The following is a 1,004,369-nucleotide window of genomic DNA, read 5'->3' on the forward strand; positions in this document are numbered from 1 at the left end:
TAAATGATGGCTTTGCAAACACAAACTTGAAACCCTCATGCTCCCCTCCCAGGCCTGCTATATTAGGCGAGCCCCTATGAAGTTGCTTTATTTGCTTTGAACAATAGGAGAGCCATAGGAGTTATTCATTAGCTTATGTGGTTTTTAATTGCTGCTCGGAAGAAATATGTAAATGACTGTAAGGTAGGGTGCCAAATGTTCTGTTGTAGGACAGGTACAGTGATTTTTCTTAGATTAACACAATCTTCAAAGACATGGACTTTATTCCAAAAAGGCCTGTTAGAGGACACCATAAATTTTTATCATCCAAACTGGGACTCTTGAGAGTGAAAGGGGTCACCATTAATAATTATACCAAACCAGAGGGACAAGCCAGGGATGTCCTAAAGAAAGTTCATTCCTGAAGCAGAGGATTAGAGTTCTCAAATGAGATATACAGCTGAGAGTGGCATTTGAAAAAAATCTCCTAAATCACTATTTTAATAAATAGTTTTGCCAAGTTAAGGCTGCAGTTCATTTCTTTATTGTCTTCAAAGACTTTGCTTTTAATCTCCTAGGCTGGTCTAAAACCTGTGTTAACTTGCAATGGGAGTTACGTCCAGTATTGATTCAGGGGTGCAGCCGTTGTCTAGAAATATGCAACACTATTTGGGCTTCCCAGGTGGCGCTAGTGGTAAAGAATCCACCTGCAAAGGAGACACAAGAGACGTGGGCTTGATCTCTGGGTGGGGAAGATTCCGTGGAGAAGGAAATGACAACCCACTCCAATATTTTCTTCCTGGAAAGATCCTCGGACAGAGGAATCTTGCAGCCTACAGTCCATGGGGTTATAAAGAGTCAGATACAACTGTGCACGCACACACTAGACATTCAGACTGCAAAGAAAAGGGGCTGACTGTACATTTTACAAAGTCCTAAGTATGCAGGGAAATATCTAACAAAAGAGGGAAAAAATGTATGCTTCAAAGGTAAAAGGATACTCATACTCATTCAACAACTCAAGCAAAAGGCAATGAGCCCCTCGCTCATAACAAGTGGGGACCCAGGGACTGGGACGGTCTGACTCAGAGGGTAACTCAAGAAAGTTGCTGACACAGCATCAGGGTCAAATCAAGATACATGTTTGTGTAAAATATTGTGACTGAATTTTTGAGGGTCAGGTTGAGGAGTCAGGTCTCATGTATCTACGAGAATATTTAGAACATAAGCCCCTGTCATCAAACTGTGAGCATCCTGGTTGGAGTGTCAGTCGGCACACACACACGGCCCTCTGCTTCCTTCTCAGACCCCTTTGCTGGCTTCTCCCCTTCTCTGCTGCCCACCACTCCAGAGGGCAATTCTCCACCCTCAGGACCCAGACTTTCCTTGCTTGAGGACACTCCTGTGATAAAAGAGCAAAACTGGCTAGAGATTAAACTCAGTCATCGGACTGTCTTCTTTCATTTTACAGCCAAGGTCTACCACTAACCAGGCGTAGTACCTTAGTAAAGTCATCTAACTTCTGTAGGCTTGTCCCCCATGTATAACATGAGGATAGGGACTTCCCTGGTGGTTGAGTGGTTAATAATCTGCCTTCCAAAGCAGGGGACATGGGTTCAATCCCTGGTGAGGGAACTAAGATCCCACACACCCAAGGGGCAACTAAGCCCACGGGCCACAGAGAGAGTAGCCCTTGGGCTACAACCGAAGACCTGCATGGTCAAAAATTAAATAAATATTTACTTAAGAAATAAATTAATTAAATACAATGAGGATAATAATTTCTACCTCCTAAAGGAAATAATACAGTAAACTGCTCAGCACATTGTTTGACCCAGGAGATGTGTTGAAAATGCTGTTCAGCTATCAAGTGTCTGCTGATGACCTCTGTATTTGTACTAAAAACCCCAATCCCACTCCTGCCTTCTGCACCCTTGTTCCAACCGCCTTTTGGGCATTTCTGCCAGGCTTTCTGGAAGACATCTCAAATGCAACCTGTACAGAGCTGCAGTCATTATCTACCCCAACAGACTTGTTCCTTTTCCTGTATTCCTGGTTTTAGTCATTGGTTCCACCCTCCCCAAAGCCTACCGAGCCTGGAAACAGCCACACTCGACTCCTCCCTCTTTATTGCCACACATCCCAGCAGCCCGAGTCTTCTGACTCTATCTCAGGTCCCTCAATACATTTCTTCTAGTCCATAAAGGTGCTGTTGGAACATAGAGGTGAATACCTATTCAGTGTTATTGTGGTCAAAGGATTTTTAAGCATTATGCAAAAGGAAGAAATCATAAGAGGAAAAACATTTTGCAAATGCGAAATAGGGAAGATTTTTGCCTGCCTTAAATGTCTGACATTTAAGGCAGGCAAAAAGGGAATATACTTTATACTTTATATATGAAGAGCTCTTGTAAATTGTTTTAACATATCCAAATAGATAAAGAACAGGAATACAAATAAACAACTGAAGACAACTGACCACACAAAAAGTCAATAATAATGTCAAAAATTATTTTTCACAGTAATAGGAATAGAAAAACAATAACAAGAAACCATTTTGCATTTTTCTAAATGACATACATGTTTTAATATAAAAATATCTAATACCAGTAAGGATGCCAAGAATGGACATTAACATGATCTTGGTGGGATTATAATTGAAGAAAAAGCTGTTAGAGAAAAATTGGGTTATATGTATCAAAAACATTAAAAATGCATGTGTCTCTTTACCTAAAAATTCTATTTGTAGGAATTTATGAACATCTATCATTAGAGAGAGAAGTTTATAAAAATTTAACTCCATGGATGCATATTACAATGTTGTTTATCATAGAAAACAACTGGCATTTTCTAAATGTGCATCAGGTGAAATATTACAATGTTGTAAATACATGATGACATATTATACAACATTTATAAATGATGTTTAAGAAAAATACTGAATTATCTGAAAAGATATTCACAATATTTTTCACTGCATTTTAAAATTGGGAGAAAATTACAAAATATATACCTAGTTTGTTCAACTATCAAGTGTCTGCTGATAATCTCTGTATTTGTACTATATTTGTACTAAACCCAGTTTGGCATAAAATACATAATTTCCATTATTCATACACACAAACACACATAAAGATATAGAAAATCATACACCGATATGTCATCACAGATGATCTCTAGATGACAAAATTACTGCTTTGCTTTATTATGTATTTTTCTACTTTTCTATATTTCTATTTTTACAGGAATAATTATTGTTTTCAAAAGAAGAAAAAAAATGAATGTGCACTGAATGGATCTTAGAGGAGGATTCCCAGCAATCATCACAATGACTTTTTCTAGATCTCTCCAGGAAGTACAGAGTATCAGCATTTTAAGTTTCAGTAATTTTGCAGCCAACCTTTTCTCATCTTGATTCCACTTATCTTATCAGTGCTGAGAGACATGCCTTCCCCAGAGAACCAAAGCTCCATTTCCGGGGCAGCAAAGTCCCCACGCTGTCCTGGAGTGACTGCACGCCTGGCAGCCGGGTCTGCAGGCCAGTCACTGACGGGAGCCTCCCTGCAAGGCACGCATCCCCAGAAGGAGACAGAAGTCTTCTCGTAAGGGGATGGCCTCCCAAACCCTGTTGTCATTCTGCCCCCTTCCTGTTTGTGCCCCACTTTCCCACTCTGGGGTTTCCCTGGTGGCTCAGCTGGTAAAGAATCCACCTGCAGTGCGGAAGACCTGGATTCGATCCCTGGGTTGGGAAGATCCCCTGGGAATGGCTACCCACCCCAGTATTCTGGCCTGGAGAATCCCATAGACTATATAGTCCATGGGGTTGCAAAGAGCCGGACACGACTGAATGACTTCACTTTTCCACTCTGACACCGATTCTCTGATGCTCCCCTCCAGACTCTCTCCCATTCACCCTGTCTTCTTCACTTCAGCCCTTCTTGACGTCTCACCAAGTAGCGGTTTCCTAAGGCCATCTCCCTGACTCCATTTACCCTGCTTGCACCTGCCACTATTCCCAGATCAATCCTCTCTGTAAAGCACAGGAAGCTCAACTTGGGGCTCTGTGATGACCTGGAGGGGTGGGATGGGTGGGGGTGGGAGAGAGCTCCAAGAGGGAGGGGGTATGTGTATACACAGAGCTGATTCACTTTGCTGGAGAGCAGAAAGAACAACACTGTAAGGCAATTATACTCCAGAAAATATATATATATATGTAAATAAATAAATTACTTCAGTGGGGCATTCTTCCACTCACAATCTCTGAACTTATTTTATGTGTGAGAGGCAAACATTCTATCTTATTTAACCCTTTGTTGAGTTGTGTTTTCTGTTCTATGCAGCCAAATAAAATTGCAAATGATAAGCCTCCTTGAGTAAGACAGGACAAGGTCGTCTCCCTCCCAAGCATGCTTATAAAACAGGAGTTTATATATATGCCGTCTCAGCATGTCCTATCGGCATTCTTTTTGTAGATTTCTTCCCACTCTATATCCTACCAATTCTATACCCTACCAGCACCTGGCACAGCCTCTGCCATGCTCCAACTGTGGGCTCAAGACATTCTGTCATTCGGGCTACGGCAGGACATTAAATGTCCTGATTGGCACAGACAGTAAATGCTTTAATGACGATGGAAAACATGAATGATATGAAACCATGTCTTATGTTACTGCCAATCACTTCGGCCACTTTGGCCACCTGATGTGAAGAACTGACTCACCAGAAAAGACCCTGATGCTGGGAAAGATTGAAGGTGAGAGGTGAGGGGTACGACAGAGGATGAGATGGTTGGATGGGATCACCGACTCAATGGACACGAGTTTGAGCAAGCTCTGGGAGTTGGTGATGGACAGGGAGGCCTGGTCTGGTGTGCTGCAGTCCATGGGGCCACAAAGAGCGGGACATGACTGAGCAACTGAACTGAACTGAACTGAATTACTTAGAGTCCTGGGTGCTATACACTGCCTGTTTTTTTCTACAAGGAACTTAAACATTGCTACCCGCTTCTGCAGAAAGCAATGCAAAGGGGGCAGGGGCAGGGCGTCCAAAGACTGCTGGACTACAAGTTTTAAGAACTGTGTTCCATTTGTGATTCTGCTGCTGCTAAGTCACGTCAGTCGTGTCCGACTCTGTGTGACCCCATAGACGGTACCCAACAGGCTCCTCTGTCCCTGGGAGTCTCCAGGCAAGAATACTAGAGTGGGTTGCCATTTCCTTCTCCAGTGCATGAAAATGAAAAATGAAAGTGAAGTCGCTCAGTCATGTCCGACTCTTAGCGACCCCATGGACTGCAGCCCACCATGCTCCTCCATCCATGGGATTCTCCAGACAAGAGTACTGGAGTGGGGTGCCATCGCCTTCTCCATGTGACTCTGCTACTAACTCCCAAGTTAGTCTGGTCACTTCATCTCATACACCTGGAATCCGCTTCGAATGGCTTCACCAAATTGTTCCGACTTTCTCAACAATAACCTGGCCATGTGCATTAAGAGTCTTAAATACAGGCATAATTATCCAACAAAGAGTAAATGCCATTTAAACATTTATTCCACTTGTAAGAATCCATCCTAAAGAAATAATCAGTCTTTCAAAGACTTTATGCACTAGCTATTTAATGCAGCACTATTTTTAGTAGCCATCTGAGTACCAATCAATAGAAAATTGGTTAAAAAGACAATGTCATATCCATAAAATGTAATATTTACAGCCATTAAACATCATGTTTATGCAAAATATTTAGAGCCATGCAATGTTTAGGATACAATATTATTCTGGAAAAAGCAAGATATAAAATTACATATGAAACATAAATGTGTACATATACATATATACATATGTACACTCAACCCTATTTTGCAAACATATGTGCGTGATTATACATATAGCTGGAAGGAAACTTAAAATATGGATAGACTTATTGGTGATTTTTCATCTTTGTACTTTTCTAAATTCTCTATAATATACATATATTGACTTTAAAAATGTTGAAAATTAATGTATGATTATCTTGGAACTCTCAGGATTTACTATTTATTTTTATTTACTTTTGGCATTTTGAGATTTTACATAATATACCTTGTTTTAAGTAACTAAGTAATTTCTGACACCCAGATACTCATGCACTTGATTTTCCAGAAGCATTGTTGCATTATTTCTTAGACAATTTTTTTCTACCTTTTCCTAACTAACTGTAGACCAGCATTATTAAGACTTTTAAAAATTACTATTTTGTTCTTTTTTGTCTCATTATTCTACTTTCTGGAAGATTTCCTCAGCTTACTTTTCCAAGTCTTCCACTGAGAGTGTTTTATTAGTTGATTATTTTCTTAGCAGTTACTTGATTTCCAAGAAATGTTTAGATCTATTTACTTTTTAAAGAAATGTAATAGCTTCCTTGATCAATTAATTTTTTAAATAACAATCTCATAGAAGCTTCCTAAAAATTATTGGAAAATTTACTACCCAGCACTTCAACGCCTAGTGCACCACACTGGAAGTGTTTAAATACCACTGGAATTGTAAGTTGCCTGTAGATTTTCAAGTCCTAACGCGCCCAAAGCCTTAACCGTAACCTAGGTGTTTTGTGAAACAGATAATAGATGGTCTGTGGGAAATAGGAATTCTTAAACTGCATTACCGAATGAAGATCCTTTCATTGAGCTGAACTCAACTTGGGGCAACCTGGGAGACAGGATAAAATGACATGTTTCTGTTGTCCCCCAGTAATCCCTGCCTCTACACCCTCTCTGCATCTAATGACCATCTGTATTTCAGAAAGTTGGTTTAGGAAGAACCAAAAGGAAAGACAGACAACATCTTAATGAGCAGAGAGGGGAGTTTGCTTTTGTCATTGCTCTTTCCAAAGGAGGGGAAAAAAAAAAACCAAACTCTTAGCTCTGGTCTGTATAGACTAAGTCTACCCACTAAAGGTGTTGGAATACCTTTCTGTCGATCAGGGTTTCAATCCCAGATCTGTGTCAGCAGCAGAGTTCCTGAGTCAGAAGCCACGCTGAGTGGTGCCCGCCTCCTTCGGTCAGTGCACCTTGGAGAAGAGATGCTTATCCTGAAGCTGGGATCATCTTCCCCAGGGAAGGCATGCTACTGCACAATGTGGCATATGGTACAGAGAGGGTCGGATGCCCCCGGACTTGTCCATTAGCCTTCCTCAAGCTGATAATCCCATAATAAATTCCCCCCAAAATGGTACCAGGACCTCCAGCAGTCTCAAGAAGATCAGGATCATGTGAAGCTAAAGCTCCAGGCCCCGTTAGAAAAGTGCTTACGGCAGTGGCAACTGTCTTGCTGCTACTTCCTCCATCTGCTGAAACAATTCTTCAGCCGAGCCTTTACCACTGACTCATTAAAGCCGAGTTCCTCCAAGGTGATTCAATCTGGGCATATGGTCTTGATGAACAAATCTTCCATCGTGCTCAGCTCTTCTGGAATAAAGTTTGTGCGTCTTCAGTGAGCACACCTTGGCTTTGCTGACTTGAGGTCCTTTGGGAATGCAGTAACTCAATCAGCTGAATCCTCTGACCCAGTGACTCCTGAGTCACTGGTAGCACCCCAGTTTAGGGATCATTGTTGTTGTTTTACAGTTTGTTAATTCTCTTCCAGGTAGGAGAATTTTACATAGCCAGGAACTTTTCACGCGTCATTTTTCAAGCAGCTCCCTTGGAAAATACCCATCAGACAAGCAAGGTCCTGAAGCTTCCCCACCTCCAGCCCCACCAGGGTCATGGCCTCTCTGCCCCATGGCCCAGTCTTCCAGCTCCTGGTATGCAAAGCTGGCATTCTTTCCTGCTAAAACAGACTCCTGAGGCTCAGCCTGGGGGATTAGACAGCCCCTTGCCCTCTGAAGAAAAGGGCAAAATAAATAATAATTGAAGATGAAAGGGATTTTCACAGTTTCAACTAAGGCTAAGAAGATTACATGTATTCTAAGCCTAATCACAGTGGTGGCTTTATTGCATCTGGGTTCACGGTGAGGTCACAAGTCACTGGCAGCAAACAGGGGCCGTGGAAGAGTAAGAATTATGTATCAGTATGCAGTGTCTGCTGTTTGCTAATTAGCTAGTGCTGCCCGGTATTTATTATACAAGAAGTTAGCAGAACTAGGAAAAACAAGATTTGGAATGCTGGGCTGACAAGCATTATTAAAAGGGTTATAATTACAGGTCCGAGCAAAGGAAGGAGTGGTCATTTCCGCTGAAAGAAGGAAACATACATAACAGATCATTGCTATTGTTGTTCAGTCACTAAGTCGTGCCTGACTCTTTGCAACCCCATGGACTGATGCTTGGGGCATACTAAATGTGGAGGCCAACAATAACTCTTAATTTTGCATACATGATTCTTCAAATTCCACCAAAAAGATAAATTCCTGGGTCAAGTCTCAGCTCTAAAACTCACTTGGAGTATGACCTTGAATTGTCATTGGATCTCCCTGAGCCTCAGATTCTTTAGCCGTAAAATGTGATGAATATTATCATCCTCCCTGGTTGTAAAAATCAAATCACATAAATGACTAAGCAACTGTTTAGGAAATTGAAGAGATCACTATACAAAAGTCAGTTATGACTTCTTCTTAGCGCTCTGACTAAATACTATAAGACTAGCTATGATGTTTATCCCGTAGGGCTAAAAGAACTCTAAAGCTCATATATAAATCTAAAAGACAAAAAGAATTCAACTTCCCCTAAGAAAGCATCACTGAGCCCTGCTAAAAGTGATTCCCCAGCTGCTCTGAAAGTCTAAAACGCATGCTGCTTTTGCATCAAGAAGACCTGAGTTTGAATTGCAGCTCTATCACTCTCTACCTGATAATCACGGGAAATCACTGGAGCCAAACTGCCTGGGTTCATTCTGTTGCTGTCATTTGTTAGCTGTGTGACCGTGGGCCAGATACATAACCTCTCTGCACTTCGGTGTACTCCCCGTAAAACGGAGATAAAACTAGTACTCCCTAGTAGGGTTGTTCTGAGTACTAAGTAGAAGAATGTAAAGTATGTAGAGTAGGTGCTCAAAAATCTAAACTATTATTGCTTAATAAGCAATAGTTTTCTGAACTTCCCTTCACCAATCTGTAACATACTATTATCCATTTTATGAAGGAACATAATATAATTACCAAAAAGAAAATTTATTTTTGGAGAGTTACTGCTGCTGCTGCTGCTGCTAAGTCGCTTCAGTCGTGTCCGACTCTGTGCAACCCCATAGACGGCAGCCCACCAGGCTCCCCTGTCCCTGGGATTCTCCAGGCAAGAACACTGGAGTGGGTTGCCATTTCCTTCTCCAATGCATGAAAGTGAAAAGAGAAAGTGAAGTCGCTCAGTCGTATCTGACTCTTCGCGACCCCATGGACTGCAGCCTACCAGGCTCCTCCATCCATGGGATTTTCCAGGCAAGAGTACTGGAGTAGGGTGCCATCGCCTTCTCCGGAGAGTTACTAGTAAGTCATAAATGCTTCTGCTAACACATATATTTAACGTTGAATTTTCACTCACCACTCAGAGACAAATAGTAGTTACATTCCTAAAGGTTCATTTTCAGAAAGTTTGACAAGTATCAAAAGTAGAAAAAATAAACCAGCCATAATTTCATCATCTAACACAATTACTGCCAACATTATATTGTGCATTATTTTATTATTTATTTCTATTCTTAAAATGTATATTTAATATGTAGGTATATAAATATAGTTATAATGAACTATATATGTACCTTGATTTCTTAATTTTACTTGTTTACATAATGAGGATTTCCCTCATTTCAAACATTATGAAATAAATTTTTTCCCCAAACAATCATAGATCGTTGTCCTTTAAAAGTGTATCTAAAATGAAGCTTAGCAAATTATCAGTTCTCAACCCCAATAGAGCTTGTTAAGTATAACTTCACTTGAGTCTTAATGAGTTTTTTCTTGACTTTTATCATATTGTGTAAGAAGTGATATATCACAGGAAATGGCATGTTAGGAAAATATTTCCTTTTCAAGAGATAATACAACATCTGTCTTTTTAAAAAAATATTAAATAAGTAGTAATAAAAATAGTCTTCTTGGGCTTTATAAAATTACCTTTCATATATTTTGGGAATTCATTCAAAATGTGAATTTCACAAAAAAAATTAATGAGGCCTTTGAACATAATTTTTAGCACGTGCAAATTTTCTACATCTAATTATACTTAGTATTTGGCACTCTTTATCTTGAGTGCCTCAAAGCATTTCACACATTTTAATAAAGACAAAGTTTTTAAATTACAGATTTAATTTGGGGTGACAGTCAACAAATAAATTCTACAAAAATATCCTTTTTAAGATGCTACCTGTAATATATGATAATATATGATATACTCAAATTCTAGAGCACTAAAATGAATACTCTATTTCAAGATGAAGATTTGGCAAATGGAATTAAACAAGCCTATTTATTTTCATTATTCACCTATTATAATTATTTATTAAAATGAAATAGATCCAAATAGTAATTTTTTATCAAGTATGGTCAATTAGATAAATGAGTAGCTTTAAAAGCTCTACTAAATCCTCATGCTTTTCCGTCTTCCATTAAAATATTTTGCTCTGTCATCATTTTAACTTTTGATTATTATTTTGGATGTCTAATTGCTCTCTACAGTAACTCCTCTGTAACATGTCTGGGAAGTAACACTAGACCATCAACCCAGTTGGACAGTGATGTGTTACTTTTGGAGTTAGAATTAAAAAAACCAACTATGCAGTATCTAGGAAGGAAAGAAAGTACATATCTCATAAGTGATATTTTTATCTATAGTCTCGATTAGATACTTAAAGGGCATATAATCTGCGCTGTTTGCGCTGATGACTATTTGTTGGAATTTCAGTTTAATCTTAGAGGATGGAAAGTTAGCCGTTAGCATGTTTAACTGGAAAAGGCAGGTAGAAAATTAGGGTGTTGGAAAAGAAGGAAGGAAAACAGAAAATGAGAAAGAGAAGAAGAGAAGGTGAAAGAAAGTAGAGGGAAGGTGAGAGAGAAAAAAAGAAAGAGGGAAGAGGGAGCATTTATTATGCCCCATTCTGTGCCAAGCGCTTTCACTAACACTGTATCATTTAGCTATTAATCTAACCTTGAAATAATGGTATTATCCACACATTTACAACAAAGAAATTAAAGCACAGATAGGATAGCTTAATTTCACAATTAACACAATTTGTAAGTAATTAAGTTGGAGGTTAAACTCAATAGTATCTAACTTCAACACCTTATTTTCCCCCCATGCTTATTTTCCACAGCACCATTCTAGAAATTGCCTAAATGCTCCATGAGCTTTTCTCCTTTCTGATCTGTGGAAGTTGCTCAGTCTAGCTTTTTTCCTAGCACAGTGCAGAGTCTGATACACAGTGGACATTCAGTAAATATTTGTTGACTGAATTGATGAATGAATGAATGATTCCCAAAAGCAGAAAAAGGAAATGGGAAAATGAGTTTCTCTTCTTAATAAGGAAGCAAAGGGAGGCAGACACCAGTGAGCTTCTCTGTTGACAAAGGAGACAGAAGGAAGCAGACACCACAAAATGAGAACTGTGCTCAGTTTTATTTTGGCCTTGAGAAGTAAGATTGTTTGAATTTAGTTTAAGACCTGAGTTCAGATTGGGTATTACCAAGAAGTGTGGCCAAGACTCAACTGATCTCTCAGCTGGGAAAAGCAAACAAACAAAACCCTGGAGTCAAGTTTGAACCAGTGACTAAGCTGTGGGTTTTCTTCTGCTCTTGAGAAGTTCAAAGATGTGGTCGTAGATTCTGAGAACTTGAGACGCCATATGGACTTCCAGGTGGCTCAGTGGTAAAGAATCCGCCTGGCAAGCAGGAGATGCAGGTTCAGTTCCTGAGTTGGGAATTGAGGTCGGGCTTGCTATTTCCTTCTCCTGGAAATGGCAGCTCACTCAAGTATTCTTGCCTGGGAAATTCCATGGACAGGGGAGTCTGGTGGGCTATAGTCCATGGGGTCACAAACGAGTCGGATATGACTTAGCAAGTAAACCACTACCAGTGGAGCGTCACACATCGAATTTCTACTAAGAGATTAACTCTCAGATAAACATGAATTCCGAGTGTTCTTCAAACCTGGAATTAGCCAGCCTCCAAACTCTTGTGTTATGTATTTTGAAGCCTCATCCCATGGACCAAGCTGAATCTCTCAGGATGCAAGCCTGATACATCAGATGCTTCAGTGGGAACCCAAACATTAGACATTCTAACTTCTTTACACAAATAGATAACCGGGAGGCATCACAGGGCGTTTGGTTTGTTAGTTGATATTAATGGAAAATTCTTCTGGCAACTGAACTGTATTAATTACAATACTTGGCAAAGCAAGTTGTAGAAAAGAATGTTAGCTAACACCATTGAAAAGTCCAGTGCTATTAATAAAATGAACTTGATTGAGTAGCTCAAGGATGTCAAGAAGGATTTCACTTTTTTGATCTTCCTACTCGATCTTCCGCAGTTTTGGTTTATGTGCAGAAACTGGGTAGCTGCTCACCAAAGTTTTTGCTTTCTCCTGATGAGGCAAGAGGACTGTATGATTTCCTAGCCTTCCTTACAATTAGGTTTGGTCATGTGACTGTGTTGCGGCCAAGAAGAAGTGGCATAAATCTAATAGCTTGTGGAAGGAGAAAGCATGCAGAAGCGTGCAAAGGCTACACATGGCCATGAACCGATATTAAAGATATCTTGACCACACATGCCTCAGACACAGATAGGCTCCAAAATTTCATGAACAGAAAAGAAGTATGAAATCTATGTACCCCCTGAGAAAAAACTGCTCCTCAGGACAGAATTTCGGCTGTCACCATACCATAAAAGAGAATAGTATTGAAACATGTATATTACCATATGTGAACTGGATCGCCAGTCCAGGTTCGATGCATGAGACAGGGCACTCAGGGCTGGTGCACTGGGATGACCCTGAGGGATGAGATGGGGAGGGAGGTGGAAGAGGCGTTCAGGATGGGGAACACATGTACACCCATGGCTGATTCATGTCAATGCATGGCAAAAACCACTACAATATTGTAAAGTAATTAGCCTCCAATTAAAATAAATAAATAAATAATTTAAAAAAAAAAGATCAGGAAGGATAATTAATAAGGAAGCACCTCCCAGAGGGAGGAGAAAGCAAAAGATGAAAATGTTCTTTTCAGAAACTAGAATAAAAGTCTAATCAAAGGACCTGCCCTATTTGTTAGGGGAGAGGGGCCTCCCCGTGCCTGCTGGCAGAGCATTTATCAATGCTATGGGCCACAGTAGAATCCCACTCTTTTCCTTTGTCTGAACAGACTCTGCTCCAATACTTTATGTTGGGTGGGCATGGGAAACAGATAATGTATTTTTGTTTGTTTGTTTCATATCCTGCAAGATAATTAGAGGTGCTATTCAGACTCAGTGGAGAAGAGCAAGCATCACTTGAAGATCATAAATACATGGATGACTGTCTTCCTTGACACAGAATAAGTGTCTTCTATTTTGTGGAAGGAAGGATAAAATAGGCATTTGGTGTCCATAAAAATGCAACGTGGCAGAAACTGGCTAGATATTCACCAAAACCCATTTCCTTTTTCTGTTTGACTATAATGTCCCGTTAGCCTTTCTGTCAGATGTGGCCATGTGATCCATGTCTGGCCAGGGAGACGTCACAGATGTGAGCAACCCCCCTTCAGACCTGACTCATAAAAATTACCCACATGTGATCCTTTGTACGTTTTCTCTTTCTGCAGCTTGACGGAAAAGAGCACAGAGATCCTGCAAGCTTTGTGTTGAGAGCCGAGGAGCCAAGAGCTGTAAGGAGCTGGGGCACTTCCACTTCTAACTGAGATGGAGTTAAGAGACTAGATTTACCCTCCTTCCCAAAGCAGTCAATGAACAGGACAAGATATTTGAAACAATGGTTTTCAAGGCATTGGTCATAGATGTTAGGCAGTGAAGAAGTGTGGTCATTGAGAAGTTAAGCAAGATCAGCCCCATCCTTCCAACCCTGGAGAGAGAGGTGCTGGGACATGGCTCAGGGAGTGCGACTTCAGGCAGGGCCCAGCACACTGTCTGGAGGAGGAGTCAGAGATGGGACTCTAAGGGTACCTAGGCAGCTAGAGTTCACAGGATAAAGCATCATAAAGGGTAGAGCGGCACAGAGAGAGAGCCCTTGGGAAGTGTGCAGAGGGTACCCCTTGAGTGTTCAGCACAGTACTGATCAGCACGTGTGAGGAAACTATTTGAGTCTGGAAAAACAATGTTCTAGAAGGAACACTTGGAGAAGGCAATGGCACCCCATTCCAGTACTCTTGCCTGGAAAATCCCGTGGATGGAGGAGCCTGGTAGGCTGCCGTCCTTGGGGTCGATAGGAGTCGGACACGACTGAGTGACTTCACTTTCATTTTTCAGTTTCATGCATTGGAGAAGGAAATGGCAATTCACTCCAGTGTTCTTGCCTGGAGAATCCCAGGGACAGGGAAGCCTGGTGGGCTGCCATCTATGGGATCGCACAGAGTCGGACACAACTGAAGCGACTTAGCAGCAGCAGCAGAAGGAACACTATCTGGAACTCACACAGGGCTGAAATTAGTGTCTCTTCTCAACAGCTAAGGCTTCGCTGGTAACTCAGAGGTTAAAGAATCTGCCCACAATGTAGGAGACTTGGACTCAATCCCTGGGTTGGGAAGATCCCCTGGAGAGGAAAACAGCAACCCACTCCAGTATTCCTGCCTGGAAAACTCCATTGGCAGAAGAGCCTGGAGGGCTATAGTCCATGGGGTTGCAAAGAATCCAGCTAGGCTGAAAACCCTCATAATTCATGGGAGTAATAAGTAGTTTTCAAAGGAGTCTTGTCTCAGCAGTGGGGCTAAATTAGCCCGAAACTAAAGGCTCTCTCATTGTTCCTAACAAATAATAAAAGTAAAACCTGAAAGAATAAAACTGTTTCTAACTAACGCAAGACCACCCCAGAACAAAGCTCAACAATGTTTATGTACATGCGTGCTCAGCCATGTCTGACTGTTTGCAACGCCATGGACTTTAGCCCGCCAGGCACCTCTGTCCTTGGAATTTTCCAGGCAAGAATACTGGAGCAGGTGGCCATTTCCTACTTCAGGGGATCTTTGTGACCCAGGGATTGAACCCACCTCCCTGTGTCTCCTGCATTGGCAGGTGGATTCTTTACCACCTGGGAAGCCCCAACAATGTTTATAGGAACACAAAAATCTTGTTGGGTGCTGGCAATTTTTGATTGGATGTCAGCAATAAAAAACGTAACTAATGTAAGTGAGGAACAAACCTGTACTGTATTTGAGCCATTTCTGTGTCTTTGTGTGTTATACCTAATATAGCTTCCTATTTGGCCTGGTTACAAGATCTCACGATCCTGCATTAACTAAGGCTATCTCTTTCTTATTCATGTCCAATGAGACCGACTGTCTTTTTCAGTAGCTTCCATAGAGAATTTTATTTCCCAAATCCTCCATTAACGTATCACATTTTATTAGTCTAAGTTGATTCATGGTACAATATCTAAGTGAATGATGGTCGATGCCACCATAGACAACTGTGCATGTTACACCTTGAACAGGGGCACTCAACCAACGGAAAAAATGTGGGTTGAAACCAGCTTGTGCTCTGTTTACCAGACCATGCAATCTGGTGCTGGGCTGCCTTCACCTAGAGAAGGGGCACCTTTCTCTCATTTGAACAAAGCTACCACATAGCCTCGTGTAGACCCTGATCTTGGTGATAAAGCAGAGAGACTCTAGTAGGAAAAGGGAAGAAAGCTGCATGCTTTCTAGGGATCGGGGGAACCAGAACACAAGACACGGTTGTTAATATTTGTTATATTTGCTATCATTTGCTATATTTCAATATATCTTTTCAAATATCCTAAATGAAAGGAATCTCACTTATCTGAAATCTTATACAATTTTATCTGATAAAACTTTCTTGGAATGTTCGAGACTTTCTACCTTTAAATATAGCTAATTGCACACACGTAGGGCTTCCCAGGTGGCTCAGGGAAAGAACCCACCTGCAATGCAGGAGATGTGAGTTTGATCCCTGGGTTTGCAAGATCCCCTGGAGGAGGGCATGGCAACCCACACCAGTATTCTTGCCTGGAGAATCCCTGGACAAAGGAAAGCCGATAGGGTCACAAAGAGTTGGACACAACTGAAGCGACTGAGCACGCATGCATGCACACATATACCAAGCCATGGATAGAACACAGAGAGAGCCAAGGACTGAGGACTCCGTGGCACACCTCTTATAGAACCAAAGGAGACAAGGAATTCTTTTGGCCAACACAGGAAAAGCTGGTATAAGGAGAAAGAGTTTGAGCAAGTGTTATATTTTGAGTGGAAAATACTTAGGTGGCAAATGCTACTATGCCATCTTTCCTTTTCTTGAGATAAGAAATAAAAGTGATTTCTTCAGTGTACAGTGTGTTATACCCAACAATGACCAAGACTAAGAAAATGCCTTGATGGACGCAGTATCCAAGCAGGTCTCATAGACACATCAGTGACGTTTCATTAAATCTGGGAGACCAAACATAGAATAAAATAGATCATCTAGCAGCTGTGCCAATCTTTTTTGGCACGAAGGACTGTGCTACCGTGGAAAACAATTTTTCCATGGATGCGGTGGGGGTGGGGGACGTTTTCGGCATGATTTAAGTGCATTACATTTATGATGCACTTTATTTCTGTTATTATTATATCAGCTCTACCTCAGATCATCAGACCTTAGATCCCGGGGGTTGGGGACCCCTGATGAGAACCAAATTAAAAATTAATTCTGTTCCCTGGTTTGTTTTTGGATGTATAATCAGTTTGGTGCTGTGACAGCTTAAAGTTGCCATAACATCATGTTAACAGGTCATGTTGAACTCACACTGTTCTGTGCCTGAATAGTAAGTCCAAGTTGCAAGCAAATGCTTTCGGCAGGTCATTTGTGTCAGCTTACCAACTTATACAAGTTCATTGGCAGTATGTATAGTTGTAAATAAAAAATGAAGAAATGTTTAAAATGGTCCTTAAAATGTTCCAGTGTTGTACTCTATAATGCAACATTACTGGCCCACTGAAATCATGTTTTGGTAGTTACAAAAATGTTCTATTAAACATTAAATTAAAATGATAGGAATAACAATAAAAAAATAATCTGAGCAGTTCAAAAGGACAAAATCAAGTACACAGAAAGTAAAACAGACAGACAACCAACAAGAACCTACTGTATAGAACAGCAGACTATACTCAATATTATATAATAACCTATAAGAGAAAAATATGAAAATGAATAGACATATAAAATCGAATCACCTGCTGTACATGTGAAACTAACATGACATTGTAAATCAACTATACTTCAAGAAAAAGTAAATAGAGAAAAACACAGAAAGTAAAACAGCAAATGAGCAAGTGCATATTTGTACTATGAAATTCAATATTGGCCTTTAAATTTAAAAGATGACATTACCTATCCCATTCAATTAATATCTTAATTTTAATAAAATGTTATATTTATATATGCTCTGTTGCTCAAACTTGCACCATTCTTTGCAAGCCTATGGACGGTGGTTTGACAAGCTCCTCTGTCCATGGGATTCTCCAGGCAAGAGTACTAGAGCAGCCTGCCATTTCCTCCTCCAGGGGATCTTCCCGACCCAGGGATCGAACCTACATCTCTTGTGTCTCTTGCATTGCAGGCGGATTCTTTACCACTGAGTCACCTGGTAAGTCCACATGCATATAACTAATCTATAAATGTGTTTTGATATTTTAGTTCTAAAAGAGCTAGTGAATTTATACCTGTTCTTAAGCATATTTTATTAATGCTATAATAAAAATAAGTTAAGACAATGCTAGAAATCCATGAAAATATTTTCCTTTTAAGGGAGGAAAATACTTTACTCAACCCACTCCAGTATTCTTGCCTGGAGAATTTCAAGGACAGAGGAGCCTGGTGGGCTACAGTCCATGGGGTCACAAAGAATTGGACAGGACTGAAGCAGCTTAGCATGTACAACACATTCTTTACTCAAGTTTGAGAAGTAATCTTATATAGAATTTTTCCTTAAGTAAACATGTAGCTAGAGGGCTTGTTCTACATTTCTGAAATTCTCAAGCCTGCTGGGAAAAGTACCAGAAAATATGGAATCCAAGAGAAAGAGGTAGAAGAGAGTTATGAAATGGAAATATGCCACCCAGAAATTCCTCACCCTTCAGACAATTAATAAGAAACCCTCTGTAAATGGAGACACCTCAGAGGCATCACTATGACTTTCACTCTACCCTAGACTTTAGGTGCTTTAAGGAAGTTTTCTGATTCTTCACTACCTTGTATTCTATTTTATTTCAAACATGTGTATTAATTTAAGTAAATTCCAAAATTAGTCAAAATTAAGGAAGTGGCAGATTAGTCCATAAACCAAACGTATTTCAACTTAAAGTTTCTTAATTGTGTTCCAAGAGCAGTTACAATGCTAGGTGTCATGAAAATGAAATAATAAATCCTCACGAATAATCACTAATGGAAATAGATATAAATAAATAGTAAAATAGCATGAAAATTTTAAATACATATGTATACATGTATATGGGATTCCCTGGTGGCCCAGATGGTAAAGAATCCACTTGTAATGCAGGAGACCTGGAGAAAGGAATGGCTAACCAGTCCATCCTAAAGGAGATCAGTCCTGGGTGTTCATTGGAAGGACTGATGCTGAAGCTGAAACTGCAATACTTTGGCCACCTCATGGGAAGAGTTGACTCATTGGAAAAGACTCTGATGCTGGGAGGGATTGGGGGCAGGAGGAGAAGGGGATGACAGAGGATGAGATGGCTGGATGGCATCACTGATTCGATGGGCGTGAGTTTGGGTGAACTCCAGGAGTTGGTGATGGACAGGGAGCTGGCGGGCTGCAATTCATGGGGTCACAAAGAGTCGAACACGACTGAGTGACTGAACTGAACTGAACTGAACCACTCTAGTATTCATGCCTGGAGAATCCCATGGACAGAGGAGCCTGGTGGGCTACAGTCCATGGGGTCACAGAGTCAGACATGACCGACTAACATTTTCACATACATGTATTTGTTTTAGATACACACACATACACATATATCAGGGGACAGAAAGGTTAACTTCAGAATGGTAGCAAGAGTGTGTGAGAACAACAGGAACTAGGTTAGAATTTCAGGGAAAGGAGTGTCCTGGGAAAGTGAGCTGATGATCTCCATTCATTTTCCTGCTAAGGGCATCTGTGCATTGTGACAGCAAGCTGAGGCCTGCGGTTAGCCCAAACCTATGGCCTCTGCCAGGGAAAGAGACATCAGAAAGCTTTCAGCAATCATGCAGGGCTGGTGTAAAACAAACTGGGAACTTGAGGGACCTCAGAGGCTACAGGGATCTTGCCCTCCATTTCCAGTGTGCTGGGAGAACTGCCCACAGCACCAATTCTCTGACACCAGCTGGGTGCCATATTGCTTGCTTGCTAAGTCAATTCAATCCTGTCTGACTCTTTGCAGCCCACCAAGCCCCTCTGTCCATGGGATTCTCCAGGCAAGAATACTGGAGTGGGTTGTCATGCTCTTCTCCACGGAGTCCTATAGTTCAACTCAGTCCTGACACTATCGACTGGGAGATAGCATCAGATTCCACAGGTTATGGACTCAGTCCCCAACCACCTTAATATCAAACAAATTACCTGATTAAAAAAAAGAGTCAGAGGGCCTGGATAGACATTTCCAAAGAAGATATACAGATAGTCAACAGGTAGACGGAAAAATGCTTAACATTGTTAATCATCAGATCAGATCAGATCAGTTGCTCAGTCGAGTCCGACTCTTTGCGACCTCATGAATGGCAGCACGCCAGGCCTCCCTGTCCATCACCAACTCCCGGAGTTCACTCAGACTCACGTCCATCGAGTCAGTGATGCCATCCAGCCATCTCATCCTCTGTCGTCCCCTTCTCCTCCTGCCCCCAATCCCTCCCAGCATCAGAGTCTTTTCCAATGAGTCAACTCTTCGCGTGAGGTGGCCAAAGTACTGGAGTTTCAGCTTTAGCATCATTCCTTCCAAAGAAATCCCAGGGCTGATCTCCTTCAGAATGGACTGGCTGGATCTCCTTGCAGTCCAAGGGACTCTCAAGAGTCTTCTCCAACACCACAGTCACAAGCTGGAATCAAGATTGCCGGGAGAAATATCAATAACCTCAGATATGCAGATGACACCACCCTTATGGCAGAAAGTGAAGAGGAACTAAAATGCCTCTTGATGAAAGTTAAAGTGGAGAGTGAAAAAGTTGGCTTAAAGCTCAACGTTCAGAAAACGAGGATCATGGCATCTGGTCCCATCACTTCATGGGAAATAGATGGGGAAACAGTGGAAACAGTGTTAATTATCAGGGACATGCAAATCAAAATCACAGTTCGTTATCATCTGACCCCTAACAGAACGGCTATTATCACAAAGACAACAAAGAACAAGCGTTGATGAAGATGTGGAGAAAAGAGAACCCTCATACACCGTTGGTTGGGATGTAAATTGGTACAATCACTATGGAAAACAGTATGGCGTTTCCTCAAAAAACTAAAAAACAGAACTACCTTATGATCCAGGAATTCCACTTCTGGGTATTTACCTGAAGAAAATGAAACATTAATTTAAAAAGATGTATATACCCCTATTCACTGCAGCACTGTTTACAATAACCAAGATGGAACAACCTAAGTGTCTCCATAGATAAATGGGTAAAGAAGATGTGGTGTATATACATACAATAGAATATTACTCAACCATAAAAAAGACTGGCATCTTGCCATCTGCAGCAACATGAATGGCCCTGGAGGGTACTGTGCTAAGTGAACTAAATCAGAAAGGGGAAAACTAATAGAGTATGATCGCACTTACGTGTGGAATCTAAAAAACAATACAAACACACAAAACAAAATAGAAACAGACTCCTAGAGAACAAACTAGCGGTTGCCAGAGGGAAGGGGGCTGGGGAGTTGGAGGAAATCGGTGAAGGGCTTAAGAGGTACAAATTCATAGCTGTAAAATAAGTAAGCCACAGGGATACATATACACACGCACATATATATAATTGACTACATAGTGAATACTGCTGCTGCTGCTGCTGCTGCTGCTGCTGCTAAGTCACTTCAGTTGTGTCCGACTCTGTGCGACCCCATAGACGGCAGCCCACCAGGCTCCCCCGTCCCTGGGATTCTCCAGGCAAGAATTCTGGAGTGGGTTGCCATTTCCTCCTCCAATGCATGAAAGTGAAAAGTGAAAGTGAAGTCGCTCAGTCGTGTCCGACTTGTAGCGACCCCATGGACTGCAGCCTACCAGGCTCCTCCATCCATGGGATTTTCCAGGCAAGAGTACTGGAGTGGGGTGCCATCGCCTTCTCCCATAGGGAATACAGTCAATAATATTGTCAGAATTTTGTATGGTGACAGATGGCAACTAGTCTTACTGAGGTGATCGTTTCATAAGGTTTAAAAATATTGAAACACTATTCTATACACTGGAAACTAATATAATATGGTTATGTTAATTGTAAATCAATTAAAAATGGGAAACATAGGTTTATTAATAAATAGGGTTGGAAGAAATCTGAAGACGATGCCCAATGCACTAAGGTGTAATTCTTCCTCTTTCTTTCCCAGTCAGAATGCAAATGAGTGGGCCATGACTTTTAGACAATCCATTATGATTTATTTCTTAAAAGCAAATCATTCCTTGGATATTTTGCTTATTATTAAGCCAACAATATGTTAAACTGAGAATTTTCTCAGTATTGTCTCAGGTTAGAGAAACAACGCAATATATGTCAACATTCACTCCCCTAAAATTTCAAAGGAATTCAAACTACCTATGCAGATCTTGCCAACAATGTGACTAAAAAGCCACAACCTCCTGAGATGAGGTTGAAGGATGAGAGAAATATTGAAGGAAAACAGTTGAGAATGTTATGATAATTTTTCCTCACCACTTGCTCTTATATAAGGGAAAAGATGTTCTTCTCTTTATTTCAGGTAGGTTGTGAAAGGTTTCAAGAAGCCACTTACAGGGACTTCCCTGGTGGTCCAGTGGTTAGGAATCCTTCTTGCAACGCAGAGGACGCAGGTTCCATCCCTGGCTGAGGAACTAAGACCCCACACTCCGCACCAGAGAGTCCATGTCCCATGGTCATCCCACGTGATGCAAGGAATTGCCGCAACTAAGACCTGACACAGTCAAAGAAATAATTAAAAAAACAAAAACACCACTTATACAGCTTGGTCTGCATCCCTTTGGGCTTTCCCTGTGGCTCAGCCAGTAAAGAACCCGCCTGCAATGCAGGAGACCTGGGTTCGATCCCTGGATGAGGAAGATCCCCTGGAGAAGGGATAGGCTACTCACTCCAGTGTTCTTAGGCTTCCCTGGTGGCTCTTCAGCTGGTAAAGAATCCACCTGCAATGCAGGAGACCTGGGTTCGATCCCTGGGTCGGGAAGATCCCTTGGAGAAGGGAAAGACTACCCACTCCAGTATTCTGGCCAGGAGAATCCCATGGGGTTGCAAAGAGTCAGACACGACTGAGCGACTTTCACTTTCACTTTCATGCATCCCTTTGAATAGGAACAAGACACTGTGCTCCCTGTCCTTCATGTTCTCTGCCTGCCTTTCATCTGTGGGAAAACGTTAATCAAAGAATAAGTGAATCAGAGAAGTGAGAACATTCAGAAAAGAAAACAATCAAAGGAGACCAAATAATAGTAGTTTAGTCATTAAGTCAAGTCAAGAACCTGTAGTTCCTTCTCAAAGGCTATAGATATTATTCTGAGCCATATCCTGTGAGCTTTCTTGTAGATACTGGAATCTCCATCAGGCAAAAAAGCTAACTACATGATGATCAGGCTATGGCCATGACATACGCTGTCACAATTTTGAGAAATGGCCTCAAGAAAAGGAAACAAACTGATCTTGGACCTGAAGATTAACTGTACCTAATCAAGATAATGCTGATCAGACAACTACATGACTAATTTCAGGATGACGGGCAGAGCTGACTGTGCTGTTTCTGCACGGAGCCCCCTCCCTCAGACTATAAAAGCTCTTGCCCACTGACTGTCAGTGAAGGGGGTCAGCTTTTGGACAGGAGTCCACCCTTCCCCAGGCTGCCAGCATCCAAAATGAAGCCAACATTCATTTCTACCAGTTTTGCCTCATTCTTGAGCAGGAAGCAGCCAGACCCCACTTTCTGTTACACCTTGGAGTTTGCAAAGAAATGCCTGAGAAATCGAAAATGAATAGGCTGGGACTATTGTCCTAGTCTCAGAATGAAATGTGCTCTCTACAGGGGGAAGAAGCTTAGTGTTCACTGATGTCAGAAGATTTGTCAAGAAGCCAAGAAAGACTGTATAATAGGGAGCCAGTCTGAAGGATTCTTTTTAAAAAAATAAACTGTCCAAGAGTCAGCCTTGTTATGAACATGTTTATTAGATGCATAAACATAAGGGTAAGGATCAGACTTCACTGCTGGGCCAGAGTTTAAGAATCTGCCTGCCAGAGCAGGGCACACAGGTTCTATCCCCGGTCCAGGAAGATTCCATATGCCAGGGAGCAACCAAGTCTGTGCACCACAGCTACTAGGCCCAAGCATCCTAGAGCCTGGGCTCTGCAACAAGAGGAGCCACCACAATAGGAAGCCCTCATGCTCACTGCTACAACTAGAGAAGGCCCGTGTGCAGCAACGAAGGCCCAGAGCAGCCAAAAATCAATAAATAACGTGAAAAACAAAACAAAGAAGAGAGATAGGGATCATTCAGACAGCCAAGATGAAGATGTTACCAACATCAAGGGTGAGGAAGTCAAATGTCCTTAACTGGGAAATCTCCAAGGAACTCATAATGTACTACATAAAGGGGAAAAAGATTTTTAATATCTACCATACCCAGAGAGCACTAGCTCCTGGCTAGGAGCATACAGTTAAAACCTAATATGCCCTAAGTGTATCCTCTTGGTTTCCTCCTAGTGCCAATCCTCGTCTCAGGAATCACCACTAGTTAAGAGAAGCCCATCGTGTTTCCTGCTTCTCACTGTGATGGAGATGCAGGATGGAAAGAGGAATACTTTAGTTTCAAATGGATTTCAGAGTCAGTCTGGACATTTCAATTACTAGACTGAGAATGTTCTTGGAACTCAAGTGATGCTTTATTATCTGGGAGTGACTGGTCAAGACATGATCTAGTTTTCAGGTGGAACAGGTAAGAGATAGCTTCATAGAAGTCTTTCGGATGGGTGCCAGTCAAGGGGAGACTGCTGACGGGTCACAGACAAGCTAGAAGCTGATTAATTCCATTTTCTCTTCCAGGGAACACAAGAAAAGTAATCCCCAGCTTCTGTTGTTGAGTTGAGGTCATGTGACTGGGATCTGGCCAATAAAAATGTGAATGGAGATATACTATTAAGTCACTGTTGTTATTTACTCCCTAAGTGTATTTGTCACTCTGTTGTGCCCACTTCTTTTGTGACCCCATGCACTGTAGCCCACCAGGCTCCTCTGTCCATGGGATTCTCCAGGCAAGAATACTGGAGTGGGTAGCCATTCCCTTCTCCAGGGGATCTTCCCGACCCAGGGATCAAACCCGGGTCTGCTGCATTGCAGGCAGACTCTTTACCTCTGAGCCACCTGGTTTAGTTGCTAAGTGGTGTCCAGCTCTTTGCAGCCCTATAGACTGCAGTATGCTAGCTTCCTTATCCTTCACTACCTCCTGGAGTTTGCTCAGATGCAGGTCCATTGAGTCAGTGATGCTATCCACTCACCATCCTTTGTCACCTGCTCTCCTCTTACCCTCAGTCTTTCCTAGCATCAGGGTCTCTTCTAATGAGTTAGCTCTTCGCATCAGATGGCCAAAGTATTGGAGCTTCAGCTTCAGTCCTTCCAGTGAATATTCAGTGTTGATTTCCTTTAGGACTGATTAGTTTGATTACCTTGCAGTCCAAGGGACTCTCAAGAGTCTTCTCTAGCACCACAGTTGAAAAGCACCGATTTTTCAGTGCTCGTTCAGCCTTCTTATGGTCCAACTCTCACATCTGTACGTGACTACATAGCTTTGACTATAGGGATCTTTGTCTGCGACGTGCTGTCTCTGCTTCTTACTACACTGTCTAGGCTTGTCGTAGCTTTCCTCCCAAGAAGCAGGGGTCTCTGCACTTCATGGCTGCAGTTACCTTGCATATGTGCTCTGTTCTTCAGTTGTGTCTGATTCTTTGCGACCCCATGGACTGTAGCCTGCCAGTGTCCTCTGTTCACGGGATTCTCCAGGCAAGAATACTGGAGTGGGTTGTCATGCCCTCCTGTAGAGGATCTTCCTTATCCAGAGGTTGAACCCATGTCTCCTGCATCTTTTGTATTGCAGGTGGATTCTTTACCCACCAAGCCACCCGGGAAGCCCCTGCAGTCACCGTCCACAGTGACTATTATGTAACCCCAGCTGTAAACCACTCCAGTGATTGATTCCCATTCTAACTCATTCATGGCCATGTGCCATGTGGGGAATCATGCTGCATGATGGGAAACCAGTTTCCCTGAGTCACTGCTTGGAAGCCAGCACTTCCTTAAGATCTCCAGCAGGTCACCTGACCCTAGGCAGATGGAAACATGAATAAAAAATAAACCTTTTTTTTTTTTTTAATCCACTGTGATTTGAGTTTGCTTTCTCCAGCAGCTAGAATTAATTACCCTGATGAATACACAGCACAACTATCTCTCCACAAAATTTTGATAATGTCAGCAATTACATGCAGCAATTCACAACAGATTGTGATTAATCAGTGAACGGTAACAGTAAGGAGAAAATGGTATTTCCTTGGAGAACCAAGTATCCAATAGTCTCTTACCCTAAAGCCAGATGCGACTCACAAAATCTGTCCTTTGGTGGACAAGGCTAGGACTATGGCATCAGGCTGTCGTGTGGAGAGAGGAGTGTGTGCGTGCTAAATCTGTTCAGTCAAGTCTGACTCTGTGACCCCCTGAACTGTATCTTGCTAGGCTCCTCTGTCCATGCGAGTCTCCAGGCAAGAATACTGGAGACGGTAACCATGGCCTCCTCCAGGGGGTCTGCCCGACCCAGGGATCGAGCCCAGGTCTCTTATGTCTCCTGCATTGCCAGGTGGGTTCTTCACCACCAGCCAACCGGGAAGCCCCGGAGAGAGGAGTAGTGTGTATCAATCTGAAGTCCACAGGAATAGGTAAGACCACCTGAGAATGTTAAACTCTAATGCCAAAGCTTAATTATGCTTGGAAAGAACTTAAAGAGCAGCTGGGTGAGGATATTGATTCCAAAGTGAGGGGAACGGTCCTTCTCAAAGGAAAGCAGGGTGCTTGCCTGGATAGCCCTACTGCAGCAGGAACAGAAGTACAGCGAAAGGGGCATGACTCACGGCGCCGGCAGCTTTCGGTGGCCACGGAGCAACCAGAGCTGGAAGGACCACGGGAAGGATGTCGCAGCTTCCAAGGGCAGCGGGAGGGAATCTGAGGCTTCAGGGACCCGGGAAAGAAGTGGGAGCTTCCAAGGGCAGCGATCAAGAGGCGGCAACAAAAATAGCGGATTCCAAAACAAAGGCCCGAGGCGGCATTTTAATTAAGCATTCGAACAGTAATCTGAAGTAGAGGATTTATTTGGCAAAAACAGAACTATGTTCAGCAACATGGAACTGAACATTATTTTTCATCCAAAGTTAAAAGCACATTGCATTTCCTTCCTGACCACTTGCCCAGTCCCTATCTCTTCGAGACAGATAAGCTTTATCTAAATTATTTATCGGATTGATGACTGTCATTTATAACTTTGTTGCTACTTCTGTCTTAGGTATTCCTTTGGAAAAGCTGTATGGATTCATGACATTCTAATGTATTGTCTATAGATTATAAGATAAAGTCAAGCACGTATCTGCTGATACTTTTTAAGTTGACCTGTTTTTATACTTAGAAATGTCTCTTAATAGTAGGCTTCCCTGGTGGCTCAGATGGTAAAGAATCTGCCTGCAATGAAGGAGATCCCTATTCAATCCCTGGATCGGGAAGACCCTCTGGAGAAAGAAATGGCAACCCACTCTGGTATTGTTGCTTGGGAAATCACATGGACAGAGGAGCCTGGCAGGCTACAGTCCACGGGGTCCCAGAGTCAGATATAACCGAGGCTCTATCACTCACACTCAGTCATAAAACAAGATTAACTCCTGGCTTCTCAGTGGGAAGAAGGAAGTACTAATTGAGAAGGATTTGGTTAAGCACAAATTTGAGCTGGGCCTGGAGAGGTGAGTAGGATCTGATGACACAAAGAACAGAGAGTGTATTCTTGGAAAGAAGTGCCCCAAAATGACTGCAGACACAGGACCAGTGTGTTGCTAGGATAGAAAATGGACTAGTAATTTAATAAGATAGATTCTTATATTTAGACCATGGATATTAACAGCAAAAAAGATGAAAAGGTATACAGGAAAAATTTTAAAAATGGATTAATAAGATAGCATAACTATTAGATGATTTCCAGGAAAGTATATTGAGAGCTTGTTATGTGCCAGTTACTGTATTAGGTTGTTCATATTTCATATAATTCTTATAATCCAGTGAGGTATGGACTTTTATTAATTCCATTTTATAGATGAGAAGGCAGAGGAAAACAACGTAATTTGACCTCAAGTCATAAGCATAGTAAATATAACATCCAGTATTCAGACACAAGTTGGCTAACTCGTAAATACTCTTAACCACTATATTGTATTTTAAAAATGAGAGAGAATATTAGAGGCAGCGAGTAGTGAAAGAACTAACTTTGAAATCATAAAAACTGTGGCTCGAATCTTTTCTCTGTTATATGAAATCTTGGGCACGTATGCAGAGTTCCAAAGAATAGCAAGGAGAGGTAAGAAAGCCTTCCTCAGCAATCAATGCAAAGAAATAGAGGAAAACAATAGAATGGGAAAGATGAGAGATCTCTTCAAGAAAAATAGATACCAAGGGAATATTTCATGCAAAGATGGGCACAATAAAGGACAGAAATGATATGGACCTAACAGAAGCAGAAGATATTAAGAAGAGATGGCAAGAATACACAGAAGAACTATACAAAAAAGATCTTCACGACCCAGATAATCATGATGGTGTGATACTCACCTAGAGCCAGACATCCTGGAACGTGAAGTCAAGTGGGCCTTAGAAAGCATCACTACGAACAAAGCTAGTGGAGGCGATGGGATTCCAGTTGAGCTATTTCAAATCCTAAGAGATGATGCTGTGAAAGTGTTGCACTCAATATGCCAGCAAATTTGGAAAACTCAGCAGTGGCCACAGGACTGGAAAAGGTCAGTTTTCATTCCAATCCCAAAGAAAGGCAATGCCAAAGAATGCTCAAACTACCGCACAATTGCACTCACCTCACACGCTAGTAAAGTAATGCTCAAAATTCTCCAAGCCAGGCTTCAACAGTACGTGAACTGTGAACTTCCAGATGTTCAAGCTGGAATTAGAAAAGGCAGAGGAACCAGAGATCAAATTGCCAAAAACCACGGGATCATTGAAAAAGCAAGAGAGTTCCAGAAAAACATCTATTTCTGCTTTATTGACTATACCAAAGCCTTTGACTGTGTGGACCACAACAAACTGTGGAAAATTCTGAAAGAGATGGGAATACCAGACTACCTGACCTGCCTCTTGAGAAACCTGTATGCAGGTCAGGAAGCAACAGTTAGAACTGGACATGGAACAACAGACTGGTTCCAAATCGGGAAAAGAGTACATCAAAGCTGTATATTGTTACCTTGCTTATTTAACTTATATGCAGAGTACATCATGAGAAATGCTGGGCTGGATGAAACACAAGCTGGAATCAAGATTGCCGGGAGAGATATCAATAACCTCAGATATGCAGATGACACCACGTTTATGGCAGAAAGTGAAGAGGAACTAAAAAGCCTCTTGATGAAGGTGAAAGAAGAGAGTGAAAAAGTTGGCTTAAAGCTCAACATTCAGAAAATGATCATGGCATCTGGTCCCATCACTTCATGGGAAATAGATGGGGAAACAGTGGAAACAGTGGCAGACTTTGTTTTTTTGGGCTCCAAAATCACTGCAGGTGTTGACTGCAGCCATGAAAGTAGAAGACGCTTACTCCTTGGAAGGAAAGTTACGACATACCTGCTGCTGCTAAGTCGCTTCAGTTGTGTCCGACTCTGTGTGACCCCATAGACGGCAGCCCACCAGGCTCCCCCATCCCTGGGATTCTCCAGGCAAGAACACTGGAGTGGGTTGCCATTTCCTTCTCCAATGCATGAAAGTGAAAAGAGAAAGTGAAGTCTCTCAGTCGTGTCCAACTCTTAGCAACCCCATGGACTGCAGCACACCAGGCTCCTCAGTCCATGGGATTTTCCAGGCAAGAGTACTGGAGTAGGGTGCCATTGCCTTCTCCGATGACATACCTAGACAGCATATTAAAAACCAGAGACATTATTTTGCCAACAAAGGTCCATCTAGTCAAAGATACGGTTTTTCCAGTAGTCATGTATGGATGTGAGAATTGGACTATAAAGAAAGCTAAGTGCCAAAGAATTGACGCCTTTGAACTGTGGTGTTGAAGAAAACTCTTGAGAGTCCCTTGGACAGCAAGGAGATCCAATCAGTCCATCCTAAAGGAAATCAGTCCTGGGTGTTCATTGGAAGGACTGATGAAGCTGAAACTCCAGTACTTTGGCCACCTGATGCGAAGAACTGACTCATTTGAAAAGATCCTGTTGCTGGGAAAGATTGAAGGCAGGAGGAGAAGGGGATGACAGAGGATGAGATGGTTGGATGGCATCACCAACTCAACGGACATGAGTTTGAGTAAACTCTAGGAGTTGGTGATGGACAGGAAGGCCTGGTGTGCTGCAGTCAGACACAAAGAGTCAGACACAACTGAGTGACTGAACTGAACTGAACTGGGCACATAAAACGTTCTGAATCTAAATATTTTTAAATCAAGATATCATCTTGATAAATATCAAGATATAAATAAATATCATCCACCTTTATTTTTTAATTAAAGAGAGCTCCTGTATACAGGGTGACACGTACAGTACATAGAGCTCAGTTGGGTGGCTCAGTGCACAGCAGCTCTTATGATAACGCAACATCATATGGGGTGGAAAGAAGACTATGTATTTAAATTCAAGATACTTTTTATTCTGCAGTTGGAGAACAGAGATAAGCATGCCTAGAAATTGCCCAACAGATACTTGGTATTTAAAGTCAGTTTAATAAATGACAAGGCCCTAGTGTACAGCACAGGGAGCTATATTCAATATCCTGTGATAAACCATAATGGGAAAGAGTATGAAAAATAATATATGTGTGTGTGAGGGAATCAATGCTGTAAAGAAGAAATTAACACAATATTTAAACCAACTACACTTCTGCTGCTGCTGCTGCTAAGTCACTTCAGTCGTGTCCAACTCTGTGCAACCCCAGAGATGGCAGCCCACCAGGCTCCCCCGTCCCTGGGACTCTCCAGGCAAGAACACTGGAGTGGGTTGCCATTTCCTTCTCCAATGCAGGAAAGTGAAAAGTGAAAGTGAAGTCACTCAGTCGTGTCCAACTCTTAGCGACCCCATGGACTGCAGCCTACCAGGCTCCTCCATCCATGGGATTTTCCAGGCAAGAGTACTGGAGTGGGGTGCCATTGCCTTCCCTGAACTACACTTCAGTAAAGCTTTAAAAATTTTTTTAAAAAGCCAATACAATCTGAATCTGATTTTGGGGTACTAGTAGGGCATTCAAGGGGCACTGCCTGATTACATTTACAGAAAAAATGATTGGAGCTCAGGATAAAGGTGAGTGTTGAAACAACAGCCACCTATATAATGTGCTAACTGAGTTTCTTAACAGTGGGTGAGCTTTGTGAGAAAGAGGTGTAAAGTGAGGACACTGGTAGCTGTTAGGTTGTGAGAGATGAAATGAATCTAGGAAAGAACCATTAGAGAAACAGTAACTGTGTTTTGTTACACTTAAATAAAAAAAGTGTTTGAACTTCCTAAAGAGAAATGGGACAATCTAACGAGGATTGTCTCTTACTTGGAATACCAAGTGTCAATATAAAAAGATTGCTGAAGATGAAATATTTGTCATATACAACCCACAATGTGAGTTCAAATGTGGGTAATATTTTTTAATGGTATTTTTAAATAAAAAGTTACCTTTCTCTTTCCTTGAAAATAACTGGTAAATTAGAAATGTGGTTATTCATTCCTACTTATTATCATGCAAACACTTTAAATAGCTTCTTGTGTTTCTATTGGACTTTTTTTTCAGAATAGCAAAATGAAAGATAATTCTTTTCATTAAGAATTTAGCTTCCCAGGTGGCACATTGGTAAAGAATCCACTTGCCAATTCAGGAGACACAGTTTCGAACCCTGGATCACAAAGATCCCCCAGAGAAGGCAACCCACTACAGAATTCTTGCCTGGGAAATCCCATGAACAGAGAAGACTGTCAGGCTTCAGTCCCTGGGGTCACTGAGTCAAACATGATTTAGTGACTAAACAACAACCTACTCAAAAGGCAGGAAGAGATTCCTTTACTGCAAACTCAGTGACCACAAGAATCTAACTCATTCAAGATGGAAGAACTAATTCAGTTCCTGCTGCTGCTGCTGCTGCTACTAAGTCGCTTCAGTCGTGTCCGATTCTGTGTGACCCCATAGACGGCAGCCCACCAGCCTCCCCCGTCCCTGGGATTCTCCAGGCTGTTCATTTATAAGACTTTCCAAATTGTTAATTATGAAATAAGTTAAGGTTTTATCCAATGATTAATACACCACAGGGATAAACTGATCCTCAGCATTTGGAGCAAATCTTTCTTGTCTTTGAAGAGTATCACAGATTTTTAAGAGTTTGTTACCAAGGGAATACAGTAGAGGGAAAGTATATGCATGCATATTAAGTTGCTTCAGTTGTGTCCGACTCTTTGCAGCCCTGTGGATGCAGCTTGCTGGGCTCCTCTGTCCATGGGACTCTCCAGGCAAGACTGCTGGAGTGGGTTGTCATGCCCTCCTCCAGGGGATCTTCCTGACCCAGGAACTGAACTCGCATCTTATTATGTGTCCTGCATTGGCAGGTAGGTTCTTTACCACTAGCACCACCTGGGAACCCCAGCCCACAGACAGCTAGGATTTTGTTAGATCCTCGATGTCTTCACTTACTGTCAATTCTTGAGAGAAAAGCTTGGAGAAATCTCTCTCTGTCATGTTTTGTATTATCATTCCTATAGTTTTTCACAATGTGTACCACCAAGAAGCTATCAATCATTGGATAAGAGATTCAGACTCTAGTTCATTAAAAAAAAAAAAAAAGACTCCTTAGGAGACTCAGCCATATTTTAATAACAATGAAATAAGAATAGAACTTACTGAATTCTAATGATATATCAGTTACTGAACTAAATGGTTTATCACACACCTCAAGTTTGTAGGCATCATGCTGTAATGAAAAGAGCTCAGGTTTTAGGGTTAGGATCAGGTAAGTCTGAGTTCAAAACTGACTTTTGACTCAAGTATCTGGATGCGTTGAGCAAGTTGCATAAACTCCATGAGTCTCAGTCCCTTATCTCTAAGAAGACCAAAATATCTGACAGGTGTTATATGTGTAAAACCTCTTCTAGAGCACTTGACACATAGTATGTAGTCAATAAATTTACAAGCCTAACCACGGACGCACAAAATTTATCCATGCTTTGAATAACACTGTCCTAATATTCCTCACCACGAGGGCTTAGCTTCACAGAGGACAGACTATAAATGACTTTCAGTACACTAAAAGTTAGATTTGGGTACACATTAAGGTTGAAACAAAAGATGGAAATTGCTGTTAACACTGTGCCTTGGTTACAGTTGAAAACCTAAGTCAGGTGACCTGCTGCTTGCCTTTGGACCCTCAGGGCAGCTACACAGGCATAAATTCATCTGTTCTATCAGCCCTCTCCAGTTTCTTCACCCCCCTCATCAGCGGCACTTTGAAGATCACTATCAACATTATCTTCCTTAGCTCTTCTGATGTTCGATACACTCATAAGACACATCACAACCCTTCCTGCCAGATATGAACAGAGCCTTGAAATCAATGAGTTTTTTCACAAAACTTTTTGGAAAACCATCCTCTGATAAGCAATTAATAGGTTGTCTCCTGACTGGGGCTTCCAGGAAATTAGGACTAACATTTCATGGGCATTTTTTAATGTTTTTGTTTTTGATCTGGATCTATCTGAGTATGTTTAGAATCTCACAATAGTGTTTCAAAGTGTTCTGTGTATAGGCAGGCTTTGTACATCATTCATTAGCTATGTAGTTTTAATTGTTTTTCTAATCACTTTTTTGCTGGTATATAAAGTGCAAATTGATACTTGTACGCCGAATTTACTAAATTCACTTGCTAATTCTTATAAATGGTCTGGAGATTCTTTTGGATTTTCCACATCTATAATCATGTTATCCACAAATAATGACAGTATTTTTCCCTTTCCAGGACTCACACCATTTGTCCTGACTGGATCTCCAGTATATTGTTAAACAGAAGAGATGAGAGTGGGCATCTTGACCTTGTTCCTGAGCTCATGATGCAAACTTCAAAGATTTTACCTTTAATTGTGACGTATACAGTAAAGGTTGGATAGGTGTTCTTTAGCATATTAAAGAAGTTTCTTTCTAGTTCTAGCAGGCTAAGAGTTTATAACACGAATGAGTGAGGAGAGGTATCAATGCTTTTCTCTGAAACTATTGAGATTATCATATGATTTTCTTCTTTATGTTCTAACTATAGTGAATATTTTTTGAATATTGAAACAATCTAAAACAAACGTACCTTAATGTCACTTGATTCAGTTACCAGCTAATACAATTTAGGGTTTTTGAATCTATGTTCATGAGAGATATTAACCTGACATATTTCTTTCTTATGTTTGCATCAGATTTTATTATCAAGATTATACTGGCATTGTAAAATTGGAAGTATTCCTTCTTTTTTTATTCTCATAAAGTTTAGCAGAAGTTGGTGTTATATTTTCCTTGAATGTTTGGAATACCACTTCTGGTCAGGACGCAATAGTTAGAACTGGACATGGAACAACAGACTCGTTCCAAATAGGAAAAGGAGTACATCAAGGCTGTATATTGTCACCCTGCTTATTTAACTTATATGCAGAGTACATCATGAGAAATGCTGGGCTGGATGAAGCACAAGCTGGAATCAAGATTGCTGGGAGAAATATCAATAACTTCAGATATGCAGATGACACCACCTTTATGGCAGAAAGTGAAGAGGAACTAAATAGCCTCTTGATGAAGGTGAAAGAAGAGAGTGAAAAAGTTGGCTTAAAGCTCAACATTCAGAAAATGAAGATCATGGCATCTGGTCCCATCACTTCATGGGAAATAGATGGGGAAATAGTGGAAACAGTGTCAGACTTTATTTTTTGGAGCTCCAAAATCACTGCAGATGGTGATTGCAGCCATGAAATTAAAAGACGCTTGCTCCTTGGAAGAAAAGTTATGACCAACCTAGATAGCATATTCAAAAGCAGAGACATTACTTTGCCAACAAAGGTCCGTCTAGTCAAGGCTATGGTTTTTCCAGTGGTCATATATGGATGTGAGAGTTGAACTATGAAGAAAGCTGAGCGCCGAAGAATTGATGCTTTTGAAGTGTGGTGTTGGAGAAGACTCTTGAGAGTCCCTTGGACAGCAAGCAGATCCAACCAGTCCATTCTAATGGAAATCAGTCCTGGGTGTTCATTGGAAGGACTGATGCTAAAGCTGAAACTCCAGTACTTTGGCCACCTCACGCAAAGAGTTGACTCATTGGAAAAGACTCTTATGCTGGGAGGGATAGGCGGCAGGAGGAAAAGGGGATGTCAGAGGATGAGATGGCTGGATGGCATCACCGACTCGATGGGCGTGAGTCTGAGTGAACTCCGGGAGTTGGTGACGGACAGGGAGGCCTGGCGTGCTGCAATTCATGGGATCGCAAAGAGTCGGACACGACTGAGTGACCGAACTGAACTGAACTGAACTGAAACATTATCTGTGCCTGGAGTTTCCTTTGTGGGAATGTTTTTATTTTCAGACACATTTCTTTACTAGTATAGGACTATTCCATTTTTATAATACATCTTGTGAATGTTCCAATAAATTGAATTTTAAAGTAACTTACTCATTTTATCAAAATTTTACTATTTTTTTGCAAACACCTTCCATTATTTTTTATCATTTTAATTTCTCTCGTAACGAATAAAGATGTCAGCAATTTTATTCCTGATATTTGTGCTCACATTTAATCTTCATAACAATGCTACATAATGAGTATTATTATTTCTCACCTTTACAAAAGAGTAGGAGTAAAGGAATCCTGAAGACCTAAAGCACTGTCAGTGTTTAATTAGCTGGAAAGCACGGAGCTAGGACTCAAAGCAAGACCTGTAGCCTCAAAAGCCCATATTCTTTAAAAACACATCATACCCCCCTCAAACGTACGCAGTAGTCATGGTTATACTGATTTCAGTCCTTTTAGAAAAAGAAAAGGCATATAAGGGCAGTGCTTTTGATGAAGCAAATGAAACAGGAACAAGATAAATTTACTTTTCTCCGTCTCCAAACACTTGCACATTTGACATCAGTGCTGTGAATCACTTTCCACTTAACATGTGCAGTTACATCCTCTTCCATTTCTCTGACGAGCTCCTCCCACCCTGTTAGAAAACGCTAAATTATCCTTTAAGCACCAACCTCTATTCTGTGAAGGATTTTTTCCTACTCTATTCTCCTACAGTATTCTGTTAGTGCTTCCACGAAGGATTCCTTAACTCTCCCAATAAAATACATGTCTCTGTTATATTACAACTGTAGTTACTGGGGAAAAAAAAAACCTTTATTATAGATCTTATATTTATATTAATATCATGAGTATGTTTATAAACATCTGCCTCTCCTTCTGACTTACCAGTCTCTTGAGGGTGATAGCAACCGTGTCTCCTGGATCTTTCTATGTCCCTTGGTCAACAAAGGAGGTGCCTGGTGGAAACATCTCCATCATTTTATTGGACTAAGTATTTTGACATGCTTTTCTTACCTCCCCTATAGACTTTTCTCTCAAGGATTCTACCACAGTAGAACTCTGCTTAGAATGCACTAACTGTGGTCTCTATGTATGAAATCTCTCCAAAGTAAGAATAGTTTACTCCCATCATTTGAGGCTGCAGTTCTGATACTGGTGTGCACGCTGTGTGCTAAGCCACTTCAGTCGTGCCTGACTTTGCGACCCTGTAAGGTGTAGCCCGCCCAGCTCCTCTGTCCATGGGGCTCTCCAGGCAAGAATACGGGAATGGGTTATCATACCCTCTTCCAGCGGATCTTCCTGACCCAGAGATCTAACCCTCATCTCTTATGTCTCCTGCATTGGCAGGTAGGTTCTTTACCGCTAGTGCCACCTGGGAAGCATGGGTACAAAAACTGGATCACATTTTAGGTAAACACATTTTAAGTCTGCACATTTAATTAATGTATGTAGAAACACAGACATTCACAGACTCAATAGATGTCTGAGCTGTGCTGTGCTGAGTCGTGTCCGACTCTTTGCCACCTCATGGACTGTCGCCCACCAGGCTCCTCTCTCCATGGAGTTCTCCAGGCAAGAACACTGGAGTGGGTTGCCAAGGCCTTGTCCAGGGGATCTTCACAACCCAGGGATTGAACCTGGGTCTCCTGCATTGCAGGCAGATTCTTTCTCAAAGTAAGTATTTTCCTTCTCCCCTTCTTCATACCACTCCTCCCCATTCTCCCCTGTTTTACTAATTACGAACCTACTGTGTGATGGGCAACACAAAGCTATCTGAAGCCCCTCACCAAAGGCCTAAGAAAACCGGATAGAACTTAGAACTGCAATATGGGGCAAAGCCACTAGGGGGAGCCCCATAAAACACATGGTCATGTCGGTTCAGTTCAGTCGCTCAGTCGTGTCCGGCTCTTTGCGACCCCATGGACGGCAGCACGCTAGGCCTCCCTGTCCATCACCAACTCCCAGAGTTGGTCATCTCGGGCCCTTATTAATCACTTTATTGCATGCTCATGCAGGAAAGGACCAAGGAGAGTGAGAAGCCAAGCCCTTCATTTTCACAGAGGGGGCATCTGGGGGCCAATTAGGAAAGGAACTAAACTAGGTCACACATTCACCTTAGCGAAACCAGGCAGAACCCTGTGAGGCCCTGTCAGATGCAGAGGCCATTCCATGTACCCTGGGTCATCTGTAGAAAAGCCATAGCCTCCAGACCTCCCCTGAATCACAAAAGAGGAGGTTCAAGCAGTTAATGATTAGGACAACAGTCACAGAATCTTTAGTTCCTAGCTGAAGGACATAGATTACAGTGTCCGATGCACATCCCTGAGTTGCTTTGCAGATACTACAGCCACCACCAAAGGGAAAAAGCTAACTGCATGGTGACCAGACTGTAACCATGACATCAGCGTCTCCATCTTGAGCAGTACTGAGTCTATGGCTTGCATAATCCCAGGAACTGGCCTGAAGGAAAAGGGAAAACACAGACCCTCAAGTTGAAGGCTATGTGTGCAAACCAAGTAGCTTCAGTCGTGTCCGACTCTTTGCGACCCCGTGGACTGCAGCCCACCAGGCTCCTCTGTCCAGGGGATTTTCCAGGCAACAATACTGGAGTGGGTTGCCATGTGCTCCTCCAGGGGATCTTCCCTACCCAGGGATCAAATCAGCACCTCCTGAGTCTCCTGCATTGGCAGGCAGGTTCTTTACCACTAGCACCACGTAGGGAGCACACAGAGTTGAAGGCTAATTGTGCTTAAAACAGTCAAGATGACACTGACCAGACCACAGCACAACCAGTTTCCAGATGATTATTGGAACTGACTGCTGTTCTGCCCATGGCCCCTGCCTGCACAGCCCTGAGACTTCCTGGCTTTTGCCTATGAAACCCTTTTCCCTCTAACTGGTAAGAGGGAGCTACTCTAGAGGACAGTAGTCCACTATTATCCCAGGTTGCCAGCTTCCTGAATAACGCATCTTACTTTTTCCATCAACCCTTGTCTCTCAAACGCTGACTTTTGAGCGATGAGCTGGGTTCTGACTCTGGATGGTAACAGTAGTAGAAACCCCAAATTAGCACCCAAAGTCTGCATTGTTGTGGGTCTTCGAATTTGCCACAGTAATCATCTTGTCATGAGAGTTATGAATGGAAAAGATGTTGTTCAGTCGCTAAGTCGAGTCTGGCTCTTTCTGACCCCGTGGACTGCATCACGCCAGGCTTCCCTGTTCTTCACCATCTCCTGGAGTTTGGTCAAACTCATGTCCGTAGAATCAGTGATGCTATCCTACTATCTCATCCTCTGTTGCCCCCTTCTCCTCCTGCCCTCAATCTTTCCCAGCATCAAAGTATTTTCCAGTGGGTCAGCTGTTCCCATCAGGTGGCCAAAGTACTGGGGCTTCAGCTTCAGCATCAGTCCTTCCAATGAGTATTCAGGGGTGATTTCCTTTATGATTGACTCAAGTCTTCTCCAGCACCACAGTTCAAAAGCATCAATTCTTCAGTGATCAGCCTTCTTTATGGTCCAACTCTCACATCCATACATGGATGGAAAAAACCAAAACTTTGACTAGATGGATCTTTGTTTGCAAAGTGATGTCTCTGCTTTTTACAGCTTAAATAAAAACATGATACACACAATCAATCTCCTCAGTGGCAAAGCAAAACAGTATTGGCATAACTTTAATTAGCTTGTGTTCTGCAGTCATATTCTTTTAGCCAAAGGAAGTGGGCTTCATGGTCAGTGTCTGCAATAGTGTGTATTAGAATGAAGGTATCTAGGCTTCTCTCCACTGGATAATCAAAGGGATTATTTCATCACTTATTTCACCATTCTGCTTCAGCTATGGAAAGCGGTTTGGGCCATGTGTGGAAAGGGCTGCCTGGAGCCCTTCCACTGACAAACTGTGTATTCTCAGAGAAAAGTTTCCTGCCTTCTGCTTTCATGGGGGAAGACAGCACAGACTGCTTTGCCTAATGGGCACAATCAGAACAAAAAGGTGTGAGGATTTGGGATAAGAAGATTACAGGACAAAACTGATCATCATGGGTTGTCCCCAGTAGCTTCTCTGCCCTTCCAATCTGGTCAGTTCCCTTTCCCCATGGTTGTCCTCATTCTACCACGCCTCTGTCCGAGAAAAGAACAGATAAGCCACAATTACACACTGCGATCTGAGGAATGGAAGTAATATGATAGGTAGGGTTGATCACGGAGAAGGCAATGGCACCCCACTCCAGTACTCTTGCCTGGAAAATCCCATGGATGGAGGAGCCTGGTAGGCTGCAGTCCATGGGGTCGCTAACAGTCGGACACGACTGAGCGACTTCACTTTCACTTTTCGCTTTCATGTATTGGAGAAGGAAATGGCAATCCACTCCAATGTTCTTGCCTGGAGAGTCCCAGGGATGGGGAGCTTGGTGGGCTGCCGTCTATGGGATCACACAGAATCGGACACGACTGAAGTGACTTAGCAGCAGTAGTAGGGTTGACCATGACATTAGGGGAAAATGTGATTCAAACATCTAGCAAAATCTCTGGCATACACAGAAGTGTTAAAAAAAAAAAAAGTTGCTCTTTCTACGTTGCCTCATTCCTCTCAGATGTGCTACATTTAAAGAAAAACTAAAGTGAGACTATCTTTTTATCTCTGTAACAGAAGAGATTCATCTTCTGACAGAGAGCTTTTGTGTAAGTTAAATATTTGTACATAGCATGTAATAGCTACTCTAATTAGAGATGCTCCATACCTCCACACATAAGGATTATTTAGACACTGGCATCTTCATTTTTAAAATTTGTAAATTGCAAGTAAAAGGTAAGTTAGAAGCTTCCTATAGCATTCACAGGAGAAGGTAACGGCACCCCACTCCAGTACTCTTGCCTGGAAAATCCCATGGATGGAGGAGCCTGGTAGGCTGCAGTCCATGGGGTTGCGAAGAGTCGGACACGACTGAGCAACTTCACTTTGACTTTTCACTTTCATGCATTGGAGAAGGAAATGGCAACCCACTCCAGTGTTCTTGCCTGGAGAATCCCAGGGACGGGGGAGCCTGATGGGCTGCCGTCTACGGGGTCGCACAGAGTCGAACACGACTGAAGTGACTTAGCAGCAGCAGCGTAGCATTCACAGAGGATAATGTGCAAAGCAGGTCGGTGCTCTCACACTTTGTGTCATTCCATATTACAGAGAACATTTAGGAAACGTTTTTATAATCTAGTAAAATTAAAATGTAAATCTAGTAATCTAGTAAAACTGAAATAACAAAGCACTTAACTTATTCCAGGCCCTGTTTCAATTGCGATATATAAGGATTATTTTACCTATCCATTACAAGTAAATTTGTTAGTTAGGTAGAATTACCCCAATATTTCAAAAGAAAATGCCAAGACAACAACAAAAATAAATTGTGTCGCCGGTAAATGTCAGAGTTAGAATTTGATATGTCGTCTGTTTGGCTCCCAGACCTGTGTTCCTAACTACTATATACTTAGGCTCATTATTTGTTTCCTTGGACTCAAAGCTAAGAAAATTAACTACGGAAAAGCTACTTGCATATAAAGGTTTACTTATAACAGTGATAAGTTAAAAGCAAAAGCATTAACTAGATTGGAGAACGGTTAATGTAGAAGGCTCTAAGAATCTAGAAGAAGCCAACAAGTTGTCTTTCTACTCTAGATAAGTCTGAGACCCCTTTGTCTTCGTTCCATTTCCATTCTCAGAGTCTAGGGCTCTGACACCACACACACACACACACACACACACATACATATACACACAGATAGAAATATTCCCACAGTTCCTACGTTTGTAAAATCAGCTCTCCTCCTCTTGGATTTCCTCTTGCTATGATATCTATCCTGGCAGTGAATCATCTCTCCCTGACCCCTCCCCTCCTTGACTTCTGCACTTCTTTCCTCATACTTTATACTCCAGTAGTTTGAAAGCACATGCATTTCTCCAAATACACCAGAACATTCAGTAACTCAGTGCCTCCCCGCAAGCCTCACCTCTAAAAACCCTTTCTTCTTCCTCATCCTAAACTACATATTCTTCAGGTGACCTCTCCCCATTAAGGCCTTCCCTACATCACACTCCCCCTCCCTACTAGTGAGAGCCTGCCCCATAGGGCTAAAAAAAAAGAAGGAATAAACCCAACCTAGTACTGAACACAAATTCTTGAGCTAGTCTTATAGGAGAGCAGATAACCAACTTGCTGAAATACGCTCTGCTTCTAACACAATAAAACTGGCTGAAAACAGATGGAGGAAGACGTGCTATGCTGTGCTGTGCTTAGTCACTCTGTCGTGTCCGACTCTTTGCAAGCCCATGGACTGTAGCCCAGCAGGCCCCTATGTCCATGGGATTCTCCAGGCAAGACTACTGGAGTGGGTTGTCATGCTCTCTTCCAGGTGGAGCCAATATAGCTGGTTAAAATTTGGGCCGAATAAACCTGCTTGTCCAATGGGTGACCTGTTGAAATTGAGACAGGATGGGACCTGGAGCCTGGGATGCTTTGCTGCAGTGCCCACACCTGGACAAATGTCTCCTCAAGTAACAAAATACAAACTACAAGGGACTAAAAATAACTATCTGTATGGGCAGGTGGGGAAAATTACAGACAAGATAAAAAAAAAAGACCAAAAAGTCCAACTCCCACTCCTGAACATCTGGGAGCAAAAGCAGGGTACTGAATGAGCCCCTGTACCACGCCACCTAGTTCAGTTCAGTTCAGTCGCTCAATCGTGTCCGACTCTTTGCGACCCCATGAATCGCAGCACGCCAGGCCTCTCTGTCCATCACCAACTCCCGAAGTTCACTCAAACTCATGTCCATCGAGTCAGCGATGCCATCAAGCCATCTCATCCTCTGTCGTCCCCTTCTCCTCCTGCCCCCAATCCCTCCCAGCATCAGAGTCTTTTCCAATGAGTCAACTCTTCGCATGAGGTGGCCAAAGTACTGAGTTTCAGCTTTAGCATCATTCCTTCCAAAGAAATCCCAGGGCTGATCTCCTTTAGAATGGACGGGTTGGATCTCCTTGCAGTCCAAGGGACTCTCAAGAGTCTTCTCCAACACCACATTTCAAAAGCATCAATTCTTGGGTGCTCAGCTTTCTTCACAGTCCAACTCTCACATCCATACATGACCACCACCACCTAAGGGGAGGGCAAATCACCTTGGACATCCTTCCAGCCCACCCCTGGACATACCCCTCCCCTAACCCCACGTAAGTCCTGTGGTCCATACAGGATGGAAAATAATTTCCAGACACAGAGTATTTCAGAACAGACTGAGTTCATTCAGAGCAAAGAGCAGAGATAATGAGGGTACTACAAACACAGTGGGCTGACCTCCTGACAGACCGTGGTAAGTTGACCCCTTTTGTGGGTTAGTAGCCAATTTTTATTGGAGAAGGCAATGGTATCCAACTCCAGTACTCTTGCCTGGAAAATCCCATGGATGGAGGAGCCTGGTAGGCTGCAGTCCATGGGGTCGCAAAGAGTCAGACTCGACTGAGCAACTTCACTTTCACTTTTCACTTTCATACATTGGAGAAGGAAATGGCAACCCACTCCAGTGTTTTTGCCTGGAGAATCCCAGGGACAGGGGAGCTTGGTGGGCTGAGGTCTATGGGGTCGCACAGGGTCGGACATGACTGAAGGGACTTAGCAGCAGCAGCAGCAGCAGCTAATTTTTATAGCCTCAAGACAAGGGAAATTCCTTCTATCAAGGCAGCATCAAGTGATTGATTAGGGTGCTATACAGTGGATATTTCACCCAGTATGGAGTTGGGGAGTGGCCAGTTTAGGTCAGGGCAGGGCTCATGGCAACAATTGCTCTGTGGTTCTATCAGTTCTGGAGATTTTTGTCCAGAACCTTGGTACAGGGCTCCAACACGTCTGTGACCTTGGTACAAGGCTCCACACTTGTGACCTTAATCGAGGAGTCCACAAAGGAACCGGCTATCTGTCCACCCCTTAAAGAGTGAGCAGGCAAGCAAGGCAACATGTTTGCTCTTGCTCCTCCACCGCTGCAGCAGAGGCCCCAACAAAGCCTTGCCTGAAGTTTTTGTCTGGCCTCTGATCAATTTCTATTGATTATGGAGGCCAGGAATCCTGGTTGGTAACAGTAACACAGCCCAACTTTCTGCCTCATGCTTCATACCAACACGCTTGGAGTTTGCACACGAAGACACAGGAAATCAGGTTGGACCTGTGCATGAGATCTTAGCACTTGTGGAAAACAGTATGGAGGTTCCTTAAAAAGCTAAAAATAGAGCTACCATAGGGTCCCACAGCCGCACTCCTGGGCATGTACCCAGACAAAAACATGGTCTGAAAGGATACAGGCATCCCAGTATTCATTGCAGCACGATTTACAATAGCCAAAACAGGGAAGCAACCTAAATGTCCATGGACAGATGAATGAGTGAAAAAACAATGTGGTACACAAATACAATGGAATGCTACTCAGCCTTTAAAAAAGAGTCAAATAATGCCATTTTCTGCAACATGGATGGATCTAGGGATTAGCATATTGAGTGCAGTAAGTCAGAGAAAGAAAAATATTCTATGATATCACTTACATGTAGAATCTTTTTTAAAATGATACAAATGAACTTATGTACAAAATAGAAACAGACGCACAGACTTAGAGAACAGAGATGAGGGGGGAAGGGATAGTTAGGGAGCCTGGGATGGACACGTGCACACTTTTATGTTTAAAATGGATAACCAACAAGGACCTACTGTATAGCTCAGCAAACTCTACTCGGTATCGTGTAACAACCTAAATGAGAAAAGAATTTGAAAAACAATAGATACATGTGTATTTATAACTGAATCGCTTTACTGTTTACTGAAACTAATGCAACATTGTTAATGAACAATACTGCAATATAAAATAAAAATTAACAATAACAACAAGAAAAACTTATCACTTCCTTAACCTTCATAACCACCACACCCTTCCTTTTTCTTCACAGCCCTAGAACCGAATCCTTAAATACGCACCTCATCTTGCCATCTGGGAGACAGATTTGGCAGTTCTTGCTTCCTGTCTCCTTGCTTGACCCCCATGTAATAAAACCTTTTTCTCCCTACAAAAGACAGCTATCTCCAGTTGTGGGGTGGGGTGGGGGCGGGGGAAGCCACGGAACTCTGCTCAGTTGAGTAACACTAGCTGCGTATTCATAAGATACTCTCAGAATCCAGTGTAAAACCCCGTTTTATAATGCAGTTATTTGTTTATATACCCATCTCTTCCTCTGGACTGTGAACTCCTTAAAAGTAGAGACTTTTGTTTGACTTTATGACTTTCTACCCCAGCAGACAAAATAGATGTTCAATATTAGTAGCCATGATGTTAATGACAGCGATGACGATGGATGGATGAACGGATGGAGAACTGAAAGGGCATGCAGCGACAATAGGTAAGATGTTTGAAATGTCACCAACCGGAAATCTACTCTGGAGCCCGGCATGGCACGTGTGCAAACCCTCAGTCCTGTTCTCCCTGGCTGTGGATCCGTCTGTATCCAGCTGCTCTGATGGGGTCTGCAGCCGGACCACAACTGAGGGACCGGAAGACCAGAGACTGCTCAGGGCACAGGAAAACCACCCAGTGTCAGAAACCAGCAATCTTGGATTCTGCTTCTCTGAAGAACCCTGCCTTAAATTCTTAAGCAAGATTCTGTCTTCAATTAGCCTGTGATCTTGGGCAAGTCTATAATTTTCCCAAGAAAATTCTGTGTCTTCATCTACAAGGAGGATAGTTAAGGCCGGCCTGTATTTATTTCCAAGTGATGTGGTTAAGAAGCTGCTGGAGCCCGACGCTGGGCTGGTCCAGCCCTAACTGGAAACACAGGAGGTGGAAGCCGGCGAGGAGGGCGGACGCGGAGGGACGCAGAGCCCGGCCCGGGATGTGGGGATGGGGGCTCCTCAGGGACAGGCCGTGCCCTCTCCTGTGCCCCTCCTGCGAGCTGACAGTGGGTCCTACTGCCACCATCAACTAGGCGTCTGTCGAGAAAGAAGGCTGCTTCCAGAAGCACGGTGAATCCACCAAGACTCGTAGGCGCGGGACATCCTAAGAGTGAGGGCTCCTCGCTGGATGGAAGGAGCGCCTGGGGCCCCGCTGGACCCCGTCTGCTCTCAACAACTTCCCCATCAAAGAACGTCCCTGATGAGGAACGGGAGACAGCGCCCATCTCCTGTGCCGTAGCCGCCTGCCACGGACCGCAGGCACCGCATGGGAAGGTGAGTCTGGGCCTCCGCGGGGCCGCCCTCTGAGAGCTGCCAGGCGCGGCGTGAGAAGGGGTGCAGACGGACACATTCCTCTGGTCTTAGGCCTTCTGCGAGCCGAGAAGGGCAGGACTCCAGGGCCCCTGGATCCAGCTCTGTGTGAGCAGACCGGAGGATGCAGGATGCGTGGGAACCCTGGGCAGAGCTTGTCCACAGCGTGGAGGGGCGGGGCCTCTGCTGGACTGGAACTCTGCAGAGGGTAAGCGCCCTCCTTCCTTGATGGGCATTGTCACTGATCTGGTGGCCCAGTCACCAAAGCAGAATCAGGGTTTTTTTTAAAGATCAATTTAGTAATCATAAGAGATGATACAGAATCGCCCAGTTCAAAAATTAAACAGTCCAACTTGGTGTCTGGCGAAAGCTTCGCTCTTACTTCTGCTTCCGGCACCAAGTTAAGTGCAGTTCTTAAGAGCTTTCTTCACGCATGGACAAGCTCATTCAGAACCTTTTGGGCTCTACTCTCCTTGTTTTTCCTTTTTTACAGAAAAGGTGGCATTGTATGCAAACTGTTCTGAATTTGCTTTTTTCACTTATCTAGTGGAATCTTTCTGCTTCAATATAGAGAGAACTGTGCAGCATACTTTTAAATAGCTACACATGTATGTCACCAACTTAGGTTTAGCAGTTCTTTATTAATGGTGATGGGTGGGGAGTTGTTTCCGAACAAGGCCACAATGTGCCTCTCTCATTTCACATATGTGCAGTTAAATCTGTAAGATGAATTCTTAGAGGTAATTTCTGAGTCACACAGAATATGCACTTGTCATTTTGAGAAACGTTTCTATTAGGCCATGTCCAAGAGCATTCTTGGGCTTCCCAGGTAGCTCAGTGGTAAAGAATCCACCTACCAGTGCAGGACATGGAGGAAATGCAGGTTTGATCCCTGGGTCGGGAAGATACCCTGGAGGAAGCCATGGCAACCCTCTCCTGTATTCTTGCCTGGAAAATTCCATGGGGTCTGTCTGGCAAGCTACAGTCCATGAGGTCACAAAGAATTGGACACAACTGGACGACTGAGCACGCGTGCACAAGAGCATTCTTACAGCCTTGTTTTCAAATGTTGGATTTTTTTTTTGTTTGATCTGTGGAAAATGGCACCGCAGGGAAGTTTCAGCTGACTTTCTCTTTCTTTGGGTGAATTCGAATGTCCTTTCATATATGTAAAGGCCGTGTCAGTTTCTGTCCTGTCTGTCCATATCCTTTGTCTATGTTTCTATTGGATAGTTGGTCTTTTCCTTTTTAATTTCATGTTGCATGCTAAGTCACTTGAGTCATCTCTGACTCTTTGCGACCCTATGGACTGTAGCCCTCTGTCCATGGGGTTCTCTAGGCAAGAATACTGGAGTGGGTTACCATTTCCTCCTCCAGGGACAGAACCTGCGTCTCTCACATCTCCTGCACTGACAGGCAGGTTCTTTACCTCTAGCGCCACCAGGGAAGACTTTATTTTTGAAAGCTCTTTATATATTAGGGAGCTTAACCCTTAGTAATAAGTGGTGAATATTTTTTCCCCACTTTGTCCTTTCGGACCTGATTTTGAGAGATACTCCTTTAGCTTGTCTATGAGATGAGGGTTCAGCTCACCCTCTGGAGAACCAGAAAACAGTGTCATCCAAGAGAACTTTCTGTCATGATAGTAATGTTTAATACATGTGGTGTCCAGGAAGGTTGCCACATGTGGCTGTGGAGCCTTTGAAATATGACTAGAACAACTGAGAAATGGAATTTTTATTTAATTAATTTATATTTAAATAGCCACTTATGGCTAATGGTCACCCTTTTGAACAGTGCATTTCTAGAATGTATACGAAACAACATCACAAAATGTGTTGCCACAGTCTGTACTGTAATTATTGTTACATACCTTCCCAGAGTTAAAAATATATTCACCCACCCAAAGAGAACAGAATTACCATCTCAAGTCACCTAGGTGTGACTCAGCTGAAAACTGCAGTCAAAACACAGACTGCCAGTGAAAGCAAATTGAGACCGTAGGGTGGCTCAGTGGTCAAAATCCCCATGCTGATGCAGGAGACACGGGTTCAATCCCTGGGTCAGGAAGATACCCGTGGAGGAGGACGGGTATTCTTGCCTCTTCTGTATTCTTGCCTGGAAAATTCCTTGGACAGGGGAGCCTGGCGGGGTTCAGTCCATGGAGCTGTAAAGAGCTGGACACGACTGAGGGACTGAGCACGCACCCCAGGTACACAGGACCTGAGTTTGGGCTGAGTTTTGAAGGCTGGGTAGGAATTGAGCACAGAGATAGGAAGGAGAGAGTGACTCCAGGAAAAGAGACCTATATATGAGACAGCTTATTTTCCAGGGACCACAGAGGACTCTGCATCACCAGAAAATCAAAGGGCCGGGGGTCTTAGAAGTGCAAGCCTTGAAGTTGGAGAGCTCAGCCAAGGCCTGAACTCCAGATGGAGACCTCCGAAGGTCTGGCAGGCCAGAGTCAACTCGAGTTTGTCACAGGATTGCTAAAAGCTTCAAGGGGATGATAAACAAGAAATCCTTGATGCAGCGATACCTGGCACACAGTTTGCAAGCCCAAAAAAGGAGCAGCACAAAGCTTTTTAATAGGCCAGAGAACTGCTCAGGTTTCCATTATAGTAAGATACCATGCCCTTCAGCCTGGAGAAGAGTCCCTTTCCTGAGACCCGGGGGCTGGGGGAAGGACTGAAGTCCCTACTTTCTTGTTTTTTTCTTAGCAACTCTTACTGCCACTGGAGAGAAATCTGCTGGGTCTGATCTAAGACCAAGTCTCAGATTTCTGACCTTAACTCAAAGGGGAGATGTGAATAGAAACCCAGCCAGAGGCAGGGGAACACCGCTGTCTAGAGCTCGGTCCTCCCGCTGTCCTCTCGGCCTTGCTCCAGTGGCCAGAGGCATCAGGCTGCTCCTAGGGGGTGCTGGACAGTGGAGATGGGACAGAGGACAGACAGGGGTCACGCTGGTGATGAGTCCTGGCCTGAAGACTGCAGCGGCCTCCCACTGGGCTCCCAATGGCCACTCGTGACTCCCCCAGAGGGCATTATTATTGATCCCCAAGGGATACGTAAGAGTCCCTTGGCTAGCAAGATGAAACTAGTTCATCCTAAAAGAAATCAACCCTGAAGATTCATTGGAAGGATTGATGCTGAAGCTGAAGCTCCAATACTTTGACCACCTGATGCGAAGTGCTGATCCACTGGAAGACTCTGATGCTGGGAAAGACTGAGGTCAGGAGGAGAAAGGGGCGACAGAGGATGAGATGGTTGGATGGGATTACCGACTCAAGGGACATGAGTTTGAGCAAACTCCAGGAGCTGGTGATAGACAGGGAAGCCTGGCGTGCTGCAGTCCATGTGGTTGCAAAGAGTCAAACATGACTTGGCGACAGAACAAGAGCAAAGGGATGTGACCCCTCAATGGGTCCTTTGCTGGAAGTCGTAAATACCAATCAAACAAAACCGGGCTCCATATGGCAGAGCAGAAATGTCATCATTGAACTAGGATTGGAGAAGGGAGAGCTCTGCTCTGAAAACACCTTGTTCCCAAAGGGAGGGGAGAAAGGGAATTTTAAAGGTGTAGGAGGCAGGGCTCAAGCAAAGGGGCAGAGATTTTCAGGGGCAGCCTGGGGCAGCTGGGGCATGCACAGTCTTCCAGGCTTCTTTGCACACAGCATGGATTGTGCCTAACAAAATACAAAAACCACCTTGAGGGGAGATCCTAGCATGGTAGTCAGCAAAAGTAACTTGCAGACACCTCCAGGCCTTGCTTGTGCAGGCAGTTCTGTGATCACTGCATGTCTTTTTAAGAACAGCTGCAAAACATATCTGTCAAATCCCAGGTGGTTTCGGAACAAACACAGAGGTACATCAAGGCAAAGATCCTTTAGGTCAAAGAGGCTGATGCAGATGACAACATCTACATGGATATTCTTCTTAAGGAAAAAAAATAAAAACCTTCTATTTTGTAGGTTAACAAACAACGTTGTGATAGTTTCAGGTGAACAGCAAAAGGACTCAGCCGAAGGCAATGGCAGCCCACTCCAGTTCTCTTGCCTGGACAATCCATGGACGGAGGAGCCTGGTGGGCTGCAGTCCATGGGGTCGCTAGGAGTCGGACACGACTAGGCGACTTCACTTTCACTTTTCACTTTCATGCATTGGAGGAGGAAATGGCAACCCACTCCAGTGTTCTTGCCTGGAGAATCCCAGGGACGGGGGAGCCTGGTGGGCTGCCGTCTATGGGGTCGCACAGAGTCGGACACGACTGAAGCGACTTAGCAGCAGCAGCAGCAGCAGCAGCCTACATATACATGTATCCATTCTCCCCCAAACTCCCCTCCCATCCAGGCTGCCAAATAACAATGAGCAGAGTTCCCTGTGCTATACAGTAGGTCCTTGTTGGTTATCCATTTTAAACATAGCATACACTGATATTCTTTAAAACAAACAAACCAAAAATATATTACATAGGAACACACACACAGCCAAAAGGGAAAGATACATTACATGGTTAACTGTAGTCATTTCTAAATAGTAAAAATGGATATTTTTTACTTTCCATATTTCTATCACTTCCAAAATGTTCTTTGATGATAGTCTGTTTAATTTCACAATAGAAAAATAATTTTTTTTAAATAAGGAAAAATGGGAGAGAGAAAGAGGAAGCAAGTAAGTAGAAAAAGGCAGATATAGCAGCGTTGCACACATTTCAGAATGCTAAGTAAATTATCCATCAGTTTACTGAGCTTGCTTTTTTTCTTGTGTAATAAAAGTCACCCATATATCTCCCATTTATAGCCAAACTCAGTTAATTACAGCATTGTTTGTGGTTGCTTCTGGGCAGGGTCAATATGAGTAATTAGATCTTTTAAAGTCTTTAGAAAGTTACTCTCATTCCTCTTGAAACACTGCATCGATGTCAGATGCAAACGTGGGTTAAGAAGGAAACACGATGAGTAACGTGGACGAATAACATGATCCCAAGGTCAGTGGAGTGAATAACTGAGGCACTTAAAAAGAAAACTCAGTCACAGTTTACCATCCCTGAATAACCAGGAACAATAACTGTTTTAGAATTATTTAGAAAAAAGTCTCAATTCTGAGGTCTAACAAAGCCAGGTGCAGTAAAGAATCATACACTCTTAGAGCTAGATGGCCCCTTGTTGTTGTTGAATTGCTAAGTCATGCCGAGACTCTTGCAATCCCATGGACTGTAGCCCATCAGGCTCCTCTATCCATGGGATTTCCCAGGCAAGAATACTGGGTTGCCATTTCCTTCTCCAGGGCATCTTCCCAACCCAGGGGATCAAACCCTCATCTTCTGCATTGCAGGCAGATTGTTTATCATTGAGCCACCACGGAAACCCAGATGGACCCTTAGGAGTTGTCAGACTTTGCTCTAGCACTGAAAGCTTTTCTTAAGTCAACTCTTAAATAAAAGCTCAATACCATGACCTTTGGGTAGTATGCAGAAAAAGCAGGAGCTAGAAAACAAACCTGGGCTCGAATTCCAGTTCCATCATTGGGCCAAGTAACTTGACCTGAACATCTGCTTGCTTGTGAATTAAATAAGGATGATTAATACTGACTTCAAAGATTGGTTGTGAGAACAAATGAAATCACAGCCTCGATATGGCAGGTGGTATTGGCAAGCGGGGAGGTGGTGTAGTTTGTTAGCCCTCTCAAAACCAAATAGTATGGAAATGAATTTGCCCCTTGGAAATTAAAATTGGGGCTGACATATGCAAAATCACTGAACAAGTCTGAATAATTTACAGTCCAGCAGAACTGTTCCTGTCTGATTGAATTTATTAACATTTAAAGGAAGAATGTGAAGCTCAGAAGGAGGTGTTGAGTATCTTAGAGGCATTCCACTTGTAAATATTTTTCATAGGAGTTTTGCATTTAGCCAATAATCTCCTCTTTGGAAAAGACCATGATGCTGGGAAAGATTAAGGGCAAGAGGAAAAGAGGGTGGCAGAGGATGAGATGGTTGGATGGCATCATGGACTCAATGGACATGAGACTGAGTGAAGGACAGGGAAGCCTGGCGTGCTGCAGTTCATGAGATTGCGAAGAGTCAGACACGAGTTAGCAACTGAACAACTCACAACAACTCCATGTCCTACACATAAGGAGATCCCCAGTGTGGAAAGGTTGGAGGGGTTTCCTGCCAAGGAGTTTAAGATTCTTGTTTTCCCAGGCACTGTCGCCCTTACTTGCAGATGTGATATCAGGGTGTCTGAGTCTAATGCTTTTAGACCTTGGGTGCCTCCGGCTCCCTTTGTCCTGATCCCATGCCTTCCATGCAACCTCTGCTGCTTATTTGGTATCTCATGTGGGTCGGCCTCTGGCAACAGTATGCAGTGGTCACTTGGAGGTTGAGTATTCCAGTCCCTGTGGCCTTTATTTCTAACGGTAAATTCATGAGTTGGTATTTAAGTTTTATCCATCCCTTCTATGAACGTACTAGTTATGACCCTGCCCAAGAGATGAATCTGCTCTTTTTGCTGGTAAGATCACCAAGGTCTTAGATTGGGGGAAATGTACCAAGGCAGTAAGTTTTCTCTAATGAGGGAGACCTTAGAGCCTAGGTGACAGCCGCCTTTGATGGGACAACCCAACGTCACTGTGTGGCCACATTAAATATTCTTTAGAAAAAAATAAATATTCTTTAGTTTTATTAATAGTTTCCATATTAGTCACTCCAGAAGTGTTCATTACCTCCCTTTTCTATCCCAAGGAGTTGTCTGTGGTTGGATACTCCCTGAAGTAGTCTGAGACAAATACTTGTGGGCAAATAATATATTTGGGAGGTGGTCCTGGGAAACCCCAATAGCAAAGTGGGGGCAGGAGACAGGAAATGGAAGAAAGCCAGTAAGGTTTACAATAATAAGCAGATCAATGTTGAGGGCAGCTGGGACTCACCCAATCCCAGTGGGAACTCAGGGAGACAGTGGAGGGCATGGCACAAGGTTACTCACCCCCCGTTCCCAGGGGCACCGGAGAGGTGACTGGATCCTTTCATTCCCCTCTCTCTTTGCCTGACGTTGTTTCCTGGTGCATCAGCCCATGGCACTTCTGGTCGTTAGGGGCTGGAACCTAGAGAGTGCTTTCAAGTGGGAATCACAAGGGTTTCCAGTAGAACTGTGTAGGCATGTGCTAGCAAAGGGGAGTGCCCAGAGGAGCAGGATGATGGATAGGGCAACAAATGGTGTCTGCTGCCAGAGGTAAGCCGTGGAAGAATAAAGCACAACTCGTAACTCCCACGTGCTGATGCCAACTGGTAGTAGAAGCGTGCGTGCTCAGGCATGTCTCAGACTTTGCAACCCCAAGGACTATAGCCCACCAGGCCTCTCTGTCTCTGGGATTTTTCCAGATAATAATACTGGAGTGGGTTGCCATTTCCTTCTCCAGGGGATCCTTCTGACCCAGGAATGGAACCCACATCTCCTGCATTAGCAGGCGGATGCATTACTACTAAGCCCCCAGGGAAGCACAATAATGACTAGACATCATTCTAAGATAATCCAGTTCACTCAGATCGGTAAAAGCCACCCAAGACTCTTCTCTGTTGATTAGGATCCGGTTCCCCAAAAGACACTGGAAGGAAGGAAGGAAAAGCAAATCTGCTGCTGACTTCCATTTCTCTGCATTCTCTGTGATTTGTTTCTTTGCACCTAATGATGAAAAGCTATTCTATCTGCATCAAGGTATCCAGAAAGTGAAGCTGCATTTGGGGCACATTATACATGAGGAATGATCCTTATGCGGTAAGTACAAAAATTAGCTGCAGAATTATTCCCTAAGCCCTTACCAGGTACTCCATTAGCAGTACCTAATTGAAAGTAAAACATGGTTTGCTACACTAAAAGGCTAAAAGTGAAATACGACAGAATTTAAACCAGCAGATATAAATGCAGCACCTAACTGTAAAAAACAAACAAAACAAAACAAAACAAAGACTGGAAAAATCAAATACTGAGGAAGAGCTGCCTCAAGCATATCTCACCTAAAGTGATGAGTAAAATGATGACTGTAGCAAGTTACTCCCGCACGCAATGCTAAATCACCATGCTACAGCCTCGCCTTCCATTAACATTCCATTTCCGTGTCAGCAGAAATCAAAGCGTTGGGGTCTGCCAGCTGACCCCAGTATCACTCAGGCAAGTTGATGGGTTTAGTACACACGTCCAAACTTTTCAGTATTCAAAGGGCAAGTAATATTGTGTTTATTTAAATGTGTGTTTTATTTAAGATCCACTAAAGACCTCCAACAACAGACTGGTTCCAAATAGGAAAAGGAGTTCCTCAAGGCTGTATATTGTCACCCTGTTAAATAAACAATAAATTAATAAATTTAATAAATAAATTTAAATTACTTATATGCAGAGTACATCATGAGAAACATTGGACTGGAAGAAACACAAACTGGAATCAAGATTGCCGGAAGAAATATCAATAACCTCAGATATGCAGATGACACCACCCTCATGGCAGAAAGTGAAGAGGAACTAAAAAGCCTCTTGATGAAAGTGAAAGTGGAGAGTGAAAAAGTTGGCTTAAAGCTCAACATTCAGAAAACGAAGATCATGGCATCCGGTCCCACCACTTCATGGGAAATAGATGGGGAAACAGTGGAAACAGTGTCAGACTTTATTTTTCTGGGCTCCAAAATCACTACAGATGGTGACTGCAGCCATGAAATTAAAAGACACTTACTCCTTGGAAGGAAAGTTATGACCAACCTAGATAGCGTATTCAAAAGCAGAGACATTACTTTGCCAACTAAGGTTCGTCTAGTCAAGACTATGGTTTTTCCTGTGGTCATGTATGGATGTGAGAGTTGGACTGTGAAGAAGGCTGAGCGCCGAAGAATTGATGCTTTTGAACTGTGGTGTTGGAGAAGACTCTTGAGAGTCCCTTGGACTGCAAGGAGATCCAACCAGTCCATTCTGAAGGAGATCAGCCCTGGGATTTCTTTGGAAGGAATGATGCTAAAGCTGAAACTCCAGTACTTTGGCCACCTCATGCGAAGAGTTGACTCATTGGAAAAGACTCTGATGCTGCGAGGGGTTGGGGGCAGGAGGAAAAGGAGACGACAGAGGCTGAGATGGCTGGATGGCATCACTGACCTGATGGATGTGAGTCTGAGTGAACTCCAGGAGTTGGTGATGTATAGGGAGGCCTGACATGCTTCAGTTCATGGGGTCGCAAAGAGTCGGACACGACTGAGCAACTGATCTGATCTGAAAGACCTCCCCACCTACCCCAAGTCATAAGAAATTCAATACCAGTTATTTGGAGGACTGTAGGGGTCCCTTTCTCTCTTCTCGTGTGTGATACAGAACACCTGCAGAGCAGCAGGGAGGGAGGCAGGGCTCACAGAGATCTGAAATGGTGTCTACCAGACTTCATAGTCTTGAGCCAGGAAAAGTGATCATTGTAGACCTGTCTCTGCTGTGCTTGCTCCTTGCAGCTGTGTGATGCCTTGAAGGAGTAGAGGAGTCCCTACCTATTCTGACCCAAACAGTAGCGGAGTGTCCTTGTCCAGCTCTGGGCCCTGGAGGGCAACTCTCTGGGGACTCCAGGACCTCAAAGCTAAATCGAGCTCCAATGCTTCTTCACACAGTGGTCTCAGCTCACAATGCCCAGCCCTGCTTTCCCTCTAACCCTTTCTCCCAGATCCCACTGGCTATGGGTTTCCCACCCCAGCCCCACTCTCAAAGTCAGAAGTGCTCTTCACTCACCTGTTGTGGACAAGATAACCCAAAGGCATCATTAACACTCATTAGCCTCTTCCTTGGTTATTTCTACCTTCTCTCTCTCTCTCTCTTTTTTTTTTTTTTTTTGCCCTGTAAATCTGCATATATATAAACATAGACTCAGGACGAGAGGAGAAGTAGAGAAAGTGACTTGGCGATTAGGTGGTTGGAAGGGTCACACATTTCGAAAGTTACTCACCACAACTATAAAGCACAGCAGGTTTCAAAGGCATCTGAATTATTAAAAGCAGCAGAAATAAAATTTCCAGCCTAGAATTCCACCAGAAAGTTTCAGCAGTTATTTTCGTGTACGCACAGGGGCTTCTGAGAAAATTGTCCTTGCCTTGATCTCCTTGGTTGTCACTCTCATTTCATAGGCATCTGATTTCAGACAGTCTTTAAGTCCCAGACTGCCCCCCCAAACCCTGATTCTCATCAGCAAAGATTACTGTAGTCAGACTCTACCATTCATGTGATATTTAAGGACATAAAGAATTCACAGAGATTTTTCTTTCAGATGTCACGGCTTTGAAGTGTGTATTGTATTCCCCCAAATCCTCTCATTTTGATTTATATACAGTTAAGCTCATTTTATCTACAGTGCAGTGAGTGATACTTCTGTTGGTTCTAAGATCATTTGAAGATTCTCATTGGAGGCTTTTCTGGTTCTCTGAGATAATATATATGTCAGCAATATTTAACATTTGTCTAGTGCAGTTATTTTCAATCTCAGGGAAGAATTGCTAGAGGAGTTTGTTGAAAATGTAGATCACAACCTAAGATTCTAATTCAGTAGGTCTGGTATGGGCCTCAGGAATCTATATTTGTAAAAATGACTTTCAGATGCAGTGAGTTATAAAAAGATATACTTCCTGTAAAACACTTATTTGATACCATCTATGTGTCAGACAATTTGCTAAAAGCTTTACCAGCCTTATTTTATCAAACCATTACATCAATGCTGTGACAAAATATATCACTAGCCTCATTTTATAGATGAGTAAACAGGGGCTGAAAAAGAGAAATTGAAACTTAAGGTTATTAAACAAGTTGGCCACCTCATGCGAAGAGTTGACTCATTGGAAAAGACTCTGATGCTGGGAGGGATTGGGGGCAGGAGGAGAAGGGGAAGACAGAGGATGAGATGGCTAGATGGCATCACTGACTCAATGGACGTGAGTCTCAGTGAACTCCGGGAGTTGGTGATGGACAGGAAGGCCTGGCGTGCTGCGATTCATGGGGTCGAAAAGACTCGGACACGACTGAGCGACTGATCTGATCTGATCTGATAGGTTAGATCAGAGATTCAAATTAAATTATACATCTACATGGTTGCAAGACCCAAACTCTTTCAATTATATTATATTATAAAGTAAATTCTAGTGTTAAAAGGATATTTCAATTCTAGCAAAAATGGCAGTTCCCTACTAATCTAATATGTTTTTTTTTGGGGGGGATGGGGAGCATGCTGCACAGTTTGGGACCTTTTAGTTCCCCAACCAGGGATTGAACCTAGGCCCTTGGCAGTGAAAGTACCAAGTCTTAACAATTAGATCAGCAGAGGATTCCTCCTACTAATACTTCTTAAGTTAAAAATTAATCTGTTCTTTAGCCATAATTTATGAATTAATCAAGTAAGGTTGCATGCATGTGTGCTAAGTCGATCCAGTTGTGTCTGACTCTTTATGACCCCTTGGACTGTAGCCCGCCAGGCTCCTCTATCCATGGGATTCTCCAGGCAAGAATACTGGAGTGGCTTGCCATTCCCTCCTTCAGAGGATCTTCCCAACCCAGGGATTGAACCTGCATCTCTTTTTTTTTTTTTTTTAACGTTATTTTATTTTTAAACTTTACATGAACCTGCATCTCTTACGTCTCCTGCATTGGCAGGCAGGTTCTTTACCACTAGCGCCGCCTGGAAAGCCCCACATAAGGTTAGGCCATGATCACAAACAACCCCTGGAGAGCAGTGACTTAATGCAGATTCCTTTTCACTTACAATCCACACTCATCTTGAGTTGTGCTGGGAGCTCTTTTCCATGTTTTTTTTACACAGGGGCACAAGGTGGCAGAGCCACGACCATCTGGAATGTCACTGCTCCCTGTGGCAGGAAGGGGCAGTAAGGCAGAAAGGAGACATCTCTTCTGGTTCCATTCCATGGGCCCAAGCAAGTGGCATGGCCATGCTTAACACTCGGTGGGTAGCAAAGTCTATTCTTCTTTGTGTTCAGAAGGCAGAGAGCTGGAAACACGTGTAAACAGCACAAAGCATCACAGATGGACTGGAAACTACCAGCCTTGGAGAAAGAAGATTTGAGTTCAAATTGTGGCCTCTTGATTTACTAACACTATGACTTTAACCAAGTGAGTAGATTTCAGTTCTTCATTTCCTAAACAGGTAGAATAATACTTACGCCCTATGGTGGTACATATGTAAATATGTACATTCAAACAATTTCATGCCTGAACCATAATAAATAATGCTTTCACTAAAACAACTGAGCTATCGGGGCTTCCCTTGTGGCTAAGCTGGTAAAGAATCTACCTGCAATGCAGGAGACCCAGGTTCGATCCCTGGGTTGGGAAGAACCCCTGGAGAAGGGAAAGGCTACCCACTCCAGTATTCTGGCCTGGACAATTCCACCCATGGGGTCGCAAAGAGTCGGACACGACTGAGCAACTTTCACTCACTCACTCACTAAAACTGAATTAGAAACGATCACTTTTCTGCCTACAGTTACATATCCACATACCAATGATGTTTCTGATTCACAGAGTTGTTACTTTATTTGCACATTTAAATTCAGAGATGGTGTCTAATGAAACCTGGGAAATCGTTGCATAGGGCAAATTGAAGCCAGTTAACTTGCTAGTGTAAGAAGCTATCCTCGGCTGGGTTCCTCAGTACACAGAGTCTGGGGTAAAGACTTAATCTGTAGGAATGGCACCCGAAAAGGGGTGAGAGAAGTTGGACTGGGTAAGAAGAAGGCTGACTGTGAGGCAGGAATTATGGAGTGTCTGCCCAGCAGCTGGGGAGTTGAGATGGTCCTTCAAGGGCATTCTGGATCGTGGCAAGGGAGCCAGGCCTGACTTTGGCCCAGGTGGTGCTCTTATAGGGAAGTTTCTGGAGAGGTACTTAAATAAAAGCCCTCACCAGGGGATGCTCACGGCAGCTGGGGAAACTAGAGAGCTCAGGGCTTCAGAGCTGAATCTAGGGCCCTGAGTAACATGACAGGGGAGCAACCTTTAAACTTTAGCCTGGAAATGGAACAGGCTATAAAACTGAAGACCCCCGCCTATGGCTTATTATTTCTCATTAAACTGTGCTTTCACTTGAAGAGTGAGTTAGGTGAGGTTTTTTTATGTTTAATATTCTAATATATAAACAATGAACTTTATAGAAAAATATGTCATTGGCATAGAACCTGAATCACTTTTCTCTTGCCTCTCTGTTGTCCCCATCCAGGAATAATTGGCCTCCCAGGGACCATCCCACCTAACATCAGAATATTAGGTCTAATGTCAGAAAGGAGCTTATTCTCATGACAATCACTTCAGAAACAGTTCCTAGAAGGCAAACATTCTTATTTGGTCTATTTCTACTTAGGCTGAAATATTTTCCAAATTTGTACTTCCTAGACTGAATATCAGATTTCCCCCAAAACTTCTTAGAGATGTTTCTATGAAGCATAGACATAAGATAAATATGATGGACATGGCTGGATGACTTGAAAAGTTGACAGGTTGGGGAGTAGACTTAATAATTCTTTTTCAAATAAAACAGATGTATACCAAGGGTTACAAAACTGCACATCTTAAAGAGTAAATAATATTCTTTAAATAAGATGGAAAGGAGTGTTTAAATCTATACTAGAGCATTCAAACCACATAGATATATAAGTTCATTCTGCCATGCCTTTAAGGGGGCATCACTGGAAAAGCCTGAGAAGCCGACTCTAAACCTTTACTCTTTTCCCATTATTGGCTGATCATGTTTTCAAATTTCACAGTATTTATCCTGAAGAGACATGCCGCCAGCAATAGAACAAATAAAGGAGGCTTATTATTTCTGTAGAGCAGTAAACGTGAATGACAACATACCGTATCCTTCAAAGGGGCTTTGTGTCAGCAAACTCAGCGACACTCCAAAGAGATAGGAAGAACTCTCCATCTCAAAGCGTCTTCCAAAATAGGATCACTGTGGAATGTAAGTGAGAATAAGATATGAAATAGTGTTTGTCAAGCATTTCCCACAAGCTAAAAATCTTTTCACAGAAGTTATCCCCTGTCATCTAAGTTTCAAGAAATGTTTCTTACCCTGATCTGATGAATGAAGAAACTGAGGCTTAGAGAAGTTAAGAAAATGGGAAAGAGTTTAAACTCAACTTTGCTTGTCTTCAAAGCAACTTTGCTTGTCTTCAGCTCATGAATCCCTGTAAGCAAGCTGTTGGCAAAATGTTAAATTCTTTTGACTAACACGGGAGAGGTAGGGAAACTTGTCTGGGCTCTGGGATTAGACAGATGTTTAGGTCTTGGTTCTACTGTGTACTAAGTCTATGACATTTGGAAAGGACTTAATATTTTTGAACATCAGATTTTTTATCTAGAAAATGGAAAATAGCAGTGTTGAGTTGTTAGGATTGGAGTGATATATAAGTGCACAGCAGAAATCAAATAAGTAATAGTAATTTTGTTATATATTATATTTGAGATACATAAAACAATCTTCCAGGAGATTCCACATGTAGTTTTATATAATTCCTTGAATGATGAATTCAGTGAGTGTGTCTAAATGAATGTGCTACTCCTCCTTACCACTCTACTTAGAAAGAAACCTGCTGGAGCCGTGGCAGTCACTCGGGGACCCTGGGCAGGGGAGGGAGACATTCCAACTGAGAGACCCCACGTCCGTGTAATTCAGCCTGGCCTGAAATGCCTATGCTTCTCTCAAGCAGTTGGTGAGAAACAGTTCATCAGGTATCCTCCTTCATTTTTCCTAAAGAAGACTTGGTAATAATAGTCCCAGTATAATGTTACTGTTTCTTTCTCTTTTTTTTTCAAATCTTCCTTTTTCACCTGACCCATTTTTGCGTGGGATATTTTCTCCACCAATTGAGTCAGTTTTAATTAAAGCTGATATTTCTGGGGTGCCTTCCACATGCTCCCTGATGAGTGTGATATAAATGGACACAATAAACAGACCATCTAATATTGATAGAGTCTACAGCTGCATCTGCTAATTAGGGCCAGTAAAGGGTTTGGGGGCAAGAGTTCCCATGTGACATTGTTTAATTAAAGCCTTTGTATGCCCTACTCAGAAGGGTGAAAAATATTCCACTTAAAATGTACTGAAAACAAACACAGCCTTTAGAATGCTGAACATTCCATAACAGTCTCTCCTGGGCTCCAAGAAGGAAACTTTTAAGTCAAAGTAATATTTTCTCTTGATAATGCATATCATGCTGCTGTTTTAATTAAACTAGATAATTTATTCCATTTCCCAATGCGCATGTTTACATAGAAGTAGGTCCAGCCAATAAGCTCTAAGAGGGGAATGGGTTCAGAGACAAGCCAGGAAGGATTGGGGCAGGGGTCAGTGGGCCTAGGGGCACGCTGAACGTCTTGTATATCACCCTGTGGATGATAAGCCGACCTTGATCAACAATATACATGTTTGCTCTCCATAACAGGCTGAGCTGTTTACTGCAGATTTTTAGTCATCTATTGTAGGTCAAGGAATAAGGTGCATTGTGCTAGGAGGACACAGGAAGTGTGGAATTGGAGATTAGGAGAGACAGGAAATGTGGATTTCAGTCCTGACTTTGCCTTGAATGTGGAAAATTATTCTTGAAATCTTAGCTGCTTTATCTTGAGAATTGGAGGTATGGCTATTTGGGGAGGACTTTAAGTTACTTGATTCTAAGACTTCCTTGTTTCAATTTCTCAATCTTTAAGTAATCAAAGTACAAAAACTTATATTAACAATAAATTGGTAAATTGTGCTGTCACAATATATTCTAAGGTTTTTATCAAGCTGCTTTCAATTCACTATGAAGAATTTAGATTATCAATGAGATGTAGATATAGGGAATGAATAAATAGAAAGTGTTGCCTATCAGAACCCTATACTAGGGGAAAGATGTTTTCTGCAGCATAGATAGAAATCTCCCATCTATACAGCTGTCCCTACCTCATGATTCCATTCTATATTTGGCTAAAAACAATAAATACCACAGTGTCTTGATGCTAAGACCTTATTCCTTCTCCACATTTTAATGTTTCTGAAATCAAGACATTTCTCAAAATCAAATCCAAAAGGGCTAAGCCTAAATTGTAACCTAGCTGTCATTATCTACAGGCCTTCCTAGGTGGCGCTAGTGGTAAAGAATCCACCTGCCAGGGCAGGAGAGAAGAGACCCAGGTTTGATCCCTGGGTCGGGAAAATCTCCAGGAGCAGGAAATGCCAACTCACTCCAGTATTCTTGCCTGGAAAATCCCACAGAGGAGCCTAGCGGGTCATAGTCCAGGGAGTGGCAGAGAGTCAGACACGAATGAGTGACTGAGCACTCTATTCTTAGGAGCACAAATAAGCTCTGTTGTGTGTGACAGGAGAAAACTTTTCATCTGATACTCATTTAAGTTTAGTTACTTGCACGATACCATGGACTACATTTCAACTTTTAAATTTGGAACCCAATTGTGTGTGTGTAGTCAGTCATGTCCATCTCTTTGCAGCCCCATGAACTGGAGCCCACCAGACGCCTCTGTCCATAGAATCTTCCAGGCAAGAAGGCTAGAATGGGTTGCCATTTCCTCCCCCGGGGATCTTCCTGACCCAAGAATTGAACCCACGTCTCTTGCGTCCCCTGCACTGGCAGGAGGATCGTTTATCACTGGTGCCACCTGGGAAGCTCTGCTAGTTAGATAAGGAGAACAAACAAATCTCCTCTGCAGAAGAATTCTAAATAATTTATCTACATACTTCACCCTCAAAAAAGTGAAACGTAATTCCCAACTCTTACATGTGGGTCGTGTGTATCTACTTCTCTCTGAAGAGTGAAGTATGAGAAGTGGTGAAAAGAAGACCTTTACTGTGGAGAGACCTGACAACCGCACCCTCGGCCAGGTGGCCACAGTTAACAGCGGTCAGTCATGTTGACTGTGGATCCTCCATATAATATCATGAAAATGGCATTTACCCTTGGAATCTTCCTCCACAAAACCCATAAGCCCAGTTTAGCCAGGAAAATATATCAAATAAATCCCAGCTGAGGGACAGTCTATGAAATACCTACCTATATTCATCAAAATGGTCAAGGTCATCAAAACTAGGGGAGGCTGAGAAACTGTGAGAGCCAGTGAGGGCCGAAGGAGACGTGATCGCTTCATGTAACGTGATATCCTAGAAAGGACCCTGGAGTAGGAAAAGACAGTGGGTAAAAATGAAGGGACTTTGACTAAGGAATTAAAGTACAAACTTTAGTTAATAGTAATGATCAATATTGATAAATGTACCATACCAACATAAGATGATAATAACAGGGGAAACTGGCTGTGGGGGTAAATGAGAAGTCTCTGTATTATCTTCATGATTTTTCTATAAATCTCTAACTATTCTAAAGGGAAAAAGGTTCGTTTTAAAAGCAAATGCATCAAGGGGATTATTGCATTTTTGAAGTCTTTTGTTATCCCAAGAGATATTTCCTAAAATGTATTTCTACTTATTATATGTACACTTACTGTTGATATGTTAGAGTCATGTTTTTTAAAGTATTTATTTTTTTCAACTTCAGGATCATCTGTAAGAGGTGAAAAATTAGTACAATCATATATTATTGCTTCTTCCTTTCTTCCAACCCAGGTTTTAATGTTTATATTATTACACTTAAAATATTTTGGGAATTCCACTGGTTCAGACTATGCCTTTCACTGCCAAGGGCCCAGGTTTAGTCCCTGTTTGGGGAGCCAAGATCCACAAGCTGCTCGGGACAGCCAAATAAATAAATAAATTATATAATAAAGTGAAATATTTTATGTTTATAATATATAAATTCTGTCCTGTAACAATAGCCTCTACAGATGTTTAACTATACTTCTGTATTTAAATAATTCAGTGCTAGCACTTTTATCCTATTTTTTTTTCATTTCTGATATTTTTATTTTAAATACATCTGTAGATACTCTAGATCTCACTTTCAAGTTGTTTTTTTGTTTGTTTTACAATAATAACTGATAGATTTCATATTTCCTGAGATCTGGGATGCTTGAAAATATCTCTGGGTAGTTTTATATGTCAAGAAATTATAGCTAGGTATGAAATTGTTGTGTTGCACTTTTTAATCAATGCTTTTATCTATATATTTTTAATGCAAACCATATATGTGTGTGTTGCATTAAAAAATAAGCTTACATTGTTTTCTTAACTGATTCTGTTAGCCTATTTGTATCTATGTAGCTAAATAACTTCACCTTTTGCAGTATCACAGAGTTTAAGGGTAAGACTTTTTACATTCAGAATTCAAAAATCCTATTGAATCAATTTATTTGGAGTTTTATATATATATATGCAAAGAAAAGAAAGCTAGAATAAGGGAAGAGAGAAAATAAAATAGGTGATATGAGGGGAAATGGAAAACTCAAAAGAGCATGACTTTGTTTTAAGTCACCAACAGTTATTGAAGTGACTAGTATTCTGTTTAAAATATGACTGTCCATATGGAAGTCTAGAAATTAACTCTTCTCCTGACATAAAATTTGAGAACACTTTGTATGGGGCCAAGCAGAACAAAGGTTTCTAATCGGAACTGGTGGATGAATGCCGACAACACATTTACAGTTACGATGCCCGTTATCCCTGCCAACCTGGAGCACAGCCTCAGTGCCCTGGGACCCTGGCTTGTCCTAGCATTATTATGATTCTTTCTGAGACCTTATCAATTCTGTATATTCATCCCAGCACTTATCTCATCAGTAGTATGTGGCCCACCTATTAGGCATATGAATTAGTCATGGAGCACAATATTCCAGGGACTTAGAAATAAAAACTCATGTCTAGAATTGGAGGCTGCAAGTCCACTTCAAGTAAATTTTCAGTATTATGGACAGAAATTTTTTAAGTAACAGCTGCTGTATGTGTAAATATAAAGAGACCAGGCCTCTATCATCCATTGAATTAAGTGGTGAAAGATGAATAGGATCTCGTGAGGTTCAGAATAGGCTGTCCCTTTAAGTGCCCTTTGGTATACAGAGCTGACATTTGTCTCTTGTCCTCTCCATTACAAAGCGAATTCCTTGTTCAAAGACCATCCATCACACCAGAGACTTTAATCCTCTGAATTCTCCCTTACAGTAAGTTAGGACTTTGTCCTTTACACACACACACAAAAACATCACTTTAGACAAAGTGGGAATGTGCTATGAGGACACAGGGTAAATTAAGAGAAATTTTAGTCCTGCTTTGTCTCTAGGAGATATTGGAGCCAAGATTAGAAAACTGGATGGCCTGTCATCTCAGCTCCTGTTAACAGATATTCTCATTTTTGTTTTCACTCTCTCTCTCTCTCTAGCTTAATGTCCTGTGTTTACATCATCAAATTCATATGAAGGAATTACTTGCTGTATAGAATTTGAATAATATATGATGGAGAAGGATGATAATGAAGATGAATCTACTTATTAGTCTGAAAATCAGAATAATATCTCTCCATAGGATTGTTATGAATACTGGACAAAATTACATGTGGAGAAATCCAGAAAAGTCCCTGAGATATACTAAATTGTAAATAAAAGTCAGATAAGGATCCAAGCATCTTTGGCAGCCATGTTTTTGCAGCCAAAGATAGAGAAGCTCTATACAGTCAGCAAAAATAAGACTGGGCTCAGACTGTGGCTCAGATCATGAAATCCTTATTTCCAAATTCAGACTTAAATTTAAGAAAGTAGGGAAAATCTCTAGATGATTCAGGTATGACCTAAATCAAATCCCTTACAATTATACAGTGGAAGTGACAAACAGATTCAAGGGATTAGATCTGATAGAGTTCCTGAAGAACTATGTTCGTGACATTGTACAGGAGGCAGTGATCAAGACCACCCCCAAGAAAAAACATGCAAAAAGACAAAATGGTTGTCTGAGGAGGCATTAAAAATAGCTAAGAAAAAGAAGAGAAGCTAAAGGCAAAGGAGAAAAGAAAAGATGTACCTATTTGAATGCAGAGTTCCAAAGAATAGCAAGAACAGATAAGGAAGCCTTCCTCAGTGATCAATGCAAAGAAATAGAGGAAAACAACAGAATGGGAAAGACTAGAGATCTCTTCAAGAAAAGCAGAGATACCAAGGGAATATTTCATGCAAAGATGGGCACAATAAAGGACAGAAATGGTATGGACCTAACAGAAGCAAAAGATATTAAGAAGTGGCAAGAATACACAGAAGAACTGTACAAAAAAGAGCTTCATGACCCAGATAATCACAATGGTGTGATCACTCACCTAGAGCCAGACATCCTGGAATGAGAAGTCAAGTGGGCCTTAGGAAGCATCACTATGAACAAAGCTAGGGGAGGTGATGGAATTCCAGCTGAGCTATTTCAAATCCTTAAAAATGATACTGTTAAAGTGCTGCACTCAATATGCCAGTAAATTTGGGAAACTCAGCAGTGGCCACAGGACTGGAAAAGGTCAGTTTTCATTCCAATCCCAAAGAAGGGCAATGCCAAAAAATGTTCAAACTACCGCACAATTGCACTTATCTCACAAGCTAGCAAAGTAATGCTCAAAATTCTTTAAGACATGCTTCAACAGTATGTGAATTGTGAATTTCCAGATGTTCAAGCTGGATTTAGAAAAGACAGGGGAACCAGGGATCGAATTGCCAACATCTGCTGGATCATTGAAAAAGCAAGAGAGTTCCAGAAAAACATCTATTTCTGCTTTATTGACTATGCCAAAGCTTTTGACTCTGTGGACCACAACAAACTCTGGAAAATTCTGAAAGAGATGGGAATACCAAACCACCTGACCTGCCTCTTGAGTAATCTGTATGCAGGTCAGGAAGCAAGAGTTAGAACTGGACATGGAACAACAGACTGGTTCCAAACTAGTACAGCCACTATGGAGAACAGTGTGGAGATTCCTTAAAAAACTGGAAATAGAACTGCCTTATGATCCAGCAATCCCACTGCTAGGCATACACACTGAGGAAACCAGAAGGGAAAGAGACACGTGTACCCCAATGTTCATCACAGCACTGTTTATAATAGCCAGGACATGGAAGCAACCTAGATGTCCATCAGCAGAGGAATGGATAAGAAAGCTGTGGTACATATACACAATGGAGTATTACTCAGCCATTAAAAAGAATACATTTGAATCAGTTCTAATGAGGTGGATGAAACTGGAGCCTATTATACAGAGTGAAGTAAGCCAGAAGGAAAAACACCAATACAGTATACTAACGCATATATATGGAATTTAGAAAGATGGTAACGATAACCCTGTATACGAGACAGCAAAAGAGACTCTGATGTATAGAACAGTCTTATGGACTCTGTGGGAGAGGGAAAGGGTGGGAAGATTTGGGAGAATGGCATTGAAACATGTGAAACGTCATGTATGAAATGAGATGCCAGTCCAGGTTCAATGCACGATGCTGGATGCTTGGGGCTGGTGCACTGGGACGACCCAGAGGGATGGTGTGGGGAGGGAGGAGGGAGGAGGGTTCAGGATGGGGAACACATGTATACTAATTAAATAATTTTCTATTAAAGAAAGAAAAAAGAAAAGAAAAAAAAAAAAAGACTGTGGGCTCTGGTCCAACCGCTGATTATGTAGACTATGGGCATTTTATTTAATCCTGCTACATTTCACCATCCTCATCTGTAAAGTGCAGATAATCAGACTGGCCTCATAAGACTGTTACAGGATTAAATGAGATATCCATGTCTGGTACCTAAAAAGGATTTCTTGAATGGAAAAAAAAAAAAAGAAAACTAAGATCTTGGCATCCAGTCCCATCACTTCATGGCAAATATATGGGGAAACAATGGAAAAAATGACAGACTTTATTTTCTTGGGCTCCAAAATCACTGCAAATGGTGATTGCATGAAATTAAAAGAGGCTTGCTCCTTGGAAAAAATACTATGACCATCCTAGACAGCATACTAAAAAGCAGAGATGTTACTTTGCTGACAAAGGTCCGTCTAGTCAAAGCTATGGTTTTTCCAGTGCTCCTGGATGGATATGAGAGTTGGACTGTAAAGAAAACTGAGTGCCAAAGAATTGATGCTTTTGAACTGTGGTGTTGGAGAAGACTCTTGAGAGTCCCTTGGACTGCAAGGAGATCCAACCAGTCCATCCTAAAGGAAATCAGTCCTGAATATTCATTGGAAGCTGAAACTCCAATACTTTGGCCACCTGATGTGAAGAACTGACTCACTGGAAAAGACTCTGATGCTGGGAAAGATTGAAGGCAGGAGGAGAAAGGGATGACAGAGGATGAGATGGTTGGATGGCATCACAGACTCGATGGACATGACTTGAGTAAGCTCCGGGAGTCAGTGATGCACAGGGAAGCCTGGTGTGCTGCAGTCCATGGGGTCGCAAAGAGTCAGACACGACTGAGCAACTGAACTGAACTGAAGGATCCAGCCACCAACTATCCTGTATCCTGGGTCAATGTTAAAGTCAGATACCATTCATTAAACCTTTATTGTGTGCCAGGCACTTTTTGAACAGATTTAGGTCACTTAGCTTCTTTAATACTCTTGACATATGTATGAGATGGATGCTATCTTTATACTCATTTTCCAGATGAGGAAACTGAAATACAGACAAGTGAGTAAGCATGTAGAATCTAGAATTGAAGCTGGACAGTCTGACTTGAGGGTTTGTGGTTTTAACCTCGGTTACAGTGACTCTTGCTTGAATTTTAACCCAAAGAGAGTGGTAATCTTGTGAAGGTTTTAACCAATGCAGGTTTGGAAACAATTTGAGACATATTTGGTTTTTATAACAATCATTCAGATGATAAAATAGAAAAATAGTTCATGACACAAAGGTTAGCTTAGTATTGCTAGTAAAGAATAAACTTACTATGCAAAAAAAAAAAAATGAAAAAGATGTGGCTCAAAATAACCCAGATGAATATATAACAGACCTGAAATCATTTGATGATTTTAGAGTTTAGACCAAGGTCAACCTACATGCTGATTTTTCAAAAAGTCTAGTTCTCTCTCTTTTTTCTCTTGTGAGGCAAAATCTAGCTTAATGGCAGGACTAAAAACTTTTGAGTTACAGATGGCATGCCAAGCCTTGGGATAAAACAGCTTCAGATTCGTGAAGAGATCATTCAGGTATCCAGCACTTCCAGGATCAGATTTCGAGAGAGCACTAGCAGGAAGCATCAGGACTGATTTAAATGTCTCCAAACCACAGGTGTGTAAAGGAAATATCCACATGCTGCAAACTCTACACCTGAACAATTGTAACTGGAGGAATGCCTCATCAACTCAAAATGTTTCATCCTCCTCTCAGGCACAGCCCCAGTTTCCATTTGTAAGTTGATGATAAAAACTTCAAATTTCTCTTGGCAATTGGCCTTTACGTCTCAATTTCTCTTCTCTCTCTCTGTCACATACACGTGTGCACCCCCACATATACATTAATGTATGTATACATTGTTGTTTAGTTGCTAAGTCATGTCCAACTCTTTGCGACCCCATGGACTGTAGCCCACCTGGCTACTCTGTCCATGGCATTTCCTAGGCAAGAATACTGGAGTGGGTTGCCATTTCCTTCTCCAGGGCATCTTCCTGACCCGGGGATCAGATGTGCAGTTCCTGCATTGGCAGGTGGAGTCTTTACCACTGAGCCCCCTGGGAACATGTACAATCTAAATACACACACATGCATAGTTTAGTGATTAATTTTCTTTTGATACCCCATGCTAGTCTGCTCAGAATCTACCTCAATAAGTGGTAGATTCAGAACAATAAGAAATCATAGCCTTTTTGTTTCTAATAATGTTTCATAATATTTAGGCTGCTTTTATAGGACATGAAGGCATTGTTGTTCTGGCCACAAGAAAAAGAAGTCCATCTTCTCCCTCCTTGGCAATAAGCCTATATTTTAGAGGGGGCTGTGATCAGATCACTTCCCTTGACTACTTCCAGATGTTATTATGTAGAATATTAACATAATCTCTAGATGAACTCCAAATATATCCCAAACCTTCACACTTCAGAATGTCTGTGTAGTTATCAGAGCTTAACATGAGGTTACATGGCAATTATTCCCCACAGAGTCACTACCAAGACCCAGAAATAAAGCATGACTAAGGCACTTTAGTGAGGCAAGGTGGAAAGGTTTATTAGCTATGACAAAAGAAATATAGAGATATTAGTGTATTTTCTCTTTGTTAGATTTTTGTAGTCATATTTGGAACAAGTCATCCCAGAGTATCTTTGATTATCATGGAGACCTGCCTTGTAGAAGGTCTTCTCCTTCTTTGCTCTTATTTACTGATGTCAAGTGAGTAGCTCAGCTGGTAAAGAATCCACCTGAAATTCAGGGGAGACTCCTGTGTCGGGAAGATCCCCTGGAGAAGGGATAGGTTACCCACTCCAGTATTTTTGGGCTGCCCTGGTGGGTCGACTGGTAAAGAATCCGCCTGCAATGTGGGAGACCTGGGTCCAGTGCCTGGGTTGGGAAGATCCCCTGGAGAAGGGAAAGGCTACCCACTCCAGTATTCTGCCCTGGAGAATTCCATGGACTGTATAGTCCATGGGGTCACAATGAGTTGGACACGACTGAGTGAGTTTCATTTCCAGCAAAACAAAAGAATTCTGTTTTCCCTTCATATTCAAGGACATGATAGAGTTTATTTCACTTTTTTCTGTCCAAAACCATATTTGGATTTAAGCACAGATGAACTTAAACAATAATTTGAAGATTTATAATTAGCAGGTAGGACTATTCATATTATAAAACTAGCAAATATTTTTTGAACATCAACTTTGCACCAACAATTGTGTTAAATATAGAAAATGTATCATCTGAGTCCAACGTTTTCTTAGAATGTAGAAGGTTGGGGAGAATGTGTGTGAAGCAAGGTGGGGAGGTTTATTATCCACAACAAAGGAACTTGTGAGCTCTCGGTAAGTACATGAAAGAAACAGCAGGGGTATGAGGGGGTGGATATGGAGATCTTTGTGCCATAGCATTTAGAGATTAATCAAAATTCCATCTACTTCCTTCCTTAAAACAAAACAAATTTTGACTGCACTGTGTGTTCATTGAGGTGCCCAGGCTCCCTGATTCGGTCCGTGGGCTTAGGTGCCAAAATCTAGACCATGTTTCGACTCCCACTGGGGCTTCCTGATGACTCAGTGGTAAAGAATCCATCTGCCAATGCAGGAGACATGGGTTTGATCCTTGGGTTGGGAAGTTCCCCTGGAGAAGGAAGTGGCAACACACTGTGATATTCCTGCCTGGGAAATCCCCTGGACAGAGGAGCTTGGCCAACTGCAGTCCCTGATGTCTCAAAGAACTGGACACTGCTCAGCAACTAACGAACAAGAACCCCTAGGGAAAACAGAGTTGACATGAGAATCAAGGAATACTACCCCCAAACTACTCCTCCCCAAGTGAATATTCTGCCCCTTCATTTCTGGGCCCCTCATAAGTGCTTGCCAAAGCAACCCAGGGCGGTAGATGGTCGCCTGTCTCCCTGTACTCACTCTCCGAGAGCATTATCCTTGTTTAAATAAATTTTCACTTTACTTTCTTAACCTTTCTGCTTCTCTCCAAATTCTTTCACAACGAAGAAAGAACCTTAAATTTACTGGCAACAGCCAGATCATATCATCATGTTTCATTGAAATTTATATATTGGACTGTTTTTTCCTTTTATTCCACACCAACCGACCTCAGAGGCCCTTGATTATTGGACAAGCATTGGTTTATAAGGCTGCCCTTTTGACTCCTCCCTCATCAACTCCTGCTCTCCCTTCTTTAAAAAAAAAGACATAGGGTGATAGAAAGCAATATGCACAAGATTGAAATAACATAGAATTTAAATTATCTGATTAATTGAAAGACAGTGAATTAAAGCTATTGGGTTTTGACAAAGAAGAGACAGGTTATGTTCCTGTCTCATAACAAAGACCCATTTGGAGGTCCCAAAGATTAAATGATATGTGGATATGGGTTAGAGGATGGTGAATTACAAGGAATCCTGGCAAAATTAATTTTCTAGGAAAAAAGAACATAGCTGATCCTAATTTATGGACCAGGATATATTCATTTATGGGCATGTTTGTAGACAACCAAGCCTATATAGATCCATCGTGGGTAGGATAATTACATTCACAAATAGTGTAGAAGTATTAATGGTAAGGAAAGCATAAATAATTCTCCAAGTCATTATTTGGCTAAGAGGGGTGTATAATTTTAGTCAGGTGCCGTTCAAGGAAGAATTATTATCTTAGTGCCTGAAACATTGCATTTCAGAAAATATACATTGACAAGAATGGGGCAAAAATAGAGACCAGGCTTATGTCTAAAGTTCTGGGCTCAGGTATTAGTTCTTACAAGTACTGTGAGCCAGGCTTTTGGTGTCACAGAACCTGTTATTATACCTATAAAATAGACTGCTAAACCCTGTCTTATCTCTCTGAGAGATTATTTTGCTTTGCCTGGTGGTTCTGGTGGTAAAGAATTCACCTGCAATGCATGAGACCTGGGATCGATCCCTGGGTTGGGAAGATCCCCTGGAGGAGGAAAAGGCTACCTATTCCAGTATTCTGGCCTGGAGAATTCCGTGAACAGAGGAGCCTAGTGGGCTACAGTCCACAGGGTCACAAAGAGCCGGACACAACTCAAACGACTTAGCACACGTGCATATGAACAGTACACTTCCATTCAAAAAGCAGTTATTTCACTATTCTAGCTACTTGGACGGGCACAGTGACTCATAATCAGGTTAACATAATGATTCATTTCTGACATGTAAATGGTCATTAAGCGTTTTAAATCCTTTTTTAACACAGAAGATTTGAAGATCAGCTTTTGAGGCCAGAGTTTTGGGCAGAGACCAAGATAATTCAGCTGCCAGCTGCAAAGTACTACAGCCAAGTGCCAGAAACACTATTCATTTTTGCATGGGAAAATATTTCTGCCAAACCAAGTCTTTGGGGTTTTTATAGTTCTTTCCCATATGTCCCCATGAAAATGTTATTTTTCATATCTCATTTTTGAATGGGGCTGTCAGGATAACAAGTGTCAACTGTTTTCCAGGCCTGGCAAATTGATCCAGCTAAACTGAATTTAAGGAGGACGTGTATTTTAGGGAATTCTGTGAGTTCTGTCTCAAGGATAATGATGACACATTAAAATAAGCACAGGTGTTTGGCCTCCAGTTTCTAGTTGGCTTATCAGGTCTGCTTCTGATAGACAACTTCATAGACAGCTCTCAGCCAAACATTCCAGAACTGGTATCAGCACCTTATGGGGACAACAATTAGGAAAATATTTAACAACCAATCATGTTATAACTCCTGGAGAAGGAAATGGCAACCTGCTCCAGCATTCTTGCCTAGAGAATCCCATGGACAGAGGAGCCTGGTGGGCTGCTGTCCATAGCATTGCAGACAGGCGGACACGACTGAAGCAACTTAGCATGCATCATGCATTGGAGAAGGAAATGGCAACCCGCTCCAGTGTTCTTTCCTGGAGAATCCCAGGGACAGAGGAGCCTGGTGGGCTGCTGTCTATGGGGTTGCACAGAGCTGGACTCGACTGAGGCAACTGAGCAGCAGCAGCAGCATGTTATCAGGAAGTGCCATTTTTCACTCTCAGTCATTCAATCCCATGGGGCCAGAGTAGAACAAGAGGGAGATTTAAAAGCAGACAACAACATTGCTGAACTCCAAGAAACTATAATGGAATATGGTCTGGGGAGGAATTACAGTTTGATCTGTAATGTGCAGGTCCTTGCCTTTGACCACATAGGAACATCTTCCTGTCCTTATACTATCATCCTGTGGGCTGGCAGAGACTCTGAGAGATGAGTCGTTGGGATAGTTAGGGCTGAGTTTCTGAGAACTGTTAGGAAAGTTTTAATAGACAAAAATGCCTGGAAAGTTATATGACTGGACTTTGTCATCTGATAGAAAATACCTTTGAGGAATTCAGGCTTCCAAAAAGTAATGTTTTAAAGAAAAATTGATGGCAGTTACCAAAGACAGACACAACTGTTTTGACTTTACATCTGCCGTATTTGAGACACCACACTAAACCACTAGAATTCTATTTAGGAGTTTCAAAGAGAAAGCTATTTTCCTCATAATATTTGTCTCTCAAATACTGTGTATCCCTACCAGCCAAGAAGATTTTGCTGGGTTTAAATTTCTGTAGTCTGCATTATGAAAACCACAGGTTTACTGAATGTGCGTTTTTATACTATGAGGCTGTCTACCTTGAAATATGCCCAAACTGGGAAGCCATTAAAGATTTTAAACAGAGCCGTGACATTGTCAACATTGCTGTGGGGAGGGCAAGGCTGGAAGTAGAAACATATACTAGGAGGACATAGCAGTGACACAAGTTACAGATCACGAAGGTTAAGGCAGGTGTGCAGAGAGACAGATCTAATAGGCATTTAGAAATTAGAATTGGCGGGAGGACAGATCCAGAGCCTGGGGGGCTACAGTCCACGTGGTGGCGAAGAGTCAGACACAACTGAGCATGTTCAACTAACTGAACGTCGTGGGTGAGGAAGAGGAACGACCCAATGGAATTCCTAGGTTTCTGATTTTGGAAACTGGGTGGATGAGGGAGCCAACCAATAACCAGAAGGATGAAAGTGAGCTGGCTTTGGGGATGGGAAAAAGATGATATATTCAGATTTTTGCATTTTGTACTGGCTAATGGGTTTGTATATCTAGGTACAAGTAGGAAAGGAAATATCTGGTTTAAAGCTATGGTAGGCATCATTACGACAGACCCAGTGATCTCTATCTCCTGGTAGTCAAGCTTTCTGAAATACTCTCTCCTTGAGGAATTTGCTTCTGACCAATAGAATATGGAACCACTGAGAAGGCTATTTCTTCCATGATTAGATTACAAAGATGGTGACTCCTACCTTGCTAGTACACGCCCTCTATTTCTATCATAACTGGCACACTTAGGTACACTCACATTAGAGAAGCCCATATGGCAAGGCACCAAAGACGGTCTCTGGTCAACAGATGGCAAGGATCTAATGCCTTTCATCCAAGAACCTGCAAGGAACTGAATACTGCCTACAGTCTCTGATCTTTCAGATGAGACGACAGACCATAGGCTGACACCTTGATTGCAGCCTTGTGAGAGACCATGAGGCACAGAATCCAGTGAGACTGCACCCACATTTCAGACCCACCGCAAATGTGAGGTAATAAACCTGTGTTGGTTTAAACCACTGAGTCTTTGGGTAGTGTGTTATGCCACAGTAGATAACTAATACATGAGCTCTGGAGAGGGAGGCTAAATTGGGGTTCTTCCAGCTCATAAGTAATATATACTGACTGTAAAAAAGCTCAGCTTGAGAAAAGATGTAGTGATGGGGAGAAGAGGATTGTACAGAAGCTGGAGGAATAGTAAAATTGAGGACCGGGTAGAAGACTAGGAGCCTGAAAACTGCAAAGACATAGTTAGAGATCTGAAAGCTGAGAGGTGCAAAGTTAAGGAAGGCATGGCCAAATATCAAATACTGAGATAAACATTGAAAACTGCTTTTAGTAACATAAGGTGTTTTTTGCTTACCTTAATGTGAAAAATTTCAAAGAAGTGACCTGGTGGAAGGCAGATGTCATTAGATTAAGGAGAAAACACATAGCAAGAAGGTAAAAAAAAATTTCTTTGAAGAAGCTTAGGTGTTGAGAGAAGGAAAGAATAATGTGATATACTTTGTAGGATGAAAAATTGGTGGCTTTTTTATGAGGCAAAAAAGACTTGAGCATATTTATGTGATGAGGGCTTCTGGGCCACCATGCAAATTTTGATTACATTTTCTGTTATTTATAACATAGCTGTTATAACAAAACCAATAAAGGAAACAACTTTAGCCATTCATAATCCTTCTGCCCTTTTAAAGGTGCTTATATGCCCACTCTCATTTTATGTAACACAACACAGTATCATTTTTTCTACATATTATAACATAGACATTTCTTACGGTTGTCACACTGGTGGCATAGTTATTTTTAATACTGTATAATACATTGTCAAGCCTATGTACTATAAATGATCTATTTCCTATCTCCTGGACCTCTAGGTTGTTTCCAAATTCTTACAACTGTAAATAATGCTGTGATTAATTCTGCAAAGCTGCTCCAAAACAAAAACAGAGAGGCTTCCCCTAAGAGATGTTTTTCTGGACGCTTGCCAAAGCCAGCACTCTTCATGAAAAAAGGGCTCTGAGCTGAATTCAATAAAAATTTATGCAAAAATCGCAGGAACCATTTTTTCTTCTCTTTTTATTATCTCCCAACTTCAAAAGCCCAACAGCTAGGCAGCTCAAATATATAGAAAGAGTCCCTGACTGGCTTTAAACTTGCACAGGACACACAAATGTGTTCTGTGAACCCATCCTGCGGTGATATCTTTTCTACCAACATTCCAAGGTACATGGAATACAGCAGAGAAGGCCTCACTCATTTTTCGTCTTTAATTAATTAATTAATTAATTTTACACTGGAAAGACGTTGTTACTCTTAATACCTTCCTTGCCATGTGACTCCAAGTAATAGAATCCACTCTCCCTTGGAGGGCCAGATGCACTGCCAGAAAATATCTTTCATTTGAGCTTAGAGCTATTGTTGCAAATCTGCTAAACATTAGGTTTGCCAAATCCTTCCGGAGACTAGCTATCACCTTTCTGCTGAGACACGTGTTGAAAGGAGAAGCTTTCCCTGCTTGTGCAGTGGGCAGCTGAAATGCAACGCGTCTAAGACAGAGCGTGTCATCCCTTTCCCACCATTTCTCTCCTGACTTAATGTCTCTCTCTGAGATCACCCTTCTTTTTTTCATCTTGCTTTAAGATGCTGAAGGCATATATTTTTAATCTCTCAGGATTTGAGCAAGTATAATAGTTACCTACAGACCAGGACCTGAAGAATCAACACACCACAAGGAAAAACACAGGAAAGACATCTTGAGGGAGGCATATAGAGTAGTTGAGCTCTGTGGTTCTACCACGTAGAGACCTGGGTTCAAACAACAACTAAATGCTCTTTGTAAGCAAAAATACTACAACCTCTCTTGTCCTTATCTTGCTCAAAGGTGTGGTGGGTTGAAATGGTGTGTTCATCTTCTACGGCAGAATTTTCTTGCACACAGTTCAGTTGCTCAGTTGTGTCTGACTGTTTGCGACCCTATGAACTGCAGCACACCAGGCCTCCCTGTCCATCACCAACTCCTGGAGTTTACCCAAACTCATGTCCATTGAGTCAGTGATGCCATCCAACCATCTTATCCTCTGCCATCCCCTTCTCCTCCTGCCCTCAGTCTTTCCCAGCATCAGGGTCTTGCACACAAGGACCTCCAATTAGCATTCTATGTTCTCACTTGCTCCCCTCTTCCTTTTTTAGAATAAGGATTCATCCAGTCTCTCCTCCATCAGTTAAGTTCCCATTGGAACATATGGTTTCAGTGGGTTCCTATCAGGTGGGAGGTCCTGCAGAACGGGCTCAGCCTGTCGTCTCAGAACGGAAGGGAAGAGCCCTTCTCTGGTCTCATGACGTCAGTTAGCCTTCACTCCCTGGGCCTTGACTTTTACTACTCCTCTTGATTCTTCGAAGTTTAGCCCAAGTTCTGGAAGCTTCTGGGATAATGTTAGCGCTCAGAATTCTCTCCATCCTCCAGAGTCAGTAACATTCATTTGGTGGCAGGGAAGAAAGCTTAAAGGAGTTGGCATGTTGTAGCTTGGACTTTCTCAGCCTGGGCACTGCTGACATATGGGGCTGGATAATTCTTCACTGGAGACTGCATCTCCTCCCCTAGTGTGACAACCCATGTCTACACACATTGCCAGATGTCCCCTGAGGAACAAAAGTCACTTCTGGTTGAGAACCAGTGTTTGAGTGGGATCCCCATGTATCAGGTGTGGACTTAAATGCACAACCCAGAAGTTGAGAGCTTTGTTTGAGTCAGGGGGAATTTTTAGGACTTCAAGCTCAAGAGGCAGCATCACGAACAACTGTGAGAGAACTCCTCCAGGGAGGCAAGGGGAGGAACCAGCTTCTATAGCAGCTTTGCAACAAAGGGCAGGTAGTCAGTACATCAAAAGATTATTGTTAGAGAAAAGCTAAACAGCCCAAGTTAAGGAATTTAGCACTTTTCTGTTTATGGGAGTGTTCAAGTGTCTGGGCCCACTGAAATTATCCCTTTGATATGTACCTCAGCTATCTAGGGCCACTGTTTTTGCATCCTGAGTTTCCTCGGGTCTCACCCTAGAGAGTGGCTGCAGTATGATGGCTAATAGAGGGCAGGTGTTCTCTCCTGCCTGAGTTCCCTCTGGGCTCACCAGCTCACCGCTGCAATTGCTGATGACTGTGATGTCCTCTGTTTACTGACCTGGCAGGAAATGTTCCATTTCTCACAGGTAATGTGCTAGACTCTGTTCAGACTTTATTCACAGCCACATCCTACTTTTCCACCTTAAACTTCTTTGGGCTTCAGTTTGCTCACTTATTTTAAACGTATTTTGTACCGCATCTTTTCCTTTGTAAAGCACCTGAAAACTTAAAATGTTTTTTTTTTTTACACAGGCAGGTAGTATGTAAATACTCACAGCTTTTTTGAAACCTGGCCACAACCCTTGATTGTAGATATTGGCATCACCTTTTGGTTTTTATTTATTTCTTTATTTAGGCCATACCCCATGGCTTGAGGGATCTTAGTTCCCCAAGCGGGGATGGAACCTAGGCCACGGCAGTGAAAGTTCCAAATCTTAACTACTGGACCGCCAGGAAATTCCCTGGCATCACCTTTTAACAAGTGAACACTGAAGACTATAGATCTCTGTTCAGTGACTGGACTAAGGTCTAAATAACAATCACTGGAGGAGCACAGGTTGTCTGATTCCAGAGTACATGGTATTTTCAGGACACAGTGCTCTTTTGCTTTCTCTTCATAGACCTGTTCTTATTGCTCTGCTGAATTTCAGTCTGCAGAACTGGGATTGTGTCTACTATCTCTTGGGAATACTGTGCATATGGGGCATAAGAATAGTTATCTAGAGGGAAAACAAGCTTTTCTCTTAATTGTCCAGAAACCCCTCAAACGAGAGAATGGGGGGGTAGAAAAATCTGATACTAAAAGCATTCATTTTCTATCATTTATCTTATACTTCACTTGAAACTATTCAATACTTTTGAAGCTGCAAGAAATACCTTACAGGAAACACACACACACACAAATCATCTCAATGATTACTTTAACGCACAATCTTAGCTTCCTGGCATTTCCTTCATTTCCTCAAGGGAAGGTTATTTCTCTAACATTTCTTTCCAATTGATTGCTAGGATTTCAATCTCTTTAGACCTTTTGCATTAGAGGAAGAAACACATCTGCTTTTTTTCCCCTCAATTTGGGCAGTTTGGAGTTCATCACAGTCTTTCCTTGTTTAACTACCTATAGAATTTGAATTTCAAAAAGCAAATTGCCTTTTAGGCTAGAAAGTTCAAACTCAAAACATAGCAGCTTCACATCCTCAAAACAGGAAAAGGAGAAGTTTAATTTCTTACTTCTGCTTTCTCTTCGTGTAGGAAAAAGGGATCTTGATATAAACGATCTTCTGAAAGGAAAACGAAGACACCAACGAAGGCGTGAGTCCGAGGGCTGTTTTACCTCCTGCCACTTTGGTTTGCTGTCATCAAGAGGACATTGTGCAGAGCAGCCATAACGCAGGCTAAGGATTCAATTATTTCACAGTCTAGGCGATTTCAGGCAAATCCACTTTTAATCAGAACTACAGTTCAATGAGGTCAGTATTTTACAGCTGATGAAACTAAGGCCCAATCGCTAGCTAACCCATGACCAATGTACAAACTCAAGTCCATGCGCTTGCTGTCTAGCTGAAGAATTTATGTCTTAAGCTTGCCTGTCTTGGTCAGGAAGTTTCTACTTAACCATAGTCCAAAAAAAAATCTTTATTACAGTTAATAAATATAAACATCAGTGTATTTAGAGGAAAACTGTTAAGATTAAACCTCCCAAGCCACCCCGCATGGATTAGAGCTTAGAGAACTTGCCACCAAGTGTTCAGAATAGGATTTCTGAGAACTGGAAAGGATCTTAGAAATGATTTTACAGAACAAGGTCAGCTTGTCTTGTAACATTTATATCTCTTTCTCCATTTTTCTTAATTGGGAGGCAGCAGGTACAGTAGAAAGTCTGTCACACACCGGGGTCTAAATTTATCTTTATTAGCTAGGCATGTCCAGCTCACTGAATCCATTTTTATGTTAATGACAGAGGTGGAATAGATGGCCTACCAGCTCTGTTGTTTCGTGAATCTGTTGCTTATTCTAATAGGGAAATCCTGATTAGAAAAATTGAATTGTTACAACCTTAGCTTAACCTTTAGACTTTCTTGCTTCAAAGTTGCTTGCTCTCAGCTGGGGCCTGATTTTCCACTCTGCTGTAGCCATCTAAACCTGATCGCCTGTCACAATTCTTTCCACAAAGGCAGCAGGTGAGGCAATGATGTGGTGGGGAATGTAAAACCTCAGTTCCAGAAAATCAAAATCGTCTCCCTAATTCACAAAGTTTTTGAAGATTTTTCTCTGTAGGTTTCTCTGTGCCACGTTCCTGTTCTTTACTCCCTTTAAAAAAATCTCTCTGAAACCCCTCCTCTACCCTCTCAGTAGAGTTGAGCTTGTTTAACAGAAATACATCTCAGTTGCTTCCCCAAAGCAAAAGATTATTTTACAATCTGAATCTGGGAAAAAGATGACTTGAACAGTAACTAATAATTACATACTCTTTACTGTGTTCCAAGCACAGTTGCACATGCTTTCCATTCGTGAAGACATTTAACCCCCGGAGCTCTGAGAAGTAGATACATATATCCTTTACTGTCCAAATCTAGTCAGTTCCTGAGACCAGGTTAGAAATCAGAGTTCAGTAAGTCTGAAAGGTCAGGGAAACTTCATTATCTGAATCTATCTTCGTTTACCTGCTTGGGATGGGGTAAGGCCTGACCTTAAATAAAGCAAATAATGTCATTCAAAAGTGCAAACCCATTTGGTTCCTTTATTGTAACAGCAAGGGTTTAGGAAGCGTTCACACAGGGATAGATATTTACCCCATTATCCCCGTTTTACAGATGAGGGAACAGACGCACAGGCAGGCTGAATAAGCTGCCCTAGGTTTCAGAGCTCGTGTGGCAGAGCCAGCAATCCCTCCTAGGCACTAAAGCACCAGGGTCAGGATCGTCTGTGCTGGACTGCCCAGCTAAAGCTATTGTTTTCTTTGTGGCCAGTGGTATCATCAATGCACATTACCACTGGAGCTTTTCTGGGAGTGTTTTGGGGGAGGCTTACCAGAATTCCCAAACTCATTTTTTTTTTTTTCCCTTAGAGCTCACTTTCTCAACAGACTTTGATGATATGTTCTGATGATATGTTCTTTTGATTATGTTCTTTTCTGTTATAAAAAATTTTTAGATAATGCAACTAGCTACTTTTTGTAGTTTAACAGTTTAATGACGTGGCTTGAGGAACCATGATGTTCCATTCAGTCAACATCTTGAATTAATTCCACCACTGCACATGAAATGGTGATCTTTCTCTTGTAGAGTCACAGGAAAAGCAGACGTCTCACAGCAGAAAAATGCAAGTTGGAGGGCAGTGTAATTGGAGCTTCTGGGTGATTCTGCTTGCAATCTCTGAAAACTTGGGGCCTCTTCAAACCATTGTTTGTCCTCAACTAATCATGCTTGTGAGACCAGACCATGGCTGTATTTAGTCCTTTAATATTTCCTCAAGTATTTAATGAATGATACGGGCCAACAATTTTCCTTCAGAGCTCAGCCAGGGCCCTCATGAGATTATGGAAAAGTTTGGACATGCTCTCCCGTGGGTCAGCTGACTGATGTCCAAATAAAAACCAAAGGATGGGCTCATGTTTACAGGTTAAAGAAAATCTTAGGTATTAAGCTGATGTATCTTTATAAATTTTAGTGAAAAATGAATTCCTGCCTCATTGCAAAGTTTATTTACACATTCATATAGCAACAAGGCTAAGCATAAACTATATTCAACAAGTAACAGTAACAAAGAAAATATACCTCCTTGGAGGTCTTCCAGGTAATGAGGACTCTGGTTACACCTGCTACTCAGAGTGTCTGCCTCTTTGTCATCCTGTGGTAAAAAGGTCAAAAGTATGTGGCCATGTGCCAGGGGCCACCCTTTAAAAACAAGGCAAACTCCTGGAATATGCCTCAGTTTAACAGCAAAAATGTCATTGTAGTGAGTTGCAATGCAAGAAGGACATGGGGTTTAAGACAAAGCTCTGAGACTTCACATGTCAATGTGAAATTTCCAAGTATGCACCTGGTATCCTCGGTGATTTTGGACCCTCTGGTGGAAAGTGCAGAGATTCAGTGTCTAAGGCACTCAAGGAGAGCCAGACTTAGAGAATCTAGGTTCTAATCAAGACTCATCATTTGACCTTGGATGAGTCACGTGCCCACTGAGTGAGCCTTAGTTTCTTTTTCTGATTAAGAGAAAGTAAGACGGCATGATCTCTATGATCTCTAGGGTTCCTGTCAGTTCTAGAAGCCTTATGGTTCTTATTTATGGTTTAGAGCTTTGACTAATTTGCCTAATTTTGCCTGATCTATCATTTCTACAGGATCCTATCTGTTTACTCAGTGTGGAGGTTTCACATCTCTGAAATATCCCTTGGAGATCCCAAGTCGCTCAGTCGTGTCCGACTCTTTGCAAGTCCATGGACTGTAGCCTACCAGGCTCCATCCATGAGATTTTCCAGGCAAGAATACTGGAGTGGGTTGCCATTTCCTTCTCCAGAGGATCTTCACGACCCAGGGATCGAACCCGGGTCTCCCGCATTGTGGGCAGACGCTTTACCGTCTGAGCCACCAGGGAAGCCCAGAGATCCCAAAGACCTGACCAAATCTAAACTGCTAATATTCCACTTATTGGGCTATTACTGCTCAGCCAGTGAAGGCTAACCAATACCTTCAAGGGCAAGATACACTGTAAAACGTTTTAACCAATATCCAGACTCATCAAAACTGGAGTTTCTTTTCTCTATAATCCCTGGCTCCTCAAATACCCAGGAGATAACTTTTCAGGGTTCATGCATGCATGCTCATTCACTAAGTTGTGTCTGACTCTTTGCAACCCCATGGACTGTAGCCTGCCAAGCTCCTCTGTCCATGGGATTCTTCAGGCAGTGATACTGGAATGAGTTGCCATTTCCTCCTCCAGGGGAATCTTCCTGATCTAGGCATAGAAATAGCATCTCCTAAGTCTCCAGCATTGCATGTAGATTTTTTACCACTGAGCCACAGGAGAACCGTTCACTAGATTTCAATTGCATATACCCCCTATTATAAAGATTCATAATTTTGTTTTTAGTGGAGATGCCCTGAAATGAGTTTTCTTTTTCAAGTATTTACATATGTGAAATAAATAAATATAACAGAAGGAGTCAAGAGTAAAAATTCTCTTAAGCACATACATAAATTCCATAGTACATATCACTTGAATATTCTTTTTTTATATCACTTGAATATTTATAAAATTTTTTTAATAACCATTGTCACATTGTCTCATGATTTATACAATTTAAAAATAAGCCTGTGTGGTTCTGTCGATTGTTTTTAAAATACAGCATGCGTTTGAATCACAAAATGATTAGCAAAATCCATTACTTCGTCTCTCACCATCCTCCATAAAAACCGCACTGAACAGAGTACTGAGGAAAAAGCAAACTGCTTTTCAGGGGGAAAGTGTATTAAAATTAAAATCAAGGGCACTTTTAATTGTAAAGGCACAGATCTTCACAGGAAGCTATCTATAATCTTTTGAAACTGCAGTAGCAATACCGCCCATGTCTCCAGTCCCTGAATAAGGCATCTTCCCTTCCTGGCTGGCGGTGGTCAGTGTGAAACCCTGCGAGGTACACCCTACAACTTAGGAATCGGGGTGGCCGCCAGCGCTATGCTTTCGATCGCACACTCGTCGGTTCCTCTGCGGATGCGGAAGTAACCGTTCTCACCCCAGCTGGTGCCCCAGCTGTTTTTAACAATCCAGTAATCCAGTCCAGAGGCCGCGTCAGTGCCATAGCCCACCAGCAGCACAGCGTGATTGGTCAGCTCGAAGGGGTTGAAAGGGTCTCGCAGCCCCGTGTGGTGGTAGACGCCCTTGCGGTAGTGGAGGAAGTCGTCGTAGACTTCAAAGGCGACAGCCATGGGCCCCTGATGGACCAGCTCAAGCTTCATCAGGGCTTCATTGCAGCCCCCGTAGAAACCGCCCACGTAGTGGTACTCGGAGGAATAGTACCGGAAGCAGCCCTCTTTCAGTCTGCATGGCGAATCCGTGCCTGTGTAGGGGAAACAGTCCTCTTCCACCAACCCAAAGTCCTGGGCATACTTCCCTGCGATGAGGTAAGGGAAGCCACCTTCACAGCCTGCGGGTGAAGAACACACAGGGTTACCACCGTCTGTCAGAAAAGGCTACAGGAGAAACTGTCCCGTTTCACGTGTTTTCGACTCCATTAATTTGTTTTTAAAGACTTATTTGCTATTTGGCTGTGACGGGCCTTGGTTACTGTGCGCAGGCCTTCTGCGGTCGTGGCGAGCGGGGGCTCCTCTCCAGCTGTGGCGGGCGGGCTTCTTATCGCAGTGCCTCTCTGGTTGGGCACCTCCCCAGCTGTGGGTCCTGGTCTCAGCTGTCCTGTGGCACGTGGGATCTTCCCGGACCAGGGATAGAACCCGTGTCCCCTGCATTGGCAGGTGGATTCTTTATCACTGAGCCACCAAGGAAGCCCACTAACTATTCTTATGTCACCCCTGGAAGTTGCTCTTGGCTTAAATACCGCTCCATTCACCCTTCCATCAGCCATCTAGCTAACTACCCTTTCATCCCCATCTATCTGACAGACATTTATTTGGCCCCTGATGTGGAAGGTAGCTTCATGGTTAAGTGGGAGGCTCTGAAGCCTATGTAGATTCAAATCCAAAACTGTGTTAAGAATTTAATTTCCCTGTACCTCTGTTTATTTATCTGTAAAATATAGATAGCACTTGCACCTTCCTCGTAGGATTAAGTCACGTAAAAGCAATAAAAGCTTGCAATTATTGTCACTATTAAATAGGCAGACGCTTCCTCAAGGAAGTCTTCTCTGACCATCTCCTGCAGAAAAGTCTGAATCAGGTCCCCATATCCTTCCCTCCAGTCCTGGCCCTATTATATCTCAGAGACACTGCAGGTTCAGTTCCAGATCACCACAATAAAGCAAATATCACAATGAAGAAAGCCACACAAATGCTTTGTTTTCCCAGGGTATATAAGAATTATGTTTACAGTTTACTGTAGTCTACTAAGTGTTCATGTTTTCCAAAAGAAGCAATACATACACCATAATTTAAAAATGCTCTATTGCAAACAAAACAAAACAAAACAAAACCCACTAACCATCACCAGAGCATTCAGTGAGTCATAACAGTTTTGCTGGGGGGAGGGTTGGAAGCATTTTGAGAATTACCAAAATGTGACAAAGAGACAAGAAGTGAGCAAACGCTGCTGGGAAAATGGCGCTGACAGCCTGGCTCAACGCAGGTCACCACAAACCTTCAATTTGTAAAAACACACCGTGTCTGAGAAGAGCAACACACCAAGCTATACCTGTATACACATCCATAACCCTGTACTTTTCCTTCATTGTTCTCATACTCACTGAATTTCTATTTTCCTCACTTTACTGTAAGCTTCATGAGGTCACTCTCTTGATACTTTAGAGTCTTCGGGGCCCAGAAGTCACAATGTGGGTGTTTAATAAGTATCTCAGGAAGAATAAAAGGCTCACTGACAAATAACTACACACCAGCAGTTGCACTGGTGAACTGAGAAGCTTTCAAGCAGCCAAATCTGGGTGGGGATGACAGCATCAAACTTCCAAATGAGACGATTTCTCCCTGAATCCACTGGCTTTCTACATACCTTATATATGCCCTGTTCTGAAAGCCTATGTACAAAACTTTTACATCCTTCTAGAGAGAAACTAGCGTTCATACGCTTTCAATAAGAATTAGGTTTCAGAGTGAGACCTTATTTGGAACTGAAACTCGTAGTTAGAAGCTGGGAGGTCTTCAAAATCCTAGAGAACAGCTTCATGTCTGTCCCCTGTCTATATGTAGCGTAACAGCTGCTCCCTCAGGGTTCTGACCACTCTTGGGTAATGAATGTAAGAGGCTCCAGAGAGCCCGTCCTTACTCAGATTATAGCGATTCCTGACACTGTGCTGGATGCCACAGTGAGTTCCATGAGAAAGCACTAAGTAGTGAGTGACAGGGCCAGAACTTGCACCCAGGTTTTCTGAGAGCAGACACTGTGCTCTCTCTACCCCCCATCCTGATGGTTTTGCCAACAATGGCAAACTACACACAGCTCCACAGTGCCTGAAACACAACACTTACCTTGAGCATACTGACTGCAAGACACAACCTCCTGAGGACTCAAGATCGGGGTCTGAGTGTTGTTGGTTAGTATGCGGATTCTTGCTTCCATCATCCCCATAGAAGCAAATGAGTAGCAGCTTCCACAAGACCCTGGTGATGGAAAAGGAAGACATATAACCTAAGAGACTCTGATGCCCTCAACAAAAGCCAAAGAAAACCTGAGTGGATGAATACATTAATATAGCTATATTGAGTGTTGCTGCTTTTGTTCCTAAGGATTAGCACAATAAAGGAGATTCAATCAATGAACGCTACTGACCTTACAGGCAAATCTTAAGATTTCAGCTTTTTCACTGAAGGCAAACATTACTACATGGGACTTTCCTTGAGAATGCTTTGGGAGGGAAAAAACCTCCTAACTTCTGCAAAGCACTTGACAATATTCTTAATAATGAAGAAATGATGTATTGATACATCTGCAACATTCTGAGTCATCAAGTTGAAAGAAAATTAGGGAGGAATACATACGAACTGAGCTTCTAAATATCGCCAGAGAGATGTTTTCTAAGGCAACTTGTTGGGTGGAATTAACTCTAAGAATGGCTCAAGTATAGGTGTATCATTATAGAGAGTTGGACTCAACCAGGGAAAATGTAACAAAAAGAGTAATTATTATATAATGACCAATATGGTATTTAAAGTATTCAATAAGGAAGTAAAGATATTAAAGCAGATGGAGGTAGTGAAATTGAAAATAAATTGAAAAGTGGTTGGATGGAAGTAGGGGAGAAAGGAAAAGAAAACAGCTTAATTTAATACCTGAATGCTCTGGCAAAGACAAAATGAATTTACTTACGAAGCATATGCTAGGAATATAGTTGCTACTTCAAAAGAAGAAAAACATACTGTATTATGAGGTAATTTACATAATGATATTTTTTAATCTGATTCAATATGTGAGTAGAAGAAATTTATACACAGAATAAAATATGGCATGTATGTAATAAAACTAGATTTCCACTTATTACAATTCCAGGAAGAAATGAACATAATTTTAACATCTCTATTATAACATGGCCTCTTTTACCTCTGCCATTGATGTAAATTCTACATGGAGATATACTTGTACCAAAACCCCCCAAAGTAAAAGCTAGTCACTCAGTCGACCCAGGGATTGAACCCAGGTATCCTGCATCCAAGATCTCCTGCAGCCAAGACACTGGAAATTAAATGAAGTTGATATATTATTCAATTTACTAGTAACTTAAAAAACCCCAAAAAACTAACAAAACTCATTCTACATAAAGAGAATGCTGCCTTTGTTCTCTTTAATAAATCTGAATTTAGTAATTTAGTGACTGCCTTCCTCAGAAAAATATTCATAACATTATACTTTAAAAATACAAGGGGCATCGTTTTTCTCTTCTCCAAGGAAATGTTCATTCATGTCCTTCCCTAAGAACAAGGAGCACCAGGATATTCTAAGCTCCATCTCCGGCGTGCTATGCAAGAAAGTCAAAGTGTTAGTTGCTCAGTTATGTCTGACTCTTTGTGGCCCCGTGGACAGTAGCCCGCCAGGCTCCTCTGTCCATGGAATTCCCCAGGCAAGAATACTGGAGGGGGTAACCGTTCCCTTCTCCAGGGGAGCTTTCCAACCCAGGGATTGAACCCAGGTCTCCCACATTGCAGGCAGATTCTTTACCATCTGAGCCACCAGGGAACATTCTAAACTCTACTTGAATTACTTAATACTGTTTTTCTCAAACTAAACTATGAATTTCCTGGAGTGTTTACAGGAACTCTGTCTTCTTCACCTTGATGCAATGAAGGAACTCAGTGCATCTCTGTAGAAAGAAGTCATATTATGAACAAGCAGACACATATTTATAGCCAGGAAAGAAAGCTATTTCAATGGAAACAGTCAACATTTACTTTTAGTCTATTAGTGCCCTGTTACCCTTTAACTGCTACCATTTCTGATGGTTCCCAAAATTCTCCCCATAAACATCTCAGATTTATCCATACTGCTTTTGCTCAATTGTGACCATTAGAAGAGAAACATTTGGAAGGGGGCCTTGGAATCCATCTAGTGTACAATCTACTCACTTGACAACGCATACACGGAGACTCAGAAAGAGGCAATGGCCTGGCCAGTCACCAAACTAAAGGGCGGCAGATGCCAGCACCTAGCTGCCTCCTAACACAGGAATACCGTTTTCTTCCATTTGCAGATCCATATCTACTTTAAAGAATTCTCAAATTTCCTTTCCCCACCTTCCAATTACTCGGCAGACCAAACTTAACTTGTCCATTTTGTTTAGGAAGCCATCTAAATACTACTACCCTTAGGACTCCTCTTTCACATGATACAAAGTCAGAGAACTAGGTGAGTGACAGTAAATGGCAAAGCCAATGTTCCTTTCATGAGACATCAGTAGTATCACAAGAGAGTCTAGAAACGATCCCAATTTGGCCATTTAACAGTCTTGGCCCATGGCAGCCACGGAAATAACTCTCTTGGCTTTAAGTATTAAACCTTCATTATCAGCCTATCCAGTATCGTGGGAGGGACAGGCCACATGTCCATTCCAGGACTCAGAATGTGCTATTACCAGAGAAATTAGAAGGAGGGAAGGAAATAATCTTCCTCAAGCCTCTGATGTTCCCAAAAGGTCAGCTGCCGAAGTAATTAACATCTCTTCAAAAGTCAACGCCAGAGTCTAGCTTCCAAAAGGACCCTTTTCTCTTAAGATTACGGGGCAAGAAAGAATAGGAGGGCTTTCCTGGTTAAGAATCAGCTCACCAATGCAGGAGATAAGAGTTCAGTTCTTGGGCTGGGAGGGTGCCCTGGAGGAGGAAATGGCAACCCACTCCAGTGTTCTTGCCTGGAAAATCCTGTGGACAGAGGAGCCTGGCGGGCTACAGTACATGGGGTCGCAAAAGAGTTAGACTTAGCAACTAAACAACAACAAGAAAAGAATAAGAAGGGGAGTTGGCCCAGGCAGAGTTCTGCAGTAATCAAGTTTCCACAGTCTTAAAATAGATAATGTGATTGCCACATGGCTTACCTGCGTGTCAGTTCTCAGCCTTCACCTTCTAACAGTGGTGAACACACTGAGCCGGTAGTAAGGAGCCAGGATTCCTTTTTGCCCTTCCTGCTCACCCCATCAGTCAGCTATGTGACTGGGCAATTCACTTGACCTTTCTGACATTTCTTGTCATCTTGGGTGTAAAAGGAATAGGGTGGAACAGTTTAAGGCCCCTGCCTTCCAGCTTTAGTAGAAACAATAGTTAGAACAGGACTAAGATGAACTAGAGTTTTAAAGTTAGGAAGCCACTCTGCATTTCCCAATTAATGTGACCTGAAAGACACTCCCCTTCTCTCTTGAAGACACAGTAATAAAGACAGCACAACTGGGAGATGAACAAGCAAAGTCCGTCTCTTCCAATTTCCTAGCTCTCTTCCCTCTCACATGCAAAGTAGACCTTAGCTATAAGGCTGGTGCTTAAACTTACCCTAACAAGTTTAGGGTAAAGGTTTATCCCCCTACCCAGGAATTTTTTGGTTTTTTTGTTTTTCATTACTCTTAATTTGCTCTCTGAATAGAGAAAAGTTGTGAGTTCCCTGAACTGCGGGTAATTTTGAATTCTATAGGACGCTGGCATATTTAAGTTAGTGGAAACTTCCAAGTAGCCCAGTTAGTAGGAAGAGAAAATAATTTTTTTCATAAAGTACAGAACACCACAAAGAAGTCCAAAGAGGAACCTCCGTGCACCCAGTGTACATTATTTTCTCAGATATCTGAGAAGATACCACAGATGAGGGCTCAATTTAAAAGCAATGAATCACTCAAAGCCCTCTGTTTTTAAACTGCCCATGTCTATACAAACCATATTTATAACACTCAAAGAATATGGAATATTACAGACAACAAGAGCTTTTACTCAGCTACAAGAGAGACACTGTCAGAGAATCTGGGATTGGAAAGTCTGATTTCCTTCGAATTATTATCTCATCACTAGTCAATTAAACCTTTTTGGGAAGTGAGCTGAGCTAAATTTTTCCTCCAACCTTCTCTGAATGAATTTTTTAAGCGCCCTACTTAAAGCAGTTATATTGTATCTTAATGTTTTGTTTGTAAGTCTTGCTAAGCTGTAGTCTCTAGGACAAAGGACTGTATCATATTAGTCTTCATATCCTCAGCCTTTAAACAAAAATTCCTGACATGTTGGATACCCTATAAACACAACACAGTGGGAACAGCCATGTGCTAAGCCCTCGACAATCAACGTGTAGAAGTGAAGTCGCTCAAACGTGTCTGACTCTTTGCGACCCTATGGACTGTTGCCTACCAGACTCCTCTGTCCATGGGATTTTCCAGGCAATAGTACTGGAGTGGATTGCCATTTCCTCCTCCAGTGGATCTTCCCCACCCAAGGATCAAACCTGGGTCTCCTGCATTGCAGACAGACACTTTACCGTCTGAGCCACCAGGGAAGTCTACTTAATCCTCTCCAGGAAGGACAGGAAACCTATTTGATGACAGAATAAATCTTAATCCTCTCTTAACATCAAATCTTTTTAACTGACTTTCCACTCATTTCTCAATCACCTTTAAATTTCCAATCCCTCATTTTCAAAGAAGCTGTCCCAAGAAAGGTAGGGATGGATTTCAGGACCCACACTTTCTCTGGAGCCAAAGAGGTCAAGAATAACTGGCACAAAGGAAAGACAAAGAGATGAGACCTCCAGTGTCAGATAAAGGACAGGAACCCTGCCGTTGCAAGACTTGCCCAAAGCCCCGTATATTCAGAACACTCTCTAAGAATGCAGTGGGCATGAACTGAAGGGGTGGTGGTGAATACTGAGAACTGGCAGAGGCTGATTACTGATTTTTTAGGAAAGGGGAAGGAAAATTTATCTTTGGGTGTTATTAATTTATAATCCTTTCAGGAGACACCATCAGAATGTTTCCAGACAGCAAATACTATACCCACTTTATAGTAACAAATCAGTCCTGCGTACTACAATTGTCTTCAAAACGAGCTTAGAAGTAATAAACCTGAGCGTTGTATAAATGATTCTCCAATCATTGTTGGCTAAAATTTAGGCTAAGATAATTTGCTCTCAAGTGCTATTAGAGGCAACGTTATTAAATCTACTCATACTGTATCTAATTTTCTGAAACAACTGACAAAATGCAATTATAGTGATAATGCTGGTAAACATTCCACCGGGAAGCTGAGTTAGTACTTACATTATATGTCATATCCTGATGTAAAGTTAATTGAAAGATCCTTATGCAATTCAAAAAATCTACTTCATCAGCAAAAAAAAATTAAGGATTCATTTTCTGGGCTCCTATAATTAGACTAATGATGGGGGAGGGGTGGGGGGAGAGTAGGTGGATACTTAAAGAAGGATTCCAGAATAAAGAAGATACGGTGTGTGCGCGTGTATATATATACACATATATATATATGTATATATACATATATATATACACACACAGTGGAGTATTACTCAGCCATAGGAAAAGAATGAAATAATGCAATTTGTAGCAACATGGATGAACCTAGAGATTCTCATACTAAGTAAATCAGCCCTCCAGGCTCCTCTTTCATCGGAATTCTCCAGGCATGAATACTGAAGCGGGTTGCCATGCCCTCCTCCAGGGGATCTTCCCAAACCAGGGATCGAACCCAGGTCTCCTGCACTGCAGGTGTTCTTTACAGACTGAAAAGCCCAAGGAAAGCCCAAGCACCAGGAAAGCCCAAGAATACTGAGCTGGTAGCCTATCCCTTCTCCAAGGGATCTTCCCAACCCAAGAATCGAACCAGGGTCTCCTATATTGCAGGTGGATTCTTTACCAGCTGAGCTACAGGGGAAGCCCAAGTGAATCACAGAGAAAGACAAATAACGTATGAGATCACTTATTCATATCACATATGCAATATCTTAAACTATAATGGAAAAGAATCTGAAAAAGTATATATAAACTGAATCACTCTGCTGTACACTTGAAACTAATACAGCATTCTAAGTCAACTATATTTCAGTTAAAAAAATGAAAGATTCCAACAAACCACCTGCAGAAGGAAGACAAGAAAGACTAATTTTAGCTGCAATTCTTTGCTTCTGTACAAGTCTCCGTAACCTGGAGTGCAAATGAGTTTGGCTTATATACCACTCTAATGAATATCACTAGCTATCTGGAACACATACTGAGGACACTGAAGAAATGCTGAGCTCAGCTGGAGAGATCAGGTATTACCAGTGTCTGTCAAGGATACAAAAAGAAGAAGTGTGTATTCATTAGATTTATTCATTAGCTATAGATTTTCTATTTCTTCACTAATGTAGATCATACCAGTTTCATCTCTGTACCCCCAGAATGTGACAGCCTGGTACATAGTAAATGTTCAATAAATATTTCAGAATGATTTAATAAAAAAGAAAAAAAATCAGACATTTTTTTACCTTGGTTTCGAACAGGAGTAACAAAATTGATACCATGAACGTTTCTCCAATCCCAGGATGTTGGCAAATGCAAAATCTTTTTCTGTATTTCAGCAGTGATTGGTGCAGGTTTGGGCCTAGGATGGAAATAGACACTTGACATCAATGTACAGTCTTTCCTTTGAGGATGATTTCCTAACCTTTAATCCCATAATTTCAACCACCTGGCTGGCTTGGATGTAGATTCAGATCCAAAGAACACTTGTCCATCAGTGTTTCAATGTTTCTATTATACAAAAATGTATCTATTATGGACTTCCCTGGTGTCTCCCACCGTAAAGTGTCTGCCTACAATGTGGGTTCCATCCCTGGGTTGGGAAGATACCTTGGAGAAGGAAATGGCAACCCACTTCAGTACTCTTGCATGGAGAATCCCATGGATGGAGGAGCCTGGTGGGCTGCAGTCAAAAATGTATCTATTATACAATGTGTCAATTATACAACTAAGTTATACAGATTGCCCATTTCTGTTTTTTTTTTAACTGTTACAATTATTTATTTTTCAATTTATTTATTTGGCTATGAGTGATCTTAGTTGTGGCATGCGGGATCTTTAGTTCCAACATGTAGGGTCTAGTTCCTCGACTAGGGATTGAACCCAGGCCTCCTGCACTGGGATCACAGTGTCTCAGCCACTGGCTACTGGAGAAGTCTCAAAATTACCCATCTATTTTTCAGGATCTAGTAATTTTCCCCTATGAAACAATACTGGTTTTATATATTGCCATTGCTAGTTTTAGTATGCCTAAATAACAGCATTCTCTTTTCATATATTTTGACCCAAAAAAGTAGATATGGGAAATTGAAGATAGCCTATAAATGTTTTAGAGAAAACAGAGGAATTACTGATGTTTGACTCTACGGAGGGTGGTGATGGTAGTCACAAAAGAAGTGAAAGGCAGAGAAATACAGGATGTAAGTAGAAGAAGGCAAACCAGGTCAATAAACAGATAAAAGACAGACATAAAGACAACTACAATGGCTTCACCACTTCCTAGCTGTGTGACACTCGTCAAAGAACTTAACATCATAAAACTATGATCACCTCCTATTACGATGTGCATAGTCATACCTACCTCTAAGCACTGTTATGATAATTCAATGCAATAATGATTAATGTGCTTAAAACATTACCTAGTCTTGGATGTCTTTAATAAGCTATTAAGCTATTATGGTGATTACCACGACCATCAACATCCATGTCTTTAAGACTAAATATGCTGGTGATACATTTAAGTAACTATCTTAAATGTGAACAAAACATTCAATTGAAGTGTTAACTTCCTTCTTCCTACATCCTATAGGCAGAGTGTTTATCCATTTATCAATGCATTTATCCATTTATCAATGCACACACAGACAGAATAAAAGCAACGTGACAAATGAAGCTCAATGGTATGAAAATGAAGTGAGTGAAAGAGGACGCTGGGTGGCGGAGAAGTGAGAATTACAGACATCATAGGCACACTGTACATTATTGGCTCTTCATCTTTGGGTCCAGATGCTTTTAAGAATTCGGAGAAAGCTCTGGACTCACTCAGAGAGATGTCCATAAACGGTACATTTTCCTCCAATTTGAGCAGGTTCAGTTTCAGAGTTTCAGGTTAAGAATCGCTGAGTTTCTACTATGTCACTTTCAGCAGATCTAACACATATACAAAAGTGCTACTGAAAATCAGGCAGCTAGACCACAGTGTCTGGCTTCGACATTTCCCACTTCTATCTTCTTATCCTAAACCTTCTATGGAGACTTATTAGCCTTAAAAACAGGGCTTCATAAATCTATCTCTTCTCTAAAACCAAGGTGGTTGGGTGGAAAGAGAAAAATTCAAAGTTCTTCAGAAACTCTCTTCAGGAGTTCTTCAGAAACATGGCATCTGACACGTGGCAATGCAGTTGTGTCTCGGGCTCAAATCTTTCAGATAGGAGCCCTGGTCTCCCTAAGGTTCCAACACTGATCACATCTCCTCTGGGGGCTCCTCTGGATTGCTACTGAACAGCTCTCAACTTTCCGTCTCACACAGACACAGGATGACTCTTTCACTTTAGTAAATCCGAGAAGGGATACAATATGCTCCCTTTCTGAGTTCTGACTAACCAGAACATCTCGTAGACTAGTCCACTCCTTAGAAACACTATGAGAAACATTATACCAAATTTTTTTTTTTGAGAGAGGGGTAGAATTATGAGAGAATGCTATCAGTCGGACAGGGAAAAACTCCATACAGTCTCAGAGTAGAAAAATGCCAGATTATGATTATTAGTCTGCAGAAGAAAAACTTAGCAATGACTTTTATTGTTGTTCATTTGCCAAGTTGTGTCCTACTCTTTATGACGCCATAGACTGCAGTACGCCAGGCTCCTCTGTCCTCCACTATCTCCTGGAGTTTGCTCAAACTCATGTCCACTGAATAGGTGATGCTATTTAATCATCTCATCCTCTGACACCCCCTTCTCCTCCTGCCCTCAATCTTTCCCAGCATCAGGATCTTTTCCAATGGGTTGGCTCTTTGCATCAGGTGCCCAAAGTATTGCAGCTTCAGCGACAGTCTTTCCAATGAATATTTAGGGTTGATTTCCTTTAGGATTGACCAGCTTGATCTCCTTACAGTCCAAGGGACTCTCAACAGTATTCCCTAGCACGATTCAAAAGCACCAGTTCTTCGGCATTCAGCATTCTTTATCATCCAACTCTCACATCTGTATATGACTACTGGAAAAACCATAGCTTTGACTATACGGACCTTTGTTGGCAAAGTGATATCTCTGCTTTTCAATACACTGTCTAGATTTGTCATAACTTTCCTCCCAAGGAGCAAGCATCTTTTAATTTCATGGCTGCAGTCACCGTCCTCAGTGATTTTGGAGCCCAAGAAAATTAACTCTGTCACTGCTTCCACTTTTTTCCCTTCTATTTGTCATGAAATGGTAGGACCGTATGACATGATCTTAGTTTTTTAAACGTTGAGTTTTAAGCCAGCTTTTTCACTCTCCCCTTTCACCTTCATCAAGAGGCTCTCTAGTTCCTCTTCACTTTCTGCCATTAGAGTGTTATCATTTGCGTATCTGAATTGTTGATATTTCTCCCAGCGATCTTGATTCTAGCTTGTTATTCATCCAGTCTGGCATTCGGCCAGCAATGTATTTTAGTTAACCATTAATCTATCAGTGGTCTGTTTAAACAATAAAACTTGACCAAAGGACTCTACAGCTATTAAGAAAATAATCATTATATTCTCTGAATATTAGAAAATGCTTCAATATACTAAAAGAAAATAACCTATCTACACAACTTTTGAGTTCCATTAACTTTTCCAATTGGTTTTCCTACCCTTCAGTTACATCAATTTCTCCTGCAGCAAGGTATGGCATTACAAGAACGTCGTTGGTCATTTAATAAATGTTAATGGAAGGAAATGGCAACCCACTCCAGTGTTCTTGCCTGGAGAATCCCAGGGATGGGGGAGCCTGATGCTGCCATCATGGGGTCGCACAGGGTCGGACACGACTGAAGCGACTCAGCAGCAGCAAGGGACTACATATGTTAAACTCAGCTATAGTTTTCAGGGTATAAAATAAATCTACCAAACTCCTGACTATATAAATTCAAAGAATGATATAATTTCCCATCAGATGCATATCATGGGGTATGTAAACTAAGATAGGAAATGCCACTTCTGGCTGAAGGCAGGAGAAGTATATTGATAAATATGTAACTTTTTTTTTTTTTTTTGCTGGACCTCAAAACTGAAAAAGGATTTTGAGATTTTTACCGGTGGCAAATTGATTTTTGCCAATGGTTTTTATAGGCCAGTTCAGGGGTATGTGAGGCAAAGAAAGTTTCATGAATGGTGGTAGATGAAAGTTTTCAGTAATTTTTTGTCATATTGTTTGAAAGCAGGTCAAGGTGTAAACAGAGTTATGGTCAAATTTAGATGGTTTTGATTACCAGACTAAATGTATTCCTTAGACAACAGGTAGTAACCCGATCACAGCTGAATATAGGAAGATGTAACTGGCAGTATTTCATAGAATGGCTAAGAATGGGGACAGGGAGGGAAAGAGATCAAAAGGACAGAAGACAGGAAGCGGATCCATCATACAGGCAAGAGATGACAAAGCCCTCAAGCCAAAGTGGAGAAATGCAAACAGAGCAAAGGAGGCAGAAGATGCTGTGAAAGCAAAGCCCATAAACAGGGCCTGGAGAACATCAGGACATGTATGAATAGGAGAGGGGCACGGTCAGAGAAAAGATAACATAAACATCTAAGCTGGGATAACCAATAAAATAGCATCGCAAGGAGGGCTGGTTAGAAGGGAAGATATCAATCAACATATATCTTTATTCATGATAAAGAGATATGTTTTATTACCTTGGAATTCTCCGGCTATGGCCACCACCTCTCCTAATCATCTCTTTTAGGGTAAGAGTCTCATATTCCATGTATGGGGCTGCAGTCCAAGACTTCTGAATGGTATTGATAGCTTTCACAAAGTCATGGTTATATCTGTAGAGCCTATTAGAATACCTGCCAAGAAAAGTAAGATAGCTTCACATACACTCTTTACTGATATAAACAGATTCCATTAAAATAGGCATTCATACTCTGAGCTTGAGTGTAAAGTGATATAACCTTTCAGGAAGGCAACTGGGTATATCAGTCTCTATATCTCTACATTTATATCCACAGCCTAGAACTGGAATATGTCCTATGAAAATAAAATTTAAGTGAACTAAGATAACTGTATAACGATGCTCAGTGAAACACTTTTATACTAGTAATAGATTATAAACATAAATTCTAAAACAAACAATGGATTAAATGAATAATGGCACTTCGTTTGCTATACAGTTATTCAGTAAAAATGTCTGGAAGATTATTTAGTGATACGGGAGAATGTTCACACTATATTAGACAAAAAAGCAGACTATCAAAGAAGTTGACACAGCATGAATCAAATTTTTGTGAAAGTGTATATTTATACTGATACTATATAAAGTACATACAACCAAGGTTATCTCTGAGTGGTAAGATAGAGTCACACCTCTATTAATACAATTTCTACAATGTACCTTTTAAACTTGGCAATGATAAAAAAGGGTGGAGGAGACAGCAAAACTGTCCTCAATGTGTGTATGTGGCACAGAGGGAAAGAATCCGCCTGCCAATGCAGGAGGCAAAAGAAACTCAGGTGTGGTCCCTCGGGCGGGAAAATCCCTTGGAGCAGGAATGGCAACCCATGGCTATAGAGAGTTGGATACAACTGCGTACACAAACATCACCTTTTAAACTTTGCAATAATAAAAGAGGGTGGGTGAAGCACAGCAAAACTGTATTCAACGTACATACAGCAAGGCAAGTATTGTAACCACATGCCGAACAAAAAGTTGTTCCATTCGGACAAGGTTTATATCCTCGTCACTCAGATTTGGTTCTTGAGCCAGTATCAGCAGAAGCACCTGGAAGCTGGCTAGAAATGAAGACTCTAAATGTCATTCCAGGCCACCTGAATCAGAATAGACATTTTTAACAGGATTCCCAGATGATTCACAGCAACATTAAATACTGAGAGGCACTGGTTTAACTGATGCCAAATGCTTGGACAGAGATGTAAACAAATCTAATACACAAAGAGCATGTTTACAAAGGCAAAAGACTGAGGGAGTTGATCATTCATTTAACTCAAATATGTATTACACCTATGCGCCAGGTGCCAGGGATTACAGAAGTCACCACATTATTTCTACTAAAAAAAGGTTCTATGACTTAAGTATGACTCCTATCCATATAGTGTATGGATAACTTCATACACTATATATACATATAAGTTATACATATAGTGAGTAAGTTATACTTATTATGTTATATTATGTAAGTTATGACATATTATATAACTTATTATATAAGTTATATTCACTATAAGTTATACATATAGTGAGTGTATAACTTCCATTAACATTCAGTTATACAAAGCAAGATATACCTAACCCGAGTAACTTTAGGCATACTGTGAACTTTTCTTTCTCTTTTCATTCACAGAGAGAGATGTTCACAGAGTATTGAGATATAGCCAAATAACCTGGAAGCATTAGAAATAATAACAAAAATGTGCAACCACATTGACAATGTTTTTTAATGTTTTTATCAAAGTACTTTCCCACATTTTTCAAAATGTGAAAACAGAGAGGTACATTTATTAAACATAAAACTGTCTGTATTCTATTTCTGACAAGCTAACAAACAATAAAAACCAGCTACAGTTGTTTTTTCTTAAGACACAGGTTCAGTTCAGTTCAGTTCCTCAGTTGTGTCCGACTCTTTGCAACCCCATGGACTGCAGCAGGCCTACACCAGGCCTCCCTGTCCATCATGAACTCCCAGAGCTTACTCAAACTCATGGCCATGGAGTCAGTGATGCCATGCAACCATCTTATCCTCTGTCGTCCTCTTCTCCTCCTGCCTTCAATCCTTCCCAGCATCAGGGTCTTTACCAATGAGTCAGTTCTTTGCATTAGTTGTCCAAAGTATTGGAGTTTCAGGTTCAGCATCAATCCTTCTAATGAATATTCAGGACTAAATTCCTTTAGGATGGACTGGTTGGATCTCCTTGCAGTCCAAGGGACTCTCAAGAGTCTTCTCAAACACCAAAAGAAACACGTTTTTAAATTGTAAATATCTATTTTGAGATCTGATCATTAAGAGCTGAAAGAGATGTTGATGGTAACTTAGGTCCTAAATGTTTATTTTCCAACTGAGGCAACATAGATTCTGAGCTCTCTGGTTGTAGCTTCTTCACTAAATGAGGCAATGCTTGAAATATCAGAAAAGTACACAGTACACTGCTGCTGCTGCTGCTAAGTCGCTTCAGTCGTGTCCGACTCTGTGCGACCCCATAGACGGCAGCCCATCAGGCTCCTCCATCCCTGGGTTTCTCCGTCCCAGGCAAGAACACTGGAGTGGGTTGCCATTTCCTTTATATCCTAAATGGCAGGGTGAAAAGTGAGCAGCTTCACAGGAAATGAGTCACTCAAAGCTCAAGCCAAGCAAAGCAACTTAAAATCTATGTTCAAAATGGAGGGGATGAATTGGTCTAAATCTTGAGGGGGCGGGGTGCCTCCCCAGACAAGAGCAATCCGTCCTCTTTGAACTCACGTCCCCCTTTTCTGCTGCAGAGCCCTTCACTGCCTGTGTGGCCTGGCTTTGGGTGATCTGCTCATACACACTTCCAGGGGATTTCACAGTCAAATAAAACACAAAATCTGCTACCAATAATATTTATCTTTTCCTTCCAAACTAATAAAGTTTGAAATCTCTTGTGTGGTTCACAGTGACTTACACTGGACCTGACTTAAGAAAAATATTAACTGTCTGTTATAAGCTAAATTCATGTGTTCATGTCCTAACCTTCGGCGTATCAGAATGTGACTATATTGAGACATGGCCTTTAAAGAGGACATCAAGGTTAAATGAGGTCACATGGATGGGCTCTACTCCAGTATGACTGGTATTTGTGTGTGTGTTTGCTCAGTCATGTCACACTTTGTGACCCCATGGACTAAAGGCTGCCAGGCTCCTCTGTCCCTGGGATTTCCCAGGCAAGAATACTGGAGCAGGTTGCCATTTCCTTCTCCAAGGGATTTTCCCGACCCAGGATCAAACCCAAGTCTCTTGCATCTCCTGCAATTAGCAGGTGGATTCTTTACCACTGAGCCACCTGGGAAGCTCACATGACTGGTATACTTATAAGAAATGGAGATTAGAACACTTACAGGCTGACTGTGTAGGGACAACTGTTAGCAGCCATCTGCAAGCCAAGGACAGAGCCCTCAGAAGAAATCAAACCTGCTGACGCTGTGACCTTGGACTTACAGCCTCCAGAACTATGAGAAAATAAATCTCTGTTGCTTAACCCAGTCTGTGTAATCTGTTATGTTAGCCTCAGCAAATATACTACATAAATACTAAGAACCTGAAATTCAGTTATTATTGCCTTAAGATTTATGTTAGATTAGTATCACCTATATTTGATGCAAAATAAACATATGTATCTGCAAGGATTCTGCAACATCTTATTGTGCTGTGCTGTGAAGTCACTTCAGTCTTGTCCAATTCTTTGCAATCCCAAGGACTGTAGCCCACCAGGCTCCTCTGTCCATGGGATTTTCCAGGAAAGAATACTGGAGTGGGTTGCCATTCCACGCTCCAAGGGATCTTCCTGGCCCAGGTATCAAACTCATGTCCCTTATGTCTCCCACACTGACAGGTGGGTTCTTTACCACTAGGGCCATCTGAGAAGCCCACAACATCTTATTATATGACAATAATAAAATGATTTTTCTGTATTAGAATTAGTTCAGTCACTCAGTCATGTCTCTGTGACTCCATGGACTGCAGCATACCAGGCTTCCCTGTCCATCACCAACTCCTGGAGTTTACTCAAACTCATCTCCATCGAATCAGTGATGCCATCCAACCATTGTATCTTCTGTCGCCCCCTTCTCCTGCTGCCCTCAATCTTTCCCAGCATCAGGGTCTTTTCAAATGAGTCAGCTCTTTGCATGAGGTGGCCAAAGTATTGGAGTTTCAGCTTCAGCATCAGTCCTTCCAGTGAACACCCAGGACTGATCTCCTTTAGAATGGACTGGTTGGATCTCCTTGCAGTCCAAGGGACTCTCAAGAGTCTTCTCCAACACCACAGTTCAAAAGCATCAATTCTTCAGCACTCAGCCTTTTCACAGTCCAACTCTCACATCCATACATGACCACAGGAAAAACCATAGCTTTGACTAGATGAACCTTTGTTGGCAAAGTAACGTCTCTGCTTTTAAATATGCTATCTAGGTTGGTCATAACTTTCCTTCCAAGGAGCAAGCGTCTTTTAATTTCATGGCTGCAATCACCATCTGCAGTGATTTTGAAGCCCCCAAAAATAAAGTCTGTCACTGTTTCCATTGTTTCCCCATCTATTTCCCATGAAGTGATAGGACCGGATGCCATGATCTTAGTTTTCTGAATTTTAAGTTTTAAGCCAACTTTTTCACTCTCCTCTTTCACTTTTATCAAGAGGCTTTTGAGTTCCTCTTCACTTTCTGCCATAAGGGTGGTGTCATCTGCATATCTGAGGTTATTGATATTTCTCCTGGCAATCTTTATTTTAGGGTGTGCTTCATCCAGCCCAGCATTTTGCATGATGTACTCTGCATATAAGTTAAATAAGCAGGGTGACAATATACAGCCTTGACGTACTCCTTTTGTGATCTGGAACCCCGTCTGTCATTCCATTTGCATGTATAAGTCACTCAATTCCGTGGTCCTTTATATGAATCTTCTTTAAAGCCCTCACTGGTCCATTACTTTATAAGTATTTTGAAAAAATACTTTCTTCTCTCAGTTAAATCACCCAATGTGTTTTTCCAGTAAAGTGGTACATAACATGGCTTATGTTTCTAGGTCAAATAAAGTTAATATAATCAAATTAAAATTTCCAAGGATTAATATAGACACATCCCTATAAACACCATAAAAAACTAAATGGATCTTTCACTGACGACAACTCACGTTTCCTCGAGACCCGCAAGGCGTGCTGTGTTCACGTTCACGTTCTCCGAGGTATTTCCTGTCTTCCTTCCAGTGAAACAGGCCCAGTTCCGGCCCAGCACGTCATGGACCCAGCCAGTCATGGTCTCGTGGCAGTAACTGGTTACCTTGCCACCCTCTTCTTTATACTGCAATCAAGCAAGAGAAGGAAAAGCCCCATGAACCTGTTCTCTCTCAGGTCCGTTTCCTCGTCTCTCATTCACAGTAATGATGCCTTTTTCTCTTCACCTGAGGGACCAGCCTCTGTCAGCCAAAACAAAATCTGAGAGTTTCAGTCTGAGAACTATTCTAGAAGAGGAAGAGAAAGAAACATTTCTAGGATTAGCATCACTGACCACCGAGCAAAATTTACACAACCAACACTGCAAGAGAATGAAACGCAGGTAAAGAAAATAATATTTTTAAAGCAGCTGCTTTCCAAGGCACTTTGCCAAAGTCACCTCATTTAATCTTCAAGCCTCTGAGGAGAGCGGCACTAATAACCCCAACTGACCAGTGAGTAAGCGGAGGCTCACCTCAGACAGCAAGCGGTCCCTACCTACGCTAACAGAGCTGTGAAGGGGCAGAAACAACACAGCCCTGCTCACTTCCTCAGACTGGTCCACTCAGAGAAGAGGCATGCCAGCAAAATACAAAAACCTTCCAAAGAATTCAAATGTTTTCTTCCGTCAACCTCCCAACTTCTTAGCAAATTCTAAGCATGAGGGAGTTAAAATATCCTAATTATTAAATATTCTCTCCACTTTATTTCACAGACACAGCCTGTTGCTTTATATCAGTGTTGACACTGAAAAATAACTACAGCTGGTCCTTGAAGAGAGCAGGGGCACCGATAACACCATGGGCAAAAATCCACATATAATTTTTCAGTCATCCATCTGTATCCTGGGTGCTGCGTCCAAGGAACCAACCAACCCTGGCTCACGTAGTACTACAGTATGTATTTAATTTTTAAAAACCTGAATACAAGTGGACCTGTGCAGTTCAAACCTATGTCATTCAAGGGTCAACTGTATAAAGTGATAGATCTATAACTCAGATACTTTGGCTCCAGAGCCTTAAAAAAACCCATCATATTTTAATATATCCTTATGGAGGAAGGATATATAATTCTGAATGAAAGTAGACAGCATAGGAGGAGGAAAGAAAAAAAAATGCATGGTAAACTTTTTTAAGAAGGGACTTGAATAAAGACAGTTTTAGGCACTGACTTCATGGAACAGAAGCACAAAAGCAGTCAAAGGCAACATAAACATATGAGCACAGGCAGCTGTGTTTCAACGCTTTTCTTTACAGAGGCACACAGTAGGGTGGTTTCGGCCCACAGGATGTAGTTTGTAGACTCTTAAATCTAGCATAATGGATACTACTTTACCTGTGCTAGGTGGCCTGAGTAAGGGCCAAACAGTAAATACATTAACGTTTGCAGGTTATAAGGCTTCTGCCATACTCAACCCTGCCTTTGCAGTGTGAGAGGTACACCAGAAATACATAAAGGAATGAACCACAGTCTGTTCCAATTAAACTTCATTTACAAAAACAGACCCATGGTTTGCAAACCCCAAGTTTAAAGGAATGTATAAGCTGAACTACACTGAAAGGTAAAACTACCTTACTGCATCGGAGTCTCTGAATTCAAATTATACTTAGGTGTAGAGTTAAAAGGGCTTCCTTGGTGGCTCAGTAATAAGGAATCTGTCTGCCAATGCAGGAGGCATGGGTTTGATCCCTGGTATGGGAAGAAGATGGAGAAGGCAATGGCACCCCACTCCAGTACTCTTGCCTAGAAAATCCCATGGATGGAGGAGCCCGGAGGCTGCAGTCCATGGGGTCGCTGAGGGTCGGACATGACTGAGCGACTTCACTTTCACTTTTCACTTTCATGCATTGGAGAAGGAAATGGCAAACCACTCCAGTATTCTTGCCTGGAGAATCCCAGGGAGGTGGAGCCTGTTGGGCTGCCGTCTATGGGGTCGCACAGAGTCGGTCACGACTGAAGCGACTTAGCAGCAGCAGCATGGGAAGAAGAAAATGGCAACTCACTCCAGTATTCTTGCCTGGAGAACCCCATGGACAGAGAGACCTGGTGGGCTACAGTCCATGGGACTGTAAAGTCAGACACGACTTAGTGACTGTGTAACAACAACATGGAGTTAAAAATGCATGGTCTTAGAATCTAAAAGAGCTAGGTCTGGATCCTGGGATTCACCAGCCAGTAGGCTGCACTGCGTGAGTGACTGCGGGCCACTCACATGTCCATTTTGCTCTGTCTTGGTGCTTCATGATACTGTGAAGCTCGTGTCCCTACTCCGAGCTAAGAATATCTCCACGAGCATAGGAGATATTTGACTCACCATTCCTCATGTCCCTGCTAAAGCCCCAACTTAGGACAAAGGAACACTGAAATAAAGGTCTAGGATATGACTGGGCTGCGACACTGGAGGGTATGTCACGTGAAAAAGTTCATAAGAGTTCATATTTATTATGCTGAACTACCTGAAACTATTTTCATTGATCAAAACTGTCTAATGTTGGTAACCTCATATGATGCAGACAGGCCAGGCAGGGTTAGGCCACTGCTCCCCCCACCACTGCTGTAGAATTCAAAAAGACACGTACCCCAGTGTTCACTGCAACACTATTCAGAACAGCCAGGACATGGAAGCAACTTAGATGTTCATTGAGAGATGAATGAAGAAGATGTGGTACATATATACAAAGGAATATTTCTCAGCCAGAGAAGGCAATGGCACCCCACTCCAGTACTCTTGCCTGGAATATCCCATGGATGGAGGAGCCTGGTAGGCTGCAGTCCATGGGGTCGATAAGAGTTGGATACGACTGAGCAACTTCACTTTCACTTTTCACTTTCATGCACTGGAGAAGGAAATGGCAACCCACTGCAGTGTTCTTGCCTGGAGAATCCCAGGGACGGGGGAGCCTGGTGGGCTGCCGTCTATGGGGTCACACAGAGTCGGACACGACTGAAGCGACTTAGCAGCATTACTCAGCCACAAAAAGGAACACATTTGAGTCAGTTCTAGCAAGGTGGATGAACTCAGAACTTGTTATACGGGGTGAAGTTAAGTTAGAAAAAGAACAAATACCATACATCAATGCATATGTATGGAAACTAGAAAAATAATACCGGTGAACCTATTTGCAGGGAAGGAAATGGAGACACAGACACAGAGAACAGACTTTGGATACATTAGGGGAGGGGAGGGCGGAATGAATTGAGAAAGTAGCACTGACATATAAGCACCCACCATACATAAAACAGTTGATGGGAAGTCGCTATGTAACACAGGGAGCCCAGCCTGGCACTCTGTGATGACCCACAGGGGCCGGATGGGCGAGAGGAGGGAGGCTCACGTGGGAGGGCCTGTGTGCTAAGTTGCTTCAGGCATGTCCAACTCTGCACTATCCCATGGACTATAGCCCACCAGGCTCCTCCTTCATGGGATTCTCCAGACAAGAACACTGCAGTGGGTTGCCATACCCTCCTCCAGGGGATCTTCCCCACACAGGGATTGAACCCATGTCTCTTACAGGTCCTGGATTGGCAGGCAGGTTCTTTAGCACTAGCGCCACCCAGGAAGCCCCATGTGGGGAGGGGTTTTATATATAAAATTATGATGATTTGCATTACTGTGCAGTCCTATACAGCAGACTTCCCTGGTGGCTCAGACGGTAAAGCGTCTGCCTACAATGTGGGATACCTGGGTTCAATCCCTGGGTCAGGAAGATCTCCTGGAGAAGGAAATGGCAACCCACTCCAGTACTCTTGCCTGGAAAATCCCATGGACAGAGGAGCCTGGTGGGCTGCAGTCCATGGGGTCATAAAGAGTCAGACACAACTGAGAGACTTCACTCACTCACTCACTCACAGTAGAAACCAATAACATTGTAAAGTAACTTTCCTCCAATTAAACAAAAAAGTAATCTAACAAGGCTTTAAGAGTTATTCAGAGCTACCTTGTTGAAAGTGTCAGATACACATAAATGAAAAAAAAAAAAGCTAAACACAGGAGGATGTTCATCACAGAGGAAGAGGCTGGAGAAGGCTGCTTGCTTTTACACACAGTGTTGCTGGAACTCAGCCAGGGCCACTTGTTAAGAATATCTTGACTCTGGCTGCTTTGGTGCAACAGCAGCAGGAATGAGGTGCTGCAGCAGAGACTACAAGGCTCATAAAGCCTAAAACATTTACTATCTACCCTACAAGAAAATGTGCTGACCTCTCTGCTTAGAACAATTAAAAAAGAGAGAGAGAGAACCTGGGAATTCCCTGGTGGTTCAGTGGGTAGGACTCTACACGCTCTCCACCTAGGGCCCAGGTTTGAGTCCTGCTGCAGTTCATGGGGTTGCAAAGAGTCAGACACGACTGGGTGACTGAACAACAACAGGGAAATAAAATCCTACAACCTTGCAGGGTGTCCAAAGAAAAAACAAACAAAACAACCCAAGAGGTATTAACAGGAAAAAAAATTACTAGATGGTACTTGAGTGGAATGTAAATATGTAAAATTTTTTATTAATATGAAATATGATTTTTTTTAAATGAAAGGTAAAAACAGCCTTTGGGTGGGGTTTTCTTGGTTATTTATAAAAAAATAGCTATATAAAAAGTTATGTAAAAACTTTTTAACTTTATAAAGTTATATATTTATAAAAAGATAGATTTTTGTAAAGCTCATCACTTTAAAAAAATGCTCCTGTTTCCTAAGAACGAGAAACATGCCAACAAAGTCCTAGTAAAGAACATCTATGAGGGATGGTCCAGATGTTGCTAGAATAACTTTGTTCTGTCTGGGATTATGGTTAAGTTTCTTGAAAAAAAAAAAAACAACACATTATTTATATATCTTATTGGACTGCAAGGAGATCAAACCAATCAATCATAAAGGAAATCAACCCTGAATATTCACTGGAAGGACTGATGCTGAAGCTCCAATATTTTGGCCACCTGATTCGAAGAGTCGACTCACTGGAAAAGACCCTGATGCTGGGAAAGACTGAAGGCAAAAGGAGAAGAGGGCATCTCCAACTCAACGGACATGAATCTGAACAAACTCCAGGAGATAGTGGAGGACAGAAAAGCCTGGTGTGCTATGGGATCGCAAAGAGACGAAAATGACTCAGCGACTGAACAACAATAAGCCCTTTCACTTATATGTCAAATACTTACTGGTCACATAACATTTTCCAGGCATCATGCTAAGTGCTAGCCACGCACACACTGTATATTGATGTAGCACCAGACCTTAAGACAACAGGAACTCTGAAATATGCAAAATGTAATTAATGGAGTTATTTATCTGAACCAAAACCCTGTGGTTCAGCAAGTTAACCATGTTTGGAAAAGCCTGGGAAATTTCCCCAGCAGTGTAGATCACAGATGAAATGACTTTCCCCACATACCAAAAGCTCAAGGCATGCAAGTCAGAAGAAATGGGCCCCGTGTGTTTCGTCAGTGTGGCTTTGTTTGCCTAGTTGGCACAGCTGGTCAGTTACGAACATGATCGCTAATACGAAATGAATTTCCCTTTGAGGGAAAGGCTGAGTTGTTACTTTGACTGGAGAAGAAGAAGGAAAAAAATCCTTAAAACATGACCAACTGTGCTAAAGATTCTTACTGTTCATATTGATCAATGACTCTATACCCTTCATCATCAATATTATGGAACTACAGGATCTTAACATTTACCTATCACATCATATTTTATATACAGTTTACAGATTACTGATAAATCTTAGAGGTTCAACAGAACATAAAGGTATAGACTCAGGGGACAGAAGAGAGATCTAAAAGAGGTGGCTGAACTAGAATTTAGAACCAAGGACTCTAGAACCAAGTGTTCTTCCCAAATACCAAGCACCATTTCTTTATACACTCCTTCTCACAGAGTGCCAGAGAAATAAACATACAAGTCAATGGCCAAAAACACTGAGAGGAGATACCTGGAAACCACACAGGAAAGGCTTAAGCAATCTGCAAAGGGTTTTCATCTATATTATGTGAGTTTCAAAATGATTCTTTGGGATACTGTTCTCATGGGGAGAAAAAAAAAAAAAAAGGAGACTTAGCAAAGTTAAATAGAGAAGATATAATTAAAGTATGAGTTCAAATGTTGTAAGAATCATTGCTTTATTATTTCCTTTAAAAAAAAAGTTGGAAATTAACTGGCTTTCATGAGTCAGATTCAAATTGTGGCCCCACACATCTTAAGGGTCACCTAAATTTTCCATCCAAGGAGAGACCCACATGGCTAAAGGTCATCTAATTTCACCTAAATTTTTACCTAATTTTTAAATTTTTCTTTCACCTAAACATTTATTTCATCTGATTTCATCTAAGACCCACACATCTAAAGACCATCTAATTTCACCTAAATTTTTGTCGAAGATTTTTGATTCAGGGCAGAGGCAGAGGACATGGTCTGCAGGCGTGACTCCTGGATGGCACCCAGTTCTGCTTCTTATAGGCTGTGTGATCCTGAGCAAGTTACCCTCTCTGTGCTTTCCGTGTCCACATCTGCAAAATCAGGATGGTGTAACAGACTGGGCCTCACAGGCTGTATTTTATAAATACTAACCCGTTTAATTTCACAGTAGCCTGTAGGGTTATTCTTTTCACATAAGCACTGTTCTCACAGTGAACAGGATTTTTGCTTATTTGGTAACTAGGACACTAGCAGTAGAAAGCAATTAGTTACTGGATGAGTGATGAGTGAATAAATAAATGAATAACAGAAAGAACAACAAATGCCAAATTCGACTTAAACAGTAACGTAAGAAACTCAGAAAAGTTTATAATTAAAGTGTGATATTTTTATAATTAAAAAGGGGTCGAAGAGACCCAAGTTCTGACTCCTAGTATGACTTCAGGAATGTCAATTTTTCCTCTCCAAACCTGTCTCCTTACCTGTAAACTTAAGCTGACCTGAAAGTTCCAAAATATCCCTTCAAGCTTCCTAACTGCACAGTCTTTACATCTACGGTTTTCTTATTATTCACAAACTAGGTAAATAATTTAGATTCCCTACTTATACAGAGCATCTATACATTCTCTAAATGTGCTTGTTAGTCGCTCAGTTGTGTCTGACTCTCTGCAACCTCATGAACTGTAGCCCACTAGGCTCCTCTGTCCATGGGATTCTCCAGGCAAGAATACTGGAGTGGGTAGCCACTCTCTTCTCCAGGGCATATTCCTGACCCACGGATCAAACCCGAGTCACCTGCACTGCAGGCAGATTCTTTACCATCTGAGCCACCAAGGAAGCCCCATCTAAACATTCTAAGTGATCCAAAATAATCCTAAAAAAACTATACCTGTTTTCACTCAAGCAAATTACTAAGAGATGCTATACCCATTTATGTACCATTTTTTATACAATAATTTGATGGCATTATTTTCCCTTTAAAATTTTTATTTTATATTATTCTGTAGTTTTCCCAATCTACAATAATATGGTTTTCTTTTAGAACCTGAAATCACCTTATGAAGGGTAGGTGAGGGCTGTAATACCACTATGCAGGACAGCTGTAACGTAGTAGAAAAGAGATATTTAACCCACCCTATAAGCCAAGTACTCAGTACCTTGAGAGGACCATGCAGGGTGCCCCCATTGTTTTCTTGATCTGAATATTCTCAGTATTCCTGTCATTTTTTCTGCTACTGTAAAATACATCTTACGTGATTTCTGAAAATATTACCAAGTAGGAAACTGAAGTTTTGGCCACACTATCCAGCTTGAAATGTAGTCAAAATTTTTTCTAACCATTTTCATTTATTTATATAAACAGTCTCTGAATACTGACTTGCACAAATGAGATAATTTAAGTTTCTATTCATTGATGCCAATTTCTATTGCAACAAATAGATAATCACACAAAATGTGAAGAAATTACAAATCCTAGCACTTAAGTTTAGAAAACTACTAGCATTCAGTAACTATTCATTTGCTTCTTCAAAATTATCGTTGAGTTGCCATTCTGAAAGCCGCCCTTCTTCAGTTTGCTATTCATTTTATCAACTCTTCAATTCCATCCAATTACCTAGCAATATTAACCAATTGAAAAAGAAAAGGTTGGGATATTTTAGAACTTAAGTTATTTATCCTGGATCTCATTCTCAACTGCTTTTTGACACTAAGCATGAGAAAATCACTTACACCTTTTATTCCACTGTTTTCCTGATTACATTCACAAACATTTGAATCCTTCCTTTATGTAATGCACTGCCTATGAGAAAAAAATGCTCTTTAGTAAAAGGACTTAGCCCTTTAAATTCCCGTTCTTCCACTTATCATTTATGGAACTTTGGACAAGTCACAACTAAGGAGCCTCAATTTCACCAGCTGGTAACAGGCATATCTACTTCACTGGATTCCTATCAAGGATAAAGATGACACTGATGTCAAGAGTTTAAAACCTTATAAAACACTAAACAAGTAACAATATAAACACTACCATCTGTTACCATGGGGCATACGAAGCCGTTAAGACTTTATTCATGTACTCTCAAACCCAACTCTCAACTGAGCAGCTGATAAAGGTTTTATTTTGTCAACCAGCGGTTTTCCAAAATGAGAAGATAATCCACTAAAATATTAGAAAATTTTATAGTTTATATTTATAATACAGAAATAAAACTGAAAACCAACTTCCACTATTAGTTTATATACAAAGTAACACTGATATGCCCACGAACTTCCAGTGTCAGACGCTCACTTGTTAATTGCAGCATGCTGCCTGTAAGACGGCTAGAACACGGCATATTCCCGCTCATGTGTGCCTGCTTAGATTCACGAACATCCGATGTAATTAACTAACTCACACAAAATGAACAAGTGGCTTCAAATAACACTTACAAGGAAAAAAGGATTTGCAAATACTAATGATGTAATTGGGCTTCCCTCATAGCTCCGTTGGTAAAGAATCCGCCTGCAACGCAGGAGACCTGGGTTCGATCCCTGAGTTGGGAAGATCCCCTGGAGAAGGAAATGGCAACCCACACCAGTACTCTTGCCTGGAAAATTCCATGGACAGAGGCACCTGGCAGGCTCTAGTCCATGGGGTCACAAAAAAAAAGAGTCAGACACATCTTAGTGATTAAACAACAATACATACTATGGACTAAACAACAACACATACTGTGAAATATACAAGAAAAAAAATCTGGACATATAGGTCTAATCCATCAAGCACCATTTTGGAAAAGAATACTTTGCATGACGTTAAATGATCTGATGATACACCGTTCAAGTAGAGAGATTTCCTTCCAACAACACAGAAGAACAGTGTTAACTCCACATTCTGCCCTTTGTGTTCCGTGTCTGTCTCCGCAAGTGCAGATTTGCACATGCCATCAGTCTGGAGTGTGAATAAAGCCTTTAGAACAGGCCACATCTTCCTAAACAGGTATTTCGCCAACCGTCCAGGACGGTCACATCTTTCATCAACAAACCTATGTCATTTCAAGGAATCCTTGTAGTTTTCTGCCCACTATTTCAGCTGGACCATTTATTTTAAAAGTTGAATTTTAATGAATTGTGAAACTGATAGGAAACTGTGGCAGTGGTTGCAACCAAATAATTTCTAGCATTTTACTTAAGGAATGGGCAATTAGATTTAATGTGAAAATGGAGGCTCACAGATTTATTTCCAGAGCTGAGAAGATGTCCCCTTTAAACCAAAATGTACGTTCTAGAACTAGTTAAGAAAACAGCAATTTGATCCTCAGCAAGGTAACCAAAGTCCCTTGGCTCATTCCTCATTTACTTGCTCATAAACCCTTAAGATGTAAGGTTGGAAGAAATGTCAGAATTCATTGACTCTAGCACTGATGCTGAAGCTGAAGTTCTAATACTCTGGCCACCTGGTGCTAAGAGGCAACCCACTGGAAAAGACCCTGATGCTGGGAAAAACTGAGAGCAGGAGAAGGGGGCAACAGAGGATGAAATGGTTGGATGGCATCACCGACTCGATGGACATGAGTTTGAACAAACTCCAGAAAATAGTGAAAGACAAGGAAGCCTGGCATGCTGCTGTTCATGAAATCGTGAAGAGTCAGACACAACTGAGTGACTAGACAATAATGACCTTCAGCTAGCGCTTCTCAAGGGGCGGGGCACAGATAACCCACAGCATCCTAAGCAGACACGAGTCCTTGGTTACCTAGGCTTTGGGGAACCACCGTAGTCACCAATAAAGCTCAGTATTTCCCGACAGCTAATTTGTGTGCATGCTCAGTCACTGAGCTGTGTCCGACTCTCTGCGATCCCATGTACTAGAGCCCACCAGGCTCCTCTGTCCACTGGATTCTCCAGGCAGGAATACTGGAGTGGGTTGCCATTTCCTCCTCCAGGGGAAGATCTTCCAGGGGATCTTCCTGACACAGGGATCAAACCTGTGTCTCCTGCATCGGATTCTTTACCACTGAGCCACTTGGGAAGCCCAACAGCTAATTTAGGTTTTAGTAATTCTGAAAGTTAGAAGTTTACTATTTTTAAATGACTTTCATTTTAGCCTCTATAGTCTCACACAAAAAATTAAAAATGACAAATAAGCAGAATAAAGTTTTAAAAGTCTCATCCCTTTTCTACAAAGTCATTCAACAAATATGGCTTGAGGGTCCACCGTAGCCTCTAAAGGACACAAAGGCAAAAATACTTTCAGAAACACAACAATGAAACAGGAAAACAACACAATGATATATGATTCAATTTTCTTTTTTTTTTACAAATATTTATTGAAGGTCTATTATTTATCACATAGTGTGCTACACATATGGAATAAAAAGGTCAGTAACACAGAGTTGATCACTGCCCTCAAGGAGTTTAAAAATCAGAGGAAAGGACAAACAGGCAATTACAACAGAGAATGCTAAGCAGTAATCTACTATGGGTACTTCTAACACAGATACCTGCAATTTTGTACCCAAGTCTTCTATAATCAAAACAAACATTAAATGCAAAATTACTCAAAGAAACCACTTTGGGAAAAAAAAAAACCACTTTGGTAGGGGTGATTTTAAATGCCTTGCTAAATATATAAACATTTGTTGCTTTGTCAGTATTTACATCCAGTCAGTTTGAAAATATACAACTCTTACAGAACACTGGAGGCATGTAACATATTTTTTAGAACAGAACACCAAAAATATACACATAGCACCAGCACCATTCCTGATTTGTGCTTCTAGAACCCTACAGAATTAATTTTTTGAAAGCTGGTATTACTTCTGAAGTCTTTGAAAAGACTAGAGAAATGTGGATAATCTTCCAAAGCTCCCAGATAAAGTTCTACATGCATTAGAATCTGAAGATATACAGGCTTTCAGTCTGGAAGAAGATGACATGCTCAAGTCATTCCTTTTACAGCAGAATGAGTACTACCAGGTCAGAGATGCCTGTCAAGTACAACTGGAACCAACATAATGGCATCCCTCCCAGTAACGGAGAGAGCTGGGGAACTGCACAGATGTGGCACCAAGAACCTGAGTGATACAGAATTATCAGGATGGAAGAAAGTATCCAGGCAGCAGTTGGATGTACTGTTCCTTAGTATTTATAAGATACAACCTTTCCAGAACAGCAGATCAGTGCCTCTCAAACGACATAATTATCTGAACCAATAAAGTAATGATGACAACCTACCATCTAGAGAAAGATTTCTCCACTCAAGGAGTAATTCAAGGGATGCAGAAAAGTCCTCCCAGGAAATCTGAACTGGGTGGAGCCCCACGTTGCTGGTTTGCCAAGGCTGATGTTTAATCAGCTCTACACAACTAAGGAGGAAACCGGTCCACTGTGTAGCAGGAAAGAACTAAAAGGCAGCAATGGCTCTGAACAACACCTTAAGAGAAGTAAGCTTGGCAAGGGTACTTAATTCGAAGCTTATAAAACACTCCTCCAATTTGGAGAACTGTAAAAGGAAAGAGAAAGTAAATTTTTGTCTTGAATAAAGGGACCTAGGCTTAGGAAAGAAAATGAGTAGCCTCATTTGGTAAGGAAATCTAAGCTTGAGGCCAGTTCTTCTCCTAAAATTTCAACAAGAGCAATGCAGTGCACTGAACTAACATTTGGGATTCACCAGAAAATCTGCCCAAATGTGACTTGAAGTACCAGTATTTTTTTCTGAAACAAACTTGACAAATAGCCCATATCATTTTACAATTAGCAGCTGTGGGGGCTTCCCTGGTGGTCCAGTGATGACGGCTCCACACTTCAGTACAGGGAGTGTGGGTTTGATCTCTGGTAGGGAAACTAAGATGCAACAAGCATGGCCAAAGAGATTTTAAAAAATAACAAAATTAAAAAAAAAAAAAGAAGCTGTGTGAGCTTAAGCACTGTATGAGAGTAATTCTCCCTATGTGAAAACTGAAGCTAGTAATATCTACTTCACAGGACATTTGTAAGGTAAACCGTGTTAAGCTCTTAGCACAAGACTGGCATTTAAGTAAAAAAATACGGCCCCCCCCTCCCCCCGCCCCAAATGTATTAATCATACCATCTTTCTGGCCAGGGGCACTGCAGATCCATGATCTGCAAAAAGAGACCCTTCGGCAGTTCAGCTTATCTCAGAAAGCCCCCTCCCCCAAAACATGTCTTCCCTGGGACCATCTTCCCTCCCATAATGCATCTCAAGATATTCTGAAGCTTGATTTTCTTCTTATAACACGTGTTGGGGTTCCTCAAGGTCATTAGAGAAAGAGAAGGCACGTGGGAAGACCATTTTAACTGTGAGTAAAATCTGCATAAAATACAACAAATAATTCAAGTCCTAAGCAGTTTGAAAAAAAAAAAAAATCACTTCAACAAAAGAACATTCAAAAGGGAAAAAAATACAAAAACAACAAAAAACCCTTGTGTTGCATATCTTTCCTTTCATTCAAAGGCCGAAGGATAAAGCCACCTAAGACTTGCAGAACTTTCTCCTTTTTCCTGCTTGGTCTTTGGTTGCTCACAGTCCAAAACGGCGGTGGCTGCTTTCCAAGGGAACGTTCGGAGGGCAGCTGCCTCGGAGGTAGGTACCAGGACTCCTCTGCATGTTAGGTGCCCTTAGAGACTCCAGAGGGACTGCAGCTGCTAGAGGCCTCTGCTAGCTGTTAGAGGGAGGCAGGTCCGCTGTGCCTCTTAGCCCCAAAGTCTGTTTTTGGCTGTGGTTTTAAAAGAGCCGCTCAACAGACGCTCTATTTAATAACTAAAAGACAATGAAAACTAGAGTTACAAGCCAACAAGGATCATACTGTCTCTTAAAAAATGCTTAAACATATTCATTTCTTTATGTGGAAAAAAAAAATACCAGCATTTAGTATTTCAAATGCTGGTATTTTTTTTTTTTAATGTTATTTAAGACATTCACAAAAAAGCCACTGTTCTCAAAAGCTGAATGCTTAAGCAACATGTACTGTGCGTGCAGCCAACATGCTTAAGAAGCACATGCAGATGCATTTCAAATTAAATGCTACCAAATAAGCCTAATTTGGCTTTTGAATATAGATAAGAAACAGCCTAATCTAGCAACCTAGACATAATAGCATGTATATCTTACAAATTCCAAGCATAGGCTTAATGCTACTTTGATCAATATTTCCAGGTACAAGGCCACTTATCCCATTTACAAAGTAAATACTAGGGCCTATCTTTTCTACCGGTAGAAGCATCTCCCCAGTTAGGAAAAGAACGAGAGCTTTAAGACAGAATTTTATAAACCGCATTCTGAGAATACCGTATTTTTTGTGAGGAAAACGTGGTAAACTTTTGAAAAGTTTTTCTATTGTATCTCCCTCCTCAGCTACAGCATAATAAAGATTCTGAGCAGTCCTGAAAGGAAGCTATTTCACACAGTCTACACTTACTCAACTACCAGAAATAAATTCAGAAGAAAGAGCCTATTGGTTCCAGCTCTAATCTGCACTTTGATCTGTTCTTAGTGGCTGCCTGGAACCTTTAGAGCTTTACAAAACGAAGTGACACAACTTAGGAACAATTTTTTCCTGGCAGATGTGTGGCCCACTGCTGGCCCATTAAACAGCTTGAAAAATGCTGACCCAGGATAAGGCTATGGTGCTTTCATCACCTGCCCCAGTTCCCTTTTTCATATCTCATTTCCTTACTTGGGAGCTAAGTAAAAGAGGAAGGGAAAGGGGAAAGATTGCTGTATAAAACGCAAGGGACGGCAAGTCCCCATCAGCTCTTCTTTCTCACCGCCTACTTCTCCATCAAAATTTATGGATCCAGGGAGAGCAGTGATTTAAACATCTATTCTGAAAGTATGAGGAGAATGTACACAGTCAAAAAAGATCCTCTTCTCCCTAGCCAAGAGTCTGTTCTGGGAAGGAACCAGTTTAAAAAGACACAGGTGGTGTCTCATAGGGCTGAATGACGTATACTAATTTCTGTCATTAGGAGGAGCCACCTTTTCTACTGGGAAAGCACATCTAAAATGCCATGGTCTCACACAGGTCCCTCCTGAGTCATTTTAGGAAAAGAATGAGTAATCTCAGGCAGCACAGCTACTTCAAGGGCGTGAACTGAATTGGGGCCATCCTCTCCTTCACTGAGTCTTTACCTTTTTGGTTTCACGTCCACTTACGAGCATCACGCTTGAGAAAGCTTGTGTGTAAACAGAGCATACTAAAGTGAAAATACTGCAGGCAGGTAAGAAGCGCAAATAAGCAGGCTCAAGCACAGAATCTGTAAGAAAACCATAATCTGTCTATTCTCCAACTCCCTCTCCCTGATGAAAAAACAAACATTAACTTGCCTAAGCCACCAGGGAGGAGGGAAGCTTGCATTTAATAAGAAAGTTAGAAGTATTTCAATGGAGCTCACCCAGTTTGTTCCTCAGATGTGGAATATCATACATCCCCACAGTTCCCAGTTGCATGAAAAACTGACTGATAAGATCAGTGACATCCTATGAAAGGTTTACAATGGAAAACTCAGTCATTACGTTGAGATTAAAGCATCATCACGAAAGAAAACAAATGGCTAGGCGTCTTCTGATTCTTTTCCTCAATCCAAACACTTTAAAAAGTAAACATCAAATTATTTAAAAGAAAGACAAGACAAACACCTCATTTTGGTGTATTCAATCTCTATTAAAGCAGGTAACTCTATCTCAGTAATACTCTGAAAGTTGAATTGTTACATCTTAGAAATAAACCCAGAAGTCACAACAGAAGAGACCACACGAGACTCCCAAATCCTTTGCTGTAGAAAACACATGATTTCTGGCTGTTGTAACAAGCTTGAAATTTGCAAGTCACTAGCACACGAAATGGGCAAATAAATCCTCTGGTATGGATTTCCCAACATCTTTGTTTTGAGTACCAAGCTGCTTTAGAAATACTCATGGTAGAGTTTTTAGCTTACAGTTCTACTAAGACTGGTAGGTCCCAAACAAAAACTCAATTAGAAAATCAGTGAACTTTGTTTAACTATCACCAAATAAGTTTTTCAGCCATTATGAGTCTAGCTTCTATGTACTTTCTTTAGCCCTTGAGTAGTTTAATCTTCAAAATATAAACTGAGTTCATTCTCTGCTGTTCCCTTTTACCGTCTCAGAAAGTAAAAGGAGAAACAGCAAAACGTTAGAAAGCCTATTCAACTTAAGGGTATCCTTTGGAGCTGAGTCTGTTTCATACCACTTCCTTCCTTGGCAATCAGGTAGAGGACAGTGGAGAGGAGCGTTACACATGCTCATGGTAAAAAAATGGACAAAGTACACAAAAGCATAAAGAAGAAAAAATAATCACTTACCTACCCATCACAAAGTCAGTCACAATTAAACATCCTTTGTATTGTTTTGTTACATTGTGTGTTTTCATAAACGAAGTTGTTTTTTATCTGCAAGTACTTTTCATTTGCAGAGATGGTGGACTTACAATCAAATGGCAATGCTATTAAAAGCTGATAGTCTTAGAAACTGGTCTGTGGCCAGCACATTATTTTAAGGGAAAACTGAATTCAAATGTCTGTAGGAAAGTTTTCATTTCATAGGCCATAAATCAAATTACTCCTTACTGCTTTACATAAAGTTGTTTCAGATGCCTAGGTATCTGCCTCGGTGAGCCCTAAATTCATTTGAATTTGTAACCCCCCCAGAGTGTTCTGATCACTGCACCTACGGTGAAAGTTGAGTAGGAAAAAGTGTCTTCCAAAAATACAAACCCAGTGCTTCCTTCCTGACTCACACAGTGTGTAAACTTTCAGCGTCAAGATTTCCTCCCAAACTTTTATCTAGCTTGAGATCATACATTACAAGAAAACAAGATCATCCTACTCCACTGCCGATTTCTTAAGCAGTTAAAACCAAGGGGAAAAAGGCCTAAAAGAACAAATCATGAAGAATTCTGCTTACTCTCCAGATGAGGCCAGAATAAGGAGAACTGAATACAGCACGTTCCTGGCAACAAAAGTGGTGCCCCATGGCTCCAAAGTTGGAATGCAGGGAGAATGAGGTGGAAGCTGTCTGTTCTGAACTGCAGGCTGAGCTGGGGGATGAGGAGTAGGCACCAAACAGGAAACCTTGCCCGCATCACCTGCTCAACAAACTCGAGCAGGAACAACCCTAAGAACCAATTTCATGAAAGCATATCTGAAACAGGGCGAAGGGAAACAAGTGGGAGAGTCTGTTATGAGTCAGTGGAGAGACCTGAAATCCAGCTGATTCGCAGACTAACAACGGAGGGTATATCTGACAAACGTTCGTCAGATGTTTCTGCAATGGCAGTTAGTTGAGTGGATTACGATAGCAGTTAGCTTATGTATGATAGCTGAATAGTAAAATACTGCTTATATTTTGATAACTGCTCTTTTTAAAAAAGTAATTTTCATTTAAAAGTTACTTCTAAAATCGGTAGGAAGAAAAGAATCTCACGCGCCTCTGCGTACATAGGTGCCCTTTGTTGGGTCACAGCATGGTCTCCCCAGCACCTCAAGCACTGCAGGAAATACCCTAAGCTTCAGGTAAAGGCCAGCAAGACTTTTATGTTAAAAAGTGTTCCCCCAAAAGTATTTGTCCTATTATGTAAAGTCAACTCCACTTTATCATTTTTTCCTAAATTTGTTAAGCTTTGCTGCTCTCCATTACTTTTCCTGTTGGATTTGCTAAGAGAACATGGCATTTTATCACTCTGGAAAGCATGTTTCTCTGGAACTACTTGATTATGTTGAGAGAAATTTTAAAACCATATAGCTTGTTAATGTTTTGCTCTGCTTACTGAAATTATGACATCACATGACCTAACCACAGACGAGAGTGTCTGATTTTTCAGCAGGAAAAGAAAACACATTCCTGATAATGGTTCTGGTCAAATGGACACTTTAAAAAAATATACTGAAATCAGTAGCAAGAGAACACTCTTGTTATTTTTATTACTAATGAGAGGATGCCATTCAGAAGCACAAGATCAGGTAGGGTTCTACCCTACAAGAGAGTATACAATGACTTCCCAATTATGGTTGAGAACACTTAAAACCTTATTTGGCTTTAAAAAGCCTTTATTTACCTGAAAATAATGTTCTGAGGCTACAGAAAAGTGCGAAATCTGCTTACACCTTCAGTCTAAAGAGAAATAAGAGCTGACCCTTGAACAAAGGAAGAGCACAGGGTTTGGGGCACCAATCCTGCAAGTAGCTGAAAATCCACCAATAATTAATAGCCAGCCCTCCACAAACAGGGTTCCACATCTAAGGTATCAACCAACCTTGGATTCTCATCTGCAGATTCAACTAACCTCTGATCGTGTAGTACTGCAGCATTTACTATAGAACAAAAAAAATCTCTGTGTAAGTGGGCCCATGAAGTTCAAACCTGTTACTGTTCAAGGCTCAGTATGGCTGGTAGCCATACCCTCTGTCCCCACCACCTCCAGACTCCTATTCAAGCTGAGAGCAGACAAACCGATAGGAAAATATTAGTGGAGGAAAATGGCCCTTGCCTCTTTCTGATTACATCTCGGGTAACTGACTAGGTCATCAGAACTCCGCTACCTGTTTCTCCAAGTCTACCGAAGTGAAGAATGAAAAGTCTTCCAAGCTAAATGGGTAAAACTATTTATTCATCTATTTACATACTACACCCTATCTCGTACTTATTCAGGCAACCTATTTCTCAACTGAATTCTACTTCACTTGCATGTTTTAAACAAATATCGATTACCTGTTTTGTATCTACAGAAGAAAAAGGAAAGGGAGAAAAAGGGAAAGGAGGGGCAAGAGGGTACATGGTAAGAACTGATTCGAATCTCTCTTTCATGGAGCATCAAGTCCACAGGCAGACTCCCAACCTAAAAGCAAAGAACTTTTAAAGGACTGTAACAGAGTACCCGCAAGAGGTCTCCAAAGCCCTAGACCTATCAAAACGTAGATCAAGAGTTATACTCAGATGGAATCACATTTACACACTACCACTTTAAAAGCTCATACAGATACTCTTAACAATTTTTAAAAATATATAGTATCTATAGGGTGATAGTATCTAGGGGTGGTAATAAAAAATATTTAATAAATGGTCAAGCATGGGCTTCAACTAATAAAGCAGACTGCTGGCCTGCCAGTGGCCAGCACAGATGGACTGGTTCCCACCAGCTAAAAAGCAGATAGCCAATCCAGGTGAGAGCAGACAATTTTTCCCGTCTCTCTTTTCTTTTTTCATATTAAGAAAGGGTCCTCATAGTTAAAAAAAAAAAGTATTGGGCATTATGATTCTAAGACATTTGACTCAGATTATATCACAACCCACATGAGGAATCACAATAAATTTAGAAACTCGTCTTTTGCTGGTTCTTTGTCTTTCCTCATCTTTAACAGACTCATTCCCTCATGTTTCCACAAAATCCTGTAATTGCTTAACTCTTACCATTTAACCGGTTAACTCTTACCATATGTTTTAAACGCTATCGACACTATCCCTTGATAGAGTCTCTATTTATTAACCTTTATTTATAATAAGAAACAGCTAGTCTCAGGCTTGTGGATTCAACTTAGTTAAGCCATTTAATACTCTGCAAACAGAAAGGATATCTGGGATGGACTGCAGTTTGTGCCCAACTGTTTTACCCTAGAGCGTGTCTGCAATTAGAAGCAGTGTGTAAGACTACCGGAATGGACATCAGTTCTTCCCTGGTGAGAGAAGAAAACCAGCTGGGCTGGTGGGGCTACCTTTTACTTTAGCCCAAGGGGTAACTCCAACGCTCTCCATCTCTTTGAGCTTAGTCAAATAAGTTATTCACATTAATATATTTAGTATATGACATTATTTCAATGAGTCATTCAAGTCAATTTCTTAGAGCTAACAAACAATGATAAGAGGGACAGTATAATAACCTCAAGAACAATTTATAAAATTCCTATCTTTCCTACAGATTCATTAGGAAGCCAAGTAACTAAGCAATTAGAAATAAAGGTGTAGTAATTAAGAAAATAAAGTCATACTTACCAAAATGTAAATTTCAATACAGATGGATTGCACACAAATATAGATTTGGTGTGTTGTTTTTTTTTTTAAACCAAAGTCATAATTTTAAATAAAGTGGCAAAATTACATCATTTAATTTCTCCTTTGAAAAACTGGTACAATTCTGGTTATCTTCCTAATCTAAAGTTCAAATACTGAGGGTCTCCCTATTAGAAGAGTCTTCAGATACCAAATCACTGGAAATAACGAATGCATATTCCAACAAAACTTACCTTAAAAAAGGCGAACCACTTGTAGTCATTCAACACAATCTCAAAGCCTTGATTGTAAATGATGGTGAAATGGCCGGAATTGCCAAAGTCATCATATGCTGTATCCAACTTCTTGAGGTGCACCACCACTTTTTTTTCTGGGGGTCCTAAAGAAAAGAAAATACACAACAAAGGAAAGTTATTTGAACTTCGATGGGAGGTCGTCTCATCTGTAAGTTCCGTTATTTTTAAGCAGCTTTCTTTTCATGCTGCTGAATACCAGGGATCTGGCTTATGAAGATATCAGTGTGCTGTGGCCTCTTTCTGAATAATCCCAGAGGGGTCTCAGGCAAGCCTGTGAAGTGAAGGCTCAAAAAGATATATTAAGTAACCCATCACATAGAGACCCCCAAAAGTGCAGCCACTACCTTCCCAGAGGATCCAAGCACTAAAAAAAAGTTTCCCTGAAGAAAAGGAGAAACAGGGAATGTTGAAAATGAGAGACAGAAATGGAGAGAAGACAAAATGGTAGTCAAAAAGTGGAAATATAAAAACATCTGCTATCAGGCCATAAGAACAAAGGACAATGATCTCTTCAAAGAAGAAATGGGGTATCTTTCTCCAAAATGGCTACAAAGCTCAGAATCTCAGAATCTCAATCCTTCCAGTCTTCAGCAAACTCAAGGTTTTTATCCTACATAGCTAATTTATATTGATAGGAACTAAATTTTTAACCTTCAGAAAATGGGGACTCAGATTTGTCTTTAATGATTAGATTAAGGTCAAAGTATGGTATGTGGGCAGAGGCTGCCTGAAAAGGATTCTGCCTGTCCACTCTGGAAGCTTCCACACTGTACACAAATTTTCCAAGTTTCCTATTACTGCTCTGAAATAGGAGATTCCAAGGGCTTCTCAGGTGGCGCTAGTGGTGAAGGCCAAGGCAGGAGACACATGAGAACTGGGTTCGATCCCTGGGTGGGGAAGATCCCCTGGAGTACGAATGGCAACCCGCTCCAGTATTCTTGCCTGGAAAATTCCAAGGACAGAGGAGTCTGGCGGGCCACAGTCCATGGGAGCTGCAAAGAGTTGCACGGGACTGAGTGACCGAGTGCACACAGGAGATTCCATGTGACAGAACAAAGCAAATCCTGATCTCCCTTCTGCTTTGGACCTCCAAGTTCAACTTTTAAAAGAGAACATGATTATAATGCCCCATATTATGAAGTGCCACATAGTCATTTGGAGTTGGACAGCTGAGTCAGTCTGTTCAGTGACAAATGAACTGGCAATCTTTGTTCTGTTAACAAGGAAATTGTGGCCAAGAGCTTTGCTCATTCTGCAGAAGCCACAGTGTGGTAAGGGTCTGAGAACAAGACCCAAGACTGTGTTTTTCCTCTCCCTTCTCCCTTTGTCCTCAGGATAGCAGTGTTATCTGAGAGCAGATGAAATGTTCTAGTGTGTTCAAATGTTGTTGTTCAGTGGCTCAGTCGTGTCTGACTCTTTGTGACCCAGTGGACTGCAGCAAGCCAGGCTTCCCTGTCCTTCACCATCTCCCTGAGTTTGCTCAGATACAAGATACTGAGAGCCTTCCGTGAGCTACACATTGTGCTTGGCTCCCTGCATTTCAAATTACTGGCTAAAGAGGTATTAAAAAAAAAAAAAATTGTATACTACCTGCCCTGCAATACATGAACCCATCCTGCAATGCATGAAACTGTGGAGGGGTACCATACCAGAAGCTTTCTCAGACTAACAGCATCAACACAAGTCCAAATCAAAACCGCTGGGCATAAGGGCTCTTTTCCACAATCAAATAAAAGGAGAAAAAGTTAACAGCTATATTCTCAAGAGTCTTTACGCTCATTTTTCACTATCACAATGAAATACTGAGGATTGGATGGGGAGATAAGATTGCCTGTTCTCAACTCTCTTCCAAACAAACAAACAAACAAAAAACAAGAAACAAAACTCAAGGGAGAAAAAAAAAAGTTACTGCAGAAAGTGTTGAGGGCCCAAGGAAATAATCAAGACCACGTGAAGTTAGAAGCGCTCAGCCTCTCCACTCTGACATCGCCGCCCTGGAGCGAGAGGGGGCGCTCGGGGGGACCCCAAGTCCAGCCAGGACTTCCTGGCCTCCCGCCAACGCGGGGCGGGGGGGTGGGGGGTTCGCTGCGGGGACAAGGGCACAGGGATCGAAGCGCAGGAGCCCCGGGCAGACCCAGGGAGGAAGCGGGTGCCCAGGCGCCAGCGGCTTACCCATCACCGAGCAGTTGACATCGCGCTGGGAGCCGCTGGAGCCCACCTGGAAGACCCAGGTGCCCAGCAGGTCGGGGTAGGTGCAGTTGGCAGGCGTGTCCCCGCGCACGGAGCCAGCGCCATAGACGAGCAGCAAGAGAGCGACGAGCCGCGAGCCGGACCAGGGACCCATGCCGGCAGAGCAGGGAGGAAGCGGGGGCGACAGAAAGCCGCGGCGAGCCGGGCGAGACTGCAGCCACCGCGGCCGCGCGCGCCTTAAAGTCGGCAGAGGGGCCGGAAACGCGGCCCGGCGGGGGTGGGGTCTCGGGCGGGGCTAAGGGTCGCGCCCGGGAGTCGCTCCGCCCCTCAGGTGGGGCTCGGGGCGCGCGGGTCACCCGGGGGCCGCCGGCTCTGGGGTTCGGTTGCCCGAGGACAGGTCTCCGAGGGCGGGAGAGTCACCGCCGCTCCGTGGGCGCCCAGGACGCGCTCCTTCGCTCCTGGAGGGGTAACGGAGGGAGGGAGAGTGAGAATAAAAAAGAAAAATAAAAGGCCGGGGGCCGTACAGAGTCAGGCCTGCGGGCGAGGGGAGACCGAAAGTCAGAGAGAAGCGGGAGCCAGGTGCGGAGGCGGCGGTGAGGGGCTGGCGGCATCCAGGCTGGGAAAGAGGTCCAGAGCACGCGGTCTAACTAGGGCAGCTTTCCTTACTTGCTCGTCGTCCCCACTTAGTCCTCACTCAGTTAACTTTTTTTCCCCTCATAACTACTTTCTTTACCTGCGACCACCAGCACACTCCCACCCACCCCCCCAGCTGTTTGAAAACTGCTCTTCCTTCCTTTTCCCAAAACTTTCTCTGCCTTTTTTTTTTTTTGCTGGATTTTGTCGGTTTCCCGTTAATGTTCTTGGCCTGTTGTCTACAGGAGAATTCAGTTGTAGTGCAAACTTGCAGTTTTTGTGTACTAGTGTTTTGTTTTTTTGTCCTCCTGTTAATTTTATAGGATTTAGTTGTGCTCACGCGCGCCGGCAAACGCACACAGGCACTGAAGCTCTTGTTTTACAACTGAAAAGCTTCAGGCCCAGAGAGAGGAAGTAACTTGCCCTGGATGAGGAAGATAGCTGGTGGGAGAAAGCCGGTCTTGTGATCAGGTTTCAGAGTGCCAGTCTGATCGCTGGTAATTATTAAGTAGCACGATTTCCAGATGCTTCCTTGTTCAGTTTAATTATCACCCTTTTCTGTGAGAGCTGCTGTCTTTCCTGTCTGTTGTTGGAAGTCGGGGCTCCTTTCCTGCACAGAGTGTTCTAGGCGTCAGGTGATGAAGAAGACAGACTTTCCTGTGTTCCTGCTAGGGCACGTTCATTTTGCCCTCATTACACTGGTTTCAAATAAATATTTTTATGTCCACCTTTTCCACCAGATTGAAGGAAGCAAGTCCAGATTAAACACCTTTGTCTCCCTATATAATGGCTTGAAAAAACTAAGGAAGTGTCCTAAGGTGTTAAAGTAAATTCACTTAATAACCTTATCTTGGTTTCTAGGCCTGAAAGCCAATTTCAATTTGGCAGAAGGTGTTGCTGTTGAAAGCTCAGAAATGAAAATGCTCTCTAATATAGTCACAAACTGCAAAGGCATGGGTGGGGCTAACACCCTTCTTCCAGGTTTTATTGCCGTTTTCTTAGGATGAAAAGCTGACAGCATGAATTAAACTAGCCCATTTACTGTTCAGAGATAACACTCTGACAGAGAAACAGCATTCCTAATCTCTGAGAAAATGTGCCATTGGTTGTTAAAATACTAAAACTTATATTAGATCATCAGTTATGAATTGAATAATCAAGTTGAAATTTTCTTTGATCGTGCAAAGTAGCACAAACAATTGTGAAAAAAGTTGAAAACACATCTCTAGTCAGTGAATAAATGGGAAAGAATCTTGAAGACTTCTTAACCTAATGGATTTGTTTTGCTATTTGGAAATGAAGATCCAGAGATAATAATAACATCGCATTGCCAGTTACTAAGATTTAGGAATAAACCTCAGGTACTTTGACTTTCAATTTAGTTTATTTCCACTAATCTAATAATTCTCAAACTAGTCCTCTCTCCATTAGCAGGGAAAAAAATGAGTGATTCTCAAATTGATCAGATGTAAAGTTTTATTTTTATAACAAATATTTTATAGAGACCTTTTGCTAATTTGAAATGAAATTCATATATAAGCTTATTTGAAAAGTACCGATAATATGAAAGACAAAAAGATATTTTAAAAAATTAAAATGAAAACAGAGGGAAAAAATCTCATTGATATGACCACAGAAAGTAAGGGCAAAAGGTGTAAATATTGAGGAAAAGATATTTTAGATAAAGTTTAATACAAACACCTGTATTTCATTACCTAAAATGCTCATGTATGAATGTACTGGAGAATAAAATGAGATATTCAGATACTTGCATTTTATGTCTCTATGTAGAATTGTAAAATTGACAGGTACCTTTTTTCTAAGAATAGAAAGTATTTCAGTGAGTTTATAACTCAAATACCCCTTAGTCTAGTGGATGTATTTTACTATTGGGAAATGATCCAGAGATGACAGTATCTTGAATGAATGTCACAGTTGCTTTATCAGATGTCATGCTGGAAAACTCTTGGTCAAGTTCCCAGCAGAACAAAGTCCTATTGATTTATCTAAAAGTTGCATTCCTGAAAATTTCGTATATTTCAAAGGATATGAAGTAAAAGTCAATTTATGAGCAAACCACAGTTTGGTACTGGGCTCAGATCATTTTAACTAGGTTTATAAAGAAGTAGCATTGCTTATCAGACCTCCCTGTAACTCAGATGGTAAAGAATCCATCTGTAATGCAGGAGACTTGGGTTGGATCCCTGGGTTGGGAAGATCCCCTGGAGGAAGGCATGTCAATCTACTCCAGTATTCTGGCCTGGAGAATCCCATGGACAGAGGAGCCTGGCAGGCTATGGTCCATGGGGTCACCATGGGGTCACAGAGAGTGGGACACGGCTGAGTGACTAAGCACAGCACAGCATTACTTGGCAGTAATTCTCAAACTGCTGGATGAAAATGACCAGATGCATATGCATCTCTTTGGAATTTGCTAGAAATGTAGATTCTTGACTCCCAGCCATACCTACTGAATCAGTTCCCCACTATCTTATGTTTTAACCCTTTCAAAGGATCCTCAGATAGCTGCAGCTTGAGAATCACTTAGATTCTCAGCGATAGCTTAGAGGTGAACAAGAACTTGTATCACACTGCCTAAGTTTGAAGCGTAGTTCTGCTACTCACCAACTATTAATATTTTGATCTTGAGGAAGTTATCTGACTTCTCTTTGTGCCTTAGTTTTCTCATTTACAACTTGTGCATAATTGGTGTAGACCTATGACTACCTCATCTAGCTTTGAGAAGACAGTTAATACAGATTCTACAGATAACTGACATTTATTACTGTATATATTACTACTAGAAAACTATCTTTATTAGACAATAGACTCCAAATCCTGTTTCTCTGCTACAATCCTAGCACCCTCAATAATTCTGGTACATAGTACTCACGTATTTTTTGAATGAATGAATAGTATCATGGGCATAAATATAGCTATATTTCATGTATTTGGCAAAGAGCATCTTGATTCCCATATTCCTTTTGAATAAGTTTGAAAGTCACTGTTCAGAAATGCATATCGAAACAAAGAAGGATCAAAGAAATCGAGAAAAAATATGACATATCAATGTAGAATACCATTTGGCATTCTACATATCTGGCATTGGTAGTCAGAGTAGCAACCATAATAATTTCATTTATTTACGACTTTATTGTGTTTGTCACTGAGTCATGTCTGACTCGTTGAGACCCCATGGACTGTAGCCTGCCAGGCTCCTCTGTATCCATGGGATTTTCCAGGCAAGAATACTGGATTGGGTTGCCATTTCCTTCTCCAGGGGATCTTCCCAACCCAGGAATCGAACTGGGTCTCCGCCATTGCAGGCAGGTTGTTTACTCTCTGAGTCACCAGGGAAGCCCATTTAGGAGTCTACATTTTATCAAGGTAATTCACATATATCATCTCATCTAATTATTATACAATTGTGTGAGCAAGATATTACATGATTTCAATTTCACTGGAACTAGAGACAGAACTGAGGTTCAGAGAATTAATTAGGGGGTAATGCCTGGGAACTTTCAGATGTTCAAGCTGGTTGTAGAAAAGGCAGAGGAACCAGAGATCAAATTGCCAACATCTGCTGGATCATGAAAAAAGCAAGAGAGTTCCAGAAAAACATCTATTTCTGCGTTATTGACTATGCCAAAGCCTTTGACTGTGTGGATCACAATAAACTGGAAAATTCTCAAAGAGATGGGAATACCAGACCACCTGACCTGCCTCTTGAGAAACCTATATGCAGGTCAGGAAGCAACAGTTAGAACTGGGCATGGAACAACAGACTGGTTCCAAATAGGGAAAGGAGTACATCAAGGCTGAATATTGTCACCATGCTTATTTAACTTCTATGCAGAGTACATCATGAGAAATGCTGGGCTGGAAGAAGCACAAGCTGGAATCAAGATTGCTGGGAGAAATATCAATAACCTCAGATATGCAGATGACATCACCCTTATGGCAGAAAGTGAAGAGGAATTAAAAAGCCTCTTGATGAAAGTGAACGAGGAAAGTGAAAATGTTGGCTTAAAGCTCAACATTCAGAAAACGAAGATCATGGCATCTGGTCCCATCACTTCATGGAAAATAGATGGGGAAACAGTGGAAACAGTGGCAGACTTTATTTTGGGGGGCTCCAAAATCACTGCAGATGGTGATTGCAGCCATGAAATTAAAAGACACTTCCTCCTTGGAAGGAAAGTTATGACCAACCTAGACAGCATATTCAAAAGTAGAGACATTTCTTTGCCAACAAAGGTTCGTCTAGTCAAGGCTATGGTTTTTCCACTGGTCATGTATGGATGTGAGAGCTGGACTGTAAAGAAAGCTGAGCGCCAAAGAATTGATGCTTTTGGATTGTGGTGTTGGAGAAGACTCTTGAGAGTCCCTTGGACTGCAAGGAGATCCAACCAGTACATTCTAAAGGAGATCAGTCCTGGGTATTCTTTGGAAGGAATGATGCTAAAGCTGAAACTCCAATACTTTGGCCACCTGATGTGAAGAGTTGACTCATTGGAAAAAACCCTGATGCTGGGAGGGATTGGGGGCAGGAGGAGAAGGGGACAGAGGAAGAGATGGCTGGTGGCATCACCGACTCGATGGACATGAGTTTGAGTGATCTCCAGGAGCTGGTGATGGACAGGGAGGCCTGGCGTGCTGCGATTCATGGGGTTGCAAAGAGTCAGACACGACTGAGCGACTGAACTGCACTGAACTGATTGCCTGCAAAAGAACTTAGAAAGGGAAAAGGAATAGGAAGGCAAAGTCTCAGACTCCAGTGTAGTTCTGACCTCTGTGAAAATGAAGGAGGATCAATCTGAGAGAAAGAGACTTGGGAATACTACTCTGAGATAGTGTCAGCCGGTCCAATAGGGAACTCTTGTGCGATGACACCCATGCAAGAGCTTGTCTTGGGAAAAATGCCCAGGCCGATGGTCAATTCATGGTGCCCTTGCCATTGTCCTGGACTGGAAAACTGAGGTGGTTCCTGAAGTCACTGCAACCGGAGTCTGTCACAAACTGCACTCCTGTGACACCTTCTCTCTTGAAGAGAAATAGGAGTAAGGTACCACCTTGGTGGCTACAGTGGGCCACTTCTATTTAAAACAAGAGGTTGAGCCACAAGAGTAAAAAGAGAGCTGAATTATTTGTTCAGATCTTGTGATGCCCCAAGTGCCAAACTCTGCTTTTCTCCTTCTGATCTCCTAGGCAGATGTCAAAACTCTCTCTTCTGTGATCTTATGTTCCTGTGTTCACAGTTCACTATCATCATTTTATTGACTGCCTTTTCCACTAGAGTCCATGCTCTATATGGACTCTATGGACTATTATTTTGCATCTCAAGATTTTGTCAGTTAGCCAACTCTTTCATCCTCTCAATAAAATTAATGAAAGAAAGGAAGGGAGGAAGATAAGCAAGAGGAAAGGCAGAAGGTTTTACACCTTTACAGAAGGCAGAAGGATTAGCTTTCTGTGCATGAAAACTCAACTGATGAGAGCTTATCCGGGAAAGATCACAGGGTTGCTTAATAATGCTGCATAGGCTGGTTGATTGCACTCTGCCAATATTTCACAGACTTTTTGTTCTTGGCATCCCTTTACATTCTTAAAGATTATGAGGACTCCAAAGAGCTTTATATGGATTATATCTGGCAGTGTTAACTCCATTAGGACGAAAGTAAAAAAAAAAAAAATTAACAATTGACTTACTCATTTAATAATAATAAAATGAAAGTGGCACTCTAAAATATAGCATGAAAAAAATCAGAAGAGTTACATTGTTTTACAGTTTTGCAAACTCTATTGCCTGGCTTAATTGATGGATGCTGTATTATCTGTTCCTCTACTCCATTTGTTATGATACATTGTTTCGGTTGCAGTATGTGAAGAAAATACAGTATTATACAGACTTAATACTTGAAAAAGGAATAACCTGTCAACCCATGAAGGAATCTCATGAATCCCCTGGCTCCTTGGACCACATTCTGAGAACTTCTTCACCAGAATAATTTTACATTCTGAGATTCTCTCACTGTCAACTACTGAAAAGTGTGTGCCCTTGGTCATGAGGTGAATAGGGGCAAGCAGAAATGTGGTTATGTGACCACGGACACAATTCCAACCATGGAAAAAATCCACTCAAGCACATTCCAGTGTCTTTTTCCAGGGGTAGGAATATTGGAGGTTTACTTAGTTAAGATACAGAAAAGAAGGAAGTTACCTTGAATTTGATGCAATGTGAGCTGGTGAAAGTGAAGAGGAACTCAAAAGCCTCTTGATGAAAGTGAAAGTGGAGAGTGAAAAAGTTGGCTTAAAGCTCAACATTCAGAAAACGAGGATCATGGCATCCGGTCCCACCACTTCATGGGAAATAGATGGGGAAACAGTGGAAACAGTGGCAGACTTTATTTTTCTGGGCTCCAAAATCACTACAGATGGTGACTGCAGCCATGAAATTAAAAGATGCTTACTCCTTGGAAGGAAAGTTATGACCAACCTAGATAGCATATTCAAAAGCAGAGACATTACTTTGCCAACAAAGGTCTGTCTAGTCAAGGCTATGGTTTTTCCTGTGGTCATGTATGGATGTGAGAGTTGGACTGTGAAGAAGGCTGAGCGCCGAAGAATTGATGCTTTTGCACTGTGGTGTTGGAGAAGACTCTTGAGAGTCCCTTGGACTGCAAGGAGATCCAACAAGTCCATTCTGAAGGAGATCAGCCCTGGGATTTCTTTGGAAGGAATGATGCTAAAGCTGAAACTCCAGTACTTTGGCCACCTCATGCGAAGAATTGACTCATTGGGAAAGACTCTGATGCTGGGAGGGATTGGGGGCAGGAGGAGAAGGGGACGACACAGGATGAGATGGCTGGATGGCATCACTGACTCAATGGACGTCAGTCTGAGTGAACTCCAGGAGTTGGTGATGGACAGGGAGGCCTGGCGTGCTGCGATTCATGCGGTCGAAAAGAGTCGGACACGACTGAGCGACTGATCTGATCTGATCTGAGCTGGTGAAGGTAGAAAAATAACAATTATGTTTTCTATTTGAATAGTTCATCATTATTTGCATAGTACATTCACATATTGTGTCAATATGATAGTAATCTCCCAGATAGTATTACTCCCATTTTAGAGATAAGAAAAATGGGACTTAGAAAGGATAAGTGACTTTTCTGTGGTCAAACTGCCAGTGAGTATAGATCTGATAACCAATGAAAAGCCTCCATTTTTAAGTTAGAGTATTAGAATGAAATTAAACACGTGAAGCTTTGCCTGCTTGGGTGAGAGTCAGATACAAAATTAAGAGAAAGAAAAGTTCTACAGCAGATGCATGCTGATGCAGCTGTGAAACTAAGAATCGCTGAGGTAGTCTCTACTGTTGATCCTGTTCTCAGTTCACTATTTCCTTCTGTTAAATAAACCGTGTTTTTGAAATGAGAATTTTGAGAAGCTTTAATTTTTCTGATACACCAGGATTATCCTGTAGGTCAGGGGTCCACAACTCACAGGCCATAGACCAGCACACACAGCAGGAAGTGAATGGCAGATGAGCAAGCTGCACCTCCTCTGTGTTTACAACTGCTCCCCATAGCTCACATAACCACCTGAGCTCAAGAAAACAAGCTCAGGGCTCCCACTGGTTCTGCACTATGGTGAGCTGTATAATTGTTTCATCATCCATCACAATAATAATAGAAATAAAGCACACAATAAGTATAATGTGCTTGAATCATCCTGAAACCACCCCCAACACCAGCACAAACATATCCACACCACCCCCCGCCCCCACCTGGAAAGATTGCTGCTGCTAAGTCACTTCAGTCGTGTCCGACTCTGTGCAACCCCATAGACAACAGCCCACCAGGCTCCCCCGTCCCTGAGATTCTCTAGGCAAGAACACTGGAGTGGGCATGGAAAGATTGTCTTCCACGAAACCCAGCCCTGGGGATGGCTGCTATAGGTCACACAAAGGGAGAGCAACCCTAGAGACCCAATAAATAGTGGATGTCTCCACTTTCCTCCTTTCCCGCCAACACCACTCTGGGCCAATAGGCTATCATTTCTTCCTGGTCGATCAAATTTACCTTCTAGTTTCATCCACTGTTTCTTGAATTTATGAAAGCCAGGAACTTAAGTGTCGTCCTTGACTCATCCTCCCCCCCAGGGCCCCCACCCAAGCTGATCTGCCAATTTATCATACAAAGTTTGTTTTACTTGAACCATTTTTTTTTATTGAAATGTAAACCATATCAAGGTACTCCCAATGTTGACAAGTGGAATACTTCACAATAGGTTACTTTCGTCATCTTTGAATAAAATCCTATAAGATCCTGTACAATATGCCCAACTTATTCCTTCATCCCCCTAATTGTGTCAGGAAACTCTGCCTTCTGTTAATCCTCAAACCTTCTAGATTTTCTGTCTCGATTACCTTTGTGCTTTATCGTCCTCTCTGCCTGAAATAATTTAGTCAGCTTTCCCCACGACCTGTCATTCTCACTGTATGAAATTCTCACTGATAAATATTTTATCCCTGCAGGAAGGGATCCTCTAATCATGCTATCTGAAGTGGTCTTCTCTAGCTCTTCATTTTATTGCTGTTTCTACAATGATAAATGCCTATATTTATTACACTTTCTTGTTTATTGTGTATCTGCCTCACCGGAACAGAAGCTCCATGAGGTTTGGGCCTCGTCTGTCTTGTTCACCACTGTGTCACCAGGACATAATAGATGCTCAATAAATATTTATTAAATGTTGATTGAGACCACTTACTCTACAACTTTGACAATCAGGTTTATGATGTCAGCTTATTTTCAGCTTATTTTGGTGAAAGTCGTTCAGTCATGTCCGACTCTTTGAGCGCCCATGGACTATACAGTCCATGGAATTCTGCAGGCAAGAATACTGGAGTGGGTAGCCTTTCCCTTCTCCAGGGGACCTTCCCAATACAGGGATCGAACCCAGGTCTCCCACATTACAGGGGATTCTTTACCAGCTGAGCTATGAAACCCCTTTCAACGTATTAAAATGAAGTATTTTAAACAACCCCATATCATCACCAGGGTTAGTAATGTGATTCCTGGGAAATGAATGCAGTTTCTGAACTTGGAGAAACTGATAGTCTTGACCTTTAGATCAGTCTCAAATTTTCACGGGGCAAATATGTCACCCGATAAATGTTTATATTTCTCATCTCATGCTGTTCACTTTAAGAGATATTCAGCTTGTAAGGGACCAACTTTGCAGCCCCAGCAATATCTAAAATTTTGAGTTTATATACCTGTGTGGATTAGCTTCGAAGTTGTAGACACTGACCTGGAACTATTTCATATGCTATCAGCAGGTCAGGGGGTAAGCACACGGAGGACAAGAGGACCATGTCTTGCTGTTCTGTCGCTCAGTCGCGTCCGACCTCTGCGACCGCATGGACTGCAGCACGCCGGGCCTCCCTGTCCATCACCATCTCCCTAAGTTTGCTCAAACTCATGTTCGTTGAGTCAGTGATGGCATCCAACCATCTCATCCTCTGTCACCCCCCTTCTCCTCTTGGCACTTTATTTCCAAAGTTTTGCAGTTCAGTTTGACTCCCCTTCTTTCTCTAGGTTATTGCCAAAAGGGAAACATGAAGTCAAGGTAAATTCTAAAATAGCAAGCTGTAGAGAGTCTTGGCATGAAGATAGCCAAACCAGCACAGGGTGGCTGATTTAAAGGTCAAGACTATCAGTTTATTCACATTGAGAAAGTGCATTGCTTTACCAAGAATTACATTATTTACCCAGGTAATGATATGGGAATGTTTAAAATATTTCATTTTGATAGGTTGAAAATAAGCTGAGATTATCATTACTTTTTACTTATTTAATTGACAAGATCAAACTGATTTATGCATTTCTCTCATTTTTTAAACTAATACTTAGTACTTCTTAGAATTTAAAAATAGTTAAATATTTAAATAAATTAGTTCAGATTTAGTTAATGTAACAACTTGAGCCAAAAAGCTCTCAAATTTATCGTCATTTTCATTTGTTCCTATTCCTTCTTTTTTTAAAATCCCTTCTTAATCATATTTGTGTTTTTGTTATATGAGATAGTAAAACTCAATAAATTACATTAAATATATTTTGCCATTTGCTACAGATTTTTCCCATTTCCATCTATACTCTGCCAAGAAAGGCAACTTTTGTTCCCTCCCTGGTGTGAACACTTCCAAATTTTCTGCTAAAATTACCCAGTCATTTACAAATATGAATAAGAAACAGGGCACATATGTTCAAGGGTACAGATTCTAGATACAGAATGCCATGATTTGAATCTTAATATCACTTCTTACTATGTTCAGAAAAGCTATTTATATTCTCTGACTCAGTTTCCTTGTTAGCAAAACTGGGATTAATAATAGGCCCTCCCTCATAGGGATGTAGTGAAGTTCTGACTGAGTTAAAAGGTGAAATGCTTAGAACAATGCTGTCAACTACTTTTCATTCTTTCTTTCATTCTCTTCAACCTCATTTCGTTCTTAATGAAGTTCTTTCATTCTTAAAAATACATTAGAGAGATCTCTTCACAGCAAGAAATTAAATTCATTTTAAGGAAAATAGCTGCATGGTACTTTCCAGGTGGCACAATGGTAAAGAATCTGCCTGCCAGTGCAGGAGACGAAAAAGATGTGGATTTGATCCCTGGGTCAGTAAGATCCCCTAGAGAAGAAAATGGCAACCCCCTCCAGTGTTCTTGCCTGGAAAAGTTGGCAGGCTACAGTTCATGGGATTGCTAAGAGTCAGACATGACCCACTGTGCGCACGCGCGCACACACACACAGCTAAACATGGTCCACAGATCCAAAACGGCCTCACATGTGCTAAAAATCCACGGTACCAAACCTAGATTTAATACCTAACTGCAGTTTTGACCTTCAGTTCAGTTCAGTTCAGTCGCTCAGTCATATCTGACTCTTTGCAACCCCATGAACTGCAGCACGCCAGGCCTCCCTGTCCATCACCAACTCCCAGAGCTCATCCAAACTCGTCCATCGAGTCGGTGATGCCATCCAGCCATCTCATCCTCTGTTGTCCCATCCTCCTCCTGCCCCCAATCCCTCCCAGCATCAGAGTCTTTTCCAATGAGTCAACACTTTGCATGAGGTGGCCAAAGTATTGGAGCTTCAGTTTCAGCATCAGTCCTTCCAAGGAACATTCAGGACTGATTTCCTTTAGGATGGACTGGTTGGATCTCCTTGCAGTCCAGGGGACTCTCAAGAGTCTTCTCCAACACCACAGATCAAAAGCATCAATTCTTTGGCACTCAGCTTTCTTTACAGTCCAACTCTCACATCCATACATGACCACTGGAAAAACCATAGCCTTGACTAGACAGACCTTTGTTGGCAAAGTAATGTCTCTGCTTTTGAATATGCTATCTAGGTTGGTCATGACTTTTCTTCCAAGGAGTAACTGTCTTTTAATTTCATGGCTGCAATTACCATCTGCATTACCATTTTGGAGCCCAGAAAAATAAAGTCTGCCACTGTTTCCACTGTTTCCCCATCTATTTCCCATGAAGTGATGGGACCAGATGCCATGATCTTCATTTTCTGAATGTTGAGCTTTAAGCCAACTTTTTCACTCTCTTCTTTCACTTTCATCAGGAGGCTTTTGAGTTCCTCTTCACTTTCTGCCATAAGGGTGGTATCATCTGCATATCTGAGGTTCTTGATATTTCTCCCAGCAATCTTAATTCCAGCTTGTGCTTCTTCCAGCCCAGCGTTTCTCATGATGTACTCTGCATATAAGTTAAATAAGCAGGGTGACAGTATACAGCCTTGATGTACTCCTTTTCCGATTTGGAACCAGTCTGTTGTACCATGTCCAGTTCTAACTGTTGCTTCCTGACCTGCATATAGGTTTCACAAGAGGCAGGTCAGGTGGTCTGGTATGCCCATCTCTTTCAGAATTTTCCACAGTTTATTGTGATCCACACAGTCAAAAGCTTTGGCATAGTCAATAAAGCAGAAATAGATGTTTTTCTGGAACTCTCTTGCTTTTTTCATGATCCAGCAGATGTTGACCTTACTCCCAAATAAAACCTTAATCAAGCAGTTTGGAATTTTCCGGTTAGAACCAATGAGGTATTCTGGGCCTTCTCCAGTCTACTACAGAGGAAGAAGAGGGAACCTTTTATATATTTATATATTATTTATTGCTGATGACTTATTTTGGGGGGGCTCAAAAATCACTGCAGATGGTGACTGCAGCCATGAAATTAAAAGACACTTACTCCTTGGAAGAAAAGCTATGACCAACCTAGACAGCGTATTAAAAGCAGAAACATTACTTTGCCAACAAAGGTCCATCTAGTCAAAGCTATGGTTTTTCAACTAGTCATGTATGGATGTGAGAATTGGACTATAAAAAAGGCTGAGTGCCGAAGAATAGATGCTTTTGAATTGTGGTGTTGGAGAAGACTCTTGAGAGTCCCTTGGACTGCAAGGAGATCCAACCAGTCCATTCTAAAGGTAATCAGTCCTGAATGTTCCTTGGAAGGACTGATGCTGAAACTGATGCTCAAATACTTTGGCGACCTGATGTGAGGAACTGACTCATTTGAAAAGACCCTGATGCTGGGAAAGATTGAAGGCGGGAAGAGAAGGGGATGACAGAGGATGAGATGGTTGAATGGCATCACAGACTTGATGAACATGAGTTTGAGCAAGCTCCAGGAGGTGGTGATGGACAGGGAAGCCTGGTGTACTGCAGTCCATGGGGTCGCAAAGAGTCAGATAGCTGAGTGACTGAACCCAACTGAACTCCTTGCCCCTACCCTCTTTTCTATAAAAGCTTTCCATTTTGTGGCACTTATCAGAGCTCTCTTCTGTTTATTAGATTTATGGACTTCTCTGGTCGCTCAGCGGGGAGAGAATCTGCCTGCATTGTGGAAGACCTGGGTTCAGTCCCTGGGTTGGGAAGATCCCCTGGAGGAGGGCACAGCAACCCACTCCAGTATTCTAGCCTGGAGAATCCCATTGACAGAGGAGCCTGGCAGGCTACAGTCTGTGGGGTCACAAAGAGTTAGACATGACTGAGTGACTAAGCACGCACACACATCCTTGAATAACACCAAACATGTCTTCAAATTTAATCAATTGAATTTTGTTTTTAACCAGTACTTCAGTTCAGTTCAGTCGCTCAGTCGTGTCTGATTCTTTGCAACCCCATGGACTGTAGCACACCAAACTTCCCTGCCCATCACCAATTTCCAAAGCTTGCTCAAACTCATGTCCATCCAGTCAGTGACGGTAGTGGAAGTGATGTAATTCCAGTTGAGCTATTTCAAATCATAAAAGATGATACTGTTAAAGTGCTACACTCAATATGCCAGCAAATTTGTAAAACTCAGCAGTGGCCACAGGACTGGAAAAGGTCAGTTTTTATTCCAATCCCAAAGAAAGGCAATGCCAAAGAATGTTCAATACTTAAGGCATTGAATACTAAGGTATGTAGCAAATCTATTTAACTATTGTTAAATGGCCATTTGTGTTGTTTCTAGGTATTTAGCATTATTTTTTGCCAGTGCAAACAATATCGCAATAAGAAATTTTGAATACACATACTTTCTGTAGCTCCTTTTATTTCCATAGGAAAGTGACAACCATATCCTTTCCTTACAAATTATCTTTCCTGGGTTGTTTTAAATGCTTTAAGTTGTTTTAAATTTTGATATTTTAAGTTGTTTCAAATTGAAATATTTTAAATTATTGCCATTTAATTTTAAATTAGTATTTTGGAAGCACCATGGAAAAAGCAAGAGAGTTCCAAAAAAACATCTATTTCTGCATTATTGACTATGCCAAAGTCTTTGACTGAGTGGATCACAATAAACTGTGGAAAATTCTGAAAGAGATGGGAATACCAGAACGCCTGATCTGCCTCTTGAGAAATTTGTATGCAGGTCAGGAAGCAACAGTTAGAACTGGGCATGGAACAACAGAATGGTTCCAAATAGGAAAAGGAGTTCGTCAAGGCTGTATATTGTCACCCTGTTTATTTAACTTACATGCAGAGTACATCATGAGAAACGCTGGACTGGAAGAAACACAAGCTGGAATCAAGATTGACGGGAGAAATATCAAGAACCTCAGATATGCAGATGATACCACCCTTATGGCAGAAAGTGAAGAGGAACTCAAAAGCCTCTTAATGAAAGTGAAAGTGGAGAGTGAAAAAGTTGGCTTAAAGCTCAACATTCAGAAAACGAAGATCATGGCATCTGGTCCCACCACTTCATGGGAAATAGATGGGGAAACAGTGGAAACAGTGGCAGACTTTATTTTTCTGGGCTCCAAAATCACTGCAGATGGTGACTGCAGCCATGAAATTAAAAGATGCTTACTCCTTGGAAGGAAAGTTATGACCAACCTAGATAGCATATTCAAAAGCAGAGACATTACTTTGCCAACAAAGGTCTGTCTAGTCAAGGCTATGGTTTTTCCAGTGGTCATGTATGGATGTGAGAGTTGGACTGTGAAGAAGGCTGAGCGCCGAAGAATTGATGCTTTTGAACTGTGGTGTTGGAGAAGACTCTTGAGAGTCCCTTGGACTGCAAGGAGATCCATCCAGTCCATTCTGAAGGAGATCAGCCCTGGGATTTCTTTGGAAGGAATGATGCTGAGGCTGAAACTCCAGTACTTTGGCCACCTCATGCGAAGAGTTGACTCATTGGAAAAGACTCTGATGCTGGGAGGGATTGGGGGCAGGAGGAGAAGGGGATGACAGAGGATGAGATGGCTGGATGGCATCACTGACTCGATGGACATGAGTCTGAGTGAACTCCGGGAGTTGGTGATGGACAGGGAGGCGTGGGGTGCTGCGATTCACGGGGTCGAAAAGAGTCGGACACGACTGAGCGACTGATCTGATCTGATCTGAAGGTCTGCTTTTGTATATGGTATCATATTTTTATTTAAGGCAATGATGATAGTGCTGTTTATAAAATAAACCTTATTTTCCCTCCAAATTAAACACCAAATATGAATATATTCAGTTCATTAAATACTAGAATATTTTGTTTCACTGATTGATTTTAAAGCAAGTTTGCTTCCTAGTCTTCTTTTTCATGTTTTTCTCAGCTCCCACTCTGTATAAATATTATGATTGCTTTATTTGTTTTAAAATTTTTTACTCACTTTCAAAATTGTATGCTTTTGCTACCCCCTCTACTATTTTTTTAATTCAGTGGAGCATTCAGTGAAATTAAATTTGGGATATTACTTTCAAGTAACCAATTTTGGGTATTTTGTTTGTTTGTTTATTTTTTAACCAATTTCATCTTTTATTTGGAATAATTTTTTATTTCTACTTTATTGAGTTTGTTTTGCTTTTCTTTTCTTAATTTGTTAATATGAGAACTTAGCACCTCACTCTTAGTCTTTTCCTTTAATAATAAAGGTGTATTAGGCTCAGGTTTTTTTTTTTTGAAACAAGTTTTAACTGTATTCCACAAGTTATCACATGACATACTTGTTTTTCTTTGTAATTTAAAAAGTTTATAACTAAGGTTTAATATCTAGTTGATTCCATTTCTTATTTCAACTGCTGCTGCTAAGTCGCCTCAGTCGTGTCCGACTCTGTGCGACCCCATAGACAGCAGCCCACCAGGCTCCCCTGTCCCTGGGATTCTCCAGGCAAGAACACTGGAGTGGGTTGCCATTTCCTTCTCCAATGCATGAAAGTGAAAGTGAAAGTGAAAGTGAAGTCGCTCAGTCATGTCCGACTCTTAGCGACCCCATGGACTACAGCCCACCAGGCCCTCCACCATGGGATTTTCCAGGCAAGAGTACTGGAGTGGGGTGCCATTGCCTTCTCTGTTAACAGCGGCTAGGCATATTATATTTACTTGGAGCTGGTATACTTGGTGACAGCCTTAGTGCCCTCAGACACGGCATGTTTGGCCAGCTCCCCAGGTAGCAGCAAGTGCACGGCGGTCTGGATCTCCCTGGATGTGATAGTCGAGTGCTTGTTGTAATGTGCCAGGCGGGATGCCTCGCCAGCAATGCGCTGGAAAATGTCATTGACGAAGGAGTTCATGATGCCCGTGGCCTTGGACAAGATGCTGGTGTCCGGATGGACTTGCTTCAGCACCTTGTACACGTAGGAGGAGTAGCTCTCCTTGCGGCTGCGCTTGCGCTTCTTGCCGTCCTTCTTCTGGGCCTTGGTCACAGCTTTTTTAGAGCCCTTTTTAGGGGCAGGAGCAGACTTAGCTGGTTCAGGCATGTCTATAATGACAACACCCAACAACACAGAAAGATCTTTCTTATTTCAACTAGTTATATTTATTTTCTTTTTTAAAAAATTAGATTATGTTCTAAGAATGTAGCATATATAATATTAACATTTAAAATTTAAGCAATCATTTTTTCTGGTTAAATTTATGGCTTAAGTTTATGAGATAAACATTAAAAATTATGTTTTCTCTACTCAGATGAACTTTGATATACACTCAAAGTGATTACATCTCTTATGACCATGCTTAATTTTTGTCTATTACATCTTTCAGTTGTAAAAGGTTGAAGTATCTCAAGGTAACTTCATTTTAATACATTTCTTAGTTATCTCATCATTTGTTCTTAATATTTTAATTGCTTTCTTATTTAGTACATTTCCATACTTTGAAAAACATATGCTTTTTGCCTGATCATAGATTTCCTACAATAACCCTGTCCTCTAGAATTTCTACCTAAACCTGCAATCTCAAAAGTAGTTCTAAGACTTGCCTCTCCTGGGTGTTGACTTGTTCCAAGACCTAGTTAAGGTTGGGTTTAGAGGGAAAGAATGATTGAAATGCAAATTCACACTGCTATTAGGTGCTTTAGGCTTTTAATGTCTAATATATTTTTTTCTTCCTGATTTTTATGATTTTAACAAGTCTTCTCAACAATTTGGAATACAGAATACTGACAAGTATTAGTAGTAAACTAAGAAGAACAGAGAAATTGAATTAAAAGTGAGGAAATGGAGAGAGGCAAAATGCACAGGTATAATTGCTTTTTATGATAACAGTTATCAGTTATTGAATGTCTTCTGTGTGTAGACACTACATGCATGTGCTCACTGTCTAATCCCTACAGCTGTGCTATAAGGTAGGTATTACTCACTTTAGTTTAGAAATGAAAAAGTGTTTAGAGCAGAGAGATTAAGGATCATGCCGAGTGTCATACAACTTGAGTGACTGAGCTAGAGAATTTGGCTGATTCCCAAAGTGTGTCTGAGTTCCAGTGCCCCCTTCTTTCCACTGTAGCACACTCCTTTACTTGTAGGCAGACTTAAGGAGATATTCTGAATAAATAGTTGTCCATAAATAAAAAGCACAATACTTCTTTAGCCACAAAACTATACATATTTATTCAACATGGTATAGTGTTGTAGCCACTAAGAGGAAGTGATGGTAGAGTAGGTGTTTCTGGAAGAAAGTAAAGACAAATGGAGGCTTCCCTGGTCGCTCAGCAGTAAAGAATCTACCTGCCCTTGCAGGAGATGAGGGCTCAGTCCTGCGTCGGAAAGATCCCCTGGAGAAGGAAAAGACAACCCACTCCAGTATTCTTGCCTGGGAAATTCCAAGGACAGAGGAGCCCAGCGCACTAGAGTCCATGGGGTCAAAAAAGAGTCAGACACAACCTAGCAACTAAACAACAACAACAACAAAAACAAATGGAGACATTTATTTCAAGTACCTGTGGGATATCAGAATGAGGGTATCTAATGATAAGCTGGATATATTGCTGTAGGACTCAAGGAAGGGGTCATTCAGTCATTCAGGTTAATACAGATATTTATCGGGCATCTCCTCTACTCAGGTATAGACAGGCAATGAGAATACCTGCAGGGTATTCAGACTACTTTAGGTATTGACTGAATGCAGTTTTTATTAATTCTCACCAAATAAGTAAGAGTTGACATGGCGGTAGAGATCACCCAAAGCAAGCCCATAGAACATAGAGGAAGTGGAGGGAAGAGGCTGAAGACAGCCTGACAATTACCAAAGTGTAAGGGCTAAGCTGAAGAACAGGAGTTCACAAAGGAAAAATTAAGAGAATCAGAAGGAGGACCAAGAAGGTTAATGATACGTTGAAATATCATTAACTCGATAAGAGAAAATATCGAGTCTAAAATCTAATGAACAAGTTTTTGCTTCAACCGTCACTAAGTCAGGACCAATTCTAGCTTCTGCTTCTAGAACCACATACCAAATTGGTGTTCTATTTCTTTGGTTCAGGACAAAGATCCCTGTTCTTTGTGAAACTGATTCAGAAAGCTGGAGGTGATAGTCCTGAAATCCTCTAGACAGCTGACAGCTACCTGAAACTGCAGCAGGGCCATTCCTGATGGACAGGACCACAAGCCCTGACTCATATTCTGTGACTCAAGATGGTTGGATGGCATCACTGACTCAATGGACATGAGTTTGAGCAAGCTCCAGCAGATGGTGAAGGACATGGAAGCCTGGCATGCTGCAGTCCATGGGGTTGCAAAGAGTTGGACATGAATAAGCGACTGAACAACAAGATATAGACTGAATAGTGTCTCATACCTGTCCTGTTTCATTATACCTTTTTACTACAATGTGGCCATGCTTAGAGTTGCTTTAAAAAATAAATTTTTCATATCAAGCCATCGTATGTGTATCTTTATAAAAGTATGCAGACACATTACCATAATTTGAACTTTCATAATTCTAGTCACTTAGAACCTGAGTAAATAGGAATAAACAGGAATTATTGTGCCTTGTTGAATTTCTTTATTAATTTCTTTGAAAACCTTTACCTGTAGGCAACAGACTTGTTGCATAATTTCGAGAGCTAATGAAAAAAGATCATCTGCGCATGATTCACATGACATGTCTCAAAGTCAAAAAGAAAGTGTAATTTCATTTCCCATACAATGTTAAGTTCAACATTCTGGCTCCCTAGAAGACTGGGAAAACAGTTCTTCACTCTACAGTTATAATTCCTCATTTGGTTCAACTGAATCCATTAATTGGGAAATAATTAAATCAGAGACATTATGATATATCTCTACAGAGACAGTAATGTATTTAAAGAATCTCTATGATATCTCTAATTGAGATCTCAATTTCCCTGAGATATGTTATTTTTAATGATAAATATATTCAAATATTTCTTGAAGAATTGATTGAACTTTTTCTAAAATCTCTGCCAGAAGTCAGGAAAGCTGGGTTGTGATGATGTCTTTGCCACTAACTCACATGGTGATCTTGAGGAGATCAATTCAAACTATGCCTGTGATTCTTCCTTGAAACTTTACTGGATTCTTATAAAATTTGAAAAAGATTAATTGATTCAAGAAATATGTATTAAGTAATTACTGTATGTCAAGATCTGATTTAGCACCAAGGATTCAGTGAAGAACATGCCAAATGAGATTTTTGCTTTCCTGGGCTTAAATTCAAGCCAAGAATAAAATTACTTAACAGTTACATGTGCATAAATAACACAAAGGAAAGTATTAGAGGTAAGGGTAGTGTGTGTTAGTTTGGGAGTCGGAAAAGAATCCTTTGAGAAGATAACGTGTAAGCTGAGATGTGCAGGGTGAGAATTGCACACGTCAACACCATTCTATGTAGAAGGAACAACATATAGAGAGGCTGGAAGTATCTGAGGACGTATGAAAAGTTCAGAAGAGCTATCATGGTAAGTGATGGGGAGGAAGTGAAAGGCAGTTATGAAGACACCTTGTGACGTGGCTCGTGGGAACGTAAATTGGTTTGAACATTTTGGAAAGTATTTTGGCAACATGAAATAAAAGTCTCAAAAAGTAGTTCTAGTCTTTGATTCAACAATTTGATATCTGGAAGTCTATTCTGCTAAAAATCATATGAAATACTGAAAAAAATTTTAAGAACAAAGATTGTGCAATGCATTTGTAACAGAAAAATAAATGACTACACAGAGGTGAGCAAAAATATAGCGTGTGGAAATCAAGAAATACATACAGCTAACAAAAGTCTGTTTGTGAAGAGTTTGTAACAATATTAAACATTATATGATAAACTGTTTTGTAATACTTAAAGAAAGAAACAGGCAGTCCAGGCATGGGTCCAGGTGAGCAATGCTCACACCATGGTCTGGATCGAAACTGAGGAATTCTCAGATGAGGATATCCTGATCTCTGTAGGAGTTACTGGCAAATTAGTCTCACCTCTCATCTGCAGAGAGATACTATCTTTGTTGTCTGGACTGTCTCCGGGAATAAGAGGGAATCGTCTTGTATTTACTGTCCTGGTCACCAAAAAAATCTGTTCTTTGACCTCTGGCATGGTGTGTGCATGCTCAGTCATGTCCAGCTGTTTGCAATCCCATGGACTGTAGCTCACCAGGCTCTTCTCTCCATGGAATTTTCCAGGCAAGAATATTGGAATGGGTTGCCAGATGCCATTTTTACCTCCAGAAGATCTTCCCAACCCAGGGATCTAACCCATGTCTCTTGCATCTCCTGTACTGGCAGGCAGATTCTTTACCACTTTCACGACCCAGGAAGCCCTCTTTTGACCTCTAGAGAGACCCCATTTCTAGCTTCCAAGGCCTTCTGCTAAGAGAACAATCTTGAAAAGATACTCTCTCACAAGATGTGTAGAATTGCCATGGAGAATTGGCTCCTTAAATCCCTTATTAATATTTTTATCATTTTAACTGATGATAATTATTAATGTTGTTTTAGCCAGGATTATTATAACAAGCATATAATATTCATAGTTGTGTGAAAAATAGAAAGTTGGCAACATATGACCCAGGTTTCCCTCCCCGGAAGTGTTAGCCAATCTAGGAAAGTTTTTGCCACTAATTAGCTGTAACACTTTTATGGGCTCCAGTTTCTATTAAATGACAGTTCAAGACTTGTTGGCTGTCTAATCTCTAGCCTACTTTAAATTCTGTCTTTTTGTTATTCCATATGTGGAGGAGGGGGATACATATAACTTAGTGAATACAAACAGACTTAAATCACTTTATTTGAAGGAATTTGTCCAGTTGTAATCTCAATAGTATACAGTTAAATTAATCCAATCAAAGATCTAGTACATCTTCTGTGTGCAGAAATATAAAGAATTATATAGATTTAAAACCAAATTCAAGTAGTTTTCAATGCACATATTAATTCTACAGGCTATTTCTATAGCAAAAACACAGCTGTGATTTTAGAGATAGATAATAACAAGATGTGATAAAGACTACTGTAAACTTAAACATACAAGGAGAAGCAAGGAAAACTAGAAAGTTGAAAAATACGCTGCTTATTATTTTCTCCATTCACAGCCAAGTATGATTTTCTCAATTTGTAAGGTGTTATATAAAGAATTTTGTCTCATTGTTCTGTCGTGGAAAGAACACTAGCATCAGAAGACAATTTTGGCATCCACTTACTAGGTGTATTATCTTGGGAAATTTCTCTGAGGTTTAGATATTCTTAATATAAAACAAAAACAGGTTTTACCATAAAGAGCTGCCATTAGGGTCACATGTGTTGATATAGGTAAAAGTGCTTTGTAAACTGTAACATCTACAATAGGAATGTAAAGGTTTATTTCTATTGAATTGGGTGGTGATGGTGATAATACACAGAATTATCTGCTAAGGGATCTGTGGTGGGGAGAGAGGGTCACTGACAAGGAGTGCACCTTGGGTAGAGGGGGAAAAATAGGCAAAGAGGTATGAAAGTTTCTACTTTGTAAAAAGTGTCGATGTGACAAGAAGACAGAGCTTAGCTTCTTGGTAGCAATTTCACTACTAGTTTATCACTGATGTCCGAAAGTTCACTTTTATTTCGCTTGTATGATTGATTCCAAGACCTTCCTATTATACCAACTATGCTTAACCATTCCTTTTTCTGTAAAACAGATTTATAATGTACCTGCTTTCACCAACAGTTTGATTGTAAGCATGCTTGCTCAGTCACGTCCGACTTTTTGCGACCCCGTCAACTGTAGCCCACCAGGCTCCTCTGTCCATGGGATTTTCCGGGCAAGAAAACTGGAGTGGGCTGCCGTTTCCTTCTCCAACTCAGAGACTGAACTCACGTCTCCTTCATTGGCAGGAGGATTCTTACATCTGAGTCCCCTGGGAAGCCCCACCGTACTCATTCAATTCATCGATTTGTCTGTGTTTCTGAGCATGTCCTAGGGGCGGGCCTGGGGCGGAGGAGGGGCTGTGACTAGTACTATACGGGCTTGGATTCGGCTTTAATGAAGGGTTGTTGGATTGAATTGTCCCCAGTTAACATGCAAGCCCTTTGGAGCACTATGACAAAATGTGCCTAAATCCTGATCTCTCCACTAATAAAACTGAAAAACCACTTCTAATTTCACTGTTGACTAAGATCCTGTTTCCTACACAACCCCTTAGTGATACTAGAAATAGGGGTGGATTCAGAGTTGAGTAAAGCTCAGAGAGGGAGAAGGCAATGGCAACCCACTCCAGTACTCTTGCCTGGAAAATCCCATGGATGGAGGGGCCTGGTGGGCTGCAGTCCATGGGGTCACTAGGAGTCGGACACGACTGAGTGATTTCACTTTATTTTTTCACTTTCATGCATTGGAGAAGGAAATGGCAGCCCACTCCAGTGTTCTTACCTGGAGAATCCCAGGGACGGGGGAGCCTGGCGGGCTGCCGTCTATGGGGTCGCACAGAGTCCGACACGACTGAAGCGACTTAGCAGCAGCAGCAGCAGCAAAGCTCAGAGAGAGCATCACAGCAGGGGAGCCCTCAAGTGCGAGAGGTTTCCTGAGAGCCAGCCTGAGGAAAGGAGAAGGAGATGGCACCCCACTCCAGTACTCTTTTGCCTGGAAAATCCCATGGACGGGGGAGCCTGGCAGGCTTCAGTCCATGGGGTCGCTAAGAGTCCAACACGACTGAGCGACTTCACTTTTAATTTTCACTTTCGTGCATTGGAGAAGGAAATGGCAACCCACTCCAGTGTTCTTGCCTGGAGAATCCCAGGGATGGGGGAGCCTGGTGGGCTGCCATCTATGGAGTCACATAGAGTCGGACACGACTGAAGCGACTTAGCAGCAGCTGCAGCAGCCTGAGGAAAGGGGAAATGGAGCAATAGAAACAACACTGACCTTCCTCATATTTCTTCCAAGAATTGGCCCTCCCTGCCTTCAGCAAACTCATATGCTTAAAAAAGAAGAACTGTACTTCCACAATTTTCAAACATGGATTATATTAAGTTATTTTGTAGGATGTAAGGAACAAAATGCATCAATATGTATGTAAATAGGTAATGTGTCTCATATTCATGTGCATGGCTCTTTTTCATAGATATGTATTAAAGTAGGTCCTGTTGGATTAAGAAGATACAATTTTATGTAAGGCAATCCATAGAAATATTTAGTTAAAATGTGTGTTCTTTAGGAACTAACTTTAAAGGTAGAGCCATTAAGAGAGTAGTGAAATGGAGATGGTGACATTTTAAAAATTATTTTAAATGAAGATTTTATATTTGAAAACATGGGAAGGGACTACCGCATACCGTCTTTGAGAAACAGCTTTTGGTATTCTCCGCTCAAGTGTCAGGAAAACTAGATTTCAGGCCAAACTTAATCATTGAATACTATCTAGCTGGTGATCTTGGACAAGTCACTCTGCCTCAATGGGTCTGCCTTGACTTATCTGTTTTGTGTTAGTCAGATATGTCTTAAGGATAATCGGGAGTGTTGGAGAAGGAAATGGAGACCCATGCCAGTATTCTTGCCTGGAGAATCCCATGGATAGAGGAGCCTGAGGGGCTATACAGTCTATGGGGTCGCAGAGAGTCAGACAGGACTGAGCAACTAAATAACTACAACAACAATCAGGAGAGTATTTTGTAATCATCAAAGTTCCTGAATTAGATTTAGGAATGATAGTTCCCTGGGTAAAGACTTATCAAAAAATTCTAGTCATTTGAAATTTGGTTACTTGAATCTCAGCACAAATAGTATAGTACCTGCTAATTCTGATATTTTGCTTTAATTTTTAACAGATGCAACCCTCATAAAAACATGAAATATGTATAACAATGTACAGGTGACCACCTTGCAGACAGCCCCCTGCTTATAAATCATGGTAAACATTCAACCCAGGCCAATGTCTAATCCCCATGCTCTCTCCTTGTATCACATGCCTTATGCACCCAAATTTTTATTGTATAAAAATAAAAGTAAACTTTCCTATCCTCCAAAACCCCCAAAATTAAACATTGTCTAACATTGTTGTGAGCTTCTGTTTCCCTTGAGAAATTGTGAGAGTTTAAGAAACATTTCTATTATTTAACAAGTATCTCTCTCATAGACAAAACTTCAAAATCAGTCTGACAGAGCTCCCCAAACCACAAGATCTCTCACTTTTGGGTGAGTTAGAGTCATTTTTAACTTCCTTTGTTTTGAAATGAGAGCAACTACCACCCTAATGGGGTTTTCCCAGGTGGCTTACTGATAAATAATCCGCCTGCCAGTGCAGGAGATGAAGGAGACATGAGTTTGTCAGGAAGGTCCCCTGGAGGAGGAAATAGCAACCTACTCTAGTATTCTTGCCTGGGAAATTCCATGGACAGAGGAACCTGGCAGGCTACAGTCCACGAGGCTGCAAAGAGTTGGACGTGACTTAGCAACTGAAGCAACCACCACCACCCTAGTAGACCCTGTGGCCAGCAGGGGTGCAGTGTGGCCGTGAGAGGCGCTGAGCAGCCTTGGAAGGCGTGTAATTATCCACAGGGAGAGTAAACTGACCCTGCAGCGGCTTTAAGAAATGAGGAAATGGTTTCTATAGATGCTGACGAAGCTCTCACATGTCCAGTTGGAATACGTATGCCACCCGAACCCGGGATGAATTTCCCTTTATTTTTCTCTTTTGCTTCATCTTTTCTTGAACAAAGGAAGGGTTTGAAAGAAAGAAGTAGGACATTTTTATATGGGAAAAGATTTTAATTTTTTTGTCCTACTTTCTTCTCTCTAAAAGTAGAAGATTGGACTGTTTATTCTTTTAGTTTTGGTATGCTGAAATCAGTTTTACATTTAGAAACTTATTTTAGTTAGCAGCTTATAAAACATTAAAAATTTTTAGGAATAGTCAGAAATAGGCTTATTTCTTCCAAATATAGAAAGGACCAAGCATTTATTGTGTATTTGTGACAAATTAATACACCCACATACATCAATACTGTTTTAACACTAGTCAACTTCTTGAATGCAAACCAGCATCTCTGGAATAGAGTGAGGGAAATAGGAAGGTTTAACCCAAAGAAAACGTAACCAGAAAAGAGAAAAGCAACTCACGAAGTGTTTTCTATTAACTTTGCTAGATATTAATAAAAAATAACTAGATAAAATAATTATAGTTTAGGAACTATTTTTTACCATCGTTATGTTTGTTAATAACCCAAACATGTTCACCAGCTTTGCACCTTGTCTCCCCATTTTGCCAAGTTTTTCAAAATTTATCAGTCTGTATATTTAGCTCTGCCTTACGCCCCTACCTCTACTGAAGTAAAGGAAAAGGGGAAAGAAGAATTCTAGTTGTCTCTCTCCCCAGCTTTTGGGAATTAAGTCACAACTGTTTTCTCTTACAGTGTGCCTATTAACTAGCAATCACCTATGAATAGATGAACTGACACCTCTTCAACCTGAAGAGGTGAAGAAGTATCTGAAACATTGATAGGAGCTTCCCTCCCCAGTAGAAAACTGAGGGCCCAGTCAAACTCTTAACCTTCTGCTTTGGGGGCTTAGATACTTGTTTTCAAGCACAAAGGATTTTCTTTGCTTCTAGGGAGGGAATAAGAGCAAAGCTAGCTCTTGCTGAAATTGCCAAATTGAATCTTTTCTGCTTCCCTTTGGACTTTTCTTTACTCCCCAGCTGTAAATGATTTATCTCTCCTGGGAAAAAGACTTACATTTAGCAAGGCTCTTTAGTGATTTCATTTCAATCTTCCTTTTGAACAGATACACATTCTTCATTAATAATGAAAGAAAATTCAATAGAAAAATGAACCAGAAATATGAGTTAGCAGTTTAAGTGAAATAAAAATATTTTAATTTTTTTCAATTAATTCAAAATGCATATTAAAGTGCGATATTAATTTTTGCCTGTTACAGTGATAAAAATGTAATAAATAGACTGATCATATCCACTTCAGCTGAAGATGTGGGAAAATAGGTACCTTGCTACATTATTGACGAGCCCAATAATGGAAATAGCCTTTCTGAAGAGTAATTGACGATATTGATAAAAAGTTTAAGTACATGTAGTGCTTTGACTCTGCAATTCCATGGGTTATGGGTTCATTATAGCATTGCTTACAATAGTGAAATGATGAGTAATAAAAGAGAGGTAAAGTAAATTAAGGAAAATGCATACTATGACATTTTTGGAGATGTTCAAACAAAGAATAAGGTAGAAGTTTACACACAGACATGGAAAGGTAGACATAATGCATGATATGAAAACAAATTACTTGGTAAAAGAATATGAGTAATTTCATGTTTGTATATACAAGAAAGGAACTGAGATAATCAGAACACTCTTAACAGTGGTTGCTTTGTGGTGCGGGGGTAGGGGAAGCAGCAGGACACGTGCACTGCAGTCTTCTAAATGAGCACTTACCCTAATACTCTGTGAGGCAGTGGTGTTTATCACCCCAATTTTTATGTTGTAAACTCAAAGAAAATGCTTAAAGCAAAATTTCAACCTTAATACACTTAAGGTATAATGTGAAATTTTTCTCTATTTATTCCCCGCACATATATTATTTGAATACTTTATCTATGCCATGAATTTTGCGAAACAACTATAATATATATGCAAATACACATTGCACACAGACACACACACACATCTCTGCTCTCATAGAGCTAACAGACTGTGTGCATACATGCTTTTCTCTACTCTTTCTTAGAACTCATACCTGCTATTATTTTTCCTATTTTATTACCTAATTTAGTAATTATTATTTTGAATATTCCATTAAAGAGAAGTCCCCAAATGGACATAATTATTGCCCTCTAGATGAGCATTTAGGATTAAGTGGCCTAACACAGGGGTCCCTAGAAGGAAAACAGTTACATTAATACCTTCCCTTCCTCTGTACTTCTACTACCCAACCACCTTATAGAACACTTTCATTCTCACAATAGCAACATAGTATTAGTGTCCTGATTTTACCAATCTTTACCAAAATTTACCAATAAATTTACCAAAATGTACCAAAATTTTACCAATTTTACCAACTCTGAGAAGTTCAGAGAAATTTTGTAAGGAGAATATGATTCACTGCCACTTTAAAGAAAAAAATAAAAAGCTCCTTCTAAATTGCCTATTTCAGTTTAGGAGCTTGATTAATGGTTACATAATCATTATGTTTGGAGAAGGCAATGGCACCCCAATCCAGTACTCTTGCTTGCAAAATCCCATGGAAGGAGGAGCCTGTTAGGCTGCAGTCCATGGGGTCGCTAAGAGTCGGACAAGACTGAGCGACTTCACTTTCACTTTTCACTTTCATGCACTGGAGAAGGAAGTGGCAACCCACTCCGGTGTCCTTGCCTGGAGAATCCCAGGGACGGGGGAGCCTGGTGGGCTGCTGTCTATGGGGTCGCACAGAGTCGGACACGACTGAAGTGACTTAGCATAGCATAGCAATCATTATGTTTAATCCATGAAAAGCTTCAAGTGGATACATATCCCAAATTTATATCTGAGGAAATTCAAAGAAAATAAAGTCTTAGTTCACATCAGCGACTAACTTACCAGGCTGTTAGCGAGGGTGTCAAGCAACACTAGTGAGTGATCCCTCTCACTGTGAGAACAGACTCATCCCCACCCAAGTACAGGTGTCAGGTGAGGAGGAATTCTCCGTTTCAAGTCTTCCTTCCTTGTTGTTACCACACTGGACATCCTCAGCTAGTGCTCCTTAGGTGGAACTAAGTTATTATTCCTCCTTCATATGTCCCCAAATTCCCGTTGACATTTTGGTGGAAACCAGACGAATGAAAAGAACACAGGACCGGACTCCCCTGGTGCTATAGTGATGAGAATCTGGCCACCAAAGCAGCTGACACGGGATTGATCCCTGGTCAGGGAAGATTCCACCTGCAGAGGAGCAACTGAGCCTGCAAGCCACAAGTACTGAGCCTGAACACTGCAACTACTCAAGCCCGTGTGCCTGGAGTCTGTGCTCCACAGCAGGAGAAGCACCGCGGTGAGAAGCCGTGCGCCCCGGTGAAGAGTATGCACCACTCTCGGCAACTAGAAAGCCAAGAGCAACAAGGAAGGCTCAGTGCAACCATAAATAAATAAGTGGATTTTTTTTTTTAAGTGCAGGACCAGGCACTGCTGAGGTACTTGATGTGAAGGGAGCAAAGGCAAAGAGGAGGCATGAGTTTAATGGAGAGGCTAAGAATAATCTTAGCTTTAACACTTCACGCTGGGAAGATCACCCCTAAACGGAAGCTTCCTTTTCTTACAGAAAGCACCACACCTTCTGCCTCTGAAGGACTCCTAACTGAAGGAGGTTTCCCCCTCTCCAGAGGTCATAGCCTGGAATGCCTGGTCTTTCCCCTTCTCCTCTGCAGAACCCACGGGGTTTTTTTCAGTCTACCGAAGAGGGTTCAAAGCAGCTTCCCCGCACTATCTGGAATCTTGGAGTCGAAATTCTGCATATTCATTTATTAAAGGACAGACCTGTCATGCATTTCAGTTGTGCCCAAGGACATTAGTATTAAGTTATGCCAACCTACTTTACTCCTCCAGAGGCAGGAGAGTAGTGGTTATGGGCATAGAACTTCAAGTTAAAAGGTTTTCATCACAATCACCAGTCTGCTCCTGATTAAATTTTGGCAATTAAATTTTGGCTAGCTCTGAGCCACCTTTATATATATATATATACAGTTCATGGGGTTTTCAGCAAGAATACTGGAGTGGTTTGCCATTCCCTCCTCCAGTTGGATGGTTGGATGGCGTCACCAATCAATAGACATGAACTTAGGCAAATTCCCAGAGATGGTGAGGGACAGACAGGCCTGGCATCCATGGGGCTGCAAAAAGTCAAACACAACTTGGCAACTGAATGACAACAACAACAAGCTAGCTTTTATATAATGACAAAACTATTATTATATTTTTCATAAAATTGTGAATATTAAGTGTGGCTGGCCAGCATAGGAAGCTCTCATCATCATCCATCACCATAATTAATATTTTATAGGTCTAAAAGCCTTAACAACTTCCATGTTGGGTTATACTGTCCATTCTTTCTCACCCCAGGCTTGAACTTTTCTTCAACTGTGACTCATTTCTCATCTCCTCCGACTTCCCGGGGAGTGCTCTCAGTTCACCGGATGCTTGTCTAGCCTTTGGAACTATTACAGTGGCCAAAAAGTTTGTTCATTCTTTTTATGTACAATAGCTCTAGTAGACCTTCAGTTCAGTTCAGTCGCTCAGTTGTGTCTGACTCTTTGCAACCCCATGAATCACAGCACGCCAGGCCTCCCTGTCCATCACCAACTCCCGGAGTTCACTCAGACTCACATCCATCGAGTCGGTGATGCCATCCAGCCATCTCATCCTCTGTCGTCCCCTTCTCCTCCTGCCCCCAATCCCTCCCAGCATCAGAGTTTTTTCCAATGAGTCAACTCTTCGCATGAGGTGGCCAAAGTACTGGAGTTTCAGCTTCAGCATCAGTCCTTCCAAAGAACATCCAGGACTGATCTTCTTTAGGATGGACTGGTTGGATCTCCTTGCAGTCCAAGAGACTCTCAAGAGTCTTCTCCAACACCACAGTTCAAAAGCATCAATTCTTTGGCACTCAGCTTTCTTCACAGTCCAACTCTTACATCCATACATGACTACTGGAAAAACCATAACCTTGACTAGACAGACCTTTGTTGGCAAAGTAATGTCTCTGCTTTTCAATATGCTATCTATGTTGGTCATAACTTTCCTTCCAAGGAGTAAGCGTCTTTTAACTTCATGGCCACAATCACCATCTGCAGTGATTTTGGAACCCAGAAAAATAAAGTCTGACACTGTTTCCACTGTTTTCCCATCTATTTGCCATGAAGTAATAGGACCAGATGCCATGATCTTCGTTTTCTGAATGTTGAGCTTTAAGACAACTTTTTCACTCTCCTCTTTCACTTTCATCAAGAGGCTTTTTTGCTGTCTTTAATTCCATTTGAAACATTTTTGTTAGATTGTATTGTGACAGTTATCATGTTATTTTAGTCACCAGCTATCATATCAATGTGCATTTAATAAAAAACTTACAAAAATTGGTAAATTTTTGTGTAGCCAATTTAAGATTGAGGGTGGAAGAAAAAAGCAACACTTTCATCATATTATATTTTATTATTTCAAAAAAGGTAAAAATGAAGCTGAAATGCAAAGAGCCTTGTATGGAGAAAGTGCTGTAACTGATCAAATGTGTCAAAAGTTGTTTGTGAAGTTTTGTCTGGAAGTTTCTCACCAAACAATTCTCCATAATCGAACACAATAGTTGAAATTGATGGTGATCAAATCAAGACATTAACTGAGAACAATAAATGTTATACCACATGGGAGACAGCTGAAATACTCAAAATATCCAAATCAAGCACTGAAAATCATTGCACCAGCTTGGTTATATTAATCATTTTATGTTTGGGTTCCATAGAAGTTAGAAAAAAAAACATCCTTTTGGACCTATTTCCACATGTGATTCTCTACTTAAATATAAAGAAAACATTTCGTTTTTAAAACAAATTGTCACAGGCAATGAAACTGAATATTGTACAGTAATTGTATTGTTGAGTGGGCTTCCCTGGTGGCTCAGACAGTAAAGAATCTACCTGCAGTGCAGGAGACCCAGGTTCAATTCCTGGATTGGGAAGATCCCCTGGAGGAGTAAAGGGCTACCCACTCCTGTATTCTTGCCTGGAGAATTCCATGGACAGAGAGCCTGACAGGCTGCAGTCCATGGGGTCACAAAGAGTCAGACACGACTGAGTGGCTAACACTTTGATTTGGGCTTCCCCAATGGCTCAGTGGGTAAAGAACCCACCTGCAGTGCAGCAGACACAGGAAATGCAGGTTCACTCCCTGGGTTGGGAAGATCCCCTGGAGTAGGAAATGGCAACCCACTCCAGTATTCCTGTCTGGGAAATTCCATGGAGAGAGGAGCCTGGCAGGTCTCAAAGAGTCGGACATGAATGAACACTTGATACACAAGGTGGAACGAAAGAGACGGTGGGGCAAGCGGAATGAACCGCCAGCAACCACACCAGAGGCCATCTTCATTCAAAGGTGATGTGTGTCTGTGGTGGGAATCCTCTATTATGAGCTCCTCCCAGGAAACCAAATGATTAATTCCAACAAGTGCAGCTCCCAGTTAGGCCAACTGAAGATAGCGCTCGAGGAAAAGTGTCTGGAATTAGTCAACAGGAAATGTGTCATCTTCCAACAGGATAACGCAAGACCACATGTTTCTCTGATAACCAGGTGAAAGCTCTTATAGGTTGGCTGGGAAGTTCTGATTCATCTGCTGTGTTCACCAGACATTGCACCTTCAGATGTCCATTTATTTAGGTCTTTACAGAATTCTCTTCATGAAAAAATTTCAATTCCCTGGAAGCCTTTAAAAAAAGCACCTGAAACAGTTCTTTGCTCAAAAAGATTAAAAGTTTAGGGAAGATGGAATTATGAAGTTGCCTGAAAAATGGCAGAAGGTAGTGGAACAAAATGTTGAAAACGTTGTTCAACAAAGTTCTTGCAGAAAATGAAAATGTATCTGTTATTTTTAGTTTTAAAACCGAAGGAACTTTCTGGCCAACCCATAGACGGTTCTGTTACTCCTTGACATCCGGGATGACAGTGTCCCTGTTGAATACCGTCAGGACCCATCACAACAGGCCTCTGTTTCTTGCACACAGGCTAAGATAAGATTTCAAGAAAGGCTTTTCTATTTTTGTGACTCATAATTTCAACCTTCTCACTCTGCACTTTCAAGCTTTCCCAAAACCTTTAATTGTTGTTCTTAGTCTAATCTGGTTCAAGAGTGATTTATGTGAAATTCTTTGAAAATTATAAAGTGCTGTAGAAATGTTGAAATTGTTATTGCTTCCATCTTCTGCTTAGCTGTTAGTAACTCTTATCACAAAATTCTGATTATTATACCTAAAACACTGGGACTTCCCTGGCTGTCCAGTGGTTAAGACTCTGTGCTTCCAATGTAGGGGGTGGGGGTTCGATACCTGGTTGGGGAAGTAAGATTCCCACATGCTGGGCAGCCAAAACGAAAACTACAAAAATCCCCCCAAATAAAACTAACACATCGAAAATCTTATTTACATTTTGATCTTTTCTATACTTGTACATCTACAACAAAGTTACACATTTACTTATATTCTGAAGGAGAAGGTTTTACAACATCATTTTTTTTTTGTAGGATACTTTTCCAGATGTTTGAGGACTTATATAGCTTCTCAGTCTTGCAATTCAATAAAGCCTCCGTAGTTATGGAAAACTGGGAATAAAGTTAAGCTTATTTAAGATGTATTTAATTCTTTAAGAAAAACAGTTTAATTCATTTCTATTCATAATCATAAGTCTATCAATCAAGTCTTGATCTGAGATCTTCAGAAAATTACTTTGATGAATACATATATATTTTACAACTTATGAAGCAAAACCCTTTTATGGGACAAATAATACCACTATAATATTATTTAAATCACTCTTGCTCTGATACATTGTCATTCAATAACTATCTTGCATATTAATGATAAAAGACAAACAATCCTATAGAAAAATGGAGAATGACTGTGAACAGCCATTTACTAAAAGAAATGTAATCAATAACAATTTTTAAATGGTTACAACTTGAATTAAAACATAAAATTTAACATGAGGCCTTATTAAATTTATTTTATTGCCCCAAATATAAAAGATTTATAATATCCAATGTTAGCTGTTTTGAGCGGCACTCTCCAGTAGAACTTTCATGAGGAACAGATATCTTAGTTATTTTTCTGAATATGGGAAGATGCAGGAAATTAGGCTCATAAAAATTTCCCCTGAAAACATCCAGCTGTCAGAGAGCCAAATCTTTCAGTTTCTCAGAGCACAGGGTTCTCATCTCGATTTTGCTCTGAATTCCCTTCAGGTTGTAGCGTCAGTGACGGCAGTAGCTAGTGGCTCTGTCCTTATAGAACCAGATGGTGTCAGCCTTCGTGATTTTATAATTCTCTCCCTTTCAGTCTTCATTTTGACCCAGAGTTGGCAGGCATTTCATGATCAGTTTGTCCCTAAGAACGCTCATTCCTAGACAGAGAGACAATTTCATTATTATGTTAGTCAGTTTACTACTATTGGATGAGGCCCTGTTACAGGCTCTAAAAGCCTCTGGATCACCGGTCTCACTGGTCTGTTATAGTCCAGAAAGTGACTCCATCTTATTCTTTTTTCCATTATCTTAGAGTTGCTGCTGCTGCTAAGTCACCTTAGTCGTGTCTGACTCTGTGCGACCCTGTAGACGGCAGCGCACCAGGCTCCCCCGTCCCTGGGATTCTCCAGGCAAGAACACTAGGGTAGGTTGCCATTTCCTTCTCAATGCATGAAAGTGAAAAGTGGAAGTGAAGTTGCTCAGTCATGTCCGACTCTTATCGACCCTCTTAGAGTTACACTATTACAATTATTGATCTTATAGAACTGTATTTGTTCAGTCATTTAAAGTATCCAACCATCATTAATTTTTTCTGAGTCTCATGCACACATTTGGTAATGTGGGCAACAATAATCTTATAAAATAGAATAGCATTGAAACATATACAAGATCATATGTAAAGTAGATGCCCAGTGCAAGTTTGATGCGGGAAGCAGGGCACCCAAAGCTGGTGCTCTGGGACAACCTAGAGGGGTAGGATGGGGAGGGATCAGGGAGAGGGTTTCAGGGTGGAAGGGGACACATGTATACCTATAGCCGATTCATGCTGATGTATGGCAAAAACCATCACAACACTGTAAAGTAATTGTCTTCCAATGAAAATAAATTAGTTAATTTAAAAAGTAAAATAAAATAAAAGAATACAAGTAATATACCTAGCAACAAAAAACCACAGGTAAGTATTTAAACTAAGAATGTTCATTAGACGCAGCCTGGATCTTCTTGAGTTGTCTGACCAGTCTGTTTGACCCCGATTGCCGTCTTCAAGGGAAATGATCTGTTGGCATTGTACATAAAGTTTACCAAAGATGTCTGCACATACCAGATGAGTGATGGATCACTGTGACTACTTATAGGATTGAGAAAGAAATGTTATCTTTTAAGGAGTTACGTGGGTGGTGTCAGAAGAGGAAAAACTGCTCTTTATGCTTGAGCAAGTATTTCTGCCATTGAGGAGGCCTGATTAATGCTTTATGCAGATGGACGATGCACACTGGTGGGGAGGGAGGAGTTTCCGACAGGCAGAGAAAATTTCATGTTTAATTCTTGCTTATCTTACCTTAAAATATGAATTTTTATTTCATCAAGAAGAAACTCAAAGAAGTATATCCTGTTTTATAGAGTCAAACTGTTCTATAATGAGCATAACTCCAGTTCTCATTGGTGGTTAAATTCCTGGCCTTTGCTCAGTATTCTTGGACCTCAATCCTCCTTTCTAAACATGCCAATAAATATTTTCTTTCAAATATGCCTCAGCCTCTGAGCCACGCTACTACTCATATTCTTCCCTGTATTCAGAATGTCCCGCTCTCTCTCTTCAGGTTCAAATCCTACCCATCCTTCAAGAGCCAATTCACATTCTTAGGTTCTTCCTTATCCAGCTCCACTGGCAGCAATGATCAGATTTCTTCTTCTCCATCATTTCTATGAATTTCTTCCTCTCTATCACTTCCTTTATCTGTACCTGGTATATATAAATATATTTAATTTCTATATCTCTCTCAAATAAAGTCTAATATAATACCTTGTACAATGTCCAGATTTCATATATTTTTCTTGAATAAAATAACTTTCAATGTGACTTTTACTGAGTCATGCTTGAGACTGATGAAATAATTCAGATGGGGCCTCAAAGGTCCATAGAGTCCCAAAGCAAAACTCTTTAGTAAAACTTTAGTTTAGTCATGTACTTTCATCATGTATATCAAGTTTGCTTGCAATCTCTCCTAGCAAGGAGTTGTGAAGAAATCAATAGACTTCTGTAACCACTCTTGGAGATTAAGAGAATAACCCTTAGAGCCTAGTACTTCAGTACTTCCCTACCACTATACGTACATACATACATCATGACAAAGACATTTATTTCCATTATTTTTTAAATTAAAATCCTAAAATTTTCCCCCACTTTGTGTCTATAGAAGTCTGTTTTGTTGAAGCTATAACTCTGCTCTCTCCTTGTACCAGCTTCACATAATTTTAAGGAATAAATAAAATTTGGGTCTGAGGTCCAAGGAGGCATGGGTTATGAAACCTACCTATTTTTTCTGCATCTCCTTGAAAAGAAGTCTTGAAAGAGCTGATTCAATCATGGTCTTCTCCTTAAAGCATCAGTACCTTCCCTCTGACCCAAAACTTTAGTTTTTAAAAACTTGATTTTTCTTTTGACAAATTGGAGGGCTTACATCATTCCTGATATCAAAGCTGTGGAGATGAAGTATGTAGTTCAGGGGCCTGGATAGTTAATTATGATCCTGTCCAGTAAAGACATGATGTTGTCAATGTTTGAGTCTGCAGAAGTCCCATTGCTATGCAAGAAAAACTAATCTGTGGTCACAGAATGAACTGCTGAATTTGGCTGGCCACCTTGTGAATGCATTTAATCACCAGACTGCAAAATAGGAAAACCGTTGATCTTGGATCCGTAGTTTCACTTTCATGAGCGAGGAATGAAGAATATTTGAAGTTAGGAAGAGCCTTCCTCCCCAACTTTATTTCTCACTGACAGCAAAGTGCCAAGATATTTCCACCTCTCTTTGAGTACAGTGCAGTCCACAAATGAAAGATGAAGAGTATGCTTGAGTCAAGCATGACTGAAGTATTCATAGTTCCATTGAATTTGTGAAACAGCCACTACTTAAGAAGTCCAGCTGATGAGTGTGATTCCTTAGGGATTCAGTCAGCAGAGCTGTGGGAGTGCCTCAGAAAACAAAACAAGGCAATCGCTTCATCTACACCAGGGAGGATACTTCACATAATCATGAGAACAGGAAACACATTGGCCTGAGGTCCACATTATACCAACTGGTTTAGAGTGCCATCTCAACTGATTCTGCACCAGTCAGCTTTTTGCTCTCCTGCCTCCAAGTTCTGTCTCTTTCTCTGCAGGATTAGTCACGTTGACTTTTCCGGTTCTGTAGTTTTTTTATTTTTTTTTTTTGAACCAGAACCAGGAATTTCTTACTGAGAGATAAGAGAGATAATTTCACCGTAATGTTGTTCTTTCTTTTTTTTTTTTTTTGATTTCTAAGAATTTCATACACATCAAATGTGACTGAAATGTGAGGTCTGCTCATGTTTTACTGGTGGTGTTTGTTCAGAGGTGGAAGCATGGAGGAAGAAGGGCCTGGAATCCACAGCACGCTGAAAGAAGATCTATTCATTTACCTGTTGTTTAGTTGCTAAGTCACATCCAACTCTTTTGATCCCATGGACTGTAGCCCACCAGGTTCCTCTGTCCATGGGATTTTCCAGGACAGAAGACTGGAGTGGGTTGCCACTTCCTTCTCCAGGGAATCATCCCAACCCAGGGATCAAACCCAAGTCTCCTGAGCAAGAGGCAGCTCCTGCATTGCAGGCAGAGTCTTTACCGCTGAGCCACAGGGGAAGACCAGTTCATTTGTCTGACTTCTCCCTAATCTGTACTCTTCTCCCAGAGCGGGATATATATTCCCACTTGCCGCTGTATTCCCAGTGTCTTCCTTAGTGTCTGGTATACCAGTGAATGTTACTAAAAAAAATAAACAGAAGAGGAAGACAAGTGACAGCCTTTGAGATGTTTTGTAGAACATAAAATACCTAAAAGGGTCATGAATCCCACCTACTGGTTTCTTAAGAGTGGACATTTGGGGTGGACCTGGGAGTGATCTTCTCGGTGTTAACCGTAACAGCAGAGTCCAGAGTCAGGACCAACAAGAGTTTGTTCATGAAGAAAGATTTGTTTCAAGGATCTAAGGCTTTTTAAAACTATCATCAAGGCTTATATAGCAGCTACATCTGCGAATGTGAATGAAGAGGAAGCCAGCGTGAGAATGTGATTTTTATCCCTCATTTCAAGTACACGGATTAGGTGGTGCTTTTCTAGTACTACAGGCTCATTTGTCCTGTGTAACTTTCTCCAACTTTCTCCCCACTTGGGAAGAAATAACTCCTTGGTGTTAGGATAGCACTTCACACATCTCTTAGTACTGCTACCCTTAAAACACATTTCACTTGCAATAAATCAAGATCCTGGCTGGAAAGGGAAATGGAAAGGAAACTAAGTGTTAATTGAGTCATTGTTCCATCAGATACAATACTCAATTTTTAAAATATTCTGTGACTCATTTCTTTAACAGCTTTATTTTATTTATGTGTTTATTTTCAGCCGTGCTGGGTCATCACTGCTGCACAGGCTTTTCTCTAGTTGTGGAGGTGGGGGGCTCCTCTCCAGTTGCAGTGTGTGGGCCTCTTGTTGTGGGGGCTGCTCCTGTTATGGAGCGTGGGCTCTGGGGTGCGCAGACTTCAGTGGTGGCAGCCTGTGGGCTCAGTAGTTGTGACTCTCAAGCTCTAGAGCACAGGCTCACTAGTCCTGGCACGTGGCCATACGTGGCTCTGCGGCATGTGGGGTAGTTCTGGATGAGGGATCAAACCTGTGTTTCCTGCAGTGGCAGGCAGATTCTTTACCACTGAGCCACCAGGGAAGCCCTGTACTTTGTTTTAATCACTTAATTGTACAGGTACTATTTGCCTGTTTTTCAGATGAAAAACTAAACAGAGATGAACAGAACCTAACCAGGAATCAGTGGTGTTTCCAAGATCCCTAAACTTTACTGACAGCTGTACCTATTTTTTCTTCATAGTTCATGTATCTCAGGAAACTTAATGTGAGGTGCCCTCCTTTTTACTCACTGACACTCAAGAACGCTTTTCCACCTGTTTTTTCCCCAAAATACAAGCTCTCAAATGTCAATTAATAAATGTGAAAAGGATGATGAACTTAGAAAAATTTACAACAGGACTGACAATTTCAGATAAGTCATCAGATGATGCGAAAACTAGTGGACAAGCATTTCCATTTCTGCTTAGGATGTAGGAAGTGGCAAGCAAACGTCAGTACTGCCTTAACAATAAGAAAAAGTTAGGTAATTTACAAAATCATAAATTTTCTTGAAACTGTTAGGTAGTTAGAATAGGAAAAAGGAGTCCAAAATGGCTGTGGCTAAAAGACAAAGAAGGGGAAAACCCACAGAAATAGAACAGAGGAAGGTCCAAGGATGGGAGTGAGGACCTCAGGTAAAACAAACAGCCCTCCTGGCTAGCCCAGTCTACATAGGGCAGGCTCGTGGGGAGGACAAAAACATAAAAACAGGAGCCAAAATTGAACCGGAGGCCTCTTTTCTCTTTGCACCTTATGGGTTGACCTTCCCTCACGCCTCGAGGATACATTTTCCTTTGTTTTCTAAATAAAACTGAGCTGCAACCCGGAGCTGTAACACTGGCCTATTCGAGGAAATTACATGGGGCTCTAACAATGGTCTGGCCATTGCTTCAAATTTTTCTTGTGATGAGACAGAACTGAGGAAATTACAAACTCCCCCCAGAGTTGAGACTTCAAGGCAAAGCAACTGAATTTCAACGAATGGCATACACCTCTGAGAAGAGATGAGACTAAGGAACTATTTTATCTTTGACAGAACAGTAGAGGACAGTTTTGCTGTCATCAAAGCAGTTGAAGAGGAAATCAGCTACCAAATGCTGAAAATCAGTGTGTAGGATAGCCTATCAGTTTAAAATGACTGCAAGAACCTGGCCTGTGGAATGGAACGTGTGTGTTAGCATGAACTCCCCCTGTGTCCAGGCCACCAGAAGTGTGGTGTAAGACCGGGTGCAGGGCTGAAAACAGCAGAGACTCCCCCTCAGTGAAACTAGTGCGCAGGTGATTGATTAGTGATTGGTTGTCATTGGGACAAAGTTGCAAATTACCTCTCACTTGGCTGGAAACGTGTCTCATATAAAACACAATTCTTAAGCCAACTGGGAGAGGGGTAGTGCCCTCTCCAACATGAAGGGCCCAGAGAAAGGTCCTCTATTTATGTGAAAGTGATGATGTGAAAACTATCTATTCCCAAGGAAAAATAGGAAACTCTCCCAGTCCTGGGACCTAGGGGGGTAAAAAATCCTCTTCTCCTGGGAGAAGTGTAGCATTAAAAGACCTCTGCCTTTGGGAAAGGTGAAAGAAAAGCTCCTGGACCCTGGTTGCTGGACTGACACAGCAGAGTTCAGTTACTACTGGGAGATGGTTAGGAAACTCTTTCCTGCCCAAGACCTGACACTGAGAGGAAAAACAAAAAACATCTTGGAAAGGAGCAGGAATGCAGAAAAATTATGACTCTAAGGCCAGACATATGGGCCCTGCCTAAGATGGAGGCATGAATTTTATTTATGATAATTAACTGCAGTAATGACATTCCACGTTATGATTCTTTTCTAATCACTTAATTCACATGATGTCCATATTGCCAAGTTGAAAGCCTTGATTGTGATTTTCAGAATCCATTAGACATGCAGAAGTTACATCCAGCATCTGTAATCACACTGACCCACCCTCAATCATCTTATTTACATTCCACTCTACCCTACATGTGGAGAAGGAAATGACAACTCACTCCAGTATTCTTGCCTGGAGAATCCTATGGACAGAGGAGTCTGGAGAGCTACAGTCCATGGGGTCACAAGAGTCAGACATCATTGAGTGACTAAACCACCACCTACTCTATATGGACTTCCTCCTGGTGGCTCAGTGGTAAAGAATCCTCCTGCAATGCAGGAGACGATCCCTAGGTTGGAAAGATCCCCTGGAGGAGGGCACGGCAATCCACTCCAGTATTCTTGCCTGGAGAATCCCATGGACGGAGGAGCCTGGTGGGCTACAGCCCATAGAGTTGCAAAGAATTGGACATGACTGAAGTGACTTAGCACGCATGCTTGCCCTACACTATGTAACTCAAGTTCTAAAAAGCCTTCTAGACATCAAACATCACATCTTCCATGAAGAAGTCTTTCCTAGCACTCTAGGCTGAATTAATTTTCCCATCTATTCTAGAAAATAAGACTGTTTATCACAGTTCACGAAAAATGTCATTAATTTTGCAAAGCTAAGGCTAATCCCAAGCCTATACATTTATAAGCTTTAGTGTTCAAATACTACCCACCACAAAAACACTTACCTGACTCTTGTAAAATTCTCATCCCCATTGAACTCATTTGGAACCACACATAAGCTAAGAAATAAAGAAGACAAGATATATTTATCTTAGTGTTTTCACTTTGATTTCTTTGGGATCATACAGTAAGCTGGGCATCCTTTTGTGTCTGGTTTTTGCTATTCTAGACAAACTGAAATTACTTTGTCCAAATAAATAATGCTGTCAACTTATAAAATAAGAGTATATTTTTTTATACTGGTTGGACATTGATAGCCCTAGCCAGAAAACTGCCTACTGCAGCATGACAACAAGGCGTATGGAAACAAAAAGTCTAATAACAGATCGCTTAGAACAAATAGACTTGGAACAAAAGCAAAGGTTTTTGGCTCAGAGTGCTGGGTATTTTACTTAGACCAATGTTTCACAAACTCTGTCTGTGTTTCTCAAGCTGATAATAAGTTTCCCCTGAAATTAATAATTTCCTAGTGAAACACATTGGGGAAATGATGCACAGTGTGATTTACAACACAAATGGAGTACTTAAAGTTTTTGAGAAGTCCTACGGAAAAGAAATCTATTATACTTAAACACCTATTTAGATATCTCTCAGATCACTAACATTTTCAGATCAGTTTGGGAGATTTTGACTTTGACTATTATCACAACTCTTTCAAGGCACGTTCTCCTTTTGTTACTCAATATTGTGTCTGTTTGATTGCATAGTACTGAGTCCACTGTAGCTAATGCAAAGAGAAAGAAATTTACTAACTTGTATTAAATGACCTAGAAAAATCTGGGGATAAATAATGTAACAGAGTTTAGTCTGAACTTCTATCAATGACCCCCAAAGCTTCAGCATAGAACTGTACTTCAGGACTTCCCTGGTTGTCCAGTGATTAGGGCTCTGTGCTTCCACTGAAGGGGGTGAGGGTTCAACCCCTGGTTAGGGAACTAAAATCCCACACACCACCAGGGTGCCCCCAAAAAATTTTTTAAAAAAGCCCATAAATCTACAGGTGCTGCTCTTCCCATTGTAGTCAAGAATCTTCCTGTTAAATCAAGATGCTGCTGCTAGAGTCAGATCTATAAACTCTCTATTCTGCTGTAAGTCACATCAGCAGAACATATTCATCACACCTGGCCCTTCTCTCTGTTTTATTGTGTGTGTGTGTGTGTGTTCAGTTGCTCAGTCAGATCCGACTCTTTGTGACCCTATGGACTGTAGCCTACCAGGTTCCTCTGTTCATGGGATTTTCCAGGCAAGAATACTGGAGTGGATTGCTACTTCCTGCTCCAGGGGATCTTCCAGACTCGGAGATTGAACCTGTGTCTCTTGCATCTCCTGCATTGGCAGGCAGATTCTTTTCCACTGAACCATCAGGGAAGACCCTTCATTATATTAACCCAGTTTAAATTCAGGTTTCAAGCTTGTGCATCTGGTTTGTAAAACATACGCATATGCAGAATCTTAGTGTCAAGGGAATATGGAAAAAGTGATTTTTCAGTTTTCCGGCCTCAACAATACTAGAAAGTGATTGAAGTAGATACAGAGATCATCAATCCACAGTATCCTATACACCATTGCTATTTTCTCCCAGCACACATGACATTGCAAAGTAATGAGGTTTCTGATGATGCTATGAGATGAAACAATAATTTTAAAAATTTAAGAGTTAATTTTACAAAGGAAGGAACTACTATTATTACAAGTCTCTAGTTCCTTGGTTGTCTGCCACATTTCTCTGCTGAAAATTATACCCTTGTCCTTTGTACGTAATTTACCATGCAGGGGAACTGTGTGTCTATGTAAATATTATATTTTTCCTCAAACTGTGCCTGCTAGCTTTAGGATTTAGTGATGCACTTTGCCCAAATCAATTATTATTATGATGCTTGACAAGTTGTAATTTTTAATTCCATCATTCCTTATATATTTGTTTGGCAGCTTTCTACTATAAGGAAGAACTTTCGTTATCCCCTTATATATTTACCTATTTTGTTTATATCAGAGAAGACTCACAGATTCTTTATTCAAGCGTTATAATCCTTTGCTGTCATTGTTTTGATGTTTCAGTTTTTCCTGATTTGGCCAGGAGGAACCACTTAAAGCTGACCCCTGTGCCCTTTTGACATGACCGATCATTATTTGGTGGCTCAGTGGTAAAGAATCCATAGTCAGTGCATGAGACACAGGAGATGTGGGTTGGATCCCTGGGTTAGTAAAATCCTTTGGAGGAGAATATAGCAACCCCCTCCAATATTCTTGCCTGGGGTAATCCCATAGACAGAGAAGCCAGGTGGACTAGTCCATGGGGTTGCAAAGAGCTGACCTGACTTCGTGACAGAGCGCATGCGCGCACACACACACACACACACACACACACACACACACACACACACATCTTTCTTTAGCAACCTTACTTTCTGTTACCACTAGATGTTCTAGGAACATCTTTTCTCTTCCTTTGTTGGATTCTACAGCTAGTTATTTCTCCCTTGAGCGCTTGTTCCTCCATTTAGCGAAGTATGGTGTTTGGAGACCAAGATGTAGGCTATCCTTTTTAATCTTAAAAATAATGCCTATAAACTAGCAGATGACATGAAAACAAATTGATATTACATTGTTCCTGAAGCATAACAGGTCCTCAATAAAAATCTATTGAATGAATAGAGAACAACTTTTAAAGTAGATTTTTAATAAGTAATTTGAGTTTGACAATTTCATCCATTATTTCTGCTCTCCTTAAGTCATTTTGCAACTGTTGATGGGACAAGTTTAATTCTCCTGAATTTTATATCTAGATCTATCACTCATCTATTCAAATACACTATCTTGCTAAGTCACTTCAGTCGTGTCCGACTCTGTGCTACCCCATAGAGGGCAGCCCACCAATCTCCCCCGTCCCTGGGATTCTCCAGGCAAGAACACTGGAGTGGGTTGCCATTTCCTTCTCCAGTGCATGAAAGTGAAAAGTGAAAGTGAAGTTGCTCAGTTGTGTCCGACCCTCAGAGACCCCATGGATTGCAGCCTACCAGGCCCCTCCATCCATGGGATTTTCCAGGCAGGAGTATTGGAGTGGGGTGCCATTGCCTTCTCCGATTCAAATACAATACACTATATTCTGTATTTAATCTAAACCTCTTGTTCTGATGATAAGGCCTGAGACTCTAGGTCATGTGTAAGCATCCGTGCATCTATTTCCTCTGTTAATCATGTTCCAGTGAAAATTTGCCAACAACCAAGGATGTGGTTCTCTGTGTCTCTTTCTTTCATATACTGTACCAACGCTTGAAAACTTACCTACCCTACCAAACAAGTTACTCATTCATGAAGTTTTCCCTGATTTCCCTCGCTTCAGGTGATTTATACTTTTTTCAGATTCATCAAATTCTGATTGATTTATCTGAATTGTCTCATCTCTCACAATCATTTTATCTCAGAAGCATACTAAGTAGGTTTGTCTGGGGAAGGATGTGGCAACCCACTCCAGTATTCTTGCCTGGAGAATTCCATGGACACAGGAGCCTGGTGGGCTATGGTCCATAGTGTTGCAGAGAGTCAGACAATTCATTAAACTAATGTCCTTGTGATGTAAAAAGATATATATGTATATATACATATATATATACATACACACATTTATATGTATACACATCAGTATGTATACATCACTGTACTTCACCTGCTTTGTGATTTAAAAATAGCCATAGCTATAATGTTTGCCATGATTTAGGTAGCACATAGTTTTCTAAGCATCATTGTTTCCAAAATATTAGATTTGTTTTAGAAAGAATGCATTTGTAAAAATGTACCCTTTGTATGAAAGGATGAAGCCTGTTAAACTATGTACAAAATATTATGAAAAGTTATGTATTGCTAGATACAATGTTAAATGAGATTAGCCAATTCAAGTAATTTTTGTTAGAAGAATGCTTGTATCTCTAAAAGAATCCTTGAGTATTTCCAGAATTGGTCTTGATTACAGTAAAGGTGAAATACAATGATTAAAAGAAGGCAAATACTGTAATACAATGCTTTATCATCATTTTAAAGTCAAAAAAGCCTTTTACAGGAATACTGAATAGAGGCCAAATACAGAGAATATATTTATAGCTCCATTCTTAGCAGGTTGAATTGGAAGTGCAGAAAGCTTCCTTAGGAGGATCCCCTTCCACTTCCTTTGCATTTGCACACACACACACATACACACACACTCCCCTGAAGCTCAAGGAAACTGCACTGCCCCATCTGAGACAGATTGAAAACATCTGTGCACTAGAAGGAATCATAAACAGGGCATCGGGGGACACGGATAAATAACAGTCTTTTTACCAGAACATTCATGATCTTAATTTTTAAAAGTTCTCCAAGTGATTCCAATATTTAGCTAGACTTAGGATCACTGGCCTCTTGTTGAAAGTGAAAGAGGAGAGTGAAAAAACTGGCTTAAATCTCAACATTCAGAAAATGAAGATCATGGCATCTGGTCCTATCACTTCATGGCAAATAGATGGGGAAACAGTGGAAACAGTGGCAGATATTTTGGGCTCCAAAATCACTGCAGATGGTGACTGCAACCATGAAATAAAAAGACGCTTACTCCTTGGAAGAAAAGTTATGACCAACCTAGACAGCATATTCAAAAGCAGAGACATTACTTTGCCAACAAAGGTCCATCTAGTCAAGGCTATGGTTTCTCCAGTGGTCATGTATGGATGTGAGAGTTGGACTGTGAAGACGGCTGAGTGCTGAAGAATTGATGCTTTTGAAGTGTGGTGTTGGAGAAGACTCTTGAGAGTCCCTTAGACTGCAAGGAGATCCAACTAGTCCATCCTAAAGGAAATCAGTCCTGAATATTCATTGAAAAGACTGACTGATGTTGAAGCTGAAGCTCCAATACTTTGGCCACCTGATGCGAAGAGCTGACTCATTTGAAAAGACCCTGATGCTGGGAAAGATTGAGGGCAGGAGGAGAAGGGGACGACAGAGAATGAGATGGTTGGATGGTATCATCCACTCAATGGACATGAGATTGAGCAAACTCCAGGAGTTGGTGATGGACAGGGAGGCCTGGTGTGCTGCAATTCATGGGGTCACAAAGAGTCAGACACGACTGAGTGACTGAACTGAACTGAATTGAGGATCACTGGATACATATCCTTAAGGTCTCCTTAAATTGTATGGCTCTATTATTTTTTTCCCCAAATCTTTCATTTTTCTTTTTTCTTCCTCTTTAGCTTCTTTCTTACTCTTCTCCCCACTTTACATCTTTTTTCTTCTCTTTCCTTTTTCTTCCTTTGCCTTCCTGAATAATTGAGGCCAGAAATCATGACATGGAGCCAATAGCAGGAAGAAGGCCACTATGGCACAAAGTGGGGAGACAGAACTTGGGGTCGGGGTGGGGGCAAGGAGGGCATCTTTATGGGGGCATGCTACAGTGATGATACCAGAACCGAAGAGTGGGGGGACATGGTCCCGCACAGGGTGCTGAAGCCAGAGCAGGGTGAAGAGGGCGTCTGCATGCTGGGGATTGGAACCAACAGTTCTCAGGTCAACCTGGGAACCCAGCCCCCTGCACACCCTCCTTGCCAAGTAGGTGCCTGATTCCTGTCACTGTGCCACACAGCACAAGGTGTGTGGTCCACGCGGAATGAGGACTCCTTGGAGAAATAGCTGTTTCCAGGTCTGAGGGCGGGAAAGTACAAAACGATGCTGGAACAAATATCCTGTTCTGAGAGAAAGAAAGATGTGCTCAAGGAGTGATGGAGACATGTCAAAATGATGCGGAAGCCAGCTAAAATGGGCTCCCACAGGCCAAATGTGGGACAGTGTGAGCATCAGAATAAAAAAATAACAGTAATGGATGAAAACCCATTGAATGAAATAGGAAACTATGAGTGTAGTGTAACCCTGATAGTTATGTTTTTTTTTTTTCTCTTTTTTTGTGGTCCACATACCTGACTAAAGCTTTAATTCCTGAGATATCTTTTCCAAGGGTGTTCCCTTCAGTGGGTACAATAAACGTTAATTGAATGTGAAAGATTTCCTTTTAGTGCATATTGTTTTATTTTACTGTTTTGTAAAATACAGGATTGCTAATGCTTTGCCAAGTTCTTTCCATGTGTTTCATTTCTCCTTAAAAACTTCTACTGTATTTTAGATATTTCATGATATAAACATTTGTTCCTTCAATTTTGGTCAGCTTAATGCTGATTTTCTGTTCTACAATTATTTTTTTCCTATGTAAAATCTGAGTCATCAGTATGCCTTATCTGTAAACCGTTTGTTTTGGGAAACAGGTATTGTTGAGTTGGAGGCCATTAAGTCAAGTGAGGTCAAAGCAGAGGTATATATGCATCAACACAGCTCTCTTTTCTCAGATTCGCCTTCACTGGGGACCTGTGGGTTGGATTACCATCTAGGAACTTGACAAATGACCTAAACCCATAAACGGTTTCTGTGTCTCTATTCCACTGGTATTCCTGGTAGTAAACCATTATTGTTATATCTCATGAGGTGCTACTCAAGGACAACTATCGCTATGTTCCTTTTCAAAACTGAGTGAATCGTTCTGGGCTAGCAGAGAAGATGGAAGATTCCTAACAAATAACACTGGGGCTTCCCAGGTGATGCCAGTGGTAAAGAATCCACCTGCCAGTGCAGGAGAGGCTGGTCCCATCCCTGGGTTGGGACCATCCTTTGGAGAAGGAAATGGTAACCCATTCCAGTATTCTTGTCTTGAAAGTCCCATGGACAGAGTAGCCTGGTGAGCTGCAGTCCATGATGTCGCAAAGAGTTGTATATGACTGAGGACTGAGCACACAGCACAGTGCAACAAATAACGTATCCCATGTCAGACTCGTTACTTATTATTCTCAGATGACGTCTACTATTCAGGGTGGGCTGTAACTCCCATCGCACTCTCCTGCTTTCTCTGTATCCTTAGTAGATCCTGATTTTCTAGGACCACCCACTCAGAGCTCAACTGGTAGGAATAGTAACGGCATTTAATAGAATACTCGTGGTAATGTAATTCTATCCTGATAAATTCAGTCAAACAAATTTCTGGAATGTCTATTATAAATGAGGCACTCTGGTGGATTATAAAGATGAAAAAGACATGATCACTTTCTAAACACAACTGAACGCCTTATCACTTTTTGCATCCCCTATCCTTAGCCCAGTAACTAGCAGGGTGCTCAATAAATGTATTTTTTTTTTAATTAATTAAACAAAAAGCACACTGAAAAATAGCAAGAAGCAGAGCTCTTTTATAAATGTGTTCCTCAAGAAATGAGGACAATTTTTTTTATAAATCTTTTAAATAAAATGCAACAAAAATGTCAAAATACAAAAACAAGTCAAATAATTTTTTCATTTAAATGCTTCACTGAGAACATACTTATCAGTGTTTAAATATCATGTACATTGCTTGCAGTTCTCTGCTGAAGGTAGGTTTATTTTGCACCCTTGAGCCATCTAGACACTTGAACTGGCATATCTCCTTTGGAAAGGGAAGCAGAAATTAAATTTGCTCCAAAGTCAAAGTCCACAGGCAAGACTACAGGATGCTCAAAGGTAAGTACACTTGATCTTCTGCATCCACGAGTCCCACCTCTACCAGTTCAACCAACAGAACCAACAGATGTGGTTGGTTGAATCTAGGCGGTCGGACCAACAGATACCGAGGGCCGAGTGTACCATGCCATTATATATAAAGGACTTGAGAGCCGGATTTTGATATCCACAGGGAGGATGGGAGCATGTCCTGAAACTAATTCCCCACAGCTACCGATGGACAACCGTAATCAGATCACTTTTAATCACCTCTCCTAAAGGCTGAGTGCCAAAGAATTGATGCCATTGAACTGTGGTGCTGGAGAAGACTCTTGAGAGTCCCTTGACAGCAAACCAGTCAATCCTAAAGGGGATCAATCCTGAATATTCATTGGAAGGACTGATGCTGAAGCTGAAGTTCTAGTACTTTGGCCACCTGATGCAAAGAGCTGACTCATTGAAAAAGACCCTGATTCTTGGCAAGATTGAAGGCAGAAGAAGGGGACGACAGAGGATGAGATGGTTGGATGGCATCATGGACTCAATGGACATGAGTTTGAGCAAACTCTGGTAGATGGTGATGGACAGGGAGGCCTGGCTGCTGCAGTTCATGGAGTTGCTAAGAGTCAGACACGACTGAGTGATTGAACAAGAAAGGCAGAAATATTGATGTTCAAACTCTGTTTGTTCATTTGGGATGGTGTCTATATTCTCTGAAGGAATCATTCAAAAGCAACTAAAGACAGTTTTTAGACTAGAAGAATTTCCCTCAGAATTTTTGAAATGTCTCTATCCCTGTTTCTCTCTCTAACTATCTTGTTTCATGTAGAGTGTTTAAGATGGGGAGTCTTCAAGCCCATAAACTGGAAGGTGTTCATCATGTCCACTGTGTCATAGACCTCTGGTTGCTTCCTTTTGCCATTTCCTGAGAAAGACACAGCTCTCTCAACTATTTTCCAGAACAATAGAATAATTTAATTCCCCGATTCTCCCTAAATTCCTCTAAACAGATGTTCAAACTTGTAATACTAGAATAACAACTTTACAACAATCATATGTATCTTCACAAGACTCTTCAACTTCCCATTAAGCATGAATCAACTTTTACAATGGTGGGTACAATATTCATGGTTTCTCAAGGAATTGCAGCTACCTGACATTAATCAAACACACTGGGAAGAGAGATACAGAGAAACAGTTAGCAAGATACATACATATACACACACGTGTGCTAAGTTGCTTCAGTTGGGTCCGACTCTTTGCGACCCCAGGGACTGTAGCCCACCAGGCTCCTCTGTCCATGGGATTCTCCAGGCAAGAATATTGGAGTGAATTGCCATGCCCTCCTCCAGGGGATCTTCCTGACCCAGAGATCAAACCTGCCTCTCTTATGTCTCCTGCATTGCAGGCGGGTTCTTTACCACTAGCGCCACTTGGGAAGCCCTATACACACATACCTAAATGTAAATTTATATATTTATATACAGAAATGGAGTGAGATCAAGAGTGAGAGAAAGAGAAATTCCAGAATCCATATGTTCTACTTTCTGAGAGAGCAAGAGGAATGTTGGCTCCTTCATATAGTCTCTTTCCACATGCCCAGGATGATCATCTTATTGAACTGGAATGATTTCAAGATTTAAGAATTTCTTGCTTTGATATGGCATGGTCACTAATGTAAGCCAATTATTAGGCTGAATCATATAAACTTTTCATTTTTTCAGGTCAAATATGTCACATTTTAGCAATTTTCTATTGTTCCACTGTTTAGATCACCTTCTACTCATTCTGCTGATGAAGGAGGGATTTCCCTACCTTAAGTAATACGAGATAATCAAACACAGGACACCCAACTCTGGACAAATAAGATCAACAGCTGTTTATTAGTCACATGCACTCACAGCAGGGGGAGAAGGACATTATTGGCCCTGTAGGGCCACAAGGATCGCACTTGGGAGGAGAGTGAATAAGAAGGGGTGGTGGGAGGCAGGCTTTAGAGGATGAAGATAGATGCCCTTGGTTCCTGCAGGAGAATGTAACTGACTAGGTTGAAAAATTTCCCAGATTACAGGAAGCAGAGCAGCAAGGTTGAGGTAGTGTGCAGCTGGTCCAGCTGCCAGGGGAACCAGCTGAGTGAGGAGAGTTTCCTGCTCGGCAGGAGGCATATTGGGTAAGCAAGGAACTGCTAGACCCTGGGGACCCTCTGAGTCACGTCAAGGCAGCGAATGAAATTGTCAGTATCATAATACTTCAACCGCACTTCAACAGGCATTCAACTGACAGAGAAAAGAGTGCTCCATTCTACTGGTGTAGAAAATTTTGTCTGTTGTATTCATACCTCTGACAAAGAATGTTCTCAGTGTTAATTTTTCAATCTGATTTTCTGATTATGTGCTGAGACAGTTGCTGCTCGTCATGTGCCCACTATTGGTTCTTGCCTTCTTCAGTACCAGCACAACCTCAGTTTTATTCAGCATGACCACGTCCTCAGAAAACTTGGTGTCACAATCTCCATTTTATTGCTGGTAGCCTGGCCAAGAAGATATTGTTAGGGGCTACTGGGAGGATCTTTCCAGAAAGCAGTATGTCCTTAATGTAATGTAGCATGCTTACCTAGCATACCTCTTTGGTTCTTGGCATCTTCTTTTGTTTCCTTCCTTGCGCCTAAGCGTGAAGGTGCAATACCTGGAAATGAAGAATCATGACCGTGAGAATAATGTAATGCATACGTACATGTGAAAATTTTCAGGAGTTAGTGTAGCATAATTTGAATCTTGGTTTCCACTCACAGCTATGTGAAAACATTATGAGTCTCAGTTTCCTCTCCATGTACTTTTCAAGGTCCCTGTGAAAATCTTATCAATACCGTAAAACATTGGTACATTTATTTAAAAACATTTATTGTTTCAACCCCTTAGTTCGTGAAAGTATGAAAAGCAAAATGAACACAGGAATGCCCCCTAAAGAGTTTCTAGGGAGGGAAGTCAGTATCTTAAAAGAAGTGCACTGTCCTGGGTTATAAATTATTATGAAATATAAGGTATGACAGGCCGTATGTTATTATTGGAGACAGAAGAGGCATTCAAGAAAGTTTTGCTACTTTCCTTCATCACTAAACTTTTCAAAATAGTTATTTATTCTTGACTTCATTCTTTGCCCCCTCCCCCAGTCTCTTTCCAGTCTATTCTAATCTGTCTTTCCCGTTTCTATCTTGTCCTTCTGAAGGAGATCAGCCCTGGGATTTCTTTGGAAGGAATGATGCTAAAGCTGAAACTCCAGTACTTTGGCCACCTCCTGTGAAGAGTTGACTCATTGGAAAAGACTCTGATGCTGGGAGGGATTGGGGCCAGGAGGAGAAGGGGACGATGGAGGATGAGATGGCTGGATGGCATCACCGACTCAATGGATGTGAGTTTGAGTGAACTCCAGGAATTGGTGATGGACAGGGAGGCCTGGCGTGCTGTGATTCATGAGGTCGCAAAGAGTCGGACACCACTGAGCAACTGAACTGAACTGAATCTTGTCACTGCAGTGAAAACAGCACTATCATACTCACCAGTAACTTCATGTCTCTATAATGAATGTACATTTTTTGGCACCTGGTTTTAATTATCTTTTTGACATCATCTGACCCGATTAAGTTCCCCCTCCCTCTTGAAGGACCCCCTTCTCTTCTGTGACACCCCCCACTCTATTTTTCCTCCTGACCTCCCTGTCAGCCTGCCAGCTCATCCTTGTTTACTTTCTATCATATGTTGAAATTCCTCAGAGCCAGACCTGAAATCTCTTTCTCTTATCTTTCTATATTCTTGATGATATGATTCATCCCTTGGGGTCAATAATAGTTATGTGTCAGTAATTCCAAATTTTTATCTAAAGCCAAGATTTCTTCTTCAAGTTACAGATTCCTGACAAATCCCTGCTACCACATGACAAATTATAGTTAAAACTGGACTTGCTTTTAACTTCCCAGTATGGGAACCCTCTTTTCTTACTTGAGAAAATTAAGAGAGATAGCCCTCGTCCTGCAATAAAAGTTTGAAGTTCCATATCCTTGTTTTTCCACATTTCCTGGTAAATGGGGAGCAAATGAGGACATGTCATAGGATCCGTCAATCTGATGTATGTGTCACAGACTTTGAATGGAGAACTGGTGACATAAGGAATCAAAATTTGTGAGACATTTCCTCTGGCCACGGTGTCAAGAGGAAAAATGATCTAGCAGCTATGGTGGGGTTGGTGACAGGACTCAGTGTTCAGAGTTCGTAAGGTCAGGGCGCAGTCTACGGTGTCTGTGGGTGGGTTCTCAAGGACCAGTTCTATGGCATAGTTTTGGCCATTGTTGCTGAATCTGCATTCATGGACCTGGCTCTCTACCAGACTGGTGATTCTGTGAGCCACTAGATAACATTTCTTTTGCTTGCAAACTGTTTACTGAAACATAACACTGATACAGACAAGTGACCAAATTCTAAGTGGTTAGGCTTAATGAAATGAGTGCAAACTAAAAAATAATGAACATGTAATCGACACCCCCGGAAGCACCCTTTACGCCTACTTCCTTTCACAGCCTCTCTGACAAATGTAACTAGAACCCTGACTTGTGAAACCACAGATTTGAACTCTGTATGAATAGTTCCATATAATGCATGTCCTTGGCGTCTGACTTCTCTCACGTAACATTATATACTTGGGATTCACCCACATTTTTGCAGGTGGTTGTCGACTTATTCATTCTTATTGGTTTATATTTACCATCAGGTGAGAATACACAGTTTATTAATCCATTTTCCTGTATACATCCGAGTAGTTGCCACAGAGGGACTGTGTCCACCATTATTTGCAACAGTATTGTTTTGAACTTGCCTGTATTTATCTTTTGGTGAAAATAGGTAGGCAATTCAATTGGATACCTATTTATGAGTGGAATTGCTAGTCACAGGGTTTTTGAATGTTCAGTTAGACATTTCCAAACAGTTCTCTAAAGTGATTATTACAATTCACTCTTTTGTTAAAGTGTATAAGCACCCCAGTTCCTGTGTACTGTCATCAACATTTTAAGTCAACATTTATGTTTTAGCCACTTTGGTGACTAGGTAGTTTATTGAATGAACTTATTTCAGATTTCCTTTATAAGCAATTGTCTTTGTTCTGACTGCTATAACAGAAACACCATATGCCGGGTGGGTGGTTTAAATGAAAATCATTTATTTCTCATAGTTCTGGAGGTTAAGTCTAAGATTATGGTTTTTGCAGATCCAGTGTTTGGAAAGGGCCCACTTCCTGGCGTATAGGCAGCCACTTTCTCCCTCTATCCTCACATGGTTGAGAGAGAGGGAGCAAGGTCTCTGTGTCTTTATGAGGATGCTAATGACATAATAAGGGCTCCACCCTAATGACCCAATCGCCTCCCAAAGGCCACATCTCCAAATACCAGCATGTTGAGGATTAGAGTTTCAATAAACAAATTTGGAGGGGGGATATAAACATTCAGTTTTTAGCAGCAATGAAATTGAGCATCTCTTCATGTGTATATTTTCCATTTGGATAGCCTATGATCATTTCTCTCTTGAGAGCTCTGCCTTTCCCATTAATTCGTAGGTTTTCTTGTATATTCTGCATATATTGCTTTGTTAACATATGCATGTAACTATTTGTAGGTTTTTTTATGCTTTCTGGATAAGATTCCTTTGAGATACATAATATCGTGTCTCAATCTGTGGGTTGCTTTTATCTTTTCATTCTCTTACTGATGTCTTTTTATAAAAAAGTTTTTTTAAAGAAGAAAATTTTGAAGTTATTCTGTATGTTCAGTGCTTTTTTGTCCTAATTAAGAAACAACTGAGTTCATGTAGATGTTTTTCCATATTTTCTTCCAAAGATTTTTTCCCCAGCAAGTTATTTTCTGTATAAACCAGACAAAGCTTGCTTACTTTGCTTGCAACTAAGAATCCTGATATTTATAATTACTAGATGTCCCAAGGTACCCCAGATCCATACAAAATAAAGCAAAATTTGTTCTACCTTCAAAAATAGGTCATTCCCTCTATTATCTGTAAAAGCATGTCAAACCAGCTGTGCAAGCCAGAAATCTAGGAATTATCCTTGATAGCTCCACCTTTCTCAGTTATAATGTTTAATCTGTCACCCTATTAACTGTCTATTGCAATGTAACAAGTTAGTAGTTTAAAACAACAATGCTGCTGCTGCTAAGTCGCTTCAGTCGTGTCCAACTCTGTGCAACCCATAGACAGCAGCCCACCAAGCTCCTCTGTCCATGGGATTCTCCAGGCAAGAACACTGGAGTGGGTTGCCATTTCCTCCTCCAATGCATGAAAGTGAAAAGTCAAAGAGAAGTCGCTCAGTCGTGTCCGGCTCCTAGCGACCCCATGGACTGCAGCCCACCAGCCTCCTCCATCCATGGGATTTTCCAGGCAAGAATACTGGAGTGGAGTGCCATTGCCTTCTCCATAAGACAACAATTACCTATGTTATCTCACCATTTCTGTCATTCAGTAATTCAGATGTAGCTTGGCTTGGGAATTCTCTTAAGGATGTAGTCAGATATCAGCTGAGACTGCACTGATCTGAAAGCTTGACTGGGGCAGAAAAATCTACTTTGAAATTGGTTCATTCACATGGTTTGCAAGTTGGTCCTAGCTGTTGATGTGAAGCCCCACTCTTCTCCATATAGACTTCAAAGGGCTGCTTGAGTGTACTCATGACACAGTTGCTAGCTTTCCCCCAAAAGAGTGATCTAAGACACCAAGGCAGAAGTCGCAATGCCTTTTATGATCTAACCTCAGTAGTCATACACTGTCATTTTTGTAACATTCTGTTGGTCATGCTGGCCAATCCGACTCAATATGGAAGTAGCTTATAGAAGCACGTGACTATCAGGAGGTGAGGTTCACTGGGAATCATTTTGGAGGTGACTCCGAGATCATTAAGTCTTCTCTAGCTTCATTTGTTGTTATTAAAATGAAAATACAGAAAGCCTTAGTGAATATTCTGATTGTAAACGTTGTATATTCTGATGGTAAAGCATTCAAACAATACAAAAACATTTAAAGAAGTAATTACAAATCATTGGAAATTTCATCTTCTATGGCCAATTTTTTAGGTATCTCTTTATGCAAACCCTCTTAGTTTGACCTTCATAATATATCCAGGTTCATAGTACACACTTGTCTTACCCAACATGTTATAGGCATATGTCCAGTTAATAAATGTAGATTTATATTACTATTTTACTCACTTCCTAGTAATCTACCTTAAGAATTACCAAATTTAACATTATAGGTGGTCCTTTAAGTAATTTCCAGATTACCTTCTGTTTTATACAGTACTGTATTAGGCAATATTATACATAGATCAAGTCTTCTCTATTTTTGGTGAGAAATATCTCTCAGCTGTGCCACCACTGTGGTTCAAGAGACGGTCATTTTTCTCTTGTTTAATATACATAGCCTCTCTGGAGCCCCTCATCTACCTTCATCTCACCAGCAACCAGAGTGATTGTTTTCAAAAGATAAATCTGAACTTTTTAGTCTTCAGTAGTTTTAGGAAAATGTCTAAAACCTCTCTGAAAGATGTACTGAGTCTTTCATGATCTGGCTCTTCCTCTATTTGCTGTACTATTTCCTCCCTGGTCCCCTTTCACTTTCTCAGTGCCTAGACACATTCAACTTGAAAGCTTCCTCCTGAATACTGTACTCTCTACTCCCATTTCTTATTTGACTAACTCTTAATCATTCCTAAATACCCAATTTAAGTGCTATTTTCTTAAAGTTCTTTTTTCCACCTAAGTTCTCAAACTAAATTAAACCTCACTCTTAGTCTCTCTTAAAGGATATGATACTTTTCTACCATACTCTTTATTTCAGTCAACAACTCTTTGGTATTTAGGCAACTATTTACTTACCATCTCTTCTACTGAAGTACTATGAGAATAGGAATCATATTTCTTTTGCCTCCCTTAAAGAAATGCCTAACTTAGTAGAGTAAGTCAGTGCATACTTTTGAATAGTTTTGAACAAGTGGATGGATGAGAGTGACTTAGTATCTAAAAGGCCAAATGAGTAGGTTGGTAGACTTAGCTGGCCATATCATTTCCCAAAATGACTGGTTCCAGAATGTCTTTTATGAAATTGTCTGTGTCTGGTGAGTGGTGGAGGGGCTGGGGGATTGCACTCTGGTCAACAGGCGCAATTTGTAAAGCAACTCTCAGCAAGGTTTCACTCAGAGTGGGAGCTTAATATGTCGTTGTTATTGAAGGAACGCCAGTGCATGCATATAAAAGAGTGACCACTCTGCAGACACATTTTGCCCTACATGTGTTACTGCTCATTATCATACTCTACTTTAGCTGCTGCTGATGCTACTAAGTCGCTTCAGTCGTGTCGGACTCTTAGCGACCCCATGGATTGTAGCCCACCAGGCTCCTCCATCCATGGGATTTTCTAGGCAAGAGTACTGGAGTGGGGTGCCATTGCCTTCTCCACTACTTTAGCTAGATTATATAAACATTTCTGATACTCTTGCACTTTGTTTAACTACAAAAGTCCCTAGCATTGGCGGGAGATCTCTAAATCTGAAAAGTCTCTGTTTCCTCCAGTCTTTACTTAATCAGAAGCAACCTAGATTCTATGTTAGTTTAATGCTCTATGGAATAAAAGGGCAATGAAAGAACTATTTTCAACTAGGGCCATAACTTGAACTCTTTAAAATAAATGCTTCAAGGCTTCAAAAAATGAGGGCATGAAATATTTTTAGTTGTCGTTATTCTTTATTTGAGGCCCAGTTTTTAATTCCATGGGATAACTTGATAACTTTTAGTTTCTTAGAAATACAAAAGGAACAGCAATTTCACAGCTATAAATCAACTTCCTGAAAAGCAAATTTGGAAACAAGATCTATACAAAGATGAACATTACATATAGTGCAAGGGTTTGCTATATTTATTTTTTTCAGTTTCATGTATGGTGGAAAAAAATCTACGTAGTTGAAATATACAACATATGTTGAAGACCACTTGTTTTGCTGTGGACCCTCAATTTCTGAATCTTTTGTCACGTTTCTCTCGTGTTCATAGGCATAATTTGTCTCATGCTGAAGTTTCTCTCTATTTGCTGAAACCAGATGTGCATGGGGATTTCATGCAGTATTTAGGAAAGAGGAGTAGTTGCAGAATTTTATTTGCCTCCATCAAGCAATTTTTTGGTGGAAAATAACAAGTTCAATTTCTCCCAAGAGAGAATCATTCTGCCTCACTTCCTGGTATGGAAAGCATTAAAATAGCAGTTATAAGCTAGACTCTTAATGGCAACTAAAAAATACAAATTTTTAACTTCAATTTTATTCTACTTTCTAATAATAATCCTTTGTAATTTGTGTAACATTATAGGGTTCTTATAGTATTTCCATGTTTACTGAAATATATTTTGTGCTTGCTTATACTTTCTTGTTAAAGAATTTTTGTGTTTCTTATACTTAACACGTTAGCTTTAGTCTTTTCATCATCTCCTTTTGGGATGAGGTTCCCAGAACTTTTTTGATGAAAACACATTTATTGGATCTGTTCCAGGAATACTTGTGCTCAGTACGTTTAAGAATTCATACACACACACACACAAGAAAAAAAACATGTGCTCATGATCCGGAATCCAGTATAAAGCAAGAACAAGTACCTAGACACCAATAACTCAAGAGAAATGTGGTAATATATGAAAGGATTGATAAAATAAAAATGCCAAAAAAGTTCTGAGCAGAAAAACTATCGTTTAGGATATTTGAGTATCTATTATACACTAGATACTTTGTACTTTTATATACTAAGTTTGAATAGTTGACCATTTTTATGTAAAACAACTCATTTTGTATTTTTACTCACTTGCTAATGAATGAAAAAAGATTCTTAAATTTCTTGAGTTCACAAACCCAGAATAAAATAAATAAAGGGATGATTTAGAATCAAAAAGTGTGTCTCCAGCCCAGGTATTTGTTTACGGAAAAGCTTCCTAGAGGAGTGTCCTTTGAACTAAACTGAGCCTTGAAGGAAGAGTGAGTAGAATTTTGAAAAGGCAAAGAAAACAGCAGAGGAAGCCAACTGCCTGAGCACGGGTGTGGAATGGATCTCTGTAGAGGGAGTGAACTCAAGCACAAAAGTGAGCTCTTGGCACAGAGCTGAAAGTTGATGGGGAACATGAACGCTCATGTACAACCGAGAATGAAGCCAGGAATAAGATAAGAGGGGAGACTGGGCATTAAGTGAGAAGGAAGTTAAGAAGGTGGAGGCATGAATCAGCTTTTAGGAGGAGAAATGAGAGACTAAGATGTTAAAGTACATCATGTCACTATATGAACTGAGCTTGAAAAATTCCCATGTCTATTTTTTTCTTATACTGCAAAGCATTCTGGTACCTCACTTGCCTTGTGTGTCAGAGACTTCAAATGGTCACCAGTAGCTTTATTGTCCTCATCTCCAGGACATATGATTTCTTTGTTCATTTCCCCCGGCAATTACATAAAACCAGTGCTAAAGTCCTGGCCAGTGAAGCTGGAGTGGAAGGGATAAGCAGCAAGTACATCCAAGCCTAGCTCATCAAAGCCCCCCATGTCTGATCCTAGCATTTTTACTGCATCACTGGATAAAGAGAACTGGAAGACCTGCATGAGAGGCAAGAGGCAAGGATCTGGGTGCCCAAGTGACTTTATGGATCAGAGACCATCCACAGACCTACACTTCCATGTCAAGCGAGAAGCAAGTTCTATTTTGAGGTAAGTCACTAGAATTTGGGGACTATTTCTTTCAGCAGTTATTCTACCCTTGCTGAATAATCTGCAATAATCATTATCAATGACTTGGACTCTGATTGTTCACCGCTATTCCCAAGAGAATGAACAGTGTGGGAAAAATTGTTTCAACCCTGTTGAATACTACCTCAACAGGACTCACAGTATTGCCATGGAACGCTGCATTCTACTGGTTACAAACTGTTCTCATTCCTTTCATAGCCTAATTTAAAGATTCTTCTTTCTCCTTAGGATTTTCCTGCTCCTACTTCCAGCAGTGAATTGGCTGTTTTGTTTTTAGTTAAGTACTTATTCAAGAATCATGACCCATCTTTGGTTTTTTTCTTATTAATTCTTTAGGTACTAGAGATATAAGATCATTATAGATATAACACATAAAATGGCTACAATTTTAAAAGACCGATTATACCAAAAATTGAACAAGATGTGGAAAACCCAAAACTCTCGTGTACTCTAGATGGGAATGTAAAATGGTACAATCACTTTGTAAAATAGTTTGGCAATTTTTTAAAAATTTCATCTATCGTATAATCCAGTCATTCTACTCCTGGGTAGTTATTCAAAGATCAGAGAGGAAGTCCCCAATAGTACATGGCCAAGAAGAGGTCTTCCAGTGAAGATTTTCCGTGGTTTGTGGTTGGAGCAACATGTAAACACTTTTCTCTATTTTTCCCGTGAAACCTTCAGTAAGGTCTGTGTAAGTCACTGGTTATTGTGTATCAGTCGTTTTTTTTATGAAAAGACTGTTGATGATTTGGCTACAATAGTAACATCTGTTGACCCTTTAACTTTGTTGAGGTATTCTACTGTGCACAGTCACATATATTATCTATTTCAAATCATACATTTTGAACAGTAATTATTATTACCCTTTTAGAGATTAAAAAACATATACCCCATACTAAACCCCAAATGAAACAGATAGCAACAGAAAACTTGCTAAGAATAACATACTGGAAGGTCCCAAACTTTGCCCTCCACATTCCGATTAAAGATAGAGCTGGGACTTCCCTGGTGCTCCAGTGGCTAAGACTACTGTCTGTCCACGCATGGGTCCTGAATTCAATCTCTGGTCAGGGAGCTGGATCCCACATATCACAACTGAAGGTTCACTTGCCCCAACTAAAGGTCCTGCAGGCTGCAAGTGAGACCTGGTGCAGCCGGGTAAATGAATAAAATAAGTAAGAGGTAAAATAAATAAATAAAATAAATGCAAAGATAAGGCTGCTTATGGACTTCCTTGGCAGTCCAGTGGTTAAGACTCCATGCTGTCAATACAGGGGGCATGGATTCAGTGCGTGGCTGAGGAACTAAGATCCCGCATGGTGTGGCAAAAAACAAACCAACGGAGCAACAACAGTAACAAATCAGTAAGTCTGTTTATTTTACCTCTACTTGGAATTTTGATCATGTTTTTATTTCTATTTTTGACCAGTCTCCAGTTAAGTATTAGTGAGAACCTATTGTGCACTGGGCTTGAGATTAAAAAGAAAAAAAAAAAAAAAAAAGAAAGAGGGGCAGAATAAGAGAGGGTCCCTACATTCAGTGTTTGAAAGAAGATGGGGACTAACAAGATATTCCCTAGATATCTACAGTGAAAGTCAAGACAGAGTCCAAAGAAACCCAGACACAGGGTCTTGATGGTGTGAGAGATGCAAGTCTTTTCAGAGGAAGTGACCCTTAGCTGAGTCTTAAAGATAGGCAGATGCAGAAGAAAGGTAGGGGAAAGGAGCACCAAGCCATTTCTGAGGGAGGGACTAGCTGGTACTAAGGCATTACCATGAGGAATCCCAGAATCATCAGAGAACAGCAGATAGTCCCGAACGGCTACAGCCTGCTGCAGGTCAGTGCATGGGCCCCGGGATGAGCCTGGGGAGCAATAGGCGATGCAATCTGCAAGGCAAGCTCCTGAGAAACTATTCTCATGCCTGGCAACCAACTGAACCCCAAACTGGACTCAATCTCCTGGACACTACCCACAGGGATTTTCCAACCATTTTCTTTTTTTCCCTCTTAGATGTATAATATGGAACTCAGGACCTTGATTTTCATTTATTTTTTAATATGGTTATACTCATTTTAAATGAGAGAACAAATGATTTAATGGGGCAGGACTTCTTATGTGGACAAAGATTGATAAAAATATCAATCTTTTGACATTTTGATCAATCAAGATTGATTTTGTCCACAATTGTGCAGGTTCTTTTTTTTTTTTTAGAGTTGACATTGTGATTTCTTTTTTTTTTTTTTCTGCCACATTGTTTTATTATTATTATTTTACTTTACAATATTGTATTGGTTTTGCCATACATCAACATGCATCCGCCATGGGTGTACACGTTTTCCCCATCCTGAACTCCCCCCCAACCTCCCTCCCCACACCATCCCTCTGGGTCATCCCAGTGCACCAGCCCCAAGCTTCCTGTATCCTGCATCGAACCTGGACTGGTGATTCGTTTCTTATATGATAGTATACATATTTTAATGCCATTCTCCCAAATCATCCTCCCGCAGGTTCTTTAATGCGACCTGATCACCTTCTCCAGGGATGAGCAGGCCTTAGAGACCCTAGAGGACCACCTCATACTAAAAATACTTAACTACTGAACTGACAAATTAAATGGCAACTTATTCATTTGTAACACAGGGATTACTCTCCATTATCCAAAATACCAGATCTGGATGTGCTGAGTAAGGGAATATCATTTAGTGAAGAACTACTCCGTGTAATAGTGGGCATTTCGTTGTATTATTTCAATCACTTGTCACCACAACTCTGTGATATAGTTCTTATTTTGTCCCAGATTTATATATGAGAAACTTAAGTGACAGACATTAAATGATCTACTTTAATCCCACAGCCTATAAGTTTTGGAGCTAAGATTCAAGTGCTTTGATTTCTACCCCATGCAATGAGCTGAGTGCACCCACACTGGCTGGAAAAAAAAAAGATAATTATTTAATTAACGTAATTATGATTTATTGGATATTTTCTGCATGCATGCATGCTTGCTAAGTCTCTTCAGTCATGTCCAACTCTTTGTGACCCTTTGGACTATAGCCCACCCGCCTCCTCTGTCCATGGGATTCTCTAGGCAAGAATACTGGAGAGGGTTGCTATTACCTTAAATTCTTTGACATGCATTATCTTATGTAACCTTAGCAACTCTATTAAGTGAGAAACTATTTCCACTGAACAATGAGGAAACAGTTTGCTCAAAAAGTTTAAATAACTTTCTTAACCTGATTAATTGAAGGGGCCGATATTCAAACCAGGTCTCTCTGCCCACAAAGTACTTTTTGCTGCCAGGCAATGTTAAGACTATCTGATGAATAAGAGTCAGAATGGAAAGAATTTGTTAGTGGACAGAACATTTCATCAGGGGTGTGGTAGAGGATAGAAAACCACTGAAGTTCTCCTAGGAGGGACTGATCATGTACCTTCATGCCATGATGCAGCATACATTGAATATCTAATATTATTTTTCATTCTTACTAAATATTCTTATTAGTCACAAAAACTCATCACTATCTTTTTTCATGATAGAGAGTATGCATTATAATTTTCAGTCTGTATTGTCTCACCTTTTTCTGAGGATAAATTTTAGGAATTGAAAAAGAAATGAAATGTCCCAAACCTGAGGAAACACGTGATTACTTTTTGATGACATACTTGACCAATCTTTCTTTACTAAATTGGTGGTATATCTGATTAACTTCCAGGTCAGTGAAATTAGAATTTCGCCTGCAAAATGGATGTGCATAGGCTAGTTTTACAGATTTAAACCCTTTAAGAAATCTTGGGACTAGATCAATAAATGTTAACAGATATTTCCTTCTAGCACCTCAACTTACAAACTTGTTAAGACAGTGTTTTTTTTTGGTTTGCTTCTCTTTGTGGAAGTAAGATTTGAGTGGGCTTTCCCTGAAGTTGTGCCCTTGTGGCAAGTTTGAAGTAAACCTTGACCTTTGCTCAAAACCAAGCATCTGAGAACTTTCCGTTAACATCCCTTTGTTTCTTGAACCTGGACTCTTTGGGAAAGGGTTTGTTTCTTTCCACTGCAGCCCAGTCACCTGGTAGGAGGCTGTGTACCAAAGAATGTGCTTTCTAAATGTCAGTTGAATAAACGAATATTTGAATAAATTCACCAACTATGAACTTTGTTTCATTTTTACATTGCTTACTTTTTAAAAGAAAATACTCAATTGAGTTTTCTCATCCATTCATTTTTATTCCTTTGGGTCGTCTTTGCCAGATCTTTCCGTGGTGCCCTAGCCTGTCTGGCTTGGTATCTTCTTGACAGTCTGGGAGGACCCTGCACTTCCCCCTGAGCCACCTCTCCCCCAGATCAATTCACATCGTCTTTGAGGATGGAGTTTCCAAACCACGTTCTACTATGCATGGTTTCCCCCTCCTAAACTTGAACAGGATGTTAGGCAACGTAGAAAATATTTAAAACAAAAGAGAAGTAACAGAAGATTTAGGAAAGGTCACTACAATTAGCAAGAAGGGTGTGACTCACTTAAAAAAAAAAAAAAAAAGCCACGTTTAACTGAAAAAAAGCAAACCAGAAAAATCAGATGTTTTATTTTTCAAAATCAAACAATACCAGAGCTACAAGTGATGAGAGTAGGAAAGTTAATCAGAAAAGATTATGAGGTGAAGAAATTTGCACGACTCATGGAGGGAGGTCTATGCCTGGCTTTCCCCAGGCTAACTGACTTTTCTGGCCATATGACCCTCATTTTTAAAATAAGGATATTAGATCAAATGATATATAAGATCCTTTCCAATTTTAACGTTTTATAGAGGGCTAGAATTTTCTAGCAGATTAAATAGATTCTTTTTTTTGGTTGGACTGGGTCTTTCGTTGCTGTATGCGGGTTCTCTCTAGCCGTGGAGAGCAGGAGCTCCTTTGTAGTCGTGCTGCGTGGGCTTATTGTGGTGGCTTCTCTTGCCGCAGGGCACAGGCTCTCGGCACGTCGGCTCCAGTACCTGCAGCACGTGAGCTCAGTCGCTGTGAAACACTGGCTTAGTTGCTCCGCCCTTCCCCCACCCCACCCACCATGTGGAATCTTCTGGGACCAGGGGCTGAACTTGTGTCCCCTGCATTGGCAGGCAGATTCTTATCCACTGAGCCACCAGGGAATTCCTAACTGGATTCTTGTTTCAAGTCCCATATGTATATTTAGTCTCACATAATTTGATTGCTATTTGTATTTTCTTCCTTATTTTATCCACATTTATTGAGTGGCTGCCTGGTATCTGACCAGTGGGCGTACAAGATGGGGAAGATATTATCACTGCCATCTACCACCTCACAGGCTGGGTGGCCACTGCTTTGTAAACGGCAACAAGGCAGTTGGAACAGAAGCGAGGGCTGCGGAAGGGAGGCAGGGATGGAGATGGAGTGGACAAGGGCAAGAGAGAACATTTTATAATTTCCTGAGATACAAATGAGGCCACCACGTTCACAAAATACAGTAAAAGATGGTTTTGATTTTTACTCTTACTCCTTCATTTTATGAGGATGGATAGTGCCTACTGTATGACCGTGGCTACTTAGAAGGTTTTGAGGGATTCACTGGACTTTCCACACTGCCTGTGAAGGAGATGGTTGATTTTTGTCTTATTGATGTGGCCACTACCAAGCCTATATGTTTGTGTTAACTGCACAGTTGGCTGCTTGGAGATATCAAAGGTTGCTCAGTGATCCCTCGTGGAGCTTGATGGTGACATTCAAATTCAAATTGCAGGTGGCAGTCCTAAGAATAGAAGAGCCTAGCACTGATTGGGGCCCTGCAAGTGGGCATGTGTCTGTGAAGCAGATGGGCACATGGCAACAGCTAGTGGTGTCGTTAGCAATTAACCAGAAAGCACAAGCTTCACCCCAACACTGTGACTTTTGATCTCCAGTGCCTGGCACACTGTAGCCTTTAACCAAAGAAGCTATTTTTGTTGTTATTTGTTTTTATCCCCCCTTGTCATGGCATCTGGTCCCATCACTTCATGGCAGATAGATGGGGAAACAGTGGAAACAATGGCTGACTTTATTTTTCTGGGCTCCAAAAGCACTGCAGATGGTGACTGCAGCCATGAAATTAAAAGACGCTTACTCCTTGGAAGGAAAGTTATGACCAACCTAGACAGCATATTCAAAAGCAGAGACATTACTTTGCCAACAAAGGTCCATCTAGTCAAGGCTATGGTTTTCCAGTGGTCATGTATGGATGTGAAAGTTGGACTATAAAGAAAGCTGAGCACTGAAGAATTGATACTTTTGAACTGTGGTGTTGGAGAAGACTCTTGAGAGTCCTTTGGATTGCAAGGAGATCCAACGAGTCCATCCTAAAGGTGATCAGTCCTGGGTATTCATTGGAAGGACTGACTGATGTTGAAGCTGAAACTCCAATACTTTGGCCACCTGATGAGACTCATTTGGAAAGACCCTGATGCTGGGAAAGATTGAAGGTGGGAGGAGGAGATGACAGAGGATGAGATGGTTGGATGGCATCACCGACTCAATGGACATGAGTTTGGGTAAACTCTGGGAGTTGGTGATAGACAGGGAGGCCTGGTGTGCTGCGGTTTATGGGGTCACAAAGAATCGCACACGACTGAGCAACTGAACTGAACTGAACTGTTGGACAAAAGTATTTAAGTTGGTCAAAGGCTAAATATTATTAGGATGATTATTAGAAACAATACTGGATTTAGAGCCGAATATAGTATGAAATGGGAGAAGGACATGGCAACCCACTCTAGTACTCTTGCCTGGAAAATCCTACGGATGGAGGAGCCTGGTGGGCTACAGTCCATGGGGTCTCGAAGAGTTGGACATGACTGAGTGGCTTCACTTTCACTTTTCACTCTCATGCATTGGAGACAGAAATGGCAACCCACTCCAGTGTTCTTGCTTAGAGAATCCCAGGGACAGAGGAGCCTGGTGGGCTGCTGTCTATGGAGTCGTACAGGGCTGGACATGACTGAAGTGACCTAGGAGTAGCAGCAGCAGCATAGTATGAAATGGTTGGATGCCATCACTAATTCAATGGACATGAGTTTGAGCAAGCTCCAGGAGATAGTGAAAGACACGGAAGCCTGGAGTGCTGCAGTCCATGGGGTCACAAAGAATCAGACACAATTTAATGACTGAACAACAACAACTATATGTAATTAGTTGAAGGGGATTTTAAACTTTTTTTAATTAAAATAGTACCTATAGAATACAGAAATACGTTAAAAATTGATATAGAAAACTATATAAAAGCACAAACTGAACCCGCCAACCTTAAGGAACACATCATCAGTATCAAAGAATGAGGAGCTAAGAGTTCCTCTCTAAAGCTTATTGTAATACCAGTTGGTAGTATCTGCCCTCTAAAGTCATCTAAATTATAGACATGAATTATCTCACTTCTCCATCAGATTGTGACAAACATTAGCTAGGGAGTGGTCTTTTTCTCCTTGCATTCATGCTCCAACAGCTCATAGTAGGTTTCTGTAGGCGTTTGTTGAGCCGTGAGTCAACTGAAAGACCCCAGAGCCCAAACATCTGTCTAATGGGGAGTCCCAGAAAAATCCCGTTTCCAGGTCACATCTCAGTTTCTGAGTTTATTTCTCAGATTGAGCTCTTTAGGTGTACTTAGAGCTCTCAGGAAAGAGGCCTTTTCTAAATTTAGTCTCTCTGGTTGAACATTAAAATATTGGAGTGGAAGAGTGACGGTAGCAAAAGGGGTTAATTAGCATTTTGTGTACATTAGATAACACAGCTGCTTCCAATTCAATGGCCAACATCAGAGGTTCTGTAGAAATATGTTCCATGGAAATTCCCATTGGTGTTTGCTTACTGGGGTGTTGAGAGTTAAGTAAGCAAATTGCATCACTGGGGATAAAATGGAGACAAGCACCAACAAAGAATTTAACTCAAGTGCTTGCTGGTTGGCCAAATAGCTGTGGGGAAAATCAGGGCAGGATCTGTTTTCTGGCAAGTAGCCCCTTTATTCAGTTCCCTGTCTTTTTTTCACTGGATTATAGCACAGATCTTGGTACATGCCTATTTCCTTTGCAGACCCTTGTCTTTAGCTTAGATATGCCTCTGATCATTTCAAATTATCCTGCCAGTGCTGTGTTGAAATGCTACTGAGCACTCACCAGAAGAGATCAGACTGTTTTATAAGATGGGGGTCCAGCAAGCCATGAAGAAAGGGTGCACTAGTCAGTCTAGAAACATCTGTAGGAGTTGCCAGATGTTTTAATTAGAAGAGAATCACAGGCTGCGTGAACAACAGAAAAGATAAAGGATTGGATGACTCATCTCTGAGGAGATGAGAGCATGAATGCTCATGGATTTGCCCTTTTTTAAAAACACTGTGGTTGGATTAGGTGTTTGAAATCAACTCCTTCATGCCTTATATATTTTTAAACCCCCCTTTTTGTGTGTGTGTGGAGGGGGAGGAGATTCGTGAGTCCTACTCAAGGATCACTGTCTTCGCCTAGCAGGTTTCTGGTACCTGGATTAGAAGAATGAGAGCAAGGCCATATCTCTATGTAGGCTGATGCTATGGTGGTATGATTTCAAGGCCACCAGGAAAGCCTTCACCGACCTTTCTTTCTCCATGAAGTTCGTAATCTCACCATGAAGGATTCCTTCTTTCCTCAAAATCAATCAGCATCTCAAACTTGGTTTTAAAATGCACATCCTGGTAAAAGGATTTTTATTAAAAGATAAAATTCTGTCTGAATCTCTCAGGGCCTGAGAAAAAGCTGTAGTGACATGTATCACTGATTCCTGAGAATGCAGCCCTCAGAGTCATCCCTGATCCCAGATTTTGAAATTCTAGCAGCAAGCAGAAACAGAAAGGCTTTTGAGGTAGATGTGTGCATGTGTGCTAAGTTGCTTCAGTCATGTCTGACTCTTTGCAGTCCTATGGATTGTAACCCAGCAGACTTCTCTGTCAATGGGATTCTCCAGGCAAGAATACTGGAGTGGGTTGCCATGCCCTCCTTCAGGGGATCTTCCCAACCCAGGGATCGAACTCACATCTACTTGTCTTCTGCATTGGCAGGTGGGTTCTTTACCACTAGGGCCACCTGGGAAGCCATTTGAGGTAGATAGGAAGAAGTAAAAAGGAAGATAAGGGCTCAGAAAGTGAAGGAGATAAGATGAGTAGAGGTCAATTGGATTTAGAACTGATAATTTGACTTTTTTAAGCCTCAGTTTCTTCATCTGTAAAATAGAACCAATACCATTTTTTTGTGGAGATTCTTGGCCAGTGATCAGAGGAGACTCTCTTTCCTTTGTCAGACTAATTAATTAATTTGTTCTCTATACAAAACTGTAAAATTCAGAATCTCAGGAGATATATATCATCAAAATAATCTTTTCTGATATCTCCTGTATTTGTTTCTTGGCTCTCCCTGGTAAGAATTCTTTACTTTTTTTAAAATTTCAAAATCTTTTACTTTTTTTAAAATTTCAAAATCTAGAATTTCAAAATCTTTACTATGAAAGGATACTCATATCATCTTAGATTAGGGACTGAAGTTGGCCCAAGTTCATAGTTCATGGACATGATTTGATCAGTAATTTGAAAAGACAAGATGGTTTTGTGCTTTTGTTCTCTTTCCTTGTTATTTAAGTAATTTGGGGGCAAAGTCTTTTTAGATATTGTACTCCAGATTGCTCCCCTAATAACAGTTGCTGCTGCTGCTGCTGCTGCTGCTAAGTCGCTTCAGTCGTGTCCGACTCTGTGCGACCCCATAGACGGCAGCCCACCAGGCTCCTCTGTTCATGGGATTCTCCAGGCAAGAACACTGGAATGGGTTGCCATTTCCTTCTCCAATGCATGAAAGTGAAAAGTGAAAGTGAAGTTGCTCCGTTGGGTCCGACTCTTAGCGACCCCATGGACTGCAGCCTACCAGGCTCCTCCGTCCATGGGGTTTTCCAGGCAAGAGTACTGGAGTGGGTTGCCATTGCCTTCTCCTAATAACAGTTGAAAAAAAGCCCAAATTTTTCCTGAAAAGGGAGAGTGGTTTAATGTCAAATATTCATCAGTCTTGGTCCTACATGCCTGTAGGAACAGCTCAGGGTCATGCACATTATGTCTGCAGGCAGATGAGAAAAGTAAGCATTTCACTGTATGTAAAGTGCCTAGCAGAGAGACAACATTCAGGAGGTATTCATGACAACCTATATACTAAACAATTTTAAGAGTTGCTTTCCTAGGTTTGGGGGGACCACTGTATTTTATGCTGCAAAATTGGTTGTCCTTCTTCAATCATTGAATAAATAAAACATAAACTGACAGGAAATTCAAATTTCAGGACACATTATATTTGTTTCTATGGGCACCCAGAACTGTTGTTACTACTGAATTATCAGTACATTGGATATTAATGTATTAACATCCAGCTTATCTGTCTAAAATAAAACAAATCAAAACTGCATGATTGGCTGACTGGAGACACGGGGATATCATACATTTTTTTTCATTACCTGTTGGCACGGAGTCTGTTCCGTGTATCGATTTAGACTTTATCTGAAGCCGTTTTTCAATCTGTACCGCTTCTTGAAGTAATGAGTTTCAGAAGCTTGCTTCCTGGTGTGTGGACTCAGCCTTCTCTTCTTCCTCCCCTTCCCCTTCCTTTGCTCTTTCCTCCTCCTCCTTTATTTTCTTCTTTTTGTAGTAAAATTAACTGTCAAGCTTAAGTTAGCGTTTCCTAGAGCTGATAGACTGAAACTTCCAAATTATGTTCACCTATGAATATGATCAGATTTGGGGAGTATTTTTAAGCATTTTGGTTGTCATCATCTCCAGGCTGTTCACAAGTATTACATTTCTTATCCTTTCTGTCACGTGTGTATGCTAAGTCACTTGGGTTGTGTCTGACTCTTTGCAACCTTATAGAGTCTGTAGCCCACCAGGCTTCTCTGTCCATGGGATTCTCCAGACAAGAATACTGGAGTGGGTTGCCACTGACTTCTCCAGGGGATCTTCCTGACCCAGGGATCAAACCTGCATCTCTTATGTCTTGTGCATTGGCAGGCAGGTTCTTTACTACTGGCACCACCTGGGAAGCCCAGTATTGGGGATAGTCATGTGATTTACTCTTCCCAGTGAAATCGGAATGAAAGTGGCATATACGAACTTCCAAGCAGAAATTTTAAGAGCCATGCTCTATTTGCCCCATCTTTTCTCCTGTCAAAGTAATTGAAGATTAAACCCCTATCAGCCTGGGTCCCTGAGGGAGTAGTATGAGCGGTGGTGACCAGAATGGAAATGTACAAAGAAGAGAGGAATAAGTCAGCAGTGAAGACATAGAGATTCAGAAGTCAGTTGTTACTGCAGCATAATCTACACTACTGCAATAAAATGCAACTGCATTATAGATTCTTAATCTTATCTTCTCAGACTGAAAGGTTAGTTTCTAAAGATAGTCTTCAGGTCAATGCAAACACATGCTGTAAGTTCATTATAAAATCTTATACTCTTGGCTAGTGGAATCCTGGCTTGAATCATTTACTTTTTAAATGACAATCAGTATTACCAATCATGTACTGAACAGTAAATTAGAGACTCTTAAAGGATAAAATAAGCTATCTAACAGTCTTATTTCAGAAAGGAGAAACTTCAGATTTTCCAAAATATAAGAAATTTATCTGGGAACATCCAGGTGGTTTTCTCTTAATTTTTAACCTGGGATATTTTTCTAGGTCTTTGTACCGTGTAACCTACTCCATTCATTTATTCATTCAATTTTTTAGGTTAAAATTTAACAAGTGAATATTTGCTACTTAGTCCTAATGATTTTTACTAACCACCAGTGCTGCTTCTAAGCGTGTTAGTTTGCTGCTGCTGCTGCTGCTAAGTCACTTCAGTCGTGTCCGACTCTGCGACCCCATAGACGGCAGCCCATCAGGCTCCCCTGTCGCTGAGATTCTCCAGGCAAGAACACTGGAGTGGGTTGCCATTTCCTTCTCCAATGGATGAAAGTGAAAAGTGAAAGTGAAGTCGCTCAGTCGTGTCCGACCCTCAGCGACCCCATGGACTGCAGCCTACCAGGCTCCTCTGTCCATGGGATTTTCCAGGCAAGAGTACTGGAGTGGGGTGCCATTGCCTTCTCTGGTTAGTTTGCTAGGGCTGCCATAACAAAATACCACAGGCTGCATGACTTAAACAGAGACCCACTCTCTTATAGTTTTGGGGGCTGAAAGTCCTCACGCCGTCAGTGGCGTTGGCTTCTGCAGCCCCTCCGCTGGTGCACAGACGGTCGTGTTCGTGTGTGTTCTCACACGGTCTTTCCCCTGTGCACATGTTCCCCTGGTGTCTCTGTGAGTGTCCAGGTTTTCCTTTCTTATGAGGACGCCAGTCAGATAGGATTATGACCCACCCTCAGAGCCTCTTTTTACCTTGTTGTAGGTTGCTAAGTCGTGTCTGGACTATGGGTTACATGTTTGCCCACACATATAAAGGTGAATGCAATGTTGAACTATATTGTGAGGATTATTTTCGTCAATAACTCCATAAATGTAAGTGTTGTGTGTGTGTGTGTGTCTGCGCGTGCACAGTTGTCTGATTCTTTGTGACCCCATGGACTGTAGCCACCAGGCTCCTCTGTCCATGGGATTCTCCAGGCAAGAATACTGGAGTGGGCTGCCATGCCCTCCTCCAGGGGATTTTCCCAGACCAGGGATTGAACTCACATCTCCTGCACTGCAGGCAAATTCTTTACCACTGAGCCACCTACCTTAATCAGTTCTTCAAAAGTCCTGTCCCCAAATACAGTCACATTTTGAAGTACTCAGGGTAACAGCTTGAACACATCATTTGGGAAGCAGGACATAGTTCAGCTGATAACACAAAGCTATGACAAATTGAAAGCATTTTACATTAAAACAAAATAAAAGAAACCATGATTAGAATCCCATCATGGTCTTCAGCAGCAGTGGTGCTCATGGAGTATGAGGTTGGTAGAGTTTGGCATAAAATATCGACTAGACTTTCTTATTATATGTCCATCTTACCAAAGAGCTTTAATCCCAGTGCCTAGACTATATGCAGCTTGGTACAGCTGACAGCTGAGATCCTTATGCTAGTTCAGTTCAGTGCAGTCACTCAGTCATGTCTGACTCTGCGACCCTATGGACTGCAGCAAGCAAGGCCTCCCTGTCCATCACCAATTCCCGGAGCTTGCTCAAACTGATGTCTATCGAATCGGTGCTGCCATCCAACCGTCTCATCCTCTGTCGTCCCCTTCTCCTCCTGCCCTGTGCTAAGCCATCCACAAGCTATTCATTTGACCTCACCTCTGAAGGGAGATTCTCCCAGTTGCCAAATCAAAGCCATTGTGTAGAATAATCTCACTCCCACGAATGATAGTCATAATAGGTTCTTTTCTCTCTCTTCTTCCCACTCCCCCCTTTCCATTCTTTCCATAAAACTCCTGTGAGTACACTGCCAGTTTCCATTTCCTATGCTGGGAACTGAATTTTGGTAAACCAAAACCCTGCCCTGGTCATGTCTAGGATAGCAGACAGACAAGTAATTGCATGATTGTAATATAACATAGTTTGTGTGATGCTGTCGACTCTGTAAAAGCATGGGAGAGGATTTTCTAAGTCACATGTTGGGTGGGGGAAGAATCTTAAACCTTAAATTTCTACAACTTTTGCTTTTCCAAGGGTATTCCACCATTTTATCCCAGGAGGGAGATGGAGCATGTAGTACGAGGCACAACTACAAAGCCTGGAACTAATGTTCTAACTAATGAACTGGGAAATATGCTGCAAAACAAGATTGCCTCTTTAAAGTCACCCCCTGAGAGGCTTTGCACTAATTCCAAAAATGCTGTCTTTCATTAATGCATCTTGGAATTTATATTCGGTCAGACTGTGAACTCGCCTGCTGCTGCTGCTGCTAAGTCACTTCAGTCATGTCTGACTCTGTGCGACCCCATAGACGGCAGCCCACCAGGCTCCCCTATCCCTGGGATTCTCCAGGCAAGAATACTGGAGTGGGTTGCCATTTCCTTCTCCAATGCGTGAAAGTGAAGTCGGTCAGTCATGTCCAACTCTTAGCGACCCCATGGACAGCAGCCTACCAGGCTCCTCCATCCATGGGATTTTCCGGGCAAGAGTACTGGAGTGGGGTGCCATTGCCTTCTCCCGTGAACTCGCCTAGAGCAGAACAAAGAACATATGATGCATGATTAAGGTTTATAGAACGAGTAAATTAATCCAGAGACACGGTCACATTTGAAACACCTTGACTGGTGGAGAATACCTGTTCCTGGGTGTTTTGGGTGTCTAGAGATTTAAGACAACCACATGCAAAAAAATCATGACCTATGTTTGGAGTTCATGGTGAAGTATGGCTATACAGTAACAGAACTGGATTTATTGCAGACCAGCTCCAAAGAAAACCAGAATGAAAGTAAGAAGAGAAAAAGGTTTGATGAATAGTAATGTCATCCTCAAATGTGAAGAGTGCTGGGTGTAATGTAGGGGGAGAGGGCTACATAAAACCATGAGGACTGTCTCAGAAAAGCCGACTGTATTAGAAGCATAATTTATCTTGGGAACAAAAGCACCATCCCAGGGTTACTCAGACCCTGTAGGCTCTTGAATAAGCAAAAGTAATCTAGAGCTGAATTTGGGGAGTGGGACTTGATTTCACTACACTATTCTCCAAAGGATGTGGAGTTCCTAGGAGCAAGCCAGGAGGCCTGCCTGGAAGGAGAAGTGAGCGGGAAAGGGGAGGGGATGCCATCAAGATGAAGAAACAGCAGATGACAGCCCTGTGTTCTGTGGCCAGAGGACTGGGTCATGGTTTCACACAGGGCTTTTGTTCCTTGTGCCTTATACTGTTGTTACAAGTATGAGAATGATACCAGCATGATTTTGTTGGTGATATTTATTTAGTTCAGTTGCTCAGTCGTGTCCGACTCTTTGCAACCCCATGGACTGCAGCACTCCAGGCTTCCCCCTGTCCATCACCAACTCCCGGAGCCTACTCAAATTCATGTCCATTGAGTTGGTGAGGCCATCCAACCATCTCATCCTGTCATCCCCTTCTCCTCCTACCTCAATCTTTCCCAGCATCAGGGTCTTTTGCAATGAGTCAGTTCTTCACATCAGGTGGCCAAAGTATTGGAATTTCAGCTTCAGCATCAGTCCTTCCAATGAATATTCAGGACTGATTTCCTTTAGGATGAACTGGTTGGATCTCCCTGCAGTCCAAGGGACTCTCAAGAGTCTTTTCCGACACCACAGTTCAAAAGCATCAGTTCTTCAGTGCTCAGCGTTCTTTACAGTCCAACTCTCACATCCATAAATGACTTACTGGAAAAACCATAGTTTTGACTAGATGGACCTTTGTTGGCAAAATAGTAATGTCTCTGCTTTTTAATATGCTGTCTAGGTTGGCCATAGCTTTTCTTCCAAGGAGCAAGTATCTTTTAATTTCATGGCTACAGTCACCATCTGCAGTGATTTGGGGGCCCAAAAGGTGAAGGAAAAGATTTTATTAAGGTCAAGGAAAAGATTTGAAGTCCTATACCTGAGTCAAAGTGTAAAATGGAGGCATTATGCAAGGAAAATGAAATAATCCTTCAAAAGAGCTGATTTGTGGGAGCAGGAGCTCAGAGCTAGGCATGACATTGGACACCCAAGTCTGCCAGGGATTCACGGAAACAACTCTGATTGTAGCAGTAGAGTTCTGAGTAATCTTAGCTCAAGGCACAGCATTACCCCAGTTGACTTACGGGTATTATGTAAACTATAACACTAGATGAACTTTTCTTTTTTTTTAAGAATACTTGATTTGAACAAACAGAAATATTTACTCTCCTTTTAATCCTGTTTATTTTGTACAATTTGTTTCCAAGTATCTGTGGTATGATTCAATCCTGGTAGAGGATGTGATGTCACTTGCAGAAAACATGGGACAAGCTCGACGTAAAATCTGAGCGCCTCAGTTTTGATCATAGAAAGGTGATCTTAAAGTGCTTTTCCCCCAGAAACATCCTCTTCTTTCTTCCTTTTGCTTTATTAAGACAATTTCCCACCCAGCTACTCCCATCATTGCAAAGTTGATCACAGTGTCTGCTGATTGCTCCGATCCCGTTGTATTCTCTAGAAATGTCCATTTTAGCACGTGTAAAATGTTAGACAGTATATATCATTACACACCCTTCTCTATCCCTTTAGGTAATGAGCTACTTGAGGGCAAGGGATATGTCTTATTTATACCTGTTTACTCTGAATCTGTTGTTCATATCAAACATTCAGTAAATGCCTGTTGTATGAAAGGATGAATTCATGATTAAACATATATATTCATAATAAGTAAATAAATGATATGGGTATCTATGCTCATAGAATTTATAATCTAAACATAGGAAATTTTATATAACAAACTCAAGTGAGGGATCGAATCAAACTGAAATCTTTCAATTGTCAAAAGGAGTTCTGGTGGACCTCTTTTCTAGAGACTGTTTTGTGTTGCTTATTTTAAATATAATTCATTTCCAAGTCTTGTTCCTAACATTTCTATAAGCCATCACCATCACTATTAACTCCCATCCTCCCCCACAAAAAAAAAAACCCAAAAGACAAAAAAACTGTTCTCTGAGAAACAAAAGAAATAAGTGAAGTCAGTTTGCATGTCTTGATGAATTTTTAGGAGGAAAGAGTAACCTGGAAGCATTTTCTCTTGCACTCGGCTGAACCATTTTTCCATCTATATGTGAAAGTTGCTCAGTCATGTCTGACTCTTTGCAACCCCATTACTCTACAGTCCATGGAATTCTCCAGGCCAGAATACTGGAGTGGGTAGCCTTTCCCTTCTCCAGGGCATCTTCCCAGCCCAGGGATCGAACCCAGGTCTCCCGACATTGCAGGTGGGTTCTTTACCAGCTGAGCCACAAGGGAAGCCCAAGAATACTGGAGTGGGTAGCCTATCCCTTCTCCAGCAGATCTTCCCCACTCAGGAGTCGAACCAGGGTCTCCTGCATTGCAGGCGGATTCTTTACCAACTGAGCTATAAGGGAATTACCCACTACCTAAATACAACCTTGAAATGTGGTTAGGAATGGAACAAAATCCAAAGAATCAATTACATCCCCAATCAGGGTTACTGGCAACTTGTTTAGCAGCTTGTGAGAATAAAGAGGAAGTTGCTAAAACAGAAGATGTAGTCAGTCTGTTGATCATCTGAGGGGACCATAAGATTTCTTATTGCTAGTCTTACAGAGGCTCCGTATCACTCAGAGACAAGGGACCTCCATAAAGAGGTTGAAGGTGATAACAGGAGTCCACATGTAAATCTGAACCCTGGAGATGGGTTGTTGGGAGAAAACTAGAAGCAAGAACTTGCCCTGTTCCCGGCTTCTTCTGAGACCTGTTTTGAAAGCTGGCCAGCAGGAGTCAACTATTGTTGCTTTGCGGTCGACCAGAACACAGTCAATTAATGGAGCAAAAATGGTACCTGTGGGAGGGAGATCAGGGCTCTTTTGTGGGCCCTGGATTGTTGCTGCACACAGAGGACCCTGACAAAAGGAAACGAGCTAGATTCAGCTGCTTTTTTTTTTTTTAAAAAAAAGAGAATGCTTGATTTGAACAAGCAGCTCTGTAGCCTCCCTTAAATCCTTCTGCTTATTTTGTGCAGTTGGTTTCCAAGGATCTGTGGTAAAAATTTGATTCCAATGAGGGAAGTGATGTCATGTGAGCTGAAAAAGGCTTATATTAATACATCATTTTAAGACTGAAAAAGAAATGGAGGCAGGAAGAAGGAGAGGATGTGGCTTAGCGGCAAGGAGAGAAGAGGATGTGTTAGGGGAGGGCCATGTGACATGTGAGATCCCAGGAGACAGGAGATCTGCTTGGGGAGGGAAGGGAAGGCTGTTTGTGTCGAGCAGCAGGGCGGGGAAACCACTGTGGGGAAGGGGGCAAATTACAGCTCTGGGCAGAGGACTGCTGCAGCCTACGAAACCTGAGCTGAGAGTCACGGAGACGCTGGTTTCGTTGTTGGTTTTAATAGCTGGTGCACGGCTGTGCCCATCTAAGGATGCTGTGAGGAACATCCTGTTTCTGACAAGTTCCCCCCACCCTCCAACCCCTCTCGGTTGTCACTGAGCAGCGGGCCGGGTTCCCTGTATAGCAGCTTCCCACTAGCTGTCTGTTTCACACATGCGAGTGCATGTATTTCAGGGCTACTCGTTCAGTTCCTCCTACCCTCTCCTTCCCCAGTTGTGTCCACAAGCCCATTCTCTGTGTCTGCATGCATCTCGATTGCTGCCCTGCAGACTGATTCATCAACAGCACTTGTGCAGATCCCATGTATGTACGTAGCACATGACAAGGCCCTGACAGTGTATAAAGTCCTCTAGGCAATTTTACTGTGCTGCAGGATAGCGGAAGCACCCACTCCGCCTTGTAAAACCCCCGACAGTATTTCTCTGCCTCTTCAGCTCTAATGACAATCTGCAGTGTAGTCACCTGCCGCTACATCTGCCTCCCCAAACAGTGGCTTCTGTTTTAAGGTGCTTAGGAATTTCAAGGGTATCTTGCAAAAGAATTTTAAAAGACAGATTTTGACTTTATGAATCTGGAGTGGGACCCCCAATGTCAACATTCTGGGAGGTTCCCCCTTCTGAACACACAGAGGAGCAAGGGCTTACCCTCCACCTACCCATAGCCTTGTTCTTGGTTCAATTTTGGTGTCGTTTTTCAGAGTCCAGGCTGTAAGCTCAGACCACTTTGGCTTCTGTTTTGTATTTGCTATTGAGTCTGGACACATTTATTGACCTTATTACCTAGTTTCTTCACTTCTGACAAGAGAAATCAACGCTAGGGCAGTGGTCCCCAACACTTTAGGCACCAGGGACCCGTTTTGTGGAGGACAGTTTTTCCACAGACTTGAGGAGGGGATTGTTTTGGAATGATTCAAGCTCGTCACATTTGCTGTGCACTCTATTTCTGTTATTATTACATCAGGTCCACCTCAGCTCTCCAGCATTAGATCCCAGAGGCTGGGAAGCCCTGCACTAAGGAATGCCTTACGATCCAGGGCTTAGGACTCTGCACTCTTACTGCCGAGGACCAAGGTTCAACCCCTGGTCTGGGAACTAAGATGCCACAAGCCCTGTTATATGGCCAGAAAGGAAAAAAGAGAAAGAGAGAGAAAGAAACAGTAAAGCAAGCCAGCAGCTAGCTTTTTTCTGATTTCTGTGGTATAAATATATCCACTATGGCCAATTTCAAGCTAGCCATATGACATCACCGAACAAGGAGTTAGGAAGAAATGTGCACGTCCGTAAACAATGTTTCCACCACAGAGATACCATCAATGAAAGTAACCTCAAGAGAAAAGATAAGAGTGAATAGGTGAGCAATAAATAGGAATGATGAGTCTGATTATTTATTACCTCTTAGGAATAAAATTTATTTGATTATATACGTTCATTTTTTTAAATAATATGTACGGTTAGCCTCTGGATTACAAAATGTGTGAACATTTAATAATAAGCCCTTGTTAGTTGATATAGGCTGGCTCCAGCGCATTGCTGACTTGTGAAATAGAGGCAGTCACTGCCCTCATGAAGCGTATAGTCCAGAAGTGAATGGGCGTGGTTCCTATGAGGACACGAAGCCAAAGGAATGATCAGTGGGATAGGCAGAAATTTGACCCCCATAACCTTCACCATCTGGTTGTTATGACAATGAATATGTTATGATACATGGTAACAGGACTTTGTAGATCTCACTGGTTTTATAAAGTAGAAGACCAGGAATTCCATGGTGGTCAAGTGGTTAGGACTTTTCACTTTTATGTCAGGGGCTCAGGTTCAGTCCCTGGTTGGGGGACTAAGATCCTGCAAGTCATGGCAAGGCCAGAAAAAGTTTTAAAAAATTATTAATAGATGGCCTTTAGACAGAGAGGTTATCCTTGGTTATCCAAGTGTGTGTAATGTAATCACATGAACCCTTAAAACAGAAGAGGGAGGCAGAAGCAGAAACCACAGAGGTTCAAAGCACAGAAAAGATCTGAGGTTCTGTTGTTTGTTTGAGGAGGAGGGGAATCATGTCACAGGGAAATGGCAACCACTGTCCTCTAACCGCCAGAAGCTGAATTCTGTCAATAACCAGTAAGTCTGAAAGAGGAACCTCCCTCAGCTGCCAATGAGAACCCAGTCCTGGCCAATACTTTGATTTTAACCCAGTGAGATGTTAAGAAGAGAACCAAGCCATACCATTCCAGACATCTGACCTAGAGAAACAGTGAGGCTTGTGTAAAACTGCTACATGTGTGATAATTGGTTACACATCAACACAAAAGTAACACAGTCAGTACAGAAAGGATCAGAGTAATAGCTACTAAAGAAGAGCAGGGTGGGGAAGAGTATGCCAACACTTTCAGCGATTTAGAGGTGTTTGGAATGGACAAGGGAGCTTCCCTGGTGGCTTAGTCTGTAAAGAGTTCGCCTGCAGTGCAGGAGACTGGGGTTCCATCCCTGGGTCTGGAAGATCCCCTGGAGAAGGAAATGGAATGTGTGAGGAGAAGAGAGAAGAGACTGAAAGACGAGATGAGGTGAATCTGATCGTGAAGAGCATTTTAAGCCAGGAGACTATTTTCCAAGAGCAAAGGGAACCAGTGAACTGTTTAACAGAGCTTGCTGTTTAACTGTTTAACAGAGCTCCATAAACATGGAGCATGAGGAACACGGCACAGCCTGGGACCAGGCATTCAGGATCCCCGGCTTCGTCAGTCAGGGAAGCCGGCGAGCAGGAAGAGTGGCTTGAGGGTGCCGAGCCCCAGACGCTGACCAACATCTGCTTGCTTGTTCTTTCTCATCTCAGTTACTCACAGCACCAGCTACGTGTAGGGCACCACTCCAGGGGGCAGGGACACCCACTGCTCCGAGCTCCCAGACCTCAGCAGGGCCTTTGTTATTGCTCTTGTTTTTCCAGAAGTCATGTGGAGTAAGATAAATATAGTTTATGGATTCCCACAACTAGTTCTGCCACTTATTAAGCCCACAAGCCAGGGCAAGTCACTTAACCTTTCTGAGTTTCCCTTTTCTGATTTGTAAATAACTATTATAGCTACTTCAGCAGGCTATTGCAGGAATCAAAGACAAAGTAGATAAAAACTTTAAACCTCATGAAAGCCCTGTTCAGATGATCCACTTTCCTCTCTTTGTCTGTCTACCATCCATGTGCTCTCGTTCTCATATTCTTTTTTTTTTCTCTCTCTTTCCTTTCATTGTTTTCTTTATTAAATTAGTTCAACAAATATTTCTTGGGAGCCTGTGCTATTCATTCATCTAAATGTCTGTCCATGTCTGCTTCACACACACACATTCGCATCATGGAGCTTACTCTATGAACACTTAAGGATACAGAACAAAGCTCCTAATGTATTTTTAAGTGGAAAATAAAAGTGATTACAAAATATGTTCGATTGACAAGCAGGTGTTTTGGTGAATATGTGTGTGCTGCGTGAAAGGGAGCAAGAGAGAAAAAGTACAAATATATTCATAGAGCCAAACATTAGAAAATACACCTCAAAACGTTAGTAGAATACCTCTAGATGCTTTCATTTGGCTTTGTTTTCCCATTTCCCCGTATTTCTCAAATTTTCTGCAAGAAATACATTTTATAAATAGTATAGCAGCCCAACATGTTTTAAGAAAAATACAAGATGTCAAATGCTAGGAATAAGTTATACATAGGATGTTATGGGAATGGATGTTTCTGAATTAAATGTTGACTGGGTAGAATCTCTATGCTTAGCTTTGAAGGATAAAAAGCTCTTTAGGAAAGACCTTAGTGAATGGCATTCGGGAGAAGGACCCGAGGTGTGCACACACTGGAGTGGTCAGCTCTTGTCACCTGAAGTGCATCCTGAGTCACACTAGGAGATGGGAATTAGAAGCCATGCTATGAATCTTAGCTTTTATCCTCTAAGTACAGAGGCATTTAAGCAGAGGATTCATATAGTCAGACCTTCATTTCTATAGATTACAGTGGGTGGCAGTGTGGAATGCATAGTATAAAGAGGTTAGAAGCAGACAGGAAGCATGGAAATTTGTCAGGACGCTAGCGTCCAAGTAAAAGACAATGAAGGTCTGGACCAGAACAATGTAGTGAGAATGGAGAGAAATATTTTAGGGATAGTTGAGAATTGTTTAAGGCTTATTTCCCATTCTGCCTGTGTTATACTATATTGTTAAATTAGCAACACTATAACTTATTTAAGAAAGTGTACTTAGGTGCCTATATAATATGCCTGCATAATTTTCCAACTGGAAGAAAAGTATCAAAGGGCATGGGAAGGCTAAGACCCAAAGACCTTGGACGATTTCATAATTTGGCTTGGGTCTCACTTCTGCAAGCCCAAAGGAGACAGTCAGAGTTAGAAAATGCTTCCCTCCTGCTGGAAACTAAGCTGTGGGGAGACTGGAAACAGCAGAGGGCCTGAAAGAGTCTGGAGGAGTTCCCACCAACGAACGCGGCAGACAAGACCAGATGAGCAACTGTGGTGTCATGGGCAGTCAGAGAGCAGGCTGTGCAGTGATGTGACTTGGAAAGAGACAGGAGGGTTTTGTGTGTGTGTGTGTGTGTGAGAGAGAGAGAGAGAGATGTTTGGCTTTTTCTGAGTCATGTTTAGTTTTTATAACAGCAGACTTTCCAACTGGCATAAAGACAGTCAGGAGTTAAGAGAGAAAGCAAAGCACCTAAGTATGTCATGCCAGCAGGGTGCCAGCACGAGTTTGCTAGCGGTTAGGAGCAGCCTGGCTGTCCGTGCTAAGGAGGGACATGAGCACAGGGAGGAATAAATTCCTGAGCTCTTCTTTGGCTCATGTTTTTACTTTGTTGACTTAAAAAATAATCACAACCTAAAAAACTGAGAGTTATGTTTTATTTGGTAGGAATTTTTAGGACTTCAAGGCCAACAGACAGCATCTCAAGTAATCCCGAGAGAATTGCTCCGAGGAACGGCAGGTGGGAAGTAAGGGGTCAGGTTATATAAAAGAAGTGAAGTGAAGTGGTGTCTGACTCTTTGTGCCCCCATGGACTGTAGCCTAACAGGATTCTCCATCCATGCGATTTTCCAGGCAAGAGTACTGGAGTGGGTTGCCATTTCCTCCTCCAGGGTATCTTCCTGACCCAGGGATCGAACCCAAGTCTCCCGCATTGTAGGCAAACGCTTTACCGTCTGAGCCAGAAGTTAGTAACAAAGGACTGGTAGCCTGAACATCAAGAGACTGTTGTGAATTAAAGAAACCTAGATATCTCAAGTTAAGGAGTTTAGCACTTTTTTATGTGTGAGAAGATGCAGGAGTCTGCTCCCTGAAATCATTGCTTTCATCATCTCAGCTGGGGTGAGTATCCAGTGATTTTTCACATCCTGAGTCCTTCAGGACGCCCTGCAGGGAGTGGCTGCAGCCTTGCAGCTGCCAGATCTGTGCAGGTATTCTTCTCCTTCCTGAGCGCCCTGGAGGACGGGAATCCCTGATGACTGTGACCTCCTTGCTTATTGATCTGATAACAAATACTTCATTTCTCAATCTCATCCACGTTCTGCTTTATGTTTGCACCAAGTGAGTAAATGCTTTCCTAATGAAATTTTGAGGCTTTTTCTTAAACCCCTCTTTCTAATCACATTCATGGGAAGTGTCTAAAATCCTCCAAGTAAGGCACAAATCTTCTTTCATGAAAAAGTGAATATTGATATTGAAATCCAAGATAAGTTTTAGATGCTCTCAGCCCTCTGGCTGGATGTAGGCAGGCACAAGAGAAGCCTTAATACAAGGAGTCAGGAACACAAGAAGGCTTTATCATAGAGTGCAAAGAGTTGGGTTTGGAGGTCTGGAGCCCTGACGTCAGCCCAGAGAGGGTCACAGCATCTTTCTCTGAGGGTCTCTCTGAGCTCAGCTGCTTGGGGAAGTCAAGCCTCTGGTCATATCAGAAGGGGCTGAACAACCTCAGGTAATCCCTAACGGTCTTTTCATTTGTATATTTAGATTCCGTGGACCAGGAGGACTTAAAATAACAATTATTTGCAGCTTTGCAGAAAATTAGAGAAACTTGTAAGAGTGAGCTTTCTACAACAGGATAACAGAGGATTTAAACTGAACCAGCACAGAAAGCCAGAGGTAGAACTCAGAGGAATACTTTTTTCCAGTGAGGTCTGTTCTGACTTTCAAAGGGATGTGTCCCCCTCTAGCCCTGTATTAAAGTAAACTTGGTGTTTGGGAGGGTGCTGTCTTTGTGTGTTGATTTCTTTTAATGAGAGTGAAAATTCTTTCTTTGGCAATAAAGGTCCAGAGCAGAGGAAATATAGTGAGGTGGCAGTGGGTGGTGGGGGTGGGGTGGCAGGTGTCCTCAGATTGGATACCAGGAAACGACCTCTCATGTGACCTCCAAGAACCTGAAGGCTTGAGGAATCACTTTTCTGAGAAATCTTGTCTAGCAAACGCCTCACCCACAGCTTCTTCTAGCCAGTAAGTCCTAAAGCTCACGGGTTAGCAGGGCAAGAGCATCTACCTTGATCTCTGCTGCCCTGGAGTCCTGCCCTCCAAAATGGCTCAGAGAAGCCAGCAAGTTCCTTTTCTGGCTTTCTTTTCCCTTTTCCTATTGCATTCTAATTCACAGGCAAAAGAATTATCTGCTGTTTTAATTCTGGTTAGGCCCACAGGGACATACAATAACATTTCTCTTGCCTTTTCTTTTTTTAAAGTATTTGTTTGGACTGCACTTCTATAAGCTAGGTCTTGTTCTGGGAGGGGCTGAAATTGCCTGAGGGAGGCTGTGTGGGTGGAGTAAGAAAATCTGAATGGGATTCCTACCTTGATGAGCGGGTAAAAATTCTGTGTGTGTGTTATGTGTCTGTCTGTCTAACCCTTAGAAAAAGTTAATTATCATATTTCCAAGTACTCAGAGCAGAACGGATGATACACTGACCAATTTTAACGTTGCATTTTGATCCTCTATTTGAAATTCCCCCAGAACAACGGCTCTAGGTCCAGTTTCTACATTGCCTCTGAGGGTCCCCTGTTGTGAAATGCTAAGGGCTAGACAGACTTGAGATCCTAAGATTACTTCCACTTCCCCACCTCCCTGCATTATCATTTCCCTACCATATTATACAGTGAAAGAATGTCATCTAACTTTTTGAGAAAGACAGCTAGCTGGCAAAATATACCTCTTTCCTTCTCTGCGTTAGAGGCAGATTCTGAGACCCTTCTCTATGTCAACTTTTTGAGAAAGACAGCTAGCTGGCCTTCTCTGCGTTAGAGGCAGATTCTGAGACCCTTCTCTATGTCAAAATGATACCTATATTTCAAAGCATAGACAACATACATTGTGAAGCCTCCTCTAATTCTTCCAAACCCAAAACTAAATGAAACAAACTATATGTATATACATGGCTTCCATGGTGGCTCAGTGGAAAAGCATCTGCCTGTCAATTCAGGAGACAGGGTTTGATCCCTGGGTTGGGTTGGGAAAATCCCCTGGAGAAGGAAATGGCAACCCACTCCAGTATTCTTACCTGGGAAATCCTATGGACAGAAGAGCCTGGCAGGCTACAGTCCAAAGGGTGCAAAAGAATTGGACATGACTTAGCAACTAAATAAAAACAACCATATATATGTAAGGTTTCCCTCGCTTAAACTTCCAAGTGCATTTAAGGGTATACATTGTGTTTTGTTAATTTATGATGAGAATTTAGTCTATGTCAGGTGCTAGGTTAAGCATTTTACATGTATTAACATTGCAGGTAAATGCAACTTTTGACTCCATCTCATATCTGAACAAAGAGATCATGTGACTTGCCCATGACCGCTGGGAAACGGTAGAGTCATTTATTTCCTGTATTGGTAGAGATAGTACTCCATCTTTTGCTAAGATTTTATTATGTTTTACCTACCTTTTGCTTGCAAGAATAATTGACATTTGTAAGGGGATTAACATTTTACCATTCATCAGCTCATTAATGTCAAAGATACTTTTGTGGTGTTGTTATTACTATTTTCCCACATTTCACAGGAGGTATGTGGCAGAAATAGTATTCGGCCAGGTGATATTTCACCCTACCTCAGGCCACTGAACTCCCTTCCCTGGCCTCCTGCAAGGTCAGCTTGGTGATTTCATTGCCTTTGCAGGGCTAGAACTTTCCCTTCACCACAGCTACCAAAAGATCTAAATTATGGTACCAGGGCAGGGGCGTGGCCCATACTGGCCCAGGCTTAATCTAAGAGCTACACAAAGGAGAGAGAGCTCAGATCTTTCTCAAGTTGTCCAGGTGGTCACCTATCTGCAAGTTTTGCATCCACAGATTTGGAGAGCTGTCTTCATGGTACTATGCTATTTTATATAAGGGCCTTAAGCATCCGTGAATTTTGTTATCAGTAGAGGTCCTAGAACCAGTCCCTCCCAGGGATAATGAAGGGTGAGCTCCAATAGAATGTAGAGTTTCCATTTATATTGGAGAATTATAGGATATAAGGGGCCAAATCAATATGACCAGTGGCTTTATATGACCAGATCAATATACCCAGTGGCTTTTATCAGCTGAAATCTTCATATTGGTTTATAGAATGGGTCCTGCTCTTCTCTGAGAATAGAATGAAGATTCAGGTCCATTTGGCCAGCACATACTAAGAAAAACTAAATTGGGTTAAAGAGTCCCTTAACTGAATCCTGCATAAAGGGCATGTTACAGTTCATTTATCCTTTTAATGAGAAAATAATGAGCACTTACTATACACCAAAATATATGTGCATATTAGAGCTTTAGAAGTAAAATTGACCAAGAATTTTTCCACACCTTTGGTATTTTGTCAGTCTAAATAAAGAAGTAAACTGGAACAAGTTCCAATTACCAGAAATTGAGTTTGTTTGGAAATAGCAGATGAATTGCAATTCAGAAAACATGTGCTAATTATAATTGGACTTTTCTGCAGAATATCTAGCCAGGAGACCTGAATCCACTTGCAATAAGGAAGATAAAGTTAAAAAAAAAAACAAAACAGAAAACGTGCTGTAGCAAGTTACAGGTGAGTCCATGGGGATCGGGGAAGGCTGAATTTATGGGGGAAAGTGGGAAGAAGGAGAAGTCCAGCGAGAGTCCAGGCAGGAAGTTCACCAGTTTGAGGATGGGAGAGATTCTTAGCAAATATTCATTGGTCTGGAGGTAAGTCTTAGTTTTTAGTACAGCAGGCATGTATAGAAATCAGTCTCACTTCTTAAATTCCATTCTTCTGAGGGCACGTGTATAAGATTTTCCATTTCGTATCATCCGGTTTCATTTTGAATTGGAAGTCTTTCATGATTTCATAATCATACGAGAGAAACACGAAAAAAGGCAGTTACTGTGTAATGTGATGCTCATTCACAATGCAGAAGCAGGGGGCTGTGCAGTCAGAAGAGGCTCATTTATACTGTAGGGAGTTGGATAAGGAAGAAGGTGATGATGGAGGGGAGGAATATGATGGAAGGAGTGAGATTCAGGGGAGATACCCCTGGTGAAAGGAAGAGTGTGCACAAAAGAAAGAAAGAGAGTAGAACACAGCCAGGCTGCAGAGGCGGTGGTGGGAGTTTGGCGTTCTTGAAATGCACTGGTACACAGCAGGTCTGTGCGCCCCTAGGGGCTGCAGCCCGCCAGGCTCCTCCTTCCACAGGATTCTCCAGGCAAGAATACTGGAGTGGGTTGCCATGCCCTCCTCCAGGGGATCTTCCCAACCCAGGGATGGAACCTGTGTCTCTTACATCTCCTGCATTGGCAGGGGGCTTCTTTACCACAAGTGACACCTCTGGGATTCATTCTCCTTTCTGAAGATAGAGCATCTGCTGGTCTTTGAGGGTTATACTGCTTCTCAATGTACTCACCTAAAAACATGTTAAAAATCATTTATGTTCAAAGGGCCCACCTAGTGCCTCGATTTAGAAATAAATCAACGGAGAAGAGTGTTCCGTTTACTATGCTGTGTAAGAAACTGTTCTACAGGTAGTGGCTTAAAAGGACAATTGTTTTGTTTATGTGGATCAGGAGCTCATACTAGAGTGTTGAGGAAGCCTGTCACACATCCATGTCTGAAGGCTATCTCCTGTTGAGTACAGAATCTGTCTTTGGTGGGCCACTTATTCTTGCCCAGGGGGCAAGCCAGGGCATGTTAAGAGTCTTCTGGGAGGCAGACTCCTCCTCCAGTTTCCTTGGTCCTGCTGATTCAGCTGGGCCTCCCGTGACCTTCCAGTTGCAGAGCTCCTGCTTGGCACCAGGGGGCGTGCCTGGGTCTTTACTCTCCCTCTAAACAAGGCCTTATCAATGGACTTTTGTGAATGGACTGGTCTCCTGAGGCCACAGTGGCCCCTCTTGACCACCTTTCTATCCTGCTTGTTCTCACCTCTTTCCTTCAGCTCAGAACTAAGCATGAGTTGAGATGCCTTGGTATTTTCACAGAAACTGTAGTTGAGGTCCCTGTTAGATTCCTGATAGTTATCAAACATTTCAGGTTTTTTTTTTTTTTTTTCCTTTTCTTCCACCTTCCAGCATAATTTGAAGAAGCTTATCAACCTTATCAAGTCAAAGCTATGGTTTTTCCAGTAGTCATGTACAGATGTCAGAACTGGACCATAAAGAAGGCTGAGTGCTAAAGAAGGCTGATGCTTTTGAACTGTGTTGTTAGAAAAGACTCTTGAGAGTCCCTTGGACAGCAAGGAGATCAAACCAGTGCATCCTTAAGGAAATCAACCCTGAATATTCATTGGAAGGACTGATGCTGAAGCTGAAGTTCCAGCACTTTGGCCACCTCATGCGAAGAGCTGACTCATTGGAAAAGACCCTGATGCTGGGAAAGATTGAGGGCAGGGGAGAAGAGGGTGACAGAGGATGAGATGGTTGGATGGGACCATCGACTCAATGGATATGAGTTTGAGGAAACTCTAGGAGATAGTGAAGGACAGGGAAGCCTGGCGTGCAGGAATCCATGGGGTCACCAAGAATTGGACATGACTGAGCAACTGAACAACAAAAAAAATCAAAGGTAAGACTAGAATTATGTCTTATAGGTTTCTTTTTGTAATTTTCACTTTAAAATGATTCACTTTTTTTTGAATATGCAATTCATTCAGAAAGATCAGAATTCTAAGATGAAAGTAGGTAAGTACCAAGAATCCGTTCCACATTGCCATGTTCCTCATAAATGTCTCCAGTTTTGCTAGTGTAGGATCTCAACATCATCGCTGAATTTTAACTGTCAAGTTCCTAGCCGAGTACACTTAGCACAGGAGATGGATTTACCTGCTTGGGCCCTGTCTTAGCCTGTTCAGGCTGCTGTGACAAAATACCGTCGACTGGGTGGCTTATAAATAATAGAAATTCCTCCTAGCTCTGGATGCTCAACAGCCTGAGCCTAAGGTGCCAGCAGGTCTGATGTCTGCTAAAGCCTGCCTCCTGGTTCACAGTTGTCTTTTCACAGTGTTTCTACCTGCGGCAGGGGGAAGGAGACTCTCTGGGGTCTCTTTTATAATGTTACGGATTCCATTCCTGCAGGCTCTCCCCTGACGACCCAGTGATCTTCCAAAGGCGCCACATCCTAACACCATTATATTGGGAGCTAGAATTTAACATATGAACTTGGGGAGACATAAACATCCAGTCTGTAGCAGGCCACTTCCAAGTCATCTTCTAGGAACATTATTTTTTTTCTTCCATAATGAATTTTATTTTTAAATTTTTATTTATTTTCTATTATTTATTTGACTGCCTCAGGTCCTCGTTGCATCAGGCAGGATCTTTCATTGTGGTGTGTGGACTCTCTAGTTGTGGCACGTGGACTCAGTGGTTGCAACACACAGGCTTAGTTCCTCTGAGGTATGTGGGACCTTACTTCCCCTACCTGGACTGAACCCAAGTCTCCTGCATTGCAAGGCAGATTCTTCACCACTGAACCACTAGGAAAGTTCCCTAGGTGCACTATTAACATGTTGATATGCCTTGTTAAATGCACAGTCCTAATACATTTTAACCACATGAGTTGCTTATTGCCTTTTTAAGCTCCAGAACCTAGAGGACCAGAGTTATTTGCTATATAAAAGTGCTCCATATAAGGCACCAGTAATAGGACATACGTATGGAGGGAAAAAAGCATCATCATGGTGGAAGAGACAGTCTATTAATAAGAATATTATGCTATTTTTCTAGGTTTTGTGATGGCTGTAGTATCTGTCATTACTTCTACATGTGTCATTTTCCGGGTTTCTTTTGCCATTTTCTAAACACTTGGTTACACAATTTTAATTTGTTATTGTGTGCCCTGTTTTCTTAGGAACCCCACATTGGGAGAACTTCTGGTTGCACACAACTCTGAGCCTCTCCTGATAAATAGCCCAGCAGGTGTCTCACCGCTTTGAGTTACGTGTGGTTTGCCCATCTGCGCAGCGTGAGTGACCCAGACAGCAGAAGGACGGGCCTTGTTTCTCAGTGTACGGTCTTGGCAATTTCTTGGCCCTTGTCCAAGTCACCAGACACACTCTCCATCATTACCATTAACAGCAACGTGTTACAATGCAGCCATTACCACTCATCTACGCCAGCGCCTGAGTTGATGAGTTGAGAGGAGAGGAGGACAGAAAGGGGAAATCTAAAGGCAAGGTGCGGTGGGGGCGGGAGACAGCTTCTCCTTTTCTGCCCTTTCTCCAAAAACTTCCCTAGTTTTATTTCCCATTTGCTCAGCCGTGTGTTCTCACACTCTCCTTTACCTTGAGAGCTGACTGTTGGACGCGCACAAGAGAAGAACATGAAGGCCTCCAGATAAAGTAGACACGGAATCAACACAGGGTTCCAGTCACTCGTTTTCTTTGACGGGGCTTTACCAGGCTGGATGGAAGAAGAAAAGACAGCCAGGAAAGCGGGAGTTATAAATCAGCTCTGTGCTCTTCCGAGGATTTATATTCAACTGAAGACGTGTCCAATGCAGGACCTTATGGCTTTCTGTTTTCTTTTTGCTTACATGGAGAAATAACAGTTAATATAGTCAACTATCCCAAGGCAGAAGAGTATTATTAAAAAAAGAATACTTTGCAACATTATTGATTTCTCAAGTAACTGTGAGATATTTTAAGATTTTGATTTAATAAAATATAGTATGATTTCTTTTATGGGATTTTTATGTTTTCCCAATCTTTATCACCCTTGTGTGTTTCTTAGTTGAAAATGAGAGTGTCTACTAAGTATCAGCTGAACAAATCCTGATCTAAGTTACAAAAACCTTTATGGCCACATTGTCATTTTCCTCCACTTACCTCTTTCTGTAAGTAGATTTGTGGGGCAGGGGTCGTCCCTGGAGAAAGAGAACCAGGCATGGCTTTCTTGACATAAGGGAAGCTGTTTTGGGCCCAAGCCCTTGGTGGTCTCAGCCTGGCCATAATGCTTGGTCTTGAACAGGTCTCAGTGATAAACGGTCTTAAGGGAACAAAAGAATGCATAAACAACGGACTGTTAACGGGCAAGAGAAATAACAAGAGCAAAAATATTAGATCTGTCACAAAGACTCTCAGTTCTCTTTTGATGGTAAAGACTAGCCTAAAGCACGGTCTTGAGCCATTTTGCAGAATCGAAATGCCAACAACTAGATCAACTGGAATCGAAAGGAATGTTGACCTTTTCTGACCCTCTTGACTTCAATCAACTGAAGCTTGGACTCTGCCTACCATCCAGGCCCCTTCATGAATATGCATGTACCAATAGCTTAAACTTTCCCACTTTTGCTGTTCAGAGAAAACACTGCTCTGGGAAAGATCCCTAGTGTTCGCCTCACTTGCAGTGAGTAAAAAAGACCTTCTGCAATTTGGCTTTTCTGTCTTTTGGCAATACCACCAAAAGGCAAACCCAACATTCAGGTAACAATTCTATGTCATTGAGCCTTCTTTATATTTATTCATATTTTTCTATATACACAGCATTTATTATATATACCCAGTATAATGTGATACAGTGTGTAAGAGGAAAGACTGGAGAAGCAAGGATCCCTAAGTTGGTTTGGGGAGTAGGTAAAGAAAACTTGGTCTTCACTGATAGCACAGATGGTGAAGAATCAGACTGAATTCAGGAGACCGGGGTTCAATCCCTGGGATGGGAAGATCCCCTGGAGAAGGGAACGGTAACCCACTTCAGTATTCTTGCCTGGAGAATTCCACGGACAGAGGAGCCTGGTGGGCTACAGTCCATGGGGTTGCAAAGGGATGGACACGACTAAGCAACTAACACATACACACGAAGAAAACTTATTCTGAGCTGGACAGTAATGCTCTTCAAAGAAGAACCATGTCTGTTCTCCACTCTCTACCTAGCACATGGGAGCTCCTCCGGTATGGCAAAAGGATGTGGAAATGGAAAAAAGAAATTGTTTTGGGTAGAAATAACAGACGTTGTTGTTATTATGTCTCTAAGTCATGTCGGATTCTTTTGCAACCCTGTGGACTATAGACTGAGAAGCTCCTCTGTCCATGGGGTTCTCCAGGCAAGAATACTGGAGTGGGTATCCATTTACTTCTTCAGGACATCTTTTTGACTCAGGGATTGAGCCTGCCTTTCCTACATTGGCAGGCTTTACCACTGAAAGAAACCTCAGGGAAGCCCTGAAATTATTAACAGACATCCTCAAAGGAGGAGGAATGACAGAGATTAACATTTACTTTTTATTAAGCCCCTAAAATGTGCTAAAAATGCACAGATTAAAGATAAATCTGAGGAGTGGTGATTAGTTGGTAAGTATGTTCACACCTGGCAGCTCTAGAATTTTCAGTTATATTCAAAAAGAGGTCATTTACTTGGAAAGAAGCAGATAGCTGGCAACATAATTGGGCTACAGCTGAAGCCCTCAAACCTCTAAACTCAATCTGCATGAGGAAATAAATTCCCTTTGTTATTTAAGCCAGTTTCTGTTATTTGCAACTGAAAGCAGCTGAGCTTTATGTCAGGTAAGATAAAGGTTAAAAGCAGAAAAAAGTGACAGGGTCTCCCTGTTCTGCTCTAATGTGGTCTGAGAATGGTAGCATCACCATGGAACTTGTTAGAAAAGCAAATTCTTGGGCCCCATCCCAGACCTACTAAATCCGAGCCACTGCAGCCCAGATCGACGCCTGATTTGCATTTCCAACAAGCCGCAGGTGTTGCTGATGGTCTTGGAAGGCAGACCGCCTTTGAGCAGCTCCTCTGAAATACTCCCCTGGGTGGACGATGAGGCTAAGACTTCAGAGCTTTGAGGGATGAATACTAAGTTTTTCTCCTTACCAGAGGTAAGCTCTAACTGTGAACTAATTCAAGTCGATTTCTTTCCAAAAGAGGAGGTGAAGCAACTGGGAGAATATTTCTTCTTTGTATCAGCACATCAGTGATAAAGAAAAGTGTATCCTGTTGTTGCTGACAGTGGGGTCTGGCTGCTCCTAGCTCTAAAATCAATAAAGGGGCAGATGCCTGTCCAAAGGCGGTGTTCCTCCTCCCAACAAGCAGCGGGCAAGAGCTTTTAAATGGGATTTTAGGGTGTATAGGTGGAGGGAGGGGGCTACATGCAGAGACAGCACAGTCAGCTCTGATAGTGACTTGAAATTGCTCAAGCAGCAGTCTGACCAGCATCATCTTAGTTGTTTTTAGTACAGTTAATCTTCAAGTCCAGGACTGGTTTGTTTCCATTTCTTTGAGGCCTGTTCTCAGAATTGTTGCAGCTTATATTATGGTCTGGTCATCATGTAGTTAATTTCTTCCACTTGGTGAGGGTTTCAGTATCTACAAAACAGCTCAGAAATATAGCTCAGAATATTATCTATGATCCTGGAAGGGGTACTGAAAGCCCTTGACTTTTCTTAATGACCAAACTGTTATTGTTTTTTTCTTGTTTGACTGCTTTTCTTGGCTTCTGCATGTTCTCACTTCTCGGATTAAATGTATTCTTTGGCTCATGTTTTTCTACAGACAAAAGGCAGACTGATGACATGGTGGGGGAAGAACCACAGGGTCTGGCTCCATTTCGCTGTAGGTTCCTTGGCTATTTGCAGGCATAGGTCTCTAAAGATTTTAAATGAGGAGAACAGTTAGTGGGCAGATTCTGCAGAGTTCCCAGTGAGAGGAATCGGTGCAGCTTGTAGCACCAGCAGCGCGTGACTGATGAGCGCTGCCGCTGGATGAAGCCCTTACAACTGTCTCGTGCTCTTGTGTGCCTTCACACGAGCGCATAAGTGTGTCATTCCCAACAGAGAAGACAGATTGGCCTAGCTTTGGGCCCCCTGGTCACCGTGTGTTCAGGAGAGAAGGGAACTCATGAACAGCAGATTCACTAAAAATCACAGAAACAGAGCGGGTGAGATACTGTTCTTCCAAAGGAAGAGTTGCCAAACTACAGAAACACAAATGTCCATGATACTGTTTCTAATACAGAAAAGTAAAAAAAAAAGAAGTATGTGTGGAATTAAAGATTCTATCAGAAAGCCAAAAGCTGAGTTGGAGCGTAGTTTAAAAAACGCTGCCTGCCACATGAGTAAACAAGGATGTGCAGGCCATCAAGACATCAGTCACTGCCGCCATTCCCGCACTGTGCAGCCCAGGGGACTGGGGAGGAAGGAGCCAGGATACTGGCCCCAGGAAGCTAGGGTGCAGATCAAAGAAATGATTTCAAGGAGCCCAGACTCTTGCATCTTCCTGTATATAGAAAAGTACTAAGTTCATTAATTTGAGATGTCTGGTTTTCATTAATTAGCAGCAATCTTTGATGTTCAACTATGTGACTTTTTGTTTGTTTGAACTCTTGTATATCCTGGCTCCTCCCTTACCTCTTTGGAGCAGCCCCTCAAAGGCTGTCTTCTGGGCTTCCGTCCTCAGTGAGTCCATTGAGTAAAACATAATTAGGTTGTGAATTTTTTTTTTTTCAGTTGATGTAAGAACAAAATTTGAGAAGCTATAATACTGATCTGCTGCTGCTAAGTCGCTTCAGTTGTGTCTGACTCTGTGTGACCCCATACACGGCAGCCCACCAGGCTCCCCCGTCCCTGGGATTCTCCAGGCAAGAACACTGGAGTGGGTTGCCATTGCCTTCTCCAATGCACGAAAGTGAAAAGTGAAGGTCAAGTCACTCAGTCGTGTCCGACTCTGGTCTAATGGGATATATACACTTAATAATAAAAATTTTTAAAGAGCATATGATAGTTATTGTGTATTCATGGCAAGTGTGAGGCTTGTTTTGTATAGCAGAGTTTCACAGTATCAGTGCAACTTATATTTATTCTTTGTGCATTGTCAAGTATTTAGCAACATCCTGGCCTCCACGTATCAGGTGCTAGTAGCATCCCAGCTCTGTTCGTAATAATTACAAATGTCTCCAGATATCGCCAATGTACCCTGGGTCCAAACTGCACTTGGTTTGGTACCACTGACTTAGAGATTTCAGATCTTTTGGAAAAGACATGATCCAGTAAGTATGATTTTCAAGCACTGTTGGGAACAGGAAAGCTTGACATTGATCACAGGAGGCATGGAAAAGTTGGCATGGCTGTTGATAACTTTCTACTGATTCATTTAGATGCAGATGAATGTAAATATCCTCATAATTTAGGAGATGTGTTGTTTTTCCAAAGCATATATCCTATAAGGGAAGAATAACTTTATCAAGATGGTTAACCATTTCCCACTCTTGCTGACTCATCTCAGGATTAAAGACATTTGAAAACAGGATTCTTTCTGAAATGTTGGGTAGGAAGTGAAAGGAGGGAAAGGGGCTATGGATGCTAAGTGGTATTTTCAACATATTTTTCTATCCATAAGATTTTAGAAGAGAAAAACTGTCTTGAAGTCAAACATTTGGCTACACAGATGGTATTGGCAATCATTGGAATTTCTGGACAATAGCTTAAGATGTTGGAATAATAGGCTCTTGGATAATGTAGCCTGTCTCAGTAAAGGAGGAACTTTTTTTTTTTTTTGGTCTGGAATAGTACTTCTCAAAGGGTTCAATTCAGTTCAGTCGCTCAGTCGTGTCTGACTCTGTGTGACCCCAAGAATTGCAGCATGCCAGGCCTCCCTGTCCATCACCAACTCCCGGAGTTCACTCAAACTCTTATCCATTGAGTCGGTGATGCCATCCAGCCATCTCATCCTCTGTCGTCCCCTTCTCCTCCTGCCCCCAATCCCTCCCAGCATCAGAGTCTTTTCCAATGAGTCAACTCTTCGCATGAGGTGGCCAAAGTACTGGAGTTTCAGCTTTAGCATCAGTCCTTCCAAAGAAATCCCAGGGCTGATCTCCTTTAGAATGGACTGGTAGGATCTCCTTGCAGTCCAAGGGACTCTCAAGAGTCTTCTCCAACACCACAGTTCAAAAGCATCAATTCTTTGGCACTCAGCTTTCTTCACAGTCCAACTTTCACATCCGTACATGACCACTAGAAAAACCATAGCCTTGACTAGATGGACCTCTCAAAGGGTAGTCTGTGTCAAAATTATTGCCTAGAATACCAATTCATGGGCCCTACTATAAATCTATGGATTCCATTGTGAAAGGGGGGTTGGATATCATTGAATCTGCAACTCTAAATTCATCCTACAGGTGCCTGTTATGTACTGTGGGCTTTGAGAATTCATGGCCTATTAGTTTATCTGTCAATTAAATAGCGCCAAACCAGGGAGTCAGTGAGTGAAAATACATTGAGATAAAGTGAAGAAAGGAAAAAATATCAAGTATCTCTCAATTCTTAAAAAAAAAGTGGTAAACAAGATAAGACCAGGTATACATGTATATTAAATTATGAAATTAAGATTATTACCTCAGATAATACTAATCTTATAAGGATTATTGAGATTCGCTGAGTTAAAGCTCAAGATTGGAATATGGTGATTTAAGTGTGAGTGTTATTTTTTTTAAATGCTTCTTTTAACCTGGGATTTGGAGCTCTGTGTATCAAGAGTGTATACAATGCGGAAATCTGCACATTAGACTTTAGAGTGTATCTGCATGATGACGGAAGGAGAGAAAGAACGGTGGTGTCACAGTGGCTGTCCACTGTAAGCATGAGGAGCCAGCTGCAGAAAAGAACAACACACCCTGACCAGGAAAACACACGGAGCCTCACGTAACATTTGTCAAAACGCTCCTTTGGCTCAAAGAAGAGTTTCTGACAAATTCTTTACTGTCTTTTAGATAATTTCATCTGGAGAAGAAGATAAAATGTCTCAGGGAACTGATATTTGGGGCCTCACCATGAAGGGAAAGGAAAGAGATTGGCCTTGGGGTAGAAGCTGTCGTGTTTGCTAGTTGATCTCATAGCTGGAGAAAGAAAGACCGAGCACAGTCTGAAGTTTGCTTCAAGAAGCAAATTTCAAGAAGTTCAGAGAGAAAAACAGTCATGACACAGCATCTGAAACATCTGGAAGGGAAGTCTATTAGAAAGATTGCAAAGTTTTAAAAAAGAAAAGCAGTTCACTTTGTACACTTGCAAGTAGCCTCAATGAAGAACAACAGGACATGATTTAAAAAATCAGGGGCATTGTATACAGTGCTGAAGTGACCAGATTTTTTTCTTTTTTGGTAAGGAGCATGTGTGTGGTAGAATAATTTATCAAACTATTAATTTGTTCACTTACTTTTCCACTTCCCATTTCATAAAAAAAGATCAGGATAATTCATTTCCTCATGAATTTTTCTAAATTGGGAGACAGAAAACAATTTTTCTAAATTGGTCTCATGTTCCATGGTCTCATGTCCAACTAATTACAACCCTCTAGGAAGTTCCCCTGACCACAGAGAGAATAGTAAAGAATATCTATATATCTAAATATGAGATATGTTTCATGTCTTTAAGTTATCCAAAATCCCTAACATTTTATCATGTAATACTTTTTTTTGTTTGTTTGTTTTTAATTAATTTTTTTTATTGAAGGATAATTGCTTTACAGAATTTTGTTGCTTTCTGTCAAACCTCAACATGAATCAGCCATGGGTATACATATATTCCATCTCTTTTGAACCTCCCTCCCATGTCCCTCAGAGAAGGCAATGGCACCCCACTCCAGTACTCTTGCCTGGAAAATCCCATGGACAGAGGAGCCTGATAAGCTGCAGTCCATGGGGTCGCTAAGAGTCAGACACGACTTAGCGACTTCACTTTCACTTTTCACTTTCATGCATCAGAAAGGAGATGGCAACCCACTGCAGTGTTCTTACCTGGAGAGTCCCAGGAATGGGGGAGCCTGGTGGGCTGCCATCTCTGGGGTCGCACAGAGTCGGACACAACTGGAGCGACTTAGCAGCCCATGTCCCTCCCTACCCTACCCCTCTAGGTTTATACAGAGCCCCTGTTTGAGTTTCCTGAGCCATACAGAAAATTCTCCTTGGCTGTCCATTTTACATACGGTAATGTAGATTTCCATGTTACTCTTTCCATGAATCTCACCCTCTTCTCCTCTCTCCCCAATGTGATAATTTTTTCTTTGGCCTCAAGAAGATTTGGGATATAATCATAAATTTTAAAAAATGGAATGAAAGAGAAAAAGCAATATGTCTTTTCTTTTATCCTGCCCATCTATCTTGGGCAGAATAATCCAGACTTTTTTCATGTTTTATGCCTTTCTTAATATGTGCTGATAATAATTCCTCATGTACATTTAAATTATAATCATGAAGTAATTCACATAGACCGCTCTAAAGAAAACACTATGGGCTTCTTATTTCTAATCATTTTCTAATGAAAATGATTTCATTTCTCAATAGAATATTAATAATGATGACAAAGATAATAGTAACAATGATAATAACAAATTCTTATGGAATGGTCTAGTCAAAGCTATGGTTTTTCCAGTAGTATGTATAGGAGATCCAATATGTCCATCCTAAAGGAAATCAGTCCAGAATATTCACCGGAAGGACCGATGCTAAAGCTGAAACTCCGATACTTTGGCCACCTGATGTGAAGAACTGACTCATTTGAAAAGGCCCTGATCTTGGGAAAGATTGAAGGTGAGAGGAGAAGGGGATGACTCGATGGACATGAGTTTGAGTAAATTCCGGGAGTTGGTGATGGACAGGGAGGCCTGGCGTGCTGTGGTCCATGGGGTCGCAAAGAATTGGACACGACTGAGTGACTGAACTGAACTGAATGGAACGGTCACTGTGTGTCAGACACTATTTTAAGCAATTTGTATGTATAAATGCATTTAATCCTCACAAAAATCCTCTGAATTAGGCACTACTCAACTCCCAAATGAACAAACTATAGTTGCCAAGTCAAATATTAATCTTGCACAGAAGTCAATGCTAAATGCATTTAGAAGAAATAAATTTGTATTTAAAAAGAACCATACTTCTAAGACACATTCAGAATTTCAAGTGACCAAATGACCAAAGCCATAGAGGGACTTTTAACAGGAACTCCAATACTATTTCATACCTCCCAATGTTTTCATACTGCAAAATACAAGTCTAAATCGATCAGTTCTTGCCACTTTTCATAGGCTATTGCCACAGGACAACATTAATTACTGTAAAGCTATATCAAAAAGCACTAACTTTGGTTACCTTGAAATATGGCACTTAGGTCTGACGATACTTCCTTGGGGCTGTTCCAGTGCAAAAGCAAATGCAGTTTTTGGATTTTTGTTTGTTTTTGATCGTGCCGTGCAGCATGTGAGATCTTCTTTCCCAGACTGAGGATGAACGCGTGCCTCCTGCAGTGAAAGCATGGAGTCTTAACCACTGGATCACCGGGTAAGTCCCTGGATTTTTTTTGTTTTTGTTTTTTTTTTCCTTTTTTTCAGTTTGATTCACCGTTGCTTAAATTATGTAGATTAAAAAAAAATTCTTCAGATGATGCTAATTTCAAAGACAGTACCCATGCCTGATGAGTGAAACAGTCTTTTCTAATGTGGACTAATCATTTCTTGTTTGGTCAGTAAGTCATGTCCAACTCTTTGTGACCCCACGGACTATAACCCGCCAGGCTCCTCCCATAGGATTTCCCAGGCAAGACTACTGGAGTGGGTTGCCATTTCTTTCTCCAAGGGATCTTCTGGACCCAGGGATCAAACCCACGTCCTCTGCATTGGCGGGTGGATTATTTACTACTGAGTTCCCTGGGAAGCCAGACTAGTAATAAGAGCTACTAATTATTGAGTGACTACTCTGCAACACAGAATAGTCCCAGATATCTTACATACTTTGTCTCATTTCTTCCCTGAACCGCCTCACAAATTAGTCTTTATACTACTCCTTTCACAGATGAGGAAAATTAGGTGTGAGGAAGTTTTGTAACTGATCAAAATTTATATGTTTTCTGATTAAGCTAGGATTGAAAGACTCTGAAATTAGGGAGTTTCCCATACTACCAAACCTCTCTGATAAGAAAACAATTTGTATTTGGTTTTTAAATATTCCATTTTTGAATTTTGCTGAAAATGTTTTCCTCTGAGGAATACGGACTTTTATATATGTAAGAAAGGAATTTACAGAACTGTATTAGAGGTTGTTTGTGAGAATCTCCAAGGGAATTTGTTTCATTTGATGAAAATTTTCAACTTTGTCATAAAGCTTCCAAAGAGAAACTGGTTAGTGAGGGACGTATTTTTCTATCTCACGGGATAGATGTTCAGAGGTTTTATCAATTGATTTTTCCAATCAGATTGCCTAAGTTCATTTACTAGTTGTGTGACACTGGACAATTTCCTTATGTTCTCTGTCTCAGATTTCTCATCTGTTAACTGGGATCATTAACTGTACTGACTTCGTAGGTGTTTGCTAAAATAAAGTTAGGAAATACATGCAAAATCCATTGTAATGCCCTGGCATACAGTAGATAACTATACTGACTTTGTAGGTGTTTGTTAAAATAAAGTTAGGAAATACATGCAAAATCCATCATAATGCCCTGGCGCACAGTAGATGGTCAAATAGACCTTTGCTAGCTGTTGTGTTTTTTGGCATGTAGAATCTTAGTTCCCAGACCAGGGATCAAATCCATGTCCCCTGCATTGGAAGGGGATTCTTGACCACTGGACCACCAGGGAAGTCCTGCTAGCTGTTACTTTAACATAAAATTTCATAATGGAGTCTACATAAATACAGAAAGTGTGAACATCGAATAAACTTGGGACTTTGATAGCTGTCGTCACCCATCTGATTCTTCTGTCCTATGGCAGATGGCATTGGCTGCCCATGCCCATCTAGCAACTGTTTTCCTCTCCTTTTTGCTTTGAAAGCAGTGTCTGCCTCTCATGATAGATACTTGGCATTGTGGACATCATGTTCAGCCACTCATGCATGTAGAGTGTGGGCATATCACCATTCCTGATAAATGGGACCTGAAAATAAGTCTTCTTGGAGACCTAAAGCTAAGTTTTCCTCCTGGGAAAGAAAACTTTTTTTTTTCTTTTTCCTAAAAAAAAAAAATAGCACTCTAGGAGAAATTGTCCTTTTTTGGATGTGGCAGAATATAGTGCCTGGAACTGCAGCAGTTGTTTTGTGAGTATGTGGAGGGATTGGCAAAAAGAAGAAGGTTGAGGATGGCAGAGCTTCAACAACGTGTATTAATTTCCTAGTTATGAGCTACTACAACGAAGTACCGTAAACTGTGGGACTTAACAGAAACTCAAATTCATTCTTCTATGTTTTGAGTTTCTGTTGTTTTAAGTCCCACAGTTTACTGTACTTATTTGTGGCAGCTCACATCTAGGAAATTAATACACATTGTTGCAGCTCTGCCATCCTCAACCTTATTCTTTTCTCCAATCCCTGCACGATGGTGTGTAAACTGGTGGGAAGTTGCTGGGTAGCACAGGGACCCAGTCTGGCACTCTGTGACGATCTAGAGGGGTGGAGTGAGGAGATACGTATATAATTATGGCCGATTTGCGTTGTTGTATGGCAGAAACCAACACAACATTGTAAAAGTAAAAAATAAACAGAAACCGATTGCCCCACAATTCTAGAGGTTAGTAGTCTGAAATCAAGGTATCAGCAGGGCCACGCTGTCTCTGAAAACTGTCCAGGAATCTTTCCTTGCCTGCTCCTAACTTCTGGTGATTTCTTGGCAACCTTTGGCTTTCCTCGCCTTTTAGATACATTAGTCCTCTGTCTTGATGGGTGTTTGTTTACAACCTGTGTTTTCTCTATGTTTGTTTATAACATTTTCCCTCTGTGAATGTCCGTTTCTATATCCAAATTTCCCTTTTTTTATGAGGACTCTAGTCATCTTGTGTTGGAGCCCACCTACTTAATCTTGACTCCCTCTGTTAAGGCCCTATTTCCAAATGAAGTCACATTCTTAGGCACTGGGGGTTGCGTCCTCAGCATATCATTTTGCGAGGATGCGATTTAACCCACAACAGAGTAGAGAGACATGGTCCTTGTTAATGTCAGGGGGTCACAGCACTAATCCTAGTACTGCCTCTTCTCATGTCTTTCTCTCTTGGGTGAGACATTTTGTTTCAGTATGGTTTAAGCCACTTTTAGATGGGTAGTCTGCTACTTTCAGCTGGAATTACCTTCCCCCGTCCATGTACCTTAGTTTTAAAATTTTTATTATAGCACCAAAATGTATTACACAGAATAATGGAAGATTTGAGTTGTGAGTCCAGATCTATCTGGCTCCAAAGCTAAAGCATTTAATCATTCTTCTATATTGCCTTGTTCATTCATTCAAACATGACTGCATCTATCCTTTATAATTCCAACTCAGTACAATAACTTTTATCTTAGTAGAGACCTAATGGCCATGCAGAACTGAATTTATTTAAAATGAATCCTTCTTCACAGTGAAATGTTCTCCTCATCCCAGAAAGATAATAGAGCAATGAAACAACTATCAACCTAGATTTTTGATATTCATGTCTTTCAAGGTGCTTTCTCTTCTCAAATCCATCTTTCTAGATATGTAGCCTCACATCCCAAGGGAAATATTATTGTCATATAAGCAGTACTAAATCCAACTCCAGCTCCCTTTACTATTTACTCAGCCTCACCCAGAGCAGGCTGTTCTCTGGAAGCAGCTTAAAACCTTTTCTTCACGTCAATATGGCTCCAGAGACAAGTTGGAATCTACCCCATATCTTTAGAGTTTTGAAGTCTGTTAGCTTCCTCTTCCTTTTCTTCTACACAGCTCTCCCTCTTATGGGTAGAGGCAAAGAACATTTTTGGCACAGCTTTTAAATCAGAAGGAGACATTCCCTGAGGTTCTGAAGTCAGAAAAATAAAAACATTTAATATAGAGTTCTACTTTAGTTCTTTGGGTTCAATCAGTGAGAAAGAAGAGTGCCTTTCATGAGTCCTGCTCTCTCTCTCTCACACTTAGCACATTGAGCAAGACATACCCTCACTAGAAACTTACACTCTAGTGTGGACACAGCCACTTTAACAAGTCATTATTGTATGTGATAAGTCATATCTTAGGTAATGTGCAAGGTCCTAACAAGACACAGAGAAGGAACAATGAATAGTCAGAGCCTGTAGCAAGGTACACTCAGCTTTTGAAATCTCTGCCATGTCTTGAAGGTTGAGAAATAGTTTGTTAGGCAGAAGAAAGAAAAGGAAAAAAGGAAAAGCCAAGTCTGCTCCAGAGCGGGGCGAGTGTGAACAGAGCCATGTGAGAGACAGTGTTCTTCATTTTTCAGCACGCTTTTCCCCTGCAGGAGGAGAGCATGGTTGAAGGCCAGCAGGAGTTTGAGGCTGGACAGGGCCGTGGGGGGCATCCCCTGCCTCACTCTCCCTCTGTGCCAGGGCAGACAGATGGCGGCAGGGAATGAAGAGCCCCACCCTCGCCTTGCCCAGTGTCTCTGCACCACTGCCGTCTGTTCTGCTGCAGAGCTTTCTAACTGGGGCTCAGGCTTTTCCTCCTCAACCCTTCAAATTCGACTCAAGGCATTTTTGCTGGTTTCTGTGCACCTCCCTTTGTACGTGACTCCTGTTCTCTCTCCCAGGAACGTTCCTGAGCATCCTTCAGGTAAGCACAATTCACAGTGCTTGCAGGCTTCCTCCTTAGCCCTGCCACTGGTGGCCTTCCTGGAGGCCACATCACAGACGCTTTGTGCAACATGCTAAGGAGTCTGGATTTTATTTTGAGGCCAGTGATGAACATTTTATAATCTGTGAACAAAGGAGTGACATGAGCAGATTTGCGTTTTGGGAACTATATCTGGTTATGTAATAGGGAAGAACAAGCCTGGTGCCATACTGGATCTATCCTTTCAGCTCTAACCCTTGTGCTCTGTTGCTTGTGCTAAGAATGACTAAAAGAATGTTGCCTATAGCCTGAAATGTGTATGCTAGTCCATTCTCCAGGCTTTGACTTTTAAAGGTATAACACGTTTCTATTCATACAGAGGTGAATAGTTGCAGCACAGAAAGATTCTTCTGAAAGAAACAAAGTGAAGTTGCTTCTGTCGTGTCTGACTCTTTGAGACCCCCTGGACTGCAGCCTGCCAGGCTTCTCTGTCCATGGGATTCTCCAGGCAAGAATACTAGAGTGGGCTGCCAACTTTTGTCTTGTTGGAGGTTTTCAGTAGCATTGTGACCACAGCCCTGGTGGATAGGTATTAGAACAAAGAATTCCTGCACCAAGATGTTTACAACAAGCGGCCACTCTCTCCTCCCCTTTAAATACTTACAGGAGAAGCCTGAATTCTAACTCAGGTAAGGCAGTTCTTTGGAACACTAGTCTCCCATCTTCTTGGTCTGCTGGCTTTCCCAATAAAGTCACTATCCCTTGCCCCAGCAACCTCATCTCTCAGTTTCTTGGCCTGTCACACTGGGAGTAGTCTGAGCTTGTAATCATGATAGCAGCTGCAGTGGAGAAGCAAATTGGAAGATAATAAGAAGGGAAGAAGGAAAGTTGATGGGCAAGTTCAAGATGGTTGAGACTGAGAGGGTAACAGGCAGGAAGGCCAGGGGTCTCCAAATAGAGGAAATAGCCTGCAAGTGTCAGACATTTTTATCTCTCTTAAGCGGCAGGAGGAAACAAACTAGCAATATTTTTTCCTTCTCTACACAAATTTAAAGGGAGGTTTCTCTTAAAATATTGTGTTGCCATAATGACACCCGGCTTCGCCTGAAGTTAGCTATTCTCGAGTCTAGAGATAACCAATGCCTTTTTCTTATGGAAATGTTTGTCTTAAGCTATGCTAATGTACTATGCCTTTACCCCAAACTCTGTCTCCAAGTCGGTTCTGCCTCTTGGCCCAGAACCTACTTGACAAACCAGTATGGATATTGTTTCCCTAATCTATGTAAATGAAACTATTTGTATGGTGGTCTGCCCTTCTTCAAGATTCAAGTTAATCATTTTATGGCCCAGGATAAACCATTTGGTGCCAAGATTATCCCAAAATGCATCTTATGGGCGAGGGGCCTGGTGCCATTCTGAATTTTAAGACACTCCTTTCTTTCATTAACAGACTGCTAGTGACTATAACATCCAGTTAAAGACTAGCAGAGGGGTACTCTTTCTGCCCCCTTCTGATGCCTATGTCAGAAGCTTTCTCTATCTCCTTTATACTTTAATAAAACTTTATTACACAAAAGCTCTGAGCGATCAAGCCTCGTCTCTGGCTCCGGATTGAGTTCTTCTCCTCCGGGGGCCAAGAATCCTGGTGTATTCTCGTGATTCAACAACAACCTTTCAAGACCACGAATGGTGATGGGGAACTGATCAAAGGGGACAGAGAGGTGATTCTAGAGTCAATCAGTAGATTCAGTGTCATGTAACCACCAGTCACCATAATGGACTTAGGTCAGTTTTCTCTTTTATTTCTTAAAAGGAACTCCCAATTTCTACACAGCTACTCTTTATTTTATCCCTTAAATCCCTCTCCCCAATTAAAATAAGCAAGCAATTATTAATCCACAGAAATAAACTTTTAGGGCTGACTTTGACATCATCTGAGGCAGCTCTCGCATCGATGACCAAACAGAGGTGACATTTTGCTGTGACCTCGAACACAAAGAGCTGTTCCCCTGCCCTCTGTCCGCTCTGCATGCCATTACACAAGGGCTTTGGTTGTTCTTTCCACGCCTTATTTTCACTTAAATAAATTCTCAAACAGAAGCATGCACTGCTTCCACAATCCGCACTCTTTCTCCAGGGGGTGGGTAGGGTTGCAGAGATGTGAAGAGAGGGACGGGAAATCCATCCACGAGCAGCAATGGCCCTGCTTACCCACTGAGCCCCATCCTAAGTCACCGGGCTGTACAACCCTCTCCTGAGTTGTTCGGTTCTGCACTATAATCCTGCTTCCAGCCCACTGGTTATGCCTCCCCTTGGAAAGCTCACACTTCTGTCTGTTTGGGGATGGCATTAAATGGAATGTCACCCCAGTGCTGCCTTTGTGGCTTTCCATCAGCATCTCCCATTAAGTACAGCCAAGTGGGCACCTGATGGCCTGTGTGAAAGAGGCAGTTTCCCAATTATAAGGAATTCTAATGGTTTAACAGCCCCAAACCCTGTCAAACATGTCTACTGAAGGAAGATACTGCTTTTAAGCTTGTTACAGAATATGATTCCCTTGGTATAATAGCTCTCTGTACTTCAGTATTAATCTTTAAAAGCCTGCCTGCTCCTCTCATATCACTAGCAGCTGTTGTTAAATTAAATTTCTAAGGAAAATAAACAATTCATCTTTGGGGGATTCAGGCCTAAAGAGTTTTGCAAATGTCAAATTACCTTTTCTGGGTTCACTCCAGGAAGGCTTCACTTCTTTTATCCATTCTCTATAACTAATTCCAGGGTATGAAGATGTTTCAAAGTTTTGGGATGAATCTATATTGTCTACATTCCATTGTCCTTGATGTACTTTAGCATTTCTGTAATCTCTCCCATAGAGAAAAAAAAATCCCCAGCCTTATATATATATATTTTTTTTCTTCCTGTGGGCTTTCTCCTTTGTACAAAATGAAATGGACCTTCAAAAGGGTCTCAGTAAATAGTATTTCTCTTTCACAGCTGAATACATTTGCAGCCTTTTTAAAAAAGCAAACATTGTCAGCTATAGTGCATTCTTAGGCTTTATGATCTAGAAGGGACTTTCAAGTTTCCACTGTCTGATATTTTGCAAACCAAATCATATTGCAGACTCAGTGGTCATCATCCACCAGATAAAATATAGAATATGTGTCAGGAAGAGGGAAATCTGAACCTTATACTCCCACAGCGATGAATGGTGAAAAAATAGTCACTCAGGGGTAAACAATTTGCTGCATTGGTCAGTGGATCAGTAGAATGGAAAACAGACCTAATTTGCAGAGAATAAAATGGGATAAAGAGAGAGTAAAGACTTGCTCAAGGTCGCACAGCCGGTCATTGGCTGTCTGAAGATGCGACCTTGAGGCTATTGGTTTTTTACATCATAGCTGCTACTTGGTTCATTATTTAGATCAAGTGAGACTTTGTCAGTTAAAAAAGACTAAAGTGCCTTTCTTTTCTTAAACACTAAACAAACATCTATGAGTGTCTGAGAGGTCTAAGTTTGAATTCTTCTCCACTATATAACGCAGGGTAATATGCTACAATAGCTTTCTAAGCTTCAATGGTAATATACTAACAGTACATATGTACCATACCATAAATATTAAATGATAAATGCATGCAAATGTTTTTGTTGAAGCCTGATACTGTTGCAGGAAGAGGGACCCCTTGCAGGGCTCTTGAGTGAGTTTCTGCCTAACACTCAGAAATGAATTATTTGAGGAGACACATGCGATGACAAAGCAAGAGACTTTTCTGGGAAGGGGCGCCTGGGTGGAGAGCAGCAGGGTGAGGGAACCCAGGAGGACTGCTCTGCCGCGTGACTGCCAGGGGTTTATGCTCCCGGATTGTCTCTGGCCAATCATCCTGTCCCAGGGGTTCCTGGTGACTCATGTGTCACTTGGCCAAGATGGATTCCAGGGAGGGTCCTGGGAGGTGGCAGGGCACCTGGTGCCCTCTTTTGACGTTTCTCGAACTCTTCCGGTTGCTGGTGGCTTGTTAGTTCCATGTTCCTTCCCAGGCCCTCCTGCCGGAAAGTGACTCAGGCAAACAGTTACTGTGGTGCCTGGGTCGTGGGCTGTCTCAGTCAGTGTTTCTTCTAAAAACACCATGCTTGACGAAAGTCGTCACTATTATTATGATGTGTAATTCGCCTGTGAAAGTGCACAGCACATAGGCACCAAAAGCCTCTGAGCCTTTTCCTCATTTTATCTGTCTTATAAGTTGGAAGTCTTCCATTGCTTCCTCTTCATTCTTAGGATCCTCAACAAATACTTCCCTTTCTACTCTTGCATTGAGACTGCCAAGAAAGCAATCTTATTCCCTTGAGAGTCTTTGGTAATGAGAAGACTCCACCGTTTCCTACCCACTGACTGTGACATTTTCCTAGAATGTAATCAGATATCACCACTCTGACAAAACATTGCCAGATGCCTACACCATCTTCTAATAATATGATCAATTGTCTTTATAATCACATTTCTGGCTTAAATATGAGCACAATAATTTCAATGCTTGGCAGGCAAATTTTTACCAATTTATCATCTTGAGCTCATCTGTCACCAAGTCTTGTTGATCAAGCCTTGAGCTCCGATCCTTCAGAGCCCTTGTTAGAGTGTTTTTTTCAGCCACTGTTCCCTTTATCTCCAGTGGTTCTCCCTGGAAGTCAGGCTTTCTTCACACTGGTTCCAGAGTGGCCTTCATGAAGCACAGTGGTGATCCCATCATTTCCTACTTCAAACTCTTCAGAACGCATAGGATGGATCATCTTATTGTCCACACTGCATGATTCACTGAAGGGTAAAAATCAGTACCCTGTATGAAGACATGGAGAAGGCAATGGCACCCCACTCCAGTACTCTTGCCTGGAAAATCCCATGCATGGAGGAGCCTGGTAGGCTGCAGTCCATGGGGTCGAGAAGAGTCAGACATGACTGAGCGACTTCACTTTCACTTTTCACTTTCATGCATCGGAGAAGGAAATGGCAACCCACTCCAGTGTTCTTGCCTGGAGAATCCCAGGGATGGGGGAGCCTGGTGGGCTGCCGTCTATGGGGTCGCACAGAGTCGGACACGACTGAAGCGACTTAGCAGCAGCAGCAGTATGAAGACAACCCCCTTACGTCTGTAAGCCAGCCCATGGCCACCTATGCAAACAGCCTCGCTTCCTTTCACCTTTTCTGACCGCTCCCTTCCCATCTATTCCCCCATGCCTCCACACTGTTACCAATTACATTTTCTCGTTTGAAATGCTCTTTCACAACTGTTTATACCTGTGCTCCCCTCGCTGACACTTTTGTCTTCTTTTGCTTCTTTCACTCTTCACATTTTAAAACCATCACTGTGGTAGGCAGAATATCGGCCCTTCAGAATTGTTCATCTATTAATCCTTGAAACCTATCGCCACAGGCATACCCTGGAAATATGGTAGAATTCTGCTCCAGACCACTGCAATAAAATGACTGTCTCAATAACCTGAGTCATACACATTTTTGGTTTCCCCGTGCATATAAAAGTTATGCTCACACTGTGCAGTAGTCTATTAAATGTGTTACAGCGTTATGCCTAATAAAGACACATACCTGATTTAAAGATCCTTTATTGCGGAACTTCCCTGTTGGCTCAGTGGTAAAGAATCCCCCTGCCAGTGCAGGAGACACAGTTTCAATCCTTGGTCCAGGAAGATCCCACGTGCCAAGGAGCAACTAAGCCCGTGTATCACAATGATTGAGCCTGTGCTCTAGAGTCAGGACCCACAACTACAGAAGCCCGTGCGCCCTAGAAACCGTGCTCTGCAACAAGAGAAACCCCCTCAATGAGAAGCCTGCACATCATGACTAGAGAGCTGCCCCTGCTCGCCACAACCAGGGAAAAGTCTGCACAGCAGCAAAGACTCAGCATAACCAAAAATAAACAAAATTAAAAAGCATGACTTATTGCTAAAGAATGCTAACCATCATCTGAGAAATGCAGGGTTACCACAGGTGCTTTTTCATTTTGTAAAAACGGTATCTGCAGAGCACAATAATCTAATAATAATCTAATAATAATATGAAGTTTGCCTGTATGTGTGATGGTTAATTTTCTGTGTCAGCTAGGCCGGGTACTTGGTCAAGTGTTATTTTATATATTGTAAAGTAATTTTTACATGAGATTGACATTTAAATCAATGGCTTTAATTATCCTCTATAATGTGAGTAGACCTTAATAGAAAAAAAACAACATGAAAACTAACCTCCAATAATGAAGAAAGAAAAATATTTGTGTATATATGTATGTACATATATGTCACAGATAATACACAGATTTGTGTATTTATTTACATGTATATATGTGTGTGTGTGTGTATAGATAGATAGATAGATAACTTCCCAAGTGGTGCTAGTGGTAAAGGGCTCATCTGACATTGCAGGGGACATAAGAGACACAAGTTCGATTCCTGGGTTGGGAAGATCCCCTGGAGGAGGCCATGGCAACCCACTCCAGTATTCTGACTTGTAGAATCCCATGGACAGATGAGCCTGGTGGGCTACAGTCCATAGGGTTGCAAACAGTTGGACACGACCAAAGCGACTTAGCACAATGTACATATAATTGGTTCTTTCTGCCTCTTTGGAGAACCCTGAATGATATACTATGTTACATGAGCTGACAAAGCAAAAGGAGCTTGGTGACTAAGTTAGGAATCTTGTGATGGAAAGATTACCCTGGGTCATCCAGAATATCCAGCATAGTCACAAGGGAGGTGGGAGCAGCAGAGTTAAAGAGAAGATTAAGGTGCCGCCTGACTGACTTTGGAAATGGAGGAAGATGTAACAACCCAAGGAACTCACGAGGCTCCTAGAAGCTGTGAAAGCAAAAGAGACAGATTCTCCCCTAGAGCCTCCAGGGGAATTCAGCCCTGCTGACACCATAGTTTTAACCAAATTAAATCTATTTTAGATTTATGACATTCAAAACTATAAGATAATAAATTGTGTTAAGCCACTGTTTGGGGCATTTTGTTATAGAAGCAATAAGAAGCTAATACATATTTTGGTACCTGAAAGTGGAGCCCTGCTGGGTAAACACCTAAAATATAGAACTAGTTTTAGAATTGGGCACTGGGCAGAAGATGAAAGAATTTTTAGGCACATGATAGAAGAAGACTAGATTGCCTTGAACAGACTGTTAGTTTAGAAGTGGGCATGAACCACTCTTCTAGTGAAGATTCACAAGAAACTGAAAATCATGGTAAAGAAAACCTGCATTGTCTTAGTGAACATATAAAGCATTATAAACAGACTGTTGGTGGAAATATGAGCATTAAAGATATTGCTGATGAAGGGTCAAAACAAAATGAGAATCATGTTCTTGGAAACTGGAGGAAAGGAGAGCCTTGCTATACAGTGGCAGAAAAGCAAGCTGCATTGTACCTGCAGCTCTGTGGGAAGCAGAACCTGTGAGCAGTGAAGCTGGATATTTACCCAGATACCTTTCTAAGCAGATGCTTGATGGAGTAACTTGGTCCCTTCTTGCTGCTTAGTAAAATAAAAAATAGATTGAGGGAAGAACTTTGAAGCAAAAAGGAACTGTGACTTTATGATTTTTGAACGTTCTCAACCTATCCGCGTTGCAAAGGATGCAATGATTGGAAGATTCGCTGTTAGGAATCTGTGCCCTGGACAGAAAGCTAAGAATATAGTTCAAGAGCTTTTTGAGAGTGGCTTATAAATATTTTTTTTAGAAAGTCAGTGTATTGAGTCATATAGAAGACTCTTTGAAGAGACTGGTCACGTGATTCCCCAAAGCCAGAAATAGAGACGAAGTTACAGGAGAAAGACCTGTAGAAGCATTTCTTATTTAATGGAGTGAATTCTTGAAACATACATGGTCTCCCCCAAAATTGTTGAAAATGTTATACCATCAGAAACACAGCATGGAATGAAAAAAGAAAGTATAAATACAAAATAAAGGAAGGCTTTTAGATTCACAAAATTCTGTAAGAGAAAACAGGCAAATAAATTGGAATTTGCTAAGAGTAAAAATTTAAAGGTTTGCACCAAAAAAATGTAGTTAAATGTGTGAGGTGAAAAAATATACATAATTTTCAAATTTTAAAATGTGTCCAAAGAGGAATTAAAAAAGATAATGTAGACACCTTTGAAACAGTTACTAGTGTTTTGGAAGAAAAAGGAGAAATGACCAAACATAAAATATAAGGAAATGGTAGCAATGGGAAAAAGGACTTAAAAGAAAAACCCACAGGATTTAACTTTCACAATGGGACTTTTAGAAGGTAAAGTGAAAGTCACTCAGTCGTGTCCGACTCTCTGAGACTCTGTGGACTGCCAGTTTTCTCTGTCTACGGAATTCTCAGGCGAGAATACTGGAGTGGGTAGCCTTTCCTTTCTCCAGGGAATCTTCCCAATCCAGGGATTGAACCCAGGTCTCCCACATTGCAAGTGAATTCTTTACCATCTGAGCCACCAGGGAAGCCCAAGAATACTGGAATGGGTAGCCTATTCCTTCTCCAGGGGATCTTCCTGACCCGGGGATCGAACTGGGGTCTCCTCTATAGCAGGTGGATTCTTTACCAGCTGAGCTACCAGGGAAGCCCTTTAGAAGGTAAAGGAGCTGAAATAAGAGAGGAAATGGTTAAATGATAGAAGAAAATCTCATTGAATTTAAGAACATTTAAATTATCTTATTTAAAGTCCCCATCATATTCCAGGCAAGATTGGTAGGACAAAGGTATACACACACAAATATCCTGGTAAAACACCTACATTCTAAAGGGAAAGGTTTTTTTAAATATTAAAAGAAAGATTAAAGTGTTACTTTTTTTGAGGGGGGCTGGGGAAGATATTTTTTTAATTAAAAAATTATTTATTTTAATTGGAAGCTAATTGCTCTACAATATTGTGGTGGTTTTTGCAATACATTGACGTGAATCAGCCATGGATGTACATGTGTCCCCAATCCCGAACCCCCCCTCCCACCTCCCTCCTTATCCCATCCCTCTGGGTTGTCCCAGTGCACCGGCTTTGAGTGCCCTGTCTCATGCATCAAACTTGGACTGGTGATCTATTTCATATACGGTAATATACATGTTTCAGTACTATTCTCTCAAATCATCCCCCCTTGCCTTCTTCCACAGAGTCCAAAAGTCTGTTCCTTACATGTGTTTCTTTTGCTGTCTTGCATATAGGGTCATTGTTGCCATCTTTCTAAATTCCATATATATGCGTTAATTTACTGTATTGGTGTTTTTTAATTTTTTCTGACTTACTTCACTCTGTATAATAGGCTCTAGTTTCATCCACCTCGTTAGAACTGGCTCAAATGCATTCTTTTTAATAGTCCATTGTGTATATGTACCACAGCTTTCTTATCCATTCATCTGCCAACACACATCTAGCTTGCTTCCATGTCCTGGCTATTGTAAACAGTGCTGCGACGAACACTGGGGTACATGCGTCTCTTTCAATTCTGGTTTCCTTGGTGTGTGCGCCCAGGAGTGGGATTGTTGGGTCATATGGCAGTTCTATTTCCAGGTTTTTAAGGAATCTCCACACTGTTCTCCATAGTGGCCATACTAGTTTGCATTCCCACCAACAGTGTAAAAGGGTTCCTTTTTCTATACACCCTCTCCAGCATTTATTTCTTGTAGACTTCTGGATCGCAGCCGTTCTGACTGGAGTTAAATGGTACATCATTGTGGTTTTGATTTGCATTTCTCTAATAATGAGTGATGTTGAGCATCTTTTCATGTGTTTGTTAGCCATCTGTATGTCTTCTTTGGAGAAATGTCTGTTTAGTTCTTTGGCCCATTTTTTGATTGGATCATTTATTTTTCTGGTATTGAGCTACATGAGCTGCTTGTATATTTTGGAGATTCTTTGTCAGTTGTTTCATTTGCTATTATTTTCTCCCATTCTGAAGGCTGCCTTTTCACCTTGCTTATCGTTTCCTTTGTTGTGCAAAAGCTTTTAAGTTAATTAGGTCCCATTTGTTTATTTTTGCTTTTTCCCCCATTACTCTAGGAAGTGGGTCATAGAAGATTTTGCTGTAATTTATGTCAGAGAGTGTTTTGCCTGTGTTTTCCTCTAGGAAACTATAGTTTCCTATAGTTTCTGGTCTTACACAAAATATTAAATTTTTCTGCAGAAAAACAAGTTACTTATAAAAAAATTAGAGTGTTATCAGATATTTCATCTGAAACAGTAGATCTAGAAGATGAAGAATATTATCTACAGATGACAGAGAAAAGAGCTACTGTACTAGATTGTTATAACCAATCAGTAGATCATTTATCTGTCAGGAAAAATGAAAATAATTTTATAGATATTGAAATATTTAGAGAATATATCTATTTGATAAAAATACTCCTGCAAGGATTCTAACAAGCCAAGAGATAAAACAAATCAGAGAATCAATCTTTATTTTATTTTAGGGTTTTTTTTTTGTGTGTGTGTGTGTGTGGCCACACTCTGTAGCATGTGGGATCTTAGTTCCTCCACCGGGGATTGAACCCATGCCTTCTGCACTGAGAGCACCAAGCCTTACCCACTGGACCTCCAGGGAATGCCCAGAAAATCAAGATGGGAGAAAGTTAAGTGGTTAGAAATGACTCAGTCTGTCTCTTATTTTTAACCTCTATGCATGTGTCTGTAAATGGTTAGTGATAGGCTATAAATGTAGAATAAAAATTCTAAACAGGGACTCTTTATTATAGTTATACTGCAAGCAAGGGAAAATTTGATAACTGTCTTTGTTTAAAATCTCTAATTTATCTGAAGGTGTTCAGGAAGTAGGTGACAGGAGAGAAATCTTGGAACTTTCTAAATTTCTTATCCTGGAGTAAGCCATAGCTAGGGAAGCAAAATACACTAAAATATTTATCTTAACACAGTGCGAAATAAGGCAAGTAAAACAGGGAATTACAGATGTGGAGAAGAGTTGGTATCATATAGTATTAAGTGTATAGACTTATAGAAGGATATATAGATTTGAGGTTGAGGAAATGGAGGGTAGACACAGTGGTTTGGAAAAACACACATCTTTCATAACAAAAGGGAGAAATATTGAGTAAATATTTAACAAAACCAAAATAAACTTTTTAATGAATAAAAAGGAAAACTTATGTAGTCAATACAGAGTAAAATGTGGAGGAAAAAACCAAGCATATCATTTGCTACAGCAAATGTGAGATGCCTCTTCCCTTATTGAAACGCAGAGCAATGGGGAAAAGGCATCTTTTTCAATAAATGCTTTAGACAATTGAGTATTTTTAGGTAAATAAATAAAAGTGGATGCTTCCCACACATGAAACAAAGGCATTTACCTCAGAGAGTTTGTCGGTTCAGTTCAGTTCAGTCGTTCAGTCGTGTCTGACTCTTTGTGACCTCATGAATCACAGCACGCCAGGCCTCCCTGTCCATCATCAACTCCCAGAGTTCACTCAAACTCACGTCCATCGAGTCAGTGATGCCATCCAGCCATCTCATCCTCTGTTGTCCCCTTCTCCTCCTGCCCCCAATCCCTCCCAGCATCAGAGTCTTTTCCAATGAGTCAACTCTGCATGAGGTGGCCAAAGTACTGGAGTTTCAGCTTTAGCATCAGTCCTTCCAATGAACACTCAGGACTGCTCTCCTTTGACCTAAATAAAAATGGAAAAAACTACAATGCTTTCAGAAGATTACATGAGAAGATATCACCACCTAGTATTACGGAAAACTTGCTTAAGTGAAACAAAAAGGGAAAAAAGCAATATGATGAAAGACTGTCATCGTAAGTGAAATGAGACAAAAGATATGTGCAATATATATACCTGGCAAAAGGCTTGTCTGAGAGTACTTTAAAATATCTGTAAAAACGATAAGACAGGAAACTCAACAGCGTATTAAGCAGAAGACTTGAGTTATGATTTCCTTCTATAAGTAGGAAATGCAAATGGTCACTAAACATTAAAAAAAAAAAAAAAAAACCCACGATGGTATCAGTACTCAGAAAAGAAAAATTTAGCAATACCTCTACAGCAGAATGGTAAACAAAAATAGAAGAGTTTAAGAATACTAAATGTTATGCAGGATATCAACCAAAAGTTACTCTTAGTCACCATTGGTGGTTTTGCAAATTGACTCAGATACACAAGAAAATGGGCGTGTGTGCACCAGCCTTACTCACAATGGCCAGAACTAGAAAAAAGCAAAGAAAGGCCATCAACAGGAGAACGGATAAATTGCAGTATATTCATAAAAGAGAATTCTATACAGTTATGAAAATAAATGACCGATGTTCAAGAAAATGAATGAATCTTACAAATATACTGTTGGGGAAAAAAAGGAGCAACTTGTGAAATAATGCATACAGCATAATTCCAAACTGGGTTTGCTGTGTCCAACTTAAGAGTGGTAACAGTGGCGTGCCTGGGATACTACATTATCCCTCGCAATTTTAGTACAGCTTAATTCCACATTTGCAAAATAGTCTCCTGTAAACTCTTCTCAAAATTTATAATTTATGTACACCATCTCTGCTATATTCCTCTGATTCAGCTCTTGAAATTATAGTGTATGTAGTTTGGAAATACTATTGTTGCTGACTGTATTTTCCAAAATCAGCCACAAAAGTCTTCCCATCATACATGCTCTTCCTACAATGACGTTCCTTCCATAGGCAGGTGAGGTTTATGGTCTCTCCTTTTAAGCTGCCTGGGCTTGAGACAGCTGAGTGATGCTATGTAACCTCTGAAGTTAGGTCAGAAAAGGTGACACGTGAGTGCATGCTAAGTCGCTTTAGTCATGTCTAATTCTTTGCCATCCTATGGACTGTAGCCTGCCAGGCTCTTCTGTCCAAGGGATTCTCCAGGCAAGAATACTGGAGTGGGTTGCTATGCCTTCCTCCAGGGGATCTTCCCTGCCCAGGGATCGAACCTGCATCTCTTACCTCTCCTGCACTGACAGGCAGGTTCTTTACCACTACGCTACCTGCAAAGGTGATAGAACATCCTCCTTATTCTCTTGGGACTTTTCCTCCGGGAACCCAGTCACTCTGCATGCCAAAGCCTAATCAGCCATACAGAGCGGTCATTTTAGGTGTTTGTGTGTAAGTACAGGTAAGGCTATGGTCTTCCCAGTGGTCACGTATGGTTGTGAGAGCTGGACTGTAAAGAAGGCAGAGCATCAAAGAATTGATGCCTTCAAACTGTGGTGCTGGAGAAGATTCCTGGAAGTCCCTTGGACAGCAAGGAGATCAAACCAGTCAATCTTAAGGTAAATCGACCCTGAATACTCACTGGAGGGACTGATGCTGAGCTGAAGCTCCAGTATTTTGGTCATCTGATGCAAACATGTGACTCATTGGAAAAGACCCTAATGCTGGGAAAAATTGAGGGCAGAAGGAGAAGAGGGTGACAGAGGATGAGATGGCTGGATGGCATCACCGATTCAATGGACATGAACTTGGGCAAACTTTGGGAGATGGTGAGGGACAGGGAGGCCTGGTGTGCTGCAGTCCAGGGGGTCGCAAAGAGTCAGACATGACTGGATGATGGAACGGCAACAACAATGTAGGTATGAGGTCCCAGCTGATAAGCAGCAAAATCCACCACCCATGCGAGTAAACAGTCATCAAGTGACTCCAGATCTCACTTGTGGAGTCAACCCTGGTCACTGAGCCTTACTATCTTATGCCCCAGACATTTAGAGTAGAAGCAACCTATTACTACAGTAACATTTCTGAACCCTGACCCACAGCATTAAGGACCGTAATAAGATGATGGTTGTTTTACATCACTAGGTTTGGGGTTGTTATGCAGCAAAAGAGTAACTAGAAGATATTTGGGCACCAGAAGTTGTGTACCGCTATCACAAAAGCCTAAAATAATGATCATTAACTTTGGAATTATGCAGTGAGTGAGGTTCAGTTCAGTTCAGTTCAGTTCAGTCGCTCAGTCGTGTCCGACTCTTTGCGACCCCATGAATCGTGGCACGCCAGGCCTCCCTGTCCATGACCAACTCCCGGAGTTCACTCAAACATGTCCATTGAGTCAGTGATGCCATCCAGCCATCTCATCCTCTGTCGTCCCCTCCTCCTCCTCCCCCAATCCCTCCCAGCATCACAGTCTTTTCCAATGAGTCAACTCTTCGCATGAGGTGGCCAAAGTACTGGAGTTTCAGCTTTAGCATCGTTCCTTCCAAAGAACACCAAGTACTGGTCTCCTTTAGGATGGACTGGTTGGATCTCCTTGCAGTCCAAGGGACTCTCAAGAGTCTTCTCCAACACCACAGTTCAAAAGCATCAATTCTTCGGCGCTCAGCTTTCTTCACAGAGGGCCTCAAAAAAGAGTTATCAGTGAAGTCAACGGTTTTGAGAAGGGCCATCAGTGAAAGCTTGAAGGAAAGTGAGTAACATTTGTTGATAGTGGGAGGAAAGGGGACCCTTGTTACTTAGTATAGAGAGTTTGGCAACACTGTCACATACAGCAATGTGGAAAATAAGACACGTATCTGATAAACTCTGTGATGTAGTCATGGAGGTTTCCAGGAAGACAAAAGTATCACCTGACTTTCTCTCACTGCCATAATGAATGTGAAAGGAGACTGATGAGCTAAAGGGGTGGAAAAAAGTTACATGTGAAGGATCCAGGACTTGCTGGATTCAGAAATGTAACTGCATCTCATTCCCACCTTCTCCAGATGGTGAAAAATTCTGAATTTATGAAACGAGCGCCAGTTAAAGATCAAAATTAGGATATGGCTGTGAGATCCTTTGTTAAGACACCAAAAACAGGCAAGGGAAATTTTCCTAGAAGCTTTCAGACAAACAAAACTGTCTGAAAGAAGGTGCTTTGGAGACAATCTCCAAGAGGGCTTGTAGGCTCACTGTGGCTAAGAATTTTCCCCAGGTGTTTTTTTTCACTGCTTTATGATGTGAAACTGATTTATGTTCTTTAAAAGAAATCTTCCTCATTGAAGAGTGTACGTATTCTTTATCTGAAACTGAATTTTAAACAGAACATGTGTGCCACCCTGAGAGAAATAGTAAATGCATAGCACGTTCAGTTATTTTTTAACTTTAAAAATTGGTTTAAATGAATTTTTATTGAGTATGGTTGTTTTTACAAAGGTGTGTTGATTTCTTGCTGTACAACAAAGTGAATCAGCGTATGTATACATATACCCACTCTCTGTTTTGGATTTCCACTACAGAGCAGTAAGCAGAGGTCCTTGTGCTGCACATGAGGTTCTCCTTAGTTATCTACTTATAGATAGTAGTGTGTGTATTCGGAGAAGGAAATGGCAACCCACCCCAGTACTCTTGCCTGGAAAATCCCATGGACGGAGGGGCCTGGTGGGCTGCCGTCTATGGGGTAGCACAGAGTCAGACACGACTGAAGTGACTTAGCAGCAGCAGCAGTGTATGTCCCAACCCCCCAGTTCATCCCACCCCAACTATCCCCTTTGGTAACCATAAGGACCTAGAAACTGTCGCACAGAGTAAAGCAAGTCAGGAAGAGAAGAGCAAGCATCATATAACATTTCTTATAAATACATGTTGACTTTTCACAAAACCAAAAATTATGCTAAGTGAAAGAGGTGAAACTCAAAAGAATAAATCCTGTCTGATTGCATTTATATGAAATCTTATAATTGGAAAAACTAGTGATAGAAAGCAGAGCAGTGAATGCCTGCACTGGAAATTGCCTAACACTTTCAATTATTAATGATAAAGTTTTTGAGTGGCCACTTGTATCCAGCCTTTTCATTACTAGCATCAAGAAGTCGCTCATACTCTTGGTTAAAATAATAAATTAGTTTTTCTTACCCAACATACCAATTAATTTGTTTTTACTTTTTTTTAAAACTAACTTTCACATCATCAAAAAATATTCCCGGCTTTTCTAAATTTTGCACAATATCAGAAAAATGTCTAGACTGCAGTTCATTGTCAATGTCATTTTTTTCCTCCTTTACCTTCGGAGGATTTATCTAAACTCAGAAGTATTAGTCATAGCGTAACTCAAGGATAATGATGAATTGGTACTTCACTTAAAGCATACAGCATTTGATAAACAATCTTTGGAGGAGCCTTGCAACTAATCATGATTTTGGCCAACTGGAAGGCAGTGTGAGTATTTCACACACGCCACCATGATGGTAGTCCAATCCCCAAGCATCCTCAGACACAGCATCAACCAATGAAATCACAGTGTTTATCATTAGTTAAGCTTGCTGTGTACCACAAGCATTATTACATTAGTTACCAAGTGGTATGAAGAAATTTCAATTGAAAAAACAAGAAGGGCCATTTCAATACTGAAATGGTAAAATAAAATTTTGAGAACTTAAAAAACAAGATCATATAAAAGTGGAAGCAAGCAGACTGAGGTGGCTATTTTAAGAGCCCAAGCAAATAAGACAGGAAATTTATTCTATATGAGATGACAATAACTGTTACAGTGAAAAAAAGGAAGTGGGACTGATGAGAGACATTGAGTTTGCAGTTTCCATTTCATATGGGAAGGGATAGTCAGTAGCAGTCATTCTTTTGTAATAATTCGTGTGTGTGTGTGTGTGTGTGTGTGTGTGTGAGCACGTGCCCACACTTGGTCACATCCAGCTCTTTGCGACACCATGGGCTGTAGCCCACCAGGCTCCTCTGTCCATGGAATTGGGATCATTTAGAGAGCTGTAAACTCACAATGGGCATGCTTTCCTACTTCTGTTCATTATACTTCAAAAGTTTCATCTGCTTCACTTGTTTTAGAAATGTACTTAAAACATAGAATTCCTAACTTTGAAGTTATTTTTATGGTTTATGTTGATCGTGTGAACTGTAAAGGATGTTATCTGAAATGATATATCTAGCTTTATTATTTGTGACAGAAGAATGGGGTTATTAAAAACTTTGAAAACCTTGCTGCAGATGGTACAGTATAACACTAGAGAGAGAGATGGGAGTTTCAGCCAAGATTCTGAAAGTTTCCAGATGTTTTAGTTGGCACTGTCTCCAGATAAAAGTATCTCTTCATCTTGTAATAATTAAGAAAATCATTTAAATCATCTTTTTCAATGAATGTTATACTTACTCCAAGTCAACATAGAAACATCAAGGAGGATTAAAAAATGTGAGGAGCTAGAAACTGGAAATGGGAAGAATATAAGCCAAATTGGCCAGTTCTCCTCTTCTAGCTAGTGAAGTGGTTTGGAAATGTTATCAGCCCTCGGATATTCAATTAGCTGAAAATTGTGAAATGGAAGTCATTAAAAATTTGAAGAATAAATTTTAGGCTAAATTTGGCTTTTCTAAATGGTATTTTAACAAATATGCTATTTTTTCTTTTCAAAAATATGACAAAAAGAGACATATCAATAATAAGCCTCATAGATTAATTCAATAAACAATTAAAGTGACTGAATGTATGAATCAAAACAAAGAATCCATGAAAGAGAAGTGAAACTCTAGAAATGAACAAAGATAACATGCCATTTGAAACAAAACAAAGTAACAATTCCTAGGGGGTTAGATTGCATAACAAGTTATAGGAAAATATGCTTAGAATATGACAAATAACAAGTTTTGTATTTCTTGTAATTTATTGAGTTCTGAAAGTTGGCTCAATGATATCTGTAAGGCTCTGAGTAGTAAAATATAATTAAATTAGGGCAACAAATTAAATATGATATTCTAATAAATAATCTTCATCACTTAACATAATCTAACAAGTGATTTTATTTACTTAGTCAAAAGTAGAGAGATTGAACATATTAAAATCTAAAGTAGTATTAAAGGTAGTAAGAGAATTTTTGAAAATGAGGAAACCATATATAAAAATAATATATGGAACTCTTTGGCCAAAAACTCCCAAACTTTCAGATCTAGAAGAAAGAAATAATTAATCAACAAAATATGTTACAAAAATGACTTCACCCTCCATATGTCATTTAAATCAGTTTCCAAGAAGAGATGTGACTAAGATATATAATTTTAACAGACAATAGGACTAGATGGTTTTATAGCTAAGATCTAACTTTAAAATATACAGAATTCCAATGGTCAATAGTTGTGGATCATTGAAAAAGAAGGGTAATACCCCAATTCATTTTAAGCCAGGCATAAAAGTTCAGTTCAGTTCAGTCGCTCAGTTGTGTCCGACTCTTTGCAATCCCATGGACTGTATGTAGCCTGCCAGGCTCCTCTGTCCATGGGATTTTCCAGGAAAGAATACTGGAGTGGGTTGCCATTCCATGCTCCAAGGGATCTTCCTGACCCAGGTATCAAACCCATGTCCCTTATGTCTCCCACACTGACAGGTGGGTTCTTTACCACTAGGGCCATCTGGGAAGCCTGCAACATCTTATTACATGGCAAAAATGATTTTTCTGTATTAGGATTAGTTCAGTCATTCAGTCATGTCCAGCTCTTTGTGACCCCATGGACTATAGCATGCCAGGCTTCCCTGTCCATCACCAACTCCCGGAGCTTGCTCAAACTCATATCCATTGAGTTGGTGATGCCATCCAATCATCTCATCCTCTGTCATCCCTTTCTCCTCCCGCCTTCAGTCTTTCCCAGCATCAGGGTCTTTTTTAATGAATCAGTTCTTAGCATCAGGTGGTCAAAGTATTGGAGTTTCAGCTTTAGCATTAGTCCTTCCAATGAATATTCAGGCCTGCTTTCCTTTAGGATGGACTGGCTAGATCTCCTTGCAGTCCAAGGGACTCTCAAGAGTCTTCTCCAGCATCACAGTTCAAAAGCATCAATTCTTAGGCGCTCAGCTTTCTTTATAGTCCAGCTCTCACATCCATGCATGACTATTGGGAAAACCATAGCTCTGACTGATGGACCTTTGTTGGCAAAGTAATGTCTCTGCTTTTTAATATGTTGTCTAGTTTGGCCATATCAGTTATGGATCCTTTTAACTGCACATATTAGAAAACCCTACTACAATGGATAAAAATAAATGCAATGTCAGCCTTGAAACAAGCATGTCCATGGCAGGGGGGTTGCTGGCCTTAGTTCCATAGGTTAGGAAGTTCAAACCAACAGCTCTCCTATTCCCCGGCTTTTCCCTCAAGATGGTTCCTGCTCTTCCAGCCCCTGAGGGTTAAAGTGTGATGATGATTGAAAGAGGCAAGAGGGCATCTCGCTAGACTTCTGCTTATGTCTGCTGGACCAGTGTGATACCACTGCTCCTCACAAGGAGTGGGGGATGGAGGTAGGGAGTTTTACAGCTTCCAGAGTAGAAATAGGTGGCAAATTAAAATTAGACGAGTCAGTCTCTTGTCATTGCTATTACAAGCATAAATAGAGAAACTGCTCGAGACTTTACAGTGTAGGGCAAAGTGGCTTTTGACAGAAGAGAATTCTGTTGGGGAAAATTGTACATTTTTAAAAGGAACAAAGCCAAATTATGTAAAATAATCTGATGTCAAAATTGAGAGATCTTTGGAAAAATTTGGTTCCTGACTGTAGTATGTTCGCAAAAATCTGCCACGGAAGTCAGTTCAGTTTAGTCGCTCAGTCATGTCTGACTCTTTGCGACCCCATGGACTGTAGCACACCAGGCCTCCCTGTCCATCACCAACTCTCAGGGTTTACCTAAACTCATGTCCATTGAGTCGGTGATGCCATCCAACCATCTCAGCCTCTGTCGTCCCCTTTTCCTCCCGCCCGCAATCTTTCCCAGCAACATGGTCTTTTCAAATGACTCAGCTCTTTGCATCAGGTGGCCAAAGCATTGGAGTTTCAGCTTCAGCATCAGTCCTTCCAATGAATATTCAGGACTGATATCCTTTAGGATGTTCAGATATCTTAATTAAAACTGAGAATTGGGCTGGGAGTTATTGTGGGCTGAAGTGCACAGATGTGTGGAGGCTACCAAGCCTGACACCCCTCCAGAGCTTGCTGTGCCCTGCCGCCAGCTCTCTCTCAATTCATATGTGGTTCCTGCCAAGTCTCTGTGCTCTAGGATACATCCAGTCTCTTCATTTTGATGATGGCTTCAAACCAGACAGGATGTGAGCAGTTGAAGCCCCCAAGCGCTACTTCTTCTATAGGTCTAATTTAGATCCCGATGGAAGAAGAGCTGATGATGAAACTGAAGTAGAGTTTACTGATTATGTACATGGATACCAGATTCAAATGGATATGGATTGGACCCCCCCCCCCCCCCACCCAGTGAATTGTTAACAGTGTGGCCTTTGGTAAAAAATTTAACCTCCCTTAATCTTAGATACCACCCCTGCAAAATATCTCCTACACAGAGCAATACAAGTATTCAATATATTGGTTGGCACATAGTAATGGGTTAATACATTTTAGCTATAAATATTATGACTAGATGATGCTTATGAACAAGCAAGTATCTTGTTAGGGATTTTCTCACAGCATAGTTTAAAACCATTCAGTCATTTATTCAGCATCTTCTGTTGTGCTAGAAACTCTGGGACTCACCAAATGTGGACCTAACAGTTTATCACAAGTATTGATTTAAATAATACATACAGTGACCCTAAGACAATTTTCTTTCTACATAAAAAGAAGCTGAAAATCAGATCGGCTAAGTTACTCACCCCAAACTAAAAGATCAAAGGTAGGAATACCCTTCTCTATTCTACGTACACTACTTCTTCTTGAGAAGTTTCTTCTTGAGAAGGTGTTTGTACATCAGAATTCCCTGGGAAACTTTTTCTTTAAATATATTAAGAAAATATCAGGTTGTTTATTTTTGGCTGTGCTGGGTCGTGTTGCTGTGCCTAGGCTTTCTTTCATTGTGTTCGGGGGGCTGCTCATTGCAGGGGCTCCTCTCGTTGCAGAGCACAGGTTCTCAGTGCAGGGCCCGGGCTCAGTAGTTGTGTCCAGGCTTAGCTGCCCCGTGGCATATGGGATCTTCCAGGACCAGGGATCGAACCCTTGTCCCCTGTATTGTCTGTCCCAGGTATCTGACCCCAGGCCAATTCTTAACCAACAAACCACCAGGAAAGTTCCAGGAAGCCTTCAGAACACAAAGCAGAGATGCCTGAGGCCCACTTACAAAGTTTTCTGGTTCAGTGACTTTAGGAGCCACCGCAATACCTTTACTGTCCAGGAGCCTGCTCACTAGTCACATGCAGCTACTTACATTTGAATTAAAATCAAATAAACTTTCAAGTCAGTGCCTCAGTCACACTGGCTCCATTTGAAGTGCTCACTAGCTACATACAACGAGCAGTTCCTGTGTTGTACCACCCAGATTGTAGAATATCCCCATCACCACCAGAAGTTCTATGGGGCACTGCACTGCTTTTCTGTCTCATCCTTCTCTCGGGAACAGTTTGCCTAACTACATACAAAGGAAGAGGTTTTGCTACCAAAAATTTATGCAGGGTGTGGAGAAGCACTATGAGTTAGTCCTCCAGAACTTGGAGGTAAGATGTTGCTCTGAGGAGAAACCTGTAGAAACAAGGTCATTTCACAGAAATGAAAGGTCTAGCAGCAGCAGCTCCCCAGCCATTGGGCTTAAAATAAGATGCTTGATTATAATAACATACTTATGATGGGCTTTTAGAATGGCATTAGGTCACTCACTCAAGATTGCTGCTACTGCTGCTGCTGCTAAGTTGCTTCAGTCGTGTCGACTCTGTGCGACCCCATAGATGGCAGCCCACCACGCTCCCCCGTCCCTGGGATTCTCCAGGTAAGAACACTGGAGTGTGTTGCCATTTCCTTCTCCAATGCAGGAAAGTGAAAAGTGAAAGTGAAGTCACTCAGTCGTGTCCCACTCTTAGCGACTCCATGGACTGCAGCCTACCAGGCTCCTCTGTCCAGGAGATTTTCCAGGCAAGAGTACTGGAGTGGGGTGCCATTGCCTTCTCCGCACTCAAGATTAGGAAAGGAGAATCACAGAGGTACGCTTTGGACCATGACCATCTAAGTACCACCCAAAGTACTTTACCAAGACCTTCTTTATCATGGTACTCCTATAGTAGCTTAGAGTATAATGTCATACAGTTATAGTTTTATACTTCACATTTTATGTAATTCCTCATATTTTAATTCCATATGTTAAAATGATCAATATCTGACATCATTAATATCAGTCTTCTTGTGAAAGTTGGCCAAAAGAGAAAATACGATGCAAGTTCTACTTCAAGTATTTAATTCTCATCGATCGTCATGTCTTGTTATAAATTAGAACATTGGAACTCTGTTCTTTTTCCCATTTTATTTGCTTCTGCACGAGTCTGCCCCTGGGAAATGGATCCGTTTCCCCTCCTGCTGAGCCTGCAAGGCTGAGGTCAGACCTCGAGGCACAGTAAGTGAAGCACACCAAAGTGACGGTGAAACTCTAAGGCAGTTTCCTGGCACCCAGGCCTACCCTCTTTGCCGAGAAACCAATGACCCACCCAACCCGGTCCCTCATGTGTTAGCAAAACTGATCGGCAGACTATGAAATAATGTCTTCCTGCAATAGCTCACTCATTCCCATCACAGAGTCACAAAGGTATTTTAGTGTAATTTATATAAGGAAATTTGAAGTTCGGAGAAATATAAAGATTTGACCCAAGTCATGAAATTATTTGGATAATTTCATAAGCATAAGTCAACACCCAGTTTTTCTAATCCTAGCTAAGTTCTTTTTCCATTATTTCCTTCTCATTCTGTCAAGACTGAACAGCAACCTACAGCCCAGTCAGACCAGACTTCTGTAGCCTTCACAATCTGTTCTGAAAATTAACTTTTAATTGATTTATCAAGCTCATTTAATCATCACAGTGAAGTGTTGTTTATTATTTCTCTGATATCAATGCAGTAGAATTCTCTGATGTGTCTGTGGTTTGAGTGTGTTGGAGCTCATTAAGTAGAGAATTTGTCATTGTCTTATGCCATCCAGTCGGAAAATCACCATTCGGAAATTACACTACAGGCTAGTCAAATGTCATAAACACAGTATCATTCATGTTTTCTTAGAATAACAGATCATTTTAAGTCGTGGCCTAAATGGATCCTTGTTATCCAGAACCAGTGTTAAAATTACATTTCTGCCACGCACATATTAGATATCTCTAATATATATTTACTGATGGATGCACGCACTCTATCTCCTTATACATAGAATTTTCTACCGATCACATCCCAAGCTGAAAATCACACCCAATGATATATGAGACTCATGACTCCAAAATCTACACCTCTCCTTGGATTCCTGAGTCCCACATTCTGTTTCAAGTTTCCGGCTGCATATTTCATGCGAATATCTTTTCTATATCTTAAAATCCATGTGGCATGAATCAGACATGTTTCACGCTGTCCCTCTACAAACCTGCTTCCCTTGCTCCTAGCTCTCATTGTAGTATCTTCTCCGGAACCCGAATAGAAATGTCAGAGTCATCTTTACTTTCCTATGCTAATGGCATCAAAGCTGTCCCCTAAATGCCCCACCAACTTTATCTCTGAAACGTCTCTTTCATTCGTCACACCTTTATACTGCTTTTCCAAAGACATATAGTGCTTGCTATACACAAACATTAACACATTTAACCCTCTTGAGACCCCAAGGAAGATAGTTGATAGTCTTATCCTTGTTTTGCAAATGAAGAAATTGAAGCTGGGCTTAAGTAACTCCCTGGGGTCACACAGCTATCAGACACAGGGCTGGGCGTGTATGTATACTGTCCTTTCTGACTCTTGGAGGCCCAGGAGAAGATTCAAATCCCCTATAGCTGATTTATGTTGACGCATTACAGAAACAAACACAATATTGTGAAACAATTATCCTTCAATTGAAAATAAATAATTAAAACAAAAAAAGTCCAACTCCAGGCAGCCTGGTCCTAGAAGCCTTGCTCCTAAGGACTGGCTGCCCTGTGGGGCAGCTCTGCTGCCTGCCCATCCCAGTGCTGCTAATCCCACCAGGTCTGCAGTCTCCGAACCGGTCTTTCTGCATCTGGCAACTCCCCTGTTCTGAACCACTCAGGAAAGGTGAGAGGATGAGGACAAGAGAAATTCTTCGGACATTATTTTATCTTCCTCTCACTTAAAATCTTTAAAACCTTTTGTCACCTACGCCTCTCCACCCACTCGCACAATTCCCCCAACTTACAAAGTTCCTCCATAAAATGAGCCCAGCCTCCTCCTTGCCGCTTTCTCCTAGGTCGAGTGCCAGTTTCGCCAGGGTGCTCTGTCCTGCCTCAGTTCCCACGTTAGCATTGGTGCCTGCTCTCTAGATGCCTTGATCCACATCGAGCCAACACACTTGGTCCTATGAGGTCTCCAAAGTCATGGTGTCTTGGAAAGCTTTCCTTGGGAATCTCTTGATTCCCAAATGAAGTTACCTCCCCACTTTCTCTCTTTGTCTCTCTGTCTCTGTGTCTCTACCTCATTCTGGGAGGTGAACAAAGATAGGGAACATAAATCTAGAAAGGAAAATTTGAGGCATGATGTCCAGAAGTTTGGAATATCAGCCTTAGGGATGTCACCTACTTCAAATTCCTTATTTTGGGGTACAAACTTTTAAAAGATATGAGAGAAAGGGACTTATTATGAGTTGATAGAAACTACTGACTGTGATTCCAGCATAGTCACTACTGTTAATAAGCCTCATCTATACCAGAGGGATGTTACGGGGAGGGAGGTGGAAGTGGGGTTCAGGATGGGGAACACGTGTATACCTGTGGCAGGTTCATGTTGATGTATGGCAAAACCAATACAATATTGTAAAGTAACTAGCCTTCAATTAAAATAAATAAATTTAAATTTAAAAAATAAAACCAAAAAAAAATAATAAAATCCAGATTTTATTTAAATAAAATCACATTTAAAATAAAAAAATTCAAAAAAGAAAAAGAAATGCTAAGCAGACACTACATTATTGCAAAATTAAGACTTAAATCAAAGAAAGTAGGGAAAACTACTAGATGATTCAGGTATGACCTAAATCAAATCCCTTACAATTATACAGTAGAAGTGACAAATAGATTCAAGGGATTAGTTCTGATAGACAGAGTACCTGAAGAACTATGGACAGAGGTTCATGACATTGTACAGGATGCACAGATTAAGACCATCCCCCAGAAAAAGAAATGCAAAAAGGCAAAATGGTTGAGGAGGCCTTACAAATAGCTGAGAAAAGAAAAGAAGTGAAAGGCAAAGGAGAAAAGGAAAGATATACCCATCTGAATGCAGAGTTCCAAAGAATAGCCAGAAGAGATAAGAAAGCCTTCCTCAGTGATCAGTGCAAACAAATAGAGGAAAACAATAGAATGGGAAAGACTAGAGATCTCTTCAAAAAAATTAGAGATATTAAGGGAGCATTTCATGCAAAGATGATCACAATAAAGGACTGAAATGGTGTGGACCTAAGAGAAGCAGCCTTAGGAAAAATGGGCCTTAGGAAGCATCACCATGAACAAAGCTAGTGGAGATGATGGAATTCAAGTTGAGTTCTTTCAGATATTAAAAGATGATGCTGTTAAAGTGCTGCATGGCCACAGGACTAGAAAAGGTTGGTTTTCATTCCAATCCCCAAAAAAGGCAATGCCAAAGAATGTTCAGACTATCACACAATTGCACTCATCTCACACGTTAGCAAAGTAATGCCCCAAATTCTCCAATCCAGGCTTCAACAGTACGTGAACTGTGAACTTCCAGATGTTCAAGCTGGATTTAGAAAAGGCAGAGGAACCAGAGATCAAATTGCCAACATCCACTGGATCATCAAAAAAGCAAGAGAATTCCTGAAAAACATCTACTTCTGCTTTATTGATTACACCAAAGCCTTTGATGGTGTAGATCACAACAAACTGGAAAATTCTTCAAGATATGGGAATACCAGACCACCTGACCTGCATCCTGAGAAATCTGTATGCAGGTCAAGAAGGAACAGTTAGAACTGGACATGGAACAACAGACTGGTTCCAAATTAGGAAAAGGCTGTATATTGTCACCCTGCTTATTTAACTTATATGTAGAGTACATCATGCGAAATGCTGGGCTGGATGAAGCACAAGCTGGAATCAAGATTGCTGGGAGAAATATCAATAACTTCAGATATGCAGATGACACCACCCTTATGGCAGAAAGTGAAGAGGAACTAAAGAGCCTCTTGATGAAAGTGAAAGAGGAGAGTGAAAATGTTGGCTTAAAGCTCAACATTCAGAAAACTAAGATCATGGCATCCAGTCCCATCACTTCATGGCAAATAAATGGGGAAACAATGGGAACAGTGAGAGACTTTATTTTTGGGGGGCTCCCAAATCACTACAGATGGTGATTGCAGCCATGAAATTAAAAGATACTTGCTCCTTGGAAGAAAAATTATGACCAAATTAGGCATCATATTAAAAAGCAGAGACATTACTTTGCCAACAAGGTCCATCTAGTCTAAGCTATGGTTTTCCAGTAGTCATGTATGGATGTGAGAGTTGGACTATAAAGAAAGCTGAGCACCAAAGAATTGATGCTTTTGAACTGTGGTGTTGGAGAAGACGCTTGAGAGACCCTTGGACAGCAAGGAGATCCAACCAGTCAATCATAAAAGAAATCATTCCTGAATATTCATTAGAAGGACTCATGCTGAAGTTGAAGCTCCAATGCTTTGGTCACCTGATGCAAAGAACTGACTCACTGGAAAAGACCCTGATGCTGGGAAAGACTGAAGGCAGGGGGTGAAGGGGATGACAGAGGATGAGATGGTTGAATGGCATTGCTGACTTGATGGACATGAGTTTGAGCAAGCTCCAGGAGTTGGTGATGGACAGGGAGGCCTGTTGTGCTGTAGTCCATGGGCTCACAAAGTCAGACACGACTGAGTGACTAAACTGTACTACACTGAAGCAGACCTTTAGCATGATAATAAAAACTTGAAAAGATATCCATGGAAACTTGCAAAGAAGATTAATAAAATGTACATTACATGTGTATGATTCCATTTATATAGGATTATGTATATATCTGTACGTGTGTGTATGTTCCTGTGTGTGAGCACATGCAGAAGAGAGACAGATAAGGTACATGTGTACAGAGGACTGGTCATCAAAATTGCTAGCAATGTTTTATGTTTAGATTATTTTTTCTATATAATCTTGATATCCCTTAAAATAATTGCATCAAGAATGCATTATTGCTTGTGATCAGTAAAACCACAAAAAGGCTGAATTGTTATTTACAGTGTAAAAGGAAATTGCTTCCTGTAAAGTTTGCTTGGAGATTCAACAAAGATTTTACTAGAGAATCCCAATCATTTTATTTCCTTCTTAAAGTTTCCACTTTACGGTATTTTTAAGAAGAACTGTATAGCCAGGTAGTATAGGTGGAACTGAGTAGTTTCTCTGCTCTTTTAAATTTAACTTAAGATAATGAAGTTGCTTTAGTGGCTTTTTTGTTGTTATTGTTGAGTCACTAAGTCGTGTGTGAGACTCCTTTGCAACTCCATGGACTGTAGCCCTCCAGGCTCCTCTGTCCATGGACTTTCCCAGGCAAGGATACAGGACTGAATTGCCATTCCCTTCTCCAGGGGATCTTCCCAATCCAGAGACTGAACCCACTTCTCCTGCATTGGTAGGCCGGTTCTTTACTAAGAGAATCTGGTAAGTAGCTTTATTCACAGTTAAAAAAGAAAGAGTGCTATTTCTAATAAAACCTCTTTTATTAGTAAAGCTATGGTTTTTCCAGTATTCATGTATGGATGTGAGAGTTGAACTATAAAGAAAGCTGACCACTGAAGAATTGATGCTTTTGAACTGTGGTGCTGGAGAAGACTCTTGAGAGTCCCTTGGACTGCAAGGAGATCTAACCAGTCCATCCTAAAGGAGATCAGTCCTGAATATTCATTGGCAGGACTGATGCTAAAGCTGAAACTCCAATATTTTGGCCACCTGATGCGAAGAGCTGACTCATTTGAAAAGACCCTGAGGGGGATTGGGGGCAGGAGGAGAAGGGGACGACAAAGGATGAGATGGTTGGATGGCATTACCGACTCGATGGACGTGAGTTTGGGTAAACTCCGGGAGCTGGTCATGGACAGGGGGAAGCCTGGTGTGCTGCAGTCCATGGGGTCGCAAAGAGTCAGACACGACTGAGTGACTGAACTGAACTGAACTGATTCTAGGACCATATTAGCCAAGAGGGTTGAAAATCTCCTCTATGTTTCATTTAAATAGCTGTGTAATGTTTTTACAAGTAATTTTAAAATGCTCACAAAATAGATACTAATGGACTGAAGGGTCACATTTAAAGTAGACCCTTTTAAAGGCCACTTTCTACTAAGAGCGATCTTCCTGAGACCTTGCAGCACACTAACTTTGAACAGCATTCTCAATTGCCTCACTAACCGTATTTCACTGAGTCCCTGACTGCTTATCATTACAGGGAAATGAAGATTCTACCCTAAATGTTTTAACATTTTAAGAGCAACAGATTTTTTTTTTTTCCATAAGCCTATCCTTTGATGGTTTGTCCTGGTTTCTCCAGAGAGTACACACTTCTGCCTAGCCCCAACATCTCTCCCACCCACTTTGCACAGCTCACACCAGTCACAACTCCATGCAATTTTAATTTGGGCAACATCTGTTACTTCACACAGCTGTAGCAGTGCCAGGTGGTGCAGAGAGCATGGGCCTTGGAGCCAAAGAGACTTGGAACTGTGCTTTGGTCCTACCCACTGCCAAGTAGCCTTGGCTAAGATGTTTAACTTCTTCTGAGCCTCAGTGTCTTCATGTGAAAGTGGGAGGAATGCTAAATCCTGCTTGTTGTGAGAATTTAGTGAATCAGTGAATGTGTCTATAAAGTTCTTAGCAGTGACTGGCATACTGTAGATACTCTATAATGTATATCTATAAAAAATTGAACTAAAATCACTCTGGAACTTCCCTTGATGGTTCAATGGTTGAGAATCTGCCTACCAATTCTGGGGAATGGGTTTGATCTCTGGTCCAGGAGGATTCTGCCTGCTGCGGGACAATTGATAGCTTATGGCGAACAGTGTGGGATTCATGGTCTCCAAAGAAGATTTGGCTTTGGGACCAGGGACCGGGCTTCATCACTCAAGAGCTTTTGTGTACCAGAGTTTTGTTAAAGTAAGAAAAGGGACTGAGAAAGCTTCTGACATAGACATCAGAGGGGGATGGAGAGCACCACCCTCGCTGGTGTTAGCAAGGGAGTTATACACTTTCTTAATTAATCATTACAATACATCAAACGAATGTCTCAAGGTTGTAAAAATTTTACCAGACCCACTCCCACAATTTACATTTTAAGATAACAGGATTAGAATTTAACAATAGAAAGATTTTACCAGACCCACTCCCATAATATACATTCTAAGATATCAGGATTAGTCAAAAGGTTTTCAGGAAGGGGAAACTGTCCTCAAGCAGGATACATTTTTGTTATATAATCTTTAAAATCCCATGGATGGAGGAGCCTGGTAGGCTGCAGTCCATGGGGTCACTAAGGGTCAGACACGACTGAGCGACTTCACTTTCACTTTTCACTTTCATGCATTGGAGAAGGAAATGGCAACCCACTCCAGTGTTCTTGCCTGGAGAATCCCAGGGATGGTGGAGCCTGGTGGGCTGCCGTCTATGGGGTCGCACAGAGTCAGACACGACTGAAGCGACTTAGCAGCAGCAGCAGCAGCAGCATATGAGTTTGAGTATATGGACATGTGTTTGAGTAAGCTCTGGGAGCTGGTGAAGGACAGGGAGGCCTGGCGTGCTGCAGTCCATGGGGTCGCCAAGTTGGACAGGACTGAATGACTGAACTGAACCAAACTGAATCCTTAGAGCAGAGTTTAAACTGAGTAGTTTGTTGTGTAATCATCAGTTCCATGCTTAAAGAAAAATAAAACGTTTTAGGTGACTAAGGAACGTAGAGAAACAAAAGGCGTTTGTCCCCCTCCTCCTTGAGATTTCCAGACCCCTATCTCCTCTTCGTGAGTCCCAGACCCCCCTCTCCTCCTCACGCACCCCGGACTTCCTATCAACTTGCCTAGGAATTGCCTCTCTCACAGCTAAGCCCATGTGCCAAGACCACTGAGCCTGCGCTGCAGAGCCCGAGCTTTGAGACAAGAGAAGCAGCCATAAGGAAAAGCCTGTGCACCACACCTAGAGAGCAGCCCCATTTACCGTATCTAGAGAAAGTCCCTGCGGCAGCAACGAAGACCCATATAGCCAAAAATAAATAGTAAAAAAAGAAAAATATTAAACAAAAACAAAACCCTCTGGCTTCTCCCCTAAGTGATGCCATAGTGTTTCTCTGTAGTCTTTTCTATAGTAAAGTGAGTCATTTGGATTTTTAAAGCATTTTATTTTACAAAGAACTTCTGTATGCATAATGTTACTACCAAAAGTCTATGTGGTATATATGTAAAATACCCCCATTTAACAGATAGTAGTATTAAGGCTGGAAATGTTAAGCCTTAGGTTGAAAGTTTTGTTGTTTTTCAGTTGCTCAGTCGTGTCTGACTCTCTGCGACCTCATGGACTGCAGCACACCAGGCTTCCCTGTACTTCACTGTCTCCCGGAGCTTGCTCAAACTCATGTCTGTAGAGTCAATGATGCCATCCAACCAACTCATCCTCTGTCGCCCCCTTCTCCTCCTACCCTCAATCTTTCCCCGTATCAAGATAGGAAGAAGGGAGGTTAGTAATAAACCTCAAGTATTCAGAAATGAAGACACATTTTCTTTATAGCACATTCATACCACTTCCCTGCTCTAACTGGTAATTTACAGTAATGATCACAAGTCTGGAGTGAGGTTGGTCCTACAAACACAATTACCTACTTATATATTTGAAATATATATAAACTTGAGTCTCTACTGTATGTCAAGCATACTACTTGGAATTTGCACAAATATCATAATTTGTAATCTGGGTTGCAACTCTCTGGAATAGGAATCATCTCCACTTTACAGATAAGGGCAATTGACTTGCCCATGGGCACACCATCACTGAGTGTTCGTTGGAAGAAAAAGTGTTTGAAAAATATTGGGCCAAATGGTCCAGAAGTCCTAAGAAGCTCTAAACTTTAAGCTTCTTTTCCCTTAAGACAATATTCATGTGAGATCCTTGTAAACTTTTTTCAACTTCAATGTTTTATTCACATGAAAAACTTAGAAATATATTAAGTGTACTATAGAAAACTGATCAAGAAATTTATTTGGGTTAATTAAATTAATTAGTTAAAAACTGGCTTAAAACAATATTACAAAAACTAAGATCATGGTATCTGGTCTGAAAAGTGGAAGCAGTGGCAGATTTAAATTTCTTGGTCTCCAAAATCACTGTGGTTGGTGACTGCAACCATGAGATTAAAACATGCTTGCTCCTTGGAAGGGAAGCTTTGACAAACCTAGATAGCATATTAAAAATAGAGACATCATTTTGCTGACAAAGGTCCCTATAGTCAAAGTTAAGATTTTTCCAATAATCACATACAGATGTGAGAGTTGGACTACAAAGAAGACCGAGCACCAAAAAACTGATGCTTTCAAATTATGGTGCTCTAGACTCCTGAGAGTACCTTGGGCTGCAAGGAGCTCAAACCAGTCAATCCTAAAGGAAATCAACCCTGAATATTCACTGGAAGGACTGATGCTGAAGCTGAAGCTCCAATACTTGGGTCATCTACTGCAAAGAGCCAACTCATTGGAAAAGACCCTGATGCTAAAGACTGAAGGCAAAAGGAGAAGGGGGCGGCAGAGGATGAAATGGTTAAATAGCATCACTTACTCAATGGACATAAGTTTGAGCAAACTCCAGGAGACAGTGAAGGACAAGGAAGCCTGGTGTGCTACAGTCCATGGAGTTACAGTCAGACATGACTCGGTGACTGAACAACAACAAATGGAATTATCAAAGTAATTTCTTATCAAGGATTTACTGGTACTTGCATAATTCTCATTTAAATGTTTGTTCTCATTAATACAGAACCAAAGTGCTCTGAAAGTAAAAGTCACTCAGTTGTGTGTGACTCTTTGTGACTCCATGGACGGTTTAGTGCATGGAATACTGGAGTGGGTAGCCTTTCCCTTCTCCAGGGGATCTTCCCAACCCAGGGATTGAACCCAGGTCTTCCACATTGTAGGCAATTCTTTACCAGCTGAGCCACAAGGAAGCCCAGGAATACTGGAGTGGGTAGCCTATCCCTTCTCCAGGGGATCTTCCCAACCCAGGAATCAAATGGGGGTCTCTTGCCTTGCAGGTGGAGTCTTTCCCAACTGAGCTATGAGGGAAGCAAAGTGCTCTGAGGGTCATAACAGTGAGGGCAAAAAAGAAAGATTATAATAGTGGGATGAAACATGTGCTATTTCTCCAGTACAGAGGAAGCTTCTAATTATCTTTGAACAAGTATGATTTCATTAATCAATTTCTAACTACTATATAATCCACTAACTGAAAATACGTGTTTATGTATACAATGAAATAGTGTTCAGCCTTAAAAAAGAAAGAAATCTTGCAACAGCATTTGGGGCAACATGGATAAACATGGAGGACATTATGCTAAGTGAAATAAGTCAGACACAGAAAAATAAATATGGCATGATCTCATCTATATGTGGAATCTAAAAGAGTTGAACTCTTAAAAGCAGAAAGTAGAATGGTGGCCTCCAGGGCCTGAGGTGGGGGGTGGAGAGAAGTCAGGAGATATTGATCAAAGGGCATGAAGGTTCTGTTTGGATATACATTGTGGAGATCTAACGTCCAGCATGATGGCTATAGTTAATACTGTATCGTATACCTGAAATTTGTTGAGAGATTTGATCTTAAGTGTTTTCACCACACACACACGCACACAGAAAAATGTCCCACACACAAAAAACCATAACTTTGTGAGGTGGTGGATATGTTAATTAGCTTGACTGTGGTAATCATTACATCAAAACACCACATTCTATACCTCAAATATATGAAATTCATCTGTGTCGAGTATACCTCAATGAAGCTGGGCCAGGAAAAAGTATAATTTAAAAATTAGAAAATCTAATTATATATTAAATATTGCACATTTGATATAGGGATTCTTCTGACCTTCGTAAGTAAAATATTTTCATCATTTCTGAGAGCATAAAACTAAGCAAGAGAGTGCTCAGCAACGATAAGAATAACCTGCGTATGTTCCAACCGCATGAATGAATGTCACAGACAGTGTGAACTGACAGCTGCTGCTGCTGCTGCTGCTAAGTCGCTTCAGTCGTGTCCGACTCTGTGCGACCCCATAGACGGCAGCCCACCAGGCTCCGCCGTCCCTGGGATTCTCCAGGCAAGGGGCAGACACAAATAGTATATATACACTGTTATCATCCAGCTTACCCAAGTCATGGAAAGAGAGATCTAGGACCTGGGAAGCTGAGTGTTCCTCTCTCGGGAAGGCAGAGACTAAAAGGAAGCATGAGGGGGGCTTTGAGGTTGTTGGTTACACATCTGTGTGTTCAGCCTGCACTTCTGATATGTACTTTCTTATGTATTTACCATAAATACATAAACATATAAATACATAAAATAAAAAATAATAAAAAAATAAAACTCCGAGCAAAATCCACTCACGCTGCAATGCAGCTCACAGGCTTTGGGGGCTTGCACAAAAGGCTCTGCAGGATGCCTTGAAAGTGGATTGTTCTTCATCTCCTGAGGACCATTTGGGGAAGTCTGAAATGGAGTGCAGCCGTGAGGAGATGCAAACAGAAATGGAAGTTCTCAAACAGCAGGTGCAAATATATGAAGAAGACTTCAAAAAGGAGCGATCAGACCGAGAAAGACTTAAGCAAGAAAAAGAGGAGCTACAGCAAATTATTCAGACTTCTCAATCCCAGTTGAACAGGCTGAATTCTCAGATAAAAGCCTGTCAGATGGAGAAAGAAAAACTAGAGAGGCAATTAAAACAGATGTGTTTCCCAACCTGTAACTGCGGCTGGAATTTCCACCTGAGGGATCCATACCTACTGATGGACCCTGGGGCTGTGCAGAACCTACAGAAGCACCCACCAGACGACCAGTGGTATGCTCCTGACCAGTTTCCGCCAGATGTGCAGCACAAGGCAAGTGGTCTCCCCTCAGAAAAGAAAGCCAGTCAGTAGACGCACACACCGGCGGAGGAGCACACGGGCCGGGGACAGCTTGGGGGAGGGCCCTCCGCCCGGTGCTTGCTGGGGCTCGTGACTGCCACCACTGCACACCCCGCCTTCACTACGGATGCCCAGGAATGGCTCCCCTTGGCAGGAATGGAGGATGAGGCTGAGACAGCTGAGATCCTGATCGAGTCCAAGGAGCCAGAATTTACAGCCTATCACAGCTTCCAGTTTCCTGGAAATGAGATTTGGCTGATGAATTATGGGTGATGCCTCGAAACTCTCTTCAGTATATTGCTGTTGGACTTTCAGGAATGATTTCATGATTTTTCAGCTCCATTTGTGATGCAGTGATATTGTGTGTTGATTTAAATGTGTTTCCTGGGGGAAAAGTTTCTGCAGATATAAAATTTTAACATTGTTCCCATTATTTTTGTAGAGGCTTAGGTCTTTAGCCAGTTAATCTAGATGCTATGTTCATGACTGTTCACCTCAGTGAATCTAGAAACAGAATTGAAGAGGTGTATATACTTTCTTAAATGGATTCAACCTAAAGAAAATAGTAAACTTGAAACTATAAACAAATCATTTAAGATGAGAAATTGTGAGCCTACTTCAGTTTTAGGTGGACTAGATTATGAAGGATAAAATCCTAATGTGATGGTGATGGCTTTGCTGTGTACATATGTATTTAGAGAAGTAGTTCAAAAATACATGAATTTGCAGTTAAATCTGTTTTCTTCCTGTGTATTTACATAATTACTAACAAAAAGCATAACTCTGTCTTCTCAAACTAATTAAAATGGAAAACAGATGTATCCAAAAAAAATAATAATAAAATAAAATAAAATAAAATAAAACTCCTAGAGACCCATGTTCTTGAAACCACAAAGCTAACACTCACTGGCTATTAATGTTTTTCAAATATGGTCAGATGAGTTTTAGTCTGGGGCCTCCCTTGGGTAGGCCTTTGAAACAGCACAATCCTAGGAATCAAGTGAGGATGGACTCATTTGAGTGTCTGGAGATACTGATTAAAAAAAAGAGAGAGAGAGGAATCTGAGCATAAAGGTGCCTCCGCAGAGGCTCTGTGTTCAGGGAGACGGTGGTGGGGAAGGGAATTCAGTGGCGAGGAGGAAAGCGAGGATGCAATCAGTGATCCCAGCAGAGCCAGGTTAGGAAGCAGATTCAGCTGATTCCAGGCACAGGCCAGTAAATGTCAGGAAACAGCATCAGAGAGATTGAAGGTTCAGGCTTCGGACAAACTGGTTTTGATTCTTGGCTGCTACATCAGGAAAAACTACTCTAGCTCAATAAGCTTCATCCACCTCTTTTCTAAAATGGGATATTAGCACGGTGGTGGTGGTGGGATTCCATGAGATAATTATGTTGCTGGTGAATTTAAGGTTCTTGCTTCATTGTGAAAGAATTCTGACATGAAGTGATAGGTAAAAAGCAGATTTATTTAGAGAGAAACACTCCATAGCCAGAGTGTGTGCCATCGCAGAAGGTGAGAGAGAGACACCCCTGAAGTACGGACTGGTTAGTTTTTATGGGCTGGGTAATTTCATAGGTTAATAAGCGGGAGTATTATTCTAATTATTTGGGGGGATGGGGTGGTAATTTCCAGGAGTTGGGCCACCACTCACTTTTAGACTATTTACGGTTAGCCTCAGAACTATCACTGGCAACCCACTCCAGTACTCTTGCCTGGAAAATCCCATGGACAGAGGAGCCTGGGAGGTTACGGTCCACGGGGTTGCAAAGAGTCGGACACGACTGAGGGACTTCACTTTCCTTTTAGAACGGTCATGGCGCTGGTAGTGTGGCATTTAGCATGCTAATGTATCACGATGAGCATACAACAAGGCCCAAGGTCTGCTGGAAGTCAGATCTTCTACCGTTTTGGACCTAGTTGGTTCTAACCGATTTTTATGTCCTATGGTTATACTCGGCTTCTCAGGTAGCACTAGTGGTAAAGAACCCACCTGCCAATGCAGGAGACTTAAGAGGTACTGGGTAGACCCCTGGATTGGGAAGATCCCCTGGAGGAGGGCATGGAAACCCACTCCAGTAGTTTCGCCCGGAGAATCCCTTGGACAGAGGAGCCTGGCAGGCTATAGCCCTTAGGGTCTCAGAGTTGGACACGACTGAAATGACTTAGCATGTATACACGCATGGTTACACCATTCTTTAAAGGTTGTGCCCTGCCCTCTTCTCTCCTGTTTTAATTATACAAAGTATACAGCATTGTGTCTGACAGGTGGTAAATGGCAATTCTCCCCCTTTCCCTCATGTTCACACTTCCAATTTTAAAATAAAGATTGCATGTTGATATTTGGAATCAAGAGGCAAGTGTTTTCCAGACAGCAGGAAGAACATGAACAAATATGGAAAGATGGTAAGACACAGCCTGTGTACAGAATACAGGTGAGGAATAAAGATTATGGGGTTGGGCTGTGGAGAGTCTCAAGTAGTCAAGTTCATACTTTGCTTTTCAGTGACCTTGGTAAGGTGTTAGCAAAGTTGCAGTTAATGGATACGCTCAAGATGGAATAATGTTGGAAAACCCCTGATGATGGAGAGGCCACCGTGAATAGAATTACTTACTTCATTCTAAGAATAAGGTGGAATAAGAGGGAGGGCTTACTGTAAAGTGAAACATAATCACTCCCTAAACTCCATAAAGGTCTTTACGGACTCAAGATCCCACTTGAGGTATGTCATCCAGAAATTTGACATCAACAGGATTGAATTTCTGCTTTTCAACAAGATTTATTTGGTGCCAGTCACAGCCTGTCACGGAGAAGGTAATGGCACCCCACTTCAGTACTCTTGCCTAGAAAATCCCATGGGTGGAGGAGCCTGATAGGCTGTAATCCATGGGGTCGCAAAGAGTTGGACATGACTGAGGGACTTCACTTTGACTTTTCACTTTCATGCATTGGAAAAGGAAATGGCTTCAGTGTTCTTGCCTGGAGAATCCCAGGGATGGGGGAGCCTGGTGGGCTGCCCTCTATGGGGTCGCACAGAGTCGGACACGACTGAAGCGACTTAGCAGCAGCAGCACAGCCTGTCATGTTTCCCGGTTCTGTTAAAATTATTCTGTACAAAAAGTAAAATTCTACTGACAGTGAACTCCGGGGGGATGCCTACACTCAGCCCTGCTTGTCCCCAGACCCTGCCTCTGGGATAGATTTTCTGGGTTAGGCTCTCTGGAAAGACACTCAACTTGCTTTCTGGTGGAAAGCAGGGTTTTTACAATAGAGATTGGAAGGAACATGGCCTCACAATCTTGTCTTTTGGCCAAAGAAAGAGGCTTAAAAATTGGAAACATTTGGGAGCAAGAAAGGTAGTATTTTGGCAGTGAGTAAGCTCAGATGGTAAAGAATCTGCCTGGAATGCAGGAGACTTGGGGTTGAACCCTGGGTGGAGATGATCCCCTGGAGCAGGGCATGGCAACCCTGCTCCAGTATGCTCTTGCCTGGAGAATGCCCACAGACAGAAGAGCCTGGCGGGCTACAGTCTGTGGGGTCGCAACGAATCTGACATGACGGAGCAACTAAGCACACACACACAATACACTTTTAATTTTTATTTTTTTCTAGTAAGTAAGACACTTTTGATTTAATCTTCTAGTTAGCAGAAATGAACTTTTCTGCTCTAGTCTGGATATATGTCCTTGATGCTGTACTCTTGAAGCATATGTATTCTTGAAGCACGGCTTGCCCTGTGGGTGAGCAGCAAATAAACGTTCCCTTTGGGGTGGAGTAAAATGAGGCTGGCACGCATCCTAGGTAACTGGGCATTGTTCCCCAGCCCCTCACCTGCTCCGCCAGAGCCTTCAGCTCAGTGTGACGGCCTCTGCTGAGAGGAGCCTGGAATCAGTGTGCCCGTGTGGCCCAGAGGAAACAGCCAGCTGTTCCACGCCTCGCAGGGACACTTCAACTCGGGGCAGCCTTCCTCTTAACAAGGACCTCTAAGTGTCGTCTTGTCGTTTCCCAAAGACATGAAGAAGCCTGATGTTAGGTCTGTTTCTTTTCTCTGCATCCACTGGAAATCCTGTACCAAATATGAGACAGCAAAAGAAATAGAAAGCAACAAGAAAAGAAATGCCCTGACCCATGCCATTAGTGGAGGTGTAATTGGGGCTTTAAGGGCTTACTACTTTCTGTTAGCTACACATCACATTTAGGAGGATGCCCGAGCACACTCTTCCGTCCAGTTCCTCAGTCTCTGACCAGTCACCACCTCCGGTCACAGCAGGAAGCACTCAGAAGCATCACAGGTTACCCTCTCCTGTCTTCTTCCTTTAGAATATCATCTGCGTCGGTCTTTTCCTCTCTGTGCTGTGCCAGCAGCCTGGACCAGGTCTCAATAATTCATGCCTAGTCTGTGGCCATATTCTTCTGGCTGACTTCTCCTGGCCATACATCTCAGCTCAATTCATAGTCTTTAATTGCCAATTTCATCATTGACATTTCCTGATTTAAGTGCCTCTGATAATTTTCTCTTTCCTGCAAGTCTGTGGCTTGGCTTTCAAGTTCTCTGTGACACCCGCCCTCGTCTCAGTTTTGCATCTTCTTTTTTCTAGCACCTCTCTCCTATGTGTGCAGATTCTCCACCCATCCACTGATAAAGAATGGATGGCACACCCCTTCATATCTGCATTTCCCAGCACAGGATCTGCCACATAAGAGAAGTCCAATTAATAATAACCTATTGCATAAACGAATCTACGAATCACAGAAACCTCCCCTTTCCCACTGTTTCCTACATGGAACGGCCTTGTCGTATCCCATTCCAAACACAGCAATCCTTCCAGGTCTAGAGCATGATCAGACTCCCGTGGGGAAACCTCTCCTTCCACTCTGGTCATTTGACTTCATTTTCTCCAAGTTTTTACACTATCTGATATCTTCATTGCATCATAAAGTGTTTTATTAGTCGACCAATTTCTCCTTTAATTCTGTTTTATGATAGTCCGATCATTCAAAACAAAGCTCAAATTTTGTGCAGAAAAATAATTTGCCTTGTGCTACTTTGCCACCTTTATATAAATGCACAATTATTCATGGTTAGGGAATGGTATTAAATAGTGTATTGTGTCTACCCAGCCACAGTCTTTTCTACTAGAATATGTTTGCCCAGTTTTGGCTGAGCAAACACTTAAATATCCTCTTGGCAAACAGCTGTCTAGGTCAGGGTTTACACCTGTATCAAAGTTTGACCCTTCAATCTGCTGCAAAAAGATAAGCTGTAGTTGAAATTTGGTTTATCCTGGACCTAGAGATTGTCATACTGAATGAAGTAAGTCACACAGAGAAGGAGAAATATATGATATCCCTTATATGTGGAACTTAAAGAAATGATACAAATGAACTTACTTACAAAACAGAAAGAGACTCACAGACTTAGAGAACGAACTTATGGTTGCCAGGCAGAAGGGATAGTTAGGGAGTCTGGGATGGACATGTACATACTGCTATGTTTAAAATGGATAAACAACAAGATCTTACGGTATAGCACAGGGAACTCTGCTCAAAATTATGTGGCAGCCTAGATGAGAGGGGAGTTTGGGGAGAATGGATACATGTATATGTATGGCTGGGTCCCTTTTGCTGTTCACCTGAAATTATCACAATGTTACTAGTTGGCTATGTTGTTGTTAAGTCACCCAGTCATGTCAGACTCTCTGCGACCCCCTGGACTGCAGCATGCCAGGCCTCCCTGTCCCTCCCATCTCCTGAAGTTTATCCAAGTTCATGTCCATTGCATTGGTCATGCCATCCAGCCATCTCATCCTCTTATGCCCTCTTCTTCTGTCCTCAGTCTTTCCAGCATCAGGGACTTTTCCAATGAGTCGTGTGATTGCATCAGGAGACCAAAATACCGGAGCTTGAGCTTTGTCAGCTTTGTGAGCTTTGGAGCTTGAGCTCAGCATCAGTCCTTTCAAGAGTATTCAGGGTTGATTTCCCTGAAGATTGACTGGTTTGATCTTCTTGTTGTCCAAGGGACTTTCAGGAGAAAGTCCTGATTGACCTGATGACCGCATGCAATTTACTTTGATTCATGGACCTAACATTCCAGGTTCCTATGCAATACTGTTTTTTGCAGCATCAGATTTTACTTTCATCACCAGACACGTCCACAACTGATCATCATTTCCGATTTGGGCCAGCCACTTCATTCTTTCCGGGGCTGTTAGTAGTTCTCCTCTGTTCTTCCCCAGTAGCATATTGAGCACCTTCTGACAACTCTGGGGGACGCATCTTTCGGTATCATATGTTTTTGTCCTTTTATACAATTCATGAGGTTCTCATGGCAAGTATACTGGGGTGGTTTGCCATTCCCCCCTCCAGTGGATCATGTTTTGTCAGAACTCTCCACTATGTCCCATCCATCTTGGGTAGCCCTGCCCAGCATGGCTCATAGCTTTATTGAGTTACACGAGCCTCTTCACCATGACAAGGCAGTAATTGTGAAGGGAATTGGCTATACCCCAACCAGTTCAGTCGCTCAGTCGTCTCTGACTCTTTGTGACACCATGGACTGCAGCACACCAGGCCTCCCTGTCCATCACCAACTCCCAGAGTTTACTCAAGCTCATGTCCTTTGAGTCGGTGATACCATCCAACCATCTCATCCTTTGTCGTCCCCTTCTCCTGCCTTCAATCTTTTCCAGCATCAGGGTCTTTTCAAATGAGTCAGCTCTTTGCATCAGGTGACAAAGTATTGGAGTTTCAGCTTCAGCATCAGTCCTTCCAATGAATATTCAGGACTGATTTCCTTTAGGATGGATGGGTTGGATCTTCTTGCAGTCCAAGGGACTCTCAGTACAAAATAAAAAGATTAAAGATTTTGTTTTAAAAAATTCAGTTCATCCTTATCGATGAAGTATATTGCTTGACTCTCAGGTCTCTCCGTATCTCCTGGCCTCATCTCAGTTTTGCATCTCCTACCTTGTGTAGCACCTCCCTCCTATGTATGCAGAATCTCCATCCCTCCTTTCATAAAGGGTGTATGGAGTACCTTTTCAGGTCTGCGCATCCCAGCACAAGATCTGCCACATAAAGAGAGGTTCAATTAATACCTTTTGCATAAATGAATCTACGAATCAAAGAAACCTCCCATTTCCCACTCTTTCCTACATGGAATTAGTTAAATGCAGAAAAGAAAGAGGCAAATTCTGCCTACGATCACATTAGTGGCGGGCTTTCTGGTCAACACTCTTGCCTTTTTCTCAGAGCTCCAGCCCAGCATCCAGGTGCCCAGCAGTGCCAGGGGGCTTGTCCACCAGTCTTTGAGCCCCACTGTATCCTGACAACACCCTCGCCCTTTTCTCTTCATTTGGTAGGTCTCCTGAACTCCGGGAGTTGGTGATGGACAGGGAGGCCTGGCGTGCTGCGATTCATGGGGTTGCAAAGAGTCAGACACGACTGAGCAACTGAACTGAACTGAACTCTTTCTCGAGAAAGCATGTTCCTTTGGGAAATGATGGAGATCCCCTCCCCTCCCTGGCTCCCTGGCTCCCTGCCATGGTCTTTTGGCTCTCTGCTCCTTGACTCAGTCAGTTTTGCCATTTTTCTCACGCTCTCGTTTCCTTTGGTCATGGGACTTTACTCTGGAACTAGAACTGAGTGAGGCCGAGTAATAAATCACATAAATTTTATGAACCATGAAACTGAGTGAAACCAAAATTTCTGAGAGAGGCATCAAAATATTTATCACAAATGCCAAACACAGTGCTTCCCAAAAGACTCTCATGAAATAATTTGAGCCAACATTGAAAGCATTTTTTTCCCCTAAAACTACCAAAATAGGACACCGGAGTATGAAAAACTTGTATAAACAAAGATCCAGATGCTCAGTAATATTTCAATTGTCTGATCCTCTGACTATAACACTGTTTTCTGGTACTCAGATTCAGTGGTTGAGAGTAATGACAGTCTCTTACATCTGAGTCATGCTTTATTGATTTCTAAGTGTTTTCACCTCCATGTTAGGACTTGTTGAGAAGGTGGCCTCAAAAGCTGTATTCCATTGCTTATAGCTGTATACTTGAGCAAGTTTTTCTTCTCTGTTTCTCAGTTTCTCCATTAAATAAATCAGCCACCATCTCATAGGGTTAATGAGAGAGTGACGTCAGGAATACGTAAAAGACTTAAAATAGTGCTTACATGTGATAAGAACTTAACTCGCCTTACCCTAGGAGGAGGAGAAGTTGTTCTGTTTGGTCCATCATAATCAACCTGTGAGTTGGGCTAGGCAAGGATATTTATGGAGACTTTAATTTTGAGGAAATCAAGACCCGGAGAGAACAAACCACTTATTTAATGACATTTGTATAAAGCAGATCTAAAAATCAGTTCTTTAAAATTTCAAGTCCAGGGATATTTGATGATAGAAAATTTTTGAACTCTCTTTACAATTTACAGTGATTGTTAAGGGATAAAATGCCTCTTATATACAGAGATGGTCCCTCAAGCCTTCCCAGACCCCACTGACTATATCACAACTGGGTGTCTACTCATAGTTCAATTAGAATTCTCTTTCTTTAAAAATTTATTTTTGTTAAGCTTTTTTTTTTTTTTTTTGATGTGGACTATTTTTGAAAGTCTGTATTGAATTTGTTGTTCCTGCTCTGTTTTGCTTTTTTGGCTACAAGGCATGTGGGATCTTTGCTCTCCCAATCACGGATCAAACTCACACCCCTACATTGGAAGGTGACGTCTTAACCACTGGACCAACAGGGAAGTCCCCAGTCAGAATTATTTTGCCAGGCATTTGGCATCTAGAAAGAGAGTAAGAGTAAAAATAAGAATAAAATTAAGAGAGAAAGAGCCAGAACTCGGTCATATAACCTTGGGAACCAAGGATAGAACCTGTCTATGCACTATTCCCATACTCTGCCAGGTGGCTATAAAAGATGTTGATGGTGAAAGTCACTCAGTCATGTCCGACTCTGCAACCCCATGGACTATACAGTCCATGGAATTCTCCAGGCCAGAATACTGGAGTGGGTGGCCTCTCCTTTCTCCAGGGGATCTTCCCCATCCAGGGATCGAACCCAGGTCTCCCACATCGCAGGTGGATTCTTTACCAGCTGAGCCACCAGGGAAGCCCATAAAAGATGAAGACCATTGTTTTTTGGCCATCCATTTCCATTCCCAATTTTCAGCCCTTCCTGAGAGCTGGCTGTATTCCTTCTGCAAAGGTGCGGATTCTGTGAGACAAGAATTAGCTGTGGCTGAGAAATGCTGATTAGAGCAAAGACTTTGGTCTAGGTTGTTTGATTTCAAATCTTACCTCTACCACTTACTGGCCATGTGACCTTGGTTAAAAGCTCTGGTGTAATTTTCCTCTTCTGTAAAATGGGGATGAAAATAGTCCCTAGCTCATCAATACTATTACGGATAGGAAATGAGATAACTAGTGCCTGGCACTATTCAGTTCAGTTCAGTTCAGTCGCTCAGTCGTGTCCGCCTCTTCATGACCCCATGAACCACAGCATGCCAGGCCTGCCTGTCCATCACCAACTCCCGGAGTCCACCCAAACCCATGTGCATTGAGTTGGTGATGCCATCCAACCATCTCATCCTCTGTCGTCCCCTTCTCCTCCTGCCTTCAATCTTTCCAAGCATCAGGGTCTTTGCAAATGAGTAAGCTCTTTGCATCAGGTGGCCAAAGTACTGGAGTTTCAGCTTCAGCATCAGTCCTTCCAATGAACACCCAGGACTGATCTCCTTCAGAATGGACTGGTTGGATCTCCATGCAGTCCAAGGGCCTCTCAAGAGTCTTCTCCAACACCACAGTTCAAAAGCATCAATTCATTGGCACTCAGCTTTCTTTATAGTCCAACTCTCACATCCATACATGACCACTGGAAAAACCATAGCCTTGACTAGACGGACCTTTGTTGGCAAAGTAATGTCTCTGCTTTTTAATATGCTATCTAGGTTGGTCATAACTTTCCTTCCAAAGAGTAAGTGTCTTTTAATTTCATGGCTGCAATTGCCATCTGCAGTGATTTTGGAGCCCAGAAAAATAAAGTCAGCCACTGTTTCCCCATCTATTTGGCATAAAGTGATGGTACTGGATGCCATGATCTTAGTTTTCTGAATGGAACCAGAGATCAAATTGCCAACATCTGCTGGATCATCAAAAAAGCAAGAGAGTTCCAGAAAAACATCTATTTCTGCTTTATTGACTATGCCAAAGCCTTTGACTGTGTGGATCACAACAAACTGTGGAAAATTCTGAAAGAGATGGGCATACGAGACCACCTGACCTGCCTCTTGAGAAACCTGTATGCAGGTCAGGAAGCAACAGTTAGAACTGGACATGGAACAACAGACTGGTTCCAAACAGGAAAAGGAGCACGTCAAGGCTGTACATTCTCACCCTGCTTATTTATTTAACCTATATGCCTGGCACTATAGATGCTCAATAACTGTTAGCTGTTACTCTGTTTATAATAAACTCCCCTTGGGAGCTTACGCTAGGTCAAAATGGCCAGCAACTAAAGTGGTTTAGGACATCACCGTTTTCTCCAAACAATCTAACTTGAATATCAGAGTCATCTGCCTTCCCTTTTTCTTTCATTTTCCAAATCCAACCAGTTACTCAGTCCTACCGACTCTAGCATTGTTTAAGTGGTTTAGGACATCACCATCTTCCAAACAATCCAATTTGAATATCAGAACCCTCTCCCTTCTCTTTTTCTTTGACTTTCTGAATCTAATCAGTTACTGAGTCCTACAGTTTCTAGCACTGTGATGCTTGGCTACTGCCCTCCAGACTCCCACATTTCATCACAAGGCTCATTAGATCACAGAGGTGTCTGTCTTTCACACTGCTTCCAGGGCAGGTAACTGTAGGCACAGAACAGCACTGTCGAATGGGGCTGACCCGCTGTTGCTGAGTAAAAAGTGATAGTTATAAGTAGGGAATATGCTGTCCTGTTCCCCACAGTCTCTACATAGAGAATAGTATCCAAGCTTACTAATCTAGAACCCGAAACCCTTCAGATCTGCCCCCTACACAGCATTCAGTTCTCATTTTCCAATGTATGCTTGACATCACGTACACTCTACCTTCCCTAGACTGATTATTAACTTTCCTTAAAGTCATGTAGCTCTTCCATATCTTGATAACTTGTTCCCTCTGGAATCTTTTCTGCCTGGGATAATCCTATTTATTCCTTAAGTCAGAATCACAAACTTTATGTTCCAAGAAGCCTTTCAGAATGTCCCAGGCTGACTGATGATGCTTCTGCTGTGCCTGCACCTCTCATACACCCTCACCATGTCCGTTCTTAATTCTCTTGGTACAGGGGTTACTTCCATATACCTCTCCCACCACTAAGCTATACCGTAAGCTTAATGAGGCAACTGAGCCATCTCCTGGAAGCCTTTCCTGACCCCCCTTTCTTGGTTTTCTACCCTCATCCACTGTTCCACAGTACCCTGTGAACACTTACAGCACACACTTTTTGTGTGCTGGACAACATCTGTCACATGTTCACTTCTCTAAACTGTAAGCTCCCTGAGGGCAGGGAATATTTTTTTCACCTTTGTAAACCTATGTATGGCACATACTTACCTCTGTTTGCTGATTTAACTAAACTTGAGGGGAGAGATTGATGCTTTTGAACTGTGGCGTTGGAGAAGACTCTTGAGAGGCCCTTGGACTACAAGGAGATCCAACCAGTCCAACCTAAAGGAAATCAGTCCTGAATATTCATTGGAAGGACTGATGCTGAAGCTGAAGCTCCAATACTTTGGCCACCTGATGCGAAGAACTGACTCATTTGAAAAGACCCTGATGCTGGGAAAGATTGAAGGCGGGAGGAGAAGGGGATGACGGAGGATGAGATGGCTGGAGGGCATCACCGACTCGATGCACATGGGTTTGGGTGAACTCCAGGAGTTGACGATGGACAGGGAGGCCTGGCGTGCTGCAGTCCATGGGGTCGCAGAGTCTGACACGACTGAGTGATTGAACTGAACTGAGGGGAGAGAGCCTCTCTAGACCAACTTGGCTGCTCCTTATTCAGCTACTATGACCATTTGTAGAGTCCTTAGAGCAAAAGGTCCCAAAGTCTCCCAGTAAGCAGGATCAGTGTCACCTTATACAGGACTTAATAGATATGTAAATTCTCAAACCTCCCTCCAGACTGATTGAAACAGAAGTTCTGCTGTGCAGAAAGGCATAGCAATTAAGGTTTTAACAAGTCCTCTGGATGATTCCGATGCCCACTGGAGTGTGAGAGCTACTGCTACCATGTCTAAACTGCCACAAACATTAATTCCATACCTGACTTTGCCTGACTCTAGCCCCCGTATCAGTTTAAACTAACTTACCCAGGAGGGCAGTGTACAGAAAGCAAGTGTCAGGGGATGTTTTGATCCAGGTAGTGTTTTCCAGAAGGTAATTTATATCATCCTCAATCCTAAGAGGGGGCAGTCAAAGTAGAATCCCAAGGACACTTTCAGTCAAAGGCTAGAAAAATCAAATATTGAATTAAAAAGAATTAGATGGATGCAAAATCAGAAGACTCAGAAGCAAGCATAGGGGGAAAAGGTGGGAGTGAGTAAAGTCAATTATCTAGAACCTACATAACTCACAGGAAAAATGTTTTTTAACATGACCCTGGTTAATCACAATTGGTTGTGGATAGATCCACCGTTAGGTCTGCAATCTTTGTATAGTTATGATAATTTTCCCTTATTCTTTATAGATAAGCAAACTGAGGTTCAGAGTGAATGCTAGAGTAAGTACCAAAATGACTGAGACAGGTGCTCAGCAGACCTGCAGGCCAAGCCTCACGATGAGACCCAGGCTACTTCCATTCTGCCCTGTAGCTTCATTTGCCAATAAATAAATACAGACGCAAACTGAATGACCTGCAGAAAAAAACATCGTCCTCATCATTAGAGAGAGCTGCTGTCTCGGAAGACTCCTCTGTGGACAGTCTGCATCATGTCCCTCGGGATCTGGTTGCTTACCTATTATCCCATTGTTTTCTTTTTTTTTTTTTTAATGCATTTGTGGCCTCATTTTCTTGACTTGCTACACGCTAAGAGTAATGCTACCCATCTGAATGTCAAATGTCATAAAAATTCTTTCAGTTAGGAAGTGGCCTTTATTGCAGATAGCATCAACATAATCACTCAACCAATATTTATTGTGTGATAACTGCAGCTTCCCAGATGATGCTAGTGGTAAAGAACTCCCCACCAGTGCAGAGACGCAAGAGCCATGGGTTCGATCCCTGGGTCAGGAAGATCCCCTGGAGGAGGGAGTGGCAACCCACTCCTATATTCTTGCCTGGAGAATCTCTTGGACAGAGGAGCCTGGAAGGTTACAGTCCATAGGGTCTTAAAGAGTCAGACACGACTGAAGCAACTTAGCACAAATGAATTAATGCACAGCTATGTCGTAGAGTCTAAAATTACAGTGATAAGTTGATAGGCACACACAACAAACAAATTTTGATAGTGTTGAAGAATGAAAGTTAAAAGGATGGTAGAGGTCATGTGGTTACTTTATTTCTCCATTCTACCCTAAACGCTTTGTCTTGAGGCAATAATGGAAATAACTATAATCCCATTTCCATACCACTTCCCTGGTGGCTCAGACGGTAAAGTGTCTGTCTATAGTGCGGGAGACACGGATTCGATCCCCGGGTCGGGAAGATCTCCTGGAGAAGGAAATGGCAATCCACTCCAGTACTATTGCCTGGAAAATCCCATGGACAGAGGGGCCTGGTAGGCTACAGTCCATGGGGTCGGAAAGAGTCGGACACAACTGAATGACTTCACTTTCACTTTAAGGTTTGAGGAGCCCAAAATGAGAAAAATTCAAACCCACCAGCTCTAAGGGAAGTCATCTACGGGCTCTGGGGAAGGGTTGTCTGCTAGAAAGAGGACGCTCCAGGAAGACACATTCCCTTTCTTCTTCCAGGCACTGGTGTATCTACACGTGGCACTGCTGAAGTCATCTTACTATTAATACTTACCCAAGGAGAAAATTCTCAGGGAGGAAGATGGCACCTCAGAGAAGCTCACAGTCCTCTGGATGTCTGGTTGGGTCAGATTGTGCATTTCCTTCTGGTGTAAGCCATGTGGAGCTGACACTTGCCAGTATTTGCCTTTGGCAGTATCCTAACGGGCCAAGGGATAGAGCGCTATGGCAGGGGTGGTGGTGATGGTTTAGTTGCTCAGTCATGTCCAACTCTTGTGACCCCAGGGACTATAGTCTGCCAGGCTCCTCTGTCCATGGGATTCTCCAGGCAAGAGTATTGGAGTGGGTTGCCATTTCCTTAGTGAGGATATTATATGGAAAGATGTTTAAGGATCTCATTGGCCTGATTTGTGTCCTACAGCTAGTCCTCAAGCCTTGACTGGTCTGGGAATGGGATTACAGTCATTTCTACAGTTGCCTTGATACAAGCATGTAGGGTAAAATGAGGTTGAGCTCAGATCAACAAAAAAGCCAGTCATGAGAGGTAAAAAGTGAGGAAGGCTGAGAACTGTGTTGATATTTCTCATATGATAAATTTAGTAATACCTAAACTGTGATATTGGAGAAGACTCTTGAGAGTCCCTGGGACTGCAAGGAAATCCAACCAGTCTATCCTAAAGGAGATCAGTCCTGGGTGTTCATTGGAAGGACTGATGCTGAAGCTGAAACTCCAATACTTTGGCCACCTGATGTGAAGAGCTGACTCATTTGCAAAGACCCTGATGCTGGGAAAGATTGAAGGCGGGAGGAGAAGGGGACAACAGAGGATGAGATGGCTGGATGGCATCACTGACTCAATGGACATGAGTTTGGGTAGACTCCGGGAGTTGGTGATGGACAGGGAGGCCTGGCGTGCTGCGGTTCATGGGGTCTCAAGGAGTTGGACATGACTGAGAGACTGAATTGAACTGAAACTGACAATCTGTGCTTGTTGGGCAACACATATAGTAAACTGACAGTCATTTGCAGAGAATAAAACAGTGCCTAATGCTTGCCTTTCTTCTGCTGGCTTCTATATGCTCAATGGTAGGCTGTAAAACTTTCATATATTAGATGGGTAGATGTCATCTCTCAAATAATATGCCTTTTATTATTTGTTTAGTTAATTGGAATAAAATTGCTTTACAGTGTTGTGTTAGTCTCTGCAGTACAGCGAAGTGAACCAGCCATATATGTATACATATCCCCCTTCCCTTGGAGCCCCCCTTCCACGTGGCCGTAGAGCACCGAGCTGAGCTCCCCGTGCTCTGCTGCACCGTCCAACTTCTGTCTATTTCACACATGGTAGTGTGTATACGTCAATCCCATTCTCCAATTCACCTCCCTACCCGTGTCCGTGACATGTTGCTGAAAGGCTCCGAACTGTGAGATCTGATATTTTTTAAACCCTGAAACAAATTACAAAAGGAAGCCTCAAAGAGATGAACGCTGGACAGTTGAAACCATGTTATTTTCTACTGGATATAAAGACAAGGCTTTGTGCATATTATCATCTTCAGGTCAAATGTTCATTCTCTAGAAAGAAACCGTAACTCAGACATGTTGAACAAAACAGTGATTTGAAGTGAAAATGCTTCCCACAAGGCATTAAGTATGTCATGTTTGAATGATTGTCCCTGTCCATTTTCAAAAGTATGGGTCTCATTCCATTACTTAAGGTCAACAGACAGTTGGCAAACTGTCCTTGTTACATCTTGGAGAGAAACTATTTTCTTCATCTATCCTTTAAATTGTGTCATGTAAATACTGTTTCTGAAATTTCAATTTTCACCCAGTCCTAGGAGGAAGATGGCATTATTATTTCCATTTTGTAGTTGATGAAACTGAGTATTAGGGAGATAAAGTAACTGGCCCAAGATTCCAGTTTCAGTAAACAGCACACGATACTATTGAGCTGGCCAAAACATTCTTTGGGTTTTTCTGTCTGTAAAATATTATGGAAAAACCCAAACAAACTTTTTGGCCAAGCCGGAACTAAGTGAAGGGCTTCCCGGGTGGCTCAGTGGTAAATAATCTGCCTGCCAATGCAGGAGACATGGGTTCAGTCCATGGATTGGGAAGAATCCCTGGAGAAGGAAATGACAACCTGCTCAAATATTCTTGCCTGGGAAATCCCACAGACAGAGGAGCCTGTTGGGCTATAGTCCATGGTGTCACAAAAGAGTCTGACATGACTTAGCAACTAAACAACGTCAACAATACTAATTGGAAGAGCAGGGATTAGAATGTAGATGTGTCTGACTCCAACGTATGTCTCACAGAAGTCCATCTTTGATATCTATAGTCTACTTACATCTAATATTCGGGTTCCATACTTAGAGGCCACATAATTAATACCTAAATTGGGATACTTTTGAGGGTGAAAGCAGATGCTGTCAAAGATTATGCTGAGTCAGCAGGCATAAATTGGGACTGTCCCGAGGAAAATCTGGCTGTGACATCCTAGTTATGTGTCTACTGGAGGCAAGAGCATAGACTCAGGAGTGAAACAATCTCAGGATTCAGTTCATTTTAAAAACCTTGATTTCCTCATGACTAAAGTGATTATGAGAAGGCAATGGCACCCCACTCCAGTACTCCTGCCTGGAAAATCCCATGGGCGGAGGAGCCTGGTAGGCTGCAGTCCATGGGGTCGCTAAGAGTTGAACATGACTGGGCGACTTCACTTTCACTTTTCACTTTCATGCATTGGAGAAGGAAATGGCAACCCACTCCAGTGTTCTTGCCTGGAGAATCCTAGGGACGGGGGAGCCTGGTGGGTTGCAGTCTATGGGGTTGCACACAGTTGGACATGACTGAAGCGACTTAGCAGCAGCAAAGTGATTATAATCAAATTCTTAAATGAGATATTTGTAGATCACCCAGCATCATAAAAGGGCTTCCCTGGTGGTTCAGTGGTAAAGAATCCCCCTGCCAATGCAGAAGATGCATGTTCCATCCTTGGGTCGGGAAGATCCCCTGGAGAAAGCAATGGCAACCCACTGCAGTATTCTCGCCTGGGAAATCCCATGGACAGAGAAGCCTGGCAGGCTACACTCTATGGGGTCACAGGGAGTCAGACCTGAGTTGTTGATTAAACAACAGCAGCAGCATCATAAAAACTGAGCATTATAACTAGTGCTCAAGGAAGCTAAGACCTTTTCTATTTCCCTCCTTTCCCATCAGGTATTTTTTCCTCACTCATACATTTGCATAAGTATTCATATCACTATTTAAATCCCCTGAGGATGTGAGGTACAAAATCAGATTTGCCACTCACAGTATAGGTAGGAAACTTCATTGGCACACAGTATATATTTTATGATTTGGTTATTGGGGAAATAGATGGCATGTAAAATTTGACAATAACTATTTTTGAAAAATGATTTATGTCTAGGCTTTCTTGTATACAAATAAGTTCCTTTCTATTTCTTTTTCTATACATTTCTGGTCATTCATATGGGTCACTCCTCTACCTTGTTACCTCATTAGTGTCGATGGTATTCCATCAATTTCATCACAGTGCCATGTCAGTAAAATAATAAAATAAAAGGAGAATAATACTCAGCAATCCTTGCTGCTTAGCTGTTTCAGGCATGTCTGATTCTTTGCAACTCTATGGGCTGTAGCCCGCCAGGCTCCTCTGTCCATGGAATTCTCCAGGCAAGAATACTGGAGTGGGTAGCCATTCCCTCCTCCTTGGGGTCTTCCCAATGCAGGGATTGAACCCAGGTCTCCTGTATTGCAGGCAGATTCTTTACCACTGTGCCACCAGGGAAGCCCCCAGTGTTCCTTTAACCACCTCAAATGCTCCTTCATATGGACTTCTAATAGACTGCATCAGAATTGCCTGGATTGGATAAAAAATATGCTTTTTGAGTTCCATCCCTAGAGATTCTTTCTGTATTTTTTGGAGTTAGTACATGTGGACTTGGCTTCTTTCTTCTTTCTCTCTCTTTATTTCTCTCTTAAGCCCACCAGCTAATTCTGACTAACAGAGTTGCAAGTCGCTTTTTCAGAACCTTCTTATAGCTCTTCTAAATCAGCCATCCCAGTAACTCATCAACAAAGAATTATGTATAATGCATATGATGGGCACAAGTTGTAGAGAGAGGATAAAGCTATGAATAAGACAGATGCTGATTGCACGGCAACTAAGCACAGAGGTTTCTTTCAACACCATAATTTTGAGAGAGCTCTAAAGCTAGGGATAGAAATACTAGTTGTAGGATAGACACTTGCTATTCATAAGGGGTGAATTCAGAGATTTTCACAAATTTCCAAAGCCTTGAAGAGAGAACAGCAAAGCTACAGAGAGGAAGGCTCATTCATTAGCTAAAAAACAGAGACCTACAAGTGTGTCAGGGAATAGTTGAAATCAAGAGTCAAATCTGTGGATAAAAGTTTCCATTACACTCACAACAAAATGAAAGGCTTTGTCATTGCATCATTTCTCTAGTATCTGCTCTCTGGGTACCATGCAACCTCATTCAAGACATGAATATCTCTACAATTGCAATGTCCCCGTTAGTTTGTGTAATAAATTGATTACTATTTGTATCACTGTACTAGATGATCCTTGAGGGTGACAACTGACAAGCTTCCTGTTCACCATCAGATACACAGGGTCTACCTTCATACCTGACACATAGTAGACAATCAAAACCATTGGCTGGAGGATGAGTGAATGAATTCGTGAGACTCTTGCCCTAGCCATCATCCTAAAACATTCACTTTATCGAGGATTTCAGAGCACTTCCATTAGTTCCCTTGGGAAACTCCATGCTTCTTATGATAAATCTAGCATTACCAAATCATTTCTGGAAATCTACTGAGCCTGCTGTGCATTTCATTAGATAAATATCTTCAGCGAAAGCAAATATTTATAATTTAAGAGTGGTTTTTATTTAAAGAAAGAGTCAAAGGTCATGCCTGATAAAATATTTGAAAAAATAAAAATATTTACATAGATAGTTTGGTCTGAATTCTTGGGTAAATAGTCAGTCATTGCTAAAATTCTTGCTAGAGATGCTATGCACTTTATTTCCCTACCCTCAATGGGACTTGTTTAATTATCTTTTGGTTAACATTAAGATTTATCATTTAAATATGTTTGCTTGATGTGTTAGAAATGATTATTTGTCATTGTAATGTATAATTCTTTCATTTCTCAGAAAACTCAAATCTTTCCTATTTGTCATTTGTATTTCTTTTAATTTTTAAAAATAATCAAATACGTTGATTTTTTTCCCTCTTTGTGATCTTTTCCTTGCTTCTAAGCTAAGGGTCCTGTTTTTCATCTCAAGCTTAAATAACCACTTTTTTCTTTTTTAGAACTTCAACTACTTAATTACATTTACATTTAACACTTCAATTGTACTTAAATATAACATGGTGTTTGGTGTTTCATAATTCTCTAGTTTCAGTTTTCACTTGCTGTATTTTTATGTGGCAGGTATATGTTTGTGTTGTATGGGCATTTCTTCTTTTTTTAACCTTGTAATATGAAGCTGCTGGTTGGGAAAAAGAGCCTTTCTCTTTCCCTTTTCATTTCTTTCCTGTGGCAGGAGAGCTATTTATTTCTATTATCCTTTATCCTGTTTGCAATGGGTCTGAAGGTTCTAATACTGCTTCCACAGCGGGAGAGTGACTTTGAAAGGAAAGCCAAGGACGAGAACACGTTGGGCTTGTTTGAATCTCATGTCTGAGTGTTCATCAAAAATGAAGAGATCACTTTCTCCTATGGAGCTGCTTGAGTTGGAGAAAAGATTGGCTGTAGATTGGCAAGTGCTCCCTGCTAAACTGTAGGAAATATTTTTGGTTTTGGTTTACAGAGATGACAAAAAAAAAAAAAAAAAAGGAGATAATTTAATCACCTAATTTTTAGATTCAGAGAAACCCAAGCTTAAAGAACAAACATGATGATATATCTGATAATACCTAGCACAGTGCCTGGCATATGAAAAGCATCAGTGGATAACTAGTTTGCTTCTTCCATACCAAACATAAAAGCAAAATTTTCTTTTTTGGAAAGCCTATATAGCATATATTCAAGAACATTGGTCTTAGAATCATACTTCCAGGTGAATAATTTCTGCTCAATACTCCCAGCTGTATAATATCAGATAAATTATATAACCTCTCTGTACTTGGGTTCCTAAATCTAAAATGAGAATCCAGTTCTGTACCACTTAGGATTATGTTTGGCAACATAAAAATAAAATCCAAAATTATAGTGGTTTCTTTCTTTCTTTTGTAAACGAATTACAGAAGGAGACCATCCAGGGAATGTATAGTGTCTTCTAGCATCAGGAACTCAGGTTATTTCTACGTTGCCTCCATGGTATGTGGCTTCCATCCTTAAAGTCCTTTTAGAGTCCAAGACAGCCGCTGGAGTTCCAGTCATTTTATATACGCTCTAGGTGTTAAGAACCTAACATCAAAGTGGGGATCTTTTGCTAAGTACAAAGGAGAGAACAGTTAAGGTGTGGAAATCTGGCAGTATCTGCCACGTAATAACTCTTTTGCAGGGTTAGTGGGATAATTGAACAGGATAACGTATGTCAGATGCCAAGCACAATGCCTGGGACTAGGAGTTGAGCATACAAGTGGTCCTGTGAGTGACCAGTATTACAGAGCAAACTGGCCAAATTCAAGACCTGTATCTAAGTTTCCAGATCTTCCCTATTGATCATTTCTCATGTATTAATTATACATTAATGGGTAAAAGATGTTAGGGTACCTAGGGGTTTCCACCAGCTACTAATTTATGGGTTTTGAATGAGGTGAAGCTCTCACAGGCCCTCTCAAAGCCTGGAGATTTTCAGGTTCAGAAACCTGATTTTGTTAACATAATGATAACAGATGTGTCTCTTAAAACTCATAGCAAACAAGCCCACATAAGCTAATGTATAGTTACTGTGTGCTCAATTGCTCAGTTGTGTTTGACTCTTTGCTGCCCCATGGACTGTAGCCTGCCAGGCTTCTCTGTCCATTGGATTTTGTAGGCAAGAATACTGGAGTGGGTTGCCACTTCCTGCTCCAGGGGATTTTCCCAACCCAGGGATTGAACCTGCATCTCTTGCACCTCCTGCATTGGCAGGTGGATTCTTTACCACTAGCGCCACCTGGGAAGCCATATAGTTACTAGGATGTCCATTTATTACTGTATCCTGAGAAATATAACTTTCAAAAGAAAAAGTATTGTAATATTTGGCCCACATATTCATTCCCTGTTGTCACCTAAGCCCAAACCAAAACTTTTCCCCACCTCTAAGACATATCTAAATAAATTAATTATTTAAAAAAATGAAATGAGCTTCAATTGGAAAATTGCATCATCTATCTAGATCACTTCTCTCTTGTGCCATGCTGTCATTTATAGTCCTCTTTTTTCCTTCTTAAAAATCTATTAAAATTCACCCCTAAGTTAGTTACTGCCAAACTTTGCTGATCATTTGATGCTGAATTTTATACCTAGGTCCTGGCTCAGGCCCTTAATCTTAATCTTAATTTTTACTTAATCTGAATTTCTAGGGACTTCTAGAGAAGTAGCTCAGGCGTCCAGGTATTCAAAATTTACCCCAGATGATCCTGCGGGATGACTCTCCCTAACCTGCTTTGAGGAAATGCTGGTCTGGTCTACAGAGTCAACACACTGAAATGAGACTAGAGAAGGCAGGGCTGGGATGCGGGCTTGGTGTGGAGGGAGGGACAACAAATCTCTCTCTGAAAAGGTATGTTACCCTACAGGAAAGTGTGGTCTTTCTTAATCACACTTTTTTGGTGGGGGAGGGGTGCAGATAGGTAAGAAGTAGATTTATTGAGAGAGAAACACACTCCACACTCTGTGGAGTGTGGGCCATTTCAGAAGTCTCATCATCCTCGAATCCCCACTATGAAATTCTGAAGGATCTTTTCCCTACTTGCCTTGAGAACTAATGTTACAATGCACCAATGTTACTAATTTTGTCTTGGAGGAAAAGACAATCTGTCAGTACTTGACAGACTTACTCAGTAGTTTTAGAAGAGGAAAACTGAGAAGGAGAAATTTGGGGGTGGGGGTTGGGCAAGGGAAGGAATAACCACTCTTGACTGGATAGGTTATGTAAGGAGCCAGGAAGGCGGTGTTACACAAGGTTAGCCATGGCTGGGGGGTGGGATTTTGACGCATGACAAATGAAAGACAGCAGTACTTAGACACAGAGCCCTGACACTCTAGCGTGGTCTCTTGGGAGCTTAGACTAGAGGTCAGCTCTGTTCTCTCCCTTGACTGGATTGTAAGGTGATTTCCCTGAGCTTCACAGGTATTCCATGTGGGTGCACGATGTTGCCTGTGTTGAAAGGTTGGTTTCTAGAACTTTGAGAGCCTGGTCTAAAGCCACATCTTATGATCTAACACAGAAATAATAACAGATAGGTCCCCTGGTCTGTAGCCTGCCAAGCTCCTCTGTGCATGGAATTCTCCAGGCAACAATATGGGAGGGGGTGGCCATTCCCTTCTCCAGGGGATCTTTCCTAACTTAGGGATTGAACCTGGGTCTCCTGCGTTGCAGACAGATTCTTTAACGTCTGAGCCACCAGGGAAGCCAAACAGATAGGAAAGTGGCTTGAAATCTGTCCAAACTCCGTGGGAGGTTAAAGTTGGAAGTGAATGGTTTCACTGCCTCTTAGTTGGTCTTCAGAGACTGCAAATTGTTTTGACATATATGTTGTGATTTATTAGAAGGACAGCCTTAAAGGAATAAAAAGACTATGAAGGCTATTGTAAGTATTTTAGCTTCTATTTTCAGTAAAATCAGAAGTCCTAGAAGGTTTTGAGTAGAAGAGTGTCATACTTATTTTGAAAGAAATTGGTTTGGCTATCGTGCTGAAAAAATTGGGGGTGGGGGGAGCTGGGTGGGGAAGGAGGTAGGAGAGAGGCAAAGGTGAAAGCAGAGATGTGTTGAAGGCTCTCCCTGAAACTCCGACAAGAGATGGTGAGCTTTTGAACAGGGTGGAAGTAGATTGGTTTCCCTGGTGGCTCAAATGGTAAAGAATCCGCCTGCAATGCTGGAGACCTGGGTTCGATCCCTGGGTCAGGAAAATCCCCTGGAGAAGGGAATGGCAACCCACTCCTGTATTCTTGCCTGGAGAATCCCACGGACAGAGGAGCCTGGTGGGCCACAGCCTACAGGGCCACCAAGAGTCAGGCATGACTGAGTGACTGATACACACATGTACAGACTGGTGTCAAGTGTTCTGATTCTGTATGTATTTTGAATGTAGGTCAAATGACTGCTATGAATGCATGAGAGAGGGAGGAAGGAAAAAAGAGACGAGTCATGGGTGCAGTTTTTTCTGAACAATTAGAAGAATGGAGTAGATAGCAGATTGAGCCGAAACGTTTTAGCATTTTAATACCTGCTATAACAGCTAATGGCTAATCATTTTATAATTCTTTATAATGACAAGGGCATTTGTATATATTATTACATTATTTTTTCATCCAAGCAACCTTGAGATAGGCTTGGCATCATTATTATCCCTATTTTACAGAAAATGAAACCATGGCTCAGGGAAATTAAATTACTTGGCCCAAGATCTCACAGCTAGTTGGTGATAAGACTCGAATTTTTGTCCAGATCTGTTGGGCCCAAATCCAGGTCATCTGTTTGCCTTTCAATTTGCTATTTATCCAATGTTTACTCAAACTAAAAGTACTTCTGTTTGCATATTGTTTTCTCTTACTCCAACCTATGGAACCAGGCAACTGACAGCTAATGCCATTCTGGGGAGATGCAGACACAAGGGGAAAGGTGACAGAGAGGAATGCTTAACTGTATGACCTTGCTTCTCGAAGAAATTGACACTTAGCCATGAACTTGTGACCCGGAAGCGCAACTTCTTTTGCAAATTGCCAAGATACAGCAAGAGTTCAGTTAAAGGAGGAGGCATTGGGATGTCACAGAGGTAGACCTGACATCAAGAACTAAAGTTAGAAGACCTAGTTCAAGTTTTAGCATTTTAGCTGTCTGATCATGTTCCTTTCAAAAAGCTGATACAGAGCTTATTTAGAATGGGATTTTATCTTATTAAAATTAATAACAGTAACTAACAGCTCATGACTGACATTGATCACAAATATTACTTTGATTCAGCCTCCACTAATCTGGCAAAGGAGGATTTCTTAATGATGAGAATTCTGAGACTGTTAGTAAATAGTAAACAGAACTGAGGACACGTTAAGTCCATTGCTCTTTGCAGAAAACTTGCCATACTTAGTCTTCTGAAAACCTTGGGCCAACCTTCTACTTTATTTCTTTCATCTTCAAGAATTTTGGCTACAATTCATGAACGCTTAATCTATTGAACATTCTAAAATCAAAATGTTAGTGAAAAACTTGCTAAGCTTTATCCTTTCCCTCTTCTTCGTCTCTTGCCATCCTTTGTCCAGACACGATTTGTCACTTCAGTTGGGACCCGACAGCGGGCAAGGTGTGCTGGTACTGAGCTGTTTGCCTGGCTCAAATAGGTGCACATTTCTCAGCACTCTGAATGTCTCTCTGGATGCTCGGCGTGTCGTCCCTGAACAGCAGTGTTGGCAAAACTGACTTAAAATATTAATCACAGTGGTCCTGGGAGGCCAACATGGGGTATAATGCATAATCTTGAAAGACGACCATTTCCCACATTCCCAGATGCTGTTCCATGCAGCTTGCCTATCTGTTGGCAGAACAAATTTTTAGCATATTGTCTACAGATGGATGATGTTAGCAGTGGCTACAATCCCTTGGCCAGGAGTTCTGAGTCAGAAGTGTGTCAGCCTCATCTCTGGAGAATGCTGAGGGAAACACTGCTGTATACCATCTCTTACCCCTTGATGCTAGTTAGTGATTGCATGAGCATCTCATATTCTCTAGTTAAGAAAAGTGAGAAGTCATCTGGGACCATCCTAATTTACTGTCTCTAGGAAAGAACTGGATGGGAGAAAGATTTTCAAGTCTGATCCCAATATCCTAAAATCATTTGAATCAGAGTGCCTTTATGACCTTGGCCCACCAGCTGCTCTGTTCAGCTCCTCCAGAATCCCATCCATTTATGACTTTCAAGCCACCTGTCACCATGGTAATCAGGAGAGAGGCTGCGGCGAGGGGGCAAATTAGATGTGAATGTCTCTGTCATTGGAAGCTGATGCAATTACATGTTGAGAAAGTAGAAGATACAAACCAAAGAGAATCAGTGTGCTGGAGCAGGAAGCCTCTGGAAAGGGAGCTAGGAAGTAGGTTCCAATTTAATTCACCAGGGCTTTTGTGTGGATTAAATGCCACTACGTATGTTCCATGTCCAGTTACAGTCACAGAGCAGATGCTCAGTCTTTCCCTTTCCTCCTTGTTCATGAATTACTTGTGGCGTTGAGCACATCAGCAACACTGTGTAACCACATCTCCAGGGGAAGAAATGCTAACAACGGAAGGAGTACACATTCAGATACTATGTTGGGTATTTAACACAAATGCTCTCATTTCATCCTCAGAACGCTTATGTTTAGGCATTATCATCATGAGAGACAAAGGAGATATCCAAGGTTCTGACAATTTTAAAAATTTGTTCAAGGTCATGCAAAATTTGAATTGACAAGAGTTGGACTCCAATTGATATTGTGGGCTCCAATATTAAGGTCAATGAGAGAAGTGGAAATAATGCTTCTCAAGTTTTTCCTCATGGAAGAAGAACATGAACACATGAAGTCACTTTACATTTTCTGTTTTTCCTTTAAAATCCGTATGGATTTATTTGCATTCTACCCCACCATGTGTGTGCGATTGTTGTATTGTAAAATGAATAACTTATAGTTGTGTTTAATTTCTGCTTCTGTGTATCCCCTTTATGTGTTAGTTCCTAGACAATGTGCACATCCAGAGATGTGTTAATAATAAACTTTAGCAGATGGTCTCTATGGTCCCTTTCTGATTTTAATGATTTAGAGCTTTAACTAATTTCACTGGTTACCAAGCAGTTAGCATTGTAGAGGTGAACAGTTGTCACTTCGAAACGTAATGCCATCTTAATGCAAGGACAGTTGCTTCATGAGTTGTTCATGGGGCAGTCTCCCTCAGCTGTTGTAAAGGACCAGCTGTTAGGACTGATGACTACCTTCTCCTGAGTCTGTGTATCTCCTGGAGTCAACCATCAGACAGTTCTAGGCAGCCCAGATGACATGTGCGGACAGCTTTGATTGGGGGAATGTGGCATCGCCCAGCTCCAAAACGGCACCATAGCTGCAGGTCTTACCATGCAGGAAACCCTTTTCCCTCTTACCCTTCAGTCCTAGGAGTTATGGCCACTTCCCACTGTTACTTCTCCCTATGAATTCCCAGTTAATTGCCTAGCCCTGCTCATACCTTGATAAATACTTCTTTTGGTAACACCTTTCCAATCCCCTTTTGCATCACTCACCTGTTACTTGCTGTAATCCTCACTTATTCTCTTTCCTGAGCTCTACCCCTATGGTCCAGTACTATCTGAATGTATTGACTGTCACTTCACAGGAGTCTCAACTCCCAAACAGAACTCATCAGAAAGCTGCCCCTCTTGATGCATTGCCTGACTCAGCAGAGACTCTGGTTTATATTCGGTACCACCCCAGACACGGAGATATCACCCATTTCTCTCCATCTCACATCACCCTGACCATCACTAATTTATATCAACTCTCCTTCCTAAGGTTTCCCAAATTTACCACTTCTTCACCATCTTTACAGCTCTGTTCTCATTATTTGTCAACATTGCCTTCTAATGGATCCAGCTGCCCGCAACTCTCCTTCCCTATTTCTTTTCCATTGTTTTCGTCTTCTCAGAATCGTACATTACAAAGACAAAAACTGTCTCTACCAAGTACTCTATAAAACCTTTAATGGCTTATTATCACCATAAAGAGAAAGTTTAAACTTCTTAACAAAGCATGTAAGTTTGTTTTTCTTCCTTCCTTTAAAAAAAACATATATTTATTTGGCTGTATTGCGCCAGTTGTGGTGGGAGGGACCTTGGTTCGTCATGCAGGCTCTTGTGTGCAGCGAGTGGTTTCTCTGTTGTGGCTTGTGAGCTCAGGAGCTGCGGCCCTCAGGCCCAGATGCCCTGTGCCATGTGGGGTCCTAGTTCCTGACCAGGGATCAAACCCACATTCCCTGCATTGCAAGGTGGATGCTTAACCACAGGACCACCAAGGAGATCCCCTATTTCTTCCTTTTCTTTTTTTTTTTAACTTCTTAACCTTTTTCCTGGTACTTCCTCATAAGCACTCTATATTGAGTGCTACAAAGTCCCCCGATATTTATCATAGATGGTTGAAGTTCACACTCATGCATTTGTACATCTATTGCCTTTGCCAAGGGGAATCTCTGCATGGTAGTCCTTCAAGTCCTACCTCCAGCATAACCCTCTCTAGGCCACCTGCCCAGATAACCACAACCCCTATAACTTGTTTGGGAGCATCTCAAGGGTTCCATTGGCCTCTGTTCTGCAGGTGATGGCATGTGCCAGGGCAAGGTGCTCTGTTCTGGAGGAAATACCATCACTTTCATAGCGATACGTAATCTCGCAACACCCCTTAGAATTAAAAAAAATCCTAAGTTTTAGGTGTGTGCATGCCAAGTCACTTCAGTCATGTCCAACTCTTTGTGACTCTGTGCACTTTAGCCCACCAGGCCCTTTTGTCCGTGGGATTCTCCAGGCAAGAAGGCTGTAGTGGGTTGTCATGCCCTCCTCCACGGGATCTTCCCAACCCAGGGATCGAACCCACATCTCTGACTGAATTGTTTCTCAACTCAGTTAAGGGCCACTCCATCCCGTCCCCAAACCCTGGAGCTATTCTGTACTCTTCTTTCTTTAAAGTCCAGCACACATCCATCAGCAAAGCTTGATGAGTCTACTTTATAAACATACACAAAGTATGACCGCTTCTCATGACCTCCATTGCCACCACCATGGCCTCAAAGTCACTATTATTATGTCTGTTTATTGCAATAGTTTCTTACTAGCCTCCCTGTTTCTAACTTTACTTCCTAACAATTTATTCCAGGGCTTCCAGATTGCTTCTCTTAAAATAAACCAGATGTTTCTCTTTTACTCAAAATCTTTAGTATAAAAGCCAACTTCCTTATACTGACTTCCAGAACTTTCATGAGTTGATGCCGGGCTTACTAAGATCAGCTCTGACTGCCCTACTTAAGGCTCAGTCCCTTTCAGCCACACTAGACTTGCTGCTGCTGCTGCTGCTGCTAAATCTCTTCAGTCGTGTCCGATTCTGTGTGACCCCATAGACGGCAGCCCACCAGGCTCCCCCGTCCCTGAGATTCTCCAGGCAAGAACACTGGAGTGGGTTGCCATTTCAGTTCCTAACTTTTCCAGTCTTAGCCCTTCCTCATTGCTCTCTGCTTTAATTATTTTCTCTGCCTGCCATATTCTGTCCCCAGATATATTCATGGTTTGCTTTTCTATTTCCTTCAAGTCTTTGTTCCTGATTTATCAGGAACAATCTTTCCTGATAAACGTATTTAAAATTACTCCCCTTTCCAGAATTTATGTCTCCTTTACCTACTTTATTTTTCTCCACAGCACTTATCGTTTCATAATGTATACTAAACTTCCTTTTAAATTTTTTTCTTTTCCATCAACACTCATATTCATACACATAATAAAAAGTAAGGTCCATATAAACATAATTTTAGTTTTGTTCATTGCTGGATTCCCTCAAATCTAGAAAATTGTCCTGGCACATACATAGCAGACACCCAGAAAGTATTTGTTATTTGAATAAATAATATACAAAGGTAAATTTCAATTTTTTTCTATTTATCAGAAAGCTTCTTGAAAATTCCTCTAAATTACATTCAGAAGTGAAAATCAAGTTTTGGTGACACAAGAAGCCTTGGGATCATTTTATATGTAGTTTAGATATTGAATATAATTTAAAGGTAGGCTGAAATGACACTGGAGCTTCCCAGATGGCTCATTGGTAAAGGATCTGCCTGCAGTGTAGAAGACGTGGGTTAGATCCCTGGGTTGAGATGATCTTTTGGAGAGCAAAGTGGCAACCCCCTCCAGTATTCTCGCCTGGAGAATCCCATAGACAGGGGAGCCTGGTGGTCGATGGTCCATGGGGGTGCAAAGAGTTGACACTATACAGTATGGCAAAAACACCTTGCTTTCATGATCTAATGTTAGAAAATATATCTGGAGTTTAAAAAAACCAAATTGCATAAGTGAGAGAGGAGAGTGAAAAATTTGGCTTAAAGCTCAACATTCAGAAAACAAAGATCATGGCATCTGGTCCCATCGCTTTATGGAAAATAGATGGGGAAACAGTGGAAACAGTGTCAGACTTTATTTTTGGGGGCTCCAAAATCACTGCAGCCATGAAATTAAAAGACACTTACTCCTTGGAAGGAAAGTTACGACCAACCTAGATAGCATATTCAAAAGCAGAGACGTTACTTTGCCAACAAAGGTCCATCTAGTCAAGGCCATGGTTTTTCTAGTGGTCATGTATGGATGTGAGAGTTGGACTGTGAAGAAAGCCGAGCCCCAAAGAATTGATGCTTTTGAACTGTGGTGTTAGAGAAGACTCTTGAGAGTCCCTTGGCTGCAAGGAGATCCAGCCAGTCCATCCTAAAGGAAATCAGGCCTGAATGTTCATTGGAGGGACTGATGCTGAAGCTGAAACTTCAATACTTTGGCCACCTGTTGTGAAAAGCTAACTCATTGGAAAAGACCCTAATGCTAGGAAAGATTGAAGGCAGGAGGAGAAGGGGACAACAGAGGATGAGATGGTTGGATGGCATCACCGACTCAATGGACATGAATTTGGTTAAACTCTGGGAGTTGGTGATGGACAGGGAGGCCTGGCGTGCTGCAGTCCATGGAGTCGCCAAGAGTCGGACATGACTGAGCGACTGGACTGAGCTGAACTGAACTGATAATGTTCATTATTTGTTTCTAAATTAAGCCAGACATGTTTAAACCAATATTAAGTTGAAAAATAATCAAAAGCAACTCAGTGCTTAATAGTGTTTAGTAGTCTAAATGAAGGTATACTGAAGCCACACGAGTCTCATTCTTAGCTGTGAGCCCTCCCTAGCCTTTCTCAGTGTTCATGCCATTCTTGCGACCTCCCGACACTAGAGTAAGGTTTTCTCCCAAAATGAGTATGGCTTTTCGCACCCTCTGGACTTGCCCACATCCCAACATGGGAGAATTGTGAAACTTTTCAGCAGCAAGTTGCCTCCCTGGCCCTTCCTGCCTTTGTAGCTGTCACTCTTGGTGTCTGTTACTCTGGCTTTGATTCAGGTTCATGAGCTGTTCTGTAAGGCCCCAGTAGGCTTACTCTGTCTCCTGTCCAGCCCATTTTAGTTACACTATGTCATGGTGAGGCTGCCAGGGCTTTTGTTTGAATTCCGTGACTCTCTACCTGGCCTACCTTTGGTGAAATCCAGATAGTAGTGTCCTCTGCATTGGTTGTTTCCTGTGAAAAAGCTTCAGTTATGCATGACGAATAGATTCTAGAGATCTGCTCTACATAAATGTTGCCTACAGTTAACAATACTGTAATGCACACTTAAAATACTTTTAAGAGGGTAGGTTTCATGGTGTTATTACCACAATAAAAAAAAGAGACAGAGAAATGAAAATGGATGCTTACAGTGGCATAAAGCCTATAGAGTAACTTTGAAAATCTTGGAAATGTTGACCTTAAACAGCTGTTGCAGCTTATGGAAGAAAGAAGATCTATAAAAAGAGGCTTAAGTGAGTGGAGGAGGCTTCAGAACTGAAGAAGGTGTTTGACCAAAGTTATACACAATGTAATTTGTATATTTCTAAATCCTTTCTTTTTTTTTTCTCCCCAGTTTTAAATATGGCATGCCTTTGTTATATTCTCTGCATTTTTGTTATTATTGAGTATTATTTATTTATTTTTTACTAATTACTAACCATAGGTGATTTACTAATTCCATCTTTCATTTCATCAAGTTTGATTGTAAATATCAATATCAATTTCTTTCTTGAATTTATTATAGTTCTGGTATTTGCTACAGCAAACAATTGTGTACACACGTGATCACAGGTGATTAGGATCCTTCTGAGCTCTGAATGGTTGAATTTAGTTGTGTTGTTAGAAAAAGATGCATATATATGCAGGAATAAAAGTAGAATAACCAGTTTTACAAAGATGCATGATTACTCAATAGACTCAAAGGACATGAGTTTGAGTAAACTCTGGGAGTTGGTGATGGACAGGGAGGCCTGGTGTGCTGCAGTCCACGGGGTCGCAAGAGTTGGATACGACTGAGTGATTGGACTGAACTGAATGATTACATGTATTTTAGATTTTATATAGTATTCTGTGAGATCTAGACATCTAGCACTGCCATTCCTACAATGACTAGTAGTACTATTAAAGCAGCTAGCATTGAAGGAGCATACACCGCGTGCCCAGCACTGCGTACTTCATGTACTTTATCTCATTTAATCCTCCCAAGGAGCTCTAATTGCTAAACTAATGCTACTTCGCTGAACACTCTATGCACTTTCTTGTCTCCGTGGACAGGCTGTTTCCTGTGCCTGTTTTCCTTGCTTATATCTATCTGGTTAGCAGGTGCTGACTCTTTAAAATTCTATTTGGAAATCTCTTAGGGAAGTGTTCCGAGACACTGCTTTCACCAACATTCTTCCCCTTTGCTTCCTTTTCATCAAGCACACTTTACCGTATTTTTGACAATTAAAAGATCATTGTTTATATCTTTAAGTTTTCCTATTACTTTAGCAGATCTTATGATGCTCATGAACAACCCATGACAAGAAAATGCTTGCTCAAAGTCATATAGCTCATCTAGTTATTGTTCCTTTTGCCCTTTCATATCATTACATTGACTTTTATTTTTATTCTATTTTGTATGGTTTCATTTATTTACTTATTTTTAGTTGTGCTGGGTCTTCATTGCTGCACCCTTTTCTCTAGTTGCAGCGAGTAGGAGTAACTCTCCAGTTGCGGTGCACAGGTTTCTCATGGTGATGGCGCCTCTTGCTGCAGAGCATGCGCTCTGGGGCACTCAGGCTTCAGTAGTTGCTGCACGTGGGCTCCGTAGCTGTGGCTCCCTGGCTCTAGGGCACAGGCTCAGTAGCTGTGGCGCGCAAGCTCAATTGCTCCACTGCACGTGGGAACTTCCCAGATCAAGGATTGAACCCATGTGTCATGCATTGGCAAGCAGATTCTTTACCACTGAGCCACCAGGAAAGCTTTAATAATTTTCTTAATCTTAATCTTTTAATATTTCATCTTTTGATTATTTTAGATTCTATAGGTTAATGAATCTGCTGATAGTAGATTTATTTCTTTCTTCTAAGTATTAATATCTGCTTCTGCTGCTGCATCACTTCAGGCGTGTCTGACTCGGTGACCCCACGGACTGCAGCCCGCCAGGCTCCTCTGTCGATGGGATTCTCTAGGCAAGAGTTCTAGAGGGGGTTGCCATTTCCTCCTCCAGGGGATCTTCTCAACCCAGGGATCAAACCCAGGTCTCCTGCACTGCAGGCAGATTCTTTACTTCTGAGCCACCAGGGAAGCCCAGTGATATCTACTTTCTTTTTCTTGACTTAGAGTTTTATCTAGAACATCAAATACCATATTAAATACTAGTGATTTAGAATGGGTCTGTGTTCTGGTTTGCCAGAACAGTACAGGTATAAATGGTTGTCCCAAGAAAGGCCACTGTCTGGGTACAATAAATGCTTGCACGTTATTTAATTTTCAGAAAATGTGCTGAGAAGAACTGAAAAATTTCATTTTCAGTTTAGAATTGTGGATATATGGAATACATCTTTCATTCCTGATTTAATGGGAATTCTTCTGATATTTTTCTGTCAGTATTATGTTTGCCATAGGTTTATAATAGAAATTTTTCATCTTACAAAAATTTCCTTTTATTTTTAGTTGTTTTATTTTAATCAGAAATTGTTTACTTGATCAAATGTTTCTATCTTATCTACTAGATAATTACATTTTAATGTAGCAAGCTATAATAATTGATTTCCTAATATTGAGCAACATTTAAAATCCTAGTGTAAACTGTCATGAAGTATTATTAGTTTATTAAATTTCAAAATTTGATGTATGAATAGTTTATATGGGATTCTAAAACTGATGTTTATGGGAATAGTTTATAACTTTATGTCCTTGCTTGTCTGATTTGTGTACCAAAGTTATAAAAGCCTCATAAAATGAGCTATAGATATTTCCATGTATCCATATTCTATATCATGATGAAACTAAAATGTTTAAGCTTATTACACTTAGAGTTAAATATTTTCAAATTCCTTTTCATGATATTCTATCAGTATTGGTTTATCTGCATTTTCTACTTGTTTTTGTTTCAATTTGATAATTTATATTTTCCTAGAATATTATTTCATCTATATTTTAAAATTTATTAATTGAAAACAAAGTTTTACCTAGTGTTTTCTTTTGCATATCTTCTCTAATGTTTAGCTATATCTCTTTTCTCACAATAGTAATTGTGGTTTCTTTTTTACTAGATTAAGCTTGACAGATGTTCATCAATGTGTTGGTCTTTACAAGTTAAAAGACTTTGGTTTTAATGATCACTTAAAATTTTTTGTTAGATGTTTGTTTTCTTGTATTAATTCCAATTTATTCAATGTTTTTTGTATTTTCTTTGTTTTTTATTGATTATTTTTCAACTTCTTCAACTGAATGTCTAGTTAACTTATTTTTAGTTAATTTTTTAATGTATACATTTAGAGTAAAACATTTTCTTTAGAGTACTGTGTGCAGGGTTTTCAATAACTTCATTTCTAGGTAAGATATAGTTAAGTTTTTCTCTTTAACCAAAAATGCTCTTAGAAGAGAGATCCCAAGTTTTTTTGGAGGGGTATCACTTTTTTTTTTAATTAAAAATTTTGACTTTAAGTTGGTGAATGTAGTCTATATGATTTTTACCTTTTGGAATGTGTTAAGGTCTTTTTTGTGGTCAAATTCAAGGTTAATGTTTGTGAATGTTTCATGAAACTCTCATGAAAACAATGTCTATTCTCTTTTTAATACCTATAAAGCTCTAAATAAATTTCATTATTCATTGTTTTGTTACTTGATTCCTTTACATTTTGTGTTTTTTTTGACTTCCTAATGTATTTGTGTTTTAAGTATATTAAAGAGGTTCTTTGTGACTGTGGAATTTGTATGTGTGTGTGTATGTTTCTATTAGTCTTTACTTTGTATATTTTAAACCCATATTTTAAAGTACATATTGGTTCATGCACTATATGTTGTTCACCAATTTAAAATTGGCCATTTTAATACATTTTAATTTGTGTTACTTCTTGCCAGACGTCAATATTCCTACACCTACTTTTGTTTATCTTGCACTCACCTTCCCCAGTGTTTTGCATATACCAGAGCTAGGTTAGCTGATGGTGTTGCTTCAGCAAATAACATCACTAACACAACTGCATTATTTCTTAGGGCCTCTCAGTTTCCTTTAATTTATTCAGACTTTTTATCTATTTATTAGCCTAATCTTTCTTACTTGCATTTTTCTTGGATTCCTGACCACCACTTTATCAGTTAGAAATGGTTATATCTCAGCCTTCTCTTATTTCTTAAAATTAAATTTGGGGGTTTTTGTTACTATGCAAAGTATAAGTGTTCTTGCTCTCATAGTGACTGAATAGAACTAGTCAGGATAGTCCCCTGATTTTTTTGCTGATTGTCCTGGATTATTAGAGTGGGTATTTGCAATCCCAGGATAAGCCCTTTTCTCTCTGTATACATTTAGAGTGTTTCATGCCTCCTTGAAGAGCGGGGTGAATGTAGCAGGATTAGTGATATGACTTGAGCTCTTTAGAGAGAGAAAGTGCATGACAGAAAGTACCCCAGCATACAGGGAAGTGAGAGGTGGAAATCACGGCTTTTAACATGCTGGAGTAGGATCACATCAGTATGGTACATGTGTTAGATGTGGCCATGTAATTTTGATTACTTAGGTAAATTAGAAAACATGTGATAAGAGTTTCCAAAATAAGTTCTGGATAATACTCCCATAGCCTTTTACTGCTCTTGGAATATAGTTCACTGGCTACTTAACATCTACTACTGCTACTATTTCATGTATAGCTTCATCTGAGGCTGGCAGAGTTAAGGAAACCATCCAACATGTTGATTGAAAAAGAAAAAGAAAATCTTCTGTTTGACTGCTGGGAGTAAGTTAAAGTGCTGGTCGAGCTCTGAGAAATCAGAAGACAGGAGGAAAGAGGATAATAAAATGAAGAAAGGCATTCCATGATTCAGTAGAATGGCTCTGAAAGTGATGATAGACTCTATGTTTTCTTCTCTGAAATCCTTAAGAGAGCATCATGGAAATTGCAATTAATTTTCAAGATTGAAAGAAAAAGTTGTCTACAAATTATAAATTTTATATCATAGCATTTTTGAAATTCATTCTATGAAGTTCTACTCTGAGAAGACTACTCATAAAAAAATAAAAGTAAAAATACTTCCAAGGTTAATGCGTATTAGCATATTTAAAGAAGAGTGGCAAATTCTGAGGTAAAGGCAGCCATTAAACTTGGAGTTGTTATGATTTCCAAACATTTAAAACTCTAAAAACTATGACCATTTAGCAGTTCAGAAAAGCCAATTTATATATTAAATTATAATTTTCATGGACATATAATTCATAAATTTATTACATAATATCTATCCTGTTACAGAAATAAATTTATTATATAATATCTATCCTGTTACAGAAACATGCTAGTTATGTAAGGCTTTGCTTTATGTCAGTGAGACAAAATACAAGTTATATTTACATAAACCAAATGTGTCTGGTCTATATACCATATATTTGTATAAATGTTCATACAAAAAGACTGACATGTCATGACAAAAATAAGTGTGTTTGGTCTGGAGTTAAAGCTAATTTAAAATATTTATTCTTGTGGAGGTTCAGCTAAGTTTTCCCATAATACTTTTTGTTTAGGTGTCTAAACATGGCCAGGAAACCTGAGTCTGAAGTTCTCTTCTTAAAACTTATCATCTATTGAAATTATTCTTAAAAAATAATGTAGTAACTGATTTCATATTTCAAAATACTTTGAGAAAAAAAAATGAAATTACTGTGTTTTTAAGGGGACAATTTCATTAATATAATCTTATTTACCTACGTATCTGGGGCTTCCCTAGTGGCTCAGCAATAAAGAATCCGCCTGCAGTGGAGGAGCAGTGGGAGATACCAGTTCGAACCCTCGATCAGGAAGATTCCTTGGAGGAGGGCATGGCACCTCACTTCAGTATTCTTGCCTGGAGAATCCCATGGACAGAAGAGCCTGACAGGCTAAGGTCCATAGAGTCATAATGAGCTGGACATGAATGAGGTGACTTAGCACGCACCTACCTATCTAGCTAGCCACCATAAAAAAGAAAATGTTTGAGAACTGTTAATTTTTACAAACTGATCATTTACATACTATACCCCCAAACTGGTTAGCATGCAGCATAGACTATAACAGAAGAAAAACGTTCTTTCTGTGGTGCTTAAGATCACTTTACTAAGTCATACTATATGGACAGTTCCAACCTCCATAGGCTTTCCCCCGCAATGATATATGCCTTATGTTGGACAAGAATTTGTTACCACTCCACAAGTAATATTGGACTTAATATATCTAAGCTGCCTGCTGGATATTAACTATATAAAAAATACTATGTTGCCATTGATAGCTATCACCTATTAAGTATTTACCACATACCAGGAATGCTGGAAATGAAATAAATCTCACAGGTTATTGTTACTCATGTCTGCATTTAAATAAAAATGAACTGAGTTTTATAGATGTCAAGGTTATTCATCCAAGATCATATGGGACAGGGCAATAGGGAGTGACTTTTAATCCTATTTAATGCTGTTTCTACTGCATCATCTGGTTTTATCTGACCTCCTGTGATTCTATGGAGTCTTACAAAACTCTTTTGATCTTTAGGAGATAATTTTCTGTATGTAGTCCAGGTATTTCATATTAACCTTAAGTTCACATAAACATATGCCCATTTGGATTACTTAGAAGAGACTGAATTAGAGAGTCTGACAAAAAAAGGTTTTCTTTTGTAAGTTCAGACATACTTTGTATCCACTTATATACGTATAAGAATAAATGTGTATATACATATTAAATGTGTACAAATAATATAGGGGAGTAGAAAGAAGATATATTTAAAAAATTTACATTGTTTTTCTTTTCCATACATCATTCATCTAGTCTACATTATGCTTTTAGGTTTTAGCTAATTTGTGTTCAGGGAGTGTAAATTTGCTTAAGAATCTATCAAAGCAAAAAGTGAGTTAATAAGTAATTTTTTCCAGAAAAATTATATAGATGTGCCCGTACATACACACATAAGCATACACATACAAAACTATATAGATTCTAAGGTAAAATATCTATGTTGATGTGTGTAAGTCTGTATACATATGCAGACACATATATGTATATATACACACACACATAATCTATATTATTTTTGTGATCTTCTATCAACACAGATAACTGTGGAACTACACCTATAATTTGTATTGGTATTTTCAGACACACACAAGACTTATTCCCTACATGCTTCCTTGTTTTAATATAAGTATTTATTTATGTCTTGAAAGGTATTTGCAGGTGCCTTTGGGGACAGCATCTCTGGTTGTTTGTGCTTAGTTTACATTTATATTTTAATCTATTGTCCACAGGCTGCTTTGTAAACCCCATAACTCGAACGTACAGATTGTTCAGAATTTAAGGTGAATTAATAGTATGGCTCTTTGGGTCACAGAAAACACTATTAAGACAACAATCTAAACATTTAAGGGGAAGAATCTTAAAGTCATGTCATAGTTTCTTTTTTAATATTTTTCAAAAAGTAACTGACTTCACAAATACCAGCTCTAACATGAGTTAGACAACTGAGAAACAGGCAAGTATATTTTAAAGTACTAAAATAAAACACATTTATACAAGTACAAAGCAAAACAATGCTGATAGAAATGTTAAACTTTATGAAAAAATCATTTGCAATTCACATCAAAATAATTTAACATTCTCTATCATTTTAATAGCACAAGCTGCAACAACAGAAAAAAATAAAAGAAAAACATACACGCACACCATCTTAAAACCAAATCAGTTAAAGTGCAGAAAAACGTAAGTACAAGCACTTGTAGCCCACACAAATCTTTTAGGATTGGCACCATCTCTCTAAAACATCTATATTCTATATAGATTTCTAATTACAACACCACCAGCAGCTGCCATTGAATTCTAGAAATACACACAATATACATAGTATATTTGTTCACATTGGGAAGATCAGTGAAATTCGGCCATTTCATACATGCCTCATTCTTCAACAGATAGTAGAGCATCTCTCAGGCTTCAGGCCCTCTTTAAAGTGAATTCCAACTTATCTTTCAGTTTTCACTGATCTGTATATTTTTCACAGTATAAAATTGTAAATGGTAACTATAGAGATTCTGACAGCTTGAGGGTTATTAATAAGCTGTGGCTAAATGTGAACTCAGGTAATAACCTTTGAAGTCTCCGAAACACATACATTTTGCTGGGAGACTAGCACAGGAAAACATTTTTTTTAAAGAGTTTATTCCTGGTTTGGAAGTCACAGAACTGCACAGAATTATACAATTCATTGACAGTCAGAAATAGTTCCTAGTCTTTCTGATCACATGCTGGTAACAGCAGAAACTTGGGAAAGACTGTTACTAACAAGGATTAGCACATTCAGGGGTCTGCTTTTTTCTCTTTGCTTCAGTCAAATCTCACATGTTCTCCTTTCCACACTCCCTTTCTGTTCCCCACCCCTAACCCAGAGAGGTGGTTCTGCTTCTTCGCGGTGCAGACACGGTCTTCTCAGGCGGTCCCCACCGCTTCCCACAATAGAGAATGGGTGGACTGCTCAGATCGTCCGTACAACTTGATCGAACCAGGTCTTCTCTTTTTAATTCCGGGACCAAACTGTCCTTTAGGGTCGCTCTTCTGAAGCTCAGCGTTTCACTGCACTTTCCCCTTCCCTTGAGTCATGCTGGTCCCACCTCAATTATCACTGGGCACCAGGAACAGATTGTTTTCTAGGAAATTCAATGAAAATAGGTACTCAAATGAATTGTGAAGTTCATATCCTAGCCCTAGAATGAATATTCAGTTCTCTTTTGTACTGTAGATTTAACTTGGAACCTGGTATTAGAATTGGCAAAGAGACAGAGTTAGTATCATTCCAAAATAAAAGATCCCAAGAATGCATTACCAATAATATTATATATTATACAATGTACTGAATGAAGTGGCAAAGGGTTATATAAATACACAGAAAAATACCTCTTGTTCTCCTCTAATTAGATAAATTATTTTTCTTATGTTGACTATTAATTCACATAGAATTATATGATGGCAATTTATTCACATTAAATTTTAATTTCTAATGAATTTTCTCATATGGTAGTATACTTTTAAAGGAAATATGTCACTAAAAAAATAGAAAAGGAATTTGATCATGGAGAAAGTTTTAAAAATGTTTTCCTGTTGGTCAACACAGTGAAACTTGCATTTGAGAATACAGTGGAAACCAACATAATGGTTCTTTGAAACAAATTTAAAAACTTAGATAGAGCATACTTAGGAAGGTTTCCATGCCTAAGAAATCAAGACAGGAACCCCCAGGTGAACGCCACCCCTTTGATGAGAATCCAGGGATATTAATATTTACTTCAAAATATTTACATTTGTTTTTCAAGTAGACGCAGACATTTGCTTTCAATGAAACCACAAAACTTAGCTAGACTGACTGTTTCAAGAGTCTCATAATATTTGGGATCAAGGGGCTCCAACGATGCTATTTTCAAATTTGCACGGGAGGTTTGATTTTTTTAAAATTTCTATTTTAGTAAATTAATGTTAGCTTTTAATGTTTTATATTGGGAGATTTGATTTAATATAATTTAATATGAAGATAGTTATCAGGAAAGGTAAAACAGTGTATTATAACGTTTAAAAGTAGAGAATGATAAATTATGGTAATAGATATACTTTCATTTCTCAATTCCTTCTTTTAAGTAGATGTGAAATAAAAAATACCAAATAAGGATATTGAGCAAAAGGAAAAAGGTTTTTATTTATTTTTCTCTCTGCTAAAAATATACTTCTGCCTTACAGCAAATCTTTCTCATAAGGCTATCTTTAGTATAAGGCTGGGTCAACTGGACTTTAAATTTATAGGATACCTCCTCCTTTTATGACTATCCTTATTTAAAAATCAAAAACATTTGGCACCTGAGGATAGCTGTAATGGGAGGAAGAAAGAAATGACAGCGGATGCAGGTCTTGAGCTGAATTCTATCTATAGGAGCCTATCAAAGCACAGATATGTCTATTAGAACTTTAAATCTCTTTTCTGCAGTTTTTAAAAAGTGACAGTATGAAGTGCACAAAATTATATTCATAATTATCTTAAAAAGGAAAATATTAATAATTGCTTTGCCTCTTTTTGGAATGGCTAAGAAAGATTGTGTGGTTTGTATCTGTTAAGGTTCCTCTGTTTTAGTTTTCTGTATTGCTTTGAAAAATCTACATGTGTCATAGTTCATAGCTGCCCTGTTTAAGCAGCCGAGAAAAGTTAAAATCACTGCTCACTGGCATAGCTAAATCTCTGCTAAGCCGACTTGACAGTTTAAAGTCTCCAGTGTATTAAGATCATGTTAATTTTTTGAACAGTCCCTCCAATCACGACAGTGTCTTCATTGGGTCTACGGACCATTCTTCCAGTGGTGGGACTTGAAAAGAACAGAGGAGCTCTTTGTGCGTCAGGTTCTCAAAAGAAATGAATGAAGAAGCCCAAATGCATATTTTAAATATTTTAGCTGGCAATGCATTCATAATGAGTGGCCACATTTCATGAAAGAGATAGCCAAGCTGGAGCTCAAGAATTATTATTATTAGAAAGAGAATTTCCAGCTACACAACGCACCCCAGTGAGGGAATTACAAAACAGTATTCCAGAAAATATTTTTTGCTACTCCAGTATTGATTGGCAACACGGTGAAATAGTCAAGAAATCTCCACTGGTTTTCTTGGTTAATGGAGGTGAACTGAAATAACTAGGTGGAATCCAGGATGCAGGCTTTTGGAAGAGGAGGTCACAACCAAATTGGAAAGTGTCTGGTAAAAGCCCTACATACATCAGCGTGGCCCTCATCACACAATTGCGTGTTGCCCGTGGGACACAATCATATCAACGCCTCAGCAAATACTGGGCCCAAGTCTGCTTTCCAAGGTCTTTAAAGGAAAGAAAAAGGGAAAAAAAAAAAAAGAGGAAGAGAAAGGTTGATGTTTTGGTCCCAGATTTTGAGTTTGTTAGAAAATGTACATTCATGTTTGGTGAATCAAAGAATCTTCTGGGAAAAGAATTAAAGTAAACAAAAAAAAAATTTTTTTTTTTTACAGTAGCTTATTAACTATGTCTTTTCAACCCTCCGTTTTGCTGTTTCACACTCCTTGTTTCCCTAGAGCAAAGCACTTGGGATGTAACTGGTTCAACAGACTCCTCGTGAGCCCTCAAAAGTAGAAGCGGTGTTTTGTAAAAGCCCATATTTTCTAAGGCCACTAGAAGAAAATCTGCCGAAAGATTTGTGGTTGGTGTCTTCGTCGGTGGATGGTAGATAGCACTCTTGATCTCTTGTTTCCGCTGCCGGTGTACGCGATGTCTTCCACCTCGGGGTCTTAAGCAGGCGCCCAGGCCTGTCCTTGCTGTCTGTGGGGACACCGGAGGGTCTCGGCTCCTTGGGGCGGGGGGGACCCCAGCGTGGTTTCCAAGGACATTCACAAGGACGAGGAGCTCTGGGTGTAATCTCTGATGATAAGCGTGTCGTACTTGGGGGACGACGGGATACACAGGGCCGACTCGGACACGGGCGAGTTGGGGGTGGTGCTCCCGGAGTCCACCGAGTCCCTGAAGGGGGATGGCGGTGTGAGCGCCACCAGCTCCTCCAGGTCCGCCTTGCCGGCCGCAGCCTCGGGCCCGGCCGCCGCCGCCGAGGGGGAAGGCTCCCGGGCGGCGCCCTCCGCCGGCGGGGCCGCGCCGCCCGGGCCCTCGGCGGCGGGCGGCGGCTGGATCTCCGCGAACGTGGTCATCACGGCGGCGGGCAGCTGCATCTCCGTGGGGATCAGGTAGGCCGAGCAGAGCGCGGCGCCCGCGCCGGGCGCCCCCGGGGAGGCCAGCATCATGGAGTTGAGCTCGCTGATGTTGGCCGTGAAGCGGGTCACCACGCTGCTGATCTGCTCCAGCAGCGAGCCCTGCGACGAGCTGCTGCGCGCCGCGGGCTCCGAGCGCAGCGAGCGCGCGTCCTCGTCGTCGGGGTGGCCGCCCGCGTGCCGGCTCAGCGTGCTGATGGGCGACGGCGCGCGCGGCACGGCGAGGCGCTCCTCGGCCTCGGCCGCGGCGGGGCGCGCCTTGGGGCCGGTGTCCGGGGGCTCGGGCCCGCCGCCGCCCGCGCCCCCCGCGCCGCGCCCCTCCGTGCTCTTGGGGAAGGGCTTGATGACGGCCGTCTGGTTGGGGTTCTCCTTCTTGTTGATGTGCACCGACAGCCTCTGCCACAGGTGCTGCCCGCGGCTGCTCTTCTCGTTCTGCGCCCAAGTGACCGACTTGCCGTTGGAGCTGCGGAGAGAAGGCAGACGAGAGGTGACTGCGCGCTCCTCCGTGTGGTGGTGGGGCTGGGGGGCTGTGGGACTCGGACTGGGGACAGGAGGCATCCAAGGACACCAGGGGAAGAGATCTGGGAACGCGCTTTCTGCTGCCTTTGAGTTCAAGGCTGCTTTCTTGTCTCTGGCCTTCCGTTCGTTCATCATTACCGCGAAAGGATGTCGAAGGGGATACTGGGAAGGTTAAAGGGGTTGTTCATGGGAACCCTGGAGGACGAAATGGTCCGAGGAGCCTGGCGGGCTGCAGACCACCAGCTCGGAAAACCCATCCAAGAGGACTTGGCGACTAAACAATAATGTCAGTTCCGCCTACCCGGGAGTGCGGCAGCTGGTTAAGTTGCAAACATAGAAGCAAGGGCTTGCGGTATTGTGGTTGTATGTAGATGTGCCCGGTATACAGCACGGGCTTCCTAAAGTTGGGAGCCTCTGAAAGGAAATGTTAAAACTAGGAGCACCCCTCAACCTGATCATCGGAGGGGACCGTAGAGGTAGGAGTCGGGGGTCACCAGAAAGGAGATAGTGGTTCCAATTCAGTTTTTATTCTGCATGCCAGTGGTTGGTGCATTTAACTAGGGTTTACTGTAAGAACTCCTGACTTAGAACACGATTTTACTTAGTCTGACTTATGGGGTGGAAAATACAAATTCAGTGAACACATACACTGATTTATAATTAGAACTTTTTTACCTCCTAGAAACTTTCCTCACACATTTATTTTTAGGCCTAAAAGTCGAATAACAATTCTGCCAGGGAGCATTGCAGTATTATTGCCCTTGGCACCTGGCACACTACATTCAAGTTAGGGTCTTGATGAGTACTGCCTGATTGACATGGTTTCTTAGAGTCTTTTTCCCGCCTTTCTTTCCCAAGTAGTCCTTTCTGGTCTCCCCTCTGAGAACTGAAATCTCCTCTGGTGAAGAAAGCCTCTAATGAGTTGATGCTTCAGCCTTACAGACAGAGGGCCTATACCCTTCTTCCCTCTAAAGAAATGAGACAACTGCCTCTCAGAACACAATCAAGAAGTTCACCTGTGTTCAGAGGATGTGGCCTGACCTTCAGGGAGGTGATATGGAGAGATCCTGGTGTGAATTACCCCCAGGAAGGAATGTGAGAGCTCTGTAACTAGGGGTCTGTTATGTCTAGACAGCTCTGTTCTAGGTGCTGTGGACCAAGAGAGAGCTCTGCTGCTGCTGCTGCTAAGTTGCTTCAGTCGTGTCCGACTCTGTGCGACCCCATAGACGGCGGCCCACCAGGCTCCCCCGTCCCTGGGATTCTCTAGGCAAGAACACTGGAGTGGGTTGCTATTTCCTTCTCCAATGCATGAAAGTGAAAGTAAAGTGAAGTCTCTCAGTCGGGTCCGACTCTTAGCGACCCCATGGACTGCAGCCCACCAGGCTCCTCCGTCCATGGCATTTTCCAGGCAAGAGTGCTGGAGTGGGGTGCCATTGCCTTTTCCGAGAGAGAGCACTAGGCAGTGTCTAAACAAAGACTTTAGCCACCCAATTTGATTATCTCAGCTGGTGGTTATTAAACTTAATAGCATATAGGACTCACCTGTGGTATTTGTCATATACCCAGGCGGGACCCCAGAGATTCTGATTGTCTAGGTTGGGTTCTATGGATCCATGCATTTGACAAGCACTCTGCTTCCCTAAAGTGATTCTGCAGTCAGTGTTTCACAGACTAAGAAACTCTAACAAGAAGGTATCCTTTTTCTCTAGGTTCCTGTTGTTCCTTCGACCTCCTGGCTGGCAGACTGACTGGCCTTTGCCAGGCAAGGGACCGAATTGTGTTTGGAGCCCACCTGCCTTGGGACTGCTGACTGCAACTTTGAGACCCTGTGTTGCTTGAGACGTCCAGTCCCTTGATAACAAACCACTGTTTTTACAGCCCCTATGACAAGCATGCTTCCTGCCTCTTTGCCACACTGCTTCCCATGTCTTCATCTGTCCCTTTCCACTGTGTGGTCTTCCTATTTTTGCTCTTTCCACTGAAATCCCAGTCCATTTAATCTACCCTGTATTTTGCCACTTGGTGTCCTTCAAAATTCTGGAATATGAGATATCCCCGCCCCCACCCTGCCCCAATGGACATTATTTCCAGCTATTGAGGTTTTATGCATCCCCAGTAACAGAAGGGACCCTGCTAACCTGTAAACTTTCCAGAGAGTTTCAGGTGCTTTTTTTTTTTTTAACATTTTTGCATTAACCTGACCTGCTACCCTTTTTGTTTTCAGCACATCACTTTTCTTCTTCCCAAGTGTCCACTAACTTCTGGAGCATGGCACAGGAGAAACGGGCCAAACGATGCATGGGATTTGATTGGGAACACGGTTGCCAGCAACCCCGTTTCTCTCCTGCAGGCAGGATAAGAAACACAAGTCTGGAGGGACAGTTAGACTTTCGGGTAGCTGGGGCCACTTTTGCCACAAAGCACAGGCTAGAAGCTAGAAGTGTAGCTGGATTCACTCTACCAAGCTTTACCCTAGGGAAGCTCTCACCTCCAGCACACAGAGGTTTTGATGGAACGTAACCCTAACAGTGACAGTCATCAGAATCCCAGGTAGCCGGGCTCCAAGACAGGAGAGCGGGTTGAAAAACCCTTGGGTGAATGTGGGAGAAGGAAACGGTCCCAACGAGTGTCGGGAAAGAGCAAGTTAGCCAAGATGGGATGGTCAGGCTCTCTCACCCCACCCTCTCACCACACTTTGTAAATAATCGTTATGTAACAGCTGAGCTCACTTAGGGCACTGTGCATGTGCCTCCCGAGGCACTGGCTTGCCCACAGACTGCTTTTGTTGTGTAGGAATATAGAAAGTGAAAGTGAAGTCGTGTCCGACTCTTTGCGACCCCATGGACTCTAGCCCACCAGGCTCCTCCGTCCATGGGATTTTCCAGGCAAGAATTCTGGACTGGGTTGCTATTTCCTCCTCCAGGGGATCTTCATGACCCAGGGATTGAACCCAGGTCTCCCGCATTGTAGGCAGATGCTTTACCGTCTGAGCCACCAGGGAAGCCCCAAGGTATATATAAGCTCCACCTTAAAAAGCCCTTGGGGTGGTATTAGGGCTGTGCTATGGCTACGTGTTTTATTTATTTTTTGGGGCTCCAAAATCACTGCACTGCAGATGGTGACTGCAGCCATGAAATTAAAAGATGCTTACTCCTTGGAAGTAAAGTTATGACCAACCTAGATAGCATATTCAAAAGCAGAGATATTACTTTGCCAACAAAGGTCTGTCTAGGCAAGGCTATGGTTTTTCCAGTGGTCATGTATGGATGTGAGAGTTGGACTGTGAAGAAGGCTGAGCACCGAAGAATGGATGCTTTTGAACTGTGGTGTTGGAGAAGACTCTTGAGAGTCCCTTGGACTGCAAGGAGATCCAACCAGTCCATTCTAAAGGAGACCAGCCCTGGGATTTCTTTGGAAGGACTGATGCTAAAGCTGAAACTCTAGTACTTTGGCCACCTCATGCGAAGAGTTGACTCATTGGAAAAGACTCTGATGCTGGGAGAGATTGGGGGCAAGAGGAGAAGGGGACGACAGAGGATGAGATGGCTGGATGGCATCACTGACTCGATGGACGTGAGTCTGAGTGAACTCTGGGAGTTGGTGATGGACAGGGAGGCCTGGCGTGCTGCGATTCATGGGGTCGCAAAGAGTCGGACACGATTGAGCAACTGAACTGAACTGATGGCTACGTTAAGCTGGTGAGGCTGCGGAAGGGCTGTGTCCACTGGGTCAACCAGGAGAGAACACAGCATGGCTGCTACAGCCGCAGTGCCGGCCCCCAGAGAATAAACATATCTGCAGTTCCTAGGGCTCCTTGCGCTTTCTTCCAGCCTCATAGCTCGCGCCTTGCTCACCACAGGTTCAGTGAACAGTGCAAACAGTGTCATCAGCGAGATGGTTGGCATGGCCGGCAGGATCGGCCAGACACCAGGCCGCCTGTGCAGGGGACTGCCACCTTTCCTGGCTGTGTCTTTGCTCACAGAGTGGCAGGGCCTGTGGTCACACAGGAGAGAGTGCACCAGGCAATCTAAATAACAGTGGAAATGGACACAGGAGACGCTGGAGATACGGAGTCCCTAACTGAACACTTCATTGCCTTTCTTGGGTCATGGGGTATTTTTTTTTTTCTCCAAAGCACATGGGAATTAAGAGAAAACTGACCTTATGACATTAGTCAGTTTACTAGTGGAATATAGTTTCCATGAAGATAGGAACCTGTTCTGTCTTGTTCATTGGCACACAGCAAGATCTTAATAAGGGTTTGATGGAAGATTAGGATTTTTAAGCCAGCAGGGCCATTGTGTGGTGTCCTGGAAAGTACAGTGGACAAAGGATTCTAAAATCAGAGTTCTAATTCTGGGTCTGTCATTCTGGATGTTTACAAAATAATAATCTCCTTAAGTCTCAGTAAAAAAGCAGGTGGTATAGACTTCATTTGGTGAAGACCGTTCTAAGGATTAAAGGAAACAACGAAAGTAAGAAGGTATCTAAGGAGTTATTTTTTGCATTCTATGTGAATGCTGTTTCAGGAAACAAAAATAATATCTATAGTTGGCCCTCGGTATCGGCCGTTTGCTGTCCTTGGCTACAACCCAAAGCAGTCAGGTCTGCTGTCGGTTGAATCTGTGGATGCGAAACCTGAGGATACGGAGTGCCAACTGCATTCATTTTACTGTGCCGTTTATGTCAGGGGTGTGAGCAGCTGGGGCTTTGGTCTCCATCGGGACTCCTAGAATCAATGCCCAGGAGATATGGAGGGCCCACTATTCCCTGTGCTGTCTTGAGCTCTGCTTGAAGAAGAGAGAATTCAGTGCAAAGTCAGTGTTTATGGTAATGCTGTAACATACTTCTGGTTGTTCCTCCTTAACCTGACCAACTGTACCCAGCTGTGGAGTTACATAGAGTTTTATCTGCGGCATGCCTTTTCTCACCCTAGCTGTCTCCTTGGGTGATCACCTCTACTCCAATAGATTCAACATTATTCTACTTTCAAAGTTTACTTCCTGTTCTTTCCTTTGCACTCCCTCCTCTGCCTTTTTCTTCCTTTTTGCCTAAATAGCTCCTTTTTTTTGGACTTTACCTTAATTGCTTTTTCTTGAAGGACGTTTTCCTGACACCATCCCTGACCAGGTTAGATTCCTAGAGCCCCCGCCTTAGGCACTGAGTAACTCTGTGGTATGTCCATCGCATCTGAGGGATGGAGTGTTTGAAGACAGAGACAGAGGGTTCTTTGTTTCCTGTTATATGCATAATACCCAGTGCGGTGTTGTTGTTCAGTCACTAAGCTGTGTCAACTCTTTGCAACCCCATGGACTGTAGCCCACCAGACTCCTCTGTCCATGAAATTCTCCAGGCAAGAATGCTACAGTGGGTTACCATTTCCTTCCCCAGCAGATCTTCCTGACCCAGGGATTAAACCCATGTCTCCAGCTTAGCAGGCAGATTCTTTGCCATGGAGCCACTGGGGACACTCCATTGCCTGCTCAGTAATATTTTTTGGCTCATAACTGAGTGGATAAATCCTTTCTAATCTTTAAAAGTCATACATTCATAATTATTTTTGTTAGAATTAAGTTTTAAAAATTTAGTATTAATGAAATTTTATTTCTTTTGTCATATGGATTAATCTTTTTATATAACTCAGTGTAATTAGTACTCAGTGTATACAGAGAAAAGGTTATTTCATAAATGAAGTAAAAAACACAGATCTGGATATCTGTCATGAAATACACAAAGGAACTGTTGATTTCGTTTTTGTTGTTCTTGTATCTGTTTGAGAGAAACTTCTCAGTGATGAAAGCTTATTGAGGCAATATGAGTAGGGGACCCAAAATGTGGCTACAGGAGCTGGCCCTGATTGATGTTGGGCAAATCAGTTAATACCTTTCAGCCTCTTTGCTTAGTGGTAAAAAATAGAAGAACCACTCTTTCTCATCTCATGTGATTTCTGGGAGGAACCAAAAGGGTTACTATATATTAGGGTACTTTATGAAGCAGAGCACCTCTGCAAGGGGTTAGCACCATCAAACCTTCCACTCAATGGAGGTAAAATGTTGTTTATTATTAACAGTATTTAGGCTGATATATATATATATATATATATATTATATATATGTATATATATTATTGCAGTTCATGGGGTCACAGAGAGTTGGACATGACTTGGAGACTGAACAACAACTATATATACTATATATATATATATACACACACACACACACGCATATATATATATACACATATAAAGTATCAGGATTATATGTTTGTCCTAGTGTGCGAGGTAAGAGAAAGGACTGAGCTTTTCCTTACTTGTCTATAGCACTTCACTTTCTCAGGTAATATTTTGGGCATTAACAAAGGAGGAAGAGGAAGGAGGATTGGAGGGAGAGACAGAACCAGTGTTTTGCTTGGGAAGAACACACTGGCCAAAAAAAAGAAAAGAAAACAAGGACCTTGCTCTTTGCAGGCCCCAGTTACCCTATTGCCATATGTAATACTGTCTAGTCTGTAGTCTAATGTTCTTTTTTTTATGATGATTTGTTCTTTATCTCTGGAAAAACAAAAACAGCAAAATTCAACATTTCAATAATGTTATTGCTGCTGCTGCTAAGTCACATCAGTTGTGTCCGACTCTGTGCGACCCCATAGACGGCAGCCCACCAGGCTTCTCCATCCCTGGGATTCTCCAGGCAAGAACACTGGAGTGGGTTGCCATTGCCATCTCCAATGCATGAAAGTGAAAAGTGAAAGTGAAGTCGCTCAGTCGTGGCCGAGTCTTAGAGACCCCATGGACTGCAGCCTACCAGGCTCCTCCACCCGTGGGATTTTCCAGGCAAGAGTACTGGAGTGGGGTGCCATCGCCTTCTCCAATATTAGAGGGTTGGATTTTTTGTTTGCTTTCTTTTTGTTTACATTCTGGGCCTGCCAAAATGACCCTTTCTACTTTTATTCTCCAAGTTTGTTCTCCCAACTTCTTCCCTTCCATGTGGGACCCTTGAATAATTTATTCATTTCAGGCAGGCTCTGAATGTCAGCTCAATGACCTCTCCTGATTCCTCGATTCATCTGCCAAAACCTGCGGGAATTAGAGCACACTGCTATGGTATGCCATCATTAGGAAGCAAAAGTGAATAAAGAGAGAGTTTGACTGTCAATAAGGTCCATGGAATTTAGAATTTTTGTGTTCATTTTAAACGGCTGTTGAATAGTCTGATTTTTTTTCCCCCTCAGAACTCATTTAGTTTTATTAATGGCATGTAAGCAATTAAAATTCTCAGACTACTTTATGAAATTTAAAAAACTAGGCGTTTATCCTCTCCTTTGTTCTGTGGTTTATTAACACTTTCCTAAGTTGCACAGTTGTAGGGCATAAGAAAAATTAAATATTGACTATATCCTCTGAAAATCCAAAAATTCTTGTTATGAAAAAACTATCATTACTAACCTCTCTTGTTTGTGATTTTGAATTCAGGGGTAGCCAAGAGAGAGGTATATAAAAAAGAACTTCCTAATATAAAAACGTATTTAAAAAATACAAAAACCTTATAACATCATTAGCAAATATGTCTTTAGAGTTACATTAGACAACAGATCAATAAAATAATTTCATTAATATTATAAGCAGAAAATTTGCAATTGCAGTTCCATTTTCTGAGCATTTTCTTAAACTTTTAAAAATCAGTATTTTGCTTTCAATAGTTTTGAATTACAAAGTATGGAAATACAGTTTTTTAAAAATACTGAGGAATCTGATATTGTTTATATTCAGACACTCTAAATTAGATGGAAAAATTTCTTTCTGAGCTTTGCCTAAAACCTGACATCTTGATTTTGACAGTTACACTGAGAAACGCACCATAATATATAAGAAAATGGCAGAATCATCTATATAAATTTTCCCAGTTACGGCATAAATGGATGTAAATAGCTGGCTTGCTGTCAAGAACAATTTAAATGGCCAGGATGATGTATGCATTAGAGATGCACGTATAGAGAAAAACACTTGAGTAAATTGAAATGAAGTCAAGGACCAAATTACCTGATAGAGACATAATAATCAAAGCAACAACATCTATTTTCATAGTGCTTTATAAAGCACTTTTAGAAACACTGACTGTCAGAAGTTGATAGGATCAAAGTCTTTATCCTCCTTCCAAAAATAAGAAAATCAAGGCTCAGTGAGATTAGGTGATCTACCCAAGGTTACACAGAAAGTGGCAAAATGTGTACTAATATGTCATGATTTTTCAATTCCATTTTCCATGACAGTACATTGCCAGACTTGCTTTCTGAAGTGAACTTTCTTTATTCTATGGAAGAGCGGCCTCAGATGTTATCTGGTGATGATATGTGTTTTTAAGGAGATAAATTATTGATTTATATTCTCTTTTATTTACCCCATATCTCTTTATATTTCACATATTTGCAATTTCAAGAAAACACCCTGCATATCTCTTTGGTTGCTGACTCAAATAGCACAGGTTGATTGAGCACCTGTATTGGTCAAGGATAAGGATGAAGGAATTTGAAACTTGCAATCATACAAGTTAATAGTATCAGCCTTTTTTTTCATCTGTGATTCAACAAAAGACAGTTTTCCTCTGTATGCATTCAGTTCAGTTCAGTCGCTCAGTCGTGTCCGACTCTGCGACCCCGTGAATTGTAGCACACCAGACCTCCCTGTCTATCACCAGCTCCCGGAGTTTACTCAAACTCGTGTCCATCCAGTAGGTAATGCCATCCAGCCATCTCATCCTCTGTTGTCCCCTTCTCCTCCTGCCCCCAATCCCTCCCAGCATCAGAGTCTTTTCCAATGAGTCAACTCTTTGCATGAGGTGGTCAAAGTATTGGAGTTTCAGCTTTAGCATCAGTCCTTCCAATGAAAACCCAGGACTGATCTCCTTTAGGATGGACTGGTTGGATCTCCTTGCAGTCCAAGGGACTCTCAAGAGTCTTCTCCAACACCACAGTTCAAAAGCATCAATTGTTCGGTGCTCAGCTTTCTTTACAGTCCAACTCTCACATCCATACATGACCACAGGAAAAACCATAGCCTTGACTAGACGACCTTTGTTGGCAAAGTAATGTCTCTGCTTTTCAATATGCTATCTAGGTTGGTCATAACTTTCCTTCCAAGGAGTAAGCATCTTTTAATTTCATGGCTGCAGTCAACATCTGCAGTGATTTTGGAGCCCCCCAAAATAAGTCTGACACTGTTTCCACTATTTCTCCATCTATTTTTCATGAAGTGATGGGACCAGATGCCATGATCTTAGTTTTGTGAATGTTGAACTTTAAGCCAACTTTTTCACTCTCCTCTTTCCCTTTCATCAAGAGGCTTTTTAGTTCCTCTTCACTTTCTGTCATAAGGGTGGTGTCATCTGCATATCTGAGGTTATTGATATTTCTTCCAGCAATCTTGATTCCAGCTTGTGCTTCTTCCAGCCCAGCGTTTGTCATGATGTACTCTGCATATAAGTTAAATAAACAGGGTGACAATATACAGCCTTGATGTACTTCCTTTCCTATTTGGAACCAGTCTGTTGTTGTTCCATGTCCAGTTCTAACTGTTGCTTCCTGACCTGCATATAGGTTTCTCAAGAGGCGGGTCAGGTGGTCTGGTATTCCCATCTCTTGAAGAATTTTCCACAGTTTATTGTGATCCACACAGTCAAAGGCTTTGGCATAGTCAATAAAGCAGAAATAGATGTTTTTCTGGAACTCTCTTGCTATTTCCATGATCCAGTGGATGTTGGCAATTTGATCTCTGGATCCTCTGCCTTTTCTAAAACCAGCTTGAACATCTGAAAGTTCACGGTTCACATATTCCTGAAGCCTGACTTGGAGAATTTTGAGCATTACTTTACTAGCGTGTGAGAGGAGTGCAATGTGCGGTAGTTTGAGCATTCTTTGGCATTGCCTTTCTTTGGGATTGGAATGAAAACTGACCTTTTCCAGTCAGTGGCCACTGCTGAGTTTTCCAAATTTGCTGGCATATTGAGTTCAGCACTTTCAAAGCATCATCTTTCACGATTTGAAATAGCTCAACTGGAATTCCATCACCTCCACTAGCTTTGTTCGTAGTGATGCTTTCTAAGGCCCACTTGACTTCACATTCCAGGATGTCTGGCTTTAGGTGAGTGATCACACCATCGTGATTATCTTGGTCATGAAGATCTTTTTTGTACAGTTCTTCTGTGTATTCTTGCCACCTCTTCTTAATATCTTCTGCTTCTATTAGGTCCATACCATTTTTGTCCTTTATTGAGCCCATCTTTGCATTAAGTGTTCCCTTGGTATCTCTAATTTTCTTGAAGAGATCTCTAGTCTTTCCCATTCTGTTGTTTTCTTCTATTTCTTTGCATTGATCGCTGAGGAAGGCTTTCTTATCTCTCCTTGCTATTCTTTGGAACTCTGCATTCAGATGCTTTTATCTGTATGCATACATACATGCTAAGTCACTTCGGTTGTGTTGGACTCTGTGTGACCCTGTGGCCTGTAGCCCGCCAGGCTCCTCTGTCCACGGGATTCTCCAGGCAAGAATACTGGAGTGGGTAGCCATGCCCTCCTCCAGGTGTTGTCTCTATAGTACACTTATTTTCTCTCTGACTTATTTTGAAATACTAATAAATAAGAGGGGTGTACTGTCAGGGATAATCTTAAATCTGCACTGTTTTGAAAATTTTGGTATTTCAAATACTAATATTGGTAGTAAGATCTTTTTGACAGACACATTTGCCAATGATTTTGATTCACCTGAGCTTTTTATATTGTGGTTGAGAGTTCTTGATATGAGACTTCCCTCAAAGAGGGTATAACTGAATTCAACAGAGAGCACACTTATGGAAGAAGGCTAGCTCTGTGAGTTACAGGAGTCTGATAGATGTTTTTCTTTTCCTAGGACCTTGAAATGAGGAAGGAGATGGACAGAAGGAAGGATGCTTAGCATGAGGTGAGTGAGGGATGGTGGAGCGTGGGGACAAGTGGTCAGTTTACTGAGCTATTAGAGGGTACAAAGCACAAGGGTTTCAAAACCTCACAGGAGGAAGAAGCCATTTCCCATGGGAGGGGATTGGCCAGGGAATGCTGCCTGCATACACGAAGCAGACTGTATCTAGATTTTGAATAATTAGTAGCTTATGGCAAGATCCAAAGAGAGAATGCCAGGCAGTGCTCTCCAGGAAGGTTCGCAGTGACGGAAGTCCAGGAATCCACAAAGACCTTTCCAGGAGATAGGCAGTAGTCCAGTTTGAATGTGTGGGGATAGAGTTAAGAAGTTAAGGAATCAGAAGGTAGTGTTTAGACTTTTTTGTCTGCTGTAAAAAGTATTTTTGGCCATCCCAGACCTACAAGAATCTTCTTTCTTCTACTTTCTTTTTCTCTTTTAATAACTCAGTAGTAATCCGCCTTGGGCTTATTATTAATAGCATCTGGGATAGATGGGTGGTCTGATATATTAGACCAGAGAAGTGCTGTCACTGTGTGTGCATGCTCAGTCTCTTCAGCTGTGACCAATCTCTGAGAAAATGGTATGTTGGGAAAGGAGGAAAGTAGAAAAGGCCTTAGCTTCTTTGAGCACTAGTTATAATGCTGGGTTTTTATGCTGCTGCTGCTGCTGCTGTTTTGTCAACAACTCATGTCTGGCTCTCTGTGACCCCATGAACTGTAGCCCACCAGGCTCCTCTGTCCATGGGATTCTCCAGGCAAGAATACTGGAGTGGGTTGCTATTTCCTCCTTCAGGGGATCTTCCTGACCCAGGGGTCAAATCTGACTCTCCTGCATTGGCAGGTGGATTCTTTAATACCAGTGAGCCACCTGGGAAGCTCCTCATTATTAGATGCCCATGTAATCTACAGGACTGATCAATTAGTAAATGATTATATAAAGAAATACACATGGCTTTTCTGTGTTAAACTTCAACTGTAAGAATTCCCTTCTGTTCGTTAATATTTTATGCATTCGATCTTCTTTCTTGAGCTCAACTGAAACAGTTGAACACAGGAAGCGTGCATGCCACAAGCTTTAATCTTCTTTAACCTTCACCACAGCTTCATCCGTTGACCGTACTCCTCATCTGGTCCCTAGTCCTGGTCCTACTTCAGCAAAGTATTCAAGCCTATTTAGTATTTAACTTAGTCCTTCAGGCAGTGAGAAGAAAAGTGACATAAACAATAATGGTGCCCAGGGTAGATTTAAGAGCTTGTTTTAAGAGGGTAGGATACAGTTTGAAGATGCTAACAGGTGTGGCCAAAATGAGGATAGAAAGGAACATATACATGTGAAAACTATTGTGAAAAAAAAAAAAAAGACATTTGTCTTTGTGCACTGAGTTTTTCTTGTTGGTATTAGGGGAATTCAGAGAAAAGGTTGCTCATGGGGGAAGAAGCTCAAAGAAGGATTTGCAAATAAAGTGGAGCTTACCGAGGCCTGAAAGCCTAGGGAATGTTGAAATAACATGGATAAACAAAATCCAGTTAATATGCATCATGCATATATGGCGAAGAAAATAATTCCATGTGTTTAATCCTAAGCAGCCCTTCCAAGAACCCCATGGTGGACTTTTGCCTCTCTTTTAAAGTAGCTGGAACAAGAGCAGTGGCTGCATGCTTCTAACACGGTTCTCTCGGAGGACATCTCTTAGTAAGCATTTAGTCCCTAATAAAACCCTGGTGGGAGGAGAAGCTTTCAGCCCTATTTTAACTGTCTTTGGTCAAATAGCATCAGGAGGCCTTTTCAGTACATCCCAGGTCCACTCAGGTGGGTTATTAAAGTGCCTGATGGTCTAGTACTGATGCTGCTTTAAAAAATATATAAATATTTTAAATTACTTTTTATTGTATAAATAGTTGATTTGCAATATTTTATGAGTTTCAGGTGAATACCAAAGTGATTCAAAATTTTTATAGATTATATTTCATTTAAAGTCACTACAAAATGATGGCTATATTTTCCTGTACAATATATAGCCTTATAGCTTATTTATTTTCCCCTCCCCCCAGCTTATTTATTTTGTACACAGTATAGAATTGTGACTAAACCGCAAGATTTTATAAAGAGGAATATCCAATGCAGGACAGGCAATAGTGTGTGCCAAGCAGAGGCAGTTTGTTGAATGATCAGAGTTTTCTTTCTCACATTAAGCTGTTTCTTTCAATCCGTAATTCAGTAACGTGGACTCTCAACTCCTCTTCATACTGAGATATGGGTTCTAGGCTTAGCTGAGGTGCTTTGGCTAAGATGAGCAGTTTTTTCCGAAATAGGAAATGATTTTTTTTCCCTGAGCCATCACTGTAATGCCCAGATTGCAACTGAGGAGAGAACAAAAGAAGACGCAGCTGTTTTGTGCCTCTGCTGCCCAGAGCAGGCGGGAAGACTTTGCGGAAGAATCCAGGTTGACGTAAGCCTTGAATAAAACATGGGGTTGGGATTGGTGGCAAAGGAGAGTCCTGGAATGCTAATAGCTCCCATTTGAATGGAATTTTCTACTTCACAAGGTGTTTTTCCCTATATTGTTATATTTGACCTTCTCAACAGCAGTTTGACATGCACTTAGCAATATAGCATTTTTAATGATAGGTCTGTTCCTGCAGTAAATGTGGAACCCTCCCGGGCAGCAACTGCACGCATCTCCCGTGCTTAGTATGGTACCTGGTACAGAGTAGGGGGCTGGGAGTATCAAGAAGTTAAAGTGAAGTTGCTCAGTCGTGTCCGACTCTTTATGACCCCATGGACTGTAACCTACCAGGCTCCTTCTTCCGTGTGATTCTCGAGGCAAGAATACTGGAGTGGGTTGCCATTTCCTTCTCCCTTTCACTTCAAGAAGATGAAGTCAATTCTTTCACCTTGAATGCTTGGTATAGACAGGTATTACTAACTTGTGTTATAGATGCAAAAACTGAGGTTTATGGAACTTAACTAAACTGTCTAACTCAAAAGGCAGAACAGGGCCTCGAATATGACCCTGAATGAAGATCACAGCCACCAGGCAATATTGTCTCTGCGAAGGGCCAAGATGCATGCTGAACTGAGGGCCTGACAAGACATACTTTGTGGAACAGCAAGGGCAATGGCAGCACCAAAGTCTGTGTCCGTACGATGACCTGCTGATAAATTCCAAACCTCTGTATCGACATTCACCTGAACACGGCAGAGATGACTCCTGAGGGATTGTAGGATAAGAGAACTTCCCTGGAATTTTACAGCAGTTGCTGAAAACTAATTTCTTCTTCTTCTTCTTTTTTTGGCCACTCGTTGTGGCATGTAAGATCTTAATTCCCTGACCAGGGGTCAAACCCATGCCGCCTGCAGTGGAAGCATGGAGCCCTAACTACCGGACTGCCAGGGAAGTCCCCAAAATGGTTTCCATTTAGACAAAAGATTCCTTTCGACCTTAGTTGAAGTACTTCAACTAAAGCATGGAGTTTAAATCTGATGTATGAAGAGTACTCGAAGTTCACGGCTTGAATCCCACTTAAACGTCTACCACTGACCTGCTTATTGTTAACATCTATAAAAGAACTTCTCATTTAAGAAAGCAATTTTTTGGATTATTTTTCCTTATTGCATAAAATGGACGCATGCCACAGATGGGAGGCACTCAGTTCCGGTTCTATTCCCCTTGGGATGCTTTACACGCTTCATGATATATCTTTGCAAACTTTCCTTCCTCTCTCCCTTCCTTCCTTCCTTGTATTATCATAAGGACACTTAAAATGAGACTCACCCTTTTAAATTTTTTAGTGGACAACATAGTATTATCACATCATACCTGTTAGGATAACTATTAAACAACAACAACAAAGAAACTTTGTTGTTTTTATTATCCTTTACAAAGGATAATAAATGTTCGTAAGGATGTGGAGAAATTGGAATCCTTGCACAGTGTTGGTGGGAATGCAAAACATCTGTGGAAAACAGTATGGAAGTTCCTTAAAGAATTGAAAACACACTGCCACCTGATCCAGCAATCCTACTTCTGGGTTCAGCTCAGTTCAGTCGTTCAGTCGAGTCCGACTCTTTGCGACCCCATGAATCGCAGCACGCCAGGCCTCCCTGTCCATCACCAACTCCCGGAGTTTACCCAAACTCACGTCCATCAAGTCAGTGATGCCATCCAGCCATCTCATCCTCTGTCATCCCTTTCTCCTCCTGCCCCCAATCCCTCCCAGCATCAGGGTCTTTTCCAATGAGTCAACTCTTTGCATGAGGTGGCCAAAGTACTGGAGTTTCAGCTTCAGCATCAGTCCTTCCAATGAAAACCCAGGACTGATCTCCTTCAGAATGGACTGGTTGGATCTCCTTGCAGACCAAGGGACTCTCAAGAGTCTTCTCCAACACCACAGTTCAAAAGCATCAATTCTTTGGCGCTCAGCTTTCCTCACAGTCCAACTCTCACATCCATACATGACCACAGGAAAAACCATAGCCTTGACTAGATGGACCTTTGTTGGCAAAGTAATATCTCTGCTTTTCAATATGCTATCTAGGTTGGTCATAATTTTTCCTTCCAAAGAGTAAGCGTCTTTTAATTTCATGGCTGCAATCACCATCTGCAGTGATTTTGGAGCCCCAAAATAAAGTCTGACACTGTTTCCACTGTTTCCCCATCTATTTCCCATGAAGTGATGGGACCAGATGCCATGATCTTAGTTTTCTGAATGTTGAGCTCTAAGCCAACTTTTTCATTCTCCTCTTTCACTTTCATCAAGAGGCTTTTTAGTTCCTCTTCACTTTCTGCCATAAGGGTGGTGTCATCTGCATATTTGAGGTTACTGATATTTCTCCTGGCAATCTTATATTTAAAAAAAAAATTGGAATTAGGATCTCAAAGAGGCATTAGTACCTCCATGTTCACAGTAGCCTAACAACCTAAATGCCCATTGATGGATAAGTGGATAAAGAGAATGTGTCCTTTCTGAAGAGTCATTTTTCCAAAGAAGACATACAAATGGCCAACAGGTATGTGAAAAGGTGCTTATCATTATTAATAATCAGGGAAATGCAAATCAAAACCACAATCACGTCATGCCTGTTAGAATGGCTGCTATCAAAAAAGAGAGGAAATGACAAGTCTTGACAAGGATAGGGAGAAGAGGGAACCCTTGTACACTTTGGTGGGAATATGAATGGATGCAGCCACTGTGGAAAACACTTTGGAGATTCCTCAAAAAATTAAAAAAATCACACTACCATGTGAATCCAGCAATTCCACTACTAGATATTAATCCCAAAGAAATGAAATCAATATCTTGAAAAGACATTGTACCCCATGTTCATTGCAGCAGTATTTACAATGGCCAAAATATGGAAGCAATGTAAGAGTCCATGGGCTTCCCAGGTGGTGCTAGTGGTAAAGAACCCACCTGCGAGAGCAGGAGGTGTAGGAGATGTGAGTTCAGTCCCTGGGTTGGCAAGATGCCCTGGAGGAGGAAATGGCAACCACTCCAGTATTCTTGCCTGGAGAATCCCAAGGACAGAGGAGCAGAGTCGAACACAGCTGAAGCGACTTAGCACTAGCATTGAGAGTCCATTGGTGGGCAAATGGATAAAGGAAATGCGGTTAAAAAATATTATTCAACTAATTCTATTTAGAAATAGAAGGAAATCCTGCCATTTGTGACAACATGGATGAAACTCGAGGGCATTATATTAAGTGAAATAAGCTAGAGAAAGACAAATATTGTTATGATCTCATATGTCCCATGGAAAGGAAAAATATCTTGCTCTTGTGAGAACTTGTATAACATTTGTGAAGGGACTACCAGTGTCTGGTGCATAGTAATTACACTAATGGAAGCAACTGTTATTAGTTTTATTTGTTTTAGAACGTCTCTGAATATGTTAGAACGTTAATTTGAAGTTGATGTTGGGGAGGAATGAAGACAAGACTATTTCACCCATCCTCATCTATTGCTCAGCAACCAGCTGGCCTCTGCTATGCTGCAAAGCTGGATTCTTTCTCTTCTATGGACTCTGAAGTTTTCTTTATGCCTGTTTTGATATGGTCTGTTTTGTCTGATATGAGTATTGGGACCCTTGCTTTTTTGTCATTCCCATTTGTATGAAATATTTTTTCTAACCTCTTACTTTCAATCTGTTTGTGTGCTTTGCCCCAAAGTGGGTCTCTTGTAGGCCACATATTGTAGGCTTTTCTTTTTTAAACAATCTGCTGCTCTATGTCTTTTGATTGGAGCATTTTATGGACTCTGAATTTTGTATGTGTCTAGCCATTTCTGAACATTTATTATTATTTAGTTTCTATTATTCTTAATTCTGTTTGCACTGGCATAGGTTACTGTATATGATATTAAATGAGGAGTTAATCTGATAAATAATTATTCTATGGGGGAAGAGTTCCACATTGCTTTGCAGTGATCTGTTTTTCTGACTCTGTTCCTCAATGGACAGTGGGTTTTCAGAAACATTAGTCTTGGTCATCCATTCACCCTGGGTCTTGTCAGTGCTTGGATCATAGTAGACGCTTAATAATGAGCATTACATGGAGGAAGAAGTAATTGAATGAATGAAAGGCAAAAGAATCCTAGTACAGATATCATGTTTTGGGGTTACTTTCAAATCTGAGTTCCTTATTCATTTAATAATGACTCTTATGACATCACTGTTACTGGGTTCTCCAAGGAATTATTAAATATTTATACCCACTAAAATTAGATGCTGCATCTACTAGGTGAAAATCAGTTAATCAACTGATTGGGGATTGATCTTTCTTTCACATAATTGATATCATGACATAGCAACAGTAAAAATCGCCCCTTGCCACCCTCCTTCCCTCAAGCACTGAATGGGGGCTTTAGATCTATTTCATTTGTTGAAGGAGGGCCCTTTCTCAGAGACTAGGAGACTCAGAGTGGCTGTGCCTCTCCATCACGGAGTCTAACGTGAGCACATTGGAATGCAGATTTAAGAAGCACAGAGGTGGAGTCCCCCTGCTGAGACGGGCAGTGATGACATTCATCGTTGAGGTTCTAGCCATTCCTGGGGGTGGATCATCTCTGTATGAACTCCCACGTTCCAGGGTTTAGAGAATTCCCGTTTCTTAGAGCATCTCCCTGTTCAGGACTCTCTTTCACTCCTCCTGCAATCAGGAAGACTACTCTGAAACACAGACTGTCCACTGTGAAAGCATGAACAAATGACAAATTACGCTACAGTCAGACAGAAAAAGAAAGTTCCCCCAAGGGAAAACAATGACATAGTGTTCCAGGAAGCTAGACTGTTATGGATACCTACAGTGTTCCGATTCCTTTCCAAGTGTGGAGGAGGAGGGAGAGGGGAGGGGTGTCTCCAGGCCCTGCCAGCGCTGCTGATAAGGTCACGCTGTTCTGCTGGGCTGTGACTGCATGCCTTGTACAGCTGCTCCTCCTTCCTGCTAAGCAGTGTGGCTCACAAGGACCTCCCCAGGCGTAAATTCATAGGATCCAGTCCACTCTGTAGTTTCATCATAGACACCGTGGGCAGTGAGATGCAGGCTGACGTTCCTGGTTTTCTGTGGTGGCTTGAGCTTCCCTTAGCCCCTCCCTGGGACTGGTTGGACTTGATGGCCACAGAACCACCCCCGATGTTTGCAGAGTAAATATGATGCATGCCTGTGAGTCTGCGAAGTGACTGGGGGACGGACTGAGAGTGGATAAGAAAGAGGGCCTTATCAGCAGGTACGAAAAGTACCCACCAAAGTCTCCTGTAGGTATTCGGTTTCCAGCCCTTCCATTCTATTTCTGAGCAAGCAACTTGAGATTAACTATTCTAACCCCTTATTTAGAAATAGTTTACACTGCAGTGGTCTCCCCTCTGATATCTTAATATCTTTCTCTTAATATTCACGTTAAGCTTATTTCTTCTGGATAAATATATTTGTGTGTGTATTGATATGAACAACTATAAGGACTCCTCCCATACACTTTCTCTCTCTTTGTCAGTTTTTACTTGATGCTAAAGAAATTAGAAGAAAAAGTAGGAAGGGAAGGTCATTTGCTGCTTCTTAACTGTTGTTATATGTGGGGCTGAGGTGTTTGCGCCAACAGAACTGTCTTTGGTGCAGCGTACACTGTTCCCATCTGCCTGCCAGGACATATCAGTGTAATAAGCCTCGCCATTACTGTGGCTGTATACAAACAAATGCTAAATGATGTCTTCCTATTGTAGGGAAACAGACCATTCCAGTGTAGACATACTGCATGGCTACCCTTGTAGATCTGGACTTGAACCAAGGAAGCTGGCGTCCCCATACTCACGCTCTGTCTTCTCACCTGTTTTCAGTCAAGGCAGCCTTAAACAAATCTAGTTGCTAGGCTGATCAGACGTGAGAGTTCCAGGCACTGACCAAACACTCTCAAGAATACTGCGTGACAGAACTGAAACCTGATGTTTGCCATGAATAGTCCACGTCATCTCCTACACAAATGGATTATTTCAAAATACAGGTTTATGGACTGACTACATCAGAATGACCTTGGAAACTTGTTGCAGTACAGATTCCTGGGTTTTGCCTCAGTATATATATATATTAAACTTTTTATTTTGTATTGCGGTAAAGTCGATTAACAACGTGGTGATAGTTTAAGGTAAACAGTGAAGGGACTCAGCCATACATATACATGAATCCACTTGCCCCCAAACTCCCCTCCCATCCTGCCACATAACATGGAGCAGAGTTCCATGTGCTATATGCACTAGATCCGTGTTATCCGGTTTTGCCTTAGTATATTTGATAGGCAATCAGGTTTGCTAGGTTTGGGAAGTCCAGAGACAGTGCTTCAAATCAGAAGTCACTTTGGACAGAGCCCCTGTTCTCATCTGGTGCAGTCTTTTCACCTTGTCCTGCCGACCCTGACACTGTTTGAATGATTTTCAAGTACAGGAACTATGCCACTTTCTCAGATCTGCACGGAAGGACACTAGGAGCCCCAGTAGCAGTCTGTTGAGTGACCCCCACAAAATGATGCATTGGTGGTTATCTTCCAGATACACTGGGATCTGAAGATGGCCCTATAAGGGGGCGTAAGGCCATCAGATATACCCGTGTGCGCACGTACGTGCCTACACGTACGCATGCTCTCACTGTCTTGTGTCTGGGAGCAGTGGATGAAGTCAGTCAAGCTCTTGACCAGGCTGCGAGGAACAATGGCTCAGGCTATACACCGCACAGGTCAGGACACCATTTTCACAGACTGCAATGTGAATGGCCTTCCAAAAGTTGTGCAGTGTCCTTGTAGAAACTTAGGCATTATTTTGGAAACCAAAAGAAACCCACTGCTGTGGAATCGAACAGTGTTGGGGAGTGAAAGTTCAGTGGGACTGGATTCTCTCGTTGCTCTGCAGCAGGATCGCAGCCTCTGCTCTCAGCACCTGCACACACGTGTGTGCACACTGCACTCTGCACCTTTCCTTTAACCCAGGCTGATTTGCGAGAGCTTCCCTTCCACACCTGTGTACGACAGATGGACTGGGAAATGCCATAGCAAATTAGAGGTGGGCAGTTAGTTCATGGTGATCAGTTTCCCAACTCAGGGCCCCTCCAGCCTCCTGGAACCATTTAATGCCAGCCTTGACAGTCTTTATCTCCAGAGCCCTCTTCTTTGAAACCCAGTCCCATGCAATAAAGCACGATTATTTCATGCAACACAGCTCAGTCGATGCTCATAGTTCCAAGTATTCCCGTTTCCTGGACACAGCTCGATTGGGAAGGCCTGGTGGGAAGGAACATGCACAGCGCAGCGACATGGGGTGTTCACCACCAAACACAGAGGAGGAAGGGAGCTGCAAAGCTGCAGTAGCTAGAGGAGGACTAGCTTTCCTGCTGTCAGTTCACAAAAAGCCTCTGGCCTCTGCGGTTTGCTTGTTTGGCCTGGCATTTGCCTTTGGCTGTGAGATGACTTTTCATTCAATGTAAGTCAGATTAATTCCCAGGCTTGTGAGATCAGGGCTGGCTCTTTCCCTCCATTGCCGTCCTTCCCTCAAAACCAGTCCTAGGGTTTTGCCGTTTAATTTTTGTCAAGTGACTGGATAGTTTTGAGTTTCCTCCCATCTCTTCCACTTTGCAAACTCCACAGAAGCGTTTGACCAGTAAGTTAAGATCCACAGGGACACTGACTGTGAGCTAAGGCTTCAGACATGCAAAGCGCACAGCCCTGGGGAACAGCAGCATCTGGGACAGGAGGCTCCCATCACTTCTCATGAGGATGGTGTGGGTTTTGCAAATCAAACACACAAAGAAACCCAGCGGTGGCCCAGGTTGGACACACTGCCTGGGAGGCAGGGTTGAGTGAGGGCCTGGACCAGGGAGCCACCTGTGCCTACAGCTTGCAGACACTTAGTTCACACCACCTCAGGCCACTCACGTTTTGCTTACCTGCTCATGGTTGCTCTCCCACCATTCCCCATACTCCCTTTGGGGGTGAAACACTCTATTTCCGACTTGTGCTGGGCCAGTCTCCTGTCTTTGTACCTGGTGAGCGTGAACAAGGACAGGAGCAAACAGAAAGATGTGATTGTGGGCTTCACTGGCCGGGCCGAGGGAGAGCTGGGCTCTCGAGGGTGGCCCCGCGGCTGAACGGGCCCCTGCTTTCACTGCGTGGCTGACCGGTGACGCTGTAGATACTTGTGATGGTATGTGGATCATGCTGTGGGACAATTTTGTTACTTCTTGATTGAACCACGTGTGGTCTACCCTTTTAAATTGCCTGTTGATCATATTTGATAATCTTTCGTACAAGGAACATAATTCATAGCATCTAAGGAAAAGATAGAGAAGGCAATGGCACCCCACTGCAGTACTCTTGCCTGGAAAATCCCATGGATGGAGGAGCCTGGTAGGCTGCAGTCCATGGGGTCGTAAAGAGTCGGACACGACTGAGCGACTTCACTTTCCCTTTTCACTTTCATGCATTGGAGAAGGAAATGGCAACCCACTCCAGTATTCTTGCCTGGAGAATCCCAGGGAAGGGGGAGCCTGGTGGGCTGCCGTCTATGGGGTCGCACAGAGTCGGACACGACTGAAGCAACTTAGCAGCAGCAGCAAGGAAAAGATGAATGTCAGTAAATTAGAATTTATTTAATGTTTACCATGTGTCAGCCATGATGCTGGCATTTGACCTAAATGCAGTCTTGGCAACAACTCGTGGCAGAGCCTCTGTTTTTATTATATCTGTTTTACCGAAGCAGAAACCTGAGATTATAAGGACTGAGCAGACTGATCAAGGATTTGAACACAGGAAGCTAAATTTAGAACCTACACTTTAGCTATGATAATGTGTTGTCTCCTAGTTTAAAAAGTATCAATAATGAAGCTTCACTGAATAGTACTGTGTCTGTGTGTTATATTGGAAACTGGTGATGCTAAAAGAGAAAAGAGATGTTCCTTCAGTGTAGGAGGTTTATATAACCGTTAAACTGATGTGTTAACAGTCAGCACTGAGCTGCCTGGATTGTGGAGGGTGGCTCAAACAGCTTTTACCTGAGTTTGCAATTCAGCACTCCTGGAAGATACTAGAAGTTTCAACTAAAATATGGCACTTCCAACATGTGTCAGCTACGTGGTGCATCAAGATGAGCCCTTGTATTTGTATGCCAGTTTTCAGAGCCTACATGCTTTCACAGAAATAATCTCTTTTTTATTCATCAGTTTAAGTCTGCGGGGGAAGCACTGTGATCCCCATTGGCCAAATGAGGAAACAGACTTACTTAACTAACTTGACCGGAATCACAAGCCTACCTAGCAGGGCGGAATCGTCCGTGGAGCTTGTAAGCATCCAAGACTCTTAAGATTTATTGTGTTTATTACGTTTCCCTCCTAAATCAGGAGCCTGATCTGGTGCCACGTCATCCAGGTTCCTGACATTCAGCAGGTCGTGATAGAGTGTCTTACTTTCAGAAGATTTGTTTGCCCTCAATATAGTCACTTTTTAGAAAAGTTTCTTTTCCTTCTGTTTCAATATTAATATTAAATAAAACAAAAAGCAATAAAATTATAATCATTATTTGTCCTGGGATAAAGGCCTTCCTCATAACTTTGTTTTCTTCTAAGATGTTAAAAAGTATTTAGCATCTGAATGAAAGTGAAATGGCTTTTTAAGTGAAGCAAAATGGATTAGCGTCTTCGGTAGATGTTAGCTGAGCATCTGTTAAATTCTAGGCATTGGGCTTTGTCCTGGGGATAGAGAGATAATAACCCACAGGCGTTACCTCATAGAGCTCACCGTCTCTTGGGAGAAGGAAGGCGAGAAGGCAGTATGTACTCAGTAACTTTAGGTCTAGGCCATAAAGAAGAGAGGAAAAGAACTTAAAGACCAGATTGAGCAGTCTTGACTGCACCAAAGAAAACACCTCAGAAGAGGATCCCTTGTGAAGTACCAGTCGTCACATTGCAGTAGAAAACATGTTGTATTTATTTGTGAACTTAGTCACACTGCCAGGGCATGGCTTTAGAGATTAAGAGAATGTTAATAGAACAATAGAATTATTCACAGTTCCTTACAAAGGGGTCCTTGAATTATTCTTTAATATCTTCTGTTAGGCTAATTTCCAGTTAATTTAAATATTTTAATAGATAATTTAGGACATCTACACTTCCAGTTCAAAAACTTCTGTCTCTGTTTGTCTGTCTTGCTTATGTACACACACACACACACACACACACACACACACACACACTGCCAAGTGCCCCTGCTTATGAAACAGATCCTAAACATTCTATTCTCTCATAACCCATTCTGTTTTGGTAAAAAATTTTATAAAGAAATACAAGTCCCAACTTAATTCTAGTAAAGCAAGAGATACATTAGATTTATTTGGAACTTCCAAATAGTTCTTGTTTTCAGAGTAAGGTGAATTTACAGACTGTCACTTACAGACTGGGAAGCTCATCTTTGCTATCAGATGGGAGCCTCCCTCTTCCTGTCTGTAACTATAATTACAGCGTAAGTATGTTTACCAGATGCCTAAATAGACCACATTTTCATTCATTCACTTATGCATTATTCCATTCAACAATAATGTACACTTTAAAGTAGCTAATAATGCTTTTATAGTCTCTGCTGCAGCTGCATAATTCTTTCTCTTTGAGCTTATTTAAAAAATAAAAAACATCAACTAAAAATAGTTGAAGCTCTTCAGAATGTATAATTAATACAATGTCAGTGAAATTTATTTCTCTTCTGTAATAAGTTCATATATCTTTTAGGCACCTACTAAAACCTAGGCACACACGCACATATCCACATGTATCCACACACATGCACATACTTGTGAGGACTGTTTTAAGTGTTTTACAAATATTGACTCACTTTTCAAATTGCTTTGTAATTATTTTCAAGGTCACAATAAAAATAATAACTATATATACATGTAAATACCTTAATCACTTTGTTATACGCAAGAGACTTACACACGTTGTAAATCAACTATACTTCCATGTTCAAAAGTCCTAAAAAAAGAAATAATGACAACAGAATATTGAGTGTACCAGGTTCTTTTTGCTATATTATCCTCAGTTCTTAAAACTACCCTAAAGCGTGGGTGCTATTATCATCCTAAAGAGGCAGGCCTTGAGGATGAACATGAGTAAACCCAGGCTCACGTGGTTTATGCATGGGGAACTCAGGATGAGAATTTGTGCCTCTGATTCCTAAGCTCATCTTATTTCCATTCAACTTCCATATAAGTGACAATGTCAATAATTTTAGAAACAAGACTACGACTTATTATGGACTGTGAAGAAAGCTGAGCGCCAAAGAATTGATGCTTTTGAACGGTGGTGTTGGAGAAGACTCTTGAGAGTCCCTTGGCCTGCAAGAAGATCCAACCAGTCCATTCTAAAAGAGATCAGGCCTGGGTGTTCATTAGAAGGACTGATGCTGAAGCTGAAACTCCAATACTTTGGCCACCTCCTGCGAAGAGTTGACTCATTGGAAAAGACTCTGATGCTGGGAGGGATTGGGGGCAGGAGGAAAAGGGGACGACAGAGGATGAGATGGCTGGATGGCATACCGACTCGATGCACATGAGTTTGAGTGAACTCTGGGAGTTGGTGATGGACAGGGAGGCCTGGCGTGCTGCAGTTCATGGGGTCGCAAAGAGTCAGACACGACTGAGCGACTGAACTGAACTGATGACTTATTAACTTTAAATCGTGTTCTCTGGTTTGGGTTTAATTTACAGCATTCCTATTTACTGAATACTCTGTGCAAGGCACTGTGATAAGGAGCATGTGGGTAACTCACCGATACATTCACAATCTGGAGTGGGATGATGAACTGTAAACAGATAATTTTTAAAGAAAGTGAGAAGTTTTATTGTAGAAACATTCAAGAAGGACTCTTAACCCATACTAGGAGGGCTGGAAAAACTTTAGCAAGATATGATCCTATGGTAAATCGTCAAAGATGAGAAGGAATACAGTATGAAGAGACTGGTAAGCAGGCAGAAAAAAAAAATCAAGCACAAACACGTGAGAGTCTTAGCAGCATGGTGTAGACAGGGAAACAGTGCTTCTCCCCCTCGGCCTCCCCAACCCTACCGCCGACTGTGATGGTAGTTTAACTGCCAAGACCTGTCCAATTCTTTGTGACCCTCTGGACTGCACCCCGCCAGGCTCCTCTGTCCATGGGATTTCCCAAGCAAGAATCTTGGAGTGGATTGCCATCTCCTTCTCTGGGGATGTTCCCAATCCAGGGATCTAACCTGTGCTGGCAGGCAGATTCTTTACCACTGAGCCAATCAAGTGTAAAATAAGACAAAGTAAAATACAGGTGTAGATGGAGCAGGATATAAAACATAGCTTATGGATGAATTTATACTGTATGTTGTAAGATTCCACTGTGAGATCTTAAGGCTAAAGAAAAAAACGTAGAGTTGACATTTAGATAAAATACTGTGGACTTGAGTATAGACTTGAGATAGACTACTTAAAATAGACTCATTTGACTGCAATAGTCATGAGATGAGATAATTCCTTGGGGTAGTGATGATATGGAGAAATAGTAGATAACAGTTTCAAGAATATATGGGAAGTAAAATGAGTAGGATTATTGACGAATTTGGGCTTCCCTTGTGGCTCAGCTGGTAAAGAATTCACCTGCAATGCAGGAGACCTGTGTTCAATCCCTGGGTTGGGAAGATCCCTTAGAGAAGGGAAAGGCTACCCACTCCAGTATTCTGGCCTGAAGAATTCCGTGGACTGTATAGTCCATGGGGTCGCAAAGAGTTGGACACGACTGAGCGACTTTCACTTTTCATTGATAAAGAGAGAAGTGTAGAATGCTACCTCAGTTACTGCCTTGCGTGGTGCACTTAACTAAGTTAAGAAAATATAGGAGAAGGTATATATTTGGAGGCAGAAATAAAAAGCTTCATTGTGGAATATGAGCTGGTGGACCATACAATTGGACACATTTAGTAAGCACGTGGATTTAAGAATCCAGAAGTTAGGGGATTCTTACGTACTTGGGAGCCGTCAGCATACAGATGATTGCAAATACCATGAGGATGGTTGAAAGTACCCACAGAAAGCAGATAAACTATGGGATGGTTGAGGGAAGGGAATTACATATTCAGTCTACCTGTTCAAAAACTTCTATAACACTGTTTATGTAAGCATTCCTGATAAACACTTTTTGAGTGCCTACTATATGTTAGATGCTGAATTCAGGGTTCTTCAATCTGCAATATTTTTTTTTCTTCATACTCTTCAGGCTTGTAGATCTGTGCTACAGATCTCAGTATAGCTTTGACACTGGTTTCTATGCCATAACTCTGGTATGAAAAACTGTCATAATAGTTTTTAAATATTTAAGAATGAATTGTTCTGAAATTAGCTTTAGTTACCTTCTGTAAAGATTTTTTATTTTTGTTCCTTTTGTATCTCCTTTGTTCAGAAAGCTCTAGTTCCTCTTTACTTAGTTCTACAAGAGACCGTGTTTATCTGGTGACAAAATTAAAAAATTAAAAATAAATAAATAAAATTAAAAAATACAGGGGTGGATAATAAATGTAATTTGCCCATAATGATTTGAATAAAAATTCCATTTCTTTATTTCCTTTCCTCTGTTTCTATCAGTGTCTACTAGACATTGGAAATTTTTAGAAATCTACTAGACATATTGAAATTTATATACAGGCTATGTGGTTTAAACTGGGTAAATGAATGCAGAATGAGATGAAAGATTAGAATAAAATGAATATATTCAAACAAAAGTGTGTATGTTAGGTGAAATAGCAGATATTGTGGAGATGATGCCTAAAGCTAGAAGGAAAAGAGAATTTGATATTAGAAATAACTATTACTTATGAGAGGGAGATTCGGGTAGTACATTTATCAGAAGTAGAGTGACTAAAATGATGCTTCTAATTGTATTAGAAGCTAATCATTACAACTGAGAAATGAGCCTATGATGATAGTTTGCCCTTTGTTGCTGTTTTGTTGCTAAAAAGTCATGCCTGACTCTTTGTGACCCCAGGCCCTTGTCCTTGGGATTCTCCAGGCAGGAACACTGGAGTGGGTTGCCATTTCCTTCTCCAGGGGATCTTCCCGACCCAGGATTGAAAGATGGCAGATGGATTCTTTACCACTGAGTCACCTGGGAAGCCCTAGTTTGCCCTTTATATAGCCATTAAAGTAACTCAGAATGGTAGCAGAGCTTGGAGTAGACAGAAATTCTTTACCCAGTAGATGGTACTTTTAAACAAAGTTGAAGGATGGATGGATAACTAGATGTCAGGAGCCTCAAATAAGGTGGTTTTTCACTTTTGCGTTTCTACATGACATGTGGAATGTGTCTGGAGGCAGTATGGAGTTGCTAACTCCCAGCCGTGTGCGTTGAGGAATATGTGATGCTGAAGGATAAGTAATGTTCTATGAAAGGCCTGTAGAGGGAAGCATGTCCTTAGATCCACCTTCATCTTCAGCCTCTTCACCAAACACACCATTTACTGTATTTCTTTAACTCTCAAACCACACTAGGTATCATTCAGTTTAGTGAAATCCACAGGGACATAGTTTATCTGTGCAGAAACCACAGTACACATATTTTACTTTATTCTGCTGCTGCTGCTGCTAAGTCGCTTCAGTCGTGTCCGACTCTGTGCGACCCCATAGACGACAGCTCACGAGGCTCCCTGTCCCTGGGATTCTCCAGGCAAGAACACTGCCTAGTGGCTTACTCTACTTTCTTCAACTTAAATCTGAATTTTGCAATAAATAGATGATTATTTGAGCCACAGTCAGCTCTAGGCCTTAATGCTGAGTGGTTTGTTTTTGAGATTGCACCCAAGTACTGCATTTCAGACTCTTGTTGACTATGAGGCTATTCTATTTCTTCTTCTAAGGGCTTGCCCACAGTAGTAGATATAATGGCCATCTGAATTAAATTAAATTTCCCCATTCCCATCCATTTTATTTCACTGATTTCTAAAATGTCCATGTTCACTCTTGCCATCTCCTATTCGACCACTTGCATTTAACCACTCCCTTAATAATAATTTCCAAATGTCTTTAATCCAAAGAAAAGACTTAAAGCTTATTTGCCTGTCTTATACACACCTGAAAAACAGGAAGTGCATGTTTTAGGGATAAACTGTTTAACCATCCCTTGGTCTGTTTATGTATAAGATTGCTTTTTGAAGCACATACCTTATTTTAAATGATGCACAAACTGAAGGCATTAATAAAATTAAAAAGTCAGTGAAAGGATCATGGAAAATGTTGGAAATTTCATGTATGTTTTCTGTGTAAATTCCATATGAAATGGACATCAGTGGAGCAGGAGAGGAGTACTGCACAGTTAGTGTGTAGGAGAGTGTTCTTTAAGGAAATCTCTCATTTAAATGATCATAAATGCATCCCATTTACAAAGTAAATTTAAATCTTATTTTTCTTCATCTATTTTCTCTTATTCAGAATAGACATATGTATGAGCTGTGCAAAATGATATAAGAGAAAAGAGTCTTTTTGGCCAATAAAGTACAGAAAAAATAAGAATTATTGAAGTTATTATAAAACAAATCACTTTGAATGTCAGAAAACCCAAGAAAGATTTTCACACCAAAATTGCTGTCAAGAAGGCAGAGTTTTGAGGCTAAGACTAAGAATAAATCTGGAAAACTGGAGAATTAAATGATCAGAGTGAGTAAAACTTGTGAATGAGTATGTGGATGAATAAATGAATAAAATGGAAAGGTAACTTGAGGGGTTATCAGATCTTCAAAGGGCTTTGTTGTTGTTTATTTTGCTTGTTTTTTTTTTTTTTTCAATAAATGGAAACTGAAGCAACTTTGTAGACTTATGTTAAGAGACCAAGGAAAAGAGAACAAATGAAAGATGTTTGGGGAAAGAGAAAAACTAATATAGTGTTTTGAGATAATTACAGAAAAGAAGGAGGAAAGAACACACAGTTTTCACTTATAATTCATCATTAACCAGTTGGCATATACCGCAGGCTTCATTTTCAAAACATACCCAGAACCTGGCCATTTTTAACCACCTCCTCTATTTAGTACTCTGGTCCAAGCCACCATCACTTTTATTATGAAAATTACAATAGCTTCCCGAACTGGTCCTGCTTCTGTCCTTACTAATCCCTTCCTCTTACTCAACCCAAGCCAACCCAACCCAATCTCTACACAGCAACCAGCATAATCCTTTGAAAACAAAATTATTTTTATAATACTTCTCTGTTGAAAGCTCTCAACTAGTTACCCATCTCCCTGAGTAAAATCTAAATTTATTATAATGGTTTACAAAGTTCTATACAGTCTTCTCCATCCTCTATTATCTCTCTGATCCCATAACTTACTCTTTTCTCCCTTCTTGCTCACTTTCTTCTCCTTGAAGACCCTGGGCATCCTCCCACTGAAGTGCCTTTGCTATGGCCATTTCCTCTGCTTTCAGGGCTTTTCTCCCAAATATCCTGAGAGAGGATCTCCCTTAAATCTTTTCTCAAATGTTACTGTTGCAATATAGCCTGCCATGACTACTCAGTTTAAAAAATGCAACTGTGACCTCACTCTTCCTGCTCTTCCTACCATTTCCTGCTTTTCTCTTATCCATCGTAATTTATATTTTTACTTATTTGTTTTATTTACTGTCTGTTTTTTCCCAGCAGAATCTTCAAAAGCATGTGAACTCTGTGAAGTCATGGATCTTAGACTGTTTTCTTCACTGCCATCCTTCCAGCACTGTGACAGTACTGAGCTTATTGCAGGCGATTATGTTTGTTCGATGAATGCATGCGTACATGAACGAATGAATGAAAGGAGAATCATGTTAAGGGAAAATGTTCAGCTGGGGAGGAGGAAAGAGTAGCAAGTTCATAAGAAATGACATTAGGTCTCTCAGAGTTGGAGTGATGATAGGAGTAGAGTGGTTGAAACTGGAGGTTTGTGAAAGTTTGGGTGGAAAAGTGAAAGAGCAATGTTGGGCAGGAAGCTTATGGAGTAAGCAAGAATGTAGGGAGAATGATTGTCAGGTGAAACACAGAAGATTGTGTAAAAGATCCTCATTTTAAAAAATATTTTTGCCTCTCTTTCACATTATCCCATTCTTCACACCAAGCTGTTCCATTCTTGCATTCGAGTTAAACTGAGATGATAATGGTAACCAATGTTACTTGTCATTGTCAGCCAGTGATCATGAGAGGGGGTATTCTGGAGATTTCTAATGATTTTTTTAGTCTTATCAATAAGACACTGGAAAACATGGCCCCTTTTGCTGTGGATGGTTGTTTGGATGTTATATCTGACAATGTTACAATATGCTGTAAGGTGAGAGAAGTGAAGCCAACTTTCCAAAAAATGGCGGCATGGAAGATTAAATGAATGTAGGTCCTAGACAGTCTCTCTGAGGCACTGAATTAGCCTCTTGAACCTCAGAACTTTCTTTAGGTGAGGTTAGTTTCCTTATGATGTAAGTAACTGTGCATTATGTTTTAGATACTCTGATGCCAGCACCCTCCTACGGCTTACCTTGTTTCATTACTTTCTCTACCAAGGCTCAGTTCAAAATTTCTAAGGTTGTTTATGGCATTTGTTTATGTTAAGGTATTTATCAGGGAGTGTGTTTATATGTATTTATGAAAATCCTAAAGAAGCAAGTTACTACCAAATACTTTAGTCTTACCTAATCATTTGTTCAGTTCAGTTCAATTGTTCAGTCGTGTCTGACTCTTTGCAACCCCATGAATCGCAGCACGCCAGACCTCCCTGTCCATCACCAACTCCCAGAGTTTACTCAAACTCATGTCCATCGAGTCGGTGATGCCATCCAGCCATCTCATTCTCTGTCGTCCCCTTTTCCTCCTGTCTCCAATCCCTCCCAGCATCAGGGTCTTTTCCAATGAGTCAACTCTTTGCATGAGGTGGCCAAAGTATTGGAGTTTCAGCTTCAGCACCAGTCCTTCCAATGAACACCCAGGACTGATCTCCTTTAGGATGGACTGGTTGGACCTCCTTGCAGTCCCAGGGACTCTCAAGAGTCTTCTCCAACACCACAGTTCAAAAGCATCAATTCTTTGGCACTCAGCTTTCTTCACAGTCCAACTCTCACATCCATACATGACCACTGGAAAAACTTTAACATGACCACTGAAAAAGCCTTGACTAGACGGATCTTTGTTGGCAAAGTAATATCTCTGCTTTTTAATAGTCTTTTAAATAGTGTTCCTTTTTATACATATTGTTGTATATAAAAAGTATGAGAGTCTTCATAGTGTTATATTTGTATAGAAAACAGAAGTGGGAGATAGACTGAGTAAAAAGATGTATTGTGATCTCAGTAATCCAGATTTAGAAAATGCCTAAACAGTTGGCCCTTGTAACCATGGTACAAACACCACTGTTCACTTATCAGAAGCTATGCTAATTACATTTATAACCAGTACAGCATCATGATTTATAAGATTTCAGATCACCAAAATGTGTGTTTCATATATATTTGGTCTTCCTCCACTATTCCTGGCTCACAGCTCTAAAACCTCTTGGAATTTCCTAAGTACTAAGAGTGATAAATGTGTCTTCTGTGATGTTAATGAGGTGACTTTTGAAACTCAGCTAAGGATTGGGCTTGGTTGCCAGTGGATCCAACCATGTGATTAGAGGGTTAGAACTTCCAGTTCCACCCTTTTGACCTCCACGGAGGGGAAAGGGGCCAGAGATTGATTTCAGTTGCCCGTGGTTAGTGATTTAATCCATCAGGCCTATGTAATGAAGCCTCCATAAAAATCCAAAGGATGGGTGTGGAAACTTTGGTTTCTTGTAGAGATGCTGGGAGGGATTGGGGGCAGGAGGAGAAGGGGACGACAGAGGATGAGATGGCTGGATGGCATCACTGACTCGATGGACGTGAGTCTGAGTGAACTCCGGGAGTTGGTGATGGACAGGGAGGCCTGGGGTGCTGTGATTCATGGGGTTGCAAAAAGTTGGACACGACTGAGCGACTGAACTGAACTGAACTGAGAGATGATGGGAAATTCACTCTTCAGTTAACTCCTACTTCCAAAGGCCCCTAAGCTGGACTGGTCCATAGACAGGCCTGCTGACCTCAAACTCACCTTAAAACAATGCTCAGACAGGAAACTACACTACACTAGGAGGAGGAGGAGATGACATCAGAAGCAGACAGCTTGCCCAAGATGCTGATCTGACTTGTATGATCATTTATAATGTTTTCTTGATTCCTTGGACCTATGCCTATCAATTCCATGTTTTCTATCATGGACATGATTCTATGCTAGTTTAAAACTCAATCCAATCCACAGGTAATACCTGTACCTATTCTGGGTTACCTTGGTGAATTTCTCTTCTTTAGGGCTCTGATTGGATACCCCCTAGGAAATTTGTTTTAGATGAGTGTTCAGTCCTGTTCTATCTATTCATAATAATTCTAGATGGGATCCTCTCACCTGGCCAGTTAAAAAATACCTGCTTTGAGGCTGGCCATAGATTTAAGTTTTCTCTTAGGGTCATTTAAACTTAATCGGAGTGATGAGCTAAGTCTCAATAAAAAATTAACTTCTCATCTAGTAAAAGGAAAGAAAACTCCTACAATTATGGGGGGGATCTACATGTTTAACACCAGGGTATGGTCATTTAAGTTTAAAGGCTCCTCTATGTTGGGAATGGTTAAATCATACTAAAAATGATCAACCTGGTAATTTTGAGACAAGGCTGGGTGCTTAATGAACTATGCCTGTTATTACCCTTAGAGAGAGAGATTGGTATGGGACTCAATGGTTTTGTGGCACTAATTTATGGCCTTGACATCTACAGGGATGATACGAAGGTGTAGCCTGGGATTCCCATGAATTTAAGGTCATACATGTTAACAAATTATAGGTAACCCCAACCAATCTACCATTGCTATGATCCCAATGGGTCAAAGATGTGTATTCCACTGGTATGACCATTTAGCTGTGTGTGTGTGTGTGTGTGTGTGTGCCTTCAGTGGGGTTGGAGGATGTAATTGACCATATCTAAGCCTTGACAACTTTCATAAGCTTTAAATGATAGTAACTGGGCTATTAGCCTATTGAATTCTGAGATCTCTTTGATGAGAAAGGCAGTGCTACACAACTGCAAGACCCTTGACACCTTACAGCATCTCGGGGAGATATCTGCTGTAATTCAAACTGAATGCTGTATTTTTGTACCTGGTAAATCCTTTAATGTAACACATTTGAACCACATGAAAAATCAGATTTCTGCTCTAAGTGACCCATTCCCTAGTTTTGACAATCTTTAAAAAAAAAACTGGTGTGGGAGGCTCATTGCTAAAATATTTACTTTTAATTCCACTAATGTTATTAACTATTCCATTTGTAGTTTGCTTGTTTCACAAGATTATTATTTCTTGTATTACCAAGTATATGACTGAGCCTTCAACGAAAATGATGACTAGACTTGAAGCAGTTGATCAAATGTATAGTTCAATATGTGATCAATGATTGTAATAGTGTAACTCTAGAAGGCAATGGCACCCCACTTCAGTACTCTTGCCTGGAAAATCCCATGGATGGAGGAGCCTGGTAGGCTGCAGTCCATGGGGTCGTGAAGAGTCGGACACGACTGACTTCACTTTCACTTTTCACTTTCATGCATTGGAGAAGGAAATGGCAACCTACTCCAGTGTTCTTGCCTGGAGAATCCCAGGGACGGGGGAGCCTGGTGGGCTGCCATCTACGGGGTCGCACAGAGTTGGACACGACTGAAGTGACTTAGCAGCAACAGCAGCAGCAGAGAAGGCAATGGCACCCCACTCCAGTACTCTTGCCTGGAAAATGCCCTGGACGGAGAAGCCTGGTGGGCTGTAGTCCATAGGGTCTCGAAGAGTCAGACACGACTGAGCGTCTTCACTTTCACTTTTCACTTTCATGCATTGGAGAAGGAAATGGCAACCCACTCCAGTGTTCTTGCCTGGAGAACCCCAGGGACGGGGGAGCCTTGTGGGCTTCTGTCTATGGGGTCGCACAGAGTTGGACACGACTGAAGTGACTTAGCAGCAGAGATGATGGGAGAATTCAGAGCCTGGAGAGGGAATGGAATCTCAGTGTCTCTGACCACATACCTTGCTCTCTGAATCTTTTCTGTCTGGCTGTTCTGAGTTCTGTCCTTGTACAGTAAATTAGTGATCTAGTAAGTACAGTGTTTCTCTGAGTCCTGTGAGCCACTCTAGCAAATTTATCCAGCCGAGGAGGAGGTCATGTGAACCTCTGATTTATGGCCAGTCAGAAAGAAATACAGATAACAGCTTGGACTTGGGACTGGTCCTGACATCCAAAGAAGGGGTCGTGGGCACCTCCCGTCTGTCATTGGTTGGGGATAGCTGTGAGGGGGAGGGTAGACTTGTGGGACTGAACCCTTAGCCTGTGGGATCTGATGTTATCTTCAGGTAGGTAGGGTTAGAATTGAGTTGAATTGTTGGACATCCAGTTGGTGTTCAAAGAATTGCTTGTTTGTGTGGGGGGACCACCCCATACTTGGAACTGAGTCCAGAAACCCAAAATAAGCAGTCACTAACTATGTATTCATTGTTGCGTTCTCAAACTGCTTTAACTAGTGGAACCACACAAGTCCAAGAACTTATAAATACTTAGATAAAGTTTTTGGTCACATGTTTGCAGAATTGGCATTGGCTAGCAGGTATTTTTCAAATATTTCCCTCAGTTACCTTTCAAGTCACTAGACTAGGAAAGTATCAACAAACACAAAATGAAGAAAACGAAGCTTAGTGTTTCTGTGTGCTTATCCCTTACTTGGGCAGTTACACATTCATGTAAAAGAGTGCTTGGCTTCACCCAGTGATGATTTTGGAATTCTTTTCCAAGTGTGAAAGTTGCTCAGTCATGTCCAACTCTTTGCGACCCCATGGAATAGTCCATGAATTCTCCAGGCCAGAATACTGGAACAGGTAGCCGTTCCTTCGCTAGGAGATCTTCCCAACCCAGGGATCGAACCCAGGTCTCCTGCATTGCAGGCGGATTCTTTACCAGCTGAGCCAGCAGGGAAGCCCTTTTCCAGGTACTGTCTTATTTGAGCCTGATTATAGTAAGTTTAGGAGCCAGTTTTATTTCTCTGCTCTTTCACTTTGCCTCCCTGGCTTTGGACGGGCTGTCTCTGCCTTCAGTTTTCAATTTTAACTTTGGTCCAGTCATTGTCCCCACTTTTCCTGTCTACAACCTTTATAACAGCTCTGGGCACATTCAGCTCTCTTCCTATGTGGTCTCCTCAACCACCAGGCTTGTAGCCTCCAGGCAAAGTTTGGATCGATCCTACAGATATATGCTAGGAGATCTCTGTAGTGACCACCCGGAAACACAGTGTCTACTTCTATTTTATTTTGTAAAAATTACTTTATTTATTTTAAAATTTTTATTGGAGTGTAGTTGCTTGATAATGTCATGTTACATTCTGCTGTACAGCATAGCGAATCAGCTGTACATATACACGTATCCCCTCTTTTTTAGACTTTCTCACAGTTTCTAATTTTAAAATGAACGAGGCAGAGTGTAAAACGGCATTTTATTTTTCAGATTTATTGCCATGGTACCTTTAGGATCATCCTAATTTTGGATCCTGACAGTGATAAAGTAAGGAGAGAAACTATGATATACATTTGAATAGCATTTAAAATATTGCAGGAAGCTTCTCCTCTACCATCTAATTCTCTCAATAAACTAAAGTCATTATTATCCTTCAAATAAGAAATGTATGGCTCAGAAAGCTGCTCCAGTCTGGCCATGGCCCCATAAGTGGTAAGTCACAGAAATGGGGCTAGAAACCAGATGTCTTACCTCCAATCATGCTCCTTATTAACACCTCACTTTCTTCATTTTATGCTGGAAAAAATGCCCTTATCTAAATAATTTGATAACCCATTTGAGGGACCGAAAAGGTCACACATGAGAGCAACAGTGTGTATTCAGGAGAGGGAGGTTTTGAGCACAATATAAACTTATTTTTCCAAAGGTCAGATTCGATTCCATAGTGGCCAGGTGGCATAAATCACCCTCCAGGGCCCCAGCCATCCCTTTGACAGGAGTTTGCAGACCCAGGACTACGCAGAAGTCTCAAACCTGTGACAGAGGCTTCTTTGAGACGAGCATCAGTGTTGCTGCATGGGACGCTGTGTGACCACAGAGACAGACGGGGGAGTGGGGGATACTGGAGAGAGCTGAAGCAAAAGCCTGAGTCATCCTTTCAAATCGCATTGATCAAAGGAGAATTTTAGACGTGAGTGAATGAGAGTTCTTATGAGTGAATCTTCCGAGGGGAAGGGGAAGGCCAAACCTGGCTCATTATCACCAAGTAATACTGCAGAGTAATTCGCTACTTCAGTCTCATCCCTCTGCCCTCTGTGAGCTGCTACAGAAGTAAATACTTTGGAGTACTTTACTACGTGTTCTGGCAGATCTTGTGGTCTCCATCTGCAGAAAAGCAGCATTTGCCCAGACTTGAAATGTCAGCTTGATCCATTCAGGGATTTCAGATTAAAAACAAAAATTGAGCATGATTAATAGGCCCAGAAAAGAATGTCAGAATTGAATATGCGTTGCGAAAGTATTTGAGAAGCTGCCAGGGAGCATATGGCTCTATCCTCTATTAAATAAAAGGAAGTAGAAGTTGGCAGGTGGGGAAGCAATGCAAATAAGCACTTAAAATGTAAAGAATCAGCCATCTTGACCCAGTAATTCTATTCAGAGGAATTCATTCTAAAGAAATAACAGAAGCTGGAAGGCTTCTTGCAAAGACTTCTCTCTTCAGTGATATAGAAAATGGCAAAAATGATACAAAAGAAGAACAAATAAACCACTGGAGAACAGTGTAATAAATTACAGCAATATTATGGAAATGCATTAAATTTTGTATTGGGTAAAGCCTTTCATTGAACTTCCAGAGAGTTCCCAAAGGATGTATTTTAATCGCACTTACGATGAGAACTTGTTTTCAGATATGAATCGTCTTAAGTCATTGCCTTTCCATTGTGTACTTTCCCTTGATGTTGCTGTTTGTTTCACAATCGGTAGAAACTTGGGAACATACAGATTTTAAAACTAATTCTAATGTGCTTTACATGCTTACGCAACATCAAGAGGGAGGAGTTTGCAAGGAGCAAAATGTTGACCAGAAGGAGGGTCTCCTTAGGAGAACAGGGTCAGCCAGAAGAAACTCGCAGGAGTGTTAATTTAATATTGCTGGCTGCGATCTTCAGGGTGGGCTTCCCAAGTCGTGTTACTGGTAAAGAACCCACCTGCCAATGCAGGAGACATAAGAGACACAGGTTTAATCCCTGGGCCAGGAAGATCCCCTGCAGTAGGAAATGGCATCCCATTCCAGCATTCTTGCCTGGAAAATTCCATGGACAGAGGAGCCTAGTGGGCTACAGTCCATGGGGTCACAAAAAGTTAGACATGAATTAGTGACTGAGCACATCTTTGGGTTGAGAAATTTTTAGACTAAATTATTTATTCTTTCTAAAGATAGATGAGTAACTTTCAAGGAGGCATTTTTCCTAACATTTTTGTGCATGGAAATTGGAAAAGCTTTGGAGTCAGACCAAGCTGGGTCATAATGACAGTGAGAGCCAATATTTACTGAGCACTTGGAATAGATCAGACACAGTCTATACCCAAATTTTTACTGATTTAATCATTGCAACAGCCCTTTGAACTAGATACGTCTCTTATCTTTATTTTGCAAATGAGGAAGAACTAGAACACAAGGAGATTAAGTAACTTGCCCAGGGTTACTGGATTGGTTAACCATGATGCATATTATCACTTAAATGCTGGTTATAGACACCGATTGGGCCATTTGTTGGGCTCTTCTGTCTTTTCATTTTAAGTGGCTTAAGGTACTCAGGTAACTGTGCTGTGTTTCAAATCCTTTCACCTTTGTTCTGATCTCCTGGCTTGAGCCACTGCCTCGCACTTTTTTGACCATTACTACCCTAAAAGAGGGGCTCCCCAGGTGGCACTAGTGGTAAAGAACCCGCCTGCCAATGCAGGAGATAGAAGAGTCTCAGGTGCGATCCCTGGGTTGGAAAGATACCCTGGAGGAGGGGATGGCAACCCACTCCAGTATTCTGCTTGGAAAATCCCATGGACAGAGGACCCTGGCGGGCTACAGTCCGTCAGATGGCAAAGAGTTGGGCATGACTGAAGCAACTTAGCATACTCACATGAACCCTAGAAGGTTGGAAACCTGATCCCTTTTCAGCACTGATCTCAGTTGCAATTTGCCCTTAGCAACTTGGTTTTCTCTGTCTGGGGTCTGTAGGAGCCCACACCTCAGGGCGTCTCCGTGGAAGCAGATTGCTTTAAAGCTGATGAAGGATCAGGGCCCATCACATACAGCAGTCCCTTGCAAGGCCCTGTTCCTACTTGTGTATTCACATTTTTCAAACTTTTTCTTAAATAGAGTTCCCCCTTCCCTGGAATTGCATGAACTCTAAGTCTCACAAATACAGTGGAAGTGAAAAATAGATTCAAGGGATTAGATCTGATAGAGTACATAATGCAAAATGCCAGGCTGGATGAAGCACAAGCTGGAATCAAGATTGCTGGGAGAAATATCAATTACCTCAGACACACAGATGACACTACCCTTATGGCAGAAAGTGAAGAGGAACTAAAGGGTTTCTTGATGAAAGTGAAAGAGGAGAGTGAAAAAGTTGGCTTAAAACTCAACATTCAGAAAAGTGAGATCATGGCATCTGGTCCCATAACTTCATGGCAAATAGGTGGGGAAACAATGAGAGACTTTATTTTGGGGGGAGACTCCAAATCACTACAGATGGTGACTGTAGCCATGAAATTAAAAGACGCTTGCTCCTTGGAAGAAAAGTTATGACCATTCTAGACAGCATATTAAAAAGCAGAGACATTACTTTACTGGCAAAAGTCCGTCTAGTCAAAACTATGGGTTTTCCAGTAGTCATATATGGATGTGAGAGTTGTACCATAAAGAAAACTGAGCGCCATAGAATTGATGCTTTTGAACTATGGTGTTGGAAAAGACTCTTGAGAGTCCCTTGGACTGCAAGGAGATCCAGCCAGTCAATCCCAAAGGAAATCAGTCCTGAATATTCATTGGAAGGACTGATGCTGAAGCGAAAACTCCAGTACTTTGGCGACCTGATGTGAAGAACTGACTCATTTGAAAAGGCCCTGATGCTGGGAAAGATTGAAAGCAGGAGGGGAAGGAGAAAATAGCAGATGAGCTGGTTGGATGGCATCACCGACTTGATGGACATGAGTTTGAGCAAGCTCCGGGAGTTGGTGATGGACAAGGAGGCCTGGCGTGCTGCAGTCCATGGGGGCACAAATAGTCAGACACGACTGAGCAACTGAACTGATACGTATTCCTGTAGCTGATTCACTTTGCTATACAGTAGAAATGCATACATTTTAACTAAAAAACAAACAAACACCTCCCTCTTACCGCTAAAAGACTTGCTGATGCTTTCTGAGTTATAATTTCTATATTTGTAAAATGGAAATGTTGGGGATCAGGTGAAATTCTTGTAAAATTCTTGATCTTAGTAGGTGCATATTAATGTTACTCTATCTGTGATTCTAGTAACTTCTGTGTCCAGGCAGGTTTTCCCCAGACAATTCTGATACAGAATACTTTGTCTTGTTTTCTCCACATGTTCTCCTAATACTTAAGAAACCATTGGCCCTTCTGCTGGGTATGACGTGTATCGTCTCCACTAAATCTTATGGTTTAATAAATCTTTGATTTTTAACACCATCCAGACCTAGTTCATGTGCTCCTGCACACTCTAAGTTAGGCAGCTGTGATTTAGGCTGGATTTGAAAATGAACTGGAGACAGATGATGGTCTATTGTATCTAAGCCTATCACCCCTGTTAATCTGTATTAGAACCCTATTCTCCTCCTTCATACCCTCATTTCAAGTTATAAATAGGTATTAGTTTGCTTATTAGTCTATGATCTGTGTTTCTCATTAGCCTGTGAATTTCATGGAACCAAAGGCACATTTGTTCTTTTCACAGACACCTAGCATATGGCCAGGCATATAGCAGCAACTCAACAAATGCTTTTTTGCATGCAGGTAGCCATGAAGATGGTAAAGGCAAGAACATTTGCCAGAGGTGAGGCCCTGCGATTCATCCAAACGTGGCTCCCTCCGCACGGGCTCTCCCCTTCTGTTGTACACAGACGTTCACCAGTTCTTCATATCTCAGCAGAGTTCTTCTGTTTGTATCCCCCCTTTCTTCCTCTAGTCCTCTTCCTTCACCTTGGTTGTTCCCATCTCACATCCGCACACAAAATGCCCTTCTTTTTTCTCTTCCTCTGGCTTCTATGGAGGAACACAAAGTGTTTCCAAATATTGCAAAAAAAAAAAAACCAAAAACCTTAGGTCCCATTTCACTCAGGTTTAAAGATTACTTGGTTTTTGACAAGACCAAGATGAAGTAGTGTGGTCAAGGGAGGCTGGGGAGTTCCCAGCCCCTGTAGGAACGTGGGGATGAGGATGGGAGAGGCATGCTTACCATACAGTTACGGTGGCAGAGTGCGGACAACACCTGCAGAGAGGGAGGTGGTCTCTCTGCAAATCCTTAGCTGGCTGAGGGCGCTCTTACCTGAGTGTCAAGAGAACCATCTCTGCTCCATGTTACCGCACAAGATACTAATCACAGGCCAGGGACTGTCTGTCCATTTCCATTCTTCCTCCCATTGTTTTAATAGTATCATTTTAATAAAGGGAATTATGTTTCTTCTGGTTTTAGGATAATGTCTTATGGTTTACTATAATCACGTGTCATTACAATAGAAGTATTTACTAATTTTGCCCTTTCTAAACAGGTTTCTCATTATTCATTGCCTAATATCACAAAAACTCTAATTGAGATTGTTCTAATTTCATAATGGTAGATAAAGAAACATTACATAAAAACGATGCAATAAGGCCTCATCTGTAGAGTTTAGTCTCTTGTGTTTCTTAAGGACTTATGTACCAGATACTGAACGAGGAGTTGCATGGTGATCTAGAAATTCGGATAGAATGTAATAAAATAATTTATGCAATTATACAGCATTATTATACTACATGTATAACATATATACACATACTGCACATATATGCATACAAATACACATGTCTGTATAAAATCATATACAAATACACACGAATAGATAGATATACAATATTTCTCCAAATTTTTCTGAAGGCACTGGGCTTGTTTTCTTGAGACAGGCTATGAATGTATGTATGTAGATATGAGCACCTGTGCTCAGTCATGTCTGATTCTTTGTGACCCCAAGGACTGGCTTTGGAGTGAATCAGCATGGTTTTGGTTCCTAGCAATACCACTTACTTGCTATATGATTTCGTGTGACTTATATAGTTTTTCTTAAATTTCATTTTTGAATAATGAGAGCAGTGTTTCTTAACTCCCAACACTGATGTTTTACATTGGATTTTAGCGTTTATTTTCACAAAGACACTATAAAGTCGGAACTGTTGTCATCCGCATTTTACAGATAAAGAAGCTGAGTCACAAAGTAGTTAAATGACTTGCTCAGAGGTCAGAGGGCAAAATCAGACACATCTCTGGGCTGTCGAACTATAATGCTTATACTGTAGGGCATTAGATCAAAGAAAATAACTGAAATTGCCAAAGGGATGACTACAAGAGAAAATAAAACTCAATTAGAAGAATCAAGAAGAAGCCAAAAAATAAGAGGAAACATGTGCCAGGCACCCTGAGGAGTCTTTAGACATTGTCTCAAACATCCTTAAAACCCTGGGGCGGGGCCGTGATGACCTTTTAAAAAAGAGAACTGCAGTTCACAACTACAGCTGATGAAAGCTGATACTGGGATTCAATCTAGGTCCTTCTGATTATAAATGCTATACTGAGATACATCTTGTGCTTCTAGGTACATAGCATAGTTCTGTAGTTGGCATTAGGAAAATACGTTTCACAGGCTCTGAGCTCAAGGAGCTTAGAGTCTTAACGGGGATGACAGGCATGGGAGCCGCAAGCAAGGAAACGCAACATTCACGGTGAAGGTAACAACACCCATCGGTGTGGGTGGCTAGGACGGGAAAGATCCTAGAGCTCAAATGGAAAATGTCACGGTGGACCTTGATCTTCACCTGGACCGAGAGGCTGAAGCTTGGCACACTGTGCACAATCACTGTTTGTGCCTAAGTGATCAGGAGAGTTAAGAGAAAAGACAGTTCTTTTCCAGTCACCTTCCTCCTCACACAGGACCTATTAGCTTTCCCCTTCAACTCTGGAGAGAGGGCAGGAGGGGGCGGTCCCGCAGGGGCATGCTCGCTGCCTTGCCAGTTAATGCCAGGTCAGGGACCACGTCTGTATCAGTGCCCTCAGCAGTGACTGGAGCCTGGCAGGGCTGCATGAAGAAATGTGCTGGATGAACGAATAAATGAATGAGACATACACAGTAAGAGATGGATTATTTCAGGGAAGACCTACAGAGATCAGAAAGGGGAGCGGGAAAAAAAAAAAAATCACAACCAGGATCCATACCATCATATTATCCTTTCTTTGAGGTCTCTCCCTTCCCCTCTCACGTAATTATTTCCTTTTCTGTGCTCCTACAGTCCTCCTACAAAGACTTAAACCTCCCCCAACCCTCTGCTGACGTTGTTGGCTTACATCCCTGGCTCTATTGAAAGGAGAGGTGTTATCTAGAGGGAGGAAGGTATCGTATTCACCTTTATATCTCTAGTGCCTAAAACACCATCTAGCTCAGCAGACAACATGATGAATGATACATTCTCAGCAAATAATACCTATTTATTATTGCTGTTTGGGTAATAAACAGCACTGAGTGGAGACCGTTACTTTCCTGTGATTGACTTCTGCCCAAGTCTCCTCCTGCTAACTTGTTTTTGTTGCCTGATACACAACTTACATTTTTCCACCTCTTGTATCACTGACTCCCTTTAATTCACTACATTTTAATTTTGATTCCATGCTCCATAAAAGTGTGTATTGCCCTCTTGTGTCTCCTTCAATGGAACTGCCCACAAGCATCCCCTTTTAGGTGTTTCTGCCCCCTTCTGCAGGACTCTGCTGCCCTCTAGGGGGCCTTGCTCACCACATACGTCTCCAGACCCCGTTTGCTCTGCGATTGACCATCCAGTCCTTGGTTGGGATTGCTGCCCTCATGGCAGGGCTGCCAGACTCTGAGGCTCCTTTATCTGCTCCTGCAGCCCCCAGTTTATAAACCTGTGGCTGTACAGTGTAATGGGCTTAGGAATATGAGCCTGTGGCATAAGCAAGCAAGGAAGCTGTCAAAAATTGAATCCCATCCCAAGAGGAGCTTTTGAGGTGGCAGCCACTGGGTCCCAGTGCTCTTGGTACCAACAGGATCCTCAGCTGTGAGTATCTCACCTGTATCTTGGAGAAGTGAAGTGAAGTGAAGTCATTTCGTCGTGTCCCACTCTTTGCGACACCATGAACTGTAGCTCCTCTGTCCATAGGATTTTCCAGGCAAGAATACTGGAGTGGATTGCCATTTCCTTCTCCAGGGGATCGTCCCAACCCATGGATCAAACCGGGTCTCCTGCATTGCAGGCAGGCTCCTTACTGGCTGAGCCACGAGGAAAGTGTCTTGGTAGTATGCATATTATGTCAAAGTTTATTCTCTGGAATCCAGTATCCAGCTAATGAGAGTGTTCTACCTGGTAAATGAATGATGATTTCCATCTTTGCTTGGGCCTCTGTGATATAAAGAACTTCCTCAAAGAATTGGGGCCTCAGTGGTTTTCTTGGTTAAACCAAACCAACATCTGGTTACCATATCCAATGGTGATGACTCGTAACTCTATCTAATTTGACTTCTCTGTAACACTGGAACTATTGATCACTCTCGGATCATTCTTCCTACTTTTGTGTTATCAGTTGTGTCTAGGTCTCAAATGTACTTAATACTAATATTCAGGAATTTTTTGTCTACTTATCAGACTTTCCTTTATCTAGTCTGGGCTCTTTATCTAGAGGACCCTGCCCTTTGCTTTTCCAAACTGTACTTCAGACACCAAACTCTCTAGTTTTGCAGGCTAGTTTTTCCAGCAGCTTCTTGGATGTGTTCACTTAGATGTCTCTTCGGATTCTCAGATTTAACAGTTCCAAAATGAAGCTCATTTTCCTTCCACCTTTCTCTCCTTTATCTTACCATCTTTGCTCCCAAATTTATGCTCATTTAGTCTGATTATCATCCAATGCAAATGATTCCCCAACCCTTTTATTTTAGTATCCACCCTGGACTTTTCTGAGTTCATCAGACATAGTATTGACAAAACTTCACACTTCATTTTATCCTTCAAGATTCTCCTCTCCAAGTCTGAATTATATAGGTCCCAATCCCCCGATTTTGATACAGGTCAAAAACCTAGGACTCATCTTTTTCTCTTTCTTTCACATACACATACCAATGATTAAGTCCTATTGTTTTACTTTCTATTTGAAGCCATCATAATCTCTAAGCCTAGCCCATCACAATGGACATCGAGCTGATTTCTCACTTCTCTTCTTTCCACTCTATATTCTGTTCTATCTATAGAAACCAGAAGGATCACTTTAACATATCAGTCTCATCATGTAACTTCTCAAACCTGCCAAAGCATCCCATTATACGCAGGACAAAGTACAAAATCTGTATCTCATGCCGTTTGATCTCCACGTGCCGGTCCACCTGTTCTCTGACCATCATCGCCCCTTCTTAGGCTTCTCCACCCACAGTGGGTCTTGCTTGTCCCCCAAAATGATAGTCTCGCTCCTGCCTCAAAATCTTCTCACTTGCTGTTCCCTCTACCTCCCCAATCTTTATGAATCCTGTTTTCCTACTTCATTTTGCTCTGTGTTCAACTTAGTCAGAGAGGCTATTCATGACACCATAATTAAAAATGTCTAAAATTACTCTCTATCCAGCACACTCTAGTTCTTCACTTTTCTTCATTATTTTTAATAGCAGTTATACCTATATAGAATTGTTTTGTTTACTTTTTATTTTGTTCTCTCTGATTGCAATTGAAGTTCTGTGAGGGTTGAGATTTTGTTTTCTTTACCACTTTGTCCTCAAAGAGAGGACAATTCCTGGTACACAGCACCTTCTCAGTAAATCATTGCTGGGTGTAGTGGTGAGCAAGTCAGGGTATTGAAATGTATGCCAAGTTCTCTGTCATATAACTTTAGGTTTATCTTCAATGGGGACTCTCTCTATATATATATACACACACACATATATATATGAAATATATATCTGATGTATTATGTATTAGTATACTTTTTATTGTAGTAGTTGAATGCTATAGTTTTTATACAAACATCTTTCTAAAAGGAAGAAAATTTTACTTAGACAAACTATAACCAAACTACACTTTATTCCTTTTAGAAAGATGTTTATATAAAAACTATAGCATTCAAAACTAACAAGTTTTTCTATGTACTATGAAGAACCCATAAAAATGGAAGGTATGGAAGAAATTTAAAATTTTTACTACAGAGATATGATATCACACACATTATAATAGCTTAAATGATCTCTACCATATATATATATATCTATATCTCCATCTAACTGAATGGTGAAGTCATTAATAATGGGGTATATGTGTTTAGAACTTTTGTAGACTAGATGGTGAATAATGGCTTTATAAATGGCATAAGCTGGATCAGTAAATATGAGTGAGGGTGAATTAATTTCATGGTCAGTAAATAATGTATAGAAGCAGCGATGTAAAAACAGTGTATGGGGTCCATAGTTGAGGCAACTTGACTTATGCAGAAGACTAAAGCTCAGGAGGAGCATGAAGGAAGGTTGGAAAGGTAAGAAGATAACCTGAAGACGTTCTGAAGAGCCTTGAACTGTCCCTGGTGTATTTTTCAACATATAGGAACTGAGGAAACATTGACGGTTTTTGAGAAGGTCAAATGTATTGGATTTATCACCCTTGCAGTAATTCAGATGTACAGAGATAAAGTAATGGATTTGTGTAGCAGTTATTGAAATACAAATGAAGATAAAAAATGTTTGAAAAAACATTTTAAATAACATGTAATATCTCACCAGCATCTAATCTCTAATTAAATATGTTTCAGTTGAGGACAAAGACAAGCATGGCTAACATTTTGATGGTGGGAAGTAGCACTTGTTACATTTAACAGCAACACAGAAAAAAGAAATCATTAAAGAACTTATTTGATATAAAAGAGTGAGTTTCAGTATGTGTTGAGATGATGCTGGGTATGAAGATGGAACTATCCAGCTGCCGTCTGGCTACTCATTACTAGACCTCAAGAAAGAACCCTTGAGATTTGAAGGTAGGATGATAGCTGAATTCTCTGAAGAAGAGAACACAGGGACAAAGGAGCCAGGGGCCGTGGATTAACCTTAGTGACACGGAGAGCTGGGATACAGGAAGTGGCCCCAAATAGCCCTGACCTCTGAACCTTTGTGTCTGTTGTTATCTCTTGTTGGAACTTCTTTCCTCACCTAAGCAACTCAGACACTCCTACTTATCTTTTCTTTTCAGTGTTATCTGCTTCCTGAGTCTCTTTAGCATGTTACTGGGGGTAGAAAGTTATGACCAACCTAGATAGCATATTGAAAAGCAGAGACATTACTTTGCCAACAAAGGTCCGTCTAGTCAAGGCTATGGTTTTTCCAGTGGTCATGTATGGATGTGAGAGTTGGACTATAAAGAAAGCTAAGTGCCAAAGAATTGATGCTTTTGAACTGTGGTGTTGGAGAAGACTCTTGAGAGGCCCTTGGACTGCAAGGAGATCCAACTAGTCCATTCTAAAGGAGATCAGCCCTGGGTGTTCTTTGGAAGGAATGATGCTAAAGCTGAAACTCTAGTACTTTGGCCACCTCATGCGAAGAGTTGACTCATTGGAAAAGACTCTGATGCTGGGAGGGATTGGGGGCAGGAGGAGAAGGGTATGACAGGGGATGAGATGGTGGGATGGCATCACTGACTTGATGGATATGAGTTTGAGTGAACTCTGGGAGATGGTGATGGACAGGGAGGCCTGGCGTGCTGCGATTCATGGGGTCGCAAAGAGTCGGACACGACTGAGTGACTGGACTGGACTGAACTGAACTGAGGGTTGAAAGTCTATGACTGATTCTCCCTTTGAAGAGCCACAGGAATCTTTTTGTGGCTTTGAGTAACGGAGAATATAATAAGGCATTATATATATATATATATATATGTATGTATAAAATAATATATGTAATAGGAGGAATGCCAGACAAATTGTGGGGGGAAGAGGGGACCAAACAACTCAGGAAAGGTAGAGAACTTATTTTCGCCAAGAAGTTAGAGAAAAGGACATTCCATCTTTACCAAGGGAATAGATTTAAGGGAGGAGAAGGAATTGTTAACTCACAGGTGTATGCCTGAGACATACTCTTTTTCTGGGTATGTTCTACAAGAGATATGACTTGCATGCCCAGATATGATGTAGTTAAGCCACACAGGGCTAATGCAAATAAAAGGAACATTTCTGGATACAGAATTTTGACAAAAATGCTATTTACCCCACCACCCAACAATTTATATCAGTTAATCAAAAACATTTTAATCAAATTCAAGTAGTAACAAATGAGACTACTAACATCACATCCAAATTAAAATTCACTGTAATCACAGCATTCAAAAATATCAATTCATTATACAAAGGGAGTGTTTTAGATGCGATTCATCAAAATCATCCAGACATAGTCTTTTATAGCTCCACAGATATACTTCAATTATTGCAGAGCCAAGCCAGTTAATTAATCATTTCAAAGCATTTCTCTTCCCCCGAATTAAACACCTGAAATACGTTATTCATAACACTATAACCCACCAGATCTAAATCTTCTTAGCATTTGCTTTCTACATGCCCAGTGAAAGACAGAAGCACATTTAAATAGTATATTAGACAATGGTAGAGTGAGACTTAAAAAGTTGACTTATTCTTTTAGAAAATGAACTACCATTGAGTGTTTTTTTCACTATTAGGGAAGGAACTGGGTTTTCACCAGAGACTATAGAAGTGCATTTTTGCTGCCTATTCCTCACATTTTTACTGGCGAATCTGTTTAAAAAGGCATTGTGAGTTACTGGTAATGGAGACACAGAAGTCAGTGCCTACAAGAAACGTAGTCTAGCAGGGAGAAGGACACACAAACAACACGATAATACAATGTGAAGAGTTCCGTATGAGGCGATCCAGAAAGTCCAGGGGAAATACAGTTTTTAAGGAGGTGTTACATTTACGTGAGAATCTGGAGGGTGAGAAGGTGTTTTCTAGGTAAAAGGAAGAGAGGTGAATGAGAAAGAATAGAATATACACAGCAGGAGTAGGCCAGACAGAGGACTGACTAAAGTGTGGAGGATTGGGGAGTTGTGTGCAGTCTGGCCTTGCGAGCATATGCAGTATGTGTTGGGAGGAGCAATGTTGGGATGGGGGAAAAGGGGGAATTTGGTGGAACAGATTGGGGACTGGGCCTCAGGTAGAGAAGGTCAAGTCTTCAAGGGCCAGGTCCTAAAGGGTTTTGTGAGCCATGGACAAGAGTTTTTGATGTTTATATTTTAAGACATGTATACCTGCCAATTTAAAGGCTGAGTGGTGTGATCAAATTTGTACTTTAGGAGGGCAGCTGTTGAGAAAGTGTGTTGCATGCATGCTCAGTCACTAATTCACTCTTTGCAACCTCATGGACTGTAACCTGCCAGGCTCCTCTGTTCGTGGGATTCTCCGGGCAAGAATACCAGAGTGGGTTGCCATTTCCTTCTCCAGGGGATCATCCCGACTCAGGGATCGAACCTGTATCTCCTGTGTCTCTTGCATTGGCAGGCTGATTCTTTACCACTGAGCCACCTGGGAAGATTGTTGGGACGGGTGTACATCAATCTTAGAGATTTAGGACATTCTGTTGTAAGTTCAGACTGTAGTTCATGGTGTCCTGATCTACAGTAGTATCATTAAGAATGCAAAAGATGAAGTAAAACAAATAGAAAAAAATGGTTGAGGGAAGACTCAAAAATGACACTGGGCTGGGCAACTAGGTTGAAGGTATTGCATTTATCTAGAGTGGAGGTATAAGAGGAAGAAGAACCTTCAATGATAACTCCTTTCCCCTTTTGAGAAATGTTCATTTTATTCAATGTCAAGTTTTTTTTTTTTTTTTAAATATGCAAGATAATCCCAAACTTCCCACTGGGGCAATAAGAGTTAAGTATTAAACCTAGCAGCTAGAAGCTCCAATACTGGCCACCTAATGTGAAGAGCTGATTCACTGAAAAAGCCACTGATGCTGGGAGAGATTGAGGGCAGGGGGAGAAGGGGGTGACAGAGGATGAGATGGTTGGATGGCATCAGCGACTCAGTGGACATGAGTTTCAGTAAACTCCAGGAGATAGTGAAGGACAGGGAAGCTTGGTGAGCTAGAGTCCATGGGGTCGCAAAGAGTTGGACATGACTTAATGACTGAACAACAAGTTGAAGCTAGCACCTTGTCTCAAGTTGCAGAAATAATAGTGAAAAGAGCCATTTTTAAGGCAATGATAATTGCACCTAGTTTCTGACAAGTTCTTTCATTTAGCACTTTCACAAGTTATGATGAAATCATTATTTAATTTCTTGGTCAAGATAATGCTTTCTTCCGATTACCTGTCTTACATGTTATAATTATCCAGGATGTCAAATACACTTAATTCTAAAAATTTAACTGAAATATTTGCATCAAGTAGGTGCTAGAGAAATCTCTGGTGAATTTCAACTATATCTAGCCATTTGTAAAAGAAACCTTCACCATCTCAAACATTTGTAAATGGACAACTTTAGGAATAGTCTTCATTTGAAGAATGGGAAGACAAAGAAATCATAAAAGTAAATCATTTATTTTTATATTTATAAATATGATTTATAATATATAATTTTATATTTATAAGTATATATTTTTATATTTAAAAATGAATCATAACTAAGAAAAATTACTTAGTTATTAAGTACCATGTACTTAATCTGAATCTGCCTTTAGAAGATATATCCCTTTCCTTGTAGTAATGTATTTCAGTCAGTGCTGTCTGCCTTATGCAGACATTTCTGTCAAGACATTGAAATGTCCTTCTCTTGGGTGTTTGCTTTAATGACCAAACCGGATTGGCTCTGGGCCTTAACTGGATTAACTAGAGTGCTCTAGACCAGGGTTTCCCAGCCCCCGGGCCACAGACTGGGGCCTGTGGGTGGTCTGTTGGGCGCCAGGTCGCACAGCAGGAGGTGAGTGAGGGAACTTTGCTGGGTGTTTTCGGCCACCCCCACCTGTGTTTGTGGCATCACCTCCCGAGTGCCACCTCCTGCCAGAGCGGCGGCAGCTTTGGATTCTCATAGCAGCTCAGACCCTCCTGTAAACCGGGCATGCGAGGGGGCTAGGTTGAGTGCTCCTTATGAGAACCATCCCGAAACCATTTCCCCACCCCCGTCTGTGGGAAAATCGCCTTCCTCAGAACTGGTCGCTGGTGCCAGAAAGGTTGGGGACTGGTGCTCCCAAGAGGGGCTTTAAGACTTCCAGAAAGAGGGTGGGTGGGAGAGAGGCTCAACAGGGAGACAATATGTATAAAATACATATAATATATATATAGGACTGATCTGCATTGTTGTACAGCAGAAACCAACACACTGTAAAGCAATTATCCTCCAGCTAAAAAATAAAAAATAAAAAAAATCAAATTATGGCGACGGTGACACATTCTCAAATGTCGTCTTTCTCGAGCCTGACCTTTTGTCCATTCCTACTAACTCTTTACTACCCTTTCAAATACAGTTTTCACGTTTGTAATTGCTGCTGGTGAAGGCCATGGACTGCTTGGATTAGAATTCAAGGTTCAGATCCTTTCCAGATATCTGTCCCTGGGCGGTGGGCTTTCCGGCTCTGTCTCTCAGTTCACTCAATGATAAAATGAGGCTGCTCACGTTGCCTCCTTCACGGGGCTGTCTCAAGGAGTCAATGAATGTTTGTGAGGAACTGATCATAGTGCCTGCGATGTGCTAAGTGTTCATAAAAGTAGGCTGTCGTCACCAGCGTCATCACGGTGATTAGCCTTTTTCACATCCTACGCGGCGCCTTCCCTTCTCTAGGTTCAGCCTGTTTAAACCTTGAGCTGGAGTGCCTGTGGGCTTGATTTCACGTCCGGCAGCAGTGACTGCCTGACCCCGCCCTCAGCGTGCTTTCTCACCCCCTCCCACCCCAGACCCATCTCACTTGCACTGAGCCCCAGATATGAAGTGCTGCATACAGAATCTGACTCATTAATTTTCACTCAGGTTGAAGGCTACGACTTGTCTCTTCACTATTCTTTGTTCCTCTCCAGAAACAGTGGGACTAAGCGTGTGACACAGCAGACTGGCTTCTCAGGCTTTAGAGAAAGCCTTACATTTTGGGGTGTCTTAGGGCTGAAGTTCTTCACTGCAGCAACTGAGTTCAAACCCTTAGGTAGCCGCTCACCCTGGTGGGCAAGTGTCTTTCTCTCTCTAAGCCTCATCAGCATAGTGGGCATACTGACCCTCCTGAACAGGGTTGCTGTAAGAAACACACTGGATGAAATAAATCGCACTTATGGGCATTTGGGGCATCCTCAGTAAATGGAAGCTATTGATGGTAGTCAGTTTGATTCCTGAAGACTCAACACTGGTAGCATGACCTATTGGATTTGAAAGGCATTTCTGGTGGAAAAGTGAGCGGCAGGAGAATATTTAGGCAAGGCTTCTCTGTGATGTGTGAGAATAATAGGCATGTTATAAAAATCTGGCATTTGTGTGCTAGGAAATAATATTGATTTTTTTCCCCCAGCTTTTATATGCTATATTACTTTGTGGGTATAGAAATATGATAGCCACGATGATGAGGAAATGAGCATGTTAGTATGAGGAATGTCCTTCAGTTGGTACAGCCAGGAGTCAGAACATCTGCTGTTAGCAGCGTTTCCATGAGAGTTAGCGTCTGGCTCCGTGCATCAGGCTCTTTGTACGAGCCCATGGTGGCGGTTCCTTTTCCCTGGTACACAAGGTGAGAACTCCTACAGCAGAAACACGCTGTCCCTTCTTAGATGCCCAGACTCCCTCCTGGCAGCCAGTGCAGGCGAGGGACCTGGTCCGCTGACTGCTGGGGGCTGGGGACGAAGGTTGCAGGGCGAGAAAGGAGACAAGGGGGGAGGCGTCTGTAAGCAGCTGACACCCAGAGTCTGGTCCTTCACCAGCATCTCTCAGGACAGTTAGAGATGCCCTGGAGTTTAGAAGCTGTCTGCTAGCTCACACTCTGTCTGGCACGGTTCTCCCTGGAGAAGCAGTCACAAAGCAGTGTCTGCACAGTGAATACAATTAAACAGAAGCCTCTGGAAATGTCCAAGGGGAAATTAGATAACCTGTGCCTTGATGCAGGGATCTGGAGTTTGAAGGTGAAAGAGACAGGCCAGACGCCCGAAGTCCGTATCCGCTCGGCTCCCGTTTGGCACATTAGCATTCTGCCCAGGTGTCTGCAAGCTCTCCACTGAAGTCAGGGTGCTCAGTTTTTCTCAAGTATCATCAGATATTGCAAACATCCTTTAGATTAAAACAAATCCTGGAGTTAGACTCCAGTTGTGAGTGGAGGTTGGAATCGATTTTTCCTTAGATTTTCATTAGTGAACTACCGAAAGGGAAAAGCGCTTGCTAGTCTGCTTGCGGGCTGGAACACTGGGTTCTCCACGAGCTGCCCTGGCAGCCGCCAGCTCTGTGCCCAGAGGAGCAGAGCCTGCTTCGCCCAGGCCCATCCTTCCAGTGAGGGGCTGCACACTTGGCTGTGCCCGGTGGTGGGAGAGTCCCTGCGAGACGTGTCTACGGTCACTCTGGACTCAGGTCTCCCCTCATTTCCCTCAGATGCCCCCGCAATGTCACCGTGTGTCTGTCTGGGTCAGAGCACACTGTCCATGGTGCCAGGCTCGCCCCAGTGAGTCAAGTGGGCCCTGCTCCTCTCAGCTGCTGACCAGGACTCCGCTGGGATCTGGAGTACCATGGACAGGACATAACCTTGGGAGAGGCTGAGATGGAAGGGTAGCACAGTGGGCCCTGTGGATACTTGGAGGAGCAAAGTCAGGGCTCAGTAGGGCTTGATTTCCATTTATTTCCTCTGTGATCACAATAACAATTTACCAGGTTTCTGCTAGAGATGATGAGAAACGTGGGGACTGAATAATTCAACCTAGGGATGAATAAGAAAATGGTCTTGTCTCAGTGATCTCTAGTTGTGTGTGTGTGTGTGTGTGTCTCACACTGAACCAGGATAAAACCTTGGAGAATGTCATGAACTGCACAGGAGTTCTGTGTAAAGATGAAAATCTCCTCTCTGTCTGGTTGAATCAGGGTATCTTTTTGGGGGTGTTTGTGCCCCTGATCTTACAGAAGGTGTGTGTTTTCTCTTCCTTCTATAATGAATGACCACAAACTTAATGACTTAAATTTATTATCTTACAGTTCTATAGATCAGGAGTCCAAGGCTTCCATTAAGTTAAAATCATGGTGTTAAGAGAACCTCATTCCTTCTGAGCCTCTAGAGGATGATCCATTTCCTTGCCTTTCCAGCTTCTAGAGGCTGCCTTGCCCTCTAGGCCCTTCCTCCATCCTCTAAGTCAGCATCTTCAGTTCTCTCCGACTCTGATATCCCTGCCTTCCTCTTGTAAGCCTGTGTACTCAGTCATGTCCGACCCTTTATGACTCTGTGGACTGTAGTCCGCCAGGCTCCTCTGACCATGGGATTCTCTGGGCAAGAATACTGGAGTGCGTTGCCATGCCCTCCTCCAGGGGATCTTCCTGACCCAGGGAATGAAACAGCATCTCTTGTGCCTCCTGCATTGGTAGGGAGGTGCTTTACCACCAGTTCCAATAAGGACCCTTGTGATTACACTGGGACCACTTGGATAATCCAGGATAATCTCATCTCAAGATCTTGAACATAGGCACATCCTCAAAGTCTGTTTGCCACGGGAGATAGCATACTGACAGGTTCCAGGGAACGAGGCGTTACCGTGTTTGGGAATCATTATTCTGCCCGTCACAGCGGGCATCCACACTGATACTGTAGCACTCCGTGTCTCCCTTGGGCTACCCATGCCAGCTGAGCCAGAAGAAAGTGTCTTCGCTTGTCGGCTTTTACTCCTGTTGCTCTGTCAGTGTTATGTGGTGACTACACCCTGGGATTCTGGCCAGTGTGTGCCCCAAGGCCTGTTCACACTCCCACTAGCTAACCACAGCCCCCGGCTGGCACTGAGGCACTCGCGTATCTAGACCTGTGTGCAGAGGAGCGGCTCCTGATGTTGGACACTGGCACAGGGGGGCACGTGGGGAGGCCCCACCGTCAGAAGCAGGCAGACAGAGGAGGAGCATGTTAGGGTCATTTCTGAGACTGCTGTGGCCTTTACTACGTATGTGGAGAGCAGAGCGTATGCTGAAGACTCCAGCCAGTAGCCAGCCTCTTAGAGTTTCATGAGTCCACAGAGCAAAAGTCCTAATGGGGGGCAGACAGGAAGGGGGGACAATTACCCACTTGTTATATCCTCTTCAGGACTTACCAGTGATGCTGTTGTGGAAAAAACATGGTGTTTAGATTCAGAGGACACTGGGTTTGAATACCATCCATTTCCCTTAACAGCTTTGCCGTCTTGGACAAAACAACCTCTTTGCACTTGAGTTCTCTCACTTTTAAAACAGAGAATAATAATATAATACTATCTACTTCATGTGGTCGCTGTGAGCTTAGCATATGGAAGTTGGTGGTTCTCAAAGCATGAGGCCTGTGTTGGCAGCATGTTAATGATATCGACCACTATTATCTCTCAATGGTGGTTGAGACTTGCTTAACAGACCTGGATCATACCTTCCCTTATCTTCCCCGGAAGCTTCGTTGGGCTTACCATGCTTTGTTTTCAGTCATTGTCTGTTTTTTGGAAGAGGAAGGTCAGTGCCCCATCTGTTTGTTTCCCAACTCAGGGTCTCTCTTTTTCTCTCCAGTTTAAACAGCCATGTGAATAACAGATCGGAGAAAACAGAGTGATTAGTTTGCATTTTGGGCTCCGCCATTTTAACTCAGCAGAGAGAGCTCTCTGGCAACTCCCACCACCTGGTGTATCCGTTGTGTGCCCCCGAGTCAGCCGGGCGGCTCCCTTGTGCCCATCAGGGAGGTGGTAACTCTTTCCTTCTGCTGCTTTTTCTTTTTTGGTTAAACATAAGTGAATAATGTGAGCATGCACTTGCCTCACCAAACAGAGCTTCATATTATGTTATGTATAAAATTCACCACAGGGGTTCGTCATCTCGTTTCTGTACATTAGGTGAAGTGGAGCTGCATGTTCTAGGCCAAGTTAAAAGTCAATTTTGTTTTTTTCATGAAGTATAAATGCATTACCAAAACCACAAGGAGAATGACAAAAACGGCTAAGTCCTACAAGTCGCCTTGAAACTCTGAGGAAGACCTGACTTCTAAAAAAGTAGTTTAATGGAAATTTCTTAATGCACCACTTCAGAATATGATGGAAATGTGGGGGAGCAGGAGCCCCCAGGATACAGCAGTGATTGACCAATAACTTGGGCCCGATTTGGGCCCCTAGGTGGTGCTAGTGGTAAAGAACCGGCCTGCCAGTGCAGAGGACCTAAGAGGCTTGGGTTCAATCTGCAGGTTGGGATGATTCCCTGGAGAAGGAAATGGCAACCCACTTCAGTATTCTCGCCTGGAGAATCCCACAGACAGAAGAGCCTGGTGGGCTACAGTCCACGGGGTCGCAAAGAGTTGGACACGACTGAAGCGACGGAACACACACATCCAGGCCAGATTTACATGGTCAAACATTTCTAGTTCACTAACTTTCCCAAAGAGTGACGTTATGGAGCTTCCTCGTATTATGTTCCCAGAGCTGTGTATGGGGTCGACAGGAGCTGAGAGGGCCCCATGATGAGGGGTCTCATCTCATGAACCTGGACGTGCTCCATGTCATGCTCTCAGTGACCCTGTGAGCTTAATGCAGAGAGTGGTGTGTGTTACTGTCCTCACCAGCCAGAGGCTCCAGCTAAGACCCCAGCTCAGACACGGCAGAGCCGCCAGGACTGGAATCCATGTCCTTGCTGACCAGGCTCACTTCCCCACACCACACTGCTTCTGCCAAGTTGGAAGGTAAGTGGCACCAAAGGCTACCTTGTTGCATGACGTCACCTCAACTGATCTGTCTCTGTATCAAAAAAAGTCACCTTTGGGGTCATTTCCCTGGGTGTAAAATCAGAATCAAAATATGGATATTTTATGTGACAGAAATATGTTCACAGTGCCCTTATTTATGAACAACGATAATGTGGGATACACGGTTGAGAAAATGAATGTTTAATTTATATTAGAATGAAAGAAAATGAAAATCTATGGACTTGGGTTTGAATCCAAAACTTACTACTTATTATTCTTGCCTGGAGAATCCCAGGGACGGGGGAGCCTGGTGGGCTGCTGTCTATGGGGTCACACAGAGTCGAACATGACTGACGTGACTTAGCAGCAGCAGCAGCAGCATCTGTACACATGTCAGTTTACTATGTTTTCTTACCCGTGGATTGGGGTAATGCTTTCTATTATATAATACTGTGTGAAGACCCAATGAGAAAATGTATGTCAAAGTGCCTGGCACAGTGTCTGTAGCAAAGTAGTTGCACAATAAGTGTTTGCTACATAAAGGATGAAGCAGGAAATCAGTCCTGAATATTCATTGGAAGGACTGATGCTGAAGCTGAAACTCCAATACTTTGGCCACCTGATGCGAAGAGCTGATTCATTGGAAAAGACCCCAATGCTAGGAAAGACTGAAGGCGGGGGAGAAGGGGACGACAGAGGATGAGATGCTTGGATGGCATCACTGACTCAATGGACATGAGTTTGAGGAAGCTCTGGGAGTTGGTGATGGATGGGAAAGCCTGGCATGCTGCAGTCCTTGGAGTCACAAAGAGTCAGCCACAGCTGAGTGACTGAACTGAACTGAGATCACTAGTCATCAGTATTTAGAAGCGTAAATGAATCTGTCTGTTGTCTAGCAGGGAGACAGGGTGGGGAGTGTCAAGTTGATGTTGGAAGGTGGCTGCGAGGAAAGTAGATACCTAAGGTGGGTGTTGGGTACTTCCCTGGTGGTCCAGTGGTTAAGAATCCACCTACCAGCGCAGGGAACACGGGTTCGATCCTCGGTCCGGAAAGATCCCACATACTGTGGGGTAACTAAGCCTGGCACCCCAACTACTGAGCCTGCACCCTAGAGCCCATGGTCCACAAGAAGAGAACCCACCAGAGTGAGAAGACTGTGCACTGCAGCTAGAGCGTGCCCCCACTTGCAGCAACTAGAGAAAGGCCATGCACGGCAACAAAGACCCAGAGCAACCAAAAATGAAACAGGTCAATAAATACAACTATAAAAGGAAATGAAGTGGGTGTTAAACAAAGAGGTTGTTGGAAGGAAATCAAGAGAGCAGGGAGGTGGTTGGCAGAGAGTTCCTCAGCCTACACCTCTCCAGCCCACTTCCTATAAACCGTTGGCCCACGTTTCACACCCTCCGAGTCCCTGCATGCACTGCTCGGCTCAAACCTCTGGGATCTCATTCATATTCTTGCCCAGAACAGTGTGTCCCTTGGTTTTCACCTGACTTGTCTCATCTTCCATCCATCGGGATTCAACCCAGGTATCACCCTTCTAGGAAGCCTTCCCGAGACCCTCAGGTTGGGCAAAGTGCCCTTAGTAACCTCTGCTTCTGTGTGCATTCTTTCCTTTATTACTTCATGAAAGTAAAAGTGAAGTCGTGTTCGATTCTTTGCGACCCCATGGACTGTAGCCTACCAGGCTCCTCTGTCCATGGATTTTCCAGGCAGGAATACTGGAGTGGGTAGCCATTTCCTTCTCCAGGGAATCTTTCCAACCCAGAGATTGAACCCCGGTCTCCCGAATTGCAGACAGATGCTTTACCTGAGTCACCAGGGAGGCCCCTATTCATATACTATAAAAATTAATTATTTGTGTATGGGTTGGTCTTCCTCACTACTCTGTGAGCTGCTCCTAAGGTCAGAGTTTGTGTCTTATTTATCTTTATACTCCTAGCTAGAACTCAGCAATGTGCCTGGTATTAAGAGATTACTTTAAAAACACTGGTTGGAATTAAACTGAACTGGACCAAGGTGGGAAACATCAGGATTCCTTGCCTGTTTCATGAGCTTTTATATGAGATTGTGTGCATGCGTGCTCAGTCGCGGCTGACTCTTCACAACCCCAGGGCGTGTAGCCCTCCAAGCTCCTCTGTCCATGGGATTTCCCAGGCAAGAATTCTGAGTGGGTTGCTATCCCCTTCTCCAGGGGATCTTTCTAAACCAGGGATTGAACCCACATCTCCTGTGTCTCCTGAATTGGCAGGTGGATGCTTTATACTGAGTCACCTGGGAAGCCCTTATATGAGATTAGACAGAGCAAAAGGAGGAGGGTGGGGGGAGAAAGGAGGAGAGGAAGGAGAACTATTATTATACATGAAAGTAGTATAAATCCTCATTATTCCTTGTTATAATAAAATGATATTATTAATAAGCATAATAAGTAGTAAAAATGGGTCAGCCAGATTTTTTTCCCTCACAAGCAGAATCTATACAGAAATTTTAACATCACCACTCATTGAGAAGATTTCAGGCAACCCTTAAAGTTCAGATTTTATCTCACAGGCCTCTGTGTACATTATTTATATGTAGCATAAAAGTAAATCATGTCAGGCTCAGCTGAAGGTATGACCACACCCAGAAAATACAGTACAGAAAAGAACGAGGGAGCAGTGCTCAGGGAGACTCCTTGGAGGAGAGTCCTTTTCCACGCCCATGTGGTCTTGTTTTTCTTAAGTTCAGGCCACAGTGTATAAGAGCTGGAATGGGGAATATCCATTTAGTAGTTAACACGCATGGGCTCTGAAACTAGCCTCCCTCTCTCCTACTTAGTCTGTATGGATGTGAGCAGATAAATTCACCTCTGCTTGCCTCAGTTTCCTCATCTGTACAATAAAGGTTAGAAGAGTTAATACTTGTAAGGGGTTCAGAGCAGTACCTGGCCCATAGCAAATGCTCAATAAATGCAATTATCCACTATCTTTAGTCCTTCTTTTTTCATTGTCAAATGCCAGTGTAGCTCAGACATCATTTTTTGTTATCTGTCCATCCATCCAGCCATTCATCCATTCATTTAGCAAGTATGTTTGCACACTGACTATGTGTCTGGTACTGTGCTGGGTGTCAACTACACAGAAAAAGTAAGACATGGATCCTGTGCTGAGTAAATCCATGGCATTGTGTGTGTGTGTGTACATGTGCACACATGCTTGTGGGTAAGAGGGTCACAGTTAAGCAGGTCATAACAACAAAGATGATAAATTCTGTGTAGGGAGAAGCTCATGTGGACTGGGAAGAGAGAGACCTAATGACCCTATAATGTCCCAGATGGTCAGGACAGAATTTCCAGTAGAAATGATGTTAAAAATGGGTCTGAGTTGGCCAAGTGAGAGTTGAAGGTGAGTGGGCCAGGTATATTCAATACCAATGGAGCCACCTTGATAGAGGCCTGAAAGCTGGAAACTTGTGAGCAGGTTGGTATGGAAAATCAAGCAGGGAGGGACGAGATGCAAGGATGGCCAGGGAAGGGGTTGTCGTATTATCAGGGGCCTTCCCTTCCAGGAAGAGAGAGCTCTTCTCTGTCCTATCTTAGCCAATAAAGAAGTCCTGAGGACATCTAAGTAGACATTGAAATTTATCAAATGATAAATAATTTTTATCATTTGAATTGGTTCCTTTGAAAAGTTTTGCTAATCCTTAATATGTACAATTTACTGCTTCTACATTTGGGCCCCTCTAGTCCCCTGTAGATTCTTAATAAGTATCCTGTATCCCTTTACTAAACTTCAGTCTACTCAGTTCAGTCGCTCAGTCATGTCTGACTCTTTGCAACCCCACGGACTGCAGCACGCCAGGCCTCCCTGTCCATCACCAACTACCAGAGTTTGCTCAAACTCATGTCCATTGAGTTGGTGATTCCATCTAACCATCTCATCCTCTGTTGTCCCCTTCTCTGAGCCTTCGATATTCCCCTGCATCAGGGTCTTTTCCAATGAGTCGGCTGTTCGCATGAAGTGGCCAAAATTTTACAGTTTCAGCTTCAGCATCACTTCTTCTAATGAATATTCAGGAAATATTGATTTCCTTTAGGATTTGACTGGTTTGATCTCCTTGAAGTCAAAGGGATTTCCAGAAGTCTTGTCCAGCACTGCAGTTCAAAAGCATCAATTCTTCAGTGCTCAGCTTTCTTTATAGTGCAACTCTCACATCCATACTTGAATACTGGAAAAACCATAGTTTTGACTAGACAGATCTTTGTCGGCAAAGTGATATATGCTTTTTAATATGCTGTCTAGGTTTGTCATAGCTTTTCTTTTAATTTCATGACTGCATTCATCATCCACAGTGATTTTGAAGCCAAAGAAAATAAAATCTGCCATTGTTACCCTTTTTTCCCCTTCTGTTTTCATGAAGTGATGGGACAGGATGTCATGGTCTTAGTTTTTTGAATGTTGAATTTTAAGCCAGCTTTTTCACTCTCCTCACCCTCAACAAGAATCTCTTTTGTTCCTCTTTGCTTTCTGCCATTAGGGTAGTATCATCTGCATTTCTGAGGTTATTGATATTTCTCCCGGCAATCTTGATTCCAGCTTGGGATTCATCTAGCCTGGCATTTCACATGATGTACCTGCATAGAAGTTAAATAGGCAGGGTGACAATATACAGCCTTGAAGTCCTCCTTTCCCAATTTTAAACCTGTCCATTGTTCCATGTCTGGTTCTAACTGTTGTTTCTTGACCTGCATACACGTTTCTCAGGAGGTAGATAAGGTGGCCTGGTATTCCCATCTCTTGAAGAATTTTCCACAGTTTGTTGTGATCCACACAGTCAAAGGCTTTAATATAGTCAATGAAGCAGAAGTAGATATTATTCTGGAATTCCCTTGCTTTTTATATGATCCAGCAGTTGTTGGCAATTTGATCTCTTGTTTCTCTGCCTTTTCTAAAATCCAGTTCATACATCTGAAAGTTCTTGGTTCACATACAATTGAAGCCTAGCTTGAAGGATTTTGAGCATTACCTTGCTAGCGTGTGAAATGAGTGCAATTGTATAGTAGTCTTAACATTCTTTGGCATTGCCCTTCTTTGGAATTGGAATGAAAACTGACCTTTTCCAGTCCTGTGGCCACTGCTGAGTTTTTCATATTTGCTGGCATATTGAGTGCAACACTTTAACAGCATCGTTTTAAGGATTTAAAATAGTTCAGCTGGAATTCCATCACTTCCACTAGCTTTGTTTTTAGTAATGCTTCCTAAGGCTTACTTGGCTTCACACTTCAGGATGTTGATTCTAGGTGAGTGACCACACCATTGTGGTTATCCATGTCATTAACACCTTTTTTAAAAAACAAACAAACAAACAGTTTTTCTGTTTATTCTTTCCACCTCTTCTTAATCTCTTCTGCTTCTGTTAGGTTCTTGCTCTTTCTGTCCTTTATTGTCCCCATCTTTGCATGAAATATTTCCTTGGCATCTCCAATTTTCTTGAAGAAATCTCTAGTCTTTCCCATTTTATTGTTTTCCTCTTATTTATTTGCATTGTTCCCTTAAGAAGGCTTTCTTAACTCTCCTTGCTATTCTTTGGAACTCTGCATTCAGTTGAATATATCTTTCCCTTTCTTCCTTGCCTTTTGCGTCTCTTTTTTTCTCAGCTATTTGTAAGGTCTCCTCTGACAACCATTTTGCCTTCTTGCATTTCTTTTTCTTTTAAATGATTCTGGCCACTGCCTTCTGTACAATGTTATAGATCTCCATCCTTAGTTCTTCAGGCACTTTGTCTATCAGATCTAATCCCTTGAAACTATTTGTTACTTCCACTGTATAATCATAGCAGATTTGATTTATATCATAGATGAATGCCTTTCCCTATTTTATTCAATAATGCCTTTCCCTATTTTATTCAATTTAAGTCTGAATTTTGCAGTAAAGAGTTCATGATCTGAGCAACAGTCAACTCCAGGTCTTATTTTTGCTGACTCTATAGAGCTTCTCAATCTTCGGCTGCAGAGAATATAATCAGTCTGATTTCGATGTTGTCTGTCTCATGATGTCCATGTGTAGAGTCTTGTGCTGTTGGAAGAGGGTGTTTGCTAGGACCAGTGCGTTCTCTTGGCAAAATTCTGTTAGTCTTTGCCTGCTTCATTTTGTACTCCAAGGCAAAACTTGCCTACTACTCCACGTATGTCTTGACTTCCTACTTTCCCATTCCAGTCCCCTAAGATGGAAAAGACATCTCTTTTTGTGTTAGTTCTAGAAGGTCTTTTAGGTCTTCATAGAACTGTTCAATTTCAGCTTCTTTAGCATTAGTGGTTGGGGCATAGACTTGGATTACTGTGATATTGAATAATTTGCCTTGGAAATGCACCAATTTCATCTGTCATTTTTGAGATCACTCCCAATTACTGCATTTCAGGCTCTTCTGTTGACAATGAGAGCTACACCATTTCTTCTAAGGGATTCTTGCCCACAGTAGTAGATATAATAGTCACCTGAATTACATTCGCCCAGGGCTCTCAGGTGACGCTAGTGGTAAAGAATCTCCCTGCCAATGCAGGAGACATAAGAGATGTGGGTTTGACCCCTGAGTTGGGAAGATCCCCGGGAGGAGGAAAAAGCAACTCACTCTAGTATCTTTGCCTGGGAAATACCATGAACAGAGAAGCCTGGTGGTCTACAGTCCATGGGGTCACAAAGAGTCCACCTCAGCAACTTAGCACACACACATGTACCTCTTAAAAATATATACATGTATGTACCTTTTCAGATTCTTTTCTGTTGTCAGTTATTACAAAACATTGAGTAGAGTTTCCTGTGCTATACAGTAGCTACTTGTTGGTTATCTGTTTTATATAGTGTGTATATGTTAATCCAGATACTTTTAATATCTCATTAGCTAGGTTGTGAAACTATTGTGTACATACACAAAATAACCCTCAGATCCCCAGGACCTAGCACAGTGCCTGGCAATCCTCAGTTCTCAGTAATTGCTTGTGAATAAATAATAAATGAAGAAGGCGTGAGGAATGCATGCTAAATGTTCTGAGTCCAGATGAGGGAAAGTCTAAGAGGTAGTTTAGTCTCATAGAGTTTCACTGAGGAACCTGGGCCTTGGAAGATAAAAAAGATCTGGAGAGAGAGAAGGAAGAGGCAGACAATTCTAGAGAGGGACAATTAGCATGCAAATCACTTCATCAAGACGAATCACCACTTAATGAAATCTAAGCAATTGGAAATCTTCAAAGCTCTAATAGTTGGATATATTGGAATTCACACAAGAGAGCCAATTTTCCGGGCAGATTGTAATTCGGGCGATGAACGTGAAAGGGCTTAGCCAGTTGCTTTAGAAAATAGCCTAAAGTGTGCCTTCACGACAATGTTAATTAGACCAAAGTTAATTAGTTAATTAAAACAAAAGTGGCAAATGATAGTTTCTAAAATTAAGGTGGAGACAATGCTAATGTCTCTGCCACCTGACCAGAATCCCCGGGGAGGGTTTTACCTTCTGAGAAAATTTATCATTTAGGGCTCTAGGCCTCTGCCATTCATTTAGCCACAAAAGGCCCACTGCTGCTCACAACCTTAGCCCTGTGACCCTGGCATTTCTGACTGTTGAAGGGCTAGAACTTTAGACTCATCCAATTCAATGCTTTATTTAGGTCAGAACTGGCTTTGTGTTCATTTGTCAATTTGCAGCTGAAGTGAAGGCCCTAAACAGAAGCATGGCATTATCTTCCTGACAGTGATTTGACGCTCACCATGTTGTGCTAGAAAATTAGGGTCTAGAACCAAAATGTTAATCACAGGGACCTCTATACATTGATGGCACAAATAATACATTTCTATATATATAAAAAAAATCTGTAGTGACTCACTCTCTTTTAAGTAAAAATCTCCCCTTGCTATTTCAGTGAACTGAATGACTGACTCCAGGCACTTTTGTTTTTTGTGCTCTAGGATGAGCCTATTTAACTTCTCAGGAAACTTTTCGATCTGTTAGAATTAGGCTCTGTGCTTCCCTTTGGTGTTCAGAGAACAAAAGTGATTCTCTCCATGATTGGAGGTGGAATTGGCTCTTTCTAGCCTCCTTCTCATTGAAGATAGGAACTATTCTTCAGGCCCCCTGAACTGTGTCTACTTTTTTGGCTATGGTGATGATTTCCAAAGAGAATCCTGCTTGTAATATCAACTCTCCACAACATTAGGAGAGTTACTTGAAAAAGTAGTGTTATGCTCAGCGAGCTTGGGAAGAGTTGGAAAAGATTGGTGTACACACTGCAAGGCTTCTCGGTGTTTATCTCCAGTAATAGAGTTTTTTCAAGCTTGTTTGACCAAATAATTTTTTTTTTCAAGGAACGGTTTGTGACACTAGCTTACCAAAGAATATATTCTGGGAAATGCTCTGCTCCAAAGCCAAAAAGCAGCAAAAAAGCTGCTCCATAACTTACTAGTCATGAGACTAGGGCAAGTGTTCTACCCACTCTGGACCTCAAACCCTTCATTTGAAAAATGGGAATAATTATTGCTTCTACTTTAAACATTTTGTGTTGTTGTTGCTCAATCACTCAGTTGTCTCCAACTCTTTGTGACCCCACAGATTGCAGCACACCAGGCTTCCCCATCCTTCACTGTCTCCTGGAGTTTGCTCAGACTCATGTCCATTGAGTCAATGATGCCATCCAAACATCTCATCCTCTTTTGCCCCCTTCTCCTCAAGCCTTCAAATCTTTCCCAGCATCAAGGTCTTTTCCAGTGAGTCAGCTCTTTGCATCAATCAGGTGGCCAAAGTATTCTGTGGCTGCTAGACAATTCTATTAGTATTACTCTGTGTGTGTGTGTGTGTTTGTGTGTGTATGCATGCTCAGTCACGTCTGACTTTTGTGACCCCATGGATGTAGCCCACCAGGCTCCTCTGTCAATGGGATTTCCCAGGCAAAAATACTGGAGTGGGTTGCCATTTTCTCCTGCAAGGGCATCTTCCTGACCCAGGGACTGAACCCGCATCTCCTGCATTGGCAGGTGGACTCTTTAGTACTGAGCCACCTGGGAAGCCCATGAGTATTACTACTACTGCTAAACTGCTAAGTGCTGCCACTGTCCATGGCAGACACTGCTCTTTGAGTATCCAACAAGCACCTGACACCTCCTCCCTCCCTTTCAGTTTCCATAATAGAAGATGTGAAAACTAAATGAAATGCATGCTTTCTTACACTCTCTTGCAGCTAGGGGTATCTATTATATGAGACAGTCTGGGCCAATAAGACTGAAAGGCAATTCTTAGGGGACTCTTAGAAGAATACTGCTTTCCCTCATAAGGGGATGCCATGCATGGAGCTCTCGCACATAAGACACCTGAGGAAGTTGCCTCTGGCATAGGTGAGCACTGGAGGAATGCCAGGAACAGTCTATCTGCATACTTTTTGTAACACGTGGAAGTGAAAAGCAAACAAGTCATATAAGTCTCTGAAAAGCAAGTTTACTTGTAGCTGAACACTCTTCTAAAAGATTTATCTACCATCTATTGAGTGGTTTCCTTGTGTTCCTAGGAAGCATTTAATACATATGAATTCGGCCACTCCTCACAACACTGTAATACCATTTCACAGATGAGGAAGCAGACCTTGTTCAAATTCACACAAAGGATGGACTAACCTTTGGAAATGTAGTCACTATAACCTCAGAAGTTATTAATATTTCTCATTTTAAATTAGGCAGTTAGTGTCCTCTTTTAAGTGTCACCGTCTGCCATGAAATGTGGAAGAGACATGTATAAGCCTTTTCAGAGAGAGGGCCCACACCCAGTGCAGATTTACAGCAACCAGTCCGGGTTTACGGCAGCCAGTGCGGGTTTACGGCAGTCAGTTCAGGTTTACGGCAGCCAGTACGGGTTTACGGCATCCAGGATGGGTTTATGGCACACAGTGCGGGTTTACAGCAGCCTGCCTCTCCATACACCATATAGAGGGGAGCAGGGCCAGGCAGGCATGGCAGCTTCACCCCAGAGACTGATATCCACAGACTTAGGTTACACCGTTAAGTTCATCCTAGATCCCAGTAGTGGGCCCATTGGCATATTACAGGATGCAAACCAGAGAAGCGCAACTAATGAAGGTGCTGCTGCTGCTGCTGCTAAGTCACTTCAGTCGTGTCCGACTCTGTGCAACCCCATAGATGGCAGCCCACCAGGATCCCCCATCCCTGGGATTCTCCAGGCAAGAACACTGGAGTGGGTTGCCATTTCCTTCTCCAATGCATGAAAGTGAAAAGTGAAAGTGAAGTCGCTCAGTCGTGTCCGACTCTGTGTGACCCCATAGACGGCAGCCCACCAGGCTCCCAGTTCCTGGGATGCTCCAGGCAAGAACACTGGAGTGGGTTGCCATTTCCTTCTCCAATGCATGAAAGTGAAAGTGAAGTTGCTCAGTCGTGTCCAACTCTTAGCGACCCCATGGACTGCAGCCTACCAGGCTCCTCCATCCAAGGGATTTTCCAGGCAAGAGTACTGGAGTGGGGTGCCATTGCCTTCTCTGCTAATGAAGGTAATTCAGACTAAAATGTGAAAATATTTGGAGCACCCAAGTCCACTTGTTTGCCTTTAAATAAGCCCCAGAGTGACAGGTAAGGTGATATACACTGGCCTCTAGAAAGCTATAAAAGGAGACAGAAATCCATACACGAGCAGTTATGTCTACAGTGTTCTGAATGTCTTGATTTTGGACCACAGAGAAGGAATCCTTAGTTCGAGGGCTCATGGTAGGTATAGAGGAATTTTTGTTGTTATTTAGTTGCTAAGTCATGTCCAACTCTTTGTGGCCCCATGGACTGTAGCCCACCAGTCTCCTCTGTCCATGGAATTTCCCAGGCAAAAATACTAGAGTGGGTAGCCATTCCCTTCTCCAGGGGATCTTCCCGACCCAGGGATGGAACCCATGTCCCTGCAATAGCAGGTGGATGCTTTACCACTGAGCCACCAGGGAAGTGCTATAAGAAGAATTTTAATTTGGATCTAATTTATTTCTTAGAATTATAGCTTCAAAACGGGGAGTTGCTGTGGAATATATGTGATGCAAGGGTATGCTAGCTTTCTCTGATCTTTCATCTTCTTTATGTCAAAAGTAGGTTCCAGCCTGAATATCTTGGTTAATGGCAGAAAGAAGTTTCTATATAATCAGAGTGTAGCCTATCTCAACTATAATCACATAGACAGACCAGCAGTTGCCAACACTGCGTACAGAAAAGCCAACACTAGCCAAAGTTCCCTCTGTAACTTCTTTGATATTCTAATACCCAGATGTACTGACTGCAAAATCTAATCATGAATAACTACATGACCCCATAGGGGAAACAAGTTAAAATACTGCCCCAAATCTTGAGAACTCCTATTTTGTATGGACTATCAAGTGGCGCTATGGTAAAGAACCAATGTAGGCAAGAAAGAGATGTGGGTTTGATCCCCTAGAGGAGGGCATGGCAACCCACTCCAGTATTCTTGTGTGCAAAATCCCATGGACAGAGGAGCCTGGCGGGCTACAATCCATGGGGTCGCAAGAGTCAGATACGACTGAAGCAATTTAGCAAGCACGCATGCCTTAGCATTATCAGTGAATTTTGTTGCTTATGTTGCCATTAGAAATGAGATAGTTGAAAACAGTAATTTAATATTACTAGAGGAATGTTGCTGCTGCTACTGCTGCTAAGTTGCTTCAGTAGTGTCCGACTCTTAGTAACCCCATGGACTGTAGCCCACTAGGCTCCTCCATCCATGGGATTTTTCAGGCAAGAGTACTGGAATGGGATGCCATTGCCTTCTCCGTTAGAATTATAGCAAAACATGAGATCTGTGGATGGGATTAATGATCCCAGTCTTGAGCAGAAACTGATGATCCCAGGAGTGAGCGCAGAGGGTATCTGTAATACAGATCACTGCAGACTTGGTCTTATGAAAGAACCACTAGGGGGCAGTAGTGTGAACACTTGAAGACAAGCAAAAAGTAGCTACCACATTACTACCTTCTCCAGTCCATTCATTCAACAGACATACCAACGATGATTGCTGAGTGTCATCTATGTGTCAAGCACCCTTCTCAGTACTTCTAGGCACTGGAGGCACAGTGATGAACAAGGTAGACAAGGCCTCCACTCCTAAGCTTACCCTGCAAAGGCTGTGCTCTTTAGTCGGGCATACAGCTGGACAAGGTGAAAACAGATACTCCATCAGGCCCAGGCTATATAATCAATATATCTATAGGTTTGTCCTGCCTTTTATGATGCTCTCTTTGTTAAGATCATCCTTATTGTGTACCCGACATAGATACTTTCAGGTGTGGAAAAAGATGGACAGTTGTTAAGTTAGTACACACCAGCAAAGTAATGCTGAAAATTCTCCCAGCCAGGCTTCAACAGTACATGAACCAAGAACTTCCAGATGTTCAAGCTGGATTTAGAAAATGCAGAGGAACCAGAGATCAAATTGCCAACATCTGCTGGATCATAGAAAAAGCAAGAGAATTCCAGAAAAACATCTACTTCTGCTTTATTGATTATGCCAAAGCCTTTGACTGTGTAGATCACAACAAACTGTGGAAAATTCTTCAAGAGATGGAAAAACCAGACCACCTTACCTGCCTCCTGAGAAATCTGTGTGCATGTCAAGAAGCAACAGTTAGAACTGGACATGGAACAACAGACTGCTTCCAAATCAGGAAAGGAGTACATAAAGGCTGTATATTGTCACCTTGCTTATTTAACTTATATGCAAAATACATCATGTGAAATGCTGGGATTTCTCTGGAAATAAAGATTAGAATAAAGCTGGAATAAAGATTGCTGGGAGAAATATCAATAACCTTAGATACGCAGATGGCACCACCCTTATGGCAGAAAGCGAAGAAGAACTCAAGAGCCTCTGGATGAAAGTGAAAGAGGAGAGTGAAAAGCTGGCTTAAAACTCAACATTCAAAAAACTAAGATCATGGCATCCAGTCCCATCACTTCATGGCAAATAGATGGTGAAATAATGGAATCAGTGAGGGACTTTATATTTTGGGGCTCCAAAATCACTGCAGATGGTGACTGCATCCATGAAATTAAAAAATGCTTGCTCCTTGGAAGAAAAGCTATAACCAACCTAGACAGCATATTAAAAAGCAGAGACATTACTTTGCCAACAAAGGTCCACCTAGTCAAAGCTATGGTTTTTCCAGTAGTCATGTATGGATGTAAGAGTTGGGCCATAAAGAAAGCTGAGCACCGAAGAATCAATGCTTTTGAACTCTGGTGTTGGAGAAGACTCTTGAGAGGCCCTCGGACTGCAAGGAAATCCAACTAGTCCATCCTAAAAGAAATCAGTCCTGAATATTCATTGGAAGGCCTGATGCTGAAGCTGAAACTCCAATACTTTGGCCACCTGATGGGAAGAACTGACTCATTGGAAAAGACCCTGATTCTGGAAAAGATTGAAGGAGAAGGGGACAACAGAGGATGAGATGGTTAGATGACATCGCCAACTTGATGGACATGAGTTTGAGTAAGCTCTGGGAGTTGGTGAGGGACAGGGAAGCCTGGCATGCTGCAGTCCATGGGGTTGCAAAGAGTCAGACAAGACTGAGCGGCCGAATTGAATAATAATAGCAAACACTTCAGTAGTACTTGCTGTTGTCGTTTAGTCACTATGTCATGTCCGACTCTTCGTGACCCCATGGAATGTAGCCCACCAGGCTCCTCTGTCCCTGGTACTTACTGTGTGGCAAGCACTTACATATATTTACTCATTTAGTTTTATAACAACTATATGTAATATGTGTTTCATTCATCAGAGGAGGAAATCGAGGTATAGAGAGGTCACGTAACTTGCCCATGGTTGGTCATACAGCTGGTGAGTGATGCTGCTGCTGTTCAATTCCATGCTGCCCAGCTCTGCACTCTGCTACCTCCACTAACATGTCTACTGTCTGCCTGGCCTTTGCACACACTATTTTTTTCACTCCTGACAATCCTGTGAGGTAGGTGATAGGATCTCAGTATGGCAGAGGAAGAAACTAAGGCTCAGAGAGAAATGGCAGTGCTACTGTTCAAACTCAGGACAAGCTGGCTTCAAGGTCAGTGCTCTTCACCATTGCTGCATCCTCTCTCTAAGGAGCCTACCCCGGTGAGTTTTGGGGTACTTAGGTACAGACTCACAACTTTCCCTCCAGCAACCTGTTTCTTTTATCTATCAGGATGCCTTGGAAGATTATATTTGAAGAGAGAGTTTAAAGAAAAGCTGATAAAATGAAAGCTTGGAAAAATAAATTTTCTTAGACAAAATAAAAGGCTGATCATGCAGAGCTGCAGAAAAAGAATGTTTGAGAGTGGAGTCAGGAAGATAGATGGAAAATATGCCTGAAGTTAGATATGTGGAAGGTCTTCTGTGTATAGACCATGGCATTTCCAGGATTTATTGAAGAAGTAGACGAAGTTATTTTTACTAAGGCTTACAAGTTAGTTGAAGACCTTTCACAGTATACATGGAAAGAGATGAGAGGCATACAGGAATCAGAAGAGAATTGAAAGAGGCAAGGAGGCAAGGTAACAATGCAAATGAGTTAGGCCGTGTGGATAAACTCCAAGCATTTTGTGAAATCTGTTTTAGTCCTCAGCAGACACAGTACCTTTACCATCACCCATCATCCAGGCTTTGATGAATTAGGGCTGACTGGAAAGTAGGACTTTTCATGCTGGCTAAATGATGGGGTAAGAGAATTGTTCAAGGATTCGTGTTTAGCTTTTTATCTTTCGTTTGAAAAGTATTTCTCTCCCACTTGTCTATTCAGATTTTCGGAAAATTCTCAAATCTCTGTAAGAGTTAGCGGATGATATTCTGACTGGTTCTTTTGAGATGTATTCTTAAATGTTATTCCCAGTAACAGTCTATGTAGCCTTTTTGACACCTCCATAATGGTTCTCAAGCCACTAAAATGATCTCATTGCCTTTTGAAGCGCTTTAGTCCCTCATATGGGGGCGAGGGGGCGTCCTTGCGTGTTGGCTTCAGATTCTTTTCTGATAGCGGTTGGCCAAAAACTGTTACCTGGGACACTGACCTTGGTGGGTGGGGCGGGACAACAGGCAGCGTGGGGAACTGGCTGCTTGTTAAGGCTGATTATAGGCAAAACCACTCTGTTGTTCTGCTCCTTTCAGCTCCTTAGACATGTCCCAGGGGTTCAAGTTGCCCCTTAAGAATGAAAAGACCAATCCTATATTCTTGCATCTCTGTGGCACAGGTAGTCAAGGGTTAGTCTGGGCTCAGGAAAGAGTCAGACTCGTGTGAGAGCAGACGGGTAAGGCTCTTGGTGCCCTGCTCTCTACACACTCTTTTCTGCTCTATTCTAGTGAGTCAGAATTTAGTCCACAGTGGATCTCTGTGCCCCTCACGACCCAGACACCCTGCCTTGCCTTAGTGACTTAGCTGTGCCCTCCCAGTCCTTCTGACCTCACTTCCCTTTGCCCTAAGTCTTTGCTTTTTTTCCCTTTATCTCAACTTTTAAGTTTCTAGGATTAGGCTGTCACTAGGTCCCATATCCACTTATAGGTACGTATCCAAGTCTTTCCACGAAAAGCATTCAAGGCTGATGTCCAAAACCCTTAGCCAGCACCCTGCCTCCCCTAGTTTTAGTTCCTCAGCTATTTTCCATGTAAAAGCCCCGGGAAACAAAGGCCACTGCTTCGGCCACAGGGGCCAGCCACCGCCCCCCCGCCGCCACACACACAGAGGCTTTACCTTAGGGTTTCCCCAGAGGAGCCCCTCCTCTTCCACAGGTTGACCAGGCTGCTGGACCTGCTGGCGGCGGAGGAGGACTTGCCGTCGCCCACGTGCATGCGCACCACTGTGGATGTGGTGAAGGCGCTGCGCACGTTCCTCTCGGGTTTGGCCAGGATGATGTACACCTTGGGCACGAACATGCAGCCGAGCGCCACCGTGGCGCTGAGGCTGACGGAGAAGCACATGGTGATGATCTTGTAGTTGCTGCCGAAGTAGATGGGCACAAAGGCCAGCCAAATGATGCAGGTGGTGTACATCGTGAAGGCGATGTACTTGGCCTCGTTGAAGTTCGCCGGAACGTTTCTGGTCTTGAAGGCGTAGAAGGTGCAGCTCAGGATCAGCAGTCCGTTGTATCCCAGAGGGGTGACGACCCCCAGGTTGGTGGTGTTACAGATCAGGTAGACCTCTCGAATGCTCGGGTAGTCATGCATTATATCCGGAGGCTCCATGATAAACAGGGCGACGATGATGCCCAGCTGAATGCATATGAGGATGAACGCGATCACCAGCTGGGCGCAGGCACTCATGAATCGGGGCTTTTTGGTACAGATCTTCTTCTTGCTGCCAGCCAGGATCCTGGCAATCCGATTGGTCTTGGTGACCAGAGCCGAGTAGCTCATGGCTGGGGAGAGACCAATGCCTATTCTTTGCAGGTAGCAATAAATCTGTTTGGGCTTTGCAATGAGGCAGAAGGTACACAGGTAGCCCAGGCAGATGCCAGCAAGGATAATGTAGCAGAGTTCCCTGCTGGAGGACTTGACTACTGGCGTATCTCGGTAGATGATGAAGATCGCGGTGACAAACAGGGTGGCCAGCAGGCCAAGGCAGGCAAACACCACGGCTGCAATGGGCTCGGGGTCACCCCAGCGGAGATACTGCACTGGGATCAAGTCACAACCTGCAGAGACACAGACACACAGTGAAGAAGAGGGAAGAAATGTGGATGTGGGTCACCTGCGCTAAGGTACAAGCAGATGCTTGTGACTCTCTCAGTTGGTCTCCAGTCGACCCTTTTAACTTCAGTATCCCATACTGCTCCTTTCCTCAGATATTCAGTCATTAAATATTTATCTTTAGATTATGAAATGTATACTCTGTGACAGGAGCTGTTCTGGGTTCTGAAAACAAAATGATAAAGAACGTATTCCCTGCCCTTAAACAAACAAATGTGGTGGGGAAGCCACTTTTAAAGACTCACAGGTGGGATAAGGGCCATGTTGACACACAGCAAGGATCTTGACTCCATCTGCAGATAGTAAAGTCTCCTTCAACAGGAATGAGCAAATGCAAGCGCTGAGGGTTAGCTTCCTTTGTGGATTTGGTTGTTTTTGGCAAACAAATCAATTGTACAGAAAGAGCTTGGGGGCATGGGAGGAGGTCATATACAGTAATGTGATGAGTGGCCCAAGATAAGCCCAGGATGTAGGCAGGAGGGGATCTTGCCCAGCAAAGAGTCTTAGATAGATGGGAAGTCATTGGAGGGATCTATGCAGAGTAGAGGAATGAGGTGGTCAGATTTGCGTGTGTGTGTTTTAAACATTCTTTGGATTGCTGTGTGGATTTTGGATCAGATAAAGGTGTAGAAAGATTTGAGAACTATTTGAAATGATAGACTGTTTACGCAGATGAGATGGTATGTGAAAGGTAAAGGCATCAAGATGACCAACGTTGGATCCATCTAAGCTATCTTTGACTCTACCACAAAAAACACAGCAATGTGGCAACATTTGGGTTATGTGCCTTCTTTTAAAATGTCTTTAGGACAGTGATTCTCAAGCTTGACTACACACTGTAATCACTTAGGTATTTTTTTAAGAATACTGTGGCTTAGGTTTTACTGCCAGAGTTTCTGATTTCACTGGCCTGGGCATCAGGATTTTTAAAAGGCACTCCAAGGGCTTCTAAGTGTGCAGCCAGAGTTGAGAACCATTGCTTTAGAAGGATCATTCCTGTCAATTAGATTTTTAAAACAGAATTGAGATATCTTTATTGAGTAAGCAGGAGAGGAGTTGGTTTTCCCTGATGGCTCAGTGGTAAAGAATCTGCCTGCAGTTCAGGAGACCAGGGTTTGATCCCTGGTTTGGGAAGATCCCCTGGAGGAGAGCATGGCAACCCACTCCAGTATTCTTGCCTGGAGAATCCCACGGACAGAGGAACCTGTTGGGCTACAGTCCTTGGGGTCGTAAAAGAGTCAGACATGACTGAGTGATTAAATAACAACAATGCAGCCAGACCAGATCCTAACTGATATAGGCATAACTTCCTATATCCCATGGTCAAGGGTGTTGTAGTAAGTGACTGAATGTCAATGGTTAATTGGAGCTAAGGGAGGCAGCAATAACAGTATGTAATGATGGTATGGGGGTGCAGGATTTGCTACCCCAAAATATGTCTCTTTGACATATTAATTATTTTAAGATGGTTATTTTCTAAGAAACTGCAGACAGAGGAAGAACTCTGAAAACCAAATAGGAGCCGCCTTTTTGTCAGAAACGTTTGCATTTATAAGGGAAATTTCTTTTTGTAAGGGGATCTCCCTCACTGTATAGAAGAGGAGGCTGAACAATATCGCTAGAAATTCTGATTGATGGAGAAGGCAAAGACTTAAATCTGCATAATGACCTTTGTTCCCCTTACTGCTGTGCTTTTTCTCCCCTTGCTGACTGTCACCACCCTTAACATCTTTTGTCTTTAACTGAGGATGGTATTTAAGGTAAGGGCTTTGGCCATTTTGGTGAGTTCCTCATTTTTCCTGAGTCTCTCCCCTGTCTACAGGTTATTAAGCTCTTCGATTTCTCTTCTTGTTGTCTCGTGTCAATTTTATTCTTAGACCAGCCAGAAGAACCTAGAAGGGCAGAGGAAAAATTCTTTCTCCCTGATAGTGACAAAGAAGTGTGTGGTTCTTTCAAAATATGTTTAAGGGCAGCTGTCTTGTAAAAAGGAATGGAAACATTCTTTTTCTTTTCCCTTATTTCTGACTTGCCAGTCTCTTTCTTCAAGATCTTAGATTCCAAATAGTATTATTAGTTTCTAATAAGATTCATTATGGGCTTAATAGGATTTGTGAGTTAGCTTAGGATCCCCAGCACACTTTACAAAATAGTTTCTGTGGGAAAATATATGCTTATTTAAAACACCTGTGCTTTTAACTTTAAAAAGTGTGTATGTGGATAGCCCAGAGAAAATATGAGCTATTTTATATAGTGTATAGAATTATAAATAAATGCATATCTCATTGCTAATGAATATGTGTGTTAGTCGCTCAGCCGTGTCTGACTCTTTGTGACCCCGTGGACTGTAGCCTGTCAGGCACCTCTGTCCGTGGAATTCTCCAGGCAAGAATATTGCAATGGGCCATTCCCTTCTCCAGGGGATCTTCTGACCCAGAGACCGAACCTGGGTATCCTGAATTGAAAGCAGATTCTTTACCACCTGAGCCACCAGGGATGCCCGCTAATGACTATACCTGTATCCACAGTTTAGGCAACCGTGTTCACATATGCTGTTTTTATGTAGGAATTCAGCTTCTGAAACTTTAGTATACCATAGGGTTAAGGTTCATATTTACAAATTTGTTCCTCATAGAGACTATTTTACAACAAGAAAATAGGGACCAATCATTTTTATCATTCTTCCATAACAGTTTATAATAGTGATATGGCAGTGAAATTTACCATATACTGTAGTTAATTCTCTAGGAGTCTATTTCCCCTCTAGGTCCTGAGCTATTAAATGACCATAGTAATTTACTTATAGAGGAAAGATATTATGTGGTACATGAAGCAGGAATCCCTTCATTAGCTAAAGAGAATCACTGTATTTATATAATTACATATATATATTTCCCTAATGGCTCAGTGGTAGACTCCACCTGCTGATGAGGGAGACGCAGTTTCAGTCCCTGGTTTGGGAAGATCTCCTGGAGAAGGAAACAGCAATGCACTCCAATATTCTTGCCTCAGAAACCCCATGGACAAAGTACCTAGAGGGCTATAGTCCATGGACTTGCAAAGAGCTGGACACGACTTAGCGATGAAACAACAACAAGAAAGGTTTTCCCTCGACTCACTTCTTTTTGTTACCCCATACTGTTTTACTGAATCTTAACTGTTTTTGTACAAATGTAATTAGCATACTAATTACTAAATGCTTTCTATATGATAAGATTCACACTATTTTTATGTCAAATATATTCTTGAACTCTTCATGTACAACCTATTAACATCATGTGTGAACCTAAAGAGAGCTCCACTAGATATGTGTTGGAAGAAATGTGTATAAGGGATGCCTCTAATATGTTGTGACTATTTTCAAAAACTTGTGAGAATTTATACATTCAAATGAGTGTTTTTTTTTTTTTTTCATTTGACATGAACCACTCCAAAGACTTTATGTTGAGTTTAATGATGCTGCCATTGCACAAAATACTTTTGAAGCTATTCTCTTGGAATAGTAAATTGGATTCTGATTAGAGCGTTATAATCACTGAATCTTATAATTGGATAAGATCTTAGAGTTTCCAAAAATGAATGTGCATCACAGTCACTGGGAGAGTCTAGAAAAGTACAACTCAAGAGTCTAAACTCAAGAGATTTCGAATCAGTACATGGGGGTGGGACAAAGGATTTTTTTTTTAATAAGAAGGCTCAACAATGGATGTGAGAGTTGGATCATAAAGAAGGATGAGCACCGAGGAATTGATGCTTTTGGACTGTGGTGTTGCAGAAGACTCTTGAGAGTCCCTTGGACAGCAAGGAAATCAAACCAGTCAGTCCTAAAGGAAATCAACCCTGAATATTCACTGGAAGGACTGATGCTGAACCTGAAGCTCCAATACTTTGGCCACCTGATGCAAAGAGCTGACTCATTGGAAAAGATCCTCATGCTAGGAAAGATTGAGGGCAGGAGAAGGGGGCAACAGAGAATGAGATGGTTGGGTTGCAACACCAACTCAGTGAACATGAAACTGAGCAAACTCTGGGAGAGAGTGAAGGACAGGGAAGCCTGGCACACTGCAGCCCATGGAGTCACAAAGAGTGAGACACAACTGACCGACTGAACAACAACAAAGTTCAGTGACTGTACAACTGGCCCTGGGTTGGCAGCCCAACCGTAGAGATCATCAAGCTGACTTCTCATCCAGTATATGAATGTCTTATATGACAATTCCCTGACCCTACCTCAGGCTTTCCATGAACTATAGTGTCTCAAGGCCAGGACTAGTAGGAGGGGGAAAATAGATTGGAAATTCAGGAGGTCTGGATGGCAGGTAGAGACTAGAGGTGAACTAAATGGTTAGAAAGCTATCACAATAGGGCGAGAACTAAAAGCCACTGTCCTGAGAACATTCAGCTGGTAAAGATATTTCAGGGCTAGTACTGAAAGAAATGATGATGTAGATAGATAGCAGAGTCAGGATAGAGGCTTCCAACCAAGCCAATGGCAGTGCTATTAACTGCGAAGAGGGCTGTTGGAAGAAAAGGATCACAGTTTATAGGCATGACATCTAGTCCCAGGTTGGACGTGTTGTATTTGAAATGTTTATGACCAGTGGAGCGGACAGAAGCAGAAGCTTAGGAGAGATATCAGGGTGGGAGGTAGAGCTTTAGGCATCATCTGTGAGTAGAAATTAGAGACATGGAAATGAATGTAATCAACAGGAAATTCATGGATATAGATTTAGAATTCTGAGGAGCCTGCAAGTCTGATGTGACACTGACCTCAAGGAATGGCAGCGGAAAGATGACATGCCAGGGAAGACATAAGCTAGATCAGCTAGAAGGAAGAAAGGATGTCAGAGGCCAAAGGAAAGTGGTTCCCTGGATGACCCACCACACCCCTTCTCTAAAGATACAGTTTATTTTTTTTTTCTTTTGCCTTCTTAAATCCTCACCCAAAGAACTTGCACAGGTTTCTGAGCTTCAGTTTCCAGAGCTCTTTCCTAGTGGCGTATTGCTCTCGTATGTACCCGTTTCCTATTCATGCTTGTGTTCAGTTGCTTCAGGTGTGCCCAACTCTTTGCAACCCATGGACTGTAGCCCACCAGGCTCCTCTGTCCATGGAATTCTCCAGGCAAGAAAACTGGAGTGGGTTGCCATTTCCTTCTCTAGGGGATCCTCCCGACCCAGGAATTGAACCTTTGTCTCTTATGTCTTTATTGGCAGGTGGGTTCTTTACCTCTAGTGCCACTTGGGAAGCCCCCTGCTTTCCCTACTATTACATCTAATTCCTTTGAGCAAGGGGTGGTATCCTTCCATTGCTGTATTCCTGTCATGGGACATGTTCTATCTAATCTCAGAATCTTGAGATACTGTTAACATTATTATATATTTAGATTTTCATTGATTACTGTCCCCACTTTGCATTGGTTTACAAACATCCGAACGCCCTGTTATTCTTCCTAAATCTCTTCCTTATATTCTTCTGTGAATTACTGGGTCTTTTCTCCAGTAATGGTTTTCTTTCTTTTTTATTTTAATCCCTGTTTCATTCTTATATATATGGTATATAAGAATATATATATTCTTATATATATAAGAATATATATATATGGTATATAAGTATAATGGTAAATTATTGGCAGTACTCAGTGTACTGGTAAGTCACGATTAGAAGGGTTTAGTCTAGAATTTTAGTCTAACTAAAGTTAGTCTTAGAAGTTAACTAAGAATGTATGGAATGTGTACTTTATATTTTATTATGCATTTAATCAGTTTAGCATATGCTTTCATATTTTAGATTAAAGAATCTTGATCATATCAGTGAAGTTCCCTCCTAACAAGCATATTAGAGTTTCTCAGAAGATGCACAAGTATTTCCTTTCTGAAAAGCACAGGAGGCATAAATTACAAAATCAAGGCCTGTTTTCTGATGACATTTATTTAGAAAGGTCTCCATTTCTCACTTTCCCCCCACCCCCACTTTCATGCCTGATCTGTATTCTGTGGTTCTCTAGTATAATCCATCCTTTCATAGCGTGCAGTGACATATATTGGAGATAACAAGAGTTTTTTGCTTTTCCATTACAGTTTATTGCAAGATACTTAATGTAGTTCCTTGTGCTGTGCATGGCATCTTGCTGTGTATCTGTTTCATGTATCGTGGTTTGTATCTGCTCACCCCTAAATCCTAGTTTATCCCTCCCCACCCCCTTTCCCCTTTGGTAACTACAAGTTTGTTTTCTATGTCAATGGGTCTGTTTCTGTTTTGAAAATAAGTGCATTTGTATCATTTTTTTTTAAGATTCCAAATATAAGTGGTATCATATGATATTTGCTTTTCTCTGACATACTTCACTTAGCATGATAATCTCCAGGTCCGTCCATGTTGCAGCAAATGGCATTATTTTATTTTTTACGGCCGAATAATATTCCATGATACATATGTATGTATACATGCCCATATATGTGTGTACATCTGTGTCGCGTCTTTTATCCACCCATCTGTCAGGGGGCGTTTAGGTCACTCCCATGTCTTGGCTGTTGTGAATAGTGCTGCTGTGAACATGGGTTCATAAAGCTTTTTGAATTAGAGTTTTTCCCAGATAGATGCCGAGGAGTGGGATTATAGGAATCATTTGGTAACTCTGTTTTTGGTTTTATAAGGAACCTCCATACTGTTCTCCATAGTGGCTGTACCAGTTTACATTCCTAGCAACAATGTAGGAGAGTTCCCTTTTCTCTATACCTTCTCCAGCAGAAAATACAAGTTTTTTTTTTTTTTTTTTTTAAGGGATAGCAAGGTGCCAAAACTGTACTATGCACATTATCCTGTGATTCCCCTTGTGTGCTGCCCATACATCTGATGAGAGATGGATGGCTCAATGATTTCCTGGACACCTAAAAACAATATGACTGCTTAGTAATAATTAGTACTCATGCTTACTGTTTGGGTATCAGTCTTACAGGGTTAATATTCCTGTAGTTCATAGTTCCTAGACTGTTGGGTTTTCAAACCCTCTTCCAAGTGTTTGTTCAGGCAGAGTGAATGAGGAGTTCAAAGATCTTAGAACATGTACCTGATGGTCTGTATGTTGACTTGGCAGGGACTCCTTACTGAGCTCCACACTTCCTGTATGATTTTGGAGGAAAGGAAGATGCTGCTGAGAATATCTGAGAGTCCGATTGTGTGTCCTTTGCTGTCAGTCAGGGCATTTCAGGTATAAAGCTCATGTGGGGCTCTTGTGGGACTCTCCTTTGGCACATGAACAACAGGTGTGCCCAGAGTGCAAGGGGCTGCCTGGAACCAACACCGTCACGCCTGCTTTCATTTGGTTCCACCAACAGACCACGGGTCTGCCTGTGCTTCTTTCTTTACGTGTTTGGATTTGGGTCTCTTGCATGCTGGCTTGAGATCACAGGATGATGCAAACTCAGAATTCTTTCTGCCTTGTTCATAACCCTGATCATTTAATATCTTCTCATCACTTAGCCTAAGCTGAAGTTTTTCTGCTTTGATATTTGAGAAGAATTGGAAGTGGTGTGTGTGTCTGTGTCATATTTAGTGTTGTTTAGTTGCTAAGTTGTGTCCAGGTCTTTGCAACCTCATGGACTGTAGCCTGCCAGGCTCCTCTGTCCATGGGTGTTCCCAGGCAAGAATACTGGAGAAGGTTGCCATTTGCTTCTCCAGGGGATTTTCTTGACCCAAGGATCAAACCCATGTCTCCTGCATTGGCAGACAGATTCTTTACCACTGAGCCACCTGGGAAGCCCATGTTCTATTTAGATACCTTATTTTCCCTTGTATTACTGTAAATACAATCTGTTTTGTGTGTATATATGTGCATATGTGAGGGGGTGTGAGAGAGACGTCATATTGTTTAGGTCTATCTACAGGGACGGGGGAGCCTGGTGGGCTGCCATCTATGGGGTCGCACAGAGTCCGACATGACTGAAGTGACTTAGCAGCAGCAGCAGCAGCTCTACTTTACTATAAGCACCCTGATGTCAGAGACGACTTTGCCTCTTTTGCTCACAAATAGAACCCTGTCCTGAGCACAGTGCTTCACTCATATGGTTAGCATAGAATTTACAAATTAATATACAGTACCTACTATATAATCAAAGTATGTAATTATCATTGTGGTATATAGATCAAGTCATTCTCAGCAAACCTTTTTGTTGCCTTTAGGAAGTCCCAAGTTACAGAACTGTTATGTACTGTTGTAGAAAGAAATTTAAATTTGGTGTTTTACAACTGAATCTTAGAGTCAGGATTCTAAACCAGAGAGGGCAAAACTAAGTAAACACCTAAGAGGCTTCCTCCTGCCTAGTGGCGTGACGTGTCTCACATTAGAAATGTTCCTGGTACTGACTTGGCAGTGATCAATATTTGTACTTGACCGATTAATTCTGAGTAATTCACTGGATCTGGGAATTATGAGTAGAAGAAAGAGGGTGGCAGTCAGAAGTCATTCTTTAACAAGTATCATTTACTGTAAAGTTCAGATACACTGTTCCCCAAAAAGCTGTTGTTAATTGCAACATTTTTTACTCTAGGCCAGAACAAAAGTCCCCAGGTCCTCTTCAGGAAAAGCATATTCTAGAGTTGATTGATTTTCCCTTTCCCTTAGCATGAAACAAAACCTACCATGAACACTCCCTCAAATAAAAATTTAGTCTCTATTCAAAATGTTAGGTTTTATGACAGTCACTCAGTGGGAAGCCACTTTATTCTTGTTTATGCCAGCATTAAAAAAAGGAGAAACTAACATTTATTGAATGCCTACTAAATTTCAGGTGTTATCCTAGATATTTTAGGTAATTTTCTTAATAAACAAGTCAGGTAAGCATCATTAACTCTATTTTACAGAGAGACAAAATGAGGTTTAATCTGACTTGGTGCTGAGATTAAAACCCTGTGAAAGTTTTTATTGATTGATTAACTGATTGACTTAGCTATTCGCTTCTCCAGGGGGATCTTCCAACCCAGTGATCAAACCCAAGTCTCCTGCACTTCAGGCAGATTCTTTACCATCTGAGCCACCAGAGAAGCTTATGTTACATCAGGGGAGCCAGACTGATCAAAGTGTTCCTTTCAAAGGGCCCCTGAGGTTAATTGTAGGAGGGAGACTCATGAATTATCAGCAGTGTCTGCCATGGGCAAGGAGGTGTTAATGGTGACATAGGTATTTGATGATTGTTAGTAGTAGTGTTAGTCACTCAGTTGTGTTCAACTCTTTGCAACCCCATGGTCTGCAGCCCCTCAGGCTCCTCTGTCCATGGGATTCTCAAGAATACTGGAGTGGGTTGCCATTCTCTTCTCCAAGGGATCTTCCAGACCCAGGGATGGAGCCCAGGTCTCCTGCATTGTAGGTAGTTTCTTTACCATCTGAGACATTGATATTTGTTATCCTGATATAAATCCATGCTCCCATCTGAGAAGTCTCATTGGTTCAGAGTCTTCAGCAAGGTTCTCATCCTGGCTTATACGTTGTCCCGAGGGTTGCTAGCTAGACACAGATTAGTAAATTAGTCCTTTTGTGTCCCTAAAGTTTTCTAGCGTGGATATTTTTTTCTGAATGTGCACCCAGTACCCATAGCACATGGGGACAAGAACTGTTGGTAGGACACAGCTAACATAGGGGACTCCCAGCCACCCATTTGTCATCAGATCCAGCCTATTTCACGCCCTTCCAGGTTTAGGGCATATTTTTTGTTGTAGATTCCCTTAAATAACATTCCCTCAGAGAAATGGCAACTCAGGGCTATAGTTTTTATTTATTTATTTTTTGCTGGTTTATTTTATAGGGGAATTTGAAATTGTATGCAAAGATTTATTTCACAATTAAGACAATAAAGAATGATCTAATAGTTCTGCAGAGTGCTGAGAGGGGGATTATCACAGATGCACATTGGCAGGGAACAGCTTTGCAAAACATGACTTCCGGTCATACTGCACATGAATAAGAGAGGGAAAACACAGCATATGAATTTAAGTAATAATAAAATGTGCTGGCTGGGATACTTCACTCCATCTTTACCTTTCCTCTCTCCCTCCCTAGCTGACATTACTCTTTCATTTTCCGGCTCTTCTTTGAGCATGGCTTTTCTGATTCCTGGAGCGACAGATTCCTCCCATGTGGTCAGACAGCTCCTCCCGCCTGTCATGTCTCTTGCACACTTTTTTTTCGCACATGATAGCACAACTATGATGCTCATAGTGAGCTTGTCAGTTTCATGCAGTAGGCGGAGAGACTGAGCAGCAGGAGACTGCATTTTGCTCTGCTGCGCCAGGCACTGTAGCCAGCACACAACAGGCCGTTAAACAGGTTGAACAAATGAATGATTCTGCCAATGGCAGGGAGACCAGCTGAGGACTCCGGAGACACAAATTTCACTTCCGGCTCGCGTGCAAATACTTCCTGTGATTATGGGGGTCTTCCTCCGCTCATCTGCGTCTCCATTTTTCTATACAAAAAATGGAAATAACGCAAACCTCCCTGTCCCGATGAAGACTTTAATATAGAAAACCTTTGTAGAAAAGTCTGCGTATGAGAAATTTAAGACTGATTGCCTGAAAAGCCCAGTGAAGCAATTATTCAGGACTGAGAAAATAAAACACTTAGACTGTTTTTGTATTTTACTGGAATAAAACATTGAAGTCATCAATGTTAAAACAACAGATAATGAATGAAATTTTACGGACATGATTTGAGCTATAATGAGTGTTTTACAATTAATTTCTATTTATTTCTGTTAATTTTCTGGCTTGCCAGACTCTTTTCAGGCTCCCTTTCCTCTGCTTTCAGTCAGTCTTTTTTTTTTTTTTTTTAACTTTTTTACAAATAATCTGCTTCGACAGTAAAAAGCCTTTTCTTCTTGTGATTGTTCTTCTATCCAAATGTTCAAAGGGTTTCAGATTTTGTGACTCAGAATTCTTGCTGCCACTCTCTAGGTTTGATGGTACTCCTGTATTTCCATAGACCCTGTTACACAGTCTTGATTTTTTATTTTTTCCTTTGAGATACACCAGACTGTTCTAGGGCTTGGGTTTACATCACCTTTCCTAAGATTGGCTGCAAAAATTCAGTGCATACCCTGCCATGGATTTTTACTTCCTGTTTCTCCTCCTCAGGATGCCAGTTTCTGAATTTTAAGTATTATCATATTATAAGGATTCCACAAGTAAGCTACTGGTATATATTTAAGTAACAACAATACTCACGTTTATTACAAAATGAAAATATGAGAAACAAAGCCCCCATGTGAAAGTGCACTGAAAATTGTTCACTGAGCAAATCTAGTGTGTTACACACCCCTCTTAGTTCAGTTCACATTATTGAGTGCCTGTTCTGCCCAAGGTCCTGAGTCTGCACTGTGTCTATACAAAGGCAATTGTTTATTCCTTTAAAATGGTCTGCTGGTCCAGTGCTCAGGCTCTGTGCTCTGCTGGGCACCACCCTGAGTACTGTACACTTATTTCTTTTTTACGATCCACAACCTTCTGTGAAGTGGGCCCTGTTGTTTCATGCATTTTCAATCAAGGAAACCAAGGTAGTAGGATTGTAATTGAGGAGCATTTGAAAAGGAGCCAGAGGAGGAGAAGAAAAGAGAAGAGGGGAGAGAAAAAGAAGAAATGTAAAGGAAACAGCCAAAATTACAAGTCAGATATACAGAGGAAGCCTTCTACAGCACAGTGATAGAATGTCATGAGAGAATTATAGTATTCCTGGGAATTACTACTGAGAATTCAGGTGGGAAATCAGTAAAAGCTTTAGGAGGGAAGATAATAATGCCTTCCTGCCTTAAAGTGAACACCATATAAAATAACACGTGACTTGAACAGTGGTGTAATAATTATGAAGTGTGAAAAAGGGGGAAAGAGAAGTATATACATAAAACAATACCGAGTCAACATCTGCTAAATTGCTTGTGTGTTTTATTGGATTGTGCTATGTTTTTCTGGGGAAAATCCAGGCCTGTTTTATCTTTCCAGCCGGTTTATAAATACACAACCCAAGTAAATGGTATTGTATTGTCTTAAGTTGCTTGTAAGTACAAGGGAGCACATACGCTCTCTGAATTTTTCACTCAAAATGATTTTTTAAGAGGTGGCAAGATAGGAGACATTTATCTACTTCAAATTACTCATGTAATACACCAGTGCTTTATGAAGCATTTTCCAAGTAGGTTAGATAATGTAGTGGTAGGCACTGTGTTATAATGTTTTATGTTCCTTGGGGGGGTGGGGAGGGTGGGACTTGAGAATTTATTTCGGCTAAGCTATATTTATCAAAAGCTGAAATCAATGAAACCACAGTATTTCCTTCAGTCTGGTTATATCAGAGTGGTTTTTGACCATGATGACATTGTTTTTAGCCAGACCACAAATTTATCATTGTGAAGAGGAATGTAATGTACATTTTTCATTGCTCAGTTTCTGGCAAGATGCAAAGTGGCTTATGTTCTCTTTGAGGACCTGTTTTGAGAAGGTCCATTGAGAGAGGGCACTTTAGCATTTATTTTTCCTGAAGGAAATGGTGTTTACATTTATAAGAATACCATCTTTTTGACTGATCTGGTGAGATACATAAATTTATAAGTTACTGAGAAATGAGAATAGTAAGGAGCCATTTTATAATTTATCAATATACGAGTCCTGGCACCTCACTGAAAAGATGTTCTTTTTAGCAGTGACTGAAACAACTTCATCAAATTCATTTATTTGAAAAAGACCACTGCACAAAAATTTTCACAGCATTTTAGAAATTCTTTTAGAGAGAATCCAGCAATTAATGGCCATTTTGTTGTTGCCTGCAGCTTCTGATTATCAAGGATAAAAACATGAGTTTTCAAGGAAGACTTTCATACTAAGGCTTGAGCCTTACTCCTGCTACTTACTGTGTGATCACAAGTATGGATATTTTACATTTTCAACTCAGTTTTCTGTAAAATGGAGATAGTGATTCCAATTTTTCTGGATAAGACCTTTCAGTATAAGGAGGATTGGGGGCAGAACATGAGGTTCCTATTATAGTGGGTGACAGGCACTCAATACATGGGGATTTGTTGCCTTTCTTCTCTTCTGTAATTTATTTCTTAACAAATATTTATTGAGTGTCTGCTGTGTTCTAGAAGCCTGTTTTTCCCAAGTGGACAAAACATACAACCCTCACCCCCACTTTAGTTTGTATTCTAATTGGGGAGACTAACAATATGTAATCAGCAAAAATAAATGAACACATTAGCAACAGGATAGAATAAAAGGTTATATGTGAAGTGGGGAAAATAAGAGGTAGAAGAGGCTAAAGAGGAACAACTGGTAGTCCTAAGCAAGTTGGTCAAGGTAGACATGTGAGCAAGGACTTGTAATAGCAGTGTGGGTGTTTAGGGTGGAGCATTCTAGGCAGAGACCCTGGGATAAGAGCTTCCGGATATTTAACAGAAGAACAAAAGGACCAGTATATCGGGGGACAAAGAGAGATGAAGGGAAAGGGAAAGTAGTCCAGATTTATACTTTCAAAGGGAAAGTAATCCAGGTTCTATAAGACCATAAATGTGACTTTGAATGAGGGGGAACTACTGTGTATCCTTGGACCAGGGACTAACATGATCTGGCTTACTTTTTAAAAAGGTATCTTTGCCCAGGTTATTGAGAAAGTGGCTTTAGGTCAGGGCAAGGGTAGAATAAGGATGATTAGTTAGGAGGTTATTTCACTAGTAAAGGTGATTAATCACGATTACTAGGGGCTGGATCTGTTTCTCCCGGGGGAGGTAGTGAGATGTGCTGGACTTCTATATTTGAAGGAAGAGTCAATGGAACTTCCTGACCAGTTGACCAAAGGATAAGAGAAAATTCGAAAGATGATTCCAAAGTTACTGGCCTGAGCTACTGAAAGAATGAATTTGCCATCCCATGAAATACAGAATGCTAAGGATAGAGCAGCCTTGGGGAATCAGAAGGTAAAGACCCGGATTTCAGTTTTGGAAATGTAAAATGAAATATCTTGCACATTCAAATAAATATGTCAAGTAGGCAGTTGAATATTCAAGTCTGGAGGTTTAAGAGAAGTCTGGGCTATATATTTAAATTCAGAAATTTGCAGTGTATAACCGAGAATGAGACTAAGAAAAGCAGTGAAGCAAATGTAGATAGAAGAGGATGAAGACTGAAGCCCGGGACACCCCAAAAGTCTATCCTTAGTTCTATTTCCACCACACAGTTAGATGTAAATGTAAGAATACTGAAAGCAGTAGACGCTAGATCTCCCCTGAGAAGGTTCATTTTTTTTTTTTTTTTGTCATTGAGGAAAACAGAAAAAGCAAATAATGATTCTGTTATTATCCACTGAAACCAGAAAAACTTTTGTTTGGAGATAGTGATTAAAAAAATAGATAGCAGGGGGGAAAATAATCTAGTTTCAAGCATAAAAGGAATCAAAGCATCAGTCTTGGGAATAGATTTCAATCTAGAATTAAAGACAAAAATAGGCACATGTATGAAAATATGTTAATGTTAGTGTTCACATAATATTTTTTAACATACTTTGGCAAACTGGAAACAATCAACATTAACACAAAATAATAAATGTGGTTTATGTGTCCAGTTGTTAATATACAGGCAGTGATTATTGTACTCCTTGTCATTCATGCATTGATAATGAAATAGCAGCAAAATATATTAATTAAAGAAAAAAACAGTAGAGACTGGGCACTGTAGCTGAGTTTATCAGCACTCCAGAACCTAAAAGAAATAAATAGGAAACAACAAGAAATTAAAAATAGAAAGATGGCATATGCTGTTTAGATTTGTTAGAGCTCATGACTATGATATCTTTTTGGAGCTTCCAAATTACATTAACCTTGTGTAATCCATTCATTTGGAATCAGAAATCATTTGGAATCTTATTATATTTTCTAAGAAGGTAATCTAAGTGAGGTTAAAAGAGAAGTTTATAATAGTTCAACAAATTCAAATTCATTGCCTATTCTGTGCCATTTGCTGGGCTAGACAATCATTGACTTAGAGGATATTACTTTAAAATGTGAAAGACATTCAATAGAGGTTGGAACTTTTCCCAGATTTTCTCATTTATTTTTAAATCAGTCTATCTCTATATTCATTTTTAGTCACTATGTTTTTAAACTTAATTAACACTAGTCAATTAAGTGATGCTAGTGGTAAATCATCCATCTGCCAGTGCAGGAGAGGCAAGAGAAGCAGCTTCAGTCCCTGGGTTGGGAAGATCCCCTCGAGAAGGAAAGGGCAACCCACTCCGGTATTCTTGCCTGGAAAATTCCATTGACAGAGAAGTGTGGCAGGCTACAGACCACATGGTCGCAAAGAGTTGGACCCGACTTAGTGACTAAACAACAACCACCACAAAAAAGTAATAATAACTAACATAATTGAATTGTTAATAGGTACCAAACTCCGGGAGTTGGTGATGGACAGGGAGGCCTGGCGTGCTGTGATTCATGGGGTCGCAAAGAGTCGGACACGACTGAGCGACTGATCTGATCTGATCTGACCAAACTATTTGTGTGCTATTTAATCTCTCCAGTAATTCTATGAACTAATTACTACTGTTACCTATACTTTTTAGGTAAGAGGAGCTGAAGCTCAGGGAAGGGAAATTTACATTTTCTTAAAGTCACACAGTGAGTCATTGATGGTGTGTGGATTTCAACAGGGATGTGTCTGACTCCAAGCCTTTTGATTTAAGCCACTGTTATTGGGAGATAATAAAGATGAATTGTTCAAGACATGTTTCACACGCAGTTATAAATTTCAGCTATATTTTTTTACACTATGTTTATCATAAATGTTGCCTTTCTTAGATAGCACTGGTGAGTATATATAACAAATGTAAGGGAAATCTATTAATAGAAAATGCTTAGGGATCCAGGAATTCTATTGTTAAAGTATTTTTTTTACAACTGGTTAGAAAGCATCACTATGAACAAAGCTAGTGGAGGTGATAGAATTCCAGTTGAGCTATTCCAAATCCTGAAAGATGATGCTGTGAAAGTGCTGCAGTCAATATGCCAGCAAATTTGGGAAACTCAGCAGTGGCCACAGGACTGGAAAACGTCAGTTTTCATTCCAATCCCAAAGAAAGGCAATGCCAAAGAATGCTCAAACTACTGCACAATTGCACTCATCTCACATGCTAGTAAAGTAATGCTCAAAATTCTCCAAGCCAGGGTTCAGCAATATGTGAACCATGAACTTCCTGATGTTCAAGCTGGTTTTAGAAAAGGCAGAAGAACCAGATATCAAATTGCCAACATCCACTGGATCAAGGAAAAAGCAAGAGAGTTCCAGAAGAGCATCTATTTCTGTTTTCTTGACTATGCCAAAGCCTTTGACTGTGTGGATCACAATAAACTGTGGAAAATTCTGAAAGAGATGGGAATACCAGACCACCTGACCTGCCTCTTGAGAAATCTGTATGCAGGTCAGGAAGCAAAAGTTAGAACTGGACATGGAACAACAGACTGGTTCCAAATAGGAAAAGGAGTATGTCAAGGCTGTATATTGTCACCCTACTTATTTAACTTCTATGCAGAGTACATCATGAGAAACGCTGGACTGGAAGAAGCACAAGCTGGAATCAAGATTGCTGGGAGAAATATCAATAACCTCAGATATGCAGATGACACCACCCTTATGGCAGAAAGTGAAGAGAAACTAAAAAGCCTCTTGATGAAAGTGAAAGTGGAGAGTGAAAAAGTGGGCTTAAAGCTCAACATTCAGAAAACGAAGATCATGGCATCTGGTCCCATCACTTCATGGGAAATAGATGGGGAAACAGTGGAAACAGTGTCAGACTTTATTTTTCTGGGCTCCAAAATCACTGCAGATGTTGATTGCAGCCATGAAATTAAAAGACACTTACTCCTTGGAAGGAAAGTTATGACCAACCCAGATAGCATATTCAAAAGCAGAGACATTACTTTGCCAACAAAGGTTCGTTTAGTCAAGGCTATGGTTTTTCCTGTGGTCATGTATGGATGTGAGAGTTGGACTATAAAGAAGGCTGAGCACTGAAGAATTGATGCTTTTGAACTGTGGTGTTGGAGAAGACTCTTGAGAGTCCCTTGGACTGCAAGGAGATCCAACCAGTCCATTCTGAAGGAGATCAGCCCTGGGATTTCTTTGGAAGGAATGATGCTAAAGCTGAATCTCCAGTACTTTGGCCACCTCATGCGAAGAGTTGACTCATTGGAAAAGACTCTGATGCTGGGAGGGATTGGGGGCAAGAGGAAAAGGGGACGACAGAGGATGAGATGGCTGGATGGCATCACTGACTCGATGGACATGAGTCTGAGTGAACTCCGGGAGTTGGTGATGGACAGGGAGGCCTGGCGTGCTGCAATTCATGGGGTCGCAAAGAGTCAGACACGACTGAGCAACTGATCTCATCTGATCTGACCATTATGATGTCTGATATTTAGAAAAGGATATTTTCCACAAGTAGGCTTTGATAGGAAACTAAATGTGAAATAGTGATTCACGTGCTTCAAAATAGCTTGGTTATATTCGAAAAAATATTTATGAATACACATTCCTTAGAAATATTCCTTAGAGTTTTGCTTTCTCCTTAAAAATTCTTCTCCCTTTTACCTGGTTAACTTCTCATTTAGACATGAACTTTGATTTGGACATGAAATTTTATTCCATTCCATGACCTGGTTAATTTTTTTCTCCTCCAATATAATCAGCACTTACTCTCATGTAAGCAGTTTTTTTTTTTTTTTCCTTCTGTCTTCCTTCCTTCCCTTTGTTGTTCTGTTCATTCATTCATTTTCCCTTATTCCTTCTCTCTCTCATTATTAGACAAACGTTAGATTAGTTTCCATGTATGCATGGCGTACTTAACGCATTGAAATTGCTCTTTATTTGTGTGTGTGTCTGCCCAGGCCCTGGAACGCTCGAGGGTGGGAATTGTGACTCCATGATCCCTGTGTGTCCAGTGTCCAGTGCTTTGTTTGAGCCTCACTGGGGCTATTTGCTAATGAGTGTTTCTGTCCTTTGTGCCGCCAATGCAAATTTAATTATTGTATGTATTATATGTTGTACTCTTAGTGCGGTTATTTAAGTCAACCTTCTTCTACTGTGGACATCTGATGCATAGAAATGGGAGGTCAGACACTTGACATACTTATTTTAATCAAAAGACCCTAGCACAGTGTTGAAAATAGTGTAGAAAGTTGATTAACAAAAAGAACTTTTGCTGAATGAATGAGTAATGGGATAGACAGCTTGTATAGCATGTATTTCCATTCAGATTATTACTTAACTTAGAAGCCAAGAAATTAGAGGTTGCATTATGAAAAACTATTCCATTTAAAATACTAACAGGAACTACTTATTACCACTGTAATTATAAAAAAAATAAGCATATTTCTTATCTAAACTTGTAACAAATTTCCTCTAAAGAACCAGAAACACATAATAAATGGAAAGAGGTTTTTTTTTTTTTACCCTTTCCTCATCCAAAGTGAATTGTAATAATCAAATAGGCAGCACTTTTTACAAACATTTCAAATGAAAAATATCAGAGCAACCTGGAGATAATTAACATGTAACCAGTTTGAAAGCTGAATTTTTTTCTCTTTCTATAATTTCCTGAAAATACAGGGCTCCCAAATGTAATTGTGAAGAGAGACATGTGGTGTAGCATAAAATGGTGGAATCATAGTGGCTGGGCTTGATTTTCCACTAGCTTTGTGACCTTGAGCAATTTATAGAATCTTCCTGGGTCTTAGTTAATTCACTGGTAAAATAATATGTACCTCATTGGATTCAAAAGGGTAATGCTTAAGATAGTTAAAAAATATTGGTGATGAAAAGCAATTCTTCCCATGTTTCTGTTTACTCGTTAAAAGGTAAAATAAATAAATAAATAAATAAAGTTCCAAGAAAAGTAGGGCAAACCGAGGAACATAGATGAAGGCCACATTTGTAAGAAGAGAGTAACTCAAATGCCAGAGCTGTGAAACTTGTCAGCAGTTCTGCCTCCTTGGAGCTCATCCCCCTTCCACCCTGCCAGGGTTCCCACCAACTCTCTTTTGTCTGACTCTGTTCTCTTTTTCTCCCCTGAAGTGAAGAGACAAAGGTTCCAAAGCAATTAGGTAACTTAGGGAACCACAGGACTTCCTAGAGAATGTTCCTACTGACATTAAAATGTAGATGGGTACTGCCCTCCTTCCATTTTACAACTTTGCACTCTAAGTTATATTTCTTTATGAGTGAAAAGCAGGGAATCATTCTTTCTGTCATAAAGCTTCCCACCAATTTACTTCTTGAAAGTCATGTTGTTGTTGTTTTATGCTTTTTCCTTTTACTTGGGTTTGTAGGAAGGTTGCCAGAGTTGGCATACCCACCTGAAAGTGTTTCCCTGGCTTTGGCTTTGGCCTGGGCAGCTTGTGATCTGCTGCTTATAACCCATCCTAAATTCTCTGAAGGAAAACAAAGATGCTTTCTAGTACAATATTTGCATGTACTGGTGGGGAGTTGTGTTCAGTGAAAAAGTTGTCTTGGCAGAAAACTGAAGGGAATTTTCTGAGTGCCTAGCCCAATTGTTGCCTTCCACTATTTCTTCTTCCTTCCTCTTTCAAACCAGACCTCACTGAAGTTACATTCTTGTCTCAGGGCAACAGTGACCTCCTCCTGTTGACTGTAATTTCTGATCTCTTCATTGCCCTTTATTCCCACTGCATCGTCACAGTCCAAACCACCAACAGATTCACGCTGTGACTTGCAACATTTCATTCCCATGGTTTTCTCTCTCCCTCCTTTCAAAGTCCCCAAATGGAGTCTTTATTTTAAAATTTTATCTTTTAATATTCAATTATTTAACTAGCTCAAATAGTATAAAGTATTTTAAACAAATTTTAAACACACAGGGAAGTATAGAACAAACATAAACATCTGGATTCAACAGATACTGATATTTGGTCATTTGTTTCAAATTATATACACATACAACTTACGGATATAATTAAAAACCCTCTTATAAATCCTACCAGACTCCCTCCCATCTGTTTCCAGATGAAACCACTATTCCGAAATCAATATCCTTTCTACTCATGTTTTTAAACAACACTAACACTTTACATTGACTATATGAATGATATTTATAAAGTAGCCCATCATGATTGCAGGTTTCTCTGGTGGCTCAGTGGTAAAGAATCTGCCTGCCAATGCAGGAGACTGGGGTTCGATCCCTGGGTCAGAAGATCCCCTGGAGAAGGAAATGACAACCCACTCTGGTATTCTTACATGGGAAATCCCACGGACAGAGGAGCCTGGTGGGCTACAATCCATAGGGTTGCAAAAGAGTCAGACAAGACTTAGCGACTAAACACCAGTAACAACTATCATGATCGCACTTCCTTTTCTCATTCAATTTTTGGATACTCCCGGAAATAATACTTGCTCTGTTTAAAACTATTCTCTCTGCTCGAATGTAGACATAAGGTCAGAGAATTTTATGTTTTGGTCAGAGAAATGTTGACATTTTCAGTACTTACAACATTGCCTGGGATAAAGGCATTGCTAGTTATATCACTGTTGAATGAATGACTACATGACTGAATGAATATATATAATGAGTCTTGATTTCCTGTAGAATAAACTTTAAAATAGTTACCATGCCTTATGAAGCCCTGCAAGAGCTGGCCTTTGCTTGGCTTACCTGTCTCATTCCCCCAGGCTCTCAGTTCCTCCTCAGTTTTTGTATTCTAGGCCCCAGACACTCTTCTCTTTCATTTGAATTTGGCCAACTTCCATCTTTAATTCCTACATGGATATGCAGTTCATTGAGGAGGCAACTCTAAACGTCATCCAAGCAGCTTCCAATGACACAGGCTCCTACACCATTCTAGTCTTCTCTGTTGGCACTCAGCATCTTATTACTTGTCAGTATCTAGGATGATAATCACTATGAGGGCAGCGATCCTGTTTATCCTCTTCACTGCCAACATGGATACCTGAAGACTGTTAGACAAACTACTTGCTGTCATTAATGAAAGTGACTTGAATTTGGAATATTGTCTATGTTCTGCCCTCATCCTCCATTTAAAATCTTTCTTTTCTTTCTCGTTTTCCTGCCAGGTTTCCGTTCTTTCTCTTTCTAATTCTTGGTTCCTGGTTACTTTCAGTTTATGATGGCTATTAAAAATATTGCCGGCGTGATACTGGGGCTTCTTCAGTGGCACTAGTGGTAAACAATCCACCTGGACCAAGAGATGTGGGTTTGATCCTTGGGTCAGGAGGATCCCCTAGAGTAGTGAATGGCAACCCACTCCAGTATTCTTACCTGGAAAATTCCATGGACAGAAAGACCTGGTGGTGGCTACCGTCCATGGGGTTGCAAAGAGTCAGACACAACTGAGGGTGCATGCACACACACACACACATTTATTTTAATGGAGTTATTGATGGAAATACATTCTCATAATACAATATTATATGCATCTGTATGTGTGTGTGCAAACAAGTAACCCACAATCTTACCTCTCATAAACATTTTTTAACAATAGGTAACGTGCATTTCAAACATCTTTCTATGAATATATACAAGGAAATGGCTAAATATAATATAGACATTAATGTCAGTTGACTGTCTCTCCTAGGTGTTTTTGCAGTTATTTAATCCTAAGATCTCTAACTGTGCTAACAATCTTACAGAGTTGTATTGGAATTAAACAAATTAACATTTGTATGAGGCTTCAGCCAGTTCCTGGCACACAGGAAACATTATGTGTGTGTTAGTTGCCATTATCACAGTGAGGGCACTGACCCGGAGTGACCTGAGCTGTCATGTTATAGGCTGAAGTAGGGCAACTGTAAGCCGAGTAGGTAGAAGAAAGACCCAAGCATCTCTGTAACAAGCTTTGGAATAGCTAAAGCCATCAGAGCAGTCGTCCGGCTTAGCTAGCAGAGCCAGGTGCCAAGTGACTTTGAATCAGAGTCAGTGAGATAGCTACAAACAGCTATAAGCTCTTTGGAAAAGTGCTGCAGATCTTAACTAAAAGTTAAACTTCATGTACTGTCAGTGTGGAGACCTTTCCAGGTTTAGCACTTATTCGCCTTTCTCCCCTCCCACTTTCTCCCCCCTATCCCTGCATATACACATGCTCACACATATGCATGGAGCAAGAGGAAGGTCATTTCATTCTTCTGCTTGAAAAACTTCCCTGGCCCCACACAGTCCATAGGCTAAGGTCCACACTCCTTAGTTAAAGCTGTCTTCAGAGGATGGCCCTAATACTTCCATCTTCTTTTTTTTAACATTCCCCATCATTTATTGCAGATTGACACACACTTACTGAGGGCCTGCTCTGTGTCAGGCATGGTGTTAGATGCTAGGGACGCAAAGATAAGTGAGATACAGTTATGTCCTTGAGAAACTAAATGATTCAGCAGTAGCGGGGGGTGGGGGGAGATAAGGATATAGGACCTTAAAATCTGTTTGAAAATGTAAAGAGGGAAGCAGAATTTGCTTTAGAAATACAGAATAGGGGGCTTATCAGTGTCTAAGTACAGCAAAGAAAGTATCAGAGAGAAGGTGACATCTAGGCAGAGGTGAGCAGGAATTATTCAAGTAAATAAGGCAGGGAAGGTAACACATGTATGGACATGGAGGAATCAAATAGTGTTGTGTGTAGATGAGAATTATAAGCAGCCCTTGATACTAGAATGTAAAATGAGAATCGTAAAGTGGTGGTGAATGAAATTAGAAAGATCATAGGAGGGTGAGGGAACTCTATGCCAGGTTGAAAAACTTGGATATACCCCTTAGAGTTATGAAAACACTGGTAAGTGTTGAGCAATTAAATAAAATGGACAGATCTGTATTTGGATACATTATGTACTAGCGAGATGAAAAAACAGAGGCATGTAGCATAAATTTGGGAGTAGAGAAATAAAATGGGAGATTACTGCAATAGTCAAATGTGAGACGATAACTTAGCCAAGGGAAAAGTTTTACAAATAAATGGAGAGGAGGGATAAAAATATTTAGCAGTGCCAATAGGAGAACTTGCTGAGTGACTGGATATGGGTGGCCAGGGAGAGGGGAGAGTTTATATGACTCACTTCTTTTTATTTGGAGAAATGAGAATGATGGTGCCATTCAGAGCCTCAATGCTGCATACTCTTTCCAGTATGATCTTCTTCACTTTAAAAATTTTTAATTTTATTTTTCTCTTTCTTTTGTGGCCACACCATGCAGCATGGAGGATCTTAGTTCCCTGAATTAAGGGGGAATTGAACAGGAATTGAACCTGTGCCCCCCTGCATTTGAAGCCTGAAGTCTTAACCACTGGACTACCAAGGAGGTCCTCTTCTTCACTGTTTTAAAAGTGAACTTGAAGACTATGCCTCAAGACTAAACCTTCTTAAATTTCCCCAGGGTTAGGTGTGGCCTTCTCCATTTTTCCATAATACTTTGCTCATTCCTCCCCTATAGCACTTGGTCGTGAATATACAAATGAAATTTTTTTGTCCTATGTTTTGTAAAATTATCACAATGAGCATGGTCTACTTTTTCATTCAACAGAGAAGAATTTTATTATTACTATTTGGACTATAATAATATGCTGGGAAAACTGGGGTTAAAAAACAGACATAATTCTTATATAATTTACCATCTTGTTGGGAGAGAGATAAGACTCTTTCCCTCTCCCAGGAGAAGCGGTTATTGTTTACATGCTTTTCTCCCACTAGATTATTAAGTTTCTTGGAAAATTAGACTAATTTTATATTTCCAGGTTTTCTATTTATCTGTTACATTTTCTGGTACACACTAAGGCCTTAATTTGTTAAATGAATTCATACTTGAAAATCTCAAAGACATCTCCAGCTGATCTTGTCTAAAACCAAACTACTGATCTTTATCAAAAAAAGCATTTATTTCTCCAGTCCTCAAGGCAGAAAACTGGGCAGCCTTACTTAATATCCATTGCAACCAATCATCTGTATGTCCCGTTGATTCTACTCCAAAGTACATCTGAAATCTTCCAATGCACTGTTCAGCCCAAGACACCAAGAACTTTTGGTGCCTGCAGTGGCAAGCAGCGGTAACCACCCCATCTATCTCCCTGGTTCCACTTTCCATTCATCTCCAAATTATTCTCCCCCACAGCAAACAGAATAATATTTCAGAAATATGCATCCAATCATGTTTTCTTCTTCTACTATACTCCCTGCAAAGGTTTCTCAATGCACTTAGGATTAAACACGCAAATCCTGAACCTGTTCTGTAAGGCTGTATGTGAACCAGCCCCTGCTCTCTTTATGATCTCTTATCACATCGTTTTCTCATTGGCTTATCCATAAATAGACCTTTTGTCTTAGCCAGAAATGCCCTTCTCATCATTTTTTGATAGCTACGTCTGTATTTATCACTTAGGTCTCTGCTAATTTTCACTTCTTTAGAGAGATCTTTTATGATCACAAATTTAAATTATGTCTCCCCTACTATCTTCATTTTCTAAAAATGCTTATTCTTTTGCTTCATACTCCTTAACACAATTTGTCTGTGCCTGTGTATGTGGGACAGGGGGAGGGAGGAAGAGGAAAAGAGTCATATCTCTCTCCCAACAAGAGTTACCCTCTACCTACATAAGAACCATGTATATTTTTCAACCCTAGTTTTATCCAGCACATTATTCTAGTGCAAATGGTAATAATAAAATACTTTTCTATTGAATGAATGAAAAGACCATGTTTCATTGTGATAGTTTTACAAAATATAGGACAAGAGTTTACATCATTACACTCATGTTCAAGGTGTTTAGCTATGTAGATAGTTGAATCTGTGAAATACTTGTTCAATTTAATGATAATCCATATTGAAATAAGAAGTTATGAATAGAAAAAAAGTAAAGAAAGAGTATAAAGGAAAAGATCACCAATACTGATTTTTATTTCCCTCACAAGAGAACCAATTGTATTTTTTTTCTTTCTTATATTTTTACTCTATGTGTGTGTGTGCTTTATTTCATCTGTTTAGCTAAATTTAATAAAAACTTTATGTTCAGCCCTGACTTGGCTCTGGGGACACCGGAATTTATGAGTATCAGAAAGCTTATCGTCTGTGGTGAAAATGGGACTCAAATGCTGTCACAAGGTACTTGGGTGTTTTATTAAATCAGAATTTTTAATTTTTTTTAAGAAAAGGAAAGTTTTCTGCATAAATACCACTCACTGAAAACAAAGTCTTAATGTGAGCTGGTCTCAGAGGGCCCAAAATCGCAGGATTTTTAGAACCAGGCTTTTGCAATAAGCTAACACAGCTACCATGGATAATCTCTTGTCCTGTGAGGGATTGAGTGTAACACCAATGACGTTATAATCTAGCCTCTAGGAGTCTGTGTTAAATCCATCTTAATTGTAAAATGACCAGATGACCTGACCTACCAGGTGGGCCCTCTGCCTGAAATGTCTTTTTCTCTTATTTTCCTGGAAAACTTAGTTTCACAGGTCCCCTTCTCATACTTTCTGTTCACAAATCTGTATCCTTTACTTTATTGTAATCACACTTTTACTTTTTGCCTCTCTCATTAACTTCTTGACAATAGAGTGGCATATCTTTATTTTTATATATTTCAGTGTTAGGCAAAAAGGTGCATAAAATGCATTTACTAAAGGTTTATTGAATAAATTGGAAGGAAAGATGGAAGGTATCATTCGGTTTTCATATTGTAAAGATTAGAAACAACTATAAACTACCATTTTGAGAAGACAGTGACAATCATTTCCTAACATTTTTGGAGGAAAAACTCCTAAACCAAAACATCACGAAAACAACAACAAAAAAAACAACCCTCCCAAAGTACCCCCCAGATCAGGGAGACACGAGTCTTACCCTGTGTTGACATTATTTGAAAACTCTAATGAGTTAGAGGTTTCTGGTTTAGGTTAGGATAAGCACTAAGAGAAACAAAGAGTTTTAGACCAAATTCTACCTAATTCTGTGCTATCCTTTGGTCCTTGGACATAGCATGACGTATTTTAGTCTCTTCCTGGCCAATGTTTCTCTCTCTACTCCTCTCTACGCCTCCACAGTTAACTGGGGTCCTTCCTAGCAACTTCTGGGAATATCCTGAAGATGGGCTGAAAATGCCCAGTAGACAACCTAAGGATTCTGGTCCAGTTTAGTGGTGAAGGCAGGAATGTAGGCTGATTTCTCTCTGAGATACAAGATTTTCATGATTAGCCCGGGTGTTGGGAAGCATTCTGTTCCTAAGGGAACTCTTTGTTGCATAAACAGTTCCACTAAGATGAGGACCGCTTGGAGATGTAACCCCCTCCCACGTCTGTGTCCTTCCGGAGTTTGGAGGGAGGTGCCTGTGCTGACATGGTGCTGCGTGTACCTGTGAGGTCGTCAGTGGGCCAGGACCCCAGCTGGCACGCCTTGCAGGTATACTCATCAAAGACATACTCGTTCTCCTTACAAGGTGTGCAGGTCCAACAGCAGCTCACCTCTCCCTTCCGGATCACCTACGGCAAATATCGACATTTTTGATTATTTTTTTTCTCACATAGATAAAAATACAGCAATCTCCTACTCAAACATACTGCTTTACAAAGCCGAAAGGGGCTTTCACATAAATTATTTCAGATGTTTTTGGTTAGTATGAATATGGACATTCTCATTTTATAATTAAAGAAACAGACTGAGTTTAAGCAACCAGTCCAACATCATAAACCTGGTTGGAGACAGGGTCAAGAATGAAATTAAGTGTAAATCTCTGGATAATTAGCTTTAGCTACCTGTACTAATGAAGTGACTGTATTTGTGCTCACAAGTAAATATGTTTACATTTCCATATGTGTAAATGTAACTGAATTTCCCCCAGAGTTTGTGCCTTTCTTTGCTTCAAATTATGAATTTTTGCTTTCTGGATTTCCCTTGGCTTCCTGCCACTAGTTGAATAATTGTTAGGGAAAAAAAAACGCCCCTCGTGGTATATCTATTAAAGTTTAAAAAAATCTATCTATATTGATAAAGCAACTAAGAATTTGTTTTGAATTCAGAGGCAGAAGATGCTTTTTCTGGAGATCACTTCTTAGACTGTTTCTACTAAAAATCTGGCTCAACAATTCATCCCATTCCTTCCTATTCTAGTAGTTTTGATTTGCTTGGGAGGAAGAGGGATAAGGTCACTGAGACTATTATATTCCTCTTCGTCTGTTTCATTTTTTAAAAAGGCAATGGAAAATAATTGAAATAATTTAACAGCTGAAAGAGTCCCAGATGTTATTCTTTAGAAATGGGTCTCTCTCTCTCTCTTTTTTTTTTTTCCCCCACCAACTGGTACATGAATAGCCTCTGTGGAATAGAGACAGCATTCATTAAACATTCCTATAAATAATTAAATCTGTGATTAAAAACTAGACACAGAAGTGATTACACTTCAGATTCCTTGTCTGAGATGCTAACTCTGTTAACGACCTTTGATAATAACGTCTGGATTTCTGTAGCTAAACACAGTTGTAAGCTGGCACGCCTTTCTTCTATTCTGCACTGTCCCTCGTGCTGACTTTTGGCACTCCAGCAATATAAGTAGGAAATGATGACAAAAGGACCTGAAACATCCTTTCCCTAAAATAACCAGATACATGAGGCAAAACTGCTAATCAGACCTGCTTCATCTATCTAAAGCTTCCTTCATAAGAATATTGACTGTGTACAGGTAATTTAGTGCATGCCATATGGTGTCATCTCATTGAAACTTTGGAATAGCTCTGTATAAGGCAGCTAGTTTTATTTTATTCATTTTTTGGGGGGTGGGGGAGAAAACTAAAGTTTAGAGAGTTCGCACAACATGTGGGTAAATGAGAGATCAAATAATGCCTGTTGGACTTTGAGGTCATGCTCATAAATATTGAGCCTTATTGGTTTATATCAAGATAGGGTTCATGATATTTTGAAATAGGTGGAGGAAAGAGAATCAGGGGGTACCAAAGTTCCAGTCTTACTTATGGTGTTGTTCAGTCGCTCACTTGTGTCCACCTCTTTGTGACCCCACAGAGCAGTAGCTTACCAGGCTCCTCTGTCCATGTGATTCTCCAGATAAGAATACAGGGTTGCCATTGCCTCCTGCAGGGGATTTTTCCAACCCAGATTTTGAACCCAGGTCTCTTGCATTGGCAGGCACATTCTTTACCACTGAGCCATCAGGGAAGCCATCTTACTTAGAGCCACCAAATAATTGTGTAGCCTGGAGCAGTCTCCCAGCTGATTCTCTTTCTTCCAACCGAGACTAATGCTTTTGAAATAAAACCTGTGTTTAGAGTCCCCTGAGGATTAAATCTGTGGCGAAGGGAATGGCAACCCACTCCGGTATTCTTGCCTAGAAAATTCAGTGGACAGAGAAGCTTGATGCTCTATAGTCCATGGGGTTGTAAGGAGTCAAACACAGCTGAGTGAATCGAGTATCATGATGATTTGTAAACTGTGTGTGTGTTAGTTGCTCAGTTGCGTCTGACTCTTGCGACCCCATGGACTGTAACCTGCCGGGCTCCTCTGTCCGTGGAATTCTCCAGGCCAGAATTCTGGAGTGGGGAGCCATTCCCTTCTCCAGGGGATCTTCCCAACCCAGGGATGAAACCCAGGTCTCCTTCATTGCAGGCAGATTCTTTACCATCTGAGACACCAGGGAAGCCCTTGTAAACTGTAGAATACTTTTAAATATTAACTATTTTATTAGTAATATACATATACATACCCACATAGAGATATGGAATTCATTTTCAGGGTATTTTCAACCACACTTGGTAAAAAATTATCATTGGGACAGTTACTAGATTTTGTAATGCAAGGAGGCACATTTCAAATGCTGAAGGATTCTTTCTTAGCGGCCTAGCAAACAAAAGCACTTGCATTTTTCCTCTTAGAAATATGCTGACTTTCTGTGATTCAACTTGCATGGCTTTATAAATTTCAGTTTTTTACCAGAAAAGCTCATGACCTTTTCCAAGATTAATTCCAATTATTATGATCTTTTTTGAATTGATAGGGACAACATAATGTCTTCCGATCATTAAGAACTGGTTTGTTTTACCTTTTGTCATTTGTTATATATGTTCTGTTTCACATTCATTTTGAATACAAGAGGTGCTGACAGTTCTTTCAGACTAATTTCTAATCTTTTTGAACACCCTGGAAGTAGTATGCTTTCCTTATGAATAACAATATGTAAAATATTTGACCCTTTGCCAGACTAAGTGTCCTTTCATGGACCCTAAATTAACAAATCTGACCAATGCTATGAGGTGTTGATATCATTAGGGAAGCTGTTCAGTGACCATTTTAAGCCATATCAAGAAAGTGTAGTCAGTTATATATTTCAGTTCAGTTCAGTTGCTCAGTAGTGTCTGACTCTTTGCGATCCCATGAACCACAGCACGCCAGGCCTCCCTGTCCGTGACCAACTCCTGGAGTCCACCCAAACCCATGTCCATTGAGTCAGTGATGCCATCCAACCATCTTATCCTCGGTCATCCCCTTCTCCTCCTGCCCTCAATCTTTCCCAGCATCAGGGTCTTTTCAAATGAGTCAGCTCTTTGCATCAGGTGGCCAAAGTATTGGAGTTTCAGCTTCAACATCAGTCCTTCCAATGAACATCCAGGACTGATCTCCTTTAAGATGGACTGGTTGGATCTCCTTGCAGTCCAAGGGACTCTCAAGAGTCTTCTCCAACATCACAGTTCAAAAGCATCAATTCTTCGGTGCTCAGCTTTCTTTATAGTCCAACTCTCACATCCATACACGACCACTGTAAAAACCATAGCCTTGACTAGACTGACCTTTTTTGACAAAGTAATGTCTCTGCTTTTGAATATGCTATCTAGGTTGGTCATAACTTTCCTTCCAAGGAGTAAGCATCTTTTAATTTCATGGCTACAATCACCATCTGCAGTAATTTTGGAGCCCAGAAAAATAAAGTCTGACACTGTTTCCCCATCTATTTGGCATGAAATGATGGGACCATATGCCATGATCTTCGTTTTCTGAATGTTGAGCTTTAAGCCAACTTTTACACTCTCCTCTTTCACTTTCATCAAGAGGCTCTTTAGTTCTTTTTCACTTTCTGCCATAAGGGTGGTGTCATCTGCATATCTGAGGTTATTGATCTTTCTCCCAGCAATCTTGATTCCAGCTTGTGCTTCTTCCAGCCCAGCATTTCTCATGATGTACTCTGCATAGAAGTTAAATAAGTAGGGTGACAATATACAGCCTTGACGTACTCCTTTTCCTATTTGGAACCAGTCTGTTGTTCCATGTCCAGTTATAACTGTTGCTTCCTGATGTGCATACAGGTTTCTCAAGAGGCAGGTCAGGTGGTCTGGTATTCCCATATCTTGAAGAATTTTCCACAGTTTATTGAGATCCACACAGTCAAAGGCTTTGGCATAGTCAATAAAGCAGAAATAGATGTTTTTCTGGAATTCTCTTGCTTTTTTGATGATCCAGCGGATGTTGGCAATTTGATCTCTGGTTCCTCTGCCTTTTCTAAATCTAGCTTGAACATCTGGAAGTTCACAGTTCACGTATTGCTAAAGCCTGGCTTGGAGAATTTTGAGCATTGCTTTACTAGCGTGTGAGATGAGTGTAATTGTGTGGTAGTCAGAACATTCTTTGGCATTGCCTTTCTTTGGGATTGGAAGGAAAACTGATGTTTTCCAGTCCTGTGGCCACTGCTGAGTTTTCCAAATTTGCTGGCATATTGACTGCAGCACTTTCACAGCATCATCTTCCAGGATTTGAAATAGCTCAACTGGAATTCCATCACCTCCACTAGCTTTGTTCGTAGTGATGCTTTCTAAGGCCCATTTGACTTCACATCCAGGATGTCTGGCTCTAGGTGAGTGATCACACCATCATGATTATCTGGGTCATGAAGATCTTTTTTGTACTGTTCTTCTGTGTATTCTTGCCACCTCTTCTTAATATCTTCTGCTTCTGTTAGATCCATACTATTTCTGTCCTTTATTGAGCCCATCTTTGCATGAAATGTTCCCTTGGTATCTCTAATTTTCTTGAAGAGATCTCTAGTCTTTCCCATTCTATTTTTTTCCTCTATTTTTTTGCACTGATCACTGAAGAAGGCTTTCTTATCTCTCCTTGCTATTCTCTGTAACTCTGCATTCAAATGGATATACCTTTCCTTTTCTCCTTTGCTTTTTGCTTCCCTTCTTTTCACAGGTATTTCTAACGCCTCCTCAGACAGCCATTTTACTTTTTTGCATTTCTTTTTCTTGGGGATGGTCTTGATTCCTGCCTCCTCTACAATGTCACGAACCTCCATTATATATTTAATGGAGTGAAAATGAGATCTGGTTGGGAAAATAGAATTTGGGATTAAAAAAGACTATATAAACATTACAACAAATTAACTAGTATTGAAAATATGGTAACAGGGAGTTAAGTTCTTCCACTGGGTAAGTTATTCCTGGGAGAAAGGGGTAGAAAAGCATATATAAAGAAATCTCCTGAAACAATCATTCAACATTTTGAAGTTACAGGTTCAAACTGTATTGCTATGAAGGGTCAAAACAGACCACTTCCATGTAGTAATTTATACCAGCTAATCTTTATATGGGAAGGGCTGGAAATTATGGACAGTTGATATTTTAAGTGAGTCTAAAAAGAGTTTCACATGAAGAGTTTAATTGCAAGATGATTGGTCAAGATGCAAATGGTCAGTGAATATTAGGAGTTGGCAACCTTTTTCTACAAAAGACCAGATAGTAAATATTTTCGGCTTATGGTCGATAGCCAGGGCTGATTAAGGCTACCCCTCTAATGTTTTTTTCAAATAGCTCCCCTCCCACTTTCCACTCTCACTGTTGCTTCCATAATGCAGGGCCCTTGGCATCACTGTTGCGGTGTCCTTTTAACTTGTCTCTTCTTTCTTTATTCTTTTCTCATAACTCTTCTCATGAATCTTCACTACTCAGATGGTAAAGAATCTGCCTGCAATTCAGCAGATCCCTGGGTCAGGAAGATCCCCTGGATCTCCAGTATTCCTGCCTGGAGAATCCCTTGGACAGAGGAGCCTGGTGGGCCACATTCCATGGGTTTGCAAAGAGTTGGACATGACTGAGTGACTAACACTTTCGCCTTATGTCAGCATCTTGGACAAAATTTTTTCAGACTCCTGGTTAAAAATAAGTTCAACCTGTTTAGTATGGTATCCAAAACTCTCCACAAATGTGGCTTCAATCTATCATTGCAGCTTTCTCTTTCACAGTAACCATTTAGAGCACTGCACCCTAGCTTAATTCACTGTTATTCCAGAACAATCTGACCACTTCTGTACTTTTCCTGTTGTTCTTCCCTCTAAATTGATGACTTCCCTGCATCCCTCTCTGATATCATATCCACTTTTCATGGTTCAATGTCTGACATTTTATGGAGAAGACATTTGTTCCTTTCTTCTGTAGGAACTTATTTAAGCTCCCTTTTATTTTCTTTCTTTTAATGAAGTCATCACATTTTATATAACATTACTTCTCTGTGCCCACACGGTTGTTCCTCATTGAGACTATTAATCTTGTGAGAGTAAATGTGTCTTACTTATTTTTGCCCCACTAATGTAAACTATTACATTAGAGGAGTTTGATAAATATTTGTTGTTAATTAGAAATTGATGTGAATTCCAGCTGTGAACTCTTTATTCCCAGGAAGCACGTCTTCTAAAGGCTTACATGAGTAGACAGGGTGTAAGCATGACTCACCAGTTGGTTCAGTCAGTCCCACTGCTAAGACTGTTCTGGGTTTTACTAAGTATTGAAAGGACTTAATAAGAAAAGAATTAGATGTTTTTGACATTAGAAGCTTACTGTGGAAAAGGCAAAACAAATGTCTCAACTTGTTCAAAACATTCAGTGATAATGAATCCATTAGAACTTACAACAAAAATGAAAGAAACACAGGCTCTATTTTACCTTTATCTGGCCTTTTTCACATGGTTCACTGCACACAGATCTGATGATGTGGCTTTTCTTGGCCCACACTTCATCATCATCCATTTTTAATTCTCCATTGTCCCAGCTTCCAACATTGATATAATCAAAATAATCTTTTCCCATTTCTTTGAAGTTCATTATTTCATACCTTAGAAACAAGAATGTAATAATTATTCAGCTAAAATATAAATATTCAGCTATGAAAAAGCAACAGATTTCTGTCCTCCAAAATGTACCTATTGTCATATTAGTGACACTGGAATTTTCCATGACAGTACACTTAGAATAACAAAAAGCTTGTCTGTTTCACTTTCTCTTCAGAGACCTTTTTTTTTTTTTTTTTTTAAACTTTGAAGCTTACACCTGAAATAGAAAATAATCCCATGTGAGAAGGTGACTTGACCTCAGCGTGATGAAAGACAGTTTTGGAAAAACTTTAAGAAGTTTAAGGAAGTACTTCTTTAGGCTTCTTAAAAAGACAGCAAGGTTTTCATCTCCTCTGAAATAAAATGATAAATTTCCTTTGTTAACTAAGTGAGAAATTTGGTAAATCTTTAATCTTAGCTTCAGCTTTAGAGAATGTGGAGGTAATTTGGATAGGATCTGAGCCTTTCTTATTTTATCCTTTATCAATGGCTAAACTCATTGTATAAAGACACTTTAAGGAATGATGTTTAAAATAGTTGTGACAATTGACAGCTTCTAAAGTACCGTATGCAATGTAGAAATGCTGGAAAGTACTAGTACCTTGTGAATTCTCAGCCTTTATCATCTCTTGTTCTTAGGCCATGTTGTCTGTTTTATATACTCATACTTACAAATCCCCACAATATAATGTTTATATTTTTGCTTTAAATAGTGATTTGTACTTAATCTGACGTTGATTCTCCATGTCTCCTCTGCTCAGTTATGGTTATTCCCAGGCATCAACATGTGTGTGTGTGTGTGTGTGTGTGTGCGCGCGCATGTGTGCGTCTGACTCTCTTCGACCCCATGGATTGTATTCCGCCAGGCTCCTCTGTCCATGGGATTCTTCAGGCAAGAACACTGGAGCCGGTTGCCATTTCCTCCTCCAGGGGATCTTCCTGACTGAAGGATTGAACCCGAGCCTACTGCCTGTGTCTCCCTCATTGGCAGGCAGATTCCTTACCTCTTGAGCCTGGGAAGAGGTAGGTACCTGGGAAGCCCCGGGCAGTCACGGGGCCTCTTAAACCTTATTTGTCAGTGGACTCCTATTTATCTGTTGGGGTCAGAAAACTTTTGCTATAATGGGACAGATAGTAAATATTTTAGGCTTTGTGAGATGGCTTCTGCTGAAACTACACAACACTGTTAGAGCAGTGTGAAAGAGCCATAGACAGTATCTAAACAAACAACTACGCCAGGGGAATCTTCCCAGCCCAGGGTCCTCTGCACTAGCAGGCAGATTCTTTACCACTGAGTCACCAGGAAAGTCCAAAATAAATTAAGCTGTGTTCCAGTAAAACCTTATTTACAAAAACAGCAGACCTGATTTGGCCTGTGGGGCAGTTTGCCAACCTGTGATCTATCCCGTTAGTGGTAAATAGTAAAGGTCCATATTTTTTGTCTACAATTCTAAATCCTTAGAGCTCTTACAAACCATAAGTTTTTTCATAATGCACTTGGCAGCAAATCATGAGCCATTCTGAACTTATCTAGTGACAGAACTTGACCCACAGTGTCATGAGACACTTAACTGTGAATATGCATATGTTTTGCGGTAGAAATATTAATGCGTTGTTTAAGGAATACTGCTCCACAGTATGCTGCAGGCATTATATGACTGTATACTTTTGTAAACCAAAAATTCAGCATTCTGTACCACACTTGCCCAAGGGTTTCAAGAACTGTAATAGTCTAGTTATGTGAGACTTAAAAGCAGTGATTGAATTTGAGTCTCTAACAATCTGTAGTTACGCGTGCCAGTCTAAGTTGTCACCTCTCCTAGCTTCCCCTGTTTAGGATCTTCCTCTTGTGACCCCAGCATTTTAGGAGAACCCCTAATCACCCTAGTCTCCTCTGGTTTATGGCCCAGGTTGAAATGCCTTTGATTCAGCTGCAACTTTTACTCTAGAGAAATAACAATGCAGTGCCTACAAATACATTTCCACGAGAACAGGGGCTTTTTGATTTTGATACTGTAATTGGCAGGCTGCTGTATCGGGTTAGGAGTTGAAGTCCAGAAGACTGAGTTAGAATCTTGACTCTATCGTATATTAGGCTGTATCTTTGGGCAAGTCATTTAACCTTTGTAAGTCTCAGTTTGTGAGCCTTCAGCTAGAAAAGAGTATGATAATATTACTTACCTCATAGGATTAAAATGTAGAGGATTTAGCTAAGTGTTTGCCTCAGAACACACACTCAGTAAATATGAGTTGTAATTATCTTGTAACTATCACTGGATTCATTGGAAAAAACAGAAAATTTGCAAACTGCTTTTTTCTGAGTTTGGCTTGTATGCTCAGGGGCCAATTCTGATTATTTATTAGTAGATTACTGTAATATCCAACCTTAGTAATGAATGAGAAGTCTCTAAACAACTGTGAATTCCCAGAAATTGTTTGCAAAATTTTATGGATATTGTCCATGAGAGAATACTTATAAATCTCATCTGAGTCTTAAAGAGATTCCTATTCTGCAAATGGTTAAGGGCCAGTGTCCTAAACATCCCCTATTCCAGCATATTTGGGAGATTGTGAATGAGACAGTGATGTTCAGATCTGTTAAGCTTTCCCACTAGAATAGAGCTGAGCCATCTGAGCTATTTCTTCATTGGTTTCTGGAACTGACTTAGGTACATGTCATGAAAACTATTTGAATGGATGGAGCTGTAGTCAACAAAGGCTATGAACAAGTCCCAAGCTGATGTCAGTGCTCCAGGGATGCACACAGGAATAATAAATCCACGGGACGATGTCGGAGCCCAGCCTTGACCTGAGCCTGAAGCCTGAGCTTATTCACTGACCTGTCCTAAGAAGTTCTGGAGAAGGAAATGGCAACCCATTCCAGTATTCTCACCTGGGAAGTCCCATGGACAGAAAAACCTGGCAGGCTATAGTCCATGGGGTCACAAATGACATGACCTAACAACTAAACACCAAACACCAAGCTGCCTTACAATGAATGTGAAGTTCTCTTTGGCCCAGAGAAAATGCTTACATTTCTGCCAAGTAGAAAACAATATATAAAAGTCTTTATATATATATATATAAAAGTCTTATCTTGGCCAACAACTTGCATGGAGCAGTACTCATCAACTCGCTAGAACAGAGAAAGTATCCAGCTCTCCTCTTGGCTGCCTGACTTGGAACTGCTGTCACATAGAAGTTCAGCTTGTGAGAGTAACAGCTGCATCAGTGACAAACTCCAGCTCGCATCAGGCATGTGAAACAAGCTAGACCAAGATGGCTGGTACCATGTGTGGGCACATGGCGTGTGAGTCATGGAGGGACTCATGGGACCTTCTCTTGGCAGGATCAGCTGCAAACAGTGTAAACACAGCCTCTCCAGGCATACCTGTCAAGCAAAAGCTGTGGCTGGAAAAATAGCAGGGGTTTTACAGTGGCCAACCCAAGGACCCTGACTGTCCTAATGCAGGGCAGATCGAAGACTCAGCCCTGCTATAAGTCAGAATGTCACTTCAGTGACATTATCCCTCATGGATTAAAAGTCTCATGTGAAGAGTCACTTAAGAATTTAGAGTCTTAGATAGATGTGGAAGATGGTAAGTTCTAGGTACTTAATGACTTCCCTGGAGGCTGGCCTATAATTATGAGTGAATTCGTATTTCTCAGGCTCCTCTGTAAGTGAAAGGTAAAATTTTAGAGAAAAATGCCATTTAGACCTCAAGAAGGGAGACAGTGTTCCAGTGGAGGATTCTAAAATAAAATATGACTTGTAACTTACTGTACCTACAACAAACAATAGAATAACACCTCAGTCCTGTTTCTGGATTACCAGAAATGAAATTCTTCCTGTTTCAGAATAATTCTGTGACCCAAGAAGATATCAGAATACATGGAATAACAGGGCAAGTATGTACAGAGAAACCATGAACTGGCTTTTAATTATCCAACTATACTGTGAGGCTCCTGCCTCTAAGTGTGGGTCTCGGAAGTGTGGTGATGATTCCAAGAGCGCGTTTTAGACATCGGCATTCACACTTTTTCCTGGCCACAGGAAATGGGGCTTCCTCTCTCTGTCTTTACTCGCTTTGTGATGTCAGAACTAAGCACACATGTCTGGGAAGCATAGATAACCACAAAGGAGAGAAATAGGCTCCACAGGATCAAGAGACAGAGTGATCAGGCTCTGGTGTCTAGAGGAGAACGGTAACAATACCTTCCTGGAGAGTCTCCATTCTCATCAAATAGGATCATGTCTCCAGAAACCCCAGTAAAATTGGTTTTCATCAGAGAGTCCAAAAGTTTCCGTCCATCAATTGGCTTCATGGCGTCACAGAGGCCCGCATAGCCTGGACAGAGGGCCATCTGCATGTTGTGGAGCCCGTAGGCCATGGAATAGATTGCATTGATCACAAATCCCATTTTGGAGTCTTGCACATGATGTGTTCTCAGAGTCAGAGAACCTGTGGGAAAACAAATTAGGGATTAAATTTGAGATTTAATCCTACTATAGCTCTTTATGGATTCTGAATAATTTGACAATGCATTAGAACAGTTTATAAGAATTAGAACCACAGGAAATACCAAGAACAGGTGCCAAAATAGTATTCCTAATACTATTAGTATTCCTAATTCTCTTCTATGTTCATATTTTTCCCCCAAGACCTTAAAGACCTGAATCCCCTCCAGTACCAAGATTCACTTCCTCTATTACCAAATTCTGGGGATGGATGGAGTATAGCACTCCATCAAATTCCACAAACTTTATCTTAAAGACAGATTAATCTACCAAGTACTTACCTGTGATAATACACTTCCTTGGTTTAGATATCCTCAACAAATCTCCAGTTTCTCCAATTAATCTCTGACAAATCTCCAATTAAGTCTTAGCTGAGCAAACTAGATACCCTATTGTCTTGCCTCAACTTACCTAGTTGGATTTAACACCTACTACTTCCAGCCTCAAAGTATATGTGCTCCATAAATTGACCTATTTGGAAATTTTGAAATACAATATTTAAGCCCCATTAATTCATCCATGAATTAAATATTTACTGGAGTCTGAGTACACATAAAGCTCTGTGTATGGTGATCTAAGGAAAATATAAAAATGAGTTGGAGATGGATTCTGCACTTAAGAGGAGACTTGTTCAGTAATAGAGATAAATTATGTAACACTGAAAGGCAGAAGGTGATAAATCTATAACAGATGTGGAGTTAAAATCTATTGAGATCCAAAGAGGGAGCAATCCCTGTCAATGAAGGGCCCTTGGGAACATTTCATTAAAGAACTAACATTTGGGATGAATTACTGGTTAAACAAATATGGAATGAATGCCTGTTCGTTCTGACTGCTCAGAACTTGCTGAAAGTGGGGAACATAATGTAGAATAAAATAGACATGTTCAGAACTTGCTGAAAGTGGGGAACATAATGTAGAATAAAATAGACATGGTTACAACAGTAACCATGGGCAGATAAGCATCTTAGCAGGACTGAACAGGGAGGAACACTAGACCAAGACACTCACTGATGCTGAGCACTGTAGCTGAGTATCTGCTGGATGAAGAGGGGAGGACAGCATGTTTGAAGGTTCACAGGTGAGATCAAACACACTATGTTGGGGAACCTTTAAAGAGGTTGGAATGTTTGGAATGTAGGGTAGGAGGTAGGAGAATGAGGAGAAATGAAATAGTAGAGGAAGGCAGGATTGCTTAAGCCAGGTTAAGAGCCCTAGGATCTTTTGTTGTGTTTAAAATAGGAAAAAAACATGATCAGATTTCTAATTTAGAAAGATCAATCTGACTACATTGGAGAAACATTTAAAGGGCTGCAGGAGTGGAGTCATGAAGACCCATTAAGTGGTAATGCAGTGATCCCAGGGACAGGTGAAAATGCCCTTGCTGAGGGTAGAGGTCATGATTATGGACAGAAGTATTTAGAAGGTGGAATCTACTCCCAGGCCTGGTGATTGAGGAATGGAGAGGAGTGAAACATGTAGAAAGAACATGGGTATTACATAAAAGTAACAGATCAGGTAAAGACAGAACATTTCATATGGGAAGAAGTTTTTATTTAAGAGATATATAGGAACTCTCCAAAGATGACATGACTTTTTATGACTTTCAAACAGTACTGGCATAGAGGCTCCTGGGGAAAGCCAGCATAGTTGATCCTAACATAAGTATAAGATGGGTAATCTTGTTTCCATCTCAGGACAAGACACTGGCCCTAGGCTACTTTCCAACCAAATCTTACAATTTCCTTTTCTGCACAGACTCTATTCACATTCACATTTGACATTTGACCTCATACCACCGGAAACGCCGGTGCTAAGTTTGTTCTAGGTGCTAAGTCAATACTTGGGAGTCACTTTTGACGTTTTTTCTTTCCTTCATTCTCTGTCTACTTTTATTTGATCTATCTTCAAAATATATCCAGAATTAGATTATTTGATGCAAATCTACTTTTGTCAGGTTCAAGATATATATCCTGTCTGGATTATAGCAATAGTCTTTTAACTAGATTCTTTCTTTCTACCTTAAACTATTCTATACCCACTCCAGTAAATTTTTAATGCAATAACTATAAAAATATTCTTAAAATAAGAGTCAGATTATGATACTCCTCTGATCAGACTTTCTAGTGGCTCCGTTATTACTGAAGGAAAAAGCCAATGTCCAAGCCATGACTTTCAAAGACAAACAGGATTTTGACTCATGGTATTCTACACCTTATCCTTCTGACTCTTAATATTCTTTACTTAAATTATTCCTCCCTGAATATTTAGAAAGAAAAGCAACTAATTACGTACAATTAAGAATGTTAAAAGACAAATATTAAAATAATCTGTACCTATTAATACAATAAGAAGTTGAGGGATACACAAAATTTAAAAAATGTAAAATATGACATCAAAATCCTAAAATGGTGGGGGCTGGTGGTGGTAAAAGCATAAGCTTATTAGAATGCATTTGAATTTATGAGATCACTAACTTAAAATAGTCATCTATAAATATAGATTGTTATATAGGAACCTCATGGTACACAAACCAAAAACCTATATAATAGATACACACCAAAAAGAGAAAGGATGCTGAACATAACACAGCAGTTATAAAATCAGAAGAGAGAAAGGAAAAAGGAACAAAAAAGAACTATGGAACAACCCCAAAACAATTAACCAAAATGCAGTGAGCTCATTGCTGTTGTGGTTTAGTTGCTAAGTTGAGTCAGACTCTTTTGTGATGCTATGGACTGTAGCCCACCTGGCTCATGTGTTCTTGGGATTTCCCAGGCAGGCATACTGGAATGGGTTGCCATTTCCTTCTCCAGGATATCTTCCTGACCCAGGGATCAAACCCATGTCTTCTGCATTGGCAGGCAGATTCTTTACCACTGAACCACCAGGGAAACCCAATAAGTAAATACTTATCAATAATTCTTTAAATGTAAAGGGACTTTAGTCCATATATGTTCCAATCAAAATACATAGAATGAATGGATAGAAATACAAGACCCATGTATACATTGTCTATAAGAGACTCACTTCAGATCTAAAGACAAGTGAAAGTGAGGGGATGGAAAAAGATAATCCATGCAAGTGGAAATGAAAAGAAACTGGGGCAGCAATACTTGAATCAGACAAAATGGACTTTAAGACAAAGACTGTTACCATCTTTCTAAATTCCATATATATGTGTTAGTATACTGTATTGGTGTTTTTCTTTCTGGCTTACTTCACTCTGTATAATAGGCTCCAGTTTCATCCACCTCATTAGAACTGATTCAAATGCATTCTTTTTAATGGCTGAGTAATACTCCATTGTGTATATGTACCACAGCTTTCTTATCCATTCATCTGCTGATGGACATCTAGGTTGCTTCCATGTCCTGGCTATTATAAACAGTGCTGCAATGAACATTGGGGTACACATGTCTCTTTCCCTTCTGGTTTCCTCAGTGTGTATGCCCAGCAGTGGGATTGCTGGGTCATAATGCAGTTCTATTTCCAGTTTTTTAAGGAATCTCCACAATGTTCTCCATAGTGGCTGTACTAGTTTGCATTCCCACCAACAGTGTAAGAGGGTTCCCTTTTCTCCACACCCTCTCCAGCATTTATTGCTTGTAGACTTTTGGATCACAGCAATTCTGACTGGCGTGAAATGGTACCTCACTGTGGTTTTGATTTGCATTTCTCTGATAATGAGTGATGTTGAGCATCTTTTCATGTGTTTGTTAGCCATCTGTATGTCTTCTTTGGAGAAATGTCTATTTAGTTCTTTGGCCCATTTTTTGATTGGGTCATTTATTTTTCTGGAATTGAGCTGCAGGAGTTGCTTGTATATTTTTGAGATTAGCTGTATACGAGACAGCAAAAGAGACACTAATGTACAGAAGTCTTTTGGACTCTGTGGGAGAGGGAGAGGGTGGGATGATTTGGGAGAATGGCATTGAAACATGTATAATATCATATATAAAACGAGTCACCAGTCCAGGTTCAATGCACGATACTGGATGCTTGGGGCTGGTGTGCACTGGGACGACCCAGAGGGATGGTATGGGGAGGGAGGAGGGAGGAGGGTTCAGGATGGGGAACACGTGTATACCTGTGGGGGATTCATGTTGATATATGGCACAACCAATACAATATTGTAAAGTTAAAAAATAAAATAAAATTAAAATTAAAAAAAAATAAACAAAGACTGTACCAATAGACAAAGAAGGACATTACTTAATGATAAAGAGATCAATCCAAGATGAAGATATAACTGTTGTAAATATATATGTAGTTGAAATAGAAGCATCTCAATATATAAAGCAAATAACTGAGAAACATAAAAGGAGAAATTGACAGTAATTCAATAGTAGGAGAATGCTTTAAGACTTCCCTTAAATCAATGGACAGATTATCCAGACGGAAAGTCAGTAATGTCCTTATGATATATTAGACCAGATAGATTTAACAGCTACACATGGAACATTCCATCCAAAAGCAACATTCTTCTCAAGTGCACAGGGAACATTCCTTAGGATAGAACACATATTAGGCCAGAAAACAAGCCTTAATAAATTTAATATTTATTAAATAAATAAATAAAACTCTTACCATAACAGTATGAGACTAGAAATTGACTACAAGAAAAAACTACAAAAAATACAAACAGCTGGAGTCTAAAGAATATGAAAATAAACAACCATCAATGAATAAGTCAAAGAGGAAATTATACTTAGAAATAAGTGAAAAATGGAAAAACAATGATTCAACTCTAAGGAGCACAGCAAAAGCAGTTTAGAACTGCTTTAGAGGAAAGTTGATGGTGATAGAGGCCTACAGCAGGAAACAAGAAAAGGCCAAGTTAACAACCTAAATTTACACCTAAAGTAACTAGAGGAAAAGGTCAAACAAAACCCATAATTAGTAGAAGATATACAAGATCAAAATGAAAATAAATTAGACTAAGAAAAATAGGAATGGTTAATGAAATTAAGAGGTTGTTTTTTAAAAATAAAATTGATAAAACTTTATCCAGATTAATTAAGGAAAAAAAGAGAAGTGGCCTAAATAAATAAAATATTAATGAGTATAAGTTACAGTTAACACCACAGAAATAGCAAGGATCACAAGAGATTACTATGAATAATCATATGGCAATAAAATGGACAAACTAGAAGAAATGGATGAATTCCTAGAAATGAATGATCTCCTAAGACTCAATAAAGATGAAATAGAAAATATGAACAGACCAATTACTGGTAATGAAACTGAATCAGTCACTAAATAAAAAACTCTTAAGCAACAAAAGTCTAGGACAAAATGGCTTCACATGTGAATTCTATAAAACATTTAAAAGAGTTAAAACCTAGCCTTCTCAAACTGTTTCAAAAAATTTAAGAGAGAGGAACACGTCTGAACTAATTCTATGAGGCTAGTTTCATCCTGATACCAAAGCTAAAGGCACAACATACACAGAAAAGAACATTACAGACAAATATTACTAATAAAAATATATGTAAAAATCCTCAATAAAATGCTAGAATATAGAATTCAAAAGTACAGTAAATGGATCGTATATCAAGATCAAGTGGGATTTATCCTAGGGATGCAAGGATGTTTCAATATTCAGAAAACAATCAATGTGACAACACCACATTAACAAATTGAAGTAATATGATTTTCTCTATAGATGCAGAAAAACTTTTGACAAAATTCAACATCCATTAAACTCTCCAAAAAGTGGTGTAGAGGGAATGTACCTCAACCTAAGGGTCCTACTGGATAAACCCATAGTCAACCTCCATTGACCATTTTATCTACTACTGTGGGAAAGAATCCCTTAGAAGAAATGGAGTAGCCCTCATAGTCAACAAAAGAGTCCAAAATGCAGTATTTGGATACAATCTCAAATACGACAGAAGGATCTCTGTTCATTTCCAAGGAAAACCATTCAGTATCACAGTAATCCAAGTCTGTCCCCCAACCAGTAGTGCTGAAGAAGCTGACGTTGAATGCTTCTATGAAGGCAGATAAGACCTTCTAGAACTAACACCCCCAAAGATGTCTTTTTCATTATAGGGGACTGGAATGCAAAAGTAGGAAGTCAAGAGATACCTGAAGTAACAGGCAAATTTGGCTTTGGAGTACAAAATGAGGCAGGACAAAGGCTAACAAGAGTTTGCCAAGAGAATGCACTGGTCATATCAAACACCCTCTTCCAACAACACAAGAGAAGACTCTACACATGGACATCACCAGATGGTCAATACTGAAATCAGATTGATTATATCCTTTGCAGCCAAAGATGGAGAAGGTCTATACAGTTGGCAAAAACAAGACTGGGAGCTGACTGTGCCTCAGATCATGAATTCTTATTGCCAAATTCAGACTTAAATTGAAGAAAGTAGGGAAAACCACTAGACAATTCAGGTATGATCTAAATCAAATCCCTTACAATTGTATAGTGGAAGTGACAAATAGGTTCAAGGGATTAGATCTGACAGACAGAGTGCCTAAAGAACTATGGACTGAGGTTCATGACATTGTAGAGGAGGCAGTGATAGAGACCATCCCCAAGAAAAAGAAATGCAGAAAGGCAATGTCTGAGGAGGCCTTAAAAATAGGTGAAAAAAGAAGAGAAGTGAAAGGCAAAGGAAAAAGGAAAGATATACACATTTGAATTCAGAATTCCAAAGAATACCATACTGTCTTGATAACTGTGGCTTTGTAATAGAGCCTGAAGTCAGGTAGGTTGATTCCTCCAGTTCCATTCTTCTTTCTCAAGATAGCTTTGATTATTCGAGGTTTTTTGTATTTCCATACAAATTGTGCAATTATTTGTTCTAGCTCTGTGAAGAATACCGTTGGTAGCTTGATAGGGATTGCATTGAATCTATAAATTGCTTTGGGTAGTATACTCATTTTCACTATATTGATTCTTCCGATCCATGAACATGGTATATTTCTCCATCTATTAGTGTCCTCTTTGATTTCTTTTTTTTTTTTTCTAATTTTATTTTATTTTTAAACTTTACATAATTGTATTAGTTTTGCCAAATATCAAAATGAATCCGCCACAGGTATACATGTGTTCCACATCCTGAACCCTCCTCCCTCCTCCCTCCCCATACCATCCCTCTGGGTCGTCCCAGTGCACTAGCCCCAAGCATCCAGTATCGTGCATCGAACCTGGACTGGCAACTCGTTTCTTACATGATATTTTACATGTTTCAATGCCATTCTCCCAAATCTTCCCACCCTCTCCCTCTCCCACAGAGTCCATAAGACTGTTCTATACATCAGTGTTTCTTTTGCTGTCTCGTACACCGGGTTATTGTTACCATCTTTCTAAATTCCATATATATGCGTTAGTATACTGTATTTATGTTTTTCCTTCTGGCTTACTTCACTCTGTAAAATAGGCTCCAGTTTCATCCACCTCATTAGAACTGATTCAAATGTATTCTTTTTAATGGCTGAGTAATACTCCATTGTGTATATGTACCACAGCTTTCTTATCCATTCATCTGCTGATGGACATCTAGGTTGCTTCCATGTCCTGGCTATTATAAACAGTGCTGCGATGAACATTGGGGTACACGTGTCTCTTTCCCTTCTGGTTTCCTCAGTGTGTATGCCCAGCAGTGGGATTGCTGGATCATAAGGCAGTTCTATTTCCAGTTTTTTAAGGAATCTCCACAATGTTCTCCATAGTGGCTGTACTAGTTTGCATTCCCACCAACAGTGTAAGAGGGTTCCCTTTTCTCCACACCCTCTCCAGCATTTATTATTTGTAGACTTTTGGATTGCAGCCATTCTGACTGGTGTGAAATGGTACCTCATAGTGGTTTTGATTTGCATTTCTCTGATAATGAGTGATGTTGAGCATCTTTACATGTGTTTGTTAGCCATCTGTATGTCTTCTTTGGAGAAATGTCTATTTAGTTCTTTGGCCAATTTTTTGATTGGGTCGTTTATTTTTCTGGAGTTGAGCTGTAGGAGTTGCTTGTATATTTTTGAGATTAGTTGTTTGTCGGTTGCTTCATTTGCTATTATTTTCTCCCATTCTGAAGGCTGTCTTTTCAACTTGCTTATAGTTTCCTTTGATGTGCAGAAGCTTTGGTGGTTAATTAGGTCCCATTTGTTTATTTTTGCTTTTATTTCCAATATTCTGGGAGGTGGGTCATAGAGGATCCTGCTGTGATGTATGTCGGAGAGTGTTTTGCCTATGTTCTCCTCTAGGAGTTTTATAGTTTCTGGTCTTACATTGAGATCTTTAATCCATTTTGAGTTTATTTTTGTGTATGGTGTTAGAAAGTGGTCTAGTTTCATTCTTTTACAAGTGGTTGACCAGATTTCCCAGCACCACTTGTTAAAGAGATTGTCTTTAATCCATTGTATATTCTTGCCTCCTTTGTCAAAGATAAGGTGTCCATATGTGCATGGATTTATCTCTGGGCTTTCTATTTTATTCCATTGATCAATATTTCTGTCTTTGTGCCAGTACCATACTGTCTTGATAACTGTGGCTTTGTAGTAGAGCCTGAAGTCAGGTAGGTTGATTCCTCCAGTTCCATTCTTCTTTCTCAAGATCGCTTTGGCTATTCGAGGTTTTTTGTATTTCCATACAAATTGTGAAATTATTTGTTGTAGCTCTGTGAAGAATACTGTTGGTAGCTTGATAGGGATTGCGTTGAATCTATAAATTGCTTTGGGTAGTATACTCATTTTCACTATATTGATTCTTCCGATCCATGAACATGGTATATTTCTCCATCTATTAGTGTCCTCTTTGATTTCTTTCACCAGTGTTTTATAGTTTTCTATATATAGGTCTTTAGTTTCTTTAGGTAGATATATTCCTAAGTATTTTATTCTTTCCGTTGCAATGGTGAATGGAATTGTTTCCTTAATTTCTCTTTCAGTTTTCTCATTATTAGTGTATAGGAATGCAAGGGATTTCTGTGTGTTGATTTTATATCCTGCAACTTTACTATAATCATTGATTAGTTCTAGTAATTTTCTGGTGGAATCTTTAGGGTTTTCTATGTAGAGGATCATGTCATTTGCAAATAGTGAGAGTTTTACTTCTTCTTTTCCAATTTGGATTCCTTTTATTTCTTTTTCTGCTCTGATTGCTGTGGCCAAAACTTCCAAAACTATGTTGAATAGTAATGGTGAAAGTGGGCACCCTTGTCTTGTTCCTGACTTTAGAGGAAATGCTTTCAATTTTTCACCATTGAGGATAATGTTTGCTGTGGGTTTGTCATATATAGCTTTTATTGTGTTGAGATATGTTCCTTCTATTCCTGCTTTCTGGAGAGTTTTTATCATAAATGGATGTTGGATTTTGTCAAAGGCTTTCTCTGCATCTATTGAGATAATCATATGGTTTTTATTTTTCAATTTGTTAATGTGGTGTATTACATTGATTGATTTGTGGATTGATCAATGGAACAAAATAGAAAGCCCAGAGATAAATCCATGCACATATGGACACCTTATCTTTGACAAAGGAGGCAAGAATATACAATGGATTAAAAATCTCTTTAACAAGTGGTGCTGGGAAAACTGGTCAACCACTTGTAAAAGAATGAAACTAGAACACTTTCTAACACCGTACACACACACAAAAAAACTCAAAATGTATTAAAGATCTCAATGTAAGACCAGAAACTATAAAACTCCTAGAGGAGAACATAGGCAAAACACTCTCCGACATACATCACAGCAGGATTCTCTATGACCCACCTCCCAGAATATTGGAAATAAAAGCAAAAATAAATAAATGGGACCTAATTAAACTTAAAAGCTTTTGCACAACAAAGGAAACTATTAGCAAGGTGAAAAGGCAGCCTTCAGAATGGGAGAAAATAATAGCAAATGAAGCAACTGACAAACAACTAATCTCAAAAATATACAAGCAACTCCTACAGCTCAACTCCAGACAAATAAATGACCCAATCAAAAAATGGGCCAAAGAACTAAATAGACATTTCTCCAAAGAAGACATACAGATGGCTAACAAACACATGAAAAGATGCTCAACATCACTCATCGTCAGAGAAATGCAAATCAAAACCACTATGAGGTACCATTTCACACCAGTCAGAATGGCTGTGATCCAAAAGTCTACAAGCAATAAATGCTGGAGAGGGTGTGGAGAAAAGGGAACCCTCTTACACTGTTGGTGGGAATGCAAACTAGTACAGCCACTATAGAACAGTGTGGAGATTCCTTAAAAAACTGGAAATAGAACTGCCTTATGATCCAGCAATCCCACTGCTGGGCATACACACTGAGGAAACCAGAAGGGAAAGAGACACGTGTACCCCAATGTTCATCACAGCACTGTTTATAATAGCCAGGACATGGAAGCAACCCAGATGTCCATCAGCAGATGAATGGATAAGAAAGCTGTGGTACATATACACAATGGAGTATTACTCAGCCATTAAAAAGAATACATTTGAATCAGTTCTAATAAGGTGGATGAAACTGGAACCTATTATACAGAGTGAAGTAAGCCAGAAAGAAAAACACCAATACAGTATACTAACACATATATATGGAATTTAGAAAGATGTTAACAATAACCCTGTGTACGAGACAGCAAAGGAGACACTGATATATAGAACAGTCTTATGGACTCTGTGGGAGAGGGAGAGGGTGAGGAGATTTTGGAGAATGGCATTGAAACATGTTTAATATCATGTATGAAATGAGTCACCAGTCCAGGTTCGATGCACTATACTGGATGCTTGGGGCTGGTGCACTGGGATGACCCAGAGGGAGGGTATGGGGAGGGAGGAGGGAGGAGGGTTCAGGATCAGGAACACAGGCATACCTGTGGTGGATTCATTTCGATATTTGGCAAAACTAATACAATATTGTAAAGTTTAAAAATAAAATAAAATTAAAAAAATAATAAAATGTATAATATATACTTTACATGATATAAAATAAAGTTTTGTATTTTGCTTCAAAAAAAAAAAAAAAAAAAAAAGAATTCCAAAGAATAGCATGGAGAGATGAGAAAGCCTTACTCAGTGATCAGTGTAAAGAAATAGAGGAAAACAACAGAATGGTAAAGACTAGAGATCTCTTCAAGAAAATTAGAGATACCAAGGGAACATTTCATGCAAAAATGGGCTCAATCAAGGACAGAAATGGTATGGACCTAACAGAAGCAGAAGATATAAAGAAGAGGTGGAAAGAATACACAGAAGAACTGTACAAAAAAGTTCTTCATGACCAAGATAATCACGATGGTGTGATCACTCACCTAGAGCCAGGCATCCTGAATGTGAAGTCAAAGAGGCCTTAGAAAGCATCACTATGAACAAAGCTAGTGGAGGTGATGGAATTCCAGTTGAGCTATTTCAAATCCTGAAAGATGATGCTGTGAAAGTGCTGCACTCAATATGCCAGCAAATTTGGGAAACTCAGCAGTGGCCATAGGACTGGAAAAGGTCAGTTTTCATTCCAATCCCAAAGAAAGGCAATGCCAAAGAATGCTCAAACTACTGCACAATTGCACTCCTCTCACACGCTAGTAAAGTAATGTTCAAAATTCTCCAAGCCAGGTTTCAGCAATATGTGAACTGTGAACTTACTGATGTTCAAGCTGGTTTTAGAAAAGGCAGAGGAACAAGAGATCAAATTGCCAACATCATTTGGATCATCGAAAAACCAAGAGAGTTCCAAAAAAAAAAAAAAAAAAAAACCCATCTACTTCTGGTTTATTGACTAATCCAAAGCCTTTGACTGTGTGGATCACAACAAACTGTGGAAAATTCTTCAAGAGATGGGAATATCAGACCTATCACCTTACCTGCCTCCTGAGAATCTGTATGCATGTCAAGAAGCAACAGTTAGAACTGGACATGGAACAACAGACTGCTTCCAAATCAGGAAAGGAGTACGTAAAGCCTGTATATTGTCACCCTGCTTATTTAACTTATATGCAAAATACATCAGGTGAAATGCTGGGCTGGATGAAGCACAAGCTGGAATCAAGATTGCTTGGAGAAATATCAGTAACCTCAGATATGCAGATGACACCACCCTTATGGCAGAAAGGGAGCCTCTTGATGAAAGTGAAAGAGGAGAGTGAAAAATTTGGCTTAAAGCTCAACATTCAAAAAACTAAGATCATGGCATCTGGTCCTATTACTTCTTGGCAAATAGATGGGGAAACAATGGAGACAATCAGAGACTTTTTGAAGTGGTGGTGGGGGGCTCCAAAATCACTGCAGATGGTCACTGCAGCCATGAAATTAAAAGATGTTTGCTCCTTAGAAGAAAAGCTATGGCCAACCTAGACAGCATATTAAAAAGCAGAGAGATTACTTTGCCAGCAAAGGTACATATAGTCAAAGCTATAGTTTTTCCAGTAGTCATGTATGGATGTGAGAGTTGGACTAAAAATAAAGCTGAGTGCCGAAGAGTTGATGTTTTTGAACTGTGGTGTTGGAGAAGACTCTTGAGAGTCCCTTGGTCTGCAAGGAGATCCAACCAGTCCATCCTAAAGGAAATAAGTCCTGGATATTTATTGGAAAGACTGATGCTGAAGCTGAAACTCCAATACTTTGGCCACCTGATTTGAAGAACTGACTCATTGGTAAAGACCCGGATGCTAGTAAAGATTGAAGGAGGGAGGAGAAGGGGACAAGAGAGGATGAGATAGTTGGATGGCATCACTGACTCGATGGACATGAGTTTGTGTAAGCTCTGGGAGTTGTTGATGGACTGGGAAACTGGTGTGCTGCAGTCCATGGGGTTGCAAAGAGTAGGAGACGACTGAGCGACTGAACTGATAGTCAACCTCATACTCTTCAGTGAAAAACAAGGTATTTCATCTAAGATCCGAAAAAAACAAGGATGCCCACTCTTTCTACTTTTATTCAACATCATATTGGAAATCATACCCATAACAGTCAGATAAGAAAAACAAAAGTAATGCAAAGAGGAAAGTAAATGTGAAAGTCACTCAGTCGTGTCCTACTCTTTGCGACCCCATGGACTATACAGTCCGTGGCATTCTCCAAGTCAGAATACTGAATTGGGTAGCCTTTCCCTTCTCCAGGGGATCTTCCCAACCCAGGGGCTGAACCATCTCCCCCTCTGCAGGTGGATTCTTTACCAGCTGAGTCACAAAGTGGGAAAGAAGTAAAACTGTCACTGTTTGCAGATGACATGATACTATATATAGAAAACCCTAAAGACTCCATCAAAGAAACTATTAGAAGTATTAAAAGTATCAATTAAATTTTCAGGATACAATTTTTCTGGAATCTGTTGTGTTTCTATATACTAACAACAAATGATTAGAAATAGAAATTAAGAAAGCAATCCCATTTATAATCACATCAGAAAGAATAAAACAGTAGGAGTAAATCTAACCAAAATAGTAAATATTTGTACTCAGGTAACTGTAAATTGTTGATGAAACAAATTGAAGATGACACAATGAAATGTGTCATGAATTGGAAGAGTTATCATTGTTAAAATGACCATACTCCTGAAGGAAATGTACCGCTTCAATGTAATCTCTATCAAAATCCCAATGGTATTTTTCACAACTGGAAAAAATAATCCTGAGGTTTCTATGGAACCACAGAAGATCCCAAATAGCTAAGGCAATCTCAAGAAAGAACAAAGCTGGAAGAACTCCCTGCGTTCAAATAATAATACAAAGCTACAGTAATCAAAACAGTATGGTACTGGCACAAAAACAGACACATGGATCAATGGTACAGAATAGAGAGCTCAGAGATAAACCTCTTATATTGGCAATTAATAATCTATGACAGCGGAGTCAAGGATACACAAAAATACTTTCTTCAATAAATGGTGCTGGGAAAACTGGACAGCTACTTTCAAAAATTTTAACTGGATCACTTTTGTACACCATATGCAAACATAAACTAAAAATGGATGAAAGACTTAAATATTAGACCTAAAAATATAAAACCCATAGAAAACACAGGCAGTATACTCTTTGATAGTCTTAGCAACATTTTTTGTATCTGTTGCCTCAGACAAGAGAAACAAAAGCAAAAATAAAGAAATGGTACTAAAAATATCAAACTAAAAAAGCTCTTGTGTAGAAAAGGAAAACAGTAACAAAATGAAAAGGCAGTCTATTGAATGAGAAGTTAATATGCAAAATATATAAAGAATTGGTATAACTCAAAATCAGGGAAACAATCAAATTGGAAAGTGGTCTGAGAACCTCAATGGACATTCTTCCAAAGAATACACGTAGAGTTCCAACAGACACATGAAAAAATAATCAACATCACTAATCATCAAGGAAATGCAAATACAAACCACAATGAGTTACTCCCTCATGCCTGTCAGAATGACTGGCATCAAGTAGTATGAACTGGTGGCAAGGATATGGAGAAGGGGCTCTTGAGAATTGTTGGTGGGGTCATAAACTGGTGCAGTCACTATGGAAAAACAGTATGGAGGGCCCTCAAAAAAAAAACAAAAGTCATGCTTTCAGCAGTTTCACTTCTGGGTATTCAGTCAAAGAAAACAAAAAACACTAACATGAAAAGATATATGCATCCCAATGTTCATTACAGCATTGTTTATAATAATGAAGACATGGAAGCAAGCTATATTCCATAAGTAGATAAATGGATAGAGAAGATGTGGTACACAGACACACACACACACACACACACAGAATGGAATATTATCCAGCCATAAAAAAGAAAGCTTGCCATTTGTGACAACATAGATGGATGTAGAGGGCATCATGCTAAGTGAAATAAGTTAGAAAGACAAATGCCAAATGACCTCACTTACATGTGGTATCTAAAACACAAATAAGCAAAACAGAACAAAACTAGGCTCATACATATGGAGAACAAGTGGGTGGTTGCCCAAGGGCAGGGTGGTGGTGGGGTGTTGGGTGGAATAGGTAGAGGAGATTAAGAGGTATAAACCTCCAGTTCTAAAATAAACAGATCATGAGGATATAATATACAGTATGAGGGATGTGGTCAAAAATATTGTATTAACTTTGTATGAGAGTAGATGGTCATTGGACTTACTGTGGTGACCATTTCCCAATAAACGATTTACATAAATGTTGAATCACTATGTGGTACACCTGAAACTAATATCATATTGTGTATCAACTATATTTTAATAAAAATAGTTAAATCACTCATCAATCCTCTTCAGCTACACCATCCTCCTCCCTGATCCTCAAGCATTCTGGGCCCTTGAATTGGGTTGGCAAAAAAGTTCATCTGGATTATTAGTGTTTTGGGAAAACCTGGACAAATGTTTTGGTCCACCCAATACTTGCTGTTCATTCTATGTGGGGAATATTTGCCTCAGAGATGTGCAGAGCTATTCCTTCCCCAATTCAGGTCTTTCCTCAAATATCATCTCCTCTGTGAGATTTCTCTGATATCCTGTCTAAATCTCATCTCTGTTCCACTCCCCTCCACCCCCCACCACCACACACACACACACACTCCCTATCTCTTTTCTCAACATTATTTTTCTCCTTACCACTTCTTAGAACAGTTCCCAGAACAATTCCTAGCACATAGTAGGCCCTTGATAAATATTTGTTAAATGAATTAAAGAACCAACTTGGACTATCCCTTCTGTTTTCTTTTCCTCAACCCTACTAATGCTAACCAATGTTTCAAGACTCCAAGAGCACTTCTTTCCTAAAGCCACCATGGTTTCAGGTACTAAAATTAATCTTGCTCTTCTGATCTCCCTATCATTTTCTCTATACAAGCATACCTTGTTTTATTCCTCTTTGTGGATATCATGTTTTTCGTAAGTTGAAAGACTATCACAACCTTGTGTTGAGCAAGTCTATGGACACTATTTTTCCCAACAGTATTTGCTCACTTCATGTCTCTGTGTCACATTTGGCAATCCTAATTTCATACTTTTTCATTATTATCATACTTGTTATGGTGATCACTGCAGATGTTGATTGCAGCCATGAAATTAAAAGATGCTTACTCCTTGGAACGAAAGTTATGACCAACCTAGACAGCATATTAAAAAGCAGAGACATTACTTTGTCAACAAAGGTCTGTCTAGTCAAGGCTTTGGTTTTTCCAGTGGTCATGTATGGATGTGAGAGTTGGACTGTGAAGAAAGCTGAGTACCAAAGAATTGATGCTTTTGAACTATGGTGTTGGAAAAGACTCTTGAGGGTCCCTTAGACTGCAAGGAGATCCAACCAGTCCATCCTGAAGGAAATCAGTCCTGAATATTCATTGGAAGGACTGATGCTGAAGCTGAAACTCCAATATTTTGGCCATCTGATGCGAAGAGCTGACTCATTTGAAAAGATCCTGATGTTGGGACAGGTTGAAGGCAGGAGGAGAAGGGATGACAGAGGATGAGATGGTTGGATGGCATCACCGCCTCAATGGACATGAGTTTGGGTAAACTCTGGGAGTTGGTAATGGACAGGGAGGCCTGGCGTGCTGCGGTTCGTAGGGTCACAGAGAGTCAGACACGACTGAGCAACTGAACTGAACTGAATTGATGGTGATCTGTGATCAGTGTTCTTTGCTGCTACTGCTATGACTTACTGAAAGAACAGATGATGGTTATCATGTTTTAGCAGCACAGGATTTTTGAAGGAAGGTATGTACATCTTTTTTTTAGACATAATGCTATTGTACCACGTATGTATGTACTGTAGGCTACAGTACAGTATCTAAACATAATTGTCATATACACTTGAAACCTACAAGTTTGTGAGACTTGCTTTGCTGTAGCGTTCACTTTATCGTGACAGTCTGGAACCGAATTTGCAGCATCTGCTAGGTCAGCCTATACTTCTGTCAGGTACCCTTCCCACTATGTTTTAGAAATGTGGGCATACTTAGTGGGAGGGGGATTTGAAACATCCAGTTCCCAAGTTAGTCCAGCTCCCTTCCTCCATGTAACTCCCTAAATGGAGGTAGTTACTCACCTGACTGATTCTCTTTCCAGGTAGTCTTTGAGCCCATGCTTAAATGCTTCATATTGAGCCTAAGCCAGGTACTACAACTCAGCCTCCTAACCCACTATCAGGGTTTAGCAGTAAGTGCTTTTGCAGCTAGTAAAAGGTGGTAGGTAGGTACTTTGATTCTCATTCTTTTGTTTTGAGCAGAAGAAAGGGATCTAGGTTTAAATTTCTGCTTGATGTCATCATAGCTCTGTGACTTGGAGAAGTTACTTGGATACTCTTAAAATTCAGCTTAACCATCTGTTAAATATGGTGACCTTTATCTTGAAAAGGGGATGTGAGAATGAAATGTTACGTTGCACACAGCCTGGCACAAGGTCAATGCTTCATCAAGATTAACTGTGCCAAGATGTAAATCATAATAACGTTTAGCCACTGTGTTTTGTGGTTAAGACTCTGGAGAATAAAAGCAAGCCAAAGGTCTCTCCTGATGTGATGCCCAGGAGAGCTCTCCAGCAGTCATCTTTCAGGTTCCCTTCCTGATTTTTCTTTGTGCCTCCTGGACAACAGACAGCAATTGGCATAAAGGCCAGTTGGAGCCTTATTCATTTGTAAATCAAACCAAAGTGTCAGGGCCCGGTTACTGTACTGTTTGTTGAATTGAATGGAGGCAAGGATGAAAATTTGCATTGGTATGATACTTTAAAAAATAATTTTGGCATTCATTAGCCAGGTGCATCAATACTGTTTCCATCCTGTAGAGATAAAGAAGCAAAGGTGCAGACGGGTCAAGTAGGTTTCCCAGGGTCATAAAGATAATAATAATTGGCAGTTGACAAGGGTTTCTAATTCCAAGATCAGTGTCCTTTTTGATATACTCAATTGCTTTGCATTGGAAATATGCGCTCCCTGAACAGTATTATTGTATCACCTTTTAAAAATATTCTGATTAAGATATAAAGTTAGGGAAGACAAACTGATAACAAGATCAGGTCTTTCCTGGAAAGTGCTGTGTTTCTGTTCCCTCAAATAATGCCCATCAGTGCTGCCCAAGACCTGGGCCCGGAATCCACAGAAGAAGCTGACCGAGAGCAAGAAGTTGAAACCCAGGGGATACAGTGTTCATGTGTAGTCTGCCGAGTCCTTTGGTTTTGTTAGGCATCTGGGAACATCTGACCTCTTTGGGCAACATTAGGGTCTTGTAGATGTCCTGGTGACTATCTTCCCTTGCCACCCAAACATTCCAAATGATTACAAATTCAAAAAAAAAAAAAAAAAAGGAAAAAATATGCCAGAAGAAAACCAATGGAAGTGTACCTTTGTAATTTCTCCTTAAGTCATTTTGATGCCTGTGGTTTCCCACCCTCCTTCCCTGATTTTGTCTCTATTTATCTATTTTTATGAAGTATAGTTAATTTACAATATTATATTAGTTTCAGATCTGAAGACTCAGTATTTGTGTGTGTGTGTGTTTTAAAGAAAGATATCTTAATCTGTTTCATGCATTCAGGATGCAACAGGGGATCAATTCAGTGCAATTCAAGTTTGAATTCTCCTTACACCAGTTTGTCATCTTTCTAGTCTTATCCCTCCATTATAAGAAGCAGCCATAGATAGGCTATGAACTTCAGGTTGCTAAGAAAGCTCTGTTGAAATGTGAGCTAACAAGTGCTTTAAAAACATTTAAATATCATAAGACTCAGGGAGCTAGGAGCTATTTCCACTATACATGAAGAAATGAAGGAAATCAAGATGACTGACAGTAGTTGACAAGCTTCTCTTTCTTTGGATGTAGGCGGGCATCTGGTACCCATAATTAAAAGAAATTTACGCAACAGACTCAATATTTGTAGCTATTGGGGAGACATTGGCTTCTTAGGGGATTCTTATGCCTCTTATCTCTTTAGGCTTAGATCTCTATCTCCACCCCTCCCTAATGCCACATATTTAAAGGGGGTGAATCTGCGTGATATTGTCTTACTTTGTGTTAGAGGGTGCGGGTAGCAGAGTAAACAGGATGAGAGTACAGGTTCTGGGACAAGGTAGCAGGTTAGTGTTACGGCTCTGCTACTTACTATTCATGGCGGTGTGACTATGGCCAAAGTCATTAGCGTCTCTGTCCCTGAAAAAAATGAGCTTAATAATAGTTTCTAACTAATAGATTTATAATAGGATGAGATGGCTGGATGGCATCACTGACTTGATGGATGTGAGTCTCAGTGAACTCCGGGAGTTGGTGATGGACAGGGAGGCCTGGTGTGCTGCGATTCATGGGGTCGCAAAGAGTCAGATGTGACTGAGCAACTGATCTTATCTGATCTGAATAGATTTATACAAAGAATAAATGAATTTATACTTATAAAGCATTTGCTAAATTGATCAATATTACTTGGTTCTTGATCGATGTTACCCAAGTTCTGTTACTAATGATCGTTTGTTTCTTTCTATTCAAAATATAAACATCTGGAAGAATTATGTTGCTAAGAAGAGACATTAGCTATTGAGTAAAGAATAGAACAAAGGCTAAAACAGTGAGGAAGGGGAAGAGAAGCAGGATTTGAGGGATGGCAGCTAGGCAGGGCTGTAGGGTATAGGTTTGGGGATTTTTTTTTTTTTTTAATCAGAGAACGATCATAATCTCATTTTCATTAAAAATTTTTTTTTCATTGAGGATGGAAAATAGAACGAGAGTGGAAAAAATTAGGGGATAATGAAATTGGATGCTAAGAGGTGATGGTGGCTTAATCCAGGGTAGGATTCTAATTATATATTGAAATCAGGGAGAATAGGATATATTGGTGGATTGTATGTGAGTTGTAAAGGAAAAAGAAGAATCAGGAGTTAGTCCAGGTTTTCCTTTTTAAGCAATGGATTAGAATGACATTGAATGTGAGAAATAGGTTGGTGGGGATGTAGGCTCAAAAGTGCTGTTTAACCTGTTAAACAGCGAGGTCAGTGTCCAAAGGGACTGAGCAGACAAGGGGTATTGGTGGCTTAGATTAGAGTGATAGCAGTTGAGATGATAAGAAGTGTTCAGATTCAGGACATATTTGGAAAATAGAACTGACATGAGTACCTGGATCTATCTCAGACACCAGACTTCTTTTTGAGTTCCTGATCACTCCTTTAAAACAAGCAGAAATGCTAGATTAATTTTACTGGCTGTATAGTGTTCTCTTGTATGGATATATTTTTACTGGTTTCAGAATGTCTTAAAAATTCCTTGCTTGGGTTACTACAACAGCCTCCTAACTAACATCACTGCCTCTAATCTTGCCCTGCTCAAATCTGTGTATTTCCAGTGTAGATATATAGTGAGTGGTCTTTCTCAAGAACAAAAGTGATTTTGTTAGTCTTCTCTTGGAACCATTCAGTTGATAAACAAATTATACCCTAAATACTTTGTCCTGACCTTCAAGACCTTTCCTCTCCTGCCCTGTATTCGCCTCTCTGCTCTGATCCATCATACACTGTGCATCAGCTGTCTGGAACTTCTTGCATCCACATAACAAACTCTTCTGTATCTGAGCCTCTGGGTGTCTCACTCCATACATCTGGAACATACTTGCTGGTAGATTTTCTACTTATTAATTTGTGTGTGTCTAGGAGTCACTTCCACTTAGAAGTTGTTTAGGGCCCTCCTCCAGTTCAGAATTAAAGTTTTGCTCTGTTCTCCTCTAGCCCTGGTGCTCAGTAAATATCTGATAAACATCAGTTTATCATACACTGAACATCCTATAAGGAAATTTCCTGCTTACATATCTGTCTCTAATATAGACTTAAGGTTCTGCTTCGTCCTCTCGTAGCACTGGTGATGACCTGTGGCTGATTTCTAGTACACGGTGGCCTCCCTGAGGACAAGGGTCCTATGCCTTTCACAGAGGTAGCCTTTGTGCTTACCATAGCATCTGACACATAATTGTCACTATTAAAATAACTTAGGATATGAATGAGGTCTGATGCTTGACCAGATGTCTCAAAGCAAGTCACCAAATACCAGGTATGGTTTTCAGATTGTCAAGTCAGTTTATTAGAGTAATCATTGCTTTGCAGGATGGCACCAAACAAAACTAAACATCAATGTCAATTTACAACAGAATCTGCCAGGTGATCCATACAATCCCAGTAAGCAATCTTCTGTGCTTTCACCATCTAATAACATTTCATGGGGAAAATTCTGGTCTAATCAAAGTGGAGTAAGCACTGTCCACCATGTTTCTCCTGTGGAGTGCAGTTGAAAATCCTGAATGGAATGACTGGAGCAGCTTTTTGAGCATTCTGAAAAGTAAATGGTAATGAGTGGATTGGGGAAAAAAACAGAATTGAGAACGCTACTGAGCCATGCATGAGATTTTTGGATTTTTTCCTTCAGAGTCTCCAGAGCTAGAGTCAAATAAAGACAGTGAAAGTGTTAGTTGCTCACTCATGTCCGACTCTTTGCTACTCCATGGATTGTAGCCAGCTAGTCTTCTTTGTCCATGGAATTCTCCAGGCAAGAATATTGGAGCAGGTTGCCATTTCCTTCTCCAGAGTATCTTCCTGATCCAGGGATTAAACCCAGGTCTCCTGCATTGCAGGCAGATTCTTTACTGTCTGAGCCAGCAGACAGCCCCAAACGGGTACCAGACAAAAAGAGCTCTACGAGAGGGCCTCCTTTGTGGTCTGTGGAAAGGGGCACCCTACAAGTCAAGGAGAGTGGGAGAAATTCCATTTTTGTTTTTTGTTTGCTTTCCTGTGTAAGTCCTGGAGCAGCCCTGCAGAGATGGTGGTAGCGAAGGCCATGGTGGCTGGGCAGGCACCTGTAATTCAGGAAGGAAACCCTTCTCCATGACCTGAGGAACTGTCCCCAAAAGTACGGGGAAACTCCCTGTTGCTTTTTTCCATTCTTGAGCCTCTCCCCACTTGGATCCCATGGCAGTCTAGCTGGGGAACAGGATGTGTGAGGCAGAGGTAGAAACTAAAGCCTTTGACTTTTGCCCAGAGGTCCAAGAACGGGATGGAAGGGACTGGAGGCTGGGAAGTTTCAGGGAGACTGTGAACAGGGCAGATCTCAAGAAAACGATCACACGAAATTGAGTATGAACTCCTGGGCTCCTTGCTGAGTTGTGCAGGGATGGCTTTGACCCTGGTCAACACACCAGAGTTCTGAGAAGGAAACAACAGGATAGAATTCTGCCTGAATCCCAGACTCATTCAATGAGGCACACCTTCAGCAAACTCTGATCGAACTTCAAAGGCTCTGAAAACCGCACTGACGACGGGACCATAGCCACAGAAGGCAGGTGTGAACTTACAGACTAAAGCAAACCAGGCTGGTTTCTAATTTTTTAAAAATCAGTATTCTCTGTAAGATAACATTATATCTGAAACATCCAGAACCACGAGATGACACTTGGCGTAAAGGGACCATCTGTGACCACTGGGGGTGTTGTAAGAGTCTGTATTCCCAAACACTCTTCTTTGGTCGGCATAGCCTTTCTTTAGCTGTCTTAATAGAAACTTAGAATTATATTCCACTGTTTTTTATCTTGCTTCTTAGGCCCTAAAGAGAAATCCTGGCTTCTTAAGTAATTTATTTGTTGACTCACTCAGAGATTAAGTTATTGATTAAACAGACATTTATTAAGCCCTTACTGTAGGTCAGATATTATGCTTCAGGGGTCCTGAACCCCTGGGCCATGGACAGTACTGGTCAGTGGCCTGTTAGGAACCAGGCCACACAGCAGAAGGTGAGTGACGGGCAGGCGAGCAATATTTCACCTGTATTTACAGCTGCTTCCCATTGTTCTCCCTTCACCCGAAGATGAAACCATCTAGTTGCAGGAAGCTCAGGGCTCCCACTGATCCTGCGTTATGATGAGTTGTATAATTATTTCATCATATATTGTAATGTAATAATAATAGAAATAAAGTGCACAATAAATGTAATGCACTTGAACCATCTCGAAACCATCCCCACCACCCGTCTGTGAAAAAATTGTCTCCCATGAAACAGGTCCCTGGTTCCAAAAAGGTTGGGGACCACTGTTTTTCTGGATGCTGGTGATCCCAGCATGAGTGACATAGTATCTCCTCAGAAACACAGCCTATGAGGGACTGGCTCAGGGATAGAAGTGTGTGGTGGGCCCAAGGAGTTTCACCTTATCAGGCAAGGTTTAAAGTCGATGCACGATACTGGATGCTTGGGGCTGGTGCACTGGGACGACCCAGAGGGAGGGTATGGGGAGGGAGAAGGGAGGAGGGTTCAGGATGGGGAGCACGGGTATACCTGTGGCAGATTCATTTTGATGTTTGGCAAAACTAATACAATATTAAAAGTTTAAAAATAAAATAAAATTAAAAAAAGAAAACAAACAAACAAAAAGAAAACAAAACAACAACAACAAAAAGAAATCAACCCTGAATATTCATTGGAAGGACTAATGCTAAAGCTCCAATACTTTGGCCACCGATGCAAAGAGCTGACTCATTGAAAAAGACCATGATGCTGGGAAAAACTGAGGGGGCAACAGAGGATGAGATGGTTGGATGGCATCACCGACTCAATGGACATGAGTTTGAGCAAACTCTGGGAGATAGTGGTGGATGGGGAAGCCTGGTGTACTGCAGTCCATGGGGTCACAGGGGGACATGTGACTGGGTGGGACACGACTGGGTGACTGAACAACAAGAAAAAGCCCTGAGTGCTCATTTTATCCAGGCTTCTTTTCTTATCCACTAAGTGGTAGGGAAGAGAGGGGATGTTAATTAGTTGGCATGTTAACGCACAAAACAACTAGACTTCATTCAGCCGTATTTGCTTTGCTCAAGGATGAGTTTTTAGGGTCTCCTGAAGGCCAGACCCAGGGTCAGCATGAGGATCTGTGCAACCCCGAGCTTGCCAGCTGCTCCTCCAGGCTGGGTCTGTCCATCAGCGACCCGGAGAGAGGAAGTGGAAGCCGGGTAGCATGGCTGTTCCCGCTTTGTTTCTTTCTTCAGAGCTGGGTTCTCTGATTTAGAACCCTTCACATTCCATCCTAATTTTACTATTGTTTAATCAAATCAGAAGGCTCCAAAGGGATAAGCAGCAACTGAAATACTTCAATCTGTGATCACAATTTAATTTTACAGCACTCAAAGCCTGTTCTTTAATTCATCTGGGGAACCGGAACTTTGAAGTTGCTGTTAAACAAAGGGAAATCAGACTCTGAATGCAGAATCAGAGAAGGTCTGAGATCCAAGGGACATTGACTAGAGAGTGCCTAGTTCCGAAGCTGCAGAAAGCAAGCCCTTGGGCTGAATCTGGCCTTTAGTTATGTTTCGTTGGGCCTACGTGCTATTGTGTGGAAATTTCACGTAAAAATCGAGCTTTGTACACTCTCTGGGAAAAATCAGAAGTTATCACAATTCTGGCATCAGATTCTGAAATGGCAAATGCTGACCTGTTTCTATCTCTTACATTCTCTCTCTGACCCTACACTCACTGGAGAGTGGCACCTCATAATCTGGTCCAGCAAACTCACTGGAGGAAAATAAGGCCAAGAGAGGAAAAAGGACATCCCTAAAGTCATACCTGTGGTTAGTGACAGCTGGCCCCAGACCTTTTGCATCCAACCTCTTGGACTGAAGCTGTTTTCATATGGGAGGCAAAGGAGATCATGATTTAACACTCTTTTCAGCAAGTGAATTTATGACCAGAGAGTAATGAAACCAGCAACAATTTATTTTTTAAAAATCCAAAGCTGTTCTTTGTGTTAGCCCTTATACTAGATACTGAAATACTTTGGGATCATCTTCATTATTTCCTTTCTACTCACCAGTAGGGGAAAGATAGTAAAGGGAAGGAGGATATAAGGAAAGGGATTCAAGGGGGAAAAAAGTGAAAGTGTTAGTTGTTCAGTTGGGTCCAGACTCTTTGTGACCCCATGGACTGTAGCCCGCCAGGCTCCTCCGTTCATGGAATTTTCCAGGCAAGAATGCTGGAGTGGTTGCCATTTCCTTCTCCAGGGGATTTTCCTGACCCAGGGATCAAACCTGGGTCTCCAGCATTGCAGGCAGATTCTTTATCATCTGAGCCACCAGGGATTCAAGGGAAGGAGACCATAAATCTACAAGAGTCCGTTGGATAACATATTGTAACATTGCAGTGAAACAAATTCTCCCCGCTCTCATTTATTTTCTACTCATTCCTTACGCATCTGGCGAATGGATTCCATTTATACTCAGTGGATGAGACAATAATTTGTTTCCTGCCGTGACAGAAGGGCAGAGCATCCCCCTAGCCAGAATTAATCTTTTGCCATTACACGCTCCCACAGAAATGTGTTTATACCTCTATTACGGCACAAATGCTTTCTGCCATGCATTAGGATTATCTATGTGCTTGTCTGTGCCCACCACAGAGTATGAGCATCCTGAAAACTTAAAACTGTCTTGTTTAGGCTGTATCCTCCACAGTTCCTAACACAGTGGCATCAAGTGAACAATCCATTCTTTCACTTAACATTTACTAAGCATTTCTTTGGTGCAAAAGCCTCTATAAACATACCATGGGATTCAGGGATTGATTCAGAATAGACTTAGATTCGTTCAGAATAGTTCAGCTTCAAGCAGATTGGGCCCACACTGATTCTGCATATATTACATTGCTTGTACCCAGAACTATGGTCATAATAATGGTTGGTTATATGAATGATGGGCTTCCATCATTCACTGGTGGTGCAGTAGGAAAGAAACTGCCTGCCAGTGCAGCAGACATAAGAGACATTGGTTTAGTTCCTGGGTCAGGAAGATCCCGTGGAGGAGGACACGGCAACCCACTCCAGTATTCTTGCCTGGAGGATCCCATGGACAGAGGAGCCTGGCAGGCTGCAGTTCATGGGGTCACAAAGAGTGGGACACAACTGAAGTGACTTAGCATGCATATAAATGATGAATGAATATGAACAAACTTTCTGTATAGTGATTCAGACAGATAAATGAATGTTATAATGAAGATGCAGGTAGGTTCTTGGGAGTGTAGGTTCAGTCAGTTCAGTTCAATTCAGTCGCTCAGTCGTGTCCAACTCTTTGTGACCCCATAAATCGCAACACTTCAGGCCTCCCTGTCCATCTCCAACTCCTGGAGTTCACCCAGACTCATGTGCATCAGTCGTGATGCCATCCAGCCATCTCATCCTCTGTCGTCCCCTTCTCCTCCTGCTCCCAACCCCTCCCAGCATCAGGGTCTTTTCCAATGAGTCAACTCTTCGCATGAGGTGGCCAAAGTATTGGAGTTTCAGCTTCAGCATCGGTCCTTCCAATGAATACCTAGGACTGATTTAGGATGGACTGGTTGGATCTCCTTGCAGTCCAAGGGACTCTCAAGATTCTTCTCCAAAACCACAGTTCAAAAGCATCAATTCTTCAGTGTTCAGCTTTCTTCACAAGCTTTCTTCACAGTCCAACTCTCACATCCATACATGACCACTGGAAAAACCATAGCCTTGACTAGACGGACCTTTGTTGGCAAAGTAATGTCTCTGCTTTTGAATATGCTATCTAGGTTAAGATTAGGAAAATAAAGAACTGGTTAGGACCAGTTAGGTGATGTAGGGCTTGAACAGGGACTAGTGATGTCAAGCTGGAAGGCACAACCTACAAAAGTGTTGGAAAAAACTGATGACATCATATAAATCATTCAGCCTTTATTCTTAACACTATATGTGCCTCTTCTGGGTCAGGAAGCATGGCAACATTGGGAACCCAGAGCTGTAGCCACAAGCCTAGAGAGACACTGGTTTGTAATATCTGTAGCTACTTCAATTTATTTATTTTTTTGTAGCTACTTCAATTTAAACTGTGCCTGAAATACAGGCAGTTGACCCCTAAATGCTCACATTGAAATGCAAATGAAGGCAGCATCTGCAGAGAGAAGACATGTCTCCAGGGAGCTACAGAAACTCAACAGGGATGGTAAACTTCTATGTGCAAAACACCAAATTTTAAATTTAAATGATTCACCATGAAATGCAGGTTGGCAGCCCTCTGATGGATATGTTATTTCAGATAGTATATCCCTTTTATTCACATTACAGATTTTTGAGGAACTTCCATATGGTGTGTAAATGAAGGAAGAATTTCACAGGGATATGAAAGCTGGCGGTTATGATATTATTTAAAAGACTATGTTGCAAAAAGTCCTAGCATTCCATTCTCCTTACTATACTAAGACCAAATTCCTAGGCCAGACCTTTCCTACTTGGCTGTACATCCTACTTGGTCCATCTTCATCACCACTCTTCTTTTTCATTTTAATTGTGTTTCATAATATTTCCTGAAGTCTTGACTTTCCCATTTCTATTTGATGAGCTTCCTATCATATTTTAAAACATGGTTTAACGACCACTTTAGTGTACAGCTTTGCTAGAGTTATTCAGGTAGAATTCTTTTTCCAGGGCTTCCTCATTTGGAAAATAAAGAAAATAATACCTTCTTGTAGAGTTGTGACAATTAAAGACAATATATGTAGAAGTCAAGACCCCGTAGGGTACTTGCTGTTGTATATCTAGTACAATTTAATACAAGAAGTCACTAGATTAGTGTAAGATATTTGTAAAATTAGCACTCCCACCTTTGAAAATTTCAGAATTACTATATTTTTATTCACAAAATGTTCCAGAGTTTATGTTTCTGAAAATAAGTGATGCTAAAAATTTAAGTTCCATTAAGACTTTTACTTCTAATTAAAAATAACAAGCAGCTAAATGAAAACCCCATCTCATATAATAAGCTTCACTAGAAGTGAAGTAGAAAATTAAAAAAAAATACACTTCAGTGTATAAATCTGTAAATGCAGAGTTCACAGATTGTACACATGGAAGATTAATTATCATGTCTAATACAAGAGACTTGATTAGGGTAGAAGGATTTGTATAAAATGATAGACATTGGATCATTTTTATCAAAATGTTTTTATGAAGCACCTTCTTATGAGTATGCTACTTATGAGTGGCTATTATGCCACTTGTACCAGCTTCTTTATTATAGAGGTTACTTTAAAATGACAATAATGTCACTTTCAACAATGACAATGATTATTTTCTATAGGTGACTTTATTTTGAAAAGTTCAAAGGCAGTCATTAAAGGAGAAGAGATGGGAGAAGAAAGTATCCCACACATGCTAGGTGCTATGTGCTGGACATTCACTACCTTATTTAACCCTCACAGCAAACATAAAAGCTTGATAAGCATTGTCCTCTGCCTTGGTTTAGATGAGAAAATTTGGACTCATAGAGTTAAAGTAAAATGCCCAGTAACATAAAACTAAAACTTAAAGTAGGATTTCAAACTCAGTATCTCCCCTTTTGATAAATGTAACAAGCTTAATTTTGTGACTATCATTTTCCTTCACTGGAAAACAAGAATAATCATCCCTACTAACTTCTGAAGACAGCACTTGAGAAAATAAATGAGAGGTTATATGTAAAAGATTCTGATTAATAGTAATGGGTACATTTATTGAGAAATGACTACTATTCTAATTTAGCCATTTCAAAAGCCTTCTAAGTAGTTACTACCATTAGTCTCACTGTATTTTTTTTTTTTAACAAGGAAACTGAGTTTTGCAGACATTTCACTTTTTCTAAGAACTCATAGATCAAAAGGGCTTCCCTGGTGGCTCAGATGGTAAAGAATCCGCCTGCAATGCAGGAGACCAGGTTCGATCCCCTGGGTTAGGAAGATCCCCTGGAGAAAGGAATGGCTAATCACTTCAGTATTCTTGCCTGGAGAATTCCGAGGACAGAGGAGACTGGTGGGCTACAGTCCACGGAGTCGCAAAGAGTCAGACACCACTGAGCAAATAACACTACTACTGCAGGTTGCTGCTGCTGCTGCTGCTAAGTCGCCTCAGTCGTGTCCGACTCTGTGCGACCCCATAGACAGCAGCCCACCAGGCTCCCCCGTCCCTGGGATTCTCCAGGCAAGAACACTGGAGTGGGTTGCCATTTCCTTCTTCACAGGTTGAAAACACATCAAATTGCTTATATCTTGACTGAGCATTTTTCAAACACTGCAGCACTGTATTAACATAGAGAATCACTGAGGGGTTATAAGAAACCATTCTTTGAAATACTTTTTTATCTCCTGGACTCAGTCCCAACTTAACTCTATGCCATCATGTCACCAGACATGCCTTCAGAATGCCAGACACAACACAGCCCAGGTCCTTTCCAGTGGATTGGTATCTAATACAATGTACTGAGGCAGAAGGCAATGGCACCCCACTCCAGTACTCTTGCCTGGCAAATCCCATGGACGGAGGAGTCTGGTGGGCTGCAGTCCATGGGGTCGCTAGGAGTTGGACACGACTGAGCAACTTCCCTTTCACTTTTCACTTTCCTGCATTGTAGAAGGAAGTGGCAACCCACTCCAGTGTTCTTGCCTGGAGAATCCCAGGGACGAGGGAGCCTGGTGGACTGCCGTCTATGGGGTTGCACAGAGTCGGACACGACTGAAGCGACTTAGCAGTACAATGTACTGAAGTCAAAACCCAATAACATGGGAAGCACTAGACTAAATCTCCTTGAGACTACTCAGTGAGAGACTGATTTTTCTTGCTTTCCATCATTCTGTGATTCCATGTTGGATTCAGTGGTGTCCCAATATTAGCAACTGGACAACCACTTGCTAATTACTGTATTTGAGTTCCAATTCAACTATTCATTTTTATAATAATTACAATTTTGTTTCTATCCAGTGTCCCATGGATTTGTTTTGCATTTGCTGAAAGCAACACAATATAATTAAAAGAATGTAATTAAAATAACATAGATTCAGATTTTAGCTCTTAATTTGTCAGTTATATGCTCTTTCCTGGGCAAGCCAGGAAACCTTTTTGAGTTTGCTCATCTGTAAAATAACAACAATAATATCTGAGGATCAAGAGAGGGCCAGTGAATCAAAGAGGAAACAATGAACCATTTTGCAATTGTAATAAATTAGTGTTATTATTTTTTAATCTATAGATCTGAGAATAAGATCTCCAAAGAAATATTTGGCCTGTCTCATTCTGGTCTGATTACTATCTACAATGAAGCAGTTCAGAGCTGAGACACTGTACTTTGAAAAGAATTTCTGACTTTTTAAGTCTAATTTTTGCTTAAGTCTTAAGCAAAATTTAAGTTTCTTCATTCTAATTATTGCTAGAGGTTAAGGTGGAACCTGTCTTTGGGTATGTTAACTGTGGCTCATCCATAGATGTCTGTCCAGTGTCTAAAATATTCTTTATTTCTTAGTCTCCAGGATTGATCCATTTTTTAAAAGGTGGAGTGGAAAACCATGGAGTTAAAGCATTAAATATTCACAAAGATATTCCAACTGTATACAATCTTTTATCCAAAGAAGCCATTAAAAATATTATCATATATACAAAGTAATAAAGATAAGAAACTGCTTAAATACACAGTTTATGGTATCATTATGAATATACATTCATTTCATTATAACTTAGACTTCAATCCTTTTTTCCATGGGATCACCAACTCAGCACTGGGTTCAGACTGCATGCTGCGGGGGAACTATGAAGGGGAAGGACACCTGCCAGGTGTTTTATTAAATATGTAATATTGTTGTTGTTCAGTAGCTAAATTGTGTCTGACTCTTTGTGACGCCATGGACTACAGCATGCCAGGCTTCCCTGTCCTTCACCATCTCCCGGAGTTTGCTCAAACTCATGTCCATCGAGTTGGTGATGCCATCCAAGCATCTCATCCTCTGTTGTTTCCTTCTCCTCCTGACCTCAATATTTCCCAGCATCAAGGTCTTTTCCAATGAGTCAGCTCTTCGCATCAGGTGGCCGAAGTATTGGAGCTTCAGCATCAGTCCTTCCAATGAATATTCAGGATTTATTCCCTTTAGAATTGACTGGTTTGATCTCCCTGCAGTCCAAAGGACTCTCAAGAGTCTTCTCCAGCACCACAATTCAAAAACCATCAATTCTTCGACAATCAGCCTTCTTTATGGTCCAACTTTCACATCCGTACAGGACTACTGGAAAAACCGTATCTTTGACTAGACAGACCTTTGTCAGCAAAATGATATCTATGCTTTTTAATATGCTGTCTAGGGCTCCAAACTCACTGCAGATGGTGACTGCAGCCATGAAATTAAAATTAAAGCTTTTCTTATTCTTAGAAGAAAAGCTGTCACCAACCTAGATAGAATATTAAAAACCAGAGACATTATTTTTCCAAAAAAGGTCTGTCTAGTCAGAGCTATGGTTCTTCAGTAGTCACGTATGGATATGAGAGTTGGACCATAAAGAAAGCTGAACACTGAAGAATTGATGCTTTTGAACTGTGGTGCTGGAGAAGACTCTTGAGAGTCCTTTGGACTGCAAGGAGATCAAACCAGTCAATCCTAAAGGAAATCAGTCCTGAATATTCATTGGAAGGACTGATGCTTAAGCTGAAACTCTGATACTTTGACCACCTGATGCGAAGAATTGACTCATTGGAAAAGACTGTGATGCTGGGAAAGATTGAAGGCAGGAAGAGAAGGGGATAACAGGATGAGATGGTTGGATGGCATCACCGACTCAATGGACATGAGCTTGAACAAGCTCTGGGAGTTGGTGATGGACAGGGAGGCCTGGCGTGCTGCAGTCCATGGGGTCTCAAAGAGTCAGACATGACTGTACAACTAAACTAAACAGAAGTTTGTCATAGCTTTTATTTCAAGGAGCAAGTGTCTTTAATTTCATGGCTACAGTCACTGTCCACAGTGATTTTGGAGCCCAAGAAAATAAAATCTGTCACTGTTTCCACTTCCTTCCCTTCTATTTGCCAAGTAGGTGTGAGACTGGATGTTGTGATATTAGTTTTGTGAATGTTGGGTTTAGGCCAGCTTTTTCACTCTCCTCTTTCACCCTCATCAAGAGGCTCTTTCAGTCTTCTTTGCTTTCTGCCATTGGAGTGATATTGTCTGCATACCTGCTGCTGCTGCTAAGTTGCTTCAGTCGTGTCTGACTCTGTGTGACCCCATAGACGGCAGCCCACCAGGCTTCCCAGTCCCTGGGATTCTCCAGGCAAGAACACTGGAGTGGGTTGCCATTTCCTTCTCCAATGCAGGAAAGTGAAAAGTGAAAGGGAAGTCGCTCAGTTATGTCCGACTCTTTGGGACCCCATGGACTGCAGCCTACCAGGCTCCTCTGCCCATGGGATTTTCCAGGCAAGAGTACTGGAGTGGGGGTGCCATTGCCTTCTCCATCTGCCTACCTGAGGTGGTTGATATTTCTCCTGGCAGTCTTAATCCCAGCTTGTGATTCATTCAGCCTGGCATTTTGCATGATGTAATATACATTTCTTTATTCATTCAACAAGTATTGAGCACCAACTATATACTCCAGCTGTTCAAGCTGAGTTTTCAGCAGGTACTTATTAAGCAGTTGGTGTATTTAATAATCTATAAAATTGCCTCGTGGCAGCTGAGAAGTCAGCTCCATGTGTGTGCTTTAGCTTATTTGGAGTTACACAGCCTGAAGTTTGAGGTTGCTTTGCTACTTACTAGCTGTGTAATCTTAGCAAGTCAGTTAACCTCACTAAGTATTTTTTCTTCCATTTTTTTCCATAAAAGAATGCTAAAGGTAGTTATAAGATTGTTGAGAGCTTAAAATAAGACAGAGCCTAGCAAGTAAATAACTGCTTATTAAATGTTAATTATGATAATGATGCTAGTAATGAAGCCACTTATATCATTTCCAATTACTGAATTAAGCGATAGTAAACTTCACTATTTGGTTGCCTAGAATCCAAATCCTTTCCTAATACTGATGAATTCCTCATTGTACTTAGATTCTAGAAGACCATATATTCCTTTCATTAGGGAAGCTGAAGTAGCTGTTTCCTCCTGCATTCTCCATGCCCTGGTTGCCAGGTAACAGGAATGTAACCCAGGCCCAAGGAATTAGAAGCTTTTTCCCAGGAATCTGGAGAAAGTGAAGTAAATCAAAGCATGGCCGCTATTTATTCAAAATAAAGTGAGTGGATAGGGTCCAAGTGCAGATATACTCTGGCCAAACTGCTGAAAGCTGAGCTTCCTGTTTCATGGCCTTTGGGAACAGGTCCACGTTTAACAACTTAGTCCTCTAGCTACCAGTAGATCCTGGGAGGCCACAATATTCTTCCAAATAATAGTATTTATTTATATTTATATGTATTTATTTTACTTAAGAGAGCCAAGCTAAAATTGGTTTCCAGTGATTACAACCCAAATCCCAACATGAGTCGGATTCTTGTTTGGAAAAGCAACCTGTTATCAGCTGGACAACTAATGGACTAATTATTTGAATTCTAATTCTACTGTTAATTTTTTGTAATAATTACTGGTTTTACTCTATCTAGTATTTCATGGGTGCCTACAGTACGAGAGAGGCAAATTATTTAATTTTATATTGAAGTAGAACCATGGACCAAAAGATTTCTGGGACTGAATTATTTGACAAAGAGAATGCAGACATCAAATTTAACTCACAATTCCTCATCTGGGATAGCAGATGCCTTGTACCCTGGAAGCTGACCTCACGATGAAGAACATTCTCCAGTTACCTGTGACTATTTGAACCACCTATTCAGTTTAGAAAGAATCAGTAGATGACTTTTCTTCTCTCTCATCACTAATTGAGGTTTAATTAAACATTGCCTGAGAACATAAAAGGAAACCCTGGTCCATGCCTACTTCTTCACCTCCTCCAAAGAAACTAAGAGACATGGAAGAAAGAAAAAATAACATCAGATAAAGTGGGATCAGAGGCTTAAAATTTCAGGCATCAAGGGAACTCCCATGAAACAAAATTTGCCATGTGCTTTTGAGGCAGTCAGTTCAAATACGAATTTTGTTGTCCCAAATCTCCCACATGATGTCCGATTACCCTTAGTTATCCAGAATTTTAAAGAAACATCCACTTTGAAGGAGTTTACTAAATGCCAAATAAAGTATTTTAGAACCATTAAATACCCTTGAATAAGGTTTTTATATTTTGCTAGAATTTCCCAGATGCAACATACACCAATTCAATCAGAATCTGGAAAACATTTTGACCTGGAACATTTGTGGAAGCAAGGGTTTGCACATGGTTCATAAATGCACAGACCTCTTGTGTTTCTACTGTACCCAGTAGAGATTTGTGACTTACACTTGTTTGAGTTGCATTTTTCATACATTGTAAATTTTGGTTTAGAATTCTTAGAATCACATTCTTTTTTTTATTGTTGTTCTTAGAATCACATTATTGTATTTATTTTGAAATGCTGGGATTCGTAAGAAGCTCTGTGAAGTTTCTAGAGAAAAATACTGTGCAGAAGAAAAATGATACTAGTGATATGATTTTTTGAATTTTACTAAATGCTAGAGACTATGTGCTATGGACCGATTTGTGTCCCCTCAAAATTCACACTTTGTGGTCCTAACTGCCAGAGTGTTGACAGGACTTTTGAGGCGGGTATTTGGGATGGGGCCTGTGAGATCCAAGGGTGGGGCCCTCATCATGGGATTAGAGTCCTTATGAGCAGAGATACCAGAGAGCTTGCTCTGTTTCTCTCTGCCAAGTGAGGAGGTGGCTGTCTGCAAGCCAGGAAGAGGTCCTCACCACAGCCCAACCATACTGGCACCGTGATCTTGGTCAGGCTTAAATATTCCAGGCAACAGTATTTTGTTTTGGTAGCCTGAACTGAGACACTGTTAAATGCTTCATGGGTACCAGTCAATGTTCTTCTCTTAAGACCGCTATCAAGTAGGCATTTAATATCCCAAACTTACAAGAGAAGAAAGTGTGGAAAGAGCATTTCAGTAACTTGTCCAGTGTTGTTGTTTCATCATGAAGTCGTGTCTGACTCTATTGCAACCCCATGGACTGTAGACCCACCAAACTCCTCGGTCCATGGGATTTTCCAGGCAAGAGTACTGGAGCAGGTTGCCAATACTTCAGTACTTTCATTCTTCAGGGGATCTTCTCGATCCAGGGATCAAACCCAAGTCTCTTGCATCTTCTGCACAGGCAGGTGGATTCTTTACCAGTGCTCTTCCAGGAAGCCCTTTGTCCAGTGTAACAAAGCTACCAAGCAGAAAAGTCAGCATATAAATGACTTTGGCATTTGACAGGCTAGTCCAATGCCAACAATTGCCTTTCTATGATGATGTCTTAACTTCCCATTTGTGCAAATTCACCACTCAAGAATCAGTCACATTTGTCATACACAATATATTTGTCACAATATATAAGTTTACTGGTTCCAAATAGGAAAAGGAGTACATCAAGGCTGTGTATTGTCACCCTGTTTATTTAACTTATATGCAGAGTACATCATGAGAAACGCTGGACTGGAAGAAACACAAGCTGGAATCAAGATTGCTGGGAGAAAGATCAATAACCTCAGATATGCAGATGACACCACCCTTATGGCAGAAAGTGAAGAGGAGCTAAAAAGCCTCTTGATGAAAGTGAAAGTGGAGAGTGAAAAAGTGGGCTTAAAGCTCAACATTCAGAAAATGAAGATCATGGCATCTGGTCCCATCACTTTATAGGAAATAGATGGGGAAACAGTGGAAACAGTGTCAGACTTTATTTTTCTGGGCTCCAAAATCACTACAGATGGTGACTGCAGCCATGAAATTAAAAGACGCTTGCTCCTTGGAAGGAAAGTTATGACCAACCTAGATAGCATATTGAAAAGCAGAGACATTACTTTGCCAACGAAGGTTCATCTAGTCAAGGCTATGGTTTTTCCTGTGGTCATGTATGGATGTGAGAGTTGGACTGTGAAGAAGGCTAAGCGCCAAAGAATTGATGCTTTTGAACTGTGGTGTTGGAGAAGACTCTTGAGAGTCCCTTGGACTGCAAGGAGATCTGACCAGTCCATTCTGAAGGAGATCAGCCCTGGGATTTCTTTGGAAGGACTGATGCTAAAGCTGAAACTCTAGTACTTTGGCCACCTCATGCGAAGAGTTGACTCATTGGAAAAGACTCTGATGCTGGGAGGGATTGGGGGCAAGAGGAGAAGGGGATGACAGAGGATGAGATGGCTGGATGGCATCACTGACTCGATGGACGTGAGTCTCAGTGAACTCTGGGAGTTGGTGATGGACAGGGAGGCCTGGCGTGCTGCGATTCATGGGGTCGCAAAGAGTCGGACATGACTGAGCGACTGATCTGATCTGATCTGATAAGTTTACCTCATAGTTCTTTGTGAAACATTTTTAGGTCTCTAGTGGTCCCTGATCTTCCTGCAGGTACTGTCTGAAACACAGATATTAAGGACAGTTTTCATTTGCCTCGAAGTTCTTCATGTCTCCAGGCTTCCAGTCTTCTACTGACTGCCAGTCATTTTGCTCCAGGGGCTCTCCACTACCGCTGCACGTCACTGTGGTACCGGTTCCACTTCTCTCATTCGTCTTCACACGTCTACCTGTGTAACTTCACACTTCAAATATTTTGTGTGAAACTCAGCTTCTTTACCCACCCTGTCCCCCTTTCCCTTTTCCCTACTAACAAAATTTTCTGAAGAACCTACAGCTGAAATCTTGAAGTCACCTTTGACACCTCCTCTCCCCTCAGCCCTGCGGAAGATCACCAAGGTTACACCACTCCTGTGTCATTTGACAGCACATGCTGTTACACCCTCAGATTCCCAGTAGCTTCGTGCAATAAAAATTCATTTCTTGCTCACATCCAGTACTGACCTCTGTTTCATCCAATGAACTTCAAATGATACTGTCAGATTGACATTTTTAAGTGTGATTTTTATCATATAATTTTCTTGCTCCAATGTTTTTGTCAATTACTTAGGATGTAGAAGAAAACTCCCCCTTTCATGGCCTAGCATATTTGATCCTTAAGACATCTTTTCCCACTTTCACGGCCCAGCCTTATCTGTTGTTCCATATGACATTTCCACTCTGGTTGAAACAAGTTTACTTTCCATTATCTGAACTGGCCTTGTATTTTCTCAGCTCCATTCTTCCATTTTTCTAGTCTTCCAAGCTTGGAAGACTAGAAAACTAGAAACCTAGTTTGCCTCAAACTCTCCTTCTTGCAGCCCAACCAAACTTCAGGACTCAACAAGTGCTAACCATATCGTGAAGCCCTAACATCCCCAGCCAGACACAAGCATTTTCTACCTTTGCTAATGCCTAGAGCTCTTAAGGACCATTTCACTTAGTTTCTACTTAACATGTGTAGCTTTATCATTTTTTTAATGAATTAATTGTTGGCCGTGCTGGGCTTTCTCTGCTTGCTGTGCAGGGGGTTGCCCTCCCGTTGCGGTGTGCGGGCTTCTCACGGCGGTGACTTCTCTTTTTGTGGAGCACTGGCTCTAGAGTGCCAGCTTCAGTGGTTGTGCTGCATGCACATAGCTGCCCTGAGGCATGTGCAGTCTTCCTGCATCAGGGATTGAACCCATGTCCCCTGCACGGGCAGATACTCTCCACCAGGACCACCAGGGAAGTCCTGTATAACCTTATTTTAAAGGTATCTCCAGATAAATTATAACATACCTGGAAAGAAGAAAGAGATCAATTGCTAGCTAATCTTTGCATCCTCTCTTAACAACTCTTGAATGAACTCATGAGCATGTTAAAGGATGTTCAAAAAGTGGTAATTGGGTAAAGAAAATATGCTGCTACTGCTGCTGCTAAGTCACTTCAGTCGTGTCCGACTCTGTGCGGCTCCATAGACGGCAGCCCACCAGGCTCCTCTGTCCATGGGATTTTCCAGGCAAGAGTACTGGAGTGGGGTGCCATTGCCTTCTCCAAAGAAGCTATAGCAGAAGTTTAATAAATGCCCTGAACTTGGATTAATACTTTATTTCTTGGAAAATAAATCACGTGCCACTTCAGTCATATTTAATATCTGCTCTGATAGTCATGAAGCTTTGAATTAATCAGTAAATATTTTGTAAGCAACAGCTTGGTGGGAGTCACCATGGAAACGGATGCATCCTCTAATTTCTGTAGTCACTTTGGAGTGGCGGAGCGTTTGCGCATCTCGATGAAAGCCTGGGAGCTGCTGCCCCTCAGCAGTTGTGGGAAGGTATTAATGTATCAAGTCAGAGTAGTAAATATACCTTCTGTGACAACCCTCAGATTTCTGCCAGCTTCATAAAAGTTTATTTCTTGCTCACATAACAGTCTGACGTAGACGGTGAAGCTTTCTATCACAGGACTTGTGGGTTGGAATCCTGTCATGATTGTCCCTCAGCAAGTAGAAGCCCCCTTCGTAACAGACTCTTCTCCTCCAGCACTGTTTTCTCTTTGCTTGGGCTACTTTGGCCTGACCTCTCCTCTCCACTCACCCACATCACATCCAAGATGTCCCTTCCTTGGATACCCTGATTCATGCTGATTTCTCCTGCCCATAGACTTCCATGACTCTTACTGATGCAGTCACACATCCTGTAGTGCTTTAAACCTGAGAGACCTTGTGGCAGAATGTGGACTCTGGAGTCAGACTGAGTTCAATACATGTGGTCTTAGAAAAACTAGTGAACCTGCCCAAGCTTTAGTTCCCTATTGAACAAAACAGTTATACTACTACTTGTCTCCAGGAAAGAGTACTGGGCCTGGCAAACCACTCTGCTCTTCTTGCCTGGAGAATCCCATGGGAAGAGTCTGATGGGCTGCAGTCCACAGGGTTGCAAAGAGTCAGACATGACTGAAGCAACTTAGCACGCACTGTCCAATAGAACTACATGAAGAACAAATGATACGACTGTACCTGAACCTCCTTTCACAGTGCCTGGCATAGACGCACTCAGCAAATGGAGGTTCCCTGTATTTGACTTTCACTAACTAAAAATATCCATTGCTTCCACTGCTAACTGCGTGGATCCAAGGCATCATATCTCATCCTGATATCTCAGTAGTCTTCTAATTATCTCTGTGGTTTCTTTTATGCCCATGCCTACTATCTATTCATTTTTTGTTTAAAATTTTTATTGTGTATTGGGGTATTGCCAGTTAACAGTGTTGCCATAGTTTCAGATGAACAACAAAGGAGCTTAGCCATACATATACATATATTCTTTCCCCCCTAAATTCCCCTCCTGAAACTCCAGTACTTTGGCCACCTCATGCGAAGAGTTGACTCATTGGAAAAGACTCTGATGCTGGGAGGGATTGGGGGCAGGAGGAGAAGGGGATGACAGAGGAGAGATGGCTGGATGGCATCACTGACTCGATGGACGTGAGTCTGAGTGAACTCCAGGAGTTGGTGAGGGACAGGGAGGCCTGGCGTGCTGTGATTCATGGGGTCGCAAAGAGTTGGACACGACTGAGCGACTGAACTGAACTGAAACTCCCCTCCCATCCAGGCTGCCACGTGACATTGAGTGGAGTTCCATGTGCTGTACATCTACCATCAATTCTTAACATAAAGTGATCTTTAAAAAAAAAAAAAAAGTCAGTGCAAGTACTTCCTTTGCCCAACCTCTAAAGGTTTCATGTTTCATTTGAATAAAAGCCAAGGTCAATGCAGTGCCAGTCGACCCTACAAGACCTCCCCTCTGTGACCTCTTTGCCATCATCTGCTGGGTTCCCTGAACTTTGCTCCAGCCGCACCAGCCTTCCAACTGCTTCCTCAAATATCGCAGCTCGTGCCCTTCTCTGGACTTTGTACCTGTGGTTTCCCCCTCCTGGGATCATCTTCCTCTGTGTCCACCTGTTTCCCCCATGTTACTCCCTCATCTCCTCCTGGGATTTACCAAGTCACGTCCCCAGTAAGATGGTCCCTGACCACCCTATTTAGTTGTGCTCTGTCTCACGTTCTAAATCCTGTTTCCCTAGTTTATCTTCCTCTTAGCAGTCATCATCATGTAACATAGTATAACTTACTTTACTTAATTTTTTCCTGCCTTCCTCTAACAGGAATGTTAAGCTCCATTCAGGAAGGTATTAATATTTTTCTCTGTTTTGTTTCCTGCTATAGCTCCAGAACCTAAAAATAAATGAGGGGCACATAATAGGCATTCAGTAAGTATTTGCTGAAGAGATAAACAAGTTGCTAGTTCTAATAGTACATTTTTTTATTCATTTATATGGATACCCTGAAGTCAAGTACCAGAGCATGTGTTTCCCCTGGATTCTACCCTGGCATGTTGTCAGGATGCAATCACAATTTCCTAATTCACATCATCTTTTAATGGTCAAGTTCTTTCACATCATTTTCTCAGTGACCGCATCTTTGATAGAAGCTCACTTGTCACCTCAATGCCCATCACAGTTGTAGGGGACAGTAGCTTCTTTATTTAGTAGCCATATGGCCTGGGTGCCAGTTCTTGACAATTTTTAAAGGTTGCGACACTGGCAATTACTGGAATGTCAAAACTCCAGGCCAAGCATGTGGGCTGCGGCAACAGTTATCCCACACAGTTGCTATGGTGATGTGGACACACTCATATATAGCATCCGACACTGAGCCATAAGATTACAATAGAGATTTGCTCTCTGTAGTGTCTCCAGGGAATGGCACTTGTTATAAGGCAGGTATACTAAACTAAAACACCTACGTTAATATGAAGACTAGGGCCACCAACAGGCAGAGGAACCCATCTGTTTTTTTATATTGGTTTCTAATAATATGTGGGCTTCCCAGGTGGCAATAATGGGAAAGAGGCCACCTTTCAATACAGTAGATAGAAGAGACATGGGTTGAATCCATGGGTAGGAAGGATCCTGTGGAGGCAGGCACAGCAACCCACTTCAGTATTCTTGCCTGGAGAATCCCCATGGACAGAGGAGACTAGCGGGCTACAGTCCATAGGGTTGCAAAGAGTCAGACACGCTGAAGCGACTGAGCACACACGCAATCATCACCTGTAGCCATGGGATTATTAGAAAATATATTTAACCATACCACCTGGTATATTCCTTCTTCACAACAATGTAAGCATAAGAATTTTTTAAAGCACAATCTATTGTGATAATTTATAAGCATAAGTACAATAGAACATTTCTAGAGATCCTTTTATTAGAATCTTTACCTATACCATCTTCCTTTATCTTCATAATGACTCTGAAATATAAGAATTATTTACATTATATCATTAAAGAAGGCAAGGCTAAGTGACTGGCCCAAGGTTAAAGAGCGAGTGAGTGGTGAAGCTGAATTTAACACTCTCCTTACTCTCTAGCCTTCTGGCCATCACTCAGCACAGCCTCCTGAGTCAGCTCAATGAGAGAATGCTCCACTGGGCAACCCCGAAGGGATGAGCTTAGGAATGAAAAGCAAGAGGGAAAAAATCCTTCTATAAAATCAATTTCTATTTGGCTCTGGGCATCAAAATCGCAAGAGTTGTAAGAGATAGACAGCTTGGTTATTTGCGAAACTTCTCTGAAGCCTGAGACAAAGTCTGGTAAAAAATGGTACATTTTTATATAATATATATTTTATACCTATCCTAATGTGATATATTAATATAATTTGTATAGGTAGATTGTTATATAATTTTTATGTAACACTTCCCAGGTGGCTCAGTGGTATCCTTTATTGAAAAGAATAGTGTTGCATGATGGGGAAGGAAAATAAACATCTAATTTATGCTGCTGCATGCATAATGGCACATCCTCTATTCTTCCATCACCTAGAAATCATATTTCCAGTATCCTACTCTCTGAATAGAGGCTTCCCAGGTGGTCATTGATAAAGAATCTGCCTACCAACGTAGGAGACCACAGGTTCAATCCCCTGGGCCAGGAAGATCCCCTGGAGAAGGAAATGGCAAGCCACTCCAGTATTCTTGCCTGGGAAATCCCGTGGACAGAGGAGCCTGGTGGGCTACAGTCCATGGGGTTGCATAAGAATCAGATACAACTTAGTGACTAAACAACAATATCTATATCTATATCTATATCTATATATATACTTAAACACCTCTAAAGAGCTTTATTAAGATAAAATTGACATACAATGCACTACACATATTGAAATTGAGCAATTTGGTAAACATACATTTTCATTTATGTTTTCTTTTGTGAAATCATTTCAACAAACAAGATAGCGAATATATCCATCAACTCCAAGTGTCCTCATGGACTTTCTTAATGCCTCCCATCCCCTGATGCGATCTGATGTAACTACTAATCTGTGTTCTGTCCCTGGAGATTACTTTGTATTTTTCTTAAGTTTCATAGAAATTGAATCATGCAGTGTTTATCTTCCTTTTCCTGGTGTCTTTCACTCAGCATAATTATTTTGAGATTTGCTACACAGGTATATCAATCGTGTATTGCTTTCTGTTGATGAGTTTCCAATGAACTAATGGCTATCCAGATTTTCCAGTGCCATTTGTTAAAAAGCCTATCTTTGCATATGGCGGGTGCATGCTCAGTCACTCCAACTCTTTTCAACCCCATGGACTGTAGCTCACCAGGGCCCTCTGTCCATGGAATTTTCCAGAAATAGAAAAAGAAATACTGGAGTGTGTTGGCATTTTCTTCTCCAGGGGATCTTCCTGACCCAGGGATTGAACCATCATTTCTTACATCTCCTGCATTGCCAGGCAGATTCTTCAGCACTTGCACCACTGGGAAGCCCAATATTTGAATATTGAGTTCTTTTGAGTATTCTAGATCCTTTGCATTTCCATAAAATATATTTAATCAGTTTTCCAATTTATGTTTCAAAAAGATTGCTAGGATTTTGATTAGAATTCTTCAAATCCATATATCAATTTTGGGAGAATTGACATCTTAATGTTATGAAGTCTCATGATATGTGCACACAATGTATCTTAAACAACAAAAAAGTTGCTTAAGTCATCTTTAATTTTCTGAGCAATGATTTGTAGCTTTTATCATAAAGAGTTGCATATCTATTGCTAGATACACCCTATAGTATTTCAAAGTTTTAGTATTATTTTAAGCAGTACTAATTTTTAACTTTACTTTCTGTTCACTGTTACTGTAGAGAAATAGAGTAGATTTTTGTAGGTTAATCTTGCAGACTTAATACACTCCCTAGAACTTTTTGTAGATACCACTGGATTTTTTTAGGCTAGAATTCATGTAATTTGTTAATAAAGACAGTTTTATTGTTTCAAATCTGGGTGCATTTAATTTCCTTTCTTGATGTATATTTCACTGACTAGACCCTCTTGTAGTAAGAGCTTATCTCTTTGCCTAATCATAGGGGGATATATTATTAGCTTGAGGAGATTTATATCTAATTCTAATTTGCTGAGAATTTTGTCAGAAATAAATATTAGGTTTCAACACATTTAACAGTTTTGTAGGTCTTGTGGCTCAGCTGGTAAAGAGTCTGCCTGCAATGTAGCAGACCTGGTTTCGATCCCTGGGTTGGGAAGATCCCCCGGAGAAGGGAAAGGCTACCCTGTCTGGTATTCTGGCCTGGAGAATTCTATGGTCTGTAGCGCCCATGGGGTTGCAAAGAGTTGGACACAACTGAATGACTTTCACTCATAAAATTACTTTGATGAATCTTTGACTATTTAATCAGTCTTAGATGTGGGGCTAAATCATACTTGTTCATGACATAATATACTTTTTACATTTGTTGGATATGATTTGCTAAAATTTTGTTTGGAATATTTATACCAATGCTTATGAAGTACATTGGTTGTAGTTTTCTTGTGATCATCTTGGTCTGATTTTTGTACAAGGCAATGCCAGCTTCATTGATCAAACTGGGAAGTATTCTTGCCTCTTTAATTTTCTGGTAGAGTTTACATAGAATTTATATCAGTTCTTCCTTAAATATTTGGTGGCATTTCACCAGTTAAATGATAAAGCTTAGAGGGATGTGTGTGTGTATGTGTGTAAGATAAAGTTTTTAACTACTACTACTTTATCATACTACTATTATGATAAAGTTTTAACTAAATTAAATTTAAATTGAATTTCTTTAAGAGCTATAGGACTATTTAGGCTGTGTGTTCTTCTTTGAAGTCCTGTAGGTTTTGAATTTCAAGGAACTTCTCCATTTTATTTAAATTAACATTTATTAGATGTTTTAAAAAATATTTCCTTGTTTTTCTTTTCACATCTATAGACACTGTAGTGATGTTACTGCTCTCATTCCTGACAGTGGTAATTTGTGTTTTCTATCTCTCTGCGATCAGTCTGTCTTCAGTTTTATTGATCTTTTCAAAGAACCAAGCTTTCGGTTCATTGATTTGCTCTACTGTGTTTCTGTTTTATATTTCATTGAGTTTTCACTCTGATCTATTACTTCATTTCTTCCATTTACTTTGGGTTTAATTTTCTCTTTTTTTCCAAATTTCTTTTTTTTTTTTTCTTAAGCTGGCTCTATGGTCACTGAGTTGAGATATTTTTCTTCTCTAATATATCCTGCTCATGCTACATGTGCTGTGTATACTTAATCGCTCAGTTGTGTTTGACTCTTTGCAACCCCATGGACTGTGGCCCACCAGGCTCCTCTGTTCATGGGGTTTTCCAGGCAAGAATACTGGAGTGGTTGCCCTTTCTTTCTCCAGGAGATCCCTCCAACCCAGGGATTGAACTGCAGTCCCTTGCATCTCCTGTGCTGGCAGGTGGATTCTTTACCTCTCGCGCCACCTGGGAATCCATTAGTGCTACATAGTTTCTCTTAAGTATTGTTTCTGCCCAGTGAATTATGAGTTTTTCCATTCTGACTGCTGGGGACAGACACTGTTCTTGTCCCATATGGGTGCCAGGAGCCCTGATCTCTCTGTTCCTTCGGGGTGGTTCTTTCTCGGGTCTCAAGTGTTATCCTCACATGCATATAATGATCAATACTCAGCTGAATACTCAAAAGGGAGCCTACACAGATTCCGAGTTCTCTTTACATGGCCCTTTTGCCTTTTTGTTCTGTGCTCTGTGAACTCTAGCTTTCATGGTCTCTCTTAACTTACAATTCCATCTTCTCAACTCAGAGGGCTCACCTCATTTATTTCCTGTCTCTTAAGAATAAACTGTCCTCCACCTCTTGATGTCCAATATCTTGAAAACAATTATTTTTAGTGCTTTGTCTTATATGTTGTTGTTATTTCAAGAAGGAAAATAAGTCCAGTGTCAATTATTTTGTTTTGGTTGGAAGCAGGCATTTTCTTCCCACACACCATCCTATTCAATCCTCTCTCAAGTCCTGTGAGTTAGGTGTTTTTAATAATCATCATCCTCTCTCGAGTCCTGTGAGTTAGGTGTTTTTAATAATCATCCCCATCTTACACATGAGAAACTGAGACTCGGGAAGATATAGTGTCAGCTACTGGTTAAGTTTTCTTTATAGATCTTTGGAATCTAAATCCAGTGCCTCAAGTGACTGACTGAGCAAACTGGTTGGTTTATTTTAAACGTCTTTATTACATCTTGGATTTCAGTCCCAGTGTATTAAGAGTTTATAAGATTTTGCAGTTTTCTAATGCAAGGGCTTTTTTCAAAGGATCTCTTGGAGTACTTTTGATGGTGGGTACTCATCATGGAAAATTACATGCACTAACACTTGGATGGATAATTACTCTCATTTCTTAAACTCTGGAATTGAAATTAAAAAAAATGTGACAGCTAATGTTTCTCAAAACTTTGATGTGTTAGTATCTGAGGTCTTGATCTGGCTCTACGTTTCATTTCCTTAAAGTAGACTCCAAGACAGAAATTTTTATTTACCCCGGCAATGAGAAGTAGTGTCAAAGTGTAAAAAATCCAAGAAGTATATTAAACCAAAGCTGTCATGTCAAATGTTAATTAACTTAAATCTTTGGCTAACAGAAAGACAAACATGGACTTCTGTTTAGCACAGACCCTGATTCTGGGAAAGACTGAGTACAGGAGGAGAGGTGGTGACGGATGATGAGATGGTTAGATAGCATCACTGAATCAATGGACGTGAGTCTGAGCAAACTCCAGGAGACGGTGAAGGTCAGGGAAGCCTGGCGTATGCAGTCCATGGGATCACAAAGAGTTGGACACAACTTAGCAGTAGAACAACAGCAACAACAACAGCAACAACAACAGCAACAACACTAGTATAATGTGATGAAATTTCTTCATCAATGTATGGTTATTAATACTGTTCTGGTGTAGTCTTTCTTGAAGTGAGTTCATACATAGTAAAACAAAAAGGAAGTGCTGAATTAAAGAAAGATAATTTTCTTTTTGTTTCTACAAAATTTGACCTTTGTCAATGTGTTGGTGTATTTTATGATGAGAAATCTCTAATTCAGGGGTGGCTGTGACACTTAGTTTATTTTGTTTGGCCCTCGTGATAGTTTTCCTTTAGTCCAGCTACTCTTACCAGACAGTTCTTTCCTTTCAACACATGGTTTTGGCTTTTCCAGTCATGCTTTCAGACGGAGCTGCTGAAGTGTTTTGAGCAATGGTTAAACCATTAATAAGCTTTTTTAAAGCAAACAAGGTGGTAGGAAAGAAATTCTGAGGCATCAGGAAGTATCCTGTAACTAACCACCTCAAATCCTCATGAGATATTTTTATCAGATAAAATGTGGACAGCTCCAGCTGGAAATGTACTGTAACAGAAAGGGAAAAGAAACTCTGCCACACTAGTGGGACCAGCCTTTTTAAATAAAGAAAATTGTTTTAATGCCAAAAAATTCCATGTACTTCATAAATGTTATTTGTACTTTTAGTATTTTTTCTTACAGAAAACACATAGTAACCAGAAATTACTGACTTCAGTCACTTAACAATTAATTTATAATTTGTTAACTGCAGCAGCTTGTGTATTAAAAATAAGGCACATGTATGTATAAACACATACACATCTATATAAGGAGATGCAAGGTATAATTCAGTATCCTGACAGTGCTCAACCATACAAGAATTCTAGACCCAGTCAACAAATCAACGGTGACCCCTGGAACCTGCAGCCCACAGACTGGGAAGAAGCACTGTTTTAGGTTCTCTAGCCATTCTAACCCCACCTAGGTCGGAGGGAAATAAAGTCATGTTTATTTAGCAGTATTTTTCAAATACTTGCCATATATAAGGCATTGTGCTAGGAATTTGGAAAGCAGAGATAAGTAAGGCATTGTTTTCTCCAGAAATCTATAGTTTAATGGAGAAAAAGGAACATGTTTATATGCTGGTGTAACAATATGAGATTTCCATTTGTATGTTGGTGTAATTCAGTGGAAAAAATTACATTGCTGCAGTTGCGTTATCCCCTGTAGGGAGCACATCATTTTTTTTCCTCTGGAGTAAATGGCCTTCTGTGTGACAGAGTAACTTATTTATTTTGGTGTGTAGAAATACTGAGAAGAAAGGAAGTAAGGATTACAGAGAAAGCAAGGGAGAAGAATCAATCATCATGGTGGCAGAAATCTGGTTGGAGGCACAGGAGTGTGCAGGGGAGAGTGCTGTGGGAAAAAAAAAAAAAAAAACGTGGACTGGAAGAAATGTTAGACTGGATATAGTGGTCATAGGACTTTTATCTGGATAGAGGGTTAAGGTGAACTCTTACAAAAACATTAACACAGGAAAGTGGAAAAATCATAACCATACATTAGTTTTTCTCGAAACACACACATCCTGGCTCAAGAAATAGAGCATTATTAGAACTCCAGAAATTCCCTAAGGGCCAAAGTACTTGTTTATTGTTCTGAACATATTTATCTCATCCTCTTTTTGTTGATAGTAGTTTGGCGCACACATAGATGCCTGTGTGAGTGGTTGTGATGTGCCGTGCCAAGTCGCTTCAGTCGTGCCCGACTCTTTGGGACTCTGTGGACTGTAGCCCGCCAGGCCCCTCTGTCCATAGGATTCTCCAGGCAAGAATACTGGAGTGGGTTGCCAGGGATTGAACTCATATCTCCTGCATTGGCAGGGGGTTCTTTACCACTTGAACCATCTGGGAAGCCCGAGTGAGTGCTTAGTTGGTGGCATAAAGCTAAGGAAGCAGAAAATCTGTGTTCAGTATCTGGATTGTACGTGACAAAAGGAAGACAAACACAGGAAGTGACATGTAAGGGACATAGTGTATTTGAGAATGGACAACTAGAGTTATTAGAAACCAGGAGAATGTGAGCTCAGTGGAACTGACCAATAACTCGAGGTAGGCTTTTCACTGAGAGAGACTTAGCGTGTGCAGAAGCACAGGGATATAAGTGGGCGTGCAGCTTTAAAATGCAAGAGCACTATCAGTGAAGAGGCTGGAGCATAGATTTCATGCATTTAAAGAATTAAAGAGGCATGAAAAATGTAAATGATGAATTTGAAGAGTTTTGACTGGAGCAGAGGAGTTGGGATTCCTTTTTGTAGCCACTGCAGAACCAAAGATCTTTAAAAATGGAAGTAACGTGATAAAACCTGTTCTTTGCATAGACAGTTTAAGAACTAGTTTTCAGCATAAACGGTAGGAGGAAAAAGCCAGTATCAATCTAGAGGAGTGGGATGGGGTGGGAGGTGGGAGGGAGGTTCTAGATGGAGGGGATATATTTATACCTATGGCTGATTCATGTTGATGTATGGCAGAAACCAACACAATATTGTAAAGCAATTATTCTCCAATTAAAAAAAATAAATTTAGTTTTTTTTTTTTTTTAAAGAGAGAAGATTCAATAGGGAGATTATTCTAAATGCTGAGGTGAGAGATGATGAAAATCTAAACCACAGCAATAGTATAAAGATTTGAATTCAGGCAGCAATGTAAAGGAGGGAACAGATGTGGAAGGTGTTCAGACAGAAGAATTCGTAGTATTTGGTCACCAGTTGGCGGTGAAGATGACAGAAGGGGATACAGGAGGATCCCTTAGTCCCACATCTTTGGAGACAGAGTGGATGAGTGTATTATCTACTTAAATTGGAGAGGCGAAGAGAAGGAACTCAAACTTTGGGGCTGTGGTTGGAAAAGTTATAATGAGATTAGTTTTGAACACATAAGTTTGAGATGCTCTCAGGATATGGAGGTGAGAATGTTTGTGTGTTAATGTCATAAATAATACCACTGGAAGTTACCGGAGGTGACAGGGAGAAATCATAGCAAGGAGACAGTAAATGAATGTGAGTGGGTGACAGAGTATAACTGTAAAGGAAATAGTCCTTAAATTGGTCCCAAAATAGAACAGCATTCCATTAATAGAAAACAGTTTTATTTTAATTCTCTGTAGCTTTTCTTACTGGGTTACTTAAGTGAACAATTAGAATTAAATTATATTCTTAATGCTTTTAATTTATTAGTATTCATTGAATTTATAATTTAGCTCTGACATAATTATGCATTTCAAGTAAAGTTTACTAAATCAGGCTCATGGTTATCAGTAGATAAAGCTGTAGTCTAACAATACCACATAGTTTAAGTTTCTGAATGCTTAAAAGCAAAACAAAGTTGACAAAAGTATAAGCATTATAGGCATTATTAAGTTACAGGTTTTAATTAGACATCAACATTGGGATGGGGTGGTAGCAATTAAAAGTAGAGGAGGAACTTGTGGTGTTAGGTAGAAGGGAGAAGAAAGCAAATGAACATTCTTTTACTGTTATGCAGTACAATACAGCTACTGTGCAGTAATTTAAAAGGTCAAAAAATGCAAAAACCAAAAAAATTAAGGCAATGAAGATGTAGAGAAGCAACAAAGTTAAAATGAACAGAGAGGAAACCTGTACAAGTGGACAGGAGTCACCAGTTGCTTTACTGTCTGAGCGTACTAAGGTGCTTCAGTTGTGTCCTACTCTTTGTGACCCCACGGACTGTAGCCCACAAGGCTTCTCTGTGGGATTTTTCCAGGCAAGAATACTGGAGTGGGTTGCCATTTCCTCCTCCAGGGGCAATTCCCAACCCAGGGATCTAACACACGTCTCCTAAGTCTCCTGCATTGGCAGGTGGGTTCTGTACCCACTAGCTCCACCCAGGAAGCCTCTTTACTGTTGGAGGGTATCTGCAGATGCTGAACTCAGGCTGATGATCCAGCTTGGTTTAAATGAAGGGTCATTAGTTTCCTAAGTTTTCCATACAAAGTGCCACAAAATAGGTTGGCAATGGCACCCCACTCCAGTACTCTTGCCTGGAAAATCCCATGGATGGAGGAGCCTTGGTAGGCTGCAGTCCATGGGGTTGCTAGGAGTCAGACACGACTGAATGCCTTCACTTTCACTTTTCACTTTCATGCATCAGAGGAGGAAATGGCAACCCACTCCAGTGTTCTTGCCTGGAGAATCCCAGCGACGGGGGGCCTAGTGGGCTGCCGTCTATGGGGTCGCACAGAGTCGGACACGACTGAAGCGACTTAGCAGCAGCAAAGCAACAGAAATTTATTCTCTCCCAGTTCTAGATGCTAGAAGTTTGAAATCACAGTGGGAGCAGGGCCTCACTCCTCTGAGACTCTGTGTAGACTCTTCCTTGCCTCTCCTAGCTTCTGGTGGTGGCTGTTAATCCTTGGCGTTCCTGGGCTTTTGGCTGCATCACTCAAGCTCCCGCTGTGTCTTCCCATGCCACTTTCCCTCTGTATCTCTCATCTCTGTGTCCCTTCTCTCTCTCTCTCTAAGGATTTATTTATTGGCTGCATGTGGGCTTTCTTTGGTTGTGGTGAGTGGGGGCTACTCTCAAGTTTCCATGTGAAGGCTTCTCATTGCAGTGGCTTCTCTTGTTGGGACCGTGGGCTCTAGGAGGAGCAAACTTCAGTAGTTGGGGTGTGCTTGCTCAGTAGTTTGTCTCCCAGGCTCTAGGGCGCATGCTCAGAAGTTGTGGCACATGGGTTCAGTTTCCCCATAGCATGTAAGATCTTAGTTCCCAGACCAGGGATTGAACCACTAACCCCTGCATTGGCAGGCAGATTCCTAACCCCTGGACTACCAGGGAAGGCCCTGTCCCTTCTCTTCTTTTTGTCATATTGAATTACAAGCACATCCTCTTTCAGTCTGACCTCATTTTAACTAATTACATCTACAGTAACACTATTTCTAGTGAAGTCACATTCTGAGGTTCTGGGAAAGGATATGAATTGGGGTTGGGAGAGGGGGCAATGTAATTATACCTAGTATATGACACTGCTGGAAGAAAGAAACTCAAAAAATGTTTGGATATTGAAATGATCTGATGTGTGAATTTGTAAACTCCAGGAGACCTAAATGCATAATAGTCATTTGACCTCATGCTTCACTTGCTGATTCTGGAAGCTACGTGAGAGGCTCATGACTCTGAAAGTGAATACTGAAATCTTACACTGTTTCGTGATATTTGGAAGAAAAGCACCACTTGAGGAATGAAAACTGCTCAAACTTCCATTAGGTTTTTACTCATGCTCTATTTAGAAACATTATGGTGCAGGAGGTTAGAGGACAAAACTCAAAAATATAAAAATCTAAGTCAGCCAGGTTAGGGGATACGTTAGCTAGTTGTTGTTGCTAAATTGCCAAGATGTGCCTGACTCTTGTGACCCCTTGGACTGTAGCTCACCAGGCTCCTCTGTCCAAGGGGTTCTTCAGGCAAGAATACTGGAGTGGGTTGCCATGCCCTCCTCCAGGGGATCTTTCTGAGCCAAGGACTGAACTTGTCTCCTGCATTGGTAGGCAGATTCTTTACCACTGAGCCACGAGGGAAGCCCTCATGCTAGCCAGACTCTCAATTAAAATTCCATGCCAACTGTCCTGTAAAGATGTTCTTAATCAGAAGTTGATTGCTTCTGTCTTCTGCTGCAACCTTGTCTATCTCAGTTACTTTGAATCTGGAAAAGGCAAACCATCACTGGGGGAAAAGTAAAATCCAGTCCATATGGTTACTTTATATTCAATATCTGGCATTAAAAATAAACACTGTGATGTGTCAAGAAGCATAAAAGGTGACCAGTAACTGAGAAAAATAAGTCAATAGAAGTAGACTGATAGAAGATCTTGGATGTTACAGTTTGAAGAAAAGTACCTTAAAATATCTATAATCAATATGTTCAAAAAATTGAGTAAGGATTGAAAAATGAATGAGGAGAACTTCAACAGAAAATTTGAAATATAGAAAGAATTAAGTAGGCATTCTTGGATTGTAAAATGCTATATCTGAAATTAAGAAATTTAATGATGGTTAACAGCAGACTGGACACAGGAGAAGACATGATCAATGAAATCAAAGAAAGAAAAGCAGAAAAAAGTCAAACACAGAGTGAAAGAAAGAGAGCCCAGAGAAAATGTCACGTGTGAGACATAGTCAAATGATCTAATGCAGGTGTGACTGGGTACTATAAGGAGCAGAGAGAGAAATGTGGCAGAAGGAATGTTTCAGGGAACAATATCTGGTGAAGTTTCAAAACAGATACAAGTCTTTAATCCACAGGTTGAAGAAGTTCTAGAAACCCTAAAAACTAAATACGTAATGGAAATCACAACTACTTTCATTATAGTCAACCAAAACATTTTTAAAAAGCCATCTTAAAACCCTAGAGAAAAAGACATATTTGTATCAGTGAAACAACACAAAGAATGACAGCTAATTTCTCAATGAAATCATGATCTTAAGGGAAAAAAGGAAAGCTGTTTTTAAAGGAAAAAGAAAACTGAGAAAAACTACCAATATAGAATGCTATGCTCAGTAAATATATCCTTCAAAAACAATACATTTTGAAATGTATAGAAATATCAAATAACAAACATCAAATCAAATAGATCATATCTCTGGCTACCAGAGGGAGAGGGGGGAGGAGAGGGGTTTGGATGATGGCAGTCAAAAGGTACAAACTTAGAGGATAAATAAGTACTAGGGATATAATGTACAATATGATAAAAATAATTATTAATAACACTGCTGTACATTGTAAAGGAAACCTGTTGAGAGAGTAAATCCTAATAATTTTCATCACAAAGAGAAAAACATTTTTTTTTCTATAAAGTGTCTAAATGAGATGACAGATGTTCACCAAACTATTGTGGTAACCATTTCATAGGGCTTCCCTGGTGGCTCAGATGGTAAATAATCTGCCTTCAATGCAGGAAACCTGGGTTCAGTCCCCAGGTTGGGATGATTCCCTGGAGAAGAAATGGTTACCCACTCCAATATTCTTGCCTGGAGAACCCCATGGACGGAGGAGCCTGGCGGGCTACAGTCCATGGGGTTGAAGAGTCAGACACAACTGAGTGACTAACACTTTCACTTTTCATGATGTATGTAAGTCAAATCATTATGTCAAACACCTTAAATTTATACAGCACTGTATGTGAATTATATCTCTATAAAACTTGAAAAAATAAAGGGAAAATAAAGATATTCTGAGGAAAAAATATGATAAATTTGTTGGTAGTGGCCTACATTATAAAAAACACTAAAGAAAAATCTTTAGCCTGAAAAAATCAGAGATGAAAACAAAGACATACCAGAAGGAATGAAGAAAAAGCATGAGTAAATCTGATTGTTGACCATTCAAAGCAACAATCATGACAAATCAAATAAATCATAACAAAGTAGTATATATAATACATATAAAATAAATTAAATGGCAGTAACAAAAAAAAAACAGTGAAAGCAGATCAGTTCAATTCAGTCACTCAGTCATGTCCAACTCTTTGCGACCCCATGAATTGCAGCACGCCAGGCCTCCCTCTCCATTACCAACTCCTGGAGTTCGCTCAAACTCACGTCCATCGAGTTGGTGATGCCATCCAGCCATCTTATCCTCTGTCATCTCCTTCTCCTTCTGCCCGCAATCCCTCCCAGCATCAGAGTCTTTTCCAATGAGTCAACTCTTCGCATGAGGTGGCCAAAGTACTGGAGGTTCAGCTTTAGCATCATTCCTTCCAATGAACACCCAGGACTGATGTCCTTCAGAATGGACTGGCTGGATCTCCTTGCAGTCCAAGGGACTCTCAAGAGTCTTCTCCAACACCACTGTTCAAAAGCATCAATTCTTCAGTGCTCAGCTTTCTTCACAGTCCAACTCTCACATCCATACATGACCACTGGAAAAACCATAGCCTTGACTAGATGGACCTTTGTTGGCAAAGTAACGCCTCTGCTGTTCAATATGCTATCTAGGTTGGTCATCACTTTCCTTCCAAGGAGTAAGCGTCTTTTAATTTCATGGCTGCGATCACCATCTGTAATTTTGGAGCCCCCCAAAATAAAGTCTGACATGGTTTCCACTGTTTCCCCATCTATTTCCCATGAAGTGATGGGACCAGATGCCATGATCTTTGTTTTCTCAATGTTGAGCTTTAAGCCAACTTTTTCACTCTCCACTTTCACTTTCATCAAGAGGCTTTTTAGTTCCTCTTCACTTTCTGCCATAAGGGTGGTGTCATCTGCATATCTGAAGTTATTTGATATTTCTCCTGGCAATCTTGATTCCAGCTTGTGCTTCTTCCTGCCCATGATGTACTCTGCATATAAGTTAAATAAGCAGGGTGACAATATACAGCCTTGACGTACTCCTTTTCCTATTTGGAACCAGTCTGTTGTTCCATGTCCAGTTCTAACTTTTGCTTCCTGACCTGCATATAGGTTTCTCAAGAGGCAGGTCAGGTGGTCTGGTATTCCCATCTCTTGAAGAATTTTCCAGTTTATTGTGATCCACACAGTGAAAGGCTTTGGCATAGTCAACAAAGCAGAAATAGACGTTTTTCTGGAACTCTCTACCTTTTTCCATGATCCAGCTGATGTTGGCAATTTGATCTCTTGTTCCTCTGCCTTTTCTAAAACCAGCTTGAACATCTGGAAATTCATGGTTCACGTATTGCTGAAGCCTGGCTTGGAGAATTCTGAGCATTACTTTACTAGCGTGTGAGAGGAGTGCAATTGTGTGGTAGTTTGAACATTCTTTGGCATTGCCTTTCTTTGGGATTGGAATGAAAACTGACCTTTTCCAGTCCTGTGGCCACTGCTGAGTTTTCCAAATTTGCTGGCATATTGAGTGTAGCACTTTCACAGCATCCTCTTTCAGGATTTGAAATAGCTCAACTGGAATTCCATCACCTGCACTAGCTTTGTTCATAGTGATGCTTTCTAAGGCCCACTTGACTTCACATTCTAGAATATCTGCCTCTAGGTAAATGATCACACCATCGTGAAAGCAGATAAACAGGTATAAATATTTGTAAGATTCTTGAATGTAAATAAGAGCCAACTTAACATAGTTTGTATTAAGGATTCATTTATATTTATTGAAAACTCAAAATGAAATGTACTGAGATGAAATAAAAATGTCATAGAGGTGACAAAATAGGATAATAAAAAGAACTGATTAATCCAAAATAAAGTGGCAAGTAGGAAAAAAGAATAAAAAAATTAAAGAAAAATTGGACAAATAGAAAAAAAAATAGCAAAATAAATAGCAAATGAGAGAAATAGAAAATAGTAATAAGCTACACTTCAACTGGGTGATTTTCATGGTATGTATATCTAACCAAAGACTTGTATCCATAGGATATAGGAAGTTTTAAAATATATATTAAGAAGTAATCAATTCAAAGAAATATGCAAAAGACTGGACAATATACTTTACAAAAGAGGATACCTATATTTGCAATAAACATTTGAAATGGAACTTAGCTTCCTAATGCACAAGGGAAATGCCAATCAAAATCACAGTATAATAATCCAACACTAACAATGTTTAAAGTGAAAAAAGATAATACCAACTCTTGTGAAGGGTGCACAGAAACTTGACTTATTACACATTTCAGTGGAAGTTTAAATTAGTTCAGTTAGTCTGGATAACTGCTTGGTAATATCTAAGAAAGCTAAACATATGCTTAGCTTATGACCTAGCAATTTACAGGTATATAGTACATTTAACAGGAATTAGGATGTGTTTGCCAGATGGTATGTATAGGAGTGTTCATAAAAGCTTTATTTATAATACTTAAAACTGTGAATAATCCAAATTTCCATCTATAGGAGAACTGATAGATAAATTCTGCTCTCTCCATACAAAGGATCACTACACAATGATGACAAAGAATAAACTACTGATACATATAACAACAGGGATGAACCCTACAACATTATTTTGAGGGGGAAAGGCCAGACACAAAAGGTAAATAACATATGATTCCATTTATATGATGTACAAGGGTAGGTGAAACTGATGGGCATTAAAAAATGTTATATTGGAGGAGAACAAGAAGGCGGAGGAGTAGGTGGGCGTGGAGTACATCTCTCTCTAAGGATACATCAGGAACACACCTTCAGACACAGAAGTGCATGCAGAACACCCGCTGAGAGTGGACAGGAGGACCTGACCAGCGGAAAAGAATATATAGACCCACACAAACCTCGGTAGGATGAAGGAACTAGCGGGGGAAAGAGGAGTGTTAGTAGTACTGGACCTGCCCTCGGCGGGTGGGGGAACTGAAGCAGGGGTCTGATCCCCACATTGGGGGAACTGTCTGAGTCAGAGGAGAAATCTTTAAGGCTGAGAGTGAAACAGCTGATCTGTGGCGGCCTAAATGGAATGAGAATCAGACTGGCCTTGCCGCAGCCACACATACCCTGAACGGGGATGCCGGTCCCCTAGAGGGAGCAGCAGCTGGGAGCTGGAGTTTAGGGATTGCAGAGCAATCCCAGGGTGAGGACTGTTGTTGACTGCAGACAGAAGGACTGAGGGGATGTGAAGGAGGAGATTGTGGTGGGAAATGCCTGTGGAGGAAAGCCAGGCAGCCATGGGAGCAAGGCAATACTGCTGAGTCATGCGTAGGGGGTAGAGCCATCAACCATAGCCTCTCTCTTCCCACATGCCAGCATTGGCAGCTTAACAATAGGCAGGCTGGCCCATCAAGCACCTGACCTGCCAATGTACAGAATAGGACCCCAGCCAGGGGGCCCTCTAAGTGCCTGAACAGGTGGAGCTATGGAGAAAGACTGGCCAAAGAGGCCTTCTGATCACCAGCTATAAGAGGTTGAAAAAAGACTCTGATTGGGCCATAACTCCTGTAGTAGAGGCAGTCCATGTCCCTGCACACTTGGTGCCACAAGGGTTTCCACAACCCAAGCAGCTGCGCCACCTTCACGCTCAACCCTCACTGGGGCAGACCTGCCACAGGCAAAAAAAAAGCTTGCATCTATGCACGCAGGGTCACTTCGGTCATGTTCAACTCTTGGCAACCCTGTGACCTGCTAGGCTTCTCTGTCAGGGGCTTTCTCCAGTCAATAATACTGGAGCGTACTGGCCAATACTGGTTGCCATACCCTTCTAGAGCACTATATTTCCTACTACCCTACTACCGCCAACCCCCCTGAGTACCTGGTGCTGCCAGAACCCCTGCAACCCAAGCAGCTGCACCACCTCCACACCTGGCCCCCACTGGGGCAGACCCAAGTCTTCCAGGACAGCCTCAGGAGGAAACCCCAGTGGATGACCCACATGCAATGGTGGAAATAAAACTACAATTGAAACCCAGGGCCAGTGTGGCTAAAGAAGAACACTCAAAACCTTCCCCAAGCTGTACAAGCTGCAGATTAAATCCACATGATCAACTAAGCAGACTCTGTGCCTCTGGAATATATAAAAGGACGTTGAAAACTCCCACAAAAGAAAACACACTACTTCTGATAGATATGGACACTGGAGGCAAGAACACACAGGAGTAGGACCAAATTAGAATCTGAGCCGCCCCCACAAGGTCCAGAGACCAGCACAGTGTTGGAGGGCATCCGAGGGAGGTGAGGTGGACTGTGACTCCCAGCGAGGGAAAGGACTCTGACAGCAGTGACTCAAGAGAAACATCTATTATTCTTATGTTTTGACTTGTTCTGTAGATTCTTTTGGATGTTTTTTACTTTTTTTCTTTTCCCTTCTTTTCCTCCCACCTCCATTGTAGTTGTCAATTTTATTGGCACAATAAACTCGAATTAAGCTTTTGATTTTTTTTTTTCCCACTCAGTAACATTTTTTATTGTTGTTATAAACCTCTGTCTCTATTTTGGGCCTTCTCAGTTCTGTGGAGTCTTCCTTTTTTTATTTTTTCTTTCTTCTTCCTTTCTTTTTTTTAAATTAAAATTTTTAAACTAATATTATTTTTCCACATTTATTCCTTTGTTTACTTTTCCTACTGTTCTTTTCCCCTTGCAGTTAATCTTTAATGCATATAAATCTTCCTCTACCTCTATTTTCTTTGCATATCTGTTCTTTCTTTCCTTTCCTCTCCACATATTTGCTAGTTTTGTGTTCATTGCTTTGTTCCCCACTTGGCACCTTGCTTTAGTTCTGTTTTCTAGTTTGTGCATTAGTTAGTTTTGTCCTTAACTGGTAGATACAATTTTGGGTCTCCTTTGTTTGCTGGGTAAATCTATTGTACTTTATTTTTGTTGAACTATTTTGATTTTATTTATGGGTGTATATGTGTATATTCCATTATTTTAATTATTAAATGCCTGATTTGCAACGGCCATTTGTCTGGGGTTCAAACATCTTTGGTTTCTCATTTTTGGATATCTGACTCAATCTCACTTAATGCCATAACAAACCACTTGTGGAGTCTTCATTCATGACCAGAGATCAAGCCATGAGCCTTTGGAGTGGGAACACTGACTCTGAGACCCTAGACTACCCGAGAACTAACCCAAGGGAGTATCAGATAGTGAGAACTCACACAAAGGAAACCACTTGAATACAAGACCCAGCATCACCCAACCGCCAATAGCACCATGCAGGACACCTCATCTAAACAAGAAACAAAACAAAAATACAAACCCAGTCATCAACAGACAGGACCGCCTCACTCAGCCTTGCGCATCAACAAAAACTCAGCACAAATTTTACCTTATCGAAGCTTATACAAACCAATGGACCAAACATAGGAGGGCAGAAACCAAGGGGAAGAAAGAACTCAACCTTGAAGCCTCGGAAAAGGAGACCTCAAACACAATAATTAAAAAAAAAACACACGAAAAGGCAGAGAAATAATACACAAATGAATAAACAAACTAGAAACACAGGAGTCCAAAGAAATGAAGAAGAAATTACCTGAAAACTCAGAATAATGATAGTAAAGATGATCAAAAACCTTGAAAACAGAATTGAGAAAATGCAAGAATCAATTAACAAAGACTTAGAAGAATTAAAGAATAAACATACAGGGACAAACAACACAATTACTGAAATTAAAAATACTCTAGAAGGAATCAATAGGAGAATATTTGAAGCAGAAGGATGAATCAGTGAGCTGGAAGATAAAATGGTGGAAATAACTTCTGAAGAGCAGAATAAAGTAAAAAGAATGAAAAGAACTGAGGACAGTCTCAGAGACCTCTGGGATACTATCAAACACACCAACATTAGAATTATAGAGGTCCCAGAAGAAGAAGAGAAAAAGGGTATGAGAAAATTTTTGAAGAGATTATAGCTGAAAATTTCCCCAACATGGAAAAGGAAACAGTCAATCAAGTTCAAGAAGCACAAAGAGTTCCATATAGGATAAATCCTAGGAGAAACACAGCAAGACACATACTTATCAAACTAATGAAGACTAAACACAAAGAAAAAAACATTAAAAGCAGAAAGGGAAAGGCAACAAGTAATATACAAGGGAAACCCCACACGTTTAACAGCTGATCTTTCAGCAGAAACTGCAGGCCAAAAGGGAATGGTAAGATATAAAGTACTGAAAGGGAAAAACCTACAACCAAGATTACTGTACCCAGCAAGGATCTCATTCAAAATTGATGGAGAAATCAAAACCTTTTCAGACAAGCAAAAGTTAAGATAATTCAGTACCACCAAACCAGCTTTACAACAAATGTTAAAGGGACTTATATAGTCAAAAAATACAAGGGAAGATAAAGATCTACAGAATCAAACCCCAAACAATTTATAAAATGGCAATAGGAACATATATATCAATAATTACTTTAAATGTAAATGGATCAAATGCTCCAAATTACACAGACTGGCTGAATGGATACCAAAACAAGACCCTTATATATGCTGTCTACAAGAAACCCACTTCAGACCTGAAGACACATATAGACTGAAAGTGAGAAGATGGAAAAATATATTCCATGCAAATGGGAAGCAAAAGAAAGCTGGAGTAGCAATCCTCATATCAGACAAAACAGACCTTATAATAAAGAATATTACAAGGAAGGACACTCCATAATGATCAGGGGATCAGTCCAAGAGCAAGACAGCACACTTGTAAATATCTCTGCACTCAACATAGGGGCACCTCAATACATAAGACAAACACTAACAGACATAAAAGGAGAAATTGACAGTAACACAATCATAATAGGAGACTTTAATGCCCCACTCACACCAACGGACAGATCATCAAAACAGAAAATTAATATAGAAACCCAAGTCTTAAATGATACATTAGATGAGATGGATCTCATTGATTCATTGATATCTTCAGGACACTTCATCTAAATGCAAAAGAATACACCTTCTTCTCAAGTGCACATGGAACATTGTCCGGGATAGACCACATCTTGGGTCACAAATCATACCTCAGTAAATTTAAGAAAATTGAAATCATATCAAGCACCTTTTCTGATCACAAGGCTATGAGACTAGATATCAGTTATAAGAAAAGAACTGTAAAAAAAAAAAACACAAAACACGTGGAGATTAAACAATATGTCTCTATGTAACACACACCCAAAACAAACAATATGTTTCTAAATAACAGGTTACTGAAGAAATCAAAGGGAAATAAAAAAATTTTCTAGAAACAAATGACAGTGAAAACACAACTCAAAACCTACAGGATGTAGCAAAAGCAGTTCTAAGAGGGAAGTTGATAGCAATACAGTCCTACCTCAAGGAACAAGAAAAACATCAAATAGACAACCTAACTTTACACCTAAAACAACTGGAAAAAGAACAAAAGACTCCACAACATTAGCAGAAGGAAAGAAATCATAAATACCAGAGCAGAAATAAATGAAAAAGAAATGAAAGAAATAATAGTAAAGATTAATAATACTAAAAGCTTGTTCTTTGAGAAGATAAACAAATTTGAGAAACCTTTACCCAGACTCATCAAGAAAAAAAGAGAGAAGAATCAAATCAACAAAATTAGAAGTGAAACAGGAGACATTACAACAGACAATGCCAAAATACAAAGGATTTAAGAGACTATTTTGAACAAATTTATAGCAATAAAATGGATAACCTGGAAGAAATGGACAGATTCTTAGAAAAGTTCCATCTTCCAAGACTAAACCAGGAAGAAACAGAAAGTATGAACAACCCAGTTACAAGCACTGAAATTGAAGCTGTGATAAAAAAAATCTCCCAAAAAACAAAAGCCCAGGACCAGATGGCTTCACAGGAGAATTCTATCAATAACTAAAGAAAAGCTAATGCCTATCCTTCTAAAACTCTTTCAAAAAATTGCAGAGGAAGGAACACTTCCAAACTCATTCTATGAGGCCACCATCACCCTGATACCAAAATCAGACAAAGACAACACAAAAAAAGAAAACTACAGGCCAGTACCACTGATCAACATAGATGCAAAACTCCTCAACAAAATTTTAGCAAGGAGAATTCAGCAACACATCAAAAAGCTCATACACCATGATCAAGTTGGGTTTATTCCAGGGATGCAAGGATTCTTCAATATATACAAATCAATCAATGTGATACACCATATTAACAAATTGAAACATAAAAACCATATATTAATCTCAATCGATGCAGATAAAGCCCTTGACAAAATTCAGCACCCATTTATGATTAAAACTCTTCAACAAATGTGCATAGAAAGAACCTACCTCAACATAGTAAAGGCCATATATGATAAGTCTACACCAAACATTATTCTCAATGGTGAAAGACTGACAGCATTCCCCCAACATCAGGAACAAAACAAGGGTGTCCACTTTCATGACTATTATTCGACATAGTTTTGGAAGTCCTGCCTACTGCAATCAGAGCAGAAAAAGAAATAAAAGGAGCCCATATCAGAAAAGAAGAAATAAAGCTCTCACTATTTTCAGATAATATGATACTGTACATAGAAAACCCTTAAGATACTATCAGAAAATTACTAGAACTAATCAATTAATTTAGCAAAGTTGCAGGATACAAAATCAATACACAGAAATCTCTTGCATTTCTATATACTAACAATGAAAAATCAGAAAGAGAAATTAAGGAATCAATCCCATTCACCATTGCAACAAAAATAATTAAATATCTAGGAATAAACCTATCTAAGGAGACAAAATAACTGTACACAGAAAATTATAAGACATTGATAAAAGAAATCAAAGATAACATAAACAGATGGAGAGATATGCCATGTTCCTGGGTAGGGAGAATCAATATTGTGAAAATGACTATACTAACAAATGTAATCTACAGATTCAATGTGATCCCTATCAAATTACCAACGGCATTTTTCACAGAAGTAGAACAAAGAATTTCACAATTCATATGGAAACCCCAAAGTACCTGAGTAGCCAAAGCAGTCCTGAGAAAGAAGAATGGAGCTGGAGGAATCAACCTTCCTGACTTCAGATTATACTACAAAGCTACAGCCATCAAGATAGTGTGGTTCTGGCACAAAACCAGAAATATAGACCAATGGAACAAGATAGAGAGCCCAGAAATAAACCCATGCACCTATGCGTACCTTATTTTTGACAAAGGAGGCAAGAATATACAATGGGGCAAAGACAGCCTCTTCAATAAATGGTACTGGGAAAACTGGACAGCTACATGTAAAAGAATGAAATTAGAACACTTTCTAACACTGTACACAAAGATAAACTCAAAATGGATTAAAGACCTAAATGTAAGACCAGAAACTATAAACCTCTTAAAGGAAAACATAGGCAGAACACTCGATGACATAAATCAAAGCAAGACCCTCTATGACCTACCTCCTAGAGTAATGGAAATAAAAACAAAAGTAAACAAGTGGGACCTGATTAAACTTAAAAGCTTTTGTACAGCAAAGGAAACTATAAGCAAGGTGTAAAGACAACCCTCAGAATGGGAGAAAATAATAGCAAATGAAACATCTGACAAAGGATTAATTTCCAAAATATACAAGCAGCTCATACAACTCAATTCCAGAAAAACAAACAACCCAATAAAAAAGTGGGAAAAACACCTAAACAGACATTTCTCCAAAGTAGATATACAGATGGCTAACAAACACATGAAAAGATGCTGAACACCACTCATTATTGGAGAAGGCAATGGCACCCCACTCCAGTACTCTTGCCGCATTATTAGAGAAATGCAAATCAAAACTACAATGAGGTATCACCTTGCACCAGTAAGAATGGCCATCATCAAAAAGTCTACAAACAATAAATGCTGGAGAGGGTGAGGAGAAAAGGGAATGCTCTTGCACTGTTGGTGGGAATGTAAATGGATACAGCCACTATGGATGACGGTATGGAGATTCCTTAAAAAACTAGGAATAAAACCACCATATGACCCAGAAATCCCACTCCTAGGCATATATCCTGAGGAAACCAAAATTGTAAAAGACACGTGCATCCCATTGTTCATTACAGCACTGTTTACAGTAGCTAGAGCATGGAAGCAACTTAGATGTCCATTAACAGTTGAATGGATAAAGAAGTTGTGGTACATATACACAATGGAATGTTATTCAGCCATAAAATGGAATACATTTGAGTCAGTTCTAATGAGGTGGATGAACCTACAGCCTATTTTACAGAGTGAATTAAGTCAGGAAGAGAAAGATAAATATCATATATGAACGCATATATACGGAATCTAGAAAAATGGTACTGAAGAATTTATTTGCGGGGCAGCAATGGGAAAGAGACATAGAGAATAGACTTATGGACATGGGGAGAGGGAGGAAAGGGTGAGATGTATGGAAAAAGTAACATGGAAACTTACATTACCATCTGTAAAATAGATAGCCAACGGGAATTTGCTGCATGTCTCAGGAAATCAAAAGGCCCTCTGTATCAACCTAGGAGAGTGGGATGGGGAGGGAGATTGGAGGGGATATATGTATGCCTATGGCTGATTTATGTTGAGGTTTGACAGGAAACAAACTTCTGTAAAGCAATTATCCTTCAATTAAAAAAATAAATTAAAAATTTTTTTCAATTTTATATTAATGGAGCATGTTATTGTTTGGGACTGGGTATGAGAGAACTTTCTGATGTTGTTTCTTTGGATGGTATTTACAGAGATGTGTGTGTGTGTATATATGTATATATTATATAAATTCATAAAACATAAATTCACTTGAGTTGTGTATTTTATATAATTACCATTATTATATGACATACATGCACAACACACATATAAATGAAAATGCCTCAATAATGTGTGTGGGGGGTGTAGTGTCCTAAATAATAATTTGAAAATGTTATTTCTTTTTCTTTTTTGGGGGGGATAAGAAATAACTTATCCTCATTCTGGAATGTTTGGAAAATACAGAAAGATAAAAGGAAGAACATTTGTATTTTTACAGTTAATAATGAGAGTGAACTTTTCTCAATAATAAGTGAATTTTTCTTATGTTTATTAATAATTTTTAATTGTTCTGTGAAGCATTTGCTAATATATCAATTGTACATTTGTTTTGTTTTTAATTTTTATGTTTTAAAGTTGGATGGTTTTTTCTTGTAAGAAATAAATATTTAAACTGACATATTGGCCTTTTTTCCCTTTTTATTATGTTTTTAACACATGGAATTTAAAATTTTTTATTTAATTAAAACCACCATGGAGAAGGAAGGGGCAACCCACTCCAGTATTCTTGCCTGGGAAATCCAATGGACAGAGGAGCCTGGTGGGTTACAGACCATGGGGTCACAAAAGGGTTGAACAATAACTGTTCAATGTTATAGAACATTTTATTATAAATAAAAACAATATTATTACAATAATGTTACAATAACAATAACCACACTCCCCCACACACATTACTGAGGCATTTTCATTTATATGCATGTGGTGCATATATGTCATATAATAATAGTAATTATATAAAATACACAGTTATTTAAAGTTATTTTAAGTTATTAAAATAACTTAGTGACTAAACAACAGCAACATGAAAAAAAAAACATGAAACATTCTCAGTCTCATAAACTGTATCATTCTTTTTCTGAGTAAAACCTTCCTAATCTGTATGCAGGTCAAGAAGCAACAAACAGTTAGATCTGGACATGGAACAACAGACTGGTTCCAAATCAGGAAAGGAGTACGTCAAGGCTATATATTGTCACCCTGCTTATTTAACTTATATGCAGAGTACATCAAGTGAAATGCTGGGCTGGGTGAAGCACAAGCTGGAATCAAGAGTGCCAGGAGAAATACCAATAACCTCAGACAGGCAGATGATACCATCCTTATGGCAGAAAGCAAAGAATTCAAGAGCCTCTTGATGAAAGTGAAAGAGGAGAGTGAAAAAGTTGGCTTAAAACTCAACATTCAGAAAACTAAGATCATGGCATCCGGTCCCATCACTTCATGGCAAATAGAAGGGGAAACAATGGAAACAGTAACAAACTTTATTTTCTTGGGCTCCAAAATCACTGCAGGTGGTGACTACAGCCATGAAATTAAAAGACGCTTGCTCCCTGGAAGAAAAGCTCTGACCAACCTAGATAGCATATTAAAAAGCAGAGACATTACTTTACCAACAAAGGTCCATCTAGTCAAAGCTATGGTTTTTCCAGTAGTCATTTATGGATTTGAGAGTTGAACTATTAAGAAAGCTGAGCACTGAAGAATTGAATGCTTTTGAAATGTGCTGTTGGAGAAGACTCTTGAGAGTCCCTTGGACTGCAAGGAGATCCAACCAGTCCATCCTGAAGGAAATCAGTCCTGAATATTCATTGGAAGGACTGATGCTGAAGCTGAAACTCCAATACTTTGGCCTCCTGATGTGAAGAACCAACTCATTGGAAAAGACCCTGATGCTGGGAAAGACTGAAGGTGGGAGGAGAAGGGGACGACAGAGGATGAGATGGTTGGACGGCATCACTGATGTGATGGACATGAGGTTGAGTCGGCTCTGGGAGTTGTTGATGGACAGGGAAGCCTGGCGTGCTGCAGACCATGGGGTCGCGGGGAGTCAGACATGACTGAATGACTGATCTGAATTGAATCCCTCTACAGTGATTTCTTTTGTCTCCATAGTTTTCTTTTTTCACACTTAAGTATTTTGCTCATCTGGGTGTGTTTGTATATATGTATATACAAACATCTGGGTGTGTGTATACACTGTGGTATGAGGCTACACCAGCTTTTTTCTCTATAGTTAGCCAGTTGTACCAATATCTGATTTCATAGGTGTAATGGCTATTTAGTGGAAGTCTTCCGGGCACTGGCATTCCTATGGCTGCCTTTCTCAAAGATTGTTGTTACATGAGTTTTCTATTGTTATTGATACAGTCATCAGTACTTTAGTGGGAAACCAGAAGAGGCTATATGAAAGACTGTTATCCAGGTGTTACTATAAATCATTAGTTTAAAGAAAAATAAACTGTACTTAGAAAATTATACTAAGGTAATATTAGTGGTTTTTCCATGAACATTGTGCTGTTAATATTAGTCACGTTGGTTTCCCATACAGATTTTTAAAAAAATCACTTCAGCTGTAATCTATTGGGAATTAATTTCTAGCAGTTGGTCTCTAAGATGGCTCTGCTACTTATTCAGTGTTAAGTGTTTTCTGTTAAGTGTTAAGCTTTTTGGTTACTCAGAGCTTTTCTTTAGCTCATTCTGTATAAGGCTACTGCTAATTTTAGACTCAGATTCATATACTTCTCCTAGCTCTTATACTTTGCCTTTCAAGAAGTTTCTAAAAAAACAAAACAAAACAAAACGGCAGTTATTCAGCTATGAGTATTTCCACTCTTTGTATCAAGTCATTTTGCTTATTGATGTATCTATTAGATTTGGGTACTATAGAGAGTGAATAAGGTGAAGATTTCTTGCCTGTCATGAATTGTAAAGTCCAACTTACCTCTCCAACTCAAAAATGGTTGTCTTATGCACACTGCTTGATGAAAGTATATTCAGGGAAACACTACTCATATTCAGTAGTGTTACAGCATAAACTACCTGGGGTCATTTGAAAATGTAGATTGGGATACTGAAAGGACATTTGAGTAAATAAGGAAATATGGTAAAAAGTGGAGATTACTGAATATTGAGGTATCTATTACTGCATTCCATAGTTATATACAAATAATCTTAATATTTATTTTTTTCTTTTTTGTATTTTTGACCTATATGTTAACTATTATAGAAGGCAAATTTGATTGTGATTTTTAAAACTAAAATAGTCTCTCTCTTTAGTGTAGTATGGACTTCCCTTGTGGCTCAGCTGGTAAAGAATCCACCTGCAATGTGGGAGACCTGGGTTCAATCCCTGAGTTGGGAAGATCCCCTGAAGAAGGGAAAGAGTACCCACTCCAGTATTCTACTATACAGTATTCTGTATAGTCCATGGGATTGCAAAGAGTCAGACATGACTGAGTGACTTTCACTTCAGTCAGTTTGGTTTAGTTCAGTCGCTCAGTCGTGTCCGACTCTTTGCGACCCCATGAATCGCAGCATGCCAGGCCTCCCTGTCCATCACCTACTTAGTGTAGCATATAAGCTAAACTTCAGACAAACCTGAGTTTGAGTCTCAGTTCTGGTGTTTTCCTGAGCAAGTTGTTTTGTCTCTCTAATTCTTGGTTTTGTTATCTTTAATGATAATGACAGTCCTTCTCTCATTGAGAAGAATAACGGAGGTATTACATACCCGTGTTCATCTTTATGTACACGGATGACACCTGTTGACAGATAAGATTCCACGGGGGTGGGACTAAAAGAATGCTTTTCCATAACTAGAGTGAGGGACAGCCCCTGAGCAGAGAAATCACATCAGGGTGTTCATGAAAAAGGCAGAGCTGCAGCAACAATTCCAAATGGAGAATTTTATAGAATAATTTCCATAGAAATAATGTTTCCATGGGAATCAAAGAGTTTTTCAAGACTGTATGTCAAAAGGCCTCCAATAGAAAAAAAAAAAAGTAAGAGAAACAAAGAATTATTTCCAGGAGAGGACATTTCAGACACAAAAGAGTTGGGGAGGAAGAACACTAGTACAAAAGAGGGCGAAGACCAACTGAAAAAATGTACTTAGCTGCACTGGTTAGGGGCTGTCACTAACTTCTTACCAGAAACGAGATTGGGTCTGCAGCTCACCCTCCAAAATGCCTCCAATGTAGCTACATAGAATTATCTGTACACAATCCTAGGATTCGTGCATAGAAGCTGTGTGCTCCCCAAATCTCAAGGGAAGAAAGAAGTTTGTGTCCTTCAGAAACTGAAGTTTGTGTCCTTCAGAAACTGGATAGACTTTTTGATGATGGCCATTCTGACTGTTGTGAGATGATGCCTTGTTGTGGTTTTGATTTGCATTTCTCTGACAATGAGCGATGTTGAGCATCTTTTCATGTGTTTATTAGCCATCCCTATGTCTTCTTTGGAGAAATGTCTGTCTAAGTCTTCTGCCTAGTCTTTGACTGGATTATTTTTCTGGTATTTAGCTTCATGCATTGCTTGTATATTTTGGAAATTAGTTCTTTGTCGGTTGTCTCATTTGCTGTTATTTTCTCCCATTCTGAGGGTTTTCTTTTTACCTTGCTTTTAGTTTCCTTCATAAGCTTTCCTTGCAAAAGCTTTTAAGTTTAATTAGGTCAGAGTTGTTTATTTTTGTTTGTATTTCCATTACTCTAGGAGGTGGGTCATAGAGGATCTTGCTGTGCTTTATGTCCAAGAGTGTTCTGCCTATGTTTTCCTCTAAGAGTTTTATAGTTTCTAGTCTTACATTTGGGTGTTTCTTTAATCCATTTCGAGTTTATTTTTGTGTATGGTGTTAGGAAGTGTTCTAATTTTATTATTTTACATGTCGCTGGCCTCTTTTCCCAGCACCACTTTTTGCATTTAGGTTGGTTCTCATGTGGTGGACAAACCTAGAGATTATTATACAAAGTGAAGCCAGAAAGAAAAAGACAAATATTGTATTTTAACGTGTATGTGTAGAGTCTAGAAAGACGGTAGTGATGAACCTATGTACAGGGCAGCCCTGGAGATGCAGACGTGGAGAACGCGCTTTTGGACACGGTAGGGGGAGAGAAGGTGGCGTGATTTGCGAGAGTAGCATTGACACATATCTATGGCCATATGTAAAGTAGCTAGCCCGTGGACCTTTGGGCTTCCCTGGTGGCTCAGACGGTAAAGAGTCTGCCTGCAATACGGTGGACCTTAGTTTGATCCCTGGATGGGGAAGAGTCCCCGGAGAAGGGAATGGCAACCCACTCCAGTATTCTTGCCTGGAGAATTCCATGGAAAGAGGAGCCTGGCGGACTACAGTCCATGGGGTCACAAAGAGTCAGACATGACTGAGCGACTAATGCACACAGTGAGCATTTGCTGTATGACACAGAACCCAAAGCCAGTGCACTGTGACAGCCTAGAGGGAGGGGTGGGATGGGTGGGAGATAGAAGGGAGCTTAGGAGGAAGGCGATGTATGGATACATATGGCGGATTCATGTTGGTGTACAGTGGAAACCATCACAATATTGTAAAGTAATTATCCTCCAATTAGAAGTAAAATTAAATTGAAAAAAGAAACTGGATAGAACTGTGAAAAATATAAGCTTGGGTATAAAAATTGTGAAACAGAAGTCACAGTCCTGTGTATTCACACACGTTTTTTTTTTTCATGAAAATAAAACATAAAAACAAAGGAAATGAATAAGCATTTGAAGATTCTGGACAAGAGTTGGCAGTGTTTAAAGCAGGAGAGAAGCAAATGTAGTTTCACAGCAGGCTGCTGTGGCTTCTGGATTTCACGGGGCAGTACCATCCCACACCCCAGCCTTCCTGTCCACTGTTGCTAGACTAGGAACTTACATGAGGCTCCACAGTCTCACTTTTCCAAATACTGACATGTAAGAGTCATCACAGATCAGCACTTACTACTTCTTTCATTTCACAAAAGAAGGGACTGATAGAAAAAACACAGTATGGATGTGAACTCAGGAGATGCATTATAAAGAAGTCCCTACATTGTGCCTATTTTCCTCATTTTGGTGCTGGTGACAGCTTCTCTGTAGCCTGGAATTAATTCATGGGCTAGGATTTCAACCTCAGCCTCATTGCTCCAGTGCTCTCTCCAGTTCCAGCATCATGATAGAGGCATTATACCACCAACTAAAACATTTCACTCCTTTGTAAACACATATGAGGTGCTTGTTACACAATGCGGGACAAATCAGTCTTAGCAAACCCTTTGTTGGTTTTAACAAATCTTAACCTTTGCACTTTGACTTACAGATCAACATTGACCCTGTCTGATTATTAAGAGTCAAGATTCCCTTTGCATTTGCTACAAATAAAACTGACCAAACCCTTTGTTTAAAATTCCTATTACATCATGTACAACACTGAAGTGCAACTTTTGTTGGCATCATGATCTCCCTAACTAGACAATAAATCCCTTGAGGGCAGGATCTAGTTTTCCTCATCTTGTTACCCTTACAACTAAAGGATTCGTTGTGAATCCTTATAAATCATTTGAATGGCTCTGCTTAGTTTATGTCTCCTGGAACATCATAATTATACACAGCAAATCCTTGCTACTGTTTTATAGTTTATTGATGGAAGTAGGAATTGGTCCGTCCTTCAACATGCACTAATTCATTTTTCAGACATACATGAAACCCTTGTTATGTGCCTTCCACTGTGCTAATTGCTAAAGATAATCAAAATAACCAGAATGTAGTTCTTGCCTTCAAAAATGTCAAGAAGAGTTCCTTTCTGGAGCTCACATTAGCTTTGTAGTACACTGCCAATATCCTGAATGATAGAAACAGTTTGCAATCTTAATAGAGTGAACATTTACTCTCTTATGTTTTCTTTTCCCTCTAAGAAGCAGTACCCACTCTATACAAGAGCCCTCCTTTCTAACAGATGACAGCCGCTATCCTCATAACACAGTTCACTTAAATTGGAGCCTTACCCACTTTCAATGAAAGAATAAATCTGCTTACTATTGCAAGTCTTGTTGTATTTGCTGTTCTCCTGTGCAAACCCTTCCAGCCGGCACTGAAAGCGATGCTGCCAGAATTCTTGAAACCAAGGGTTTCGGAGGTTTGTTTCTGGCCGGAGCTTCAGATAATAATCATCAAACCACTTGACGTCGGGAGACTGGAGCTTGATTGTGATTCCACCAACAGCTTCTCGCTGATAGCCATCTGTCACGTCATACCTGTCAGCCCAGCCGTCACTGTGGGGAAACAAAAACCCCTCAGCTCAGAACAGGTCTCGTCTGAGAAAATGATGCTGTTTGCTATCGTTTTGAAAACATTCATCAGTAAATGGCACTCAGGCCACACTATGGTCTTACATTATACTACATGATTATTGAGATAGCAGCTCAAATCAAATAGGATAAAAAGTGCAAAATACAATGGAAACTTTGCGTCTAAGAATGCTGGAAGGTACTGGTCTCACTTACCTTGGACTGCAGAGAATAACCTAATGCTTTTGGCAGAATTTCACTGGTTGTAAAATAGAGTATAATCATGAAAGCTATATATCACCGTTCACACTATTTACTGAATGTTTAATAGCTAGGTTAAATTAATTTTAAGTATATTTCTTTTCCTTTACTTAATAATAAATCATGATAAGGATCATAAAGTAAAACTGAAAAATACTTCTAAAATATACCTAATGTTAATTTAACCATCATATGATATTCATTTTTTTCCTACATTTTACATGTAATGATGTGTGAGTGTGTGTGTGTGATCACTTGTGTCTGACTCTTTGTGACCCCATGGACTGTAGCCCGCCAGGCTCCTCTGTCCATGGGATTTTCCAGGCAAGACTACTAGGGAGGGTTGCCATTTCCTACTTGAGGGGATTTTCCTGAGTGGTTAAACAAGAGAAACTTTCTGATCATGATCATTCTATTAACTGATTCATCAGAGCCCAAACCGAAGTCCTTATAGTCCATATCCTCTTTCCTATCCCATGATACTTCTTTAATAAGGATACATGTAAAATACACATATGAAATCATGTTTTACACTATCAGTACCAGTTCAGTCACTCAGTCGTGTCTGACTCTTTGTGACCCTATGGACTAAGCAAGCCAGGCCTCCCAGAACCTACTCAAACTCATGTCCATCACGTTGGTGGTGCCATCCAACCATCTCATCCTCTGTTGTCCCCTTCTCCTCCTGCCTTCAATATTTCCCAGCACCAGGGTCTTTTCTAATGACTCAACTCTTTGCATCAGGTGGCCAATGTATTGGAGTTTCAGCTTCAGCATCTGTCCTTCCAATGAACACCCAGGACTGATTTCCTTTTCATGGACTGGTTGGATCTCCTTGCAGTCCAAGGGACTCTCAAGAGTCTTCTCCAACACCACAGTTCAAAAGCATCAATTCTTCGGTGCTCAGCTTTCTTTATAGTCCAACTCTCACATCCATACATGACTACTGGAAAAACCACAGCATTGACTAGATGGACCTTTGTTGGTAAAGTAATGTCTCTGCTTTTTAATATGCTGTCTAGGTTGGTCATAGCTTTTGTGTCTCTTTACACTAGAGTCATTGAAACAACTTCTTAACAACAGGCCATCAACGATGGTGACAGGAATCATACTCTTCAACATCAATATCATTCTATGTACTGATCACTCAAAGTAACCTAGGAATTTCAAAACAAGTTTGAAATTGGAGAGTTTCTATTATAATAGTGTAACAGAATAAGGAAGAGTATTCTAAGCTTATTTGGAAAATACATGAGATAAAACTTTGGAAATAAAAGACATAAAAATGTGTTTCTTTGAAATCTGGACACACCTTGGGACATTCAGGAAAAAAGTGTCTGACTTTTCCCATCCTTCCTGTCATTTGAAATATGCATAGCTTATGCTGTGTATCTGCTGGACCCAGCAGTACTAACTGTCCTTTAAAGAGGCACACGTGCCCTTTCAGGAGAAGTAAATAAAGTCAAGGGAAATTTAACAATGAAAAAAGGCTAACAACAAAGAAGGAAGAGATGACATGGAGAGAGTTGAGAGGAAGAGTGGAATGGAGCCTCCTGAATGCAAGGCAGGAAAGGGTTTGGAGATAAGCTGGGTGAGGGGCAGTAGTCACTGGGAAAAGTTGAGTGAAATGGTTTACATTAACAATCATTATTTATTTCACCAATATTCAGGTATTTCTATTTATTGGAATGTTCATTTCTTTTTATCTTCCTCCCAATGCATTTTTGTTTTTTATACTTTTTATTTCAGTAAGCAGAGGGCATGCTCCAATATTTTGGATATAAAATCTGTGTATTATGTAAGGTTTTATGTAAGTAATATGTAAGTAATAAATTAGAATAAGTAAAAAAAAAAAGCATGTACTTTTTTCAGTGTGTTCTGCTATACTAACTCTGACTTAAAAATTGATGAGAGTTGTTCCAAAGGTCACAGATTACTCATTAAGATATCATAGGGGCTGAGGATAACTTGAGATTCTTCCGAAGGCATCAGTGGGTGAAGAAGGAGGAAAAATAAACAAACAGAAAAAATAAGCAATTTCTTCCTCTTAAGTCCTCCTTGACAAGAAAAGATTTTATTAAAAATGATCTCTGCTGAAATTTCAGAAACTTTTGTGGCAGATCAGGAAAAAACAAGTAATGGAATATGTTTTGTCCCCAAGTTGAAAGTGGTTACTTCACACATTGTCTTCCCTCAAGTTTCTCATTTTCAGCTGCAGAGGTTTTATTTAAAGCTGACAAGTTGAAATGAAGTGGGCTTGTTTGCTTCATTTTCTCGCTCTGTTTTGGAGGGTTTATTATATCACTGATAGGAGAGTGTGGGTCTCACTGGCACTAGAGGAGATGCATGGGCGTGCTGCAAATGGGACAGGAAGCCCTGTTTGTCAGGCGGAGCGGCGTTCTCCAAGAAGGGGAAATTTAAATTGCTCCTTTTGTTAGTGTTAGCTTGCTCTTATGTAATGCTGTGATTATGAGTATTACATAAGAAATGTTAAGATTATAATGGGTCCAATTTACCCTTCACAATTCATTCACTGAATTTAATGGGGATTGTAAAAAGCCTGTCTTGATAAACTTTTCTGGAGGTAATGTTTCCATTAAAAAGTCAGGACCAGTTTGTTAATTTACTCCTCTCTCATAACATTCTTCAGCTTTTTTCTTTCTTTTTTTTTCCCCCAGGAATTAATTTCTACATTTAATTTAGTAAAAGATGATCTTTTTTTCAGTAGTATATAAGTAAGCTGATTTTAAAACAGGTTTGTTGTAGGGATTTCCATTCAACAGCAAAATAAAAACTGTAGCATAGTTTGTACATAAACAGAAAATTCCAGTATCTGTGGACAGAAAAGGGTTATTGTGTTTAAGCTTAGTGGGGAATATTTGCCATCTAAGTCTCAATAAAGTTCAATCCATATTGGCTAAGTTAGATGGTGCTCTATTGACTTTAGCTTATTAAATATTAACATTTTCATAAAAATATGCTTTTAAGGTTTGCTTTAAGATGATAGGGTATCTCTTAGTAAGGAATAATAAATCCAAAAATGAATAGCCAAGAAAACCTTGGGCTTACCTTTCTACTATCTAATGCTTTCCATTGCATTGTTAGAGTGGACTCTTAGGATTCTGGCACTACTGTAATGCTTTTGGGTGACCTGTGTGTGTGTGTGTGTGTGTGTGTGTGCTCAGACATGACTGCCTCTTTGTGACCCCATGGACTGTAGCCCACAGGCTACTCTGTCCATGGGATTCTCAAGAATACTGGAGTGGGTTGCCATTTCCTTTTCCAGAGGATGTTCCTGACCCAGGGATGGAACCCGTGTCTCTTGCATCTCCTGCACTGGCAGGCAAATTTTTTACCAGTGCGCCACTTGGGTGACATAAATTTTACCAAGTTAGATAAAAAAGTAGGGGGAGATAAGGAGAAAAACTGAAAATGTACCACATTTAAAGCAGTTTTATAGATTTAGTATCTATTCTTTCTTCCTTCCTTTCTTTATGTCTATCTGTCCATCCATCTGTCTGGTTTCTCTCTCTTCTAATTGGTGGGCATTTTAACCATCTCCTTATAATCCATTTCATTACTTTCCTTCCAATTCTTTGCTATATAGTCATTCTTCATTATTTGCATATTCTGAATTTGCAAATTCATGGGTTTCCTAAAATTTATTTGCAGCCCCCATTTCAATACTCAGACCACTTTTATGGTCACTCTTAGACATGCACAGGGTAGCAAAAAATTCGAGTCTCCTGATGTGCATGTTCACAGAGGAAGCTGGACAAGGTGAACCTCTGCTTTTTTGCTTCAGTTTTGCTACTCTAAAGACATTTTCTTCATTGTCTATTAAGTGCCAAATTTTTGTATTTTGTGATTTTAGCATCAAAGGATATACATTACCACATATAAAACAGATAGCCAGTGGGAGTTTGATGTATGATTCAGGGCACTCAAAGCCAGTGCTCTGGGACAACCTGGAGGGGTGGAGTGGGGCAGGGGCTGAGAGGGGTGTTCAGGAACTAGGGGACACATGTGTGCCAGGGCTGATTCATGCTGATGTCTGGCAAAACCCACCACAATACTCTAAAGTAGTTATCCTCCAATTTAACTGAATTTAAAAAATGGTTTTGCTGTTTAAAATACCCCCAAGTATATAATATATAATACTGATATGTTATCTAGAGTTCCCAATGGCAAGAAATCTGTGATATGCTTTACATACAAAGTCAGATGCATTCAGGCATGAGTACAGGGCTGTTTTTCTATGAATTGAATATGAATTCATCAACTATATATATATATGTATATGTAAAGTAAAGTGTTTTTATATTGGAATATCTATGAAACAAGGTTATATATTGACTCAGTTCACTTCAGTCACTCAATCGTGTCCAACTCTTTGCAACCCCATGGACTGCAGCACACCAGGCTTCCCTGTCCATGACAAACTACTGGAGTTTACTCAAACTCATGTCCATTGAGTTGGTGATGCAAGCCAACCATCTCATCCTCTGTTGTCCCCTTTTCCTCCTGCCTTCAATCTTTCCCAGCATCAGGGTCTTTTCCAATGAGTTGGTTCTTTGCATCAGGTGGCCAAAGTATTATGGAGATTCAGCTTCAGCATTAGTCCTTCCAATGAATATTCAGGACTGATTTACTTTAGGATGGACTGGTTGGATCTCCTTGCAGTCCAAGGGACTCTCAAGAGTCTTCTTCAACAGCACAGTTCAAAAGCATCAATTCTTCAGTGCTCAGCTTTCTTTACAGTCCAACTCTCACATACATACATAACTACTAGCAAAACCATAGTTTTGACTAGACGGACCTTTGTCGTCAAAGTAATGTCTCTGCTTTTTAATATGCTGTCTAGAATGGTCAGAGCTTTTCTTCCAGGGAGCAAGCGTCTTTTAATTTCATGGCTGCAGTCACCATCTGCAGTGATTTTGGAGCCCAAGAAAATAAAGTCTGTCATTGTTTCCATTGTTTCCCCATCTATTTCCATGAAGTGATGGGGCTGGATGCCATGATCTTCGTTTTTCTGAGTGTTGAGTTTTAAATCAGCTTTTTCACTCCCCTCTTTCACTTTCACTCTTTAGTCCTCTTTGCTTTCTGCCAAGAAGTTGGCGTCATTTGCATTTCTGAGGTTATTGATATTTCTCCTGCAATCTTAATTCCAGCTTGTGCTTCATCTAGTCCAGCATTTTACATGCTGAACTCTGCATATAAGTTAAATAAGAAAGGTAACAATATACAGCCTGATGTACTCCTTTCCCAGTTTAGAACCAGTCCATTGTGTCATGTCTGGTTCTAACTGTTGCTTCTTGACCTCCATACAGATTTCTCAAGAGGCAGGTCAGGTGGTCTGGTATTCCCATCTCTGTAAGAATTTTCCAGTTTGTTGTGATCCACACAGTCAAAGGTTTTAGCATAGCCAATGAAGTGGAAGTAGACATTTTTCTGAAATTATCTTGCTTTTTCTATGATCCAACAAATATTGGCAATTTAATTTCTGGTTTCTCTGCCTTTTCTAAATCCAGCTTGAACATGTGGAAGTTCTTGGTTCATGTACTGTTGAAGCCTAGCTTAGAGAATATTGAGCATTACTTTGCTAGTAGATGAGTGCAATTTTGCAGTACTTTGAACATTCTTTGGCATTGCCTTTCTTAGTGATTGGAATGAAAACTAACCTTTTCCAGTCCTGTGGCCACTGCTGAGTTTTCCAAATTTACTAGCATATTGAGTGCATCACTTTCACAGCATCGTTTTTTAGGATCTGAAGTAGCTCAACTGGGATTCCATCACCACCCCTAGTTTTGTTCGTAGTGATGCTTCCTAAGGCCCACTTCGCATTCCAGGATGTCCGGCTGTAGGTAAGTGTTCACACCATTGTGGTTATCTGAGTCATTATGATCTTTTTTTGGTAGTTCTTCTATGTATTCTTGTCACCTCTTCTTAATATCTTCTGGTTCTGCTAGTTCCATATGTTTCTGTCCTTTCTTGTGCCCATCTTCACATGAAATGTTCCCCTGGCATCTCTAATTTTCTAAAAGAGATCTCTAGTCTTTCCCATTCCCATTCCCATTTTCCCTCTATGTCTTTGCATTAATCACTTAGGAAGGCATTCCTATCTGTCCTTGCTATTCTTTGGAACTCAGCATTCAGGTGGTATATCTTTCCTTTTCTCTTCCATAAGCTTCTTATCCTTATCCTTCAGAGGGCAGACAGAATGAAAAGCACAATCCAGAAAACTAATCAAACTGATCACATGGACCACAGCCTTGTCTAACTCAAAGAAACTGAGAGCCATGTCATATAGGGCCGTCCAAGTTGGACCAGTTATGGTGGAGAGTTCTGACAAAACATAGTCCACTCGAAAAGGCAATGGCAAACCACGTCATTATTCTTGCCTTGAGAACCCCATGAATAGTATGAAAAGGCGAAAAGATAGGACACTGAAAGATGAACTCCCCAGGTCGGTAGGGGCCCAATATGCTACTGGAGAAGAGTGCAGAGTAACTCCAGAAAGAATGAAGAGACGGAGCCAAAGCAAAAACAACACCCAGTTGCGCATGTAACTGGTGATGGAAGTAAAGTCCAATGCTGTAAAGAATAATATTGCATAGGAAACTGGAATGTTAGGTCCATGAATCAAGGTAAATTGGAAGTGGTCAAACAGAAGATGGCAAGAGTGAACACTGACATTTTAGGAATCAGTGAACCAAAATGGACTGGAATGGGTGAATTTAATTCAGATGACCATTATATCTACTACTGTGTACAAGAATCCCTTAGAAGAAATGGAGTAGCCATCATAGTCAACAAAAGAGTCCAAAATGGAGTATTTGGGTGCAGTCTCAAAAACGACAGAATGATCTCTTCGTTTCCAAGGCAAACCATTCAATATCCCAGTAATCCAAGTTTATGCCCCTGCAAGTAAAGCTTAAGAAGCTAAAGTCAAACAGTTCTATGAAGGCCTACAAGACCTTCTAGAACTAACACCTCCAAAAGATGTCCTTTTCATCATAGGGGACTGAAACGCAAAAGTAGGAAGCCAAGAAACACCTGGAGTAGCAGGAAAATTTGGCCTTGGAGTACAAAATGAAGCAGGGCATAAGGCTAACAGAGTTTTGCTAAGAGAATGCAATGGTCATAGCAAACACTCTCTTCCAACAACACAAGAGAAGGCTCTACACATGGACATCACCAGATGGCCAACACTGAAATCAGATTGATTATATTCTTTGCAGCCCCAGATGGAGAAACTCTATACAGTCAGCAAAAACAAGACTGGGAGCTGACTATGGCTCAGATCAGTTCAGTTTAGTTCAGTTGCTCAGTCGTGTCCGATTCTTTGTGACCCCATGAATTGCAGCACGCCAGGCATCCCTGTCCATCACCAACTCCCGGAGTTCACTCAGACTCACGTCCATCGAGTCAGTGATGCCATCCAGCCATCTCATCCTCTGTCATCCCCTTCTCCTCCTGCCCCCAATCTCTCCCAGCATCAGAGTCTTCTCCAATGAGTCAACTCTTCGCATGAGGATGGCTCAGATCATGAATTCCTTATTGCCAATTCAAACTTAAATTGAAGAAAGTAGGGAAAACCACTAGACTATTCATGTATGACCTAAATCAATTCCCTTATGATTATACAGTGGAAGTGACAAATAGATTCAAGGGATTAGATCTGATAGAGTGCCTAAAGAACTATGGATGGAGGTTCATGACATTGTACAGGAGGCAGTGTTCAAGACCATCCCCAAGAAAAAGAAATGCAAAAAAGGCAATATGGCTGTCTGAGGAGGACTTACAAATAGCTGTGAAAAGAAGAGAAGTGAAAGGCAAAGGAGAAAAGGAAAGATGTACCCATCTGAATGCAGAGTTCTGAAGAATAGCAAGGAGAGTTAGAAAAGCCTCTCCTGGCAGGAGACCTTGTAGATGTGTGTTAGAGAATCAAGTTAGGAAATATGCGTCAGTGGTTAAGGAAACTAATGGATGGTTGTATTAGCAGTGGGAAGGAAGAGGTTATTTGTAAGGAATTCTCAGAAATCCAAGGACTAGTTATGTGGAGAATAGTGGGTAAAGGAAGATATTTATGGTTTATGGGAAACATTAATGATACTGTAAGTGACATTGTCACTCCATATCCTAGGTTAAAGTATAGAAAAATAGGTTTGAGTTTGAAAAAGGAGGGAAATGAATACAAGTAGGGGCTCTGCAATGATCCAATTTCCTTTTATATGCTCTCCAGCACTTTGTTTCTTCTGGATTTCTGTTCTCTGCAAATAAAATTAATGAGTGTAAAAAAGTACAGGTTAAAAATCTTTGCTGTGGTGCAGTAGCATTTTAATCCACCTTCTACTATTGTATTTAGCATTTTGTATGCTGAGAAATAGCTATTTGCACTCAAAAAAAAGGTAAAGCTAATGAAAATCATAGCACTCTAAAGATCTGATGCTCTATAAAATTATATCCTTATAAACATTTTAACTTTAGAATTGTTATTTTAATTATTTTTGTGTTAACTAATAGATATTTAAAGCAGGCCAGTGATCATGGCTGTAATATAATTACTGCAGGGTTTATAGTCAGTAGAATTAATTACAAAATATAATTCTGGAATGTGGAACCCCTTAAGGATCCATAGTAATAAAATATCATTGGAAAATTATGAAGGAGAAAGGTTTACTAATTATTGAATGTTAAACAGAGTTGATCAATAATTTAAAAATTTGTCTCTCTTATCAAAATATAAATCTGTACAATGCAGACAATATGTTCTTTCTTTTCTTTCCTCATTTTGTATTAATATATCTTTTTAAAAAACTACTAGACCACAAAGGAAGTCCCCTGGTTTCTCTTTGTTTAATCAGTTAGTTACTTTATTTCTATTTTGGCCTATCTGGGTACTTGTTGCTGCACACAGCTTCCTCTAGATGCACCGAACAGGAGCTACCTCCCAGTTGCGGCATTCAGGCTCTAGAATGTGTGCTCAGTAGCTATGGCCGACGGACTTAGCTACCCTACGGCACATGGAATATTCCCAGACCAGGGATCATACCCATGTGCCCTGCACTGGCAGGTGGATTCTTAATTACTGGACCACCAGGGAAGATCCTCAATATATATTTTAAGTTATTGCTATGGAAACAAAAAAGTGTGTGACACAGAAAGTTGAGTCAAGTAATCCTCCAGTAACAGTTTCCATGTTCTTTTTATTCCAATTAATTAATCTAATAAGCATTTGAATGCATATTATGCATATTCTGTACATTCAAATTGCACAGATAGTGTGGTAGCTGCCAATACATGCCCTCAAGGAGCTGGTAGTCCATTAGACACGGCCTGCTTGAATGGGTGATGCTGACTTCTAGCCCACTGGAAGTTTCCTCATTTATCCTTCAGACTGAACATCCTCTTCTCTTTTTATTCACTCTTCCTATAAACAGTACAATTCATTAGGTTCCCAGTCACTGAATCGTCACTTACTGAAAATTGCATTCCAGTCCTGCCTTCCTGAGATTTATTCTCCCATCACCTCAATTAGTATTCTGGGTGTTCCTAAACTCTTGGTTTTTACATCTATTGTCTCTTGATTTATTTACATGGAAGGCTAATCACATACAACGGGTAAGGATTTCATTAGTTGAACTCTCAAATGGCAACATGATTATTTAGTATAACTCTGCAGAGTTCTTGGGGAGATATCTGCCATGGGCAAACAACATAAATAAATCATCTCAAAGTGTTAGAAGGAGCAATACCAGACCAAAAATGTAGGCATCAGAATGACTTTTCCTAGAAGGTGTGCTGCGCTTAGTCACTCAGTCATCTCTGACTCTTTGTGACCCCATGGACGTTAGCCTGCCAGACTCCTCTGACCTTGGGGATTCTCCAGGCAAGAATACTGGAGTGGATTGCCATGCCCTCCTCCAGGGGATCTCCCCAACCCAGGGATCAAACCCTGGTCTTCTGCATTGCAGGTGGATTCTTTAACATCTAAGCCCAAGAATACTGTCGTGGGTAGCCTATCCCTTCTCTAGGGGATCTTCCCGACCTGGGAGTCAAACGGGGGTCTCCTACATTGCAGGTGGATTCTTTATCAGCTGAGCTATCAGGGAAGCCCATTCTGAGAAGTTCAGTTCAGTTCAGTTGCTCAGTCATGTCCGACTCTTTGTGACCCCATGAATTGCAGCACGCCAGGCCTCCCTGTCCATCACCAACTCCTGGAGTTCACCCAGACTCATGTCCATCGAGTCAGTAATACCATCCAGCCATCTCATCCTCTGTCATCCCCTTTTCCTCCTGCCCCCAATCCCTGCCAGCATCAGAGTCATTTCCAATGAGTCAACTCTTCACATGAGGTGACCAAAGTACTGCAGTTTCAGCTTTAGCATCATTCCTTCCAAAGAAATCCCAGGGCTGATCTCTTTCAGAATGGACTGGTTGGATCTCCTTGCAGTCCAAGGGACTCAGGAGTCTTCTCCAACACCACAGTTCAAAACCATCAATTCTTTGATGCTCAGCTTTCTTCACAGTCCAACTCTCACATCCATACATGACCACTGGAAAAACCATAGCCTTGACTAGATGGACCATAGCAAAGTAATGTCTCTGCTTTTCAATATGCTATCTAGGCTGGTCATAACTTTTCTTTCAAGGAGTAAGTGCCTTTTAACTTCATGGCTGCAATCAACATCTGCAGTGATTTTGGACCCCCCCAAAATTAAAGTCTGACACTGTTTCCATTGTTTCCCCATCTATTTCCCATGAAGTGATGGGACCAGATGCCATGATCTTCGTTTTCTGAATGTTGAGCTTTAAGCCAACTTTTTCACTCTCCACTTTCACTTTCATCAAGAGGCTTTTGAGTTCCTCTTCACTTTCTGCCATAAGGGTGGTGTCATCTGCATATCTGAAATTATTGATATTTCTCCCGGCAATCTTGATTCCAGCTTGTGCTTCTTCCTGCCCAGCGTTTCTCATGATGTACTCTGCATATAAGTTAAATAAGCAGGGTGACAATATACAGCCTTGACGTACTCCTTTTGCTATTTGGAACCAGTCTGTTGTTCCATGTTCAGTTCTAACTGTTGCTTCCTGACCTGGATAGTAGTCATTAAATTTGTGTCAGGTGTGCATGTGTGTATTAGGGAGCTGGAGGTAGGGTTGTGGGTATGCCAGGCACAGACAGTTATTCTTGGTCACTGAACTCTTTAGTCCCACTTGGCATGATGATTGGAGAAGGCAATGGCACCCCACTCCAATACTCTTGCCTGGAAAATGCTATGGATGGAGGAGCCTGGTAGGCTGCAGTCCATGGGGTCTCTAAGACTCGGCCACGACTGAACGACTTCACTTTCACTTTTCACTTTCATGAATTGGAGAAGGAAATGGCAACCCACTCCAGTGTTCTTGCCTGGAGAATCCCAGGGACGGCGGCACCTGGTGGGCTGCCATCTATGGGGTCGCACAGAGTTGGACATGACTGAAGCAACTTAGTAGCAGCAGCATCAGCATGGTAATACTGGTACTGCTGCGGCTTTCACACACATACTGTGTACTGGAGACACTGTACTTGATTCTTATTCCTCCAATACATCAGACTTTCACACCTCCAAGCCTTTGAGTATGCTGGTCCCTCTGCATGGAGAGTCACCTCTGTTTTAACCCCTCACATTTTTCCTGATTTGATAAAGTCCAATTCATCTATCAAGCAGACAGACTAAACTTGAATGCAGCTTATTAAAACCTTTCTCAAGCTCCCGTTGGTTTAATAGTCCCTTCCTCTCTGCTTACAAAATCCTGTGACATTTATTTCTTATTCACTGAATAAGTATTGGGTAACTAATAACTTGCTAGATATGTGGGAATAGGGAGGTCAACCAGAAGACAATATTTCTTCTCTCATAGAGATAACATGTTGATGCTTTTGGGAACCCTCTTACACTGTTGGTGGGAATGCAAACTAGTACAGCCACTATGGAGAACAGTGTGGAGATTCCTTAAAAAACTGGAAATAGAACTGCCTTATGATCCAGCAATCCCACTGCTGGGCATACACACTGAGGAAACCAGAAGGGAAAGAGACACGTGTACCCCAATGTTCATCGCAGCACTGTTTATAATAGCCAGGACATGGAAGCAACCTAGATGTCCATCAGCAGATGAATGGATAAGAAAGCTATGGTACATGCACACAATGGAGTATTACTCAGCCATTAAAAAGAAAACATTTGAATCAGTTCTAATGAGGTGGATGAAACTGGAACCTATTATACAGAGTGAAGTAAGCCAGAAGGAAAAACACCAATACAGTATACTAACGCATATATATGGAATTTAGAAAGATGGTAACAATAACCCTGTGTATGAGACAGGAAAAGAGACACTGATGTATAGAACAGTCTTATGGACTCTATGGGAGAGGGAGAGGGTGGGAAGATTTGGGAGAATGGCATTGAAACATGTAAAATATCATGTATGAAATGAGATGCCAGTCCAGGTTCGATGCATGATACTGGATGCTTGGGGCTAGTGCACTGGGATGACCCAGAGGGATGGTATGGGGAGGGAGGAGGGAGGAGGGTTCAGGATGGGGAACACATGTATACCTGTGGCGGATTCATTTTGATATTTGGCAAAACTAATACAATTATGTAAAGTTTAAAAAAAAAATTAGGTACCTTCATTTATGTTTTCTCTATATTGACTATAAATTTCATGTTTTGGACATCTTATCCTTAACGTTTATTATAACGCCTTGAACATGCTAAATACTTAATGTATGTTTAACATAACATTAGAAAATTAGACTTTAAAAAGCAAATTTCAGTTTATAAAGCATTCTTTTCAGATAACTGCCTGTATTCATTTGTAACCGAGAAAACAACACTGTTGGATGTGCCTTATAAAATGACTCTGAAGGGCTGAATTCATGCCTCCTCCAAACTGGTCCTCTCCTCTACCTGATGCTATTAAGGTTAATGAGTACATTCATTAGGCTGCATCTCAGCATTTTTTGTTTTTTTTTCAAAATCTGTTCACAGCCCACAGAATTATTATGGAAACTGCTGTTCTACTCACGTGTAATCATCATCTTGCCAAATCTCTTACCAATAGCATTTTTTTAAAAATTTTATTTTATTTAACTTTACAATAGGAGGGAGGAGGGTTCAGGATGGGGAACACATGTATACCTGTGGCAGATTCATTTTGATATATGGCATTACCAATAGCATTTTAACAGATATTTGGGGACTTTTTTTTCCCTAATACTAGAAGTCTACTGACTGGTTGTCTGTCTTTATGTAATATTCTTTGCTTTCTGCCCCTGGGGGAGTAAGAGATTAGGATCCCTAAAAAATAGTGAAAACAAAGAAAGATACTGAGCTTTTAAATGAAAATTCTTATGAATGTACATCAGTTAACACTAATGAACTAATTCCAAAGTGAACAGCAATATAGACTTCTTGAGAAAATGGTTAGGTTATTGACTGAAAATCACCTTATCTCCAGGGCTTGTAAATCTTATTTTTGTCCCATTTCCAATGATAAGTGATGGAGATGGAGGAGCTATATGGGAACATTCAAAAGAATGAAGAAATGTCAGGACTTATGTAAGTCAGGTGATTTCCATTATATTTTTGTTAGTCCCTCAGATGTGTCCCACTATTTGCGACCCCGTGGACTGTAGCCCACCAGGCTCCTCTGTCCATGGGATTTTCCAGGCAAGAGTACTAGAGTGGGTAGCCATTTCTTTCTCCAGAGAATCTTCCTGACCCAGTGCTCAAACCTGGGTCTCCTGCACTGCCAGCAGAGTTTTTACCACCTGAGCCATCAGGAAGCCCGAATTTCATTATACCACTTTCCTAATTCTCTGCAGGCCTTAGAGGTAATAATTAGCTCTAGTTTTTACCATTGAGGACATTGAAAGTGAAAGTGAAGTCACTCGGTTGTGCCCCACTCTTTGAGACCCCATGGACTGTAGCCCACCAGGCTCCTCTGTCCATGGGATTTTCCAGGCAAGAGTACTGGAGTGGGTTGCCATTGCCTTCTTCAGGGGATCTTCCCAACCCAAGGATCAAACCCGGGTCTCCTGCATTGCAGGCAGATGCTTTACCCTCTGAGCCATATTGAGGCTCTGAGGAATTAAATAACCCACTCAAAATCCTACAAATCTTTCTTACTCCAACACTCTAGCATGTTCCATACTGCCTAGAGCCTCCAAAGTGATGACATACAGTGACAGTAGCTCTGAGAAATGTTAAGGGGATCATATTCAAGAGGCACATGAAGGAGGACAGGAAACAGAGTAAAGAGCCAGGGATACATGAGTAAGATTCTCACGCTGGTGCAGTCACACCGGCTACTGCTTCAATCAAAGACTAATCTAGATTGATGCTGCTGGGAAGAGATACTTAAAATATAATTAATATCTGAAGGGGGCTTCCCAGGCAGCGCTCCTAGTAACCCACTTGCCAGTGCAGGAGACATAAGAGATATTGGTTCAATACCTGGGTTAGGAAGATCCCCTGGAGTAGGAAATGGCAACCGACTCCAGTATTCTTGCCTGGAGAATCCCATGGACAGAGGAGCCTGGTGGGCTCCAGTCCATGGGGTCACAAAGAGTCAGATACGACTAAAGTGACTTAGCATGCAGACAAGATCCCACGAAAAGTAGCCTTGAAATAGGGAGGTAAGTCTTAGTAGGTCTCACATAATCAGGAAAGTCCATAAAAAGTGAATGTCTTTTCCTGACAAAAGACATTGAAACATGAGTAGGATTTGGCAGGAGAAAGAGTTCAAGAGGGACTTCCCTGGTAGCTCAGCTGGTAAAGAATCTTCCTGCAATGCAGGAGACCCCAGTTGGATTCCTGGGTTGGGAAGATTCCCTGGAAAAGGGATAGGCTACTCACTCCAGTATTCTTGCTTGGAGAATTCTCATGAACAGAGGAGATTGACGGTTACAGTCCATGGGGTTGCAAAGAGTCAGACAGGACTGAGTGACTAAGCACAGCACCAAGCTGCAGGATGGAGGGAGCTGCCCAGTAAGGAGTGCAGGTGGCCCTGAGGAGCTCTGTGTGCCCCTGGGTCATACCAGCAAAGAAATGGAGACTTAAAGGAACTGAATTCCACCAAAATTCGAATGAGCTTGGTAGCAGATTCTTCCACAAAGCCTCCAGAAAGGAATGCACCTTGGTTTCAGCCTGTTTTCTCCTGATTGGAGAACCCAGTTATGCTCTACATAGACTCCTGATCTCCAGAAAGTTCAATAGAATATTGAAAAATTGTTTTAAGTAGCTGAATATGTGGTAATTTGTCACACAGCAATAGTTATTACTCACTCTCCACCTCTTTTCTATGTTTCATCACTTGGAAGGCTTTGTTGTTGTTGTTGCTCAGTCGCTAAGTCCTGCCCAGCTCTTTGTGACCCCATGGACTGCAGCATGCCAGGTCTTCTGTCCTTCATCATCTCCTGAAGCTTGCTCAAATTCATGTCCATTGAGTGGGTGATGCCATCCAACCATCTCATCCTTTGCCGCCCTTCTCCTCCTGCCTTCAGTCTTTCCCAGCATGAGGGTCTTTTCCAATGAGTTGGCTCTTTACTTTGAAGAAAGCTGAGCGCCAAAGAATTGATGCTTTTGAACTGTGGTGTTGGAGAAGACTCTTCAGAGTCCCTTGGACTGCAAGGATATCCAACCAGTCCATTCTGAAGGAAACCAGCCCTGGGATTTCTTTGGAAGGAATGATGCTAAAGCCCACACTCCAATACTTTGGCCACCTCATGCGAAGAGTTGACTCATTGGAAAAGACTCTGATGCTGGGAGGGATTGGGGGCCGGAGGAAGAGGGGACGACAGAGGATGAGATGGCTGGCTGGCATCACTGACTCGATGGATGTGAATCTGAGTGAACTCTGGGAGTTGGTGATGGACAGGGAGGCCTGGCGTGCTGTGATTCATGGGGTTGCAAAGAGTTGGACACGACTGAGCGACTGAACTGAACTAAACTGGCTCTTTGAATCAGGTGGCCACAGTATTGGAGCTTCAAATGAGTCCTTCCAAAGAACATTCAGGGTTGATTTCCTTTAGGATTGACTGGGTTGATCTCCTTGGAAGGCTAAAGCATGTTAATATCAGAAGTGATATAATCTGACCTAATTCTGGGTTTGATCAGAGCAGACCAACTTCCAGAGACTTAGGGATCACAGAAAATGATGGAAGGTATTACATACAAAATCCTTCCATCCATCCTTGGAACATCCATCCTGCCTCCATTTAGGGTTTAAGTTGAGGTAGATATTTCCCCCTCTGGTTAAAAATTTTATCCCTCCATGGATGCTTCCTTACCATACACATCCTTCACAGAGAAGCTGAGAAAAATCATTGTAAATAGATTGAGAATTACACAATCTATTGTTTCTCTTGTCATATTACAGCCATTTGGAGAATTGCAGAAATTGCAGCAATTGTGTAAAATGTGCAATATAGTGAGCGAAATGACTCAGTTAAATAGAGAAAGCATGTTATGAATAAGCTATTGTATCGATTACTTTACATAACCTTCTTTTTTCCTGAAAGCTTCCTTACTTAGGGTAACTTCCAGTTTCAAACCCCTTCCCATTGAATTGAGCTAATTTCTTCTGTTACTCTGTTAACTGAGCATGGTGTTCAGCTGGATAGTCAATTATTGGACATCTATTCAATCCCAAGCAGTAAGGCAGACTTTATAATGATGTTGGTGATTATAATTCCAAGTGTCCAATTTGTTTTCTTAACCTTACCCCTTATAACAGGTCACAAAAGAATTCATAATTTCAGATCTAAGATGTTTTTCTCTTACTTTCTTCAGCTTCCTCCAGTATTTGATACTGTTTTTTCATTTAGCTGAATCTTGTGACCAACACCGTACATGCCAATTTTCCTGCAGAGTACTGTACAGGAGGGATAAAGAAAAGAAAAACTGGCATTCCCTACCCACTCTTGAACATTAGATTCAGGCAAACAAATACTTAGAGTGATAACAAGTGTGAACTGGTGAGATAAATATTTTTACATCTTTACATTTCACTTTTCAGCTTGAAAAGCAGGCGGTAACACTGAGTTAAAGAGGATTCAGTAAATTCAGCCTACCTAAGTCTACAAAACAAAACTGAACCAGTACAACCCATCATTGTGGTCTTTGATCCAAACCTGTACCCAAACTTTTCTGATTGTGTCCATGAAAATGCACAGGGGGAAGTATTTTTATTTGTTACACACGCACACATGCGCCTTGGAATTCATTTCTCTTTTTCCTTTCTGAGACTTTAAATAAAGAATTGCCTAAATCATTGCATTCATCTTCTGATAAAATGCCCATCTTTGTAGTGTTAAAATAAACTGGCAGAGTTATTAAGAGTCTCTCTACTGACAAGGTAAGGGGCTATTAGCAGATGCTCAGGAGACTGATATCTGTGCATAAACAGAATGAACTCTCTTCGGTTCCCATTTTACTTGGAGACAATATGTTCTTCACTGACCAATTATCCCCATGACAAGCACTGAAACCAAGTCCACTTTAACTTCTCACACCCATCAGATCTGGTTTACAAATGAACACAAGCTGTAGAAGACCAGTAAATGATCAAAGATTATTCAGGGCGTGACATTAAGGTTTAGAAGTAGTCATTATGTAAGAATCCAGGTAAAAGTCACAGCCTGAAAGTCTGGAAAATTTAGATGCCACACGCACAATGCTGCTGTTGCTGCTAAGTCACTTCAGTCGTGTCTGACTCTGTGCGACTCTATAGATGGCAGCCCACCAGGCTCCCCCGTCCCTGGGATTCTCCAGGCAAGAACACTGGGGTGGGTTGCCATTTCCTTCTCCAATGCATGAAAGTGAAAAGTGAAAGTGAAGACGCTCAGTCATGTCCAACTCTTAGCGACCCTATGGACTGCAGCCCACCAGGCTCCTCCGTCCATGGGATTTTCCAGGCAAGAGTACTGGAGTGGGTGCCATTGCCTTCTCCAGCCACATGCCCAATAATTAATCCAAATAGACTGAAATGGTAAATCACATATTAGAAACTGAACTACTTCCATTTCTAGCTACTATAGATTAGACAAACCTTCCTCTGAAGACAACTACAAAGGCTGGGTAAACTTAAATGTCTTTAAACTATCAGAAAGCTATTTAGACAGCTAGAACTCAAGTGACCAAAATCCTAGGGAGGAAAAAAAAAATGATGTACTGAGGTAAGACATTCCCTTGAGGTATGTGACACATTTACTGAAAGACAAGGATGGCAGGTGAAGAAGCTGGATCAAAAGCAGTAGGTGAGGCTCAAGAAATTGTTCTCTCATAACTGAAACTTGGTACCCATGGACTAGTAACTGCCCATTTTTCCCTTTCCTCCACACCTGGCAAGTACCATCTTACTTTCTACTTCTATGAACTTGACTGTTTAAGATACTTCATATAAATGAAATTGGGCTTCCCAGTTGGGCCTAGTGGTAAAGAACCCACCTGCCAATGCAGGAGACATTAGAGATGCAGATTCAATCCCTCCATTGGGAATAATCCCTGGAGGAGGACATGGCAACCCACTCCAGTATTCTTGCCTGGAGAATCCCATGCACAGTGGAGCTTGGCGGGCTACAGTCCAGAGTGTCCCGAAGATCTGGACATGACTGAAGCAACTTAGCATGTACATAAATGAAATCATGTGACATTCATCTCTGTGATTGGTTTATTTCACTTAGGATAATGTTTTCAAAGTTCGTCCATGTTGTCACATATGGCAATAAGGTACAACTATCATTGAACAGAGTTTGGCATTTCCTAAAACAATTAAAATATATTAACATATGATTCAGCAATCCCATTTGTGGGTATTTATACAAAATAATTAAAATCAGGATCTCAGTGATATGCACAACTGGGTTTTAAGCCACAATATGAAAACAACATCCATTAATGTCTATCAGTAAATGAATGGATAAAGAAAATGGAGAAATGAAATTTGAAGTTTTATATTTTAAAATCAACCAGTTTAATTTACCATGTTAACAAAATTATGGAGGAAAATATCTGACAAATTAACATCACTCTGATAAAAAGTCCTCAGCAAACTAGCTAAAAAATACAACTCCCTAAATCTGTGCATGAGTTTTTACAGTAAACATCATACACAAAAATTGTTTAACGATTTCTTCCTGATATGTAGAACAAGTAAAGGATATCTTCTCTTACTTTTCTTCAATATTTTATTGCATCTTCTAGGCAATTAAGGGAAAAAAAGGAATAAATTGTTATTATTCAAGACAAATCGATTGTTTACATAGAAAATCTGAAATTGTATGGATAAGCTATTAAAATAAGTAGTGAATAAATTTAGAAAATTTGGTGAACATTAGTGTAGCCTACATAAATCAGCTAATTTCTATATATCTGGAACATACAATTAGAAAACTGTTTTTAAAATACTACTTAAAAGCCATAGTTAGAAAAAAATCTAAAGAAGATAAATAATATTTCTCCATGCATGTAAAAGCAATTATGGAAGACTTAAATTAAAAAGGAAATGCTACATTCATAAATTAGAGGAGTCAATAAAGTTCATTTTCCTGAAATTGATCTATAGATTCAACGTTATCCTAATCAAAATTCCAAGAGATTTTTTTTGGGGGGAAGGGAGCGTAAGAGGAGACATGTGGAGGATATTTATGAAAAAATTCTAAAATTTTTGTGGAATTTTAAAGGAACAAGTATATATGTTTTAATGCCATTCTCCCAAATCATCCCCCCTCCCCAACCCACAGAGTCCAAAAGACTGTTCTATACATCTGTGTCTCTTTTGTTGTCTCACATACAGGGTTGTCATTACCATTTTTCTAATATTGTAAAGTAAAAATAAATAAATTAATTAATTAAAAAAAATAAAGGACCAAGTATAGTCAAGATAATACTGATAAAGAACAAAGTTGGGGAAATAAACTATTAGGTAGTAAGACATCATAAAGATACACAATTTGTATATTTTCAATGATATACAATTTGTAGGGATAAATAGACTAATGGAACAGAATTCACAGGTACTTAGAGAATTGATTTTTGACAAAGGCAACACTGCAAAGAAGTAGGAAAAACATTCTATTAAATAAATGATTCTGGGTAAATTTATATTTGGGCTTCCCTGGTGGCTCAGTTCAGTTCAGTAGCTCAGTCATGTCCGACTCTTTGTGACCCCATGAATCGCAGCACGCCAGGCCTCCCTGTCCATCACCAATTCCCCGAGTTTACCCAAACTCATGTCCATTGAGTCGGTGATACCATCCAGCCATCTCATCCTCTGTTGTCCCCTTCTCCTCCTGCCCCCAATCCCTCCCAGCATCAGGGTCTTTTCCAGTGAGTCAACTCTTCCCATGAGGTGGCCAAAGTATTGGAGTTTCAGCTTCAGCATCAGTCCTTCCAAAGAACACCCAGGACTGATCTCCTTTAGGATGGACTGGTTGGATCTCCTTATAGTCCAGGCGACTCTCAAGAGTCTTCTCCAACACCACAGTTCAAATCATCAATTCTTTGGCACTCAGCTTTCTTCACAGTCCAACTCTCACATCCATACATGACCACTGGAAAAACCATAGCCTTGACTAGACGAACCTTTGTTGGCAAAGTAATGTCTCTGCTTTTGAATATGCTATCTAGGTTGGTCATAACTTTCCTTCCAAGGAGTAAGCATCTTTTAATTTCATGGCTGCAGTCACCATCTGCAGTGATTTTGGAGCCCCCCAAAATTAAATCTGACACTGTTTCCACTGTTTCCCCATATATTTCCCATGAAGTGATGGGACCAGATGCCATGATCTTAGGTTTCTAAATGTTGAACTTTAAGCTAACTTTTTCACTCTCCTCTTTCACTTTCATCAAGAGGCTTTTTAGTTCCTCTTCACTTTCTGCCATAAGGGTGGTGTCATCTCTATATCTCAGGTTATTGATATTTTTCCCGGCAATCTGTGGAAAATTCTGAAAGAAATGGGAATACCAGACCATCTGACCTGCCTCTTGAGAAACCTATATGCAGGTCAGGAAGCAAGTTAGAACTGGACATGGAACAACACAGTGGTTCCAAATAGGAAAAGGAGTTCGTCAAGGCTGTATATTGTCACCCTGCTTATTTAACTTATATGCAGAGTACATCATGAGAAATGGTGGGCTGGAAGCACAAGCTGGAATAAAGATTGCCGGGAGTAATATCAGTAACCCTGGTCACTCAGGAGGTAACAAATCTGCCTGCAAGTGGGAGACCAGGGTTCAATACCTGGGTTGGGAAGATCCCCTGGAGAAGGAAATGGCAACCCACTCTAGTATTCTTGCCTGGAGAATTCCACGGACAGAGGAGACTGGCAGGCTACAGTCCATGGGGTCACAAAGAGTTGGACATGACAGAGCGACTAACACCTTCACTTTCAAATTTATATTTGGGGGAAATACATTGATAAGAAAGGTTTCTCTAGCACATCACATAAAAGATTAATCATAAAGTCAAGATTGTTAAGTGTATTTACAATAAGATTGATAACTTATTTTCATCAAGTAAGTTACAGTTTTAACAGTTAAAATATTGGTTCCTTTTGATGAGTATGTTCTAGGTTTCCCACTTTTATGGATTTCTTGTTTCATTCCATTGCTGCATTTCTATTGTCTTGAATTCGTTAAGACTTTTTATGGCCTAACATATGACCTATCCTAGAGAATATTCTGTGTACACGAGGAAAATGTATAATACGCTGGTGTTAGAAGGAATGTTGTATATGTGGCTGTTAGGACCCTTTGATCTATAGTGTAGTTCAGATCTTCTGTTTCCTTATAGATTTTTGTATCTAGATGATATATCCCTTGTTAAGAGTCAGGTATTAATGTCCCCAACTACTAATGTTTTGATGTTTACTTTTCCTTTGAGTTCTGTTAGTATTTGCTTTATATATTTAGGTGCATAACACAGGACAGGTTCACAAATATTTAAAATTGTTATTTCTCCTGAGATGGAGCCATTACTTATTTTATATGGAAATTCTTTGTCCTTTTTGATCATTTTTAACTTAGAATCTATTTTGTCTGATATAAGTACAGCTACCCCTGTTCTCTTTTGGTTACCATTGCTTAAAAGAGCTTTTCTATTCCTTCACCTTCAGTTTATACATGTCTTTAAAGCAAAAGTGAGTCCTTTATAGGCAGCATATATCCTTGGATTTTGTATTTTCTATTCATTCAACCATTCTATGTTTTTTTATTGGATGATAAGTCTCTCCAGTTGTATCCGACTCTTTGTGATCCTAAGGGCTGTAGCCCGCCAGGCTCCTGTGTGTCCATGGGATTCTCTCGGCAAGAGTACTGGAGAGAGTTGCCATGCCCTCCTCCAGGAAATCTTCCCAACCCAGAGATAAAACCACCATCTCTTATGTCTCCTGCATTGGCAGGCAGGTTCTTAAGACTAGCACCACCTAGGAAGTCCTTTTTATTGGATAATTTAAGCCATTAAAAAAAAAAAAGTAATTGACCTGTAAGGATTTAATACTGTAGTTTTGTTGTTTTCTGTTTATATATTTTGTTCCTTGCTCCCTCTCTTGCTATCTTCTGATGTGGTTTGGTCAACTTCTGTAGTCATATTCTTTGACCTTTTACCAGACTTTTTTGTGTATCTACTACTGATTTTTCCTTTGTGGTTACCATGAGGGCTTCCTAGGTGGCTCAGTGGTAAGGAATCTGCCTGCCAGTCCAGAAGACACAGGTTCAATCCTTGAGAAGGGAAGATCCCCTGGAGAAGGGCATGGAAACCCACTCCAGTATTCTTGCCTGGAAAACCCCATGGACAGAGGAGCCTGGCGGGCTACAGTCCATGGGGTTGCAAAGAGAGTCAGACATGACTGAGAATGAATACACAATACTATGAGACTTACATAAAATATGTTACATTTATCACATCTTATTTTAAGCTGATAACTTTACCGTCAATAGCATACAGAAATTTTAGACCTTTAATTCTTCCCCCTTACATTTTAGGTTACTGATGTTATAATTTCCATATTTTTATATTATGCATCCAACTTCAGATCACTGTAGTTATGGTTATTTTAATGTTGGTTTAAAACGTTTAACCTAGAGTTGTAAGTGAACTATGCACCATCATTACAGTATTAGAGAATCTGACTTTGACCATGCACGTACCATTACCAGGGAATCTTTCACACTCATATGTTTTTACAATGTTAATTAGCATCCTTTTACTTAAAGAACACCTGTTATCCTTTCTTATAAGGCAAGCCTAGTGGTGATGAACTTCTTTAGATTTTATTTGTTTTGGAAAGTCTTTATCTCCCCATTTCTGAAAGATAGCTTTGCTTCGTATCGTATTCTTGGTGGACAGTTTCCACCTCTGGTCAGAGGTCTCTGGCTGTATTCCCTGGCAGGGCAGGGCCACTGCTTGGATTTCTAGACTGGCCGGGGCTGTGGGCTTGACTCAGTAATTTCTCCTCGTTGTGTAGAATCTCAGGCTGTGATTCTCAACCATACGGTACCACTGACTGAACTCTGTGTAGGCAGGGCTTCGTATTTGTTTCCCTGCTTGAGTGTGGCTTTAGAACAAGCTCTAAGGCCAGCATAACTCACTGCGACTCGAGCCAGGCTGAACTGCCCACCCTGAGCAAACAGGGCGCCCGGCTCAGCTCTGCAGATGGATAGAGTCTCTGGGTGGACTCTCCACGGGGGCCCAGGGGCAAGGAGCAATGTGTCCTGTAGAGATCTGAGCCCTGGTTGCTTCCCTTCCATGCTTCTCGGTTTCTGTCTGATCCTCAGTGGCAAGTCGCACAGATTTCCTGGTGAGCTCTGTGAGGCAGGACCCAAGTGTCCCTGCTGGGAAGTGTCCTGCCACACTAAGGGAGCAGGACACCCACCCTGGGCTCCTTCTTTCCCACTGGAGAAGCTGTAGGCTCTGAGAGGCCCTCTCACTGCGGTTCTTCCCCTGCTTGTCTGGGGAAGAGGTGACGCTGTCAGAGTGTAACTGCTCCTCTTAACCTTCCGTTGGGGTCCTTCACAGTCTCTGTGCTTGGAAGACGGGGAGGGCTTTAGCCTTGTTCCTAGGCTCTAAGATTTTCACATTGCTGTCTTACCTATGGATAGTTGCTAATTGGGCTTCTTGGAGCACAACAGAAATAAAGAACTGCCTGTGTCTCCATCCTGAGGTGACACTCTGGCCAGAAGTTTCATTTCTATAGAAATTTTACATGAACATGATACAATTCAATTTACAGTTTTGATAGATGGTTCTTCTCTACAAATAAATTTAAAGAAAGGCAGGTGAACCTACTAGGAAGTCTCTGCAATAACTTAAGTGAGGACTGATGAGGGTTTGAAAAAAAGAAGTGATCACAGGGTGAAAAGTAACAGACTATGATTTTCTCCAGGTAGATGCCCAGGAGTGGGCTTGCTGGGTCATATTGTAGTTCTATTTTTAGTTTATTAATGAACCTCCATACTGTTCTCCATAGTGTTTGTATCAATTTACATTCTCACCAACACTGAAAGAGGGTTCGCTTTTCTCCATACTGTCTGCAGCATTTACTGTTTGTAGATTCTTTTGATGATGGCCATGCTGACTGGTGTGAGGTGATACTCATTATAGTTTTGGTTTGTATTTCTCTAATAATTCATGATGTTGAGCATTTTCTCATGTTCTTGGTGCCCATATGTATGTCTTCTTTGGAGAAATGTCTGTTTAGGTCTTCTGCCCATTTTTTGATTGGGTTCTTTTTTGTTATTGAACTGCATGAACTATTTGTATATTTTTGAGATTAATCCCTTGTCAGTTGCTTCATTTGCAAATACTGTCTCCCATTCTGAGGGTTGTCTTTTCATCTTGTTTATGGATTCCTTTGCTGTGCAAAAGCTTTTAAGTTAAATTAGGTCCCAGTTTTTGTTTGTTTTTTTCCCATTACTCTAGGAGGTAGGTCAAAAAGGATCTTGCTGTGATTTATGTCCAACAGGGTTCTGCCTATGTTTTCCTCTAAGAGTTTTATAATATCTTTCCTACATTTAGGTCTCTAGTCCATTTTAAGTTTATTTTTGTGCATGATATTAGGGAGTGTTGTAATTTCATTCTTTTTCATGTAGCTGTCCAGCTTTCCCTGAACTACTTATTGAAGAGACCATCTTTTCTCCATTGTATGTTCTTACCCCCTTTGTCATAGATTAGGTGACCTCAGGTCCACGGGTTTATCTCTGGGCTTTCAATCCTTTTCCGCTGATCTGCATTTCTGTTTTTGTGCAAGTCTCATACAGTCTTGAGCATTTCAATTCGCCCCAGTAGTTCACTGCAGCACTATTTACAATTGCCAGGCATGGGGACAATCTAAATATCCGTAAACAGAAGGATGGATAAAGAAGATGTGGTCTGTATTAATATACACAATGATATTACTCAGCCATAGAAAGGAATGAAATGGCAATTTGCAGAGATGTCGATGGACCTAGAGACTATCATACAGAGTGAAGTGAGTCAGAAAGAGAAAAACAAATACTGTATAATATCACTTATATGTGGAAACTAGAAAAATGATACAGATGAACTTATTTGCAAAGCAGGCATAGAAACACAGAAGTAGAGAATGGATGTTCAGATACCGGAGGGGGTGAGAGGGATGGGATGAGATGGAAGAACGGGACTGACATATGTACATGGCTGTATATAAAATACATGATGAATAAGAACAAACAGGACAGCACCGGGAACGCTCCTCAGTGCCTGGTGGTGACCTAAATGGGAAGGAAATCCAGAAGAGAGTGGACATATGCATACATATAGCTGATTCACTTTGCTGTGCAGCAGAAACTAACACAACATTGTAAAGTAACTCTACTTCAATAATTTTTTTTTTTTAAAAGCAGGACATTGAGGTCCTGATGCTCCCTCTCCAGTCAGGAGAACAAGGGAATGAGACTGAGACAGGAAGAGACCAAGCAGGTTTACATATAACCACAGAGAGAGAACTTCACATAAGTCTTAAGATCAGTTGAAGTAAATCTGACAGACGTTGAAAATTACATACTCTTGAATACATTTAATTCAGTGGTTCAGAAATTCTAAGTAAGAACACAACAACACAAGAGAAGACTCTACACATGGACATCACCAGATGGTCAATACTGAAATCAGATTGATTATATTCTTTGTAGCCAAAGATGGAGAAGCTCTATACAGTCAGCAAAAACAAGACCAGGAGCTGACTGTGGCTCAGATCATGAACTCCTTATTGCCAAATTCAGACTTAAATTGAAGAAAGTAGGGAAAACCATTAGACCATTCAGGTATGACCTAAATCAAATCCCTTATGATTATACAGTGGAAGTGAGAAATAGATTTAAAGGCCTAGATCTGATAGATAGAGTGCCTGATGAACTATGGATGGAGGTTCATGACATTGTACAGGAGACAGGGATCAAGACCATCTCCATGGAAAAGAAATTCAAAAAAGCAAAATGGCTGTCTGGGAGGCCTTACAAATAGCTGTGAAAGAAGAGAAGTGAAAAGCAAAGGAGAAAAGGAAAGATATAAGCATCTGAACGCAGAGTTCCAGAGAATAGCAAGAAGAGATAAGAAAGCCTTCTTCAGCAATCAATCCAAAGAAATAGAGGAAAACAACAGAATGGGAAAGACTAGAGATCTCTTCAAGAAAATTAGAGATACCAACGGAACATTTCACGCAGAGATGGGCTCGATAAAGGACAGAAATGGTATGGCTCTAACAGAAGCAGAAGATATTAAGAAGAGGTGGCAAGACTACACAGAAGAACTGTACAAAAAAGATCTTAACAACCCAGATAATCACAATGGTATGATCACGCACCTAGAGCCAGACATCCTGGAATGTGAAGTCAAGTGGGCCTTAGAAAGCATCACTATGAACAAAGCTAGTGGAGGTGATGGAATTCCAGTTGAGCTATTTCAAATCCTGAAAGATGATACTGTGAAAGTGCTGCACTCAATATGCCAGCAAATTTGGAAAACTCAGCAGTGGCCACAGACTGGAAAAGGTCAGTTTTCATTCCAATCCCAAAGAAAGGCAATGCCAGGGAATGCTCAAACTACCGCACAATTGCACTCATCCCACATGCTAGTAAAGTAATGCTCAAAATTCTCCAAGCCAGGCTTCAGGAATACGTGAACCATGAACTTTCAGATGTTCAAACTGGTTTTAGAAAAGGCAGAGGATCCAGAGATCAAATTGCCAACATCCACTGGATAATGGAAAAAGCAAGAGAGTTCCAGAAAAACATCTATTTCTGCTCTATTGACTATGCCAAAGCCTTTGACTGTGTAGATCACAATAAATTGTGGAAAATTCTGAAAGAGATGGGAATACCAGAGCACCTGACCTGCCCCTTGAGAAACCTATATGCAGGTCAGGAAGGAACAGTTTGAACTGGACATGGAACAACAGACTGGTTCCAAATAGCAAAAGGAGTATGTCAAGGCTGTATATTGTCACCCCTGCTTATTTAACTTATATGCAGAGTACATCATGAGAAACGCTGGGCTGGAAGAAGCACAAGGTGGAATCAAGATTGCCGGGAGAAATATCAATAACCTCAGATATGCAGATGACACCACCCTTATGGCAGAAAGTGAAGAGGAACTCAAAAGCCTCTTGATGAAAGTGAAAGTGGAGAGTGAAAAAGTAGGTTTAAAGCTCAACATTCAGAAAACGAAGATCATGGCATCTGATCCCACCACTTCATGGGAAATAGATGGGGAAACAGTGGAAACAGTGTCAGACTTTATTTTTCTGGGCTTCAAAATCACTGCAGATGGTGACTGCAGCCATGCAATTAAAATATGCTTACTCCTTGGAAGGAAAGTTATGACCAACCTAGATACCATATTCAAAAGCAGAGATGTTACTTTGCCAACAAAGGTCCATCTAGTCAAGGCTATAGTTTTTCCAGTAGTCATGTATGGATGTGAGAGTTGAACTGTGAAGAAAGCTGAGTGCCAAAGAATATCTGCTTTTGAACTGTGGTGTTGGAGAAGACTCTTGAGAGTCCCTTGGACTGCAAGGAGATCCAACCAGTCCATTCTGAAGGAGATCAGCCCTGGGATTTCTTTGGAAGGAATGATGCTAAAGCTGAAACTCCAGTACTTTGGCCACCTCATGCGAAGAGTTGACTCATTAGAAAAGACTCTGATGCTGGGAGAGATTGGGGGCAGGAGGAGAAGGGGATGGCAGAGGATGAGATGGCTGGATGGCATCACTGACTCGATGGACATGAGTCTGAGTAAATTCCTGGAGTTGGCGATGGACAGAGAGGCCTGGCATGCTGCGATTCATGTGGTTGCAACAAGTCAGACACGACTGAGCGACTGAACTGAACTGAACATATAAACAAATAAAAGTTGCAATGGAATAAATGTGGGTAAATATATTTTTTTTAAAAAAAGGAAAGTAATGGACTAAAGTAAGAATTACTATTTTAGAGGTTAAGAGGTTAAAAGAAACAGTGTTGTTGATTAATATTCTTTGGCGTGTAAGGCAGGAAAAGGAGTCTAGAATGACCAGATCTGCTTACTTGAGTGATCAGTAGTATTTACTAGTGAGAAATGTGTGTTAGGATAGTTCAGTTTTAGATATGTTGAATTTGAATAATTTGTGCGACATTCAAGTGGATTATGTCAAGAATACAGTTACACTTATAATCTGAAACTTAAAGAGAAATCTGGTCTGAGATATTTCGTTTAAATGTCAACAAATCGATACTTGGTAGAACTAATAGAAGAAATGTGATCACCCAGTGAGAGTGTTCTGCATGATACGAGTTAAGTCATAAGTGTAGAAGTCCAGATAATACAAATATTTAAGGAATATGTGGAAAAGAAGATACTGTTTTAGGAACTTGATAAAGGAAAGGTGTAGAGGGAAGAGAATGCCTATGGAGAGTAGTGAGGGCGAGTGCAGTGCTACCACAAAGCCAAGGAAGGCAAGAGCTTTACAAGAAACAAGACAGCTGGCGATGTCAGATCTAGCAGAGGACACAGGATTTAAAATTGTTTTTAGAATCTGGCAACACGATTGGGGAGTTTTGGTGGAGAGGTAAAGACAGAAGCCAGATTTTACTGGAGGAGGCACTGGAAGAAGTGAGGAAGAAGACAGAGCTGATGCAGATCATGAAGGTATAGAGCTGTATGTTTTTATCTAGTAATTCTACACAGTTAAAAATAGGGGTGCAGAGATGAATTACAGAACAGAATTTGCTAAATGATCAGGTTTGTGAGAGATCTGATGATCTGGCTGAGAAAGTGATTTGAATAATTAACTGTGGCGTCAGATCCTTAAAGTCTGACTTGCCTGGGAAAGAGCTGAGATATTGGGGGGAAATAGAGAAATTGTAAAACAAGGGCATTCTCTGAGAGCAAGGGCATATGAAAAGCAGTGAAAATAAGAGACAGTAAAAGCAAAATCAAGAGTTGATAAAAGCGTGCTTATTCAGAGAGTTGTTGTTTAATTGCTAAGTTGTGTGTGACTCTTTTTGTGACCTCATGGATTGTAGCCTGCCAGGCTCCTCTGTCCACAGGATTTTGCAGGCAAGAATACCAGAGTGGAATTTTCTCTGGTAATTTCCTTCTGCAGGGGATCTTCCTGAGCCAGGGATAAAACCCATGTCTCCTACACTGGCAGACAGATTCTTTATCACTGAGCCACCTGGAAGCTCCTATTCAGAGAGTAGAATACTGGAATTATGATTTTTAGGTGATGGAAGAATTGAAGATGTGCCATTATGCAGGGGGCAGCATGGATTAGACCCTTATTTCCTTACCCATCATGCAACACTATTCTTTCCAATAAAATTTCACTTCAACAAATTCTCTTGGGGGGAGGAGCTAAGATGGTGGAGGAGTAGGACGGGGAGAACACTTTCTCCCCCACAAATTCATCAAAAGAACATTTAAACGCCGAGTAAATTCCACAAAACAACTTCTGAAAGCCGGCAAAGGACATCAGGCACCCAGAAAAGCAACCCAAGTCTTCGAAAGGAGAGAGAAGAAATACAGCTCCACTCACCAGAACACCGACACAAGCTTCCCTAACCAAGAAACCTTGACAAGCCACCTGTACAAACCCACACAGAGCGAGGAAACGCCACAATAAATAGAACTCCACAAACTGCCAGTATACAGAAAGGACACCCCAAGCTCAGCAATTTAAACAAGATGAAGAGACAGAGGAATACCCAGCAGACAAAGGAACAGGATAAAAGCCCACCAAACCAAACAAAAGAGGAAGAGATAGGGAATCTACCTGATAAAGAATTCCGAATAATGATAGTGAAATTGATCCAAAATCTTGAAATTAAAATGGAATCACAGATAAATAGCTTGGAGACAAAGATTGAGAAGACGGAAGAAAGGTTTAACAAGGACCTAGAAGAAATAAAAGAGAGTCAACATAAAATGAATAATGCAATAAATGAAATTAAAAACACTCTGGAGGCAACAAATAGTAGAATAACAGAGGCAGAAGATAGGATTAGTGAATTAGAAGATAGAATGGTAGAAATAAATGAATCAGAGAGGATAAAAGAAAAACGAATTAAAAGAAATGAGGACAATCTCAGAGACCTCCAGGACAATATTAAACACTACAACATTTGAATCATAGGGGTCCCAGAGGAAGAAGACAAAAAGAAAGACCATGAGAAAATACTTGAGGAGATAATAGTTGAAAACTTCCCTAAAATGGGGAAGGAAATAATCACCCAAGTCCAAGAAACCCAGAGAGTCCCAAACAGGATAAACCCAAGGCGAAACACCCCAAGACACATATTAATCAAATTAACAAAGATCAAACAGAAAGAACAAATATTAAAAGCAGCAAGGGAAAAACAACAAATAACAAACAAGGGAATTCCCATTAGGATAACAGCTGATCTTTCAACAGAAACTTTTCAAGCCAGGAGGGAATGGCAAGACATACTTAAAGTGATGAAAGAAAATAACCTACAGCCCAGATTATTGTACCCAGCAAGGATCTCATTCAAATATGAAGGAGAAATCAAAAGCTTCTCAGACAAGCAAAAGCTGAGAGAATTCAGCACCACCAAACCAGCTCTCCAACAAATACTAAAGGATATTCTCTAGACAGGAAACACAAAAACAGTGTATAAACTTGAACCCAAAACAATAAAGTAAATGGCAACGGGATCATACTTATCAGTAATTACCTTAAATGTAAATGGGTTGAATGCCCTGACCAAAAGACAAAGACTGGCTGAATGGATACAAAAACAAGACCCCTACATATGTTGTCTACAAGAGACCCACCTCAAAACAGGGGACACATACAGACTGAAAGTGAAGGGCTGGAAAAAGATTTCCCATGCAAATAGGGACCAAAAGAAAGCAGGAGTAGCAATACTTATATCAGATAAAATAGACTTTAAAACAAAGGCTGTGAAAAGAGACAAAGATGGTCACTACCTAATGATCAAAGGATCAATCCAAGAAGAAGATATAACAATTATAAATATATATGCACCCAACACGGGAGCGCCGCAATATGTAAGACAAATGCTAACAAGTATGAAAGGGGAAATTAACAATAACACAATAATAGTGGGAGACTTTAATACCCCACTCACACCTATGGATAGATCAACTAAACAGAAAATTAACAAGGAAACACAAACGTTAAATGATACAATAGACCAGTTAGACCTAATTGATATCTATAGGACATTTCATCTCAAAACAATGAATTTCACCTTTTTCTCAAGCGCACATGGAACCTTCTCCAGGATAGATCACATCCTGGGCCATAAATCTAGCCTTGGTAAATTAAAAAAAATAGAAATCATTCCAAGCATCTTTTCTGACCACAATGCAGTAAGATTAGATCTCAATTACAGGAGAAAAACTATTAAAAATTCCAACATATGGAGGCTGAACAACACGCTGCTGAATAACCAACAAATCACAGAAGAAATCAAAAAAGAAATCAAAATTTCCATAGAAACTAATGAAAATGAAAACACAACAACTCAAAACCTGTGGGACACTTTAAAAGCAGTCCTAAGGGGAAAGTTCATAGCAATACAGGCATACCTAAAGAAACAAGAAAAAAGTCAAATAAATAACCTAACCCTACACCTAAAGCAACTAGAAAAGGAAGAAATGAAGAACCCCAGGGTTAGCAGAAGGAAAGAAATCTTAAAAAGTAGGGCAGAAATAAATGCAAAAGAAACAAAAGAGACCATAGCAAAAATCAACAAAGCCAAAAGCTGGTTCTTTGAAAGGATAAATAAAATTGACAAACCATTAGCCAGACTCATCAAGAAACAAAGGGAGAAAAATCAAATCAATAAAATTAGAAATGAAATTGGAGAGATCACAACAGACAACACAGAAATACAAAGGATCATAAGAGACTACTATCAACAATTATATGCCAATAAAATGGACAACGTGGAAGAAATGGACAAATTCTTAGAAAAGTACAACTTTCCAAAACTGGAACAGGAAGAAATAGACAATCTTAACAGACCCATCACACGCACGGAAATTGAAACTGTAATCAAAAATCTTCGAGCAAACAAAAGCCCAGGTTCAGATGGCTTCACGGCTGAATTCTACCAAAAATTTAGAGAAGAGCTAACACCTATCCTGCTCAAACTCTTCCAGAAAATTGCAGAGGAAGGTAAACTCCCAAACTCATTCTATGAGTCCACCATCACCCTAATACCAAAACCTGACAAAGATCCCACAAAAAAAGAAAACTACAGGCCAATATCACTGATGAACATAGATGCAAAAATCCTTAACAAAATTCTAGCAATCAGAATCCAACAATGCATTAAAAAGATCATACACCATGACCAAGTGGGCTTTATCCCAGGGATGCAAGGATTCTTCAATATCTGCAAATCAATCAATGTAATACACCACATTAACAAATTGAAAAACAAAAGCCATATGATTATCTCAATAGATGCAGAGAAAGCCTTTGACAAAATTCAACATCCATTTATGATAAAAACTCTCCAGAAAGCAGGAATAGAAGGAACATACCTCAACATAATAAAAGCTATATATGACAAACCCACAGCAAACATTATCCTCAATGGTGAAAAATTGAAAGCATTTCCTCTAAAGTCAGGAACAAGACAGGGGTGCCCACTTTCACCATTACTATTCAACATAGTTTTGGAAGTTTTGGCCACAGCAATCAGAGCAGAAAAAGAAATAAAAGGAATCCAAATTGGAAACGAAGAAGTAAAACTCTCACTGTTTGCAGATGACGTGATCCTTTACATAGAAAACCCTAAAGACTCCACCAGAAAATTACTAGAACTAATCAATGATTATAGTAAAGTTGCAGGATATAAAATCAACACACAATAATCCCTTGCATTCCTATACACTAATAATGAGAAAACTGAAAGAGAAATTAAGGAAACAATTCCATTCACCATTGCAACGGAAAGAATAAAATACTTAGGAATATATCTACCTAAAGAAACTAAAGACCTATATATAGAAAACTATAAAACACTGGTGAAAGAAATCAAAGAGGACACTAATAGATGGAAAAATATACCATGTTCATGGATCGGAAGAATCAATATAGTGAAAATGAGTATACTACCCAAAGCAATTTATAGATTCAATGCAATCCCTATCAAGCTACCAACGGTATTCTTCACAGAGCTAGAACAAATAATTTCACAATTTGTATGGAAATACAAAAAACCTCGAATAGCCAAAGCTATCTTGAGAAAGAAGAATGGAACTGGAGGAATCAACCTACCTGACTTCAGACTCTATTACAAAGCCACAGTTATCAAGACAGTATGGTACTGGCACAAAGACAGAAATATTGATCAATGGAACAAAATAGAAAGCCCAGAGATAAATCCATGCACATATGGACATCTTATCTTTGACAAAGGAGGCAAGAATATACAATGGATTAAAGACAATCTCTTTAACAAGTGGTGCTGGGGAAACTGGTCAACCACTTGTAAAAGAATGAAACTAGAACACTTTCTAACACCATACACAAAAATAAACTCAAAATGGATTAAAGATCTCAACGTAAGACCAGAAACTGTAAAACTCCTAGAGGAGAACTTAGGCAAAACACTCTCCGACATACATCACAGCAGGATCCTCTATGACCCACCTCCCAGAATATTGGAAATAAAAGCAAAAATAAACAAATGGGACCTAATTAAACTTAAAAGCTTCTGCACAACAAAGGAAACTATTAGCAAGGTGAAAAGGCAGCCTTCAGAATGGGAGAAAATAATAGCAAATGAAGCAACGGACAAACAACTAATCTCAAAAATATACAAGCAACTCCTACAGCTCAACTCCAGAAAAATAAATGACCCAATCAAAAAATGGGCCAAAGAACTAAATAGACATTTCTCCAAAGAAGACATACAGATGGCTAACAAACACATGAAAAGATGCTCAACATCACTCATTATCAGAGAAATGCAAATCAAAACCACTATGAGGTACCATTTCACACCAGTCAGAATGGCTGCGATCCAAAAGTCTACAAGCAATAAATGCTGGAGAGGGTGTGGAGAAAAGGGAACTCTCTTACACTGTTGGTGGGAATGCAAAATAGTACAGCCACTATGGAGAACAGTGTGGAGATTCCTTAAAAAACTGGAAATAGAACTGCCTTATGATCCAGCAATCCCACTGCTGGGCATACACACTGAGGAAACCAGAAGGGAAAGAGACACGTGTACCCCAATGTTCATCGCAGCACTGTTTATAATAGCCAGGACATGGAAGCAACCTAGATGTCCATCAGCAGATGAATGGATAAGAAAGCCATGGTACATATACCCAATGGAGTATTACTCAGCCATTAAAAAGAATACATTTGAATCAGTTCTAATGAGATGGATAACACTGGAACCTATTATACAGAGTGAAGTAAGCCAGAAAGAAAAACACCAATACAGTATAGTAACACATATATATGGAATTTAGAAAGATGTTAACAATAACCCTGTGTACGAGACAGCAAAAGAGACACCGATGTATAGATCAGTCTTATGGACTCTGTGGGAGAGGGAGAGGGTGGGGAGATTTGGGAGAATAGCATTGAAACATGTATAATATCATGTATGAAACGAGTCGCCAGTCCAGGTTCGATGCACGATACTGGATGCTTGGAGCTGGTGCACTGGGATGACCCAGAGGGAGGGTGGGGGGGGAGGAGGGAGGAGGGTTCAGGATGGGGAACGCGGGTATACCTGTGGTGGATTCATTTTGATATTTGGCAAAACTAATACAATATTGTAAAGTTTAAAAATAAAATAAAATTTAAAAAAATTATCTTAAGCACCTACAGATTGTGTTAGATTAACAGAAATTTTACTTGAGCAGGCATCAGTAAGCAAGATTTTAATAACAAGGAAATAATTTTGTTTGTTATTATTCTTGTTCATTTGCTGAGTTGTTTTAACCCAGTCTGATCCTCATCTGATGGACAGAATATTTTTATCTAACGTGGTATAGGACCTGCTAGTCTTCTCTGCTAACCAGAAAAGCATTGATGGTATCTGACTAGCAGAGCACTTGGGATTTTGCACGAACAATCACACACAAGCACACACATCAATACACACACTAACATATGCAGACACACTTATGTGCTTGCACACACACACCTGGATGTCACATACACCTTCACAAGGAAACAAAACCTGATATTTTCACCTCATTTGAGATATTATTCCTCATAGGATACATTTGAAATGGGCAAACAGAAAATCATTTGTTCCAAAGAGCTGGGACAACATGATCTGCGGTTTTGAAATTACTGGCAATGAGGAGTACAAGATTTTAGTCACAATTCAGTACAGAAGGGTCAACAACAACAACCATGTAATCAACACTGTGAATTGAGGCAGCTTACTCATTTTGCTCTGACCTGTGTCTCTTATTAAAGTTGCCCTAGAGAAGCCCGGCAAATTAAAAGTAATTTATTTCTGAGAAATGGACTCATTTCTTCCTCATCTTACTAAATTCATTTATTACAGATGTCTTTTAGGTTAATGAAATCATTTTTCTAGTTTGCTATTGCCCCTAAATGGTTTAAATGTACTAGCTGTGCATGCCTGAATATCCAGTTAGAGCAAAAGTCATGTTTCAGAGGTAGAAAGGGAGGGACAAAGCATTCATGGAAATGTATTTTATGTTTAGTAGAAAATATGAATCAGACAATAAGAACAGAGAAGAAGTGGACAGGGCCAAACAGTTCATAGTTTAATATCTGTAATTTCAGACCAGGAAATACCACACTATTAGGACAAGGAGTGTAATTGTCAAGCATCTACGTGGACTGCATTGCAGCGTTTGTAGTAAGCAGATGTGAGGTCAGGACCATATAAAGAGAAGCACTGGGAAGACTCAGAGAAGTACGGAGGAAGCGTGTCATTCATATGGTGGGTCTAAGAAATGTCAGAGTGTGATGGGGACTCATTCTGCACTACGTTGGGATGGGGAAGGGGTGCTGAGGGCCACTGACCTCTGCTGCACTTTAGACAGCTGGCTGCTTTCTCCTTGAACACGTCTTATCCCGTGCTAATATACTCTTCATGACCCGCTCCTCACTGCCCCCTGCCTTCTTCATCCTCTGAGTAAGCCTCTCTGCTTACGCCTATACCTTACCTGTTAGTGCTCACTGGGGCTTTATCCTTTTTAAATTGAGATATAATTGACATTATATTAGGTGTACAACATAATGATTCGATATTTGTATACACTGTGAAATGATCACAATAAGTCTAGTTATGTCCATCACCACACACAGTTACAGAATTTAGTGTGTGTGATGGAAACTTTTGAGATCTATTCTCTTAGGAACTTTCAAATATGCAAAACAGTATTATAACTATAGTCAAAATGCTATACATTATGCATTATACCCCCACAACTGACTGACTTTATAAATGGAAATTTGACTCCCTTCACCCATTTCACCCACCCAACACACCCCCACCTCTGGTGACCACCAGTCTGTTCTTTGTATCTATGATTTTCTTTTCAGATTCCACATTTAAGTGAGATCATATAGTATATGTCTTAGTTTGAATTATTTCACTTAGCCTAATGCCTTCACAGTTCTTCCATGTTGAGGAAAACAGCAAATCTCATTCTTTTTTATAGCTTAGTAATATTCCTGTGTGTGTGTGTGTGTGTGTATATGTATGTATATGCATATATGTCTATGGCACAATTTCTTTTGTCTTTGGTATTTTTGACCTGTGCTTTTTTTCATAATTATTTATTGTTGTTTCTGTTGGGTCTTTGTTGCTGCATGGACTTTTCTCTAGTTGTGGGGAGCGGGGACTACTCCATGGGCTTCTCATTGCAGTGGCTTCTCTTGTTGCAGAGCACAGGCTCTGGGTTGTGCCGGCTTCAGTGGCTGCAGCACACGGGCTCAGTACTTGCGGCTCCTGGGTTTTAGAGCGCTGGCTCAATAGTTGTGGTCCAGGAGCTTAGTGGTTCTGCTGCATGTGGGAATCTTCCCGGATCAGGGATTGAACCTGTGTCTCCTGCATTGGTGGGTGGATTATCTACCACTGATCCACCAGGGGAAGCATTTTCTCTACTTTTATATAGTCTCTCATTTACATTTCATGCTGTATCTTCAACTTCTATTTTTTTCTAATTACTTCTAAATCTCTGAGTCCAACTTTATTATTCTTCCCACTCTAAATCAGAGGATTTCACACCTGTGAGATAGCTGAACCCAAGCTTCCCCCAATACAGCTTGACCCAAACTACAATCCTCATCACTTCCCGCTACAGAAAGTGGTTGCCTTTTCTGCTGTGTGTCTCTAGATGGGTTCTACAATTATTCCTTCAGTTGTTTAAACCAGAGCCTTAGGGTGTGGGTAGTCTCACTCTTCCTTACCAAGAATCTTCTCCTTCCAGAGACAGAGTCATGGTGACTCCATGCCCTCACTATCTTGAGAATCTATTCCTTTCCTATGATCATCCCAGATATGAGTTTATTTAGGAATCCATCCTCTCTCACATGGAATAGGTGCTGCGTGTCTTCCTTTGCTGTTATCAGTGAGATTTATAAAACACAAACTTAATAACACTACACCTCTATATAAACATTTTCTTTGGCTCTCTTTGCCTTTAAATAAAGCGCAGACTCCTTGACAATCACCAATCAGATAAGATCTTTCATTATATTGTCCTCCCTTTGTCTCTCATCGTTCTCCTGTTCTTTTTACATGCCTTGATTAAGTTCTCAGAAAACATCATGGTTTCTTACTAATTCTCCCAACAGCTAGTTTTAATAATCATTCATGGTTGCTTAGTCACATTATTCTTTCTTCATTTTATTAACTTCTACCTGTTTTTCTAACCTCGTTTCAAAGCCTTCTCTTCTAAGCATTTTGTGACTCATTCAGTACTTCCCTGGTGACTCAGACAGTAAAGTGTCTGTCTACAATGCGGGAGACCCAGGTTCGATCCCTGGGTTGGAAAGATCCCCTGGAAAAGGAAATGGCAATCCACTCCAGTACTATTGCCTGGAAAATCCCATGGACAGAGGAGCCTGGTAGGCTACAGTCCATGGGGTTGCAAAGAGTCGGACACGACTTCACTTTCACTTTCACCTGTTTTTCTAATCTCGTTTCAGAGCCTTCTCTTCTAAGCATTTTATGACTCATCCAGTCTGAAAGAAATACGCATTTTGTACCTTAAACTCTCAGTGTTCAATTCTGATTTAGCATGCATTGCATTGCGTTGCATTTTTTTATATGCTTTTCTTCAAGAAATGGTGAAATTCTGAAGATGGTGTTTTAGTTCCATAAGTCCAGCACATAACCCATTGCTTGTCACTAAAACAGGGACTCCATTAGTATTGGGTAACAGGAAGGAGTGTGGCAGTTGTTAAAGAAGAAGGACATTGTTGTAAGATGGAAAAGAGAGATATGCTAGCAATTTAAATGGATAATGATTTTGGAAAATAGATTGAGGTTTAAGGCCTCTGGGGGATTAAGAGAGGAAATAATATTTTCTGTCTTCAAGAAAATTAGTCTTCTTGGTTGATACACTTTTGGTTCACAAACTAATTTAGAACAACCTAAGGCTATCTGTTGTGCCTCCCTGGTGACTCAGATGGTAAAGAATCTGCCTACAGTGCAGGAGACCCAGGTTCGATCCCTGGGTCATGAAGATCCCCTGGAGAAGGGAATGGAAACCACTCCAGTATTCTTGCCAGGAGAATTCCATGGACAGAGGAACCTGATGGGCTACAGTCCATGAGACTGCAAAGAATTGGACATGACTGAGCAATTAACACACACAAGGCTATCTGTAAGCAAATGACAACTGTTATGATACACATTAAAAGAGAAGTTGTAGCAATAGGGAATATTTACAGGAATAAGAATAGGTGAGGCAGGCTCTAAAGAAAAGAAAGGATTTGAACTGAGTCTTGACATATCCATAGGTTTTGTATAGGCTGAGAAATTTTTTCTTTCAGACCAAGGGCCCATCAAGTACAAGGAAGGAGAATTTTATGGCATGTGTGAGTAGTGATAAGAATTCCATTTAAACTATTGCATTTATGAGGATCCAGATTCTCTCCAAAGATTCTGTCCCACAATTATAACTATTTTCCTGTTGGTTCTATCTAGGTGTGTCCCATCCTCATCTGAAACTCTAGACTGAAACTTATCTTCTTTCTTCCCTAGTCAGTTTCTCTGTCTTGACTTTTGAGTCACCCAGACATCAGAGCAGAGACCCATTCTTACACATCCCTGACAAAGTCAAGTAATGGTTTGGGTGCATAACAGGCATTCTATAAATGCTTGTTGAATCAACAAATGAATTGGGAGTCTAGTGTGACCATGTGAAGGTTAAACACAGGGATGATGGATTGAGTTTGGAAATGCAGAAGGAACAGCTGGTCATAACTGAGGGTCTGGACATCCGCAAATGCAAGAGAATCAAACAGTGTTTGGAAAGAGAAACATCAGGTTCTGGGAACTGCAGCTCTGTGTTTAAGAACTCTTGGATAAAAGCCCTGAGGTTAATTATAACGAAGAACTTGGCAACTGGGCTCATTAGGAAAGTTAAAGTATTTTATCCTTTAGGGAATTTACCAGCATTCCATAAAACTTAATTTAATGTCTTGAATTTTATCACAACACTCTCATAAAATTCAGTCTATTTAATTCAGTGTTTTATTCCCCTAATTGATTGGTTTTATAACCATGATTGACTGGAGTTCCACTCTAATCCCCTCCAGAAGAATTGAGTGAGCTGTAAAATTCTCCAAAGGACATTATTAATTCATTCTTCAATGATTATATGTAAACTTAACAAATCTTTATTAGGCACTTACTACATATCTATGCTATCATTTGAGTTACAATGACAAATAACACATTCTTTATCCTCCTTCATTCCCACCCCACCCATACTTAAGTTCCTTGGGGACAGGTATTATATATTTTTTATATTTATATCCCAGTATTTGACAAATAGTAAACAATGAATAAATATATATTGAATTAATGGATGACAAATTAAGCATTATAAATTCTATGATTTATATATGCACAGGATATGATAAATATAAGAATAATGACTTTTTATTACTTATTTTTACTTATTACCTAGAATAGTGTATTTCAGAGAGCAGATTTTCAATTTAATTGTTTTTTTTTTTAGATGAGTAAGTGAATGAGACCCAGTAAAAGCCTCAACTCAAATACTTCATTACTATCAAGCTGCTAGATAATAAATGTGATTAAAGTGGAAATTCATTAATTTAATCAACATCTATTTTTTTTTTTTGAACCTACTGTGTGCTAGGCAAGCACTTAATGTGAGTGGTCAAATGGTGACCAAGACATAGTCATTTTTGTTGAAAGAACTCAGTGGTTATTCATCTGAAATTATATAAAAGCAACGTGTATTTGAGAAATGAAAATAATCTCTTCTCATTACGAAATTGCTTTAAAACATACTTGAAATCTGTGGAAATGCAGTTCGAATAACTGAGATAACAAGTTGCTATATAAATTAATTAATAACTTAAAAATTTTTTTGGTGGACAGCCCATAGTTACATTTTTATTTACACTAATGTCCAATAAAGTTAATTTTACTATATGCATTTATGTGACTAGAGGCATGCGTGCACACACACACACCCCTCTCTTTTTAGTTGTATGTTTGCAGCATTATCCAAAAGCCCTAGCTTATAACGGGCGGTGTTTTCTTGTCAATATCACTCCTGTACTCCCCTGTAGTAAACACAACTCCAAGGCCATGTGCCTATTGGTTTCCTTTGTTGCCACAGTTATTGACTGAGGTAACCTAAGTTAATATAATTAGACTTTATATTTCTCCTTTACTGGGAATTGTGGGATGCACACATTCTCTTTGTCCATATGGACAATGTCACATGGGATTGTAAAGCTGCTCAATGTTATTCTTCCACCATGACAGAGAAATGAGCCAGAGAGTGGAACTAAAATATGAAGGGTCCCTAAGAGAGTCAGAGTCCTGGTCACACCATACCAAATCCTGACCACCTTGGACTTCTTATTTACACAAAATAATCAATCCTCTTTAATGCTGAAGTCAGTCTATGTTGAATTATGTGCTATTTGTATCAAAAACAAAAACATTAAATGCTGCAAGTAGGCATTAAATTGAAACATGGCTGTTAATTCTTCACTGATCATAAGACTGTGTCTTTGTTCTTGATTTGCTATGTTAAATGTTTAATTGGAAGAAAGAGAATTTAATTTTACTGAACACTAAAAATTGGCAAATTTTTTGATTAGTGGTGCATATTATCACGTTAGATGAATGTTATTACTGCTTCCAGATAATCAGCTACTGACAATTATGCTGTATATGTTTCAAACTATTGGAATTAACGTATAGTATTGATAATGAACTTATGATCTGTACTAAGTAAAAAGCACAACACACAGAAGGTTGTGGACTTAGGACTACAGACATGATACTTTTTAATAGGTCTCGCAGCCCTTCCTGGCCCTCTCCTTGCTTGTCCATGATCACAATCACACCATCCAAATTGCTGCTGCTTTAGTCTGCTGGCCATCAGCACTCATTTTCTAGCTTTTAATACATTTCAGCAATTGGCAAATTCTTTTCTCTATATAATTTTCTCCTTTATCTATAAATTCCTTCATTCAACACATTTATTTAGCAGCTCCTAAATGCTATGCAATGAACTTATATATGAAACACCCAATATAACAGAAAAGATATATTTGAGGCCATAACAGTGAATACAAATATTAACATCAAGATCACATAATAATTTTAAATTACAAATTGATTGCAAGAAGGGAAAGAAGTACAATGAAGAAATATGAGAAGCTGACTTGACCCTGTCTCAGGAACAGGAAGACTTCCATGAAGCCAGTGTTTAATCTGAGCTCAAAAGATGAGTGATAATTAACCAAGTAATGAAATATGCCAGTAATAATTAACAAGGTAAAGCCATATCCTAGGAAGAAGTATCCTATTTGAAGTCATTATTTGAAGTCCTTAAGATAGGAAGGAACATGACTCATTCACAGAAATGAAGGATGGTTGTGGCAGAGGCAGAGAATGGCACACGGTGCCAAGCACCACATCCTAGGTCCCAGGCCAGTTTAAAGATTTTAGTCTTTGTCCTAAAGACAATGAAAAGTCTTGCTATTTGCAATGATGCAGTCAGATTTGCATGTTAGATTTGCATCACTCTACATACTAGTTAAAATATGAAAAAACATTAGTAATGAGAGGTAAAAGTAGAAGATGTAGTTGGAAATGAGGATGCAGTAAGAGAAGTCATTGCAGCGTGGATGATGGTAGTGGAGACAGAGATAAAGAGAAGAGTGAAGGAATTTGAGAGACAATGAAGAATGCAATCATAGGACTTTCAGACTTATCGGCTATAAGAGGAGAAACAGAGGATTCTATGATTTTCAGATCTCCGGCTTAAAAAACTGGAGGGCTATTTGTAGCATTCATCAAGAAAAGGTTCACAGAAAATAATCAGTTTGGGCGAGAAGATTATAAATTCTATTTTGAATATGATGACTTTCTAATATACAAGTGAATATGTTAGAGATGCTAGTTTGGGATTCCAGTGACTGTGCATTGGAGGCATGAATCTGAGAGTGAGGAGTCTAGACTTTAAGGTTATTAAAAAATAAAATACAGATTAACTATGTAAGGACATGTCTGTATGCATTTATACTAATGATTCTGTCCATCTGCCTGCCTGTCTTTGTCTATCTGATGTCTGTTGCCTTATGTTATTGAGAAGTCCACGCTCAGAGTTAGCTTCATATTATCACTATAAACTGGAACTCAAATTACTTTATTAACTCCTTTAATTTAGAAGTTGGGAGGGAAGCTGGATTAAATTGGCTTGAAATCTACGTGGATGGGGAATAAATTGAAGAACAAGTGACATTATGCTGATGAACATGTCTATTGATGCCACTTAACTTCACCATACTTGATTTGCACTAATTAAATTCAGTAAAACAGAAGCTTGACCACAGATCCATTTTAAGTAAGGTAATTTTTTACTTCCGAGTTCTTAAACTTGGAACTCACTCCCACACCTCTATATTTCATGGCACTCTCCTTACTCTTCAGTTTTCCCTCGACCACTTAATAAGAAATAAACCCCCAAAAGACCTGATAATTGCTACAGTTTTAATGGTTAAACTAATACTTTACTTAAACAGGCTTCCCTGAATCCTCCTGCAATGCAGGACAGCTGGGTTCGATCCTTGGGTTGAGAAGATCCCCTGGAGAAGGGCATGGCAACCCACTCCAGTATCCTTGCCTGGAGAATCCCATGGGCAGAGGAGCCCGGCGGGCTACAGTCCACGGGGTCACTAAGAGTGGGACACGACTGAGCAACTAACACTTTCACCTACTTACACAAACCTAGCCTGTTCCCTTTCTTCTGGCTTCTCCAGATGCTCTGTGGATATTCTTTCTATGAACAGTCATTTCAGTGACATTCTTAGCATTAAATAAAAAATTCACACCTTCTTGATCTTTCATCGTGTTTACATTTCACTTCTATCATATCACCCTTACCGTTTTCCTTCTCGAGCCTTCCTGAAAAGCATGAGGAAAGAAGTGTACAAGGAAGTGAAGGTGGAATGATGACATGGGTTCCACTCCATCTAGAGGACTTCATGATATAAATGTCCCACTCGACTCTCATGAGGTCCTCGAAGAGGCTGCTTCTTTACATGTAAGGTTTTTTCCTAATCTAGAGTTAGACTGAGAGATCCCTTGAATGAAGAGGCCTATATCACTTAACAAAAAGGAAGAGAGTATGTTGGAACAAATTTGGAAATCAGAAATCTATCACGGTGTCCAATACTATGTGATAAAGGTAGTTGAGAATTACAGATGAGATTACAACAGGAATTTTGCAAGATTCTGTAGCTTCTGTAAGATGTCATCATGACTAATTCTAAGTCTCATATTCAATGTCCTTCATTGTCTCTACATCTTAGACTCCCCTCTTCAAGACACTTGAGTGGGCTTGCTCTCAGAATCCTTGTCAGCATTTGTTTTTCTCGTTGTATTCCCTTCTTTCCTAAGATCTTCAAATTTGCAGAGATCTCAACGTCACAAAAAGTACAGCTCTTAATTTGTTCCATCCCTGCCAATTACAACATATTATAACTTTTTATTCACTTTCAAATATCTATTATGAAACACACTACTTTTTAAAGTCATCTTCAACTCTTCCTCCAAAAATTGTTTTGTAAAGTAAATAAATGTTGACTTTTTTCCTTGCAGTTTTTGTCCTTTTCCCCTTGTACTTCTCTGGAGTCCTTTCTTCTTTAAACTCCCTTCTTCTCTTTAGTTTTGTGATCCAGAGCTATTTAACTTAGAACTATTTTTCCTGACTTCTCTTCTTCCTTTTCATTTGTCCCCTGTATTTCCTCTCTTGTTCACAAACTAGAGGTTGAGTACCTCTCTCTTTGTTAATCATGTCAAATGTTCTTTCTCTTGAGAAATATTATTGTTCTCATGAAAATTGCTTGTGCTACTCACTGAATTATTCAAATTGTAGCCACCAAGTACTTATCAAATATTTATCTATGAAAAGTCTAGTGTTCACTAGATTACCAATATTGTGGGTGCAATTTAAAACTGATGGTTACTGTATGATTTATATCCAATAAACTGATTTAAACCAGGAGTCAGGGCCCCAAATAGGTAAGTTATATCCATATATGTCAGTACATGTCTACAGGGCTACTGGAAAGTTAGCAAAAGAGGCAGAACCTGAAAGATGCAAGGAGTATCTTACAACTTTCTTATAAATATAATATAAAAATTTAGCAAAAATCTATTCCGGGAGAATAATTATTTTAATAAAAATTTTAATAAAAATACTGAGCTTACAATTCAAATCAGTAAAAGTAAACATTGATTATAATCAGGTCTGGTGTTATATATAATCATATGCTACAATAATATATATGACTGTGGACTACCTACTATTTAGCTCCATGGAAGCTACCCCCATAATATATATTAGTTATTCAAAAACTAAAAAAAGATTGTGTGTATACCATCTCTCTTTTGTATTTAGGGCTTCCCTGGTGTGGCTTAGACAATAAAGAATCTGCCTGCAATGTAGGAGACCTGGGTTTGATACCTGGGTTGGAAAGATCCCCTGGAGAGAAGGGAATGGCTGCCCACTCCAGTATTTCTGTCTGGAGAGTTTTATGGACAGAGGAGCCTGATAGGCTACCATCCATGGGGATGCAAAGAGTTATTTGTCCTTTAAGGACACATTCTAGTATTAATTACTTCCTGACACTTTATACAATCCTCCCTTCTGTCTCAATAATGAATTGTTTTTTTTCATACACCTGCTTGTGATGTTTTGTTTGTATGCCTATTAATGCACTTATTTCTCATTTGAGTTGGACAGAGCACAGTTCAATGTTTACTTGTGTATACTCAGTAATTTGTGATCTTCGTGAGTTAAAGGAGCCTTTATTCCTCCATCTTTCCTACTTTTCCTCCTCCTCCCTTTCTCTCTCCTTTCATTCTTTGTTCATATTTTCCCCATTTCTGGCTCATTCTGGCTGCTCAATAGCTTCAGTTCAGTTCAGTCGCTCAGTCATGTCCGACTGTTTGCAACTGCAGCATGCCAGGCCTCCCTGTCCATCACCAACACCCAGAGTTCACTCAAACTCACGTCCATCGAGTCAGTGATGCCATCCAGCCATCTCATCCTCTGACGTCCCCTTCTCCTCCTGCCTCCAATCCTTCCCAGCATCAGGGTCTTTTCCAATGAGTCAACTCTGCATGAGGTGGCCAAAGTACTGGAGTTTCAGCTTTAGCATCAGTCCTTCCAAAGAACACCCAGGACTGATCTCCTTTAGGATGGACTGGTTGGATCTCCTTGCAGTCTAAGGGACTCTCGAGAGTCTTCTCCAACACCACAGTTCAAAAGCATCAATTCTTCGGTGCTCAGCTTTCTTCACAGTCCAACTCTCACATCCACACATGACCACTGGAAAAACCATAGCCTTGACTATATAGCTTACTTGTGTTTAAATTGAGCAGTCTTATTCATCCACTGACATCTGAGGCAACCATTTTGTATCAACATTTTCAATGATGTCAATTTCATAGCTAACTTAGTTAATTTCTCAGCTCTGAGACAAAAGCTAAATACTTCCCTCCCAACTCATATAAACATTACGTTATTCATAAAGTTTTAATCCTATGTTCAAGGTTCCTTTCCTCCCAACAGTTTCTGACAATGAGTCATAGCCGCAGTGCCACCACAGCTGGGTCTCAGGGGGTCATTTTCACCACAAGGCAGTGCATTAACTTCACACTGTGGTTTATTAATGGTATTGTCAATAGCCCCATGAGGTATGGGCGTTTGTGAATCCCTGACATTTCCTGATTACTTGGCTTGAATTCTATTCTTTTACCAAGAATTCCTTCCCACTAAGTTGTCAACAGGAAAAACAGTGCCTAATGGCATGTCATGTAGCTATGCACACAATCATCTTCTATTACCTTAGCATTTTGTACTGTACCTGTTAATTTTATTTATTTATTTTTCTTCTGCTGGACTAAAACATGTTAATGATTTTCTAGTTATAATGTAGTAAGTTATGCATGGAATTATCAGAATGAGTCTGTCAGTTGACTCTGTCCTCAAACTCATTAATACCCGTTCAAAATATCTTTAATAAGTTTTATTATTTGCAAATTAATTTTCTATATGTTAATTTATAATTGGTAATGTAAAAAGAAGAGTTTGTTCCTTCAGGCAAGATTCAATAACTATGTTGAATAAATGAAAACTGATTACATACGACAAAATCATTCAACAGCTAAAAAATATTTAATGAGACCTCTTACGTACAAAGCATTGGCTTAGGCACTGGCAAATCAGGCGAGAAAAGAAATAAGAAGGGTGACTTCTTTTATGGAGCACCTTTCAGAGGGACTGGCAGAAAAAAAATTCAGACACACACAGATATACATATAATAACTTTAGACAGCAATGTTTGCTGTAATAAAAGAGCTGAGTGCAATGGATTAAATAATATGGTGGAAGGAACTGTGGTACTTCAGCTAGAGTGATCAGGAAAGAGTTGATGGTATTTGAACTCAGACCTGAATAATGAGAAGGAAGCAGTCACACGGAAGTCTGGGAAAATAATATTTTGGGCAGAGAAAATTCAAGGGCTTGAAATAAGCATTTTGTTCTGAGAATAGAACAAAGAACAATGTAACCAAAGCATAATGGAAAAGGGAGACTGGATTAGAGATTCCTTTGAAGATGAAGAGAGGGATACAATCACATTGAACTTGGGGGCCATTTTGTTCTAAATGTGATGTGAAACCTTTTGGCTGTTTTAAGCAGAGGAATTACATGACTGATTTATGTTTAAAGATGATTCCAGCTATTCTGTGGAGAATGTATTACAGGGAATCAAGAGTGGAATTGGAGAGCTCAGTTGGGAAGTTAATATAGTGTCCAGGTAAGAGATGATGATGGCTTGGGACAGAGAATTAGAAATGTTGGTAATACCAATTACTGTGCGCACATGCACACATACACACACACACACACACACACACTTATATATATATATATATTTGAAGCTTAAACACAGTGTAACTTGCTGTTGGACCAAATAGGAGGAGTTATAAATAGGAGTGAAGGGTGAACCCAGAGTTCTTGACTTGAAGAAACAGAATTAAAGTGGAGATGTCTGGGGGCAGAGCAGGGTTTAGAGGCACAGATCAAGGTACCTATATGAATATGGTAAATATAAAATGCCTGTTAGACATTCATGATGAGAAAACATTTCAACAGATGAATCTGGAGTTCAAAGGGAGAGTTCCAGGCTGGAGACAGTAAATTTGAGAATCAGCAATATATGGCCTTCAGAACCACAGGAAAAATGTGACTGTGACACAAGGAGCACAGGTCAGCTGCACTCGGCACGAGCCTTCCTCCCTCTCTTCCTTCCTTCCACCCTCCCAGACCCCCACACCCTTCACGATTGCTCAGCTAGAAGTGGTCCTTCTCCAAGCTCCCTTCAGTTCATCCCTTTCCCATGTCATGGCACTCTCATAGCACTGACGAGATTTTGCTTTCAATTAATGGCAGCCCACCTCAGTATTCTCACCTGGAGAATTCCATGGACGGGGGAGCCTGGCCGGCTACAGTCCATGGGGTCACAATGAGTCAGACACGACCGAAGGACTAACACTTCATGGCTCTTTTGTCTTTATCTCCTTTATGAGACCCTCAGTCAGGAGTCCCACATGGAAGCTTCTGATTTTCTGTTCAGTTTGCCTGGAAATGGTACTTCCTTTCTACATCCCTGCTCTTGCCTGAGCATTTTTATCTAGCCTACATTTATTCTTTGGGAAGGGCCCTTCCTTCCCCAAACTTTCTGTAACCTCCCAATCTAAAGGAGGCTCTGGCACAACTCCAGATGCAGGGCTTCCCACAAAAGGAAAGCCAGATCAGATATCCATCACTAAAAAAATTATGCATTTCACACCTGTCTACACATGGTGGTGGAAAATGATTTATATCAAAACACACTGTGTATCTATATGTATTTCTATATAGTTTCACTAAGAAAAATGGGGATTTTTGATTCAATATGTGTATCTGTATGGTGTTTTATATTTAGAACTGTCCCTTCACAAACATTATTTAATTAACTTATTAAACTTATACCAGTTAACTGTTCAGTTCAGTCGCTCTGTCATGCCCAACTCTTTGCAACCCCATAGACTGCACCATGCCAGGCCTCCCTGTCCATCACCAATTCCTGGAGCTTGCTCAAACTCATGTCCACTGAGTCGGTGATGCCATCCAACCATCTCATCCTCTGTCCATTTGCTTCTCCTCCAAACTTCAATCTTTCTCAGCATCAGGGTCTTTTCCAATGAATTGGTTCTTCACAACTGGTGGCGAAAGTACTAGAGTTTCAGCTTTAGCATCAGTCCTTCCAATGGATATTCAGGACTGATTTCCTTTAGGATGGACTGGTTGGATCTCTTTGCAGTCCAAGGGACTCTCAAGAGTCTTCTCCAACACGACAGTTCAAAAGCAGCAATTCTTCCGTGCTCAGCATTCTTTATAGTCCAACTCTCACATCCATACATGACTATTGGAAAAACCATAGCTTTGACTAGATGACATTTTTGGCAAAGTAATGTCTCTGCTTTTTAATGTGCTATCTAGGTTGGTCATAGCTTTTCTTCCAAGGAGCAAACGTCTTTTAATTTCATGGCTGCAGTCACCATCTGCAGTGATTTTGGAGCCCCCCAAAATAAAGTCTCTCAGTTTCCATTGTTTCCCTGTCTATTTGCCATGAAGTGATGGGACCAGACACCATGATTTTAGTTTTCTGAATGTCGAATTTTAAGCCAACTTTTTCATTCTCCTCTTTCACTTTCATCAAGGCACTCTTTAGTTCCTCTTCACTTTCTCCTATAAGGGTGGTGTCATCTATGTATCTCAGGTTATTGATATTTCTCCTGGCAATCTTGATTCCAGCTTGTACTTCATCCAGCCTGGCATTTCACGTGATGTACTCTGCATATAAGTTAAATAAGCAAGGTGACAATATACAGCCTTGACATACTCCTTTCCCGATTTGGAACCAGTCTGTTGTTCCATGTCCATTTCTAACGGTTGCTTCTTGACCTGCATACAGATTTCTCAGAAGGCAGGTAAGATGGTCTGGTAGTCCCATCTCTCGAAGAATTTCCACAGTTTGGTGATTTACACAGTCAAAGGCTTTGGCATAGTCAATAAAGCAGAAGTAGATGTTTTTCTGGAACTCTTTTGCTTTTTCCATGATCAATTGGATGTTGGCAATTGGATCTCTGGTTCCTCTTACTTTCCTAAATCCAGGTTGAATATCCGGAAGTTCATAGTTTACGTACTTTTGAAACCTGATGTGGAGAATTTTGAGCATTACTTTGTTAACGTATGAGATGAGTGAAACTGTGGTAATTTGAACATTCTTTGGCATTCCCCTTCTTTGGGACTGGGATGAAAATTGACCTTTTCCAGTCATGTGGCCACTGCTGAGTTTTTCAGATTTGCTGGCATATTGAGTACAGCACTTTTATAGCATCATCTTTTAGGATCTGAAATAGCTCAACTGGCATTCCATCACTTCCACTAGCTTTGTTCATAGTGATGGTTCCTAAGGCCCACTTGACTTTGCATTCCAGGATGTCTGGCTCTAGGTGAGTGATCACACCATCGTGGTTATCTGGGTCATGAAGTTCTTTTTTGTACAGTTCTTCTGTGTATTGTTGCCACCTTTTATTAATATCTTCTGCTTCTCTTAGGTCCATACCATTTCTGTCCTTCATTGTGCCCATCTTTGCATGAAATGTTCCCTTGGTATCTCTAATTCTCCTGAAGAGATCTCTAGTCTTTCCCATTCTATTGTTTTCCTCTATTTATTTGCATTGATCACCTAGGAAGACTTTCTTATCTCTCCTTGCTATTCTTTGGAACGCTGCATTCAAATGCGTATATCTTTCCTTTTTCTCCTTTGCCTTTAGCTTCTCTTCTTTTCTCAGCTATTTGTAAGGCCTCCTCAGACAATCATTTTGCCTTTTTTCATTTCTTTTTCTTGGGGATCATTTTGATTATTGCCTCCTGTACACTGCCTCCTATACAATTAACTGTTAGTATGGTTATACTATGGGGCTTCCCTAGTGGCTCAGCGGTAAGAAATCCACCTGCAATGACACAGGTTTGATCCCTGAGTCTGAAAGGTTCCCTGAAGAAGGAACCACCAACCCTCTCCAATATTCTTGCCTGGGAAATCCCATGGACATAGTAGCCTGTTGGGCTGCAGTCCACGGCGTTGCAAAAGAGTTGGATACGACTTAGCTACTAAAACAACAACAATTATACTATGTATGAGAAAAGTAAACATTAGGAGACTTTAAAATTTTTATCTAACTTATAAGATATTAGCAGTACTGAGAGCCAGATCCAGAACTCTCCTACGATTGCAGTATTCCTTCCACCTTAACAACTTGTTCAGAAGTCTCAAATTTTCACTTTAGACTTGATTTAATTTTTAATCTTCCTTCCTTTCACTGTATATATTTACATTCACACCTTCACAGGTGTTTGCATATATATACTCAAGAGAACAGCTTCCCACTCCAGTATTCTGGCCTGGAGAATTCCAGGGACTGTATAGTCCATGGGGTTGCAAAGAGTCAAACACAACTGAGCGACTTTCATTTTCACTCATTACATTAAGTGGTCAAACAGGCTAGACCATTTAGAAAAGTTGTGGATGAGAAGAGAGAAGGGCAGTATGACCTATAAAGTAAAACTCTGTAAAGATCTACCTGAGGTACTGCACTCGAATATAAAAGAGTTAAATTCTGGGAATAAGACTGGGCAAGCTAAGTCACTTCAGTCGTGTCCACCTCTTTGCAACCCCAGGACCTGTAACCCTCCAGGCTCCTCTGTCCATGGGATTCTCCAGGCAAGAATACTGGAATGGGTTGCCATGCCCTCCTCCAGGGGACCTTCCCAACCTAAGAATTGAACTCGGATCTTTGTCTGCTACATTGGAAGGCATGTTCTTTACCACTAATGCCACATGGGATTAAGATCACTGGGTATTTAAATAAATGTCCTAAAGGTACTACATAGTGGATAAAATAACGTTTACATCTTAACATCTCATTGTTACATAATCTCTTTCAAGTTTCTTTAATTGCATTTAATTTTAAATCATTGTATTCCCAGTAGGTATAATTAAGGTACAAGTAGACAACAAACAAATTATTTTCTGATGCTCAGGTTATAGAAGACCTAGATAACAACTCAGGATTATATTCTCCACATTCAGTACAAATCTTAAGAGCATTCTTAAAATATTGGCCAAGAGTGGGGTGTCTTATATTTTAACAAATTTTATTTTATTTCAAATTAAATATTGCCTAGCAAAAGCCAGTATTTAAGGCACATAAAAATACCCAGTTAGAAAACTTTTCAGTTATCCTGAGACAATTTTTTGTCATCTAGATAAATACTAAAGGGAAAAAATTTACCCAGATATTTTATTCACTAGTCCCAAAGTCCTCAAAAAGGGACACGATCTCTGTAATTTTTCTGTTCACCAAGTAAGGGAATTATATTAATTATAACAAATATTCATAGATGCATAGTAGAAAAAGGATTGACTTTGAATCAGACAGAGCTGAGTTTGATTTGATCTGCCCCCTCAATTTATTAGAAGATTAGCTTTTGAGTAGTTAACTTCCATGTAATTCACTTTCATAATTTGCAAAATGAGATAAAAGCACCACTTCTACATAGTTATTGTTATAATTAATGTTAAAATACAAAATGAGCCATACAAAACAAGACACTATAGGAAAGGGTCATTGTGTAGATAAGATAAACATTCACAATATAAGGCTCACAATATCTAGTATTTTACCTGGCCCCTAAATAAGCCCTTGATAAATATTTGTTGAAGAAGGCAAACTGGTTGTCTAAGGAGGCCTTAAAAATGCCTAAGAAGAGAAGAGAAGCAAAAGGCAAGGTAGAAATGGAAAGATAATACCCAACTGAATGCAGAGTTTCAGAGAAGAGCAAGAAGACATATGAAAGCCTTAAGTGAAAACTGCAAAGAAATAGAGGAAAACAATAGAAAGGGAAAGACTAGATATCTCTTCAAGAAAATTAGAGATACCAAGGGAACATTTCATGCAAGGATGGGTATGATACAGGAGGCACGATAAAGGACAGAACCAATAACAACCTAACAAAGGTAGAAGAGATTAAGAAGAGGTGGCAAGAATTCACAAAAGAACTATACAAAAAAGATCTTAATGAAAGGGATAACCATGATGCTGTGGTCACTCACCCAGAGCCAGACATCCTGGAGTATGAAGTCAAGTGGACCTTAGGAAGCATTACTGCAAACAAAGATAGTGGAGGTGATGGAATTCCAGCCGAGCTATTTTAATCCTAAAACATGATGCTGTTAAAGTGCTTCATTCAATATGCCAGCAAATTTGCAAAACTCAGTAGAGGCCACAGGATTGGAAAAGGTCAATTTTCATTCCAATCCCAAAGAAGGGCAATGCCAAAGAATGTTCAAACTATCAGACAGTTGTGCTCATTTTGCATGCTATGAAGGTCGTGTTCAAAATACTTCAAGCTAGGTTTCAGAAGTATTTGAACCAAAAACTTCCAGATGTACAGTTAGTTCAGTCACCCAGTTGTGTCTGACTCTTTGCGACCCCATGAACCATAGCACACCAGGCTTCCCTGTCCATCACCAACTCCCGGAGTTCACTCAGACTCATGTCCATTGAGTAGGTGATGCCATCCAACCATCTCATCCTCTGTCGTCCCCTTCTCCTCCTGCCCTCAATCTTTCCCAGCATCAGGGTCTTTTCAAATGAGTCAGCTCTTTGCATCAGGTAGCCAAAGTACTGGAGTTTCAGCTTCAACATCAGTCCTTCCAATGAACACCCAGGACTGATCTCCTTTAGGATGGACTGCATGGATCTCCTTGCAGTCCAAGGGACTCTCAAGAGTCTTCTCCAACACCACAGTTCAAAAGCATCAATTCTTCTGCACTCAGCTTTCTTTATAGTCCAAATCTCACAGCCATACATGACCACTGGAAAAACCATAGCCTTAACTAGACGGACCTTTGTTGACAAAGTAATGTCTCTGCTTTTTAATATGTACAAGCTGGGTTTAGAAAAGGCAGAGGAACCAGAGATAAAATTGCCAACATCCGATGGATCACAGATAAAGTAAGTGAATTCCAGAAAAATATTTACTATTGTTTCAATGACTACCTGAAAGCCTTTGACTGTGTTGATCACAACAAACCATGGAAAATTCTTAAAAGAGATGGGAATATCAGATCACCTTACACTCCTTGTGAGAAATCTATGTGGATGAATAAGCAACAGTTAGAACCTGACATGGAACAGTGAACCGGTTCATAATTGGGAAAGGAGAATGACAAGGTTATATATTGTCATTCTGTTTATTTAACTTCTATGCAGAATACATCATGAAAAGTCAGGATGAATCCCACCAATCTGGTTGAATGCCAAGCTGGAATCAAGATTGCTCGGATAAATACCAACAACTTCAGATATGCAGATAATACCATTCTAATGGCAGAAAGCAAAGAGAACTAAAGAGCCTCTTGATGAGGGTGAAAGAGGAGAGTGAAGAAGCTGGCTTAAAACTCAACATTCGAGAAACTAATGGCATCTGGTCCCATCAGTTCAGTTCAGTCAATTCAGTCAATCATTCATGTCTGACTCTTTGCCAGCCCATGGACTGCAGCACACCAGGCCTCCCTGTGCATCACCAACTCCTGGAGCTTTCTCAAGCTCATGTCCGTAGAGATGGTGATGCCATCCAACCATCTCATCCTCTGTTGTCCCCTTCTCCTCTCACCTTCAATCAATCCCAGTATCTGGATCTTTTCCAGTGAGTCAGTTCTTCACATCAGGTGGCCAAAGTATTGGAGTTTCAACTTTAGCATCAGTCCTTCCAATGAATATTCAGTACTGATTTCCTTTAGCATGGACTGGTTGGATCTCCTTGCAGCCCAAGGGACTCTCAAGAGTCTTCTCCAACACCTCAGTTCAAAAGCAGCAATTCTTCCATGCTCAGCATTCTTTATAGTCCAACTCTCACATCCATACATGACTACTGGAAAAACCATAGCTTTGACTCGATGACCTTTGTTGGCAAAATAGTGTCTCTGCTTTTTAATATGCTATCTAGGTTGGTCATAGCTTTTCTTCCAAGGAGCAAACATCTTTTTATTTCATGGCTGCAGTCACCATCTGCAGTGATTTTGGAGCCCCCCCAAATAAAGTCCCTCACTGTATCCATTGTTTCCCCATCTATTTCCCATGAAGTGATGGGAACAAATGTCATGATTTCAGTTTCTTGAATGTTGAATTTGAAACTAACTTTTTCACTCTCCTCTTTCACTTTCATCAAGAGATGCTTTAGTTCTTCTTTCCTTTCTGCCATAAGTATTGTATCATCTGCATATGTGAGATTATTGATATTTCTCCCGGAAATCTTGATTCTAGCTTGTTGTTCATCCAGTCCAGCATTTCTAATGATGTACTCTCCATTTAAATACAATAAGCAGGGTGATAGTATATAGCCTTGACATATTCCTTTCCTGATTTGGAACCAGTCTGTTGTTCCATGTCCATTTCTAACGGTTGCTTCTTGACCTGCATACAGATTTCTCAGGAGGCAGGTCAGGTAGTCTGGTATTCCCATCTCTTGCAGAATTTTCCAGTTTGTTGTGATGCACACAGTCAAAGGCTTTGGCATAGTCAATAAAGCAGAAGTAGATGTTTTTCTGGAACTCTCTTGCTTTCTCCATGATCCAGTGGATGTTGGCAATTTGATCTCTGGTCCCATAACTTCATGGCAAATAGAAGGGGAAAACATATAAGCAGTGACAGATTTCATTTTCCTGGACTCCATAATCACCGTGGACTGTGACTGCAGCCATGAAATTAAAAGGCAATTGCTCCTTGGAAGGAAAGCCATGAGAAACCTAGACAGCGTAATAAAAAGCAGAGACATCACTTTGCCAACAAAAGTCTGTATAGTCTAAGCTATGGTTTTTCCAGTAGTCATTTATGGATGTGAGATTTGGACTATAAAGGAAGCTGAGCACGAAGAATTGATGCTTTCGAACTGTGGTGTTGGAGAAGGCTCTTGAGAGTCCTGGACTGCAAGTAGATCAATCCAGTCAATGTTAAAGGAAGTCAACCTTCAATATTCACTGGAAAGACTGATGCTGAAGCTCCAGTACTTTGGCCACCTAATGCCAAGTGCTGACTCACTGGAAAAGACATCGACTTAGGGACTGAACAACAACAATAACAAATATTTGTTGAATGAGTGAATACTAGAAACTGCTAACTGCCATACTGAAAAGACAACCCAGTGTTTCAACAGCTCTTCACATGAACAAACATCCATCCCATTTCATTCAACAAATATGTGTATCAAATGCCTGGTCTGTCTTAGGCACTGTGTGGGTACAGTAGATATGTGTAACTTTCAAACAAGTTAGTAAAAGAGATCCCTGAAAAGGCAATTTCCATACCCTGTGATGAATTCAGTAAGCACAAGAATAATATGAACTTCTAGGAAGCTCCTAACTCGTTTTGAGGAATTTGTTAAGTCTTCTCCAAGAATGACTGAGATGGATGAGCCTGTACAAAAATAGTAGAAGAACTGGGGTGATGAAAGCATTTTATAGGTGGAGGGAACATGTAAACACTAGAAAAAACCTGCTCATTATGGGCCTGTAGAGCTACAGTGAGGAAATTATACACCGTTAAAACACTTGCTCATTTCTGTCAGTTTGTGTCACTCTCTAGATCCCTCAACAAACTATTGCTCACACTTGCATCTGGACTGAACTTTAGCAGATCACCAGTTCTATCTGTCTTCTACCTGCTCAGCTTTGAGGTTGTGCCAGTTCCTGAAAGGAGGTCAATTCAGTCAATCCTAAAGGAAGTCAACCCTGAATATTCATTGAAAAGGCTGAGGCTGAAGGTCCAATACTTTGGCCACCTGATGTGAAGAGCCAACTCATTGGAAAAGACCCCAATGCTGGGAAAGACTGAGGGCAGGAGAAAAGGATGACAGAGGATGAGATGGTTGGATGGTATCACCAACTCAATGGAAATGAGTTTGCACAAATTCCAGGAGATGGCGAAGGACAGTGAAGCCTGCTGTGCTGCAGTCCATGGGGTCACAAAGAGTCAGACATGACTTAGTGACTGAATAACAACAAGGACTATTCCTGCTGTTGTCTGACATCAATTCCTGACCCTTCTCTGGCTCCCTTCCTATGCACTGCTCTTGGCATGAACACAACGGTTTGCCTGTGCAGGCTGGTGATACACTTGATCTTTAGACACCATCCCAGCCTAAGCTGTGGGGGTAAAAATGGTCCTGATGCCCTTAACCTTGGAGCCTTTTTGTTTTTTTTTTATTAATTGAGGAGATACGTTTGAAGTTCCTTTTTTATGCCAGATACTGTCATAGATACTGGGGCATCAAAACAACTTGTCCTTCAGGAGCTCATTATCCAGCTAGGTAAATGACATGAGAACAAATGAATAGCACAGCAACTCACCGATGAAAATCTGTGCAAAGGTCTAATAACACAGAGACAAGGCTTATCAAGCAGTCAGCTTACTAATGCAAATAAATGAGAGGGCAGTTGAGCATCTATACCACAAATGCCTGCATCAGGCATCACGGTGTTTTTTGTTTATTTATAGTTAAATCAACCCTTTTATATTGCAGAATCAGTTTTTGTAAGCAGCTTTCTTGATTCTGAATTTCAGATAAATGATTCAGAATACTTGATTCTAACTTAATAACTCACATTTCATTTTTTGAACAGAACTCAATGTGGAAGATGGCAGAGGGATAGGATGGGGAGACCACTTTCTCCCCCACAAATTCATCAAAAGAACATTTAAATGCTGAGTAAATTCCACAAAACAAATTCTGAATGCTGGCAGAGGACATAAGGCACCCAGAAAAGCAGCCCATTGTCTTCAAAAGGAGGTAGGAAAAGATATAAAAGACAAAAAAAGAGACAAAAGAGGTAGGGACGGAGCTCCATCCCGGGAAGGGAGTCTTAAAAAGAGAGAAGTTTCCAAACACCAGGAAACACTCTTACTGCTGAGTCTGTGGCAAGCCTCGGACCACAGAGGGCAACATAACTGGGAGGAAAAATAAATAAATAACTAAAACCCACAGATTACGTGCCCAGCATTAACTCCCCCAGCGGAGAAGCAGCACAGACGCCTGCACCCGCCACTAGCAAGTGGGGGCTGGGCGGGGAGGCGCAGGCTGCGTTGCTTAGAGTAAGACCAGGCCTGAATGCCCTGAGGGCAATCTGAGGGAACTAACTTGGGCTAGCAAACTAGACTGTGGGATAGCTACCACATGAAAAGCCCTAACTTAAGACACTGCCAGGCCTGCTCACAGAACAAAGGACTGTACAGAGCTAGTCGGCTGCAGACCATCACCCTCCGGTGACAGGCAGCCAGAGCCGGAAGGGGTCAATTGCAGCCCCAGAGAGACATTATCTACCAAACTGCAAGCAGGTTTCTTTGCTAACTAAGACTTCTTGGGGTTCTGGACAATCAACATCCACCTGAGAAGGTGTGCTGGTTGTACACCCAGAAAACCGAGCAGCAGGGATGGGGAAGGTGATAAGTCACAGCGACTGTGCTCGCCAAACACCTCATCACCTGAGCTGCTTGGACCTGGGAAGGGCACAAAACGCAGGCCCAACAGAGTCTGTGCCTCTGAGGACTACCCGAGTGTCTGAACCTGAGTGGCTTAGACCTGGGAGGTGCATACAGCCCAGGGCTGGCCTTGAACGGTTCCCAGCGGAGCAACAAAGAGCCTGAGCAGTGTGGGCAGGGAGGGCACACGTGCCATGAGTGGGGGCTGGCCCAGTGTAGCTGAGACATTGCGAGCACACGCCAGTGTTATTTGTTTGCAGCGTCCCTCCCTCCCAACAGCACTACTGAACAAGTGAGCCTAAAAAAGTGTCCACTACCGCCTCCCTGGTGTCAGGGCAGAAATCAGACACTGAAGAGACCAGCAAACAGAAGAAGCTAAAACAGAGGGGACAGCCTTGGAAGTGATAGGTGCAATAGACTAAAACCCTATAGGTAGTACTGACTACATAGGAAGGGGCCTATAAATCTTGAGAAATATAAAAGCAGGACCAAGGAACTATCCGAAAATGAACTGACCCCACACTGCCTACAACAACACCAGAGAAAGTCCTAGATATATTTTTACTATAATTCTTTTTTTTTTAATTTTTAAGTCCTGTATTACTCCTTTAATTTTCATTTTTATAACCTACTATTACTTTGCAAAAAAAAGAGACTCTATTTTTTAAAGCAAACTTCATATATATATATATATTTATAATTTTTGTGAATTTTTTTTCTTCTTTTCTTTAATATTATATTTTTGAAAATCCAACCTCTTCTCTAGATTTTTAATCTTTGCTTTTTGGTATTTGTTATCAATTTTGTACCTTTAAGAACCCAACCTTCAGTACCCATTTTTACTTGGGAGCGAGATTACTGGCTTGACTGCTCTCTCCCCCTTTGGACTCTCCTTTTTCTCCACCAGGTCACCTCTATCCCCTCCATCCCCCTTCTCTTCTCTAACCAACTCTGTGAATCTCTTTGTGTGTTCCAGACCGTGGAGAACACTTAAGGAACTGATTACTGGCTGGATCTGTCTCTCTCCTTTTGATTTGCCTCTTTATCCTCCTGGTCACCTCTGTCTCCTTCCTCCCTCTTCTCTTCTCTGTATAACCCCATGAACATCTCTGAGCGGTCCAGACTGTGGAGCACACATAAGGAAGTGATTACTGGCTAGCTTGCTCTCTCCTCTTTTGATTCCACCTCATCTCATTTGGGTCACCTCTAACTCCCTCCTTCCTCTTCTCTTATCCATGTAACTCTGTGAACCTCTCTGGTTGTCCCTCACTGTGGAGAAACTTTTCATCTTTAACCTAGATGTTTTATCAATGGTGCCGTATAGAAGGAGAAGTATTGAGACCACTGTAAAAATAAGACTGAAAACCAGAAGCAGGAGGCTTAAGTCTAACTCCTGAGAATACCAGAGAACTCCTGACTCCAGGGAACATTAATTGACAGGAGCTCATCAAACACCTCCATACCTACACTGAAACCAAGCACCACCCAAGGGACAACAAGTTCCAGAGCAAGACATACCATGCAAATTCTCCACCAATACAGGAACATAGCCCTGAGCTTCAATATACAGGCTGCCCAAAGTTACTCCAAACCCACTGACATCTCATGACTCATTACTGGACACTTCATTGCACTCCAGAGAGAAGAATTCCAGCTCCACCCACCAGAACACCGACAAAAGCTTCCCTAACCAGGAAACCTTGACAAGCCACCCGTACAACCCCACCAACAGCGAGGAAACTCCAAAATAAAGAGAACTCCACAAACACAGCAGAATTCTCCAGAATACAGAAAGGCCACCCCAAACACAGCAATATAAACAAGATGAAGAGACAGAGGAATACCCAGCAGGTAAAGGAACAGGATAAATGCCCACCAAACCAAACAAAAGAAGAAGAGATAGGGAATCTACCTGATAAAGAATTCCAAATAATGATAGTGAAAATGATCCAAAATCTTGAAATCAAAATGGAATCACAGATAAATAGCCTGGAGACAAGGATTGAGAAGATGCAAGAAAGGTTTAACAAGGACCTAGAAGAAATAAAAAAAGAGTCAATATATAATGAATAATGCAATAAATGAGATAAAAAACACTCTGGAGGCAACAAATAGTAGAATAACGGAGGCAGAAGATAGGATTAGTGAAGTAGAAGATAGAATGCTAGAAATAAATTAATCAGAGAGGAAAAAAGAAAAATGAATTAAAAGAAATGAGGACAATCTCAGAGATCTCCAGGACAATATTAAATGCCCCAACATTCTTATCATAGGAGTCCCAGAAGAAGAAGACAAAAAGAAAGACCATGAGAAAATACTTGAGGAGATAATCGTTGAAAACGTCCCTAAAATGGGGAAGGAAATAATCACCCAAGTCCAAGAAATCCAGAGAGTCCCAAACAGGATAAACCCAAGGCGAAACACTCCAAGATACATACTAATCAAATTAACAAAGATCAAACAGAAAGAACAAATATTAAAAGCAGCAAGGGAAAAACAACAAATAACACACAAGGGGATTCCCATAGGATAACAGTTGATTTTTCAATAGAAACTCTTCAGGCTAGGAATGGCAAGACATACTTAGAGTATGAAAAAAATAACCTACAGCCCAGATTACTGTACCCAGCAAGGATCTCATTCAAATATGAAGGAGAAATCAAAAGCTTTACAGACAAACAAAAGCTGAGAGAATTCAGCACCACCAAACCAGCTCTCCAACAAATGCTAAAGGATCTTCTCTAGACAGGGAACACAAAAAGGGTGTATAAACTCAAACCAAAAACAATAAAGTAAATAGCAACGGGATCATACTTATCAATAATTACCTTAAATGTAAATGGGTTGAATGCACCAATCAAAAGACAAAGACTGGCTGAATGGATACAAAAACAAGACCCCTATATATGTTGTCTACAAGAGACCCACCTCAAAACAGGGGACACATACAGACTGAAAGTGAAGGGCTGGAAAAAGATATTCCACACAAATAGAGACCAAAAGAAAGCAGGAATAGCCACACTCATATCAGATAAAATAGACTTTAAAACAAAGGCCGTGAAAAGAGACAAAGAAGGACACTACATAATAATCAAAAGATCAATCCAAGAAGAAGATATAACAATTATAAAAATATATATGCACCCAACATAGGAGAACCGCAATATGTAAGACAAATGCTTAGTATGAAAGGGGAAATTAACAATAACACAATAATAGTGGGAGACTTTAATACCCCACTCACACCTATGGATAGATCAACTAAACAGAAAATTAACAAAGAAACACAAACTTTAAATGATACAACAGACCAGTTAGACCTAATTGATATCTATAGGACATTTCACCCCAAAACAATGAATTTCACCTTTTTCTCAAGCGCACACGGAACCTTCTCCAGGATAGATCACATTCTGGGCCATAAATCTAGCCTTGGTAAATTCAAAAAAACTGAAATCATTCCAAGCATCTTTTCTGACCACAATGCAGTAAGATTAGATCTCAATTACAGGAGAAAAACTATTAAAAATGCCAACATATGGAGGCTGAACAACACGCTGGGGAGACTGTAAAAGCAGTGCTAAGGGGGAAGTTCATAGCAGTACAGGCATACCTAAAGAAACAAGAAAAAAGTCAAATAAATAACCTAACTCTACACCTAAAGCAACTAGAAAAGGAAGAAATGAAGAACCCCAGGGTTAGTAGAAGGAAAGAAATCTTAAAAAGTAGGGCAGAAATAAATGCAAAAGAAACAAAAGAGACCATAGCAAAAATCATCAAAGCCAAAAGCTGGTTCTTTGAAAGGATAAATAAAATTGACAAACCATTAGCCAGACTCATCAAGAAACAAAGGGAGAAAAATCAAATCAATAAAATTAGAAATGAAATTGGAGAGATCACAACAGACAACACAGAAATACAAAGGATCATAAGAGACTACTATAAGCAATTATATGCCAATAAAATGGACAACTTGGAAGAAATGGACAAATTCTTAGAACAGTACAACTTTCCAAAACTGAACCAGGAAGAAATAGAATATCTTAACAGACCCATCACAAGCATGGAAATTGAAACTGTAATCAGAAATCTTCCAGCAAACAAAAGCCCAGGTCCAGATGGCTTCACAGCTGAATTCTACCAAAAATTTAGAGAAGAGCCAACACTTATCCTACTCAAACTCTTCCAGAAAATTGCAGAGGAAGGTAAACTTCCAAACTCATTCTATGAGGTCACCATCACCCTAATACCAAAACCTGACAAAGATGCCACAAAAAATGAAAATTACAGGCCAATATCACTGATCAACATACAATCAAAAATCCTTAACAAAATTCTAGCAATCAGAATCCAACAACACATTAAAAAGATCATACACCATGACCAAGTGGGCTTTATCCCAGGGATGCAAGGATTCTTCAATATCCACAAATCAATCAATGTAATACACTACATTAACAAATTGAAAAATAAAAGCCACATGATTATCTCATAGATGCAGAGAAAGCCTTTGATAAAATTCAATATCCATTTATGATAAAAACTCTCCGGAAAGCAGGAATAGAAGGAACATACCTCAACATAATAAAAGCTATATATGAAATGATGAAAAATTGAAAGCATTTCCCCTAAAGTCAGGAACAAGACAAAGGTGCCCACTCTCACCACTACTATTCAACATAGTTTTGGAAGTTTTGGCCATAGCAATCAGAGCAGAAAAAGAAATAAAAGGAATCCAAATTGGAAACGAAGAAGTAAAACTCTCACTGTTTGCAGATGACATGATCCTCTACATAGAAAACCCTAAAGACTCCACCAGAAAATTACTAGAACTAATCAATGACTATAGTAAAGTTGCAGGATATAAAATCAACACACAGAAATCCCTTGCATTCCTATACACTAATAATGAGAAAATAGAGAAATTAAGGAAACAATTCCATTCACCATTGCAACAAAAAGAATAAAATACTTAGGAATATATATACCTAAAGAAACTAAAGATCTATATATAGAAAACTATAAAACACTGGTGAAAGAAATCCAAGAGGACACTAATAGATGGAGAAATATACCACGTTCATGGATCGGAAGAATCAATATAGTGAAAATGAGTATACTACCCAAAGCAATTTATAGATTCAATGCAATCCCTATCAAGCTACCAACGGTATTTTTCACAGAGCTAGAACAAATAATTTCACAATTTGTATGGAAATACAAAAACCCTCGAATAGCCAAAGCTATCTTGAGAAAGAAGAATGGAATTGGAAGAATCAACCTGCCTGACTTCAGGCTCTACTACAAAGCCACAGTCATCAAGACAGTATGGTACTGGCACAAAGACAGAAATACTGATCAATGGAACAAAATAGAAAGCCCAGAGATAAATCCACACACCTATGGACACTTTATCTTTGACAAAGGAGGCAAGAATATACAATGGAAAAAAGACAATCTCTTTAACAAGTGGTGCTGGGAAAACTGGTCAACCACTTGTAAAAGAATGAAACTAGAACACTTTCTAACACCATACACAAAAATAAACTCAAAATGGATTAAAGATCTAAATGTAAGACCAGAAACTATAAAACTCCTAGAGGAGAACATAGGCAAAACACTCTCTGACATAATCACAGCAGGATCCTCTCTGACCCACCTCCCAGAATATTGGAAATAAAAGCAAAAATAAACAAATGGGACCTAATTAAAATTAAAAGCATCTGCACAACAAAGGAAACTATAAGCAAGGTGAAAAGACAGCCTTCAGAATGGGAGAAAATAATAGCAAATGAATCAACTGACAAAAAATTAATCTCAAAAATATACAAGCAACTCCTACAGCTCAATTCCAGAAAAATAAATGACCCAATCAAAAAATAGGCCAAAGAAATAAATAGATTTTTCTCCAAAGAAGACATACAGATGGCTAACAAACACATGAAAAGATGTTCAACATCACTCATTATCAGAGAAATGCAAATCAAAACCACAATGAGGTGCCATTTCACGCCAGTCAGAATGGCTTCGATCCAAAAGTCTACAAGCAGTAAATGCTGGAGAGGGTGTGGAGAAAAGGGAAACCTCTTACACTGTTGGTGGGAATGCAAACTAGTACAGCCACTATGGAAAACAGTGTGGAGACTCCTTAAAAAACTGGAAATAGAACTGCATTATGATCCAGCAATCCCACTGCTGGGCATACACACTGAGGAAACCAGAATTGAAAGAGACATGTGTACCCCAATATTCATTGCAGCATTGTTTATAATAGCCAGGACATGGAAGCAACCTAGATGTCCATTAGCAGATGAATGGATAAGAAAACTGTGGTACATATACACAATGGAGTATTACTCAGCCATTAAAAAGAATACATTTGAATCAGTTCTAATGAGATGGATGAAACTGGAGCCTATTATACAGAGTGAAGTAAGCCAGAAAGAAAAACACCAATACAGTATACTAACACATATATATCGAATTTAGAAAGATGGTAACGATAACCCTGTATGCGAGACAGCAAAAGAGACACAGATGTATAGAACAGTCTTTTGGACTCTGTGGGAGAGGGAGAGGGTGGGATGATTTGGGAGAATGGCATTGAAACATGTATAATATCATATAAGAAACGAATTGCCAGTCCAGGTTTGATGCAGGATACAGGATGCTTGGGGCTGGTGCACTGGGATGACCCAGAGGGATGGTACAGGGAGGGAGGTGGGAGGGGGTTCAGGATGGGGAACACGTGTACACCCATGGGGGATTCTTGTTGATGTATGGCAAAACCAATACAATATTGTAAAGTAGTTAGCCTCCAATTAAAATAAATAAATTTAAATTAAAAAAAAAAAGAACTCAATGTGTTGATTTTTTTTTTTTTTTTTTTTTGCGTGGGGGTGGGTGGCAGAGAGGAGAAGGCAATGGCACCCCACTCCAGTACTCTTGGGAAATTCCCGTAGGCTACAGTCCATGGGGTTGCTAAGAGTCGGACACGACTGAGCGACTTCCCTTTCACTTTTTACTTTCATGCATTGGAGAAGGAAATGGCAACCCACTCCAGTGTTCTTGCCTGGAGAATCCCAGGGACAGAGGAACCTGGTTGGCTTCCATCTATGGGGTCGCACAGAGTTGGACACGACTGAAGCAACTTAGCAGCAGCAGTAGCAGCAGAAGCAGGGTGGCAGAGAAGAGAAACTCCATCCTTGTGGGAATGCATATGATAAAACTTGAACAAAAAAGTGACATAAATCTGTTCAATAAATGGATCCATTTAAAAACTGACATAAATCCATTGCTTAAAATAGGATATTGTATGCAATTTGCCAATGACATTTTCATTCACATTGATTTTTCTTTGTAAAAAAAATGACTTCTGGCATGAATTACAATTTATTTAAAAGAAATAGTTCCTAATTCGCATGACTTGTCACCATTTGCACTGGTGGATGAGTAACTAAATTCCTATTTTGTGTTTGATGCCACGTGAGGTGCTGGTGGAAATGAAATGCATGGCAGGGCGCAGTCCTGAAGGAGCTGTCAGTCTAGTCACAGAGATTCAGGTTGTTCTGATGTGGTGTGGCAAAGGGCTCCTCTAAGTCAGGCTTGGGCTGGCAGGGAGAGGAGCTGTGGAAGGTTTTCTGAGCCAGAGGAGTAACCTGAATTGAGCTTTGGAAGCAAATTCTACCATTACTGAACCCCCATTCAATGTTGACCTCATATTTTTATTCATCTCTTTGTTCAGTGGTTTGGGGTAGCTTTATCGATGGAACTGGCATATGTAGAGTTTGGAAGTGAATCAGTTTGAAACCAGGGTATGGACACGTTCACCTACTCTGATGGGTGAAGGTTGTGGAACACAAAGAGGACTCTGACCCTTTGGTTCTTCTTTAAATAAGGTGCCACTAATTCTTAAAGAGAAGGCTACAAGCACAGTGCAGTTCTGCAGATGGCAGAGGTGATGGGATGGAACCAGGAGAGGATATTCTATCTCCAGTGAAGCTGGAAAGGGGCCTGATCAAATTCTTCTTCTCCTCTAAGCGCAGTTTTTCTTTTCTCTATTACCAGAGAAAGGATCACATTTAATATTAACGTATTTTGACTACTGTCATTATTCTTGTAGTCATTTTCCTACATTCCTGAGAATGTGTAGATGTGTAATAATTCTGGTGTTTGGTATTTCAAAAGAATAATGGTCTTTGCTCAGCCATGTAGAAAGGAAGACCCAACAATGACCTGCTTATTATGCTTTTAATAAGTAAGAAGCATCATCTGTGCAGTCAAAGCAATTAGAAATAGGGTTGCATGTAGAGTAGATCCCACCTACATCCATCTGCAAGTCACTGCTGTCTCTATGTAGGGGGCTATATTATACTTCTTGACCATACTCCTAAGCTACTCGCTACCGTGTCTGCCCACCACAATTTGTATATTTCACAGACACAGCAGTTTCAACATCTGCACTTACAACTTATTGCCCCAAACTTCGTTGTCATCTTATGTTTCATAATATTGTTAATAGATGCTACTACCCACTAAGGTCCTTAAGCTAGAACTTTAGGCATTCCCACCTTCTCTTCTACTATCTCTCCCATGACCTTTCCTATTAACTCCTAATAAAGCAAGCATTGAATCAGAGCCAAGGCCTGTCATTCCATCATAAATGTCTCTCAGAGAAGTCTCTTCACCCTGTTGATTCTGATTAGACAGGAATACTTCAAGCCTATAATCTAGTTCCATGGCTCCACAATCAAACTTTTATGATGTAATTGATGACATTATCCTCCTGCTTAAGGCAGCTTCCTATGAGCTACAGGACAAAGTCTAAAATTACTTACTTAATACGTTCTATGCTGCTCTTCCTAACCTGGTCCCAGCTCTTAGTCCTCATCTGCTCCCCCTCTTCCCGGGGGAAACTCCACTCTGGAAACACTGGAAGCTCTGCACCATGTTTCCTTATCTCTGATTATTCCCTTAAAGCCCTCAATGTTAGCTCAGACCTGATCTCTTTTAGGAAAATTTCCTAGACCCTCTTTCATCCTCCTTTAGCACCTCTCTCTCTTAGCCAGTGTGTTCCACTACTTCCTTTTCTCATCTGTCCTTTCCTGTGGGCTCCTTAAGGGCATGAGTGATGATTTGTTTTTATCTGTCTTTAGCACCTCCTGGACTTCCCAGGTGGTTCGAGTGGTATAGAATCCGCCTGCCAATGCAGGAAATGTAAGAGATGCAGGTTCGACCCCTGGGTTGGGAAGATACCCTGGAGAGGGGCATGGCAACTCACTCCAGTATTCTTAACTGGAGAAACCCACGGAGAGAGGAACCTGATGTGCTGTAGTCCATGGGGCTGCACAGAGTTGGACATGACTGAAGTGACTTTGCACATGTGCATGTTGGGTGTTGCACAGTACAGGTGCTCAATAAGGTCTCTGTGTTAAGGCATATATGCATGAGTGGATGAATGAATAAGTGAAAGAACTGGATTATGATTAGCTGTAGAATGAACTCTAAGTACAAAATAATGCTGAATATACGAATCCAACCTTCACACAAGCTCCTTATGACATCCTGAAGACTCCATTACTGATGTTCCCTGTGACCGCTAATGAGTCACTTAATCTCTCATCTGTAAAGCTTAATTAGTGCTTCAGCAATAAGTGCAAGCCCATAAAATGCTAGGTGTTCTATTCATTGCTTCGGAAACACCATCACGCTCATAGTCATTTGGAATAAAACTATTAGATGGGCAACTATACTCCATTTTCAATTAAAAATGCTAGATTCCCTCTTCCCTGAAATAGATTTAATGGCAGCTGTCTCCCAGCTGTTCCTGAAGATGCCTCAGCTTCAAACATGGGGATATTACTACATCAGAGACGCAAAGGCCTTTAATTCCACAGCAAGCTTCCGTGATGCCTGCACCTGGGGGTGGGTGCAGGCTAAGTAATCAGAGGGAATGAAGGTGGGGGCAAACAGGCAATTCTCCTAATGGAAAGAGTCAAGGGGCTGGCAGTCAGAAAGCCGGCAATTTTACAGTTTCTCTACTGGACCTGAATCACTGCACTGATGATTCCTCTCCAATGCAGAGGAAAGAAAATGGAGTGTGTGCTTCCCACAGCTTTTAACCAACTAGGGAATTAAGGAAAGTGTACATTAAAAAAAAAAGTTTAAAGCTACATATAGGGATGACATGGCATTAAAACATTCAGTTCAAACCAATCCAACAAGCCTGTTTTTGAGGTTCTACTGTCTACATTCAGTGCTGTGGGAAGACCACTGATGAATCGATGAGAAATAGCTCCAAGCCTCTGCAGTTTCACATAAGTAGAGGTAGAATGTGTCACTAACATAAATGAACCTGTTTTAATGGCTATGTGGAAATACAAAGTATTGTAGGAAGAGTAAAGAGCAAAGTGATTTCTGACTTGAGATGTAGGAAAAGCTTTGCAGAGAGTGTAGAATCTAGTGGTCTGGGCAGGCTTCCAGCTGAAGCCTTCATCCCTACCTCATTCTGGAAAAAAAAAAAAACAAACCTGGGAAATGAAGATTAACAGTGTACGGCAAAGTATCACCATAATGACTGAAGACACTGAGCTGGGACACGAGTCTAATGGAGAGCTGTTACACCTCCACGGGGAACAGGCTGCCAGGTGAGATTTGGGAATTCATGACAGCTCTCACCCTAAAAAGACAGATCACTCCCTGCAGAAGAAAGGTAAAGATGAGCTGATCCTCATTATTCCTCCAAAACTTATCAATCAGAGAAGTCACTCTACATCCTCAGAGAGAAGCCCAGAACCACACTAATTAAGCTCCCTCTGAGGAAGGAACCCAGAGCCAGATATCCTGGAATGTGAAGTCAAGTGGGCCTTAGGAAGCATCACTATGAACAAACCTAGTGGAGGTGATGGGATTCCAGTTTAGCTATTTCAAAGCCTAAAAGATGATGCTGTGAAAGTGCTGTACTCAACATGCCAGCAAATTTGGAAAACCCAGCAGTGGCCAGAGTACTGGAAAAGGTCAGTTTTCATTCCAATCCCTAAGAAAGACAATGCCAAAGAATATTCAAACTACTGCACAATTGCACTCATCTCACACACTAGCAAAGTAATGCTCAAAATTTTCCAAGCCAGGCTTCAACAGTACATGAACTGTAATGTTCAAGCTGGATTTAGAAAAGGCAGAGGAACCAGAGATCAAATTGCCAACATCTACTGGATTATTGAAAAAGCAAGAGAGTTCTAGAAAAACATCTATTTCTACTTTATTGACTATGCTAAAGCCTTTGACTGTGTAAATCACAGCAAATTGTAGCAAATTCTTTAAGAGATGGGAATACCAGACCACCTGACCTGCCTCTTGAGAAATCTGTATGCAGGTCAGGAAGTAACAGTTAGAACTGGACATGGAACAACTGACTGGTTACAAATTGGGAAAGGAGTACCTCAAGGCTGTATATTGTCACCCTACTTATTTAACTTCTATGCAGAATACATCATGTGAAATGTTGGACTTGGTGAATCACAGGCTGGAATCAAGACTGCCAGGAGAATTATCAACAACCTCAGATATGCAGATGACACCACTCTAATGACAGAAAGTCAAGAACTAAAGACCCTCTTGATGAAGGTGAAAGAGGAAAGTGAAAAGGCTGGCTTAAAACTCAGCATTCAAAAAACTAAGATCATGACATCCAGTCTCATCATTTCATGACAAATAGAAGGGGAAAAAATGTAAACAGTGGCAGATTTTATTTTCTTGGCCTCCAAAATCACTACAGACAGAGACTGCAGCCATGAAATTAAAAGATGCTTACTCCTTGGAAGAAAAGCTATTACAAACCTAGACAGCCTATTGGGCCTCCCTGGTGGCTTAGGCTATAAAGAATCTGTTCACAGTGTGGGAGACCTGGGTTGGGAAGATCCCCTGGAGAGGGAAAGGCTACCCACTCCAGTATTTTTACCTGGAGAATTCCATGGACAGAGGAGCCTGGCGGGCTGTAGTCCATGGGGTCACAAAGAGCTGGACATGACTGAGTGACTAACACAAAAAAAGACAGCATGTTATAAAACAGAGGCATCACTTTGCTGACAAAGGTCCGCATAATCAAAGCTATGGTTTTCTGGTAGTCATTTTCAGATGTAAGAGTTGGACCATAAATAAGGCTGAGCATCGGAGAATTGATGCTTTCAAACGGTGGTGCCAGAGAAGACTCTTGCAAGCCCCTTGGAGGCTCTCAAGGAGATGAAACCAGTCAATTCTAAAGGCAATCAACCCTGAATAGTCATTGGAAGGACTGGTACTGAAGCTCCTATACTTTGGCCACCTGATACAAAGAGCCAACTCACTGGAAAAGACCCTGATGCTGGCAAAGACTGAAGGCAGGAGAAGGGGGTGACAGAGGATGAGGTGGTTGGATGGCATCAGTTGACTCAATGGACATGAGTTTGAGCAAACTCAGGGGGATAGTGAAGGACAGAGAAGCCTGGTGTGCTGCAGTCCATGGGGTCACAGAGTTGGACATGATTTAGTGAATAAACAATTGCTGATTCATGTTGATGTATGGCAGAAACCAACATAATATTGTAAAGCAATTATCCTCCAATTAAAAAGAAATACATTTTAAAAAATAAGAAGAAAAAAAAAAAGAAAAGAAAAGGCTCTCTGGAGAAGGTGATACTGCATCTCCTTGTATGTGACTTTTCCTTTAAAATATCTTTCCTTCCAAGCCTGCCAGCTGCAATTTAAGTGCTTATTTTTTCCCCATTATTTCCAGATTGGCACAGGAGCTGATTTAGCATATAATTGGTGTCTCATGTGTATACAGTAGGTAGTGTATATCACTGCTATATATAGTATGTTTATAAAATGCTCATCATGGAGTCAGATCCTAAATCAGCAATTCTCTTTCACGTGCAGCTGCATCCGAATGACTCTTTCCCTGGAGAAGGAAATATTTTATTTTCCCTCCAAGGCCACACAAAGACAGGGACACGAAGAGAGGCTGAGAGCAGGCAGTTTTTCTCAGGGAGAGCTGCCTTTTCCTAACAGTACGCTGGAGCAACCCTTGCGTTTGGTTCTGTCATGAAGGATTGATGTACTTTTGTATGGATTCTGAGAGGGAGGAGCATTTCTGTTTTGTGATTCCCTGTGAGAATTAGAATAACACTTTGCAAGTGCCCACTCAATTGTTATTGTTGTTTAGTCACTAAGTCAGCCCATGACCCCTGGGCTGTAACCCGCCCTCCAGGCTCCTCTGTCCATGAGATTTTCCAGGCAAGAATACTGGAGAGGGTTGCCGTTTCCTCCTCCAGGGTATCTTCCCGACCCAGAGATAAAACCTGGATCTCCTGCAATGGCAGGCAGATTCTTTATCACTGAGCCACAAAGGAGGAGCTGAGCCCGCACACTCAACATTCATTTGTTAATCAAGTAAAATGTAATAAATGGGTAACTGTAGCAGCTGTGCAAAGCCGTATTCCCTATCTTTCAACTTTGGATGGTGCAGTGTATAACTGACACAACGGAGCACACATAAAAATTTAGTATTTTTGACCTTATATTCAAGAAAGAAAAAAAGTGAAGTCACTCAGTCCTGTCCAACTCTTTGCGATCCCACGGACTGTAGTCTACCAGGCTTCTCTGTCCATGGGATTTTCCAAGCAAGAGTACTGGAGTGGGTTGCCATTTCCTTCTTCAGGGGATCTTCCTGACACAGGGATCGAACCCAGGTCTCCTTCATTGCAGGCAGAGGCTTTACCCTCTGAGCCACCAGGGAAGCCCACCTTATATCCGTGGGCTGCCTAAGTGTCATGTGCATTTAACTCTACATGGATGAAGCTGATCCAGAGAATACATGCAAAATTGTGAGTAGATAGGAAAGTGCTTTTGTCTGAACAGAGGTTTCATAACTTTCATCAATTTCTTATAGAATCCACAATTCAAAAATTAAGGACCATATTCAAAACCAAAGCTCTAAATTCAGCTCATCAAATATTTACTGCAAGTCAACTCATCAAATATTTAATCACATTTTGCCTGGAAATGTTTATATGTGTATATCTTGGCACTACTTCCATTCAGTTATAATAACCAAAAACCTAGAAGGTCATTGTAGACATTAGCTCTCCCAGATGTAATCTAGCATCAAGTGCTGTCAAGTCTACTGATTACATACTTTCAAATCCATTCACTTTTCTCCAGTTCTACTAAGTCATCTGAACAGCTGCAATAGCCCCATAACTCTGTCATCATCCAGTCATGTCCTCTACCTATCCAGTCTCCACAGGGAAGTTAGGGGATCTTTTAAAGATGCAAACCTGATTACATCCTTCCTTGATGAAGATGACTTTGTAAGTTCTCTCAAGTTAAAGACCAAAGTCCTGAACATGATCCTGAATGGTCTGGCTTTTGCAGTCCCTCTCTGCTAAACACTCCAGCCAGAATAACCTTCTTTAATCCTCGGTATGTGCCATGTCCTCATCTGCCAAAGGGTCTCAGCATATTTTTCCCTCTGCCTTGAATACTCCTTTCTATTCTCTTTATCCAGTCACCTCTATTAACTCTCCACTTCTCCACACAGTAGACATTTAGCAAAATCTTCCATGTCCTCCACAGCTAGGTCAGTTTCACTCTCTGCACCTCCATGGGACCCACCTTTCTCTATTTCAGAGCACTTATCACAATTAGAGGGTCTTCCCTGGTGGCTCAGACAATAAATTATAAGTTTTTATTTACTTTGTGGTTATTTAATAAATGTGAATCCTTCCAATTAGACTCTAGGGTTCTTGAAAGCAAGTACTCATTTTTTTTTTTTTAACTTATTTGGCTATGCTGGATCTTAACTGCAGCATGCAGGATCTAGTTCCCTGACCAGGGGTCAAACTCAGGCCCCCTGCATTGGGAGCACAGAGTGTTAGCCACTGGACCACCAGGGAAGTCTCAAGCAAGTACTCTTTATTGTTCAATTTCCATGGCTTGGCATTGTGCCTAATACAGAGGATGCCTCAATAAGTTTTTACTGAGTGAATGAATGGATGGTCTCTTCTATTGAACTCTAAAGTTTTTAGAAGTAGAAGTTATCGCTGTGCAGTAGATTGAACAAATTGAAGGCTTTCTAACCACCTGCCCTAACATCACACGCCCTCTTCATTTACTTTCTTAGCTATGTGGTCTGGGGTCCCTTTGAGCCTCCCTGTTCTACAAGTAGTTACAACCTATGAGTAGGAACTACTGTTATTTCAAGTTTACAGATGCAGAAAACTGAGGCTTAGTAACAGCAGATAAGCCATTCCTTGCAGATAAGCCATTCCTTGTATGTGTTAGTATCCTAATGTTACAAATAAAAGAGCTGGATTAGTTACTCTCTAAGGATCATTCTTGATTATGATGTCTAAAAGCTTGGGGATGAAAGTTTTTGCAGCTTGAGATAGTCTATTATCAACATTCAGTAGGGCACCTGGGAGAGACAGACTTAAACCTATATATAGAAATAGAAGTTCTGAATCTGACTTTTTACTGAAGCTTCTTCTTTTCAAGTATACAAATAAAAAACTCATCGTGAAATCAGACTCCAGGCAAGATTCAGAGTTACCAAACTTCCCTCATTTCCTTGGCTTTATCTCTGTCAATATTATCTTTTAACATATGTATAGTGGTTGCAGTGAGGTGCTGTGAAGGTCTCTCTCCAGGACCAAGGCATTCATTCTCTCAGCTGCCGGGAGTATTGACTGCAGATGACTCACAACTGAGCCCTTTTCCAGCAGGTAGGTCGGTGGGTAGTCATTAAGTCCTGTCTGACTCTTTTGTGACCTCATGGACTGTACCCTTCCAGGCTCCTCTGTCCATGGAATTTTCCAGGCAAGAATACTGGAGTGGGTTGCCATTTCCTACTCCAGGGGATCTTCCTGATTCAGGGATTGAACTCGTGTCTTCTGCATTAGCAAATAGATTCTTTACCGCTGGGACCCTAGGGAAGCCCCCTCCAGGCAGTTGCCTCTGCCTAAGGGGCTCGGGAGCTGACTCACCCAGCACCCAGCATCCATGGGCATTGCCACCTTCCAGTGACTGGTGGATGTGGAGGTACAAAGGCAGACCCTGTTATTCTAAATGGAGGCAATTCTGGTGGGTGAAGTAGCATTCTAGTGCAAGATGAGCAAGTGGTACATTTTGGATCAGGCACGAGCAAGGCCAGCAAGCACTTGTGTGCCAGATGTGTAGCTAGTCCAGACTCCATGTCACCCACTATAATAATAAGTCAGTAATTCTCCTGAAGCTAATACCTATGGCTGCATGGAGAGTCTCTCCTGGCCCAATAACAGAAGAGAAAAAACCTGAGCTTGTTTAATGGATGAGCTAGTGAATGGGTCAAAGGCAAAACTGGGCTGTTGCTACACCACAGATCTTCTCAGGGTAGCCCTGAAAAATAGTGGTGTGAGAAAATCCTCCTAGCAGGCCGAAGTTTGGTGGATACCCATGTATGTGCAAATAAAAGGGGACTAAAGTAGAATATATCTGGATTATTGGACAGTGTTGAATGGGTGGTTAATCAGCAACAAAGAGGTCTGTGGAAAAGACACATGTATGGACCTGTGAGAGTGGCCACTGTGTGAAGACCTGTGTGTTGCACTTTACAGCTCATCACAGAGCAGCCACTACAGAGGAGGCACCGAACAACCACATGATACCAACTGTCCTCTGTCCCTGGCCACCCCTCTGCTGACACAGAGGGCCACAAAGAGGGGAGCTACTTATCACGCCTGTGGCTAACAGCATGGGCTCTCGTTCTCCAAGAATGGTCCCGTTCCTGACAGTGTCTCGAGTTTAACCTGGAAGCAACAGAGACCATGTCCAAGTCCCCAGGATGGCAGTATCACTCCATGAGACCCACAAGACACTGGGTGGCATGTCATCTGTATGGTCCTTCTTCCATCTTGAAATGAGCAATTTTCTCTGATATCAGTGCATAATCCACTTATGGATTTACCTTTCCTGCCCACAGAACCTCTGCTGACCTCACTAAATGATGATTTCACAAAACTGTCTGATCCACCAACACAGGGTCCTGCATAATTCTGCATCAGAACAAGGGACTCGCTGAGCAGCCAGAGAGGTATGGGAGCCACACACATCTGCTGGACTCACGGGTCCCATCACGTACCACCCCTCCAAGACTCCTCCCACCTTACAGAGTAATGGGAGGGGCATCTTGAAAGTACAACTGAAATATTAGCTTAGGTACACTGAGCCGCCAGGGAAGCCTGAAATGAGGTCTTAGGGGCTGCTTAATCCCAATGGGCTGGTGTCCTTATCAGAAGAGATTAGGACGCAGAGTGACACCTGGAGTATGCGTGCACAGATGGACAGCCACGTGCAGAGGCAACAGTGGGTAGCCATCTGCCAGCCACAGAGGGAGGCCTTGGAAGGAACCAACCCTGTAGCACCCTGCTCTTGGGATTCCAGCCTTCCAGCCCCTGTTTCTTTGTTTAAATGGGCCATTTTGTGGTCTTTTGTTATGGCCACTCTAGCAAATGAATATATACAGGGATGTTTTCAATGAGATGACTGCAGATCCTATTTGATTTAATCAGCAAATATTTTCTCAAGTTGGGTCAACTTAAAATGGAGAATTCAGCCTAAAATCTTGCTGTATATAAATTCTAAATCATTAGCACATGTTTGTATCCAGGAGAAAGATCTGAGTCCCCCACTGATAACCATTCTCTGCCACATGTAACCTTTCATGGAACAATCAAGATCCCTAAAGCAAATACTTAAATAAAGAAGCTTCTTTTCAGTCATGATATGTCCTACTTATCTGATTACACTCTAAGTAAGAATGACAATCTCTTTATAAGAAACGTATCACTTTGTATACAGGATTGGAGGCCTGACGAATGGGATAGGAACACCTGTATATGACAAACCTAGAAAGAGTATTATAAAGCAGAGACATCACTATGCCAACAAACATCCATCTAGTCAAAGCTATGGTTTTTCCAGTAGTTGTGTGGATGTAAGAGTTGGAACATAAAGAAGGCTGAGCACCGAAGAATTGATGCTTGTGAACTGTGGTGTTGAAGACTCTTGAGAGTCCCTTGGACTGCAAGGAGATCAAACCAGTCAATCCTACAGGAAATCAACCTTGAATATTCATTGGCAGGACTGATGCTGAAGCTGAAATTCCAATACTTTGGCCATCTTATGCCAAGAGCTGACTCACTGGAAAAGACCCTAATGCTGGGAAAGATTGAGGGCAGGAGGAAAAGGGGGCTACACAGGTTGAGATGGTTGGGTGGCATCATTGACTCAATGGACATGAGTTTAAGCAAACTCTGGGAGATAGTGAAGGACTGGGAAGCCTGGCATGCTGCAGTCCAGGGTTGCAAAGAGTTGGGCATGACTGAACATTACCTTAAAATGCCTGATTCCCAGTCTTCGATCAAAATGGGACCACAGGCAGGCCTATAGGGCAGGGTCTGGAGCCTGGGAAGTCCAAGATCAAGGTGCCAGCAGATTCCCTCTGGTGAGGGGCTATTTCCTGGTTTACAGACAACTGTTTTTGCATGCCATTACATCGCTTTTCCTTAGTGCAGGCACAGAGAGAAAGGGGAGGGGAAGGGAGGGAGAATGCTTCTGTCTCTTTCTCTTTTTACAAGGGCACTAATCCCATGATGTCTTCTCTTGTGACTCAGCTGGTAAGAATCCACCTGCAATGTGGGAGACATGGGTTCAATCCCTGATTTGGGAAGATCCCCTGGAGAAGGGAAAGGCTACCCACTGCAGTATTCTGGCCTGGAGAATTCCATGGACTGTATAGTCCATGGGGTCTCAAAGAGTCAGACACGACTGAGTGACTTTCACTAATCCCATGATGAGGAATCTATTAATATCTTCATGCTGTAATCTAATTTGAATTACTTTCCAAAGGCCCAACCTCCAAATACTACTATATTAGGGCCTCAACATGTCAATAGGGTTTGGAGGGAGTGTGGGACAGGGCACACAAGCACTGAGTCCATAGAAATATCCACTGTAAGGAATCTGTTGATAAAGCAGTTAAGGACTTGGCCTCAGGTCACATGATATGCAACAGGGCCTGATTTTAAATCCAGAACTTTTTCTCTACTGAGGCCCCACTTTTACACATGGAGCATCAGTAAATGTCCTCCCTACAAGTGGGTTGCCATGCCTTCCTCCAGGGGATCTTCCTGACCCAGGGATCAAACCCACATCTCCTGTTCTCTTGCATTGGGGTGAATTTGCATTGGCATTATTCTTTATGACTAGCACCACCTGGGAAGCCCTATAAATTCCTTAGAAACAGTATTTGCATATTATAGGTAAGACTGGTAATATGAGTGCCACCCACATTCTGAAAGAAGTCGGGGACTCACCTTTCCCATGTGTTCAGAGGAGGAGGCTGGATGAGATCAGTGGTTGCTCTCTGCCGAGGCTGCCCATTTAGGTCACCTGGAGAGCTTTGAAGACACATCAGAGCTTGAGTCCCACTTCCAGAGCCCCTTCCTTAATTGCTCAAGTGTGGGACCTGGGGATTGGTATTGTATGGAATGTTAATAGTAGTCAGTCAGACTACTGGCTGAAGGTTCTTTGCAGTTTTAACATTCAGTCACCCCTCAGTGAAACCTTTATAAAAATAGATGCTAAAGTATTACTTTGCATCAAAGTATTACTGGCTCAAATTTCATCTCTACAGCCCTAATTTAGTTAAGAAGCTTTCGTGGTAAGGATCTGCCTCCATTGTAGTGAAGGTTTTGACAAGGAGTTAGGTGATGCTGCCTAAATGTTTCCTAAATAGAACAAGGGTATTCTCCTCCTCCTTAATGCTGCTTGTAATCTACTGTGATAGAACTTTTCCTTCGGCCTCCTGCTAATCTCAACTCCAATCCATCTTCAACAAAGGAAAGATTTCCAAGAAAGATTAATCTTTAAAAATCCAATCTGATCATATCACTCCTCTTTATGTCACTCCTTCAATAATTGCTGCTTTCCTCAGGATCAAGGCAGACTCCTTGGGTATTTCACACAAGAAACTGCTCTCCTCTCCCAACTTATATTCACATGCAGACACTCTACATATTCCAGTCTTATTAAACCAGTAACAACCATTATTTTATAGCACTTACTATATATCTAAAGGTTTTTATATGCATTCAATTATTAAAGACTCACAACAACCCTAGATACCATTGATCTCCATTTTATCCACGAAGAAACCAAGACTCAAGTTCAATAACCTGCTTGAATTTCACAGACCTGGGATTCAAAATCTGACACCTGATTCCAGATTCTGTGCTTCTTGACCACCATGTGTTATCTCTGTCAATCTTATCAAACTTCAGTTGGTGTTTCTCTGTTTTGAAAGTTCATCTTTCAACAGATCCTCAGATACTGATTAAAACTTTCAAAACTTAAATATGCAGCTAAAGTGTTTAGAAACAGTCTCTGAGCCTTCACATTTCATGCTACCTTTAGTACCTCTTCTCTACTCTCCAGGCACCATGTCTCAGCATCTCCATCCTGGCATTTGTTGTACTATATTATAATTTTTTATGGATCTCCCTCAAAGTGGAGTGAAATACAGTTTCTGAAATCTTTGGGGGAGGAGTGTCTTCTGGTCCACCATCTGTGTACTGCTGTCACTCATCACAGGTGAGAGTAAAGTCCTGGACAAGGGTGTTTCTAGACACAGAGTAGCTATGCCATTTATCATCCAACCCAGGACACTTTTGAGGGTGAAAGGGGACAATGTTAACAGTTGCCCAGGGATTAATGGGCATAAACCTGGATGTATAATTTCCTTATTTAAAAAACTGCTTCCTACAGTGATTTCCCCCAGGTCTTAATAGCAAATTCTTAGGCAGAATAGAGAAATTGATCTGCCTTCAAGTAAATCCTTTTATTTTGCAAGAAAGCTTATACAAATTCTCCAAGGTACACATGCTTTTAGTTCTACAACATCTGTACTTTTTCTCATAGCTAAATATAAATCAAAAGTTAGTAGCTGTGTGTAGAATTGGTATCTTATTAATGGGCATGGTATTTAGTGAGTGGTCACAAATCATTCGTGTTAAAATCTCATGAAACTGGGGATCTTACAGTAGGAGAAATGCTGACTGACTTGGTATACAGATTGCGGTGCTTGAGGATGAATGAAGTTGAAACTTCTCTCTCTTTCTCTTATTCTCACTAGATGAGGTCCAAAGAATACTTCTGCATCTCTCTGTGTTACTCCCTTCTGAGTCCCTCAAGGGAAACACCAGTGGGTAGTCTGATCCTAGCTCAGTCAGTCACAAGATGATCACTGGTGCTTGAATGTTTGACGGTGACTCCTAGTTCTGCTGTTAGGTGTGTAATCTCGGGGAAATTAATGTGCCCGAGTTTCCTCATTTATAAAATATTATAACTACCACATATAGTTATTATGTTAATATCTCAAAATACTCAGATCAATGGGGCTTCCCAGGTGGCGCTAGTGGTAAAGAACCTGCCTTTCAATGCAGAAGACTTAACAGACTCAGATTCAATCAATCCCTGAGTCAGGAAAATCCCCTGGAGAAGGGCATGGCAACCCACTGCAATATTCTTGTCTGAAAAATTCCATGGACATAGGACATAGTCTGGCAGGCTATGGTTCATAGGGTCACAAAGAGTTGGACACGACTAAAGTGACTTAGCATTTAAATGTACTCAGATCAATGCCTGCCATTTGGTATGTTATATATAAGTATGTGGTAGATAAAAGAGCATTGTCATTGTGAATATAAAAACCCATGCACATGAAGGTACTAGTTGGCTAAGCCAACCAGCCTGTGCATCATCAACTATTCTACTTCATGCATAAATGACACGTACCCATATATTTCTCTCTGCATCTGGCTGAGAATGCTGGCTATTACTTCAAATTTCTGTACTATGGGGCCTCCAATGGGTGATGCAATCATGAGGCTCTGATGAAGTTTAGCTGAGGAATAAGGAGGACATTTAGGTCTCAAATTTTAGCAGTACCTCAGTGGTGCTATGGATTGTAACCCAGTTAATAAATCACGGTATTGATCTTTATGCCTAAGTTCTCCAGGAGTCTTTGGAAAGGAAGAACATGTGTTAGTAGGGGATTTGAACATTCTTTGTGCCTTCAAACAACCTCCATGTATCTTTGAAACTGTACTCCTTTACTGAGTTGGTAAGAGGAGGCTGAAGAGCATTAAGTTGTGTGTGTGTCTGTGTGTTTAGTCACACAGTCATGTCTGACTCTTTGCAACTCCTTGGACAGTAGCCTACAAGGCTCCTCTGTCCATGGAATTTTTCAGGCAAGAATACAGGAGTGGGTTGAAATTTCCTCCTTCATGGGATCTTCCCAACCCAGGGGTCCAACCTGCATCTCCTGTGTCTCCTGCATCTTTTGCATTGCAGGCAGTTTCTGAGCCATGGGGAACATCTATCAATGTAAAGGAAGTAGCCTAACTGGGCACAATTGCCTGCCCACATGTGAAGCAAAGTGAAAGTATCTATTTTATATGTTCTAAAAGGACTGATTAAGAAAATGAAATGCAAAAAGGCAAAATGGCTGTCTGAGGAGGCCTTACATATAGCTCAGGAAAGAAGAGAAACAAAAGGTAAAGGAGAAAAGGAAAGATACCCATCTGAATGGAGAATTCCAAAGAAGAGAAAAGAGAGGTAAGAAAGGCTTCTTCAGTGAACTTGCAAAGAAACAGAGGAAAAGAATACAATGGGAGACTAGAGAGCTCTTCAAGAAAATTAAAGATTCTAAGGGAATATTTCATGCAAAGATGGGCACCATAAAGGACAGAAATGGCATGGACTTAACAAAAGCAGAAGATATTAAGAAGACGTGGCAAGAATACAGATAACCATACAAAAAAGATCTCAATGACCCAGATAACCATGATGGAGTGATCACTCACCTAGAGCCAGACATCTTGGAGTGTGATGTCAAATGGGTCTTATGAAGTATCACTACAAACAAAGCTAGTGGAGGTGATAGAATTCCAGTTGAGTTACATCAAATCCTAAAAGATGATGCTATGAAAGTGCTGCATTCAACATGCCAGCAAATTTGGAAAACTCAGCAGTGGCCACAGGACTGGAAAAGGTCAGTTTTCATTCCAATCCCAAAGAAGGGGAATGTCAAAGAATGTTCAAACTACCACACAATTGCACTCATTTCACACGCTAACAAAGTAATGCTTAAAATTCTCCAAGAGAGAACATGAACCAAGAACTCTCACATGTTCAAGCTGGATTTAGAAAGGCAGAGAAACCAGAGATTCAATTGCCAACATCCACTGGATCATAGAAAAAGCAAGAGAATTCAAGAAAAACATCTACTTCTGTTTCATTGACAATGCTAAAACTTTTGACTGTGTGAATCACAGCAAACTGTGGAAAATTCTTCAAGGGATGGGAATACCAGAACACCTTACCTGCCTCCAGAAAAACGTGTATGCAGGTCAAGAAGCAACAGTTAGAACTGGACATGGAACCATGGACTGGGTCCAAATTGGGAAAGGAGCATGTCAGGGCTGTATATTGTCACTCTGATTATTTAACTTCTATGCAAAGTACATTATATGAAATGCTGGGCTGGATGAAGCACAAGCTGAAATCAAGAGTGCTGGGAGAAATATCAATAACCTCAGATATGCAGATGATACCACCCTAATGGTAGAAAGCAAAGAACTAAAGAGCCTCTGGATGAAAGTGAAAGAGGAGAGTGAAAAAGCTGGCTTAAAACTCAACATTCGAAAAACTAAGATTGTGGTATCTAGCCCCATCATTTCATGGCAAATAGATGGGGAAACAGTGCGAACAGTGGCAGATTTTATTTTCTTGGGCTCCAAAATCACTGCAGATGGTGACTGCAGCCCTGAAATAGTAGAGGCTTGTTCCTTTGAAGAAAATCCATGAAAAACCTAGACCACATATTAAAAAGCAGAGATATTACCTTGCTGACAAAGGCCCATCTAGTCAAAACTATGGTTTTTCCAGTAGTCATGTATGTATGAGAGATTTAAACCATAAAAAAGGCTGAGCATTGAAGAGTTGATGCTTTTGAACTGTGGTGTTGGAGAAGACTCTTGAGAGTCCCTTGGACAGGAAGGAGATCAAACCGGTCAATTCTAAAGGAAATCAGTCCTGAATATTCATTGGAAGGACTGATGCTGAAACTGAAGCTCCAATACTTTGGCCACCCGATGTAAAGAGCCAACTCATTAGAAAAGACCCTGATGCTGGGAAAGATTGAAGGCAGGAAGAGAAGGAGATGACAGAGAAGAAGATGGTTGGATGGCATCACTGACTCAATGAACATGAGTATGAGCAATCTCCAGGAGATGGTGAAGGACAGGGAAGCCTGGCTTGCTGCAGTCCATGGGGTTACAAGGAGTCAGACACAACTGAACAACAACAAAAGGACTGAACAAGAAATTGAGTAGAATGAGATTCAGACCTGTTTAATGATTTTCCTTTGTATCAGTCTCTTGTAAACAGCTCACATTTTGGGAACCACTGGATGGTGGAAGGAGACAAAGAAATGATATAAAGGCTAATGACTTTGAATGTGAGTATTGGATTTGAAATGTGTCTCTGCTACTTAACACCTTATCTTTTAATCTGTTTTCCTTTTCCGAGCTTCTTTTCATCTGTAAATTTTTAAGACCACTTCTCCACCATAAAGATTAGTGACCATCACACTAGACTATGTATGTGAAAGATCCTCCCACACATAGTCTTGAACATTGAGGATCCTCAGGATTGAGGAAATGACTTAGTCTTTCTAGAGTTATATAAAAACTTTTATGGGAAAATTGACTTTAACCCCCAAATTTTAGTAGTGATAAAACCCAGCTTTCTTAGTTCTGTTGTGTATCACATCTGGACACATTAGAAATATCACCTGCTTAACTACCCATAAAATCTCATGTGCTTATTAAAGAACAACTACCAAGATCCCAAAATTAACCAGATAATGGTAGGAAGTAATTTATGCAAAGAAATGATAGAATAGTTACCCTCAAAAGGTCTAATGGGAGAGGCAAGAAAATGGATACCAGTTTCCACAATATTTTTTCAAGATTTTTGTGCATTGTGACTTTCAATTATACCTTGTACATGACAAACATGGTAAGTACTGTTTTGGAAAGAATTCTAGAGTACTCTGGGAAGGGTAGGCAAGATTAGACATCAGAGAAAGCTTCCCAAAGGAGAAGATACTTAGTTATGTGGAAGGATAAGTGAGTGGACTAAGGAATTAGAGTGGTGAGGAAGAGAGTGGTGTGTGCAAAGACACAGTCAGATTATTAATTATGTTCAGGGCCCTGCCAAGCATTGTATATATCAGCAGCATGAGAGGGAATGAAGAACTAATTAACAATGAGGCAATGGTTAGTTCTAGGTCAGGTCGTATACAGCAAGATTAACTGATCTGGATTTTATCTGAGGAGCAATAAGGCATCTTTTAAACAGGGTCTCACAAGCTTGGATTTGCAATATTGATAGATTTTCAGGACTGCTGGCATAAAGAAAGCAGGCAATGACCTAAGGACCAGAATGAGGAAGGGCGTTCTTGGAAACGGAATTTAAAGCCAGGTGTCTGTAGTGAGGTAACCAAAGAAGGGCTCTGGAAAAGAAGCCAGCTAAACATCATCCTGACTGGTCAGAGCAGAAACCTGCATGTGCAGGTTGATTTACCTATCCAACCCTACGTCGACAGAGGCTATACTTCCATGACCATTTCTAGGCACGTGTGTGTTCCTGGCACCATCACCACGTGCCCTGGGGACAAATTTAAATGGTCTTTGAATGTGTGAATGCCCCATTATATCTGAGTGTCTGAAAATCTCTCTCCGCACACCGGAACTGTACAAAAGGCATCTGCTCTCAATAGGGAACAACTGTGCACTGGAGTTGGCAGGACAACGTTGGAAAGAAAGCGACAGCTCTGCTGCCTACCAAGCTGCCTCTCCTAGCTTCTTGCTAAAGGCCCCTTCCGTTCTCTCTCCCCCACCAACCAGAGGGAGAGCGCTGTGTACTCGCATTCATCAATCTAAACAGTTCACATTAAACTGCCCCAGGAGTTGAATTACCTTAGCTACTGTTTCTCAGAAATGTGGCACTCTACAATCAAGAGGTTTCGAATGAGATTCCCTGAAGACAGTCATTGTTCCTTCATCTGTTCAAAAATAAAGCACTTGCAAAGTTACAACTGTGTTCACCACAGAAAGTGTTGTTTGGTTTCATAAAAATGGCGGGTGGGAAGAACATACTGGCAAAAAAAAAAAAGAAAGAAAGAAAATAAAAGGTCTGGAAAAGCATAGTTTTCAGCACATCCCTAAAAAAAGTTTATTGAAACCCTTTTATTTTTAGGATCTGAGAGAAACTTTTGCTGAGCAGGTGAGTAGGACGGGCTTGCTTAAGAGCCCAAGGCAGGACATGAATTCCCAGCAACTTGGGCTTATTATGGCTCTACCTGTAGTATTATAGACTAGTCACTTAAGATCCTCAGAACTCATTTTCTTCACTCTTGCAGAATAAGTGTGGATGAAAATATAGCATGTTATAAATCACTTTGTAAAATATAATGAGCTATTTGACTCTAAAAGATCAAAATTATTTGCTAAATCCTTGAAGAAAGCAATCTTTTTTGATCCCTAGTCCATTAATTAATTAAAAATTATCATTGAAATTATATATGCTGGATGGAGACAAGATGGCAGAATAGAAGGTCATAAGCCTCACACACCTCTTACAAAAACACTAAAACCATAACTAATTCCAGAACCCACCATTAACAACAACAAAATTGCTGGAACCTACCAAAAAAGTCCTACACCTAAAGACAAAGAAGAAGCCACAACAGGCCAGTAGAAGGGGCACAATCACAGTGAAATCAAATCTCACGTGAGCTACAAACTGGAGAATAATTATACCACAGAAGTTCTCCCATAAGATTGAAAGTTCTGAACCCCACCATCAGGCTCCCCAGCCTGGGGGTCTGGCAATAGGAGGAGGATCCCCCAGAGAGTCTGGCTTTGAAGGGTAGGGGGTCTGACCTCAGAAATTCCACATTTGGAGATCACACACAAGGTCTTGTGCATACCAGGATCCTGGGTAAAAAGCAGTTATCTCATGAGAGGCTAGGCCTTCTAGTATTAGGGGGTCTTCTGTGGAGGCAGCGTGCAGCAGTGGCTCCCTGCAGGGACTAGGTCACTGGCAGCAGTAGTTCTGGGAAGAACTTATTGGCGTGAGCCCTCCTGGAGGCTGCCACTGTCTCACCAAGACCTGGCAGCCTGTAGACTCTGATGCTGGTATGCCTCAGACCAAACAACCAACAGGGAAGAAACACAGCCTACCCATCAGCAGACAGACCACTTAAAGTTTTCCTGACCACCCAGCTGCCTGGTAAACACAGCTCTTGACATGGCCCTGCCCACCTGAGGGACAACACCCAGCTCCACCCACCAAGTGGAGGAATCAGCCACTTCCACCAGGAAGCCTGCACAAGACTCTAGATCAGCCTCATCCACCCAGGGGCAGATAGCAGAAGCAAGAACTATAACCCTGCAGCCTACAGAACAGAAACCACAATCACAGAAAAGCAGGCAAAATGAGACTGCAAAGGGGTGTGTCCTAGATGAGGGAACAAGATAAAACCCCAAAAGGACAACTAAGTGAAGTTGAGGTATGCAATCTACATGAAAAAATACTTCAGAGTAATGACAATAAAGATGATCCAATATCTCAGAAAAAGATCGGAGGCAGAGATCAAGATGATACAATAAATGTTTAACAAAGACCTAAATGAACTAAAAAACAGAGATGAATACAATACCAGCAAAGAAAAATACACGGGAAAGAATCAATACCAGAATAACTGAAGCAGAAGAACAGTAAGTGATATGGAAGACAGAATGGTGGAAATCACAGCCATGGAACAGAATAAAGAAAAAAGAATGAAAAGACTTGAGGACCCAGAGACCTCTGTGACAATATGAAACAAACCGACATTCACATTATAGGGGTTCCACAAGAAGAAAGAAAGGACCCGAGAAAATATATTTGAGGAGATAGTAGCTGAAAACTTCTCTAACATGGGAAAAGAAAGTCGTCTAAGCCCAGGAAGCACAAATAGTCCCATGCAGGATGAACCCTGCTGAGACAAACAGTAATCAAATTGACAAATTTAAAGCCAAAGTATTGAAAATAACAAGGGAAAAGCAGCAAATTACATATGGGGAATTCTCATAAGGTTATCGAGTGAATTCTTTGCAGAAATTCTCCAGACCAGAAGGGAGTGTCAGAATGTATTTAAAGTGATGAAAGAAGCTACAACCAAGAATACTCTACCCCTCAAGGCACTCATTCAGGTTCAACAGATCAAAAGCTTTACAAACAAGCAAAAGCTAAGAGAATCCAGCACCGCCAGACCAACTTTGCAACAAATGCTAAAGGAACTTCTCTAGGCGGAAGAGAAAAGGCCACAGCTAGGCTTCCCTGGTGGCTCAGACTGTACAGAATCTGCTTGCAATGCAGGAAGCTCAGGTTTGATCCCTGGGTCAGGAAGATACCCTGGAGAAGGAAATGGCAACCCACTCCAGGATTCTCCCATGAACAGAGGAGCCTAGAAGCTACAGTCCCTGGGGTTGCAAAAAAATTGGACACAACTGAGCGATTATCACTTTCACTTTCACAGAAACAAGCAAATTACAAAATGGAAAAGCTCACCAGGAAAGGCAGACATACACTAAAGGTAGAAAATCATCCACACACAAATATGATATCAAACCCAGCAACTGTGAGAAGAGATAAATGCAGGATATTGGAAATGCATTTGAAATTAAGTCATTTTTGACAAGGGGGTTTTTTGCGGAAACGAACTCCTGTGGCCAGCAGCTTTTCTTTTTGCAGGCCAAGAATTATTTTATTTCACAAACACTTTGTGAGTTATCACATTCAATAGTTACACCTCACACACTTATAAAGTCTTCTAATTTCCATGAAACATTGTCTTCAATCCACTCTTCTGCAGAAGCACAGGAACATTCTCCAGCACTGAGTTTCATTTTCACTTTCTGTATCAGAATCAATCACTAAGAATTTTTATCTTTTTGTTGGTCTAATATTCACATTGTCTGAATCAGAACTATATTCTGAAGACCTGTCATCTTCTAAGACACTGGTATATATGCTATGTGGACAGTTGAAGAAAGTATCATCATAAAATTCACCAAAAAAATTCTTCACTCAAAATTTCATAATGTGTCACTTTTGAAAATTTTACATTTATAATATACACAAGGTTGGAACAAAAGTCTAACAGAGCAAAATGTGAATGATAATGACAATCACAAGTTGTATTATTAGCCCTCGATCAGTTTTAAGATGTAACAACTTAGCATGGTGATGGTGATGTTAACAGTGTCACTGTTCAAAAATGTATTGATATATCTCTAGTCAATAATGTTAAGGTGACAAAAGACATGAGCAAGTGGGAAGAGTCCTGAAGAATTGTGCTTAGAGGAACATGGATATTTAGAAGCAGGTGAAGTAAATGAGAAGAAGACTGGCAAAAAGGTTGGAGAAGAAATAGGTCTTGGAGTTTAAAAGGTCAAGAAAGGAGAGAATTTCAAAGACAAGAGAAGAACTGGTAAGAGGGAAGTCAGCCTTAGAAATTGGATTTTTTTTTTTATGTATTTAAATGCTTCTCTGAGAGGAAGCATTTAAATACATAAGGGAGATGCAGGTTTGATCCCTGGGTTGGCAAGATCACCTGGGGGGAGGAAATGGCAACCCACTCTAGTACTCTTCCCTGGGAAATCCTATGGACTGGGGAGCCTAGCAGGCTACAGTCCATGGGGTCACAAAGAGTCAGACATGACTGAAGCGACTGAGCATGAGCAACAAAAGACATATTAATGTGTCTTTTATTAATATAACTCTGGTGAATAATGTGTTAAAAGACCAGCAACTTAAAACAATCTTGTTTATATATAGACTGTTTTATAAAAACCTCATGGTAATGGTAAAAAAAATTTCTACAGTAGATACACAAAAAAGAAAAAGAAATCCAAACACAACACTAGAGTTAGTCATCAAATAACAAGAGTAGAAAACCAAAGAGGAAGGGAAGAAAACAGACCTACCAAAACAAATCCAGAGCAATTAACAATAAGGCAACAAGCACATACATATTGATAATTACCTCAAATGTAAACAGATTAAATGCCCCACACCAAAGAGACAAAAGACAGACTGTTGAATGGATACAGAAACAAGACCAATATAAATACTGTCTATAAGAGATCCATGTCAGATCTAGGGACACATACAGAATGAAAATGAGAGAATGGAAAAAGTTATTCCATGCAAATGGAAACCAAAAGAAAGCTAGAATAGCAGTACTCATATAAGAAAAAAATAGATTTTAAAATAGACTGTTAGAGGAGACAAAGAAAGATACTATATAATAATCAAGGGATCAAACCAAGAAGATATAACAATTGTGAATATATATGCACTTGTGCTTAGCGGTAAAGAATCCACTGAGAACAGGTGCATCTTGGTAGGAGATGCAGGTTCAATCCCTGGGTCAGGAAGATTCCCTGTAGCAGGGAATGGCAACCCACTCCAGTATTCTTGCCTGGAGAATCTCATGGACAGAGGAGCCTGGCAGGCTACAGTCCATAGGGTTGGATAGAGTTGGCCATGACTGAAGCAACTTAGCATGCAAGATAGGAGCACCTTAATGTATAAGACAAATACTAACAATCATAAAAGGAGAAATCAACAGTAACACAACAATAGGAGGGTATTTTATCACCCCACTTTCATCAGTGGAGAGAGCATCCAGATAGAAAAATCAATAAGGAACACAGCCATAAATGACATACTAGATGACATGAACTTAAGTGATATTTACAGAGCATTCCATTCCAATCAAGATGGTGGAGTAGAAGGATGTGCACTCATCTTCTAGGTAAACACCGAAATCACAACTAACTGCTGAACAACCATTGACATGAGAATGTTGGAACCCACCGTAAAAAGGATACCCTGCATGCAAGGGCAAAGGAGAAGCCCCAACAGGACAGTGACAGAGGCTACAAAGGGCGTGTTTAAAATCAAATCTCAGACCCACCAGGGACACTCAGAGGGTGCAAACAAAACCTGTATGCACCAGGACTGAGGGAAAACAGCAGTGACCCCCACAAGAGACTGAGCTAGACACGCATTTGAGTGTTTGAGTGTCTCCTGTGGGGGCACGGGTCAGCAGTGACCTGCTGTGGAGACAGGGGCTCTGGCTGCAGCAGACCTGGGTGGCCTGGCAGGTGGCGTCAGTCCTCTTGGAGGAGGTCACCATTAGCCCCACTACAGAGCCACTGAGCAGACGACCCATAAACTGGAGAACAATTATACCAAAGAAGTTCTCGCACTGTTGGAAAAGTTCTAGGGCCTACAACAGATTTCCCAACCTAGGGATCCAGCAAAAGGATGGAGCACCACCAAGGAAATAGACTCTTGGAGGCCACAACAAAACCTCCTGGGTCTGCTGGACCCAGGAGGAAGGAGCAGTGACTCTGCGAGAGACTGAGCCAGGCTTATCTGTGAGTGTCTGGGAGTCTCCAGCGGAGATGTGGGTGGACAGTGGCCTGCTGCAGGGTCAGGGGGACTGACTACAATGGTCCTGGGAATTCAGGCTAAACTACAGGGAGGGAACACAGCCCCACCCATCAGCAGAAAATTAAATTCCATTCCAAAGCAGCAGAATAAACATTTTTCTCATGTGCTCATGAAAAATTCTCCAGGATTGGTCACATGCTCGGCCACAATGCAAACCTGAGTAAATTTATGAAAATTGAAATCATATGAAGCATCTTTTCCAACCATAATGCTTTAGAAATGAGGTGCAGAAAAAGAAACTGTAAAAGACACAAAAATGTGGAGGCTAAACAATAAGCTACTAAATAATCAATGGATCACTGAGGAAATAAAAGAGGAATCAAAAAATACCTAAAGACAAAGGAAAATGAAAGCACAATCCAAAAGCCATGGGATAGAGCAAAAGCAGTTCTAGGAAGGGAGTTTATACCAGTACAATTTTACCTCAAGAAACAAGAAAAATCTCAACCAAACCTTACACCTCTACAACTAGAGAAAGAAGAACAAACAAAATCCAAACTTAGTAGAAGGAAAGAAAATACAAAAATCAGAGCAGAAACAAATGAAATAGAGACACAGAAAACAAAGATCAATGACACTAAAAGTGAGTTCTTGACAAAATTGGTAAACCTTTAGGGAAACTCATCAGAAAAAAAGAGAGATGACTCAAATTAGTAAAATTAGAAATGTCAGTCAAACAACTGACTGACACCGCAGAAATACAAAAGATCATAAGAGACTACTACAAGCAACTATATGCCAATAAAATGGACAACCTAGAAGACATGGATAAATGCTTAGAAAAATACAACATTCCCAGACTGAACCAGGAAGAAATAGAAACATGAAGAAACAATCACAAAGTACTGAAAGTGAAACTATGACTAAAAATGTTCCAACAACAACAAAAATCTTCCAAATCAAACAAAAGCCCAGGGCCAGATGGCTTCACAGCAATTCCATCAAATAGCTGGATAAGAGTTAACACCCATCCTGCAGAAACTGTTCCAAAAAATTGCAGAAGGAATCCTCCTAATTTCCTTCTATGAGGCCACCATCACCCTGATATTAAAATCAATCAAAGAGTACACACACAGAAATTATAAGCCAGTGTCACTGATGAACGTAGACACAAAAATTGTCAAAAAATGCTATCAAACTAATTCCAACAATACATTAAAATGATCATACACCATGATCACTGAGCTTTATCCCAGGAATGGAAGGATATTTCAATATCTGCAAATCATCACTGTGATATACCACCTTAACACACTGAACAATAAAAACCATATGATCATCTCAAAGGCAGAAAAATCTTTTGACAAAATTCAGCACCCATTGATGATAAAAATTCTCCAGAAAGAGGGCATAGAGGGAGCATACCTCAACATAATAAAGGACACACACGACAAACCTACAGCTAGCATCATTTCATTGGGAAAAGCTGACAGCATTCCCTCTAAGACCAGGAAGAAGCTCCGGATGCTCACTCCTTCCACTTTAACTCAACATGGTTCTGGAAGTCCTAGTCATGGCAATCAGAGAAGAAGAAGTAAAAGGAATTCAAATTGGAAAAGAAGAAGTAAAACTGTCACTCTTTGCAAATGACATGATGCTATACACAGAAAATCTTAAATATGCTACAAGAAAACTACTAGAGCTCATCAATGAATTCAGTAAAGTTGCAGGATACAAAATTAATACACAGAAATCTGTTGCATTTCTACATATCAATAACTAATGATCACAAAGAGAAATTAAAGAAACAACTCAATTTACCACTGCATAAACAAAGAATACTCCAAAAACTCTAAGATGCTGATGAAAGAAATTGAAGATGACAGAAACAGATGGAAAGATATACCATGTTCTTGGATTGGAATAATCAATACTATTAACATAAATATACTGCCCAAGGCAATCTATAGATTCAGAGCACTCCCTATCAGATTACCAATGCCATCTTTCACAGAACCAAAACATTTTTTTTTTAATTTGTATGGAGACACACAAAAATGGAACAGCCAGAGCAATCTTGAGAACGAAACATGGAGCTGGAGGAATCAGACCCCCTGACTTTAGACTATACTACAAACTACAGTTACATCAAAAGAATATGGTATTGGTGCAAAAACAGAAATATAGATCAACAGAACAGGATATAAAGCGCATAAATAAACCCATGCACCTATGGTCAGTTAATCTTTGATAAAGGAGGCATAACTCAGCAATGGAGGCAAGATAGCCTCTTTAATAAATGGTGCTTGGCTAACCGGACAGCTACATATAAATGTAATTAGAACATTCTTTAACATCATACACAAAATAAACTTAAAATTGATTAAAGACCTAAATGTAAGTTTGGATATTATAAAACTCTTAGAGGAAAACATAGGGAGAACACTCTTTGATGTAAACTGCAATAATATATTTTTCATTGTCCCCTAGAATAATGGAAATAAAAACAAAAATAAATAAAACCTAATTAAAATAAAGTTTTTCACAGTAAAGGAAATCATAAACAAAACAAAAAAAATACAGCCCACAGAATAGGATAAAATATTTGCAAACAATGTGACCAATAAGGAATTAATCTCCAAAATTTACAAACAGCTCATGAAGCTCAATATCAAAAAAAAACAAACATTCCAATCAAAAAATGGGCAGAAGACCTACATGGACATTTCTACAAAGAAGATATCCAGATGGTCAAGAGGCACATAAAACATGCTCAACATCACTAATCATTAGAGAAATGCAAATCAAAACTACAATGATATATCACCTCACAACAGTCAGAATGGCCATCCTCAAAAATTTTAAAAACAAAAAAATGCTGGAGAAGGTGTGGAGAAAAGAGAGCCTTCCTACCTTGTTGGTCATAATGTAAATTGGTACAGCCACTATGGAGAAGAGTATGGAGGTTCCTAAAAGACTAAAAACAGAGCTACCATATGATCTGAAATCCCACTCCTGCACATATACCCAGAGTGAGAGATGTTTCAAAAGGATACATGCACCCCAGTGTTCATTGCAGTGCTGTTTATAATAGCCAAGACATGGAAGCAACCTAAATGTCTATCAACAGATGAGTGGATAAAGAAGATGTGGTACATATATACAGTGAAATACTACTCAGTTATTACAAGGAACGAAACAATGCCATTTGCAGCCCTATGGATGGACCTAGAGATTGTCACACTGAGTGAAGGAAGTCAGAGAAAGACAAACACCATATGATAGTGCTTATATGCAGAATCTAAAAAATGATACAAATGAACTGATTTACAAAACAGAAATAGACTCACAGCCTGAGAGAATGAACTTACGGTTGCCAGGAAAGAAGGGTTGGGGGGTGAGGGATAGATTAGGCATTTGGGATTGACAGGTACACGATGGTATATTTAAAGTGGATAACCAACAAGGAACTAGTATATAACACAGGGAACTCTGCCCAGGATTCTGTAACACCAATGGGAAAAGAACTTGAAAAAAATAGATACACATATTTGTATAACTGAATCACTTTGCTATACGCCTAAAACTAACACAACATTGTTAATCAACTATGTTCTAATATAGAATAAACTATTTTTAAAGATGTAACACTTCTTTACCACGATTTGTATGAAGAACATAAATATGTGGCAGGTAGATTTGTATAATTAGGTATAAGTGTATGTTGCAGGGAAAGAGAGGGGGTAATATTAAAAAGGCGATATTCCAGGTAGGGGGAACAGGGTATGGAATGTACCTGCAAAAAAAAAAAAAACACCCAGGGAAGTTTGAAGAGATGAAAAGGACTATATTACAGAAGCACTGAAAATTGAGACAGGAAGAAATGACACTGTTTAGGGTGAGTTGGGGTCAGAGATGTTGATCTTTTTGTACCTTATAAACCCAGTGTATTCATCCGCATCTCAGGAGGGAACAGATGGCACGCTTAGATTGGGATAATTAGGAAAATTTGAGCAAAACTAATAAAGGAGCTGTTCGTGAAGATGTAGGCAGGGTGTGTGAACTCATTAGTGGTACTGCAGTACCGGATTCTAGTCACAGTGGGGCCCAGTTACCAACCCTAAAGCAAAGGAGCAAGAGGAGAGAGCTGTGACTTTACAGAGACCCAGGGATAAACAGGCCTGAGCAAAGACGGCCAAGTCAGCCGATGCTGGGAAAGGATGCAGCCAGTAAACCCACTGAAAAGACATCCACCAGGGGCATAAACAGCTTGAAATCTTTCTCCTTCTTTCCATCAGCTTTTGGCTAGTGCCTCGCACTGGTTCTGCAGCCAGAGGCAAAAGAGCCCAGGACGCAGTTATGTGCATCAGCTCTCAGGGCATCAGGTGGGGCCGAGAAGAAGCAGCTGTGAATCCGGAGTGATGAATGGAAGGGGTGTTCCCTACCGAGGAATGCATCATTAACAGCAATGGAAGCTTCTGGGCTTAGAAGTTCAGTTCAGTCGCTCAGCCATGTCCGACTCTTTGCGACCCTGTGGACTGCAGCACGCCAGGCTTCCCTGTCCATCACCAACTCCCAGAGCTTGCTCAGACTCATGTCCATCGATTCAGTGATGCCTTCCAACCATCTCATCCTCTGACACCTCTTCTCCTCCTGACTTCAATCTTTCTCAGCATCAGGGGTCTTTTCCAGTGAGTCAGTTCTTCACATAAGGTGGCCAAAGTATTGGAGTTTCAGCTTTAGCATCAGTCCTTCCAATGAGCACCCAGGACTGATATCCTTTAGAATGGACTGGTTGGATCTCCTTGCAGTCCAAGGGACTCTCAAGAGTCTTCTCCAACACCACAGTTCAAAAGCATCAATTCTTTGGCATTCAGCTTTCTTTATAGTCCAACTCTCACATCCATACATGACTGCTGGAAAAACCATAGCTTTGACTATACGGACCTTTGTTGGTAATGTCTCTGCTCTTTAGTGTGCTATCTAGGTTTGTCGTAACTTTTCTTCGGAGGAGCAAGCGTCTTTTAATTTCATGGCTGCAGTCACCAGCTGCAGTGATTTTGGAGCCCAGGAAAATAAAGTGTCACTGTTTACATTGTTTCCCCACCTATTTCCCATGAAGTAATGGGACCGGATGCGTGATCTTAGTTTTCTGAATGTTGAGTTTTAAGCCAACTTTCCTCTCCTGGGCTGAGAAACCTTTGCCTTAGAGGTCCCAAGTGTCCTCATTTGGGTGTGCACTCCTCCACTACAGAGGGGGATTACGATTGCCTGTGTCAAAACCTGGACCCACCACCTGTTAGACCATGGGCAAATCATTTAATCTCTCAGTTTCCTCGTGTGTGTGTGTGTGTGTGTGTGTGTGTGTGTGCACGTGCATATGAGTATGCACTCAGTTATGTTTGACTTTTTGGGGTCACTTTGCGACCCCATGGACTGCAGCCCACCAGGCTCCTCTGTCCATGGAATTTCCCAAGCAAGAATACTGGAGTGGGTTGCCATTTCCTACTCCAGGGGATCTTCCCAACCCAGGGATTGAACTCGCATCTTTTGCATCTCTTCATGAGCAGGCAGATTCCTTACTGCTGACCATCTGGGAAGCGCCCTTCCCCATCTGTAAGATGATACTAATAGTAATTTTTTATTAGAACTATTGGAAGGATTAAATAAAATTAATACATGTAAAGCATGTAGAGCAATATCTGGCAAATAGTAGGCATTAAAAAATGCTTACTCTCCTCATTCATATTATTGACATTTCAAAGAATAAAGAATCAAAGTTTAGAGATTTTTTCAAAAATTGTACAACTAGTTGGTGACAGAACCAGGGGGTAAAGATTCCACTACAACATAGCAACTCTAAAAATGACCATCTAGACTTCTGCTTGTCACTCTCCCTCCCCACAAGACTGTAAATTCCTGAGGGCAAGGATTATTTTGCATTTAAAAACCCATCATAGTACATAATTTTTGCTCAATAAATGTTTGATGAATGAGTATATAAAGCACTGTGACTGAAGGTAGAGAAGTAATTACTGGAGGAGAGAGGAGAGCCTCTCTTGCAAGCCTAAAGTCCTTTCCTCTTGTCCTACATAAATAATGCTATAAAAAACAAAATGTAACTTGGCTTCTTTCAGAAGGTACTGAGCTTTAGTCGTAAATTATAAATGACTGACATATTGTATGCCTGCTCTGAAGTCCACTGCTTTGGTTGAAATATTTGAGTCACCATTTCTGAAGTCTTCCCCTCCCCTATCCCATGTATCAACAGGAAGTAGAGATGCTCTGTGATTGTAGGAACCCACCAGAGCCAGCATTCTCTGTAGTCCAAGACTTCTGGTATTGCTTGGTGGAGGAATGATGCATTATGCAGTGCATCATTCAATGAGACATTTTCTTTTTTAAAATTTATTTCAGTTGGTGTATAATTACTTTACAATATTGTGATGGTTTTCAATGAAACATTTTCAGTGGTCTCATTGGAGTTTTATTCATTTCATCTGGCCTTGAGGGTGGGGACAACCTGGAGCTTCCCTGGGGAAATGAAGCCTTTAAGAGTAGAACCTTAGAGCTGTGATTTAAAGTCTTACTTGTTTGGGAGTAACATCAGATCAGATCAGTCACTCAGCCATGTCCGACTCTTTGCGACCCCATGAATCGCAGCACGCCAGGCCTCCCTGTCCATCACCAACTCCCGGAGTTCACTCAGACTCATGTCCCTCAAGTCAGTGATGCCATCCAGCCATCTCATCCTCTGTCGTCCCCTCTTCCTCCTGCCCCCAATCCCTCCCAGCATCAGAGTCTTTTCCAATGAGTCAACTCTTTGCATGAGGTGGCCAAAGTACTGGAGTTTCAGCTTCAGCATCATTCCTTCCAAAGAAATCCCAGGGCTGATCTCCCTCAGATTGGACTGGTTGGATCTCCTTGCAGTCCAAGAGACTCTCAAGAGTCTTCTCCAACACCACAGTTCAAAAGCATCAATTCTTCGGCACTCAGCCTTCTTCACAGTCCAACTCTCACATCCATACATGGCCACAGGAAAAAGGAGTAACATAGGCATCTTAAATGATAACAGAGATCACTTAGTGATCTGAAGTCTTAGAATGCTCTTAGAAGGAATCCTATCCATAGTTTGATGTCAATAAATCCATAAGGAAAAACAGACTAGGAGTCAGAAGACTTTTGTCATATCATTGATTATTGGACAGGGAAATTTCACTAAATTATAAAATGAAAATAATGCCTTGCTATCATCTCAGTGATGGCATTAGAATCAGATACAGTTTTATCTGGAACATGCTGTGAATGATAGAAAAACTAAGGCAAAACCCCAAAGTTGTTACCTTTGTTTTTGTAAAAACTTTACAATAATACAGTGATTTGGGCAGATATTGAAGATGGTGGCAAAATTGGGGAACAACCAGAGTGTGCCATTACGTTGCAGAAAGCACAGTGCCACACTGTGCCTCTAATTCACTCTGAACATTTACTCAACATAGCAAATATTTACTGAGCACGTATTAAGAGCCACTTGCTGTTAGCCAAGTGGGCTCTAAATAAATATTAACAAATGTCCTCTTTCCCAAGGGAATCATGGTTTATTACAATCTAGTGCAGCAATCAAGAGTAAGAGCTTTGAGTAAGTAACTTGATCCTTTCTCTGCAAGCTTCCATTTTTGTTGTGTCATATCGCATGTCATGGGATAATAATTGAATTTATCCCTAAGGTTGCTGTGAAGATGAAAGAGGTTGATAATTATGAAGCTTGAGCAGTGTCTGTCACATTAGTGTTCAAGTAATGATGGGGGAGGGGCAGGAGGAGAAGGGGATGACAGAGGGTGAGATGGCTGGATGGCATCACCGACTCGATGGACATGAGTTTGGGTGAACTCCGGGAGTTGGTGATGGACAGGGAGGCCTGGCATGCTGCAATTCGTGGGGTTGCAGAGTCAGACATGACTGAGCAACTGAACTGAACTGAACGATGGCTTTTAAATTTTTTATTAGGAAAAGCACATAGAGAAACAGATCTTACCATGACATGTGCTACATAGTGACAAAACAGAGGTGGTGTGGTCATCTAGAGCAGGGGTCCCCATCGGGCCTTGGACCGATACCAGTCTGTGTATTACCTGTTAGGGACCAGGCTGCATAGCAGGATGTGAGCCACAGGAGAGCAAAGTTTCACCTGCATTTATAGCTGCTCCCACTGCTTGCATTACCATGCCCCCGATCCCGCAGTCTTTGGAAAAACTGTCTTCCATGAAACTGGTCCCTGATGGAGGAGCCTGGAGGAGCCTGGTAGGCTGTAGTCCATGGGGTCGCTGAGAGTCGGACACGACTGAGCGACTTCACTTTCACTTTTCACTTTCATGCATTGGAGAAGGAAATGGCAACCCACTCCAGTGTTCTTGCCTGGAGAATCCCAGGGACGGGGGAGCCTGGTGGGCTTCCGTCTATGGGGTCACACAGAGTCGGACACGACTGAAGCGACTCAGCAGCAGCAGCAGCAGTGCCATAAAGGTTGGGGACCACTGAGCTAGAGAATCTTTGTATGTACATGCTCAGTTGCATCTGACTCTTTGTGACCTCACGAACCGCAGCCTGCCAGGCTTCTCTGTCCATGGGATTTTTCAGGCGAGAACACTGGAGCGGGTTGCCATTTCCTCCTCCAGGGGGTCTTCCCGATCCAGGGACTGGAGCCGTGTTTTCTATGTCTCCTGAACTGCATGTGCATTCTTTACCACTGAGCCACTGGAGAAGTCCTGCAGAAAATCTTCTGCCCGTCTTCTTTTTCTGTCCCAGGGTACACACCCATTTTGCTCTATACTAACGATTACAGTGTCAGAGCCATGGATGCGAGGTTGTGTGCGTCCCATGGAAGAAAGAAGAGTAGTCCTTTTCTCCAGTAGGAAGGATGCAGCTTTGCCTCTGCAGGCATGTGCAGCTTGGCTCAGGCACTCGGGGCCATCTTTAGAGACTTTGATTGATCCAGGGGACTAGATGTTTAAAACACTACAGGAGACAAACACTTCCCTTTATTTCTAAAAATCCTCCAAGTTGCTGAGTCTATAAAACTTTAAAAAAGTTACCTTTTTCCTTTCAGTTGAAAGCAGTGGATTTTTTAAGACAATACAGAAACAAGATTGACACTGATTTATGAATCTTTAGGGTTATAATTAACTTATCAAAGATTTTTTTTTTTAGATTTCAAATAGGTAGATATTTTTGTGCAAAGAACATGGATTTTAGTTTTTTCTTTCAGTCATGTTTCCTAATTTGATATAGATCTAAGGGTTTTGTTTTATAGCTTCAATTAACTTGTGACAGAGCAGCACAGAGAATCAACTTTGGAGAAATTTAGCAGGTGGAGGAGCCATCATGGGTTGCAGGGAACTGTGGAAGGTTTTCTAAAAGATGTAGGTCATGAACTGGGCTTTGAGAGACAATTAGAACAGTGGTGGGGAGCAGGAAAGGCATTGGAAGATTTCTCAAAGAGCAGGAAAGGCACGCCTAATGTTAGGCATGCATGGAGATGCTGGGGTGGGATTGTCAGCTAGCGAGTCAGCTTCACAATGTGACATCAACATCACTGACTTTAGAAGCACTGTATTCATTCAGGGTGAAAATGGAGGGAAATTATATTGATGCAGACACTCTGGGCAACAGTGATGAAAATCTAGAGCATGTCTTATGGCTCACAGATAAGGCCATATAGCACTGAGGAGCCAGACAGTTTTATAAATCACTGTGGTGCCTTCTTCGAGATGTAGTTTGAAGAAGTACACCTAGATGGTCATCAGTTTCCCTCTGCTGCTTGCCAGTGTCACTGCATAAATTTCCTTGTGAACTGGAGTTTGACGAGCATGAGAATGAGAATGGATGCATGTTCCCTGTTGCTGTATACTGAATGCATCTACGTGTAGCTGCCTTGAGAACCCTGTGAAGATGTGACTGCCTGCTTGCTCTTCCCCTGGGACCAGTCAAGTTGAAAAATTCCAAAGGTGTCTGTAAATTCCACTAGTTCTGCATGGAAAGTGAAAGTGAAAGTCACTCAGTCATGTCTGACTCTTTGCGATGCCATGGCCTATACATCCATGGAATTTTCTAGGTGAGAATACTCAAGTGGGTAGAATTTCCCTTCTTCAGGGGATCTTCCCAACCCAGGGATCGAACCCAGGTCTCCCACATTGCAGGTGGATTCTTTACCAGCTGAGCCACAAGGGAAGAAAGAGCCTAAATACAGATCAAGGGACTTTTTTGGGAGGGGACGTTAGCGTCTGATTTGTCTTCAAAATTTGAAGTTTTTTGGCAAAGGGACTTTAGGGAGAATTATTTTCTCAATGACATTTTGGGTTGTCTTATATGATCAGAAGAAAATCAAAGACGGGGAAGAGAATTAACATTTATGAAATGTTTATGAGTATATGAATCCTTTATGTACATTTCACCCTCATATTAATCCTCTGCAATAGGCATAATTATGCCTTATAGAATAAAAGCATCATGAGGGTGGTGATTATTGTCTGTTTTGTTCCCCAAGTGCTTAAAATAGCACCTAACATAATAGATGCTGAAAAAAATACTTGTCAGGTAAAAATGAATTGAGTTGAGTCTTGTCTTTGAAGAAATAGTGTAAAGAATGGTTAAATGCATTTCCCAGGACTTCAGAGCTACCATGGGCTAAGTGTGGGTGCAAAGAGGAAGATTTGAATGTAGATTTATCTGACTACATGACACATGATTTTTCAACTATGTCATAATTCCTCTCCACGATAGCATTTTACATGGAAGAAAAAATACATATGATTCTCAGTAAGATAAATGTTACTAATTGAGAATTAGACTTTATCTAGGAAGCAGTCAGAGCTGCTAATCCTTCTTGGATTATTGTACAATTGAATCTTTTCCGGATTCAGAATGGAGAGAGATTTTACATGAATATTTGTAAGATACCTTAAATCTTTTTTGAAACAAAGATGAGTAAGCACAATACACAAATAAGTAATTCCAAGGATATAGTATGGTTTCATACTCATTTTAACAGGTATTTATTAAGTGCCAAGTATGGATTTCTGCACTGGATATGTGCTATTAGGGATCAGATACATAATGGAGGAAGGATACAATTCCTGCCTGAATTAGCTCATAGCTTTATTTTAGGTGGGAAGATTAGAGCAAATCAGTATTTTCTAAACCTGGTTGTATATAAGAATAACTCATGGAGCATATTAAACATACAGAATGCAGCTCTCTGGGATTGGGTCTGAGAATTTCTGTTTTGATCATAGCCCTAGATCATAATGATTCACAGCCAAATTTAGGAAGCACTGAATTAGATGCACATTAAAATCTCTTGCCAGCTTTATAAGTCTATGATTTTCTATCATTCTAAAAGTTTCTTACAAAAATAGTGATAAAAAGATGCATGTTTCTGCAAGCAGAGCAGTGCTCTAAGAAGGAACACTAGGGGGAAAAAAAGATGAGAGTTGTTGCTGTAAGGAGGAGAGTTTGGTTTGGAAAGTCAAGGGGGGCTTGGGCAAGTGCCAGCTCTGATCCTGAATGGCTTAGGCCAGAGGTCGATTCCCTAGACTGTTCAGGACTGGGCTAATTTGGAGTGACTTTGACTTTATGAAGACTAAGCCAACCAGTTGCTTGTACTTCTGCTTCTCATTTAGAAAAGGAGTAAACCATCATGTAGGTCTGTGTCTTACTAGCCAAACTGCACAATGCAACAGCTTCCTTTCTTTAGAGAAAAAGCACTCAGTACAAAAACAAGCTTCTGTTCCATAAACTAAGCCACTTAAATAGGAATCAGTTCTCTTTATCACATAAAGCCAATATAGCCAATAATGTCTATTGAGTATTTTTACATACTAATGAAAGACACATGTTGATCTTTGTGTATATTAAGATTACTTTATAGATACTGAAACATTAAGAAAGAGATGTTAATGTTTTATTCCATATACTTATTAGATTTGTTGATACGGTTAGCGATAGTAGTTAACATATTTATTGAACGTTTACTGACTCCAATCACTATGCTTTGAAACTTTTTTCCATATGTAATATTCCTAAGAAACCTATGAACTAGATCCCTTTGTGATCTCATTTTAGTGATGAGGAAATGGAGGTTTATAGAGACTGAGTTCCCTGAGACAGCCAGTGGGCAATTCACAGCAAGGACTCAAGTGCACCTGTATTTGACTCTCCAGCCCATGTTTTTAAGGTCCAACCTAAATTATTTCCAAGCAAATAAATTAGATCTTCCCATACAACAGAATATTATTCTCTAGTCATTGTGTTTTTGAATAATATTGAAAGATGTGGGGAAATATCCATGATACAATAGTAAGTTCATATGATATACACTAAAAAACGTACACATCTAGGAAAATGTGTATCTGAGAAATATATCAAAATGTTAGCATTTTTTGTCTGTGTGGGCAAACTACAGATGTATTTGTATTCTGCCCAATACTTTGGTGTTTTTCCATAATTTCTATAATAACTATAGTCAGAAGGATAATGATATGTTACCAATTAAAATAAAACCTATTAATGTATTAAAAAGATTATAAGGAAATTTATCAAAATATTGAGAAGCCTGATCCTGCTTGTACTTCCCTTGGACCCAGTTTGCTTCTCTATCTTCCTGTTTTCCACTTAACTTTTTTTGTCTCTATCTCTACATATTTCACTGCATTGCAATTATTTATTCATGACAATTTCTCCTACTCTTACATGAGGGAGAGCACAAGGTCGAATTCACTTTTTACTCTAAAGACTTAACTCATAGTGTACATTCCATAATGGCTGAACGGACACAGGACTCCTTTCCCAGATAACTCACAGACTCTGGAAAAGACCTCACCCAGAAGGTGACATTGAACTAAGTCCTTATCTGCTTCCAGTTGTTATTCCAAGGCGCATCCCCAGCAAAGCATGCCTGGCCATCCTGTTGGAATGGCATCATTCCCTGCCTCCCTTGTCCATCACTGTCTTTCCCTTCCCTGTTATGTTTTTCCTCCTTAGTATTTATTGCCACCTAACATGGTATTGTTGCTGTTGTTCAGTCACTAAGTCACAGCAACTCTTTAGCAACCCCATGGACGGTAACCTACCAGGATCCGCTGTCCATGGGATTTCCCAGGCAAGAATAGTGGAGTGGATTACCAATCCTTCTCCAGGGGATCTTCACAACCCAGGGATTGAACCCAAGTCTCCTGCATTGGCAGGCAGGCTCTTTACCATTGAATCACCTGGGAAGCTCGCTGACATGGTATACACACTACTAACTCATCCCCTCGTTGCTTGTCTCTCCTTACTAGGATATCAGCCATATGAAGACTGAGATACGGGTCTGTTTTGTCCACTGCTTTATCCTCAGAGCCTAAAACAGGCCCTGGTATACAGGAGATATCCAGTTGATATTTGTAGAATAAATGAATGCCATGTACAAAATTAGGGCGAGATGCACAGGAGAAGGGAAGAGCAGCACGGCTCTGCTATACAAAATTGAAGACTTTTTCTTGAGTATTGTCTTGACAACCAAGGAGTGGCAGTGAATTCAAGATAATACCCTGAAAGAGCTATGAGCGGGAGTCTTTTATACTGACTGCTGAGTGCAGATCTCATCAGAACCTTAGTTGTCCCTCGCAGACAATTAAGTGAAGGGAAGGGTGAGCATCTTTTCATTAAATGGCTGATACATGTTGATGTTTGGTAGAAACCAACACAATAGTGTAAAGCAGTTATCCTTCAAGTAAAAATCAATTAATTAGAAAAATGCAGATGACCTAAGAGACCACACCCAGCCTCTCATAAAAGGTACTTGCAGGAATATCTGCAAGATAACCTGCCGTTCACCTTAAAAAAACTGCTTAGACCCTGCCTGTCTCGCAATCGGATGGTTGAAGAAGGCTTTAAAATTGTACCCCACAAATAAAAGCCAAAAGTGTGTTAGCTTGACATACACTTCATGCAGATGTTACCAGATACCCATTCTAGTCAGGGTACAATCTCCACAAAGCACTTTCAGAGCATGTGGCTTCCTCCTTGCAGTTCCCCCAGATAAATGGGAGGAGAAACTGACGGACTTAACTAGCTGAGTACCTAGGCAACAGCCCGGGAGCAACAACAGAAGACGCGTTTGTTTTAGACCATTCTCTCCTTTCGGCAATATGAAGCTAATGTGACCTAAGAAAAGCTGAAAAGAACGCTGGGGAGCACTTCTGTTCAACCTCTCTGAAAATCGTTATGTGCCCTATCTTAAGACCATTCCATGGACTTAGACTCACGCAGTTTCTGTAGGACAATCATTTCTAGGAGAGAGAGAGAGTGAGAGCGAGCGAGAGCGAGCACATGCGTGCATGCCTGTGTGTGTGGTGGGCTGTTCCATGTTGAGCTTAAAATCATTCTTGGCTCAAAACCAGTCCCTATGGAGAGCAACAAATGTTCAGTAATGTCTCAAAAACCTCAAGTGTTTTTTTCTATAAGGTAAAACAAATATATAGTGGTTAATATAGGTTAGCCATGATGTAGCACTTTAGTATATGGGTTCAAATCCTGGCATTGCCATCTTACCTCCAGTGTGACCTTAAGTACGTAATTTAACCTTTTTGAAACTGTTTCTGCTTAGCTATAAATTTGATAATAAAATAAATTCAATGTGGGATTGTTGGAAGGTTAAATGAGAGAATACATGTTAGACGTTTAGCATCATGCCTGTAACACAGAAGTATACTCAGTAATGGTTTTCTATAATGGTATTTCTATCATGGAAAGAACAACTAACTTTCCTTCTTTCTAGAAATTGAGCCTTCTTTTGTTGTGAACATGGGGTTGAGAAAGATCCATAGACCTTCTAGTCATTATAGCATCTGTTCATTACAGCCACCTCACCAACATTTGGGAATCTGAACATAAGAATGCATTGTTTCATATTTTCTTGATCTTATTAACTGAGGAGTAGAGAACTAGGAACTGTTCAAAAGTGGGAGCTCGCTTCCTAAATTAGAAAAATATGTTTAGTGCAAATTAGCAACTACAACAACATAATTTAACATAGTTGCGGCACTATCACTGTATTGGTATTAATCATGTATACTTTTAAGATAAATATCAGCAATTATTCCAAACAAGAATAAACCTCCCCAGAATCCTACTGTTAACAAATGCACACGTACAGTTTTATCATGGTCCATCTCAGTAACTAAAGTTAGTTACTGACACCCAGCCACTGACAGTTTGCTGGAAATGAATGCAGAGCATAGATGAAGTCTCTCTTTGTAATGAAAAATGTATGCTTCCGAGGTTAATGTAGATGAGAATGTCCTATTGCACCAAGATTATCAAATATGTGAAAAGAAATTGACAAAGGAAAAGACAGCTCTTGTTCTTCACAATAGCATATGCAAATTTGAAAGACTGCTCACTTTTATGAAGACACACCTCATTGCTTTCTAATTTCTTCCCAGAAAAACAGCCTGGGAATGTAAGGTGTGACGGCATGACTAGTGATATCTAATTATCACAAGCTGAACACATGGCCCGTCACCCAGTATTGGGGCAATTCTCATTTCTAAATCAATTAGCAAAGCAATGAGAAGAAAGCATCAATAACTGAATATTCTCTGGGTCCACATTTAGTCAAGAATATACGGCATGGCTGAGAATCACTAACAGTTAGCACCTGTGTATTTAGCTTGTAAACATATTTGACGCTGTGTTTGCACCTTCCTCTGGTTTTGGCCTTTTTTTCTGGGGGCGGGGGCAGGGTGTGGAATTGTAGAATGATATTAATAAGCCGCTCCTGTAAAACTGTGTGATAATTTGAGTTGGTGCTACCACCGAGGGCTCTGACGACCTGAGGTAACATCTCCCTCTAACATTTATAGCTTCCTGGGGAATCTGCTGGGCTTTTTGACACTGCTCCATCCTGCTCCAGAGCTCTTGCTGTGACCCTCTCTTGGACACATCTCTATGCATTGAGCAGAAAGAAAACCCAGAAGTGCAAGGAACCACTTCATGGTAGCTTTCATATTTTTCAGAGGCTGTAACATGCAGAACTCTAGGTACAATTGCTTCTTACTACATAAATCTCTTACATTTGTCCAGGAGATACTGGCAAAGTAAATCTCTTCTCCCTGAGACAAGGCAGAGCCCTGGGCAGAAAGCCAAAATTTCCCATTGTTTGCCATATGACAGAATTCTCTGTTTAGTTTGGGCTTTCTAGCAATTCGTGGCGATGCCATGATTTATTTATATTTTAAAATTAATGGACTTTATTTTTTAGAGCAGTTTCAGATTTATGGAGAAATTTATCAGAAAGTATAAATTTCCCATATATCCTCTCTCTGCACCCCCAGTTTCCCTTATTATTAATGTGCTGCATTAGTGTAGTGTACTTCTTACAACTGAAAAGCCAGCGCTGATATATTCTTATCGGCTAAAGTCCACTGAAGTTTACATTAGACTTCACTGTATTGTACAGTCCGTGCGTTTTGACAAGTGTTTAATGACATGTGTCCACTACTATAGTATCTTACAGGACAGTATATTGCCCTAAACATCCTCTGAAGTCTATTCACCTCTCTGCTCCTTCACTCCATCTTCACCTACTGAAAGCACCTGCATTCTTCAGGTCTACACCAAACCCACTTTTTCCCAGGACACCTTCCCTGGGACTCTATTCACAATGGGCTCTAAAGCTACCAGCTTCCTAATACTCCATACTTTCTCTTCATGGTATGTTTCATAATTATTATTTCATGGTAATAGATTTGAATTTATCCCACTTTCTAGACAGTATGTCTCATGAGGATTAGATTTTGTGTGTATTTTACTCACTGCTTTATTCTTAGAGTCCATCACAATGATTAGGCATTCCAGGAAATCAATAAGTATTTATTGAGTAAATGAATAGATAACAAACATATAAATATTATACTTCCAGATAGTAACCATAAATTAAAAACAGAATCTTTATCAGTGCACTACTCCAAACAGAAATATATATTATCCAGAATGATTGCCCCCTTTTAAATGACTCCAGAATCACACATATCTGCATATATCAATCACACATAGCTGCACATACACACTGCTGCTACTGCTGCTGCTAAGTCGCTTCAGGCGTGTCTGACTCTGTGTGACCCCATAGACAGCAGCCCACCAGGCTCTCCCGTCCCTGGGATTCTCCAGGCAAGAACACTGGAGTGGGTTGCCATTTCCTTCTCCAATGCATGAAAGGGAAAAGTGAAAGTGAAGTCACTCAGTCGTGTCCAACTCTTAGCGACCCCATGGACTGCAGCCCACTAGGCTCCTCCGTCCATGGGATTTTCCAGGCAAGAGTACTGGAGTGGGGTGCCATTGCCTTCTCCAGCATATACACATTACTGTGTATAAAATAACAACATAGACCTACTGTATGGCACAGGGAGCTATATTCAATATCTTGTAATCAAATATAATTAGAAAGAATATGTAAGGAACACACACACATATATATAGATATATTATATCTGAATCACTTGGCTGCGTACCTGAAACTAAGACAACATTGTAAATCAACTATACTTCAATATAAATTATGTGTGTGTATGTGTTTATACATTTGTGTGTATGAATTTGCTGACTTCCCCAACAGCTGACAGCATGTATATCTTCTAGACTATAAACAGAGTGATATGTCCCTTTATGTCCCAGCTTCAGTCTAGGCTGACCTAGGACTACTGAATCAAGGCTCCTGTTGCTAGACACCTCACAAAAATGAGACCAGAAGTAAGATTTACCCAGGTTCTCTCAGACTGCATCCTAATTCTTCCTTCAGTGATGACAGTCAATATTCACCCATTTCCATTTTGAAATGTCCCTGTCTATCACCAAATTTGAGCATTCCTTCTTAGTTCCACCACACACTGCGCGTGCTGCTCTCACAGCACTTACCAAGTGTATTAAAATTATTTGTTGAAATGTATGTCTCTCACGTTTGATTGCAAGCTCACTGAGGGCAGGACCCTGTTCCATTAACCTCTAAATTCCAAGCATATATTGCACGGACATAGCAATCCATATTTTTCAAATGAATGAACCAGGAATGTACAATGACCATATGTACAATAAGTAGAGAGTACTGTTATGAATAGATATTATACATATAGAAGAAATCCACTGGGAAAGACTGAGGACAGGGGATAAGGGGGTGACAGAGGATGAGACGGTTTGATGGCATCATCAACTCAATGGACATGAGTTTGCACAAACTCTGGGAGATGGTGAAGGACAGGGAAGCCTGGCATGCTGCAGTCCATGGCATCACAAAGAGTTGGAGACGGCTTAGTGACTGAATAACAACAACAAAGAAATCCACACTATTTTTAAAATACTGTCCAACACTGGCTCTGGGGAAGAACTGACATTTATTTGAATGTCTACTATGTACCATGCTGGGTTCTGTCAATATTACCTTGTTTCATCTTTATAATAGCCTGTCAAAGTAGACACAATCACCTTATTTTTCAGAAGAATAAACATGAATTCAGAGGATGGGGTTATTCAGTTAAGAAACATCTGACACTAACGTTGCCTTTCCTGCACTGAAAGACTATTATTTGAAGAGAAAAATATTCAGAATGGGAAAATCCATGGAGAAAGAAGATGAAGGGATCTCTGACTAAGAGTCAAAAGTAACCCTCCCCATGTAAAACTTTACTGATCTCAGAACACAAAGTCTCACCCCATCCCCTTGATGGTCCCTGACAAGGCTCTCTGTATCTAAGCCAAGAGAACTCATGCCACCCTACAAACCCTGGAAGGCCTGTCCTGGCAGGATTTTCCTTGGACTGCGTGGTATCAGAAATGCCTTAACCTAGGATACCTGTCAAATAATCCTTCCAAAGTTATGATTACTTAAGGGCATTTTTTCCCTGATATTCTTGAACATTTTAATTTTAGTACAATTTATTGATCTTGCCAAATATATTTCATTGGCCAATAAAACTAGCGATAATATATATAATGCATGTGAGCTAAGATGCTCAGTCATGTCTGACTCTGCCATCACATAGACTGTAGCCTGCCAGGCTCCTCTGTCCATGGGATTTCCCAGACAAGAATACTGGAGTGGGTTGCCATTTCCTTCTCGAGGGGATCTTCCCGACCCAGGGATGGAACCCATGGCTTTTATGTCTCCTGCATCAGCAGGCGGGCAGGCAGGTGGTACTACCAGGGAAGCAGGAACACCAGGAAAGTCCAAAATATAAAATAGCAGATGAAAAATTTTTAGTTTCTGTTGGATCGAGCAGTACTTTGTATTACATTGTGTCATTTCTCTGGGTGTTTATACATTATTTTCCTCCTTATATTGTAAGCTCTTTGAAAGCAGGAACCACATTCTGCTTAGCTGTGTATCCTCAGCATCTAGAAGAATATCTTAAATATAACAGGTGTAAATAAAATCTGTTATTGAATAATGAAAAGGTATAATATTAGCCTTCCATCTGTTCCTGAAGGTTCTGGAAAGCCTCATCAAAGTAACACACTTTGAGATGAATAATTTTTCCCACTATACACACACACAGATATGTGTGTTTGAGTGTATAAACTGAGATTTAGTATATTGGGAGGGCTGGAACCCACATTTTCTGACTCTCAGTCCTCTCTGTTTTCAGTTTAAGCATCTTGGGGGTGGCTAGTGGGTGTCATATATGATATACCTTGAAAGTGAATGTCCACCTCTTTGTGACCGCATGGACTGTAGCCTACCAGGCTCCTCCAGCCATGGGATTTTCCAGGCAAGAATACTGGAGTGGGTTGCCATTTCCTTCTCCAGGGGATCTTCCCAACCCAGGGATCGAACCCTGGTCTCCTGCATTGCAGGCAGACGCTTTACCCTCTGAGCCACCAGGGATACACCTTGAGAGCCCAGCAAATTCTATGAGATTTTTCTCTTTTCAGAGAAAATGAGAAATACTGCCATCTATATAGACGTGGTACTCTTAGACACAATAACAAGTGAAAATTAAAAAGCTGGAAATAGCAAAGATTTTGTGGATAGATATTAAGATTTCTGGGAGGTGACCCCCACAGGACTGCAGATGTTTTTTCTGCTTGTCTGTGTTACATAACAGCAGAGGAGCTTCTCAGGAACTAGAATAAATGTTATTATTGCAAATGTTTATGGTTCTGGGGAAGCTCAGGGGAATTAATACATTTTACAGAAGGCAACTGGCTTCTCTAAGAACAAAATGCAGTCATGAAAGAAAAGTGCAGAAAATAAGAGTGCCTCTAACCAATCCTACCAACCCCTACCTTAGAGGTTTCCTCACATGCTAAATCAGGCATCACCTGATGCCCGTGTGCTCTGCATTTCTAAGACACTGGGTGAATAATGTTTAGCAAAGTGTAGTGTGAAGACCACTGGGAATATACAAGATGATTTTTTTTTAATTTTATTTTATTTTTAAACTTTACATAATTGTATTAGTTTTGCCAAATATCAAAACGAATCTGCCACAGGTATACACGTGTTCCCCATCCTGAACCCTCCTCCCTCCTCCCTCCCCATACCATCCCTCTGGGTCGTCCCAGTGTTACTGATGAATACTTTTATTTCAACAATCATTCATTTTTTATGGTTACCTTGAGTTTATTGGATGGCATCACTGACTCAATGGACATGAGTCTGAGTAAACTCTGGGAGTTGGTGATGGACAGGGAGGCCTGGCATGCTGCAGTTCATGGGGTCACAAAGAGTCGGACACGACTGAGCGACTGAACTGAACTGTGTTTTATTAAAATGACTGCATTCTTCCATTTATAGAAGTAAAGCAACTTCTTCTAAAATCCTTATTTCAGTGTAGAAGTGGTTTGATTCAGAAACAGCAAAGAAATTATTTCTGATAAATGAAATCATCGTGACTGACATTTTAAGAAACACTAGGTTACGAATAAGTTGACCAAAGTAGTCTTATCTTCCAACTTCTTTTGCAAAATAAAAGGCCCTCTCAGTTGTGTTTCCTCAACTTGCAAACCTGATTTAAATTTGAGACTATTTGGATCACTTCTTTTAGTGGCACAAATGCTAGAAACCTAAAACAAAAGTTTTGTGAGTTATTTTTCTAAAAACCCACAATGCTTGGTGTAGTAGTTGCTAAATAAGAGCAGCCAATTATGCATTTTTAAAGAGCCCGTGTCTGATGATTTATACAGAAAATTGAAAACAGATTCCAGAGTTGTAATTGATAGTATGTAGTTACCATATGGCTGTGCTGTGTGACCAGGGAGAGACATCATAGATGGAGTTTAGGTTCACTAAATTAAACATTTAATAAGATAACAACATGGGCTTCCCAGGTAGCCTAGTGGTAAAGAATCTGCCTGCCAGTGCAGGAGACGCATGAGACACGGGTTCAATCCCTGGGTCGGGGAGATCCCCTGGAGGAGGGCATGGCAACCCACTGCAGTATTCTTGATGGGAAAATCCCATGGATCCTGGCAGGCTACTGTCCACAGGGTTGCAAAGTGTCAGACATGACTGAGTGAGTGAGCACACACACACGAGATAACAGTATATGAAAATAAATTCTATAATCTACTCCTAAACTAGTCTATTATTGAGATTCTGTATTTAATGTGCTCATTAAAAATAAACCTGTTTTAAATTATCACTGCTTTTGTAATACGAGTTATTCGCTCTAATGAAATCATCTCATTATATAACTCTAAGAAATACATTAAATTTAGTGCTAGTTTTTTAAAACATTGATATTCACCACAGTCTCACCCCTGTCTCATGGGCTTTCGCTTCATTCTCCCAAAAATAACTGTTACTTTAACAGTGAAATGAAATCTCTCAGCTTCCCTGGCACTCTATGGTCAGTAAACAGCCTGAAAATGTAGTTTTGCTGGCATTCCATTTTGCTGGAAAATGAAATAAAAGCAAGTTCTCAGGACACACACACTCCATGCCCATTAACTCGTTTAACTTTGCATGAGTAAACTTTCACTGTGCTCCATGTCACTTCTCACCTGTTCTATCCACGCCTGTCAGCTTGGTTTCCACACAGCAGTCTCGTTCCCCAGACCCTGAGCCAAGGAGAATCTGGAAGGCGGTTGGGTTTTCCTTCCCTTTAACAGGTAAACAGGGTCTAAAACGTGTCTACTGTCCCCACGCCCAATATCCGGGCTATGAAGACAGCCCAGGGGATACACTGAGCTGCACGTGCACACTTGTACGCACACCCATCTATGTGTGCGGTCTGTCTTTCCCCTAGTATACAACTGGAATACAGTTCATCGCTTTTTCACCCTGTTCTCAACTCTGCCAAGTCATGGTGTCCAGATGGCAGACCAGGCAGGTGACACAGCCTGGGGTAATGCCATTCTTCATCCTTCTGACACATGACACCCGCAGACTTGGGCACTACCTCACAGTCCAGAAGAGGGTGCACTTGAAAAATTGTTTGATAACTGAGTTCAAAAGAGACAATCATTAATTACTCTTATGCCTAAAGTAACCACAAAGGCTAGTTTTCCTGTGGTATTTCCTTTTATGCCTGTTTTCCCAGAGTAATAGTGCATTTGAGGTGCACTCAAAGTTGTACTCATTTAGACATCCATGTAGTCACTTTATTTATGTCCTTACAAAACCTTGTTCATCTCTCTTAGCCACAACCAAAGGAACTCAACACTATAGTTTCTAAAGATCCTTCCAGTTTTAACATCCTACAGGAAATAAGGCCCACCTTAAGTATGCAGAAAATAAACAATTTTAGAAACCAAAATCAAAACTTTCCTGAAATCTACCATTCTGAGTAATAATATAAAATTTGCTTACATTTTGGACTCATAGACTAACTTCTCCAGGGATTTTGTGTTTTCATGTGCAAATTGATGTTATATCTACCCAAGCTTACATAGGTGAAGAAAGATAAGTTCTGATGGCACTAGGAGGCTTATTTTCTCTCTGTCTCTTCCTTGGCATCTCTTGGCAAGCAACTAGATGTATGGGTCTGAGTCAGTTCAAAGACAGAACAGGCTGATTCCTGCAGCTTCACTCTGGAGGTCCCTTTCCAACAAGGCCATTTCCTCAACTAAGACACCTATTACTACATAGTGGAGTTGGTATTCCCTGCCTTCCTTTCTAGCTTTCTTACCAATATGTGAGTGTGAAGAAAGCAGGGTCCCATTTTGCTAGCATTTTCCATGGTGCCTTCCATTTGACCCACTCAGGCATATTTCTCTACAGGTTGTTAATGGATGGAGAAACTATAAATTGTCTAATTCTCTTTCATTAAATCCCCTTGCATGCCAACAATATAATACAACCATGACAAGATTAGAATAGTCATTTCATAGTGTCAGTAGCCATTCCATCAGGGGTACAAAATCATTTATCATCAGTATACCAAGAATGAGGTATCCCAGTTTAGCAAGAGTCCTGGACAGCTCCTGGCCCCTGGCCCAGGGCTCCCATGTTAAGGCTGTGCGGCCTTGTTGTGTAGCCTCTAAATCTGTCTCTTCATCTAGGAAGTATTAATAGATGCACTGGATAGATCAAACTAAATTCTGAGCTATTAAGCTACTTAAATAAATAAACTGATTGTGAATTCAAGGATTTGAAGAAGACACGACTAGAGAAAGCGATCATTTGAATCACAGATATTATGTCTAGATAGGAGCCTGCATCTTGAAGTTCAAGTTTTGAAAAAATGTAATGTCTACTAAGAGAACATTCAGTGCCCATAAAGTGTTGCTTCTTATGTTCAGATACAGATTTCAAGGTCTATGGCTCTTTCTAACAGTGTAGTTATTAGCATTCACATCTAGTTCTCAGCCTTTTCACAGACAGAGTTAAAAGTTGATTCGATCTGCATGTCCAACCTCTAGAACTAAGTTGAAGTCAGGAATGGTATCCTTCTCAGGAAGCCCCAATGTCTTACACCCAGAAGGTATTTAATACTTAAATGTTGACGAAAATTAATGAAACTTAGAGACATGTACGGAGGAGCCTGGTGGGCTGCAGTCCATGGGGTCGCTAAGAGTCGGACACGACTGAGCGACTTCTCTTTTCACTTTCATGCATTGGAGAAGGAAATGGCAACCCACTCCAGTGTTCTTGCCTGGAGAATCCCAGGGACGGGGGAGCCTGGTGGGCTGCTGTCTATGGGGTCACACAGAGTTGGACACGACTGATGTGACTTAGCAGCAGCACAGCAAGAGAGACATGTAACATATATTAAACCTCCCTTATATGTTAAGTTCTTTCACATCTTTTCTTTTTTCACAAAAAAGCTGAACCTTGGATATTTCACAATGCCTGTATGTGCTAGAGCAAGAATTACTGTTTGTAAATTGCACATGTAGTTATCTGCCCTCCATACCGATATGCCAGTACCAAGGCACATCATCTGAGAATGTCAGAAGGAGGAGAGCTACATGGGATACTTGTACAGACTATCTTATGGTATTTTATTCCAGGTCTATGGAAAATAAGATGTGGATGGGGCATCTTGCCATGATTTTAGTCTCTAACTTTTATCGTCAAGTGATACTACAGTATCGTTGTTTCACTGCTAAGTTGTATCTGACTCTTTGTGACCCCATGGTCTGTAGCCTGCCAGGCTCTTCTGTCCATGGGACTTTCCAGGCAAGAATACTGGAGTGGGTCACCATTTCTTTTTCCAGGGGATCTTCCTGACCCAGGGATTGAACCCACATCTTCTGCATTAACAAGCAGATTCTTTACCACTGAGCCACCTGGGAAGCCCTTTAGATGGGCCCGATTTTACTTTTATCTCAAAGGACTGTTATGGAAATTAAAATCACTCATCAAAAATCTATTACTAAATTGATATTAATAATTATTGTCAAATGATACCTGGGTATGTTCTTCTCATGGAACTTACTACACTAAAAATGAATGTTTTTGCTCATTTTCCCCTGTAGGCTATAACCTTCTTGAGGGCAAAGATGGTTTTACTCATCTTAGTACCCAAGAGACAGCAATGATGATTTTGATTCATGGCATGCAATTAAACATGTTTTGAAAGAAAGGTTAAACAAAATGTAGGGACCTTAGGTTACTTTACTATCTTTTGTATGAATTTGCTGCATATCTTTGGAAGATTTCCTTCTCTGGATTTCAGAACAAATGTATCCATTATTTTAATAATTCCTATCAAATTGAACAATATTAATTATCAGTAATGAAAATTCAATTACAAAAGTGCCATATATATTTTCTGATCAGTGAAATAAACCAAATTTACTTTTAGGAACTAGAACATACATCACTTTAGAAGTAGATGTTTCTAGATACTTACTATTTTTTATTTAGAAAAAAACTATTTATATGTAAATGGGTATTTGTCCTAGCATTGCTTATATATATTTTTTTAATATAGATTTATTTATTTTAATTGGAGGCTAATTACTTTACAATATTGTATTGGTTTTGCCATACATCAACATGAATCTGCCGCGGGTGTACACGTGTTCCCCATCTGAACCCCCCTTCCACCTCCCTCCCCATACCATCCCTCTGGGTCATCCCAATGCACCAGCCCCAAGCGTGTATCGAACCTGGACTGGTGATTCATTTCACATATGATATTATACATGTTTCAACTAGCATTGTTTATAACAGTAAAAATAACCTGTATCTCCAGGGGTAATAGAATGGTTAGGGTAAATATGTTTAGCGACATTATGTGGTATTTTGCAGTCACTGAAATCAATGGATAAGAAAATTACATAATACACAGAAAAGTATTAAAAATATTAAAGTGATAAAAAGTGGAATGCCAAATTCATAATTACAATATTTTTGAAATATACATATGAAAATGAATAAACTAGAATGAAGTTGGAAAGTGAAAATAGATTTTTAAAATTCAGTTATTCAGAGAGTAGTTTAGAAGCAAAACACTGAGCTGTTACTAACATTTGAAATCTCAAGGCATTTTTAAAATGTTTAAACTCATGTTTCTGTATTTTTACAGTGTTATCATTTTATTATTTGTATTTTAACATAGTTGTAAAATCTCTTCTGAATACAAAACATAAGAGTAGAGTATAAAAAGATGTATTATATCTTTTTGTGCCAACATTTGTTTTTGTACCAACATTTGTGCAATAAATGGGTATTTAGAAAATGTTATAGAAAAATCAATGGTCAAAATCTCAGTAAAATGGTGTCCTCAGGTTCCTGAGTTGCATTTGACATGCTTCCTTTCCTAAATTTTCATTATAATAAGATAATATTATTTTATTATTTTATTTTATATTATTTTCACCTAATTCCAAGCCTTTACTTAAAACTGCCCTGTCTATTGTTTGGGATGGCTGAGTAGCAAATGTGTTAGTGGTAGACGACTTTCTTCGTTTCTACCATCTGCGTCTGTCAATGTGAAGATGTCTGAGTTTACAGTTTTGATTGGTCAATTTGAACATGAACAACTGCTTCACAATTAAGAGAGCAATGCTCATACTTGCAGACTACCTTTTTTCTCTGAATACTGTAACATCTGATTCTGCAATTCTACTTCTGGGCTTATATCCGGTAAAACCATAATTCGGAAAGATACATGCACAGCAACTTTCACTGCAGCGCTATTTACAGTAGACAGTCATGGAAGCAAACTAAGTGACCATCAAAAGATGAATGGATGAAGATGCGATGTATGTGATGAGATACGCGTAATGTGTGTGTGTGTATATACATACATATATATATATATAAAACTGAATCACTTTGCTGTACACCTGAAACTAACACAACATTGTAAATCAAATATATTTCAATAAAAATTTTTAATGCAAAATAAATAATAAAGTAGTGGTCTACACCATGATCTTCACTTCCACCTCAGAACAACCCATGTCCCTCTGTACTTAATGATCTTGACATCATTTGTCCAAAATGCTTCCATGGCCCCTTGTTGATAACTGGAAGAAATTAAGACATTTTGTCACTGTATTCAAGACCCTTTTCAGCGAAACTCTAATGCCTATGTTCCCTTATCTCCTACAAATAGCCTCATGCCCCACACTGAACCTCCCCGTAAAACCGCCTCCTCTGGGCTCTTTGGTGATGCCGTCGCTGCACCCAGACCTCACTCTTCCTCTAAGTTTGCAGGTTTTGATTCCAGATGTTAATCAAAGTGCAGCTAAAATGCCGTCTTGTTCATGAAGTATTTTTATTGCCATTAAAAGAAAGTTCTCAATTTCTAAACTTTACATAGAATTAAAGTCAAATATTTCAAAATGAATCCCCACAGGTCATTTTGATATTTGGCAAAACTAATACAATTATGTAAAGTTTAAAAATAAAATAAAATTAAAAAAAATAAAATTATGCACTGCATAAAAGCCTAAAAAAAAATAAAGTCAAATATTTCATAGTATTTAGCACTTTTTACATTGTTATTTTAATATCTTTTACTAGACTATTAGTTCCTGGAGTATAAACCCCTATGTTTGCTTTATGTAACCATCACTAAATTGGAACTAGTACCTTTCTTGGCATATGGCAAATAAGTTCAGATTTATAAAAATCCCACTAGTACAAGTGGTTCTCATGCAGCCATTAACCAGATTCCCCAAGTGCTAACAGGTAACATAAGCAAGTATAATTTTCAAGACCAGGGAACTGACTTCAATTCTAAAATGATAAGTAGTCTACTGAGTTTTTTCAATGTTTGTAAATTTCACCACTAAAGACCTTTCTGTGGACAAGGATCCAGTCTTAGGATAATATACAGCATTTAATTGATACGTCACCCAACTTTCCTTTACTCCAGACCTTCAGTCTTTTATTTATTTTTTTCAGTCTTTTATTTTTGATGTCTGTCACTTTTGAAGAATACAGGCCAGTCATTTTGTAGAATATTGCTCAATCTGGGTTGGTCTGCATTTCTTCCTGATTAAATTTAGATTGCGTATTTTTGGTAAAAATGCCATAGAGGTTATTTTGAGCCCTCTGAGGGGACTTTATCAAGAGGGACATGATATTGATATGTCTCATTATTAATGGTGTTCATTTTGATCACTTGGTTGAGATGATTTTTGTCTAGTCTCTCCAATATAAAGTTACTATTTTCTCCTGGGTAATAGCTAAGTATATTGTAGAGAGATACTTTCAGAATATGAAAATATCCTATTTCTCATAACACACAAATTTTAGCATCTACTGATGATACATGCCTAAGACAATATTACTATGATGTTTATCAGATGATGATTTTTTTTTTCTATTTTAATCACTTTCAACACCACTAATTCAAATTCTACCATCAGGAATATCTTTCCACCTCACCCCTCATTTACTCATATTTAATCATTTAATTCTATTATTCTCTCATGAATATTGCCCATTTAATATTTTAATAGAATTAAATACATATTGGAACAGAACACACACACACACACACACACACACACACATATATGTATATGTATGGAGATCAGCCCTGGGATTTCTTTGGAAGGAATGATGCTAAAGCTGAAACTCCAGTACTTTGGCCACCTCATGCGAAGAGTTGACTCATTGGAAAAGACTCTGATGCTGGGAGGGATTAGGGGCAGGAGGAGAAGGGGACGACAGAGGATGAGATGGCTGGATGGCATCACTGACTCGATGGACGTGAGTCTCAGTGAACTCTGGGAGTTGGTGGTGGATAGGGAGGTCTGGCATGCTGTGATTCATGGGGTCGCAAAGAGTCGGACACGACTGAGCGACTGATCTGATCTGATATGTATGTGTGTGTATATATATATATATTAGAAAATATATGGTTAGTATTCAGATGGGTACTGTTCTTAATGTTCCTATATTTCAACTCATTCATCTTCAAAGTAATCCCAAGAGGTAGGTAGTGTACCACATTCACTTTAAAGATAAGGAAATTGAGACACAGAAAACTTTTATATCTTGTCCAAGTCATTCAGAGTTAGGATTAGAACCTCAGCAGACTGGCTCCAGAGCCCGTGGTTTAAACCAAAATAAATACATTTCTTCTAATAAGGCTTGGTGAGAATCAGAGGAGTTTTCTTTTTCTCTCTCTTGTCATTTACATGTCTATAGCCACGATCAGTGAGTAAAAAGTCCTGCCGGGATCTCAGACTCATGGGACCAAGAAAGAGAATTTGCTCACAAGGATGAGGGACTTGGAAGTTAGAAGAGAAAATCTAGCTGTCCAGGCAGGTCCAAGCAAGGATGGTAAAGCAACAGAGACACAACAGAGAGCGGTCTCATAGTGTCCCAAACACTGTCTATTGTAGCATCTTCCTGCTGGTCAGGCACACTGGAGAGTAGAGAATGGAAGCAAAATTTCAGTCCCTCACTTCGGCTGGCACAGGGAAAAAAAAGGAACATTGCAACTTGGAGACCTCACAACCTTCAAGGCACCTGTTTCTGGTAGGTGTCACAGCAGTTTCATAGCCAGGGCTCAGCTTGTGGTGATTGGACTTCACACTGAACTTCTTTCGGTGGGACTGAGACTGCTGACGTGCTGATTACATCTGCCAGGAAAATGTCTCAAGAACCAGACATAGTTGAACCTATTGACGGGGCTCTCTCATTCATTTATTCTTACATTCAGTCCATGTCAAGTGCCTACAGAGCCATGAATAAATGCAGGAAATAGACCATGATCCAGACATGATCTGCATCCTCAGAAAATTGATATTCTAGTGAGGGAGAGCTCCAGGAATAAACACGGAGTGCACAGAGGAGGGAACAGAGGCTCAAACCTGTGGCGGTGTGTCTGGGTAGGAGGTTAACAGAATATTTTACAAAGGAAACAGATTCAGATCTGATGATAATCAAGGCAGAGAAGCTGAGACAAGCACCCACAGAAGCACATACTTATTATAAATGCAAAGACATTAAAACAATATGAAGTGCCCAAGATGACAACCTCAGTAAAGGAATATCATCAAACCACCCTCACCACCTCTGAGGAGCACCTCTGAGTTCAGCACTGTGAAATGGAAGGAAGGTTAGGCTGTGACAGATGTATTTATAGAATAAAGCGTGACACCAAATGACGTTTGTGTAACCCCTTTCCTCATCACAGGGATCAGAGCTGCAAAAGATCTAGGCAGTCATGGAGTTCCATCTCTGATCATTTCTAATTCTAGACAAGGTAGTGTAATAATTATTTACATTTGCATAATGCTTTATAATGCACTTTTATAACCATTTATCTCATTTGATCTTCACAACAATTTTGTGAGATAAGCAGAAACAATCTTATTAAAATCCTCCTTTTCCAGAAGAGGAAATTAAAGGAGCTAGAAAATTCAATGTCTATAGAAGGAAAAGTTAGGAAGTAGAGCCAAGGTGACATCAAGGTTTCTAATGTCTCATCCAGTATCTTCTCCATAAAATCAACTCCTCCAACTTGCCACTTAATCAAGGGGCAGCTCATACTTTGAAATGGAGGGTCTGATGTTCTGTTTTAGCAACTCCCCATCTATCTACCATCTCCCCTCTATGGAGGGTTATGAGAAGGGGGAGTAATAGCATCATACAGAGAAAGTCTTTCATAGGGTGAGCCCTCTGGAATACCTATCTGAGCTTCTCTTCAAGAATTTATGGAATAGGTGTATTTATCCTGACTTCATCCTGGAGTTTGAGACTCTGGGGGTGTGAGGAATGGATTTTCAAGAAGCTCATCTGGGAATTTGGATGCACACTGAAATTTGAGAACTGCTTTACAGAGATTTGGAAGATCTGTCTTCTGAAGTCTTCCCCACCCATCAGAATAGATGACAGGAAAAAGGTGGGGAGGAGGCACTCAGCTTCTATTGGAGGGGCCTTGGCTCCTTCACAAATGCTATCGACCCTTCTGTTTTGTCTCTTGATGACCCGGAGAGATGGTATGGGGAGGGAGGTGGGAGTGGGTTTCAGGATGGGGAACAGGTATACACCAGTGGCGGATTCATGTTGATGTATGGCAAAACCAATACAATATTGTAAAGTAAAAAAAACAAAACAAACAAACAAACAAACAAAAAAAAACACAGAGCTTCCCTGGTGGTCCAGCGGTGAAGAATTTGCCTTGTTATGCAGGGGACACGGGTTCGATCCCTGGTCCAGGAAGACCCCACGTACCTCAGAGCAGCTATGCACACAGGCCACAACTACTGACCCCCGCGCTGCAGCGACTGACGCCCACGTGCTCTACAGCCTGTGCTTGGCAACAAGATTAGCCACTTGGACAAGAAGCCCGCACACGGCAACTAGAGAGCAGCCCCCGCTGGCTGCAACTAGAGAAAGCCCACACGTAGCAACAAAGACCAGCACAGCGAAATAAAAAATACATGAAAATTTTTAAAAATTGCAATAAAACTGGCATGCAACACTGTGTATGTTTAAGGTGTACAACATTTTGACGCATTTATATATGGTGATATAATTACCATCATCGCATTAGCTAACACCTCCATCAAGTCACATAATTATGTTTCATAGTGAGAACCTTTAATGAAGGACATGACTCATTATTGTCACCTATAATCACAGTGCTCTGCATTAGGGATCGTATTTTTCTTCTGACTCTAAGTTTGTACCCTTTGACCATCATCTCCCCAATTTCCTCATCCCCCAGCCCCTAGTAACCCCCATTCTACTCCATTTCTAAGGGTTCAGCTTTTTTTGATTCCAATAAGTGCCATCATATAATATTTGTCTTTCTGACTGATCTCACTTAGCATAGTGCCCTCAAGTTTCATCCATGTTGTTGCAAATGGCAGGATTTCCTTCTTTCTCGTGGCTGAATAATTGTTCACCATATAACTATATATACCACATGTTTTTTATCCATTCACCTGTTAACCAACACATAGGTTGCTCCCGCAGCTTGGCTATTGTGAGTAAAGCTGCAATAAGCCTTGGGATGCAGATATATTTCTGATCCTCTGTTCTTAACTCCTGAAGAGACATACGAAAACAGGATGCTTGCTATGCAACACTGTTTTAAGAAAGGTCTCCTAGGCTCTCCTTCTAATGAGACTGCCACCCATAAAACCCTACTTTTACATAAACTCCATATTTGCTCCTGCGTGGGCTATGACATCAGACCCAAGGTTTGCAGGGAAGAGGGTGAGGAACCATCTCACCTTCCCCACAGGACTCTGATAGTAAGGAAATATGCAAAGCTCTGACGAAAGCCCCAAAAGAAAACAGTCACCCAAGCTTCCACTGTTTGGCTCAGAATCTGGGAAACACAACAGATTTCACAATTTAAAAAAAAAAGAAGTTTTTTAGTAGCACACACAAAAGATTCTGGGGGAGAAAAGAGTAGTGGGCAGATGATAATTTGATAACCTGAGTTTGTTAGGTACTACCCCACTTTAGCTTTCAAGTATCTGGGACATGCACACTTTATCTCCCATGGAAAATGGTTTACCACACAACTGCTAGATGCTGTCATTGGGAACGCCAAAGCCTGGGTCGTCCCCAGAATTTTGACCCTCAATGGCGACCTCTTTGAGTACATTGTCGTTTTCATTTTGTGGGCTCCCCCAGTCTGGGCAGGCTTGCAGGTGACAGTGAAAGAGAGATGATTACTAAGCCTCAGTAAGGCTGTGGGCCATTCTGCCAGGATGCAAATTATCAGTGAACACAACAGCCTGTCTGGAAGAGGCGCAAGACAAGGAAAATCACATTGCCTCATATCAGAAACCTAACAACAACTTTCCACAAGTAATCACTAACCAAAAATGGCAGATTGTAGCCCCAGACGCAGCAGAGACTTCTAATTAGTTCTAGATGATTGACCACACACACTGATTTGAGCAAACACGCTGGAAGGAACTGCTATTAATTGCCAGCGGTAATGGAGCTTATATTGACTAGTTGGGCACACATCAAAAGCAAAATTCAAGGTGCTTCAAGGAAAGATTGAAATGATACTGAAGACTGGTGAACAAGACAGCTGCTTGCAGATCTGTCAAATGAACATTAATATGAGAAACATGCTAGTAAATTCTCTTCTACATCATAATTACAAAAGGATAATAAGCACATACCCTCCATTTACAAAGGTCTGAATTTATAAATCTAGGACCAGAGTTAGATAAATTTCCACCACAGTCTAGCAAAAAGCCAAATGAGAGCAATTTGATTTACATTAAATATTCCCAACTGAATAATATTAATGAAAGGCCAGAGGGGGGAAAAAAGGCAGGACAAGAAAAAATGATACTGAGACTTAATTGCAATGCATTACAAACAGACAGAGAGGCATTAACAGCCAGATATTCTGTGCAGCAAACCATTATTTATGACAAGGTCACCTTGGCTATAAGTAGATATTCAGCAACCATTGAGTTATAGGCCAGTGGAGACCTGAAAAATTACAAAATCCATCCCCTTCATTTTCCAGCTTCTACAACTGGAGCCCAGGAATAAGGAATGGAAGAGAAAGGAAGAAACTAACAATTATTAAGTATCTATCATGGAAAAGTGCACATCTCTATGCTTTTTCCAGACCCCATTCAACCTCCATATAAGCCTTGATAGGCATGTGTCACTGTCCCAGGGCACAAAAGAGGAAACCAAGACTTCAAAGAAGTGGTGGGGCTCCTCCTGGCACTCCACGCTGCCCTTCAGGATGCAATCACGTCTGGCCCATTTGGTGAACCAGTGCCAGTGCTTGGCCTGAACTCTGGCCTCAGGAGTGTGTTCATTCTTCACCCAGGAATCAGCCCATAAAAATTCTATCAGAGACACTTTCTAGAATCTCAAAAATAGTGTCTAGGAAAATTTTAAAAGTGTAAGCATCTGACAGCCATTGGGTTTTAGGACAAGGTTGTTGCTGTTCAGTCGCTAAGTCATGTCTGACTCCCTGAGATCCCATGGACTGCAGCACACCAGGCTTCCTCATCCTTCACCATCTCCCAGAGTTTACTCAAACTCACATCCATTGGATTGGTGATACCATCCAACCATCTCATCCTCTGTTGCCTTCTTCTCTTGCCTTCAATCTTTCCCAACATCAAGGTCTTTTCCAGTGAGTCAGCTCTTCACATCAGGTGGCCCAAGTATTAGAGCTTCAGCATCAGTCCTTCCAATGAATATTCAGGGTTGATTTCCTTTAGGATTGACTGGTTGGATCTCCTTGCAGTCCAAGCGACTCTCAAGAGTCTTCTCCAGCACCACAGTTCAAAAACATCAATTCTTCGGTGCTCAGCCTTCTTTATGATCCATCTCTCACATCCATACATGACTTCTGGAAAAACTATAGCATTGACTAGACAGACCTTTGTCAGCAAAGCGATATCTCTGCTTTTCAATATGCTGTCTAGGTTTGTCATAGTTTTTCTTCCAAGGAGCAAGCATCTTTTCATTTCATGACTGCATTCACCATCTGTAGGGATTTTGGAGCCCAAGAAAATAAAATCTGCTACTGTTTCCATTGTCTCTCCATCTATTTGGCATGAAGTGGTGGGACCAGAGGCCATGATCTTAGTTTTTAGGACAGGGTAGCTTCTTACTACTTCAGAATAGTCTCATGTCTATGGGCCAATTTAGAATAAGCAAGCCCAATAGAATACCTTGATTAATAATGCTGGCTCCCACTGACTGAATACCAACTATACACTTGGCTGTACAATAGCAATTTACTTTTACTAATACCTGATAGTATAAGTATTATTAGGCCTTTTTGCTGATGAAAAAAAAAATCAATGTATCACAGAGTGTTTAAGTAATTTGCACAAGGTCACATGGTTAAGAAGTGGCAAAGCCAGGTTTTATATCCTGGTCTATAGGCCCCAAAGTCCTGATTTTGCTTCTCTAACCACTCAGATCTCTTGAAATTCCCTGAATCTCCACTGAATTCCTATAGCATTCTCAGTCTGAATAATTCAATTGGATCTGGACCATGTTATATATCCTGTTATATAAACCTTTCCAAGGTTTTTCTCTGTGGCAGCCCTGTGTTCCCAAGAAGATGGCAAACTCAGATATCTCTTTATATTCCCAACACATAGGATGGTACCTCACATACTTCTTACATAGCCCATATTAGGGGTGATGTGCTCAGTTGTTCAGTCAAACTCTTTGCAACCCTGTGGACTGTAGCCTGCCAGGCTCCTCTGTCAATGGGATTTCCCAGGCAAGAAAACTAGAGTAGGTTGCCATTTCCTACTCCAGAGGCTCTTCCTGACCCAGGGATTGAACCTGCATCTCCTGCACTGGCAATGATACCAGTGGCAAAGGACTGCTATAGTCAAGCTCTGGGCAGAGTTCCCAGCATCTACCCTCAACCCTGGGTTTTTTATTTAGCTGATTTCCTCCCATGCTGAGAACTGTCCAAAGCATTCAAGAGTAAATCACTCCTAACAAGTCCAGAGGAAGTGGTTGATGGGTAAACCATAGGGTCTGATAATATCCAGTTGACCCAGGACCTGCCTTTGCCTAGAAACACCCCAACCTTTGTGGGAAAGATGGCAACAGGAGCCAAGCAACTTCAACCGACTGAATCTCCCAAATGATCCTGTTTTAAAAAGACTTGTAACCTTTATTTATTTCCTTTCCTCTCCTTTCTCATAATCATATCACATTTCTCTCAACTTCTTTTTTTCCTTTGCAGATATTCCACAACCCAGAATCCAGTCTAGAGGATAAGCCAGTGACAATGAGCTCTGGTCCCCGGGGAAGGCAACAGAACTTAAGAAAACACTTCAAAATGGAGAAGCAGCAGAGAGATCTTCCTCTGCTAATGAGACCAAAATGGAAAACTGTAAGTAGATAAGCACCTAAAGACACCAAATCAGTGGTCTAAGAGCAAGGCACAATAACATTTAGGAATAGATTTAAATTCAGAATAAAATCAAGTTCATTTTGAGAAACAAGCTTGAAGAGAAACTTCCTTGAATTAAGTGATGTGAAAGATTATATTCTCCCTACTTTGGTTTTCCACTATGATTAGAAGCAGAATATTTGAAGGAAATGATACTTTTCATAAAATTTCCTTTTCCTCTTTAGTCTTGCATACAAAAATTTTGTATAATTTGACCTTGAAATATTCAAATATCCTAAAAGTAATTGTATTTTTCTAGCCTTGATCAAAAATGGGTATTCTTAGCTCTAATATTTGATATGCTTAATGGGTTTTAATATATGTTAAATAAGACTTCAAGTTACCTAGGTGAATTGAAATCTGTTGAACAGACACCTACTGTTTGAGATAAAATTACCCAACTCCATCACCAGTAAGCATAAAATCTTGAAATAAAATGACTTTTCTTTTTAACTTTTTACTTGTAGAAAGTTTCAGACATATTCCAAGAGAGACAGGATCACATAATGAATTCCCATTTATCCACTACTGGCTTCATTACTCTTCAGAATTTTGCCAAGCATCTTGTCCCGCCTAAACTATCTCTCATGTTCTAGTATTTCAAAGTGAATCCTTGACATCAAGGCATTTCACCTGCAAACACATTAGTATTTCTTTCCAAAAGATATTTTAAAAATCTATATTTCACAATATCATAACCATACCTAATAAAGTATTAATAATCCTATATTAATATTAATATGATTTAATACTTATTTCATATTCAAAAGTTGGTAAAACCAGTTTTCATTGTGAAATGTAGCTGGGACACCTCTGGTATGGTAACATGAGGAATTATCATTAATGTGGCCAGGGATAGCCAGACCCTGACTGAGAAACTTCTTTAATTGCTTCCATCTGGGACAGAAAATAGCTTTCTGACTGTGTTTACACCTTGCTTTATTCTCTGTTTTCTGAATTAATGTGTTCCTAAGTTCTAATTAACCACTGAGATTTGGCTTCCTCGTTTCTGACATACACTTCTGTATGAACACTTGTTCTAGACTGCTTTCTTGGTTCTAGCATTTCAGGTAAACTTGGATCCTGTTTTCTGTGGAGACAAATGATCAAATGCTCAGTCTCTGGCATTGAATTGATGCTTTTGAACTGTGGTGTTGGAGAAGACTCTTGAGAGTCCCTTGGACTGCAAGGAGATCCAACCAGTCCATTCTGAGGGAGATCAGCCCTGGGATTTCTTTGGAAGGAATGATGCTAAAGCTGAAACTCCAGTACTTTGGCTACCTCATGCGAAGAGTTGACTCATTGGAAAAGACTCTGATGCTGGGAGGGATTGGGGACAGGAGGAGAAGGGGATGACAGAGGATGAGATGGCTGGATGGCATCACTGACTCGATGGACGTGAGTCTCAGTGAATTCCGGGAGTTGGTGATGGACAGGGAGGCCTGGCGTGCTGCATTTTATGGGGTTGCAAAGAATCAGACACGACTGAGCAACTGAACTGAACCGAACTGAAGCGAAACAAATTTTGGTTTCTCCTTTTACTACCTATGTGACTTTGGAAAATTTTTTTAGCCTCTCTTTGTCTTAGTTCCTTCATCTGTAAAATGAATATAATAATACTATTTATCTCAAAGAGTTGTTTGAGAATAGGAAATAACCCATTGCTGAGAGCCTGGTATACAGCAATCACTCAATAAATGTTGATCATTATGGCCTCCTTTGCTTCCAGCCTTTGCTGTGAATTTGATAATCTTCAGATTCCATCCACTCCTCTTTGGCCTCTTCAGTAAGTCCCAACAGACACCTGCTTTTTCTCTAATTCTCAAAAAATTCTCTGAGATAAGTGTTTTTATTATATGCATTTAAAAATAAGTTTTCAAAATTCCAGATTTCTTGTTATAGCCAGAGAGTTTCTATTATGGCTAAAATTACCATTTTATATACATTCATATATCAATGCTAATTTCAAGCAGAAAAATATATTTAGCATGTCAGCATTTGCCAATGAAGAATGATTGTTGCTGTTGCCATAATAAAAAATTTTAAGTGATAATTAAGTCAAGAAACCTAGCCAGAAAAATGCAAACTTTGCTAATCATTTCTGTTAGAACCTATGTTTTCCTTGGAATTTTCAGGTACAGAGATTATCCAATTTATTTTTTTAAATGCTATATATTTTTTGAAATGTAGAAATTAAAGTTTTTTATAGTAAATGTACAATCAGTATAACGTTGTGATTTCATAAGCAAAATACCCTCTTTAATATTTTTAATGAGAAAATCCCATTTGTGTTCACTTTCTATTTCTCATTGAAACCATAGGCCCCTAAACTGGTTTTCCATTTCTTGACAGTGAAAAGTAAGACATCAAAACTCTTTCCAAGAGAATAGGTACATTGTAGAATACAGCATCAAATGTTTCCCATACATATGTCCAAGAAGAAGTCTTCAGGAAGTAACTGAAATGAAACAGTAAAATTTGTAGTAGGCAGCAAAAGCAGACCTTAGAGTGGAGTTAATAGCATTGAACGCACACACTAGAAAAGAACTATTTAAAATCAATAGTCTAAACTTTTACCTTCAGATACCAAAGAAAGATGAGAATTTAAATCTAAAGAAAGGAGAAGAAAAGAGGTAATAAAACTTTTGCACATTTCAGTGAAATTGCAAGCAAGACTCACTAGAGAAAACAAACGAAACCAAAAAGCTGATTCTTAGAAAATACTATAAAAATTATAAACAAGTATTCAAGCTAAACAATAAAAGATAAAGACACATCTTACTAACATCAGGAATGAAACAGGCATGATAACTGCTGATACCATAGATATTAAAAGGTAATAAAAGAATATTATGAACAGATGTGTGCCCACAAGTCTGATACCAAAGGGAACAGAACCAATTCCTTGAAAGATACAAAACAACCAAAATTCACAGAATTTTATAGAAGGAGATGTATTTCTGAATAGGTTTATGACTACTTAGGAAATTGAATCAATAATTAATAACATTCCCCTTAGAAAAGAAGTTACCCAGCCAGATGATTTTCATGTAGGCAAGGCTGCTATAATTCATCACATCAATAGGCTAAGGAAGAAAAATCATGTAATCACATTAATTGATGCAGAAAAAAACTTATAATAATTGTTATAAAGTATAGTTGTTATGTTTTCCTGATTAATGGACCCTTTTGTTATTGCAATTTTGTTATTTACTTCTTTTTATTTATAAATTTGTGTTTTATTTATAAATTTATTTGTTATGCAATTTTGTTACTGTTAATTTTGTTATTTAACAATACAGAAAAACTTTGTTGCTGCAGACCCTTCTCTCTCTTGTGATAGCTTTTCACTTAAAGCCTATTATATCTGATGTAAGTATAGCCAACTCTGCTCACTTTTGCTTACTATTTACATGGACTATTTTTGTGTCCCTTTGATTTTAGCCTCTGTATGAAAGATCAGGAGCCAGATAACTACAATGGTGTGACCACTCACCTAAAGCCAGACATGCTGGAATGCAAAGTCAAGTGGGCCTTAGGAAGCATCACTACGAACAAACCTAGTGGAGGCAATGGAATTCCAGTTGAGCTATTCCAAATCCTAAAAGATGATGCTGTGAAAGTGCTGCACTCAATATGCCAGCAAATTTGGAAAACTCAGCAGTGGCCAGAGGACTGGAAAAGGTCAGTTTTCATTCCAATCCCAAAGAAAGGCAATGCCAAAGAATGTTCAAACTACTGCACAATTGCACTCATCTCACATCCTAGCAAAGTAATGCTCAAAATTCTCCAAGTCAGGCTTCAACAGAACATGACCTATGAACTTCCAGATGTTCAAGCTGGTTTTAGAAAAGGCAGAGGAACCAGAGATCCAATTGCCAACATCCAGTGGATCATTGAAAAACCAAGAGGGTTCCAGAAAAACATCTACTTCTCCTTTATTGACCATCACTTCAAGGCAAATAGATAGGGAAACAATGGAAACAGTGACAGACTTTATTTTGGGGGCTGCAAAATCACTGCTGATGGTGACTGCAGCCATGAAATTAAAAAGATGCTTGCTCCTTGGAAGAAAAGCTATGACCAACCTAGACAGCATATTAAAAAGCAGAGACATTACTTTGCCAATAAAGGTCCATCTAGTCAAAACTATGGTTTTTCCAGTAGTCATGTATGCATGTGATAATTTAACTATAAAGAAAGCTGAGCACCAAAGAATTGATGCTTTTGAACTGTGGTGTTGGAGAAGACTCTTGAGAGTCCCTTGGACTGCAAGGAGAGCCAACTTGTCCATCCTAAAGGAAATCAGTCCTGCATATTCACTGGAAGGACTGATGCCGAAGCTGAAATTCCAATACTTTGGCCACCTGATGTGAAGAACTGACTCATTGGAAAAGACCCTGATGCTGGGAAATATTGAAGGCAGGAGGAGAAGGGGACGACAGAGGATGAGATGGTTGGATGGCATCACTGACTTGATTGACATGAGTCTGAGCAAGCTCTGGGAGCTGGTGATGGATAGGGAAGCCTGGTGTGCTGCAGTCCATGGGTTCACAAAGAATCGGAGACGACTGAGCAACAGAACTGAACTGAATAAGGCAAAAGGAATGACACAGAAGTACTGTGCTATAGTTAGTGAAGTTGTTTACTGTGAGGATATGACAAGTATGATGATAGTGATATAGAAGTATTCCTCAACTGAAGAATAAAGTAAATGGATAGCAGATCATGGAAGCCAGATTTATTACTATTGGGCTGCAGTTATATAGATCAGCAAGGTGATTACCATTCTCCATGAAAAGTAACAAGGGCTGCTTGGAAACATGGCTGATTCTCAGTGCAGAAAATATTTAAAGATGAGCCTGGAGCATCCTATGGTATCATCATAAAGCAAGGAATTGCTGACAGATACACACAAAGACACAAATTGATGGGGATATATCAAAGGGGCAGTTTCAGTTGGCTTCCAACTGAAAGGACTCCCAATGGACAAAGCAAGACAATCTGTATTTTTTTAAAAAAAGTATTATTAGATTATAATCTAAAGTATAGCATAAACAGCCACAAGTTCATAATGATACAGTATAAGTAAATAATTGAATAATAAGTACCAACAAATCTCCTCTACAGAATAATTCCAAATAAATTATGTTAAGTATTCCATCATAAAGGTGGGGGAGCAAATCTCTACAATCTTAAAGTAAGAGTATGCAGTGACTTTTTCCCCCAAAGACTAAAGTGTGGAAGTCGGGGAGGGGACCGTAACTTTACAGTAGGGAAATCTGATAAACACTCCTTCAGCCAGGCGACCAAGGTCCAGATCAAGAGTCATCAATTGAATCGTGTTGACAGTTTGCATCCTTCATGTGATGTGATTAAAATGGCACTTTGCCTCTATGTTCTACTGTCCAAAAATCTATAACCCCAGTTAACTATGAGAAAAATATCAGTCAAATCTCAATTTGGGAATGTTTTACAAAAGACCTGACCAATACTCGTTGAAATTCTCAAAGTCATCAAAAACAAGGAAAGTTGTGAGAAACCATCAGAGCCATGAAGAGCCTAAGAAGACATGATGACTAAATGTAATGGGGTGTCCTGGATGGAATCTGAGAACGGTAAGAGGACATTAGGCAAAAACCAAGGAAATCTTAACATATGGACATTACTTAATAATGACGTATCTGTGTTTCAGTTAAATATACCATCTTAATTTAAAATTAATGTATTATTTAAAGATGTTCAGAGGGGAAATTGTGTATTTAGATGGTAATAAGGAATTTTACCATTAACTCATTTTTTCCTATAAATATAAAATTCTGAAACATAGTCTATTCATAAGGAAATCTATTGAAAAAAATCCCTTGCTTTTAACTAATGGGTGAAAATTCCAAATAGTTTCTGTGTTAACATGGAAATCAGAGATTGTGTAGGCTTGGTTATGGATTTGTTTTATTACTTGGTGATTGATAGTTTGTGTCACTAAAGCTGAACAGAATTTTATCACATGAAAGGAGTAACAAGAATATGCTTCCAGCAAAGAATGTATTCTTGACAGAAATTGATAAGGGTTACAGTTCTGGGGCATCTAATGATTTAAATCATTTACGACATATGTATTAGTAGAATCTGGCAGAGTGTTAATTTAAATATAATCATTTTATAATGTATTCAGTTCTAAAAAGAATAACAGAGGGACATTTGTCACTTAGCCTCAGAATGGATTCCTGGACAGATATGACCATATTGCCACTCAGCAGTTGCTAAGGAATTTAGATGTCCTTTTCTCATTCTTAACTCAGTGAAATCAGAATTTCATCCCTTGCACCATGGTAAACCCAGGTGCTCATGAAAAATAATATTCAGTAATAATAATTTTTTAAAATGGCTACATATGTAGCTAATAACACAGAATAAGAGATTTTGAGAGATAAGCTAGCCTTGAGCTGTTTAGAATGGTAGCCACTAGGCCTATGACATGTCATGGGTGGTTTGAATTAAGATGTGCTGAAAGTGTAAAACACACTCATGACTTGGGAGACTTAGTACCAAAAAAGAGAAAGCAAAATAACTCGATAATTTTTATACTTAAACATGTTGAAATGATAATATTTTAGGTATATTAAATATAATATTAAAATTTTCCTTTCACTTTTACAATGTTTTCCTTAGAAAGTATAAAATTATACATGTGGTTCTGCTGGACATCTTGTTTTTTGTATAAGGGAAGAGACTATGACCCACAGAACCTAAGTATGATCAATTCAAGGTCCTGTTCTTAGTCAACTGGATATTTTTTTTTTCTAATTTTATTTTATTTTTAAACTTTACATAATTGTATTAGTTTTGCCAAATATCAAAATGAATCTGCCACAGGTATACATGTGTTCCCCATCCTGAACCCTCCTCCCACCTCCCTCCCCATACCATCCCTCTGGGTCGTCCCAGTGCACTAGCCCCAAGCATCCAGTATCGTGCATCGAACCTGGACTGGCAGTTGCCAGTCAACTGGATATTTTTAAACAGAGATGTTTCTCTGTTAAAATGGGGAAAGGATTTGCTTCAAATCATGTGTCATTTAGGATATTTTCACTTAGCTTTCATGAAGTTTAAATATATTTTATAAAACACATTCACTGCTCTCTACTGAGGCAAGATCTTGCCTGCTGCTCTTCTGGGTTAAATAAAGTGAGCTACCATTTACTGAAGGCCTACTCTATCTAAACCAGGGCTGTGTTTTGTATAATAAATAACTTGCAGAATTTATGGAGTTTAATTCTAGCCAGAATCCTTGATGGGTGAAGAATGTAATGCTCAGAGAGCCACTGAAGGAACCATCCTAGTCAGAAAGTGGTGGACAGGGTATTCAAATGGACGTGTTCAATTTCAAGTTGTGTTCCATCTACTGTTTCAACTGCATCCTAGAGACAAGGAGAGGTGTCTATCTAAGATGTTGGAGCTGAAAACAAGCCCTACAAGGATATTTTAGCCTTTCACAGATATTTGGGAATAGAAGACAAGTTGAGATTCCTTCAACCTCATCTGGCTGAATCTAGCCACGGTGGCATTTGCTCTGAAGAAAATAACCATACCGTGTTTTGTTCTCTGGTGTCTTAAATTTGTCAGAGTGTGCTGGGGATAAGGGTTCACACTGCCACAGGGGCTAAGGAAACAGGAGAACAGCTTTGAGTTGGACTGGTGTTCAACTCTCCTGCTATTTAGAAAACCCCCAATTATCTGAAGGTTTCAATAATAGCATTTTGTTCTGTGCTCTTTCAGAAGAAAGAGGAAATGACATCAAAGCTTTCTAATTTCAGAATTAAAGAAATTAATATCCTCACATACCCACCTTCTTGCCCACCCACACATACAGTTCTGGAAAAGGTTCTTCACCCTTGAAACTGCTCCTCCTCCTAACTTGTATATTGCAGTTACAGACTTTCTTTATTTGGTGTTTAGTCAACAAAAAGCAAAAGCCACATCTCATTTGTCACAACTCATCTTCCACAGCTTCGCCCTTCTTCACACCATCAACCTTCTTCACGCTACAGGTCATTGATGCCCAGAAGTACCAACTCCACGACATCTCTTTTCCTCTCCTTCCTATCCTTGGGCATCAGGACCGCCCTAGTCACGGCCCTCATCACCTCTTTCTAGGCTAGTGCTACAGTGCTTCTGCCTCTTGCTTTCCATTTCTAGTCACTCTGGGGTTTTCATTTCCTAGAAAATGAGCTGCTGCTCCATATGCCTGGAATGTCCTCCCTCCTCCTCCTTTCTCTACCGAAGTCTCACCCTTTCTCCAGGTTTCAATTTTTCTGCAGAATTCTTTCCTGCAGAAATAAAGGAGATTAGGAAAGTCTTATTTGAATAGACTCTCATGTCATCCTGTGTGTTTTCTTCATACCATTTACAACAATTTGCAGCTATATTTTAGCACTCGTCTTGCTTGCTGGAATGTTCTTAAATATCATGCTAAGCTGCTTCTCCACTATAGTATGTGGCTTTTTCTAATAAAGAGCTTCCTCTACTATTTCCATCTTTGAAAATTTCCAAAACACTAGTAAAAGTACTAAGTGTTTTGGAATTCTTAAACTACCACTACAGATGGCCGTTAGCATTGTTTAGACTGATTATGACTTTAGACTCCTATTCTTAGTCTATCTAGATAGCGTTGACCAAACTCCTTTTCAGTCATACCATACTGAGAAGTTGTCTTAACTTCTTTGCGTTTTGGTTCGCTCACCTGGAACATGGGGACGCAAATGGCACTGAATCTATTTTAGAGTGAATTCAGGTAATATATTCAGGTACATACATAATGTCCATCAGTGCTATCCAGTATCCAATATGTCTGAATTTTCAGAATATCTATATATTTAGGAGGTATAAATATACCCCAGATCAGTTTTTAGAGACACAGCAAACCTGGCAAGCTCTCAAAAATAAACTGCCATTACTGCTGGCAGCAAATCTCAAGAGTGAGAAACATTTACATCATTCTTTGAGCTATTCACACATCTCATTTCTGCAGTCATTAAAACCTGGAGTTTTTTGTTTTTCACTAGGAAATTTTAAAACTTCTTGAAAAATCACTTTAGGCCGATCCTGTTATTTCTAAGGAGTTGTATATGGCATGAAGATCTGAAAAAACAAATTAATGGGATAGCAGAGAAGCAATCAAGCTATTGTGTTCTGTATTTCTAAGCCTTTTCTGCAAGGCTTAGTTTGAAGAGTATGTGGGGGTAGGGGTGGTTAAGAAAGGAAGCATGAGGAGAAGAAGAGAGTCAACATTTTCAAGACCTGTCTCTCTGATTATCAGCACTATTTGCATCTGATGCCAAAGAATCCCCGAATGGGTTCTGAACATTGGCAGCAGAAAACTGGAAACACTACTTAAACAGAGATGAACGTCACAAGATACATATGAGTACTTGTGTGGGCCGGGCTTCCCAAGTGGCGCAGTGGTAAAGAATCCTCCTGCCAATGGCAAAGACACAAGAGACGTGGGTTTGATCCCTGGGTTGGGAAGATCTGGAGTAGGAAATGGCAATCTGCTCCAGTATTCGTGCCTGGGAAATCCCATGGACAGAGGAGCCTGCTGGGCTACAGTCAATGGGGTCACAAAGAATTGGACACAATTGAGCACCCAGCACTGGATAGGCTCACAGTTCATTTGTTCACAGAACTCAAACCACTCTATTCATACTTCTACACACAGATAGAATGTGGCATGTACAGTTAAGTGAAGTAAAGCTGTATATCTCTTGGAGTTTCCAAGCAGGTTGGATTTTCCTGGCTGTGATGCCAGCCATTGTAACTACACTGATTCTCACAGATGGTCTCCTGGTTGCTTCCAACCAGGCCCATTTGTCAGGCAAACAGTGAGCATGTTCTGCTGCCCAGTGACTTTCAGAAGGGTCCCTGGATTCCTGCTAAGTATGAACATAGAAAGGAGCCTTCAAAGTGCTGAGCATACCACAACCCAGGCATGGCATTTTGCCTCACAGGGGAACCAGCATCCTGGGTCTAATCACCTCTTCGCTCATTGACACCTGTTGAAACTGACAGGTCAATAGAGCTGAGATCCCATGCTGTGTGGAGGAATTAGGGGCTCTCCTCCCTGCCAACGACATTGCCCCAAGACAGCAGAAGCCTAAGAATCACATTGACACGGTAGTGGATTTACAGGTGCCATTTCTAAGTCTTCTTCGTATGCTATCCCTCTCGGATAAAAATTTTGCTTTTATGCCCTGATAAAATATCATGATCCACAAAATTATAATTTTATTTACTTAGACGTTTTACATATTTTCTCCTTATATCACATGATATTTATTAAATGTATTACTATAGGTCTAATTTTCCCCCCAAACTAAGAAGAAACTGGTATTTTTAATAAGAAAACATCAATAATACTTGCAGTACATGTGTGCTCAGTTTTGTATGACTTTTTGCAACACAATGGACTGTAGCCTACCAAGCTCCTCTGTCCACAAGATTCTCCAGGCAAGAATACTAGAGTGGAGTGCCATTTCCTCCTCCAGGGGATATTCCCGAGCCGGGGATCAAAGCCACATCTACTGTGTCTCTTGCACTGACAGGGAGATTCTTTACCACTGAACTATTTGGGAAGCCCAATACTTGCCGTGGTAGTGGTATCAGTGGTAGCAGCAGTAATAGCAACATAATAGTAATGATATATATTTTATGCTAGACACTTCCCTGTGATTTTTAAATGTATTGGCTCATTTAAGATTGTTTTTATTATAAATGCAGCTGTACCTCACTGTGCTCTGGGTACTGGAAAATGTTAGGTTTCCCTATATTACAGGGGAGAAATTGGCTTTATTACCATAATGCCAAAATAATTAAAATGTCAATTCAGATGATTCAAGACTGACCAATTTTGGCTCCAACAGCTTCCAAGGAAACATCAATGGTGATACCGGCAGCACACACTCATGGACCACTCACTAAGTAGGCCAGGCCAAGTGCTGAGCCTTTGACAGACCTTGTTGGTTTTTATCTTTGAAACAAATTTATTAGTTAAAAATTAAGGTTGTTTTCATTTTGCAGATGACAATTGAGGTTTGAAGATATTTGCTTGGGATCACCATGCTTGACTGTGGCAGAGCAGAGACTGAAACTAAAGTCTTTCTGACTCCAAAGACTGGCACTAAATCATGATGCTGACTCATACACAAATTATTTTCTAAATATTATGTTTGTTTGCACATTTTCCACTTTACAGTGAGGGCATCTTTGCATATAGTTAAGATATGGATGCTGTCTGTTAGATTTAATGAAGTTTAACCATCCTTTTATAATAATTTGGAGCTATCTTCAAATTAAACTCAATGTAATAGACTTAGTTCAAATGATTTGCTCATTAGAATAATCCTTGCATCTTTAGGATTCTGTAAACAGTGGGGTTTCCCAAATGGCACTAGTGGTCAAGAACCCACTTGCCACTGCAGGAGATGTAAGAGATTAAGAGATGTTGGTTTGATCCCTGAGTCAGAAAGATCCCCTGGAAGAGGGCATGGCAACCCACTCCAGTATTCTTGCCTGGAGAGTCTCATGGACAGAGGAGCCTGGTGGGCTACAGTCCTTAAGGTCACAGAGTCGGGAACGACTGAAGTGACTTAGCACACACACATGCACACACACACATTCACACACAACCCAGCATTAAATATTGGGTCACTTCCTCATCGTCCATATACATTATGACTGAGCTTCTATTATATAACAGTAGTCTGTTACCCCAGATGACGTCTGTGTGTCAGTGCAAGTTGACTATTTAAAATTCTCCAGGCTCTAGAAGACCACAATAAGAAGGAAGTAAGAATGCATGTAGGTAGGTGTGTCTCAGCAGAAATCAGAGTAAAAACAAAGATGAAGGAAGTGATGAAGCAGGATAATAGTTTAAGCAGTGTGTCTATCCCAGAATTAGGTCTGAAGTGAAAGTGAAAGTCGCACAGTCATATCCAACTCTTTGGGACCCCATGGACTGTAGCCTGCCATGCTCCTTTGTCCATGGAATTCTCCAGGCCAGAATACTAGAGTGGGTTGCCATGCCCTCCTCCAGGGGATCTTCCCGACCCAGGGACTGAACCCAGGTCTCCCGCATTGCAGGCAGATTCTTTACCAGCTGAGCCACCAGGGAAGCCTACCCAGAATTAGGTCTAATACACAATAACCATGACTTTCCAGAAACCTGACTTCTAATTCTAATTCTTTTTTCCTTTTCCTGTCTCTGAGTAAGGAGGACCCATGTTCATCTTGAATACTAGAACACACTTATGACTGAGGCAGCAGCTGATGTATTATGATAGAATCGAAGGAGCACTTCTAGGTTGTATTTTTTCATTTGCACTTAGAATGTACCTTAACCTTTGTTCTCTTATCTCTAAAATGTATAAAAATGCCCATTTTACAGGGTTTGGGGAGGATTAGAGGGGCTAGTGCTTGCAAAACACCTTACACACTGGGCACGCAGGAAACACTATGTGAATCCTTTTACATTCTATCTTTTCATCCCATAAATCTGGTAGCAGTGAAGCCTTCCATACACAAAGGAAAAAATAATTCCCCATAATCAGTGAAGTGCTGTGCCAGCCTCATGCCAGTTTACAGAAGCCCATTTTGGTGCACATTTCTTCTCAAATTCTCATAATGTTACAAACTGAGTTCCCTCCACATTTTTCTCCCAGAAATCCATTTGTTGCATGTTCACCAGTACAACACACAATTTACTTTCCACATTGTTCTATCTAGGAAATCATAGAGCAGCAGGCAGGGTGGAAAGCAACTCCTAGGAAGCGAGTAAGCAGATATCCTGTTTGGGTTTACGACAATCTCATGCTCTGCTTAGGTGTCAAAGATAATGCAGTGTCACCGAATCATATACCAATCCATTAGGCAGGATGAACAGGCACTCAGTGTAAAAGTCTGCTCATGTGCCCCGGGAGCACAGGTCTGCTCTCCACTCTCATGCCCACTGGAGGGCTCTTTCCACTAAGCCCACTCTTACTTAGGTGCCAGATTTTGTGAATGTAAATCACCTTTAATTATGACAGTGATTCTGTGCCACAGAGATTACCCTCCACTAAATGCAGAGGAGGAAAATTGAGTTCAGAGAGACTGAGGGAATAACCCAATGTCATAGAACTTAACTGGCTACAACACAGGTCGTCAGACTCTAGAGCTGGTACTTTTTATCACTGTTATTATACCCTCTCCCATCCTGCTGAATCACAACTCTGTTGACATAGGTAGACGTTATTCACCATACGAGTGAAGATAACAGAGGCATTAGGAAATGAGAGTTTAAAAAAAAAATGATCCCGTAAATGCAGAATGTCATTTGTCCTTTCAGAATTATCCAAAATACAAGTCCATAAACCCGATTAGCAGATAAAGGGCTGTCCATCTTGGGGAATGTTAATCTCTGGTCACATGCTGCAAATATTTAACTGTTATCTCCATCACATAATCCCTTTTGGCAATTTTATCTTTAAACATTTTTACAGCTCCCTCTGTGACACATAATTTACAAGAAAAGACCCAGCCTAAGCTAACACATTGAAACCATTCTCAAGAGATCTCCAGATGTAAAATTCTATATTCCATTTATCACACTGTGGTAACTAACATACTGAAAAAGCAGAACATTTTGATTACTGGCATTAAACAGAAAGATTCCAAATGCATTCTGCAGACGGTTGTCAGTGGAGGTGGAGTGTATGGGATTATCATTCTATCTCAACTGAAATGATTCCATGGTTAGCATGTGGTTACTTAGTAACATTAAAATTGCAATTATGTTCCCTTATAATTAACGACCTTCAAATAAATAGTTTTGTGAACAAATTACACACTTCACCAGAATTTTATTCTTTTTGTATTGGGTAGCTATTTCACTCAATTGCTAAATGTAGAGAGCATGATCTTCTTGACATTTCTCTACATTCTGAAGAAAAAAGGTTAGCTTATGCTAAAGCTCAATGTGGAGATGAATAGAGCGAAGGGAAACAGACTAAATTAAAACAAATGAATTGAGAAGGATGGAATGAAGACTTATACTGTAGTATTCCCTGTGACTTCAAAACACTTACACTTTAAGAAAAAGAGTTTAGCACTTAAGGCAGCTGGAAAATTGTGTCTAAGAATACTGTGTGTGTAGTTATGAAAAACACAGTTTGGCAAATGATATATAATCCTCATACACATGACATTACGCAGTCAAGGCATTCAGCTGCTTGACCTAATTAGTCACTTTTACTAATGATATTTGCCAATAATACATGTCTAGGAAAGGCTTGGTATAGCTGATGAAGTGAAGCCTCAAGTCGTTTTTTTTTTTTTTTTTGTCTTCATTTATCTATTTGGCTGCACCAGGTCATAGGTGAGGCATGTGGGATCTAGTTCCCTGGGAGCCCCCTGCTTTGGAAGTTTGGAGTCTTAGCCACTGGACCACCAGAGAAGTCCTGAAGCTTCAAATTTTTATTGACAATTTTAGCAGTAAAGAAATTAACAAGAAAAGAGTATCTGTATTTTTGTCTTTTTTTTTTTTTTTGACATGGCTAGCAATAGTGATATTGACTATGAACCATTTGGCTGAAGGCAGGGTGAAAGCTAACTACTGGAAAGAAAAGTGAATATGGTGCTTTTATTGGCAGCACCCTGGTGCTCTTCTTAGGTTCAATAATAATACAGTATCATCTACTCCTATACTGATACGTTAGATGAGATGCCTGATCACTTAGTTTGAAAATCTGCTAGTTCAGAAGCATCAAGAGCAAGCACTCATTTCCTAATCTCCACCCATGCCTATCTGTCCAAGAGACATCAAGTATTTGCCATACACTACACCAGGTTTTGAATATACAGACATGAATGTGACTTGGTCTCCAGCACCAAAAACCTCACAGCCAGAAGATTATAAACACGTGGCATAATGAAATCAGAGTATATTTAAGATATAGTGGTGGCATCAGGAGGCCACACCTGGGGTGTGATTGGAAGGATGGGTAGGAGCTTGATAGATAAATGAACATCATCTCAGCTACCATTTCCTCTAAGAACTCTCTGCTGCCTCTGGCCTCCCTGCACCATCCAGATGATTTGAGATGATACCCCTGGGTTCCCAGAATGATTAATGTATTGCGCTCCCATGATTTGTTATAATTAGGTACCACCACAAAATTTTCTCGGGGCCTCCTATGTGTTTAAAAGTAAAAGCCAAAGTGCTCACAATTCTTTCATTGTTCAGTCCACTAGCTTGAAGTTTCTGTACTTTCCCCTTTCAACTCTTCGGATCATCCATGCTATGTCAGCCGTCCTGGGTTTCTCGCTGCTACTGACATTTGAGGAGCATCTCCACTTCTGGGCCCCTCTTTTTGTGCCCTTAGCCTAGACAGCTCTCCCTAGAGGTAGCAGCATGACTCCCCCCACCCATCCTTAAAGTCTCCTCGAACATCACCCTCTCAGGAGTCACTCCTGACTGCCTTGTTAAAAATGCCACCTTCACATGCGGTCTCCTAATGTCCTTTTCCTGCTTTACTTTACTTGTATCACATACTTTGCTTTTTGTGTTTGTCATCTATCTCCCCTCCCTACTGTTAGTTGGAGCAGAGAAAAGGACTTTTATGGGTGAGCAAATCAAATTTTTATCCAATAATTCCATTTACCATAAATTAGAATGTGATTTCCATGAAGTCAGAGATTTTTTGTTTTGCTCATTGCTGGGTCCCCATGGGCCATGAAGAGTTTCCGACACATGGGGCACACTCTATAAATATTTATAGGATAAATTAAAATGAAAATAATGCACTTATTTATTGAAAATACATATTAAGCCCTTACAATACATTAGACATGACCTTTAGATGGAAGGGACTGACCATATACAGGCAAATATATGAAAATATACATTGGAATTGATACAATAAAGGAAATATTTATTTACATAAAAATATAGTGCAGGTATGTGTTTTGATTGGGGCAGTACTCATTCTTGGAGGAGATAATATTTTAGCTGCAATCTGCTGTCTAAGATGGAACATAGAGCTGGTGAGCAGGGATCAGTAGCAATCAAAATAAGGGATGAGACAAATATAAATGTCCAGGGAGCAAAGGGCTGGAAAAAAATTTTAAATGTCAGGACAGCTGAAAAGACAAGGGTGGATGACAGAAGGATGAGTAGGCTTTTGGTGGAGGCCACATCAGGCAGGGCTTTGGGAGACATGATAATTCACTGGGATTTTTCAAAAGGTGTCAAATGGTTTCAGTTAAGACGGTATGATCTCTTAGTAGTTTCAAACTAAGCCTTCTGGATTATTTGCAGTGAGTACATGGGACTGCTGCAAGGATGGGGCTAGAAGGCTCCTACAGCAGTTCAGGTGGATCCAACTGCTGGGGTTCGAAGGGGAGCAGAAACAATGGTGAGAAGTTAAGTATGTTTAAGATCTACTTTAATGATAAATTAACAGGTGTTGCTGGTGCATTGAATTTGAGAGTCGAAGAAAAGAGATGACCTTCCATTTTCTGGCCTTGGTCATAAAATAATATTATTTAGTAAAATGGGGACTCTGACCTGATTAGGAGGAGAGGAATGGAAATCTAGTTGTTCTGTTTGTTGATTTGTTTGTTTTGACATTTTAAGTTTGAAAGGCCTGTGTAATGTCCAAGTGGAGATGTCAAGTAGATGGGTGGATAGGTAGGTTCCAGCTATGCCTGTCTTCACCATTGAGCTGTGAATTTTTCCAGGGAAGACAGTTTACTTTATTCATCTCTGTGGGCAAAGTGGGTGTTTTGTATGTTGCTGCGAAAACTATTCTCTTTATATCCTGCTGTTAGCAGCTCAGGCTACTGAATATTAGGTCTGAAAGAACCAATTTCATTATAAATACGAATCAACAACCAAAGCTCTCCAGACATGAGAACGAAGATGAAAACAGCACAACAGCACAACTCACCTATGATGAAAAGAAAGTATAAAAAATCCTTAAAATTATACTTAGCATCTTTAGAGAGATTCAAGAAGGTATTCATTTATAAATAATAATAATATTAGTAATAATAAATATACACTTCAGTACTACTAAAGACATCATTAAATAAGAAGGAGCCTTTAGAAATTAAAAATACCTAAGTTGCTTTTTGTGTTTTTAAATTAGTTTATTTTTTAATTGAAGGATAATTGCTTTACAGAATTTTGTTTTTGTCAAACCTCAACATGAATCAGCCATAGGTATATATATATATCCTCCCTTTTGAACCTCCCTCCCCATCCCACCCCTCTAGGTTGATACAGAGCCCCAGTTTCAGTTTCCTGAGCCATACAGAAAATTCCCGGTGGCTATCTATTTTACATATGGTAATGTAAGTTTCCATGTTACTCTTTCCATACATCTCACCCTCTGCTCCCCTCTCCCCATGTCCGTAAGTCTATTCTCTATGTCTGTTCCTCCACTGCTGCCCTGTAAATAAATTCTTTGTACCATTTTTCTAGATTCCTTATATATGCATTAGAATATGGTATTTATCTTTTTCTTTCTGACTTACTTCACTCTGTATAATAGGCTCTAGGTTCATCCACCTCATTAGAAGTGACTCAAATGTGTTCCGTTTTATGGCTGAAAAACATTCCATTGTGTATATGTACCTCAACTTCTTCATCCATTCATTTGTCAATGGACATCTAGGTTGCTTCCATGTTCTAGCTACTGTAAATATTCCTGCAATGAACAATGGGATACATGTGTATTTTTCAATTTTGTTTTCCTTAGGGTATATGTCTAGGAGTGGGATTGCTGGGTCATATGCTGGTTTTATTCCTAGTTTTCTAAGGAATCTCCATATCATCTTCCATAGTGGCTGTTATCAATTTACATTCACACCAACAATGCAAGAGCGGTCCCTTTTCTCCACATCCTCTCTAGCATTTATTGTTTGTAGATTTTTTGACGATGGCCATTCTGACTGATGTGAGGTGATATCTCATTGTAGTTTTGATTTGCATTTGTCTAATAATGAGCAATGTTGAGAATCTTTTCATGTGTTTGTTTGCCATCAGTATGTCTTCTTTGGAGAAATGTCTGTTTAGGTGTTTTTCCCACTTTTTGATTGGGTTGCTTTTTTTCTGGTATGGAGTTATATGAGCTGCTTGTATATTTTGGAAATTAATCTGATGTCAGTTGTTTCATTTGCTATTATTTTCTCCCATTCTCAGGGTTGTCTTTTCACCTTGCTTATAGTTTCCTTTGCTGTGCAAAAGCTTTTAAGTTTAATCAGGTCCCACTTGCTTTCTTTTTTTCTTATTTCCCTTACTTTAGGAGAAGGCAGTGGCACCCCACTCCAGTACTCTTGCCTGGAAAATCCCATGGACGGAGAAGCCTGGTGCTGCAGTCCCCGGGGTTGCTGCGAGTTGGACACAACTGAACGGCTTTGCTTTCACTTTTCACTTTCATCATTGGAGAAGGAAATGGCAACCCACTCCAGTGTTCTTGCCTGGAGAATCCCAGGGATGGGGGAGCCTGGTGGGCTGCTGTCTATGGGGTTGCACAGAGTCGGACACGACTGAAGTGACTTAGCAGGAGGTGGGTCGTAGAGGATCTTTCTTTGATTTATATCATTGAGTGTTCTGCCTAAGTTTTCCTCTAAGAATTTTATAGTTTCTGGTCTTAGATTTAGGTCTTTAATCTATTTTGAGTTTATCTTTGTGTATGGTGTTAGGAAGTGCTCTAATTTCATTCTTCTTTGTGTAGCTGTCCAGTGTTCCCAGCACCATTCATTGCAGAGGCTCTCTTTGCCTCATTGTACGTTCTTGCCTACTTTGTCAAAAATAAGGCAACAGTAGGTGCATGAGCTTAACTCTGGGCTTTCTGTTTTGATCCATGGGTCTACATTTCTGTTTTTGTGACAGCATCATACCGTCTTGACGACTGTAGTTTAATAGTATAATCTGAAGTCAGGAAGGTTGATTCCTCCAGCTCCATTCTTCTTTCTCAAGACTGCTTTAGCTATTCAGGGTCTCTTGTGTTTCCATATGAAATCTGAAATGTTTTGTTCTAGTTCTGTGAAAAATGCCAGTAATAATTTGATAGGGATTGAACTGAATCTATAGATTGCATTTGGTAGAATAGCCATTTTACAATATTGATTATTCCTACCCAGGAACATATAATATCTCTCCATCTCTTTATGTCATCTTTGATTTCTTTCATTAGTGTCTTATAATTTTCTGTGTACAATTCTTTTGTCTCCTTAGGTAAGTTTATTCCTAAACATTTAATTATTTTTATTGCCATGGTGAATGGGATTGATTCCTTAATTTCTCTGATTTTTCATTGGTAGTATATAGAAATGCAAGTGATTTCTGTGTATTGATTTTGTATCCTGCAACTTTGCTAAATTCACTGATTAGCTCTAGTAATTTTCTGATACTATCTTTAGGGTTTTCTATGTACATTGTCATGTCATCTGCAAACAGTGAGAGCTTTACTTCTTCTTTTCTGATCTGGATACTTTTTATATCTTTTTCTACTCTGATTGCTGTAGCTAGGACTTCCAGACGGGGAAGGCAATGGCACCCCACTCCAGTACTCTTGCCTGGAAAATCCCATGGATGGAGGAGCCTGGCAGGCTGCAGTCCATGGGGTCGCTAGAGTCAGACACGACTGAGCGACTTCACTTTCACTTTTCACTTTCATGCATTGGAGAAGGAAATGGCAACCCACTCCAGTGTTCTTGCCTGGAGAATCCCAGGGATAGGGGAGCCTAGTGGGCTGTCGTCTATGGGGTCACACAGAGTCAGACATGACTGAAGTGACTTAGCAGCAGCAGCAGCAGCAGCAGGACTTCCAGAACTATGTTGAATAATAGTGGTGAAAGTCGATACCCCTGTCTCATTCCTGATCTTAGGGGGAATGCTTTCAGTTTTTCACCATTGAGAATAATATTTGCTGTAGGCTTATCATATATGGCCTTTACTATGCTGAGATAGGTTCATTCTATGCCCTTTTGTTGAGGAGTTTTAATCATAAATGGCTGCCGAATTTTGTCAAAGAGTTTTTCTGCATCTATTGAGATGATCATATGGTTTTTATCTTTCAATTTGTTAATATGGTGTATCACATTGATTGATTTTCATATTTTGAAGAATCCTTGCATCCCTAGATTAATCCAACTTGATCAAAGTATGAGCTTTTTGATGTGTTGGTGAATTCTGTTTGCTAAAATTTTGCTGAGGAGTTTTGTATCTATGCTCATCAGTGATATTGGCCTGTAGTTTTCTTTTTTTGTGTTGTCTTTGTCTGATGTTGGTATCAAGATGATGGTGAACTCATAGAATGAGTTTGGAAGTGTTCTTTCCTCTACAATTTTTTGAAAGTGTTTTAGAAGGATAGGCAGTAGCCCTTCTCTGAATGTTTGATAGAATTCTCCTGTGAAGCCATCTGGTCCTGGGCTTTTGTTTTTTGGGAGAATTTTGATCACAGTTTCAATTTCAGTGCTTGTAATTGGGTTGTTATAATTTCTATTTCTTCCTGGTTAAGTCTTGGAAGGTCGAACTTTTCTAAGAATCTGTCGATTTCTTCCAGGTTATCCATTTTATTGCCATATAGCTGTTCATAATAGTCTTTTATAAGCCTTGTATTTCTGCATTGTCTGTTGTAACCTCTCTTTTTTCATTTTGAGTTTTGTTAATTTGATTCTTTTCTCTTTTTTTCTCAATGAGTTCAGCCAAAGGTTTGTCAATTTCGCTTATCTTCTCAAAGAACCAGCTTTTATTTTTGTTAATCTTTACTACTGCTTGTTTCATTTCTTTTTCATTTATTTCTCCTCAGATCATTATGATTTCTTTCCTTCTACTAATTTTTTTTTTATTCTTTACCCAGTTGTTTTAGGTGTAAAGTTAGGTTGTCTATTCAATGTTTTTCTTGTTTCTTGAGATAGGATTGTATTGCTATCAACTTCCCTTTTAGAACTGCTTTTGCTGCATCCCATAGGTTTTGAGTTGTCATGTTTTAATTGTCTCGTTTCTAGAAATTTTTTGATTTCCCTTTTGATTTCTTCAGTAAGCTGTTGGATATTTAGAAACATATTGTTTAATCTCCATGTGCTTGTCTTTTTTACAGTTTTTTCTTGTAATTGATACCTAGTCTCATAGTGTTGTGGCCACAGAAGATGACTGATATGATTTCAATTTTCTTAAATTTATTGAGGTTTGATTTGTGAGCCAAGATATGGTCTATCCTGGAGAATGTTCCATTTGCACTTGAAAAGAAGGTGTATTCTTCTGCCTTTGGATGGAATGTCCTAAAGATATCAATGAGATCCATCTCATCTAATGTATTTATTAATTTTCCTTATGTGTTTCCTTATTAATTTTCTGTTTTGATGATCTGTCCATTGGTGTGAGTGGGGTGTGAAAGTCTCCTACTATTATTGTGTTACTGTCAATTTCTCCTTTTATGTCTGTTAGTGTTTGTCTTATGTATTGAGGTGCTCCTATGTTGAGTGCAGAGATATTCACAATTGTGCTGTCCTCCTCTTGGACTGATCTCTTGATCATTATGGAGTGTCCTTCCTTATCTCTTGTAATATTCTTTATTATAAGGCCTATTTTGTCTGATATGAGGATTGCTACTCTAGCTTTCTTTTGCTTCCCATTGAAATGGAATATATTTTTTCATCTTCTCACTTTCAGTCTGTATGTGTCTTTAGGTCTGAAGTCGGTTTCTTGTAGACAGCATATATATGGGTCTTGCTTTTGTATCCATTCAGCCAGTCTGTGTCTTTTGGTTAGAGCATTTAATCTGTTTACATTTAAAGTAATTATTGATATATATGTTCCTATTGCCATTTTCTTAATTGTAAGGGGTTGATTTTGTAGATCATTTTTCTTCTCTTGTATTTCTTGACTATATAAATCCCTTTAGCACTTGTTGTAAAGCGGGTTTGGTGGTACTGAATTCTCTTAACTATCGCTTGTCTGAAAGCTTTTCATTTCTCCATCAATTTTGAATGAGATCATTTCCGGTACAGTGATCTTGGTTGTAGATTTTTCCCTTTCAGTACTTTAAATATATCCTGCCATTCCCTTCTGGCCTACAGAGTTTCTGCTGAAAGATCAGCTGTTAAGCATATGGGGTTTCCCTTGTATGTCACTTGTTGCTTTTCCCTTGTTGCTTTTAATATTCTTTCTTTGTGTTTAGTCTTTGTTAGCTTGATTCATATGTGTCTTGGCATGTTTCTCCTTGGGTTTATCCTGTTTGGAACTCTGTACCTTTTGCACTTGATGGACTATTTCTTATTCCATGTTGGAGAAAATTTTCAAGTATAATCTCTTCAAAAATTTTCTTATACCCTTTCTTTTCCTCTTCTTCTGGGACCCCTATAATTTGAATGTTGGTGCATTTTATATTGTCCCAGAGGTCTCTGAGATTATCCTCAGTTCTTTCCATTCTTTTTACTTTATTCTGCTCTTCAGAATTATTTCCATAATTTTATCTTCCAGCTCACTGATTCATTCCTCTGCTTTAGATACTCTGCTATTGATTCCTTCTGGCAGGATTGTGTTGTTTGTCTCTGTGTGTTTATTCTTTAATTCTTCTAGGTCTTTGTTAATTGATTCTTGCATTTTCTCCATTCTGTTTTCAAGGTTTTTGATCATCTTTACTATCATTACTCTGAATTCTTTTTCAGGTAGTTTGCCTATTTCCTCTTCATTTATTTGGACTTCTGTGTTTCTAGTTTGTTCCTTCATTTGTGTAGTATTTCTCTGTCTTTTTTTTTTTTTTTTTTTAACATATTGTGTTTGAGGTCTCCTTTTCCCAGGCCTCAAGATTGAATTCTTTCTTCCTGTTGGTTTCTGCCCTCCTAAGGCTGGTCCCAGTGTTTTTGTAAGCTTGTATAGGATGAGATTTGTGTTGAGTTTTTGTTCATTTGTTTGTTTTTCCTCTGATGGGCAAGGCCGAGTGAGGTGGTAATCCTGTCTGCTGATGATTGGGTTTGTATTTTTTGTTTGTTTGTTGTCTGGATGAGTCGTCCTGCTACTGGTGGTTGGTTGGTGGTCTTATATTTAAGTGGTTTCCTTTGCATGAGTTCTCACTATTTGATACTCCCTAGGGTTAGTTCTCTGGTAGTCTAGGGTCTTGGAGTCAGTGCTCCCACTCCAATGGCTCAGGGCTTGGTCTCTGAAAAGTTCCACTCTGTGGTTTAAATTCTGTTCTTGGGCCTTCTCAGGAGTCTTCCCATCTCTTAGGTCCAGCTTTCCTCTGTGTTGTTTCCACTTATGGCAGGTCCTCCAGTTAGGTAGACAGAAGGCGGTGACAGCACTAGGCTCATGTCCCATCCTCTCAACAAATCCAGCTATTTTATTAGCCTTATCTTAGTTTGGACTTTTTGTATTTAGGAATGCCCAGTAATATTAGAAGTCGCACTTCCCCTAGCTTTGCAGAACTCCTTGTACATCCAAGCCCTTAGTGTTTCTGCAATTGCTGATCTTCCTTCATTTTAACCCTGCAATACCAGTGGTTAGAGTAAAAGGGATTACAGCATGCTGCTCCAGCCAAGGCATGACTCTTTTCCCACACTGCCGCCTTCCCAGGTTTCTACCTAAATTTTTTTATTTAATGGACAGCCTGTGAAAAATTTTGAGAAAGTCTTCCAGAACACAATGAGAAAAAAAGATGCAAAATAAAGTAAAATATTGTGCTAAGAGACATAAAGGTATAGTGCATGAGATTCAAAATCCATCTGATAAAATATCCCCAAAATGAGTATAAAATTTGCAAATGAGGAAATAAACAAGAAATAAACATGCAGGACAAGCACTCAATAAAATCCAAAAATTCTTAATGATTTTTAAATTATTAATGAAAACTTTTTTTAATACAATAAAGGATATTTATCTGAAAATAAAAAAAGGAACATCTTACTCTTCTTTACTCCTTGCTGCTGCTAAGTCGCGTCAGTCTTGTCCAACTCTGTGTGACCCTATAGACGGCATCCCACCAGGCTCCAAGAGTACTGGAGTGGGGTGCCATTGCCTTCTCTGTCTTTACTACTTAGACCAGAATAAATTTAAAAAATATTTTTCTTTGTTTTGTAAAGTAACCCTGATGGGCATTTGGTAATGCCAAATAAACCTGATGATAAATTTTTAGAAGAAACAAATCAGATCAAACATAGGAGTATAATTGTACATGTGATAATTTGAAGAATTTTGGATGAGAGGATCGAAGACTGAACAAAAAAGCATAAGAATAAAGAGGAGAGAGATCAGGGACAATCTGAGATGGTAAAGTATATTTAAAATGTTGGGGTGGTAGAAAGGACATTTATCAATAAAGAAGTCATATTTATCTAATAATTCTATCACCAAAAATACTGAAATGGCAATTTTATATTGTGTTCCATGGGAGCTGTGTTTCACAGGACATCTTTTCTAATCATGAACAAGAGAGACATGGTTGAACTTGGCTGTAAAAGTAGTGAGAGTAAATTACTAAAAATATGTTTACATTATTTGAGATCTCAGAAAATGTGTCTATGATAGGAACAGGTTAATTTTTTTTCTTAATTTCCAGTTCTGTTTAAAGAAACTGTGTAGTTTTCAAATTCAGTCAGTTGCTAAGGAAACTGGAAAGGGGGCTATTAAACTGTAAATGGAAAGCCATATGATTGCAAAATACAAGTGGAGATGTAAGCAGCTAGATATAACTTTTTAGAATCAATAAAATGCGTAATAGCCTAAAGGAATGATGAAGGCTCCTATACAATCAAGATATACTAGCTTATAATGTGATGTAAGTTTCATGCACACAATATTTTATTTTGACTTGTGTCTGACTGAGGAGTTTCTCCGTCTCCTGCATCGCTTTTCCATGCTTCTTTGATGCTATTGTCAACGTCGCCAGCCTTCACATGTTCCTTGATCCTGCCCTCGTTCTTTAGAATCATGCTGACAGTTGAATGATTCATGTTATACGAATGAGCTCCACTCTCAATTATTTTCACTTTTGTTTCCACTGTTATTGTTTGACACTTAGCAGCACCAGCTACATCACCACAGCTTTTATGCTTGCTTCCAGACATCCTGGGCTGGAAATAAAGATACTGTACCACTGTATATCATAATGTACTGTAAAGGACACAAAAGCACAACTACTTGTAGAGGACGCACACTCGTGACGATGTACACCAGACACGTGAACAAACTTACATGACTGGACATGTGAATGCACGTTCGTAAGTTGGCAACGTGATGGTTTCTATGTAGGGGACTCACCATATATACACACACACACCATATCTTTACTCATTCATCCTTCAATCGGCACCTAGGTTGTTTCCTTATCTTGCTTATTGTAAATAATGCCATCATGAATGTAGAGGCACATACATCTTTTTGCATTAGTGTTTTTGTATTCTTCAGATAAATAATGAAGTAAAGCTACTCTATTACTCCTAGTAATGGAGTAGCTGCATCATCTGGTTGTTCTATTCTTAATTTTTTGAGGAACAGCTATACTGTTTTCCATAGTGGCTGTGCCAATTTACATTCCTACCAACAGTGTAAAGGGTTTACCCTTTTCTCCACAGCCTTTACAATACTTGATGTTTGTTGTCTTTCTGATAATAGCCATCTAATAGGTGTGAATAACATCTCTTTGTGTTTTTGACTACTTCCCTAATAGTCAGTGGTGGTGAACATTTTTTCATGTGCTTGTGGGCAATCTGCCTTTTCTGGAAAAGCGTCTATCCTGATCCTCTGCCCATTTTTTGATTAGGTTTTTTGTGGAGCTCTTTATGTGTTTTGGGTATTAATGTCTTATAAGATATATGGTTTGCAGGTATCTCCTCCCATTGATTACGTTGTTTTTTTCATACTATTGATGGTTTCCTTTGCTGTGCAGGAGCTTTTTAGTTTGCTGTATATCGAAATTGATATTCTGATGGAGATTCTATGGCACCTTTATCATAAACTATCAGTATTTTTGTGGGCATCCATCTTCTTATTGGCTTCTTGGGGAGGGTGATTAACTTAGAAGAAAAGCCAGGATCTTCTTGGATTAACAGTACTACTGGAGGAAAGATCATTGAATTAGAACCATGCTACAAACCAGGCCCAGATGTGAAATTAGTAAAGTTAGTTATCCTTTCTAGTCTTCAGTTACAACATCTGGATAATAATGAATACAGGACAAACAACTGCCAAAGTTCCTTCTAGCTATAAGAATCTATGATTGACACATGAACATCAACCCAAAAAGTAAAGAAGGAAAGTATCCTTAATAAGAAGGAAATTGTGGGTAGTAAGATAAACTGTCAGAATTTAGAGGCGAAGTTCAGTTTAAGTAGCACAGTAGCCAAAAAATATCTGTAAGTAAAAATTTAAGAATGAGTTATTTAGGAAAAGCTTATCTGTCACTTAAGCTATCTGCCAAATATAATACTTTTCATTTTGTGTCATAAATTGAAACACCAAGTTTACTATATTTAGCCACTTAAAAAGATTTTTTAAATGAACAAGATAAGATGGTATGGGGAGGGAGGAGGGAGGAGGGTTCAGGATGGGGAACACATGTATACCTGTGACAGATTCATTTTGATATATGGCAAAACAAATACAATATTGTAAAGTTAAATAAAATAAAATTTTTAAAAAAAGCAGCAAAAAAAAATTTCTAAAATATTTAGAAATTAGTTCTCTTTTGGGGTGATAGAAAAACTCTTAACTACCCCCTTCTGTACAAAATCAAAAACACAAGGGAAATTTTCAAAGTCTTCAAACCACATACCTGTGGTGTTCCCTAGTCTACAGAATAGCTATTAGACAAAATCATAAGTTCACCAGATCCAGAGATCTTTATTCCAATTTTACCTGTAGTAAGTTCTATGCTGGAGTGATGTCAAAGTACTTATGCTTCCCAAATAAACAATGCTTTTTTTTTTTTTTTCCTTTAATTCCCTCATGGTTTTACACATACAATTGCTCTGGCCTACAATTTCTTTCCTTGTATTTCTACCCAAACTGTACATATTCTTCAAAGTTTAGTTGTTATCACATACCAAATACAGTCTTCCTTGATGCTATTAAAAATCACTCACCAATCAACTGAAATCACTAAACCAATTCATCTCACAATTATTTCTGACGATTTAGTATGTGCCAGGTAACTTCTATGTGTTCTTGGAGACCTGCTATGTGCTTTTTTCACCATATTTTATTTTCCCATCTATATATACATTCAGTTCAGTTCAGTTGCTCAGTCTTGTCCAACTCTTTGCAACCCCATGGACTGCAGCACACCAGGCCTCCTTGTCCATCACCAACTCCTGGAGCCTGCTCAAACTCATGTCCATTGAGTCAGTGATAAAATCCAACCATCTCATCCTCTGTCATCCCCTACTCCTCCCAACTTCAATCTTTCCAGCATCAGGGTCTTTTCCAATGAGTCAGTTCTTCACATCAGGTGGCCAAAGTACTGGAGTTTCAGCTTCAGCATCAGTCCTTCCAATGAATATTCAGGACTGATTTCCTTTAGCATTGATTGGTTGAATCTCCTTGCAGGCCAAGGGACTCTCAAGAGTCTTCTTCAATACCACAGTTCAAAGGCATCAATTCTTCAGTGCTCAGCTTTCTTTATTTATAGTCCAACTCTCACATCCAAACATGACTACTGGAAAAATCATAATTTGACTAGATGGACCTATGTTGGCAAAGTAATGTCTCTGCTTTTTAATGTGCTGTCTAGGTTGGTCATAGCTTTTCTTCCAAGGAGCAAGTGTCTTTTAATTTCATGGCTGCAGTCACCATCTTCAGTGATCTTGGAACCCAAGAAAATAAAGTCTCTGTTTCCATTGTTTCCCCATCTATTTGCATGAAGTGATGGGACTGGATGCCATGATCATAGTTTTTTGAATGTTGAGTTTTAAGCCAGCTTTTTCACTCTCTTCTTTCACTTTCATCAAGAGACTCTAGTTTTCTCTTCACTTTCTGCCGTAAGGGTGGTGTCATCTGCATCTCTGAGGCTATTGACTTTTCTCCCAGCAGTCTTGATTCCAGCTTGTGCTTCATCCAGCACCCACATACCCATTAGTTCACTCGTAATGTATGATTCATATTATTTGCACACAGGTGACAAACAGCACAGTGTACTGTACTTACAATTTATATGACCTTTTTCCCCATCAAATTCTAAATTTGTTGACTACCTAGACTCTGTCTTATACATCTTTATTGAATAAGCAAATAAACAATAAACCTATACGTAAAATAATTTTTTTTGACCATGCAGAATCTCCTCGACCAGAGATCAAACATGAGGCCTCTGCAGTGGAAGCTCAGAGTCTTAACCACTGGACCACCAGGGACGTCCACATGAAATAATTTTAAATATTATTATTCTGTAACAGTCACAATGATCAGCAATATTTGCTCTACTAAAAACCTTACCCTATGAGATTTCTAACTCCAGATGAAGCATGAAACTTTCTCTTTTAAAATATTTTTAAAAATCAATGGGAGATAAGGTGTAATAAGTCATTTTCAAAACACACATGTGCGTGTGCTAGTCACTCAGTTGTGTCTGACTCTTTGTGACCCTCTGAACTGTAGCCTACCAGGCTCCTGTGTCTATGAGATAAGTCATTTTCAAAACATATATATGGGTTAAATGTCTATGACATGGAAACAGACTGAAGATATAATGAGAAGACAGGATACTTAAGATGGAATAGAGAGAAAAATCATAAAGTAAAAATGAAGAATACGGATAAAGGGAAAGGTCATTTTAGGTAACAGAGGTAATGATACAGATGTAGGGAATAATCTGATATACTCTGAAAAAGCGAAGTTGGAGTATGTGGCAGCAAGAGTAAGCATAGCAAACAATGGATTAGAGAGGGTGGCAAGGGGTAGACTGTGCAGATCTCTAAATGCCGTGATAGATAATTTGAACTTTGGCAATGGGGGAGCCTCTGGAAATTGAGCAGCAGAATTAAATTTTAGAAAGATCACTCTGGCAGCAATAAAAAAGATGAATTGCAAGGGTGGTGGATGGAATGCAGGAAGAGCAAATTCGAAACAACAACAATGGCCAGAGGTGATGAAGGTCTGAAAACAGCAGGAGTGTAAAAGCAGAAGAATGAACACATAGGAATGAATTAGACATTAGGGTTAAGGTGTTTTACAAAAGTTTCTAAAACGACTCTTATTTTTCAAGACCGAAACTTCCAAAGAAGGCAGGTGGAGCTTTAGATGTTAATAACTTTGCTTCACTTTAGCTGAATTTGAGGTCCCTGAGAAAAATGAATTTAAAAATTGCATGTGGGTGAAGATCTAGAAGAGAATTGTGGGTTGAAAACACAGATGTGGGAAAACAATAAGATGCTTCATAAGAGCAACTTTGTCTTATTTTCTCTGTATTCTTAATTTAAAATCTGAAGCCTATAACTTTCAACAAATGCTAAGCTGCTTTCACTAATGTTGAACTAATACCATCACCGACCTCCAAGTTCTCTTGTTTAGCTATGTAATAGATGCAAATCCCCTGTTACAAAGTAGGAGCTCAAGAAATGGCTATAATCATAGATAACTTGGACAGCTGAGTTTTTTCCTATTATCTCAATTTATTAAATATCAATATAATAAATGGCCATCATCACAATTTACACTGAAGTATATAGGGGAATAATACTAATAAATAAAGAAGAGCTCATTTATTTTAAATTTAAATTTAAATCTGGACAAGGAAACGGCAACCCACTTCAGTGTTCTTGCCTGGAAAATCTCGTGGATAGAGGAGCCTGATGGGTTACAGTCCATGGGGTCGCAAAAGAGTTGGACATGAATTAGTGACTAAACAACAAATTATTTTCAGGCCTTATATCAATTTCAGGCCTTATATCAATCCTTATATGTAACTTCCCTGGTGGCTCAGACAGTAAAGTGTCTGCCTACAATGCGTGAGCCCCGGGTTCAATCCATGTGTTGGGAAGATCTCCTGGAGAAGGAAATGGCAACCCACTCCAGTATTCTTGCCTGGAAAATCCCATGGATGGAAGAGCCTGGTGGGCTATAGTCCATGGGGTCGCAAAGAGTCGGACATGACTGAGAGATTTCACTTTCTTTTCTTTATATCAATCATTTAAAAGCTTACAATTTAGGGGACTTCACTGGTGGTCCAGTGGCTAAGAATCCACCTGCCAATGCAGGAGACACCTGCAATGCAGGCTCGATCCCTGGTGGAGGAAGATTCCACATACTAGGGGCCAACTAAGCCCGTGTGCCACAATTGCTGAGCCTGCAAGCCTTACCACCTGTGCTCTGCAACAAGAGAAGCCACCACAATGAGAAGTCCGTGCACTGCAACTACAGAAAGCCTGTGTGCAGCAATGATCCAGCACAGCCAAAGATAAAATAGTAATAAGAAAAAGAAAACAAATTTTTAAAGGCTGACAATTTTGTGGGATGGTCAGAAATGGAATTGACACTAATTCACGTTTAGTCGATGGACAGAAATTTGTATTCCTTCAATTAATCCATGTTTACTTTGTGCTCTTGTAAACTCATTTGTTTTTCTCTGGGCTTTTCTGTCAGTTATTTCCTATTAAATTCCTTGTAACAACCCATTTTAGCTTTTCTGGAAGGACAGGAAAGTGGATTAGAAGGCATCAGTCAAGATACTACCTGATCATTTGCAAACCAGGCAGAAGGACATCTGTGGCAATCAAAGGAAGTTGGGAGAATAAGTTGGGTAGAATGGAGAATCCCAGGAGCAAGCTGACATTTAGGCTGCTTCATCTCAGCACCCAATTTCATTACCAAAAACCTGATTTTTTTTCTTATTCTTGTGGAGGCATTAGAGGGTTGAGTTCTGCAATCAAACCAACAGCACTATTTACTTAGTGGGAGCCTGATAAACCTCACAGATATTTATGTACTAGAAATAGTCTATCTCATGCTTAGATGAGTCTGCATGTATGAATCTTACCTGGGCACAATCAGTCACGGGATATTGAGACAATTGCTTCATTATTCTAATTTGAGCTATTTATGGGCCAGAATTACCATAATTGATGCCACGTCTCAAAGAAGAAAAGAAATAAAGAAATGTGGAGGTCAGGAAAACTATTCTTTTTATGACTTGCCATTAACATACTGTATTCAAAAAAAGCAAAACATGCCTACGTCAGAATTTCTATAATTTCTGGTACTGAGCAGATGAGAGTGACATTGAATGGGGAATTTTTAGATATCAGACTGATAAAGCTCTAACTCACATCTCTGTTGTAAGAAGGAAATTTGAAAGTCAAGAATTTCTATCAACAACTCAATCACTACTTAGCTGGTAACTAATATTTAGTTACCTAAATATTAGGTAACTAATATTAGCCTGTCCTAACCTGATATATTCTGATACTTTAGGAAAGGTAAGAAACTTCTAAGACATGGTTTTGATCATAAACTACTGCCATCTAATAGTATTTTCTTGAAAAACAGTTTTTAAGTGGCCTCATAGGGAATTACACCACCTTGCATGAGGACTAAAAATTCTCATAAACTTAAGAATATATGTGCTCAGTCACATCCGACTCTTTGCAACCCCATGGACAGCAGCCCACCAGGCTCTTCTGTCCATGGAATTTTCCAGGCAAGAATACTGGAGTGGGTTGCCACTTCCTACTTCAGGGGATTGTCTTGACCCATGGATTGAACCCCAGTCTCTTGCATCTCCTGCTGTGGCAGGCAGATTCTTTACCACTAGCGCCACCTGGGAAACCTCTAAGAATATATGGATGAATTTTTTAAAATCCTTAAAAACTTCAAAGTGTCAGTCATGGTATGGAGATAAAAATTAGCATATATTTCTGAGTAAGGCCTAGAATCTCTATTTTATTATATAGTCATTGTCTAATATTTCAGGACCAGAGTTTAGACAAAACTACGAGGAGAGTCAACCATGTTCACTCACTTTGGAATAGAGATGCATTCAGGCAGTGAGGCCAAAAAGAAGAAACCAAACTCATCAGGAACAGGTGGAGAAAGGACAGAGAAGGAAGAATAACTAACCTTGGAATTTTCACTGTGTCTGGAGCATGTCCATTTTTATGTATTCATATCTGTACTAGCCTCCTTTTGGGAATAAGCATCTCTCTTAGATTGATGTAACAACCTCCCAAATGGCTTTTCTGCCTCTCATATTACTCAGTCTTTCTCTTTTCTATATTCAGTCTATTATTTGCACTGAAATTAAAACTACCTTTCTAATAAAGCTATTTTATCCCCTTCTGTAAAACTCTTCTGTTGATACTATTTTTTTTTTCTCATTTTAAGTCAAAATTGTTTACCATGGCTTAAAATCCTAGGCAGATCTGGGATAGTGGGTGAGTCTAGGGCATCAGGTTGGGGCCAGATCAAAGACTTTTGGATAAATGATATTTTGAGAGGAATATTCTGCTAGAACTTTAGAAGATGAATCAAGGTGAAGACCCTCTGAGCTGAAATTAGCAGTGAGAAATGGATTACAATGAGATGTTAAGAACCTGAAGCAAAGGGAAGCAGTGGGAATGGATGTGAGAGGCATCAGGAGGTAAACTCAGTCAGACCTGAAAACAAGACATGTGGATATTCTGGGAGATTCCAGCGTGAACGTTGAAGAGGATGATGGTGCTATGAAGAGAGAGTATTAAGGCGAGGAGTCACATGTTGTCACTGTAGGATCATCGTGCCTTGCCTATTTACACAAATAAATGGGCCAAAAAGTACATTCTTATCCTCGTGGACCTGCTGTCTGCAGGGGCTACACAAAGAGTCCACATTCTTTCTCTATAAGTCTCGAGCCCCGTTGGTAAGACAGCTAGGACCACTGTGGATGTAAAGCCCCAGAGAACTCAGGTAGGGCCTGATTACCACCCCCAACGTGCACGACCTGAGAAATCACTTCAGTTATGTGGCTCTAGCGATGAAAACAATGACCAAAGACCAAACTGCCATGAGTAGAATTTACAAACATTTCAGATCAGAATAAGGAAGAGCATTTTAATACTCAGAGCTGGAGCATGTGGAAAGAGGGTAGGGTCCCCTCACCCTCTGTTAGAAGAATATGAGAAGGAAAGGGACAGGGAACCCCAACTGTAGAATGTCACAAGAGAGGTAGCAGCAGGTTGGAGCCGAAGGGGCCTTTACTTCACAAGAGAAAGCAGCATCCCAGAGAAGAAGTGACTCGGCCAGGGTTATACGGCTGCTGACTATAGCAAATCCAATGAGATGCACAACCCCATGCCCTCCATACGACATAACAGCTGGTGCTTAAGTTCAAGCAGCAGTGTTGCGATTCCCACAGAGAACACAGAGGGGAGGCTCGACTGGGACAATGCAGCTGGAAAAGAAGGGGAAGTAACTTGACCATGAACATACATAGTCTGTTAAGACGGAATATGTCGTGTGTGTGCTCACTCACTCAGTCGTGTCTGACTCTTTGCAACCTCATGGACTGTAGCCCACCCCACTACTTTGTCCGTAGAGTTTCCCAGGCAAGAATACTGGAGTGGGTTGACATTTTCTACTCCAGGGGATCTTCCTAACTCAGGGATTGAACCCATGTCTCTTGCATCTCCTGAATTGGCAGGTGAATTCTTTACTGCTGTGCCACCTGGGACTCCCCAGAATATATAGTAGGGAAAGGTAAATAATGTTTTTCATGATATTACTATCAAGAAATCTGTGAAGTCATTAGAAATAACTAATTACTGATAATAATAACAATGATAATAATGATAGTATCTATAGTATTATACACTTACTTTGTGCAAGGCACTCTGATATGTTCTTAGCCTGGATATTATTCTACCTTTACAGCAATCTTATCAGTTACATACTATTATTACTCCTTGTTTTACAAATGAGTAAACAAAGGCTTCTTTAGACTATGAAAATGAAAAGAATGAAAGTAAAGCCACTCAGTCATGTCAGCCTCATAGAGACCTCATGGACTGTAGCCTACCAGGCTCCTCTGTCCATGGGATTTTCCAAGCAAGAATGCTGGAGTGGATTGCCATTTCCTTCTCCAGGAGATCTTCCAGACCCAGGGATTGAACCCGGGTCTCCCACATTGTAGGTAGATGCTTTACCATCTGAGCCACTAGGGAAGTCCGAAAAAGAGATTATGTGACGTGCTCAAAATAATTTCTCTAGTAAGTGCATGAACTGAGACTTGGAACTCATTCCATGTTTTAGCCACTTTGCGATACTGCCAGTGTGCTTACTGTGGTGGGTCTCTTAGCCTGAGAAAAAATATTTTGTGCTCTCACATGTCCCTACTGCAGAGAAGGGCCCTAGAGAGCCATTTCAAAAGATTTCTTGGTAAAAAACAAAAACAATTAGCCAGTCTTCAGAATTGTTACCTATTTAAATGAAATGTATTAGTAATTTGAAATGGACTACAATGAATTACTCAGAGAAAATGGGTTCAACTAATTGGTCCAGAAAATCATCTCAAGGATATAATTAAATTGCCTAGTGTACTATTACTGCTAACATAAACACTGTTACTGATCTTCAGGACTGCTTGCATTTCCAGCATAATTAAAAATAAGTGGCGGGAAAGACAAGATCCATGAGCAAAATGTGGTTCAAGGACTCAGTCCTGTGGTTAGCTAATGAAAGCAAAACAAGGTCATTATTTGAATTCTTTCCAGCAGTTGGGTTTCCTGCTATATATTTTAGTTCTTAGGAATCATCCATTTAAAATAATCATCAAACTCTAAGGATTTTTTTCTTATGAGGGTTACCATCTTTTTAAGGACCATACTTCTGAGTCCTAGGATGTTGTTGGAATCAAAGTTGTTTAATAAACATAAAAAATAAAGAAATTTTATTTTTTAAAATATTTTCTTCCAATTTTTATGGAATACACAATTTAAGATACATACATGACACTTGCCATATTCATTAGTGAATTTAAGCTGCTTCATGCTAATGATAAAGAATTGGATCAGAAAATCATATATGGCTTCAATTCAATATTGTCACTTCTATAAAATGTATGGTGATAAAAAAAAAAGAAGTCAGGTAACTAATAGTAAGGAATGCAACTATTTTTTTAAGCACCCAGATGTTTTTAATGACTAATTTCTATTGTGCATAAGAGCTCACTAAAGAGCGACCAATCGTGTCGGCCATGGGTCCTCCATTATACATGCCTGATTCTCTGTGTCTCTGTGCATATGCTCAGTCATGCCTGATGCTGCGCAACCTCATGGACTGTATCTCATCAGCCTCCTCTGTCCACGGGATTCTCCAGGCAAGAATACTGGAGTGAGTTTCCATTTCCTACTGCAGGGGCTCTTCCTGACACAGGGATTGAGCCCGAGTTTCCTGTGTCTCTTGCATTGGCCAGCAGATTCTTTACCACTAGTGCCACCTGGGAAGCATCTGCCTGATTCACAGCCTAAAAAAATTGAACTTGGTAGACAGAAAACAACATCCTTGAGCTTTTAGTTACGGTCATACAAGTATCTCCTTTATCAAGTATCTCTGCTATCTCCTGTGAGGGCCCATGAAACATGGAAAAGATGCAGAATATAACAGGTGCTGACATTGCTTTTCCTGATGACTTAGGTGGAAAGAGAGTATACCCATACATTCAGGAAAGGGGCATAATTTTATTACACTCTTAGAATCTTGATAACTTCTTGGTACAGAGTAGGCAACCAAAAAATGTTTTCTATTGAATTAATGAATGCCAAATTAATTCCAGTGGCCTGAACATCATTTCTGCAAAACTTAGGTGTTCAACATGAGAAGAAGGAGGTTTTCATTATCAAGTCAGTTAAAAAAATAAAATCAAAGATCTAATTCCTGAGACATGCCAAATATAACAAGTGTGTCTTAAGTGATCTAAGCAATCCAGAGGGTCTAACCATTGAATTCTTTTAAGATTTGTTTGAGACCATATCCAAAAAACTGTGATCCACCAAATCTAAAACTTAATAAATCAAGCAACACTAATTTCACAACGCTGATAAGAGACTCTCCCTTTTGGTTTTTAAAGTAGGTTTTACATGTTCTTGATTCTCCCACTTGCTACAATGCAGCAGCCTAGTATGGTATAAGACATTTGAGTCACATGTCAAGATACCTATAATCCTATCTTGATTTTAAAAGTATAATTTACAGTATATACTTAAATGAATAGTTTCATGAATTGCTGTTGTTAACATAAACACACAGGCATGCTCTCTTTCTTGCCTTGCCCATGGCCCTACTTATCTTTTAATTTAATTGGTGATATGACTAAAGTATAGAAAATAATAAATCTAAAATATCATGGTATATGATAAACTACCATGATGTTCTTTCCTTCTATGCATTTTGTAATATGGGGTTGGCCAAAAAGTGCATTAGGGTTTCTTCATAACTTTTTATCCTGTGCTTCTCTCACTCACTGATATCCAATTTCCTTTCTTGCCTGCTCTTTCCTCTCTCACTTAGTCAATCACAAACTCTTATTCGGGCCTTACATCCCAGGTCCATATCAATTTCTGATGGGATTTTTTTTTCTGCCACTTAAATGCTTTCTTTCCACTAAATTAGTGTCAGGTGGCTTTCAACTCTGCTCTCAATCTTATCATTGACTATGACAACATCATTTAATTAACTTTTTTTCCTTCAGTTCTCATCAACTGTCTGAAAAATCATTTGAGGTAGGTACTATGTCTTACTCTCTTCCATCCACTCATTCCAAAGACTTTTACTGAACATTTATTATGTACAAGGTACTGTATATGGAGCTAAAAATTCTTGACCTTAAATTTAGTATGTTACACAGAACGTAGTTCTATGGAGTGAATGAGTAGGAACATGTAGCAAATCAAGAACATTTTAAAATGCAGCTCACTTTAAAGAAATACTTAAATGGAAAGTTAGTCACTATCGGGTGACTGTCCAGGGAGGACAGAAAACAGCACTTTTCATCTCACATCATTAAATCCATTCTCTGTTCAACAAAAGTGAACTTTTTATCTTTAAATGTCACATCTTTCCTACAGTTTTAGTAACATTGGTACAGAAATAAATGAGAAAGTAAATATGCAAGTTTTTAAAAAGCATGCAGTGTCATAAAGTATTAACATGGTCCCATCATTTCATGGCAAATAGATGGGGAAAAAGGGAAACGGTGACATGCTTTATTTTCTTGGGCTCCAAAATCACTGCAGATGGTGACTGCAGGCGAATTATTTCAAGATGAGCCTGAAAAATAAGAAAGAAAAAATAATGGAAACTATAAATGACAACATAAATCAAAAGAAGAAAAAAGTAGGATGATTCAGGAAAAGGAAGATTTGTAAAGAGAAAAGAAATAACACACAAAAAAATTGGAGATAAAAGAAAAGTCATTTCAGAAATAAAGGCTAAGCTAGAAGGACAAGAATAAACAAACCAAATGAAAAGTTCTTGGAGAGAAATAGAAATGGAAAAAGTTTTTAAAGTCAAAAAGGAAAGAAAAAGGGATTAAAAGGACTTGAGACAAAGTAACAAGTAGAAAAAGAAAAAAAAATGAGCAAAGAATATCCAATATACATATATGAGTCCCAAAAGAAGAAAACAAAATAGACAAAAAATTATTAAAAACTAAAATACAAAAAAACCTTGAAATCAAAGAAAAACTTAAATCACATATTGAAAAAAAAAAAAAAGACGCTTACTCCTTGGAAGAGAAGCTATGACCAACCTAGACAGCATACTAAAAAGCAGAGACATCATTTTGCCAACAAAGGTCCATATAGTCAAAGCTATAATTTTTCCAGTAATGGCTCACATGGTAAAGCGTCCGCCTACAATGCGGGAGACCTGGGTTTGACCCCTGGGTCAGGAAGATCCCCTGGAGAAGGAAATGGCAACCCACTTCAGTATTCTTGCCTGGAAAATCCCATGGACAGAGGAGCCTGGTAGGCTACAGTCCATGGGGTCACAAAGAGTCAGACACGACTGAGAAACTTCACTTTCAACTTCACTTTCACATGTATGGATGTGAGAGTTGGACTATAAAGAAAGCTGAGCACTGAAGAACTAATGCCTTTGATTGTGGTGTTGGAGAAGACTCTTAAGAGTCTCTTGGACAGCAAGTAGATAAAAGCCAGTCAATCCTAAAGGAAATCAGCCCTGAATATTCATTGGAAGGACTGGTGCTGAAGCGGAAGCTCCAATACTTTGGCTACCTGATGTGAAGAGATGACTCACTGGAAAAGACTCTGATGCTGGGAAAGACTGAGGGCAGGAGGAGAAGGGGCAACAGAAGATGAGACAGTTGGATGGTATCATCTATTCAATGGACATGAATTTGGGCAAAATCCAGGAAATCGTGAAGGATAGGGAAACCTTGCGTGCTGCAGTCCATGGGGTCTCAAAGAATTGGACATGACTGAGCAACAGAACAATTGTTTTATAGATAGGGCTGTTTACGAAAGAGCTGGGATTTAAAATCCTGGCTTTTCAGTCAAAGTTGTGATTCAGTGCTCTTTCTTAACCTTATAAACCATGAAAAAATACAATGTGGAACCTATCCTGTATGAAAAACTCAAGAAAGACTCAAGAGGAATCAAAGGTGAAATCTTGACACTTGTTCTAAGATAGTTCTGCATGTATAGTAAATGAGAAAGATATAATATTTTAAAAAAAGGAGGCTTTATTTTTCCCTAAAATTAATTGCTGTTCAGTATCCAGTGTAAACAAAGATGTGAAAACAGAGACTTAAATGTCCTTTTTTAGGGCAAATTGGTAATGTGCATATGAGTTCTAAAAAGTAAGTAGTCTTTAATTCAGTATGCTGTTAGAAACTGGTCTTCAAACTGTCTGCATCTTTTCATGAGAGTATTCATTACATTTATGTTTATACATTTATATTTATAATTTGATGCAACCTAAATTTTCATATTGACTTTCTAAATTCTTTGTGAAGATTTAAAGTGAACATTTAAAACTAACCACTTACCATGGAAACTCTTCAGCAGTAATTAGGAACTACAGAGCAGTGTAGTTTACTGTGATCTCATTTTCATAAAAGTTTGTGTGAATGTATATTTCAAGAGAATTATGTATATTACATATATGATAAACAATGATATTCATATATATGTACATGGGAAATTCTTAAGTATAAGCTCCAAATTATTAGTTCTATTTCTTTTTTGTTTTTGTTTTCTTTTTGGCCGTGTAGGATCTTAGTTCCCTGACCAGGGATTGAACCTCTGTCTCCGGCAGTTGAAGCACAGAGTCTTAACCACTGGACTGCTGGGGAAGTCCCTAGTCCTATTTTTTTTTTTTTTGAAGGAGTGATGTTGTTAGGGAAATAGATGGGGAGACAGTGGAAACAGTGTCAGACTTTATTTTTCTGGGCTCCAAAATCACTACAGATGGTGACTGCAGCCATGAAATTAAAAGACGCTTACTCCTTGGAAGGAAAGTTATGACCAACCTAGATAGCATACTCAAAAGCAGAGACATTACTTTGCCAACAAAGGTTCGTCTAGTCAGGCTATGGTTTTTCCTGTGGTCATGTATGGATATGAGAGTTGGACTGTGAAGAAGGCTGAGCGCTGAAGAATTGATGCTTTTGAACTGTGGTGTTGGAGAAGACTCTTGAGAGTCCCTTGGACTGCAAGGAGATCCAACCAGTCCATTGTGAAGGAGATCAGCCCTGGGATTTCTTTGGAAGGAATGACGCTAAAGCTGAAACTCCAGTACTTTGGCCACCTCATGCGAAGAGTTGACTCATTGGAAAAGACTCTGATGCTGGGAAGGATTGGGGGCAGGAGGAGAAGGGGATGACAGAGGATGAGATGGCTGGATGGCATCACTGACTCGATGGACGTGAGTCTCAGTGAACTCCGGGAGTTGGTGATGGACAGGGAGGCCTGGCGTGCTGCGATTCATGGGGTCGCAAAGAGTTGGACACGACTGAGCGACTGATCTGATTTGATCTGATGTTGTTATGGATATATGGATAAACAGAAAGTGAAATAATTAGAAGTGCATACCATAAAGACATTCCAAATATAAAATATGACACTCAGCACCTTTAATAGAAAACAGATATGATTTCAGTCTCAGTTTGCATAAGGACATGTCTGGCCAACTGCCCTGGGTTTCTCAGGAGCCATGTTGGCTCTTTTGTTTACCTATAATCACAATAGTTTTAGGATAATAGAAGTCAAAAGATCTCTCAATCCACAGTTTCTTATCCTTTACCTACAGAAACGGGAATGGCAAGAATAGTTTAGAAAGTGCCCAGCTCAAACTGAATCCTGGATAATGCAGTGAAATCCCTATCAGTAACCCCAACTGAAACTGTCTGGGCTTTGGTCCCAGACCTCCTGGCAAACAACACACTCTGTGGGTCGAGAGACAATGGGAATCAGAGCCAACCTCCCAGTGAAAAGAGACACTGACATCATGAATGAGTTCCTACTTGAAAAAATCCTAAGAAGCAATTTCTGAAAACAGCCCTACAGAGAGTTTATGCACATCTGTGAGAAAAGCAAAATAGATAAAATAAAATAAAACCTTAGGGGCAGGAAAGGAACTTACCTATCATTTAGCTTAATCCTTTCATTTCACAGATGAAGAAATTTAGTCTCCAAAGAGGAAAAAGTTGCCAAAGTCACTCTGTAAATTAGTTCTTTAAAATCAAATCTCCTAATCCCCAAATTAGTACAGTTCTTATCTAATAGGACTCCTAAACTAAAGCACTACTGGTTCTGTGGGTCATGTAATTATCTGGACAAAAGGAAATTATGTCACATCAAATCATTTTCAGATCATCCCAGGCAGAGTTATGCAATATTTTGTTGTTTTAATGTCCTCTTTTTTAAAACTTTTGTTACATTACTTGCAAAACACAATCACTTATTTACTTAACTGTCATTGAAAAGTAGGTGTTCCTTGAGGATAAGGATCATATTTTATTCACCTTGAATCCCCAGTGCCAATAACACTGTCCAGAATATAGCAGGTACTCAGTAAATAGTTCATAAATGAATGAACTCTTTTTCCCTATTATAGCTGGTGATGAGAGGAATGCTCAATGGATTAACCAAGGGATATCATGATATGATGAAGTAGACTCTCATAGTTAAGAGCCCTGGATTTAAGTCTCATCTGTACCATTCCCTGAGAGTAAGATTTTAGGCAAGACTCTTAAGTACCCTGAGCAACATATTCCTCACCTATAAACTTGAAGAAATGATACCTGATACCTGTTAGCCACCTCATATGAAGAGCCAACTCATTGGAAAAGACCTTGATGCCAGGAAATATTGAGGGCATGAGAAGTAGGTGACAGAGGATGAGATGGTTGGATGGCATCACCAACTCAATGGACATGAATTTGAGCAAACTCTGGCAGATACTTAAGAACAGGGGGACCTGGTACACTGCAGTCCATAGGGTCACAAAGATTTGGACATGACTTAGCGACTGAACAGCAATTCTACATCCCAATTTAGCCATGAGGATCAAATGTGAAACATCTGAAATTAAAAATGCTGTGCTGTGTTGTGGTTAGTTGCTCAGTCAGGTCCGACTCTTTGCAACCCTATGGACTATAGCCTGCCAGGCTCCTCTGTCCATGGGGATTCTCCAGGCAAGAATACTGAAGTGGGTTGTCATGCCCTCCTCCAGGGGATCTTTCCAACCCAGGATCCAACCCAGGTCTCCCATATTGCAGGTGGATTCTTTACCATCTGAATCAACAGGGAAGGCTGGAATTAAAAATACTTTTATTAAGAGCAAATTGTTACATGAATGGAAGGGATGTGGGTATTGGCAGGGGGCTTTTAACCATGGTGTGGCTTTTAAAGGACATGTCATTCAGATATGATATCCACTGTATATAAAATTCAATATTTAAGACTGCTTCTACTGGTATATGACATATGTATCAAGTACGCTCTGCTGTACAAGATTCATGACACTGTACAAGAGGCAGTGATCAAGATGATCCCCAAGAAAAAAGAAAAAGAAATGAAATCCCCAAGAAAAATAAAGGCAAAATGGTTGAGTGAGGAGGCCTTACAAATAGCTGAGAAAAGAAGAGAATTGAAAGGCAAAGGAGAAAAGGAAAGATATACCCATTTGAATCCAGAGTTCCAAAGAATAGCAAGCAGAGATAAGAAAGCCTGCTTCAGTGATCAGTGCAAAGAAATAGAGGAAAATAATAGAGTGGGAAAGACTGGAGATCTCTTCAAGAAAATTAGAGCTACCAAGGGAACATTTCATGCAAAGATAGGTACAATAAAGGACAGAAACGGTATGGACCTAACAGAAGGAGAAGAGATTAAAAAGGCGTGGCAAGAATACACAGAAGAACTATACAAAAAAGATCTTCATGACCCAGATAATCACGATGGTGTGATCACTCATCTAGAGCCAGACATCCTGGAATGTGAAGTCAAGTGGGCCTTAGGAAGCATCACTACAAACAAAGCCAGTGGAGGTGATGGAATTCCAGTTGATCTATTTCAAATCCTAAAAGATGATGCTGTGAAAGTGCTGTACTCAATATGCCAGCAAATTTGGAAAACTCAGCAGTGGCCACAGGACTGGAAAAGGGTAGTTTTCATTCCAATCCCAAAGAAAGGCAATGCCAAAGAATGCTCAAACTACCGCACAATTGCACTCATCTCACATGCTAGCAATGTAATGCTCAAAATTATCCAAGCCAGGCTTCAATAGCAAATGAACAATGAACTTCCACATGTTCAAGCTGGATTTAGAAAAGGCAGAGGAGCCAGAGATCAAATTACCAACATTCGTTGTATCATCAAAAAAGCAAGAGAAAACATCTACTTCTGCTTTATTAACCACGTCAAAGCCTTTGACTGTGTGGATCACAACAAACTGGAAAATTCTTAAAGAGATGAGAATACCACCACCTGACCTGCCTTCTGAGAAAACTGTATGCAAGTCAAGAAGGATCAGTTAGAACTGGACATGGAACAACAGACTGGTTCCAAATTGGGAAAGGAGTGTGTCAAGGCTGTATATTGTCACCCTGCTTATTTACCTTATATGCAGAGTACATAATGTGAAATACTGGGCTGGATGAAGGACAAGCTGGAATCCAGATTGCTGGGAGAAATATCAATAACCTCAGATATGCAGATGACATCACCTTAATGGCAGAAAGCAAAGAAGAACTAAAAAGCCTCTTGATGAAAGTGAAAGAGGAGAGTCAAAAAGTTGACTTAAAACTCAACATTCAGAAAACTAAGACCATGGCATCTGGTCCCATCACTTCATGGCAAATAGATGGGGAAACAATGGAAAGAGTGAGAGATTTTATGTTTGGGGCTCCAAAATCACTGCAGATGGTAACTGCAGCCATGAAATTAAAAGATGCTTGCTCTTTGGAAGAAAAACTATGACCAACCTAGACAGCATATTCAAAAGCAGAGACATTACTTTGCCAACAAAGGTCCATCTAGTCAAGGCTATGGTTTTTCCAGTAGTCATGTATGGATGTGAGAGTTCGACTATAAAGAAAACTGAGCCCCAGAGAAGTGATGCTTTTGAACTCTGGTGTTGGAAAAGAGTCTTGAGAGTCCCTTGGACTGCAAGGAGATCCAACCAGTCTGTCCTAAAGGAAATCAGTCCTGAATATTCACTGGGAGGACTGATGCTAAAGCTGAAACTCCAGTACTTTGGCCAGCTGATGGGAAGAACTGACTCATCGGAAAAGACCCTGACGCTAGAAAAGATTGAAGTTAGGAGGAGAAGGGGATGACAGAGGATGAGATGGTTGGATAGTATCACCGACTCAATGGACATGAGTTTGAATAAGCTCCGGGATTTGGTGATGGACCGGGAAGCCTGGAGTTCTGCAGTCCATGGGATTGCAAAGAGTTGTACGTGACTGAGTGACTGAACTGAACTGATGCTCTGTTGAGAAATCCAAAGGTACTTGTGATACAGTCCTGTGAGAAAGGCAGTTCAAGGCGTATCTGTCAGCTCTGATATTTGAGAGTGATACATCCACAGATTTGGGGGTTTCCCAGAAACTTGAAAGATTTTAAATTCTATTTCCTTCCTAAAACACATAATATTTGCAAGTGGATGATAAGAAAGGATGTTGTTATGCAGATAGCTGGCAACTGGCAAAAGGGCATTTTCCTCTATGACTTTGGTTGAGGACTCCTACTTGTATATCAATATAGCAGTAAACTACTCCATATTGCAGACTGCTGGCTCCCCTTTTTCATCGAGGACGTTGCACACGTTAAATTCAAGAACTTCAACATCGCACAGTAAAGACAGAGACCAAAGTAGTTCTTTGGAGCAAAGAAATCCGTTGTAAATAATCATTCATCCAAGTCCTACTGGAGGTAAAATTAGGGCTCTCTAAGTATATCAACCAACCTAAATTCTGTGAATTGATCTCTAAAGCCTCATTAGTTTCTTCTTAAATACCAAAGGTGGGTAGCAAGCAGATAATGGGGGAAAGAGTAAAATGTAAGCCAAAAACCCATATATCAAAAATAGGAAAATTAGATTTCTTTCACACAGAGAGTAAGTGTAGTGAAATAAAAGTCACACCGGCTATGGGACAGAGCTTCCTAGCTCTGGACTTAAATTTGAGTCCTGCCACTTACTAGATATATGTGTATGTGTGCTAAGTCACTTCAGTTGAGTCTGACTCTTTGCGACCCTACAAACCATAGCTGCCAGGCTCCTCAGTCCATGGGATTCTCTAGGCAAAAATACTGGAGTGGGTTGCTCTTCTCCAGTGGCTCTACCCAACCCAGGGATCAAACTCGTATCCCTTATGCCTCCCGCATTGGCAGACGGGTTCTTTAGCACTATTACCACCTGAAAAGCCCACTAGATACACAGTCCAGGTTATAAAATTCAACTAGATATACAGTGCAGTTGAATTTTATAACCTGCACAAGGAGAAAAGCTCACATAGGCCATGCCAAAAGGAGCCAGAGATTTTGGTATCCGAGCAGAGGCTAAATCTTTCCCTCCTTTGCTTCCATGTGTATGATAGAGTAAGGTCCAGGAATATTCTCAGGCTGAAGAAAACCCCTTCTCTTGGTTGGCTAAGCAGGGACAATTGTGAATAAAGGAAAAGTGGAGGATGACTGGGGATAATTCTTCTAAGCTTCAGGGAGACAAGTTCTCTCCCTTTTCCTTGGTTTCCTTGAATTTTTTTTTTTTTTTTTCAGCTTTTGCAATGAGAGTGATGAGATCATGGATCAAGACTTAAGAATACAGAGATAGAAAAAGGACCAAGAATAACATTTCTTCTGCATTCAGTCTAGGCTTTAAGGCTCTATGACATCCAGTTCAGCTTATTAAAAAGTGGACATTCCAAATTGAAGCTGATGCTGAAACCTCAATCGCAATAAAGTTAGTATTTTTTTTTTTTTTTGTCCAGTGTCTTCCCTGTAAATGCATGCAGTAGAGGCCTAATGGGGACCATTGCAACTTAGTAGGTGGCTTATTAAGAAGCTGGAGCCTGAAGCTCTCTTTTTATTTCACAAGCTTTTGAATGTATCAGCTCATAAGTGCTGGCGTTTCTCTCTATACTGATAGAAAATAGAAAATTCTGCTGCTGTTTAATACACTCAGTGTTAGTTTCCAGAAAAATTGGGCATGTTAACCACCTGCACAGCTTGATTCATGCAAAAGAGAGACTTCAAGGGAAATCAAATATTATTGATCTATCAATCTTTACACTTCCAATAAAAAATATTAAACAACAACAACAACTCTAAAACCCCAGAGAGGAAAGCTTAGGTAGGCTCCGTCACTTGGCATCTCCTTTCTCTCTATTCTCAGGAATCAACATATAATAAATGCTCAGTAATTTTTATTACAGGCTTCTCTCATGGCTCTGTGGGGAGCGAGCTCCGTCCCTGGCAAAGGTCATGAGGAAGGAGGCTTGGCATACGCAAAGGTGGGATCAAGCCTCAGGAGTCTCCCTGGAAATTCTCGAGTAATCTACCCCCAAAACTAGAGTCTGCCTACTTTCTGCTTTGTGCTTTCACCTACACCTCTGACTTTACGGGGGGGGTGTCCCCAACTACCTCTCTCTGAAAAAAGAGTTAGCTTACAGCTCCAGTTAATAATTCCTGGGTGTGACAGTGTTTCAACCTACAAACTCCTTTGGAAGTCCTCTAGCCTGCCTGAATAGGTTTTTTCCGGCCATATGTGATTGTTCAGAGCCTCCCAACTGTGAGAGGCAGGAGATGTTCTAAACTGTCTAAACACAGATTCTTTTGAGTAGTTAAAAGATTGATTAGAAATTGTATTGGTGAAGGGTTTTTCACTTATTGGGCCAATGTTTGCTGCTAAGTCTCCATACCCCTTACCTACTGTGTCCTTGGCAGTGTATTGATTGATATAATGGGTGTATAGAAATGTAAGTAGTAGCCTCAATGTTTGTAACCTTGGACGCTTGAGTTAATTCTTTTCTTGATTGAGCCCACCTCACCTTTGCCCTATAGGAATGCAACTCTATCTAATGCTTTTTGGAGGCTGGCGCCTGACTTTAGAATAATCGCCTGACTTTGGAATAATCACCTTTAGAGAAAAATAAGTTTCTTAAAATGTTAACAGGCCTCCTGGCCAGAAGATGATGTAAATCACCTGAACTTTTGCATATGATAAGTTTGAAAGCCTGGCTTCGATTAGAACCAGGAACTGCTGTCCTTGCATGACTCCAGCCCTTCCCCCATTATCCTCTATGCACAACTTAAGGTATAAACTACTTTGAAAAAATAAAGTACACGCCTTCTTGTTCACCGAAATTTGGTCTCCCCATGTCATTCTTTCTTTCACCTTCTGGCTTAATTTTTCCTCTGAGGTGGGGAAGCTCGTCAAGCCTACTAATTTTGCCTGGGCTTCTAAGATCCGACCGGGGAGGCCTTAGTGTCTCCTCTCCTTCAGGAGAATGGGAGGACGCCTGCGGCCTTCATAGGTGACGTTAATTCCCTGCTTTGGAATTTTATTCAGCCTCTTTTCTTCACTGAATTTTCCTACTGAGCTATCCTTATTTCAGCTGCTTTTTTCCACTAAATTTCCTCACTGAGCTATCCTCATTCTATTACTCTTTATATCCTTAATTAATGTTTAATTAAGCAATTGTTTCCTGATCTTCGCCTACGCCGTCTCTCCTTCGAATACCCTGGGTCAGCTGGGGCTGGTCCCCGGCATGGCTCAGTGGTAAAGAATCTGCCTGCCAATGCAGGAGATGCAAGTTTGATCCTTGTGTTGGGAAGATCCCCTGCAGAAGGCCACTCCATATTCTTGCCTGAGAAATCCCATGGACAAAGGAGCCTGATGGGCTACGGTCCATGGGGTCACAAAAGAGTCAGACATGACCTAATGACTAAACAACAGCAACAACAAAATGCTTATTGCATGAGGGAATCCATCTCTCTACCTGGTTTTGTTCTAGTTAAGGAATCTTAGAAGCGTTGGGAGTAGTCTCTTCTCTTTGCTTTCCTGCATTATTGCCACAGCCATTTAAAATTTCTGATCAGAGTTTTTATTCTGTCATTAATTTTGATTTGCTAGTTCTTCCCCATGTCTCTAGAGCTGAAGTCCTTCAGGGCAGCTATTAGGTGCTGCCAGGAGCACTGGAAAGAAAAATAACAATTTAAATCCCAGATCTGTCATTTACTAGCTGTATGGCCTTGAACAATGTACTTAATCCCTCTGGACCTCAGTTTCCTCATCTGTGCAATATAGAGAATGAATTTTGATGATGATTCTTAACCAAGAAGGCACAAAGAAATCACCTGTGGGACTCTGTTAACACACACACGTCCAGGTACTTCCACAGGGATTCTAAATCTGTTCTAAGACGATCCACAAAGTTATTTCAAAAGTAAGTTTGAAGTCCTAGAATTTTCACATTTTTCAATTGTGTGTTCAACAAGATTACTATAAATAACTGTATTTCTAAGATGATCCACAAACTTCTTTCAAATGTAAGTTTGAAGTCCCAGGAGTTCCAGAATTCTCAATCATGTATTCAAGAAGAATTTATGAAACAGGAATAGTGTTCTGTGTAATATTCTAAATTTTCTGGAGGGAATGCATTGGCTGTTTCAACATTAATCTAACCATTAATTTTAATTATCCTATTAATCATTAATTTTAATGGTCAATTTAATTATTAACAGATGAGTTCTAATTTATTTGGTCTCTGCCTCTAGCTAATTAAGTTCTGGAGCCAAGGAAGCAATATGCAAAGTACACTCTCATTTCAGTTGGCTTCCACTGTGAACACTAACTAGCTCCTGGGAATTGACTGATGATGGAGAGAATGCAGCTCTGCAGTTAATACTACTCCAGTTACTTCAGATGGAGTTGAATATATGCCTACTTATGATGTGAGTCAAATCCATCCACCCTGGCACCCTCTGTTACCTTCAACACTCCTGTGCTGAGTTTTCCCAAGGAACTAAAGTGTCGCAGGCTACCTGTCTGGTGTCCTATGACACTCGACCCGAATTCTTAGACTTGTATCGATTTAATATTTTATGGTCCTAATATATCAACTGTTCTGCAGGGCCATTAATGGCTAGTTCTGTTCCCTGTCCTTTTCCTACCCTAAACTGTATCCTAGGGGGCTTCCCCAATATCTCAGCAGGTAAAGAATCCACCTGCAATGCAGGAGACACAGGAAACATGGGTTCGATCCCTGGGTCGGGAAGATCCTCTGGAAAAGGTGATGGCAACCCACTCCAGTATTCTTGCCTGAAAAATCCCATGGATACAGGAGCCTGGTGGGCCACAGTCCATGAGGTCACAAAGAGCTGGACATGTCTGAGTGACTAAGCATGCATGCATGTACCCTGACTTTAAATCTTAAAAGGAACTTCAATACATTAAGACTTTCTTCAAATATTACTTCAGTGAAGTCTTCCCTGACTTGGCTTAGCAAACCAAAGTTCTGTTTCCTCTGAGCTGCCTCTGCATTTTATATGTTGTACTAATTATCTGCTGACATAGATTTCTCCCTTGACTGTAAGTCTCTCAATGATAAAGACATTGCCTTTTTATCTCTGTATCTGTATGGGCTTCCCTGGTGGCTCAGACAGTAAAGAATCTGCCTGCCAATGCAGGAGACAGGAGATTTGGGTTCCGTCCCTGGGTGGGGAAGATTCCCTGGAGAAGAACATGGCAACCCACTCCAGTATTCTTGGCCAGAGAATCCCATGGGCAGAGGAGCCTGGCGAGCTACAGTCTGTGGAGGCACAAAAAGTCAGATACAACTAAGCAAGTAACACTTTCACTTTCATGTCTCTGCACTGCCAATCATAATTTCAGAACAGAGTCAGCATTCAAAAATTGCCAGTTGAACAAATGAATGAATGGATAAAATGAGACTTGCAGACAGCTTTTATGAACTTTCCTAAAACTCCAGGTACCCTTTAAAAGGGAACTTTAAAAATCCCCTCACGATGGAGCATATTGGTAAATCTGTACTCCACATTTTCTGAAAGAAAGAAATTATATCATCAAATGACTGGATTGTTTAGGTAAAGACACAGCATCCATTCATTCATGCCTTTTTTTGTTCAGGCCAACTGCATCTGCAATCCCATTCAAGACAGGCACTGTTAGATGCAGAGACGAGTCTGAAGTAAATTCTCCTTTCAAGTAATTTATGGTCTAGTGGGAAGAGTGCAACACATAGATGAATAATGGTAATACAAAGTTGTGATTCAGGTACAGAGGGCGTCTTACAGTGGTTTGGAGAAAGCGATTAACAAAGGAATTAAAGGAAAACTGAACTTGGATCCTGAAATAATGTAGTATTTGAATAAGCAGAGAATTGGCAAGGTTATTCCAAGCTGAGAGAATACATTTACAAAAGCAAGGAGGGAAGTAAAACACGAATGGGGTTCATACACATTTCCAGTGGTGGAGAAAGGTTTGAAAAGGTGTAGAATAGAGGCAGATCGTGCACAGCTCTGAGGGCGTGCAACTGAGTTTGAATTCTGTCTTCCTGCATCAGTGGGAAACCGCTGGACTTCTCATCAGGAGAAACGACATTATCAGAAAGAGAAAAACCTATCACATAAGACAAACCTAAATTCAATGATCAGATCTGTCATTTTTTAGAGTCATTTGCACAAGTGAGTTACCTAAGCACTCAGAGCCAGCTCGTAACCTGCTTTGTTAGTTACCATAAGGATTAAAGAAGTGATCCCAGGATGAGGGACACATGTACACCCACAGATGATTCATGTCAATATATCACAAAAAAAAACACTATAATATTGTAATTAGCCTCCAATTAAAATAAATAAATTAATTAAAAAAAATAAGTGATCCCTTTAAAGCACAGAACACTGTGCTTAGCTTCTAATATTCACTCAACAAAATCTTGTCGGTGTATTTTATTTTAGAAAGATTGTCCTGTTTACAGTGAGGGTGCTATTTTGAAATACGAAGAGATAGGAAAAGGAGACTGTTAGAGGACTTTTGCTCAAACAGGAGCCAATTAAGGCTAGGCTAGTGCTCTAGGGGAGCAAGATAAGGACACAGGTACCCCTAGTATTTAGTACCTGGGAAGACAATTATGGAACTATGGTTCTGCTATTGTTATGTGAAACAATTCCCTGCTCTACCAAGGGCTAATGTGACATTTACCATCAATCATACCCACGACCAGTAAATACCACCACTCTGGTGAGCTCTCACTGCCAGGCTCCTGAGCCAGGACTGATTGATGCCTGACACCTTTTTGAAAAACGTGCAAACTGCAGGTAATTATTGGCCATCAGGCTGCTAAGCATTTGTGTTGTTGAGAGAGAGATCTGATATGTAAATTCTATGTAGTGTGTCCCTAAATAGAGAGTAAGCAGAAAGTTTCTTTTAATTTTTATGAATTCAAAAGTTAGGAAATGCATATACTTGGCTAAGAAGTTAAAAGCCATGTCTCACTTGCCATACGGAGAAGGCAATGGCACCCCACTCCAGTACTCTTGCCTGGAAAATCCCATGGATGGAGGAGCCTGGTGGGCTGCGGTCCATGGGGTCACTGAGAGTCGGACACGACTGAGCGCCTTCACTTTCACTTTTCACTTTCATGCATTGGAGAAGGAAATGGCAACCCACTCCAGTGTTCTTGCCTGGAGAATCCCAGAGATGGGGGAGAATCCCAGAGATGGGGGAGCCTCGTGGGCTGCCGTCTATGGGGTCGCACAGAGTCGGACACAACTGAAGCAACTTAGCAGCAGCACTTGCCATGCAGTTCTTGCAACAGGTTAGAAATTTATTTCTCAGTATTTGTTATCATTTCTTGAGTGCTGATATTAATTCAAAAAATTATATTGGACATTTTGTGTCATATATTTTGGTAAAATATTCAATTATAAATTTCTAGATTTGGGTTATTTATTCTATAATATGCATATCATTGCCTAATATATATTATTTATTTATATTGGTTGTTACAATATATACAGTATATACTGTCATTTATATTGCATAGACATATTTACAGAATATATATATTATATATATATATATATATATATATATATATATGTATAGTGGCTCAGTTGGTAAAGAAACTGCCTGTGATGCAGGAGACCCGGGTTTGATTCTTGAGTAGGGAAGATCCACTGGAAAAGGAAATGGCAACCCACTCCAGTATTCTTGCCTGGAGAATTCTATGGACACAGTGGCTGGGCAGGCTACAGTCCATGGGGTTGCAAAGAGCTGGACACGACTGAGTGACTAATTTTCACATTTTTCATATATAAATATGGAATGCACTTGGACATATATATTAAAGCCCTGTTATCTAGTATCTGATATTTGACTTTTCTACTGGAAAATAAATTTTGGAATGATATCATTTTCTAATTTCTAATTATAACACTAAAAATTAGCAACATATGAGAAAATCTGTCATTAGACACTGTATATGTTCTCTAAGATATATCTATATATCTCAATACTTTATGATCATATAATTTTAGATGTGCTACATAAAGTGAGTATTTACTATGGGCAAACAGCATTTTGAAAGGACATACAGGCACACAAAGAATTGAATGGAAAACATACTAAAATTATATGCTGTATTTGCAGTATTTTAATTTCTCCACTTTAAAAGGGAGAGAAAAACAGAATGGCGTGAATTTTTAAAGTCCAATAGCTGGAATTGTGAAAAATAGCTTTTATAAAGTAAAAAGTAAGTTTTCATACACTTTATTAAGAAATGACTGACTTCTTACAACACATTTCAACACAATGACTGTGGAAAATGACACTCCTAGGTATCAGCACGATATGGTGGAATCTAAAATATGACTGCAGGAATACTACTAATAGTAATGGTATCAAAATTAAGTATTTTAACATTTCCTTTTCTTAATCTCTCAATTGTCCTGAATGAACCACTGGCTTGGCAGAAATCACCGAATTCTCTTCTAGCACTGTTCATGAATACTAATCAAGTTCCTTGAAATGTGATCCTCGGACATGAATTCATTCTACTAGCCAGGACACAGTTTTATTTTTCACATTTCACAAAGATTTATAAGAAACAGTTCTATGGCATTTATTGGCATCAGCGTTTTACAATTAACGTTCTTGTGTATCCATGGAGGAGAATAGGCACAAACTTACAATATACTTCCTTTATCTCTGAATAGCCTGTTTGTTCCTGTGTAAAGAGTGTTAATTAGTTTAACCCCAAACTCCCTAAAAACATTGTTTTTAAAATTCTCAAGTCACTGAAAAGAAACTCTCAAATTAAGAACATTATTTCATATATTTCTTAAAACTGGGGAACTACATGTAAAAAATCTCACCATGAAGGTAGTGGAATAGCCAACAGAAGGAAAGAAGGTGATGAGTATATGTATTTTCTTCACGTCGGACTCACTGCGGGGCACGTTACAAAAAGTCTTTATAACCAGCTGACTCAAGTTTAAGTTCCCAGTTTCCCTATGTGCTGGGTCTGTGATCTTAAGCAAGCTAATTAGGGTGATGGCAGAGGAGTGTAGAGGCTACAAGTTTCATTTCATCATTTGTTTACTTTTATCTGTCAGGGAGTTTGTTTTATGTAGTTCATCCCATTTAATCTTTGACACCACTCGTCAAAGTGCTGTGCTTAGTCTCTCAGTTATGTCCGACTCTTTGCAACCCCATGGACCACAGCCCGCCAGGCTCCTCAGTCCATTTGTCAGGCAAAAATACTGGAGAGGGTTACCATGCCCTCCTCCAGGGGATCTTCCCAACCCAGGGAGTGAACCCAGATCTCCCTCATTGTAGGCAGATTCTTTACCGTCTGAGCCACCACGGAAGCCCAAGAATACTAGAGTGGGTAGACTATCCTTTTTCCAGGGGATCTTCCTGACCCAGGAATCGAACTGGGGTCTTTTGCACTGCAGACAGATTTTTTACCAACTGGGCTACCAGGAAAGTCCAATGTTTCTCTAACCCCTAAGGTTTAGTGCCTCCCACGAATATTTATTGCTCCAAATATAATAGAAAATATCACTCACGAAAAGTAAACAAATGTTATTTTCCACTTAAAATATTCTTCTCCCAATCATAAGGGTAAACTGAACATATAATTTTTAAAAGGAACTTTCCAAGGAAAAAGAATACAGTGATTGAGTGGGAATGGGGAAAATAAGCTTATGTCAGCAACTGATTTTATAGCACAAACTCCCTAAAACAGAACTGAAACTGTATATTCATCAAAGTAGGTGTAATTAACTCTGTTTAAACTAGAAAATTGAAACCAGGAGATAATAAACAAGTTAATAAGTAGTAAAGTTAATAAGTGGTAAACCATACACCTGGACAACTCTGAGGAACCAATAAGGTAATAAGCGTGCTTTGAAAACAGTGCATCAGATAAGCTCCCTGAATCAAGATTGATTGAGACCAGGTATCACACAGTTAATATGTCAAAAACTTTGGGAGCTATACAGTTGCCAGATTTAGCAAATAAAAATATAGGGGCTTAAATCTGAATGTCATTAAAATGACAATTTTTTTTAAGTATAAGTATTTCCTAGGAACTATATGGCGTTTTGTTGTTTTCCGGTTGCTAAGTCATGTCCGACTCTTTGTGACCCCACGGATGGCAGCACGCCAGGCCTCCCTGTCCCTCACTGTCTCATAGAGTTTCCCCAAATTCATGTCCATTTAATTGGTGATACTATCCAACCATTTCATTTTCTACCGCCCTCCTCTCCTTTTGCCCTCAATCTTTCCCAGCATCAGGGTCTTTCTCAATAAATCAGCTCTTCTCATCAGGTGGCCAAAGTATTGGAGCTTCAGCATCAGTCCTTTCAATGAACATTCAGGACTGATCTCCATTAGGATTGACTGGTTTGATCTATCTCCTTGCTGTCCAAGGGACTCTCAAGAGTCCTCCAGGAGCACATAGTTGATACTAAACAAATGTTTCTTATTTTTAACTTAATCTGATGTTCAAATTAAAGTGAGTATCATATTTTATCCACCAGCCCTACTCAGGGCACTTCACCTGCAAGAAATAAAGGCTAAAAAGAACTTTGCTAGTGTGGATAGAAACCACTGGAGGAGCTTATATGATTTCTATGTTTGGGTTAGGCCTCTGATATGATGACCATCAATCATAGAAAATAGGCTCTAAGTATGAAGAAGATTCCAGAGCAAAACACTTGGATAAAACCATATGGATAAAACTGCAGTTTAGATGAGCGTGTTTGAATTAATGCACGAGTACTGTGTGTGGTGGTGTCAGTGGGATCCAGGAAAGTCAGTAATTATGAGGTGAGGGTAGTTAAGAAAGGCTTTGGGCAGAATCCTGAATGATGAGTAGGATTTAGGAATCTGAAGAGATATAAAGCAGGGTCAGTCTCTCCCTGAAGTATTAGCAAAAATCAAAATATGAGACTGAGTATTAATTATCAATGCCGTACTAATACCTCAGTAGCTCTGTAGGAAGAAACAGCTGAGAGGAAATACCCATAAATAATATACAAGCTAGAGCGGGGCTTTTGGAAAACAGGGACTGAATCAGGAAAGAAAATTCAAAAGATTAATTAGGGGGCTGTTAGAGTAAGCATACTGCAGAAGGCATCACTGACAAAATGAATCTTCCTCATTTCTCCAACAGAGACTGAACAGGAGGAAAAGAAACAACTTCCTCTGACAGCTGATATGTGTCTCACTACTTCTACATGTTGTCATAATGTAGGTCCTAAAGCTTAATTGGTGGGACCAGGACTGCTGTATATCGGTTTTTTCTAATCCATTTGTCACCAAGCAGCCAACCACATTCAAGAAGGAAGTCTGTACTGACAGATGCTCTCCTTGTCCTTGAAGAGTTTACAAAATTATCTCAGTATTTAAGAGAATCAGAACTAGAGTCTGAAAACCTGACTCTGCAACTAACATATTAACAGGTTTTTTCCCCTATAAAATGGGAATAAAATTACTTCAAGAAAGATCATGAAGATTAAATTAGATATGGTTTGAGCAAAAATTACCTGAGCTCTAATATTCTGGGTTTTCCTCTTTGAAAAAGCCACTGATGTAGAAATGACTTTACTGTTCTTTCCAAACTATGATTTTCTGAGCAATTAGGACAATTTAAAAGTTAGAACACCTAGGAGGAAAACAATTCAATTATCCAAACGTGTCTCCAGCAGGACAAAGACTAAGCTGGTGTCTTAAGGACAAATAATGAAAGATCTTTTCCAAAAAATATTCAAAATAAGTTTTAGTTGATTTTATGACAGACTGAAAAAAGAGGTTAGATAGAATAAAAGGCTTAAAATGAAACTAGAATATAAAGAAACAAGGACGTTGATAAACTGAATAAGGAATCATAAATCCAATTTTGAATATTTTATAAGAAAACAAGATCTTTTATGTAACCTGCAGTATTTTCTAGTATTCAATTGTTGTTGTTCAGTCACTAAGTCATGTCCAACTCTTTGTGACTCCATGAACTGCAGCACACCAGGCTTCCCTGACCTTCACTATCTCTCAGAGTTTGCTCAAACTCCTGTCCACCGAGTCAGTAATGCCATCTAACCATCTCATCCTCTGTTGCCCCCTTTTCCTCCTGCCCTCAATCTTTCCCAGCATCAGGGTTTTTTCACCTCTTTGCATCAGATGGCCAGAGTAGTGGAGCTTCAGCTTCAGCATCAGTCCTTTCAATGAATATTCAGGGTTAGTTTCCTTCAGGATTGTCGGGTTTGATCTCCTTGTGGTCCAAGGACTCTCAAGAGTCTTCTCCAGCACCACAGTCCAAAAGCACCAATTCTTCAGCACTCAGCCTTCTTTATGGTCCAACTATCACATTCATACGCGACTACTGGAAAAACCATAGCTTTGACTATACAGACCTTTGTCGGCAAAGTGATGTTTCTGCTTTTTAATACAGTGACTAGGTTTGTCATAGCTTTTCTTCCAAGAAGCAACTGCCTTTTAATTTTGTGGCTGAAGTCACCATCCACAGTGATTTTGGAGCTCAAGAAAATGAAATCTGACACTGTTTCCACTTTTTCCCCATCTATTTGCCATGAAGTGATGGGACTGGATGCCAAGATCTTCGTTTTCTGAATGTTGAGTTTTAAGCAAGTTTTTCCCCCTCTCCTCTTTCACCTTCATCAAGAGGCTCTTTAGTTCCTTTTCATTACATGTAGAAAATTCTGACTTCTGGAAGAAGGAAGACAGGATTCCTGGAGGGCTCTCTGAGAGATGCAGAAGAAAATGGTTTTGTCTGACGTCAGCTATGGTGCAGTTCTGAAGATCAAATGGGCCTAATCTGCCTCGAAAAGTGAAAGTAGAATGGATTTTTCAGAGTCAGAGAGATTTACATCTCTAACAAAGTACAGGCTTGAGAAGTTAAGGGAGTAACAATACAAAATATATGCATGTATGTATGTTTGTGTTAGCAGATCAGTTGTGTTCGACACTATGCACCTCCATGGACTGTAGCCCAACAATGGAATTCTCCAGGCAAGAATATTGGAGTGAGTAGCCATTCCCTTCTGCACTGATCTTCCCGACCCAGGTATCAAACTTGGATCTCCTGCATTGCAGGCATACTCTTTACCATCTCTTTGCCACCAGGAAAGCCCACAAAATATATTTATTTTCATATTATTGAGTGAGTTATCTTCAACAAAGCATACCACAGGCACACAATAAATGGTGATTTCCTTCCTCCTCCAATCAAATCTGTCCTTCAAAGCCCAATGTCTGTGCCCTTCCAGGGGTACAACATGCAAAGAAAAGCCAGTACCCAGTAGTACAAATTTACAACATTTCCAGAGATACCGGTTAGGAAGGACATGATTCGTCTCTGAAGAAAGTCTTTTTTCCAGAGTTTAGAGGGAGAATTAGGTTAGTTATATAAGACTCAACATTAAATGTGCACACTCTAAGCCACTTTTAGGAAATATCTAGGTGATACAGCTATGTGGTAATAAGAGGAAGGTTAAGTTAATTTCCCTTGCTTCAGAAGTTACATGTTTTGTAAGCCTGAAGAGTGCAATATTATAATATTAACCTACATGCAATTTTAACCATTTTCTGCCAAAAGAAGCACTATATTTCAATAGTATTTCCATAAATATCCAAGAGAAATTGTCCCAATATTCATACATACTGCAGTTGGCTCAGCAGGAAGAGCCATTTCAAAGATGAGGCTTTGAAGTGTCCCCACAAACTTGAGATAATTACATGTGATACATCAACTACCAAAGGCACATTGGTGAGAGCTGCTGAATTATGTATGAATAAGAACCTAAGAATTTTTGAATGCTCTAGTTGAAGAGGATCATTCCTAAAGCATTCCTTGGAGAGATAAGACAACTGCTACCTGGAGACTGTTTGTTTAGGGTTGTCCTGTAAGTGGAAGAGGTGGTCCTGAACGATCTCTCGACTTACATTCTTGAGCCACTAGGGAAGCCCCATTCTTTCCAGCAATAAACTATTATTGATAATACAAATACATATGATGCTTTGTCTCTACTTTGAAGTTACTTATAAAAAGATGAAACAAAAAGCTTACTAAACCCTTTCAATAATAAAAGCCAAAATTACATTCTCCCTCAAACCTAGGTTTTAACCCAGAAAGCTTTGAATTCTAAGAAGTAAAATATTCCTTTTGAAGTTAGAATAGAAAAATATATACCCAGTTTTTCATAGAGAGAAATGGAAACACTAATATTTTAAGTGTTTTGGACATATTTTCACATCTAGAGATGACTTGAATCCAGGGTTTCTGAATTTCAGTCTCTGCATTTTATAGTCATCATTTATATCCTTACTTACCTAAATGCTGGAAAAGTCCTACTTTCCTGTCCTACCTCTTTATTATCCTCATCCCCAACTTAATAGATTTATATTCAACACTTTGTTTTAACCACACTGTAAGACTTTATACTTATCTCACTTTAATATGTCATTTTTCATCTTGATTCAGCACAGTGCATTAGCATTCTCAGTTTAGTTGACTTCAGTGGCTCAGTCGTGTCCAACTCTTTGTGACCCTATGGACTGCAGGACGCCAGGGCTCCCTGTCCATCACCAACTCCCGGAGTCTACCCAAACTCATGTCCACTGAGTCGGTGATGCCATCCAACCATCTCATCCACTGTCGTCTCCTTCTCCTCCTGCCTTCAATCTTTCCCAGCATCAGGGTCTTTTCCAGTGAGTCAGTTCTTTGCATCAGGTGGCCAAAGTAGTGGATTTTCAGCTTCAGCATCAGTCCTTCCAATGAATATTCAGGACTGATTTCCTTTAGGATGGGCTGGTTGTTTCTCCTTGCAGTCCAAGGGACTCTCAAGAGTCTTCTCCAACACCACAGTTCAAAAGCATCAATTCTTTGGCACTCAGCATTCTTTATAGTCTAACTCTCACATCCATACATAACTACTGGAAAAACCATAGCTTTGACTAGATGGACCTTTGTTGGCAAAGTAATATCCCTACTTTTTAATATGCAGTCTAGGTTGGTCATAGCTTTTCTTCCAAGGAGCAAGTGTCCTTTAATTTCATGGCTGCAATCACCATCTGCAGTGATTTTGGAGCCCCAAAAAATAAAGTCTGACACTGTTTCCACTGTTTTCCCATCTATTTCCCATGAAGTGATGGGACCAGATGCCATGATCTTAGTTTTCTGAATGTTGAGTTTTAAGCCAACTTTTTCACTCTCCTCTCTTTCATCAAGAGGCTCTTTATTTCTTCTTCATTTTCTGCCTTAAGGGTGGTGTCATCTGAATATCTGAGGTTACTGATATTTCTCCCGGCAATCTTGATTCCAGCTTGTGCTTCTTCCAGCCCAGCGTTTCTCATGATCTACTTTGCATATAAGTTAAATAAGCAGGGTGACAATATACAGCCTTGACGTACTCCTTTTCCTATTCAGAACCAGTCTGTTGTTCCATGTCCAGTTCTAACTGTTGCTTCTTGACCTGCATACAGATTTCTCAGGACGCAGGTCAGGTGGTCTGGTATTCCCATCTCTTGAAGAATTTTCCACAGTTTGTTGTGATCCACACAGTCAAAGGCTTTGGCATAGTCAAGGCAAAAGTAGATGTTTTTCTCGAACTCTCTTGCTTTTCAATGATCCAATGGATATTGGTAATTTGATCTCTGGTTCGTCTGCCTTTTCTAAATCCAGCTTGAACAGCTGGGAGTTCACAGTTCATGTACTGTTGAAGCCTGTCTTGGAGAATTTTGAGCATTACTGTGCTAGCATGTGCTGCTGCTGCTGCTGCTGCTGCTGCTGCTAAGTCACTCCAGTCGTGTCCGACTCTGTGCAACCCCAGAGATGGCAGCCCTCTAGGCTCCTCTGTCCCTGGGATTCTCCAGGCAAGAATACCTGAGTGGGTTGCCATTTCCTTCCCAATGCATGAAAATGAAAAGTGAAAGTGAAGTCACTCAGTCGTGCCCGACTCTTAACGACCCCATGGACTGCAGCCTACCAGGCTCCTCCACATGTGAGATGAGTGCAATTGTGCTGTAGTTTGAGCATTCCTTGGCATTGCCTTTCTTTGGGATTGGAATGAAAGCTGACCTTTTCCAGTCCCGTGACCACTGCTTAGTTTTCCAAATTTGCTGGCATATTGAGTACAGCACTTTCGCAGCATATCTTAGGATTTGAAATAGCTGAACTGAAATTCCATCACCTCCACTAGCTTTGTTCATGTGATGCCTCTTCCTAAGTCCCACTTGACTTCTCATTCCATGTTGTCTGGCTCTAGATGAGTGATCACACCATCATGGTTATCTGTGTCATAAAGATCTTTTTTGTACAGTTTTTCTGTGTATTCTTGCCACCTCTTCTTAATATCTTTTGCTTCTGTTAGGTTCCTACCATTTCTGTCCTTTATTGTACCCATGTTGGCATGAAGTGTTTCCTTGGTATCTCTAATTTTCTTGAAGAGATCTCTAGTCTTTCCCATTCTAGTGTTTTCCTCTATTTTTTGCATTGATCACTAAAGAAGCCTTTCTTATCTCTCCTTGCTATTCTTTGGAACTCTGCATTCAGATGGGTATATCTTTGCTTTTCTCCTTTGCCTTTAGCTTCTCTTCTTTTCTCAGCTATTTGTAACACCTCCTCAGACAGCCATTTTGCCTTTTCACATTTCTTCTTCTTGGGGATGGTCTTGATCATTGCCTCATGTACAGTGTCACGAACTTACATCCATAGTTCTTCAAGCACTCTATCAAATCTAATCCCTTGAATCTATTTTTCACTTCCAGTGTATAGCCCTGCCTAACAAATTTATAAACCAAGACCAATAAAGATCAAGCTTATTTCAACTAACTGAACTTTATCCCCAAATAATAATGAATACCAAAAGAAAAAAAAATACCTATGGAGGACAGATAGAAAAACAGGCAGCCAGCACAAAGATAAAACTTACATTACCTATATTCCAATAAAAAGAGTTACCAGGCATGTGTGATGGTAGGAAAATGCAATCCATATGGAAATAAAAAGATTAATCAATAAAATCTGACCCAGAATTGAAAAAAGTATTATACTATATCAAAGTGTCAATTGGACAAGTGGACATAATAATCCTAAGCATCTAAGCACCAAATAACAGGACTTCAAAATACATGAAGTGAAAATTGATGGAACTGAAGAAAAGACACAGAAGAATTTATAACTCTAGTCAAGTCAAAATGTCAAAACCCCTTTCTCAATAACTGAAAGAATAAGTTGGTTGAAAAATACTAAAGGTAGAGAAGGCTTGAACTGAGTTAACCAACATGAATTAGTTGAAACTTATAGAACATTCTACAAAAAAACAGAATTAATAGAATTAGCATTATTTTAAAGTACGGATGGAACATTTACAAAAACAGACCATGTACTTGGCCATAAAACAAACCTTGGTGTGGGCAGGGAGGGCAACACAGGGATGGGCAAGTGAGAGCTATAAACTATTGGGTGTGAGATGGACTACAAGGATTACACAACATGGGGAATATAGCCAATATTCTGTAATAACTATAAATGGAGGGCAGCCTTTAAAATTGTATAAAAATTTTAAAACTCAACAAATTAATTTTAAATAATTTAAACCACGCAAAGTATAAGTGAAGTCACTCAGTGTGTCTGACTCTTTGCAACCCCATGGACTGAGTAGCATACCAGGAATTTTCCAGCCAAGAGTACTGGAGTGGGTTTCCATTTCCTTCTCCAGGGGATCTTCCCAATTCAGGGATTGAACCTGGGTCTCCCTCATTGCAGGCAGACCCTTTACTGTCTGAGCCACCAGGAAAGTATACTTTTGACCAAAACTGAATTAATTTAGAAATCAATATAGAAGGATATTGGGAAAATCCTTCTTTATTTGAAAACCAAGTAACACACTTAAAATAATGCATCAAAGAAGAAATAATAGAAATGAGAAAATATTTTGAAATAAATGAAAATAAGAATACAGCATGAGAAATTTGTGGATATCAATAGAGAACTATTACATAAGGGGAAATTTAGGCATTACATGCCTGTATTAGAAAAGAGGTCACAATCTAAGACCTTATCTTCCATTTTAAGAAGTTAGAAAAACAAATGAAACTAAAATAATAAGATATATTATATAAGATATAATAATAAGAAAGCAGAAACCAATAAAAGGAAAAGCAGAAAAATGTCTGAGAAAATCAGTGAAATAAAACCTTTTTATTAGAGATCAATAAAATTGATAAATCTTTGGCCAGACTGATCAAGGAAAAACAAGAGCAAGAAAAGACACAAACTACCAATTTGAGTTATAAGAAGTTACATCATTATGGATTCTACAGGCATTAAAAGGTAATAAAGAAGCATTATTAATAACTCTATTCTAATGATGTTGACAAAATAGATGAGATGGAAAAATTCCTTCATATCTCATTCAAGAAGAAATAGATTAACTCAAGCAGATGTAGCGATTTTAAAATGCATTTGTAATTTAAGACTTTTTCAGTAAACAAACAAAAAACAGCTCATTGCTTCATGCTGGAGCTTATTACAGACACTTGAGATTAGTTTAACATACAAAAATCAACTCATTTAATAGTATATATTAACACATTGAAAAAATATGATTATTTAAATAGACACAATAAAGGTATTTGACAGAATCTAGCAGGGATGGAGGAGCCTGGTGAGCTGCAGTCCATGGGGTCGCAAAGAGTCGGACATGAGTGAGAGACTTCACTTTCACTTTTCACTTTCATGCACTGGAGAAGGCAATGGCAACCCACTCCAGTGTTCTTGCCTGGAGAATCCCAGGGACGGAGGAGCCAAGTGGGCTGCTGTCTATGGGGTCACACAGAGTTGGACACGGCTGAAGCGATTTAGCAGCAGCAGCACAGCATCCATTCCTGATAAATTATCTCAGTAAACTAGGAATAGAGGGGATCTTATTCAACCTGTTAAAGGGTGTTTGCAAGAAAATTAAAGCCAATACCACACTTATTAGTGAAAGACTGAATGCTTTCTTCCTAAGATGAGGAAGAAGAAAAAGATGCCTTCTGTCCACATACTTACTCAGCATTATAGTAGAGATTCTAGCCAATAAAATAAGAAAAGAAATTAAGGGCATGTAGATTGGATTAAAGATATGCTCATTTGTATATTTTAAAATGTCTAGTTAATTGTATGTCAATTATACTTCATTAAAGCCATTAACAAATATTACCAGGAAACATATACATGTGTGTATACAAAATAAATTAATGCCTATGAAATAAAAGAACAAACTAAACAACCAAATTATCAAGACAAAATTTGTCTCTGTAATGCTCTGTAGCTGGGGTTCACATAGATTGGTCCTAAGGATTGGAAGTGTATAGTAGGAAAACAGATGGGAATTTTCCACAAATAATTTTGAATATATTTGCTTAGTTCTGCCACTGAAGTGTAGTCAGTGTACAAAATGCCCTCTTGATTTAAGACAGTTTAATATTATTAAGTATATTAAGTAATTTTTCTCTCTTTTTTACCCATGTTTTTTTCTTGCTAGATGGTCTTAAAACTTGTGACCTACCCAGCTTTCAGCTGTGCCTAAAAATAATTCCCAAACCCTGAAGAATTAATTGGTGTCATTATATCAACTCAAAAGTATGAATATTTTACCATATTAAAAATTTTACATGGGATTCTAATTACATTATTGATATTATCATAATAAGCATCCGTGAGCACCATGGAACAAGTGGTTCACAGACATTTCCACTATTTAAACAGATAAAAACCTCAATCCCTCTTCATTTCGCAAAGGGAGATCACTTCTGAAACATAAACATACAGCCTACAACAGGGGTCCCCAACCTCCAGGCCATGGATCACTACCTCAAGTCAGATCAACAGCAGCATCTAAGTAGAAATAAAGTGCATAATAAATGTAACTCACTTAAACCATCCCCAAACCACCACCCCACAACCTGGTCCATGGGAAAAATTGGTCCCTGGTACCAGAAAGATTGGGGACCGCTGGTCTAAAGGATCTGTGATAGTCCTATCTTGATGATGCCTTGGAAGACAGAATCCTGCACATCTAAGTTGGAAGAGCATATTTAGTTTACCTGCCATCATTATCTCTAGCTTATTCAGCAATAGGTTATATTTAAGATATTGACAGGGAAAAAAAAATCAGCCTTTGACATTCTATAAATGCCTCTACTCTGTGCAGAAGTATGGTGTACCTATATTTTGAAAGTATGTTCATGAATGATGAATGTATCTTTCAAATGTGATTAAGTCATGCTCTTTGTGGTAACAGGATTAGACATAAATGTATGGCTACTTTGATATTCATACAATTTTCTCATTGCTGTTAAACATTCATTACGTAGGAATTATTGTTTCATGAATTATAACAGAATGAAATATGCAATCTGTATGTAGGCAGTAGGCTTTATTCAACCCTAAGTTGTTCTACATCGAGTTCACAAATTTCTCTCCTCTAAGTAGCTACAATCAATCAATTCATTTGAAGAACAAAGCTAATAATCATATCTCTCTAGATCATGGTTTCCTATACAAATATTCAATAAAAGCAGCAAAGTATATATCAAAAATATTAAGTAAATAAAGATTTCAACTCTATAAAGTAGGAAAGGAAATAAAGACAAAGCATTAATTATATTGACAAAAAATTCTTACAGTTGTGCATAGAACTTCAAGGTCACTGAATCCATGAATTGAACCTAATTGCTAGAGTCTATATTTACCTCTACTAAATTTCATCTGTCTAAGTTCAACTTCTCAGTCAGGAAGGTTTTCTCCTTCAGATGTGGATTCTGTCATTAGTCACATTAGTTGAAACTTGCAGCTCTGTGTGAAGGACAAATTTGATAAGCAACACTTCCGTGACTTCATACAAATCACTAATACAAATGTTTCCAAAGAAAGAAAGGCAGTCTATGTAGACAGAAAAGAATATAGATCTTGGAATCAAAATGACTAGGTTTGAGGCTTAATGCCATACTTTCTGAGCTTGTGACCTTGGATAAAATGTATAACATTGTGAGTCATAGCCTTTTTCTCCGAAATAGAGATAATATTAAAAAAAAGAGAAAATACCTCATCAACTGCAAATGACTATATAAATGTACAGATGGTGTTCATACCATACAGTAGGCATATCACTGAAGACATCTCTTAAATTGATAATAATCTATAAACATTATTTAAAAAATGAATTCATCTAAATTCATATTTATCAACTCATCCAAATTCATATTTTTATGTCATTATTAATAATATTTGTACAGAGATTTACCAGATATATTGCTAAATTCAGTATGTCAATTGCCCTTTTTTGAAAGAAGGATTGAAATACTGTATGTTGTTAATGGAAAAATCATTAAAAATGTAAGAAAAAAATGATTACTTTTGTTTAAGTCATTCTTAGTGATTATATGTGAATCCTGTGCATCACGTAATTCCTTTACATAGGCCCAAAGCCAAATTTTTGAAAATAAGCCATAATAAACATAATCAGCAGAATTAAAGTTCCTATAATTTCCATTCTTCTCAACCATCTTCCTTTTAAAAATGAGGCATTCACTGGTCCGTTGACTCATTTGCTGTTAGTTAGTAGGGAAAGAAGTTTGGAGTCTGAAAAACTATGATTTAAACCTGACTCTGACATTTATTATCCATGCAAGTAGCCTGGCTTTTCTGAGAACTGGCTTCTTCATCCATAGAAATGCATAACATTTTAAATTTCATTGTTCTGTATGAAAATTAAATAAATAGGCATTCAGTTGTATTTAATATCTGAGCCACACCAAATGTTACCCACCTTACATTCCCTCCTCCTCCCCCCCACTCTTCTCTGAAATAAATGAGATATTCCTGGATATATCATTTGGAGGCATGGTTTCCTAAATATATATTCTAACTAGGAAATACAGTGAACACTAAGGGAATGACTTTTCTAAAATTTGCATAAGCCAATAAAAGCACCAAAATTGGTATTGTCAACAGCCTTTTTCCTTGGGGCCCCAGACAATTTAGCCTCATACAGGAAAGGCAAAATTCTCTTTGTTCAGACATGTAGGATCTCATTTGAGAAATATATACAAACAGAGGGCACTGCCTGCAGACATGCATCACTGAAGTCAGGAAGTTTGTCAGCAAAGGTAATGATCCAATGGCCTCAGCTGAGTTCCCAAAAGGTCTCTACATCAGTGCTAAAATGGCCATAAATAACAAGATAATTAAGCATCTGTCCTGAAAATCCATTTGAAAAGGGCTGTTCTAAGCTTCTGAGAGTAAGTCATCAAAAGGAGAGAAGTGAAAGCACAGAGTTTGGGCTCCTTAAATTTCCTGGCTTCCTGTTTCCTATTTTAAAAGATGCTCTTTAGTCTTTTGAGTTGATTGCATCGTTGGGAGTTTTCCTAAGGAGACAGAAAGAAAGGGAAGAATAAAGCAAGGGGCGATCAGGCACAGGGCTGAACTGGTAAGCACCTGAGCAGGTAGCCCTCCGTTCCAGGATCAGCCTCAAAGTGAAATAAGCCCAGTTTTCACTGCTACCTCTCTTCATGCTGCACAGCTATGATCCACAGTTTCTTGCTCTCCCCTTATTACCACTATATCTCAGGCCCTTAGCAGATCCTGAATTACTGCAATGGCATTCCTGCTGATTATCCCCCTCTGTGGAGTCTGGCTCCCCTTCTGATTCCCTTCCATTTCACTGATGGAATGATTCTTAACATACCAAAACTCCTCCTGTATTTCCCCTGCTTAAAATGTCTCGCAAGTTCACTGCCTTCAGGATCAAGTTTAAACTGCGGGGAAAAAAAGAACTCTAATTTTCAACTTAGTATATGTTTCCAGAATATTTTGCAGCCACAGGGAAATTTGGACTTGAAAAGGCAGGCCCTTAAAAACTGGTAGTACTATGGATAGGGAGCTTCCCAGGTGAGTCAGTAGTAAAGAATCCACCTACCTGTGCAGGAGATGTGGGTCTGATCCCTGGTCTGGCAAGATTCCCTGGAGAAGGAAATGGGAGCCCACTCCAGTATTCTTGCCTGGAGAACCCCATGGCCAGAGAAGCCTGGCAGACTACAGTCCATGGGATTGCAAAGAGTCGGATATGACTTAGCAACTAAGCAACAAAACAGTGTCCTCAGCAAAACAAACAGTAAGGGAAGCTAAAATGAGCAACAGAAACCCCTGAGAAATAGTGGGCTTGATATGATTTAAGACTCTTGGGGTGACTTTGAAGGATAGAGAAACTACATTAACTATGATGAATGGTGAGAAAGTTCCAGGACATGAAGGACATTCACATATGATTCTGAAGGAAGGAGACAGAGAGGGAGAGTCTGCATGAAATGACCACAGCATTCACCCACATACTTCACTTCTTTCCCACCAGGAAATCACTTGTCCTTCGTGGATATGACGCATGATAAGTCTATAAGAAATACTTGACCATCAAAAGATGAGTGGACAAAGATGTGTTATATTTACATACACACCATGGAGTTTTACTCAGCCATAAAAAATAAAATAATGTCATCTGCAGCAACATGGATCTACCTAGAGATTCCATACTAAGTGAAGTAAACCAGATGGAGGAAAACAAATATCACGTGATATTGTTTATATGTAGAATCTTTTTAAAAAGATATAAATGAACTTATTTACAAATCAGAAGTAGAATCACAGATATAGAAAACAAACTTATGGTTACCAAATGGGAAGGAGGAGGGGAGAGAGATAAATTAGGACGATGGGATTAACATATACATACTATATAAAATAGATAGCCAATAAAGACTTACTGTATAGCACAGGGAAATATACTCAATATTTTGTAATACCCTCAAAGGGAAAAGATTCTGAAAAGAGAATATTTATATATATTCACTGTGCTGTACACCTCAAACTAACACAGCATTGCAAATCAACTTTACTTCAGTTTAAAAAAGAAATACCTGGTGAAGAATGAGTTACTGAATAATAGATTTCCCCTTATTTGATACACAAATTTTATTATGAAGCAGCTTATACCTAATGTTTTACCTTTTTGATGCCTCTTCTCATGGGAAACAATTTCAGTGGAAGTTGTTACTCAAGTATCTTTTGATTATTCCTCTCAGACTGTTTTTGGATCAAGTATTTAAATGACTTCATATAACATATATTCTTTAACTACTAAATGCCAGCACTGAAAATGCATGGTAAACCACACAGACCTGATACATGCCCCATGAAATTTATGTCTTGCTTGGAAGGAGGATTACAAAAATAGGTAATTTCAGCAAGGATGATTCATGATTTGATAGGGAACCATAATTTGATAGGTGGTCCTAGCCATGATACTAGGTTTAGTGGAGATAATCTTGTGAACAAACCTGAAGATAAAATTGCCAATTAATATATAATTACAAATTATACAAATGCAATGATTAAAAATGACAGGATCTTATATTAATAAGATCATGCAACAAAGATGGAGTTATTTTAGGTAATAAGGTAAAAATTCATTGATGAAGTGACATCTGTACTGACATGTGATGGATGCGTAGGAGCTAGCTGAGATGAAAACTATGAGAACATTCAGATTTAAAGAACAGCATATGCCAGCATTCTGAGGCTTGTTATATTTTAAGAACTCAAGCAATTACAGCTCAGCTAGTACATGGTTAAAAAGCGAGGCAGCAGACAGAGTTGGAGTAGAATTACCATCTTAACAATATCAACTGTTCCTATTCCTGAATGTGGCATATCCTCTCATTTTTTTATTTTTAAATGTTTCTCAGTGATTCCTAATTCCTAATTCTTTAGATTTTCCTTTCCTCCCCCACTTTCCTCCACTCTTTCATCTCCCTTTGGAAACGATATATCTTCTCATTTTCTTTCCCCACTTACCAAAAATTTGACAAAAACATACCTCAACATCAGAAGAGAAGGGAGGGATCTCCACCCATTGTGCTATTCAGAGGGCACTTCAATCCTGAAATTCATGTTCTTTAGTTCTGGGAAATTTAGTTCTGGGAAATTTTCTTGAAATATAGATTTAACGATAGAAAAAAAGAAAGAAAGTGAAGTTGCTCAGTCTTCGACTGAGTTGCTCAGTGTTCGACTCTTTGCGACCCCATGGACTGTAACCCACAAGGCTCCTCCATCCATGGAACTTTCTAGGCAAGAGTACTGGAGTGGGTTGCCATTTCCTTCTCCAGGGGATCTTCCTGACCCAGGGATCGAACCCGGGTCTCATGCACTGCTTTACTGGTAATCCTTTTGTCTATTCTTTCTCAAACTTTTCTTATTTAAATGTTGGGGCATCCAGGATCAGTTTTCTTGTATCTTCTTGTCTATATCATCGTTCCTTTTGCCTTTTTGTTTTACATATTCATATATTTCCTCAATTTGATTATTCATACATTTTCATTTCTATTATTGCATACGCTTTTTTGCTTCTGAGTCTCTTATTCTATTCCTTTGTGCATTATTTTCTTTTATTTTCAAGGATGCAATATTTTACCATGTCTTTGAAGATACTATAGTTCTTTATCTGAACTTGTCATCTCCCTGAAGAGTCCCTATTTCCTCTAAACGACTTATACGTTGACTGGGTCTGTGCTCTGTCTTCCTTGTTAGAGGCTTTTCTCAGATGTTCAGGAGTGTAAAATGGTCTTTTCATATTTAACGGTGGGACATCAAAAAAAAAAAGGTTGGAGACTCTGTGTCTGAGGCTGTTTAGAAAGACTGCAGATAATAGTTGGGTTTTTTAAAAAACTAAATTCTAATTGATATACAATACTATTTTAATTTCAGATGTACAACATAGTGATATAATACTTATCAAAAACATCAGAAACTAAAGAGCTAGATTATATGAGGGGTCTTTTCATCTCTTTGAACCTCTATATGCCTTGCCCTTCCCTGAGACAATCCATTTGTCGTTTAGTCACTAAGTCATGTCCAACTCTTTGCAACCCCATGAACTGCAGCACCCCAGCTTTCCATGTCCTTCACTATCTCCCAGAATTTGTGAAGGTCGAACTCATGTCATTTTAGTCAGAGATGGCTTATTTTGTTGTTGTTTAGTCATTAGTCACATCCAACTCTTTTGCGACCCCATGGACTGTAGCCCGCCAGGCTCCTCTGTCCATGGGATTTCCCAATCAGGAATACTGGAGTGGGTTGCCATTTCTTTCTCCTGGGGATCTTCCTGACCCAGGGATCAAACTCACCTCTCCTGCACTGCAGGCAGATTCTTTACCACTAAGTCACTTGGGAAGTCCAGTGGTTTATTTAGAAAGCTCTAAATCATTAACCAGCTTCAGCATGTATGTTTGGTTGGGTATACATGTGCATATGTTAAACTGAATATCTTTAATTACCCTTATCCTTCAGGAGTCATATATTTTTATTGTGTCTCATTTTCAGTTATAGATCTTACATGCATAACCATATGTGTAAAAATTATATATGTTTTAATTTTTGATATATAAATACTTGGATTTATAAGTTCATGTGAAAACTACCATTTCTGACTATGAATACAGTCAGAAATTGTGTACCCTACACAATTCTTACTGCCTTAGTCTGAAGTGTTTGTTTTTCCTTACATTTTTATCTGCAACTTTTTATTTTTATTACCTTTCTGTTAGTTATTCAATTCACCTTCAGGATATTTGCATACTTTCAACTAACAGGATAAAGATCAATGAAGCTGGATTTTTAATCCTTTGTTTTAGTTAAGGTGTGTTCTTTTCTTAATTATTGCTGTTTCTTCTTTCTTGACTTACTTTGTGCCAGTGATAACAAGGTAAATATCACTCAAATGAGGTTGAGAGGTTTTTGTTAAGTATGTTATCAGCTATCTTTAGTTTTTCTATCCAAAGCTGTTAGCACCAGCCCAACCAGTTCAAGAATACTTGAAGCAGTCTTATTTGCTTTATTTACTACTCTGTCATAATTATATTAATTCAGAAATGAGTTATGTCTTAAATCAGCAAATCAACCTTTCCTGTGACTTCTTTCAAGATGAAGGACTGGATATCATTTGACATAGAGCCATGGGTATCTCTCACAATACCTCAATGATCCTTATGAAATGAGATTGACAACATAAATCATAAGCAGGGTGCAATAAATGTGAGACATCTGAAAAAGCTGCTTTGTGTTTTAAATAAGAATAAATCACTCAAAATGTGAATGTAGAAAGACAAGCTGGACTGGAATGATGACAGCTTTTGGAATTAAGATTAATTAGGGCAAATGTAGCCAACAGAAAGATTATGGTTTTTATACATCTGAGCACTGTAGAATTTGATGCTTTTGAACTGTGGTACTGGAGAAGACTTGTGAGAGTCCCTTGGACAGCAAGGAGATCAAACCAGTCAATCCTAAAGGAAATCAACCCTGAATATTCATTGGAAGGACTGATGCTGAAGCTTTAATACTTTGGCCACCTGATGAAAACAGCTGACTCATTGAAAAAGACCCTGATGCTGGGAAAAATTGAAGGCAAAAGAAGGGGGTGACAGAGGATGAGATGGTTGGATGTCATCACCAATTCAATGGACATGAACTTGGGCAAACTCCAGGAGATGGTGAGGGACAGGGAGGGCTGGCATGCACAGTCCATGTGGTCGCAAAGAGTTGGATATTTGGTGACTGAACAACAACAACAAATATATATCTGAAAGAACATGGAAAGAAATCAAGGCAGCTTGGGTTTTAGTGTGAATGACACTACATACTTTCTTTGGTATTTTCATTCATCCTAATGTTATTTCACCTTTAACACTGTATGACTGAAACACTATTATAAGTGCTAACCATACTCTGCATTATAATTTAGAACACAAATATGTTGCATTTTGTAGATAGTTACTGGATTACACTTAAGAAGTAGCAATTACATTCATGTAAAATAAAAGAACAAGTCACACAGAAGTTGCCAAACTGGATCTCAACTCATCATTTCTCCCTCTGGAATAATATCTTTAGCAGTATGTGCACATCAGTGTCAGCCTTGAATGGTGGTTCACAAACACCATTGTGGTTACAGATTATTTTAGAGCCAACAGAGCACTGGCAATTCAATTTTCTATTTGGAAATCTTTCAGCAAATTACCATTAATTATCATCATCACCTAATATAAAAATGAATATTCTATTTTGAAAAAATGTTTAAAAAAGATTTACTCACTGTACTTATTAAACTTTGTTTCTGCACAGCAAAAAAATCAACATATTGAAAAGGCATTATATGGAATGGGAGAAAATATCTGGACATCATCTCTCTGGTAAGGGGTTAATGTCAAACAGATATTTCTCCAAAGAAAACATACAAATGGACAACAGTTATAAGAAAAGGTGCCCAGCATCACTAATCATTAAGAAAATGCACATCAAAATCAAAATTAGATATTACCTCATCCCTGTTACAATGGCTATTATCAAAAAACAAAGGATAATAAATATTGGCCAGAGAAAGCAATGACACCCCACTCCAGTACTCTTGCCTGGGAAAATCCCATGGATGGAGGAGCCTGGTCAGCTGCAGTCCACGGGGTCGCTAAGAGTCGGACATGACTGAGTGACTTCACTTTCACTTTTCACTTTCATGCATTGGGGAAGGAAATGGCAACCCACTCCAGTGTTCTTGCCTGGAGAATCCCAGGGACAGGGGAGCCTGGTGGGCTGCCATCTATGTGGTCGCACAGAGTCAGACACGACTGAAGCGACTTAGCAGTAGCAATAAATATTGGCGAGGATGTGGAGGAACTGGAACCCTATATATTGTTGATAGGAATGTAAATTGATGCAACCACAAGGGAAAGCAGTATGGAGGTTTCTCTAAGAGATAAAAACAGAGGTACCATATGACTCAGCAACCACACTTCTGAGTGTATACCCAAGCTTACTGAAATCAGAATCTTGAACAGGTATCTGTGTCCTCATGTTCACTGAAGCATTATTCACAATAATTAAGATATGAATGAATGAATGAAAGTTGCTCAGTCATGTCCGACTCTTTGCAACTCCACGGACTGTAGCCGCCAGGCTCCTCTGACCATGGAATACTCCAGGCCAGAATACTGGAGTGCATAGCTGTTCTCTTTCTCCAGGGAATCTTCGCAACCCAGAGATTGAACCTAGATCTCCTGCATTGCAGGTGGACTCTTTACCATCTGAACCACCAGGGAAGCCCAATCAAGATATGGAAAACCTCAAATTTAATTAATGCAATATTATTCAGTCTTAAAAAAGGAAATTCTGCCATTTATGACAACATAGATGAACCTAGAGACCTTTATGTTAAGTGAAATAGCCAATCACTGAAGGACAAACGTTGCATAATTCCATTCAAAGTCGTAAAAAGAGAGAGTAAAATGCTGGTTGCCACGGCCTAGGAGATGGAGAAATTTTGTTTTTTTTAATGGATATAAAATCTTGTTTTTATAGGAACAGGTCTAGAGATTTGCTGTAGAGCACAGTATATACTGTTAATAATATAATATTGTATACTTTAAAATATGTTAAAAGGGTAGTTTTCTTACCAAATCACACACACACATAAGAACACAAGGAAATTTTTGCAGATGATAGATGTTTAGTACTTTGGTTGTGGTGATGGTATCACAGGTTAGGTATATGTCCAAACTCATTAAGAAGGACTTGTGTTGAAGCTGAAACTCCAATACTTTGGCCACCTGATGTGAAGAGCTGACTCATTTGAAAAGACCCTGGTGCTGGGAAAGATTGAAGGCAGGAGGAGAAGGGGATGACAGAGGATGAGATGGTTGGATGGCATCACTGACTTAGGACATGAGTTTAAGTGAGCTCCGGGAGTTGGTGATGGACAGGGAGGCCTGGCATGCTGCAGTCCATGGGGTCGCAAAGAGTAGGACATGACTGAGTGACTGAACTGAACTAATTAAGATATACATATTGGATGTGTGCAATTTTTCATATATCCCTCGATAAAGCTAAAAATCATAGAATTAAATAATTAGTTCTTATTTTTTGCTTACTTAAACCTTAAGCTGCAGAAGGACAGGATTATATTGGTCATTTTTGTTATATTATATTTAGTGTATAGTGGTGGGGAAGATCCCCTGCAGGAGGAAATGGCAACCTGTTCCAGGATTCTTGCCTGAAAAACTCCAAGGACAGGGGAGCCTGGAGGGCTACAGCCCATGGAGTTGCAAAGAGTTGGAACAACTAAGATATGCACTCACACCTGCAATGTATTACCAAATAAATACTTGAAGAAATAAATGAAAATATCTTAAAAAAAAAAATAACGGCAGCCAGTAACTAGACACATTCGCATGTATATGTACAGATAATTGTCTGTTTATGTATTTATTTATCCATTTATTTCTTTAATTTCATTGTGGACCTTTGAAATTTTCATTAAAGCTTTCTAAGGGCCTATAAGACTGTATTTGGTAGCCACTGGCCTCGTGTTTATTTGGATGGCTGATGTCCAATTTGTCCATCTGGACATATTTTTACTGATGACTATCATGCATTTATGGAACAAGGAGGATTAAATGGAATAATGCATATAAAAGCATTTGTAATCTGTAGAGCACCACAGAAATATAAGGTATTAGCATTGCTGTGGTTATGATATTGCCTCAACATGCACAGCAGTAAAGGCTAAGCTAAAGAAAAAAAATCCTCCTGTGTACTTAGAAATCAACATTATGTAGCATTTTTAGAAATGAAATTTTCCCACAGGAGTTTCCACCACTGTCTTTTTTCAATTGTTTTGCCACATAATCTAGCCTACCATAGAAACTGTAAAAATATAAAAATGAAATTGTCAAGCTAAACCATCTCTTGAGATTATCACAGTAAATGTAGATACATCTTTAAAAGTTTGGGGGCATATCATGTAAACTAAATTCTGTTACAGGGAACAAAATGCTTTTCTGTAATGAATTTAAAAAATATAATGCTCTTCTTCTCAGGCTAAATGATTTGTAGAATTGTCAAATGTCTTTTTTTAATTATTTGTTTGGAATATGAAAATTCTTAATACTAAAAACACCGACCGTTGCTCAGTTGCATCTGACTCTTCAGTGACCTGATGGACTGTAGCCTGCTAGTCTCTTATGTCCATGGGATTTTCCAGGCAAGAATACAGGAATGGGTAGTCATTCCCTTCTCCTGGGGAATCTTCCCGACCTGGGGATTGAACCCAGGTCTGCTGCATTACAGGCAGATTCTTTACCATCAGAGTCACCAGGGAAAACCAAAAACACAGAAACAGCAAATTCAACATTTTATGCAGATAACTTAATCAGTGTCCTATTAGCAACATTATTCATCTCTACATGAATTCAGTCACTCATTCCTAGGGCCACCCCTTGGGCCATGACCTGAACACTGCTTCACACTAGCACTGTGACATTTTCGTACCGTAATCTGCATAGACTCACACAATTCATCTCCACACATATCCTCGTATTTCATGGAGACCTCTAGAACTTTTAACTTTTAACTTTCTCTTAAATATATCAGCCCCCTCTTCCTAGCTAAGGCTTGTTTGGCGACAAAGGAAGAATCAGATGGTCAAAGAGAGTTTGGGTGAGATGAGGATGGTGGAAACAGAACTAGCCGAACTTTTCTGAGATCATAAAACTACACACTTGTCTGAGGATGTGAAACTTGCTTCTTCTCCCAGCTCCACTATCTCTGATCTCAGCTCATTCAGGATTTTAGCTTGGAAAAGGTTTTTTTTTTTTTTTTTTTTAAATCTTGCTTGCCAACATAGGGGCTAAAGGTTTTCCAGCTGCTTAATATAATTTTATTAAGTGCTTGTTATGTACCAAGTATTTTTCCAGGGACAGAGGAGAGAGCAACAAACAGATAAAAATTCCTGGAGTTTATCTTCTAGCACAGACTACAGTGACAATAAATTGAGTGAATAAGAGAATTACATAGTGCATTAGAAAGTAATGTGTATTGCTGACAAATATAAAGTAGGTAGGGAGTGAGAAGTGTGCATGGGAGTGCATGTCTCATGTTTAAAGGTAGTGTTTCGGGAAGTTTCACTGAGAAGGTGATGTGTGAGTGAAGACTTCATGATAAAGAATTCAGTGAGAAGGTATCTGCAGAAGATTGTTTCAGGCTATGGAAACAGTAAATGCACTGGCCCTTAGGTAGAAATGGGACTACGATTTTTTGAGAGGCCATTGTGGCTGGACTGTAGTGAGAGAGGTGAGGGGCAATAGGACACAGGTGGGAGGGGGAAGTAATATATTTGGGAGTCCAGCAAAATATTGTAAAGATTAGCTTTTACTTTAAATGAAATGGCAGATCAGATTAATGGATTTCTGAAGCAGGAGCAGGGATAAACGTGTGTGTTTAGGTTGTCACCTTAAGCCAGAATCAAATTAATTTTTAAAAGAATTCCTGGTGATAGAGCAAATTATAAACACACCACTGAAGCTTTTAACTTCATATCCAATTTTATTTATTCTTGTTTAAGTTGTGTGTGTGTGTCTGTGTGTGTGCGTATTTGGATCTGAAGATATGAACACCCAGCATGACTAAAATAACAATGTAAGAAGAAAAAAAATAAGCAAATATGCTAAGGACAAAAATAGAATGCTGCTGCTGCTGCTGCTAAGTCGCTTCGGTCGTGTCCGACTCTGTGTGACCCCATAGACGCAGCCCACCAGGCTCCCCCGTCCCTGGGACTCTCCAGGCAAGAACACTAGAGGGGTTGCCATTTCCTTCTCCAATGCATGAAAGTGAAAAGTGAAAGTGAAGTCGCTCAGTCATGTCCAACTCTTAGCGACCCCATGGACTGCAGCCTTCCAGGCTCCTCTGTCCGTGGGATTTTCCAGGCAACAGTACTGAAATAAGTACAGAAGGGGATACTTATTATCACTATAATTACAAAACAATGTCTTAGAGATTTTAGTCAATGTCATAAATTCTGGAAATGGCATAATTTGTATAAGTAAAGGAGAGGAAGTGACTCAGCTAATTTGCCTTGATAAAATTATTGTATATCTACAAAATCCAAAACTTCTGGGAAAAGCTATAAATAATTAAAAAGGAACTTGAATTATAAAAACGTTAAGTTGCTATTGTCTATACTAGCAATAACTAGCTAGAAATTTAAAAATATGCTAAGAAAAACTACAAAGCACAGTAATAACTGAAAAACTACATAATCTTTATAAAGCAATCTATCTTTATGAAAAGATGCAAATATGTGAATAAAACTCATTTCCAATTTTTGGATTGAACATTTAATATCATTAAATTTCAGTTTTCTAAAATTAGTTCTCAGAAAACTAATTTTACAATTAGAAAATAATATTGTCTTTATAGACAAAAATATTTCAATAAAACACTAAAATTATGGATATAAGAATAATTAGGATGATATACCTTACCAGTTATTAAAGTATTCTAGAGAGACAGTATGATTAAAACACTATGCTTCTAGCATTAGAAAAAAACAAATAAAACAATGGCATCAAAAAAAGAATCTAAAATTACATACTGGTATACAGAAAATATGTAATTTTTTAACATGTAGAATTTAATATATGAAATATTGTTATTTCATTGTGAAAGGACTATTTATTTAATAAATCATCCACTCCAGTATTTTTGTCAGAAAAAGTCTGCGGACAGAGGAGCCCAGTGGGCTACAGCCCAAGGGGTCGCAGAGCTGAACATGACCGAGTATGCACGCACACACAATGCTTGATGCAGGCACATCTATCTTACAGAAAATAATGTTGGCTTTCCCCTTTATGAATTTAATTTAAACACTTCTGGTTGGATTAGATGAATAAAGGGAAAAAACAAACAATACTCTCCTGGTTTCAGAGATTGAGGAAAAAATCCAGAAGCTATAAAAAGAACCATACTTAATTATGGATACAAACACAAATTACAAAATTTAACATGAAGTGAAGTCGATCAGTCGTTTCCAACTCTTTGTGACCCCATGGACTGCAGCCTACCAGGCTTCTCAGTCCATGGGATTTTCCAGGCAAGAGTACTGGAGTGGGTTGCCATTTCCTTCTCCAGGGGATCTTCCCAACTCAGGGATCGAACCTGGGTCTCCAGCATTGTAGGCAGATGTTTTACCCTCTGAGCAAATTCCCCATAAATTGGAGGGAGATATGTATGTCAATGATTATAAGACCAAGAAGAAATGTGAGAAGAAAACAGGCAAGTTATTCATGTTGGTTACAGGGAGGGACTGGGGTGGAGGAAAAGAAGGGAGTGAGGTAGGGAGAGAAGGATGATATAAGGGAAAAAAAAGCAATACTGGAAAAACAAGGAAATAAGTATTAGTATAATGTCTACTTACATGTCTACTTACTGCTACACATAAAGATCAATGGGCACATTTCAAAACCTCAAATTTGAAAAAGTAAATGAAATAAAAACAGATATTTGATTTTGAGACTGGATTTCAGAAAATATTCAGAAGGGTGATTTTTTAATCTATGTCATCAGTCCATGACAGCAAATGAAAGGAGTAAACATAACTATACTAGAAAGACTAACATTTATACCCAAACAGTCCATTCCTTGTTAAATTTATTTTAGATAAAGTTAAATAATTCAAAACTGAGTGGGTACTCAAATGAAGTATTTCCAGTGCACTGTATGTTCCAACTGCTTTGGACATTATGTTTCAAGATAATCAGGAAAGCTCCTTTGTTCTTGGTCTCCTCTCCACTGATTTTTTTTTTAATTGGAGTTATGATTGCATCGAAAAAGCAAGAGAGTTCCAGAAAAACATCTATTTCTGCTTTATTGATTATGCCAAAGCCTTTGACTGTGTAGATCACAATAAACTGTGGAAAATTCTGAACGAGATAGGAGTACCAGACCACCTGACCTGCCTCTTGAGAAACCACAACTGGACATGGAACAACAGACTGGTTCCAAATAGGAAAAGGAGTACATCAAGGTTGTATATTGTCACCCTGCTTGAGAAATGCTGGGCTGGAAGAAGCACAAGCTGGAATCAAGATTGCTGGGAGAAATATCAATAACCTCAGATATGCAGATGACAAAACCCTTATGGCAGAAAGTAAAGAGGAATTTAAAAGCCTCTTGATGAAAATGAAAGAAGAGAGTGAAAAAGTTGGCTTAAAGCTCAACATTCAGAAAACGAAGATCATGGCATCCGGTCCCATAACTTCATGGGAAATAGATGGGGAAACAGTGGAAACAGTGTCAGACTTTATTTTTGGGGGGCTCCAAAATCACTGCAGATGGTGACTGCAGCCATGAAATTAAAAGACGCTTACTCCTTAGAAGAAAAGCTATGACCAACCTAGACAGCATATTGAAAAGCAGAGACATTACTTTGCCAACAAAGGTCCATCTAGTCAAGGCTGTAGTTTTTCCAGTGGTCATGTATGGATGTGAGAGTTGGACTGTGAAGAAAGCTGAGCGCCGAAGAATTGATGCTTTTGAACTGTGGTGTTGGAGAAGACTCTTGCGAGTTCCTTGGACTGCAAGGAGATCCAACCAGTCCATTCTGAAGGAGATCAGCCCTGGGATTTCTTTGGAAGGAATGATGCTAAAGCTGAAACTCCAGTACTTTGGCCACCTCATGCGAAGAATTGACTCATTGGAAAAGACTCTTATGCTGGGAGGGATTGGGGGCAGGAGGAGAAAGGGACAACAGAGGATGAGATGGCTGGATGGCATCACTGACTCAATGGACGTGAGTTTGAGTGAATTCTGGGAGATGGTGATGGACAGGGAGGCCTGGCATGCTGCGATTCATGGGGTCACGGAGAGTTGGACACGACTGAACGAGTGAACTGAATTGAACTGAACTAAAACGTTGTGTTAGTTTCTGCTGGACAGTGAAGTGAATAAGTAATATCCTAACTCAACCAACAGTTCTAGAATTTTCTGATCCCATGACCAGCAGCTGCCATTAAACCTCAAGGAGAACTGAAAAGGAAGTGGAATGTATGTAGAAATCATGAGTGCTGCTGAATAAATATCCGAAGCCTAAGTGCTAATAAGCTGTGTGAGTAAGGAAAGCCAGATTCATACACACACACAAAAAGAAACCCTCTAGATCAAGGGTCAATGAATTTTTTTACACAGGGCCAGACAGTAAATATTTTAAGCTTTATGACACATACAGTCTCTGTTGCAATTACTCAACTGTATTATTGTAGCTCCAAAACAGTCATAGACATTGTATAAATGAGTGTGGCAGTTTTTCAATAAAACTTTATTTACAAAAATAGGAGGAGAGCTGGATTTAACCCATGGCCCTTAGTTTGCCAGCCACTGGCATAGAATGACTTATCACAGTGTCCTCCAATTAATAGAAATATGTACACAATATGGTCACCTTACCAAAACATTTTAGTCTTCTGGAAAACACTGGAAGAACAAATGAATTTCTACTGGTTTCACCACAGAATAACATTTTATGTTTGCCTTCGTTTCTGCACAGATGTTTGATCATTCTTATAAACAACTCTAAACTTTTCTCTTTCCTGGAAGCTAAACTTTACTAGAGTGTTTTCCTAATAAGTTGTGCATGGAAAAATAGTCATGCAGATTCAACAGCCCATCTCAGTTCAGTTCAGTCGCTCAGTCATGTCCGACTCTTTGCGAACCCATGAACTGCAGCACACCAGGCCTCTCTGTCCATCATCAACTCCTGGAGTCTACCCAAACTCATGTCCATTGAGTTGGTGATGCCATCCAACCATCTCATCCTCTGTCAACCCCTTCTCCTCCAGCCCTCAATCTTTCCCAGCATCAGGGTCTTCTCAAATGAGTCAGCTCTTTGCATCAGGTGGCCTTCCACTGAAAACCCAGGACTGATATCATTTAGGATGGAATGGTTGGATCTCCTTGCAGTCCAAAGGAACAGCCCATCTAATCATTGAATTTTTCTCATTTACAGAAGGTTGGATTGCTCCAGGCTTTATTTATCTTACTTAAAAAAAGAAATCTTTCTTTTAGAATCATCTTTAATTGCTATTATTTTTTTTATTAAAGATGGAGAAAAATATTTTATACCATATGGATCAAATATACACTGACATTAAGGATTATCAAAGATCTAGATAGGTTAGCACAGTGATTAAGCAAACAGTGCCCTCTCTGCTACTTCCTGCCTTGTGATTTTGAGAAAATTCATTGTCTCTCTGTATGGCAGTTTCTTCAGCAATAAACTGATGTTAATAACAATAACTTTTAATTTGGAATGTTATGAAAAGTCAATAAACACATGAAAACCAACCACTTAGAACAGTGTTTACTACACAAAGAACACCCCATAAAGAGCTACTATTACCATCCAATTATTTAAAAAATTCATCTAAACAAAATTTTGGAAGAGCAATCAGCCTTAAGCTACCAGACCCCTTTGGGATGCAGATGCCTCCAAAGCACAAGCCCAAGTACTAGAAGAGCCTTTGAAGACTCTGGTTAGTTTCATCTGTCACAGAAGAATTCTGCTCTGTGGAATAATACAAAGACCTTCCGTTCTCCTTCTGGGCATTTCCACTTGTCAGATCGATAGCACCTTACAAAACAATTGGTTTCGTTTACATTTCAGATGATGACATTGATGAGACAAGGGATGTCTCTGAGCATCATAGTCTTCATCTGAAAGCAAAGTTAATATTATCTATCTGCTTCAGAAGGAGAATACATCTCATTCTTTACACTTCAAAAAGGAGTATTTCAGAGGACTTTCCCACTGGGCAGGGGTTAAAAAAACCAAAACGCGTAAAATGAAGACACACAGATTCTCTCCTCTATTACCCTCCCTTCTGCTCGAGAGAATGACTGACGTCTGTTTGGTGAGACTGGGCCAAGTGTTGACCACTCAGTCTGTTCTTTTTCAAAGCAAATCATCCCTCTGAATGTGAGCGTTTCCCTATTGTCATCCTTAAGGCCGCTTCTAAAGGGAGGAAGTTCTGCATTGTCCAGGCGTGCCAGGCCTCAGGGCTGCGTTTTGTTGTCGTTCAGCCTTCAGTCGTGTCCGACTCTCTGAGACCCCATGGACTGCAGCTCACCAAGCTTCCCCATCCTTCACTGCCTAGGAGGGAGGTCTATCCGGTCATGGACTTGGTCTCTAGTTAGCTAAGATAACTCATCTCCACGACTTGCTCCTCTTGGTTTTTAATTTGAGATCAAGGCTGTTGTTCAATCAACCTTTAAAACCCTAACAGAGAGAATTCATTACAATACTTGATGTGACCACATATGTACAAATGTTAAATGTGTGGTTATTTTAAGAACATGTCTTCATTACAGTATAACCAATCTTCTATTATTTATAACAAATGGAGTAAGAAAATAAAATGATAATATAGAAAACCACTTATTGAAAGTACTGTTTTCCTTTTTCTCCAATCTCCAGTGACAGCTCCTTAGATCACTGGTACACAATCCTCCTAACACACACACACTCTCTCTGCCCCCCTTCTTGCCTCTGATTTTACAAAGGAAAGAGGGGTTACTAAACGAGTTTCCTATTTTCAAACTTTTAAACATTACCTACCTTTGCCCCTGACATAAATTCTTTCTGTTCCAAATCTGGAGCTGACCTTCTCGGCTTCCTCCTCCCACCTACACTGTAAATGTCACTCATTTCCACATTTTTAGGGAGTTGATACTATAAACTGTCCCCCCATTTATTACATCCTCCTATTCTACCTGGATCCTAAAGTTAAACAACCCACTAAAAAAATCTCTGTGACAGGCCTCTGTATGCAATATACAAATTGCAAGAGTCATAGAAGAAAAATGTGAAAAAATAGCTGAAGTATAAAGTTTGGTATTGTTCCAAGTGCTGTAAGTAAAGTCAAATTAATTACAAGAGGGAAAATATCTGCTACACATGTCAATAATCTACTTTCTTTAATTTATAAACAACTTTTATATAAACCAATAAGAAAAAATAAACAAAAAAATGGACACCGTGCATGATTAGGTAGCTTGCAAAAAATATAAACATATATTACCTATTGACTAAAATATGAAAGATATATAATCTCACTCATAATTAAGGAATTAGGAATTAAAACATGATGATGTTAAATTTCACCTGTAACATTAGTAAACATCAAAACATTTAATAATACCTTGTGTTGCTACAGATGTGAAAATAAATGCTTTTAATTGTATAGCTTGTTCACTGTTTAAAATACTTTTCATCATAAACTACAGTTTTGGAGAAAAAGTAAAATATTATGTTAAAAACCTCTCTCTTGAGCTCATTTTCTCTCAATATATAATTCTATCATTCTTCATTCCTCAGTTTCACTTTCCAAAGCAGTGGCTTGAATGCTCTGGGTTCATTTTCTCACCTCCTACTCACTTCTTAGCTACTTCATTCTGACTGTTTTTATTTCTCCATTCACTCAACACTTACTAAACCCTAAATTACTTCCACTTAAAAAAAGGTCCTCTCAAAATTATTTGCACTTGTCTCCTAGAATCATTTGACCCTGGTGGCCTCTGCTTTAAACCTGCTCTTCCATGGGTCACAGCACCATCTGGGTTTTCCTCCCCAAACTCTGAATATGCTTTTTCTCTATCTCCTTTGCTGAGTTCATCCTTCTTCCATGCATTCAACGTTGAGGTCCCTCCAAGACAATTTCTTAGACTTTCTAATTCTACATATCCACATCTTCCATTAATAAGGCTAAATTATTCAGATGCATTGCTTATTTTTATTTACAGCCTATATATCTCTTTTGGGGTTTCCCAGGTGGTGGTAGTGGTAAAGAATCTGCCTGCCAATGTAGGGGATGCAAGATACATGTGGTTTCCAAGCCCTGGGTCGAGAAGATCCCCTGGAGTATGAAATGGCACCCCATTCCAGTATTCTTGCGTGGAAAATTCCATTTGCAGAGGAGCCTAGCTGGCTACAGGCCAAGGGGCCACAAACAGTCAGAAATGACTGAGTGACTGAGTACACATATTTCTCTTTTGAGCTCCAGATTTACAAGTTCTTCTGCTTTCTTGCCTATTTCTATGTGTGAAATGCACATTAGGTCAACTTATCCAAATTGAACTCATGATCTGCTCTCAACCTCATACCTGGTTCTTACCCAATTATTTTCATCTCAATAAAGGTACCATCATCTATCTTGTTATACACTTAATACTCTAGAAATCAGCAAGTGAAGAACTAAAGAACCTCTTGGTTAAAGAGGAGAGTGTAAAAGCTGGCTTAAAACTCAACATTTAGAAAACTAAGATCATGGCATTTGGTCACATCACTTCATGGCAAATAGATGGGGAAACAATGGAAATAGTGAGAGATTTTATTTTCTTGGGCTCCAAAATCATTGCAGATGGTGACTGCAGCCATGGAATTAAAAGACACTTGCTCCTTGGAAGAAAAGCTATGACCAACCTAGACAGTGTATTAAAAAGCAGAGACATTACTTTGCTGACAAAGGTCCATCTGGTCAAAAATATGGTTTTCCCACTAGTCACGTATGGATGTGAGAGTTGGACTATAAAGAATGCTGAGTGCCAAAAAATTGATGCTTTTGAACTATGGTGTTGGAAAAGACTCTTGAGAGTCCTTAGACTGCAAGGAGATCCAACCAGTCCATCCTAAAGGAGATCAGCCCTGAATATTCATTGGAAGGACTGGTGCTGAAGCTGAAACTCCAATACTTCGGCCACCTGATGCGAAAAACTGACTCATTTGAAAAGACCCTGATTCAGGGAAAGATTGAGGGCAGGAGGAGAAGGGGATGACAGCAGATGAGACGGTTGGATGGCATCACCGACTTGGTGAACATGAGTTTGAGCAAGCTCCGGGAGTTGGTGATGGACAGGGAAGCCTGGCGTGCTGTAGTCCATGGGGTTGCAAAGAGTCAGACATGACTGAGCAAATGAACTGAATCTAGAAAACACCCTTGACATCTCCCTACACTCCTTATTATCCAACACATCAGCAGCTCCTACATATTTTTCCGACTTCATTGAGTTGTGCATGATATACAAAAAGCTGCACATATTAGATGTATACATTTTGGTGAGCTTGGACACAGACATGCATTCCTGATGCTATTATCACAAACAAGGTGATATGCACATTTTAATTAGTAAGGAGGGCATGGTCTATTGCCTTTTCATCATTCACACTGCCATAGTCCTCAATAGTGTAATTTTCATTAGAGATACTGTTCTTCCATATGCGTCTGACTTCGTCTATTCATAAGCCATATCCTGGGATTATCTTTTAGAAAATAACACCTATCATATTCTCACACTCCTAAAAAAAGCCTTCTCCAATGATGGAATAATTATCAAAATACTACAAGGCTGAAAATACTGTCTCCTAGGTTGCTCTCCAAATTTCTTAACACATACTCAGTGCTCAACCCATATGGTTCAGAGAGTTTTTCATATGATCCAAGGCACATGCATCTAAACAACGGGCTGTTTATAGACTGAACACAATGTAATTCGTCTGGTCTTTCCAACTCAAATGAAGATGAGGAGGAAAACAACTCCAGGCAAAGCAGGCAGAGTTTGGCTGACTTTACTTGCATTACAAAATCATCACAAAATTTACAACAGGTTTTAAGGCATTTACATTTACTAGGTTTATTTAATTTTCACAGGATAACCTAAAACAACAAAAACGAAGCAGAATCAAAATTAGACTGAAGCTATCATGTGCTGGGTGTTTAGTCACTCAGTCGTGTTCGACTCTTTGTGACCTCATGGACAAGGACCCTCCAGGCTCCTCTGTCCATGGGGATTCTCCAGGCAAGAATACTGAAGTGGGTTGCTAGGCCCTTCTCCAGGGGATCTTTCCAACCCAGGGATCAAACCCAGGTCTCCAGCATTGCAGGTGGATTCTCTACTCTCTGAGCCACCTATAACCAGGGAAGTTATTATAAATATGCAAACACTTCTGTTGCTAAAAGACATCTCTCTTTGTGATACTTAGAACAGCCACTAGGATAAACTAATGTGACCTTGTCCAGTCATTTAAGTCCAGTGAGTAATCAATTGTCCATCAATAGATGAATGTTTAAAGAAGATGTGGCGTGTATATATATATATATATATATATATATACATATACATATACATATATATACACATATACACACACAATGGAATATTATACATAAAAATAATGAAATAATGTCATTTGCAGCAACATAGATGGATCTAGAGATTATTTAAGCAAAGTAGGTTTGGAAAAGAAAGAGAAATACGGTATGATATCGCATATATGCTGAATATAAAATATTACACAAATTAATTATAAAATGGGGATATCAACAAAAATTGATGGTTTTGAACTGTGGTGCTGGAGAAGACTCTTGAGAGTCTCTTGAGCTGCAAGGAGATCAAACCACTCAATCCTAAAGGAAATCAACCCTGAATAGTCATTGGAAACACTGATGCTGAAACTGAAGCTCCAATACTTTGGCCACCTGGTGCGAAGAGCTGACTCATTAGAAAAGACCCTGATGCTGGGAAAGATTAAAGGAAAGAGGAGAAGGGGACAACAGAGGATGAGATGGTTGGATGGTATCACCAACTCGATAGACATGAGTTTGAGCAAGCTCTGGGAGTTGGTGATGGACAGACATGGAAACCTGGCATGCTGCAGTCTATGGGGTCAAAAAGAGTGGGACACGGATGAGGGACTGAACAACAACAAATTACCAAACTTAAAGGCATCTAAAACTTGAAACATCCAACGTTGCTTAGAGCATTAAATTTCTGCTCCCCCCTCTTTCCTCTCCTGCTGACATCCTTCTCCTTCCCACTCTCTTTCCCTCTCTCCTTGTCTTCTAACACAGAACAGGAACTCAATGAAAGCAACTTTTTTACCTAATAAAAGACAGACAAAAGATGTACAGAGATAGTGCACTAAGAAGTATATATTTGTACTTTAGCATAAGAAAACAAAGTTTAACCTTGTGCAGAAAAAAATAAATTCAAATTATATTACATTGATATACCATTTTTCCAATAACAGATTTACAAATGAAAAGCTTGACACATATCCTGTCAGACAAGTTGAGGGGAAATAGCTACTTTCCATACATCACTGAAGGGAAAATAAAATTTTTCAAAAGGAATTTGACACTATTTAACAAAAGTACATATGAATTTATCTTTTGATCTAGCCAATCCCACTTCAAAGAATCTACCGTGAAGATTCATCACTGTAAATATGAAACAGCACACGCCCACGACTGCACACTGCAACATGTGTGTGTGTGCATGCTTGCTCAGTCGCTCAGTTGTGTCTGACTCTGTTTCCAACCCCATGAAGTGCAGCCCACCAGGCTCCTCTGTCAGTGGGATTTTCCAGGCAAGAATACTGGAGTGGGTTGCCATTTCCTCTTCCAGGGGATCTTTCCGACCTAGGGATAGAACCCATGTTTCCTGCATTGGCAGGCAGATTCTTTATCACTGAGCCACCTGGGAAGTCCTATATATTACAACCTACTTTATAATAATAAAAGACTGGAAACAACCAAAATTTCCATGGAAAGGGGGAATGGGTGAGTAAACTGTGATACATTCTGTGGTAAAGTGTTGGCCAAGCCCTTTTCCCTTCTTTATGAGTGTTTAAGTTTCCTAACTATTGAACACTGTACTCCTGGCAACTTGGTAAAAGTAGAATGTCAACTATATCCCAGCATTATCACCTCTGATGAAAATAACCTCTGATGGGTACATTGCATCTGGATTGAGAGGAACTGTAAATAAATTATAAATATTTCCCCAAAAACAACTTTTTTTCAAACTACAATTAAATTACACTAAATGGCCTAATGGAAATCAAGTACACTTATTTACAAATATAATGAATACTCTGGTGAGATACAAGTATAAAGACTAATGTCTACTTCTGCATAATAGCTATCATAGTTTTACTAGAACAATAGTGTATAATTCTATCCACAAAGATGTTTACTAAAGTGAGCTCTTATCCTTTCCATCTTGAAAAATATTAATGCAGCATGACCTCCTATGAGAAACACTGATAAACATCTCATATAACAACAAAAGAATAAACGACCCAATCAAAAAAAGGGCAGAGGACCCTCAATAGACCATTCTCCAAAGGACACACACAGCCGGCCAACAGATACAGGAAAAGATGCTCAACATCTTTAATTATTAGAGAAATGCAAGTCAAAACTATAGTGAGATATCACCTCACATTGGTCAGAATGGTCACCATTAAAAAGTCTACAAGTAGCAAATACTGGAGAGAGTGCAGAGAAAAGTGAACCTTCCTACACTGTTGGTGGGAATGTAGTTGGTGCAGCAATTATGGAAAGCTGTGTGGAGGTTCCTCAGAAAAATGAAAATAGAGTTGCCATATGATCCAGCAATCCAACTCCTGGGTATATATCCAGATAAAGCTGTAATTCACAAAGATGCATGCACCCCTATGTGCACAGCAGTGCTATTCACAACAGCCAAGACACGGAAACAACTTAACTGTCAGTCAACAGATGAATGGTTTAAGAAGATATGGTGTATATATATATATACACACATATATACACACACACACACACACACACACACACACACACAATGGAGTATTACCCACATGTGAAAAAGAATGTGATGATGCCATTGGCAGCAACATAGATGAACCTAGAGCTTATCATACTAAATGAGATAAGTTAGAGAAAGGAAGACAAACACCGTATGATATCGCATATACGTTGGATCAAAAATATGATACCAATAAAGCCATCTGTGAAACAGACTCATAGACACAGAGAACAGATACCTGATTACCAAGAGGCAGGAGAAGAGGGGAAGGATAAAGTGGGAGTCTGGGGTTAGCAGATGCAAACTAGCACACAGAGGATGAATAAATGACTATATTCAAATCCTGAGATAAACCAAAATGGAAAAAAATATGGGAAAAGTGTATATATATATATATATATATAACTGAATATTTTTGCTGTACAGCAGAAATTAACACAACATTGTAAATCAACTATACTTCAATTTTAAAAAATTAAAAGCTAAAAACAATAGCTTGAAATCAATAACCTCTGGGGGGGGAAAAACACTAGTAATAATTCCAATGAGTCTTAAAATTTAAGTACATTTCCTCTTGTGTCCTGGTAACAATCAAATTCTCAATTCAAATAGCTAAATAGTTTTAATCATAGACAAGGTAAAACAATCTTTAAATTATTACTTTGTTGAAAATCAGTCCTTGTTTCCAAGTTAACATTTAGGTTTTACAAGTTATAAATAATATATCTCAAACAATATTTTCCCAAGTCAAGCTCTAAAACACTGTATCCATTCTAGAAAAATAAGCCCCTTTGTTCAGATTACTGATCTCATTTTGCTGTCAAGCCTAAGGTGTTCAGCAAGACTATTTCCAGGACCCAGACAGGCCATTTTTCTTGGCAATGAGACAACAGATTACCCAGAGCTCAAACGAGAAGACCCAGTGGCCAGGTCCATATCACTCTAACAGTCTACAGATGAGCAGCACAGATGGTGAGATATATTGATTGATGAGGTTGTCTTAGAGGCAGAGTTATCTTAGACATGCCTAACATTTTAGTTGAATGACCTATTAAACATGCCTGTCCCAAGGCAGCTGGATAGATTTTTAAGTAACTATAGTGGTTAAATGTGGAGTCCTGTAGGAAGTTCTGAATATAGTCCTTTCTCTTAATTTTGACTTCTTGTATCTAAGATCCATTTAAGTTTGAGTTGGGGGTAAGGGAAGGAAGGAGCATACAGAGAGATCAGGGAAGTACATGCAAATAAAATTACCTTAAAATACTAGGAGTTACAGGGTTAGTTGAATGGGAGTTTTTAGGAGGAAATATTAATATAAAAATGCTAACTTCAGTTGAAATCATCTAGGGTAGTTTTTTTTTTTTTTTTTTCCTACACCAAGGATCTATGAAGAACCAGGAATCTGCTATCAATTTATAACTTTTCCCCTTTCCTATTCTATAGTTGACAGAAGAAAACAGCACAAGATTTTGAGTCAAGGTAATTGGGTTCCTGTGGGACTTTGACCATGTCATTCAAACACTTGCGTTATCCGTTTCCTCGTTTATAAAATGAGAGTGAATAGATGATCTAAATCCTCTTTGTTGTTGTTTGCTGTTGGAAGTAGTAGGAACACAGTGCTAACTGCTCAGTCTCTAGAGTTACAAAGGCATTTGGAATTCTGCCTTCCAGGCATACGTCTATATAACAAATTATTATTACTATAACTCAGTATTTATTGAGTCTTAAAGTCCTTGTCTATAAAATGGAGATGGTAATGGTATTCATCATGCAAGTTCTTAGATTTTTTTCACAGCACTTATTAGCTTTTATCTAACTCATCATCTTCAAGGTCCACAAGGGTAGTGATTATTGTCTGTTTTGTTCACTAATACAGTCCAAGCATCTTAACAGATACTATGTCTTAGTGGCTTCGGCATGTCCGACTCCTTGCAACTCCGTGGACTGTAGCCCCGCCAGGCTCCTCTGTCCATGGGATTATCCAGGCAAGAATAGTGGAATGGGTTGCCATTTTCTTCTCCAGGGTATCTTCCAGACCCAGGGATCGAACCCAGGTCTTCTGTAATGCAGGCAAGATTCTTTACCATCTGAGCTATAGGGAAGTCTCTAGCAACTTAATATTTGTCAAATTAATAATTAAATGAAACAATGCATTTATATGGTTAGTGAAGACACTGGCACACAACAGTTGATAAATGATCCTATAAATGGTCCTGATAAATGGTCAGCACCCAAAGTGCCTTTTCACTATGAAGAAATAGGAATAGAAAAATTAGGGATTTCCAAGGGAAGATGAAGGGGGCTTAAGGACCAGACTGTGGTTTCCAGATTTTTGAAAGAGTATAGCATATTACTTTCAAAGAGAAAAATATGATCCAAGATGTAGAAACTACAGAGTGATACTTTTAAGATTCAGAGAAAGGAAGATTTTTCTAACAGAATCGCTCAAAGATGAACTGGTACTCAAGTAAATGTTGTATTATTATTAGCCAATCAATGAGAGAACTAAGAAATCTAGTTAAGGCTATGAATTTATTATTTCATGAATGAAATGATTTGAAAAGAACTTATCAACAGCACATACAGAATAAATTTTAAAATATACAAAATATTGAATTTTGGCCTTGTGATACTATTGGAAAAAAAATGTAGACGGAAAATGTCAAATATAGTACTTACCAACGTACTTTTCTTGGGTACATGTGATCAAAATACATTTGTTTGTTGATATAACATATGGCTGATAAGCAAGTGCTTCGGATTTGTCTTATTTATGTTGGCAAAGCAGCAGACAGGAGCTGCAGAATCCCTTGTCTCCCTCCCCATAAAGAAAAACAGGACTGTATGAAGCCAGCTTCTGTCTTGTGCTTTTCATCCCACTGGTGACAATGGACTTTGGAACATCAGAATATTGGCAGTGAGGAGGTTCCTGGATTGTGTGAAACTAGCTGATGCATCACTCTTTCCAACAAGGATGATTTTAAACAAAACGTATGACACCGATGAGAAAGGAATCTCACTCATATCATTTTTATGAAGGATGGTTGGCCTCATATAAAACAGTCCCATCAATCTACTGCCATCAGCGCAGACAGAAGAGAATTAGGTACATAAACTGGCTGTCATAAAATGTAGCCAAGCAGGAGCTAAGTCTCATCACAGAAGGTCAGTTAAGCATTCGGAAAATAAAGGAAGCATGTTTTCTTTAATGAGCCATCAAAAGCTAATAACAAGTTAGCTGGCTTTTAATTTGGACAGTTACACTCAGAAAGATGTAGTGGTTCTGAAGGTTCTCTCTCTTCTTTAAATTGGCTACCTAGCGAGAAAAGATGTGATAATATCATGACTTTTTAAAGGTATGAAACGGTGAACTGTGTTCACCTTTTCAAACTACGGTGTTGACTTGGATTGTGATGGCTAACTTTATGTGACATCTTGATTGGGCCATAGGGTGCTGAAACATTTGGCCAAACATTATTCTGTCTACAAGGATATTTCTGGATGCGATTAACACTTGTATGGGTAGACTGAGTAATGAAGCTTCTTCTCTAAGGTGGGTGGGCCTCATCCAATCAATGGAAAACCTGAAAAAGGTTGAGTCAGAGGGAACTCCTCCTTCAAGACTGCTCGAGTTGGGATATTAGTCTTTTCTGGACTTCAGACTGAAACTGAAGCATTCGATTTTCCTGAGTATCACACCTGCCAGTTTTTGGACCAGAGCTGTAACTTTGATTCTCCTGGGTATCTCTTTTCATAGATACACATTGCTGTTTCTGTTTCTTTGCAGAACACTAATATACTGATTCAACAAGATCAGGAGGAAATGAGATGAGTTGTGCCAATCAAGTATATCATCCAGATAATTAAAGTCAGTCTCTGTAGAAGTCAATCTTTTAGAAACTCATCTGGTAACAATGTGAGTGATCAGGCAATGTGATAGCACTTGCAAAATAAAATAATGAGCCAAATTACCAATGCCTTAAAATTAGTACTAAAAGCAATTCCCCCGTTCTAGCCCCAAATTCTAAAATGCTATGTTATAAAAGAAGCTTACACAGCCATTCTTAGAATCAATTTCAGAAGAGACTGCATAAAGTTTGACACGTGTTTACTTACCAAGGGGGATTATGCAAGTTATTTTAAAAGCCTTCTCATTTCCTTACAATTCTTTTTTGAAGACTTAAGGATTCCTCATTTTCATATGTTGATTTCTGCTGTCATTAGTCATCATCTCATGGCCTATCTACTTATTTTCTGTGATTATTTCCAGGCTCTGGTGTTAATGATTTTTAAGCTCTACATGCACTACAACAGATTAAGCTTCCAAAGCAAAAGATACCCTCTGAAGCTGCCAAATCCCTGACATTATTACCTGCAAGTGAACTGTCTCCTCGGCACTTACCTGCCCAGAAGCAGGAACTCTCCGGCCAGCCCCAGGCGCCGCATGGCCATCAGCAGCCCTCTCACCGTCATGCCCTCGCAGAAGCAGGCTACCACCCGCGCCTTGGGCAAGTGACTCGTGAGCTTCTTGAGCAGTTTATCGAAGCTCTGCTCCCCCGCATTGCTATAGATTTTGTAAGAATGAGCGATGCAAATCCCTTCCTTGGCTGACATATCTTTGAAAGCTTCCATCCCACTTTCTCCATAGTTGCCTGTAGGGAAACAGAGAAGCAGAGGGGAGAGTGTTGGAGTCACTGGGTAGAGCTGGAATGCGGTGGGGCCAGGAGTGTGCAGGTCCCCTGGGAGTGTTGGATTTGGCACTTGAAGACATGAATGAGATTTTGTTCTTTCGCTGATCTGCTTATTTGGACAATATACAGTCAAACTACAGTAGGCATATACACATTGATCTTTTAAAACTTTTCCACTGAGAGAATATCACAAACAGTACTAGCAATCTGGCTCCTCCTTTGATTCCAAAAAGCTTATACTCTAGTGTGAGATGATAGAAAATATTTACCTGCTGTTTTTTCATTCTGTCTCACTTTCTCATCTCTGTTTCTCATTAGATGATCCTCTCACCCCACTGATTCAGATTTTTGTGTTTAAAGCCATAATATACAGATGCAAAACATATACTTTATGTAGAATAGATGTAAAAATATCTTACTATTATATTTTACAGACTATTATGCATATATTTTATTACTAATCATGATAGTTTATGGTTTTATTGCAAGTGAAAATTCCAGATCCTTGACTGAGATTTCAGTCTTGTCACAGATAAAAGTATAAGCACATTTAAAATATTTGAAATTTTATATACCATTGGAAAGTTACTGATTCAGGGGGAATAATTCCAAAGTATTTAGTAAAGTTCTGGGGTTAAGGACTCATGGCGATCTTTTAAAATTATGGAACATGGGGATCAAGATTGACTACTTATCAGCCAGGAGGTATATGAAGATATATGTGACCTCATTTAACTTTCAGAATAATATATTTAGATATATATTATGACCTCCTTCCACAGATACGAAAACAGATGAGGCAGTCAGGTTTACAGTTGTCCAGAGTTGCTATCCCCAGAGGCGGAAAGCTGCATTCTATTCACGGATCTGTCTGAGACTGAAGATTCTACCCCCTCCACTCTTCCACCATTGACTTTTAGGAGACTCGGAAGCCCAATTATATCTGCATTTCTCTTTCCAATTTAAAGGTCATGATGCTTCAATTTTAGATATTTTTGGAGCCTTTTGAGGCCCTATAAATCATGACAGGTTCATTTTCTGAGCTTTCAAAAGTTAAGGTGGGAAAGGGCGATTAATTTGAAAAATACAGGAGACAATTACAAGACAACTGAGCTGTGGGACCAAGCTGTGGGATGGAAATGGCCTAGCAGTCAGGAGATGGAATTTCACCAGGAGGGGTTGATCTCAAAGGAATAAATGACTACGAATCATTCAATTGCACACATTTCATGATAAGATGATGAGAGAGAGAACTCATAAATAACTATGCCCTGTAACATTTTGATGTATGGAAAGTTAGTTCATACATTTGAGCTCAATGCTCCTTACATCAACTCTGTGATAAAGGTACTATTATCTTCCTTTTGCAGCTGATGCAACTGGAGCTTGCAATTAGCAGGTAGATGGCAGAGTCTGGGTTTGAACACCTATCTTCTCCCTCCCAGCCCTACGTGTGCTCCATCACAGCAGCTAAGCACACAGCACATAGGAGCCTCAGACGTTGAGGGTGGGTTTTTGTGACGTTTCATCCTTATGAACAAACTGTAAAGGGCAAAGCAGAGCTAGACCCTTTATAGCAGCTTGAGCCCCAGCCAACAACGCTAGTAGGCCATCTGCATGTTTCCTTCTTCAGAATTAAAGCAAGAAGAAGCCTCTATGATGATGGCAAGTAGGCAATTTAGTTATTTTTCAATTGACAAAGTTTAAAGGGCTCTTCCTGAAAAATGTGCCGAGGGGGCTACATTATCAGTCTTACACTAACCTGAGTAATCTATTTTTTTCTGATCATTTTTAGCCAGCTCTACTTTTCAATTGACTGTCTTACACTTGATGGTTACATTAATGCTGGGACATTTGCAAAAATAACTTGATATTAGTGCATAATGATTGTGATGGCAATAATGAAAATTCTCAATATATTCATAGTTAAATAGAAAAAATACCTTTACAAAGTAATAATCTTTAGCATGCCTTCTAACAGCCTTGTTTAAACATTGTGTGTTTATACAGTAAGTTATATACAAGCAGCTTGTAATAGAGAACTTTATTATTAGGTCTGGGTTCTAATTTAGCTTTTATCATTTCTAAGTCTCAGTTTTATCACCTGAAAATCACAAACAACATTGCCTAATATATGGGCTTTTGTATATCATAATTTTTTTTAATTTTATTTTATTTTTAAACTTTACATAATTGTATTAGTTTTGCCAAATATCAAAATGAATCCGCCACAGGTATACATGTGTTCCCCATGGGTTTCTTTGGTGGCTCAGTGGTAAAAAATCTGCCTGCCATACAGGAGATGCTGGTTCTATCCCTGGGTTGGAAACATACCCTGGGGAAGGAAATGGCAACCCACTCTAGTATTCTTTCCTGGGAAACCCCATGGACAGAGGAGACTGGCAGGCCACAGTCCAGAGGGTTGCAAAAGAGCAGGTCATGACTTAACAATTAAACAACAACAAAATATTTTATAGGCAGCCTGGATCTAATAACACTTCAGGTGTGCCGAATCGCTTCAGTCGTGTCTGATTCTTTCAGATCCTATGGACTGCATCCTGCCAGGCTCCTCTGTCCATGGGGCTTCTCCAGGCAAGAATACCAGAGTGGGTTCCCATTTCCTCCTCCAGGGGATATTCCTGACTCAGGGATCAAATCCTTGTCTCTTGTGGCTCCTACACTGCAGGCAGATTCTTTACCCTGAACCACCAGGGAAGCCCCAATAATTGCATACATTGGGGTTATAAAGAATATTCTAGTATAGTTAAGATACTCTCTCTCTTGGAGCAACTAAAATAAATCATGGAGCAAATGGCATTAATCCTGAATATTAGACTAAAAAATAAGCTTAAACTAGTGAGGGAAATATGATTTTCTCAGAGCAAAGTCCAAACAGTAGTCTTTAAAATTAAAATAGAAAAGAGTTGTAATGTATGTTTAACATAAAAATTCTGCAGAATACTAATTTTAAGTTCATAAAAGAAACCTCCTGTAAGCTGGGAATTAAAAAATGGGAGTATGTGCTCCAGTAAAATTGGAAAGCTTTAAGCGTTTAGATTTTTCAGCAGTTGATATAATGACTATATTTTAGAATTGTATATTTTAAAATAAAGGAGAAACTAAAAACTTTCATAGGCTTCTTGAAGAAAATGAAATTGATTTCAAGCAGGGTACAGAATGAAACAAAGGTGATGGAGAAAGGAAGATGTGGTGTAAAATAAGAAACTAGTCTGTGGCTTCATTTCAAGCCACTGGTTAAAGGAAGAAAGAATCCATTTGACACTCTTCTTCAAGTAGCAGAGGCCCTGTGGCTGGGAACTATGAGAAGAAAATGTAATCATAGTCCAGTTTACTTTCAGTCCACATTATAGTTGCAATGATTCAAATATCAGTTATTGATTTTTCAACTGTATAAATCCACACATACACAAAGTTCAGTTCAATTCAGTTCAGTCGCTCAGTCGTGTCCAGCTCTTTGTGACCCCATGGACTGCAGCACGCCGGGCCTCCCTCTCCATCACCACTCCCGGAGCTTGCTCAGACTCATGTCCATCGAGTCGGTGATGCCGTCCAACCATCTCATCCTCTGTCATCCCCTTCTCCTCCCGCCTTCAATCTTTCCCAGCATCAGGGTCTTTTCAAATGAGTCAGTTCTTCAAATCAGGTGGCCAAAGTATTGGAGTTTCAGCTTCAACACTACACAAGGTAGAAAACTTATTATGTAATAGAAAATACTATGTAAGCAATCTTTCCACTGAAAATTAAGGAGAAAGATTATAGGTTGAGCTGTGGAAGTAGGGAGAACTGATGAGAAAAGGAAGGGTATTAAAATACTCCACTCACTATTTGGAAGTCAAGATACACAGAAAACAAGAGAGAGATGATTAACAGAATTATCTGAATCTTAATAAATGAGATTAATAATACAATTATACTAAGATGAAATAATATATGTGAATTAAGAGATGTCTTATGCTGAAGCTCCAGTACTTTGGCCACCTGATGCAAAGAAAGGACTCACTGGAAAATACCTTGATACTGGGAAAGACTGAGGGCAGGAGGAGAAGGGGGTGACAGAGGATGAGATGGTTGGATGGCATCACTGATGCAATGGACATGAGTCTGAGCAATTTCCAGGAGACGGTGAAGGACAGGGAAGCCTGGCGTACTCCCTCTCATGGGGTCACAAAGAGTCAGACATGACTTAGTGACTGAAGAACAACAAGAGATGAGTATTTTCCATAAATTAAAAAGTAGGCTTTAAAAAAGCAAGCATATATTCATAGTGCTTAGAAATATGAAGGTGAAAAAATAGGAAACAAAAAAAACAAACCAAAAATTTTCTTTCTTACTTTAAGCCATTCTCCACAATATGATTTTGAAAAATATAAAAGTACAAGTTTGATGAAAAAATTTAAATAACATACTTAAAAGTTACTGAAATTGGAGAGTAGATATGGACAGTTTTAAATGGAATGCCAAGTGAATATCACTGAATAAAGAAAATCAGCCTGCTGATAGGATAAAATTTTCCTATAATTTCCTTGAATCCAACATAAAATTGTTAAGATTAATTATAATTTTTAGATATCCTGGCTTATTTCTGATAAGAGACACTCATGAAATTATTACAAAACAATCTCAGTAATAAAAATAACGAGAAATTTGGGGGAAGCTAATTTTGTAAACAGTATTATTACAAAGCAAAATTGATCTGAATCAAACGTTATCTCAAACAACTGCTTAGATATCATTTTGTTTTGGTTCAATGTTTCTATCACATCAGTTAGATTTTGCTACATTGTTTTTCAAAACTTTAAATTGTATGCATTTTTTTTCCATTTCAACCACAGAATGAGAACCTAATGAATGAAAATGTAAAATAGGATCAAGGTTATTCTTTTTCTTATATCAAGAAAGATACCAATCCTGAAGCCACAGCAGAATGCTTAATTCACATTTATTCTAAGAGCAGATGCTGTACTTAAAATCAAATGAGTCATTTCATTTCTAGTATGCCAGAAAAACTTTACAGTTGAGATGGTTTCCACAAGATGTTATACATCTAAATTAAAATAGAAAAGCCCAGTTAATTTGTCTCCCTTCTGTCAAATGACCTCTACTTACTGTTGATATTTGCTTACTTTAATATTAAGCTCAAGGAATTTTTCTGCAAATTCTTCCCAACCTTTGTATACCTGCATACATTTGTCATTCAGTCTTCCAATAGAGAATTGGTTTTACTTGTCTTTGCTCCAATAAGACTATATACCTTCAGGACATGTATATTATTCTCTTTTGTATTCTTAAGTCCTTAAAGGGCCCTGGAAGATAGCTTGCACAAGCAGAATAAAAAAAATAAGTGAATAAATGAGCAGATACAAAGTTATCAACATTAAAAGGAAATCTTCCAGATGAAAATATTTGTACAATTAACTATCCTACCTGAAACCAGAACTGCAATGGTTGTGTCTAGAATGTATCACGCTACTGAATGATTATATATTATTCCACTAAAAACCTGAAGGATAGAACTGTACCACAGTCAAAACATCTAGATTATCTCCCGATGGCTTCGATATTCAGATAATAAGAGCTTCTAATATTTCACACTTGACTGTCATTTAAAGCTAGATGCTTTCACTAGTACTGTCTGACCTGTACTGTTTCAGGTAGGATCTGGAAGCATCTGCCTCCATTTGTATAAAGTACACAGTGAAAACAAGACTTGCTAAAGAATGACTTTAATCTTTCTTTTAACCTAAGAGAGATTATTTATTTTAACTTTGTGTTTAAAGGCATAGGCATGGAACAATCCTTTAGTATGCAACCCACAGCCACAGGTAACTAGTATTTCAGGAGGCACCAATTCACTATTAGTAAAGACTGTGCTGCTGTGGCTCAAACACACTTCGGGATAGATAATAAAGTATGGCGACACTGATAAGCTATATCTGGTAAATGAGTTTTTTTCAGGCAAAATGTCCATTGGAGGTATGATTCAAATTATATAAACCTGTGTGTTTTAGAGAAACTGATCATAAGAATAAAAGTTAAACTAATAGAATCATACCAGAGAGACACAAATAATTTTCTCTGACAGTTGTTTCCTTTTTTCCATTGTATTTTTACTTCTCCCAGCATAATAAGACCTTCATTATTACTTACTTGGTAGCATAACCTCCTATCATCTCCTATCTTTCATTTTGGGGATCTTACTTCTTATTATGTTCCTTCATATGGAACATACCCCACATCTTCCCACTTATTTAGTTTTATTCATGATGCTCTTTCTAATTGGAATACCTATTTCCCATTTCTCTATGTTGAAATCTTACCACTTCTCTATGTTGAATTCTTTCTGTTCCAACTCAACTGCCCAGGGTGTAACTTAAGATGTAGACCACATCTCCCTAGTGCCATCCAGCAAATGCTTGTGGGATAAAACTGACCTGCTCCATCATGCTTTCCAAGGATCTCCCTAGAGGGATAGTATAACCTAGATATTCATTTGACAAATATTAGTTAATTAATTACATACAGGTATAATACTAGGCACATGGTAGACTCTAGACATTAACACATTGGAGCCTATTGCTCTATTTTATAACACTGAAGTGCATAATTTTTGCTATTTGTAATTGCTAGAAAAGTTTATAATTGTATTTCCTTCATTTTTTTCAGTTGAGGGGGTGACTGTACCATGCAGCATGTGGGATCTCACTTTCCCACGGAGGACCTTAGTTTCCAACCAGGGATGAAATATATGCATGCCCTTTGCATTAGAAGCACAGAGTCTTAATCACTGGACTGCCAAGGAAGTCCTACTCAGGGATATTTTGAACAAAAAGACAAAATTCTGGAAGAGTAAATTTATTTGTTCAAATATAATCATCAAGTGGATGCTAAAAAAATGTAAAAACTGGACTTCCCTGGTGAGTCCAGTGGTTAAGAATCCAACTGCCAATGCAGGGAACGTGGGTTCAATGCCTGGTCAGGTTAGATCCCACATATTGGGGAACAGTGAGGCCTGGGCACCACAATTACGACACCTGCAAGCTCCAGAGGAACGAGTAACTCACTGCGACTAGAGCGCAACCTCTGCTCCCCGCAGCTAGAGAAAGCCCTCGAAGACCCAGTGCTGCCAGAGACAAATAATTTTATTTCAAAACATGTAAATCTAGTCTTTAAGAAAAGGAAATGTAATTCACTTTAAAAAAATACTGAGCTTGGACTTCCACATTAAGAGATTTTTCCCCCTTTTATTTGACACAAATTATCTTTTTTTTTCCAAAAGGAAATTAAGATTCTCAATATAAATAATAATTTATAAATACATTCCAAGTGGTTTTTATTCCTAATTTCCTGTTTCTATTATAAACAGTATATTTTGTTGGCAACTACTGGTGAAGGAAAATGCTGCCATTTTTCATGGGAGTTACTGCCTGGCACGATACCAACCCCCAAAATATGTGCGGGCAGGATTAATCAGTGAGTGCCTAATCACCACTTCCTGGCTGTTCACAGGGCCATAAGCATTCATCAAGTGATCTAAGACAAAACTGCCCATATTGAGTGGGCTGTGTCTTGGTTAAGCTCGTGGTTAATTAAACAACCGGGAGCGAGAAAAGCCAGAGAGATAAACACCTCTTCTCATTTCATCACCATCTCTTTTTGAAATTGTTCCCCTTTTCAGAAATGTGTGTCCTTCCCCATTACAGCCATATGCACAATGAGTAGAGCAATTCCAAACTCTCTACTGACTCACTGGTCTCTATTTACTTCCCGGCACAAGCCAATACAGTTCTTCAAGGCAGATGTTTTTCTCCTCAGAACAAAACAACACAACACATACTCTCATAAGACTCCACAAATGATGGCAAATGCCTTTGTCGTGAAAACCTTTGCTAACAGATTTCCAAGTTTGGGCCATTTATTTAAAATCTTACCCTGGAGTCTGTCTATGACATGACCCACAGAGCAGATGATTCACTGTGAGGCAGGACATTATTGAATTTCATCCAAGATGTTTTATTATTGGAAATACTAGAAGGATTTCATTCTGCAAACTCACTGGAGACATTATACCAAGCAAGGAGTATATAAGCAACATTTGAGCAATACTCCAATAGATAATTCAGAAAAATAAAGCTAGTATAGCATAACAGTAATTTGGATTTTGAAATACACACAGAAATAATAATTATGAAATCCTGACCAGGGATATTAGAATTTGTCAGAAAAGTATGTGCCAAGTGCATTGCTGAGTGGTATAATGTGTTGCTGAACTTTTTTTTTTTTTTTTTTTTGGCTACCAGGCATGGTGCTAGAAAAAGAAATTTGATCTTCAGAACAAAGGTACAAGTTGACCATACAAATCCATACATGGCAGATGTCATGAAATCACATAAATGAAATAAAAATATATGGAAGTTGACTTGTGTAAAAATCACACTGCTGCTGCTGCTAAGTTGCTTCAGTCGTGTCCGACTCTGTGCGACCCCATAGATGGAAGCCCACCAGGCTCCCCTGTCCCTGGGATTCTCCAGGCAAGAACACCGGAGTGGGTTGCCATTTCCTTCTCCAATGCATGAAAGTGAAAAGTGAAAGTGAAGTTGCTCAGTCATGTCTGACTCTTAGCGACCCTGTGGACTGCAGCCTACCAGGCTCCTCTGTCCATGGGATTTTCCAGGCAAGAGTACTGGTGTGGGGTGCCAACAAGTCAATTAAATTATAGCCAGTGTGAGTGTCATCTGTGGTTCTGTAATGTGGGTTGCTGGGAGTTGGAATAAAAAATTATGATAACTAGCCCTTCCAGTAACTCTAGTTCATACAACTGGGTTGAACTGAGATAGCCAAAACTGAAAGAGAATCAAAGTTAGAAAAAGTATCAAGTTTTAGAATTTATTTTAGATTTATTTTAAAATTTCTGCCAAGTAGAAATGCCAAATTGGAAATTGAATGACATTCTGGCTCAGAAAAGAGAAGTTAAAATTGGAAGTATTTGAGATCATCAGAATATGGACAGCAACAGTAATAGATGAATGTGTAGGATGCAAAAGGAAAAGAGCTCTGCTTACACCCTAAAGAATTCAAATATTTATGCATTAACTGAAAAGACAAAGCTATCAAAGACAACAGAGAAGAAACCAAGAGAATGTATGGCTACGGGAATGAAGATAACAGCGTATTTTACTTTCTTCTGGACATTAACAATGTGACTACTAAAATGAGATGCATAGTGGAAAAAATCCACTGATTTTGGCAACACAGCCAAAACCATAAAGGAGTAGACTGTGAGTAAATGGGAGTCAGAGAGTGAAGACAATATATTTATACAACTTTTTTGAGAGATGCTTGGCAGTGAAGAAGAGCTAAGAAGTATGATGATAATAGGAAGAGAATGTGGAAGCCCAAGGAGGGATTTTATTTCTAGATATGGATACCTTGTGTGTGTGTGCTAGGCTGTTCAGTCATGTCCGACTCTTTGCAGCTCCATGGACTGCAGACTACCAGGCTTCTCTGCCCACAGAATTTTCCAGGCAAGGATACTGGAGTGCGTTGCCATTTCCTACTCCAGGGATCTTCCTGACCTAGGGATCAAACCCACGTCTCCTGCATCTTCTGCCTTGGCGGGCTGATTCTTTACTACTAGGGTCAGCCCACAGGGTACTTTAGGGAAAGTTATTAGACCAGAACATGGGGCAAAGTAATCACTCATGACAGTTTTAATCATCATTATCAACAACATTTACCTAGATTCTGTGGAATTAGCTGGTAAAAGGTTCATAGTATGTACCAAACACTGCACTGGTCACTTCAAATTAAACTAGTAATAAGAATTCCTACTGCTATTATTTAAACCAACCAATCCTATGAGGTAGCTATTATTTCCCACATTTATATAACAGAGCATTTATGCTGAAATAATTTGCCAAATAATTGATATCTAGTGAGTAGAAGAGCTCGAATTTCACTGTTCATCTGTTAAATTTCAAAGTCATGCTCCTTTCCTTTAGTACATTATTGCCCTTAAAGCCCTGAGAGAGAATCGCTCAATTTAGTTCGGTGGCTCTTCCAAAGGCATTCACCCACCACGAAGTGTTTCATCGGAATCCAATTCCAGATACTACCAAATAGAATTCATCTCAGAAAACATGTTATTTAACAAACAGAGCTCTTTTGCCCAATTTCTAGAAATATTATAGACATGTATTATTTAGTACTAAATGACCCAATCCACATCATTACAGAGAATTGATGTTTAAATATCAGAGTCTTCCTACAAAATATACAGTGGTTAACTATAGTTTTTCTATAGAAAAGGGCTGGAAAATAAGAAGAGGCTTCTGGAATTAGACACACCATCACACTTATTATTAAATACTTAACTAAATCTTCGTTGCAGAGGAAGGAAGGACTTCAGCGGCACAGTGGGAACAGAAAAACCTGGTTCTGATGTTAAAAGGGATACAGTATTTTAATTGTTACCTTGCTGCTGCTGCTGCTGCTGTTGTTTTAGTCACTGTCCTGTCTTGACTCTTTTGCTACCCCACGGACTGTAGCCCACCAGGCTCCTCTGTCCATGAGGTTCTCCACGCAAGAATACCGGAGTGGGTTGCCATTTCCTTCTGCAGGGATCGAACCCAAGTCTCCTGCATTAGTAGGCAGATCTTTTCCACTAAGCCACCAGGGAAGCCCCAATTATCTTTTTAGTATAACTTAAACTGAGATTTGAAAGTGAAAACATATCAATGTATTAATCTTCTGAAAAAAATAACAGTGTTTTTGCCTTTGTTCTTTTTCCTGGCTATTCTTCCCAGAGGAAAATGAAAAGTTGAGACAGAAGCTATGACCCAGATTCCCACTGTAACCCTGCAGAACTCAACTGCCTTCTGCTTTCCTTGTAAGCTGTCAACTTCCCAGCTGAAACCTGCAGTGCATATCTCATTAAGGGTGATTCCATTTCCACAGAAAGGACACGTCTCTATACGGAACTGTGTGTCAGTGGGTTGGGTGGGCTGGTGAGCTATTCACTGTGCCTCTGTTTTAGCTCACTAGTCACCTCTGATCCTCGGTTCTAACTGGATCTAATGACAACCCAGAAATTCTCCCATCGCCAGATGAAGGCAGAAAATCCTCTGCAGCACAGCCAAATCTGTTCAAGCTTGACAGCCTTTGCTGAAAAGAAGAAACTTCTTTGACAGCAGCTCCCTGGCCTGCCACCACCTTCTTCAGTGCAGATCTGCACTGTGTGGGTTCTGTGGCTGCCAGTTCCCCTCTGGAAGGACTCAGTGACTCCCACGGCACTGAGAGGAGGAGCTCAGTTTGGAAATGTCTGTCTGCACCATCATTCATGGCAGGATTCAGAAATGAGTAGAAAGAACTGAAGTGTTGTGTAATGGCTGTGCTGCTGCTGCTGTTGCTGTTGCTAAATTCTAAGCTCCATTCAGGAGGGGGTCAACCATGCTGGGTTCTGGGATTATGGCCCTGGTGACTGTCCTCTCAAGTTGAGATCTTTGCTGTCCAATATCGTTGCCACTGGCCACATGTGGCAAATAAGCATTTGACAAGTAGCTAATTCACACTGAGGCACTGTCAGCATAAAACAAAATAGATTTCACAGACATATAAAAAAAAAGACAATGTAAAATATAATATTGATTACATGTTGAAATGATAAATTTTTGGATGTATTCAGTTAAATAAAATATGGTTTAGACATTAATTTCACTTTGTTTTACCTTTTCTTAAAACCATACACATGGCTAGCATTATTATCTTTATTAGAGAGTAATGAATTATGTATATAAAGAGATTTATATCCTATAATTTCAGTGTAGAATCTAAATTTCTTAGGATACTCTATGACATCCAGGAGTTTTTATTATCTAGCATCTAGCCTTTATCTCGTCTTACTGCTTTTCTTTTCTTTATGTATACACACTCATTTCAGCCATACCAAAAATACATAGACCACCAAATACACCATGCTTTCTCCCATCTCTAATTTCACAACACTCCTTGTTATTGCAAAATTCCTCTGTTTAATTCCTGCTCATACTTCAACATTCTGCTGAAAGGGACAGAATTCTCAAGCGCTTCAATTCAAAATAAATAACCTCCATTATGACCAACCTAGATAGCATATTGAAAAGCAGAGACATTACTTTGCCAACAAAGGTCCGTCTAGTCAAGGCTATGGTTTTTCCCGTGGTCATGTATGGATGTGCAAGTTGGACTGTGAAGAAAGCTGAGCGCCGAAGAATTGATGCTTTTGAACTGTGGTGTTGGAGAAGACTCTTGAGAGTCCCTTGGATTGCAAAGAAATCCAACCAGTCCATTCTAAAGGAGATCAGCCCTGGGTGTTCTTTGGAAGGAATGATGCTAAAGCTGAAACTCCAGTACTTTGGCCACCTCATGAGAAGAGTTGACTCACTGGAAAAGACTCTGATGCTGGGAGGGATTGGGGGCAGGAGGAGAAGGGGATGACAGAGGATGAGATGGCTGGATGGCATCACTGACTCAATGGACATGAGTTTCAGTGAACTCCGGGAGTTGGTGATGGACAGGGAGGCCTGGCGTGCTGCAATTCATGGGGTCGCAAAGAGTCGGACATGACTGAGCGACTGAACTGAACTGAACTGAATTGAAAGACCCTGATGCTGGGAAAGATTGAAGGTGGGAGGAGAAGGGGACGACAGAGGATGAGATGGTTGGATGGCATCACTGATGCGATGGACATGAGTTTGAGTAGGCTCCAGGAGTTGATGATGGACAGGGAAGCTTGGCGTGTTGTAGTCCATGGGGTTGCAGAGTTGGACATGACTGAAGGACTGAACTGAACTGATGCCTCAGTGGGGTCACAAAGAGTAAGACACGAGCACGACTGAGCAACTAACACTTTCCCTTTCACTATTCCTTCATTGCTGACCCCCACTTCAATGTCACAAGGTTTTTCACGTTTTATTGAAATTATGTATTTGTTTGACTTTCTAACATGCTGTGAGTTATTCAACAAAAAGGATTACATCTTAATTACCCATTTTTCTCCAGAGCCTTGGCAGCCTTAAGTATGTGCTGAATAAATGCATTTTGGAAAATGAGTATTGAGTTTTCCACCAGCTTTATAGAGATATAAATGACATATCAGTCAGTCAGTTCAGTCAGATAACACTGTCTAAATCTTTAAGGTGTGAACATGATGATTCTATATATGTATTTAATGTGAAATGACTACCACAATAAGGTTAGTTAACATATCTGTCACTTCATATATTTACCAGGAATTTCTTTTTTTGGTGAGAATATTTATCTCACCAAAAGATCTAGTCTCTTATCAACTTTCATGTGTACAATACCGCATTGATAACTGCAGTCACTATACTGCATATTATATTCTGAGAACTTATTCATCTTATAAGATAAAGTTTGTATCTTGACCAACATCTCCCCGTTTCCCCTCCTCACCCAGCCATGGGCAACCCCCAGTTTACTCTTTGTGTCTATGGGTTGTTTTTTTTTTTTTTTCCCCAGAAATAAGTGAGATCACACAGTATTTGTGTTTTTCTCTGCTTGACTTATTTCACTTAGTGTAATGCCCTCGAGGCTCATAGACTTTCCATTCATAAATTATTTGAGCATTGACTATGAATACCTGTGCAAAGCATCTCTGGTATTGAAGCTAATATGCATTCATTGTGATCCAAAAGGGCTAGAGTTGGACTCAGATCTATGAGGACGGGGAGACCAATCAGTAACCTGTACCTTGGACACAGTGAGGAGATAGTGTCTGAAACCTTGTTCTTCAACATCTCACCCACATGGTCTCTGTATAATATGATATGTATACGGTCCACAGAGTGGGATTTTAAATCTGCCTCCTACATTGTTTTATGAAGTTGCAATGATTATAAAGAGAATTTCACTTTTTCTTACACTTTCTTCACACTTTTCTTACACTTACTTGCTCAAATTTCAATTTTCCATTTCTCAAGACTACTCCATTTCAAATTCCATTTTCCATTTTTCAGTATACATTCCATTCTGCATTTCATTTTCCATTGCTCAATATATATTCTGAGCCTTGTGGGTAATTCCTAAGCTAAGTTTGCTTTGTAAAATTAAATGTTTCCAGAGTAAAAAATTCTACCTAAAGCAGAGTTACTGGAAAGGTGTCTAGTAACAGTAAGAAAACTACCATCATTGAAGTGGGAAATTTTGTAACTTATATAACTACTCTTCATTCAATTATTTGTTCTACCTAATTTCTCAGACACTGAATAAAGTATTTGTTCATCTTTTGAGATATTCTACCTTTTATAAGATCCACTTAGTATGATAAAGATTTTATTTTTCTACTCTATGGACTCATGTCAATTTGTTCAGTGAGTCGAACAATGGCAATAATTTTTCACCAGACACATGACATGCATTCTCCCCATAAAGCCAAAGAAAATAAAACTCAGTATATACATTTCTAAAAGAACTATAATTTTTGCTGATAATAATTGTAACCTTGTTAGGAAGAAATGTACATTTACTTGTAAATCAGATTCACCAGCTATTGTTTGTTTGTTTTTGTTGCTGTGATTTGTTTTTTCTGTTTTTGTTTTTTTAATACTAATATCTCAGACAATAAAGAATCTGCCTGCAATGCAGGAGACCTGGATTCAATACCTGGGTCAGGAAGATCCCCTGGAGAATGAAATGGCAACCCACTCCAGTATTCTTGCCTGGAGAAGTCCCAGGGCAGAGGAGCCTGGTGGGCTACAGTCCATGGGGTTGCAAAGAGTCAGACAGGGCTGAGTGACTAACACTTTCATCTATTCTAAAGCAAGGGGAATATCTCCCAGCCTGGGTCCATAAAGGTTGTGATTTTGGCTGTCTTCTAGAAAGAAGCTCAATTTCAAGCATTCGTATGTCGACTCCAGGGTTTTAAATACAAATGCCACTAAAATTCTTGCTTAATCTAGGGAAAAAATGGAATAGCTGGAGGAAGATTGATCAGTTTACTAGTTTCCTGATCTTAGATAGTTTCCATTGGCCTCAGATTCAACACTTTGAGGAATCTCAGTCAATACCCAAGCACTTATTGAAATGAATAAAACAATAAAAACCATATGGGGCTGGGGGGTGGGTGGGTACATAAGTCTTTGTTCATATAATATTAATAAGCATATAGAGGGGGTTGGTATAAGAATGTCCATATACATATAATGATAGGCATTTTATATATGTTTGCATATATATGAAAGATATTCATATTCAAATATGATATGCACATATGTACATATGTATACATATTCATGTATATACCATAATAAAGGTTCAAAACACTGGATGGATATAGGTGTTAGGATCCAAAGGAAGGAAAAATTACTTCTAACTGGACACCTCAGGTGATGAGGCCTACACTATATCCCTTTTGCATCTTCTGTTTCCCTCTTCAATGATGTCTGGGTAATTTTAATTTTTATATTTGACATGGCAAATAGCTTACTTACACCCTATTTCAAAGGATTAGTTCATTCAGGTGAAGCAGATGTTATCAAGCTTTTCTCCATCTGTCCCACACAATTATGAAGAGTCCCATAGCCTCGGTCCTCCATAACACAAGGCTAAGGGAAATCAAGAGACACAGGGAAGCAGAGGAAGTCAGTACAAGAATGATTATTGAGGCTGCTAGATTGTTCATTTCATGGGAACATCTTTCAAGAGGCCATTAAGACTGCAACTCAAGGCTGTGTTGAGGAGGAAGAGAGAACAGTATGTCCTCAGTCTCTCAACTGCCAATGGTTACAGACTGCCTCTAAAGAGCATTGATTCCCCTGTTCTTTGTTTTTATCATTAATTGGTTTCCAGCTGTTTTAGCAAGATATTAAGGTATCTCCTGGGCTTCCCTGGTGACTCAGACGGTAAAGAATCCACAGGCAATGCAAGAGACCCAGGTTCGATCTCTGGGTCAGGAAGATCCCCTGAAGAAGGGAATGGCAACCCACTCCAGTATTCTTTTGTCTGAAGAATTCCATGGACAGAGGATCCTGGCAGGCTACAGTCCATGGGGTCTCAAAGAGTGAGACACGACTGAGTAACTAAGCACACACACATCACACATGCAGGTAACTCCTAAGTAGAGAGAGAGGAAGCAAGACATTACTGACTCATACCCATGTACAGTAATATGGAGTCCATGCAAAGTTGGTCACTGCAATATTGCTGTTCAGTCAATCAACTGTGTCCGACTCTTTGTGACCCCATGGACTGCATCACGCCAGGCTTCCCTGTCCTTCACCATCTTCCAGAGCTAGCTCAAGCTCATGTCCATTGAGTTGGTGATGCCATCCAGCCATCTAATTCTGAGGCCTTCTTCTCCTCCTGCTTTCAATCTTTTCTAGTATCAGGGTATTTTCCAAACAGTTGGATCTTCGCATCAGGTAGCCAAAGTACTGGAGCTTCAGCATCAGTCCTTCCAATGAATATTCATAGTTGATTTCCTTTAGGATTGACTGGTTTGATCTCCTTGCTATCCAAGGGACTCTCAAGAGTCTTGAAGGCATGAATTCTTTGACACTCAGCCTTTTTTATTGTACAGCTCTCACATCCATACTTGACTACTGGAAAAACGATAGCTTAGACTATAGGAACATTTGTCGGCAAAATAATGTCTCCACTTTTTAATATACTATCTAGGTTTGTCATAGCTTTTCTTCCAAGGAGCAAGCATCTTTTAATTTCATGGCTGAAGTCACCATCCACAGTGATTTTAGATCCCAAGAAAATAAAGTCTGTCACTGTTTCCACTGTTTCCCCATCTATTTGCCGTGAAGTGATGGGACTGGATACCATGATTTTTCTTTTCTGAATGTTGAGTTTCAAGCCAGCTTTTTCACTATTCTCTTTCACCTTCATCAAGAGACTCTTTAATTCCTCTCTGCTTTCTGCCATAAGGGTGGTATAGCATATCTGAGGTTATTGATATTTCTCCCGGCAATCGTGATTCCAGCTTGTGCTTCACCCAGCCTGGCATTTCACATGATGCACTCTGCATATAAGTTAAATAAGCAGGGTGACAATATACAACCTTGAAGTACTCCTTTCTCAATTTGGAACCAATTCATTGTTCCATGTCTGGTTCTAACTGTTGCTTCTTGACCTGCATACAGGTTTTACAGGAGGCAGGTAAGGTGTTTTGGTATTCCCATCTCTTCAAGAATTTTCCACAATTTATTGTGATCTACACAGTCAAAGGCTTTGGCATAGTCAATGAAGCAGAAGTAGATGTTTTTCTGGAACTCTCTTGCTTTTTCTATGATCTAATAGAATGTGGCATTTTGATCTTTTGTTCCTTTTCCTTTTCTAAATCCAGCTTAAACATCTGGAAGTATACTGAAGCCTAGCTTGGAGAATTTTGAGCATTACTTTGCTAGCATATGAAATAAGCACAAAAGTGTGGTAGTTTGACCATTCTTTGGCATTGCCTTGCTTTGGGATTGAATTAAAACTGACCATTTCCAGTCCTATGGCCACTGCTGAGTTTTCCAAATTTGCTGGCATATTGAGTGCAGCACTTTCACAGCATCATCTTTTAAGATTTGAAATAGCTCAGCTGGAATTCCATCACCTCCACTATCTTTGTTCGTAGTGATGCTTTCTAAGATGCACTTGAAGTCACACTCCAGGATATCTGCTCTAGGTGAGTGATCACACCATTGTCGTTATCTGGGTCATGAAGATCTTTTTTGTATAGTTCTTCTGTGTATTCTTGCCACTTCTGATTCTGTTAGGTCCATACTGTTTCTGTCCTTCACTGTGCCTATCTCTGCATGAAATGTTCCCTTAGTATCTACATTGGCTGGGAGTAAAATAAAGAACAAAGGTCTAGAAATAAGTAAAGTCAAGATCTGAAGTGGCATGTTAAATAACATCTCTACAGGCAAGGGGAAAACACCGGAGTCATTTATACTATTTGCAAATATCTCTGTTTCATAGCTTTTGATTGAGTTTCCTTGACTCCCAGAATATGAGGGACATCTGGTGGTAAATGTTTAACAACAACTTCTCTCCAGGGGTGTGTGTGTTTGATATTAATTTTACTAATTATAAAATAAATGTAGCATACAATTTAGAAATAATAATAAAATAGACAATCCTCTTTTTGTAAAATGCCTTCACTGAATTTTGACAAAATCTTGTGTCAGTAATCAATGTATGATTACAATGGACTAATCAGTGCATTTCTGACATGGATGGTGACTGAAAGTTTTATGCTAATATGTTTGATGAAAGTGAAACCAAATAAGTTGTGTATCAGATCTTTGCTCACCAATCCATGGCACAAGTAACTCCTGTACTAAATTGGAAAACAGTTTCAAAAAGTATAATATTCTTTTACAATTCTTATATTGTGCTATTCTCAATATGATGGTTATAGGCATGCCACACTTAACATTTAATCTGAATTGTTAACAATTTCTTCATCACTTTCTTAAGTGTAGACAATAAAAATCAAGCCTCGAATTTTTAGCAATATTCTCACTATGACTAATTTCAAGCTACAAACATTATGTGATTGAATATAGAGCTGGAAATGGATTCATAGTAGCATACCAATATATAGTATATTGACCATATAAATACTATGGCTGTAAACAGCTTAAAGAGTACAGAAAACAATAAAATGTTGTCAAATACTTAACAGCAATTTGTTTTTCATTACAATTTCCTGATATTTTACTTCTTTAAAATAATTTATTTAATAAAATTTAATGTTTAATAATGATCATGCTTAACAAAAGACTTGAAAATTTAACAGTTCTCTGTGCATATTTCTATGACCTATTGCCAGCACCAACACTGGACTATGCCAATAGAATCTTCTAAGATTCTTCTCACCAATATCTGTCATATTTTCAGTTACTCCAGGACTTTGAAAGAACCATTTTGCTTATGGTGATTACAATAGAGACTTTCTTTGTAAGAAGATCCAATGCAATAAAGTTGAAATTTTGGTGGTGGAGAGAGCAAGATTATATAACTTCTGTTTGAATATGTCAGGAAAATGCCTGCCCATACACAGAATTTTAGCTGGGCCTTGCAGAGGAGTGGGTTTTGACAATAAGGAGACGGTCTTCCAGGGCTTCCCTGGCAGTCCAGGGGTTAGCACTCAGTGTTTTCACTGGCGTGGGCCCAGATTCAACACCTGGTTGAGGAAGCTACATGGTGCAGCCAAGAAGAAAAAGTCCAGGTTTTTCGGACTTCCTTCTGGTCCAATGGCTAAGGTGCTGTGTGGGGTGCTGGGGTTTGATCCCTGTCAGGGAACCAGACCCCACATGCAACAACTCAGAGCTTTTCATTCTGCAACTAAAAGCTCCCCACACCACAACTTAAGATCCCACATGCCACAGCAAGGATCCAAGATCTTGCACACCAGTGAGACCCAGCACAGCAAATAAATACATATTTTAAAATATATTTTAAAAAGAAAAGGAGATGGCGTTCCAGAAGGAGCAAACAGAATGACACAGGCAGGCTGGGGTGGGTAAGTGTGTGGTGAAGATCCGGTTTCCCCACTGCAGAGGGTACGAGATGGGAGGACCAGACGTAGGTCCAGAAGTAGGCTAGGATCACAGTGTGGAGGCCCTGACTTCTTAGGCAAAGAGGTACAAGAGAAGGGGTTTGAGAGAGCAGGTGACATTATGTGAACAGCACTTAAGAAAGAGAACGCTAGCGATAATGAGACAAGAGAGTAGAGTGACGGTCTAGAGAGAAACAACAGACCATCTTTATAAGGATAATTATAAAACTTAGAAGTAATAAGGGGCTGAATTAGGATGGGGATGATGGAAATAAAGGCATGGCGGTATGCGGGGCCGCTTGGTAATATTGCTCAGAGGGTGTTGCCATTCATGTGGAATACAAAGTGAATGATGGTCTTTGGAATTATGCTTTGTGATTGTTTAAGAAAAAAAACTGACACGTTATTATGTCATGTGAGATTAGACAAGAGAGAAAGCAGGAAGCTTAGCCTGGAGGTTAATGCAGCAGTCAGGTGAGAGAGAATGGTACCTTGAAAGTGGTGGCAGTTGGGGTTTTGATCCCAGAGCACTGTTTGCCCAAGTTATAGGTTGAATTGTATGTTCTTTGGGTTTATATGTTGCGATTCTAACCTCTAGTACCTCAGAATGTTAATTTATATGGAGATAGGACCTTTGAAGAGGTACTTAAGGTAACATGAGGTCATATGGCTGACCCCCAAATTCACTATGATCAGTATTATTTTAAGAAGAGGTGATCAGGACATAGATATGCACAGAGAATAAACTATAAGAAGACCCAGGGAGAAGATGACCATCCACAGGTCAAGGAGTAAGGCCCTAAGAAAGAAACAACACTGATAAAACACTGATCTTAGACTTTTAGTCTGCAGAGCTGCGAGGAAATAAATTTCTGTTGTTTCAGCCACCTAGTTTATGGTTCTTTATTACTGCTGTCCAATCAAATTAATATGGTCCTCTGCAGCTTACCAAAAGTTTCAGTCACCAAAGGTACGCAAATTCTTAGGCAAGATAAAAATGAATACAATTTTGTTGTCACAGGTATCATGATATTTGTAAAGCACACTAGCTTTTGCAATAAAGAGACAAAGTCTGAATCTTACATCTGCAAATAGATAGATGAGCTTAGATAACTTATTTAAATGTCTCTGAGCTTCAGTTTTCAAAATCACATCAGATATGGTAGGACAACCACCAGCCCAATGCCTGGCACAAAATACACACTCAACGAAGGTTAGTTCCTGTCCTAGCTCTCTTAGTTTTTCTATTTTAAAGAGGCAGCCACAAAATTGGCCTTAAAAATGTCTCTAAAGTTAGATTAAGTTTAAATTTCATTTGAATTAATCAAACCTGGCTCCATCACTCATTTCAGCGTTTGTGCATGTTGGTTAGACTTTCCTAGTCTTTGCTTCCTTATCTAGAAAATTCTCATAAAGTGGTTACAAGGGTTAAATGTGATTTGTGCATGTGAAATGCTTAGAACAGTGTCTGGTACATGAAAAAAGGTCTCAAGTATAGCTATTATTAATCATCAGATCAGATCAGATCAGTCGCTCAGTCGTGTCCGACTCTTTGCAACCCCATGAATTGCAGCACGCCAGGCTTCCCTGTCCATCACCAACTCCCAGAGTTCACTCAGACTCACATCCATCGAGTCAGTGATGCCATCCAGCCATCTCATCCTCTGTTGTCCCCTTCTCCTCTTGCCCCCAATCCCTCCCAGCATCAGAGTCTTTTCCAATGAGTCAACTCTTCACATGAGGTGGCCAAAGTACTGGAGTTTCAGCTTTAGCATCATTCCTTCCAAAGAAATCCCAGGGCTGATCTCCTTCAGAATGGACTGGTTGGATCTCCTTGCAGTCCAAGGGACTCTCAAGAGTCTTCTCCAACACCACAGTTTAAAAGCCTCAATTCTTCGGCGCTCAGCCTTCTTCACAGTCCAACTCTCACATCCATACATGACCACCGGAAAAACCAAAGCCTTGACTAGACGAACCTTTGTTGGCAAAGTAATGTCTCTGCTTTTGAATATTCTATCTAGGTTGGTCATAACTTTCCTTCCAAGGAGTAAGCATCTTTTAATTTCATGGCTGCAGTCACCATCTGCAGTGATTTTGGAGCCCCCCAAAATAAAGTCTGACACTGTTTCCACTGTTTCCCCATCTATTTCCCAAGAAGTGATGGGACCAAATGCCATGATCTTCGTTTTCTGAATGTTGAGCTTTAAGCCAACTTTTTCACTCTCCACTTTCACTCTCATCAAGAGGCTTTTAGTTACTCTTCACTTTTGCCGTAAGGGTGGTGTCATCTGCATATCTGAGGTTATTGATATTTCTCCTGGCAATCTTGATTCCAGCTTGTGTTTCTTCCAGTCCAGCGTTTCTCATGATGTAAGTTCTTTTTGCTCATTCTATTTGCCATCACTGTCTACGCCCAACTCTTAGTAGAAACTCTCCCTGTGTTGTTTCTATTCTCAACTCTTCGGCTAACGCCTACAGCTCTCAATTTATAACTCCAGGTAGATACCTGGCCTGGAATATGTTCATTCAACTACTGCCAAGCATTCTTCCAAAAAATGTAAAAAGCTGCTCATTAGATAGGGTAGTACACTGAGTGTAATGCTGTTAAAAAGTAACAACATTTTAATGTTTCTTAAAAACATGATCACTACCCCTATTACTTAGGTAGGCAACTCAAAAAGCAAATTAGAACAGACATAACTTCTGTCAACAGGGAACTTAATAGCTAACACATCTCGATTGGATTCACCCAGTGTTTTCATAATCACTCATGGTCCAATTCTCTTGTCCTCATTTTGCAGCTAATGAAATCCCAGGAGAGTACCGAAGTGTTGGCTTTTTTCACTCTGTTGCATTAATGTCTGCTCTTTTCCCCACACTCTAATCCTTTAATCATACCTTTGGGATACTACAGAGGAGTAAACCATTTGGGATTACCTAACACAGAGAAATTGCAAAGTCTCCTCTGAAGCATATGGAGGCTGCCTGTGTGGCTTATTTCCTCCTTGTCCCTCAGGATATCTATGATTCTTCCCAGGTCTGCAAGGGACACTTCTGGCTGAGAAAAGTCCCTGATATGGGAGTCCTTTCTACTCCTAATGTTGCACTAAAAAGGCAAGTCAGTTTTAGAAACAATCCTAGGATTCAAGACTATGTTGGGTCATGAACTTGCGGCATTGTAGGCCACTTATGGAGAAAAGGAAATGACTATAGTCATGTTTAAGTTTAATTAGAACTCATTCTTGTTGATACCATCATGGCATCAGTCCTGCTTCCAAGGGCCATGTATGGGCATAGTCCCTTTTCCAATTAGAACTCATTCTTGTTGATACCATCATGGCATCAGTCCTGCTTCCAAGGGCCATGTATGGGCATAGTCCCTTTTCCTAGCAACAGACTCCCCCGTCTCTCTGTTTGAGATGAGTCGAGTCTACGGTCTACTTTACATTCACAGCTCTTTAGTCCCCTGGCCTCAGTGATTAGCCTAAAGAGGTGAAAAGTTACTTGAGGTTCTTTTTGGTTGTACTTTTTTTAACTCAAGCTAACATAGCAAATCTTTTTATACATTTATTATTATAATGTAAGCCAAGAGTAGTCAGCAACCATTGTTTTAGACTCATGAAGAAATGAAAAGAAAATCAATGCCCCAGTGAAAAAGAGAAAAATTAAGAGGTGAACGGAGTAGATCTGTCAATACGGGGCCCTACTTTTATGTTAGTTTCCTCTACTGCTTTCCTGGCTTTCATAATTATGCAAATAAATAAATAAATTCCCTTTATTGGTTAAGCTAACTTGAATTCAATTTCTATCCTTTTACAATGATAGATAGCTTCCTGACTGGTGTTCTAGTCAAAGTCAGGAACAAGAATAAGATAAAGGAATGAATGATTTCATAGAGGTGTTAGAACTTTAGTTAAGCCACAGAGAAAGGGCAGTAGAGAAAGTAAATAGTAGGTTTCAGAGAACTCCACATATGAAACAGAACCTTATATGAAGTTGAGGGGAGGGATAACAGACATGAAATATACTTGTATTTGTCATCAGGCTTTTCTGAATCACAGAGTCCATGTGAGTTAACAATGGGAGAAAGCCCTAAAATACAGAAAGGCATCAAAGCTGGGTAGAGAGATGACAAAATTATTAATACATCAAGCAGGAAAGTTCCAGAATAAACACTGTATTAATTTTGGGGGGAAGATGTTTGTAGCAGTGATTGGAGGAAAGAACAGTGAAAGATCACATGAGAAGTTACTGAAGGAATCAACTACAAGTTGACAAGAACCTGAAGCGGGACACAGGCCGCAGAAACAGAGAAGAATGAGGCACCTGTAAGAAGAAAGTGGTGTCTGGCATTATAAAGAATGGTGGGAAAACAGATCAGACTTCAGAGTACACAGGCAACATGAGAAACAGGAGGTACACAGAGTGTTTCTAAAATTTTTTATTAATTTTTCAATTGGTGGCAAATTGCTTTACAACTCTGCATTGGTTTCTGCCATACAACAATGCGAATCAGTCATCATTCCCTCCCTCGACTCCCTCTCCTCCCCTCACACCACCCCTCTATGGACTGAAAATTCTAGTACTTACATGGGAATGAAGGGAAGGAGGTAACCAACCTACATTAGGTAAATCAACACCAACAAGAAATGTACTAGTGTATTAGGGAAGCTTTCATCCCTGTGATATCTTCATCCTTCAGAGTAACATAAAATGCTATTTATTAAAGAAAGACTTAACAGAGATTAAACCAAGGGCTAAAATTTTAAACTAAATGACTTCACCTGCATTCTGCTGGCAGGTCAAGATATAGGAAACAACGTGCAAACACAATGTGATAAGATAAATTCAGTGATTCAAGAATTATAATACAGTGAAATGATAGAAAGCAGGGATAATTTAACATCTATACTGCGTGCTGTGGGAGTGACTGTGAGGAGATACCCCACGTCCAAAAACAAAGGAGAAGCCCCAGCAAGATGGTAAGAGGGGCGAAATCACATTTACAATCAAACCCCATTCCTGCCAGAGATGCTCAGAGGGCTCAAACAAACCTTGTGCACACCAGGACCCAGAGACCCCACAGAGACAAGACAGAACTGTGCCTGAGTGTCTCCTGCTGAGGTTCGGGTCAGCAGGGGACTGGGTGCAGCAGACCTGGGTATGACATAAGCCTCAGGAGGAGGTCGCCATTAACCCCATCAAGAGCTGCCAAAACTTACACAGGACTGAGGAAATAGACGCTGGGAGGGCACAAACAGAACCTTGTGCACACCAGGATCCAGGAGAAAGGAGCACTGACCCCACAAGAGACTGACCCAGACTTGCCTGTGAGTGTCCAGGAGACTCCAGTGGAGGCGTGGGTTGGCAGAGGGCTGCTGCATGGTCAGGGGCACTGAGTGTAGCACTACCTGCATGAGACCTTTGGAAGGAAGTCTCCATTATCTTCATTACCTCCACCATGGTTTGGCCCCAGGTAAATAGAAGAAGGGGACACAGTCCCACCCATCAACAGAAAATTTCATTAAAGATTTACTGGGCATGGACCTGCCTATCAGAAGAAGACCCAACTTCCCCCTCAGTCAGTCTCTTCAATCAGGAAACTTCCATAAGCCTTTTATCCTTCTCCATCAGAGGGGAGACAGACTGAAAACCACAATCACAGGAAACTAACCAATTTAATAACATGGACTACAGCCTTGTCTAACTCAATGAAACTATGAGCCATACCGTGAAGGGCCACCCAAGACGGACGGGTCATGGTGGAGAGTTCTGACAAAACGTGGTCTACTGGAGAAGGGAATGGCAAACCACTTCAGTATTCTTGCCTTGAGAACCCCATGAACAGTATGAAAAGGCAAAAAGATAGGACACTGAAAGATGAACTCCCCAAGTCAATAGATGCCCAATATGCTACTGGAGAACAGTGGAGAAGTAACTCCAGAAAGAATGAAGAGACAGAGCCAAAGCAAAAACAGCACTCAGTGGTGGATGTGACTGGTGATGGAAGTAAAGTCTGATGCTGTAAGAACAATGTTGCATAAGAACCTGGAAGGTTAGGTCCATGAATCAATGCAAATTGGAAGTGGTCAAAGAGGAGATGGCAACAGTGAATGTCAACGTATTAGGAATCAGTGAACTAAAATGGACTGGGATGGGTGAATTTAAATCAGATGACCATTATATCTACTACTGTGGACAGGAATCCCTTAGAAGAAATGGAGTAGCCATCATAGTCAACAAAAGAGTCCAAAACGCAGTACTTGGATGCAATATCAAAAATGACAGAATGGTCTCTGTTTGTTTCCAAGCCAACCATTCAATATCACATTAATCCAAGTCTGTGAACCGACCAATAATGCTGAAGAAGCTGAAGCTAAAGTTGAACGGTTCTATGAAGATCTACAAGACCTTCTAGAACTAATACCCGCCCCCTCCCGCCCCCAAAATATGTCCTTTTCAATATAAGGAACTAGAATGCAAAAGTAGGAATTTAAGAAATATGTGGAGTAACAGGCAAATTTGGCCTATGAGTACAGAATGAAGCAGGGCAAAAGCTAACAGAGTTTTGCTAAGAGAACGTACTGGTCATAGCAAACACCCTCTTCCAACAACACAAGAGAAGACTCTACACATGGACATCACCAGATGGTCAATACCAAAATAAGATTGATTATATTCTTTGCAGCCAAAGATGGAGAAGCTCTATACAATCAACAAAAAAAAAGAACGGGAGCTGACTGTGGCCCAGACCATGAACTCTTTATTGCCAAATTCAGACTGAAATTGAAGAAAGTAGGGAAAGCCATTAGACCATTTAGGTATGACCTAAATCAAATCCCTTACGATTCTACAGTGGAAGTGAGAAATAGATTCAAGGGATTAGATCAGAGAGACAGACTGCACAAAGAACTATGGACGGAGGTTTGTGACATTGTACAGGAGGCAGTGATCAAGACCATTCCCAAGGAAAAGAAATGCAAAAAGGCCAGATGGTTGTCTGAGGAGGCCTTACAAATAGCTGAGAAAAGAAGAAAAGCAAAAGGCAGAGAAAAGGAAAGGCATACCCAAATGAATCCAGATTTCCAAATAATAGCAAGGAGAGAAAAGAAAGCCTTCCTCAGTGATCAATGCAAAGATCAATGCAAAACAATAGAATGGGAAAGACTAGAGATCTCTTCAAGAAAATTAGAGATACAAAGGGAACATTTCATGCAAAGATGAGCACAATAAAGGACAGAAATGGTATGGACCTAACAGAAGCAGAAGATATTAAGAAGAGATGGCAAGAATACACAGAAGAACTACACATTAAAGATCTTCATGACCCAGATAACCACAATGGTGTGATCACTACCTAGAGCCAGAGATGCTAGAATGTGAACTCAAGTGGGCCTTAGGAAGCATCACTACAAACAAAGCTAGTGGAGGTGATGGGATTCCAGATGAACTATTTCAAATCCTAACAGATGATGCTGTGAAAGTGCTGTACTCAATATGCCAGCAAATTTGGAAAACTCAGCAGTGGTCACAGGACTGGAAAAGATCAGCTTTCATTCCAATCCCAAAGAAAGGCAATGCCAAAGAATGCTCAAACTTCTGCACCATTGCACTCATCTCACACGCTAGTAAGAAATGCTCAAAATTCTCTAAGCCAGGCTTCAACAGTACATGAACCATGAACTTCCAGATGTTGAAGCTGGATTTAGAAAAGGCAGAAGAACCAGAGATCAATTTGCCAACATCTGCTAGATCATCGAGAAAGCAAGACAGTTGCAGAAAAACATCTACTTCTGCTTTACTGACTATGCCAAAGTCTTTGACTGTGTGGATCATAAACAATCTTTGGAAAATTCTTCAAGAGATGGGAACACCAGACCACCTGATCTGCTTTTTGAAAAATGTGTATGCAGGTCAGGAAGCAACAGTTAGAGCTGGACATGGAACAACAGACTGGTTCCAAATCTGAAAGGACTACGTCAAGGCTGTACATTGCCACCCTGCTTATTTAACTTCTATGCAGAGTACATCATGAGAAACGCTAGGCTAGAAGAGGCACAAGCTGGAATCAAGTTTTCTGGGAGAAATATCAGTAACCTCAGATACACAGGTGGCATGACCCTTATGGCAGAAAGCAAAGAAGAACTGAAGAATCTCTTGATGAAAGTGAAAGGGGAGAATGAAAAAGTTGGCTTAAAATTCAACATTCAGAAAACTAAGATCATGGCCTCTGTTCTCATCACTTCATGGCAAATAGATGGGGAAACAGTGGAAATGGTGACAGACTTCATTTTTTTGGGCTCCAAAATCACTGCAGATGGTGACTTCAGCCATGAAATTAAAAGACACTTGTTCCTTGGAAGAAAAGTTATGACCAACCTAGACAGCATATTAAAAAGCAGAGACATTACTTTGCCAACAGCAGTCTGTCTAGTTAAAGCTATGGTTTTTCCAATAGTCATGTTTGGATGTGAGGGTTGGACTATAAAGAAAGCTGAGCGCTGAAGAATAAACTGTGGTGTTGGAGAAGATCCTTGAGAGTCCCTTGGACTGCAAGGAGATCCATCCAGTCAATCCTAAAGGAAATCATCCCTGAATACTCATGTGAAGGACTGATGCTGAAGCTGAAACTCCACTACTTTGGCCACCTGATGCAAAGAAGTGACTCATTTGAAAAGACCCTGATGCTGGGAATGATATTGAAGGTGAGAGGAGAAGGGGATGACAGAGGATGAGACGGTTGGATGGCATCACCGACTCAATGGACATGGGTTTGAGTAAGCTTCGGGAGTTGGTGATGGACAGGGAGGCTTGGCGTGCTGCAGTGCATGGTATCACAAAGAGTCACACATGACTGAGTGACTGAACTGAACTGATACCTTATCAAAATAAGTTTCTAAATAGTAAACTCTTGATAATCTAAAGCATTGCTGCAAGTCTTTTCTCCTTCAAAACCTCTGTATTTTATAAAACCAGAAATCATAAAAGTCCTAGAATAAAACATAAGCAGTATACTCTTGGACATTAGTCTTAGCAATATTTTTTTTTGTAAATGTCTCCTCACAAAAGGGAAATAAAAGAAAAAATATACAAGACCTCATCAAACTAAGGAGCTTGTGCCCAGTTAGGAAACTAGCAACAGAATAACAAGGCTGCCTGTTGAATACGAAGACTTATTTGCAAATGAAGCATTCTACAAGGAGTTGATATTTAAATTATACAAAGCACTCAAGCTCACACAATTCAATCTCAAAAACTGAACCATCTGATTAAAAAAAAACAGGCAAAGGACCAGAATAGATGTTTTTCTAAGGAAGATATATAGATAGCCAACAGATACATGGAAAGATGTTCAACATCACTCATCATCAGGGAAAAGCATATAAAAACAGCAATGGAATATCATCTCACACCTGCCAGGATGGCTGCTATCAAAAAGATAAGAAATAATAAGTACTTGCTAGTCTATGGAGACATGGGTATGCTCATGGACTATTGGTGGGATTATAAATTAGTATAACCACTAGGGAAACAGTATGGAGGTTCCTCAAAAAATTAAAAATAGAATTACCAGATGATTTAGCCATTCTTATTCTGGGTATTTATCTGAAGAAAACAACCACAAAAAATAATTCAGAAAGATATATGTGCCTCTATGTTTGTTGCATCATTATTTACAATAGCCAAGACATGGAAGCATTCTAAGTGTCCATCTCTAGATGAATGGATAAAGAAGAAGGCACAAGGCATATGCAAGCACACTTGCGGAAAAGCTACTCAGCCATAAAGAATGAAAAATTGCCATTTGTGACAACATGGACAGATCTAGAGGGTACTATGCTCTAGAAATAAATCAGAGAAAGACAAAACCATATGATGTCACTTACATGTGGAATTTAAGAAGCAAAATAAATGAACAAACAAAACAAGGGAGAAATAGATTTACAGATACAGAGAAGAACTAATGGTTGCCAGAGGGGAGGCAGTGGGATGTTGGGCAAAGTAGGTGAAGGGGATTAAGAGGTAGAAACTTCTAGTAAAAAACTAAATAAGTCATGGGGATATAATGTATAGTATAGAGAATACAGCCAGTAACGTACTAACTTTTTATGGTGACAGATGGTTAGTAGATGTATTGTGGTGATCAGTCTGTAATGTTGTCAACATATTATCCCCAGTGGTACTTTATATCAACTATACTTCAATTTAAATGAAATAAAAACCTCTACATTTTAAATGAGGGTGCTTTTAGAACACATAAAAATAATTTCATATGGTAATTGTATTCTGAGCATTAATGAAAGCAAAATAGAGCATATAAGATGTTCTATGGTAATCAAATCTACCTTTATAGGGCAAGGCATGCAATTACAGTGCTTTAAAGACATCCATTAAATGACAATAAACTGAAAGATGAAATGATCAAAAACTAAACAGTAAATATTTATTGAGCATTTATATTGGGAGGCCCTGGGCACTGAGATGGGTATACAGAATGCTGAGATAGGCCATGACTTTGAGAAGCCTGCTGCTGCTGCTGCTGCTAAGTCGCTTCAATTGTGTCCAACCCTGTACGACTCCATAGACGGCAGCCCACCATGCTCCCACATCCCTGGGATTCTCCAGGCAAGAACACTGGAGTGGGTTGCCATTTCCTTCTCCAATGCATGAAAGTGAAAAGTGAAAGTGAAGTCGCTCAGTCGTGTCCGACTCTTAGTGACCCTATGGACTGTAGCCCACCAGGCTCCTCCATCCATGGGATTTTCCAGGCAAGAAGCCTAATTACAGTAAAAAAAAAAAAAAAAAAAAAAAAAAAACTCACTTAAAAACAGAAATAACAATTCAATACAATATATGATAAAAGAAGCAGGCTGGAGATTTGGATACTAATTCATAAAACTTGAAGTTCAAGAAAGAAGGCACTGCAAATGAAGGGAGAGAGACACAAAGATGAAGGGGTATAAGCTCATTTTGCAATGTATTATCAACTTTGGCTTAATGTGAAATAATGCCATCACACAAGAGAAGGTCATTAGAGTGAACATACAACTTCATGGCAAATTACAGAGTTGAGTATGTGATGAGTATGTTGAGTATGTGTTGAGTAAATTAGCCCCAGATCAACTGGTCTGAGAATCTTCTTCCCTAATAGCCGGTTGTCACTTATATGTACATGGACCATTGAGAAGTAAGGAGATGTGTTCTGTCTACTCTAACTTTACAGGGTTCCTTACCTTGTCTCCATAGCCTCAAAGAGTCTACAGGTTGAATTCATCACATTCATGAATTTGGTTAGGCAAAAATTGTATGAAACATACCAAAACTGTAGAATGCAGCATATCAGCATTTAGAAAGAAACTGATAGCAATAAATTCCTAAACTCGAAATGAAAAAGTCTTAATAATCAAACCTTCAACCTTAAAAAAATAAGCTATGCTCTGAACTTAATAAGCTAGAAAAAGAGTGAATGAGTTAATCCCAAAGCAAACAGATGGAAGGAAATAACATACATAAGGACAGATACTGATAAAATCTAAAACAGAAAAACCATTGACAAAATAAATGAAACCTAAAGAACCACCTAGCCATACTGACCATGATTAAAAGGGGGGTGAGGCAAATCACAAATAACCAGGGATGAAACAAGGAGATCACTAAATATTTGACAACTTCGATGAAATGGAATAATTCTTTCAAAGTCACACCTATGAAAACTCTCTTAAGAAAAAAATGGGTAATTCCTATAGTTTTATTTTTGGCAAAATAGTAAGTCAATATCTAAAATTCCTCCAAAAATAAAGCTCCAGGCTCAGATCATTTTACTACTGAATTCCTCCAAACATTTAAGTTGGATATAACACCATTTCCATACAGTCTCTTTCAGAAAATAGGATAAGAAAAAGCAATTCACAATTCATTTATAAAGCCAGAAATGTCTTAAACCAAAGTATGAAAAGATATTACAAGAAAACCACAGACCTATACTCCTAATAAGCAGAGACAAGAAAAACCCTTAATAAAATGTTAATAAATTCCATAAATATATAAAGAAAACACCACAGAGTATGACTTCTTACTCTAGGAATGCAAGACAAGTTCCATATTCAAAAATCAAGTAATATAAATCACCAAATTAACAGAATAAAGAAGAAATATAACATGGTCCTCACAATGTTTACAGAAAAACTTTAGGTAAGATTCAATATCCACTCATAATAAAATCTCTCAGCATGTTAGAAATGGAATGAAATTTAATCAACCTGATAAAGGATATTTACTAAAAATATACAGATAACACAATGTTTCCTGTAAAAGACTGAATACATTCAATCTAAATAAAAAACAATGAAAGTGTGTCCTTTCTTATTATTATGATTCAACATCATACTGGAAAGTACTAATAAGTGCAATAAGACAGGAAGGTAAATAATATAAAGTTAGATTGGAAATCAAAAATAAAAATATCTCCTCTCACAGACATTGTTTCAACATAATAGTCTAGGCAAAACATCCTTAGGAGTCTACAGAGATATCCCCTAGATTAAAAGTCTAGCAAGATCACAAAATATAGGATCATTTTACATAAGAAAGCATATTAAGTATTAGCAATGAATAACTAGAATGCAGTTTAAAAAAATGACATTTACAATAGCACCCTACACAAATTAAATACTTAGATACAAATTACAGCTGAGCAAAACAGTGTTGGATTTCTATACTGAGAGTTCCAGAAAAACATCTATTTCTGCTTTATTAACTATGCCAAAGCCTTTGACTGTGTGGATCACAACAAACTGGAAAATTCTTCAAGAGATGAGAATACCAGACCACTTGACCTGCCTCCTGAGAAATCTGTATGTAGGTCAGAAAGCAACAGTTAGAACTGGACATGGAATAACAGACTGGTTCCAAACAGGAAAAGGAGTACGTCAAGGCTGTATATTGTCACCCTGTTTATTTAACTTATATGCAGAGTACATCATGAGAAACGCTGGACTGGAAGAAATACAAGCTGGAATCAAGATTTCCGGGAGAAATATCAATAACCTCAGATATGCAGATGACACCACCCTTATGGCAGAAAGTGAAGAACAGCTAAAGAGCCTCTTGATGAAAGTGAAAGTGGAGAGTGAAAAAGCTGGCTTAAAACTCAACATTCAGAAAACTAAGACCATGGCATTTGGTCCCATCATTTCATGGTAAATAGATGGGGAAACAATGGAAACAGTGAGAGACTTTATTCTTTTGGGCTCCAAAATCACTGCAGATGGTGACTGCTGCCATGAAATTAAAAGATGTTTGCTCCTTGGAAGAAAGGCTATGACCAGTCTGGACAATGTGTTGAAAATCAGAGACATTACTTTACCAACAAAGGTCCACCTAGTCAAGGCTGTGGTTTTTCCATTAGTCATGTATGGATGTGAGAGTTGGACTATAAAGAAAGCCAAATGCCGAAGAATTGACGCTTTTGAACTGTGGTGTTGGAGAAGACTTGAGACTCCCTTGGACCGCAAGGAGATCCAACCAGTCCATTCTAAAGGAAATCAGTCCTGAATATTCATTGGGAGGATTGATGCTGAAGCTGAAGCTCCAATACTTTGGCCACCTGATGCTAAGAACCAACTCATTGGAAAAGACACTGATGCTGGGAATGATTGAAGGTGGGAGGAGAAGGGGATGCCAGAGGATGAGATGGTTGGATGGCATCACCAACGTGACAGACATGAGTTTGAGTAAGCTCCAGGAGTTGGTGATGGACAGGGAGGCCTGGCGTGCTGCAGTCCCTGGGGTTTCAAAGAGTTGGACACAACTGAGCGACTGAACAGACTAAAATTAGAAGAGTCTAGAAACAAACCCAAAGATATATGGTCAACTTCATTGCAAGTGCCATTTAAAGGAGACAGTACTGTATTTAACAAACATTGCTGGAACAATTGGGCATCAATATGTAAGTAAATGGACCTCTAACCAAAACTCATACCTTTTATTAAAAAAACAACTCAAATGGGTCATTAAACATACAACCTAAACCTGTAAATCTTCTTAAAGAAAGAAGAGAGCATCTTTGTGATTATGAGTATATAAATAATTTTTATGTGCCTTATCTGAGTGTGATTGAAAAAAATTAATGCAACATTGATATACTGGACTTCAGCAAAATGAAATATCTTTGAACTGTGAAAAATATTCTCAGTACTTACAGAAGAGCCATCGACAGGAATAAAGTATTTGCTAATCAGAAGTCTGACAAAGGATTTGTATTTAAATATGGAGAATACTTTCAAGCCTCAACAACAGGAAAACAAATAATATCATTTTTAAAAACAGACAAAATAATTTAATTTGTAACTTACTAAAGAAGATATGTGAATAGTAAATTAGCACATGAAAAGATGTTCAACACCATTAGTCATTAGAGGAATTTAATTAAAAACAAAGAGAATTTCACACAAATATTAGAAAGGCTTAAATAAAACAAAATAACAATAAGTGCTAGCAAAAATGTTTAGCAAGAAGAATTCTCATACATCCCTGATGGGAATACAAAATGGTATAACCACTGTGAAAAGAGGTCTGTCAGTTTATTATCAAGAAACACACCATGTAACCCAGCAATCCTACTCTCTTCACCCAATATAGTTGATAATTCACGTTCATGCAAAATTTACGTAATGTTTGCTCTCACCAAGTATATATAAATGCTAAATTTTGAAATAACACAAATATTCTTCAACATGTGAATGGTTCACAAACTAGGCCATATATCTATATAGTGGAAGGCCAATCATTGATAAAATAGATCCAAGAATGAATACATGCAATGACTTGGATGGACCTTGAATATATTAAGCAAGAAAACAAATTCAACATGCTTTACATTATACGATTCGTTCAAGACTTGCTGAGAAAGATAAAGCTGTGAGGATGGAAATCAGATCAGTGTTTGTGAGGGACGAGGGAATGGTTGGTCATAAGCCAACGAGGCAAATTTTAGGGAGTGAAGAAACTTTTCTGTTTTGATTTTCGTTATGAAAGTCTGTGTATTTTTTCAAAATTTATAGGTTGATTTTTATCAAAATGAATATATTTACTGGATATAAATTTAGAAGACAGTATAGGATAAGGAGTATAATGTAAAATAGAAATACAAATATGAAAAGTGAGGGAATTTTTTCCCTAAATATTTAACTGAGAAGGACGTTCTAAGTATAAGCATAATAAGAAGCATAGTGAATAAAGTAAACTAAATGGATGAATGTGTAAACAATTCCTATGTTAAAAATAACATATACTTTAATAAAGTATCTGAGAAACTATACATATGACAAAAGCCTTGAATCCAGAATACAGAAAGGACTCTCAAAACCACATAAGAAAACAAATCAATTTTATAATTGGCAAAATTTTTGAATATATACACCAAAAAGTTTAAATCTTTAACTTAAAAATGTACATCAATTCATAAGACAAAATGTCCATGACAGTAGAAAAGTAGAAATGAAAAATGACAAATTTGTCGTTTAGTCGCTAAGTTGTGTTCGATTCTTTTGAGACCCCGTGGACTCTAAACCACCATGCTGTTCTGTCCATGGGACTTTCCCAGGCGAGAATACTGGAGTGGGTTGCCATTTCCCACTCCAGGGGATCTTCCTGAACCAGGGATCAATCTGTGTCTCTGGACTGGCAGTCTGGTTCTTTACCACTGAACCACCAGGGAAGCCCAATAACAAATAGCAAAAGATAAATTGAGAGTAATAAATACATGTTAAAAAAAAAAAAAAAACCACTGCAGTTTTATTGAATGTCTAACAAATACAAAAGTAAAGCAAAACTGAGACATATCCTTTTCTTTGTAAATTGGTCAAGACTTCTCTTTAATAAATTTGAAATTATTTTTCAAGATTTTTAATATTTTATATCTCTTTTTTGTTACTAGTAACCCCACTTCAAAAATTGCTGTTATCATTTTCTGTATTTATAGGCATGTCAAGGATTTCTTTCTCATGGCTGAATAATATTTTGCCTTTGTGTATCACATCTTTATCCATTTACCCACTGAAGAGCACTTAGCTTGTTTCTGTAACTTGGCTATTGTCAGTAATTCCCAGCTGGCTCAATGGTGGGTTCGGTCCCTGGGTCAGGAAGAGCCCCTAGAGAAGGGAATGGCAACCCACTTCAGTATTCTTACCCGGAGAATTCCATGGACAGAGGAGCCTAGTGTGCTACAGTCTATGGGGTTGCAAAGAATCAGACACGACTGAGCAGACATGCATGCACATGCAAATATTCTAATTGTCAACAACACTGCACTAAACATAGGGCTGCAAACATCTCTCTGATATCTTGTTTTAATTTCCTTTTGGCACATACCCAGATATGAAATTGTTGGATCATATTTTAATTTTTTGAGAAACCTCCATACTGTTTTTCATAGTGGCTATACCCAATACATTCCCAGCAACAGTGCACAATGGTTCCCTTTTCTCTACTTTTTTGCCAAGACTTGTTATACCTTGTTATCTTGAGTAGAACACACTTTGTTAAGGAATGGATCTAATCGTATATTTTTTTCATCCATATATATGCACAGGACTTTGCAGAGTGCCTTGCAAAAAATGCTACTCAGTAAAATATATATGTCTGAACAGGGGCTTAAGTATTCAAAAATAAAACTTCAGTATTTTAAAAAAGGATAAATGATCATTAAAGATTTCTGTGTTGTCAGAGAACTGTAAGTTCTTTGAGGACAAATGTTGAGAACACTTAAAAATATTACAATGAAGTAAACATGTGCATGTTAACAAAATTCAAATGACATTCTTCCAAATATTTCTTGGATAGAAAGTAAATTCTTTATATTGAAATTACATTATTACTTCTATGTCAGACAATTATTCTAATACGTGGTAAAAACGGGATGCTTAAAATAAACATTTCATATAAATATGGATTCACCAAAATGTTAGGATTTCTAGATGTTGGAAATGGTGAAGAATTAGCTTGTATTGGAGAAATTTGACATAATAAAATTTGAGATAGTCCCTTGGGATTAAGTATGTAAAGAGTCAGTATTTTGATAAAAAATTTATTTTGAAAAAAAATTTCAGATAAATGGCAGATGAAAGTAATCACTAAGGAAAAATTGTTTAGCTTTAGCCATCATGAACTGATGTCGCACCTTAAATTTCAGTAGCACTAGCTGGTTCAGTTCAGTTCAGTCACTCAGTCATGTCAGACTCTTTGTGACCCCATGGACTACAGTACACCAGGCTTCCCTGTCCATCACCAATTCCCAGAGTTTACTCAAGCTCATGTCCATTGAGTCAGTGACGTCATCCAACCATCTTATCCTCTGCCATTCCCTTCTCCTCTGGACTTCAATGTTTCCCAGTATCAGGGACTTTTCAAGTCAGTCAGTCCTTCACATCAGGTGGCCAGTGTTTTGGAGCTTCAGCTTCAGCATCAGTCCTTCCAATGAATATTCAGGACTGATCTCATTTAGAATGGACTGATTGGGTCTTCTTGCAGCCCAAGGGACTCTCAAGAGTCTTCTCCAACACCACAGTTCAAAAGCATCAATTCTTCGGTGCTTAGCTTTCTTTATAGTCTGACTCTCACATCCATACATGACTAATGGAAAAACCATAGCCTTGACTAGATGGACCTTTGTTGGCAAAGTACTGTCTCTGCTTTTTAATGTTGGTCATAACTTTTCTTCCAAGAGCAAGCATCTTTTAATTACATGGCTGCGGTCACCATCTGCAGTGATTTGGGGGCCTCAAAAAATAGTCTGTCACTGTTTCCATTGTTTCCCCATCAATTAGCCATGAAGTGATGGGACCAAATGCCATGATTTTAGTTTGCTGAATGTTGAGTGTTAAGCCAACTTTTCACTCTCCTCTTTCACTTTCATCAAGAGGCTCTTTAGCTCTTCTTCACTTTCTGCCATAAGCGTGGTGTCATCTGCGTATCTGAGGTTATTGATATTTCTCCCAGCAATCTTGATTCCAGGTTGTGCTTCATCCTGTACAGTATCTAATTTAAATATAATTTACCCTGCATATAATTAAAATAAGCAGAGTGACAATATACAGCCTCAATACATTCCTTGCCCGATTTGGAACCAGTCTGTTGTTCCATGTCCAGTTCTAACTGTTGCTGCCTGACCTGCATACAGATTTCTCAGGAGGCAGGTCAGGTGGTCTGGTATTTCCATCTCTTGAAGAATTTTCCACAGTCTGATGTGGTCCACACAATCAAAAGCTTTGACATAGTCAATAAAGCAGAAGTAGATGTTTTTCTGAAACTCTCTCGCTTTTCTGATGATCCAAAGGACATTGGCAATTTGATCTCTGGTTCCTCTGCCTTTTCTAAAACCAGCTTGAACATCTGGAAGTTCACGGTTCACGTATTGCTGAAGCCTGGCTTGGAGAATTTTGAGCACTACTTTGCTAGCATGTGAGATGAGTGCAATTGTGCGGTAGTTTGAGCATTCTTTGGCATTGTCTTTCTTTGGGATTGGAATGAAAACTGACCTTTTCCAGTCCTGTGGCCACTGTTGAGTTTTCCAACTTTGGTAGTTCAGTTGATTAGAGAATGGTTTACTGGAGCTCAGATTCTCTGTGATCTGATGCTTTTTCCTTTTAGAATGCTCAGGGAGGTTTCAAACACTTCTTTGAAACCTTATTGCCTTATTCCTTTGGATAAACCAGTGATTCAATGCACACATTCTGGAGTCAGACAAGCTTAGATTTTAACCTTGGCTCATCATCTACTAGCTGCTGTTACTTGCTCAAATTCCTTAAACTCTCTGAATTCGTATTTCTTATCTACAAATTTGGAGTTGTCATTGTCTAAGCAATGCTTTATATGTAAAACTCCCTGTACATTGTAGACACTCTAACAAGCAGTTGTTAATATATTTTAAGATATCTTTGCTACTTTTTTTGCCTAGAGAATTCCGATTCACCCTTGAAGTCAAATTTTAATATTATCCTAATATTTCTCAATTTTTGTTCCATTTCCTTCACAAGTCTATGGATAGAGACATACCATTTTAACCTCTACATTCCCTGAATCTAGCATAGTGCCCGACAGACGCAGTAAATATTGCTGAATTATATTTGATCATGCAGACCTCCTACACATGCTTTCTATAATAGATGTGAGAGATACATTACTTGTAGTACATGCCATTGAGCAGCAAATATTTTCACAGCAGAGGCAATTTATAACAGTTCAGAATGTTGACATTGTTATTAATTAAAGGTTCGCACAGATGCCAAGAAAGCAAGTGAAATCCACAGACTTGTCTCTGTCTATTTTTGCCCTGGATAATAGGCAGAGTAGCTTGCATAAAAGTAATAATGATTAATAGTAATATTTTATACTCTTTATAGCTCAAAAATGCTTCTAAATCCAATTATAATAGTCAAAATATACTGTTACCTGTCCAAAATTCTTTAACGTATTATTTTTATTTGATCCTCATGGTATAACTCAGAGATGGGTACACTCATCATCCCATTTGCCAACAAAATCTGTCTAGTCAAAGCTATGGTTTTTCCATTAGTCATGTATGGATGTGAGAGCTGGACTATAAAGAAAGCTGAGCGCAGAAGAATTGATGCTTTTGAATGGTGATGTTGGTGAAGACTTTTGAGAGTCCCTTGGACTGCAAGGAAATCCAACCAGTCCATCCTAGAGGAGATCAGTTCTGAATATTCATTGGAAGCACTGATGCTGAAGCTGAAACTCCAATACTTTGGCCACGTGGTGTGAAGAACTGACTCACTGGAAAAGACCCTGATGCTGGGAAAGATTGAAGGCAGGAGAAGAAAGGGACAATAGAGGATGAGATGGATAGATGTCATCACCAACTCAATGGATATGAGTTTGATCAAACTCTGGGAGATGGTGAAGGACAGGGAAGCCTGGCATGCTGCAGTCCATGGGGTTGCAATGAGTCAGACACGACTGAGCAACTGAACTGAATTGAACTGATCGTCCCATTTGACAATGAAAGAAAGAGCCATACTGAAGTAAAATAATATGCTCAAGGTCACAACATTGCAGTTGTGATTCAAAATTCCAGTCTGCCTACTGCCAAAACTCATTCAAGTTCATCACTCCTACAACTTAACTGAGAAGTAGTTTTCAGGAAACCTGCACTTTACAGAAGATTAAAATACATCACAGAGTTTGTTTGATAATTCTGCAGTATAAATTTCCCCAATCTAAAATCAGTGGCATCTGCAAAGAACAAATCAACTCAGTTTTTCCTTTAAATATTTTTGTGAGTTTTTTTTTTTTTTTAGTGGTTCCTGTAAGGCTTGCAATATACACCTTAACTCATCATAATCAACTTCAAATTGATATTAACAATTTCCATAAGACATAGAAACATTCCTCCAAAGGTAACATTATTGTCTACCTTTATTTGGCTTTCAAATAAATATTATTTCACTTCAACTTTGGTTTGAAGTTTGATTTGACAACTCAAATCTGGAGAAATTAGAAGATACTTCTTTCACCTCTGTATTTGAGTTGGCATTTAAACTTATATTCTGCCTGTGAAAGGCAGAATAATGGTCCTCAAATATGTTCATGCTATAATCCTCGTATCCAAGAAATGTTACCTTACCTGGGCAAAGAGACTTTGCGGGTGTGATTAAGGCTAAACACCTTGAAATGGGGGATTTATTCTGGACTATTCAGATGTCTCAGCAAATCACATGAGTCCTTAAAAGTGGAGAACCTTTTCCATGTTTGCAAACAACCAGATAACCAAAAAAAGAAAGAAATGTATGTTCTAATTGTTCATACTGCTATCACAATGCCCAGAACAAGCTATATATCTTATCAAATGCTCAAGAATATAATAAAGATTAATGTTTTAAAAACTGTAATTTTTCCTATAGAAGGCAAATATAAAAATAAAACTTTATTCTTCAAATATTGATGAAAACTCAATATAAGAAAGATATCTTTTTTCTTCTGTAGCTTACTATATTAAGATATATTTCACATTGTTAAAAGAACAATACCCACTAGGGTAGTAATTAAGAATAGAGTTTGTGATCATTTATTCATCTATAAATTTATTTATATGTTAATTAAGCATGAATATTGGTAAATATTTGTATTTTAAAGAAAGACAAAAAATAAATTAAAATACCAAAACATAAGCACATGTATTTTGTTTTTTATGTAAGGCATAGTATTAGTACAATGTTTGGGAATCCTAAAATTGTGCATATGCATTTCTCTACATAATTATACATTTCTTTTGTATGGTCCCATAGAAGATTTTTTAAAGTCTTCATATATGATTTTAAAATTTCTTCTGTTTTGGGATATGAAACTGAGTAGGAGCATTTGGCTTTATCTAATTATCAACAATAATAAAGGGGAAGAAATTCTTCCCTTTCTCAGAACAATAAATCCTATACCTATTTCAGGATATTGAACACAAGCACACCAATGATAAAAATTTTCTAGACTAGCTGCCCCACAATCAACATGGGTTTTAAATTTCACTGTGTTAGACTCTGGATAGGAAAATGAAATACACAGGTAGAGTCTGGAAACATTTGAGAAGTGTTCAGTAAAACATGGATAGGAAACTAGATGTACCCTTACAAGGCAGGATGAAGTTGTCAAAATTACGGCATCAGGCAATAAGTGCTTGAGTGCTGAGGGTCAGGGAGCTATGACTGCTTGGAAGGATCACAAGGATCAGAAAGGTTCTTGTTTTTAAGCTCTACCATCCTTCATACCAGGCAACCAAGTATGAATTTAAAAACAAAACAAAATGACAACTCCAGGGGCTAACAGCCACGCTAGCTACTTGCTCAAACTAAACAGAGGTCTTCAAAGTCTCCTTAAGACAGAGCTGATTTTATGGTTGAAACCATTTTTCAAAGCCTTTAGATTCAGCTTGAACTCTCAGAGTTTTCTAATACAGGAAAGCACTTTCTTTACTTTTCCACCTGGAACTCATTCTTAAAGATGTGGGTTAAAAATCACTTCCTCTGTGTGGGAGGAAATGTGGGCTTTGGAGCCAGAAAAGGATGACTGTGAGTCACTACTTACTAGCCTTCTGGTTTTGCCCAGCTTTATTAGTTCCTAGGTTGCCATAACAAAGTATCACACCCTGAGTGGCTTAGTTTAACAGAAAGTCACTGTCTCACAATGGGCTAGTAGCCCAAAACTTCGGGGCCCTGATCTGCTGAAATCCACAATTTCAGTATGAAATCCGGGTCTAATTCGAGCTTCCAGTGCTTTGACAGCAAACTTTGGCATTTCCTGTTTTTATAAATGCATTACTCCAGTCCCCTATCTGACACGTCTGCCTTCTCACTGTCTTCCTTCTGTGCATACTTGCCTCTGTGTTCAAATTTCTTCCATTTATAAGAGAATCAGTCATACTGAATTAGGGCTTACCCTAATAGCCTATGTTTAACTTGACTGCTTCTGTAAAGACTATTTCCATATGGTCACATTCTGAGATGCCTGGCGTTAGGATGTCAACATACCCTTTGGAAAGGACAAATTTGAGCCAAACATCAACTTACCTATTTTCCTTAGCTTCAGTTTCTTTGTCTGTAAAATGGAAATAATACTGTCTGCAGTATTATTGAGAAAAGTGGAAGAAATAAGCTGGAGGGAGCCAACTAGCATAGCAGCTGGTGTATCACAGGTGCTCAAATACATAGAATTTTCCGTTTTCATTTGCATTTCTCCCAGATATTTATATCTCCCAAGCGTTCACACAAAGCATGATGCAACTTTATTTCCAAGTATTACATTCTATTGAAACTGCATATCTATTTGTCTAACTTGGTACTATTTTTGAGCTTAGAGACTGTCACAGTAATTTTTAGATACCTAATATACAACTCATTAAGGACTCATTGATTAAATAGAAGGAGGAATGAACAAATAGATGGATAGATGAAACGTGCCAACTTTACCAAAATTATTTCCTTAATTTCTCTTAGTGGGTCAGAGTTTAGGTAGTTTCAAAGTAACCTTAGGAATAGTCATATTTTGCATTGTTACTGCTTTCCTTATGTTTTCTCATCTCCTGTTAGTTTCCTAGTTAACTAATTGAGATCTTTAGATTTTTTCACTACTCCAGGCGCTTAGATCTTTAAAATCCTAATGGTATCCACTGCCATTTCCTGGGAGTTTCCTTTTAGAATATCTGCCCAAATAATTAATTGTTCTTTCAGGTTATTTCATCTCCAAATATATCAACACCCTGTGCAGGAGTGTATATGGGGAGAAGTCTCAAAAGTAATGTTCCTGGTTATAATTCAGACATCTATCACAGTTAAATGTTATCTCACACACTCGGAGAAGGCGGAGATATGGAACCAATTTACATTTTGCAATAAAAATTATTTCTTTCCCATTTACTATATTTGGAAGAAAAATCTATTAGCTTCACTGATTATTTATGAGTAAAAGGCCTGAGAACAGTCTTGTAATAGAATTTTAAAACACACCCATATTCTTGAAGTAACGACAGAGGAAATGGACTGATTTATCACTAAAGACAGATTTATAATAAAGACCTGCAGTTCAAAATCCAGGCTTCATTTAGGGACATGAACAAATTATTCTTAACACTGGAATAGCCTGAAATAATCTGGCTGCATACAAATCAGAAATTAAGGGGGGGGGGGGGGAAATCCACCCCTTTCCTATGTAAAAGGGTATAAAACAATCAGAGCCTTATACTTTCCAAAAAAATCCAAAGAAACACCTTAATTCCACATTTTTTGGTCCAAATGAACAAGACCGAGAAAAGGTTTCATCAGGCTAATTAAATTCATCTATACTTTTAGCAGTATCACTGTTTTCTAGCTTCACAAAGTTTTTTTTTTTTCCCCCAGTTCACTAAAATTTGATCCACTCAAAAAGCTAATCTTCTCAACTACTATTTAATAAACCTAAGCAACTTTAAAAGGTAAATCAGGAAAAGAGCAAGTTAGATATATAGCCTGTTTCCATATTAATTCACTATTTATTTTATTGGTGTCTGTTATAAATCCAAACAACTCTACTGGGAATTATTTACAGGAATCTAGGTGGTATAAAGAATGAAGTGGACTCAGAAAATTAGACACAGCTTTTACTTTAGATAGACAAAACATTGAATGCAAAACTACACAAATCATAGTGGATTTAGAATCTTATATGCAGTGATATTCTGATAAGGGTACAACAACCCGCTCTCTGGAAAATAAAGAGCCCTGATACACAGCACTTGTTGATTTCCATGGCATAAAATATTCCCACCATTGCCGATTTCAAGCTGTCAGCATGAAGCTGCTGAACACCGAGTTGGGAAGAGAAGCATAAAGTTGGACCTTGTGAGTTGAGGTGAACAAACGACAATGCACTGCTGCTTAGATACAAATGTGTAGAGCAAATGAATATTTTGCTAGACAGTATTAAAGAATCTATGTGAACTTCAACTAAGATAGTAAATTCTACGCATCCAAAAGAATGGTGGTCAAAATTATAATTCTGAATATATAGATTTGCACGTGCACGCATGTGTGCTCAGTCATGTCGACTCTTTGCGACCCCATGGACTGTAGCCTGCCAGGCTCCTCTGTCCATGGGATTTCTCAGGCAAAAATACTGGAGTGTGTTGCCATTTCCTTCTTCAGGCGATCTTCCCAACCCAGGGATTGCACCCACGTCTCCTGTGTCTCCCACACTAGCAGGCGGATTCTTTACCACTGAGCCACATGGGAACAGTCATCCTTTTAACTGATGTTATTAAATAAAACACAGTAATGACATCCTCTATGGAACATATAAGGTTATTTTCAATTATATAGAATACATACTATGTTTCTGACACCATACTATGAACAAATGATTCAGAGACGAGCTGGGCATTGCATCTGCCCTGACATTCTAGAGAGGGCCGCTGGTAAGACGAGTAGTTCCAGTAGGTCATGGAACAAGTAGTAACACGGAGGTGAGCACCGGTTCTGCAGTGCAGAGAGGGATATTTAGCCTAGTCTGGTTCAGGATGGCTTTCTGGGAAAACGGTGCTGTCAGAGTCACAGTCTGAAACAGATTCTTTTATTTTAGGATCATTCTAGTGTTGCCCCCTACACCCGGCCCTCATATTTGAAGTGATCTCTGAAGACTTCCTTGAAGATGAAGCAAGTCCATGATTTTGTGAGGATGATAAACAGAAGCTGAAAATTGAATAGAAATTTAGGTCATTTATAAGTCCTTAATGATCCTAAAGCCATAAGGGGTGATGGTGAGATGGAGAGAGCTGGTGGTAGGCTGATGGACCAGGAAGTTAATGAATTCCATGTGCTGGCTTAGTCATTTTTCCCTTACCTGTTTCTTTATCAGTGAAATAAATAGTTTTTGCTGGATAATAACAAAATAACAGCTGTTTTTATTGTGTGGTTTCAATGGTGTTAAGTCCATCACATACATTAATTCTCTCCACAGACCCATAAGTGGATATCTTTATTTCCCTTTTTATATTCAGGAAATTTGAGATCATTGTAAGCTACATAAAATCCCCAAATTAAAAATGCATGGAAGTAGAATTCCAATCCAGTTCTTCCTGACTCAAATCTGTCAGACATCTCCTGAGGTAGTTCCTAGGGTTAATTTCTTTGTTTGTTTTAAATCTCAGAGCCGCCCTGGAACATTCTCTTAATTGCTGTACAGCAATGCCGGGGGTAACCAAGGAGCCAGGCTGTGCTCTGTCAGGTATATGCATCTTTGTGAATAAGCTTGATGGCAGGGAATTTTGCCATCAAGTCTTCACATTAACTTTTCAGCAATATTCCCCAGTTTACTAATTAGGAGGGAGGTCTGTCTTCTCCTTGGCCTTTGAAAAAGTGATCATCCGCTTGATTGCTCTCATCAGAGATCTTCCCATTGCTTCTGATATTTTCTTTTCATCTCTTCTGGGTTGTTTATTTTTAATTACTTAACATTTTTGAAACCTCCTTTTCTGAATGCATCTCCAACCTAGGGCTAAACAAGCCAAATGCTTCAATTTGTTCCCCCGTTTTCTATGCAAACAGCCAAAATGAATTCTGCAAATGAGCCATGTTTTCCCACAACTCTGGAATTATGCAGGCTCTGTCCACTTCTGGGAGTGGCCCTAGCCTTTTGCTCATTTTTTTTACATCTCTTATTCTCTTTATTCTGTGTGGTTTCGATGATCCTCTGAGAGGCTCCCAAATGATCTCCATTTTTAACTCTGTTTTAACCCTGTCCTACTGTATTACATGCTGCTTTCTCCTTCTTTCATAAAGCCATCGGCTGCTTAAAAGCAGAGAAGCATTTTTATTAAACAAAAACAGTTTGGCTCCTGCACCTGGTAGAAGCTGAGTGATGGTGGGGAATATAGCTGGGCAATACTAGGGGGAGAGGGTGGGCACGAGAGCGTGATAGACATTTCAGGTTCGTCGGCCAGGTAAGAACTGTGGATTTCATTCTGAGTGAGATGGAGAGCCATTTCAGAGTTTGGAGAGAGATTATGACATGAACTAACAATGCTTCAATTGAGAATAAAATAAATAACTGCCAAGAAGGGCAGTTTCAGATAGACAACAAAATGTCTAGTAGCCAGCTGATAAAAAGGATGCATTAAAAGGGATGAAGTTTAGGAAATGGTTATGAATTGATGAATGAGATATTAACAGTAAAAGTAGACTGACCCTGTGTGAAGGAAAATTAAGACAAAGACACTGTGATCAGTGTAAGACTGTGAGTGTACGTATGCATGTCTGGGTTTAGTTATCAAGTTTCAAGAATCTTTGACCATTTATTTTATTTTGCTCTAGGAGCTCATACTTTAGAACATTCTGTTCACCAAAAACAATTTATAATTAATTCATCTTACCATACGTAATTTACCAAAGCCATAAGTCACCATCAATTTGAACTTCTGACTGTTGGGAACAAACCAATGTCATCCTCTCCCAGAATCACCATTCTAGCCAAGAGCATATCCAAGCACAAGCAAATGAATCTCTAATTTTCATCAACCTGTGTTACTTTATTGCAAGCATCATATGCTATCTCTTGGGTTCTTTTAAAAATTGAAAATAACTTTCTACACCATTTATTTTGTGAATATATGAACCACAGATTTGAGACTAAACACTCATTAAAACTTGCAAATATATATATATACATATATTTATATAAACATATATAAAATTCTGTCTTGCATAAGGCATTATATATCTTAATAAATCTATGTATGTATATAATACACTGTATTTCTAAAGCATATGTACAAATTGTGTATATGATGCTCCCAAAAAAGGTAACATTCACAGGTCCTGGGGGTTAGGATGTGGATATATCTTTTGGGGACCACTTCTCAACTCCTACTGAAATAAACACACACACACACACACACACATATGTGTAAACAAAAGATAGCTTCCAAAAGATATATAGACAGACAGACAGATGTAGATAGCCTCTGGAAAATGGATTGGAAAGGAGAGCTATCAAGCTGCATTAACTGTTAAGCATCTAGAACTATTATGTTAACAATATCACTTTTATTGGTATGTGTTCATTTGACTTTTCACAGGTTCCACAGGGACCATGAATATGTCATACACACATCTGCACCCAATCAGAAGATTCAGGCCTGTTGTGTTTATATACTTTTATCCATTGATCTTACAAAAACTCTGTGGGGGAAGAAGAATATTACCATTGCAGATAAATGATTTTCAGTTGGGAGAATGATTAGAAGGTAGAAAAGAGTGGGAAAATTATGTCTGGGTATATATTCCCAAAGACGGGGCAATATTTAGTAATAAAATTGGCCTGACAGCAGACCATGTCAGGAAGCAAAAGGCATGCCACGAGAACCAAGAAGACAATGTATTCAAGAGGATCGGATCTCATTAGATTGGTTCTCCTGGAAGCCTGTCTTAGTGTCATCTGTCTTTGAGTGCTGGGCTCCTTTCTGGGCTCCTTTACTATCTCTCAAAAGCTCGTTCCAAGAGGCATTTATTAGAAACCTAGTAAATGCCAGATATTGAGATGAGCAAATGAACACAACAAAGTCCCTTGCTCTGCGTGCATGTTAAGTTCTTTCAGTCACGTCTGTTTTTTTGGACTCTAGGGATTGTAACCTGCCAGGCTCCTCTGTCCATGGGATTCTGTGGGCAAGAATACTGGAGTAAGTTGCCATGCCCTCCTCCAGGGGATCCTCCTGACCCAGGGAACCTGTGTCTTTTCCGTCTCCTGCATTGGCAGGCAGGTTCTTTACCACTAGCGTTCCCTGGGAAGCTCTAGGGTAACATAAAGCCTGGAGTACGCAGGGCTGTAGTGGATGGTGGGGCCTTGGGGAGATACATACACATTGACTGCATTCAAGAAATACAGTGTATTATACACATACATATGATTTAATAAGATATATAATCTTAGCATACTTTAATTTTTTCAGCATATCAAAAAGAAAAAGAAGGGAAGGTAGAAACAAAGAACATTATCTAAATACTTCTAAGAAGTTTAAAAATACATTCAAAATTCTGAAGAACCCTTAAATCTACTTAATATACAAAAGAAGGAAAATGAATTATACTGGCCCTCCATGTTTGCTAAACATGAATTAATTTGAAAGCATCTCTGTAAGGCAGATAAAATAATTGATATTTATTCACAATTAAATCAAAGATATTTAAAATTATTAGCTTGTTAATTTCAGATCCTCTTGCCTCTGAAATTCAAGTTTCCAGCATTAATACTGGGCCATTTTGATGAAAGCCACTCAATTGTGTCCGTTTGCAACACCATGGGCTGTATAGTCCGTGGAATTCTCCAGGCCAGAATACTGGAGTGGGTAGCCTTTCCCTTCTCCAGGGGATCTTCCCAACCCAGGAATCAAACCCAGGTCTCCCATATTAAAGGTGGATTCTTTACCAATTGAACCACAAGGGAAGCCCCTATATGCAGAGTACATCATGAGAAACACTGGGCTGGAAGAAACACAAGCTGTAATCAAGATTGCTGGGAGAAATATCAATAACCTCAGATATGCAGATGACACCACCCTTATGGCAGAAAGTGAAGAGGAACTCAAAAGCCTCTTGAAGAAAGTGAAAGTGGAGAGTGAAAAAGTTGGCTTAAAGCTCAACATTCAGAAAACGAAGATCATGGCATCCGGTCCCATCACTTCATGGGAAATAGATGGGGAAACAGTGGAAACAGTGTCAGACTTTATTTTTCTGGGCTCCAAAATCACTACAGATGGTGGTTGCAGCCATGAAATTAAAAGACACTTACTCCTTGGAAGGAAAGTTATGGCCAACCTAGATAGCATATTCAAAAGCAGAGACATTACTTTGCCAACAAAGTTTCATCTAGTCAAGGGTATGGTTTTTCCTGTGGTCATGTATGGATATGAGAGTTGGACTGTGAAGAAAGCTGAGCACCGAAGAGTTGAAGCTTTTGAACTGTGATGTTGGAGAAGACTCTTGAGAGTCCCTTGGAATGCAAGGAAGTCCAACCAGTCCATTCTGAAGGAGATCAGCCCTGGGATTTCTTTGGAAGGACTGATGCTAAAGCTGAAACTCCAGTACTTTGGCCACCTTATGCAAAGAGTTGACTCATTGGAAAAGACTCTGATGCTGGGAGGGATTGGGGGCAGGAGGAAAAGGGGACGGCAGAGGATGAGATGGCTGGATGGCATCACCGACTTGATGGACATGAGTCTGAGTGAACTCCGGGAGTTGGTGATGGACAGGGAAGCCTGGCGTGCTGCGATTCATGGGGTCACAAAGAGTCGGACACCACTGAGCAACTGATCTGATCTGATTTTGATGAAAAAAATCAGGGAATGTCTCTCAAGTCATTTTTCTAGCAGGTAAGACATATTTCATTATTTTATTCGCTATTCCCAAATTTTGACGGTATTTATACATAAATCCAAGAGTTATCTTCAAGAAATGATCTCACTAGATATCATGCTAGGGTACAGGCAGCACTACGAAATAATGCTCTTCATTTGGGAGAAAACCTTCAGAAGAGCTTTTTCTGTCTGTTTTCATTTTACTTTCTAGGCAGAGGTGAACCTACATTCCTATGAAGAGCAGATGTCAGTAAGTTTTCAAGACATAGGATTGGGAACACGTGTACACCCATGGTGGATGCATGGTGATGTATGGCAAACAAACACAATATTGTAAAGTAAAAAAAAAAATAATAATAAAACAAAACAAAAAAAAAAAGAAAGACAGAAATATATGCCAAAATACTAGAAATTACCTTGGTTAAAAATGACCACAATCAGGGTATAATGACTATAACATCTGACTTGGAGTTGGGAAATGGGGCATAAATTTTGAGCTTTGTCACATATTAGTGACATAACCGTGTGCAAATGACTTAATCCTACTTATACACCTTCTTCCACTGCTCAAAACTGAGTGCATCATCACAGCACAGTTAGATGGATTAAAACACACTGCCACTTTTGCATGTGGAAAGCAGTCCACACCAGAACAGGTTAAGGTTTAGGAGATGATCCGTGACTATTCTTCTTGAGAAGCAGCGGTAAGTAATTCCAGGTTCTTGTCACTATTTTGAACACTTATAACTGCCAGTACCTTTGTCTGTCTGTTCTAGTAATTTAACAGTTACTTTGAGGAGCTGCAGTAGTTTGGCTAATGCATGGAGAATGCTGCATTGGAAGCAGATGTCAGAGTTCAAGTTCTAGCTGTTCCATTTTTCCGGTTATGAGACTTTGCACAGGTTATTTGGCTCTTCTGTACTATAATGTTCTCAGCTGTATAATAGGGATGCTTGTGAGAATTAAGTAACTGCACTTACAGTGCCTACAGGTTTGGCTGGCCTATAGTTCTTGTTGCTTAGTTGCTAAGTAATGTCTGACTCTTTTGGGACCCCATGGACTGCTGCCCACCATGCTCATCTGTCCATGGAATTTTCCAGGCAAGAAAACTGGAGGGGGTTGCCATTTCCTTCTCCAGGGGGTCTTTCTGACCCAGGGGTTGAACCTGCATCTCCTCTTGGCAGGCAGATTCTTTTATCATTGAACCACCTGGGAAAGTAACATGACATAAATTCCATTTTCAGCTTCTCTTACTATACTTTCTTCTATGACCATATTCTATTTTCTAGGTACATATACATAAACCTTTGGTCATCTTCTTCCTCTGACTGGTACACATTATTCTTCTCCTGTTATTTGCCTGTGAAAACCCTTTTCATATCTCAGATTAATCTAACATGCCCCCACAGAGTAGATTCTAAACTGATTTAGATGTAGGTCAGATTTCAGGACACCCACTGCACAGGCTGCATTAGCAAAGAGTAAAGTCACGCCAAAGTATGCAGCTGTCCTGTCTCTCCACTCCTCACAGAATCCTATCAGCCTACTTTTCTTTGCCTTTTCTTACTCCCTTGGTGCTCAGGAACTCCCATCACTATAAACTTGGCAGCCAGATTTGGTTTAATATGACCTGGACTTTGATGTAGGAAGCTTAGCTTGGGAATATTGAGAGCAATTCACATACTCCAATCCAGCTTTTTCAACAAGTTTCATTGGCAGTTATAGGCACTAGCTTAAGTAAAATTAAAGTGGAACTTTGATTTCTCATTATTCATTGTTCATTGAGGATATAATTACCTTGGAAGCCTCAAGGGGAATAGATTATTTATAAGACATGGTTTGAGCAATCCTGAGCTCTTCTGGCCAAATACAATTTAATAGAAATCTAAAACTCATCTTACACTTAACATATTACGGAAGCTGGCATCTTGCTCTTCCTCATCTGCCTCCTCTCTCAATGTGGATGGTGTGTGGAGTACACTGAGTCTCAAGGTCCATTCCTATTAATATTCTTCTTTCTTTATTACCTGCCATTACCACGTGGCTGAATGGCTAAAGTACCTTGCCATTCTTATTTCTGACTCTGCGTTTTCTATGACTTTTCCTTTTACTCTGAACCATACATTTCTTTAGAAAGAGAAATTGCTCCACCCTTATCTGCCCCAGTACACACGTGGACAAGACAAACACACTCTATTTCAACCCCCTGCTTCTTTCCTTCATGGCAATTACTGCAACTTACTTTTTTTCTCTTTTTGATTCTGTTTGCTTATTGTTTCTCAGCCTTCCCCACTGGCACATAAGCTCCAAGAGGGCAGAAGGTGAGTCCTATCTTATCACCTCTGCAACCAGAGCCTCCATGGCAATGCCTCACATAGATAGGGAGCACAATAATGATCAATACATTTTCACCTGGTGTCTGGCATCCAGAGCCCTGCAGTGGGCAGCCACAGATATTTCGCTCACAGTCATTTTGCAGGCAAATAAGATTTTCCCTGGTGTTTCCTTTCTTATTCCTCTAGAGTTGTTGGATACATTTCATTCTTTTCTAAACTGTGATTTTTTCATTAATTATATGTACAGTGTTGTGTAGCCATCCTCACCATCTCCAAAATCTTTTGACCCCAAACAGAAACTCTTAATTATTAAACAACAATGTCCCATTCCCCCTTCAGTCCTTGGTAACCACTAATCTACTTTCTGTCTCTTTCAATAGGTCTAGTCTAGATTTTTCATATAAGTAGGATCACACATTTGACTTTTTGTGTCTAGTTTATTTCTCTTAATGTTTTCAAGGTTCATCCATGTTGTAGCATGCATCAAAACTTCATTCTTATGGCTGAGTAACATTACATTGGATGGATATATTCCACATTTGTTTATCCATTCACTTGTCCATGGACACTTGAGTTGTTTACACCTTTTGGCTACTGTAAGATAATGATTTTACAAATGTTGGTGTGCAAATCTCTTTGTGAGTCCATTTTTCATTACTTCAGGTACACACCTAAAAACGGAATATTTGGGTCATACAGAAGCTCTGCATTTAACCTTTTGAGGTCCCACCAAACTGTTTTCCATGGTAGTTGCACCACTGTACATTCTGGTGGGTGTAATTTTAATTGTTTTTTCCTTTAACTGACATTGTGAGGAGGAGATGGATTAGACAAAAGCTTAATACATTTTCTTGTATATATGTCTAAAATTGTCAAGCAGTTAGACAAAGAGAAATATTGCCACTTATGGCATTTGAATCAGTGGCAGTTACAAGCAAAACTATGAAAAACAGATGAGGTATTTAAAATCTATTTTAAGCAGGAACTCAGTAGCTGAAATATCCATTCACAGGAGAGAGAGATATATATATATATATATGCCTATGTGCTGGGTTGCTTCAGTCATGTCCAACTCTTTGACCCCATGGACGGTAGCCCATCAGGCTCCTCTGTCCATGGAATTCTCCAGGCAAGAATACTGGAGTGGGCTGACATGCCCTCCTCCAGGGGATCTTCCCGACCCAGGGATTGAACCCACAATGTCTCTTACGTCTCTTGCATTGATTGGTAGGTGGGTTCTTTACCACTAGTGCTATCTGGGGGAGTGTGTGTATACACACACACACACACATATACACAGCAGAACATTTTATTTCAGTTTCAAATAAAAGTTCTAAAATTCCATGCCACTTAAAATCTAACAAATGCTTAGGAATTCCTGGTTTCTGTCCTTTTTGATGGCTAGGAAATGGAGAGGGAAAGGAAATTCAAATTTCTCTCACACTCTGAAGTATTAAATCTTCTACTGGTATGAATATACACCCTAAACTAACAAGTAAGCATCTGATATTATACTGGAAACAAAATGGTTTCTTTATAAACAGGAACATTATTTTTTTCCCTAGCCACTTCATGATTTTTCCGTGTGACACACCTACTCCCGAAGAGATGAAAAAGATTAAAATCCACAATATAGAGCCTAATAACAATAAAAGGTGACTGGCCATTTTGTGTACAGCTCAATTTCGGGTACAGGGATAACTGGACTGAACTCTCTGGAGACTCATAAAAAAAAAAAAAACGATTCATTTTTAACAGGTCATTCGCCTACTCAGTACTGTAATTGCGTAGCTTGTGTAGGTGTTTATATCTTTATTTATTTATCTATCCTGTTTCCTGCTCATTTCCTACTGAAAGAAGAAAAGAAAGATGGCATAAGCAAGGTGAATTAACACAAGCAAATGAGAAGGCATGAGATACAAGTACTGAAAGGCAAAGCTTTCCCTCTCTGTTAAAACACTCCAGACTTTTCTATCTGTATGATTAGCAGTCAGAGTAGTTCTCCGGTACCAACAAAACTTTAGCCCACGCAGCATACTATACTCAAAGAAGCACTGAGGTTCACAGCCTTGGTTTTTATGCTGGTTGTGTTTCTAATGAGCTCTGTGATACTGAATGAGCCACCAAATCTCTCTGAGCTATGTTCTTTATTTGTAAGCTAAGGAGGTTGAACTAGATTGCTGATTTAAATGTTGGGTTATCTCAGAAGTTAAAATTAGATGTAAACTGTTGGTAAACTGGTGAGGCTCTGGGCTCCTTTTCTTCACTTCAAACATAGGGGTTTTACTTTTATTTGTCTCATACTTCTAGAGTCTGGGACAATTTTGTTTGAAGAAAAGAAGAAAAAGTTCTCTTATTGGAGGCAGTAATGGGGAACCTACAAATATGAACTAATCAGTAATAATAAAGTATCTGTTATCAAAATATGAAATTATTTTAATAAATAAGTATATTTCTGTTTATTAAGTTTAAGTAAGTGTTAGTTAACATCTATCTCTGCTTTATTGACTATGCCAAAGCCTTTGACTGTGTGAATCACAATAAACTGTGGAAAATTCTGAAAGAGATGGGAATACCAGACCACCTGACCTGCCTCTTGAGAAACCTATAAACAGATCAGGAAGCAACAGTTAGAACTGGACATGGAACAACAGACTGGTTCCAAATAGGAAAATGAGTATGTCAAAGCTGTATATTGTTACTCTGCTTATTTAACTTATATGCAGAGTACATCATGAGAAACGCTGGGCTGGAAGAAGTACAAGCTGGAATCAAGACTGCCAGGAGAAATATCAATAACTTCAAATATGCAGACGAAACCACCCTTATGGCAGAAAGTGAAGAGGAACTACAAAGCCTCTTGATGAAAGTGAAATTGGAGAGTGAAAGAGTTGGCTTAAAGCTCAACATTCAGAAAACGAAGATCATAGCATCCGGTCCCATCACTTCATGGAAAATAGATGGGGAAACAGTGGAAACAGTGGCTGACTTTATTTTTGGGGGCTCCAAAATCACTGCAGGTGGTGACTGAAGCCATGAAATTAAAAGACACTTACTCCTTGGAAGGAAAGTTATGACCAACCTAGATAGCATATGCAAAAACAGAGACATTATTTTGCCAACAAAGGTCCGTTTAGTCAAGGCTATGGTTTTTCCACTGGTCATGTATGGATGTGAGAGTTGGACTGTGAAGAAAGCTGATCACCAAAGAATTGATGCTTTTGAATTGTGGTGTTGGAGAAGACTCTTGAGAGTCCCTTGGACTGCAAGGAGATGAAACCAGTCCATCCTAAAGGAGATCAGTCCTGGGTGCTAATTGGAAGGACTGATGCTGAAGCTGAAACTCCAATACTTTGGCCACCTCATGCGAAGAGTTGACTCATTGGAAAAGACCCTGATGCTGGGAGGGATTGGGGGCAGGAGGAGAAGGGGATGACAGAGGATGAGATGGCTAGATGTCATCACCAACTTAATGGACATCAGTTTGGGTAAACTCCGGGAGTTGGTGATGGACAGGGAGGCCTGGCGTGCTGTGATTCATGGGGTCACAAAGAGTCGGACACAACTGAGTGATGGAACTGAACTGAATTGAAGTGTTAAGTCACTCAGTCATGTCCGACTCTTTGTGACCCCATGGACAAAAGACTCCTATGGTCCTCTTTTTATGGAATTCTCCAAGCAAGAATACCGGAACGGGGGTTCCCATTCACTTCTACAGGGGATCTTCCCAAACCAGGAATGGAACCCCCATCTCTTGTATGGCAGGCAGGTTCTTTCCATTTGAGCCACCAAGGAAGTCCTTATTAAGTTTAATTTAATTTACTTTAATATGTAAATAAAAACTTAATAAATACAAACCAGCTAAAATTACAGCAACAACCATTTGGGGGTGCTGATGAGCAGTAAGTTTTAAGCTATGCTGTAAGTGTTCAAAGTTAGGTTCAGAAAAACATTTCTACATAACTTCCTAAAATAGCCAAAATGATGAGTTGCAGACTGCTCAAAATTTAAGATTGTGGAATATAGGTTAAACTTCTAATCTTCAACAGTTTGGGGTCTTTTCTATACCAAGGTAACACATTTTAAATTTACTTTAGTCTAACTAAACGATAATGTTAAATTGACATTAACTATCTTATAACAAATCCATGTTTATTATTTTCAAAAAGGGTCTCCCTTATCTGGAGGAACTTCACTGTTCCTCATGTTTTGTGGGAATAACTGTAGGCTGGTAATCAAGCTGCTATGATTTTGAATTTGGGTCCCTAAACTAACTTTGGCGTCAAACGCTGGCATTCACCCTCCAAGCAATTATCCTATATTTCTGTATACTGTCACTTTTTTGTCACAGTGTAACAATATAAATGAAGAGATGGAACCAAAGCAAAAACAACACCCAGTTGTGGATGTGACTGCTGATAGAAGTGAAGTGTGATGTTATAAAGAAGAATACTGCACAGGAACCTGGAATGTTAGGTCCATGAACCAAGGCAAATTGGAAGTGGTCAAACAGAAGATGGCAAGAGTGAACATTGACATTTTAGGAATCAGTGAACTAAAATGCACTAGAATACGTGAATTTAACTCAGATGACCATTATATCTACTACTGTGGGTAAGAATACATCAGAAGAAATGGAATAGCCATGATAGTCAATAAAGGTTTCCAAAATGCAGTACTTGAGTGCAATCTCAAACACAACAGAATGATCTCTGTTTGTTTTGAAAGTAAACCATTCAATTTGACAGTTATCCAAGTCTATGCTCCAACCACTAATGCTGAAGAAGCTGAAATTGAACAGTTCTATGAAGACCTACAAGACCTTTTAGAACTAGCACCCCCAAAAAATGTCCTTTTCATTATAGGGGACTGGAATGCAAAAGTAGGAAGTCAAGAAATACCTGGAATAACAGGTAAATTTGGTCTTGGAGCACAGAATGAAGCAGGGCAAAGGCTAACAGAGTTTTGCCAAGAGAATGCACTGGTCATAGCAAACACCCTCTTCCAACAACACAACAGAAGACTCTACAAATGGACAACACTTGGTCAATACAGAAATCAGATTGATTATATTCTTTGCAGCCAAAGTTGGGGGAGTTCTCTACAGGCAGCAAAAACAAGTCTGGGAGCTGACTGTGGCTCACATCACGAACCCCTTATTGCCAAATTCAGATTTAAATTGAAGAAAGTAGGGAAAACCACTGGACAATTCAGGTATGACCTAAATCAAATCCCTTATGATTATACAGTGCAAGTGATAAATAGATTCAAGGGATTAGATCTGAGAAACAGGGTGCCTGAAGAACTATGGACAGAGACACAAGACACTGTACAGGAAGCAGTGATCAAGACCATTCCCAAGAAAAAGAACACGAATGGCACAATGGCTGTCTGAGGAGGCCTTACAAACAACTGAGAGAAGAAGCAAGTGAAAGGCAAAGGAGAAAAGGAAAGATATACCCATTTGAATGCAGAGTTCCAAACAATACCACAGAGAGATAAGAAAGCCTTCCTAAGTGATCAGTGTAAAGAGAGAGAGGAAAACAACAGCATGGGAAAAACTAGAGATATCTTCAAGAAAATTAGAGAGGGCAAGAGAACATTTGATGCAAATATGGGCACAATAAAGGACAAAAATTGTATGGACCTAACAGAAGCAGAAGATATTAAGAAGAGGTGGCAAGAATACACAAAAGAACTATATATTAAAGATTTTAATGACCCAGATAACAATGATGGTGTGATCACTCACCTAGAGCCAAACATCCTGGAATACAAAGTCAAGTAGGCCATAGGAAGAGGCACCACTACGAACAAAGCAAGTGGAAGTGATGGAATTTCATCGGAGCTATTTCAAATCCTAAAAGATGAGGCTGTGAAAGTGCTGCACTCAAAATGCCAGCTAATTTGGAAAACTCAGCAGTGGCCACAGGACTGAAAAAGTTCAGTTTACATTCCAATCCCAAGGAAATGCAATGCCAAGGAATGTTCAAACTACCGCACAATTGCATTCGTCTCACATGCTAGCAAAGTAATGTTCAAAATTCTCCAAGTGAGGCTTCAACAATATATGAACCGACAACTTCCAGATGTTCAAGCTGGTTTTAGAAAAGGCAGAGGAGCTAGGGATCAAATTGCCAACATCCGCTGGATCATGGAAAAAGCAAGAGAGTTCCAGAAAAACATCTATTTCTGCTTTAGTGACTATGCCAAAGCCTTTGACTGTGTGGATCACAGTAAACCATGGAAAATTATGAAAGAGACGGGAATACCAGACCACCTGATCTGCCTCCTGAGAAATTTGTAAGCAGGTTAGGAAGCAACAGTTACAACTGGACATGGAATAACAGACTGGTTCCAAATAGGAAAAGGAGTTCGTCAAGGCTGTATATTGTCACCCTGCTTATTTAACTTATATGCAGAGTGCATCATGAGAAACACTGGACTGGAAGAAACACAAGCTGGAATCAAGACTGCCGGGAGAAATATCAATAACCTCAGATATGCAGATGACACCACCCTCATGGCAGAAAGTGAAGAGGAACTAAAAAGCCTCTTGATGAAAGTGAAAGTGGAGAGTGAAAAAGTTGGCTTAAAGCTCAACATTCAGAAAACGAAGATCATGGCATCCGGTCCCATCACTTCATGGGAAATAGATGGGGAAACAGTGGAAACAATGTCAGACTTTATTCTTTTGGGCTCCAAAATCACTGCAGATGGTGACTGCAGCCATGAAATTAAAAGACGCTTACTCCTTGGAAGGAAAGTTATGGCCAACCTAGATAGCATATTCAAAAGCAGAGACATTACTTTGCCAACAAAGGTTTGTCTAGTCAAGGCTATGGTTTTTCCTGTGGTCATGTATGGATGTGAGAGTTGGACTGTGAAGAAGGCTGAGCACTGAAGAATTGATGCTTTTGAACTGTGGTGTTGGAGAAGACTCTTGAGAGTCCCTTGGACTGCAAGGAGATCCAACCAGTCCATTCTGAAGGAGATCAGCCCTGGGATTTCTTTGGAAGGAATGATGCTAAAGCTGAAACTCCAGTACTTTGGCCACCTCATGCAAAGAGTTGACTCATTGGAAAAGACTCTGATGCTGGGAGGGATTGGGGGCAGGAGGAGAAGGGGACGACAGAGGATGAGATGGCTGGATGGCATCACTGACTCGATGGACGTGAGTCTCAGTGAACTCCGGGAGTTGGTGATGGGCAGGGAGGCCTGGTGTGCTGCGATTCATGGGGTCGCAAATAGTCGGACACAACTGAGCGACTGAACTGAACTGAACTGACTTGCCTGCTGAGAAATCTGTATTCAAGTCAAGAAGCAACAGTGAGAACCAGACATGGAACAACAGACTGGTTCCAAATATGGAAGGGAGTACGTCAAGGTTGTATATTGCCACCCTTTTTATTTAACTTATACTCAGAGTATAGCATGTGAAATCCCAGGCTGGATGAAGCAGAAGCTAGAATCAAGATCGCCTGGAGAAATACCAATAACCTGAGATACACAGATGATACCACCCTTATGGCAGAAAGCAAAGAAGAGCTAAAGAGCCTCTTGATGAAAGTGAAAGAGGAGAGTGAAAAAGTTGGCTTGAAATTCAACATTCAGAAAACTAAGATGGTGGCAGCTGGTCCCATCACTTCATGGCAAATAGATGGGGAAACAGTGGAAACAGTGACAGACTTTATGTTTTTCGGCTCCAAAATCACTGCAGATGGTGACTGCAGCCATGAAATTAAAAGACACTTGCTTCTTGAAAGAAAACCTATGACCAACCTAGATAGCATATTAAAAAGCAGAGAAATTACTTTGCCAACAAAGGTCCATTTAGTCAAAGCTACGGTTTTCCCAGTAGTCATATATGGATGTGAGAGTTGGAGTATAAAAAAAGCTGAGCCCTGAGGAATTCATGTTTTTGAAGTGAAGTGTTGGAGCTGACTCCTGAGAGCCCCTTGGACTGCAAAGAGATGCAACCAGTCAATCCTAAAGGAAATCAGTCCTGAATACTCATTTGAAGGATGCTGAAGCTGAAACTCCAGTACTTTGGCCACCTGATGCAAAGAGCTGACTCATTGGAAAAGACCCTGATGCTGTGAAAAATGGAAGGTGGGAGAAGGGGACAAGAGACGATCAGATGGTTGGATGACTTCATTGATTTGTTAGACATGAGTTTGAACAAGCTTCTGGCGTTGGTGATGGACAGGGAAGCCTGGCATGCTACAGTCCATGAGGTCACAAAAAGTCAGACAGTACTGAGTGACTGAACTGAACCGAACCATATAAATATGGTAAGTTATAACAACTATAATAATGTGAAAGCAAATGTCCAAACTATTGACATTGTGACTATATATAAAAAAGACCTACAAGTCCTCTACATACAAAAAGACCACTAAAAGCATCAGATCAGTCGTTCAATCGTGTCCGACTATTTGCAACCCCATGAATTGCAGCACGCCAGGCCTCCCTGTCCATCACCAACTCCTGGAGTCTACTCAGACTCATGTCCATCGAGTCAGTGATGCCATCCAGCCATCTCATCCTCTGTCATCCCCTTCTCCTCCTGCCCCCAATCCTTCCCAGCATCAGAGTCTTTTCCAATGAGTCAACTCTTCACGTGAGGTGGCCAAAGTACTGGAGTTTCAGCTTTAGCATCATTCCTTCCAAAGAAATCCCAGGGCTGATCTCCTTCAGAATGGACTGGTTGGATCTCCTTGCAGTCCAAGGGACTCTCAAGAGTCTTCTCCAACACCACAGTTCAAAAGCATCAATTCTTCAGTGCTCAGCCTTCTTCACAGTCCAACTCTCACATCCATACATGACCACAGGAAAAACCATAGCCTTGACTAGACGAACCTCTGTTGGCAAAGTAATGTCTCTGCTTTTGAATATGCTATCTAGGTTGGCCATAACTTTCCTTCCAAGAAGTAAGCGTCTTTTAATTTCATGGCTGCAGTCATCATCTGCAGTGATTTTGGAGCCCCAAAAAATAAAGTCTGACACTGTTTCCACTGTTTCCCCATCTATTTCCCATGAAGTGATGGGACCAGATGTCATGATCTTCGTTTTCTGAATGTTGAGCTTTAAGCCAACTTTTTCACTCTCCACTTTCACTTTCATCAAGAGACTTTTTAGTTCCTCTTCACTTTCTGCCATGAGGGTGGTGTCATCTGCATATCTGAGGTTATTGATATTTCTCCCGGCAATCTTGATTCCAGCTTGTGATTCTTCCAGTCCAGTGTTTCTCATGATGCACTCTGCATATAAGTTAAATAAGCAGGGTGACAATATACAGCCTTGACGAACTCCTTTTCCTATTTGGAACCAGTCTGTTATTCCATGTCCAGTTCTAACTGTTGCTTCCTGACCTGCATACAAATTTCTCAAGAGGCAGATCAGGTGGTCTGGCATTCCCAACTCTTTCAGAATTTTCCACAGTTTATTGTGATCCACACAGTCAAAGGCTTTGGCATAGTACCCAATGGCTAATATCTATCTATCAGTCAGTTCAGTTGCTCAGTTGTGTCCAACTCTTTGTGACCCCACGAACCATAGCATGCCAGGCTTCCCTGTCCATCACCAACTCCTGGAGTCTACCCAAACCCATGTCCGTTGAGTTGGTGGTGCTATCCAACCATCTCATCCTCTGTTGTCCCCTTCTCCTCCTGCCCCCAATCCCTCCCAGCATCAGAGTCTTTTCCAATGAGTCAACTCTTCACATCAGGTGGCCAAAGTATTGGAGTTTCAGCTTCAGCATCAGTCCTTCCAATGAATACCCAGGACTGGTCTCCTTTAGGATGGACTGGTTGGATCTCCTTACAGTCTAAGGGACTCTCAAGCATCTTCTCCAACACCACAGTTCAAAAGCATCAATTCTTCAGTGCTCAGTCTTCTTCACAGTCCAACTCTCACATCCATACATGACCACTGGAAAAAACATAGCCTTGACTAGACGGACCTTTGTTGGCAAAGTGATGTCTCTGCTTTTTAATATGCTGTCTAGGTTGGTCATAACTTTTCTTCCAAGGAGTAAGCGTCTTTTAATTTCATGGCTGCAGTCACCATCTGCAGTGTTTTTGGAGCCCAGAAAAATAGTCAGCCACTGTTTCCACTGTTTCCCCATCTATTTGCCATGAAGTGATATCAACCTCAAATTAGTCTTCTCTAATTAGAATAATACATCATTTCCTGATAAAATTTTCACCAAAAAATGTTAATCTATAATCCTTAGTGTTAGAAACATTCATATAGTTCAACATTTTACTTAATCCTTTCCATAACATCTCTGACAGATTGTAGCTAAATTCAGCACATACAATTCCAGCTTATAGGAAGGATCTTCTGGTGTTTAACAGATCAATTAAAAACAAAAACAAAGAACCAAGAACACCAAACAAACAAAGAATTTTTGATAAAATGCTCTAGCTTGGATCTGGGTTGTACCATCTTAAGATACATACTGAGCTTCACCTGTTCACCCCATCATCCACATGCCAGTCCTCTAAATGTTTGATGGAGTTAACTTATTCCCAGGGCTGCCTACATGGGCATACAATCTAGAAGCATGGCTTAGAATGGCAACATGCTTGGTTTAATCCTCTGATGTCACTGTCCTGACAGGCTTAATGATTTTTGAACACTGATCCCATAACTTTACTTTCCAGTGGGTCTTGCAAATTATATAGCCAATTCTATATGTTTTCTCAAATCATGTATTCTGAAACTCAATAACCCCAGTTCCTATATTCACAATGACTTACATGAAATAGCTTGTGTTTGTCTGTCTATGACCATGTAAAGTAGTGATGCCCAGAAAAAGCACAGTGTCCCAGGTACGGTCTGATCACTGAGAAAATAGAAGTATAATTCTGTTGTATGGTGCATATCCACTGGGTTTCCCTTTTTCCCTTCACTGGAGTGCAAAGCCCAGTCTCTACACTTATCTGCCCTGCTCTATGGTCTAGGCCCAAGAAGGCTGACCCCTAAAGGGGGCAGTGGTAGGTGTCCCTTTTGCCTGGCTTTTAGTTGGGTTTGGCTAATGGGAGGCAATAGGGGAGGGGGCATAGAAGAGAGTTTAGCATATTTCTCGGTCCTTCCTTCCCATTTCAGAGTCGCATCTCTGAGAGAAGCAGCATTCCTTCCTGAGTAGACTTCCCATTGGTGGCCCTTCTTCTACAGCTTCCTATCTCCCTGGACTCGTATTATCAGTTCTCTCTCCTTGATCACAGTTCTAGTGGGTAGTATTGGTCTCCTGTTGCTGCTGGTCCCCAGCCTTAATCACACATCAGTATGGAGTCCTTTCATTAAAGTACTTTCTCTTGAACCTTATGGGGTAAGTTCTCCCAAGACACTAAATGATAAACCTTATGGCAGGAGAAGACCATGTATCAATTAATGCAACCAGTTCGCATTTTTTTTTTTTTTTTTTTTGAAAATTTCTCTGGAAGGCTGAAGTTGACTTTCTTTGATTCACCCAATAACTGATCTGTCTTCTTCCATGTTTTCAATCACTGTCTGCAGGCTGATAATACTCAAACCTCTAGCCTTAGAATAAACTGCTTCCAGAATTCACTCATTTAAACAAATGTGAAGAAACAGTTATCATATGCCAAAGATTCTTCCAAAAGCTGGGGATATAGTAATGACCAAGCACATAAAATACACTCATCCTAATGGAGCTTATATGCTTTCGAAGAGTGACAGATAATAAACCAGAGGACTCTGAGGGGCTAAGTGATATTACTGACACAATTTAGAACCACTTGGGCTGCTGTATTGAGAACAGACTACCAAAGCCAGGGGCAGAAGCAGGAAGGACAGTTAGAAAAATCCCGGGTGAAAGATCAGGCAGCTCAGACCATGGTAAGGGCAGCAGGATCACTAAGGCTAATCCTAGACCTCAGTATCGCTCTTCCTGCCTCTCTTGCCTTGTTGCACTGAATCCTAAAGTAGGATCCATATGCCATCTGCAAGTCACTTATTCACTTCACACAAAGTATGAGAAGTGAAAGTGTTCGTTGCTCGGTCGTGTCTGACTCTTTGTGACCCCATGGACGGTAGCCCGCCAGGCTCCTCTGTCCATGGGATTTTCCAGGCAAGAACACTGGACTGGATTGCCATTCCCTTCTCCAAGAGATTGTCATGATCCAGGGATTAAACCTGGGTCTCCTACACTGCAGGCAGATTCTTTACCATCTGAGCCACCACGGAACAAGGTATAAATAACTACACAATGGATGAAAGGTCAATACTGCACACTTCAGAAGGACAAGGAAAGGAATTTTCCTTTTTCTTAGCAATATTTATGACTTTGTCTCTTCTCAAACATAAGAAAATGAAATTATAACTAGCTGCCTAAGGGCCATGACAAAATTAAAAATAAAAGGCAAATGAAAGACCTTTTATTGAATCAGTCATTGAACATTGTCTAAAACAAAATAAAAAGAAATTTATCATCTTTAATTGGTCTCAATGGTCAGATAAGACAAAGAAGATATTCAGATAAAGTTTCTTCAATAAGATTTATAATAGCTTTTCAAAAACCAGCTTTTAAGAAAAAGAGAGTGTCCATATTTTTCAGGGGATAGAATAATTGATACTCATAATACATAGAACATTGGGTACAAATAGTACCACCTACTTTTTATAAAATAAAAAATTTAATCTTGAATTATGTTGCAAACAAAAGAAATGCAAAACAAGAAGGGGGAGGGGGAGGAAGAGTAGGGAAAGAAATATCAATTGCTCTTCTTTGAAGCAGTTCTCCAAACTGCCTTGTAAAACTTTGTTAAAGTAACCTCAGGTTGCGGCTTCACACATAAATCACAGAGGAATCCACTCCTTAAGCGACCTCAATCTTGAGCCCACAGAAACATAAATTTTATGAGGACAGCTCCATGCTCTGTTCGCTGTTGATCCCAAGAATGGATTTTCACCTCTGCAAATATTATATATACAATGAATAAGAGCATCTAGCCTCTCTATTTGAAATAACTATTTAGCACTTCTATTTCAACTACTTAATATTTAATGAACAGTTAAGTATAATAAAGTTAGTTCAGTTCAGTCGCTCGGTCGTGTCCAACTCTTTGCGACCCCATGAATCGCAGCATGCCAGGCCTCCCTGTCCATCACCAACTCCCAGAGTTCACTCCGACTCACATCTATCAAGTCAGTGATGCCATCGAGCCATCTCATCTTGAAACCATTTACGCTAAAATGGTATGAACTACTGCTTTCCTATTTCATGCAGCTTTTTTAGTCTTTCTTTTCAGAAGTCTAGAACCTTAAGGCATACCATACTAATTGATTTTCAGGCTCACGATGTCTTGAATAAAGAAAGCCCTCTTTATCACTCACTGGTTTGGAAGAGCTTAGCGGAGTCCACCAGGACAGAGGATGTACCAGAAGGAAGAAAGTCAATACAGTGGTTCAGGAAGCTCTGGCCTCTTCTTGGCCCTCCTCCAGTTCTACTAGCTCTTTGCACAAAGCCAAATACCCCAGGATTGAAAATTCAAGCCTTCAGAATTTTTGGCAGCATGAATGTATTCTAGAAGTAAGACTTCAGTGTTAGGTTGTTTTGACTATCTGGGAGAAAGCATTATTTAGAATTTTCCATGTGAATGCTGACCCCCCCCCCCCAAAAAAAAAAAACAAACAAAGAGATAAAAGGGAAAAAAGCCCTCAACTTGAAAGCTGCCCATATTTGTCATCATTTAGAAAGATAATTAAATTTTAAAAGGTCTAAATGTTTTAAGTAGAATTTTTCTGCCACAAAAGAGAGGATTTTATCATAAATCTGGCATTTGTCAGACCACTGAACATAATTTAAATGGGCCAAACTTTGTCTCTTGGCAACCAGAATCCACATGAATTGGTAGGCACTGTCTCTGGAGGAAGATCACCCTCCTCAATATTTATGAGCTACAGTAGTAACTCCTCCATCTTTTCTCAAACTAAAGACTGTCGTTACTATTGAAACACCACAAAGTCAAGCCACCAATACAGTCAGGAAGGATTTTCACTCTGTATTTTCTCTTGTTTTCTTTGCTTATTTTGTTTTTGTGTGTGCTCAATTAATTCTAGTGAAATAGGAGTGAGATTTAAATTCCTTAAAGACATTCTCCAGGATGCTATTTACAGCTCAAATGAAGCCTCTAATAAATGCATATTATATCAACTGCTTCCTTTTAAAAATTGAGGGAAAATATACTTTAAAAATTTGGTCTTGCATCCTTCAGAATGGGAGAATAGTGAATGAAACTGACAAAGAATTAATCTCCAAAATATACAAGCAGCTCATGCAGCTCAATACCAGAAAAACAAACAGCCCAATCAAAAAGTGGGCAAAGGAACTAACCAGACATTTCTCCAAAGAAGACATACAGGTGGCTAATAAACACAGGAAAAGATGCTCAACATCATTCATTATTAGAAAAATACAGATCAAAACCACAATGAAGTATCATCTCATGCCAATCATAATCAAATCAGTTCAGTCGCTCAGTCATGTCTGACTCTTTGCGACCCCACAGACTGCAGCACACCCGGCTTCCCTGTCCATCACCAACTCCCAAGTTTACTCAAACTCATGTCCATTACATCGGTGATACCAGCCAACCATCTTATCCTCTGTCATCCCCTTCTCCTCCTGCCTTCAATCTTTCCCAGCATCAGGGTCTTTTCAAATGAGCCAGTTCTTTGCATCAGGTGGCCAAAGTATTGGAGTTTCAGGTTGAGCAACAGTCCTTCCAATGAATATTCAGGACTGACTTCCTTTAGGATGGACTGGTTGGATCTCCTTGCAGCCCAAGGGACTTTCAAGAGTCTTCTCCAGCAGCACAGTTTAAAAGCATCAATTCTTCAGCCAGTCAGAATGGCCATCATTAAAAAGTCTACAAACAATGGATGCTGGAGAGGATATGGGTAAAAGGGAACCCTCTTACACTGTTGGTGGGAATGCAAACTAGTACAGCCACTATGGTGAACAGTGTGGAGATTCCTTTAAAAATGGAGGAACAGAACTGTGATACAACCCAACAATCTCACTGCTGGGCATACACCCTAAAGAAACAAGAATTGAAAGAGACACGTGTGCCCCAATGTTCATTGTAGCACTGTTTACAGTAGCTAGGACATGGAAGCAACCTAGATGTCCATTGCCAGATGAATGGATAAGGAAGTTGTGGAACATACACACAATGGAACACTACTCAGCTATAAAAAGGAATGTATTTGAGTCAGTTCTAATGAGGTGGATGAAACTGGAGCCTACTATACAGAGTGAAGTAAGTCAAAAAAGAAACACAAATATTTTATATTAATGCCTATATATGGAACTCAGAAAGACAGTAATGACAATTCTACATGTAGGGCAGCAAGAGAGACATAGATATAAAGAATAGATTTTGGACTCTGTGGGAGAAGGCAAGGGTGGGATGGTTTGAGAGAACAGCACTGAAACATGTACATTACCATATGTAAAACAGATGACCAGTGCAAATTCGATGCATGAAGCAGGGCACTCAAAGCCAGTGCTCTGGGACAACCCAGAGAAATAGGGTGAGGAGGGAGGTGGGAGGGGGGTTCAGGATGGGGGACACATGTACACCCGTGGCTGATTCATGTCGATGTATGGCAAAAACCATCACAATATTATAAAGTAATTATCCTCCAATTAAAATAAATAAAATAATTTAAAAATATGGTCTTAAAACTTCCCTCAATCATTGGATTTCATTTCAGCCCCACGTTCTGGAAGCCCATACTCACTCTGCCTCCCAGACACAAAAATGATGATGGTAATTTTGATGAGGATTACTACCTGGGCTTGTGACTGTCTTTTGACAGGTCTGTAACTTCTCTCAGGGCTATATACAACACTTCATATGGATGGGTGCACAGATATTTTCCTGGGCTAAGAGCCCATCAGATTTTTTTAAGGGGCCATGAGGAAAAATGATGAGAGGGGAAAAGCATGTAAGACCAAAATTTAGCAATTCTGGATTCTCACTATAGTAGGGTGCTCACAAGTTATGTAACAGTGAGGAAATCACTTCCCCTCTGGCCACAGTTACTTCATCTGAAATGAGAATAATAGGTTGTACCAGTGATTCTACACTCTGGGCTGCAATCAATGTCAGTACCAAAGAGTACTTGTAAGTGTACGAATCCATGTGGGCACCAAGCTCCATTTATAAACCGACAATTGATCTCACACATACATGTTTCTAATGAATGGTGTTTGAATGGTGATTAATAACATACAGAAACACTTAAAAGCATCCTTCAATTCATTATAGTTTTAGATCAACCAATATTACTGAAAAAAAAAAAATGACAGTTAAGTGTGGGCTATGTCAAAACGTACTGAAAGGACTAGTCCAGATAACCACTTATCAGTAAGCATTTTATGACCTGGAAAAAGTTGACCTATATTTATCAATGAGACTTCACAGTTCTGTGTGAAAAAATAGAGTCAAATGATAACAAATTAAATGTATTTATCATTTGCTAGTGCTATAAATGTCTTCTAATTAAATATACATAATCTGATCAAAAGTATAAAAAAGAATAAAATTGAGAACAGATTTCCCCAGTTCATCTGGACTGAATCACTATGTACATAAGTGATATATGCACTATTCTCATCCACTTCTGTTGTGCTTAAATACACCCAAGATCTTACTTTGCATTATTCCCTGAGTTTTCCTAAAAATATCACTGGGTCAGACTTGTATTACAAAGACATAAATTAATATATAAATAGTTGAATGAAGTTGTTAGATACGAATAAGAAACTGTCATCTCTAAACTTTGCTGCTGTCCATGTTTATCAACCCTTCCCCACCTCAAAATAAGACATGCCAAAGAAAGTTTGTCTGTTAATTTAGGAAAAGAGAAATGATGATTAAAAGATAATCTGGCGCATTACACAAAGGAAAAGAAACACGGCTTGGATTATATGACCTTCAAATATGGTTTCATGTCATATTCCTACTGCTTGAAGGTAGAGAACAAAAGGAAATAGACAGGCGGACATAAGAACTATTTCAATTATAGATAAAATGGTGATAGTTTTTGCTAAAAAAAAAAGGTGAAGGAGTGTAGTTTCTGATTTAATTATTTCTAGCTGTGAAAATTTAGGTCAAGTACATATTAATAAAAGTAAAGAACACTATTTTAATGACAGAATGAAAAAATGCTATTATATATGCTACAGATGTGTAGATGTGCTATCATAATACAGAGATGCTTTTCTTTGAAAACAAAGAAAAAATTGAAAACTTTTCCTGAAAACAATTCAGTTAAGAAAAATCAAAAACTTTAGACTATTACAGGCTAAAAAAACAAGCATTGTAAATAAATGGTATATCTTATTCATTCAATAAATTTTCCACAATTTATATTATTAGTTTATTTATGGTTGATTTGCAGTGTCGTGTTAATTTCTGCTGTACAGCAAAGTGATTCTGTTATACATATATGTTTATTCTTTTTCACATTATTTCCCATTATGATTTATCACTGTGCTACGTGTTGTTTATTCAATCTACTTACAAAAGTTTGCATCTGCTAATCCCAAACTCCCAATCCATCCCTTCCCCAACACCTCCCCCTTGGCAAGCAGAAAGCTCTTTTCTATGTCTGTGAGTTTATTAATATTTTGTAGATAAGTTCATTATTCAACAAATATTTTTAAGTATGTGTTTTATCAGGCAAAGTTCTGGATATATTGCAAATATGAATAAGATAGATTCGACTTCCAGTGTCAGTAAGGATGTAGGGAAATACGTGTCATGAACTACTAATGGGGGTGTAAACTGGCATGAGATTACTGGATGATAATTTATCAATCCTATCAAAACCTCATTATTTTTATACCTTTCTGATACAGCAATAAAATAATGATGTTTCAATGGAATATGTGTTTTGACTCAGTTCTGCTTCTAACAACTTATCCCAAAGTAATGATTTAAGATGCATGAAAGATCTGACTACAAAAAGTCATCTTATGTATGTGCTGGATATACATCTATAAATGATATATGTATATTACGGTAAATTTAGAAATAAAGTAAATGCCTAGAGATAGCTGTGACAGAGTCACCTGTACCATGCTGACATATTCCTACTACAGATATTAATTTACACTGTATATACCTATAATAAATGATATGGAAACATTCGTGATATGTGTAAGTGGTGCTTAGCATAGTTCCTTCCATACAGTGAGCATTTGATCCTATTTAGCTATTTTTATGGAGAAGGCAATGGCACCCCACTCCAGTACTTTTGCCTGGAAAATCCCATGGATGGAGGAGCCTGGTAGGCTGCAGTCCATGGGGTCGCTAAGAGTCAGACACAACTGAGCGACTTCACTTTCACTTTTCACTTTCATGCATTGGAGAAGAAAATGGCAACCCACTCCAGTGTTCTTGCCTAGAGAATTCCAGGGATGGGGGAGCTTGGTGGGCTGCTGTCTGTGGGGTCACACAGAGTCAGACACGACTGAAGTGACTTAGCAGCAGCAGCAGCAGCTATTGTTACTTCTCTATTAGCAACAAAATGCAAAATATATAAACAGCAAGAAGCAAGCTTTATATCTGTATATACAGAATGATCATAGAAAGATAATTGTATAAATAACAATGTTAGGTGTTGTTATATTTAGGTCATGATATTACAGGGATGTAATAATCATTCTTTGTTTTACAAATAGCTGGTACTGTCTATTTTTCTAAGGTTATCAATATATTTAAATCACATTGGCTGACTTGGATTGAAATCCACTCTAGAAAAAACTGTTTCATGGAAGTTTCAGTGCCTTGTTGAATCCTTTAAAAGCTGATATTACCAAAATGCCAGGTAGGCTTTTCTTAAAGACTTCCTAAACTGTTAACATTTAATTTGCAATTACTTATCTACTTGCCTGACCCATGTATCTCTAAGTCATGTAGATGACCTTTTTATAAATCAATTTTATTTGGAAAAACATACTCTTTGAAATTCCTTTAAGTTGTCTCAGAGACAAGCCTTCCAAACAGGCAGTTCAGAAAGGTCGTTCATAGGTAATTAACATTTAAACTTTACATATTATTTCCTATCTTTAAATAAATAAATAAACTTGAGAGATTTTCAGAAAATATCTCAACTCTTAAATTCAAATGTTTTTGGCCATTCTTTTTGCTAAGCATATGCTTTGATTTGCCAGTTGAAAAGAAATGTGTCTTCTTTTCCCTCAACTAACATCTAACTAAATGTGGACTCAAGAATAAAAAATTAAATAACAGCAATGAATGCTGAAGCAAAAGTCCACAAGCTGGTGTTTTTCTGTTTGTGAAATGTCTTTGCTTCCTTATCTGTGACTTTCCCATCTCACTGTTCATTGCCAAACTTCTTTTTCAACTGTTCATACTTTCTAATTTCTCAAAATCCATGAACATGCTATTCTTTGGACATTTTCCTTCACTTTTAAAATTGTAAATAGTTTCATTAATATTCTCATTTATCATCCTATGTCATATAGTCAATTCATTCTCACTTGTTGAATCTTGGGTCTTAAAAATCAATCCAACACCACACAATTGCCTATGTCAAATTTGACATTTTTCCTAATCCCATTCATTACTTACTCTTGCATTAGATTCAAATCATGAGAACCTAGAAATCATACATGCTTAAAAATATTATTTAATTCATTCATTTCCTTATATATAGGCTGCCTAAACTGCTCCTGGGAGATAAGAGTGAAGCAGCTTTGAAAATATTCTTCAGAGATTTAAATCACTACTTCCTTCAGTAAATGACTTGGAACATCTATTACATATGCTAGGCATTAAAGGGAATATAAAAGTGAACCAGACCTGGATTTATTAAAATAAAAATGTACCCTGAGATACAAAAAAGGAGAGGGTTCTTCAGGTCTAGGGTAATAAGATTGATTTTTATCTTAGTGATAATTTTCTTTTTCTTCTTTCAAGAGGGGGCTTAACATAATAAAAGTCTTATTTCTTTCAGCATGACTAAAAAAAAAAAGAAAACCAAAACCCTTTACTTTACACTGCCTTGTAACTTGCTTCTTGTCTATTTTTTCCTATCTTAGTAACATCATTGAAACAACTACGAAAGGCTTTATTTTTTTATTCTTGTATTGGTCTTTGAATAAGGAAGGATTTTCAAAGAGTGATCTGCTATTCTTTGATAAAAGGGCTCATAATGAAGTCAAACTTTGTCAAATTTTGTCCAACTTTGTCAACTGATTTCAAAGATAACCCAAATAAATCAATAGCTCTTATCTTCTGGATAATTAATAGCCAAATACTATCGTGCATTTCAGTGGTCAAGCCACATCTAATTATTTACTGTGTTTTTTTTTTGTTTTTTTTTTTGAGGCAAAAAAGGTGACAAACAAAACATAGATAATGCATTTGTAAAAGTTAATGTTAAATCATACTTTGACCAAATGCACAAATAAAGGATTTGGATAATTAAAGAAAAGTAACAGGAGACTTGAGTTATAATATACAACAATGAGATAGAATCATGCTAAATACAAAATCATATTCAATGTTAAACTCATGTAGCACACTATCATTTAATTTCAGAAAAATAGCATCATCAAGCACAATAAATGAATGACTTTATTGAGTTTTATTGGCTGTTAATTCATTTAAGCTTTATTTGGAAATCTGTTCCACTTATAATTGGATAGGCATTATAAACATTAGCACTTAATTCATAATGTACTGCTTTTGTATTTTAAACATCGCTAATAAAATTTTTAAAAATGTAAGTCAGTTTTCATTCCAATCCTAAAGAAAGGCAAAGCCAAAGAATGTTCAAACTACTGCACAATTGTACTCATCTCACACGCGAATAAAGTAATGCTCAAAATTCTTCAAACCAGGTTTCAACAGTACATGAATTGTGAACTTCCAGATGTTCAAGCTGGTTTTAGAAAAGGCAGAGGAACTAGAGATCAAATTGCCAACATCCACTGGATCATGGAAAAAGCAAGAGAGTTCCAGAATAATATCTATTTCTGCTTTAGTGACTATGCCAAAGCCTTTGACTGTGTAGATCACCACAAATTGTGGAAAATTCTTAAAGACATGAGAATATCAGACCACCTGACCGGCCTCTTGAAAAATCTGTACACAGGTCAGGAAGCAACAGTTAGAACTGGACATGGAACAACAGACTGGTTCCAAATTGGGAAAGGAGTACGTTAAGGCTGAATATTGTCACCCTACTTATTTAACTTATATGCAGAGTACATCATGAGAAATGCTGGGCTGGATGAAGCACAAGCTGGAATCAAGATTGCCAGAAGAAATATCAATAACCTCAGATATGTAGATGACACCACCATCATGGCAGAAAGTGAAGAAGAACTAAAGAGCCTCTTGATGAAAGTGAAAGAGGAGAGTGAAAAAGTTGGCTTAAATTCATTTTGATATTTGGCAAAACTAATACAATTATGTAAAGTTTAAAAATAAAATAAAATTAGAGAGAAAAAAAAAAAAAAAACAAACTCAACATGCAGAAAACTAAGATCATGGCATCTTGTCCCATCACTTCATGGCAAATAGATGGGGAAACAGTGGCAGACTTTATTTTTTGGGCTCCAAAATCATTGCAGATGGTAACTGCAGCCATGAAATTAAAAGACACTTACTCTTCGGAAGAAAAGTTATGACCAACCTAGACAGCATATTAGAAAGCAGAGCCATTACTTTGCCAACAAAAGTCTGTCTAGTCAAGGCGATAGTTTTTTTTTTTTTTTCTGTGTCCTCTCACATTTATTGTTCTTTTTTTTTTTATCTTTTAACTTTACAATATTGTATTGGTTTTGCCATATATCAAAATGAATCCGCCACAGGTATACATGTGTTCCCCATCCTGAACCCTCCTCCCTCCTCCCTCCCCATACCATCCCTCTGGGTCATCCCAGTGCACCAGCCCCAAGCATCCAGTATCGTGCATCGAACCTGGACTGGTGACTCATTTCATATATGATATTATACACGTTTCAATGCCATTCTCCCAAATCATCCCACCCTCTTCCTCTCCCAGAGTCCAAAAGACTGTTCTATACATCAGTGTATCTTTTGTTGTCTCATATACAGGGTTATTGTTACCATCTTTCTAAATTCCATATATATGCATTAGTATACTGTATTGGTGTTTTTCTTTCTGGCTTACTTCACTCTGTATAATAGGCTCCAGTTTCGTCCACCTCATTAGGACTGATTCAAATGTATTCTTTTTAATGGCTGAGTAATACTCCATTGTGTATATGTACCACAGCTTTCTTATCCATTCGTCTGCTGATGGACATCTAGGTTGCTTCCATGTCCTGGCTATTATAAACAGTGCTGCGATGAACATTGGGGTACACGTGTCTCTTTCCCTTCTGGTTTCCTCAGTGTGTATGCCCAGCAGTGGGATTGCTGGATCATAAGGCAGTTCTTTTTCCAGTTTTTTAAGGAATCTCCACACTGTTCTCCATAGTGGCTGTACTAGTTTGCATTCCCACCAACAGTGTAAGAGGGTTCCCTTTTCTCCACACCCACTCCAGCATTTATTGCTTGTAGACTTTTGGATTGCAGCCATTCTGACTGGCGTGAGAGTTGGACTACAAAGAAAGCTGAATGCCGAAGAATTGATGCTTTTGAACTGTGGTGTTGGAGAAGACTCTTGAGAGTCCCTTGGACTGCAAGGAGATCCAACGAGTCCATCCTAACAGAAATAAGTCCTGAATATTCATTGGAAGGACTGATGTTGAAGCTGAAATTCCAATACTTTGGCTACATGATGTGAAGAGCTGACTCCTTGGAAAAGACCCTGATGCTGGGAATGATTGAAGGCAGAAGGAAAAGGGGACAACAGAAGATGAGATGGTTGGATGGCATCACCGACTCAGTGCACATGACTTTAAGTAAACTCTGGGAGTTGGTGATGGACAGGGAAGCCTGGCATGCTGCAGCCCATGGGGTCGCAAAGAGTCAGACATGACTGAGCAGCTGAACTGAACTGAAGTCAGTGGCAAGGTTCCACTTTTCTTCTTAATGCTTTCCCTCTTAAAGGAGCTGAAATTTAAGTATGAAAAACACTGGGCTACAATAACAGACATCAATGTGCAAGATGCTTTACCAGACTCTACAATGTAAAGCTCTGAGGAAGGAAAGGGGAGTGGCAAACTAACTAATATATTTCAATTGTTGATTGTAGGCCTACTCTATGCCCAGCACAGTGCTAATTTCTACTGTAATTAACAACTTCATTGCATGCTCACATCAACAGTGTAGAACCGCAACTATTAATATCCCCATATGACAAAAGAGAAATTTGGAGTACAGAAAGACTAAGTGACTTCACAAGGTCCCAACTTAGGAGATGACAGAGCTAAGATTCAGATTTTGATTTTACTTTTTACAACCTCATATTTTATTCTTAAGAGACTGTGATGGCTGTCAATTTTCAGATTAGATGATGCCAAAAATAAAATAAATGTATATGATGACAGGTGTGAATAGAAGAGTGGAGAGAGATGATGACATAGATGATAAGAAATTATATATACATTTATATATACATAAATTGCCATTCGTCCAATCCTTGTAATGACTTCCTATTTTGCAAATAAGGAAACAAGGCTGAAAAAGCTACATGGTTATAAGACTTAGAGTCGTAATTACTAATCACACTTATCTAGATCTAAAGTGGTACTCTAGTTATTATGAGCAAGTGAAAATGATAGTTGCTCAATCCTTGTCCGACTCTGCAACCCCATGGACTATAGCCTGCCAGGCTCCTCTGTCCATGGAATTCTCTAGGCAAGAATACTGGAGTGGGTTGCCATATCCCTCTCCAGGGGATCTTCCTGACTCAGGGGTCGAACCTGGGTCTCCTGCACTGCATGCAGATTCTTTATCATCTGAGCTACCAGGGAAGCATATGCTTCCAAATAAACAGGAAGGAATTCTGTCAATGGGGTTTAGGCGTTAATTTCACCCATTACTAAGGTGTGATGGGCAGATGACCCTCCCTAAGAGCAAAGAGTAGATAGGCCTCAAGCCTCACTCCTTCACTGGAGCAATGGCAGGGAAGATGCTCTATTCAAAAACATTCAAAGACATAGAAATTTTATAGAATGAATAACCTTTACAAGTAAACTATATGTTTCATATTTTTCATGCTATTTTTTGTTCATTATACTTTTTCTAAAAAGTCTTTAAACTGTACTTTTCCTAAAAAGTTAAAAAAAAAAAAAAACATACATTCTATGGTTCCTGCAAAGATATGATGGGCTGATTAGTATAGTATATTTTGGGATAGGGATAATTAAAAACAAAAATAAACTCCAACTAATCCTGATCTCTTTTGACAATATTTAGCTGACACAAACATTACATCTATTTTAAGGTTTTGTTACATTTTTCCTCCTTAAAGTGTACCCCACATTTCCTTTTTCTGATTATTGGCAGTTGGGAGGAACTGCTGATTATTAATGGACACAAACAGAAAGTGTGCTGGTAGCTATAGAAAGAGTTATAAGAAAGATGAAAGACCAGTGTTCAAATCCTATCTCAACTACCTAGCAGCTCTGTAACTTGGTTACTTTATTTAAACTCCATAGTGTCTAATTTCCTCATCTAAATAGCCATCCAAGTCATCCTTGCAGGGTGACTGCAGAGATTCAAAATGACATATGTAAAGTACTTAACCAAGTGCCTGGAATTGGCAAAAAGTCAACATATAATGACTACTGTTATTGGTCAGGAGACCATTATTTTAAGCGTAAGTCAAAACTTAATGATGAAAGCCCTTGTGGAAGGTAGCGGAGGCTTGGCTATCAAGGACAGTAGCAATAAGACACATCTGAGTCATCCAGGTCTTTCTCACTATTGTCTCTCACACTTTCTTCTGTTTACTCTCTTGTCAAAGGAAGAAATGAAGGTTGGGAAAATACGAAAAACAATGTGAAATAAAGCGGCATTTAACATACAACCAAGGAAAGCTGACAAATTAACTAGATAAGACATGTGGTAAGAACAAGTACTTTATACAAAGGATGAAAATGTGGGGTTTTGGCCTTTATGGATATTAAAACTAGAATTAAAGATCCCACATGTAATATTTTAATTTGCTAATTTTAAACCATGATTATGAATGGTATAGAAATATCATTAATCCATTTGTTCACAATTAACAAGGCACAAGGCACCTAAAGAGCTCAATCACTTCCTTCAGTCAGTTAGTTTTATTTGAACCAACTAGCTTTTTAAAATTTAAACCTACCCTTGAGAGAAGGAGGTAGCTCAGGTACAATTTATTAAACAGTAGTCAGTTTGATCATTACAGTACACGTAACTCTTCTGGCATTTGAAGTATAGGTAGAGGGAGTTGGAAAAGCTAGAATCGGGAATACTACTACAGAAAGAGCAAGTCCAATCTTGGTCATACTATAATTTATAATTTATTACAGAAGATAATACACAAATGACATCGATGTGAGTGGTTAAACACATTCATACACATACACAGAGACACACAGTGTGTGACTCAAAGTCAGTCTAAAGAGAAGAAAGTGTCTGTGGATCTGGAATCTGTAAGAAAGAAGGTAAGTACTCAGCTTAATCTGCGCATAGAGGAACCAAGCTGTCTTGGCCTTCATGCATGGAGATGTCATCAGGATTTCTTGTACTAAAGATGTTACTCCTCATATAGACTTGCCTTTAAGGTGCTTAATATCAAAGAGAAAATGACATTATCATAATAGTCTCTGAGTAGGACAAATGAAACATGAAAGTAACCTGAGGATCTGATAAAGCAGCATTTACTTTTGCTGTTCTTTCTTTTCAATTTATTTTTAAATGGAGGATAACCGCTTTACAATGTTGTGCTGGTCTCTGCCATATATCAATGTGAATCAGCTATAAGTACACCTATATCCTCTCCCTCGTGAGTCTCCCTCCCACACCCCCATTCCACTCCTCTAAGTCATACGCTTGCTGTTCTTAACAGCTCTCTCCTTTCATCACTTATAATGACTTGGAAATCTGATAGACTGCTCATGTTTGACACGGACAGTGACAACAGGGCCTTCTTTATTTCCGATATCAATTCATATATCACAATTTATCAGTATATAATAAATGAACAGTAGGATAAGAAATGAACCAAATGAAAACAATTATAGTAATAGTAACACTTCTTTTATCTAGCATTCCTATGTCTCAAACTCTAAAATAAAGGAAATACACTCAGTAACTAGACCAAAAAAAAGATTTATAAACAAATTCTGTGCCATAAAATCCTTCAACTCTGTACATCTCTTTCAAGAGAATGTCCAGGACTCACTTGAAGTATATGTCCTCTTATTTTATAAGCAGATCTTAAAGCAAACCCAGACTAAGAATACTGTGGAATAGAAGCAAAAAATTAGAAGAGATGGTTGTTAGAGTCATACATTAAACCAATAAGCAAAGTAAATGAATATGTGGGGAAAAAATGGAAGGTAATGAATCAAACTCTATGACATACAGTCAGTGTCATTTACAATAGGGACAAACAGTTGCAATGATCCAAAAAAATTACACATCATGGCTGTAATAAAACACAAATGTAATTACAAATAATCATAACGATGAGCTTTATGAATAAGATTTTAATCTTTACTTTTTATTCATTTTACGAAGATAAGCAAGTTTCAAATACATTCTTTTGTTTCTAAAAATAGATTATTATTTAAATGGTGAAAACATATTTTTATACTTTTAATCTTTGAACATCCTTTATTTAGAAAATTTACCTAAAAGAGCCTGATCTTCAACAAGAAAAATGATCATCACTAGGCATGTATTATATTACAGGTCTTATACAAATGCTTTTCACAAAATTTCTGATATAATTCATACAATATTATTGTGAGAGAATTTCTATTATTCTTTCTTTTTAAAGAAAAAAATTATGCCTCAGAGAAGTCAAGTAATTTGTCTAATTCAGTAAGTTTGTGGTTCAGTTGGTAAGGCATGTCCAACTCTTTTGTGACCCCCATGGACTGCAGCCCACCAGGCTCCTCTATTCACTGGATGGCCCAGGCAAGAATACTGGAGTGGGTTACCATTTCCTTCTCCAGTGATCCAACCCAGTGAATGAACCTGCATCTCCTTCACGGGCAGGCAGATTCTTTACTACTGAGCCACCAGGGAAGCCCTCAATTCACTAAGTGGTAGAACCAAATCCAGTCTTTCTGACTCTCAAGTACCTCTGTACAAAACTTACACTTACTGTTTCTTATCCCACCCATTCTTAAAGAGATGGGAATCCCAGACCACCTGACCTGCCTCTTGAGAAATCTGTATATAGGACAAAAAGCAACAGTTACAACCGACATGGACCAACAAAATGGTGCAAAATTGGGAAAGGAGTGCGTTAAGGCTGTATATTGTCACCCTGCTTATTTAACTTATATGCAGAGTACACATGTGAAATGCCTGGCTGGATGAAGCGCAAGCTGGAATCAAGATTGCTGGGAGGAACATCAATAACCTCAGATTGCAGATGACACCACCCTTGTGGCAGAAAGTGAAGAGGAACTAAAGAGCCTCTTGATGAAAGTGAAAGAGGAGAATGAAAAGTTGACTTCAAACTCAACATTCAAAAAACTAAGATCATGGCAGCCAGTCCCATCACTTCATGGCAAACAGATGGGAAAACAATGGAAACAGTGACAGACTTTATTTCCTTGAGCTCCAAAATCACTGCAGATGGTGACTGCAGCCATGAAATTAAAAGATGCTTGTTCCTTGGAAGAAAAGCTATGACCAACCTAGACAGCATATTAAAAAGCAGAGAGATTACTTTGCCAACAAAGGTCCATCTAATCAAAGGTATGGTTTTTCCAGTAGGCATGTATGGATGTGAGAGTTGGACCATAAAGAAGGCTGAGCACCAAAGAATTGCTTTCAAACTGTGGTGTTAGAGAAGACTCTTGAGAGTTCCTTGGACTGCATGGAGATCAAACCAGTCAATCCTAAAGGAAATCAACCCTGAATATTCATTTGAGGGACTGATGCTGAAGCTCCAATATTTTGGCCACGTGATGGAAGAGCTGACTCATTGGAAAAGACCCTGATGCTGGGAAAGATTGAAGGCGGGAAGAGAAGGGGATGACAGAGGATGAGATGGTTGGATGGCATCACCAACTCTATGGACATGAGTTTGAGCAAGCTCCAGGAGATGGTGATGGACAGGGAATCCTGGCATGCTATAGTCCATGGGGTTGCAGAGTCAGACATGTCTGAGTGACTGAACAACAACAATCCCACCTGAAGCAAAACAGTGTGGCCATTAGAATGAGATTTATTAACTTTAAACTTTGGTTATATTTTTACATGTGTGTTGGTATCGAATATATAGTTTAAATTCATTTTAGATTTCCTAAGGTATACTGGCTTTTCATCTTAAAAACAAACCATCCTCATCAACACATTCCAACACTGACTCTAGTCCATATTTCTCTTTTATCCTCATAACTTTGAATTTATGCTGTGTTTGCTACACTACTGATACTTGCCTAAAAATGCTTGATTGCACTATATTATAAATTCACAATTGCTCTATTTTTCATCTCCTGCAATAATTTTCCTTGCATATTCTATATTTTTAGTTGATGACTAATTCATCTGTGGATGACTCAAGAATTCCTTTTTATTCTGGCACATCTGACATAATTTCTCTCCTCCTGAGATCACCACAACATGTATCCCAAGTCCAACTGAGTGGCACCCAATGCCACTGTTAAGGCCTGAACTGTTTATTCAATTTTATTTTGCTTTGTTTTTAATCACCCAGAACCTTGCCGCCAGGTCTACCTACTTTAAAATAGTCTCTGTAGAATACAAAACAACTAATTTTCACAGCAAAAAGCCAAGGTTACCCATATTCATGAAGCTCAAACAAGTAAGATGGACCAATATTATGCTATCATGGCTCATGGGGATAGATCTAGAAAAAAATAGGCCAAAAATATATCAAAGGACAACTGAAGCTAAGGACATTTGAAACTTGTAATTTGTGCATTTTATCTCCACATGCAAGCTACAAAGGAAGAAAGCGTGATCATTCCTCTTTGCTAATTTATACTTGGTTATTTAACAAAAATTATTGGACACCCCCAGGTGTTAGCATTACGCTAGACCATTAAGGCCAGTCCTCAAGGAGCTCACAGTTTAGGACAAATAAACACTAAACAAACAACAATTGTAAGTATGTCTGTCTTTGGTGAAATAAAAAGAGCACATCTGGCATTTAGTAGCCACAGATAAACAAATGCTGAGAGACAGGAAGGAAACAAAATATCTGTTGTCTTGTATTTAAATTAGTAGCTCCCCAGTTGAAAATGCTATACATATTCTAAGCAATGGACAAAAGCAGAGAAATGAGAAATAAAAGGGCGTATGCAAGAACCAGGACATAAGTCGGAGTGGCTTAATGGAAAGAACAAGTAAGATAACATGAAGAGTCAGAATGCAGAAATAGAAGGAGCTAGATTGTAGAAGGTCTGGTATATTTTGACAGTCAAATTGACTTGGTCAAATACCATTGAATGGGGTTTGGTAATTTCTCCCAGATCTGGGTGCCCTAGTTTTAAACTTGGAACTTCTTACCACAAAATTAAATAAGCCTGCCTGGACACATCAAAATAGGCCCTATTAGTGGCTCAGGCCTTAGCTGATACACTCCAAAATTCTCCAGAATAAACCGATGGTCATTTTCTTTCTTCTTTGTGCTTTAGCTTCAACCCGCAACATTGAGTGGCCCTATTTTTTCTCGTCTGACATCTCCCCAGGCACTGTGACCTCGTCCCAGGTTTCTATCTTTTTGGAGGAACTTTAAAAGCATTTCGACCTCCAGGGAGAGTTGGGAATTATTTTTTACTTCATTTGCTTGGGAAAAAGGAGAATTTTTTGATTGGAATAAGGGTAGGAATAATAAACAGTTCCCTGAGTTTATAATTTTACGTAGTTGTAACTTTAGAATAATGGAAAGGATCTAATTGTTCAAAAATATAGTACCTATATTAAGGGAACAATGGCTGTAAAACCTATGTGAAATGTAACACAGGGATAAAAAGAACTGGAAAACAATCTTAAAGTTTGTTTAGATGATTTAAATTGTAGTGGAGTTGGCGGTCTAATCTGAAACCTTTTTGGGAACATTGTGAGATTAGAAATATGAGTAAACATGGACATTTTGGGAAGCAAGACTATTAGTGTAGGAAAGAAACATGAACATCAAAAGGAGGAAGGGGAGAACAAACCCTGTGGTGTTGAATTTCCGTGTGAACTGTCAGTAAAAACACATTAATGCTTGTGTCCATGTGCAACACGTGTGTGCACGTTTGTCCCCAACTGAACCCTTGCAAGGGCCCGAAAGGTATGACACCAAAGTAAATAAACATCCAGAACTTAGATCTCTGTTTCTTTACTCATCATTTTCTAATAATAAAACCAGAGCTTCTTGGGGAAATGGCTGATTCCACTCTGGGGCAGAAAAAGGACAATATGAGCCGGGAACATCTTGTTGTGCCAGGAAATTAGGAGATGCTCATGTCTAATGGAGAAACAACAGAAGGACAAGGACGTCAGTTTAAAGGAGATCCCACCATCAAAACTGGGACAAACTGAACGGCAAAAAGAACAATGATGATAATGGAATATACCATATTCTAATTGAAAACAGAAAGACACCACGTGTACACAGCAGTGAGTGAGAGACAGGCAGAGAGGGAAGCAAAAAGAGAAGAGAAGAGACAGAAGGTCTTATACAGAAAAATGCCAATATCACAAATGTGAAAACAATGTAATGGTAATAATGACTTTAGACAAGATCACTAAACCATAGGTCGAACTGCTGCTAGGGAACAAGATATCAATTTTCATTTTATCAATACAAAATGGATTGATAAAATGAATCAATGCGATGAAGGTACCTATCGATCCTCATCTTAACCAACTAGGGGTACATCTTGTGCCTGCACCATGCTGTGAGAGATGCAACGTCACCAATGGTGTTCTTGCTTGAAATGTTTGCCCTAAGTTTATTCATTAGGAAAGATAATCAGGTGTACCTGGACTATGAGGTATTCAAAGGACAACTGGCCTGGAGTATTTTTTTAGTAATTCAATGATATGGAGAAATAATGCAACTGAAAGAGACTGTTGCTTGATCAAGAGAGACTGATGAGAGACAGAGGGAACTGTGGTTACCCAGGGGAAGCAGGCTGGAGGAGGGATGGATGGGGAGTTTAAAGTTTTCAGATGCAAATCAGTATATGCAGGATGGATAAATTAGAAGCTCCTCCTGTATAGCTCAGGGAACTATATTCAACGTCTTGTAATAAACCATAATGGAAAAGAATATTAAAAGAACATATATGTATAACTGCATCATTTTGCTGTTTGGCAGAGATAAACAAAACATTGTAAGTCAACGATACGTCAATAAAATAAAAAATACCATAGACTGAACAATAAAGTGATGAGAAATGATGTGAATATATGAAACTCAATGGGATATTATACATGAAAACAAAAAGAAAAAAACACACGTTTATAAAAGCAAAAATTATAGCCATAAAGAAGAGTTCTTAGATGGGGAAATTTGTACAGACTGTGTACTGGTAGTGTTATTGAATTAAGGTTGATTTCCTTAGTTGTTTCAAGGTGCTGTTGGCTGAAGTTGCTCATTCTTGAAATATGCATGCGGAAGTACTTACGGGTGAAATGTTATGACATCTACAGACATTTTCAAGTAGTTTGACAAAAGAGAAGTGCAAGGTAAGATGTTAACAGATGGTGAATTTGGTGAGAGATATATGAATATACGGTACCAATTTTCAACATTTTTTAGCTAGATATATTTTTAAGTGAAAAGATAACAAGTTAAAGACACTATTTGAACATTCAGTTCATCCTGATCCCAGAGTATATGCTCATTATCTACTTCCTTCTCAAATGCTAACGGCACTAGAGGCTGGCTGCTCCTCTCCCCCACAACCAGTTTCTTACATCCCTCAAAGGTTCTCTCAGGATTGCACATTCATAAATTAAATCTGAACACATCACTAAACTATTTAAAACACTTTAAGTACTTCTGTTGCCCTACTGGACAACTTTTAAGATTAGCACAACATACAAGAGCTTCCATTTGAAGATCTGATGACCTAGATATCTCATTTTTACTTTAAAAGGACAGTATTGAAATTCAAAAATATAACGTGACACTGCTGAACATTGAAATTACTTTGATGTTTTGACTTTGACTTTTATAATATGTCATTTCCTCTTTTAATATCTCAACAAATGGGTTTCAATATCATTGTCATCCCAGGCCTCTCTCTTTTTTTTTTTTTTTGTTCTAATAAATTTCAGGATGCAAAGTAGAAACCTAAGTCAAAAGTTTTACATTAATGCATGTATCAGGTAAGTAACTCCAATTGTGCTATTCAAATGGCACCATTTCGTGAATCTTTACAACCCCCTAGGAAGCAAGGAGCAAGTGGTCTCATATGAGCACATTACAGCTGTTATTACTAATAACTGCTATTACTTTGAGGTTTAGAAGGATTAAGTATTCTGATGTGTCTTCCCATAGGAGTCATTAGTAAACAATTCAAACTCTATGATCAGCATTATCCCTCCTCTCATATATTAGGTAATCACTTTGACTCTGTACAGCTTTAAAATTTACAGTAGTCATTTGATACAACTTAACTTTCATTTGTGAAAATTACACGATATGAAAATTTATCTGGACAAGTAGATATCAACACAAAATGGATCTGGGTCTCTCTTCTCTATATTACCTTTAGAGTTAGCAGCAATTGGATAATCTCATCCATTTCTTCCAGCACATAAATGCATGATGGTGGTGGAGACAGTTGCACAACTCGGTGAATATATCAGAATGTGTGCATGCATGCTAAGTGACATTAGTCGTGTCCAACTCTGTGTGACCCCATGGACTGTAGCCTGCCAGGCTCCTCTGTCCATGGAATTCTCCAGGCAAGAATACTGGAGTGGATTGACCTTCCCTTCTCCAGGATATCTTCCCAACCCAGGGATAGAACCCATGTCTCTCATGTCTTCTCATTGGCAGCTGGGTTCTTTACCAGTAGCACCATCAGGGAAGCACTAAATGGATAAATGCTACTAATTCTGAGTTCTGAGTATGGTCAATTTTCTATTGTCTGTATCCATCTCAACAATAGTATGCAATATTGCTATTGTTAGGTGCGGGCTCAGTCATGTCCAACTCTTTGCAACCCCATGGACTGTAGCCCAGTCAGGCTCCTCTGTCCATGGAATTTTCCAGGCAAGTATACTAGAGTGAGTTGCCATTTCCTCCTTCAGGGGATCTTCCCGACCCAGGGATCAAACCTGTCTCTCCTTGTGTCTCCTGCATTGGCAGCTGGACTCTTGGCCACTGTGCCATCTGGGAAGCCACAGTGCTACCCCTCACTGACATGGTAATATTTCAAAATAAACAGAAAGATCATTTTCTTCCCATGAAAACATTCTATGTTCTGTGATATTTTCATCAACAAATGACGTTTCACCGGCCTTGCAAGTGAGAATTCTTGATGCCGTCTGCCTCGTTCTCGCCCATTATGAGTGTAGAGGAAACAGTAAAATAATAGATATTGCCAGATCTGGAATTGTGTCAATAAACATGCGTTCAAATTCTGTTGCATCTTGAACTGAGCCCACACCCTCACTTGTTTTGGGCCTCAGATTCCTCTTTCCTAAAAGGGACGTGATAAACCTTATTCAAGAAGTTGTAAATAAGAACTCAAAATAATCAGTGTCAAATGCTTGATACTTTGAGAGCATTGGCCAGAGAACAGATGTTCCTAAAGTTGTGTGACCTAAAGCACGATACATGTGAAGGTTAAACTGATTGTTGCTGTGACCTCTTGAAAAGGCTTTTTTTTTTTTTTTTTGAGAGGGGCACTGTTTCCTCCTTACAGGTTTATCTTGTGACAGGATGAGCAAGAAGTTTGCTTTGATAGGTGCAAAAGGTGCCTGGGACACAGAGGCGAAGCTGAAGCTGGAAAGACAGGGAGAGGCCAGATTCTAAAGGAACTATAACAAACTCAGGATTTTGGATGATCGAGAACCACTGAAGTTTTATAAGGGGAAGAAACACAATCAAGTTTGGTACATCTGTGTGTGCATGTGTGTTTTGGGTCAGAGGGAGAGAATAAATTCTTTAATTGTTCCTTTATGGTTTAAAAGAAGACAGCTGTGTGTAGCTTGTAGCTACATTTCTAACAATTTTATAATTCTTATTAACTATTTTGATCCAATTTCTAGGCAGAAAATGCGCTGATCATAAAGAGCTAAAAACAAAGATTGCAATTCACAAGGATGCTTAGAATTGATAAATCATTAGTTAACTAAATACAAACACCAAGTAGATGTGTGATGGTTTCCTTAAGTCTTCCATATCATCTATTCTGGTTTTGTCCATGCAAAGAAAGTAATCAATTATCTGAGGCACCAAACTGTCATGAACTTTTCAAAAAATATCATTATGATTGTTTTAGGTTAGTTATTCAACCTGGCTCCTCCACAGGGCTCTGGGAGCAGATGAGAGCAGGATGGCATTCAAACTGCTGATGGACTGCCAATCAATGAAATACTATCACCTGGAGCATTCTTAATCTAACTACTTTATTACTTCTTGTGCTTTAATAGGAGTGAGAATGTTTACCAATGGGAAAAATCTCTGCACAGGTAGACTCACTGAAAAATCTTGCAACTCCATCAATAAAATGTTCTTTGGCTTTAAAAATGGGTTGAACACACTGAATATTTTACACAAAGAAATGGGAAACACATTACTGATAAGACTTTTAATAGGATAACTAAATGAGAGATTATAACTAGAATTCTGAAAAGTGATTGCCTGTGATTGCATCACTTGTGAAGCCTCCTGTATGACTTAAATATACAGCTTTTATTATCCTATCTCCCGCATTAATGGCTTCCCTGATGGCTCAGTGGTAGAGAATGCAGTGGTGAAGCAGGAGACACAGGTTCAATCTCCGGATCAGCACCTTCCCCTGGAGAAGGAAATGGCAACCCACTCCAGGATTCTTGCCTAGGAAGCCTCACTGGACAGAGGAGCCTGGTGGGCTACAGTCCATGTGGTCACAAAGAGTCAGACATGACTTAGTGGCTAAACAACAACCTGCATTAATATTTTGATGCTCTTGCCTATTAAAATTGATAGAAATCTCTATTTTTGAGTATGCTTGTTCTTTCTGTTGAAAATGTTTGCTGAGTGAATACTGGGTAAAAAACTTTCACACAAAAAAAATTGTTTTTACTCACACGCCAGTGCCTCCCATACAGAGATAAATGTAAACTCCTCATTAGGACAATGAAGTCACTCACAGGTCTTTCCTCCTGACTGAATTCCTCTACTGATCAATGCACATGCACGCCAAGGAGCTTCAGCCGTGTATAATGTGTTATTTTAACCTCTGTGCCCTTGGAATGGTGATTCCCTTTTCCTAGTACCTCTTTCACACTCTTCCCTGGGTGAACTCACCTTTCAAGTCTCTGCTTTAACTTTAAAACAACACTTCTTGTTTTCAAGTTAGCTACCCATTCTGCTGTTTTGTGTGCTTCTGGTGAACAGATAAATTAATATCAACCATCAGCAATGCAGGAAAAGATTTGCTTTTTGCTGGATAGTGAGGGTGGGACACCAGAATTCATCATCTCTTTCTGAACAACCTTGTTCAGAGATGAAGAAAGAGCAGCAAATGAACAGTCTATTATAAACCTCACTCCTATCCAAAAACTACCAAGAAGAATATCAGCAATTTGCATGAGTGTTAAGATGTCCCTTGGAAATGACTATAATGTTAAGGGCTAACCCATGGACCTAGAACCAAAAAATTAGATTGTGCAGCCCCTGGCTTTCAAACATGATCGGAAGAAACCTGGATTCTGTGCAAAAGTTCAGATATGACTGGGAGACTGGGAGGAGGAGGCAGGCCCAAAAAGGGAAGGAGAGGACAAAGGAGGGGGCCTTTGGCAACCCGGTGCCATCTCACCCAGAGCTGTTTTGTATGCTTTCGGTGTAAGATTCCCTTTCTAAAATGAAAGAAAAGGAGAAAACTGCTGATTTTCCTCTAATTTTGAAAATCACTGGTATTAACATTCTGCCTTCCAGTATTAGTGTTTCAAAGCATGAGGAACTTTACTCCCCAATTAATGAATCAGGTATTGGTATTCAAAGCAGTCTGAGTCAGGGGCCAGTTTCTCTAATTAAGCTCCCAGTGTGGTTCACAAAAGCCAGATGGCTACAGTTTCAGTTAAAGATGACACAGTGCTTCCAGTTTACACAACTCTCCAATGACCAGAAACGAAACTTAACCAATGACAGTACAAAAATGAAGTCTTATTCTTTCTTTTACACATTAATGAAGTTCACCTGACAAGGCAGAAAGCATCATGTTTCTTGGTTAACTTAGGTATACCCTGCCTGGACACAGAATTCAAGTCTCGAAGATCTCAGAAAAAGTTCCTAGAAGTTTTGAGTCTCTATTACATGGAGCAAATATTTTTTCAAAACTTTGATTCACCCCTATATCCTTTTGCTGCTCTTGCCTGTTAAAATTGATAGAAATCTTTATTTCGAGTATGTTTGTTGTTCAAATACTAATATGCACACACACTTTTCATTATAATTATTAGGAATAGACTAATTTCCAAAAGACAGGATGAATTCAAGAAATACTTATTGGTCTCCAATTATAATATATGCAAAATAACAGATCTCGAAGAGATAAAAGTTAATCATGTAAACCATCCAAAGAGCAGAATTAAAGGGGAAATAAGATTTGAATTTAACATAATACAAAAGAGAAAGAAGAGTAATAAAAGCAAAATACAAATAAAATGAAAAGTGAGTAAAAAGAACAATTGCTTTCAACTGGGGCAAGTGATGAGAAATGAAACACGGCCACCTTCCCGTTTGTATACCTGGAATGACATTACTTTTGCTCCCAAACTAAACATCAAGACCAGAATGAGTTTTCTTTGCCTCTTCATTACTGTTTGGATGATGACTGATTTCCTGGCTGTCCCTTGAAGCTATCCCTCCTAGGATGTACAAGCAGTCTCAGGCTACTATAATTACGGTTTTATAATAAAAATAACATGGATCAACCAACAGACCTCAATTTAAATCTGAGTGATGTCCAGAGGGAACTCACCTTCTCTCATGCATGAGCTCACATTCTTCTAATTGTTTTCGTTGCCCTCTTCTATCTTTGTGCTCTTTCAGCTCTGAATTTCTTCCATCAATAAAATCATCACACTATTGTAACTGGTGGCTTACTATGTCTCTTCCATTACTATAAACACGATGAGGAAAATATGAGGTTCTAGTCAATTTTCATTCCATCCCCAGTGTGCACCCCAACTTTTGAACTGTATTAGGTAATATACTAGCTAAACATTTGTTAGATGAACAAATTTTACCATAGAAAGTATAATCATGAAATATTATTCTAACTGAAGAAAAATTTCAAGCAACTGATCAGATCAATGGTTGAGCCTGAGGCACTGAAACATGGACAATTCATAAAGTGAAAGATATTATAAGATACTAGATATATAAATAATAAGACACACACTTTTACTTCTAAGAAACTTAAGGCTAACCTTAAGGAAACCTTTGAAATGTATTACTTTAAAAATAACTGTGGATGTGTTAGAAAAGATATAAATGTGTTATATCCTTATCTATAAGGATATTCATTGCAACATTTAACAAATAGCAATGTATATATGTGTGTGTATATATATATCTAATACATATACCCATACGGCAATAGTATGTAACCATCAGAAGCAATATTTTAGAAACCTAAAATGACGACCATATTACCTATGATTAAGTATTTCTTCTGTTTGTTATCAACTGGACTCCATTAGAATAACTATTCTTTCTCATTTACAACCGTAACTCTTCAGCAATACTCCTGGTACCCAGTAGTAACTCACTTGAATCTATGTAGTACTGTCAATTGAAAAAAATAACAGAAAATATTTATAAAAAGAACCTATTAAGAGAGTATGTGATAAATGATGGGTGTACATAGACAGCTATGTATGTATACTGGGTAAGTCTGTGTGCATATATAATATGCATAGATATAGACAGACAAAGAGAAACAGAGAGGGGGGAGACAAAGAAATAGTGAGACAGATAATAGCATAATTGTCCTTGGAGAAACTTTATTATTTTAATCAGAAATATCTTCTAAATCTCCTGCAATGAATATATTAATTTTAAGAGAAAAATTAAATACAAATCTTGAAACCAGTATTAGTGTTTATAAGGTGATATGCTTTGACATGGGACAATCTTTTGTTAGAATGGCAAATAGAAGTACAAAACTAAGAAATCAGAAAACTACTAAGAAAAACTATTGGGGATTCTACCATACAGTCAAAAATACCATCCTGTCCTATTACAAGAAAATTCTTCTTTTGGCATTATTCTCTTTGATCTTCAGAGTTCCTAGCTAAAAAGCTACTTTGTAGCAAACCCCATTCTATTGTGATCATTGAAGAGAATTTTCACCTCTCAAGTATAACTCACATTCAATTCACAGATCTATTGTTAAGATCAAAGGAGATGCTACTTGTGAAAGAAGCTGGAAATATCTAAGTGTACAAATGCACCCATGAATAACATTCCAGCTATTTGCCCATCACTGCTGGCAAAGAGACAGGGCTGAAACCAGAAAATGAATTTCTTTACTACAGAAAATTGGTCTATGAATTTCTGCTTCACAATTTCTCCTCCTCAAATGGCAGACACGTTTGCGCCCATGTGTGTGTGAATAAGACAGACACAGAACGAGTTTATCTCATTTTTAAACCAGTGAATAGATTCGTATCTCTTCTCTCCTTTGCAGGTAAACTGGGTTGAATCCAAACCAGAGAGGGACAATGTTAGCAGCATCAATTCCATTTCCAGAACTGCTTCAGCTTTCAAATATTTTATTGAAGAACGATGAGGTAAGAGCTAAGGTTTGAATGTAAGAAAATTATCTCTGGGCTAATTGGGGTATTGAAAAATCAGATTTTGAGAAGCATGAGAAATTAAAGGGAAAGAGCTTTTACCTTGCTCAGAAACTCAGGTCTCCCTGGATTAAACTGCATGTCTCTGCCCCTTAGCAGGCTGATCCCTCTCTTCAGTGTGTTGGGAGGAAAAAACTGACTCATGCTGTGTTTGCTTTTCCAATCTAACAAACCTCAATAGTGGTTCATATTGGTTCTCCTGGGTCAGCACTTAAATAGAGAAGGACTACAGTGTATGGTTGACACAGTATGGGGGGTTTTTAGTGAAGAGAGGCCTGTGTCATTCACTGAGTAGAGGGACCTAGGAAAGAGGCTGTGAGCTTCAGTACTCTCTGGACTATAAACAGGGATATCTACACTGCAGGAATTTGGAGAGGCTAAAGATATTCTATGTGCAATTGCTAATATACATATTAAATGTTCAATAACTAAGAGCTGTTATGATTACTGATGACAAATTCTGACCTAGATCTATGTCAGTATGTGTGTGTATTTACCCATCATTAAACAGACTATGTGTTACCTCATCTTCCAAACGTGGTGGGTTCATTTAGCCCATTCAAATGTGATTGCTCTGTACAGTCTCTTCCTATCAGTGTTCAGCCAAGGAATAACAGAAGACACTTCTGGCAAAATGGTCTTTCTAAAACGCAATTCTCTTCCTGCCACTCCCCTCATTAGAACTCACGGAACTCTCCCAACTTTCTTTGCATGCCTTTTCGATAAGGTGATCCACCTTCATGGGAGGGTCTTTCGGTTACATTTTGCCAGAATCTTCAGTATAAGCTCTCAGCAAAGCCCACTACTCTTCTACCACCACACACACACACACACTCACACACACGTGGAATGCACCACATTCTTTGCTTTTCCTTTGAGCTCACTCACGCTATTTTCTCTTCCTAGAACACCGATCTCTGCTCCTTCTCTGAAAATCTCCTGTTAATTTTTCAAATCTCTTCACTGAAGGCTTTTCTGACCTCCTAGATTCTTTAAGGGCCTAGACAGCTCCTGGACATCTGTTGTCTCTGCAGTATCATTGGGTGTACTGGATTATAACTGAATGTTTAACTACACGTCTCATACACAAGCCTGTAACCTGGACAAGAGCAGAGATTTTTCTCCATCACCTGCCATTTAATCTCCAGTGGATTATACAGGCTCCTTCGGGGATCACAGCCTTGTCATGGTGAAGGGGCTTGAATAACTCAATGAAGTTATGAGTCATGCCATACAGGGCCACCCAAGGCAAATGGGTCATACATACTGAAAAATTGTGGTGCATTGGGGAAGGTAATAAATGGCAACCCACTCCAGTATTTTTGCCAGGAGAACCTCATGGATAAAACCCATGACCAAAACAATCCTAAAGAAAAAGAAATGCAGGAAAGCGAAGTGGTTGTCTGAGAAGACTTTGCAAATGGCTAAGGAAAGAAGAAAAGCAAAAGGCAAGGGAGAAAGGGAAAGACATACCCAACGGATAGCAGAATTCCAGAGAATAACAAGGAGAAACAATGCAAAGAAATAGAGGAAAACAATAGAATGGGAAATACTAGACATCTCTTCAAGAAAACTGGAGCTATCAAGGGAATAGTTCACATTAGGTGAGCACAATAAAAAAAAGAAAATGATAAATACCTAACAGAAACAGAAGATATTAAAAAGAGGTGGCAAGAATACACAGAAGAACTGTATAAGAAATGTCTCAATGATCTGGATAACCACAATGGTGTGATCACTCACCTAGAGTCAGACATCCTGGAATTTGAAGTCAAGTGGGCCTTAGGAACCATTACTATGAACAAAGCTATTAAAGGTGATGGAGTTCCAGCTGAGCTATTTCAAATCCTAAAAGATGATGCTGTGAAAGTGCTGCACTCAAAACATTAGCAAATTTGGAAATCTCAGCAGTGGCCACAGGACTGGAAAAGGTCAGTTTTCATTCCAATCCCAAAGAAGGGCAGTGCCAAAGAATGTTCAAAGTACTGTACAATTGTGCTCATTTCACATGCTAGCAAGTTCATGCTCGAAATCCTTCAAGCTAATCTTCAGCAGTACATGATCTGACTACTTTCAGATGTACAAGCTGGTTCAAAGAGGCAGAGAAACCAGAGATCAAATTGCCAACATTTGTTGGATCAGGAAGAAAGCAAAGGAGTTCCAGAAAAACATCTACCTCTTCTGAGAAATACTGAAGATAGAAGGGGAAGGGGCAGCAGAGGATGAGATAGTTAGATAGCATCACTGACTCAATGGACATGAATTTGAGCAAATTCTGGGAGACAGTGAAGCACAGGGAAGCCTGGCATGCTGCAGTCCATGGGGTCGCCAAGAGTCAGAATTGAACAACAACAATTTAAAATATATATTGATAGGAAATGAGGAAAGGAGGTAAAGGGCATATTGTCTGCTTGTATAGATTTAGACTGAGAAGACAGAGGAGTCTGGTTGCTACAGTTCATGAAGTCGCAAAGAGTTGGACACTACTTAGAGACTGAACAACGGCAACAAACGGTACACAGAATGGCATGTGGCATACACTCAATGACTATCGGTTGAATGGTTGAACAAATACTCTAATACACAATTTATATTCCAAAATGTGGTAAAAACTTGTACCATCAACTTCTCAGTCCACTATGTCATCTAAATTTCATAGTAAATAGGAAAAGGACCACTGGGGACAGAGAGCTCTTCTGACAAGCAATTCTAGTCTGAGAAGGCACAGGGACACGGGTGTTGTCAGAATGGCTACTGCCCCATCACTGCATATGGCTAGAGGAAAAACAGACACGGGTTTTTTTTCCAAAAAATAGACCAGAACAATTTTTTTTTGGTTGTCTATTTATTTTACTATTTTTAAATTTATTTTTCAATTGAAGGATAATTACATTACAGAATTTTGCTGTTTTCTGTCAAACCTCAACATGAATCAGCCATAGGGATACATATGTCCCCTCCCTTTTGAACCTCCTTCCCATCCCACCCCTCTAGGTTGATACAGAGCCTGTTTGAATTCCCTGAGCCATACAGCAAATTCCCCATTGGCTATCTATTTTACATACGGTAATGTAAGTTTCCATGTTACTCTCTCCATACATCTCACCAGAACAATTTCTCTCCAGTCTTGGGCATCTGATTTCCATTTCTTACATGAGAATAATAACAAAACAGAAGAACAGGTATCTACTTCTATCTGTTACCCCATGACTGTTTTTATCTGTAAAACATCTCTTAATATGAATAGAGAGAAGATGGAAAGAAAATAAAATTGTAGGGGTCACTGAATTTGAGTGTTAGGACTATGGATGACCTTTTTTTTCTTCTGTTTTCTAAAGTTCCTATAATCTTAAATTGTCTTTATGGTTATGGTGAAAAGTGAAAGTGAAAGTCGCTCAGTCATATCCAACTCTTTGCAACCCCATGGATCATACAGTCCATGGAATTCTCCAGGCCAGAATACTGGAGTGGGTAGCTTTTCTGTTTTCCAGGAGATCTTCCAAATCCAGGGATCGAACCCAGGTCTCCCACATTATGGTTATAGATAAAATGGATAGAAAACACAGAAAACACCCAGATTTCCGAACTGCCATTTCCCCTGTTAGAAATAAAATAAAACCCCTGGATGTTATGGATAAAATTTATTGCAGACCATTAGAGCACCTTGCAGCTGGTAGAAGTCTTGTGTTTACTGATTGAACGTTACGAGAAAAAAGGAAGGATCAAGACACAAATAGCAACATAACAGTTTCCAAACTAATTTTATTCATTCACTGTGATGTATACACACACACAAACACACACACACACACACACACACACACATCACTGCAAGTAGATTAGAAGTTCCTCGCTTAAAACTAGGCAGAGAATAAGTTCTCAAATGACAACTTAAGAAGAAACTAACCTGTTTTTTTAAATGGCAAAAGCCTATGGTATCATATTTTTCTTCATTAATAGAGTGTCTTCAAAGAAGTACAAACAAGTGTGTTAAGCAGAGATATAACCTGGATGTATATATTCTGATGCTTCCTCAAAGTCACATGTTCTGATTGCTCATAAGCCATTAGACTATATGAACGTGCCCCTTTCATTTGCTTCTCTGTCCCCTTGTTAATGGGTGTTATTACAGGGCTTCATGGGATGTTCTGGACCCTGAATAAATGTTGTCAGTCAGCCTCCATCAGGCAAGCACAATACTCACAGAATCCTTAGTATCCACAGCGTCAGCACTGCCTAACGTGGCAATTTTATTCCAAATCTTTGCTGCTTAGTCATGTAAGTTATAGGGAAAAAATACTAAAAATGTCATTTTATGGAGAAAGAAAAAAGGTATGAATTCAAGCGAGGCAGAAAATTATATAATTGAACGTTTCATGCTACTAAAGATATTTCAGCAGCAATTTGCATATGACCTTTGTAATGTGGCTTCCTGCCTTGCAAGGTTTCAAGAGTGTTTCACCTAAATGTGCGTGTCACAGAGCAGAGGCTTATGTAAACACCACTGAAAGAAACACACTCTTCTTCATGTTAACTCAGTCTTTAGGGTCACAAATGGTGTAGACAAAGTTAGTATTCAAATAACATAGTTATCAACATGCTGTTTGACTTTGTTAGGGTAGGCTCACATTTCAGCCATTTTTCAGCAGTTTTATTCAAAGTATGAATCTGTAGTTTAGCTAAAATGTTTCCCCTTCCCAGTTGAAGACAGAATAAAACACAATAGCCAACCCGTGTTTCCCCTTTCATATTAACTGTACCAAAAATGTTCCATGTAAGATATAATGATATACTAAAAAAAATGCACTAAAAAGAAATCAGTGCTCAACTCAAAAGCCTGCCATCAAACCCACGAGTCCCCCCACATGATACAGTGATATCTGACACTTTAGAGTGGCTTTTAATACAATGTTGAAAGGGACTTTAGCTAATATTTCTTTGTCTTCTCCTTCAAGTCATTAAAGCCAGTGTTATCATTTTATCATAATGTTACATAAAGAGAAGTGATGCTCAGAGAGAAAGATAATTGATGAGTAATTATTTAACAACTTAGTACCCCAGGCAGGCCTAAGGTTAGAGTCTAACACTGCCCAACATGACTCTCTGCAATGATGGAAATGTTCTGTAAACCTGAGCTGTCTAGTATCAGTAAGCACTCAAAATGAGGCGAGTACCAACTAAAGAACCAGATTTTTTGGTTATTCAGTTTTAATTAATTTAAGTTTAAACAGCCACATGTGACTCACAGCGACTGTCTTGGATAGCACAGTGCTGTCCAATCCCTCTTTGATCAGTCCCATTATCAGCCAGTTGCTTCTATTACCACTGGTGGGAGCTCAGCTTGCTGGCAATGACAGTTCTTCACCCTCACATCCTCATAGTGTGTTTGGGGGAGAAGGCTCTGGTGATGGAGGAAGGCTGGGATGGCAAACCTGAGGGATCAAAATTTAACAGGGTAAAGAGTAAGGATTCTTGACTCCATTATCCCTTCCAAATCTGTATGCCTTTTCCATTCACCAAGCTCCTGAAAAAGGAAGTGGACACATTTTCTAATGATTTATGACCATCCGCAGGACATCAAACCAGTCAATGCTAAAGGAAATCCACCCCAAATATTCAATGAAAGGACTGATGCTGAAGCTGAAGCTCCAATATTTTGGCCACCTGATGTGAAAAGACCCTGATGCTGGGAAAGATTGAGGGCAGGAGGAGAAGGGGGTGACAGAAGATGAGATGGTTGGATGGCATCACCAACTCAATGGACCTGAGTTTGAGCCCTGGTGAAGGACAGGGAAGCCTGGCGTGCTGCAGTCCATGGGGTTGCAAAGAGTTGGACATGACTTAGTGATTGAACAACAACCACACTTTAGTTGCACGTTAACAACAACAGTAATAAGTCTACAAGAAAGTAATTTTATATTGCCTTCATACACATGTAAACTAAAGCTAAGATAAGGGCTCTTGTTCAGGGATGTAACCATGACGAGTATAATATCATGAGTCTTCAAGAATAAGAAGGATGGTGAGAAGTCTTTAAAAACTAGCTTTAAAAAAAGTTTTGAACAACGCAGCATATGTTTTACAGTGGTATTGGCTTGGCCAAAAAGTTCATTTGGGTTGCTGTTAAGATCTTACCAGAAAAACCTGAACGAACTTTTTGGCCACCCCAATGCACTGATCACTGCTGTGCGTAAATGATGATACTGAGAAATCTCATGCAGAGTATTCAAGTTTCATAAGAACAGTATGTATGTTTAATTATTCTATCCTGTAAGTCAGTACATTTTGTATGCCACATATATTGCCTCTTGATAACTAAAACTATATATATATAATATGCAATTATAAAATTTTAAAATATCTGCATTTTCTGAGCACATAAGAAATTATCTGCCACTCTTCCTCCTCTCCCCACAACTTCATTAGTTTAAAAGCCTATCTTCTTTCTATCAAATTTCTTCACATCTCACCTACTCTCTAATCACACCTTATTCCTCTCCATGTTCCAAATTTACCCTGAACTTTTCTTGCTTTTCTGCCATTATATATGGAGTTTCCTCCCCACCTGTCATCCACCTACAAAATCTTACATTTTCAGCACCTAGATGCCTCCCACTAACAGAAAGTCTTTTCCTTCATCAGAATTCATCATTCTCTCCTCAGTGTTCCCTTAGCAATCCTGACCTCGACATCATGTTTTGCACAATAAATAAATGTCTGAATGCATTTGCTATTAGTCAGTAGTTGAACAGCACCTTGAGGTGAAGACTGTTTGAATGCCTGCCTATAAAATTGATTCTTACATAACGCCAGTTGTAAGGAATCTTTTAAAAATAAAGATGTGAAAACAGCACTTGAGAGTCTCTTGTTTTTGTCTTACTGATTCTATACCATCAGTTTCACAAAACAGCATCAAAAGAAATTCAAAACCTCTACTCAAGCATTGTTGATACCACTCATAAGTGAGATCGTGCAAGTGCAAAGCTTAGAGTAGCAAGTTGACACAGGATCCCCTCAGTTTGTTAAATCTGTCAGAATAAATAATCACCTAACACTTTGCCTTAACAAGCCTTGCATATAAAAACTACAGTGTTCAGAATGCAGCTCTCTTAGCAGAATTCTTAAGTAAAGCAAAGAATAAAATAAATCTAAGTGATAGGTGACATTTATCATAAAACTTATTCTAATTAAGTGAGTTTCTTGGTTGCCCAGTTACTATCCTAATACAACATTATTTAGCAGGACTTTCTTCATTTCTTTCATAAACTCTTTCTTCATTTAGTCCACAAATATTCATTAAGCATGCATTTACATGGTAGGCACTCTGCTAGGCTAGAGATTGATTATAAATATTATACTGTCCCTATTCTTAAGAACTCAAAGTCTGGTAGGGGAACAAAATCACACAATAATTCAAAACATAACCTTAAGTACACTGACTCCCATTTATTTCTGGCTTGATCAACTAATAATTTAATTTTGGGACATTCCCTTTGCTCTTCTTGAGCCTTCTTTATACTAAAAGAACAACTCTCATTGGGTTGTTATCTGAAGTAAGCCAAAGTATATAAATATATAAAATACTTCCTCCAATGTTTGAAGTTTAATAAGTGCAATTAGTAATAATAATTGTAATTCAAGGCAAAAAGTGCTATGACCAAGGAATACAGAGTCTGCTATGCAAATGTGAAAACACAAGGACCTCATTCTGTCAGAGCTGAGTGGAAGAAGCCTTCTCAGAGGGAGTGGTGTTGAAAGTTAAGACTTGAAAGATGAGTAGGAATTTTCCAGGTGACATCACTGGGCAAGAGATGGCTGTTTTCCTTTAAGGAAACACAGGCAGGAGACTATATTCAGAGATCTGTAAGCAGCACAGGGTAGCTGGAGCCAAAGGCATGTGGAGATGGAACTGTGGAACATGGCAAAGGGATCCACGAAACTCAGAAGCTGAGGGCTGGTAATGAATTTCCATTTTACAAGGATTGGTATGGCCACACTTCACAAACACTTTAGGGAGCTGATGCTTTAAATTAGAAAATAAGTTGGAAGGTCACTTCAATGATAACCAAGCCATCTATGACAAAACTTCAAATTTCGTTACAGGCTACATAGAGGTAAGGGAGAGATGGGCAAGAGTCAAATGATGGTAACAGGAGTTGAGATATCACTATGCTAGCAGAAAGTATATTCCTTAAATGAGATATTTTTCACCCATTTGTTATGATGAAAATGTATACACAAATGCTTGAATGGTAATTTCTAATAGTAAGTAGGATAATTCAATCACTGCTTGGGACCTAACTGTGTGTCCTCAGTCACTCAGTCATGTCTGACTCTTTGTGCCCCCATGAACTGTAGCTCACGAGGCTCCTCTGTCCATGGAATTCTCCAGGCAAGGATACTGGAGTGGGTTCATTTCCTTCTTCAGGGGATCTTCCAATCCAGGGATTGAACCCGCATCTCTTGCATCTCCTGCACTGGCAGGCAGACTGTTTACCACTGCGCCACCTGGGAAGTCTCTTGGGATCTAACTGGATCATATTAGAAATGGTGGGGAGAATTTAATCCAACAAGATGTGTGCTATTCTGACCAGGTTACTATGTATCCTGCTGCATGAGAATTTTCTCAAGTACTATATCCAAACATAAAACATATTTCTGGGTTTCCCAGAGAAGGTAATGGCAACCCACTCCGGTACTGTTGCCTGGAAAATCCCATGGACGGAGGAGCCTGGTAGGCTGCAGTCCATGGGGTCGCTAAGAGTCAGAGACAACTAAGCGACTTCACTTTCACTTTTCACTTTCATGCATTGGAGAAGGAAACGGCAACCCACTCCAGTGTTCTTGCCTGGAGAATAGCAGGGATGGGGAAGCCTGGTGGACTGCCATCTATGGGGTCGCACAGAGTTGGACTTAGCAGCAGCAGCTGGGTTACCAGGACTTACATACTAAAAGTAACAAATTATTAACTAAGATTACTCAAAACAAAAATAAAAAGCAATACCATCCCCATGGGGGGAAATCTGTTAAAGCATTATCTAATCTTGTAATTGGAGAAGGCAATGGCACCCCACTCCAGTACTCCTGCCAGGAAAATCCCATGGTTGGAGGAGCCTAGAGGGCTGCAGTCCATGGGGTCGCTGAGGGTTGGACACGACTGAGCGACTTCACTTTCACTTTTCACTTTCATGCATTGGAGAAGGCAATGGCAACCCACTCCAGTGTTCTTGCCTGGAGAATCCCAGGGACGGGGGAGCCTGGTGGGCTGCCGTCTATGGGGTCGCACAGAGTCGGACACGACTGAAGTGACTTATCAGCAGCAATCTTGTAATACTTTTCTATTTTCTGATAAGCATTTATTTAAGAATCTATTTATGAACTGAGAGAGTTTGGTGTAGTGGAAAGTGCATGATTTGGAGGTTTGAGTATCTCAGTGATTATGAGGCCTTTGGGATGTCACCTAGCCTTTTGGTTCATTCATATAGAAATTGAGGATAATAATACTGACATGCTTAGATGGTTAAGAGGCCAAAATAACCTGCAAATTTACAGTAACTGGCATAGTCTGGCTATGTATTAGGTACCAAATAAATATAAGGCCCTTTCCTACTATCATCCATTATAGAGGTAATATGTATTTCAGTTTCCCCAAAATTGTCCCAGTTTATTCTTGTTATCCTGGTGTCCTTGGTTTAGTTATTCCTCTTGGACTTTTTTGCTTTTAAATAAAGTATTATTTTAACAATCGCATTAAACCTCAAGGAAAATATTGTAGGGGCTCTTGGGCATAGTTATGCATAAAGTAAGATATTTAATTTAATATGTTTCTGAGACCTGGCTGGTGAGAATTCCTTCCTTTGACAATGTAATTCATATCACTAGCACAATCTTGGTTTCAAGTAGTGAGTTTGTGGTATCTTCCCCATTACATTTCCTAGCCTATATTTCTTAATCTTACTTGCAGCTATGGGTATCCATGACTACAGTCTTTCAAATGGAATACAAGCAGAAAAGAGGTACAGAGCTTCCGTATTACCTCTTTAAGAGGAAATTGCTTGTCCTGCACTTTTTTCTTTTGCCTTCCTGCTCAAATGTGAATGGTGGTCATCAGCTAGCTTCAAGCATGAGATGACAGCAACATCCTAAGAGAGTGGAGGGCAGCCGGACAGATGAACCTATGGCCCTCAGTAATCTCACAGGGCAGAGCCCCCTGCTTGCTGAAGACTGCCTATCCACCTCTGAATATCTTTCTCATTTGGGAAAAAAGCCTATATTAAAAGAGTTGAGATTATTTGTTTTATTAACTTTTTTATTTTATATTGGATGATTAATTATGTTGTGATATTTTCAGATGTACAGCAAAGTGATTCAGTTACATATATACACTGTTTCAAATTATTTTCCCATTTAGGTTGACACACAATACTGAGCAGAGTTCCCTCTGCTATACAGTAGGACCTCGTTGGTTATCCATTTTAAATACAACAATGTATATACATGGCAGCCCCAAATACCCTAACTATTCTTCCCCCCTACCCTTTCTCCCTGGTAACCAGAAGTTTGTTCTCTAAGCCTGGAAGTCTCTTTCTATTGTGTAAATACATTCATTTGTATCATTTCTTTTTAGCTTCCACATATAAGTGGTATCAAATGGTATTTCTCTTTTTCTGGGATGGTTCTGACAGATCTCTACTTTGTACTCCTACCTTTGTCCATAATCTCATCTGTTAAAGTGTTTAAAAAAGCATGCAATTAAGAGTTGAGCTATTTCAAATCCTGAAAGACGATGCTGTGAAACTGCTTCACTCAATATGCCAGCAAATTTGGAAAACTCAGCAGTGGCCACAAGACTGGAAAAAGGGCAGTTTTCATTCCAATCCCAAAGAAAGGCAATGCCAAAGAATGCTCAAACTACCGCACAATTGCACTCATCTTAGACGCTAGTAAAGTAATGCTTAAAATTCTCCAAGCCAGGCTTCAGCAATACATGAACCATGAACTTCCAGATGCTCAAGCTGGTTTTAGAAAAGGCAGAGGAATTAGAGATCAAATTGCCAACATCCGCTGGATCATCGAAAAAGCAAGAGAGTTCCAGAAAACCATCTATTTCTGCTTTAGTGACTATGCCAAAGCCTTTGACTGTGTGGATCACAATAAACTGGAAAATTCTGAAAGAGATGGGAATACCAGACCACCTGACCTGCCTCTTGAGAAACCTGTATGCAGGTCAGGAAGCGACAGTTAGAACTGGACATGGAACAACAGACTGGTTCCAAATAGGAAAAGGAGTACGTCAAGGCTGCATATTGTCACCCTGCTTATTTAACTTATATGCAGAATACATCATGAGAAACACTGGGTTGGAGGAAGCACAGAGGAAGCTGGAATCATGATTGCTGGGAGAAATATCAATAACCTCAGATATGCAGATTACACCACCCTCATGGCAGAAAATGAAGAACTAAAGAGCCTCTTGATGAAAGTGAAAGAGGAGAGTGAAAAAGTTGGCTTAAAGCTCAACATTCAGAAAACGAAGATCATAGCACCTGGTCCCATCACTTCATGGCAAATAGATAGGGAAACAATAGAAACAGTGACTGACTTTATTTTTCTGGGCTCCAAAAATCACTGCAGATGGTGACTGCAGCCATGAATTTAAAAGACGATTACTCCTTGGAAGAAAAGTTATGACCAACCTAGATAGCATTTTAAAAAGCAGAGACATTACTTTGTCAACAAAGGTCCGTTTAGTCAAGGCTATGGTTTTTCCAGTGGTCATGTATGGATGTGAGAGTTGGACAATAAAGAAAGCTGAGCACTGGAGAATTGATGCTTTTGAACAGTGGTGTTGGAGAAGACTCTTGAGAGTCCCTTGGACTGCAAGGAGATCCAACCCGTTCATTCTAAAGGAGATCAGTCCTGGGTGTTAATTGGTAGGACTGATGAAGCTGAAACTCCAATACTTTGGCCACCTGATGCAAAGAGCTGACTCATTTGAAAAGACCCTGATGCTGGGAAATTTTGAGGGGAGGAGGAGGAATGGACGACAGAGGATGAGATGGTTGGATGGCATCACCGACTCAGTGCACATGGGTTTGGGTGGACTCCAGGAGTTGGTGATGGACAGGGAGGCCTGGTGTGCTGCGGTTCATGGGGTCATAAAGAGTCAGACACGACTGAATGACTAAACTGAACAGTTTCTACCTAAACAGATGGTTAAATAGGAAGAAAGTTATTTTCTTCTCTGATGACTTTTCAGACACAATATAACTAATTTTCTTTCAAGGATAGCACATAGAAGCCATGCTGACAACACACAGCATTTTTTGACATGAGTAGCTAGGGACAGGTAACTTTTTCCAGTCTGTGTTTGTAGCGGATATGTTTGATGCTCTAATATGCATTGTCGGAGAAGGCAATGGCACCCCATTCCAGTACTCTTGCCTGGAAAATCCCATGGATGGAGGAGCCTGGTAGGCTGCAGTCCATGAGGTCGCTAGGAGTCGGACATGACTGAGCGACTTCACTTTCACTTTTCACTTTCATGCATTGGAGAAGGAAATGGCAACCCACTCCAGTGTTCTTGCCTGGAGAATCCCAGGGATGGTGGGGCCTGGTGGGCTGCCATCTATGGGGTTGCACAGAGTCGGACACAACTGAAGCAACTTAGCAGCAGCAGCAGCAGCAGTATGCGTCATGCCATACAGTCAGCTGCATCAAGGAAAATGGAAAATGAATAAGTTAAGTGTATATGGAATATGTTCAGTAAACAGAGGTCAAGCAGTCAACGAGTTGTTGTTCAGTCAGTAAGTCGTGTCTGACTCTTCTGTGACCCCAGGGACTGTAGCGCACCAGGCTCCTCCTCCATGGGATTCTCCAGGCAACAGTCAATGAGTATGAGAGAGTAATTTGAACTCTTACTCCAGTAGTTCGTTCTCTTGAGAATGGGATCAATCTCCAACTATGCACACACTTGATTATACTGTAATGCTTTTTTATTTTGTAAATAAACTGTTTCAGTAGCAATGACATAAAAAAATTAGAGGTGCATGTTTAATTAAGTTACCATTCCCATTTCTATAGAAATTGATGTACAATATAACAAACTTTTGTTTGATGTTTACCATCCAGCATGACAGTCATATCACTGACCAGATGAAAACTTGATAACTTTCTAAAAAAGCCAGCATCTGATTCCCAAGTCAGTCATTCATTTTAGAACACTATGTCTGAGACAATAATGCAACCCACATATAGACACAGAAGGTGCATGAATTTTCATTTAGATCAAATAACTGTGTTCTGCAGTAATTTTGCCCATTTTCATTTTAAGCTGTGTTGTGTAGATAAGAAAAATAAAAGCATGGTAAATAGGTTAACTGCAATAGTTTAATGACACAGTTTACAAGAGAATCACTAGAAGCTTCTTAATTTTTTTCTTCCACTTCATGGAATAAACTTTTCGAAGTTCTTTCCACTGAAGGTAAAATATCTGGCAGTATGGGGAATGAGACAATTAAGTTCAGTTTGAAAGATAAGCATTTGGAGATAGAATGGTTTGTTTCTATAACACAAATGAAGTTCTAATTTTGATGTAGCACAGTACCATGGAAAAATAGTATTCTTACTACATAAGAAAAGGATCAGAAATCTACTTGCAAGTTGTGATACATGAAAACATGAAAACAAGCTGCTATATTCTACCAATTCAAGTACATATCTATAGTTGTCACAGGCACAACTACATATGCAGAGGGTGACTGAACTTTGAAATATTTGTAATGTAGCCGAGAGTGAAGATAATATTTTTAAGGACTCCTACTTTAATTTTGGAAATATATTTTATAACACAAAGGATTAAAATTGACAATATACAGATTTTTTTCAGAATCTAAAATTGTTAAAAATAATTTAAAAAATCATAGAAACAATTTGTTTGATGAATTCATTTTACAAAATTTTTTTAAAGACCATACCTATAAGATTTGATTCAGTTCAGTTCAGTTCAGTTGCTCAGTCGTGTCTGACTGTTTTCGAGCCCATGGACTGCAGCACACGAGGCCTCCCTGTCCATCACCAACTCCCGGAGTTTACTCATGTCCACTGTGTCCGTGATGCCATTCAACCATCTCATCCTGTCATCCCCTTCTCCTCCCGCCTTCAATCTTTCCCAGCATCAGGGTCTTTTCAAAAGAGTCAGTTCTTCATATCAGGTGGCCAAAGTATTTGAGTTTCAACTTCAGCATCAGTCCTTCCAATGAATATTCAGGACTGATTTCCCTTAGTATGGACTGGTTAGATCTCCTTTCAGTCCAAGGGACTCTCAAGAGTCAACCTAAATGTGTATGAATGTGTATGCACCTCAATATAATATAACTGAACATATATTTCACTTAATATAATTTATTCTGATGTCTACTGGGTATACTATTGAGTAACAAGAATGGCTTTTGTTTATGTGTGTGATGTGTTGACATTTACAAAATTAAAAACTTAAAATAATTACTTATTAATTTACTTACAATAATAATAAAACCATTACATGTTATAAATATTTTGACAAAGATTAGCATATTTCTATACAAAATTCTGTTAAAAGTGGCTTCTTTTTTTCATTTTTGTTTTATAAAGTATCTGATTTACAGAAGACAGTTGGATTTTCATATTTGCTTCTGATTCAGTCTATTGTGATACCATATCAAGAAGCCTATAGAAAACTCTACCATGTATTCATAAGGAAATGAAAACCAAAAAGGTAATGATACATATATATTGATATATATGTGTGTGTGGTTTTGATCACATGGACCCCATGAAAAGATTTTTGAGACTCCTCTGAAGTTTTTGGACCATATTTTGGTAATTGTTGCTCTTCATGGAAAAGTCAATTGAAGGTATCAACAACTTAAACTTTAGTAACCCAAAATGCAGTTTTGAGATGATTGTAGCAATTTTATAGAAAAGTTAAAAACTGACATCGTATTGAAATAAATACACTCAGAAAAATATCAGTGACTCTATTAAGGACAGATATAATGGAAACTGATAGAATTACATAAAATCATTACCACTAATAATTATTCAAGTTATGTAATTTTTAATGTTCAAGTACTCGACTGAACTGAACTCAATATAAAACAGTTTTTAAAATTATCTTTAGTGCATATTTGCTCTTTGCTAAGTCATTTCAGTCATGTCCGACTCCTTGCGACCCTATGGTCTGTAACCCTCCAGGCTTCTCTGTCCATGGGATTTTCCACTCAAGAATACTGGAGTAGGTTGCCATTTTCTCCTCCAGGGCATCTTCCTGACCCAGGGATTGAATCCACATCTCCTTTGTCTCCTGCATTGCAGGCAGATTCTTTACCAGTTGAACCATTTTTAGAAATAATTTTGCATTTCACATGCATTTGAAATTTTAATTTTAAAATGTTAAGTCCCTGAGAAAATACAGTTTTACAGCTATGAATTGCAATACAGATATACTCATTTCATAACTGTAGCTTATTACAGCAATTGAGAAATTCTTACTTGAGGAATGGATCAAAAGTCTGAACCCCACCCCTCAACATGCACACACAGAAACGCATAAACACACACAAGGTTTACCTCTTATTTGGGAGACTGTTGAGGTACTGACCGTGGTTGAGTCAGCCAGAGACAAAGAGCTCTGGGTTAGCACCATTGCCCGGCCAAGAAGGAGGAAATGTGATAAGAGTTCACTGTACAGCTATTCATCATAATACTGGCCTCTGATGGACAGTGAGGCCTGGCGTGCTGCGATTCACAGGATCGCAAAGAGTTGGACACGGCTGAGCGACTGAACTGAACTGAACTGAAGCTTAGACGAGATGTGGTGGAATAAATCATGAAAGCCAATGAAGTCTTCTTGATGGGAAAAAAATACAATTGGAACTTGGAAAGATCTTTTTCTCTTATTTTATATAGAACATGTTCAACTCAAAATACAGTGTTCAACAAAGGCTTTCATTAATGATATTTGAGTAAACATCTGAAGGAGGAGAGAGGGGAAACCAAGCAGACTGAGACAAAGTCTTTTGTAGGCAGAGCAAACTGTTGAGGCAGACTTGTGCTTGGAGATTTTGAGGAAGACCAAGGAGACTAATTTACCTTAATGGGTGAATGAGTGCAGTAAGGGCATGAGGTCAGAGAAGCAGGAAGGATCAGAATGTGTGAGTTGATTTACACTTACCATGAATGGGTTTGGGAAATGTTGAGAGACTGTAAACAGAGCAGAGATATTATCCAATAATTAGCATACAATTACTACGTGTTAGGTAGGGCTTCCCAGGAGGTAATAGTGGTAAAGAATCCGCCTGCCAATGTGTACATATATTTATATATATATATATATATATATATATATATATATATATATATATATAAATCATCTTGTACCTCTTAAGTATGTACAACTTTTATTACAAAAGAATGTTGCTAAATACCAAAAGAGCTTTATAGGGTTCTTAAAACTGCTTTCTAAACTATCTGTAGACCAAGAAAGTTTTCTAGAAAGGAACATCCACTGATAACTGAAGTTGATTTTTGGTTAATGCTTCAGTGCAACAGAACTAATTTCTAATGTAAAAGGACCACACTGCATGTTGAGAATAAACAATGACAGAAAAAAATGTGGAAGCAGGAACAAAATTTGGTAAACAATATTCAAGAATTTGGGGATAATCAGGAAACTGAGAGATAAAAATGTTTTGGTTGATTTATCCTGTATTCTTCATCATTGCTAGAGATCTAATAGAATTAGCTACATTTGATAGCACAGGACAAATACAGCAGTAATGGAATCCGGGAGATCTAGAGATCTAAAGATCTAAATCCGAGTACCCAGATCCAAAACCCAGTCTAAAACCAATCTAGAGCCTGGATCTACAACCAATCCTACAGGCTGTAGTTAGTATAAATGGTATGCCCAGAGCGGATGGAGGTAAAGTCACCTTTTATTTATGATTCCATTGGTGTATGGAAAACAAATATTCTAGACCCATCAGAGTGAGTGAGTCAACAGGTACAGGCATTTCTGTGATACTGAAAAAGATACTGATAAGGCTCAGAGAGATTAGGCAGTATATACTAAATGACACATATCAAACAACTTATAAAATTTTGATTTGAATCCCTTTGGGTTAGACTTTAGGGCCTAAAATTACTGTTATATTAGATCACTAACCCCTTTTTTTATAGTTGTAGGAGCTTCTGAATCTCTAGGTGAGAACTTTTTCAGGAATAACCTAAGTAAATAAATCAACTTAACCTAGAAGCCTTGACCAGAGACAGGAGGTATAAAAGAACACTGAGACTAGGCAACATACATGAATTTACTGTTTTTGAATATTGTTCTTATTCAGTATTTGGAATATTGCTCTTGTTAGAATATCTGGACTAGTAAGTAAATGAATGGATACAATGGATAAGCATCTCACCTGTTCTCAGTGATTAATGTTTTTAAGTCAAAACAATTCAGTCAAGTTGCCCTCTGAGCAATGTTACAGCATTAAAAAAATATTTTGCTGATTTTTGAGAAAACTGGCAAGTCCAACGAGACTCAGCAGCCAAGAACTGAGGTTGCCATTTGCAACTGAGCCAGGGTCAAAGTCACTGTTTGTCCTTGGGCTATTCACTCGACTATCGAGACCTCATTTTTTTTTTAAGTTAAATGAAACTCCTGCTACTTATTCATTTTTACTGATAGGTTCTTGAGATAAGTGGCACTATAATGAGAAGTATGGGCAAGATGTTATCATCTGCTCTCTGCTAATTTAATCCTCCTTCTCATTACCTCCCAACTTCCAACATAACATTCCAAGACTCGCTTGACTTTTAATGATCTTTCTCTTTTTTCAGTTCCTCATTAATTTGTCATCTGGCACTGAGTGTTCCCTTTATCTTAACGGTGGTTATCCTTTAATACATATGTCCTATCTACGCGGAGTAACTGGGAGATCCTAGAAGGCAGAGCCAAAATTATATATACGTGTCCACATATGTGCAGGCATCAGTCAAAAGCTGTGTGGGAAACAGGAGCTGACTAAGTATTTGATGATGATGATGATGAGTGTAATAGCAATTACTGTTTATGGAACATATGCTTTGCACCAATCACATTACATAGTGCCTTATTTCCCCTTCACAAAAAACTTTCAAGGGACCTGTTTAAGTAGCAGAAGAATCAGAGAGAAAGTGGCAGAGATATGATCAAAATCCAGGCTGACTTTTCTATCTCCCAAAATGATCCAACATGGCAGAAGGGTCAATTCAGATGTGTATTGTGAATTATTGTGCTTAGTCACTCAGTCATGTCCAACTCTTTGCGATGACATGGACTGTAGTCTGCCAGGCTCTTCTGTTCATGGGGATTTTCCAGATAAGAATACTGGAGTGGGTTGCCATGCTCTCCTCCAGGAGACCTTCTCAACGCAGGGATGAAACCCAGGTCTCCTGAATTGCAGGCGGATTCTTTACTGTCTGAGCCACCAGGGAAGCCCTTAGATATGTGTGTGTGTGTGCATATCTATATACATATATATATATATGTATATATACAGAGATGCATATAGATGTATATATCTAGCTATATCTATGATTCATTCACCATTCACTCACCAATACACGTATATATATGAATCCATTTATCCATCAATTTAATGATTCATCCATTCACCCACCCTCCTTTCTATCTATTCATCCATTCATCTATTCATACATCCACTCACCCTTATCATTCATTCATTCACTCTCATACCAGCCAATCATCTAACCCATCCATTCATCTAACCATTTATGCACACACTAAATAATTCATTAATTGATCAATCTTCTCACCCATCCAATTATTCCCTAACTCACTCATTAATTTCACCACTCATCTTTATATCAAAGCTCTTGAAAATCTGTCCATTTATTCAGTCACCCATTCATGTAATAAGTTACTTATTTCTAATCCATTCATTCACTCACTCACATCTTCACCTAGCAATTAAAAATACATTCATGCACTACCATTATCCAAACTCATTTACAGCATACCTTTGCTAGACACATAGAATACCAAAATGAGTAAGACACAGTCTCTGCTCTAATTGAAAGAATCTAGAAAAAGTACCAGGTGGCAGAGGAGAAAACTATGCAAGGAGACATCAGGTAACTTAATAAAAAAGTTATTCTCAAACTAGGTGACATACAAATGCAGTTTCAAAAGAAATATGAGTTGACAAGTTGGAAAACAAGGGAAACAATCATTTCAGGCAATGGGAAATATGAAGGCTAGGTAAATAGTTATATGAAATCAAATTAAATTTTCCAACCTCTTTTGGGCAGTTAAATATTGCCACTTATATAACTTTTTATCATGGAATGTGAGCAGGAGTGATGTGTGCAATATCTATATTATATTTTAAATGGAAAGAAATGTATCTTTGTCTGCCTTTTGGCTGGAATGCCATTGTACTATTAAACCATCTTGAATCAAGCAGATAAAAGCAATCTGCTAGAGATGGCAGAGTAATAGGAGAGGAAAATCCAGGGCCTCTGATGACTTTGTGCTTTTGAACATCCCCGATCTTGGGATTTTACCTTTTATCACATACCACATACAATCTATTAATTCAGATTTTTAAAGGTATGTGAAACTATATTCTAAACAGCTTATATTTTGGTACCATATTATGAAATGTTCTCTAACAGAATATAAAATATGTGGTATTGTCTTTGAGGTAGTTGAACAGGCTGAGAGCACACAGGTAATATATTCTGGAAACTTGATAACTCTCAGCCTGTTGTGACAAGTATTTGGTGAAACTTGTCCCAATATCTAGAAGGAAGACCACTTTCTGCAAGTCTATGCTGAAGAGGAAATGACTGGAAGCACTGAAATACTGGTATTTATTGGGCTCTCATTTAATATTTTAGTAAAGACCCAAGAGATGGATGCCACTAGGCTGGAGCTAAACAGATTGATTGACTATCCAGATATGCTATGTGAGGCACTCTGTTGATGCAGCTTTCAATCTGATTTGATAGAAAATCTGGTAACTTGTGGCCTAAGGGGTTGGAAAGGTGAACTGATATTTTTATCTTAAACAGTCACATTAGGAAGTTTCAGAAAAGTACCTTAGTGGAGAAAAGAATGTGGCACCAGATCTTTTTCATTAAAAAAGTGTGACACAGTGGAGTCACTACAGTAGTAAAAGTCAAATTTAGGGATTTGTTTTCCCATTTAACTCTGTTATTCCAGATGACTCTGGGATAGCTGCACCATTTTAAGAGAGAGTATGATAGATAGAACTTATAGAGGATTTAAAAAATGCCAGATTTTCCAGATTTACAACTACAGTAAGTTCCATATTTTGCTCAAGGATGTTGAGGGTCATAATGTGTGCAACTTCCAATCTAACAAGAAGAAAAAGCCAGGCAAACAGCAAGTTCACAAATTCTGTTGAACTCATCAAAGGGCTATAAGCAACCAACTGTCCCAAAAACTACAAACAGAGAGATACCTGCAGAGATAAGTGAAACATAATAATTGTCCAAAGTTATTGATAGAAGACAAATCATGAATCCAAGGAGCTCAGAATAAGCAGGATAACTACCAAAAGTATCATATTTAGGCACATAATATTCAAGCTTCGGAAAACCGTGGACAATTTCTTCAAGGTAGGCAAAGAACAAAGTCAAATTATATTTAGTGGAATAAGAATTATGGATATATCTTCAGAAACCAGGCAAGCTGGAAGATGATGAAGTGACATCTTCAAAATGCTGAAAGAAAACTGAAAATTCTCTCTAAAAAACTGCAGTTAACATAAGAGGAGTCAGAAAAAGAAGAAAAATCAAGCAAAGAACAGATGGAACAAATAGAAAACAACTACCAGATTTGTAGATTTTAATTCATCCATATTAATAAAGATAATATTAAGTGGGAATAATCTAAAAACATCAGTTAAAAGATTGTCAGATAGATGAAAATTCTAAGGCATATGACTATAAGAAGCTCACATTAAATATAAAGCTTTCTATATGGCAAAGTATATATGATAGCCCAAAATACAAGAATAAAAATGCTTATTACAGAAAGGAGAAATAGACAAATCTGCAACTATGGTTAGAGACTTCAATACTCTTTTCAATAATTTATAGAACAAGTGGGCAAAAAATCAGGACACTCATAAAAGATCTCAAAAACATTGTAACCTACCTGACCTAATTTACACATCATAGAGTGCTCTACCCTCAAATAGGAGAATATACATTGTTCAAATACACACATGGAGCCTTCACCAATATAGACCAGAAACTGATAAATTCAAGAAACCCTAAATTTACAAAAGTAAAAATCATATAATTGTATTATTGAATACTGCTGCTACTGCTAAGTCATGTCAGTCGTGTCCGACTCTGTGTGACCCCATAGACAGCAGCCCACCAGGCTTCCCCGTCCCTGGGATTCTCCAGGCAAGAACACTGGAGTGGGTTGCCATTTCCTTCTCCAGTGCATGAAAGTGAAAAGTTAAACTGAAGTCGGTCAGTCGTGTCCAACTCAGCAATCCCATGGACTGCAGCCTACCAAGCTCCTCCATCCATGGAAGTTTCCAGGCAAGAGTACTGGAGTGGGTCACCAGTGCCTTCTCCTTATTGAATCCTAATAGAATCCAATTAGAAATAAATAGCAGGCAGATATCTGGGAAATGTTCAAATATTTGAAAGTAAACAGTGTACTTCTAAATCACACACTTTGACAAAGGCCAAAGAGAAAGTCTCCAGGGAAAAAAATTAACAATGAATATGTAAATAAGATACATCACAATCTGTAAGATGAAGTTAAACAAATTTTAGTGTGATCACATTAAATGCTTACCTTATAAAATAATTAATATCTTAGATCAGTAATCTAACTTGCAACTTGAGAATTTAGAGTATGAAGAGATAATTAAACTCAGGATAAGCAGAAATAAGGAAATAAAGTTATAAGTAGGAATCATCAAAACTGAAAACAGACAAGCAATGAAAAAAATAAATTTAAACAAAAGCAGCATATTTGAAAAAAAATTTTTTTAATTGATAAAACTCTAGTCAACTGGTAACCAAAAAAGAGAAATGATGCATATCAGAAATAGAATAAGAAGTACCACTATATACCCTCAGACATTATAAGAATAATAAGGGAAAACTGAGCAAATTAGCGGCCATAAATTTGGAAAGTTAGACGGCAGTGGCGCTGGAGCTGTCCTGCCCCTACTCCAGGGTTGCACTCTGTGTACATTAGGGGGTCGTGGGCTCACAGAGATCCACGGCTAGAGCTGCTATTGTCGAGTACCAACCTCGAGATCCTGAACTGGACAAGGTTTTAAAGCTGTCTTTCTTGGGTGTAAGATGGATAACGTAGGAGGCAGTATGCACAAACGCTCGTGGGTGCCCACTGTGGCAAATAACGCTGGCTGTCCTTTAACTTGCAGTGTCCTCTTCTTTCACAGAATAAGAGCCACGATTTTCAGTTGTGTGCATGGCCAACCAAAATATTAACTTGTATTCCCCACCATCTTTTAAAGCTAACTGTGCCCATGAAGTTAGGCCAACAGAAGTGAAAACATGATGTACGGAATTCAGTATCATGTTCTCTATCAGGCGTAGGTCAGCTATTAGAACAGAGACCAGTCTATCTGTTTTAATCAGAAGTGTCTTGTAGAGTAGATTTGTTGCATAATGATAAAACATCTGGGAAGCAACACAAGTGATTTCCTTAAAAATCACAAACTATCCAAACTCACTAAAGGAGATATAAGACGAATAGTCATACTACTGGTAAAGGTTAGTGGTAGAAGGACACCGCCACAACTCACGAGGATGAAGGGACAACAGGAAGATATCAGAAACCAGAGCTTCCTATTTACAGCTGCTTGGGAACCGAGAGAAATGGGAGAAGTGGTGGGGAGCCCTGGGTTATGGAGTCCGGATCATCTAAAACGGGAGCAAAAGGAAGAACAGCTGCTGCGGATGCCACTCAAGGCAGACAGGGAGGGGAGAGCTGCCCTGCCTGCAAGGTCATTGCCAGGGTTATAGGCAGAACAGGAAAAGTAAGACATGCATCTTACGGCATTAAATGAAAGAAAGAAAAAGAAAAGAAGTGAAATTGCTCAGTTGTGTCTGACTTTGTGACTCCATAGACTTCAGCCTACCGGGCTCCTCCAACCATGGAATTTTCCAGGCAAGAATAAGGGTTGCCATTTCCTTCTCCAGGGAGTCTTCCCAACCCAGGGATTGAACCCAGGTCTCCCACATTGCAGGCAGATGCTTTACCATCTGAGTCACCAGGGAAGTCCACAGCATTAAATGAATGACCAACAAATATACATGAAAAGGATAGCTGGTCTAGCCCTTCCTTTGGGTTGGAATCTGGATGTGATAGGAAGTTATCTGTTGATGGTGGACAGGACGATAGAAAGAGCCTGAGCTAGTGAAAGCTTAATCAAGGCTTTTATGGAAAAATAAATAAATAAATTAATAAGACCAGGTTTATAAGAAAAGGAAATACATATATGTCTTATTAAGCCATGGTTAATTTTGAATGCCTGATTCAATATTTAGCCTATATTAATGTGATGTGTTACAATCAGAACTGCATAGATGGAAAGAAGGATTTGAGAGATGGATTATAAAAGAAAGGGAGTTTAAAAGCAGACAGGGACATATTGTCTGGAATCCTATGCGATGTCCAGAATTAGTAAATCTTCAGAAAAAGAAAGCAGATTAGTGGCTTCCAGAGACCAGGAGGACTGACTGCTAATGGGTTCAAGGTTTCAGTGATGGAAATGTTCTGGCACTGGTACTGCACAACTTCGTAAATATATTAAAGCTCACTAAATTATACACTTAAAAATTTAAAATAAACTGAAAAACAAGTAGGCAAGAGGCATGCAATCAAAGGGCTTATATACTATGCCAATAAATATTAAATTTCTTCTATAGGGTATGATTAGCCTTTGCAGGGGTTTTTAGAGATAGTAACAGTCAGATCAGATATTTAAACAGAAAACTCTAGCATCTAGGTGGAAAGCATAAGACAATCTATGAGGCAAGGTAGTTGGTTAGCCCAAGTGGGAAAAATGAGAACCTAAATTAGGGTAGCCAATATTATCCAAGGGGGAAGACAATGAACTCAAGACCAAGCTTTCTGCGGTCATAGTGAGGAGTTTGGTAACACAGAGACAAGATTGACGAAATGGGTCAATTCATTAAGGATAATGGAAAACCAGTTTCTCACTACTGAAAATCAGATTTCTGAATATGGAAAAGCGATGATGTTGGAAAGCAACCGGAAGCATCAATGTGAAATATAACCTACTATGGTATAGCCCCAGTCAAAATTAAGGTAAGATAGAGAAATACATAGATACATGCAAACACACATATAACTTACAGATTTTTCTTATCTCAGTCTGTTGCAAAGGTGACATTCAAGTCACAAATAGAATACAGAATGTCCAAGTATTTTTTTATAACTGCCAAGGATGAAGAGTTTCCTAAAGACATATAATTGACTCCAGGGCTGAAGCAGGAAAAATACAAGATAATCTGAGAACATCGTGTTGTGCCAAAAATACTCAATGGACATATCAAAAGGACACAGGGACCAGCGACTCCCACAAGCCAAGCCTGGGACAATTAGAACATCAAATAAATGCTGATGATGACAGGTTGTAATCTTTTGAGTTAAATAAGAACCCATGAGACTGCATTGATACAAAAACATAAATGGGTACACATATAAATGGAAGAGCATGGAATTCTTCCATGCCAACTAATAAATCTAAAATGAATTATGTAATTAGAAGGTTTGAACATCATTTGACCATCATCATAGTGATAACTGTTTTGGGCAGGTATCATCAGTGGATACTAAGTCTGGTGTTTGAGATTTAGGCTAATGAGAGAGGATATTGACATGCTTTCAAAGTAACTTCTCAGGAGATACATTTTGGTTCTTTATTCATTAATAAATATCACATGGTTGTTAATGAATTTCCTAGCGAGAAAATTTGACAGATCTCACTAACCTAATGACAAATGTCAATATCATTGATAATGACACATATCAACATTGTGTGTCTTCTGATATGAAACACTGAGCCCAGCATCACTTTTGTGGTAATCTCGCACAGAATATACAAATTCTTTCATCATAACAAATATCAGACAAGCCCAAATGGCAGGACATCCTACACAGTAACTGGACTACATACTTTAAAAACAATAAGACCATGAAAGGTAAGAAAAGACCAAGGAACTATTTCAAATTGAAGGGCATTAAAGAGAAATGATAATGAAGAATACTTGATCCTGGATTTGCTGACAGACTTTAAAAAGGATATATTTGCTATTATTATAAAAATCTGAACAGGGTCTGTGGTCTAAGTAATATTACTGAATCAATGTTTACTTCTTCATTTTGATGGCTATATTATGCCTATGTGACAAAATGTTCTTATAAATAGGAAACATATATTAGAGAATCAAGAGCTATGGCAAACACAGAGAAGAAGGGAAGTTGCTCAGTCGTGTCTGACTCTTTGCGACCCCATGAACTGTAGCCCACCAGGTTCCTCTATCCATGGGATTTTCCAGGCAAGACACTTGGTGTGGGTTGCCATTTCCTTCTCCAGAGGATCTTCCCAACCCAGGGATCGAATCCAGGTCTCCTGCATTGCAGGCAGATTCCTTACCGGCTAAGCCATGAGGGAAGTCCATGGTAAACAGAATCATGATCTAAAGGAGTCAAGGGCCTGGTACCTACAACACGTAAGTATCACCTTATAAAAGGGTTTTTTTTGCAGATGTGACTAAATTAATTATATTGAGATGGGGAGACTATTTTGTATTATACAGATGGCCTGTGAAATGACATTACAGATGCTCTTATAAGAGAGAGGAAAGGGGAAATCTGACAAAGAAAAGATAGTGTGAAGATAGAGGCATTTACTAGAGCAATGCAGACACAGGCCAAAGGAAGGGGACACCAGTTGCTGGAAGAGGTGAGGAACTGATCTCCCCTAGAGCCTCTGGAGGGAGCACCATTCCACTAACTCCTTGATGCTAGCACAGTAGTACTAACTTTGGACTTCTGGCCTCTAGAAATGTGAAAGAATAAACTTCTGTTGTCAAGCTACCAAGTTTGTGGTGATTAGTTATGGGCCCATAGCCAGCCACCCCACAAGGAATAAGAGGGCATCATATCTAAAACTTGTTCTCAAGCTTTTCAGAGTAGGAGAAATGCTAACAAAAATTCTAGGTTAAGAAATACATAGGAGCTCTGTATACCTTTCCGATTTTTTAATAAATTTGAAGTTGTTTTAAAATTTAAAAAAAAATTAAAAATTAGATGACTAATTTGGTATAGGTTAAGAGCTATTACTCAAGTAACATGAAAACTGAGAAAGATAAAAATTCTAGAGACATCCAGACTCCTAAATTTCTAGCATTTCATCCTCAGAATCTTGACCTGCATCCTAAACTCTTTACTTCCTCTTTACAAGGTAGTTGTAATACTCACAAATATCACATTTGCCTTCAAGATCAGCAGTAATGTAAAAGAGGAAAAGGGATCATCTCAGCTGAATCTATTCTTTTTATCAAAAAGCAGAACTTTTTGAGCTATCCATAGAAAAGCTCCGTTTCAACCTCAGTAGCTAGAACTGTATCCAGCTGAAGAGTCTATGGATGTGAGAACTGACTTTCCCAGTTTCTTGAGTGGGTATCACAATGGAGGAAAGACTGAAATGGTCAGCTGAGTTGGCTAATAAACCATACACCTTACATGGAGTTGCTTATCTCCCCTCCCAGACTGTCAGCTCCTTGAAAGAGCTGTGGTTAAAGATCCTGCCACAATGCTTTAAATATGTGCTCATTAATTGCTTATAGAATTAATTTGTGTATGTATGAATGAATATGTGAATGAACGGATTAGTGAATCTAATACTCTAAAAATGTTAACAATATGAATAAATGTTAACAGTGTTAACATGTTAATGTTAATAACATTAACAATGTGAATAAATATCAGCTTTATTAGAACACAGTCCCCAATGCAGAATCATTTAAAAAGCATCAGTATTTTAGAATACTTGAATACCTATGCTGTCATCTGCCTTTTATCATGTAAGTTTTATATTACATCATGACAATTTGTCTATAGATTCACTTTTTGTGCCCAGTATAATGGTATAGACTAAACCTGTACTAAGTTCTTGTCTGAATTGTTGAAATAGTCTCTTAGTTTTTACTTTCTCAACATCTTGTCTCTTACCCCATTAAATGATGCAAGTAACGAGGCACATAAAGAAGAGGGGAAAATGAGAAAGGTAAATCTTGGCAAATGTTAAGCATAAGGGGTGGTTAATAAGGTACTCAATAAATATTCTGAAGATCCTGTCCTTGATAACTAAGTGGATGGGAATACCAAACAGCAAAAGAGATTAATTGATAAGAAACAGATGATGTAAAATTGATGAATGATGTTGAGGCATAAAGTATGATTTGCTTGTGGGACATCCTTCTGCAGATGAATAGTTAAGAATTAGCCATTTGAACCTTAAACTAAGAGAAGTTAGAACATGAGATAAAAATTTGGCATTTTTCTGCATGAAAGTGATAGCTGAAGCCTGTGAACAGAGAGGATCAAGAAACCATTAATATATACATATGTATGGCTCAGTTGATTGCTGTCCACCTGAAACTATCACATTGGTAATCAGCTATCCTCCAATAAAAAAAAGTTAAAAATATAAAAATTAAAAAAGGAAACCATGTAAAGTGTGAAAAAAAACTATGAATAAAACCCTGAAGATTCACAAACCCTAATGGCAGCTAGAGAATTGAAAGAAAAATTATAAGGAATTATTACTATAACAAGAGCAACCATTTACTCCTACATGCAAAGCACCATGACGCTAGGTACAGACGCTTCATATAGGCATAGATCCTTGGAAGCCAGAAAGTATAAATCATTTGTCCCTGTTTAGAAATAGAGCTAGGAGTCTACCAGCCATTGTTCCTTGAACAAAAGAAGGAACCCTAAAACACAGAGAGGCATGAATGCCACAACAAAAAAGAGCTTAGGAGTTCTTAACCAATCAAATGGTGTGAGGATGTTTCATAGGTTAAGGATGAAAAAGAGACCTTGGATCTGCAATTTGGAAATCACTGGTGATATTTGCCCATGAAATGTCAGCTGAAAATACATGAAGAAGGGGTTTTATAAACTCTAAAAGGAATTTAAACAATTTCAGTTTTGAATGGGAGGAGAAGATGAAATGTGTAGTCACAGATTCGATTGTGAAATACATTAGTTGGAACAATGATATGAGAAAAATAGAGACAGGGAGATGTTTTGTGGGAGTGGAAATAAGAAGTAAGGAGATGCCTTAGGAAGAGATAAGGCATGTGCCAGAATTCAGGTCAGCATGTTTGTTCAAGAAAATCCTATTGCACACTAACTAAAATATCTCCAAATCAAATAAAGCCCATCATTGGAAATAAGTATGTAGGTTCTGGTGAATGTGAAATTTTCTTTCTGGGTACCTGGCTATATTAAAAATGAGGATACAGCAAAATAATATTATGGTGAAATTTACAGGGTCAGAATGTAATACAGGAAGAGAATTAGCTTGTAATATATATGTTGTCCTTACTGTGATCGGTAAGAGAAGTGAGGGCTCTGAAATGATAAGAGATTTATATCCTAGATAAATATTTCAGATAAGAGTAGCTAGCACTTTCTGAAAGTTTACCACATGCCACACTTTGTAAAATCCCTTCTATGTCTCATTTTCTATGGCCTTCAGAGCATCCTTTGACTGATTACTCTTCTCAAGCCTATGAACAGATGAAGAAATTGATGCTGACAGGTATATAATAACTTGCCCATGTTACATAGCTTGTAAGTAGAATAACTTTGATTCTAACTCTGGCCTAACTGGCTCTTCATATTGTATTCTTAATTACTCAGCAATACAACCTGCTGTTTATATTGGGACCTCACCAACATCTCTCAGAAGATAATAATTATAGATCAAAGTATGCACTTCCCTGAAGATGAGGGGAAAGAGTATAAGCAGGAAAAAGAAATGCAGATACTATAAAGCAGGACTTAGAATTTCAGGGACATTGGAAATCATCTATTTTAAGCTTTCTTTTAGAGCAAAAGCCCCTCAATGATATACATTCTTAGAACATCTAACCTCAGCTTGAAGAATACCCCACTTAACAGGCAAGCCCATTTAATTTTTGGTCAGTCATCCCTAATTTTTGTTTTAATTACTCTCTGAACCACAACTTACCTCCCTACAACTTGGCCCCAGTTTTATATCAGTTTTTAAATATTCATTATCTTTAATCAGCCAGCATCTGCACACACTCAATGTATGTATTTTAAGTTGTAATTACCTAGGAATCAATTTATTTCCCTCTTCTTGAGGTTCAAATCAATAATCATTAGCTGGAATCATTTCACTTACAGCATCATTAAATTTACCAAATTAACTAATCAAATAGGTGGAACCAACATAACAAATAAGCAATTTCACAAGCGGTTCTGCAGGAGCTGCATCTTGAATATTCATGTAAAAATGAATGTCAGACTGTTCAAAAGGGAGCTAGGCACATTACAATCATAGCATTACTTCATTTTTAGAATAACCAAGAGAGGATGCTACGAAATGTCCCCATTTTATCCACGCAGAAACTATGGCTAGTGGAAGCTCAGTTCATGCCTGCATATTTGACTTCAAATCCTAATTTTTCACCCCACAGTAGGTTGGATTTAAAATAAGATTAATACTGCCATTTCAACAGAGGATAAAACTGAGGTCCTGTTCAGTTGAGAAATACCATCTAGATTGCAGGGCTTGTCAAACTCTAACGCCATTATGAATCACCTGGGGATAATGTGAAACTGCTGTTTCTGACCCAGTAGACCTGGGCTGGAGCCTCGGATTTCACATTTTTAACTAGCTACCAGGGGATGAGGTTGCTAGCCCTTGGGCCACATTTTGAGGAGGCTAATTCAATTAGAGTCTTGAAATTTAAAGTTGGTTTCAGAAGATGGATCAGAGTGATCTCTGAGACTTTCTTAGAAATTCAAGCTCTCTGACCCACTGAATTAGAATACCTGGGCATGGGACCTGGAAATCCATGCTTTACCAGTGCTTCAAGGTAATTCATGTTCACACTAAAACTCTAGAAGCATTCACTTTGCACGTTGAATAGCATCAGAACAAGAAACTTTGTCGCCTCACTCTTCTGAGCAGTCCTTTTTCCTATCTACCAGACTCTTCCTCCCAAAGCTGGAATTAGCTGCACTAATCAAGCCATCAGTTCAGTTCAGTTCAGTTCAGTCGTTCAGTCGTGTCTGACTCTTTGCGACCCCATGAATCGCAGCACACCAGGCCTCCCTGTCCATCACCATACTGATCTACAAATGTTTCTCCCTAAAGTTGACCATGTGATGGTTTTAAAATTAGGTCAACAAATTCTTTGATGGGCTTCCCAGGTGGCACTAGTGGTAAAAGAACCCGCCTGCCAATACAAGAGACATAAGAGAGTGGGTTCTATCACTGGGTCAGGAAGATCCCCTAAGGAGGGCGTGGTAACCCACTCCAGTACTCTTGCCTGGAAAATTCCATGGACAGAGGAGCCTGGGAGGCTACAGTCCATGGGGTTGCAGAGGCGGATATGACTGAAGCGACTTAGCACACACGCACACACACCCTCTGCCTGAATGTCGACTGGGCGACTGGGATGACTGACTCCTAACGAACAAGTAGGATGCAGCAAAAGCGATGATCTATCATTTCCGTGATTAAGATATAAAAAGGTTAAAGCACCCAACTTGGGCACTCTGTCTCTGGAAAACTAGCTGATATGATCTGAGGGCATTCAGGTAGCCCATGGAGAGGCTCACATTGTCGGAAACTGGAATCTCCAGGCATCAGTCAATAAAAAACAGGAAAACACAACCAATTATTGTATATTAACACATATATATATGTAATCTAGAAAATGGTACAGATGAACCTATTTGCAGGGCCGGAGTAGAGATGCAGACACAGAGAACAGATATGTGGACACGGTGGGGAGAGGCATGAGATGAACTGGGAGGGGGGTTGACGTATATATACTTGTTTAGCCACTCAGTCAAGTCCAACTGTAGCCCGCCAGGCTCCTCTGTCCACAGGATTTCCCAGGCAATAATACTGCAGTGGGCTGCCATTTACTTCCCCAGGGAATCCTCCCAACCGAGGGATCAAACCCGCGTCTCTTACATCTCCTGCGTTAGCGAGCAGGTTCTTTACCGCTGAGCCCCAGGGGAGGGCCCCATATATACTGTGCGTGTGTGCTAAGTCACTTCAGTCATGTCCCTACCACATGTAAAATAGATGTCTAGTCAGAAGCTACTGCACACTGCAGACGCTCAGCTGCTGCTCCATGGGGACCTCGAAGACGGAATGGGGCTTGGGTGGGAAGGAGATTTAAGAGGGAGGGGATATATGTGTACACATAGCTGACTCACTTCATTGTACAGCATAAACTAACACAATAATGTAAAGCAACTATGCCCCAATTAAAAAATAAATAAATAAACAGAGCTTTCAAGAAACACGAGTGGGCCTGGGAGAGACTGCTCCCTGTGTCAAACCCTCATATGAGACTCAGGAGAGACCCTTGGGCCCAAATCATGCAGCTGAGCTTCTCTCAGATTCCTGACCTAGAGAAACTCAGAGGAAATATATAGATATATATGTTTTTATTTTAAGTTGCAAAATCAGAGGAAATTCACCACAGACCAATAGAAAACTAATACAGACATCATGAGAAACGCTGGGCTGGAAGAAGCACAGGCTGGAATCAAGATTGCTGAGAGAAATATCAGTAACCTCAGATATGCAAATGACACCACCCTTATGGCAGAAAGTGAAGAGGAACTCAAAAGCCTCTTGATGAAAGTGAAAGAGGAGAGTGAAAAAGTTGGCTTAAAATTCAACATTCAGAAAACAAAGATCATGGCATCCGGTCCTGTCAGTTCATGGCAAATAGATGGGGAAATAGTGGAAACAGTGTCAGACTTTATTTTTTTGGGCTCCAAAATCACTGCAGATGGTGACTGCAGCCATGAAATTAAAAGATGCTTACTCCTTGGAAGAAAAGTTATGACCAACCTAGATAGCCTATTGAGGAGCAGAGACATTACTTTGCCAACAAAGGTCCGTCTAGTCAAGGCTATGGTTTTTCCAGTGGTCATGTATGGATGCGAGAGTTGGACTGTGAAGAAAGCTGAGCACTGGAGAATTGATGCTTTTGAACTGTGGTGTTGGAGAAGACTCTTGAGAGTCCCTTGGACTGCAAGGAGATCCAGCCAGTCCATTCTGAAGGAGATCAGCCCTGGGATTTCTTTGGAAGGAATGATGCTAAAGCTGAAACTCCAATACTTTGGCCACCTCATGTGAAGAGTTGATTCATTGGAAAAGACTCTGATGCTGGGAGGGATTGGGGGCAGGAGGAGAAGGGGACAACAGAGGATGCTGGATGGCATCACCAACTTGATGGACATGAGTTTGAGTGAACTCCAGGAGATGGTGATGGACAGGGAGGCCTGGCGTGCTGCGATTCATGGGGTTGCAGAGTTGGACACGACTGAGCGACTGAACCGAACTGAACTGACCGACAACTCAGCAGTTGGTTTTCTTTGAAGGGATCATGATAACAGATAACTCTTAAAACTTCCTGTATTTTGAGCGTGTCTTGAAGAAATAATCCATAGGACTTTTCCCCTCTTGCTGCTTTTAGTCTTCACTTTTTACATCAATTGCCTCAAAAATGAACATATTTTAAGAGTGATTCAAAAAGTTGTATTCTGAATCTCTTAACCCTGAGGAATTAGTCAAATAAGGTTATAAGCCTTTTGCCTACTACTATTATCAAAGCAAAACTTATTATGCAAAACACCCTTCAGAAGTTAACAACTCTCTGCCACACTAATTAACAGATTTATGGCACTGAATACATTACAGGATAGATCTGCACACTACCAGGGCAATGATGAGCATCACCCACCTTGACTTCCCATTGTCTAGCAAGGAACAGTCAGAGAGGAATACGGTTGGACTGACCCATAAAGATGCTACCACAGGAAACATGCTATTTTGCACTTACAAAGTTGAAAGTAAATTTTTATGTTGTCTCACTATCTACTTTATTCTTGTCAGATGATCAGATTCTGCTTAAATACTTAAAGCATTGCTACCCTACGACCTCTCATTCCAAGTTTTGTTATTTTACCTGCTCAAAGATCTCAAAAGTTTACATCTAAACACAGTTTCTCTGAAGGTTCCCATCATCAGGTAAAACACACAAAAGATGTGCACAGGTTGAGATAACGGTAGTAAAAGGATAGTGTCTAGGAAAGGCTTTGCTCTGGGCATCTGGAAGACAGTGTAGCTGGAGCCAAGAGTGGAGGCCAACTAAGGAACACAGGTCTGATGAGGATCACAAGTGTAAAGCTGCCAGGGGTCACATCAGAAAAAGTACTCGAGAACTGGGAGAGCTGGCTCATTCTAGATCTAGTGGAGTGACAAGCTTCAGGGTCTCACGAGGAAAGGGAGTTAGTAAACGTGCTGGAAGAAATGCTAAGCAAAGCTGACCGTAACTCGGTAGCTGTTTGCCTTCACTTGCCTCCTCAACTTTTATGTTGCTTGAAGGAACTTCTGTTTTGTTGTGGTTTAGTCACCAAGTCATGTCCGATTCTTTGTGACCCCATGGACTGTAGCCCACCAGGCTCCTCTGTCCATGGGATTTCCTAGGCAAGGACACTGGAGTGGATTTCCATTTCCTTCTTCAAGGAACCTTCCTGACTCAGGGATCAAACTCACGTGTCCTGTGTCTCCTACACTGTAGGCAGAGTCTTTACCACTGAGCCACCAGAGAAGCCCCCTGAAGAAACTGAGGGTAAAGCTAATATTAGAGAAATGCTAAAAGGTCTGATGGGTGAAGTCTGCCATTCCTTAAGGCAGGGGCCTTAAGAATTACTAATGATCACAAGATTATTAGTATTAATGATCACTGATGATTACAAGATTACTAATGACCCCTTTGAAGGACAAGTTATTGAGTCAATACTGCTGGCCCCAAGGGTACCACACTCATCACATGTAATCTAGGAAGTTTCCTAAAATTTTTTGTTTTATGAGATTCAGTCACAGCCACTACTTCGGCTTTGGCTTTTTTGTTTCAAGGATAAATATGTTCTTTAATAACCTGTATATAAAATTTACAGTATTAGATTACCCTTATGCCTCAGTTGAGGTTTCGAAATGAGTTTTACCAGGATTTCAAAGTGAATATATTTTAGTTTTAAAATACAGAAGGGATTGCTGTGCAAAATTTGTATTTTAGTAATTCACTGTTATCCCCCATAATCTCAAGCTGGTCAAACACTACAATTTTATTCTAGACATACTCCTAGTATGTGTATTTGTGTGCACATGTGACTATACATGTGTGGTAATGTAAATGCTGTATGTAAATGTGTATAAATTTTCATAGAGAAAGTAACAGGAAGTAAGGCCATCTCTCCAATGCTTATTTATCCTCAAACTTTTCCTATATTTTTGACAGTCATCTGCTATGTGCCTGAATGTTTCCAGTAACGAGAAGCTCAGGACCTCATGAGACAGTTTATTCCAATTCTCCAGACTTTCTTTCTAATCTTGAACTGAATTAACTTACTAATGTTTGCGAGTCTCTCTCACAGCTCTATACGTATCTTATGATACCCATTAATCAAGTCTTCTTTAAGCCAAATATCTCTAATTTCTTCAATCTTACCTAAGTGGCATAGTATTGAAACCTGTCAAGTTGCTCTTTTGTGAGACATTATCAGCTTATTTGAGTCCTTCTTAACTAAGAGTCCCTGAACTCAAAATGAAATACAATTACACTGGCTGCTCAGGGCAAAAAACCATCATCATTATCAACATCACTACCATTTATTAATTGTCTCCCATGAACCCAGGCATAAGGTGGACAGATCCTTTACAGAGTACATCCATTATATTATCACTCCTAGAGCCTTCTGTGGTTATCATGAAATGACCACCATATTATTGATTCATGTTTAATTTCCAATAAATTAAAGTCTTTATGATTGTTTTAATGAGAACTTTAGGAAGTCACAGATACCTTATTCTGTTCTTATTCAAGCATAGTATGTTTTAACCTAAAATTAAAAATAAATTATTTATACTTGTAAAATTCCATCTCATTAGGGACAGTAAAATGTAACAGAAAGACCTGAGCTTTGGTGTGAAGTAGATGAAGCAGATCTGGGCCTTTGTTCCCAGGACTGCTATGACCTGGCTGTTTGACTGAAGGTCATTTTCTTGACCCTGTGTGTGTACTCACTAAGTCACTTCAGTTGTGTCTGACTTTTGGTGACCCAATGACCCCATCAGGCTCTTCTGTCTAAGGGATTCTCGAGGCAAGAATACTGGAGTAGGTTGCTATGCCCTCCTCCAGGGGATCTTCCCAATCCAGAGATCGATGGATCCCGAGTCTCTCATGTCTCCTGCACCTACAGGCAGGTTCTTTACCATTAGCACCACCTGGGAAAGACTGAAGGAGGAGAAGGGGACGGCAGACGGTGAGATGGCATCACTGATTCAATGGACATGAGTTTGAGCAAACTCCAGGAGATGGTGAAGAACAGGGAAGCCTAGCGTGGCTGCAGTCCAGAGTATCACAAAGAGTCAGACACGATTGAGCAACTAAACAACAGCGCCACCTGGGAAGCCCCGGGCCTCTCAGTGCCTGAAATCCTCTGTGGGTAAAGGGAGGAAAATGATGCATACCCTTCTAGGTGACTCTTATGATTACAGGCAATGCATGAGAAGCATCTGACATATACTTGGCGCTCAGCAAATGATACTATACTTTCATCTTTTTTGTTAGTATTGTGTCTAATCTGTCAGTGACAATATCCCAAAGGTTGGAATGATTTCAAGTTTCATCAGTACTCTATCTCTGCCAGTATTCAAATCAATAATGCATATGTCCAGCAGGACATGCCTGACATTACAGTTGATGATAAAGAATTTGATAACTTCTGGGTTGTCCTAGATTATTTACTCTATCATAGTAAAATCTAAGACAAATGTGTGACAGCTGTTCAATAAGGGAGGCACCATAATGACTGCACAAAGAAACTGAGGCACAGTAAGGAAGGCAGATATGAATCTAGAACCCAAACTCTGAACCACCACAGAATCTACATGCTTATTAGCATCAGCAAACAAGTTATAAATCTACCAGAACCGTCCATCTCACATTAGATGTCAGACTACTTTATCTTATTAAATTCCTTGCCAAAATCCAGATATAACGTGCCTATAGATTCTCATAGCTTTGTATTTCTTTTTTTAATTTAAATTTATTTATTTTAATTGGAGGCTAATTACTTTACAATATTGTATTGGTTTTGCCATACATCAACATAAACCCACCACAGGTATACACATGTTCCCCATCCTGACCTCCCCGCCCACCCCATACCATCCCTCCGGGTCATAACTTTGTATTTCTAAACTTTCCATTAAAAAAGGATATGAGCTTTATTGAAACTTTATTATTGTTTCATTACTGTTTCCCTTTCAGAGTTCTCAGAATGTCTCCAATAATAAGCTCTAAATCCCTGTTGAAATGTAATTCAGTCTTATGAGTCTTATGAATCTACTATTACCTCTCTTTTCTTAAACTCAGTTTTTTTTTTTTTTTTTTTTAAATAGGACTTGGCTAACCTGAATCTTATTTTTCAAAGACTTGGTTTCTTTATCTAATAAATTGGGATAATCACATCTAATAAATTAGGTTATTATAAGAAGTACACTTGAAAATCCAAGGGCTGAACACCAGGTTTGGCACAAAAGGAATCAATGATAGCTGTTATTATATAAATCTTACCCACAATAGATCTGTAAGGAAGTTGATGATGCTAAGTTTTCAACACTATGTTCTTTAAGATTAGCAGCACTCTATTATCCATAGAAACAACCCAATAATTGTTTGCTGACTCTTAATTCAGAGTAAGTTTTTACATTGCACCAGTGCAATTTAGCAGTAAATTGAAAAACATAAATTTCCCTTTATTCAGACATAAAAATGGAAGTTCCTTTAGTGAACTGCAAGTGAAGACTTCTTCTCACTGAAGTTTTTCTACAAATACATTTAAAACATTTAGGTATTCTAATTTTTCCTCTAGGCTTAGCATATTTTTCTTGACTCATCTTGTTTAGAAGAGTAAATGTACAATTGCATCTCTAGTAAAGCAGTTGCTGTTGGAGCACTCTTATCTTAATTTTCTCATAGATTGAATGAAATATTATTTCTGGGGTGTTGAAAAGGAGAGCCCAGCAAAACTGTATTTTCAAACAACAGATCCATCTGAAAATGTTAAAAATTCCCTGTGGCTCAGATGGTGAAGTATCTGCCTGCAATTCAGGAGACATGGATCCGATCTCTGGGTCGGGAAGATCCTCTGGAGAAGGGAAAGTCTACCCGCTCCAGTATCTTTGCCTGGAGAATCCCATGGACAGAGGAGCCTGGTGGGCTACAGTCCATGGGGTCCCAAAGAGTCAGACACGAAGGAGTAACTAACACTTTCACTTTCTTTGCAAAGTGAAGGAACATTTAAAAAAAAAATAAATGAGCTGGAGAAATTCATCCCAGATGCTTTCATTGTAAGACACCCTGGAATATCTGATAATTAATGATAGCTTAAGTCTTTTAAAAAAACTGGCCTTTTTTTTTTTTTTTTTGAGTAAGTTCAACCCAGAATGTCCAAGTTTCAATTTCAAGGGTATTATCTCCTTGTTATCAGATATGAAGGTCTTGACTATCTGAAATAGTGTTGGAGGTTGGTACTAGCTCTAGTAAAGGACCACAGCAGGCAAGAAGGACACTTTCTGCAGGTGCAAGATGGAGATATTAATTTAAGCTATCACACTGTGTCACCTTCAGAGTTTAAGGAGAGGCCATTTGTTATGGAGAAAAATATTGAACAGGATGACATTTAATATGCATAGAATTCCCTCAACTCTTAGGTTCTGTATCAGCATTTGATAGGAGTGTTATTTGACTTCAAAATGCCCTGGTAATGACGGATGGAGAGAAGGCTTGCTTTCTCTTGCCCATCGACATAACTCCACTTCCAAGGCATTCAATCTCACAGAAATCTTGCAAATAATTTTTAACTTCCCCTGACATTTATCATTTCTGCTTATAAATCCTTAGATTTATAACAATTTAGATCTGCTTTATCTATCGCCATACAGAAAATTCTGCACATTTTCATTTGTAGAAGCTCTTTTTATTTGCACATATTTGCATAAATTTATTTGCATATTATTGGGACTTCCCCATTGGCTCAGATGGTAAAGAAACCTCCTGCAATGTGGAAGACCCAGGTTTGATCCCTGGGTTGGGAAGATCCCCTGGAGAAAGGAATGGCTACCCACTCCAGTATGCTTGCTGGAGAATCCCATAGACAGAGGAACCTGGTGGGCTATAGTCAATGGGGTCGCAAAGAGTCTGGCAAGACTGAGCGACTAACAAACACATGTTATTATTACAGTTGATATGAAAGTTTCAGGTATTTTCTTTTTTGTTTGTTTTAAATTTTTATTGGAGTATAGTTAATTCATAATGCTGTGTTAGTTTCAGGTACACAGCAAAGTGAATCAGGTAAACATATGCATATATCCACCCTTTTTTAGATTATTTTTCCATATAGGCCATTACAGAGTATGAGCAGAGTTCCCCGTGGTGCACAGTAGGTCCTCGTTAGTTTCTTTTACACAGAGTAGTGTGTATGTCAATCCCAAGTTCACAATTTACCCCTCCCTGCCTCTTTTCCTCCTGTAACCATCATGTGTTTTCTACATCTGTGATTCTGTTTTGTAAATAGGTTCATTTCTATCCTCTTATTAGATTCCACATATAAGCACTATCGTGTGGTATCTGTCTTTCTCTGTCTTACTTCACTCAGTATGACAATCTCTAGATACATCCATGTTACTGCAATGACATTATTCCATTCTTTTAATGGCTAATAGTTCATTGTGCACATGTACCATATATGCTTTATCCATTCCTCTGGAGTTGGATATTTAGGTTACCTACATGTCCTGGCTATTGTAAACAGCACAGCAATGAACATCGTGGTGCATGTATCTTTTTTAAAGATCATTTTTATCTGAGCATGGTTGCTTTACAATGTTGTGTTGGTTTCCACTGTATGGCAAAGTGAATCAGTTAAATGTAACACACGTCCCCTCTTACTCTACTCAGTTAAGTTCCTTCATTTATAGCAGATCAATCTTCTTCAGCGTTAGTCTGCCCTAAAAGACTGACGGTGGAGAGAACGAAGAGCTAATACTTTGAGTGTCTCGTATGTGTCAGCTGCCACATGAGGAACTGCAAAGCTGTTATATCCTGGAATTCTCTCATCCTCTATTAGGAGTATATTATCTCCATTTTACTGGTGAGAAAACTGAGGCACAGAATGAGGAAACAACTTGCCAAAAGCTGCCAAACCAGCAAGTGGAAGTTGAGATTCAACGTGTGATTCTTAACTTCAATTTACAGGCCTTTAAAACTACAAGACCTTTACTGCTTTAAAGAAGGCATAACCTTAATAGGGTGTCTCAAGGTCCTTCATGCACCTCCAGCCTTCTCTAAAAGAGTCCCAGTTTTAATAAAAATCCATTTTGCAAAGACCCAAAAGAAATTCATTTTCTTGCTCAGCAATGCAATTTCATCCCCGATGTAGCTAGTAACTCTTACATAATCTAAACCTAATGAATGGCATTCCTAAGGTGGCAGGAGTCATAGGCAGGTGACAACAGGAAGGCCCTGGAGTTCTGTGATGAATGCTCAGCTAACCCTGAGAGCAAACCGACTGCTAAAGCAAGAGAAGCTGTCAATGTCACGAGAGTCAAACATCCCACCACTGTGTCGGCACAGCACCTGAAGGATCTACCTCTTGATTCCAACAAATAAACTGAATAATTTCTTGAGATACAGGGACCAACCATTTGCTGGAATAAGGAGCTAAACACTTATTCTTTAACTTCATTATGAATATACACATCAAACATAAATGTTCTGGGAGTCTGATATAAATTTCCAACCATTTCCTTATAGATATTTGAAAAAATGATAATCCTTGCTAGGATATATTTTTATTGGGTTGACCTTCATTTGTATACATGTCTGATCATTGCCAGTGATCTCTTGAGGTCCCCGTGCCATTTATACTGTCTGAGGGACTTTCCTACCATTGCAGAAGGCCTTCAGGTTTGCTAAGAGTTGTCTCTGGTTCATCCGCTAAACACTCTGGCTCTGCCCTTCTTTGTTTTCAACTCTGATGCTTCTGTGTATTCCTGTCTGTTGCTCTCATGCACTACAGTACAGAGGAGGAATTTTAAACTCCTTTTGTGGCAAAATACACTTCCTGATAGGAGTCTGGGGTGAAACTGATGGGTAACCAAGCAGACACACAGAGGTTTGTAACAAATATGAATGTATTTTCCAATCCAACATCTTGCCGTGGGGCCCATATTAGCTTCAGCTTAGTTCAGTTGCTCAGTCATGTCTGACTCTTTGCGACCCCATGAACAGCAGCATGCCAGGCCTCCCTGTCCATCACCAACTCTCAGAGTCCACCCAAACCCATGTCCATTGAGTCGGTGATGCCATCCAAACATCTCATCCTCTATCATCTCCTTCTCCTCCTGCCTTCAATCTTTCCCAGTATCAGGGTCTTTTCAAATGAGTCAGCTCTTCACATCAGGTGGCCAAAGTATTGGAGTTTCAGCTTCAACATCAAACCTTCCAATAAATACCCAGGACTTATCTCCTTTAGGATGGACTGGTTGGATCTCCTTGCAGTCCAGGGGACTCTCAAGAGTCTTTTCCAACATCACAGTTCAAAAGCATCAATTCTTCAGCGCTCAGCTTTCTTTATAGTCCAACTCTCACATCCATACATGACCACTGGAAAAACCATAGCCTTGACTAGACGGACCTTTGTTGGCAAAGTAATGTCTCTGCTTTTGAATATGCTATCTAGGTTGGTCATAACTTTCCTTCCAAGGAGTAAGTGTCTTTGAATTTCATGGCTGCAATCACCATCTGCAGTGATTTTGGTCCATGGCAAAAAGCTCAAAAATTAAAGGCATTCTACTGTATGAGTTACAGCGTAGAGAGATATTCCTCCTGTGTAGAGGTGAGTCCTGCACACCTGTTATTCTATCCACTAACTAAAGCTTCTGTGCACATTTTGATAATTACCTCCTGCTTTATATGTTAAAAAAAAAACACAACTAAAAAACATTGGAAACATTAATGACAAATATAATATCTCAATTGCCCACTCAATTGGGATAGTTAAAAGCAAAAATTTAAATTAAGGTAAATATTGTCTGGTTAACTAACTAGATCTTAATTATATTTAGATAAGTGATATAATTGAGAGGATTCTTACTGAATTTGTTTTCTGAGCATTGAGTGGGACAGAAAAGTCTTGACTAAACTGAAATGGCTGCTGGATGTGGATGAAAAATGAAAGTCTATAAAACATATCCCCAAAGAGTTATGTTGATAAAAGTAAAGCGTTCTTGCCTTTCCTAGTAGTTCCTACATTATAAAAAGGATATGACCAGTAGTAGTTTAGTTAAAAATCCTGTACAATGCTCTTTCATTGTTTTGACAAATGGAAGATGCTAATAATAGGGGAAACTGGGTGAAGAGTATACCAGAATTTTATGTACTATCTTTGCAAGTCTTTATGTAAATCTGAAACTATTGCCAAATAAATGAGTTTTATTTTTCTTAATCTATGAGTAGTAACTATCCCTTACCCCTATCCTTTCCTCAAAGATTAAGCTTTTTTTTTTTTCAGAATACAAAGTAATCTGGGCTTCCCTGGTGGCTCAGAAGGTAAAGAATCTGACCACAATGTCGGAGACCTGGGTTCAATCCCTCGGTCGGGAAGATCCCTTGGAGAAGGGAATGGCAGCTGACTCCAGTATTCTTGCCTGGAGAATTCTATGGATAGAGGAGACTGCTGAGCTACAGTCCATGAGATCACAAAGAGTTGGACATGACTGAGCAACTCACACACACCCCCACCCACCTCGGTATCCAGCTTCTACTTTCTTTTCAGCTCCATATCGCGTCAGAGGCTGCATGCTTTTTTTCCTAGTCAATGTCATGCAAGTGTGGATTCTATGCCCCTCACTTCATTAATATTTTAGATATATCATCTCATTAAAAATTTATAAGAACCTTGTTATTAGCTGTATTTTACAGATATATTCAGTAAAGCATTAACATGTCTATATGAGTTCATAAGTCTATATGAGTTCAAATCCTAGATTTGAAACTGTCCTTCTTGAAATGGTAATGAACCAGCATATCTTAAAGTTAAATTTTAAAAATGGCATATATTTCATATGAAAGATTATTCTAGTTAATAATGATCTTTTACCATTTACAGACAAAACACTGAAATACATTATCAAAGGGTTGCTTTCCAATGATGAATCAAGATAGTCATTTGTTCCAAGTGATTTAGACATTTATTATTCTCAGTATGTGAACTAAAAACTTTCTCAAGTCACCGTGCCACCATATCCACACCAAGTTATTTGAAGATTACAGAAAGAAGTAAGAGAAGCTCTTATTTCCTAAGTGGATATGAAGGTTAAATGAGATAAGGCAGGTGAAACGTTTAGAGAGAAACTGGTACCTGAAGGGCTTCCCAGATAGTGCTAGTGATAAAGAATCTGGCCTGCCTATGCAGGAGACACAAGAGACATGAGTTTGATCCCTGGGTCAGAAAGATCCCCTGAGAAGGAAATGGCAACTGCTCCAGTATACTTGCCTGGAGAATTCCATGAACAGAGGAAGGAGCCTGGTGGGCTACAGTCCATGGGGCCGTGAAGAGTCAGACACAACTGAGCGACTGGCATCTGGAAGGTCAAATTAAGTCTAAAAATGAGCTACATTCTACTATTGATCAGCCATGCTGGTTTCTTCTTCTCCATAGTACACTTAAAATGCAAGACACACAGCATTTTCTCTCCTAAATTTACCATGATATATTGCCCCAAGATGTGAAGCCTTGGGGAAAGCAAATAAAATAGCATTTCAAAATCGTGGCAGTGGTATTGGGAAACCAGTACTTTGGCAAATCAAATGGATTATAATTCTCTGCTTTTATCAAAACTGAAGGAGGATTTATCAGGTCAGTTGGTCATTAAATACTTCCTTATGTTCATGATGTGGTTTTGGCAGATAATTCAGAAGGAGTTCAAAGAATTTACTGTCATTTGAATAACAGAACTGCTCTGAGCCCATCTCTTTATTTATGTAAAGAGTATTTCATAGTCCATATATTTATAAAATTAAAAAATAAGAAAAAAGTGACACATAAATCTTTTGCTAACCTAAGCTCAATCCTAACATTAAGTAATATTTAGCCCTGGGTTTGTGAATAATAAGGGGGAAAAGTTTCATCCACCTTATAAAAAATTAACATTTCCAATAAATAACTCTTTTATATGTGTAATAATTATATTTCACAATTTATATCATATTTATGTTTTATAACATTTTGATAAATTGAATAGTAAAATATTTATGAGAATAACTCAAACCTGGATACTTTTAATCACAGGAAACACACACATAATTTGTCTGCATTTCCTGTTGTTGTTTTAGGAACATACAATAGATTACAAATAAAAATATATTAAGATAAAACTAAAAATACATTATGTTAAGACAAAATTTTGTGAAGGAAATAGAATGGAAATACAAATTCAAGAGGAACTAAGAGCAATATTAATTTTATGGACATTAATAAAAATATATACTTGTATTTTTAAATGGCTCAATGCTGTATATTAAATCACTATATGTTTTAGATTTCACTGATTACATTTAAATCAAGGATGTTACGGTTTATTTTTTTATCATTATAGATGAGCTTCTTTCTTTTTTAACTTTTTTATTTTATATTGGGGTATAGGCTATTAACAATGTAATAGTTTCAGATGAACAGTGAAGGGACTTAGCCATATATGTATACATGTATCCATTCTCCCCAGACTCCCCTCCTATCCAGACTGCCACATTGTTATGGTTTATTTCATAATGTAAATACAATATAGTAGGAATTGCATCCTTTGCAACTCTGAAAATTTATAATTAAACATTTCAGAGAATAACATCAACATGTTCAAAAGTGTGTATGTATATATATACATAAACATATATATTGTGTGTGCGTGTAATTCTTTTAGCATCTATGTGAGCAAGAGTTTGAAAATAAATGAGATAGCACTCGACTGGTGCAATATGCTGGTTTTAAGTAACTAGTTCTGGGGCAATTTGGAAGAGTAAAGACTCATGAGCCTACAAGGGAAGGACTCTGGAGAAAGAAACTAAATCCATCTTACTTGTTGTTCTATCCCTTGAAAAATGCCTAGAACACAGTAGGTACTCAATAAATCACTTTAGAATGAATGAATAATTTATTGTAGAGTTCATGTTAATCCACACTGCTTTAGGACATACTTCTTCACTATCTTTCTCTGCTGATTTTCTTCTTCCAGAGAAGTAAAACTGTAGCTAACCTACAGTTAGCTACATGGTTATCCTTCTTTTTCTTTTTTTTTGGTTATCCTTCTTTTTCAATTATTCTTTTGCAAGGCATTCATATCTACATTTTTAAGGGTATGCTGTTAACAGTAACTCTGCATTCAAATGGGTACATCTTTCCTTTTCTCCTTTGCCTTTAGCTTCTCTTCTTTTCTCAGCAATTTGTAAGACATCTTCAGACAATCATTTTGCCTTTTTGCATTTCTTTTTCTTGGGGATGGTCTTGATCCTTATCTCCTGCACAATGTCATGAACCTCCGTCTATAGTTCTTCAGGCACTCTATCAGATCTAATCCCTTGAATATATTTGTCACTTCCACTGTATAAACATAAGGGATTTAATTTAGGTCATACCTGAATGGTCTAGTGGTTTTCCCGACTTTCTTCAATTTAAGTCAGAAAATGGTAATGAGGAGTTCATGATCTGAGCCACAGTCAGCTCCCAGTGTTGTTTTTGCTGACTGTCTAGAGCTTCTCCATCTTAGGCTACAAAGAATATAATCAATCTGATTTCGGTGTTGACCATCTGGTGATGTCCATGGGTAGAGTCTTCTCTTGCGTTGTTAGAAGAGGGTGTTTGCTATGACCAATGCGTTCTCTTGGCAAAACTCTGTTAGCCTTGGACCTGCTTCATTCTGAACTCCAAGGGCAAATTTGCTTGTTACTCCAGGTGTTTCCTGACTTCCTACTTTTGCATTCCAGTCCCCTATAGTGAAATGGACATCTTTTTTGGGTGTTAGTTCTATAAGGTCTTGTAGGTTTCATAGAACCATTCAACTTCAGTTTCTTCAGCATTACTGGTCAGGGCCTAGACTTCGATTACTGTGATACTGAATGGTTTGCCTTGGAAACAAACAGATCATTCTGTCATTTTTGAGACTGCATCCAAGTACTGCATTTCGGACTCTTCTGTTGACTATGATGGCTACTCCATTTCTTCTAAGGGATTCTTGCCCACAGTAGTAGATATAATGGTCATGTGATTTAAATTCACCCATTCCAGTCCATTTTAGTTCGCTGATTCCTAAAATGTCGATATTCACTCTTGCCATCTCCTGTTTGACCACTTCCAATTTGCCTCGATTCCAGGTTCCTATGCAATATTGCTTTTTACAGCATCGGATATTACTTCCATCACCAGTCACATCCACAACTGGGTGTTGTTTTTTGCTTTGACTCTGTCTCTTCATTCTTTCTGGAGTTTTTGTCTCCATTCTTTTCCAGTAGCAACCTGGGGAGTTCCTCTTTCAGTGTCCTATCTTTTTGCCTTTTCATACAGTTCATGGGGTTCTCAAGGTAAGAACACTGAAGTGGTTTGCCATTCCCTTCTCCAGTAGACCACGTTTTGTCAGAACTCTCCACCATGAACCGTCTGTCTTGGGTGGCCCTACACGGCATGGTTCATAGTTTCATTGAGTTAGTCAAAGCTGAAGTCCATGTGATCAGATTGGTTAGTTTTCTGTGATTGTGGTTTTCAGTCTGTCTGCTCTCTAATGGAGAAGGATAAGAGGCTTATGGAAGCTTCCTGATGGGAGATACTGACTGAGGGGGAAACTGGGTTTTGTTCTCATGGGCAGGGCCATGCTCAGTAAATCTTTAATCCAATTTTTTTGTTGATGGGTGGAGCTGTGTTCCCTCCTGTTGCTTGACCTGAGGCCAAACTATGGTGGAGGTAATGAAAATAATAGTGACCTCCTTCCAAAGGTGCCCATGGCTCACTCAGTGCCCCTGACCGTGCAGCAGGCCACCGCTGACCCATGCCACCACCGGAGATTCCTGGACACTCACGGGCAAGTCTGGGTGAGTCTCTTGTGGGGTCACTGCTCCGTTCTCCTGGGTCCTGGTGCGCACAAGGTTTTGTTTGTGCCCCTCAGAGTCTATTTCCCAGTCCTGTGTAAGTTCTGGTCATTCTATGATGGGGTTAATGGTGACTTCCTCCAAGAGGGCTTATGCCACACCCAGTCCACTGCTGACTGGAACCTCCACAGGAGACACTCAGACACAGTTCTGTCTCAGTCTCTGTGGGTTGGGTGGCGTTTTGTGCCCTTCCCAGGTCCAAGCATCTCCGGCGACCAGGTGCTTGGCGAGCGCACTGTCCCAGGGGTCTGTGTGTCTTAATCACCTCCCTGATCCTGCTGCTGTTTCCCGGGTGCCCCGCAGCTCTCCTCCGGGGAGCTGATCTCAAGCTGTGATCTTCCTGGCAGATGTCAACCATCCAGGATCCCAGGAAGACCTGGTTAGCATCTAGGAGCCTGCTCATAGTTTGGTGGAGGATGTCATCTCAGGGCTGAGATTGCAGCAGCCCCTTGCCTGCAGGCTCTGGCTGTCTCAAGCCTGCTTCTCTGCCTCCAGGCAGGGAGGGGCCGGTACACAGCCTGCTAGCTCTCCTTTGGTATTCTCTCAATCCTTCCTTCTGTGAGCCAGCCAGGCTGTGCCTTAGGTTGTTAGGTTGGAGTCTTTCACGGGAAGGTTCTCTTTTCTGCAGTTGCAGTTAGGCATGTATTCTGGATTTAGAAAAGGCAAAGGAACCAGAGATCATATTGCCAACATCTGCTGGATCATCGAAATAGCAAGACAGTTCTGATAGCTTATGGCGAATGATGTTGGATTCGTGATCTCTGAAGAAGATTTAGCTTTGGGACGAGCGACCAGCCTTCATCATTCAAGAGCTTCTGTGTAGCAGTTTTATTAAAATAAGAAAAGGGCCAGAAAAAGCTTCTGACATAGACATCAGAAGGGGGACAGAGAATGACCCCTTGCTGGTGTTAGCAAGGGAGTTATACACTTTTTTAATTGGTTATCACAATTAATCAAAAGAATGTCTCAAGGTTGTAAAAATTTTACCAGACCCATTCCCCCAATTTACATTTTAGGATAACAGGATTAGAACTTAACATTAGAAAGATCCTACCAGACCCACTCCCATAATATACATTCTAAAATATCAGGATTAGTCAGGTTTTCAGGAAGGAGAAACTGTCCTTAAGCAGGATACACTGTTGTTATATGATCCCCAGCACAGAGTTTAAACTGAGTTATTTCTCCTTTCCTCCTCCTTGAGAACCCCAACTCCTCTCTCCTCCTTGGGGACCCTGAACTAATCAACCTGCCTAGGAATTGACTCTCTCAGTTACAGAAAAACATCTACTTTTGCTTTATTGACTATGCCAAAGCCTTTGCGTTGATTACAACAAACTGTGGAAAATTCTGAAAGAGACAGGAATTCCAGATCACCTGACTTGCCTCCTGAGAAATTTGTATCCAGCTCAAGAAACATCAGCTAGAACCAGACATGGGACAACCAACTGGCTCCAAATCGGGAAAGGAGTATGTCAAGGCTGTATATTGTCACCCTGCTTATTTAACTTATACGCAGAGTACATCATGTGAAATGTCGGGCTGGATGAAGCACAAGCTGGAATCAAGACTGCCGGGAGAAATATCATTAACCTCAGATATGCAAATGACATCACCCTTATGGCAGAAAGCGAAGAACTTAAAGAGCCTCCTGATGAAAGTGAAAGAGGAGAGTGAAAAAGTTGGCTTAAAGCTCAACATTCAGAAAACTAAGATTATAGCATTGAATCTCATCACTTCATGGCAAATAGATAGGGAAACAATAGAAACAGTGATTGACTTTATTTTTCTGGACTCCAAATTCACTGCAGATAGTGACTACAGCCATGAATTTAAAAGACGCTTACTTCTTGGAAGCAAAGTTATGACCAACCTAGACAGCATTTTAAAAAGCAGAGACATTACTTTGTCAACAAAGGTCCATCTAGTCAAAGCTATGATTTTTCCAATAGTCATGTATGGATGTGAGTGTTGGACTGTGAAGCAAGCTGAGCACTGAAGAATTGATGCTTTTGAACTGTGGTGTTGGAGAAGACTCTTGAGAGTCTCTTGGACTGCAAGGAGATCAAACCACTCCATCCTAAAGGATATCAGTTGTGAATATTCATTGGAAAGACTGATGCTGAAGCTGAAACTCCAATACTTTGGCCACCTGATGAGAAGAGCTGACTCATCTGAAAAGACCCTGATACTGGGAAAGATTGAAGGCAGGAGGAGAAGGGGACGACAGAGGAGATGGTTGGATGGCATCACCGATGCGATGGACTTGAGTTTGAGCAAGCTTCAGGAGTTGGTGATGGACAGGGAAGCCTGGTGTGTTGCAGTCCATGGGGTCAGAAAGAGTCAGACACGACTGAGTGAACTGACTGACTGCAACAGTAGCAGGCAAGTCTTTGCAATGTGAGCATAATAATTTTTGGATCAATCCATTACAAACTTCTCCCTGATAGTAATTCTCTGCCTACTTTAAATGGACACACGAATAAAACTATTTCCTCCTTGTTTGTTTGCCCAATGGATTTTAATTAGCAACTAAAGCTTCCATGTGTAAAGCAACTTTATGTATATTATGCAACTAATTAGCAATATCTTTATTCTCTTTAAGAAAGTTACTTCTCTAAACTTAAAGATCATAAAACCCAGCTAAATGAAGTTCACTTTACACTTGTAAGATATATATTTTTTTAACCTAATGGGTTTTAAATCTATGTAATGCCTAGATAGTTTATTAAAAGCACCAAGAGAAAGGAAGGCCAAGATTTGAATTGCAGTATTACTGATAAAACCTAAAGACAGCCTTGAGGCACTTTTACTTGCCAGGCATAGCATCTCAAGGAAACATTCCATTTCATTTCTTTAAAGCTAGGAACTTGACTGATGGTATCATGAAAAGAAAATCCTTTATTTTTATCTAAGATTTTCTGTTAAACTGCCACTTGAACAATTTGAGTCATTTTCTTTCTAATTGTATGATTATTTGTAACTTAAAATCTAATATTCAGTTTGACTCAATTCAACTTAATTATTGCATGCTTTTGACATTATACCCCAAGGATGAAGCACACAAAGAATCATAAACGCTACTCTCCAGGAAGAAGGTCTGCTATTGCAACTCTCAACCTCAGTTCTGTTAGCCACAAATGTTTTTTTTTTTTTTTTAAGACATGGTTGCAGTGTTATCATTCTTCTGGAAATTATTTTCTGACTACCCACGTGCTCACAATTTCCAAAAGTTAAGTGCCCCATCTCATGCCACCACAGCAAGACAAGACTCATTTTACTTGTTAATGTATCCCCAGAGTCTGGCAAATTGTAAGTATGTAATAAACATCTTTGAAATTATTTCCTCTTAATAATGATTATGGGACTAGATAAAATGTTAACAGTAGGTGAATATCCAAGCATAAACTGAGGCAGTTCTTAAAGACGATTAAGAAAATTAAAGCTATAACTCATTTGAACAGGGGAGCTTTGTGGATCTCAATAAAACCCCACCCCCAGTCATGCACACCTGGGACAACTTTTTAATAAACAAACTTTTCTGATACAAAATAAATTCAAATTCTAATCATACTAAGAACACCAATAGAGTGTCCTCCCGTTTTATATAATGCTGTAATTCAACAGTTTTCAAAAAATGGCCATGCACCCCGGCGGTCCTGAAGAATCTTTCCGAGGATTCACAATATTGAAATTATTCTCATAATATTACTAAGGTGGTGTTTGTGTTTTTCCACTGTATGGATACTTGCACTGATGGTACAAAAGCACTGGTTGGTAAAACTCCTGGGGCATTAATAGGAATCAAGACAGTCGTATGAAACTGGAAAAGTTTGTTTTATCACTATCACACACTTAAATAAAACATTGAAAGAAAATTACAGTTATACTCACATCAACCCTTTTTTTCAATACACATCTTTGAAATATTCTGTATGATGAGTATAACTGAGTTGCTTTGCTGTAGAGCAGAGATTGGCACAACATTGTAAATCAACTATAATTAAAAAAAGAAAAAATATTCTGTATAATAAAGTGGCAGGTATTAATAAGTATTAATAAGGCACATTGCTGCATATCAAAGCAGGGTGGTTATCTACAGGAACAGCCCTTGTGAGACTGAATTGGGAAATGAACTGGCCACATTTTTCACGGAAGCACAACTTTCTTTGAAAGAATGACCGACAGACAATTGATGGTTTTTAGATTTGGATATTTAGCGGGTATTTTATCCAAGTTTTATGAAGTAACTTTATCATTTCAAAGAAAACAGCTGACTCTATTTTATGCCAGTAATAAAACTTGAGATTAAAAGGAAAAAATAATTTTGGAAAACTTTTACCCACTACTATGAAGTTAATTTCTCAATACTTCAATACTATTGTAATGTGATCAATAGTGATATTAACAAATGAGCTATTTGAATGTATATAACAAGATATTTGTAAACATTTGAAAATGTCCACAACTCAGTGAACAAAATTTTCCAAGTGATGAATGGATGGAGTTACAAAAGTATGCAAGGGTAAAGATTCATTCAAAGCCCAAAACTGTCCATTGGATTTAAAGTCAAAGAGCATCAAATATTCATTGCTAAACCTATCAGATGCTACATGGCAACTAACCTTTTAGAAGCTGCTACTTGCATCCTTTCATTGCAGAAGCAATGAGTAATATCTACAATTATTGGAAAGACTATGAAATATTCCTCTCTTTTCCATTTATATATCTGCATGATGCTAGAATTTCTTCAAATACTTAGGTCAAAACAATAAATTAAAAAGACAATTCTGAAGCAGTTATGAGAAATGAGATGTCTTCTCTTAAGCCAGATATTTGAAAGGTTTGCAAATATGTTAACAAGTACCACTCTTTTCAACAATTATTTTGTTTGGAAATTAAAATTATTTTAAAAATTGTTATTGATATAACATATAATTGTTACATTGTTGTTCTAAAATTAACTTATGAATACTTAAAACATTTTTCAGTATTAATTTTAATATGGTGAATATCAATAAATAAAAGTAATATAAAAGCTTTTGGGAGGCGTGTTATTTTTTAAGACTATAAGGAAGCATGGAAATAGAAAAATGTGATAAACTACTTTATTAATTTATCTTACTTTATTTTAGTCCCCCAGTGATATATACTGTTAAGGAAACAGATCTACAGAGCTTAAGTGAAATGATAAAAATCATACAACCAGAAAGTAAGGAAGCAGAATTCAATCTGGAGTTTTAGAGTTAGTAAAAATCATTCGCCTTTGGTGTGAATTCATAATACAAGACACAAGAAGAAAATAAATATGGTTTTTGCTTTATCTCTTTAAAAATCTATGCATAATGATATTCATATCTACTATTTAATTACAGTAATCAAGACAAAGTGGTATTGGTGGAAGGAGACATGCACAGATCTTTAAAATAGAATATTCAGAAATAGAACCACACAAATATGTCCAATAAATTTTTGACAGAAATGCAAAAGCAATTCAGTAGAGGAAGGATGGCCTTTTGACAAATGATGCTGGAGTAAACAGACACTCATAAGCAGAAAAATGGACCTCAACCTAAACCATTTCCTTAAACAGAAATGAATTCAACAGATAAGAGGCCTACATGTGAAACACAAAATTATAATAGTCTAGGAAAAAACCAAGAGCATATGAGAAAATCTTCAGTATCTATGGCTAAGCAAAGAGTTCGATTAGACTTGATACCAAAAGGATCATCCATAAAATGAAAACTGATAAATAGTACAGTGGAAGCAGTGTCAGACTTTATTTTTTGGGGCTCCAAAATCACTGCAGATGCTGATTGCAGCCATGAAATTCAAAGATGCTTACTCCTTGGAAGGAAAGTTATGCCCAACCTAGACAGCATATTAAAAAGTAGAGACATTGCTTAGCCAACAAAGGTTCGTCTAGTCAAGGCTATGGTTTTTCCAGTGGTCATGTATGGATGTGAGAGTTGGACCATAAAGAAAGCTGAGCACCAAAGAACTGATGTTTTTGAACTGTGGTGTTGGAGAAGACTCCTGAGAGTCCCTTGGACTGCAAGGAGATCCAACCGGTCCAACCTAAAGGAGATCAGTCCTGGGTGTTCTTTGGAAGGACTGATGCTGAAGCTGAAACTCCAATACTTTGGCCACCTGATGCAAAGAGCTGACTCATGTGAAAAGACCCTGATGCTGGGAAAGATTGAAGGCAGGAGAAGGGGACGACAGAGGATGAGATGGTTGGATGGCATCACCAACTCAATGGACATGAGTTTGAGCAACGGGAGTTGGTGATGGACAGGGAAGCCTGACATGCTGCAGTCCATGGGGTCGCAAAAAGCCAGATATGACTGAGCGATTGAACTGAATTGAAATAGTACTTCATCAAAATGAAAAGCTTTTGCTTTGCGAAAGCCCATGTGAAGGAAATGAGGGGATAATCTACAGACTGAAAGAAAATATTTGCAAACCAAAACTGATGAAGGACTAGTATCTACAATACATATAGAACTTTCAAAACTGAATGTTAAAAAATAACAATCCAATTAGAAAATGGGCAAATATATGAACAGATAATACACTGAAGAGCATATGCAGATGAAAAGGTATTCTATATCAGTAATTAACAGGGAACTGGAAATTCAAACCATAATGAGTTATTACTACACAACTACTGAAAGTGTGTGGTGGAAGTACTAACTGCTCAGTTGTGTCTAACTCTTTGCAATCCCATGGAACATGGGCTATAGCCCACCAGGGTCTACTGTCCATGGAATTCTCCAGGCAAGAATACAGGAGCGGGTAGCCAATTCTTTTCTCCAGGGTATCTTCCTGACTCAGAGATTGAACCTAAGTCTCCCTCACTGCAGGCAGATTCTTCACCATCTGAGCCATCAGGAAAGCCTAAAATAAAAAATGACAACACCTCCCCTCCAAAAAATGGAATTCCCTGCTGGTTAACAGTCTATGGTCTCATTGCTTAGGGTGCAGGTTCTATCCCTGGTAGAGGAAATAAGATCCAAGACCCACAGTAGAGTCAAAAAAAAAAAAAAAAAAGAAGGCAACACCAATTATTCACTTATTCCAATAGGAATTTGAAAGTATAGTTTTGCAAGATGTTACCATTGGGAATATAGTTGCTGTTTTTTTTTTTCTTATATTGTTTTTACAACTGCATATGAGTTTGTATTTATCACAAAGAATTTAATTTTTAAAATCTATGAGGAAGTCATACTCTTCATAAGTGTGGCAAGATCACAAAGAACAAGTGAATACTGAGAAACTGTTAAATAATGGTGGTACCAAAATTAGGAAACCTTTCTAAAGGCAACATAATATCCTGAATTGGATCCTTGAAATGGAAAAAAGGGGGGATGTGTGGATAAACTGTTGGGATACAAATAAAGACTGTCATTTCAAAGCTGATTTCTTACTTTTAACAAATGTATCAGGAGTATATAAAATGTACATTAGGGGAGACTGGGCTAAGGGTATGTGAGAACCATCCCTGCAGCTGTTCTACAAATTTAAAATTATCCCCTGCCCCAAAAGATTTTAATAAAGACTACGGTTAAGAGTTGTCCCCTCCCCACTGTTTTTAGTCCAAGACTAAGCACTTTATCCTGGCTTACAAGGTGATTTAGCGCCTGTCACCCTTCCCTGGTGGCTCAATGGTAGAGAGTCTGCCTGCAGCGTGGGAGACCTGGGTTTAGTCCCTGGGTTGGGAAGATCCCCTGGAGGAGGGCATGGCAACCCACTCCAGTACTCTTGCCTGGAGAATCCCATGGACAGAGGAGTCTGACGGGCTAGAGTCCATGGGGTTGCAAAGAGTCAGCCACGACTGAGCAACTAAGCACAGCACCCTTCCAAACTCTTCTCCAGCAGTTGGCTTGCTGTCCTTGAATCTTTATTAATAAGGAATGCCTTGCAGTTCATCAAATGTGTTTTGCTGGGTCAACACTTTTATGCCATTATACAGACTAGTCACTTTGTCAATTGTGATCTTGTGTTCTTTCTGTTTTTTACACAGGATAAAACCTAGTCATCTTTTAAATACCCAGCTCAGACAAAATCTTTTTCATATTATTCCTTGACCTTGTTGAAGACAGTATGAATCGCTCTTTAGTTTCTTCAGCTTACACAGAAACAAATGATATACTCTTAAATGACTAATGGTTTGGTACCATGGTTTTCCTCTCCATGAAACTCTGATGAAGCAGTAGAGTAGTACAGTACTAAGCATAATATATGCACATACATGCCTGGTCGCCACAGTCATGTCTTATTCTTTGTGACCCTACGGACTGTAGCCCACCAGGCTCTTCTATCCATGGGATTCTCTAAACAAGAATACTAGAGTGGCTTTCTGCGTCCTCCTCCTGGGGATCTTCCCAACCCAGGGATCAAACCTGTGTCTCAGGTCTCCTGCATTGGCAGGCACGTTCTTTACCACTAGCGCCACCTGGGAAGCCCAGAGGAAGCATGGGTTTTAGATTAAAATACACCTGGATTTTAGTTTCTCCTACACATATTTTAACTCTGTAACCAGAGGTATGACACTTAACTCTGAGCCCTGATGTTGTCTTCATTAGAGAAAAAAAAAAAAGAAAGAGTATTATTTGTACTTTAGAGATTTTCTGTGAAATTAAATGAGAGGAAATACCTCAAGCATCTGGTAAGATGCCTGACACAAAAACGCTATTTTTAATTTTTAATTTGCTATTTTTATTTGCTATATTTTAATTTTAATCTGCTATTATTAATTTTTATTGTTACTTTTAAATTATTGTCACTATTACATATTTTAATAATGTTTAAGTATTGGTCTGAAAGAAAAACTGAAAAAGCTAGCTTAAAACTCTCATTCAAAAAACTAAGATCATGGCACCTGGTCCTATCACTTCTTGGCAAATAGAAAGGAAAGAAGTGGGAGCAGTGAAAGATTTTATTTTCTTGGGCTCCAAAATCACTGGGAATGATGACTGCAGCCATGAATTTAAGAGATGCTTCCTCCTTGGAAGAAAAGCTATGACAAACATAGCCAGCATATTAAAAAGCAGAGACATCACTTTGCTGACAAAGGTCCATATAGTCAAAGCTATGGTTTTTCCAGCAGTCATTTACAGATGTGAGTTTGACCATAAAGCTGAGTGCCAAAGAACTGATGCTTTTGAACTGTGGTGTTGGAGAAGACTCTTGAGAGTCCCCTGGACTGCAAGGAGATCCAACCAGTCCATCCTAAAGGAAATCAGTCCTGAATATTCAATGGAAGGGCTGCTGCTGAAGCTGAAGCTCCAGTACTTTGGCCTCCTGACATGAAGAGATGACTCAATGGAAAAGACCCCTGAGGCTGGGAAAGATTGAAAGCAAAGGGAGAAGGGGGTGGCAGAGGATGAAATGGTTAGATAGCATCACCAATTCAGGAGACATGAATTTGAGCATACTCCAGGAGATAGTGGAGGATAAAGGAGATAAGGTGTGCTGCAGTCCATGGAGCCCCCAAAATCAGACACAACTTAGCAACTGCAAAACAACATTGCTAAGAAAATAATTTTGACATTATACATCCTCTGAAAGGGTCTTTAGGATCCCTTCAGGTGTTCATGGTCATGATATCAAAAAGGAAATTATATGAAACAAAGAAACACTGTTGATATTCTTGGTATGATTAGGATTCAATTAACACTAAGATTTGTATTTACTTTGTTGGCAAGGTAGTGTTCAGCTGAGAGCCACAAAGCTCCCCAGCTACAAGAGTTATGCCTTAAGTTATCTTAATTATCCTGGGAAATACTTCACCAATAACTTGCTTCTTAATTATACTTAGAACCTTGACCTACTTTTTCATGTATTCCCATAACCATTGTTAATATTAATATTAAATCATTTAAAGGATTTAATGTACCCATAATTTTCCAGACTATGGAAATACAGAAATAAACAAAACTAATCCTGTCTGGTTTAGGCCACCTAAACTTTGAGAATTGTAGGTTTGAGGATAAGCAAAATTTCTCAGAAGATGAGAAAACTACAATCAAGATTTTTTAAACTTGGAGAGATTTGGGAGTCAGAGTGGAACAGCAGGTCTTTAAGCAGAGAGAATAGGAAATAACTGGCACCTACACAGGAAAGGAACTAAAATGGGAAAACCAAGAAATGGCTGGACAGGCAAAGGCTATGTGCAAACATGTGACTTAAAATAAGGCCAGGAATGTACACAGTGCAAAGTATGGAAGGGTGTGTATGCTACAAGTTGTAGAAGATGTCAATGCATTGATGCTATGGGACATAGTTGAGGCAGGAACAATTTAACCTCAAGACTGGTTTGGGCTTCCCTAATGGCTCAGAGAGTAAAGAATCTGCCTGCAATGCAGAAGACCCAGGCTTGATCCCTGGGTTGGGAAGATCCCCTGGAGAAGGAAATGGCAACCCTGTCAAGTATTCCTTCCTGGGAAAGCCTATGGACATAGGAACCTGGCAGGCTGCAGCCCATGGTGTCACAGAGTCTGACATGTCTGAGTGACTAACACTTTGATTTTTCTGGCTTGTTTAAAAACTATGATGGCTACTGAAATACCAATACAGACAGGGTGCAAATCATTTGACATGTGCCTCAACACCGTTCTCATTTCTAATAATGTGACTGAAAAATAATGTATAAGGTGTATCAAACAGGGAAGGATGCCCATCAAGTTCTAGATCCTGAAATTCCAAGTGATAAAACACGTACGAGTGCATAACAGCAGTAGTTTAGTTGCTGAGTCGTGTCCAACTCTTGCAACCCCATAGACTGTAGCCCGCCAGGCTCCTCTGTCCATGGGATTCTCCAGGCAAGAATACTGGAGGTTGTTGCCATTTCTTTCTCCAGGGGGTCTCCCTGACTCAGGAATCTAACCCTGGTCTCCCGCACTGCAGGCAGATTCTTAACTGACTGAGCTACGAGGGAAGCCCACATATGAATAAGGAGTGATCTTATAAACTGAAGCCTTGGGCATAGAGTAGGGAGGAATCATATAATTGCCTTCTTCACCTGAATTCTTCATCCAGAGATTTTCCAGAGATTGACAGCTACCTCAGACATGATCTTTAAAAGCAGAGACAAAAAAAAAAAAAAAAGAACAAACCTCACAGATCAGAGGGACAATTACACATATTTGTTAGAAAAAATACACATTTGTGTGAGAGCTTACAGCCTCACATTTCTCAGGGAAATTTTAATTATCATTCAATTTATTAACTTCACAGTTCAATTTAGCATGAAAAACCCTGTGAGAGAGTTTTACTACAAAATGGCATATTTTTTATGCACAAAATTTGATTACAACTATGTCTGTCTCTGAAGTCCATGAGAAAAGCTATCTCCATTTGGAAAGACATACTCCATCTTCAAAAACAAAAGGAAAAATGCTGATGAACTTCTCAAGGATTCCTTTGAATGCCTCTGAAGAGAAGAAATGATGGGTTTCGGCACAGCGGGGCTTTATAAACCATACAGAATAGTTCAAGTAGAAACAATACACACACTTAACACACATAAGCACGTGCATACATACATGTACAAGCACTAGGCATGGCCTGAACTAATTTCTGAACAAACGTGCACGGTAATAATGGTTCCCAAAGGCCATAAATAGATGCTCTCTATTTATCTTTGCAATTAAAGACAATAAATGGAAACGTCTACTTTTAAAAAATATGAATCTTTCCCCCTTATCCTTCCTCAATTGCTCTATTTGTCTATTTCAAGTTACCTGGGGAGTGTCAGATACATAACAGAAGCTAATTCAGGACAGGGGCTCCATTGAGACATGTGGAAAAAAACTAAGAACATTCTCACAGGTCACACAAGAAAGTAAAGATGCTAGAAGCCAGGATAGATTCCACATGGTATCAAACCAGCGGGTGCCAGAGACAGATATTAAAGCTGGGCTCTGAGTATATGGCCAGTAGTGAGATAGGGACTAACATTTATACACGACCATGTATAAAATAGATAGCTGGTGGGAAGCTGCTGTATAGCACAGGGGGTCAGCTCGGTGCTCTAGGATGACCTAGAAGGAGTAGGATGGGAAGGGTAGGAGCGGGGCTCAAGAAGGAGAGGGTATATGTATACTTACAGCTGATTCACTCCATTGTACAGCAAAAACTAGAACTATTAACCACACAACATTGAAAAGCAATTATACTCCAATAAAAAATTATATCTCCCCCGAATAAATTTAAAATATAACTCACCTAGGATCTATTAAAAAAAAAAAAAAAAAAAAAGCTTGGGTCTGAAGCAAGATTCAGGACCAGGCTGAAAGAAACAAAATGCTATTAAGATGGAAGCACAAGACAAAGGGAAGAAGGGTTAGTGTAGCATCTAAGAGAACTGTCCAGTAGAGTCTCCTTGGTTTAAATATGGCATTCATGAATGTGTGGTATATGACTTAAAGCTGTGACTTGCAACTTCATTGACTGATGGAAAGAAATATATTTTAAAACATATCTGTCATGTGTGTATTTAGAACAAAAATTATGAAATATATTTATTTTTACTACATTGAATGTACTCTGATATTTCTATGTTGTTGTGTTCTATACTTTGGCAGTTCATTAAAAACATTCTGGTTTTGTTCACAAAATTGTTTCCAAACCCACTAATGGGCCTTACCTAGCATACCTACTGGCTAAAAAAAATAAGAGCATATTGGATATCCAAATGTAAGAAACAAAAGTGGTTTTCTAGAGGAAAAAGACAAAATAGAGTAGATAAAGGGTATATTATTTGTATTTTTTTAAGACTGTGAAATCTATACTTGGCCTTAGGAATTATCTAATTATATAATTATAGCCTTAGTTTGGAGAAGGCAATGGCACCCCACTCCAGGACTCTTGCCTGGCAAATCCCATGGATGGAGGAGCCTGGTAGGCTGCAGTCCATGGGATCGCTAGAAGTCGGACATGACTGAGTGACTTCACTTTCACTTTTCACTTCCATGCACTGGAGAAGGAAATGGCAACCAGGTCCAGTGTTCTTGCCTGGAGAATCCCAGGGATGGGGGAGCCTGGTGGGCTGCTGTCTATGGGGTTGCACAGAGTCGGACATGATGAAGCGACTTAGCAGCAGCAGCAGCAGCAGCCTTAGTTTGACAGACGAAAAAAAAAGTCACCAAATTAAGTCACTTGTCCAACTTCTCACAGCTAAGGGCAGTGAAAGTGAAAGTTGCTCAGTCATGTCCGACTCTTTGCGACCCCGTGGACTCTACAGTCCATGGAATTCTCCAGGCCAGAATATTAGAGTGGGTACCGTTTCCCTTGTCCAGGGGATCTTCCCAACCCAGGGACTGAACTCACGTCTCCTGCATTTCCAGGAGATTCTTTACCAACTGAGCTATCAAGGGAGATCTGTATGTAAAACTCAAATTGACTATCTTCTGGAACTCTTTCCAATTTAGGTATATATGTAAATTTTTCTAAGAAGCTTTGTAGAGAAGCAAGGAAGGATGCATTGGAATTATATTTAAAAGGTCACAGCATTCCAGGTTAAAGCATGCTGAACTCAGTCTTGTGGGTAATGGCAAGTCATTAAGGTTATTATCAGGGAAATTATATGGAAAATGTGTTTATAAGATGCATGTGCAATTTCACATGGGTAGATTGGCAGAGCAACAAGACAGAAAGACCAGTCAGGCAATTATAGTATTCCAAGAACAAGCGATTAGGGACCTGGGTTACACTGACAGAAGTGGAAGAGCAAAGGAAAACAAAGATGAGAGAGCACCATGAAGAAAGAGCTGGCAAAACTTGCTCCACAATGAGGGACAAAGGGTGAGAGAGAGGTTGAATTGAATTAGGTTCGATTGATACTAAGTCTTGATGGGAGTGTTAAAGTGGTATCTTTGACATTAAAGTTGGAATTAGGAAAAGAAACGTGTGGTTTTTAATAAACAGATTACTGATTGAGTATTATGATGTGCAGATTTAGGTGTGATGACATATCTAATGTATGCCCTTTTAACAGCTTTCCTGAGGTACAACTGATAGAAAAATAACTGCAAGATTTGATGAGTTTGCTGCTGCTGCTGAGTCGCTTCAGTCGTGTCCGACTCTGTACGACCCCACAGACGGCAGCCCACCAGGCTCCCCCGTCCCTGGGATTCTCCAGGCAAGAACACTGGAGTGGGCTGCCATTTCCTTCTCCAATGTGTGAAAGTGAAAAGTGAAAGTGAAGTCACTCAGTCATGTCTGACTCTTCATGACCCCGTAGACGTCAGCCTGCCAGGCTCTCCCGTCCCTGGGATTCTCCAGGCAAGAACACTGGAGTGGGCTGCCATCATGCAAAACCTATGATACCACTGTCGCAAAGTAATGGACATACCCAAAACTTCCCAGAGTTTTCTTATGTCTTTTTTGTTTGTTTGGTTATTGCAATAAGAGCACTTAATATGAGACTTGCCCTCTTAAAAAAATTAAACTACACAATATTTACTACAGGACTATGTTGTATAGTAGAACTCTAGAATGTATTCATCTTGGATAACTGAAACCTTAAACCCACTGAACAACAACTCCCCATGTCTCCCAACCTTCAGCCCCTGGAAACCACTATTAGATTCTTTGCTTCTGGGAGTTTGACTATTTTAGATATATAAGTAGAATTATGTAGTATCTGTTGTTCTGTATCTTAGATCATGTCCTCCAGGTTCATCCATATTTTCATAATACATGTCTTTATAAGTGAAAGCCTAGAAACAGAAGAGAAGCTGGATCAGGTTTGAACACTTAAGAGGCATCAAAATGAGTAAGATCTCTTTGAAAACAAATATTTTAGAAGAAACCCAGCACACCAACTGAAGACAAATACCTGCAAGCAGAGGTCAAAGGCAGGGCCTAAATAAGCAGAAAAGAAGCTTATTATTATTTAATTATGCCTTTTTTTTTTTTTTGAGCAGCTAGTATATTCAAGAGATTATATTAGAAAACTAGGCTCAAAAAATAGTGAAAGATGAAATCGAGTACGGCTTCCCTGGAGCCTCAGTTGGTAAAGACTCCACCTGCAATGCAGGAGACCCAGGCTCCATCCCTGGGTTGGGAAGATCCCCTGGAGAAGGAAATGGCAACCCACTCCAGTATCTTGCCTGGGGAATTCCATGGACAGAGGAATTGGGGTCCATGGTGTTACAAGAGTTGGACACAAGTTAGCAACTATACCACCACCACCATCAGATACAACAGGATAATGCTTCATAAAGGAAGTGCTTCAAGAAGGAAATTGGCATGCAAATTTAAAAATATTTCCTCCCATGTAAAACAATAAAAAAGTTTCCAAATGGTGTCTTCCCATAGATCATATAAACTATTATCTTATCAGCTGTGAGAACACAACTCTCAATTCTTAATTCACCCACTTTCATCTTCCCAGTCAAATTAAATTCTTCACTCTACATACGAACGTAATGTATAAGATTACAAAGATTTATATTTTCCTAAATGATTCAACTGTCAAAATTTTCAAAACTATAAAAATTTTCAAAACCAAGTGCCAACTTTTGTTTCTGGGAAGATGGAATAGATGTACTTTTTCTTACTCACCTCACTAGGTAAAACTAAAACCTTATGTATTAAAAGTTAAAAAAAATTTTTTTTAAAGAAAATTAAAAAAAAAAAAAGTATTAAAACATCTTAAGAGTAGAGGGAGGGAGAAAGTATGAATACTAAGACTTAAAGAAGAACATGACATTGAGTTTCCTGAGTTTACTTTTCGCCTCATGTATCCCAGATTTGGATCTAAAAAAGGTGGCAACCTAGAAATACCAGGGAGCGCAGTCAAAATAGCCTTAACAAAAGCCTGCTCCCTCTAGCCACTGGATGAGAAAAGGAGCAGCCTGACAAAAAAGAAAACTTCTAGATAATAATCCCTATACTCAACTTAAAAATCGACAGCAAAACTGCTCCCCTCTCCTCCCCTTATGCTAGCAAAGGCTATGCCAGAGACTACACCTCCAACCTTGCCAAGGAGTACGGAAGGACCCAATTTCCTTGTCATTCACGGCACTGGAGTCCTGGAAAGAAAGAGGGTGGAGCAGAGAAAGTTCTGAAATAAATAATGGCTTGAAACTTCCCAAATATGGCAAGAAACAGCCTACAGATTCAAGAAGCCCACATATCAATAAGAGATTTGTGATCTCCACTAATACGGTACCTCATTGGAGCAAACCCTAAGCATTACAAACCCAATGAAATCCAATTAAATGAAACCTGTAACACAGAGATAAAAACCCTTAAAACAATAAGACTGAAAGGCCTCCTTACCTAAGAGGAAAAATAATCTGATTGACAGTAGATTTCTTATTGGAAACTAAGGAGACCAGAAAGAATTAACTAAGTATTTTTCAAGGGCTGAAAGAAAACAACTCTGAATCCAAAACAAAACAAAAAAATTATCAGAGATAGGGCAGGACATTATATAACAATAAAGAGGGCAATCTAATCTAAATATTCATGCAACAAACAATAAAGCTACTGATTACGTGAAGCAAAAACTGACAGAATCGAAAGGAGCATTTCACAAATCCATAATTTTAGTAGGAAACTTTAACACTTCACTCTCAACCATTTTGATAGAATAACCGGACAGAAAAGCAGTAAGAATATAAAACAAAGAACAATACCACAGATGAACATATCAAGAATCTAATGAACATTTATAGAACATTCAACCCAAGAACAGCAGAAAAAAAAACTTCTTTTTCAGGTGCCCTTGGAATATACATCAGGGTAGACATTACTCTGGTCCATAAAACAAACCTCAACATAAAAGACTTGAAATCATGCACAGTTTACTGTTTTATTATAGACAAATCAAGCTATAATCAACAACAGAAAGATAACAGGAAAATCTCCAAACACTAAGAAACTGAGTAACAAATTTTTAAATAATCTAAGGGCCAAAAAGAAGTTTCAAGAAAAATTTTAAAAGACACTGAAAATAAAATACGGAATATAACAAATCAAAATTTGTGGGGCACAGTTAATGGAATTCTGAAACATGTACAGCACTTAAAAGCTTACATTAGAAAAGCAGAAGTCTCAAATAAATCATTTAAACCCCCACCTTAAAAAGAAAAAAAAGTATAAAGGAAATCCAAAGCAAGCTAAAGGAAGAAAATAATAAAATAATAGCAGAAATCAATGAAACTGAAAATACACACAAATCAAGAAAATCAATGCAGCAAAGAATTAGCTCTTTTAAAAAAAAGATCAATAAAATTGACAGATCTCTAAGAAGGCTGGTATGAGATGATGTAAATTATCAATACCATAAATGAAATATTGGATCTCAACACAAAACCTGAAAACATCCAAAGGGTCATAATGGAATACTATGAACAACTTTATAAACATAAATTTAACAGCTTAGAGGAAATGAAGCAATTCCTCAAAAATCCACAACTCCCCCAATTGGGAAATAGATAATTTGAATACTCTATATTTATCAAAGACATTAAAGTCATAATTTAGAATTCAAAATACAGAAATCTCCAGGTTCAGAGGGTTTCATTACAGAATTCTACCAACAATTTAAGGAAGAATTAAAATATGGTCTACACGATTTCTTCCAGAACAAAGAAGAAGAAGATTCCTTTCTCAATTTAACTTAGGAATCCAGTAATCTATGATACCCAAGCTAAAGAAAGTAGTCCTCTGACACCAAAACCTTGCCAAAATAAAAAAAAGAGAGAAAGAAAGAAACCACTGAAGACCAACATCCCTAATAAATATACATGCAAAATATTTACACAAAATTCTAGCATATGGAATTCAGCAATATATAAAAGGAATCAAGCACCATGACTAAATGGTGTTTATTCATGGATGCAAAGCTAGTACAATATTTGAAAATCAAAGTAACACACCACATGATATGATTGTGCCAATCAGTACAGAAAGATCATCTGGCAAAACTCAACATAAATTAAAAAGAAAAAAGAACTCTGGAATACAGGAATCCAGGGGCATTTCCTCATCTTGATAAAGAGCGCCTATAGAAAGACAACACATGCTGTTATATGAATGGGAAAGACTGAGAGCTTTCCCATAAGACTGGTCACAAAGCAGAATGTCCAACCTTCCCATTTTTACTCAAGACAGAGGTGTTCTAACCAATGCAATAGATAATAAAAGTAAATACAAGATATAAAGATTTTAAAGGAATAAATAAAATGATTCCTATTTGAAGATGACATGATTGTCTAAAAACAAAATCCCAAAGAATCTCCAAACATATGCCTAACTATTAAGTGAGTTCAGCAAAGCTACAGGATATAAGACAAACATATAAAAATCAATTGTATTTTTATATACTAGCAATAAACATAAAAATCACTATAGCAAATATAATCAGTCAAAAAATGAAGTACTTGGGTATAGAGCTAACAAAACATGTACAATTTTTTGTAGAGACAGGCAAGATAACTATAAAATTATATTGAGAAGTAAAGAAACTAGAATAGCTAAAACAATTTTGGAGAGGAAGAATAAAATCAGTCTACCTGGTTTCACGATCAGAGAACTCAGAAATGAAACCACCCAAACACAAATATTCCAACTGATCTGTGAGAAAGGAGTAAAGTAATTCAATGGAGGAAATAGAGCTTTTTCAACAGATGATGATGGAAAAGTCATCACCCATAGGCAAAAAAAAGGAGGGGGGGTGGAGAAGGAGAAGAGCACCCACCTAAACTCACATCTCATACAAAAAATAATTCAAGATAGATCATGAAGTTAAAGAAAAACCTGAAACTACAAATTTTTAAAAAACTAGGAAAAATTTTTCATACCTTAGTGTTAGGCAAAAAGTGCTTAAATTTGAAATAGAAAGCATTTAAGGAAACAATGATAAATGGGACATCATCAAATTCAAAACTGTCCTCTGCCAAGACCCCATTAAAAGAGTTTGTTAAAAGGACAGCTATAAGAAAGTATTTGTAAAATATTTTTTGGAGAGGAAGAATAAAGTCAGTCGACCTGGAGAAAACATTTGTAAACCACATAGCCAACAAAGGAATACCATCTATAATATATAAAGAACTATTGAAACTCAACAGTCAAATAAAATATTCCAATTAGATTATGGATAAAAGTCCTGCTGAGATATTTTTCACTGAAGAGGCCATGCTGACGACAAGTGTATAAAAAGATGTTCAACATCAACCGCCATCAGGGAAATGCTCATTAAACATTAAAATATCACTACACACTTCAGAGTGGCCTAAACTGAAAAAGCTGAATAATGACACAATCAATTATTTATACGTTACTAGTGGGAATTTAAAATGGGTACAGCCACCTGGGAAATAAGTTTGGAGGTTTCTTGGGGGAAAAACAAAAGACCAAACTTTCCACTATCTTACAACCAAGCAATTGCATCTCTGGGCATTTATCCTAGAGAAATGAAAACTTATGTTGACACCAAACCTGTAGTGGAAGGTTTGTGGTAGTTTTATTAATCATGGCCAAAATCTGGAATCAGATCAGATGTCCTTCAGTGGGTGAATGGTTAAATGAACTTGATGTACCTATACCATGGAATATGGCCATCAGTAAAAAGAAACACTCTGCTGACACATTCAACAATCTACATAAATCTTCAGAGAATTATGCTAAATTAATTAAAAAGAAGCCAGTCCCAAAGGATCACGTACTGCATGGTTCTATGTTTATAACATTCTTAACATGACAAAATTACAGAAATAGGTAACAGCTTAGTGGTTGCCAGAGGCCACATGGTGGAAGTGGGAAGGCAGGTAGACGCGGCTAGCGAAAAAAAAAAGGCATGAGAGATTTTTGTGGTGGTGGAGCTTCACTGTGTCTTGACTGCATCACCATCATTATTACTACCACTATGCCACGCTGCCCAGCATGCAGGAACTTAATTCCCGAAGCACGGATCGAACCTGTGTCCCCTGCAGTGGAAGCGCCAAGTCCTAACCCCTGGACTGCCAGGGAATTCCCTTGACTGCATGAAAATCACTGTTCTGGTGATGCCTGCAAAACGTCACCAGTGGAGGAAACTGTATAAAGACCACAGGAGATCTCCCTGTATATTTATATTTCTCACAACTGCATGGGAGTCAGTGATTATCCCCAAATTATAACAAAGCCCCTAAGATCACCATCTGACTTTATTAAAAAAATAAATCATGCAATGACTACAAATAACATCACATGAATCATAATAATATCAACTATATATATATATATATATATATATTTTTTTTTTTTAGGCAGATTGTCATTATTGAAACAAAAATGCCTCCTCTATTCGTTCTTCATGTTCTCACTTCAGTGCAACTCTTACTTATATTAAAACAAGAAGCACCTATATTTCCTGGAACTCGAGCTATCTTTGCCCCCAGGAGAGTTCTGGAAATGTGGTGATAACATTTTAAAAGACATGTGGACATAAAACAAGTACATGGTATGCATGTCCTCTTCTAAACTTCTTGGCTTCCATGCACTGACTTCTATTTCAAGTGCATCTATTTTTGGCTTGTTATTTTTTAAAACTGGATTTAGGTTAAGAAAAACGTAAGATGCTAAAGTAGGGACCATTAAGAATTCCAAAAGATTATATTTTATATAAAGTCATAATAAGGAACTGAAGGAGTTTATAAAAATGTGTGTTATTTTCATCAAGGAAAGAGCTGATGGATATATTTAGACAGCCGGATGTGCATTGATCTTGCCATTTAAGAACATTAGGTAAAGGCAGGCAGAAAATCCTGTCTCGGAATCCTTACTGCCTAAAAAACACTGAAAAATGAGAAGCTATGAATGCTAATAACTAGATTTGTTGCCTCTAATTCTTACATAAACCCAGGACACTTTTTCAAAGAATCCTGGTAGATGGGCTCCTTGGCAACCTCTCATTCAAGTTCATTAGCTCCTTTATTCATCAAGTATATGATGTGAGTATATGAGTGTACTTGGTGAATGTATTTACCAAATATATTATTTGCAACAAGAGCAAGCTTGTTTTGCATGTGTCCAGCACCAGTAAAATACACAGAAGCAACAGAAATTGGTATTTAATAAAACAAGTTATTGGACATTTTTTACAATCAGTAAATATAATACAGTATTTTCACTTATAAATGTATATATCTATATCTATATATATGTATAAATATGTATTTTAGCATAAATCAGATCATCTCAAGCTTCTGTTTGAAATACTCTAAAGGCTTCCCATCACTACCAAGGATCCTGCACTTTTCCCCACTTTTCAGAATTCTCCTTCCTAGATAGGCACAAGCCCGCACTCCCTTGAACCAAGAGTCCAAAGCCCTCTTCCCAGTAAGGCTTGCTCCGGGAACCGTATCTAACATTTGATCCGGCTGATCCCACGCTAACGTACATCAGCTTTCATTTATTACCTTATTGTCCATCTTCACCCACTAACATATGAGCTCCAAAAAGCAGGCATATTATTTTTTTTTTGCTTTTGTTCACCGCTCTATTTTCAGAACTTTTTCTCATAATTAGGAACAGATCACATCCTTGAAAAAATGTGTTAAATAAATGGAAGAATTTAGGTTCCCCTGCCTTGCTGTATGTCCACCATTTGCTTAGTATTTATTACGTTCCCAGCGTCATACTAGCACCAGAAGAACTATGTGCTTGCAGCCTTTGCCCTCAGGGTTCACACTACGGAAGAATAAGTCGGAGCTGGGTGAGGAGCAGGTACTGAAAACAGACGGGCAACTGTAGCGCTTCAGCTCAGCACGGGCCACGGTGCCAGGCTTCTCCCTCTTGTTAAATCCCAGGAAATAAAGACACACAGAGCACAAAAGCCCTCCACATCCTTACCCTTAGGGATCAAAGCGTCTACTGTGTCATGGTATAAAGAGAGGGAGGGGGAGGAAGGAAAAACAAAAGAACAAACAACATTGTGTGCATGAATATGAATGCAAAAACGGGATTCTTGAAGCTCGGAGGAAGGCCTGTTGAGACGGCATGGGTAACTCTCAGAGTAACTCTTGAACTGGGCCTTAAAGGATTATTGATACATTTTTACTGGTGCTTTACAAACTGTAAAGCTAGAGTGCACTGCCAAGGGAAGCTGCTGAGACACTCTCCTTGAACAATTAAACAACCTGTTATTGGAATGGGTCAGTCAGGGCAGCCACGCAGCACGTCTGAGTGGTGACACCATGGTGAACCTAAGTGAACGCCTCTGTCCGCACTCTCCGCCCGATTGGTGCAGGGCACGGTCCATGCAGCTGACCACGGAGCCCCGGTTCCGACAGAGCAGGCTAATCTTCATGCTTATTTGTTTCATAATATACAAATCACATTAACATTTGTTATTTCATTAAATCTTACAATATGGGCAGTAGATATTGCTGCCTCCTTTCTTAAAAGATAAGGAAGTGAGGTTTAAAATATCTACTTTTACCTACTTTCAAAGTTTATAGTGAAAGCTATGGTTTTCCCAGTAGCCATGTATGAATGTGAGCGTTGGACCATAAAGAAGGTTGAGGGTCAATGAATAGATCCTTTCAAATTGCAGTGCTAGAGAAGACTCTTGAGAGTCCCTTGGACTGCAAGGAGATCCAACCAGTCCATCCTAAAGGAAATCAGTCCTGAATATTCACTGGAAGGACTGATGCTGAAGTTGAAGCTCCAGTACTTTGGCCACCTGATGTGAAGAGCCAACTCATTGGAACAGACTCTGATGCTGGGAAAGATTGAGAGCAGGAGAAGAAGGAGACGACCAAGGATGAGATGGTTGGATGGCATCAGTGACTCAATGCACATGAGTTTGAGCAAACTCCAGGAGATAGTAAAGGATAGGGAAGCCTGGCGTGCTGCAGTCCACGGGGTGGCAAAGAGTCAGACACGACTTAGCAACTGAACAACAGCAACATCCAAGTTACATAGCTAGCTGATGACAGATGCAGAACTTGTGCCCAACTTTTCTGACATCAAGTCACACAAACTCATCTTTTTAAAACCTACCATTCTCATTAGCTGATACATTTCATTAGGAGAAGACCCATATGCCTAGAACCATAATCCTTAAGACCTTGTGCTCTGTTCATCTATTAAAACAGAAGGGAACACAAAATCCACAGGTAGAAAACCAGAAGGTTTGATGGATGTGTTGCTGAGTGAATTAAGATTTCTCCTGATTTTCTCCATTTTCTCAGGGAAATAAGATCAAGGACATTATTCAGCATAGAGAGAAAGAGAAACAGTACATGTTCCAGAAGAGAGAAACAGGTGTGAAATAGTAAACCAGGATGGTGGGAGAGTGAATTGACTAACCAAATGTGGTTTCAGGACTGACACGCAGTAAATTGAAACCACATAAGGTTTACGATCACAAATTAAAGTAAAACCAACCAGTATCACTACATGTTCACTCTAGCCCTGTTCAGCGGTTCAGGGGCATGTGTTAAATGGGAGAAATTGGGATTATCAAAGCTGGAGTCATGTCTGGGAAGTTATGGTGGCAGGAATGATGTACAGGGGAAAATTAAGATCTGCCAATGGGTTATTATAAAGTTGAACTCAAAATATAGGTTAAATAAAATGGAAACAAAGACTTCTGAAGGATGATGCTGCTGCTGGTGCTGCTAAGTTGCTTCAGTCATGTCCGACTCTGTGCGAACCCAGAGACGGCAGCCCATGAGCCCCCCTCCCCACCGTCTCTGGGATTCTCCAGGCAAGAACACTGGAGTGGGTTGCCATTTCCTTCTCCAATGCATGAAAGTGAAAAGTGAAAGTGAAGTCGCTCAGTCATGTCTGACTCCTAGCCACCTCATGGACTGCAGCCTACCAGGCTCCTCTGTCCATGGGATTTTCCAGGCAAGAGTACTGGAGTGGGCTTCAGAAGGATAATGGACATTAAACGGTAGGTAAGGTCATGAGTTGTAGGTCCTCACAGAATCAAAGAATAATTAGAGCTGGGCATACTAAAGGAACACAACTAAAAAAACAGAAGATATCAATTGTTGTTTAGTTGCTAAGCTGTGTCTGACTCTTTGCAATCCTACAGACTGGAGCCTACCAGGCTCCTCTGTCCATGGAATTTTCCAGACAAGAATACTAGAGTAGATTACCATTTCCTTCTCCAGGGGATCTTCCTAACCCAGCGACTGAACCTGTGTCTCCTGCACTGGCAGGTAGATTCTTTACCAGTGAGCCACCAGGGAAGTCCAGGGGGTATCAGAGGTCCTGGCAAATTAGTAGGTACTAAATGGTATAGTTTATGAATGAATTCACCACAATTTTCTCCTAAAATGCCAGAGGTTGGACCAAATGATCTATTATCCTTTATGCTAAATTGCAAGAAAGATTTCTAAGGTAGGTTTCTCATTTCACTCAGGAAGAAAATATGTTTTGTAATATTCTGATATGTGATTTTATCAGGGGTAGATTATTAAATGCAAAGAAGCCTGAAAAAGTCTCTAATATTGACATTTACATTCTGTAATTTAAAGAAAATTGAATTTCTCCATTATTTTACATTTCTACTTTTGATTGTCTCTCTAAAGAATCTATTGCACTTGGATTAGAGGGCTATAGTTCTTCTCCCCCTTAGTCAACCAAGACTGGGACTACTGGTGGGGATGGTACAAAGACACATCATGTAAAGAAAAATTATAAGCTATGGGGATATTTAACCTGAAACCAAAAGGGAAAATACAACAGTGCTAAAATTCTAAAGGAACGCTTGTATAGGACAAGGGCTTAATGTTTAGAAGCTTAGGCTCTGGAATCATTCAGACCTACATTTGAAATCCAGCTTTGCAACTTAGGCAAGTTACTTATCTTTCTAACAATCATTTTCTTCCTTTATAGAGCATGGCCAAGGAAGCCATTTACAAGGTTGCTGAGAATTGTTTGATTATGTGAACATTAAGATCCACTTCAAATCCACAATGTTTTGATACAGTGGGTACAAAATTTATGTTTTGAGACTAAAGCCTATTTCCTTTCACAGAGAGATATTGTCTTTCAAACAGACCTCTGCCTGGTTCCTTGGCCCAATCAGAAAGCTGATCCTAGACAGAGAATATATGGGTTTCAAGCAATTGAGAACTCAATGATTCCACCACCTCTAAAACTGGAACACACTCTGGCAGACTAGACTGCTTCTGGGATTAGGACACTAATCCTTCCATGACTGCAAGATTTCATGTGCTGAGAGCAGGGCCAACATTCAGCAAAACTTTCACATAGGTGAAACCAACCTTTAGATTTACACTGACAAGTAAGATTCCAACAACTTGGTTTTTAAATACTTTGACTAATGTCTTATATTTTTAAATGCATTTATAAAAGGAATAGATTCCTATCCATCAATGCCAGAGCTTGTTGAAAGCTTTCTCATCATTTCAGCACAACTCGAATATATGTCATTGTACACCAAAAGCAGGCTCTCCATTCCATTAGTGGAAGGAGTTAGAGCAGAAATGGCAGGGGTCAGAAAGAACCACTCATTTCTATCAGATTTGTTTGGCGTGGAGAAGACGTCATTGTGAGACTAGGGTCAGGGAAGTCAAAGTGCTACATGCATCTAGGACTGGATAGCAAAAAAAAAGAATATCAAACAAGTATAACAGGAATGAATGCATTGTAATCGAGACCAAGGATCTCTGAATTTAGAGCCACTTAAATTTGAATTCTGGAGTTGATGACCTTAGGTAAGTTACTCAGTTCCCTTATCTGCAACATGGATACAATCGTAGCAAGTATTTCATAAAGACCTTATGATTATTAAATATGATAATATAGTAAGTGTTTAAGTTATGTGCTTGAGATGTAGAAAGTGGTCAATAAAGTATTATCAAGGGTACCGGCAGATGTCTGCAGTGATCATTTGGCAGAAGTGCCGTACAGATAATCTACCAGGTGTTTGAGTGCTCGATCTAGATGGTTATCATGAACATTCCTTTAATTTAAATGTTTCTGCTCACCCTATACACCTAGCATCTTGCTAGGCATTGGGGCTTTAAAAGTAAAAGCTCTACTGCCTGTCTTTAAAAACTTATAAACTACTAAAAAGAGAAACAAGGAGACAGAAGGGAGCAAAACGTGCTATGAAATCATAAAGCACAGATATTACCAAAGACCAGGAACATGAAGCGGCAAATGGTTGGAGAAGACTTTCAGGATTTCACTGCATGGAACAGCATTGTAATGTGAGAAAATAGTAAATGAAAAGTCATAGCAATGTGAGAAACCCAGCACGGCAGAATACGGAAAAACAGCAGCATGGCTGACAAAGAATATGATTTAGAATTAAGGGACCTGGCTTCTGTGGCTTGACTATGCCAACATCCCTTGTGGGACTAAGTAAATTTACATAACTCTTTGAAGCCTCAATTGACGGATCTGTATAATGGGCTTTATAAGATCAACTTCCTAGCATGGTTGTAAGGCTTAAATGAGATCATATATTTTACTCCAGAAATATATCTCTTTTTATACTCACCATTTGCAAACTAGCATAAGTATAAACTGATGTCCTCTTTGTTGGACTCTAGCCATTAACTCTAACTCTCCCGTGCATCCAATTGGACCCTGGCTTCTAACTAATTCCCTGTCATGCAGGAAGAAGAGTCTTTCAAAATAAATATCAAAGTTACGCTGTCATTGTTTTTCAGTCACCCAGTTGTGTCTGACTCTTTGTGACCCCATGGACTGCGGCACGCTCATGTCTATTGAGTCGGTGATGTCATCCAACCATCTCATCCTCTGTTGTCCCCTTCTCCTCCTGCCTCCAATCTTCCCCAGCATCAGGGTCTTTTCTAATGGGTTGGTTCTTCACATTAGGTGGCCAAAGTATTTCATGAAAAAACCCCAAATGACTTCCTAGTGAAGTAGTTCAGTTGTGTCCAACTCTTTGCGACCCCATGGACTGTATCCTGCCAAGCTCTTCCGTCCGTGGGATTTTCCAAGCAAGAATACTGGAGTGGGTTGCCATTTCCTTCTACAGGGGATCTTCCTAACCCAGGAATCGAATCCAGGTCTCCTGCATTGCAGGCAGATTCCTTACTGTCTGAGCCACCAGGGAAGTAATGATGTCCTAGTACCCCTCAAACCAAATTATTAATGATAAGTTCACTGGTTCTGCATGCTTTGTTCCCTGTCATGCTGAAGTCCCTTTCATGAACTCCCTTTCCCCATTCTGTTTTCTAGCCACTCCAGCCTTCTTTGAGTTCACACATATCCACTTCCCCTCCAGCTCTGTACTTTGCATATTACTTCCACATTGCACTCCTATACCTCCCACTCTGCCTACACAATGTCTAATCATTCTTCAGCTCTTGTATTAAATGTACCTTCCCCATCCTCTCTGATTAGTCACATGCTCCATCAGAGTCTCCTAGGATTTGCACCCAAAAGAAATGAAACTTTTCATTTGCTTGAGTGATAACATTATCTCGCCACCCCCCGATTCCCAAGACTGCAACTCTAAGAGGGAAGGGAATGTACTTGCTATTGCTTGACCTGTACGACTAGTATTCTTTGCTTGCCAATGGAAACCTCTGCTAAGTATAATGCCAAGTATCCAGTAGGCATTCAGGAAGTAATTTCTGATTAGATGAATAATGAAAACTCCAAATCCAGTGATCGATCACACAGCTGGTAATGAATCAATGAGCGGGGTTTTGTTACTATTATTGTTCTGCTGTTATTTCATGTTTAGGTTTTTTATGAATAACAAAAATGTGAGGCAATGAAGGCAGAAAAATAATGCCTGGGGAAGTAGGACAGGAATAGATAATGGAGCCTCTTGTATGCCTTGCTAAGTAATATGGATTTTATCCAGGTGTATAAGAGGAAGTAGTTAGGGGTTAAAGAAGAAGACTGTTATGAGTAGATGAGTGTTTAAGAACTTTCTCGGCTCAGAGTACAAAACTGCTTGGAAGGACAAAGGGAAGGCAGGGTAGTGATTTAGAAGTCTTCTATGTCATCGGAGTGAGAGTAGAAGCAGCTGCTGAACAAGGGCTGTGGGTCCTGAGTTTCTCAATTCTCCTATCTACCTAGATCCACTGCTGTGGATGGCTAAAGCAGCAATCCCTAATCAATTATGCCATTACCTACAATAGTAAAGGATATATAACTTCAAATCAACAAAAGCAGTCCCAGGACTATTAAGAAAACAGAATTCCAAACTTCAGTATGATCATTACATACTCAGAAAATACTTATCTTTGCTATTAGATACAGAATAAAATTATGTTTCTCTTTTTGTAGAGTCTTGATTAAAAAGGAATCTATAGAGAAATAATACTGTATAGAAGTACTAAGAGAAGAAGAATTCTCTTTGGGTCAAAATTTATTCTTTGATATTCTATGTTGCAAAAAAGGCTTATCTAGTGCTGATAAGTAAACAAATATTTACTACTTAAGCTGTTGATTTTACTAAAATAAGAGCTAATGGTCAGCTGGATAATTATGTAAATGTTCCAAGTAATATTAAATTTGACTATGCTGAGATTTCTATCTTAAGTTCATAAGTAACACATTTTCTCTTTTATTTCTCTCCGTTATATGTGAATAAACAAGAACTATTCAGGTAAAACTGTTCTACTACACAGTCTATATTCAAACATCTAAATGTTATTCCTCAAGGCTATGGTTGTACAGACATCAAGATTGCAAAATATTTATTTCTGATAATAGCATATACTTTGAACTAAAGCTAGAGCAGACATGATAATTCATAAACACTTTTCAGTGGTAACTGAATTCAAAACTCATAATAGTTTTGTTGTTATTGTTTTAATTTTAAACATAAATTCTCTAGTTTCACACAGTAAGAATTTCATTGTAACATCTGATGCTGGAGAAAATAGTTTGACCTATTCCATTCTCTTGTATGTCCTAGTTTAAGTTTAAAGATGTCTCATTTTATTTCTGATTCAAACTCAAGACATATTTTGTTTCTCTACATTATACAGTGAGTTATGATTTGCAGCTGCTCACATATAAGTAAGGGCTTCAGTAAAAGCAATCAAGAGAAAGTACACGTAGAGGATGGAAGGAATAAATGTGCACAGGTTAAAACTGCTGCACTCTCATTCGCTTCTGGTATTTCTGTTTCCCAGTTAAAGACACTGGCATATTTTTTTAAGTAAATGACAAAGGATACCTCCATACTTATCAGTAATGAACAGTCTAAACCGTCTTTAGCCCTATCATTTAAAACACTGTATAAAAGAGACTGTCAACAACTAATCTCCCTTATGCATCTTTTCTTCTTTGCAGCCCTCAACCAAAAGCAAATTACAAACAAAAGCTAAAATTTAGAGGATAATCTCAGTATTAATAATTCATTTTATAAACTTGAAATCAAACTAATTCATCAACGGGAAGGTAAACTGACATGTTAGCATACAAGATGAAAGACACTAAATTGTAAATCAAATAATTACTGTCTTTATTCTTAACTCTTTTCATTCTTTTATATTTGACTTTTCAAGCTGAATAAACTAATTTTAATTTTGAAAAAAAATTCAAGAGTGAAGAATGAGATTATATATGCTGCTGCTAAGTCCTTTCAGTTGTATTGAACTGTGCACTCCCATGGACTACAGCCTACCAGGCTTCTCCGTCCATGGGATTCTCCAGGCAAGAACACGGGAGTGGGTTGCCATTTCCTTCTCCAATGCATGAAAGTGGAAAGTGAAAGTGAAGTCGCTCAGTCGTGTCCGACTCTTAGCGACCCCATGGACTGCAGCCTACCAGGCTCCTCCATCCACGGGATTTTCCGGGCAACAGTACTGGAGTAGGGTGCCATTGCCTTCTCCCAAGATTATATATGGCCTCATTTTAATTACTAATTAACCTAAGTTTCCCTGAATGAGAAAGAGCAGTCCATTAAGAAAACTATAAGCTTGGAGAAATGCAAGAATTTACCCAAACTCACGAAACTTAATAGGTAACAAAACTAGGACTCAAACCACAGCCACTGTGTGTGAAGTGATGAGTGTGTTAATTAACTAGATCAAAAGAATCCTTCCACAATGCATATGTATATCAAATCATGATATACACTTCAACTCTCTTATAATTTTAATTGTCAGTTATACTTCAACAGAACTGGGGAAAAACATAGCCATTGTATTCCTTGGTAATAATAAGACAGATATAAAATTGTAGAGACTATCAAAAGTGCAAAAGACCTAAACAAAAACAATTATCCTCTCTAAGCCGCACAGGCTTCCCTAGTGGCTCAGTTGATAAAGAATCTGCCTGCAATGCAAGACACCCGGGTTCGATCCCTGGGTCGGGAAGATCCCCTGGAGAAGGAAACGGCAACCCACTCAGTACTCTTTATTGTAGAATTCGATGGACAGAGGAGCAAGGCAGACTATAGACTATGGGATCGAAAAGAGTCGATCTGAGAGACTTTTACTTTTAAGCCATGAAAATCTGCAAACTAAAACATACATCAAGTAATTAGTTATAACTCTCTATATATACATACACAAGACAAATCACATATATCTGTATACTTATATGCATGCATATATTAAGGAACAACAAATTTCTTTTTAAAACTCAAATCTCAGAATTATAAAATACAAAAATGTTTTCACATCTTTAGCAACAGAAAACTTCTTAAGATATGGAATGTAACTGTATTAAACTGTGAATGTTATTTTGAGAAAAGCAGTTCTACCTGTAAGGATGTCCAGGGCTTATAAATGTCTTACGATGGCTTTGATATGTATTATTACTCCTGTTTAAAAATTCAGAGCTACTGGGAACACACCATATCATAGTTCACACCATGATCCAAAACAGAAAGTGATGACTTGAGGAATACTTGGAATGAGCTGAAAGAGGACCAAGATTAAAGATGGGAAGAGAGAGGAGGAAAGAAAATGCAAGGCTAACCAAAGTAAGCACATTCTCAGATTTGACAGGGGATCAGTTGTTAGGGATTGAGGTCAGTACTGGGCAAATAGTTTAAAATTTTTTTTATACCTCAAGATCACAAACCATTGGATTTTTTACAGTGAAAATAGGCTCACAGAGTACTTTCCCTTAAACTTGCAAAGTGACTATGTGAAGGAACAAGAATTTGGACAGATCTGATTCTGAAGTCCAAGATTTTCTGTAACTCCATTACCCTAGGGAGACAACCCAGAGAAACCATGAAACTTGCCCAAATCTCACAGTAAATCCAAAGTGAGAGGAAGTATGAAATAGACATACCTGAGTCTCAAAATTATTACTAGAACATTTACACAAACATTTTCCCACTAGACCCTAAAAAGCTAAGTTATTTGACAGAAAAATTTTAAATTTTACATGCCCAAGGATCACAGAATTAAGAAGTTATGATGGACAACAGCAATCACCTACAGTAACAGTTCTTAGCCTAAGGTCAATACCGATGTATGAGCTTTAGGGAAGTATGGAATTATTGAAACTCTACATAGATATATTTCATAAGATTTGTACACCTCTGGCATGAAAATTCATGGGTTCCATGGTATTATCAAAGGGGGTTTTGATTGAAGACATTTAAGAACCAGTCATATAAAACAGCAGCAGCATATAAAACAAACAAACTTTTATGGATAAACTGGAGGCACTGAGAGCTACAGTGGCTTCTGCTGACAGAGCAGCTGGACACTGGAAGAACAGTACTAGAGCACAGGTCTCTTCCTTCTAATCCCAATACCCTTTCCCATGTTATAGGGTCACACGTAATACCCCCAACTCGAAGATGGTATCTGCAGAAGATGGCACATACACATGTGAAAGTGAGAAGACTCAGTGGTGTTAAGGATTCCTAGAGTGATCCTTTCTTTCTTTGTCCCTCCTTTCTTTGCTTCTCAAGAGGTTAATAACAAAATCTGTGTTCAGTTTCAAATGGTTCAATGTGTAGAGAGAAACAATATCTTCTGCTTTATAAATTATGGTGCAAGGCTAACTATGGCCATTTTCTAAGAAAACTCAATGACTTAGAACCTGCTAACCTCAGTAAACAAAACCTCAGTGTGCTGTAAGTAATGTTCATGGTGCCTCTCCTTAATTTTCCTAATCTATTAGTCTTTTTCCTCATTTTGAAGCTCTTGTAATCCTTCATTAGCTTTATTTTCAGTAGCTTACAGTCAGGTTTCTTATCTTATTGTAACATTATAGTGCAATATTATTCTGGATGTTTGTTTTTGAAGATAGAGGGATGAAAAAAGCAATTTTAAAAGACACAGTCATGAAGGTCTTCAGGCTAACATAGTCATAGATTTTATAGGAATAACTTAAAGGAGAGATGACATCTCCATTACCAATTCAGTGGTGTTGAGTATTGCTGAGTTGCAAAGAAATTGGCAGGAGCTGCTCAGTTTGTTCATGTGTAAAAATTAATCCTAAGTCATTAGTGAAAACTAAAACTTTACACACCATTTTTCAGTCATGATGGCGTCCCAATGCTGATGACTTGAACTTTGCAACACACTTTCAAAGGGTACTAGAAAGCACTAGAAAGCACTTGAAAAAGCACGATTTTCCACTGTTGCTCCCACCACCAACACTACCACCAGAGCAGCAACGGCAGTCCCAGCATCTTACTGTCGCCCAGTCTGCTAAATGTATTGCATACATCATTCTATGTCATATTCATGACATTGCTATTACATAGATGCTATTACTCCTATTAATACGTATATAACAACACTGCCATTGCATAGATATTTTCATAGATGAGGAAAATGTCTGTCGTGTCTGGCTCTCTGTGACCCCATGGACTGTAGCCCGCCAGGCTCCTCCATCCATGGGATTCTCCAGGCAAGAAGACTGGATTGGGTTGCCTTTCCCTTCTCCAGATAGATGAGGAAACTTGCATTTAATAAGATTAAATGATTAGTCCCTTCTCACATAACTAGTAAGGAACAGAGTCTGGATTTGATTTCAAATTACTTTGATTCCAAAGTTAGCTCTATTAATCACCAAGTTATTTTTTTCTTCCATATTCCATACATGATAGCAATAATGCACAGGTTAATGAATGTAAATTTCATATTGATTAGAAAAGACAAAAGGGAGGGAGGAAGGAAGACAGATTATCATACATTTTAAGTAAGTAAGGTGGGACATCTATGATCAAAGGAGAAGGAGCTGCAGATGAAACAAAGAGCAGAGTAAGAGTAGACTTTTATTGCAACAGAATTTGGGGCAAAAGAAAGCAAATATGCCTACAAATAATACTTGCAATTGAATATATGCAGTAGTAGCAGGAATCTAATAAACTGGCTCACATTCTTTAGGTCAAAGAATTCAGATCCAACCAAAGAGCCCTGGCATCAAATTACCATAAGCGAAGTCTGGACCATTTAACCTAGCATGCTAAGAGAATTAAATTTGGTTATTCTGCTCATTGCAAATTTGGGACCTATCTGGTACAATCTATGACAAAGGAACCTAGTGGGCTACAGTCCATGGGGTCACAAGAGTTGGACATGACTTAGTGACTAATCCATCATAACCATAGAAACTGGAAAGCTATATAATGTGTGCCTTTTAATTCCACCTTGAGTACGTACAGAATCCTATCTCCAGGGCTAGGTCTACTAAGAAGCAAAAGCTGCTACTGCAAAGAAGCTTCTGACAACCCACAACCTAATATTAAAAACAAAGAACTGCGTAGGAGACAAGCGCTCAAAGCATACACAAAACTAAACAGAACTGAAGACCCTACATAGACAAAACATTAAATTTTAAAAAGCTTTCAGCACATCAGCAAGCCAGCCAGCCCCAGCGGTCAAAGAGCTAGAGAGTAATGCTCAAGAACAACTTAAAGAAATCATTCCACACTGCTTGAATAATTTCACAAATTCATTTGGTGTTCTATTATTTGCCAAAGCACTGAGAACTTGTTTGCTATTACAGATGGTGGAGAATTTCTAGTTTGCATAAAAATCAACATCCCTTGAAGTCTTGGGGGGAAAAAAAAAAAAACATATGTTTGTAGATGATTACCCAAAGATAGCATCAGAACATTCATTATTCATTAGCTGCATCATTACAAATGTAATATGATCCATTCTCCATATTTCAGTGAATCTAAGTCCCTATGGACCAAGTTGCTACATGCAGTTTTATTTCCCTTTTCAATTCAGATCAGATCAGTCTTTAGGATGACATGTGTGCTTGCCTTATGTGAGAGTTTTGTAAATGTAAGATAAATGAAAAACATAAGAAGTAAAACAGCCACTTGTTATTTCTCTATATTTGTCAATAGCAATTATAGGGGAAAATATTTAGGCTCTCCTCATCTATGTTCCTGCCATGGCCCAAGGGGAACAAACGGCCACAAACACTTCCATCTTCTGGGGATAGTAGAAGGAAATATCTCTGTCTCTAACTTCTTTTATTTTTAAAAAATAGCACCAGAGAGAGAGAGGGTAGAACCCTGCATGTGACACCTGAATAAAGCTGATTTATGGGTCCCCACACTGACTTTATGGGCATCATATTTTGGTCAGGCTACTAGTGAAGAAGAGAGTGAATAATAAAAATCAGGCAGCAAAATCCCAACTCAGTCCCCCAATAACACAAAATATTCTGAAGTGTTTGCAAATCTTTACCTACAAAAGCAGAATTACCCACACACTACTTTCAAGCAGGACTCCTTCAGCTTCTGGTTGCAGCAATAGCTGTAAACTGTGAAGACTTCTCATCATACCATGCCAGCATCTTTTTCACAATTAAGAGTTTAGTCCAAGCAACTATGGAGAACAGTGTGGAGATTCCTTAAAAAACTGGAAATAGAATTGCCTTATGACCCAGCAATCCCACTGCTGGGCATACACACTGAGGAAACCAGAATTGAAAGAGACACGTGTACTCCAGTATTCATCGCAGCACTGTTTATAATAGCCAGGACATGGAAGCAACCTAGATGTCCATCAGCAGATGAATGGATAAGAAAGCTGTGGTACATATAGACAGTGGAATATTATTCAGCCATTAAAAAGAATACATTTGAATCAGTTCTAATGAGGTGGATGAAACTGGAGCCTATTATACAGAGTGAAGTAAGCCAGAAAGAAAAACACCAATACAGTATACTAACGCATATATATGGAATTTAGAAAGATGGTAATGATAACCCTGTATGCGAGACAGCAAAAGAGACACAGATGTATAGAACAGTCTTTTGGACTCTGTGGGAGAGGGAGAGGGTGGGATGATTTGGGAGAATGGCATTGAAACATGTATAATATCATATATGAAACAAATTGCCAGTCCAGGTTTGATTCAGGATACAGGATGCTCAGGGCTGGTGCACTGGGATGACCCAGAGGGATGGTATGGGGAGTGAGGTGGGAGAGGGGTTCAGGATTGGGAACACGTGTACACCCGTGGCGGATTCATTTTGATGTATGGCAAAACCAATACAATATTGTAATTACTCTCCAATTAAAATAAGTAAATTTATATTAAAAATAATAAAAAATAAAACCACACACACACAAAAGAGTTTAGCCCAATGTCATTTCTACTGACACATGGTTTTTACACACAGCTAAATTTAATGCCCTTCTTCTGTGATCCTTCAGCAATTGTAACCCTTTCACAGAGCTTATCACAACCTGCCAGATGATTATTGAAATTATCTGAGTATGTGCTTTGGTCTAGAATGAGTATGTCTAGTGAGTAGAGGTGATATGACATGCTTGTAGAATTGCTCAGTCCTTTCAAAGTATATTGTATGTGAAAGGTATGGACCGATTTCAATTTGTCAGGCTAAATATATTTTTGTCCTAGGTCAGGAAAGACCCAGTGGCCAAATTTTAGTAAAGCAGGTCTTCTACAGAACACGTCCACCAGCACAGTCAGTCATAGCATTCCTGACCACAACCATCTGTCCACATAGGAGTGCATGTACGCCTCCACTACACAAACTCAAGCACTCCGACGCACACCCACACACAGTGCTACAGACATCTTTCCTTATCATCTCACAGTATTTGCTAGTAACTCAACCTCTATTTCCAGAGAAGGCGATGGCACCCCACTCCAGTACTCTCGCCTGGAAAATCCCATGGACGGAGGAGCCTGGTGGGCTGCAGTCCATGGGGTCGCTAAGAGTCGGACACGACTGAGCAACTTCACTTTCACTTTTCACTTTCATGCATTGCAGAAGGAAACGGCAACCCACTCCAGTGTCTTGCCTGGAGAATCCCAGGGACTGGGGAGCCTGGTGGGCTGCCATCTACGGGGTCGCACAGAGTCGGACACGACTGAAGCAACTTAGCAGCAGCAGCAGCAGCAACCTCTATTTCTTAATCAAAAATTTTAGCCTGCTTCAGGAGAGAAAATTGCAAAGGTCATGGACCACTTCTGTGATACAGTTTCACAACATGTGGTAGAAAAACCCCTGGTCAACAATGCTGCCATATGATAAGAGCACCAGGAAAAGTTTCCTAAGCTGATATAAACCTGTTTAGAAGTGATTGCCTACATTCATTTCTCCTGCAAATGGGGCTGCGGCTTCTTCTGTGCTTTAATTACTCTTGAATACCCGGTCCTGGTTCCGCCCACTTTCTGCGAGCAGAGGATCCACCGCAGGCGCTCACTCAGCACACCTGTGTCCCTTCGCCTTTCACCAAGGCTGACCCAGTGTGGCCAGTACCTTGTGAAGGACTATTTCCTGTTGCTCATGTCAATCAGTCAAATCACACAAAACACAGTATAACATGATTCAGCGAGAACATGGGGAAAAGGGAACCCTTACACTATTGGTGGGAATGTAAACTGGTATAGCCTCGGTTGAAAACAGTATGGAGGCTCCTCAAAAAACTATTGTATGACCCAGGAATTCCACTCCCAGGTATACACTGAAAAAAAGAAAACACTAATTTGAAAAGATATATGAACCTCAATGTTCACAGCAGCTTTATTTAGAATTGCCAAGATATAAAAGCAACCTAAGTGTCTATAGGCAGATGAATGGATAAAGAAGATGTATGTGTATGGAATGCTATTAAGCCATAAAAAGGAATGGAATTTTGCAACATGGATGAACTTGGAGGGTATTACACTACATGAAATAAGTCAGACAGGGAAAGATAAATATAGTGTCACATCATTTATAAGTGGAATCTAAAAGATACAACAAACTAGTCAATATGACAACAAAGGAGGCTCAAATTAGTTACAGTGAGGGAGGGAGGGACAATACAGGGAAGGGGAGAGGGAGAAAGCGTGGGGTGTAAGGTAGGCTACAACACAGGGAATATATCAAACAGCTTATAATAACTGTAAGTGGAGTGTGTCATTTTTGTTTAGTTACTAAGTCACGCCCAACTCTTTCACAAACCCATGGACTGTAGCCCACCAGGCCCCTCTGTCCATGGGATTTCCCAGGCAAGAATACTGGAGTGGATTGCCATTTCCTTCTCCAGGGGATCTTCCCAACCCAGGGATCAAACCTGCAGCTCTTGCATTGGCAGGTGGATTCTTTACCACTGAGACAGTATAGCCTTTAAAACTGTAAATAAAAAAAGAAAGATTACTATAGACTTTTTTGAAAAGTAAAATGAAAGAATAGCAAATGAATCATAGAACTAGGTGTCAAAAGACCTGGGTTTTTAATAACATTCCATAACTTAATAATTTTTTGAACTTGGACTGGCCACTCAGCTTGTCTAAACCTCAAATTTCTTATTGGTTAAATCAGCACCATTCTAAAATTCCATAGATTTACTTCACGAGATTGCTATACTACATAATTTTGTAAATTTTATTATATAAAAGTCAGTGATACCAGATCATATAACTTCAAATTTATGACAAAAGGCAAAAAGTAATATACCATATACCACTCACATGTGGAGTCTAAAATATGATAAAATCGACATATCTCTGAAACAAAAACAGACACTCAGATATAGAGAACAGACTTATGGTCACCAAGAGGGAGAGGTGGGAGGTGAGGGAAAGAACTGGAGTTCGGGGTTAGCGGAGGCAAACTGTTACATACAGGATGGATGGACAACAAGGTCTTACTGTCTAGCACAGGGAACTCCCTTCAACATTCTGTGTTAAACCATAATGGAAAGGAATATAAAAATGTATACATGTATAACTGAGTCACTTTGCTATACAGCAGAAATTAACACACTGTAAATCAACTATACTTCAGTAAATTTTTTTTTTTAAGAACATAGATACTTAGGAACACCAAGATAACAACGCTGGTGATGAGCCTGGGAGAATCACTCAGAATGAAAAGTACGAGATAAAACGTATAGGCAGCTATCGCATTGCTTTTGTCTCCCTCTACTGCGACGTATCTCATGACGTCACTTGGGTGCCAGCTCTGAGGGACTGGGATGTCTGTTTATCTGACTGTGCTTCTTCCTGCTACTCAGTGCTCAGGACTGAAAAGAAATCAATGGGGGCCCACTGGCAGGATTTAGAAGGCATATTCGGTAGGTAACATTTAGAGGTGGTTACTCATGGGCAAATAGAAATTGTTTCTGAATATGAGTCTGCCCTCATGTGGATATTTCAGAGCTTAATTCTGCATCAGGCAACTGCCAGTTCATTTTTTTCCCTTGAAAATATTAAATAGAGGGTAGACAAATACTTTTTCTGTGTATTTTTTTTTAAGAGCAAAGATAGCACTAACAGCCATTTCCTAAGTATAAAATATTAAGTACTTTGGAAGGTATTCATTGAACTTCCCATTAGAATAGCTTCCTGACTGGATAAAAGTTATTTGACTGAAAATAGCTTCATAAGCTCTCATTAAAACTTGGAGTGTGACTCCACAGACTAGCTTGGAAGAACACTTCGCAGCATCTGGTCGCCCTCACCTTGAATCTACCAATACTAACAGTGTGATTTAAGGAGCATGCCATCGAATCTCACTGCCTTCATTTTTCTCTTGAAATAAAAGGCATGACATGTTTGTAACTGAGGTCATCTAAAAGTGATCTAATGAGGCATATAATAAAAGGAGCAGATTGCTGAAATTGAACAATCAAAACTCAGTTACAAGGAAAAAGAACTAAAGGTATCAATCATCTAAGGGAAAATAACAGTATATTTTAAAATTTATTTTAGAACTGAGTTCCCTGGAAGTTTAGGTAAAAAGAAAAAATCTTTATCTCTCTTTTTATCACCATTATTTATATGTTATATACTATATTTATATACTTATACATAACATAAACCATGTTATATAACATAATGACATATAATGTTACATTTATTATATATATTATACGTATATTTATATGTTATATGCTTAGATAATGTTTTTTCCATATAGACATATTTTCATAAAATTTGTTCCAGAATTTTTTTCCTCCGGATTTTCCTTTATACAAAACTGTGAACAAGATTTATATTGTCTTTAAAGATACTCTTTAATTTTCCAATACTTTGAGGGTGTGGTATTTGCTGGCCAATGTGAAGTTCTTTACATACATTCTATAGCCATTTAAATAGCTCTAAAAAGTAGATATTGTCCTCTCCACTTCTAGAAAGGAAGAAACCAGCACTTAGATCACAATCAATGAGCTGGGAGAATACAAAGCCATCATCATGTGGCTATTTCCACATACCTGGGCATAATCAGTAGACATGCTTCTTTTGAGAGACCAGCTCAATGAGGAACATAAGGACATGTGGGGCACAGATGCAGTTTTCACCTCTAGAAAGGCAGGAGGGTAGAACAGCTGAACATAGTCTGGAACATTCCACCCTAAAGTATTTCCTCCACTCAGGTTTTCACAGGCAAATGGAACCGAATAAGAGCCATCTGCAGACAAGCTTCCTGATGAGATTATAAAATGGGGGCATTTTAAATAGCTGGTAGAAAGTAAGGCTCACTATTTTTACTACAGATATAAGCAGCAAGACTGGAATATGAATAAACACCAAGAAGTCATTCATATTTTCATGTGGATGCCTACACAGAGGTGGATATAGGGAGAATGAACCTGATGAGCAGTCAGATCCCTTCCAACTGTAAGATTCAGCCACTACAGAATAGGCTATATGTAAGAGTAGCCTGCATTTGACTATACTGACAGTGAAGAACTCATCAGTGCATTCTGGTTCTAGTATGAGCCTCAGACAGTCCATGCCAAACGACTGGACTTCTGAGCATGAACAGGGCTCCCATCTGCAAATAATGCACAATGAATAAAAGATAAGTTGACACATCTGTTAATACTATTTTCTCCCTACAAAATAAACCCTATTCAGAATGTTCCTCATGGGGTAAGCGCATTCAATAAAATTAAAATTCAAACGAGGCCCAGGAAAATATATGAAAATTGAAAGCCGGCTTTCAGCACAATTCCTCCTCCCACCAGCCCCCATGCTTTTATCTTCCCATGGGTAATAAAAATGCTGTTTACCATTAATCAAATAAATACCATACACCCACTGCTTGACATATATCTCTAATCCTCCCAATAACCTTGCAAGAGAAGAATGAGAGTTTCCACTTACAAAGAGGAAGCTGGAATCTGACTGGCCAAAGTAAAAATGTTAGTAATTGCAGACCCAGGATTCCAGGGTGATCTCTCTGAGTCTAGCTTGAAAGCTTCAAAATAACGAAGGCCTTTCTCTCCTAAGCTCTGTCCGGTGCATAGTGGTTACCTGGCATTTACTGAGTACTTAATACTGGATTATTAAGGCCAAGAGGAGCTACCCCAGGCTGGAGGTCAGGGGCAGCGGCCAGGAGGAGCTACCCCGCGTCCAAGGTAAGGAGCAGTGGCTACGCTTTTCTGGAGCATCCGTGAAGAGATACCCCATGTCCAAGGTAAGAGAAACCCAGGTAAGATGGCAGGCACTGAGAGAGGGGATCAGGGGACAGACAGACTGAAACTACAGTCACAGACAACTAGCTAATCTGATCACACGGACCACAGCCTTGTCTAACTCAGTGAAACTAAGCCATGCCGTGCAGGGCCACCCAAGACGGACGGGTCACGGTGGAGCGGTCTGAAAGAATGTGGTCCGCTGGAGAAGGGAATGGCAAATCACTTCAGTATTCTTGCCTTGAGAACCCCATGAACAGTATGAAAAGGCAAAATGATAGGATACTGAAAGAGGAACTCCCCAGGTTGGTAGGTGCCCAATATGCTACAGGAGATCAGTGGAGAAATAACTCCAGAAATAATGAAAAGGGATGGAGCCAAAGCAAAAACAATACCCAGCTGTGGGTGTGACTGGTGGTAGAAGCACGGTCCGATGCTCTAAAGAGCAATATTGCATAGGAACCTGGAATGTTAGGTCCATGAATCAAGGCAAATTGGAAGTGGCCAAATAGGAGATGACAAGAGTGAACATCGACATTCTAGGAATCAGTGAACTAAAATGGAATAAAATGGGTGATTTTAACTCAGATGCCCATTATATCTACTACTGTGGGGAAGAATCCCTTAGAAGAAATGGAGTAGCCATCATAGTCAACAAAAGAGTTCGAAATGCAGTACTTGGATGCAATCTCAAAAACGACAGTAGGATCTTTGTTCCTTTCCAAAGCAAACCATTCAATATCATGGTAATTCAAGTCTATGCCCTGACCAGTAATGCCAAAGAAGCTGAAGTTGAAAAGTTCTATGAAGACCTACAAGACCTTTCAGAACTAATACCTTAAAATGATGTCCTCTGGGTCATCCCAGTGCACCAGCCCCAGAGGACATCTTTTTAAGGTGTTAGTTCTGGAAGATCTTGTAGGTCTTCATAGAACTTTTCAACTTCAGCTTCTTCGGCGTTACTGGTCAGGGCATAGGGAGGGAGGAGGGAGGAGGGTTCAGGAGGGGGAACACGTGTATACCTGTGGCGGATTCATGTTGATATATGGCAAAACCAATACAATATTGTAAAGTTAAAAAATAAAATAAATACATTTTTAAAAATAAATAAATAAATAAAATTTAAAAATATATCCTTTTCATTATAGGGGACTAGAATGCAAAAGTAGAAAGTCAAGAAACACCTGGAGTAACAGGCAAATTTGGCCTTGGAATACGGAATGAAGCAGGGCAAAGACTAATAGGGTTTTGCCAAGAGAACGCACTGGTCATAGCAAACACCCTCTTCCAACAACACAAGAGAAGACTCTACACATGGACATCACCAGATGGTCAACACCGAAATAAGACTGATTATAGTCTTTGTAGCCAAAGATGGAGAAGCTCTATACAGTCAGCAAAAACAAGACCGGGAGCTGACTGTGGCTCAGATCATGAACTCCTTATCGCCAAATTCAGACTGAAATTGAAGAAAGTAGGGAAAACCACTAGACCATTCAGGTATGACCTAAATCAAATCCCTTATGACTATACAGTGGCAGTGAGAAATAGATTTGAGGGACTAGATCTGATAGAGCGCCTGATGAACTATGGTCGGAGGTTTGTGACATTGTACAGGAGGCAGGGATCAAGACAATCCCCAAGAAAAAGAAATGCAAAAAAGCAAAATGGCTGTCTAAGGACGCCTTACAAATACCTGTGAAAAGACGGGAAGCAAAAAGAAAAGGAGAAAAGCAAAGATATACCCATTTGAATGCAGAGTTCCAAAGAATAGCAAGGAGAGATAAGAAAGCCTTCCTCAGCAATCAATGCAAAGAAATAGAGGAAAACAATAGAATGGGAAAGACTAGAGATCTCTTTAAAAAAATTAGAGATACCAAGGGAACATTTCATGCAAAGATGTGTTTGATAAAGGACAGAAATGGTATGGATCTAACAGAAGCAGAAGATATTAACAAGAGGTGGCAAGCATACACAGGAGAACTGTACAAAAAAGATCTTCACAACCCAGATAATCATGATGGTGTGATCACTCACCTAGAGCCAGACATCCTGGATTGTGAAGTCAAGTGGGCCTTAAGAAGCATCACCAGGAACAAAGCTAGTGGAGGTGATGAAACTCCAGCTGAGCTATTTCAAATCCTGAAAGAGGATACTGTGAAAGTGCTGCACTCAGTATGCCAGCAAATTTGGAAAACTCAGCAGTGCCCACAGGACTGGAAAAGGTCAGTTTTCATTTCAATCCCAAAGAAAGGCAAAGCCAAAGAATGCTCAAGCTATCGCACAATTGCACTCATCTCACATGCTAGTAAAGTAATGCTCAAAATTTTCCAAGCCAGGCTTCAGCAATACGTGAACCGTGAACTACCTGATGTTCAAGCTGGTTTTAGAAAAGGCAGAGAAACCAGAGATCAAATTGCCAACATCCGCTGGATCATGGAAAAAGCAAGAGAGTTCCAGAAAAACATCTATTTCTGCTTTATTGACTATGCCAAAGCCTTTGACTATGTGGATCACAATAAATTGTGGAAAATTCTGAAAGAGATGGGAATACCAGACCACCTGACCTGCTTCTTGAGAAACCTGTATGCAGGTCAGGAAGCAACAGTTAGAATTGGACATGGAACAACAGACTGGTTCCAAACAGGAAAAGGAGTACGTCAAGGACGTATATTGTCACCCTGATTATTGTACTTATATGAAGAGTACATCATGAGAAACGCTGGGCTGGAAGAAGCACAAGCTGGAATCATGACTGCAGGGAGAAATATCAATAACCTCAGATATGCAGATGACACCACCCTTTGGCAGAAAGTGAAGAAGAACTAAATAACTTCTTGATGAAAATCAAAGAAGAGAGTGAAAAGTTGGCTTAAAGCACAACATTCAGAAAACAAAGATCATGGCATCTGGTCACATCACTTCATGGCAGATAGATGGGGAAACAGTGGAAACAGTGGCTGACTTTATTTTGGGGGGCTCCAAAATCACTGCAGATGGCAATTGCAGCAATGAAATTAAAAGACGCTTACTCCTTGGAAGGAAAGTTTTGACCAATCTAGACAGCATATTCAAAAGCAGAGACATTACTTTTCCAACAAAGGTCCGTCTAGTCAAGGCTATGGTTTTTCCAGTGGTCATGTATGGATGTGAGAGTTGGACTATAAAGAAAGCTGAGGACCGAAGAATTGATGCTTTTGAAATATGGTGCTGGAGAAGACTCTTGAGAGTCCCCTGGAAATCTAACCAGTCCATCCTAAAGGATATCAGTCCTGGGTGTTCATTGGAAGGACTGATGTTGAGGCTGAAACTCCAATACTTTTGCCACCTGATGCAAAGAGCTGACTCACTGGAAAAGACCCTGATGCTGGGAAAGATTGAGGGCAGGAGGAGAAGGGGATGACAGAAGATGAGATGGCTGGATGGCATCACTGACTCAATGGACGTGAGTCTGAGTGAACTCCAGGAGTTGATGATGGACAGGGAGGCCTGGCATGCTGCGGTTCATGGGGTCTCAAAGAGTCAGACATGACTGAGTGACTGAACTGAACTGAACTAATACTGAATTTCTATTGAAGAAGGAAAAGAAAAGCTTGAGAAGAAAATCTACAGAAGTTTTGGTTTCTCAGTTCCTTCAAAGAAAGGGTGTAAGTGAAACAAATTTTCAGGCAAAAGTCCAAGGCAACACATTCATCAGTAGCACACCATTTCTGCTTCTTCCCACCCCCTCTCCATTTTCTCCCCCAACTCTGCCAGTTGTATATCCAGTGCTCACAACATGGCAAGCTCTTCTTTACCCTCAGACAAAGTTACCTAACTTCTCTGCCTCAATTTCCACAGGACTAAAAGCATTAATATAGGCCTCACTGGTAGCTCAGATGGTAAAGAATCTGCCTGCAAAGCAGGAGATGCACGTTCAATTCCCAGGTCTGGAAGATCCCCTGGAGAAGGAAACAGCAACGCACTGCAGTATTCTTGCCTGGAGAATTCCATGTCACAGGAGCCTGGCAGGCTACAGTCCTTGGAGTTGTAAAGAGTCTGACATGTCTGAAGCAACTGAGCATGCATGCAATAGCATTAATATATATCTGAAAGTTGTTACATGGATAAAATCAGCTAGTACAACTACAGCAACAATATATGGCTATATACATTTTGATGCAATAAATGAAAATTAGTAGTGTTATCTTTGTCATGACACATTGGTTGAACGAATGTGTGAATTAATGAATGAAGCCCATAGGCAGGACATATAGAGTAACTATAGATGGAACATCTGTGCTTAATACCCACAGGTCTCTGTGTACCATTTTCAATCCCTACAGTGGAGCCTTGCCCTTCAGAAATGAACCACTTGCTAACGATGATGGTTTCAGTGATGTAACAACATGTGAAGTGTACTGTGAGCAGGATTGTCAGTCACTGCCCTTCTCCAACAGCATCTCAGCATATGACAGTTCATGGCATCTATTGGCCTACCCCTTAAGCTTTTCATTCATTTTAAAAACATCTAATTATTTTAACTTTGATTTGTTTAACATTTTCATCTATTCTACCACTTACTGAACATTTATCTCTAAGGTCTCCCATACACTCTGGATAGCACTAGAATATAAAGATAAAAAAACACATGCCTGTCCTTAAGGCACATTTAGTCTTGTGAAATAATTGTAACACAATGTAATATGGAATAGAGAGAAGAGGCTTATAAAACCATGGTGGTAGGTGAGAGGAAGTTGTGAGATTTGGGGATTACATAAAAGGAAGGTTTCCTAAAGGAGTGACCTGAATTGTGAAGGATAAGTTAGAAAAATGATGATTTAAAACTACTTTAATTTTAGATTTATAGAATTATTGTGAAGATTGTACAGAGATTCCTCATATGTCCCATACCCACTTTCTCCTACTGCTAATATCTTTACTGATACATTACTATTAATTAAAGTTCATACTTTATTCACATTTCCTATTTTTTGTTTTTCTACCTAATTTCCTTTTTGTTTTCTAAGATCCCACCCAGGATACCACATTATATTTAGTTGCCATGTCTTCTTAGGTTCCTCATGACTGATTCATTCCCAGATTTTTCTTGTTTTCTTTTATTATTTTGGCATTTTTGAGGGGGTACTAATCAGGTATTTTGTACATGCCCTTCAAAATTGGGCTTCCCTCATAGCTCAGTTGGTAAAGAATCTGCCTGCAATGCAGGAGACCTGGATTCAATTCCTGGGTTGGGAAGATCCCCTGGAGAAGGGGAAGGCCACCCACTCCAGAATTCTGGCCTGGAGAATTCCATGGACTGTATAACCCATAGGGTCGCAAAGAGTCGGACATGACTGAGGGACCTTTGCTTTCACTTTCAAAGTTCAGATTCTTCTACTGTTTCTCTCATCATTACATGGGGGTTATGTGTGTTGGGTTTCCCTGGTAGCTCAGTAGTGAAGAATCTGCCTACCAATGGGAAGGGAAGATTCCCTGGAGAAGGAAATAGCAACCCATTCTAGTATTCTTGTCTGGGAAATCCCACAGGCAGAGAAGCCTGGTGGGCTAGAGTCCCTAGGGTCACAAAAGAGTCAGATACAACTTAGCAACTGAAGAACAACAGCATGTGTTTTGAGAAGACCACAGAAGAAAGTACCATTCTCATCACATCATATCAAGGGGACATATTATCAGTGTGATTTATGACCTTTATGGCAAAGTTGGTCACCTGGCTGCAGAAGCGTGTTAGATTCCCCCACTGGAAAGTTACTCTCTTCCATCCACACTATATGGACTTTTAGTGCAGAGAAAAGTGCCATCTGAGAAACATTCCTAAATTCTCCCCAAATTTCTGAGTGGGAGAATTATATCTGATGCAGAAATCTGCAGAAATGTTTCTGCCATAAAATAGGGTGATGAATTGGTGATCTTTGGTTCAACTATTCACATGATTTAAATGGAAGATGGCGCATTGCCTGAAAAAAGTGACACAACTCAGGAAGGCACTCTCATTCCCATTTTCTTCACACAGACACAGAGCTCTGTTTATGGGCTGTAGCTACAGCTTCCTTAGGATATGCCTCATAATTTTATCATGGCAAAATCTGGGCAGAGAGAGGGGTGGCACACAGCTACACAAGGTTTGCGGAAGGAGATAAGCAAACACATCAACAGTTGTCAATTTCTTCCTTTCAAGGTGATGAATATACATTATCTTATTTAATTTAACCTACCTAATAACCTTGTGAGGGAGGCATTGCTGGCTTTATTTTATAGCAGAGTAGTGCAAGTTAGACCACACCAGATGGCAAGCAGCAGAACTCAGGTGTCTGGAGTCCCATGTTTACAGCACCAAAACATATTTTAAGCAAATATGCTTATCAGATTTTGAGGGTTCATGGAGCTCAAATCTTCCAGAGGGAAGAACTGCACCCCCTACCATTTTTCAGGACTGAAGAGGGAGAGATTGGCCAAGCTCTAAATGAAAGCCCTCTGAATTAAAGCACTGACATGTGGCCTGGAATGGGAAATGTGTTTAGACGCTCAGTCCTGGCCAACTCTTTGCAACCCCATGGACTGTAGCCCTCGTGGCTCCTCTGCCCAAGGCAATCCTCCAGGCAAGAATACTGGAGTGGGTTGCCATGCCCTCCTCCAGGGGATCTTCCCAACCCAGGGATCAAACCCAGGTCTCTTGCATTGCAGGCAGATTCTTTACCATCTGAGCCATAGGGGAGACCACTTTTAAGCAAAGACCTAACTTTAACACATATTCCATTCTTTGTATCACCACAGAAATTGTACAGTGTACTCATTTGTAGAAAACATTCTTAAGCTAAGCCTTCATCTTTCCTGTGAGTGAAGAAAAATAAAAGAGGTTCACTGAGAATGTGAACCAGGGCAGAATTTAGTGATAGACTTGAATTATGAAAGATTGGTGGATGTTAACAGAAAAATAAATAACTATAATACTATTACCAAGAGGAACAAAACCAAGCCAAAGTATGGCCAAGATGACCCTCATTCAATTAGTCTAGCAGGTAGCCTTTTTAAGGACTTCAGGCTAACTTGGCCAGCATGATCTGGACACAGAACTGCAGGCAGCAACAATTCCAGCTCCGGGCCCAGTCTAGGTTTGAAGGGTTTCCAATCTGTTATACCTGGGACCTCATTCATTATATACTGCTGCTGCTGCTAAGTCACTTCAGTCGTGTCCAACTCTGTGCGACCCCATGGACTGCAGCCTACCAGGCTTCTCCGTCCATGGGATTCTCCAGGCAAGAACACTGAAATGGGTTGCCATTTCCTTCTCCAATGCATGAAAGTGGAAAGTGAAAGTAAAATCACTTAGTGGTGTCTGACTCTTAGAGACCCCATGGACTGCAGCCCACCAGGCTCCTCCATCCATGGGATTTTCCAGGCAACACTACTGGAGTGGGGTGCCATTGCCTTCTCCCCATTATATACTATCCTATGTTAAAATAACTGGAGAGGAAATGGCAACCCACTCCAGTACTCTTGCCTGGAGAATCCCTTGGACAGAGGAGCCTGGTGGACCACTCATGGTGGGTGGTCCATGGGGGTCGCAGAGTCAGACACGACTGAGCTACTGATACACACACACATGTTAAAATAATAGGTCTAATGCACCTTTAAGCTGTACCATGCCAAACATAGTTCTAAGGTCCTTTACAAATACTATCTCACTTAATTCTCAAATATCTCTGCCATATAATCCTGATGAATCCCATTTGACAGAAAAACTAAGGCTGAGTGAGAATAAAGGCTTTCCAATGGTAGCAGAACTAGGACTGAAGTTCAGGACATTCTTCCCAACAAGCCTATTCCCTGTCCACAGCACGTGAGAGCCCCTTGAAGAAGGAATTGCTTAATTTCACCACCTAAGTAGTATCTTTATACAACCCCATTAGTTTATAATCAGTGAATTTGTTACTATACCAATCTAATACTCGATACTTTGAAGCTAAGGAGGAAAATGTTAGAATTAAATGATTCTACTGATTGAATGGATATTTGAAGTCCTGATCAAAAAAAAGAAAAGCTTTCTAAAGTTCTTCATAAGCCTTCTTCTCTCAATATCATGAACAGAAAGCAAGCTACTCAGAAAGGGGAAAAATTATTGCCGCCAAGAAGGTCACCCCATTACCTGCACAGGCCTCTTTAAAAACAACCTCATGGCCAAGGTTCCTGCTGTCAGTTTACTGGACTGGCAATGCATTGGCTAGCTGCTTCCTTAATCCCATCTTTCTGCTTCCTTGATTCAGTTCAAGGAAGCTTCCACAACCTAGGACTGCAGATAACCAAAACTATTGGAAGAATTGATTCTATGCAAGGTCCTGGCAGTCCTAGGTACCTTAATGCATAGGAATGCTTACTTGCAAAGTTCCCTAACATTCTGAGCAGAGTTTTCAAGCATAGGCAATCTGTAGTGAGGACTGCAGCTCAAATTCCTGTGTGCCCTTGGGAAAAAGAGAGATAGAGACACTAATGGGGAAAAAATCACATGGAGACAGATGGTGCTAGCTAGGAATACAAGCTTTGGAATTAGAAAGATTTTTAACTTGAATTCTAGGCTCTTTATCATTTAAATTCTTGAAGCCTCAGTTTCCTTATCGATGAAGGGAGTTAAAATATGTTCCCCACAATGTTGTTCACCCTGGAAGTCATTCATCCATTTAAAAATATTTAATGAGTGGGTATTATGTACCAAGTCCTCTTTTAAGCACTGGGGATACAGCTGTGAATATACTGGGCAAAGTTCCTACTCTGAAGGAGTTGGGAGAAGGGTAGACAAAAAACAAAACGACAATGAAAACCACATGACATTTTGAGATAATGATAAACGTTCCTAAGAAAATAAAACAAGAGTAGGTGGTTAGAGTGTCTTGAGGCTTTGGTTAGATTAGATGTGGCCTGGAAGGGATGGAGTGGTCTGGATAAGGCTTCATGAGAACTGTAAGTAAACACAGCCTGTATGTTTCTTAGGGGCAGATGCCATATCATAATTTTTCCCAGTGTATCACATTAAGCCTGGTTTGCAGCAATTATTCAACATAAATTTTAAATGAATTAGTGCCTGATCCGCAATAGGATCTCACTTCATGAATGTTCTATGAAAGTTGGTTTCTATGGCCTAAAGCATTCAATGTACACTATACAGGGTAACTGAAAATTCAAGCATTCTGGTATTGCGTGTGTCTGTGTGTGTGTGTGCACGTGCTCAGTCGCTCAGTCATGTCCAACTCTTTGGGACACCATGGACCATCACCCACCAGGCTTCTCTGTCCACGGAATTTTTCATGCAAGGATACTGGAGTGAGTTGCCATTTCCTACTCGAGGGCATCTTCCTGACTCAGGGATCGAACCCACGTCTCCTGTGTCTCCAGCATGTATCACAGGACCTTAAATCCATAATCACCAACTACTGAATATGATCCACTGCAAGCTAGGAGCTATGCAAGATTTTAAAAACACAGTAAGACAAAGTTGTGTTCCTTATTAGTCTGGCTAGGGACTTGAAATGTGTGCCAACAGAACTGTAATAAAAGACAGTGCCTTACAAGGTCCCTTAGTCCTTAGTATGGTATGAAATGGTTTCGGTATGTCAAGAGGAAGAAGAGTCCACTTGGGTCCCAGGAAAGTTGAAGTGGGAAGTGGGTTTTGAATTGTGACTGGAAGGATTTAAAAATGAGAATGTAGGAGCAGATGCTTCTCAAGAATTATATAAAATTAAACCCCCAGGGACTCAATTCAGTACTTCTCAACATTAGCCTTCATCAGAATGCTTAAAACACAGATCGCTTGGGCCCTACCCCCAAAGTTTCTGATTCATTAAGTCTTGGCGGGGGGCAGCGGGGCAAGAATGTGTATTTCTGACAGGTTGCCAGGTGATCCTCATTAAAGCCCGCTTGTATTTCTCCCAGTGATGTATGTTAGTCCAGGGTGATGTCACGACATCCCCGGCTCTACTAGGACGCATGAAAAAAACACATGTCAGGGATATGTGGGATCACGTGTGTGTATTTGTGTGCTACTGCTGCTGCTCCTAAGTCACTTCAGTCGTGTCCGACTCTGTGCGACCCCACAGACGGCAGCCCACCAGGCTCCACTGTCCCTGGGATTCTCCAGGCAAGAACACTGGAGTGGGTTGCCATTTCCTTCTCCAATGCATGAAAGTGGAAAGTGAAAGTGAAGTCACTCAGACTGAAGCCCACCAGGCTCCTCCCATGGGATTCTCCAGGCAAGAGTTCTGGAGTGGGTTGCCATTGCCTTCTCCAGTATTTGTGTGTGCTTTCGTTAAATGTGTAGATGAAAAATATTGGAATAAAATTGGAGAATGGTCCCTAATAGAATACTAGGGACAAATGTTATCCCTTTGGGAACTGTTTGTTTTCCATTTTATACAACATGGACCTATCAACTCTTGTTCTGCCTTTTCCTGCCACTTCCCAGACTCGTCCTACCTGCCATAATGCTTTTAAACTGAGATCAGTAGTCAATGGAGTCATCAGGAATGCTCTAGTCTCAAGGTAACACAGGCTAGTTTGTAACTCTAGGCCCAAACACACCAAGGGCTTTCCTGGATCCGCCTTATGTGTTCCATCAGTTCCTTGATGCTCTTTTTCCCTAGAGTGGGTTCCTTAATAAATATTAAAATATTCATCTTACTCTTGAGGTTGCCCCTCTTATAAAAAATATCTTTCCTTTTATACCAGTGATACTCACTGAAACATTATACACATAAAGACTCAGGGAGCTAGCCCTGCCATGCTCAAGATTCCGAGAAAGAGATATGCTGGATAGGTCCCTGCTGTATCATCACTGGTTTAAAATATCCCCCAGCCTGAATCTGATTTCAGAATCCATATGTCACAAATAATTATGATATTTCACCAGTTATAGAGGCAGCTTGCTTCAGCATTAAATTAGTATTTGACTTAACTCTTACAACAATAGAATATTTTTTCAATTGATATAGACCTTGCTAAACACAAAATACTAGCAAACATATTCACTCCCACCACTGTATTACTTTTTGTAGCTCAAAGATCTCAAGATCTCAAAGTCAAAAGAACAGAAAATATTTGTACTCTACTCCAATAAACGGTGAGGATTCCCAGGTGGCGTGGTGGGAAAGAATCCACCTGCCAACGTGGGAAATACAGGAGACACTGGTTCAGTCCCTGAGTTTGGGAAGACCCCCTGAAGTAAGAAATGGCAACCCGCTTCAGTATTCTTGCCTGGAAAATTCCACAGACAGCGGAGCCTAGCCGGTTACAGTCCATGGGGTCACAAAGAGTCAGACACGACTGAGCAACTACACACTCACACACCAACATGCTATGGCCCACAGTGCTGGGAAACAATGTGTTCTACTTTGTTCAGCTTTCTAATTACGTATTTTCAGTTGCTGTTTGTATAACTGAAAAGAACAAATCAAACAGCCTGGTCTATAAGCTTGAAATTTATGAATCAAGCCTTGTAACCTAATATTGGGCTCGAACACTCACTAATTATCTTCTACACCTTGGTCCAGTCCTGTTTTATAGCAGATTCCCTAAATAACCAGAACTGGCTGTCCTATGGATGACTATCTCAAATGGCAAGTAATCAAATCAATTCTACAACATGATTAGGCAAGTCTTCCACCAAGAAAGATTAATTTCTCTCCTCTTGATGTCTTTCTTTAGCCAGAAATCTTTAAGACATTGGCAGGAGACAGTGAAAGCTGAAAGCCATCTAGAAAGTCTTATTTATGTTACACAGGCTTCCATTTTCCCTCTACATTCTATGATATGAGGATGTCAGAGCACTGGGCTATGGGGAAAAAAGAACATAAACAATGCTTTTCCTTTCTGAGGGTAAACTTGTGTTTGTGTTCCTGATGGCCAGGGTAAGAACGTAATCTATTCAAGTGATAATACTTTGTATCTGTAATTCTGGCTGAAGATAAATTGTGAGCTCAGTACCTGAGAAGGACACAAACTTATGTTTAGAAGTCAACTGAGGATGGCAGTCAGAAACATGGTAGAAAGGGAAAGTAGAGGTCCAACGCTGATGATATCATCAACAGCAGAGATCTGAAACAGGGAATACAGACAGAAAGAACGTGGCCAATAGAATTACACACACACAGAGCAAAGCACCTGGACGATGACCTGGAATTGATTTACCCTCACAAGATGCAACACGCTGATGTGAAAAAGAGTCCATAATATATTGTTGTTGCTTTAAAGATTAAGCTACAAAAGAAGGTAAACATAACTGAATTTTTGTTAAAAATATTACTTAACAAAGTATGGAGGAAAAGAGGAAAGGAGAAAAAGAAACTGATTTTGAAAAAAATACAAAGAAAAGGTGGAAAGTTACACAGGAAACAGTCCCTAGTAGGTACCTTTGTGAGTGGAATTGGAGGTTCAGGATTTCACAGTTACCCTTTATACTTCTGTAGCATTCGACTTTGGAACATTAAATATAGCATGATATAATGAAAAGAGTCTTTGGAATCAGAAATTGGCAAAAATAAATTTTGTCTCAGTCATAATGCAACCTTATAAAATTATTTGTCTTCTTTAGACTTCAGTTTCCTTGGTGCCTATAAAATGACAATCATTGAATGTGCATTACCAGTCAACAGGAAGATCAAATGAGATCATACGTATGAGGTACTATACAGAATTGTCATTCAGTGTGTGAGATCTGCTATTGTTTGTCATATTCTCAGTCCTTGTTGGAAGATAGGAAGATGAATACAGTAGATTAAGCATTCTTTTATTTTCCTCTGTGAATCGAATACAATGTAAGGAAAAAAGACCCATAATGTAGCATGGAAAGTCATCTGGGCCGATCAGTTTTTATGACTATGCAAATACTGTAAACAGTCTTACAATACCTCATATACTATTAAATCCAAATGTTGCAGTAACCCATTGGACAAAGTGGAAGTCTTCAAGTAAAGAACGGTCAAGTGATTGTGCATGGGATAAAAGGAAAAGGGTTTCATCAAATTGTTTCAAGCAGCAGGGACAAGTTAAAGCTCACTCCTCACCCTCCACTTTCTCTTTCATAAGGGATGATTGCTCACTAACCACGCCCAGCAACACGTAACTGTTCTATACCATATCTGGCTGCTCACTCAACATCTTAAAGTCTAGTAGCAACTGGTAACTAAGTTATAGTGCTCAACAGGCTACTGAAACAGGGGAATCCGAGAACTGTTAGTTTATTAGATAAAATTAGTTTATGACAGAGTTTCAGATTTTCATACTGGTGGGAAACCAAACACCCTAAGGCTGCAATTCAGAGCAAGCCTTCACAAATCAACTGCCAAGAGTAGCCCACAAAATACACTGTGACTTCTAGGTCCTAAAAGGAAAAATTTCTATACAATTTAGCATATTAAGTCCTTATTAGAATATATGGTGGTATTTAAATTCAACTTTGAATAAATGTAACTCAACATGTATTCATTCATCATGTACTCAAAACTACGGCAAAGAATCAGTTGAACTGAAGTGGATGAACCTAGAGTTTGTTATACAGAGTGAAGCAAGTCAGAAAGATAAAAACAAATATTAGATATTAATGCATATACATGGAATCTAGAAAAATGGGACTGATGAGCCTATGTGCAGGGCAGGAATAGAGATGCAGACATAGAGAAGAGACTTGTAGACACAGTGGGTGAAGGAGAGGGTGGGATAAATTGAGAGTGTAGCATTAAAACATACATATTACCCTGTGTAAAACAGAGAGCTAGTGCGAAGTTACATAACACAGGGAGCTCAAACCAGCGCACTGTGACAAGCTGGAGGAGAGGGATGGTGGGGGAAGGGGGCAGGCCCAAGAGGGAGGGGATGTATGTATATTTATGGATGAGTCATGCTATTGTATGACAGAAACCAACACTGTAAAGCAATTATCCTCCAATTAAAAAAAAAAAGAACTGTGACAAATGTTATGAAAGACATCTAAGGAATTTTTCTTCCTTTACTGAAAGAAGCTTCCATGCTCATGAATTATAATTAACATCTATTTAACACCTTGCTTCAATAGAAATTTTATTACTTAATTTTTAACAATTCAAATACCAAAACCAAACTTGTACTTTCAACTCAACTGGTACTTCTTAGCTTATATGTCAATGACCAAAGTATTTAGTGACATTAAATAAACACACAACATAATGTTAGTTAAAGAGAATAACTGCCCTGATACATCTCAAATGGAGTTTTTCTGATCAGAACATTACAAAATTTATAACACAAATAAACCTAAGAAGTTAATTAGGAAAAGAAAGCTAAAATTATTTGGTAAATGTACTATTAAAATATTTTTGGATTATTCTGTCAGTATAGTATTTTTTGAGGAATAATTCAATACAACAAGAAGTAAACAATGTAGAAAGACTCAGTGACATATAAGAAAGTTAGATATTGTATATTAACCCACCTATAAATGGGAACATTAACACAAAACAGGTTTCCTTAATAATCAGTGCTCTTTTCCTAAGATTCTGATACCATTTGATCACAGGTAACATTCATTTTTTCATGCAAACATTTTTTTTAAAAGGTATGTTCTGTTTTATGTAAGCTATTAATTTGCCTCATCTTAGCTTTCTTAGAGCAGATGGCTTTTATTTAGAATATTATATGCAAATATGCAAATAGATTTTTCAATAATAAATGTGCCAGATACATGCATGAGGCTTGGGAATGCTTTTTCTAAAGACGAATCCAAGTTCTAACTTTATAAAGATTTTTTTCAGGTGCATAATATAGTAATTCAATATTTTATAGAGTATACTTCATTTAGAGTAATTACAAAACAGTGACTGTATTTCCCTTGTGGTGTATAATACATCCATTTTGCATACATGTATGTGTGGGTGTATATGTATATATATATAAAAGCTTGTATCTCTCAATCCCATATTCTTGTCTTGCCTCTTCTCTTCTCCCCTCCCCACTGGTAACCACTAGTGTGTTCCCTATATTTGTGGGTCTCTGTTTTGTTATTTACAATCATTTGTTTTCTTTTTTAGATCCCACATATAAGTGATAACATACAGTATTTGTCTTTCCCTATGTGACTTATTTCACTGAGTGCAGTACTCTAGGTTCATGCATGTTGTTGCAAATGGCAGAATTCCATTCCTTTTGTGGCTAAATAATATTCCTCTGTGAGTGTGTGTGTATGCACAGACTGCATCTTCTTTAGCCATTCATTTGTTGATGGACATTCACATTGCTTCCATTATCTTGGCTACTGTAAATACTGCTGCTATGAATATTGGGGTATATGTATCTTTTCCAGTTAGCATTTCCCTTTTCTTTGGCTATGTCCCCAGGAGTGGAATTACTAGATCTTATGGGCAGGGCTACATTTACTTTTGTGAAGAACCTCCATATTTTTTCCACAGTGGCTGCATCGGTTTACATTTCCACCGTCAATATACAAGGGTTTCCTTTTCCCCATATCCCCACCAACATTTGTTATACATGTTCATTTTAATGATAGCCATTCTGATAGGTGTGAGGAAATATCTAGTCATGGTTTCAATTTGCATTTCTCTGATGATTAGCAACTTTTGAGTCTCCTGGCCAGCTGAATGTCTTCTTTGGAAAAATGTCTATTTAGGTCTTCTGCCCATTTTTCAAAATGAGTTGCCAGTCCATTTGATATTGAATTGTACAAGTAGTTCATATATTTTGAATATTAATCCCTGGCTGACCATATAATTTGCGAATGTTTTCTCCAGTTCAGTTAAATTGTCTTTTCATTTTTTCAGTGATTTTTTTTGCTGTGTAAAAGCTTTTAACTTTAGTCAGGTCCCTTCTGTTTATTTTTGCTTTTATTCCTTTTGCCATAGGAGACAGAGCCAAAATAAACATTGCTACGATTTATGTCAAAGAATGTTTTGCCTGAGTTTTCTTCTACGAATTTTATGGTTTCAGGTCTTACACCTAAGTCTTTAATTAATTTGGGGTTTATTTTTGCATATGGGATGAGAAAATGTTCTAATATCTTATTTTACATGTACTGTCCAGTTTTCCCAGCACCACTTACTGAACAGGCCATCTTTACGCCATTGTAAATTTTTGCCCCTTTGTCATAAATTAATTGACCACAGGTGTGGGTTTATTTCTAGGCTCTCTATTCTGATCTACTCTACTGATTTATGTGTCTGTTTCTGCAGCAGAGGTTATATTCGTTTTAAATGGTAAGTGCTTTTTCCTTAGACATACATATTTAAAAGTAAACAATAAACTTATAGAATAAATTCCTAGTCTTCTATCATAAACACTGACATGAAAAGAACACCTGCTAATATTTAAATATTTAGTTCTTTGAGTTTTTAAGTATTGCTACCATGGGAATAATGTGTTCCTGGTTATTCTAGATGCAACCCTAATCAGATTTTGCTGAAGTCACTGTGGTGCTACACAGTGACAATGATGTATGCAAAAACTTTTTGTTTCTTAAATGCCTTGTATTTTTACATCACATAGTCAAAATTTCCTACAGAATTCCCCACAAAATTTATTTACTGCAGATTGACAGTAAGGTGGTAAGCTGGGTATAGACAATAGTGAATGCTTGCCTATCTGAAGAGTATAAAAAGGCAGGTAGGGAGACAAAAACAAAGGAGACAACAGAAGCCATACATATTATGTTATATAAAAATTTTTATGCCCACTAAGTTGTTATTTATAGCTTATTACTCTAATTTATTCTTAAAGAGACACAGCCTCCTTTAACAATTCTAAAGCAGACATGAATAATGACATGTCATTTACCACAAAACCTAGTAGCCATAATTCACCCTTTTTCCAAATAATACTACTACAATGAGTGCCAGTATGGGAGCTCATACCAGTTTTAATCATCTAACTTTAACGCATTCTCTGAATGGCAAAATTTGGATATTTGAGTTTATTCCTAATTATTCTAATCTATTACTTTTTCAATAAAATTGTCTTCAGAATAGTTACAATTCATAAAAGTACCCAAATGAACTTTTCAAAAAATAAATTATAATTGTCTCATTAGCTCTATCAGTGACTACAAAGCTTTGTGGCAATTCCAAAATGTCAACATGCATCCATAATGGGGAAGTTTTCTCAAGCAAAAGGAGAAAAAGTAAGCAGCCACAGCAATCAGAGCAGAAAAAGAAATAAAAGGAATCCAGATTGGAAAAGAAGAAGTAAAACTCTCACTGTTTGCAGATGACATGATCCTCTACATAGAAAACCCTAAAGACTCCACTAGAAAATTACTAGAGCTAATCAATGAATATAGTAAAGTTGCAGGATATAAAATTAACACACAGAAATCCCTTGCATTCCTATACACTAACAATGAGAAAACAGAAAGAGAAATTAAGGAAACAATTCCATTCACCATTGCAATGAAAAGAATAAAATACTTAGGAATATATCTACCTAAAGAAACTAAAGACCTATATAGAGAAAACTATAAAACACTGGTGAAAGAAATGAAAGAGGACACTAATAGATGGAGAAATATACCGTGTTCATGGATCGGAAGAATCAATATAGTGAAAATGAGTATACTACTCAAGGCAATCTATAGATTCAATGCAATCCCTATCATGCTACCAGCACTATTTTTCACAGAGCTAGAACAACTAATTTCACAATTTGTATGGAAATACAAAAAAACTCGAATAGCCAAAGCAATCTTGAGAAAGAAGAATGGAACTGGAGGAATCAACCTGCCTGACTTCAAGCTCTACTACAAAGCCACAGTCATCAAGACAGTATGGTACTGGCACAAAGACAGAAATATAGATCAATGGAACAAAATAGAAAGCCCAGAGATAAATCCATGCACCTATGGACACCTTATCTTTGACAAAGGAGCCAAGAATATACAATGGAGAAAAGACAATCTCTTTAACAAGTGGTGCTGGGAAAACCGGTCAACCACTTGTAAAAGAATAAAACTAGAACACTTTCTAACACCATACACAAAAATAAACTCAAAATGGATTAAAGATCTAAATGTAAGACCAGAAACCATTAAACTCCTAGAGGAAAACATAGGCAAAAATATTGGAAATAAAAGCAAAAATAAACAAATGGGACCTAATTAAACTTAAAAGCTTCTGCACAACAAAGGAAACTATAAGCAAGGTGAAAAGACAGACTTCAGAACGGAGAAGATAATAGCAAGCGAAGTAACAAAGAATCAATCTCAAAAATATACAAGCAACTTCTGCAGCTCAATTCCAGAAAAATAAACAGCCCAATCAAAAAGTGGACCAAAGAACTAAACACATTTCTCCAAAGAAGACATACAGATAGCTAACAAACACATGAAAAGATGCTCAACATCACTCATTATCAGAGAAATGCAAACCAAAATCACAATGAGGTGCCATTTCATGCCAGTCAGAATGGCTGTGATCCAAAAGTCTACAAGCAATAAATGCTGGAGAGGGTGTGGAGAAAAGGGAACCCTCTTACACTGTTGTTGGGAATGCGAACTAGTACAGCCACTATGAAGAACAGTGTGGAGATTCCTTAAAAAACTGGAAATAGAACTGTCATATGACCCAGAAATCCCACTGCTGGGCATACACAACAAGGAAACCAGAATTGAAAGAGACATGTGTACCCCGATGTTCATTGCAGCACTGTTTATAATAGCCAGGACATGGAAGCAACCTAGATGTCCATCAGCAGATGAATGGATAAGAAAGCTGTGGTACATACAGACAGTGGAATATTATTCAGCCATTAAAAATAATACATTTGAATCAGTTCTAATGGGGTGGATGAAACTGGAGCCTACTATACAGAGTGAAGTAAGCCAGAAAGAAAAACACCAATACAGTATACTAACGCATATATGGACTTCCCTGGTGGCTCAGATGGTAAAGCGTCTGCCTACAATGTGGGAGACCTGGGTTCGAACCCTGGGTCAGGAAGATCCTCTGGAAAAGGAAATGGCAACCCACTCCAGTACTCTTGCCTGGAAAATCCAATGGACGGAGGAGCTTGGTTAAGCTACACTGTGTGGGGTTGCAAAGAGTCAGACACAACTGTGCAACTTCACCTATATATATGTAATTTAGAAAGATGGTAACGATAACCCTGTATGCGAGACAGCAAAAGAAACACAGATGTATAGAACAGTCTTTTGGACTCTGTGGGAGAGGGAGAGGGTGGGATGATATGGCAAAATGGCATTGAAACATGTAAATTATCATATGTGAAATGAATCACCAGTCCAGGTTCTATGCATGATACAGGGTGCTTGGGGCTGTGCACTGGGATGACCCAGAGGGATGGGATGGGGAGGAAGGAGGGAGGGGGATTCAGGATGGGGAACACATGTACACCCATGGTGGATTCAAGTCAATGTATGGCAAAACCACTATAATATTCTAAAGTAAAATTAATTAATTAATTAATTTTTTAAAAAGTAAGGCAGCAATAATCACAGGACCATGCAGACTATTTAAGGATACATTCTGATAAATATATTCTTTTATTTAGTCCCTTTTTGCCTCCATTTCCTCATCTGTTAAATAGTAATGATAATTTTACCTAACTCAGAGCATCGTTGTAAGGATTAAACAAAATAGAACCACATTTCCTAGAACATAATAAATACTCAGTTTTAGCTACAGTAATGAGATAACAACTACCACCATTTCAGTAGTCTTTTTCTTTACAGTGAAATATGCATATCTTTATTATATAGTGCAGTGAATTTGGACAACCGTGTACACCAAAGTAACTACTACCCCAAAGTACAGAGCATTTTCATCACCCCAGAAAAGCCCCCTGGGGCCAGTAGTGTGTAGGAGGTAGCTTCCATTCAGACAATTCCAGACATCTCACCTAAGTAGACTCTTTAGTTTCTCTTTGCTCTAATGGCAAAAAGCAAAGAGGAACCGAAGGGCTTTTTGATGAGGCTGAAAGAGGAGAGTGAAAAAGCTGGCTTAAAACTCAACATTCAAATAACTAAGATCATGGCATCCAGTCCCATCACTTCATAGCAAACTGATGGGGAAAAGTGGAAACAGTGGCAGCTTTTATTTTCTTGGGCTCTTGGAGCCCGGTGACCTCAGCCATGAAATCAAAAGACACCTGCTCCTTGGAAGAAAAGCTATGATAAACCTAAATAGCATATTACAAAGCAGAGACATCACTTTGCTGACAAAGGTCAATATAGTCAAAGCTTGTTTTCCAGTAGCCAGGTACGGATGTGAAAGTTGAACCATAAAGAAGGATAAGCACCGAAGAATTGATACTTTCAAACTGTGGTGCTGGAGAAGACTCTTGAGAGTTCCTTGGACTGCAAGATCAAACCAGTGAATCCTAAAGGAAATTAAACGTGAATGTTCATTGGAGAGACTGATGCTGAAGCTGAAGCTCCAATACATTTGGCTACCTCTGCAAAAGACTGACTCAATGGAAAATACCCTGATGCTGGGAAAGATTGACGGCAAGAGGAGAAGGGGGAAACAGAGGATGAGATGGCTGGATGATATTACTGACTCAATGGACATGACTTTGAGCAAACTTCTAGAGATGGTGAAGGACAGGGAAGCCTGGCATGCTGCAGTCCATGGGATCACAGAGTCGGATATGACTTAGTGACTGAAAAACAAATATCCCCCCATCCTGTTGTTAGCTTAAAGTTGGCCATGATGGGAAATCAGCAAATATTACAAACTATATCCCCCTGAGAGCCAGTTTACCAGCTAAATGCTGCTCATGCCCCTTCTCAGTCAATCTACAGTAATCTTAAAGAACAACTCTTTTAAAATATATAAAGAAAAACCTTAAGATGTGCTATATCATGTTTGCAAGATAGCTTAAAATTGAGAACCTCAGATTGAGATATTCTAATTCCAAATTCTATGCTTTCACCTCCTTTTATGCTTCATTAAGACAATAGGGCACAGACACAAAATTGCAAAGCGTTATAAAGTATTATAATAATGGGGACAAACACTGCAAAGTTTACAACAGAAAATGAGAAAGAATGATATACATGGGCTTAAGGAGCTCATGGAGGAAGCAGGACCAAACATCAAAGATGGATGAAACATGATTAGAAGAATTCTGGCCATTCAGTGCAGGTGGACTTAAAAGATAGTCCCACAGGTGTATGCATGTGCTCACACTCACTGAGTTGTAAATATCAAAAGTGTACAGGTTGTTGTGTATCAGTTATACGTCACTATGACTATTCTTAATAAAGAAGGAGTGTGACTAAAGTGGCAATAAAATGTCTGTGTATGGTTAAGAGTAGGACTTATGAAGGAGGATGATTCACCATAGAGATGAGGTCTCTACGGTAGGTTAATAACAACCTCATAACTGGTGCACACTTTATATATTTAAATCTTCAGAATTTATTTTATAGTACCAAAAGCTTTAATTGAACACGACTTTGATGGAGCCATACATTACGTGCATGCTTAGTCACTCAGTCATGTCTGACTCTTTTCAACCCTTTGGATTGTAGCCCACCAGGCTCATCTGACCATGGGATTTTTCAGGCAAGAATCCTGGAATAGGTTGTCATTTCCTCCTCCAGGGGGATCTTCCCAATCCAGTTATCCAACCTGTGTCTCCTGTGTTTCCTACATTGCAGTCAGATTCTTTACCCACTGGGTCATCAAGGAAGCCAAGGGTCATATATGGGCAGGGAGAAATGCAATGCTTTGCTTCCTGAGAAAGCTAGTATTTAGTTAAATATACTTACATTACCTGAATTTTTTTTGCCAGCAATTATTTAAAAATTCAATCTTGCTGTATTATAAACAGTCAAATACTGAGTCTTAAAAGTTGTTCATACCCTTTTAAAGTTAATACAGGAATTTAATCTTTTTTACTTGTGGCATTTGTAATAGTTGTTGTTATTAATTTATCTAAGAAAAACTTTTAAATACAAAGGTAAATACCACATAAAATATGTTCATTTATACACTTTTCATAATTGTAAAAAATAAAAATTGTCTACTGGCCCTCATATCTGTAATGTTGTGGAGAAAAGATAATAGATAACCATTGTTAATAATGTGCATAAAAGGTATGGAAAATAAGGAAATTGTTCTCTTTACAATGTTAAGTTTAAAAATGTGAACAAAAATTGCAAAATTTAAAATTAGTTATAACTAGTTATTAAAATCATGCATAAGATAGGTAAAAAGATACCAAAAATGTTTTATTGCTGTTATATTAAGGACTTTTAAGATTACTTTTTACTTTATTCTTTTCCAAATGTTAAATAATATCTATATATTACTTTTGTATCTGGAAACAATATATGTTTTTAAATGTATCATTTGTGCCTGTCTTGTTTTTACTATCATTTAAGTTGTTTTCAGCTACCAGAAGGATAGGATGACGATGCTTCAAAGTGCAAACACAGGCCAAGAATTTACATTTGAATCCATTATTAGGCCAAGAAAAATATACTTCTAATAATTAAATTGGTAGTAATGGATGATATTTATTGACTGCTTGCTATGAACTGCACACCATAAATGTTTTATATATTTAAAAGGCTCATTTAATTTGCACAATAAATAGTTGATGTAGGTCAGCCAGTATTCTTAATTTCTGTGACTCAGTTCCCACATCTATAAAACTGAGATAATGATAGTACCATCTCATATGATTGATGTATTGGATGAATCCATGTATGTACAAGAACCATGTAGTACAAGAACTCAGCAAAGTGCCTGGACATCCGGGAAACACCTTGCAATGGCTCTCTACCATCATCAGCAACATCAACGTCATCAATCACTGAACAATTGAAGCTGAGATGTACAGAGGTTATGATGTAACTTGCTCAAATTTTGGCGTATTTAACCATAGAGTCTAAGCCCTTAGACTCAATGATAAAAACAGTAAAAATATAAATCTTTCAATATAACAAAAACACAATTGCTTGTAAAACTGAGTGTCCTTAAAATAAATGTTCTCTGAACATTAAATTTCCTTTCCAACTGGTATCCTGCCACCAGGAAGTCTGCTACTTTATAGACAAGTTATTTAAATTTCTAAACCCTGAGTTTCTCTTTCCTAAAATTGAGATTGAAAAAAGAACACAAAATAACAGCTACGATTTTTTGAACTCTTACTGTTACAGTTATCATTACTGTACTTACTGTGGTGAAAATGTTATTAATGAAGTCTTTGACTAGCATCTAATTTTCACAGTACTGTACTCAATATTTTGTAAAAGCAAAATATTTTGTGAAAGTCCAAGCATATAGATCTTGGCACACAGTAAGTGTTCATTTAATATTTAATTAAGGTATCAGGCAGCTTTAGATTTACAAAGTGCATTAACTGATTATTCAATTGACCATCATAACAAAACATGAGTACAGAAAGTGCAGATGTAGTCTTCTGTCCTCTTGCAAATGAGAATTCATGTATTCAGAAAGGTTCAGTGAACTTCCCAAGGTCATCCCAAAGTGGGAAATCAAATATGGTCTCCGGAATAATTCCAAGATTAATACTCTTTCCACTGATCTCAAAACCAAATTCTTTGATGTGGTACCTGGATCAAAAGTCAAGTTTTCCATATTCAAATTCAATAACTTCAGCATTTCTGCTTTTCTTCAGGAATGGTTAAGGCATTTCAGAAATTGTGTACAATTTCTGAAAGTCCAATAATGACCACTTTAGTGTGTTGTATATAAAGAGCTTGAGAGCTTATTTTTCTTCTTCATGTTTACAGATGATATTTTTTCTTTCTATTGATGGCACAAGTATTATATTCTCCTCAGTCTCTTTAAACCTTCTCAATTCAGTTCAGTCTCTCAGTCGTGTCCGACTCTTCGTGATCCCATGGACTGCAGCACGCCAGGCTTCTCTGTCCATCACAAACTCCTGGAGTTTACTCAAACTCATGTGCATCGAGGTAATGATGCCATTCAACCATCTCATCCTCTGTCGTCCCCTTCTCCTCCTGCCTTCAATCTTTCCCAGCATCAAGGTCTTTTCAAATGAGTCAGCTCTTCGCATCAGGTGGCCAAAGTTTTGGAGTTTCAGCTTCAACATCAGTACTTCCAGTGAATATTCAGGACTGATTTCCTTTAGGATGGACTGGTTGGATCTCCTTGCAGTTCAAGGGACTCTTAAGAGTCTTCTCTAACACCACAGTTCAAAAGCGTCAATTCTTTGGCGCTCAGTTTTCTTTATAGTCCAACTCTTACATCCATACATGACTACTGAAAAACCAGTAACCATATACAATAAAGAAACCTTCTAACCATACACAATAATTTGCCATCTTCTGACAAAGTGAAGGTAAAAGAAAAGTATATAATAGGCTTTGAGGCTAGGTTCCCGACAAATCCAAAACACTATTGCCTAAAGTCACAAAGCAGCACAGCCTCCTGAAAAAAAGGCATTTTTCAAGTAAGTGAAACCAATTCAGTACAACCATTAATTCCAACGTTTACTCAAAAGAACTTGATGCTTTTTAGAGAGTTTAAGACTCAGAAAAGACTCAGAGATGAGGGGGAGGCTTGAAAATTTAAAGAAAAATCCAGATACCACATAACATCAAAATTAGAGATAGGTTTGAGATAATAACTTTGCTCAAAGAATGCTAAGTTTGTACCAAGAAAAATGTAGTATGATTAAAAGGGAGAAAAGGTTTCTTTATTTAAGTTTTCTGAGTGTTCCCCATAACTAGATAATTATCAGAAGTCTGAAGTTCAGAAAATAAATTATTTCAACTTTGTTAAGCCAGAGAATATCTTAATTACTAGTGATAATGTATGATAATGCATTTCACAGCTTATTGTTTGCGGTTATCTGCTATATCTGTCAGTGAGGGAGATTAAAATCTTTCCTTTCTATTAAATAAAAAAAGCATTTTTCTGGCACCTAGATCAGATCTCCTATCTTGAATGGAACAAAAACTTCATAATAGACCAGGGACATTAAACAATATTAACAAAACCAAAACTAGGTCACCAATGGCACTTCACATGGCTCCCTTCAATTCCAGAATAGTAAGCACAAGGCAAGTATACAATCATATTGTGTTAAACAAAATGATGGAGCACACTGCTTATTTCTTTTTATTTTTTTCTTCTGACAGAGATATCCATCCCTATTCACCTAAGTCATGTAAATATCCTGCTTATAGGATAACATATCTCACTGGTATTATTTGGTAAGGACTGGTAAGTGGAGATTGCTTTGAGGAAAAAAAAATCTATATTCTCTATAATTTTCTAAATTACATACACTTAATAGAGACTTCTTTCAATCAATTTGCTTAATACATTAATCTCTTGCCAGACAGGTGCACTTTATGAGTTCCTGCTTACACATACCCTATTCTTTCTATAAGTGTACATTTTATCTTAGTATGAAATCAGGGTTTGGTTATATATCTGAGAAAAGTCACATGCTGACAAGTGTTTCCATCTTACCTTTTCATATTATGTACGACAGAGTCTAGCTCATAGTATATTCCCAGTAAATGTTTAATGAGCAAATTCATTCATTCATTATAGCATCACATGGACTTCAATCTCTATTAAGTATGCTTTTCTATACTATATACTTGTATTGAAATATATTGCACTTTGTCAAAAATGTATAATACATTTTATGTAAAATATTCTCTCAAATCAAAAGTTTTGCTCCCAGTTTTTAATTATTTTCATAATTTTGTGCAATTCAGTAAATGAAAGTACCTACAAATTGCCAAATAATTTGGAATTTTTTCACTATTAATAACAGTTTACTGTTATTGATTGCATATAAATATAGATTTATGTAATTAATATTGCCAGCCTGATTCACCACCATATATTTTTAATAAAAATGTAGAGTTTCAATATTAATTGTAAGAAAATTAATTATTGTTTATATTTGTTATTTCCTCTGGATATGAGGAGGGAGGTAGGAGGGGGGTTCAGGATTGGGAACACGTGTACACCCGTGGGGGATGCATGTTGATGTATGGCAAAACCAATACAATATTGTAAAGTAATTAGCCTCTAATTAAAATAAATAAATTTAAATTAAAAAATAAATAAATTAAAAAGAAAAAAAACAACTAAGAATTATTAATAATTATGCTCATCTATGAAACCAATACTTTGGCCACCTCATGCAAAGAGTTGACTCATTGGAAAAGACCCTGATGCTGGGAGGGATTGGGGGCAGGAGGAGAAGGGGATGACAGAGGATGATGGCTGGATGTCATCACCAACTCGATGGACATGAGTTTGGGTAGACTCCAGGAGTTGGTGATGGACAGGGAGGCCTGGTGTGCTGTGATTCATAGGGTCGCAAAGAGTCAGACACAACTGAGCAACTGAACTGAACTGAACTGATAAGGGATGAGGAGCAACAGTTAGAACTAGACATGGAACAACAGACTGGTTCCAAATAGGAAAAGGAGTACGTCAAGGCTGTATATTGTCACCCTGCTCATTTAACTTATATGCAGAGTACATCATGGGAAACGGTGGGCCGGAGGAAGCACAAGCTGGAATCAAGATTGCCGGGAGAAATATCAGTAACCTCAGATATGCAGATGACACCACCTTTATGGCAGAAAGTGAAGAAGAACTAAAGAGCCTCTTAGTGAAAGAGGAGAGTGAAAAAGTTGGCTTAAAGCTCAACATTCAGAAAACGAAGATCATGGTATCTGGTCCCATCACTTCATGGCAAATAGATGGGAAAACAGTGGAAACAGTGGCTGATTTTATTTTTCTGGGCTCCAAAATCACTGCAGATGGTGACTGCAGCCACGAAATTAAAAGATGCTTACTTTTTGGAAGGAAAGTTATGACCAACCTAGACAGCATATTCAAAAGCAGAGACATTACTTTATCAAGAAAGGTCTGTCTAGTCAAGGCTATGGTTTTTCCAGTGGTCATGTACGGATGTGAAAGTTGGGCTATAAAGAAGGCTGAGCACCAAAGAATTGATGCTTTTGAACTGTGTCATTGGAGAAGACTCTTGAGAGTCCCTTGGACTGCAAGGAGATCCAACCAGTCCATCCTAAAGGAAATCAGTCCTGGGTGTTCACTGGAAGGACTGATGCTGAAGCTGAAACTCCAATACTTTGCCCACCTGATGTGAAGAGTGACTCATTTGAAAAGACCCTGATGCTGGGAAAGATTGAGGGCAGGAGGAGAGGGTGACCACAGAGGATGAGATGGTTGGATGGCATCACCAACTCAATGTACATGGGTTTGGGTAAATTCCAGGAGTTGATGATGGACACAGAGGCCTGGCGTGCTGTAGTTCATGGGGTCGCAAAGATTCGGACGTGACTGAGCCAAACTGATAATGAAGGAGAGTACTAACATGGGAACTGAAAACAATCAAATTAAATTTGATCATAAATAATATAGCCAGATAGCTTAACTTTTTCAGTTTCTTAATATAGTTTTTCTCTTTTCTCAATTTACTACAATAAAACCTATTATGAGCTTCATTTTTAAATTTTTTTCAAATTCCATAAAATTGACATTAAACTAACATAATACTTCAATATGTCTTACTTTTAAATTTCTCCAGCTTCTTTAAAGGGTATAAAGCCATCATGCAGCAATGCAAGAATATAGCTTTCCTTAATATTAATGGCCCTCTACTCTCTTCAAGAAGAATCAAAGATTGAATTCTGAACCAAAATCTGGTGAAAAGCTGATATAAAACTTCTAAAAAATGTTACACAATCAACAAAAAAAGAAATATGATGAAAGAATTGTCAAAGATACAAATTTTTTTGTTTTTAGAGTCCTTGAGAAAAGGAGCATAGACACACTCTTTTTGCTTTGCTTATTTGCTATCTACTTCTCATTGTAGCTATGGGTAAGATTGACTTTCAAACAATATTAGTAATAATATACTAATAATAGCATAAACATTTGTATTTTGATACCACTTCACAGATTATAAAAAAACAGGTAATTTGTGATAACACATTAAATAATTGATAAATAAGTTATTACTGTCATTGTTATAGCTGAGCTTTAATGATGTGTAAGACAGCATCTGTTTTGTTTATAAACTAGAATAGCTATTAAATATAGTCCATTTATTATTAAATATTTATTATTAATTTATTTAATTTATATTATTATAATTTATATTGACTAATATTTATAGTATATTTACATTATATTATATATTTATATTAATTATGATGTAATTAATATTAACTTATATTAATATATTATAACTTATTTAATGTTATTATTTATTTTTAGATATAGTCTGTTTTATTTCCTGAAGTCCATGTTATATCCTTTCAGCTTTAAACTCAAGCCCATGGCATGCCTCAATGTGCTACAGCTTAGCTTTCATTAACAAAGTTGCAGTTACTGACGAGTGAAGGTGATGGAGCAAGTCTAATTTGAAATTTATAAAGAAGTTATGGAACCATTGTGCTTTTTTTTACTACAAAAGATATTCATGTTCTTTATAAAAGTGACAATTCAGAAGTGCTTACAATACAGCATCAACTTTCCGCCTATAATCTCGTGTTTATATAACCTGATTCCCTCCTGGCCCCCCTACCTGCACCCTCACACACTGGAGATAATGGTGTAAGCAGTCTAGCGAGGACTCCTCAGACCTTGTTCATTATACCACACCACAATGCATCTCAGCTACTGGAGGAGAGGTTGTGGGATCCAGTTACAATTGTTTCAAAGCACTAAGAACCCTATGTCGCAATACGTGATTACAGACCCAACTTCCAAAAGGAAAATCAGGAAGAATCTAAAACTCACTGTATTCACTGTTCACTTTCCTGGCTAACTTTCCATCTCATCCAATAATCAATTTTAACCAACCAAAGCCAAACTGAAACATTATCGATGCATTTGTCTTCATGCCCAAGGTAAGGCAAGGCAAGTCCCTGGCAGGCAAATTTAGAACGCACTTATTGAGCACTTGCTTTGTGCCAAACATTAACTGCTTTATGCTTACTTTTCAAAACAGTCTTATGGGGCAGGAATTATCATCTCAGTTTAATAATGAGGAAACTAAATAACTTACTTGTCCAAAATCCATCCAACTAGCAAGAATATTAATCAGGATTTTCATTCAAACCTGCCTGTGTTCATACTACTACTTAGAGTGATCTAAAAGGTCAAGAAATGTAAATTCTTGAGATGTCTTTGCAACACACTGGATTTAAGGTTATGACTCCACTGCAGCTTGCCTATTTCATTGAACAACTTTTATTTCTAAAAGCGCTCTCTCATGTTTTATCAAACATTTTTTTTTTAGTAATGGTAAATGATCTTCACACTCTAAAGACACCTTAAATTTGAAATGACATTGTCACAGAAGAATAAACATCTGTATGTGAATTGCATTTCTCTAAAAGAGAAAAGCAGAATTAGTTGCTTGTAAGCTTATTTTTTTTTTTAGCAGTAAGACACAGTAAGGAAAACACTGTAAATGGTAACCATATACACATATGGCTATATGCATCTAAAGATAAAAATTTACAAAGCAGTATCTACTCTATCATGTAATATATTGATATTTATATTCTACTCTATACTAACTGCTGGTCACAAGCAACTAAGTTGGTTTTACAATGAATTCATGCCCATGATGGTTTTTTTTTTTTTGGAAAAAAAAAACCACTGACTAGATATTTTTCTCTTTTAAAAAACCATTTCTGAATATGTGAAAAATGATGCATAAAAAGCATCACTGGGGCATGATCTCTGGTTTCAAAGTCCCCTAAGATGAACACATCTGACTATTACATCTCTTGCCAAAATACATCCTCAATTCAACATTTGGTTAAATTGAGAAGTCTCTCTGGAGTATTTGCAAATGTGCCAAGATGAGGTTTTATAACTCCTAGTTCTGATGAATTCCAAAGAAGTTTTTAATACATAAGGCTACAACATTTAACAATATGTCTTCCTGTGCTGAAAAAAATTGTACCATAAGGCTTCCTCCCATAATTGGCATCTGAAGGACGGGCTGGGGCATCTGCAATGGAGATGAGAATAGAAACAACCAGGTACAGTCTGTACTTATCATCAGACGCACACAAAGGTCCTCTATGAGGGCAACTTGTTGCCACATGCCTCCTTCTTAATTCATTTTCTTTTTACTATAATTAAATCCTTCCATGGGAACAAGGAAAGGTGCTGCTTTCAAAGTCAGATACAAAGACACAGGAAATATGCTCAAAAGATTTTCTCAAAAGAAGGATGAACAGTGTCTTGTTTCCTATGAAGGGAAGAGAGTCATAGATGTGTATTCTACTTTTCCTTGAAGCAACACCTATCCCAGTATACAGGGAGGGAGTCTGGGCTTAATTAAAAAGAGTTGTGTGTTAAGTCACTCAGTTGTGTCTGACTCTGCAGCACCATGGACAGTAGCTCACCAGACTCTTCTGTCCATGGAATCCTCCAGGCCAGAATACTGGAGTGGGTAGCCTTTCCCTTCTCCAGGGGATCTTTCCAACCCAGGGATCAAACCCAGACCTCCTGCATTGCAGGCAGATTCTTTACTATCTGAGATACCAAAGAGTTGGCCTTGGGTCCAAATCCTTGCTCTGTCACTAAGTAGCTGGAGTATTATGGGAAAAATCACTTTCTCTTTCCATATCTATTCTCTAACCTAAAAAAAAAAAAAAAAAAAAAAGGTAATTTTATCAGACTATCTGATGGGATAAATGAATCAACTAGAAAATTAATGACACAATATAGTATAAATGACCATGCTTTAACTCATAGAATAACAGAATCTCAATTAAACATTTGGTTGTCAAGAAAGGGAGTTGTCAAAAAGGACAAATAATCCAACTTCCTCATCACCCAACTGAGGTTTAAGTTCATTTCTCCAGAGCCTATCCGTGAGGTTATTTATTCCAGTCTTGTACACAGGACTTAACAAGAACTTACCCTCTACCTCTTAGAGACATAATTCTTACATTGAATGTGAAAACAAAATTTTGTACAGGAATCTTGAGTTGTGAGACTCAACTTTGTTAATGATCATGTAGAAGTAAAGTCGCTCAGTCATGTACAACTGTTTGAGACCCCATGGACTGTAGTCTACCAGGCTCCTCCCATGGGATTTTCCAGGAAAGAGTACTGGAGTGGGTTGCCATTTCCTCCTCCAGAGGATCTTCCCCACCCAGGGATTGAACCCAGGTCTCCTGCATTGTAGGCAGATGCTTTACCGTCTGAGCCACCAGTGAATGATCATGTAAAATAAGGCCAAATTATTTATCCTTACTGTTTGTTTCCTCAAATGTAAGATAAAGGGGTTATTAAATGCTTGCCTAAGATGCTTCCAATGTTAAACATTGTATAAAATTAACAATAGTGTTTCTGTCTGAATTAACATCATGACTATCTGAAGATTGATCTCAACTCTCAACACTATACAACTCCTGAAAGAAGCAAAATGCAACCCCCTTAAAAAGTACTCAGTAGGGCCCATGCTGATGTTTCTCATCTTTCCAAACTAAATTGTTGTCTTCATAGAGTCACAGTTAGTGTCACCAAGTCCAAGCTCACCCTGCTTGCCATGTGATAGCCCAATGAATCCAAGGGACAAGATGTTGCAGCAAGGAGTATGACTTTATTCACAAAGCCGGATAACCGAGAAGATGGCAGACTAACTTCTCAAGATAACCACTTGTTGGGGCCTCGATGTCAGGTTCATTATGGATCAGAAATGGTGGAAGTGAGGAAACAAAGTAAAAAGATCTTTTCTTGTGTGTATCTCCTAGAATGGCAAGCCTCAGGCAGGCAGATGTGCTAGTTTCACATCCTCACCACCATTTCACAGGCACTATGAAATGGAATATCTCCTGCCACATCAATCAACAGGGAAGCCACAGCTGTCCATGCTTCTGGCCCCACAAAGTGAAGGTCGCTGCCACGTCAGCAAGCGGCAGATGAGGGCCTCCATCCTCACACAAGGAACTTAACAAAGTCACAGTCCTTCACAGGTGGGCAGTGAGCTAAACAAACGTACTTCAGGTTAAGGGTCAGGGAGGGGGCAGGACTCCCTGAGGCAGGGCATCATGTATGCTGCAATAACAAAAGCAGCAAAACACAGGATTAAAGTCACAGAAACAGATGGAATGTGGAGTCAAAATTAACCCTTCCCAGTTCGAGCAGTAGAAAAGATGTGATGGTGATTGTTTCCACTTTCCAGAAGTTTCTAAACACAGTCTATGAATCACATTGAAGGTCTTTCAACCAAAGCTTGATTGTTATCAAATTTTTAAATAATTGTTGGAAGAACCGTATCATCACCTGAAAGTTAGCCTGAAGACAATGCCAAAAGGATGTCACATTACCATTTCAACTTACTGGTACATTGTTTCCCCTGGAGCATCACTCAGATGTTTCCTTTTGTTTTGTTTGGCTAAAACAAATTAGCATCCCTTTATCATTAGGTGGAAGTAACTAATTCAAGAACCAGCATAAACAAAAAGCGGAGTTGGGTGTGAACAGGATTTTACAATTAATCAAGGGGAGGCATTTTGTCACCTCACTTTTATAGAGATCGAAACTGTGAAAACTTACAAGTGCCTGCTATTTGTCCACATGCTATATGTTCATTAATAGTGTGGTGGATACTATTTTAATACAAATACATTCATTCACCAAGTAGTCTTTGAGCATCTACTATATGCTAGGCACTCTGACAGGGGGTGCTAATATACAGTAGAGTTTCAACTAAAGTCAGCAAAACTGGGCAGTTTGAAAACGCTGTAAGTCAACCATAGAGTACAATATACATGTTTTGTGCATAAAAGCCAATTTATAATTACTTTTCTCAATGAAACTGAGCTATATCAAAGGGAAGCATATAATAATGGAATATATGCAAGCGTCTGATTATTTAAAGCATTTGTACTTTAAGGAAAATATCAAATCTCTAGCTTTGAACCAGAGGTATGGGTGAGGCATTTAAATATTCTTTCTTGCCCATGGCATTTATTTCACTGAAAGCTTGAGAATATTAATGCATATTAATATATGTATTTTTGTTTTAATTTTGAAGTTTAAACATTATAATAGTATCCTATTTGGCAGTAGGGTTCAAGTTTAAAGTTACTGGAATGAAAATACTTATGCTGGAAACCATCTTGAAGGCATCTATTATTATACAATAATTTAACTTATATACAGAGTACATCATGCGAAATACCAGGCTGGATGACTCACAAACTGGAATTAAGATTGCTGGGAGAAATATCAATAATCTCAGATATGCAGATGATAGCACCCTAATAGCAGAAAGTGAAGAGGAACTAAAGAGACTCTTGATGAAGGTAAAAGAGGAGAGTGAAACACCTGGCTTAAAACTCAACACTCAAAAAGCCAAGATCATGACATCTGGGCCCATCACTTCATGGCAAATAGATGGAGGGGAAAGCGGAAATAGTGACAGACATTATTTTCTTGGGCTCCAAAAATCACTGTGGATGGTGACTGCAGCTACAAAAAGTAAAAGAAGCTTGCTCCTCCTTGAAAGAAAAGTTATGACAAACCTAGACAGCATATTTAAAAGCAGAAATATCACTTTGTCAAAAAGGTTTGTATAGTCAAAGCTATGTTTTTTCCAGCGGTCATTTACAGATGTGAAAGTTGGACTATAAAGAATGCTAAGGGCTGAAAAATTGATGCTTTCAAAGTGTGGTGTTGGAGAAGATTCTTAAAATTCCCTTCAACTGCAAGGAGATCCAACCAGTCAATCCTAAAGGAAATCAACCCTGAATATTCATTGGAAGGACTGATGTTAAAGCTCCTATACTTTGGTCACCTGATGCAAAGAACGGACTCATTTGAAAAGACTCTGATGCTAGGAAAGACTGAGGGCAAGAGGATAAGGGGACAACAGAGGAAAAGATGATTAGATAGCATCACCAGCTCAATGGACATGAATTTGAGCAAGCTCCAGAAGATAGTGAAGGACAGGGAAGCCTGGCATGCTACAGTTCATAGGGTCTCAAAGAGTTGGACATGATTCAGCGACTGAACAACAAATAAAGAATTTGTGGTTACATAGGTAATGTTTCAGAGAAGGCAATGGCAACCCACCCCAGTATCTTGCCTGGAAAATCCCATGGTTGTAGGAGCCCGGTAGGCTGCAGTCCATGGGGTCGCAAAGAGTTGGACACAACTAAACAACTTCACTTTCACTTTTCACTTTCATGCATTGGAGAAGGAAATGGCAACCCACTCCAGTGTTCTTGCCTAGAGAATCCCAGGGATGGGGGAGCCTGGTGGGCTGCCGTCTATGGGGTCGCACAGAGTCGGACATGACTGAAGTGACTTAGCAGCAGCAGCAGTAGCAGCAGCTAATGTTTATAGTTTTGATTAGGATCTACTAGGTGACTGAAATTGACTGTGGGTCAGGAGAGCAACTGTGTGAGTCTTGACTGAGTGCTCTCACAAAGCTGAGGTCAAATATCTAAGGTGGCCTCATCTGGACAACTGAGCAGCTCTCGTCCTTTACATGCTGAAGACAGGGTTCTAAGACAGACAGACTACGAAGAAAGGACTCATTTCCACCAAGTTCTATTGACCAAAGCAAGTGAGAGTGGAAGGGAACTATCAAGTTGTACAGCGAAGAAGTCATTAGTGGAAGTCATCAGAGCCAAAGCAATTGACCTGCCACACTTCTCCACAGGCAAGCCCCACTCACTCTGTCAATGGACACATGTACCAAGGTTTCCAAATGTATGGCAGCAAAGGGCCCTTTAAAGTTTCTTAGAGCAAAGACAGTGGCTATTGGACTGACTCCTTTACAAGGAATACAATTTTTTTCTTCTTAGTCATTGCACATTCCTTTCCTCCATACAGCTGAAGTGCTAGAGTGGTCTGTCTTTAAAAATATTTTTTCTTTTTTTTTTTTCATGCATTTAATATCTTTGCCTTCAAGGCCTAGTCAGTATTTCTGCATAATATAACAAGCCACAGTAAATTCACAGTCCTGTAATCTACAAATGGAGAAGGAAATGGCAACCCACTCCAGTAGGCTTGCCTGGAGAATCCCACGGACAGGGGAGCCTGATGGGTTACGGTCCATGGGGTCGCAGAGTCGGACATGACTGAAGCAACTTAGCACAACCTACAAAAACCATAAATCAAAGAAATGCAAGTGTAGGAGATTAACCTTGGAGCTGAAATCCAAGTCTCCTTGTGCTCTCCTCTGAAATTCAGTGATAGCACATGCATTCTCCAAGGAAGATCTTGAGACAGCCACCAAGAGGACTGAGTGACAAAGTACTGCCACATTTAAGCATAAAGTGAACAGGCAACATGGGGGGTACAAAAGATGTTTTTGAAAATAAGACATCTGCTTACAGACCTCAATGTCTTGTGTATAAAAGCATTTGGAAATTTCCATTCTCTTCAAGGAGGAGGAGTATCTACTGAGTGAAAGAGATAATTATTCGGACATGGGGTTAAGTTTGAGATACTGAGATAGGGTGACCTACTGCTAGAGAGAACTGCCCTAAACCAGCCAAGAAAAAGGCTCAAGTAAGACGTGGTGTTGTCATTTCATGAAAATCCTCCAGGGGCTTCCTGAAGGGCCAGGCAACAGAAAGGCAGGCATCCCTTTGAGGACTTCCAGGGTACCCAACAGAGTTGTATTTTGTTATACTCAAGCACTTTTCTGACTCTGGAGGTAAGGTTTACTTTATAAAACTTCCTACCACACTGCCCCTATGCTAATACATTTTAAGACAGAACACCATGTAACTTCACTAGCCACTTATTTGCTGAGGAGCCAAGCAATATAAATACCTCTTGATTAACCACATAAAACAACAAACCAAAGAGCATTTCTTCCGATTTTTAATGTTTGTATCCCAGTGGTATCTTCCAAATATTTTGTCCAAATTTGTCAACAAAATTTCTATTGGCCTATTTTTTAAAAAAATAATTAAATTTGCCTAAATTTGGCAATCAAGATTTTATTCCTTTTTTTGCCCACAAAGAGAATATTTTCTGTTAATTATTAAGTCGCAATAGGTAGCCTATGCTTGTAACACACAACTTCAAATGTTTGCATATAGATATTACATAAGAAAAGAAAGTCTTCCCTTCCACCCTATTCCTTAACTCCTTAGAATCCCTCCTCAGAAGGAAAAACTGTTATCAGTTTTGCTCTTCTCTTGAGAACAATTCTATGAAAGTTCAATCAAATGGCTTTTACAAACTCAATTTTATACAAATAACACACCATTTACATACAACTATGCTGTGCTTTTTTCATTTAAAATGATTGTGGAGATCATTATGATCTCATTATCTATAAAGTGCCTCATTTATTTTAATAGCCATGTAATAGTGTATTATGTGGACATATAATGTATTATATCATTCACTACTGGTGTACACTTAGGTTAAAAAAAAAAAGTTTAAATTAGTAAGAATCAACGATGACTAGTTTCTGTTTGAATACAATCTTGGATTAGTATCTCTTACAGACCGACCAACTCTTCTGAAGCTAGACAGAAGATACTGTCTCATCTTTTATTTATTGAAAACCCATGCTTTTTTAATTTTCACCAATTGTCAGTATTCATCCAGTTAAAATTTCACTATCAAATTCATTTTCTTCTCTAAGATTTCCACCCTGGCCTCCATCATCATGGAGCAGGATGTTATATTTTTTCTACTTCAATCTACTTTAGAAACATTTGTAACTCTGGTCATCTTGATTTATAGTTATGCAAGTATTAATGCATGCTCCACCTCCTTTGCCAGATTGCATACCCACTGAGGGTGATAATGCATGAAACATACTGCCATCCTTCACAGAATATTAGTATATTATTTGCATATTAGAACTTAATAAATATGTGCTGCAATGGCACCCCACTCCAGTACTCTTGCCTGGAAAATCCCATGGATGGAGGAGCCTGGTAGGCTGCAGTCCATGGGGTCACAAAGAGTCAGACACGACTGTGCGACTTCACTTTCACTTTTCACTTTCATGCATTGGAGAAGGAAATGGCAACCCACTCCAGTGTTCTTGCCTGGAGAATCCCAGGGACGGGGGAGCCTGGTGGGCTGCCGTCTATGGGGTCGCACAGAGTCGGACACGACTGAAGCAACTTAGCAGCAGCAGCATAAATATATCCTCTGGGTGTATTTCTATTGGAGTCTACTAAATTCTAACAGGGTACTGAGTTAGAAATTTGTAGCTATAAGCCCCACTTCTGCCTCTCAAGTTGCTATCATGTATTTACTGGATGAATTATTTAAATTCTTGAAACATTTGTATTTTAAAATAGAAACAAAATATGTGGATTGTCTGTATCACTGCTTGTTGTGAGAATCAAATAAATTAGTGTTTTTGTAAGAAAAATCCCAGCATTATGGAAAAAAATTTCAAAGGTCTCCTAGTCCAATCACCTATCCATTGCACAAAACTTCTATACATCAACATCTCTGTAAATAATCCATAAAATTATGTATGAAAATTTCCAAAGGCATAGAAGTCTTAATCCAGAGTAGAGGCTTATTATTTTATGTTTGTGCAACTCTGAATATTATTGAGTGGCCACACAGTGCAATCCATATTACGCTACTTGACATTGAATGAAAGGTTTGCTAAATCTAACTGGTGATTGGCTCCCAACCTATGAAGTAGTCTTATTCTGGCCATTTCATTAATTTCCTAATAACTTAATCTCACAGTTTACAAGACTAGATTATTTGGAACGTACAGACAGTGTTATTGCAGAATTTTAAAATCTCAGCTAATCCTAACAAAGTATTGTTCATCTTCTTTGGTATACCACAGTGTTTAAGCACAGGCAGCATGCTTTCTTAGAAAGAGTGTTGCATGATGAGCAAACCTCACGATTTGCGTCTTAACCTCTGTAGGTCCAATCAAACCTATTGTTCAAACAGTCTTGGTTGAGAATTAACAAATTATACAAAAGAACTTGAAAAGCACTATCAACAATAAATAAGGCTAATATTATCTGGTATAAGACCTCAGTCATATTTTCCTCCCTCACAATGCTTTCAGCATAAAGCAGCAATAAATTTCAAAACCAACTAACATTAAATTATTAAAACTTACACTTCCAGAGAATGTCTCATACAAGGATAGAACTAACACATCTCCATTTCAGATTTAACCAGACACACTACTGAAAGATAGTCGTTAGAGTAAACTGTTTGGTCATTTCCTCTTACAACATACCTGGGCCAGATCTGGCTGCCTTGAGGCCTGATGTGTACTTAAGGGTAACTCCCTTTAACACAGAGCCTCTCAGAGGGCACTCAGAGCAACTGTTGAAAATGTCAGGAGTTCAGTGAAGATCTGGAACTTAAAAGTCCCTAGCATCATTATAGAAGACGTACAAATAATATAATAGTAAGCCAAAACAAACAAACATAAAGCATACATTTTGCCAAATGATGGCCAGGTATCCAGTCACCTTAGCTTAAATCTGTATTGCTCTAGACATCCTCTATCCTGTCCCTTCTTATATAACTGGTATAACTGAGACACTCAAAGAATCTCAAATGATGAGGACAATTTTAGCCCTCAAACCTTGAAGTGCTAACTGGGAGGCTAGAGGGCACGAGACATACTCAGAGTGGTAAAGACTCACCTTCTGTGTGCACGGCCGACACGTAGGTCCAATTGTACCTCTTCACGATGTCCACCATGGCGCGTGCCTGCTGGGCATCGGAAGGCACGACCCTCATGAAGTACTTGAACAGAGTTTTGTCGCTCAGATCCATGCTTGTGGCCGAGTAGGCGATTTGAGGTATGTTGAAAAGCTGGAGCAGGTTCTGGACCTGAATGGCCACCGAACTGGAGCCCGGCCCGATGACCCCCACAATGGGCTTCTTGGAGCGGAAGGACGATGAAGAGCCATCCACGCAGCGCACCAGGCCTTCCTCTTCCTCCGAAGAAATGAGCGAGTCCCTTATGAACTCGATGCTCTGCTCCAGGGCCACGGCCGAGTGCCAGCAGGAGTCCCGGATCTCGCAGCCCAGCGTGATGTTGGGCAGGAGCGTGGGGTCCGAGTTGATCCTCTCCAGCGTGTGCAGCATGGCCTCCACCCGCTGGATGCCGTACTGCTCCCGCACCGCCCCGCACTTGCGCTCGTGAACCTTGTCCACCGTGGGCTGGTGGTGGACCGAAAACAGAGCCCCGATGATGATGTCGCCCGGCATGTGCGCCACCACCCTCCGCTCGCTGGACTGTGCGCTCCCAAGGACATTTTCTTTCAAAAGCAGGACTGACAGGATCAACAGAAGGACCATTTTAGGGAAGGAGTTCAAGCTAATAAAGACAGCATGGTGGGGAAAATTTAGGAGGGTTCTGACAGATGGAATCCAACGATGTCCGATGGTGAGTGGCAACCCAAAAAGTCAGCCAGTACTTTAGATGCGCTTGCTAAAGGACCATCATGTCTCCAGGGACCATGTGGTTAAATGCATCCATGTGATCATCATCTTCAACACCTGGAAAAGTAAACAGAAAGGGGATTTAACAACAGAAGTATAACCAGTTTGGGAACTTCTGTTTATGGTAGCAGAGAAAGAGAGTGCTTATGATGTAACTTGAAAAAAAGAATCCCAAAATCTTTTTCTTGTCTCCTTTGTGATTTTGTGATTCAATAAAAGCAGCTTGCTAAGCATCTTGACCCTACTTTGCTTAGATTAATTTCTTTATTTGTTCGTATGGAATAAGTTGATCAGTTGTGTTTGAGACTCCATGGACTGTAGCCCGCCAGGCTCCTGTGTCCATGGAATTCTCCAAGCAAGAATACTGGAGTGGGTTGCCATTTCCTTCTCCAGGGGATCTGCCCAACACAGGGATCAAACCTGGGTCACCTGCATTACAAGCAAGTTCTTTACCATCTGAGCCACCAGAGAAGCCCTATATGGAGTACACAAAACCAAAAATTATGTGTGGGAGGTCAACCTATATTATCACACAGAGGTGAGGGAAAGTATCCTAAAATAAGAAGCATGTCATGAACAAAAATCTTAAAAAAAAAAAAAATCCCAAAATGTTAAACACTAGTGATATCCAATAAAAATAATGGGTTTTTTTGCTTCTTTTTCTAAAACGTTCTTTGTTTCCTTCCAAATTTCCAGCATTGGACATGTATTGAGTATGCAATTAAAAAAAAAGTTACTTCAAAAAAAGCTTACATCCTCCCTTTCAAATGCAATATAAAGCAAGTTGAATGATCTTCCCAACAAGTATTGTTTAGTTTCCATATAATACAGAAAATAACAAATGAGGCCAGATTGATATTTGCACATTAAATGAACTATAGGATAGAAGGAAGAGGTATGGAAGATTTATAAAGTAAAGCAACCCCAAGTACATAGGCATAGTGAAATGTGTACCGACTTTTGCAGAAAATAATATTCAAATTCCAGTTATGCTACTAAGAACTGTTACTAAATTGTTTTAACCTCTCAGCACCAGAATTTTGTCATCTGAAAAATGGGGATAACATGTGCTAGGCTGCCCTTATGGGAATTAATATAAGATATCAGCTATGCAAATGTTTTGTATATTGAAAGGGGCTATATAAAGAGATGATTTTTTTCTGTTATTAAATTTCCAAGGGCATTTGGTGGCTAGGTGGTGAGGACAGAAAATTCTCTGGCAACCCACTTAATTCTCCAGAGTCTTCAAAGTAATTACAAAGTCCTGTAATAAAATTGACAGTAATCAGTCCTTTACTCCTGATTCAGGAAAAATTTCCACATCATGAAGACTCAAAGGGCTGGAAAGATGAGTATGTAGAACTACACTTCCAAGTAGAAACTTAAGACAGCTATGAATACAGTCATCTAATTCAGTTTAAACTCCTGGGAATAAGAAAAAAAATTGCCCCAGGTTGCCTACAGCAAATTCTAGCATGATTTGTAAAAAAAAAAAAAAAGAAAGAAAGAAAGAAAAACAATGGACAGATTGGTGATTTGGTTTATTTAAAGGGTTGTTCAAAAGACTTATTTTTTAAGATATCCACTCCTCCAGCCAAGGATGTCAAATTGTTTTAAAGTGACTAATTCCCTAATCTGTCTCTTTCAAAGACAGGTGATGTTGCTTCAGGAATTTATGTAATTATGATGCTTCTTCAAGAATACTAATGGTTTTCAAAACTCATCAGATCTGCAAAAATTCTAGTCCAGACACAAAATGAATATAACCTGAATCACATTTCTAATCACTCTCACCTTCATTTTCATCATTTCCTTCCACTGGCTCCTATGGCAACAGAAAAAGGCTTCCTCTATATATTGCCAAACACACATACACACACACACACAAACCTGTCATCAAAATAGCTAGATGTTCCAGAACAACTAGATTTTCAGCAATATTTAAAGGAAAAATCAGCTTCTGTATGGAAATTGGCACTGTAAGCAAGGGGGGAAGGAAGCAAAGACATTTTGTCACTGGGAAATTATCTGAATATTCTCAAGCTTTCCCTTCACTTTGCTTAGCAAAGACTTGGAGACCAATGCTTATTCTCATGATCATGTGAATTCTACTGCAGACAGAAAAAATCTGAAGTAAAAGCAATCACAATCTCTCATTTAATCCAGAGTGTTAGTGAGAAAATCTAGTAAGCAAACAGGGCTCATTTTTATTATGTAAGAACATCAAAGTGATGTGAGGCTAGAAGCAGCACATCAAACTAATGAATTTTAAATACCAGTTTCATGTATTTATTAGTTGTTTCCAGCAAGCCCCATGTACTGAGAATATATATATGTGTGTGTATATGTGTGTATATATATATATATACATATATATATAATCTTCTCATGATAGGCTAAATTATTTAACTCATTCAATGAATATCTATTAACTATGGAGTGGGAGAGACTAATGTAACAAGTGCAGTGAAGTACACTGATGATTACCCTTATTATCTTTCATTGAGCACTCATCATACACCAGGCATTTATTCATTAACTTATTGAACATATATTTATGTCCCATGCTATGACTCTCTCCTGGGAATCAAATATTCAAGAGAGAACAGGGTGTACATGCTTACCACACTCATGGAGATTACAGATGAATACACTGAAAACCTGACTTTAGCTGGAACCTGATGAATGCAAACAATAAAATGAAGAAAGAAACTAAGTCAGTCATGGGAAAAGTGTGGTTAGAACATAAAGGGTGAGTGCAACTGTGGTACAAGATGAGATTGGAAAGATAAGAAAGGGCCAGACCATGTAGGGTCTGGTAAGCTCATCAAAGGAATTTGGAGCGTAAGTGCAACCGAAAGCCATTGAGGAGGTGTAAACAAATGACAGGCACATAAAGCCTTAGAAAAGACTGTCGTTGTTCTGGACAGTGGACTTGATAAGGAGACATGATACTCTAGGTGAGAGATGATAATGACTTGGCTGTGACTGGTGACAAGGATACGGAGAGAAGTGGACACAATCAGATATCTTTTGCCAGTAGAATCAACTGGACTTGCTGATGGATTGGATCTGGGTAAGGTAGAGGGGAATTAGGGTCTACTCCTGGGTTTTGAGTCTATAAAACTGGCATATTTGGGATACTATTTAATAGAGATAGGATCGACTGGAACAGAAACAGATGAAAGCAAAGGAAAACAATGATTTTTCTTCTGAACATGTTAAATTTGAGACGCTTTGGAAGCATCCAGGTATAGCTGTCGAAGAAGAAAGTAGATTTGTAAGGCTGGACCGAGAGAAGCATTTTGGGTTATAGATATAAATTGAGGGTCACCAATATATAAATCTTTTGGAATGAGTAATATTACCTGAAGAGCAAGTATGAAAGTGAAAGTGAAGTCGCTCAGTCATATCCAACTTTTTGCGACACCATGGACTGTACCCTACCAGGCTCCTCCGTCCATGGGGTTTTCCAGGTAAGAGTACTGGAGTAGGCTGCCATTTTCTTCTCCACGGGATCTTCCCAACCCAGGGATCGAACCCGGGTCTCCCTCATTGTAAGCAGATGCTTTAGTGTCTGAGCCACCAGGGAAGACCAAGTATAAATAAAGAAAAAGTGCGGCTGAAAAGGAAGTCCCCAAAGAGGCAAGGTTGTGGTAAAGCAGGCAGCTCAGGAAGGAAGCAGGAAAAGTAAGAACATATGATGTCAGAAAGACAAGAGAGTTTCCTGAGCACTTTATAAGAACAGACACATGCAAGGATCTCTTTTTCTCATTCCCACAGATTATATACTATGTCCACTGTATATCTAGGTCTGTATGTGGGTATGCCTTTGTATGTGTTGTGTGTATATCAAAAATCCTTATAACAACCCAGAGACGTAGGTATTATTTTATTATCTCTATTTTCCTAATGACATAATGGGTTTTGGAACTTAAAAACAAGCCAATCACTTAAAGAGTTGTGGAGCTAGAATTCATGTCTACACCTAGTAACTCTATAACATACTCTCTGTATCATCCCTGGTCACATTACTTACCTTTCTTTCAAAAGAGGTCATTTCCAAAGTCCATGAAAAATGAGAGGGGCCACCCAACATAGTTTGAACTTCCAAGGGACATAGAATCTAACAGGAGTTTGCTTAAAAACTAGAGAGTGATGAATCAGCACACAGAAGAAGGTACAGAAGTGTATGGCTATCTAGCTCAAATGTATTTTTATTGCCCTGGCATCGGCCACTAGACTGTGACCTGCCAGATGATAAATCAATGATTGCTTCATCATCTGCCTTGACTGCACACAGGGACTGTATGTTACTGACACTAGCTATGAACCTCAGATACCTGGAAAGTATTGGGTTGGAAAAAAGTTTGTTCAGGTTCTTCTGTTACATCTTACGGAAAAATCCAAACAAACTTTTTGGCCCATGCAATATACTTTGAAATAAATTATGACTTAGAAATTTGACAGAACTGTGCTATGACTCAGTATATTATTAGGCAACAAGTCATCCTATGTGCTTCCAAACTACAAGAAATTAATAGAGCATAAATTCCAAATAGATCAGTAGAATATATCCTAACTCTGACAGCATCACTCATTTGTCTAGTAAGTCTCTATTAAGTAACTGTTCTGTAATAAGCACTCTTCTAGTTGCGGAGGATTCAATCGTAGACAAAGAAGACACAAATTCACACCCTCACTGGATCCTGTAACCCAAGGTGGTTTGTCAAACAAGGTAAGGAGGTAAAATAGTGTATGATACACAGTAATGAAGATTACAGAGAAACAGTAATGCAGGGAAGGAAGGCAGAAAGGGTCAAGACATAGGAAAAACAAAAATTTCTAACGTAGCCAAAGAAGTTTAAATTGCAAAATTTGTGAAAGAAAATGAGTCATGCAAATATCGAGGGAACAAAAATTTCAGGTTAAAAAAAAGAAAAAAAGGCTAAGTCCCTAAGGCAGGTTTATACTTAGTGTGCTGAGAGACAGCAAGAAGGCCGGGGTGACTGAACTGAAGTAAAACTGGGGAGAGAGGAAGAAGGCATGTCTGAGAGCTAGAGAGATGACCAAAGCCTTTTTGGACTTTAAAAAACTTCGGCTTTAAAACTGTGAGAGTGACTTTCTGGAAGAATTTTCAGCAGAGGGAGGGACAGACAAGGACCAACTGTTCAAGGAGTTTTTAACAGAGGAGGGACACAGATGACCAACTCTTCAACAAGAATATGGGCACAGAGGCAGAACCAAAGAAAAGTACTGGGGAAACTGCTGCAGCAATTCAGGTGGGAAAGATGACAGCGGCTTGGCTTAGGGAGATGGTAGTATAGGTGGTTGAGAACTGATAGGATTCTGAATCTATCTCGACCATAGAGTGGAAGTGTTTGCTTTCAGATCTGACTGGGGCTACGAAGGAAAGAGAAGAATCAGTGAGGACACTAAGGTTTCAGGTTGGTCAAACAAAAGATAGTGTCATGTTGACAGAAAACTGTAGAACAGACTTGGGGGGAGATAACCAAAACTCAGTTTTTTATTTTTTATTTTTTTTTGGTTTTTTAATACATCAATTTTTAATGCATGTGACTCTTTGTGACCCCATGGACTTTAGCCAGCCAGGTTCCTCTGTCCATGAGAATCTCCAGGCAAGAATACTGGAGTGAGTTGCCAATTCCTCCTCCAAAGGATCTTATCCACCTAGGGATCAAGCCCACATCTTTTCATCTACCTGAACCGGCAGGCAGGTTCTTTACCACCAGCACCACCTTAATACTTGGTAGAAATTCAAAAAGAGATATTTAATAAGCATCTGATATTGAAATTCTACAGAGAGGTCTTCATAGGAGATATAAATGGAAGGGGCATTGGTATGACTTTTTTTTTTGGACACCACGAAACTGGATGAAATGACCTAGGAATTAGAGAAACGAAACTACTTCTGAGACTAAGCCCCCAAGGAATTCCAATGTTTAAACTCCAAAAGATGCAGAGACAAGGAGAAACCAGTAAAAGAGACTGAAAAAAATTTTTGAATAGAAAGCTTATCTTGTAAAGTGTATGTGTGGAGGGTGAGGAGGGGAGATGAAAAGTGAACTACACACATATTGAGAAAAATTAAAAAACGGATATGGCTGTGTTTTCACAAGAAATATTATGAGTGTGGATGTACGCACACATGGTCTGGAAACATTGCTGTTTGGTCGCTAAGTTGTGTCCAACTGTTTGTGATCCCATGAACTGCAGCATGCCAGGCTTCCCTGACCTTTACTATCTCCCAGAGTTTGCCCAACTCATGTCCACTGAGTCAGTGATACAATGCAACCATCTTATTCTACATTGATCCCTTCTTCTCCTACCTCCAATCTTTCCCATCATCAGGGTCTTTTCCAAAGAGTCAGCTCCTCACATCAGGTGGTCAAAGTATTGTAGCTTCAGCATCAGTCCTTCCAATCAATACTCAGGGTTGATTTCCTTTAGGATTGACTGGTTTGATCTCCCTGCAGTTTGAACTGATATGATGAGATGCCCACTGGGTGGTGGGAATATGCATAATTTTTAATTTCTTCTTTGCTTTTTACCTTTGTTTTGTAATTTTCTGAATTTCTGCTATCAAGACTACTCGTTATTTGTAGTATTTTTTATGTGTTGGACTGAGCGATCTGCTTTCCAAATTGCTATCCCAGTCTTCCTTGTGCCCTGATCTCTCCTAAAACTGCCCCCTACTTGGGTGTCTGCTGAAAGTGAAAGTCACTCAGTTGTGTCCGACTCTTTGTGATCCCCTGGACTACACAGTCCATGGAATTTTCCAGGCCAGAATATTGGAGTGGGTAGCCTTTCCCTTCTCCAGGGGATCTTCCCAATCCAGGAATTGAACCAGGGTATCCTGCACTGCAGGTAGATTCTTTACCAACTGAGCTATGAGGAAAGCCCAAGGTGTCTGCTAGTCAAGTTAAATTTTTTCTCTTCTGGGTGTATATCCCTTTGCCCCAGTGGTTCTGTTCACACTGGAACTTAGCCCTGATATGCTCTTGTTTCATGGCTTTTAAGGCAGAGTTTTTTAAGAGCATTGGCTTGGAGTCAAGAAAACCTGGGTTTAAATCCTGGCACTGCCATGGGCTGGTTGTGCGCTCTTGATCACTTAGTCTTTCTGAGCCTAACTGGAATGAGAACAGTAACTACCTCAAAGATTAATGTGGATAGAATGAAGTAATATTTTTAAATAGTCTCTTTATAAAATCTCCCCAGGTCCCTCACCTTGCAGGATATACTCTATTCTCTCCGTTTAAGAGGCATTTTCATCCATATTTTTTCATATGATTTATTAAGCAGCTAAGAGTATAGCTATTTATGGGCTTGAATCACAATAAACTGTGGAGAATTCTGAAAGAGATGGGAATACCAGACCACCTGACCTGCCTCTTGAGAAACCTATATGCAGGTCAGGAAGCAACAGTTAGAACTGGACATGGAACAACAGACTGGTTCCAAATAGGGAAAGGAGTCCATCAAGGCTGTACATTGTCACCCTGCTTATTTAACTTATATGCAGAGTACATCATGAGAAACGCTGGGCTGGAAGAAGCAAAAACTGGAATCAAGATTTCTGGGAGAAATATCAATAACCTCAGATATGCAGATGACACTACCCTTATGGAAGAAAGTGAAGAAGAACTAAAAAGCTCTTGATGAAAGTGAAAGAGGAGAGTGAAAAAGTTGGCTTAAAGCACAACATTCAGAAAACGAAGATCATGGCATCTGGTCCCATCACTTCATGGGAAATAGATGGGGAAACAGTGGAAACAGTGTCAGATTTTATTTTGGGGGGCTCCAAAATCAGTGCAGATGGTGACTGCAGCCGTGAAATTAAAAGACACTTACTCCTTGGGAGGAAAGTTATGACCAACCTAGATAGCATATTCAAAAGCAGAGACATTACTCTGCCAACAAAGAGTCCATCTAGTCAAGGCTATGGTTTTTCTAGTGGTCATGTATGGATGTGAGAGTTGGACTATGAAGAAAGCTGAGCGCCGAAGAATTGATGCTTCTGAACTGTGGTCTTGGAAAAGACTCTTGAGAGTCCCCTGTACTGAATGGAGATCCAACCAGTCCATCCTAAAGGAGATCAGTCCTAGGTGTTCATTTGAAGGACTGACGCTGAAGCTGAAACTCTAATACTTTGGCCACCTGATGCAAAGAGCTGACTCATTGGAAAAGACGCTGATGCTGGGAGGGATTGGGGGCAGGAGGAGAAGGGGACAACAGAGGATGAGATGGTTGGATGGCATCACCAACTCGATGCACATGAGTTTGAGTAAACTCTGGGAGTTGGTGATGAACAGGGAGGCCTGGCGTGCTGCGATTCATGGGGTCGCAAAGAGTCAGACATGACTGAGTGACTGAACTGAACTGAACTAGTGGCTCAGATGGGAAAGAATCTGCCTGCAATGTAGGAGACCCAGGTTCGATCCCTGGTTGGGAAGATCCCCTAGAGAATCGAATGGCTACCTAGTCCTGCATTCTTGCCTGGAGAATCCCATGGACAGAGGAGCCTGGTGGGCTACAGTCCAGGGGGTCACAAAGAGTTGAACACAACTGAGTGACTAAACCACAACACTATCACTATTTATACACAAGTTTTGTCTTCAGACAGACTTCAAACCCTTAAAAGAGTAAATTTGTGCCATACACAACACCTGATATAATCCTTACACAAAATGCATGTTCAATAAATTCTGCTGAACAAAGGAATAAAGGGAACTGCCTCCACCAGGCGCTTTGGTCAGCTACTTGACTGAGATTTAAACACGTGCCCCCATCCCACTATGGAAAATTAAAAAACAGATCATGAAAATCCTCCTGTCCAATGGGTCCAGGCAACAGAGACCACCAAAAAGAGAAGTACAGACTAACCGAAGTAGGAGGGAGAAACCTCTGGTGTTCCACGTGGCTTCTCGATATATGAAGAAAAACAGCAACACAGAACTAGGGAGAGTTCTATATGATATAGTTTAATTGAGACTCATGAAGAATAATGCTTTTTAGCAGAACTAGGACTCAGTTCAGCCGCTCAGTTGTGTCTGACTCTTTGCGACCCCATGCACTGCAGCGCACCGGACCTCCCTGTCCATCACCAACTTCCGGAGCTTACTCAAACTCATGTCCATTGACTGGGACTAGAACCCAGCAAAATATCATCTCAAAACTAGTATTTAATCACATCCTGAAACTTGATTCTGCTTTTCTATAATTCTCTAAGCATATAATCTCTAACACAGAGACTTTATTTAAATGGAATATTAGTATGAAATCCACAATGCAATATATTTTATTCTTCTCTATATAATGTATTATAAATATCTTTTGAGATTAGCTCATTTTGAAGATGGGGATAATGATAAGATTATAATTCACCACAGCTTACTATGTTCTAGGCTAGCATTTCACATGAAATGTCATTTAACTATCATTAAAAAAACTGCAAGATAGATCATTTTATGCATATTTTCACTTGACATATCTAGGACTCAGAGAGATAGGATGGTTTGGCTAAGATTCTAAAGCAAGTGAATAGCAGAGTCGAGATTCACACTTGGAACTCCTATTTCTTTCAAACAGCTGCATCATATTCAATTATATGAATGTACAGAAATTTAATTATTCCCTATTTTTGAATATTTAGATTCCTCATAGATTTTACTACTATCATAAACAGTGTTGCACTTTAATTACTTTTCAATGTATTTCTGTAGGACAAATGCATGATGTTGCCGGCATAAATCTTTTCACGTTTTACAGTCTATGAACTTAGACTGTAAAAGGTGGCATTAACTTCACTCTCAGTCCTTTCTCCTTAAGCTTATTAATTCTTTGTATCACACAGTGTTCTTTCCATAAGAACCTGCTCTCTCTTGCTTCTATATAAGTTCATGAGTGAGGCCCTTTCTCCCTAGCTATTGCATCAGGAGGTCCACTCATTTATTTAAGGGTCTTATAGGAAAGGGTCTTATAGGAAAAGGTCTTATAGGAAAAAAAAGGATAGTAAAATCATATTATTTTATTTTCTTATAGAAAAGGGTCTTATAGGAAAAAAAAGGATAGTAAAATCATGTTATTTTATTTTCAGCATACAGAGCCTTTTCCCTTTTAATCCCATTTTAAACTAAACAAAATTACCACTCAGAAGGTCTGATTATTGCCATTTCATATATCAGAACAGAATCCCCAAGAGAACAAATTATTGCTTTAAGTTATAACTCTGATGTGGCAGGGTTAGCTATATATTTTTTTAATTCATATATATGTGAATATATATTCTATATATTTTTTCTTGTTATAATGGGAAGAAGTTAATTATCACAGTAATTTTAAAAGCTTTCAAAATATTATAGACCTGTGATCTAAATATATGCAGTACTCTATAATTCAATCAAAAGTAGTAAATGATAAGAGTTTACATAAATACTATAACTTACATGATATTTTGGTTCAGGGTCCTATTTTCAGAAGCACTGCTGCTGCTGCTGCTAAGTCCCTTCAGTTGTGTCCGACTCTGTGTGACCCCATAGACGGCCCTCCACCAGGCTCCCTGATCCCTGGGATTCTCCAGGCAAGAACACTGGAGTGGGTTGCCATTTCCTTCTCTAATCCATGAAAGTGAAAAGTGAAAGTGAAGTTGCTCAGTCGTGTCCGACTCTTAGCAACCTCATGGACTGCAGCCTACCAGGCTCCACCATCCATGGGATTTTCCAGGCAACAGTACTGGAGTGGGGTGCCATTGCCTTCTCCTCAGAAGCACTAGACTACTTTATTCAATATTCTAGGTTCATACCATAATAAAATCAATCACTACCCCATTATAGAAAATAGACATATATTTAATATGCATAAAAGTACTGTGCCTCAGGGAACCATACGGTCTCATATTGTATCCTAAGTGAAGATGGAGAAGAAACTATTGGTGGACAGAATTTAGCATAAATGGCAACTTACATAGTAATCAGATTCACAGTCGCATTGTCTTATTCTCAACAATTTTCTCAAATGCTGACCATCTTTCTGGCACAGATGTCTCTTATATAACTTAATCCCCACACAAGCAAATCACACAGCTCAAGATATCAGCACTAAAATGATTCCTTCTGCCTGAGCAGCAGCCTCCTCACAGATAGGGGTATCAATACTGCATGTGCACGGATGCCTCGGATACATTTTCCTGAAAACAAGTGCATCCCATAGATAAGAGACACTCTGGGGTATAATGATACCGAGAGCATCGTAGTCTGGGGAAAGCTCCATTGTCATAGCTATCTCAAGCACACATCTGTGACCTTGTAAATAGGAAAGTCCAGCACCCCCTCCATCTAGCCCAGGACGAAAAATATGCCATATTTAAACTGAAATCCCCTTAAAGCAAAAAGGGGCCATAAAATAACATTGTGCAAAAGTGAAGTCTGTAATTTTATGCATTAATTAAAAGGTGCTGGCAGTAGAATAAAGCTCACTAAATCATCTTAAATCATTACACAACTGGTTTAGTAGTCCATGAAGACCTAAAACAGCCTTTAAAGCAAAGCAATAAAAATGATGTGATCAACTGTTAACTAGTCTCAATTGAATTGTCAAGCAGGGATTCTAAACTTCTTCCTATTTTGCAGCCTTTGCTGCTTTCTTGTTATTTACGGCACACCTCAAAAGACTGTAGAGCATTATTGTGCATATTGTATTACCCAACATCAGGTGCTTGAAAACGTGCTTTTGCATTTCTAACTCAATCTCTAGTTACTTATTAATAGCTAATATTTATTGAGTGCCTACTTTGTGCTAAATAATATATAAGCATAATTTAATGTAAGTCTCACGATGACCTTATGGGGTAGGTATGATTACTACCTACATTAAATCTCTCTTGAAATTGAGGTTTACAGGTGAAGACTCTTGCCAGAGGTCTCACACATATAATGAATGGCAGAGTCAGGACATAAATTCAATTCTCTCTGGCTCCGAAACCCACACTCAACATAATCAGATGCTACTGCTTCCCATCTGACCAAATGGGATGGTTAGTTAAACCTTATGCACTGGCTACAAAACATTTTGGAAATTCAACTTTCCACCAAATTCTTATGTAATGTGAGTCAGCTACATTTAGAAGCCACACAAACAAGCCTAATAAATATAGCTAACTGTTTCATAGAATCATTTAGATTAGGCTTTCTTGACCTTACACCTGTTGCCATTTTGGACTAGGTAATTTTGGAGGTTTTGGCAGGCTGCCATCCTATGCATTGCAGGATGCTTAGAGCATCCTGATCTGCAGATGCCAATAGCACACACCTCCTCATCCTTGTGATGAATAAAAATGTCTCTAGACTCTGTCAAATGTTCCTTGCAGGTCAAAGCCATCGCCAATTGAAAACTGCTGATTTACTTGAAACTCATCCTGTCAAGGTCTACATAATCATCAAAAAAAAAAGACAAGTAAGAGCCATCTGGATGTGTCACTCCCACAAAGCCTTTTTCTGAAATGTTCTAATAATTCTAAGGAGAGTAGTTTGGAATAGACTTGCCTTTCTCCTTTACACTGTAACTTGTTTCTGGCTGCGTTTCTTGTTTTGAATATCAATTTGAGAAATACAGAGTAAACTGTCAAAGATGATATTGGTGGTGGTGGTTTAATCACTCAGCTGTGTCCAATTCTTAAGACCCCATGGACTGTAGCCCACTAGGCTCCTCTCTCCACGGGATTCTCCAGGTAAGAATACAGGAGTGGGTTGCCATTTCCTTCTCCAGGGGATCTTCCTGATCCAGGGATCGATCCCATGTATCCTGCACTGGCAGGTGAATTATTTACCACTGAGTCACCTGCTGCTAAGTTGCTTCAGTCGTGTCCGACTCTGTGTGACCTCATAGACGGCAGCCCACCAGGCTCCCCCATCCCTGGGATTCTCCAGGCAAGAACACTGGAGTGGGTTGCCATTTCATTTTCCAATGCATGAAAGTGAAAAGTGAAGTCCCTCAGTCATGTCTGACTCTTAGCAACCCCATGGACTGCAGCCCACCAGGCTCCTCCATCCATGGGATTTTCCAAGCAAGAGTACTGGAGTGGGGTGCCATTGGCTTCTCCAACTGAGTCACCAGAGAAGCCTATTTGTGTAATTAATTCACCATAATCACTCAATGAGGTTAATAGTGTTACAACCTGTTCCTCATTTCAAAAATGAGGAAGAGAGGCAGAGCAATGCTAAGTAATTTGCCCAAGGTCACATAGCTAATAAGCCACAAACCTGGGATTCAAACTTAAGCAATCTTGTGCAAGGGTCTGTACTCCCAATTGTATCATAAGTCACTGGAAACCACAATGAAATCATTCCATGGTGCTTAGCCACATCACAGATTAAAGTTACCTAATAGCTCAGCAGTAAAGAATCCACCTGCCAATGCAGGAAACCCAGGTTCGATCTCTGGGTCAGGAAGATCCCTGGAGAAGGAAATGGCAGTCCACTCCTCCATGGACAGAGGAGCCTGGTGGGCTACAGTCCAAGGGGCCTCAGAGTCGGACACAACTTAGCAACTAAACAACAAAAACAATATAATGGGAAAAGGATAAGTCTGAGTTCCAAACAAATCAGATTCATGTGTATAAGTGTGTGTGTGGAGAGAGAGTTATGTATGCAGTTATGTGTATAAAATTATATACACATATAATTTTATTTTTCCACTTCTCTGCTACATGACAATGAAAGGAAAAAGCCCTCAGTTTTAACGACAGAAAAATCACTGCCTTGTATGATTGTTATATGTATTAATTAACATATTTAATACTTGGCATGGTGCCTATGCTCAATAAATGATAGTTATAAGAGCAGAGATAAGCCTGCATCAAGACCTTTGCTTAGTTTCCCTTCCAACTAAAGGCAAACACAATTCAAATGAGATTAGAACTGGTAAAATCTAAATATTTTTCCTTCTGTTTGAGAATTTAAAGGAAATGAAAGTAAGCTTATGACATGATGTTTCTTAGAACTGTTATAGAACTACATTTTAACCAACTGAGAGAAAGAAATATCAAGAAAATGTTTTCTTAGTTTCAAATAGTTAAAATGTAAAATCAAAATTTAAATTTTCTCATGTTATACAAGCATGTCATATGTTTAAAATATGTCTTCTGATGCTCCTATATTCTTATATTCCCCAAACTCTACTCAATGAAAATAACTAAATGATACTTTGGGACTAGTGTTAACAATTCTGTGAATATTAAAAGTGACTTGTATGTCTCAATTGTAAGAAGGTTTCTGCTTTGTATTAATACCTCTTCAATTTATCCAAACTCCAAACACTTTCAGCATATATCACCATATATCAAAAAACAATCTTCACTGTTTATGAAGTTAGTTTAAACTACCTACTAAAATAACACAGCAAAAAGTATAAGGAGGAATAAGTGTGTCTCTTCATCTCATGAGGACAGAAATCCTGAGGAAAAAATGGTACACAAACAAGTGCAACATTTTCCACAATTAACTGTATCTCACATTTTTCTACTTTCATTGGCATTTAATTTCGTTTTTCTCTATAAAATGCTCTGAAAATACCATAAGAAACAATATAATACAACTCATAAAACCTTCAACATGTTTTGAAGAAATGTAAAAAAATTAGAATTAGTAAAATCCGTTAGTCATGAAAGTAAACATGTTTAATGAGATGAATCATTGAATAGGTAATATAACAATGTCAACAGAGTAAAAACTGAAAATATTATGTAGTTGCTTCAACATTCTCAAAGTTTGCATATTTTGTACTGGTTGGACATATTAAAAAATTCACCTATGAGTGAATTTTTCAGTTTTCAACTTGACATTTGTCATTATGTCCATAAAAAATGTGTACCATGATGTGATGGCAAAGGCTTGTCTACCTATGAAAGGAAAGTGAAGAACTGGGCAAGTACTTGAATATTCAAATACCATCCCTCTCCTCCAAACAATCTCAATATGCCCTTTAATAAATGAACATTAAAGAGTTCGGTTTCTTTTTGAGCGTAACCTACAGCCAAAACATTACCTTGGGATAGCAACAGTCTCGGGAGTGCAATGAAACTACCTAAATAATATACTTGGAGTTAATGATCAGGGAAAGCTTTTCTCTTAAAGAAGCAGTCAAGCAGTTATGTAGGAAATACTACATTCTATTCCCATCCGTCAAAAACAAACCAAAAAACCCCCAAACCTTGTAGGATCTGTCCGGAGTGCTGAAAAGGTTTCCGCTGGAGAAGGCTGGAGTCTGGGAGACCAAGTAATCTGACGAGCTCACCAAGCAGGATTTTCAAGTCCCAACCAAAGATCCTTTTAAACAGAAACTGACGTCCATAAAGGACAAAAACAGTCACAACTAATTTTTAAATGGATATAAGAGAGAAATTGAAGGAGATGCCCTGTGCTCCATGAGAGGAAGGAGGTACACAAAGCACACCTAACAAGAGGTGGCATGCCCGAACACTCGGAACTCTAAAGAATGTCTAGAACGTTGCATAGCCAAGAAGATTCTGCAGAAAGCCTAAGCTGAGCTCCCCACGGGGGTAGGGTGGGGGGCTGCATAGAGCCCACGACAATGATTTCTTGGCTGCCTCAAAAGGCCAGCAGATGAGCTCTAGCTCAGTCTCACGGGACTCAGAACAATGAAACACGTAGGGAATCAAGACGGTGGCAGGAAGCCACTGCCTTCCGACTGGCCTCTGTCAGTAACTCGGCGGAGAGTAAACTGTGGGAGAGTCTATCTGCCTGCTCACTCGAGAGCTTTCGATTCAGCTTAGGCAGCACGGAGATGGTGCCTGAGTGAGCACAAGCACTTGTTACCCGCCCCTCAATTTCCCTTCCCCACAGCACCTGCTCCGGAGGGAGACCTAGCACCAGCACCTGAGCCCTCCAGGTGGACTGCCCTCTTCCCTCTGTGAGGTCCCGGTGCAGGCGAGGCTCTGGTCACCTGGCTAGCTCGTTGGCCTGCCTGGGTTCTCTCCCAAGTGGCTGTAGCCTGGACAATGCCGCTTGAAGGTAACTAGCGGGCTTTGTGTCCGAAGGGCAAGCTACATCCAGGGGAGAGCAAAGAGCCGGAGGGCCGGACCGGGAGCGGAGAGAGTGCTTTCAGCACCACCCGCTGTCCTCCGTGCTCCCGCAGCCGGAGCCGCGGTCACCACCGCCAAGCGATCCACCGGGAAGCGGTTCTCCCCTCTCTTCCCCTCTGCCTTCGCATCTCTGAATTCTGAGCCCTCGGGTGGGTCGGTGGAGCCCAGTCCGAATTCTAAACGCCCGCCCCTGGCCTTAGGGCGCGGGACCTCGCCCCCGAAGGCATGCAGAATTCCTCGCCAGCCCCGGCCATTCCCTCCTTTCCCCGATTGCTCTCGCCCTGTCTCGCCAACAGGTTTAACCGAAGCCACCCGCGAATGGAGCCGGCTTCAACCTCGAGGTTCTGGCCACCCCCGCCGCTCCACCCGCGACCCCTCCCCCAAACACAACTGGGAGCACCCCGCAAGCTTACAGCTCCTTCGTCCTCGGTGGGCCCGGGGACCCTCTAGGCACACAGACACTTCGCAAGCTTACCCCCTGTTGGCGGCGCAGCAGGCAGGGAGTCGCGGTCTAGCCAGCCCCCCAGAAAGTTGGGCCGCGCGGATCAGCGGAGCATAGTCGGCCTCTCCAGTCCCGGGCTCCCCCCGCCCCAAGATGATCTTAAGCTCATCTCCTGCGCTCGGTGCGCGCAGAACAGCAGAGCTGAGGGCGGCGTGTGCAGCAATTCTCCCTGCTACTGAGAAAGGGGGGAAGGGGGGGAAAGCGCGGAGGAGGGAGGGGTGGTAGTTTGTATTTATAGAGAAGAGAGTTCTCAGCGCAACTTTTTGGTGCCACCAAGTGGCACAGTGAGTTCCTTTAGGAAAACAGACTTCGGATCGAATCTGGATGGGTAAACCAGCTCCACAGCCAGATGCTCCCAGGGTCGGGGGATTGGGGCACACCCCTAGGACTTGAGTTTCCCCATGTGCTCTTTCTCATCTCAATCCCTGGGATTCACATCCTTATATTCTAAGGATGAGCTGGTGTTGAGGGGCAACAGGCACCTGTGCCCTCTGCACACAAGTGGCAGAGGTGTCAAGGACACTAGGCAGGTGCCAGTAGCCTCCTAGAAGCCTAGAAACCCTTCTCTCTGCTAACCCTTCTGCCCAGATTACAGTATTCTCAAACATCACTCTCAAACCATCCTGCCATCACCTGAGTGCCCAACCTTTAAAGTAGGATGCCATTCATTTTCCTTGCACTAGAATCAATTAGAGTATTTCCCAACCCTCATTCAAAGAACATCACAGCTTGCCACCCAACTTTCTTCTTTAACTGCTACCTTTAGAAAAGCATGTGACTTTAGACTCTGGATCTGAACCTCTCCAAATCACATTCAGAACTCCAGATTCTCTTGGCTATAGGCGACATGTCTGATTGTCCTTCCCAGCCATTTCTACAGACCTGTCTATATGCATTACACCAACAGCACAGCCAAGAGCTTGCAAATGCCTTTGATACTTTAACCTGAAGCTCCCTTGATCCAGATTTTCTGGGTGCTCTTCCTTGTGTGCAGATCCTCAAACCCATTCGATCCTAGGCAGACACTGCTGCTGCATGGGACCTTAGTGACCCAATACACAGAAGAGCCTCTACATTTCTACATGTTCAAGGTCACACATTTCCCTAGACACCAGCCCAGAGACTACTAACCCAAGGTGATACCAAATAAATGCAGTGATGGCAAACCTGACCCCCAGCTCCTGCTCCTTCTGGCACCGTACACAGCCCATTCGGTCATGTTTAGCTCTCGTCTCTTTCCTCTCTCTCCATCACCCTCTTTCTGACCCCATTCTTTGCAAAGTCCCATAAGGGAACCTGGAGTAAGGGTGTTTTCCTAGCCCCAGAGGGAGTACATAAACTTGAGCTTAAAGGTCCAGAGTTGCAGGTGTACCCCTTAAAATGGCCCCTGTTCTAGAAAACTGCTCCTTCTCGGAAATGTAGTCATGGAAGTGTCATTTTAGAAATGGAACACTGGCATTTACACCCAGCGAGATTGCTCTTTTGCTCTTCTTCAGGGTGAAGCGCCAGCAAACGCTCTTATGAGCTCCCCCAGCAACACCTAATGGCTTCAAAAATAGAGACTCCCCTCCTTTGCCAAACGTGCCCCTCTGTGCACATGTATCGGTATGCGTGAAGAGACAGAAAGAGAAATGTCCAAACCCTCCCTTTGGCTCAGACCTCTTTATTTTTTCTCCTCTGATTTTTTTTTAGTTCATTTTCTATGGAAACAAGCCCACTTAAATTCCTCACTTATGCAAATACGAGCAAAGCGATCTTCATAAAGCTTTCATTGGAGAGACGCCGCGGTAGCCTGGGCTCCGGACTCGAGATTCCTGTCTGATTCACCCAGCACACGTCCTTGGCGGGTGACTTTTCCAAACTTGCAGGACCTCGCAGCGTCCCTGGCTCCCCCGGCTCTCCGCCTGCCCACAGCCCGCCCTCCCGGGTGCATCGCCCCGGCTCCCGCCCCGTGCCGGGCGGCCCTCCATCCCTGTGCTGGGGGAGGGGCCCCAGCTGGCTCCCACCGCCACCGCCACAGCGACCCCCGAGCCCAAAGAAGGAGAACGCGCTGCGCTTACCGGGTGCGCGCCCGGAGCCCGGCGTCCCCCGGCCGGCCGCTCTTAGCCGGCGACCCGCGCTCGCCGAGCGGCCTGGGCTGCGGCTGGGGCGCTAGCGGCGGCGGTGCGGGCGGCGGCAGCGGCAGGCGGCGCGGCGGCCTGGGCGCTCGCGCTCTCGGGCCCGCGCCGGGAGCACGTGCCGCGCTAGGGCAGACGCGGCTGGAAACGCAGCGCCGGCCGGCCCGGCTCCTGCGGCGCGCGGCGGGGCCGGGGAAGCGAGCGGGCGCGCACAGGCCGGGTGACCGGGGTCTTGGAACCTCGTAGGCTTGGGGTTCGATCCAGGGTCGCCTCGGGCTCCCTCTGCGGCGCCTCGGCTTCCCTCCGGGAGCCGCGGGAGGAGCAGAGCGGTGCGGGGAGGCGTGGGTGGCTCGTCACTCAGAGAGAGGCTGGGGGAGCAGGTAGATCATAAGCTTCTCCCTGACGACGGCACTTAAACCTCCGACCGGGATTGGGAGAAGGGGTGTCACGGCGGTAGGGTGCAGAGGACCGGGAATTCAGGGAACCCCAATAGGATTCAGAGGTGTGAATGATTTGAAAGAATGGGCTTTTTATTAGCATTACTTAATAATGCCATTTTGCATTTGCCTGCACTTCTTGCAAAGGATTCTTCCTACGTCCATTAAAATTTCTTTCTCTGTAGCAAGTATCTTTTACTTCCTTAAATGACTTGACTTCCTTTTCCACCACTACCCATGTAACTGACCAATATTGTAAAAAAAAAAAAAAAAAAAAAAATGCTGAGGTTATCTTTAAATTCCCAAATCAGACTTCATTTCTGCCTCTGAAAAAAGAAATGTGTAAATTAATTGTGCGGCTTAAAGAAAAGAAAGACATTACAGCACTATGATTATTGTGCCCCCTTATGTTTCCCTAGCCATGTGCTTGCAGCAGTTGTGTGAAAGGTTAAAAGATGAGGACCCTGAAGTCAGGTTATAAGGTAGACACTGCTAATGTAGGTTTCACACACGACTCTTGAAAGCAAGGCAAGTTGTTCTTTGATAGCTTTCCTTTCTGGTTCGACAAGAAAAAAAGATATGTATCTCACACCCTGTTGGTCTTTGCAATGGCATCTTTCTTCTCCCCATTTTTCCTGTGTACTGATGGTGGCATTCTTTGTTTTTGAGATTCTTTGATTGCAATCTGCAAAGCAAGCTTTAGTACTTTGTAGAGAGGCCAGCAGAGCACTGGTGGACCTTCCTCTATAAGAAAGATAAGGTAGAATAGATGAGAGAATACAAAAATAGTGAGGAAAATAAAGGGAAACTAATGACTAGATGATTGTGGAAGTGTGATTAAGTCTGATGAAGAAAATGATTTGCAAGCCCAGTTGACTGAGGCATCGGTAATGATACACATGGTCATAGATTTGACCCTTGTGTGAGGCATTTAGCTTTGAATGAGCATGGAACACAAGTTCCCTGTCTTTTTTCTTCATGGAAAACTAGCTTAAAGCACCCAAGTGGGCCGAACCTATGTAAGAAGGGGTTCTCACAGTGGCTACCCAGTCACTTAAATTCTTCAATTTCCTGCATATCTTTCTTGCTGTCTCCCAGGGTTCTGGAGAGGATGGGACACAATAGGACATCTCAAATCATGTCAGAAATGATAAAGCACTCCATAGATGCATCATATAGTTTATCAAGACATAGCCACTTCCATGCTGTAAAAGCTAGAACTAAAGGACATTCCTCATGTTGAGCAACAGTGATATTTTCAGCTGAGAAAGGAAAACAGTATTACATAATCTTAAATTGCTCAGTGACATTTTACAATACAGCTTTAACCTCATAATTGTAGTGATGAATTAGGTAAAAATTAAAAGGAGCATTGTTTTAAGTCCCCAAAGCAAATTCAGATTGTAAATTGCTCAAGGGTAAGACTTTTACCTTAGGATTAGCTATTAATAGGGCTTCTCAGGTGGCACGAGTGGTACAGAACCCTCCTGCCAATGCAGGAAGCATAGTAAGATTTGGGTTCGATCCCTGGGTCTGGAAGATACCCTGGAGGAGGGCATGGCAACCCGCTCCAGTATTTTCTCCTAGAGAATCCCATGGACAGAGGTGTTTGTCCAGCTGCAGTCCATGGGATCACAAAGAGTCTGAAGTGATGTAGCATCCATGCACAAGCTATTATGGAATTCTACATATAAAAATATGTAGAACAGCAAAAAAGAATGGAAAACTACTTATTACATTTAAAACTCGAAGTTTCCCTTGGTTCTTTTCTTTCTCTCACACATGACAATGTCAGGAAATCCTCTTGGCTCTATCTTCAAAATCTATCCAGAATCCTACACTTCTAACCGCCTTCCCAGATACCATGTTGATTCGAGCCACCATCATCTTTTATTTGCCTACAGCAGTAGCATCCAAACTGGTCTTTCAGCTTCTTCACTTTTTCACTACAATCTAATATTCAACACGGCAGCCAGAATTTTCTTTTTAAGAAGTTAGCTTAACTCAAAATCCTCCAGTAATTTTCCATTTGAAACAGAGTCAAATGGAACCTCTAGAGTCTGTTCCCACTTCATTACCTTTCTGACTTTGTTTCCTAGTATTCATTCTCTTTCCTTATTCTACCCCAGCCACCAGGACTTCTCTGCTGTTTCTTAAAACAAGCCTGGCATGCTCCAACACTGATGGCCTTCGCAGGAGCTGTTTCTTCCTCATGAAATGCTCTTTCTCAAGTAATCATTGGGCCCTCTCTTCTCCTTCAAATCTTTGCTAAAATCTTACCTCCGGCCTTGCTGTATCTCACCATTCACTGAACCCGGGGTAGGCAAGGTGTGAGCCAAGAGCCTGGAAGAAAACTCAAGGAGCCGTAGGAACTCCAGACCTAGTCTCTCCCAGCCGGCACAAAAGCCAGAGCAGCAGACACGACTGCTTCACCAAGGGCGTTTCAGGTGGAGCTTATATGTGCTTATAGAACAAAACTAGCCCGTGGCCAAGCGCGAACCTCGTGCCGCGCATCGCAGTACTAGATGTGATCTCGGTTGTTAACATAATCTTTATTCACAGAACGTGGTGGGAGGGCCAAGAGGATGAGGGGCGAGAGAGCCTGACCGCACCGTCTTGGCTAATTTGCTTCTTTCCTGCACCTCCTTAATGAAGCCTTCCCAGACTAGCATGTTTAATACTGTAACCTATTCTCCCTTACAGCCTCAGTACTCCTGACCCCTCTACTCAAATCTGTTTTCCCCTGTATCTCTTTATCCTGTCCCATGTACCATATAAGATACCCATTTGTTGTGATTATTGTTTATTGTGGGTGTCTTCCCTTCCATTAGAATGTGGGCTCCTCAAGGAAGGAATCTATCTTTGTTTGTTTGATGTATTCAGATTCTTAGGAAAGGATTCTAGAACCTAAAAGCCCCTCAATAAGTATGTCTGAATGTTTAAATGAATATTTATGAAAATAGAGGTACACACGGTACGTGCTGTCAGCCATTTTCTCAGCTAACATCACTGACAATAAATTAGGTTTGTAAGAGATATGCAGGATTACTGACTGGGCCTTTTTCCAACCTGGGCACTCTTAGCCACCTTTTGCATTCTGTTTTTGCATCTGTGCTTTACAGATTTTACCTGCTCACGTTCTAGACTCCAAAGGGGTTATTGCAATTCTAAAGGTTTTGCAACTATATGTTTCTCTGAACCCACCAGTTAACAGATTATAAGTGGCTTTATAAAATAATTTAAGGGAATTTTATTTTCATTCATTTAATGAAAACTTATCAAGGCTTTTCCTTTTCTTTTCATCAGTTACTATACGAGGGACTGCAATAAGAATGATAAACTAAGTAAACACTTGATTAGTTTTAAAAAGCCTATAGCCATTAGGTATGTATATATGAGTGCTTATATGTTTATTGATTTGTTCATCCCATTGATTAGGTATTTTTTAAACTGTGTGTAAATCATAGCTAGATATTGGGGTTCAATGATGAATGAAGTAGAATTAGCCCTTGTCCTCATGGAGCTTACAGTCAACTAAGGAACACACAAACTTAACTAATTTTTCTCACAACTTGTGGATTGGAGGCAAAGAAGAATTGGACGCGGTAAGCTGTAAAGTAGAGCATGACATGAGGAGGGACCATGGTGTCTTGTTTGTATAGAACATTAAAAAATAAATTCTCTCTGAGGCAATAACAACAGGTAAAGATCCATTCCAGTCAACTATGCAAAAAATGTTCTCCGTGTGCTTGTGTTTGTGTGTTGGTGGTGGGGAGGTATGGTTCACCCAAGAGAAGGAAGAAAGGAAGGGGCTTTACAGGCATAGGGAACAACAACTATAACCTCTGAAGTAATAGAATACTACATTGCTATATTTTGAAAACCAAAAAGACATTGGTGTCAGTGAAGTAGAGCTTGGACAATCTTTCAGCGTATCTCAGTTTGCTTAATTGCAAAATAGAATTTGTTATTTTATCTCATTTTATTCAATGCATTTAATCTGCCAAATTTCTAAATGTGAGTGAGATATAAAAGTCACTAGAAATATAAAATGAAAACCATGTAGAAAAAGGAGCTGACAAACACCCAAGTGGTTTTTTATTAATGTTGTACCAGTGGTTTATGAAAAATGTTTAGTGATGAGTTCACTAGCAAAACAAAGAGAAAAGGGAAAATGTCTTAACTAATAAGTATTTAAGAATATAAATTGTATATTTCTTATAATTAGTATAAGATTTCTTTATTTCTTAGATTTCTTATACATTTCTTATACTTACTATAAGAAAAGTAGCCTGTTCTTTGAAAAAGTTTTGTTATTCTTGCTATTTTGAAGGCTATTATTATTACATAGACCCTTATTTAAATGACCCTTAAAAATTCAATGCTTTCAATGAAAAATGAAATGTTTTTCATTTTACATTGTTGTACATAAAATTTCAATATAAGTTCTAGGCATAACTTGGAAATTTACGTCAAAGAAGTTGTTACTTATGAGTCAAGTGTCACTTATGTCTTTATTATTCTCCAAGCAGGACAAATGGAGAAGATCACCCTGGGAATTTTTTAATTTGTCTTGATACTGGGTAAAAATACAATAATAAAAGAGCTTTTCCCCTCAGTACAAGGGGAACTACAAGTTCTTCAGTCAGTGTTCTCTAGGATAAAGCCCTTGTCCAACCAGTGCTCTTGACATACACGTGGCAAACACAGATCCTTATCTTCACTGTACAGTCGTCGGCCAGCCCTACTTGAACTGTCATTACTCTAGGCAATGCACTTCTGTGATAGCCCAGAATGAATACCCAGATCCACTTAGATTTTGAGTCCCAGTCCAAATGGTTTATCTGGCTCTTACTTGACCAGGGAACTTGTACAAGCTATTGAATTTTAGAACCTGATTTCCTTATCTGGAAATGGGAAAAATGGAAAATAATTTTGAAACTAATTCTCTTGGTTATATATAAAGTCACTTTATAAACTAAGCATTATTATAGTCATCTCAGGCAAATCATGGTTGTTTTTTTCTCACATTCTCTCACAATCTGGCTCTATTCTTCCAGTACAATACTGTGTAGAGGCAAGAATTTTGATAATACTGTTGGATTATTAGGATCATAAATAACAAAAGAAAATTCCTCTCAATTTTTTTTTCAAATTGGTCAGAGATGTCTTATTTTCCTTCTCTAAAACATAAATAATAGTGAGGTTGCTGTAGATAAGCAATAAGGGGTGTGAAGCAATTGTAATGTGGTAAGTGAATATTTGGTGATGATAATGATGGGAATGAGGACTAGTTTATTTTAATATTCAGTTATTTACATCTATACATAGAATGGACAAGGTGCTAGACATGTAGCTTGGAACTTGATGTCTACTCTTTTTTTTATATATCATTTTATTTTTTTTCCTGTGTCTGTTGGTCCTATATATATATATATATATTTTTTTTTTTTACTTTACAATATTGTATTGGTTTTGCAGTACATCAACATGAATCCGCCACGGGTGTACACATGTTCCCCATCCTGAACCACCCCCCCACCACATCTTTCCCCATATCATCCCTCTGGGTCATCCCAGTGCACCAGCCCCAAGCATCCTATATCCTACATCAAACCTGGACTGGCGATTCGTTTCTTATATGATATTATACATGTTTCAATGCCATTCTCCCAAATCATCCCACCCTTTCCCTCTCCCACAGAGTCCAAAAGACTGTTCTATACGTCTGTGTCTCTTTTGCTGTCTCATATACAGGGTGATCATTACTATCTTTCTAAATTCCATATATATGCGTTAGTATACTGTATTGGTGTTTTTCTTTCTGGCTTACTTCACTCTGTATAATAGGCTCCACTTTCATCCACCTCATTAGAACTGATTCAAATGTATAATGGCTGAGTAATACTCCATTATGTATATGTACCACAGCTTTCTTATCCATTCATCTGCTGATGGACATCTAGGTTGCTTCCATGTCCTGGCTATTATAAACAGTGCTGCGATGAACATTGGGGTACACATGTCTCTTTCAATCCTGGTTTCCTTGGTGTGTATGCCAGCAGTGGGATTGCTGGGTCATAAGGCAGTTCTATTTCCAGTTTTTTAAGGAATCTCCACACTGTTCTCCATAGTTGCTGTACTAGTTTGCATTCCCACCAACAGTGTAAGAGGATTCCCTTTCTCCACATCCTCTCCAGCATTTATTGCTTGTAGACTTTTGGATCACAGCCATTCTGACTGGCATGAAATGGTACCTCATTGTGGTTTTGATTTGCACTTCTCTGATAATGAGTGATGTTGAGCATCTTTTCATGTGTTTGTTAGCCATCTATATGTCTTCTTTGGAGAAATGTCTATTTAGTTCTTTGGCCCATTTTTGATTGGGTCATTTATTTTTCTGGAATTGAGCTGCAGGAGTTGCTTGTATATTTTTGAGATTAGTTGTCTGTCAGTTGCTTCATTTGCTATTATTTTCTCCCATTCTGAAGGTTGTCTTTTTACCTTGCTTATAGTTTCCTTTGTTGTGCAGAAGCTTTTAATTTAAATTAGGTCCCATTTGTTTATTTTTGCTTTTATTTCCAATATTTTGGGAGGTGGGTCATGGAAGATCCTGCTGTGGTTTATGTCGGAGAGTGTTTTGCCTATGTTTTCCTCTAGGAGTTTCATAGTTTCTAGTCTTATGTTTAGATCTTTAATCCATTTTGAGTTTATTTTTGTGTATGGTGTTAGAAAGTGTTCTAGTTTCATTCTTTTACAAGTGGTTGACCAGTTTTCCCAGCACCACTTGTTAAACAGATTGTCTTTTCTCTATTGTATATTCTTGCCTCCTTTGTCAAAGATAAGGTGTCTATATGTGCCTGGATTTATCTCTGGGCTTTCTATTTTGTTCCATTGATCTATATTTCTGTCTTTGTGCCAGTACCATACTGTCTTGATGACTGTGGCTTTGTAGTAGAGCCTGAAGTCAGGCAGGTTGATTCCTCCAGTTCCATTCTTCTTTCTCAAGATTGCTTTGGCTATTCAAAGTTTTATGTATTTCCATACAAATTGTGAAATTATTTGTTCTAGCTCTGTAAAAAATACCTTTGGTAGCTTGATAGGGATTGCATTGAATCTATAGATTGCTTTGGGTAGTATACTCATTTTTACTATACTGATTCTTCCAATCCATGAACACGGTATATTTCTCCATCTATTAGTGTCCTATTTGATTTCTTTCACCAGTGCTTTATAGTTTTCTCTATATAGGTCTTTAGTTTCTTTAGGTAGATATATAAGTATTTTATTCTTTCCGTTGCAATGGTGAATGGAATTGTTTCTTTAATTTTTCTTTCTATTTTCTCATTATTAGTGTATAGGAATACAAGGGATTTCTGTGTTTATTTTATATCCTGCAACTTTACTATATTCATTGATTAGCTCTAGCAATTTTCTGGTTGAGTCTTTAGGGTTTTCTATGTAGAGCATCATGCCAAGTGCAAACAGTGAGAGTTTTCCTTCTTCTTTTCCAATTTGGATTCCTTTTATTTCTTTTTCTGCTCTGATTGCTGTGGCCAAAACTTCCAAAACTATGTTGAATAGTAGTGGTGAGAGTGGGCACCCTTGTCTTGTTTCTGACTTTAGGGAAAATACTTTCAATTTTTCACCATTGAGGATAATGTTTGCTGTTGGTTTGTCATATATAGGTTTTATTATGTTGAGGTATGTTCTTTCTATTCCTGCTTTCTGGAGAGTTTTTTATCATAAATGGATGTTGAATTTTGTCAAAGGCTTTCTCTGCATCTATTGAGACAATCATATGGCTTTTATTTTTCAATCTGTTAATGTGGTGTATTACATTGATTGGTTTGCAGATATTGAAGAATCCTTTCATCCCTGGGATAAAGCCCACTTGGTCATGATGTATGATCTTTTTAATGTGTTGTTGGATTCTGTTTGCTAGAATTTTGTTAAGGATTTTTACATCTATGTTCATCAGTGATATTGGCCTGTAGTTTTCTTTTTTGTGGCATCTTTGTCAGGTTTTGGTATTAGGGTGATGGTGGCCTCATAGAATGAGTTTGGAAGTTTACCTTACTCTGCAATTTTCTGGAAGAGTTTGAGTAGGATAGGTGTTAGCTCTTCTCTAAATTTTTGGTAGAATTCAGCTGTGAAGCCATCTGAACCTGGGCTTTTGTTTGCTGGAAGATTTCTGATTACAGTTTCAATTTCTGTGCTTGTGATGGGTCTGTTAAGATTTTCTATTTCTTCCTGGTCGAGTTTTGGAAAGTTGTACTTTTCTAAGAATTTGTCCATTTCTTCCACGTTGTCCATTTTATTGGCATATAATTGTTGATAGTAGTCTCTTATGTTCCTTTGTATTTGTGTGTTGTCTGTTGTGATCTCTCCATTTTCATCTCTAATTTTATTGATTTGATTTTTCTCCCTTTGTTTCTTGATGAGTCTGGCTAATGGTTTGTCAATTTTATTTATCCTTTCAAAGAACCAGCTTTTGGCTTTGTTGATTTTTGCTATGGTCTCTTTTGTTTCTTTTGCATTTATTTCTGACCTAATTTTAAAGATTTCTTTCCTCTACTAACCCTGGGGTTCTTCATTTCTTCCTTTTCTAGATGCTTTAGGTGTAGAGTTAGGTTATTTATTTGACTTTTTTCTTGTTTCTTGAGGTGTGCCTGTATTGCTATGAACTTTCCCCTTTGCACTACTTTTATAGTAGTGCTATAAAAGTTTACAGGTTTTGGGTTGTTGTGTTTTCATTTTCATTCATTTCTATGCATATTTTGATTTCTTTTTTGATTTATTCTGTGATTTGTTGGTTATTCAGCAGCGTGTTGTTCAGCCTCCATATGTTGGAAATTTTAATTGTTTTTCTCCTGTAATTGAGATCTAATCTTACTGCATTGTGCTCAGAAAAGATGCTTGGAATGATTTCAATTTTTTTGAATTTACCAAGGCTAGATTTATGGCCCAGGATGTGATCTATCCTGGAGAAGGTTCCATGTGTGCTTGAAAAAAAGGTGAAATTCATTATTTTGGGGTGAAATGTCCTATAGATACGAATTAGGTCTAACTGGTCTATTGTATCATTTAAAGTTTGTGTTTCCTTGTTAATTTTCTGTTTAGTTGATCTATCCATGGGTATGAGTGGGGTATTAAAGTCTCCCACTATTATTGTGTTATTATTAATTTCCCCTTTCATACTTGTTAGCATTTTAGTCTTACATATTGTGGTGCTCCTATGTTGGGTGCATATATATATATATATATATATATATATAAATATATATATATATAATGGTTATATCTTTTTCTTGGATTGATCCTTTGATCATTATGTAGTGTCCTTCTTTGTCTCTTTTCAGGGCTTTGTTTTAAAGTCTATTTTATCTGATATGAGTATTGCTACTCCTGCTTTCTTTTGGTCTCAATTTGTATGGAATATCTTTTTCCAGCCCTTCACTTTCAGTCTGTATGTGTCCCCTGTTTTGAGGTGGGTCTCTTGTAGACAACATATATAGGGGTCTTGTTTTTGTATCCATTCAGCCAGTCATTGTCTTTTGGTTGGGGCATTCAACCCATTTACGTTTAAGGTAATTATTGATAAGTATGATCCCGTTGTGCAGAAGGCAATGGCACCCCACTCCAGTACTCTTGCCTGGAAAATCCCATGGATGGAGGAGCCTGGTGGGCTGCAGTCCATGGGGTCGCTGGGAGTCGGACACGACTGAGTGACTTCAATTTCACTTTTTGCTTTCATGCATTGGAGAATGAGATGGCAACCCACTCCTGTGTTTTTGCCTGGAGAAGCCCAGGGATGGGGGAGCCTGGTGGGGTGCCATCTATGGGCTCGCACAGAGTCGGACACAACTGAAGCAACTTAGCAGCAGCAGCAGCATGATCCCATTGCCATATACTTTATTGTTTTGGGTTTAAGTTTATACACCCTTTTTGTGTTTCCTGTCCAGAGAATTCCTTTAGCATTTGTTGGAAAGCTGGTTTGGTGGTGCTGAATTCTCTCAGCTTTTGCTTGTCTGTCAAGGTTTTGATTTCTCCTTCATATTTGAATGAGATCCTTGCTGGGTACAGTAATCTGGGCTGTAGGTTATTTTCTTTCATCACTTTAAGTATGTCTTGCCATTCCCTCCTGGCCTGAAGAGTTTCTATTGAAAGATCAGCTGTTATCCTTATGGGAATCCCCTTGTGTGTTATTTGTTGTTTTTCCCTTGCTGCTTTTAATATTTGTTCTTTGTGTTTGGTCTTTGTTAATTTGATTAATATGTGTCTTGGGGTGTTCTGCCTTGGGTTTATCCTGTTTGGGACTCTCTGGGTTTCTTGGACTTTGGTGATTATTTCCTTCCCCATTTTAGGGAAGTTTTCAACTATTATCTCCTCAAGTATTTTCTCATGGTCTTTATTTTTGTCTTCTTCTGGGACTCCTGTGATTCGAATGTTGGGGCATTTATTATTGTTCTGGAGGTCTCTGAGATTGTCCTCATTTCTTTTAATTCGTTTTTCTTTTTTCCTCTCTGATTCATTTATTTCTACCAATCTATCTTCTACTTCACTAATCCTATGTTCTGCCTCTGTTATTCTACTATTTGTTGCTTCCAGAGTGTTTTTCATCTCATTTATTGCATTATTCATTATATATTGACTCTTTTTTATTTCTTCTAGGTCCTTGTTAAACCTTTCTTGCATCTTCTCAATCCTTGTCTCCAGGCTATTTATCTGTGATTCCATTTTGATTTCAAGATTTTGGATCATTTTCACTATCATTATTTGGAATTCTTTATCAGGTAGATTCCCTATCTCTTCCTGTTTTGTTTGGTTTGATGGGCATTTATCCTGTTCCTTTACTTGCTGAGTATTCCTCTGTCTCTTCATCTTGTTTATATTGCTGTGTTTGGGGTGGCCTTTCTGTATTCTGGCAGTTTGTGGAGTTCTCTTTATTGTGGCGTTTCCTCGCTGTGGGTGGGGTTGTTCGGGTGGCTTGTCAAGGTTTCTTGGTTAGGGAAGCTTGTGTCGGTGTTCTGGTGGGTGGAGCTGTATTTCTTCTCTCTGGAGTGCAATGAAGTGTCCAGTAATGAGTTATGAGATGTCAATGAGTTTGGAGTAACTTTGGGTAGCCTGTATATTGAAGCTCAGGGCTGTGTTCCTGTGTGGCTGGAGAATTTGAGTGGTATGTCTTGCTCTGGAACTTGTTGGCCCTTGGGTGGTACTTGGTTTCAGTGTAGGTATGGAGGCGTTTGATGAGCTCCTGTCAATTAATGTTCCCTGGAGTCAGGAGTTCTCTGGTGTTCTCAGGATTTGGACTTAAGCCTCCTGCTTCTGGTTTTCAGTCTTATTTTTACAGTAGTCTCAAGACTTCTCCTTCTATATAGCACCGTTGATAAAACATCTAGGTTAAAGATGAAAAGTTTCTCCACAGTGAGGGACACCCAGAGAGGTTCACAGAATTACATGGAGAAGGAAAGAGGGAGGATGGAGTTAGAGGTGACCCAAATGAGATGAGGTGGAATCAAAAGAGGAGAGAGCAAGCTAGCCAGTAATCACTTCCTTGTGTGCACTCCACAGTCTGGACCGCTCAGAGCTGTTCACAGAATTATACAGAGAAGAGAAGAGGGAGGAAGGAGACAGAGGTGGCCAGGAGGATAAAAGGGGGGGATCAAAAGGAGAGAAACAGATCCAGCCAGTAATCAGTTCCCTAAGTGTTCTCCACCGTCTGGAACACACAGAGATTCACAGAGTTGGGTAGAGAAGAAAAGGGGGAGGGAGGAGACAGAGGTGACCTGGTGGAGAAAAAGGAGAGTCCAAAGGGGGAGAGAGCAGTCAAGCCAGTAATCTCGCTCCCAAGTAAAAATGGGTACTGAGGATTGGGTTCTTAAGGTACAAAATTGATAACAAATACCAAAAAGCAAAGATTTAAAATCTAGAGTAGTGGTTGGATTTTCAAAAATACAATATTAAAGAAAAGAAGAAAAAGAAAGTCACAAAAATTATAAAATATATATATATATATGAAGTTTGCTTTAAAAAATAGGGTCTTTATTTTGCAAAGTAATAGTAGGTTATAAAAATGAAAATTAAAGGAGTAATAGAGGACTTAAAAATTAAAAAAAATTAAAAAAGAAAAGAATGATTGTAAAAATAGTAAAAAATATATATATATATCTAGGATTTTCTCTGGTGTTGTTGTGGGCAGTGTGGGGTCAGTTCATTTTTGGATAGTTCCTTGGTCCGGGTTATATTTCTCAAGATCTATAGGGCCCTTCCTATTTAGTCAGTACTAACTACAGGGTTGTAATCTATTTACCAGTCACTTCCAAGGCAGTTCCCTCTGTTTCAGCTTCTTCTGTTTGCTGGTCTCTTCAGTGTCTGATTTCTGCCCTGACACAAGGGGGCGGTGGTGGACACTTTTTTAGGCTCACTTGTTCAGTCGCGCTGTGGGGAGGGAGGGACGCTGCAAACAAATAACACTGGCGTGTGCTTACAGTGTCTCAGCTACACTGGGCCTGCCCCCACTCACGGCGCATGTGCCCTCCCTGCCCACACTGCTCATGCTCTAGGTTGCTCTGCCAGGAACCGTCTGAGGCCAGCCCTGGGGTGCATGCACCTCCCAGGTCTAAGCCGCTCGGGTTCAGGCACTCAGGTAGCCCTCAGAGGCGCAGACATGGTTGGGCCTGTGTGTGCCCTTCCCAGGTCCGAGCAGCTCAGGTGATGAGGTGTTTGGTGAGTGCGGTTGCTGCAACTTATCACCTCCCCCGTCCCTGCCGCTCAGTTTTCTGGGTGTACAACCGGTGTGCCTTCTCAGGCAGATGTTGACCATCCACAGCCCCAAGAAGTCTTAGTTAGCAAAGAAGCCTGCTTGCAGTTCGGTAGAAAATGTCTCTCTGGGGCTGCGATTGCCCCCTTCCAGCTCTGGCTGCCCACCGGAAGGAGATGGTCTGCAGCCGGCTAGCTCTGTTCAGTCCTTTGTCCTGTATGCAGGCCTGGCGGTGTCTTAGGTTAGGGCTTTTCGCGTGGTAGCTATCCCACAGTCTGGTTTGCCAGCCCAAGTTAGTGTGCTCAGATAGCGCTCGGGGCATTCAGGCCCGGTCCTTACTCTAAGCGATGCAGCCCGCGCCTCCCTGCCCAGCCCCAGCTTGCTAGTGGTGGGTGCAAGCATCTGCGCTGCTTCTACGCTGGATGAGTTACCATTGGGCTCATAATCTGTGGGTTTTAATTATTTATTTATTTTTCCTCCCTGTTACATTGCCTCTGTGCTTCCAAGGCTTGCCACAGACTCAGCAGTGAGAGTGTTTCCTGGTGTTTGGAAACTTCTCTCTTTTTGAGACTCCTTCCTGGGACAGAGCTCCATCCCTACCTCTTTTGTCTCTTTTTTTGTCTTTTATAATTTTTCCTACCTCCTTCTGAAGACAATGGGCTACTTTTCTGGGTGCCTGATGTCCTCTGCTGGCATTCAGAAGTTGTTTTGTGGAATTTACTCAGCATTTAAATGTTCTTTTGATGAATTTGTGGGGGAGAAAGTGGTCTCCCTGCCCTATTCCTCTTCCATCTTAGGACCGCCTCTTGATGTCTGCTCTTTGAGACACTTGGGAATTTGAAAAACACCTTCCAACCAACTAGAGTTCATCTCTTGGTTAATGCATTTAAATTGGGTAAAGTCTTGTGGTATTCTTAGTTAATACTTTTGGCAAAGGCAGTTTTTTTTTTCGTCTACTATCAAAGATTAAACTTTATGGCAGCAGCATTCTGTTTTGCATTTAAATGCCCAAGTAAAGTTATACAGAGGATTTTTTTTTTTTTCCCTTCAAAACAGAGCCTTGGAATCATTGCTTAATAGAATTCCTGGAAACTTTGCATTGTATGCATAAGAGACAATTATGCTCTCAATGGTATACATACAGCTGTTGCAACTATTATAATGCGTTTAATTATAAAGAGTCTTAACCACCTGAAATTCAACATTGTATCTAATTCATTGCAATAATTTAGGAGATGTCTATTGTTTTCAATGTTTAATTTTCTTAGAAGTAGCTTATTGAGCTAAATGATTTAAAGTTATGTAGTAATCAGAAGAGTGCCAGAAACTTGGAGACTGATGAACTGATACCTTCTCTTATGGTACTAAACTTTTTTTTTTTTTTTTTTTTCATTTCTTTAAGATGTAGCAGGGATGTTGAGCTGCTCTAGATAAACACAGACATACGGATCCATCAAGAACTCTGATAGACTGAGAGCCCACGTGCTAGTTGAAGTAATATAAAGCATTTAATTCTGTTCCTTACTCTCTTTATCTGTAAAATAAGGAAAATCCAGTTCCGTAAGTTAATTGTGAAGATTAAACAAGTTATACTTATAAAACACAGGGCTTGGTACATGGTAAGCATTTGAAACCTTGTTAGTTACAATTACTGCAGATGAGATGCTGTGTACCACCTGAGTAAGAGCACGCTTTCTGAAGCCAATCTGCATGGATTTGACGCCTGGTTGTGCTGCTTAGCAGGTATGCGTGCATGTGCGTGCTTAATCATGTCTGACTCTGCGACCCCATGGACTGTAACCCACCAGGCTCCTCTGTGCATGGGATTCTCCAGGCAAGAATACTGGAGTGGGTTGCCATGTCCTACTCCAGGGGATCTTTTCAACCCAGGGATAGAACCTGCATCTCTTATATCTCCTGCATTGGCAGGCAGATTCTTTACCGCAGAGACACCAGAGAAACCCAAATTAATGAATACATTCTACAAATACATTTTATTGATCAATCCAGGTTCTCATAAACTAGATTCTAGAGCAAGCTAAAATGAGTTCAGATCTGTGGACTTTCTAGTTTTGGGGTCCTGAACTTTGGATACACATTAGAATCATCTATAGCTTAAAGAAAAAAAAAATTACTGACTTAATTGTTATCAGGTGGAGATCCAGGGAATTCGATTTTTAGAGAGCTTCACAGATGATTCTAACATGCAGCCAATATTGAGAACAACTGCCAGTCCATTTAAACCCTCTGTATTTCTTTTTAACTAACTTGACATAAATTATATCAAATAAGAGTATAGGTACCATGTTATTAGGTAAAGCATAATTTGACCACAAGAAAATAAAATAACTTTTATGAGGTCAATATCCTGTTAGCATCTTCTGAGTACAGGAATCTTTTAAAATGAACTCCCACATTTCACATTTATAAACAATTTAAAGGTCCATTTTAAGTCAGAAGGACACATATCATCTCCAAATATTCTTCATATCAATTGTTGGAAGTAGATGGTAAAACGACTTAAAGTTTGTAGCAGTAAAGTAGTTTGTGAAGTAGTTTGCCCTATCTCGCAAGTTTGAAATAGCAACTACAAAAAGTAAAATAACATCCAGAAACCCAAAACATGTTATTTCCAGTATCTTATGCCACCTCTTTTTCCTGTAAACATCCCTACATTTTGACACATAACTTGTATAAATTTTAAATATTAACATATTATATTCACATAATCAGGAATAAAATATTTTTATTATAAAATTTACTAAATAAGTATCATTTTATTTCTAGGAAAGTGAAATAAAATCATATTAGCAATTCATTTTATGAAAACATATTCAGGAATAATGGTTCAAAATATTGCAAGAGCTTTGATTCAATGTCCTAAGTGAAAGCAAATAAACGAAGAAAAAATATTTCTGTTATCCAGAAACTTTGAAGTGACTGGCATTTCATTTTCAATTCCTTAAAATTATATGTGTGTGTGTGTGTGTATGTTATGTGTGTATTCTTATCTATCTGTAGAGTTCTTAAGCAAATATTAATTGAGCAGCTGTTACATATCAGCCCCTGCACTAAGGTTACAAAGAGCAATAACCTCACATTCTGGAAGTCTACTGCTGCTTAGTCACTTCAGTTGTGTCCGACTCTGTGTGACACCATAGACGGCAGCCCACCAGGCTCCCCCATCCGTGGGATTCTCCAGGCAAGAACACTGGAATGGGTTGCCATTTCCTTCTCCAATGCATGAAAGTGAAAAGTGAAAGTGAAGTCGTTCAGTCGTGCCTGACCCTTAGCGACCCCATGGACTGCAGCCTACCAGGCTCCTCTATCCATGGGATTTTCCAGGCAAGAGTACTACAGTGAGGTGCCATTGCCCTCTCCATCTGGAAGTCTAGCTACCTTTATATTGTACATGAATATGAATTGTATTTTAATTGTTTTACTTGAAATTCTTTTCTAAACAATTTCCTATATTTATAAATGTATTTATATAGTTAAATATATTTATAAAAGTTATGTTTTATATTAATGTGTTATATATTTATATAAATTAGATGAGTTCTATATATAAGTTATATATATTTATTTACTATATATGTTATATTTATATAAGTTATTATATAAATGTATTTATATAAGCTATGAATACATTTATAAATATGATTTATAAATACATATCATTCTATTTAAATCATATATAATTATATAAGGAGATCCTGGGAAAAAAATCATTTTTAACAATTATGAGTTAACTCTGATCTAGCTAGAATATTCGCTCAGTCAGAATACTTAAGTAATATGTTTCCCAAGTATTGCTTTCATTTTAGACCTTAATATGTTGTACTGTTTCCCACAGTTCTTGGCAATATTCTTATTTAATTCTTGGGGGTGCTGGGTCTTCATTGCTGCATGCAGGTTTCCTCTAGTTGGGGGAGCAGGGGCTACTCTCCTTCCTCCCTGTGCACAGGTTTCTCCTCATAGTGTTTCCCTTGTTGCAGAGCACGGGCTCTAGGCACACAGGGTTTGGTAGTTGCAGCACGCAGGCTCCGTAGTTGAGGTTCACGAGCTCTGGAGTGCAGGCTCAGCAGTTGTGGCTCACGGGCTTAGTTGCCGCACAGCATGTGGAAGCCTCCCAGACCAGGGACTGAACCTGAGTCCCCTGCACTGGCAGGGGATTTTCATCCACTGGGCCACCAGGGAAGTCCTCTTAGTAATATCCCAAGTGTAGAAAAGCCAAGGGAGTCTTCTCCTGTCTTCTTTCTTGTCACATGTGCCACCATAAAATGTTCATCAAAAAATGAAGAAAAGAAGAAACGGGAGGAGGAGGAGGGGAAAGAGCAGGAAAAAGAATGAAAGAAGAAGGAAAGGAAAAAAAAATTAAGATAAAGAGAAATAAAAGAAGAAAGGAAGAGGGGGAGGAAGGAGAACTAAAAGAGAAAGAAAATAGCTCAGAGTAGAATTTTACAAAAAAAAAAAAAGTCAGATCCCAAGACTAATCTAAAATAAATCACCCAGCTTATGAAGAAGTTATCCTCAGATGAGGGTTAAAATCTATGTCAGCATTCCAAAATTAAGACTCAGAGTCTCAGCTCAAGACCTCTCTTCTGATTTCTTGATGTTCCAGAGACTCACGTCTGGTTTCCATGGTGACCACTTTCATGAGTCTTTTAAACAATAAGAAAAATCTATCTTATCATTTATTATCAGAATCTTAGGAGGAATTTTTCTTGCCTTCCTGGCATCTGAAGGAAGGTTGTCTTTGACTTAAATGCCCTTAACTTAGGTCGTAAATTATCATCTCAATAAAAAAGTGTGAGAGAAGTAAAGAGGTATGGAGCTCGACAAGGTAGTATTTTAGATAAATACGTGATAGCTAGATGGAGTAAAATAGTCTTGTGTTTGTTTTTCTGATGAAATGCACATAAGCTTAGATTTCCTTTTTCCATGGAAACATAGGAACTATAACCAGTAAAGAGTCAATGAGGAAACAGAACTGTTTTGAGGAAATAAGCTGTGCTTTAGGGGGATAAAGTTAATAACCTATAACCAACTTTTTAGATTTTTTTTAATTTAAAACATTCTGAAGATGGCTCTCCTACATCAAATAATACTCAAAATACAATTAAGAAAGTTTCTTAGATACCTTGGCATTCTCTCCTATAAACATGTCCTATCTAAACTTAAGCCCTTAATTTTTTGGATCCACAATTGTTGGATCCAGTTCTTTTTTATTTGATAATTCTATGTATTTTATTATAAAGAATCAATTACCAACTGAAAGCAGGTAAACAATACATTGAATCTAGATATGAGTAATAGGAAAAACTAAAGACTTTTCTAGTGTAACCTTGATATCTCTACCTCATTCACATTACTTGACCACTTTGCTACTCTCAAGTACTTAGCAGATCTCCTATTTTGTTCCCAAAGTTCCACAAATTTTTATAATCACAGAATTACACAATATAGGTATTAACTGCTTACTGTTTGGATCATCTGACATTATTTATAAGAACATATTGCCAATTTTATTTCTATGAATGCTCATTTTCTTCTCACTGTTATGTCACCATCTTTGTTTAGGATTTTGCTTAGGTTAGGACTGGCACATTTTAGCATCTAAACAAGTCTTTACTGAATGAATGCATGCACTGATTTTTTCATTTTCTTTGATAAAGCACAAATTCATGAAAAAACTGAAATTAATACCTATTAAGACTATGGTTTAAAAGTCAGATCTTATAAAATCTGTAGATACATGAAATAAAATTTGGTCACAGTGCTGTTTCAGTGAATGGACTTATACCCAATATGTGATACATTTTGAATTGTTTAACAGACCTGTAACGTTAGGGTTTCTACAGTTTACTTTATGCTGCAATAAGCCCAGTACTGCAGTTTATGCTGCAGTAAGCCCAGATGTGAAAGCCTACCCATCTACACGTAAAGACTTATTCCCATGTTTTATACGCGCGTGTGTGTGTGTCCCTTAATGGGGCTTCCCAGGTGGCTCAGTGGTAAAAAAAAAAATCTGCCTACCCCTGCAGGAGACACAGTAGACATGGGTTTGATCTCTGGGTTGGGAATATTCCCTAGAGAAGGGAATGGCAACCCGTTTTAGTATTTTTGCCTGGGAAATCCCATAAACAGAGGAGTCTGGTGGGCTACAGTGACATGGGGTTGCAAAAAGGTTGGACATGACTGAACAACTGAGCATGCACACATAACCCATAATACAGTATTTGATAAAAGGACTGACATAATTTTTAAACTTTCCATTGCTACTGATTATATCATGTCCTTTATCATTAAATAATATTTAAAAACAGAATTATAGGATCTTCAGGTTTTAAGACATTTTTTACAGTTACCAGAAAAAAAAAAAAAAAACAGAGAAAGCTGAGCTAAATTTCAATTTCAGATTAATGAGTCATTTTTATAATCTAAGTATGTCCCAAACACTTCAGGGTACATACTTACACTATATATATTTTTTTTCTGAAATTCAAGTTTAACTGGGTGTCCTATATTTTTACTTAATAAACCTGGCAATTTTAATCTGTATAGTCAAACCACCTTTTGTTCTGGGAACCTCACAGTCTAGAAGGCAACATAACAGTGACAACACGGTGAGACGAGTGCCAGGAGAGAACGAAGTAAAGCTGCCGCCCGTGGGCAGACTACAGACACGCTGAAAGCATCCAGGAGAAACAGATTTAAGATCTTGTGATGTCAGAAAGCTGTGGTCACACGTAATTACTTATACTAAAATTTAAATACATAAAACTGGAAAGCAAAAGCAGTATCACAGGGGAGGGTCATACCAAAATCCTTTCAGGAATTTTGAAACAACCCTTTCTCTTTTTTAAGGTGCCTCACAGACCTGCAGTTCATTATATCAAAGTTGATATCAAAGAGGCATCATCAAAGAGCAGCACCCAGACTAATACAACATAGCCATTGATAAGCTTTTAAAATGCATGAAAGCATCAGTTATGAAGCCTGTGGCACTTTCTATAAAAATTTGGAAATAATTTTGATGAAAGGTCCTTTAATAATATCTGAGTCCTAGAGAACAGCAACCAGGCTTTCCTCCTCTCACTGTTCCTAACATAGCACATTGCCTTACACTGAACAATCAAAAAAATATTTTTAGGATAAATGAATGAATGCCTCCTGCAGTTATTCTGTATATCCTCTCTGCTTTGTCTATTTCTTGGTCCCTTTTTCACATTAACTGGGATTCTCAGCCAGGAAGCAAACTCATAGAGACTATGGAAAATGGCTGTATTGTAGAATTTCCCTCAAGGAGTACTTACAACTAGAATCTCTGTCTACAATCACCAAAGAGGGTGGGAAAGTTGCCCTGGGTATGAGTGTGCTTCACCATCGGGAGGAAGCAGTCTGATACATACACAGAGGTATATGCAGAGAGGTGCTCAAGTGCCTGATGACCCTTGAAGTCAGGTAGACAGAGGCAGCTAGTTCCAGGTGATTTGCTGGGGCTCCAAGAGAAGGAAAGATCCTGTATGCCTCCAGTGGAAATTCAGGCTAAGGTCATACAGTTTTCATTTTAAGATAGGTGTGCTGGGTTTCATTAGATTCAACCCTAGGAAGATACTTCAATGTGGATACCATATGGCTAATATGACATAAAGGTAGAGGGAAAGAGTGTCATTCAGGGGTATTAGATGCAGATTTATTCCAGGAAGAATTAAGAGTCCCCTAAACAATCAAATGATTAAGGAACATACTCATATAAAACACAAAACAAAACTTTAAATATCTGCTAAAACAGTACAAAAAGTCCTACATAATTCTTATTTATCCCCGTGATGTCTGCCTCAATATTTATTTTAAATAGCAAGTATAAAATATAAAATCATTTTATACCACAAGGCTACAGCAATCAAAACAGTGTGGTATTGGTACAAAACCAGACATATAGATCAAAGGAACAGAAGAGAAAGCCCAGAGACAAAAACACACACCTGCAGTCAAATAGTCTTCAACAAAGGAGGCAAGAATATACAATAGAGAAAAGATAATCTCTTCAGCAAGTGGTGTTGGAAAAGCTGGACAGCTGCATGTAAGTCAATGAATTTAGAACACTCTCTCACACCATACACAAAAATCAACTCAAAATGGCTTAAAGACTTAGATGTAAGATACAACACCATAAAACTGCTGCTGCTGCTGCTAAGCTGCTTCAGTCGTGTCTGACTCTTTGTGACCCCATGGACTGCAGCCTACCAGGCTTCTCTGTCCATGGGATTCTCCAGGCAAGACACTGGAGTGGGTTACCATTTCCTTCTGCAATGCATGAAAGTGGAAAGTGAAAGTGAAGTCGCCCAGTTGTGTCTGACTCTTAGCGACCCCATGGACTGCAGCCCACCAGGGTCCTCCATCCATGGGATTTTCTGGGCAACAGTACTGGAGTGGGGTGCCATAAAACTGCTAGAAGACAACATAGGCAAAACACTCTTTGACACAAATTGTAGCAATATTTTCTTAAGTCAGTCTCTCAAGAAGAAAGAAAGAAAAGAAAAACTAAACAAATGGAACCTAATCAAACTTACACGCTTCTGTACAGCAAACAAAACCATAAACAAAAAGACAACTTATGAACTGGGAGAAAATATTTGCAATGTGACTGATAGGGTTAAATTTCCAAAATACACAAACAGCTCATACAACTCAATATCAACAACAACAAAAAAACATTTAAGAAATGAGCAGAAGACTTAAATAGACATTTCTTGAGAGAAGACATACAGATGGCTAACAGGCACGTGAAAAGATACTGAACATTATTAATTACTAGAGAAACGCAAATCAAACTGCATGAGGTACCACCTCACATGGGTCAGAAGGGCTATCATCAAAAAGTTTGCAAAAAATAAATTATGGAGAGGGTGTGGAGCTAAAGGAACCCCCCTACACTGTTGGTAGGAATATAAATTGTTGCATCCACTATGGAAAACAGTATGGAGCTTCCTTAAAAAAAAAACAAAAATAGAGTTACCATATGATCCAGCAATCCTACTCCTGGGCATACATCTGGAAAAAATGAAAACTGTAAATTGAAAAGATACATGTAACCCAATGTTCATAGCAGCACTGTTTATCATGGAAACAACCAAAATGCCCATCGACAGACAATTATTTTAAGAAATGTGGATAAAGAATACAATTTTATCATTCATTTCTTTATCATTGCAAATAAACTTTTTCCAAAGTGACATTTCTTTATTCATTAATAATGATGCAATAAGTATTATAGTAGGAATACACTGAGTGCAAGGAAGAGATAAAAGAATTAATAATGTAAGATTAAACACATAAGGCCTGCTATATCATGATAAGCTTAATTCTCAGTTTTGACATTCTTTTACTTCTCTGAGATCAATAAAATTCCTTTAAATAATGCTGTATAAAAAAGAAAACAAAAGAAATGTGGAATACATAAATACAATGGAACGTTATTCATAAAAGAATGAAATATTGCTGTTTGTAGCAACAGGGATGGACCTAAAGAATACCATACTAAGTGAAGTAAGTCAAAGGTAAATGTTATATGATATCATTTCTATGTGGATCTAAAAAATAGTACAAATGAATTTATTTATAAAGTAGAAAGAAACTCACAGACACAGAAGGCAAATTTCTGGTTATCAAATGGAAGGGCAGGGGAGGGATTAATTAGGAGTATGGGACTAACAGATGCATACTGCTGCTGCTGCTGCTAAGTCACTTCAGTCGTGTCGGACTCTGTGTGACCCCATAGACAGCAGCCTACCGGGCTCCTCTGTCCCTGGGATTCTCCAGGCAAGAGTACTGGAGTGGGTTGCCATTGCCTTCTCTGAGATGCACACTACCATATATAAAATAAATGAGAAAACCAAGGACTTCCTATTTACTGTATAGCACAAGCTGGAATTGGATTGCCGGGAGAAATATCAATAACCTCAGATATGCAGATGGCACCAACCTTATGGCAGAAAGTAAAGTTCTTTAGTTCTTACTAAAGAGCCTCTTGATGAAAGTGAAATAAGAGAGTGAAAAAGTTGGCTTAAAGCTCAACATTCAGAAAACTAAGATCATGGCATCTGGCCCCATCACTTCATGGGAAATAGATGGGGAAACAGTGGAAACAGGGGCTGACTTTATTTATTTATTTATTTTTGGCTCCAAAATCACTGCAGACGGTGACTGCAGCCATGAAATTAAAAGACGCTTACTCCTTGGAAGGAAAGTTATTACCAACCTAGACAGCATATTCAAAAGTAGAGACATTATTTTGCCAACAAAGGTCCATCTAGTCAAGGCTATGGTTTTTCCAGTGGTCATGTATGGATGTGAGAGTTGGACTATAAAGAAAGCTAAGCGCCAAAGAATTGATGCTTTTGAACTGTGGTGTTGGAGAAGACTCTTGAGAGGCCCTTGGATTGCAAGGGGATCCAACTAGTCCATCCTAAAGGAGATCAGTCCTGGGCGTTCATTGGAAGGACTGATGTTGATTCTGAAACTCCAATACTTTGGCCACCTGATGCAAAGAGCTGACTCATTTGAAAAGACCCTGATGCTGGGAAAAATTGAAGGCTGGAGGAGAAGGGGATGACAGAGGATGAGATGGTTGGATGGGATCACCAAGTCAATGGACGTGAGTTTGAGTAAACTTCGGGAGTTGGTGATGGACAGGGAGACCTGGCGTGCTACAGTCCTTGGGGTCACAAAGAGTCAGACATGACTGAGCAACTGAACTGAACTGAACTGATATAGCACAGGGAACTATATTCAGTAGGTTGTAATAGTCTATAATGGAAACAACTGAAAAAGTATACATAAACACATATGTGTATATATAAATATTTATGTGTATATATATGTATATTTACTATATACCTGAAACTAGGACAATATTGTAAATCAACTATATTTCAATAATAAAATATAAAATTTATTTTCTTTTTATTTTTATGTGAAATGGGGATATTTCATTATATTTTCTTTATGTACTTTGTTTTATACTAATTGGTTTTGGTAAATTAACTTTCAGCTTAATACATTCTCTTATCCTTTGTAAGTACCTTTTTAGACAGCATTAGAGTTTAATGTGCTCAGTCGTGCCCGCCAGGCTCCTCCGTCTAAGGGATTTTTCCAGGCAAGAATACTGCAGTGGGTTACCATTTCCTCTTCCACGGGATATTCCCAACCCAGGGATAGAACCCTTGTGAGTACCTTTATTTGACTTTAAAAATTTCTGAAAAAGTGATTAGTTTTTATAGCAAACAATTATATGAAGTACAAAGAATAAGAATTTTATATACTTCCTAATGTGTATAATTGTTTTCTATTCTTTGTCCAGTTGCATTGTTCAATACTCACAAATGATACTACATAATAGTGGCAGTAAAGTGAAGTCGCTCAGTCGTGTCTGACTCTTTGTGACCCCATGGACTGTAGCCTACCAGGCCCCTCCGTCCATGGAATTTTTCAGGCAAGAATACTGGAGTGGGTTGCCATTTCCTTCTCCAGGGGATCTTCCCAACCCAGGGATCAAACCTGGGTCTCCCACATTGCGGGCAGATGCTTAACCATCTGAGCCACCTGGTTTTAGTAAGAATACTTTTCTCATACACATGACACATCTCTATCTATTGCTACTTTGTCAGAAACAGATGCTTAACTCTGATCCTTTTTTGTAACATGTTTGGAGATTTGTCATTTGTCAAATAATCTTGATAAAATTATGAATAGATTACCTAATAATAAAATATTCTTTCATTCTGGACTAGGTTTCATTTGATGATAGTTTATCATGCTTTAATTATTCTATTAGGTTCTATTTATTAATTGTTTATTTAAAATTTTTGCATCAATACTATATTGTATTTGAGCAAACACTTTATTATATTATCAACTGTAGAATCACTTTTTCTATTGTGATAAATATATATAACATAAAATGCATTATTTTAACCACTTTAAAGTTAATTGGCATTAAGTATTAGATGAGCATTTTAGTCCCACAATTCATAATTTTGATGTAATCCTCAAAGTTATCTACTGCTAATTTTAAAAATAATTATGTGGAGGTTTTTCTTCTTCCTTTTTTTGTTTTCTTCTATTCATCTTAACTTTGTTCTTTCATTAAAACAATCTCATGAACCATTCCTAAGTTCTCATAGTTGTACTTTGAAGTAACCAGAAGGGTGGAAAGAATGTCCACAAATATAGCATGTGTCCTACACCTTGTATTTCATCCCTGTTCATATCTTTTTCATGTTTATTTTCTTATTTGAATCTCAAAACAGTCCCTATGCAGGTAGGATGCCTGTTGTAAACACTGGTTCATTTTTGTAAATGTGATATAACAATTGCAATGCATATGTCATATTTGAACGATGTGCAATTAAAACAAACCTTAACTGTTTGTTTAAAATTAAAAAAAAAAAAACTGGATTCATCTACTTAACTTGAAGACAAGCACAGCACAGCCAAAAAAATGTAGTGCTAACATGGACATTGCTATGTTCTCCTTTATATTCACTAGAAAAAGGACTCAACATGTAATCACACGTGGTCTTTGGTTGAAAGCTCTTTGGAAAGAATAAGATATGTAGATTCCTTACATTATGTTCCTGCATAGCATTTTAGTTTTCATCCCTGACTTTTTAAATTAAAAACTTTTTTTAAGTTAAAAACTATCTGATGCCCTACATAGGTTTATCCAAAAAAAAAAAAAAAATGTAAATGGAAGCAAATAATTTAAATCACATTTAGCAATTTGGTGATTAATACTGAAGCCAAGTAAAATAATTACTGACTCATTTCTATTCATCCTTCAGGTCTCAGCTTAAAGAATCACTTCAACAGGGAAACCATTCATAACTCTTCCAACCAAGTCAGGCACCCCTATTATATACTCTGTACACTCTATTCATTACTTTTAAATCCCTTTTTACAAAGAAACTAAATAAGCTTTTGTTTTGTAATCTATTTATGTGTGTTTCTCCTGCTAGAGTAAACTCCATGAGGACAAATAGTGTGACTCTGGTTAATACATTGTGATATATATTATTATATAGTTGCATTATTAGTTGTATATATTATTAGTATATCATCATTATTCTAGATCTAGTACAGAAATTAAATAAATCAAGTATCCACAGTCCATAAGCTCCCAGCCCAAGGCAGTGGCAAGACAACTTACATAGATACAGCTTTTATTGTGCAGTTTTCACAGTCAGGGATGCAGAAGACATTCCTGTGTAGTAGATTTGAAGTCACTCAATAAGCATTCATTACACAAATTCTGAACAACACTACCATCTCGGTTCTATGAGAAAGGCAGAAGCATTCAAATGGTGTAGAGATACAAGTCAATCTTAGAGAAATGGTATAGACAGCCAGTGAATACAGCAGAGTGATATGATATTTTTCAAAAAACACTTTTACCTTCTGAAGGAGCAGCAAAATGTGACTTGGAAAGGACAGAGTGATAAGGGGATGTGTACAAGGGAAGAAATAAAAAATTCTTTGAAGCAGAAGGAAAAAATGTTGCTTGGCTGGCTCAGTTTCCCTAGTAGGAAAAATGAGAAATGGAATTAGTTAGCTTTGCTCCTTCAACAATGCATGTGATTTTTAAAAAGAATGGAGAAGGAGCTCTAGAGAATTTAAATAAAAACAGAAAAAACTGATTTTATTATATTTCCATGATATATATCACATACAACACAAACATACCTAAACTGCCTTAAAGTCTGGGGAATGGGCATGTTATATAATCTTCAAGGGTTCCTTTGCTTCTCAGAACCATAAATGATTATGAAAGTTTGCAGGCTTCATCTAGCTTTACCAGGATCAATCAACTACAACTATAGGCGTAGTTCCTGGAAGCAAGGTGTTTTTTTTTTTTTTTAAATAATCTAAAAGGTAACCCCGAGGAGCAGCGGTAGGCACCGCAGATGACAAGGGATGTGTAATAAGGGCTTATTAGCCTCATGCTTTAAAATCTAATAATAGGTGATTCTTTGTAGTGTTTTCCACAAGTACGCTTGTCAGGCTAGCTAAAACAGAAAACAGACCTTTAAACAGCTCAAACCACAATAACTAAGTAAGTGTCCATAAAATTAAACACGCAAATATATGATACAAAACTACTATATACATGACTCCATGCTGACCAGTCAGTTTGTGAGTTAGAGAGAGAAAGTTGTTGGCAGAGACATTACTTTGCCAACATAGGTCTGTATAGTCAAAGCTATAGTTTCCAGTAGTCATCTACAGATGTGAGAATTGTACCATAAAGGCTAAGCACTGAAGAATTGATGCCTTTGAACTGTGGTGCTGGAGAAGGCTCTTGAGAGTCCCTTGGGCTGCAAGAAGATCAAATCAGTTAATCCTAAAGGAAATCAACCCTGAATATTCATTGGAAGGACTGATGCTGAAGCTCCAATACTTTGGCCACCTGATGCGAAGAACTGACTCATTGGAAAAGACCCTGATGCTAGGAAAGATTGAAGGCGGGAGGAAAAGGGGATGACAGAAGACGAGATGGCTGGATGGCATCACCGACTCAACAGAGATGAGTTTGAGCAAACTCTAGGAGATGGTGAAGGACAGGGAAGCCCGGTGGTCTGGAGTCTGTAGGGTCACAAAGAATCAGACACAACTGAGTGACTGAACAACAACAGCAAACGTTGGTATAGAGTTGAAAATTAAAAAGGAAAAGAAAAAGAGAACAACAACAACAACAAAACCCTTCTGCCTTCTAGATGCTCCTAATCTAAGGCACAGGAAAACCTTTCCTATATCTCAAGAATTCCTGTCTCACAGTGACTTTTGCAAAACCAAGGAATTATCATTGAGAATAGTAACAAGGGAGAAAATGCACTGAGAAAATTTTTCTCTAAACACTGAGAAAAATTTTGGTTCATTGTACTATGTAGAAATGTTACAGTGTTAGTGTCATATCTTACTAGCATCATACTTTATACCCTATGAGATTTGAACTATAAGATTTCCTATCTAACAATGTCATTGCTCTGAAAATGACCAAGCATCCATAGGCAAGTTAACAGATAAGTCCTTAAACTTCAAAAGACTTGTTGGTTGCTTATGTTAGCTGTGACAGCAAGACATTTGGGGATTGATTTCTTTTCTGCTGGAAATGGTGTCTTTTCTGCTACACATTAATTTAGGACCCAAGTTACTTTCTAATTGTGCCACTTACTTTCAATATACAGTCCCCAAATGTCTATGGGGTTGAAAGGGGGAAGGTGAGGGTTTTGTGATCAGATCTGAATGTGTTCTCAATTCTATCTTCATTTTTTTCACCAGAATTAAGTCAAATGGACCGACTTAATTATAAGGGAATTTGGAGTTTCCTCCTTTATACTCAGGGGGAAAATGAAATGAATGGTTGAACATCTGGCAGAGAATCTCTATCTAACCCATAAGAAAAGAGAAGGATCTGAGTGTGCATGCATGCTCGGTCACTAAGTCATGTCAGACTCTTCGCGACCCTATGGACTGTAGCCTGCCAGGCTCCTCTGTCCATGGGATTTCCCAGGCAAAAATACCGGAGTGTGTTACCATTTCCTTCTCCAGGGGATCTTCCCCACCCAAGGACTGAACCTGCATTTCCTGCATTGTCAGGCAAGTTCTTTTCCACTGAGCCACTAGGGAAGCCCAAAGGATCTGAGAGGCAATAACAAAACATAGAAACAAGGTATACCGCTTACATTCTTTCCTTTGTCTATGATTTTTTGTTGTTGTTGTTAATTCTGTCTTGATCCCATCTTGAGGCCCTGATGAAAGGCCAGTCAGTTTCCTTTCAATGGACCATTAAGTTCACACTCCGAACCAGCTCCCATCAGGTTCTCACGCTCTGGGCCACTGTTTGATGTTATTGTTGTCACTAAGTTGTCTTTGGTTCTTTGCGACCCCATGGACTGCAGCCCGCCAGGCTCCTCTGTCTGTGGGATTTCTCAGGCAAGAATCCTGGAGTGGGTTGCATTTCCTTCTCCAGAGGATCTTCCTGACCCAGGGACTGAACCCGAGTCCCCTGCACTGCAGATGGACTCTTTACCGCTGAGCCACCGGGAAAGCCCCGGGTCACTGTGTACCTGCCCTAATTGTCCCAAGACGAGATATCAGACAACCAGGGGCAGCGCCTATGTCTGAAAGTTAGCTGAAATTATTCAAAGTAGCTAATCCTAAACTTGCTTACCCATGGAAACCACAGCAAAGACACCAAGCACAGCTCCCTGCTCTCCTGCCTTCCCCTGGGCGACACTGGCTGTCCTACTGTGTTCCCCCCAGGGGACTGTGAGTGACGGAATTATAAACCACGTTCTGGTTTCCCTCTCTTGATCAGTGGCTAACCGCATTATACCTCACCCACAGTAATGTGGTTAAAACACTGTTAAAAGGATATATAAATGTTTGATCCATTTTCAACAAAAGCATATTCTGTTTCAGAGCCTAATCAGCTGATACCTCTCAGAGCATCATATTATCAATATCGAGCTAATAGTCTGGATCCAAACTGACAAAGGAAACAAAAACATTCTCATCTGTTAGCCAAGGGAGAGAGCGGGAAACAGTGAACCAGTTGAACGTCTCCATCCAAGCCAGCCCTTAAATGAAAATAAATGTAATGTCATCAGCCTACATGAGGATTGCACTCAACTCTGGAAAAGAGAGAGGAAAATATGTTTTTAACTGATGAGAACATGTATGTTTTGTTTGTTTGAAAAATACACCAAGAAGACTTCCCTGAAATTTGTTGTAAGCTATTCCCTCTAAAATGTGTGAGTATAAGTGTGTCAAAATAAGAAAATCTATGACAGAGAATGAGGTGGTTGGATGGCATCACCGACTCGATGGACATGAGTTTCAACAAGCTCCAGAAGTTGGTGATAAACAGGGAAGCCTGGCATGCTGCAGTCTATGAGGTCGCAAAGAGTCGGACACGACTGAGCGACTGAACTGAACTGAATACAAATTAAATGAAATAATAGTTTTGCAGTTTATAAAACTAGCTGAAGGTTGGGTGCCGGTTCATTGAATGAGTTCATTTGTGTCTTATTTCAATGCACTCTTTTCTGAGGTTTATTTTTGAAGTGACTTAAGATGAGGGAATAAAAAGGGACAGGATGTGTTTCTATCCCAGAATTTGCCATTAACCTATTCTGTAGCAGTTGTGTTTCTAAGGCATCTGTATGAACCCAGGGAGGTTTCAGGTTTGATATAATAACACTATGAATTACTGTGAAATATATTTATTATTGTGTAATTAACCTAGTTCTAAAGAAGGTTCTCTGGTGGGAAAGTACTACCGAAACAATTTATAATTTTGATTTGTGTCCTACTCGTAGCATGGAGCATTAGGTAGTGTGTACTGACTCACTCTACTAGATAAGCCGTACATGATTTGTCTAGGACCATTTTGTTAAATATTATTTAGCTAGTTCTAATTTATGAAAATGCCTTATCAACTTCCCTAGAAAAAGGACAAAAGAAAGGACCTGTAGGTTAGTGTGCAGCTGGACATCAAGGAGCTGACCTGAAATTGAATTCTAGAAACTAGACTTAAACAGATCTTGCAAGCTTGATCTGATCACTTAAAATCTCTGAGCATCTCTTTCATGCCTTTAAAGTATTAACAATGATATGTTTCTTCTCTAGGAGTGTCAGAGTGTAAAGAGTTAATGCATATAAAATATTTCTTATAAAGCCTTCTAGATAGGAGGTCTAAATAGTTGGAATAATTGGGATGAAATTCATCCAGACTCCAAATCTTTATATCTTAATGTCAATTTAAGTCAAAAAGGACAGATTTGTCTGTGCCAGTCTATCAATGCCTAGACCCAAACATACCATACCATCTCAGATACAATGCAGGACATGTTTCTGGATACTTTTAATACTTGAGTGCTTGCCTAAGTTTTTGGCTTGGAAACAATTGTTTTTAGTTTAACAAGATAAAAAATAACAATGTCACCATTTACTGAGGGTATAGTAAGCGTCTAGTCCCATGAAGAGCCTTTTGCTTTAATCTTCAAAACAATCCCATAGATATGCATTAGTAAATTCTTCCTCCCTCCCCAACTCCTTGTCCTTCTCTCTGCTTTCTTCCATTCTTCCTTCTGTCCTTACACCCTGCCCCATTGGTATCTGCCATGTAGTGCTTACACAGAAAAGGTCATCCGGCCCTTGTGCATGAGTTAGAACTCGATCAGAGTTTAGCCGCCTAATTTAATAATCCATGCCTGCTAAAGCATTTGGTTGTCAATTGTTCCTTTAAAAAGTGAACACGTTAGGATAGTAAATAGTAAATTTTACCATTTAAGACACTTTTGGAGGAAAACTATGTATTTTCCATGAAATTGTTGCCTAGGAAACAGTGATTTCATCTTATTTTTGGCATAAAACTGTAGGTGTCTAAAAGCTCTGAATCAATCTGCACACAGCACGAACGCTGATATTTATGAAGCCAGCAAGACAATAAGGGCGTTTCTACCTTGCGGTCTCCAAAGAAGAAATTTTGTGTAAGAATTTTTTGAGCGATCAGCTGGATGAGAACATCCCTTCAAGTTACCAGGAGAAGGTAAGAAGGACTGAAGTAGCTATTTCTTTAAAGAAGATATAAAAATTGCCATTAAATTTATTAAAGGTACCAAGAGGAGCTGGGGTGAAGGCAGTCACAGAGACAGCACGAGAGTCGGGATTCAGTCTGTGGTTGCAGCTGAGTGCTGGACCCCCAGTAGGCTGAAAGACATTAAAAATATTTTTTAATGCTCAACATCACTAATCATCAGAGAAATGCAAATCAAAACCATAATGAAATATCACCTAATGCCAGTTTGGTTAGCCACTACAAAAAAAAAAAAAAAACACACAGCATAAAATAACAAATGCTGGTAAAGATGTGGAGAATTCAGAATCCTTGTGCACTATTGATGAGAGTGTAAAGTGGTGCAGATGGTCTAGAAACCACTATATAGAGTTCTTTAAAAATTAAAAATAACCATATAATTCAGCAATCCCACTTCTGGGCATTTATCCAGAAGAATAAAAATAAAATTCTCAAAGAGATATTTGCATATCCATGTTTATTGCAGCATTATTTAAAATAGCCAACACATGGAAACAGCCTAAGTGTCTATCAATGGATGAATGGATAAAGAAAATATGATGTAATAAATATATATAGATACACATACACACATATATATGAACACACACATACACAATGGAATACTATTCAGCTTTCAAAAAGGAAATCCTGTCATATACACAACACAGATGAACCTTAAGGACATTATGGTGAGTTACATAATCCCATGGCTAAAAAACAAAAATTTCATGATTCAATTATATGAGATACTTAAATTAGTCAGCGATCAATGCAAAGAAATAGAAGAAAACAACAGAATGGGAAAGACTAGAGATCTCTTCAAGAAAATTAGAGATACCAAGGGAACATTTCATGCAAAGATGGGCTCGATAAAGAACAGAAATGGTATGGACCTAACAGAAGCAGAAGATATTAAGAAGAGGTGGCAAGAATACACAGAAGAACTCTACAAAAAAAAAAAGATCTTCATGACCAAGATAATCACTATGGTGTGATCAATCACTCACCTAGAGCCAGACATCCTGGAATGTGAAGTCAAGTGGGCCTTAGAAAGCATCACTACGAACAAAGCTAGTGGAGGTGATGGAATTCCAGTTGAGCTATTCCAAATCCTGAAAGATGATGCTGTGAAAGTGCTGCACTCAATATGCCAGCAAATTTGGAAAACTCAGCAGTGGCCACAGGACTGGAAAAAGTCAGTTTTCATTCCAACCCCAAAGAAAAGAAATGCCAAAGAATGCTCAAACTACCACACAATTGCACTTATCTCACACGCTAGTAAAGTAATGCTCAAAATTCTCCAAGCCAGGCTTCAGCAATACATGGACTGTGAACATCCAGATGTTCAAGCTGGTTTTAGAAAAGGCAGAGGAACCAGAGACCAAATTGCCAACATCCACTGGATCATGGAAAAAGCAAGAGAGTTCCAGAAAAACATCTATTTCTGCTTTATTGACTATGCCAAAGCCTTTGATTGTGTGGATCACAATAAACTGTGGAAAATTCTGAAAGAGATGGGAATACCAGACCACCTGACCTGCCTCTTGAGAAACCTGCATGCAGGTCAGGAAGCAACAGTTAGAACTGGACATGGAACAATAGACTGGTTCCAAATAGGAAAAGGAGTACATCAAGGCTGTATATTGTCACCCTGCTTATTTAACTTATATGCAGAGTACATCATGAGAAATGCCGGACTGGAAGAAACACAAGCTGGAATCCAGATTGCTGGGAGAAATATCAATAACCTCAGATATGCAGATGACACCACTTTTATGGCAGAAAGTGAAGAGGAACTCAAAAGCCTCTTGATGAAAGTGAAAGAGGAGAGTGAAAAAGTTGGCTTAAAGCACAACATTCAGAAAATGAAGATCATGGCATCTGGTCCCATCACTTCATGGGAAATAGATGGGGAAACAGTGGAAACAGTGTCAGACTTTATTTTGGGGGGGGGGGTCCAAAATCACTGCAGATGGTGATTGCAGCCATGAAATTAAAAGACGCTTACTCCTTGGAAGAAAAGTTACAGCCAACCTAGATAGCATATTCAGAAGGAGAGTCATTACTTTGCCAACAAAGGTCCGTCTAGTCAAGGCTATGGTTTTTCCTGCGGTCATGTATGGATGTGAGAGTTGGGCTGTGAAGAAAGCTGAGTGCCAAAGAATTGACGCTTTTGAACTGTGGTGTTGGAGAAGACTCTTGAGAGTCCCTTGGACTGCAAGGAGACCCAAGTCCTTTCTGGAGATCAGTCCTGGATGTTCATTGGAAGGACTGATGCTGAAGCTGAAACTCCAATATTTTGGCCACCTCATGCGAAGAGTTGACTCATTGGAAAAGACTCTGATGCTGGGAAGGATTGGGGGCAGGAGGAGAAGGGGACGACAGAGGATGAGATGGCTGGATGGCATCACTGACTCGATGGACGTGAGTTTGAGTGAACTCCGGGAGTTGGTGATGGACAGAGAGGCCTGGCGTGCTGCAATTCATGGGGTTGCAAAGAGTTGGACAAGATTGAGTGACTGAACTGAACTGAAATTAGTCAAACTCAGAAACAGAAAATAGAAAGGTGGCTTCCAGTGATGAGAGAAGGGAAATAATTGCAAAATGGTCCCAGAGGATCTTCTGGGGTGGTGGTAAGATTCTATATCTTGATTGTAGCAGGGTTTACACAACTACATGTGTGCTTGCATGCTAAGTCACTCCAACCATGTCCTACTCTGTGTGACCCTATGGACTGTGTATAGCCTGCCAAGCTCCTTTGTCCATGGGATTCTCCAGCTGAGGATACTGGAGTGGGTTGCCATGCCCTTCTCCAGGGGATCTTCCTGACCCAGGGATCAAACCTGCATCTCTTACATCTCCTGCATTGGCAGGTGCGTGCTTTACCACTAGCACTGCCTGGGAAGCCCACACAACTATAGAGAGTTGGCCAAACTGTATAAGTGCTACAAGATGATCACTGCGAATACTAGATAAATCTAACAGCAGCAAAAGGACCATCACTGGTGAATTTAAGAATTCTTTTACTCAAGTCAAAGCTCACCTCTTTCCTATCAATGTGACCGCAGGGTCTTATATCATGTGTAGTTCTAATTTTTCTCACCTGTAAAATAATGGTCGTAATATTTTCCTCTGTGTAAAGCTCTTTTGGAATAGTACTTGAAATCAGCATGTATTTTTTTTTTTTCAAATTTCCCTTCTCTTCCTTTCATGCCAGTATTTTTCAAAGTATGACTTTCGGACTCCTAGCATCAAAATCACCGTTGAATACTAAAATGCAACTCTTGAGAATAACATCGCAGAAAGTACATTTTAGCAAGTGCTAAAATCAAGCTTGCAGTGATGCTCTGATACATTCAGGCTTCACTGGTCCCCAGTCTCCACCACCATTTTATTCCATAAGCAAAATTCCCACTTGAATGATCTTCCTCAATCTCTATTGCCACTGCTGCTGCTAAGTCGCTTCAGTCTTGTCCAACTCTGTGCGACCCCATAGACAGCAGTCCACCAGGCTTCCCTGTCCCTGGGATTCTCCAGGCAAGAACACTGGAGTGGGTTGCCATTTCCTTCTCCAATGCCTGAAAGGGAAAAGTGAAAGTGAACTCGCTCAGTCGTGTCCGACTCTTAGCGACCCCATGGACTGCAGCCCACCAGGCTCCTCCATCCATGAGATTTTCCAGGCAATGGTACTGGAGTGGGGAACCATTGCTTTTTCTGCCTCAATCTCTAAGAATGATTTTAATCTTGAATCATGAAGGACTCGCTTTTATGTTTTTTTTCCCTTTCCGTTTAAATGTCATGAATGGACTTCCTCCATTAGAATATCTTGGGTGTGCTTGTTTAAAATCCGGATGTTTGAACCACAATCCATTCCCTCTGAATTATAACTTCTAGGGTTGGGATTCAGGAATCTGCATTTAAACAAGCCTCCTGGGTAATTCTTATAAACTTTGAGAATGATAGCCAAACCCACCAATCACACTAACTGAAAGTGAGACTAATCTTGGGCCTAATTTTGATAATTCAGTTCATATCTACAGTCCTTACCTGGTTCTCACTTCTAAGCAGCAGGAATGAAGGATTTAATTGCATTTGTAATGGAAGATTCTCATCCCAACCTATAATCTAGTGATCAGATTCTGATTCCTAGTGTTTTTTCTTTATTCGGAAAGTGTTTATGGAGCAAATAATAGGTGTTGGGCCCCAATCTAAGTATTACAGACAGAACAGTGACACACACACAAAAAGGCCATGATCTCCTGCTGTTCTAGCAGCATATACAGACAATTAATAAAAATTAAGCTATTAAATATAATCTGTTAGATAACTAAATGTTATAGAGAAAAATGAAACATGAAAAGAAATAGAAGTGGGAAGATTATCATTTTAAATCAGATGACCAGGAAAGGTATCATGGAAGATGCTTCCTAACATGATCTAATGGAAAATAATCTTTTTGTTACTCATGTATTGTCTACCCTTTTGAGGGGAGCATGCCAGTGACGGAATGGGTCATTGCCTGATATGACTTTGAGCCCACCACCTGAAGTCTCTCACCATCGCCTTCAGATGTCAAATTCTTGGGTTGTGCTTGTTTTCCTAAATCCTGGAGCTGGATCTGGCTATGAAGTCCTGCCCTATGTCATTTTCCGCAATTTGGCCCTTACCAACCATAAACACTGCAGATGGTGACTGCAGCCATGAAATTAAAAGACGCTTACTCCTTGGAAGGAAAGTTATGACCAACCTAGATACCATATTCAAAAGCAGAGACATTACTTTGCCAACAAAGGTTCGTCTAGTCAAGGCTATGGTTTTTCCAGTGGTCATGTATGGATGTGAGAGTTGGACTGTGAAAAAGGCTGAGCGCCGAAGAATTGATGGTTTTGAACTGTGGTGTTGGAGAAGACTCTTGAGAGTCCCTTGGACTGCAAGGAGATCCAACCAGTCCATTCTGAAGGAGATCAGCTCTGGGATTTCTTTGGAAGGAATGATGCTGAAGCTGAAACTCCAATACTTTGGCCACCTCATGCGAAGAGTTGACTCATTGGAAAAGACTCTGATGCTGGGAGGGATTGGGGGCAAGAGGAGAAGGGGACAACAGAGGATGAGATGGCTGGATGGCATCACTGACTCGATGGACGTGAGTCTGAGTGAACTCCGGGAATTGGTGATGGACAGGGAGGCCTGGCGTGCTGCGATTCATGGGGTCGCAAAGAGTCGGACACGACTGAGCAACTGATCTGATCTTATCTGATCTGATCTGAACCATACCTAGAGATGACAGATTGGCCCGGATTTAAGGGCTAGTTGCAGTGATAGACTCTCACCAGAAGAGGGTAGCAGAGGGTTGCAGAGTGAACGCCGCTGCGGGCGTAGGTCTTCCCCCAACGAGATCAGTTCAAATACAGCATTAAGGTAGTCCAAGAGGTGAATCCACTGGGGAAAGCGTTGGCCTCAGCAACAGCTTTTATAAGAGCTGGGACTACTATAGAACTGACATGCCCTGGAAAGAAGGGAGAGTGTAGCATATTGAAGTGACAATTTGAGAGCACTTTTCTAATAAACTCTCCGGTTGTTTAGTTGCTAAGTCATGTCTGACTCTTTTGTGAGTCCATGGACTAGAGCCCGCCAGGGTCCTCTGTCCATGGGATTTCCCAGTCAAGAACACTGTCATCGGTTGCCATTGCTTCTCTGGGGGATCTTCCTTACTCAGGGATTGAACCCTGTCTCCTGCACTGCAAATGGATCCTTCACCACTGAGCCACGTGAGAAGCCCCAAGAAGCTCCCTTACCTATTAACAAGCATTCCATTTCTTGCTAAATAACATAACAAGTGTCTATCCCTACAGTGGCCCCTCTTTACTCTATTCCTGTTCAATTCCACCCCATTAGCAACACGATGGCTTCTGAGTGTTCTGAGAGACCTTAAGACCCAAACCTTTTTTTTTCCTTCTCTGGCAAACATCTGTTCATATTGAGTCCCCAGCTTAAGCTGAGCCTATACAGAATTAATGGAGAAGGCAATGGCACCCCACTCCAGTACTCTCGCCTGGAAAATCCCATGGACGGAGGTGCCCGGTAGGCTGCAGTCCATGGGGTCGCTAAGAGTTGGACACGACTGAGCGACTTCGCTTTCACTTTTCCTTTCATGCATTGGAGAAGGAAATGGCAACCCAGTCCAGTGTTCTTGCCTGGAGAATCCCAGGGACGGCAGAGCCTGGTGGGCTGCCGTCTATGGGGTCGCACAGAGTCGGACACAACTGAAGCGACTTAGCAGCAGCAGCAGCATACAGAATTAAAACTTGAGTCTCAGATTCTCCCCTAATTTGAGAACTACATGAAGGCAGGAACAAATCACCGTGTGGGATTTTTCTCTGCAATCCCAGCAACAAGCCCAGTGCCTGGTACCTTATAGATACTCATTGCTATTTATTGTAAGACTTCATATTATCGCAAAAAGCAGTTAACCCAGATGGTAATTTTTAAAGTTTGTCTTCCTAAAAAGGGGCAGTAGTGTGACAAATTTCGTTTCTATCTTATGCTCAGCAGAAACCAGACATAACTCTTCCTTTGTCAGCAGCACCACAAAGGAAGCCTCTCACCTACTTATCTCTTTAGGCAGCAAGCTGGCAGTGACACCGAATGAATGAAGCTAAACTGCATGAAAGGAAAGCAGAATGGCCTTAAGATGATCATCCCCCGACCCGCGGTCCAAACAAGGCCTAAGACCTGTGCTCTCTTCTGTGCTTTTCATGGACAGGGTCCTGCTGCCTGTCAGCTACAGCACATTTACCATCCTGTCTCCCTCAAGCAGAGCTAACAGAATTCTGGGCAAGAAGAAAGATAATATTCTTGACTCCCAGAGCCAAATATATGAGAAAGGAGTATGAATAGAATTCATTTAGTCTATTCTTTTTGTACTGTAAAAACAAAAAAGAAACTAATTCAAAGCTTTCTCTTAATTTTTGTAACAGATCTGCAGAAAAGTATTATTATTTTCTTCTTTTTCAGGAAAAATGACAAACCTAGATGTGTATTAAAAAGCAGAGACATCACTTTACAGACAAAGATCTGTACAGTCAAAGCCATGGTTTTTCCAGTAGTCATGTATGGATGTGAGAGTTGGACCATAAAGAAGGCTGAGCACCAAAGAATTGATGCTTTCGAACTGTGGGGTTGGAGGAGACTCTTGAGAGTCCCTTGGACAGCAAGGTCAAACCAGTCAATCCTAAAGGAAATCAACCCTGGATATTCATTGGTAGGACTGATGTTGAAGCTGAAGTTCCAGTACTTTGGCCACCTGATGAGGAGAGCCGACTCATTGGGAAAGACCCTGATGCTGGGAAAGATTGAAGACAGGAGGGGAAGGGGACAACAGAAGAGGAGATGGTTGGATGGCATCACCGACTCAGTGGACACGAATCTGAGCAAACTCAGGGAGATAGCGGAGGACAGAGGTGCCTGGCATGCTGTAGTCCATGGGGTCACAAAGAGTCACACAGGACTTAGCAACTGAACAACAGCAACAATGTTTTTAAGAGTCAGTGAAGTAAAGGCAGGTCGAAAGACTCATTAAGGTCACTTAACAGGTCTATTAATTTTAGGGTCCATGTTTTGTTTACTGTGCCATGTTTCAATTCAATTTTGCCCATGTATTAGATTTTACATTTTGCAAAATATATCAATACTGATTTTCTAATTTACTCATCACAAGCACCATATTAGACAGATAAAATATTCTTTCTCTCTTCAGATAGATGAGCATATTAAGGCCAGAATGAGAGCATATACGCTTTGAAAATAAATACTATCTTCCTTAAACAAATGGCCTGCCCTTGTAAAGTAGGTCAGGCTGTTCAACTTATAACTAAGATCAAACAGGCGGTCAAGATAAGATGGGTCTTTTCAGTCCTAGATGGATTCTTAAGAGCAACTCAACTTGCCTATTCATTAGGTAATTAAAAACATACAGAACTACATTTCCTTTACTCAAAATGCTAAAAAGACATAAAAAACAAACACAATAATCACGTGTGTGGAGAGGATGGGGAGGTAAGCAGCAGTGACATAAATACTCTCAGGTGGGAAAGTGGGAAAGAGAAACCAAGGGCGGAGGCAGTCCAGTTGTTTGGCAGAGTACATTAATGGATGTTTAATGATATGATTATACAAACCTGAGATATAGAGCAGAGTGTGGCAGTGGGGTCTAGTAAGAACTAAATTTTTACAGAAGAAAATCAGGAGGATGCGCTTTGCTTTGTTTGAATTGACACTGAACAGCAACAAAGAGAAAAATCCTGAGATTCACACAGAGAACAGTATTGAACAGAAATGAAGGCCAAGATGAAATATGACTGTGAGAACTGACCTCCCTCGGGATTTCAGAAATACTGGAGAGAAAATATGGTATGCAACAGGGGGACTCAGGCTGATCCAACCCAGGTATTGAGAAGAAAGGAGAGTCTGATGTCTAGATTATACCTGTAACCCGTGGATGACTTTCAGTGCATTTTTCCATTCATGGTTTTATCCAATTCTCACAACTCCATTCAGTGAATATAATGATCATTAGCATTTTACAAATGAACAGTGAGGCTTGGAGATACTACTTAATTTTTCTCAAAATCCCATGGGAAATAGAATCAGTATAGGATCAGATAGGTCACCCGAAGTTTTTAAGGTGTCTATGACCTTAAAAAGTGTTCTACTCCATAATTTCAAGAACTTGCAGATATAATTGTAGTTAGAGCAGAAACTTTTTATCTCTAAATTACTCACTAATTTAGATTCAACCCTGTCACATAGTGCTAACACGATTCCAAGAAATATGCTAATGGAGCCATTAGTTAGGATGTTTCCTTATTATCACCATTTAAAACATAATCAAAATGAGCTCTTCTAATGCAACTCTCACACAGTTTGCAAACTTCTCTTCATTATGCCCAGGAAGTAAATGTATATTTCAAAGAAAATCTGAGGTTCCTATTTAACTTTTAGAAATTTTAACCTCCAAGGATAATTAGTATGATATAATCACTTAACAAAAACTCTCAGGAGTCTCACATTTGTATCATGGGAGCAGCCTCAAATATGTAAAGGAATAGTGGTGCTCTTGTGAAAGAAAAAGTGATAGGCATGTCTCTTTGTGACCCCATGGACTGTAGCCTACCAGGCCACTCCGTCCATGAAATTATCCAAGCAAGAATAGTGGAACGGGTAGCGATTCCCTTCTACAGGGCATCTTCTCAACCTAGGGATTGAACCTGGGTCTCTTGCACTGCAGGCAGATTCTTTACCATGAAAGTGAAAGTGAAGTCACTCAGTCGTGTCCAACTCTTTGCGACCCCATGGACTGTAGCCTACCAAGCTCCTCCGTCCATGGGATTCTTCAGGCAAGAATACTGGAGTGGGTTGCCATTTCCTTCTCCAGGGGATCTTCCCAACCCAGGGATCGAACCCCGGTTTCCCGTGGAGGCAGACGCTTTAACCTCTGAGCCACAGGGAAGCCCATATTCTTTACCATATACATAAAGGTACTTTGGAAATGTTCAGTTCAATAAACTGGCCTTTAAGCTGGGCTCTGACTGGTTGGCGGGTGGGACTGGGGATAAGAGAAACAGATCAAAAATAAGAATAGTTGGGTCTTGGACCAGGAGGAATTTATAATGATACTTCAAATTAGGAGCCTAGTTGCTTACATATTACATACTTGGGGAATTTTTCAAGAAAATCCATTAGGAAATGATAATATGACGCTATAAAAACATGAATAACTACAAGTTGATGATGATTTCTATTGCCAGGCACTATGGAAGAAAATTTTCATATGTTATCATATCTATTCCTCATGACAGCTTGATAAAGTCTTCATTATTTATTTCCATTCTGCCAATGAGGAAACTCAGATTCCGACATAGGCACAGAGATAACACAAAGGGGAAGGAAGGGCCTGCAGTCTGAATCCAGACGGCAGCGGTCCTCTTTCCTCCCAACCTGGAATCTAGTGAGACTTTGCAGAATAGTATTGCTTTCTAGAACAAAGGGGCCTGCTTTCACCTACCAACATCATCATGCCATGTAGTGTCTCCCACATCATAATCATTCCAGAAGGGTTTTGCTGGATGGTTAATAGATCAGCCAGCAGTGCTTGGGGATACAAATAAAATTTATTAACTAGTGACTTAAAATACATAAATTATGACTCTCCTATAACAACCATCTTACAGTAAGATGCTGATGTCGGGACTTCGCTGCTGGCTCAGTGGTAAAGAATCCACCTGGCAGTATAGAAGATGCGGGTTTGATCCCTGGGTTGGGAGGATCCCATACACCGCAGAGGAGCTAAGCCTGTGAGCCACAGTTTCTGAGCCTGTGCTCTAGAGCCCAGGAGCCACAACGACTGAAGCCCACGTGCCTGGAGCCCTGCTCCACGACAAGAGAAGCCAAGGCAGTGAGGAGCAGACGCCCCACAGCTAGAGAGCTGCCCTGCTCTCCACAACCAGAGGAAAGCCATGCAGCACCAAGGCCCAGCATGGTCATAAATAAATAAATAAAATAAAGATGCCAATGGCATGATCCAAAGGCCCAATGAAAACAGTGTCAACATTTCTACTGCTGTATCATGCTCTTGACCTTTTCTCATCATCACATGGAGATTGCTCCAACTTCAGGCATCATATCGGCATCCATCACAGCAGTATGAAGGAGAAAAGGGACAAGTTCACCTTTGTGGCTCTCAGGTAGCTACAGAACTACTAATATTAATATTAATAGCTATAATAAGAGCAGTAATAATTATTTCAGTGCGTTTGTAACTGCACATATGCTAGGTTGTATAATATTTTTTTCTATAGATTCCCTTACATAATCTTTCTGACTATTCTACGTACAGTTTTATTTGACCTCATTTTACATGCAATAAAGTTGAGACCCAGAAAGGTAAGTTCATATATTCAAGGTCATATAATTAGCAAGAAGGAAAAGAACAATTTCAGATCTGTTCTCTCTGGCTCTCACTGTGATGCTCTCAATCCTTTGTTATACTGTTTCTTAGAATCATTGAATGAGTAATAGAATACACTGGTGTGTAACTGTACTTCAAAACCTCTTTCAGACCCACATTCTCCATCATGCCCTTTAAGAGCTACCATTCTTTCAACATTCCTAGTTCCTTCTTTTCAATTTCTGTGTGTTACATCTCTTATGGTGTCTTACCCATCATTCTATGAGTCACTTGCCAAGTTTCCTTACTTTTTGTATTCTGTTGTAGGAAGTTCATGGGCAGGGTCCGTGCCCACTCTTAAGCTCAAGCATGTGCTAGGTGTTTAGAAACATGTCCCTAAGTCAACGGAAACTCTCACTGACCCTGCTGTTTTATAAAGGGTCCTGGAATCTGCGGTTCAATTTGGCCGAGTCCAGTTGCTTGGCATCTCTTTTACCATTGCTAGATGTGCCAGTCTTGAAACATAATTTATGATCTCTGGGAATATAAGTGGGATATAGCTGTTTTATGTGCTTCCCAGGGGGTGCAGTGGTAAAGAATCTGCCTGCCAATGCAGCAGACACAAGAGACTCAGGTTTGATCCCTGGGTTGGGAAGATCTCCTTGGAGAAGGAAATAGCAACCCATTCCAGTATTTGCACCTGGAAAATTCCATGAACAGAGGACCTTGATAGGCTATAGTCCATGGGGTTGCAAAGAGTCGGACATGACTGAGTGTGTGTGCACACACAGAGTTTTACAACTATCAGATTCAACTAGTTCAGTCATTCATCTCGAGTAGAAAACACAGCTTTTTTTCCTACAAAAATTAAAATTTGCTTCTATATTAAATCAAGGGATCTGTCTTGGTGATATGTTAGATATTTCTATTTTAAAGTAACGATACATTTAGGAACACTATAATAAAATTGTCACTTCTTAATTGCATATTGCATCTCTTTATTCTAGAACTTACGTTTATTTTTTATTTTGTATTTCCTATTCAACAGGTCTCCTGAGAGGGCTTTCTCATCTTTTCATTCTTTCCTTAAGCCAGAGAATATTTATTAATAACACCTATTCCATGTATGGCAGTCTAGGAAGCACTGGGAATAAAGAGATATTGTAGTATTATAGACATCAGGAAGAATTATATTCAAGGTGCATTAGCAGGCAAAAGAATGAGCCAATTTTCTCGAAAGCATTATGGAAGGCATTACAGAAGAGGACATATTTGAGGAAGGATGAGAAGGAGTTTGTTAGCTGGACAATAAGACAACAGGACAAAGGGAAAATCCGATGCAAGCATATAAAAAATATGACACACTGGGGAAATACAAGTCATTCTATGTGGGTGAAGTATGGGCTGTAACACAAGAGTGATGGAAACAGTTGACTTACCAAGTGGGCAATAAATCGCAGCACATCTCACTCTGTTAAGGTTTTATCAGGAATAACTGAGTACAAACCATACAGAAAAGCCATGTTTCGATGCTACTGCTGCTCAGTGGTTATAATGGAACCCACCATCTTCTGCTTTATTTTTTAGCTGGTGAAATAATAAGACAGCTTGATGCTTAGACCAGCTGTCCTGCACATCATTGCTTTGCATAAGTGGTGTATTAATTATTTATCTTTGTCTAATAAAGTACTCCCAAGTTATCCACCTGAATCAACATTTTTTCACCTGCAGTTTCTGAGGAGCACAGATCCTGGAACAGGTTAAGTGAATATTTTTGATCCGTGGTGTGTCATGAGATTTCAGTCAAGCTATCAGGTAGGACTGCAGTCATGTAGAGGCTTGGCATGGACTAGAGAATCTCATCCAAATATTGATTCCATAGCATTGCTCGTAACATCGTAGGTGGTTTCCTGTAGTGGAAAAAGAGAAAGAGAGAGAGAGGAAGGAAGAGAGAGAACATATATTCAATTTTTCTGACCTACAGTGTCCAAAGTTTCACAGCGCCTCTTCTGTTGTATTCCATTGTACACACAGAGTATCTACAATATAAAGCAGGTAGGGAATATGCAAGGACATGAGTACTAGGAAGTGGGGATCAGTAAAGACTATGTTATTAATATGTTTCTGTCTGGATCCAGGGATTCATATCACTCCTATATCAAAACGCACAGACACATTCAAGGCCCCTCAAAGCTTCATTCCATTATAGTGTCTGCTTGACATACATAATCTGGTCATCTAACTAAAGTCCAGCTGTCAATAAGGATCCTCGGATATAATTTTGTGTTGAAATCCTGAAGTTTAGTTCCTTTCCATTTGAAGTCATAAACTAATGAAACTAGTTATCTGCCCTCATACATCCAACATAAACATACAAGAATGTCTACGTATACTACTCACATCCTTTTTCAAAAAGGGAGACATGAGTGGCACACAGGAGTCATGGTTCCTGGAAGCTCTCAGATCCTGCTGAGAAAATGTTGAAAGTTTTTGTTGTTGTTGTTATAAATCAGTCAGTCCTACTCCTCTTCAGGAGTTATGTTCCATGGCTTTTGAGTTTGCCTTCCAGGCTCTTGGTTACACCAAGCCACTCTTCCTTTTCCATGAGAAACAGTGCGTATTAACAGGTAAGCTGTCTTATCAGCCTATTTCCTCCTAGTGGAGTCTTAGAGTATGAAGGTGTTTCACTTTGCCCTCTTTCTGTCCCTTTTGCTCCAAGCTGACATTGTTTCTACTGATATAATCCTCTTAAAAATTTTTTGGGTCCCCTGTGAATCTTCTTGGAGTTCATTAGACAAAATCTACTGTAACAAATGCCTTTGTAATAACCCTTTCTCTTCTGTGGGTCTCTGTCCAATGCTGGGTGATGCTAATGTACAGCACCCTTAATTATCCCAGAAACCCTATGTCTCTGGAGGGTCTTCTGCCTCCAGACATACCTGGAGACATCACCTTCAATCTATCTGAATCTTACCAAAATATTTTTCTGTTACAGTATTTGTTACATCTTTAGTTTTCCTGGAAGTAGCCTGGATTGCTTAATATTTTTTTAAAGATTTTTTTTATGTGAACCATTTTAAAAGTCTTTATTGAATTTGTTTCTGTTTTTTCGTTTTGGTTTATTGGCTGCCAGGCATGTGGGATCTCAGCTCCTTGACCAAAGATGGAACCTGTACCCTCTGCATTGGAAGGCGAAGTCCTAAGCAATGGACCCTGAGGGAAATCCCAAGGAATGTTTAATTTTTTAATTAATAAATAACTTCTTAATTTTAACATCCTTTGCTATCTTCAGAGGCTTAGTAATTTTAAAGCAATCACATCCTAGCCTTTTCACATATAACAGTTTTTGCTTTTGTTTACCACTTTTCTTTTTCATTTACTAGAAGCAACAAGGAGAAAAACATCTTGTCCAAGAATCTCCCTACTCGGTCATTTAGTTCAATAAGTGTGTTTCCTACTTTTCACATTCAGTTCGGTTCAGTTCAGTCACTCAGTCGTGTCCAACTCTTTGTGACCCCATGAACTGCAGCACGCCAGGCTTCCCTATCACCAACTCCTGGAGCTTACTCAAACCCATATCCATTGAGTCGGTGATGCCATCCCACCATCTCATCCTCTGTCGTCCCCTTCTCCTCCTGCCTTCAGTCTTTCCCAGCATCAGGGTCTTTTCCAATGCACCAGTTCTTCGCATCAGGTGGCCAAAGTATTGGAGTTTCAGCTTCATCATCAGTCCTTTCAATGAATATTCAGGACATTATTGTAGATGAAAATTTTGCTAAACTTTTAGCTACCACATAACTAGGATCTTCCTTCCTGTTTTCCAGTATTATCCTCATGCCCCTTTATCCCATCACAGGAAGCCTTCTCAAAATCCATGATGTCTGGCCGACAGTTTCCTCACTAAAACTCTTTATATCATTCCAGCTTCTAACACTTCCTGGTTCCAAAGCCACTACCAATTTTTTAGATATTTGTTAGACCACTCCCACATCCAAATACCAACATCAATATTAGTTATCCAGTCTGTATAAAAAATTACTCCAAAACTTGGCAATTTAAAACATTAAACATTAAATATCTAGCACAGTTTCTGAAGATTAGGACTCCAGGAGTAGGCTACCTGGGTTCTAGTTTAGGAGCACTTGTGAAGTTTCAATCAAGTTTTTGCTGAAGTTGCAGTCATCTGGAAACCTGACTGGGGCAGAAGGCTTCACTTCCAAGTCACTCGTATAGCTATTGGCAGGAGAACTCAGTTCCCTGTGACAGGGACCTCTCCATGTGACTTCTCAAACAACTGTAGCTGACTTTTCCCCAGTGTGAATAATTTGAGAAAGAGAGAGTGAGCAAGAAAGCAGGAAACTTCAGTGGCTTTTTTGATCTATGGTCTTCAGAGTCAGAAGCTGTCATTTCTTTATTTCTGTTGTATTCTATTTGGCATGCAGACTATACCTGATATATTGTTGGAGGCAGGTAAGCAAGGTTTTCAGTATCAGGAGGGAGGATCCTTGGGGTCCATCTTAGAGACTGGCTACTACATAGTCTTGTCTTCCCAGGTGGCTCAGTGGTAAAGAATCTGCCTGCCAGTGCAGGAGATGCAGTAGACACTAGTTCCATCCCTGGGTTGGGAAGATCCCTTTGAGTAGGAAAAGGCAACCTGCTCTAGTATTCTTGCCTGGGAAGTCCCATGGACAGAGAAGCCTGGCGGGCTATAGTCCACGGTGTCCCAGAGAGTCAGACATGACTGAGCACACATACATACATACACTAGTCACAGGCTATTTTCAAAGCTTTCTATGTGAAGGCAGCCCATTTACTTGTGACGTATAGAGCATAGATAAGCAATTAGCCACTTGCATTCTGTTTAATCTCTGTGCAGCGTGGGGAGAAGGGTGGAAGCTGTGAGTCTAATCCAGCAAAGCACAGTGGAAAGTATGTCTTACTGCTATACTTTTAAGAAAACGCTTGTAAGCAGGTGAATTGTCTTCTAGTCCTTCCTTCTAAAAATACTGTTACCCCACTGACTAAAGTGGAAACTCAAACTAGCCTCATTTATTCTTGAGTAAGGAGAAAGAATAGAGAACAGGAAGTAACATTTGGTAACCCCTTGATGGGTAGGGACATTACACCTTATTTATATCATGGTCAATCTAATTCAATCATCACAAAAACCCAGTCAGATAAGGATAATACCCATCATTTTATACTTGCAGCTGCAATTTTGGAGGCAGGTACCAGAACAAGGAAAGCTGCCAGGAGTGGAAGAAACTACATAGAGAGCCAAAAAAACCCTTTGCAGAGGGCTTCCTCCGAATCTTTGGCTGAGTGCAGAACTGTGCATGAGTGTGAGATATTACTCACAGCCAGGGCAAGGACTGCCAAACAGGGGCACATGGAAGACTCTGGCTAGAAACAGTTTTCCTTCCCACTAGCCAGAGTGGAAAACATTATGTGTTATGACGCATCAGGTCGAGGACTCAGGTAATTAATGTTACCTGAATATTATGGAAAAACTTGACCTTGCTCTAGACCAACTTCACAAAGCTAAAAAGCAAGCCTCAGAGGTTGAAACTAATCTTAAGAAAATAAACTGCACCACAGATAAAAACTCAGAAATATTTAAAGAATCTATTATCCAGTACTCAACAAGGTAAAATCCACCATATCTGCCATTTAATAAAAAATTTAGCAAATATACAAGAAGCAGGAAAATATAACCTCTAATAAGAAGGAAAACTGAGTAATGTAAATGAAAAAGGCACAGATAACAGCATAAGTACATAAGGACATAACAGAGTATATCTCATATGTTCAAGAAAGTAGGCGAAACCATGACCATGTTAAGGAGAGAGATTAAAAACAGAAATATGCAAAACTGAATTTCTAGAGATAAAAAATATGTATTGTCTGAAGCAAAAACTATATTACATTATATTTGGTTAAGAGAAGAGCACACACTTGGGGTGGGGCAGAATATTAGTGACTTAAGGCATAGAAAAGAAACAATCCAAAATTTAACCAAAAGGAGAGGCCAAATGCTTTGGCCATCTCAATTTATATACTTACAGGACTAAAGTAGTTCAAGGAATATAAAGATGCATAATATGAACACTAAAAGAACCACTGAATATTCAAATAAATAGGTAAAACTAGTAAGTTAGCAAAGAAGATAAAATGGAGTAATGACTAAAAATATTCAGTTAATCCAAAATAAAGAAATTAAGGGAAATTGTGATAACCACAAAGAGGATCAATTGAAATAAAAAACAAGACGGAAGATTTAACCCAAACCATATCAATAATTATGTTGAATGTATATTATGTAAACAAGCAATCAAAAAGTATAAAAGGTATATTGAATTTTATAAAAAGATCCAGCTATATGTTGACTAAAAGAAATTCACTTTAATAGTAAGAATATACATCAGATGAAAGGATGAAAAAAGACATGTCAGGTTAACGTGATCAAAAGGAAGGTAGAATGGCAAATTTAATATCAGAAAATGTATATTTAAGGGTAAAGATTATAACCTTGAATAAAATAGTCATTTTATAATGATAAAGGTGTTAAATCATCAAGAAGACATAACAGTTTTAAATGCTTCTGCACTTAATAATGAAACTTCAAAACACACGAAGCATAGACATACAAATAAAGAAGTCCACAAATATAGTTGAGGATGTCTCAATATTTTAGAGAACAAGGAGACAGAAAGTCAGTAGAGATATAGGAGATTTTCACTTCATTATCAACTAACATGACCTGTTTGACATTTATGTAACATCCCATCCAAAAATATCAGAATACACATATTTTACAAGTGCACATGAAATATTACCAAGATAGACTATCTTCTGGTTCATAAAACAAGTCTTATAAATATGTTTGATCAGAATTAAATTTCAATAAAAATCAATAGTGGAAAGATATCCAGAAAATCACCAAATATTTGGAAACTAAATGTCATACTTGAAAATGGTTCAAAGAAGACATCAAAATAGAAAACATTTTAAACTGAATGGAAGTGAAAACGTGGCATATTAAAATTTGTGGATGCACCTAATGCAATAATCAGAGTAAAATTAGAGCATAAAAGCCTATATTAGATAAGAAGGAAGGTCTCAGACAATGACTTCAACTTTCACTTTAAGACACTTGGAAAGGTTGAGCAAATCAAATCCAAGATAAACAGAGGAAAGGAAATAGAAAATAATTGATTGTACCATTTTACATTCTGTCAGTGGTGTCTTAGAGTTCCGGTTGCTCACCTACACTTGGCTAGTTCATCTTTAAAGTTGTAAGCATTACAGCAGCTCTGTAGTGTTGACTCATTGTGGTTTAAATTTGCATTTTCCTTACACCTGATATTAAGGATCTTGTTTTGGATTTTTTTTATCAGAAGGTAATTGCTTTATAATATTGTGCTGCTCTCTGCCATATATCAACACGGTTCAGCCACAAGTTTACACATGTCCCCTCCTTCCCGAGCCTCCCTGCTCATCGCCCCCGCACCCCTCTAGGTGGTCACAGGGCATTAGGTTGAGCTTCCTGTGTCACACAGCAAATTCCCACTTGCTATCTGTTTTACATACGGTAATTTATACGTTTCCATGCTATGCTCTCAGTTTGTCCCACCCTCTCCTTCCGCCACTGTGTCCAAAAGTCTGCTCTCTATGTCTGCGTCCCCACTGCTGCCCTGCCAAGAGGTTCATCAGGACCATTTTTCTATTTTCCATCTTTTATGAAGTGTCTATTAAAATCTTTTGCCTATTTTTAAATTGGTTTATTACTGAGTTGAAATGTTCTTTATATATTCTAGATATATATTTCTTTTGTCAATGTTTTGCAAATGTTTTCCCCCAGCCATAGCTTAATTTTTTTTCATTGGTTAATGAGTCTTCTAAAGAGTAAAACGTCTAAATTTTGATAAAGTTGAATTCATCCTTTGATATCTCATTTCCTTTTGTACTATTAAAATATCTGAATTCAAGACCTTCTATGTTTTCTTCTAGATATTAGTTTTTAGCTCTTAAATTTCAGGTCCATAATCCATTTTGAGTTAATTTTTACAAGTGGTAAAAAGATTTATTCTTCTAGTACTAGTTTGGTTTGATTTTGCTATAATACTGCTTAACTCATTTAGACATTTTTGTGTGTAGGGTAAAGGATTGGTCAAAGTTTATAATTTTTTTTTCAAATGGTTCACCAGTTGCTCCAACATTTATTAAAAAGCTTATCTGTGACAGATTTGAGATGCCACTTTTATCATTCCACATTTTTCAGGATCTACTTTTCCTTTTGTTATATTTCACAGTCCTCTCTATTCTTGTTCCAATACCATACATTCTGTCAGTTTACATTAACACATGATTTTATGTCTCATATATGAAAAAATTGATCTTTTTTTCCCCTGACCTATGAAAATGTCTTTACCGAGTTTACTGCTATAAAATTAAATCCAAAATTTAACATTTTACTTGTTCCCTTCCCTTTCTTTTCCAAGTGAGTCACAGAAATACTAAAAAAAAAAAAAGCAATCCAATAATTTCACTACTTTACAGTAAAACCACTTGATGCAGAAGTTCTTTTCTCAGGTGAGGTGGTCCTGTTATTATTTAAGTGTCTCCTGGATACTGCTCTCTTCTCAGCATCATTGCGTAGCTCTCGGTGGTTCATCCTTTATCCAACAAGGATTTCTAGCACATGAAATTCAGGGCTAGTGGTTTGATTCTGAAATGAAATTTGGAGTGGTGACCTCATCAATCTTCTGAGTTGTACAAATGGAAAGGGTCTGAAAGTCTGGACACATAACTCAAAATGACTTTTTTCACTTATTCTTGGATAGGTGATGCAACTGCTTCTTCAGTTGTTAGCAAGCAAAAAGGGAGTAGCCAGTTTACCAAGACGTTAAGCAACAGAGAAAATCTAGTACATTCCCTTCTGCATTCTTGGTTGGCCTCATAAGCGCCATGGAAGACATAGAGGTTGTTTAGATAAGGTGTTAAGTATTTTTTATTTTGCTATTCAGTGTCTAAGAACACACACATTAATTCAATGTCAGGAAAAATGCTTGTTCTTTTCCCACCTGAGGGCAGGGAGAACTCAGAAGCGTTTGTGAAATCAACACTCCAGAGGCCCAGACTCATTAAAAGATCAAGATCTGGTCACAGGACCCTAGAATGCTTCCCATCCCCTGACACCCCGTCACCACGTTGTGGCTGTTGTTCGGTCACTAAGTCATGTCCGATTCTTTGTGACCCCATGGACTGAAGCACGCCAAGCTCCGCTGTCCTTCACTATCTACCAGAGTTTGCTCAAATTCATGTCCATTCTGTATATCACCACATGACTACAGGCCTATTTAAAGAAGTTCTCTAACCCAACACATTGTGTCCAGGTACCCAGAAAAAAATATAAAACATACAAAAGGGTGGAAAATACAGTTTTAATTTTAAGAGACCAAGTAAGCAACACAACCAGATTCTGATACCGCTGGTATGTTAGAATGATCAAAACAACTATGATTAATATAAGAACTCCAATAAAGTAGACAGTATACAAGAAGAGATAGGGTTTGTAAAATAGATAGCTAATGGGAAATTGCTATATTTCACAGGGAGCTCAACCTGGTCCTCTATGATAACCTAGAGGGGTGGGGTGGGGTGGGAAGTGGGAGGGAGGTTTCAGAGGGAGAGAACACATGTGTCCTTAGGGCTGATTCATGCTGTTGTAAGGCAGAGACCAACAGGACACTGTGAAGCAGTGATCCTCCAATTAAAAACAAATTTAAAAGAAAAGAGTAGATGGGGTAATGTAAGCAGAGAGATGGAAATTTGAAGTAAAAATAAAAAAGACATGTTAGAGATGGAAACAAACTAAAGAATGTCTTTAATGGGCTTACTAACACAGTGGACCCCTCAAGAAAGAATCTCTGAGCCTGAGGACATCTAAACAGAAATCACCCAGACTGAAAAGCAAAGAGAAAAGAAGACTTAAAAAGAAACAAACCCAGAATAACCAGAAATGTGGGACAATTATAAAAGATGCAATAGGGACTTCCCTGATGATCCAGTGGCTAAGACTCTATGCTCCCAATGAAGGGGACCCAGGTTCAACCCCAGGTCAGGGAACTATATCCCAGGTCCCACTGTTAAGATCCAGCTCAGCCAAATAAATAAAGGTGCAACATACTTGTAATGGGGAATATCAGAAAGAGAAGAAAGCTGAAAAGGAATATTAAAAATATTTGAGGCAATAATGACTGAGAATTTCCCCAGTCTAACGTCAGACATCAAATCACAGATCCAGGAACTCAGAGAACATCAAGTAGGATAAATGCCAAAAAAAAAAAAAAAAAATTCATCTCTACATGTCATATTTAAATTGCAGAAAAATCACAGATGAAAAGAAGTCCCTAAAGAAGCCAGAAAAAAAGACAATTACATCCAACTTCTCAGAAACTAGGCAAGCAAGAAGGAAATAGAGTGAATAAAGTGTTGAGGGACAAAAATGACTAATTTAGAACCCTTACCCTGCAAATGATCCTTGAAAAACAGACTCTTGTTTCGTTCAGCAGGACGAGTAAGGCAGAGAACGGTGAGAGACAATGGTAGTGAGGTGGATAAAATGCAGACTAAAGGCTGTTAGGTGAGTCAGGTGAAAAATTAATTCAGCCCATGGTCAATAGTAATAGCCAGTATTTATTGAATGTTTACCATTTTATGAACACTGTGGTATTTTTTAACATACTTAATTGACTATGCTAAAGCCTGTGACTGTGTGGATCACAACAAATTGTGGAAAATTCTGAAAGAGACGGAATACTAGACCACCTTACCTTACCTGCCTCCTGAGAAACCTGTATGCAAGTAAAGAAGCAAGTTAGAACCAGACATGAAACAATGGACTGTTTCCAAATTGGGAAAGGAGTATGTCAAGGCTGTATATTGTCACCTTGCTTATTTAACTCATATGCAGAGTACATCATGCAAAATACTGGGTTGGATGAAACACAAGCTGGAATCAAGATTTCCAGGAGAAATATCAATAACTTCAGATATGCAGATGACTTCAAACTCAACATTCAAAAAACTATGATCATGGGATCCAGCCCCATCCTTCATGGCAAATAGTTGGGGAAACAATGGAAACAGTGACAGATTTTATTTTCTTGGGATCCAAAATCACTGCAGATGGGAACTGCAGCCATGAGATTAAAAGACACTTGCTCCTTGGAAGAAAGGCTATGACAAACTGACATAGCATATTAAAAAGCAGAGACATTACTTTGCCAACAAAGGTCTGTATAGTCAGAGCTATGTTTTTTTCCAGTAGTCATGTATGGATGTGAGAGTTGGGCCATAAAGAAAGCTGAGTGCCGAAGAATTGATGCTTTTGAACTGTGGTGTTGGAGAAGACTCTTGAGAGTCCCTCAGACAGCAAGGAGATCAAACCAATCAATCCTAAAGGAAATCAACCCTCCATATTGATTGGAAGGACTGATGCTGAAGCTGAAGCTCCTATACTATGGCCGCCTGATGCAAAGAACTGACCCACTGGAAAAGACCCTGATGCTGGGAAAGAGTGAAGGCAGAAGAAGAGGGTGACAGCGGATGAGATGGTTGGATGGTATCACCAACTCAATAGACATGAGTTTGAGCAAACTCTGGGAGTTGGTGACAGACAGGGAAGCCTGGCATGCTGCAGTCCATGGGGTCACAAAGAGTTGGACACGACTGAACTGACCTGAATTGAATCTTACTTAAATCCTTACAACAACCCAAATAAGAAAATAGGGATAGAGAGAAATTAATTTTTAAACTACAATGCTATATTGTAATGGGGAGTCATTGAAAGTTTTTAAAAGCAAGAAAATGATGCTTCTGTGTAAATACTGTCTTCAGTTCAGTTCAGTTCAGTCTTCTATTACTGACTCCTTACTGGGTTCAAGCTAAAATGGACCGTGGAGGCCACCTAGCTCAACTATTTTAATTTACAGTAAGGAACTGAAGCTCAGAGAGGACCATCTGGCCGTCAGGCTATAGAAATTTGCTGGTAGGGTACAATTAAAATCTAGAACTCCAGACTCAGTCTATACGTTCATGTTGTATTCCTTTTGCTAATAGTCTCTTCCTGGGTTTTTAAAAATCATCAATTCAAGCCAGTAGCAATCAGTGTAATTCTAACCCTAATGACATCACCTTCTGCCCTTTCCACATTTATCATATCTGACATCCAGTGTGAGACAGAAAAGAAGTAGACATTGGTTTTTCATTATGTGGAATTAGAATAGTTGACATTCTTTAATGCTCATTTAGCCATTTCAAACAAAATTGCTTTTATCCTATTAGAGATTTAGGCTAAACTCTTGATAATCACCTCATTAAATTTCACTCTTCCAACAAGCCCCTTGCAAATTGTTGAGAAGTCATCTCTGAGATGATATTGGAAAAAGATTGAGGGCTTATGATCTCAATCCACTACTTATAAGTCAAGTGATCTTGGACCAATTACTTACATATTTTGATGAATTAGTGACAAATTAATACCAACCTTGCCGAACTGTTTTGAGGATTAATCTCTTCTCATGATAAACAGGCATATTTTTTATGTCCAACAAACGTTTTCGAGGAACCTGTTAATTTTTTGTTGTTCATTAACTTGTTGAAAGAGAAGTGATAATATAAGTAGATACTGAGAAAATTTAAGGCCTTGATTTATTTTATTAATAACAATTAACATGTATCTGGGTGACTGATAATATAAAATTTTTTAAATTATATTTAAGGGAGAGAATTTGCCGTTTTAAAGATCGATTTCCTTCCCAAAGCTATTATTTATGCAGAATGTAACTTTAGAGTAATTAAGATAAAATTATTCAAAATATGGAAATAGCACAAAAAGATTATTTCGTATTTTTAAATGTCACATTGTCTAACAGATCCAGCCAAGAATTCAAAGAGTATTTGAGAAGTAAAGATGTATAATCAGTAAGGAAAAGAATGCAGAAATAAGTTTGCTAAATTAAACACACAACCCATGATTAACTTATTTCCTAGGTGAATGTATATTTGACTTACTATTTACTATTGATTAGGGCACTTTTTGGAGAAGGCAATGGCACCCCACTCCAGTACTCTTGCCTGGAAAATCCCACAGACGGAGGAGCCTGGTAGGCTGCAGTCCATGGGGTTGCTAAGAGTCGGACATGACTGAAGCGATTTAGCAGCAGCAGCAGCAGCAGCAGGGCACTTTTCTGGAGAAGGAAATGACAATCCACTCCATTTCCTTGGCAAGTATTCTACTTTCCCAGGCAAGTATGTTGCCGGGGAAATCCCATGGACAGAGGAGCCTGGAGGGCTACAGTACAAAGGGTCTCAAAGAGTTGGACACGACTGGGCAACGAAGCACACAGGGATCTGTTCATAGATTCTGTAAAATACTGTACAATAGAGCTGCAAACTTTTTAAACCTTCAGAAATTTCCTAATTGAAAATATTTTAGTCCGTGTAAATATAAAATAACTCTTGCCCAATAGAAAAGATAACCCCAAACATTATAGTATTATTTACATGTAGGATATCAGTTTTTTTAAAATCTAACTTAGCAAATGCATTTACACATTTATCTGATAGCTTAATAAATAAATGTGTTCCACAAATTTTCTTTGTTTTTTGGGGGTAGGGATATTAAGAATAAGTGTCAGTTCAATGAATTTTCAAAAACTGAACTCGCCCAATGTAACCAGCACTCAAATCAGGATGCAGACTGCGGTAATCATCAGAGAAGCCCCTACAAACTCAGTTTACACACAAAATGATAGCCACCACTTGACTTCTAATCATGATTATTTTTGCATTATACATAAAATGAATACATATGTACACATATAAAGTACAAGTTATATGTATGCCAAGCTTCTCTATATCACATATATCATATGTCACTGTTATATATATATATAGTCATAAAGGATGTGCTCTTTCCTATCTGACTGCTTCAATTCAACATTAAATTTGTGAAATTCATCCAAGTTATGTTTTTCCTCATTGCCCTAAGGGAATCCATTGTATGAATCTTTTTTATTGAGGTATAATTGACATATAGCATATAAATATTAGTTTTATATGTACAACATAATGATTCAATATTTGTATACATTGTGAAATGATCACTACAACAATGTATCCATCACCATACATAGTTACAATTCTTTTCTTGTGATGAGAACTTTTAAGAACTATTCTGTTAGCAACATACAAATATGCAGTAGAGTATTATTAACTATAGCTGCCTTGCTACAGGTTTTATCGTTATGACTTAGTTTTCTACAACTGGAAGTTTGTTCCTTTTGATCCCCCTCATCCATTTCAACCACCCTGCACCCTTTACCTCTGGCAACAACTCATCTATTCTTTGTGTCTACAAGATGCAAAGAACAAATGTATTTTGAACCAGAATTACCACTCTATTGGCTCCCTCAAAGTATTAAATTTTTGAAATGTGTTTGATATATATTTGTATAAGAATTACTATTTTTAACTTAAAAACATTTATTTTGACAGAGTGGGCCTTTCTGATGTCATTGTTGCTATAGGAATAATTGCTTAAATTTTCTCTTCTAGCTAAGATCACAAAAGGGAAAATCACTCTGGCTAAAAAAGGTGGACTAAGCCATTACTGGTAAGTTGTGGTTTAACTGATAACATCTATTTCATATCACTGATAAATGGGTCAAAAAATATATTTATAGAGGCAAGGAGCCTCAGAGAGAAAAACATAAGCTAGAGTTTATACTCAATCCCTCTCCTTCCTTAGGCTCAGTTTTATTAAAATTTTTCTGGTCTCACGGCTTGAAATCAACCAGGTTGGGAATGCTGGCTGAAAAGAAATCAAGGTCATCCAAGGGCTACTCACTCGGAATTGTCCAGGCAAGTGATTCAGGCTCACTTCCAAGACTGAGTGTTTATGGAGAAAAAGGATGTCACAAAGAAAAAAATGTATGGATAAGGCTGAAAACCTTCCACTCCCACCCCTGACATCCCAAATACTTTGGTCCAGAGGGAGTACTCTGGGAATAGTCACTCAGCATACCAGGTCAAATAAAAACCGGTAATTCTGGAGACCACAAGGCAGACTGATTCTGGCAGTTCTCCAACTAAGTCACAACAGACTGTGAAGGGATCTACATCCTCCTGGGTTATTCAAGCACAGTCAGCCTGACAGCCCCAGCTGTCCATATGGCCACAACTGCCAAGCATAATACTTTGTAGAAACCATTTCTTTCCCATCTCATAGCTTTAGAAACTCCTGCCTGACCAGTGAGGGAGCCACTGGAGTAGTGGGTAACTGAGAACATCCTTACTATCTGGGGTCTCCCTAAAATAGTGACATCAGGTGTCAGTGAAAGAACAAAGGCAGCTGGGGCGTGGGGGGAAACACTGCTACACTGATCAAAACCTTTAAGTTTCTTGCATTGAATATTTTCCAGCAGACTGGCTCCCAGGACTGAATAAATTACGGGATTATTAAACAATGTAATTCAAGGGAGGAAGCTACACTAAAAGAGATCATACATTTTCTACTAACATCAGATCAGATCAGTCGCTCAGTCATGTCCAACTCTTTGCGACCCCATTAATCGCAGCACGCCAGGCCTCCCTGTCCCTCATCGAATCCGGGAGTTCACTCAGACTCACGTCCATCAAGTCAGTGATGCCATCCAGCCATCTCATCCTCTGTCGTCCCCTTCTCCTCCTGCCCCCAATCCCTCCCAGCATCAGAGTCTTTTCCAATGAGTCAACTCTTCGCATGAAGTGGCCAAGGTACTGGAGTTTCAGCTTTAGCATCATTCCTTCCAAAGAAATCCCAGGGCTGATCTCCTTCAGAATGGACTGGTTGGATCTCCTTGCAGTCCAAGGGACTCTTCAAGAGTCTTCTCCAACACCACAGTTCAAAAGCATCAATTCTTCAGCGCTCAGCCTTCTTCACAGTCCAACTCTCACATCCATACATGACCACAGGAAAAACCATAGCCTTGACTAGACGAACCTTTGTTGGCAAAGTAATGTCTCTGCTTTTGAATATGCTATCTAGGTTGGTCATAACTTTCCTTCCAAGGAGTAAGCGTCTTTTAATTTCATGGCTGCAGTCACCATCTGTAGTGATTTTGGAGCCCAGAAAAATAAAGTCTGCCACTGTTTCCACTGTTTCCCCATCTATTTCCCATGAAGTGGTAGGACCGGATGCCATGATCTTTGTTTCCTGAATGTTCAGCTTTAAGCCAACTTTTTCACTCTCCTCTTTCACTTTCATCAAGAGGCTTTTGAGTTCCTCTTCACTTTCTGCCATAAGGGTGGTGTCATCTGCATATCAGAGGTTATTGATATTTCTCCCAGCAATCTTGATTCCAGCTTGTGTTTCTTCCAGTCCAGCGTTTCTCATGATGTACTCTGCATACAAGTTAAATAAACAGGGTGACAATATACAGCCTTGATGCACTCCTTTTCCTATTTGGAACCAGTCTGTTGTTCCATGTCCAGTTCTAACTGTTGCTTCCTGACCTGCATATAGGTTTCTCAAGAGGCAGATCACGTGGTCTGGTATTCCCATCTCTTTCAGAATTTTCCACAATTTATTGTGATCCACACACTCAAAGGCTTTGGCATAGTCAATAAAGCAGAAATAGATGTTTTTCTGGAACTCTCTTGCTTTTTTGATGATCCAGCAGATGTTGGCAATTTGATCTCTGGTTCCTCTGCCTTTTCTAAAACCAGCTTGAACATCAGGAGGTTCACGGTTCACATATTGCTGAAGCCTGGCTTGGAGAATTTTGAGCATTACTTTACTAGCGTGTGAGATGAGTTCAGTTGTGTGGTAGTTTGAGCATTCTTTGGCATTGCCTTTCTTTGGGATTGGAATGAAAACTGACCTTTTCCAGTCCTGTGGCCACTGCTGAGTTTTCCAAATTTGCTGGCATATTGAGTGAAGCACTTTCATAGCATCATCTTTCAGGATTTGGAATAGCTCAACTGGAATTCCATCACCTCCACTAGCTTTGTTCCTGGTGATGCTTTCTAAGGCCCACTTGACTTCACATTCCAGGATGTCTGGCGTTAGGTCAGTGATCACACTATCGTGATTATCTGGGTTGTGAAGATCTTTTTTGTAGAGTTCTTCTGTGTATTCTTGCCACGTCTTCTTAATATCTTCTGCTTCTGTTAGGTCCATACCATTTCTGTCCTTTATCGAGCTCATCTTTGCATGAAATGTTCCTTTGGTATCTCTGATTTTCTTGAAGAGATCTCTAGTCTTTCCCATTCTGTTGTTTTCCTCTATTTCTTTGCATTGATCACTGAAGAAGGCTTTCTTATCTCTTCTTGCTATTCTTTGGAACTCTGCATTCAGATGTTTATATCTTTCCTTTTCTCCTTTGCTTTTTGCTTCTCTTCTTTTCACAGCTATTTGTAAGGCTTCCCCAGACAGCCATTTTGCTTTTTTGCATTTCTTTTCCATGGGGATGGTCTTGATCCCTGTCTCCTGTACAATGTCACGAACCTCATTCCATAGTTCATCAGGCACTCTATCTATCAGATCTAGGCCCTTAAATCTATTTCTCACTTCCACTGTATAATCATAAGGGATTTGATTTAGGTCATACCTGAATGGTCTAGTGGTTTTCCCTACTTTCTTCAATTTAAGTCTGAATTTGGCAATATGGAGTGCATGGTCTGAGCCACAGTCAGCTCCTGGTCTTGGAAAGGTAAAAGCAAAATGAATTACTGAAGAGATGTGATCTTTATGTATCTTTAAATAAAGTTTTAAATATGGACCCATTCTAGTTATGGGTTGACCCATAACCCTCAGAAAGTCTTATGTTAAAGACCTAACCCCCAATAATTTAGAGATAGGATTTTACAGAGATGATGAAGTTAGGTCATTTGGTTGAAGCTTAATCCAATATAACTGGTGTTATAAAGAGGAAATTTTGGGACATAAACATGTATATAGAGAAAATTCCACGTGAATATGAAGGCCTTTTACAATACTCTTCCTTCTCTGGTTATAGACCAGCGACCCTATTGCAAGCACAAAGGCGGACATATGCCAAGGCTTGCCAGTTATATTATCCCCTGAACCTAGCCATTATGATTCATCTGGTCATGAAATGTTTTCAAAGATAAATGCTTCCATTGCTTCCTAAGAAATCTTTCTTCCACCTATTTTATTAATTTATTTTAAAATATGTTTCTTTATTTGCAAGAAAAATTACAAAGTTTCCATCAATATGTTCTTTTAAAGATTTTTCTCTGAAATTAATACACTTAATGGCTAAATTTAGATTATAAATCTTTAGATTTAGATTTAGATTTTTTTTGAAGTGGATCATTTGGCCTTATAGAATTGGAAATTTGGATGATTTACCTATATTTGCACAGTTAGGAGAGGAATTAGAATTAGAATCTAGGTCTCATAATTGATAAAAAAATAATGACCTTTTGGAGCTGAAAGGAGCAATAAAACTCACCTATTCTAATTCCCAGTGTAACACTTGAATGCTTTTGATAAAATCCCTAACAAATATCAAATTCATGTTTCATGATTATAGTTATTGGGAATTGTTTTTCATAATTATTGAGAATAATAAATCATATTTAAGTCTCTG

At 39.9% G+C, this 1,004,369-nt stretch overlaps 4 protein-coding genes and 2 long non-coding RNA genes across 11 annotated transcripts; 3 read left to right on the forward strand and 3 right to left on the reverse strand.

Annotated features, from left to right (window-relative positions):
- Window positions 1-80,444: 80,444 nt before the first annotated feature.
- Window positions 80,445-124,204, reverse strand: CTSC (cathepsin C). 2 transcript variants are annotated; one of them, XM_027532938.1, is made up of 7 exons: window positions 123,928-124,204; window positions 121,693-121,838; window positions 101,948-102,114; window positions 96,761-96,916; window positions 92,349-92,464; window positions 85,886-86,017; window positions 80,445-83,877 (listed from the first exon to the last, which is right to left on the reverse strand). In XM_027532938.1, exons 1-7 carry the CDS (start codon window positions 124,097-124,099, stop codon window positions 83,375-83,377), a joined length of 1,392 nt encoding a protein of 463 aa, XP_027388739.1. In that variant the 5' UTR covers window positions 124,100-124,204; the 3' UTR covers window positions 80,445-83,374. The 2 variants fall into 2 exon arrangements, with proteins under 2 accessions (XP_027388739.1, XP_027388740.1); XM_027532939.1 differs by lacking the exons at window positions 80,445-83,877; window positions 85,886-86,017; window positions 92,349-92,464; window positions 96,761-96,916; window positions 101,948-102,114 and adding exons at window positions 112,707-115,195; window positions 116,830-116,914 and having other exon boundaries at window positions 123,928-124,187.
- A 16,261-nt stretch (window positions 124,205-140,465) lies between these two features.
- Window positions 140,466-142,183, reverse strand: LOC113886145 (histone H2B type 2-E-like). The gene has a single exon (XM_027532123.1). It carries the CDS (start codon window positions 140,844-140,846, stop codon window positions 140,466-140,468), a length of 381 nt encoding a protein of 126 aa, XP_027387924.1. The 5' UTR covers window positions 140,847-142,183.
- Window positions 142,184-206,533: 64,350 nt separating this feature from the next.
- LOC113886210 lies at window positions 206,534-212,028 on the forward strand. Of its 2 annotated transcripts, none has more exons than XR_003509388.1 (3): window positions 206,534-206,757; window positions 210,343-210,435; window positions 211,929-212,028. It is a non-coding gene; the product is annotated as an uncharacterized LOC113886210 (long non-coding RNA). The 2 variants fall into 2 exon arrangements; XR_003509389.1 differs by lacking the exon at window positions 206,534-206,757 and adding an exon at window positions 208,974-209,231.
- A 279-nt stretch (window positions 212,029-212,307) lies between these two features.
- LOC113886133 lies at window positions 212,308-214,537 on the forward strand. The gene is made up of 2 exons (XR_003509364.1): window positions 212,308-212,421; window positions 213,706-214,537. It is a non-coding gene; the product is annotated as an uncharacterized LOC113886133 (long non-coding RNA).
- Window positions 214,538-227,045: 12,508 nt separating this feature from the next.
- LOC113886066 (TNFAIP3-interacting protein 3-like) lies at window positions 227,046-262,129 on the forward strand. The gene is made up of 3 exons (XM_027532001.1): window positions 227,046-227,085; window positions 227,325-227,347; window positions 260,919-262,129. Exons 1-3 carry the CDS (start codon window positions 227,046-227,048, stop codon window positions 261,405-261,407), a joined length of 552 nt encoding a protein of 183 aa, XP_027387802.1. The 3' UTR covers window positions 261,408-262,129.
- Window positions 262,130-299,071: 36,942 nt separating this feature from the next.
- On the reverse strand, window positions 299,072-942,952 carry GRM5 (glutamate metabotropic receptor 5). 4 transcript variants are annotated; one of them, XM_027531649.1, is made up of 10 exons: window positions 940,770-940,980; window positions 923,373-924,234; window positions 706,001-706,250; window positions 486,113-486,348; window positions 414,991-415,237; window positions 410,608-410,776; window positions 404,025-404,151; window positions 376,651-377,590; window positions 325,583-325,678; window positions 299,072-304,158 (listed from the first exon to the last, which is right to left on the reverse strand). In XM_027531649.1, the coding sequence occupies exons 2-10, from the start codon at window positions 924,031-924,033 to the stop codon at window positions 303,324-303,326; spliced, it is 3,561 nt and encodes a 1,186-aa protein (XP_027387450.1). In that variant the 5' UTR covers window positions 924,034-924,234; window positions 940,770-940,980; the 3' UTR covers window positions 299,072-303,323. The 4 variants fall into 4 exon arrangements, with proteins under 4 accessions (XP_027387450.1, XP_027387452.1, XP_027387451.1 ...); XM_027531651.1 differs by lacking the exon at window positions 940,770-940,980 and adding an exon at window positions 942,857-942,952 and having other exon boundaries at window positions 303,324-304,158; XM_027531650.1 differs by lacking the exon at window positions 940,770-940,980 and adding an exon at window positions 939,403-940,021 and having other exon boundaries at window positions 303,324-304,158.
- Window positions 942,953-1,004,369: the final 61,417 nt, after the last annotated feature.

This window comes from Bos indicus x Bos taurus, chromosome 29 (assembly GCF_003369695.1).
Source record: "Bos indicus x Bos taurus breed Angus x Brahman F1 hybrid chromosome 29, Bos_hybrid_MaternalHap_v2.0, whole genome shotgun sequence".
Lineage (NCBI taxonomy): Eukaryota > Metazoa > Chordata > Mammalia > Artiodactyla > Bovidae > Bos > Bos indicus x Bos taurus.

What these genes read in the sequence shown, in the direction of transcription:
- CTSC (XM_027532938.1), bottom strand. Translation starts at nt 124,099, where the DNA reads ATGGGTCCCTGGTCCGGCTCGCGGCTCGTCGCTCTCTTGCTGCTCGTC. An exon ending in TGTCAACTGCTCGGTGATGG is followed by an intron (nt 121,839 to 123,927) that starts GTAAGCCGCTGG and finishes TCTTTTCTTTAG; the next exon opens with GACCCCCAGAAAAAAAAGTG. An exon ending in TTGCAGTCAGTATGCTCAAG is followed by an intron (nt 83,878 to 85,885) that starts GTAAGTGTTGTG and finishes CTTCACCCGCAG; the next exon opens with GCTGTGAAGGTGGCTTCCCT.
- LOC113886145 (XM_027532123.1), bottom strand. Translation starts at nt 140,846, where the DNA reads ATGCCTGAACCAGCTAAGTCTGCTCCTGCCCCTAAAAAGGGCTCTAAA.
- LOC113886066 (XM_027532001.1), top strand. Translation starts at nt 227,046, where the DNA reads ATGGTTGAAGGCCAGCAGGAGTTTGAGGCTGGACAGGGCC. An exon ending in GTTTGAGGCTGGACAGGGCC is followed by an intron (nt 227,086 to 227,324) that starts GTGGGGGGCATC and finishes TCTCTCTCCCAG; the next exon opens with GAACGTTCCTGAGCATCCTT. An exon ending in CGTTCCTGAGCATCCTTCAG is followed by an intron (nt 227,348 to 260,918) that starts GTAAGCACAATT and finishes CTTGCACAAAAG; the next exon opens with GCTCTGCAGGATGCCTTGAA.
- GRM5 (XM_027531649.1), bottom strand. Translation starts at nt 924,033, where the DNA reads ATGGTCCTTCTGTTGATCCTGTCAGTCCTGCTTTTGAAAGAAAATGTC. An exon ending in GAGTTCCTGCTTCTGGGCAG is followed by an intron (nt 486,349 to 706,000) that starts GTAAGTGCCGAG and finishes GTTTCCCCACAG; the next exon opens with TGACGGCTGGGCTGACAGGT. An exon ending in ATACAACAAGACTTGCAATA is followed by an intron (nt 415,238 to 486,112) that starts GTAAGCAGATTT and finishes GTTTTCCCACAG; the next exon opens with GTTCTCTGACTCTGAGAACA.